General features: G+C 53.3%; 10 protein-coding genes, 1 long non-coding RNA gene and 2 pseudogenes across 41 annotated transcripts in view; 8 read left to right on the top strand and 5 right to left on the bottom strand.

Annotated features, from left to right (window-relative positions):
- The first annotated feature begins 89,747 nt into the window (after positions 1-89,747).
- On the top strand, positions 89,748-113,562 carry ADA2 (adenosine deaminase 2). 2 transcript variants are annotated; one of them, XM_007178637.2, is made up of 10 exons: positions 89,748-89,819; positions 92,248-92,568; positions 94,194-94,419; positions 95,520-95,730; positions 105,712-105,839; positions 107,195-107,285; positions 108,563-108,671; positions 110,904-111,061; positions 111,566-111,768; positions 111,970-113,562. In XM_007178637.2, the coding sequence occupies exons 2-10, from the start codon at positions 92,256-92,258 to the stop codon at positions 112,067-112,069; spliced, it is 1,539 nt and encodes a 512-aa protein (XP_007178699.2). In that variant the 5' UTR covers positions 89,748-89,819; positions 92,248-92,255; the 3' UTR covers positions 112,070-113,562. The 2 variants fall into 2 exon arrangements, with proteins under 2 accessions (XP_007178699.2, XP_057412041.1); XM_057556058.1 differs by lacking the exon at positions 89,748-89,819 and adding an exon at positions 91,071-91,133.
- Positions 113,563-124,141: 10,579 nt separating this feature from the next.
- On the top strand, positions 124,142-137,745 carry HDHD5 (haloacid dehalogenase like hydrolase domain containing 5). The gene is made up of 8 exons (XM_057556059.1): positions 124,142-124,273; positions 129,048-129,251; positions 130,125-130,237; positions 131,535-131,628; positions 132,778-132,811; positions 134,519-134,693; positions 136,397-136,585; positions 137,100-137,745. Exons 1-8 carry the CDS (start codon positions 124,166-124,168, stop codon positions 137,383-137,385), a joined length of 1,203 nt encoding a protein of 400 aa, XP_057412042.1. The 5' UTR covers positions 124,142-124,165; the 3' UTR covers positions 137,386-137,745.
- A 16,617-nt stretch (positions 137,746-154,362) lies between these two features.
- Positions 154,363-156,815, top strand: TMEM121B (transmembrane protein 121B). The gene is made up of 2 exons (XM_057557570.1): positions 154,363-154,721; positions 154,868-156,815. Exons 1-2 carry the CDS (start codon positions 154,363-154,365, stop codon positions 156,279-156,281), a joined length of 1,773 nt encoding a protein of 590 aa, XP_057413553.1. The 3' UTR covers positions 156,282-156,815.
- Positions 156,816-159,649: 2,834 nt separating this feature from the next.
- Positions 159,650-180,267, bottom strand: IL17RA (interleukin 17 receptor A). Of its 5 annotated transcripts, XR_009009666.1 has the most exons (14): positions 179,951-180,265; positions 174,082-174,106; positions 173,279-173,425; positions 172,459-172,571; positions 170,809-170,935; positions 169,140-169,187; positions 168,856-169,019; positions 168,201-168,284; positions 167,883-167,967; positions 166,935-166,946; positions 166,555-166,656; positions 165,242-165,283; positions 161,775-164,703; positions 159,660-161,178 (listed from the first exon to the last, which is right to left on the bottom strand). XR_009009666.1 is itself a non-coding variant. In XM_057556048.1 (13 exons), exons 1-13 carry the CDS (start codon positions 180,098-180,100, stop codon positions 163,259-163,261), a joined length of 2,544 nt encoding a protein of 847 aa, XP_057412031.1. In that variant the 5' UTR covers positions 180,101-180,265; the 3' UTR covers positions 159,656-163,258. The 5 variants fall into 5 exon arrangements, 4 of the variants coding, with proteins under 4 accessions (XP_057412034.1, XP_057412033.1, XP_057412032.1 ...); XM_057556048.1 differs by having other exon boundaries at positions 159,656-164,703; XM_057556050.1 differs by lacking the exon at positions 166,555-166,656 and having other exon boundaries at positions 159,653-164,703; positions 179,951-180,266.
- A 22,805-nt stretch (positions 180,268-203,072) lies between these two features.
- Positions 203,073-754,631, bottom strand: CACNA1C (calcium voltage-gated channel subunit alpha1 C). 21 transcript variants are annotated; one of them, XM_057556040.1, is made up of 48 exons: positions 754,414-754,631; positions 629,869-630,190; positions 626,300-626,405; positions 393,003-393,142; positions 386,779-386,918; positions 364,383-364,541; positions 357,256-357,452; positions 347,797-347,900; positions 341,078-341,250; positions 320,544-320,634; positions 314,340-314,366; positions 306,192-306,352; positions 305,117-305,342; positions 292,328-292,535; positions 291,310-291,430; positions 289,906-290,020; positions 288,778-288,898; positions 288,425-288,494; positions 283,201-283,333; positions 280,667-280,796; positions 279,519-279,578; positions 275,849-275,955; positions 273,729-273,816; positions 273,109-273,216; positions 271,872-271,924; positions 271,415-271,561; positions 269,978-270,179; positions 268,290-268,448; positions 267,723-267,833; positions 254,758-254,841; positions 254,219-254,302; positions 242,019-242,051; positions 239,426-239,554; positions 238,157-238,222; positions 237,413-237,504; positions 228,037-228,202; positions 227,348-227,475; positions 226,611-226,707; positions 226,192-226,294; positions 221,688-221,789; positions 219,508-219,635; positions 219,031-219,165; positions 217,003-217,361; positions 214,972-215,100; positions 213,084-213,190; positions 212,495-212,598; positions 210,771-211,100; positions 203,073-209,843 (listed from the first exon to the last, which is right to left on the bottom strand). In XM_057556040.1, exons 1-48 carry the CDS (start codon positions 754,547-754,549, stop codon positions 209,541-209,543), a joined length of 6,594 nt encoding a protein of 2,197 aa, XP_057412023.1. In that variant the 5' UTR covers positions 754,550-754,631; the 3' UTR covers positions 203,073-209,540. The 21 variants fall into 21 exon arrangements, with proteins under 21 accessions (XP_057412023.1, XP_057412025.1, XP_057412011.1 ...); XM_057556042.1 differs by lacking the exon at positions 754,414-754,631 and adding an exon at positions 678,647-679,450; XM_057556028.1 differs by lacking the exons at positions 347,797-347,900; positions 754,414-754,631 and adding exons at positions 348,163-348,266; positions 674,403-674,757.
- Positions 524,474-529,142, top strand: LOC130709182 (uncharacterized). Its single transcript, XR_009009667.1, has 4 exons — positions 524,474-524,837; positions 525,362-525,453; positions 525,544-525,644; positions 526,422-529,142. It is a non-coding gene; the product is annotated as an uncharacterized LOC130709182 (long non-coding RNA).
- On the top strand, positions 719,375-771,991 carry DCP1B (decapping mRNA 1B). Of its 5 annotated transcripts, XM_057556052.1 has the most exons (10): positions 719,379-722,050; positions 725,845-725,885; positions 729,154-729,281; positions 757,148-757,214; positions 759,313-759,448; positions 765,161-765,289; positions 766,751-767,443; positions 767,795-767,905; positions 769,438-769,686; positions 771,774-771,991. In XM_057556052.1, exons 1-10 carry the CDS (start codon positions 721,901-721,903, stop codon positions 771,852-771,854), a joined length of 1,785 nt encoding a protein of 594 aa, XP_057412035.1. In that variant the 5' UTR covers positions 719,379-721,900; the 3' UTR covers positions 771,855-771,991. The 5 variants fall into 5 exon arrangements, with proteins under 5 accessions (XP_057412037.1, XP_057412035.1, XP_057412039.1 ...); XM_057556054.1 differs by lacking the exon at positions 765,161-765,289 and having other exon boundaries at positions 719,375-722,050; XM_057556056.1 differs by lacking the exon at positions 767,795-767,905 and having other exon boundaries at positions 719,380-722,050; positions 769,510-769,686.
- A 16,013-nt stretch (positions 771,992-788,004) lies between these two features.
- On the top strand, positions 788,005-871,834 carry CACNA2D4 (calcium voltage-gated channel auxiliary subunit alpha2delta 4). The gene is made up of 38 exons (XM_007178651.2): positions 788,005-788,126; positions 792,059-792,140; positions 793,406-793,522; positions 796,440-796,499; positions 797,121-797,283; positions 797,494-797,625; positions 801,551-801,611; positions 802,223-802,373; positions 803,152-803,226; positions 803,489-803,578; positions 803,654-803,767; positions 804,106-804,184; positions 805,559-805,708; positions 806,792-806,868; positions 807,630-807,710; positions 808,461-808,535; positions 811,869-811,955; positions 812,451-812,522; positions 822,208-822,269; positions 823,337-823,404; positions 825,270-825,315; positions 825,389-825,486; positions 826,806-826,899; positions 834,796-834,891; positions 836,802-836,929; positions 840,160-840,240; positions 861,836-861,897; positions 862,272-862,316; positions 862,507-862,569; positions 866,634-866,704; positions 867,093-867,168; positions 867,591-867,643; positions 867,910-867,965; positions 868,283-868,303; positions 869,119-869,236; positions 870,520-870,632; positions 870,937-871,019; positions 871,730-871,834. Exons 1-38 carry the CDS (start codon positions 788,005-788,007, stop codon positions 871,832-871,834), a joined length of 3,327 nt encoding a protein of 1,108 aa, XP_007178713.2.
- Positions 843,020-856,928, bottom strand: LRTM2 (leucine rich repeats and transmembrane domains 2). Of its 2 annotated transcripts, XM_007178641.3 has the most exons (5): positions 856,619-856,928; positions 850,987-851,188; positions 850,267-850,400; positions 847,485-848,075; positions 843,020-845,110 (listed from the first exon to the last, which is right to left on the bottom strand). In XM_007178641.3, exons 3-5 carry the CDS (start codon positions 850,331-850,333, stop codon positions 844,656-844,658), a joined length of 1,113 nt encoding a protein of 370 aa, XP_007178703.1. In that variant the 5' UTR covers positions 850,334-850,400; positions 850,987-851,188; positions 856,619-856,928; the 3' UTR covers positions 843,020-844,655. The 2 variants fall into 2 exon arrangements, with proteins under 2 accessions (XP_007178703.1, XP_057411841.1); XM_057555858.1 differs by lacking the exons at positions 850,987-851,188; positions 856,619-856,928 and having other exon boundaries at positions 847,485-850,348.
- Positions 871,835-876,756: 4,922 nt separating the features above from the next.
- Positions 876,757-929,852, bottom strand: ADIPOR2 (adiponectin receptor 2). Its single transcript, XM_057556735.1, has 8 exons — positions 929,608-929,852; positions 907,396-907,648; positions 892,161-892,280; positions 888,258-888,429; positions 885,296-885,482; positions 884,938-885,125; positions 881,826-882,019; positions 876,757-879,477 (listed from the first exon to the last, which is right to left on the bottom strand). Exons 2-8 carry the CDS (start codon positions 907,564-907,566, stop codon positions 879,349-879,351), a joined length of 1,161 nt encoding a protein of 386 aa, XP_057412718.1. The 5' UTR covers positions 907,567-907,648; positions 929,608-929,852; the 3' UTR covers positions 876,757-879,348.
- LOC103019944 (protein SDA1 homolog) lies at positions 924,452-929,134 on the top strand (annotated as a pseudogene).
- Positions 929,853-960,877: 31,025 nt separating the features above from the next.
- WNT5B (Wnt family member 5B) overlaps positions 960,878-995,273 on the bottom strand; it is a 90,025-nt gene continuing 55,629 nt past the window's right edge. Inside the window, exons 2-5 of the mRNA XM_057556379.1 lie at positions 973,105-973,257; positions 971,798-972,045; positions 967,025-967,317; positions 960,878-962,267 (exon numbers count right to left, since the gene is read on the bottom strand). Coding sequence (XP_057412362.1) covers positions 961,809-962,267; positions 967,025-967,317; positions 971,798-972,045; positions 973,105-973,190 — 1,086 coding nt within the window. The 5' untranslated portion in view covers positions 973,191-973,257 and the 3' untranslated portion in view covers positions 960,878-961,808. The remainder of the gene's footprint in view (positions 962,268-967,024; positions 967,318-971,797; positions 972,046-973,104; positions 973,258-995,273) is intronic.
- On the top strand, positions 990,235-990,361 carry LOC114237251 (U6 spliceosomal RNA; annotated as a pseudogene).

The raw sequence follows: 995,273 nt of genomic DNA, 5'->3' as shown, positions 1-995,273 counted from the left end.
CGGAACCCGCGCGGTGGCCGCACTCAGCTGGGGCGTTGTGGAGTGCGCCTCCGGATAATTCTCTCCCTCACTTTACTCCCGTCATTTTGGTACCCTGTTCTGTTTTTATAAGGCAGCATTAAAAGAAAAATCTTAAAATGTGTATCTAACTGTATCTTTCATGAAAGAAAATACTTCATCCAACACTGGCTCACTCTGCCTCCCCCCCGCCCCCTGCCCCAAGCTTACGCAGTTCTGCTCTTCTATTACCTGGAACTATTGGCTGGTTTAAAATTCACCTTCAGATTCTACCGTGTGTTTTAATCTTTGACCAAAATGAGCCCATATCTAAACGCCCCCAGGAGCAGAGGCTGCATTTTTGTGTGTTGAACGCGCGGCTCCTCGGCAGATGCCCTGTTGACAGCTGAGGTGTGGGAAGGGTGACACACCTGAATTAGACGTTTTCGGGACTTTCTTCCCCTGTCCGTCTTCATTTCCCCACGGGTCAGCCTGACTTGCACACCTTTCCCTCTCTTTTGTGTAAGCTTCCTGCTTCCCTTCACGTTTGTTTCTAATCCATTACCTCCTGCCTCTGCTTCCCCCCTTTTCCCGGATCTCCTTCCGGCTCCTCCCTCTGCCCTTCATCCTTGTCCTCCTTCCCTGCCTCTCCGTGGTCCAGCCGCCAGCCTGGTAGTCGCAGCGCCTAGGCCACCACATAGCAGGAAGCAGAAAGGTGACAAGACTGGGTTACTCTCCCCACACCACAGCCCGGTCCTGGAATCCAGCCAGACTGTCCTGGAGGCGGGGAGCCCTGGTGGTGGCCGAGGGCCCCTCCTCAGCACCCTCGCCCCCAGGCTGCCTTCTTCATCTGAGGGTTGCCTCCGCGTCCACATGGGCGGGCCTCTTTCTTTCTCTCCTTCTCTAGCTCTGGTCCACTGTGCTCTCACCGGGCCAGAGCCGGTCCTGGCCCTCCAGCCCAGAGGTCTTCTGTATCTCCTCGGGGTTCCCTGCGCTGGGGCTCCAGCTAGAGCCTCGCGTTTGCACCCACCCCTCCCTCCTGCTCTGTTGGAACCGATACCCTGAACCCTTCAACGTTTGCCCCACCTTTTCCCCCCGCGGCTTCCGCCTAACCTCCTGGGACATGGATCCCTAACTCTGTGCCTCCCCAGACACCGGTCTCCTCCCTTCTCCCGCGGACTCCGAGGGCTGCCTCCCACGCCTTTTCCAGCCCCGCCCACTCCTCACCCTCCAAACCCCAGTTGTATCCTATCCTGTTCCCAGAAGACACAGCTCATACTTTCTTTCCCTTTCTCTCTGTGAGCCAGCGCTGTTGATCTCAGATGACATTGGAAGAATCTCAGATGACCTTGGAAGTGACAAAAGAAATTCTCTTCCAGATTCCCCGCCACCTTCAGTTCCATATCATCTTCCAATTAAATGTTTCCCCTTAAAAACACACACAATACTTAGTTTGGCTAACCTGTTTCGCTTATTAATTAATGTGACAAAAAATATTTGTGTTTCTCTTTGCAAAATATGCAGTAATTTCAGCTATTATGGGATTTTTATAGGTTCCTGGAGGATGATCTAGGAAACTAACCACCGTTTTCTAACACCATTTCTTTGGGAAATACAAATTCTATAAGATCAGCTAAAAACAATTATTTGAACCTTGGAAGGGGTGTGACAAAAGTGTGGTTTCTTCCATAAACCCCGCTAACCAGGACTAGAATTCAAATCTAACTGTTCATCCAGGCGGATTACACTGCTTCTCTCTCCTACTCAAGTTGCCCTTCCTACCCCTTTGCCTGACCACGCTGACGTGGGTGCTCCTCGTTTCAGCCCAGGAACCCAGCTGGAGCTGGAGTGACACAGAACCATTATTCTCTCACTTAAGTTGTCTGCACACCTGAAGTCCAGGCACCTCACAAAGTCTTAGCACACCCTCACACACAGCCTCCTGTCTCAGTAGAGAGCTGCCTTCCGTAGTGTACCTATTCCCACAGAGGGCTGTAAGGCTAATTTTAACATTTTAGAGATTGTGGAAAGTGAGTTATATTAGTAGCCAGGAAATTTGGCTGTCTCTTAGAAAAGGCTTAATCTCTCACGTATGTATTTCACCTGCGAGGAGGGGCTGAACTAATGGTCCCTGAGCCCTATAGCTTTCACCTTTAAAGTAGAGCCAGATTAACGTTCTAAAATTTAAATTTAATCATGTCACTCACCTGCTCAAAACTCTATGACTCTCCCTTGAGCGTGAAAGTCCATTCAAGTCTTACTAAAGCCACAGTTTGGCTCCCACCTGCCTCCCCAGCCTCACCTGCGATCCCCACCCCCACCTCATCCAACCAGTGACTCCTTCCCTCCTGCCAAACTGGTTCACTCGCCTGCCAGGATCTTCCTGCTCCTCCCTTTTGATCTCGCCCTTTCAATTGCCTGCAAAGACAACTCAACCTCTCCGATCATGACCCACTCAAAACTCACCTCCTCCGTATGGCTTCCCTGAAACACCCTAGCTTGGGGGCATCTCTCCAGGTACTCTGACTCAAGAAACCATAGTTTGTATGATTCACTTATCAACCACCTCCTTGGGTCATCTTTCTGTTACTTAATTGAAGTACCACTTAAATCTTTTACTGTAGTTGGGGAGTCTTCTCAACCAGATTAGACCTGGGGGCGCACGGGTGGAATCCTCCCTAATACACAGCCATTAAATGATGAATTTGGTTATTTAATGATGACATAGAACCATAAGAAATTCAGAACTCCTTTAAATGCCTGGTGTCGACTTGCTTACCTTCCTTCATTCCTTCCTCTGCCTTTCAGCTTTCTCCATCCTGGACCTCATTCAGGCAGTCTCAAAGGTCATGCCTTTCTCCATACAGTCGTGTTGTCAGGGGATTGACTTCAAGACCCCCTCGGATAACAAAAGTCACCGAAGTCCCTTTTATAAAATGGTGTAGTGGGGTCAGCCCCGTATCCGTGGTTCCGCGTTCGCGGATTCAACGAAGTGCAGACGAACCCATCCTCAGCTTAGCTTTTCTCCTGAGCTCCAGGGTCATTTCCCCCATATGCCAATTGGATGTTTCCCATCACCTTAAACTCAACATGTTAAAAGGAAGGAGGAAAACTAGCTCTGAATTTTTCTCCTCAAGTCACGCACCCTTTATTTATTTGGCTGCGCGGGGTCTCAGTTGTGTCATGCGGAATCTAGTTCCTTGCCCAGGGATCAAACGCTGGGCCCTCTACGTTGGGAGCACGGAGCCTTAACCTCTGGACCACCAGGGAAGTCCCCCCACTTCTTTTTGACACCCCCAGTCTCCACCCCAACCTGGGTCCTTTCATCTCCCTATTTGAGAAGCCTCCTAACGGTTCTCTTTCCTCTGGTTTCTCCCCAACCTCCTCTGTCTCGCCAGCATAGCTGGATTTATCTTCTTAGAACTGCTTCAGTTCCAAGAAGGTAAATTTAATGTTTTCTTAAACCCAGTATACCCACAATATTATAATTTCAACACCTGTTATCAGTATTAAAAATATCCATGAGAGGTACTTCTCTGGCGGTCCAGTGGTTAAGACTCTGCCCTGCCAATGCAGGGGGTGCGGGTTCGATCCCTGGTTGGGGAGCTAAGATCCCCGCATGCCTCTCAGCATGGCCAGAAGATTTAAAAAAAAAAAAAAAAAAGAGTGAAGGAAAAATTGGGACTTCCCTGGTGGTCCCAATGGACCACCCAATGGAGCTTCCCTGGCTCCACACTCCCAATGCAGGGGGACTGGGTTCAATCCCTGGTCAGAGATCTAGATCCCACATGCCACGACTAAGACCCGGTGCAGCCAAATAAATAAATAAATATTTTTAAAAAAATATCAGTGAGATACTCTACATGCATTTTTCTTCATACCAGATTTTTTGGAATCTGGTGTGTATTTTACATTTAAATGCGCATCTCAGTTAGGACCAGCCGTGTCTCGGTGCTCCATTGGGCACTTGTGGCTTGTGGATGCTGTGTTGGGCAGACAGGTCTGCGGTTACCCACGTGCCCAGGACTCCCCTGACCACTCTGAACCTCTGGATCACCAGCCTCGGCGGGTCCACACCCTCCCTCTGCCTGCACCTCCAGGCAGGTGTCCCTGAACACTCTGGCCCACGGCAGCATTTTCCAACCTACGTCTTTCATGTATGCTTGGTTTCACCAAGAAAAATCCCAGCTCTTCCCTAGGGAACAGCCCATGGACTGTCCTCCTTAGAGCAGGCTACTAATAATTGGTCGTAAATAAGTGTTTGTGAAATAAACATATGTGTGTGTTACTAATATGTTCACAGGAAACACTAGTTACTCTCTGAACATATTTTTTTAGGATGTAGCATTTTTTAAATTGAGATATAGTTGATGTACAATATTATATAAGTCACAGGTGTACAACATAATGGTTCACAATTTTTTTTATAATTGTAATGTGTAATCTTTTTTTAATATTTATTTATTATTTGTATATTTATTTGGCCACGCCGGGTCTTAGTTGCGGCATGAGGGATCTAGTTCCCCAACCAGGGATCGAACCCAGGCCCCCTGCATTGGGAGTGTGGAGTCTTACCCACTGGACCACCAGGGAAGTCCCCTGGTTCACAATTTTTAACGGTTATACTCCATGTATAGTTATTATAAAGTATTGGCTATATTCCCTATGCTGTACAATATATCCCTGTAGTTTATTTATAACATATGTTGTTAACCATAAAGAAGGTCGGTAGTGGAAGATTATAATTTTTAAAGTGTCAGCGTGGTTGCTATTACTGTGTTATCTAGTTAACCACCTAATTTTATGATTAATTTCAAGCGTTTCATATAAACTTGACTTTCTATTTCCACTTCATTTCTCTGCTTTATAGTGATTTCTATACAATTTTTTGAGATTCTTTTTCCCAGTGCTGATTTTTCCCTTTCATTGTGTTAGGCTTTTGGTTTCTGGCAACTATCATAATATTATCAAGTTCATGTCACATGACACCAAGCTAAGTACTGTACAAATGAAATCACACAGGTAAATGTTCATCATTTTCAGCTGAAGGCCAGCAACACTGCCCTGGTATAGAGGGCAGCTCGGCAGTGAGTGAACAAAAGGTGTTACAGAGAGATTAGATAAAATGTCACTTTCCCTGTCACTGGTGCTTATCTTAGGTCCCCTTCCTCTACCAGCAGCCATCCAGCTTCTGCCCCGACTCTCCTTCCCAGCTGCCCTGGAGCCTGTAGTTCCCACATTCTGTTCCCTTCACCTTCCGTGGGAAGCTTGTCAGTTTTGAATATTCTGCAAGCAAGTTTCAGAAGTGAGGACCCAAAAGGAGGGGCTGGCCACTGGATGGGGAAGAAGGTGACAGAGGCAACAGGAGAGAGTTGACTGGGAGAGGACGTGGCAGAAAGTTTAAATTAAAAAAAAAAAATCTCTACAGGGATTCACAGCGCATAGAGAATGGGTCAGAAATTCTTTGGCTGACCATGCTGTGCTCTGTGTAAATGTCCCTCCATTTCCAGAGGCTCCTCCAGTTAATTACCCTTCCTAAAAGCCAGACTGAAGTGGAAACCATGCTCAAAGCAACGTGGGTCCCCTTTTTACCTGTGCACACCTTTCCCCAAGCTCCTTAGCGTGGGCCCTGTTCCCGGGACTGTGGTGCCTGCACAGCAGCCGCCAGGCTGCCTGAGACCAGGGCCGCGTGAGCCACTCTCTTTATTTTTGACCTTAAGGCTGGTAATCTGTTACCGCCAGGAAACCGCAGCGTCAGGCTGGAAACCCTCCGACCCGCCGGGAAGGCCCCATGCAGCCCAGCCCTGAGGAGAGAAGAGGCTGCCGTCTCTGGAGGATGGCCTCTGTCTGCTCCGGCTGCATCCTAGCAAACGCCGTTCCAACACCACATGCAGCCGTTAAGGAGATTATTGCAAATGTTAGCTAACCTGGTTCTCAACAGGGGAGACTGAAAGGGACGCGGGCGGGAGTCCTTTCTACCATGGGCCCCTCTTTGATTTAGGACTCAGAACCTCGCCCGATTTTACTGCCCGCTGAAACACTTCCTCAGCTGTCTTCTAGGAACAGTGTCTAAGAATCTTGTTGCCTCCGGGCTGCTCAGTCCGTGTTTATGCTGTTCTGTTCTGAAATTCCTTTCCGAATTCCTGGCGTGTCCATCTCTGGCCTATCTTATTGTGACATCTCCCCTTGTTCTTGACACCAGGTCAAATAGCTTTGTAGCATCTCAATTCTCCCAGCCATTCAGAAGCTGGTGAATCTTAATGAGTTCTTCCCTTAATCTCTTTTCAAAGGGACTACAATCCTTAATTTCTTTAAATTTCCTTTTTAATTATTTCAGCTCCTTGTGTCATCCCTTTGGCCTCAAACCTTCCCTACTCAGTTTAAAGGTCACATTATTTTGGTTGACAAAGTGCCCAGGGTTGTGTACATCTGGCCTCAAACTCCTTAGCCGGCCCGGTGTTGTCTCTCCAATTTGATCCATTCAGACACAGAAACATGTGTTTAGGTAGAAAACTCAGTCTCTGGCCTCAAGGAGTTTCTAATGCAATTGATAAGATTATCTGTGTGGTATGGCGCCTAAGTGTGCTGTATAATATGAAAGTTATAAAGGGCTCTAAGAAGTCAGCCAGTCCATCTTCTCCTTTTGGAGAAGAGTTCAGAGTGGAATGTATCTAGCGTGGGCTGGAGCATTTGGGGGGGCTGCATGAGGAAGGTGTATCTTGAAGTGGTGAGAAACACAGCTGGCTGTCTTCATTCACAGCTTAAAATCTATTTCTTTTTTTTTTTTAATAAATTTATTTATTTATTTTTGGTTGTGTTGGGTCTTTGTTGCTGTGTGCGGGCTTTCTCTAGTTGTGGAAAGCGGGGGCTACTCTTCGTTGCGGTGCGCGGGCTTCTCATTGCGGTGGCTTCTCTCATTGTGGAGCACAGGCTCTAGGTGCGCAGGCTTCAGAGTTGCAGCACGTGGGCTCAGTAGTTGTGGCTCACGGGCTTAGTTGCTCCGCGGCATGTGGGATCTTCCTGGACCAGGGCTCGAACCTGTGTCCCCTGCATTGGCAGGCGGATTCTTAACCACTGCACCACCAGGGAAGCTCTCATTTCATTATTTTTAAACCTGTTCAACCCCAAAGTGATGCACTTCCTTAAAAACATGAACTTCCCGATTTATCTGGACAGGTCCCAAGTGAGTAATTTTCTCTGTTGATTTATATTTTGTGCCCACATGTTTGAGATGGAGGTGGGGAGGACTGTAAGATAGATAGATAGATAGATAGATAGATAGATAGATAGATATCTGATATATGTGTATTACATTAGAACAAATATCATCTTCTTGAGCATGGGGAGCTCTGTCTTCCCCTGGTCTCTCATTGGGTACCAGGCATCTACTTAGTGCTTCATTGGTTTGACTGTTGAATATCACTTCAGGCTGCAAAGTTGGGCACAGAAAATTGAACAAGCTGAGGGGTGTCCTATAATAGCAGTGAAATCTCCCTCTAACAGGGTATGCATGAGCCCATTCATTTATTTATTTGGTTGCGCCGGGTCTTAGTTGCGGCCGGCGGGCTCCTTAGTGACGGCTGGCGGGCTCCTTAGTTGAGGCTTGCTGGCTCCTTAGTTGCAGCACGTGGGCTCCTTAGTTGTGGCATGCGAACTCTTAGTTGTGGCATGCATGTGGGATCTAGTTCCCTGACCAGGGATCGAACCCGGGCCCCATGCATTGGGAGCGTGGAGTCTTAACCATTGTGCCACCTGGGAAGTCCCTAATTATTTATTTTTATTAATTTTATTGGAGTATAGTTGCTTTACAATGTTGTGTTAGTTTCTACTGTACAGCAAGGTGAATCAGCTATATGTATATATATAGCCCCTCTTTTTTGGATTTCCTTCCCATTTAGGTCACCACAGAACATTGAGTAGAGTTCCCTGAGCCATACAGTAGGTTCTCATTAGTTGTCTATTTTATACATAGTATCAATAGTGTATATATGTCAATCCCAATCTCCCAATTCATCCCACCCACCCATTCATTTAATTTATACAGCGTATTTTGAGTACCCATCATCACTTTCAATAACAAGATGCAAAGTGAAAGGGTGAAGAGTGTCTTAGTTGCCATCACTGTAAAAACCATTTACTGGTGTGCTCTGGATTTCTTTTTTTTTTTTTTAATTTAATTAATTTACTTATTTATTTTTGGCTGCACTGGGTCTTTGCTGCGCGCAGGCTTTCTCTAGTTGCAGCGAGCTGGGGCTACTCTTCGTTGCAGTGCGTGGGCTTCTCATTGCGGTGGCTTCTCGTTGCAGAGCATGGGCTCTAGGCACGCGGGCTTCAGTAGTTGTGGCACGCAGGCCCAGTAGTTGTGGCTCGCGGGCTCTAGAGTGCAGGCTCAGTAGTTGTGGCACACAGGCTTAGTTGCTCCGTGGCATGTGGCATCTTCCCAGACCAGGGCTCGAACCCGTGTCCCCTGCATTGGCAGGCGGATTCTTAACCACTGTGCCACCAGGGAAGTCCTGGATTTCTTTTTTTTAAGCTTTATTTTTATTTTTATTTTTTTTAACATCTTTATTGGAGTATAATTGCTTTACAATGGTGTGTTAGTTTCTGCTTTATAACAAAGTGAATCAGCTATACATATACATATATCCCCATATCTCTTCCCTCTCGAGTCTCCTTCCCTCCCACCCACCCTCCCTATCCCACCCCTCTAGGTGGTCACAAAGCACCAAGCTGATCTCCCTGTGCTATGCAGCTGCTTCCCACTAGCTATCGATTTTACCGGATTTCTTGATCTGAGTGGTTTTTTTTTTTTTTTGACTGTATTGGGTCTTTGCTGTTGCGTGCAGGCTCTCTCTAGTTGCAGCTAGTGGGGGCCACTCTTCACTGAGGTGCGCGGGCTTCTCATTGTGGTGGCTTCTCTTGTTGCGGAGCACAGGCTCTAGGTGCGTGGGCTTCAGTAGTTGTGGCACACGGGCTTAGTTGCTTTGTGGCATGTGGGATCTTCCCAGACCAAGGATTGAACCCATGTCCCCTGCATTGGCAGGCAGACTCCCAGCCACTGCGCAACCAGGGAAGTCCCTGGGTGTATTTTTAAAAGAGGAATATGGAAATTAGCTTCCCTTGCTTATTACCTTTATTTTTTAGGAATAAAGAGTAAACATGTATACAGTCTAGAGTAACCTTCAACAATTACAATAAATGCTGTTCATTTTATTACAAGGTCAGATTATTACTTGTTTAAGCTAACCTCATTCTTGTACCAAAAAAAAGAAAGAAAAGAAAACCAAATTTCTACTTTTCTTGAATAAAACTGTGAGATTAACATGGTTTCCTAATCTGACTGCTCCAGGCCCTCAGTCAATGAAATGTTTATTGAGCAGCTACTATGTTCTAAGCACGGTTGTAAGAGTTGAGAACCTAGAACTGCCTAGAGCTTCAAATCTACTATGTTTATGGTTTCATTACTTTTTAAATTCACAAGCCTCCCCAGTCACCTGCCTCACTAGGAAGCAGAGCTTGTGACGTTGTTGCCTTTGTTTGGCTGAAAGTCTGAAGGGAATGGGAACTCCAGGGGGAGAGGCCCCGTCATAACCACCATGTGGTGTAGATTCGGAGGTGATTGCACTGCTAGGTTTAGTCACGCCAAAGAACGAGACATACCGGGTAAAACATAGACCTTGCAGAAACTGGCTTTACTTCTATCCTATGCCACCAAAACACGAGCTAATACGATGGCCTCAAAAAACGTTCTAATCTGAAGGCACATCTCTGCTAGTAAACAACAGGAGTTAGCAAGCTTCCCAGTTAATGCAGAAAAGACCGATCTCCTGGCACAGTTGTTACAGCTGAGGTTAGGAACTCGGAAGGCATCTCTAACCATTCTGGGTCCATGCGACACGCCCATTGGAAACCCAAATCCCAACCAGGCTTTCTAGCTAAAGGCTGGGTGGTCAACTGTGAAAATCAGATCGACATTAGCAATCCCTTTGCAGGGCCACGAGCGTCTGTCTGCACCCCAGACCCCGTCACACGGGGCACAGTGCTGCATTTCTCATTGGCAGTTCTGACTGAGGCTAGAATGGGGGCGACACACCATCTGAGGCGACTGGGGGCCGCTGGTGGGATGGGGAGTGGTGGGCAGTGGTCGGGAGGAGCGAAGGAATTGGACACAAATGAGAAACACTGCTGTTACTTGGTTAGGACTGGAGCCCGGTGGCTGGGCAGGTGACAGGTGTGTCCTGCCCCCTCGTGTGGAACAGTGACAGCTTAGTCTCGGTATCTGCACGACTCCCGTTCTTTCTTCATGTGCACAAGCTCTTCTGTTCTAACAGGTAGGAAGGAACCTCGTGCACCTGCCGTCTGGGGCGTCGGCACAGGTGGGCCTCAGCCTGCAGGTTGCAGTCACTTTGAATGGCAGCTGCTCTGGCTGCTTCCCGTGGGAACCGTGCGAATGACACCAAGGGACACGTCCTCGGTGGCTTTCGATCCCCGTGATTCTGTTTGAGATGGAAGGATGGTTCCCACCTGCTGGCAATGTTGCCAACCCAGGCGGGGTATGGACCCTTCCGCTGCTCTTTCGGGCCCCACTGCACCACCACCTGAAATGAGGGCTCCGCCTGGATTGTTGGTGAGGAACCAAGGGGAGCAGAGGTGGACGAGCTGGGGCTGCGTGCCTTCCTCTCTACACTGTCATAGCCAAGGTGCTCAGACCCTGGTTCATGGAACTTTGTAACTATGAATCTAGAGCCCAGGGCTGTGCCCGGAGCACAAAAGGCCTTCAGCACGGGACTCTGCTTCTGTTTGGTTTGGTTCAGCTCCCACATTGGCAGCGCTCTAGATGCTGGGACATGTTGTGACAGAAAATAACGTGGAGGGAGAACAGCGTCGTTAAATCATCACAGTCAAGGTGTTAGTGAGACAATGACCGTCGCTGTACGAAGGGGGTCAGCAAGATGGGTCGTGAAAGGAACGAGAGTGAGAAATGCATCCTGGACTAGTGGTCCAGAGATGCCCCAAAGGCCTCTGGGTCCCCCTCCCTCCCTGAGCAGTGTCACGCCTTCCCTGGTCACTTTCCGTTTACGGGATGGGGTGTCACTACATCATCAGCCAGACTGCTCCAGGTTTTATTGATTGAAGTTATTCAGGGACTTCCCTGGTGGCTCAGTGGTTAAGAACCTGCCTGCCAATGCAGGGGACATGGGTTCAAGCCCTGGTCCAGGAAGATCCCACATGCCGTGGAGCAACTAAGCCCATGTGCCACAATTACTGAGCCTGCGCTCTAGAGCCCGCAAGCCACAGCTACTGAAGCCTGTGTGCCTAGAGCCCGTGCTCCACAACAAGAGAAGCCACCGCAATGAGAAGGCCGTGCACCGCAACAAAGAGTAGCCCCTGCTCGCCGCAACTAGAGAAAGCCTGCGCACAGCAATGAAGACCCAACCCAGCCAAACATAAAAAAAAAAAAATTCCAGGACTTAAAAAGTTCTGGGGGAAAAAAAAAAAGAAATTATTCAAAGAAGTGCTATCTACGTCTCCATGACTGTCTCTCAATGATTCTCAATTTAAGAGCAAGATGAAATTGTATCACTTTCTTTTCTGTCTAACAGTCCCCTGAAGGTTCTAGTCATCGCCATGCTCTTTTCTCTGAGTAAATACGCCCAGTTCATTTAGCCAGTATTTATTCACTTATTTATTGTATTTATTTTTATTTTATTTTTTTGGCCGCACCAAGCAGCTTGCGGGGTCTCAGTTCCCCAACCACAGATTAAACCCAGGCCCTGGGAGTGAAAGTGCGGAGTCCTAACCACGGGACCGCCAGGGAAGTCCCTGTTCATTTGTTTATTTAGAGCAGGACCCAGACGTAGATTCTTCATTTCGTAGTCCCAGGATCTAGAGCGCTGCCCGGTGTGGGAGCTGAACCAAACCAAACAGAAGCAGAGTCCCATGCTGAAGGCCTTTTGTGCTCCGGGCACAGCCCTGGGCTCTAGATTCATAGTTACAAAGTTCCATGAACCAGGGTCTGAGCACCTTGGCGATGACAGTGTAGAGAGAAGGCAAACAGACACATTGAGGGGCTCGGTTTTCAGTGCTGGTGCGACGTGGTGTGGAGCCCAGACAAAGAATGTCCAAACTGGAGTAGACCCAGCGAGGTCTCTCCCGACGAGGAGGTGCTCTCGGAGCCTGAAATGTGAGAGGAGGCTGGAGCAGCGCCCGGGCTGTGGGGGAAGGAGGCTGGAGGCTGGAGGCCGCCCGGAGCCCGGGCGGCGGGGAGGCTTTGTGCTAAAGCATCTGGAGAAGCCACGGAGAGGTTTTGAGCGAGAGCATGACATAAACTGATTTTAGAAAACCGGCAGACGTGTGGAGGTGGCTTTGAGGAAGCAGAGGGAGCACACAGCCTGACGTCACCAAGACCAAGTCCAGGCACCCAGCCGGGTGCAGCGCAGGGTGTGGAGCGGGCAGCGGGCAGCGCCGCGGGGCTAGCACCTGTGCGCTCGGAGACAGATGTCCGAGCCGACGGGACGGCCTCCAGTGAGGACGGTCACTTTCGAGGGAAACTTGACACGGGCTGCGTCCACATGGTGACCTCGAGGCCCTGTGGGCGTTCGGGGGTCACCGGGCAGGCAGAGCGCTCTTGGGGCGCCATTGGCTTGAGACTTTGGGATGGCTCCCTGGGCGGGGTGCGTACGAGCGGAAGGGAGGGCTCAGGATAGAGCAGTGGTCCTTCCCTCCCTCCTTGCTCACGGGATACGGACGTAAGTCTTCTTAGAGTCGTGTTGAAGCTCTTTGCAGAGGTTCTTCTTGGGACTGTACATAAAAAACACGTGGAAACAGAAGTGGCCTCACCAATGCACAGAACAGTGGTGCCGTGTCCCTGGATCTGATAAGCACGTTTATATTGTGACGACCAGGACAGCTGTGGCTTCTGGGCAGCTCGTCACACCGCTGGTTACGTTGAGCTACTGGACACCAAAACCTCCAAACTTTTACATAAACTGTGAGGCCAAATCCTCCAACGATTTCTCTGGAATCGATTTTCAGAACCTGATTACCCAGTTCTCCATTTACCTACTGGAAGATGACCCTCTCAGCCTGCACTACACGGGCCTCTGCTGCTGGCAGACAAAGCTGCCACGTGTATCGTGCAGACACTGAGGAAGTTTCAGAAAAGCGTTTTAAACTAGGACCTAGAGGAAGAGGCTGATGAGATTGCTGTATCGTTGCTGCTAGAGAAAAAATCATGTTAAATGTGCTAATTGGCTCCCCCAAGACAATTATGATTCTTCAGCCTCATCTGTTTAGAATCCTTTCCTGAGACCCTGGTTAGGGTCCTTTCCTACCCCTCCCGTGGCTGTGCTACCTGCCCCCACTCACCCCAGACCCCAGTCCAGACCCGGGCTGGCCCTCCCTCTCTCCATCGGCTGACCCCTCCCTCTCTCCATCGGCTGACCCCTCAGCTACTGCTGAGAGCAGAGGCCCAGCGGTCACCTCCCTGACTGCTCTTCCCCTGACCTTGAATTTGGTTTGCATCCTCCTCTGTTCCTCCTCCCGGCTCTGCCGTGCTGGCCTCCCCACCCCCAACCGTCCCCACCCCGTGCTTCTGAGTTCATCCCTCTCATTGTCTTCAAGGCAGGATCTGATCCTGTCCCTCTCCTCACCTCTCCTCCACCTGGAATCGCACCCCTACGGCTTTCCTTGCCTCCAGGCCCTTCCTGCCAGGCCACCGTCCCACTGGGTTTCCAAGGATCTGGTCCTGTCATTTCCCTGCTTCAGGACGTTTCCTGCCTCCCCACTGCCTGCAGGATAAAGTCCAAATTCTTAAGCGCTGCTCACAAGGTTCTGTACAGGGCTTCCCTGGTGGCACAGTGGTTGAGAATCTACCTGCTAATGCAGGGGACACGGGTTCGAGCCCTGGTCTGGGAAGATCCCACATGCTGAGGAGCAACTGGGCCCATGAGCCACAACTACTGAGCCTACGCGTCTGGAGCTTGTGCTCCGCAACAAGAGAGGCCGCGATGGTGAGAGGCCCGCGCACCGCGATGAAGAGTGGCCCCTGCTTGCCGCAACTAGAGAAAGCCCTCGCACAGAAACGAAGACCCAGCACAGTCAAAAATAATAAAATAAATAAATTTAAAAAAAAAAGTCTTTAAAAAACAAAACAAAACAAAACAAGGTTCTCTATAAGTGGATGTCAACCTACCTGTCTAGACTCTCACCTGCTTCAACAACACAGCCCTGACACCCGCCTGCCGCTGTGTGTCCTGGAATCCTCTTCTGCTTCTACACTCTGTGAAACTGTGTTCCGCCTTCAAGACCCGTCTTACAGCTGACATCTTTGTGCTTCCTCCCGATCGATCCTCTCCCTGTGGTGGACGCCTCCGTTAGGTGTGCCTATTCACTGCCCCGAAGCGCTGTCATAATCCACGGCCCTCTGGTGCTTCGATGGAGCCTGATGCCGCGTGAACAAAGAGGTGTCTGCGTGCATATCTGTCTTTCGCTCAGCTAACCCACCAGCTAGTGTTTCTGAAGCATCTGTTATGTGCTCATTGCGTGCAGGGCACTGTGGAGTTGTCAAAAGCCTTTCAATTTTTTTTGTTTAATACAACAAAAAAATTTTTTTGAGTGCTGTTATTTGCTGTGAGAATACCAAAGAAGTAAAAGGCATGGCTTCTAATCTTGAGAGACATTCAACCGGACCTCACTGGCGGGCCAGGGGTTAAGACTCTACGCTTCCACTGCAGGGGGCAAGGGTTCCATCCCTGGTTGGGGAACTAAGATCCCACATGCCACGTGGTGTGGCCAATATATATACAAGAAGCAGGAAGTAAGCAGGAGACTGCTGTTAAAAAAAAGCTTCAACCTTCATAGGGAGATGCAACTTTGTTCCATGAAACACATGTAAATAATACCAGCAAATTCCTCTTAAAGTAGAAAGTGGGAGAGAAATGGCCGCAGACTAAGAGCTGGGGGTCTTGGTTCTTCCTGCTCTACCACTTATGAGCTGTGTAACCTTGGGAGGGTCACGCCATTATCTGGCTGAATCTGTTTCTTCATTTGGTGGAATTAATGCTTTGGTTTCTTTGATGGCTAAGGCTCCTTTCAGCTCTTTGACTCTGTGTCTCAGTGCCATGGATACGTGGAAGGCAGCAGTGATTGTAGCTTAGGGCTGTTGAGGAAAGCTCAGGGTGAAGGTGAAGTCCTAGCTGAACTTGAACCATGGGTGAGATCAGGATAGCCAGAGAGAAGGCAGAAAGGCTGTGCAGATAAACACCCGGACAGGCCGGGCAGGTTGGCAGCGAGCTTGGGAGGAGGATGGACCAGGCTCCCTGTGGCAGAAGGAAACAGCAGGGGAGGCAGCCTCAGGCCAGGAAGGACTTAGGAGAGAAGCCCTGGAGTCGGTGAGGCTATTTTAGGATACTTGCAAAAGGCAGGACGGAGGTGATAGGGTCCAAGATGAGCTTTGCAGCAGTGGGAAGGCAGAGCCACGGTCAAAGGGAAGCTTCAAAGATAGAATTAGGACGCCGGCTGGGCTCTCCAGTCTGCAGGAAAGGGTGAGTCAAAGACACCGTTTAGGTTTTAGAGCAGAGAGAGTGAATAAACCAGCTTCTGACAGGCTCCAACGCCTCTCGGAGAGGCTGGGCCGCCCAGCAGCCTGTGGAGATTAGGACCAGGGCAGTCCTGGACCTCCTACACACCACACTCCCGCGGGCTTTCACTGAGAACAGCCTAAACTCAATTTTTCTTTTTTAGTAAGAATGTTTAGTGTGCTTTGAAGTCCTTTTTTTTTTCTTTTTAATATTTATTTATTTATTTAGCTGTGCTGGGTCTTAGTTGCAGCATGCGGGATCTTTAGTTGCGGCATATGAGCTCTTAGTTGCAGCATGCATGCAGGATCTAGTTCCCTGACCAGGGATCGAAACTGAGCCCCCTGCGTTGGGAGTGCGGAGTCTTAACCGCTGGGCCACCGGGGAAGTTCCCCAAGTTTTATCTTTCTTTAATCAAGAAACTCATACATTTTCCTCCCGTCTCCTGAAAAATTAAAAGTATATTAAATCAGCAGTGTCCAAATTTAAAGATCGGGAGGAATATGAATACTGGTTTTATGTATATATAAACCCAGACTGTATTAAAATGACATTCCAAACATTGTTTCCTTCAGGAAGGGGATCTGGGTGGCTCGCAGATAGAGGTAAAAGGAAGAAATGTGCTTTACTCCAAATAAACTACCTAAAACAAAAAGTCTTAAACTATTACAGCACACTGAAGGGCGATATTTTGTTGGTTTCTTATAGTTATCAATCAACATGTATTCACTCTTCAACTAACACCTGTACTCCTGTCAAAAACCATGTTATGAAAAGAAAGGTGAAGTTCCCTACCTTCAGGGTGCTTCTGGTCTAGGAGAGGGAAACAGAAGCAAACCAGTTCTTCTGTGACTGTGTGGTCCTGGTCCCAGCAGGGTTAGGAATTCAGGAGAATAAAACAAAGGACTCTTCACAGAGGGTTAGACAAGGTTAAGGGGACGACCAGGGACACGGAGGCACCGAGGACCTGGCAGGAGCAGAGCCCTTCCCCCAGCCAGGGTGGCAAAGGGTCGGGGGGCCCAGAGGGACAGAGCCAGGGAGGAGGCCCCTGTCAGAGGGACAGTCCTAGACAAACAGCCAGAGCTGCGCTGCCAGGGCAGGGGGTGGTGGCAGCGGAGAGACTCTCCCGGCTCTGCCCCTGTCTCGGGTCCCCCGGTGGTGCAGCCGAGCGGCCGGGCCCAAGCAGCCAACCAGCCGGTGAGGGCCCGAGTGACAAGGTGTGTGGGGTCAGCCTCTGGGGTCGCTTACAGGACGAGGAAGAGGTGTTGGCAGGGGCTCGGCCGTGTCCTATCCTCTCACGGCGGGATCGGGGACTGGGGCGTGGGAGACGCAGGCTCAGGGCCCAGTGGAGAGGGACGGGGGGGCCCAGACCTCACGCAAACAGGGCGAGAACAGGGCGCGGAGCTGGACACAGGACGCCCCAGTGTCTGTCTGTCTTCAGAGGGAAGGGAAGTGCTGGGAGCCCTCAGATCCCACGATTCTGGTCAGAAACCCACCATTTTAGAGACTTTTGGCCTAGATTCAGCAATAGCTTGGCTGACTTAGGTTGAGTGGTGTTTATCAGACACACATATTTTGCGTATTACTATCTTCGTATCTCAGTGAAGGGTGAAACAAGTAATCAAAATGGAAAAACAGGCCGTAAGACATCAGTCCTCTTTTCTGAAGGAGCAAAGCAAAATTATGTGGTTTTAGATGATTTTAAGAATAGATTATGGGGACTTCCCTGGTGGCGAAGTGGTTAAGAATCCGCCTGCCAATGCAGGGGACAAGGGTTCGAGCCCTGGTCCGGGAAGATCCCACATGTCGCGGAACAACTAAGCCCGTGCGCCACAACTACTGAGCCTGCACTCTAGAGCCCGTGAGCCACAACTACTGGAGCCCGTGCGCCTGGAGCCCGTGCTCCGCAACAAGAGAAGCCACCGCAATGAGAAGCCCGCGCACCGCAACGAAGAGTAGCCCCTGTTCACCACAACTAGAGAAAGCCTGCACACAGCAACGAAGACCCAATGCAGCCCAAAATAAATTAATTAATTAATTAAAAGAAAAAAGAACAGATCGCTCTACACCAGTAGATTTCTAATATAGACACACACACACACACACACCCAGTGCTTACAACCCAAGGGTAACACTCGTGTCATGCAAAGCTGGGCCTGCCTCATATCCCTTATGCTAGAAAGGCAGTGAGGTGGGGCTCCCCCCGCACCACCTGTTACATAAAATAAAGGTGGAAGATGCCAGAAAGTGCCGGAGAGTCAACGTGAAACTGGGGCAGGCATGATTTGGGAGGAAAGGAAGGTGGGACCTCGCTGTCAGCACGAGGCTCAGCTGTCACCGAGTATGACCCTCCCCCTGACAAGCCAGCTCACGTTTGGGCTGAGCGGCCCTGATGCTGCGTCGACAGCACCGGGAGACAGGCAGCCCCCCCTTTGCTCACGGTTTGCAGGAGGCGCCCCTGTTCCCTCCCACCTCACCCTTTACCTCTTACTGGAGCCAGAGCAAAAGGGAAGGATAGAGTTTCAGTTCAACTGATTTTCTGTTCCCGTGGGACTCAGAAGCACAGACTGAAACCCAGCCTCTGGTCCCCAGGGAACCACCACGGTAAGATTTAAGAATTAGAACAGAACTGAAGTTACTGTGAAGAATTTGAAGATGTCTTTCAGTGAGTGCATGGCTGGGACTGACAGACCAGGAACAATGTGGTCCAGCTCGGTTCAACTCAATTTAATTCTCCTCGAAAGACATAAAAGCACCTACTACGCGTTAGGAACTGTGTGTCTCAGATATGGGCGCTGGCCTCTGACAGCCTGAAAGTCAGGAGAAGACAGATAGGAAATTCAAATGAACTGTGAAGGTTCTCGGCGAGCATGGCGGGGTCTCCAGAGATGAGTCTAGTGAGTTATCCTAGGGGCCGCAGGAGGTGAAGGGGGGAGGAGCCCTCAGCCCTTCTGGCCGGTCTGGGTTTTCTTAGAATCACCCAGGAGATCAGGCCCCACCCCGGCGGCCCTCCCCTCTGTAAGGGCTCAGCCCGCAAGGTGTGAAGGCAGGACCCCAGGGGCCCTTACCAAACAGGAAATGGCTTGTGAGTGAGTTAACCATTGTCAGCTTGAGCCCAGGGCTGTCTGTTGAGTCCTTATGTCTGAGTTTCCCTTGTTTATTTTCCTGTTGGCTTCCCTTAATTTTTAGGAAAGTTCCTTTGGCAAATTCCCACTAGGTCCCAACTGTGTCAGGAGGGAAAGGAAGAGGAGTTGGTATTTTTCCACACTTGGGCCAGAGGGAAATGACAGATAACAGGGAGGCCAGGCCCTCGCTGGCAACCAGACTCAGCACCACTGGCCCAGCCCCGCGGGGGTACCAGCCGAGAGAGGGTCACCGTCCGGACGGGGACTGGACGCGCCGTGATGGATGAGGTGCGGCCTCTGCAGGGGGGGATGGAGGCCCCCGTGGGTGCCTCGGTGGGTCCAGCCCCTAGTGCAGGGCAGTGAGGCCGAGTCCAGCGTCACTCGGTTATTTGATTAAGGAGGTAGAACTTGGCAAGTAGAACTAACGACACCGGTCCTTTAAATACTCTTTAGTCGGTAATTGATTTCATTTATTCCCTGCGTCTAAAAAAGCATTATGACAGACTTGTTCCTGAAAGAGTTGTGTGAGAGTCAGTCGTGTTTTAAACACTTGAGAGAAAAACAGATGCTTAAAATGTAAAGAAATGCTGCAGTTATTGCTTGGATGAGGATAATCACCACTTAAAACTTTCTTCCTTTACACTTTTCTACTTTCCTAATTATTCACAGTCAGCATACGTGACTTTTACACTATGGAAATATTATTTGTAAACTCAAATAAGTGAAAAAACAGCTCTCTCTTTTTTTCAGTGTTCTACTTTTCTAATTTTTTAATATAAGCATGTATTATTTTTAGAGTAAAATGTTTTAAAAATCACCCCAAACTTAAGTGTTTTATAAATTTGAATTTGTAAGGGTGAATTAAGGGTTACACGTGTATTAGATGCCCCTGCACATCACCTGGTTGTGTCTGTATATCCTTAATACTCAAAGTTGACGCTGTCAGTAGGTACCATCCAGATGTGTGAGTGGGGCTAGGGAAGCCTGACCGTCACTTTGAGGCCAGGAACCAGTCAAGACTGGCTGCCCTTTGGGTCCGGGGTTCAGCCCGCATCCATACCAGGGGCCGTGTGCAGCCCAGCCTCCCCTCTCTGTGCCCCTGCTGCCCTCACTGCTCCTGTACAGACCCTGGCCGATGCCTAAATTGCGTGGACGGCTCCCTCCACCTGCCACCCGTTCACCGCACAGCAGCTGCACGTGTGTCCCCTTAGCCACGCTCCCCGAGCTTGCTCAGCAGTGGAATTGCCGAAGTCTCGCTCCTGTGCAGGCGAAGCAGGTGTGTCCGTGCACCTTTCTTGTTGGTGAGGTGAGTCTGACTTAAGGACCAAGTTGCTGAGACCATTGAGGAAATAGAATTGAGGCCCAGGCATGGCAGAGTCAGACAGACATGCAGTCCAGTGAACCCAGGCCTTTAACAGGCTGTGAAGTTACAGGTCAGCTGACGCCTGAGGGCTGCACCAGCCGGCTCCCAAGAGGCAGCGTGGTCCTGCCTCTCTGTGTTCCCGGCTTACAGGGACTTAAGTTGGGCGACTGTTTTTCCCATCTGAGTTGCTTGCTTACTAATGTCCTTGGCTCTGTGGAGGCTTTTCCTGACATATCTCATCATGTCTCCATGTGTTTTTTTTTTTTTTAAGAAATTCACGTTCTATTTATTTATTTATTTATTTATTTATTTATTTATTTATGGCTGTGTTGGGTTTTCGTTTCTGTGCGAGGGCTTTCTCTAGTTGCAGCAAGTGGGGACCACTCTTCATCGCGGTGCGCGGGCCTCTCACCATCGCAGCCTCTCTTGTTGCGGAGCACAGGCTCCAGACGCGCAGGCTCAGTAATTGTGGCTCACGGGCCCAGTTGCTCCGCGGCATGTGGGATCTTCCCAGACCAGGGCTCGAACCCGTGTCCCCTGCATTGGCAGGCAGATTCTCAACCACTGCGCCACCAGGGAAGCCCTCCATGTGTTATTGTTTGTCTGGCCTGCCTTTTCAAAATGGATTGCCACTGTCTGATGATCAGACTCTGAAAGCCCAGCGAGGAGGTGGCTAGAACGAAGAGTGGTTTGGGGAAAAAACAACAAAACGGGAACTCAGACGCCAGGATTGTTGGCCCAATGTTCCCCCAGTACTTTATTATGAAAAATTTCAAACACATAGAAAAGTCGAACGAATTGTACAGTGAACATGTATATACCTGCCACCTGTATATTACTCTACAATTAATGTTTTGTTCTGTTTGCTTTATCACTTATCTACCCATCCATCCAGCCATCTAGACCTATAGCACATGATCTTATTTTCTGATACACTTCAGACATCAGTCCATCTCGCCTCTAAACACTTGGACGTGCATACTGATAACTAGAGTTCAGTAGTTGTTTATGGTTCCTTTTATTTAGGTAACATTTACATACGGTGTAAATAAAATAAACACATTTATGTACAGTGTTCTATCCAGTGAGCTTTGACAAAGGCTTACACCTCTGTAACCCAACCTTCTGTCAAGATACTGGCTGTGACCTTCATCCCACAAAGTTCCCTCCTACCCACTGCAGTCGATCCGAATGCCCACTCTCCCAGAAGTAACTGCTAGTATGATATTTTCACCATGGATGTTTTACCTGTTCTAGTACCTTATCTAAATGGAATCGGACTGTATGTATTTTTTGGTGGAAGGCTTCTTTCATTCAGCAAGTGTTTTTGAGACTCATCTATGTTGCTACATCTTTGTTCTTTTTTATTACTGACTAGAACCCCACTGTTTGAATACACTACAATGTGTATGCTCATTCTCCTGCTTATGGAGACTCAGGTGGTCCCCAGCCTGGGGTCAACGTGAAGAAAGCTGCTGTGAACCTTGTGGCACAAGTCTTTGGGGACGCGTGCGTTCATTTCTGTTGGGATTATAGGAGAGGTGTTTGTTTAGTTTTAAAAGAAACCGTTACAACTTTTCCCCGTGTAATTGCACCATGTCACACTCCCACTATCAGCGTTTGAAAGTTCAAGTTGCTCCGTGTCCTTGCCAACATTTACTGTTGTCAGTCTTTCTAATTTGATGGGCATACAGTGGTACTGCATTGTGGTTTTAATTTGCATTTCTCTAATGACGAATGATTTCGAGCACGTTTTCCTGTGTCTTTTATATATCTTTCTCTGTGAATTGTCCCTTCAAATATTTTGTCCAGGGCTTCCCTGGTGGCGCAGTGGTTGAGAATCGGCCTGCCAATGCAGGGGACACGGGTTCGAGCCCTGGTCTGGGAAGATCCCACATGCCGTGGAGCAGCTAGGCCCGTGAGCCACAACTACTGAGCCTGCGCGTCTGGAGCCTGTGCTCCGCAACAAGAGAGGCCGCGACAGTGAAAGGCCCGCGCACCACGATGAAGAGTGGCCCCTGCTCGCCACAACTAGAGAAAGCCCTCCACAGAAACGAAGACCCAGCACAGCCATAAATAAATACATAAATAAATAAATTTATAAAAAAAATATATATATTTTGTCCAATTTTTAATTGGGTTTTTTGGGTTTTTTTAATTAATTAATTAATTAATTAATTTATATTTTTGGCTGTGTTGGGTCTTCGTTTCTGTGCGAGGGCTTTCTCTAGTTGTGGCGAGCGGGGGCCACTCTTTATCGCCGTGCACGGGCCTCTCACTATCGCGGCCTCTCTTGTTGCAGAGCACAGGCTCCAGACGCGCAGGCTCAGTAGTTGTGGCACACGGGCCTAGTTGCTCCGCGGCATGTGGGATCTTCCCAGACCAGGGCTCGAACCCGTGTCCCCTGCATTGGCAGGCCGATTCTCAACCACTGCGCCACCAGGGAAGCCCTGGTTTTTTGTTTTTTATTGAGTTATAGGCATTTTAAAGATGTTCTGGATACAAATCCTTTGTCATATATATAACGTAAAAATATATACATATCTTTATTATATTTTTAAACATTTTATTTTGAAATAATTTCAGACTTCCAAAATATTGCAAAAATGGCGCTGAGAATTCCTGTATACCCTTCACCTGTTGTCCCCACATGTTCCAAGTTTACCCTACTTGCTTTATCAGTTATTCTCTCTACATATACATACATATATGTGCATATTCATGTATAAACAGATGGACAGATATATATTTTTTCTCATATGTTTGTGAGTAAATTGCAGGCTTGATGTCTTTTTAACCTTTAAATTCTTCATCGTAGGGACTTCTCTGGTGGTCCAGTGGGTAAGACTCTGTGCTCCCAATGCAGGGGGCCCGGGTTTGATCTCTGGTGGGATAACTAGATCTCACATGCATGCCACAACTAAACATGCTACAATGAAGATCCCATGTGCCACAACTAAGACCCGGCGCAGCCAAAATAAATAAATAAATAAATATTTTAAAAAAATAAATAGATTCTTCAGTGTATATTTGCTTTTAAAAAAAGTACATTCTGTATGTACCAACAGTATTATTATCAAATTTAGGAATTAATGGTATAATACTATTATCTAAACTTTGACCTCATTCAAATTTCATCAATCATCCCATTACTATCCTTTATTTGATCCAGGATTCTCTCTAGGGTCACATAGTCTCCTGTAATCTGGAACAGTTTCTCAGTATTCATCTTATATAACTGTGAAAGTTTTGAAGAGTATGAGACAGATATTTTATGGAATTTCCCTCGTTTTGAGTTTGATGTTTCCTCACGACCAGATTGAGGTTACGCATCTTGTGGGCGCCCTGCACTGCCTGCCACGGCCTCCCACCAGGAGGTGAGTGAGTGGCGTTGGTTGTCTCATTACTGATGCTGTTAACTTTGCTCATTTAGGTAAGATAGAATCTGCCCGATTTCTCCAGTGCAAAGTTACTATTTTCCCCTCTGTAACTAATAGTCATGTATTAGATATATGTTTGCAGATATTTTCTCAGTCTGTGGCTTGCTTATTCTTTTCTTAGCACTATCTTTTGATAAGTAGAAGTTTTTAATTTTGAGGAAATCTAATTTGTCAATTTTATGGCTATTGTTAACCTCTCTAAGAAATATTTATCTATCCTCAAGTCACAAAGATATTCTCCTTTGGATTTTTTCCGAAAACTTTACAGTTTTTTACATTTAGTCTTTGTGAATGGTGTGAGGTTGGGGTCAAGGTTTATTTTTCTCACTTGGATATCTAAATGTCCAGCACATTTGTTGCAAACACTTTACTTTCCCAGTCGGTTTGCTTTGGCACCTTTGTCGAAAATCGAATGACGTATAAGGGCGCCTCTGTGTTTGAGTTCTCTGTTTTCTTTCACTGATCTACTTGATTATCCCTATGTCTAGGCCCAACTTTTTTCACGCTAATTGTGTAAGTGGTCAATTCAGCATAACATCTCTGGGCCTCCGTTTCCTCATCTCCACAGTGAATTACTGTACCTACCTGATTTGTGAGGTCCCTTGTGTCTGTAAGATCCTGTGGGTCCTGGTGCTGAGTGCTGCACTCTCTTTGTGATCATCATTTCTCTGTTGATTCTATAGCTTGCTAGTTTTAAGAGAAGTTTTATTGATGTGAGGATCTGCCTGAATTCCCTCTCTCTGCATAACTCTGGAGTCTTCTTTCTGTCTCATAATTTCAGAAGAGTGGGCCCCATTATTTAATGTTGACCAGAACTAGTACCAAGCCCTGCAGGTTTCTCTGGTAGGAATGTCTTGTAGACAGAGACACCTGACTTAGGACCAGCCATGACAATGGGGTGTCCTGTAAATAGGGTAACCATATACTTTATCTTCCAAACTAGGGCACTATGGAGATTGAAAGGGGTCATTATTCACAAGGATGCCAGGACCACAGGTGTAAACCAGGACTGCCCTGGGGCACACAGCAGCTCTGTCAACACACCTCTCAGGACTGAGCCACACCCACTCCTTCAACAGCCATTGTTCAAAGGCCTACGTGCTGAGGGAGAGTCTAAGACAATAAACTATGATTCCTGCCCTAAGGAGCTTGCAGTGTCACTGCGGAAGCAGAAAACAGACAGACAACTTACAGGGGGGGATGTGAGTTCCACACTGGGTACTTGCACAGGGTTCCTTGCGAAGCAGGTGGGAAACCAAGGATTGTTGAGCTGACTTTTTAAGGCAGCTCAGTTTTTAAGGTCGTGTGCCCTGAGGGTTGGGGGTGGCGGAGGGTATGTTGCAGAAAGCTTTCAGGTGCCAGGTGAGCACCCGGGGTAATGAACATGACAGCGTTAATAACAAGCTGGGTTTGCACAGCCTTTTAGAGAGTCATCGAGAATGGGACTCTTGCATGGAAGGAAAAGAGGCAGCCGTGTCCCCGCAGCCAGAAGAAGCAGGAGCAATTCCTGGGAGGTGAGCATCTGTCTCGTCCTGCGGTTTCCTGGGAGGCCAGTGAGCAGCTGCTCCTGGGGGCCCCTTCTCCGCCCACTTCTCGGCCTACGCTCCCCCTGGATGAGCTCATGCTACCAGTGCTGGCGCCTCTGGAGAGGGAATTCCAGCCCTGGGCTCTGCGACTCCTTGACTCTCTCTTCCCCCAGACCTGCTCTCCTCCTTTTCTGCTTCGCAGAATGCTCTCTCTGTTGCTTACAACCGGAAACCTAGGAAGCCTCCTATCAGTCTCCTTCCCAGCTCACTGTCCTTCTGACTCCACCGTCCTTTGTGTCTCCTGAACCCCTTCTTCCCCCTGGGTGGTGGCTCTTGTCACTTCCCATCTGGAGGACCACAATGGCCCGTCAACCTATCCTCCGTCTTGCAGCCAGTGTGAGCTTCTAAAATGCAACCCACGCCCCTCTCTCCCCTGCCCACTGTGCTTACAGGTCACTTCCTTCGCTAAGTAACCGAGGCCCCTGGGATCACGTCCACGGCTCTTCCTCTGGCCTCACTCCACGGGCTTCGTCCACACAGCTCCACGTCTAGCCATTCACAACCACTCAACTTCCTATTGGGTTTCACGTAGTTCACGCCCCCCGCCTGTGCCCCGGCCCTCCCTGTCCCCTTCCTCTCTCCCATCCTCCCTCCTTGACCAGCTGTGGAAGCCGGCTCCAGCCTCCACCCCCTTCCTCCGGGCTCCAGGAACACAAGTGTCCACAGCACCTGGGAGCATCCATCCGGACGAGGTACTTCTTCACTGTGTCTTCAGAACAACGAAGTGAAATTGCCCCAGTTGAGAACCACTGCCCCCTGATGGTCAGCTCCTTTGGGGCAGAAAGCATGTCTTATTTGATGTTTATCCCTAGAGCTTCCCCTGGCGCCTAAGAGGCAGTAGATGTTCAATAAACACTTACTCAGTGAATGAAAGAAAAAAGGAACCAATGTTCTCTTTGATTTGCCAGCAGTACAGTCAAATGGTACAACCTCTGGGGAAGACAACTCAGCATTATCTATAAAAATTACAATTAATACACCCTCTGATCCAGTCATTTTTCTGTAGGAATTTCTTCTACAGCTATACTCATACACATGTAAAATGATCAACGTTCCAGGTTATGTATTGAAGCTTTGTTTTATTTATTTATTTTTTTTTTAAAGGATTTTCTTATTTATTTATTTATTTATTTTTGGCTGTGTTGGGTCTTCGGTTCGTGCGAGGGCTTTCTCCAGTTGCGGCAAGCGGGGGCCACTCTTCATCGCGGTGCGGGGACCGCTCTTCATCGCGGTGCGCGGGCCTTTCTCTATCGCGGCCCCTCCCGTCGCGGGGCACAGGCTCCAGACGCGCAGGCTCAGCAATTGTGGCTCACGGGCCCAGCTGCTCCGTGGCATGTGGGATCTTCCCAGACCAGGGCTCGAACCCGTGTCCCCCGCATTAGCAGGCAGACTCTCAACCACTGCGCCACCAGGGAAGCCCGAAGCTTTGTTTTAATAACAGAAGACAGGATGTCTCCTTGCCCATCTGTGGGACACATTAAATAAGTCATGGCCCTTCATGCTGTGGAATGAATGCAAGGCAGCTGTAACTAGGATGAGAAACCCTCCATATACTGATGTGGAAAGACCTCCAAGACACGTTAAGAAATTTTAAACAGCAGAATGCAGAGTGGACTGTTTGTACTTAATTGTATATGGATAAAGGAACTCTGGGAGGAGACACAGGTGCTGGTAATAGTACCTGTGTGTGCGTGTGTGTGTGTGCATGTGTGTGCATGTGCGTGTGCATGGGCGCGTGCGTGTGCATGCGCGTGTGCGTGCGCGTGCGTGGGTGTGTGCGCATATGCGTATGTGCATGTGCGCGAGTGCGGGTGTGCGTGCACGCGCGTGTGGGTATGTGTGCATGCGTGGGTGTGTGCATGGTGCATGGGTGTGCGTGCGTGTGAGTGTGTGCATGTGAGTGTGTGCGTGGCTGCGTGCATGCGTGCGTGTGTGTGTGGGGGATGAGGTGGGTCTGGGCGGAGTGAGGGCAAAAGGTGGAGGAAGATTTTTCACTGCATTCCTACTTGCGCTTTCCAATTATTAAATCTTATAAATGTATTGCCTACTTGAAATAATTATTTTTATAAGGCAGAAAATAATAGTGGAATTTACGTGTAATAAAATGTGCACCATTCTAACTAATAATTGGTTAATTCAATAAAATTTTATCATAGTTGTTGCTGCAAAGAAGAGTTCTATATTAAAATACAGTAAAACCTTTTTCAAATCCACGCCCATTCATGTCCCATTTTAAAATACTGGGCATTTCTAGTTTTAATAAAGTGTCCTCTAAAGAAAGGTTCTGTGCAACAAATGTTTTCTCTAGTCCAGTGTAACGGTCAGTAGTATTTTTCCCCCAATCGTAGCTTCAACTGCACTGCCCCGGTGTTCACTGAGAGGCTACTTGGTACCTGACACAGAAGTCGATGCTCTGAGGGGCGTGAGACGAACAGGACGCGCCCCCCGGTTCCGAGCTGTTTACAACCTAACCAAAGTGCATCCTGTCTGGGTCCCTCACTTTGCTTCAGCCTTCGTCACCTTGCTCTCTGAGCTCCTTTCTCTTTTTTAAAAAAATTTTTTATCGGAGTATAGTTGATTTACAATCTTGGGTTAGTTTTTGCTGTGCAGCAAAGTGAATCAGTTATACGTATACATAGGTCCACTCTTTCTTAGACTCTTTTCCCATAGAGGTCTTTACAGCGTACTGAGTAGAGTTCCCTGTGCTCTACAGTAGGTCCTTACTGGTTTTCTGAGCCCCTTTCTGAAATAGCTCCACCACCTCCTCCCTCTCCAGTCCCTCACACTTGCCGATTTTCCCTCGTGTCGCTCGTCAGCAGCTCACAAATTACATGTTCATTTGATCATCATTCATCTTCTCCAACTAGAACAGTACCTGCCCCATAGTGGACTGTCAATAATTACCTGTTGAACAAATAAATAGATGAGTTAAGAAAGGAGGGGCTGAGCATTCCATATTACAAAGGCGGTGTAGACAGTACACAGGGCCAAATAAAGTCGAGAAGAATCAGGGATCCTACACATGAGTTTGGGGCGGGGACGGCTGGAGAGTCATCATAAAGACAGCGGATCCGAGGTCTCTTGGGTGCCTCACTTGGTCAGAAATAATCTGCATTGGATTATTGGAAGGCGGATTCTTTACCACTGGACCACCAGGGAAGACCCTACACCCTGTTTAAATCCCTTTGATTATGATACACCTTTCCCTCCTTTCTGGCCTCAGCTAAAGCGGCGAGCTGAAGCTTTCATTACTTATCCGGACCTTCCGTTAAAGGCTCCATCCACAGACTGTCAGGGTTGGGAGGGCGCTCCCCTCCAGGCACCTGAATGACAGATTGAATGGCTGATGGCTCTACAGTGATGCCAGAGAAGGCTGGTGATGGCATTAGTCACCTTGTTTCCAGAACAGTCACAGGAGTGCAAGTCTTCTTGTCATGCTTCATCAGACTTGTTGGAGAGCTGGGCAGGTGTAGCACAGGGTGTGCTTGTACACACAGGTGTTGTTACAGGCGGTGAGAGTGTGTGCTTATACACACGACACTGAAATCAGAGCCTCTATTTTATCTTTTTAAAATTTATTTTATTGAAGTAGAGTTGATTTACAATGTTGTGTTAACTTCTGCTGTGCAGCAAAGTGATTCAGTTATACACTTATATACATCCTTTTATATTCTTTTCCATGGCGGTTTATCCCAGGATATTGGATGCAGTTCCCTGTGCTCTACAGCAGGACCTTGTTGTCTATCCATTCTGTACAGAGTAGTTTAGAGCCTCACTCCCGAGCAGCCCTTCACGGTAACAATTCTCATCCTCTGGGCCTGTCATCAGCTCAGCACTGTGACCACCCCACCCTGAGACACCTTCACCCTCCATGTCAGTGACCCCGGCCTGTACCCTTGCTTTCGAGGCAAAACAGCTGGGGGTACAGCCCTCAGCTCTGGGCCTTGTTGGGGGTTCCGCAAGCTGCTCCAGGTCTCTGACCCTCAGTTTTTTCAAGTGGTGCTTCCCTCTTTAGGTCATCGTGAGAATTAAATGAATTAATACTCGAAAGACCCTCAGACTAGTGCTTGGAATGTAACAAGCACTTAATCGACCTTAGTTGTGGCCGTTTCATCTTTGGATTCTCCATCTCCTTCTCTGGCTCCTTTTCCGGTTCCCTGAAGATGACTCAACTTTGCCCACTGACCTCCTCTTCTCTGTGTGTGTGTGTGTGCTTTCTTTATCACGTGGTCCTTCCGAGCTCCATCCAGCATCGGCAGCGGGCTCTGCGCTGGCCCTGCTTTTCCTCCGAGCTCCAGCCAAGGTCCCAGCGGCCCCAGACCCGGACTCAGTGGTCCTAGCAACAACAACATCGACACTCCTGGATCTCAGCTCGTCTCTTCAAGACTTTGATGTCTCCCCGGACTTTGATGTCCAAGTAGCTGGTGAGTCCATTGCTTGTGTGCACCCTTCCGGCCCTGGTGCCCCCCGACTCAGAGCTCTCACCGCACCCCCGGATGAAGCCAGTCACCCCACTTCCTCCCACCCGCATCTCACTGACAATTAACCATAAATTGTACAATAATCTCTACTCAGCAGCCTCTGGGGTCTCCTCTCGTCCAATCTACTAAACTCCAAACCCGCGCGTGAGGCTTTCCGGCCCCCAGCTCCCCGTGAGACCCCTTTCTCCCCGATTCCTCTGCCACCTTGACCTCTTCAAGCTCTGGCTCCTCCTCACATCACACAGCTCAGATGGCTCTTTACCAGCCTCAGCTACTGAAATCCTAAATCCTACTCACCCTCCAAAGCCCAGTGTGCGTGACACCTACTCCAGGAGGCCCTTCCTGACTTCTTGGTCCTCATAAGCTCTTTTAGCCTTTCTACCATTTTTAGTGTACTTATCACATAGTGCTTTGTGTTGTAATTGTTCATTTCCACGGCTTGGTCCTCCTGACAGATCACAGATTTTGTGGGCAGGGACCCTATGCTGTGTATGTCTGGGCAACAGACTCACTTGGTTCAATACTGTTCACAGAGTAGATTCTTTTTTTATTATTATTATTTAAATTTATTTATTTTTATTTTTGGCTGTGTTGGGTCTTCGTTTCTGTGCGAGGGCTTTCTCCAGTTGCGGCGAGCGGGGGCCACTCTTCATCGCGATGCGCGGGCCTCTGACTGTCACGGCCTCTCTTGTTGCGGAGCACAGGCTCCAGACGCGCAGGCTCAGCAGTTGTGGCTCACAGGCCCAGTTGCTCCGCGGCATGCGGGATCTTCCCAGACCAGGGCCCGACCCCATGTCCCCCGCATTGGCAGGCGGATTCTCAACCACTGCGCCACCAGGGGAGCCCCCACATAGTAGATTCTTAATAAACGTGAATGAATGAGTAAAATCATAGTGTTTTGAGCCCAGTTCTGCGTATAATTTTTCCACAAGGTTTGGTGGCTGCCACCCAGTCATAATCTAAACCAGAAAGTACACTTTAGAGGATAATTTAATTTCCTTGGCTCATTAAATCTCGTAATTTGGGAAGTGGCTTCAGTGATGTGGTCATTTTCCTGCTCAGCCCCAAACCCAGACCATCAGCTCATGAAGAGTCAACATGTGGAAATGTTTATCAGCCTTTCAACACCAGCGCAGAAGGTCCTGCTGCAGCCAGCAACCAGTCAATCAGAGAACACAGCTCTTCACAGAGCGGGCCCAGACGCTCAACAGGAAGGACGAGAAACACAAAAACCGTTTAAGGTGTCCTCACTGCCTGGAGGCTTTTCATCTGATTATGATACAAAGTCAGTATCCCCAAAATAATTTAAAAATCAGTAAGGCTAGGGAGTTCCCCGGTGGCCTAGTGGTTAGGATTCAGCACTTTAACTGCTGTGGCCCAGGTTCCATCCCTGGTCGGGGAACTGAGATCCCACAAGCCTTGTGGCCAAAATAAAAATAAATAAATGCATATGGTATTGGTAATAAGTGTCACGGGAATTTAGAGACAAGAAAGATAAAAATAACACCATTTGAGGGACTTCCCTGGTGGCGCAGTGGTTAAGACTCTGTGCTCCCAATGCAGGGGGCCCAGTTTCGATTCCTGGTCAGGGAACTAGATCCCGCATGCATGCTGCAACTAAGAGTGCCCATGCCATAACTAAGGAGCTGGCGAGCTGCCACTAAGCAGACCGCCTGCCACAACTAAGGAGCATGCCTGCTGCAACCAAGTCCCGGTGTAACCAAATAAATAAAATAAATATTTTTTTAAAAAAATACCATTTGAGGACTTCCCTGATGGCACAGTGGTTAAGAATCCCCCTTGCCAATGCAGGGGACACGGGTTCGAGCCCTGGTCGGGGAACTAAGATCCCACATGCTGTGGAGCAACTAAGCCCTTTCCCCACAACTACTGAGCCTGTGCTCTACAGCCCACAAGCCACAACTATTGAGCCCACGTGCCACAACTACTGAAGCCTGTGTGCCTAGAGCCCGTGCTCCACAACAAGAGAAGCCACCGCAATGAGAAGCCCATGCACCGCAACGAAGAGTAGCCCCCGCTCGCCACAACTAGAGAAAGCCCGCGCGCAGCAACGAAGACCCAATGCAGCCAAAAATAAATAAATAAATAAATAAATTTATATATAGTAAAAAAAATACCATTTGAGTGCTTAGTATTTGACAATTTATTATCATTATTACATATGATTTCCCCCCAGATCTTATGAGCTAAGCATTAATATTCTCATTTTAGAAATGCAGAAACCAAGTTTAAAGTTTAGGTGATTTTCCCGAGGTCTAGAAATGTAACCAGAAAATATTGTCATTTACCAGCGGGGTTTCAAGTACATGTTCTGCCTCCATCTGGGCCCAGCTTTCTGAAGCCGCCTCTGAAAGTGAATTGCTCTTTTGCTTGAAACATCAGTCGTTCTTTCTTTACTCCTTAAGCAACATGACCCTGACTTCTGTATGTGGCAAACGGGGTCTCCACGATGTGTCTCCAACAACCTGCCCTTCCAGCCTGGTGGCCAAGCACTTCCCACCTTGAACTCCGGGCAAAGGAGAACATCTCAGACCCCGCCTCTTTTTATCAATTCCAGTGTTTCGGCCGCTGTGTCTTAGTTAAACGCTTTTGATGCTAAGTAACTGAAAGACACAAGCAAGCAAAAAAAGAGAAAGCTTATTATCAGGATTTGAAGAAATCTTATAAAACCCACAGGTGTAACATCTGGTCCAGCTTCTCAGGGGATTGGGGCCTGGACCTGGGAGGTGCTGGCCCCCTGCAGCCCAAGCCACACACACACACACACACACACACACACACACACACACACACACACACACCATCTTCTCTAGGTGTTGGTTTGGTTCCTCTTTCTCCTGCACACTGGCACAGGTAGAGGATTGTTGTCCCACAGAGGAAGAAACTCACCAGCACCTGCGAACGCTGACTTCAGATTCACAAGTGAGAAAGCTGGCCAGCCGCTTGTGCGGAGGGTCCAAGGAGGACAGGGTCCATCGCACACATATGGCCATCACAGCCTTTCCCTGTGTGGGGGGCACTTGCGGGGGAGGGATCTTGAAAAAATCAACTAAAAATGAATCCAACCAAACTGACCCACTGTAATCTATCAATACCTTGCCCACCTCACCCTAGAAAAATCCCCACCCTCCTTCCAATCCCAGCTCAAGTGCCACGTCTTTGATATATTTTTTTCCCTTAGAAAGACAAAAGCTATATATTCTGTCCAGCTTCATGACCTCCCGTATTGCAGTTCCTCGCAGAGGACAGCTGCTCCAGAAATGTAGGTGGAATCGTGCACACGCGGAGCTGTGGGAAGAGGAGAGAGCAGCACGCAGGCTTGGGGCCCAAGGGCCGGCAGGTGACCGTGCGGGGACTCGGGTGTGGGCAGGTGAGGCCAGATTGGAAGGAACTGCAGGCCTGGCGTGCCGGCAGCCTCTGCTGTGCATCTCCTTGGTAACTGGTAACAGCGCAGCCCTACTTGTAAGCAGGTAGCTGAGGTCACACATGTTGGGCTGATGGTACAGGAAAGAAGCCAGGAAAACATCCTCGGGGAACCAGGGCGGGTTTATTCACCAGCAAACAGGAGGGCGCCTGACTTTTCTGAGGCTTCACTGGCTATTCCCAGAGCCGGCTTCTGGAGCACCACACAGAAAGCCCCAGAAAAGCAACCGCTTTACTCTCCAGCTAGGTGTTCTGATATGTTTTCCAGCTCAATGAAAAGAGACAATTTATCTCAGACCTGCTCCCTTGTGCTGGGTGAGTGTGGCGCTTCCTTTGCTGTTCAAGGGAACTCTTAAAGGGGGCAGTGGGCCTGTCCCCCAGGAATTGCCTTTGACTAAAAATAAAACAGCTGGACTTCCCTGGTGGCGCAGTGGTTAAGAATCCGCCTGCCAATGCAGGGGACGTGGGTTCGAGCCCTGGTCCGGGAAGATCCCACATGCCGCGGGCCAACTGTGCCCGTGCGCCACAACTACTGAGCCTGCGCTCTAGAGCCCGCGAGCCACAACTACTGAAGCCCTCGTGCCTAGAGCCCGTGCTCCGCAACAAGAGAAGCCACTGCAGTGAGAAGCCTGCACACTGCAACGAAGAGTAGCCCCTGCTCGCTGCAACTAGAGAAAGCCCGCGTGCAGCAACGAAGACCCAACACAGCCAAAAATAAATAATAAATAAATTAATTAAAAAAAAAAAAACCAGCTTAAAATACAAACAAAATACCCACTTGGTCAGATACTTCTCTGCCCTTTTATTTATTTTTCGTTTCCTTACACATAAGCATGTTCACAGAGAAAATTGAGGGACTCCTAACCCCTTCTTAATACACAAATCTCTCTGTCTTTTCCAATTAAAACTTTGAGCTTCCTAAGAACAGGCCGCATAGGTTAAAGTGTCCAAAATTATTAATCAGAGGCAGAGGCCAGTAAATTATGAGGTGTCATTCTGTTTCTCTTCCAGACATTTGGCCTTTGAAGATGATACCAGACTGTTACCTGAACAAGCAAAAAAAAAAAAAGCAATTAACTTGGTTCCAAAGAGGAGATCAAATGCTAGCAACAGGCAAGAGATCAGCCTGACAGGTGGGGGGGTGTGGGCAGGAAACTTAGATCAGAGTAAAGGGAAGCCTCCCCTCCCCCAATTCTCCTTCCGCTCCTGTTCTCTGCAAGTGGCACATGGCACCTGCAAGGTGGTTTGGGGAGAGCAGGTGAGCCGTGACCTCCAAAGCTGGGGTTCGGGTCAGGCGTTGACAAGGCCTCCGAGTGACCGAGATGTGCTGCTCTCCTAGCAAGAGCTTTCCTGTGAATTGAACTTAACAAACCTGAAAACAATTTAATGAGAACCGTTATTAAGTTGGCTTAAGTGAACTTAGAAAGAGTTTCACTTGAGGACATCACACGCAGCATGGTGACTCTGGTTAAGAACACGCATTGTACACTTGAACTTTGCTAAGAGTCAACCTGGGGCGTCCACACACGGAGGAAACAGTGAGGCAGTGGGTGGATCCCACAGGTGCATCAATCATGGCGGCGTTCCCCTTTAGTACATACCAGTTTCTTTGTCAATTATACTTCAATTATACCTCCAGCTTTACTGGGGGACTTGATTAATTATAGAATCAGAAGATTTTTAGATCTGAAACGGATTTCAAAGGCATCTAGTTCAGTCCCTTCGTTTTACAGAAACAGGAAAATGGGGGTGAAGTGACCGCTGACGGCCGCCCAGCAGGGGGGAAAAGGACGCCAGGTGCCCCATCACAGGTGAGTCCCATGGGCTAAATTCCTCTGTCTTCTGGCTGCGATGGCCTGAGCTCTTCAGCAGACAGGACCTTCCTTTCCTGACCCTCGGCCCCTAAGGCACAGGAGTCTTCTTTTCCAGAGCTGGAATACAGTGGGATTTCCTCTGCCTGGCAGATGGGCGGGTTTGAATTTGCTGGAGTGGAAGCAGGGAGGGGTAAGAGAACTAGTGATGGTGGGCCTGCAGCCGCGAGCCCAGAACAGTACATTTTACACTCTGGCGGCTCAAAGTTTGGGGAAGGGACCCTGTCTTAGTCCATTTGGGCTGCTTTGACCAAAGCACCGTAGACCGAGTGGCTCATCAACAGCAAAGCCTGTCTCTCACAGTCTGGACGCTGGATGGCCAAGGTGCGGGTGCCACAGATTCTGAGTCTGGCGAGGGTCCCTTCGTGGTTCTGAGACCCCCTTCCTCCCGCTGCATCCTCGCTGGCGGGAAGGAGGGAGAGCTCTCTGGGCCTCTTCATAAGGGCACTCATGCCGCGGGTGACCTCATCACACCTGTGTCCCCATCACCTCTCCAAGGATCTCGCTTCACACTGGGGGTTAGGATTCAGCACGTGAAATTTGGAGGGACACACGCTTTCAGTCCGTCACAGACCTGGTCCCTTAACATCGTTTTATTTCAATGGATGCTGGTTAGGTACTAGTGCAAAGCATTGCTCGGGCGCGGCAGCGGCAACATGGATGAAAACCTCCATGGCCCCAGTTACAGGGCCGGCCTCGTCAGCAGCTCCTTCCAATAGAAAGAGGAGAGAGTAAGCGCCGGGCAGAGAGGAAAGCAACATGCGAGGAAGAGAGGCTCCCCCTCGGCCCTGGGAGAGGCACTGCCTCCAAGAATACTTAGGATTTGGACAGAATCCGAGGCGCAGAGCTGGAGGAGCCCCGAGAGCCCAGAGGCAGCAGCCGCCCCCTGAGCACCCTGTGACGTAGGGTGATCGACAGTCGACCCTCAGGGCCAGTCCCAGGTCACAGAGTGTCCCCCGTGCTGGGACTAGGCATGGCCAGAGAAGCCACCAGGGGGCCACGGGTGGGTCAGGACGTCAGGCACACGCCCAGCTTCTAGAGAGGCTCCTCCGTGTCGGAGTAAAGGCGGCTGAGGACGTGGCCCCCCTTCCCACGGGCTTCAGAGCTAGGAAAACGCAGGGAAGTCCATCAACCAGCGCGCCTTGGATTGTGCCCATAGGACCCCTGCAGCTGCGCTCGGGTGAGCCCCTCTCTGCCCTTCGTGGACGGGACTGCGTCTCCCAGGCCGACGGGAGGCAGGAACAGGCCAGAGCTTCTTCTCCTGCAAAGGCTGTGTGTCCTGCAGAGCCTGCGCCTCCCACCTGAGCCCACCCCCAGCTGGACGAGGCTCCCCCCACGGGCTGGCATCCCCCCAGACACTAGCACTTCAGGAGCAGTGATGTCGCCTGGTCCCTGCATCCTTCTAACCCTCAGGCGGCAGTGGTTCCAGCTACTGCTAAGCCCCAGGGGACTCCCAAGCACTGGTTTGGCCCCTCGTGCGTCTAGCTTCTGGTCCTGGGACGTCTGCCTCCCTGGATGGACAGACTGAACCCCAGAGCCAGCCCACTGCTGCTACGGGCAGTGTCTTTGCTTATAAGGCCATCCGTGTCCCAGAATATATCTGTGTGTTTTAATATGAAAATAACGTTTCCCACAAATCTCAGCGTGAATCGAGCGCCTCCCTCTTTCCTGCTCCTTCGTGGATGGACACAGGGATTCCCCCAAGCGGTCTTTGACCATCTGTATGAGTCCACTCGGGCTGCAGAGCAGAGCACCGTGGAAGGGGGGCCCTCTCACCATTCTGGAGACAGGTAACCCCAGACCAAGGTCCAGCAGGGTCAGTTTCTGGTGAGGCCTCTCGTCCTGGCTTGCAGACGGCCACCTTCTCGCTGTGTCCTCACCTGGCCTCCCTCTGTGCATACACTCCTGGTGTCTCTTCCTCTCCTTGTAAGGACACCAGTCCTACTGGGTCAGAGCCCCACTCTTACGACCGCATTTAACCGTAATTACCTCCCTAAAGGCCCCATCTCCAAATACAGTCCCACTGGGGGGGCTTCAACATGTGAATTTTGGACAATTCAGTCCCTACCACTGGCCCTGTAATCTTCAGGCAGAACTGCAGAAAATTCATCCCTATTATGAAGGTGCTTATTCCAACATTTCCAGGCTTTTAACAATCCCAGGGGGCAGAGACAGTGTCTCCCCAGAGGCCACTACTGAACCTCCCAGGAGTCTAAGAACTACCCGCCCCTCCCGCCCAGGGTTCTCCTATTAGCGCTGACAAACAACCACCCACACCAACCACACCGTCGGCACCGAGAGGGTCCTCCTGGGAAGAGGCTGCCTGGGGGTTGGGGTGGAGCGGGGCGTCGACTAGAGTTGCTCAGGCCACAGATGCCAGGCGGGATATTCTTAGGCTCTTAGGTACTATAGTCATGGGGCAGTGAAACCTCTTCTCCTTTTTCTGCTCCAATTCTTTTCTCCTTCGTTCCCTGGTTAAGTCCTGGTGTGAGAAGTAGAGCCCTAAACAAGGAGGCACCGCACAGGTGCTGTTCCATGGGCCCGTTCACGGGCCGCTCGCTCTGGGCACAGGTTGTGGCCACACCCCTGGCTGTTCCCCGTCCTGTGACACTCACAGTCTCGTATGGAACTTTGGGTCCCCTCAGCTATTCCAGTTAGCTCATTTGAGTCACAATTTGAGAAAGTCAGCAGAGGGTATGTTACCACTATGAAATTGACCATATCCACTTTGGGGGGAAATTAAGCCAAATAGAAAATAGTACAGGGACTTCCTTGGTGGCACAGTGGTTAAGACTCTGTGCTCCCAATGCAGGGGGCCCGGGTTCAATCCCTGGTCAGGGAACTAGATCCCACATGCGTGCCACAACTAAGAGTTCACATGCCACAACTAAGGAGCCCACCTGCCGCAACTAAGACCCGGTGCAACCAAACAAATACATACATACATACATAAATAAAATATCTAAAAAAAAAAAGAAGAAAATAATACAAAGTCAAATAATACAACAAGCCACATTCCCCACCCTGAACCAGAGCCGACCAGGGCTAGGTTTCTGGCCCTTATGAGCCTCTGCCCCTTCTCCTCTGCTGTTTTGTGCCAACCACACCCCATGGGTCTAGTTGCTTCTCAGTATTGGTATTAATTGCAGAGACATAATTGTTTATGTGTTTTCTGCCCCCATCAGTTATTTTTCTATTTCTTGCTGTCCCCATTCTACTGTAGAAAAGCTAGAGAATTCTCCATGCCAAATGTGTTTGAGGTGGGACTTCCCTGGCTGTCCAGTGGTTGCGACTCTGCGCTTCCACTGTGGGGGGCGCGGGTTCCATCCCTTGTCAGGGAACTAAGCTCCTGCAAGCCACGTGGTGCAGCCAAAACCAAAGACAAACAAAAAACAGCTTAAAAAATGTGTTTGAGGTGAAGCTGCGAAATGCATGGCTTGTACAGGCCCCCCAGCTTTCGGGAGCTCCCCCCCGGTCCATCATCCGAAAGTCCCCCTAATTGCAGTGGCCAAGGGCAAATGCTGTCTTTTCGCGACAAAATGTCTCTTCCGTTTAACCGCGTGTGTGCGTCCTGAGTGTTGGAGCCCGGTCACCGGCCATCTGGGCTCCCCTGGACACGGTGACAATGACTCCCTTCCTGGAGGGGGGTCGCCGGGGCCAGGAGCCTCTGGGCGCCAGGTGTGAGTTGTAACCCCACCTCTACCTGTCCTCGTATTCCGCTTTCACTTGTCTTTTATATATTTTTTATACTTTTAAATCAGGTTGGGTAAAGTTAAATATGTGCGCTTCGGGCTTCCCTGGTGGCGCAGTGGTTGAGAATCTGTCTGCCAATGCAGGGGACACGGGTTCGAGCCCTGGTCTGGGAAGATCCCACATGCCGCGGAGCGACTGGGCCCGTGAGCCACAATTACTGAGCCTGCGCAACTGGAGCCTGTGCTCCGCAACAAGAGAGGCCGCGATAGTGAGAGGCCCGCGCACCGCGATGAAGAGTGGCCCCCGCTTGCCACAACTAGAGAAAGTCCTCGCACAGAAACGAAGACCCAACACAGCCATAAATAAATAAATTAAAAAAAAAAAAAAGTGCGCTTCAAGTTCTAACCAAAAAAATAAAAAGGAAAAGGAAATAGCATCTCTTAAGCCCGTGCACCATGCGAGGTGCCTTCATTATGTCGCCTCTATTTAATAATCCCAACGGTGCTGGGAGATTTGCCTCACCGCCTGGCAGTGGACACACAGTCCCAGGAAGGTGAGAGGCCCTGGGACCCGGAGCCAGGACGCGCCGGCAGCCAGTCAGACCCCGGCCCGCATTCGCATCTGCTTTTGCTGCAGCAGGATCCCTGCCCCAACCCACGCTTTGCTTCTGTTTTCTGGTTCAGCCCCATCACCAAGGTCACACAGCTGGTAAGCAGCAGCACATGAACTGTAAAAAAAATCAGGCCTTCTTTTTTTTTTTTTTAGTATTTATTTATTTATTTTGGCTGCGCTGGGTCTTAGTTGTGGCATGTGGGATCTAGTTCCCTGACCAGGGATCAAACCTGGGCCCCCTGCATTGGAAGCGCTGAATCTTACCCACTGGACCGCCAGGAAGTCCCAAAATCAGGCCTTCTGACTCCCCGTTTGCCATCAAACTTTAGAACACAGAGGATCTTCCTTTGGATGACCTCGACCTTCTGGTTTTCTGTGTGAAAGTTATTGCATCTCCCCCATGGGCAGCAGCTGCAATGGCGCATATTTCCGCACTTCAGAAGAGTCGCAGTCTCTCTTTTTTGTGGTTGTTTTCCTGTCATGGACCAAAATATCAAGACCAGCTTTTCTATAGACACACATTTCTGCAGAGTAATAAACAGCATCTGAGTATTGGTGTAATATTCCCCAACTTCCCCTTGCTCTTTCCAAGTATCTTATGTGTATTTGGGGAGTGTGTGGAATGAATGTTAATTTGTATAATCCTTCATATTCTCAATTAAATATAAAGGGAGTATTTACCATTTCCCCCCTAAGGAAATGCGCCGAAGCAAAACAAATCCATGATTGCCCAGTGATCATGTCACACAACGTTTTGAAGCACCAAGAATACTCGTGTGTGGTGTCTTTATCCTAAGAGAATGTTATTCACCTCATCAGCCGTCTGTTTTTGCTGGTTTTGTGGGGGAATAAAATATTAAAAATTCAGTCCCTCAGGACTTCCCTCGTGGTGCAGTAATTAAGAATACGCCTGCCAACGCAGGGGACACGGGTTCGAGTCCTGGTCCGGGAAGATCCCACATGTCGCAGAGCAACTAAGTCCCTTGCACCACAACTACTGAGCCTGCGAGCCACAGCTACTGAGGCCATGTGCCACAACTACTGAAGCCCGCGCGCCTAGAACCCGTGCTCCGCAACAAGAGAAGCCACCACAATGAGAAGCCCGCGTACCACAATGAAGAGTAGCCCCCGCTCGCTGCAACTAGAGAAAGCCCGCGCACAGCAACGAAGACCCAACGCAGCCAAAAATAAAATTAATTAATTAAAAAAAAAATTCAGTCCCTCAACGGGAGGGAGCGAGCTGACACCAACAGCAGGTTGCTGTGGGAAGCGGCCTCTCCACGGGGGCTGAGACCCCCACCGGCCACTTGATTCCAGACCCCACTGGCCACTTGACCGCTAAGCCCAGAGGGGACAGGTGGTGTGATCACTGGGGCACGAACCGACTTTGGAGTGTGCTGAAGCACAGGAAACTCCCAACTATCCTTGTTTCAAAAAAGAGAACCAAACAAACCTAGTGCTAACCTTAAAAAGCCTATAGCAGCATAGTTTAAAAAGGGAAATTATACATACATATGCATGTATGCATACATATGACGGAAGTCAAATATATATGTACATGTGTGTGTATATATATATATATATATATTCTGAGTCTTTACTTTTTCCCTTTTTGCAAAGCTGATGTTAAAATTTTGCATCCAATGCTTTGTTTATAAGTAACAGCAGTGGATTCTTGCTAACTGGAGGCGGGGAAGGAAGGGACGAGGGAGGGGTGTTGGAGGACGGCTCACAGAACCAAAGGAAGGATCAAACCACCCTCTTTGAAAGGAGTCTCGGCACTTAGGTGGCTCCTGGGCGCTGGTTCCAACTTGCCTCGAGCCCCCCTGTTTCTGCTCAGTGTTTACATTCGAGGAGGGAGCTACCGATGGGCTTGGGGGGGTCAAATGCCCGCGTGGCGGGGTGCGGAGCCCTGGGATTGACGCCCCACCTAAATTCGATGAAACAGGGCTAGTACGGTGGGGCAGTTCCCCCAAAGGAAGGTTGCTGGTCAAATAAAGGAAAAGCCCAGATGTCCCCTGGAAGTGAGGCTGGGGGTGGCCACTGGGGAGGCCAGAGGAAGCCTGGAAACAATCTCTCAGCCCAAGTCGTCAGGAACTCAGCCTCCAGGGCCTGGACACGCAGCCTCTCCACATGCTCACTCCCAGGGTCCCGAGAAGAAAGACAGTAACCACCTTTGCTCCTGTCGCCTGGGGAGGAGGCTTGGCTCTGCGGCAGGGATGGGGTGACGGTGCGGGGGGAGGAGCAGCTCAGAAGGGACCCCACACCCACATCATCCAGCCGCCAACAGGCACCAAGGGGGGCATGGGCGGGGGACCCGGAGCCCCTTTTCACCTTCACCTAAATACTGAGACGGGGCTGCCCAAGAGCAGCCAGAAGCCGCCTGCAGCCTGGTTGGTCGGAATCGAGATGTGCTGTGTGTGCAGAATACACGGGATTGGAGGGCTTGCTATGAAAAAAGGAGAGCAGAAAATGTCTAGTAATAATTTTAAAATATTGATTACATGTTGAAACAATAACATTTGGATATATTGAGTTTAAGAAAACATTAAAATTAATTTCGCCTGATTCTTTTTTTTTAGCTTATTAATTTATTTATTTGGGGGCCCTACACCACGCGGCACGTGGGATCTTATTTCTCCTACCAGGGATGGAACCGCGCCCCCTGCAGGGAAAGCGCAGAGTCTTAACTGCTGGACCGCCAAGGAAGTCCCCTGATTCTTTGTTTAACGTGGCTACTGGAAAGTTCTAGATTGCACGTGCAGCTCACAGCCCGGTTCTGCTGACCAGCGCTGCACCCTCACGTCCAAGGCTGGTGTTTCATTCCTTTCCACACGCTCCTCAGCCCTCGCCAGTGCCTTACACAGGGCAGGTGCTCGATGCAAATACACAAATGATGGCATTTACCCGAAGCAGAGCTGGGGCTGCCCAAGGAGCTCTCCACCGGAGAGAGAAGAATTAATGCTCCAGAGGGTCTGCCCTTGTCTTCTGGTCGTGCAGTTCTATCCCAGGCCCAGGGTTAGGACCTCGTCCTCTGGATCCCAAGGCCGGTGCGTGTAAACCACGGGCCTGGCTCACCACGGCCCTTTCTTATTGTCCCCTGGACTCGCTCTGCCCCAACAGGCAGTCCCTTCGAAGTTTGGACAGCTTGGCGGGAACATGTGCTGTGTGGCAAAGATGAGTTTTTATGGGAACAAAGAGTCTCTGTAATGAGGTTGCTGGGTTATCGGGGGTACAGACGGGGTGTTTTCCAAGCATTCTGAGGCCTGGGACACTGGTTCCACGAGCAGCCAAGACAGGGCGGCCGGTCACTGGCAGGGCCAGAGCTGGACCCCCAGACAATCTTCCGAGTTACGGAGAAGAGAGGGTGCCACGCGTGAGGCGTCCTCGCCGGCTTCTGTGACGCCTGTGTCTGCGTCCACTCGCCCAGAGGAAGGAGGCTGTCCCCACTGCTCCCCAGCTGACCTTGCCCCCCACCCCTGGGCCTCGCTGGGCTCCCCCCTCCTGTCCCTGAGTTTCCTTCTCCGCCCTCGGCCTTCCCATCAATGCACCCAGACCTCCTGCCCTAAACCCACCGCCCTTGCCTTGGCCCTGGGACCCCCGCCCATCTCCCTCAAGTCCGCCCGGCCACCCGCCTCATGAGCCCGCCCAACTGCACCTCCTGACTCTGATTTCTAACCTCCTGTTAGTCGTTTCCACTCAAATGCGTCACAGGGACGAAGGGTGTAATGTGTCTGAACAAAACCCATAGGCTGGTCCCCCAGATCTACGACCCCTCATCTGTGCCCCATGCTGTTCACTCCTGGGCTCTACATTAGACCCTTTAGAAAAAGAAAAGAAAGGGAATTCCATGGCGGTCCAGAGGTTAGGACTCCGCGCTTTCACTTCCGAGGGCACAGGTTCAGTCCCCGGTCAGGGGAACTAAGATCCCACAGGCCTCGCAGCACAGCCCAAGAAAAACCAAAAAACAAACAACAAGAACAACAAAAGAACCCTTTTACTTCTCTTTATTCTCGCATTTACCCCATCCCTTCTGCTGGCAGCTGCTCCTTCCTCCTGCCTCTTCCAGACCCTATATTTATCCCGCCCTCAGGGGACGGAGACCTGGGCCCTGGGCGGGGCTTGGAGGGCATCGTGGTGCAGAGACGGACCTGCTTCCAGCCCTCGCAGGCTGCGGGCTGAACCAGCGGCAGCTGTGACACCGACACGGAGGGACAACGCGGTGATGGGGACATGCAGAGCACAGTGGGCAGGGGACGGGGGGTCCAGCGAGGCCACAGGAGACAGCTGGACCCAAGGACTCACCTGGGCGAAGTGGAGAGAACTTGAGGGTGTCACCAGGTGTTTGTGAAGGACCAGAGGCAGCAAGGCCCCAGGACTCACCTGGGAACCGTCAGGGGGCAGCGGGCGGGGGGGGGGGGGGTGCGGGCGGTGTGGGAGCTAAGCTGGCAGGTCACGTGGGCCTGTTATGCTAAAGAGTTTGGAAGTCACTCCCAGAACACAGCGAGCGTCCCGAGGGCCAGGACTAGTGTGAAGGGAAGGTCAGTCCCTGCAGAGGCCCCGCTGGAGGTGGGCAACCGGCTAGGCGGGTGTGGCCCTACCCCAGGAAGCGGCGGTGGGTCTGGATCCAGGGTGAGTTCATTCCTTTCTCATCTTGACGACGGCAGGCTCAGGCCCTGGAGCGGGTGAAGGCTGTTCCTGCACCGAGGAAGCTCGGTGTCTGGTAAGGGGGACACATCATTATCCGCAGAGTAAATACGGGGTGCAGTGCAGCGCGCTGGGTGCTACCGGGGTGGGGGGAGGGCAAACGGGAGGGAGAGCTGGGCCCCGCGGTCCTGCAGGACATGGCTCCCCGCCCTCCTTCCAGGGACAGGCTTGGCCTCCCACCCCTGGAGCGGGAGTTCTGGCCTCTCTTGGAGTTCATGGTGCGAAAGTGAGCAGTGGGTGACAGCAGGCGCTACTCCCCGATTCCTGGGACCCTGGGCTTTGTGAGGCCAGGAGCCCAGGTCACTGCTCGCTGGAAAGGCCACACCTGGGACCACGCCATGAGGCCAGTCCCGAGTCCACAACTAGCCCCTCTGACAAGCACAAATTTGTCCCAGAGCTTTGGTCCCAGAGGATGTGTGACTAAGTGTTTAACATGAAAATTTTCTCTCTTTTGCCTGCCCGGCTCCCCGCGTTACTCCAAACCAAGTTCAGGGCTTCCCTGGTGGCGCAGTGGTTAAGAATCCGCCTGCCAATGCAGGAGACACGGGTTCGAGCCCTGGTCTGGGAAGATCCCACATGCTGTGGAGCAAATAAGCCTACGTGCCACAACTACTGAGCCCACGTGCCACAACTACTGAGCCCACGTGCCACAACTACTGAAGCCTGCATGCCTAGAGCCTGTGCTCCGCAAAAAGAGAAGCCACCACAGTGAGAAGCCCACGCACTGCAATGAAGAGTAGCCCCCGCTCACGGCAACTAGAGAAAGCCCGCGAGCAGCAACGAAGACCTAACACAGCCAAAAATAAATTAACTTTTAAAAAACAGTTCAAATTCTGCTCCACCTTCTCTGCCCTGCCAGCGTAGATGCCTGAGTCTTCCCCATCCCACTGCCCGCAACGAAGGCCTAACACAGCCAAAAATAAATTAAATTTTAAAAAACAGTTCAAATTCTGCTCCACCTTCTCTGCCCTGCCAGTGTAGATGCCTGAGTCTTCCCCATCCCACCACCCTCCCATGAGTCTGCAAACCACCCCCTCCTCTGCTTTCAGGGCCTGGAACACACAGTGGGCGCTGGGTGAGCAATAAGGGAATTGATCAGCCCATTTCCCTATCATCCCATCCTCGGCGACCCCTGCGACGTCCCACAGGCTGTTTCATTTCCGAAGGAAGCTCTGAGGTTTCTGATGCTGGTTTGTTCACCCATAGATGTGGTTTTGCTTAATAGCAGCTTCTGCCCCCTTTTTTTTCTTGCATATTTGCATTCATTCATAAGTGCAAATCTGACACCATCACCCCTTGCTTAAGATCTGGCACGACTACCCACCTCCCAGGAGGTAAACCTAAGCCCCATGTGGCACAGACCCTTCAAAACAGGCTCCCCGCAAACTTCTGCCTTATCTCGGGACTTATGTGCACCACAGACCACACTGGCCCCAAAAGCTCCCCATCACCTTGTTCAACCGAACTCTTACTCACCACTCAGCCTCATCCGAGAGGCCTTCCTCTGCCCCAGTGCTCACGCCCTCTCCTTTGCGAAAACTCTCGCTGTTAGACGTGAGATACCACCCTCTTACTGCTTACATTGCTTTTCTCCATCATAGTCAGCTCTCCGAGGGCAGGGCCTGTATCTCTGAGGTTCCAGGAGTTAGAGACCGTTTACAAGTTTACAGGCAGATAACTCAGGAGGGTCCGTTTGGCTATCAGAGGTAGAGGCGCACACGTCAAACCATGATTCATGGCTCAGCAGCTGGTCATGAGAGCTGCTTAGTGGGTCTCAACCAGCATTTTTTTTTTTTTAACAAAAGGAAATTACATTTTTAAAAATACTGTGCTAACAACAACAAAAACCTTTTGCAAATCCAATCCAGCTCATGGGTCATCCATCTGCAACCCCTCGAAGTCCATACGTGGACTCAATCTCCACTTGGTCCCCATTATCCTTCCCCCCAGGACACTGAGTCAAATCTCAGGTACAATTTATCTCTGAAAGTGAACAGATATTTTCTCTTATAAGAAAACAGAAACGGTTGTACACAACATATATTGTTCTTGCATTTGCTGCCAGGAATGTTTGCCACGAGTTTGGGGCCAGGCTGTAGATAGTGATCTATGACTCTCAAAGCATGACAGTGTCCACTCTTCCTGAGTCCATACCTGGACTCAGTCTCCACTTGGCTTGTTTGGGTTGTCAACCAGCATTTTTTTAGAAAATGAAATAGAATAGAAAATATCGAAGTGCCGTGCTCTAGTAAGAGTGCTATTTTAGGGACTTCCCTGGTGGTCCAGTGGTTAAGACTCCATGCTTCCACTGCAGGGGGTGTAGGTTCGATCCCTGGTCGGGGAACTAAGATCCCACAAGCTGTGCAGTGTGGCCAAAAAAAAAAAAAGTGTTATTTTATAAAACTTTTATTTCCGTCACACATGTGTTGCTGGCCTCCCCATGTAAAATACACTCTTTACTGTGAGTTGAGATTAAAGACGTTTGAAAGCCTCGATGCTAAAGGAAGCTGCCTTGGAGGGTCGAGCACGAGGCGGACCGCGGGTTACCCGTGCCCGGGAGGTCAGTTCCTAGAAGAGAGAGGAGGGGGTGAGGGCCCGGCTCCTGAGCGCCATGCCAGCAGGTCCCGCGTCATCGCGGCTGCCTCGAGGGCTGTGTGGTGTGTGCACCAAGTCTGAGCAGTGGAGTATCGGGGGCCTCGGGCTCCTGGACGGGTCATCAGGCCTCCTGACACAGCACTGCTTGCTGCTCAGGAGACACCTTTAATAAAGGGCATCGGGAAATGACACCTGAGTTCAGGTGAGTGAACCTCTCCTGGTTCACTTTAGGCATCAGCCGGGGAGGGTGGGGGGAAGCCCAGCCCCTCAAGCCCCACGGCAAAGGCAGCCACAACCCTGGAAGTAAAACTCGCCTGCATGGCCGGCTTGTGTGGGAGACCGTGCAGGGCCGCTTCGGACTGAGCAGAAAGTTGTGGGAACATTGGCTCCCAGGGCGAGGACAGCCCGAAGGCCACCCAGAAGCAGAGAAGGAGGAACAGCACGGCAGGGGTGTTTTACCCATAGATTTCTCCCAAGCGCCGAGCAAGTGTTTACTGGGAACCGATGACGCGGCTGCTGCCGTGACCGTGACTGTGGGGAGTGCAGCACGCCAGCCTCAGTGCTCAGCACACACGTGTGCACACGCATGCACATGCCACAGAGTGGGAAGGACGCTGAGGTGCGTGGAGGCCGGGGTCAGGGTCCAGGTGTGATGGTGGGAGCCTCCGGGCAGACCTGAACGCTGGAGGGATGGGGGCCGCTGGTCCTGGGCCTTCAGACTGACTGTGTGCAGTGGGAGCCATTCATCTCCCACCTCCACCGTCCACGGAGGAACTAGGAAACTCTGGGAAGGTAACTGAATGTGTTTATTTACTGAGAAATCCCGTGATCTATGAGCTGTTGAAGACATGGGGCCTCCCCGTGGAGCCAGGAGCTCGGGTGCTGACTGGCGGGATTCTTGACCAGCTCTGGCCAGGACGTGCAGGTGACCGGCAGGCCTTCTCCTGCCCCCCACCCCCCCCGACCTGCATCCAGGTCCCCCTCCCGCTTGTGCACTCAGAGCACTCCCCCCTCTCTGGGAATGAGTCTGTTTTTCTTTTCTTTTTTAATATTTACTTTTTAATTTTATTTTATTAATTTATTTGGTTGAGCCAGCTCTTAGTTGCAGCAGGCGGCCTCCTTAGTTGTGGTTCACTGGCTCCTTAGTTGTAGCACATGGGCTCCTTAGTTGTGGCATGTGAACTCTTATTAGTTGCGGCATGTACGTGGGATCTAGTTCCCGGACCAGGGATTGAACCCAGGCCCCCTTCATTGGGAGCGCTGAGTCTTATCCACTGCCTCATCAGGGAAGTCCCAAGTCTGTTTTTCAAAGAGACTGAGGGGGGCTTCCCTGGTGGTGCAGTGGTTAAGGATCCGTCTGCCAATGCAGGGGACTCGGGTTTGAGCCCTGGTCCGGGAAGATCCCACATGCCGTGGAGCAACTAAGCCCGTGCGCCACAACTACTGAGCCTGCGCTCTAGAGCCCACGAGCCACAACTACTGAGCCCGCGAGCCACAGCTACTGAAGCCCATGCACCTAGAGCCCGTGCTCCACAAGAAGAGAAGCCACTGCAATGAGAAGCCCGCGCACTGCCACGAAGAGTAGCCCCCGCTCGCGGCAACTAGGGAAAGCCCACGCAACCAAAAATAAATGTTAATTAATTAATTTTAAAAAAGGAAGTAAATTATTAACTTACAACACAATTCCCTTTTAAAAAAACCTGTAAATACTTTCCCTTTGTAGTTTTCTGTATCATGTGAATAAAGTTTACTGTAATTTACGCATCCCTGTGAAAACAACACCAGGGCAGCTAAACCTGACATGGTGATTTTGTTTCCAAAATGAAAATGGCTTGTTTGTTTTTCTGATTAAAGTAACTAGTGTTGGATTTGATCAAAGTTAGTAACAGTTTTCCTAGAAAAGAAGCATGTTTCTGGGTGTCCACAGCCAGTTTTGAGTGCTGTTTTAGGCACGGTACACGTGGGAGAGTTTATATGTTCTCTCCGGTATGTTTTCAGCACGGTGTCAGGACATGTCAGGGTAAGGATCCTGTTCCTTAGCAATACTGACTGCCGTTTCCTGAGCACGAGCCATGGGCCATGCAGGTCCCTTTTACTGGCCCACTGGTTCCGCTCAGTAACCCGGCGAGGAAGGCATGTCTGTGGGAGGCTGCGTCCACAGGATTTCTTATCACAAGGCCTCCCGTTCACAAGAGGCTTTTACTCAGGTGGGTGAGACCTTGAGGACCCGCCCGCCGTATCACCTCAGACGTGCACGCTGGGCTCAGGAGAAGAAGGCCTGGTGCAGGAGTGGGCATCACGGATGGTCCCAGCAGATGACCTTCCTCTGACCACGGCTGGCCTGGCCCCATGGCCCCTGGGAGTCCACCAGCTGCCTGGCGACAGCTTCCCCTCATTGGACCCCTTCTGGCGAGGAAAGGGTGCCTCTCTGTGTCCTCACTGGAACTGACATATCCTGGATTTGTGTCGGCTTTCCTGAAACCTGTTAATACAAAAATTGTAACGCTAACCAGTGCCCTACACATCCCCGAGGTGTCCCACAAACACTGCTTTACAGTGAAAGAAACAAGCAATGCACTGCTGTCCCAGGAACCCCACTACCCAGAAGTCGTACAGAGCAGAGGCGGGCGTGGCCCCTGAGGACACGTCGCTGTCAGAGGCTGGTGAGCTGGACGCAGGATGGAGCCCGGGCTCTGGACCAACGACCAGCACCCGTGTTCCCGCCCTCGCCGTGTGCCTGAAGGTTCTACCTCCTGGGAGCAGAGGGCATGGGAGGTGGATGGTGACACCGTGTGGGGGGAGGAGAGGGTGGGGAGGATACAGGGGGTGCAGGGAGGAAAAGCAGAAAAGGGAGGGACGTCTTCCACAGAAGCTGGTTCTGAAGGAGGGATGATTTAACTTATGAAGCCATAAAGGAGATCAAGGAGAGTAAGGAACAGTCGTTTCAGAAAATTTCTTCAGGACCAGTGACAAGAGCGAGGGAAGGGGCTTGCTGAGGAGGTGACGCGTCTGTTAGGGTCTCCCGGGCTCCTAGAGACGCTTAATCCCGAAACCTAACCGGCACACGGCACGCCCCGTGTTCCCCACGAAGGGCTCGCGTCTGTGACCGCGCCGAGCAGAGGCAGACAGGGACGCCGGTGACGCTACACCAAGTCTCGCTAACAATGCACTTCTCTGGGCTGGCAGCGACGGCCTGTGTCGTCCACTGCTCTGTGATGGATGAGGTGTGTTCAGCCACGTATTCCTAAGTAATCTCGCCACGTTTCCTGCAAGATTGACCTTGTTGTTTCGTTCTGTGGTTCAGGAAGTGGAGGCTCCGAGACTCTGAGATGTGTCCAAGCACGACCCACCGGCGTCTGTCCTGCACGCGTGGGCACAGCCTCTGCAGCCACAGACTGGGCGGGGCCAGTTCTTGCCTTGGAGTAAAAAAGCCGCCAAGGAGGGGGCCAGGACGGACACTGAGGTGAGGCAGCCGGTCCCGGACTCCTGAAGGGGGTCTGTGCACCTCGGGTGACGCTCCCAGAGCCGGCTCTGGGGGATGGGCCGGGCTGGCCTCGATTCTGGGTTTCCAGGCTGGTCCTGAAGATCTGGGAGAGCAGAGTCTACACTTCGTCTTTACAAGTGAAAAATATGAAGAAGGCATTTTGAAAGTTCACTGAAACCTTTCTTTAATGTGAGAAATTTCATGTTTCTGTGATATTTTTCTTAGTTGATTTCGTTAAGTCACTTGGGCTTAAATCTGAAAGTATTTCTCACACAGTTCAGCAATGAAAGTGTGCTTGTAATTTTATCCACATTAGAACCCACCGGGGGGACTTCCCTGGTGGTCCAGTGGTTAGCACTTGGGCGCTCTCACTGCTGGGGCCTGGATTTGATCCCTGGTTGGGGAACTAAGATCCCATAAGCTGCATGGAACAGCCAAAAAAGGAACCCATCAGGGACTCATTGTGTTTGATTTTAAAGTAATTTTACAAATACAGTTTCTGTTATTTTGTACCACAGCCCTGGGAGGTGGATATTGTTTCTCCATTATATAGGAGAGAAAACCGAGGCTCATAGAGGGAAATCACCTGTCCTAAGACACACAGCTTAAATCTCCAAGTCCATAAAATCAGAAAAGCCCCTCAATGGACAGGTTAAGGAGGGAGGGGGGAGAAGGAGTGTTTGCTTTGCTTTGAGGATGTTTCCACGGTATCCCATTCTCAGGGCTGATAACCTGGGTCAGGGACAGGGATGGAAAGAGGATGCTGGTCAGAGATTGCACATCAGAAAAACCTCAAATACATTTTTATTCATTTTACTTATTCAAGAAAGATACGCTCCATGCTTTAAATGCATATTTTCCCCCAAAGATATTTTAAATCCAGTTCAATATTAATGGTTGAATCTTTTTTTTTCTTTTTTTAAAATTTATTTATTTTATTTATTTCTGGCTGCGTTGGGTCTTAGTTGCTGCCTGCGGGCTTTCTCTAGTTGCAGCGAGAGGGGGCTACTCTTCATTGCAGTGCGCAGGCTTCTCATTGCAGTGGTTTCTCTTGTTGCAGAGCACGGGCTCTAGGCTCGCGAGCTTCAGTAGTTGCAGCACGTGGGCTCAGTAGTTGTGGCTCTTGGGCTCTAGAGCACAGGCTCAGTAGCTGTGGCGCACGGGCTTAGTTGCGCCACGGCATGTGGGATCTTCCCGGACCAGGGCTTGAACCCGTGTCCCCTGCATTGACAGGTGGATTCTTAACCACTGCAGTGGTGGCTTCTCTTGCTTTGGAGCACGGGCTAGGCACGTGGGTTTCCATAGCTGTGACATGCAGGCTCAGTAGTTGTGGTGCTCGGGCTTAGTTGCTCTGCAGCATGTGGGATCCTCCTGGACCAGGTATTGAACCTGTGATCCCTGCATTGGCAGGCGGATTCTTAACCACCGCGCCACCAGGGAAGTCCGAACCTTGCAAAATTAATAAAAGTACTTGGTAATTGCTTTATTTCCTAAAACAAAACAATACAACCAGTTGTCGGTTCAGGAAAACAACAGAAATCATTTAAGTGTTTTCTAAAACTGTTGCAGTAGAATACTGAATATTCTCTGGTTGGTATTGTCAAATAGAATATGAATGTGTTGAAGTCTCTTCCACCAGCCCCAAGCCTCTAACCAACGCCCGTTAACTGTGTTTCATCCTATAGGCTTCCTCTGGTTTGCACTTTTTTAACAAGGCCAGAGGGAGGAATGTCAGGTCTCTGGAGTCACAAAAGCTGCTGCACTCAATTCTGCTGTGTTTTGCAAAGGATCCATCTATGACTAAAATGCTGAGATTTAGGTTACCGTGCCAACAGCCCCTTCCACAGAAATCCCTATTTGGGGAATGGATTCCAGTTCACAAACCTAAGACAGTAGCTTTCTGTGTGGTTTTGTTTTTGTTTGCTGTGTGCAGGTGTATTTAAATATCCTTTATTTGGGGAGCCGGCAGTCAGACAGAGAGGTTGCTGAAATTCTCACTTGTCAGTGAGATAAAGATCAGTTATTGTCACCCAATCATCTTGATGGCGTGACAGATCTTGTGAAGGGCAGACCTCCCGGAGCTCAGCCTGAAACAAGTGAAGGATTCTTGCGTCAGGGTATTTTAATTGGTTGTCGGCATTGTGTGGGCTCATCAGGTAACTGTTCTGTGTTCCAGGGACCTGGTGCAGAGGACAGGCAGGCGTGGAGGAGAGGTTCCTGGGCAAGACCACAGAGTGGAGAGGCGAGGTGCCCCTGGGTGGCGGGGACGGGGGGCTGCAAACTAAAGGACCCCTGACGGGAGGCCGTCAGCATAGTGGAGGGCACAGAGCCTCCCTGGAGGGGCCCCGGAAACTCCCTCGGAAACCGAGGTTCAGAAGAGACAGTGATGCCGACGCGAAGCAACAGGGTCAGGACAGAGAAGCAGGTGTCCCAGGGAGGCCTGGTGGGTGGGCTAGGTGAGGATGAGACGTCCCAGCAGCTCTTTGTCCAAAGGGCGCCTGAGAGAATGGGCGGGGGGCAGAAACATGAGCCCGGCCCATCCCAGATGGAAACAGGGAAGTGACGCGTCCCCCAGGATCAGGATGGGGCTGGGGGGTGGGTGCTGGGCAGGGGGCGGAGGTCAACGTGGCAGGAGGTTGTCCAGCCTGAGCAAGTGGGCCAGCACTAGCCATGGTGGTGGAGTCTGTCTTGTCCCGTTGAAGAAGGTTCTCTAAAGAATAACCACACCTGCCTTGTGAAGAAGTCGCCCAATGTGTAATAGCCAAAAAAAGGGAGGGGGACGCCAACATCCAACCGTAAGGGAAAAATTAAACAAGTCGTGACACCCAGACTAAGTCATGCGGTGAAGCAGCTAAAAGCGAGAGCCGAGCACACACCCTGGAAGAGAAGCACAGAGTGAAAGCGTGGTTGAGCGGGCGTGCGGGTGCGTCTGAGCGAGGTGACGCCTGGGCGGTGCACCCCAAGTTTGGGCCACGGGCTGGGGGCGGGGGAACAGGAGCCACCGTGCCGAGGAGGAGGAGGGGACCTGGCTTGTTCCGAATGTGTGTATTGTTTGTTTACTTGTGAAAAAAGGACAAGTCACCAAAAGCCACGACGAAGATGTCAGTGAAGCAGAGATGGCAGACCCAGGAGTGGCTCTAAATCTGCAAGGTCAGCACTGGGGGGGAGGGAGGATCCAGAAGGGTCCGCAGGAAGAGGTGGGGGGGACACCTCTGGCTGGCGGGTCTAGCAAAGGACCCAGCAGCGGCCCCACGGAGCAGGCAGAAAGGAGAAACGACGGGCGTAACTGAGGTAACAGTGTGTTGGGCTTGTCTGGGGATCTCGAAACGCTCCTCTCACCCTTGGGAGCCAGGCCGACAGCATCATCACAGGGAAGTCAAGGGCTGCCAGTCTGGCCACACCGCGAATCAGCAGAAAGACCAGGAAGAGGCCCGGGAGAGGAGCCGGCTCGGGCGCTGGCTCTGCACCTCTGTGGCCTGTGCTGACTGAGGACCTTAGCTCCGAAACCCGGTCCCACCTCACCCCTGCTGTCTCAGCTGGGATGCCCTTTCCTCAGAGCCGCCCCCCAACCTGGGTTGCTTCGCCCCTGCTGTTGCCCGTTCCCGAGAGCCCACCTTTGTCATCACGTCTGCACTGGGCTTGCTACCCGCAGCGTCCACCCTTGCCCCACCTCCTTGACGACCTCCACACCCCTACACCCACGTTTCCAGGACGGAGAGCCCAGGCTTCCCTGCGCCCCGTCGCAAACCCGGCATCGGAAGCTCGGAGTTCGGGAGGTGGGTGGCCAGGCGGGCTCTGGAAGGAACCCCACGTGTCCCAAGCAGGTCAGCAGGTGAAGGCGCCAACCCCCAGCCGCAGCCCCTGTGCACCCAGCTGTTGGGCGAGATGGACGGCTGCACACGCCCACACTCTGGACTCGGCTGCCGCCTGGTGCTTCGACGTGGCCCTGGGCAGACCCGAGGGCAGGGGGGGACCCGGGAGCCGCTCGGCCTCGCCAGGCTCAGGGGAGCCAGAGAACGCCCAAGGAGGGGGGCTGTCACCCCTCGTCCTCCACCCCACCCACGGGAAGGGCCCCCGAAAATCCCTCTCAGCCTCTCCCGGGCACGTGGGAGGGGGCACCCCAGCTGCCGCGGGCGTGTGACACGGCCAGGCTCCCCGCGGCCTGGGGGGAAGGACGGCAGCTGCTCCGTGTGGGAATCAGCACGGGGAGCCGGCAGCTCCGGGGGGCGGAGAGAAGGGCGGGGCTCCAAGGGCCCCCAGCGCGGGCTGGGAAGGAAGGCTTGCGTGGGAGCCGGCGGCCCCTCCCCCAGCTAGCACTCACCGCATCCCCACGCCGGCGTCCCGGGCTGGCGGGTCCCACCTTCCCTGTACGGCTGCCTCCACAGCATGGGTGGTGCCTGGGCCCCTCTTCCTCCTGCTGACCACGCCGAGGCCGGGACTCCGAAGTGCTGGGCCCAGGCCACCTCCCTCCCTGTGCCTTGACCCAGGCTGCGTCCCCGGAGCCGCAGGGAGCTCTGCTGGCTTCACTTCCCTCGGCTCACAGCACAGAGTGACAAAGCCAGAGGCCTCCAGCTTTAGGGTCCACAGGGGGCACACCTCTGGCTGCTCAGCTAGGAGCTCCCGCGGATCGTATGGATTTCAAGCGAGGACCACCTTACCAGTCAAATAAGTCCCAGAGCACCACGACCAGCAGGGTCGGAAACCAGCGGGCAGGGGATTTGGGGGGCCGGGTACATTTCTGGGGGGCATCCGAGGAAACGAAGATTCCCTTGGGGTCCTGGGGAAGCTGGGTCCCAGGTCCCAGATGTTCCTTGGGGGTGAAGGGACCACTGTCTTCCTCATGTGGGGTTGGAGGGACCCAGTTCCCCTCCTCCATCCCCCTGCTGTTCATGGGAGGGTGGGAGGGATGGCAGAGCTCTTTTCAAAGTTACTCAGGAAACTCCCACATCACAGCACTGCCAGACATGGGGACCAAAAATCACTTTTGTTTTCCATCCTTTTGGGCGAGGAAAACGAGGCCAATTCTCAAGAAATGCACATTCTCTCAGAAAACGTTGATACGACGGAAGCGGCCGGCATAAAGCATGGATAAAGCATGGACCAGGACTATCGGGCCAACAGCTGCACAGCTCCTGGCCAGTGACCACGGGTTCCAGGGCTGGAAAAAGCAGCCCCTCCAGACAATCATCCGGGACGACTTCCTCCGCAGGAGATGACCCTGCTCGGTGCGGAGATTCAGGCCACCCTCCTGGTGTCATTCTCACGTTTCCAGGCCATGAAGCAGCCCCAGACTCATGAGACCCGGGCATCCACCCATCACCCCGGGGCAGGGTCTGCTGTGCGTTCGCAGGCTACTCCCCACCCTCTCTGGGCCTCAGTTTACTCCTTTAAAAAAAATTATTTATTTATTTAGTTTTGGCTGCGTTGGGTCTTCGTTGCTGTGCGCGGACTTTCTCCAGTTGCAGCGAGCGGGAGCTACTCTTCGTTGTGGCGCGCGGGCTTCTCATTGCGGTGGCTTCTCTTGTTGCGGAGCACGGGCTCTAGGCGCGCGGACTTCAGTAGTTGTGACTCGCGGGCTCTAGAGTGCAAGTTCAGTAAGTTTACTCCTTCTTATCTGAAGCCTCAGCAGATAACTTAACGGGTTAAGTGAGATAAGGTTAGCATGGATGCCCCCGTGGAGGGGGGCTGCTCATGAACACTTGTCCCCCCTTCCTCAAGCTCCCCACAAAGCAAAGTGGAAGTGTGGGTGGACCACCGTCTGACGCTGGATGCCAGCTGCTTCCTCCTGAGGGTCTGCCTGCTTCTGCTGTGGGGAGAAGAGTCCCCACACCTCCCAAGAGCCTAGACAACTGTCTCTGTTTTTTCAGCAAAGGAAACTGAGGCTCAGAGGAGTGGACGGCTTGTCCAAGGTCACAGAACTAGTCCATCCGTCCGTGCGGTTAACCCCTGGACCCCGCGCCCTGCACCAACAGCCGCTCCTGCACTCAGACTCAGAAGAACTTGTGCCGCGTAGCTGCGGGTGCCCAGCCAGCCCTGCACGGACCGAAGCGGCTCAGGGTGAAGGTCGGGCCGGCTGGGAACAGGAGGTGGTCTCGGGCCGTGTCTTAGGCTGCGATTCTGTCAGGGATGGGGCTGGACCACCCCAGGCTTCCCGCGGGGGGCCTGGGGGTGGGGGGGCAGGCACTCCCGAGCTCCCAGATCCGGGGCTGTTCCCCTAAACCAGCCCAGCCCGGCTCCCGAGGGCCTGGGGGCAGACGAGCATCTCAGCCTCTTCCCGCAGCTGCCTGGGGGAGACGCGCCTGCCTTGTAGCCCTGTCGAGCAGCCCGGCTGAGCCTCAGGAAGTGGAGTTGCTGGGATCTCTCCTTGTCCTCACCTCCTGCCGAGAGTGTCCTTTGTGAGGGCACTTCCTGGCCTAATTAAGCAGGGTAATGAGCAGCTGGGGGAGGGGGGATGAAAGCCCTGGGCGGCTTGGAGCCTGACCGTTTACAACGGCGGGGCGTCTGCAGCTGGTGACACTCGGGGAGTCAGTTCTCGCAACCCTGGGAGGCGGCCCGCTGCGCTCACAGTGAGCACAGGGGACGCTGCGTCTCAGGGGCCCGGCGGGGGTCCTGCGGGGGCTTGGGTCTGGGGGAAGGGCCCGTCTGAGCTCCGGCTCAGGCCCTGGCTTCGCCCAGGCTGGGGCGTCCTTGGTCACCACGTGTGACCCTGTTTCATCTGACGCTGGGAGGGACCATGGGGCGGCTTCCTAAGACTGTTGGCTCAGAGTGAGGACATCTGAGCACCGGGCGGTGGGCTGGAGGAGCCCCCCGGCAGGATCCCTGGGGGGAGGGGAGGCTGACCGCAGGCCTGCCTTTCAGAGACACTCGGGGCGACGGTCAGCTGTCACCACCCCAACCTCTGCCCACAGCTCAGAACCCTCCGCTCCACAGCCATAGCCTCTGCTTCGCACCGGGGTCCATCTGGCTGTCTGTTTCCATTACTCTGCTGTCACTGGTCAGTGCCCAGGGGAGGGGCACAGAGTCGGCCGGCCGCCACTGACCTGTCACCTTCCCCTGCACGGTGAGCGCTTACAGGTGCCGCCTTCCAGTGCGCTGTGGGCCCAGCAGCCAGCGCCGTCCGCGAGCCCAGGGAGGCTCCCAGGCCCGGCCCTCGCCAGGCCTTTCAGACCAGAAGCCTGGTGAGCATTTGCCCCCCGACCGCCCTGGGGCGGAGCTGTGTCCCCTGAGTGTCACTGACGAGGGAGGCTCAGACCCGACACCCCACACTCGGTGCTTTGATCTTTTCTAATTTTCTAAATGTGTCCTGCTTGGGGCCAAGTCCTCAGAGCCCCGACCCCTCACTGCACTCCTGCTGACCAGAGCCCAGGCCTGTTTGGGGCCAAGTCCTCAGAGCCCCGACCCCTCACTGCACTCCCGCTGACCAGAGCCCAGGCCTGTTTGGGGCCAAGTCCTCAGAGCCCCGACCCCTCACTGCACTCCCGCTGACCAGAGCCCAGGCCTGTTTGGGGGCAAGTCTTCAGAGCCCCGACCCCTCACTGCACTCCCGCTGACCAGAGCCCAGGCCTGTTTGGGGCCAAGTCCTCAGAGCCCCGACTCCTCACTGCACTCCCGCTGACCAGAGCCCAGGCCACAGGGACTCTGTGGGGATCCCTGCTTTCCCACCCGCTTCGTTCTTCCCTCTGGGCCCTCAGAACCCTGTCGATTCTCCTGGCCTCTTGTTTCTCTTTCTTTTTCCCCTAGTTTTACTGAGAAACAATTGGCCTGTAACATTGTGTGAGTTTAAGGTGTACAACGTAACGATTGGATATAGGGACATATTGTGAAATGTTCCTCTTTCTAAACAAACACAGTCAGGACTTCCCTGCTGGTCCAGTGGTTAAGACTTCGCTTTTCAATGCAGGGGGTGCGGCTTCGATCCCTGGTCGGGGAGCTAAGATCCCACATGCCGCAAGGTGTGGCCAAAAGTGAAAAAAAATTAAAAATAAATAAACAAACAAGGACAGTCAGGTCACAATAGCCCGCTTCCCGTTTCCCCTCCCACTGTGGGTGTCCGTGGAGCACGGTCCGTGGAGCCTGGAGCTGCAGCATCCGGTGCCTGAGCTGCCCGCGCGAGCCCGTGGCCCTGCTCAGGGGCTGCTCCCAGCCTCCCCGCATCCCGAGGGAAGGGGCCACATGACGCTGCTGAGAAACGGCGTGCAGAGGTCTCAGCGTGATGCATAAGGAGCGGTTCTTTCCTTCTTGACCTGGAGCCTCGGGGCTGGTCCTTGTCTGGAGACAGAAAGCTGCATTTAGGCTGAAGGCCAGAATCTGGGGAGGCTGCTCTGGGCAGGCGGGTTCTGGGGGCGCAAGGCCCAAGGCAGAGCCCCTGCCCGGAGGTGGGTGTGTTGGGAGCAGCAAACAGAGAGACCCGTCCCAGGAGGCCCAGTGCGGCCCAGGGAGTGTCCACGGGGGCCTGGGGCCTTGTGGACATGCTGCTCTGAAGGAGACAAGCTCGCGGCCCTGCAGGTTCGGGCTTCCTTCTCACCCGCACACTCTTGTATTTCACAGCTCACTTATTTCTGTATTTACACGCCATCTGTGTTCAAAGAGGATTCCAGGCCGTTTCTAGGTGATGGCGCAGCTCCATGAAACCAGAGCCAGGTGAAAGACTGAGGTCCAGGCTGTAACGGAAGCTGGGCCAAGAGGATGATGACAGCTTCGTCATCAAAACCCAGGTTAGGGGGACTTCCCTGGTGGCGCAGTGGTTAAGAATCCGCCTGCCAGTGCAGGGGACACGGGTTCGAGCCCTGGTCTGGGAAGATCCCACATGCCGTGGAGCAGCTAAGCCTGTGGGCCACAACTACTAAGCCTGCGCTCTAGAGCCCGCAGGCCACAACTACTGAGCCCGCAAGCCACAACTACTGAAGCCCATTGGCTAGAGCCCACGCACTGCAACGAAGTAGCCCCCGCTCGCCGCAACTAGAGAAAGCCCGCGTGCAGCAGCAAAGACCCAACGCAGCCAAAAATAATAAATAAATAAATAAATAAATAATTTTTAAAAAGCCCAGGTTTGGGGAAATGTCACATCTGAGCCTGATAATCAGCCCAGCCGCCTGCCTGGCAGTGGTGTCAGAGAGGGAAACAGAGGGTCTGATGGAAAGGGCTCCCTTCCCACCACTGTCCCTACACTGGGCCTTGCTCGGGGGCGCTCAGCTTCGCCTCCACGGGTGGCGTTCCACCTCCCTCACCGGGCAGAAGACCACTGGCCCTGCTTCCAGATCTGGCACGGACGCCCCGCCAGCCTCCAGCGTCAGGGCCAGAGGCCTCCCCAGCGTCCGTCCAGCCCCCCAGGGCTTCTGGGGAGGCCGGCTGAGCAGGAGCCCTGCCCTCACCTCCACGTGCCCTGGGCCAGCGCAGAGCCCGGTGCAGAGAACCCAGTAAGCATTTGCTGCTAACAAGTTTTTGGCACTTGATTTTGTGCCAACACCTCGCTAAGTCTCCTACATGTATTCTCTCGTTCAACTCTGACAGTTAGGTGGCGATGTGGGCGCTGTCATTACTCCCACTTTACAGATGAGGAGACTGAGATTGCAGGTCTGGCCTGAGGACACCTCCTAACTCGGGCCACTGGAGGCTGTGAGGCGTTTTCTGTTTATGGCCTTCTTCTGGGATTCTTTTTCTCCATAACCAGATGGTGAGCCCTGGAAGGAGCAGGGAAAGGCCGTGTCCACGGCGCTCCCGTGTCGGGGGACCCTGCGCAGCAGCTCTGGTCAGCGGCAGCGGGAGCTTCACAATGCCCTCGTCAGCGGTGGGCTTGACCGCGGTGGAGGTGTCCACGGCCCAGGACTGCAGCCGCTCAGACACGGGGCTCCCCTCAGCCCACGGCCCCTTCGCCGCAGAGCTGCCTCCCACCCCTGCCTCATTTTCCGCTTGTTAAAAGACTTCGCCTCTGTTCTGCAGACAAGGTGAGGCCAAGGTCCCGACGTGGGCGACTCCCACCGGGGCAGCACCGGGGGTCCCGCGGGTGGCAGGCCCGCGTCCCCTCCCGCCGTCTTCCCCTCGACCGCGTCTTCCTCCCAGGGGCTGTCCGAGTCGCTCTCATCGCGGGAAGGTTGGGGGAGCCTCCTTCCGAACTTGCTGCGCCTTAACCTCCCCGGGGCGACCGAGCGTCTCGGCCCAAAGTGGCAGCTCTCAGCCAGGGGCATCGCGTGCTCCTCACCCCCCGGACACTGGCCGGGTCTGGAGACATCTTGATGGTCGTAACTGGGGCCACAAGGAGGGACTGCTCAGCCCCAAATGTCAGTAGCGCTGGCCGAGGACCCTGCCCCACAGCTGCAAGGAGGGAGGCCGCCGGGCCCGCGTGGACGTCCTCGGGCACCGGCTTTGGCGCCCTTTGCTCCTGCCACTTCCACTGTCCCTTCTCCATCTGTGTTTCCACCGTGCCTCCCTCAGGATATTATTATTGTTGAGCACCGGCGGGGCCGCAGCAGAGGGCTGGTGTTTTACTATAGACATTACCTTTTTCGCCTCACCCAACTGCACCTGGAAAAGGAAGGGGAGCTAAAGCTGTGACGTAGATAGTATCCATTTTACCGATGGGAACACCGAGGCTCAGAGAGGCTGTGTAACATGTGCAGGGTCACACAGCTGTCAGGTTTCCAGCCCAGCTCCCAGCCGTGCGGTCTGGCGCCCCCGCTGCTCCCCACGGGGCGGCATCGGGCCGTGCAGACAAATCTAACACAGTCGGCACGTGGATGGTACCTTGTTTTCCTCAGACAAGTCCATTCCCCGCCTTGTGCTCTGAGGGGACGTGGAAGCTTCGGGGTGGGACGGGCTGGTGCGTCTTCCTAGATGCAGCGTGTTCAGCTTCTCAGAATGAAGGTGAGCCAGGAGTCACCCAAACTTAGACTCTAAATTGCAGAGGAAGCCTCTGGGGGGTCCCCACCGCCAGCACGGGCCCCCGACTCCAGGTCTCCCAGGACCAGCCTTCAGGGGTGCCGCCGTGGGCGCTGGGGGCTTGTTACACACACCAGCCCAGAGTCTGTTGTGACAACGTTTATTTTGTTAATGAGACCGTGTATGTGCGCGTGTGTCTGTGAGTGTGTGTGTGTGTGTGTGTGCACGCACACGCTACCAGAACAGTGGCCTTTGCTCAGGGTTTCCGCCGGGCCTTGGCCTCTGGGCCTCCCTCCACCCCCGGGCGCCCTCCCCGGCGGTCCGGATGGGGGCCCCTCCAGGCTCTGCGCAGATGGACCCCTTCCTCTCAGCTCTCCTGGGCCTGGTAGCCTGTGCTCCTCGGGGACCCTGGGCTGCACAACTGTTGTGCTGGAAGCGGCTGGTGGGAGGGGTGCAGGGCTCCTCCTGGGCCACGGCGGGGTGGGCTGCAGCTGCCGCTGTGGACAGTGTGACTGCGGGGAGGAGGGAGGCCAGAGGGGGTGGGGCTTGGGGACCGTGGTGTCGGGGGAGGAGGAGCAGCTGCTGACTTGTTTATCTGCTCAGCTGTTTGTGTCTGGGAGCCCGAGAGAGACAGAAGCAGCTGGGGGCGGAAAAAGCCACACGGCGGGGCGGCGGTCCTTCTGCCTCGGCCCGCAGGTTCTGACACCGAAGCAAAACCACCAGAGAGAGATTGGAAGGGGGTCGCCCTCCCTCTCCCTACTCAGAAAGGCTTCTCTGGGGCCCATATGCTCGTCTCTCTGTGCAAACACCCGCGATGCCGTCCACGCCAGGTGCAGTGTCCATGCGGGTACGGCGTCGTGGTGGGCAGGGCCCCTGCTCTGGGCTAGCACTGGCGCAAACGCACATCAGTGTTCCTGGGCCTCTGTCTGCCATGTCCCCTGTGTGAGCCGTAAGTCCTTGGGGGCCAAAGGCGCTAGGACCTGGGCTTGCCATCAGCTTGACCAAGCCCAAGACATGTGTCCCCTGTGGGAAGAGGATAACCGCCCCAGCCTCGCTCCCCTCTCCCCAGGGCCCTGCTGCTTGCCTCTTCGACTGCCCCAGACCCGGGCAGCCGCACCCACTGATGCCCTTCCCCCGGGGGCTCAGGTCTCATTTGCTGGCTACATTGTTTAGAGGCTGCAGCCTAATTCTCCCTGTTGCCTTTTTTTTTTTAAATAAATCTATTAATTTATTTATTTATTTTTGGCTGCGTTGGATCTTCCTTGCTGCATGCGGGTTTTCTCTGGTTGTGTCGAGCGGGGGCTACTCTTTTGTTGCGGTGCACGGACTTCTCATTGCTGTGGCTTCTCTTGTTGCGGAGCATGGGCTCTAGGCACGCGGGCTTCAGTAGTTGTGGCACGCGGGCTCTAGAGCGCAGGCTCAGTCGTTGTGGCGCACGGGCTTAGTTGCTCCGCGGCCCCTGCATTGGCAGGCGGATTCTTAACCGCTGCGCCACCAGGGAAGCCCTCCCTGACGCCTTTTGACCGGGGTGGTAAACACACCGTCCTGTCAGCAGAGTCTGCAGTGCAGTCAGGCTGGAATCACAGTGCAGTTTCCAGAGTCTGCTTGTTGTTTCCCCTTGGCTCTTTCTCCTTATGATTTCCTTCTCGCTGCTGTTTGTTTAAATGAGGACATTGCTAGAACTCCCTTCTCCCCCGGACGGGAGTGATGCCCACCTCTCAAGCACAAAGCCAGGGCACATCTGTTGACAGAGGGTCTGCTTCTCCGGCCCTGGGCCTGGCAGCTGGGGACAGTGTGAGAATCGCAGCGGCCTTTTGTATCGTCCCCGATGCATCCCGTGGCCAGGACACCCACAAGTCCCGGCTCGCTGCTCTGGACATAAGGCCCCTCGAAGCTGCGTGGTGCCCACGGGCGGGAAGGAGAGAAAAGGCTGAGAGATCTGAGGAAAGAGCGACCCGAGACTGTCCGCCTGCGGGCTGAGGGCAGAGGGCCTGTCCTGGGAGAGGCTGCCGGGCTGCGGGAGCTGGGAATGTGGATCAGAAGCCCTGGCTTCTGGTTAGTGCTTGCTTCGCTGCTAACAAGTGAGGTGATGGGGCAGACATTTCCCCGCTCCAGGCACCCTGCTTAAAAGGCAGGACTGGGGCTCCGAGCTCCGGGTGCTTTTCTGCTTTACAGATTCTCTCCTGTTAGAGTGCTAACTTCTTTGTCTATAGCCCATTCCCCCTCCAGAGACCAGGTGGCCCCACAAAATCACCGCTTAATGGTGCTGGCAACACAGCCAGCTTGGATGACGGCCTGTTTTCCGGAACCCAGGTGCTCCCGCTGAAGCTCCGGTTAAAACCTTTTGATCGCGAGGGAGCTCTGGAAGTTTCCCTCTTATGGGTCAACGGCTCCAAAGGGCAGAAGTGCCAGAATCTTCTCGAGCATTTCCTGTGATTTCTATGGAACAAGGGCCCCCTCCACCAGACCCCTCCTCCCTCCAGGCATCTTCCCTGAGCTCCACTTGACAGAAGTAAGGCCAGGGGCCTTGGGCATCAGATGGAGTTCCCTTCTATTTAGCAAATGTTTCCTGAGCACTTACTCTGAGACTGACATTGCTGGACCCAAAGGAACACAGACACGACCTAGTCCTGGGTGAGCTGGAAACCCTTGGAGGACACTTCTGTCCTGTGTCTCCCATCTCCCCACAACCTCAGAGAACATGGCAAAAGAAATCATTACATTGACTGATGAATGTATTTCAAAGGTGGTGGTGGAATTTCTCCCTCATATTTAAGAAAACTGGATCAACTGTACTTCAATAAAATATTTTATCTTATGTTATCTGATTTTATTTTATTTTACCGTGCCACATGGCTTATGGGATCTTAGTTCCCTGACCAGGGGTTGACCCTGGGCCCTCAGCAGTGAGAGCTCGGAGTCCTAACCACTGGACCTCCAGGGACTTCCCAATGAAATAAATTAAAAGAAAAAGAAAACTGGCAACGAGAAACTTATTCAGGTGGAAGTGCATTTGCAATCATAACAATAATCATACCAACTATTGTCTACTAAGTACCTGCTATATATCCCATGCATTTTGGCAGATATTTTACCTGTATTACCTTATTGGTTTCTTTTATGAGAGAGGTGCTATTGGAATCTCCATTTTAATGAGGAAATGAGGAAATGTATGCTCAAATATCCAGTTTCTGGTGGAGCTGGGTCATCTCCCCCAGCATGAAGGGGAACAGAGGTAACAGCACAGTCAGATGGAAATGCATCGGTCAACACTTGGTACACCTTAAACTTACACACTGGTTTGCGTCAGTTGTATCTCAATAAAGCTGGACAAAATGAAGAGCACAGCAAGATGACCAGCAACAAGGCTGGGCCCAAGTTAGAACCATTCACCAGAGTAGAAAGTCATTCCTGGCTGTACAGATGGAAGATGAGGTTGACATTCCCCAGGTCAATTAACAGATTTAGCACAGGTTCCATAAACACCAGTGAACAACTTTATGGAACTTGACAAAATCAAAGCATAACTCGTTATGGAGAAAGAGGTGGGCCAAACACACAGACTGGAAGAGTACATTTGGGGATTGTAAGCTCCTTGAGGAGGAGAATCACGCCTGGCTTGTCTGCTTCCCCAAAACCCCATCCCTGCCACGGGGGCTGCCTTTCTCTTCATTTCCAAGACGCCTTAGTCGTCCAGCCCCAGAGCCAGGGCTCCCTGGTCTGGGGGGTAGGGCTCCCGGTCTGCAAGCTCATTCAAGCCTCAAAGAGTCCAGGCTGAAACAGCAAGAGAGGGTACCAGGTGGGCAAAACGGGACCAACAGGGGCCCCCGCTTCAGGTCATCATCCGACAATCATCTGCATTCAGTTTGTAAACTTTTCATCCTGAAAAGTTTTTTTTTTATAAATTTATTTATTTATTTATTGGCTGTGTTGGTTCTTCCTGCTGCATGTGGGCTTTTCTCTAGTTGCAGAGAGCGGGGGCTACTCTTCATTGCGGTGCGCGGGTTTCTCACCGCGGTGGCTTCTCTTGTTGCAGAGCACGGACTCGAGGCACACAGGCTTCAATAGTTGCGGCACGTGGGCTCAGTAGTTGTGGCGCATGGGCTTAGTTGCTCCACAGCATGTGGGATCTTCCCGGACCAGGGCTCGAACCCGTGTCCCCTGCATTGGCAGGCGGATTCTTAACCACTGCGCCACCAAGGAAGCCCCCTGAAAAGGTTTTTTCCCCCCATTTTTATTATATTTGAAACCCATACAGAAAAGTAGAGATAACAGTACAATGAGTATTCATAGATCCACCATCTAGATTCCACAATGGTTGACATGTTGTCATATTTGCTCGCTATATCTACCCACCTGTTAGCTACCTATTTACCTACCTACCTATTATCTGTATACCTCGGAATCCCTTTAAAGTAAATTACAAACATAGTGAATTTTCTCCTTCAAATACATCCCCAGAAAGTAAGGATAGTCACCTCTATAATCACAATACCATCCTCACACCTAACAAAATAATGAATTCAATCTAACAAGGCCATATTCAAGTTTCCCCACTTGCCCCAAATATTTTTTGAAGATGGTTTCTTGACATCAAGAATCAGGCATTGCGTTTTGTTATCATTTCCCTCAAATCTGTTTTAATCCAGAACAATTGTGTCTCCTTTTGTGTCTTTGACTCTTGAAGAGACAGGTAAGTTACCTTGTATAATATCCCATGTTGTGTGTGTGTCGGGGGGTGGGATGAATTGGGAGATAACACAGGGAACTCTACTCAGTGCTCTGTGGTGGCCTAAATGGGAAGGAAATCCAAAAAAGAAGGGATATACGTATATGTACAGCTGTTTTGCTTTGTTGTACAGCAGAAACTAACACAACATTGTAAAGCAACTGCACTTCAATAAAAATTAATTTTAAAAATCCATACTGTGAATCTAATTATATCCCCATTGTGCTATTTTACTTGTTCCTTTATCTGTATATTTTTAAACTGAAAGTTAGACCTCAGAGGCCTGATTAGATTCTGATGAAAGCTTCTTGGCAAGAGCACGTCCTAGGTGCTGCCTCTGGTTCTATTACTAACGGGGGTGTCATGGGGGGGGTGTCTGCAGGGAGGGGGGTGGACGTGGGCTGGGAGCCGCCTGGCCTTCCCTCGGCAGTCCCTATGATAACTCTCAGCACGTGTGCCAGGGCAGAAGGCTCTTCCTTTACCAACTGGGGGCCTAAGAGGAGCTCAGGCTTAGGGCTCTGGTGCAAAGGTCCCGTTGCCGGAAGGTAGGAAGGTAGCAGTCGAGAGAGCCCTGAGCTCCGGCCCAAGGCCCTTCCCGGGAGCTTGTCGGGATCTGAGGGCAGTGGCACAAGGAAGAAGGGCTCAAGCAGAGACAGGCAGACCCAGCACTGCAGGTTCTCAGCTCTTTGGTCTTGGGCAACTCACTCAAACTCCTTGAGCCTTGGTTTCCCTGTCTGTGAAATGGGCACCATAATCATCCTACTTAACAGAAGAGTCTCAGGGATTACCACCAACGGACAGAGACACTGGCACACGGGGGTGCCCAGCAGATGGGAGCTCGCGCGTGTGGGGAGAGCTGTGGGCACAGCAGTGGGCCAGGGCCGGTGCGAGGGGCTGCCCCCTTTTCCCCCAGGTGTTGGGGGCGGTGAGGCTTGGAGCAGCTGGAGCCTCCCCGGCATAAGGGACTCTTAATTCTCTAATTAGGAGAAGCCGGTGGGTGGAGGCTGGCGGCGCACAAAGCCATGTCACACGTCCTCAGGGCCAACCGCCCTGTACGCCTGCGAGTTGCCGGCGGGGCGACACCTGCTGTGGCAGGTTCCGTGCGTGTGCTGTCTGAGCCCTTGGTGAACCCCTCGGCCCTCTGTAATCCAGGTTTTCGGGCATATCTCTTACACACAAACTCTGGAGTTAACATGAGGGAAAATTCATCTCTTGAGATTTAAACACAAATAAACATTCAAACGTAAAATGGTTGAGTGTAGCTTTATACATGAGAAACCCACCCCAAAATATGGGTAATGAATTGAGCAAATGGTGGGAACTGGAGGTGTCCTGGTGTCGGTCACACGCTTGGGATGATAATGTTACACTCCAGTCGGGATGATTTTGGTCTCAAATAACAGAACACGTAACTAGGAGTGGCCTAAACAATGGGGCGTCTAATCTCACGATGAGAAGTCCAGAAGGAGGCATCTGGATGGGCGGGCAGCTCAACACCCTCAGGGCTCTGTCCCAGCTTCCCTGTGGTTCTCATGACCCCAAGGTGGCTGCTGCAGCGCCCAGTGTTACACACCATTGTGACAATAAGCAAAGATGGCAAAGGGGGGAGGGGTCTGCTCCAAGAGCCCCAGCCAAAGTCAGCGTCCCCCACCCAGAGCAGGCCACACACCTGCTCCAAGCCAGTCGCTATCCAAGACGATGCGAGGCCCCAGCGTGGCTCCGACCAATCGCGTTCCACCCTTCAGAGCTGGGCCACCTCCCCTGAAAGTATTACATTCTGAACAAAACAAAAGGAGCAGAGCAGGAGTTGGTGGACAGCCAGCAAGGTCTACGGTGGTAACTAAGGAGAGTCATCCTCTGAGCCACCGTCACAAGGTCCCTGGGGAGAGAAGCAAGCTTCAACAAAGGTCCCCTGTGTGCAGACAGTGAACCCCAAAGAGAGCAAGAGAAGGGACAAACCCTAACTGAAGTGGCTTTGCTTTCGGAGAAGGTCGCCCAGGTGAAAAGATCAGCTCCTCTTTGGTGAAAAGCAGGAACTGATTCTGTGACAACAGAGAGGCCACAATGGCTGTGCCGTCTGCCGTGAGGATGAAGCCAGGTGTTGGGCTGTGGTCCGGGACCCTCCTGGGCCCCTCACTGATTTCGTCAGGAACTGGGGGACAGGCTTGTCTGAGAGGGACAGCTGGTTTTGCCGTGTATGAAGGAGGGTCCAGGTTTACCCAATCTGCTGATCTTTCAAGAGAAGTCAAAATTTTAAAATGTTATATGAAATGGTCTCATTTTAAAAACCTAGCAAATTTAGAAAATATGTATTTAAAATATGGTGGACCAAATACCACATCTGTGGGTCAGATTTTGACCTGCAGGTAAACGGGCTTGGGAACTGTTACTGGGGTGATGGAGGTGTTCTCAAAAATATTTATGGTAATTATTGCACAACCTGACTTTTAAATTTACTAAAAAATCATTGAATTGTACACTTGAAATGGATGAATTATATGATACGTCAATATGCCTCCATAAAGTATGAAAAAAATTTGGCCTGCAGACTGTAGGTCCGCTGCCTGTGGCCTGGAATATTCTTCGCAAGGCCTTTCCTGTCCTGGTTTCGGGCTTGCACCCACCTGCCTTGGGCGCTCCTGACAGCGGGTCAGGACGACCTTCCCTGGTTGCTGAGGTCCATGTTGCTGGTGACCCACCAGCTCCTCAGAGCTGACGCCCATCGATGGGGGGCGTCAGGACAGCCCAGTGGTTACCTCACCTGGGTTCACTTCCCCTTTCTTTGACCCGCGCTGTGACCTTGGGCGCGTTCACCATCTGGGCCAGTTATCTTAGTTTCCTCATCTCTGCGATGGGAATGGCCGTATTAGCTCCTGGAGGATTAAATGAGATGATACACGTACCGCATCTGGCACAATGGAGCCCGCGGGGGGTTATACAGTTATCACTGGGAGGTCTCGCCACCAAGGGCGCCTGAGCAGGGGGGGCCCCTTCCTCCGCCTGCCGCTGGGTGGGAACTCCATCACTAAGCTCCAGGGCGCCTGAGGAAGAGGGGTTCCCCCGCACCCCAGGGGTCCACAGGGCGCCGAGGGAGGGCATGAGCTGAAGTCACAGTTTCTGGGAAGCTCAGATTTGGGCTCCTTTTCCTTAGAAATTCAAGGAGGGTTGATGGACATCCTCTGTTCCTGTTAAAGCCAGATTCCTGCTGAAACAGGGTTTCTGCGGAGCTGCGGGTGTCCCTGGAGCCCCAGTCAGAGACCCAGGGGACGTTTCATGCGGAGGCTGTGACCTCACCGCCTCGCCCCTGGCCGCCGGCAGAGGGCATGGCCCTCGGGATTGCCAGGCCCGGGACGCCTGCGTCCCCGTCCCCGGTCTGAATGGCCCCGCTGATCTCTGCTCCACCCAGCAACCCGGCCCCTACGAGGGCCCTGGGAGCCCCACTTAACGTGCTCAGCAAAGGTGAATTCTAATTTGCTTGCTTCAGGCGGGTCTTAAAGATAGTCCCGAGGCATCACCTGAAATAGAGGCACCTTGGCCACCTCCAGGGCCAGGCCGCTGCCCTAGACTCACGGGCGCAGAGAGGGAGGTCCCACCCCGGGGCGAGGGGCCCACCGCAAACCCGGGAGCCCGGGAGGGGGCGCGTGCCTGCGGTGAACATGGGGGCCTTCCGGAGGGCAGCGTGGAGTGGGGCACACGGAGCTGAGGGGAGCCGGGGGGCGCCAGGCCAGGCCGGATCCCTGGACCTGAAAACGCAGGGCCGAGAGAAGTGGGTGTCAGACCATCTGCCTGGTCCTCAGCTCCGCATGTTCTCATCCTGTCTCTCTGATTCCATCTGTCCTTCCCTAATTCTATAGGCTCCTCCTTCCCCTCTGTCCACATCCTGTTGCCCGAGGCCAGAGCGGCCAGGAAGGAGCCCCGAGCCCCTAAGCGAGCCGGGCTTTACCACCAGCGGTCGGGCTCCCGTGGGCTGGGCTGCGGTGGACGGCAGGGGTGAGCTCAGGGATCCCTGCAGACTGCGGGGGGGAGGTTTTCTTATCCACCCTCGGGGGTGGAAAGTGTCAGTTCACACCTGGTGTGTGGGGTGGGGGAGCTTAGGGAGCAGAGCAAACCCCACGGTTGTCTGGAGGTTTTAGAAAGTTGAAATGAAACGCTGAGATCTTGAGCATCCGTGTGACTGAGGCTTTCTGACTGGCTTTCACTGTTTTGGACAGAAAGATCTGTAGCAGGAGCAGTGGCTCAAGACCCCTGGGTACTGCAGCCCCAGCCTCACGGACCCTCCTCCTTCTGCAATCCAGCTGCAGTAGAACCCAGCTACACAGGGCCTGGAGGTTCCTGTTGTTTCGTAGGAGTTTGTCCAGCCCCCCAGCAAGAATTACGAGCTCCCTCAGGCCTGGGGTCCAGGGTGTCTGACCCTCCACCGCCAGGAATCTCCTCCTGCTCAGACCAGACACCTCTGCCCTGCGGCGGGGCCCTGGCTTCACCACGTGGAGGGGGACCCCTTTCTGTTAACAGAGGACAAGACAGCCCTTCCCAAAAGTCTTGGGGGTGCTTCACTCCACACTCGACTGACCCACCTCTGCCTTCTCGTCCCAGTCACTTCCTTCAGCTAGAAGGAAGCATGTTAGAATTCCAGATAGTGTTATAGGCTGAATCGTGTCCCCAAATTCGTATGTGGAAGCTCTAACCCCAGGACCTGAGAATGAGACTGTACTTGGAGACTTTACAGAGGGGATTAAGGGTAAATGAGGCTCTCAGGGTGGGTCCTGATCCAATCTGGCTGGTGCCCTTACAAGAAGAGGAAATTTGGACACACAGAGAGACCGGGGCCATGTGAGGACGCAGCAAGAAGGCCATCTCCAAGCCAAGGAGGGAGGCCTCAGAAGGAACCGAACTGTGGACACCTTGATCTTGGACTTTGAGCCTCCAGAACTGGGAGAGAACACATTTCTGTTGTTTAAGCCCCCGTCTGTGGTATCCCTAATGGCAGTGCCAGCAAGCTCATACAGAGAGAGAAGTGAGCTCCCAGAGGGAAGTGTCTCCTGCCACAGAGTCATGCCCCAGCTTCTGGAAATCCCCTGTGGGTGTCCTGTGCCCCCGGTGGGGTGCCCTGAGGGGGCTGCAGTCCCGCTGTGCCCTGGGTTTACTCCTTCTTAGGCTCCCTGCAGGCAAAAAAACGGGGTGTGTCTCAATCAGGAATCCTCCCCCCGGTCCGGGCCTCCCACGCCCCTCCCACTCCATCACGCTCTGCCCCCAGATCACACCAAAGTGCCACCGAGTGTCACCTCACATCGTGGGGAAGTGCAAGGGCCACTCTGCGCTGTGGCTGAGGGGCTCCTAGGAACGCCCTCCCAGGGCCCAGGTCTCCCAACAGGTGCACAGCACCAGGCAGCCACCCACGCCGTCTAGCTAAGCTGTCACCACCCTCAGCCGGGCCAGCTCCTGGACGCCAGCCAGGAAGCCGCGACACGGAGACGGGGGGGGGGCGGGCCACGGAGACGGGGGGCGGGCCACGGAGACGGGGAGCGGGCCACGGAGACGGGGGCGCGGGCCATGGAGACGGGGGCGGGCCACGGAGATGGGGGGGGGGCGGCCATGGAGACGTCAGCCTGAACAATTCCTGGGGAAAGACAGCGAGACACAACCAGGAGAGACCAAAAGGCAACTAACAGCAGAGGCTGGTCAGGCCATTTGGACAAGCGTCTGTTTGTTTACAAGACCCAGCAGAGGCCTGGGCCGCGGGCCCTGGGTGAACAGGCTCCCCGATTTAACCCCAGAGCGCTCTCCTGTGTGTCTGTGTGACTGTTCTTCGTTTCCCTCCTCCAGGCACCTGGGAAGGCCGTTTGTGCTCGTGAGTTCCTACTTCCCAGGGTCAGCTGTGAGTCACACTTGCCCAACTTTACCCACCCCCATAGGATCTGGACTGAGCACACAAACTCCTTTCAGGTTTTTAACAACATTCTCCAGTAATCGTCACAGGCATCCTTGGCTCACGAGGCCGACTTGTTTGAAATCTGGAATAGCGTTTTCTAGACAGGCCTGTAACTGCAGGACCATGCTTCCAAGGACACGTGGCCTGCAGTGACCTTAATGACATCTGCAGAGTCCCCTCTGCTATAACATGAGAATGTCTCCAGAAAACAGTCTGCCCCCATGCCCTGTCCTTCGCACCCTACCCCATGCCGTCCTGTCGCTAATCACAGCCACCAGCTTCGCTGGCGTGCTCCCAGGGGTGCTTTTTGTAAACAGTCACGAGAACGTACTGTTCTTTCTTCTTCCTTTCTTACATTGGGGTGGCCCAGTACATACCTCTGCACCCTGTTTTTTCTTTTAACTTAAATGAAGTTTGCACAGAGAAAGGTCTTCCTGTCTCGATAAAGCACAGCCTATCATTCGCCTGTCTCTGTTGATGACCTGCTGGTCTTTTCCAACATTCGGCCGTGTGATCATGGCCATCATTGACCAGCTTCACACGGTGTCACTTCCTGCCTGTGGCCACTGATTCCTTTCCAGGGGTAACGTCCCTAAAGCTATTGACGAGCTGGCTCAGTGACAGTCTCTTCCAGGAATGGAGGCTTCAGCTGGAATTTGTGAAGCTGAGTCATGGCTGGACCGGGACACGGTCTCAATGCCCCCGAAAGCGTTCTTGGCTTTTCTACAGGACCTCGACCTCCTGCCCAGCCCCTGGCCCACCAGGCCGCGCACCCCATGGTGGTGTGAGCTGCCGCCTGGTCCCCAGCCCCAGAGGGAAACCCCAGCTCAGCCGCAGTCCCAACTGTCCCCTGACCCGGTGATGTCCCTTCTCTCACCCTAAGGGTCACTTCCTCACGCTGCTTCTGCCCAGTCCCCCCTCTTCTCGTGTTCCCTCCGAGTTTTCTTCAGTTGTCCGGAGAAGGCGCACACGCGATTCCTCGGCACCTAAAATGGCTCACTCAGCCCCCAGCAGGGAGCCCACATTGGCCTCTGTCTAAGGCCCTTCCCACTCACCCCACCGGGCCCTCGGGCATCAGCCTCATTACACAGAAAAGACCCAAGTCCCTTGCAGGCTCCTGGCGGGGGCGGGGGGCTCTGCCCCTTCCTCCGGACCCTCTGGTGACACAACTCTACTGTCACCACTGGGGACGCCCAGGGGCGGGGGGCACCGCGTTTCACGCAGGAGGTGTCCTCTGGGAGGCCGAGGGTTGCTCCCAGCCTGTGCGGGGCAGGGATGACGACAGGGCCGGGTCCTCGGGACGAGAAATCCCATCTCAGCTCCACGGACTGAGCGCCCGCGGCCCTAGCGCCTGGGCAGGGCCACGTCCAGTCTCGGGCCAGGCTCCCTCTATCCCACCTCCATCCTTCCCTCCCTTCCTCACTCTCCGCCCAGGCCCTCCGCGCGCGTCCCCCCATCGGTGGATGCTTCTCCTCCCTCTGTCACGTCTGCCCGCCCCCCCCACCAGGTCTCATTTAAAGTGTCACTTCCGGTAGACACTGCCTTGCTCCCCCGCCCTGGGTTGGGTCTCCCCCCCCAACACTGTTCCATCCCTCCAGACCCTAAATGCGTCCACACCTGTGTCCCCCTACAGACGGCAAACTTCCTGAGGGCAGGACCGCCCCCAGCACAGGGCTGGGCACCGAGCAGATCTTGGTAAGAGTTTGGTGAGTGAACGGATGAACAGAAGGAAATCAGAGGCAAAAGATCAATCTTCGCTTTGTCAGTGAGCGCTCAGGTGTCCGGACACTGGGAACATCAAAATAAATCCCACACATCGAGCACATCCGTGTACCGAGGAGGGGGATGTGGGCAGGAGTCTCTGGCAGGGAGGGCGCCCGCGGTGCCCCCGTTTGATTTCAGTTCCTGTACTCGGTCGAGCTAGCAATTCTGGGCCGTTTCTGTCCCAGATGACCCCGGGTTTTCTGGTGGAATAAATGTCCTCCTTGTCACCCTGAGTCACTGACCCCAGGAATTCGGACCTTGGTCAACACCCTGGCTTCCCCCGCGAAATTTTTATCACCTCTCCTGGGCTCTTGCGTCCCCTTTCGGTCTTTTTCTTGTTGTTGTTGTTTTAATAAAATGCTGGCCCACCCAGTCAGTCCCTTCCCTCCAGCCCTCAGCTCATCACCGTGACAATAACTGCACTTAAAGATTCATTATTACCATTTGCATTTAAAAGGTAATCCTTGTGGCCCCGGGACAATCTGTTTCTGGTATTCCAACCCTAAAAATATTTAAGACCCCTGCATTTGCATTTTAACACAGACCTCGCCAGGTTCCGTGTTAGGGGGGTAGAGTCACCCCAAATCTCTCCATTTGCGTTGGGGGAAAAGAAGCGTTGCCCGGGCGCTGGCTCTGGCATACCTGTGGAACAATTCCAGATGCTAATGCAGGTGCTCGGCCAGTGGGGGGTGGCCAGGGCCGGGCACGCAGGCTGCACAAGCCCCACGCCCTGATCCGGAGCCCACCTGGCCCCCAGGCTGACCGAGAGGCTGGCCGACATTTCGGGCTCCTTGGTAGGTCTGGGAAGCAAGGCGTCCTTGTGGATTTGTCCTAAGCCCTGTCTGCGTTTTGTTTTGAGACAGAGACAGCCATGTTCCCCTTCTCTGCCCTCCCGCACTTGAACCGGCCTCGGGCAATCTCGTCTCAGCTGGGAACTTCCGCTGTGCCACTGCCCAACTGATGGTCTTCCTGCTGCGGACCTCAGGTTCTGTCTTTGAAACTCCGGGGCGGAGTCAGGAGAGGGTGTGGGCGTCAGGACAGAGGCCCCCCACACAGCGTGGGCCAGCCAGGCCTGGCCGATGCCCCCGCTTAGGGGGAGTTGCACAGGAGCCCCTCTGGGAGCAGAGGAGCCGGCACTGCCCTCTGAGTGCAGCTCCCCGCGGCGGCACCGTATCTCCAAGGCTGGGGGTGAAAGCGCCGGGTCTGGAGATGGGGGAGGAGGATGGAGCGATGGAGGCAGAGGAGGGGGGGCTCCCTCCCCCTCCCATCCTCTCCCCACTGCCGTCACTTCTTTCTGCTTAACAACCACCAGGCGCCTTTTAAATAAGCCCTGAAGTCAACGTTTCTGCTGGACCGCCTGACTTCCCCGCTGACCTCCAGCCCGGGACCACCGCCGGGAGATGAAGTGTGGGGGCCCAGGGCCCCTCCTCCGATGCCCAATCTCACCTCCTCTACGAGGCAGCCGCCAGCTCCCCTCCCTGAGTCCCCAAGAATTTGAGCCTTTTTAATCTGTGCCCATAATGCCATGAACTACTATTTAACTTTTCCACGTGGACCCATCTCCCGAAATGCGGTGGTTCTCAGCCTTGGCTGCGCTAGAGAACCCCCAGGGAAGCTTAAAAAAAAATACTGGTACCCAAGTCCCAAGGCCGGGGAAGCAGATTTAAGTGGCCCGGGGTGGGGCTTAGGAGACCCCACGTGCTGTCAAGGCTCTGAACTGGAAGGCAGGGCTGGCCTCAGCAGGGCTGTCGGAGGTCTCGTATGGACGGGAGGGCTGGACGCGGCCAGTAAGGAGGTGAGGCCCGTCCGCTCCGTGGAGTAATGAGGGCGCCTAAGAGGTGTGCGACGCGCTCGTGGCCTCCTGGTGAGTAAGCACTCCTTGCCCAGAGTCTCGCCCCGCTGGTCATCCTTCCGGTGCTTTGTCTGTGTCCACACACCTGCGGGCTTCCCCAGGGGCTTCAGCGAAGGGCAGGAGGACGGTACCTCCAGGCTCAGCCGCTTGCTGCGTGACCTGGACAGAGTTTATGAACGTCTCTGAATTCCAGGTTTCTCGTCTGTCAAACAGGGTGAAAGGCTCTCGCACCTCCTAAGGCCACGGTGCGGGTTACAGAGTGAAGACTACAGGACACGGTTCGCCTCGCAAGCCGAGCTCACGGTAAAGGCCACCGCGGGTGTTCCCACCTGGCCCCGCCTCTTGGAGGCTGCAGCACGGACCACCCGGGCTGGGTATTGAACCCTGAGGCCTCTGTCGCAGCATCTTAGACAATAGGGGCAAGGACAGGTCTTGCGCATGTTGGCAGCCTTTGTGGGTCAAGGGCAGCGCACAGGGGCCTCCCCTGCCCCCTCCTCCTGCTCTAGGTCTCCTCTCTCCCGGCTCAGACTCTCCCCTGATCTCCTGAAGAGTCAGAGATTGGCAGGCTGCGGATGGAGCTTGGGGATCAAAGAGAAGGTAGAGACAGAGGACGGGGCGAGGAGATGCACTTCAGGGATAAAAGGCCTGGTGAAGCCAGGGAAACAAAGCCCCGTCAGTGCGGGGTCTGAGTCTCCCGGAAGAGCTGAGCAAACCCCACGCTTCCTCACCCACTCACCACCCACGGTCCGCCGGACAGGTGTTGATGGGGGTTCAGTGCGAGGGGCCCAGGGCTCTGTGGACGGTCTCTGCCCGCAAAGGCGATGCATCCCTCTTGCAGACAAAGTCCCTGGGACGTTTCAGTGTAGTGAGCGAGCCCTAAAACAGGGGGCTGAGCACCGGAGGGGCCCCTGACCTGGTCTCTGCCCTGGGGCAGGAGTCATGACCTCTGAGAGCAAAAGGAGCCCTAGCTGAGATAAGAAAGTAGGAGTTGGCCTGAAGAGGAGGGGAAACCTCTCAGGCCCAGGGAATGGGCGCCAAGGTCTGAGGTCCCGGCGAGCCTGGCTCGACAGGGGCACAGCCTGGAATTCAGGGAGTCTCTCTGGAGGCTGCGGGTGACTGGTAAGGCTGGTGAGGCCCCACGGGGACTTCCGGAGGGTTCTTAGAAGAAAAGTGACGGGATCTGCTTTGTTTTATGAAAGCGTCTCCCCCAGAGAGGAGAAAATGCTGGAAGAGCTTCACGGGCCAAAGTGGAATCCTCGGCGAGAGGTGCTCAGCCAGGGGGGCCTCGGTGTCCAGGGAGCAGTCCTTTCCCTCTCCCGCTGCTGGGGGACGGCCCAGGGGAGCGGCGGACCCCCGACGCCCTGTCGGCAGACGGCGATGAGTCCCCCACCCCTGGGAGACTCAGGTCCCCACGTCTGCAGAGACCACGCCACCCAAAACGTGCACCGTCTCACCAGAGGCCGCGTCTTGTCTTTGGACTCGGAACCCACACTGAAGGTGACATGATTGGTGATGAACCCCTGTACCAGCCAGGGCGAGGGACCCCAGAGCAGCCTTGCAGGTAGGACAGGTGTAATAAGGGAAAAGCTCCCCCCAGCAAAAAAAAAATAGGAAAAGAAAGATAAGACTGGAACAAAAACATTACAGAGAGTGTAAAGGTCACATGTGGGGCTTGCCAAGAGTGAGCTGGCACGTGCAGGCAGGAGGACAGGCCGAGGGACACTCAGTGGCCACGGAAGGTGGACGGGAGCGGAATCCAGCCCCGGTCCTCAGGCTGGTGCCCACAGGGGCGGGCTGCTGTTCACACCCGCCGCTGTGCAGCCGTCTGGCCAACCGCTGTCGGGATCTTGGGGCTTTGATTTTCTAGGCTGAGGGCATGAGCTGGTTACTGATGTCTGGGAGACAAACAGGGGAAAAGCTCGGAAGACTCAGAGCTCAACATGCAAAATTTCAACAATGCCCTCATTTTTAGTGGGGTACCCCCATCCTTAACGAGGCCAGAAACTGCTGCCTTCTCCGAAAACAAACCTGTAGTGCTCTGCGGAACGGAGAGCGGGAAGGAGGTCTGTGGCTCTCGATTTTTTGGTGTGCTTTTGTTTTTAAACGGCCTAGCTTGCCTGGCTGTTTTTCTTTGAAAAGCTTTGGGTCCTTCCTGCATTCCTCCTGCTTGGGACCCACCTCCACTCCTTCTCTCCGCAGCGAGGTCGTTAGCCTTCCTCACTGCTGGTTGAAGATTCCGTTTTTTTGAGACTTCCAAATTATTAGCACTTGTTCCAAAAATATTTTGCTCTTTTCTCCACTCCTGTTTTCTTCATCCTTGTGGATCTATGCTTTAAAAAAAAAAAACACCTCTTCCGCTGTCATTTAGTGGGGTTTAGGAGGGGAGCCGAGGTTAATTCCTGGGCTCAGTCTGCCTTCGTTACTGGAAATCAGTCCATGCAGTTAGGAAGGTGCCCAGCTTGGAGGACTCTCCAAGCTCTCGCTGGGGACCCACATGCCTTGTAGTTTTGGTCATCTGGTCCCTCAGTCCACAGCCAACAAGAAGGGACACTTCAGAGGGGAGAGTTTAGAGAAAAGACCCTCCAGAAGGAGCAGGTGGGGGAGTTCCCTGGTGGCCTAGTGGTTAGGATTCAGCACTTTCACTGCCCTGGCCTGGGTTCAGTCCTTGGTCAAGGAACTGAGATTCTGCAAGCCGTGCGACACAGCCAAAAAGAAAAAGAAAAAAGGAGCAGGTTGACTGCATGGGGAGGGACAGAGAGTCATATTGATATAAAGCGTGTGTAGGGGCAGAGCCACTGAGAAAAGGGCTGAGCGTGGACACACCTCAGTGTGATGGCCCAGCAGCTACACGAGGATAAAATAAAGGCTCCTAAGCGTGACCATGACACGGTGTAAAAGGTCAAATTATGTTCGGTACATTCTACAAAGCCAGAAAAAAACATACTTTAGAAAGACTTGTGCAAGGAACATTACTTCCCCTGTATAACTGCATAGTTACTTTACAGTTTAAAAAATATTTCCACCTGTGTCATTTCACAAACACACAAACCGATTTGGTAAAAAGCTTAGCGGGAGACACCTGATACTCCCCCCTCTGCAGATAAAGTCATTAAGGCTGAGGAATGCTCAGAGCTTTTTCAAACCACACAGCAGTTCTGTGGAAGCACTGACTTCTCTGCTTCCTAAGAATACTTTAGTTGTTAAAAACACAAGCTCCTGTATCTGGAAAATTCGTCTTATGCCTGATCTTTTCTGTCCGATGTCCCACCTGTGCTGGGGGAAGCTGCCCTGACGCCTGCAGACCCTCTGCCTTGCTGCCAGGGATGCGACAGGTGACCCTGCCTGGGGCACGTCCATGTGGCTGGGCAGGTTACCCGATCTCCAGGTTCTCTGTGTGCTCACCCACCTGTCAAGGGGGCTGCAAGGATTCAGTGAGTAAATATATATAATTCTCAATAAGCTTTACCTATTATTATTTCCATTTTCTTAACTCTGGTGGTCAGAGACCTTATTATCATCTATAAAAATGGTATATCCATCACATTAAAACCTCAACCTATATACTGCTGTGGGTTGCATATAGCAACAGCATATAATTCACTGTACTGGGGAAAAAGAAGTTTTAATGAAAATACCTCTCACATATTTGTGCAGCCGGAGACCATCCTGAATCCTGAAAAGCTCTCCTGTCTCCAATTTGGGGGTGTCAACTACAAATTGCCACTTGCCATCTACCTCTACAAGGATTAAATCATGAGCCGCTGCAGCTGCTGACCTTCAACATCCCCTGGAAGGAGTTCAGGGTGGAGATCAGGAATGAGGCCCTCTGTGCTCTGGGAAAAACTGGCAGAGCAGGCCTTCAGATAGTTAGATATTTTCAGGAGATGACTTTATGAGCCCGATTCTTGCATCTCATATCTAGAAAAGCACTAAAATCCTTCGTGGTGACGTCTGCTCCTCATGACTAGCAGAAACCTCCTGCAAATATATGTTTGATTGCATGGACTCTTCACGCTTCACCAAAATCACATCTATACTGACCCGCCCCACCTCTTTGGAGCAGTTTCTCAGAACTATCCGAGATGCTGTCTCCCAGGCCATAGTCCTCATTTTGCTCCACATAGAAAACAACTCACAACTCTCACACTGCGCTTTCTTTTTTTTAAGTCTGCAGTTATGGCGACCACGGATAAGGGACCCGGAGTGGACTTCTCTCCTTCGCCTGAACTCTACGAGGAACCGGAGCCTTGGTACCAGCAAAGCCCCTTGCACGCATCCGCCTCCTTGGAGAGTCCAGACGAATCTGGGTGAGTCTCTCCTGGTTCACGGATCTCCCGTATTGGTGGATGATCCTGAGTTTTATTTGGCGGTGTAGCAGGTACCTGCCTCCACCCCGCAGCTGAAAGATACCAGGGAAATACCCACCCAGGTGAAAGATACTGGGGGGCAGGGCCTGGTTGAAAGATACCAGGGTTTGCTGAGTTGTGGGAGATGGAGTGGTCTTGGCTGAGTGGTTAGGTAAGAGGCTGATCTGATGCTTTCCCTCAATTCGGCTGCCTTAGTGGAATTTGTTGGGATAAAGTGAAGATACTACACGAGAGCTCTGCTCCAAAGAAAAGAGACAAGACTCCTCCCGGCGGGTCACAGCTTTCTCAGGCAACTGAGACGTTTACGGGAGTGGTGGAAGCAGCGTCCTCATACAGTGCCGGGGTCCCATAGGGAAGCCCACTCGTTAATTACAACACTTGCTTGTCCAGGGGTCACAGATAAGAACTGGCCATTCAGCGATCTGAGCACTCATGGTGGTCTTATACCACCAAAGGGAGAAACTGAGGCACGTAGGAGGGCTGAAACGACTCTGGGGGGACGCCTAGAGGAGCGTAGCTCACAAGCAGCATGCTGGCCACCACACAAGTTCACTAGTGTTTTTTATCCCTGACAAATTCAACTTTAAAATGGGAAGTAGTATCTCTCAAACACAGAAACAAGGGGCGTCAGAAAGCCAGCCTCTAACACCTCAGCCAGGTTTATACTTGCAAGTACCTACTTAATTGGGGAAATTATACTAAAGGAGATCTCAACCTAAGATGGCCAAATTGGGGTGCATCGATATTCCAGAAATGACGTTTTTGTACGCAGAGTTAGAAAAAGCTGGCCATAAGATCAAACAGACTGAATGGAATGCTTACTTTGATTGGTATCCGGAAGTTTCTAAAAGAGGAAATGATAGAGTAACTTCTTGAAACTACATCAGAACTAAAGCAGGCTACCAGCCCTCTGTCTCTGACTCCGTCTCTCCCTCTGCCCCTCGCACGTGTCCTCATCTATCTGAACCGCCCGGCCCTCGCACGTGTCCTCTTCTGTCTGAACCGCCCGTCCCTCGCACGTGTCCTCGTCTGTCTGAACCGCCCGCCCCTCGCACGTGTCCTCATCGAACCGCCCGCCCCTCGCACGTGTCCTCCTCTGTCTGAACCGCCCCGACCCCTCACACGTGTCCTCTTCTGTCTGAACCGCCCGCCCCTCGCACGTGTCCTCTTCTGTCTGAACTGCCCGGCTCAGATGCCATCTCTTTCCCTCTTCCAGCTCTTCCGTCTCCTGCTGCTCCCTCTTCCCCAGTAAAGGAAAAAAAAATCCGAAGTGATTATAGCTCCCTTTAAGGAGAAACCTATTACAGGGAGAAATGAACCATCCTCGGTGCTTATGTACGCACCCTGGACCCGAGCAGAACTCAGAGCCTTGGTTAAGGAATTTCCTGATCCAAGTCAGGATTCATTGGGATTTGCTAAGGAATCTGATTTAACCATCCGGACCTATGAGCCCGTGTTTTCAGATCTATATCAATAAATACAGCTGTTCGTTTCTGAAAGCAAAGCAAGGGAATGGATAAAGAAAGCAGAATGGAAACACCCCTTAATGGATTTTGAACCACAGGCTCTCACTGAATGCAAGGAATTAGCTCAGAAATTACTCGAAATGATCCCATAGCTTTTCCCAAAAACCGTAGATGTGACAGAGATTCAACAGTGCAAGCAAAGATCGGATGAATCCTTCTGGACTATTATGAAAGGGTTAAGAAAACTTCTAAGCACTATTCCGGCTTGACACCTGAATCATTCTCTAACCACCAAAATGATGCTTTGCTTAACTCTGCCTTTTTAGAAGGCTTAGATGAGGATTTGGCTACTCTAGTCAATGACACAATCTAGGTTGGTCCACGTTATATACAAACACTCTTGTTATGTTGACTGACCAACTTTTCAAGACCATAAAAAAGAAAGAGAAGGGGATATCTACAAAAATTATGAACCTTCAATTGTGCCAGTTAAGTACACAATGCTTGTCGAAGTTTAACCAACCCCCATTTAATTCTCTATTAGTAGAGAAAGCTAGCTTGAAGAAAAAAAAAATAAATTCTCTTCAGAATTCTGACCCTAAGGGAATAAGTCCTACTAGGTGAACCTGATTTTCTCTCCCTGTGCCTTGAGACCAGAGCTCTCAGGGTCACTTATCTAGATCATCTCTAATTCCTGAGACTGAGGGGGGAAAAAAGGACGGGGGGAAAATTCTTTTTAAATTTAACTTACTCCAACTGTTATTTACAACTAGTGAATTTTATATTGTGATATCTGATTCATGACTAAATTTAGAAAATGAAGCTATGAGATCTCTTGCTGTGTCTGTCTATATGTTTATGTGTGCATTATCTTTCTTTTTACCTTTGGGTAAGTGAGCTCTACTTAACTGGATTAAAGGAAATTAAGCACTTACATAAATTCTCAAAAAATACAGAAGGTAACTGGCCAGAATTAATTTCAGGTTCACGTGAACTGGGAAATATTCAGTACTAAATTAATACCTGGTATTAATGTTTGTTTGTTGATCTAATTAATATAGACGTCTTTAGACTCATCAAGTATGATATGTGTACTGTGCCTAGGTTTAATATAAGTTAAGTAAAATTTTGTTACATCTGTTGCAAATTTATCAGCAAGGAAAGTAACTTGATGTGAAGAAACTTTTAAGGAAAGAAAATGTAAATGAGATAAGAGTTTTTAGATAAACTCTATTAAGAATAATTATGCTTTAGGAATGTTTATCTAAAATAGTCTCTCCAGATTTTGGTAACTTGAAATTCTAGAGTTGCTGCTAAATTAAGTTAAGTGATGGAAGTTTATTGAATAGCTAGGTCATTCCCAAATGAAATAAGATACTGAAACATTAATTACTGAACATTGGCGTCCTGTTACAGAGAAACTAAAGATATTTAGGACTGGTAATGAATATGTTTGGTGCCGTCCTGAGACGTTCTCTGTAAGAAAGCAAATGTTTTTAGAAATTATCGCTGGTATTTATACTCACCAGTCTACAAAACGCTAATGTAAAGGACAGTTCATAATTAATTACTTCTTAGTTTTCACAAGAAATTAAGGTTTTAAGAGCTGAGGATTCTAATTTAAACATGTAATTAAAGCTACTGGAAATAATAAAGGAAACATTTCAGTCTACAGCAGGAAAGTAGGATGTGTGTTGTCAAGCAAAGAAGGTATAAGGAATGAAATTGCATTTTATTAGGAAAAGGAAGGAAGTCTGCTTTTAATAGCTGGTTGCTTCTGGATGGAAAAAAATACAGTGATGGATACAGAAAATGATGAAAGTTTTGTGGAAAGTAGGCCCTGAGAAAAGAATTTTGTGCAAGGTCAGGACTGACTAAGTTTAGAGTAAATTTAATTCAGTAAATGAATTTTAAAAGTAAGCTGGTGCAAAACCTGAATTTGGCTTTTCTCTCTGTTAAAAAGACAGGTTTTCTTAACATGTTGGACTGCCTTTGATAACAGGTTTTAAGTTCTTTACCTTTTAAGTGATCTGTTCTTTATTTGTCTTTGAAATCTTTTATTGTCACTTTGGCTAAGTGAATACCTATTGTTTCACAGTGACCTATGATCCTATCTGACTGAGTGTTCTAAACCCTTTTGATATTTTTTTTGACAAAACTTCCTAAATCAAATTCTAATGAAGTCCTTTTGACCTCTAGCTAACTTTGGGATGCTTCAAAGGGCCCCTGAAGCATCCCAAAGAGAGATATTAAATTAATTAGGTTCACTTGGTATGTTAAATTGCATGGGAAGTATTGTCAAATGAGTAATAAATCTTCTTAGGTTATACTGTATGGTAAATGTTGTTAATATGGATATTCTAGAAATTATATGGAATTCCTCAAATTCTGATATGTCCTGGTAAAACATTATCAGTCATAATTCCTGTTATTATCTTAAAGTGTTGTATGTCACAGCAGTAACCAAGTTACTTCATCAATTGCATTGCATTGTAATCAGATTTTAAGCATGCTTTCTTTTTTAATTTTGTTGTTCTTGTAGTTGTGGCGTACAGGCTTAGTTGCTCCGCGGCATGTGGGATCTTCCCGGACCAGGGCTCGAACCCGTGTCCCCTGCATTGGTGGGCGGATCTTAACCACTGTGCCACCAGGGGAGTCTCTTAAACATGCCTTCTTAAGTCTTCTATCATTATACACAGTTATGGTTTTATTCTGATGCCTTTGCAAAAATGCTTCCTCTTCAAGAAGATTTATAGAAAGGACTTTTGGATAAATACAAGTTTCTGACTTTCAGTCCATAATGCTGAACTGGGTAAGAAATTAAAGAATTCTAATGAGAAATCTGATGGCTTCATAAACTGTTAACAAAAAGGATTAGTTATATAGGACAGAGTGAAGTGGTGAATATGGTCATCATTTTTATGGTTTCTAACTGAAAAATTACTGGTTTAAATCTGTGTTTTCCAGGTATAAGGAAAACCTTCCCCTCAAACTCATTATGACTTACAGTAACTTGGTAAATTATACCTTTGTAAACAGGATTGACACATTTATCTTTTCTCTCTATCTTATCCCTCCTGAGATTGGAAATTCGTAGGTTCCCAGCAGCTTTATCAGATAAATTAGGAATGCTACCTCACTAACAGGTAAAGAAATCTCAAGGTATTTTGGTGACCTTAAAAAGGGAGGAATTCACCCAGATCTGTTAGGCAAAATCTGTGATAAGCCCAGGGTGTGATTTTCCTAGCCCTGAGAGGTGTTTTAAAAGTTCAGTCTGAGACTCCTTAGAAAAGTTTCAGCAAAGCAAAAAGACTCTATATGATCAATTATAGTTATATAAATCATCAGGCCAAGTTTATTGAGACCAGACTTATTTTGCAACAAATTAGTCTTAATTTGGTTATATTTGGTAGAAGCGAGGGTAATTTTAGAGAAAAAAATATTACGTTTCAATGAATATTAAATCCTAGTTTTGTTAGTGGAGGTCTGTATTTACTAAGACTCAGTTCCGGATAGTTCCTTGCTGTTATATTATATTAATGTAAAGTTTAACTGAATTATTAAAAGGACTCTCTAAGTTTGTTTCTGAAGCTTATCTCAGTAATCTATCTTTAGATGAAGATCAGATGCCCCATGACCTGCGACCAGGAGATTATGCATACTGGAAGAGACATAATTTAAAGGAATATCTCCAACCTAGATGGAAGGACCCTTATCAGGTACTCTTAACGAGCTCATGCACACTGAAACTGAAAGGAACTGACTCTTGGATTAATTCCTGCTTACAAAGGGCCCCTACACTGGACTGGCCTATAGAGAGGACGGCTAACCTCAAAATCAATGCTCAGAGGAGAAGCTGCACTCACACCAGGACGAGAAGAAGATGACTTCAGAAGTAGACAGCTTACCCAAGATACTGGACCTGATTCGTATAGTGTATTCCTGACTTCTTGGACCTTTGCATATGAATCAAATGTTTTCCTATACTATGCTAGTTTAAAAAATCAATCCAACTGTTGGGTTTGTGGCCAATTACCTGTGTCTAGTACTTCTGGATTACCTTGGTGGATTTTTCCACTCCAAGGCTCTGATTGGATAGCCCTTAGGAAATTTATTCTAGAAGAAAGAAATTATAGTCCTGTTCAGCCCACTATTGGTATACTAGGTGGGATCCCCTCACCTAGCCAATTAATAATATCTGCTCCAACCCTGGCCATAGATATGAATTTTCTTTTAGGGTCACTCAAGCTCAATCAGAACAATAAGCTAAGTCTCAATCAAAAACGTAACCTCCCGTTTACTAGAAGGAAACCTTCCACAATTATGGGATGGATTTATGTGGTTAACAACAGGTTATAGTCATTTAAGTTTAAAAGCTCCTTTATGTTGGGAACAATTAAATCATACTAAGCATGATCAGCCTAGGAACATTAGGAAATTAGGCTGGGTGCCTTATGAACAATGCCTACATATTATTACCCTTAGAGACTGTGATTGGTATGGAACCGACTGGGTCAGACGACCAGAGATTCACTGGGTTGCACCTAATGGAACTCAGTGGATTTGTGGTACTAATTTATGGCCTTGGCTTCCACCAGGATGGATAGGAAGATGCACCCTGGGATTCCCTTGGACTCAAGGTCATATACGTAACAATTTAGAGATGACCCCAGCTAATCTACCATTGGTACGAGCCCTATGGGTCAAGAGATCTGTATTCCACTGGTATGACCATTTCGCAGCTATTTTTGCACCTTCAATAGGATTGGAGGATGTAATCGGCCATATTGAAGCCTTAGCAAAATTCACTCAACAGGCTTTAAATGATTGTAACGAGGCTGTTAGCCTACTGAATTCTGAGGTCTCTACGATGAGAAAAGCGGTGCTGCAAAGCCGCCTGGCCCTTGACATCCTTACGGCATCTCAGGGAGGCACCTGTGCCATGATTCAGACTGAGCGCCGTGTCCTCACGCCTGATGAATCCTCTGATAGAACACGTTTAATGAACCACATGCAAACTCAGATTTCTGCCTTAGTGACCCACTCCCTGGTCTTAACGACCCCTTCAAAAACTGGTTTGGCATGGAAGCTCTTGGCTTAAATATTTACTTATAACCCTACTAATGTTATTAGCTATATTATTTGTATTTTACCTGTTTTACAAGATTATTGTTTCTTGTCTTACCAAATGTGTGACTGAGCCTCCAACAAAAATAATGATGACGAGGCGATTTGAAGCAGTTGGTCAAATATATAGTTCTGTATGCGATCAATGACTGTAATGGTGTAACTCTAGACAGGGGAAGATGCCACAAGAGGGAATTTTTTTTCCTGGACCGTAACAGACTAGTAAGACAGGTGGTCCAGGGACCTTTGGTTACTGTTAATGAGGCCTAGTCCAGTAATAGCACACTGAGCGGCCTATCAGCGAAATCTTCGCCAGACCTGGGAATGAGCCTTCCTAGCACCATGGGACGAAATGGTCATGAAATGCCTCCCAAACCATGGGCAAATTTATGACCATGAGGGGGCCCTGTCAGCTACAAATTGGTACTTGCCATCTACCTCTACGAGGATTAAATCATGAGCCGCTGCAGCTTCTGACCTTCAACACCCCCTGAAAGGCATTCAGGGTGGAGAGCTGAAATGAGGCACTCCGTGCTCTGGGAAAAACTGGCAGAGCAGGTCTTCAGATAGTTAGATATTTTCAGGCGAAGATTTTATGAGCCCAATTCTTGCATCTCCTCATATCTAGGAGAGAACTAAAATCCTTCATGCTGATGTCTGCTCCTCGTGACCAGCAGTAACCTTCACGAGACTAGCAGAAACCTCCTGCAGAAAATATGTGCTTCATTGCATGTACTCCCCCTTCACCAAAGTCACATATACACTGACCTTCCCACTGCCTCTTAGGAGCAGTTTCTCAGAGCTATCCGAGATGCTGGCTCCTGGGCTATAGTCCTCCTTTTGCCCCAAATAAAACTTAATTCACGACTCTCACGTTGTGCTTTTTTTTTTTAAGTTGGCAGGGGTCATGACCCACCTGTCCCTTCAGGCTTCATTCCGTGCAGGTGTAATTTTGTAGCTCCAGAAGGGTGCTTTGGTTCCCTTTTCTGGAGACTCTGATTTGAACAGAAGCCCAGTTCGGCTTCTGACGGTGGTCTTCAGGAATGTGTGGGACCAGCATCCTACTCTACACTTTACGGTCCCTGCACTGGCACAGCTGTGGTTGGCATGGCCTCACCGCGCTGCCCTGCTGGAGCTGCCATCACAGGCCACACCTTCTCCGCTGGACCGTGCCGCACCCTGGAGGCTGAGCGACCGCAGAGGTGACCGTAGCTACAAAAGTCCGAGAGGTTGGCCTGGACAGCCGTCCTGGACCTGCTGCACTGTACAACCTCTGCTCAGTCTCTGGGCTCTGACCCTGCTGGGTCTCCTCGTTTCTGACTCTGTGTCAGGTATGTGCGCCCGGCCGGCCCCTCTGTTTCTGCCTAGCCCACCTGGGTCCCCTGCTCCCCCCTCCCAGGTAGATTCCACAGCACAGCACCTGGACCCCACCCCGGCCAGTGCAGGCCCCAGAGCCAAGCTTTTGAGATGTGAAAATTAGCTCCTACTTTTAACCAAAGCTTTTGAAAAGACAAGGTTTATCTTTAACTCTGATCTGGTATTTTAAAAATCTTCAGATGATTTCTGTTCAAGGTTGGTGGTCTGCCCTCTTACCTTCTGCTTTAATCAATGTTGTTGTTGTTTATTTATTTATTTATTTATTTATTTATTTTTGGCTGCATTTGTCTTCGTTGCTACGTGCAGGCTTCTCACTGTGGTGGCTTCTCTTGTTGCGGAGCACAGGCTCTAGGCGCTCGGGCTTCAGTAGTTGTGGCACACAGGCTTAGCTGCTCCGTGGCATGTGGGATCTTCCCGGACCAGGGATCGAACCCGTGTCCCCTGCATTGGCAGGCGGATTCTTAACAACTGCGCTGCCAGGGAAGCCCAATGTTGTTTTTCTTTACTGCTTGCTTTTTCCTTTTGATTCCTCTTACTTTTTTTTTTTTTTTTTTTTTTGGCCATGCCATGCTGCATGCGGGATCTTAGTTCCCTGACCAGGGATCGAACCTGTGCCCCCTGCAGTGGAAGCATGGAGTCCTAACCACTGGACCACCAGGGAAGTCCCTGATTCCTCTGACTTTTAAAAATTAATCTAGAGGGCTTCCCTGGTGGCACAGTGGTTAAGAATCTGCCTGCCAATGCAGGGGACACGGGTTCAAGCCCTGGTCTGGGAAGATCCCACATGCCGCGGAGCAACTAAGCCCATGCGCCACAGCTACTGAGCCTGCGCTCCAGAGCCCGTGAGCCACAACTACTGAAACCTACACACCTACAGCCTGTGCTCCGCAACAAGAGAAGCCACCGCAATGAGAAGCCTGCACACCACAACGAAGAGTAGCCCCTGCTCGCCGCAACTAGAGAAAGCCCACGCACAGCAACGAAGACCCAATGCAGCCAAAAATAAATAAATAAAAATTTAAAAAATATATATTAATCTTGAACTCTTGATGAGGGAGTTCTTAATTCCTATTTATTTTATCTTTAGAATTTCTTCCCACTTAGTAAACGATGGCCTTTTTACTTCTTGGAGTGATGACAAGGGGCCCGGAGGTTCCAGCAGATTAGGAGCTGCGAAGTGGCTTTGTGGGTGATTTGGGGCAGAAGGCATTGCGGGAGTGGGGCACAGCTGGGATGGGAAGGGTGCAGGGCAAGCAGGTGGACCGTGTGTGTGACACAGGTCACTGGGACAGCCTACCATGGTGTCGCCATTAGGTTGGCCGGGGGCTGAGTCACAAGAGTTACTCCAATGACAGAGATGTTCGTATTGCTGGGAACTGGCCGGGCGCTGGGCCCTTTGCAGGCCTTCTCCACTGACCCGTGCGGCACCGTGTGCGGCCCTGCTTCTACGTGCTCCACTTTCAGCCCAGGAAACTGAAGTACAGAGCGTTTAAATGACACGGCTGAGGTTACACCGCTGTGCGTGGCCAGGCTGGTGCGAAGCTCGGCCTGATCACAGCGTCTGGGCATCAGTGCTGTGTCCACTCCGCCCTCCCTCCCGGAGGGGCTACCCTCCCCACCTCCCTCGGCCTCCCACCCCCCCATTCTCCACTGTCCTTCCCCGACATCCCTGATTCTCCATAAAACATGTACCTTTTTGTTTCTTTTTAGCCACGCCGTGCGGCTTGCAGGATCTTTGTTCCCTGACCAGGGATTGAACCTGGGCCTTCGGCAGTGCAAGGGCCGAGTCCTAACCACTGGACCGCCACGGAAGTCCCAAACATCTACCTTTTATTATATCTATTTGTTTACCTGCTGTCCAGTGGGCTGGCCCACACTTCACCCTGCATTTTGAGGAGGGGAACACTTCCCAAAGTTCATGAGCAGGTCTGAGTGCCTCCCAGTGGTCCGTGTGGTCCAGAACTATGTTCCGGGTCATACAGGCACAGTGCACAGCGACTCAGACACCCCAGACAAACGAGCATAACCCACCTGCACGCAGACTCACGCACACACACAGACACACGTGTGTATAACCCCCAGAAACGCACAAGCACACACACAGACACACGTGTGTATAACCCCCAGAAACGCACAAGCACACACACAGGCACACGTGTGTGTAACCCCCAGAAACGCACAAGCACACACATCGATGCTCACACACACGTAGAAACATGCGCGCGCGGGCGGCCCCCCCTCCCTGGGCTGCAGGGAAGTGAAACCCCTTGGGGAAGTGAAACGGCCGGGAGCCTGGGCTTCCAACGGGCCACTGGGGGGACAGAGTCCACGGTCGCGGTCTCTGGAGCGGCCTCGAGGTAACTGGGGTCTCCTGGGTGGGGTCCGGGGCCAAGGCGTGTAGGTGGCTGGGGGCACTGGTGACTCACCTGGGCGGAGGCCCTGCCCGCGGGGTGACCCCCCGGGGGTGGGGTGGGGGCAGGGCAGCCCGGGGACATGACTCAGGCTCACAGATGCACAGATCCTTTCTTCTTAGTCTGCAAACAAGATATTTTTGTAGAGCTTTTATGCGCCTTCTTTTTTTTTTTTTTTTTTTAGAAATTTATTTATTTTTTATTTTATTTATTTTTGGCTGCGTTGGGTCTTTGTTGCTGTGCGCAGGCTTCCTCTAGTTGCGGGGAGCGGGGGCTACTCTTCGTTGCGGTGCACGGGCTTCTCATTGCAGTGGCTTCTCTTGTTGTGGAGCACGGGCTCTAGGCACACGGGCTTCAGCAACTACGGCATGCGGTCTCAGCAGTTGTGGCTCGCGGGCTCTAGAGTGCAGGCTCAGTAGCTGTGGCACATGGGCTTAGTTGCTCCACGGCATGTGGGATCTTCCCGGACCAGGGCTCGAACCCATGTCCCTTGCATTGGCAGACGGACCCTTAACCCCTGTGCCACCAGGGAAAGCCCTACGTGCCTTCTTCTAAAAGGGAGGGAGGACGTGAAGCGGCTATGTGGATGGGATGACCCCTTCTCCCGCGCGGCCCAGCTGCTCCTGACCTGCACTGGACACACTTCGGTCTGGCCGGTGGGGAGGAACCCCCGGGTGCTGGGCACACAGTTGCTCTGGGGTCCTTGGAGAGGACAGAGTGGGACGTTTGGGGGTGGTGGCCCTTGTTAAATGTCATGGGGAGAGGGGACAAGGGGCGGGGCCCTTGGTGGAGGATGTTAGGGGGCTAGATGGCTCCGTGATGGGGACGGGGCACATGTCACTGTCCTTCTGCCTGGAGAGTTCAGCTTTGGCAAACACTGTCATCCGAGGAGAGATTTTAGGACCTGATGAAGTGGCAGGGATTCTCCGAAAGCCCAGCTCTCGGATTTGGGGTCCAGCCCTGCCACGCTGCTGTCCCAGTGGATGGCCATCTGGTTCCTTCTGAAAATCTCCCCCTGATGTCCGGTAAAATCATTGAATAAATACCTAGAATAATTGAGAGCCAGCCCTGGAAAGGACCTTGGACAATGTGTCCTGATGATGACCAGACTTTCCATTTTTGTTGTATTGCTGTACCTCTATTTACTTAACATTTTTCTTTAAATTAACTGCTGTAAGTTTTTTATTCCACCTGAACAGGGATGACACGTGTATCACACTTTGAGAACCACTGATGTCATCCAATTCAGCCTTTTTGCAGGTGAGGAAACAGACCCACAGTCATGAAGTGATTTGCCCAAAGTCTCACCAAGACGTGCTAATTTGGGGCTGGGCCTGGGGTCTCCCCATTTACAGTTTTGATTCTTTCTGGTAGAAAGTATCATACCCTCATGAGTGCAGAAACAATTCCTAAATGTGGTACCAGTAGTCAGCCCAGGTCAGGGTCCGCCCGCAGACCCAACCAGGGCAGTTCCTTCCTTCTTCCCTCAAATCCCCGTTCACTGGAGACCTGGGTCAGCTGCTCTCTGGAAGCTCCTAGAATCTTTGATGCTAATATTCTGAAATGTCAGGAACACATGTCTCTGTTGAGTGACCGTGCTGGGTGCTTAGCACGTCTTGCCAACGCGGGGGGGCAGGTCTTCAGTTCTGGGACAATTTCTTATAGTATTTATTTCCTTTTTTTCTCCCACCTATTTTTTCTTTTTCCTTCTGAAATGTCTGTTATTTGGGTGTTGGATTTCCTGAGCCAATATTCTTCTCATTTTCTTCTCTCTTATTTTTGTCCTAATTTCTCAAAGCTTCTCTTCAGTTCCATCTTTTAATATTGCTAGTCAATGTTTTAAATTTCAGCATTCATGTTTTTAATTTCTAAAAACTCGTTTTGTTTATTTTTTACACCGCCCTGTTCCTGTTTTAGGGACACATATCTTTTCTCATCTCTGTAAGGATATTAACTATGTTTCTTCTGGACTTTCTTTCGTTTCCTGTGCTAGTTCCTTCTCTGTGTTATTTTTTAAGTTCCTTTGTTATGTTGGAGCCTTTCTTCATAAGCCTCGTGATCCTCTGCTCTCTGGTTATATTTAAAAGTGAAACACTAAAAATCCGGTTTCGGTGTCTTCCTGTGCATGTGAGCAGGGCTCGCGGAGGACCAGCCCTGGTCTGGGAGGCCTCGTGATGAACTTTTATGTGGGGAAACCCCCCTTGTCTGTACCCAGAGGCCTCTTCTCTGGGTTCTCAGAGAAGGAGAAGCGTCGTGTACATGCTGCCTCCTGGTCATCTGAGTATAGCATGGGAGGAGGGCCATCCAGGTTCAACACTAAAACCTGCAGCTTCCCCCCTTCCCAAGTCTCCAGCAGAGCGATTTCCTCTTCCAGGCGTCCCAATGTCCGCGTCAGGGCGGCCAGCCCTGCCCACCCTGCTGCTAGCCGTGGCCGTGTCTTCTTTCCGCTCGGCCACATCCGGAGACGAAGCACGAAACCGGCTGTTGATGAGAGAGAAGATGATGCGGATCGGGGGGCAGCTGGTGCTGAAGCAGGAGGAGGAGCTGGCCAACCAGAGGCTCGGGGCCCTCAAGGAGGCCGAGATGCAGGAGGCCCTGAGGACGGGGAGTATCCCACCCAGCATGCACTTCTTCCAAGCCAAGAGCCTCATTGAGAAAAGTGCGGTGTTCAACATCCTGAAGAAGATGCCAAAAGGTAGGGGTCTGGAGGGGATGGTTCTGGGGTCCTGGGGACATAGGAGGTACTAAATTGGAGCCGGTGGTTCTTGTTCTGAGTGGAGCCCAGACTCCACTGGGGCCCTGAGCCCTTGTCCTTGCTGGTGGACTGGGGGCGGGGGCTCCACGTGGCTGCCGTCCACCCTGAAACCAAAACCCTGGCTCCGAGGGTACTCGGCCTCAGACAGATGGCAGGGAGGGGGCCTGGATGTCACCGGGCATCCCTGGCAGGGCTGGAAGTCATCCCCCATAAGAACCCTATCCCTCCCTGCATACGTTCTTCTAGCCTTTCCAGGGGCTAAGTTACGGAAGAGGATGCGTCCTGGATAAACACATTTCTAGTACTTCATTGCTACTGTCACCTGGAAAAAAAATGCACAATGTGAGAGCTGGGAGTTCAGTTTTATTTGGGGCAAAATGAGGACTATAGCCCGGGAGACAGCATTTCAGATAGCTCTGAGAAACTGCTCCAAAGAGGTAGGAGGAAGATCAGTATATATGTGATTTGGGTGAAGGGGGAGTATATACAATCCAGCACATATTTTCTGCAGAAGGTTTCTGCTAGTCTCGTGAAGGTTACTGCTAGTCACGAGGAGCAGACGTCACCATGAAGGATCTTAGTGTTTTTGTAAATATGAGGAGATGCAAGAATAGGGCTCATAAAATCAGCTCCTGAAAATATCTATCTGAAGACCTGCTCCGTTAGTTCTTCCCAGAGCACAGAGGGCCTCATTCCTGATCTCCACCCTGAACTCCTTTCAGGGGGCGTTGAAGGTCAGCAGCTGCAGCGGCTCATGATTTAATCCTCGTAAAGGTAGATGGCAAGTGCCAATTTGCAGGTGACGCTACTGTATAAATGCATCGCTGTGAACAGTAGAACAATCATAATCCTGAACACGTAACTTGCATCTGCAAGCTTTCTATACTTTTTTTTTTTAGTGTTATAGAGATTAAAAAATGTAAAAACTGTGAGGTTGGGAAAGCAGCCTCCTTGTTTAGAGAGGGGACATGCCAGAGCTTGCACAGCGGGACACCTGCCAAGGGGCCAGTGTCCAGGCCAGGTGCTCAGACGCAGCAGGAGGGCAGAGGGGGTGAACCCTGAGCCTCGAGTCGGTGTGGGGTCTGAAGGAGGCCAGAAGCTGCAGGGCTCGGCGGGAAGCAGGAGGTGGGCAGGCCGCGTGTGGGGTGACGCGGAACAGGATGGGGGACTCAGGGACCCTGGGCGAACAGGCTGGCGTGGGCGGGCGGGGGCGGCCTTCTCACGCCCCTCACGCCGCGCTGGGCCCGGAGGACTCATCTGGAGGTCAGGCTCCCCATGGGAGCTGGAAGCCAATAGATGGGGCCCAGCCTTCTGATTGCAAACCCGCCTGCGGCCTCTTGGATGAGACCACCCAGGGCTCCTGCTGGTGAGGGACGGGGTCAAGGAGCCGGGAGGCCGGGTGCCCCAGGATGAGGCCACCACAGAGGGAAAGGGCCCCGTGTCCCCAGGAACATGGCCCCATAGAAAGCCGCGCCCCTCTCGTCCGCCTCTGCTGGGCTCTCCGCCCGAGCCCGGGGTCCGGCCCCCGCTGCCCTCTCCTCACCCCCCCGCCCCTCTCCCTGCAGGGGCTGCCTTACACGTCCACGACTTCAGCATCGCCAACACGGACTGGCTGGTGAGAAACGTCACCTACAGGCCCCACTGCTATTTCTGCCTCACCCCGAGGGGGACCCCGCAGTTCAGATTTGCTCGCTCGACTCCCCCCACCCTGAACACAACAGAATGTCCCCAGTGGGTTTTGCTGGAGAAGTTTCGAAAGGGGCTGCCGAACATCACCGAGTTTGACCACAGGTGGGTGGTAGCTCAGGAAGAACCCGTGTTGCACCTGCGCAGGTGGGGTTGGCGTGTGCGGTGTCCCCGTGGGACAGACTCTTCTAGAAACACCTGGCGTTAAAAAAGTCAGGAGGCTTTTTCTCTTAACTTTATGGGATCTTTTGCTTCACCAAGGTATTCAACACCTATCCCATCCGCAGCAAGTTCCTGGTCCGATTTGACCAGCGACACAGCTGCTGCACCGAACGGGACTTGCCTGGACCCTCAGTAAGGCCGGAGACAAGGGGATTCCCAGCTCCCGGAGCCAAGAGGGCCCAGGAGGGATGAAACAGCCTGAAAACATGATGGGGCAGCTTCCTAACAGACTTGTATACAAATATTACAATAGCTATTCTAATCGTAGAACCATCTACGGAGGGCTTTCTTGAGGTATTTCCTTGATGAGTAAGAAAATGCAGCTCAGCCTGCATTTTAAGGAGGTTGCCCAAGACCACACAGCTGGTAAACGGCTAATCAGGGAAGTAACCTGTGTCCTGTACTGCCAAGTCCACAATTATTTCCATCGGACCTCGGGCTTGAGTTTGCTGGGGCTGCCACAATGGAATACCACAGACGGGGTGGCTTAAAGAATACAAATGTATTTTCTCCCAGTTCTGGAAGCTGGAAGTCCAAGATCAAGGTGTGGGCAGGTTTCTCCAAGCCCTCTCTCCTGGGCTGGCAGACGGCCGCCTTCTCACTGTACGTGCGACCCTGGGGTCTTGGACACCAGCCCTACTGGGTCAGGGCTCCACCCTTATGACCTCATTTAACCTTAATTACCTTCTGAAAGTCCTCATCTCCAAACACAGTCACATTGGGAATTAGGGTTTCAGCATATGAATTTTGGGGACACAATTCAGTGCATAGCACCCTCCAAGGAGAGCTTGGTCTGAGATGTCCGTTCAGTGGGGTCGGCCTGGCTAAGAGGCCAAGGGGGACAGCAGAGCCTGGCTGGTGGGAGCATCCTGCCAGGTGTCTCCCAGGGCAGGGGGCCTCCATCAGGGAGCCTGGGCAGGAGTCCTACAGGCCGGAGGTGACAGCCTGCAGCAAGCCTCTGCCCACCCTTTGTATCCTGACAGCCTGCTGAGGAATTTCACTCTGATGACCGAGAACCCCCAGGCGACTTATGCAAACCAAGACGTGGTCTGGGCCAAGTTTGAGACCATCTTCTTCGCGATCGCGGGCCTCGTGAGCTACGCCCCGGTATTCCGAGACTACATCTCCCAGGGCCTGGAGGAGTTCTACCAGGACAATGTGCTCTACCTGGAGCTCAGAGCCATGCTGTACCCGGTGAGTCCGTCTCTGCTCTCCTCTGCTCAGGCTGGACTCTCTGCTCTCACCCTGTAGGGCTTCACGGGCTCCCCACCCTAGTGCTGCACAGGACCGAGGGCCGGCTTCACCCCTAAGGGGCCTGGTGCCTTTCCGGGGGCCATGTGAGCAAGAAGCCCTGGGCTGGCCCTGCAAAACTGGGCACGTGCCCCTCACTGCCCGTCACCTCCCTTCCCTCGTGATCCCCACGGCCCAGCTCCCCCCAGACTCACGGGGCCTGCTGATGCCTGGGCACCTGCCCTGGACTCTGGGCAGTGCCTCGTGCCCAGACCATCCTTGACCGTCTCCTTTCCTATCAAAATGTGCTACTGTGAGTCCCACAGGACGATGCCCTTGGTGCAAGGCCCGCTGAGCCTTTCATCTGGTAAATGGGTCTAGTTGCAGGTAGAGTGGGGTCTGGTGAGTTCCTGGGGGCCCTCTCTGTGGAGCACGGGGTCTTCTATGGGCAACAGAGACATTTGATTTGACTTTGAGGAAGGAAGGTCAAAGAGAAAGAAAAGGAAAAGATCGGGAAGAGTCCAGAAGTATCCCAAAGTGTCAAAATATTAACAAATCACTCAGTAGGACCTTGCATGTTGGCCAGAAGCAAAGGGTGATGGGGTCTCAGGTACCCGAGACGGGCCAACCTCAGCTTTGCAGACCTGAGCTGGGGGAGGCAGCGGGGTGGCTCGGGCTCCAGGCCGGGGGAGGCGTCCCATGAGGAGCCCGGGCGGGTCAAGTGCTGCCGAGAGAGGACCCTTCCAGTGGGTATGGAAGAGGACTTTCCTGAGGACTTTTGGGGGGACGTGGGGATTGGGGGGTTGAGGGAGTAGCCAAGGTGCTGGAAGGCTCTTCCAGTACCTTTAGGAGGCTCACAAGAGTGCGTGCATTGCGCTGTAGGGGAGCACACTCGCCCCCAAAATGTCACTTTGGCATGTGGATTATTTCGAGCTGAAACAGTCAAGGCCCAAAAGACTCAGGAAGAGCCTTTGACCTTCCCCCTAAGCGCCTAAAAGCACCTAGAGGGCCTGTTCTCAGCGTAGAGCCACAACCAGAGTCTCTGCAGAGAGTATGGCCGGTGTGGTGGGGGGACTCCTCAGGGCCTGGACACCAGAGTCCACTCTGTCCCATTGTCCCTGCTGGCCCAGCAAACATGTGTTTACCAAACACTTGCTTTTTATCACCCTGTGAATTGCCTTCCTCCCCTTTGAAGTCCCAAACCCCTACCCCCAACATCCTCTTTTGTCTTGAGCTGAAGATGGTATTTAAGGTGAGGGCTTCAGCCATTTGGGTGAGTGGCTCAGTCTTCCTGGGTCTCTCCCACGTAGAGCTGTTATTAAACTTTTGCTGGATTTTCTCCTGTTAATCTGTCTCATGTCAGTTTAATTCTCAGACCAGCCAGAACCTCGAAGGGTAGATGGAAATGTCTCCCCCTACACCCCGACAGTTGGCCAGTTGGCCTAGGCAGCTGGATTCAACTTTACTGGCTGGACACCCCTGGCCCCAGGCTCCTGCATCTCAGAGATCCTGGCAGAAGGTGAGAATCTTTATCCTGTCAGTCTCCTGGATCTCTGCCTGCAGGGGCTTTTGGAAACAGGAGTGGTAAGAGTCCTTTTTCTCTTTTCTAAAATCAGATTAGCAGGAGAAAATGTTTGTGGAGCTAGTTCTTGGGCCTTAGGGCCTCTGGGTCAGTGAATTTGGAAGAGAGCTCTGGGCTTGTGAATCCTTTTCCTCCCAGAGATGGTCGCTGTTTTTCTGTGTTTCTGTCTTTTGTGTCATAAGGAGGAAAACCATTGGTCTGATTGGTTTTACTTTTTTCTTGTTCTACGTCTTGAGAGTTTGGCCTCAGCACCAGTGAGAAAACTCGCTCTGGTCCTGCCGTCCGGAAGGCGCAGGCACCAGGGCATTTGGTGGCCAGTCGGATAGACTGGGATTCCTAGCTGTCACCTCTGGTCGGAAGCACAGGCCACAGCTGGGATTGCGACCAGCGTCCCTGTCCGACTGTGCCAGCTGCTGGGGGTTTGTCACAAGGGGTCTCTGACCACAAGGGGCCTCTGTCATCTCAACCTTCACGGCCGCCTTTGCTTCCTTAGACCATCCTTGGGAGCGAACTTTCTGGAGCTTGTGAGGCTGTGTCCTTTGCACTCTCCTGCGACACCTCTTTTGTTCATGGTTAAGCCACGGAAAGCCTTATGGTGTGAGTTGGTATTAAGATCCTACAGTCAATGGCCAGAGGATGGATACTTTGAACTGGAAAAACTTCTAAATTGGTAAATTTTTTAGAGACCTCTCCTTGTAAACACCTGTTTTATTGGTACCAATGTTAAGACCAAAAGGTTACCTTAACTCAAACGAACAAAATGGTTTGGGAAGCCGTATGGAATTCAGGGTCCTAGCTTCGCCTCATGGGTCTTACAGATGCTAATAAAAAAGGTCCATTAATTAACAAGGGAGTGAGAAGAAGGGTGAAGTCAGGACTCTTTCCAACAAGGTAGACATTTGTAAAGGGTTATTAAGGGGAGAGTCACAGGACTGGTCCCAGCAGTGTGGGAATCTATAGATGGTTATTAAGAAATGGGATGAATACAATGGACATTGATGGGATTAAAACAAAGGTTTTGATAACAGCACTACCTAAGGCTGGGTGGGCCAAAGGGACCCCCCCGCCAGCGCCCCACCCCCCCAATATGAAAGGGCCTCAAACAAGTCTTCTCTCTTTTCCCCAGTTTGGAGAAATTTAAAGGCCAGGATGCAGAGGTGACACCTAATAAGCCGACCTGCAATCGCAAGGGCAACAGTCAGGCTGATTGACCAAGTTAAAGATTGACAGGAGGGTCTGGGTCCCTGGGCTGGACTCCGCACTGGGGACCCAAGGCCTCTGACAAAGCGGGGTGGAGGGAACTTCCCCTAACCCCTCGATGCGGGAGCCCCAGGAGCTGTGGCACCAAAACCGCTCGTGGAGCCGAGCTGGGGTGTGAGGGTGGACGAGGTTTATAAAGCTTGGAATGTTTGAGGAGTGTTTGAGGGAACGGATGTGATGTCCAGCTGAGAGCACTTCCCCGACAGTATCCAAACTGGTCTGTCCATTCATCCAAATTATGGAGTGTGCCAAGACCTTGCCACACTCCATAATTTGGACTGACTTCAAGGGTGGCACTATTTTGGTTTTGTTACCATATTCCGTGGTCTTTATTGGCTCAGAAATTTTACTGTTTGTACACCCAGAAGTAAAAGAGCTCCAGAGGACTGACACACATTGACCAAAGTCATAAGAGACAGGTGTATCCACAAGAAAGTCAGAATGCAGTTTTCAGAGAAAATTATCAATCAGACCAGTCACGTATGCTTCCCTGTCAGTAGATTCTCTCTTGAAGACAAATTATTTTTTTAATTGAAATATAATTGATTTACAATGTTGTGCCAGTCTCTGCTGTACAGCAAAGTGACTCTGTTTTACACATATATACATTCTTTTTTTTTTTTTTTTTTTTTTGAGTATAACTGCTTTGCGATGTTGTGTTAGTTTCTGCCGCAGAGTGAAGTGCATCAGCCATACACATACACGCATCCCCTCCCTCTTGGACCTCCCCCCTACCATCCCACCCAACTAGGCCATCACAGAGCACCAAGCTGAGCTCCCTGTGCTAAGCAAGTTCCCTTTAGCTATCTGTTTTACACATGGTAGTGTATTTATGTACATTCTTTTTTTAATACTCTTTTCCATTATGGTTTATCCCAGGAGACTGGATATACTTCCCTGTGCTATACAGTAGGACCTTGTTGTCTATCCATTCTAAATGTAATAGTTTGCATCTCCCAGTCCAACCCCAAACTCCCCGTCCATCCCTCTCCCCGCCCCCACCATGGCAACCACAGGTCTGCTCTCTACGTCTGTGAGTCTGTTTCTGTTTTGTAGGTAGGTTCATTTGTGTCCTGTTTTAGATTCCACAGATAAGTGATATCATACGGTACTTGTCTTTCTCTTTCTGACTTACTTCACTTAGTATGATCATCTCTAGTTGCATCCATGTTGCTGCAAATGGCATTATTTCGTTCTTTTTATGACTCATATTCCATTGTATATATGTACCACATCTTTATCCATTCATCTGTTGATGGACATTTAGGTTATTTCCATGCTTTGGCTATTGTGAATAGTGCTGCTATGACCATAGGGGTGCATGTATCTTTTTGAATTATAGTTTTGTCCGGGTGTATGCCCAGGAGTGGGATTGCTGGATCATATGGTAGTTCTATTTTTAGTTTTCTGAGGAACCTCCATACTGTTCTCCATAGTAGCTGCACCAACATACATTCCCACCAACAGTGCAGGAGGTTTCCCTTTTCTCCACGCCCTCTCCAGCATTTGTTATTTGTAGACTTTTTAATATGACCATTCTAACTGGTGTGAAGTGGTTCCTCGTAGTTTTGATTTGCATTTCTCTAATAATTAGTGATGTTGAGCATCTCTTCATGTGCCTACTGGCCATCTGTATGTCTTCTTTGGAGAAATGTCTATTAAGATCTGCCCATTTTTCGATTGGGTTGTTTGTTTTTTTGTTGTTGAGCTGCATGAGCTGTTTGTATACTTTGGAGATTAAGCCTTTGTCAGTTGCATCGTTTGCAAATATTTTCTCCCATTCCATAGGTTGTCTTTTTGGGTTTTTTATGGTTTCCTTTGCTGTGCAAAAGCTTGTTAAGTTTGACTAGGTCCCATTTGTCTATTTTTGTTTTTATTTCTATTGCCTTGGGTTGAAGGCAAATCTTAACTTCTCCTGAAGCCAAACTATCTGATATTTTTGCGTTCGGAGTCTAATTTTTAAATCCTGGGTGGGATCCCTAAACTGACTCTGTTGCCCTAGTTTGACTTGAAGAGTCGAGGGACCCTGTCGTGGAGGCTGCTCCAGCCCTGAGAACCCGTCCTTCCCGTCCTGAGTCAGGGCCCCCTTTCCCCCGCTTCCAGGTCTCCACTCTCCTGTGCATCCTGGATGACCCCCTTTTCCTGGGATATGTTCACACCTCCTCGAGGTCGGCCCAGGTGAGGGTGTGCATCTCCACCGGGAGCTGGTGATTGTTTGCCGGTTTAACGCTGAGCACAGACCTGCATACCTATTTCTGATTCTTGGGAAGTGGGAGTGGGCCTGACCTTGGCCCCCAGGAGAGACTTCGTCAGCCTTGTGAGCAGAGTCAATAAGTCCTGGGTACAAACGATCCTTTCAAAAGAAAAGAGAGGGTCCAGTCCCCCTTCTACTAAGAGAAGAATTTCAGAAAGAGATGAGCTGGCCCTGGACTAGCCCACGTAGGGTGGAGGACGGTGCATCTCCCACAGCCCTTAGTCCCCTGTTTGGCCTGAAATCCCTTCCTTCGCCCAGCCTGGGCCCCGCCCCCTAAGCCCATCCTCCTCTGGAGTCTGGTTTAAGCCCTGCCTCCACCACCACCCCCACCTTCTTGGGACTGGCTTCCTCTCCTTGAATCCCTGTTTATTCCCAGCACCTGTGTGTATGTCAGCCCTGGTTTCCCAGCTAGAGAAATGAGTGTGAGTCATTTCAGACCCGGCAGAGTCCTCCAGAGGCTCCAGGGGTGATCATCACGCTTAGGGGTGGTAGGTGTACATGGGACTAATTTGGAGGTGCTCTTTGGACCCCGACCTCCCAGGGTCCCAAATCTTGGGTCTTGGGTTGGGCTAGGAAGCTGCCAAGTTAACTAGCCAAACACCCCTGTCCCCCGCGCCCCGTGGTTCCAATGCAGATGATCTGACCCAGGCCACACTTTAAGACCCTTTCAAAGCACTTTATCTGCATCGTCTCCTTTGAGCCTCACAACCTGCACTTTGCAGATGTGGAAACTGAGGCTCGGAAAGGTCAAAGAGCCTGACCCAGGCCATGTGGGCAGTAAGTAGGGACGGGACAGGGGCCGGGGTGCTGGGCTTTGAGAAGCCCTGTGGGGCTACACGCATCTCAAAAGGAGCTCCCCGATGGGCTTCCGGCCTGGGGGCGTCGCTTCCTGTGGGCACATCCTGGCAGCTGTCGCAGAGTGGGGAGTGGGAGGGAGGCCTTGGGCTCCTTAGGGGGAAGGGGAGAGGAGGGAGAGGGGTGTGGAGAGAGGGCCTGAGCCCCTGGGGAGGTATTTGGGGAAGCTGCAAGGAATTGGACCTTGCTTCTTCTCCCCCTCCCCCCTCCCCACGCCCCTTGGGGACACTTGGCTCTGGGGTCTGCGCTGGGGACCTGCCCAGCTAGCCTCTCTCCCCACCCACTCCGGCACCCAGCCAGGATTCCTTGAAGGTGGAGGGCGGCTGGGATTTGGGCTGGGGTGGAGACTGAGGGGGATGGGATTTGCTGTTTGCTCTGGTCTGACCCTGGAACAAAGGGCCCTTGCAGTCCTGAGTCTTTGCCTAATGCCCCCTTAGCCAGAGTAGGGGAGCCATCAACACATTAACAACTAAAAACGTCTGCCCTGGAATTCTTTTCTGAGCCCCCTGCCTCCCCCTCCTTGCCTGTGGGGCTAATTCAGGGCCTGGGATGATGTTGATGGACTATCCCACTGCCCAGCCTCCTATTGTGTCACTAATGCTCCATCACAAAGGCCACTCACCCGTAGCAACAGTTGCTAGGCGGGTCTGATCTCCTGGGCCCCATCCCCGCCCCCTCGGCCGGAATCGGAGACTCGGACTGGGTCGGGCCAGCCGTCGGAGAGGAGCTCCCAGGGGATTATGCGCAGGAGCTAGCCCAGCTGGCATTTGCCCGTGGGCGGTCTTGGGGGGGGGGGACACGTCGGGGGCCGAGGGAGCTCAGGATGGTCGTTCGCGGACGGCTTCTTGGATGCTGTCGCTTGTGTAACCAGCGGTCCTAGCGCTCCCCCTACCCACTCCCAGGGTTTTGTCCTGGATTCTTAGCAGAGTCCTTCATTAGGAACTCCACCTGGCTTTTTGCTCCGGTGACCCGTGTTTCACGTCATTGGTGTTGCTCTGCAGAATCCTGACGGCCTCACTTTCCTACTACGTTACGCTGTGACTGTGCTCTTAACAAGGCTGTGAAACCAACAAAAACGGTAGATCTTCAGCCTAGAGGTACATTATACATGAGAATCACCTGGGCGAGTTTAAAAAACCAGGTTCTACCCCCAGAGAATCTGATTTCATTAATCCGGGGTGGGATCCAGGCATTTTCTCCTCACCTGGTGGTTGGAGACTTTGAGACAGCGCCCCTCCACCACGGTGCTGCCGACCCCCAGCCCCCCACTCCAGCCAGGGACCCTCAGAATCCTCATCTGTAAAATGAGACCTACCTAACGTGCGGTTTTGAGGATTAAATGAGATTGATGGAAAGCTCTTGGCATATGCCTGGCACGTAGTAGAAGCTCAGTTAATGCTTTTTAAGTGAGTCAGGCTCTAGAAGTGAAAGCTGAACAACTAGAGCTTCTGAGTCCTAGTTTCCGGTCTGACACAAACTAATTGTGTGACCTTAAGCAACACTGCCCCCAAATTTCCTTTCTGTTCCTTCAGCTTAAAATTCTTTAATTCCATAATATCATAGACAACAGGAATTTGTAATCTTATACTAGTTTAAGAAAGTAGTAGGTAGTTTGAATAACTTCCCCACAAATTTACACTGCCTCAAGTAAACTGTAAGATTTGAGATCATCTAAATTGAGTCCAATGTGTTTTTAATCCAAGGGGGCTTATTATAGGGACATAGCCGCTTTTGTACCACTGAGCCTTAGATGAATGACAGACCCCTTCTTGTACTTACAGGTTGTTACATTCTTAGATGGTAACTCATCTTCCTAGGACAGCTGCAGATCTGAGTTGTTTTTCTGCATCTGGTGATAGGTTGCTAATAAAAACACTGTGTTACTAGTTATTTCTTTTTTTTTATTTTATTGGAGTATAGTTGCTTTACAACGTTGTGTTAGTTTCTGCTGCACAACGAAGTGAATCAGCTATAGGTATACACATATCCCCTCCCTCTTGGACCTCCCTCCCACCCACCCCCATCTAGGTCCCCACAGAGCACCAAGCTAAGCTCCCTGTGCTATACAGCCGGTGCCCATTAGCTATTTCTTTTACACGTGGTGGTGTATGTATGTCAAACCTAATCTCCCAGTTCATCCCACCCCCCCTTCCCCCACTGTGTCCACACATCCGTTCTCTCTGTCTGCATCTCTATTCCTGCCCTGCAAATAGGTTCATCTGTACCGTTTTTCTAGATTCCACATATATGTGTTAATATACGATATTAGTTTTTCTCCTTCTGACTTAACTTCACTCTGTATGACAGACTCTAGGTCCATCCACGTCTTTACAAATGACCCAGTTTTGTTCCTTTTCATGGCTGAGTAATATTCCATTGTATATATGTACCACATCTTCTTTATTCATTCATCTGTCGATGGACATTTAGGTTGCTTCCATGTCCTGGCTATTGTAAATAGAGCTGCAGTGAACATTGGTGTGCATGTATCTTTTCGAATTGTGGTTTTCTCAGGGTATATGCCCAGTTGTGGGAGTGCTGTGTTATTATGGAGAACAATATGGAGGTTCTTTAAAAAACTAAAAATAGGGACTTCCCTGGTGGCACAGTGGTTAAGAATCCGCCTGCCAATGCAGGGGACATGGGTTCGAGCCCTGGTCTGGGAAGATCCCACATGCCACGGAGCAACTAAGCCCATGCACTACCAACTACCAAGCCTGCGCTCTAGAGCCCGCGAGCCACAACTACTGGACCCGTGTGCCACAACTACTGAAGTCCGTGTGCCTAGAACCCGTGCTCCTCAACAAGAGAAGCCACCACAACGAGAAGCCTGCACACCACAACGAAGAGTAGCCCCTGCTCGCTGCAACTAAAGAAAGCTGGTGCACAGCAACGAAGACCCAACACAGCCAAAAGTAAATAAATAAATAAATAAATAAATTTATTTAAAAAATAAAATAAACTGACAAAAGCCACATTAACAGGAGAAAAGGCATAGAAATTTTATTTGATGTTAACATTTAAGTTTTACGTGCATGGAGACCTTCATAGAACAGAAGTGAAGACCCAAAGAAGTGGGTAGACCAGGTTCTTACATACTACAGTATTTTAACAAATGGTGAGAAATTGTGGAAAAGCAATAAGACAAAGGAAAAGAGGTTTGGGCTTCCAGGTGCAGTAAATTGTGGGGAGGTAAGTGTATGGGGGAACTAATAGAAGACAGGGGTTATTTTAGTCAGGTTTGCCTGTTCAGATCCAGCTTGGAGCCCAGTTTCTGTCTCCAGTGATAAGGGCTGTTCTCCTGGAATGGGAGCTGGAAGGGGGCGCCTTCACAGACAGAAATATATGTCCTGCTCTGAGGCAGAAAGGAGGGCACAGAGCTCTGTCTGCTTTTGTGCTTCTTAATTGCCTTCAGCTCAAAATAATCCTTATGTAAAAGTGGGATATTTGGGGGTAGCACATTCTGATATCCTTCAGGACCCCCAGAGATGGACAAGCAAAAAGCCTGCTCTTCCCCACTGCATTTTTTCTTTTGTCTCACCTACTGTGCACCCCTGGCTCTCCCAACTCTGCCCCTGACCATTTCACTCTTGGTGTCCCTAGTGGCTTGGCCACCTCAGGGGTCCCCCGCCTCGGGGTGGGAGAGTGGGGAGATTAAGTGGGTCCTTGGAACACCCTTTCTGGCTTGTGTCCTGTCCTCAGCTGGCCTGTTCCTCATTGGCTGCACAAATGCTTACTGAGCACCGACCATCTGCCAGGCACTGTTCTAGGTGCCGGGACCCAGCCCTGAACAAGAGGCAGACATCCCAGCCTCGTGGCACCAAAGCGCGTTATCCCATTCGGGGCTGGGACTTCTGATCAACCTCAGAGGCTGTCAAAGGCACTGAACAGGGAAATCAGAGTCCAACCTGGTTTTGGAGATTGTTGGCAGTTGGGACTGGAGATCTGCTCTGCTCACCTCTGACATCTGGTCGGGACCATGCTTCCCTCGCAGGTGTATGAACTGAACGGGACGGTCTACAGCCCAGAGTGGTCGGTGAGGTTGTATGAAGAAGTGGCTCGTAATTTTGCAAAAGAGCATCCTGGGTTTATTGGAATCAAACTCATTTATTCGGATCACAGGTGAGAGCGAGCACAGCTAAGGCTAAAGGAGCTAGGAGGAGACGGGGGTGGGGGGGGAGGAGAAAGGGGTGAGGAGGGGCTGGGAGGCTGGGGCCAGAGACCCCCGGGGAATCCACGTGCCGTAGCGGGAGTGCAGAATCCACTCTGAAATCACGACCAGGCTGGAATGAAGAACTGTGGCAACTTACCAGATCATTCCAGGCTGTGACCCACACCGGCCTGGGTCATCAGTTACGGGTTTAGTGTTTTTGCCTGAATGTTTTTTGTTTCAATCTGCGGCCGGGTTCTGCCTCATGGCGGCCACGACTGTGTGGAGACCTCTGGGAGCTGCAAAGAAAGACTCACCCTTGCCCCAAGCAAGAGAAGGAAGCCTGCAGAGGAATTCTCCGGATTTTACCGAGGAAGGGTCTCCCTTTTGTCAAAAAGCAGCCAGTCTGGACAGTCGGTGCCGTGTCCAGCTGGAGGGTTTGGGGAGGGCAGACCCCGCCTGCTCAGCCCCCGCCGGGGGAGGTGGAGGGGAAGTCAGACCTCCCTGGAGCCCCCTCCCCTCCTGGTGAGACTTGGGGCCGCCGGAGCTGGTGGGCTAGGGTGGAGCTGGCAGTGGTGGACGGTGGAGGCTCCCGGGGGCCGGTGGCAGGAGCGCGGCTGCACGGCGTCCCCTTGGCGCTTGGGACGGAGGCAGCTGCTCCCGGTGCGGAGGAGGGACGGGCAGGTGTGGGGCTCACAGAGCCAGGGATGGAACAGATGGCCGATGCCTCGGCCCCATCATGGACTTGCGCCTTTTCTCTTTGTGCTTCCGTGGTGTCGCTCCCGCCTTTTCCCTGCCCTGGGCTGGAAGGGAGAGACGTGCGGGGGAGAAGAGGCAGTTTGGTCGTGTGGTTTCTGCAGTGCCCGGGCCTCACTGACGGAACCAGGGCCCAGGCCCAGCTGCCCTGGCAAGGGCTGGGTGGCCTGTGGTGGTCCACAGGTGCCCAGGGAGCAGTGCGCTGGGCACAGCCAGGACCATCCTCTCAGGGATGCGGGGCGAGTTTCGGGCATGGCCGCTTTGCTTCAGCCAAATGCAGACAAATAAAACTGCATTATTTGTTTTGACCCTGTGGGTCCCCGTCCCCACTGGCTTTCCAGAGCCCACGCTCTCTGTGGACCCCGCCGGAGTCCTTGAAAGGGTGGATTTGGGCAGAATTTCTCCGTGATGTGGCACTTGGGGGGCACAACAGCCTGGATGGGGCGGGGTCGCGTGGGAAGGGCGGCTGGGTGCCCTGGACGAGGCCAGACCGGCCGTGAGGGGCGCTCACTTCACCCACCCACTGGCCCCGAGGAACCTGTGCCCGTGCTTCTCTCTATCTCTCCCACAGGTCCAAAGATGCGTCCGCCATCACGAAATCCATCCAGACAGCCATGGAACTTCGAGCCAAGTTCCCCGGGATGGTGGTGGGGTTTGACCTGGTAATGGGCCCAGCCCAAAGCCCTCCGGGAAGAGCTGGGCGCCGGCACCACTGAGACCCTCCCTTGGGGCCTGGGGGGTGGGGTGGGGAAGGGAGAGCAGAAAAGTTCAGAAAAAGGCTAGAAAGGGAAGCTCCAGAACAAGGAAGGGACGGGATGAGGGGCTGCCCCCCACTCCCCGGTCTCTGCCCTGCTCTGGCCTCAATGCCCACGACACATCGCTCTTCAAGCTGCAGCCCAGGGCTGGGGTGTCTGGAAGGAGACGTGGGGCTGGGCCTGGGCGCACCGTCCAGGATCCAAGAGCGGCCCCGCCCCCTTCGCCCCAGCTGCTTCCAAAGCTGCACATACCTGGGTGGTGTCACCCCCTCACCCCCCGCCCCAAATAACAGCCAGGCCACGCTGCCAGGTGACAACTACTTAATCTCATTAAGAAGCTAAATTAATGCACCCCTGACCCCCTCTTCCAGAATCTGCACATTTTACTCGAGACTGTGCTGCAGCTCTTACTTTCAGCCCCACCAGGGCCCGAGGAGCAGATCTCAAGGAATTGTTTTCTTTGGACCAGGGTGTCCTCCTGGGGTCCTTGGGGGCTGCTCAAGGGATCCGGCCTCTCCATCCCCTTTTCCCCTCTGTGCGCGGCGCCTCCCGACCAGTCCCTACAGGACTCAGGTGCACCCGTCCTCGAGGGAAGTCGGGCTGGTGTTGTTCAAAGGGTCGGCTCCCGAGCCCCACGTTTCCTGGGGTCTGCCGGTCCTGCTGCGCTGGACACCCAGCTTGTGTTATCACAAGAGTGCCAGCGCCCCTCCCCGCTTTCTCTCCCAAGGCTCTCTCACTCCCGCCCCTGGGGGTGGGCCTTCGTTTGAAGAGCCGGACTTTGGTGCAATTGCTGTCGGGTTAATTACAGCTGAGGGACTCTGCTGGGAGCTGCCAGGCCCCGGGACCCCAGGGGGCGAAGGCCAGAGTCCTCCGGACCCTGCTCTAGGGCTCAGGCTCTCCCGCCCTCTCTGTCTCTGTCTCTGTGTCTCTCTGAGTCTCTCTCTCCCCCAACAAGGAGCTCGGGCTGGAGCGCAGGGCTGGGAAGGCCGTGTGCAGGACACCACGCAAAGGCTGGGAGGGTCGAGGTACAGCCTCTGAATAAAGGGGGAGTTGTTTCGGGGCAACGGCGCTCTCCGGTCCTGCTACTGGTCCCTCTCAAAAGGCTGTGTGCCTGAGGCCTCAGCCGTGCTGGCAGGTACAGGGCTGCAGGGCACACCAGCAAGGTCCCCCGCTCTGTCCTGCAGGTGGGGCGAGAGGACACGGGCCACTCCCTGTATGACTACAAGGAGGTTTTGATGATTCCAGCCTCGCGGGGTATTAAGCTGCCTTACTTCTTCCACGCCGGAGAGACAGGTGAGCCTATGACCCTGTCGGGGATGGGGGGGGGGGGTGATGGGCAGGGGCCCTGGCCACCTCCGAGGGCACGGACGGGACACCGGGAAGTGGACTGACAGCCCCAAGGCGTCTCGCGGCACCTGTCCCTTTCACGCGCATCATCACATCTGTCCTGACAGCAACGCCCGGAGAAGGAGGCACGGTGATGCTGGGGCAGCTGCCCTTCACATACATTATTCATAGCTCTCCCCCGGTCCTGCCAGGAGGGCGCTTTACCCCCATTTACAGGTGAGGAGCCCAAGGCTCCAGCCAGACACGGAAACTGGTCCACGGTGAGGAGCTGGGAACCTTTCTGATGATCTCCTTTTTATAAGGCATGAACTGTGCTTTCGAGGTCGACTCACCTGCGAAGTGGCACACCGGGAGGTGGTGGCAGAGGGACCACCAGACCAGCTCCACACCTGGGAGGCACTGTCCACACCCGCCAGGCTGAAGGGGGGACCCCACCCCACTCAGGCAGCCTGGCCGCCCTTGTTTCTGAAATGCCATCCGCCCAGCCATGTCTCTGCTCCTCAAAGCTCAGCTCACGGGCTCACTGGTCATTGCTCAGCCTCCAGAATTTCCAGACCTTAAAACATGCCAACCCTCAGCAGAAGCAGCACCAGGTCACAGCTGCGACATCAGATCCCAGGGAAGATCTGGGGGGCTTAGACCTGCTGCATCCCTACTGGCACCCCTCAGAGCACCTTAGGCTCCTGCCACCCGAGAAGACCTAGGAGACAAGGGCAGAGCCGTGGGAGCTGGGATTTCGTAGCCAGGCTTAAACCTTGGTGTCTCACATCGTCTCTCAGAGGAAGGCTCCCGTGCACTAATCTCTTTTTAATTTATTTATTTATTTAGGCTGCCCCGGGTCTTAGTTGTGGCATGCGAGCTCTTAGTTGAGGCATGTGGACTCTTAGTTTTGCCATGCGGCACGCGGGATCTAGCTCCCTGACCAGGGATCGTGGAGTCTTAACCACTGGACCACTAGGGAAGTCCTGCCAGGGAAGTCGTGCGTTAATCTCTTTTTCCTGACGTTATTTTCAAGTCCACTTAGATCCAAGCTGTTCTAGGAGATTTAAAGAATTGTTTGTGGGGATGGGGAAGTGGAGGTGGGTCAGGGGGTGTGTGTAGGGGGGGCGTTAGCCTTGAAGACCGCGTGGTTGGGTTGGGAAAATCATACTCACCTCTGTGAAATCATCTCAGTTCCAAGACGCATGGTCCTACGAGAGGATTTTGCCAGGACTTGGGTATTTAATACCTTTATTTAAAAAGAAAAAAATCTTTGAAAAGAAGTGTTAGTTAGGAAACTAGTGAAAATCCACCTGAAGCACATGCCCTCACCAGCAATGGGAATACTTGGGTTTCATTCCCAGCAGAAAAGTGGAGTTTTCACATTTCACGTGTGAGTCAGTCAGGACGCTTTTGGCATCCAGGCATGGGGCTCTCACCACCTGGGTCTCACAATTAGGTCTTCTGTGATCTCCCGCAATAAGCAACCTCTGCTTTCTTTCTGGGTCCGGGATTTCATCCCACTTGGTCACAGATAGTGAAGTCACATCCAGGCGTGACCAAAGAGGAGCTCTTTCCTCCAGGGCACCTCCCACCTGCAGGAGTCCTCACTCACACCCTCCCATCCCAGGCTGGCAGAGTCAGAACTGCCATTCTCACCTCCAGCGAGGCCCTGCCAGTGGGAAGTTGCCTCGGGGTGGCTGGTTCCTGCTGGCTGTTGCCATCCTGCCACGGGTTGTCCCAAGAGTTCCGTTAAAGATAGAAATTAAAGTACGTACAAATCATTATAGTGACCGAGTCTGCAGCACATTGTTGTAGAGATCCTACACATAAAATTCCCAGAAAACAGCTCTGGAAACAAACATAAAATGTAAAGAAAGAATATGGATGGTGGGTCAGGTAGACCAAGGCTTGAAACCCAGTTTTGCTGCTTCCTACCTGAGGACCTTCCTTGAGTTTATAAAGCCTGTGTGGGTTTCAACTTCCTCAACTGTTACATACGTACATACATACATATGTACCTATAGGCAGGCCGTACCTCTCTTCGGCATTGTCATAAGGAAAAGGTGTGCATGTGTGCGCTTTTGTGTTAATGTTCATTTCTCTTCCTTTTCCTGCTTGGGGAGTCTGGGCCCTTCACCTGCATATGGTCTGTGGGTCCCATCCATCCTACTGAAGACCCACCTCCTTTATTCCTAGACTGGCAGGGTACTTCCGCAGACAGAAACGTTCTGGATGCCCTGTTACTGAACTCGACCAGGATTGGCCATGGGTTTGCTTTGAGCAAACACCCGGCCGTCTGGGCTGAGGCTTGGAAGAAGGACATCCCCATCGAAGTCTGTCCCATCTCCAACCAGGTACGCGGGCTCCCTGGGGCCAGTGGAGGGCACTCTCCTCCCCCAGCCACGACCAACCTTTCTCCTGCGTAATCTCTCCGTAACTCCCTTGGTTTCTCTGTCCCTCCACTCTCTCACTCCCGTTCGTGAAGTTATGTAGGAATGGACTTTGCCTAAAGCATTCATAGTAATGCGGGTCCCCAGTGGGGCGGGATTGTGGTTGAAGCTGTGGACAAAGCTAAAGTGGCCCGGGACGGACACGCAAGGGGGTAGTGTGGGGTCCCACTGCCGCGCAGCTGCTTGGGGCTTCGTGCTTAGGACAGCTGCTGCGAGCAGGACCAAGAGAGACCAGATGTTTGTAGAGAAAACGAGGAATCGCGGGAGGACTGGCTCTTCCTGCGTCAGGACCGCCCAGAGTCCCGACGCTCGGAACAGTGGCGGGGATGGCAAGGCCCGATTATACTCGTGGCCTCACCTTCCTCGTGACGGCGCTTCATGGATGCACGGTTGCCTCTGACTGGGCAGGTTCTGAAGCTGGTGTCTGACCTGAGAAACCACCCTGCAGCCGTGCTGATGGCCACTGGGTACCCCATGGTCATCAGCTCTGATGACCCTGCTACTTTTGGAGCCAAAGGCTTGTCCTATGATTTCTACGAGGCCTTCATGGGCATCGGGGGGATGACGGCCGACCTGAGGACCCTCAAACAGCTGGCCATGAACTCCATCAGGTGAGTGTACGTGTTCTCCTCTTTGGTCACCGCCTGTGTTGACCGCTCCGAGGTTTGGGCGGAGGCCCGAAGGTTTCCGTGTGCTTTCCGCATCGTCTCTTATCCTGTGACTGCTCTCGGGCTGGGGACATGGTGCCCTGCCAGCATCCGAGGTCCCCTCCCGCCCCTCCCCAGGCTGACCCGGGCGCCCCTCCCCCGCAGGTACAGCACCCTGTCGGAGACGGAGAAGAAGTTTGCCATGGCAACCTGGGAGGAGAGGTGGCAGAAGTTTGTGGTTGAGCTGGCAAGGGGCCCCAAGTGAGGAGACGGCCGTCTGTCACCCGCTGCCTCTGCTTCCCTCCGCCCCGGCCTCACCTTCTCTCAGCCGGTCTGGAACCCAGGGAAGTCACCTCCGTCTCTTTACCAGAACGACCTGCGAAGGTCACCCTCAGCCTCCACCTTGCCCAGTCTCTCAGAGCCCTCATCAGTGGACCCCACTCACCTCGTGGAATGTCCTCCCTCGGCCTTGGTGACACAACCCGTCCGGGTTCCTGCTTCCCTCCGGCCGCAGCTCCCGGGCCCCCGTCCCCAAGCTCCTCTCGGCCTGATCTCGGGTGGGCGTCCCTCAGCTCAGCCCTGCGCTTTTGCCTCGGCTTCTTTCCTCCCCTTTCCGCACTCTTCTCCTGGGTGGTCTCGTCCACTCCTTCCCTTTAGAAACCACGTACTTGTTGCTGATTCCCAAACCTGTTGATGATTCCCAAACCTGGGATACACTCGATGGCCCCCAGGAGCCTCGGAGACCAGCTCCGAGCAACGCTTCCCTCCCAGCCGTCTCGGTGGCTGGCGTCTCCGTCCACGCGGCGCAGCGGTGGTCAGAGGAGTCCGTGCTGCTCCTGGTCGCCCCCCCTCCCCTCCACCACTGCTGCCTGGCCTCCAGCCGCTGTATCCACTCTGGCCCGACTCCCAACAGTCCCTAGCTGCTCTCCCCCTTCTCTTTGCCCTTTCCAGCTCCTTCTCCCCGGAGCAATGACTGTTTAAAGTTAAATTAGGGGCTTCCCTGGTGGCACAGTGGTTGAGAATCTGCCTGCCAATGCAGGGGACACAGGTTCGAGCTCTGGTCTGGGGAGATCCCACATGCCGCAGAGCAACTAGGCCCGTGAGCCACAACTACTGAGCCTGCGCTCTAGGCCCTGTGAGTCACAACTACTGAGCCCGTGAGTCACAACTACTGAGGCCCGCGCGCCTAGAGCCCGTGCTCCACAGCAAGAGAAGCCACCGCAATGAGAAGCCCACGCACTGCAACGAAGAGTAGCCCCCTCTCGCCGCAACTAGAGAAAGCCCGTGCACAGCAATGAAGACCCAACACAGCCAAAAATAAATAAAATAAATAAACAAATTTATTTTTTAAAAAAAAGTTAAATTAAACCAGGGTCCTCCACTGTGACAAGTCTGTGCACTTAGGAAACTCCTGTCCTCACCGGGCACGTAGCATCCTGTGACCCGGGGCCCCTCCCACTCCATCCCGCCCCGCACGGGACTCCAGCCTCGGTGTCCCGAGCTCTGCCCGCCCCAGGGCCCCCCTGGATCTCTCTGCCGGGAATGCTCCCTCTCCCACTTGTGTCTGACTCTTGTCACCCTCGGGCTCCGTTTCATGTCCTTGTTTCAGAAAGGCTTCTCCCTCGGGGCACCTTGCTCTTCCCTCCCACCCCACCGTGATGTGTAATGACCATGTATTCAGTTCTGCGGGGCCGCCCTCCCCCACGCCGTCCTCTCCCCGTGGACAGGCACGAATGACCGGTTCACGTCCACCGTGAGCCCGGAGCCCAGCCCGTGCCCCTCGCCCAGTCAGCCCCCAATAAACATTGTGTTGCAAGAACGGACGTGCCCCGTTCGTGCTGAGCTGAGGTCGGATCCCGGCTCCCAGCCTGGTCTCTGGGAGAAGCCGGACCCCTTGAGGTCTGGCTTCGTGTAGATGCATCTATCAGCCGAAATTAAGTCAGCTTGCTAGATTATAAATATTATTTTCACATACATAATATATGCTACTTTAAATAGCAGTCATCCTAAAATAATGTAACCTTCTTTGTTCTTTCTTCTGTGTCCCGAAGCGCGTACATCAAAGGTGTGGGATCTGGGATCACGGTGGGGACAGGGAGCGATTTCAGATGGGCTTTGCCCTGAGAAGCATCTGTAGCTCCCAATTCTCACCGCCGATGGTGCGGCTGGGGCAGAGTGCTGGGTTCCACGGTGTCCAGGCTTTTTAGCCAATAGCCTCTTTCTCTTCCTCCTTCAGGGTGGTCAGGATCCAACCTTCCAAAGGGCCTTTCCTTGGGGACTGTCCGGAGACCGTATGTTAGGAGATGAGGTCTGCCCAGTCCAGCCAGACCTCCCAGAGGGGAAGGGGTGGGAGGACTGGAAGTTTTAGAGTCACAGAACATCAGAGCGGGGAGAGGCCTAAAGATCATTTTATCTACCTTCTCTGAGTGACAGAGGACTAAACTGGGGCCCAGAGAGGGTCAGTAACTCTCCCAGGTCACACAGCAGGTGATAGCAGTTTCCTGAGTCTTGCCTCAGTGCTCACCCTACAATACGGGGCTGTTTTCTCTCCTGTCAGGGGCCCATCACCCTGGCGGGCCTGGGTCAGTTCTCTGAGGGTGGAGTTCGCACTGCTCAACCCCTAACCCACCCAAGACAGCCGCTTCACCCCTGTTCTGGCTCCATGAGGCCAGGACGCATCAGCCCTCGGGGGACAGGCTGACCCCTCCCGCGACCCCTGGCTTCCCTTGGCCTCGGCTTCCTGTGGCCCCGGAGGAACGGATTCTTGCCCAGAGCCTTAGTCCAGGGTCCTCCGCCCCTCCGCCCCCGGGAACCATCGTTTGGTGGGAAGTGCCCGGAGGAAAGAGTCGGAAAGCAAAGGCGATGCTTGCGACCCGCACCTTCGGCACCTGCGGCACCTGTGGCGGCGGCACCGGCGGCGGGCGGCGCGCTGCTGACCCCTGGTGGCCGCAAACGGTAGCGCAGGTGCCGCCGCTCGCTCCCGGCGCCCTTTCCGGCTCCGACCCGCAGGGGCAGGTGCGCTCGCTTTGAAAACACATCGGCTGGAATTCCACTTCCTCCTTCCCACGGTGACCAGACCTGGGGTCCGTTCCCCCGGCTCCGGCCGTCTCACTTGCACAACCTGCCTCCCCTGCTTTGCTTTTGCGCCCCACCTCCTCCGGGAGAAAGGCCCGCTCCTGCCATGGGCGTCCTGCCCTCTGGCCCCATTTAGAGCTCGTAGCGGGACGGGAGGGCAGGGCCATCGAAGTATTTAAATTTTGTTAGAGTAAAATAAGAAGTTCGAATAGGTATGGAATCACATTTCAAAAATCAAAAAAACATGAAAAGGGATACGTTGAAAAATTTATACCCACCTCTACTCACCACACCTCTTTCCCACCCCACCTGTTTTTCCCACGTTTATTAGTTTCTTGTGTTTCTTTGTGCAAAATAAACAAATGCACATGTAAACTCTCAGTTTCCTCCTTCTGTGATGAAAGGCACACGTTGCCCACTGTCCTGAGCTTTGCTTTTAGTTGAGGGTCTTTCCCCACCCTCTGTCTCACTGTTTCTCAGTGGGGACACACCAGAGCTTAATAAACAAGGCCCAGATAGCTGACACCTGGATTGTTTTCAAATATCTGTAATTATAAACTCTTGGGAATTCCCTGGTGGTCCGAGTGGTTAGGACTCCACACTTCCACTGCAGGGGGCACGGATTCAATCCCTGGTTGGGGAACTAAGATCCTGCATGCCTCATGGTGTGGCCAAAAAAACCCCTAAAACCAAAAACCAAACAAAAAAAACACAAAAACTCTTGCAATGTAATAAGTACCTAATATATGCAACGAATGAATAAACGGCCAGGTGACAGAAGCCCTGAGGGCACTTCCCTGGGTTTATAGACGTGCCCCTTCCTCCAAGGCACCAGCTCCAGGGAAGGCTCTAGGACGTTTGAAGCAGTCATCTGTGCAACAGGGGGAAGCAGGGTCTTGCTTTATAGGCCAAACACCTGGTTCAGGCAGATTAGAAGTATAAATGAAAAAAGGAAAATATATGAACAACATTTTGAAGGAAAAAATAAGAAACCTGACATAATTTTCTGTAGATGAGGGACACCTGCAACTCTGTCTGCTCAGAAGGGGGTTGGAGGCCGAGGGGTCAGCGCCTCGGTCTGTGAGCTCCGGGAATGCCCTCTCTCTAACCCCCTCAGTCCTCCTTGCCCTAAACGTCCTCTGATGCTGGGAGCCGTATCTGGGGTCCCAGACCTCTTCCAGAAAAGCCCACACTTCAACCCCAGTAACTCACCCAAGGCCAAATGCAACAAAGCCACCAGGAGGAGAGGTGAATGGGTCAGGGCCTGGGAGGAGCGTGGCAGGGCCGTGAGCTCTGGTTCCACATGGAGTCCTGCCCCACAGACTGGGAGGCCCGTGGGAGGTGAGGGGTCGGATGGGGGTGCATCTGGGGAGGTCAGCACAGGAAAGAGAGAAGTGCTGGTCCCTGGGGTCTGAGCGCCAGCCAGAGGTCTCTGCCACCGTGTCCAGCGCTCTGACCCTCGTCCACGGCTCACAGGGCTTCTGGGCTGACGGCCTCATTTTATCACAGGAGGTGCTGGGCCCGGTGTGCTCTTAGAGCCCTTTCTGGCTCTGACAGTCAGTTCTGTGCTCTGAAGGAGGTGTTAACACTGCAGGGAGAAAACTCGGTCCGTGGGGAGGCGGTAGCGCCAATGGCTGGAGGGGAAGGAGGCCCCAGCCTCTGAGTGAAAACCAACCCTGAGTTCATCTGGGCAGGAAAGCCTCTGGTGAGGACCAGGGGGCAGCCGGGGCCTGAGATGAGAGGCCGGCCAGCTTCCCCGGGAGGAGGGCAGGGATTACCGCGCACCGTTTCAGCAGCACCTCTGCAGGCTCCGTCACTGCTCTTTTTTCTTTTCTTCCGTTCCTTCAAGGCTGTTTGGTGACAGAACAAGTCGTTCGTCCTGCAGAGCACCCCCGTCTGGAACTGACTGCACCGCCGCGATGCTCCTTACCGTGTCCCTCTGCCCTTTATTTCCTGTCCATCGGTGGTCGGACCTCAAGTCTTTTTTTTTTTTTTTTTTTTTTTTTTTAAAGATTTTTTTATTGATTGATTGATTGATTACTATGTTGGGTCTTCGTTTCTGCGCTAGGGCTTCCTGTAGTTGCGGCAAGCGGGGACTACTCTTCATCGCGGTGCGCGGGCCTCTCACTATCACGGCCTCTCTTGTTGCGGAGCACAGGCTCCAGACGCGCAGGCTCAGTAATTGTGGCTCACGGGCCTAGTTGCTCCGTGGCATGTGGGATCTTCCCAGACCAGGGCGCGAACCCGTGTCCCCTGCATTAGCAGGCAGATTCTCAACCACTGCGCCACCAGGGAAGCCCGGACCTCAAGTCTTGGTGAGCTGTCATTGATCCTCTCGCAGGCAGGACTAGGTCATGAGTCGTAAGAACGCACAGCAGCCAGGCTCAGGCTCAGGCTGTGCCCCGCCCAGGGCTGGAGACGCGGGGCAGCGCCTCCGCTTGCTCCCCGCCAGCCACCTGCGGGAGGATAGTCCCCAGGAGCCTCCTCTCCCCCCGTCCCCCGAATGCCCTCCCCTCCTTGTGAGGCCCGGGGCCGCAGCCCTGCGTTCCTCTGTTCACGGAAGACGTTCTCTAGGACTTTCTTCTATGGATGGGCCAAGGTGTCAGAATTCACCCTTCCTCCCTCTCTGCAGTCGGTGCGGGAGGGCAGAGGCGGGGGGCGGGGCTCGATGACAGTGCTTTACCTCAGCAGGTTTTCAAGATTTTCTGTAAATGTTACCTGGCTGCAAATCAGGGCCACGTAATCCATCTGACACTGTCCCACCTGGTGGACCAGGGCTCCCACCCGGACCCACTGCAGCACGAGGCCATCCAGGAACCAAACCTTGTCACCCAGGATTAACACAGCCATGTCCCCTGCCTGCCTTTCCCGAGCAGGGGGTACAGGTGGCCTGGGAACACGGAGCAGTGCAGTGACCTTGTGCTGGGGGATCTGGTGGGAGCTGATCTCCGAGCCCTCAGGCCCCTGTGGGCCTTTGCTCTGCCCACTGCCACCCTGTGGTGCCTCTACGTCCCCCTCCTGCCCACTTACAAAGCCCGCATTCAGGATGGGCGTGTCAGCCATCTATACCATGGAGTGAATTATCTCAACTTTCTGTGTCCCTGTTTGCCCCGTCTTTTTTTTTTTTTTTTTTTTTAATTTTTATTTATTTATTTATTTATTTATTTTTGGCTGTGTTGGGTCTTCGGTTCGTGCGAGGGCTTTCTCCAGTTGCGGCAAGCGGGGGCCACTCTTCATCGCGGTGCGGGGACCGCTCTTCATCACGGTGCGCGGGCCTTTCTCTATCGCGGCCCCTCCCGCTGCGGGGCACAGGCTCCAGACGCGCAGGCTCAGCAATTGTGGCTCACGGGCCCAGCTGCTCCGTGGCATGTGGGATCCTCCCAGACCAGGGCTCGAACCCGTGTCCCCTGCATTAGCAGGCAGACTCCCAACCACTGCGCCACCAGGGAAGCCCTGCCCCGTCTTAAGTCAACGTTCTATGCAAGGTGTGGAAGGTGATTCCTTGGCGGTTTGGGGGGAGGGGTCCAGGAGCTGGCCTGGGCACTGGGGGCCTCCCAGCCACACTGGAGGCCACTTATTCCACTAATCGGCAGGGCCTGCGAAGGCAGTGGGAGGAGGCTGCCGGGGTTTGCGGGATAAATCATAAACGACGCCCTTGCTTTCCTGCTTACATCTAACTCGGTTGGGAAACAGATGTGGGACAGATGGAAATAAAAGGTCACATGTATTCCTGCTGAAAGCTTGTTGGAGAGCATGGCTTATTTGGGAGATGAATGGACTTGCTGACACTCTACCCTTGAATTACACTTATCCAGCCATCCCTGGCACAGCTGAAACCCCAGCCCCTCATTACTGGACCGAACACCGGGGCCCCTGATGGGGCAGCTCCCAGAGGGAAGAGAGGCCGAGCCGCGGCCGCCCATTATTCCTTCCGAGCTCACACATCAGGAGAGTCCCTTGTCCTCGGCCTGGGTGGAGAGAGGCCCAAGTGCTATGGACTGACATTCCTCTTCAGGGAAACGCGGGGAGGGGATCAGTATTCCTCCCAACAGAGGCAAACGCACCCGCCTCTTGGGATTCTCCCGCAGCACCACCCAGGGGGCCTGGGGAAGTAGCTGTGAGATAAACCCCCCTCTGTCCCTTCACTGACCACCCACCATGCCCGCCCGCCTCCCTGCTGCCCAGCCTCCACTCTCCTTCAAGCCACAGCATCCCTGCCGTTCCTCTACTGGGAACCCACGAGCTCTCTGACTTGTTTCTTTTGTCTGCTTCCTCCTGGTGGCAGGCATAAAATGCCAATCTCCCCCCCCCCCATTATCCTTTATTCCCTTCTTATGTGGAAAAGGAACCCCTGGTTTTTAGCCAGGCATAAAGCTACATTTTCCAGCTTCTTTGCTGCTAGGTGTGGTCATGTGCTTAAGTTTTGGCCAATGAGGTGTAAGCAGAATGGGTATGTAAGACTTCTTGGAATTGTACCTGTAGGGAGATGGCATTCCCTTTTTTGTCTCTTCTTTCCTGATGGCTGGAATGTGAACATGATGGCTGGATCTCGAGCAGCTATCTTGGACCATGAAGTGGAAGCTGTGCAGCAAAGATGGCGAAGGAGGAAAATAGGAGCCTGAGTGCCTGAGAAGTTTGTGGAGCCATAATACCAAGCTTGTACTCCTCTCTCCCAACCTTGTTCACATGAGAGACACAAATCTGTTTCTTATTTAAGCCACTGGTCTTTGGAGGTTTCTGTTAACGGCAGCCAAACCTAATCCTAACTAATACAAAGTATGTGCATGGGTGTGAGCAGGCTTATGCTCACGTGTGTACATGCAAACACGTATAAGCGAGTTTATGGGGAAAGGAGCAGTGTGGATAGTCATCCACTTGCCTGTTAATATTAATTGTACATCTGTCATGTGCACCTCACCCTGACAGCCCCTATGAGAGAGACAAAGATGAACAGAGAGGGACCCTGCCCCCAAGGATTGCTGTTGTTGTGGTTGTTAGAGGATGGTTCTTAACCTCTTCTTCCTTAAGAACCCTAGAGGAGCTAAGGAAAGCTTATCAATATTTGAACACACATGCACACAGAGTTTGGATTACAATGATCAGGTTGGAACCTCCCAGAATGCACCTTCTGTTCTGTCATCATTCCTGAAAAACACCAGCCCATTTCTGATCCCTGCCAGAGATGGAGCTGAGTTCACAGCCAAGGAAGACTGAAAGCAGGGCAGACCCAGACAGGGACAAACCTGACCCAAACTGAGAACCCTGGACATGAAAGAGCAGTGATTACAATACAATTTTTTTTTAAATTTTTATTTATTTATTTATTTTTGGCTGTGTTGGGTCTTCGTTTCTGTGCGAGGGCTTTCTCTAGTTGCGGCGAGCGGGGGCCACTCTTCATCGCGGTGCGCGGGCCTCTCACTATCGCGGCCTCTCTTGTTGCAGAGCACAAGCTCCAGATGCACAGGCTCAGTAGTTGTGGCTCACGGGCCTAGTTGCTCCGCGGCATGTGGGATCTTCCCAGACCAGGGTTCGAACCTGTGTCGCCTGCATTGGCAGGCGGATTCTCAACCACTGCGCCACCAGGGAAGCCCTACAATACAATTTTGATCACCAAGTTGCATAACAAATTTCCCCAAAACTTAATGACTTAAAGCAACACACATTTATTATCTCCTAGTTTCTGAGGGTTAGGACTTAAGGAGTGACATAGCTGAATAGCTCCATCTTGGGGTCGTTCATGAGGTTTTGGCCAATATGTCTGCCACGGCTTAAGGGTCTGCCTCCAAGATGGTTCTCTCACTCAACTGTGGGCAGGAGACTTCGGGTCCTCATCTGTGGGCCTTTCCAGAGTTGCTTGAGTGTCTTTATGACATGGCATTTGACTTCCTTAGAATGAGTGATCCAAACAAAGGCAATGTGGAAGCCACAATATCTTTTATGACCTAGCCTTGGAAATCACATACCATCACGTCTGCCCCATTTTACTTATTCAAAGTGAGTCATTAAGTGCAGCCTACACTCAACGGGAGGGGAATTAGATTCCACCTCTTGAGAAAAGTATTGTCAAATAAACTGTGGACATATTTAAAAACCACTACACCAAGAAATGCTCTAATTACTGAAGTAGTTTCTAGGTAGTTTGATAGCAGGAAGAAATTGAGAACATTCTAATCCTGGAAAGCTATGTCCCCTGGCAGGGTTTATGTGTTGGGCTATTGTAGGTTTGAGTAATGTGAGTCAGTCTTCCAGATCCTGCTCAACTGTGGGTAAGCTGACATTATTAAGATCTTGGTATGATTTCAATCTTCTGAAATTTGTTAAGATTTGTTTTATGGCCTAACATATGATCTATCCTGGAGAATGTTCCATTTGCACATGAGACGAATGTGTATTCTGCTTCTGTTGGATGGAATGTTCTGCAAATATCAGACCATCTGGTCTAACGTGTCACTTAAGTCCAATGTTTCCTTACTGATTTTCTGTCTTGGTAGGCTATCAATTGATGTAACAGGGGTATTCAAGTCCCTTTCTATAATTGTATTGATCTCTATTTCTTAACAAATATCTTTTGTAACAAGTGTTAACAAATTTAAGAAGACTGAAATCATATCAAGCATATTTTATAACCACAATGGTATGAAACTAGAAATCAATTACACGAAGAAAACTGGGAAATTCACAAATATGTGGAGAATAAAAAACATGTTACTGAATAACCAATGGATTATTAATTAACCTATTAATATTAAAAGAAAAAAATTTAAATGCCTGGAGACAAATGAAAATATAACATACCAAAACTTATAGGATGCAGCAAAAGCAGTTCTAAGAGGGAAGTTCATAACAATAAATGTCTAGATCAAAAAACAAGAAAAATTTCAAATAAACAACCAAACTTTATACCTCAAGGAACTAGAAAAAGAAAAACGAACAAAGACCAAAGTTAGCAGAAGGAAGGAAATAACAAAGGTCAGAGCAGAAATAAATGAAATAGAGACTAAAACAACAATAGAAAATATCAATAAAACCGAAAGCTGATTCTTTGAATAGATAAACAGAACTGGCAAACCTTTAGCTAGACTCACCAAGGAAAAAAAGAGAGAGAACTCAAATAAATGTCAGAAATGAAAAAGAAGATGTTGCAACTGATACTACACAAAGACAAAGGATTATAACAGACTACTATGAACAGTTATATGCCATGAAATTGAGCAACCTAGAAGAAATGGATAAATTCCTTGAAACATACAACCTTTAAAGGCTGAATCATGACAAAACAGAAAATATGAACAGACTGATAACTAGTAAGGAGACTGAATGAGTAATAAAAAAAAAAAAAACCTTCCAACAGGGACTTCCCTGGTGGTCCAGTGGTTAAGACTCCATGCTTCCATTGCAGGGGGCACAGGTTCAATTCCTGGTCAGGGAACTAAGATCCCACATGCCACATGATGTGGCCAAAACAAACAAACAAACCCTCCAACAAACAAAAGTCCAGGACCAGATGGTGAATTCTACCAAATATTCAAATAATTAATACCAATCCTTCTCAAACTTCCAAAAAAATAGAAGAGGAGGGAACACTTCCAAACTCATTTTTCAAGACCAGCATTACCCTGATACCCAAACCAGACATGGACACCACAAGAAAAGAAAATTACAGGCCAATATCCCTAAAGAATGTAGAGGCAAAAATACTCAACAACAACATATTAGCAAACCAAATTCAACAATACATTAAAAGGATCATACGCCATGATCAAGTGGGATTTATTCCAGAGATGCAAGGACAGCTTGTCATCCACAAATCAATCAATGTGATACACCACATTAACAAAATGAAGAATAAAAATCATATGGTCATCTGAATAGATGCAGAAAAAGCTTTTGAAAAAATTCAACTTTCATTTATGATAAAAACTCTCAACAAAGTGGGCATAATAAAGACCATATATGACAAACCTACAGCTAACATCATACTCAATAGTGAAAAGCTGAAAGCATTTCCTCCAAGATCAGGAACAAGACAAGGATGCCCACCCTTGCCACTTTTATTCAACATAGTATTGGAGGTCCTAGTCAGAGCAATCAGACAAGAGAAAGAAATAAAAGGCATTCAGATGAGAAAGGAAGAAGTAAAAGTTTCATTATCTGTAGGTGACATGATACTATACATAGAACTCTAAAGACTTCACACACACACACACACACACACACACACACACACAAACCCTCTTAGAACTACTAAATTACTTCAGTAAAGTTGCAGGATACAAAATTAATATACAGGGGACTTCCTTGGTGGTGCAGTGGTTAAGAATCTGCCTGCCAAGGCAGGGGACACGGGTTCGAGCCCTGGTCCGGGAAGATCCCACATGCCGCGGAGCAGCTAAGCCTGTGTGCCACGACTACTGAGCCTGCGCTCTAGAGCCCACGTGCCACAACTACTGAAGCCCACGCACCTAGAGCCCATGCTCCGCAACGAGAAGCCACCGCAATGAGAAGCCCACGCACTGCAACAAAGAGTAGCCCCCACTCGCCGCAGCTAGAGAAAGCACACGTGCAGCAACAAAGACCCAACGCAGCCAAAAATAAAAATAAATAAATAATAAATTTTTAAAAATCAATATAGAGAAATCTATTGCATTTCTATATATTAATAACAGAATATCAGAAAGAGAAATTAAGAAAACAATCCCATTTACCACTGCATCAAAAGGAATAAAATAGGGACTTCCCTGTTGGTGCAGTGGTTAAGAATCCTCCTGCCAATGCAGGGGACACGGGTTCGAGCCTTGGTCTGGGAAGATTCCACGTGCCGCGGAGCAACTAAGCCCGTGTGCCACAACTACTGAGCCTGCGCGTCCGGAGCCTGTGCTCCGCAACAAGAGAAGCTGCGATAGTGAGAGGCCCGCGCACCGCGATGAAGAGTGGCACCCGCTCGCCGCAACTAGAGAAAGCCCTCGCACAGAAACGAAGACCCAACACAGCCAAAAATAAATAAATAAATAAATAAATAAATAAATAAATAAATAAATAAATAAATAAATAAATAAATAAATAAATAAATAAATAAATAAATAAATAAATAAATAAATAAATAAATAAAGTACAAACTTTCAGTTATCGGATAAAACCCAGAGACGGAACTACAGCTCCCGAAATGCCCCACGCCCCGCCCCAGACACGGAGGCGGGACTACAGCTCCCGAGGTGCCCCGGGCGCCACCGGCCCCTGATTGGCTGCGCGGCAGTCAGGCGTGCGCGGTGCGCGCAGGAGGCGGCCCATGGCTGCCCTCGGCGAGGCGGCGGCGCGGTGGGCACCCGGACTGTGGCGGCGGGCGACGCGCGCGGCCGCGGGGTTCGGGGGCCGCCGTTTCGCGAGCGGCTCGCAGGTGAGGGCGGAGGGTGCGGGGCGGCGGCGGGAGGCTGTGCGGCCTCGCGGGCCGGGCTCGGAGCAGGGTGTCCGGCCTCCGGTCGTCACTCCCCCCGCTCTGCCCCCGTGTGGTGACGTCACGTCCCCTGGGGCCCCGCCACGCGGGTCCCTGGCTCCCCCGGGCTCTGTCCACAGAGCCCGGGGGCGAGACGTGACCCCGTCGCTCGCGGGGGCGACCGGGGGGCGGGGACGCGGGCCTCCGTGACTCGTCGGCCGGGATGTGCTCCAGGAGGACACTGCGGCCCCCGCCCCGCGGGCCCTGACTTTCCGGACTTTCCCGGTGGAGAGAGTGGGAGTAGGGACGAAAGGATGCGGCACCGGCTAAGGGATCAGTCCTGCCCGGGCCGCTTACTGCCTGTTTGCCTTACGGCAAATTGCCGTTGCCCCTCGGTGTCCGCGGGGGACCCCTAAACCCGAGGGTGCTCGAGTCCCGCAGCCGACCCTGCATCCGCGGACTCGGCATCCGCGTACCCGGCACCCGCGGATCCACCAACCCCCGTGGTGTGTGAGGTTTGCTATCAGCAGTTGGTTGAATCCACATGTGAGGAACCCGGGGTTACCGAGGGCCGACTGTATCTTTATTGAAAAAAATCCGCCTGTGAGTGGATCGGCACAGTTTAAACCTGTGTTGTTCTAGGGTCAACAGTACTTAGCTTTCTAAGCCTGGCTTGCCCCGTGTGTGTACCAGGGATAGTCCTTACCTTGCAGTGTTTTTGCTAGAGGGCACCTGGGGTACTTTGTGTGATGTAGGTGCAGTACTTTGCACAGTCACCGCATGTAGTAAATTCTCACAAACATGGAGCTGGTTGGAGTGGACGGTGTCCTGGACGGTAATTGTGATGCTGTTGTTGGAAGCACACCAGCCAGTTCCAGATGAGAAGCAAAAACACAAAGGAACATCTTAGTGGTCCCTTCATTTAAAACTAATCTTAAGACCACACTTCTTATTTTTTTAATTTATTTATTTTATTTATTTATGACTGTGTTGGGTCTTCGTTTCTGTGCGAGGGCTTTCTGTAGTTGCGGCAAGTGGGGGCCACTCTTCATCGCGGTGCGCGGGCCTCTCACTATCGTGGCCTCTCTTGTTGAGGAGCACAGGCTCCAGACACGCAGGTTCAGTAATTGTGGCTCACGGGCCCAATTGCTTCGCGGCATGTGGGATCTTCCCAGACCAGGGCTCGAACCCGTGTCCCCTGCATTGGCAGGCAGATTCTCAACCACTGCGCCACCAGGGAAACCCTTTTTTTAACTTTTTAATTTTTATTTTTTTTTTGGCCACGCCATGCGTCTTGTGGGACCTTAGTTCCCCAATCAGCGATTGAACCCAGGCCCTTGGCAGTGAAAGCACCGAGTTCTAATTCACTGGACCACCAGGGAATTCCTAAGACTGCACTTTTTAAAATTCATGTATAGTTGATTTACAGTGTTGTGTTAGTTTCAGGTATACAGCACAGTGATTCAGTTATACATATATATTCTTTTTCAGATTCTTTTCCATTATAGGTTATTGCAAGACATTGAGTATAGTTCCCTGTGCTATACAGTAGGTCCTTTTTGTTTATTTTATATTTAGTAAAAAACCACACATTTTATCACTGCCACAAATATGAACTTTAATTAGAAGATCTGGTGTAATACCCAGGACTAGTTAAAAAAAACATGAAGTGAGAAAGAAGAAAAATCAAAATACAGATACAGAAGAGAATGAAAAGAAAAAAGAAAAAAAAAGAATGAAAAGAAAAAAATCTAATCCTATGTCTTTTTCTCGAGGTGCCGTCACTCAAAAAAAAATTTAATAGATGTTTTTAGAGCAGTTTTAGGTTTTCAGGAAAGCTCAGCAGAAAGTGTAGAGAAGCCCCACATACCACCCCTCCCCCTGTTTCCCCTCTTGCTAACATCTCACAGGAATGTGGCATGTTTGTTAACAATTACTGGGGGCCTTTCATTTCTAGGTGGCTGGGTGCCTGGTTCTCTGTGTGCACTCACCTGAGGGGTTGGGGGTCATGGTTACACACTGCACAGGAACAGATGCGGGAGCGTCGGGGATATTGCTAAATTGTCCAACAGATGAGGGAGCTTCGGGGATATTGCTAAATTGTCCTGAGACTTTCTTGTTCTAAGTAGCAGGGTCTGTGGGTTCTTGTGTCCAAGAGAGCAAATCTTGTGACTATTTAGGATATGGCCACTAAGACCAGTAAAACTGTATGGTTAACTTCGGCAGCCATCAGCACAAACAAGCTGTTTTATTTTATTTTATTTATTTATTTATTTATTAATAAATTTATTTTATTTTATTTTTATTTTTGGCTGCGTTGGGTCTTCGTTGCTGCGCGCGGCCTTTCTCTAGTTGCAGTGAGTGGGGGCTACTCTTTGTTGCGGTGCGCAGGCTTCTCATTGCAGTGGCTTCTCTTGTGGAGCACGGGCTCTAGGCAGGTGGGCTCAGTAGTTGTGGCGCACAGGCTTAGTTGCTCTGTGGCATGTGGGATCTTCCCGGACCAGGGCTCGAACCCGTGTCCCCTGCATTGGCAGGCGGATTCTTAACCACTGTGCCACCAGGGAAGCCCCTGTTTCATTTTTTTAACTATGTAATTGTCAAAAATCTAAGAACAATATTATGAACTCTAAAACCCATCTTCCAGATTCAGCAGTTATTAACATTTTGCCGCACTTGCTTTGCTTATCTCCCCCCCACACTTTTTTTTTTTGTGGTGCTAAGATTTTAAAACAAATCCCTGATTTCTTGTCATTTGAACCCTAAATTCTTCTATGTGTACCTTTAGGAAAATAAGGGTATTTTGAACATAAGCAGAATGTGTGTGCGATGAAAGTGGCTTGACTTAGCTGACGCCAACAAAAGGAAAATGACAAACAGGTTAGGTTGGATTTTTCTGACAACTGAAAAACATCTTGTTTTTGTTTTTAAAGGATTTTCTTATTTATTTATTTATTTATTTATTTATTTTTGGCTGTGTTGGGTCTTCGGTTCGTGCGAGGGCTTTCTCCAGTTGCGGCAAGCGGGGGCCACTCTTCATCGCGGTGCGGGGACCGCTCTTCATCGCGGTGCGCGGGCCTTTCTCTATCGCGGCCCCTCCCGTCGCGGGGCACAGGCTCCAGACGCGCAGGCTCAGCAATTGTGGCTCACGGGCCCAGCTGGTCCGTGGCATGTGGGATCTTCCCAGACCAGGGCTCGAACCTGCGTCCCCTGCATTAGCAGGCAGATTCTCAACCACTGCGCCACCAGGGAAGCCCTGAAAAACATCTTGTATGTTAACAGACAGTTCATAAAGTAAGAAATGGGATGAATTTTTAAAAAGAATAGTGTTCAACTTTGTAAATCCAAGAAATGCAGATTGAGAGGAGATAATCACTTTTTTGAACTTTGAAATTAACAAGATGTTTGATACTTGACAAACTCTTTGATACTGTGAAAATCATCCTTGGCCATCCTTAGCAGGGTCCATGTGAGTTGATACTGTTTTGGAAAACAACTTGTCAGTAGGTATTATGTCATTGTAATGTTTGCACTTTTTTGGCGTATTACTCTTGCTTTTAAGAATCTAGCTTAAAAGGGCTTCTCTGGTGGCGCAGGGGTTAAGAATCCACCTGCCAATGCAGGGGACATGGGTTCGAGCCCTGGTCCTGGAAGGTCCCACATGCCGCGGAGCAACTAAGCCCGTGCGCCACAACTACTGAGCCCATGCACCTAGAGCCCGTGCTCCACAACAAGAGAAGCCACCACAATGAGAAGTCCGTGCACCACCACAAAGAGTAGCCCCCGCTCACCAGAACTAGAGAAAGGCCGCGCGCAGCAACGAAGACCCAACGCAGCCAAAAATAAATACATTAAAAAAAAAAAAAAAAGAATCTAGCTTAAGGAAAAGTCCATAATATGGAAAAATCAGTAAGCATGAAGAGTTCCTTATACCATAATTTGTAGTAACAGAAATGTGGAAAAACCTAAATGTCTGAAATAGGGGAAACCTAATGTTAGCAGAGTATTCACTCAGGGTATTATGTAGCCAGCAACATGTGTAGGTGGTAGGTCTGTGTGTATTGATATGGAAAGGTAACCAAGGGATATCAACGAGAAAAAGGAAGACAGAAAAGTAAGCACAACATAGTACCATTTGTGTGTTAGCTAAAAGGTAAGAAAGTAGAACCATCCATGAAAAGTTTCTGGAAAATACACAAGAGGGGATGGTACTGGGCGGAGGAGGAAGCAAGAAACTTAATTTTTTTTCTATATCGTCTGTAGCAATTGAGTGTTTTTTTAAAAAACTCTGTGTTGTTACGGTAAAACAAAATTCTAAAAGATGGTTATGAAGGCTGTTGTAACAGATAAAAATGCTTCATGTCAAGCAAAAAAAACAAGATGCAAAATTGTACATGTAAGGTGCAGTCATAGCCGCGTGACAAATGTAAGAATAGAGAAAGGAGATGAAAGGAAATACTGATCGGTTGTTTTAAAGTGCTGGGCTTATTTCTGAATTTCTCTATTTTCCAATTTAAAAAATTCCTTTATATTAATTATGTAAAAATAACTTTAACAAAATAGTTATATGCTTAAAAATACCTGAAACGGCTTAATTCTTTGTTGCAGATGGATTTGCCCTATCGGCAACCCCAAGCCCTCACCTTGCGTTCGAGGCCCCGGCCGGCCCGAGGGTGGGGATGAGGCTCTCCCGTCCCCTCTACCTCGACTCAGGGGCCGTTCTCGTCTCCCCTCTGTGCAGAGCCCTCCCACCTTCGGCTTCCTGTTGGACATCGATGGGGTGCTGGTTCGGGGCCACCAGGTCATCCCCGCCGCGAGGGAGGCCTTCCGCAGGCTCGTGGACCCCCAGGGGCAGCTGTGGGTGCCCGTGGTCTTTGTCACGAACGCGGGGAACATCTTACAGTGCAGCAAAGCCCAGGAGCTGTCAGCCCTGCTGGGCTTCCAGGTAAGGAGCAGCCGGAGACAGGAGGCTGAGGACCTGCTTCCCCTGGAGCCCCCTCTCCAGCCCTGTGTCCCCTGCCCTGTGGGGGGACCCTATGGATGAGCCCAGTACACATCTTCCTGCTGGAAAAAATAACTTGAAGTTCAAGGCCAAACTCAGAGGGCACAGCCTCATCAGCAGGGTCATCTTTTATGAAAACGTACATGTTGAGCACAGAAATCCCACCTGTGGACTTGGCCGTTTCCATCTTTCCTCCTGGCCTCAGGGTCATGTGTTTCTAAATCTCCGTGCACCAGGTGGGACTCTGAAGTGACAGCCATCGTTCCCCATAAGTAAGATGACACAGCTCAACGAGCTCTGTCCCTCGCCACCCACCTGCGGCTCCCACCGTCCCCGCATTGACACGTTCTTTGTTGGCAGTGGATTTGGTTCTTGGAAGGAATCCTTTGAAACCGAGAGAGTAAATCCCATGCTGATCGGCTGGGAGACACTGCTTGGGGAGGAGACCGGTTCCTACCCTGGTGTCTGGACAGTGGGGCCGTGCAGTTGCCATTAGCATAAATGCTGAAAAGCCAGGTCTTTACGTAGAACTGAAAATAGTCAGAGGTGGAGGCGGGTCTGAGCTCATGCACGAACCCTGCGGTTCCCAAGTCGGGCTGAGAAATCGGGGTGTTGGGAGCTGGGCCGGTGGGGCCCGTGGTGGCCACATCTCCTACGGGCTCTGGTGTCCGGGTCCCCTCACACCTGTCGGGGCAGTTCTGGAAGGGTTGGACCCCCCTTCTGGGCAGGTTTATCCTTCCTGGGCCAGGGAGCCGGCTCCCTGTTCCCGCCCCCACATGCGTGTCCTCTGCTGTCCATCTCTCGGCTGCCCTGCAGGTGGAGCCCGACCAGGTGATACTGTCCCACAGCCCCATGAAGCTCTTCTCGCAGCATCACGACAAGCGGATGCTGGTGTCTGGGCAGGGGCCCCTGGTGGAAAATGCCCGAGCGTATCCTTTTGCTGCTTCCTGCTCTGCTGTCCTTGCCCGGCTGAAAGGACCAGGGTCAGGAGCTCTGGGCGCCCGTGGGAGGGAGGGAGGGAGGGCACCTCCCAGGGTGGCCAGCCCTGGCGCCCGGGGGTTCCCGAAAGCCAGCCCACCGCCTCAGGGCCTGCTGGGCAGCTCAGAGCAGATTCCTGCCCGTTCCCTGCAGAGTCTGACTCACTGGGTCTGAGAACCCAGGCGGTTCTGTGGTTCGGTTTGGGACCCACGGCTCCCGGTGCACGTCTGCGGGGAGCTCAGCCCCGGGCGTGTGCTCAGCGAGGATGTGTCCCTGCTCTGAAGCAGCTCGCTCCTCTGCTGCTCCCGCAAACCCAAGGGAGCTGAGCACCGCGTGTGCGTGGCCACGTGCTCAGGGGCCAGAGCAGCACGCGGCCGGTGCTTCATCAGGGCTCCTGCTTGAGGGGGCGGAGTGACACACCAGGAAGAGTGCAGGAGTGGTTAGGACGGCGTGTGACCAGAGGCTGGAAAGAGCAGAATGAGTCCGAGTGTCACAGATGCTGGGGGGGGACCACCCTGGAGCGGGGGTCACCTGTGGCTTCATGGGGGCTGGCTGTGCCACAGGAGGGGACGTAGCTGGGGAGCCTGCCGCGAGGAGGCTGGGAGGATGCCCGGAGCAGGAGGCCGGGATGGGGTCGGGTGGGGAAGGGGGCCAGGAAGGACGGCGCTGGGCTCAGGAACCTCAGACGTGAACGCTGAGGAGTACGGGTCTGTGCGGGTTTTATTGCTGATGGAAGCGTCATTTTGGGGAGATGTGTTTTGAGGTGATCTGAATCTGCGTCCAGTTAAGACTGCCAGTGGGGACTGAGGAAGGGAACACGGCGGCAGGTGTTGGAGGGTAAGGCTGCAGTGGGCGTGCTCCCCACGGCCTCCCTTCTGGCTGAATCCGGTCCATCGTCCAGATTGAGCTCCGGTCTGGCTTCTCCAGACTCTGCTCAGCTTCCTCCCTGCCGAGGAATCTCCTCTGAACTGTCCTCAGAGCCCTGGTTCTCGTGGCCCTGGGCCAGCGTGAGCTCGAGGACGGGGCTTCCTGTGTGCCTTTGCGCGGGCGGTGCCCAGAGTAGGCCAGGCCCCCGGGTGTCCCCACCGCCTGCGTCCACGCCTGCCTGCAGCGCTCCTGGTCGGCGCTGGCCTCACTGGGCTCTGTCTGGGGTCGGGGCGGGTGGGGTTGATGTGGGCTGCGGTGGGTCCCTCACTTTAAAGGCGTCTTCCCGGCACTGGGCGGCTTTGCTTCCTGACCTCCCGCCAGACTGGGCTTCAAGCACGTGGTCACAGTGGACGAGCTGCGGGCGGCCTTCCCTGTGCTGGACATGGTGGATCTGCAGCGGCGGCCCAAGACCACGGTAATGGGACACGCTTGGGCCTCCCCGCTGACCCTGCAGCCCCTCCTGCTCAGAGCTGCCTTCTTGGAGGGGAGGGCATGTCTGGCCGAGGCCTTTGTTCCCAGACACACGTTGTCAGGGGTGGTGAGCAGGGCTGTCCCCTCTCTTTCCAGAGCCCTCGTGTCCCCTCCAGGTGGTAGTTTTGTGATTTACCAGCTTTCCTAGAGTCGCTTGGAGAACCGCTAGTGTTAAGTTAGTCGCTGCTCTACTGTCCGGGAGCTCCTTACAGAGAGCTGGCCTGGTGGGAAGCGGCTTCCTGTGAAAGCACTGGCGGCTGTGAGCGTCTGCTCGGGTTCCTTTGGGTTTGGCTCATATTTGAACCTTATCTTTTCCAACCAGCGGTCACGGGGCCTCTCGTTGACCCTCTAGGGTGACCACCCGTCTCCTGATGCCCCTTCGTCCTCCCCTTCCCTGCGTGAACTCTGTGTCTATCACAGAGTGCCTATCACCGCCTGTTCGAAGTCAGTGCACGTCAAAGTTTGATGAACCGCAGTTACAAACAGACAGGCCTGCTTTTGTTTGTCTGTGTAGCTCTAGTCCCCGCCCGAGCTTTCCGAGGGCTCCCCCGCCTTTGAGCTGCGCACATTATGTGCAGAACCAGGTGCCAGAGTTGGCATGGCTCTCAGAGCAGCGCAGAGACAGCCCCGCCCCCTGCCCAGGGACGCGGCTCGGCCCAGGTCTCAGCTGGTTACTGGCAGAGCCGAGGGCAGGGGAGCTGTTCCTAGAAGGAGCGGGCCCTCAGGCGGTGGTCCAGTGATGGCCCTGCCTCCTGAGTGACGTCAAGCTCCCGTCCCTTCCTGGGCTCACCTCGTCCTCCGCCACCTGATTCCAGACTCTCACCGCCTGTCCTTGCTGGAGGAGGACAGCTGAGCAGCCGTCCCCTGGCTGACCTACACACTTGGTGCCTGCCGGCCTGGGGTGTGGCCGGCCTGAGCGCGCTCTCCTCCTGTCCCCGAGGACCTCTGCCCTCTGTCCTGTCCGTTTCTCCTCGGCCTGGGCTAGACCGAAGGGTCTTCCATCTGTCAGGCACGGGTCTCTCCTCCCACCCCTTGGAAACCGGGCGTGGAAGGTGACCGTGGCATTGACGGGCTTGTTCTTTGTCTCTCGCAGCCCCTCCCAAGGAACAACTTCCCTGCGATCGAAGGTAATGAGGTCCCTGCGTGATGTGGGCGGGCTCTCCCTGCAGGCCCTGCAGCCTGGCGGTGTGGCTGGGACGTTGGGCGCTGAGTCTCCTGGGCTCTGGTCTCGGATCTGCCAGTCACTACCTCTGAGACATTAGCTGCTAATCTTTCCTTCCCTGTGTCACTTGCCCTATTGTTCCAGAAAAATCATAAGTGTAGAAAATCTAAGTGTGGAAAGGTGCCTAAGGTAACCTGGTCCAGTGTTTCTCAGCCCTATTACCCAGTTCTCCCTGGGTAACAAAAATATTGTGATGTCCCCTTTACTACCCTAAATGAATTCTTTCCTATACACAAATATTAAAAATTAATTAATTCATGGTAAAGCCCTAATTGTAATAGGGAGAAATAAAAGGAAACGTTTTTTAGTAAGGTAATCTGCATTTCAATATGTAGTAATTATCCAAGAAGGCATAATTAAGTAGCAAAATGATTATACCAAAAGTAGAATCCCCATGAACATTACAGCTACAAATGCAGTGTGTTTACAGGTGTGTTTCATTGGTGACTCAACAATTAGGAGCAGTGTTGTCCTGGTGATGTGGTTTTCCAAATAACTCTTGGTATAACTTGGTATAACTCTTGGAATAACTCTTGGTAAAGTTTTGAAAAAATAAAGTACGTCTTCTCTTGACTAACATGATAGTTGCATTTTTGGAAAAATCAGTGTTTATGAAAAGTCTACCAAAAATACTTTGTGTGGAATGGAATTAATGTTTAGGCTCAGTTAATTATAAGCAAGTTGTTCTCCTGTGTGAGTGTCAGCTATGAATAGACGTGGGGAAGGTTTTGATTCTGCAGAACTGTCCTGAGCCTCTTGCATCCCAGTCTTCTCCCAGTCCTCCCCAGGAGTGTCAGTCATTGCGACAGTGGAAACATCTCCCGGGGGTGGCCTGCCCGCTGGGGCCACGGTCTGGCCCAGCTCCCCAGTCTTGAAGCTGGCCTTGGCAGCGTGCGTGCAGCGTGGCTTCCGTGCTCTGTCAGGTTGTGGTTTTTTTTTTTTTTTTTTTTTTTAATTTTTAAAAATTTATGGCTGTGTTGGGTCTTCGTTTCTGTGCGAGGGCTTTCCCTAGTTGCGGCAAGCGGGGGCCACTCCTCATCGCGGTGCGCGGGCCTCTCACCATCACCGCCTCTCTTGTTGCGGAGCACAGGCTCCAGACGCGCAGGCTCAGTAGCTGTGGCGCACGGGCCTAGTTGCTCCACAGCATGTGGGATCTTCCCAGACCAGGGCTCGAACCCGTGTCCCCTGCATTGGCAGGCAGATTCTCAACCACTGCGCCACCAGGGAAGTCCCCCAGGTCGCGTTTTTATGCTCCTCCCAGTAGTGGGCGTTGTCCTCATGTAGCTGAGGAAGCTTAGACACAGTGAGAACTGGCCCACAGTCCCAGAGGGACGTGGACAGCGTCAGGCCTGTGACCCCGTCTCCCCGCCATGTGGCCAAGTGACCCCTGGGGCTTGGGGGACGTGGCCGGGCGGGTGGGGTGCTGGGCAGGGCGTCGGTCAGCAGGGGCTGCTGCTTCTCTGCTTCTAACCCTCGGGACGTCCTGGTGGACACACGGAGGAGCCCTCGGGAGCTCCTCCTGGGACCCATGCCCTCAGCGGGGCCGTGCAGCCCAGGCCTCCCGAGGGCCTCCGCGCCCGGCACCGCGGCTCACCCCACCCCCGCTCTGCAGGGGTGCTCCTCCTTGGGGAGCCCGTGCGCTGGGAGACGAGCCTGCAGCTGATCATGGACATCCTCCTCAGCGACGGGAACCCCGGCACCGGTCTGGCGATGGCCCCCTATCCCCACCTCCCTGTCCTGGCCAGCAACACGGACCTCCTCTGGATGGCCGAAGCCAAGATGCCCAGGTGAGGACGCGGGGTCCCTGCCTTGGCCCTGGGGGCCACCTCCAGCTGCCTCCTGGGCAGGCCTGCTGACGGTGCCTCGAGCCGCCCCAGTGCTCTGGGCTCAGACCCCTCCTCTAGGCCCTGGAGTTGCCATGGTAACCTGGCCTCCGGGAGCGGTCTCCAGGGTCACTTCACATACTGATTGATAAACGAAAACTACCACTTACTGAGCACAGAAGGTGGATCAAGATGGTCTTTAACCCCTGGCCCCATTAGAGTCTAACAGGACATGCTTTTTCTGGCTAGTGGAACCCAAGTGATGCTCAGTTCCTGTTATCCAGCTGCCCTTCCCTCCCTGCCTTCACCCTGTGGCGCTGGCTCTTTCACTTCTTGGTTTCCTTCTGCCCATAAGACGTTGGGGAGGGGAGCGTAGGAGTGATTCCGAGGCCGCTGGACCAGTCACTTCCTCCGAGGCCCCCACCCCGTCCGCCCTGGCACTGAGCACAGCACAGGCCGCCGTTCTGCTGGCCCTCAGGTTGCCTTCCTGGAAGGGCAGCTGCTGGTGCTATTTGGCTGCTCTTGTCTGCGAGGCCAAAGTCTGGAGTTTCTCCCCGTGCCCTGCCTCCCAGTGAGCTGTGTGGTGGATCCGTCACTGAGGGCCTGAGGGCCCAACACTGAGCCCAAGGAGATGGGGATCACCGTGTTCTCTCTCAAGTGCATTTCTGCAGCTCGAGGTCAGGTATTTTTCTGGAACATTCTTCCTAGAGTTCGGGTTTGCTGACACTAGGTGAAGGGGGTTGGTTATGTAGGCTGTGGACTGAATGGCAGGAGGCAAATTACTATTTATAAAGCAGATTTGAGATCACTTTTTCATTCAATAATTTCAAAATTGAAAGTAGAATTCAGTATATAAATAAGTGACACTGAAATGTAACTTCAAGATACTGAACAGTATCCGATAGGATTTGATTTAGCAGCAAGGGATGAAAACCCAAAAGAAAAGAATCTTAAACAAGATGGAAGTTTGTTATTGTGAAAAAGTCCACCCATCAGGGACACAGGCACCTTAGCCCTTTACTATGTAATCCAAAAGGGCTGCCTGATCTCCAGCCATCATGTCAGCATTCCAGGCAGCAGGAGGGAGTACGGGGAAGGTAGAGAAAAGTACCCCCTCCCCAGTTTCCAGGCTACTTTCCAGGAAGTTAGTCCAGCACTTGCGATTTCATTGACTCTTAGGCTGTAGCTTAGTACTGGCCATACACTTAGCTGCAGTGGGGGCAGGGAGGGTGCTTTCTGACACTCGGTGGCAGTGTGCTCAGTGAAATTGGCACCGAGGAGTGAGGTGGGATGCCAGCCAGTATTCTGCCCAAGTCCAAGGCAGAACTGAAGCTGGGTCTCTGGTTCCAGCTCCACACCTTGGGCAGGTTACTCCATCTCTGGGCCTCAGTTTTCTCACCTGTGCGACGAGGAGAATGAACGCCATCTCATCGGGCTTTCCTAAGGGTTGAACGTGGTGTGCCGTCTGCAGCACTGGGACAGCGCTCAATAGATGTTGCCAGATAGTCGCGGGCCATCAACGCACATCCTAAGTGTGACGGCCTCTCACCAGAAGTGATTCACTGCCCTGTCACCGTGCTCTGTGCCACCGCGAGAGGGTGGCTCACAGGGCATGTCGGAGCCGTGCGGCCTGGGGAGGGGACCGAGCGCGGCTTTTCCTCTGGCAGGTTCGGCCACGGCACCTTCCTGCTGTGCCTGGAGGCCATTTACCGGAAGGTGACGGGCAGAGAGCTGTGTTACACGGGCCTGATGGGCAAGCCCAGCCTCCTCACCTACCAGTACGCAGAGGGCCTGCTCGCGAGGCAGGCGGCGCGGCGGGGCTGGGCGGCCCCGATCCGGAGTCTCTATGCCGTGGGGTGAGCCCCGCACCCCTCCTCCGCCCCCTGCGACGTGCCCCCCTCCCCCGGTGCCCACCCCCCGCCCCCGTGTCCCCGCCCCTCCGTCCCCCGAGACGCACCCCCCTCCCCCGGTGCCCACCCCCGGCCCCCGTGTCCCCGCCCCTCCGTCCCCCGAGACGCGCCCCCCCCTCCCCCGGTGCCCACCCCCCGCCCCCGTGTCCCCGCCCCTCCGTCCCCCGAGACGCACCCCCATCCCCCAGTGGTCACCCGCGGGCCCCCGTGTCCCCGCCCCTCCGTCCCCCGAGACGCACCCCCATCCCCCAGTGGTCACCCGCGGGCCCCCGTGCCCCTGCTCCTCCGTCCCCCGAGACGCACCCCCATCCCCCAGTGGTCACCCCCGGCCCCTGTGTCCCCGCCCCTCCGTCCCTGGAGACGTGCCTCCTTCCCCAGTGGTCACCCGCGGGCCGCCCCCCCCCCACCCCGCCATCCCTGCACCTCCATCAGCGCACTGAACTGGGCCTTCTCTCCCCAGTGACAACCCCATGTCCGACATCTATGGGGCCAACCTGTTCCACCAGCACCTGCAGACGAGGCGGGAGGGGGAGGCCCGGAGCTGCACCTCCATCCTGGTGTGCACCGGCGTGTACAGCCCCCAGGCCCCAGGCCCCGTTGCTCCCGCCCCGGGTGGCGAGGGGCCTCCGTTCCACGGGCACCGGGACCTTGGCTTCAGCCCGGGGCTCCTGCAGGCGGCCCACGTGGTGAGCGACGTGCACGAGGCCGTGCGGCTGGTCCTGGGCAAGGAGGGCTGGGCTCTGTAGCAGGGAGGGAGGTGGGCCCGCTGGCCGCCCCCTGCCCCCCCCTCCCCGCCAGCGCAGTGACACTCTCGCTCCTCCTGGGCGGGGCCGCACGATTGTTCCCGGGGTAGCATTTGGGTAGCAGCCTCAGATTTTTCTAGGCTGGGTCCTGTCTGCCTGTGCTGGCAGCCTGACCCCAGGCTCGTCCTCACTCGGGGGGGTCTTCTGCAGAAGAGGAGGAGGTGCCCGCCTCTGCCCGCTGCCAGCACGGGCTGTAACTCACTCTCAGACACTACTTTTTATGGTGGTTTAGCTTATTGCCCAGAGACTTTGGACTTATTTTTTTAAGTTAAAATAATTGTAATAAATATTCATTTTGCTGTCTCTTGTGAAGCTCTATCTGGAATGCACTAAAAAGTCCTGTGGGGGAAGGCTCGTGGGCCGGCGGGGTGGGTGACCTTGAGGCCCCGGCACTGGTGGCATTTCAGTCCTGTGAATGCTGACCCCAGCCCACCCCAGTCTGGGCCGCGAGCCCCGAGGCCTGCCGTCGACTTAGCCGCTTCCCTGACGTGGAAAGAAAGAGGAGCTTTTCCTCTGGTGACTCTAAAACCGTGTGTCTTGTACTCCTCCCTGTCGCGGTGGTCCAGTGAGACCCGTCGGTGCCGGCCCGTCTAACTCCAGCAGCGCCGGCCAGCTGCTCCCTCCCTTCTGCACACCCTTGTCCCTGGGCAGCACCTGGGCTCCAGGGAGAGGCGAGGTGTGCCCTGTCCTTGAGCGCCAGGCCTGGGCCAGCCCACCTGCGACCCCAGCGCCCCAGACAGCAGCTCCTCCCCGCGTGCAGCCCGGCCTCACCTTCAGAGCCGCCCGGGCCGGGCCCCTCCAGCCCCCGACAGCCTCCCCACCGCTCTACCCCACAGGCCCAGTCAGATGGGAGGTTTGGCCTCTCAGAGGGTCAGGCCCCCTGTGACTTCTCACCACAGCACGGGTGCCCCCCTTCCATCCTGTGCCACCACTTTCCCCGCCACGTTTCGTGGGTCCCCCATGTGCCCTCCTGCCTCAGGGCCTCTTGCACTCGTGGTTCCCTTCCTTCCGACATCCGCGAAGCTCTGTCCCTTTTTTTTTTTTTTTTTTTTTTTTTTTTTTCAAGTTTTTATTTTGCCAAGGAAGGATTTTTTTTTTGTTTGTTTGTTTGTTTTGTTTTTATTTATTTATTTATGGCTGTGCTGGTTCTTCGTTTCTGTGCGCGGGCTTTCTCCAGTTGCGGCGAGTGGGGGCCACTCTTCATCACGGTGCGCAGGCCTCTCACTGTCGCGGCCTCTCTTGTTGCGGAGCACAGGCTCCAGACGCGCAGGCTCAGTAGTTGTGGCTCATGGGCTCAGCCGCTCCGCGGCATGTGGGATCTTCCCGGACCAGGGCTCGAACCCGTGTCCCCTGCATTGGCAGGCAGACTCTCAACCACTGCGCCACCAGGGAAGCCCCTGTCCCTTTTTAAGGATCTGGGAATTGTCCCCTCGGAGAGACTCCCTCAACTTCCTATAGAAAGCAGCACTCTGGGACTTCCCTGGTGGTCTAGCAGTTAAGACTCCGCGCTTCCGCTTCAGGGGGCACTGGGTTCCATCCCTGGCTGGGGAACTAAGATCCCACATGCCGTGCAGTGCAGCACAAAAAAAAGACAAAAACAGCGCTCTCTGCTGTCCTGTGTCATGTTCCCCACGGTCCTTGTCACCCCATGACCTGTATTTACTCCTTATTGCCTGTCTTCTGCTAAAGCACGAGCGCTGTGGACTGTCCACGTTGGTTCCTTCTCGAGTCCCCACACCCCCATGCCGGGCACTTGCAGACCCTGTAGGGCATCCCACATCACAGGCAGATGTGGCTTCTGGCCTTTCTGTCCCTTGGGGGTGGGCTGGGGCCCTAGCTCCCCGCTCACAGCCACGTAGCCGCGGGCGACCCCCTCCCCTCTCCAGCTCCTCCCTGTGTAGACTGGCGTTGGCGATGTGGACTTCACGAAGGAGCTATTTTAGGTGCCTCACTGTGTCACGTAGGATTTTGCTCAGCTGCCTGTTTCAGAAGCCTGACCACAGTGGCGCGAATGCTTTCTGAGTGTCAGGACGTTCGGAGCAGGCATCTCAAGCACTCCGCTCGCCCACTGTGCTGGCGTGCAGGCCCGCCCACCTGCAGCGTAGCCCCAGCATCCACGGAGAGGGGAGGAAAGGGTGAACACAGAGCAGGTGGGGCTGGACTCCCTTTAAAGAGCTTTCCCGGAAGGCCCGCCTCGCTGGGGACTCCAGTCCTGTCCGGCTGACCGGAGGCGGGTCACAGAGGCGGGGACCGGGCACACCATTGTGCCTACAAAATCAGGGCTTGTTCGTGAGGAAGGCGAGTAGAGGGGACGGCGGGCAGGTGGGCAGCAGTTCAGCCCCTGGGACCGAGCTCTGCACTGGCTCTCCGTCTGAGTGCCCAGAGGATGTGTCTGTTGGGCCACTGAGCCACTGGGTCGGGAGGCCTGCGACGCACATGCTGGCCTTTTCCAGAGCACCTTACACAGGCATCACTGGTCCAAGGTTAGTCAGAGCCTCTCAGAGCCCCTCGCGGAGACACGGTTCTCACCACCCCGGTTTATAAACGAGGGCACGAGGCAGGCCAGTGATCCTTTCCTTTCAGAAACGCTGACTGAAGACCCGCTTGCTGCCAGGCCCCGTGCCGGGCGCCACAGCAGCGACCAGCCGTTGGCAACCACACCTGCCCTCGTGGGGTTCGCCTGGTAGTGACCGCGCGTCCAAGGTCAGTTAGGAAATGGAGGGGCTGGGCTGACAGCTGGGCCTCCTACTCGGCATGTCCTCCGGGGACCCCGCCCGCCCTCAGCCAGCCCACTGCCCTTCCCGTGAGTCCTGGAGCAGCTGCGGTTGCGGGTGCAGCCCCGCGAGCTTGCCCTGGGCCCCGGGGGCTCACAGGGGTGACTGGGGAGCGGGGCAGGAGTTGGGAAGTCAGCCGGGTGTGGCCGCGTGCCGAGGAGTCTTGCCAGAGCCCAGGTGGAAGGGACGGGGTGACAGCGTCTGTGTGCCTGCCCCTGGCTCTGCCCCGTGGCTGGCAGCTGCTCTCTGGGGCCCTTTCTCTCCCTTTCTTACTCCTGGTTTCCTGAAGGGGGCAGGAGCCCTTCCAGATGGGGTGCAGGAGGGCAGGCGACGGCAGCATTATCGCGCAGGTGCGGGGCCAAGGGCAGCCCTGGGCACTTGGCTCTGGACGGGTCTCATTGCTCAGGGGCTTTGTCTGGACCCTGGAACCAAAACCCACAAGCAGCCGCTTCATTACCCAGCCTGACTGACTGAAAATGTTATCTTCTTGTGTTTTGAAGGAGCCAAGTGATTACACACGAGACGCTGTGAGTCACTTTGAACAGGAAGTAAGTGCACGTTTATAGTAAAGTGGTCAGCCTGGAGCAGGACTGGACCGTCAGGTGCCCACTTGGGTCTCCAGTGCTGGACCCCGGCACTTTCTCAGTGTCCCCATGGTGGTGGCAGCGTCTGGCCTCCTGGAGACACCTCTGGGCTAAGGCAAGTGGGAAGCCAGCAGGTAGTCAGGGCTCCCAGCAGAGCTAGGGTTGCTGTAGCAACCGGATGCTGCCTTGAGGGCGGGTTTTTAAAATATCTTGGCTATAATAGTTTTTTCCCCCCAATCTCTCTGTCACTTCCCCCGTGCCGCGTGGTGTGGCGAGGCTGGGTCGCCCGGGGACGCCTGCCTGCTCTCTGCCTGGGGCTCCTGGCAGCTTCTTCGGGGGCTGGATGTGGGAGGAGTGTCTCCGGGTGTGAACTGCTGAGAAGCTGTCAGGGCTTCGGCTTTTGCTTCCAGCCTTCTCCAGCTCTTGGATCCAAAAACCTTCTGTCATTTTCTCTTTTCGGGGAGGCAGAGAAGAGGGGTCTAGCTTGAAACTCCCACCTCCCCCCCGCAAAAAAAAGCAACTCCTCTCCCTCCTCCCACTCTGGCCTATACCCCTACCAGAACAGCCGTGGCGTCCTGGGACCACTCTCTGGAAGGGGAGGGGTGTCCCCTCTTGTCTGCTTTTTCCTTTGGTGTTTCTAACTTCCTCTTTTGGCTTCATTTATTCACTCAACAAATGCCTGTAGAGCACCTACTAAGCCCCTGAAAGGAATGAAAAACTGCCTTGTCATGGAGAAGTTCATCCCTGTCTTCATCTTGGACTTGGTCCTATCAGATTTCAAATTTTTTTCTAAAGTTACAGTAATTAAGACAGTGTTCTCTTGGCAGAGGGAGGGATACAAACCAATGAGACAAAACAGCACTCAGAAACACATATATGAAAATACGGCTTAACAAAATAAATGTGTGTTTTTTGCTCATTTCATAGGCTGATGTGGGCTACGTGCTGTTCTTGGCCTTTCCCTCCAGGTGGTGACTCGGGCATTCAGGCCCCTTCCATTTGTGATGCTGTCATCTTCAAAGAGGGAGGGAGGGTGGGTGAACGTGGAGGGACTTGGGTGAGACCTGGTCTTGGTGGTCAGCACTTCTGTCCGTGTCCACTGGCCACACACATGGTTCCAGTGCCACTCCCAAGAGGGCAGGGAATGTGAGGGAAAGGAAACGGGATCAGTCGGCATCTAGCCTGTCTCTGTTGCCCTATTACTGTTTACTAGGATAAAGAAAATTGGATTTGCATAGTTTTGTTTAAATTCATGAATATATGTTGCAATTTGTTTCTGTATATTTATTGAGTTGATCATAAATGTTTTTCTCCTTTAATCTGTTCATTTGGTAAATGACATTCATAAATTTTCTTTTCATCTTTAACTCTGCCTTTCATTCCTGTGATAAAACCTAATTGACTATGTTATATGTTGCTGTCTACCATTAGCTAGAATTTCGTTTATGTTCATAAATGAGACTGGCCTGTACAGTTTAACTTTTTTTCTACTGCTTTTGTTTGGTTTTGATATCAATTGTATTAGCCTCATAAAATAAATGGTGACACATTTCATCTTTTCCTATTTTTGGAACAGTTAGTTTAAAATGGGATTATCAGTGCCTTGAATATTGGTAGAACACACGAAACCATCTGAACCTGGTAAATTTTGGAGGGGAGACTTAATTATTGATTCAGTTTCTCTAATAATTAAATGTATATTCAGACTTTTCTACTTAGTTTAGGAAAGTCATGTTTTTCTAGGGAATTTTCCATTTTTCTCTAAGTTTTCAAATACAGTGGTGTAACATTGTTCATAATATTCTCATCATTAAAAATCTGTTTCTGTAGTTAGACATCTTTTTCATTCCTATTATTGCTTTTATGTATGTTTTCTCCCTTTTTTCTTAATAAATCATGTCAGATCTTTGTGTATTTAAACATCAGTTTTTATTATTTCTGTTTTTATCTTTAATATTTCCTTCTTTATGTTTTCATTGAATTTACTTGTTCTTTCTCCAATTTATTAATTTGAATGCTTAGCTTATTAATTTGTAGTCTTTCTGCATTTGTAACAAACATTTAAGGCTATAAATTTTCCTCCAAGTTTTGCTTTGGTTGTATCTCATTCATTTTGTCAAGTAGTATTTTCATGATCATTTAATTCTAAGTATTTTCTAATTTTTGTGTGAGTTATTTGGAAGAATGTTTAAAATTTTCCAACTGTTTGGGGAGTGATTGGTGATATTTCTGTTGCTGTGTTCTAATCTAATTGCTTTGAGGTCAAGGAATATAGTCTGTACATGGTCAGGTTTTATAAATGTTGCACATATATTTGTAAACTGAGTGTGGTATCTAATTTTTTGTAGAGTTCTACATTCAGCCATTAGATCAACCTTGTGTTTAAACTTGTATATGTATTTACCAATGTTTTATCTGTTTGATCTGTTAATTACTGAGAGATGTGTTTACATCCCCCACTATAATTAGGTATTTGCCAATTTCTCATTATAATATTATCCATTTTGCTTTATATATATTTTAAGCTATGTTATTATGTACACGCAAGTTCAGAATTTTGCTGTCTTTCTGGAACTTGGTTCTTTTATAGCAGCAAATACTTATATAGTACAACATGCCAGCATTTTCTAAGTGCTCTCAGTATATTAATTTACTTATCCCTCATAATAACTCTATGAAGTAGGTGCTATTATTGTCCCCATTTTACAGATGAGAAAATTGAGGACAGAGAAATTAAGTAACTTGACCAAGGTCACCCAGCTTCTGAGTGGTGGAGTCAGGATTTGAACTCAGATAGTCTGGCTCTAGCATGTGTGCCCTTAACTACTGTACTACACTATCTCCTTTATCACTATATGGTGAAATTCTTTATTTCTAATAATTTTCTTGGGTATAAAGTTTATTTTTTTCTTTTCTTTTCTTTTTTGGCCACGCTGTGCAGCATGCAGGATCTTAGTTCCCCGACCAGAAATTGAACCCTTGCCCCCTGCACTGGGAGCACGGAGTCTTAACCACTGGACTGCCAGGGAAGTCCCAAAGTTTATTTTTTTCCTAATGTTAATATAGCCATGCCAGTTTTTTAAGTTAATATTTGCCTGGTTTATTTATATAAATGCATTAAAAATATATATATATATATGTCTACATATTTTCTTCAACCTTCACTTTCAATCTGTCTTTTTGTTTTAGAGATATTTCTTATATAAAAGCATATAGGGCTTCCCTGGTGGCGCAGTGGTTAAGAATCTGCCTGCCAATGCAGGGGACACGGGTTCGAGCCCTGGTCTGGGAAGATCCCACATGCCGCGGAGCAACTAAGCCCGTGAGCCACAACTACTGAGCTTGCGCGTCTGGAGCCTGTGCTCCGCAACAAGAGAGGCCGCGACAGAGAGAGGCCCGCGCACCGCGATGAAGAGTGGCCCCCGCTCGCCGCAACTGGAGAAAGCCCTCGCACAGAAACGAAGACCCAACACAGCCAAAAATAAATAAATTAATTAAAGAAACGTTTAAAAAAAATACTTTAAAAAAAATTAAAAAAAAAGCATATAGCTGGGAATTTTTAAAAATCTAATCCAATAATCTCTGTTATTTAATAGGACATTTATTGTGATAACTGATATATTTTGCTTTATTTTTTACCATCCATTGCACTCTGGCTTCTGTTATTTCTGATGAGAAGCCTGCTGTCAATCTGACTGTTGTGTTGTGATTTACTGTCTGGTTTCTCTTAAGATCTTTTCCTTTAGGTGCTCTCCAGTTTCACATCCGAGCATCTGGGAGCATATTTATTTTTATTAATCCTGTTTAGGGTTCATTGAGATTCTCAAATCTGTGGATTGGAGAAGTTTTTTCACCAGCTTTGGAAAATTCTCAGCCAAAATTTCTTTGTTATCTTTCCCCCACTCTTTCAAGTTTCTCCTTCTGGAACTTCTATGAGGCATATTTTGAATCTTCCCAATCCACCCACCTTGTCTTTTGATTTCTTTTTATTTGTTACAACCTCTAGCTCTCTCTACTGCATACTAGAGAATGTCATCAGATATGTTATAACATTTACTAAGTCTCTTTAGTTGCCTCTAATCTGCTGCTTAATCCATCTTTTATTTATTTATTTATTTTTTTATGTATTTATGGCTGTGTTGGGTCTTCATTGCTGCGTGCGGGTTTTTCTCTGGTTGCGTCGAGCGGGGGCTACTCTGTTGTGGTGCGTGGGCTTCTCATTGCGGTGGCTTCTCTTGTGGCAGAGTACGGGCTCTAGACGCGTGGGCTTCAGTAGTTGCAGCACGCGGGCTCAATAGTTGTGGCTCGCGGGCTCTAGAGTGCAGGCTCAGTAGTTGTGGCGAACGGGCTTAGTTGCTCCGCGGCATGTGGGATCTTTCCGGACCAGGGCTCGAACCCGTGTCCCCTGCATTGGTAGGCGGATTCTTAACCACTGCACCACCAGGGAAGTCCCCATCTATTAATCTTTTTCAATGACTATATATTTGAAATCTGAAGTTCTTTTTTAAAAAAATCTTCATTTTTTTTGTATTAAGAGATTTTTTTTCTAGTATAACATTTAATTCCATTAATGATTTTTAAACTGTTTTTTAAACATTTTCTTGGCGGTTGCTCTAGGGCTAATAATATACATCTTAGTTTATGATTTATACCAATTTAGTTTCAGTGAGATATAGAAACTATGTTTCTATATATTTCTGTTGCCCTCTTCCCTTTTTAGTACTATTATTGTTGCACATATTAGATCTATGTATGTTACAGAACACAATAATACAGTCTTATAATGATTACTTTTATATAATTTTATGTCTTAAAGAAGCTGAAGTCTACTCTCCTATGGGAGAGAAAGTATATATTTATAAAGTTTGTCATACTAAACTTATTTACCATTTCTGGTTCTCTTCATTTTTGAGGATTCAAGTTACCATCTGATGCCAGATCCTTGCTTTTTTACAGTTTCGCTCCCACCCACCTCCTTTGTGCTCTTATGGGCAAATATATTACATTTTTATATATTAAAGTTCCAACAATGCAGTTATAATTATATGGTTTTATGCGATTACTTTTTTTTTTTAAGGCAGTTTTTAAAATAGCAGTTTTATGTCCACAGCAAAATTGAGAGGAAGGTACAGAGATTTCCCACATACCACCCCCCCGCCACGGCCCGTATGCATAGCTCCCCCCAGCCCTGCTATCAGCATTCCCCACCAGATGGTACATTTGTTATCATCAAGGAACCTGCATTAACACATCATCATCACCTGAGGTCCATGGTTTACATTAGGGTTCACTCTTGGTAGTGTACATTGTATGGGTTTGGACAAATTATACTGATATGTATCCATTACAGTATCATACAGGGTATTCTCACTGCCCTCAAAGTCCTCTGGGCTTCACCTATTCATCCCTCCCTCCCTCCCTCCTAACTTCCGGCAACCACTGATCTTTTTCCTGTCTCCATAGTTCTGCCTTTTCCAGAATGTCATATAGTTGGGATCATACAGTATGTAACCTTTTCCAGATTGGCTTCTTTCATCTAGTAATATGCATTTAAGTTTCCTCATGTCTTTTCATGGCTTGAGAGCTCATTTCTTTTTAGTGCTCAATAGTATTCCATTGTGTGGATGTTCCCCAGTTTATTTATCATTTCACCTGCTGAGCCAAGCATCTTGGTTGCTTCCAAGTTTGGCAATTATGAATAAAGCTGCTATAAATATCCAGGTGCAGGTTTTTGTGTGGACATAAGTTTTCAACCCCTTTGGGTAAATACCAAGGAGCATGACTGCTGGAAAGGAATGTGTTTAGTTTTGTTAAAACTCCAAACTGTCTTCCAAAGTGGCTGTACCTTTCTGCTTTCCCGCTGACAACGAATGAGAGTTCCTGTTCTGCATCCTCACCAGCGTTTGGTGTTGTCAGTGTTCTGGATTTGGCCATGCTAATAGGTGTGCAGTGGTATCTCATTGTTGTTTTAAGTTGCATTTCCCTGCTGACAAATGATGTTGAGCATCTTTTCATATGCTTATTTGCCATCTGTATATCTTCTCTGGTGAGGTGTCTGTTAAGGTTCTTCGGCCCATTTTTAATATTGGGTTGTTTGTTTTCTTATTGTTGAGTTTTAAGAATCCTATGTATATTTTGGATAACAGCCCTTTATCAGATGTGTCTTTTGCACACATTTTCTCGCAGTCTGTGGTTTGTCTTCTTATTCTCTTGGCAGTGTCTTTTGCAGAACAGACATTTTAAATCTTAATAAAGTCTAGTTTACCAATTCTTTCTTTTATAGATCATGTCTTTCTGGTGTTGTACGTAAAAAGTCATCGCCAAACCCCAAGATTTAGGTTATTTCTCTTGTTATCTTTTGGGACTTTTATATTTACTTTTGCATTTTACATTTAGGTATGGAATCCATTTTGAGTCAATTCTTGTGAAGGGTGTAAGGTCTGTGTCTAGATTCATTTTTTTGCTTGTGAATGTCCAGTTGTTCTAGCACCATTTGATGAAAAGATGGTATTGCTTTTTAACTAAGTTATAAGAAAGGAGAAGAAATACATATTTACATTATTTCCTATAATTACCTATATAATGACCTTAACTGGCAATCTTTGTTTTTGTGTGTGTGTGTGTGGATTTGAATTATTGTTTCCAGCCTGAAGAACTTCCTTCTATATAGTATTTTTTATAAGGCAGGTGTGCCAGCAACGTTTCTCAGATTTGTTTATCAAGAAATGTATTAATTTCACCTTCAGTTTTGAAAGACAGTTTTGCTGGGTGTAAGAATTTTGTTTCACCTTTCCTTTCAGGACTTCTAATATGTCATCCCTCTGCCTTCTAGGCTCCACTCTTTCTGGTGAGAAGTTTACTGTCACTCTTCTTGGAATTCCCTTGTTTGTGATGTGTTTTTTCTCTTGCTCTGTTCAAGATTTTATCTTTGTCTTTATCTTTTAACGTTTTGATTGTGATGTGTCTGGCTGTGGATCTCTGCACTTACCCTGCTCAGAGTTTTTGAGTTTCTTGGATGTGTAGATTAATGTTTTTCATCAAATTTGGGAAGCTTTCAGACATTATTTCCCTGAATATCTTTTTTTCTGCTCCTTTTTTCTCTCCTGTCCTTCAGATGCTCCTATCGTATGTATGTTGATGCAATCAGTTGTGTCCCATCTCTCTCTGAGGTTCTGTTCCTTTTTTTCTTAATTCTTTTTTCTTTGTTCTTCAGAGTGTTTAATTTCTATCAATGTATCTTTAAGTTGGCTGATTCTTCTGCCAGCTCAAATGTACAGTTGAGTCCCTCTTATTAGTTTTATATTTTAGCTAATGTACTTTTCAACTCCAAAATTTCCATTTGGTTCTTTCTTTTTATTATTATAATTTCTATCTCTTTATAGACATTCTCTATTTGATGAGACATTGTCATCATACTTTCCTTTAATTCTTTAAATATGGTTTCCTTTAGTTCTTTGAATATATTATAATAGCTGCTTTGGAGTCCTTGTCTGGTAAATCCAATATCTGGGCCCCTCAGAAGCAGTTTCTATCGTTTGTATTTCTTTCCTTGTGTATGGGTCACACTTCCTATTTCTTTACGTCTCATAATTTTTTGTTGAAAACTGGACATTTAAGATCATATATTGTAGCAACTCTGGAAACTGTGATCCCTTACCTCCCCCATCCCCAAGCCAGGATTTTTTGTTATTGGTACTTGATTTTTTGTTACTTAGTGATATGGGTGGATGAATTCGGTGAGGTCTGTTTTTCCTGTAGCGTGAAGCCTCTGATGTGTACACAAATCTCCCTGCCCCCTGGGATGGCCACAGTGTTAGCTGGGTTCTCATTGACTGTCTTTTCCCCAATCTCTTTGTTAACCTTCGGCAGCTCTACCTCTACTGGTATCACACTGAACTGTTAAGCTCCACTAATTGCTACCTGGTTGCTCTGTTATTTTTGACAATGTCCTGGGACATAAACTGCTCCACATCTGATCTGATAAAGTTGGGCCCCTTTGCAGGGGTAGTTCTTAAGACCAGTCTTTGAGGCTTGCTCTGACCCCAGCTGGTTTCTTTTCAGCTGTCTCTCTGTTAAACTCCTGGCTGGTTTGTTTCACTTGTTCCATCAGGGAACGACCAGCCTCCTTTAAGTGACTCACCACCAAGGTCTTCCTTCTTTTCAGTAGTGCCCTTAGGCTTCAACTTCCCTGCACTCTGTTCCAAGTGAGCCAGTCTCCTTAGCCTGAGCTACAGAACCCTCTGTTTCTATACCCAAGGCAAAAGCTCCATGCCAACACTCTGGACCTGGGTACAGCAACCTGCTTCTCTTAGAGTGATACATCTTTTCCATGAGTTGGAAGGGGATGGGAGGAGGGGGTCGTAGCCCCTTGTCTTCTCAGTTTGCCTCTCCCTGCACAGAACCTCTACCCTACAAGTGAGCTGGGACGGGAGATTGGCTCAAGGTAGCCAAGGCCTGCCACACCTAGCTTAGGGCTTCCAGTCTACGAGTGGGGACTGGGTGGAGGTAGGCAGCCTCAGGCCTTTCAGCTGTGCTTTTGTGGAACAGAGTTTCTGCACATGAAGCTGTGGGGCAGGGAGAGGGGAGATGAGAAATGCAGTGACCAGCCCCTCCGGAGACAAACTACTGTCCTACACTCAGAGATGGGGAGGAGGGGCCCCTTCTTGGCCACACTCACCTGGAGGTGAGTTTCTGCCACACTGAGCTGGGGGAGGGGAGGGGACAGGTTGTGGCTTCAATGCCACAGACTCTCACTGTTCTTAATGAGATTTAGCAGATTTCTTGAATAAACATTTTTCCATTTGCTGTATGCCCTAAGACAACTTTCAGAAGTTTTAAATGGGGGAATTCCCTGGTGGTCCAGTGGTTAGGACTCCACACTTCCAATGCCGGGGGCCCGGGCTCAATCCCTGGTTGGGCAACTAAGATCCTGCAAACAGTGTGTCACAGCCAAATTAAAAAAAAGAAGAAGAAAGAAATTTTAAATGTTTTTTTAAATTTATTTTTTATTGAAGTATAGTTGAATTACAATGTTGTGTAAATGGTTGTTTTTTATAATTTCCACCAGTTATGATTATTTCACTGGGGAGAAAATTCACAGAGATCCACACACTGTGATTCTTGGATGTACTTCTCCCTGCCTTATTCTTTCTTTTTTCTCCACTATTCTTTTTCATAGTATTTTATTCTTTTTTATGCTCTTAATCATTGTAAACCTATTGGTATTATAGCCATCATCATCTGAAGTTCCTGGGGGGGTCTAATCTTGCTATATGTTTCATACACTGGCTTTCATTCATGATGGGTTATTTCCTTCTGTGTTTTGCAATTTGGTATTGTGAACTGACTTTTACTGGTGCTTTATCTGTGGGAATCCTCTAAGTCTTGGTTTGACGGTATGTCCCCCCAGAACTGTTTTGTATTTGCTTTTGCTAGGTATCCATGGTTATTACCAGCCTACAACCAATATTTATGTTACTTTCTCAGCTTGAGATTGTGCAAATCTCAAATCTATGGGTGGTATAGTCCAATGGTTATGAATTCCCAGGAGAGATTTTTATGCCACTTCAAGCCTAGGCCAATGCTTGTTCATTTGCCTGTGGCCTTCCTGTTTGGGTGGGAGACCTATTTTTCTGTTCACCCTTTCACTGAGTCCTGGTTTTATGTAGGAAGCTCAGCTCTGTGTTCTTGTCTCATTTGGGTTGAATGCCAGGTCTCCTGTTTCTGTTTGGCTATTAAATCCACCAGTGCTGCCCAAGAGGACATGCCACAGTGATGGAATTGCTCTGTATCTGCTGTTCCGTGTAGTAACCACCAGTCACATGGGGCTTCTGAGCACTTGAAATGTGGTGAGTGAGACTGAGGAACTGAATTTGAAATTTTAACTTATTTCAAATGATATTTATTTTTAATTTTATTAGTATTATTATTATTTATTCATTTATTTACTTTTGGCCTCACCATGCAGCATGCAGGATCTTAGTTCCTTGACCAGGGATTGAACCCAGGCCCCCTGCAGTGGAAGCACGGAGTCCTAACCACTGGACCGCCAGGGAAGTCCCAGTTGATATTTATTTAAATACATTCAGATTTAGGTAGCTGCTTGTGGCTGGTCCCCACTGTATCAGACCAACCCCACATCTGAAGCATCATGTACTTCACTCGCCATTCCAGTTTCCAGTTTCCTCTTCATGGATGGCCCCAAGGGTTCATCTTACTCTCTTAACTGTGCATTTAAACTGTTCAGTTTTACCTGGTGTTTTTGGTAAGCTGGGAGGTCTTTTACATTTTGTTCACAATATCGCCAGAATGGAACACAGTCTCTGCTTCCATTTTCTCTCCCCTCCAGCCCATCGTTTCTGCTGCAAAGTAATTTTTCTATGGTGCAAATCTGTCCATGTTACATGTCTGCTTTCAAGAGGTCCCTGTTCTCTTGGAATGTAGCCCAAGCTCAGCCTGGCCCCCGAGGTCCTCTGTGACCTGGCCCTGCCTATCCCCTCAGTTTACCCGTCAGGCCCTTCTCCTTGTACTTCACACTGAAGCCAAGGATCCGTAATTCCTCATCGGTGCCTGGCTCCCTCACACTGTGGGTCCTCCGTCCATCCTGCTCCTTCTCCCTGAAACGCCCGCCAGTCCTGAGTCCACCTCCCAGCTGCTAGCCAGCATCTGCTTACCTTTCCCAATAGTCCTCATGTCCTTTGCTCCTCTAGGCCCCATATAGAATTTGGCCATAACCTGCACAATACCTGACTGTGCTTTCTTGTTTATGTGTCTGTCTCCCTCCCAGCCTGGACTCCTAGGGAAGGACTTGCTGTTTTTAGCCTCTGGAGCCCTGGCACCCAGGCCAGGGGCTGAGTGACACCTGCAGGCACTGATGCCGGACCTTCTCCTTTGCCCACGAGGGTAGCGGCTCACTGTGGGCCGTCCATGGGGTGGCCCAAGCCACAGGCTGGCTCCGGGCCTTAGGGGCGCTCTGCAGTGGGGTAGCTGGAGTGTTATCGTCACAGACTCTCCAAGGAGTTCTGAGGCTTCAGTTGCTAGTACGCTGAAGCTTCGCAGACCCGTCCTGCTCCAGCCACAGCTCCCTGCTCACTTCCCTTTCATTTCTGGGAGCCGGCGCCGTGACTGTGATCGAGCACCAGAGGGCCTGCTGTGCCTTTCCACGGGGAGCCCCGGTGAGGCCCACATGCCCGTCGACGGCGCCCTTTGCACCTGCCCTTCATTCTCGCTGTGGGAGTGAAGAGGGCAGGATGACAGACAGACGGTGGGCCAGTGAGGACCGGGCCTTGGTTCAGTGCTGGGAGGGCTGGCCCTGCCCGCTGAGCTTTGCTGGGCTGCTGAGATGACGGGGGCATCTCTCCTCCCTCCCGGCCCATCTGCCGCTGCTCCAGGAGGATGAGGGTATCAGGTCTCCAAATGAGCCCCGCCCATTTAACAGGTGCTCAGGGAAATGATTTTTGGATTGAAAACTGCTTAGTTTGTCCCTGACTCCCAGGATGCCATGCTAGGCTTGTGAGAAGGAGCATGGTAGGTGGGTGAGAGTACTGGGCTGGGAGCCAGAGGTCTGCCCTGGACGAGCTGTGTGGCTGGGAGCAGGGTGCCCTCCTCTGTCTCTGTCCCCAGGTATCGCATGTAAGATGTAAGCACGGACCTCGGGGGCTTAGGAGCTGCTCGGTGACGGTGTTTTCCCTTTTCCAGATCCCTGTGGGATGTTTGTACTCACTTTATATACAAGAAAGCCTTAACTTCCTTCTTCTCATCCTAGCCACACCTTTGTCAAGCCCATCACGGGCTGAAGCGAAGGCTCTCTGTGTATGTGTGTGTGCATGTATGCGCCCAAGTGTGTACACAGATTAGACATAACCCAGTGCAAAGCCGAGGTCCCTCTGGTACTCGGACCACCAGCATACTCTGTCGTGTGCCCTGATTTCTTACCCTTATTATCTGTGGTCTTTTTATTCAGAGCCTCAGACCTGAAAGAAATTGGGTTAAAGAATCTCATACAGAAGTTACTCTGAGCAACTGAAGTCCATTTCCCAGAGATGCAAGGATAACTTCAAAGGGCTGGTACAACCCAAGTTCCCAGGGAGGAAACCCGTCCTCAGGAGGCACCCTGGGCGAGGGCTGGCCTGACGGGCAAGGGCAGGAGGGAGCTGGGCGAGTGGCTGGGGCAGCAGGTCTGGGGTGGGGTGGGGACAGGTTCACCAGTGTTGCCTCAGCAGCCCAGTTCTCAGCCTGCATCAGCTGCTCCTGCTGCTTCTACTGCTTCGCTGACATGAGCAGGAGTTGTGGGCCAGCTTTCAGGTTAGCGGCTGGCTGGTGTTCTCCCTGGGGGAGAGCTGGGAGCCAGGCTGTAATCTGTCCCATTAGCAGTTGGCAGCTCCCAGCCCGCTTTTTCACCTGGACCGGCTCCGTGCTGACATCGCCGGACCCGCTATGACGCTCATGGATGCGGGCCACCTGCGCTGTTTGCTCCCCCCTTGCCCCGTGTGGGTGGCCTTGGCGCCAGCGGGCAGGGCTGAATCTCTCACACAGTGAAGCCTGTGACCAGCTCCAAGAACCGCTGCTCCCAGCGAGAGCCGCTCTGCTCCCTGGCATGTCACGAAGCACAGAGCTGCCGGGGAGCTGAGATCGGATCGTGGCCTCGGGAAGGGCTCCAGCCCAGAAAACAGTCATTAGTGGCCTGTGCTGTGAGTAAGTGTTCCCGGGGCTTGAGACATGAGCTAAATGGAATTGTGATAACACCAGCTACCTTTAACACACTCCGTACCAGGCATTGGGCCAAACCCTTCGAACTCATGACCTCTCTTCATACAACAGCCTGGGAAGGTAGATGTTGGTCCCTTTTTACAGTTGGATAATCCTAGCTAGGGTCAGAGAGGTGAAATAACCGGTCCAAGATCACACAGGCCACATGGCAGAGCTGAGACCACACTCCAGAGCTCAGCTGCCCCCCACACCTGCTGGGCTGCATGACGACTGGACACGGACCCGCTGTATGCCCGGGGCGGGCTGCGGGCGCTAAACCCCGCATGCGCCGCGGCTTGGCTGTACAGAGCTGTGCGCTTGCAGCTGCAGGGCTGCGGTGTTTCCGTCCACGGCCCCGTCTGTGGCATTCACCATCGCTGCTTTGGGCCTGTGTTTCCATGGAAGCACCTCTAGGTGTTTAATTTCCTCTGCTAGCTGCCTCTTCCTATTGTTTCCCATTCCCGCTTTAAGAACGTCAGAGAATACTGAAAACCTGCTTGCCTGGGGCCGCACGCACCGTCCTTTTACTGCTCCTTTCTTCCCAAGCATCTGTATTCAGAGAGCTGCTCCATTCACTGGAAATTGGTACCTCCCCCCGGGGTGGTCACTGAACCCAGAGCGGGGCACATGAATATGTAGAAATATATGTTTGGGGCTCCCGGTCCTGGTCCTTGTAATCAGTGCGGCCTGGTTCCTCCTTCGGTTTTCAAGGGCCTTAGGGAGAGGCAGGACGGCCCAGCGGAAAGGGCACCGGACGAAGTAGAGGCCAAAGCTGCCCTGGTGCCTGCGGAGGTCCCAGCCTGGTGCTCAAAGGCATGGTCTACACTGAGACCAAGGCCACCCGGTCCCTAACGCCCCAGGGGTTCAGCTGGTGGGACCTCGCCGACCACCTCCCATCCCGCCGCCGGGATCCCATTGCGCCCCTCCGATTCCGACGCTGCGTCCTCCCCGCCCCAACTCCGCGCCCGGGCACCCCTCCCCTTCTTCCTGCCTGCACGGCGGCGGCCGGGCTTTCCCGCCTCCCGGCCCCGAATCCAATCCCGGTTTCCCCGCCCCGCCCCCAGCTCTCGGCTGGGCCGCCCCGCGCGCCGTCACCGCCGCCGTCACCGCGCGTCGGCAGCAGCCCGCGCGCGCCCGGCCACGGGGCTCGGCTCCGGTGCGCGGCTCCGGCCGGGTAGGCGGGAGGGAGCCGAGGACAATGCGCCCCGCGCCCGGCGCCCCCCGCGCGGCCCCGCCCCCCGCCCGGCTGCAGCCCCGGTTCCCGCGCGGCCGGAGCGGCTCGGGCAGCAGCAGCGGCGGCAGCGGCGGCGACATCGGCAGCGGCAGCGGCAGCAGCGCGGGCGCCGAGCGGGAGGACGACGACGAGAGCGCCAGCATCAGCAGGCCGCTGGTGCCCGCCGGGCCCCCGGGGAGCGCCGCCACCTCCTGCGCCTCCACGCCCACCTCCCCGCGTAGCATGACCGCCGCCGAACTGGGCGCGGGCGCCGTGGCCGGGGCCGTCGGGGGCGCGGGCGGCGCCAGCCCCGGCCCCTCCTGCCGTTCGTGTTGCTGCTGCTGCGGTCGCCGGGCCCGGCCGGGCCGCGGGGGTGGGCGCCGCGGCTGCGCCCCCGGCCCGGGCTGCCGCTGGGGCTACCAGGCGCTGTCCGTGGCGCTGCTGCTGGCGCAGGGCGGCCTGCTGGACGTGTACCTCATCGCTGTCACCGACCTGTACTGGTGCTCCTGGGTCGCCACCGACCTGGTGGTCGCGGCGGGCTGGGCCATCTTCTTCGCCAAGAACAGCCGGGGCCGTCGGGGCGCCGCGCACACCCACCACCCGCACCACCCGCACGCCGCGCCCCTGCACCTGCCCGCCGCCCCCGCTGCCGGGGCTGCGGGAGCCAAGGCGCGCAGCGGCCGCGGGGGCGCGGGCGGCCCGGGGCCGGCGGGGGCGGCCGGCGCGGCCGGCGAGTTCGCCTTCGCCTACCTGGCCTGGCTCATCTACTCCATCGCCTTCACGCCCAAGGTGGTGCTCATCCTGGGCACGTCCATCCTGGACCTCATCGAGCTGCGCGCGCCCTTCGGCACCACGGGCTTCCGCCTCACCCTGGCGCTCTCGGCGCCGCTGCTCTACTGCCTGGTGCGGGCCATCGGAGAGGCGGGCGCCACCCCCGGCTCCGCGGGCCCCCTGCTCCTGCAGCCCCAGCGGCACCGCGCCGCCGGCTGCTTCCTGGGCACGTGCCTGGACCTGCTGGACAGCTCCGCCCTGGTGGAGCTGATGCTGGACGGCCGCGCGCCGCTGCCCGCGCACCTGCGCTACCTGCTCCTCGCCGCCTACTTCCTCGCGCTCGCCTCGCCGGTGCTCTGGCTCCACGAGCTCCACGCCGCTGCCGCCTCGCCCCGGGGCCGGGCCTCGCGGCCGGGAGGCTGCAGCCGCCTGCTGCGCCTGCTGGGCGGCTGCCTCGTGGACGTACCCTTGCTGGCGCTGCGCTGCCTGTTGGCCGTGAGCTACCAGCAGCCGTTCTCCGTCTTCATGCTCAAGAACCTCTTCTTCCTCGGCTGCCGCGGCCTGGAGGCCCTGGAGGGCTGCTGGGACAGGGAGCCCCCGGCGTCCCCGGGTCGGGCCTGGGCGGGCTACGGCGCTCCGCCCTCCGCCCCGTCGGCGCCGGGAGCCCCCCAGCTGGGCCACTGCGTCTCGGAGGACGAGGGGGGCGCCCACGGCTACGTCAACACCCTGGCTGTGGCTTCCCAAAACTGAGGGGTCTGGGGGCTTGCTCCGGAGTTGGGAGACCCCTCTCCCTGCGACCTTCCCTCACCCAGACTGGATCAACCTCTGTTTGGGGGAGGTAACTGTTAACAGGGCTGAGAGCCAGGGCGCCCCTCTGAACCCCTTGGGTCAAGACTGCTTGGAAGGAGACAGCCGCTAAAGAGAGGGGGGAGGGTCGCCGGCTCTCTTCTCCTCTCGACGCCCTTCCCCAATCCTGGCCTCCAGGGGCGGGGCACCTCTGCTTCTTGCTTCTCCCGCCTCACCCTAACTCCTCTCCCTTGCGGGGGAGAATGGAGGAAAGGGGGGCCCAGGGCCTTCGGCCACCCCCCTTGCTTGGGCGTGCCAGCTTCTTTTAGGCTGTGGTTAGTGGTCCTTGACCCACACCTTGAAATGACCCAGAATCCCATGCTCCCCTGATGTGTCCATTGCATTTCTTCCAGATGGCAGATGCAAAGTCTGTGTGTGTGTGTGTGTGTGTGTGTGTACGTGCACGCGTGTGTTGTTTCCTCGTGTCCACCCTGTGCCCCTCACAATCAGCAGGAGATCTGGGGAGGCCCGGTCCTCCCCACCACACACTCCTCATTCCTACCCGGATCTGTGGCCATGAATTCCCAGACAGAGCTGGGCTCCTGGGGGCTGCCCAGTGGCCCTCCTCCGAGGGAGAAGCTCACCCAGGATCTTCCTCAATGCCACTCCTTTCCTCTCAGCTGGGGGGAGGGGAGGGTCCATACTCTAAGGACCAAACTACACCCTTTCTTGGGTGTTTCTACCTCCGTGCTTTCCACTTGTGTCGCATCACACACTGATGCTGCTTGCAAAAAATGACAAATACTCAGATGTTGCATTCAACGTGGCCACTGGATCCAGCTGGGGTTCGGTGCCAGTGTTATTACAGGGTCTGTGGAGGCTCAGCCATTGGCTGCCCTCCCTCTCTCCCTCCCTCTGTGCCCATAACTCCTATCCTTCCTGCAGCTGGTTGCTGGCTGGGTCAGATCTTGGCTCAGAACAGCTTTGGTGGGGTTTCTGGATAGAAAACCACGTAAGCTGGGCCTCCCATGGGCCCGCAAGAGTCGGAAATCCACCTCCCCCCCGTCCTTCCTTTAGGAAGCATGGTGTACATCAGAAAGGGCGGTGGTGACCTTTGTCCTCTGCTCTGGGCACAGGAGTCTCTAGGGAGAAGGCGGGCTGCGTGGAGTAGGGTGGCTAAGCCCCACTCGGCCCCGCCTCCCTCCCTGGTGACAGGGCACATCCAGGGGCTGCCCACGGACAGTCTTGCTGTAGGACCGCTCTCGGCATCTTTGAGGCAGGATGAGTATTTTGGGGGGAGGTCAGAGTGCAGGAAGAGTTGAGAGCCAGGCCAGGGGTACCTACTCCCCTCCACCCTGCGGTAGGATGGGGCTGGGGGAGGTTGTAGGAATGTTTCCCTCCCTCCTTGTGCCTGGGGAGCTTTGTGTGGTGTAATAAACTCTGGACAAAGGGCCAGAAGTCATGGGTTGTAGCTTTGACTCTGTCACCCACTAGCTTCAGTGACTTTTGCTTTCTGGGCCTCCGTTTTGCACTTGGGGCTCCTCGCTCTCAATTTCTTGGGGGCTTGCTGACAGAAGACAGAGTCACAGACGGGGCTGATGGCCTGAGCCTCCCTGCTCTCGTGGGGGGGGGGCGGGGAGGGAGAAACATGTTTGCACTCAATGTCCCTGCTCCCAGCCCTTTGCACACCAGGTCCAGGATCAGCTGGTTGGATTTTGCAACTAATTGTTCTTTTCCTGCCTTCTCTCCTCCCCAGGACCCCTCTTCTTGCCCTTTGAATTCCATGTGGTCAAAGTTCTGGGGCCCAGACCCTGGGGGGCCCAGGAGCTGCTCCCTCTGTTCCCACACCCTCTCTCCAGCTTTGCTGTTTCTCTGCTACCTAATCTCAGTGACTGAGAAGGACGTTGTGTCCGAGCCATGGCCCCCGGCCGGCCCCCTGCCCCACCCCTTCTCCTGTTTGGAGGGCCGTCTCCCTGCTGAGTGACCGCTGCTGCGACACCTGCAGGGCGTCGGGTGTTCTGGTGGGAGGCTGCGGTGGGTTCCGATGAGCTGCACTTGCCGGCACCCGGCGGGTCTGGCGGAGGCCAGGCGTGTTCCGGTCCGGCTGCCAGCCCCACTCACCCCGGGACAGACGTCCTCTTCCCGACACTTGGTACCAGCCCTTGTGCTCAGGGGGTCAGCCCCTGCCTTCTGGGCTGTTTTTCTTGAGTCCTTTTACTTACTTCCCTGGCCCCATTCACAAAAAGAAATGCCCCGAAAGTTTCATTTTTCTTGTTTTCTAGGAACACCTGTAGTGCGGGGTCCAGCCAGAGATGCTGTGGTGTGTCTAGCAGGCGGGAGGCACGCCGTCCCCGGGCCCGCGCCCGCCGTGCAGGTCACGGAGGAGAAGCAGCTGGGCTCGGGTCCCGGGCTGCCCGCCTCCAACGTTGGGCAGGTCAGGCCGTCCTCCCCTGAGCCTCGGACTCCCTTATCTTTTTGGAAAGGACTTGGACCAGACCTTCTCTAAGGACACCTCCGAGTCCATGTATTTTTGTGGAAGAGAGCGAGCTGGCAGTCAGAGCCTGGAGGACGGAAGTGGCACCTCGCTAGCATTTATCACGTTCTTTTCTCCTTCTCTTTTTAAAAATAAAACCAGCTTCTGTTCTGAAAATAAAAAACTTGAGACTTGTGACAAGCTTCCTGTGTGGTTTGTTTTAAGATCTTTCCTATCCTGGTTTCCTTACTCAACTCTTAAATGTCACCGTGACATCTGTCATCATTTTGCAGGTCTGTGTTAACATTATGGGTGCACCTTGGCTACTTCCTTCCAGGCGGTTGGTGGGCTCTTGAGGAAGCGGCGTTGGCCTTGACCCGGCCGGCATGGTGTGGCCCAGCCAGGCTTCCTCAGCAGAGCCAAGTCCCCTGGGCTCTCAGCCCGAGGGTGATTCCCCAGCTCCTGGGCTCTCACTCCTTCTTCTTGAGAATAACTTGTTAGAGGGGGAAAGGCTGAGAAACGACTTTTTAAATACTCTGCCCTTCTCTCCCCAGCCAGGAGCATGAATTCTTATCACGAAGGAGAACAGGCCATGCTTGTTTGTTTTCAACACAACGGGGTCTGGGGAGTCTAAGAGAACATGGGGTCTGCACAAAAATAAGACTACGGTTGGACTTCCCTGGTGGCGCAGCGGTTAAGAATCCGCCTGCCAATGCACGGGACATGGGTTCGAGCCCTGGTCCAGGAAGATCCCACATGCCATGAGGCAACTAAGCCTGTGCGCCACAACTACTGAGCCTGCGCTCTAGAGCCCGTGCTCTGCAACAAGAGAAGCCCCCGCTCGCCGCAACAACGAAGACCCAACGCAGCCAAAAATAAATTTAAAAAAAAGACGACGGTCGTTGTTCTTGAGCACAGAAACAGCCGGCACTATTCAGGCGCTATTCAAACGGTGAGGCCAAGGGCCCGCCTCGCTTGCCCTGCCTGCCCCCCAGCTGGGCGCTGGCACCGCCTGGCCTCCAGGGCCGTCCCTCACTTCTAAGACAGCAGCGACGTCCCCTCCTTCACAGGCTGCGGTAATGCGGCGATATGTGCAAAAACGGTCCTTTCCGTCAAGACATTCGCAATCGTAACGGGGACAAAACTTACACATACAATAGTTTCAGAACAGCAAAGACCGCGTCTTCATTTCTCCCTAAATGCGGATGGACGGTAAGGTGACCACCTTGACTACGTTTCTCGTGGCTGAGCCGCCCCTCGCCTGCTCAAGAGGGCAGGTCGTGTCGGGTGAGTCTGGCCCTGCAGCCGGCCTGTGCTCCGCTGGCGGCCCCTCCGGGTCCTCGCGGCCCCTCTGGGGAGCTTCCCCTCCAGCCCCGAGCCCAGAAGGACAGAGCCACTTGCTGGAGGCTGCACCGCGGTCAGGAAGGGAATCCGGGTCTGAACCATGTCCGTCGGCCGCGGGCAGCCTTCGGATGTGGCTTCCCTTTCGATGTCAGGTTCTGGCTAAAGAGCAGGGGCCGGGTCCACATCCTGTGAGTCCCGCAGGCCCCCAGTCAGGCTGCAGGCGGACTCTCTTCTCAGGAAGGGAAGGAGCCAGGGCGCTGAGTCACACTTAGGCGTGAAGAACCGAAGGTGACTCCCCCCAGGAAAGGGTGCCTGGGTATGGGGGGCATTGGACTAGACTTCTCCCATCCTTCCCCATTCCTCTGACAGGCAAGGCTGGTCAGTACGCTTGGGCCCTCACCGGGCAGGTCTTCGCAGGAAGGCCCCTCCGTTGTTTACCTGGGAGGGGAGACTGCCCCTCACGGAGTGCAAAGGCTGTAGGATGGAAACCGCCGTCGTTCTGTAAGCATCGCACTCTCCCTTCTTTCTGATTCAAAGGTAAGCAGGAAATCAGCAAAATCCATCACACCCGGCGTTCAGAGGCCCAGCTCAACCTGCTGAGTGATTATTTAAGTGATAAGCAAAACACCCTCCAAAACCTGAGGACCTTCCTGAGCAGAAAAGAGAAGCTGATTCAGAACCAACGAATCCGGCAAGGTCCATAGCCCCACGTAATCATTCCTCGTCTTCCTACAGGAAAAGCCGTGGACATCCACGAGGGTCATGTGGCCGGGGGTCCTCCTGCCTCCTCGAGTCCCTTCTGTCACTCTGTCCAGGAGAGGAATCCAGGGGTGGCAGTCACAGACCACAGGACATGGGCTCTTGGAGGACCTCTCTGGGTGAGGCAGGATTTTATTAGCCGAAGTTCAGAACAGCACGAGAAGAGAGGCCTGGCCTTATTCACACTTGATGCTCTCGGTGTTTGGCAAACAGCTGACACCACATTCAGGCTGACGGAGTCTCCAGCACTTGCGGCCAGCTGAGACCAGTGTGAGACTGGGGGCTCTGGGGGAGGGGGAAGGGGAGGGGGAGTGGGCGGAACAAGGTTGAGCACCTGGGGAACTTCACAACTCCGTTCACAACTGCCATGTCCACACAGGCACAACACGGAAGGGAGATTAGTGCTTGCCTAGCGACGGGAGGTTGGGGGTTGGGGTGATGATTAGGGGCTGGGTTTCTTTGGGGGCGTAAGAAAAATGTTCCAAAACTGATTATGCTGAAGGTTGCTGAACTCTGAGCCCCTAAAGCCTTGAACTGTACAGGGTCCATGGTGAGTTGTACGAGCTGTGAATCCTATCTCAGTAAAGCTGTTAGGAAAAAAGGCAGGAGCCCTGCTGATAAAGGGAACATAGTGGACAATGCCAGTTGGGGACATCTGGCCTCCAAGGCCAGCAAAGCAAGAATCTGAGGTCTGTGGGGAAGGCGATCCAAATGGAGAGTGTGCTCCCGGGACCAGGACCACGTGGGCTGGCCATCCTGCCACAAGGCAGAGCCCCGGCTCCAGCTGTGGAATCCACACTCTGCACGTTGAACATGCGCTGACTGGAAGCAGGGGGACCGTCCCAGAAAGCCTGTGGGAGCCTGGACCCAATGACACCCACCTGCATCATCAGAGGGGTGGCGCCTCAGAGGCTGGTGGATGGGGAAGCTCAGCTCCTCTGTCCCCGTCTTAGTCCCCTCGGGCTGCTGTGACGGAACACTGCAGACTGGGCAGCTTATCAACGACAGACACACCCCTCACGGTGCTGGAGACTGGAAGTCCAAGGTCAAGGTGCCGGCAGATTCCTGCTTCACAGACGGCCGTCTCGCTGTGTCCTCGCACAGCAGAAGGGCGAGGGGGCCCTGCGGGGTCTCCTATAAGGGCACTCGTCCCGTCCACGAGGCCCCACCCATGCCCTCACCTCCTCCCAGAGGTCCTCCCCAACACCATCACACTGGGGATTAGGTGTCAACCTAAGGATCTGGAGGGACACAGACGCCAGTCTATAGCACTCCCGCACCTGGTCCTGTGCTACCAGCGGGCTGGCTGTGAGCTATGCACCGTCCGGGGCCTGGGCCTCGAAGGCCTGCTGCTACCAGGCACAATCTCACCACGAGAAAGGCCTCTGCCACTAGAAACTTCTTGACCTATAGCAACGTGTGACTCGACCGCCAGGAATTCTAACCTGAGTTAACAAATTTATTCATTCTTTCATTGATAAGCTCTTTCACACGCGTGCGTGCGCACACCCTGGTATCTGATTTCCCACCGAACTTCAGAATCCTCTCCTCCGGGCAGGAGCCTGGAGCTCCAGTTCAGGACTCAGGTACAGGCAAAGAGAAACCTCAATCCCAGGGGGGGACCCCAACGTGCACAGGGCTGGGGGCTCCCTGTGCTTCCCGAGCTCGGGGGCTGCAGCCCAGGGGCCCAGCCTGCAGCCCCGAAAGAATCCTCGGCCGTAGGTCTCCCGCTGACTGAGGCCACGCGTGGGCTCAGGCCCTGCTGATGCCGTCAGGGGCCACGACCCTCACTTCTATCTGGTCTCTTTCCGAAAATGACTGGGTGTGTTTGGCCCTCAGCCTCCTGACGCCAGCAACTCATCCTGGTGAAGGAGCCCCAGCCGCACCCAGCCTGGCCCCGAGGCCTCCGCGGGCTGCGCCCACTGCCTCGCCTTCCGCGGCAGGCTCGGTTACAGCCCTGCCCCGCTCGCCTGCGGCCCTCGGCCCGGGAAACGAGCTGCTCCTTCGGCTCAGACATGTCCTCCTCCAGAAGCTTCTCCCTGGGCCAGGCGCCCCTTCTGCAGACTTCACGGTCCCAGGCGAGCTTCTGGCAGCCTCTGCATCTCGCGCCCCACCCCGTGTGCTACCCCGTCCCTCTCACTGGACGGGCAGCTCCTTGATGGTCAGGGCAATGCCGGACACAAAATAAAGGCTGAAGGAACGCATGGTGGACACCCAAGGACACTGCCATTAGCTCCTGGGAACACGCTGTGGATTCTCGTGGAGACGGTCACGGGAAGAAAGGTTAAGGGGACAGAGTCAAGGTGTTTACGTTTTAAAGGTACACGTCCCACACACGAGCATACACACGTGCACACGTGCACACCTACGGACACACGTGCTCACCGCCCTGGGCGGGGGAGGCCCCACGCGGCAGCCCCTTGGGCTCCAGGCCAGGGTTCTTGCGGAGCTCCTGGAGGAAGAGCTGTAGCTGGAGGCGCCGCAGGCTCTCCAGGCCCTCGGGATACAGCGGCTGCGCGCCCGGCCCCCCGCCCTGGGCCCCGTCGTCGTCGTCCGGGAGCTGCGGGGAGCTCCTGGAGATGTAGCCCTGGTCCGACTGCGTCGACCGCCGCTGCTCCTCCCCAGGGGGCGCGCGCACATCCTGGCAGCTCAGGCTCTGCTGCGGGGGCGGCAGCACGGAGCCGTCCGGCCGCCCCGCGGGGCTGCTGCGCACGGGCGGGTCCTCGGGGTGCACGGGGAGGAAGAGGATGCTGTTCCGCCCAGGGCCCCAGCCGCCCAGGAGCGGGCGGGCCTCGTCTCCCCTAGCCAGGGCCAGCCGGCTGGCGGCACCGCTCCTGACGGCCTGAGGCACAGGCTCCACCGCCTGCGCCAGAGGGGCCCCGTCCACCGGGACCACCGTGGTCTGGAGTGTCTGGGCCGCCGGCTGCTCCTGGGGCCGAGGCTGGGGCTCCAGCCGCGACGGGCCCCCTCTGTCCCCCGCGAGGAGCAGCTCCACCAGCAGGCTGCCCTGGGAGGCGGGTTCCAGCACCAGCGGCTCCTGCCGGACGATCCCTCCTCCCGGCGGCGGCTCCTCGAAGGCCTCCTCATCCAGGGACGGGAGGTCCTGGTCGTCTGCCGAGCAGAGGTTCTCGAGCTGGAACCAGTCGGGGCACTGGGCCTGCCAGCGTCGGAAGCGCTGCACGGCCTCGCGGAGCTGCTGGCCGCCGGGGCTCTGCAGGTAGTTCTGGGCCGTGAGCACCCTGACACGGTGCATGCGGCCCGGCCCGAACATCTCCAGGTCCTGGATGCGGAAGTAGACCTCCTCAAACTTGTCCATGAGCGCGTAGCAGGAGGTGATGTTGAAGAGCTCGGGGATGTCGGCCTCGCAGCTGATGTCACTGAAGTAGCAGACGATGTAGGTGCCGAAGCAGGCCGGCCTCTTGAAGTCCGGCAGGATCATGTTCATGGCCGCCGTGAACAGGTCCCCCGCGGGCTTCCCGCGGTCACAGCGAAGCTGGACGATGGCGTCCTGCCCGCCGAGGATGGCCTGCCACTTGGCCCGGGTGCCTCGGGAGCACAGGACGATGACCTTGGAGTTGCCCTCCACCACCTCCTGCTTCCGGCGGCCCACCCAGGTCATGACCCCCGCCTCCGAGATGGCCTGTTCCTCCAGCAGGTCGAGGGCCACTTCGGTGCCGCACACAGTGAGCAGGAACTGGGCGAACTTTAGGACCACGTCCACGTAGAGGGGGTGATCGGCCGAGTAAACGATCCACACCTTCCTGGGCTTCAAGGGTGGGGGGCTCAGGCTGGTGGCAGCGGGCAGGACGTCTGAGGGAAACAAGGGAAGCCAGGCCGAGGGGTCAGGCATGTCAGCGCTGACCACACACCACAGGCCGGGGACAGCCCCGCCCGGCTGGCCGGAAGACTCCCGAGCCCCAAAAATGCAGCCGAGACCTCAGAATAAGCCCAAGGTGGCTTCCTTGCCTGTGCCGGCTGCCTGCAAAACAGCCTGTGCCTTCGGGGAAAAGAGTCTCTCTCTCACTTTTTTATCTGGCCTTTAGCCTACATGTTAATTAAAATTGCTTTTTTTCTTACAAGACACAAAGGCCTGTTTATGGAATACATACAGCTGCTTTCGGGAGGACCTCTTTTCACAAAACACGGTGCCTTTACCTTCCCCTCCTCGTTCAGCGATGAGCAACTGTAAGCCCAGCCTCGCTGTTTGAGGTCCCCTCTGTTCGGAGCTAGAGGTGGGTCACCGGCAGGTGCCATCTCCCGGGGGACAGGAGCTGACCGCGTAGCGCCTCCAGGCCGCTGCGGACGGACTCACCCCAAACCCAGGCCGCCCAAACCGGGAGGTGCCCACCTGTGCATCTGGTGCCGTTTTCATATTTTCCGTGATGGGACCCTGAAAGGAAAAGAAATGCCAGAAGTAATACTCCAGAAGTGTCCCTGCGGGAAGCACAAATCTTACAAGATGGCTCAGAACGGCTCTTTTGGAAGAGAAACAGGGACCAGCTCACAGGGGCACCTGCTGGGAGCTCTGCCCCACTCCCGACCAAGGGAGGGGTCGAGGCAGCACTTCTTAGACGCTCTGGGCCTCTGCAGGGAGACCGTCCCTCCCATGACCACTGTGTGACCTGCAGGAGGTATCAACGCCTCTGAAACTCAGTTTCCTCCTCTGTGAAATGGGTCTGTGTGTGAAGTGCCCGGTACACCCCACCAGCTGGGTCACAAGTATTCTGCAGCACTGACACGGCTGGGACCCCCAGAATGGTGCCTGGGAGGTTACACCCCAACAGTGGCCATCCCCAAGCAGAGCTCCCCTTCAGGGAAAGCCCCTTCCCCAGACGTGTCCTTTCAGGAGGCAAAAGTCTTCCGAGATGCCTCCAGAAGTAGAGCCACTGGGCCCCTTAAATTTCCTCCTGGTATTTTTTTTTTTGGCTGCGCCTCGCGGCTTGTGGGATCTTAGTTCCCCAACCAGAGAATGAAGCCAGGCCCTTGGCAATGACAGTGAGGAGACCTAAGCACTGAACCGCCAGGGACGTCCCTCCTGCTGGTATCCTGAGGGTGATGAGGTAAACCAGCGTGCTTAAGTGACCACTCCGTCCTGGATGCAGTGAAGGGCCCCGTGGAGCAGGGCTGACTCACCAGAGCCATGCGGCCAAGGAGTACGTTTGGAACCTTGATTTCAAGCCCCACCCTTTGGGCCTCTGCCTAGAATTCTGAGTTCCTCCCTCGCCCCGAGGAGCGGGCACTTCGGGAAAAGGTCAGACGTGCAGCACGAGAAGCAGACGGCCTCCCGAAACCTGCAGAGACCTGGACGGCCGGACCCTCCCAGGGAACCTCTGCAGAAGGACCCTCTCGACAGGTCTCGTGTCCGGCTGGTGATCTTCGCCAGCATGAGCTGTGGCCACAGGGGCAACGGCCTCCCAGCTCGGGGTCGTAGCGGGGCAGGGAGAGGCCAAGTCCCCGCCCCGAAGACCCATGTTCTCTCCTGCTTAGATCGTGGCCAGAGAGGGCCGCAGCCGGAGGGACCCGATGCTTATTAACAGGCGGAAGGGCGGGGGTGCATGGGGCTGTGAGCACAGTCTCCCAGCTGGTGCAGCGAGAAGGGGCACGGGAAGAGGGGCGGGGCAGAGGGGAAGCCCCAGGTGGGCCCACGGCCCCTGCCCTTACCCGGCAGCCGCCAGGCCATGCAGACGACCAGCAGGATGACGGAACCCACCAGCAGGATGGAGAGGCCGGGGATGCACCTGGACACCCACAGGGGCACGTAGTCTGTGGCAGGAGAACAGCGTGATGGCGCGGCAGGGAGGCCTGCGACACCAGCCCCGGGGGCCCGCCCGCTGCCCTCCCTGAGCTGCCCTCTCTGCTGTGTCAGCCCTGGGGTCCTCAACCCACCGCCCACCCCGGGGGGTCCTCCCTGACACCAAGACGGGCCGTGGTCCCGCCACCCAGGGCCGCCTCCTGGTGCAGGCCTTCTTCCTGGCTCCACTCCAGGACGGCAGGGACCTCCGTGTCCCGAGGCGGCAGAGCCTGGGAGGAGTCAGCCTTACCTTCGACGGCGTCTGCAATGAGAACCAGGGGACAGACTCTCAGTTACTAGCAGCGGTCACCACACCCACCACCCACGTGCCGGGGCCTGCTGACGGCCTGGCCCGACACCCAGCCCTTGGTACAGGTTATTAAACTTAGCGACACCACCTACAGGGGACACCTGAGCTGGTGGCCTACTGGGAGACACCCGCCTCCACCGGAAGGCCGGGTTCCATCCAGGCCAGTGCAATGCCCGCGGCTTTTTGACTGGCGTCTGGCTGCAGGCGGCTTCTGAACGGGAAGTGGGCAGCACGCCGGGGTCTCAGGTCAGAACCGGGGCTCTGCCACTTCCTCGGTGTGCGACCTTGGACAAGGTGCCTGACATCTCTGTGCCTCAGTTTCCTCACCTATGAACCTGGCGAAGGGAGTCTCCGCTTCATGGTGTATGTTACATAGTACACAGTGCATAGTGCACAGTACTTAGTACACAGCACTCAGTATAAGGTACACAGTACTTAGTACACAGTACACACTTAGTACAAAGTATATAGTACCCAGGACCCAGTACATAGTACTTAGTACACAGTTTTCAGTAAAATATACTTAGCTCTATAGTACACAGTACCTATACTGTGGTGCACAGTACCCAGTACTTAGCACACAGCACTACAGTGCATAGTACCTAGTATACAGTACTTAGCAGGTAGTACTATGACTCACAGTTTGTGAGAATTAGAAATGGACACGTTAGAGCACGCTGTTCACTACATGGTCCTTAACTGTAACTATGACAAGAAGAATCCCCATTTTTCAAGTCACGGAGGTTTTGAAAAGTTAAGTGCTTTGCCCAAGGCCACACAGTTAACGAAAGGCCGTCCCCGCCCCAGGACCACGTCAGGGTTCGGGTCGGGCTGCTGACCTTCACCCGCCCTCCCCCCGGGTGTGCCCCCGGCAGCCGTGCGTCTCACCTGAGGCGTGCGGGACCTCTGGGCAGGGCACGGCCACCGAGTGTCGGAGGCAGTCGTTGAGGCAGCTGCTGAAGAAGGGCTGGATCTGCGAGGACAGAGCGCAGGGAGGAAAGGCAGGGGGGACGTGGGCACACCTCGGACCCCACCGGCCCCTCCAGGACGTCCCCGCAGCTGCTGGGCAGGAGGGGGCAAAGGGCCCTGCCCAGGTGAGGCCGGGGGCCGGGCAGGAAATCCCAGGAGGTAGCGGTGCTGGGTCCCTGGGGAGCATGAGCTGCCCACCTGCACCTGTGCCCACCCCGTCTCCACCCCACTCCCCACCTGCACGTGGTGACGGCAGCACCAGCTGAGGTCTGGCAGGGTGAGTGTGACGTTGCAGCACTGCCGGGTGGCCTCCTGTGCAGGCTGCAGGGTAGAGGGACAGTGAGGCCCTGGCCTCTGCTGGGATGCACCCCCAGGAGGCGCCGGGGAGAGGCTGGTGGGTCCCGCTCCGGGGGCCCCTCCCCAGGGCCGTGGGTGTGTTGACTCAGGACTGCACCCAGCACCCAGCTGCCCCTCTTGGCTTTGGCCGCTGGGGATCTTGGGGACAGACACGCGTGTCCTGCACTGGCCCTACCCTGGCTTCATCTTATTCCCTGACCTTTACTTCCCTTTGTCTTCATTTCCACATTTTAAAGTCTTCAAATCCTTTTTGCAATAATGGAATTAACAAAGCTAAACGAAAAGAGGACCGGGAGAACGTGGGGGAGGGGAGGACAGAGGGCCGGGTGTGCAGGGCAGAGACAGCCGTGCCCGTCAGCTGTTGGAGCAACTACACGCCAGTCACACTCCAGACACACTCCGGTCACACATGGGAAGGGAGAAGGGCGCCCAGGTCACGCCCTCCAGCGCAGCCTGAGCGCCTGGGCCTCGAGGCTTGGAGAGGCGTCTCTGAGCCAAGCTGGAGGGTTAGGAGAGCGGCAGAGGGAGCGGTTACCACGGTCAGATCCATGACGCGCCGGGCGCAGCTCCGGTTCTCCGTGGGTAGAAAGCTGTCCAGCAGGATCTGGTATTTGGTGGACTCGTTCCACGGGGTGAAGCTCAGCCGCAGCTGGTGGGCCTCGAGGGTCTCCACAGTGATGCTGGGGTCCCACAGGCTGCCTGTCCCACGGGGGCACAGACGTGGCCGGGAGTGAGGGGGTGGGCGAGCACACGTGCAGGTGTGCATGTGTGCGTGTGCACCCAGGTAAAGCCCCCCCCAAGGCTGCCCGCCACAGCTACCTGAGCTCACGCAGGGCGTGGTGATCTTCATCCTGGGGTCCTCGCAGTCTGTGGACCGGGAAAAAGTGCAACCATTGACGCGCCTCCCTTGGAAAGTTGGCTCCTACAGAGCCTCTGACACCAGAGGGAACAACCTTCTGCCTCTGGAGAGCCTGTTCAAAGCTGGCCCTTCAGAGACGCCCCAGGACGGACACTGCCATGGGCCAGAGGCCCCACAGGCCTGGGACCGCCCTGGCCGTCTGAGCCCTCCTCCCTCCAGGAACCTTCTAGATCCAGGTGCAAGCTCCCTGGACTTGCTCTGGGACCGAGGGGTCCTGGTCCCCTCCTGCTCCCTCTCCCCGGGGGCTCCCGCTCCAGAGCCGCCTCTGCCCTTGAGGAGAGACGGACTGTGTCCCCCTCAGCAAACGGCAGCATTTCCCCAACGTCCCCATGTCCTCACAGTAGTCTTGGGTTCAGGCCCTCTGGGGTGGGCCTGGGAAGCTGCATTTCTGACAAGTTCCCAGGTGATTCCGTGGTGCTGCGACCCAGGGACCCCGGGAGGACCACTCCTCTGGAGATGTCTTCTTGATCCCTCCATTTCCTTGACTGCAACTTTTTACTTTGGTTTCAGAAGGCACGTGAGAGGCGTGAATCACTGCGAGTGACAGGGGCTGAGCCAGTCCGCTTTAGGGACAGAGGAGGGGGCGGGGGGGGGGTCACTCATTTGACAAATACTGGCTGAGCCCCCAATGTGTGCCAGGCCCTGTGTTAGGCCCTGGAGATACAGCGGTGAGTGAGACAAAGTCCCTGCCCTCCGAGGATGACGTTCCAGCAGGAGAGACCGTAAAAGCAAATAGCGTAATATCACGTCACGAATATGTCAAGATGATGGAATGTCAGGGAGCAGGGAGTGACACGAGGGGCAAGAAAGCCGGGTGAACAGATCGTGTGCGCACGTGTGTGTGCATGTGCATGTGTATGTGCGTGTGCATCTGTGTGCATGTGCACGTATATGAGTATGCATGTGTGCACATGTGTGAGCAGGGGTGCTCTGGAGATGAAGAAGTCTTCAACAAGCATTTCCCGATCACCTCCCACACACAGGGCCATTTGTGAGGGTCTGGAGGCTGCACAGGTGGTGCGGGGTCCAGGCCCTGTCCTCAAGGGGCTGGGCGTCTAGGTGTGCTTGGCTCTGAACAGTGAGAAAGGCAGGCAGTGGCAGAGACGCTGGGGAGCACAGAGATGCACCCCAGAGGTGCACACACATCAAATGACGCTTTGTAAGATGAGCCCGCCAGGCCTCCCAGGAGGAGGGAGTAGTGGCAAGAGGGGAAGGAAGGCGTGGGATAAATGCAGGTGGGATGTGGGGGAAGAATGAGGAACTGAGAGCTGGGGCGGGGCTGGGAGCAGGGCCACAGCTCTCCTGGGCCTGGCTTGTGTTCCTGACACGTTCTGGTCAGGAAACGTGCGTCTTCAGCCACGCGGAGGGACTCCGAGTCCCGTGAAGCTCCTGGGGTCGTGGACCAACACTCACTGTTTGTGTCGCAAGAACGGGCTCCGCCTTCAGGGAGTGGAGGCTGCGGCCACTCAGCAAAGAACCTGGCCCTGCACCTGTTTGTCCCGTGGGTCCCACCCCACAGGCTGACTGCAGAGCGAGGGGTGAAGGGAAGGCTGGGGAGGGCGCTCTTACCGGGCACCAGGAAGTTTCTGGACTGGTGGTTTGGGTCCCCGTCAGGGATGGGCTTAGGCAGGTGGTGGACGGTCACCTCGTACTCCTGCCCGGGTTCCACCACGAAGTGGCTGAAGGCAAAACGCCACTAGGAGATGGGAGAAGGGGAGGGCAAATAGGTCACGGCTCTCACCCACCTGGGCCCAAAGTCCACCCCATCCACCCCCAAAGGATCAGTCAAAAGAGGGAGAAAACATCCACTACAGCAAGCTCCCAAATCGGAAGCATCTGTTTCTCTGTTCTTTGTTTCTTCTGGTATTTCTTGCTTATTATTATTATTTTTTATTAATTAATTTATTTTATTTTTGGCTGCGTTGGGTCTTTGTTGCTGCGTACGGGCTTCCTCTAGTTGTGGCGAGCGGGGGCTACTCTTGTTGCGGGGCACGGGCTTCTCATTGCAGTGGCTTCTCTTGTTGCAGAGCACGGGCTCTAGGCACGTGGGCTTCAGTAGTTGTGGCACGTGGGCTCAGCAGTTGTGGCTTGCAGGCTCTAGAGCGCAGGCTCAGTAGTTGTGGCACATGGGCTTAGCTGCTCCGCAGCATGGGGGATCTTCCCGGACCAGGGCTCGAACCCGTGTCCCCTGCATTGGCAGGCGGATTCTTAACCACTACGCCACCACAGAAGTCCCTTTCTTGCCTGTTTTAAAAAACCTAGATCTGGCCTCATCAGGAGACAGTGGGGGCCAAAAGCAAAGAGAATTTGGGGAAAGACGAAAGAGCCCCCTCCCCCATCGGCCCTCTCCAACTCCAGAGCACACAACGGGCAGCTAAAAACTACTTGTTAAGTGACTCTGCCCCTTTAAATGGGAAAGCCAGGGATCTCTTGAGAATGTCCTGGAGCACAAAAGTGCAGCGAGAGGGCCCCCCCCCCCCCCCCCCCCCCCCCCCCCCCCGCCCACCTGCCCAGGCCTGACAGCATCTTTGTTGTGCAAACATTTTCTGGATGGTGCAGGTGACACACAGACTCCAACTTCCCTGGTGGACCACGTCGGGGTCCCTGGTCCTCACCATCCTCCAGCAGTAGTTTGGGGGTCCCCACTAAACACGGGACAGGGGCTCTGTCTTCGCTGCTTGTGTTTGTGGGAGCCCTGCCAGTGGCCACTTTTCAGAGGTAAAGCAGCAGTGTTCAGATGAGCCTGGGTCAGGACCACCTGGATGGCTTGTCACCACCAACTGCTGCTGTTTAAACACCCCCAGCCTCTGATTCAGGAAGTCTGGGTGGGGCCCTAGAACCTGCATTTCTAACAGCTCCCAGGTCATGCTGCTGGTCCTGGGACCACGCGCTGAGCATCAGTGCTTCAACCAAACTCGAAGAGAAGCCACTTCCGGCTCTGAGCAGCAAAAGGAGCAGCAACTGCAGCAGAAACCACGGCAGCTCTGGTCTGGGCAGAGCCTCTCCTCCTGGAGGCCCCGGGCTGACCCAGGTACAGGGCAGGACGGCAGGCGTAGGTCACGGAGCCGCAACAGTGAGCGGCAACGTAAGGTCAGAAGGAAGAGCGGGGCGTGTGTGTGTGTGTGTGTGTGTGTGTGTGTGCGTGCGCGTGCGTGTCCTGCTCCCCACGGTCACCACCATCCCCGCCCTCCCCCCCCACCGCCCCGGCTGGAGTCTTACCCGCTTGTGATGATGCTTCAGTGTGGACAGAAACTCAAACTTGACACACAGACGTTCGTTGGTGTTCAGCTGCAGGACGGACAGTTCCGCCCCCTCCAGGTAGAGGATGCTGGCTGCAGGGCAGAGGGAGGAGAGAGGTCGCAGCTGCAGAGCAAGGATGACTAACCGCCGGGGTGGGGGGGTCACGTCCTGTCTGGGACGCTTGCCTGTCTTACCCACCCTCCGCTTCCGCTCCTTCCAGCTCCCTTTGGGCTGGATTAGCCACTGCCTCGTGGACAGCTACCCCTGCTGGACACGGACAGCAACACTTTACCCAGGGCTAGAAGCGAAAGCTTTGCAAATTCCTGGCTAGGGCATTGGCGACACGGTGTGGGTGTCAAAGGGGCGTCCCTGAACTTGAAGAGGACGCAGCAGCAGCCAGCGGGGCTGGAGCCTCAGGAAGAGGACTCCCCCAGGCCGTCCACAGGTCTGGAGGCCCTGGTCACCCCGTCTTCCCAGTTCTGTGCACAGATCCACCCCTGAGAGGTTGGGGCACTGCTGTCAGGAGGGCCGGCCCTGCAGTCAGATAATTCACGACCTGACGCCTTTTCCAGGGTGATGAAGATTTTAGGCTGAAGAAAGGCCTTCCTTGAAGGATGGTGGGTTAACATCAAAACACTGAAAAAGGACTCACTGCCTGAAACGATGGGTCCTCTCACTAAATGGCCCCTCGTGTCTGAGCACAGGGCTGGGAGCCCAGTTCTGAGTCTGGGGGGAGGGCCGGGTGGTCCAATCTGTGGGTTCACCGGGAGGTGGGCAGCACTTCCAGATGCCCACTCACCATCTGTCTGAAGCGTCCACTCGATGTGAACCACGGGGAGCAGCTGTCCTTGCTGCGTGCGGGCAAAGCACAGCTGGGTCTGAACGTCTTTGGGGGACGAGGGGGTCAGGTTTCGAGGGTGGATCCAGGTGTCGTCCAGGCAGGTACCTGGGGGCCAGGAAAGGCAGAAATCAGAGGCTTGCAGGCTCTGCAAGAAACCAAAGATGCAGACCAAAGAAGACACCTCGCGGGGGTCCAGGGACCCAGGCCTTCACGGTCAGGCCGTGACCCTGAGACCGCGGCTGTGCTCTCAGCTGCCCAGCCCTGCTCGCTTTCCTGATGCCTGTCTGGGGTCACGGCAAAGCTCTGATGTCTAAAGGGCACCTTAGGAGAGATGACAAAGCATGCCTTTGGCTTTGAGAGGAAGCAGTGGCTGGAAGTGGGGCAGGAGAGTGGGGCAACTATAAGAGCTGCTCTATTGTTACGTGCAGGGGTCCCTAATGAGCACAGACACTTGAACTGTGCGCCTCCTCCTTGAATTAAAACACAAAACAAGGTCCCACCCCAGAAGTCGCCCACTTCACGGTGACAGCTCTGGCAAAAGAGTCGTATTACAGATTCACCAGGGCAGCACCCCAGAGAAAATCCTAATGACAGGCCTGCGCCTCCCGTCCTGACTGCTGTGCGATGAACGTCCTTGACGGAGGTGCAGGTGCGGCCCCAAATCTCAGGGGTCCTCGCTGGGGGTTGGGACCCTCGTCAGCTCAGCACGGGGTCAGCGCTTCATCGCGGCAACATGAGAAAAACAAAAACCGGTGACTTACTGTTCTTGACTATGCAGTTCAGCCCCTGCGGAAAAGAGAGGCAGGTAATTACAGACAAGAAAGAACTTGAATCCACAAGCTGGGCTCTGGCGTCCCCGGGCTCATTCTCAAGAATGAAACGCAGGTACCCTCCCTCTCTCTTTGAGGGACACTCTCGGGGGGGACCGCACTTCTCTCCTGTCAACTGAGGAGACACAGGGTGAGAAGTGGGCATAGCACATGGCAAATGGAACTGGAATTTTCTGAGTGCCTTTAGGAGCTGGGAGGCACCTTAGCCTCTTTCCCTGCCCTGATCTCAGAATGCTGGCATGGGGACTTCCCTGGTGGTCCAGTGGTTAAGACTCCACACTCCCAATGCATGGCGGCCTGGGTTCGATCCCTGCTCGGAGAACTAAGATCCCACATACCGCAACTAAGCCCGCATGCCGCTACTGAGCCCGAGTGCCGCAACTAGAGAAGCCTGTGCACCACAACCAGAGGTGCCACAATGAAGACCCAGCACAGCCAAAAAAAAAAAAAAAAAAAAAGAATGCTGGCAGCCAAGCCCAGAGAAAAGACCTCTGGATTTCGACATCTGAGAGTTGCCCAACAGACAGGCCACGTTTACCACCAGCCTGACCCTTACAGTAAGTTCAGAGATCAAAATGCCCATCTACACAGGGCATCCAGTCAGCTTTTAGGACCTCAGTCTTGAAATATTCTCAGACAGCCAAAGGGTACCAGATATTTAAGAAGGATTTCCTGTATGAAAAATAGGTTAAAACCCCCCAAATTAAAAAAAAAAAAAGCTCTTGGAGGAAATAAGACAATGCTGGGAACAGGATAAAATTAAAACAAACAAAATATAACAGTTTCAAAGAAATAAGAGAGGACACTTCATCCACATGAGAAGGACAGGGTACTGTGGAAAAATGAGCAAGCAGAGAATAAAAACGAATCTTGAAAATAAAAAATTCCACAGAAGGACTGGGCTATAAAATTCAGGAAATTTCTCCAAAAGTAGAACAAATACAAACAGAAACAGGAGAAACAATATATGAATATTTAGAGAATCAATTCAGGAATGATAAGATATGATTAACTAGATTTCCAGAAGAAGACTACACAGAAAATAGAGGGAAGAAATTAAAAAGAAAAGAAAAAGAAATTCTAGAACTGATTATTTCCATATTAAAAAGGTCCACTGAATGGCCTTCACAGCAAATGAAAAAAAGACCTAGACCAAGGCCCATGATGAGACTTCTGGAATACCAGGAGTGAAAAGAAAATCATAATGTTTACAGAGAGAAAAAAAATAGGCAACACACAGAGAGGAATCAGAGTGGCATCGGCTTTCTTAGCATCTGTGCTGTGGGCAGGAAGACAGCAAAGCAGTGCCTTAAAAATCCTGAGGGAAAAGTATCTTTAACCTGCGATTTTTATACCCAGCCAAACTATCAAAAAAGTGAGGGGAGAATAAAGACATTTTCAGACACATAAAGACTTAAAAAAAAAAATCGATTCATCTATCTATACCTCTCACACCCTCATACTTTTTCTTAGGAAACTGCGGGATATGCTCCAGCAAAATGAGGGAGTTAACCTCTGAGAAGGAAGATTGACCCACTGCCGCAGGCCTGGGGAGTAATCGGTCCAGGCTGGGGTTGGAGAATACAGAATGAAACTGATGGAATATGTGACATATGACAAATATCTGAATATCTGACATATGACAAACACATATGACAAAATCTCATAGAAGAAAACCAACATTAGTTACATGGAAAATTATGGAAGTGAAGAACGAAAGGAATTATCATCTCCAGGAGGAAAGAGAAATTATACCAGAAAAGAAATACAACCAAAGCACATGTACTTGCCTCAGCAGTGAAGATTAGCATTTGTTATAGTATAAACACTGACCATCGGGACTTCCTTGGTGGCACAGTGGCTAAGACTCCACGCTCCCAATGCAGGGGGCCCAGGTTCGATCCCTGGTCAGGGAACTAGATCCCACATGCATGCCGCAACTAAAAGTTTGCATGCCACAACTAAGGAGCTGGTGACTCACAACTAAGGAGCCTGCCTGCCGAAACTAAGACCTGTAAGACCCAGTGCAACCAAATAAAACAGACAAACAAAAAAACACTGACCACTGATAGAACCACAATGGGAAGACTGGGAGGGGAAGCAGTGGGAGGAGGTAATGTAAGAAATTTAAATTTTCATCTATTATAAGTCAGTAGGTAATATCTAAAACTGACAAATGAAGAATAACAATATAAGTACATTTAGAAGTATGGAGGCAAATGCCAGAAGAAATAACTAGAAGTAGTACAAGTGATCCTCTTTGGGGAACTGTTTTAGGGGTTGTGGGGGGGTGCAGGGACCTGCTGGGTTTTGTTTTAAACATCTTTGTACCATTTTAAAAGGATCACCATATATCACCTTGATAAGAGTTAATTAAAAGGTAGAATTTCATCTATGACATTACTCCAAACAAAGGAAAGGATTAAAATGTGAGACAGACAAATGAAAACATGAATTTGTTTAGGGGAAGGCACAGCAGACTTTTTCTTCTTATAATTTAATTTCTATGAGGAATTTACATTAATGTAATGTTTTCAATCATGTAAAAAAATGCATTCAGGATCTTCTCTGGATACCACCAGGACAGATCCTGCTTTATTCCCCTCCAAAAAATCACCCCTCATTTCTTTGTTTCAAATGCCCATTTTAAAAAGCAGTAGGATCAGAACATTATTTATGAGCTTGTGAACAGCACTATGTCAGGGCCTCCTGCAGAAACCCAAGAGGGGATGCCCACGGTGATGAAGATGACGGCAGTGGCCAGTGTTCACCGAGCTCTCCTTCTGTGCCAGGCATCACGCTAACACTTTGTACGCACGTCTCATTTAATCTTAACGATGGTCCTATGAGGTCGGTACCATCATCCCCTTTTTACTCATGAAAAAACTGAGGCACAGGGAGGTCAGCTAAGTGGCCCAAGGCTCCACAGAGCTGACACTCAAACCCGTGCAGTTTGGCTTCAGAACCCCGCTCTTAATAACAGCCACGCGGCCTCTACATAAAAAGGGGCGCTCACAACAGGTGGGCCCACCCTCTCCATCCGCGGCGGTGAAGATTACAAGGAAGGACTCAGACAATTCCACGGACATCAATAAGAGTCTGGTAGAGAGAACAGGGCTGGGCGGTCACACACAGCTCTGCTTTGGTCCACCTTGGCCGGCCGCCTAACGTCTCCGAGACAGGTGAATGGTGCTGGCCCGGCAGCCCGTCGGGAGCTCTGAATGAAGGTATGCCTGTCACCCCGGCACAGAGGCTGCATGAAGCTGCAGGTCACTGTTCATGCCCCGGCACACCCAGCGCACAAGCCCCTGGTCCGCCCAGCGTGTTATGTGCTCTCCCCATGATCCCGTGAGGCGAGAGTCATCCCTGAATGGCCGGGAACGCTGGGTCACAGCGGTGGAGGGACTGGCCAGGGCTGCAGGGCGCCTGAGGGAGAATCTCCACCCAAGGCCCAGGCCTGCCTCAGCCACATCCCCTCCTGCTGCTGATGCTATGTGCTGTCCGTCACATCTCAGACAGAGGCTGGCAGCCAGCGGAGGAGCCCATGGACTCCGCGGTGATGCTGCCAGCACTGGCCGCAGCCCTGACTGCTCGGTGCCCACACGACACATGACACTCGGGGAGGGGCACGGTCGGAAGCTCTGGCGACCAGAAGATGGGGTTAAACCCACGGCTGTTCCACCCCCAGTCAGAGCTGCAAGTGCTTGGGGAAAAAAAGAATTTGTAAGGAACACACATCCTGTCTAGAAACTTCTGCGTTAACACTCCCACCGACCAGCTCCAAGTTGCGGGCTTTCTTCTGGGCTGGCAGTCGTGGTCATGGGAAGCTGAGAAGGCCCAGGTGGGAAGGGTTCCCCAGGGAAACACAGTTTCTCCAGTAAGGATCAGATGGGGGGGGGGGGCACTCAGAGTCCCCTGGGTTTTGAGGCGCTAAATCCAAGCAACCAGAACCAACCTTGCTTGGTCTCCGCCTGTCACTGCTTCGTGGGCAGAGCTGGCTTCGTCATTCATCTGCCCACCCTCCCCTTCATCCTTTCGGTCCACAATCATCTGTCAGCCCCCATGTCCCGCGCTTGCAGCACTGGGCTGTAGGTGGTGAAGTCAGGATGCAAACCCAGGTCCTCCGGGGTCAAGTGTGGGCTTCCCCTGACACTACGTGGTGCTCTATCCACTGAAGCGCCAGCGGAGGGAGGGAAATCTGGAGGGCGTTGCTCCTCTCTTTTCAGGGCAGCTGCGGGCCGTGGGGGGGCGTGTGCCTGTGGCCAGGTGTACGGCGGGGGCGGGAAGGCAGAGCCCGGGGGGTGCAGACGAATCTGCCAGGGGATCCCTCTCTGCTAACCCCACACCCCCATCAGGCCGAGCCCCTGCTCCCACTGAGCAACTGAGGTCAAGCCCTTTCAGCACAGCTCAGGGAAGCCCCTCCCTCATTTCCCGATGCTTCTCTCACTTTCCTGCCACTCAGATCCCCCAGTCCTCATCCTGCCCACCCATGGGCCTTGGCTCAGCGCTTTCCACCTCCTGGAACGCTCCAGACCTCTGTCTTGGAGGGCCGCCCAAGTGTCTTCTCTGCCACAAAGAACACCCTAGGCTGCAGGAGTTTCTCTTTTCCTTGGAATTCTGTACACTCACTGGCTGCACAGAGAGCACGCGCTCCAGGCTCCTGGGTGATTCACCACCCCTCCGGTCATCAGGGAGTGTGTCTCTGTCGTTTCAGGACCTTGTATGTTGCAGGCGCCTGGCAAGTGGCCATCGAGAAATGAACCGAGTCCAAGCGAAGGACCTGCTGAGCGGGTCCCACGCTTTGCCCAGGAGTGGGAGTCACAAGGACGGTCCCCAAATCATTCACGTTAAAAGAAAAGTTTCTGCTAAACAGTCGCTGACCCTCCTCCACCCTCTTGTGGTGAATCCTCGACAAAATTAGGTCAGGAGAAATACCGCTTCGGTTGTTTCACATCCTCTGACTCAGATACTGAGGGTTATTTCTTAGCGCCAGTGGCAGAGGGGAGTGGGCCGAGGAAAACAAGAGGAGCGGAGGGGGGAGGACGGAGTGTGTGTGTGTGTGTGTGTGTGTGTGTGTGTGTGTGTGTGCGCGTGCGCGCAACAGTGTCTGTCTCTTTTCCCTTAAGCCGGGCTTCCACCCCAAGGCCACTACCCGGCGGTGGGTGTGTCGCTTCCTGTGGGCACAGCGGAGCAGCTGCCCGGCGGATACAGACCAGCGGGACCCCAGACCCGGGCGGTGGCGGCCGCAGGGGCGGCGTCCTGAGGGCTCGCGCCGGAGGGGTCATCGCTCTGCCCTCGCAACTCTCCCCGGAAGCTGCCGCCGCAGCCCCGGGGCCCGTGCGCCAGGCGCTGCGGTCGCGGGATCCCCGAGGCGCGGGCTCCAGCGGAGGAGGGTTCCAGGACCCGGGCTGGAACCGGGTCTGCTCCCGCCTCGCCCTCCGTAGGCCCCTCCCCACCCTTTATTAACCAGCGCGCCCCGCCTCCGGCGGGTCGCGCCTCCTCCGAGTCCCTCCTCAAGTGTGGGCCCCCCGCGGAGGCGCCACCCGCCCCCCCCCCGGCCCCCCCGCGCTGGGACGCCGGCCCAAGTTGTGCAACCGGCGCTGCGCGATCTTTCCCAGCAAACTCCGTGTCTTCCCGGGTCCGCATAGCAACTCCCGCCTATCCGAGAGTCCTCCCCACAGCGGCCCGCTCTGTGCCCAAGCCTCGGAGCCCCCGAGACCCCGCGCGGACCTCCAGTCACTCAGCAACCCCGCGCCCCCGGCCCTCGGCCCCCGCCCCCCGGGATGCGTCGGGGTCTCACCTGCTGGGTGCACACGGGCGCCGGGTGGTCCAAGAGCCTCGGGGAGGCGCGACCCAGGCCCGGGGCGCACAGGAGCAGGAGGAGAAGCAGGAGCGACGGCACCGGCGGGGACCCCTGGGACGCGCGCGGCCGGCGGCGCGGAGCCACCATGGCCCCGGCCTTCGCGGAGGGCTCGCGCCCGGGCTGGGGGCGCAGCGAGGGCGCGCCCCTGGCTTCCCCTCGTCTGAGTCCCGAGTTAGCTCCCTCGCGTCCGCTTCCGGCTTCCAGCCCTGCCCCAGGCGGGCCGCGCAGAGGGGAGGGCTCGGGGCAGGACAGTCCTTCCGCGGGTCCCTCCCCGACGTGCGTCCCAGGTGCGCGCCCCTCCCCGCGCTCCTCCCCGAGCTCCTCCCCGAGCTCGTTCAGCCCCGCCTGCGCCGCGAGCCGCAGGTCCGCGTTTCCTGCGCTCCAGCTGAGCTCGCTGCCATATTTTATCCCTGCTCTTACTGTCAGGCTGTAAAACTCTATTTTAATACCTTCCCCTAGCTCTCGACCCCGGTCTTACTCTCTTCTTTTTCTTCGTCAAAGGAAGTCCTTTTTCTCAGTCCCTGTCTCTCTGTATCCTCACCCTCTTACCCAGATTTTGCTTTCCTGGCTTGCCCTCCTCCTTCTCGAGGTCTGGACAACTCCGCGCTCCGACGACGCTGGCCCCCCGAGGAGGTGGGAGCGCTGGTCCCCACGCAGCTGCGCGGGCTCTGGGCCTCCCTTGCCCTCGGCCGTCTGTGCCCCTAGCGCTGAGCCTGCGCGTTCGCCAGAGACCCGCCCAACGTCTGCTGAGGGTCCGCCTGGCTGATCACCTCTTTTCAGCCTCCGGTCCAGAGGAGCCTGCCTTTGGAGCCTGCGGACTAAGACCCTCCTCCCCGGCCTTCCAAGACCCCCAGTCCCCTGGGCGGCCCCCTTCTTCGGTCCCCGCCACCCCCTGTCCCAGGCCTTGCCCTGCCGTTTTATCCTACACGCTGCTGACAAGTGTGCCTCCCGGAAATGCACTTTTCATTCTTTTCCTTCATCCTAAGCCCAGCGTCGTCTGCATTTCCTTCCCTGACAACTGACCGCCTCTGCTGGCCCGCGACACCCGTGCACCCAGACACGCTTAGCCCTTGTAATGTAGACAGGCCTCCCAGGTCTGGGGAGGTGGATCTTTTCGCTGTCCAAAGCACCCCTCACCCTTTGCCGTTTGCCCGCTGTTGGCAGACCCCTGACCTCCCACTGCCCGACAGGACCCAGCTGCATTAGGCCTGGAGCTCCGCCGTCTCCAAACACTTTTACTTGTTTATTGTAAAAGAATTTTGGAAAACTCTGCATCCTTCCATACATTTTTAAGATGACACCCGAAAATTTTCATCCTAAGTGTAAACAGATGTAAAGGCTATAATTACTAAAATTTGACATTTGGAGTAGGCAGCTTCTGAGATGTCCCCCACCCCATCCCACCTCCTAGTATTTGCCTTCTTCTGTATCTCCCTCCCTTGAGTGTGCGCTGGGCCTAGTGACCTGTTTCCAGCAATAGAATATGAGTAGGATGAGACAAAAGACAATGGGATGTCACTGACAAGATTAGGCTATGAAAGACCCGGACTTGGGGTTGCTCAACCGTTTTCCGGTTGCTGTGCGCTGCCCACGGAAAGGCCCAGGCGGCCAAGAGCTGAGAAAGTTCTGGTCAACAGCCAGGAAGAAGCCAAGTCCGTCATTTCACAATGACGATGATCAGGAGTCAGTGATCAAAATAATGCAACTAACGCAAGTTTTGGTAAGTCCTCATTAAACATAATAACAAACTGTTACTTGAACTTCACTTCTTAATGAGATGCATGGCTTTTCCTCCAACTGAGTTCATGTATCTATGGACAAAAACTGCTTATTCACAGAATGGGACATTCAGCATTTTAAATATTTCAACTGTAAAACTCAAAAAACCTTGTTTACATAATTATGTCACTAGCTCTGTCATAACCATGTTACTCAATTCTTTGAACGATTTCTGAGTTATGTGCCTAAAATCACATAGCCATCTGTCACCAAATATTTTTAATGATTTGGCAGCTGGAAACTTGATGGAGTCCTTTTCAGTTTTGGTAAAGCAATATTTGGAACCCTCCTGACTTGAAAACGTGTCATCGGAATCTTACTAGGCTCGGGTATTTGGAATTGTTCCTTTGCTTAGGAGGTTTTTACGCCCCGGGGCTGGTGACAGGTCTCCCTCTCTTTTGAAAGTGAGAGACGGGCAGGTGGGAAGAAGAGGTGGGAAAGGAGGAGGATCTCCCCGCACCTGACCCTCGACCTCTGGCACCTTCCCAGATGGGTAAGTTCTTGGAAGACAACACAGGGGTGCTGGGCTCTGGAGACCCACCTCCCTTCAAGCTGGGGTCAGCAAGCTCTTCCTGCAAAGGGTCCGAGAGTAGATGTTTTAGGCTTTGCAGCCATATAGTTGACTCTGCCCTACACCCCCAAAGCCGCCAGAGACAGTAGGTAAATGCAGGATTGTGGCTGTGTTCCAAGAAAATGTTACTTATGGAGACTGATGTTTGAATTTCATGTACTTTTCATGTGTCCCAAGATATTATTCCTCTTTTTTTTGATATTTTCCCCCAACCACTTAGAAGTGTAAAAACCATCTCAGCTCCTCTGGTGGCCAGATTTGGAACAAGGCCCTAGTTTTCCGGCCCTGCTCCCAGGCTCCGAGGGGCCTATGCAGCTGTGCCCCTTGGAAAGGGGGCGTGCCTTTGAAATCCCCCGGGGACATGTTAGGATCACAGGGTGCTGCCCCACCCTCTCCACACCGATTCAGTTGGTCTGGGCGGGGGTGGGGGGGGGTGTTTCTGCTCATAAGTGTTTTTTCGTTTCCCAGGTGATTCTAAGGTGTAGCCTGTCCTAATTGCGGCAGACTCTACACAGTTCTCAGGGTACGGTGCTGCTTTGTGCCACAGTTACTGTATTTCAGCCAGTGGAAGGCATCACCATTGTAAGCTAAAGTTCACTTTTTTAATTGAAATACAGTTGATTTACAATATTGTATTATTTTCAGGTGTACAACGTAGTGAGTCTCCATTTTTATACATTATGGTCACCACAGAGCAGTTACCATCCATCACCACAAAGTTGTTACAATATTGTCGACTATATTTCAATCCAATTAACATCAATAATATGATCATCATGAATATATCCTACATAATCATCTTTTTCATGACTTGAAATTTCCTTCTAGTACATTTGATGTTTTCCCCCTTCCGGAATACCATTACAGGCTCATGATTTTTCTCAGATTTGTTCCAATGAAATATAATGATTGTTTCCTCTTCAGTGTTCAAATCGTAACATCTCAGCCAGTTGACGATCCTTTGAGCTTGTTCTTGTGTTCTCAGTACCACCGGATGGTCTGAAAGCATCTTGCTTTCCAGGAATAAGGTATTTCAGGCAACAGGGTACGGAATTAGCTACTTTTCACCAAGCTTTGGTTCTTTTAGTGGTGTATTAGAGACCCCATTCAGGGTCCTAGGGCTGCATATTGTGAAAATAAGGGAAACCTCACTAAAATAGAGTTGGGAGGACAGAAGGGAGAGCTCTCACGCAGGTACCACTTGAGGCCAATTATAGGAAAGAATCATCAGTCACAGCCCCCAACAGGAAAAGACGTGCATTGCATCCCCTATAAGAAATCACCCGGCAACTCAGCCAGTGAGAACCGATGTATCATCACCTTGGACTCTCACTTTTCTTCAAAAGACTTTTGTTCAAAACAACCCGTCCCAACTTCCTCCTTTTTCTTTATAAATGTTTCATTCCTCTCCTTCATTGGATTTGCCTATGGCTTTTGCTATAGCTTGCTTCTTCCGAATTACAATTCCTTTGCTATTCCTGAATAAACCCATTTTAGCAGGAAAAATAACAGTTTTATTTTTAAGGTCAGCATTACCAAATTGTTCCATGAGTCTGAATTGGTGATTTTCCTGTGGATCGGTTTCAGTGATAGAGCTAGAAAAAGTTATACTTTTGAAAGATTTTACAACGATGTTTTTATAGAATTCCTACTTTACTCAATTTAATTGTTGTTCTGATAGAAAAAGATTTCAAAATGATTTTATTTACAACGTGTCTATTTAAATTCAACACAATAGCCCCAACTAAATTTAGCAAAAGCTGAATTTCCAAATTGCTAAACATTTTATGGAACAAATTGAAAGATGGAGAGAGATTACCTGAGGGGAGAGGTCCATCAAATTCTACAAATGATTAGCTTTCATTTCCAGGAGGCAAATAAACAGCTATATGGGGCTTTCTTGCCTAAATCACTTATCTTCATAGCACAGGGATTTTCCAGAATCCTGGCCCATCAGAATGTGTGGTGAGGAATGTCAGCACCATTCTTGGGGGTATGTTTTAGCAAGGATGGAAATTGCTACTTTTCTGTTTCCATTTCTAAGAAGACTTAGAACCAGAAAGAGCCATTGGAAAAAAAAAAAGGCTTTTAGCCCCAGAGATTGTTAAACTGAAGTCCGTGGATAGTCTGTAGGAAGTTTGTAAACTCTTGGAAATGATTTGCCAAATGTTCATTGGTGAATGTGCTCTCCCCTGGATAAAGAGTTCATAAACTTCATCAGATTCTTGAAGGAGTTTTGGGATTAACCAAACCAAACCATCACCACAACAAAACCACAACATGGATTTAGTCTAATCTTTGCACTTAATGTTAAGTAAACTGAGGCTCTATGGGGTAAATTGCTGCCTTGAGGCAACAGTGAGTCAGGGGCAGAGCTCAGGGAGAGAGCCGGGGGCGGGGTGGGGGGGTGGGGTGGGGGAGGGTGAGCCTGGTAAAGGCATTTGAAGTTCTGTCCTCTTGGACTGGGTTTCCCAGAGCAGGGAGTCATCCCATCCAGGAATAATGATTATGTCTTTAAAAAGGGAACATTGAAATTTGAAGGAAGAGAGGAAAGGGATGTAGATGGTGGAACAGAAATAATGTTGGGAGAAATTGAGCAAAGATGAATCAAAAGAATTAGAAGTGATGCCCGTGAAGGTGAGGGAGGTGGTGAGGGGTGCAGACCTCTGTGGCATGGCTACAGGGTGTTGTGGTCACTGAGAAGGCAGTAGAGTGTAAAAACGTTTGCAGACTATTTCTCAGTCAAAAGCCTCCAGGGTTTTTCATGGGAATTGACAAGCTGATTCTAAACTTTACATGGAAACGCAAAGGACTAAGCTGCCTTGGAAAAGAATAAAGCTGGGGAACGTATGTTAACAATAAATTTTTTTTTTTAATTTTTAAATTTTTGGCTGTGCTGCACAGCTTGCCGGATCTTAGTTCCCCGACCAGGGATTCAACCCAGGCCCCCGGTACTGAAAGCCCAGAATCCTAACCACTGGACCACCAGGGAATTCCCCAGGGTTCTTCTAAAGCTACAGTAATCAAAACTGGGTGGTACTGGCATAAGGATCAACAAATAAATCGATGGAGCAAAAGGAGCTCCCAGAAGTAGATGCACAGTTATGTGGGATTTGATGAGGTGCCAGAGCAATTCAATGAGAAAAAGAAAGTTTTGTTTGTTTGTTTGTTTTTGTTTTTTTAAACAAAGAGTACTGGAACAACCGGGTATCCTTACAGAGAAGAGTGAGCCTCTATCCCTGCCTCACAGCATACACAGAAATTAATTCAAGATGGACTCCAGGTCTAAGGATAAAAGCTAAAATTCTAAAGTCTCCAGAAAAAAACATAGGAGACTATCTATGTGACTTGGGAATAGATTAAGTTTTCTTAGACACAGAAAGTAATAACCATGAAAGAATAAGTGATAAATTAGACTTCATAAAAATTAAAAACTTCTGTTCATCAAACACACTGTTAAGAAAACGAGAAGACAAGACATAGACAGGGAAAAAATATTTTGCAAGACATACATCTGACAAAGAACTGATATTCAGAATATATAAAGAAATCCTTAATTCAATAGTAAAGAGACAAACAACTCAATTTTAACAAATAGGCAACAGACACTTTATAAATGAATGTATATGTATAGCCAGTAAGCACACGAAAAGGGGCTTATCATCATTATTCATTAGAGAAATGCAAATTAAAACCACAGTGAAATGTAGAGCTACACACCTACCAGAATGGCTAAAGTTAAGAACTCTGACAATCCTAAATGCTGGCAAAGATCTGGTACAACCAGAATTTTCATACATTGTTGGTGGGAATGTAAAATTTTGTAGTTACTTTGGAAAGAGGTCTAGCAGTTTCTTAGAAAACTAAACCTACAACTGCTCTGTGATCTAGTTATTCCGTTCTTAGGTGTTTATCCAAGAGAAATACAAAATATATGTCCACAAAAAGACTTGTATAAACAAGTTCATAGAAGCTTTATTTATAATAGCCCCAAACTGGAAACAGCCCAGGTATACATCAATAGGAGAAGAAATAATAGTGGTATATTTATAAAATGTACAAACTATTATTAGACGCAAGAGCATGAATGAATCTCACAAATGCTATGTTGGGGAAAGAAATCTTTCACAAAACAGCATGCACTTTATGATTCCAATTTATAAGGTGGAATAGTTGATAGCAGGCAAAACTGATTTATGGTCACAAAAAAAAAATCAGACCAGTGGTTGCATGCAGGGGACAGGGATCCAGGATTGCCTGGGAAGGGTTATGAATAGAATTGCCAGACAAAATACAGAAAGCCCAGTTACACTGGAATTTCAGATAGACAGTTAATAATTTGTTAGGACAAGTGTTTGCCAATGCAGTAGTTGGGGCATACTTATACTAAAAAATTATCTGTTCTTTATCTGAGACTCAAATGTAACTGGGCATTCTATTATCTTTCCTTCTAACTTTGGCAGCCTTGAGCAGGCTGGATGATTCTAGAGTGATGGTAATTCTCATCTCCTTACAGTAGTAAGTGTAGACACACTGCTCTAAAGGTATAGAAATAAGCAGAGACATGAGAAAAAGTGCACCAAATCCATGGTGTTACTACTTTGTACTAGGTTTAGAGAAAAAAATGTGAAATCATCATGGTAATGTGAATGTATTATTTGTTTCTTAAGGCATTTGAAATATTTTTAATTTAATTTAATTTAATTTATTTATTTTTTTAGCTGTGTTGGGTCTTCATTGCTGAGCACAGGCTTTCTCTAGTTGTGGCGAGCGGAGGCTACTCTTCATTGCAGTGCGCGGGCTTCTCATTGCAGTGGCTTCTCTTGTTGCACAGCGTGGGCTCTAGGCACGTGGGCTTCAGTAGTTGCAGCGCACGGCCTCAGTAGTTGTGGCTCACAGGCTCTAGAGCGCAGTATCAGTAGTTGCGGTGCATGGACTTAGTTGCTCCGCGGCATGTGGGATCTTCCCGGACCAGGGATCGAACCCGAGTCCCTAGCATTGGCAGGCGGATTCTTAACCACTGGGCCACCAGGGAAGTCCTGCATTTGAAATATTTAGGAGAATGTCATGTTAGAGGATCTGATGTGTTATACTTGTGATATTAATTTGAAACATTTAAGAGGATTTGATATTAGTCTTGTGATTTATTTATTTATTTTTTTAAAATTATTTATTTATTTATTTATTTACGGCTGTGTTGGGTCTTCGTTTCTGTGCCAGGGCTTTCTCTAGTTGTGGCAAGCGGGGGCCACTCTTCATTGCGGTGCGCGGGCCTCTCACTATCGCGGCCTCTCTTGTTGCGGAGCACAGGCTCCAGACGCGCAGGCTCAGTAGTTGTGGCTCACGGGCCCAGTTGCTCCGCGGCATGTGGGATCCTCCTGGACCAGGGCTCGAACCCGTGTCCCCTGCATTGGCAGGCAGATTCTCAACCACTGCGCCCCCAGGGAAGCCCCTTAGGTGCTTGTGTATTTTCTGAGTTCTCTCTTTAATTAAATTTACTGAACTCTCTCGTTAATTTGTTCTCCTTCATGACGACTTCCCCTCCCCCTCCCACTCCTTTCTAATTTGACAGATGTACCAGGATCTATAATCTCTCTAAAGACGCGAATTGTGCTTGTTTTCAAATATTTTTCCTCTCCCTATCCTCTTCCTCCCGATGTGTTCATTCACCTGTTAGGTGAGTGTGGTGACTTCTTTTTTGACGTTGGTTTTCCCCCAGTACTTTGGGGTGACTGTTACCGCTCTTTGTGGTCGAGAGCCCAGTACACAACTCTGTGGATCAAGTTCTCGTTGCAGGAGCATCTCTGGGGACCATGGAAGACAAGACGAGACGTGCTGCCAGGTGGGGTGGACAGGCAGCTTCTCTGAAAGGGTGGGTTCCCTTGGGGCCCTGCTCTACTTCTTAGACCCCAAAGCCCAGGCTGTGGCGGCAGGGCTCTGCTTTCAGCTTGTGGGCATCAGCAAACGCTCTCCAAACGCGGCTCCCCAAGGAGGCAGTGTGGTTGTGGCCCCGCTGTCCTGGTGCCTGGCCCCTGCGGACCCTGAGCTTGGGGAGGCCCTGGCCGCTCTCGCTCCTTCACAGGCTCACCGGCTTTGGGATGTGTTTTCCTCCGAACCTGGTCCTTTGTCCATTGAATCCCATCTGCTTGCCTCCGTTGAAGACTTCCTCAGCACTGCTGGCTCAAAATGGCATTCTTTCTTGGCTTTTATCCTTCTTTATTCTTTTACAAACTATCTCCTGTCACCAAGGACTTTAGGAAAGGAGAGGGGAGACCCATGTGCCCCGGCTCACATGTGTCCAAATCCCATATATAAATGCGGCTCAGGCGTAAATGTTGCTGTGAGGCTGTGGTTGATGATGGCCCCGTATTCTCACGGCTACCACCTGAGGGAGGGTGATGTCGGACTGATATTTAAGGGGACTGCCATTCTGATTGAACACATTTTGAGCAGTAATGATTTGTGGGCTTGGATGTGGGGAAAGGATTCCACAGAGCATAGTGAAGGTGGGGTTATTTGATGGGGAGGATCCCTGGATCTTCGGAAAGAACCCCAGGGGACGGTAAGGGCTCAATGCCTCTCCCAGCACCTTAGCATGGAGAGTACAGGTGCTGGAATGGACTCTAGGCATCATCTGGCCCAGGGACTGAGTAAACAGTTCTCATCACCACCAGCCCTGGACCAGGTAGGGGTCCCAGAGCCCAGGCTGTGATGAACAGGATGGTGAGAAGAGCCAGGGGAGGGGTAGCCCAGGGGGTCACTGGGATCCAGAGGAGGAAGGACGTGGGGCTGCCGCACGGACTCCTTCCCTCGGGGTCGGGCGGGACACACCCCTCCCCCAGCTGTACCTGTGGCCGCGGCCTCCCCAGAGGGTGAGGGCTGGCGCGGGCTCAGCCAAGGGGGGAGCTAAGTGCCGTGGACGGAACCACTGACACAGACAGTGGCACCAACTCCGGCAGCTGGGCTTGTCTTAGGAGGAAACTGAGGCTCGGAGTCATCTGCTGTCTTGCTCAAGGTCACTCAAGGTCACATAGCGAGTGTGCTGCAGGCCTGGCTCAGCTTCGAACCAGGGTGCTCTTGGAGTTTGATTCTGATCCCCTACTGGCTTCCAGAGTCAGCGGCAGGGGCCGTGTCCAGTCATTATAAACGACAGTGAAAGGAAGGCTTCCCGGTCAGGGGGCTTCCCAGCCCCCCAGCCCCAGTTCTCGTCGTGCACCCAGGCCAGGGCTGCACCGAGCAGGTGTCCCTGTGTGCACCTGTCCGCATCTGTCTGCACACTCACCTGAAGAGGAGCAGCACAGCCTGGGGGAAGGTCTGGAAGTTGTTGTTCCTGTTGATCTCTGTCGTGTCATTCAGGGCGATTTTCCCGAACACCTGGCAGGGGGAGAGGATGGGGTCCGTGAGCTGTGGACAGAGGGGTCCTGGTTCCCACCCATCGTTCAATGGTCTCTTCAGGGGTCACAGCTGACCCTGGACGGGCTGGCCCATAAGCTGAACAGAGTCCCCTCTGCGACCTGGAAGGCCTCGCGGGGGCAGGTACCTGCTGCCCTGTCCAGCCCCTGATCCCAGTCCCCAACTCCGGACAAGCATCCAAGAAAAGTGCCCTCGGCCCTCAGGAGGGGCCCTGGGCCCCGCGGGAGGGGGGCTGAGAGCGGGTGGAGGCTGAGACCTCGACCCTGCATCTGTGCAGGGACAAGGCTCACTGGCCTTCCTCTTTCTTTTTTCTTTTTCTTGGCTGCAGGTTCTTGAGACTATTTTTCTTTCCTCTTTAAAAAATACTTTATTGAGGAATAATTAACAAATAGGCCCTTCACGTAACTTGGGGGAGTTTCTCCCTATAGAGAGTGGAACCTGGGCCAGGGGCAACGGGGAGAGAGGGTCTCAGAGCTGTGCACCCCCAGGACACCACGGGGGTGGGGGGAAAGTTCCAATTCCGGTGACCTTTCCAGCCTCAGAAGGAGGGGCGGGTGTCAGGGGATGTGGGCTGGGGGCCAGGCCCGAGGAGACAGCGGGGAGCCTGTCCTACCTGCATCCCGATTACGGCGTAGATGAAGAACAGCATCATGATCAGGAGGGCAACGTAGGGCAGGGCCTGGCAGGGGCACACAGATGCCGTGAAGTCGGCGGGGGACCGCTGGCTGGACCCCTCCCCGGGCGGCGTCTCTTCAGTCGCCAGCTGCTGCCTGGCTTGGGGGGCACTTCCAGGAGCCCCGCAGACGTTCTGGGCACTAAATGGGAGCAGCCTGAGCCTGGTGCCGACCCCTCCCCTCACCTGGGTGTCAAGCACCTGAGACCTGGGGAGGTCCGCCCAGAAAGGTGGGCTCTGAGCTCGGGACCTGGCATGATGCTCCCTTGGTACAAACAATTTAGAAAGAGCAAAACACCCTCCCGCCACCCACCTGTCCTCGTGCAGCCGGAGGGGCGTGGGGGACAGCCAGCAGCCCCTCCCCCCCTCACAGCTGTAAGCTGTTCCGCCAGGTGTAGGAAAGGCAGGACGAAGGGGCACTAGACAAAAGCGAGACCCTGGGCTCCAGCCCGCTTCCGCCACTGTGGCTGTGGGAGCTGGGCTGGGCTTAACCTCTCTGAGCTTCAGTGTCCGCATCTGAAAAATGGGAAGAAAAGTAATGACCTCAGGGGGTTTTGGGGCCTGGCTGATTTAAGGCTCACAAGATGCTTGGGTAGTGCCTGGCCCGCGGCCGGTCTCTGCGCTTACTCACGTGGCGTGCTCCCCACCTCCTCCCGGGGAGGAGGCCTCGCGGCTCACGGGGTGGACAGACCCCGCACACCACTAGGGGGCACCGCGGGACTACGGGCCGTCCGGCCTGGTGGGCGCTCAGGCTCCACCTTCAGTGGCGCCCAGGAAATGTCGGGGGTGGGTGAGCACGTGGGGCCGGTACAGCCACCCACGGCTGAGGCCGGGGCCACCGTCATTCTGCTTTCACAGAAGGAAACGAGTGCTGGGGGCAGAGAACTGGCCCCGCAGTTGGCAGCCCTGGGTCCACACGGGGCACACCAGGGTCCCGGGGAGTCCGGCTAAGTCCCTAAGCAGGTGCGGACAGCAGACCCTGCTGAACCACTGCCGGGACGAGGGTGACAACACCCGAATTGGGAGCAGCCGTAGGGGTCATCGGGCCACCTCTGCCCACAGCTTTCAAACCTCTTCCACCCCAAAACCCCTTTGTGCAGTCAATTCTCGGGGCAAATCCACAGGAGAGAAGAAAGCAGAGCGCTTGCAGCCGCCCCTCCGCTGGGAGCATCGCCCCAGGTGGGGCCTGGGAGGGGGGCCGGGGGGTACCTGGAAGGACTTGATGAACGTCCACAGCAGCGTCCGGATGCCCTCCCCACGGCTCAGCAGCTTGACCAGGCGCATGACCCGGAAGAGGCGGAAGAAGGTGATGGAGATGCGGGAGTTCTCTTCCGCGTTCTGGGGCCGTTAACACAGCAGTTAACACGCAGGCGGGCGGCGGGGGCCGGCTGCGCTCGACTCTCCCGGCGCCCACGGGTCGGCCCAGCCCCAGGCCTCTGCGGCGCCCGGCTGTGCCCAGGCCCCGAGCCTCTGCCCCAGCATCCCTGGTCTTAAGCCCCCGGGGGGGGCGGGGGTGGGGGCAGCAGGCGATTCCCTAGAAATTCCATCTGCTCTGAAATCTAGGCCGAGAGCCGCCCCGGTGCTCCTACCGCCCCCCTGCTTGGCTCAGCCGAGGGTCCGGCGTGCCGAAGGTCCGGTGTCCCGATCGGGACCGGCGCTCTGGAGGGCCTGGGGGGCGGGGGCTGCCCAGCCTCAGCACTCTGTGTGCCACCTCCCCCCACGGCTGCGGGTGGGCCTGGGCTGTGGGCGCGGCGACAGAGCCCGGGCCGCGGCCCCTGCTGCCCCTCCGCTCCCCTCTGCCCTGGGCCCGCCGGCTGCGCAGGCCTGGGAGGGGTGGGGGCCCGGGCAGTGGAGCGTGAGCCCTGGACGGGTCTCCCTGCGGTGAGAGGACCGAGGGGTCCTGCTCAGGGCGGGTGGGGTCCCCAGGGGCATCCTGGAGCGGGCCGGGGCTGCTGGGCCTGGGGCAGCTGGGGCTCAGGGGCCGGACACGCAGCCCTGCCACCCTCTCCTCCAGACCCGAGGACAATGAGCACACACTGACGCCCGGCCCTCCTCCTGCCCACACCGGCCAGCGAGCTGGGGTAGTGGCCCCAGGAGCTGGCCGGTTCCCCAGAGCGAGTGCAGCCCCGGCCGCGTGGGCACCAGGAGAGAACGGACCTCTGGGCTTCCTGTTACTGCTGCCGCTGCAGGCCCCCTGCTCGCAGGCATCTCTGGGTGGTTGCTGGGCCCCATGTGGGCCCCGATTCTCAACGCCCACTCCTCTGGCTTCATTTCTGACCGTCTCCAGGTCAGATCTGGCCTGGCCACGCCCACGAAAATCCCACCAGTGCTGGAGCCCTCGCGGCTCCTGGTTCTAGCCCTGTGGCCAGGGCTCCAGGGGCCTCTCCCCTCACCCCGATCAGAACAGGAGCCCCACGAGGCGGGCAGGTTTTACACGCGCCAGCACACCCTGCTCCTCCCGGGGCGGGGGGCATCTATCCTTCTCCTTCTGAACCAGAGCTGCTCCCCTGGGGCGGGCTGGTGGCCGGGGGGCCACAGGGGCTGGGAGGGCCCTGGCAGCAGGCCGTCTGGACCCCGGGCCCTACCTGTCTGCATTCTGAAGTCTCTGATGCCCTTCATCTCTGCATTTCTATCACCCGTGTACCTACTTGAAATTCTACTTTCTCTCCTTAAAAGGAGGTGGTGTTCCCCCAGAGGAAGCGGTAGAGGAGGCTCAGGGCTTTGGAACTCAGCCATCAGCCCCACTGTGCTTGGGAAGGGGGAAAGAAGAAGAGAGCGCCAGCTTACACGGAACGTCAGCTGGGCATCAAGAGTCTGGGAGGTTGGCGCCGCGGAGGCATCTGCATCTGACTCGTTAAAAAGCAAAACTCAAGCCTCCAGTCTGAGCTCGTCCTGGGCTCAGAGCCCTCCCGACGCTGCAGGTGCCGTATGCTCTACTGACCAGTGACATACAGGCAGCACGTCCAGGCTCAGCCCCTCCGGCTATGGTCGTGGGCTTCGTCAGGAAACATCCCCACCGATCTTGCCTCTGTCTGCGGACTTCTGGGGCTCGGGGGATCAACCCACTCACTGGCCCTGCTAAAAACTCACGCTTGGCCCACGTTTGAAGCCTGTGACGGCAGCCTCTTGGAGACAGCTGTTCCAAGGAGACTTGAAGGTCACACTGGTCGGCCTCTCTCTCACTTTAGCCAAAGATTCCTAGAGCAGACGCGGCTCCCACCAGACGGTCTGCTGCAGTGAAGCGGGCATGGCCTAGTTTTAATGCCCCTCACAGGTAACACTGTCGGGGTGATAGGAAATCCAACCACTCTCTGGGTAATGAACCCAGCTTAACCTCTTACTGGGGCCTTGACTCAGAGCTGGAGGGCGGCCTGGTGAGTAGGAGGACCTCCCCGTCTCTGGCTATGTCACCTCTCCTTTCTCTCTCCCAGAGGCCTCGCCACGGCGCTCATGGGTGCCCCGTGCAAACCCCATGTCAGATTCAGGGTGGGGACGTCGGCCAGCAGAGTCCTCAGGACGTTTAACAGGAAATGGCCCTCGGGTCCGATTCTCTCCCAGTGGCTCATTAGACAAGGTCACGGTGAGCTGCCACCCACAGGAAAGCTCAAGGACGGAAATGTCGCACCAACAGCACTCGACAGCTCACAGACCAGGCAGGCAAGGTGCATGGCAGACACAGGCAACATGCATCGGGGGCTGGGTTCCAAGATGCTGGGGGTCGGGTGGGGGAAGTGGGTATGTTAGAGGGGGTCACAGAAGCTGAGAGCGTGGTCTGGAGGCTCGGTCTTACCATAAAGGGAGAGCATTGGGTATGTTCAGCTGGCTTTAAAGAAAGGCAGACAGAGATAAGCTGTAATGAGTCTCCGACGAAGACGCCCGGCATTCTAGGTCTCGGTAACACAGGAGCAACGCAGTGGCAGGAGAGGGCAAGAGGGCCAAGTGGAGGGTACACGGCACAGGCCTGGCAGGGTCCGGGCGCCGCCAGAGTGGACTCCCACCCAGCGAGGACTCTGGGTGTTCTCCTGCCCGGAACCATCTCTGGCTACAGATTAACTACTAATTCACACCTGTTATCACGGAGGTGTTCTGGATTTTGAGGATGGAGGTTTTGTTTGTTTTTAATCAGCCGTGTGTCCTAAGATAGCCTCCAGGGGCTGGCACTGTGCACGCTTACCCAGCACTGCCAGCTGAAGGTGAGAGACCTTGCCTGTGCCCAAGGCTGCTCTTTGCCCACATGTATTTGCGCAAAGGAGCCCAGGGGCAGTGGCCCCCCAGGTCCAGGGGAAGACTGAGGTTCAGTTACCCCCTCTGCGGTGGGGCTAGCCCTCAAGCTGAGGCTCAGGAGGGAGAAAGGCCTGCTAGGCTCCTGATCCCCGGGTGTGGACCTTGGACACCAGCCTGAGATAACGAGTGTGGATCTGTTTATTAGATTTGAAAGCCCTGCACATAATAATAATTTAGGACATTATTGTTAACACCCTGAGAAGCTGTTCTCAGGGGTCTGACTCTGGACTAATTAGGGGGCAGGGGCCAAGGGGCCTGGCCTCAGGGGAACAACCCACAGAAGCCCTGAGCTGCATCCAGGAAGGTGCCCTGCCCTTTAGCCCTGCACTGGTCTTGGAACCAGTTAGTCCTCCCCTGGTCTGGGAACTAGTTCTCCTCTGGTCTGGGAACTAGTCCTCCCCTGGTCTGGGAACTAGTCTTCCTCTGGTCTGGGAACTAGTTAGTCTTCCTCTGATCTGAAAACTAGTCCTTCTCTGGTTAGGGAACTAGTCTTCCTCTGGTCTTGGAACTAGTTAGTCCTCCCCTGGTCTGGGAACTAGTCCTCCTCTGCTCTGGGAACTAGTTAATCCTCCCCTGGTCTGGGAACTAGTCCTCCTCTGGTCTGGGAACCAGTCTTCCTCTGGTTTGGGAACTAGTTAGTCCTCCTCTGGTCTGGGAACTCTTCCTCCTCTGGTCTTGGAACTAGTTAGTCCTCATAACTAGTCCTCCTCTGGTTAGGGAACTAGTTAGTCCTCCTCTGGTCTGGGAACTATTCTTCCTCTGGTCTTGGAACTAGTTAGTCCTCATAACTAGTCCTCCTCTGGTTAGGGAACTAGTTTACCTCTGGTTAGGGAACTAGTTAGTCCTGGTCAGGTAAGTAGTCCTCCTATGGTTAGGGAACTAGTTTACCTCTGGTTAGGGAACGAGTTAGTCCTCATAACTAGTCCTCCTCTGGTTAGGGAACTAGTTTACCTCTGGTCAGGGAACGAGTTAGTCCTCATAACTAGTCCTCCTCTGGTTAGGGAACTAGTTTACCTCTGGTTAGGGAACTAGTTAGTCCTGGTCAGGTAAGTAGTCCTCCTATGGTTAGGGAACTAGTTTACCTCTGGTTAGGGAACGAGTTAGTCCTCATAACTAGTCCTCCTCTGGTTAGGGAACTAGTTTACCTCTGGTCAGGGAACGAGTTAGTCCTCATAACTAGTCCTCTTCTGGTTAGGGAACTAGTTAGTCCTCATAACTAGTCCTCCTCTAGTTAGGGAACTAGTATACCTCTGGTCTGGGAACTAGTTAGTCCTCATCTGGTCAGGTAACTAGTCCTCCTCTGGTTAAGGAACTAGTCCTACTCTGGTTAGGGAACTAGTTAGTCCTCATAACTAGTCCTCCTCTGGTTAGGGAACTAGTTAGTCCTCTCATAACTAGTCCTCCTCTGGTTAGGGAACTAGTTTACCTCTGGTCTGGGAACTAGTTAGTCCTGGTCTGGTCAGGTAACTAGTCCTCCTCTGGTTAGGGAACTAGTTTACCTCTGGTCAGGGAACTAGTTAGTCCACATAGCTAGTCCTCTTCTGGTTAGGGAACGAGTTAGTCCTCATAACTAGTCCTCTAGGGAAGTAGTTTACCTCTGGTTAGAGAACTAGTTAGTCCTCATAACTAATCCTCCTCTAGTTAGGGAACTAGTTTACCTCTGGTCAGGGAACTAGTCCTCATAGCTAGTCCTCTTCTGGTTAGGGAACGAGTTAGTCCTCATAACTAGTCCTCCTCTATTTAGGGAACTAGTCCTCCTCTGGTTAGAGAACGAGTTAGTCCTCTCATAACTAGTCCTTCTGTAGTTAGGGAACTAGTTTACCTCTGGTCTGGGAACTAGTTAGTCCTCATCTGGTCAGGTAACTAGTCCTCCTCTAGTTAGGGAACTAGTTTACCTCTGGTTACAGAACTAGTTAGTCCTCATAACTAGTCCTCCTCTGGTTAGGGAACTAGTTAGTCCTCATCTGGTCAGGTAAAGTCCTCCTGTTTAAGGAACTAGTCCTACTCTGGTTAGGGAACTAGTTAGTCCTCATAACTAGTCCTCTTCTGGTTAGGGAACGAGTTAGTCCTCATAACTAGTCCTCCTCTGGTTAGGGAACTAGTTTACCTCTGGTTAGAGAACTAGTTAGTCCTCATAACTAGTCCTCCTCTAGTTAGGGAACTAGTTTACCTCTGGTTAGAGAACTAGTCCTCATCTGGTCAGGTAACTAGTCCTCCTCTAGTTAGGGAACTAGTTTACCTCTGGTTAGGGAATTAGTCCTCATCTGGTCAGGTAACTAGTCCTCCTCTAGTTAGGGAACTAGTTTACCTCTGGTTAGGGAATCAGTCCTCATAACTTGTCCTCCTCTGGTTAGGGAACTAGTTAGCCCTCGTAACTAGTCCTCCTCTGGTTAGGGAACTAGTTAGTCTTTGTAACTAGTCCTCCTCTAGTTAGGGAAGTAGTTTACCTCTGGGTAAGGAACTAGTTAGTCCTGGTCTGGTCAGATAACTGGTCCTCCTCTGGTTAGGGAACGAGTTTACCTCTGGTCAGGGAACTAGTTAGTCCTCATAACTAGTCCTCCTCTGGTTAGAGAACTAGTTTACCTCTGGTCAGGGAACTAGTCCTCATCTGGTCAGGTAATTAGTCGTCCTCTGGTTAGGGAACTAGTTTACCTCTGGTCTGGGAACTAGTTAGTCATCTGGTCAGGTAACTAGTCCTCCTCTGGTTAAGGAACTAGTCCTACTCTGGTTAGGGAACCAGTTAGTCCTCATAACTAATCCTCCTCTGGTTAAGGAACTAGTTTACCTCTGGTCTGGGAACTAGTTAGTCCTCATAACTTGTCCTCCTCTGGTTAGGGAACTAGTTAGCCCTCGTAACTAGTCCTCCTCTGGTTAGAGAACTAGTTAGTCCTGGTCTGGTCAGGTAACTAGTCCTCCTATGTTTAGGGAACTGGTTTACTTCTGGTTAGGGAACTAGTTAGTCCTCTCATAACTAGTCCTCCTCTGGTTAGGGAACTAGTTTACCTTTGATCAGGGAACTAGTCCTCATAACTAGTCCTCTGATTAGAGAACTAGTTTACCTCTGGTCAGGGAACTAGTTAATCCTCGTAATTAGTCCTCCTCTAGTTAGGGAACTAGTTTACCTCTGGTTATGGAACTAGTCAGTCCTGGTCTGGGCAGGTAACTAGTCCTCCTCTGGTTAGGGAACTAGTTTACCTCTGGTCAGGGAACTAGTTAGTCCTCATAACTAGTCCTCTGGTTAGGGAACTAGTTAGTCCTCTCATAACTAGTCCTCCTCTGGTTAGGGAACTAGTTATCACTCATCTAGTTCTCCTCTGGTTAGAGAACTAGTTAGTCCTGGTCTGGTTAGGTAACTAGTCCTCCTCTGGTTAGGGAACTAGTTTACCTCTGGTTAGAGAATGAGTTAGTCCTCATAACTAGTCCTCCTCTGGTTAGGGAACTAGTTTACCTGTGGTCAGGGAACTAGTCCACGTAACTAGTCCTCCTCTGGTTAGGGAACGAGTTAGTCCTGGTCTGGTCAGGTAACTAGTCCTCCTCTGGTTAGGTAACTAGTCCTCCTCTGGTTAAGGAACTAGTTAATCCTCATAACTAGTCCTCCTCTGGTTAGGGAACTAGTTAGTCCTCTCATAACTAGTCCTCCTCTGGTTAGGGAACTAGTTAGCACTCATATCTAGTCCTCCTCTGGTTAGAGAACTAGTTAGTCCTTGTCTGGTTAGGTAACTAGTCCTCCTCTGATTAGGGAACTATTTTACCTCTGGTTAGAGAACTAGTTAGTCCTCATAACTAGTCCTCCTCTGGTTCGTGAAGTAGTCCTCATCTGGTCAGGTAACTAGTCCTCCTATGGTTAGGGAATTGGTTTACTTCTGGTCAGGGAACTAGTCCTCATAACTAGTCCTCCTCTGGTTAGGAAACCAGTTTACCTCTGGTCAGGGAACTAGTTAGTCCTCGTAACTAGTCCTCCTCTGGTTAGGGAACTAGTTAGTCCTCGTCTTGTCAGGTAACTAGTCTTCCTCTGGTTAGGGAACTAGTTTCCCTCTGGTCTGGGAACTAGGTTGTCCTCCTATGGTCAGGTAACTAGTCCTCCTCTGGTTAGGGAACTAGTTTACCTCTGGTTAGAGAATGAGTTAGTCCTCATAACTAGTCCTCCTCTGGTTAGGGAACTAGTTTACCTGTGGTCAGGGAACTAGTCCACGTAACTAGTCCTCCTCTGGTTAGGGAACGAGTTAGTCCTGGTCTGGTCAGGTAACTAGTCCTCCTCTGGTTAGGTAACTAGTCCTCCTCTGGTTAAGGAACTAGTTAATCCTCATAACTAGTCCTCCTCTGGTTAGGGAACTAGTTAGTCCTCTCATAACTAGTCCTCCTCTGGTTAGGAAACTAGTTAGCACTCATATCTAGTCCTCTGGTTAGAGAACTAGTTAGTCCTTGTCTGGTTAGGTAACTAGTCCTCCTCTGATTAGGGAACTATTTTACCTCTGGTTAGAGAACTAGTTAGTCCTCATAACTAGTCCTCCTCTGGTTCGTGAAGTAGTCCTCATCTGGTCAGGTAACTAGTCCTCCTATGGTTAGGGAATTGGTTTACTTCTGGTCAGGGAACTAGTCCTCATAACTAGTCCTCCTCTGGTTAGGAAACCAGTTTACCTCTGGTCAGGGAACTAGTTAGTCCTCGTAACTAGTCCTCCTCTGGTTAGGGAACTAGTTAGTCCTCGTCTTGTCAGGTAACTAGTCTTCCTCTGGCTAGGGAACTAGTTTCCCTCTGGTCTGGGAACTAGGTTGTCCTCCTATGGTCAGGTAACTAGTCCTCCTCTGGTTAGGGAACTAGTTTATCTCTGGTCAGGGAACGAGTTAGTTCTCATAACTAGTCTTCCTCTGGTTAGGGAACTAGTTAGTCCTGGTCTGGTTAGGTAACTAGTCCTCCTCTGGTTAGGGAACTAGTTTACCTCTGGTTAGGGAACTAGTCCTCATAACTAGTCCTCCTCTGGTTAGGGAACTAGTTAGTCCTAATAACTAGTCCTCCTCTGGTTAGGGAACTAGTTTACCTCCGGTTAGAGAACGAGTTAGTCCTCATAACTAGTCCTTCTCTGGTTAGGGAATGAGTTAGTCCTCGTAACTAGTCCTCCTCTGGTTAGGGAACGAGTTTGTTCTCATAACTAGTCTTCCTCTGGTCTGGGAACTAGTTAGTTCTCATCTGGTCAGGTAACTAGTCCTCCTCTGGTTAGGGAACTAGTTTACCTCTGGTCAGGGAACTAGTTAGTCCTCATAGCTAGTCCTCTTCTGGTTAGGGAACGAGTTAGTCCTCATAACTAGTCCTCCTCTATTTAGGGAACTAGTTTACCTCTGGTTAGAGAACTAGTTAGTCCTCGTAACTAGTCCTCCTCTAGTTAGGGAACTAGTTTACCTCTGGTTACGGGACTAGTTAGTCCTCATAACTAGTCCTCCTGGTTAGGGAACTAGTTTACCTCTGGTCAGGGAAGTAGTTAGTCCTCGTAACTAGTCCTCCTCTGGTTAGGGAACTAGTTTACTGCTGGTTAGGGAACGAGTTAGTCCTCATCTTGTCAGGTAACTAGTCCTCCTCTAGTTTACCAAGCATTGCTATCTGCCCAGCGCCTAGAACAGTGTCGGGTACGTACTAGGGACTCAAGAAGTACTTTTTTGGACCATGGGAGTATAAGCACGTGGTCTCAGAGAATCTGGGCCAGTTTCTGGGGCTTGTAGGCAGTGGTGACATGGCTCTCAGTCAGGTTCACAGAGTTGGAATCAAGGTCTGGCTTGTATCACAAGCAGGCCTCTCACCCCCACTGTCCTGGGCTCATCTGGTTGCAGGCGATGGTGCCCAGTGGTCAGGTCTGTGCCTCTTGTTTCAAAGAAAAGATGGAAGCTGCTCAGGGCTTCAGCTTAACCACAGGAAGGACTGGACGCGGAGTGGTCAGTGGATCGCCATGTCTGACTATTTACTCATCCAGGTGAAGACTATTCCAGGCAGAGGGACGAGCAAGGGCCCCGCGTGGGTTACTGGTATGTTCAATCAGGGGCAGAACTCACTCCGGTCATTTGAACAGGTAGAGGTTAACACAAAGACTGGTTAATGAGTCAGAGGTAGTTAACTACTTAGAGTGGTTGAGAGAGGACTCTAGGTTTATGGAAGTACCGGAGGGCAGCTTCTGCCGTGAGGGCCGAGGTAGCCTGGACGGGGAGGATGGTGCGGCTGCATGGGGGCGAGCCATCTGCGGGGGACAGAGAGACTGCCCAGAGGGGGCAGGGAGCCGGCTCACGGGGCCCCCAAGGTGGCCGCTGCTGGCCCCATACCCCCAGCACCGGCTGCTGCACTAAGAAGCAGCCCATTGGGAGGAACTCCTGTCTTTCCCCACGGCCTCCCGGGCCCTTCCGGTACACCTGTTCTGTCTCCTGACAAACCCCGACCTCAAGGCATCCAGCAAAGGAGAAACGCCACAGGGTCCAGCCCAGGGTCATAAAGCAGGGGGAAAAGTGTGGCCCTGGGGCTGACAGCTGGCTCGGTCCACCCCCGGGCCACTCAGCATCTGTGTGAGCTCCTAGCCCATGGGACTTCCAAAGGACAGTGGGCACCTCTGCTCAGGGAAGGGGCCTGCACACCATCCCAGAAGTGGGCACCGTCCCAGCAGCACCCTGCCCGGCGCTGGCTGCATTCAGTGCTTCCAAATGGAGCCACGGCTCCAAGGGAATTTTTTCACCTGATGACTGCATTAGAAAGGAAATTATGTACGAGGAGTTGCAGCCAATGAAAAGCATAGGTGCCTTTTATTATTAGCTGGAAAGGTGTCTGATAATGTTCACGGTGGGGCTCTGCGAAGGCTGGGCTGAGCCCCTCACTCGGCTCATGGGCAGCCGAGGGTCTTCCAGCCCCACTTCCTGCGGCCTGACTTCTTGGGCTGATGGGTCCAGATGGGCCTGTGAGAGCAGGGGCTTGATAGCCTGTGTAGCCCACCTACCTGGCAGACCATGTGCAAACAGGGAGCAAGACGGAGATACACAGAAAGAAGGCGGGAAAAAGCAAGTGCGGGAGAGAGTGTCAGGTGTGTCCACTGACTTTCCACCACGCAGCCATCCTGCCCTCTCGTAATGGGCCCATTTCATATCGACTTCTCTGGGCAGTCAGACCAACAGTCACATCCCCTTGGGGGGAGAATGGAGGAAGTGGGCAGAAGCAGACCTGAGGAGGGGGAGGGGTTGGCCAGGCCTACACGCTGACCCAGAAAGCAGAGTAGCAGGGGGGCCGTCCATGCGTGAGGGCTGCTCGTGTGGTGACGGCTCCCAGGGCGAAGCCTGGCTCCTTCCGTCCCACTTGAGGAAGCATTCAAAATGCAAGCAGAAGAGATTCATCACAGGGCAAGTCTCCAGTCTGTTCCAGATGATCAGAAGTATCATTCTCAAACTTTGGCACTTCATTCATTGCTGCTAACAAGTGATACCTCACCGCTGACCATGACCCGAGGTCCCGGCTCCCGCTCCGGAAGCTGGGCAGGCAGCCTCCACGCGTGCTCCTCTCCTTCGAGCCTGGACTCCAGAGCCCAGGGTCCAGGGTGCGGGGGCAGGGTTGGGGCCGAGGGGGCTCCAGCAGAGGAGGAGGGAGGGCGGTGATGACGCGTAATTCCCGGAATGGACTCAAGCGTCCACGGGGACAATCTCGGAACTGTATCCAACTAAGACGTCATTTCTGGGACAAGTTATTTTTACACAGGGAATTATTCTGGAAGGTTTGTCTGAGTCTGTTTAATAATCAAAAATAAAAAAAAGAAAGCAACTTGCTTACTTGTAGCCTTCAAAGTTTTATTATTATTTTTTAAAAATATTTTGGCCGTGCCATGCTGCTTGCGGGGTCTTAGTTCCCCGGCCTCGGACTGAACCTGTGCCCTTGGCAGTGAAAGCGTGGAGTCCTAACCACTGGACCGCCAGGGAAGTCCCCAAAGTGCTTTCACATACATGCTCTCATCCCCCGACTTCTCGCCCCTCCCTTTCCCCCTCCCTCTCCTTCATTTATTCAAAACCAATTTTGTGCCTTTCCCGGTTTTGGGGTGGGAGGCAGCTCTTGTCTTCTGTGGGTCCTCCACTTAATTTCTCCTATTGTGTCCCTAGTCAACCTTTGACCATTTTTCTGTTAACCTTTTCACTGGAAGGAAGACCTAGGTGATGAGATGAGTTGCTGAAACGAGGTCAGAGACCATCCCCGGCGTCAGATTCCCCGTGTTCCCCTGGCCGTCCTCCCCGTTGGAGGATGAGAGCATCATCTGAGAGTTAAGGGCGTTTCTGTGAGTCTAGGAAACAGGATGAGAAGGCGAGAGGGACGACCCGACCGAACCAACGTAGACATTGTTAAGAAATTTATTTGCAATTCTTGTTTTTTGTTTTTTTTTTGGTTTGTTTTTTAAATAACATCATTCCTTAGATAAAAATGCAATCTTACAGGAATATACATAGCGTCTCACACAGAGATGGCCCTGAAGCTCTTCTCTATTCCCTGGCGTTTCTCGAGGTGAGAAGGGACCCAGGCGAGGCCGCTGACTTGGGGTGATTTGATGATTACAAACTGTACAACAGTATTTACAACATGAGGCTGTGAAGCCACAGGGCCTGGAGGGAGGTGTACGGGACGCAGGGGGTGGGGAGGGGATGGGCGCGGGGGCGACGGCGGGGGCACCGACCTCTGAGAATGAGCATGATTCGGTGGGTCAGAGGATGAAGGAGGTCCGAGCTGGGACGAGAGGCGAGGGGGGTGGAGGGGCTGCGTCCGTACCTCCCGCACGGGGGACCTTGGCTTGGTAGCTCAGGGGCGTCAAAATAAAACAGGGAAATTGTGACAGCGATAGACACTCTGGCGCCTCACCAACCAGTGGGGGGCCCGTCACCCTGATTCTTAGTGGACGTGTGTTTTCCACGGTGGTTCTCTCTGCTACATCACAGACTAGTCCAGACCTGCTCGTGCCTTGGACATCCCGGCCTCCAGAGCCAGACCTTGTTCCCTCGAGGCTCTGGGAGAACAGTGGAGGGGGGCGGGCAGGGAGGTCAAGGCCAGACTCCGAGGGTGGGTGGGATGCCCTTGACGTGCAGGCAGCAAGGGGCCTCGGCATCTGGGTCTCCGGGGCCGCCTTCTGAAGGAGACCTTGGTGCTGGATTGTTTGTTTACAAACCGTCTATCCTTGAGTCCCAAGTTCTGTTTTTCCCTTTCAAGCCTCGGCATGGTGTCTCCAGGGTGGGACATCTTGGGGGAGAGGGACTTAGAACCCAGCGACCCGTCTAGGGGCAGGGGCCTCCCCCGCCCCCTGCTCTGGGCTTTGGGGCCCCACAGGCCATGCCCTCAGGAGCCAGGGCAGCGGGTGGCGACCGGGGCCGGGCCCCCTCCTCCCTCACGCCGGCCCACAAACCCAGGGGCACCGAGGATGGCGGAACGGGAGCCGTGACTAGGAAGCACTGTGCCCACCTCCGTGTCTCCTACAGACGTGGCCCTGCCCGGAAACAGACAGCCTCTGGCCCCAGAGCGGCTCAGATGCGAGCTCGGTGAAACATTTTCTCACTCACGAGTCCTCCCAGCTGGTGAACTGTCGTAAGTGTCTGATTCACGTGGACCAAGTGCCACACTGCCCTTCCAGGAGCCATATCCAAGTCACACTACTTATTCTGAAGCCTGGGTGCCTGGATGCCCCCCAGGGGGGAGGCGCCTGCAGCGAGGCAGCCCCGACCCACAGGAGGCTGTGGGCTCGGCTGACGTGACATCCGAACTCCTGTCCTGCTCTCCAGCCCCCACCTGGGCGCCCCCGATTTAGGGGAGAAAGGGAACGTCCATGGACGACCCACCTCCGACTGCTCTCAGGGTTCAGTGATTCGGCCAGCTCAGCCTCACGGCATATTCCATATACTCCGCCGCCGTCGCCACTCCCCCTTCAGCGAGCCCACAGGGAGGCCGTCCCAAGACACCAGGGAGCCCCAGGGGCTTCGCCGCCCGCCTGCTGTGGGCCAAACCTCCTAAATCCTGGCAAGAAACAATCTTGACTTTAGGAGTGGTGGTGTTTTCTCCATGAAGAGAAATGATATTTAGTTCATACTAGAATTCAGGCCGGACGGCACATTTCCACCCGCGGGAGCACCTCTGCTTCTCTCTCCAGTCAGCACTCAGCCTCCCGAGAGGGGGACAGAGCCAGGCGTCTTGACCCCAGCCCGAGGGCCAGCGCCTGCCCCGTCAGGGTGCGTGCGCATGTACGAGAGCGTGTGTTGGTGTGCACGCGCGCGGGGTGCAGGTCTCTCCCAGCGATGCGGAACCCTGGCGGAAACACATTTACCTGATGGCTTGCTGCCTGGCCTCACAAAGCAGGGTTTCGTTGGAAACAAAAATAAATAAATAAATAAAGTTAAAACCAGAAATGGCTTCACGAAGAAACTACGTCAGAATCTGCTCACAGGCCCCCTCTCACTGAACCGGGGGAAGAGGGTAGACGGGGGGCTGGGGAAAGGGAGGGAGGCCCACCCGATGCGGGTGCAGCTGCCAGGAGAGCTGGGCGCTGGCTTCCTGCGGTGACCTCGGGGTAGCCCCCCAGCCCGCCTGTCGCCCCACTGGAGCCCGTGGCCCACACGCGGGAGGAGTGTCTGCAGAGAGGGGGACAGGGCGGCAGACACCCCAAACGGCCAGAGACAATGGTTTGGCTGGGAAAACAGCACCAGAGCAGTTTTATTTTTCTCTTCTTCTACGGTCGATCTTGAGGCCTCAGCCCCTCCGCTGTCCTGGCCACGGCGGGCAGGCCCACCGGACACTTCCTTCCACAAAACGGGAGCAGACACAGGGGGTCAAAACATGCCCCCTTTTGCCCCAGTTTCCCTTCGGTTCAGTGCTGGCACTTTCCGCAGACCAGAGCCTGGTCTTGAAAAAAACAGACCTGGCCTGGGCTCTGGTTCGACTGACCAGCGGCTTAGAGGGTCGACACCAGGTCGCCCTGCCCTTGGCCTCTTGGACAGCGACACGCCCGTCCTTCCAGGTCTCGCTGGGTGTGGAGATGCCACCCCCGTCCTCAGCAATGCCTGTGACGATGGTCTGACGAGGCTGCAGGCCTCAACCACCCGGCCTCCTCCCTGTGATGGTCTAAGTTCCGTTCTGTTTCTTGGCCTGTGGGGTGGGGGGGCACATACTATCAACTGGCTCCTGGAAAGCAGCCCTCACCCCCTCGACGACCTCCAAGCTCCTCCCTTTCAGGGGCTCTCCTTCCTCAGAAAGACATTACATTGGCCTTGGAGGGTGTGGTGACCTCAGCTAACTGATGGGGAGACGGTGTGGCAGGAGGACGGCCGGGAGGAAGTGATGGGCAGCTCAGGACAAGTCCCTGGAGCTCGGAAGCCACGGCATGGAGGAGGATAAAGGCGGGTAAGGCAGAGCCTCGGGTCCCAGTCAGACTGAGAAGATGAGGGAAGAGACGGGACGAAGAGCTTCTGAAGCAAAGCAGAGAAAAATTCACGGATCAAGCCAAAATCTGGGGGAAATGTCTGCATTTTAACCCAAGACCAAAAAGAACCTTGTGGGGGGGGGGGAAAGGAAACAGCTGGGAATCAAGCCAAGCACATGAGTAACTGTGAGATTAAGGTGGAAACAAGAGGCCGGCCCATCTGGGGACAAACACAAACCAGCTTCACCAAACTCTGAGCCTAAACTCCTCAAGTCCTTCAGGTCCTTGGCCATCACGGCTTTTCTCCTGCCGCTCAAGGGTTTCAGAAGACACAATGGTTCTGCTTTCCAAGGTCATGGGAAGATTCTGTTTTGGGTGCAGAGGTGGAGACCACGCTATGGATGAGGCTCGGGAGGATGGGAGTCGCGTGTCCGTCCCACCCTAGCTGGTCCTGAGCTCTGGCCCAGGAAGACCCCTCCCTGGATGGGTCTTCCCGACAGAGACAGAGCTGACGGCAAAGGAGAAGCACGCCTGCAGTGTGCGCGGTGATGGGGGGGGAATGCACTTGGCGGAGCCCTGGGAGTAGCTGGCATAAGCCCAGCACGAGCCGGTCGCTGAGATTTGGTGACACAGACGAAAAGCCCAAAAGGAAAACAGGAGACAGCACGAGAAGGCCGAGCGTGTGCCGGCATGTGTGAGGTCAGCTAAGAGTCCACAGTTCTGTCCAGGGGCCAAATGCACAGCGAGAGCTAGCTCTCAACCCCAAAGGGCCCCGCTCTCCATCAGAACTAAAATCCTAGCAGCCGCGGCACACATTTAGGGAAACGGGACGGCGGACCTGAATGTAACTCCTTCGAGACCTCGATGGCACCAAGAAGGAGCCCAGAGACTGGCAGGGCTGGGCTTGGAGACACAGGGAGCAGCCCTTGCGTGTGTCCACCCGGGGGCGTGCGCACCAGTCCACCACAGGGAAAGTCATCTTCGCGGAGCAGCGGGCACTGCCCGGCTCTGACTTTAAGTTGCTCGTGGAAGTCAGCGCCAAGAAGGGCTGAGCGAGCCCGGGGCTGGAAGAGACTCAACGGGGAAGGTCTGGATGACCGGTTGGGTCCTGCTTCCCCCGAGTCGGTCACTGTTGGAATCTGTTTGAAGGATGTAGCACCCGGGTGATGTCCAGGTGGATGCAGGGGCAGAGAGACGCCCCCGCAATGCCTCCGGCCCTGCACTCACCACGAGTTCCCCGCGTGCCGCCCGCCCCCGGCCCTCGTCCCTCCGTGGCTGCCGTACTGCGAGGGGTGGGCTGGAGAAGATCCTGCTCCAGAATGAGTGAAAGGTGGAGAAGCGAGCAGGATGGACTTGGCTTTGGACGGACAGGATGTCACCTGCTGCCTGGCTCTGGCCCCTGCTATCTGGCTGAGGACCCCCCTCCCCTCCACCCTCCCGGTCAACGGGCGCTTCCCTAAGGGACGCTTGTGCCAGGGTGGGGGGTGGTGAAGGGTAAGGTCAGCCACCTTTCCCGGGGGGGACCCGGTGATGAAAGAGGCTGCTCAGGGCGCCTCACGGCCCCTCACAGTGCAGGGCTCTCCCCGGAGAAATTCCAGCTCTGAAAACCAGGGCAGAGCAGACAGAGTGATGCTGGGAAAAGACGGGTCCTGGTCTCTCAAAGCAAGATACGGATGCAACTATTACCCCGTCTGGGGAAAATTGAGGGAAATGGAAGAGAACACAAGATATGCAAAACAGTGAAGCCCAAGCCTGCCTCGGGACCCACACGGGTAGTGCCGGCACTTGTCACACAAATGACAAGAAAAGCTGTCCCCTTTTTCCCCAGCCACACGTAGAAAAGCACTTAAGAGCTCAAAGGTGAAGCCTGTCACACTCCAAATACAAAATGATTTACTTACATGCAGCAAATATACAAGAAGTGAATCCAAAAACAAACTTAATTCATTATATTCGCTTGGCACAATTGCAATTCAGTTTTAAAAAAATATTTGTAAAATACTGAGACTGACCTGAATTCAAGTATAACGGTCTCTTCAGCAGAAACACCATCAATGCAGTAAAACATTACACGGAACAAATCGAAGCAAAACGCCTTCTGAGTTTCTCCCTTAAATTTCTGTGTGGTTTTTTTAAACACAGTTTTAATGCCAACACAACTCACAACTGTATTTTTAAAATGAATATTATTGCATTGTTTTTGCATATCTTGTGGGACAGAAAATGCAGAGTTACTGATTCCCGTTTCAGAAGCAGAGACAGTGGTTTGCTTTTGCTTTCAAACGGCCCCAGATTCAGAGCTCCCCACCCTTAAGCCCCAAGGGGAACTGCGGGCGGACTGGCGGCCCGGGCGCGCGTGGCTGCAGACTCAGCCCACGCCCGCACACACACAACCCACCGTACACACGGCACACACACTCGCAGAGACCTCGTGCTGCTTCCTCTCTCGGGCACACGCTACTACACACATTTGTGCAAGACCCTACCAAGTGCATTGCTGATCACCTTTAAATTATGAAACCAAACAGAAGAAATCTTGTCGCTACCTAAGGAAATGATAGCAAACTATTGGGCATACACAACGGCTGGTAAAACTCTCCCACGGCGGCTCTATCGAATCCTCCGTAGAAAAGGAAACCACGACCGTTAAATAATACAACAAAACTCAACCCGATTTACATTTGCAAAAGTGAAACCGGTAAGGTGGGTGGCTGCAAAACTCTGTAAACACCCTTCTCCCGCCCCTCCCCCTGGGAAAACAGAAGTATAAAAAAACGAAACCCCCCAAATGAAAACTGCAACATGCGGTGAAGAAAAATGTCAAACCCCCAAACAGAAGAGCGCTGGACAGACGCTCAGCACCACCGGTCTTGTCCCGGCGGGCGCGCCCCTCCCCTGGCGCCGACGGAGCGGCGTGGCTGTGACCATGGCCGGGTGGGAAGGGGGTCCAGACACGGGTGGCGCAGGGGGCGGTGGCCAGCCTTGGCTTGGAGCTGCAGCGCCCCCCCCTTCCCAGGGCCCGGCCGGGGCCTCCTTCCTTCCGTGAAGGCACAGGGCCCTGGCTCTATGGCGACAGTGAGGCTCATACAGAATATGTGCAAAATGAGTTCTTGACAAGCAGAGTTGAAAGACACCCGTTTGGCGTAGGGTCCTTTGGGCGAGGGCTGAGGGAGCCGAGGCGGCCGCGGGGGGCCCCCTCCCTGGTGCCCGTGCCCTCCCCCCACCGCTCCCCGCCGGACTCGGACCGCGGCTGCTTCTCTCCTGGCCGCCGACTCGGTCTTGTCCCTACGAAATGAATGAAGACGCTGTTCCGGTTAACTCCAGGTCACGAGAACAGTGAGGCACTTCTGAAACGGACCCATTAGGAACATGGAGACAAATAAAAACCCGGCATCTCCGGCCCGGCTGCTACAGGCTGCTGGCGAAGGCCCTGCTGTCCCGGGGCTCCTCTCCGCCCTGGCGGGGCTCGGGGCTGGGCGCCCAGGCCGCGTCCTCCGCGCCCCCCTCTCGGTCTGGCCCCGGGTCCCTGCAGTTTGCACACGGGAGCAGGGTGCCGTTGGGGCTCTGCCGGGCGCCCCCGCTAAGGATGTTGTCGGCCGCGCTCTCCATCTCCTCGATGGTCATGTCGCAGGCGTCGGCCAGCTCCTGGGTGGTGGCCTCGAGGAACTTGGGATCCTGAGCAAACCGCCCCAGTCCTTCTGAGATCAAGACCTGGGGGAGAGGGGGCCGGGACGCCGTTACTCCCGAGCCCGGCTCTTCCCTTCGGGGCCGGCCCAGGGGCTTCCGACTGGTCACTGCGGGAGGAGAGTGTGTGTACGTGTGTGCGTGTACTCGTGTGTGTGTGTGTGCGCGCATCATGTGAGTACACGTGTGTGTGCGCGCACCGGGCAGGAGTGGGACAGAGTGCCCCTGCGGGCATTACGGGCGTGCGGGCCAGAGGAGAGATGGCGGGGCGGGGGCACCGTCATCAAACGCAGGCAACCTGGGTGCACGGAGGCCACGGGGGCCCTGGTCCTTCCCTCCCACCCACCCGGCGCCCCAGGACGCCCACGTGACTCTTTCCAGGAAATCTTCTGTCTCCTCTGGTGACACCTGGCCCAGTGCCGCTGGCTGCTTTTATGGGGGTGAGGATCCCGGGGAGGATGCGTGTGTGCGTGTGTGCGCGAGCACGCGTGCATGTGCAGGACACACCCGGCCCCTGCCCGCTCTGTCCCGAAGCGTCTGCCCCCTTCCTGGTGGCCTCGGGGAGCACTAAGTGAGCCTGGAATACACCCCCCTCCCCCACCTGCTCCCCACCTGCCTCGCCCGCTCCTCCCACCCCACGTGCCCCCACGGCCCCCCCCCGCCCGCTCCCCACCTGCCTCGCCCGCTCCTCCCACCCCACGTGCCCCCACGGCCCCCCCCGCCCACTCCCCACCTGCCTCGCCCACTCCTCCCGCCCCACGTGCCCCCACGGCCCCCCCAACGGCTCCCCTGCTCCCCGGCCAGTGTGACCGCCCTTCCTCAGCCGGGCTAGGAGCTCACGCGGACTTGAGACCTGACTGAGGGTCTTTCTGGCCAGAAGACTTGACACCCCCCAGGGCCCCTCCACTCTGCCCGTGGGGCCCCTGCCCGGCCCGCGTGGCTCGGCCTACTCACCGCCTCCACCAGGCTGCTGGCGCTGCCGTGGAAGGGCCGGCCCCGGGGTCCCGCCGGGCTGGGCACAGTGAGGGACACGGGCCGGGCCCTCCGGATGCTGCCGCCGGCCCCGCAGGGCGTGGGCTCCCCGGCCCAGGGGCCGCAGTGGACGGATGGGAAGCTGCTGGTGAGCTTGTCGCTGGACTCGGCCCCCTCCAGCCGCAGTGTGGGCACAGGCCGCGGGGGCCAGGCCGGGCCTGGCGTGGCAGGGGGGGTGGCATGCGGCGGGGGGAGGGCGCCAGGGGGATGGCTTCTCTGCAGGAGGGGGCTCAGGCCCGCCACCGCCAGCGCCTGTGGACACGACACGAGAGTGCGGGTCAGGGGGCCTCAGCTGTGTCCCACTGCCTGGCGCTCGCACCCTCTCGGTCAGGCATCCGGACCTGGAGCCGGTCTCAACCGCCCTAAATAGACTCTGTGACCATCAGTCTGCGGGGATCTTTCTCCTCTAAGCTCAGAAAGCCAAGGGCCAGGGGGATCCAGGCCACCTGCTCTCTAGCCCTGGCCCCGCCCCCCGTGAGCCACGGATCCTCTCCACCTGCTCTGACATGATGGGTCCAAGGAAGCAACACTGCCTGGTGGGGAGGCTCAGCCCGAGGGGCAGAGAGGGGGGAAACGTGGGCGCAAGGGTCAGAGGGCAGCTCAGAAGCATAAGGGGAGGCTGTAAATCGAGGGAGGTTTTCCTTCCAGCACGATAAGCAGAGACAGGTGAAATCAGCTTCTAGAAATCTCTCAGAGAAGCACACGTGGCATCCCGCAGCCTGCTGGCCTCCCTGCCCACTGCTCTCTAGGGCCCCCAGTCTGGGGTCCTGGGTCCCTGGGGATCTGAGGGAAGTGTAAGGCTCTGCTCGACATTCCAGAAAGCCCTGTGGAGACCACGCGTATTCGTGCGACGGCACACAGGCTGAGCAAAATCGTATATTTCCTTGAGCAGAAATACCATCGCCCTGGCAGAGCCGCGCTGGCTGTCTTATGCCGACTGTAAGCTTTGATTGGCACTGAGTGCCTTTGGGGATAAAAAAGTCATTTAAAGCAAAGGCCCGTGGTAAGGGAGTATGTAATCATGGAGGTAAGAAGGTGGGGAGAGTCTAGTTCAGACCCTAATTGTTTAGCTGTTGGAAATCTCCATCAGTTCCAGGGTCCTAAGAGCAGCTTGATGCTGGGGTCTTGGATTTCGCCATCTTTTGGCATCACCCAGGCCAAGAGCCGGTTCAACTACTGAATCTGCCTGGACCCGCTTTCCTGACATCACCCCTGTCCCTGACCATGCTGCTGGAATACTCTCTGGTCATTTCCATATTCCAGTGGGTGGATTTTTGTGCAGCTAAACGTCCAGGTGTCTTATGGCTCTAGGTATGACCGCACCTGCCTGTCATGTAGCCATTTCTGGGGAGGGAACATCTGGCCACTGGGAGGAGAATGCTCAGGCCAACCCGGAGCAGCTGGTCCTTCCGGCCTCCAGAGGGGCTCCTGCTCCCCAGGGCCTCCCGGGTCTCCCGCCCGGGAGAGCACGGTCCTCGTGTGGGAAGAGCCCCCTCCCCGGGGGCTGTTAGGGTCAGGGGTGGGGACACAGCTGTGGTCTGGACAGGAAGGCTGACGGGCATCTGGGGGATTTGCTGCACGATCATCACGGGGTTGTCTAGCCTGCTAGGTGGTGGCCTGTGGCCTGTCCCAAAGTGGGGGGCTACCTGATGGTGAACGAGATGCAGGGGTAGGACTGTCTTCTGAGAGATGTCTCCCCCGGGATTCTTCTGTCGCTTCAGACACTCAAGGTGGAAGGAGGCCCTTCGACCTGCAGAGCAAGTGATGGGTCAGCACAGAAGATGACACGGGGGACTTCCCTGGTGGTGCAGTGGATAAGACTCTGCGGTCCCAATGCAAGGGGCCCGGGTTCAATCCCTGGTCAGGGAACTAGATCCCACATGCATGCCACAACTAAGAGTTTGCATGCCACAACTAAGGAGCCTGCATGCTGCAACTAAGGAGCCGGCGAGCCACAACTAAGACCCGGCGCAACCAAATAAATAAATAAATATTAAAAAAAAAAGAGAGAGAGAAGAAGATGACACGGCCCCGCCGGCTCACACCAAGGGAGGGACAAGGATGTCCCCTCCCCCCCGCCCCTCCCTGAGATGCCGCATTAGCACACGTCCAGCCCGGGTCCAGCCCAGCTGTGGGCCACTTGAGCCCCACGAGGTGATGTTCCTCAGTCACCCCTGGGTGCCTGGCCACCGTCACGGGGGAGTGGCCACCTTTAGAGAGAGGGTCTGAGGTTACCTAGGGAGGCGGAGCGCAGGAAGCCCCTCTTCGGAGAGAGACGGACGTCTCTCCTGCCCTCCTCGGGGGGCGCCAGCTGCCGATTCTCGTCGTCCTGGTAGGAGAGCCTGCAGCAGAGGACACTGGGCACTGTCACCTCCGGGCAGCCTGCTTTTTCCCTTAGTGAGGGGACCCCACTCTGTGCTCTCTAAAGGCCGCGCTCTCTGCTGTCACAGGTGTTCCCGGCTCCTTCCGCCTGTGCCCCGTGTGTCCCCCCGCACTTGTGATTCGAGGCAGGGGGACCCCCGCTGCTGAGAAAGCTGGAAACAAATTCTGGGCCTGCAGCTTCTCTCCGCAATGGCGTGCTCACAGGCGGGTGCCGTCTACCACGGCCACTCCCAGCGCGAGACCACGCTCGTGCCCCCTCGCTCTCCGGGCCTGCCCACCCTTGGTCAGCAAGAGCGCGAACATGCGGTCATCGGTGAGGGGCAGCTGCGGGCCCTTGGGGGTGTCTAGTGAGTCAACAGCTGCTGGGCCTTCTAGCAGGGACTTCAGTGAGAAAGGGCTCCTCCTGGCCCAGGGCACATGACAGACGTGCCCACGGGCTGGACTCGGGTCCATGATTACCTTCCCTGAATCCGCTGCACCCGAGAGCCTCTGTTCTACCTTGGCCTGGGCTATTTCACTGAAAAAAGCCATTGTAGCCCCTAAGCTGATTGTGCAACCCCTAGTGGAGCCGTCTGCACCCCAGACGCCCGCGTGTGTTCTAAGCCCTTCGTGTCACAGACGAGGCCACCGCCTGTGCCTGGCGTGACTCCATGTACTTTGAGGACAGAGCCTGTGCTCCTGGCGTGCTGTCTGCAAGCATTTGCAGACATGCAGGGAAGGTTCTGGACAAAACCCGCCATGCTTGCCTCTCACGTGCAGCTTGGTCACCTCCCTACTACATTTTCTTCTTATCCAGACCGTAACTACTCTTGAAGACCCAGCTTCTGGGTGACCTCGTGCCTGGTGCCTCTCTCCGACCTTGACCTTCTCTGAACGTCTGTACTCTCGCTGTCTGCACCACGCTGTGAGCAGCTACTTGGGAAATCTTTATTTCCCCCCTCTGAGATCCTCTTAGCTCCTTAACGAGCCTGTGACCTCCCTTGGTTGCCGAGGCCGGTTCGTCCACCATCTAGCAGAGGGCCTGCAAGCACCAAGCACGCACCAAGAGCCCAGACGGTGGGAACAGATGCTTTTCTTGACTTCTCGGGTATGTGGCCATGTGTTAACCTGCATCCTCTGAACAGCGAAAGCTGAAAGGGCTGGTCCTTCCTTGTGATAAAGTGTTCCTCTCAGGAAATCTTCTAACACAGGTTCAACTTTGTGAACGCAACTCACAGTCACAAATACATTTTATGGGACTTGGCAACAAATGCTTCACAAAATAATACCACCTTTGTGACTTTGAATACGCTATTTCCTATTGTCCTTTTCTATCCTATTCTATGCTATTCTGTGCTACGATTTCTTTAAAAAGTGTTGATTGTAACTGACTAAGCAAATGTCACAGCTTCCTAATGGGTCTGGATCTGCAGTTTAAAAACCCTTCTCTTAAAAAATTCCGGCTGTGATGGAAATCTCAGCTATGGTTGACAACATCGCCCTCTGCTGGCAGCTTTATTATAGGCAGCTTCACGAATATTTAATTGTCAGTATGTACACGTGTCAAGAAAGCCTAGGAAACAACGTTTAGCAGTTTTCCTGAAAGCATCGTGTCATGAGGAAGCGCCAAGCCAACCAGGGGACCGTGTGTATGAGGGTGGGGGGCTTCCTCTGCTTTGAAGCTGCCAGAGGAGGATTCCAGGGACCCGCCCGTCACCCCCTACCCTCCCCTTCTCGGGCAGCCTTGGAGGGCAGAGCTCACATCTCCGTGGAGATCAGGCTGGGCTCGCTGCCGTACTCGGCGTCCTCATCCGTCCTCAGGTCACAAGTCTCATCCCGAGGGGCCTCCTCCTGACACACCATGGCTATCAGGCTGTCCCGGGAGGGGCACCTAAAGTGTCCGGGGTAGAGACAAAAGTCAGCAACCGCCAGCCCCTCCCCTCCCCTTGGCAGGTGAGGCATCACACACACACACACACACACACACACACACACACACACACACACGACCACTGATGGAGCGAGAAGTGTTACCATAAGGGTTCCATGCGGGGAAGGGCCTCCGGGTTAGGATGCAAGGGGATCTGAGTTCTGACCTGGTTCAGTTACCCTCTGAGGTAAGTCATGTAGCCCACCCATGACTAGTGTCCCCACCAGTAACACCGTCTGCCTGCCCGGCTAAGGGCTGGCTGCACTATTCGGGGGAGACTAGCGAGGGGGTGGTCCCCTCTACTGCAGACAGCCAGGCCTGTGCGCATTTGTTGGGCAGCGCTGAGGACTTCCCGGTGTCACACGTGACATGCTTTTGATTTGGTGTTGACTCCTTAGAGCAAAGCACAGAGGAGAGGCCTCACAAAGGGGTTCGTTCTTCTGAGCAGTGGGGAGTGAGCCTGGGTCCCCCTCGAACCTGAGCCCCCCTGAGCTGGAGACCCTCTGCACCCGAATGCGCCTCAGACTGAGCTGCTTCCCCTCCAGGCCCTGGTCTTCTGCTCGCTTGGTCGTGTGCGCTTCAGCTCTGGTCTCCGCCCTCCTTTTCCTGTCCGTGTCCTGCTCGGTGCCTCGCTCCACCTTTCGTCCTACAGGTCCTGAGTGCTGGGGCCCACTTTATGCTCAGACCCCCAGGGCCTCTGGGAAATATTCCAGCGTATCCTCTCAGATCTGGGTGCTGGGTCAGTGTCCAGCTTTGACCCTGGGCCTGCGAGCCACTCAGGGAGGGTCCGGGCGGAGCTCTGGGGGAGGCCCTGACCGACGGTGCCCTCCCCCCAGTTGAACGACACAGCAGATGCTGAATGCTCTTGCTGGCCTGGGAGGGGCGGGATGTGGAGGAGCCTGGTGAGGCACAACGCATGAGCTGGAGACGCAGAACGGCGCAGGCCAGCAGCTCCACCCCTGCGGGCCGCCGTGTGCAGGACGTGAGGCCAGAGCTGGGCCACCGCACTCAGCCGTGAGCTGCGACGGGCGGGACACGGCCCATGCTGGAACCTCGGCTAACACGGGCGTGATGAAGGGACGTGAACACCGGGAGGCCGGGAGCTGGCCTCTGGGATGAACGCAGCTCAGGACGCTTGTCCAGGGATTTAGAAAAGATCACTTCTGGATCTGAGCTGGAGGGGAGGAAAGGAGGTCTGCCCCAGAAACGGGGCTGCTGGGGGCTGCTGTCCCGCTCAGAGGGGCAGCTCAGCTAAGGGTGAAGTGTTCAGATCCTCCCGGGCCTGGGAGCCCGGAGCTGCTGATATAAATGAGGCACTTCCCGAGGCCCAGAGCGTGGAAGTAGGCGCCGACCGCCCCAGCACATCATAGCAGTGTGTCCTGGGGCACCAGGGAGCAGCGGGTGGGAGGAAAGAAAGGGACAGGAGCCGGGAGACGCCGTCAGGACTGCCAGGAATGATCCCGCGTGGGGGCAGAGCAGGCAAGCGCCCAGCAAAGGGCCTCCTGCCTCCAGAATGCCCCCTCCCGGGGACGAGAAGGGCACAAAGAAGAGGGGGAGGGCCTGCCCCATCCCCTGGGGGCCCAAGGCCAGGTTTGGGCAGAGACTTGAGAAAGGCCCAGGGGACGGAGACGGTGGTGTCCCCAAGACGTCTCTGCTCCGGGGGAGAGAGCAGAGAAGGCCCCGTCCCGAGGCACGCGCCTCGGGACACCTGCCGGCCAGCGGGGCCACGGGGCCTCCCGAGCACGGCTGCAGGACCCGGGAGGTTGCGTTGGCCGCCCTCTGGCCAGCAGCCTCCACCCCAGCTGGAGGGCTGAGGGGTCAAATGCTCCTCCCCAAGCCCCTGCCGTGCACCCCCTTGCTCACCTCTTGGAGCTGAGCCTCCACGAGGCCCCCTGCACCTGGACAGCAGGGGACAAGGGGGGCCCACGGCCCTCCATGGTGCTGACGCTGACGGCACCGGGCTGGCCGGCGGGGCGGGGGCAGCGGCCCAGGGCGGTGTTGTTGGCGTTGTTGATGTTGGCGTTGGAACCCATGGACGAGTAGCTGCTGGGGGTGAAGGTGGAGTCCACCAGTTTCTCGTGGGAGGGCGACTCCGCGTCGCTCTGGCTGGTGCCCGCCTTGCTGATGTGCAGAGGGCGCTGGGTGGTGAGGGTCTGGGGGAAGGCGCTCCGGCTGTCGCTGGGGTAGTAGCCCACGTGGTTGCCGAACAGGCCGCCGGCCCTCTGCAGGCGAGACGGAGGGGTGGGTGGGGGGTGGCCCGCCCACGGCCGCCTCTCCTTCTCCACCCGGAGCTCAGCCCCGCCGGGCAACACGTGGCCGAGTCTGGGGTGGAGGCCCTTCACTGCAGCCGTGGGGCATGTGAGGGCCGAGGGGTGGGAAAAGGGGCCCGGAGGTTCTAGTGGGATCTAAAAAAAGGAATCCAACTGGCTCACTGAGCTAGGAACTACGTTGGCCAAACGGTTCTGAGAATAAGAAGGGCTTAGTCACTACACCAATTACACTCTGGCTTCCTTTCCCCTGGAGAGTCTTAGATTTCAAATCAGGAACCAGTGTTTTCCCCCAACTTCCCCCCTTGTCCCGGGCAAGTGGGCAAGTAGCTACCTGCAAGGCTGGGGGTCTTTTGGGGTCACACTGACATGCTAGTGTGTCCCCGAGGCCATTCAGTGACGGACATTTCACAGTGACAAGGAGGAGGGTGGTGAGGACGGGACAGCCTCAGGGTGACGGGCTCCTCTCACCCCCACGTTTCCACCGCCTGGGAGCCTGCCGGGGCCGGGAGGCGGGGTGAGAGGCCCTAGCGCAGTTCTGGGTGGTAGCGTCTCACTTGCTACAGGATTTTTAGCCAAATGCCTTGGGGGTTCATGAAGAGAGCGGGGTGCAAGGGCCCCAGAATTCCAGCGGGCACTAGTTTTCACCGTTAAAACTGATGGCAGGGGCTTCCCTGGTGGCGCAGTGGTTAGGAATCCGCCCGCCAGTGCAGGGGACACGGGTTCAAGCCCTGGTCCGGGAAGATCCCACATGCCATGGAGCAACTAAGCCCGTGCACCACGACTACTGAGCCTGCGCTCTAGAGCCCGTGAGCCACAACTACTGAGCCCACGTGCCACAACTACTGAAGCCCGCGCGCCTAGAGCCCGTGCTCTGCAACAAGAGAAGCCACTGCAGTGAGAAGCCCATGCACGGCAACAAAGAGTAGCCCCCGCTCGCCGCAACTAGAGAAAGCCCGCGCGCAGCAATGAAGACCCAAGGCAGCCAAAAATAAATAAATAAATAAATTTATAAAATAGATTACAAAATAAATTAAATTAATTTTAAAAAAATTAAAAAAAAAAAATATATAAAACTGATGGCAGCCTCGGTATCCAGGAGGGGAGAGAGGAGGCCGGAGGGGGCTTTGGGGCATGGAGACCTCATGGTCTAAGTCAAGATCACCACTGGCTTCCAGACCTCTGCTGCCTGATACCGCACATCTTCTGTTTTTTTCAAGAGAGGCTAGAAGTCTAGATTTTTATTTGAACGTGCCAGATTTTCCAATGTTGGCAAACAAAATAGGTCTGTGGATTCGATGTGGCCCAAAGGCCAGCACTTTGCAATGTGTAATGTAGAACCGTCTCCTAAAAAGCATTTCCTCAGGAAAACGGCTCCCTCCCGCCTTCTCCAAGGGCCAGTGATGCTCTGTGAGCTGCCGGTCCTGGAGCCCCGGCTTGAGAAGGACCAGGCTTGGATGAGGTGGAGGGATGGGAGAGGGCTGGGGGGAGGGGCTGGGGGCGGGGAGCTGGGGCTCTGCTGAAGACTCAGGGCTTCCTCCCTGGACTCAGGACGCCAGCCCACCCTTCCGCTCCAAACCCAGCTCTACAGAGGCTGAAGACCGCGGCCGGGGCACCCCCCTACCCTGAAGATGTCATCTTCCGAGGCGGCGGACACAGCCTCCTTCATGGCCTTGTCCAGCTCCTCTTCGGCGGTCAGGTCCCCGGAGATGGCCCGGCGGATCTCGGGCCCGAGGTCATGCAGGGTGCGCAGACCAGCCTGGAGCCCAGGGGGACGATGCGTGAGGGCCCTGGTGCCCCAACTGCCACCCACCCGCCCCTGTGCTTCTCCCCGCAGCAGGCCAGCCTCCGGAGGTCCACGGGGGATGAAGGCACATTGGGAGGGGCTGTTTCGGGGGCGTCAGCAGACCCCCTGGCCAACTCCCTGAGCTCTGAGGGCTGCGAGGCCACAGGAGGGGAGGGTCACCCCTGCAGCATCCACCTTGGGGAAGGCTCAGGGCCCTCAGGAAGGGACCCGCCTTCAGCCAGCCCGTGAGAGCCCCGGACCTGGAAGAGGCGAGAGGAGGGTGCCAGGTCCCCCGGGGGGGCAAGGACCCCTCACCTGCAGCGACAGGGCGTTCCTCTGGGAGGGCTTGCCCACCAGGCCCTGCTCTTTGCGCTTCTTGAATTTCCGGAAATACTCTTGGATCAGGAAAGTAGCGTAAAACTTGCCCACCGTGACCTCGTCATCTGAGAGCAAAGGGAAGACAGGGTGAACAGGGCGTAAACAGCGGGGCTTGGCCAGGCGTCAGGGACCTTTTTTCAGCATCCACGCCTTCTTAAGTTTTCTCAATTAAACTTTTTGGAAGAGGCTCTCCATGCACGTGGTTCAAAAAGACAAAAATATACAAAAAGGTGTGTGTACAGTGAAGAGTCTCTCCCCCCACCTCTTATCAGATAACCATTCTCGTTTGTTTCTTATTTCCCCAGAGATTCTTTATGCAAATGTTTCCTGCAAATAAGCAAACATATTCCTACCCCCTCTTTTTTCACAGAAAAAGTAGCCTATTGTCCAAATGATTTCCCACCTTGCATTTTTTCCTTAACTGACCTTGTCGATAAACTTTTTTTTTGATTCCGAAGCTCCAGGTTCCCACTGATGATCGCCCAGGCCCCTAAGGGCTAGCGTTCTGCTTAAGGGTTGGCGGGAGGGGTTGGTGGGAGGGGTGCAGGCCTCCCATCTTGGTTGGGGCTTTCTAACCCCGTGGCTGGGCTGGTCCCCAAGTGACACGAGACAGAATCAGCCTCCGTCTTGGGAACGAAGTGGGCGGTGAGAAGCGAGTGGGGCCCCGAGGGGAGCAGTTCATGCCCCACGTGGAGCCCCCCGCCCCATCTTCCGGTTCTTGGGGGAGGACGGGGCGGAAGGCCTGGGGAAGGCTGCTGGGTTGGATCTGCGGGCTGCGATGGCGCCCCTGCTCCTAGCTGTCTCGTGAGAATAGCCAAAACCACAGCTGCTTGCCTTCCGTCCAGCCGGCAGGGGCCCCAGCCCCACGGGGAGGGGATGCCCGAGCCCTGTCTGCCATGAATCGGGGAAGACTGGCCCTGGTGGGAAGGGTGGCCCCCTTGGACCTGGGTCCTGAATCCGCAGGGCTCTCACCACCAGCCCGGGGTCAGCTACTCAGCAGCTGAGAACCAGCTCCTAGAGCAGGCGTCACAGAACCGGGATGAGGATTAAGGGACATGGTGCGCGTGACGCCAGGCCGGGTGGTGCCCGTCCCCAGGCCGGCCTTCCTTCCGGGGGTGGGTCTCGTCAGGGGTAGCACCCCCTTTTAAGGAGTGTTTTGGGGATGTATGGGACTTCCTCAGTGTCACCGCGATTGTCACCATGCTTTGGGGATGCTGCTGGCGTTAATGGCGTGGCTCTGGATGTGTCCCGAAAAGCACAGCGAATACTACCTCTGCACCCTGCCAAGGTCATGCCAGACGTCTGTGGGGGGACCTGCCGCTTATAACCACCTGAGCTAAGACCCTAACTTGGCTCCACGTGGGACCTGCACGGCTGTGATATTCCACAGTTTCCCAGGAATATAACTGCTGTTCAAGTGGATGCAAGACCACTTTGTTTTGTTTCAACCTGAGCAAGAAGGGTTCACATTTCAGAAAATTGTGTCCCTGATGGCACTGCTCCGTGAATGTGATCCCCACTGGGCTGGGCCCCGTGATCAGTCTGCACTTACCCCACGTGTGTGCCCCAGAGGTGTCTGTGCTTATTTAAAGATATTCCATAAGCCCTTACTTCAAAAAGACAAACGCAAAATGTCAACAATGTCAACACTGTTTGTTTCCTTTACATGCAAACTTATTCATAACAGTGGGTGCAGACGAGCGTTTGGTCAGTTAACTAGAAATTCGGGCCCCTGAGTTGCCCCTGAGTATTTATTTATTGAAAAACATTTGATTTTAACATATTTCATATTGAAGTGTGGTACTCACACTTTGGCAACTGTATACGGAGGACAGTTGACAGAGTCGACAAACACTGCCCCGGGAGGAACAGGAAGGGGCGTCCCGGGGTGCTCCTTCTTCAGGACCCCATCATTCCTAGAGCACCCAGCCCGGCAGGTTATGGGGAAAGCTCTACTTTGCAGAGTTTCCTTGAAGTTCTGCCAAACCTCCAGGCATCGGGGGGCCTAGCTCGGCCTCCTCTGTGACCTCAGGCTTGGCCCAGGCTCCAGCCCGAAAGGGCAGGCCTCCCGCAGCCTGGACTCAGGACTCGCACGCGCCCGGGGTGGGGTGACTCACCTCCCGCAGGCGGCACCACCTGGTCCAGCAGCTTCATGCTGGTCCGCTTCCAGATCTTCTTGATGATGGCCCGCAGCTCCTCGTTGGCCTGTTCCAGGTTCCCTGTGGGGAGGGAAACGCAAGGCCGACTGACCAGCTGCCCCTGAGGGCCTCCCGAGGGCTGGTCCTTCTGTGGGAGTGGTGGCCGCGGCCCGTGGGCTCTGCCCGCAATGGCTCTGACCCGTCAGCCCCATTATCTTCTCCCCCGGGGTTCCCGTTGTCCACCTCCGTCCCCTCTTGGCCGCTCTCCCCTTCTTCCCCACCTGCCGCTCGGCCGCCAGGGAAACCCTGCACCCCGCTTGCTGCTTCTCCTTAAGGGGGCCCCTGAGGCCCATGAGACTGCTGGGGCTGGATCGAGCTGGACGGCCACAGGGGCTCCCCCTGGGCCGCCAGGGAAACGTGGGCGACTGGAAGGAAGTGTGGTCCCCCCTGCAGACCCACGTGGAGCGTCCAAGCTCGGGGCCTCTGTGTCAAAGCCCTTTGCGGAGTCTCCTGCTGGGAGGAGGTGGCAAAACCTTGGCGTGGAAGCAGAAACCAGAAGACAGGGGGTCCTGAGGTTGGGGGCTTCTCTGGGTCTCCTTTCTCCACTGGCAAAATAGGCTTAATTAGGTGCCTCTCTGTGCGCCTCTGGGATACTGGCCTTAGAGCCCTGGGAGAGAAAAGCTGAGACCCGCAGCCGTAGGAGAGGACTGGGGGGCTGGGTCTAACACGCCCCCAGCTTTCTCCCACCACCACCAAGCACACGCCCTGCATGGGCCCTGGGACCGTGAACTCGGGGCCTTACCCTGCGGTCGGGTTATGTTATACGGCACATGTGCCCTTACGATGGGGAGGCTGTCCAGTGGGGCCTGAGCAATCCCAGGAGTGGATTAGCTCTTCACAAGGAGAGGGTTCTCAGGGGCAAACTCCCAGTTATCAAATAAATATGTCCTGAGGATGTAAAGTACAGCATGGGGACTACAGTTAACAATACTGTACTGTATGTTTGCAAGTTGCTAAGAGAGTAGATCTTAAAAGTTCTCATCACAAGAAAAAAATTGTAATGTGAGGTGATGGATGTTAACCAGACTTGTGGTGATTGTTTTGCAATAAATACAAATATGGGATCACTATGTTGTTCACCTGAAACAAATGTAATGTTACATGTCAGTTACAACTCAATAAAAAATCACACAAAGCAACAAACAAACAAAAGTAATTCGCGACGGGGGCCAAAGACAAGAGAGGCCTCCGTGGCTGGGAGCAGGGCAGGTGCAGGGCTTCGTGTGGAGCTCGGGGGCCGAGGGGGCACAGCCGAGAGCCGGTCCTGCATCTGCAGCGAGTGAGTCTGCCGCCAGCCTGAGCAAGTCGGAGGTGGACTCTTCCCTGAGCCCCGGGAAGAGGACATGTCCGGGTCAACAGGCTGGTTTTGGCCTGGAGGCCCCACGGCTGGACTCCAGACCTTCAGAGCGGGAGCTGCTGGGGTGGGTGGTGACACGGCAGCGGGCGAGCACAGCAGGCTTAGAGGCCGGCGCCGGGGAGGTGGCCGGCGGGTCGCGACATGTGCAGCGGGAGCCCTGATTGACACGACGCTCAGATACACTCGTCTTCCGTGGCGGGCTCAACGGTGCCCCCACGTTCACACCCACCTGCAACCTTAGGCGGCCTGTAGGTAGAAATCTTCGCAGGTGTATTAGCTGAGATGAGGGCGTGCTCATTGGGGGAGGGGACAACGCTCATCCAATGTGACTGGTGTCCTCATAGGAGGAGGGGATGCCCAGAGACGCTCAGAGAAGACAGCGGGGGGCGGGGGGAGATGGAGTCAGGGACTGGAGAGACCCAGCTACGTTCCTGGGGGGCCCAGCACTGCCCTCACCGCCAGCCGCCAGGACAGGCCGGGACAGACCCCCTCCGCGCCTCCGGAGGAACCCACCCCGCGGACCGCTGGCACCTCGGCTTCAGACTTCTGGCCTCCTGACTGTGAGAGAATGAACTTCTGTTGTTTGAAGCCCCCAGTTTGTGATAATTTGTTACGACAGACCTGGGCAATGACACATCTACCAAAAGGGTCTGTCACTTTTCTCCAAGCCTTAATTCATTATCACCGTGATCTACGTAATCTTGAACTTCATAACCCTTGCTTCATGTCATCTAAGTGTTTCAGGACATCTTCCTTCTGTATCCTGGGTTGACAGGCTTGGGACATTGCTGGTTCTCTGGAGCAGGTGCTAATTTCTCTCCAAATATCTCAGCTCACAGTCTGAAGGGTAAGGACCTCCCAAATTTAGATGCTTTCTCCAGTTTCTTTGTAGTTGCTTCTAAGAACTCACCTTTGTCTCCCGGACTTAGGAGTTTAACACGTTTGTTGCAGGCGGGGAGGGTGCTTGTCTCTGATGAAGGTTTGCCCCGAGTTGACATTGTGGGCCCTTTGGGAACTAATCCTTTTTGTCTTTTCTTTTTTTCTTTGGCCGTGCTGCGTGGCATGCGGGATATTAGTTCCCCGACCAGGGATCGAACCTGTGCCCCCTGCGTGGAAGTGCGGAGTCTTAACCACTGGACCATCAGGGAAGTTGCCCTTTTTTCGTTTTTAAATTGTATTTTATGGTGGTAAGAACACCGAACATGAGATCTACCCATCTAGCAGAATTTAACGTGAACAATGCAGAATTCTGAGCTACAGGGGTCGTGCTGCTCAGCAGACAAATGTCTGTGTGTTTGAAGTTTCCTTTAATTCTTGGCTTGACTGGTCCCCGCGCGGCTGGCTTCTCCCCTGCTCTCGGGAGAGTGTTTCCTCAGGATGGGCTGGGCGTGTCCGGCTCTAAGGTTGAAGGTTCTTTGTCTGGGACTTGGTTTGCTCTGACGAGCATCTTGACGGTGCTGAGTCCTGGCTCCAAGGTCAGTGTTTCTCGTTCCTCCACGGGATGAAAATTCATATCCTCACTTTACATCAAAACTTAAGGACCACAACACGTTCCTTCCAGGAGTCTTTCTATCTTCCCTCCTTGAAAAAGAAAACCTTCCCTCCTGGATGGAATTGTAACCATAGTCATTGTGGAAAATTTGGAAAGTAACAAAAGTAAAGGAAGAAGGTAAAGGAAGTGAAGGGAAGTCACGGCTGATTCCACCGCTCACGACAATCAAGGCTAACATGTTAGCAAACTTCCTTCCAGGTTTCCCCCTAGTCACACACACGCGTACACAAAATGTGTGTTCCATCCTTTTGTCGGCAGAAATAGGTCTGTTTACACCTGTTTCAGGTTGAGTTATGGCCTTGGCTACTGAGAGCATATTCTTCAGCCTTAGTTTCTTTTTAGTTCAGCAGCAGAACTTGAACTTTTACAATTTTTTTTAAGATTACCTCATTATTTTGACATGCATCTTGCTGGCCCTGTTCTTTTCCTTCATCTAGGAGGTTTCTGTTATTTTCTGAAAGGATTTAGCTGAGAGAAGGCACCTCCTGGCTTGTCCACTGAACTGAATTCCACACGTCCCCGCCTTTCTCGTTTTACAAATGAAGAAACTGAGGCAAAGAGAGACTCGCTGACCGTCACACGGTATCAGGGTCCAGTCCCCTGTTGCCCCGCCCAGCGCTCCAGCCTCCTGAGGCTCTGAGATCCAAACGTCAGAAGGGAAAGGCGACACTGCCAGTCCCACCTGGGTTTTCTCTAATTACTGTGCCGGTGGGTTTCAGACTCTGCTCACGTGCATCCCCCGCGGCTGGTGCAGGATGCACATTCTGAGTTCGGGGCTGGGGCTGGGACTCAGCGTCTCAAACAAGCTCCAAATCCGCGAATCGCAGGAGGAGGCTGGGAGCTTTTGGGAAGCAGCTGCATCTCGTCAGGTGCACCTGTAGCCTTTGCAGAGCGGTTCAATCAGCCGTAAGGACAGCGGGTCATCGAAGCCAAGCTGCTGGCCACAGGTCCCTGTCGTACAACCTGGAAGACGTCCCCTCCCGCCAGGCAACACGGGGGAGCACGCCCCCCCCCCCACGTGAGGGAGCCCCGTATGAGGAGCACGGGGCCCTGAGGGAGCACAGAGGCTCTGACCCCCACCTGCCGGCTGGCTGAGCACCTGCATGCAGGCGGGCGAGGGCCGACCTCAGCCCCAGTCACCACGTCCGCTCTGACCCCTTCCCGACCGACACAGGAGTTTAGCTTGCAAGGAGAGTTGAACACTTGAGACCCACTCGCAGCCAGTGAAACCCCACTGTGATGGGGCTCAGCCCCGCTTCAGGTAACACTCACCTCCTGCTCTCTGAACTACACCCAAGGACTTCGAGGTGTCACCCAGGACGAGCTCTAAGAACTACGGGCAAGGAGGCCATTCAAGGAGCAAAGGGCACACGAGCAGACCGGGTACCGCTAATATCCCCAGAGGTGACAGTTACCGCGGGCTGAGGCTCTGACACGCCGCAGGAGCCGAGCTGGGCTCCGGCTGGTCCACTAGGTCTCCCGGTGGCTCTCCCGGGGCCCCCGGACGACCTTACCTTCCGTTTTGATCCTCAGGGCCGTCCGGACCAGGGCAAACAGGGTGGCGTTGAACATGACCGTCCCATCGCTGTTCAGGGGCATGTTCATGGAGACCAGGCGCTGGGGAAGGGGCGGAGCTGGTCATCACAGCAGCCGGTTCCCAAAGGACCCTCCCGCAGAACCCCCGAGGCAGGAGGATGCTGAAGTGGGGTGGGGGGGCCTTGAAATGCGTGTGCGTGTGTCACCCCGTGTTTCCTTCAGAGTCTGAGAATGCACAGTGGGAAGGACCCCTAACGCCTATTCTGGCTCTGGCTCCTTTCTTTAGGCTCATAAAATACTGTCCTCATCCCCGTAGAGGCTTGACGTCCTGACCAAGGTCACAAGAGGCATCTTCCCTCCCATATCGTGTCTCCCACGAGCCCAGCTCATCTCTTACTTTGCAAGCCACGCGGTGAGGGCACAGCTTCCCAAAGCCCAGGGGCGGCTGAATCCTCCGGAGCAGGGTCACCACGTCCAGGTGTTTGATGCGACCCCTAGAAGAGGCAGGAGTGGGGGGAAGGTCAGTGCGGTGGTCTCGGCCAGTAGCCCAGGACTCAGGCACCCAGGGCGGGGGATCCCCCTGCAGAAGGAACTCTCCACGGCTGGACCCGAGTGATGAAACTGGTGCTAAGTTGCAGAATTGCACAGCAAAACTCCCAAACCAGTATATACACGTTTAGGTTTTTACGGAGCAATTTTGCATCAGTGCTATGTTCAAGGTGGAAGGGATTTTAGTAGGCAACGAAATTCTCAGTATTACTCCTGCTTCAATGAACTAACTGTCTGACCAAAAAGCATTTCCAGAGTGTCAACCAAACGTGGTGGCTGGATTGATGGACCTATGGCAGAAAGGCAGGCAGGATCTGCCTGGCCCCGGACATCCTGACTCGAGTACCTACCCGAGTTATTCCAACACTAGGCCCTCCTGTCCTGTTCAGCTGAAAACAGCAGGCGTGCTCTGGACTCAGCCAGAGGCCTCCTGTTGCTGGCCCTGACCCTTGACCCCTGTGTCCTGCGCAGTTCAGTGTTTGCTGTGGACCCACCCAGTGCTAACCCGTCTTGCCCCCCTTCCACAGGTGTGGTCACACAATCCTCTTGCGGCTTTGGGGACTGGGTTTCCCTCTGGGGACTTACTTGGCTTCAGGATCATACTCCGCCCAGATTCTCTTAAATTCGTCCAGATGGTGGGGACCCAGGATGGACCAGTCCCTTGTCAGGTAGTCAAAGTTGTCCATGATGACGGCTACGAAGAGGTTGATGATCTGCGGAGAACAGAGAGCGCGGGGAGATGCCCTCGGAGGCCCTTCCAGGACACATGGTTAGCAGGCCACGCACGGCAGAAGCCAGTGTTTCTGAAGACCACCCACGTGGCACCACTGAAAACACCGGCCCCTGGAACGTGGCTCTCTTGGATGAGGACCTGACCCAGCTCCCCTTGGGCTTGTGCAGGTGAACCCCACCTGTGGGCTGGCAGCTTCCCTCACACCCAGCTGCCAGGCGGGGCTGCCAGGGATGGGGGTGACTGTCCACCACCCTTCCCTTGCTCCTCATCAAAGTGCCAGAAATGTTTAAGTGGCCCCCTGTCCTCAGGGACGACGCCACCACGACAAGAGCTGAGAACGGACGAGAAGGATGCTGGCTGAGCTCGCTCTGGTCCAGCTTCACCCCCTCCCTCCAGTGTGGCTGGACCATCCCAGGGACGAAGCCCTCCAGGCCGGCCTCCCCGACGGGGCACCCCCGAGCGTGAGCTGCAGAGACGCAGGGCGCGGCTGGCCCTGGACTGCATGTTTGTCACCCAAGGCCGCGGGTCCCGCCCGGCTCACCAGAAAGGCGCAGAGCATGTAGAAGCTGATGAAGTAGAAGACAGCGAAGCTGCTGCCACAGGGCGTCTCCCCCTCGGCGCTGCTGCCCGGTTCCGACTCGGGGGCGCACTTCTTGCCTGGCATGCAGGCCAGCATGATGTCCTGCCACGCCTCCCCGGTGGCGCACCTGGTGAGAGACCACGCCCCAGAGCGGCTCACAAGGCCCCTCCCTCTCCTCCCCGGGGGGAACCGCTAAACTGAGTCTGGGGTTTGTCAGCCCCCCAGCGCTGATACATCCACCACATAGGAAAACGTACGGCATTGTTTTGAATGTCTGAAAATTTTCTGTGAGAGATAACAAACTGTACCTTTTCTGCAAAGTCCCTCCTTTTGCAATCCATGTTAAGTTTTGAGATTTAGCCATTTGGATACATTTTAGCTCTGGTTCATTCATCCTTTGTAGCAGATCCTCTGAGTATACCATTAAAAAACCCCACCGCCCTGTTAAGGCTTTTCCTTTCTTTGCTGTCTTGCTGTCACGAAGGGGCCTGCAGTCACCACACAGGGCAGTCAGACGCCTGCTTCGGGGGGGAGTTGCCAGTGGACGGCAGGTGTGTCCTCACCGTACCGGACGCTCCTTGTTCTCCAAGGGTCTGCCCAATTGGCGCTCCTGGCATCACTGCCCTACAGACTTGGCAGCTCTTTCCTCAGCTTTATTGAGGCAGAATAGACAAATAAAACTGCAAGCTAGAGCGTAGATCATGATGATTTGATTGATGTGCACATTGTGAAAGGAGTATTCCCACCTAATTAACACATCCATCCCCTCACAGATTTAAAAAATTTTTTCTTTTCTTTTTTTTGGCGAGAACATTTAAGTTCTACTGTCTTAGCAAGTTTCAGTGATACGATCAGTGTCATTAACTATGGTCACCACGTTATAGGTTAGACCACGGACCTCATCCACCTTATGGCTGACAGTTTGTGCCCTTTTACCAGCCCCTCCCCATCCCATGCCCGCCCCCCACAACCACTTTTCTATTCTGAATTTAGACTTGTCAACTCTTGGTATTAGTGAATTTTAAAAAATGTTGCTCGGACTTTCCTGGTGGCGCAGTGGTTAAGAATCCGCCTGCCAATGCAGGGGACATGGGTTAGAGCCCTGGTCCGGGAAGATCCCACATGCCGCGGACCAACTGTGCCCGTGCGCCACAACTACTGAGCTTGCGCTCTAGAGCCCACGAGCCACAACTACTGAAGCCCATGCACCTAGAGCCCGTGCTCTGCGACAAGAGAAGCCACCACAATGAGAAGCCTGTGCACCACAACGAAGAGTAGCCCCCGCTCGCCACAACTAGAGAAAGCCCGCGCACAGCAACAAAGACCCAAAGCAGCCAAAAATAAATAAATAAATTTAAAAAAAGGTTGCTCATATGATGGGTGTAAAATGATAACACACTGTTGTTTTAATTTGGTTTTAAAATGATGAATAGGGTGAGAAATTTTATTTCATCTGCTGAATCTCAGGTTCATGTTTTTGCCCGTCTGTCTCATGGGCTATTTGTCTTCTTGTTCATTTGTAGGGTCTTTATACTTTCTTTATATTAATCCTCTGTCAGTTGTACACATTGCAAGCAGTGTCTTCCAGTCTGTGGCTCGTTTCCAGCTTTATTGATGGTGTATTGTGATGAATCCAAGTTTTACATTTTAATGTGGTCAAATCATAATTTTTCTTCTGTTTTGTGCTTTTCGCAACTTGTCTAAAAAAATCCTTCCCTATTCTAGGTCATAAAAATATTCTCCAGTATGTTCTAAAAGGCCCAAGTTTTGTTTTTCATAATAATTTCATAATAACCCATTAATATGGATTTATATGGGGGCTCCATAGGAGGTAGAAATATGCTTTATCTTCTTCTGTCTAGAAAACCAATTTTCTTAATACAATTTATTCAATAGTCCACCTTTACCTACATATGTGAAATAGCTCTTCTGACATAAATCACATTTCCATACGTGTATGAGTCTTGTGCCAGCCTCTTTGTTCTGTTCTATAGGTTTACTCATCTGTCTTGACTTCAATGTACCACGCTGTCTTAATCACTCCAGGTTTACAGCAAGTCTTGATCTCACACAGAGAGTCAGTGCTTCCAGCCTGCTGTCCTGCAAAGCTGTCTTGGCTTTTCCCTTTCCTTTTCCTTTTCGATTCCACAGACACATTAGAATCAGCTTGTTAAGTTCTATGAATAATCCCACTGAGACTCTTACTGGAACTGCATCAACATATAGATTAACTAGAGGAATCTGACATCTTTTTGCTATTAAGTCTCCTAACCATGCACCCGATCCATCTCTCCATTTATTTAGGCTTTTTAAAATGTCTTTTAATAAAAGTTTATAATTTCCCTATATATATCTTTCATTAGATTTTTTTCTAGGTAGTTTACTTAAAATAAACAAATAAAATGTTGCTACTATAAATGATACCTTTACAAAGTTATATTTTCTGTTTGCAACAGATGCAGAGAGAATACTATTGACTTTATATATAGAAGATCTGCTGAACTCTCTTATTATTCTGTGGTTTCTCTTGTATAGTCACATAGTAATCGAGTTTCTAAAAGATGTTTTATTTACATATTTTCTTTTTAAAATTGTGGCAAAATACACACAACATAAAATTGACCGTCTTAACCATTTTTAGTGTACAGTTCGGTGGCATTAAACACACCCACAGTGCTGTCCTACCATCACCACCATCCATCTCCAGAACTCTTTTCATCTCGTAAAACTGAAAATCTATGCCTCTTAAACAGTAACTCTCCTCCCCTCCCCCCTACACCTGGCACCCACCATTATACTTTGTGTCTATGATTTTGACTAAGTACCTCACGTGAGTGGAATCATACAGAAAACTTGTCCTTTTATGACTTTTTTCACTGAGCATAATGGCCTCAAGTTTCATCCATGTTGAAACAGGTGTCAGAATTTCCTTCCTTTTTAAGGCTGAATAATGTTCCACTATGGTATAACCACGTTTTCCTTTTCCATTCTTCTCTTGATGGACCTACAGTTGATTCCATGCTCTAGCTATTGTGAATAATGCTGCCATGAACAGAAGTGTACAAATATTTCTTTGAGACCCTGCTTTCAATTCTTTTAGGTATATACACACAAGTGGAATTGCTGGATCATATGGTATTTTTAATCTATTTTTAATATTTTGAGGAACCATTGTACAGTTTTCAACAGTGGCTGTTTCCATTTTACATTCTTACACGTAATGCACAAAGGTTCCAATTTCCCCACATTCTCATCAGCACTTGTTTTTCTGATAGCAGCCATCCTGATGGGTATGGGGTGGTATCCCATTGTGGTTTTGGTTTGTATTTCCCTGATGATTAGTGATGTTGAACATCTTTTCCTATGTTCATTGGCCATTCACATATCTTTTTTTGAGGAATGTCAAGTCCTTTGCCCATTTTTAAATTGGATTGTTTATTTCCTTGTTGTTGAGTTTGGCAATCAATTTTTTTGGCATTTAATTTTTTCCTCTTCTCCAATTCTTACCCTTTGGTTTATTTTTCTCATCTTATTGCATTGGATAAAACTTGCAGTATCATGTTGAAAAAGTGACAGCTTATGAGCTCATTTATTATATTTATGGATCAGCTACTACCTGTTACGGACTGAATGTATGAGTCCCCTCAGAATTTGTATGTTGCGGCCCCAAACCTCAATGTGACAGCATTGGCAGGCACTTAAGTTTAGATCAGGTCATGGGGCTGGGGCCTCGTGATGAGATTAGCATCTTTATAAGAACAGGAAGGGAGACTGGCACTCTCCTCTCTCTCCACCAAGCGGGGACACGGCGATAAGGCCACCGTCTGCAGGCCAGGAAGAGGCTCCCACCAGGAACAGAATCATGAAACCTTGATCTTGGACTTCCAGCCTCCAGAAATGTGAGAAAGAAATGTCTGCTGTTTGAGCCACTCCATTTATGGTGTTACAGTAGGCTGCCCAGACTAGTACATTATCAGTACTTGAAAGTGATTGTTTTCCTTTGTTAACTGTCACCTTCCTGATCCTTTTAATTGTTATAAAGGCTTTTGAGTTGCTTTGCTTGGGTTTTCTAGTTGGATTAGCCTGTTGTTTGTAAACAAAGATAGTTATGTCTACACATTTTTATATCTATATTTCTTACTTTCTTCCCTTTCTTATTGGTATCAGCTGTATGTTAGTCTTACAGAAAGAGGTTTCCTACCCATTTTTACTCCTGGAAAGTTTATGTAACATAGGAATGATTTATTCTTTGCTATTTTGGCAAATAGCAAACATAAATATATTGGATCTAGCCTTTTAGAGGACTAAAATTTTGACTACCTTTTCAATTTCTGTTGTGGTTAATTAAAAAAATATTCTTCTCAAGACAATTTTTGTGATTTCTCTTTTCCTATACAAAAGCATCTAGTTCATCTAGATACTCAAATATATTGGCATTCATTTGTTCATAATATTCTCATCATTCTAAAAATCACTCCACATCTATAATTATGTTGCTTTTCTTATTCCTGCTGTTGCATCTTTTTAAAAAAATTGAATTTGATGAAAGTTTGTCTATTTATTGGTCTTTTCAAAGAATCAGTTTTAGGGTTTATTGATGAATGTTTTTGTTTTATATTTTATTAATTTCTGCTTTTATTTTAATAAATGCATTCCTTCACACTTTGGGGTTATTTTCCTATTCTTTTTCCATTTATTCATTTACTTACTGTAAATTAAAAAAAAAAAAGTTAATTTTGGCTCTGAATTGTCCTTTGGCTTACTGGTGCATCTCATAAATTTAAGATATAGCGTGGGACTTCCCTGGTGGTCCAGTGGTAAAAAATCCGCCTTGCAATGCAGGGCACATGGGTTCGATCCCTGGTCAGGGAACTAAGATCCCACATGCTGCAGGGCAACTAAGCCCGTGCGCCACGACTACTGAGCTCGCACGCCTCAACTAGAGCCCACGTGCCACAAACTACAGAGCCCACATGCTCTGGAACCCGCGTCACAACTACAGAGCCCACGCGCCCAGGAGCCTGCACGCTACAAATGGAGAAGAGAAACCTGCACGCCACAACTAGAGAGAAGCCCGTGTGCCACAACGAAAGATCCCGCATGCCGCAGCTAAGACTCAAAGCAGCCAAAAACAAACAAACAAACAAATAAATAAATAAATAAAAATAATAAATAAATCTTAAAAAAATAAATAAATAAACCAAACAATCTCAGGCTTAGGCGAGGCAGTCTCATTAAAAAAAAAAAAAAAAAAAAGGAAGATATAGTGTGTTCACATTCTCATTTCTGAGTAGTTTGTAGCCTCAGCTGTGAGTTATTTAGAAGAGTGGCTCTAAACATTTAAGTGAACAGATTTTGGAGGGACTACTGGTTTTATGGTTAATTCCTAATTTTTTATGTATTGAAGTCAGAGAAGTTTTAGAATTTATTGAATTCTTCTTTGTGACTTAAATCTTGCCTAATTTTTATGAATGTTTTTGGGGCTTAAAAAGAACTTTGTTTTTTGCCATTTATTGAGTATAAACTTATTAGATGAAGTTTGTTAATTGTGTTATTTAGATGTTCTTTGCCCTTCTATTTTATTCTCTCTAATCTGTCATTTTCCTTTTCTTTTTCTTTTTCTGGTAGTTTCCTATAGTTTAGATTTTTTTAAAACTTTTTATTTTATATTGGGGTATAGTTGATTAACAATGTTGTGTTAGTTTCAGGTGTACAGCAGAGTGATTCAGTTATATGTACACAGGTATGATCTGTCATTTTCTACACACTGTATCAAAGTCTCCCACTTTGTGTGAGTGTGTGTGTGTGAATTTTCTCCTTATTGTTCTATCCGTGTCTGACTGACATATTTCCAAACTATATTGTTAGGCTTATGTGCTTTAATGATTGTTATATATTCTCAATGGATTATATCTTTTATCAATATCAAATATCCTTCTTTGTCCTGTTTAATGCCTTTCACCTGGAATTTTATTTCTTCTGATGTTGCTATTACTATACCTACTTCTTAGGTAAGCATTGTCTGGTATTCTTTTTCTGTTTCTTTATTTTTGTCCTCTTTAGGTCATTTTATTTTACTCCGCCTATTATAAACAGGCTACGGCTAGATTTCTTAAAGCCAAGATTAGAGTATCTTTTAAAAGAAGATTTTAATTTTTAGTGATTATTAATATCTTTGTTTTCTTTCCTGTCACTTTATGTTTTAATTTTCTTTCTTTCCTGCCTTCTTTCGTCTTTCCTTCCTTTTGCTGAATTGCTAAGGTTTTCTTTTTTTTTTCTTCTAGTGGTCTAGAATGTACCATCCCATTTCTGTTTTTCTAACGGTTGACTTTTAAATATTTAACATCTGTTTATACGCACATCCCCCTCCCCATGCATAGAGCTGAACAGTATCTATTTCTTCTCCCCAAACAGGAGAAGAATCTTCACACACTTTCATGTTTCTCATCATTCCTGCCTTGTTGAGATAATATGGGATTTTATTTCCAAATTGCATTCAAGGTTTTAGATATTTTCCCTCAACAATTATTTAGAATTAACATGAGCTTTATAATTTCTTTGCTGACAGCTCAGAACTATGAACTTCAGTGGTTCTTTACTCATAGCATTTCTCTGCCCACTCGACTTCTTAGATTAATCTTTCATTGTGTGGAAATACATCCTTGTGTAATCGTTTCAGAGAAGGTTTATGTGGTAAACTTCCTGGGTTCTTACACTTCTGGAAACATCTTTATTTTGCTTTGTTAGTTGAATGCTGATTAGGCTACATTATAGGAGTCTAGGTTCAGTAATATATTTCCCTCCTAATCCTAAATATATTACTCATTTGTCTTCTGTTATACAGTAGATGATGATGAGAATTCTAATGACAATTGATACTGTTGAAAGTAATTGACTTTTCCTCTTTGGAAACTTTTAGGATATTTTCTTTACTCTTGGTTTTCTGAAACTTCATCATGCGTCTAGCTACGGGTTTTTTGGATTAACCTGTTCTGCACTTACTAGGCCTTTCAATCTGAAGGCATGTATCTTCATTTGAAATTTTCTTTGCTCATTCCTGTATTTCCTTCTCTCCATTCCTTCAGTTCTTTTTTGTCTCAATTTGTATCATAAAGATGGGATTTTCTGGCTCTATCCTCCATGTGTTAACTTTTATGTCGATCTCTTTGTCCTTCTGGCTGTACACCGAGACAATTCCCGGCTTGGTCTTTCAGATCATTAATTCCTTCTTAAGGTATGTCCATTTAAAAAATATTCCAACAACTGGGACTTCCCTGGTGGCACAGTGGTTAAGAATCCGCCTGCCAATGCAGGGGACATGGGTTCGAGCCCTGGTCCGGGAAGATCCCACATGCCGTGGAGCAACTAAGCCCGTGCGCCACAACTACTGAAGCCTGTGCGCCTAGACCCCGCGCACCACAATGAAGAGTAGCCCCCGCTCGCCGCAGCTAGAGAAAGCCTGCGTGCAGCAGTGAAGACCCAGTGGAGCCCAAAATAAATAAATAAACAAATAAATATTTTAACAATTGTGTATTTTCTGAGTTCTCTCTTTAATTAAATTTACTGAACTCTCTCGTTAATTTGTTCTCCTTCATGACGACTTCCCCTCCCCCTCCCACTCCTTTCTAATTTGACAGATGTACCAGGATCTATAATCTCTCTAAAGACGCGAATTGTGCTTGTTTTCAAATATTTTTCCTCTCCCTGTCCTCTTCCTCCCGATGTGTTCATTCACCTGTTAGGTGAGTGTGGTGACTTCTTTTTTGACGTTGGTTTTCCCCCAGTACTTTGGGGTGACTGTTACCGCTCTTTGTGGTCGAGAGCCCAGTACACAACTCTGTGGATCAAGTTCTCGTTGCAGGAGCATCTCTGGGGACCATGGAAGACAAGACGAGACGTGCTGCCAGGTGGGGTGGACAGGCAGCTTCTCTGAAAGGGTGGGTTCCCTTGGGGCCCTGCTCTACTTCTTAGACCCCAAAGCCCAGGCTGTGGCGGCAGGGCTCTGCTTTCAGCTTGTGGGCATCAGCAAACGCTCTCCAAACGCGGCTCCCCAAGGAGGCAGTGTGGTTGTGGCCCCGCTGTCCTGGTGCCTGGCCCCTGCGGACCCTGAGCTTGGGGAGGCCCTGGCCGCTCTCGCTCCTTCACAGGCTCACCGGCTTTGGGATGTGTTTTCCTCCGAACCTGGTCCTTTGTCCATTGAATCCCATCTGCTTGCCTCCGTTGAAGACTTCCTCAGCACTGCTGGCTCAAAATGGCATTCTTTCTTGGCTTTTATCCTTCTTTATTCTTTTACAAACTATCTCCTGTCACCAAGGACTTTAGGAAAGGAGAGGGGAGACCCATGTGCCCCGGCTCACATGTGTCCAAATCCCATATATAAATGCGGCTCAGGCGTAAATGTTGCTGTGAGGCTGTGGTTGATGATGGCCCCGTATTCTCACGGCTACCACCTGAGGGAGGGTGATGTCGGACTGATATTTAAGGGGACTGCCATTCTGATTGAACACATTTTGAGCAGTAATGATTTGTGGGCTTGGATGTGGGGAAAGGATTCCACAGAGCATAGTGAAGGTGGGGTTATTTGATGGGGAGGATCCCTGGATCTTCGGAAAGAACCCCAGGGGACGGTAAGGGCTCAATGCCTCTCCCAGCACCTTAGCATGGAGAGTACAGGTGCTGGAATGGACTCTAGGCATCATCTGGCCCAGGGACTGAGTAAACAGTTCTCATCACCACCAGCCCTGGACCAGGTAGGGGTCCCAGAGCCCAGGCTGTGATGAACAGGATGGTGAGAAGAGCCAGGGGAGGGGTAGCCCAGGGGGTCACTGGGATCCAGAGGAGGAAGGACGTGGGGCTGCCGCACGGACTCCTTCCCTCGGGGTCGGGCGGGACACACCCCTCCCCCAGCTGTACCTGTGGCCGCGGCCTCCCCAGAGGGTGAGGGCTGGCGCGGGCTCAGCCAAGGGGGGAGCTAAGTGCCGTGGACGGAACCACTGACACAGACAGTGGCACCAACTCCGGCAGCTGGGCTTGTCTTAGGAGGAAACTGAGGCTCGGAGTCATCTGCTGTCTTGCTCAAGGTCACTCAAGGTCACATAGCGAGTGTGCTGCAGGCCTGGCTCAGCTTCGAACCAGGGTGCTCTTGGAGTTTGATTCTGATCCCCTACTGGCTTCCAGAGTCAGCGGCAGGGGCCGTGTCCAGTCATTATAAACGACAGTGAAAGGAAGGCTTCCCGGTCAGGGGGCTTCCCAGCCCCCCAGCCCCAGTTCTCGTCGCGCACCCAGGCCAGGGCCGCACCGAGCAGGTGTCCCTGTGTGCACCTGTCCGCACACTCACCTGAAGAGGAGCAGCACGGCCTGGGGGAAGGTCTGGAAGTTGTTGTTCCTGTTGATCTCTGTCGTGTCATTCAGGGCGATTTTCCCGAACACCTGGCAGGGGGAGAGGATGGGGTCCGTGAGCTGTGGACAGAGGGGTCCTGGTTCCCACCCATCGTTCAATGGTCTCTTCAGGGGTCACAGCTGACCCTGGACGGGCTGGCCCATAAGCTGAACAGAGTCCCCTCTGCGACCTGGAAGGCCTCGCGGGGGCAGGTACCTGCTGCCCTGTCCAGCTCCTGATCCCAGCCCCCCACTCCGGACAAGCATCCAAGAAAAGTGCCCTTGGCCCTCGGGAGGGGCCCTGGGCCCCGCGGGAGGGGGGCTGAGAGCGGGCGGAGGCTGAGACCTCGACCCTGCGTCTGTGCAGGGACAAGGCTCACTGGCCTTCCTCTTTCTTTTTTCTTTTTCTTGGCTGCAGGTTCTTGAGACTACTTTTCTTTCCTCTTTAAAAAATACTTTACTGAGGAATAATTAACAAATAGGCCCTTCACATAACTTGGGGGAGTTTTTCCCTATAGAGAGTGGAACCTGGGCCAGGGGCAACGGGGAGAGAGGGTCTCAGAGCTGTGCACCCCCAGGACACCACGGGAGTGGGGGGAAAGTTCCAATTCCGGTGACCTTTCCAGCCTCAGAAGGAGGGGCGGGTGTCAGGGGATGTGGGCTGGGGGCCGGGCCCGAGGAGACAGCGGGGAGCCTGTCCTACCTGCATCCCGATCACGGCGTAGATGAAGAACAGCATCACGATCAGGAGAGCAACGTAGGGCAGGGCCTGGCAGGGGCACACAGATGCCGTGAAGTTGGCGGGGGACCGCTGGCTGGACCCCTCCCTGGGCGGCGTCTCTTCAGTCGCCAGCTGCTGCCTGGCTTGGGGGGCACTTCCAGGAGCCCCGCAGACGTTCTGGGCACTAAATGGGAGCAGCCTGAGCCTGGTGCCGACCCCTCCCCTCACCTGGGTGTCAAGCACCTGAGACCTGGGGAGGTCCGCCCAGAAAGGTGGGCTCTGAGCTCGGGACCTGGCATGATGCTCCCTTGGTACAAACAATTTAGAAAGAGCAAAACACCCTCCCGCCACCCACCTGTCCTCGTGCAGCCGGAGGGCCGTGGGGGACAGCCAGCAGCCCCTCCCCCCCTCACAGCTGTAAGCTGTTCCGCCAGGTGTAGGAAAGGCAGGACGAAGGGGCACTAGACAAAAGCGAGACCCTGGGCTCAAGCCCGCTTCCACCACTGTGGCTGTGGGAGCTGGGCTGGGCTTAACCTCTCTGGGCCTCAGTGTCCTCATCTGAAAAATGGGAAGAAAAGTAATGACCTTAGGGGGTTTTGGGGCCTGGCTGATTTAAGGCTCACAAGATGCATGGCCAGTGCCTGGCCCGCAGCCGGTCTCTGCGCTTTACCCACGCGGCGTGCTCCCCACCTCCTCCCGGGGAGGAGGCCGCGCGGTTCACGGGGTGGACAGAACCCGCACACCACTAGGGGGCACCGCGGGACTACGGGCCGTCCGGCCTGGTGGGCGCTCGGGCTCCACCTTCAGTGACGCCCAGGAAACGTCGGGGGTGGGTGAGCACGTGGGGCCGGTACAGCCCCCCACGGCTGAGGCCGGGGCCACCGTCATTCTGCTTTCACAGAAGGAAACGAGTGCTGGGGGCAGAGAACTGGCCCCGCAGTTGGCGGCCCCAGGTCCACACGGGGCACACCAGGGTCCCGGGGAGTCCGGCTAAGTCCCTAAGCAGGTGCGGACAGCAGACCCTGCTGAACCACTGCCGGGACGAGGGTGACAACACCCGAATTGGGAGCGGCCGTAGGGGTCATCGGGCCACCTCTGCCCACGGCTTTCAAACCTCTTCCACCCCAAAACCCCTTTGTGCAGTCAATTCTCGGGGCAAATCCACAAGAGAGAAGAAAGCAGAGCGCTTGCAGCCGCCCCTCCGCTGGGAGCATCGCCCCAGGTGGGGCCTGGAGGGGGGCCGGGGGGTACCTGGAAGGACTTGATGAACGTCCACAGCAGCGTCCGGATGCCCTCCCCACGGCTCAGCAGCTTGACCAGGCGCATGACCCGGAAGAGGCGGAAGAAGGTGATGGAGATGCGGGAGTTCTCTTCCGCGTTCTGGGGCCGTTAACACAGCAGTTAACACGCAGGCGGGCGGCGGGGGCCGGCTGCGCTCGACTCTCCCGGCGCCCACGGGTCGGCCCAGCCCCAGGCCTCTGCGGCGCCCGGCTGTGCCCAGGCCCCGAGCCTCTGCCCCAGCATCCCTGGTCTTAAGCCCCCGGGGGTGGGGGCGGGGGTGGGGGTGGGGGCAGCAGGCGATTCCCTAGAAATTCCATCTGCTCTGAAATCTAGGCCGAGAGCCGCCCCGGTGCTCCTGCTGCCCCCCTGCTTGGCTCAGCCGAGGGTCCGGCGTGCCGAAGGTCCGGCGTCCCGAGCGGGACCGGTGCTCTGGAGGGCCTGGGGGGCGGGGGCTGCCCAGCCTCAGCACTCTGTGTGCCACCTCCCCCCACGGCTGCGGGTGGGCCTGGGCTGTGGGCGCGGCGACAGAGCCCGGGCCGCGGCCCCTGCTGCCCCTCCGCTCCCCTCTGCCCTGGGCCCGCCGGCTGCGCAGGCCTGGGAGGGGTGGGGGCCCGGGCAGTGGAGCGTGAGCCCTGGACGGGTCTCCCTGCGGTGAGAGGACCGAGGGGTCCTGCTCAGGGCGGGTGGGGTCCCCAGGGGCATCCTGGAGCGGGCCGGGGCTGCTGGGCCTGGGGCAGCTGGGGCTCAGGGGCCGGACACGCAGCCCTGCCACCCTCTCCTCCAGACCCGAGGACAATGAGCACACACTGACGCCTGGCCCTCCTCCTGCCCACACCGGCCAGCGAGCTGGGGTAGTGGCCCCAGGAGCCGGCCGGTTCCCCAGAGCGACTGCAGCCCCCACCCCGTGGGCACCAGGAGAGAACGGACCTCTGGGCTTCCTGTTACTGCTCCCGCTGCAGGCCCCCCCGCTCGCAGGCATCTCTGGGTGGTTGCTGGGCCCCACGTGGGCCCCGATTCTCAACGCCCACTCCTCTGGCTTCATTTCTCACCGTCTCCAGGTCAGATCCGGCCTGGCCACGCCCACGAAAATCCCACCAGCGCTGGAGCCCTCGCGGCTCCTGGTTCTAGCCCTGTGGCCAGGGCTCCAGGGGCCTCTCCCCTCACCCCGGTCAGAACAGGAGCCCCTCGAGGGGGGCAGGTGTTACACGCGCCAGCACACCCTGCTCCTCCCGGGGCGGGGGGCATCTATCCTTCTCCTTCTGAACCAGAGCTGCTCCCCTGGGGCGGGCTGGTGGCCGGGGGGCCACAGGGGCTGGGAGGGCCCTGGCAGCAGGCCGTCTGGACCCCGGGCCCTACCTGTCTGCATTCTGAAGTCTCTGATGCCCTTCATCTCTGCATTTCTATCACCCGTGTACCTACTTGAAATTCTACTTTCTCTCCTTAAAAGGAGGTGGTGTTCCCCCAGAGGAAGCGGTAGAGGAGGCTCAGGGCTTTGGAACTCAGCCATCAGCCCCACTGTGCTTGGGAAGGGGGAAAGAAGAAGAGAGCGCCAGCTTACACGGAACGTCAGCTGGGCATCAAGAGTCTGGGAGGTTGGCGCCGCGGAGGCATCTGCATCTGACTCGTTAAAAAGCAAAACTCAAGCCTCCAGTCTGAGCTCGTCCTGGGCTCAGAGCCCTCCCGACGCTGCAGGTGCCGTATGCTCTACTGACCAGTGACATACGGGCAGCACGTCCAGGCTCAGCCCTTCTGGCTATGGTCGTGGGCTTCGTCAGGAAACATCCCCACCGATCTTGCCTCTGTCTGCGGACTTCTGGGGCTCGGGGGATCAACCCACTCACCGGCCCTGCTAAAAACTCACACTTGGCCCACGTTTGAAGCCTGTGACGGCAGCCTCTTGGAGACAGCTGTTCCAAGGAGACTTCAAGGTCACACCGGTCGGCCTCTCTCTCACTTTAGCCAGATTCCTAGAGCAGAAGCGGCTCCCACTAGACGGTCTGCTGCAGTGAAGCGGGCGTGGCCTAGTTTTAATGCCCCTCACAGGTCACACTGTCGGGGTGATAGGAAATCTAACCACTCTCTGGGTAATGAACCCAGCTTAACCTCTTACTGGGGCCTTGACTCAGAGCTGGAGGGCGGCCTGGTGACTAGGAGGACCTCCCCGTCTCTGGCTATGTCACCTCTCCTTCCTCTCTCCCAGAGGCCTTGCCATGGCGCTCGTGGGTGCCCCGTGAAAACCCCACATCAGATTCAGGGTGGGGACGTCGGCCAGCAGAGTCCTCAGGACGATTAACAGGAAATGGCCCTCGGGTCCGATTCTCTCCCAGTGGCTCATTAGACAGTCAAGGTCACGGTGTGCTGCCACCCACAGGAAAGCTCAAGGACGGAAATGTCGCACCAACAGCACTCGACAGCTCACAGACCAGGCAGGCAAGGCGCATGGCAGACACAGGCAGCATGCATCGGGGGCTGGGTTCCAAGATGCTGGGGGTCGGGTCGGGGAAGTGGGTATGTTAGAGGGGGTCACAGAAGCTGAGAGCGTGGTCTGGAGGCTCGGTCTTACCATAAAGGGAGAGCATTGAGTATGTTCAGCTGGCTTTAAAGAAAGGCAGACAGAGATAAGCTGTAATGAGTCTCCGACGAAGACGCCCGGCATTCTAGGTCTCGGTAACACAGGAGCAACGCAGTGGCAGGAGAGGGCAAGAGGGCCAAGTGGAGGGTACACGGCACAGGCCTGGCAGGGTCCGGGCGCCGCCAGAGTGGACTCCCACCCAGCGAGGACTCTGGGTGTTCTCCTGCCCGGAACCATCTCTGGCTACAGATTAACTACTAATTCACACCTGTTATCACGGAGGTGTTCTGGATTTTGAGGATGGAGGTTTTGTTTGTTTTTAATCAGCCGTGTGTCCTAAGGTAGCCTCCAGGGGCTGGCACTGTGCACGCTTACCCAGCACTGCCAGCTGAAGGTGAGAGACCTTGCCTGTGCCCAAGGCTGCTCTTTGCCCACGTGTATTTGCGCAAAGGAGCCCAGGGGCAGTGGCCCCCCAGGTCCAGGGGAAGACAGGTTCAGTTACCCCCTCTGCAGTGGGGCTAGCCCTCAAGCTGAGGCTCAGGAGGGAGAAGGGCCTGCTAGGCTCCTGCTCCCCGGGTGTGGACCTTGGACACCAGCCTGAGATACCGAGTGCGGATCTGTTTATTAAATTTGAAAGCCCTGCACACAATTTAGGACATCATTGTTAAACCCCCGAGAAGCTGTTCTCAGGGGTCTGACTCTGGGCTCATTAGGGGCCTGGCCTCAGGGGAGCATCCCACAGCAGCCCTGAGCTGCATCCGGGAAGGTGCCCTGACCTTTAGCCCCGCACACAGAGCACAGCCTGGACTGGTCCCCGCCGCCTGAGCTGCCAACTCCTTCTAGAAGGTCACGACTTCACTCTTACCCTCCACTTTCAGAGAGTTGCTCCTGTGTTTCTGTTTTCAAGGTACAAACAAGGAGAACATGTAATGGGGTTTCTGAAGGACGGAAATGTGCACAACCAGACATTTGCTTGCAGACTGAAAAATACTTCTTTGGTAACAGATTTCTCAGCAAATTCCTTTTTTTCCCATTGCAAGTTGGGAGGTGTCCTTTTCGGGGACTGGGGGAGACACGGGGTGAGGGAAGGGAGGAGAAGGGACAGGACGCCTCTCTGGTCGTTTACGGAACACGGTCTAGATCTGCCTGTGCTTCACGAGGGTCTGCGGCTGCCAGGTCCACCCACGTGGCTGGACGGAGTGGGGTGTCTAGGATTCGGCCAGCAGGCTGAGAGAGAACACGGAGACAGACACGCACACGCATGCACACGCACACACACACGCACACGCACGCATGGAGGAAGCTCCAGGCTGGTCAGGGGCTTGCGCCGCAGTGTTAACCTGTCAGGAGCCCCATGTTTCCCGGGCTTCAGTGGCGGAGGGGTGTGAGGGCCGCACGGAGGTGAGGCCACGGGCACTTAGTGCTGGGCTGTAGGCCGAGCGCCCAGCAGGCTCTAGCCTTGCTCCCTTCCTGGATGCACCCTGAAAACCACCAAAGCTGCCCATTACTTCCAAGAGCCCTGGGCAGATGACTGAAGGTCTTCTGGGTCAACCCCATCCCGAATGGGACCAGAATGGGGGTGCTTTAGAGGACCTGCCTGGGTCACCTGGCCCGACCGAATTAACCCCCAACTGTGAAAAAATTACTACTCCTTATTTTACTGCTTAAACATTCAGAATCCTTCATTTGGGCTTTTTAAATGTCTTAACTGTCGTTTTCTTGTTTTTAGCCTTTTATGCTTCCATTTCAGACCTCATCTATATAAGTTATATTTTACTCCAAGATTTACCTTTAGGTCTGTTCTAATCACCTTGAGCACATCGTATTATTTTAACACTATGTATTAATTCAGTAAAGCTTTTTTTTTTTTTGGCCGCGCTGCGCAGCTTGTGGGATCTTAGTTCCCCAACCAGGGATCGAACCTGGGCCCTCGGCAGTGAAAGTGCTGAGTCCTACCCACTGGACCGCCAGGGAAGTCCCCAGTAACCTCATGATCCATCCCTATGACAGGAGACAAGAAGGGCCGTGGAGAGAGGAAGGACGGGCCTCCGGGAACCCAGCGTCCAAAGAGCCTCGCTTGGGGAGAATGTGGAGACTCACGGGTTCGTTTTTTCTTGAGCCTTGAGCCTTGCACTTCAGAGGCTGCTTCTGACTTGCCGGGGCAGGGTCACCTGTCAGCTGCTCGCGTGCGCCTGTCCTCATGTCAGGAGCTGTGCTTACAAGGTCCACGGGCTGGAAAGTAACTACGCGTCGTAACAAAGCCAGAAGGCAACCCAGAGCGATTCCTACAGGAGCGTGCAGGAAGGGGCCCGTCGCACAGCCCTGCCCACAGAGAACCGCTGGCGGACGCACTGCTGCCCAAGGTCACCCCCAGATGCCCGGGCGGCCAGGAGACGGGCGAGTGTGTCTGCCGATCGCTGTGATCCCCCAGAACGTCCTGAGGGACCACCAAGCATCACTTCTACCTTCTGAGCAAGTGCAGGATTAATGGGGAGCCCGGAGTGCTTGAGCCGCCCCCCTCGGATGCTTCCCCAGACTCGCTCCCGGTGACCCTGAGTTACCTTTTCGGTGCGGGGGAGTGGGGGTCACCTGCCCTGCACCCTGCCTGCTGCCAGCTCGTGTCCATGAGCGGGGAGCATGCAGCCCGTTCCTCAGCCGCCCATTCTGATCTTTGTTTTCTAATGAACTGGTCATTTTCAAGGGGTTAGGGTATCAGGGCAATTAACTTAATTTGCTCTTGCAATTGGTAGGAATGAAATGAGATTATTCCTCCCCATGTGGGGCAGAGGTGGGACACTGTCAGAGAGGCCCTGGGCCAGCAGCGGGGACAGACCCTGCCCTCACCTGGGCACATGTATGTGGGTCACCTTGTATGGTTCAACCGGCAAAGACCTGGGGTGGCTCTGGAAAACTGCCTTTCCGACCCAAGTTCAGGACCAGATGAGAAGCAGCACCTCAGTGGATGAAGCCTTTGCTTCTGGAATGTCCTCCTTGTTCCTCTTCACTGGGGTGCTCTCTCTAGACCACCCGTGGGAGTCGAGGGGACTGAGGGGCACCAGAGGCTGCAAAGAGGGTTCTCCGGGACGGACGGACGCTAGAATCGGTGGGGCGTTTCCCAGTTTACATCCCATTGTCTCTCTGGAGAACGGAGAGGTTGTTGGAAATTGCTCTTGACCACATAAAAAAGGGACTGCTTCCTCTCCCTTCTTCTCCTCTTTCTCGGCCCCCCTTCTTTGCATAGCTGGGAGGCGAGGGTTAGCGGGGAGGTAGGGCCAGGTGGTAGATTTCGATATCCTGATTATCTTCCAGGACGTTCTCTGTGATCGGCGGTTCGAGGGCACTTTGGAGCAGCTGTGCGCCGTGGCTGTGTCTCCTGGCCAGGCTGGCTTGGAAAGGTGCAGGTGACCTGCCTCCCTGCAGGGAAGGCTGAGTCCAAACAGGCCCTCGGACAAGGGCCCAATCCCAGAGGCTGCCGCTGAGACAACGGTTATGTATCTGGTCACGGAAATTCCACATCCCTCTGAACCGAGTCGAAAGCAACAGCACGGGAGTGTGTGAATCTTTTACTGGCTACCCTCCTACAGAAGCCTTGCTTTAAAAAACAAAAAACAAAAAACTCTCGTCCAGAACTCAGGGAGTGGATCTGGTATCAATTCCATCCCAAACCACCTGAAGATCTGGGTCCAGCTGGCATCCCCCCTCTGCCTGCCATCCCCCCCACCGGCTCTGCTTCTCTACTTCAACTGTCTCTAATCTCATCTCGATTTGATCTGCAAGACAAGACGGTAGTTCAGCTGTGAGCATGTCACGGTGTCGTAGCGGGGGGTCTGGGGGGTTGGGGCTTTGTTGGCGAGACCCCAGTTAGCCTAGGGTGGAAGGATAAATAGGAGGCTGGTACACACAGAGAGCTGGGGATACGGGAGTCAAGGGCTTCTAGAGACATCTGACGCCGCTTTCGTGGCCAGGAGCCAGCCGGCATAGGTTCAGGGGTGGGGGTCCTCAGTACCCTTCTAGCCCCTCCTCCAACCGGGAGAAACGCACATCCCGGGAACTGAGGTGTGGCCCTGTGGACGTGGAGGGGTTGGGAGGTGCTGACGGTCAGAGCCGCCAGGGGTGGCTGCAGGGAAGGAATTTTAACGTCAAAGTAAAATCTGTTGTAAACTGCTAGCTCTCTAAGGTTGAATGAAGTGCTTTCTTGGGAGGGAGACGCAAGGTCTAAGTAAGCACGTGTCAACTGGGAGACACACAGCGGAGGGTCAGTGCCACAGATTTGAGGGCAAATGAAGGAACTACTGATGGTCAAAAGCAATTCTTAAGCCCAATTTCCATTTCGGTCTGGCACGAATGGAGGAATGGAATTGGGTTTGAGGAAGAGACGAGCTGGGAAGAGGAAGATGGGGGTTATGAGGGAGGCGGAGACAAGGACAGAAAAGGGCAGGGAGCAAGTGAAGGTCACCCCGAAGATGGGAGGGCGGAGGCTGGAAAGGCAGCGCCCTCCCCCGTGGGCTTGCATCTGTCTCTCCAAAGGAAAATTCCACCCAGAAGGGGAAGGAGATTCTACAGAAAGGAGAAGCTTTGTGGTCATAGGCACTCAGTTGAAATGCCCTTCTGACCATCCCTTGAGGGGTCTTTGGCCCCAAGGGGGCTGGAGGAGAGGTGCAGAGCAGGGGCTCTGTGTGCTGAACTGTGGTGACCGGCCTGTGCTGTTAGTCGTGCTGGGGAGTGGCTGAAGCCTCAGGAGCTGCTCGTTATTCACCTGCAGCCCGACGGCTCCTCAGGTGCTGTTACCTGCCAGAACTCACGCTACACGGGACTGATTACAAAATCGCCAGGGTTGTCTTTTCTTCCTTGGGAGGGACAGTCACTCAAGCAGATAACCAACAAAAGGGACTCATGAAAAATAAATGAATAAAATCAGCTTGTCAGGAGCGCTCACAAAAATCCCATATGTGGGGGCAGAGGGGAGAGACAGAGACAGGGACACAGAGACAGAGACACACACACATGGATGGACACAGTGAGCCTGAAGGATGGAGAAGAAAAAGAGAGACAGACTCAAGGAAACAAACCAGCAAGAGCAGCCAGCTCTCAGGAAGCGGCATTAGACAGAGTGAGTGCTTTTGGGGGCGCCTGCCAGCGTTCTGGGGCCTGGTGAAATTAGCTCCCTCACTTCCTCCACGAGCTCAGGGAATATTCGAGGTCCCTCTGCTTTAGACGCTCTCTGGCAAACACCCCGGCAGCTGGCTCAGCTGGGGACAAGTGACACCCGCTGCCTGGATGGATGGCCGTCTGGCTGAGCCAGGGCTGTGTCCTGACAGCATCCTTCAGTCCAGTCCTCCGATTTAGGGGAAAGGAGAGGGTTGTATGAGGACAGAAAAGGTGAGAATGAGGGAGGAAAGGAAAGAAAATTAGAGGATGGAAGGTGGAGGGGTCTCGGTCAGAAGGCGGAGGGCAAGAGGGGCCCCGTCGGGTCCTGCCTGTCGGGACACTGGACAGCCTAACTCAGCCGGGTGAGAACCATTAGAAACAGGTTCCAGGGGTCTTTCGGGTCAGGCCTGCAGGACCCTCCTCCAGGCCGCTGCTCTGGGACACCCTGCGCCCGGCAGCCTGCTGTCCAGCACGTGGGCCTTATTCTGCAGGCAGAGCCCGGGCTCTGGAGATGGCTCCCCGCGTCCTGCTGGACTGCGGCTGGTCGGGGGCCCGGCTCACTGCCGGGCGAGCAGGGCTCTGCTCAACCTCTCAGGGCCAACTTCTTTTCCAAACGGAGGAGAAACTACCCTTTAGGACAACTGGGGGCCGGGCCCCCTCCTCGCTCACATCCACGCTCCAGATACCATCTCTAGATCGAGCCTTACCTTCGTCCCTTTAAAGGCAGCATTTCTTTTGGGGCGGGCAGTGCTGAGTCAGTACTGCCCTCGTGTGAACAAGGCACCTTGGTGGCTTCGTTTGTTGGGGGCGTGGGACTGGAGGTGGTGCTGAGAAGGGGAGGGACCGGAAGGGGCTCCCGGAGCAGCGGGGGAGGGGCCAGCAGAGGGAAACAGGTGGGTGGGATGGGGGCACAGGAAGGCGGCAAGGGCCACAGCGGCTCCACCTGGCTTGGCCTGACACCACCAGTGTCGACTTCATAGACCTCAGAAGCAGCCCAGGCCACACGGACCACCGTCATCTAGACACCGATGCCCGTTCCGGCCCCTCTCTGCCGTGCTGGAGGCAGGGAGCCAGGCGTGGGCCCGCGCGGGCTCGGGGTGGCGGGAGGCTCTGACTCAGCCCTGAGTCAGATGCTCTGACTCAGGATGCTGTCTCCCTTCCAGTCACCCCAGGCCCCGAGGCCGGCATGGGAGCCAAACCTGCTGCGTTATTTCTACGGGGAGCCGGTGAGGGCGGTCGTTAGAAGTCATGCCCGTGGGTCTGTGGTCAGAGGACCACCGGCCCCAGGAGCCAGGTGAGCAGCGCGTGGGGCAGCACCCGAGGCCCCGACGGCGTCCCAGATGCTCCAGGCTGAACCACGCCCCAGTCGTGTCACCTTGTCCCCACCCCTTCTCCCCTCCGCCCGCTCCCTCTGCCTGTGCAGAGGGCGGGGAAGGCGCTGCTCCGCACCGCCTGTGCTCTTGTCCTCCGAGCCCCACTGTCCCAGGGGCCAGGCGCCCGAGCATCGCCTGGTGTCCTCAGGCCTGGAGACGTTCGGCTGAGCCGCCCTGCCTGGGGTCCCGAGGCTGGGAGCGCCCTGAGCGGGGCCTGTGAGTGCAGGGCCCCTGCCAGCCTGCCCGCGGTTTGGCCGAAGGGCTCACGGAAATGCAGGAGTCAGTTCTCCCACAGGGATGGACTCGAATCCCGCTCTCGCCACCTGTTAGCTGCACGGCCTTGGCAAACCCTGAGCAAGCTCGGCCCCTCCCAGGGATGTGACGTGTGGTGGCCCTGGCCTGGCACCCCCAAGGGCAGCACGCTGCCCCCCACCCCCGCCGAGCTCCTACCGAAACCCCAGCCAGGACCGCGCCACTTCACCCCACCGTCCTGCTCGGCCGCGCTGGCCGCCCTGCACTAGTGCTGTCTCTGTGTCCACGCAAGTCCCCAGCCTTCCTCCCGCTGAACCTGCCAGGAGACCCTCGGCCGCGTCCTGTCCCTCACACAGCCCGTCCTGCTCCCACCTGAGGGTCCCTGGAGCCTTCTCTCTGGAGAGTTTCTAGGTGACAATTTTGACGCCACGGCTCTTGGGCGCTCCACACGTGGTCCTGCCAGGCGGCGAGGGCGTCTCTGTCAGAAGGTGCCCAGTGCAGAGCCGGTGGGGGGCGCTCTGGGACCACCTCAGCCCCCCGCCACTGCACTCAAGGACGTCCAGCCCCAAGGCGGGTCGCCGCTGTCAGTCCCGTGGCCTCCTCGTCCGCGACTGGGGACACGTGTGTCCGTGATGAAGGCTCCGGGCCTCCCAGCACTTCCTGTCGTGCAGGGGGGTGGAGGGGTAACTGGGGGCTGAGGGGGGCCACTTCTGACACCCCAGGAGCTTCCACTGACATCACAGGGTTACGTCACTAGGCTTTCCTTCTGGAAAACAGAATTTCAGACTCAAGGGATAAAGGAGGAGCAGGGGGCTTCCTAGGGGACATGACGCTGACTGCCCAGGCAGAGGAGAAGGTAGCGCGTCCAGAGGGGACGGGGTGGCTGGGCCGTGGCCACGGACGCAGAATCCAGCGTGACTGCGGGGCCCCGCGTCTTCCCGGTCACATCGGAGGATAAAGGGCATCTCCCAGAGTGAGCCGGAGGTCAAGGCGGCCCTGAGCACGGAGGCGCCAGCTCAGCCCCCCATTCCTCCTCTTCCTTCAGCTGTTCGCCTGTCCCGGCCTTGAACACCATCGCTGTGCTGCTGATTCCATGCCTGACCGCGCACCGGGCGCCTGCCTGTCCGCCTGACGTCACTGCTGGGCAGTCGAGTACACAGCCCCCAAGCCTCGTCCTCCTCGCGCAAACGGGCCTTGCCTCCCACCCTCCTGCTGACACCAGCTCCATCCTCCCCTGCTCGGCCGGGACCCCACGGCTTCCTGGGAGCCCTCCTTCTCTGGCGCCCACATCCAGTCTGTCAGGAGAGGCCGTGGGTCCTGCTCGCAGAGCAGACTGAGAACCTGACCGTTTCCACCACGTCTGCTGCAACTCCGTCCCCTCCCACCTGGATGGCTGCGTCCACCTTCCAAATGGTGGAAGGGCTTTGCCCTTGACTCCCGCAGACAGCAAAGGGGCCCCTGGACCACGGACACCTCTTCTCAAAGGTGCCAGAGTCTCCGCTTCGTGCTCAGGCGAAGGCCCAAACCTGCTCCCCTCCCGGACCCCCCCAACCCTGCCCGTCCTGCCCGAAAGCTCCTCTCCCGGGATCCGCAAGGGCATCGCCTCACTTCCTTCAGGTCTCTGCTTTCTTCAGATTCCCCTCCTCAGTGCAGCTCGTCTTACAGAGAACGGGACCAGCCTCCCCGGCTCCCTGCTCCTCCAGCCCCTCCCCTGGCACTTCTCGGCTCTCCACGTACTGCACCATTTCCTGATTTTCTGTGTCCAAACATCTCCCAGCCTTAGGACACCGGCTCCCAAGGACGGGCTTTGGTTTGGTCCATAATGGATCCCAGGTGCCCGGCACCAGAAGGAGAGGCTCCAGCCACGGTGGAAGGAATGGACAATTGTTCCTGGGGTCGCTGGGGAATCCACTTCCCAAGGCGGGGCACCAGAGCCTGGCAGAGGCAGGACGCAGCTGTTTGAGGGGAGATGACTTTGAACGTGGGGAATATTTGGAGGGCGGTTGGGAGGCATATAGCAGTTGGGGAGGGAAACGAGAGCTGGTCTCTGTAGGTTAATTGTCAAAGATGAGGAGTTACAGGTGGAGAGCCTCAGGGATCCCTCTGAGGCTGGAATGGAACATTTGTCTGCAAAAGGAGGTCTTGTGACAACAGCAAGACTAGAAAATTCGGGGAGGCCTGGAGCTGAGCTCTTGGCCCAGCGAGAGTCCAGACCCATAACCTGCCTATGGCCGGAAGGCAGAACCATACCGTGGAGGGTCCCGCCTCTGAGAAGAAGCGTCTTCGTCCCTATAACTTGTCCCACAATCCTGGCTACCGTCGGGGTGCAGGGCCATGTCCGTGCTTGCGGGACAGGCCCATCTTGGCTTGAGTCGTGGGCAGTGGTCAGTGAGCTTGCTTTGATCTGGCTGGACCCGTCGACCAAGAGTTTGAGTGTATCCGGGAACGAGGGCTGTGACATCTGTGCTTGGCTGGTGTGTCAGCAGGGGGGTTGGAAAGATTGTCCTTTGCTTGGGTGCCACGGTCTCTCCCCTTTAACAGCGCTGTACAGTTGGGTTTTTTTAAAATAAATTTATTTATTTTATTTATTTATTTTTGTCTGCATTGGGTCTTCTTGCTGCATGTGGGTTTTCTCTAGTTTCGGCGAGCGGGGGCTACTCTTCGTTGCCGTGTGCGGGCTTCTCATTGCTGTGGCTTCTCTCGTTGCGGAGCATGGGCTCTAGGCGCGCGGGCTTCAGTAGTTGTGGCGCACGGGCTTAGTTGCTCCGCAGCATGTGGGATCTTCCCGGACCAGGGCTCGAACCCGTGTCCCCTGCATCGGCAGGCGGATTCTCAACCACTGTGCCACCAGGGAAGTCCCAACAGTGATGTACAGTTTACGGCCGGTTTTTAAATGGATGCTCTTAGTTGAGCTTCAAAACCCAGCACCGTGAATCATCATGCTCCTCGGATCGGTGGGTGGCGGGGGAGAAGCAGGACTCAAGCACTTGATCTGACCCTGGTCCAGCCTTCTCCTCCGGCCCCTGCCTGGCATGATGACGCGGGTGTCCTTTCTGGATGTGTGCGAGAGAGTGGCAAACAGTCGGGGCCGAGCGGTGGGTCTCTGGACACCTCCTCTGCTCTGCATCACACACGTGGTCCCCGTTTTTATCTCCAGACACAACCCTTCATATGACTTTCCACAAACTCCTCAGTCTGGAGAGTGAAGAACATCTCCATGTGGGCGAAGGATACTGGGAGGAATTGGAGGGGCTTCCCACCTGGAAGCGGGGCTGGGCCGATAACTTCTTGTTTAGAAAATAAAAAGCCCCCTGTGGTTATTCAAAGATATGGACTGTGGAGCGTAAGGGCTGAACACATCTTGGCCGGCGGGAGTCCGCGAGAGGAGGCTATGAGATGTACGAGTTCATCAAAGGGCGTCATGGACTGAACAGGCAGGAACGCTGGCCCCCCACCCCGGGAGGCCTGGGCTCCAGCCGAGGGGCAGCAAGGGCACCGGCACGCTCCATCCTCACCTGCGCGTCGGCAAGCGGGGATGGTCATTCTCGTCTGTCAAGCTCAGGCTCACGGCGCACAAGCCACGTGCCGAGGCGAATTGTAAATGGAAACTGTTGTACAAATGGAGGGTCTGCGTGTGACTCCACGCGCCGTTCCTGGGGTCCTGCACCACCCCCAATTCCAACAGTCACTTTCTGGGGTAGAAATTTTATACTCTAGAATTTTTTTCCTTTGTCTTTGTGTTTCTTTAAAAATAGCAGTAGCTTGAAAGAAAACGGCAGGCTGAGCGATGGCGTGGGCCTGGCCGACAGTGAGCGCCCCAGAGGACCCTGGGACTGAGGTGGGTCCTCTGCACCCAGACAGCTGCCTGCTGTCACCTCCCTGCGGGTTCCTGCCGTCGGCCTCAAGTCCCCCGGCATGGTTCCCCACAGGGACCCACCCTCCAGACGCAGGCTCGTCCTGCCCTTCCCTGGCCTCCCCCGAGGGCCCCTCGGTCCCAGCACAGGCCCCGGCCAGTGGATACGTGTAGGTAGGGATGTGACAGCTCCTGGGATACAACTTGGGGTCCATCCAGCCACTTGGGGGGGGCAGTGCCAAGGGAGGGGAAGCATGGAGCCTGAGTGGGGAGCTTGGTTTCCTTGTGCCCCAATGATTCACTGGCAGAGGTCAAGGGAGCGTACACACGTACACACACACACACACACACACACACACACACACACACACACACCACAAGACAAAGACGACCCTGGGGGATCCCCGAGACAGAGGGGCAGTCGCATCTATGCTGCGGGGCGAGCGGGGGGGGGCAGGCTGACGGGGGGGCACAGGGACAGCAGAAGAGCCTCCTCCCAACGCCCACCCGCTCGAAGGGGGCGGACAGGGCTTCTGACCAGCGGAATCAGCACATAAATAACATCAGTTCAACCGACTGGCAGCCAACTACGGGGTGGAGGGGGCGGGTAAGGACAAGGAGGGGGGACGGTGGCGGTCGCGGGGTGTTTCTGACACCTTAGATCAGAACTCTAGAGCATCTGCTCCATGCTGTTATTCAATGGTTCAGTGCATCAACGTTTGTGCAAACATTACCAAGTCTCTTAACCAAGGAAAAATCCTGACAAAAAACTAAACCACACATGTTAAAGACCAACCGCAAGAGGGCTTGCCTATAGATAAAGAGAGAAGGTTGAACATGCCGGGGAGCGGAGGGACGTGTGCAGGGGCTGGAGGGACTGTCTAGGAGGGGGCAGCTCCCGGGAGCAGGTGCAGGAGGTCTTGGAGCCAGGGCGGGGGGTGGTGAGGGGGAGAGCCAGGCAGGGGCAAGGCTGGTCCTCTGGGGCAGGTTCGCCTGGGGCCAGGTGCTCCCACAGCAAGTTGGGGGGGGTGTGGAGGAGCCCTCTCCAGAAAAGAGGGGTGCAGGCTGTTCTCCCCTGCCTCTCAGTGGAGGGGCCGTTTTAGCGTGAATACGATGGGCTGACAGTGCCGGCCAAGTGCGAGCCTTCACCCGTGGTCCTCGGGAGAGCTCATTTCCCGGATGCTGGGGGTGGGAAGGGGCTGCCCTGGCAGCTGCCCAGTGGTTGTAAACACCCTTCCACCGTCTCACTCCGGGATCCCAGGGCTGCATCCTCCCAGACAGTGTGTGTCATGCTAGGCCAATTGCAAAGGGGGAAGGAAAGGATGCAGCAATCAAAACTCAGAAGGAAAGGGGGCCTAGCTCGTTCCAAACGTTAAAAAAAAAAAAAGAATAAAAAAATGTCAAAGTAAAGCAACGAGAAAGAAAATCCTTTAAACCAATTTAAACAAACAAACAAGAGTAACTTAGTGGAAATCAGGAGTTGGGAGGAAGCGAGGAGGAGGAGGAGAGCAATGGGGTAAGCGTGGGGCAGGCACGGCGTCGCAGGGCGGGACGCCGGTACTTACGTTTACCTCGGTGATGGCTATATCAACAATGCTACCCACAACAATCAAGGCGTCAAATGTGTTCCATGCATCACAGAAATAGTGCTGCATGGGGCAGAGGGGCCGAGGGAGGGAGAGAGGAGAAAAAAACCAACAACAAAGAAGAACAAAACAAGAGGAAGAGGAAAATGAAAAAAAAAAGCATGAAAGAAAGGAGAGAAGAGAAAAAAATGAGAAAAGAAAGAGGTTATGTGGGCATACTGGACCCTCTTACCACTCCACACTTCTGGAGGTGCACACCTGGCACCTGGTGCTCTCGGAGCCTGACAAAAGCCGGGTTAGTCGGGGGGGCTGGGCGGGGGTCCTGGAGGAGGAGGAGCCCCGGCCGCCCCTTGCCCGGCCCGGCAGAGTGGGGACAGTGCAGGGGCTCATGTCCCCCAGGACGGCGGCAGGTGCAAGAGAAAGCATGACTGGCGGGGGTAAAACAGGAAACCAAAAAATAAACCGAAGGAGGTAAAGAGGGAGGGACACGGAGGCGTCCTGGGCAGAATCATACTCACATTCGTCTCACTGAGAATGACGTCAATTACGCTGCCAATTACGATGAGGCAGTCAAAGACATTCCAGGGGTCACTAAAGTAGCCCTACACGGGGCGGCAGGACGGGAGTGAAAAGGAAGGTCAGACAGACAAGAACAGAGCACCGCCGTGGGGCCGCACCGTCGCTGCTGAGTCCGAGCGGGGCGGGGGTCCTCCCCTTGCAGACCCAGCCCCCTCGCTGCCCGTCCTACTTCCCCAGCCCCTCCCAGGCCTCCAGTGCCTCCTCGGAGGCCTGCCTGCAGGGAGGGAGGGAACGGGGGCGGGGGCCCTCGAGAGGTGGTCTGGGAATTAGCAAGCGGCCATCGGTGTGGTCCAGGCGCACCCAGGCCCTCTGGGCTCAGGGGTGAGCCGTGTGAAGCTCGTGATAACGAGGGGACCGTGGCATCAGAGCAGCATCTACGACAAGGTCACCCTCGTGGCAGCCCTGGATGGGCAGCCAGCCCTGGACGGGCCTGGTGCCTCGGGACAGAGGCTTTCCTCCCTGAAAGGGGACAGAGGCCAGGTCAGTCCCAAGGTTTGGTAACGTGGGAGGTGACCCTAGACCGGCTCTCGGGGCGGGGGTGTCTCTGAAGCACTGCCGTGCCCAGAACCATCATTCTGACTCGGGATCCTGCTGAAGCACCCCCCGCGAGAATGAGGTTCTCACAGCCCTTCCTGCAGGCTGGGTGGGGGTCTGGGGGCTGTCGTGTGTAGGGGGAGCAATCAGGATGCTGACTCCACTCCTTTGTCCTGCACACATGGATTTTGTTTGTTTTACACCATATTTGGGGAAGGGAACGGATGAATGTTTTTGAAAGACTTTTTCAAAGTTCGTGGACAACTGGTTAACCAAGGGCTGTCCCCTTCCTGTGAGGGTTCTTGGAGTCCTGGGCAGGCAGGCTCTCTGCAAAGAGAGGGCGGGTTCTTGGGTCTGGACCACTGCCTCTCAGAGTGCAGGGGAAAGGGAGCAATGCTCTGTGACACACGGATGTACACGCTGTCCAGGAGCCCTGGGAACCACACAGCCGTCCTCCCCAGGGGTGGAGTGGGGAGGGCCCAGCACCGAGGGCATTTGTCTTTCCGTAAGAAAGGACACCTGCCCCTTTGGTTCTTCAAGGGATGACCCAGCCTCTGAGCCACGAGCTGGGGCTTCCAGGAGATGCGCTTCTGAGGTTGGTGAGGAGGTAAGAAAGCATCGGGCTGGCCTCTTAGAGTCTCCCCGGTCCCTCTCCCTGGCCCTCCTGGGGCGGCCAACTCTCCCTCTCTATTTCTGAGTCTCAGGAGTCTGTGCTATCCCATTTCTTCCCAACTCCCTCCAGCTCCCTGACCCCTCCACCCCCACCCCCTTCCCAGCCGTGCCCCCTCTCAGATGGATCACAAGACATTCTGTCCCAGGGCTGTTATTCTTAGTGTGGAGGTCAGGTCACAGGGAAAGGGACCTCTCGGTTCCCAGGTTTTTCTGCCAAAAAAAAAAGCAGAAATGCCACCGTGGAAACTCTGGACAGCCCGGCGGGGAGCAGAGGTTGGCCAGGGCGTGGGTGAGGTGAGGGTCACTTGAAACCCTTGCTGGCTTCCCAGAGTATTTTTCTGAATATCCCGGAGACTTTGGGGGCACCTAGAGGCTTCTCTCTCCCATTCGAGTCACGTGCTGTGAGCGGGAAAGAACCGCCCCCCCCGCCCCCCAGGGTCCTCCCATGGCATCCCAGGGCACGTGGAGAGCACTGGTTTTGAGGGCAAAGAGTGAAGACCCCGAGCGAACGACAAATATGCATGTGCTTTAACATCAGGGTTTGGAAAACACTGGGGGACTATCTCTAGAGAGGAAAACCATCTTTGTGGGCAGAGCTGTTTCGGGAGGGAAGGGGAGGGGGGTCCAGGAAGAGAAAGGAGGTCAGCAGGAACCAGAGGACAGTCCGGGACGCCCAGCATCCAGCCTAGGAAACGCAGTGGCAAATCGTTATTCGGGTCTGGGGGCGAGAGGAGGAGAGAGGTCGGTGGGCATCTCGGCGCTCAAGGAGGGGGGAGGGGCTGCAGTCTGTTCGTTCAGCAGAGGGACCTGGAACAGATGGGTGAGTTGGCCTCGGGCCACGGCGTGGATGACGGGAGAGACGGAAAGGGAGAAGGCAGGCAGAGGCGAGGCGGACGAGAGGTTAACAGCTGGCAAGCGCCGGGAGGAGCCTGGCCCCCAGGGACCCTGCAACCCTCACCCACCCCATGCGTCGCCTGTCATCCCCACTCTTGGGCTCCTCTGTGTTCGTGCACAGGACAGGCCCGCCCCAGCGCTCTGCGGCCGGCAGCTTCCGCCGGGTTGCCTGGCCTCACCTGCCCCCTTGCCCTCCACAGGCTGTGCTGCTGGAGCGTTTGGTTGGCCCCTCTGTCCTGTGGGCCCGGTGCCAAGGCCTCCACTGGCCACAGAGCCCCACCAATTCCCACCCGGAGGAGGTTGACACACGGCCCACGTGGGGGGTGACAGGGTCCCTTTAAAAGGCAGCTTCCCTCTGCCCTGTCCACCCCCTTCCTGCCCCATCAACCCTCCAAGCTGGACCATGAACACAGTTTCAGGTCCAGCTGTCAGCGCCTCCTCCCAGCCGTCCACACCCATCCCAGAAACACGCTGACACCCTCCAGGGGGCTCGACAGGTTGCCAAGGGACACACCTGGCCAATTCCCCAAGTGGGCAGGGCCCGGAAGGAAGTGCTCCCTGTGCCCAGTGCAAGAGCTGTGTCCTCTCTGTCACACACACGCACACACACACACACTCGCACACACACCTGTTTTCACCCATCTCCTCGACTGCTGGAAACCATGGGTGACATGGGTTTGGGGAGTATGATGGAGGAAATAGAATGGGAAAAAAAATCATAGACTTGTTTTCTCGAAATCAGGCTGACCTCCAGGTCATACCTGTCACTCTTTCTCTCTCTGGCAGAAGTCAGGGTTAGCGAAAGGGGTTCTGGGCTCTCCCTGAAGTGGTGAACCAAACCTCTCAATGTCCAGCTCCTCAGGGCCAGGCAGGGCTGCCCACCCAGGGGCGGACGGCGTTTTGGGGGAAGACTTTCTCTCGCCATCTCTAACCCTGTAGGGTGAGTGGGTCCCCAACCTCAGGAGGTCTTGTGCGTGTCCCCCTGGGCTGAAAGGCAAGCGCCCGCTGGGAATAATCCCTTCTCCGGAGGGCGCCGACCCTCCACTCGTTGGCTGCCACGGCAGAAGAGACGTGGACCAAATCGATCCTAGGTTCAGCACAACGTGATTAGGAAAGGACGCTGCTGCCCCAGCATCCACGATGCATTTCACCTGCATGAGAATTTTGGATTTTCCTCTCTTGGATTATCTGTGCCCTGATTCACTCCAACCCTGGAGCTGTTCCGAGTTGGAAGAGGCGATGTAGTGGTTAAGGGTGTGACCCGCAGAGGCAGGGTGTCTGGGTTCGAGTTCTCCCCCTGGCACTTACTGGCTGGGTGACCTCGAGCAGATAACCGCACCTCTCTGTGCCTCAGTTTCCCCCTATGACACGGCGACCTGTGGGTTATGATAGGAATGACACAAGTGAAGTGCCTGCACCTGTAAGAAGCCCAGTGAGTCCCAGCGACTGTCACGGTTGCTGGAGCTGGTCCGTCCCCTCCTAGGGAGGCCGGACGCACAGGGTCAGCTTTGGGGGTGGGACTGAGCAGCGGGGAAGGCAAGGCCCAGGAATGTGGAAGGAGGAGGGGGAAAGTGAAGATTCCAGAATCCCACGCTCCCTTCAGTGGGTCTCATCTTGAATCCTAGTGAGGACTGCCTGTCCTGAGATTCTCGGATGAAATCCAGCATCACTTTGAGATTGGTGACCGTAAGCAAGCTGTCCTGGCTAGATTCTGTCAAACTCAGGTTCACACAGATAGTTAACTGCCAGGTTCCTAGAAACCACTATTCCTCCCAGGGAGACCCAGGCCCCGTTTGCTCTGGCTGGAGGGCTGCGAGGAGAGGAGTGGGCTGCCAGGTGGACCCACATCCTGTCTCCGGTCCCGAGAGCAGGGCTGCTGCTGGGAGGTCCAGGCACATGCCCTGGCCCCTGAATTCTGGACTCTCAGCCCCTTCCCCGCCCAGAGCAGAGTCAACACAAGCTTTACAACAGGATGGTGGTGAGAGGGGTCCACAGGAGTCTACACACCTGGGACTGCCACTGCTGGCTTTCTTCTCTTCTCCATCCCCTCCTGCGCGGCTTCCTTATCTACCTCTGACGGGTCCAGCAGAGAGAAGGCAAGGAACACAGAGGTGACCGGACGCTCTTCCTGGTGGGGAGGCTGACTGGACTTTGTCCGGGTCTCTGCCCCAAGACTGTTCCCTTCCAGGGACACATGGGGCCCCAGAGATCGACGTGGCAGGGGGGGAGGGACGCTGGGTGGAGGCTGGATGTGGAGCTGCTGGAAGCAGAAAGGGCCACCTGGGGAAGGCGGGGCCTAAAATGGAGTGGGCAGACGGCGTGTGCTTGGCCATGGAAGGGGGCCCAGCCGAGTAAGGGCCCTGCTGGCGTGAGCTGGGAGGCTGAGCCTGGTTCCGGGTCGTGGGACGGGGAGACGGGAGGTGGTGGGTGCAGCCGGCAGCTGAGTGTCACACTGGCAACTGCCGCCACACAGAGATAATATGAACTGTATGACGTTAGGATGTCCTTCAGACGTAACAGTAATCAAGGAAATTACTGGCGTCTAGTGGGGCGGCATGGCTGGTGCACGGCTGCTCCCGGCCCCCGGCAGCTCCCACCCTGCGACACGCCCCTTCAGAGGCCCTGGAGCCCCCCCAGCATAGACAGCTGGGACAGGGGTGGGCAGGGCAAAGGGCAGCAGCGGACAGGGGCCGGGGTCAGGGAGACCCCGGGCGGGTGGTGGTGATGGGGGCCGCACTCCCAGCAGTTAGAGGAGTGCACACTTCGAAGTGGACATCTGCTCTGGTTTCTTCTTTGGAATTAAGCTTTTTTCTCCCCAGGAAGGTTTCAAAGGCCCTCATTCATTTATCTCGCCGAGATGTAACGGGTGCTTCTGGGTGCCTGGAAGTGCACAGCTGTGGGTAGAGCGTGAGCCCGACCTGACCTGCCGCCTCCCACGGGGCTGAGGGGACAGGCGGTCGGCTGGGCTCCCTTGGGGCCTGGGGAGGGTTTCCTCCGCCCCAGTTGGCACCTGGGTCCACGGCAGGACCCTGCTGCAGGATCGTCCAGGACGAGGGTTCAAGGGGATATGCCTCGAGCGCGGGCAAGGCCGTCTGACACGTGGCAATGTCCGCAGGCACCCCGCTTCAAAGGGACATCGGGGGCCCCTGGAGGGGGGAAGGGGATGCAGAGGACGGCAGCCTTGGTGGGAGCGAGGCACCATCTGCCCACCTGGAATCCTCTCCCGGCCCATCCCGCAGACTACGCCCCGGGGGAGCCCCCCAAACCCGACCTGACGGTCCCATCTTCGCCCCCCGCCCTTCCCGACGCAAGCCACCTAACGGGCCGGCCCCTCCTTAGCTCCAGGAGGTGTGGCCCACCACACCCCTGCGGCCTCCACCTGCGCCCACTTTAGAGAACCCTGAGCGAACAAGAGCGCCCGCCCTCAGCTCCAGAGATGCGTCACCAGGCCTGGCCCCTCCTGTGTCAAACAGAGTGACTGCCAGCCTCCAGGGGAGGGGAGGCGGGCCCAGCTCACGCAGCCTTGCCGGGACTGTTCCTGCCACCGTCGTCTGGGTCTCGGCCCTGCTAGCGGCCCTCCCCCTCCCCTCCCACAGGTCCAGGCTGGCGGGTCTGGACACCACTGCTCACAGGCGCAGGGGCCCCGTCCCCTCCCAGTGACTCTCACGTGGCCGTGTCACCCAGCGTGAATCATCTCCACATTAAATAATGAAACGCAACAGCTGCCCTGCCCTCCCCACACGGGGCCTTTCCACGAGTGCTGGGATTATTTTTGATCACACTGACTTCAACGCCCCCTGCCCATCTGGCATCGAGTACCTGCAGACCGCCAGTAAAGGGGGTGCAGGGAACTAAACACAGACTTTTCCCATTATAACTTAGGAATTATAGACATATATATATTTACATTATGTGTATAGGTGTGAGTTTCCTATACATAAAGATTTAGATTTCCTCTGAATTTTATTTAAGGAAAATTAAGGAAGTAGTACTAAGTATTTATTGCCAAAAGGGAGCTTTGGTTCTAAAGGGATTGAAGCCCACCAGCCTAAAAGAATGTCTAAGTTTCCGTGCAATTTCCGAAAAGGAAATATTCTTGCTGGCTCTGGGTGTTTTTAGAGTTGAACTTTCCATGTCGGAAGGAAATAGAAGGAGACGTTCATATTTCTAGTGGTAGTTTGAGCTGCACTGAACCTTGGCCATTAGCCGGCCACCGAGTCCCAGTTTCTGCTACACGTTACCTATTTGCTCCTCAAGTAAACGATCCGTAAATGCTCTTTCAGGACAAGCAGGGCCGCTCTCCCCAGGGCAGACCCGGCCCGCACACGGTGGGGTTTGCCCCCTGCAGATTTCCCAAACGCCCAGTGGAATGGTACTGGGGGCTTCTGGGAGGTGATTAGGCCATGAGGGTGGAGCCCTCAGGAACGGGACTGGGGTCCTTGAACAGGGGACCCCACAGAGCTCCCTCGCCCCTTCCACCTGTGAGGACACAGCTGTGAGCCGGACGGGGCCCCCTTCATTGAACGTGGCCCTGCTGGTGCTCCTATCTGGGACCCCCAGCCTCCAGACCGTGAGAAGTAGATTTCTGCAGTGTTTGTCCTAGCAGCCTGGGCAGACTGAGATGGCCATGACCCCACTCAGGCCCAGCTAAGCCAGCCTCCCCACCTTACCGAGGAACGGACGTGGAAAGAATAGGGCTGTGTCTGGACCACAGCCCTACCTGCCCTCCCGGCTCGTTTGAGGTGATGCTGAGGGGGTAGGTGGGCTTCCTGCTCTGTCTCCAGAATTTCCTCTGTCGGTGGGATCTGGGGCCCGGGGATGATCAAGCAAGAAATAAAGTAAACTTTGTTTTGTAAGAAATAAAGCCTCACAAAAATCTTTGCCCCTTGCAGAAACGTCCGCCTGACTTAAAACTGTTAGGAGGGGAATTAGGGTGAGTGGTACGGCTGGATCCGGAGGTGAAGCTGGAGAGAAAGCAGATTCTAGCTGCAATGTAGTATCTGGTGAAGACAAAGCCAGTTTCTAGTAGTTTCAGCTTTCCAGACAGGAGACGGAATGGCCCTGGCTGGCATCCTTTCCTGCCGGTCACCCCACTTTCTCCTCCATCTCCTGGTCCTTTACTGGCTCTAAGGAAAGGGTCCTGACGTTCTCTCAGTAGCTCAGGGAGGACTCCCTCCCAGGACCCCAGCCCGATGGCTCCTGCCTGTGGGGTCTTCCCGGCACTTGGAAGAGCCTGGCCCTGGTTCCTCTCGCCCCATCTGTCCAGGCTGCCCCAATGGAACCTACCCTTTGGTTTGGCCCCCGCTGGCCTTCTTTAGGGGACAGAGGGCAGAGCTGATTTTGGACGTTAAGGAAAATCATAGCCTCAACTTGAGCCCCACGTGAGCAGGAAGGCAGGCAGGGCTCAGCTGTGCAGACGGGTCCCTTCTCTTGTCAGACGGTCACCTGCTGGGGGGCTCGCCCTGCTTCTCCACCCGCCTGGCCCCTCTCCCAGAGAGGGAGCGGCTCGCTCACCGGGGACAAGGAAACACCAGAGACAGCAGGTCCAGCCTCGGAAGCCCCCTCCCCATCTGCTGGGGCAGGGGTGCCCCTGGGGAGCCCCAAGCTGGCTGGAGGTTGTGCTCACGTGAGAAAGGCTGTTACTAAAGTGGAAGCAGACGCTGGGTCTTTAAGGAAAGAAGGTTCTGGACGTGGACAAAGCTGAGGACAGACAGAAGAATCGGCTGCAGTCTCCTGGCTGGAGACAGCCTCCCTGAAGGCTCCCTGACGCCCCCCTCCCCAGACTGGCCCCCTCTGTCAGTCCAGCACTCATCTGTCCCTCTACCACAGCCCAGGGAAGGAGTCAGCTGGTGATGACTCTTCCTACCTTGACCGTTCACCCCGGAAATCTGCACCGTGTCTCGGGCCACAGTCCTTCCCAAGACAGAAAACCCTCCTAAGGATGGCAGAGGAGACTTTATTCTGGGGGCACCAGGGGCCGGGACCCTCACACATAAGCATAGTCAGAAATGAGGGGAAGGCTGTCTTCGTGCTTGGCGATGCCAAGGCCACCCATACTCTCAGCTCAGACTTTCTGGCAGAGCACATCAGCCTGGCCCGGCCTCACAGCTTGGTGCTGACCACTGAACCGCCTGCCTCGGCATCTGCAGCTACTGGACCCGGGAGGTCCGGGGACGACTGGGGGGCCAGGAGGGGACCCACACAGGGGACGCCGGGCCAGGAGCCCGTCTTACTCTTCCCACAGGGCTCCCACACCTGAGATCACCCACCTGGGTCCGTGGAGCCAGAGCAGTTGGGGTGAGGCGGACGGATGGAGGGATGCAGACCCCGCGAACGGCCTGCGGAGAAGCGGCGTCTAGAGCCCCGTGGCCCAATATGGCAGCCGCCGGCCACGTGGCCACACAGATTTGAATTAATTTAAATAAAATTAAGAATCCATGACTCTGCTGCATGAGCCAAGGTGCCCAGGAGGCGGGTGGCTGTTTACAGACAGATGGTGGGCACGGAGTGTCTTTATTCCTGCAGACAATCCTGGCGCTGGTCTGGAGACCTCATGCATCCCTTGGGTTGAAACGCCTTTGGGCCCCAGTTTCTCCTGCAACAGGAGTGCCCCCGAGGCTTCAGTTGCTCTTATGCCCAAGAGCCGGGGGCCAGGGGGTCGATGAGTGTTTCCACTTTGGTTCCACTCGCCTTCTGGACTGTTCTTGGCAGGGAGGGAGTGGAAAAGCGTTTTGATCAGAGAGAGCTGTGGGGTCAGGCCCTCTGGGGGCAGAGACGTGGCCACTGCCTGAGCGGGCAGCATCAAGGGGATGAGAAAGTCTCAGAAACAGCTGTCCCTGCTTCCTCACCTGCCAAGGCCCAGGTGAGTCCCCGGGCGGAGCAGGGCTAGTCGGGAATCTTCCCACCTCCCTGGGCCAACCTGCTTCTCTGAGCGGGAGCCTGGGGCCCCTTCTCCCTTCGTCACCCGCTGGGTCATGGTCAACAGCAAGTTCCAGGCACATGATCACCCCAGCCCCCAGAGCTGACCGTGGAGCATCTGGGGCTGGCCCTGCCCTGGAACCTCCACAGTCATGGCAGAGATGCCCAACGGGACCGAAGCCTTGGAACCCCCAGGGTCATCCTATTGACCCTGAAGGACTTGGGTTAAAGTTCAATCTGGAGTTTTAACTGGGATCGTACTGAAGAGAAATGACATCTTTGTAACATTGACTTTCCCAATTCATGAACATGACATATTTCTCCATTTACTGAGTTTTCTTTAATTCCTCTGTGTGAAATTTCACAGATCTTCTGTAAAGATCTTAGAGGTTTTTGGTTAGATTTATTCTTAGGCATTGGATATTTTTCAATGCTTATCATAAAGTGTATCTTAAAAGTTTTTTCCTGTCTCTGCTGATAAATTTCTGTTCATGATAGGAGAACAGTCCAGCTATTTAGTTAACTTCAGACAATTCTATCCGAAACCTTTTCATGCTGACCAGCTTGGTCCTGCACAGTCTCGTAGGGCCCAGGGACCATCGGGAACGTCCAGGGCAGTCCTCCCGCTCGGGGAGAAATTCCCTCTGGCCATTAGGTGTTCAAGACACTCCTGTCACCTGCCCCATTCTTCAGACAGAATGTGAATTTTAGGAGCAGAGCAGGGATTTACTTGAGTCAATTTATTTTCCATAAGGTGGCGAGCAGAACAGATGCAAATGAAGACCAAGAACATCAATTACCATGAGGACAACGAAAGAACGAGGCCAAACTACAAACCGACCGACCGACCAGCCAACCAACCACAGAGACCAAGGGACAAAGTAGGAAGGAAGCCCAGCAGGCCAACCTCAGACACCTGATGTTAGGACTGATGTCAACTCCTGCGTCCTTGCTGCCTAACTGTCCTTCCTCAGCTGATGCTCGCAGGTGCAAACTCACTTGCGGCACAAACACACGATCATGTTAGGAGCACCGGTTCTAGGGCCAGATGCAGCTAGATATTTCCACCAGAGCTTCAAGTACTTTCTTTTTTAAAAAATTTATTTATTTATCTATTTTTGGCTGTGTTGGGTCTTCATTGCTGCTCACAGGCTTTTCTCTAGTTGCGGCGAGCGGGGGCTACTCTTCATTGTGGTGCGCGGGCTTCTCGTTGTGGTGGCTTCTCTTGTTGTGGAGCACGGGCTCTAGGTGCACAGGCTTCAGTAGTTGTGGCTCGCGGGCTCAGTAGTTGTGGCTCGTGGGCTCTAGAGCGCAGGCTCAGTAGTTGTGGCTCGCGGGCTCTAGAGCGCAGGCTCAGTAGTTGTGGCTCGCGGGCTCTAGAGCGCAGGCTCAGTAGTTGTGGTGTACGGGCTTAGTTGCTCCGTGGCATGTGGGATCTTCCTGGACCGGGGCTTGAACCCGTGTCCCCTGCATTGGCAGGCAGTTTCTTAACCACTACGCCACCAGGGAAGTCCCCTCAAGTACTTTCTGGTTTGGTTTTCTTCCTGGAAATTTTGGGGATGCTTTTCTCGGAGTCTGCTCCTTAACGAGAATCCAGGAACCCCACTCTCCTCCCAACTGGACAGCCTTGTTTTCCCCCTCTGCTGCCAGAAACCCCTGCAGGGTATTCCCAGAAAAGGTCCATTTCCCTTTTTCTTTATACCACAGACAGACCCTGGCATGTGTGAAATGCAGATGGCCCCAGGATGGCTCTCTTACTTCTTTGGAAAAGTTTCTCTTATTTCACCCCATCTTCTCACAACAGAAAACTAGAGATGGAGGAAGTTGGGTGCTTTATGGTTTACAGCACCCTACCTGGCTGCTTCCCGGGGAACGGGCTTGCTCCTGGGTGTGCAGGATTCAGGGAGAGTGTTTTCCAGGCAGAGGCCCCTGCAGGTGTCACTGCCACGTGCTCCTTAGGGCAGGTTTGCCCAGTGCATCTCCTGAGCTCAGGAGCCTGACTCAGGAGGTCCCCTGCAGGGCCCTGCAGCCGGCATCAGGCATCATCAGAAACACGTCTGAGTCAACGTGGAATGACTCAAGGCTTTGAAATATTTAAACTGCATGTCTCACCAAACTGGGTGAAAATGATGCCAGTTTCCCTCCTGGAGGCTGTTGTCTGAGTCGGAAGCTCAGCCCCAGCGCAGCCCAGCCTCCCAGCCTCCCTGGGGCACGCTGCTGCGGGCTGTGAGCCCGCCAGCTCCCGCGCCACATGGCTGGGAATGGGACCGCAGGGGACCCCACAGAAGGTGGCCAGGGACATTCCATGGTCTTCTCTGCCCCTAAATGGGACAGGGTTTGGAAGGGAAAGTGAGACAGAGTTTATTTGCTGCTCTGGAGGAGATAGGAAAACACCACTGTTATCACCAAATGACATTCATTAGGAGTCTTATTCTCTGAAAATCAGCCAGGATCCCAGGCATTCTCAAGGAGAGAGGAAGACTCGGCATGGTAAGAATACGGTCTGTCTTGTCTTTGAAGCCCCTCAAAGGTGGCTTCCCTCTTTCTGGAAAGTTCCCAGCAGAACACCCGGTGTGGGAAGATGCTTGCTAACATCTCTGTGTGGCGGAAATTACATCGACTACAAAGTCAGACACACTGGCTTCTATTCCCAGTTCTGCCGCTTAATAATGGTGTAATTAATACGATACTTAATTGCTCTGAGCTGCACTCCCCTCTTCCCTAAGACGAGGAGCTAATACCTATCTTGGAGAGGCGTCTTGAGGATTCCACGCAACGAGGTGTGTGTAGCACTGCAGGTTACTGAGAATTGTTGGTGGAATGTTAATTCAGAGAAGACGACGCAGATCCTGGCGCTGAATAGGGATCTGACAGCCAAGGGGCACCCCCTCCTGGCCCGGCTAGTGCTGGGGCAGGTGAACATCTGAATGGAAATGGAATATAGGGCCAGGGACTCCTGCTTTTCACCCCCCCGTTGACCCGTGTGGCATCTGGAAAAACTAGTAACAGTGGGGAAGAGAAGGTTTGGAAAGCTGCCCTGCACGATCCTCTTAGAAACAATGCGTTCCCTCTCATCGCCTCCCAAAGCTGTGCAGCAGCCGGGAGCCTCCAAGCCACTGGGATACCCCCTCCGGGGCAGCCGCCCCTGTGAAGCCCAGGTCAGTGGACGCCGGCGGTGCTGACCTGTCAACAGGGCCGGAGACGGAGGGCCTGCTTGAACCGGGTCACCCTCCGTCCTTGAGGCCCAGGGGCAGGAAGGTTGGGGAGGGCACAGATAATCCAAGTGACAGGGAGCCAACCTGCCCTGCCTTGCCTCGCTCAGCCGATGGCTCTAATTTTCTCTCCCAGCCTTTTTTCTAGAAGCTTCTTACAAGTAGCAAAGCAGAGACATTTGCAGGTCCGTCCCGTCCTGGAAGGTACAGGGGGCAGTGATGCAGCCCTGAGGTGGGGAACCAGACACCCAGCCCTGAGCAAACGCAGCCCCGGCTCAGCTCTTACAGCCAGGCTCTTAGTCTGCGCGGCGGGCGAAACGGGGAGAGAGCAGAGCCCGGGTGGGTCTGGGGGGCTGGGCCTCGAGAGGTTTGGTTTCCAGTCTCTTCTAGATGACGTGCCGGGGGCCGGGGCCACGGTGGGGGGACGAGGACCATTCTGCCTACCCCGCAAGGAGGTTTGCTCAGGCATGTCCCTGCTCCCTGTGTCCAGACCACGGCCCAGACCGCGGGCTGAGATTCTCCTTTGAGGAGCTGGCCTGGCTCAAGGCCTGCAGGCTCCGGAGCCGGAGCGTTTAGCGTCGGGAGGATACGGTCCTTCGCTGAGACTCTGCACCCACCGTCCCCCACCCTGTCCCCCTGGCACCGTGGACCAGAGGCCCGTCTCAGAGGCCTACCTTGGGCTTGAAGGCGATGAGCTTCAGAATCATCTCCACCGTGAAGAGGCCGGTGAACAGCATGTTGAGAACGTTCATGGCGATTTTGAACAGGCAGCTCTGACCGTAGTGCTGGAGGGGCGGGGGCACCGTGAAATGAGCCCGGGGCTCCCTGCTCCCAGCCGCCCCTCAACAAGGACCCTCCTGCACCCAGCCCGGGGGCCGACCACCCCGCGGGGGCCAGGCGGACTCAGGAAGCCCTGCAGGTCCCTCCCGTCTCTGCCGTCACTGCCGGCGCAGCTGAGCAGATGCCTGCACTCCTGCCCGATCGGGGGACGGTTCTGCCGGCCTCCTGGTCCTCCGGGGGCTCCACCCAGCTCGGCCCACTGACGGTCACGGCCCCTTCGAGGTCACCTGTGCTCCACTTCCCTCCCTCCATCTCCTCAACCCAGGATCCTGGGGTCCTCCGCCCTCGAGAAGGGACACGTGTGTTTCTCCAGCTGCCCCCCCGCCCCCTTGGCCAGCGTGATGGTGACGCGCCTCCCACGCGCCCACTGGTGGACACCACGGCCGGCCCGCCGGACCGACCTGCATGGCCAGGCAGATGGTGTTGAGCAGGATGAGGACGAACATCAGGTACTCGAAGTAGGTGGAGTTGACCACGTACCACACCTTGTACTGGTGCTGGTTCTTGGGGATGTACCTCCGCAGGGGCCGGGCCTTGAGGGCATACTCCACGCACTGCCGCTGGGTTGGGGAGACGGGGGTGAGAAACCCGGGTGATGGGGGGATGGCGGGGGTGGGCGGGTGCAGAGGAAGCTGCACACCCCAAGGGTGGGGTTCTCTGGCAGAGAGAGAGACCATCTATTGCTCTAGCTCGTTTATAGGTTGAGCTGCTACTTGGACGTTTCTTGATTTTCTATCCTTCCCTTAACCGAGGAGAGACCCTCTCTAGTTAGTCCCCATTAGGACGTAGTCAGGGGGTCCGTGTCTTCTTCTTTCCATCTCGGTGATGCCTGCTGTACACGGCAGATGCTCGGTGGCATTTGGTAAATACTTGCTGACTGATTGATAGTCTGTCTTCTCACTGATGGTTTCCCAGCCACAGACTCTCCTAGGGGCCCGTCTCTCTGCAATGTTCCTTTCCTCTCCTAAGTCCATCTTCCTTATCTGCCAGGGTCCGCAGAACAGAAGTCACAGCTCACGGCCAGGGGATGGGATCCTGGGCTGACTACACTCCGGCCATCTCTGCGCTGTGCCCGGAGCCCAGGTCAGGACCAGGGTCACCCAGGCCCTTCTCTCATCCCAGCCTCCAAGCCCGACCAGTTCTGTTCTCTCCATCTCTACCGTCACCTCTCCCCTACACTTGCTAATTGGCCTCCCTCTCTCCTGGCTTCCTTACAATCCAAAGTCCACACAGCGGCCAGAAGGCTGAGTCGAGACCCAAGGTGCGGACATCGGAGCTGCAAGGGGTGCAGCGGGCCTGACAGGGGGTGCTCCTTCCCTAGCAGAGCTCGAGTTCCCCACAGACGGGACGCATTTCCCGTGGACACTTCCCGGCCTCCTGACTGCACACCCAGCCTGCTCTCCCGGCTGCGGAGCTCAGCCCAGGGCCGGCGTGGCCGCGTCCCTCCTGCTGGAGGCCTTCCCACTCTCTGCGCGCACGGCCTCTCTGTTCTACAAGAAACCATCTAACAGTGGTTTCTAAGCCGTCCTCTCCCCGCCCCAAACCTCCCACTCTCACTGTTCTGGTTTCTTTCCCCTTTATCAACGGCGCCGCCCCACCCTGGGCACCTCCTGACTCATCGGCTTCTAGGTGCGGGTGAGAGGCTCTTTCACAGAACCCCCCAGACCCACCACCGAGTCTCCCTGAGGAGCTGTGAACAGACCCTGTTGGTTGAGCGTGGCTGCAAGCTGGATCTGCAGGGTCTGCGTTCCTTCTGCCCTTGGGCTTCCAGGAGACACTGGCGGCGGGGGCCTGGGCTCTCTCCAGACCACAACCTCCCCCGGGGGCCCAAGCTGCAGCCCCCACCTCCTGGCCTCCCGGGGGACCCAAGCTGCAGCCCGCCCACCTCCTGGCCCCTGGCCCCCCTGAGGGGCCCAAGCTGCAGCCCCCCACCTCCTGGCCCCTGGCCCTCATGGGGGGCCCAAGCTGCAGCCCCCCACCTCCTGGCCTCCCGGGGGGCCCAAGCTGCAGCCCGCCCACCTCCTGGCCCTCCCAGGGGGCCCGAGCTACAGCCCCCCCACCTCCTGGTCCCTGGCCCCCCCGGGGGTACCTGATTCTTGTCCAGCTCGCAGTTCTTGTACTCCTGCTCCCCCTGCTCCTGGAAGGTGACGATGACGAAGCCCACGAAGATGTTCATCATGAAGAAGGCGATGATGATGATGTAGATGATGAAGAAGACGGAGATCTCCACGCGGTAGTTGTAAATGGGGCCCTTGTCCTCCGTGTGGGAGTCGATGGAGCGGTACAGCAGCCTGGCGGGGGGGGGGACAGCCCGCAGAGGGCGGTGGCGATGACGCCGCTGCTCCTAGCGCCCCCGGGGCCGGGGAGCTGGAAACAGCTCCAGGCTGAGAGTCGGGAGGCCTGGGTTCAAGCCCCAGCTCCGCCTCTTACTGGCTGTGTGACTTGGGCAAACCACTCAACCTCTCTGAGCCTCAGATTCCTTACCTGCCAAGTGGAGACAATAATTCCGGACTTTCCTACCAGGCAGGGTAGTTGATATAATGTATGTGAAGGTGTTTTGAAACTGGCAGGAACTGTCTAAGTGAGACACGGCTCATAGCCATTGATTTCAAATGCTGGAGATATTGGTAAATATTGAAACAGCTTTGCTGCTTCTCGGGCAGAAACGCAGAGGGTGTTACAGTGAACATAAAATAAGTCTGAGAACGAGTATCCATTTAGATAGAAACACTTGATAAAGAAACGCCCCAGGCTCACTCAGATCACCAGCAAAATGGTCTGGTTTACACTCAGGTAGCCTGTGTCTGTCGCCCACCTGGGCCAGGGCTACGTGCCCGTCAGGCTGCTTCTCTTTGCGGATGGGCTTCCTTCCTCTCCCGCCTCTGTTACTCCAAACAGCACTTGGCTGTTCTCTAGGTAGTACTGATATTTTACCATTTAATGATGGTGCCTCTCACCTAAGATCACGCGCTGTTGTTGACTTAGAAATATCTAGAATTTCCTGACTTTCAGATGATCATGTCACCGGAATACACATGGGGGCGTGAGGGAAGCAGGTGTCTGTACAGAGGTACACGGAGCCCCTCATGGACAGGCCTGGTAGAGGGGACGCAGCTTACGGGCCACCAGGCTGGTCCAGGCCTGCCAGCACTGCCTCTGCAGGAACTTTCCTCTGTAAATCAGACACAGCTCCCTCCAAGGAGACTGGGGCAGGGTCTAACCAGCGGGCACCTCCGCCATCTCTACCCACGTCCGTGCCTGCCGGGGGCGGTGGCCTCCAGTCCTACGGTGACCCAGGGCCCTCTCCACTCCCAGATGCCATGGGGGTGATGACAGACTTCACTGCAGCTCAGTCTAGGTTGGGGAGGGGAGCTAAAAGAAGCTCGTTTTGGGTTGAAGCTCTGAAATCCAGAAAAAGAAGAGCGGTGTTCCGGCGGCAACCGTGGCCTATGGGGAGGCAGGGAAGTACGGTCTCTGGGAAGGGTGTGGAACAGCAGTTGAAACTGGCCTGGACCTGCATACTCACTCTGGCCACCCCTCAAAGGTGGAGACGGTGAACAGGGCCATCATAGCTGCCAGGACGTTGTCAAAGTCAAACTTGCTGTTCTCCCAGCTGCGGGGCTGGATGATGGGGTGGTCCACCTCCCCGTCCTTGTATGTGATGTAGTTCCCCCTGAGGAAGGGAGAAAGGGCTCATTCTGGGGTCTCCCATCTCCCCTCAACCTACCCACCAGTGACTACTGGCTTGGGGGTGGGATGAAACTGGCTAAGCTTAAACCCATAGTTCTAGCCACTGGGAAGATGTCAGGGGTAGAATATTCAGGAACGGATGATCTTACGTGTTACGTCAATAGGACCAGACAACCCGCGGGTAAAAGTGCAGCCACCACTGCTGTCAGAGGAAGAACGGGCCACCCCTCCTCTCAGGGCAAGTCACCAACCGCCTGGAGTCAACCAGCCTGGTTGCCCCCGGCCGCACTCACTTGCATTCGGCCTCCGTCTGTTTGGAACTGTCCGAACAGGTGTAGAGCTTGCCCTGGAAGGTGGAAGAGCAAAGTGACTGGAGACGCGCCTTAATCGAGGGACCAGACAAAAACTGGTTAGTGATCATCTCCGTAGCCAGCTCTGCGCTGGGGTCTCGGGACAAAAGTGTAAGGAGAGCAGAGCCCAGACGGGAAGTCAGGATTCAGAGCAGTCGGTGCACAGACACGCCCTGGGCCGCAGGCACCCGACTGAAGGGAAGCCCAGACGACGAAGCTGGGCCCACAAGGCAGGTCTGGTGAGGGAGGGGGGACGGGCAGGGCTAGGGGCTGAGTTCGGTGGTGGAAGTCAGGGCACGACGACACGGTGCGGGGAGAGCTTCAGGTGGAGAAGAGCGGAAAGAGAAGGGCTGAGGCAGAGAAGGGCAGGAACAGGGGACCCGGCCTCCCCGTCGCCGAGGGCCCGCCAGGAGCAGGGCCAGGACCCAGACAAACCAGGGCTCTGCAGCGACCTGGGGGGACTCGGTGCTGTGGTCACAGGGAGCCCCGCGGGCTTAGGTGGGGGACTCACACGGAGGGGTCAGGGGATAGCAGTCCCTCTGCCGTTCTCTACAAGGAAGGGCCGGGGCTGAGAGGGCCAGGCGGTGATGGAGCAGCAACTGCCTCCGCACTGGTCTCCCCAGCCTGGGGACTAGCCCTCCTCGGGTCTGGGGACTAGTCCTCCCCTGTTCTGGGAACTAGCTAGTCCTCCTCTGTTCTGGGAACTAGTTAGTCCTCCCCTGGTCTGGGAACTAGTCCTCCTCTGTTCTGGGAACTAGTTAGTCCTCCCCTGGTCTGGGAACTAGTTAGTCCTCCCCTGGTCTGGGAACTAGTCCTCCTCTGTTCTGGGAACCAGTTAGTCTTCTTCTGTTCTGAGAACTAGTTAGTCCTCCCCTGGTCTGGGAACTAGTCCTCCTCTGTTCTGGGAACCAGTTAGTCTTCCTCTGTTCTGGGAACTAGTTAGTCCTCCCCTGGTCTGGGAACTAGCCCTCCTTGGGTCTGGGAACTAGTCAGTCCTCTTCCGGTCTGGGAACTAGTCCTCCTCGGGTCTGGACGCTGGGAGGGGCTGTGGGGAGGCCGCATCCATCCCCAGTGTGACCCAGCAACGTCCCCTCCGTGTCCCCTCTGCCAGCTCCCGTCCAGGTCCCAGAAGCTGGTGGGCGGGAAGGATGCAGGGCCACAGATCCGGCTGAGACCCCACCTTGAAGAGCTGGACCCCGATGCAGGCGAACATGAACTGGAGCAGCGTGGTGACGATCACGATGTTCCCGATGGTGCGGATGGCCACGAACACGCACTGCACCACGTGCTGCAGGTGGACAGAGGGGGTCGGGCCCGGGACCTTGGCTGAGCCCCCCTTTGCCACGAGCCTCTCAGAGGAGGTGCGGGCAGCCCTTTGCCACGAGCGGGGGAATCAGACCCAAAGGGGCAAAGCACCCTCCTAGGTCACAGGGTGATGGAGCCTGGTGAAACCCACGTCCCACTGGGCTCTAGGTGACCACAGGGACCAAAGCCCCGCTAACTCCCCATGTTCCGGGGGCAGCAATTCAGGGGCCTCATCACCACCTGGGGCTCGGGGCAGTGTGTGTGTCTCCTTTTGCAAAAGCTTTGCTGAGAAGTTGGGATCGTGAACGGGGCCTCTGCTGTAGCTCTGTGTATCACGGACCCGGGATGGGAAGTGGGCTGAGGTGCTGGCAGGAGGGTCCCGGCTCCGACCCGGGAGCCCGTTGTCCCCGTCTCCTGCCTGCCCGTCACCTCACGCGGACCCCCGGGCTGAGGCTTGCTGGGATGGGGGTGCCCGCCCAGGCCCGCCCAGCTCACCTTCAGCCCCTTGGCCCTGTTGATGGCCCTCAGGGGCCTGAGCACCCTCAGGACTCGCAAGATCTTCACCACGTTGATGGCGCTGGACCTGGGACAGAGGACGGGCGGGGCTGAGCCTCTCCTGCTCCTGGTCCAGCAGCAGAGGAGGGTGAGCCGCTTCCTGGCAGGAAGTCCCAGCCCAGATGGAGAAACTGGGGGGTCTGCTGGGGACTTTCTCGCCCCAGCACCATTTCCTACTCTCTTCTCCCACTGCAGGGACCCAGAGCCGGCGACATTCTTGTTGGTGAGCAAATCATGGGAAAAGCATTTACCATGAGCCATTAGCAGTATAATGTGCTACTCGGGGGGTGTTTACCGTGCCGAGGACATGTAGGGCGAGGCAAGGCTCCACCAAACCCCGGCCACTGAGGATACACTTCCTAACTTTGTTGAGTTCTAGCTTCTTCATCTGTAAAACGGGGCAGTGATCACCTCACGAGCTTGTTGCAGGGATTAAATGAGAAAACGCACACGGACCATCTAGCAGCCTAACTGGCACATGTTGTGATGTGAATCCATGGTGGCTTTTATCATCAGGAACTTGAAGAAATACTGTACGAATGGTGGGACTTTGGGTGGAGGAGATACCTGGTGCTCAGCTGCAAACCCAAGTCCCAGGTAGCTGCCCATCACGCTCACTCTGTGCACAGCACACCCAGGCCTAGACGCAACGGCTCCGACACCGCAGACTCCGTGCACCTGGGACGCCAGGGCCCAGCCGGCTCCCCTGGGAGCACAGGCCACTGCTGCCCTCCAGGGGCACGCAGGCCCCTCACCCCGGCGGGTTGACGGGTTCTCTGAAGTGTCCCTCACCCTCACCCACTAGCCGCCTTTGGAGAGCCTTTACCCTCCCTGGGACCTAAAACACGCGGTCCCATTAGCAACGGCTGACCTCACTCCTCCCGTGTCAGGACGCCGTCCGCTCGAGAGTGGGGTGGGGAAAGTCCTATGTCTCTGGTTCACGACTCTCTGATCACAAAGGACTCAAAGGGCTGCCGGATCCATCCCAGCATCTCAGGGACAATGGGAGGGATGGAAAGGCCAGACAGAGGGGGGAATTCTTGGCTCAAGGCTAAGAGTGATTTAGTGGCAGTGATGGGATTAGACCCACAGGCTCACAGGCAGACAGCCTGGGGTAAAACAACGATGATCCCAGCAAAGGGTCTCACTCTGAATGCCCCCAGCTCCGCTCCTTCTAGGCCGACCGCGGGGACAGCCTCTGGATGGAGCTCCAGATGCCTCTGCTCTGCCACTGGGGTGACCCGGGCCAAGTCTCAGGTCCTGACCCCAGTTTCTCTGTCTATAAAACAGTGATAACATCACTGGCCCTGCCTGCCTCATGGGTCCCGTGAGGGTCAGAGAGGAATGTGTAGGGAAAGTGTTTTGGAAGTTAAAGTACAGGGTCAGCACTATCAGGTGGTAGAATTCGGGAGAAACTACAAATCAGATCCTTTTAAACCTGAGCACGGTCACAGCCTTGGTTGCAGGTGGAATTGTCCGGAGAACGTTTAAATTCCCTCAGGCCCTGGCTGTAGCCCAGACCAATTAAAGCAAAGCTTGGGGGGTGGGAGGGGTCCGGGCAAAGGTCTTGTTTTAGAGCTGCTCCGGTGATTCCCCTGTGCAGCCAGGAGTGAGGACCAGTCCTTCTTCCCTCTCCCTCCCTCTCCCTCCCTCATCAGGGGCTCTGACTGGAGACCAGAGAGGAAGGGGCGGGGGGGAGTCAGGGCTGGTCGTGGCCATGGCAGGCCTGGGCTGAGGGTGCCCGCGGAGCCGGGGGGAGGGCCCTGGAGACCTTCCTCTCTCGTAACTGGGCCGGGCCCGCCTGCTGGGCGAGATCCAGACATGGAAACAGATCCTCGCTTGGGTCAATGTACCCCAAGGGTCCCACCACTGAGGACCCAGACGCCAAAAGCCACAGCCGCTGGCGAGGCCCCGTCCCGCTCCCAGCCTAGTTCCACCGTGGCCACAGGGAGGCCTCCCCGCCACCAGCTGTCCTCTCCCCCCACCCCTGGCTCCCGGCTGTCCTCTCCGACACTGTCCCCCATCCACGCCTCCCTCAGGGGCCAAGGGGCCCCACTCACTGGATGCCGAAGGAGATGAGGGACACGCTGACCACCAGCAGGTCCAGGATGTTGAAGTAGTTCCGGCAGAAGGAGCCCTTGTGCAGGAAGGCCCCGTAGGCGGTCATCTGGGGGGACACGGGGAGGCGCGGCATGAGCAGCCCCCTGGGCTCCAGAGACCCCTCAGCCCACCCCTCCCCACGCGGCATCTCCGGCCGGGCCCAGGTGAAGAGCAGGGAGGTGACGGAGGGCTGGGGGGCAGGCAGGACAGGAGGAGACACGGTGCCGGGAGCGTCTGCTGCTGCAGCCCCTGAAGGCTCCCCGCCCAGGACTGTCAGCGGCCCTTCGGTCCTGCATCTGCAGCCCTTGCGCCCCTGTACGCTCAGGTCCCCCCCACCCCACCTCCTCCAAGCTCTCTCCACCTCAGGGCTGGCCTAGGACACGGTCCTCTGGGGGGACCCCCAGTGGGGACCAGCCACCTGGCTTCCCAGGACTTTCCTGGTTTAGTCCCAGGCAATCCCTCAGTCTCGGGCAGACCCTAACGCCCGAAGTTCCACCAAGGCCGCTGGCAACCCGCATCCGTCCACAGCCTCAGGCAGTGCTGATGACCCATGCCTAGTACTCTGAGCTCCATTCCACTGTCTGGCTCTGGAGCCGTGTGTTCAGAGGGGCCGTGGGCACCACAGTAAGAGCACTGCTCTGGAGCCAGGCCACCTGAGTTTGAAGCCCACCCTCTGCACTTTGAGTGCCCGGGGCAAGTTACTCAACTTCCCTGTGTCTCATCTGAGAAATGGGGTGACATCCTCTACCCTGGAGGGTTGTAAGCGCCCTCGGGAATTACATGTAAAGCCCTTAGGTCACGGTCCTGCAGATGGCAAGCACCATGCCAGGCGAGCTTCTCTACAGAGGACCGGACTCGGCCGGAGCGCCAGGCCTTGGATTCCGGGTCCCTCCTGTGACGGGGCATGACGCTCAGTGGCCCCCTCTGTAAATTCGCGTCCCCTTCCCTGCCGTTGTGAGGCGCCTGCTGGAGAACCACGTGAACGCCCCTCGGAGACTGAGAAGGGACCACGTCAGGGGTGATGACTGTCTCGGGTTTGCTGTCACCACCCCCCTCGGAGCTCAGCCTAGAGCCGCTGTTGAGGCCCCACAAACACCGGTCCGATTTCCTTGACGTGAACTAAGGGCCAGTGGACTTCCAGGTGAAGGGCTGAAGGGTCACAGCCGTGAAGCGACAGCCAGAGGGGGAAACTTGGAGCTGACGGCTTAGAGCTTGGGAGCAGCTCCCTGGTCGCCTGGGGCCCGATCTGTCTCTTTGGAAACAGAGCGTGCACAAGGCAGCCCGCCCGCGGAGCGATTCAAAAGCAAACACAGGGGAAATTGGCAAAAACAGCTCTTGGAACCTAATTCTTCCCACTTATCTCCTGCAGGAGGGGGTCACAGGGGACTCAGGCACCTGTGTCCTGCAAGAGCTTCCAGAAGTGGGTGGATTATGTGAAGGGTTGCAGGGGAATACAGTTGGAGATCTGTCCCAAAGGCCTGCCATCTGGAGGGGCTGCTGCCCTGTCTCTTAGTGGAGGTCTGGGCCCCCGAGTGCGGGCCCGGGTGCTTCCATGGTTTGTGTTACCTGAGAGGCCCTGAGCCCCGAAGGCTGGCGAGTGTGTGTGTGTGTGTGTATGCAGGCCATCCGCCCAGGCAGGGCCAGAGGAAGGGTGGCCATAGGAGAAAGGGCAGGTGGACGCTGGGAAAACGGGGCATTTATTTGAAAGTTCCCTGTGACATCCAGGGAGTCAGGGACCCAGTGCAGGATCCCCCTTTTACCCTGTCTGCTGACTGCCACCCACCCCGCTCCTGCTCCTAAAGTCCTAACCTCTGCCCAGGAAGAGCCTCGCTGGGGAGAGAAAAGGGTTGAACTCTGGGCTGGGAGGGCAGGACGCCCCCCCGTCCAGCCAGCTCCTCTCCGGGCAGCGACGCTGCTCATTGAATGCATCTTACCTCCTGCGATCTCTACTCGCGGGTTCTGGTCCCACCTCCCTCCTCCTCTAGGTGACAGCCCTTGGCATCATTCAGGCCAACTGTCCTGGTCCCACAAGGCTAAACGTGCCCAGGCCTTCCAACTGTCCCTGACACTGGACACCCCCTCCTGCCTGACGGTCACCGCCGCCGGGCAGCATGCCGGGCCCACAGGTGGGGCAGAGGGACCCGGGGGAAGAGGCGCAGGCAGTGTCCTGGGGCTGGGCTCCACCTAGAGGCACAGTCAGCGTAAAAGCGGGAAGCAGAAGGAGAGGGTGGGCGGAAGAGAGGATCTCGCCAGGACCGTGCTTGTAAGGAGACGGCAGCCTTGGAGGAAAAGGAGCACCGTTGAGGCCCACCCGGGAGCTCCGGGGAGGGCCTGAGACCGGGAAAGAGTGTGGTGTTTGTGTGCCTCCCTGAGTCTGGAGTCCAGGGAAGGGCGTCCACGCAGCCGGGCGGCCCTGACTCCCTCTCCCCACCCCCGGGGTCAGAGAGAACACCCGAGGGACACTCCTGGCTTCCTCTTGGTGAACGTCTGGTTAGCTGGAACCAGGGGGTCTGGACAAAAAAAAAGGCACGTGAAAGTGACCACTCAGGTTGTATGTGGATGTGACAGGCCGTCCCCGCCTGAAGGAGGCAGGGAGGGAGGGTCTGGGGCTGCCACACGTGCAGGGTGGGAGGAGCCCGGACCCGGGGGAGGCACCAAGTGGGGCAGCCCCGCCGACCGTGGTGAGGGTGACCTCCAGGCCCTGGGAGAGAGCGGTAGTCACACACACTCCCTCGACTCGGAACTCGCCCCCGAAGCTCGGGTGGCCTGGGAAACTTGGAAACCCTAACAGAGTAGCTGTAAGTAATATATTAATTGTATATTAATAGAAATAACAAAATAAAGCTTGGGGCAAACGCCTGTCATCCGAAGCTGCTCAGACGTGGGCTCTACCATGCTGGGGTCACAGGACTGGAGTGGGTCCGGGCCTGGGGGTCCAGCCCCTCAGCCCTGGGCTCCGGGCTCCACACTGAGCCCTGGAGGACATGGCTCCCTCCTCCAGGCCCGGGGCAAGGCGCGAGTCAGCAGAGCCTTGGGGGTAACCCAGGGCTCAGAGGTGTCTACAGGGTCTGTCCAAAGCCCTCGGTTGGGACACGGGCCTTGGCCCCGTGATCACCGCCACACAGGCCTGTGCTGACAACAGGCATCCGAGGGCACAGGCAGGGTGACTCCTGGAGGCCCCTGAGCTTTCCCACTTCGGTTGTTTGTGTGGCATCTCCTCTGGGCAGGAGGAGGAAAGGACGGTTCCAGGCCGGGGCAGGCGTGGTTTCCAGAGGCGGTGAGGGGCGGGGGGCGCCCGGCCAGCATCAGTCCGACACTGTGCACAAGGCACAGAGTGAGGGGCACAGATTCCTCCAGTTTCAGACTTGAGAGTAAAAACGCGTGAAAGAAACAAGAGGAAAGGGGCAGAGCACAGAGAGAGGAGGCTTTGCTGCGTGCGTTACCTTGAGGATAATTTCTAACGTAAAGATACTAGTGAAGACATAGTCTGCGTTGCCTAGGATCTGAAAGATAAGCACAACCCGATTAGTGGCTCCGAGTGACCGGACAACAGAGCGTGTGTTAGCAGCAGAGCAGCGACAGCCGGACAGGACAGGGCAGGACAGGGCAGGAGCAGGGGGCACGCATTACCTTCAGAGCAATTTCAATGGTGAAAATGGTAGTGAAAACAATGTCAAAATAAAACAGAATCTGTAAAACAAAGAGACACAGGGTGGGGATGGGGCAGGGACGGGAGAAGCAGGACGGGAGGAGGGGTCACCAGCAGCGGAGTCACACGCCCAAAGCAGGGAGCCTTTCCATGGGGACACGGTGGAACGGGTTAGAGGACCAGAGGCTCTGGCACAGAACTGGGTCCTGAAGTCCCCAGATCTGTGAGGTGAGCTTCCAGGGCCGACCCAACTGGTCCTGGGTCTGGTTGGGCGCTTTTCTCATGAATTCAGTTTACTTACAAACCCAAAACAGACCGCTGGGATGCTTGTCAAAAGGACAGCGTGGGGTTTGCTTTTCTTTGCATGAAGATGCAAAATGCTTAATTCGCATTGGCGTGACGAGCTAGCCTCTCACGTTCGTGGGACTCTACACTGCCGCTGTGCCCTTCAGGGTGCGGAAGGGTGCACCCCAGGCTAGGGGCAGGCTCCGGGGTTCATGCTTTACTACGTCTCAGGTGACGGATCAGAGCGAGGGCCAGCGCCTTTGCCAGTACGAAAGCTCTGGACCACGCAGGCTGCAGGACCACTGGCTGGCTTGGCAGGTGGTGGACTCCTCCCTTCGTGCCCACCTGGTTGGGATTTGATAAAAGTTTCGAGGCTTCGAGATATGGCAGGTCTTACTCTGGCCTTTGATGTAGGTCACCAGAGCCTGGGGTGGTCTCCACATTTAGTTTAGACTTTGCAGAGGGTCACTGAGGCCCGCCTATACGAGGGCGGCCTCGTCAGAGCACCTGTCTGCCACTGCCCCCCGGGGGCCAGGACAGGCCAGTGCACCTCGGGGCAAAGTGTAAACGGCTCAGTTCCAGGGAGGTGGGCCCCCGGGACACATCCGCGGGCCGTGGAGTCTGCCGTGGCCCGTCAGGCTGGCCTGGGGCGCTGGGCCCGTGGTCTCCTCCTGCTAACGGTCCTAAGCCGGGTTTCCACCCAGCTCTCACCTCCTAAGGAAATGTCCGCTGTGCCTCTGACCCCGAGATGTGGGCTGGGCTCTGGACTGAACGGGGGGGCTGCGCAGCCCCAGAAGCCGGGGGCCACACGGCGGGGGCGGGGCGCAGGGGCCGAGGTGCCTACGTGGTTCCTGAAGGAGGTGTGCTGGACGGGGTCCTCGGCAGCCAGGGAGATGCTGCTGAGCAGGATGAAGAAGAGGATCAGGTTGGTGAAGATGGAGTCGTTGACGATGCGATGGCACTGTAGACGGAACCTGCAGGGGAGCGGGGGGGGGCGTCACACGGGGCGGGGCCTCCGCTCCTCCGGCCCCGAGTCGTTCTGCTGCAGGGAAGCGACAGCCTCACCGCCCGCCACACCGTGTGCCCACCCACAGGGCCTCGGGGCAGCGCCTGAGACCTTCGGCAACCCCTACATTTCGCACACTGCCGTGACATCATCCACCGGCTTTCGTGTGCGGACGTCTTTCCCATCATTAAAAATAACGGCCTTGTGAGATCCGCTTCACATGTTTACGTACAGGGAGCAACAGAGCCTCCCAGAAGCGTGGGCACCGCAAGACTGGTGAAGCCCAGACTCCGAGGAGACCTGCTTCCGTGGCAGTAAGTCAATCCCGCGCCTCGGCACAATGACGAAGAACGACACACCTGACCCCGAACGCTCACGGTAGATCCTCGGACGCCGAGGGTGTCATTTATACTGTCTCATCTCGACAGTAGGAGGGGAGAAGGGTGTGATTATCATCTTCATTTTATCGATAAAAACCACTGACACCAGGAAGGACAGGCCTGCCCAGACACAGTGTGTGTGTGTGTGTGTGTGTGTGTCTGTGTGTGTGTGTGTGTCTCTGTGTGTGTGTGTGTGTGTGTCTGTGTGTGTGTGTGTGTGTGTGTGTGTCCCGGCCTTCAGGCGCTCTGAGAGACCTTACTGATGCAGAAGCACCAAATCCTGGAAAGGACAAGCTTTCTGAGACAATTCTGGTTTCACGAGAGTTAGGAAAGGTCTGCAGCGATCCTCCCCTAACAAACAAGCCGATCCACCGAGCTGGGGTCTGTGTGGCATGCAGCCAGGATGGGCAGAGGCGCCTGAGGAGGCCAGTGGCAGCGCTGCTGTCAGGAAACTTCGAGCCAGTCGGAGGTGGGGCAGAGGAGCCCGGGACCCCTAGGCGGAGCCAGTGTCCTCAAGGAGCATCTGGAAGAACGCTTCCCAGTCCTAATTTAGGTCCGTGGGAATCTTGCTGATTAAGACGAAGTATTGAGGGCACAATCAAAGATCATTAAACACTCAAGAAGATAAGCCACTAAGATGGGAATCGAAGAAACTACAAATAATTGACTTAGACGGCCCCTCCCCAAAGACTGTGTATATTGGAAACATCAGATACACATTATAGAACAGCTATATTTGAAATGTTTAATGGAATAAAGGACTTGACCACAAAGATGATGAATCAACAAGAAACTCAGACATAGACAGATGGAGCTGGAAAACCAAGCAAGACCTGGAACTGTCTGAAGTGAAAAGATATAAGCTGATGTGAAAACTGGTTTACACAGTAACATAGAGATGAAGAAAGAATTGAGAAATTGGAAGATATATCTGAAGAAATGACCTAGAATTCCAACCGAGAGACTAAGAGATGAATGATATGAAGATGTGAATGTGTGAGCTGGGAAGGACAGAATGGGAAGGTATAACTTGTGTCTACTTGGACCAGCTGGAGAGAAGGAAGATGAGGCAGTGTGTAAAGAGACTATCCTGCAACTTTCCAAGAATTAGCTATTCTTTTCCTAATCTTTAATGTCGCTCAAGAACTGACAAAAATATAAATCCATAGACTTAAGAAGCATAACATATTCCAAGCAGGATAAATGGAAAGAAATCCATGGTGGTAAAAGTGCACAACCCCAGAGACAGCAGATGATGTTAAACGCCGCTGGAGACAAGGGGCAGATTCTGACAAAGGAACAATCGTAGGAATTCCGACTTCACAGTGGAATAACACATCTAACACGCTGAAGGCTAAAACCCATCAGCCTGAAAGTGTGTACACAGCCAAACTACCTTTCAAGCACAAGAAATGAAAAGGATTACAGATAAACAGAGGCCAAGTGAATTTTCCATAAAAGAACTTCTGAGGAATGTACTTTAAGTAGGAAAGAAAATGATTGCCGAAGGATGGATTGAGATGCATAAAAAATGGTGAACAGATAAAATAGTAAGTGGTATGTAAATCCAAACATACACTGTCTACACAGGTACTCATGTCTGACTTGTCGTGTTGGAAATAAAGATTGGGACCAAAATACTCATCAACCATAACACGTTAAGGTAGGAGGGCTGGGAGGAGTTAAAGTAGTGTAACTATTTTAACTCCTTCTATTTTGCAGGAGAAGGTTTAGGACCTTGTTCAACTTTAGGCTTTGGTAAGTTAAATGTAATCACCAACAGAATAGAAATAGAGTTTACACATTTCACAAAATGGAGAGAAAAACAAACCCAGGTCTTCTGATTCAGAATCCAGGACCCTCTTCCCTAAATCTGTGCCTGTTTACACAAGCTGTGGGGAGCTGGGAGAGTCCCAGGCCCACCCAGAGGCTGGAGGGCGCTGACACCTGCCGGCCTTATGTCACAGAGAGCACGAAGCCCCGTCCACACACCTGTTGTTTGGGCTGAAGATGAAGAAGGCGCTGGCTTCTGGCATGGGCACCGCCTTCTCCTTCAGGTGCAGCTCAGAGAGGGGGCGTGGGCGGGGGCCCACGGGCATCTCAGGCTCCTCCTCATCCTCTTCTCCTGCAAGAAAAAAGCACCGCTCTAAATAGCTCCACGGCTCCCGCTTATTTTTACCGCCGTGCTGCTTACTTCCAGATGCCTTCCTACGGACAGGAATCAGACATCATCCACATCTCTGGAAACGAAGGGGACCAACCAAGACACCCAGCTCTCTCCCCGTGGGCACGGCTGGAGCTCATCTCTGCTAGAGGAAGACTCCCCGGCAGCACACGAGAGGGGGCTGAGAGTAGGGTGACCAACTCAAAACCTGTCCTTGTTTTTAAATGGAAATTCCCACATCCCAGGAAACCCTCAGTCCCCTGCAAATCGGGGTGGTTGGTCATCCTAGTTGTCAGGCACTAGCGACAGGTGACCAGGTGAGACTGGGGCACTGACAAGTGTCCTCGCCCTTCTGGACTGCAGGCAGGGGAAAGGGCGTGGCTCAGCTGACCTGACACCCCGGCAAACAACCCCATCCTTGAATGTTCCAGGAGCTTAAAGTCAACATTCTCCCTATTCCTGAAAACACAAGAAAACACTGTGCTGCAGGGCAGTCGGGCCGTAATCCTGCCCTAACAGGCCCTCCGTCCAAAGGTCTAGACGCTGACACCAGTTACAGAAGCACTTTGTTCTCCAGGACAGCGGCCACACTGAATGTGGACCACAGGCAGACAAGCTCACTGGCCATGGAAGGAGACTGCATACCCAGTTCTTGTCCAAGGTACTTAACAATGTTTAGAAGCGGATGGAAGTTAGGAGCATGCCTTGATCCAAATCTTGGCTCTGTTTCTTTCTGGCTGTTTAAGTTAGTGTCTCTGTGCCTCAGTTTCCCCATCCGTGAGATGGGATAATAGTACGTATGTACCTCAGAATGGTGCTATTACAATCTCCGCCCATGGTAGACACTCCAAGACTGTAAATTAGTGTCTAGCATCTTCCTCAGTCTGTCTGCTCTTTGCCTGTTATTTCCCAGAAGACTTTCCACTCACATCAAACTATCCTCTGAACACTGACTGTAGTGGGCTGAATAGCGTCCCCCCAAATCCATGCCCACCCAGAGCCACAGGATGTGACCTTATTTTGGAAAATGCATCTTTGCAGATGTCATTCGCTACGATGCTGTCACAGTGGAGGAGGGTGGGCCCTCGTTCCGGGGACTGTTGTCCTTGTAAGGAGACACGGGGAAGAAGGACGGAGGCAGAGATGGGGGTGAGGCTGCAACAGCCGAGGAGCTCGAAGGGGCTGCACTGGCCGGCAGGGTGGGGACTCTTCCCAGAGCCGCCGGAGGATAGCTCGGCCCTGCCGGCATCGCAACGTCTGGCTTCCAGGCTCCAGAGCTGTGAGAGGATGAAGTTCTGTTGTTGAAGCCCGTGTCCGGGGGCCCCATGAAGGCGGCTCAGCTCTCTCCTTGCTTGACCTGCCCGTCAGCCCCTCCGCAGAGCTGGGGGCACCCCCGGCTCAGGCAGCGCCTTCACCGGCCTTCCTGAGTCCCTGCACCCAGGAAGGACCTTCCCGTGAATCCCAGCAGCACCTCCGGCCTCCCATGGGACAAAAACGCCTCGGATGCGTGACTTTAGATGTACCTGCCTCCATCTCTTCATGTGCTGAAAGCCCTGCAGAGAGAACCCCCCTGGCACGTGGAAGCCTCATTTCCTGCTGATGATTTAACAACACTGGCTTTACGAGGAAGGGGACTGTGCAGAAGGTCCGGTGGAGAGATGGCTCTGGGCAGTGGACCTCGTGGACCAGCCACAGGTCTGTGCTCCCTCCCGGTTACCATGGAGCCAGGTGGGGCGGAGCAGAAGAGCCTGGCACGGAAAGCGGTTCTTTATCAAGCAAGAGGCAACCAACGACCCAAGGCTTCTCTGGAGGACCAGCAGATCACAGGCACAGATCAGATTCCCTCCCTCGAGTAATCAGAGCTGACCGGCAGGCAATGAATATTTTCAGCAGAAGAGCGGCACACAATGGAAGATGGTGTCCAGGAGAGGCTTGAAGCTTCCTAACTAACCTTGGCAAGGTCTCCTATTAAAGCAAAATCAGTGAAGCCAGAGTGGGCTTACATCATGGCATCTATACGTGGAATTTAACTGGAGGATCTCAGGTCCCGCCTGGCTCTGTCCTCTTTCCAGTTTTGCTCTAAATGACCCAACACTTTCTTATTCAGGAATATCTGAGAACAGGTAATTGAATGCTTATTTAATCATCTGTGTCTATAGAAAAACACGTTTGCCAGGTTTGTGCGCCTCTAAGGTCCTTGTGGAGAATCGTGTGTACTCTTTTGTCCTGCGAGCGATGTTTAAGAGGAAACTACTGCGGAAGGACAAACCAAACTTGTAAAGGGTCACAAGGTTGCCGGCACATGACGCTTTGCATGTTCGACGCGTGAGGAGAGAGGTGACAGATTAGGGGAAGTCAGGTAGAGCTCCTTCTGGGGTGGGCAGCCAACCGCCCAGACGCCCGAGGCCCGTGGAACCCCTCGCTGCTGTTATCTCATCGCCGCTCTCAGAGGCTTGGAGAAGCGGGGAAAGCAAGGCCCGGCCGCCTTCCAGAACTCAGCAGGAAAAACGTGGCGGGCAGAGCTAAATGCCCCCCCTCGGGCCTTGCCGCCCCGGGCCCCATGCTCACCGCGGTGATTCTGCTCACGGCCGGTTCAAGTCAAAATACTGTTTCTGACACCGCGGGCGCACGGCGCACTGGACGCAAAGCCATGGCCTTGCCCTCAAGGAGCATCTGGGCCTCCGTGCAGCCCCAGAGTCCAGCCGCCCTAAAAGGCCAACCTGCAGAGCAAGGCTGGGACGCACTCCTCGCGCTGACACCTTCTCTCAACTGGCTCAACTCGGCCCTCAGAGCCGCCTTCACCCTCCCGCCTCTCCAGCTTCTCTGTCCAGCCGGCCTTGCCTCCAAACACCCCCAAGGGCCGCCCCCTCTACGTCTCCAGCCGGTCCCCTGCGCTGCTGCCATCATCCTGCCTGGACTGCTGCGTGAGGATCCCCACTGCCCCAGCCTACTCTGTTTTTACACCACAGCCGGAGCGAGTCTCTTGCAAGGTAAGTCAGACGTGGGCTGAGAGCCTCCTGTGGTCCCCCCAGCATCAGCCGGGACCCATCCCTCTGCGTGGCCTTGGGGGCTGTCCCCCCGTCTCCTGCCCCACCCCCGGCCCTGTGCCTGCTCTGGTCCCACTGCAGACGGGTGCGACTGCCCGAGATTCTGTGCTTGCTGGTCCCTCCACCTAGAAAGCTCTTCCCTCAATCATCTCCACACACCTGGTTCCTCTGACTCAGGGTTCAGCCCAGAGGTCACATCCTCAAAGGGGCCCTAGTGACCACACAGCCAGGGCAGCCCCGCCCACTCGGTACCTCTAATACAGCCCTTGGTTTTATGCTCTTCCTGGTGTTTCCTTTCTGGTTGGTTTGCTTTCTTGCTCCTTGTCTGCCTCCCACTACAATGGGGGCCCCCGAGAGCAGTGGCCTTCTCTGTCCCCCATGGTCCAGGGCCCGGCACACAGTAGGTGCTTTATAAGCAGTTATTAAACCAATGAATGGACGTCGTCCTGGTTTTGTCCAGCTCTGTGTCCATGAAAACAGGATGGTCCGGAAGTAACTTCTTCCCTCTCCAGCTCCCCGACTGCAGACCCAGTCGGGACCACCTGCTCTGCGACGCCCCCGCCGCCCCACCTCCCTGCACTGCTCTCTCCTGGAGCCCCTGCAGCAGCCCAGGCCTCTCCCACAGCGTCTGGACTGAGCCACACATTCTCTGGTGTCATCTCACTTCCTTTTCACGTGTACTTATTACTTTTCAGCCCTTAGTGACTCTTAAGCACATCTGTATGTTCACTCAAATAAATGAATCAATTAGATAAAAGCACCACCTTGGCACAAAGCTTTCCTTCCTGGGTGAGGTGATGTTTCTAAAATGCAGTGTATACAAAGCTGGGAGACTCCAACCAACCGGCGAGCTTTGCAGATTGAACCAGGAGGGGAGGCCTGAAAGGCCACTGCTGGGCAGCGGGGCTGCTTTGTGGGGACTAGGGACAGGCCCCTCCTGCAGGGGGTCCCGTGATTAACAAAACCTACCTAAGATCAGTTAGCTCCCCGTCCATATTCAATTTCCCCCCATTACCTCAAAATGTCATCTAAAAGTTTATTTGCTCATTTAGGATCAAGGCAAGACACGCCCGCTGCATTCGGTGGATATTTCTGGTCTGTCTTTGAAATTCTGTAATAGTTTCCGCCCAGAAGGGCTTTAAGGCTTCAAAAGGTTTGGCGTCCGGCACACGGACACCCTTCCGCCCTCCTTTCTGTCCGAGCCCCAGGAAGCCAAATCCTCTTTCCCAGCAGACAGACTGCGGAGGGAAAGGGAAAAGGAGGCCGGGCGTGGTCACGAACGCAGAAGGTTCTCAGGCTCCCGAAGGGGCTGTGACCCGACACAGCCCAACCTGTGCGGGGAGGGGTGTCAGCGAGACCCACGGCGCCTTGACGGTGTGTCATGACTTTGAGCTTGAAGCTCGTGATAACATCTGCAATTCTCTGTAGAAGGAGGGCAGGTCAGGGCTCACACAGGGTGTGGTTTCCTGACGCAGGGAAGTGGCTCCTGAGGGAGGCTGATGGGCTCCTGACGTGAAACCCTCTCCAGGGGGCCTGCCTGCCAGTTTACGGACCAGACGGCAGAGCTCTGAACGCATCCTGCAGAGCAGCGAGCGGTGGTGGCCATGCTGTTCTCAGCACCGCCTTCCGGGTGAGGACAGGACAGATTTGGGATTTATTATCAAGTGAGCAAGATGCTGTGACATATGTTATCCTAACAAGTTATGTAACTTAATCATGATTTTACAACATAGGCTCTAATAAACCTTAAATGTATATGGAATCCAGCTTCCAAAAGACCCAAAGGCATCGCTCAAACACGACGCATTCAACCTCCTGTTGTTATTATGAGGAAACAAGGAGCAAAGTACCCTGCCCTCCAGAGGATAACCGGCAGTGCTGCAGCCGAGTCGGGGGGATCTGGCCAGGCCCCTGCTTGTGGGGGAACTGGGGCCAGCACGTGGCTTTACAGTTGGGTGTCCACCCCCAGACCCCCCCACCCCCAGGCCAGGCTGCGGGCTGGTACCTGTGGTTTCCGGGTTGGGGTAGGAACTCTTGTCCTCATTCTCGTTGGGCTGGAGGTCGTCCATGTTGATCTAGGCAGCCAAGGAGAGAAGGAGGGTCCAGTCAGACAACGTCCACAGCTTTAGAGGCTTCGGGTAGCCTTGAAATTGCCCCCCAGTCTAGGCTGAGCTGTCGACTCAGAAACACACCCTCTTTCCTTTGCACACATCCCTCAGGACACCAGCAGAGGGCTGGCCTTCCTTCTCTCTGCACCCAGCTCTGCTGTCCACCCTCCCCAGCCCCTTCTTCCCCCTCCTCCCCTGGTGTCTGGCCCAGGAGGACCGTGCCCTCCTCCCCTGGGCCTCGGCCCCTCACCTTGGTGGCAGGGGGGGACTCTCCATCCGCAGTGATGGATTTCAACTCAATTTTCTCCTCCTTGGTCTCCTCCACGGCCGGCTTCTCCACCACCTCTTGTTTCTTCTCTGGGCTGGCAGTCCTGGCCAGTCAGCAGGAGGGAAAAGAAAGGGATGTTGGCCAGATTGATAGGGAGCTGCCCTGTGCTCTGTTGGGGCCCATGCCATGCAGCTCAATCACAGGGGCGCTGGGCCTCACCTGGCTCTGTCCCAGCCCGGCTCTGTCCCAGCCCAGCTCTGTCCCATTCCAGCTCTGTCCTCGCCCGGCTCTGTCCCATCCTGGCTCTGTCCTTGCTCAGCTCTGTCCTTGCCCAGCTCTGTCCCATCTCAGCTCTGTCCCATCTCAGCTCTGTCCTATCCTGGCTCTGTCCTCGCCCAGCTCTGTCCTCGCTCGGCTCTGTCCCATCCCGACTCTGTCCTTGCCCGGCTCTGTCCCTGCCTGGCTCTGTCCTCGCTCGGCTCTGTCCCATCCCAGCTCTGTCCTTGCCCGGCTCTGTCCCTGCCTGGCTCTGTCCCATCCCAGCTCTGTCCCATCCCGGCTCTGTCCTCGCCTGGCTCTGTCCCATCCTGGCTCTGTCCCCACCCGGCTCTGTCTGGCATTCAGTTGAAGAGTCCAGCTTCTCAGCGGCTCAGTCCCCGTCTAACCGAGAGAAAGGTTCCTGGAGAACCCTGCTCAGTACTCAGCAGAGGTGTGGCCCGTGACAGTCCACGTAGACAAGGACGAAGACAGAGTGGGGCCCTGGCTTGTCTTCTCATCGCTCCTCAGCTGGAGCTGGACCTCTCCCCTGAGCGGCTGCCGCCCCCCGCCCTCCCCTCTACTCCCACCACCTCTCATGACCTCCCTTCTCAATGGAGAACCCGCCACCTTCCTGGACAGGTGGGGCCACACACCTTCCCAGAGCTGTAATTCACGGTGGTCCCCGCTTAGAGCAATGCCCAGGAATTAGGGGAGAGGCTCAACTCACACAGAGAGCCCCCAGCCAGCCCCCAGCCAGCCCCCTTCCAGGAGGGATGGCCAGGCAGGGCGGAGCACCTCCTGAGCGCCGAGGGGAGCGGCACCCCAGGCTGGGCCGCGGAAGCCGGCGGTTACCTGGCCAGCTTCTTCCTCTCCTTCTCTTCTTCCTCCTCCTTCTGGGCAGAGGTGAGGCTCTCGGCGTCAGCCAGGTTGTCCACGGCAATGGCCAAGAACACATTCAGTAGGATATCTGTTTGTGCCCATTCTTAAAGAAAATGACCCTTGGACTTGGGGTTGTGGATGGGCACGGGGGCGGAAGGGGGCAGGACACGCGGGGGCAGAGCTCCCCCCGGGGTGGGGTTCCGAGCCCCATCACCCCACTAGCTTCCCGGGGTTTTCCGAGGGGTCGAGCGCAGGCCCGCTGGCAGGCTGGGGCCGGGGGTGGCGCGGCCGGCAGCCGGGCCTTGCTCTTTAACTGCTGGTTTCGAGACGACCGCCTGTGACTGACACCGTAAGCAGCGCTGCAGCGGGACGGGGTGCAGAGTGGTCATTACCGCCGCCAGGAGGTGCCCGCTCGCCCTGCCCCTCCTGCTGCGACCCTGTTCAGACAGAGGCCCTGGAGGGTCCACCGAGCTCCTAACTGGAGCGGAGTCTGCCCTTTCTTCTCCCCCCAACCCAGACTCGGACGCAGGCACTGTGGGTCAGAGAACCGGATCAGAGCCCATCCAGCCGAGAGGTTAACGCTGGTCAGGCCCACCTTCCACCCCAGGCCCCGGGAGGCTCCGGCTCACATGGGGAGCGAGGGCCGCGGCCCCGCAAGGACAGGGGCTGGGCGTGCGCTATCCTGTTCGGCCCGTTAGGTCGGAGGCACTGCTATTTCCACCCCGTTCCCAGGACGCTAGGTGGGCAGCCCTGGGTGTGCCCGAGGCCGCCCGCTGGCCTCTGTGTCCAGATCTTCTGTGATTTACTTTCCGAGCCCCTCTGCACACAACCCGCAGGGACAGGACGGGAAGCGGGGCGCCAGCAGCCCGGGACCCGGGAACCTGCCTGTGGCCTGTCCACTCTGCCTGCGGCTAACTTCCCGCAGAGTGGCTTCAGAGGGAGGGACCCTGGCCCGAGAGCAGGGCGACAGGCGAACGTCACTTCCGGGGCGGAGGCTCTGTCCTCCCCGGGCAGGGGCCCTGGGCTGGCGCAGCCAGTGCGCACATCGGGGTCCGAGTGAGTGGCTGCAAGCACAACACCGGGCGGGGGGCTGCTCGCCTGGACCGCGGCGAGGACGCACTCCTGGAATCGGAGGCTGGGGGACGACTCGCATCCCCCACCTGGGCCCAGGCTCCCGGCTCCCACCCAGACACCTGCACCGCTGAGGTGGTCTGGGCTGGACATATTCTCCCAAGCCTGCTTCCCCTGGGGGGAGGGCCCTGGGTCCCCCCCCCCCCCCAAAGTCAGGACCTGCGGGGCACACCTATTGGCATCGAGCTGCAGGCTGAGAGCTGGGGCAGCGGGGGCAGGGTGGGGGGAGGCAGGAGCAAAGGATACAATTTCCACAGATGAAGAGGATGATGAAGTAAATACAGACTAACATCCCTGGAAAAGAGGGGCCGCCATAAGCCATGATCCCATCATACATCACCGAATTCCAGTCCTCCCCGGTCAGGATCTGAATGACACAGTCCCACCAATAAGGGACACAGCGTTAGACCAGCAGCAAACCCGAAACTCCCCTGCCCAGCCCCCTGCGAGACAGAAACGTCTGACATCTCTCTCTTCCTCCCCCGCCTCCTGCCCCCCGTTCTCCTCCCAGGGCTCTGAGCTGTGACCCCCGCAAGTCCAGCCCTCTCCTTAGACAGAGTGCGTGGCCACAGGCACAAAGTACCTGATTGACTAAAAGAGCTTCCTGGGCAAAACACCTCCTACCCCCAGGTACAGTGCTCGGTGGCTGACCCTCGGGTTAAGTCATCAAGGTGAGCGTGTCCACTAAGGGGCCCCAGGTCCCCCGGTTTCCTCCAAACGTGAGGACTTTGGGTACCATCTTTAAGATTTGGGCAACATCCACGTATTACCCAGTTTAATCTGTAAATCGATCTACTTTTAAACTTAAGTGCTACTTTAGCTTGGCCCTAAGCCAACATATCCGTGAAGTCACAATTTCGATGGTAGTCGTATTTTCCTGGGGGCAAGCGTGAAGGGTAGGAAAGACACCCGTCCCCCTCCCCTCCCCAGCAAGGGCCGTCCACTTTCCTTTGTTGATATTTTGGGCTTCCATGTAGAATGTATTTGCATAAAGGTTTCCACAGCTAAGAAACAGGTTTTAAGCCGCTTAATTGGATCTTTTTTTTCCCCAGTGGTCCATCCAACAGCGGAATTTCCTGGGGGTCGGGGTAGGAGAGCTACAGACTGTCCTGGGCTCCTGTGGCTGACCTGTTCTGGCTCTGGCTGCCCCGTGGGAGTGGGCGGGAAGCTTCTGCCTCCCCCGCCCCGCACCCCCCCCCCCACCCCCGCCCCCGGCTCCTGGCCCTGCCCCCAGAGCACAATCCCGGCAGAGAAGAGTCCATACCTGAAAGACGGTGAGGAGGGACTGGGGGAAGTTATCGAATGTGCTCCTCCGGGTCTGCATCTCATCAAAGTTGAACTTCCCCCCAAAGAGCTGCATGCCCAGGAGGGAGAAGATGATGATGAAGAGGAAGAGTAGCAGCAGCAGGGAGGCGATGGAGCGCACAGAGTTCAGCAGGGACGCCACCAGGTTGCTCAGGGAGTTCCAGTACCTGGGGACGGGGGGGCGGGGTTAGCCTCCAGCACCTCTCGCCCCACTGCCCCACCCTCCAGGGGCTTCGGGACCGGCTGCAACGCCCTCCTCTCGGCCCTGTCCTTGGGGCAGCGTGGTGGTGGGGCCTGGCTGGCCAGCTCACAATTAGAGCGTGAGTGAGTTAATTCAGGAGACCCGGGTCAGGAGTCTGGTTCCGACCCAGCTCTGCACGTGCCTTTGGGCGAGTTGCTTAACCTCCCTTCTTTCTGCGCACCCCCACCCCCGTCTGAAAAAATAGGGGCAGCGGCAGCACACGCTTCATTATGTTATTGGGAGGATTACATGCAATAACAATTTTTAAAAAGCCACTCTCCCCAATGGCAACAAAATGAAAAATAAGTGGGACTACGTCAAACTAAAAAGCTTCTGCACAGCAAAGGAAACCATCAACAAAGTGAAAAGACGACCTACAAAATGGGCAAAAAACACTTGCAAACCATATATCTGATAAGAGATTAATATCCAAAATATATAAAGAATTCATGCAACTCAATAGCGAAACAAACAAACAAACAAAAAACACCCCAAATAATCCTATTAAAAAACAGACAGGGACTTCCCTGGCGGCGCCGTGGTTAAGACTCTGTGCTCCCAATGCAGGGGGCCCGGGTTCGAGCCCTGGTCAGGGAACTAGGTCTCACATGCATGCCGCAACCAAGAGTTCGCATGCCATATCTAAGACCCAGCGCAACCAAATAAAAATAAATAAATATTTTTAAAAACCAGACAGAAGATCTGAATAGACATTTCTCCAAAGAAGACGTACAAACGGCCAACAGACACGTGAAAAGATGCTCAACATCGCTAATCATTAGGGAAATGCTAATCAAAACCACGAGGTATCACCTCACACCTGTTAGAATGCCCATCATCAGAAAGACAAGAGATAACAAATGTTGGTGAGAATGTGGAGAAAAGGGAACCCTTGTGCGCTGTTGGTGGGAATGTAAGTTGGTGCAGCCACTGTGGAAAACAGAATGAAGCTTCCTCAAGATAATTAAAGATAGAGCTACCATACGCTCCAGCAATTCTACTTCTGGGAACATATCCAAAGGGTACGTTCACTATAGCATTATTCATAATAACCAAGACATGGAAACAACCGAAGTGTCCATGAACGGAGAAATGGAGAAGGAAAAATGTGGTGTACGTTATCTACAATGGGATATTATTTAGCCGTAAAGAAGAAGAAAATCTTACCATTTGCAACAGCATGGATGGACTTGGAGGGCATTATGCTTAGTGAAATAAATCAGACAGAGAGAGACACATACCATATGACCTCCCTGATACGTGGAATCTAAAAATATCCAAAAACAGACACAAACAAACAAAACCCCCCACCAAACTCACAGAAAAAGAGATCAGATTTGTGGTTACTAGAGGCCGGGGATGGTGGGAGGGGGAACAGGAGGGAGGGCGTCAAAAGGTACAAACTTCCAGTTATAGATAAATAAATACTAGGAACGTAGTGTACAGCATGATGACTGTAGCCACCACTGCTGTGTGCTACATGTGACAGTTGTTAGGACAGTAAACCCTAAGCGTTCTCATCACAAGGATAATTTTTTTCTTTTTTCACACTGTCTCTATGAGATGACAGATGTTAACTAAACCTACTGTCACAATCATTCCACAATGTATATAAAACAAACCATCATGCTGTACACCTTAAGTGTAGACACTGATGTATGTCAATTATTTCTCAGTAAAACTAGAAAAAATATAATTCCAGCTCTTCATTTGAAAAAAAGACCCCAAGTATAGTGCCTGGCACACAGGTGATAAAGGTTAGTAATTACTGTTATCACTACTGATCTTTAGACAGAAGAACACATTAAAAATTTTTTTTTCCAGAATGCGGCCCTCAGCCCAGCCCAGTCATGAATGGGGCCGCCCACAGGTGAGGGTGGCCTGGGTCACCCGTGGGTAAGAGGGGGTGTGTGGTTTACTGAGGCTTCCCAAATTCACCCGGTCCACAGAGTTGGTTTGTTTAAAAAGCCTCTCTTCTGGAGATTCTGATTCAATAGCTGTCGTTTGGGGCCCAGAAATCTGTTTTGAACAAGGGTCGCAGAGGATTCTGGTAAGCAGGCCAGCTTGGGAGACCCTGGATTGCAGCAAACGCACCCAGTTCACAAGGACGGCCTGTGGCTGGCGGGGCCCTGCATCTCTCCGCCGTGAGCGCGGACGCCCTTCACTGCGGGGACGCGTGGGGAAAAGCCCTCTCTTGGGGAAGTGGGGGGACACGAATGGCCCTGGAAGGGGCTTGGGTACCCGAGACAGGGTCTGTTCAGGGTGAGGCACGCACTGCAGCAAAAGGGACACGCGCCCATCTGGCCAAGTGCGTCTCACTTCCCTGCGCGCTAGCCCGACCCAGCTGCCTTCCAGGTCACAACCTTGACCTCCTCCATTTAGATGTTCCCGGCTTTTCACCAAGGCAGACAGGGAGCTGTTTCTGCTGCTCGAGACAGTGCCTTGCAAACCACCCCCCGCTGCAGCCTGGCAGCGGCACCCCAGCCCGGGCACCTCTCTCCGGAGAACGGCTCCGTAAGCGACAGGAGCAGATGGGCCAACAGTTTGGGTGTAAACATAAGCGTCTCCCCAACCTGGAGTCTCTCACGCTCTTTCTCCTTCAGACTCAGCCTTGCTCCGCCTCTACCCTGCCTGCCAGCCACACGCCCTCTGTTCACGGAATGTTAATACATACATTGATTTGTATCTGCTCTAGAAAGGCTCTTACCTGTTCCACATTTGTGACAGCCTTGTCTCACCCAAATAGGCTTGAGTTCTTGAGGGCAGAGGCCAGAGGTTCTCCTTCCATCCCCTGCATCTCTGTCCTCAAATAGATTCTGTGCAACCTGGTATGTGTGACGGGCTGCCTGGCCCCAGTCGGCTAGAGATTGTACTAATTGTTCTGTTTAAGCAAGGAGTTAGAGAACCTCTGTGGGGCTAGGACGCCCTCCCCTCTTACACTGAAAGCTCCCAAACCTGTCTGGAGATGACATACCGGGGGTAGGGGGTGGGAAACCATGTTCTAAATGCCGATTCCCAGGCCCCGCTCGGAACCATGAATCACTGCGGTGCGAGCACCCAGCCCCCATCAGCAAGCCGGTATTTAGGAACCGAAACTCCGGAGCGTATTTGTAACGAGAACATCCCGCTGTACTGGGGGCGTGGACAGTGTCTGCCTGGGGGTTAAGGTCACACAGCCCCTAAACTGCACAGAATATTCTGGGGAAGTCTTCATGGCCATAAAAGTTGGTGCCTTAGTTTTCCCGTGGCCCGTGGACGTGAGGGAAATAGACCAGCCTAGAGCTGAGGTTCAGGCTGTCTGCCGGCCACGGGCCAGGACCGCCGGCCAAGGAGGCCCCAGACCCGAAGGAGAAAGTCACCGTGCGGGAGGAGGTCTGGCCGGGGTGGGGTGTGGCCCAGGGCGAGCGGGAGGGGCCTGCAGGCCTGGACTATGGGAGACAAGGTTGTGATGGAGCATGGCTGTGTCGCCCGTCATGGGGGTGGTGGAGACCCTCTGGGGACGCTGGGTGGAGGAGGCCTACTGAGCTGCCTACGGGGGCCAAGCCTCTGGTCGGAAGGCTCTTCTCCTGCTCCCATGTCCCGAGGGGTGCGCGACCATCTCTCAGCCGATGGGGGGTTCCCAGCACGAGCCGCTGGCCTGACCGACCCCCGTGGCCCACCCCGCCATCACGCCGTCGCGGTGAAGCACAGCCGCCGTCTCTGGCTCGAGCCCAGACCCTTGGGGTCGCCCTCCAGGTGCCCTCACACCTGCAGCCGCAACTCCGTCCTCGGGGCCAGGCCATAGCCCCTCCGGCACCTGCCACCCAGGCCGGCGTCTCCCGTGTCCTGCCCCCGCCCCCTGCAGCTGCTCACCCCACCGCCCAGGGGAGAAGCCGCGAACACACTGCAGCCGGCGCTCTCAGCGACAGTAATAAGTTATAACACACTGAAAAAAATCGAAGCCACTGACGTTAAAGCAAGGAGAGAGGGGTCTGCTTTACAGACGGTATCAAACGGACAGCAGGAATGAATGAATGCATGAATGAACGAACGAAGGACAGAACGAGTCAGTGATTCAGGTACAGACCGTCACGGGTGGAAGGTCTCTGGGGAGCAGGGCGTTCACAGGCCCCGATATCTCTCCATGGATTACTCCGTAATCACAGAGGGAAAGGGCACATTAACAGTGAGAAACCCGGCGGACACCCCTGGCCACGTTCCGACTCTCAGGATCCCCGACAACGGGACAACTCCTGGCGCCCTGTGACCCCCGACCCCTCCTCGGCCGGGCAGCAGGACGCTCTCCAAGGCCCCGCCCGAGGTCCCAGAGACCCTGTGGACGGCACCTCCCCTGCTACCCCCTGCGAGGCTGCAGCCCGGCCCCCCACTGTCCCGCCTGCATCCCCACCGCTGGCCGGCCCGGCCCCGGGGTCTGCAGGGCTCACTCCTGCAGTGCCCCGGGTCCTGCTCAGCGCCCTTCTGAGCCACCCGGTCCCCAGCCTGCAGTTTACATGTTCATTGCCTCCGGGGGGACGGTCCAGAGAGCAGGGCTTGTGCTGGGAGCACAGCCAAGGGAGGTGCCCTGGGAGTGTTTTGCTGGATGAAGGAGCAGATCTTCAACATGACACCTTTGTACTTAATGGAGGGAAGGCAAGGGGACACAGACCCCGTGTGTGTGGAGCAGGGCTGGGGGGCGGGTCTCACACTCACCCGAGTCAAACCCACTTTGCTCAAAGGTGAGGAATGGCTCTCGCCCTCCCCTCAACGTCACTTCTGATCCTGTGGCTTCCCTAGATCCGGGGGTTCCTGAGCTTCCACCACCAGACCCCTCGTCACACTATTATGTGTCAGGAGGACAGACTGGTCCCGAGAGGCGTGGGGTGGGGGGGAGGTGGGAGAACTGGGCGAGGGGGTCAAAAGCTACAAACCTCCAGTTATAAAACAAATAAGTCCTGGGGATGTGATGTACGGCATGGTGACTACAGTTAACAATACTATATTTTACACTGGGAAGTTGCTAAGAGAATAGAGCTTAAGATGTTCTCATCATGAGAAAAGAAAAACTGCGTGTGGTGACAGAGGTTAACTCGACTTGTTGTGGTGATCATTCCCTAACGTATACAAATACGGAAACATTATGTTGTTCACCTGAAACGAATATCATGTTACATGTCAATTACAGTGGACCCCTGAACAACACAGGGGTGAGGGCACCGACCCTCAGCGGTTGAAAACCTGAGAATACCTTGACAGTCGGTGTCCTTGAATACAACCAACCTCGGACTGTGCAGACCTGCAGTGTGAAAAAATCTGCATGGAAGTGAACCCTTGCAGTTCAAACCCCTTTTGTTCAAGGATCAACTGTATGCCTTGATTCAAAAAAAAAGGAAACAAGAAAAAAAGTCTATGATGCATCAATTTGCTACGTAGAAAGTAGGGTCACCGTGGCTTCTAGACGCTTGGGTAGGATTCCAGAGAGCAGTGTGAACACGAGTCTCCCCTGGGGACAGCGTCCCCCCCGGGGGCTCAGAACAAGTGGCCGCAGGTCTGAGGGCACCTGCCAGCCTTGGTTCACGAGGCAGACTGCGCCCAAGGACCTGACCCAGCCCACCTGCTCACGGACACACCTGGGCTGAGGAGATGCTGCCCTTGACCAGGTCGTGGCTGTGGGCGCTGCTTGCGTTCAGCCCCCCGTCGCTTCCCGTCCAGCAGGACGGGGTGGAGGTCCCCGCGTGTGGCCTGCCACCTGTGCTCTGTGCCTTTGGAGCAGCACTAACCGAGCAGAGCTGGCGCCAGGGGACTGGCGTCACGAGGGACCCCGCTCGCTGGACGGAAGGCCGTCCATCCCTACGTGCACTCCCTGGAAGACCGACACGGGGATCGCCGTGGGGATACCGCGGAGCTCAGAGGGGACGGCTGGCATCTGGGGCCTGGCTCGCCATGGCAGGTGGCAGGGAATAGGGTGGGTTCTCCTCAACACTGACACCAAAGAGGACTGTAGCTGCCAGGTGCAGCCTCCGGGCAGGGCGATGCGAAGGCCCTGCAGATCCTGCACCTCTGTCCTTCTCGATGTCAGTCTGGTCCTGATGTCTGTGACCGCTGTGGCCCCGTGTCCCAGGATCTCTCTCCCCCCAGGAAGGTTGGCGGGTGGTGAACTGGAGGGTTGACGGCATATTCACCGTCGAAGGGGGCTTTCATGCTAATTGATTAAGACTGAAATACACACACTCACGCCAAAAAAGAAAGCGCTTCAGAGAAAAGTGGGCACCAGCAGAACAAAGGACTCAAGGTCTTGAACCTTGTAGAGAAACTGAGAAAAACCAAGCCCCGCCTCTTCAGAATGACACCCGCGTGCGTCCACGTGCACAGAAGAACCCTCCAGCACTGGGGGTCTCAGCCCCCGAAGCACAGGCCGCTCGAGAGGCTCGCCTCCCCTGCCGGGTCACCCTTGGGGTCATGGTCTCTCGTCATCCCTCCTGTGGCCCGGAATCATTCTCCCCAGAGGCGTGTCCTGTCCACCCGGCCCCTCCCACCCACAGCAGGCGCCAGTGAGGGCTTTCCCCCATCGCTTTCGTCGTGACTGAAACTCCCTCGCTTGGCTCACTTTCGTCCCCTCCCCTCTGCCTCCTGGTCTAAGTGCCACCTGCTCAGGGAACTTTACGTGCATCCTGTTCCCTGTTCCGTCGGCCTTGGCTTTGGTGCCTGTGGAACGCTCCCGTCTCCTGATGATGGAAAAAGCCCAGGCCTTGTGTGAACCGGAACTTTTATCTCATGAACCTTTGCTTCAAAGAGCTCAGGGCCACCCCCTGCGCTCTGGGTACAGAGCGGAGCCCCGAGTCTGCTATAGAGAAAAGATGTTCCTGATAACGGTACCCACAGCTCTGGAGCTCTGCAAATGCCCCTCTCCCACCTGCCTCTCTGGTCATCACTAAATTTACACCCATCCCAACCATCCTCGTCCTGAGGAGCAAAAACAAAGCCTCTCCGTGCTGGCGGCACTGATCTATCGTGGTGGAGTGTTTCAAAGCAAACGCCCCGTGCTGAGTGTGTGGTAGGGCCTGCTGACCCCCGTCCCGAGGGCAGGAGTGGGCGAGGGACACGGTCTCGGGGGAGAACCTGGGGAAGCAGGAGGGGTCCATTCAGGGAGAAGCTCAGCCCCTCCCCGCGCAGCCGCGGGACACGGTGGTGCCCAAGGACCACCTCAGGGAAGTTGGGCCCTGGTCCCCTAAGACGCACCAGCGCCTGGACAGACGCTAGAGGCTGAACGGGCATCTGCTCGGCCGGGAGGATGCGGACAGAACTCCAGACCCCGGCGGTCAGGGTCTGGGACGAGGCCACACCTGCCGGCTGAGCTCCTGCTGTCCCCACCCCGCCCTCCACCCCGGGGCCGGATGCACAGTTGATGTCCGTCACTCCCGAGCCAAACCCCACCTGGGCAACAAACCCAAAGGCCTTGTCTTCCCTGTTTGCACCAGAGGCCTCGGTCACACAGGCAGCAGAACCCCCTGGGGGATGCGAGCTGATCACGACAGGCACGGTGTCCTGGCCTTGACCGTGGGATTTAGGCGGTGCTCCTGTGAGCCTCTCAGAGTCCCCAGTCGGCCCTGTGGTTGTGTCGGGGTGAGACAGGGAGCCAGACGTCGTCCTCCCGTCTCCTTAACCCCCGAGAATAAGCACCTTCCTCGCCGACGGCTGGCCCGCGGGCTCTAGCGTCTGAGCTACCTTCTCCATAGGCCCCCGCCCGGCAACTGGGCGGACGCTGCAGTTACCTTTGTAATAGTGGCCCGTGAGAAGCTCAGAGCCTCCCTGGGGCCCTGAGCAGGGGGCCGGGAGGGTCTGATGCTCGTGGCCAGACCGGCAGTTACATGGAGGTGCTCAGAGTCTGGAGGATTTGCAAAAGGCTCGCACCTCGGGGCTGCGGGCCCCTGTGCGGTCACGACTCACCAGTGAGTCCGGCTGTGCTGCGTCAGTCTGAGCTCACATCTCAGGGACGGGGAAGGGGCCGCGGGGGAGGAGGAGCAGAAGAAAGAGAAGCATTTAGGGTTTAAGAGGGAAAACAGCAAGGGCTGGAGGGACTGTGGCGCACGTGAAGACCAACTGCATAAAAAATGAGACGTAATGAGTACATTGGGGCCACATCCAGATCTAACCAAACTGAAGCTCTTCTTCCTCCTCATAGAGTGAAGGTCAGGCTGGGCTGACAAACAGCAGACAAACTAGATGTTGAAACCGGGCAACATATAGAGCCCCAGAGAGCCCCAAAGCAGGAGAAAGAGCCCCATCCATCAGGCGGCTGGAAGGCCCATGGTCATTTACCCGAAGATGACAAAGATCTTGGCCGCGTGCGTGCCTCTCTGTTCTCCCAGAGGTACCCAGACTTTCTTACCCTGCCGTTCCCCACCCATAGCACTGTGAATACCCAGTGATCAACTGACAGCCTGGTGCAGAGTTCCCAGTCTTTTTATAAAAAAATGAGACCCATAGGATGGATGATATGCCTACACGCTGTATACCTCCTAAGGCATGCTCAGATTCTGACAAAGTGCCAAAAAAATGTAAGCAGGCTAGCAACTCATTGTCGTCATAAACCAAAGGCTTCTCTTCCCGCAGGGGCCACGGATCAGTTGTAAACCCACCCAGTTCTTGCTCGTTCATTAGAGCCTTCGGGAACGCGAGTGACCAAGAGTGAGGGTGTTACAAGAGCAATACGGAATGTACTTGTATTTGGTGTGTAAAGAAGAAACCATTCATAGATTTTGGTATTTTAGCTCTTAGTAATAGCAAATGGCCTGCCACACACTGTTGAGCGGCTCTGGACATATTGAAGGGTCATGAGGTCACGGCTGAGAACCATGGTCTAGATCGGTGTTCCCGGCTCTCAGACCACAGGCCCTGGGTGGGGGGAGGGCAGCCTGGAACTACAGGAGGGGATCCGTGGATCCAAGGATCCTAGCACTCTAAATAAAGAGCCTCAAACGTGTTCAGGTGTGTAGAAATTAATAAAATTAAAATCAATTTTAAAACTTCGCTGGATTCCTATTAGGTCTTTATGAGTTTTCTCCGTCGAGAGCCAGCAGAAGCACCGTCTTAACGGGGTCAGGGCTACTGTCTAGCGGAGAGAGTGGAGAGGGAAGAATCAAGTTTCCAATTATACACAAAGCTTCCTATTTTTAGACAAGAAAGAGGACAAAGGGCAGCTGCAGAAAATCAGGCCAGAGTTTCTCAAAGTGAGGTCACTGGGCCACCGGCTTGGAGCTCCCCAGGAGTTGCTGGCTGAAATCTCTAGAGTGATGGGTCCTTAATGAGCTCCCTTGAGGAGGTCATCTAGGTTTGAAAATCACAATCACTGGTCCAGAAAACATTGTTAAAAATAGTAGTGGGATGTTGCAAAGTTTCCTCCAAGAGATGTTAAAAGAAGAGGGAGAAACAGACTTGTTTGATGGCAGGACCAGGCTGACCCGTCTCAGGGGACAGCACGCCCACCCCCAGCCCCTATTTTAGGCACTTTCTGGCCACTGGAGTGTATTGGAGACGAGGTTCAGAAGAGGGCATAGGACCCTCCCACACCTGGACTCTTTGTTGTCTTCCAAAAGCCCCCAGACAGTTTGGAGACTGGAAAACAGGAAGATGATGGCCTTTGCCAAAGTAACTTCCAATTAGACCATGAAATTATTCTGTTTATGGACTTTATGGAGATCTGAAAATACCACTAATCCTTCTTGTGGAGGGGCTTCAGGAAGCTCGCTGATAAAGATAGACTTAAAAATGACTTCCTGGCAATAGTTTCAGATTAGAAATAGATAAATTGTTGATTAGAAACAGAATGAATATTAAGTCTCTTCAAGATGCTATGACAATATCTGGGAGCAAAATTCTTTTCTATAGGAATTTAAAAAACAAAGACAAAGCCCCAAGCATGTGGACTTTTGAGAATTACTTAAGAGGCCCCTGAAACTCCAAATTAAAAATAGCTTTTAGCAGACCCAGGAGGAGCAAGCAGAATCACTCAAAATCCTTTACATCTTGTCTCTGGAGACAGACAAAGAGAGTTTAACCATCAGCCCTGCAGCCCACGGTCATGGTCGGGGCACAGAGCCTTGTGATCCCAGCTTCACCCCTGAGCAGCTTTGCGACCCTGGGCAAGCGACTGAACTCCCTCAGTCTTCTCATCTGGAAAATGGGAATAATGATAACAGCACCCTCTCTAATAGGTGATGGTGAAGATTTACAGGGCAGACGCAGGCAAGCACTGGGGTCAGGCTATCCGGCACAGAGCAAGGGATGATGTACATTCACCAGGATTGTCATGATGTTTCTACTACTTTCATTTTGAACCGAGGATTTTCTGCGGTGCCAAGATATTCAGACATTCAGGAAGAGCTCCTTCCGGGGGCAGGGGCGAGGCAAGTGTTGCCCAGGAGTGTCCAACTTGGGGATTTAACTCCTGCGTGTACTTTGAGTCTGTCTTCTGACCTTGAAGCTTCCCCAGGGATGCTCTCCTGTCCCCAACTTCCCAAAGCAGATGTCCCCCCTGCCCATTTTGCCAGCTCATTTCATTCTGTCTTAGATTTTCCTTTCATTGTCTCCTCCCAGGAGCGGACTCCGTCTCCCCAGCTGGACTGTCCGCTTCTCCCGGGTTCAGCCCACACCATGCTGCCCGCTTCCTGCCTCTCAGAGCTGGACAGTGTGTACACGGCAGACGAACAAATACGGCCACGGTGTGTGTGTGTGTATCACTCTTAGCCCTCTCCTCCCTCCTCCTTCTCCTGATAACGACAACAGTTACAATTAGAGTCACAGTGAACGCTCGGTTGCCAAGAATCTTCTGTGCCTGGCACTGAACTCAACTCTTCAAATGCCTCTTCTCACCCTACCCTCAACGAACCCACGGGAGCAGGTGTGTTTGGGGCAGGGGGGCTGCTGAGGGAACTGGGAAGAGAACGGTCACACCCAGGTGCCCTGCAGCCCCCCGTCCCCCACCCCCCGCAAGTTCAGAGCACTCTGGGCAGAGACGGTTAAGTCCAGGGCCTGGCACGGACGATACCAACCCCACTCTTCCCAGCAGGATCTCACTGACGCCCAGTCTCCCCCCATCAGATTCTAGGATGGGAGGCTTGTCCTGGGGGCACAGTTGGAACCCCTCCCCTTCAGGTGCTTCTGACATGCCCCTCCAAGGAAGACCACAACCCATGGTGAGAAATACATATTATACTGCGACCCAGACACGATCTCGGGGATTTTTATGAAACGCGTTTACATTCACGTGAGGCACGCCGATGTTTTCCACCCTATTTCATTCTTTCATTAAAAATGAGAATGAGGAGAAATTGGTACCCATATACATCACCGGTGGGAATGTAAAATGGTCCAGTCTCTTTGGGAAACAGTTTGGCACTTCCTGAAAACCTTAACTATAGACTTATCATGTGACCTAGAAATTCTGCTCCTTGTATCCAAGAGACGTGAAAACATAGGTCCACACGAAAACCTGAACACGATGCTTCCTAGCGGATTATTCACAGGAACCAAAAGGCAGAAATAAACCAGACGTCCACCAGCAGATGAACGAATAAACAAACCACGATGTATATCCGTATAATGGAATACAGCTCAGCCATGAAAAAGGAATGAAGCGATGATCCCTGGACAACATGGGGGAGACCTGAAACCATCAGGCCAGGCAGAAGAGGCTGGTCACAAAACAGCACAGATCGTATGGACATGAACCGTTCAGAGAGGGTAGAGACGGAGGCAAGGTGGTGATGGGTGCTGGAGGGGAGGGTGGGGGAGGGAAGAGAGGGCGTGGGGTCTGCTTTTGGGGGATGGAAACGTGCTAAAACGGGACTATGGTGTTGGCTGCGAAACTGCAAATACATAAAAAACCCTGAACTGTACACTTTAAAGAGTGAATTACATAGTATGTGGATTATCTCTCAATAAAAATGATGGTCGTGATCCAATAAGCTGATCTCACCACCCAGAATGGGTCACAACACGGTGGAAACTTGCTGTCCTGGAGTGGCTGCCCGTCCCCGCCCCGCCTGTCCCGGGGGAGTTAGGGGGCCGCGGCCTTCAGGTGGGTGGCGGGTGGAGGGGGCGTGTCAAGGCCCCGTGCCTGCCTTTCATGCCGCACACGCTCAGCACAGGCCCAGCTACAAGAGCAGGTTCCCTCTCTAGCTGCCGGGCGGCCCCAAGAACTGAGCTATAGGTGAGATTCCGGGGGAGCCCGGGAAGGAGCCGGCAGCCCCTTCTCCTGCCTCGAGCCCACAGGTGAGGGCTCGGCCTCCGGAAGCTGCCTGTGACCTCGCTGGAAGGCAGGCCCGGGGCTGGTGAAGCAGGGACAGAGGAGCCTGGGTCCCCGATGCCCCTGGAGGCCCCGCGGCTACCACCCCTGCACTGCCTGTATGAGCAGCCAAAGGATGCTGTAAAGGACGCTCCATCTGGCGAATACACGAGCCCAGGACAGACCCTCCAGGACCCAGCGGCTCCCCTCCCCTGGGTCCCCGGGGGGCGTGACGGGCCACGCACCTCGTGATTTTAAATATCCTCAGGAGGCGTACGCATCTCAGCACGGAGATGCCCAGGGGCGACATGATCTTGGTCTCCACCAGGATGGTCTCCAGGATGCCACCGCACACGATGAAGCAGTCGAAGCGGTTGAAGAGGGACACGAAGTAGGCCTGCAGCCCCAGGCTGTACATCTTGAGCAGCATCTCCGCCGTGAACAGGGCCAGCAGGGCCTTGTTGGCCGTGTCTGGAGGGACCCGCATGGGGGAGCGGAGGGGGAGAGGAGGTGAGCGTGGCGGACCACTGCGGGGAAGCCCCGAAGCTCGATCCTGCCACACACCCCTCCCCGTGTGGACTTGGTGGGAAGGGGTCTAGTCACAACCACAGCAGACCTCCAGCACGGCCCCTACCCCACCCCATCCTCTGCTCCTCACAGCGGCTCTGCCAGGCAGCAGGGCTGCTGCCATGCCCATTTTCCAGAGACGAGCAGTGAGGCTTGACGGGGAGCCATGTGCCCAGACTGACCAGCCGAGAGCGGGAGCCGGGGTCCTTGTCTGCCCTTGTCACCGGGAGACGAGCCCCATCTAGGTTCCGGGAGACATCCCGGGTCCAGGCCGTGTCCGCCTGACCCCTGGGTGGGCGCCGGGGCTCTGGCCGGGGAGATCCCTTCCGGGGCCCAGTAGGGGTGGTGGGACCCGCTGCCATCGAGGACATTCCCGGTGCTCAGGCCACGCTCGTCCTCTCCCTGGCTTTGTGCTCACCGCCCCTCACAGGTTTCGGCCAGCACACCTGGAGGCCATGCTGAGGCCCCAGGTACTGAAGACCCACTGGGGGCGGAGGGGCGGCAGCCAAAGATCTGACGTAGCCCAACAAGCCAGAGCTCGTGACCGTGTCTCCTGGACCCAACGGTGACGGCCGGGGCAGGCGGGGGGTCGGCATCGCCTGGCCAGGGGAGCCCCGTCTGTGTAGAGTGAGCTGGTGTGTTTTAACGGCTCACGAGCTGCCAGGCCCTGGTGTGCCCGGCGTGGCCCGCCTGCCCGCCCCGGGACAGGGCCGAGTCGGCCCGAGTACTGCGGGCCGGCCGGGCGGCTCTCACCTTGGACTTCCGTGAGCCAGTGGGGTTGGTTGTAGTGCTCAGAGGCGATGGTGAGCGTGTTGAGGAAAACCAGGAAGATGACAAGCCAGTAGAAGATGCTCGACTTCACGGCCGCGCGGCACTTCCGCCTGCAGAACCGATTCCACCGGCGCCAGTAGCGGCTGCAAAGGGGCAGAGAAGGAGGGCGGGGCGGGAGGCGGCTGTGAATTCAGGTCCCCGGCCGACCTGCCCCCCGGTGGCCACCTCCCTCCCCTGAGCTGGCCCAACCTCACCAGGGCTGAAGAGACGAGCGTCCCACCAAGGTCACCAGCTCGCGGCTGGTGGTGTGGCCCTTGGGGGGGTCCCTGGTCCTCTGGGACCGTGGCCCCTGGCCTGTGACCCCGAGCAGGCCAGCCTCGTGTGAGGGTCTGGCCTAAAGCTGAAGGGAGGTTATTTAACTTCATAGTAACGGCATCACTAGAAGTAGTGTTGCAAGTCTTAAGACTAGTATTACTAGGACTAGTAATGGTTACCATTAGCGAACCCCATGTCTGCCTGGTACCGTATCGGCACTTCTCATGCCTTCTCCCAGACCCTTTAAACAAGTCTGCAAAGCAGGCGTTGTCCTGATTTTCAGGAGAAAACCAAGGACCCTGCAGTTGGGTGTCTGGACTGACACCGGCTGAGGGCAGAGCCAGCGGCGTCCCTTCCCCCCGCCTGCAGCCCAGGCGCCCGCGCTCCCCTAGCTGCCTCGTCCGTGAAGAGTGGGAGGTGAATGTGGACCAGAGGTGCTTGCCTTGAAGGGGAGGCCATGGCGTCCTCTGAGGTTACACCCTGTGTTCAGAACAACGGGCAGACTGCCCCCACCTTACACACAAGCTCACGCCACACGTGGGCCCTGAAAGCTCATCCATGGGCCGCGGGACAGTCGCCCCCATGGCCTCTGGCTAGGGACTTTCATCAAACCTGGCTGTGCATAGAACCACCTGGGGAAAGTTTAAAAAAAACAACAAAAACCCACCAGGCCCCGGGCCCCAACCCAATAAAATCTGATTGTCTGGGGTTGAGTAATTTTTAAATAACCCCCAAATACCGTTGCTGTCTGTTAAGGTTCCCCAGATGGTTCTCATGTGTAACCATGGTTGACAACCGTGAAGCCGGATGATCCCAAGGAAACGCTCACATTTTAGAGTTCAGTGGTGGACGGGTTTATAGCTTGTCCCCAATTTCATCCTCCTGATACCGACAGAATATGCAGATATATTTGGTAATTCCGTTGACCAAACATTTACCAATTTAACACCATGTGAGGAGGGAAGGACAGGGGTGCCCGGGAGACTGCGGGGGCCCTGCGTCGAGAGGGGATCTGATTCCAGAAAACCAAACACAACGAGAGCAGCCACACGGCCAACGTCCAGCTGGGGGACGGTAAGAGGGGTGCCGTGGCCAGCCGTCGGGCTGGAGGGGATGGAGGCAACAGCTTTACTTGCGGAAGGCGGACAGTGAGGTGGCATGGGCTTTGGAGGCGGAGTCAGCAGGCCTTTGACCCTGACCGCGAGTGCAGGGGAGAGAGAAAGGGTGGAGGGGCATCTGGAGGAGGCCCTGCCACCAGCATGGGCGCCCTGCGGAGGGGGGCTCGGCCGGGAAACGCCTCGAGGTACTCGCAGGTCGTGTCCGTAGGGACACCCACTGGGCGGCTGAGGGCAAAGCCCCCGCTTAGGGACAGAAAGCGGGGGGGGGGGGATGGCTGTCGTCCTGGACACCTGCACTCATATCTGCACGAAGTCACAGGTCCCCAGGTCCCCAGGCTCAAGACTCTGTTGTTAGGACCCTCCACACGCCCCAGACGGCCTTCTGAAGAGCTTGACTTTATTTATATTTCTACTCTGTTATTTCTGTTACCTACGGTCCGTGGAAAATCCTGCTGCCACACCTTTGTTGAAATCTATTCTGAGATTAGAAAGCGAGGGGCACATCTAAGGAGGGCCTTGCTGCCTGGGAGCTGCAGGAGGACCTGGTATTGGCTTACAGGGCAGGGAGGGAAGAAAGGATTAACGGGGTGGTGTTCTGACCTGACCTCACCCCCGTCACTGAGGGGGCGGGGACGCCACCTCCAGGGAGCACCAAACCTTGGCAGGGACGTTTGCTGCTACTGGGGGGTGGGGGGAGAGTCGCTACATGGAGAAGAAAGGCCTGGGGGTCAGAAAACGATGGTTCCCAATGCACTGTGGAGGCTTCCATGCTCCAGACACACCACCGGGTGACAACAGGGTTGGCGGAGGGCACAGGGGGTACAAGGCAATGGGACACGGGCCCAGGTGGTCCCTAGCGGGGGGCGGCCTCTGGCAGTGCTGGACCACGGCGCTCAGGTGCCTGCTCTCGCCGGGGTGGGACTCTGCTTCTCTCCTGCAATCGAGCTTGGTGATATTGTAGACAAAGTTGGTAAGACTTTTTTTCCCCCCTGAAAAACGAGTTTTCAGGACAAACTCATATCCAATCTTAAATAGCGTCAACTGCAAATTGGCACTTGCCATGAACCTCTACAAGGATTAAATCCTGAGCTGCTGCAGCTGCTGACCTTCAACATCCCCTGGAAGGAGTTCAGGGTGGAGATCAGGAATGAGGCCCTCTGTGCTCTGGGAAAAACTAACAGAGCAGGTCTTCAGATAGATATTTTCAGGAGCTGATTTTATGAGCCCTATTCTTGCATCTCCTCATATCTAGAAAAGCACTAAGATCCTTCATGGTGATGTCTGCTCCTCGTGACCAGCAGAAACCTTCACGAGACTAGCAGAAACCTTCTGCAGAAAATATGTGCTTCATTGCATGTACTCCCCCTTCACCAAAATCACATCTGTACTGACATTCCCCCTACCTCTTTGGAGCAGTTTCTCAGAGTTATCCGAGATGCTGTCTCCCGGGCTATAGTCCTCATTTTGCCCCGAGTAAGACTTAACTCACAACCCTCACACTGTGCATTTTAAGTCGGCAATACGTTACACCGTAGTTGCAAAGAATGTTTTGAATAGAGACAACCTCATTTACAAAAATCACCAATAATTGTGATTCGGAGGCCAAAGGAATCACGGTTGCTCTTCCACGGTTTGGAGGAACCGACTCCAACTCCGTCTCACACCCAGAACTTGACTGCGCTCTTCCCCAAGTTTGGGGGTGGTGAATGTGGGTGCCACATGCCCGGGCCTGGCCCGGGGTCTGGAGCTGCTCTGCTGGAGGCCCCGCAGCTGCGGCTGTGACGGACGGGGCCGCACCCGTGGAATCCTGCGCTCCAGAGACAGCCGCTCAGGAGAGTCACGTGGGCTCGGGCCGGGGCGGGGGTGGAGTAATTACCATCCAGAGAAAGTATTTAAAGATAATTACACACCTCCCACCCTTCAAAATATAGCTTTGCTTGACAACTGGTTTCCTAGCAACGCTTCCTACTGTACAATAAATGCAGTGGTTCATTAGAATGTGTAAATGTATTTGTGTGTTTACGTATGCACGGAGGATATAGAAATTAAACGATAAAACAGGGAGGAGGAGTTTGCCTGCTATTCACGTTCCCTTCACTCTCACTGGGAAAGTTGTTCCCTCTAGAAGTGGAACTTCCCGGACACAGATCTGGAGGTGACGGCGGGCACGGACATGTCTCTCGCACGTCTTCAAACCCGCGCGTCGCTGCGTTCTTCCCACCCGACAGCTCTGCTCGCTCGCCTGGACCCGCCTGACCCCTTCCCAGCACCGGCCCGGCTCCTGCCTTTCTATTGACACAGCTGTCCCCCCACCAATCCTCCCCTGCTGGGTCCCCCTTGCTTTAGGGCTCAGCGGGGGCCCCAGCTTCCCGGCGGCGCACTTTTCTAGACGTCCCAGCTGCCAAGTTCCAGTCACGTGTACTGTCCGTGCTGCTCACTTAGCTACACGTTCAAGAAACATTTATTGAAACATCTTCCCCGAGCCAAGTACTAGATATTCAGCTTAACACGCAGACGGGAAACTCGGGTCGGTGATACGGACCCCGAGGGTGCCGCGCACCACATGGGCTTAGTAGAGGTGCCCCAGGGGCACGTAGAAGGGCATCCCAGCCCACCGTGGGGGTGCCAGCCAGCCTCCCCAGAGGACACGCTGCTCCGTTTCCTGTAGGTCAGTATCTTTACTGTGTGACTCCGGCTTCTCCACTGAGATCGCAGGGTCCTGAGGGGAAGGGGTTGCGTCCTCTGTGATGGGCTCACAGCCCACCACTGTGGTCCTACACAGTAGGACCCCTGGGCCGGCAGGCAGGTAGGGCAGCAGAGACAAACTTTACACACACTTACTCACTCCACGTTGTGGACGAGGCTTAGGACCCCGCGGATGGGGTCGGGGTGAGGAGGGGGCAGTGCTCCTGAAGGAGTTTGCTTGGCACAGAATTTTGGACAAGCATCTAGAACAGGAGACAGCACCCAAATGGTGGACACTTGGGGCTCTTTCCAGTGGCCAGAGCTGAGAACAAGCAACCCAGAAAATCCTTACATTTAACTATTTTATACAAAAGTAACCAAAAAATGGGCTATGAGCGACTGCGGCAAATTTGGGCATGTGCCTTATTGCTTACGGGATGGCAGAGGTAAAGGGACCTCAGAGGCACATTTCTCTGAAGACGGGCGAGACAGGGCTCCCAACCTCAGACCCCCGAGGGGTTCACTTCAGACCGTTGTGACGTCCAGATCCAAGCCCCAACATGTCATCTGACTAATCCCTTCAAGCTGCAGAAGGCGTTCAGAATTGTTTGTTCTGTAACTGTTTAAGTCCTATTCTGAGCCCCAAATGTTGCAAAGTTCCTTATTCCTCAAAGTAGACACTTGGCTTACCAAGGGAATACCCTAATATTGCCCTAATATTATAAAAGTCCCTTAATTTGCCAGAATTTCCCTAAAACCTCTGCTCTAATATTTCCTTTAAAGACCCTGTGACTTTGTATCATTGTCTTGCAAATGGAATAGGCCAGTTTGAGGCTCAAATTCTGTTATTTGTCATTGTTAAGCTGAGAAAATGATCGAGAATACTTTGTGTGTGTGGTTTTCTTTTAACTCAAATTTTAGGTTCTTTTCTGGAGTAAAAGAGGCTCTTCACTGTTTACGAGGTTACTTCTGAGTTGCAGAAATTCTCTTTCCGTTTCCCCTGTGTTACTGTGTTTTTCTCCTGCGCCTCCCATACCCGTGTCAGCTGCCGCAATCAGACAGACAGAAGGGGTCAGGACACTGTTCCTGCGTCTGCAGCGGACAGAGGTTGCTCAGGGTCGACCTTGGTGATTTCGATGGCATTTTCAGTCCATTGCCAGCCTTTGTTATTCCCTAAACAGACACCACCACTGGACTGTAGGGTGTAGATGAGGCAGCTGCCATCTGACCCTGTGGGGTCGCACTGTCCAGTGTGGTAGCCACTGGCCACCCGTGGCTACTGCACACATGAAACGTGGCCAGTCCAAACTGGGCGTGCAGTGAGTGTAAACGACACACGGGATTTCAAAGATTTCATAGAATAATTAATATAAAATATGTCATTCATTTTTTATATTAATTACATATTGAAATGATGTTTTAGACGCACTGGCTTAAATAAACTATATTAAGATGAATTTCACCTGTTCCTTTTCACTTTTTTAACATGGCTACTAGAAAGTTTTACAAAGGGTGTAAGTGTCCGGCATTGTGTTTCTACTCAACAGCTGTGCCCCGGAGCGGCCCCCGACCCCTCGCTGCAGCCCCTAGACACACAGCTGGGCAGAAACAGCTTCGGATCCCTGGGCAGGACTTCACCACACGGTGCAGAGCCCGGGTCCTGGGCGTGGGTCCTGACTTGGCCAAGCGTGAGCCACGTGGCCCCGGGCCTCTTTCAGCCTCAGTTTCCTCCTCCGAAAATGGGTTTGCTGATGGTGCCAACTGACTAGTAATAAGCCTTTCAGGAATGAATACAGAATCTTCTCTGTGTGTTTCTGTTGTATCTTGATTAGTAGCTGCAGGGGGAGGAGCTCTTCCCAGAGGGGGATCTGGTACCAGCAGGTTGAGCCACGTCTCAAAACCGAGCAGAGTCCAGGGGTCCACGTGGACCCCCATGCCCCCTCTTCTTCGAGAGCACAGCTTACACCCTAGAGCACTGGATACAGAACGCCCCCCGTCTCCTGGGTCATCTCATGCTGGAGCGAGTCCAGGCAAGTCTGTGATTTCTCTTCCACCCCCCAGAGCACGTTTGTTCATTCATTCACTCACGCATTCATTTGTTCATTTATGAGTCACCCATTTTCATGTAATGAGAATGACGTTTTGGAAATATTTTCAAATGTATTTTTATAGCCCTTTACTCTCTCCCTGCATGGGGGCTTTGGAACTGCCAGAAGCACAAAGTGCTTTCTCAGCTTTGGCTGTACAACAGAACTTTCATTTCAGTCTGCGTCAAGCCTAATGTCATCCGGGGGCAGGATAATCCATTCATCCCTTCACTTAGTATTTATTAAGTCCCCACTAAGTGCCAGCCGCTTCTCCAGGTGCTGGAGAGAAAGCAGTAAGATCCGAGCGTTACGGAGACAAAGGATTTTCTACATTGCTTGAGCTCTCTCTCCCGTAACAAGAGCTGGACCTGGGAGACTTGACCCTAGGTTTTTTATGTGAAGGAGGTCTTGGCTTCAGAGGAAGTGGAAGGGGAGAAAGCCTGCATTTTCCAGCCCCAGCGGAACATGGGAGCAGGTGACAGCAGGAGAGGAGAGGGTCCCACACCAGCATCCTCATTCAATTCTCTGGCCGAGCGCGAAGCTCTAGAAACAGCCAGATAGTCACGGGGAGGCCAGGACATCAGGGCTGAAGGTGCCTCTCCTGGGTGCAGCACGGGGTCTGCGGGGCCCTGGGGGAAGCCAGCCTTCGGCCTAGAGCTCTACCCAGGCAGGCACAGAGCGGGACGGGCGGCCGGCGCGTAGGTGAGCGCCCGGTTCCCGCAGCCCGTCCACGGAGGGCCTGGAGGTGTCCATGGGCTCAAAGAGCCTGGGGGCCGGAGACCAGAGGCAACGATTTCAAGACCAGAGGCAAACATGGGGCCCACGGACACCGTGGGTGGAGGCCCAACCAGGTGGACCTGTGGCCCCTCGGCAGGCCTGGTTCAGGGGGACAAGCAGGGGTCTCGGGGTGGACCCCAGGACCAGTCCTTACTGAGGCCTGGGTACTTGCGGGGTCTTGAAGTCCCGGCCCTGCTTCTCCACCCTGGAGAGGAGCTGGGCAGAGGAAAGAAGAGAACTGAACATTTAGCTTAAGGGACAGTTTAAAATGCAGCCTTGGGCTACACTGCTCGGCTGGACTAAAATGTAATGTTATTTACGCTCCTGCTGCACAGGAGGTGAGGCTGGGGAAGCAGGGTTAGATCAATAATGAAACTTAAACACAGTATTTTTTGGCTCGTACAGGCTTTGTGGGAGTGAATTCCCACCCCTACTCACATATCTGTCCATCCAGTGCACACGGTGGACAGCCTGCTACCCGCCGGGCACCCGGCTCGGCTCCCGGCAAATAGCACCTCGGAGGCTCACGGAGCCTATTGGAGACACGGGAGCCCGCGTGGGGAGGGCGGTGACAGAGGCCTGAGCAAAGCGCCGGGGGGAGGGAGGGGAGTCTGCAGAAGGTGTGGAGATGCGGGACCAGCGAGGTTCTTAACAGGAGCCCGAGCTCTCCGGGGGGGAGGCTCGGGGACACGGCAATTCGGGGGGAGGGACGGCTCCACGCAAAAGCCTGGACGTGCGAGAGGACGGGGGACGTTCCGGAACCGCAGGATGCGCAGGCGGCGAGGCTGGAGGGGCAGACAGGGCGAGGGCGGGGCCCCGAGGAAGGTTCTGAAGCAGCACTGTCAGAACCCGCGTGCCCTCACCTTCCATAAACACGGCCGAGAACAGCAGCAAGTGGCCACGTGGCACTTATTTCAACCGGACTTCATCTTATAAGGGAGGGGGACACAGCATCTCACAACCTCCTAGGGCCAGTGCCACCAACATCACTAACTCGCCAAACCCCGAGCCCGGAGCCGCTCGCCGGGTCTGATCCACGAGCCTCTTCCCGAGAGCCGTGCAGAAGGAAAGCAGACCCTCCGCAGGCCCTCCCTCAGCCCCCAGCAGGGGGTGTCCCCAGCCCAGCAGGAAAGGAGCATCTCACTCACCTGAACTTCGACTTGGAGATCCTGTGGCTGAAAGGGAAAGAGGAGACGTTACCAAACGACACACACGTTTCCCTCTTTTCTCAGACGTCCCCGGGTGACCACACGGGCGCTGGATGGAGCAGCTTCGGAGAGACAGCCCTGCGGTCAGCACGTCCTGGTGTCTGTGTGTTTGAAGGGGAGACCGAGGGCTGGCCCAGCCCACAAACCTACGAATCTAGCATTTTCTAAGTGGAGACGTGGCCCCCGGAGCGGGTGCCGTGTTCTCAGACCGTCAGCTGGGGTTGGGGGCCACGCCCTGAGAACAGTCGTGGAGGACAGGAGCCCCTCCTGCAGACGCGGCCCTCGGACATTGCAGGCGGCAACAGGCTGGCAGAGGCCCAGCGCTGTCTGAACAGGAGCCCGGCCCCATCACGACCTGGCCTGAGTGTGGAGCCTGGGCCCAAGGAAACAGCCCGGGGCTGAGCACAAACCCCGGATGCTGGCAGTGCTGTGCAGCCCTGAAGACCTGGGACTTGTGGACAGAAGCACCAGTGGGTGGGCTGGTGGCTGACTCGAGGGGCATCTCGGGGTGAGAGGGGGGCACTGAAAGGTGGAAACTTCCAGGAGGCCCTGCGGCCCGTGGGAGGCTGGATGGAGCCGGGCTCGGGGCAGAGATCATGCAGGCACTTGAGACGGCCCTGCGGAAGGCCACATGTCGGGGAGGCCCTGGTGTCTGGGGAGTGAGCGCTGGCAGGGCCGCGGGTGGAAGACCGTGCTCGGATGGGCAGGCAGGTGCGGAGCGCCGGTCAGAGATGAAGAGGGGACAAAATCCGCCTGTCCCAGCTCAGCACAGAGTGAGCTCTGCTGCGAAGCAAGAAAACAGCCCCTCTTGCTATTTTTTATTAAAAAAAATAAACTAGAAGATGTGACAGGTGGCAGAGCCATCGTGCGTGAGATAATTATGTCTCTGGGGCACTGAGAACCAGAGCCAAGAGCCTTTACTGCTCCGAACCGCCAGCTGATAACCTTTCCCACCCAAAGACGCTGGCGACGGCTGCAGGGTTTTAATCACATGTTACACGGCACGTGGGCAGAGGCCGGGGCCACGGGTGGCATCTTACTTAGGGCCACAGTTTAGTGGAAAAACAAATGCCTTCCGGCTATGCTTGGATGGTGGAGAGCCGGGGGCTCCCTCCTCTAGCCCAGCCAGGCTTGCTGGACAGATGACCCCTCGCTGAGGGACAGGAGCTAGCATGGCCCGTCATCAGCCTGGCAGCTCTGCCACAGGGCCTGGCCCGGCCCCGCCTTCTCTCGGAGAGTTCCAGAGGCCTCTCGGGGGCCCTTCAGTGCAGACCACACGCCCTCCCTGTAAATCTGCCTCTCAGTCTGGTGGGTCGTCAGCAAAAGTGGGTTCTTAAGAAGTCCCGTGTGGGGCACTGAGGTCTGAGCGTCCACGTCTCCCAGGAAGCGACTCTGGGACGCGGCGCAGGAGGACCAGGGCTCCTGTTGGGGATGACGTCCTGGGTAAGCGTGGTCACTGGCTGCGGCTCCTTCCTGGGTGTTCTGGAACGTTCTGAGGCGGAGGAAATGGAGTGGGACTTTCTCTCCCCCGTGGTTACGCGTCCTGATGTGCGAGCCTGGACGCCACACTGAACTGATTGCTGTTGCTGCTCTCGGGTCGGGAGCATTATTCCAGGCTCGCTGGGGCCAAAGCACTCACCCCCTCCAAGCTCTGTATTACTGGAGCACCCCAGGTAAGAAGGGGGGTCCTCGGGGGGCACGTGTCTGGAGACAAAGGAAAGCCCAGGTATGGGAGAGCGGAGGGCCTCACACTCCCCATGTAGGAGGGGTCAGTGCACTTCGTGGACCAGAGGCACCCGGTCTCCGCAGGCTTCGTGTCCTGGGAGGTGACCACCAGCTCGGGGTTTGGAGAGCTGGTCATGCCGCCGGTGGGCAGGGGAACCGGGAGCCTGCGGGCGCCGTGTCCGCCCCCCCAGCCCTGCGTTCCGGCCGGGTGGTGGGTGCTGCCCCCTGGATCCCAGCGAGTCCACAGACACCAGGGGGCCCGGCTGCTCCAGACCCCGCTGGGGACCAGCCTGCTCAGAAGGCGTCCGGGCTCCCCTTAGTTACTGCTCTACGAGGTAGGATTTCCTCCCCGTTTTGCGTGGATTCCTGAAGAGCAGCAGCTGCAGAAAGTGGGTAACTCGCACGTAAGGCCACGAGTGCAGCCCTGCTGGGTGGACCTGACGCTTGTCCAGCCCAGCTGCCTCTTTCCCTCAGGCCTCCACAACAAACCTCCCAGGAAACCGCGGTTGTCTTTGCTGATGTGAAGGTTTAAAACGGGAGACACGCCTGGAACTCCCTCTGCTTCACTCAGTTACCCAGTTTGCAGTTGTCATCATTGGACAAATATTTGAACTCCTTGGGAGCTACTTGTATGTTTAGCCTTTCCGCTTCTTAGAGTCGTAAGCCCGTATGTTTGCTCCCTGCCGTGTGACACAGCGATTCCCCGAATCCTCCCGATTCGCCCTAACGTCAGTCAGATGGCGCTGCAGGCATCGTTTAGGCTGACGCACGTCTGAGGCGACGTCCTCGACTCCACGCACGGCTGGTGCGGCCAGAGGGCCCGGACCCTGGACCCCGTCACAGTGCACCTCTTGGGGACCCACTAGCTTGAATCTCCTGTGCTATCTGGGGACCCCCAGCTCACTTCTGTGACGAGATGCACGTCCATCGGTATCATCGACCCTCTGCGTCGGATCCTGTTTCTGACTCTACCTTCTTTATAGAACTGCGTGCTTTGAGACTAAAGGGACCTCGCACACACCAGCTGGATTGGGGTCTGCCATTTTACAAGGTGCCGCCTGCCTCACTCACGGGGCCTCTCCTGCGGAAGCCGCAGACACAGAAGAGGTGCAGGGGGTCCCCACAGGCGGTTCCCAGGCCCCTCTAGGAGCCAAGAGCACAGGAGCCAACGGGCAGGCGCCCCGCACGTCCCAGGGGGCGAGCCTGAGGTTGCCACCCAGGCCTAGATCTGGGACTCCTGGTGCACGGCTGGCTCTCTTCCCTCCTTCGGTCCGTCCCAGAGTACCGGGCACTTCTTTCTGTGGAAGTCCGCGTCTCCCTCTCTGACGCCAGCTGTGCCCTAGTCTCAGGCAAGGCTGTCCCGTAAGTGCTGGTCTCCTTCATGGGCTTCTCGTCTTGAAGACGGTCCTGCCTCCGCTCTGAGGAAAGGCGAGGCCCAGCAGCTCCGGGGCCACTGCCATTTCCCCGTCCACGGCCTCACGTGTGGAGGGAGGGTCCCCTGCGGCCCGTTCCCGCCCCGCCTGCCCCCAGGCTCCAGCTCCTGCAATTAGGACACACAGAGGACGCGTCCCTTTTCCACCTCCGCACGTGACCCTGGTCTGAGCCGTTCCAGCGTCACCCCCAGAGCTGCTGCGGTAGCCGCTTTGCTCGCGTGCCGCCGCTCGGGGCCTCTCGCTCCCACACAGACTCTTCCTCATGTCCGAGGATCCTCAAGGACAGAAAGCTCACCAAACCAACCAGCTATGTTCAATGATTTCTCATGGTCTTGTGACAAAGACCAAGGCCATCAGGGGTCTGCCCGGCCCTGCTCCGTCTCCAGCCCCGCCCCTTCCCACTCAGGCCTGCCCTGGACGCGTCTGCCTTCTCTCCCTCATCCCCCCAGCGGCCTCGGAACCCACTGTTGCCTCTGACTGGAAGATCCTTCCTTCCTCCGTCCCCCTCCAGTTCTCAGCTCAAACTTTCCTTCTTCAAAGAAGCTTCTCCTAACCTGCCAGTCTAATGCGTCTCTCCATTACTAACCCTGCATTACAGTCACTCCGCCTTCTCAAGCTTTTCCCAACTTACAGTGACGGCTCAGTGTCACTTTCACGCCAGATTGTGAGCTCCAGGGAGACGGTGTCACCTTGCTCTCGGGCTCTGTGTCACCTCGGCCCAGCACCGAGCGGGCTTGCTGCCTGATGAGGGTGTGAACGGAGAGTTCGGGCTTGATGTTCCTCTTCCGGTGGCCTCCGGGCTTGTGCTTGTCTGTTCCCCTGGCACCTTTTCATCTGTGCCTTGTTCTTTTCCTTCTGCGTGTCGGTCTCCCAGCCTTCAGCCCTGGCCTCCTGCCCCCGTGACCAACCCCAGTGCCACGTAACCGCATTCATCGTTTCTACGCTGGTGTCTCCAGCATGTGGTCCAGGGCAGAGTCCCGGCCTCCACACCCTGCAGCCCCGCTGGTGACTTCAGTCTGTACTGTTTCTGTCTTCACACTTGAAGGATAGCTCCTTCCTCTCACCACCTCCCCTGCCCGCCTGCCCCCTCCCCAGCAAAACATCGCTTTGCGGTCCCTGTCTGTCTGCCCTGCCCCCTCGGAACCACCTTCAGCCAGGCCTCATCCCGCTGCATGGGCCGTTCGCTCTCCGCCTCAGAAACGCCAGCCTCTCCCTGGTTGTCACAGCCTGAGCCTCAGCCCCCGGCCGTTCACGCTGCTTCCCCACCAGGAACGCTGGCGGTCTTCTCCCACCGTTGTCTGGGGCGGGGCGGGGAAAGACGGTAGTTTGTTAAGGACATACTGCCATCCCGGCACTGCGACAAGGCACTTTATCCGCACAGAGCAGGTGCATAAATTCGGATATTCGTGGGGAGTGCGGCCCATTTCCACCGAGCCCTGGATGCCTGCAGAGCACGTCCTCCAGATGCCCCCTCCCTCTGTGGGAACAGGCTTGTCCTTCCAACAGGGCCTCGAGCTCCCAAAACACACCCTCTCCAGTGACTGTGAGCGCCAGCGCCCTGGCCTCTCCGGGTCTGTCATGTGGGCCCAGAGCCAGAGGGCGGGGTCCTTGTCACCTTCCCTCCCACCCTTTGGGGACCTGCCATCCACCTTCGCTAGTGTGGCCGCCCAGGGCCAACGTCCAGAATCCCGAGCGTTTGCTTGTATGGTTCCAGTAGGAGGGAAGAGGGAAAGGCTCAGCCCGCTGCTTCAGAACGTAATTAGCGCTGTATTTTAGCAACATTTTGACAATAACGGCTTCCCAACAATGCTGGGAATCAACAGTGCAGACTCCCCAGTGCCACTGTCAGGGGGAGGGATGGTGAGGTCCATGTGCCCTGGAAACGGTCTGCTCCTGCCCACCCGCCCGCTCGCTCGGAGGCTGGCCTGGCTCAGGTTAGATGCACCCAAACCTTCTCAAAAGGCCCAGATACGGAGGCATTTCGGCGGGGAGAGGTTAGCTAGGAGCCGTTCCGCCGATGGAGCGACTCAGACACCCAGCCGCCTCGGGGCCCGTCCTCCTCCGAGCCCTCTGTCCGCCGTCCCTTTTAGCTTCTGGGGTGAGACTTGCATCTCCCAGGCACCAGGACAAGCAGCTCCCACTTCCCACAGTGGAGTCTGGAAGCTGAAGGAGGCCTCACGCTCAAGGGCAGCCTGACCCCTAAAGGAACGTGGCTTCAATCTGTGGACTCTGCTTTTTGAGACACTGGGAATGAAGCCAGCAGTTTGCTCATTTTTAGCAGTTAAACCATTTTCCCTTCATTTCTTGGTGGGGGGGCATCTCCCAGGGACCGCTGGTGTCTGTTTTTAAGACGGAGCTAAGACGGATGGATGATGGTGATAAGCCACGTGGGCTGTCCCTCCGCACACCTGGTCCAGTCCTGGGCTCCAGTCAGCTCAGGAAGCCAGGGGCTGGGGCTTGCGTTGGGGAGGCTCGCTGGGCCGGCACAGGTGCACTTTTATTAGCCGAGTCTGCACTTCGGACACCTGCTCCCTTCACTGGGTGGATAACTCAGAGTTGCAGGTAGGACCCACGTCTCCCAGTGTATTTTCCTGCCTGTCTGCTTTTCTTCCAGGTCACATTTATCAGACATGAAAGGGCACTTAGCAGGACCCAGGGAACCTAACAAAGCTGCTCTGGTGAAAGGGAGTGAGGGGCTGGGAAGAAACAGACTTCAAAGTCCCCCAAAAACACACACACACACACACACACACACACACACACACACACACACACACACACACACACACACACACACACACACACACACACACACACACACACACACACACACACACACACACACACACACACTTAAGTCAGACCCCTGCCCGGGAAGCGCAGGATTGCAGAGCAGCTCCCAGCCAGGGCCACTCTGCCCCCAGGGCTCCCCTCCCCACCCAGGACTCGGTTTCCCCGCCCGCTCCCGCCCCCCGCGCCTACTCACGCCAGCCTGGCCCCGCAGCTCTCTCCCTCGATGTCACCTCCAGCCACGTTTTCAGTGTTGACAGACTCGGTCTCACTGGTGGGCATGCTCACTGCAGGGTCGGGTCGAAGGGATGCAGAGCGAGGCGTGGAGGGAAGAGGGGAGAGAAGGGTTAGTCTGCAGCCCCCCGGCCGGGAGGGGAGGCCCTGGCAGCGCCTGTCCGGGTCCCATGTCCTCGACTGACACGCCCGCTGCTCGTCTAGGGTGACCCTTGACACCCAGGACACTGTAAGTGGGACAGTGGGAGGAGACGCCTGGGAACACCGACCCGAGTCCCTCCTCTGCCCTCGACCCCATGCCCTCGGACAAGCTGCGCGTGCTTTCCCATTTGCGTCTGCTCCTTGCCGTAAAAAGAAAAGCTCTCATGACGGTATTTTATTGTTCTTATTTCTTTCCGACCCCCGTCCCCATTCTAAGGGGCCTCATCCCCACACTCAGGGCCCAGCCTGTCTGCGGAAAGGGCTTCTCTAGGGGGTGAGCCACTTGATGGACTTGGAGGAGGGTCTGTCCCTTGTCCTGAGTCCTGCATGCTGGGTCCTGAGGCGATTCCGTCTAGGACAGAGCCTGAAGTTGAGCTCAAAGGGAACAGCCACTTCCAGCATCGCACGCAGGACTCAGGTCAGCACTGCAGACACAGGAAGGAGGCGCCTCCGTGTGGGACCCACCAAACTACTGAGATGAGACGCGGCCTGAAGACAGGGGGCAAGGGCACCACCTCCCACGGCGCCCGGGTGTTCCCAGCTCCACAGGCCAAGCCGGGACACGAACCGTCCACTATGGCCGACCCGCCCAGCCCACCCCCAGCCTCTTCCTGAGCTGGCAGGGGCTGGGTTTCCAGGGCAGCCGGAGCTTTCTAGCTTGGAGCCCAGTTTGGCGGCTTAGAAGAAGCCATTTCTTTTATTATTATCTTTTATCCCAAATAAAAGTTTATCTCAAAAGAATTCTTCTCCTCCTTTTTCATCTTCTATGGCCCTTTTAACATGACACACAAGGAGTTCCTTATTTTTCCCGCCCTTGTCCTTTAGAATGGCCGTCCCATCCTCGGTCATGGCTCAGCCCTGCTTGCAGGGCAGCAGCCCTCCTCTGGCGGGCAGGTCAGGAGGCCTTAGTGGCCACAGAACCTGCATGAGTGAGGGTGTGGCATCCGGTGACGTGGGACCAGTGACAAGTGCCCCCGGGGCTGCCACAGCCCAGGAACTGATCACGCTGTACGGATAATTCTACTGGTTGTACGGATGCTGCTGGATGTGGGACGTCCCCGGTTTCTTTTCTTCTGGATGAAGTCAAGTCGGGCAGGTGTGAGAGACTCATTCTGAGAATGTGGGAGACAGAGCCGGAAAGCCCACGACTTCCCACACGCTTGACTGTCCTGTGTCCACCCTGGACTCCTTTTCCATAAACTTGGGTGAAAACAAATCCAGACATCATTTCAAGGAAGCTTGGTGCTGGATGGACTTTGGACATCGCCCAGCTTTCTCGTCACAGGACAGGGAAGTGAGGTCCAGGGAAGGGCCAGGTGCCCGGGTCACACAGTGGTTGGGGGCTCGGACTGGATCACAGGTGTCTCGGGCCCCCGCCCCGTGCTCACCTTGATGGCCCCCGGGCTACACCCCAGACGAGATGGGATTCCTACAGCCGAGCAGGCTCTGGGGGCATCACAGGTGCACGGGGAGCAGCCAGTGGTGCTGGATTTCACAGCGTTCACAGCTGGCACCTTCAGCGACCTTAACCTTGGCCGGCGCTCTTCAAAGGAAAGGCCCCAGCGGGGCTCAGCCGCTGCTGGTTGTCACGTCTGCGGACTTCATACATTTGAAGGGACAACGAGGTGGTGGCTCCGGGTGGGACAGGCTATCCTCCCCTCGCACACGTGCACATGCACGCACGCGCACGCACACCAGGAGAAGCGCGCTCCCGCCCTGCCCCGTGGGCACCCGCACATAATTTACACGCACGGGGGCGTGGGGGACGTCACAACGGGTTTCTGGGGGGCGATTAGACCAAGCAAACTCCCCTTCCTTCTGATCAAGCAAGCCCGCCGGGCGCTTCCTTTCACAGACAAGACGTCTCAGAGTCGAAAACCAGGAGTAAGACGTGGACAGAGCTCAGGGTCAGCCTCAGGCAAAGAAAGAAACAGGGGACTTGGCGACCACACAGGACGTCCCGCTAACCTCCAAAAACAAACTAAGAGATAGTGAAAATTGATAAATCAAAACAGGTAAGAACACAGAACAAAATAGGACCCAAACCCCAAATCACATGAGTTAACAACACAAAACAAACAATGGATCCTGGGGAGAAGGGGTCACTCCCGCAGAAGCGTCTACACTGGCAGGTGGGTACTGATTTTGAGGAGACGGATACCCAGGAGGGTCCCAACTCATCCCTACTTGTTAGTGGGAATCCCGAAGATTTGGTCATGAGAGGAAAGGGTCAGGCTTGTTTTTACCCCATGTAAAGAGCCATCTCCGAAACACACGTGTCTTCACAATACAAAGCTTGAAACAACATGGATGGACCTGGAGGGTATTATGCTCAGCGAAATAAGTCAGAGAAAGACAAATACCATATGACATCACCTATATGTGGAATCTAAAAAATAGAGCAAACTAGTGACTATGACAAAAAAAGAAGCAGACTCACAGATATAGAGAACAAACTAGTAGTTACCAGTGGGGAGAGGGGAGGGAGGAGAGGGGAGATAGGGGTAGGGGGTTAATAGGTACAAACTACTATGTATAAAATAAATAAGCTACAAGGATATATTGTACAGCACAGGGAATATAGCCAGTACTTTATAATAACTTCAAATGGAATAAAGTCTATACAAATATTGAATCTCTATATTGTACACCTGAAACTTATACGATATTGTAAAGCAACTAAAAGAAAACAGTTTAAAACAATGCTTCGCACACCAAAACAAAAACAAAAACAAAAACAACCAACACAAAGCTTGGAATAAACAGAAACTTTACAACCAGTAGCATTATTTGTTCACTTCTCAAAATTCCTATACGAAAACAGTGCTGAGAGTTAGAGTTGAAATGGATGACTTAGCAAATTTCCCTTCTGGAAAAAGATACATGTCAGTTTAGAATGACAAGGGTCACTCAGGTGAGCGTCTCATCGTGAGGGGTCTTTTATTTGGCGGTGGGAGGGGTAACGGGCTCCCAGCCTCCAAGTCTGTCTGTCCACACAGACGCCTGAGGGGACAGCCCTGGCCGGCGGGGGCCCAGGTCACTGACCTGCTACACAGAAGCTCATCCAGCTTTTGGCTTTGGCGTCGATACTGTCCCATCTTGTTTGACTTCAGAAATAGCTATGCGATCACTTTAAAAATAATAGAAAGAGCCTGATAAAAACACGGCCTTTCCCTCTATAACTGAACTTGACCAGGCCTGGTGAGTCACGTGGGCACAGGTGGCAGCCGCCCGCGTGGAACGTGGTCGGAAGAGCCTCCAATCATGCCCTTGATGGTGGGCAGGAGTCTCTGGGGAGCTGCTCTTTGGGGTCAAGGTGTGGATTTAAAGGTTCCTTGCTTTAAATCACGGTTTACATCCACATATTAGTTCCTATTAATTTGTGACAGTTTATCCCACAAGCACCTGACGGGGCGAAGATGGTCCGTGTTTCTATTTCTAAAGGGTTAGAAAGAGGCCACAGCCGACTCGTTTAGGGACCTGTTACCCTAGAGATCGCCTTGGGTTCATCTTGGAAACTGAGAGTCCAGGCCGGCTGAGGCTGGGATTGCTAATGCTGGGCCCTAGTCTCGGGGAGGCGGCAAGCCTGAGTCTCCCACTGGCCACTCAGATGACCTGTGGGTTGGAAACTGAGGCAGAAAGACGGCAGAGAATCCAGGGGCCAGGGCGCACCTTTCCTGTAAAGAATGGCCTCTGAGGAATGAAATGTGCTGTTGAGTGGACTCAGCAAGGATGCTGAGGGGAGGCTAGTTTCCTGACTTTCTAAATTCACCGTTACCAGGGACTGTGGATCAAATGTGGGTCTCTGGGCTGTCCTGTCCCTCGGCTTCTGCTGAGCAGATTCCGAAAGAAAATGAGATTTTCGTGAAAGAGTAATTAACAGCTGCCACTGCAGGTGGTGGAAACATAATTACATTTTTAGGAACATCAGTGAGCTGTACAAACTCCATCTTGCCAAGAACGGATTCTCTCCCCAAACTTCCACTCTTGGGGGCAACTTGCTTGAATGGCGCTTAGTAGGACCACATTTCTGCATCTCGAGGGAGGTGGGGAGAGGGAAGGAAGATGACAGCAGTTGTGTGGGTCCTGGGGGGGGTTGGTTTTCATAAGTTACTTCCACCACAGGATAATCTCAGACTGGAAACTGCGTGAACCATGCTGGGAGTGCACAGGACCCAAGTGGTCGTGGAGACCGGTGTCCTCAGGAGCACTGGGGTTCGCGAGCCCCCCGAGGGTTTACTCACTACATCTGGGGGCCCCCTGTCACACCAGCTGCCGCCCTACCCTCTGCCTCAGACCTTTCTGTGCATCGGGACTGACAGGACGGCTTCAGGGCAAAGCTCCAGGTGAGAGATCGAGGGGCGGAGGTGGGCAGGCCTGCGAGTCTGGAGCCTTCCGTCACCGTGCCAGCCTGACTTTGTCCGTGGGCCGGGGCGGCAGGAGCGGCCGGCCCCTCCTGGGACTGGCTGAGAGCAGAGCCCAGCACTGAGCTGGGAGCCTCACCATCGGGTGGAGGGATCCTCCAGGCGGCTCTTGGTGGAAGAGGCCTGGGGGCTCAGGGCCAGGCATCCCGGGGGTGTCAGGAGCCGGAGGAGCTGAGGGCATTTCTCCGCCAACCTGAACTTGCATTTCTCCAGGGCCGGCCCAACTGCCAATCCTGGGCGGGCCCGATGGCAGGATCTAGTCCCCCGCCTCCTACGAACTCACAGATGGAGCTAGAGAACTGACTTTGCCACTTACTTGGCCAGACACCCGTTTTATCATCTTTTTTGCATACAAGTGGTCTAATTAGTATTCTTTTTCCGAAAGTACTAATCCAAGTTATGGTTAACAAGCAAAAGGAGTCCTAATTTCCTGCCTCGCTGACTCCAACCTGGAATCCCCAACCCCCGTAATCGGGCTCCATCCTGTTAGGGCCACATGTGTCCCCTCAAAATTCACAGGTTGAAATCCTGACCCCTGGAACCCCAGAGTGTGGCTGTGTTTGGAGCTGGGAGGGACTTTAAAGAGGTGATTGAATTAAAACACCATCACAAGGGTGGGCCCTAATCCCTTATGACTGGTGCCCTTATCAGAAGAAGAAATCTGGACACAGGCATGCACGGCGGGAAGATGGTGAGGATACACCCGGGGGTGGGGTGGGGAAGAGGCCGTCTACACGCCAAGGACAGGGGTCCAGAGCCGTCTCCCCTCAGGGCCTCAGAAAGAACCAGCCCTGCCGACACCTCAATCTCAGGCTTCCAGCCTCCAGAGCCGTGAGAAAATGAAATGTCTGCTGCTCACGCCACCCGGTCCGTGGTACTTGGTTACGGCGGCCCTCGCTGATGCACACACTATCCCCCTGCATCCCTGTGCCCATGATTTCTGCAGAACTCCCGCCCAGGTGGGGCTGCCCACCTCACGGCCCTGGAATGGGCCACCTTCATCCCAGCCTCTGGGCTTTGCTACGAGGCCCCATCCATCTCCCCTTCACCTATCCCAGGGGTCGGGGAGCTGCGGCCCTCGGGCCAGACCCAGACAACTGCTACTTTTGTAAATTACATTTCGCTGGAGCAGGACCATGTCGCTGGCGGGTGTCACCTACGGCTGCCTTCCCTCGGCCCGCGAGCCTTTTGGAGCGCGTGGGTGCCGACCCCGCCTGAACCGTTCACATTTCCCCCATTCCGGTAGGGGGGCCTCCAGGACCTGCTGCCCCCGAGTCCCCTCTCTGAGCCCCACAGAACTCTGGGGTCTGTGGGAATTCTCAGTAACAACCTGGATGTGAGCCCTAGTCCCAGCCCTCCCAGCAGGTATGTCTGGGTGAGTTGTTTAACCCTCCTGAGCCCAGGTTTCCTCATCTGCAAAACAAAAGACAACGGTACTATTTATGTCAAGGGCTTCTGAGAAGGGTTAAATGAAATAATATTTGTGAAGTAACTCTGTAAAATGGAAAGTGCTATAAATATTTGCTAATATTACCAACGAATTTTCATTTGTTTTTCTTCTAGTTTGCTCTTATTTCACATGTATTTCACATGTGTCTCCCTGACACAATTATAGCTTTCTCGAGGCCAGAGACTTTACATTTGAACTCTCTGGACTCCTTTCCAGGTCCTAGTGGTACTGGCTGTGGAATTACAGTAGACACTTGGCGTCTTCGTGGGGCTTCAGGGCTGCTCCGACGTGCTGGGTGGCTTTGGGGTTGGCCCTTCAGCTGCTCCTTCACCCGGTGCCCGGGAGGCTGACCTTTGCAAAGGGCCTGTGGGAGGCGCCAGCAGGACAGTGCCGTCAAGGCCCGTTTGGGGCTGTCACCCTTGGCCCCTGCATCTCTATGAGCCTCTCCTTAAATCGCCCAGTTCTCAAGCCTCTGTTTGCTGTCAGGACGTGACCCACACACCTCTGGGTGCAGGCAAGGTGAACAGGATGAACCCATTGACAGGGAGAGGTCATCCCCAGAGCTGAAGTTCGTTGCCCAGGTGAGAGCTGGTGGAGCAGAGACCAGCTGGCCTCGAGCCCAAGGCCTTCTCGGCTCCATCAGGCAGCCTCTGGAACAGCTTTGCTCAAATAACCCTGCAGGCTGAGCTCCTGGGAGCACCGGTGAGGAAGGACATCGCCACAGGAATGGCTTGAGCCCCGTGGCAGGACGGGGGACATTCTGGGTGTGGTTGCTGCCCCGGGAGACTCTTGGGAGGACCTGTGTCACATTTCCTCTGGTTTCCTTTTCTCCTGCAGAAAGAGTAACTTGGAGTCTTCTCTGCAGTTGGGGAGATCCAGCCCACGGCCACTGGTGGTCTGAGGCTGCTGGGTGAAGGAGCTCTCTCCACGCGTCTCTGCCCGACTCAGGCTCTCAGGAACCTCCCTGGCACCCAGGTCTAGGAAACGCCAACGCTAGTCCTAGCCTTGGCCTCGCCACGGGGTACCTCCGAACCCTCGGCAAGGCACGTGATGGTTTGGGGGCCTCATTTTCTTCATCTCTCTCACGAATAAACTGAACTACAGGATGAGTTGAAGGTCTCTTCTAAGGGAAAGAAAAGAGATGGAGCAGGAGAGGAAAAGCAGATCGTAGAGAAAAGCGGAAAGAGGTGGGGAGAGAGAGAGCGAGATAGTGCCCAGCCGCGGGGCCCGTCTGGGTTGAAGGTCACGTCGCCCCCCGAGCCTCCTCTGCAGAGTCCTGCCCGCCCGGGGCCCAGCAGGGCTGCCTCCACAGAAGCAATTAAAACCTGGTTGATTTTAAGCTGTCGGAAAGTAAATCTAAAACAGGATTAAACATTAAGAAGCCTAACAAAGTGGCCTTATTGAAAAGGCACAGTATAAGCTCGATGTACCATCGTAATAATTATTATTTTATTGCCATAAACCAGCGGAGGCAGAAACGCCCGCCCCTGGTCTGCGGCCACCATCCGGAGGAGGCGGCCAGGCCGCTGTGCTCCCAGCAGGCCGTAAGCATCCAGCGCCCCCAAGCAGAAAACCTCTCTCCACCATCACGGCGCCAACGAGTTGGGCCACCTCAGCTACGATGGGGGTGCCGGGGAGGGGCTGCAGCTGCACCAGGCGAAGGTCTGCACTTGGTTCACGTCCCCCCTTCCTTTCCCACCTGGCCCACCTTCGTTGGGGGTGACGGGGCTGTGTGGAGCGTCCTCAGGCCCCTGGGACTCTGGGGAAACGGGAGGGGCTGGACACCCCCGAGGGAAACAGCTCTCTGCCACCACTGGGGCTGAGACAGGATCTTCCAGACCTGGGTGATGGTGGCCCTTCCGTGCAGGATTCCTCTGGAAACCCAACTATTTTAGGCACAAAACTACTTTTAGGTTGCAGATGGCATTGTTCTAGATCACAAGGCCAGGTTTAGCGGAGGGTCACCCGTGCGGTGTCACATGCAAGGGACAGAGAATGGCTGTGTCCCCAATCCCCCTCCGGCCCAGCCCAGTGGTGTCTGATGGTCACCCCTTCATTTTAAGGCCTTGAATTCTCTCGTCCCGGATGCGTGAGAGGAACGCCAGTCATTTCTACCTGCAGGATCGTAATAACAGCTCGGTTTCCCACCACTCGCTGCTTACCAGCGACTCCCCGCACACTTGACATGTATCATCTGACTCAAGCCTCAGAACAGCCCTGTGAGAGATTATATGTCCCCATTACATGTTCCCATTTCATAGATCAGGAAACTGAGGCTTAGAGAATGAAGCCACCTATTCAAAGTGAGCAGAGCATCTCATGAGATCCGGGATTCAGACCCCAGCTATACTGGATGAATCCATAAAGCCCTTTCCCAATCAGGAGAGAGGACGGGGCCTGTGGATGTGCTGGGATCACTGGGAGGGGGAGGAGGGCAGAGACTGCAGCGAGGGTCCTGGGAGAAGCCACACACTTTATAATCCTGTCCAGGGCGCAGCTGGGTAGGAGCCTGGGCTCTGGAGTCAGGGGGCCTGAGTTTGGATCCTGGCTTTGCCACTTTGGAGCTCTGTGACCTGGGGCCTGTTATCTCCCTCAGCGGCTCAGTTTCCCCACTGAGGCCTACATGTGTTGCAGGGCTAGAGAGGGCAGGCCAGCCCTTCCTTTTTACAGTGGAGACCGTGAAGGTCCAGAGAGGGTCAGTGACTTGCCCAGGGTCACACAGCTAGCTGGTGCTGGAGGTCGGGTCCCCTTTCCACCAGCTGAAAGCCTACCCTTGGTCATCCCAGCCGAGCACGGGGTCATCCCAGCCCCCTCCCCAAAGGTCCATGTGTCACACTTGTACCTGGTCTGTGCTGCTCAAAAGGGCCTACAGGGCTTAGGATCCTCTCACTTTCTCCTTCTTCTTGGGCTCCGTCTTCTCCTTCCCTGTTTTCTGCTGCTCAGGATAAATTTGGCTTGGGTCAGATTTCCCAAGGAGGCCCTACAGGGCGAGCGAGCAGTGCCGTCCTGATGAGGGCAGCACTTCTTCGGGAGGCCTCGGCCTTGCCTCTCCCCCGGCAGGAGAGCAAATTGTTGCCTAGCTTCCAGGCTGCCTCTGGGAATGGCGTTTTCCCTTCAGCTCCCGATCCCGCGGTGCCTCCCAGGTCCCACATCCCTGGAGGAGCTCAGGGCAACGGTCAGAACACCCCCCGACTTGCCCCTTCGGCAGGAGGTCCTTTACTGTAACTGATCTCCCGGCTCCGCCTGTCGGGCGCTGGCATCTGTCAGGTGACTCCGCGCCCTGGGGAGGACGCAGGCCCCGGTTCTCCCGCCACTTTAGTGGTCCACGGCTCATTCGAGACGCTCTCAGCGGCATGGCAGGACCCACTAGAACCCTGCTCTGGGCAAAGCCCTGGGGGCCATGCTGCCCTCCCCGTCAGGACCACGTCCACGGGGGCGGCCGAGGTGAAGTTCTGGGACGGGGAAGGGCTGCGCCCACGTTCTATGAAGACACCGGGAAGGTTTGGTTTAGATGAGGTGGTGAGGGGACCTGGTCTCCGTCTCCAAACACAGGAAGTCTTTTCTGCCTGCTCAGCAGGTTGGTTCTACAAGGACCAAGGAAAGGGGTGGAGGGCGAAGAGTCTGCCTACGCGTTGGAAACGTCCCCACGGCGGCCTGGCTGCCTTCAGGTACCAGGAGATGCCCACTTGCCTCGTCCCCTCGCTGCCTCCCGGATCTGGCCCTGCTCGAGGCCCTCCTTCTCCTGTGCCGGCTTGGGAAGGCCCGCGGCCGGGTGACCCACGAGGGCCAGAGGGGACCCTGCCCCACAGCACACAAGCGAGGACAGTGGACGGGCTCACACGGGACAATGTCTCCGCTCCTTCCACTGAGCCGCCCTGCCCTCCAGATCCGCCCTCTGAGGCCTGAACCCCATCAAAGGCGTCATCTAAGTCTTAACCTTAGAACTCTTCCAGAGTTTCTCAGGAGACCTGGGCTTGCTGGAGAGGCTGACTGCTCTTCTTTAGAAGAGAGAGATGGTTTGAAACCCAGGGACCAGGGACCACCGTCTCCACAGCCGCAGGCCCGGAGGCGCTGGCAGGACATGGGATGTCCACGTCAGAAAAGACTTCAGGGGGGCTTCCCTGGTGGCACAGTGGTTGAGAATCTGCCTGCTAATGCAGGGGACATGGGTTCGGGCCCTGGTGTGGGAAGATCCCACATGCCACGGAGCAACTAGGCCTGTGAGCCACAACTACTGAGCCTGCACGTCTGGAGCCTGTGCTCCACAACAAGAGAGGCCGCGATAGTGAGAGGCCCGCGCACCGCGACGAAGAGTGGCCCCCGCTTGCCGCAACTAGAGAAAGCCCTCGCACAGAAACGAAGACCCAACACAGCCAAGAATAAATATAAAAATAAATAAATAAATAAATAATAAATAAATAAATAAATAAAAGCAAGTGCTTTTAAAAAAAAAAAAGAAATGACTTCAATGGGGGCCAACCTGGGTCGCCTGGGCCTTGCCGCCCCGACACCACTCCCCTCAGGGTCCTGGCTCCTATGAGGCTCATGCTGTGGGCTCAGTGGCCCAGGAAACCCAGAGGGGAGGAAAGGACACAGAAATTCTGGTTCTCAAACGGTGTCACGGGGCAGCAGGGGGCGGAGGCAGAGTGGGACGCGGAACAGGCTTATCATGCGAGAAGGGGCGTGTGTGGTCCACGAGGTGAGCAGGGGCAGGGCGCTGGCGGGGGGACTTGGGCAGATTCAAGTGGCTCTATTACTTCTGCTGATCGCATTGCAGGAGAAATCCTTTACTGATGGTTCTCAAAAGAGGTGTGAAGATAGGGCATTTGCCTGATCTGGGGAAGCAGAAAGGAGATGCAGCCTATTTTTTGTTCCCACGATACTGCGGGAGACCGAGCCCCCAGCAGATGGGAGGTCAGCAGGGTGAGGGCAGAGGGGCTGCAGGGCCGGCCGGGTGTGGGAGGAGACAGGAGATGGGCGGGGGTGGGGGGTGGGACAGGATGAGGATGTGAGCAGGGAGAGCCTCTGGGATGCCTTCCAGCGCTGAGATTCTACCGCTGGACGCCTTCAAGGCAAAGGCGACGTTTATCAGGATGCTGGCTCTGGGAAAGAAGAGCAGAGACCGGCTCGGAGAGGTCAGCTGCCGGGGGTGGGGAGAGGCCGTGCGAAGTCCTCACATGGTGGGCACCTTCCCCTTTGGCCGCTGGCTGCCCGGCCGAGAGGGACAGGACCAGAGTCTGCAAAACGAGGACACTCTCTTCCTGGCCCAGCCCCCATGATGCCGGAGCACAGCACTCGAAGAAAGGCAGGGCCAGCGGGGGCTCAAGGATCTATAGAAAGCCGGGGTTATGTCAGCACCACTTTCACATATTAGGGAACTAAGGCCCGGGGAAGTAAGGGTTTGTGCGAGGTCACGGAGCTCTGAGTAGGAGAGCTGAGCCCAGGAACCAGGTCCCCCGTCCCCCGACCCCCTTCCTGTCACCAGGTGTTTCGGGCGATAGGGGCTGCCTGGCAAAAGAGGAAGTGGGTGGTCTTCACAGCCAGACAGGCTTCGGTGTGGGACCAGGCTAAGCCTCCTACTGGCTGTCTCATCTTGGGAAAATCATCTGAACCCCATCTTCCTCATCTAAAAAACCGAGACCATAATACCGATCTTGGAGGGTTAAGTGAGGATTAAAGGTAATACAGGTCAGAGGAGGTGCTTCATCAGCAATAATTCTCTGTGTGTGCAACGCCCAGACGCTGGATGGATTTACTGGGGATCAAAAAGCAAAATGCGGGCCCAAGAGAAGGACCTCAGGACCACTTGTTTTGCATCTAAAAGGTCACGTGCAGTCTGAGCGCTGATTGGTGATGTGCATGTGTTCTCGGCCGCTCCCCACGGTGGGCTGCAGTTACCATGTTCCCTTTGGGGCATCACCTCCAAGGCTGTCAGTCCTTCATGAATATTCATGATGTCCCTACTGTGTGTTAACAGTCACCTACCCTGACAGGGTCCCTGCCCTGGAAAGGCTTAACAGCTTGTGAGAAGGCAATTTGTAAAAACTGTGATTACTCATGAAAAAAAGATTTAAGCAGGACTGGACAAAAGAGAGCTGCACTAACCCCCCCTTTGGTGCCCCTTTAATTCTCCTTTTTAATCCTAAACTGAAGCCAGGACCCGCCAGAGACTGTGTTCTGTCCTCTCCACCTGTTCTCTGCCATGCCAGAGAGGCTGTGACCATACCTGGCCACCATGGTGGTCCACCGAGCCTTACGCTGGATGCTTCTGTTTGGTCAGGATGAAATCTCATGGGCCGTGGACCTTTTGGGGATGGCACTGCTACAGAGGTCTGTAGCTCATTTGGAAAGAATTTTTCTTCTCTGAACCAGTGACACTAGTAGCAGAGTGATATGCGGCCTCAGTTCCAGTTTGGTTTTAAATAGATTTGGGGCTAAACATATTTTTTAATATGCAACAATTGGGTTAGTCTAATGACAAATGTCATCCCCTACCGCTGCCAGAGAAGCACGCCACTTCCATTAGGAGTAATGCTTCCTGGCCAGATTAAGGCATGGAAAATAACTTTTGGTCATCAACAATTCCCTTCAGTTTCACTGATCTGATTAAACTTAGCAACAGAAAGAGGAATTTACAAATTAGATGCTGTTCTCTATTTATTACCAAAATGTCTGCTTTCCACTCCATCCAGGAGCTACAGTTGAGATCTCATTAAGTCTCAGCTGGTGATAACATTTAGCCCATAAATCTCCATCTCTGCCAGTGAATGAAATGAGCGTTCTGCCGAAGACCACATAATGGATGAAATCAAACCCCTGTCCCTTGGAAGGGAGGTGACCTTTTCAAGCCTTAAATGTATTCAGCTTTCCGGTCCTAAAGCAGCAGCTGGGAAGTTATTCTGGGTCCTCTCTTAACCCTTTCCCGACTGCCATGCGTAGCTGGCTAGCTGACCTCCCTGAGAGAAAAATAAAATAAGGATACTTCTGGCAAGTCTCTGGATGTATTTGAAGAAGAACGGGGAGAAGAGGTGAGTACGTGAAGAAGAAAACCGAGGAATAGTCCGTTTTCTCCCAGAAGTCAGAGAGGAGTGTTGACAGCCAAGAAACGGAAGATGAAAAATTAATTTGTGTGTCTGATTCATAATGTAGCCTCTGCGGGACCAGGTCTGGTCCTGTCTGGTTTTAGCCTGACATGGTCACAAGGCAGGTCCAGGTCATCTGTTGCCAATGGCAGAATTTCAAAGACTTCCAGGCCAGGACCCCACTTTTCTCCATTAATTTCCACCCTTTTCCTACCAGTATTCACTGACGGCCTATCTGCCAGGCTCCGGATAGTGGTGGGGATGCAAAGCTTCCCTCCCTTTCCAGGTGCACAACCCAACCCAGCCGGGGATAAGATGGATGAATAGGTACAACAGGTCACATACATCAGTGCCGTGACACAGGTGTGGGATAGGAATTGTGGGAGCAAAAAGGAGGGGCGTGGGTGCGGGAGGGAAGAAGGGGAGGGGTGCCCGAGGAGGGCTGGGAGCAGGGCGGGTCCTAAGGCAGATGGCGGAGCTGGGCTCTCCAGGCAGGAGCACAGGGTGGACCAGGCGCTGGGAGGGTCTTCAGAAGGAGTAGCTTGCTTCCGGGGTTCAGGGGATCCTGCAGGAGACCCAGAGCAAAAGCTAATGTGCATCAACTTCCAACTATAGACACAAAAGCCAGAGCTGGAAGGGGTCTCTGCAGCTGTCTGATCCGACCCCTCCTTTTACAAACAGGGAAACCGAGAGAGGCGAACTGCCCATCGGCTACTGGGCAGGGCCTGGAAGTCAGGTGGCCTGTCCTTCTCAGGCCCCTACTCTGTCTACAAAAACACAGCACGACTGTGCAGACCGGAAACCCTGGCCTCCAGGTAGGAGAGAAGGATGAGGGCCATTCACCTCCTATTGCTGTGCTCGCAACTCTTCTAATCAAGGGGTGACTTTTAACGAATTGATAGAATCCATCCATTAAGGGATTATGGAAATTATAATTCATGGAAATGATTTTATACCATCTAAGAGGCTCAAGAAGAAGCTCTAGGGGCTTCCCTGGTGGCGCAGTGGTTGAGAATCTGCCTGCCAATGCAGGGGACACGGGTTCGAGCCCTGGTCTGGGAAGATCCCACATGCCGCGGAGCAACTAGGCCCGTGAGCCACAACTACTGAGCCTGCGCGTCTGGAGCCTGTGCTCTGCAACAAGAGAGGCCGCGACAGAGAGAGGCCCGCGCGCCACGATGAAGAGCGGCCCCCGCTTGCCGCAACTAGAGAAAGCCCTCGCACAGAGATGAAGACCCAACATGGCCAAAAATAAATAAATTAATTAAAAACAACAACAACAACAAGAAAAAACTTAACTATAGTAACATTAAAAAAAAAAAAAAAGAAGCAGCTCTACAAGTCTCACTGAAGCTTGGGGCCATCTTGGTGAAAACCTAGGATGCTCTGCCTGACGGTCAGCAACCAACCAGCTCAGCTTCCCAGTCACTGCACAGTCGTGGAAGGAGCCGCGGGCAAGGGGGCTGGGACCCCCTACCGCTGGCCGTACTTCTTGCACCAGGAAGGTGCTCGCCCCCCCAGGTGGTAGCACCGATCTTTTCCTCTGTCTCTACTGCACATAGCAGACATCACACCAAGCTTCTTGTCCTAGCCGGACCCTCTGGCTGGAGCAAGTATTAGTAAACACAATGAGACTAATTCTGAACGCTCCTGTCAGGAAAGGGGTCCTCAATTTCTTCCTGCCCATGTGTGAGTGTACGTGCCTGGTGTGGGTGCATGTGCTATTTTCAGAGAATTTTCTTAGCATACTGACTGGCCTGATACTGGATACCATTATCCTATCTCATGAGTCACTGAAATGAGATATAAGGGTTGGGCCAGCTGATTTGAAGCTTCGAACTGGGAAGGTAAACAAAGGCTTTTCCCCTTAAAGCCAGCCTGTCAAGCATCTAATTAGGGCTTTTCACCTCATCAGCAAGTTGTTGAGAACAGATCTATTATCTCACCCCAGGAGCAGAGGGACAGACAAGTTCCAGGGCAGCTGTAATCATTCTTTAATAGCTTTTGGCCTGTATTTTTGTTTTCTCTTGACCTCTAGTCTCGGAGGGCTTGTGTGCCTGCATTGGGCACATTCTGAAGCCCTCTGAATAGGACTTAGGGTCTGTTAGTCAAAACCAGCATTGTGCTTGGCAAGTCATTTTTAGAACATGTATTTAGGAACCATCAAAAGCTCCTCTGTCTGGACGTTTAAAAATATCTTAATATCCTTACTTTTTTGTGAAAAAAAAAAAAAAGCCTAACACTGAAGAACCTTATTGAAATTCAAATGTATATTTTTGGAGAGGATAAAACTTTCATCACAGCTCTGTCTAGTGAGTTTCCCCTGCAGACCTCTTTGCAGGGGTAAGTTTGGTCAGTCTGATGAACTCATATGAATTAAGTCTAAATTGCAAAAAGTGTATATTTTCATGAAGCTGAGTAAATGGCTTTCTTTCTTGTCCTAGCCTACTATCTGGACGTCACTGGGAACAGGACATTCTACTGACCCCCCGCCTTCCTTGATGACCTCTACAGGACACCGTCCACTCGGGGACCGCATTCTGAGAACAGGGTCTTAAGGGCAGACACAGTTTTCTTGCTCACCCTCTCCTTGGAGGAGGGGTGTGCTGACCGTCACCCTGGTATGGATCCAGACCAGGGGCAGGAGGAAGGAAGTTTACGGTCTTTGCAGTGAAGTCCAAGTACAGGCTTAACGTCGGGGGGTCTGGACACGAGCAAAACTGCTTGCTCTGTTCCGGGAGGGCCTGCCAGGTTCCGGCTGGGCTACCTCTGAGCACGTTGCGTGACCGGTCCTGAGACAGTGTTGAAACCTACGTGTCTGTTTAGAGGAAGTGGACCTGTAAGCACCATAAGCAGGAGGAAAACCTGCCCTTGTCTGTCTTCAGAAATGAGCCAGGCTTGCAGGAAGCAGACCCATGACAACCAGTGCCCACCCGCATGTCCCCGCACTCACAGGGGGCCACGCGTTTCCCCACGGAGGCTGGGACACAGACTCGGTCACCCCACGGCGGCCGGATTCTGTGGTTTCTGATTCCGACGGAGCCGCGCACTTGGCTACAGCAGGAATCCAGGGCCTCGCACGGGGGTACAGAAAGATCATTGCGATGGACTGAACGTGTGTGTCCCCCCAAGTTCACGTGTTGAAACCCTAATCCCAGTGCGATGGTACTTGGAGGTGGGGACTTTGGGGGGCGATTAGGGTATGAGGGTGGAGCCCTTCTGAGTGGGATTCGTGCCTTAGAAGAAGAGGCCAGAGCACTAGCAGTGGAGGAAGCGGGCCATCTGTGAGCCGGGCAGAGGGCCTCCCGAGGACGTGGCCATGCTGGGCCCCGATCGCGGACGTCCGGCCTGCAGAGCCGTGGAAGCCGATGTCTGCTGTCTAAGCCCCCGTCTGTGGAGATGTGTCACAGCAGCCCCGTGAGGGCAGGAGCGACACCTAACGTGGCCCCCGCCGCCAGCTGTCCCTCTCCCCCCGCCTCTGCCCAGCCTCACTCCGTCACTCGCCTGCTGTGTGAGAGTCCATCCATCCGCTGCGGGACCAACCCCTGCGGGACCACCCTCCTCGGGGCAGCTCCCCGAGGGCAGTGCTCTGCTGCTCCTGACCCGGCCCCAGCCCTGCCCCTCGAACCACGAGGCCCAAACACAAAGTGACCACCAGCCCAGGGTCACAGCAGGCACGATCGCTGCTTAAGACGATGGGGTCCTTCCTGTTCCACGGAAGCACAGAGCTCTCCTGGCAGCACTGCAGCTGCCACAGAGGCCCGGGCACGTCCATCTGATGAAGTGACCCAGAAGGACGGAGCCCTCACAGCCCTGCGTTTGGGGCTGTTACTCTTATTTTTCCATCAGCCACTGAGTCATAAGGGCAGGGATCAGATGAGGGGGAGCCATTGGGATTCTACGCAGGGCGCCTTCCGGGTAAAGTCACGGATAGAGACAGGCTTCAGCCCCCAGGTGTGTCCATCTGTTTGCAAAGCTTTACAAGAAAATCACAGCAGCGCTTTATTGGGTGGCTACCTGGGCGGGCTGAGTGGGCGGATCCATGTGCCAGTGGGTTTGGTGGCCTCAGGGAGGTGACGTGAGCCCCCATGGTGAGGCTGTTGCTGGTTGGAGACCCGTTCCCACCCCCCCCGCCCCCGCCTCGTGGGCCAGGATCCTGGGACCGTCAGAGGTTCCGCCGAGGTGACCCTGCGGCCACACGATCCCGCAGCACTGAAGGCGGTTACATCACATTCCTCCAGATGCACACGCCGGGGCAGGACAGGGGCTGGTCGCTGCCCTGGGGCACCCCTCCCTGCAGCCTCCTGGCCGACCAACACCCTCCCCTAACCAAGTTCAAGGAGTCCCGAACCGAAGGAAACTCCGACGGGTGGTGCTGTTGACGTGCCCCCTTTCCAAGCACAGCTGCCCTCAGACCACGGCAGGCGGGCGGCCTCTGACCTCAGCGACCTTGCTTCTGCCTGAGCAACATGTTGCCACGACTCCCTTTCACGCTCCAAACACAGTCCTTACAATCGGAAAGCTCATCTCTCCCTGCTTTTAAAATCACACTCAGGGCCCTTTAGGGTAATGTTTAAGATCAGATTTTCCACCCCCCGCCCCGCCCTCCTTCCCTCCGTCCACCCCGCTCTGCGCGTTAGACTGAGGGTGTTACAGATGCTGCGACGAAGGGGTTAGAGGGACCTCTCCCAGCCGCTTCTGGCCGGAGAGGCTGGGGGGGGGGGGGTCCCTGCACCACCAAGGGCGGGGCCGAGGAGGGGTCCGGGCAGCGCTGGACTCAGGCCCACATCCCCGAGGTCGGGGGCAGTGTACAGGCTGTGGGACAGGACACGTTACCTTCTCTGAGCCCAGCAAATACACTGTAATCGTTTAGCAATTTCAAAGGCAAAGACACTATTTTGATAGAAACGCATATCATTAATAGCAGCATTTCTTCCCTTGTATTTGTTTCAAAGGGCAAACTACAAAGTTGTGAAGATCAGGATATAGTTTCTGAGCCATGGGCCTACCTTTTCTGTGAATCTATTAGGTGGCCAGTCCCTTAACAAGCCCGTCTCGTCCACTTTGCTCTTGACCGGACTTCCCTGCAGCCCCGGACTCTGGACACGCCTCCTGGCTCCACACCCAAGCGTCTCTCATTCAGTTCCTCACGTGCTTCTATTTTACCCTCTGTCTTGTTTTTTCAGATGCCCAGTCCCCGGCCCCCTCCCCCTAGAACCAGCCCACCACCATGTCCACGACAGAAGGCGGCAGGCTCCGTTCTGTCCTCTGAGGACAAGGCTGAGGATGAGAAGCGGACCCCAGGCTCCTCCAGCCACCAGGAACGAGAGCAGGGGAGGGACGCCAGGCTTCAGACTGACTTCATCCACATTAGGGCTCATGAGAACCCTGGCGGAGACTCTGTCCATTGGGGCAGGCAGTACATTGTGCTCTTCCCAAAGCTCGGGCAGAAAGAGGGGGTAGATGGGCCTCGTCCACCTGATCTGCTCCAGCAGCAAAGAATTCTCCATCAGGGCAGGACAGGGAAGCAGCACACCTGGCCTCAGAAAAGAGCAGGATAGCTGTGTCTCTGTGGATGGCCACCGAGTGCTGCGCGAGCAGTGGACACACAAGTTTCTACGAACATGTGAGAAACACGCTCCCACCCTCCGTCGTGAGCTGGGCTCCACCGTGACCAGCGTGCAGACCGGAGCCCAGAGCCGGCTCCTGTGCTTCGCAGCAGGTGTCGACGAGGCTCCCAGGCCAGCTCACTATTCACACACCGCTGGGTGCCACGGACCGTCCCCCATCCACGATCCGTCAGCAGCGGAATGGAATGGATGCTGCCGGCGTCTTTCCAGCAAGACTCTCAGCAGCATCGCCGCTCGCTGTTCTGACCCATCTAAGGCCTTGTCGTCCAACTTGCAAAAACTCCTCAGCAGAGCGTGAAGGCCTCCTTGTTCTGGCTGTGTGTGTGTTTTAATTTTGTGTCCATTCCTTGAGCAGAGTTATCAGAAAGCAAGTCGTGGAAGGCTGTATTCAATCCATCTCCGGGACGATGGAGGCGGGCCTGCTCTCTGCTCACATCCAAGTCGTCTTCCTTCTCTCTCCACCTGCTCCCCCTCCTAGATTCCCACTTAGAGCTCAGGTACCAACGAGCAGGAACGCACAGAACCCGGCCGGGGAGCACGCACACAACCGGCAGAACCTACGCCCACGCACAAGGCCACTGTATCCGCACGTGCGTCAGGATACACGTGCGCACACGCGTCCTGCGCCCTCCTGGCCTCTGTCAGGACACAGCGATGGACACCCTGCTTCCCCGTCAGCCCCCAGAGCCTCAGCGGGTCTCTCTCCTCCCTCTGGGAGCCTTTCTAGCTTCCTGCCCTTATCTGCCTGACCCCGCTCAGCAAGCATCTCGGCTATTTAACCTGATTGGTCCCTTGGTCAGAAACGTCCCGATTCGAATGTGCGCAACCCAAGGAAGAGGGCCCGCGGGAGGAGGAGGAGAGAGTGGTGGGGGTCACAGAGACGGGGGGTAGAGGCGGTGCAGGGCACTTAGAGTCACATTCACCCCACGTCCCAGGCACCGGGGGCTGGTGAGCGCTCAGAGCCCCACCCCAGAGCTGCCAGATCCGAGGAGGAGCCCAAGACCTTGCGTTTCCAGCAAGTTCCCAGGTGATGCTGGTGCATCACCTGGTGCCTAGTTCCCTGGGCTGGTCCAGGGCCCACATGACAGAACTGCCGGGTGTATCCGATGAGCCTGAACTGCCACGATTCATCATCTTTCTGACACTTCAGAGTCAATATCATCCATCACTCTCATGACTGTCCCAGCAACAATCTGCCCCGTGAAACCCCAGGGGAGGGATTGGGCTCAGTTTCTAAAACCTAAAGCTATTCTGCCAGTTTCCTCCGGGTTTCCCCAACCTTCCCATTTAGCACCTTCCCAGATCTTTGAGTCTAACCTCCTCGAGAGAAACCTATGGCTCTTTTCCCTGAGAAAGCGCAGTGGTCCTTGGAAGGGGGGAGGGAGAGCCTGCTTTCCAGGTGGTGGTGGGGGAGATGGTCCCGTCTGGATAAGCCTGGAGCAGGACTCCCGCCCCCGACCCAGGGAGCCGGAGCTGGGAGGAGGATGTCGGATTTAAAACAAAGAGCCCGGCTGAGCCAAGTTTCCACCGTCCCAGGACCAGAGGCTCTAGGAGGACTAGGAGGCTTTGCTCCACACGTGGGACTGATTTCTGAGAGCAGAGAAGGACGGCCACCCACGAGACCGTCAGCACGGGGCGGGAAAGCCCCTGCGCCTCGCCGCGCCCCCCGCCTCGCCCAGACCCCGGCCCCAGACGGGGAGGCCACTCACTGTTGCGGGGTTTCTCCTCGTCCAAGCCCTCGTCCTCGTTCTCAGGGTCGATGTCCTCCGCCTGCGTGATCCAGTCCAGGTAGCCCTTCAGGTCCTCCTCCAGCTGCTGCTTCTCCCGCAGCTTCTGGAAGTCGCCCCGGGCCTTGGCCTTCTCCCTCTCTTTGGAAAACTCTCTGGCGAGAGGGCGGAGGAGCAAGAAGAACAAAGCGTTAGTTGCTTCGCGTGGGAAGCCGCCGGCCGCACCCGCGCTGCACAGACCGCTCCCCCTGTCCCAGGTCTGATCTGCTCTCACGAGAGAGGATGGAGTCACTGGGGCGGGGCACTGCCTGACTCGGGACACGAGCGTGGCATGGACCGAATCCACTTCCCTTCCGCCTGGGCCATGATGGCAAGCTCTGCCTCTTCATGACAAACGTTCTCCAATGACCTGGAAAGGCCTTCCGAGCAGTAACCCGGCGGGAGCCCCGCCATAGCCCCGGGAGACGAGGAGTTGGGGTCAAGCTGAAGCCCACTCCCCGCACTGGCTCTGCCAACCCTGATGCCTCCTCGGTGGCTCAAAATCGGCCACGGTGGGGATACGTACACCACGGAAATCGTCAAATGTTACCAACCAGGGCTTTTCCCCGCAGAGAGCCAGTTGTTAATGCCTACCAGGACACCACTGACGTCAGACTCAGGAGACCTCACCTCCTCACCCCCCATTCTCATTTCTAGGGTTCGTTCTGCCCCGTTCAGCAAGCCTGGAGGGGTTTCTAATCTAGAGAATGTTCTTTCCCACATGGAGGGAGACAGAAGAGGATTCCAGACACAGGAAAATGTCCTGGGGGGTGCCCTTCGGGTTAAAAAAGAAATCTAATCAAAATGGAAAAATACATAAAATCAAGATGATATAAAACTTAAATGAGGCATTCAATCTAAAGCAATGATGAGTAGAAACTAAAATTAAGCTGGGATTTGCTGGAAGAAGAGCTTATTGAAAAATTTTGGAGAGTGTCTGTTTCTTTCCTATTTTCTATGATTCTGTCCTTATTTTCTCTCTGACCTTGAATTCACTTTCTCAGCCAGGAGGGACCTGGCAGCCAAGAGGGGAGTCAGGGAGGCTGGTTCTCACTCTCAAAGCAAGTCTGTGCTTTTTCTTCTGAAATAGATAGGAGCAGCCTGCCTCTGACCTCCAGTCTCTGGGAAATGGGTGGGGGGGGGGGGTGGTGGTGTGTGTGTGTGTGTGTGTGTGTGTGTGTGTGTGTGCGCGCGCGCGCGTTGGGGGGATGCACTGGGCCTCTTGGTTTCTTCCTAGAGACGTGACTCTTCCTTCCCTCAGCAGTTGAGGCCTAGTTCAGGGTGGGAGGCCGCAGAGTCCACCTGGAAGGGATTCCTTGCACGAGACAGACACTCCATGGGAGGGCCCCGTGGAAGGAAGGACACACCGACAAGCCACGGGGCAGGAAGGCTCAGCCCTGGAGCCCCTGCGCCCACCGTCCAGGATCTGCATTCACTGCAGCCGTGGCAGGAGCACAGACCTCGGCCGAGACCCTTTATGGTGAGGGTCGGGCCGGGAGGGGTCTGGGGGACGTTCTCACCGGGAGCCGTGGGCTCCTGAGCTACGAGTTCTCTTTGCTGCTTTGACGACGCTCCGGTTGGGATGGAATGTTCTTCTTCACTTTGACTGACTCCAGTTCGAATCGGACTGACCTTGCTCTTTCTTGGGCTTCCTGGCAGCTGGCGGCACCGGCCCTTCCTTCCCAGGGACACGGGGCTGCACTGACAGCTGACAGTGTGGACGGAGGCCTTGCCTCCGTGGCGGATGGGCCCGGAGGGAGTCCCCAGCTCTCCGCACCCGCCACTCCTCCCGGGGCTGCGGTTCGCCACCCGGAGAGTCCGTTCACAGAGCGGGGCACACCTGCAGCCCCCAGACTGCAGCTCCAGGCGCCCCCCCAACCGCCCTTCCACCTCCACACACTTGAGAGCTCCATGCCTTGTGCAGCGGGTTCGGGTGGAAGGGTGACTGAGTAGCTAAGGGTCCGTGCTTCTCCTGGAGCTGGGATCAGACCAGAGCCGGGAAAGCTGACCCAGCCGTGCGTCACAGCACCTGCTCCGCGGAACGAAGTCTCGCCACCCGTAACCCACGGCCTCTGGGAACCAAGACAGACATCTGGGAGAAGAGGAAATGAGGTTTCCTGGGGTGCGAGGGGCTTCGAGGGGCAGCAGAGCCAGGAACCCGCGGAGCGTGGGGCACAGCCTGGCCCGGGCCGGGAGGAGGTGAGGGGCTCCCTCTCTGGGCTCCACGCGGCAGGGACGTGCAGGGTGGCAGCGCCCTGCTCTCTTCGTCTCCTCGCTGGGTGTCCCACGCGGCCTGGGCCCAGGGGCTGGCGCCGGCTGCCCGGTCAGTCGCGGCGGGTCTGCGCGAAGGCAGGAGCACGTCCTGTGCGCGCAACGGCCAACAGGACAAACGCGCATGTGCGGAGAGCCCCGGCCGGGTGCGCACTTGCCCCGCTCGCAGAGGGCGGCCGCGTGAAGGGTCCGTCGGTCGGGCTCCAGGCCCCGCGGTGACCGGTGTGGCTGGTCCTCGTCACCCACGGACTCGGCGTCTGCAGACCCGTCCCCCCGTGAGGCCTTCTTCGTCACGCCACCCACACCGCGAGCCCTCGGGGTCACTGCGCACGCGCAGAAAGGCGGGCCCTGGGGTCACGTTCCCGGCTGAGGTTGGCCGAGCGGCCGCTCGCCTCCTCGGTGGCGCAGCTCACACTGTGAATAAGAGCCTTTTTACAGCCCATTTCCGCACTTTGTGCTTTCCGTTGGTGATTTTTCTGATTAAAACGGCCCCCGAGCATGGAGCCGCCGTGCAGCCTGTGACCCCCAAGGGCACGAGGGCTGCGAGGTGCCTCACGGGGCAGGGCCGTGTGTCCGACAAGCGGAATCCAGGCCTGAGTTACGGGCTGGGGGTTGAGAGCTCGGTGCGAACGGATCAACACCGTGCCTTGAACGAGGCGACTTCACACAGACGCGCACACACGACAGCTCGTGTACTGACAGCAGTGTCGTGTCCAGAGTCTCGCAGGAACCTAACCCCACATCCCCTGAGGGCAGAGGCCGCTGTTCACGAATCCAGGGCTGGTGGGCACTTCGTGGAACAAGCCTTCCAGGAATCACGCGCGTCTCCCCTGCTCCAGCCACGAGGCAGTGTGTCCGGGCACTTCTGCTTCCTCGGGACCTGGATGTAGCGTCTTAACTGTGGCCCGTGGTCAGGGATGCTTTCAGGTTGTAAAATGCCCACCCTCAGGCCCTCTGCCCCATCTCCCCGGGGGAACAAGAGCTGGGCACCCACCCTCTGAGAGGTCCCGGGCCCCTTGTCACCTGAAGACACACGTCCTCTCTGTCTGCAACCACTTAAAACCAAAAAGTAACCGGAGTCCAGGGTCCAGGGACTTTCACCCGATGGTACCTTCTAGTGCAGCTTCCAGGAACTTGTGGCTGCGGTCACTGTAATTCTCATGGCTAGAGGCTGAGCTCTCTGGAGGGGAAGGTCATATAACCTGGTTCTTATCTGACTAATATCAGTCCTACGACACGTGAGGATCAAGAGACGATGACCGTGGAAGCGTATGGAAAAAATCCACGAGATGCACGTTTACACGGATGCCTCCAGGCTCAGCAGGAGTGGGTTTCCAGACAAAGGACGGCCGTCCCGCTGATGACCAAAATCTCTGAATTCCGCCTTTAAAATGGAGGCTTTGCAGGGTGTCGCTCTCCCTGCCTTCCTGAGCAGACGACCCCAAGCGCACCTGAGCCCTTCCTCGGTGAGAGCAGGGTGGAGTTCATGAGGACAGTTACCGTGCTCGGCTCTGAAACGATGATAATACCCTTAACTGGTGGACGCAGGGTGTCGGCCCCCAGCTCCAAATGCTCCAAGACTGCAGTGCTGCTGGGGGAGCTCTGTTCTCCCTCGAGGGCTGTTATGTCTGCAGGGCCGCTGGCCCCCAGCTCAGGACCTGTCCGCAGCCTGCGGGGCTGGGGGTCCTCAGCTTCCTCTGGGACCCCTGGGCCGGTCCCCGCGTCCTTACTGCGGTTCCCACCCGTCTCCTCCCAGGTCTTGGCTGTCATCTGAGGACACAGGATTAACCAGGCCGATGGGCTTGGGGACGGTGGAGCTTGGGGGACGGGGACAGAGGCTGTGGGTCCACATGGCGTGGGTTTAATCTCGGATCCTCCAGGCCCCACCGGTGAGAACTGGGGGAGTTCCCGCACGTAACCTTCACTCTTCTCCTCTGTGGAGGTGACACCCGCTTGGCCCCAGCTTGCGGGGGCATCGTGGGCAGCAAAGGAGCGCATCCACCGAAGGCGCCGAGCCCGGGGCCTGCCGTCGAGCTCCTGACCGCCGACACCACCCCTGGAACGGGCCTTCCGTGAGCGCTGAGAGGTTTCCGAATGCTTCTGGAAGGCTGGCCGCCGGGTGAATAGGCGTTTGGCTGTGCTCCAGGGTAACTACCACGCTGCTGTCCTGACTTGTCGAGACAGGGCGAGCACCACGCGTGCTCAGCCGAGGGCAGCCTGTTTCTGGGCCTTCTCACTGCGTGGCCAGCCCTCTGGACAGGCCGGGAAGGGGAGCTGCTCACGCCGGGCAGAGGGTGCCCGGGGCCGGGGGAGCCTTGGGGGATGTTCCCCAGCAACGTGGGGAGGAACGGGACAGGAGCGGGTGTGAGGAGGGGCCTGGGGACACGGAGCAAGGGCTGGGCGCACAGGCCCAGACGAGACCGGGTTTCTGGAATCCCGCAGGCTCCACACACCGGCTCTCACCTGAACCAAGACTGGGCCTTCAAGACCACTCTGCCTGCCCCCAGCACTGCCGTCATCGGGCCCCACTTTGACCCCCTGGGAGGAGCCGAGAATGGGGGGGGGCCGCTGGGGGAGCTGAGGAGGACCAGGCAGACCCTCTGCTCGAGGGGGTGCTTCGTGGTCGAGGCCTCAGCCTCCACCTCAGACTCCTGGGGGGACTTCACTCCTCAGACTGGCTCCTCGTCTCTGCGGCGAGGATGTGGAAGCACCTTTTTCAAGGTTCCGAGCCCTAGCGTGTTACAGGTCCAGCTTATTCAGCGTTCGTCTACGGGGCAGCGGCAGGAAGATGGGAGCTGGCTGCGCCTTGTGCTGACACTGACCCGCGAGGGGACCCCCTACGAGCCACGCGGCATCTCAGGCTCCCTCCCCTCATGTCTGGAAGCAGGTCTAACCTGCGACGCCCCTGTTCAGTAATCTCAGCTCTGACACCTTCGAGTAACCAGCGACCCCAGCGAGGACAGCACGGCTGTGTGCTGAGGACTCGATGTCAAGTACCTCGCTCGACCATCCCAGCGACCGAGGAGTTGGGATGATGAGCTCCGTGTTGTCAGATGGGTGAGTAACGTTTAAAAACCTTCTGCCTTGGGCATCCAAGTTTCTGCCTTGAGTGGGTTGACTTTTCAACGCTCTTCCTGACGACTCCTTATCAACAGGGCATTTTCTTGTGTTGGACACAAAAGTGGAAACCCTTCCCCCCTCCAGGCAGCTGACCGGGGCGTCTGCCGGCCTGCATGTCACTGTCGCCCTGACGGAAGGTGCCAGCCCCTGTGCAGCTGCTCGCGGCAAAGGCGCGGTGTGCTGGAGCCCCTGCCGGGACCCCCGCGGGGAGGGCTGAGGGTGGAGGCGGACTCTGCCCCTCCCCCACTTCCAGGACCGACCCCGACGCTCCTGCGAGGCCTTGGGCTGCGGCACGAGGGGGTGGGAAGTCTTCCTCCCTCGCCCGACTCTCCCCAACATCACGTCCCCAGAGACGGAGGAAAGGCTACGAAGCAGCTGCCCCTCCCCACGTGGCGAAGGCAGAAAGTGTCCCTGGGAGCCTTCAGGCGATGGCCTTGCATGGCTGGTGAGGGCTCGGGAAGAAGAGAGTGGGCCCAGGAGGCGTCCAGCGGCACCGAGGTGCAGAGGTGGCCGCTCAGGGCTCCTCGGGCCCCAGCCACGGGCTGCCTCGGCCACGTTTTAACTTCATCTGAGCAAAGGCTGGAATTAGGCGGGCCTTGTACTTGGAGCCAAGAGACAAAGTTAAAGGAAAGTGGATTCTATCTCCTCTGTGCTCCAGTAATCGATGGCTTCAAACAGCTGAGCGCCCTTCCTTCCAGAGAAGGAATACAGAGCTGGACGGCCCAGTCGGTGGTGAGAGCCAGAGAGAATGAGCATTTCAGTCTGTTTTGTTTACTTGCATCTTAGCTCAGACTCCTGGTACCCTGGCCCAGTCAACACTGGGAAAAGGGCACCTGAGTCTTCACTGCCAGCCTGCCCCGGACTGTGGCTGGAGAGGTAGGGCGGGTACCCGCCTGCGAGGCTGCTACGCGGGCCAGGAGCCCATGGCCCACGAATCTTCCTCCAATTCCTCTGCCCAGCCCTTCCCACCCAAGGGGCTCAGCTGCTCCGAGGTTCCTGGAGAAGCCTGCTGCCCTCCTGGACAGCCTGGGGTGGACGGGTGGCAGGAGACAGGTGGGCCTGGGTACCTCTCACTGCAGCCCAAACCAGTGGGCTCGGCCTCGTGCCTCTGACCTCTGCCCAGCCAGGCCAAGGACATTCACTTCAAGGCTCCTGGGGTGGCCCCATGTCCCAGGTTCATCAGAGTCAGAAAAAGAATAAAGCCAGGAAAAGCAGAAAGAGTAAGTGAAATAAATGGAAAAATCAAGACCTTTTTCCTTGGTCCTGCTTACCCGCTAAGGACACCGAGAACCAAGTTAAGTACAAAAAATGACCCTATGATGATTAGTGTAACAAAATAGATCCAGGGCCAGTCCCTTCCCACGGCATCATTGACCTGGAAGAACGGAATCACAGTTAGTACAGCTCCGAGAGCAGCCGAGCACGGCCCTGCCCACCCCGGGCCCGATGCCGACCAGGCAGCACCGGGACCGGGGCCTCTAGGTCATCAGAGGCCAAGTGGCCTGCCCAGCCGACGGCCAGCACGCCTGGCTGAAGGGAGACGTTTTCTCTTTCTCCTGGGCCTGGTGACGGATACAGCGGAACCTGGGGCCTTGCTCAGCTGCGTCGTAAAGAGGACACAGAAACGGTCAGCTTACCCGCTCAACACACCAAGAACCAGATTTAGAACGAAAAAGGATCCAAAGATGACCAGACTGACAAAATACACCCAGGGTAACTCGTAGCCCATAGCGTCCTGCATCTGTAAAGACGAAGGATAGTTAGGAAAGAGAGAAGCAGAAGTGAGTCAAAGCAAGTAGGCAGGGAGGCAGGGAGGATGTGAGCAGAGGCTGGCGTGGGAGACCACTGTCACCGGGCACCATCTTGACCCAAACACCCTGTGACCTTGACCTGAGCAAGAAGGGCCTCGGCAGTCTCTGCCTCAGGGGGAATCTCGCCTGGCTCTCTCTGTCCCTTTACTTTCTGGAACAGAATTTTCCTCCGATGTTATCTACTCAGTTGTCTGAGAAGCTGGGTCACCTCTAAAGGGGTTCTTCCTAACGAGATGGTTTTCGCTCAGTTGGGTTTATGTGGGCACTGCGCTCACCACCCTGGCCTCAGCTCTCAGGGACTAGCTGGGGGTTGGAACCTTTGGGCACACGTGGGGAGGTGCCTGCCTCAGGGGGTGACCCCCGCGCCTGGAGTTTAGGGTGGACCACGCTGCCTTATCGGCACCACAGGTCTCGGGCCGGGGAAGACGGTTGTTCAGGTTGGACTCAGGGAACAGCTCCTGCGCCTGCAACTCACGGGACCGTGGATCCCCATGGGAGGTCGACGCCCCCGAGTTTCCAAATCCCTAAGTGCACAGGCTCCCCGAATGACCTACACCCGTGGTTCTCAAGGTGTTGTCCCCGGACCAGCAGCACTGGCCTCACCGGGGCACCTGGGAATGAGTCTGGAACTGCACACCCAGGGCCCTCCGTCAACACTGCGGGCGCCCGACGACCACGTTCTCACCAGCCCTGCGGTGAGTCTGATGCGAGCCGAGGTTTGAGAACCACTGGTCCACGGCCCCCAGCCTCCGAGGCAACGGCACGACTGAGGCTGTGATTCCCTGCACCCAGGTCCACGGGGCAGCTCGTGTGCTCTGAGAAGCACTGGCCGGGTTTCGGTGCTGCCCCCGCGCGTCCTTTCCAAATCTGCTCTCGTCTACCCGGGGTTACGGTGTCTCATTGGAGGCAGCTCCCCAACGTGACCACAGGGCAGAGAGCACAGCTCTGTCCCGCCCTCGGGGTCGCCGGTTTGAGCCACGTAAGGAAAAGGTTCCCAACACGCGACTTTCCCAGGTCACAATTCAATCCAGCGTAACGCGAGTCTGTGGACATCCTCGCTGCCACGCGGCCGCTCTGTTTTCCACGCAGCACACTTGCCAAGTGTATAATCGACTCACTACTGTGCATCGTTTGTCCTCCGTGCTGGGGTGCAAGTGGCATGAGGACGGGCGTTGGGTACAGCCTGTGCCCCCAAGTGCCCAGAAGAGGGCCTCATATACGGCGGGTGCTCAGTGAGGCCAGCCGGGTGGACGGACGGGCCCCCTCTGTGCTGGCCCCGCTACGCACGGGAGGCCCTTGCTGTAGGGGGACAGGTCAGTGGACGTCGGGTGGCGAACGCGGCTGCAGGGGTGCGTGTGCACAGCCACGGGCCTCCAGGAGAGGCTGCAGAGGCTGGTGAGGCCGGATCAGGCGGCCCGGGGGTGCCACTCGGGGAAGGAGGGCAGGGGCAGTAAGGTCGCCTGGAGGCCGCGTGGTCCTGCCCCAGGAAGGGGTTCCAGGAACTGGCAAGTGTTGGGACGGTGCCGGCAGCGTGAAGCACCCAGCACGACGGCAAGAGGAGGGCAGGGCACCGAGATCCGCGGAGTCAGAGGCTGCCCCGTCGCGGGAGCTGGGAGCCTCCTCCCTGATCCAAGGCTGCCGAGGAACCCACACAGGGCCATCCAGAGACGGGCTCGCTCCCAGTGCCAAGGGCCACCCTTGCGAAACTGCCCCCAGAGCCGGGCAGACGGGGATGGGGAGGGAGGGCTGGCGCCTCAGCAGCCTCCTTGGGGGAGATCCCCCATGGCTGGTTCCTCATGCCCTACATTTTGTGAGCATTTACGCTCATGGAAAATGCAGTCCTCCAGGCCACACACCTCTGACAACTCAAGGAACCCATGAGCCTTGGAGGCTTCCTGGGCCCCTCTTTAGTTTGAGTGTCCTTTCCTCTGGGCCACAGGCAAGGGGTGAGGCGTCCAGCAGCACTAGGGCCTCAAATGGATGGAGCTAAAGACCTCCTGACTCCCAGATACCCACCCCACAGCCAGGCTCATGGTAACCTCGCGACCCCTAGATAACCCATAGCCAGCCTCATGGTAACCTCGTGATCCCTACATACCCCGTAGCCAGCCTCATGGTAACCTTGTGACCCCTAGATAACTTTCTGACCCCTAGATACCCCATAGCCAGCCTCATGGTAACCTTGTGACCCCTAGGTAACTTCCTGACCCCTAGATACATCATAGCCAGCCTCATGGTAACCTCGCGATCCCTAGATACCCCATAGCCAGCCTCATGGCAACCTCGTGATCCCTAGATACCCCATAGCCAGCCTCATGGCAACCTCGTGATCCCTAGATACCCCATAGCCAGCCTCATGGTAACCTCGTGATCCCTAGATACCCCATAGCCAGCCTCATGGTAACCTCGTGATCCCTAGATACCCCATAGCCAGCCTCATGGTAACCTTCTGACCCCTAGGTAACTTCCTGACCCCTAGATACATCATAGCCAGCCTCATGGTAACCTCACGATCCCTAGATACCCCATAGCCAGCCTGATGGTAACCTTGTGACCCCTAGATAACTTCCTGACCCCTAGATACCTCATAGCCAGCCTCATGGTAACCTCACGATCCCTAGATACCCCATAGCCAGCCTGATGGTAACCTTGTGACCCCTAGATAACTTCCTGACCCCTAGATACCTCATAGCCAGCCTCATGGTAACCTCGCAATCCCTAGATACCCCACAGCCAGCCTCGTGGTCACCTCCTGACCCCTAGATAACCTCAGGACCTGCGGACACCCCATGAAGAGCCAGGGTCACGTCCAGGGGACGCATGGCCTCCACCTGTCCTTGTCCAACTCTTTGGTCTCCTCCGAGACTGTGGGCTGGTCTTTCCGAGGGTCAACGTGGGGGGCTGCAGGTGCAGGGTGGTGGGTGGAGGACAGATGAGAGGTGAATGAGCTCCTGGGGGTCCTAGGCCCCCTGCCCTGCGGCCTGTGAGCAGCCAGAGGGGCCTCTGGGCCTGCCGGCCGCGGCCTTGTACCTCCCTCCACGACCCCGTTTGCTCCGGGACCCCTGCTCCAGGCAGCCTGGGCACCAGCGCATGTGCGGGCAGCTCTGAAGTAGGGCAGCGCCAGAGAGGGGAGATGGATGGCTTCAATCAGCCCGAATGGAGCTATTAAGAAGAGAAGCATCAATAAAGCCATATTTTAAAAAAATGACCCAGATTGCTGACACCATTATTTAGAGGTGAAAAAGGACAGGTCTTCTCAGAGCACTGAAGCCAGACGTTTCTCAGGCCCCTACAGGGAAGGGGCGCAGAGAGGCACCCCGGGGCCTGCCACCTGCAGCCCCTCGGCCCCCGGGCCGGGACCTCACAGGGTGACCCAGCCTTCGCTGGAACACACGCCTTACTCTCCCCCCACATCTAACTCCTAGAGGGAACCACAGCCTCGAACCTCCAAATCCAACACACGTTTCCCCGGGAAGAAAATTCAGGAGGAACGATGGCTCCGGCCCCATTGCCTCGGGGTCTCCCTCCATCCCAGCCGGTTCCCGGGAGCTTTCATGTCTGGCGCTTCCCCCTCTAAGGTCTGGGCACTGCGGGTCCCCAAAGGTTGAGCAGTTTGGGGGGCGCGGGAGGCTGTCACCTGCCGTCAAAGGCAGGAGGTGCGGCCCATAGAAGTCACAGCGCATTACGGGGACTGCAGTCAGGGGGCAGGGTCTGCTCCGTCCGGAGAGCCAGTGCCCTGGGCGATGGCCGAATGAACCCCCGACCTTTGTCACCTTGCCTGCGGGACACGGGGTCCGCCCACAGGTCATGGGGGAGCAGCAGGTTGGCAAACAGTCTCGCCCGACACCTCCTGCCCCTGCTCGCGGCAGCAGGAAGGACCGGATCTTGTGGGAGACGCCAGCAGGCCCACCACCAAGGAGGCCAACCAAACAGCCCCTCCCGGACTCGGCCGGGACCCCGCAAGGAGTGGAGGCCCCGTGGACGCCTGTGCCCTGACGCCGTTGTCCCAGGTGGGCCTCTGGCGCTTGGTGAGACCACTGGGTGGCCGGGCTGATTCTTGGGTCTGTTAGGAGTCCGAAGCACAGTTCTCTCCAGGCTCCAAACTGGTATAAAGCTGGCTTTTCCTTCTCTCCTGCTCCCCACCCAGCTCAAGTCCAGCGACACCCCATCTCCTCTGACAAGCTCTCCCTGCTCTCGCCAAGCCCTGCGTGGGACCCATGTTTCTCTGTGTCCCCATCTCTCCAATTAAACCCAAAATCCTTGAGCGCGGGCCTGGGGACCTTGTAAATGCTCACTAAATGTTCAGTCGAATTACTGAGGAATAAGGACTTGCCTAATGCCAGTGAAATGAATAAAACAAAACCTAATAAGTAAATAAATAATAGCTTTGAGAGATGTGAATTCCCCTTCTTCATATGTTTATAAACCACGGGTCTATTGTTTAGGTTAATAGATCCTCTGTATAAAGCGCTGTGGGCGCTAAGTGGTAACGCTCTAACTCGGGCAGATTCAGGGTTCAGGACCAGAGGGTCCTGAGGAGACCTAACACCTTCTCTACCTGATCCCCATTAAGGAGCCGAGGATGCTGTCTTTGGGTTATTGGAGGATTTTTCCTCAGCTTTTCACTTCGAATGACTATTATTAGGTCATCAGTAGAACTCAGCCCCACCAGCTCTGCTTGCTGGATGCCTTCAGAGGCTCATTTCCCATATTTGTAGTGAAAAGAGGTGCAGATGGAATGGGAGAAAATAGGGTAAAACACCTGAATTTCTGCTTGGATGCAAAAGACCTTCGTCATAAACCAGGGATATTTCGGCAGCACCGAGACCAGAGATCAGTGGCCATGGTGTGTATGCGTGAGTGTGTTGTGAGCCTGTGTGCACACGTGTGTTTACAAGGAATGTCCTCCCACACGGGTGAGTGTGGAGCTGACGACTGACTTGTGCGAAGTTTAAACCTTAGACTTTCATTCCCAAGGTCTCCTGCTGAACCAAAACTAAGGCAGGTACGACAGAAGACGCATCTTTCCTTTATATGATTTCTCAGGAAGTGTTCTTTCTAATCTTAGTTTTAAGCTGAATTTCTAATTTTTAAAACTGAGCAGAAGAGCTGGTCGTGGAGACACCAACTGGGGAAAACGGGAGGTGTGAGAATGAGGGGGGCCCGGGTGCCAGTGGAGGAGGTGACCCAGGACGCAGGCCAGAGGACTGTCCTGGGCCACACAGAAGGCAGCATCCCGGGGCCCCAGGTCAGAGGGCATCATGGGCAGAGGCCAACAGAATCCTCCTGATGGACACTTGTTGAGGCACCGAGATTCCTAAAGCCCTGGGTGCCTGAAGCCCCGCTAGGAGCCCCCTCACCGGCCGCGCTCCCCGGGAGCCCTCCCCGCGGGTCAGGGCCACGCTGCTGTCCCCACGAGCAGGGGCCATCCGAGGCGGGGAGAAAGTTAGCGATGAGCAGACCCTAGTGCATGATGGTTGACCTGGCTACACGTGGAGGGGGTGCTCAGATTTCACATGGACCCCAGCTCTTGGGCCGCATCTGAGAACCTACAGATTGTCTCGGTTCAGGAAACCCGAGCCCCAAGCACACAAGAAAGCAGCCTGGAGTGACACGCCACTGGGTGGGGCAAAACACACCTGAGAGGAGACCTGGAGACGTGGCATCCACGGGGGATGGTCCGACGGGGCTTCCCTCTCTCACAACTGCTCCCAGGGGCAGCCCACACCTTTCACTCCATCACTTTTCCCGCTATTTCTAAGACCTGTGGACGTTCTGATAGTAAGTGGACAGGCTTTGGCTTAAGAAGCCATTTCCCAAGGAACTCCCACCCCCAAGGCCCAGCTCTGGCTTGGTCTCCAAATCCCCGTGTGCCCCCGCCCCGTCACCCGCAGACTCCTGGAACGGGCCACGGGGAAAGCAAGCACAGGGGCTGCCCAGGAGCCCATCCCAACGGGCGGTGTGAACAGCTGAGGAATCGTCCAAGTACTACGGCCCAGGCTTGCTCGTGCTGGCCGTCCACGAACCCTTCCAAGTCGGGAGTGTGGGATGGGCTGATGGATTCAGACTCAAGGCCACCCCAGGAGGAGCTGGGGGCCTGCCAACGGTCCCCCCACCCCGAGCCAGCTTCAGCGCTTGGGTGCTCCAGTGGCCTGTCAGCTCCCCAGGGGTGTCTATCCAGCCGGTGGGTCCAGTCTCTGCGACACCTGGAGCCGTGGCTGCCCGTCCCCACATCCTGCAGACCTGCCCCCGGGACTCGGGGGGAGACGCGTTCCTCCAAGCGGAGGACCCTGGGCCCACCCTCCACAGAAGCCATCTCCCTAGCTGGGTTCAAGCCAGTGGCGCCAAAGCAGCACCGTGCGATTGGGTACGTTAGGCTGCAGGGGACTCGAGCTCTAGCTGGAATCTCCCGGGAGCCTTTGCAGGTGTAGGTGCTGGGGCCGGACTCTCAGTGGCTGGTCCCACGGCTGGGGACGGGGGGAGCGTGGGCCCCTCCCTGCTTAGAAAGTTCGGTGTTTTACATGAAAGCACATGGAGGTGTGAGAGTCTGGGGGCTTGGAGGAGAAATCCTGAAGGCGAGGAAGGCGCAGGGAGAGGGAAGAAGGAAGGAGGAGAAGAGGCGAGAGAAGTGAGAGCCAGCAGAACAGTATGCAGGCAGGCGCTTTGGGCTGGGAGGGGCTTTCCTCGACAACTCCTGCCAGGACGCTCCGTTTCGGTGTCAGGGTGTGTGTGTGTGTGTGTGTGTGTGTGTGTGTGTGTGTAGGTACGCATGTGTGAACACGTGTGTGCCCACACATACACACACGCACACACGGCTTGGCCATTTAGGGAAGGTCAGGGCGAGGCTGTCCCAGGGGCCTGGGACTGTCCCCCACCTCAGACACTCCCTACTCCCGGCCCGAGCTCGTCACCCACCCACCACCCGCAGGGGGAAAAGCACAACACAGCTGCTGAAAATTGCTGGTTGCCATGCGTGCTCCTTCTCACCCCCATGCTGGCTGTCACATCTGGCTGATGGGGGGAGAGGGAGGGAGGGATGAAGGAGGATCCCAAAAATACATCGGGGACATCAGCAAAGTAAATTATACCTATTCCCCTAACCCCACACCCACCCACCCACTGCCACCCTGCCCTCAATTGGATGCTATGGGAGGCGTTTCCATAGCAACTTGAGGCGCGGGCTTGAAGCTCATGTGATGAGCCTCCAAAGCCCAGTTCCACACAGTCATGTGTTCTGTGCTGCCCGTTTGCAGAAGGATGTCTCTGTCCTTGGCTGGCTAGAGGGACCCACCCAAGATAGAAGGACCCGTTAGGGCCACTTTTGAATTTGATCTGCTTTACTAAATGAAATTAAATTTGCCCAGGTAGAGTAAGCACAACGCCCTTTGTCTCACAAATTATTCAAAACCAAGTTCTTATTGAGGGATGAGCCTGGGAGATGGGTTCAGTTTGAGGGAGGAGTGATTAGACACTTTGCCTTTTTTGAAAGTGTCACAGCGTGGCCACTCTATGGGGCTCTAGCGGCACTGCCGTTGTTCAGTTTAGGTCTAGTCAGCTTGCCTACACCGAGCTGGATGTTACTGTGTCTGAGTCCTGAGGACCTGGGCACCCCCGGTAAGCAAGGAATGCTCAATACTGTCTGCGGGGTACAAGGCACGAGGGCAAGTTTCAGCTGGTCCCGCACAGAGACGTACACAATTCACGGCAGCGCTGGGTCTCAGCCTGCTGACTCTACCCCAGAAACTGGGAGGAGAGGGCTTTTGAATTGTTGAAAAACAATTTAGAAGCTACAATGCCCAGAACGCGCAAAGCGTCTCCGAGCCGTGCCAGGACTCCTCCTCCTGGTCCGGGAGGCGGTCCATACCTCTCCTGGCACTAGTTCTTCCCAGTCTGGCAGCTCGGCTTGCTGGGAAGGCATCCACACCCCTCTTCCTCCCAAGCAGCCTCTTAGACCGTTTTCAGGATGGCCAAATCCATCTGACTATTTGCAAAACTCTGGGTGTGATGGTATTTTCAAGCCTGGCAACAAGCATTTTCCACCCAAATGCTGGAGCACAGCACCGGGCTCCAGCAAGTCAGTTCTCACGTGGAAGCAGGAGATACTACAAAGAATTACATTTTCTGGAGTTTTTACAAATCATGGACTTGGCTCTGCCAGAATGGACAAAGATCAAATATGATGTGTCTGCTTACGGGGCAGAGGCTGTACGAAAATCTGGTGCTTCAAAGTCTGGCAAAGTAGTGTTGGCTGCTGGGTAATAAAAAGAGCATCTTTAAGGTGAAAGGAGATTTACTGCTGATTGGCTGGCACTCGAGAAGTGGCATTTCTGAATAAGCACCGCATAACCAGCGGAGCGTTTTGTCAGCAGTGAAAAGGATGGCGATGCCTTTGTCTGATGGAGTATTCTGATATAACGAGGTAAGATTAACACGAGAAATAAAAACATGATAGCATGCCATGATGCTACACGATTCAATAAAAATGGTTTCTTCTTACAAGACCAGGCCTGAGTTTTCTCTTTAGCCCTAGAAATCGAACTCTGTGCCCTTCAGCTCTCTTTTGGGGTCAGAGGCAGGACACGGCTGGGAACAGAAGGAGCCCTACAAGGGAACAGGAGCTGAGAGGACCCTTGGGTCGGGATCGGCCGTGTCCCCACGGGGCTGCATGCCAGCAGGTCTCACTATGGAGGACGAACGAAAGGTGACACTTGTCTTGGGCTGGCGGGCAGAGAGAGACTCGTTAGGGTGAGAGTCTCAGGCTTTGTTTCTCAGGCAAGACCTAGAAGAAATCAAAGGCCCTCCTCGGCCGTTCCACCCCGGTATGCGTGTGACCACATCACGGGAAGACGGAGAAGGTGGACGTCGAGGAGAAGCCGGCAGTCTGCGGGCTCCCTGCCCCCGCCCGTTCCCAGCACGTACCCAGTAGAGGACGTCGGTCCAGCCCTCCATGGTGATGCACTGGAACACGGTCAGCATGGCGAAGGCGAAGTTGTCGAAGTTGGTGATGCCGTGCTTGGGCCCATCCCAGCCCGGCTTGCACACCGTGCCGTTCTGGCACTGCCGCCCGTGGCCCGTCTCCAGGGCACAGGGGGAGGGGTCGTCTTCTGCTGGGACATCTCAAATGGCCGGGGGAGAAGAGAAGGAAGCAGGGGGTGGGGGGAGAGGGACGGGCAGAGAAAGAAGAGAGAAGTTAGAGAGAAAAGTGATGGGCGAGGCTGGTGGGACAGCAAACGACCCCAGCGGCAACAGTACAGAACACAGTTACATCAATGCCCCAAACACGAAGCGAACGACACAAGGCACTAGGTATTCATTTTGTGTGGTCATCAATTCAGAAGGTCAGTGCTTTCAGCTAATTGTTGTAAAACTGTTTTTTAACCTCGGTCATTGATTTCAAAGACAGAAGGGCTGTTGGCTGTCAAATGGGCAATGAAAAAATAACTACGATGCAACCACTCTGAGTGTAAAACATCCTGGAACATGGTAGTGAGTCCTCGTCTTCTTTTTTTGGTGGTTAAGTATCTGTAGAAACTTCCGCTGGAATGCCAGAGTTCAGGGCGAGGGCATTGTTGATTGGAAGGTTCTTTCACGTAATTGGCCAGAGATCCCGCCCAGTGATATTTTCTGACTCCACATGGGTCCGTGACATATTACATGATGCTTTACCAGGGATGCAAGTCACTTTACAGTGGATGCCTTCTTTTTTTGTTGTTAAAAGTTGACCTATTAAGGAGCATGGATTTGGAGTAAGCCAGACAGACTGGGGTTCAAAGCCTAGTCCTTTGTTGTTGTTGTTTTTTTTAAATAAATAATTTATTTATTTATTTATTTATTGGCTCCGTTGGGTCTTCGTTGCTGCGCACGGGCTTTCTCTAGTTGCGGCGAGCAGGGGCTACTCTTCGTTGCGGTGTGCGGACTTCTCATTGCAGTGGCTTCTCTTGTTGCGGAGCACGGGCTTTAGGCACGTGGGCTTCAGTAGTTGTGGCGCGTGGGCTCAGTAGTTGTGGCTCGCGGGCTCTAGAGCGCAGGCTCAGTAGCTGTGGCGCACAGGCTCAGTTGTTCCGTGGCATGTGGGATCTTCCCGGACCAGGGCTCGAAACCGTGTCCCCTGCATTGGCAGGCAGATTCTTAACCACTGCGCCACCAGGGAAGTCCACAGTGGACGCCTTCTTGATGAAGGAAGGAAAATAAATTCTGATGGCGGGAAAAGTACCTACTGCAGAGCTTTATCCCAGCCCCTGAGCACAAAGGCCACTGCGGTATTTTGTGCGTGTTGCGTGGAAACTTGTGGACCGCCCTTTTCTCCAGCATTAGGACCTTTCAGAAGAGAAGACCTGTCTTGACCGCTAATCAGGACAGAATGGCGTGGGTGATGGGGAGGATGCTCCCCAGGTGTGACGCACTCTCGGCTTTTTCAGGAAACAGCATAACATCTCCCGCGGCCACAGGCTGTGCTCGGGCCAGGAATAGCTGCTAGGAAATTAGTGAGTTAAGGTATTTGTCGTGCAGAGATCATTGGTAAATTGAACTAAGACTTGACTGAGTTAAGAATTTCCATTTTGGTAAAATACTGAGAGACTTGGTCCCAGCTGCGGGAGGTAACTGTGGAATTCGCTGAAGTTTGTGAAATTAAGGACATCGTCTTATACTTGTAGGAAGAAACAGTGGTAAACAGAATGGACCTTAGTTCTAACAAACAGATGACTGCCTCCGACTTCAGTGAAGATATGCCCCCAGAGAGAGAATTTGCTTGTCATCCCTCGTTTGGGGATTCCAGGCCACCAGGATCCTCTCTGGTTTCAAACATACCCAAGCAATCACGGGGCGAGGACCTCTGTACGGAGACTATGGTTTGCTGGGCTGTTTCTCAGTTTGTGGCTTCAAATCGCAGCTGTTCAGGAGGAAGACAGCAGAGGAATATTAATCCTTAACTAAGGGGTGACTCTTAGGAAGGTGGACTGAGCTGAGTGGTTGGAGACACATGCTGACTTGTGTCCTCTTGGCTTTTCCCTTTCTCTCTCTCTCTTTTTTTTTTTAATAAATTTACTTTATTTATTTATTTTTGGCTGCATTGGGTCTTTGTTGCTGCGCGCAGGCTTTCTCTAGTTGCAGTGAGCGGGGGCTACTCTTCGTTGCGGTGCACAGGCTTCTCATTGCGGTGGCTTCTCTTGTTGCGGAGCACGGGCTCTAGGCGCGCGGGCTCAGTAGTTGTGGCTCGTGGGCTCTAGAGCGCAGACTCCGTAGTTGTGGCACACGGGCTCAGTTGCTCCGCGGCATGTGGGATCTTCCCGGACCAGGGCTCGAACCCGTGTCCCCTGCACTGACAGGCGGATTCCTAACCACTGCGCCACCAGGGAAGTCCCTCTCTCTCTTTTCAACAGCTTCACCGAAATCTAATTTACATGCCATACAATTCATCAGTGAACACGGACAGCTCAGTTATTTTTAGTAAATTTATAGAGTTCTTCAGCCATTGCCACAACGCATTTGGAAACGCTTCCGTCGCCCCAGATTCCCGAGGCCCTTCTCCCATCCAGCCCTGGCAGCCACACCTGCTGTCTGTCTACAGATCTGCCTGCCTAGGAATCTCATATCAACAGAATCACACACGAGGTGGCTTTTTTCACGTAGCATTGTGTTTCGAGATCTGTTCCTTTGCACGGCCGTGCATATTACTGTGCGTTAATCTGCTCGCCCGCTGATGGACAGCTGGCCTACTTCCAGGCGGGGGCCGTTGTGAGCAGCTCGGCTTCTGGCTTGTTCCTGGCCTGGTGCTTTAGGTTGTGTGCCTGTGTGATGACCAAGGCGCTCCCTGGTCCCTGAACTGTACGGGGGACAACAGTGTCCCCATCATTTCCTACTCTGGGGTCTAACCCCCAGGAGGCCTCCATTCACGTAATGGAACTCCAGTCATAGCTTTTTGTGACTTTTGACATTTTGAAATCTTTGGAGATTTGGATGTGAGATTAAGTAATGGGAGGCTATAAAAGGGTGGAACCTGAAAAGTGAATCTCAGACCTGAGGAATACATAAGAAAGTGGATAACAAGCACCTAAAAATTGAGAGTAGGTGGAGTGGAAAGCCAGGAACCAAACAGATCATAAATTCTGCTGGGTCTCACTTGCCTAGTGACCCGCTTTCTAGAATGATGCGTTCAGTCACTGTGACAAAAGTGCTGGGATGATGAAAGATGAGACAAAAGAGAAGGTGAACAAAATAGAGGGAAACCTGTGTTTCTTCTTCTCCGGTCTTGCTTTCTAGTGCAATAAAGGTGCTGCTAATCTTTGCACTATGACTGCTAACCTGATAGTTTTCCCTGCATCTCAATTCCTGAAAACAGGCAGAAATGAGGGAAAGGTGAAGGCTGCCAAAGGGAGTTCTGAGTGTCCTCAAGGAAGGAAAACATATTTGGGGGCTTTACAAATGTATGTTGAAAAGAAAACGGCGTCCAGGGGACGTGATCTCATTAGTAAAAGAGAGAGGATGAGATTCAGAAAGATGGTCTACAGGATCAAGCGCCACTCTGCTATTTTAAATCTGTCTTGAACAACAATAAAAAAAAGATTTGAGAACAATTAAGGAGCAATAATTATCTGGTAAAAATAGGTATCTATAAAAAGCACTAAAGGGAACACTTGAAAAATGTGAGCACACACAAATCAGTGGGTCCCGGCGACATGCACTTGAGGGTGAGGGGAAATTAGCTTCAACGTGAAGATGTGTTGGATTCCCAGCAGAGCCATGAATTCCCAGAGAGGAAAATGGGAACACGAAGTTGGAGAAAGAGCCAAAGCCATACGGGCTCCCCGTTTTAAAACAGAAATGAAGAGAGGTGGGGTCATTCTGGAAAGTCCAAATTAAGTTTGTGGTAGAAGAATGGAGGCACAGATGAGGAGAGATTTTGGAAGTGCAGTTAATACCCAACAAGAGCACGAAATCTGAGAGAGCGCCAGCGAGGGCTTCCAAGAAGAAATCACCAAAGACAAAACCAATTACTTTTTTAGGCCCCAACTTTAAGGAGTGAATAGACTGAAAGTGATTTCATTTCTGGGTTTCAGTCAACCAGTTCTCTGCCAGGCTCAAGGGTAATTATTGTGCTTGGGAGAGCTACTCAGAGTGACCTGGCTCGGACCGCGACCAAACAGATGGGACGACCAGAAACCAAGAGGACGGACATATGGTGATGTATCTGTTGAGGAACAAGGAAGGCGCCTTGCAGATGCCTCCGGGGTCGGGGGAGATCTCCTCTCCTGCAGGGGCTGGAAGGGGCAGCCTGGAGGCAGAGCAATGGTACACCGGCAGCTCCAGTGCTTTCTCGTATGGATCTGATAGGAAGCATGGCTCAAAATCTAAGGTATCCTAAAATCTACAAGTTCACAAAATAATCTCAAAGTGAGATTAAAAAGAATCTGATGTAAAATAATCTGATGTAAATTCCATAGAAAAACCAAGACGAAGACTCACAAGCGCTTTTGCATAATCTAACTTTGCAGAAAAGTATAGGAATTCACTCCAAAGTCTAAAATTTAAAAAAGACACCCATTCCAAAGGTGATGCAAACGTCTCCAAAACGTATGGGGAGTGGTTTCAAAGATCGCAAGCTGCTGGTCCTCTACTCTCTGGCTGTGCTGAATGCGTCCGGATTCCCGTACACGTCCCTCTTTGTCAGCGTTGATCAGTGTGTAGATGGAAGGGGCCCCCTTGACAGGAGAGGGTCCCTGGACGGCCATCAGACGCGGTTCAGGCGCAGGCAGTGAGTGAGCGCCTGAGTGCAGGCTGCTGGGCGGAATGGCCTCTGCAGCCAGTGTCCTGGGTGTCCTTCCCGCGGGAGGCCGGCTCCACGCACAGAGAGGTCCCTTCCTGGCGGGGCTGACGGGGCTCCTCTCTCGGGAGCGCGTCCCTGGGGTCTGTCTTTGGGCACCCTGGCTCCCCGGGCTGATGGTGTTTCCACGATGGGGGCCAATTCTCTTCCGAACCTGGTTGGGGGGGGTCGGGGGGAGGTAAACCCATCACGTAAATAATCCGGGCTTTTTCTGGGAGGAAGCAGGTGGTGTCTCAGGTGCGTTTCCTGGTCTGCTTACCCTCAGGGATGGACGGTAGTGTGTTCCCAGATTGGCCATCCACTCGGCCAGGCCAGTTCTGCTCTGTTTCTTGAGAGCACGGAGGCCACGGAAGGTCTCGGCAGGCCTGCGGCAGCCTTTCCTCCGGCCACACCGTCCGGCACAGAGGAGCCCATCACCCTGTCCATCACGCCCACCGTTTTCTGGCTGTTTGAGGCCACTGAAGGCAGGACCACAAAGTCAGAGACTTCCAGGCGGTGCGGGCACAGCCCCCATAGGATCCTGCCGACCGCGGAAAAGCCACTTTGACTGCTTCCCCGTCGGATGGCAGAGACCAGGGGTGGTGTGGGAGCAGCTCTCCCAGCTCAGCGAGGACAGACGCGTGGAAGCGTGGCAGCTCAACGCAGAATCTCACCGCATCTCCCCACCACACCTTGGTGCGCAGGTGAGAGCCACTGCACCGCCCATTGCCCGGCTGATGGGGCCTTTCGGGCCCAGCATCCCCACACCGGCCTGAGGCGTCTGGGTCAAACGGGCCGTTGGCCATTTCAATACAACGGCATAAATTTTAGACGTTCTCTGGTGGCTCTTAAGCAGGTCTTAGAATGAGCTCTAAGGAAGCCACACAATTAACATACATGTATTGTTTCAGGGCAGCTGCAGATTGAGCCCAACAAAAGGAAGGAGCTGAATGAAAGGGGAGAATATTATTCATTGCATTATTGGGTATTTCTTTAAGCAAGGCTGGAAATCTCAGAACTTTAACTGAAGTCAAGATCTAATTCCTTCAATTTTAAAACAGCTTCTTCTTTTAACGTGACAGTTTATTTTATAGAATTTGACCCAAGAAATTCTCCCTACAGTGAAAAACTGGTCTCCTCTTAGACTTGCCATCAAAGCAGTAAAAACAATTGTGTGACTCTGCGACTGTAGGTTTATAGGTTTGGGTTTTTGTTTCGACTGCAGCCACATGCAAACACCCAGCCAGTTCGTCCAGGTCACTCAGATCAGGGGATCCGTTTTGGTTTCTGAACACGATTAATCCATTTCACTCCCTCTCGTAAGGATGCTCTCCCCACCCCCAGGGCGGGCGGGGGGTCAAGTTTAATTTACTGCCTGGGCTGAGCAAGAGTGTGAAGCAGTGGACGCGAAGGGGAAAGAAGGTCTTTCAATGCTGCAGACAGATGCTCCCCTTTCTGCCCTAAGGTGCCAGAAACTAAGATGAAAGATCTTGTCGTTTGAAAAAAAGTCACATAAATCGAACATGGCTAACCCCTTTCGGGGGTATTTTTTTTTAAACAAGTTTTTGTGTTCAACTACTTTGTTTAAAAGCCATGTCGATCTCTGTTTAAATGTTTTCTTAAAGGTCCAGCTGAGATTTCAGTAGCTGAAGACAGCAGTCTGTCGCATGTCCGTCAAGCCCAAAGTCCAGTCCTACCGGGGAGAGCTCAGTGAGCAGCACAGCCCGTTGAATGCGCCGATTTATGGAAGGGACGCAGAGAGAGGGTCTCAGAGAGGACGGGCCGGCGGATGCCCGAGGTACAGACACACCTCCTGGAGGAAGAGGAGTTTTGCTGCTGGCCGTCCTCCCCTCCTGGACTGGGGACCCCGGACGGGAGGCAGAGACACCGAGACGGAGGACCCAGGGCTGTGACGGGAGAGCCACCAGCTGAGGGCGAGGCCTCCCCCCGAGGGCACTTTGGTGACAAGCCACACGGGGGACAAGGGGGCAGAGACATACAGTCCCCAGGTGAGCTCCGATTCTTAAAATATTCCATGTCGGCTAGGCACCTCGTTTAAAGAGTGCTTAGCAGTGCCGGACAAAGCTTGTGTTTAGCTATTTTAACAGAGACTCATTTTAGTAAAAACAAAAATTAGAACCGAGAGAAAAAAAAATACAATCTTTGCTTCTCCTGGCCGTGGACACACAGGCGCTCGACGGCAGGGCCTCCCCAGCTGGCCGTGGGTGGCTGGCACTCCCCTTACCTGCGACACCTTCCTGGTTGTAGCAGGTCTTGTGCATCTTCCCCATGAAGAGCTCCAGCCCGATGATGGCGTAGATGATTATAACAAAGAGCACGAGCAGGGCGATGTGCAGGAGGGGCACCATGGCCTTGATGATGGAGTTCAGGACCACCTGGAGACCTGCAACGGCAAAGCTGGCTCTGTGCACCCGCCGCCGCGCGGAGCCCACGCCGCCCGCTCAGCCTCTCCCCGCCGACGGGCCTCGCACCCCAGTCTCAGGTGAGGAGACCGAGGCGCCAGGTGACACGGTCAGAGCGACACCCCGGGGGAGCTGGATCCAGGTGGGCCTGACTCCAAACCTCCCCGGGAGCCACCTCCAAACGGAAGGACAGGCAGATGCTGTCCTTCTAAGGGCGTTTCAGCTGGGGAAGACGGAACCAGTCCTAGAGACGGAGGGCGGTGATGTTGGCTTAGTGCCACTGAACTGTGTGCACTTAAAAGTGGTTAAACGGGACATTTTGGTTTGCATCTATTACCACAATAAATTGTTTTTCAAGTACCCAGATCCCTTCAGGGAAAAAAAGAGTAAATAAAAACATTCTTTCGCAGAGGGTCTTGTCTGCATGCCCCAAGGGTCTGCAGACTTACACCACTGTCTTATGGGGAGAAGGACCCCCAGTCATAAGCTGAACCATAAATATCAGCCCAGAACGTCCCTTGTTTAAACGAGATGTTGCACACGGTCATTTGTAAATGGTGGTTACTCTCCAGCTCCCAGGTCTACCCCAGGCCCCAGAAAGCCGTCCGTCAATGGGTGGGCGCTGTCTCCACGCCCCAGGAGAGAAGTGGGGGAGGGTCGGGCTCCCCTCCCCACAGCGGGGGGCCGCCTTAGACACAGTACAGCAGGACCTCCTCCTCTGAGTCACCCCCCGCGGGGCACCTTTTGTGTCTCTCACTCACCCACCAGCCACAGACACCCTTCCACCTCTCCCGCACTGGGGACGTCACCCCTGCTCACCCACCGCCTTCGGTGCTGGTGAGTGAAGGCTGGGCACCCTGTCCCAGGCCCCGAGGCGGTCCCCGGGCCTTTGTGACCTGGAGGAGTGGGGTTCACAAGTCTAATTCGGAGAACTCGCCCCAGCCATTAAGCTGAGCCGGGGAGAGGAAACCAAATAAGAGAAATGCTAGAATAATTTCACCTGTGAATTAATGCGAGGGCTATGCCACCTCCCAGTAGAACAAGATGCTTTCAGATCCAAATGACTCCGTTAATTAGCAGGTTGCACACACATTTGGTGAAGGGTGTGGGGCCACGGGAGGAAGCTGACAGCCGAGCCGCACAGCGACTTCTGGGGTGTCTGCTGGGGCGAGCGCCCCAAGTTCTGCTCACGGGAGGGGACGGAGGTCCCCGGATCCGGCTGCCCAGACCACGCGGGGAACGCAACCAGGCCTTCAGTGCCACGTGGCAGAGAATGGGGGGGCACGGGATGGGGAGACCTCCTCCTGCCCTACAAGGCCCTGGGCGTGGGTCCACCCTGCCCCCCCGGCCCTCGCTCTCTGGACTCCTGGTCAAATAGCGTTTCTTTTAGACTCAAACATGCCATCCTTTGACGCGGGGCCATCGTCGGCGCTGTTCCCTCGGCCTGGAACGCTTTTCCGTAATTCCCTCCAACGTTCCCTTCTGCTCTCGGCGCAAGTGTCCCTCCTCCGGGGACCCTTCCCCAAGCTCCCAGAGCAGAGACGTCTCCTTTCTTACATGTCTTCTTAGAATCAGTTCCTTTGCTTTGGAGCGTGAGTCTCCCTTGGGAATTACATGTTCATTAAGTGGCTTTCAAACATTTATACCCGTCTCCCGCGTCAGGCTGAGTTTTGTGAACACGGGGACTGTGGGCTCTTCTGGCCGTTTTATCGCTGAGGCAGCTCTGCAAACAGACAGGCGAGTTTCCCGGGCCTGCAGGCCGGGCTGCGGAGAGGCCCAGAGGAAGTCGAGGAAGCCCGCGCCTCTGTCCACCGTTGGGGGCCGTCAGGATTGCCGACGGATGCTCTGCTCCCTCCCACCCCTGTGGGGTCGGTGGTCTCACCACGCCCCTGAGCACCAAGACCTGGGCCTCCAGGCTCCTCCCTCCCACTGTTACCAAGCCCTGCCAATTTGCTTTTCAAGTGTTTTAGACAAGTATAAATCACGTTTACTATATAAATAATACATGCTCATTACACAGGAGAAATGCTTATTATAGAGAAATTAGAAAACACAGGGAAGCAGGAACAAAAAGAACTCGTCCGTCGTCCCACCGCCCAGAGGGGACCGCTGTTAGCCTCTCGGGGTGTATTTTGGACACTTTGGCCCCTGGGGTCGGCTACTCGGTTAGCTGGCCTCCCTGCCGTCTGGTGTTCATGCTGCTGTCGGGATGCTCAAGCAGGGAGTGTCATGTCCTTGACGAAAGTCCTCCTCCGATACCCTGTCACCCGCCTCCCCATCCAGCCTGATGGCCCCTGACTCTGGCTCACACCTCACTCTCCAGCCACAACCGCGCCCCGAGCTTCTTTGGCCACAGGCCTCCCCGCGTCAGCACAGGCTGTTCCCCCAGCGGACGCTGTTCCCTGCCTGACGCACAGCCCTGGCCTCACGTCCTCTCGTCTGTGCTCCGCGGCACACGGCAGGGACTCCGCGTGCAGGCTGCCTCCAGGAAACCACTCCATTCAAGGATCTTCAGCAGACACCGAGGTGTGTCGTCGGGAAAAGATAGCCTCGCGGAGTAGGAAGAGCACAGGCACGGAGGGGGCTGTGAACGACCTTCGCAGGATTTAACCTGCTGTTCTGGGGAAGAAGAGCTGGCAGAATTCAGCATAACTATGCGGATGGAGCCAGGGCCAATCAGGAAGACTCAGGTGCAACACAAAGACTGTCCAAGAGACAGACCTAAGGTGGAGCAGGGTGCTCCAAGAGGTAGTGAGCTCGCCATCCTCAGAGGGATGCGAGCAGCGACTGAACAAGCTCTTGGAGGAGGGGCCTTGCTGGGGATTCAGCCAGCGGGTGAAGGGTAGCCTCGGGGCACCGAAGCCCCCAGCCCTCATCGACGTGTAATGAAGACTTATTGGGGGCCGGTGGATGACCCCAATTCCCCCGGCACAACCTGGGGAAGTAGGTACTGTCATTAACCGTATTTACAGAGGAGAAGCGCGAGTTCTAGAGAGGTCAAGTGGCCTGCCCGTGGCGTCACAGCTGCTGGCAGGGGTGGGCACAGGGCTCGGTGCCACATGGCCCGACTCCAGGCCCGGGGCTGCACGACTGGGCTAAACGCCTCCCGTGGGCCCTGGCCCGGGGCTCTCGGCCGCCACGATCCGCGTCTGTGAAGCAGTGGCACATGATCACGACATCCGCTGGGCAGGCGGGGGGCTCGTCCTGCTGCCAGGCGGTGCCCCGCGGCCTCCGAGGCCCCGCCCGCCGTCCTCACCGCCGGCCTGGGTCGGCACCCCAGCAGCCAGGCTGGGGTGAGGAGGCGCTGCCAGGGCCCCCTCTCCAGCCCCCCGCACGTAACTGGCGCTCAAGGCCCGAGTCTCAACAGCTTCTCCTCGGGCGGGCTCACTGCTGTCCCCGAAACAGTTTCTCCTGCTCCCATTCCACTCAGAAAACACAGCGACTTCTCTGCACCCAAGTGCTCTCCTCTGACGGGCCGGTGATGGGGTCCCCGCGGGAGCCCTGGGTCCAGGCCAGCCTGGCGGAGTAGCTGCGGGAAGGTGCCCGTGGACACGAGATCACTAAGGGCCACACCCACGGTGAGTCTGTGTTCCGGGCCCTAAATCAGGACGTGAGACCAGACAAACACACGTGGACTTATGGGGACAATAGGACCGGGTATTTCGTGTGAGAACGACACCGGAAGATATCGTTCTGGAAATCTGGTCTCTCATTTGCAGTTTGTGCAGGTGACCTCCTCTTAGGGGATGAAACACCCTCCCACCCAGGGAAGCCCGGCTGCCAGGCCTTCCAGGGAGAGGGGGCTCTGGGGAGCGGCTTCACTAGATGCTGGGATTAGGGAAGGACGGAGAAAAAGCTGAGCTGGCACGCACGGCCTTTCCTCTTCTCCCTCCACGTTGATGTAAGGCCTGGACCACTGTCTGCATTCCTGCTGCGCTCAACTTGAGAATTCCAAGTTAGGAAAGACTTAGAGGGTCTGTGTATGTAAATCATGGTGTTTTCCCTTAGAAGATCAAGAGGAACCATCAATTATGGAAAGCAGGCCTGGCATCTTCCTTCAACAGTGTTGAGATTGGCCTGGCAACGTTGGCTACAGGTGGTGCTGGCCCATGACGGATACCTGGCTGAGGGCAGGCTCTTCTGTCTCATCGAGGAGCATCTCGCCCAGCCCTGCTCTGGTGATGGGTTGCTCCGCTCGGGCCCCAGGGGTAGAACCAAGAAGAAGGGTGGCAATGACTCGATGAGCAGGGCCCTGAGAAAAGAGGACAGTGAGACTCATGGGGCTGAATGGCGCGTGCAGGTGTGTCTGAGGCAGAGCCGGGCTTGCATTCAACTTCCAAGTCACGTGGTGTAAAGGGGGAGGGTGACCCCAAATCAGAGGTCTTTGCAGACATTGTCTGATTTCATTGTTCAGATTCCGCGTGGACTTAGAGCTTCTTGGCTGGTGGCTACGAAGGCACATTTCACGTCCCAATTATTCGGACTCCACGGTTCCAGCCAAGTGGTAGGAAAGCACTGAGAGATGACCGAGGAGGCCTGATCAAGAAGGCCCCCCCTGCGGTCGGAGGGCGGAGCAAGGTGTCCTCGGGGCAGTGACACGTGAGTGCCACCACCTGGCCGGGTGGGCAGCGGGTGGGTCCAGCAGAGGGGCTTCTGCCTCCCCACGGAGAAGGCTGTCTGCCCGGCTGAGCAGGGACACCTGGTCCCCCACCGTCTGTCTGCCTCATGCTTCCCTGGGCTTTGTTCTACCTCTTGGAAGAAATACCTGGAAGATTTGGGAACCCAGTCGACCGCTTCTGTGTGAATTGTGAGGAAGCCGACGTCACTTTCAGAGAAAACGACTCGGGCAGCACAGAGGAAGGCGCTCCCGACGACGGCCGTCCTCGAGTGTAAGGTGGAGGTCGAGCCCCTCCTGCACCGTCGAGAGAGGAGCTGCGGGGCCCAAACGAGGAGGGTCCTGGCGTCGAGGAGGATGCCGTGGACCCAGGAAGCCCGGATGGACGGGAAGTCCCTGCCACCTCACACCCGGAAAAGCTCTTCCAAGACGGGATGGCCCCGGGCCAGACGCAGCAGCGCTTCCCCACGGAGCTGCAGCCCCCCCGGCCCCTCTGCTCTCGGGGGCCCAGCGCCCCTGCTGCCCTGGGAGGCCTCAGCCACTCCTGGACAGTCATGGGGCCGTCGCCGGATCCGGGTCACATCCCTCTTTGTCAGGTGCAGTCGGTACAGCCCCGGATACAGAAAGCACTCCCGCTCGCGGGTACACGGACTACAGCTTTCTTTACCAAGGTCTGACTGTTTTTTCCCAGACACGGCATTGCTGCAGAGAGCGAGGCAGGGCCGCGCCTGCCCCCAAGGAGAGCCCTCGTCTCTCCTTCCAGCAGCAGGAAACGCCCCCCGCAGAGTCCTGCCACCTCGTGCCCAGTGGGGCGGCTCAATGGCAACCTTCCCCCTTGATGGCGGGCCGTCGTCACCATGCGGACGGACCGAGCTTGCAGCCTCAGAGGTGCTCACGGTCACCCGCTGGCCGACCCACGCCTTCGCCGCTATCATCACTGTCCTCGACAGGCTCAACACCGCTGATTTCTCCCTTCTTTCCAAAACTCTCTCCTCCTTGTCTCTGTGATGCTGTACAATTTCAGCTCTTCCCACTCCACAGTTGGTTTTCTGCCTCCCGTCTTCCCTCCCTCCCTCTAGACCTCTTTTACTCTGGGGAATATTACAAAGACGAAAAGGATGCAGTCCCTGCCCAGGAGGGGCATCAGCTAGAGGGGAGGCAAACGTGGAGACAGCTAATCGCAGAAGCGGGTGGCAGCGGGCCTAAGAATGAAGCCCAAAGAGCCGTGGATGCACAGAGGAGGGAGAGGCGGCCTTGACCTGGGAGAACAGCAGACGGTTCCCCGAGGAGGGGGCGTGTGAGCCTCCAGGGGGGAAGCTGCTCTCTGCCCCTTTCCAGTTTGTCTTCTATCCTCTGTGTCTCTCTCTCTAAACTCCTTCTCTCTAAATTCTCTCTCTCAGGAAATCATTCACTTCACTCTCTCCTAAAGGCTCAAGTCACCACCATTAGGTGAGTCTGAATTTGCAATTACACACCCTTTTGCTCTCTCTTTTGAATTCAAGCCTTGTTACTCCACAAACTTACTGGATCTTCTACCCTACCAGCTCCTCACCCTCAAGAAACACAACCCTGAACTCACCAGCATCACTAACATCATCATCTTTAATATCGTCATCACCACCATCACCACCATCATCACCACCACCATCATCACCACCACCACCATCACCATCATCATCACCATCATCATCACCATCATCATCTTCATCATCATCACCATCATTACCATCACCATCTTCCTCCTCCTCCTCATTATCATTAACATCATCATCACCATTAGCATCACCACCATCACCACCATCATCATCACCAGCATCACTAACATCATCACCTTTAATATCATCATCATCGCCATCACCACCATCGCCACCACCATCATCATCACCACCATCATCACCACCACCATCATCACCATCATCATCACCACCATCATCACCATCATCACCACCACCATCACCATCATCATCACCAGCATCACTAACATCATCACCACCATCATCACCATCATCATCACCATCACCATCATCAACATCCTCATCATCACCATCAACATCAGGTTGAGATGACCAGTTCGTACTGGCTAGATATTGGAGGCATGATGAATCTCACAGATCACGTTTTGAAGCTTCATTTGGCTAATGAAGCAATGGACACTTTTAATGGCCTCACAGTATTAATGGCTTTCAAGAGAAAATAGGTTTAGAACTAGGAAGGCAGTAGTCTTCTCCTGGGTTAAGGAGTAAGCTCGTCACATGGAGGTTTAAGGGTGCCTGATGTAGGGAGAAGAGCTCTGGCCTGGACGGCTCCTACAGTCTCCAGCTTCATTATTTTTTTGCCTGTTCTTATTAAGATGTCCTTATTCATTAGAGCTTTTCATTTATTTTTAATTTAACCTTTCCATCTTAATAAATTTCTGCATCCCACAAGTGCTTTGGTGAGCACTAAAGGAGGGTTTTGGCCTGGGAAGGGGATGGTGGATACTCTGCTGCCTAATAAATTACCAACTATAAGAGTAATTAAAATACCAACCTTCATGTTGAATTAATTGTTTGTATTAGCAATATGAGTTGGGAAGAACTCAAAGGAAAAATATTAAAAAATTCTGATCCAAAGTGAACAAGAGTGATGGCAACACCAGCTCCCATTTCCTGAGGACCCGGCATAAGCTGGGCACCGGGTGGAGTGCTCTACACATCATTTCATTTAATTCTCCAGCTATCCTGATAAAGATAAACGGGCCGAGGCTTGGGTAAGACCGATGACTTGTCCAGGAGCTGGAGTTAGAAACCAAGCCAACTGACCCTAAGGCCTCCACCCTCAGCCACCGTCCCAGCAGAAACGGCAAATGCACTGCAGACTCTCTGACCCTGCACCAGGCAGATGCCGGTACTGATCATGGCCTCTTCCCTCCGGCCCAGGATGGGGCCTCCCAGTCCTTCTCAAAAGTAAGTCTCTCACAGCAACTCTGACCCACGGGAAGTGACTGGATCATGATCTGCCACCCTGTATATGCTGCCTCCCTGCTGGTGACAAACTGTCTCTTTCTGCTACAGGAAAACTAGGATGCAGGCTTCTTTTGGCACCTGCCAATGACGTAGATGCCTGGGTCTGCACTTTTTCTTCTGTCTTAGACATTTTGGGGAAAACAATTGTGAAATATACATCCAAAAAAGTGTAAAAAAGTGTAAAAAATAAAATGTAAAAAATGAAAATGTTATGGTGTATGATTTATCACAAAACAGCCATGTATCCATCACTCAGACCAAGAAATAGAACATCACCCGCTCTGTGAAGCCCCACTCATGCCCCTCCAGGTACTACCCCCTCCTACAGCAAGTTAACCATTGTATTATACTTCAATAAAAGTTAAAATGTAATTCACCACATCAGTAAACAAAATCCCGAGTCTATCAATAGATGTAGAAAAAACCCATTTCATAAATTCAGCTTTTACTCCCCAATCTTTTACATTCTTTTCTGTATTTTCCATTCTTTTGATTCTCTGTGCTTTATTCTCAATATTCCCCCTGACCTTGCCACAGGTCAATAATTCTGTTTTCAGCTGTGCAAAATCTTTCAATCAATTCACTGTATTTTTTTTCTTTTCAGCCCTGCGACTTGTGGAATCTCAGTTCCCAACCAGGGACTGAACCTGGGCCACGGAAATGAGAGCCTGGAATCCTATCCACTGGGCTGCCAGGGAATTCCCAATTCACACTGCATTTTCATATTTGATATTGTATTCTTCATTTCTAAAATTTACATTTGGTTCTTTTCCACATCTTCTGGTTCTCCGGAAAATTATCGACCTTGTCTTTGATCTCTTTGAATATAGTAAATATGGTTATTTTCAAGTCTATGTCTGATAATTACAATATCTAGATTCCCTGTGGGTCTATTTCTATTGTCTATAGTTTCTGCTCCTTTTCATTCATGTTATCTTGTCTCTTTGTGTACCTAGTTATTTTGTATTGCGGGTTAGGCCCTATTTTTGCAAAATTGTCTTTCAAAATAATTGGAGAACTTGATGATGTTACCTTTCTCCAGAGAGGATTCGTATTTGTTTTTGTTAGGCATCTTTTCTAAGTTTTAGAAAACAGAAGATTCAGAATATTTTGCCCAGAGATTTCTAATTGTCCTCAGCAGGACAGTTAATCCAAATTACCTCACCTGCCATTTTCAGAAAGCAAAAGGGAGCTGTGCTTCCTAAGGAAGAAACTCCCTAGGGAAGTCCCCTCATTACATGTGTTCCTACTGCCCCACCCCAGAACCAGGTCACTGGGTCTTTGAATAGATGGACATCTTTTAAAGGGTTGGGAAATCTCTGCCAGTCAAATTCTCTTAGTGTCAGACCCTGGATGGGACTTCTTGGAGTGAAGTTCCTGGGGCTCACTGTGTGCAGTGCCTGATAAGAGGATGAAACAGGCGGGAGTCATGGTTTGGTTATGGTTGCTGCTGAGTCTCACGCCTCTCAGAAAGGTGTAGAAGGTGCGGCTTTTAGGAAAACTGGAAAGTGTCTCTGAGATTTTGGTGGCAAGTGAGATATACTCACTATGAGTTATCAGGTTGGATGAGTCCCTAAGACAGCCCTGATGATAGCTCTTTAACTCTTTTCCAGACAAATACCATTATACCAGGCAACTCACAGCTTCCTCTTCCTGGCTGTCCTTGAGGTGGAGTTTAACAAAGAACCAAGCTTGTTTATTGCTGACAACTTATGGTGATGCTACAGCATGAATTAACCTTTCTATGCATGTTCTTAGGATTCCAGACTGACTTATTTCCAATTTGGCTCAAATCACTAAGGGATCAATAGGGACCTTGGCACCGATCAAATTTTCTATTAGGGAAAATCTCCAAACATATGCTTAGTGTTTTAAAGAGATTTCAGATTTACTGGAAAAAATGCCAGGCTATTTCCTCTCCTCCACTAATAGCTGTGTGACCCTGGCAGTCACGTCACCTTCTTGGGTCTAGGTTTCAACATCTTGAAAATGAGGACATTGGATGAGAAAGCCCACTCTGGCTCTAAAATGTGCTGGGTTGTTATTTTCTAAATATCTTAAGAAAGAATCTAGTACCTTTCCTTCCTCCAACTACTACTGTCCCTTATCCACAATAAGTCCTCAATAAATGTGTGACGAATTAATATATAACTTGTATAATATAATGTAGCATTATATTACTTCAGAAATAATATCATGTATAACTTATGTAACATATGTAACTTACACCTGCTAACATACTAGTCATTCATTTTGTGATTTAAAAGTCAAGTACACTTCCATTTCCAAAAGGAGGAACTGGTATCAGATGAGCCCTTTCACCATAAACATTAAAAAACTGGACAAAAATATTAGCGGCAACTGTCTTCCAAAACTGAACATAAAGTAGCTCAGGCCTGTAATCTCTGAGAAAATTGAACCTCAGAGATGAACACAGTAATCACCCTGGTTCTCTGCAAACGGTTTCCTGACGGCAGCGCAAGAGCAGACAGACCACTCCAGTCCCACTGGTCTGAGAATCTGGGCATCTGGCATGGCTGTGGTGGGACAGCTAGGTATACGAGACCCCAGAAGTTTGTGTAGGGGTCCCCTGTGTGTCCATGGCCCTGCCAGAGTGGAGGGATCGAGTTAACATCTCATTAAGACTCTAGACAACCAATATGCCAGAAAGGGTACATCTTAGGAGCCAGGACCTTACCCTGGAGTAAGATGCCTTCTAGACCCATCCTCATAAGACGACACTGAGCTCTGACAAGATCTGAAAGGGAAACGAGCTGGGAGGTGAGGGGCCTGGGCTTTTGATCAATCTTCACCAGCAAGTGTAGAACCACAAGTTCATAGCGGGGCAGCAGGTAACTGAACTGCCTGCTGAAGAGTCAACCCTTTGATCAAGGAAGGTGAATGAATCCAGGTCTCTACAACATATGACTCATGATCCCAGTATTCAGAACAAACCACAAGATACATAAAGAAACAGGAAAATGTGACACATAACCAAGAATAAACAGTCAAAAGGGACTGAAAATGAGATTGCTCAGATGTTGGACTTAGCAGAAAAGGATTTTAAAACAGCTTAAAGAATGCATAAAGAGTTAAAGGAAAATATATTAAAAGAATGAAAGGAGTATATGGTCTTAAAGAGAGAACAGATAGGGAATTCCACAGATAGATGGAAACTATAAAAAGGAGCCAAATGGAGATTCTATGACTGAAAAGTAACTGAAATGAGAAAGTCATTGAATAGGTTTGATGAAGATGGAGGTGGCAGAGGAAAAAGTAATGAACTGGAAGAATAATTGATAGAAATTTATCTGTGGACACAGAGGAAAAAAGACTGAAGAAAACTGAACAAAGCCTTGGGGACCAATGAAATAATAGAAAATGGCCAAACATAAGAGTAATTGGGGTCCCAGACAGAGAAGCGTGAGACTGGAGTTGGAAAAATATATTTGAAGAAATAATGGCCAAAAACTTCCCAAACTTGATGACGATCTCCAATTTATGGATGAATCTGAGCAGCTCAGAAAACTCTAAGCAGGACAAATATACAACGAGGCACATAATAGTCAAGTGCTGAAAACCAAAGATAGAAAATCTAGAAACAGTCAAGGAAAAAGAAGCATATATACAGGGAACCATGATGAGAAAACTGGTGACGTCTCATCGGAAACAATGGAGGCCAGGAGAAAGTGGAAAAACCTCTCTAATATTCTGAAAAAAAAATTTCTCAGCCAAGAATTCTATATCCAGCAAAATTATTCTTCAAGAAGAGGATAAAGATATTTTCAGATAATGAAAGCTGAGATAATTCAGCAGCAGCAGACCTGTGTTATAGAAATGCCAGGGGATGTCCTTCAGGGTGGGAAATGACACCAGAAGGCAACTCGGATCTACAGAAAGGATTAGACAGTCCCAGAAATGGTAAATAAGTAGGCAAACATAAAAGGCTATGTTTTACTTTTTCTCATAATTTACTTAAAAGACAATTGACTGTTTAAAGCAAGAAATGTTAACAGAGCGGGGTTTGTAAGAGTTGTATAAGTAGAAGATGTGTAAGGCTCACATAGGGTAGAGGGTTAAGTTAAATTATACTACTGTAAGGCTCTTACTTTTGTGACTGTACACTTAAAATGTGTGAGTTTTAGTGAATATAAATTATGCTTTAAGAAAGTGGATTTAAAAAAATCAAGTGTGGAAGTTCCCCTTCTTCTAACCAGCCCAACTTGGAGCCTGAGGTCGGCAGACAGGGAGTTGGACCCAGACATATCAGTAGCTAAAATTTGCTGAATGCATCTTACACACTGACCATAGTTCTAAATGCTCTGCAAGCACTTACGTATTTAATCCTCACAACAACACGAGGTAAGTGCAATTTTAACCCCCATTATAGATCAGGACGCTGAGGCACACAGCTAACAGGTGTTGGCTCTGGGGATTTGAACCTAAGGAGTGGGACCTCACTGTTGGTGTCCTTAGCCACTCACTGTCACAAGCCAGCGGGAGGGGACGGACCAAGCGTCACAGGTGGCTGGGGCTCGTGTCCTGCATATCAATCACTTCATGGGACACTGACCTCGCTGTGTCTTCACTTCCTCTCCCCTCATTTTTCTTTCCAGTGTTTATAAAGCATGGGTCACATGTAAGCCTAAGTGGCCTTTATTATGACCATTATTTTAAATTGGGTGACAGTCACCGTGCTGTTGGTTGTAATTTCAGGTTTGAGATTTCCAGGGAAGGGCCAGCCACTAAGGAGAATCAACAATGGGGCTTCCTGAGTTTAAGAAGCTCTGTCTCCTGTGGGACCTACACCACTGGCCACAGTTCTGGGCACAAGGTCAGTGCCTGGGAAAGAGCCCCCTCTGGACTGAATGCTGGGAGCTGCCGAGGGTCACACCCTGCCCGGGACTCGGGCTAGAATTAGTGATTCCAAAGGAATTCTCAGCTTACTGCTGTTCTCTGTCATTGAAGCACAGAATGATACTACTCAGAAGAACTTAAGGGCTGAGACAGTTTAACCCTCTCCTTTCCCAGATGCGAAAACTGAGGGTTGGAGGTTAAAAGGCAGGTCACATGTCTGGCCAGACTCGGATCCCTGGTGTCCTCACTGCAGGCCCAGAAAACCTCCCACTTCACCACGAGGCCCGCAGGGGCAAGAGGACCATTTCTCATCAGCCCCTAGGGCCAGGGTTCAGGGACCACTGACGCATAAATAAACCAACACCCGAAGTATCGCCTGTCTCTGGTCTCGAGAGCCAGGCGGGCACCTGCTGTCAAGCTGTGTCTCCTCCAATGACAGTGGCCTGTGTCCTACAGGGGGTGTCCCTGCCCTGGAAAACAGCCTGAGCCCATCTCCCTTCACGGCTCTGCGAGAAGCACTCGGGGCCATACCTGCCTGTCTGTAAGTTAGGGCTCCTGTCCCCGCCTTCCTGGACCACTGGGCCGTTTAACCCGCCAATAAAGCTCTTGGAGCTGAGAGCCTGGCACAGATGTCCAAAATTGCCTTTAGCTGGTGGTAACCCTGACATTTATCACCGCCTACGTTTTGTTCTCAAATCAAAACGGGACATTTTCCTCCTGGGGGAGTCTGTGCACGTCAGTAAACAGGAGAAGTTTCTTGCTCACTGTGATTTTGTAGCTGCTGCAGGTAGAGCACAAACAATGGGGTCTTTCCTGGTTTAGTCACGTGCTGTCACTGATACTCAACAACTTGTCTATCAAACTCCACGGCAGCAGGACTGGAGCTTTTGGAACGCGCTCCCTGTTTAAACGAACTTGCTTTGCTGTGTTTCTTTTCTTAGGAGCGGTCACTGTGGCTCATCACCATCCAGAAAGCCTCTCGTCGAGGGGTGGGTTTACAAGACTCTTTGTTGCTAGGAGCTCACCGGGCTTTACAGGTAAAATCTCCCCCCTTTCCATAGAATACCTGTCATTCATCCCACTTGGTAGGTAGAGAAACTGAGGCAAAGCGCAGAGCAGGGAGCAGAAAGGTCGCGGCAGAGCCGGCACTGTGACTGTTCCCTCCCACCCCCACCCCCCCACCCCCCCCCGAGCCTGGGCCCCTGGGGGACACCGGGAGGGGGAGGAGCAAGAGCTGCCGGATGGGAGGAGGGGCCGTGGCTGAGGCTCAGGAATCCCGCGCGGGAGGAGCGGGCGTGGATTCCTAGCCGCCAGGATGCACGTGAGGGGTGCTGGGGCCCGGGGAAGGGTGTGCGGGACCCCATCCTGAATTCTGCTCTGCTCCCGAAGGGCAGGCCGGCCCCGGGGAGCCGACCTCAGACTCCTCTTCCCGCAGATGCCAACCTGTTTGGGATGTTAAGAGGCCAGGCTATGCATGGCGTCCCAGAGGGCTCTGTGGGCTGCGGGGCTGGGAGGTGGGGGGCACCCACACCCCCTGGCTTTGCGTCCCTCTCAGGGCGGCTGGGAGTCACGTGTGTGAGGGGGCTCTGCAAGCTCCGAGACCACCAAGCAGGGGTCCATCATGACTGCCATCACCTTCTTACAGACAGTGCAGGGTCCCGGGTGCCAGGTGGCCGTGTGACGGCGAGGAAGCCACTCAGCTTGTCCAAGGCAGCGTCCCCGTCTGCAGGGTGGACACTTGGTTGGACCGGATGCCTGAAGTCCCTTCCCACTCAGACACCCTGACGAGGAATCGCACCGTGAGACGATGGAAGGAATAAGGTTTTATCACTTCCTCTTTCTGTGAAAGAAGTGGTGGAGGAAGGTTCCTGAACGGGGTGGGCAGTGGCGGGCAGCCTCGGCCCGTGAGAAGCAGGGGGAGGGATGGACCTGCGGGTGGCCCTTCTGCACACGCCCCGTCCTGGTAAGTGTCCCTCATTTTGGATAAGGTTCCATGACATCGAAGACCCCTTTCGGACAAAAGGGATGAAAAGGCCGAGGAAGCAAAGTAGAAAGTGAGGGGGAAGAGGACCAAGTCCAAGGAGATGGGGGAGGAGGAGGGGTGGAGGGGGAGGCAGGACGGCCTGGCACTGCGCAGGTACTGGCGGGCGGAGGGTGAGGCCGCGGGGCAGGAAGGAGATCTGGGGGCTCTGCAGCCCAGGCCCTCCAGGTTGCAGGCGGGACTGAGGTGCAGAGGGGGGACAGGCCTGTCCCGGGGCAGCGGGCTGGGCAGGGGTGAAGGCGGGCTGCAGTCCAATGGGCTGTGCACCTCTGGCTTGTGCACCAGCCCTGCCTGCATCACATGGGCTCTTGACGGGGTTAAGTCACAGGAACCAGGAGGACGGGGAGGTGGTGACACGGCAGCAGGAAAAGCGGCCGGTGGGCAGGAAGCAAGGTGGATTCAAGCCTCTGCTCTGAACAGGGCTCTTCCCTGGGACTTGGTTCCCAAAATCTGTACTTTTCAGGGCTGAGTCATTTGATTTGCAAGTATCAGCTCCAGATGGACTTTCCCTTGTCAGCTCTGGAATGGTGAGGTGTCCTCGGATAGGAGCTGCCTGCCGGGACCACCTCTGGTGCCAGGGCCCTGCTCCACTGCAGGTCCCACTACCGGGCACGGGCCACTGTCCCCGAGCAGGATTGCAAATCCCGGTGGCCCAACTTCCCAATGAGCACGTATCAGGCAGGACAGCAGGACCGCTTCTGAACCATCAAAGTGTGGAAACACTCGGGAAAGTTGCTTCCAGCAGCTCTAATCTGCTCCCAGTGGGTATGATTAACTGACAGCCTCTCTAATCAGGGCGGCCAATCTCACAGCCACTGAGCTCCAGGAGGGGCCCATTCTGGGGAGAAACTGCCTCGCAGGACGAGGAGGGTTCACCTGGGTACTTGGGCACTCGGGCGAGGTTTTAAATTTTGCAGCAGGAATTTTACAGTCAAGAATCCACTCTATCAAGAACAATAAAAAGAGGGTCAGGGTCCTGCAGCGGGAGGTTAGTGAGAGCAGGACGCCCGGGCTGGCCTCCACTGGAGGCTGTGCAGGTTGTGGGGTGGGGGGAGGTTCTTTGGTCTGGCTCTGCTCCTGGCTCTGCCCAGCTGGCTGTGTCCAGGGTGGATGGATGAGCCCCCTGGAATTCAAGGTGCACCATCCGTTCTGACATTCTTTAGGTTTCCCAGACATTTAGCTGTCTCTCTGCAGCGCAGTTTTTGAATATTTCTAACAGAGAGGAAAGAGCATCACTGCTTGGGAAAATGCCTTTTACTGGCGTGGCATCTGGGACAGCCCCCAACCCCGTCTGCTCCCCGCTGACCCTGGTTCTCACCGCCTCCTCCTCTGTGATGGATGTGGCCACGCGAAACCTCATGCTGGACTGGGCTGGCCTGCATCGGTGGCCCCCCAAAACTAGGTTTTCACCCCAAATGTCCTTTCATCTCCAGCCCTGACTGTTCTGCATCAACCTCAAGGCTCAACTCAAATGCTCCTCCTTCGTAGGAAAGGTCTGGACCCGTCATCGTGCCTGGGAAACTCGCTCCTTGAGTCCATTTCACTGTTTGTGCATGAGCCTCTGGTAAGCGTTGCTATTTAACTCTGGAATATTCTTTATGTTTAAAGTATATCGGTACGGAATCTAAAAAAAATGGTTCTGATGAACCTAGGGGCAGGACAGGAACAAAGATGCAGACGTACAGAATGGACTTGAGGACACGGGGAGGGGGAAGGGGAAGCTGGGACGAAGTGAGAGAGTGGCACTGACATATATACACTACCAAATGTAAAACAGATAGCTAGTGGGAAGCAGCCGCATAGCACAGGGAGATCAGCTCGGTGCTTTGTGACCACCTAGAGGGGTGGGATAGGGAGGGTGGGAGGGAGACGCAAGAGGGAGGGGATATGGGGACATATGTATATGTATAGCTGATTCACTTTGTTATACAGCAGAAACTAACACAACATTGTAAAGCAATGATACTCCAATAAAGATGTCAAAAAAATAAAGTATATCTGCTTTGTCTTGACAGTGCTTGTCAGATATTTCTATTTTACATGCCTCACGTCAAGTGATGTGATGTAACAATGGCTACCATTTAACTGAGCACATACTACAGGTGAGGCACGTTGTGTGCATTAGCTCACTTCGTTTCCCTAGTAACATGTGAAATAGGCTCTATTATTATTCCCATTTTACAGATGAGGAAACTAAGGCACAGAGAGGCTGAGTAACTTCCCCCGGGTCACAGAGGAAGTCAGGGGCAGAAGCCAGACAGTCTGACTCAAGAGCTCTTGCCTGAAACCACCACGGCTCAAGTCTCTCCCAGTGCTGTCTACATAGCATTCAATCAACAGATACTTATCGACTGATTGGTGCTGACTGTTTTCCAGAAACATTTCTAGTCTGAGCAAAGGAAAATAGGAGGAAAGAGCCTGACCTCGCCTCACGTGGTCCCCTCACTTCCCGGTGAGGAAGCAAAGCCTGCTTGACAAGAAGCTGATTTCTAACCTGTGTGCCTCCAGAAGTAACAGTTCCTTGAGAACGAGCTAATCTCACAAGAATTCATATCCTCGGGAGCCTTTCAAGCATCCAGGACTTTGGCAGATGGAGGTGGTGTCCTGTTGGTCTGTGTCCCCAGCACCTGGCTCACAGCAAGTGATCAATAAACGCGGATGGGGGTGGATGGGCCGCCGAGCCTGGCCCCGGCCTTGCACGGACGCGGATGTTATGTATAATGTTGACCGTCCCTGTGGCTTCTCTGTGGTGCAACATGCCTGCTTGTCTGCACCTCTGCCGAGGGACAGTGGGGCCTCACAAGCCCTGGGGACTCACTTCCTTTACTGTGGGAATCTTGATGGAGCAAAGTGATCAAACCTTAGTTACACAGCGTCTCACTGAGAGTGTCAGCTGGTTTCTACACCCACAGTGAGACCCACCCCGCCCCCCGATCCTCAGCCTCCCCGTGTACAACTCTAGGGCCTCAGCCATCCTCTCTCCTCCTTCCTGATTTCCTGGCGGCCCCTCCTCACTTGCCCTTCAAGGTCTGTCCTCCTCCTCCAAGAAGCCTGTCCTGATCTCTATCCCCACTCCCCAAAGTACAAGAGTCCCCCAAAGCACACCTGTCACAGAATTCAACACGTCGTACTCAACCTTTTTTTCTTTTTGCACATCTCCAATTTTTGTTCTCTACCATCATTTCTATGAACATCATTTCCTTCGACAATTCAGTCTTTTTAAGAACACTCTTAGTGTCTGACTCATTTCTGTATCTCCTGAGACAGCTAGAAAAGTCGTACATGAAGTAGGTACTCAGTGGGTTTTGTTGAAAAAAATTAATAAATGACTCATGGGCTTGTACCCGCACAAGCATCTCTCTCCCTCCATAATCTGTGATCCTAATATTTCAATGGCATTTAATACACATCTGGACGCAAAAAATAACAGTAACTCTGTGGGCTTGGAGCTCCTGGTCCCGCAAACCACCCAGTTAGCCTATTTGTTACAGAAACAGCACGTGACTACGTACCACCTACGTGCACAGCTACAGAGCACACAGTTGTCATGAAGACCAAATAAGTTAGAAGAAAAAAGCCCTTCGGAAACACTAAAGCAGGCGCCCGTGAACGGAAGGTGTCAGTACCGGCGTCCCTTAGGGGTGGGCTGGTGCTCCGTCCCGGCCACGTGGAGCCCATGATGGGCCCAGTCACCCCACAAAGATTGACCTGGCGTTTCTGCAAATAATTGTAGAGGCTAAGGATACAGCAGTGGGCAAAACAAAAAAAACTGTTGTCCTCGTGGAGGTTATGTTCTCGTGAGGCCAGGGGTGACAAATAGATAAACGAGGGCAAGAGGGTGGAGAGAGATGTAGGAGAAATAAAGGGGAGAAGGGGGCAGAGGACACGGGCGGCGGGACAGGCCCTCGAGAAGGTGCCGTTTCCGCGGACGCCGAGGCGGCGAGGGCAGCCGTGAGGCCAGCCGAGCGAAGGGCGTCCGGACGGACGTCCCACCACGGGAGCTGCGGCACAGCTGGAGGTCGCTGAGGCTGGTGGGAGGCCGAGGGGGCGGGGGGGGGGAGGGGAGGCTGCAGAGGGGCTCTGTCTCTCAGGAGGTGGGGAGCCTGGAGGGTTCTAATTGCAACAGTGACACGTATTTTGAGAGGACCACCTGGCTGCTGTGTTGAGCCCCGGCTGTGACAAAGGGCAAAGGGCAAAACAGAGACTCCTGCCAGGAGGCGGCGGTGACAGTCCAGGTGAGGGTGGCGGGCGCTGCAGTGGACACGGAGGCGGCAGGAAACTGAGCTTCTGGAAGGCGTGGCTCGCAAGATGAGCTGAGGAACCGGAAGCAAAGGGTGGGACAAAGAAGCAGGCCGAGGGCTTGTGCCTGAGTCACTAGAAGGACGAGGCTGACCTTTACCAAACGGGAAAGGCTCTGGGGGACGCGGTGAGCTCAGGGCGCCGCCTACCAGGCCGCCCGTGAAGGGATGGAGGATGCGGCACAAGTCCAGCCTCAGAGGAGATGCCTGTGCTGGCGGCACCAGCTCGCGTTATCAGAGGACACGCAGGAGACTGGGCGTGACACCAGGGACCGGTGCACAGAGAGAGGAGGCTCAAGGACGGAGCTGGCGCTCCCAGCGGTAAGCGGAGGAGAAGGCGAGGGGAAGTCAGCCCGCGGCTCCCACAAGGAAAAGCAAGTGGAGTGAGGGCAGAGCTGAGAAAGAACAGCGTCCCGGTGACGGTACGGCTCAAGGATAAGGGACCACCGGCTGAATCTAATCCTGCAGAGAGTCAGGTAAGCGGCCCCGAGACAGGCCGCTGGATTCGGCACCGTGGAGATCCCTGGTGGTGTCAATAAGAGATGCTTCTGCATTGCCATGGGGGAGAAAGCCGGGCAGCGGCAGGTCCAGAGAGAAGGAGGAGATGGGAGCGGTGCGGTGGGGAGGAGAACCAAAGGCTATGGCATCGGAGGAGGGAGGCCTCCGTCCAGGTCTGCAGCGGGAGATGTCGGTGACATTGTCTTCGACGAGATCAACCAGACCGGCCCGGGGCACTTAGCCACCTGGGTCTACACACGTCACTACTTAAAAGGTCGCAGAGACGCCATCCCAGTGAGAAAGGCTGGATCAGCCCTGCCTTGAAGCCCCCAAAAGAGCTTTTCCCTTTTCACCAGTGACCCACAGAAGACAAGACCCAGCTGCTAGCTGTCTGAGAAAGCCAGGGCTACCTGCAGGCCCCATGGCTGCAAGAGCACCAGCTTCACTGACAGAACATCTCCCTGAATTCACGGCGGGGCAGCAGGGCCTTACATCTGAGAGGCAGAGTCCCGCCTTCACCCTCTCCATGGAACGACTCCCAGCCCCGCAGTGCAGAGCTGCCGTCGGTACCGCACACGGACGGCAGGTGGTCCGTGAAGCTTCCTCGTGGAGGAGCCCCGGCTACTCCGCGGGACCCAGCTCCCCTGCGTCTCTGATTAGGAACCTCTGTACCAGAGTCATCACCGTAACCAGTCCTGTGAATAACGCCCCTTCCGTCTCTTAGGGATAGTGGCCTGTTTGATCACAACCCTTCACCCGTGCTTCTCTGTATGGACGGCACACTTCTGTGTCCCGTCACCTTTGGGACCACGGCAGCCGAGTGACTTGCTTGGGCCACTGGCATGTGAGCAGCCATGACATAAACCAGGTTGAGCAAAAGCCTACAATATGCCTGTGTGGTTTGACCGTGTGCCCCCTGGCGAGAGCCGCCCCGTGCCGTGAGGGCCGCAGGCACGCACGCTGGACGCTCCCTCAACCTGGGCTCTGGGATGAGGTGACCACGGAAGCTGGTCAGGCCCAGAGCCCTCACGCAACACAAGCCAAGGATGCGTGTTCTGGTTTTCAGTCACCGAGAGTTTGGGATGGTTTTTTCCTGCAGCAAAAGCTGCCTGGTGTACTCCCATTAGATTTTCAAACTCCTCCAGGGGAGGGACCATACTTATGTTCATGACGCGTCGTGACGCCCTGCACGGTGCTCTGAGGCTGTGGGCCCTAAAAAGCGCACGCACAGCAGGTCAGCGTCATCGTGCCCGTGGCAGCGTGTTGGGTCCAAGCATGGGCTCAGTTCACAGTCCCTGCCACTGGCACGTTGGCTGCACCATCACACTAAACCCCTTGAAGTCTTGTTCCAACTGATTCTCACCTGCCTTCTCATTCCTTGAATTTGGCCTATGGAGTGATGGCTAACTGACCACGAAAACCCAAATAACTTAGGCTTTGCAAAAGGGCCTTGGGTCTCAGCCATCACGTACACTGTTTCCATTCCTAGTGCCCAGTGGTTAAGGCCAAGCAGAGGGGCCACGGTCTACACTCGCTGGGAGTTAACACAGGCCACCACTGCCCAGGGACCCCCACTCCTGCCTTTGTCCACCCAGGGAGTTCCCGCCCTGAGCAGAGAGCAGGCCAGCATCATGCAGGAGTCAGAGACAATACAGGGCACAGTTCTGGGCTTCAGGGGGCTTATAAGGTAACTGCAGAGGCAGTAAATGTCTAAGACGCACGCAATTCTTTACAGGAGGTCGTGCGGTGCCGTGGGGAGAGTTGGTTTCACTCAGGAGACCTGGTTCTCCCTGCTCTGCTGTGGTTAATTCAGTTACCCCGGGAGGATCTTTCCACTATCCTGCGTGGGTGCGGAAAGCCCTGGACAGGTTGATACAAGATCCCTCGTGTTCCCACAGTTCTACACCCTGAGAGGTTTCACCCACTGAGCAGGATGACGTCACCTGGTTGGTGGCCGTGCAGGTGGAAAGGTGGGTGTGCAGAGGTCCCCTCTGCCTTCCTGGCCCGGACCCGTCTCCAAGCTCATCTGGCTGCAGCCCGCTTCGGGGGTCTCCTCCGCCTCGAGTTAGGGCCCAGACCTGGTCACGCTGAGGGGACGGTGTCACGTCCCAGCAGGCACGTCCAGAATTAGGCTCAGTGACCGCCAGCCGAACAGCAGGAGCAGAGGGAGGTCCGAAAGGGGACTCAGCCCGGGAGCCGGCTGGGCTGGGGTCTGCTGGAGCGGACACTGGGAGCCCGACCTGCTGTGCCCAGGGCTGGGGGGCCCTCCGCAATGGGGGGCTGCTGCAGGAGAGGGAGAAGGGGCGCCGTCCCCGGGCCTGTCTCCCACGCCCGTCTGCCCCACTCAGGCCAGCGCCCTCCCCCCTCAGGGAAAAGCAGTTCTCACTCTGACAGGCGGCGAGACCAAAAATAGGGCTTCTGTGGCCGGAGATGCCCCACGTGACGTGAAAGGAGGAGAGGGCTGGCAGAAGTGGCAAAAACAGAACTTCCTGAACATCCACTGATGCTTTTCTGATTGTTCTTTGGAAAAATACAGACAGCAGAGATCATCCCATCGGCTCCCCATGCCCTGGGGGCCTGGGGAGTAGCTCACTGCTCTTCTGCTGCAAACGTGTTTAAACCCCCAGCGCCGGCCGGGGTGGCGGACGGGGGCTGCTCAGATGGCCGCGAGGCTGTTCTCTGTGCAGCTGTCTCCATCAGGCTGTGGACTCCCCAGGTGTTCACGGGAGCGGGGGCCACAGTGGGTTTTAATGGACTCACAGGAGAGCTGGGACCTTTAGGGCAAAGGAACCCATTCAAGAAAACCCTCCACATATATGAAATCAGGTTCCTTGGCAATTCAGGCTGGGGGGAGACCGGGGGGCGGAGAGGAGGTCACATGGCCGACAGGCGCAGGCTACTTACTCGGGACCCCGGACACCAGCCGCAGGGGCCGCAGCACGCGGAACGCCCTGAGCGCCTTCACGTCGAATCCAGCCCCCTTCCCTCCCAGGGCGTTGGCCCCGTCGGCTTTGGTCGCTTGCTCTAAGATGGCACTGAAAAGCCTGCAAGAGAAGAAGGAGAGAGGGAACGTCAGGACGTCCTGCTTGCCCGGCGGGGCTCCGACTCCTCTGAGGGACGCTGGGCGGCGAAGTGCGCAGGCGCCTCCAGCCAGGATCGGCCCGCTGTGCGGGCGGGTCCGAGACCCTCATCGGATGACAGTCCCTCAGGGCAGGTCCCGCCTGCCCCGTGCTGGCATCGAGCAGCCCAGGCAGGGCGTCAGGCAGGCGGAGGCTGCCGCCAGGGCCCGTTCCTCTGCCCCGCAGCGTCCTGGCTGCTGTGCCCTGGCACCACATGCCAGCTCCTGGCGACAAGCCCCTGGCTTTGATCTGAGCCTGGGCACAGACAAGTGGTCCCATAGAAACCGAGGCGATGCCGCAGGCACAAGGACAGGAAACTGACCACCGGCCTCAGGCCCTGGCGACACCTGTCTTGTTGGGGTGATGGGGACAAAGGTAACAGACACATGTTCGAGAGAGGACAGAGGAGCGTTCGAGACGGTTCTGTCCAACAGGAACAGTGCAAGGCGCAAACATGGGCTGCGTGTGCAATTTAGATTTTCCAGTAGTCACACTGAAAAAGTGAAAAAGGAACAGGCGAAATGGACGGTGATGATAGATTTTATTTAATCCAACGTAACCAAAATATGATCACTTCAGCTGTAATAAAGAGTTTTTACTGAGACGTCTGTCCCTCTCTGTTTTGCACTAAATCTTTGAAACCTGCTGTGTGTTCTACACATACGGTGCATCTCAAGTGAGGGCTCAGGGGCCACCGTAGCTAGAGGGGAGGGTCCCGTAGAAACAAACCCTCCTGAGGAATTTTGCTGGAAAAAGGTAGGAGAAGGGAAAAGGTAGTTCCTGCAAGAGGGCGTGGAATCGTTTTGCTTGTTTTTAAACGAAATCATCTAATAGAGACAGACGATGGGCAGTAAAGAAGTGAGGGGACAGTGGCCGGAAGGGTCGTACCCCTGATGGGCAGGAGGGCACGATGCCCGCAGAGGGGCACGAGCCCAGTAGCCAGGATGGTTCATCACGGTCCCGGGGAGGGAGGTGCATTGTGGGTTCAGATGCAGGTGTGGGAAGAGATGGAAGTCCTCTTCCGACTGCACCTCTCTTCTCAGCGAATCAGGGAGCAAGCCATCAGCTGGAATGTGAAAGGGGAGGGGGTCCTGGAAGCTTGAAGGGTGAGGCAAAGGCATAAAAGGGTCGCAGAAGAAAGTTGGGGGGTGAACGGAGCCCGGCCGTGCAGTAGGGTTTCCGGGCACCCAGGGCCTCTGCGAGGAGGTGGTCATGAGGGGAAGTGACACGTCAGCTCAGCCTTGTGCGTTTCTCTACCCGCTCCAAGGGCACAGCTCAGGTACCAGCTGGTCGGACTGGGTTGGAGTTGGTGCTTTTGCAAGTGAGCAAGGAAATGAGAGAAGTAAAAGCTGAGTGCAGACGCAGGTGAGAGATGACCGCAGGGCAGGAGGAGGGGGCTGTCGGAGTCCAGCGCTGGAGGGAGGGAGCAGGAAGGATGGGTGGTATTTTTTGGAGAGTAGGAAGCTGGTCTGAGATCATGGAGAGGATGTGGCTCGAGGTCATGGCGGGGATCCTGACTCCGACCCTGGGAGTGGGCAGCTGAGACAGGACAGAGTCAGGATCCCTGGGGAAGAAGACATCAAGGAACCAAGAAGCTTGGGAGGCTGATGGCGGGACAGCGCGTGATGGAGAGGAGGAGCTGGCCAAGAGCCCACGTCTCCACAGCCAAGGAGAGACTCAAAGGTGTGGGGGGACCACGACTTGGAGAAGCAAGGGGTAGAGGGTCTGAGGACACAAGCATCAGAATTGGAGGGGTTGGGCTTTCCTGGTGGCACAGTGGTTAAGAATCCGCCTGCCAATGCAGGGGACACGGGTTCGAGCCCTGGTCCAGGAAGATCCCACATGCCACGGAGCAACGAAGCCCGTGTGCCACAGCTACTGAGCCTGTGCTTTAGAGCCCGTGAGCCACAACTACTGAGCCTGCGTGCCACAACTACTGAAACCTGCATGCCTAGAGCCCGTGCTCTGCAACAAGAGAAGCCACCACAATGAGAAGACTGCACTGCAACAAAGAGTAGCCCCCGCTCGCTGCAACTAGAGAAAGCCCGCCTGCAGCAACGAAGACCCAATGCAGCCAAAAATAAAATAAATAAAATAAATAAATTAAAAAAAAAAGAATTGGAGGGGCTTAGGGAGGAGGGGGCGGTGGTCTGAAAGCAGAATAAGATGAAGCAGGGCCCCTCTCCTGGCCTGCGAGCATTTGGAGGGGAGGGGCCATATCTTGAGAGACAGCAAGGGCAGCAGGACCCCCGGGGAGAATGAGAGAGAGAAGGAGGGACCGGTGCTGAGGTTAGGGCAGCACCGGGCTACCTGCTCTGGAATAAATCTGATGAGTATCCAGCAACACCCCGTTCCATATTGATGTTTTCTCGACAGAGCTGAGTAGTTGGGACAAAGTTTGCAAAGCTGAAATCTGGTATCTGGACTTTTACAGAAAATGTTTGCTAACGCCAGAAATGGGGAGGGATTGTGGGGAACACGGGGCACCTTGGAAAGGTTTCGGGAGAGATTAGAACATGCAGAGAAGGTACGGGAATGGGAGTCTGGGATCCTGGGCCACTTGTGGGAACCGAGAAAAATATGGGAAAGGGCCCCGTGGACCATCTTTGTCCTTGTACCTAGAGACGTCCCACTGACTCACAGTCAGTAGAGCGCGCTGGGTTGTGCCTGGGGCCAAGGAAGACGCCCAGGGACCAGACCTGAACCGGGCCTGGGCAGCCTGGTCTTGAGGAACAGGCTGGGGCTCCTATGACTCCTGCCCCAGGGGGCTGGGTCTGGGAACGGGGAAGCTGCAGCTGGGGGCTTAGCAGAAGCTTAGACCCAGGCAGGGCCCAGCGGAGGGAGCTGGTCTAAACAGGGATTTGCAAAACGTGCTCCGGAGAACCCTCGGGGACTTCTTGGGCAGCGAGGCCAGGGATGAGCGGCTTCCCTTTGGTCTGTTTTCCACACGGGGACCCCGAGTAGGCTGTGTCTGCACAGCGGGTCCTGTGGCCAGACCACGTCTGATGTCCCGCCTGTTCTGCGATTCCTTCACCCCAGCTTGGCAGTTTGACGGGTCCATGTGTTAGTTGGTGACACCTCCCATCCCAGGCAGAGGTCTCCAGGGTGGGGGAAGTGGGGTCCTTTCTCTGCAGAGAAATGTTCTTTCCGTGGAAGCCTGGATCACGGAAACTCAGGACATGGACACCGGTTTGCAAGTCTGTTGAACAACATTCCAAATCCAAACCAGATTTGGTTCCTAGAACTTCCTGGAAGAAAGGAACATGCTTATCGACGTACAAGATGTTCACAAATATTATTCAGGGAAGGGAACAGAGATTGAACAACCATCCTCTCCTTTAACCCCTGAAGGGGCAGAAATTTCAGGAATGGGCCTCAGAGGTGTTCTCAGCTTGCAGGGGCCGGCGTGTTTCTCCTCAGTCACACTTTGTAGAGGCGAAACCACTGCTTGGTGCCCACCAGTGCCTAAGGGCCGGGGACCTTCTCCAGGCGGTGTGTCTGGCAGTTCCTTAGCCGGACGTTAGAGCTTGTCGGAGAGGACGATGGTCTCTAGAGGCCCTGTGAGCCGAGAGGCAGGGCCCCATATTGGCAGGGAGCTGGAGACATAGTGAGGCCCTTTAGGCTGGAGTAGACGGTCTGAGCAGGTGCATCTGCTGAGGGCTCCCGGGTGCCTGATGGGGGTGGAGGGAGGGCTCCCGGGTGCCTGATGGGGGTGGAGGGGAGTAGCTCACAGAGGCTCTGAAGTCCTCCCACGTCCATTCAGCAGCCCCATGTCCCCACCATTCCGAGGAGACTCCTCCACTTCCGGAAGGAATGGGGCACGTGGGGGGGAGGGCAATGCCTTGGCACTGGCCTCCTGGGTGGCAAGGCAAAGAAGGGAGAGGGGCCCTCAGCCCAGCACTCAGGCGGGCAAGCCCACCTCCCCCAGAGCAAGGCAGACTGCCTCTAGTTTGCAGGAGGGCAGAGGCTGCCCAGGAGGGGCGGAGGGGAGCAGATATTTCCCAGGAGACACGAGGAAGCAAAGGCACATCCAGGTAAGGGGTAGGGCTGGGAGGGCACAGCTGAAGAGAGGTGGTTGGGCCACACCCTCCATGGGGGGGGTGTTGTTTTCTGAGTTAGAAGGATGGGCTGAGTCTAGACTGGATGCAGAGCCGCAAAGACCAGCGCCTTGGAGAAGAGAAACCAGGTGCCGAATGTGGCCGAGCGCGAGATCAACGGGAAAAAGCCAGAGGGTCATGGTGGACCACAAGCTGAGCCAGCACCGGCACCGTAGCCTCCGTGTCGTAAACAGTCGATGGAGGCACCTTGGGGAGACGGCCAAGTCTGGACGCCTCCCTCTCTTCCCCAGCCTGATGGCCCGGGCCCGGGGAGATGTGGCTGGGATCTGGGCTGACCCACAAGCAGTCCGCTTGCTGCAGTCTCCGGAGGAGCAGGGTCCATGCAAGTGGGAGATGGGCCCCTGTCTGAGGTCCACCCGTGTCTCCTGCTTCCACCCCACGCAGAGGTGAGGCCACGTTTGGGGCAGAGCATCGGATAGACCAACGCCAACTCAGCCCACAGACGGGAGAAGACGTAGCTTCTCTGCCCCGAGAGGCGCCTCTCCTCTCTGTTGGCCCCAGAAGCACTGGATCTCATTCCTTGGGCTCTTTCTGTGAGTGTGTGAAAGGTTCCCAGGAGACTCGGGCCTTGAGGGAAACGCTGAATTTAAAAGGATTTAGATGCATCAGGAAGAAGCAAGTTAAAGGACTTTGCTGAGTTAGTTCAAGGCATTTATCAGTCACTCTGTTTATCCTGGAGTGAACAGAAGTAGCAAATCTCTCGCAGAGCTGCAGCCTCACCCTGACATCCGCACGTGGCAGAGACCAGTAACTTCCGTGTCCCTCACGCCTCCCAAGTGTCCCTGATGTTAATGCAAAGCGTGTCATGCTCGGCCAGGCAAAAAAGGACAGCGGCGAAAACTCGGAAACAGCGCCAGACGCCTGGAGACAGGGACTCGCTCCCAAATGGCCCTGATTTGCGCCGGCACTTCCTGCAGGAAAGGCCGGGCGCCCACGAGGCTCTGAGCAGGGCGCGCTCTGGGGAAGCCACCAGGGCAACATCTTCCCGGGGCGGCTGGGAAGGGCCCCCTGGGGTAGGAGCCTAATGCCACGCTGACCTGCCCCCGGAGGCTGGGGGGACGGCGAGGGAGTGAACGGCAGGTGGGCTTGAAGTAGCGCCAGGTCCGCCCCGAGGCTCGGGCACCCTGCCCTCCGCAGACGGACGAGTGACTGGAGCCCGGTCAGCTGTGTCTCTCGTGGCGCGTGCGGGTCTCTTTGTACAAACATTCCACAGAGAATCTTTTCCTGAAGTTACCGATGCCTTGATAAGGAGATCGTCACTTCCAAGGTTTCCTGAAGCTTCCTGACGCCGCTTTGTTTCTGAGCGTAGGCTGAGTTGGCCTCTATAGCAGAGCAGGGTGTCCGGGGAAGTGCGTCTGGCCCCATCCCCTCGGCCCTTCCTAGTCCCATTTTCCGGTCCCGGCAGCCACCGAGCCAGGACCCTGCAGAGGTGCAGGTGGGTGTCCCGGCTCCCGGGTGCCAGCCGCCCTTCCAGCGCCGTGGCTGCAGGCTCACGTCGAGCCCAACCAGACCCCCTTAGCCACACCGCAGGGGAGGCGTCCAGGGGCTGCTGGGCCAGGGGAGGCCCAGATGGAGTAAAAGACCTAAAGCTGAGGCATCTCCTTGGCTGCACGGAGGCCCCTGGGCTCCACCAGAAGGCCTCGGATTCACCTGTGCGCACGCGTGTGCGTGTGTGCGTGTGCATGTGTGTGCAGGTGGGAGCGGCGGCCGGGGCTGTTCCAGGTAACAACTCCTCTCCCTTTGGAGACAGCCTGAATCCGAAGTGATTTTTAATAGATCCTCTCGTCTGGCCTGAAGCCCAGGGCCCTTGTGACCAGAGACACAGATACGGGTGGGAAGGGGCCGGCACTGGGTGACGGTGGCAGAGGGTGGGAGGGGTGGTTGTACTCACCCGACAACCACAATGATAAAATCCAGCAAGTTCCAGCCGTTGCGGAGGTAAGCATTGGGGTGAAAGAGGAGCCCATAGGCTATGACTTTTAAAAATGCTTCCACAGTAAAAATGATGAGAAAGAGATACTCCACCCGTTCCTAGGAAACACAAGTAGAAGAGAGAGAAGAAGTCATTAGACTGGGGATTTGGAAAGTTCTGACCCAGCAGGTCCCCCAAGGTGGTGGAGGAGAAGGGGGCCCCTCCACGGTCGGATCAGGCGGACCCCCAGGCCACATCCCGAGCCCCACGGTCCATCCCACAGGAGAGCTCCGATCCACTGGGCAGGAAGGGGGTTTTTAGTCTTCAAATGTTAAAATGCAGAAATTAGGGTGGTGAAAAATCGCACATCTTTGAGAAACATCTTAGTTAATCAGTGAGCAGTTCCTTGTACTTCTCAGAAGAGAACTCACGATGCCTTATCTAAGGGGGACCCAAGGATGCCGGGACAGGAGCTGGTGCTGAGGAAGGGCTGAGACAGAAGGGCAGGGCAAGTGCCACAGTTCTGAGTCACAAACCCTGAAGCTACAGCTGGGGTCTCTGATACCCAGCCACCAAGAAGCAGAGCATGGAAACCTCCGCCAGCCGCTGAAACAGAGGCAGCTGCCCACGTGTGCTGACCCCGACCTGGGAGAGCGCTCTTCCTTGAGAAAATAGAACTCTCTGTGCAAAGAGCGAGACCAGGTCAGCAGGGACCCCAGCATTTCCAGGATGAGGGCGGGCACTGGGGGGGGGAGGGCGGTGCTCTTCCCCTCTCCCCACTCTGTCCTTTCCAAGAGGGCTCTGCTGTGGGATGTGGCCCTGTCCCTGGAGCCCACGCTTGGCAGGACTGACTCCGGCTGGTTAGAGCCGACTCAGGGCTGATTCACCAGCTCCCCACCCTCCCCAGCAGCCACTCTCCCACACTGTCCCCGGCGCAGAGCCTTCAAGGCCCCGCAGGCAGAAGCGGCCGTGGCCTTCACACACCGATGCTTCGCGCTCATGTCCGCGGGAGCCTCCAGGAAGCTCCCACCTCAGACCCCAGACCCGGCTTCCCCTCCTCTGCAGGTCAGGAGGGGCTCACTGAAGACCCCAGGTCCCACGCCCACTGTATCCCTAGAAGGCTTACGGCCTGCCGCCCACCCTGCTGGGAGGGGGTGCTCCGAGGCCTGGGGCACTGGGGCCCTGATGGGGAGCCCTGCAGGGAGGTCAGGTTGGTCCCAATGCCCCCCGTGCTCTGCCCATCTGCTATACCCACCCTCCCCGACCCCCGCGGCGTTGAGCGCGTGCTGGCCTCACCCAGACCAGCTCAGGATGAAGTTTGGGGACACAAAGTTAAAAAGGGAAGAACCCCGGGCCCCACCCAGATCTACTGGAGGAGATCTTCTGGCTATGGAGCCTGGAAGTGCACATTTCAGACCATTCCCGGGTGTCTCTGAAGCACCTGATGTTTAAGAACCACTGGTCCACGTGCTGAGGAAGGCCCAGATAAGCGGTAACCATGGGAAGGGGATGGAGGTGGGACTCTACCAGCATCTCCAAGGCAGGCTTGCCCTTACCTCCTACCCATTCTGTCACCTTGAAGTCGGTCTGGGACGTGGCTTCCCAGGAGTCTGAGACCCAGGAACAAACCACAGTGCGTGGGACCTCTGGTCTTTAAAAAGTAGGTGATGTTGGGTAAAAATGTACATCAGGACCGTGTTGAAAGGGAATGCATGTTCCAAAAGGGCGCGACGCACCTGAGGATGACTGTGGAAGGTGAGCTGTCCAGCCACTCAGCCCCCGCCCCCAAGACCATTCAGAGCATCCACGATTAGGCCCAGATGACAGTGCCACCTCCTCTGCACCCCCAGAAACCTCTGCGGAAATTCACAAAGTTGGAGCAGGGATGAGAAGGCAAACAAACGTAAGCCGGGTACCCATTTGTGTCAGGGGCTTTCATGTGTTCACCTGTGTGCTAGCTGCCTTCATCCCACCATCCCTGCATCCAGTCACACGTTACTGGTGAGGCACAACCAGCTGAGTCATTGCACAGTGATGCTGGAGACCCCTGTGGGTTGTCTGCACAGTGAGCTCTCTGGGACAGGTAGCGACCCAGCTCGCAATACCCCTTCCCCATGGCAGGGAGGACAGCCATACCCCAGGGCTCCGAGTGTCCTGTGTGCTGGGGGGCCGGCATCTCAGACAGCTGCCAAAACAGCTGCACTCCCAGCCCCACCTGCCTGGCACCAAGCAGTGTGTTTATTCCCTCGTCTGCGAGGCTGCCTTCCCTTCCTGATTCCTCTATGAAAAGAGAAAGCCATGGAGGAGGAGGGGTCCCGAGTCCCTCCACTGCCTGCAGGCCCACACTGCAGCCCCGGCGGCGTCCTAGACCTGGTGCACCTCCTGTGAGACGGAGGACTTGGGGACGTGTGTCTTCTCTTGTTGACCCTCGGCCTTTGTAAGTTTCCCCCATAAGGCCCACTCCCTAATCCACACCATGTGACATCACAGGTGGGGACCAGAAGGAGGCACGGACATGGCAGTGAGTTCTTCACTCAACCATCACGGGCATGTTTATGTGCTGGAGATTCGAGAGAAGGGCTCAGAAACTGACCTCCAGGAGCTCTGGGGACAGTGGGGACAGATGGACAGATTCCAGTACAGCAGGCAAGCCGTGCCCTGGAGGGAAGGCTCGGAGGATGGAGAGCTGTCAGGTGAAGTGGGTGGGTCAGGCATCCGGTGGAGAGAGGGGTAAAGGGGGAAAGTATGGAGGCCGTGGCTGGAGAGAGGCCGGGAGGGGACGGGCTGGAGAGGTGGGCCGGAGCAAGGGGACCGGGGGCTCTGGGGCCAGGCCTGGACACTTGGCTTCCGTTCTGAGGAGACGGCGGCCCTGCTGTGGGGTGCACTGCCGTCTGGCGCTGTCACGATGGCGCGATCGGGTGGGGGTGGCCCACGCAGAGATCGTGGAGGCTTGAGCCGAGGCCGAGACGGGAGACTGGAGATAAGCAGGGGGACCTGGGGCACAGAAGGCGTGTGATTTGCTTTCTGGCTGCACGTGGGGGTCGCAGAAGAGGCAGGGAAAGAAGGGCGCGGCCCCCCCGGGGTTTCTAACCCAGCGACTGTGGGTGGAAGAGCCCCTTGCTGCAGTGGGGCCTTGAGGAAGAGGAGGGGTCTTCGTTCTGTACTCAAGGCGGAGCTCCTGGACTTGGACGCAGAGGTGGGCTCGCACGGAGCTGGGCTTGCAGGGGAGGCTGGACGAGGTGGCCCTGGAGAGCGTGTGGACCGGAGGAGAGCTGAGGCTGGGGTCCATCCCCTACGGGACGACTCAGCCCAAGGGAGCACTTCCGCAACCTGGGAATTGTCTCCCAGGAGAAGTGACAGGGTCCTGCTTAAAGCCGTGGGGTCTGAGAGATAAAAGGACCTCAGAGGTTATCTAAGTAACCTCCCGGCTGGAAAGACTAGGACACCGATAAGATAAGGCCGGGGAGGTACACGTGGAGGACGCAGGAGGAGCGGGACTTCCTGACCCGATGCCCAAGGTGCATTCGTTTCTTTGCCCCCCGGGCCCCGCTTACCCCCTAAGACACGCGTGGGTCAGACTCCTCAGTGCGAGGTTTAAGGGTCTGAGACGGAACCGAGGAGGGCCCAGGAGCCAGGAAGAAGGGTCCGGACAAGAACGCAGGGAAGGAGCAAGGGCCTGTCGTCACCAGGTCTGGGGCACAGTCACCTGTGAGGTGGGTGAGCGTGTGTGTGCATGTGAGTAGCACCGCTCTCGTGAGCAGCGTGGTATCCACTCGAACGTTAGAGGCACGAGCGTCCTTACAGAATTAATCCCAACCCTCTCTTCAGAACCAAAAAACAAACAAGAAAACGTAAACAAGTGAAACAGCTTGGTCATCCTTTCAAAACACTGTGTGTTGCCATAGAAACGTCCGGGGGTGGAGAACAGTGCAGCTGTGGAAGCTGACGTCCGGGTGCCTCTGGCCTCATGGGTTCACACTCCTCACGGCCTCCTCGGGCCTGGTTCTGGGGGGTCACAGAGCCCTGAGAACGCACCAAGGTCCAGCACGGGACCCGCCGTTTCTGTGATCTCGGGAACCCCGGCAACTCTGGAAGCCACCCTGGGGCAGCCTGATTCCGGGCCCCACTGTGGGTCGAGGTTGAAAAGGCTGGAGGAGGCGCGAGGACAAGGCTGGGACGCGCCAGACGCAGCCACGCACAGCTGCGGGGGGGCGGAGGGGACGCCCAGGGCTCCCGAGGACCCTCCGCCGCCGCCGGCTGGAGTGGGGACCTCGCCGCCGCTCAAGTGGCTCCATCTCTTCCCCTTCCCAGCACCGCCCCTTCCCAGCACCGCCCCTTCCCTGCACCGCCCCTTCCCAGCACCGCCCCTTCCCTGCACCTCCCCTTCCCAGCACCGCCCCTTCCCAGCACCGCCCCTTCCCTGCCGACGCTATTCCCCAACCCCGCCCGCCCCGTGCGTCCTTTCCTCGTCACCCTGTCCCCACCCCTCCCCTCTCCCTGCTCTCTCCTTAGGGCCGCCACTGGCACCCGGGCCCACGTCCACTCCCAGGTCTGACCCACTGAGGGGATTCAGAGGAGAGAGCGCCTCGGTTCCCAGGGGTCACGAGGTCTCCCGGATGCCTGTGGGCTGGTGAGGCCCTGGGGGGCACAGGCCCTCGGAGCTTTCCGCTCTCCTCACGTCCACACATCCTGCCCTTCAACCGCATTGTAAGCCTCTTCACGGCAGACTCAGTTATCTGTGGGTGGTAACAATCTTGATTCTGACACCGAATGGCCCTGTGTCTTTGGGAAATCACGTTACCTCCCTGGTCTGTTTCTCATCTGTAGAAAAGCTAGTTAAGCATGAAAAAAAAAAAAAACCCCAAAACACGATGCTGCTGAGAGCCCCGGACTCCCCAGGGCTGCTTCGGGAGCGGGTACAGGTCGGGGCGGGGGCTGACAAGGTGGGTCTTCCGCCCTGCCCCCACCTTGAACCAGAGCGCGGCCACTTTAACCCGAGGACCCTACACAGCTGAATCAAGTCTGGGGAACCCACAGGATGGGGTGTGGACAGAGAACACACACAAAAAAGACGCAGCCATCTCTTCCTGACCAGTCTGGGTGACTCTTGTTGGCTTTATATTCTGGGTTCTGCCTGAGATTTTATTTGAGAAGAGGAATGAGTGCTTTTTTTTTTTTTCTTTTTTCCTGGTTTTCTTAGAACTTGGAATACCACTTCCAAAGTGGTAGAAGACTCCAAAGCCTCTCCAGAGTTCTCTGTCAAGCTCGTCCCTGGTCCGTGTGCAGCTCTGCACGAGGCACAGTCAGATTCCCAAATGTGGAGAGGAACAAAGACTTCCTGTCCTTGCTGTTCTGAGGATCCCTATAAACACAGACAGGTTTGATAACGAAAAATCCTTCATTAACGAGACTATTAATGTGTGTGCTTTAGGAGAACACAACATTCCCTCCTGGTACGGGAAGCCGGTGTCAGGGGAGAGCTCCCTGGACCAGGCCATCGGGGAGCGCCTGCCAGGTCTGTTCACATATGCATGCTCACGTGTCTTCAAGTATGCATGTTTCTGCACACGCGCGCACACACGCACGTGTGGCGCAGCTGGGCGATGCCCACTGTCTGTGTTAAACAGCATGTATCTGGCTCTGTAACAGACCAGCTGTGGAGATTCACACTCAGAGAGCTTTCCTTCCATCAGCGGCTGAAGAGCTACACAGAATGCGGTGAACACACGCACAGAAGGATACTAGTCAGCCCTGAAAAGGAATGAAGTTCTGACACGTGCTGCAACATGGGTGAGCCCTGGAAACACTGTGCTAAGAGAGAGAAGCCAGTCCTAAAAGGACAGAGATGTACGATTCCACTTCTGTGAAACACCCAGAACGGGCAAATCCATGGAAACTGTAGATTAGAGGTTCCCAGGGATGGAGGAGGAGGGAACCGCTTCGGGGAATGAAAAACTGTGGGAACAGCGGTGATGGCTTCACAAATGGCATTGTGAGTGTAATTAATGCCACTCAAGTGTACACTTTAAAATGGTTAGAATGGCAAATGTTGTTATATTTATTTTCTCACAAAGGAAAAAAAAGGAAGCATTCCTTTGGATGTTAAAGATTTTCTAACCATCAGGGGTCTTCATCTAAAGCTACCTGAGGCCACGGTTGAACCTGTAACACCTACCCCCTCCCTGGGATCATTTGTCAGGAAATCGCCAGCACAGCCGTTTGTCGAGAGAGCTGGTGGAAGGCTGGGGCCCTGGGATGGGGGACAAGGGGGTGGGCGGGGAGGCGGGAGGCAGCTGAAGACAACGCCTTCAACTTCACAGTTTTTCGAGGCAGGCCCTTCCCAAGGGCTTTATGGTGGTTCAGGCGGTCTGGCCTTAACACCCAGGGCTCCTGTAAAGCATGAAGGGGCCGGACAAACCACAGGATACCTAAGAGTGAAGCAGCCTCGGAAAGAACAGTCACCTGTTTGTCGAGGCTGGTGGCCCTGGAGGCTGAAACTCTGCCAGGTCACTGGTCTCACAGAGGATCAGCCTAAAGAACCGGAAGCTCTCCTCCCGCAGAGCTTGCTCTGCCCTCGCCCGTGACGCCAGGTGGCCGTGACTCATCCACTTGTGAGACCCTCAGCTCACGTCTCCTCTGGAGGCTGGCCTTGCCCCCCCCAGGAGGGTCAAGTGGGCGGCTCAGCTGTCCAGGTGCCGGCCTGCCCTTCGCCAGCCCGTCCCCCAGACGGCATCTCTGTCCGTCCCCGGGGCCCCTTCCTGGGCTGGTTCTCAGCTGTCAGCCCCCAGGGCAGACCTGGCCTGCCTGCGTGCTCGGTGGTGTCCTGCACCGTTGTCCCAGGCTGCTGACCCTCCCCTTGGAGTTCACGGGTGGCCACGTGCCCCTCCCCTGCGGCTCGAGGGCTGCCATCCTGCCGGCGGGCAGCACAGGCTGCCAGGGCGCCGCCAGTCCCCTCTCTCCCAGGACGTCACTGGCTCCGGGACATCACCTTTGCTTTGGGTAATGGAGCAGAGCGGTGACAGGTATTCCCACTCAGAGCTGAAGTGCTTCTGGAGACAAGGGGGCACTTGCTTAATGACCTGTGGCTAGCGTGTGGTTTCGCAAATGGATGCGGCAGCGGCCTCAAAACTCTCTCCTAAATGCCCACCTTCTTGCGAGGAAGCAGACCAGCGCGGCACAGGGGAACAGACCCCCTTTTCTGCCCGTCCCCACGGCTTGTCCCCCTCCCGCCCCCGTCACCGTTTGGGTGTTAAGGCAGCTTCCTGACTGGCCTCATTGGCATCCAGGCTGATTCTCTGCCTAACCACCTCCCCCCCGTGCCACCCCCGCCCCGGGCCCGGGATGGAGTCTCGCCTCCATGGCCTGGCTCCCAGGTCCCAGTGAACCCGCTCGTCCCTCTGGCCCCATATCCGCCAGCACCCTGTGCTCCCGCCACACCAGAAGGCTCACCGCACCCAACCCAGACGGGTGGTGAGGGCAGCCCTGCCAGGCCGGCCTTTCTCCACCCGCAAGGCCTGCTTCTCCCCTGGTCTGGACGTCTCCCCCTCCCCGGCCCCCCATGGCCCTCCGCCCGGCGCAGGGCCCTCTGCAGACACGATTCTAGCACTTACGACAATGTGTGTGTTTTCTGCAAGTTCCTCCCCTTGGGGACAGAGGCCTGCAGGGCGGAAGCAGGCCTCTTTGTCACCTTGGTTAGGAGGTGTCTTTAATTGGAGGGCAAAATAACAGAGGGAAAGGGCTTTGGAGTCAAGCTGTTTCCCCGTGAAGAGCCACGTAATCTTCCCAGCTGTGGCCTTGTCACCAGGAAAGTGGGAAGTTACACAACTCCGGCGACTTGGGGATTAGGAGTCACAGTGTGCTCTGGGGTGGCTCAGCTGCCATCGCGGCTCTGCACCGAGCATGGCCCCCGGCTCTGCACCGAGCATGGCCCCGGCTCTGCACCGAGCATGGACCCTGGCTCTGCACCCAGCATGGACCCCGGCTCCGCCCCTGGCTCTGCAGCAGGTGCAGCGGGGGTTCCGCACGCGTCTGTGGGGCTCGCGCCCCCTCCAGGCAGCTCTGTGTGTCCCCAGAGGTCCCACCTGGGCCGCTCTCCAACGCCCACAGCACCAGCCCTCTGCCCGTCCCCTCTTCCCTCCTGCACACACGGGCCTCCAGGACCCTCAGCAGGTAGCATGACCCACTTTTGAGCTACTTCTGAGCCTCTTGACTTCAACACAAACTGGAGCCCGAGGCCTCACATCTGTTTTCTATTATTGACGCAACTTCACAACCAAACCAGAAACTTCTCTGGGCCCGTTTGCCAGGTTCCATGCCTTCTGAATGCTCCTGGCCCCGACCCCCAGCCCTGGATCCACAGCCGAAGGGACCCCAGACCCCCAGCCACGAGCCTTTCCCTGGAGGCTCTGGGAACCCCACAACCCTTTGCCTCCTGAAGTGACGTATTTCAGCGGCCTGGACAAGGTGACTGACGAAAGCAGTGTCCTTCGGGAGTGAGAGCGTGGGTTCAGGAGGGTTGAGGACCTGGGGTAAGTTCCACAGCGACAGCGTAAGGGATAGGACATTATAGTTTATGAGGAGCCTTCCATTTTATGTTGAGTGTCACGACCACTTCGTGAAGCAGGAAGGCAGGTAATTTCTTCTCCTCTACTTCTCTCACCCCACTTTCTTTTCCTCCTCACACCCCCCCCAACACCATCACCACCATCTCCTCCACCTCCATCACCATCACCACCATCTCCTCCACCCCCATCACCATCACCATCACCACCATCTCCTCCACCCCCATCACCATCACCACCATCTCCTCCACCCCCAACACCATCACCATCACCACCATCTCCTCCACCCCCACCACCATCACCACCATCTCCTCCACCCCCATCACCATCACCACCATCTCCTCCACCCCCATCACCATCACCATCACCACCATCTCCTCCACCCCCATCACCATCACCATCACCACCATCTCCTCCACCCCCATCACCATCACCACCATCTCCTCCACCCCCAACACCATCACCACCATCTGCTCCACCCCCAACACCATCACCACCATCTCCTCCACCCCCATCACCATCACCACCATCTCCTCTACCCCCATCACCATCACCATCACCACCATCTCCTCCACCCCCAACACCATCACCACCACCTCCTCCACCCCCAACACCATCACCACCATCTCCTCCACCCCCATCACCATCACCACCATCTCCTCCACCCCCATCACCATCACCACCATCTCCTCCACCCCCATCACCATCACCATCACCACCATCTCCTCCACCATTGTCACCATCACCATCTCCACTGCCGGTGCTTCTGTCATCATCACCACCACCTCCACCACCATCACCACCATCACATGACTGTCACCAACACCACCGTCTCCTCCTCCTCTTCCATCACAGCTGCCATTAACAGCCGAGTCAGAGCCTGGATGCATCAACTCTAATCTTAACAGTAACCGCATGATGAATAAAGAATGTTCTCTCCATTATGCACAAGGGGACGCTGGTGGGAGAGGCTGGGTAACCTCTACAACGCCCTGCAGCTAGGGAGCATGGAGCTGGGACTCACATTTTCCCCACTATTTGGGGTGGCAGGACGCATGGACCCCTTCACCTGGCACCTCTGCACTGGGGCTTGGCTGGGGCCACACTGAACATCTGATCTTTGTCGAAAGCCAGCGGCGTTCTGCAAGGGTTTGACATGTAGCACCCGCCTGGCCCCGGGCCCCCACTTCCCACTGATGGCATGTGGACATGCGGCTACAGAGCAGACCCCGCACTCTCCTCCAGCTCCTGGCCACACCTGTCAGCACCTGTGGGGGACGCTGTAAACAGGCTGCAAGCCAACCACCGGTCTAACCCCACTGAGGTTCTCTCCTCCAGCCCTGCAGTGGAGTCGGAGACCCTGCAGCAGCCGGGAGTGGGGCTCTGAGAGTGTGAACCGGAGCGGGACAGAGCCGAGGGAGAGAAGGGGCCACGGCAGAGGCAGGTGATGTAGGAGGGAGGTGGGGGACAGGGGACTTTCAAACGTGGCATCAAGACTTCAGGCAGACTGGGGTCGGATGCCACGCAGAGGTTGGCCACATAACCCTCGCTCTGGACTGCGGTTTCTCCATCCACCAAATGTGAGTTTGCCCGGATGTCCTCCACCCTTCTGCCCGTGTCCAGCTAGGATTCCTTAATGCTGACCAACCTGAATTTTAAACTTTAGGTCTTCCACACCGACTGCACCTTGGCCGAATCACTGGAACTTCAGAGGCCTCCTTCTCCTTGGCTATAAAGTGGAGATCATACCTTCCTATCGAGACTCCGTAAGAACAGAGGGGAAATGCACGTGAATACGTTAAGTGGGAAATACTTAAATGTTCTGCTCCCGAACCCCCCGTGATTCTGAAATCCTTGGCATCTGAGACAGTGAAGGTGATTGGAGACATCGGCGGGTCGGTGCTGAAGGCGTGGGTTTGAGAAACGATCTGTGCAGGTGAAGCTGTGACGGTTCCATGAAATCCGTGATCAGAGAACAGAGGCTGAGGGTTCAGGGAGGGGACGCCGGCCAGAGGGGCCCAGAGAGTAGGTCTCAACACCGTCACCATTTTTGCCATGTCCATGTACGTACAATACTGTTCACTGCATACTGTTTCCTTCCATCAACTCGCTTTTCTTATATGAACACTTAGAAAGGAGTTTTTTTTAATCAGAAGTATCACGAGTGCTGCTTGCCATGATAAAGGATGTCAGTAAAACCATTAACCATGTTTGTCCACGTGCTGCCTAAAATTGGCCGACATGCCACCCAGGTACACGTCACACTTGGGGAAGATCTGGGCTCGAGGCCTGTCCCTGGCAAGGGCCACCCTGACTCCAAGTGGCTCCAGACGTGGGAGGAAGGAGGGGCCCCCCTGGGAGAAACGGGGGGCCGATGTCGTGTTCCAGGAAGAGCTCTGTGGAGTCGGGCCGCCCTGCACCGGGCAGGCTGCCTCTGGGGCCGTGCACTGGCGCGCACACCTGCGGGTCACCTGTGGGAGGGGGTTCAGGGGCTGTGCTCAGGTGGAGTTGGCTGCATCCCCTTCAAGGTCACATCCTCACCCCCTGGGCGAGTCCCGCACTCGGCGGTGGGTTATTTCTGACGAGATTACTTCATCATCTCGTCTTCGGTCAGATCGCGGGCCCTTCCTGGGCAACCGCTTGTCTTATATTTAGACTCAGCCCCGAACCCAACGTCGTCCCAGGCTGTATCTCTGCTGCTCACTGATGGATGACACTTGGAATTTGACAAGGATCTGAAATTAGCCGTGCGGGTCGGCTCTCCCCAGTGTCCTGTCCCCCAGCCTCGCGTGGTGTCCTGGGTCCCCCGGCTTTTCTGTGGGGACTGACCTCATTTTCCAGTCCCCAAAACAAATGCTTTCTAGAACACGAGTCAGAGAGATACACCCAAACCAGAGCAGGTAAAACCCCTCTCGCCAAATTATGACGTGATTCCCGAGTCTCCCGGGACTTTAATGAGTGACCTCCGTCTGTCCTGGGCGCTGGCCCCGGATAATCCAGCTCCCTGTCCTCTCAGCCGTCACCAAGGCCTTCAAAGGGGACCACGGAGCTGGCGGCAGTGACAACACAGATGAAAAGTGTAGCGGTGCAAAGGAGGGCCGGCTGCGAAGGTCACCGTCAAGTGTCTGCTCCCCTGCCCGTCCTCTGGTCAGCTCTCAGAGGCCGAGGTGGGGTCAGCCCTGCGTACTCACACCCCACCTCGGCCGAGCCCCTTTCTTTCCTATGATCTTGAGCATTTTACTTTCTTATCGCAAAGATAACAAAATTCATGTTAGACACTGAAGACGACTCTGAGGTGAAAAAAGGAAAATGAAGAAGCGCACCACCCCTCCCCCCACCCCGAAGGGCCCGTGGCTGGCGTTTCATCATCTGCGGCCAGCCTGCTTCCCGTGTGTCCAAAGTGGTCACCGCACTGCTCATATTATTTGAGAACCTCCCTTATCTTTGTTTAACACAGGTTTTGAATGTACGCTGTACGCTGTCTCCAGTGTCACTCTCAATCGCCCCCAGACCCCAGCAGCAGGATGGGGTGGGGCCTCGTTTGCCTGTCTCCTCCGCCTGTGCTGACCTGGCTCAGCCCTCGGGGGGCTGCGGGCAGCAGGTGCAGAGGGGCTCCTGGTGGTCGGCAGCGGGGGGCACAGGGCCCCAGCAGGCAGCCCCGCGCAGCTCCCGAGATTCTGGGGCTCACTCACCACTGAAAATGACCGGACATCAGTGCTGGGAGGGGTCTTGGTGACACTGAGTCCCCCATTTCCTAGGGAAACGAGGGGACACCTTTCTGTCCTCTCACGATGGGTTAGGGGCAGTAGGCAGGCCTGAGCCCCGCTCGGGGGGCAGGAGGTGGGCCCCACGGGGGCCCTGAGGCTCCTGGAGCCCCAGATGAGGGAGGCGGCGGCGGGGTGGAGGGGTGGTCCTGGAGCCATGGGGCCTGTGCCACGCGCCCTTCAGGGCCCTGGTGCCCCGGTGCCCCACGCTCTTCCCTCGGACGCTCGCCCATCCTGCTCCTTTTCCTTTTGGGGGTGTCAGGAAGACCCCTTCCATCGGGGATGTCCTTCCTCCTTTGACGGGTGAGGGGAAGAGGCCGCTGTTATTCGCGGAGCCTCTCCAGCCTGAGAACACGCGGCCCTGGGACCTGGGACGGGGCTTCAGCCCTGGGGGCCTGGGGTCTGCGCCTCACTCCACACAGGACTCAGCCCCCCGCACGTGGGCACAGCCCCCCGCCCGAGCCTCCTAGAGTGCCACCGCCCTCTCCATCTCCCCGTCCCCAACACACCATTCCCTTGAGGCATTTTTAGCCAAGACACCAAACATCCAAGGAGGAAGAAGCGAATCTGTCTCACGCGCATGAAAACAGCCGATCTCCAACCTGGGCCTCTGCCTCCCTCCCACCCTCCCGCCCCCCCTTTCTTTTGTGGCTCCTCTGCCCCTCCAGGCATCAGCCCCCGGCCCCCCCTCCGTCCCTCTCAGACCTTCTCCCTCCACCTGAGGGACGGGCAGCGTCCACAGGGTCACACAGCAGTTCAGCTAATTGGCTATTTCTTGCAAATTGCTTAAAAGGTGTGCAGACCCACTGAAAATGGAAAAACACAGAGCCGTGAGCATCCACCTGTGATGCTGAGGAAGGCACCCCAGCCCGTGCGGGTGTGGACGGGGCGTTTCCTGTCCTGTGCGGACCCACAGCGGGAGCCCAGTTACCCAGGAAGGGCCAGCATCCCGAGTGAGGGGAGAGCACAGAGGCCTTGGTCCCCTCCCCCAGCCGTGGAGCCCATGAGGGCGGCGATGGCCTAAATACAGTCCTCACGCCGCTATGTCCTCTGCCGGAAGGATGTGAGGTGAGGAGGGAGGCGTTTCAGCTCCCAGCTCGTGTTCTCCCGGTGCCAGGTGGGCAAAATAGCTCCCTAAACACGGTCTTCATTTTTCCTATTATTCTGCTTGCTGCCTCTGACTTGTGGATAGAAATCCTACGGTAGACGGGGACAACGAATGCTGGGGTCACAGGCAGACCCCGGGTCCCGGTGCCTGAGAAGAGTCCCCTTCACGCCGGTTACAAGCTGGTCACCTCGATGACGACCACCAACACCACCAATAACGACAACAAGAACTAAGGTTACCCTGTGTGTTCTCAATCCCGACCCTGATCCCAAATCCCTTGCACGAATTACTGAATGATTTTCTCCCTTCGTCACAACATCACGATGCCGGCAGATCAGCCCTCGCCGTGGATCAGGAGGTTGAGACATGGAAGGTAGGTCCGCTCGCTCAGACCACACAGACTCTAAGAGCCGTGGCAGGGCCTGACCTCGGGCCCCTGAGCCCAGAGCGCGGGTCCTTAACTTCAGCTTTAACTCTTTCATCCATAGAAGGAGGAGCATGGAAACAGCCTGCATCGTGTGCTGGTGTCCACGTACGTGGACGTGCTCTGTAAAGTGCTGTGGAAATACTGGCGGGCATCACCCCAAAGCTTCCCTTTGGGGCAGGGAGAACCATCTCATAAAATCAGCGCAGGACCACAGAATCTCAGGGGAGGAAGGGGGCTCCAGTGTCCCGTAGGGTGACGTCCACTCGACACAGGATTAGACACAAAACTGAGAGGCCCCGTGAGTGACCTGGCTCAGTGTTAGATAGAAGTGACCCCCCCGAGATGACCAGAGCGGTGCTGGGTGCAAACCCCCATCTCCCGACCTTCGTCCGGTGCTCAAGCCACCCCCCACCTGGCCCCCCCGGCAGACACCGCTCAGCCATCACCATGAACTCACCTGCTGACCCACAACATGACCTCAGCATCCCTCTCAACACAAGGACCATCAACACATTGGTGCTGACTTACAACCTGTACCCTCCCTGTGGGATGCACAGGGTGACCATATAGTTTACCAGTCAGACAAGGGCAGCTTTGAGAGTGAAAGAGGACGCTGTGACTAATTAGTGGGGGCACAGGGGGTGATCACACGGGGGTGATCCCAGGTGAACTAGAGACTGTAGTCGCCCTAATTACACCTTAGGGAGGCTCCCAAAGCGCCCACCTACTCCTTGTAGGTAAACCGACCTGAGGAAGCTTGGGAGCGTCTTCCTACTGGATGGGGCGGGTGGGGGGACTTGGGGGAAGGAGACAGTCTTGGTGAGAAAGGACAAGGTCCGCCTCGGGGTCACAGTCTTGTCTGCAGAGGTGCCACAACCAGCGTGTTATTCCCGTGCCCCCGGGGTCCCCCTCCCGCCCCGGCGACACCACCTCAGCACCCTCCCGTGAAAGCACGTGTCTGCGATCCCCTGCTCCGGCCCCTCCACCCCACCTCCTCCTCACAGTGAATAATCGCTTGTGTGGTAGTTTAATGAGCCGGTGATGAACGCGTTTGGGCGTCTTTCGGAGGCTGAATCACCTTGTTTACTCATTGGTAATTAAATCGGCAGCATCTAATTTCTGTTTGGGGAGATTTATGGGCATTTTCTGTTTCTAGGTGACAAAATTGAAAAATGAGTCTAATTACTGATGGATTTCCCCAAGAAGAGAACCAGAGAACGGTATTTCACTCACTGCCAAGTTCACTGTGCCTTAGCGCGGCCACGACAAGGGTGAATGACGGGAACGCCAGGGACCATCCAAGACCATCCTCTCGGACAACCCTGTTTCCTAAGGGGAACCCCATTTGTCCCTCAAAAAAAACCACTGCTACTGAGGGGTTTTTAGAGGATATGACACTTCAAGGGTGGAAGGTTCTGACCGGGTGTGGCCTCGAAGTTGCTTTGTGACATGAGCCTAGTAAGTCTTTTTTTTCTTTTTTTTTTTAAATTGTTATTTATTTATTTATGGCTGTGTTGGGTCTTCGTTTCTGTGCGAGGGCTTTCTCTAGTTGCGGCAAGCGGGGTCCACTCTTCATCGCGGTGCGCGGGCCTCTCACTATCGCGGCCTCTCTTGTTGCAGAGCACAGGCTCCAGATGCGCAGGCTCAGTAGTTGTGGCTCACGGGCCCAGCCGCTCCGCGGCATGTGGGATCTTCCCAGACCAGGGCTCGAACCCGTGTCCCCTGCATTGGCAGGCAGATTCTCAACCACTGCGCCACCAGGGAAGCCCAGTAAGTCTTTCTTTATTCTTCGACTTTACATTTTCTCATTTATGAAGCAAAGTTTTCAAGTCATCAAATTACTGGGCTAATTGAGCAGATGATCCCATAAAAATGGTTGCAAGCTGGTTAACAGAAAAATATTACCATCGCGGCATGTTTTATAAACATTTAGAAGCTCCCTGTAAAGTGTTTTGCTCAGTTTTACATTTCCGGACCCTTCAGGTTGGGAGGATGAGAAAAATATTCTGAGCATTTTATTCAAAGGTAAATGAAAGCGTCTTCTTGGGGTGTTAACCCTGTTAGTCACCAGATATAGTTTACCTTTTTGGCTACTGAGCGTTTTTCGTATAATCCAGGATCTGGCTGAAGTCACAGTGTCTCCTACACTTTGGGGATCGGGCGGCATGGGGGTCTTAGCGCATATACCTCACTCCAGAACTGCTCAAAGAGCCCCCCACCCAAAGGCCCTTCCATCCTCACAACGATCGTCAGAAACGATGTATTTTCTGCAGGTGAGGAGGCCCAGGGGTTCGGGGAAGCCGGGCCAGGGGTCTCGCCCCGAGTCCCACAGAAGGCCCGATGGGGAGCAGACGGTGTCCGCTGGCTGGACCTCATGCTTCCACGTCTCAACGTTCTCAGGGATGGTCCAGAAACCTGCCAAGGAGGCCTGTGGGCAAGTGAACAGTCCCGCGCTCCTAGTTTACAGGATACACTGAGGGCCTTGGTGACCCAGGTCCCAGCAGCAACCCTCTCCTCCACGTGGCCCAGCCCACCCCCGTTTCAGGGCTGAGACCCCAATTGGCTCGAGAGGCCTCTGTTTGGGGTGAGGCATGTTGCTTCTTTGGGCCTCAGTTGTCTAATCTGTAAAATGAATGCCCCTTCCCCTCCTCTGCCCGGGCTATGAAAAATCACATAGAGAGTTTGGTGTACAGTTTATACGTGTGTTTCCCTGGGGTCCACAGACCATAAGAGGCCCTGCGGAGTGAGGAATCCCTCAGGTCCTATGAGTGGCCCTGACTCCCATGGCAGGTGCCAAGTAAGCAAGGCCTTCCCTCCCCTGCACCGAATGGACACATGCCCAGCTGCCACCAGCCGGACTCCCACCTTGTCCTCTGGCCTTGTCATGTTAGTTGAGGCTCAGGGCACGGTGGTTAGGAGCCCCGTCTCTGGAGGGAGACCACCTGATTTTAAATCCAGGTGCTGCCATAAAGATCAGAGCAGAAATAAATAAAATGGAGAATTAAAAACAGTAGGAAAGGGCTTCCCTGGTGGCGCAGTGGTTGAGAATCTGCCTACCAATGCAGGGGACACGGGTTCGAGCCCTGGTCTGGGAAGATCCCACATGCCGCGGAGCAACTAGGCCCGTGAGCCACAACTACTGAGCCTGCGCGTCTGGAGCCTGTACTCCGCAACAAGAGAGGCCACGATAGTGAGAGGCCCGCGCACCGCGATGAAAAGTGGCCCCCACTAAAACAAAACAAAACAAAACAAAACAAAAAAAAAAAACAAAAAACAAAAAACAAAAAAAAAAAGAGTGGCCCCCACTTGCCGCAACTAGAGAAAGCCCTTGCACAGAAACGAAGACCCAACACAGCCAAAAATAAATTAATTAATTAAAAAAAAACAAAAAAACTTAAAAAAAGAAAAAAGAAAAGTAGGAAAGGTCAATGAAACTAAGAGCTGATTCTTTGAAAAGATAAACAAAATTCATAAACCTTTAGCCAGACTCATCAGGAAAAACAGAGAGGACCCAAATCAATAAAATCAGAGATGAAAAAGGAGAAGGTACAACCCCCATACCACAGAAGTACAAAGCATCCTAAGAGACTACTATGACCGACTCTATACCAATAAAATGGACAACCTAGCAGAAATGGAAAAATTCCTAGAAAGGTACAATGTCCCAAGACTAAACCAGGGAGGAACAGAAAATATGAACAGACCAATTACCAGAAATGAAATTGAGTCAGTAATTTAAAAAACTCCCAACAAACAAAAGTCCAGGACCTGATGGCTTCACAGGGGAATTCTACTAAACAGAGAATACTGTTAACACCTGTCCTTCTGAAACTATTCCAAAAAATTGCAGAGGAAGGAATGCTTCCAGAATTATTCTATGAAGCCACTGTCATCCTGATAGCAAAACCAGACAAAGACATCACACAAAAAAGAAAATTACAGGCCAATATCACTGAGGAACATAGATGCAAAAATCGTCAACAAAATATTAGCAAACTGAATCCAACACTACATTAGAAGAATCATAACCCATTGTCAATTGGGATTAATCCCAGTGATGCAAGGATGGTCCAATATCCACAAATCAATCAGGGTGATACACCACATTAACAAATTGAGGAATAAAAACCATATGATCATCTCAATAGACGTAGAAAAAGCTTTTGACTAAATTCAACATCCATTTATGATAAAAATTCTCCACAGTGTTGGTAGAGAGGGAACATAGCTCATCATAATAAAGGCCATATGTGATAAACCCACAGCTAACATCCTACTGAACAGTGAAAAGCTAAAAGCATTTCCTCAAGACAAGGATGTCCACGCTCGCCACTTTTATTCAATATAGTATTGGAAGTCCTAACCACCGCAATCAGACAAGAAAAAGAAGTAAAAGGAATCCAAATTGGAAAGGAAGAAGTAAAACTGTCACTGTTTGCAGACGACATGATACTATAGATAGAAAAGCTTAAAGACACTGCCAAAAAACTACTAGAGCTCATCAATGAATTCAGTAAAGTTGTAAGATACAAAATTAATATACAGAAGTATATTTGTAATAACTTTAAATGGAATATAATCTTTAAAAATTGTGGATCACTATTACTCCTGAAACTAACATAATATTGGACATCAGCTACACCTCAGTTTAAAAAAATAAAATAAAATAAAATAAAAACTTAAAGAAAGTGCTAGAGAAGAAAATTGGAAAACGGAAAGGAGGAAAAAGGCAGAATAGGCAGGAATAGAAGACACATGGGAGCAGGAAAGAAAAGTGCGACACTGTTGGAGTTCGTTTACGCCCTGAGACATCCAGGGTTAAGGTTCCTGAAGCCATGCCTACGATGCCCAGGTGTCTGCCCACAGAGGGCACATGCACGCGTGTAGGAGGAGCCCAGGGTGCACATGGGGGTGTGTGTCCAACACACCCGGGAAGAGGGGCTTCTGGGGTGTGAGTCTTGGGTCCTCCTGGAAGAGTCGACCATTTGTCTATCGTCTATGCAGAAAGCGAGCCAGTGACCCAGCACCTCTGCCCGACCACAGCCAGGGTCCCACTGACCTCTGACCCCTCTGGCCAGAAGTCCCCATGAGCACGCACCCGGCAAGAGGTCTGAGCGCCAGCAGGCTCTGCCCTGGGGTGAGCGCCCTCCCCCGAGTCACCGCTCCCCACTGCTGCCCTCTCCCCCCGCATCCCCCCGCCCCCAGCGTCTGCGGAACTGATTCCACTCGCTGGGCCAGAATCAGGCTGTGATCCAGTCAGATGCCAGGCCCCGGGGACCCGAGTTCTGATTATGTCCCCCGACATTTACTACCCTGGGGCCCGCAGATGCAGAAGCAGCGCCCCTGCCTGCCTGGGGCAGTCAAGCCCGGAGCAGGATCAGAAGGGACAGAGGTCATCGCAACACGAGTCCCTTAGTCCGGGAGGCTTGGGGACCCCTCCCCGACACCAGCTAGACACAGAGGGCAACTCAGCCTCCTCCACTCTCCAGGTTCCAGGCCAGACTCTTGCACCACAGACCACGTGGCTTCTGTGATCCCAGAAGAGCTACGAGCATCTCGGAGGACACGGGCTTTCCTCTGAGACGGCGGGTCCGGGTGGAGCTGCCGTGGTGACACTCACCCCCTCTGCGGCACCTACGCCCAGGTGAGCCGCCCGGCACAGGTAAGCAGAATCGTCGGCACAGGGAGCCGGTGTCCTCCCCGGAGTTCACGCGAGACTTCGTCCTTGACCATCTCAGGAAACCCCCCCTCCCAGGTGCTGCTCACCAGGGCCCTGGACAGTGTGTCAGTCTTTTCAGGGGAAACGCTGACGCGGTGCAGCCCCGCGGGGCGAGGAGAGAAGGAGGCCCTTGGCGCCCGCCGCGCGTGAACGTGGTAAGTGAACGCGCTCCGGCCCCACGTGGCTGGCGCCGCACCGCCTCTCATCACGGGTGAGGAGTCTGCGGCCCAGGGAAGGCAAGCAGCCGGTCCAGGGCCCACGGGAGTCAACGCCGGGCCCAGGGCTTGCGTGCCGCCTCTGACTCAGTCCCACCGCGTGGCCCTCCGTCGGGGTGGTTTCATGTCCATCAGTGTCTCCACGGGAAACTCTATATTCAAGTAACGGCCGATCACGCAGAATGCAGGGAGTGGCGGGGATGGAGGGAGGGAGCGCTTCTCCAGCCCAGGGGAGGGGCCGCGCAGAGGGCCAGTGGGAGGCGGGACGGCGGGGCAGGACTGTGGGGCTCGGGGACCACGTGGCGGTGGGACTTGGGAGAGACGACGGGACAGGCCGGATCTGGCCAGAAGCAGCCGTCAAAGCCCAGACCCAGCAGCTGCGGGTCGCACCGTGAGTGGTGCTGGGACGGAGGGCCTTGGAGCGGCGGTAGGAGCATCCGTCAGAGCTGACCTGAACAGCCGTCCGCGCCAATAACTGAACCTTTCCATCTCAGCTGGTTCCATTTGACAGGCGTCATAAATTCATATGGTGGTTTATGCAGCCAGGGGGAAGGATGCAGGGGGAGGGGGTGGAGGGAGCGCGGGAAGTCAGCCTCAACTTATCAGAGTGTTTGCATTCATTCATTCACTCGCTCACGCATTCATTCACTCCACTCACACATTCACTCGCTCATTCATTCACTTGCCAGAAGAGCCCCGGGCGGGCCCAAGAGCTGACTGATGTTATGAATGTCTCTTTCTCCCAGCCTCCTAGCTTACACTATAAAAGTCACCTAACATTTTAATTTGTTAGATTTGGGCAAACCTGCATGTTTCTCGGTCTTTCCTCAGTGCCACCGCATCTTACCGACCCCACGATACCACCGGCTAGAACCAGAACCATGTGCTGGGTCACAGTCAGCAGATTGGAGACCCCTGGGGTCGGACACTGAGTTCTTTTCCTCCAACACAGCCCCTCCTTCTGGCTTCCATCGTTTGAAAATGCAGTAAATCCTTCTGACAGGCGTCTGGTAAATATCTACCTATTTACATGTTGATCAAGATACTTATTTATTCCCTTATTCAAAAAAGTAAGACTGCCCGCGCACTCGCCACGGGCTGGAGGTGACTGAATTAGGCTGATGGATTGGTGGCAGAGCCAGGGCTCTGAGCCGGCAGCAAAGCACCCTCGGCGGCCCGGCCTGGCGCTTCCGGCCACGCCCCCGCCCTCCACGTGACTCCCACCTGCTGCCCCGCCCCCCCGGGCTCCACCCCTCAAAAGATCCAGGGAGGGCCCAGGAGGCACCGAGGGGGTGGCAGGTCACTGACTCACGCTTGGACACTTTCTCACGGGTGACGCCCCAGGGACGGTGCCTGCCTGGGAGCTTCGCTGGGGAAGGGGTTCCACCGCGCAGCACCGGCAGGCTCACCCCGAGCTCCCGGGGGCGCCCTTCTAGGGTGCTCGCCCAACTCTGCGACCAAGAAGCGGGCAGCAGAGCCCCGTCCCCACAGAGCTTCACCCCGCCCCCGCGTGCCTCCCACGTGACTCTTCCCCGAGGGGCACCGCAGGAGCAGGGCTGCTTTCTGAGGCTGCGTGGATGTAAAGGCACGTGGCAGGATTACAGAAGGGAGCCTCTCCGTGGGCGGGGCGGCTGCCCGGTTAGTGGTCCCCTCCCCGCCCCAAGCCACCGGCGGCTCTCAACCTTTTCCTCTCCGTGATGCATCTCAGCGAGCTCCAGAGATGCCGGGGCGCCTGGTTTGGAAGGTGGAGGGTGGCCAGGCCGCCGGGTTTCTGGAGCAGCCGGAAGGCCTCGGCCAGCAGCTGGGGCAGCCTCAGGGCCGGGCTCCGGGCCTTGCTTCTCAGGGTCTGACCGGTTCTGAACGCACTGCCAGCTGAGCCACTGTAGCCGGAAGCATCAAGGCTTCTGAAGCGGTTTTCTGCGGTTTCTAACCAGGAAAGTAGAAGCAGCTCCAGCCCCGATTCTCTGATTCTAAACAGGCCTTTCGAGGGCCTCCAACCCGAAGGCCCGGAGCTCCGGCTGCCTGTGCACTGTGAGCTCTGCGGAGTTGCCCCTCCACACGATCCCGTTCACGCCCGCCCTGCCAGGGGTCTTACTGGATGCGGGCGGTGCTGGGGCTTCGGGTGCGATGATTCCGCTTTCCTCCCCCGCCCCTCCAAGTACTGGCAGCGCCTGACGTCTGTCGAGTTTCGGAGGCTGAGAAGAGGTGCGCTCCGCTGGGGAAAGCCGGAAACACCAGCACACCCACCCGGGAGGTTTGGGGGCATCACGATGGTGGGATTTACCCAGACCCTTCCCAACCGGGCAGAACAGGTCTCTCTGAAGAGTGACAGAGCCTGGCAGTCACGGAGGGGGCTGGGCTTGTCCCGCAAAGGAGAGAAAGACGAGAAAAATCCATGTCAGAGTAGAGGCGGCAAAGGACAGAGCCATCCTCATAGGGTCACCTCCTGGGAAACACACGCATGCGCAAGCACACACGTGTCCACACACACACGTGCATGCAGGCGCTCACACACACAGGGTGCGGGTGCTTTGTACTCCAGGCACGTCTGTTCTCGTTCCCTTCAAGTGTTTGGTTTTGGCTGCTCCTGCACAGTGATCCATGGAAATCACTGTTCTTGGGAATGAACCATCATCATGAACCTCGCGGGTCCATTTCTTGAAAACCTCCTAAAGCCAGACGCCTGGGCAGTGTCGGGTGGGGGCTGGCTCTCCGCCCCTTCCTGCTGGGGACGACGGGAGGCCAGGGTCTTGTTCCCAGAGCGTGGGGTAGGAGGGGGGGTCGGCCGACACGGTGCCCTACAGGGGCTGAGGTGATGCAGATTCTGTCAGACCGCGGGCGCTGTGTCCAGCCAGGCCACACTGCTCTGCAGAGACACCTGTCCCCCTGGCAAACTCTAATAGGGGCAGGACGCACAGTCCCGCCATCCCATGCTGGCAGCTACAAACGACTCGGAGTCTGAGAGAGGACGGTGCTGCCAGCCTGCCGAGCCCTGGGGATGACAGTGATTCATCCCCACCCGACAGGAGATGCTCCTGTGTTTGCCCTCCTGTCTCCTGGGGCCGTCCTGCTCATCCATCTCTCCTGCCACCGGCTCCCCTCCTGCCCCATTGCCTTTCTCGCCTATTTCTCCCCTCGCCCTGACAAGGATTCGGGGCATGGCCTCGGGTCGCTTTGCCTGCCCTGGCGACAGCAAGCCCTGCGTTAGCTCTTCTCTCCGCATCGAGGGAGCACAGGTGACCTGCTCTGCTCAGGTGAGCACTTCAGCTTCAGGAAGGAAGGAGTAGAGGGGGTCAAGGGGAGACGGAAAGGAAGAGGTGAAAGAAGACCTGGGATGAAGGCACCGAACTTCAAGGGGGAAAAGGACAAAAGTCATTTATAATTTGGGTATCGCTCCAAGCACAATCGTCAATGGAAATAAAAAATTATGGTGACAAACCCAAAATAGGAATCTCGATGGAAATTCTGCACCTACTGTTCATCCACTGACAGTTCCTGCATCAGCAGATAATCATCAGGGATCAGGCCTGCGGTGACACCTTTGCCTCAACCCCCTGGTCTGAGAATTTCTTTGATTCGATGACAAGTGAGTGGCCTGAACACGAAGCTGGTCCCACAGGAAGGGCCTAATTCTGCTTCCCTCATCTTAATGATGAGGAATCTGAGGCTCAGGGGAATCAAATGATTAGCCAGTCAGCGGCAAAACTAGGACTTAACCCAAACGTCCTAATTCAAAACCCACTGCTTTTGCTGCCACACCACGGTGCTTCCTCCAAGGAGTGTTTTAAAAATCAGCAGTCATGATGAGGACAAAAGGACAAATCCAGCATAAGCATATTTGATCACACGTGCTAACAGAACCGCGGACGGGACAGCAGGCATGAGCTGAGGAAAGTAACAATTATGACAAGGCGAGAAGCGGCAGCACATGGAGAATAAACTAATTTTATGATCATGACTGAGTGCTAGTCAGATGTACCGGGGATTAGCATTACTGAAGCCTGGGGCAAAAGAGACGGTGGGCAGTGAAATGCTATGATGAATGATACTGTGCTACTTATCTGCCGCTCTCTGGAAATGTTTAGAAATGTTAACATGCGATTTCAGAAGTAGGAGCCCTTGAACAAAAGATGCTTTCAGCCCTAGTTTTATAATACTATATGGAAATGAATGAGACTTCACCGGCTAGCAACAGAAGTGAAACATGGGCAGAACTCTCTCCATAAAATAAGGTGACTTGGAGACTTCCGCTTCTGGAGAGATGGACCAGACATATTTTTCCCTATTCCTCCCATAAAGTGCAAATAAAATCCACGGACATTACCTATAAAACAAACATAAGATGACTACAGGATGGAGAGAAGAAGGCAGGCTGACAAGGAACCTCAGGACCCGAGGAACAGGGCACAGGGATGAGTTCCCTGGGTTTCTGAGAAATGTCAACCGGTGCAGACAAACCGACCCACACACAACTGAGGTCAGCTCTCTTTAGCCAAGGGCCCGGGAAACGGGCAGCCTAGCAAGACAAACTTCATTCCACACTGTAGTAAAATACGCATAGCATAAAATTTACCGTTTCATCCATTTTTAAGTGTACAGTTATGTGGCATAAAGCACATTCACATTGTGTGCAACTGTCACCATCCAGCTCATGAATTTTTTCATCATCCCAAACAGAAACACTGTCGCATTCAGTAGTGACTCCCACAGCCCCTGGGAGCCACTATCCCATCTTCTGTCTCTATGAATTAACCGCACTAGCTGCTTCCTACAAGAGGAATAATATAATATTTGTTCTTTGGTGTCTTGCTCATTTTACTTAGAATAATGTTTGCAAGATTCTTCAATGCTGTAACAGGTATCAGAATTTCATTCCTCTTTAGGCCGAATGATATTTCATTGTATGTTTATACCTCATTCTGTTTATCTGTTCATCCGCCGTTAGACACTTAAAACTCTAGCTTTTGCAGTTTGGAATAATGAATGTTGCTATGAACATGGGTGAACAAAGAACCGGAGTCCCTGATTTTACCTCTTTTGGGTACATACGCAGAAGAGGAATTGCTATGTCACAAGGTAAGTCTACGTTCAGTGTTTTGAGGAACCGTCACACTGTTTTCTAGAGCAGCTGCACCGTTTTACATTCCCACCAGCAGTGCACAGGGTTATGGTGTCTGCATATCCTTGCCAACACTTGTTATTTTCTGTCCTTTTGATAATATCCATTCTAACGTGTGTGAGGTGGTATCTCATTGTGGTTTTGACTTACGTTTCCCTATGACTAGTGATACTGAGCATCTTTTCATGTGCTTATTGGCTGTGTGTATAGCTTTTCTGGTGAAATATCTATTCAAATCCTTTGCCCATTTTTAAATTAAGACAGAAAACTTTAGACAATAATCCTTCTACTCCAGCCAAACGGCATAGGAAAAGCTGTCGCTCTGACCCCACTTCCTCTAACAAAGCCTCCATTCTCTCCAGGCTGTAATGAAGCACTCAACCCTCTGCTGGGGTGGAATCAGACAAGACCAGGTGGGGCACCAGGACATTCTTCCACTGGGGGGTCATGAGGCTCCCCGGTACACCCATGGTATCAGTGGAGACCACACAGTCAAACCCTGGAAAACTAAAGGCAAATAAAACGTCTTGAAAGCAGAGAGAGAGAAATGAATGACACCCCGTTGAGAGGGGGAACAATCCTAATAACATTGGGTTTCTTATCAGAGACCACGGAGGTCAGAAAGAAGTGGAATAACATTTTTTCAAGTGCTAAATGAAAAGAACTATCAACTCAAATTCTATATCCAGCAGAAATCTTTCATGAATGAAGGGGAAATAAATGTATTTTCACAGATGAAGAAAAACTAAGAGAATTTGTTGTTGCCTTTACAATAGCGAAAGGAAGTTCTCTATACAGAAAAGAAATGATTTTTTTTAAATAGGGGAAACTCAGGTCATCAGGAAGAGCAAAAATATGGTACGATACGATAAACATTCATTCTCCTCTTGAGTTTTTATAGTGACATTTGATGGTTAAAGCAAAAGTTTTAACACTAATGAGCTTCTCATGCATGTGATGGAAACAGTTAAGGCAATTATACTACAAACAGGGAGGCTAAGGGGAGATAAAGCGTGTACACCTCATCTGAAAGGCTAAAATTAGTACCAGTAGACTGGTAAACTATGCACATACAATGTAATCCTAAGAGCAACCACTAAAAGAGATACACTCAAAAACACTGGAGAGAAATAAAAATGGAGCTCTGAAAAACATTCAAGTAATCCACAGGAGGGCGAGAAGTCATTTATACAACATTCTTAAAACGACAAAATGGTAGAGATGGAGAACGGCTAGTGGTCGCCGGGGCGGGGGGCAGTGGGAGGAAGGGCGGGTGTGACTGAGATGGGGCAGCAGGACGGAGATGCTTGTGGTGATGGGCGGTCCTGACTGTGAGGGTTACACAGCTCCACACAGGTGACCTGTACACACACTCACACCAAGGTCAGGTCCTGGTTTGATGTTGTACACGGTGACATCAGATGTAACCACTGGGCACAGCGGACCTCTCTGTACGGCCTCTGAAAGCTCCTATGAATCCAAACTGTTTAAAAATTTTAAAAACCTTTTAAAAGCATAAAGTGCCTTGGCTCAGTAGAGCACACCGTGTCCTTCCCCCAGTTTTCCTGATTTCCCTCAGGGAGTCGAGCCCTCCTCCGAGGAATCCTGACCAGACAGCCTGGCTGTCAGGCGGGGACAGTAAGGCTGAGGTGCCCCCAACAAGGCAGCTTCCCGGGCAGCTGGCCACATGTTTGTGGGGTGCCAGCTGTTGGCTAAGCCCTGCGCCAGGCGGCTGAGGGCCGCCAGGAACGCGGACGGCGTGGATGGATCCCTCCCCGCCATCCCGGAGAGCTCGACTCTTCCGGGCTCCCCCTCAATCTTTCACACTCAGCTCTTTGCAAAGAACAGCCACCAACAAACCAGCCACAAATGTGTGATCTTCGCTGGGAACCTCAATGGCTTTGTTTCTTCCCCGCAACAAGCGATCCCCCAGAAGCCGACGAGACGCCTCATTTATCTTAAGGCGGCTCCTCCACCTAACCTTCCTGAACCCAGGGTCCCTCCTCCTTCCTTCCCGGCCACGTGGGAAGCGGCCACGCACAGCAGGCCAGGCCCCCGAGGCGAAGTGGAACCTCGCCTTCCAGTTCAGCAGCTGATTGTCAGGGCTGCACAGGGTTGCACAGGGTTGCACGTGCCTGATTTAACCTTGCCTAGAAAATACCAGTTGTAAAGGCACAGGGCGCACCCCCTGCACGCGAAATGCCTGCTAAGTGGACCCTGTATGACCTGGGTAGGGTGCCCTTCGCTCTGAGAAAAGGAACGCTTCGAAGGCTGGACTGAGGACGTGGAACAAGGGACACACCCTCCACCCAGGAAGACGGGGAGGCTCACCCTTGAGTACCTCTGGTTGACGTGACGAAGGGGTGACCAGGTGCATTCTCGAGGGGCTTGGGGTGCAGACAGCTCAGAGGAACTGCAGGCAGATGCCCGTGTTCCCTGGGGCTTAATTACCGCCCTCACTGACGGCCTAGGCGTGAGCCTCAGCCTTTCCCACAGTGAGGCCCAGAGACAATGGAGGTGCTTCTGTGGCATCCAGGGGGAGGATGACGGGCCCAAGGTCAGCCGGAAGCGACCAGGAGCCCCTGTGTCCCTGGCCCCACCTGGACCAAGCCCCCGGGGGTGCCCCTGTCACCAACCAGGAAGTTCTGGCCAGAGGACGAGTAAAGAGTTAAGTGTTTCCCTGGAAGCAGGCGGCTCTGAGAAAGCCCCTGGGGCATCAGGGTGGGGCTGTGTTGATGTGTGGTCTTCAGTGGGGAAGGCATCCCCGAGTGACTCGGGGGCATCTAGCAGGGACATCTCCCTGGGACTCGCCTGGCAGGTGTGGGTGGGTGGGCTGAAGAGATGGGGCCTCAGGTTGCTCAGAGCGTCTCTCGTCTGTTATTTACTGTGCTTGTCCTAATCATATAGTGTCAGTGCATCTATAAATTACCTTGTCTCCTAGCAGCTGCCAGGAGTGATGAAAGCTGTCCCTTAATCAAAAAAGTTTAAATTAATTAAAGGGGAAAAAAAAAAGGAAGGGAAAGGAAAGCAGCCTTGTAACAGCTGTTCTGGACCCTGCAGAGCTATCTTTGCAGAGCTGCACCTCTGTCACCAAGTTCTCCACTCCCACCCGCTTGGGGCCTCGGAAACACCTCTGTCTGCAGCCCACCTTCACCCCCCGACAGACCAGTAAACGGAAACCCACCCAGCTGGGTAGCTGTGGGGCAGGACCAGAGGTCCATAAAGCAGGCGTCCCTTTGGCCTGGAGTTGTGTCTGCTTCAACTTGATTTTTTGGGGGAGAGACGCTGGTCAGAAAGGAGTTAAGGGTGTGAAAACAAGGCTGACCTCCAGAAAATCTGGGGGAGACTGGCTGTGCCCCATCACTCCAGCCCTCCATCCTGTCCCTGTGTGTCTTTGCTGTCACCTGGATACCCCAATCCCCCTCCCCCATCCCCACAAGGCCATGCTAATCCCCCCAACTCCAAGACCCTCAGGATCCGCCTGTCCTTTCAACTCTCACCCCTTTTATTTACTTATTTTTTTCAAGTCTCTATTGAACTTGTTACAATATTGCTTCTGTTTTATGTTTTGGTTTTTTGGGGCGAGGCATGTGGGATCTTAGCTCCCCAACCAAGGATCGAACCTGCACCCCTTGCATTGGAAGGCGAGGTCTTAACCACTGGACTGTCAGGGTAGCCCCTCTCACCTCTTTTACAAAACAAAACAAAACACAACGAAACAACCCTGCTCCTAGCAGGGGGTCAAATGGGCAGGAAGAAGTCTACTAACAAACGTATTGTTCATTAGGTATTATAATTGGTAACAGCTTAACTCATGACTCAGAGAATAACTCCTCGAAGGGAACAAGGTTATGGTGATGGCAGTGGTGCTGCAGAACCGACACTGAGCGCCCCCTAGGCTGGCTGGCAATGGAAGTCGTTGCCAACACACGGCTGATCTCCTCCAGTTCACGACAATAGCAGTGTGGCGCTTTAAGATTTAAAAAATGACTTCACGTGTGAAGTAGTCAGAGCCAGTATTAATGTCCCTGTTTCCCAGATGGGACTCCTGAGACTCAGAGAGGTTAAGCGCCTTACTGAAGGTCACACAGCAGTGTGTGGCAGAGTGAGGCCTGGGAAACCAAGGCCTTTGTTTTCCACCTCCACGCAGCCTGCAAGGCCACCTCCTGCCTTCTTCTCCGGCTGGTTGGCTCCTGTTCCCCAGAGCTCCACGTGGGGCACGGCTCTGGCCCGAGGAGCGCGTGGCATGGCCCCTTCAAACTGGCTCTCGGGCTGGGGCTCCTACCCAGCCTGCCGTGCTCAGCACTCCCCTCCCCCCACCGTCCTCCTGAACAGCCCAGAGTCCTGCCAGCCGCTAAGATAAACAGCCAGAAAGGTCAGGTGCCGCTTGGGTGATTACCCAGCTTTGGCGAAGTCACGGGCCCAGGCGGGAAGTCAAGGTTTTCTCAAGCAGGAGGCGCTAGCACTTGGGGTTGACACTGTCATCTTGTAACCCAGGTGCTCCATACAGGCAGCGCTCACACACGGGGCACAGCCGCCGTGCTTCGGGCAAGGGCTTCATGCCCGCCTCAGGAGGCTCACGCCCTGTCTGGAGGCTTCTTTAATCAACAGAAACCCAGCTGACACTCTGTTCCCTTCCTCTGCATTATGGGGACGCTCGGAATTTGCAGAAGGTGAGGACGTGGTGTAGACAGCCCGTCTGCATGGCTAGGCTTGCAGTTTCATTAAACAAGCACTCAGTGCCCACTGTGCACCAGGCACACGCTAAGTTAATACCTGCTCTGTGGATTTGAACTCACTTGATCCTCACCATGATCCTGTAGGTGCTGTTATACCCTTTTAAAAACGGGAAAATGGAGGCTTATGTAAGTTGCCTAGGAAACCAGGCTAAAGGAGGGGGGAGTTGGGATTCACGCCCAGGCTCCAGAGTCTGTCCTGTCCGTCCTTTCCCACCTCGGACGCTCCACCCAGGCAGTGAGCAGGGCAGAGCCTCTGCTTGCTCCCCACCTGCCGGGGAGAAGCTTATACTCCTGCCTCAGTCTCCCCAAGGGTCCAAAGGGGACATCTGCCCTACTTAGCGACCTCAGAGGCTGCTTAGACGATCAGATGAGGCCACAGACGAAAATGTGTCTGTTGCTACGAGTGTGCCGTGAGCACGGGTATGTTTTACGTCCGGCACCTTCAAAGACGCAGCTCTGGGGACTCAGCAGGGCGGGGGCCAGGTGGAGTGCTTGATCTTAGGCAACTGGGGGGAGGCAGGTGGGCAAGAGGGAAGAGAGCTTCAAATGAGGGCAACAGCGTTGTGGGTGCAGAGGGGGACCCCGAACTGCTCTGGGGGCAGAGGAGAGGTCGTGGGAAGCGCTTTGTTTGCATCCCTCTGTCCAACACCCAGAGCAGCCGTCGGAGGTTAACACGTTACAGAGGAGGCTGGGCGAGGCCAGGCGGGTGGTGGGGCAGGCCCTCAGCCAGGCCCCTCTGACCCCAAATGACATGCTCCACCACTGACGATAACCTGGCAGGTGACGGGGACAGTGCGGACCACATGAGCACTTGCTCCGCGGATGCCTCTTGAAGCCCGTTCCTCTGTGAGCTGCCCCATCACTGAGGCCCTCATTCCGTTAGCCTCTGCGTTAGGGCAACGAGACACGAAGGAATGACCTGGTTTCTAGAGTCAAAGGAGGCTAAGTCTGAGCCCAGGCTACCAGTGGTGCGTTACATGGGCAAGTTCTGAACTTTGTGGGCCTCAGTCCTTACTTCTGTAAAATGGGTCTCACATTACCCACCACATGGCTGCAGTGAGGAATGAGTGGGGTCATGCAAAGCACCAGGCACCTGACCCCCCTCCCCCGTCAGAGCAGTTTCAGGAGCCCATCCACTTCGCTTTCACCTCCAGGAACTGAAATTTTAAAAACACGGGCCACTGCTCCTGTAAGCCTCATTGTCTAAATCTCCTAATTCCTTTGAGAGGGGACCAAATCCCTGGTGCTTACCAGCAGACACTTTTGCATTAACGTTTCCAAAAAGCCAAGAGACAGGAAAGCCAGGGCTTGGACTTTGAGACAGGAGCTTCTGCTCCAAGATGCTAATGATCTGAGGGCAGAAACCCACGTGGGGAGAGGGCGTGGGTCAAACTGTACAAAAGCTCCGTTTTCCTGGGTCTGTGGCCTGGGGCACCGAGATGGGGTCTCCAAGGCATCCCTGATGTGCTTGGGAGCCCGAGCAACCAGGGGGCCTGGACCCGGGGTGCTTATTTCCAGCTGTCCCGCTTGGACCTAATGCCCTGTGACAAGGACACCCTGGGAAGCCAGGGGTGGATCCGCGGCCTGGTCCTCTAACTTTGCGGAGGGAGCGGCTGCCCTGGGGCCACTGCCCTGTTCCCTGTGTGGATGTGCTGGGAGGCTCAGGTGCTCCTGGGGAGCCAGTACTGTCACAGCCGTTCAGAGGCCGCTCCTCCCCTGGGCCCGAGGCAGTGGTCCCCGGGCTCCTCCCAGCCCTCAGGATCCTTCCCTCCCTGCCACGCTGCACCTCACTCGCCACCTCCGAGCTGCGTGCGGCTGCACCCACCTGACGAGCCAGGCCACTAAGGGCAGCGTCCAGGGGGTCAGGCTGTGGGTCCCGCCCCGCCTACTCCTGGGAGTCCCGGTGAGGTAACGGCTGGGTGGCTTCAGAGGAGGCGAGGTTTGGGACAGAAGCATGACGTTAAGTCAGCACCAGGTGTGAGACCGTGGGGGGAGGTACGCAGAGCCAGGGTCAGCCAGCCGTCCGCACAAGCCATTCCTTCCCGTGAGCCAGGCGACGGAGGTGGATGGGCTGTGGACCCGCGGGGACGCCTGTCTAGGGGGGCAGGCGCAGCCCAGGGGCGCTGGTCTGTGGGTCCTCGAGGACAGAGCTCCTTGCACGGGGACGGGGTCAGAAGAGGTGTCACTAAAGGGTGACACTGGAGCTGCCCCGAGCATAGGCGACAGAGCAAACACAAGGTGCGGAGCTTGGGGGTACATCTGGGAAGTGGGGTGCTGAGGGGCTGCCAGGCGCCCCGGGTGGGCAGGGCCACCGGAGGGCCTTATGTGTTGGGCTCAGGGCGTCCCCGAGGGTTTCTGAAAGGGACTGCACCCTCGGACTCGTGTTTCAGAAACACGGCCCTAGGAGCTGGGCAGAGGATGGCCGGCCGCAAGGCCACTGGCCCACCGGCGCCCAGAGCCGTCCAGCCCCTCAGGTGTCTGCTGCCCCTTCTGCACCCCCATTTCTCTGCACGGCTCTGAGCAGCCCAGTAACTCTCTTCAGACGGGAATCTGGATGGCACACTTTAAAGTGTCGCCCTGGACAGAATCTCCACCAAGGACGACAAGGCGGAGGACGGGGAGGAGGGAGGACCCAAGCTGCCCGCCCAGCCTGCAGAGGACACGGGCTCGCGGAAGCCGTCGGGGGTCCTAGGTGTCAGGTCTCCTGACTCACAAACCAGCGCTCTGCCCCAACCCCCGAGGGCCCCTGGCCTCGCGGCCCTCCCCTTCCACACAGGCCAAGACTGGCTGCTCAGAAAACGTCAGCAGCAGTCAGACAAGCTGCCAAAATATTTGTGAGCCCCTGACGGTCGGAGGGGGTGCTGGCAGAGTGGACGTCACTCGCACAGGCAGCGGCAGATGAGCGGAGGGCCACTCCTGCTCAGCTGGGCCTCCCTCAGGACGGGGACAGGGACGGGGATGGGGCAGGAAGGAAGGAAGGCTGTGCTGTCCACACTCGGGTACCACACTGGTTCCTTGAGCCCGGCCGCACCTTCCCCCTGGGCCCGCTGTTTACCGAGAAGCATCTCAGGTGCTCAGAGAGGAGGGGCGTGCCCAAACGCGGGGCACGCGGTCTGGAAAAGCTTATTTGGCGTGACAACGTCATATGTAGAAATGAAAACAGACCTATAGCTTTCCGAATACAAGGTTCACCAAGGAAAGGTCGGTACAGTTCTCTTCCCAGGGGACAGGCAGCTGGATTCTCCCAGGCAGGGGCCGATGGCGGAGGAGGACTAGAGGCTAGGTTGCTTGGCTACTGGGGTTTGCCCGGGGGCAGTGGAACTCAGAAGATGCAAATAATGACTTTAAAAGAGGGCACTCATTTTTAGAGCACAGCAATGAGCAGCCCTCCCCCACCATTTAAAAGAGCCCACACAGCCCTGCCGGCCTGGCCTGAGTTAATCCCAGCCCTGAGCCCTCCTTGGGCCGACGGCGGAGATGCAGGACCTGCAGGCCCAGGGTCTGGGCGGGAGGTCTCCTGGAACAGCCCTTGGGGGGGCTCACTTTTCAGAGTCCCTCCTGCCCCCCGAGGGCACCTGCTGGAGCTCATCTGGGGGACATATCATGCCACCCGCCATAGCCAGCTACCAAAACGCTATGCTTTCACCCCACTGTCCTCGCCTTCCCCCAAATCAGAAGCTCTGACTGGGGTGGAGAGGGGTATAGAAGGTCTCTCAAAGGCTCCTGGCTTGAGAAAGCAGCAGGACAGGAGGCCCCCCTGTGATGCCAACGCCCTCCCCTCCCGCTACGCCACTCAGTTTATTAAGCTCCGACTTTGTCTGACATTCGTGCTCCTCAGTCCCTGGCCACCACCGGCTTTTTACCATTTGAGGCTGAGTCAGGAGATAGATGGGCCCCAGGCTGAACAGCTGGAGTTTTTCCCCTGTGGACAGATACTCCAAGATGAAGCGGAGGAGAAGCTAAGCCCTGCCCAGATAAGAGACCACTTATTTCTCATTCTCGAGGTGAAGGAGACCTTCCCAACTACACACGTGCAGAAAGGCTCCTTGGAGGTCAAACAGGGAGGGGTGTCAACCTACCCATAGGGCCTCTTCGCTAGAATCCATCTTGGCTAAGAGATGCATGTGCACACAGGGGAGGACTCAGAGATAAACCAAATAGGGACTCAGAACCAGACAAGGCAAGATGACTGGCCAAGGAAACCCAAAAGAAATGCCCCATATAAGGTATTTCATTCAAACTACCATGTGTGTCTATGCACATGCACTCTTTTTCCTCCTAATAAACACTTTCCTTGTTTCACTACTTCCCATTTCTTTGTGGAAATTCATTTTCTGCCAAGCTGTACGGGCCAGGGCCTTGTCACTGGTCCCTGGTGGTCTAGTGGCTAGGATTCAGCACTCTCACCGCTGCGGTCTGACTTCAGTCTCTGGCTGGGAGCGGAAATCCTGCTTCAGGCCGCAGCAGGCCGAGGCCACCTGAGATCAAGGCCACAGACTTGGACTTGCCCAGGGCCACCCTCAAGGCTCTGTGCTTCCCTCAGTACCTGGCCGCTGCCATTAGCACCTGCCAAAACCACTCCTGGCCCCCTGCTGCCATTCCTGACTTGCCGCTAGGCCCCTGAAACTCCTGGGGGCTCTGAACCGCTGCCCCCAGTGACTCTGTGTCTGGGGGGCCGTCACTCCACCGAGCTCCCTTTCTGGCCTCTGAGGTCAGCCTTGACTCTGGTGGTTCAGGCCCTGTTCTGGGATGCCAGGGCTTCAGGCATTTCAAAAATAAAGAACCAGGAGAAGCCTGTTTACACTCTTCTTGGTAAGAAAACACTCCACCAAGACGTCCAACACTCCACCAAGACCCCGGGGCTAAACAGCTAAACTGCTGTTTAGCCCCGGGGTTCTCAGCGGGATCCCTCTTTCGAAGGTGGCCGTGAACATCTTGTGATTCTAAGCAAAATGCTGTGGGCGTGTGCATGGGTGCACTTTTCTGGGGAGAGTCCAAAGCTTTCATCAGATACAAAAAGAGGCTAGTGAACCCCAGAGAGCTAAGAACTGCTAAGAGGCTGGATAACTCGAGAGAGACAGAGGCAAGCACAGAAGTTTCCAGAAACAATGCAGCAGACTTCTCGGGGCTCCAGCCTGGACTTCTAAGTGACCAGATTCCTCGGTTTGGGATCCTTCAACAATTTGGTTTTATGGAGTGTTCACATACTTCCGAATGGCATGGCCGGCCAAGCCTGGACCTGCGCCTTTGGAAAACCACTAATGAAACAGTAAAGAGTGGGAGAGGCTCTCAGCCAGGAAGAGGCTGCTGTGTGGCCACAGGCTGGGGGCTGCTGGGTCCCCAGGAAATTTAATAGGTGGTGACAGGGAAAGGCCTGGTGACAAGAACTCAGCCCCTTCACAGGGGCCCGAGGTTTTGGGAGGCTCAGCTGGGGCCGTGGAGGACCACAGGCCGGGCAGCCAGCCACTGCTCGGCTGGGTCGAAGCTCAGCACGGCCCCAGGCCACAGACCCCGAAGGGCCTGCCCCAAGCCACAGGTCCCACCAGACTGATTTTCTGCCCGGCAACCACAGACAGAAAACAACCCTCTTCCTGGACAAACTTTGTGTCTTTAGACCTGGAAAGGGAGCAGGACCACCTCTGCTAGCAAGACACCCAGGAGTGGTTAAGGTGCAAATATTTCCACATTTCTCGTGGGGTCCCTCTCTTCACCTCTTCCTGGTGTTTCCATATCAGATGGCTCGGAGAGCACACGCGTGTCACTGAAACGTACATAACTCAGCACAGGCAGGACCACAGGGCAGAGCCCAGCACCCTGGATAACACGTGTCCTACTTCCTAGAAGCGCTATGTGTTCAACCAGGGTGTTAGACTCAATGGCCAAGACTGTACGAAACGGACCATTCGTGCCCTTCCCGTGTCAGCTGCACCCTCCACTGGCCAGGGCCATCGCGCTCAAGTTCAGTGTCAGGGAGCCGACCACGGCTGGGCACCCAGGCTCCAGGGAGTCAGAACAGCATCTACTGACCATGCGATCTTGACAAATTACTCTCGAGACCCCGTCTGTCCACCTGAAAACTGGGGACCCTAAAACCTGACCCTGGCTTGTAAGGATTAAATAAGACAGAGCCCGGCATACTCTAAACTCTCAATAAAAGGCAGATCTGAGTATGAACGAGGGCTCCTGTGGCTGAGATCCGGGGTCAGGAGTCAGAGGCTCAGGGATGCACGCAGAGGTGCTGCCCTGTAAGGTGTACGGGGAAGCTCGGAGAGGAAGGGAGGAACCGCGCCAGCTCTGTGTCTCCTGGACACTTCCCGCGGAGCCTGCTCTCCGGGGGCTGGGGACGCGGGGGACACCGGCCCCTCTCCCTGTAACCACCACCCGCGGCCACCAGGGGCGCCGGATTCCCTCCGTCTTAGGAGTCGTGGAAAAAACTTTCCCTTTATTCAGCTAAAATAAAGCTGGAGATTTTCATATGAAAATTTCCCTAGGAAACTAAGAAAAAAAGAAAACAAATACATAATGCAAACATATGGAATCAGACAAGTTGACAGCGCAGAATTTGGATCCTGATTGAAGTCAAGTCTGGCTCAGGCCAGCTTTGTAGATGCAGCTTGTGACCAGGAACCCAGTTACAGATGGAAGACAGACCATTCAGACTCGTGCTGCGTTTCTCTGGGGCGGCCTCCCCCCACCGCCAACCCGCTCTCCCCTTCCCCATCCCTCCGCTCCTGGAGCCTTTCTTGCTCGGCACCCCCCATTCCCACTGCATCTCTAAAACCCAGGGGACCCCGTCCCCGGCTTTACAGTATTGGAAGCACTCCATATACAGTAGGGGGATGACATCATTTCCAACAAGGAGGGAAGCTAGCAGTTTCCCCCAGGCTAAATAAAATCTACTTATTTTACAGTTCAGTAAAAGATCTAATATTTAAAGTTGTCCTGGGAGTGGGGCGTGCTCGGGTTTATTCTACCTCTGCCTTTGAAAATCAAGCATAAGGAATGAAGCCATGTTTTGTTTTATTAGTCCCATTTATTTTTTCCAAGCCCAGAGATTCTGAAGCCTGTGTTTATATGGCTGCGTCCAGGTGTACCCTGGGGGTCAGGGAACGGCTCCTGAGCTCCCACCGGAGAGAAGCCACACGGGAGCAGGAAGAGGACAGCCCTGGACCCCCCAGGAGCGGCCGCGCTTGGCTTTCTGGGACCTTAAGCAGATTGGGGAGCTTCTTTCCCAGGCGAATTCAGAGAGGCAGACCCTGCCCGGAAGGGTTGCTGGGATGCTAGAGAACCAGGCCCCAAAGAGGATTTAAACCTAAAAGAATAAGGGAAACTAGCATCTCTTGAACTCGATGCTGGGCGTTGGGGATACATCGTCTCACTGCACAGCAGCACTGCAGAGTAAGTGCTCCGGCCAGCTTCCATAGACTGCACATGGAGGCTGGCCCCAAACCGTACGGCCGGCAAGGACGGAGGTGAGATCTGGACCGTGAGGCTCCAAAGCGCTTTCCACTCACGCATGTCCAGGGTCACAGGCGGGCCGACGACAGAGCCGGGAAACGGCACAGCCTTCCCCGGGGGAGCAGGTGCCGGGGGCCCAGGCCAGCCGGGGAGGGCCGCCGTCCGGGGCCAGAGCCGGGAGCCATGGGCGCATCACACCCCCGCTGCTGTGGGCCCGGCAGTGCCGGTCGGGGGCCCTGCTCTCCTAGGGAGCCTGAGCTTTGGTGGGAGATGAAGCCGCAGCCTCCGCTTCGGGCTGCGAGGACAGCGAGGCGCCTGGACGGCTCTTTCCTCCAGGGTGAGGGCCGGCGGCGTCTGGGGTTCGCAGGGGGGCTTCGCTGGGAGGTTAGCCCGAGTCAGTGGTCACCAAGGACCACGTCCTAGTGTGAGGCCCGCCCGGGAGCGAAAGCCAGGTGGGCACCAAAGCTCTCCATGAGCGCAACCAGGCGGGGAGGGACCAACCCTGAGAATCTTCCCCCAGGTAAAGGCAGAAGGTGACCTGCCAAGTACAACCTGGGAGCCTCCTCCCACCTGGGCGCCCCCAACTCTCCTGCAGCCTCGGCACATCCAACGACGGAAAGACCTTTCTAAACACAAGCATCTTGGACACAAAATCACCCACAGACGGGTCCCCCTCTGCAGGACAGAAGGGAGAGTGGGTTAGGGAGTAATGCGCTGCATGCTCTGTGCACAGACACAGCGGTCTCTCAGAAATCCGCCACCACCGACGGACATACCCAAGGAGCCCGCAGCTCGGCCACTTTCTCTTCCCTGCGGCTGACAAGATCTGCTCGGAGGTGCCCAGACAGGTGGGCAGCCAGCAGGGCCCCGGGGCTTCCTGGATGGAACGGAAGGGGTTATGTTGCCAAGTTTTTCTAATGAGCACATAACTGGAAAAGAATTAGAAGAATTAAGTTCCTGTGCATGAACAAAGGCTAATTATCAGACGAAAATAGTTAGACGGTAACTATGGAAAGACTGTAAATAGATGGTTCATCAGAAATAATCCACTTATTTACATTTTTTCTCTCTGTCTCTCTCTCATTTAGCATCATGGAACAATTTATTATAGGTCTATGTTTGGGGATAATGTTGGCTTTAAAATGATAAGAATTCTTCAGCACTTCTGAGAAAAGCATCATCTGGCTTTCTTCACTTTAGAGTTGGCTCTGGGAACCAGATAATACTGAGACCACATCTAAAAGCAAGACGGGGGAGGTGGGACTTCCCTGGCGGTCCAGTGGTTAAGACTGCGAACTCTCAATGCAGGGGGCAAGGGTTTGATCCGTGGTCGGGGAACTAAGATCCCGCATACCACGTGGCATGGCCAAAAAAAAAAAAAAAAAGACTGGGGATGTGACCAGACGTGGGGAGGCCCAGAGCAGCTGCGGTGATGGAGATGCACTTTGTCTGTCTTGTCCAACGTGGAGACCACGAGCCACATGGCCGCTTAGCACTTGATATGTGGCTACGGAGTCTGAAGAACTGGATTTTTTATTTTATTTAATTTTAATCAATTTAAATGCAAGTGGCCCCACCTGGTGAGTGGCTAAGGCATTGGGTAGCACAGGTCGACAGGGCAGAGGTAAGTCTGCCTGATACTGAAGAGCCCAGAGTGGGTGTTCTTTAAGAATTCACTGCAAAAAGGGACTTCCTGGGCTTCCCTGGTAGCGCAGTGGTTGAGAATCTGCCTGCCAATGCAGGGGACACGGGTTCGAGCCCTGGTCTGGGAGGATCCCACATGCCGCGGAGCAACTAGGCCCGTGAGCCACAGTTGCTGAGCCTGTGCGTCTGGAACCTGTGCCCCGCAACAAGAGAGGCCGCGATAGTGAGAGGCCCGCGCACCGCGATGAAGAGTGGCCCCCACTTGCCGCAACTAGAGAAAGCCCTCGCACAGAAACGAAGACCCAACACAGCCATAAATAAATAAATAAATAAATAAATAAATAAATAAACAAACCCAAAGTTAAAAAAAAAAAAAAAAAAGGGACTTCCTTAGGACTCTGTTAGCCTGAAAAGAAACACTTTTCATTAAACCCTGGCTCACCCTCGAACTTCATACCTCCTCCTTCGCCTTCAGATGTTCGCAAGGAGCAGGGCACTTCTTCCTTGCCTTTTCCCCACCACTCTAGCCTGGCGTCTGCCCGGTCACTGTATTAAGACCGCTCTTTAAAGACACCCCCGCCATGGCCCTCTGGTTCTGAGACCCGGCGGCCTCTCCTCAGTCACCCCTGGCGCCACGGGGTGGCTTCCTGGGCGACCCTCCTCTCTTTGGGGTGAGACGGTCCCCAAGTCCTCTCAATTCCACACCTGCTCCCTGACTAACCTCTTCCACAACCCTGTCTTGCGTCAATGCACGAGGAATCAATATTTTCAGCCTGGGTCTGTCCCCTCAGCCCCCGGAGTCTCCACAAACGTGTCCCAAACTGCGTCCAGGAATGATGGCCTGGCCCTTCATCACTCCACGTGCTTCTTCTTGGTCCCCCAGGGCAGACCCCTCAGATCCCGGCCCCCGCACGGCCCTCATCTTCCACGGCATCTCTGAGTCTTGTCCTTTCTCCTCCCCTTCGTCCTCCTGACACGGCCTTGGTTCGGGGCCGCCCGCCCCACTGCTGTGCAGAGGGTCTCCGGGTTGGCATCCCCGCCAGAGCCCCTCCCCCCACGGCCCTCTCCACACCCTCCCGACACCGCCCCGCTCGAGACCTTGCACTTGTGCAGGAGGAGGTCACAAAGGCACGGGATTAACGATGGCCCGAAAGGCTGAGGCTCTGCAGTGGGGCCCCCGCCCACCCCCCCAAGCTGGGCCGCCTGCCTCCCCCTCGGTTACATGCTGTGCTCTGGTCACCTCGTGGTTCCCTCTTTGTCCACCACCCTCCCCGGGGTAATCCTGGTCGTTCTTCAAAGCCAACTCTGGTGCCACTTCCTCTGATTCTTGAGCCCCTCCAACTCCATCCCTTCCGCTTGTTCCCGAAGTACTTTGTTCCCAAAGCTATTCCTCATCAAACTGGATCACCGCAAACTGTATTTGTGTCTTTCTTCCCCCACAAGATGTCAAGGCAAGGATAGCACCTCCTTCACCTTTGGTTCCAGTACCTGGAGCAAAGGCTCTCCTGTGGAAAATGCTCAGTGACCATCTCGTAATGTCAAACTTTAGCAAAAAGGATTTTCTGAGGTTCTGTCTGTCGTACTCATCACATGCAGGGCGACTGACTGCCTGTCCCGGCCAGCCCGGGACCGTCCCAGTTTGCTTCAGCTGCCCTGCTGTCCTCTTTGGTTAGGGCCCCTTTCGTTCCTGCAAGCACCCCTGTTCAAAGGGTGAATTCTACGGTCACCCTGATCATAAGGCCTGAGTTGTCACCATTCACGTAGAAATCTTAAAGAAGATCCATTTATAAAGAGTTTAGAAATCAAACTGCCTAGAAGTAAGGGGCTGGGTAGGTGACCTCTCAACTTCTACTCCGGTATTGAGGTTCCAGGGTTCTGTGATTTGCAGGACTATTCTTCAGAGAAGCTGTAATAAAAATGCAGCCACTTTAATTTCCTCAGCCTGGGAATAGGAGGCAAAGCAGGCAGTTTTCTGATAAATGAGAAATGAGAGAGTCAGGATCTACGTGCGTGCATGCCAACCACATGGAGCTTGCCAAGAAAAGAGAGGGGCGGGATGGAGGGACTTGGGCAGGATAGGAACCGGTGGGCCAGGGCAGGGCCGGATCTAGAACGGCACAAACACATGCCTGGAAGGCGGGGCGGGAGGCTTGTTGTTATAAACCTGTCAAGGAAAAGAAGGGTGAAGGTCCAAGGTGTGGGCAGTTAGGAGGCAACGGGGAACCTGCAGACGCAGTTACGGGGGCAGAGGAGGCCGAGGGAAGAAGCGCCTGGGGTGACTCTCGACCTCTATCGGTTAGACAGAGCATCACAGAGCCACACACGGCATCCATCGTGTAAAAGGTCACCCTCCTTCAGGCACAGGCAGGCTCACAACCTTCCTTTTTGCTCAAAATTGAGCCAGCTTGCCTCTCTTACTTAGAAACAAACCACAAGACAGGAAGCTGTCCTGGACGCCACGAGGCCCTGCACGCGCTGCCCTCTCTCGCCCTCTCTTCCAGCTGGACATCCCCTCCATCTTCCCTCACCACCACCCAGCACGGTGTGTCCCGGCCCTGGCTCACCACCCCACGAACGCTCCTGCCAGGCTCGCCAGGGACCAGCATGTCCTGCATCCGGGGGCCGCCTCGGGCCTCCCCCACGCTGGCCTCTCCTGCCCGCAAGGATGTGGGACTCTGCTCACAGCCGCTCTCCAAACACGTGCCCTGGCTCCCACCCCCGTGTCTCCCGGTTCTCTGGGTCCCGCTCTGGCCCCTCGGCCCCTCCTCCGTCACCAGCTCGGCTCATGCTGGCCAAGTGGGAAATGCCGGTGTCCTGAGACTTCCTCTATAGCTGTACTCACTCTTCCTGGATAGCCGATGGCCTTTGTTCCCGTGGCTCAGTCACCGCCAACGAGCTGATGACCCCCGTCTAATCTGCCTCACCCCCTCCTCTACGTTTCAGATCCGAAAATCTAACTGCATCCTCAGAAACCGCATGGTGGGGAGGCTCGTGGTGGACACGGCCGAGCCCACAGGCCCAGAGACGAAGCCAAGGACGGGTGAGCTCCCCCTGGCTCTCCAACTGGGCCCTTCACACCTGCCCCTCCCCCCAACCCGGTCATCATGCTCCACAACGCCGCTCCTTGGACCCGTCCCCTCCGTCCATCCCAGCAGCTCTTCCCTAAGTGTGTGGCCTCCTGGACGGCTCTGGCCCTCCTAGACGGCTGCCTGTGAGTTCTCACAAGTACAGATCTGACAGTGCTTTCTGCATTCAGGGCGCCCGCTGTCCCGGGGGTAGAACCCAGGCTCCTCTGGTCCTGGCCCCTGACTCGTGGTCACGACCCGCCCTTCGCGTGCTCCGAGTCCCCAGGCTCCGTCCGACCCTGCAGCCTCCACCCAGGGTGGTCCAGTTTCGTGGGCACCTCTGCCCCTTCCCCTTGACCTCCGGTGTCCAGCCCAGACTTCACCTCCTCTGGGAAGCCCTCAGGAACCCCCTGACCAAGAGGTGAGTCTGTGGCCAGGACTTCCCATCACAGCCCTGACCTCCCTCGGGGGTACACACCGGCTCTCCTCCGACGGCTGTGAGGCCACTGCCCTCCAATGTCTGGTTCCCCCGCATCCCAGGGCCTAGAGGAACGTTGGTATCGTTGCACGAATAATGAACGGAGAGGATTCCAAACCTGAAAAAACTAAACTCGGTGAAATAACCGTTTTATACAAAAGACACGTGCAGACCACCTTCACCCCGCGTGCACCAGCCGCAGGCACGGAGCCGAACCAGGCACGTGTTTGGAAGCGATCGCTCCTCGGGACTTTGGGAAGGAGTGTCAGGCGGGGTGGGAAGAGCGCCCCGCAGGGTCAGGAGACCCGGTCTCCTTCGTCCCCACACCCAGGGGACGCGTGCTGAGCAGCTGTTATGCTGGGCACGCAGACCAGCGGGCGGTGGACCGGCCCTGAGGGTGCCTGCAGTCCAACAGAGGAGGGGAGAGGGGACCAGAATCCGGAAGGGCCATCAAGCCCCACAAGAACCTCGGGGGGCACGCACAGGCCACGAGGCGAGTGGTGGACGTGGGGAGTGGCCGGGGGCCCCAGGATGGGCCCCCGAGGACGAGACTTGAGCTAGCTCTGAAACACTGAGGGGTGCCTGCCGGGCGGGCCAGGAAGCCGTGGGCTCTCCAGGCAGAAGAAGAGCATGTCCCGAGGGGTGAAAACACAGGAACGGGAAGTGACAGGACACTTGGGCCACCGCAGACGGTCCCGCGAGGCTCGACGGAAGGCAGCTGGGGCGGGAGAGGTTTTCCAGGGATTGGGCCAGAGAGGCGGTGTAGGGTCAGGTGCTGGCTGGGTCCCCATCCCACCTGCCCCCTGGAATCAGATGGGGGAGCTTTTAAAAAACCATGTCAGTACCTGAGCCCCTGCCAGCGACATACGTGTTTAGTGCCCGAGTCAGGGAGGCGGCTGATCTGCAGCATTTGTCAACTTTACGTGTGAAAAGTGCCACCACAGCAACTTCAAGCTGCCTACGAGACATCCCCAAGGGCAGAGTCAGGGGGATGCAGAAGCATACGGGTCGTGGTCCCCACAGACACAGCCCACCTGTGGCCCCAGGAGCACGGTTCAGAAGAAGACGCAGTACAATCACTACAAAGTGATGAATTCTGAGTATTTATAACCTTTGCTTTTAATATAATTTATTTAACTCTAAGTTTATATAACGTAACGTTTAACCATGCATTGGCAGGATTCCTGAGCATTTAGTGACCAGCTGTCCCGGGCCAGTCAGGGGGCTCCTGGGCCCACCACTCCGCCCCAGGCCCACCAAGGGGAATCGCCAGGGGAGGCCCAGGCACTGGTGACCTTTAAACATTCTCCAGATGCTTCTAACATGCGTCTGGCCTGTGAGCCACATTCAGGAGTCTGATGGTTAGGCTAAGGGGACACTGGGGCCTTGGGAGGGTTTTAAGGCTCTCTTAATCAGAATTGCATCAGGATTGTGCTTCTGAGAGGGCCCTCTGGCTGCAGAGTGGCAGCTGCCTTGAGACTGGGGGCAGGCAGGGAGGCCCGTGAAGAGGTTGTGCAATATTCCAGGTAGGAGATAGCAGAGACTCACCTGAGGCTCCCGGGGGCGGCGTGAGGGGACCACGGGGGCTGCCCTGGGCCCGGGGGGCCTCTGGGGCAAGGTAAGGGGGACACATTCATTTCTGCTGGAGGAAATTATTTTCCGACAGCCTCTCTCTTTTCTGTGTCTGACCTCGGCGGGGAGGCTCATTTGCTGAGCAAGGCAGACGGGCAGGACGGCCTGGGTCCCCGTCCCGCAGGACGCACCGTGTAAGCTGGGCAGGCAGCTCCCTGTCTCCAAGGGGGTGGCACTCCAGCGGCCCCCTCTGAGGTCTTGTCCAGCCCGGAGACTGACCGCGTCACACTGGCCTTTGCTCCTGGTTTCACCTCCTTTCCCCTTACATGACTCAGGTTACAACCTGTCCTGCTCTGGGATCCAGACGGCGTCTTTGGCCGCCCTCAGCCCCTGGGAAGCGACCCCACCACAGGAACCAGCACGGCCTCGCCCCTTTCCCCTTCTAGTCCTCTTCGCCCAGCCGGTGGGCAGCCAGGCGGGGGGATGGCCACGCCCTGACCCCTTTCCAGGTGGCATCAAGAGGGCCCTGGAGGCCCAACGGGACACAGCCAGGCCCTTTGAATAAGGGCTCCGAGGATGGAGAAGTAAGAAGCGTTTGCTAAGTCGGGGAAGGGGCTTTGCTCAGATGGCAGAGGGACCTCTCTGCGGGCGTCTGAAACGCGTCTGCTCCAGGGTTTCTCTGTCTGCTGCAAGGCCCCTCCTGGGCCCAGGAAGACGCTGAGGGGAGGCTGGGGTCTTCAGGGGGCAGCGGCCCAGGCTCCCTTCTGCGTCACCTGCTGCTCAGATGAGGAAAAGGGCCGGCGTGTCTCCAGGAAAGGAAAGCAGCTTGGGTGGGCACACGAGAGGAGGAGGGCGGCCAGGGTGGGCGGCAAGGAGCAGTGCGTGGGCAGGGTGGCCATCCTGCCTTCGCTGGAAAGAGAGGAGGGGCCCGCGGGCTCTGGGAGACCTCCCGGCCCTGCACTCAGCATGGCTCAGCCTTTCACGGACCCCGGGCCCAGTCCTGGATCCATGGAGCACAAAACGTACTAAACATGGACAGAAAGGGTGGAAGCTGCAATTGTGTGGCCTGGAGAGCCTGGAGAACAGACCAGAAATGAGACTTAATGACCATCCTCTGGGACACGAAGGACTCTTCCAGAAAGACCACGACCAGCGATCCCCGATTCCCCGTCAACAGGACAAGCAGACGGGTCCCAGGCAAAGAGGAAGGAAGGGCCAAGGTGATGACAGTGATCAAAGGAAGAAGACAATTAGTCCGCAGGTGTTAAAAGCGGGAGAGACCCTCATTGTTTGGCTGAGGTCCAGGTTGGAGGGCCACTTGTGACCTCTCAGGACCCCGCACGAGATCTGTGACTTCCTGCTCATTAGCACCTTTGGCAGAAAGGGAGGCCGGGAGGTGAGAGGCTCATCAGTTAGATCTCCTGTTCATTACGAGCTCTCTGAAGTGACGAGAGGAGGGACTTGAAGGGACAGATGGATTCGCCGGCCCCCCATCTTCCGCTGCCCTCCAGGCCGCTCGGCAGTGGGCCGTGGCCTCCTGGCTTCTCTGTGAAGCCGCAGGGCAGAGGGCAGTTGGCTGTGTTTTTGGTTCCTTGTGTTTTGACGTGGTCTGAGTGCTGAGCTCTCCACAGGAAGGCCTGGGAAAAAGGCTGTTTTCTCTGTCCTGGCTCTGATACTGAATCCTTTCTTGGGATGATGGCTATTGCTATTAGCATTGTCATTACAGAGGCGTGGTGACGATTCCCAGCGTATTCTGCTGTCTCATCGACCCCCCCTTCCTCTCGTCTGGGAATCCAGGCCTCTTATTTAAAATCACGTGGGTTTATTCCGGAGTCGCGGCTGACCCCCCCTCAGTAGGACATGAAGACACCAGCACTTAGACACCAAAGAGAAAGGGTGCGTTCCGACCACCCGGCTGGTCCCTCATCGCCCGGGAGCCACCGGGACGCGAAGGACGGTGAGAGCAGGTGAAGGATGGAGTGTAGCCACCAGACTGCCCGCCCACCCTTCTCCCCAAGCCCCCGGGGGCCGCAGGGAGCAGGTGCCCGTGGTAATGGCCACGCTCGTTTGTGGCTGACAAGCCAGGCACCCTTTTACAGGGAGAGGCTGAGGGACAGGAGGTTAAACCTGTCTGGGTCACGGTTAGTTAGTGATGGGGCTGGGATGTGCGCCCCGATTGCACACCCGCTCTAGCAGACTCTGGGGTTCACCATCTGACCGTCGGCGACACTGTCCCCCCACTGCCATTCCGCCCACCCCCGCCTCCCGAGGGCCTCCAAGAAGCAGCCAAGGGGCTAATAAGTACATGGATCTCAAGATGTTTAATGAGCTGTGCTCTAAGTCACTGCCCACGGATGCAAGTTCCTGTACAACACTCACGGGTTATGTCCTTATTTAATGAGGATGTAAAGAGTGGCCAGGGCACAATCCACCTGGGGTTGGCCAAGTCAGGGCCCTTCCTTGTAGGGGATGTGGCTGGTTTCAGCTCTCCCCGCTCCCACCCTGACGCTCACACACGCTCAGGGTTCCCCCGGGACAGCAGCCAGAGCCGCCAGGACTGAAAGGTGGATTCTCCACTTAGAGTAAGGGCTTGTAACCTTTGCTGTGCTCTGGACACACTGGCAGCTCTAAGGATGCCTGTGGATCCCTTCTCAGGATAACATTTTAAAGTGGAAATAAAGCACGGCAAAGAAAACCAATTATGTTGAAGTCCAGTTATCAAAAATAGTTAAAAGACACATTTGCAATATAAAACTATATGTGGTTCTTTGTTTATGTATTAAATAACAAAATCTAGTGGACTACCAGAATTTTGAAGTGATGAGGGAAAAACCATCCTCTCGTGATATCTGCAACCCTCCTGATGTGATAGGAAAATATCCATGGTTTTAAGTGATGGACAGAGTTACAGAAACTGCAAATCCTATTGTGGTCTGCTGCCTGTATTCACAAAGGAATAACATGACACCTCTCAGTAGGAAGTCTGTGAAAATAAAGATCCAATGATCTCCCATCCAAGCTCACGGGACCCTCTGGAATTCCACCCACCGACCTTTGGAGCCCCAGGTAAAGAGCTGGCGATTGGAGGAGGGGAGGGTTCGGGAAAGCAGCAGAGAGAGAGCCCGTCTGCACTTGGGGGCAGAGCTCACGTCCAGAGGGCCCTGTGGTCCCGGGCAGTCCTGGGAATCAGTCTCCCAGAATCTTCCCAGACGCTCCGCTGCTCAAATAGGGCTGCTTCTATTTTCTCCCAGGACACCCCCGAGCGCTCCAGGAGATTTTCTCAAGCACTCCCAATAGCCACAGTCATTATTACTACTTTATTAGTAAAATTTCAGATGAGACAGGCTGCTGGCTACTCTGCAGATCAGCTGATCTGGGTGGAAGCTGCAGGACACAGACCCTGGATGTGGGCGGGAGGTAGAGGCAGCAGACTGGGGCGGGGGGCAGGGCTCAGCTCCGAAGTGCAAGGCTGCCCAGTGGCAGGAGGGGTTCTCAGGGCTGGGCCAGGACTGAGAGTGTCCTGGAGGCCTTGCATCGAGGACCACGGCGGAGGGAGGGAGCCAGCTGCCCAGAGGCGTGCAAGGGAGGAGGGGACACCAGGGCCCCCCAGGGGGTAGCATTGCTGGGAGCAGGGGGTCAATGCTTGAAAGCAATTAGTTTGCAGGACATTCAAGCCAAGTGTCCATCACCCATCTCACAACCCGATGCTCCAAAATCCTCCACTGGAGAAGCAAGACGGACGCTGGGAGCATCTGCTCAGCGGCCTCAGCCTCTGGTCCGGGGGCCTCATTGAGAATCAGAGGTGGGCAGTGACCTTTAACCTGAGAAGACCCAGACGCCATTCACATCCTGCGTACAGTTTCAGGAGCTTCAGGGCCCTTTGCTCTAAGCCCCTCCTGCCCCCAGCCACAGGGGACAAAACTGAGACTGGAAAATCGCGGGGCCATCTTGTAGCTGTGGGCCCCAGGCTGAGGGCTCATGGGAACGCGAGGCCCTGGTAGACCTGCCCGATGGTTGTGTGTTTGTTCTCCAGTGATGGGTGGGGGGAGGGAAACACTGGGAATCTAACCCACCGATTTCCAGGCCGGGTTATTAAAGGCACAGGGGGCTTCGTGTGCTCCAGTCCAAGAGTGACAGCAAGTGCCAGAGTCACACAGACGCTCCGCCGAGCAGAGACGGTACACGGCTCGCACCCACGGCTGTGACGGGGCAAGTGCCAGAGTCACACAGACGCTCCACCGAGCAGAGACGGTACACGGCTCGCACCCATGGCTGTGACGGGGCAAGTGCCAGGGATGCCCGGCCACTGGGCAGAGTGCTGAGCGTGGGCTGGGTCTGACCGGAGCATCGTCAGGTGCGGGCATCGGGGACACACCGGGGAAAGCATCGCGGCTGGCCGGGGCGGGGGACAGAGCCCAGCCTCACCTCCGGGCCGATCCAGGGTGTGACCTCGGGCAAGCTGTCACCTTCGAGGCCTGCTTTTCTCACCCGTCACGTGCAGGACGGGCTGGACAGTCTCTGGGACCCACGCACCCTCGCGCTCCTACGACGCAGGCCAAGGAAAAGCCCTTCCTCCCATCTCCTTCACACGGCGCGCCCCTCACCCCAGCCCCTGCGCGAGTAAAAGCCTCAGGGTTAAAAGGTTCTTCCACTTACGCTAACATGTGGAAGAGGAAGCCGAGAAAGGGATGGGAACAGCTGCTCGCGACTCCTCTAAAGGCTGCAAGCGCTAAATAAAGGCTCTCGATGACCAGGCCCGGACAGCCTATCATCACTGCCCCGTGGACAAATTGCACGGCGTGTCAGAGCACACAGAAGACGCACGGTACTTTATCAGTCAGGACCCAGGAAACTGTACAGTACGGGCACCTCTGCCGCCCCACATGTTCCCACCAGGCCAGCCCGCCCCCGATCTGCTTAAAGGGACACCACCCGCCGAGAGAGGCCCTGGATTGAGGCCTCGGTTAAAAGAAGCACTTTGCGAAGATCTCACGGGAATAGGAATATTTCGTGACATTCATATGTAAATAACAAAAAGAGGAAAACAGTATTTTCCTGGCTTGGCCTCCTGGGGTTTCCCACCCTTCGAGAGGCCGCTGCCTAAATGCAACCACAAAAAAACTAAATTCTTGTAGTAAACACTGGACTGACCCAGAAGAGACCTGGGACTGACTGGAGGCCTGTTGGCTGGAAGAGAAACCGAGCCAGCAGACAAAATCCAAGAACAGCTGGCACGCGAGTTCGTGGAGGCGGTGGTGCAATGTCCTGCCCAGTGGGGAGGGGTCTTCACCACGGATGTTATTTAGTTATTTGGAATCAAAAGGGCAGGAAGGGCACAAACAGCAGACCGAGTTTTCATCGGTTTGTTACCGTCGCTGAAACCGCCGAGGGTGATGTACCCCTTGCCGCCTACCTTGGTTCGGCCCCGTACGCACAGGCTGGCGTAACCGTGCCTGAGTCTGATGGCCTGAAGGCTCTCGGCTAACAAAGACGGCTGCTTCTGTGGGGGGTACATCCAGCCTGGCCGTTCTGATGGAAACGTGACTCGAAAGGCCTGCAGGCGGGCAGACCACGGGGGTCCTGAACCTGTCCTCCCCCACCCGACACGAGGCACTGGGTCCTCTCCACCCCTGGGGCCGGCACCCTCGGGACACCCAGAGCGCTCCTCGCAGGCTGGTTTCTACTTTCCCGACTGTGTTCCCCCCTCTGGAATCGTCCACCGGGTCTGGACTGTCCACACATTGCACGGAGTCACTAATCCACTTGCAATCACCACCTGCATTATTTCTACTTTCATCATTATTACTGGAAGACACACCGAGTCCGGAGAAGGGCAGGTGATTTCAAGGAGCTCTGGCTGCACAGAAGTCACAGCTCAGCTCCGCCGAGGACCGCCCTGCCCCACACCCTTCTCGGCTCAGGCCACAATGCCCAGCCAGCCCGGCACCCCGGCCCCTGAGCTCAGAAGCTCGTCTGGAGGCCCCAGGACGGCCTGTTTGCCCAGGTTTCCCACAGAGGAGGGCTGGCGAGCTTCCGCAGAGCTCTGCGGGCCCTGGGCCCTGTTCCGAGGGCGCGTGGAGAAGCAGGAAGGCAGGCACCCTTGTTTGGCATCCTTCCTCCCACACAGGGGCTGCGAGACCCCGGGCCAGCTGCGGTGTCTCCGCGAACCCACTGGCTCAGCTGTGACGTTGGAGACACGGCCTGTCTCGTGGGCGTGCGCTCAGGGCCACAGCGAGCGCTGAGAGCACAGCGCTGGCGGTTGTATTTTTTCAGTAATTCCCTGCTGTCTCCCCCCAACCAGAATGGCAGTTTGAACGACACTGCTGGTAAATGACATAAAACCCTAATTCCCTCGAGTCGGGGCCTGCGGAGTGCGGCAGGGGGCGCCGGGTCGGGGCGCAGCTGCAGACGGCCATTCCTGGAGGCCGTCCGGAGGCTGTGAGTGGGTTGGGGCCCTGAGGTCAGCGCCAGGCTCGTTTGCTTTCTGTCCCCGGGCTGTCCTCGCCCTGCGTGGGGCTCCCTGAGCCTTGGGCACATGCTGTCCCAGTGGCTCTGCTGAGAATACCCCAAATTTGCCAGGACCAGCTGGACCCACAGATAGAAGAGGGGGCGGGGCTGAGGGGCACCGGCTGGCGGGGTCCCCGAGGCCACGTAATTCCTCATTTTGTTGGCTGGGCCCCAGGCCCCTCCTCAAGCATCACAGCAGCTGGGGAGCAGCCCCCCTAATCATTACCGCGGGGTGCCAGGCGCAACTTCCACCACCGCACAGGGTGTGACCGCGGCGGCAGCAGGTGGCCCTGCGGAAAAGGCCAGAGGACGTCCCTGTGATCACCGTCACCTGCCTGTCCAGGCGGGCGGGGGCGCGTGCCTGTGCGGGTACCGGGGCCACCGTCCCCCCTCGGCTGGGCAGGCCGCGGGCGGGGACGCCTGGGACAGTCTCCTAGCGATGGTACAGCCCAGGGGAGCGGATCCCAGGGGATTCCGGCTCTGTGCCCCCAGCACTGTGTCCCGGGGTCGGCCCCGCCCTCCTCTCGTCTCCCCTCAAGGGGACGGCGGGCGGGACGAGCCTGACCGAGTCAGGGAATTTCTCTCCCGTGGCTCCCAGGACACCCCTGGCTCGTTTATTTGCCCACCTGTCCCCATCTATTCATCCCTCCCACTTTCCGTGGAGAACCTGGGACACGCCAGGAGGGCAGGTGTGGGACCCTGCCCTCCCCAAGCTCGGGTGCATTTCGTAAGGACTTGGAGCAAGTCTGCGAGGGAGGGCGTTTGTCCTCACACTGGGGCTCCGCCCTGACCAGAGACGGGACCCCGGGGCCACGCGGCCTCGAGCTGTCCCCAGGCTTCCTCATCTGCTTCCCTGGTGGTCTGGTTCTTCTCGCGCACTCTCTGGGCTGGATGGACGTTTTACAAGCCTCCCAATCCGTGTGGCCCGGGCCGCCTCCTCCCACTTTGAAGCGTGTCAGCCTGGGGGTGACCGGCCGGCTCTGGCAGCACCAGGAGGCTGATAGCTCGGCACTGGTCAGGTCGCCAAGGGTCTCAGCTTAACCGACTAAAAACATACTAAGGCAAGGACTCAGGTTAATAATAATAACAACAACAACAGTCATAAGCGTCCTTACGGTGTGATACGTGTGGAGGACCAGGGGCCTCCACAAACCCAATGGTGACAATTTGATATTGACGACACGTGGCCTGTTGAAAAAACCCCCCAAAAGGAAACATCTGATCATCAAGGAAGAGCTTCCTGGATCACAGAACGTGACCTTCGAACGCCCACCCAACTCCTCACTTTGCAGACAGAAAGCGAAGCCTTCCTCGCTCATGGCCGAGGCCTTCAGGTCCCCCAGGTGTGGGCGCGGCCCAGACCCCAGGCCAGGCCTGCCCCGAGGGCTCACCTTCACAGGAGCCACCCCTGCCGAGCCTGCCTTCCCTCCCCAGTCCCTCCACGGACCCAGCCCGCGGAGCACACCTGGGGCCTGGAGGCGGGGCAGGTGTGAGAGGTGAGCCTCAGACCGGCCTTGCTCAGCCGGTGACCTTGGAGGAACCGCTTATCCTCTGTTTCCCTGTGTTAAAAGTGGGATCGTAATCTTATCCCAAACGTTTTGCAAAGATGAAGCACATCCCATCGCTGAAAGCATGTCCCTGTTGTCACCGCCTGACCCCAGATGGCACTGCCAGACCCCGAGGCTCTCCAGCAGGATTCCGTGCAGAACCACCCAGAGTTCTGAGTCCACTCTGACTGGACGTGTGCCTTGGAGGTGGAAGCTCTGACCTCACCCTCGTTTGTGCTCCTGGCGGTGTGGCTAGCGGGCTCAGGCTGACGCTGACCGGGGTGCTTGTGTGTCACCGCGGGCCAAGGGCCACCTGCAGCTCTCTCGTTGCCCACTCTCCGCGCTCTCTGCCTCTCGGGGCACGGCTGCGGAGCCCGCTCCGGAGCGGACAGAGTGGGAAGGACAGACCACGGCCGTGGGGACCGGCCGTGGGTGTGAGCTGGGGGCGCCCAGCAGGTGGGAAAACCACCTCCCGCTGAATTCCCACCCGGGAACAAGCCCGGCCCGGAGGGCAGCATGGCAGGGGCTGGGCCGCCCTGTGGGGAGAGGTGGAGGCTGGAGGCCTGGAGGGCCGTGTCCGGGTCCGTCGGCCTGTCTGTCCCACAGAGGTGTTGGGAGTTCCCGGTCACAGGACAATGCGCAGGGCTTGCAGGCACGGAGCGCTCAGGGCGGCTCCAGCGGGGGCCACGAACACAAGAAAGCAGAAAAGGGTAAAACGGCGACTGCCACCACAGCGAAAGCCTCGGAGGAACCAAAAACGACGGCCAAATTTCTCACACGTTGTGACCAACCCTCCAACGCTGGAAAGCCCAGCACGGCCGGGAGGGGCGGCAGGACCCAGAGGGGCGCGGGGAAGAGTAACCAAGGGGAGGAAGAATAAATCCCGGGCTGCAGGCAGAGTGCGATGCTGGCCAGGCCACCTGACCCCTGGAGCCTGAGCTCCTCTTCTGTGAAATCAGCACGGCCCCGGGGGGCTCCAGGATTCTATGAAAAAGGAATGGGGGTGTCCCGGAGGGCGAAGGGACAAAGTGCACCTGCCCAGGCAGGAGACGGGACTGCTTCTGAGCTTGGAGGCGGGGATACCCGTCACTTGCAAACTGCCTTCAGGCGCAGCAAGGCGGCAACGCTCTCCGCCATCGCCCCCGCGGCAAAGGCAAAGGAACCCACCAGACTCGAGAGGGATGTGGAGAATGTCAGTCTGACTCTCTTGCTTCTCTGCTGAAAAACTCCCCACGGTTCCCACATCTACCCCTCGAAGTCCAGCCTCTTCCCACGGCCAACACACCCTACCTATGAGGCCCGGTCCTCCCCTCCCCTGCTCACCCCCAGTGTAGACAGATCTGCTCTTCCCCAGTGTAGACGGTCCCACCACCGGCCTCCAAGTCCTGCCTGGGATGTTCTCTCTCCAGCTCATCATAGGACAGGCTCCTTCCTGACACCTGGCTCATGGCCACTGAAGACCTCGTGCCTCCACAATCTGCAGCACCTCCCCCCCGCCCCGCCCCCCTCACATCACCTTGTTCTATTCGCATTCCTGGTACTTCCGTTGCTCATTGTGTGTCTCCCCGTTAGAATGTAGGTGCCAGGAGAGAGGAAACCTGTTTCTGCTGCTCAGGGTGAATGCAGAGCTGGCACATGGAGGCTCCAGGGACACTGGCTGAACGGACAGATAGTGACGGGCGCTGCTGAAGCAGGAAACCTGCCAGGCGCTCAGGCGAACGGTGGGGTCACGGACCCGCCCTCAGGGGCGGCCTTTCATAGCCAGCAGGCATCCTTCCTGGGGGGCGCGATCTGGGTTAACGTGCCACGCTGCCCTCCACGTGCCCCAGGCCGGCTCCCCACGCCATGCAGACCGGGGACCACATGTCATTTCTTTGGAGGATGGGCCAGGAGGGCCTTCGGACGACTCACTGCCTCTCCTCTCCTGGGGCTGCTTCTCCATCAGGTTGTTCACGCTGCTAATGGGCCCCTGGGGTGAAGCTTCTTGCAGAAGCGGCAGGGCCTCTGGGGCCTGCTCAGAGCTGCCAGCGCGAGGCCCACACATGGGTCTCTGTGGCTGATGGTGTGACGATGGTGGGCTGGTCCTAGAAGGGGGAATAGGAACGGACCCTCCAAATACACCTTAATCTGATGAAGACATTAAAGTAACACGGTGCATTGTTTAGGTTAAAGAAAGTGCATGTGTAATTATTATTATTAGTATTATTTTGGTGATACGGGGGAAGGAGGGCAGGCAGGAAGGACCGGGTGGGTTGTAGGGAAATGGAACGATTTTCAGTTCTTCATGTGCCCCTCTCTCCCAGATTAACGTGAGACCACATAAGCCAGCGCCCGGGATCTGCCAGAGGCTTAAGGTAACAAGTCAACCTGATGTTGCTATAGGAACCGGATTCTTCCCAGTGCCATGGCAACCGACTCCGGAGTGTGTCGGGCACACAGTCTGCTCACACTCTACGTCAGAGCTCGGGAAGAGGGCAGCAGAGGTGGGGAGGTGGGGTGCAGGTGGATCCTTCCTACACCAGTGAGCAGCGAACTCAAGTCCGCGAGGCTCCCTTTGAATCGAGACAATGACGGACGGTGGACACGTCCGTCAGAACTGCTCAGAGACTCTGGGGACACCCTCAAACTTCTGGGGCCTGTCCTTGGTTTTCCACGTCATAAACTGTCTGTTGTAATCACAGGGAGGTAGCCCCAAGGAAGGCTTCCTCCTGGGGCAAAGAAAACAACCAACCAACCAACAAAACAAAACCCAAAAAGCTCACCTTGGGCCATTCTGAAGCCCGAGGTCATTTCCTTCTGAATATCCTTCACGAGTTTCTGAGTGACAATGAACTCCCCCCACCCCCACCAAGTAAGAGCAGCTGAAGACAGACAGAAAAAAAAAAATCACAGCCCCTGCTTCCCTAGGGACTTAATGATCCAGATCAAGTTATTTGGACAGGTGATGGCGCTGTCCTATCACCAGCCCTCTTGGCAGGCTGTAATTTAATTCCACGAATTTCAACAATAGAGTCCAAGGTTGCAGGTAAGAAAGTGAGCATGTGCCTCCCACACGCTATGTGTTCACTGTGGCTGGCCTTTCACATCGGCAAGCCCTGGGCTCAGTGGAACCTCCTGATCTGCTGCTGTTGACCTGAAGCAGTGGTTCTCCCAGCAGGTCCCGGATGAGCAGCTTCAACATCACCGGGAGCTTGTGAGGAATGCAGAGCCTCAGGCCTGCCCCAGACCTCCCCCATCACAAACGGGGGGCGCCCGGTCTACCCTCACAGGCTCCTCACTGAGCCCTGCCCAGCCCAGGCTGAGAGCCGCTGGCAGGAAGCAAGGCTCTTCTGATGCCTCCTGGGCCGCTTTCTGCCCCCGCAGGCTCTCTGGTCACCCTGCAAGGGGCCGTTCAGGTCCCGCTGTCCCGGCGAGCTCAGCGCTCCCCAGAAGAGCGCTCGTTTTGTGACACAGCTGATCTTAGGACCGTGCCCGACGTGGTTCTCAAGTCAGCCTCTGTTGAACTCCACCCCGAGAACCACTTCTGCTTCCGGAAGCCGCTCCAGATTAGCCTAATTTTTCTTCCTGTGACAAACAGCCCTTCTTGCTGTTGAAACTGGCGGTGGTGCTCCTGCTAGATATTCTCTCCGGGTGGAACGTGCCAGGTCGCTCTACAGATGCTTCTGGAGCAGGGTGTCCAGGTGGTCCCCTCGAGGGACGTGACCAAGGTGAGATAACCCTCTTTGACCCCTGGAGGCGTCAGATGGGCTCTGACCTCACAGCCGCCCCACCTGGATGCCGCATACACAGCTGGGCAAACCCCAGGGTTGCTTCCTTACCACACACCTCCCAGTCTGTGGGCAATGAACGCTCTGATTTTGTTTCGGTTTTTTTAATCGCAATCATTAAGTCAGTCCTCTTCCATTTCTATTCTTTGAGCCTGAGCACAGAAGTTTGCATTTCTAATAATAAATTTATCTCATTAGTTTTGGTCCAAAGCTTTTATTCAGGCTATTGAACTTATTTTTACACTGTAAAGAAAATGTGATATTATGCATTTATATTTTCCTTTTAAATTTTGTTATTATGCTGTCCATATGTTTTATAGCCTACTATTAATGTAAAGTGAGCACCTTGACTTGTAAGCTTTAAAAACATATTTTTTATTAGCTCATCACACGAATTATAACACCATTAATTTAAACGTTCCCCTTTGATCTTAGGTTATTTTCAATTTTTTTTTTGGCTGTTATACATAATGCTGCAATGAACATCATTGTACGTAAATACAAATCTTTGTATAATTATTTTCTAGCCTAGATTCCTAGAAGGAAAATTATTTGTAAAAGCATAGGAACATTTCAAAGACCTGAAATATATTACTAAACTGTTTCCAGAAAGGTTATACGTTTTCTATTTCTACCATATTATATAAGAGCCCATTTCACCAAAATTTGCTAATATATTATTTTTTAACTAAATTTTGGCAATATAATAAGTGAAAAGTGGTATCTTGTTTTAATTTGCATTTCTCTTTCACTAGTGAAGCTGATTTTTAAAATATATATATTGATGAACGTGTAGTTTATATTTATGAATAGATCTGTTCATGCCCTCTGCCCAGTTTTCTAATGGGGCTGTGAATGTTTCTCTTATTGATTTTTAAAGATCTCCTTATGCAACAGAAATATTGACCCTGTTCTATCATTTTCTAAAAATAAATGTTTTCCCAGTTTGTTTTTGCTTTCTAAAGTTTTCTGTCATTTTTCTGTGTGTAAAAGTTCTATATTTTTATGAGTTGAATCTCAATCTTTCCCTCTGTCTTTTCTCCTATTAATTTGATGTTTTACAAGTCCTAATTGTGAGAGCAGTTAATTATTCATTTTCCCCCAATTTTTATGGATAATTATTATTTTACATGTAACTCCTTAATCCATATGTAATTTGTTTTGGCTAAATGTATAAGGTAGGTATGTAAAGTTATTTTTTCCCCATACTTAGCAATCCAGCCCCTTAACCTCATCCCTCTTTCACTGGACTTTACTGCTTCCCTTATCACATGAGCAGGTTCTAAAGAGCCATGTTTGCACCTAAAAAAGACACACCCTAATTTCATCTTTTTGGAGAAACGTTTTAAAGTTCTTTTTACCGTAGTTGAATTAGAGATAATTTCAAACTAATTGAGTAAGGGGAAAGAGGTTTTGTTTTCTGGTACATGGTATATGTCACATTGGAGATGCAACAGGAGGTGCAAATTTTCTTCTGTCTCTGAACTGATGCCCTATTTTAGGGCTCTGCCCTTCCACCATTAAAATGGTACTACTGCACACAAGGTTATTTTGGACACTCTTCAAAAATCTTCTTCTGTACACCAGCAAATATCATCACTAGACTTTGCTTCCTACATGTTTTGTTTCATTGCTTTCCCTGTGGGTTCCTTTACCCATATGACTTTAACTAGAGTGATACATTCATTGTCTTATACAGGAGAGGATCCTCTCCTCCCTAGAATTCTTCACATGTTTTTCTTGGTAAATTCTGCCTACCTATTCTTCCAGATAAACTCTGTCATTATTTTTGCCAAGTACCTCCTTCTTCCCATTTCCTTCCCCTGCAAAAAAAACCCCACCCTGGGCTGTTGACTGGAATTATTTAAAGTTATGAATTAATTTGGAAAGATTTGACATCTTCAAAATGTGCAATATTTCCTATAGAAATATGATGTTTCCATTTATTCAAACTGTTCTGTGTCTTTCAGTTAACTCTAATTGTGTCATGTATTCGCGTGTACTTAATTTTTGATATACAAAAAAGCCATTGATTTTTTAAAATATTTATGTGATATCCAGCCACTTGTCTGAGTGCTTTTATTAGTCCTTACCATTTCCAGTTAGATTTTCTAAGCCTATGATCACCTTGTATGCAAATATTGACAATTTTGTCTCTTCCTTTCCACTTCCTGCTTTGTTGCATCTTCTAGACTTACCACAAGGATAATTATCACTGGTTCCAGCCCCCATTCCTCCCTTGTTCTCGAGTTTAAAGGAAAGGCCTCCTGAGTTCACCACTAAATGTTCACTGTTGGTTTGAGACAGACATTCTGTATCACAGTAGAAAATCGTTCTATTTTAAGCATATATTAAGAGTTTTATTTGAGATGGATATTGGATTTTTCACATGTGGCATTATTTTTTAGTTGATTTACAGATAATGATATGTTATAGTAATAAATTTCCCAATATCAAATAGTCCTTGAGTTCATTGGCTACATTCCACCTAATTGTGAATCCACTGGATTCAGTTATTTTTCATCTGTATCCATATGTAAGACTGTCATAAATTTGTGTGTGTGTGTGTGTGTGACATCTTTGTTGGATAATGCTACTTTTACTAAATAAGATTTTAGCTTTAATCTTTTCCTGCTTTTTGGAACAAATTATCTACAATTAAAATTTATATTTTTCCAGAAAGTTGTCATTGAGATTTTCAAATTTCTGAGCATTCATTCTCTTAACCTGGACGTCTCCTTTGTATATGCCATGGTTCATTATTAACTTTATTTTCTTTTTTTTTTTATTTCTGACCTTTCCAGATGTCACCTAGTTTTTATTTCCTAGCACTGGCTCCCTGACATACTTATCAAGTCTGTTCTTACACTGTTTCCTAAATTAATTAACATTAATCTTATTCTAGGCTTTCTGCATCACTTTGATTTTACTGTGTCTATTGTGCAGAATATGCTTGGATTTTATTTTTTAACTTAAATCCGAGAGTCTTAGACTTTTAATGATAAGGGCATTTAACCCACTTACATATTTTACCATAGTTGATAGGTTTGACCCCTACTTTTGCCATTTTGTTTTATGGTTCTGGATATTTTTGTGCATGTTTATTTTCTCATTTTTTTTGTTTCATAGACTATATTTTAGCCTCGTGATGTTTTGAAAGTAGAAAACCTGATTTTTAATCTTTATGTTTATTACATACAAATGCCACAGAAACCTCTATAATTCAAGAAGTCCAAACAGAACCGTAGCGCATGGCTCCCCTCATGAAGACAAGTATATTTAATGTATTTTAAATACTTTTTTCTGGCACCATTTCCTTGTCTTTATTAATTTAATCTGGTATTATATGTACAGTTTCTTATCATGTAATTATTTCTCAAAAGAGTACGGTATTTAAAAATAACTTCTACTTTCTATTTTGTAACCAGAGTTAACATGGTTATTTTTATTAATAATATTAATAGGGGGACTTCCCTGGTGGCACGGTGGTTAAGAATCCGCCTGCCAATGCAGGGGACACAGGTTCGAGCCCTGGTCCGCGAAGATCCCACACGCTGCAGAGCAATTAAGCCCGTGCGCCACAGCTACTGAGCCTGCGCGCTAGAGCCCGCGAGCCACAACTACTGAGCCTGCACTCTAGAGCCCGCGAGCCACAACTACTGAGCCTGCACTCTAGAGCCCGCGAGCCACAACTACTGAGCCTGCGTGCCACAACTATTGAAGCCCATGCACCTAGAGCCCGTGCTCCACAACAAGAGAAGCCGCCACAATGAGAAGCCCGCGCACCACAACGAAGAGTAGCCCCCGCTCGCCGCAACTAGAGAAAGCCCGCATGCAGCAACGAAGACCCAACGCAACCAAAAATAAATAAATAAATTTATAAATAAAAATAATTATACTATTAATAGGATCGATAAGAACTATAATGTATTGGGTACTGGCTATGTGCCAAGAACCACATCAGGCACTTAACCTATTTTTTTTTTAAATTTTTTATTTATTCATTTATTTATTCATTCATTTATGGCTGTGTTGGGTCTTCGTTTCTGTGCGAGGGCTTTCTCTAGTTGTGGCAAGTGGGGGCCACTCTTCATCACGGTGCGCGGGCCTCTCACTGTAGCGGCCTCTCTTGTTGCGGAGCACAGGCTCCAGACGCGCAGGCTCAGTAATTGTGGCTCACGGGCGTAGTTGCTCCGCGGCATGTGGGATCTTCCCAGACCAGGGCTCGAACCCGTGTCCCCTGCATTGGCAGGCAGATTCTCAACCACTGCGCCACCAGGGAAGCCCTAACCTATTTTTTCTACAGAATCCTTATAGAAATCCCATTTTTCAGTGAGGTTTGTAGACATTAAATAACTGCTGACAGTCCCACAGTCAGTATGGGGCAGAGCTGGGACTCAGCTGCTGGTCTCCGATCCCCGAGCTTGTTCTCTTAATTATTATGCCCTGGCTCAATTTAATTGGGGTCAAGTTCACTATTGGTCCATTTTATACCATCCCAGAGTCCTTGATTTTGATTCATTTCAAGAAACATTAAGGATTAATTGATTCACTGTCTCAGGAGGAAGACAGGAATGGTGTGTTTTCGGAGACCTTATATCTTCATGTCTTTATAATATCTTTCCATCTGAATTACATCTTATTTAACAATCCAGTTCTTGGGGGGCTGTCAGCTGGTACATGTGTGGAATGCAGGCCAGGAATGTGCCTCTCAATCCATCCATTCCGTGGTGAGAAGTCCACTTGTTCTTTGATGTATGCTCTTGATTGATCCGTAATGTACAACGTGATTGCCAATGTAAAACTCGCCTGTATACGTATGGGTGTTTTATTTGGAAGTTTTTAGGAAGCATATCAAGCGGATTTGGTCTCCTGCCATTTTAAGAAGCCAGTATGGATCTTCTAAATATTTTTTTTTCTCTTCATGGCATCACTAATCTTTCCCAACTTTGTGTCTTCAACAAATTGGATGTTTCCTTTCTGCAGTTTCAATGTAGACTGTTGACCAGACGTGAGCCCCTGGCATTGAACTGGAGACCTCGCTCCAGACTGACATCGATCTATTAATCCACATTCTTTGATCAGAGTTGGCCCATCAATTACAAACCTATTTCTCTATATTTTCCACAAAGAAATCATGATAGATTTTCCTAAATGCCTTATTGAAACCAATGCTCTCTTAAGAATTCTTTTGAGCGAAGCCTAGTAACCCCACACAAAAAGGAAATCCAGCTTATCTGATGTGTTCCTAAAATTACTGATTTCTTCCTAAAGCACAGATGTACCATCTCTCAGGGAATCTGTTCTAAGGGTCTGCCAGGGAGTAAGCTTAACGCTTGTCGAGCGTAAGCTTGTCGAGCCTCCGGACCTGGGAAAATAAAAATGTTTGCTTGTCAGGTCCCTGCAGCTGTTGCGTCGTTTCACTGAGCTCACATCAGCAGCTCTAGGGAAACGTCATGAGGTTCGTCCACTATTCAGGGGAGGATCGGTTGAGACAGACTTCAACCCTCTACGACAGGCTGATGCTGAACGTGTACCCGTCGTCCAGCTCCTCCGCAACGTTCTGGCTGTGTGCCCTAGCCAGAGGCATCTTCCCTGCTGGGGGCTGAGCCCCCCACCTCCTGCCGTTGTTGCAGGAGCCCCCGTGGTCTCTGCGTCTCCACAAGCCTCTGCTGTACTGGCTCCTCCTGAGCCAGCATTCCTTCCAGAGACTCACGGAGTCACCAGGCCGCTTTCCTCTCTGCATGTCCTGGAGCGTCCTCTCCCAGCGGCTGTGGGCTGCGCTGCGCGGAACAGTCTCTCCTGATGGGAGCGGGAGCCCAAGACCACCGGCCACTCCCGCCCGTGATGGCCTCACCCACCGGCCACTCTTTGCTCGGGGTCCAGCTCGGCCATCTGGTCCTGTTCCCCTTTCTCTCTGAGGCTGGAACTCCCAGAGCCCACGGCGGGAGTACGTTTAAATGCTCTGCTTTTTAACCAAATGAGACATCTAGCAGAAGCGAGACTATTTTGCTTCTGCACCTATTTTATGAACTGTAGTAAAGAAATCATTATTCAGACCATTGTGTACACAGGCAGCCTGTGGCGCATTCCCATAACGTAAGTCATGTTCCTTCCCCTTTCTCCTCGCTAAGCCTGAGTGGGGCCCCCGCACTCGGTTTACGGGTTTACAAGATAATGGGGGACTCACATCCACGGTCACGCCAACCGCTCCCGCTGAGATGCACCTTGTAAATGACGCTCACTGCCCAGGCTTGAGGCGCTGACGAGAGATGCCTGTAAACGCTGCATTTCCCCCTTCTGCATGAACATTTCTTATATGCATTATTCTACTATAGATCTTACATCATTCACCTAGAGACCTTCAGAAGCACACCAATTATGGGAGAAAAAGAGCTAAAAGGGGCCGTCAGCCTTTACTCTGATCTCACCTCTGACTAAGGTCTGAGGACTCAGAGTGGGAGCACGGACCCTGGGCCGGGGGCTGGGACAGCTGGCTGAAAGTCAGGGCTGTCCTTGGAGGAGGCCAGGACTGGTCCGCACTCTCTGCTGTCCCAGCTCTCAGCGCCCCGAGTCCCGTGGCAGCTGGGCTCCGAGGGGGCGGTGGGCCTGACTGCTGTCTGAGCTTCCTCTGCACCCCCTTCAGTGGCAGCTCCCAGGGACGCACAGACCCTCTTTATCCGCACAAACCCCTCACCTCTTCTCTCACCAAGAAGCCCAGGAGGACGAGGACGCCCCCTGGCTGCAACGGCCCCCAGGGTATCGTCCATGACCTCCTACATACACATCATGGTCCTTCTTACTCAGAGGTCGCCCCCAGAAGGAAGGCCGACAGAGAAGGCTAGGACACAGCAGGCTGGGAGGGTGGCGGGAGGACCGCATGTAGGCTGGGCACGTGTGAACGAGCCCAGTGGAAGGGAGAGGAGCCGGGGTCATGTGTCCTCCGACAGCTCTGACCATTCCCGTGAGCACCGGTAGGTGAGTTATGCAGAATGGGCTATGGCATTAGTGAGCCAGCTCAAAATAGCATGGGTTTCACAAAACCAGGAAGATAGGAATGCTACAGAGGGGAAAAGGATCGTTCTAGTGTTTTCCAAGATCTTGCCAGCACATCATCGAAGCAGAGAGGGGGGATTTCCAGGAGAGCTGGAGGCCCTCCAAGGCGGCTGGTCGCCTGGCCGCACAGGAACTCCTGGGGACAGACGGGGCTGAGAATTAGCCAGCGACAGGGCACAACCAGGAGGCAAGAAGCTGGGGCGGCTCCTGGGCTGAGGGCTGTGGCCCCCAGATAGCCGAGGTGCAAAGACGTGGGGTTTCAAGAGCTCGCTCCTGATAGAAGAAGACAGGCCATCTCCAACGCCAGACACCTGCTCCCCCGAGGCCATCATCATGTGTGACTAACAGCGCCTTCCAGCCACTGGGAGGGCTTTCACGAAGCGACTTCTGTTATGCAGAGGTTTTCAGAGGGTGAGAAACCACCTCTTACCACCTGATTCACACCTGGGGAGGAAGAGGCCCCCGCCCCGAGTCTGCCCGGGCCGGCAGCCCTGCTCAGCCCTCCCTCCTGCCCATCACATGTCTGCAGCCGCAGGAGCGAGAGAAGGGCCACAGGCCGGACATGGCTCACGTAGAAACAAACATGCTTAACCTGTAAAACTCCACTTTCTCAAGAACAGGACTGAGTACCCACCATATATTCCACACAAAAAGCATTACAAGACCGGTCTCTGCCTTCCAGAAGGTAACAGTCCAGCTGGAGAGGATGGACAGACAGACAGACACACACACACACACACCTCAGGGAGGACACTAAATTAAGCCCTGAATGGTACCATCCTGAAATAAGCCCGGTGCGATGTCAAGGGGCGGCAGGAACAGCTTGGATCGCTCCACGGAAGAGAAAGGGCGCCAGTGTGCCGTGAAAACAAGTAGGACCCGGAGGACGAGGGAGGCGCGGGCACCCAGGCTCCAAGAGACCCCTGAGCCCACACCGCAGCACGCAGACGTGCACACACTCTACGCTCGAGCCCTGGCTTTGACACTAAGTTCCCCCAACCAGCCTGTAAGCAGCAGTGGGCGTCCTGCCCTCAGCTCCCTACCCCCAGAGCTAGCGCAGTGCCTGGGGCCAGAGGGACACACACACACACACACACACACACACACACACACACACGCAGAACCACCACTTTTAAACATGCACAATGAGCCAGGCACTAAATAAGACACCTTAAAAATAGGACATCTAATACTTACGAATAGCCTGTGAGGTAGAGATTATTATTCTAATTTACAAGAGAGGAAATGGAAACTTGGCCAAGGTCATGGTTAATCAGAGGCAGAGCTGGATGTCACCCCATCTGTGCCCTTTCCTGTGCTGTCATGTCAAAGGTCTACTGCGCAGACAGTTCAGCCGTGGCATTGCTATCCAGTCTGCCCGTTGCCTTTGACCTTCATTCTGACCATCTAAGCCAGTTCACCTGGAACCCATGTGTAACCATTAGGATGTGGTTCAGCTGTAAAAATGAAACAATAATAGTGACTTTATTCTTCTCTCAGACAAAGCCACCTAAAGGGAGGTAGGCTGGGGCGGCAGCTGCATGGCTATCGGGGCCCAGGCTCTCATCGTTCTGCTTCACTGACCTCAAGGCCTGGCTTCCAGCTTATGGTCTAACATGGCTGCCAGAACTCCAGCCATTACAACTGCATTCCGGGAAGCAGCAAAGAGCAAGGAGGGAAGAAAAAGGGCTTAACTCTTCCCTTTAAGGAGCTTTCATTAAATTACCACATACAGTTTTTATCTCTCACTCGTCAGAAATTATCACCAAGCCTTACAGGACATGGAAAATCTGGTCCTTTTAGCCTACAAAGCAATGTGCCCAGATGGAAATCAGGGTTCAGCTGCTCAAGAGGAAAGCCAGATCAGGTGCTGGGGTACACAACTTGAAATTTTTCTTACACTATAATTTCATTATTATTATTTTTTAAGTATCAGGGTGTGCCTGGTTTTCAATAGCTCAAAAGCAAAGTTAATAATTTCCATTGGAGGCCTTCCTCCCTTCCTCTCTTCTTTCCTTCCTCCCTTCCTCCTTCCCTCCCTCCCTTCCTTCCTTCCTTCCTCCCTCCATCCCTCCCTTTCTTCCTCTCTTCCTAATACCACTGCGGTCTGGAACTCAGCAGGGATAAAGCAAATAAGGCCACAAAACAATGATCCCCCCCCACAACATTCCTATTCTCCCCATGAACAGCACACTTGATTCTAGGCTCCACATTAAAAACATACAAAAACTGTTCCAAGGCGAAAGACCAGGATATGTAGTTGGTACGCTGCCACCAAGTGAAGGAAAGCCTGCCTGTGGTCAGTGTGGTGAACGGCAGGCTGGCGTGTGGCCGAGCCAATGGAGACAGGGACATGGTGTATCTTCCTACTTGTCCCAACCCCTCAAGACAAGTGACACAAAGAAAAACATCACTGGAGTTTAAATGTTCATCTATGAACTTCTGCACAGAGTCTGAGGTCTCTCCAAGCATTGCAATTCCTCAAACAGCCAGCAGGGGCAGAAAGGAGGGCAGAGGCGTCAGAGGCCCTGGCTCAGCAGCTCCAGGAGCAGAGATGCAGCTCGACTCCCGGGCTCTTTCCACTCTGGTCCCGAGACCAGCGGAGGTGTGGGGAGTCATTTCGAGGGGCTTCCCGGTGTGGACACTCCCCAAGGCTGCCACCCAGGGCCCAGTGGCTTGTCCCGAGATATCGAGGACAAACGTGGCACCTCCCAGCTCATGCTTGAGCGGGCCGGGCGCCGTCGGGTGGTCCACGTGGGCCGGGGGCAGCATGGACCCTGGAGGGCACCCAGAAAGGCTGGTGGGTGGTGACAGAGCTGAGGATGCTGACGGGAGAACAAGAGGGATTTGGGGTGGAGTCTTCTGTTTCTCCAGGTACCGGCCCTCAGTTCTCAGTAAGCCAAGCGTGAGCCGCCTCCGGGGGGGAATCTGTTAAAGTCAGACTCCTGGACCTCCGTCCCTCCCTCCCTCCCTCCCTCCCAAGGTTCTAAACTAGGAGATCCAGGCGGGCCCGGGGGACATGGGTGCTGCGGCCAGGCCCTGATGTGGGGATAGTGATGGACCCACGGGTCAGCTGGTTCACAGACAAGGTTCCTTCACCGCCGCGTGTGGGGAGACCCTGGTGGGAGCTCCTGGGGCCCTCCTCTAAGGTCACCACACCCCTTGCAGACTCATGCTCGCCTACTGCCACCTCACGCGGGGATGGGGGGCTGGCTAATCGCCAGCCCCCAGACCCGGACCCTCCACGGACGCGACGCCTGTTATTGGGTCACCTGCCAGCCCGCTCTCCTCCCAGGACCCCCCCATCTGCCGTCCCTCCCCCAGCCCATCCGTCACGTGCACGCTCTCCTCCTAATGCTTTCCGAGCCCCCCCAGCCCTCCCCACATGTCTTTGTTCCCAGTTCTTCCCTTGAACGGTTTGTGTCTTGTGATAATAAAAAAAAAAAAAAAATCCCTGCTCCAAAAGTATTCGAAGGCTATTTTGACAGGATTAATTTAAGAAACCTGCAGCATCACAGCAATCTGGAAAGAGGGCAGGTTGCTCAAGAAAGTCTAAGTAAAGGGCTACAAGGACGACTCCATCATTGCCATGGCAACACACCCCAAAAGTTTCTGGGCACTTGCTAATAACAAAGAAGGCGGGTCTATGGGGCTGGCCCACCAGTGAGCCAGGAAGGACTGCTGATCAGCGGTCCCCAGGGATGGAACCCTGGCCAGGACGCTGGGACTCGGCAACAGAGCCAGATGGAAAGAGGGATGCGAGGGGCGGGTGGGTCGTCCGTAACCCTGGTGACAGAGACACCCTTCATCATCAGCACTGATTCCCTTGGGAGAAGATATTTAAGGGATGCAGCACCTTCTTGAGACTACGATAAGAATAATCAAAGCTGGAAAGCAGGCATCGGGTTCTAGAAAGTTCCCAAGAGGTGACCTCACCGAACCGCCAGGTGGGCGAGGGTGCCGCTCATCCCCACCGCCCGCCCACTGCCTGTGGTCGCCCCGACGGTGCAGCTTCCAGAAAGTATCTCCTAATTTAGCTCTCCTCTCTTTTTGAATACTTTCTTAGGTGCTGTTTTGGTCTTCCCAGCGAAACTGGCGTTTATCAGTTACACGTTCCTAAGACTCTGGGCGCTGAATTTGGAGACCACGGCTAGTTCTTGGGACGGTTGCTCACTCATTAAATGTGTCCCTGACAAAGCCTGTAGATCTTAGCCTTCATCTCTGGGTCCAATAAATGGAAAGGGTTGTAATGAGATTTGAAAGAGCCGATGTAATTATATGCCAAGAAATGTTAGCAGAATACGAGTGTGTGGATCTCTCTCTGCGCTGGCTGTACTGAAGATGGGGCAGGGACAGAGACACAGAGACACAGAGACACAGAGGGGCAGGAGGGACACCCCCGGCCCCGTCGAGAGCAGCGGGGTAGGACGACCCGCACCCCTCTGGAGATGGCGGCTCCTTTCTGTCCTACGATGAAGCCGGGCGGCTCTTTGGGAAAGACTGAGATGAGGTATCACCTGTCACCTTGGCTCGTGGCACATGTACATTTGTGCACACACGGGCGTGGATGTTTCAGCTGTGACTATGGTAACGTCCGCTGGGGAAGTGCGGTGTATGTAGCTGTGTTTTCCTTTTTAAGGAGAAAACAAACACAGGCTGACACCTTTCTCCTTGCACGTACTTCTGTAATTTTAGATCCGCTCAAGGCCAGGGAGGAGAGCTGGGGAACAGCAGGATATTCCGGATGGAACAGAAACGCTGATACTGACAAGAAGGAAAGGTCCGGTTCCAATCTTGTGCAATTTGGGTTCCAGTCAGTGAGCAAAAGAGATCTCATTCCAGAGATGGCTTAAAACACCCCGGCAAAACGGCCTCGTGTTTTCCAGACCCCACGGAGAGGACGGCGGGATGGGTAGAAGCCTCGTGGTTGAGAAGAGGGAGGGCAGGAAGGGGCGGGTCTAGCTGCGTTGAGTTCAGCACTAACTAGATTCTCAGTCCCTTTCAAACACAGCCCCCACCCCACCAACGTCTGGAAAGGACCGCCCGGTGCGCAGCGCCCTGTGTCTCCGGCTGGCAGCTTTGCTTGCTCTTCTGAAGAAGCACCGGGCTTATCCAAGTCCAGGTAGGTGGCTGGAGAGCCCCCCCGAGATGCTGGAGGAGACATGAGGGGGCCTACTCTCCTTTCCCTGCTTTGCCGGCTTCCACAGCGGCTCAGGCAAGGGGAGCAAAGATGCGAGGGCTGCAGCCCCGGGGCATGCTCCCCTCCACCCGGCTCTGCTCCAGCCAGGCGGGGCCCTTCACAGTCCCCATGACAGCCTGTCATCCCGGCCCTGTGCCTGCTTCACCTCCCTCCCCGCTCTTCAGCTCCTGCTGTGCTTCCTCCAGGAAGCCCTCCAGACCAGACCAGCGTGGGCTCCCTAAACCCTCACCAGTGGGGGCCCGTCGGCACATCCAGGGCAGACGGTTGGACCACCTCCTCCCTGGGACCCTTTGGGCTTTGCTGTGCTCAGAGCAGGCCCTCTGCACTCCGGTCCGCGGTGAGCCTGGCCCTTCCCAGAGCTCCGGGCCGTGGTGCTGAGCACGGGGACCGCTTCCCAGGAGGGTCATCGAGGCGGCAGTGCAGACACGTATCTGCAGGGGACGCGGTGGGGATGCAGGGGCTGAGCCAAGGAAACCCAGGCCCCCACCCGCCCCTTCGCAATGTCCTGACACCAGGGCCGCTCCCCAGGCCGCTCCGGCTGGGGAGACTCCGGGCTGGCTGCCTGTGCGGGGTCCTCGGCCCCCTCGGAGATCCCGCCCACCTGCCAGGGCTCAGCTCCTCCGGGACCACAGCCCCCAGCATCCCAGCCGTGGGACCTGGTCCTCCCTCTCCCCCTCGGGATCTCCCGCCGGCACCCGGCACTCCGCCCCTCAGTCCCTTCCGTGTGTTGAAAAGGCGCTTGCCTCACAGTCTCCCTTGACACTGGCCACTGCTCGGAGACAGGCAGTGTGGACGTGGTTACCAGGTTCACCGACGGGCAACACTGAGGCTCAGAGAGGCCCACGGCCCTCAGGGCCCACGTCACGCCTGAGGGCCAGGCTGACACTCGGGTGTCCACGGACTCGACCCCCAACAAAGAGTCCGGCGCCGGCTCAGTGGCCCTTGGGGTACCCAGCAACCCCGCAGGATGGGGAATGAGTCTCCTGATGGCAAAGGTGGGGAAACAGCAGTAGGAGAGGGAATCCCGGCGTCTTGCAAAGGTCCCCAGACCTTTTTACCAAACCTCCCGCAGGCCCACACTCATCAAGTGCAGACAGCCTGCTTTTTTTAACCTAAGAATTTAATTACAGGAGCTGCATTCCCAGAGGGCCTGTCACGTGAGTTCTCACCATGCAGACCTTCCGACAGCCTCAGGCAGCCGGGGACGAGGGGCGACAGGGCCACACAGTGCCGCGTCCCAGGAGGGCATCCGCGAAGGCCCACTGTGGGTCTGGGCGACCCACGGGGAGCATCTGACCGGGGGTGCGCGCTCTGCCCGCGTCCTGGCCGAGCAGCTGCAGGGCACCCGGAAGACAGGGAGGGATGGTGTGGCTCTGGGGACACGGGCGGCCTTGCTGCACTGGGGTGAAGCCAGACGTCTCAGCTGACACGTCTGTGAGTCAGGTCGTGCCGAGCAGGCAGGCCACGCACTGGGCAGGACGGGGCCGGGGCACTGTCCCCGGGGGGAGCACCGCCGGGCACGTGGGGCTGGAACCGGGCAGGGGGAGGCCGGGCCTGGGTGGGCTCGGGGTTCGGGAGGGGCCGCGAGGCCGGCCCTGAGCTCCCGAGCCCCCTCGTCTGGATTCTCTGGTGCTGGGGGGCACCTGCTGACCAGGTCAGGGGCGTCAGGCCGGAGCCTCTGACATCGGTGGCAGGGTGGCCGCAGGCAGGGCCTCTCCCCAAGCGTCTACACCACAGGTGAGCCTGTGGCCCTGCCGCCTTCAGGAGTCCGTGAGCGCACCCAGCACCCAGATGCCGGCTGACGTGGAAACGACTGAGACGACCTGGGTGCGGCCACAGGGCCGGCTCCTCCTCACGGCGGGGGCTGGGAAAGGGCCACAGTCCCTCCCGCGGGCCAACCGCACACACCCGGCAGGTCCCGCCGGGAAGGGAGGCAGCCAGGCCGGGTCTCTGCCCTGGAAGGACTCAGGGGGCGACCAGCACAAGGGGGGCAGGCAGGATGGGGGACCCCGCTCACTGGGAGGGGCCCGCCACCCCTGCTGAGACCGGCCAGCCTGCGCCCTGCCCCCGTGAAGGGGACAGGGGCGTCCCCGGATGCCTGCAGCGGGCTCTGGAGGAACGGGTGTTCAGGGAAGCCGAGGGGCTGGGCTACCCGTGCCAGCCTCGCCTCCTGGGGTCACAGATGTGAAAAATAGCAAACCCGTTGTCAGGAGCATTTCCTCTAGGACCTGGGAGATGTGAGCGGTCCCAGGCTGGGGGAGGGGTGGAGCACATGGGCCCACACACAGGCGCACGCATGCAGGCACAGACACACACGTGAACACAGCCGAGCCACGCCGCAGCCTTTCAGGAAGCAGCATCTCAGGACGCTTCCCGAGAGCCCAGGAGGGTGGGCTCCCCGAGACCCCTGGGGGCCCTCGGTGGCCCTGGCTGGACAGAGGCAGGCGGTACATCCTAAACGCTCCTGAGTCTGGTGGCCACACGTGGCCCTTCACACACTCAGCCGCGTTGGGGTGACTGCGGGTTTCCTGTGCTGGGGGCCTGGGGGGGGCTTCCCCTTTCCTTCCTCCAGGTCTGGGACCTTGGGTTTGGCACAGAAGAATGATGAAAGGAGAAAGAGGGGCTCCGTGGAGGTCCCAGCAGCCTAACCCTCTCAGGACCTCAGGCAGAGGTCACACCATGACTCAGACACCCCAAGGTCACCGTCCTGGGAGGAACGGCTTCTGGTGGCCAGTCCAGACCAGCCCGCGGGGAGCAGAAGAGCTTCAAGGTGAAGCAGAGGGCTCAAACCCAGCTCTGCTACTTTCCAGACGCGCCTCAACGGCCCTGTGTCTCGGTTTCCACGTCTGTGAAATGGGGACAGTGAGAGGATCTGCTTCCCAGAGCCATTGATGAAGGTTACCTATGTGACTACAGGTAACACAGGTGTAGGATTTGCCTAAGCACTTACACGAGTAAAATACTTCCGAACCGGCTGGATAACAGCCGCTGTCCTCGGCCCCCGAGGGGCTTGGCGGGGACCTTCCCACAGGCAGCTGCTGAGCCCGCAGCACCCGAGGGCTGTGTCCGGGTCTCCTGTGTCGCGGCCCATGGTCTGCGCGTCACCCCTGCTCCCAGACGCCTGCAAAGTCCTCCTCTGTCCCCATGTCCCCCGAGAGGATGCCCTGTGGGCACTGGGGCCGCAGAGGGAGGCGGGCGGCAGGGCATCATCGCACGCGTCTGCCGTAACAGGCACTCAGGGAAAGTGAGTTGCATGTAAACTCCACCCGGGAGCCCCCTGGTCCCTGATCTGTAACACAGACCAGCCGCAAGAGGAAGGAGGGACTGAGACGCAGACGGGGCACCCGGCGCCTCCCTGCTCCCGTGGGTGGGACGGAACCCACGGTGTGGGCCACACTGAGACGCTCACACACCTGGAGGGGGCGCCCCACGAAGGCGTCACTCCACTTAACGGGCCGGCAGTTAGCAGTGGTCAGCGCGTCCAGAAACCTCCTTTACCTGGGATCTTCCCGGGCAAACGCCCTAATAGCTGGTAGCAATCAGCCTTAAAGCAGGACTTGTGAGGTCTCAAGAATCTCCTAGATTCCAAGAAATCCTGGACTTCCTGGAAGGTGTCGTTAGAAACCTAACTCCATCTTTAAGGCAGGTTGCTCCTTAAATTTGCTGCCTGAGGGAACCCAAGATTCTCGGCAATCACTGTCAGACGGACTGGGGCGTGTGGGAGGGACCCAAGTGATCACTGCATCAGGCAGGAAACGTCACTTTCCTTCAGTCGAAGTGGCTGACCCTCATTTGGTTTGAGCCTCACCCTTTGCCAGTTTGCTGTCTTTTTTCACTTAAGAAGCTCCTTCTCCAGCTGGCAAACCACTGCCCCACTGCCGGGTAAACAGCGGCTCAAGCTCCTCTTGCCCAGGAAGCGTTATCTGACTAACAGCATAGATTTTGCAACACCTGCGCATTTACATTCCCAGCTCCGCTCTCACTCAGGGCACGTCCATCACTGCTGTACCAAGACCCCACACGCAGCACGAGCTCTGCTTTTAGGGCTGCAGGTAAGACACAGGACACAAGCTAGGTGTGAATCTTAGACAGGCAAAATATATCTTTCCTTATAAGATATTACCTGGGAAATACATACACTAAAAAGTTATTTTTTAAACTAAAAATAGAGTTGCCATATGTTCCAGCAATCCCACTCCTGGGCATAAACCCAAACAAAACCATAATTAGAAAAGATACACACACACCCACGTTCATAGCAGCACTATTTACAAGAGCCAAGACATGGAAGCAACCTAAATGCCCATCGACAGAGGGATGGATAAAGAAGATGTGGTACATATATACAGTGGAATACTACTCAGCCATAAAAAAGGATGAAATAAATAATGCCATTTGTAGCAACATGGATGGACCTAGAGGTTATCATACTAAGTGAAGTATGTCAGACAGAGAAAGACAAATATCATATGATATCACTTATATGTGGAATCTAAAATATGACCCAAATGAACTTATCTATGAAACAGAAACAGACTCACAGACATAGAGAACAGACTTGTGGTTGCCAAGGAGGTGGGGTGGGGGAGGGATGGAGTGGGAGTCTGGGATGAGCAGATGCAAACGATTACATAGAGAACCTGGAACCTTGTGTTGGGATTGGATAAACAACAAGGTCCTACTGCAGAGCACAGGGAACTAAACCATAATGGAAATGAATATGAAAAAGAATGTATATATATGTATAACTGAATCACTCTGCTGTACAGCAGAAATTAACACAACATTGTAAATAAACTCTACTTCAATAAAATTAAAAAAAAAAAGTAAAATTATTTTTTATCTGAAATTCTAAGTGGGCATGTTATTATCTTTATCTTGTTCTTCTTTGCTTTTTTTCGTTTTTTGTTTTTGCTGAACCTGGCAACCCTACCTGCTACTCACCCTCCTTGCTGATACAGCACAGAAAAAGAAGAAAAGGTCTGTGAACAGCCAACAAAGAGAGGTCACAAAGCCCGCGTGCTGAATCTCAACCCTCTCCTCGAAGGGCCTTCGCCCCGTCATTTTACACCCCACCTTCACCAGCCCCAGGGAGCAGGTGCTGGAGCCGGCCCAGGGAGAGCCCAGGCTGGGGGTCAGAGGACCCGGTTGAGTCCCACCGACCCCTCGATATCCATGTGGTCTTTGACTTAGCTCTTAAAAGCTTCAGGGTTTTCTTCCTCTCTTTTAATCAGCAAATTGGAGATGATCCTATCTAACTTGCAGAGCTGATGTAAGGACTAAATAAAAGAATGCCTATATGAAATATGCTAAATAAATGTAAGACACTTATTATCACAAAGAGACATGTTGACAGAAAAGGAAATAAGCACCCCACAGTTTCACTGCCAGGAAGGAAACAAACTATAAAAATCAAACGCAAGAGCCACAAAGACAGCCTCTGAACTTATTTCAGGCAAAGAGCCCCGTATGTCCCAATAAAACGAAGGTGACACTCATTCCACAGGCAGTGATGCTCCAAATGATGGTTTTGAAGTTTCAGGAAAAGACTACGTTATATTCTACGTACTCTGCTTAAGAAAGCAGCCAAGTGCTTCAGCCAGGCAAGTCTGTCTGGCCCAAAGGCTTGAGAATGTGACCCAGCCCCACCAAGAACCGAGTGCTTTTTAAAAAAACTCACTGAAGCACCTACTATGTGCCAGGCACGGTGCAGCCAAATTCACACCCATGAGCTCAGAGAGAGGCTCTTTGTTCAAAGCAACTAGCTGTCATCCCTCTAGTAAATAGTTACGGAATGAATGAGGAAACGGATGGGTGAATTCCCAGGGTGAATTACAAAGTGCTGGAAACATAAAAGGACCCAGGATACACCTGTGGCCGGATGAACACCCCTTACACGACAGGTGACAGCACAGGGCAGGGAAAAGAAGAGGCATCCGTATGTGCATGAGGTGAGACTCGGACGGTTTGCTCCACTACGAGGGCACAGCGAGCATGAAATCTGGGACCACAGCTCGGTGATCGCACGCATTTTGGGATCTGCCAGATCCAGCAGCTCGATGGACCAAAGGGAAGACATTTCTAAAGATAACATCCCGGTGGTTAATACTGAATGAGTCATCCTACTTCTCTAATATTTGGAAATAACCCGTTCTGTGTTGTTCTCCTTAACAAACAGCTGAGCCCTTTGATACTCCCATTGTTCTAACCCATCAGGGCAGGTGGAGAAAAGCCAGAGCTGTCTGGGGTTAGCTCCTGTGAGAGGAACACGCAGCTACAGGCTGAACGGGGGCCTTGGGGCTGTGCACATGGGCTGAAACAGGCCAAGAGCCAGCTGCAGTGACCGGGCCATCACAGCCAGGACCAGGGAGGCTGACCCACTGAAATAAATTCCCTGCCAGCCAAACTCTCCATCAACCAACTAGTTAAGCCTGAACGTGGTCCATCCCGCAGGTGCATGGGAGAGGAGGTGGTTGGAGTGGGGTGGGATTGCCAGAGGGGGAGAAATGCATCTTCTAAACCGGACGACGAAACCCCCGAAGGTAGGAAGACAACCGCAAACATCGGCTAAAGCAGCACATGGGCGACGACGGCCCCACAAGCCGGGCGGTGCGGCAGGATGCCCGGTGGGCTAGGGCGCGTGCGGCCCGGGAGAAAGCAAAGCAAGAGCGTCACTGCCTGAGCTGATCCACAGCTGCCCGAAATCTGCGCTTAAAGGGGCAGGACCTCACTCACGCTGACTTGAAATCCTAAGGAAATCAGATCTAAAAGGGTTTTGGGCGATCAGATAATCGAATCCCTCCTTTGAATGGATGGTAAAGCCACAGGGCAGAAGAGGAGCGACTATCCCATGCAGAGCGTGTCACAGCGGTTCCGAGAGATGGACGCACGGTCACCAGGCTGACCCCTCCCGAAGTCACACACCAGCGCGTGGGCGAGACCCCAGGGCTGCTGCCCAGGCCCCAGCCCCGCAGGCAGGGCGGGAGGGCCCGTCCAGGCCCAGGTCCTGGGCGCACAGCCAGGCTCAGGGCCCTAACGGGGCCCAGTGGCCGCCCCACTGCATCCCTGCTTCTCCCAGCCCGCTCTCGGAGGTGCTCACGCTGGCCTGCATCCCAAGTCCCACGCAGGTCGCAGGTCGGGAAACAAAGGCCCCGGGGCATAACTGAAACTGCTGAACGTTTACTGTGATGTCTTTTTTCAAGGAAATTCCAGATATGGATGAAATCTACCCCCTCTCACCACATTCCTAGGAACTATCCAAATTCCTTTCTTCACAACAGGCAGAAATAAGGGGCCCCTGGCTGGGGTCTGACCATATTTTGTTAGAGGTTTTACAGGTGCATCTTGGGTTGTGTTTTAAAAGAATGAGGGTTGGTTCAGAAAGCTTTTTCCAGGGGGTCTGCGGGGGTCAGAGGAGGGTGTGGTCCCTGCAGCCTTCAGAGGGACCAGAAGGCCCGCATCCAGCCTCCCCAGCACCCTCCCTGGGTGCCGTGCACGTGGCAGCCCTGTCCTCGGATGGCACGGGGGGCTTTGTTAAACCGCACAGCCCTATACAAATGTTGGCCATTATGATTAAACGGCCGAGACAGTATTGTGTCAGCGGCTTAGTTCTGCTCAGTTGAACACGGCGCTCCAGACGTTTCACCAAATACCAAACAGGACCTTGTTATTTAGGGAAGAGATTCAGGAGCTTTCATGGAACACTGGAAAATCTAAACAGCGGCTAAAAACACCACCGTCCCAGCTTCCAGCAGATGCCTCCTCGCTTGGGTGGGGCTGGGGGCCTCTGATCTCTGGGACCCTCGGGCCCACACCCAGAGAGGGCCCGCGGGCATGTGGCGCCTGAGGGTCTTGGTCTGGGGAGAGTGTGAAGGAAGAGTGCTCACGTGACCAACACCAAGGGCCCCGCTTCCTCTGGGTTTGTTTATCCCCTGATGAACCCGGAGCTCCATCCACCCCACACGAGCAGAGCCTCGATGGAGACCAGCCCAAGTGCCAGAGTTCCCGACGGCCGGGAATCCTAAGACCTTAGCGTGGACGGGATCTTGGGGCAGGATTCCCTCTTCCTGCCCCCCCTCCACCTTCTCCAAGGGGCCCAGGACACAGTCAGCTTCTGGTCACTGTGTACACTGGAGCCTTGCACAATCGGAAGAGAAAAAGAAATACCGTGTGCTAACACATACATATGGAATCTAAGGAAAAAAAAAAAAGGTCATGAACAACCTAGAGGCAAGACAGGAATAAAGACACAGACCTACTAGAGAATGGACTTGAGGACATGGGGAGGGGGAAGGGTAAGCTGGGACGAAGTGAGAGAGTGGCATGGACATATATACACTACCAAATGTAAAATAGATAGCTAGTGGGAAGCAGCCGCATAGCACAGGGAGATCAGCTCGGTGCTTTGTGACCACCTAGAGGGGTGGGATAGGGAGGGTGGGAGGGAGACGCAAGAGGGAGGGGATATGGGGATGTATGTATACGTATAGCTGATTCACTTTGTTTTACAGCAGAAACTAATACACCATTGTAAAGCAATTATACTCCAATAAAGATGTTTAAAAAAAAAAAAAAAAAGAGGAAGGCGAGGCCCGGGCGTCAGCCGGCTCTTCCCGGGGGATGGGACGAGTGCCTGCAGGGACGAGGGGAAAGCACCCACTGGAAGGGCACAGATTTCTACGTAAACACGGTGTTTTCATTTCAGGAGCCCCCCTTAAAGCCCCATATCCTGGTGAAGAGACTATTCCTGCTCATCTGAGTCACGGATCTCTGGGCCGCCAGACCCTCTGACTCACTGGTGGGTGAAATCCCAGATTCACAATATCACAGAGCTGCTAAAAATAGGAACCATGTACCTGAGCCCCAAAATAGGACAGAGACAAACACGACTGCCCTATCTGTAACGGAAAAGTCAAACAGGAACTATAATTGTGCTCTTTCATACGACCTGAAGTGCACTAAAGCCACCGCGAACGCTTTGGAAAGCAGTAGGCTTTGTGGGCAGGTACCATAGACAGAAAGACAGAGGGGCAGAGTTGGAATAATTATACCTAACACATTCTGGTTGTTTTTATCAGAAAATTCTAGTTCTTTAAATTAACATAGGGGTATTTTCACAGCAGTGGCAGGGCCATGTAACTTCTCCATCCATGCTTTGATGGTGGTTTCTCCCTTGAGAATCAGTGTGGCTTAAAATAGTTTGGCAAATTGTCAGAGGGAAGCGGAGAGGATGCTTAGGGTTTTCTGGAGGGTTTCATACTTCCCTTCAAGGCTTCTGAGGTCTCCCTGTGTAAAAATCTTGCAGCTTTTCCCACTGCTTACAAACTATCTGAACTTGAATGGCCTTGGGACCAGCCTTGATTTTATTTCAGCCGTACTTTTTGGGGGAAAGACACCTACACCGCTGTCACGTATTCTTTCGGGCCAAAGTTGTGACGCTTTACTTCATTCTGAATCTCTGCTCTAGAATTTATCCTGGGCTTTCACCCGCTCTGCCTCATTTGACCTCACAACGACCTGGAATGGGGTCGGCAGATGTCATCACTCTTGGTGTACAGACATGCCCAGAGGGAGAGGCGGCCCAGCATCCCAATCCAGGTCGTTTCTCAGCCGAAATGCTCAACACAGAGCAGGTGACCTAAAGGAAATCCCCTCTGGAGACTGTCTTCCAGAGGAAGGAAATGGCTCCTGACACAACACATTGCAGCTGTTTGTTTTACCGGTGTTTTTTAATCCCCAACGATTTCCGGCCAAGTGGGAGGCTGCAGGCCTGCAGGCGCGGGGCACTGGGTTACGGGGCCCCTGGTGGAGCCAGACCGAAGCTCTGGCAGCGGAGACAAGGCTGCTGGGCGAGTGGGGGTGATCGTCACAGTCACGCTGGCTCACGGGGGCTGGAATGCAATGACCACCAACCCCCAGGTCGTCCTGAGCGGCCGCCACCAGCTCGGAAGCGTGTTTAAGCATCCCCACGTCGGGCTCCCGGGTGCCTCATCCTCGACGCACTTGCGTAGGTTACGCGGTGCAGCGTGGAAATGAGCTTAGGGCGTTTAAAAAGGCACGATGGCCTTGTCTTTCTGGAACACACACTGTGACACCGACACTTCATTCAGGAGTGGAATAGAAGTGCCGCGGGCAGTTGTGGCAGGCCTGTGGGACCTGCCATCCCGTGAATCCTCACAATCACACCATGAGATACTTTATTATTACCTTTATCTTGCAGCTGAGGAAAAACAAGACTCAGCGAGGTTAAAGAATTCGCTGGAAGTCACACACAGAGGAGTGAAGGCAGCATGGAACCTGACTTGTCAGACCTCAAAACCCACATCTGCCGCCCGACAGCACAAGCCCCCTCTCAGAAAACGCACCCCGTCTGCCAGACGAAGCAGAGCTCCGACTGGACTGGCGCCGCCGCGCCACGAGCCCAGGGCAGGTCCTCGCGATCGGCCACAGCCCGCTCTCCTCCCTCAGTTCCTCCCCGTCCCCGAGTCCCCGCAGCATCCTGCCCGCGCTGAACGGCAGGGCCGCCCCAGTGCCCCCGTTTCAGGGCGGGCTTCTCTAGACCAGGAGGAGTTGAGGGTGGCCCTTGTGCTGCCTATGAAGCTTTTCTACTAGTTGGGGGGTGACACGGAGGCCCACCTAGACGAGACAAGTCAGGCCGTCAAGGAGGGAGCAGCGTTGGACATGATGCAGCCCGTCTCCCCGCCCTGGTGTGGGGGGATAACGGGAACCCCAAGGGGTACAGGAACGGGGTCCAGAGGTCAGAAGGCACCTAATCTCTCAGTGTCCCTCCCGAAAGGGGACGGTTCTGCTCTGCCCGGGAGACGTGCACCATCAAAGAAGCTGCCGTTTCTTCTCCTGGCGTCTTCGTGTGGTTCACTTCTGTGCCTTCACTCTGACCGCCAGAAAGCCTTCTGGACGCCTGACTCAACCTCCCCAGCAGGCCCCTGCGGTGATGCCGTGTGAGGTGATGGCCACCTGCGTGGGCGCCATCCTACCTGGGAGGCCGCGCACATCACCTGGGGACACGGACCGGAGGGTGTGCAATGCTCCCACACTAGAGCAAACACGCTCCTGTCCCCTCAGCCTCTGCCAGACGGCAACTCCAGGAGAAAAGGAAGAGAAGGGCGCTTGTTATCTAACAGTAAGCTTGAGGACACCAAGGTGGAGAGCACGAAGCTGCCTGGTCGGCTGGGAGGGTCAGGAGCAGCCCCCTGGGTCCACCCACTGCTAGAGCCGGCCGGGCAGGCCTGGAAGTGCTGTCACAGGTTCTGGACTCACTCAGCCTCACTCAGAATCCCAGTTAAATCTCTTATGACGTGTTGGCCTTGGGTAATCACTGAATCTCTCCAGGACTCCACTTCCTTCTCCATCAGGGAACTGAAGAGAGTCTGGAGTGCCCACCACGGCCCACGGGAGGCCCTTCCCCCACTGTCACCTTGACATCAACGGCCCAGACTCCGCCCTCTGCCTTCACCCCTTTCTCAAGAGCTGGGACTCGGGCGCGTCCAAGGGGCTGCGTCACAGCTGCCAGGGCGGGGAGGAGGGAACCTGTCTTCATGTGGCCACCGAGAGGTTCAAACTCTTGCTGCTATTTTATCTGTTGCTGCTGCTGTTTTCTGTGTTAGAATATTTGCTCATGATAAAAAATGCAATATTACTGAAAACTACTAAAAAGTAGGGAAAGAATGCTACACCGAGAGGCATCTTCTTAAGATATCCTTCCAGATTTTTTAATGCATATTTTGAATGTAATCGAGATTCCACTGGCTGTCGTGTCTTCTGGTTTCATAGGACACAGAGGTGAGCATCTGGTCATGCCGGTGACAATGATCCCCGACGTCATTTAGGGGCCATGATATTTCACAGCCATCATACCAGCCCTTGTTGTGGAATATTCAGGTGGTCTCCGATTTTTTATTTTTGAAAGCAACACTTCAGTAAGACATTTGTGCATAAATCTTTACATGACTGTATATTTTCTGTGAGTAGAAGTGGGGCTAAAATATTTTTAAGGTTCGCAATATGAACGGCCAAGTTGCAGCTCAGGAAAGGCTGGGAGAAGCCATCCTACCAACAGGGTTTGGGAGGTCCTGCTTTGCCCTCACATCCTGCTCCTCTCATTCCTTATTCTTGTTACTTCTAGAGGCAAAACACGGCCCTTGTTATTGTTTATCTGTTTTGAAATAATTTCAAGCTTATAGAAAAGTTGCAAGAATAGTAAAAGGCACTTTCATATACCCTTCACCCAGATGGCCCAATTGTTAACATTTTGACATATTTGCTTTATCATTCCCTCTCTAAAGATAGATGGATAGATGGATAAATGTATAGATAGATAGATGGATTTAGAGATACATACTAGTAACATCACACACATAAATACATACATAATGTTTTTCTGAGTCACCTGAGACTAAGTAACAAATACCCCTTTATATCTAAATAATTCAGTGTATATTTTATAAGAACAAAGTCATTCTCACATAGTATGATAAGCAAAATCAGAAAATTTACTTTGATAAATACTGTATCTAATCTGAAGAACTTAACTTTCACCCAATGTCCTTGATAGAAAAAAAATTTGGTCCAGGATTCCACCAAGACCATGCATTCCATCTAGTTGTCATGTCTGTTTAGTCTCTTTAACAGGGAACCATTCTCTCCATCTTTGTCTTTCATGACCTGACAGTTTTTGAAAAGGACAAGCCAGGATATTTGGAGAAATTCTCTCGATTTGGGTTTGTCTTACATTGCCTCACGATTAGGTTATGCATTTGGGGCAGGAACACACAGAAGTGACATTGTATGCAGTATGCAGCTCTGTGGGTTTGTGATGTTGACTTGTCCCATCAGTGGAGAGGTTAACCTTGACCACTGGTTGAAGTGGTGTCCGGGTTCTCCACTGTAAGGTTACTATTGAACCGATGAGCAATTTTGGGGGAGAATATCCTGCTCCTCCTTTAACGGTTCACGTACTGGTTTTGGCCCAATTCCTGCTTGAAGCAATGGGACGGTGATCGAGTGGTGACTTTCTAACTCCATCATTCCTTCCACATCTGTTAGGTAGCATTTTGTTACAAGAAAAGTGGTCTCATTCTTGCCCATGTATTTACTCATTAACTTAAATCAATATAGACTCATGGATTCTTACTTTATTCAACCTGTTAATGCCATTTACTATGAAGCTCAATTATTTCAGATTTAGCCAGAGGGAGTCCGCTCAAGCTGGCTCCAGTGTCCTTGACACGTCCCCACCATCCCGTGAGCGCTACCTTCCGGCACCAGATGTTGAAGGATTCTCTTGTGCTTCTTTGCCTTTGATTCCTTTGTAGGAGAAGAACATGAGAGACCAAGATCTGAATGCTAAGTGCGCTCGTCGCTGCTGGGGTATCACTTCTAAGTCCTTTCAGCAGCTACAGAGCCAGGAATTGTGTGTGTGTGTGTGTGTGTGTGTGTGTGTAAAAATCATACGTGTATCTGTATGTATAATGTGTATGCAATATATAATGATTTAATATGTCATTTCTGTACAAATTATAATTTTAAAAATTACTACTTAAATACTTTTCCAAATGTTTATTAAGCCACTGTATGGGACTTTTACCCATTTATCTATCAGAATTTTTGAAGTTCTTATTCCTTTAGATATATTTTTAAACACAGATATTAGGCAAAATGTTAACCTGTGGTAAATCTTTTCTGAAATTCATTGTTTTTATTCCTGACGTAGAGATTTCTGATTTTTTGAAGTTAGAACTATCATCAACTTTTGTAACATCTACCATTGTTTTGAGCTATTATACTCCTCCCCCAGCCAGAGAATTGATATTTACTTCTATTTTCTTTTTCTTTTTCCATTGGTCTATTTAATCAACTCGGAATATATTGTAGCAAACTGTGTGAGATGAGGACCTAAATTGCTAGGATATTTTTCTAAGTAGCTAAACAATTGTCCCAGCACCATTTATTATATAATCCTTCCCATCGTCATTAATTAATTAATTTGTTTATTTTCCATTTTTTTAAACATCTTTATTGGAGTATAACTGCTTTACAATGATGTGTTAGTTTCTGCTGTATAACAAAGTGAATCAGCTATACATATACATATATCCCCATATCCCCTCCCTCTTGCGTCTCCCTCCCACCCACCCTATCCCACCCCTCTAGGTGGTCACAAAGCACCGAGCTGATCTCCCTGTGCTATGAGGCTGCTTCCCACTAGCTAGCTATTTTACGTTTGGTAGTGTATATATGTCCATGCCACTCTCTCACTTCGTCCCAGCTTCCCCTTCCCCCTCCCCGTGTCCTCAAGTCCATTCTCTACGTCTGCAACTTTATTCCTGTCCTGCCCCTGGGTTCTTCAGAACCTTTTTTTTTTTTTTTAGATTCCATATATATGTGTTAGCATATGGTATTTGTTTTTCCCTTTCTGACTTACTTCACTCTGTATGACAGACTCTAGGTCCATCCACCTCATTACAAATACCTCCATTTCATTTCTTTTTATGGCTGAGTAATATTCCACTGTATATATGTGCCACATATTCTTTATCCATTCATCTGTCGATGGACACTTAGGTTGCTTCCATGTCCTGGCTGTTGTAAATAGAGCTGCAATGAACATTGTGCTACATGACTCCTTTTGAATTATGGTTTTCTCAGGGTATATGCCCTGTAGTGGGATTGCTGGGTCGTATGGTAGTTCTATTTTTAGTTTTTTAAGGAACCTCCATACTGTTCTCCATAGTGGCTGTATCAATTTACATTCCCACCAACAGTGCAAGAGGGTTCCCTTTTCTCCACACCCTCTCCAGCATTTATTGTTTATAGATTTTTTGATGATGGCCCTTCTGACTGGTGTGAGGTGATACCTCATTGTAGTTTTGATTTGCCTTTCTCTAATGATTAGTGATGTTGAGCATCCTTTCATGTGTTTGTTAGCAATCTGTATATCTTCTTTGGAGAAATGTCTGTTTAGGTCTTCTGTCCATTTTTGGATTGGGTTGTTTGTTTTTATGATATTGAACTGCATGAGCTGCTTGTAAATTTTGGAGATTAATCCAAATTTTACAATTTGTTGCTTCATTTGCAAATATTTTCTCCCATTCTGAGGGTTGTCTTTTTGTCTTGTTTATGGTTTCCTTTGCTGTGCAAAAAGCTTTTCAGTTTCATTAGGTCCCATTTGTTTATTTTTGTTTTTATTTCCATTTCTCTTGGAGGTGGGTCAAAAAGGATCTTGCTGTGATTTACGTCATAGAGTGTTCTGCCTCTGTTTTCCTGTAAGAGTTTTAGAGTGTCTGGCCTTACATTTAGGTCTTTAATCCATTTTGAGTTTATTTTTGTGGAGGGTGTTAGGGAGTGTTCTAACTTCATTCTCTATGTAGCTGTCCAGTTTTCCCAGCACCACTTATTGAAGAGGCTGTCTTTTCTCCATTGAATATTCTTGCCTCCTTTATCAAAAATAAGGTGACCATATGTCATCACTGATTTATCATTGTTGTTTTTAGAAATTGCTTTTCGTATCTCCATCTGGCCAAGTGGTTTTTTTTATAAAGGTTGCCGGGTAAACTGTTTTTCTCTCCTAAACTCACACAATTTAGATCTTTGGGGAAGGAGCACAGTGGCTAAGCATCTGGCATCTGCACGGAAGCCAGGCTGCTGGATTCAAATGCAGGTCCCCAGCTTCCCCACCTGTGAAGTGGAGATAACTGTACCTACCACAAAGGATATTGTGAGACTAAATGAGTCAAAACGCTTAAAACAGTACTTAGCACGCAGAAGAGTTCAGGAAGTGTTAGTCATTGTTATTCTTATAATTGTTTTGTTGTTTTTCGTGTTACCTCCTTCATTTCTCCAGTGGGAGACTGAGGCTCAGAAATGTGTGGTGACTTTGCCAAGGTCACACATCCTGGTCCTCCCTCCCTGGTACATCTCCCACCAGGAAGGCATGTCCTCTTTGCATCTCCTACTCAGGTAGTGCCTCATCACCTGTGCTTTTAACTTATACAAGTTCTACTACAAGAGAGCGAGAGGGGTGGAGGGAGGGAGGGAGGAGAGGCAATTCAAACAGCACCCAAGATGCACCCACCCCTGCACTCAGCACACGTGCATCCCCTGTAAGTGAGGAGACACCAAGCAGCTGGCCCCCATCATCCTTCTTTGCTCTGGTGAGCCTTTCCAAGAGGCAGCATCTCATCACACTGGGTGGGTTGCCAGTATTTAAAGATACTCATTTTTTCAAACAGCTTGGCCCCTAAATGCAAACCAACTACTGTACTTCCATCTGGGGCTCAACTGCTGGCAACAGACATCTAATCTGTACAGAGCAAAACCAGCTGCCGTGGCCTTAAACTAAGAAGTGGAATGCCCTTCTGCACTTTGCTGTAGGATTTGGAGGGGGATTTTTATTCACCGCAAAGACCGTGACAGTCACATCACGGCCGTCTGCTTGGTCCTTCTCTGCCTTGGGTTCCCCTCCCCAGTTCTATTCTCCAAAGCAAACTTCATAAGCACACGTGGACCACATCTTTCCCAGGCTTAAGACTTCTCACACATCCTGTCTTCACAGCATCCCTGGCTGGTGAACAAAAATGGTTTCCTTTTGTGAAAATGCTAAAAACAAGATTTTTTTTGAGATTTGAAGAGTCTAAGGTGACAGGTCAGAGGAGATCCCATGGCACAGGAAGAATGGGACCACTTACTTGACGCCTGGCCTGAAGGCGCTGTGTCTGTTCACGAGGTGGGTCCTCGGTGACTCACTGCCCCAAGGGGCGTCTGGTGCCAACAGGCTTCCTGTGACTGCAGATGGATGGGCCCCGCCTCACGAGCAAGACGCCCTACTTGGCTTGAGTGTGGCAAATGGCCAATATAATATCAAGACAGCACCTACTTCTGGCTAATATCCTACAGAGTTCTGTGGGTTTGAAAAATTATAATAATTAAACAGTATAGAAAATGTTGATGCTATTATTCCACTAATCAAGACCATTCTGCAATCCTGCACAGAAAAGGACATGATTCCAGTGGAGAAAACAGGTGGAGACTGGATGTAGTCCACAGAACACTGGCACCTAACAGGGACTGTGTGCCTCCTACTCATGGTCCAAGATGGCAGCCGGAGCTCCAGCCATCACATCCACATTCCTGGCAGAGGATGGAGGAAGGGACAGAGAAGGATGGAGGAAGAGTAAGAATGGATACTAGAGGGTAACTAATGTATCTGCACAGCCCTATGGAGGGAATGTTCACCAAATCACGAGCCTCCTGGAGTTTGACCCTGTGTATTTTCAGAAAGCTTCTTGAAGGGTTGTTGGTACACATGCCTGCTTAAGTACAGTCAGACTCAGTCATCTCTTGGGGACCTTCCAGCCATAAGCCACACTGAGCAACAGGAAACGAGGGGAGAGCAATGAAGAATCACATCAAGCTGTGTTCCGGGCAGTAAATCCAGTGAGCTGACTGACGTAACGGGGCCTTGAGAAGTGAGGAAATGTGGGCTGGGCCCTCGCAGCCAAGAGAGATGCTGAGAGTCACCGGGGGTATTTACCAGGAGAAACAGCACTGCTCTGATGAAAACAGAAGACGCTCTAATCCAGGGGGCTCCTGAACCTCCCAGGGCCCACCCGGGCTTCCCCTTGTCAGCGCTGTGTCCCGCTCACCCCAGAGTGGGCAGCTCCGTGCGGCGAACGGCTGGTAAACACGCACACACGTGTGAGGGGCCTCAGTGCCCCAGAACACAGGTTAAATGGGCCTCTCGGTCAAGCCCTGTCGATAAATGAGTTTTGGCCACTGAACAACACGTGATCCTGCAGCCAGGCTGGGGGCCCTGCCGGGGTGCAGTTGGTCACTGCAGGGGGGACTCTGGCCTCACACCCAGGTGGCCTCAGAGTTCTCCCCAAGCCGGATCCACGCTGTTCCCTGGAGGCAGGAACCAGGTCCTGTCCCGACACAGTCTGCTCTGCGTTAGGGGATCCCGCTGCCTAGAAAGCCGTTCCTCACGTGACATGTGGCTCTTTTTCCCTCGTTTGAGTTTCAGCTTCTCAGGGAACCCCCCCTCAGCCCCCATCCCATATTATTCACTTTCTTCTCAGTACACGTCACTGTCTGAAATCCCCTTGTTTGTTTACTTGTTCACTGTCTGTCCCCTCCACGCCCCCCACCCCAATACCATTAAATGCAAGCTCTGTTTTACTGCTTTATCCCCGGCACCTAGAGCAGTCCGTACCTGACACCCACGGTCCTCACCAGAATTAATGAGGTAACTAATGAATCTCAACACAAAGCCAAGTGGGATTGCACTGAATCATCCCGTCTGTCCGATGAGGTGGGGACAGTCCCCCCTTACAGACGAGGGTCTGGCTGAGATCCTGACCCACGGCAATGGGAGCTGCTGGAAACAAGGCTCCACAGCTTACACCAGGGGCAGAAGGCAGAACCGCCCTGTTGAACCCAGGGGACAAGGAGGCACCTGCTCCTCCCGCCACACACCCCTGGAAGCCAGAAAGAGGCGCCCCAAACGTGGGAGGCTGGAAGAGCCAGTGGCCGGCGTCCAGGCAGCAGCGACAACACGGCCTGAGCGGAGTGGTCAGCAGGAGGGCGAGGCCGTGTCTCACACACCTTGGATTTCCAGAAATGTCGTGGCTGCACATATGCAATTATGGCCACACGCAGCCTGGGCCCCCATAGCTTCGGGCAGCTGTGATGCACGGGCACGACCCTGACGCCCCTCCTCTGGCCCGAGGGCTTTGGGGATCTGGCCAGTGTGTGCTGGGGGGATGCGGAGGGCGTGGGTGTGCAGACGGGCCGAGGTTTCCGAGCACAGCGTCCGTCTTCTGCTCCTGCCCCTGGATGCTTTGGCCCGAATGCCTGAGGGAGGCTGCAAGTCTCAGAGACGGGCTGACTTAATGCCCTGCTGCCCTCGAGGAAGCTGTGTCCTGAGGGTGGGTCACGGACAAAGGCAGCCTTGGGGGGGGACACGGCAACCCACGGGGAGGGATCGAGGGAGTGAGACCCCTCCTCCCTCCTCCGCGCCCCTTACGGCATCCTCGACACCCAGGACGGCAACCGGAGGGGGGCCCAAGGGCGACGGATCACATCTGCTAATTGCAATGATCGCTATTTAACGCTCTGTGTACATTTCCTCAGACCCAGAGGGCGGACGCAGCGCCTGGCGGAACAGGTCATGTTGGTATTCGGGTTGCTTTCTTTTTTCTTTTTTACTAAAAATATATATTCCACAAATGCTTGGGAAATGAATGAAAGCAAGGCAAACAGACAGCGGTGGAGGGCAGAGGGTGAAGGCTGGGAGCAGGGAGGAGCGGGCTGGGCCCCATAGGACCGGAGTCTGGGCCTGGAGCGTAGCCGCTGGCTGACCACCGCAGATCTGAGTTTTCTGCTCAGCTTGGAGGCCAGCAGCGGTGTGGCTTGTCCTCCGGCAGGGGACACGCCCAGTGGCCTAAGTCCTGACCAGCTGGCGGCAGAAACCCCAGAGGGCAGGGGTGGAGGGCACTGGCGGTCTGAGAAGGAGAGGAAACGAGTGATGGCAGAGTTGAGACCATCCTGCAACAAAACCCGAGGGACCGCGCTTTAGGCGGTGCGTCTGGCGCCAGGGCCGGAAGAGCTGTGGGGCTTCCTCAGCTCTGGGAAGCAGCCTGCGTTTTCTCTGAAATGTCAGAATGACTCAAGCGTAAGGAACTGACGTGTCCAGCCGGGCCCTCCGCTGTAGGGGGTGCCTGGCCACGTCTCCAGGGCCTGGACCTGCCGCCGGCGCTCCCCGCCTTCCTCCCTGCACAAGCCCCACCTTCCCGCCAGCCCCACATCGTAGACGCGTCAGATGGCCCAAATCCACAGCAGGAACAAAGCAAAGAGTGAACGCGGTGACCAGAGAGTGTCCGACCCGGTAGAAGGGGAGGAGGATGCAGCCACGCCCGTGCCTGAGGGAGACCCCGGGGTCCAGCCCACCGGCACTGCCAGGCCCTGTTCCCAGTCGCAAGAGAGGGCGGGAAGCTGGGGGTGTCAGGAGCCTGGGCCCCCCGAGGACGGCCTGTCTGCCCCTGGACAGCTGGGGGGCGGGGACCCTCTCCTGCGTGACCCCTCTGGAGGTGGATGGCTTGTCCTCAGAAGACAGCACTGTTGTCAGAAAAGGAGCTGGACTCTTTCTCCGTCCTCGTTCAGAGAGTAGGAGTGGGCCGGCCTCCGCCTCTTGCCTGCCTCTCTCTCCCCTGTCCGTCCCGTCCCGCCTCCCTCTGGCCGCTCACTCCCCGCTGGGCTGCTCCCGGTGCTGCCCTGTGAGCGCCCACCTGCCACAGGGGACCCGGAAGCTCATCCAAGCCCCGCGTGCGCACTGTGTCCAGCGGCCACCCTGGCTCCTCTGCCCTCTGGGACCCTCGGCAAGGACCCCTCGAGACAGTGGGCCCCTTGATGGCAGGCGCCGTGTCCTTACAGACCGTGCGACCAGCACAGGGTCTACACAGAGGAAGCACGGGAAGAAGGCGGGCTGGTTGGTGGGGGGATGCCCGGGTCCTGGGATCCGCCAGCCCCTGCTCCTCGTCCAGGAAGGAGGTCTCCCCCGTTGGGAGCGAAGCCTGAGGGGCGGGGGCCGCCGACTTGGGCATAGAAGCATCCCCGCTGTCACCGCGTGGGAACCGCTGTCTGCGCCTCTGGGGGGTAGGACGCCCCCTCACCTGTCAGGGCTGTACTTACACCTCGCCGCTCTAGCAGGACCTTTCCCAATGGTGCCACGCCGGCTCCGAGAGCAGAAGGACGCAACCCAGGGGCCTACAGATCGTTCTTTAAACACCGCGTGGGTCTGATTCGGGCAAGGTCAATTAGGCTCCGACAACCGGGCGCTTTCCTGACCGCGGGCCAGTGCGAGGCAGGCCGCTCCAGCCTCCGGCACCTCCCCAGCCCCAAGGAGCCTTCCCGTGGGCCGGGGACCTGGCTGCCCACTTCCGGCCTGGCAGCTCGTGTAGACGCCCCCTTCCTCGGGCCGCCGTCCCCCTGCTTCTCCGCCAATTAAAACGGGACGTCAGTTATCTCGTCCTTCCACTGGGTTCAGGTCTCTGCGTCACCACCTCTCCCGGGCTGCTTTCAGTTCGACCATGAAACAGAGGCGACTGCGTCTCTCCTGCAATCTCTCCGTCTAGACCGAGACAGCCAAGGGCCCTGGGAGCGGCTTCCACCCCCTCGGAAATGGCCTCTGCCCTCTCTGTGTCCCCAGATCAAGACCCTCCCGGCTGCCCTCCAACACGTTTCTTCGGTCCAGCTGGATTCAAATGCAGCAAACATTTATGTATTGTTTATTTTAAGTTTTAAAAAAATTTAAAAAAAATTTTTAATTGTGGTAAAATACACGTAAATATAAAATTTACCATCTTAACCGTTTTTAAGCACGCAGCTCAGTAGCGTTAAGAACGTTCACACCGCTGCTCACACAATCTCCAGAACTCTTCATCGTGCAAAGAGAAACCCTGTCCCCATTAAACACTCACTTCCCCCCTCCCCTCCCCCAGTCCCGGGCCCCCACCGCCCTTTCTGTCTCTAGGGACCTCATGGAAGTGGAATCAAACAGTACTTGTCCTTTTGTGTCTGGCTTATTTCATTGAGCATCATGTCCTCGAGGTTCATCCATGTCGTAGCCTGTGTCAGGATTTCCTTCCCTTTTAGGTACATACAGACCACGCCTTGCTCATCCATTTTTCCATCGATGGATACTTGGGTTGCTTCTGCCTTTTCCCTACCGTGAATAATGAATGCTGCTATGAACATGGGGGTACAAATATCTTCTTGAGACCCTGCTCTCACTTCTTTTGGATAAATACCCAGAAGCAGAATTGCTGGATCATATGGTGGTTCTATTTTAAAATTTCTGGGAACCCCCATGCTGTTTTCCACAGCGGCTGCAGCACTTTACATTCCCAGCAACAGTGCACGAGGGTTCCAATTTCTCTGCTTCCTCGTCAGCACTTGTTATTTTCTGTTTGTCTTGCTTTGGTTTAGGTTTTGACAGCAGTGTCCTGGTAGGTGTGAGGCAGTGATTTCCTCTCCTGTTCAGGCACTGAATCATCTCATTGAATCCATGAGATGCACGGATACTCACTGGCGGTGGCCACTTTCTCCCCCATCACGGGTCGTCTTCTCACGCGTGTGCGCGTTTCTCCCCACGGGCACACCAGCCCTCTGCCCAGCACGCGCTGCACCTGTGTGGGGAGCCAGCCCACCCCGACCTCGCAGAGGCTGGCGAACCAGGGCGTGCACGGTGCTCCGGGCACCGGCAGGGCTGGGCTGGGCCTTTGGCCGAAGGGCTCTGTCTCCAAGGACCTGAGCATGCAGCCGCCTCGCCAGCCGAGCCCGAGCCTGTGCCCAGCGCTGCGTCCGGAGCGCCCTGTCCAGCTAAGGCAGGAATGACCGGCCCTATCAGAGCACCGTCCCAGCCTGCACGGGAACCAGATGCCCACAGGCACAGCCTGGAGCAGGTGCCTCAAAGTATCTCCTGCGACAAGAACAGGAGACATGCTTGACTGTTTACCATGCACCCTGCACTTTACACACCCTGACTGATTTAATCCCCAGAACAAGCCAGCGAGGGAGCTGGGATCACCCCCATTTTACAGAGGAGGAAACTGAGGAACCCAGGCGCTTCCTCGAGGCCACACAGCCCAGAGGCCACAAAGCCGGGCTTTGACCCTGGAGCCCGTGCCCCTGACTGCTCTGGCCGGCTTTGGGGGTCTGCACCACCCCCCAGATTAGTGAAAGGGGAGCAGGCCCAGACCCGGTTCTCTTAGAGGAGCTGGTGACCTCCCGGGTCGGGGCGCAGGGCCCCCATCACCCGCACTCTGTCCACAGAGGCCCTTCCTCTGCCTGTAGCCTGTGGTCAGAACTGGCTCCCAGAGGCCAGGAGAGTCCTACGTGCAAAGAGCTATAACACCCATCTTTCTGTTGATGACAACAGGCCCCCAGGGTCAGGGGAAACTGAAACTTTGGGCAAAACACCACACATGTCTAACTTCTCAATCTAAGTAAGATCTCAGAAGATCTCTGTCCTGGGGACGCCGCGAGAGCCCTTTCACTCGTTTTACAGCAAACCATTCATTCATTCATTCCCTCAGTCGACTGTGTCCACATGCCGAAATAAGGCCCCAAATGTCCTCTTTGCTTGATAAATAGATTTTCTGCCCTCTCACACCCCTGCCAGGCCCTCCTCGGATGGTGGATGATGACACAGAGCACCTGCAGCTCCGATGGGCCCGGGAGGCACGACAATGCAGGAGGCTTGGAGTTTATACAACCCCAAAGAGCCTCTACCTGATCATCCTGCTTTTGCATTTGGGGGTAAAATGCTTACAAACATAACACTGACCATCTTAACCATTTCTGAGTGGACAGCTCCACAGGACTAAGTACATTCCCATCGTTACGTCACCACGCTTTGTCTCCAGGACTTTCACCCTACTTCTCAGTGTCTTCATGAAGTTAAAAAATTATTCCCCAAAGCAGTTTCTGGTTTTATCAGCCTCGGACGAGATGCCGTGGTTTTCTCTGCAGGCCCCCATGGATGTGGCTGGCCCCCCACGTGCATACTTGTTCTCTGAGTTAAACGAGCTCCTGACGGCTGACACAGCAAGAAGAGGTTCACGCCTGTGGACGTGCGGTACCCAGTTCTGCCACCTTCTGTCTGCTGGGGCAGAGGCGATGGCTTAAGAGGGCCCTTCTTACATCGGGACTGATGGCCACCCCTGGGGAAACGGGTCAGCCTGGGTCCAGTTTCACTGCTTTCAGAAGGTAAAGGCAGAAAGTCATCGTCACGGGTCCACGTACACCCCAGTCGCTCTGCTGGCTCCGTGTCCACGTAAACAGTTAATTGCAGGCTTGCAGGCCTTAGAGAATACAGGGGAGCTGTTAATTAATTCCAGTACACGCCTTGCAATGTTTACATTCCAAATTACCTTCAAGTCAGAAGTATGTGGCCCAGAACCACAGTTTGGGGGCAATAAAATTCCACTGGCCGCTGCTTCCTGCATCTGGAAGTCATTTGCTAAAAGAGACAGAGTTTGCTCTTTGGGAAAGTTAGACGTGCTTTGGGAGAGAGATGAGGTGACACTGGCTTTCCCCCAAGCTGCTGATGTGAGGAAAGAACCAGGCGAGCTCCAAGCAAGAGTGATGCTTGCGGGTCCTGAGCGGGGGTGGGGGGATGGGGGGGTGCCACAATGTTTGCTGTCATCGGCCAGAAGGAAGCCTCAACAAGAGCCCGGGGAAAGATGTGACACCAACGACCAGGACCAGATTTCCAGAAATTATTTCATGCCATTACAGACGCCAGCCCTGGGTGTGCCAAAGCTGGGGGTGCCCTCCTTCTCCTGCTCCTTATCTTCTCCGCCAGGTGCCCCTTCCTGGACTCACAGGAAACTCCATCTGCAGTAGGAAGGGTGATGGAGGCAACAGTTGCTTTTCTGACGTTGGACTTGAGAGCGTCACGAGCTGGTTGCACGATCTCCGCAGACGCGCTGGGGGCCCTACGCGTGGAGAGCGGGACCCAGCGAGGAAAGTCCTGTGAGCACAGGCCCGGCAGACACCCCTCGCACCCTGCCGCAGGCAGGGCTAACTGTCCTCTCAGTGTTTCCCTCTTCAGATCCAAGGCAGGAGGGTTGGGTTATGAAAGATACTTTGCATTTGCTCCTTTGGAAGTCAAATTTCCAAATGAGTCAACACTGTCACGGGGCTTTCAATATTTCTCTAAACAAATCAGAGCTTCACGTCAGTCCTATTCTTTGTCAACGTCTTTGCCTTCTTCTCATCCAAAACCAAGTCGGGTTTGTCCGAGACCCGCTTCAGGAATTCTTGTTTCCGTCTCTCTAACCCCGGGCGCAGGGGACAGGGTGCGGCCCCGTCTCCCCGGCTGTGGGGACAGAAGGGAATGGCGGTGGGCCCTGCGGTCCAGCAGACCTGGACTTGGACCCGGCCGCTCCGAGCTCCGTTTCCTGCGTGTGAGGCGGAGGTGGCATCACGGGTCCTCCCGTCGAGGTGCTGAAGGGTCAGGGGAGCCGAGAGTCCCGTCGTACTCCGGACACGGTCGCCCGAGTGGCCCGAGCAGTGAGCTGAGTGGCTCCAGGGACCAAGCAGCGAGATGCGCGTGCGGATCTCGTGGACCCCGCCCCCCCCCCGGCTGCTGCCTACAGCGTTGGGTGCGCCCAGAAACTGGAGACCCAGCCACCTCCCGGGCGCCGCATCCACTGCCAATCCCGCTTCATGGCCCTCCTCCCGGATTGTAAGTCTCCGGAAGGTGGGGGCCACGTCCGTGTGGACGGCTGGGCGTGGTGCCTGCAGTGCTTCCTGCACAGCGAGCCTCACAGGTGCTTTTGAAAACGACCGTCAGGGTGACGCTGCTGGGTTACGTGCTGTCCACTTTCAAAACTGAACACTGGCATCCCCCTCTAACCCACTCGGACAGCCACGGACCCAAGCTCCTCGCCTCACAGCCCAGCGTGTGGGTGTTGGAAGGGTTCCTGTAATTAAGCAGTTTTGGTTCATTACGATGTGCGTCAGCATTTCACCAAGCGGCATCCAAGGACGAGCCTCATCGAAACCACATGGGGTGGGGTGGGCGGCAGTGCGCTGGTTAAAAATGCAGATTCCTGGCCTCCGCCCTGGACCTTCTGGACCATCGTCCCTGGAGACGGAGCTAGGGACCTTCCCTTCGAAACAAAGCCCCTCACCCCAGCATCCCCTCTGGGCTCCTGGGGCTTCTGTGCCTGCCCTTGCTTTTCAGAGTCTGCAGCTGCAGGCGTCTGTGTTGGTGTTTGGAGTGGAGCGGCAGCCAGTTAGCTACAGACGTGGGCTTGAGCCACAGGGATGTGACCCTCTGCCTGTCAAGAGACTGTGCAGGAAGGCCCCTAGGTGCTCCAGGGTCAGCGGCACAGAAGGAACCACCGTCCAGGGCCTCACAAAGCGAAGCAGCATCTTTCCAGGCAGCGTCCCCGGGTCCGTCCTGCACGGTCCTCGTGCTTCAGGATGGACGGCTCTGTTTGTTTTACAACGTGCCCGGGATGGCTGTGCTGACTAGGAAAATTGAGAACCAGAGCTCCAGGCTCCACACCTCCGCGCCAGTGACATCCGCCGAGAGGCACAGCGGGGCAGCCATGAACCTGGGAAGCGGGGAGCCGGCTGTCCTCCTGGCTCTGGGCCTCCAAGGAGCTGTGTGATCCTGCACTGGTCCCCGAGCATCCTGGAGCCGTAATTTGTCTCGATAATAAACAAAGGGAGTCAAACTAAGTCGGTGACTTTTAGATTTTGTTTTGGGAGTGAAATTGTTTTTGCCAAAGACACTTACACGGTACCCAGATACAGGAAACAGGTTAAAGCACCACACCAAGCACCACCTGCGGCAGCCCGGGGGCTCTTCATCAGGACCCCAGGATGCCAAGGAACACAGCCCAGAATCCTCTGGGCCGGCTGACCGAGTGTCCAGGCCAGACCCCAGGGGCAGCTGGGCGGGTGGCCGCCAGCACAACCAAGAATGGACATGAGGAGCTGGCGGTGGGGGGGTGTCTCAGGGTCTCACATGGTACCCTACAGGTGCCACATGTGGGCCCGGCTCCCCCAAGTCCAGGCACGGGGTCGTGGAGGCCCCGACAGCCTAGCTCTCCGACGGCACACGGCGTCATCTCCTTCCCCATCGCTGCCGTTGCCGGAGCTGATCTCCGACAAACAGGCCTCGGAAGGACCTAGCTGCGCATGAGGTGACGGGGGCCTCAGCTTTCCCTCCGACGCGTGTTAAGACCCCACGAGAATTCCAAGGGCAAATTGGCTCGTTCAGCGTTTCTAAGGCAGAGGGACTCCAACTTGGTTTTGACTGACAGATCTTTTTACAAGTAAAGTTTATCCAATATCCTCTGGAAGACAGTTTGTGATACACAGAGGTGGTTGCAGAAGAGCTTCAGTGTGGGTTTTGGGAAAAGACTGACATTCTGAGGATTAGGGGGCGAAGGGGCAGAGGAGGAGTGAATCTTAGGGATTTTCCCCTTGAACTGTATATTGTGCAGCACAAAAGGCCACAGGACCTGACTTGATGATACTAAAGTCCTAGCACCCGAAGGAACTATTGGTGAGGGGACTCCAGTTCCCCAAGTCCGCGTGCTCTGCGGCAGAATCTTGGGATGAGACGTGGCCCGAGCAGGTGGGCCATGGGTCCCTGGCTGCTGGGAGGTGCCTGCCGACTCGGGCACTTTCTCATCCACCCATGTGGTCCACCCTGCCTGCGCCCCTTTCCCTCAGACCCCTTCTTTGATGCTGAGTAAACCCCACCTGAGTTCAGTGTTTGGATGCGAAGCGCACCTTCAGAACCTAAGAGCAGCCGCGGTCCTGGCAGGACCTGAGCCCGAGCCTGCACACAGCGCTGGCCCGGGGCTGGACACGCTGGGCCACAGGGGCACCTCTGTGCCTTTCCTGGGCCGGGGTGAGGCGGGCATAGAGTCTGCTCCTCTGGAAGCTCACTGCGCCAGCTTCACGGACCTGCTCTGGGCCTGCTCTCGGGGTGTGGTGGCGACTGCTTGGGGACAGGTGTGTCACGGTGGGTGATGTCACGTGTTCAGAGAAACCAGGCCTGGGGGGCTTCCCGCAGCATCACTGTTCAGGGAGGCCTGACTCAGCGGCAGGGATCTGCAATCCCCAAGGGTCTCCTGGGCTGGGTGACGCTCCAGGTTCCTTCCAGGGCCTCGTGCCTCCTTAAACGCCCTTCTGCCCCGTCACACGGACACACACAGACACACACATGCACACGTGCGCACACACACCCGCAGGCACACACGTACACACATGCACACACGTGCACACGCAGGCACACATGTACACACACACACACATGCACACACGTGCACACGTGTGCATGCGTACACAGGGTCTGGACTGCCCAGTAACGCTCTTCACCTCCGGAGCTCGGAACCCTGGCAGACTCCCGTATGTCCTCATCTGAACCCTCAGAGCTGTGACAGCACAAGCGACAAACGCTACCCACTCCCCACCCACATCCGGCAGCGAGGGGGGCTGAGCCACCCACCCAGGCCCGCGTCACGGCTCTTCTATGGAGGACAACCCCTCCAGGGAGGCGGCAGGGCCACTGTGAGGATGGCCTCCGCGGTCCCAGTGTCCCACTCACGGGCACAGGCCGCAACAGGACCTGGACACGGGCTTGCCCTCTGCACAGCCGCAGGCGGTCAGGCCCGTTTAGACAAACCCACCGACGGATTCTGCCACAGATCAGCACGCCCCCAAACTCACACGACGAAGCCCAAAGCCCCAGTGCCTCGGAGTCAGGGAAACAGACGCGGTTTTCACAGAGTAATGAAGCTAAAATGAGGTGATTTGGGGGAACCTCATCCAGTCTGACTGGTGTCCTGATAAGAAGAAGTCTGGACACAGGGAAGACTGTGGGGACACAGCGGGGAGACGGCCGTCTACACACCAAGGAGAGAGGCCTCAGGAGGACCAGCCCCGCCGGCCCCTGATTCAGACTCTGGCCTCCAGAGCGGAGGGAACACATTTCTGTTGTTTAAGCCACCGGCTCAGCCCCAGCAAACTCATTCTTCAGTCTGTCGGATGCCGGCAGGAGAGGAGCCATGGCCACAGAGGCCACGGTCACGCCTGAAGCCGCCCCCCCCCCAGCCTCGTCCTGGCTGAGAGGAGGCGCAGGGCAGGGTGGTGAGAAGAAGAAAGAGGGTCCCGGCCATGTCCCCACAGCACCGGCGTGAGGGGCCAGCCCGCCTTCTCCTCTGTGTCACGTGTTCTGCACCCACCAGGTGCCCGAGGAGGGGCGGCGGGTCCAGCCGTGCACAGACTGAAGGCAGCGAGCCGGCCCAGAGCCAGGCGGCTCCCCGTCCCAAATTAGCACTCGAGGGCAGGGGAGCAATGCAGACCAGACACCGTTCTTCTCATGAGGGAATAGTTCCTGAAGAGTTTATAGACACGGAATGAGGCTTATGTAAGAGTCAACATGCTCAAGGCACTAAAAATAGGCCTGCGCACACGAACAGGCGATCGAAGTGTTGAACCTTCCTGAAGAAGGGGCACACGTGGGAAGGGGGGTGAGGGCCACGCCTCGCCTGCACCCACACCTGGCCACAGACATGGGAGCACAGCACCTGCCCAGCAGAGCAGAAGGTCCTCAGGCTCCCAGGAGGGCAGACACGAGGGGGGCACCCCCAGGAATGGGCAGCTTCCGGCTCACCTTCGGTCGGGGGGGGGGGGGTCGGGGGGGCACAGAGGATGCTCCAGGCAAGGCTTCTGCAGCCCCTCCCCCGCCTCCTCCGGAACGGGAGTGCGGCCTCTGCACCCAGCACCGGCCCCCGCCACGCCCCTCACCTCTCCCTCCGCTCCCACCAAGAGGCAGGCCAGGCCGCTCCCTCCTAACGTCCCAGCTGTGGGAGAGGCCCCCGGCCGAGGGCCGAGGATGGTGAGTGGGTTAAACAGCCACGAGGGGGCCTCAGGTAGGGATTCGTGGGGCTCACCAAGGAGCAGAGGTGGCCGGATTTCAGTTCGTAAATCATCCAGGCTCAAAAGCTGAATCCTTTTCAGAAACCCAAACACCTCTTCTTGTAAGCGAACCAAAGTTTACAATTCTTTCCCTAATAAATCAGTGGGATCATACTCTTTCTGTGCAATTACTGACCCAGAAACAAATCTAAAATGTCTTCGAAATAGCCTCCGACCACAGGGATAGCTCCTTTCAGTCCCCTCACGTCCTTATTTCTGGCCGGTTTTAACACCTGAGGAACGTTAAGCCAGGAGCAGGGCCCGGGGCTCCCACCGCTGCCACCGCCAGGCTGGGGAATCCTCCTCAGCACCCAGGGCCTCCGTGTGTCTCACGTGGGAAAGGAAAGGGCAGACGGTATCTCTAAGGCTCCTTCAGGCTCTGCCTCGCAGGACCTTCTTATCCGGTTTTTCCACAGGAGATTAGCCAGGGACACTGGTGTCTCAGAAGGTCACAGGTGCTTGTGGGAAGAAGGGTTCTAGGATCGAGAGGTCCTTCACTGAAAGACGTCTCTGAGCCTTGACAATGCTAATCCTTGTGATTTTCCAGGAATCAAGGCCGCAGCATTTCTAACGTAAGGTATAAAATCTCACCATTACAAACATTTTTATAAGACTGGAAAGCTTTAAAGACCCACAGGCAGGAAAGCAGGATGTGGAGATGGCCTTCTGGGATGGAGGGTCCTACCGACGTCCCCTAGACGGTGGCACAGAGGAGCGGGCTACCCGCTCTTCTGCCCTGAGTCAGCCCAGCCCTGGACCTGAGCACTTCCTCCGGCTGTGCCCACCTCTCCAGGCAGACCCAGCAGGACGCCCGCAGACCACGGGGAGCTGTCCGAGGCCGCAGAGCAAAACAACCCTGAGTGGAAGGGACCCCGGGCAGGCCAGCGGCCCCTCATCCCACGTTGGCTGGTCACGCTTGTCCCAGGCTGCTTCTCCGCAGCCTCTCCTTGGACTTTTCTTGCTTTTGGACTTGTCCCCAGCTCCCTGACTCGGGCCCTCCCCACCTCCACCACCTCCAGGGTTCGCTGCATCCCTGCCCAGAACCATGTGGCCACGGAGAATCCAGGGACACAGTTAAGCTCTTAATTACACGTCCTCCCCTCTGCTGCTGCTCTTCTAAGGTGCGAATCGCTCCCCAGACCGGACTGCAAATGCCCCAGAAAAGGGAACACTGTCCTTTTCTGCATGACGCCACCAAGGCTGCAGTAGGTACTCAATAAATGAAATCAGTTCCCTTTGGAACGGTCATCAGGACCGCACCGTTTTTCCACGGATGGTTTCATTCTTTACAAACACGTTTTGAGTGTGACACGTATGGTCTCACTCCAACCCTCCCCAGAGAAGCAAGTTCTTGGTTCAGACACAAGTTCAAAGCTAATCTACCCCCTCTGACCCCTGTAGTTGCCGCCGACTACAGGGCCAGAATTTTTGACTTCATACTCCTTAAACGTTATGAGTTTCTCTTTTAGGCTGTAACTTCTATTTGAGTTGCAAAACGATAACACCAAAGATGATGGTTATTACTTATTGAGCCTCTGTGACTGCCAAACACTTTACATGAATTAAGTCGTTTAATCTTCCCAACACTTATATAAAGTGGGTACCACTCACTGTGGGTCCCATTTGACAGATGATGAAATGAAGCTGAGGAAGACTGACTGTTTGACCAGGTCCCACAGCCCACAAGTGGTCCATCAAGGGGACCCAGAGCCACCAGATGATCAAAAGGAAAGATGTTAACATCTTCTTTCCTGGAAAATGAGGATTGAGTCTCTGCCTCCCAGTGGTTTCTGAGTCCAGCTGGTTATCAAAATCAAATAATAATAATAATGGTGATGATGATGATGAAACAACTCCTCGTTCCTCCCCTCAGATATTCTGTTTCAGCAAATCCGAGTGAGGCTCAGGAATCCACATTTCCTCGAGGATGATTGGGTGATCGCAAAGGTCCTTCAGGATGGAAAAGCACCCAAGCCGTGCCCCTCTGTCCACAGGCCCTGAGTCCACCCAGGCTAGGCGGCAGACAGGAGGCCCTGGTAAACACCCACCAAACAGCCACCCGGCAAGCAGGAGAAGGGGAACAGCTGGCCGACATGCCTACCTTTCCCCCATCCCCTCCCCTGTAGCCCGTGGGCCTCAATCCTGCCTGCATGTGAGAATCACCACGAGAACTTAAAAAACTACTGACGCTGGGGAGGGCGGGGGGAGCTGCGCGGGCGGGGGGAGCTGCGGGGGCGGCGGGTTCCGGGGCAGCCATGTCAATATCTTCAAGGAGGCTCGAAGGTGTAGCCCAGGCACTTGGCTCTTTTAGGATGAAAGACCCTGGCGTTCAAGCCCGGCCTCAGGAAGCTCCTCTCACACAAACAGAGTGAGCGGGGACACTGTACAGTCTCACCACCCCGCCCTGCCTGCACTGAACTAGGAAGAGGCATAAAACAGGACGTGTCCACACGCACTGGAACTCGGGGACACGGTCACCACTAGGGCCACGGGGAGGTCCATCGTGGGCCTGCTGCCCATGTGGCTGGCGTCCCCGGGGCAGAGGTCGGCTGGGGGGGACCCAGGAGCCAGGAGGGGACGGAACCAGGACAGGACTCACCCCGTGGCCGCAGCCGGCGTGGGCCCAGTACGGTCACCTGCAAGGCTCCCGGAACCCACTCGTCGCTTCCAAATGCCGGGGGTCTCAGGACGGCCCGAGGGATGCCTGCAGCGCACGTTCCAGCACGAGAAGGCCTGCTTCCTCGTCGAGGAAACTGGGGGCCCTGTCCTCACAGCCATCAGGCCAGGGGCAGGGGGAACCCGAGGCCTGGAGCGGGGGAGCGGTCCCGGGCCAGGGGCACGACGCCCACGAGTGCCTGAAGCCCTTGGCTGTGAACCCAGGGAGCATATCCCCATCAGACAAGCCAGCAAGGTCAGCCTGAGAGAGAAAGACACCTCCAGGGCCATGTCCTTCCTTGTCTCCCTGCTCCCTCCCCCTCCCTGTCTTAATGTGTGTGTGGTCTTTAATTTTTCTTTTTTTTTGGTCAAGGGTTGGAGTGTGGCATCACATCTATATATAGCCACCTGTTCAAAACAGATCCAGGTACATGCACATTATGCACGTAAGCACATGCAGGGGATTTGGAGAAATATTTGAATGTAAGGTATATGAATATGTATGTCATACGTGTCTATACATACATATTCACATACACATATAATATATATATTCACACACACCTATGTATTTGTAGAGATAGTCAGTCACATATTATATATATACTCAGACGGAGAAGGAGGAGAGGCCCCAAGATCCTCGCAGAGACGCAACCTGAGTGATGTCAAACACACCCCGCAGGCTTCACAGGGCGCCCGAGGCTCTGCACTGGGAAATGGGGTGCCTGGTGCTTCAACTCTGCGGACGTGACCCCTCAACGTCACTCCCTTTGCCTTTCCTCTCGGGAGGCAGACGCGAGCGCCCAGCGTCTCTTGAGGACTTAAACATCACAACCACTACAACAGCCCTAGTGAATCAAGCCGCAGTGCCGTCCGCTGTGACAACTTTCCGACTCTGTCCTTGGCTTCCTGTTTGTCGACATCGTCCTGGCGCGGACATTGTTTCCCTCCCAGCCCAGCCTCGGCCGCCTCTGGGCGCTGCATCCGTCAATACGGCAGCTCTGCTTCCCAGACTCCCGTCTCCGGAAAGCGAGGTTTGGAGGGCGTAACACCCAGGAAGCTTGCAAACATAACCGGGGGTGGTTTATTAACTGAGTTGTTTGCTTCCCGGTTCTACACGCGACACCTTTCCTCTTATCATGGGTTTTCTCCTCCCAGGAACTAAGAGAGGACTGCCCCCAAGGCAGGACCCAGGAAAACTGTGATAAAGACAAGGCCTTTCCGAGCCCTTCCCCACCCCTCGGTCCTTTCACGGATTCATTTGATCTGTGATGAACTAAGTGATTCTGATAAGGGTGTTGGCAAGTTCAAGTTTTCTCTTTCCCCGGAGGATTACGGACTAATGGAGGCAAAGCAAAGCTAAAATGGTGGAATTTCAGCCGTGGGCATTTCCAAGGAAGATAAGTTCCCACGCAAGCAGAAGGAGGCTTCCCTGTTAGACCGCAGACCGACGGGGGTATTGTGCACCGTTGTGTGTCCCTAGAACCCCTGCTTCCTCCCCTGCAGGAGGCTGGGGCAGAGAGCCTGGCATCAGGAGCGGGTGGTAGTGGGCAGTGGTGGTCAGGGCTGAGGATATTTTGAAAGCAGCTCCAAATATTCCTGTGGGTCGACCTTGGTGGGGAAAGAAAACACGGGCCCGGGCCCCTTTGACCCTGTGACCTTCCTCCAGCCTCCTACCCATCCCAGGGCAGGGCTGCAAATGGCCCTGGACTTCCGGAGGGTCCAGAGGGTAAAGAGCCAAGGCCGGTGCCAGGGTTAGTATCAAATGACCTGGTCACAGAACCACGACGGAAGTGCTGCAGCCACGCTTTGCAGCCAGACACATCAGCTTCCTCTGTCTCGAGGGGGAAGATTCCCGGGGCTTCCCCACTTTTCAGCCGGGACTGTCCCCACCGTTAGAGCAGAGTGGCCGTCACGCCCCCGCCCATCAGCACGGATAAACACGCGTGCTCACCCATCACCCGTCACCACTCTCTCCCTGCTCCCTCGCCATTCCTCCATCTTTCCTCTGAGGCACGGGGCACGAGTCATCCATTTTCATGACGCCTGCCGAGCCGCCGCATTTTTCTGCCCGCTCTGGCATGTGACACCCCTTCCATCCTGCCTGCTGCTCCCATACATGGCGGGGGGTCAAGGCCCCAATCACAGGGATAAAGAAACAACACGTTCACAAGACAAAACAATGAGAAAGCCCCACGCGATCTAGCACGGGAGATTGGACAGAGGATGCACTTTGCGGGTGGGGTGGGAGATTGGACAGAGAATGCACTTTGCGGGTGGGGTCTGGCGGTTGGGACAGACAGCCGGTCCCCTCCACGTCCGCCACGGACATGCGGGTGACCCCGCGCATCTGCAAGATGGGGGTGATGCTGACCCGGGGGTGGTGACCTCAACTCGATCATGTAACGACTGTAATGGGCCCGGCACTGGGCCTGACCCGTTGCGATCAGTAAGCGGTAGGTGTTGTCATTATGCTTAACCCTTACCATTTTTAATACCATCTGTCCCCTAGTTGGCCCCCTCGGTTGAGACAGAACCATCATTATCAACACACATTCATTGAAGAGGGTAAGTTTTAGGAATTCTGCTAGGTTCTGGGAAGGCAAGGAGATAGGAGACAATTCCCTGCCCTGGAAAGAGAAGCAGGGGCACACGTGCCACGTGCCAAACACGTGAGGTGCATCGTACGGGCTGCCAGACTTCAGAGGAGGATGTTTCCCAGAAGGACGTTTCTCGAATGACACCTCGGGAGACAGAAGAGGGGGGGGACCGAGATGGGAAGGGGCGTGACGTGAATGAGAAGTGAGGAACTGATTAGCTTGGCCGTAGTGGCAGTTCTGACAGGAGAGTGACGGGGAACAGGCTTGGGGGGTGGCTAAGGGCCACCTGTCAGATGAGGGCTTCTAGGAGCCAAAGAAGGTTTTTAAAAGGGCAAAGGGGGCTGGGAAGATGGCCCTAGCAGAGGGGTGCGTACAGGGCTGGTGGTGGAGGCTCACGCCGGGAGCCAGCTGGGGACCACTGCGGTGATCCAGGCCCCGGAAGACGCGGTGGGCGAGGAGACAGGAAGGAGGGCAAGACTGGAGATGCCAGACAGGCCCCCCCGGGAAGGGCGAGCCCAGTGATGCCGCTGGCCACGGAGACCCCACACCTGGGCAGCCGTGACCCGCACACACCCAGTGCCCGCGTGCATGGAGCCTGCCGGACCCCGCGCTTGGGTTTTCTGCGTGACCGATGGGGAAAGTCGCCTTGACCGCTGGTCTGGGTCCCAGCAGCCGCCAGAGATGCTCCCTGTTATGGGACACGTCACACATTAACTGACAAGGCACCTCGCCAGCAGGTCTGCGTGACCTCGCCTGCTCGGGGGGGCCTAAGCCCCACCCTCATGGACTGTCTCCCCTTTCCGGTCTTCACTCCGCGATGTGCTCCCACAGCCCCCAGAGTCGGCCTCCTCCACCCGCTGCGGGCCTTTTTCTGTCTGACTCCCCTGCCCCCGACGCCGCAGGCCAGGCCGCGGAGCCCTCTGACCCACCACGGGACCTCCCGACCAGCCTCCCTGCCTCCTCCCAGACCAGATGGGCCCCCCAGTCTCAGCAGGACAGACCCCGCGCCTCCCTGGACACTCAGGGCCTTCGTGCTCTGGCCCAGCTCCCTCTCCCCGCCCGCAGCTGCCCATCCGGTGCCCCCCAAACACACAGCCACGGTCACAGTCACGCCAGGGACACGTTCCTCCCTCTGCCTGTTACTCTCCTTCCTTCTCTACCCACTGCCAACAACTTTTTTTCTAACTGCCGCTTACAATCAAGATCTAGATCAGATGTATCCTCTATGGAACTCTCTCCTTTTCTATCCAGCGAAAATCACTCCCTCCATTTTAATTATTAATGCATACTCTGTAGTAATACATTATTAACTGATATTTCAGTTTAAATTATATAAAGACTATAGACATTAAGTTTATCCCTCTGCCTACTGATAGAACCACACTTCCGTCAACACATCACAATCAGAGGAGAGTCACTCGTATTTACAAAAGCTTGTTGCTAACAAGCAAAGTGTTGTTCACCTGCATCAGGAAAGCTATTCTGTCTGTTCTAGCACCTGTGCTGAGCTGGAGCCCATTTCCCTCACTTGTGGTCTTCAGGTGACACATGAAAAGTAGTGCTGTTTCTCTTTACAACAGCCAAGACATGGAAACAACTTAATTATCCACTGACAGAGGAATGGATAAAGAAGATGTGGTACCTATATACAATGGAATACTACTCAGCCATAAAAAAGAATGAAATAATGCCATTTGCAGCAAAAACGATGGACCTAGAGATGATCATACTAAGTGAGGTAAGCCAGAAAGAGAAAGACAAATACCATGTGATGTCATGTATATGTGGAATCTAAAATGTGGCACAAATGAACCTATCTATGAAACAGAAACAGACTCACAGACATAGAGAGCAGACTTGTGGTTGCCAAGGAGGTGGGTGTGGGAGGGAAGGCGTGGGAGTCTGGGATGAGCAGATGCAAACGATTACATAGAGAGTGGATAAACAACAAGGTCCTACGGCAGAGCACGGGGGACTATATTCAATATCCTGGGATAAACTATCATAGAAAAGAATATGAAAAAGAACGTATCTATATGTATAACTGAATCACTTTGCAGTACAGCAGAAATTAACACAACATTGTAAATCACCTATACGTCAATTGAAAAAAATGTAGTGCCATCTCCTTGCAAGAGGCCTTCACGGGCACGAAGCTGCCACTTAGCACCTCTGACCGTCCACTGTCGGGACGGATGTGCAGACGACTGGTCAAATGGACACGTAACCCGAGCCCTCAGTATCCAGGTGCCCTGTCCACTCCCCTCCAGCCTGAACTGCATCCCCAGGGCCCCCAAGAAAAACCAAGTAACACACACAAGTGTCTCTGCCTGAGCACAGCCCAAAAAGGTACAAAGGAGCTGCTGTGGGAAGTGGGATTTCCTGAAGCGCCGAGGGCTTTTCATACTAATAAATACGCCCGAAAATAAAAGAAAGGCAGCAATTAAGGAAGCTCCTCGGCAATGTCCTGAACCAGAGCGGGTCCCCCCAGCACTCGGTGAGGGTCCAGCGCTGCCGGCCCAGACGGAACGCAAAGGGGAGAGGCAGGAGGGGACCCTAAGACATGGGAAACACACGCCACCTGGCCCTTCACCAGGGGCTGCCCCTCGGGGCACAGACTTGGCTGAGAACTGGAAGAGGTGGCTTTGCTGAGTCGTGCTGCTGCCACCGGTCACCTCCCCTGTGCCTCCAGCCCTGTCCCTCTGGCCGGCGTGCGACGGCTCCACCACACCCGGGGCCCTCGCCGTGGGCACAGGTCAAGGTCACACAGCTGGTCAGCGCTGCCCCTGAGACGGTGTCCTGACGCCGGGCTGTGCTGTGTGGGCAGGGAGCGCACGAGGTGACAAGGGTCCCACCCTCCCCCTGCTCCACCACCACGGAGCACCACAGCCATGCCCTCCACGCAGAGAAGGACACGTGCGCGTACGTGGGATCGAACCACTCCTCGGACGTCAGGAGCCACGTGTCCCTTTGCTGAGGTTCCAGAAGAGGCTGGGCCCGGCTCCTGGGCTCCTGTCCCTCACTCGTTTACACCTGCCGTCTCACTCCCAAACCATCGCCTTCCTGAGGAGGAAGCCAGGCCTCCCCAGGGGCCAGCACCAGGGCTGGCACTTAGGGAGCCTAACGGGTGTCTGTCCCCTATTTCCCATCCTGGTGACGCCCACCTGGGGTCTTACTGACTCAGGCTCACGGCAGCCCCAGACCCGGCGGGTCACCAACCCGGCTGAGCAGCGAGAAGCTCAAACAGCCGTTGCTTGCCTTCTCGGTTGGAACCATGCTTCCCAACCAAAACTCTAAATGAAACGTGGCACGGCTCCCTGACGTGCGTCCCTCTCTCTCCCTCTGGCTCACCGAGGGTTTCTGGAAAGGTCTCTCCCTGTGCGTAGTAGACAGAGGTGACGTTGATGGCGAATGGACCGCTGCAGTGCCTTGGCGACCTTTTCCTCCCTCGCTTCTCGGAAGGGACGGCCAGCGGCCCTTACTTACGTGGCCTGGGGTGCTACCCAGAACACACCCCTTCCAGAGGCCGTCCCTCGGAAGTTGCCTCCAGCTCAGTCACCGCCAAATCCTGTCTCTTCCGTTGCGGGAGGCCGCCCTGACAAGTTTTAATAAAACTACATTTATGCCGATCACAAGACTAAACAAAATCTCCAGACTCTTAACTAAGATCTTATTTACATCGCAATTTGAAGCAATCAAAACAGTTGCAAAACTACTAGTTACCTTCCTTTCCTCCTCCTCCCCTGGGGTCCTGCTCACCAAGGAACGAGACCCAGGGAAAGAGTTTGTAGTTTGTAGGAAGTCCCGGTAGGCGGTGCAGGGAATCCTCCTCCATCCTTGGCTCGGGGCCGGGCTGTGGGGTATGTAAGCTAAGCCCCCCAACAAATACCCGTCTGGGTTCCATTCTGATTGTTTTGGCTGGTGTTTCTGGATTTTGAGGCTCCTTCATTAAAAGACTGTTCCACTTCCAAATGACTTTTTTTTTTTTTAAGCTTCAAAGGAAGGAGCTTTTACTGTTCCATTTTAATAAGGGTTACCATTTTCGGGCTTCCTATGAGCCAGACCCACCGCTAGGTGGTTAGATACAATTAGTCCTTGCAACAAGCCTAAGATGTATGAGTTATCACCTCATATGATAAAAGGATCCAGGACTCAGCAAGGTTTAGTGACCTGCCCGCACGGTTGGCGGTTGACAGAACCGAGGATTTAAATCCAGGCTACAGAACCCAAAATCCACGCTGTAAACCACCACCATTTCTCCTCCATAGACTGGCGGACACAGAACACCCATTCGAGAAAGCCAAGGACGAGATCAGACACTGGAGTAGCCCAGAAGGCCTCCCTACGGCCCAAATATCCTGTAAGCAGCGCCAACAGTGCCGGATATTTCAGTCCGGGACGATCGCTCCTTTCCCTCACACAGCAGACCCCGCGAAGGGCACGCCTCCTCCAGACAAAGCTGACGCCCTGTCTATGCACAGCCTTCATCCTCATTCTCCATGACGCCAACCAGAACAGCCCTGGTCCAGCAGGAGGGGCCCTGGGCCGAGTGGCCCCAAGCGTATTCCCCTAATAAAGCCCAGGCTGAGTCCCTCTCGTCACTTGTCATGGACGGTACAATGAATCAAGTCCCCCCTGCCCTCTGGTCACCTTGCCAGGTCTTCAAGGTTGGATCAAGAAGTTCCTTGACACAGATAATTTCTTTCCCCCAAAGAGGGCATTTCCTCTGCCTCTGACCAGCACTTTCTTCTCGTTCTTAACACCCATCCTCGAGCGCTTCACTCACGGGGCTGCCACCCTGCAGGGCTTCCCGGAGGGACCGGCACCCCCCCCTCCGGAAACATGCACCTGCTGCCCTGCTGAGCCGGGGGCTCCAAAAGGCCGTGTCCCGGCCTCATCCCCCTCCTGGTGCCCCACCCGCCTACCGCCAGGACACCTGCCGAGGAGCCAGGTGCCGGCCAGAAGGCCCACTTCCGACGCTGGTTCTCCACCCGCTCCCACTTACCCACCTGCAGACTGCAGCTCTTCTGTGCCAGCTAAATCATTACTCCTTCAGAGTGACAGCAGCCGGCCGCCAGCGCCCGAGAACGTCGCCTGCCTTGGCTTCATGTTTGCAAAGGTGACACGATGAGGTAGATCAAAGTAGTACCGAGCTGGGAGTCAGGAAAGCAGCTGGCCCCCCAAGCTGCATCGCTGACTAGCTGCACCGCTTTGGACCATCTCCTTAACTTCTCTGGCTCCAGCGTCTTCCCGTTGAAAGTGGGAGGCTTGGGGACTTCCCTGGCGGTCCAGTGGTTAAGACTCCACGCTTCCAATGCAAGGGGGTGCAGGTCTGCTCCCTAGTTGGGGAACTAAGACCCTACCTGCCATGCGGCGTGGCCAAAAAAAAAAAAAAAAAAAAGTGGGAGGCTTGGACCAGGTGACCCTTCAAATGCGAATATTTGGAGTCTTTGTGACACAAACCTCCTTTTCTCAGGAGAGTAATTCAGCTAGGTGACTGCGAGCATGTAAATGGCAAAGCAGGGAGGCGGGTCTTTTGTAAGCAAAAAAATAAATGCAATAGAATGCCTGGGTTCGGTCACCTAGGACCCGGAAAAGTCACTGCAGATCTGGGCGTCCCTGGTTTGCACTGCATGCCTGGCCCCGTACGTGTACAGTGGCGGCCTGCTTCTGTCCGTGTCCTCCAATGGCACGGCGACCTCAGGGGCCGGGCCATGTCCCTCCCCCAGAGGACGCCCTGCACCAGTGCACGGCGGACGTGAGCGAACGCTTGCTGCTCGTTACAGAGCTGAGTCCTGAACCTACCAGATCCCGGGCGGCAAACACACATTTCACGGACTCTGTGCCTCTTCTCCATCCCTTTTCTGGAGATTTCTACAGGAAAGAGTTCGAAGGGGGCCTTTGCCGCCTGGAGATGCTGGCTCCCCTCCCCCGGCCCACCCCTCCCGGGCTCCAGCAGATGGGCTGCCCGGCGGGCCAGCGGGCCTCAGGCTGCCCTCCCCACAGCTCCATTCTCCGCCCGAGAGCCCGCGTCCCACCCCTGCAGCCCCTGCTCCCCCATCGCGATGCCTGAGAGGAGGCCTTGGCCGCCCCAGCTCTGCTCTCCACCGCATGTCTCTCCCCTGGGCGGCCTTTGGTGCATAACTGATCCAAGGCCTCCGATGTCAAAGAGCCCCCGTGCTTCCCCTCCGTCCACTCTGCACGAAGGAAGCCTCTCCACCGGCCGGGCAGCCTGAGCTTGGCATTCCGCGTCCTCACAGGCAGGCTGAGCCGGAGGACGGACTTTCAGTTAAAGTTCGTCTCCCACACGCGTCGCCCTGCCGTTCACGTTGTCGGTCATCTTCGGGTCACACACGCATGCTGGCTGCTGCAGCGGCCGCCCGGCCCACAAGGCTGCCCCACGGAATCCGCTGACTGGGGCCGCCAGGCCCCGGGGCCACTCACAGTGAGGACACCCGGAGCGGGGCGGGGGGGGGTGGGTCCCAGGGAGACCAGGCCAGGGAGGCTCGGTCCCGCCAAGGACATGACACACAGGACACGAGGGCAGGCTCTCAGCCTGGTGCCCAAAGTGGGCAGAAAGAGCCCGTCCTGAGGCCTCGGCAAATGCAGAGCCCATCAAGGAGCACAGCCCGGGCCCAAGGGCTGAAGGAGGAGGACGCAACTGCAGACCCACTCGGTGGGGACGGGGGGGGGGGGGGTGGGCGTGGCCTGCATGCCCCCCGCTACCCCCGAGCAGCCGACTGTGTCTCTGGGTCCTGGGGCCACCAGGTGATTTGTTCCTGGTCCGCACGGGAACCTCGAACCTCCAGAGCGAGGTAAACAGTCCATCCTCATGACTTGGAAGACATGATCAGACCTCAGGGAGAAGCTGGCTCGACGGGAAGGAGGCTCCGGGCAGAAGCCATTCCCATCGGCCACGTCCTGCACATTCACGCCCGAGGGGCAGGGCTGGGGGATGGACCTTCACCTCACTTCCCAGAAGGACAAGGACGACCACCGCGTCCCGGGCAGGGCTGTGCTCCCCTTGGAGGCTCCGGGATCAGAGGCCCCCAAAGGCTCCTCCACCTCCACGTGGTCCCTGGTATAGGCTGAGCAGTGAAGCGGTGACCCCACGGTCGGAAGCAGCTTTTAGCCGTGGCTGCACCTCAGAATCACCTGGGGGGGTCTGAAGACATCCTGATGCCTGGTCACACCCGCAGAGAGGCTGGGTCGTCTCTGAGACCACGGTGTGATTCTCTGAGCGTGGTCCCAGACTGGCAGCGTCAGCAGCGCCTGGGAACTTGTTAGAAATGCAAAATCTCACGCCCCGTTCCGGAGCCACTGAGGCTCTGGGGGTGGGCCCAGGAATCTGCGTTTTCACCTGTCTTCCAGGTGAGTCTGATGCCCATTAAAGCTGGAGAACCAAGGGTCTAAATTAGCCTGTAGTGTCCAGTTTTTGTTGTTTTCGTGAATCCCAGGTGATTCTGATGTGTGGCCACCGATGAGAATAATTAAAGAATCACGTGGCCCCTCCCAGTGGTGCACGAGTCCTTTACCCAGAAGCACAGAATTGGAGGTAGGTTATCACGGACAAGACCACGTCCAGACCATGCAGGCTGCAGCTGGACTTCAGGGCGCTGATCTCAACACTACACCTTCTTACGTAACCACTCATGTCCACCCCATTCCTCTGGGATTAACCTCGAGGACACTGGTCACTGGTCCAGCGACACGGCAGGCAGGCCCGTGTGAGGACCACAGTCGAGGTGGGCAGGGGTGACCCCGTGTTGCCTACAACCCTCCCCTCACGGGAGTTCATGCGAGGAGGGCACTCACCCCTGGGAACACCCCTCTAGAACACTCCTTGGAAAGAAGCTGGAGAGAAGCGGTTAAGAATACCAGGAGACCACAGACAGGAAAGAAAGGTTACCGTGTAAGGACCCCTAAATGGCCCACAGACCCTCTGCCAACCGGGGACGGGCACATCTGGGCCCCGGGAGCCCCGCTACGCAGGGGTGACTGAGGCCAGTGGTCCAGCCCAGGCACAGGACACCCACATTTCTTACACAAGCCCCCACCCGCGGACTTTGGATTGTATTGCCCAAAAACGAGAATAAAAATCTGTTTAAAATTCCTCTGGGGTTCCAGTATGCTTGGAGTAGTAAGTCTGCTACCACTTACTGTCCTGGCCAAGGTCAGGTCAGCACCTGAGATACGTTCTTTTGGAAAAGTGACGAATTCCGCTATCCTGTGATGCGCGTCACTCAGTAAGAAAAACAACAGACTTGTGAGAATGATCCCCCGACTCTCTCTCCCTCCCCCGAGAGGACAGCCATCTGTAAGAGCCCAAGCGAACCGCCTCAGTTACATTAGGCATTAGGCATTCTCCCCTCCTCTCCACTTGCCTCCTGCCGTCCAGGGCGGGGACCAACGGCCAGCACATCACCCACGTCCGTCAACACGGGCTGCTGGAGGGACCTCCCAAGCCTGGTCTTCCCTGGCCAGAGGAGCCCTGAGGCTGGGGTACAGCAGAGCAGCTGGTCCCGGGTCACAGGCCCCCTCCCCACTGTGTATTCCCCACGGGCCAACAGCTGCTCCGCGGGCGTGTGTCCTGCAGACGCTGGCCCTGAGAGCTGGTGTCCTGCTAAGGCAGGCTCGCAGCTGCTTGCTCCTCCCCAAAAGAATCGCATTCGAGGAACTCCGGCCTCTGGGACATTTCCCCAAGTTCCTTTGTTAAAGATGATCCTCAGAGGGTCAAGTTCTGCTTCCCGAATCCCTTCTCGTGTAAACAACCAAACCTGTTTCTCAGGGAGTTTTGACATTAGCTCCAAATAGAAAGACTAGGTTCAAAGTTCTTTGCAAAGAAAAAGGACAGGACAGAAGTGGCCGGGTGCAAGGGATGAGGATTCCGGGCGTGGTCACTGTGCCCATTCTAATACCTCCAGCAAAATCCCGCGGTTCACACGAGCCGAGTGAGAAAACGGGCAAAGGGCCCAGGACACCCTACTTTAACTCCTTAGAGTTCGGCCCCGGGAAACCTCTCTGGGCCTCAGCCTCCTCGCCTGTGACCTGTGAAGTGGAGGCTGGACTAAGGTCTCTAGGGTGACCTCCGACCCTAAAAGGCGGTAACTCCAAATATTTCAAAGTCTGAAAAACTGCGCGTTTTAAAAGCGCTTGCCCACCTCCAGTGGAAACTGATGGAACTCCACCAGCAGTGAGGTTTTCCTTGGACTTTTAACTTTTACCCCTAATAAGACACCCCTCCGTGCCCCCAAAATAGCCCCTGGCAGGCGGCCACCATCTCTGAGTTGGCAGCAGGCTGGGAACAGGGAGCGGGGAACGGTCAGGTAGAGACGGGGTTTGGGGGGGTGGGGGCAGAGGGGCCGGGAACTCAGAGAGAACAACGGTCTACAAGTCAGCTTGCAGTGATGCCAGCTCTTTCCAAAAGAACTGGGTCAGCCCCTGGGGGTAAGGAGGAACCCAAAGAGGGTTCCAGAGAACAGGCTCCGGGTTCCCAGAGCTGCTCAGCGGGGCCAGCACAGGAAGGAGGGGGTCCCCTCCACGCCATGGGCTCCCCACTGCAGCCGCACCATCACGAGTGGCCCGACCCTGCGCCCTCTGGGACGGCCTGCAGCATCTGCGATCCCCGTGGCGTGAACACTGCTCCAGGGCCCCCTTTGAGCGCTTGCTCTGATGACACAGGGTGCAGAGTTCAGAGCTGTGAGGTCTGTCTGCTCTCCTGGGCCCTCACGACCCACATGACCCCAGGAGGGGGAGTCCCTGCTAGGGAAGCACGGCGAGTTTCGAGAGCGGGGACATGGTCTGGGAGACATGCAGCTCCAACCCGCGGTGGCCCCCGCTCCTCCCCCCGGGGAGAAGCATCCGGCAGGCCCGTCCCGTCCAGGCCCCCGTCCCTGCAGGGAGGTGGAGGGAAGCAAGGGGACCCGCGGGGCCCGGCCGCCCTGTGGCTGCCAGGAAGGTGGCGGGGGGAGGGGGCCAGGGGCACCGAGAAAAGTGAAGTTTGGGGGTCACCGGTGGAAGTGCATTATCCCTGCCCTCGGGGCAGCGGGCGGTGGCTGCAGCCTCCTGTTGGGCAAGGCTGACCGAGAGCCTCGTAGCTCGGGGCCAGGACGGCCATCTGGTCCAACTGCCATCAGTCGGGCTCCAAGCAAAGCAAGGCCCCCTGGGGAGCGAGGCCGAGTTACCGTAAATCAGACACGATAATCACACAGTAATCGCTCACATGTGGACGCGGCTCACAGCGGACACGGCACTCGCCCAGATCCCTCCCGTCTTTTCCTTTCTGATCCTGGGAGGAAGACCCATCCAGGCAGTTCCTCTCCTAAAAGCCTGCAGCACAGAGCAGGCAGCGAGCCCAACGGGGAGAGGGGAGAGCGGCTCCTCGGGGCCCCGGCCCCCCGCCCCAGCCTCTGCCCTCGTCAGCTCTTATTCATTCCGTCTTGGCAGTGGCCTCTTGTGTAACTGAAACCGCAAGAAACTTTTTGTTTGGCTTTTAATTCAGAAGAAATTCCAGTAAATCAGTTCCCGCTACTTAAAAAAAAAATTCCAGAGCCCAGCTCTGGAGAACTCAGCTCCCACCTCCCCTCCCCCCACCCCCCAATATGGGCATCTTGCTCCCCCTCCCTCCCTCCTGACTCCCTGCCCGGGAGGCTCAAGCATCTGAGCCCAAGGCCTTGCGCAGCTGCCCAAGGGTCCTCGCACCCCCCGAAGGCCAGGCTGGGACAGCGCCACATTCCTGCTTCACAGCTGGAGCCAAGCGAGTTAGGAGCTGTTGAAAGATCAGCTTGGCTGGTCTCTGCTCTCACTTGGGTACGCTGCTCACTTTTGTTTTCAGCAGGCAGGGCCCGGGGAAGGCAGGGGTGAGGTCTGCAGGCGTCCAGGTCCCCTGCCCTGTAGACACAGGGGACCCCCCCCCCCAGCCTCCCGCCCCAACAGGTCGGTAACCAGGATCTGCCCACATCCTCACACACAGCCGCTCGCCCTGGTGAGTCAGGAAGAAGGCCTTGACTTTGCATGTCCTGGGCCCTTTCTATTCAAAGTGGGATCCCCTGGAAGCTTGTTTAAAAAGCAGCACCCTGTGTGGAGAAAAGGGAACCCTCCTACACCGATGGTGGGAATGTAAATTGGTACATCCACTATGGAGAACAGTATGGAGGTTCCTTAGATAACTAAAATTAGAGCTTACCATATGATCCAGCAATCCCACTCCTGGGTATATACCCTGAGAAAACTCTAATTTGAAAAGATACATGCACCCCGATGTTCATAGCAGCTCTATTTACAATAGCCAAGACATGGAAGCAACCTAAATGTCCATCGACAGAGGAATGGATAAAGAAGATGTGGTACATATATACAATGGAATATTACTCAGCCATAAAAAAGAATGAAATAACACCATTTGCAGCAACATGGATGGACCTAGAGACTTACTAAGTGAGGTAAGTCAGACAGAGAAAGACAAATACCATATGATATCACTTATATGTGGAATCTAAAAAAATGATACAAATGAACTTATTTACAACACAGAAATAGACTCACAGCCATAGAAAACAAATATATGATTACCAAAGGGGAAAGGGCGGAGGGATAAATTAGGAGATTGGGATGAACAGATACACACTACTATATATAAAATAGATAACCAACAAGGTCTTATTGTATAGCACAGGAAAGTATACTCATTATTTTGTAATAACCTATAATGGAAAAGAATCTGAAGCTGTACACCTGAAACTGACACAATATTGTAAATCAACTATATTTAAATATTTTTTTTTTTAAAAAAGGAAGAGGATTTGGGGAAAAAAAAAAAAGCAGCACCCTGGATCCTCATCGTGGATGTACTGGAAGAGAATCTGCATTTTAACAAAGTTCCGCTTGTTCAGCTGGGCACACTGCACCCACGTGAGGCAGCAGTGTAATAAGAGGGTGCGCTGGGGACATTCCAGGTCAGCAGACACAGTTGGCTGCCTGCCACGTGCCGGGCACTGTGCTTGGTGCAGAGTCCCGGCCCCAGCGACCATGCTCAGCCCAGCGCACGCGCTGACCGTCCCTGGGGGTGGCTGCGGAGCCAGTGAAGCGGGTCCACCGGTCCCCCGTGGAGAGGAAAGCTCCCATTGGTCCCAAGTCTGCCTTGTGACATCAGAGGCCACGCCTGCATTTTCAGTAGAACCCGAGCTGGCGGTTTGCTACCCACACTCTCTCCGTCTGCCTTCTCTTCTGTCCCTGTCCACAGGGAAGGCTGACAATAGCAACCACCTCATCAGCCTGCCTTGCAGCCAGTTGTAACCAGCCAACTGAATCCCAGCAAAGAGATGAAGGAAAAGTAGCCTGGTCCCTTGCACTCAACATGCAGCTTCCAGGAGCACTGACGCACCCTGGGAGCTCGGTCCAAGTGTAGAAGTTCAGGGTCCACCCCAGATCTACAGCGTCCAAATCTGTTTTAACAAAATCCCTGGGTGATACTTATGCATATTCAGTTCAAGAGGTGTTATCTCGGGGTGGGGGCGGTGCCCTGGGAAAGCCTCTGTTTCCTGTTAAAAGGGACGGAGTGTTGTTGGTGGCACGACGCCTCCCTCACCCCCCTGCCTTGAACTCAGGTGTGATGCCTGGGTCTGCGTCAACCATCGGCAAAAAGGAGAAAAGGAGCTGAGTACAAATAGGCTGGAATGAGGAAGCAGGAAGTGATAGAGAGCCTGGGTCCTCAGGGGCACCTTGAACTGCTGGACCAACCCTCAGGCTATTCCAGGCTTCCTTGAGTGTCCTGTTAACTTCAAGCTGAAAACACTCCTAATTAACATGTGCTCTAAGGTCTGAGCACAAGGAAGGGTCTACCAGCAGCTGGCCAAGCCCGAGAGTTGAATCTCCCCCGAGACCCGCCTGTCCCCCTGCTTTCCCCTTGGGGCCGGCAGGAAGTGGGTGAACCCCCGCTCCTGACAGCTCACTCAGCGGGCTCGGCCAGCTCTGACACTGCACACAGGTGCACAGCACACCTGTTCCTCGTCCTCCTGAGCTCCTGTGCGCAGCCATGTGACCTCCCCTTGGAGTCACCGCCCCAGGACCTTCAGGGTGGCCCGAGTTCCCCCAGGTGTTTCTTTGACTCTCAGTTTCTGCGGAGCTGCCAGCGCCCATGCCTGCTTCCTCAGACAGGCGCCCCAGGCTTTCCTGGTGGGGGGAAGTCCAAGCACTAAGTTCCACGAACCAGGGATGCATCAGGTCAGCTGGCATCTTTGGGCTCACAGGACTGTCCTTCCTTTGGGGACAGGAAAGGAGGAGGAAGTGGGAGAAACTGGATGCATCCCAATGCAGCCTCCAAAGAGTGATGTCAAGCCAAGCCCACCAACTCCAGAAATTTCACCCTTGGATTTCCTCCCCCAGAATCTCCACCAGGAGTCTGGCTTCAGGGACAGAGGGCGATGTCTCAGCCTGCAGAACACGGATTGGAAAGCTCTGGGTTGGTTTTCAAATAACCATCATTATCAGATGATTAGGTAAATCCACCTAGGTTCTTCTAAAGGAAGGCAGTGGGTCGGGCTGGGAGGAGGGAGGGTGGGCAAGAAGGTGAGGAGGGAAGGGAAGGAAAGCAGAGAGATCGAGACTTTGACCTTCTCCCGGATATCCGCGGCTCTTTAGACTGATTACTCCCAAATCACTGAATGAACTGTGATTCGTCCATACAATGGGATGCTTCTTGGTAATAAGAGGGAATGAGAAGCAGGTTCAGGCAGTAACACTGAAGACTTGGGAAAGCATCATGCGAAGTTGAAAGAAGCCAGACTCAAAAGGCTACATACTGAATGATCCATTTATATGATATTCTGGGAAAAGCAAAGCTATAGGAATGGAAACCAGATCAGTGGTTGCCAGGTGCTGGGGGGGGAGGGGGAGAGTTAACTATAAAGAGGCAGAGGATGCTTTGGGGGACAAGGGAAATGCTTTCTATCTTGGTTGCAATAGTGGTCATATGATTACAGAAATATGACAAGATTCATAGAACTGAAGACTTCTGCTTCTGGCCAAGATGGGATAACAGGGACCAGACTTACCCTCTTGCCATTAACAACCAAAACCAAACCCAAAATAGAAAAAATGGTTGAAACAACAATTTTCAAGACCCTGGACATCAAGCAACAAAGGACAGTCCCTGAGACGTGGAAAGCCCACCAGGTGGACCCTGTGACTGCTCACGTGCTGCCTTGTTAAGAGTTTTCAGGCCACGACATACACGGGGACCTGGGTGGGGTCTGGCAGGCGACTGAAGAGACGGAGCTGAGAGTCCGAGGAGACCAAGGCAGTTGGACCTCGAGGATGGCGCACTGGACAGGAAAGAGCTGCCCTGCAGAGGGTCCCCTCGGGTGACGGACGCATGTGAGTGAGGGAGCCCCTTGGGGCCAAGGGAAGAACCGGGAAACAAATCACCACTACCTTAATGGTTAAAACACACCACACTTATTACCCCGCGGTGTCTGTGGGTCAGGAGTCCAGGCACGGCATGGCCGGGCCCTCCGTCCACTCTCACAGGCTGTACTCGAGGTGTCGGCCTGGGTGCAACGTCATCTGGAGAAGCATCTGTTCCAAGCCCGATCTGACGAAAGGCAGGATCTGTTCCTCATGGCTGCAGAAAGCCTGGGCTCTAGAGGCTGCCTGGCACACAGACCCTCCAGCACAGCCGCTTGCTTCCCCAGGCCCCTGGGAGGCCTTCCAGCTCCGGGTAGCTAAAGTGGAGACTTACATAATGTAACCTGATCACGCAAGCGACATCCCATCACCTTTTGTGTAACATAACCTGGTCACAGAAAAGGCCTCCATTACTTCGTCATAGTTCATTGGTTAGAAACAAGTCACAGGTCCTACTCACACTCAAGGGGAGGGGGCTACACAAAGGCCTGAACAAGCAGAGCCAGGGGGTCACCTTAGGGTCCTTCTGCCACAGATGCCTCCAAGAGGATTAAAGGGAACAGTACCCAGTACACACACAGAGCTGGGGATGACGCCTATGAACCAGACTTTAAAAACTCATGATTCACAGGGCAGAGGACCCAAGGCGTCTTGCCTCAGTCATGGGGAGTATTTATCCCTATACTAAACGCTGTACTGATTCTGCCTAACAAAGTTTAAAAGCAAGACAAAAAAGGATCAAACTATTTCCAAGTAGCTTAACTGAGTCTCAAAGTTTGAGAATATTTATAAAACTATTTTGAATTAATTGAATTTAAAAGAATTCAGAATTATTCAAGGTAAAATTTGCAATGTCTGGCATCCAGTGCAAGAGAGCAGGAAAATGCAACCCATAGTGAGGATAAAAATCAATCTAAATTGACCCAGAATCACACATATGTTAGAATTAGCACACAAGGATATTAAATCTGTAGTCATAACTGTATTCCATATGGTCAAAATTTAAGCAGAGACATGAAAAATATTTAAAAGACCCAAAAAGTCCTTCTAGAGATGAAAACTACAATGTCTGAGATAAAAAAAATACATTGGCTAGGATTAACATCAGATTATGCACGGCAAAAAAAAAAAATTGGTAAACTTTGAAGATATAATAATAGAAACTATCCGAAATGAAAGACAGATTGAAAAAACAAAAGAAAAAGAAAAGAGCGTTAGTGAGCTGTGTGAAAACTTTAAGTAATTTAATATATGTATAGTTAGAATTCCCACAGGAATAGGGAAGTGGGAGATACTGAAAAGAAATTTATAGAATTAACAGCCAAAACTTTACCAAATTTAATTTTGAAAATATAAACTCACAGATTCAAGAAGCTCAATGAATATATCAAGCATAAGAAATATATATATAAAAATTTACACACCAAGGCACATCATAATCAAATTGCTCAAAACCAGTGATAAAGAGAAAACATTAAAAGTTGCTGGAGCATAGACATGTTTATGTGGAGAAACAGAGGCAAGGTTGACAGCAGATTTCTTGTGGGAAACAATGTAAGCAAGAGGACAGTGGAAGGACAGCTCAAAAATTACTGAAAGAATGTCAACCTAGAATTCTATACTACGTCAAAATATCTCTCAAAAATAAAGGTGAAAAAGAGAGACTTTCTTCAGACATAGGAAATTCAAAAGATTTCATTACCAGGATACCTCCACTACAAGAACTGTTAAAGGAAGTCCTTAAAGCAAAAGGAAAATGATACGAGATGGAAATGTGGATCTACATAAAGAATTAAGAGCACCAGAAATGTATATGTGGTTTTCCTTTAAAAGACTACTTAAACAAAGATAATAACAATGTATTATGAGCAAACATTATAAACAATGTATATGTTTATAACAAATGACAGCAATAGCATAAAGGCCATGAAGGAAGAAATGTAAGCAGACTATTATAAGGTTCCTATACTACATGTCAAGTCATAAAATAACACTTGAAGGTAGACTGGGAGGAATTAAGAACGTATATGATGAGCCCTAAAGCAACCATTAAAATGACAAAACAAAGAATTTTAACTTGTAAGCCAACAAAAGAGATTAAATAGAATAAAATAAAGTATATGAGTATTGTTTTTCCAGAAGAAGGCAGAAAAGAAGGACAAGGAAACAAAGAACATATGGGACTAACAGAAAACAACAGCAAGATGATGAACTTAAATCTAATGTCATATGTCAATGATCATATTAAATAAAAATGATCTGAACACCCCAATTAGAACTCAGAGACCATCAGACTGGATAAAAGAGCACGACCCAACTACATGCTGCTTTTACAAGAAATCTGTTTCAAATACAAAGACACAAGTGGGTTAAAAGTCAAAGAATGAAAAAAGCTATACAATACTAACATGAATCAAAAGAAAACCAGAGAAGCTATATTAATATCAGGCAACTCAGAGCTCAGAGCAAAAAATTCACCAGGGAGAAAGAAGGTTCTTCTCATAACAACAAAGGGGTCAGTTCTTCCAGGGCATGTAACAGTCATAATGTTTATGCACCTTTAATAGAGCTTCAAAATACATGAAGCAAAAATATTTTTTTTTTTTTTAGAAATTGGCAAGCTGATTCTAAAATTCATATGGAAATGCAAAAGACCTAGAATAATCCAAACAACTTTGATAAAAGAAGAACAAAGTTACCCTTCGGGTAACTAACATACTTGATTTCAAGACTTATCGTAAAGCTACAGTAATCAAAACAGTCTGCTCTTGGTGTAAAGACAAACGGGTCCATAAAACAGAATAGAGGAGCCAGAAACAGGTCCACACATACACAGAAACTGGTTTCTGACAAAGATGAGAGAGAGGAGACAAGTCAAAGACTGAGATAAAATAGTTGCAAAGCACGTATCTACTCAAGAACTAGTACCTGGAATGTACAAAGATTTCTCAAAATGCAGCATTAGGAAAACAACTCAATTGTAAAATGGGCAAAAGTTATAAATGGACACTTCACCAAAGAAGGTACAAGTCTGGCAGGTAAGCACACGAAAGGTGCTCGACGTCATTAGCTGTTAGGAAAATGCAAGTTGGAAACGCAACGAGATACCACTGTGTACATATCACAGGAGCTAAAATGACAAACATTGAGCACACCAGTGTTGGTGGTGGGGTGGAGGGACTGAGACCTTCAAACGCTGCTGATGGGGTGTAAAACAGAACAGCCACTTTTTCTTTATTGAAGTAGAGGTGATTTACAACGTTGTGTTAATTTCTGCTGTACAGCAGAGTGATTCAGTTATACGTATACCTACATTCTTTTTTCCTATTCTCTACCGTTATGGTTTATCATAGGATATTGAATATAGTTCTCTGAGCCATAGAGTAGGACCCTGTCGTTTATCCATTCTATATATAAAAGCTTACATCTGCTCACCTCAACCTCCCACTCCATCCCTCCCCCAACCTCCTCCCCCTTGGCAACCACCAGTCTGGAACAGCCGCTTTGGAGATCAGCGCGGCTACTTCTTCAAAAGCTAAACGTGCATCTACTGCCTGCTGAAATCACTCTATTCCTAGGTATTTACCCAAGAGAAAAGAAAGCATGTGCCCAAACAAAGACTAGTCCACTAACTTTCATAGTGACTTTTTACTTAAAGAGTCCAGAACTGGAAACAACCCAGAGGCCCATCAACAGGGGGACAAACTCTGGTCTATTCGTAAGACGGCACATCCTGAGCAATAAAGACAATGACCTATCAACCGTCCCACAGCATCCATGAACCTCAAGACGATTGTCCTGAACGGAAGAAGTCAGCCAAAAAGTACACACACAGCAAGATTCCATTTATATCAAACTATGGAAAGCGTAAATCCACAGTGACAGAAAGAGAGGGGGAGGTGGGGAGGGCGGAGCTGGAGGGGTCACCCAGGGGCATGAGGAAACTTCTGTGGGTGACAGCTGTGCTCACCCCCTTGACTTTGGTGATGGTTTCATGGGTCTACACACAGGTCAAAACTTTCCAGGGGCTTCCCTGGTGGCGCAGTGGTTGAGAATCTGCCTGCCAATGCAGGGGACACGGGTTCGAGCCCTGGTCTGGGAAGATCCCACATGCCGCGGAGCAACTGGGCCCGTGCGCCACAATTACTGAGCCTGCGCGTCTGGAGCCTGTGCTCCGCAACAAGAGAGGCCGCGACAGTGAGAGGCCCGCGCACCGCGATGAAGAGTGGTCCCCACTTGCCACAACTAGAGAAAGCCCTCGCACAGAAACGAAGACCCAACACAGCCATAAATAAATAAATAAAAGAACGTGAATTTCTAAAAAAAAAAAACAACTTTCCAAAGTGCACGCTTGAACTATGTGGTCTGTTGTATGTAAGCTATACTTCAATAAATCCATTTTAAAAAATTCACGGAAGTGTAGACCTAAAACAGGAGAATTGTACCGTATGAAGAGTACACCTCAGTAAACAAAAACATCTTTAAAAAATTAATGGCGGATATAAAACCAGGAGAAAGCATCTGGCTTCTGGTGACTCCGCCCATTGGTCTGTTCCCCTAGAATTTAAAATGGGGTGCAGTTCTGAGCCCTGTGTGGACAACATCAGCAGCCAGGACAGAGTTCCTGGAATCCACCCCCCGGCTGGTCTGGGTGGGGAGTGAGCGCGGGCCTTGCTGAGGGCCTTGACCGCCAGGCATCCGTGCCCCCGGGCACATCTATGAAATGGGAGAAATAATAATAGTAACAGTATCTCATGGGGTGTTGGGAGAACCACCCGGCCTCAAGTGCTACTCGAATGTCAGTCTCGGCATCCGCTGAGGGCACGGCCTCTGGTAGGAAAGCTTAATGCTATCATTCTTCCAGGAAACCGCAGCCCTTGTGACGTGCGCACAAGATCCAGGCTGAGGGAGAGGCGCAGGGTGTATACTCTCCGGGCGAGGTCACTGGGCAACCAGAGCGTATACGTCAGACTTTCTCTGCTCTCGCTGGCTGCACTTGCTCCTCCCACACCGCAAACATCTCCTTCTCTCTCTGAGCGTCTCCTAATGAAAACTGTCCTGTTGGGAAGCCCATTCTTCCATCGTCCGGGTCTCTGCTGTCAATCACTCTGACAAACATACCCACGCTTGCGTGTAGAGCTGGGAATGTCTTCATCAATTTATCGGCCTGGTAACAGGGATCTTAACTGCTTTCTCAGTATATTCCATGGGGCCCTAACGGTGCTGGAGAGACATCTGAGGGCCTCCTTGGAGAACTGGGGAAGCTGAACAGGTAAACTCTGGGCCATCCATCCATTCCTCCTCCAACCACTGAATGAAAGCACCCCTGCCCTTTTCTGTCCTGTGGAAGGGTTTCCTAGAAGAAAGGGTTCTTTGGCAATAAATGTTTGCTAATCCCCAATGTGCTCCAAAAGGCAGTGCTAAAGGCAGAATCCCAGGGAGGAAAGGGCACATGCCCCAAACCCCAGCACCTGGGCAGCGTCTGCTTCGATCCTGAAACCGGCCAGCCCCCTACTGGATAGAACGCCACGGAGGTCCGGGTTCCTGTCTCAGAACTGCTGCCGACTAGCTGAGGGCCAAGCAGACCCCTGCCCCCATCGCAAGGCCTCAGCTTTCTCCTCTGAATAATGAACTCACTGGCCCCAAGGACCTCAGAGACTCCTTCTGGCTCTAAACCTCTTGTTTCTGGAGTGCTCACTATGGCAGCCCTCTCCCGAGAGAGCCTGTTGATGAACGCCCATCCAGCAAGGTACCAAGCATCTCACCGTCTACAGGGCGGCTCACTCTCCCTCTCACGGTCTACACTGCCTGCCCCCCCTCCTCCACCTAAGCTTCCATGGCAACGTGGCGGCTCCCTTCTTCTCCTGGCCTGACCTGAGACAAAGGCTGCCACGCAGCTGGACTAAGACGGCAAGCTTCCCACGCACAGCGTGCAGTGGGTCCGTGGGCAGAGGGGCGTCAGGCCCGGTTCTCTGGGTTCCACGGACAAAAGCTCCGGGAGTGGGTCCAGGCACCTGCAAGCAGACGGAGGTGGCAGGTCAAGGGTGGATCTGGGCCCGTGGGGGCTTCGGGCTGCGATGGAACAGATGCGGAGCCGCCCGTGGGCTGGAGGAGAGGGTGGGAGGCTGGGCGGAAGCCGGGGCGGACGAGTCCGGGGACAACTGTGCGGGCGTGAACCTTCCGGGAGGGGACAGCCTGCCAGATACTCTCCTCTCGGGGTCCTGGTGGGAAGCCAGGGGACGGACAGACATACAGACGCACAGGTATCCTCCCCCCCCCACCCCGACACACAGACAGGGACGCAAACTGGGAAAAGGAGAGGAAAGTCACCTTTGCTGGGCCTACGCTGCTGCCGCGGACTGCTAGCTAGCGGGACCACGATTACACACCAAAGGCACTGCAGCAACTAATTTTCAAGCAGATCAAAATAAATCAGAAAACAAAACCATTCTGACAGCAGAGAAACGTGGCAATGTGTTGAGGTAATTACAGTCTCTTCCCCCTTGTTTCACCGCGTTTCTGCTGCCACTGGTGCAGGAGCTGAATCACAGCTGTCACTCCCTGTCAAGGGGCCCGTGCAGGCTGAAGGCACCACGCTGGGGCCGGAATGCTACCAGCGTGCCGGCTGCCTGGGGACCCACGTCTTCCGACAGAGACATCAGCCCCATGCCTGGAGCTGGGGGCCGAGGGAGCGTGTCCCAGCCCAGCCAGGAGCTCTCGTGCCGGCCAGCTCTGGACTCCTCCCCCATCCACTGCTCCTTCAAAGCAAACCCACGGCCTCTTGCCCCGCCGGTGCTCTGTGCCATGGAAGAGCACAGCCTGGGAATCAGCCCCAGCTTGACCTCCAGCTCCACCAGCTCCTAGCTAGGTGGCCTGGGAAACATACTGGAGCTCTACGGCCTCAAGTCTCCCCGCTTGAAAAGGGGACATGCGAATGCCTACCTTATGCAGTTGTGAGAATTAGACATCATGCACATAATCACTAATCACTAGAGAAATGCAGGTCGAAACCACAAAGAGGTATCACCTCACACCGGTCAGAATGGCCATCATCAAAAAGTCTACAAATAACAAATGCTGGAGAGGGTGTGGAGAAAAGGGGACCCTCCTGCACTGTTGGTGGGAATGTAAATTGATACAGCCACTATGGAGAACAGTATGGAGGTTCCTTAAAAAACTAAAAATGGAGCTACCATATGACCCAGCAATCCCACTCCTGGGTATATATCTGAAAAAAACCCCAATAAGTTAAAAAGATACATGTACCCCAATGTTCACTGCAGCATTATTTACAGTAGCCAAGATATGGAAGCAACCTAACTGTCCATCAGCAGAAGAATGGATAAAGAAGGTGTGGTCCACATACACAAAGGAATATTACTCAGCCATAAAAAAGAATGAAATTTTGACATTTGCAGCAACATGGATGGACTTGGAGGGCATTATGCTAAATGAAATAAGTCAGTCAGAGAAAGACAAATACTGTATGTTATCACTTACATGTGGAATCTAAAAAATAAAACTAATAAAGGAATAAAACAAAACAGAAACAGACTCACAGATATAGAGAATAAACTTGTGGTTACCAAAGAGGAGAGGGAGGGGGAGGGGCAAGATAGGGATAGGGGATTAAGAGATATAAACTACTACGTATAAAATAGATGAGCTACAAGGATATATGGTACAGGACAGGGAATTATATCCATTATTTTGTAATAACTTCAAATGGAGTACAATCTATAAAAATATTGAACCACTATGTTATACACCTGAAACTAATATAATATTGTAAATCAACTAAACTTCAAAAAAAAAAGAAAAGAGATCGTGCATGTGAGACACCCACCCCTGGCAAGGGTTGCCGTGTTCATCCTTTTTGCTCTGACAGCTTTCTCAAGTCTGGACTGAGCCGTCACAAACTGCTCTGTGACCCTCTGACCCCAACCCAGCGAGGACACGGGAGGCTGCCGGCGGCTGGAGTGTCTCGGGGCCCCTCTCAATGAGGCAAAGGTAACGCTGCCTTTTGCAGAGCATCCCCCGTCACCTGAAGGGAACGCTCAGCTCACAGCTCGGAAGAATCAGTAGCTACTTCGCAGCTGAACAAATGATGCACAGGGGCTGTTCTTATTCAAACTACCGGGGAGTGAGAACCCGGTGGATGCCGGGGCCCCTCGGCGCTTCTGAGGTGGCCGCGGGGTGTCCAGGTTAGAAACGGGGCCGACAGGAGGAGGGGGCCTTGGAGCGTCCTCCTCCTCACCAATCGAGCCCCGAGAGTGGCCTGGGTCCCCCCCAGTCCAGGGCCGAGACACCTCCTGCTGCCAGAAGCCCCCTGTAAGCCCGCGTCCCTCGCACTGGGAGTCAATCAGCAGTGCCGACCAGGGTCAAGGACGGAGCCCGCCTACTCGGGATGTCCAGGCCCTGATGCCCAGGGAGGAAGTCTCCTTGCCACCCGCCTACCTCTGACCCACCCAGACCCCCTTCGGTGTGAAAGCCCAGCCACCCTTCGGGCCCGTCCAAAAGGAGCGTCCAGAGCATCTCTGGCAGAGCGGAGCCCACTCCAGCCGGTGTGTCCCCGTCCCCGCCAGCCCCTGCCTCCTGCCTCTTGCCAGTTACTGCCATGAGGAATCGGGTCCTGGGGGCCCCGCGGGGACCTCTCAGAACCCGCCCAGCTCCTGCTGGGGCTTAGACGAGCTCATGGAGGGCAGGGGGCGTTCCACCGAGCACTCCCACCCTGAACCTCACCCTGCCGTAGCCAAAGGCGGCTCTACACAGAGCTCACCGGCTTCGTACCCTCCCAGGGCTGGGGAGCAGCGTTTGTGGGATCCGCAGGCCCCAGGACAAGAGCCAGCCTCTGGTGCTGGGAAACCAGCCAAGGCGGCAAAGCAAATGGGAGATGCTGGGCTCACCTTGGAAGGTGGAATGAACAACAATATAATGACGATGCTTATTATCGTTATTAAAACTTGTGGGCACTCTGTAGGCGCCAGGTTCTGTCCTGAGCGTGTAACACGCCTGAGCTCCTGCAACCCTTACAGCCACCCTCTGAGGCGGGGACCGTGATCACCACCAAGCTGCCCCAGGTCACACGACTGAGCTGTGGCAGGCGGGCTGCCCCCAGGACCCAGGCCCTCCCCGGGACTCTCATCCGTGGCCCCCTTTGCCGTGGCCTCCTGAGCTCAGCCAGGAAGGCGTCCTTGCCCTCCTCTGCAGGTGCACCCTCGGTGCCGTCGGGTTTGCAAGTGTCTCCCTTGGCCACGGGCATCTTGGGGAGCTCCAGGCACAGCTCTCTGTTGGTCTGGGCTTCCTCTGCTGAGTGACTCCAAGGGGGCTACATTCTTCTTCTGGCTTCACTTCGATTTGACTCCCAGAAAAGAGCAAGACCCTCTCCCCAGTTCTGAAGGAACCAGCGTGTGCCCGGGGTCCCAGCTGCCCACGGGTGCTGCCCCAGCCCCAGAGGAGCTGCCCGGCTGCGGACAGAGCAGCCTTCAGGGCCCAGCGCCTTCCCTACCACTTCTATGTCTTCCCTTAAGGTCATCCTGGGCTCCTGGGTCCTCACTCTGGGCTACTGATGTTTAGATTGGAGATGATCAAAAAGTCATCTGGGTAAATAACCCTTAGCAATTAAGCTTAGCGTTAACAAGCCAAGGTACCATTGAGACACTCTGCTTCCAACAGAGACAGGATCAGTGTCTACATAATACAGTTTCTATTGAAGGGCCGATGTCATAGTCTTATTTGCCTGTAAATCGACTTCTCTTAGCTGTGGACTTATTGGATTCAGGCCCTGGGCCCAATACAACAGATAAATACTTCATCACACTGGTCGTGCCTCTGTTTCCGGAAAAGACAGAGTCAGAGGCAGAAGACGCAGCCCCGGCCCTGCCATCTCTCAGCATCTGGAATGTGTTATAATAACAATGTATTGGGAGAAAAGAGAAGTCAACCCCTCGGAGCAGATACTCCCTACAAATCCAACTGTGCAAATCTCTGTGGCTCCTTTCTTCGTGTTCTTAAGAAAGTGTTACAAACACAGACGCCAATCCAGAGCTAAAAGCAAGCGTGTGGTGTCAGGGCCTGCAGATTTCCCCGGTGAGGCCAAGGGTCCGCAGCAAGGAGCAGGTCAGGCTGGGAGCCTGAAAGGCTGGGGAGGACCGGCCCGCGCCCCAGGCAGGAAGACCCACTGGAGGTTTCTTGATGAAGGAGATGCCCAGGGGGTGCTGGCCCCTTGGTGGCCTCATGGACCCCAGAGCCGTGGAGCCCCAGGAGGAGGCCCTGCCCAGAGAGCTGCCTTGGGAGAACGAAGCAATCGTTCACTTGCTCCTCTGGGTGCTGGGCACTGCCCTGCACGTGCTCTAAGCCCCCGTCCTCATACCAGTGTCCCCAGGGTGGACACGACGACTGTCCCCATCTTGCAGATCAGGACACCGGGGAAATGTGACATTAGGTAACCAGCACCCAGCGAGAGGGCAGCACCAGCAGCCTTGAACTCAGGGCCCGGTGTGAGGTCCGAAGCGTCACTGCCTCGTGGGGGGAGTCTCTCTGGGGCCCCTCCCGAGGCCTGGGCAGCCTCCATTTCTGTTTTGTGCCAAAAGGGAAAATACCGGCTCCAGGGTTGCACCTTGGACTTCAATCCACAGACATTTTTTCCATTTGGGATACAACTGGGAAAGAGAAACAAGAGCGGAGGGAAATCTGCATTTCACCCAAACTGGCACTGGAAGCGTGAAGTGGGTTCCACACGCCACCTGCCCGGGCCCTTCCGGCCACCCCATGAGGTCGTGGGTGACAGAGCCCGCAGGCCCCAGGACTCCAGGGACGAACGGCGTCCAGTGAGATGCTGTGTCCCCACGGGTCCTTGTGATCCTGGAGAGCAGGCCCCAGGCCACCAGCCCTCGGCACTAGGTGCCTGGAGTCCATCCTGCCTTGTCACCCTCACCCAGCCAGGGCCTGGCCCGGGAGGGATGACCGTCTGGTCCCAGCAGAGGTGCTAATGATTCCACACGCCACCCCCGACCAGTGCCAGGTGGACCTCACGGCCTCAGGAGGGTGGACGTGGTCGGCCTTCAGCCAGAAGGACACGGCAGACTCCCCGGCTCCTGCTGGGCTGCAGGGCTGGTCCTTCAGCCAGGACGGTGTATTGTCACTTGCAGACAGCTTGTGGCCTTGTGGAGCCAGGCCTGCCCACTTTCTCTCGCTGGAGGACTCAGGCCATCTCGTCAGCCCCGAAGTGTTAGGAGGGTTCCCTGAGCCAGCGGGTTCTATGAAGTGTAGGGCACACGGGGCTGTCCCGTCCCTGCCCTCAGAAAGCGGACATTTCAGAGCAAGGAGGTCGGGGACGCATTTCAGAGTTCCATTACAGTTTGCTCAACCAGTTTTGCTAGGCAGGCAGGCAGCCTGCCTTGGGGACAGAATAACCTGAGGGTGGGTAACCGCTATAAGCTCCCTGCTCAGGAAGAGCTTTCCAGAGCCGGCTAAACTGGGCAGTGTGACAAATAGGCTCTCGCTCCCTGCTGACCCCTCCCGCTCTGCACCCGGACTGAGGCCTGCGGACGTGGCTCCCGGCTTCTGGTCGGTTTGGCCGGTGAGGACGGAAAGAAGCCACGGCCCTTCTTTCCACGCCCACCTGACGTGGCCCTGGTCCTGAGGGTGGCCGCGTCCCTGCACAGCCAGTTCCCGGCCCACGGCTGCAACATGACTTCCTCCCTGGGACCTGGGGGGTAACAGCCCCCTCTGTCGCCGGCCAGAGGCACCGCCCCACACCCTTGCTGGCCCCTCATCCCTGTGCAGACAAGCCCTGCGACGAGGCCTTTTCAGCGGAGCCCCCGTGTGGAGCTCCACCTCCCGCGGGGATGCTTGAGGAAGGGTTCCAGAGGGAGCTGCGCTTCGGGGCTAGGAGTCGAGTCCCGCCTCCAGGTAAGGCTGGGTCCAGAGCTGTCCTGAACAGGCAACCGCCTTCCTCTCGTTTCAAATGCCCACAAGTCAGCCTGTCTGCACTGTCTGCAGGACCGTGTGTGACTCTGAATCCAGGACCCAGGGCCCCTGATTCCTCTGCCCCTGGCCTTGGTCGTGGGCTTTACTCTCCATTAAGAGAGTAGAAGCTTTTGCAACCCAACCGGGCCCATCTCCTTAAGCACACACATGGAGAGCAGACCTCAGGCGGGCTCTGAGTCCTTCAGGCAGCCTATAAATCAAGTGCTAAGCCCTGTTCCCGCTCCTGGCTCCGGATCCATATTCCCTCCCGGCCTCCGAGGACCATCGTCTACACGTTCAAGTCCCCGCTCACAGATCGCCCTCCCTCCCGAGCAGATGCCGAGGCTCCTTGTAACCGTCAGTGTTTTGACGAAGTACAAGTATTTAATCCTCTGCCCATGACGCCCCCTCCCCACAAGGCCAGGGTGGGACAGGGGGAGCAGAGCGGGAGCCCCGGGCCGTGCGAGGAGGTGGCCTCCTCCTACCGGACGCCCAGCTTGCCCAGAGCCTAGGGCGCCTTGTCGTCCACTCGGGGAAGGAATGCTGGCCCGAGTGAGAGAACCAAGGTTAACTGGGACAGAGAGGACTGTCTCGTTCCTCCCCCGCCTCTTCCGGGACTCGCGCATCCTTGGCAGATGGTGTTTCTAGCCACGTCTCCCTGGGAAACCTACCCCAGCTCCTAGCAACCTCCAGCCAGCGAGGGCTCGCTGGGCTCCAGCCTGACGCCCAGATGCTCCCACCCCAGGCGCCCAAGGCCACCCCCCTCCAGACGCAGCACTTACTGGAGGAGGCCCTGCAGGGACCCGCTCAAGAGCGTGGGCACCAGAGGCCCCATCATGCCTCCTGGGAGCCCCTGGCCTCCCACCGACAGATCTGGGCCCCCGCCCCGCTGACACACAGCCCCCAGCCTGCCGGGAGCACTTCCTTTCGGTCACCCCCAAACTTCCCTTTCTTAAAAAGAAACAATTGTCTGAAGCCCCGGACTTAATCCATGAAGTCCTCTAAAACAAAGGCAGCTGACCCGGCCCTGGACAGTCGATCAACAAACATGGCAGAGCTGGGCCTCCTCGGCCCCCAACGCTCTTCGTTCCGGCCCCAAGCAGGGACCTGGCAGATCCTGCCGGTGACCTTGGCCTCCCGGGCTCCCCGCCCGCTCCTGCCAGACCCTGAGAGCTGGGCACTCCTCGGAGGGACCCAGTGGTCACCTCCACGGTCTCTCCCTCTTTCAGGACCACCTGATTCAAAGTTTCTGGAGCAAGTCAGGTCCCAAGTCGAATGAAAGCAAAGTGACCTCTTGTAAAAGCCACGGGCTGTTCAGCGTGATTCTGGGAGAGAATCAAAGCCCTAAAAACCTGTCTTAGACAACAACGGGGGAAAAAAACCCTGTTTTCCCCACTCTTCATTTTACGTGCAATCAATCCTGAGCGGAGTCAGATGTTTGGCGGGCGCTCCGGGAACAAAAGAACAGTCGGAGAGACAGGCTGGAGGCCGGCCAGGCGTCAAGATTTCTCAAGAACCTCGCAGGGGCCCCTCCCGCTGTGCAGGGAAGGAATTCAGCCTGGCCCTCCCCTGCCGGCCTGCATGGCTCTACCAGCCCCTCCTCGGGGCAGATCCCCTTGGAGATGAAAGAGATGAGAGAACATGGGAAATTCACTTCCTTCGCTTGGGCCCCGTCAAGTCGGGACTGGGCAGCCCTCAGGTCCTTTCTCAGAGCCTCAGTTTCTTATCTGTGAACAGGGCGTTAAACTACCTCTCTTGCGGGCTGTCATGAGGGGTGCAGGGCACGTTATTTTCTTGCGGTGGCGGATGGTGGTGCATCCAGTGGGGGCCCGGCTGCTTCCTCCTCACCCAGCCCTGCCCACACCCTAGTCCTCAACATCCAAGGAAGTTCCAACAGGCACTGAAAACAGGGCCGATTCCCCCAGCTCCTCGCTGTGTGACCCCGGGCACATCACTTAGCCTCTCTGGGCCTCATCCTGCTCATATTTAAAATGGGGATAAGAACTGTGTGCACCTGACAGATGTGTTGTGGGGATTAAAGGAGAGTCTCCCCTCCTGGAGGAGCATTTCTTGAGCACCTGCTGGGGGTCGGGTGTTGCGCTGACTGAGGGACCCCAATGGTACACAGACAGGCAGAGCCCTGCCCCCACCCCGCTTATCTTCTCGGGAGACGTCACACAAACCCATAAAAATCCACACAAAGTCTCAGCGACGGAGCTTTTAGGAGGAAAGGAAAGGAGGGTCCTGGCACGTGATAACATTCAATAAACAATAGATGTTCTTGTTCTGTTGTCAGAAATCAGGCAGTGGAGTTTATTATCCTTCAGTTTACAGGTGAGTAAAGAGAAACCCAGAACAGCTGAGCACGTGCGCCCAGGTCGTGCGGGACTCAATCCCAGGCCTGCCAGCCCCAGAGCCCTTGCGCTTCCCTCCGAATCCACGGCCCACACACGTGACACTGAGTGTGAACTCCCTGCGTGCCTTCCCGCCCTCACCAGACCCTCACAGCCTCCCCAGCGGCCCCTTTATCACCTCCTTGCTGCGCACGGGGAGACGGAGGCCAAGGTCACCCACTCGGCAGGCCGGGGCTGTTCTCACCACACCGGCTTCTCTTGGACGCTTTCCTGGCTCCTGGGTCCATAAAGGGAGAAGCAACTCCAACACAACACGCCAGCCCCAGCCCGCCAACCCCTCAGGTCCCACGGCCCATCTTTCAGGTGAGCTCCAGGCACGGGAGAGACACAAGAAGGGGCAGGAGAGCTGGCGTCTCTGGCCCCCGGCCACCCTGAACCCACGGGCACAGCCTCATTACTTTCAGGGCCTGGCCAGGTGCTCGGGCATCCAACTGGGAGCCCCACGCGGGTACCGAGGCCACACGCGCCTGACGTCAGTCTTCCCAGCACAGCCTCAAAAGCCAGCAGGCTCAGGCAGAACTCTGGAGGTAGAGGAAGGGAAAAAGCGAGGCAGCTTCGGGGCAAACAAGGGCTTGGGGGCCGGGAGAACGTGCTTTGCCTAATGACACGCACGTGGCCATCCGCGTGCCTGCCCATCCCGCCCCGGCAGCCTGTGCTCCCCGAAATCTTTGATGGCGCGAAGGAGGACGGCTCCTCTGTGTCCACGGAGCCCAAGGACGAGGCGTTTGTCTCATCAGGCGGTGGAGCCACAGTGTGGGTGTTCTGATGTCATTACTGCGTGGAGGGGGGCAGAGGTGCCAAGATAAATAACACAGGATCCTCCAAAGATCCACAGGGAACAAGAGGACCATAGAGAAATGCAGAACGCCCGAGCCAGAGGCCCGCCCAGCACCCCCTTCAGTAGGAGACAGAGGCCCAGGTGAGCGGGAACCTGTCAGGTGATGCTGCGAGCGAGGGTCCGGGGGCGCCCCGGCATCTCCTCATCTCAGGCCCATCTGCTGCCCCGCAGGTTGGGGCAGAGAAAGGATTGTCGGTGGAAGCACAACCTCACCCGGCGTCTGCAGGAAGATGGTCCCTGGGGGTGCCACTCAGCAACCACAGAAGAAACAGGTTAGAGCCCCTGTCGAGACGGGACACAGGAGTCCCCATCCTTTCTGGCATCCACCTCCCCGATGGGCAGCAAGGGAGCCGTGGAGGACATAGCACAAGACAGAGGGGGTGCTTCCCTCTTTTCCTGGGATGGGCACCAAGCACCTGTGGGCTCAGGGAGCCCCAGGCCTGGGTGTTCACATGAAACAGGAGCGGAATGGCACCTGCAAGTTCTGAACCGCTGGCCGGGATGTGGGCCGGAGCACCTCACCTGGAGAGACAGGTGGCCACAGCCAGCAGTTCCCAGGGCCCAGGCGAAGGTCAGCGTCCCTCTGCCCACTTCCAGCAGGGCCAAGGGCCTCCGGCAGGCCAGCAAGGACGCTGATCCTCAAACGCACTGCCCCAGAATCCCTGTTGCTTAATCCACAGGTCACTTGAGGGTAGGAATGACCTCAGCTCATCAGGCAGACGTCCTGGAGCTGATCTTTAAGGAGAAATCCAGAGGCTTAGTCAAGAAAAAGGCAGCTCAGACAGCTGGAAGGGCAGAGGGATTTGCAGAGAGCAGAAAGGACGAATGTGGACTTGGGCAGACCAGGGGAAACGGCTCGCGACAGGGCAGGGGACCTCCGGCAGATGGAGAACACGCTGGTACACAGCAAAGCCAAAAAGGCACCATCAATTTTAAGAGAGTTATTTCTTGAGGACGTACTGGCTGCAAAGGAATCCACGTCTCATCCGATGGGGCAACCAGGTTGGCAAACAGGGCTGGGTGACCTCGGGCTGTCGATCCTTCTCTAGATCGCTCTGGCAGCGAAAGCCCCTGTGGAGGGGGGTCGGGAACAGGAAGAAGCCAGCACACACGGCGGTCTCCAAGCCAGCGCGTTTGGGAAGATGCTCTGCTTGGCACGGTGGCGAGGGTCAAGTGATTCGCCCCAGGCCACGTCTAGCTTGGGCAGGTCACGTGACCCCCTGGAGCTCGGCTCCCACATCTGTAAGAAGAGAGGGCTGGACAGGACACTCTCCCTGTCAGTCCCGACGTGCCTCAGGTCTAATCAGAGCAGGGGCTCTGACCTGCCAATCCCATCTCCCTGCATGACCGCAGTCATCTGAAGTGAGGTCCAGGTGAGCTGCAGTGCCAGAGGTCAGATGTGGGGAAACAAGAGCAGGCCTCCCCAGAAGGCCCCCAGGACCCCGCAGGGGCCGCCTCCGGCTTCGGAGACACCGGATTCCCGGCTCTGACATCCAGTCCTAGCAGGGGGCCTCACCCTGCTGCCCACTCCCTGTAGGAAGGGAGGCTTTGAGCACCGCCCTCCCTTGGTGCTGCCCAAGAGGGAGCACCAAGCGGGGGGCGTGGACCCCCGCTGCTCTCGGGGTTTAAGCCCAGGGTTTGAGGCTGGCCTGAGATACGCTCTGGTTTATCATCTTGATCCAGGGGCAGGACTCAAGAGCCGCTGCTGTGTTTCTCTCCTCCTTTGCCCTCCTCAGTCACGTCCTGCTCTCCCGCTCCAGCCTGGACCCCTCCATCATCTCGACGTCTCCGCTTGGATGCCCCCACCCGAACCTGTCCCAACCCACGCTCGGACTGCCCCCACTCCCAGCCCTCTCCTGCCCAGGCAGGCACCTGCTCCCTCCAGCCTCCTGGCTGCTCAGGCTCCCCCAGACCTGACGTCCACTACGTCAGTACGCGGCTTCTGCTGAGCCTCGACAAGCCAGCCACGCCGCGCACCTCCGCCGCGGTCACCCTGGTGCAAGCTGCTGACATCCTCCTCCTGACGGGACCTCCTGACTCCTGCTTCTACACCCAGCGCCCGCCCCTTCATAAAATCGTCACAGCACGTCCCTCTTTTGCCTAAAAGCCGCATTAGCATCACACTTCACTTGGAGGAAGGCCTGGGCCCTCACAATGACCTGCGAGGCTCTCCGTGGTATGTCCTCGTTCGCACTGGCCTGGTCTCGAAGGCTGCGGCCCGCCTGCCCTGTGCCTCGCACACACTCCCACCTCGGGGCCTTTGCACCTGCTGCTCTCTCTGCCCTGAGTGCCCTTCCCCGACACCCCAGACGCCCATCCTTACCTCCCACAGGTCTCTGCTCAAATGCCATCTTGTCAGTGACACCTCTGTTTAAGCTGAACCCCCTTCCTGAAGCCCCCTGCCCCCTTCCCTGCATGTATTCCCCCTCCGGACCTAGTACTACATATTTTACTACTTTTTCCTTTCTTTTCTTCACCTCAAGAAAGTGTAAGATCCTTGAGGGCGGGGCTGTTCATCCGTTTTGTCCGTCACTGTAACGCTGGTGCGGCGACAACGGTGCCTGGCGTGCACAGCCTCTCGGTAAATCTTTACTGAGTGAACGTAGCCCCCTTCCAGCAGGCACCCCGAGAACACCACAAAAGCAGGGCCAGAAGCCCCTTCCCAGATCTGCCGGGTGCCTGATCTTCTACTTGCTGTCACTCTTTCCCGCCCCCTCTAACTTTCTGGCTTCCTACCACTGGTCCCACACTTCAGACTCCCACCCGAACCTGTCCTGTGAGGCCCCCGGGCCTCCTCCACCACCAGACAGACGCGCGCTGACTGCACCGCGGATGCTGATCTGCTGGGATGGGCACTGGCGCAGGTGGGGTTCTCAGTTCCGGCCCCCGGCCCTCATGCTCAACCTACGTCTGCACACGCCCACCACGGGGGCTGGAGAGGCAGGTGTTGCTATTGCCACTGCAGGTCCGAGCCCCCACCCCGGCGGGTCACTGTCCTGTGCTCCTCCCCTTGGTGGGAGACACAGAGTGGGGACTGAAAGCACAGCAGGTGTTTAATAGACGGCGAAATGGAAGGGCTTCCAAGCTCCGTGCCAACACAGCAGCTGGCGGCAGCACTGAGCCCACTGCCCACGTTATGGCTTTTGGACTCAAAGAAAGGCCAGGGGAAGTCGTTGGGGGTCCCAGCTGATGGTCACATGCGCGGAGCCTCCCGACAGAGGGCGGGGGCAGGGGCTCCGCCCGGGTCTAGGGGCGACCGACCACCAATTGAGTATCCACGCTCTTGACCGCTAAGCTGCACTGACTCCAGGACCGGCCTGTGGCCTCAGGCAGAAGCAGGTCCTGCCCTCTGGGGCTGGGCCATCCGCACCCCCTTCCTCAGACTGTGTCAGCCAAGTGCCCCATCAGGCACATGTGGCCAGCATGGCGGGGTCAGCGATCTCATGGAGGAGCAGGCCCTCTGCTTCCCTCCGGGCAGGGTACGGCTGCTGGACCAGTGCGTCCAAGCATGCTCTCTCTCCTGGACACAGCATGCAATCTGGGGATGCCAGCAGGCGGAGGATTCTCTGCGTGCGACCGTGAGAACACCCACGAAAGCCGGAATTTAACGTGCACTGCCGTTACTTACGATTTGTCTATCAATTTTTTTGGAAAACATAAATTGACTAATTGTTTATGATAAAACTTTTAATGAGTACAACTCTTGCTCTAAATTACATAAAGTTACACACCTAGATCTGACATAACTCTTAACCCAACACTGCCAGGCTCCCAACCACTTCCTCTCATCCGGAGACCCTGGAAATTCTGTCCTGCTCTCACCCAACACTTCAGAGCAACTTCTGGGCTTTAACCACCAACTCCTAAGCTTTTGGGTTTTCTTTTTTTTAGGACAAAGTTATTCATTTTCCTCATTAACATTTTTCATTCACTCGGAGTCATCTTAAGGACCCAGTTCATATCCGAATGAAGAAGTGGCTTCCAACTGACCTCAGAGGTTAGCTTAAGCCAAATGGTCACAAACTCTAGCGCGCATTAGAAAAACCTGGTGGGCTCCTTAGAACAAATGACTGGGTCCCACCTGGGGGGTTTGGTCTGCCGTCTGGGGCAGGGCCCCAGAACCTGCAGTTCTAATAGGTTCCCAGGTGATTTTTGACATTGCTGGTTCAAGACGACATTCTGAGAACAGCTGCTTAAAACTACCTTTCCTGGCATCTTTGTGGCCCCTGAAATTTTTTTTCCTCCAGATGGAAAAGAAAAAACAAGAAAGTAAAGGAGATACTGAGCTATCTGATTTCCCCCAGGCCCATGTAAAACACTTCCAGGTAGGAGAAGCCATCGTTGGAAATCATGCTCAGTCACTAGTGTAATTTCATCTCCCCCACTGATTTCTGGAATTTAAAAGCACATGCAAGTTAACTTATCCTGAATTCATAACCTTGCTTTATTAATCCATCTCCCAAATCTACTTTTTAAAAAGGGTTTTGCCTCTTTTCCTCTCTTCTGAAAATTTAAAAATTCATTTTAATGAAACAAAACTCACCAGAATTTGATTGAAAAAAAAATATACAGTGACTTCCTTTTAATTAGATGGTTCTCATGCATCTATAATAATAAATAAGATAGAAAATATTCAAGTCTCTTAAAATATGTGAAATTGAGAGGGAAGAGATTAAAGTGATACAGGGCCGTCTGGAAAGGGCAGCCGGTGGAGAGGAAGAAGCACCAGGGCTGGATCTGGTCCCGTGCCCGGTCCCAGCTACCACGCCAAGCAGCTTGGCGGGCTCAGAAAAAAATCTTTTAATTTTTACGACCCTCAGTTTCCACATATGTAAGATGAAGGCAATAACGTCTTCCTCAAAAGGTTGTTATGATAGAATTAAAATTGTTTCATCCCACATCATTTTTAAAAAGGACTTGAGAATTTTAAAATTTCACATCTTAAGAAAAAAACACTTGAGACAAAAATAACTATTCAAAATTAATATGTAAAATATTTTTTAAAAATGTATCAACCAAAAGTATACTACAATTATTCTGACTAATCCTCAAGGCCTGCCTAAGTTTCCCGGCAGTTAAGCTAAATAAGGAAATTATTATCTAACTTTCATTATCTCATTAATTGAGAGGTGGAAACAAACCGATTCCTCAGAGCAATTAAATGAGACAATGTATGTGAAAGCTTTTAGCAGATAACCAGAAAGAAGATGTCATCATTAAGGTTCAAGGCAGAAGTGAGACGTCCCTCACTTACGTGTGGGACAGAGTGGACCCCAGACTCATCAGGGGATGGGATTTCATGCAGAGAAGCCCGGCTCCACCTTCCGTCTCTTCCCTTGGGTCTGATTCTCAGAGGAGTCTGCCTGCCAGGGACCAGGAGTGCACTTCCAGCTAGGGTTCTCGCAGGAGAAAGTTGAGAGTATAATGTTCCATTGAACCCCATGAAAATGCCAGGTTTGTAGCTCAAATTTCAATGGTTTAGCCTGAGAGGAAGCCCAAATGCAGCAGAGGAAGAGGAGAGATGAGGGCAGGTGTGGCGGACACACAAGTTCAAGGCCCTCTGCGCAGTTCTGACACGTAGGAAAGTCTGAAGGCTACAGAGCCTTAGCCAGCCATGACCCTCACTGATCAAGCATCTGGGAGAGGCTGCAGGACGAGGGGCGTGCTGGGGGGCGGTCACCACACAGGCCCTTCCTCCCAGGTCCCAGGGCACCTACAGACAGTGTGGCCGCAGGCTGACCCCTGGCCACTTCCAGGTCTGGCCCTGAAAAGCCACCACCAGCCTCCCTGCTCACCCTCTGCCGGGCTGGCCCTGAGTGCCAACTCCCGGGCAATGCGGAAGCAAAGCCTCGGCCCCTGAGTAACAAGGACCAGAGCCACCGAGCGCCTGAGTGCACTTCTCTGAATGACCAAAGAACTCACTGCAGTTCCAGGGTTCGGCTCTCAACACGGCGCACGTAATAGAGGCACGGACGGAGGAGCTGAGGTCCCGTGCCCAGAGGAGAGCTGGACTCAGGGAAAGAGCACTGTCCCCTATTGAAACAGATAGAGTTCTGGTCCCCAAACTGGGTAACACACCTCACAGCCACCGGAGGAGCTTTCCAATCAGGACAGATTCCCCTGCGCCCCACTCCGAACTCTTGACTTTTCCCAGGATGTTCTTTACCTCCTCTGTTAGGTGAAGACATTGGTCATCAGATCGCAATCAAGGGATGGCCAGACAGAATGCGGCTGTGACCCTGCCCCCACCAACATCTCCATCACTAGATGCCCGGGCGGGACCCTCCTCTGTTCTACGTCTCAGCCCTAATCCTACACCGCCTTCTCCTCATCTCTAGCTGGATAACTGGTGTATCTTAGCAACCCCAGAACCCTGCAAGCTCATCAGGGGCCGAGATGATAGCTTTTACATTGCTTTTCTGGACAGCATGCAGCAAGGCAGGTAATAAAAGCTCAAGCAACACTTTAGCCCATCTGATTTGAGTAGTTATTTTCCATACAAGCAGGAGAAGCGGGGGAAAGGGCTCTCTGGCAAACTAGACCCAGGAGGCTGGGCTTGGCAAAACCACTGCAAGTGTACGCGGAATTCACGTTTCGAGCCAGTGGCGGAGGAAGCGGCTGGTCGCTCTTCTCTTCAGTGGAGAGGTGGCTGGTTCTCAAACTTTAATGCACAGGAATCAGCGGTGGAGCTTATTGAAAATGCAGGCTCCTGGGCTTACCCCACACCCGATATTCTGATGCAGTGGTTTGGGGGTGGGACCCAGGAATCTGCATTTGTGACGGTCCTCCTGCCCCTGCCCCAATTCCTATGCAAGTGGCAAGAAACGGTGGGTGTGAGGTGAGGCCAGGCCCAGGTCCATCCTGTTTAATGTTACATCGCAGGCCTCCCGGGCTGCCCAGCCCACAGGAAAGCCAGACGTGCTGAAGGGCGATGCTCACCTGTCAGACTTGCCCTAGACGCTGCCCTTCCTCCAAGAGGTGAGATCAACCAGCTGACCCCTCCGTTCTCCGAAGGCCACCAGCTCACCGTCACACCCGAGAAAACTGGAAGGGTCCCCCTGGCTGCCTCAGACCCACCTGCCCCGAGTCCTAATTGAGGAGCCCAGCCACGTGTGCTCGCTCTGCCGGGACCATCTGTACCCAGACCTCCCTTCTCCCTGCAGAGCAGAAGGGCCGGGGCAGCAGCAAGCAGACCGGCCTTGACTGGGAGCCTGCCTTCGCCCCGGGACGGCCCTGCACCTGGGGGGACATGCCCCTGAGAACCAGGCGCAACTCTGAGCCTCCATTCCATGACCTCACCTGCTCTCTCAGTGCCTCGCGGAGAGCAGTGGGGGGCTGGCGTCTTAGCCACGTTTGCAGATGGCAAACAGAGAGGGTATCTGACTTGCCCAAGGTCACACAGCAGGTCAGCTGTGAAGCCAGGGAGGGCAGCCAGGCTCTGCATCCGAGCGCCTCAGGTGGACGCAGAGTCACGGCTGCTCTGATTCAGGCTGTGGTCCCACTGGACAGAAACACTGAGTTGGGCTCTGTCTATTGAAAGGTCTTTGGGTGGGTCCTTTCAGAGGGACCACTCCTCAGTCGCCATTCACAGTGAAGAGAAGAGAGGGGAAAGCGCAAGATATTTCTGCTGACAGTGGAACGGACCTGCAGGTCTCAGGATGCGGTAGGCAGTGGGGGTCAGACCACCTGATGGGCCGCTCCCGCATTTCTCTCCTGCCCTCCCCAGAGGCTCTGCGGAGTCGACCAGGCCGACGTCCACCCTGGCTCCACAATGAGGAACGTGTGGGCCCGTCTGATGGCAACTTCCTGTCCCCTCCTCCTCCCGGGTAGGTGTTAACGGTGAAGGGGACCGAAGTGAGCAGGGGAAGCCCTGACCGGGGACTCGACAGCAGCGGATGGAGCCGTGTGCCCTGAGCCAGGTCCCTGCGGCACAGGTGGAAAGAAGGGAGCAGGGGGCCACCCGGACCCCACATCTCTGTTCCTGCACTAAGAGAAACCAGAAAAGCAGAGTCTCAGCGCTCACACCCAGAGCTGGAAGGAAGGAGGGAGGGAGGAAGAAAGGACAGGGCAGGGAAGGGAAGGAAATGGAAGGGAAGGGGAGGGGAGGGGAGGGGAGGGGGAGGGGAGGGGAGGGGAGGGAAGGGAAGGGGGAGGGGAGGGGAGGGAAGGGAAGGGGGAGGGGAAGGGGAGGGAAGGGAAAGGAAGGGAAGGGTAGGGAAAGGAAGGGAAGGGAAGGGTAGGGAAGGGAAGGGAAGGGGAGGGGAGGGGAGGGGAAGGGAGGGGAGGGGAGGGAAGGAAAGGGAAGGGAAAGGAAGGGAAAGGAAGGGAAGGGAAGGGAAGGGTAGGGAAGGGAAAGGAAGGGAAAGGAAGGGAAGGGAAGGGAAGGGAAGTGGAGGGAAGGGGAGGGGGAGGGGAGGGGAGGGGAGGGAAGGGAAGGGAAGGAAAGGGAAGGGAAGGGTAGGGAAGGGAAAGGAAGGGAAAGGAAGGGAAGGGAAGGGTAGGGAAGGGAAAGGAAGGGAAAGGAAGGGAAGGGAAGGGAAGGGAAGTGGAGGGAAGGGGAGGGGGAGGGGAGGGGAGGGGAGGGAAGGGAAGGGAAGGAAAGGGAAGGAAAGGAAAGGGAAGGGAAGGGAAGGAAAGGGAAGGGAAGGGAAGGGAAGGGGAGGGAAGAGGGAGGGGAGGGGAGGAGAGGGGGGAAGGGGGAGGGGAGGAGAGGGGAGGGAAGGGGGAGGGGAGGGGAGGGGATGGGAGAGAAGGGAAGGGGGAGGGGAGGGGAGGGGAGGGAAGGGGGAGGGGAGGGGAGGGGAGGGGATGGGAGGGGAGGGAAGGGAAGGGAAGGGGAGGGAAGGGAAGGGAAGGGGAGGGAAGGGAAGCAAAAAGTGGACAGGCTGCCCCGGGCGCTGGGGCACAGAGACAGATAAGACTCAAGCCACATCCTCCAGACGCTTACTGCCGACCGGTGTCCGTGTTGCTCTAAGATACTGTCTGTGCTGACCTGCTCCTCCCTACGACCTGGGGGCACCAGGCACAGGGGTGTCTGCCTGGAGGTTCCACAGCTGAGTCTGTGCTGGACACACGCGGTGAAGCTCCAGGAAAATGAGTGGGTCCTGCATTCCAAGTTGGTGACAGAAAACTACGTGACAACAAGATCCCTCCAGCAACTTCTTCTGGACCGTACTGATCTTTGCTCTCAATAAGGCACAGCCAAACTCAGGACCGCCCAGGTGAGGCAGGCCAGCCAACACCCCACAGCTCATCACAGCGTGCTCACTGATACTAGAAACCAAGCCCCTTGGACCCACCCCGCCCTCTCTGGAGGTCCTCCCGCTCAGCCCACGCCCCTCGCTTCTCTCTACTGGTTTGGAATTTTCTCTCTCCGATAGTCCTAAAAATCAGGTCTATGGCATGTGAGGTTTTCCCATGATGTCTTAAGCTTATAATCTGCTCTCAGTGAGATCAAAGAAATGGCCTCAATTTCAGCAAGAGAGGCACGTCTTAGAAGCACCATTTAGCAAGGACACAGGCAGCCAAGGGGCGGGAGAGGCCGGCATTTAGTAATGACCTACTACGTGCAGATGTGTTATTTCACTGACTCCTCAATGCCCTCCTGTCAGGCAAGCATCGTCATTTTGGAGATGAAGAAAGAGGGAAATAATAACACTTCTGTATCAGGTGTTCTCAAAAAACAGGAGCCATAGACTTAGGTTCTGGTGAATTCTAAGCAGCGCTCTGCGGGGAGGAGAGGGTCCGCGGACGTCCCATGGCCCCCTTTATGCCCAGAGCCGCTCAGGGGGCCTCTACGAGCACAAGTCAACAATCGAGGAGCAGTCCTGGGGCTCCGGGTGGTCCCCAAAGATAACAGTCCTTTCTTCCCCTTAAAGTCAGAACCAATTAAGAAGGAATATACAGGAGGCACACAGACTGAAATCAAGTGCACAAGCTCTAAACAGAAGGACACGGCCTAGGCGTGTGGTTATGAAGGGCTGCCTAATAGTTCACCCAGAATTAACCTACTCACCCGACCAACACGTGGGACTGTTCTGGGCTCTCCCCACAGGCCAGAGGCAGCCCCAGGACCTGGGGAACCCTTCTTTGGGGACAAGTAGATTCAAGAGAGTCCCAGGAGGGGCCACACCAAACTCCTGAGTTAGATTAACTCGCTTCTCGGCTGGGGTCAAGGGCAGACCCTCCAGGGATGTGGGGCAGACTCCCTCCCCCATCCATGTGACACAAGGAGCACAAGTGTCCCCCTCTATGGGGGGGCAGTGTTATCAGGATCTTCACACCGCGTGAGTGTACGGGGCGTAAGAGTAGTGTAACCCACGGACCACGTACAGGGACATGCTCTCAGTGATGACACGGGAGGCCCTGGAAGGACCCAGGAAGGTCTTGGGGAGGAAAAAATAAATAGGGAGGAACAGGAGCTTATAGAAAGAAGAGAGAAGAGAGAGGGGGACTGACTCAACAGGCCTGTAACACGGCACGCAGCGCCCTGTGCAAACACCTGGATCCCAGCCGGCCTTTGCTCGGGGAAGAATCTGAATCACCTGCAGGACAAGGTGGGCCTCGGCCACCCACAGGGACAGCCTGGATACTCGGGGCCATCTCTCTCGTACCCCACTCTCCATACGCAGTGAGGCCCACGGGAGGACAGGCCACGGGCCACGCAGAAGCCCACACTGCCTGTGGCTCTCGGACAGGTTTCCTCCACCCCCGCACCCCGTCCTAGTGGGTAGTAGTGGGCCCCCCTATGCCCACTGTCCAGCCCCTCCCGGGGACCAGAGCGCTTGTGCACAGAGTCAGCACTGAGGACTGCGGCCAGACGGCAGAGGCCACGCAGAGTAAACCAGCCCTTTTTTGGACTTGCTTTCGTGGGCGGCCCGAGTGTTTACACTCCGGGAGCAGGCCCTGCACGGGCTCCCGGCAGAGGAGAGATTCACGCGAGCAGCCGCCTCTGGCGGCGAAGTCACCGCTAATGGGGGCACGGCACCCGTTCTGCCCGGCGGTCTCAGGCCTTACTGAACGGCAGCAGTTCCCTCACGGGTGACAACACAACTCCTAAAGGGGGCAGTAGTGGCGTGGGCTGCACGGGCCCCTCACGAGACTACCTCCACGCTGCCTCCCAGGGCTGCGCTGTGGCCAGGGGGGGGTAGGGCCCCGCGTGTGGAGCTGCGGCCGGATGCCTTCTTCAGTCCGTTCCACAGACACAGAAATAGGAGGCCAGACAGAGGGCAGGGTTGGGGGGGGTCAAAGGGGGGGGCTGCCCTGCGTCTGTCCGGAGCCCACCCCTCCCCCCAGCCCTGATTCCCAGAGTGTCTGTGCTTCATGGCGACCCGGAGGACCCCAGCCTCTGGAGCACGGCAGGGCAGCTGCTTCTGATTATCTGTGCCGGGCAGACACACAGCCAGAGGAGTACTCTGGTTACAAAGCCATTTCTCGTCCTTCCCATCGGACGTTAGCTGCACTCATTCACGTGGCCGGGCTGCGTCTGGTCCCACCGACGGGGTCTGGGAATCAGGGAGGTCAGTGACGGGGGCTCAGGGCCGCAGCCGGGCCGCGTGGGCCAACGTCGGCCCCCAGCTGATTCTGGGGGGCCTCAGCCTCCCTGCTCGGGAGCCTCTGCTGGGAACCCCCAGGACCGAGAGCCCCCTTAGCTCGCCTGCTTCTCCTCATGAAGGGCCCTCACCCTGGCCCGGCCGCGTCCCTCCCTGTCGCCGAAGCCGGGGTGGCTCTGCTTAGCCTTCCACCATCCTCCTTGTGCTGGACAGCAGTTGCCATGGACGATCAGATGAGCCACGTTCTCCCCCAAAACTCGGCTTCCCTTTGCCCTTCACGCCCGTGGCCTGGTGATGCTGTAGACTGTTCCATTCTCTCCTCTGCTCTCCAGAAACTTCAGGGCTGATTTTCAAGCCCCCCACCCCCGGACACGGATGAGATGGAATTAAGTGAGTGAGGGTGTTCACACACTCACACTCACACACCCAGACGCGGGGCTTTGCAGGGCGACATGACTGTGCACAAGAGGCTCCAGCTGGCTCAGCACAGACGCCCCCGCCTCACACTGGCAGGGGACACGGCAGGCAACGCACAGTCCCCGAGGTGGTGGGAAACCCCCGAGGACGGAAATAGCAGCCTGGACGGGTTGGGTGGGGCAGCTTCACGGCTGGAGACTTTTCTAGCCTTTCCTCTGCGCCCGGCCCACGACCGGGGCAAACGTGTCCTGTGAAGAGCAGGGGGCAGACCTCGGATGGTCTCCGTCACAGCCACTCTGCTCTGCCACTGTTGCAGACAGGCAGCCGCAGACGGCATGTGATGAACGGGCGCGGCCGTGTGCCAGTAAAGCTTTATTTAAACACAGCGGGGGTGCCGTTGGCCTGCTGGTCTGTCAACTTCCACTTTACACACACTCACGCACCAGAGCGCCACGAGGACTCGTTTCACAGATGCGAGGAGCGAGGCCCAGAGGTGCCAGTGAACTTGCTCGAGGAGGCACAGCCGGCGAGCTGGTGAGTGTCAGAGCTGGGATTCAGACAGAGGCAGACCGGGTCCAGAGCCTGTGCTCTTGGCCTCTCTGCCGACGCCCGCCTCCCCCCGCGCACACTCGTAAGGACACGTAATAGCCACTAAATAAAGCAAGATGCCAATCTAATGTGACATAAAACAGCACGAGCTTACTGAGGGCCCAGCTCTATGCCCCGTGCTCCTGTTACCTCCTGTTACAGATGGAGAAACTGAGGTCGGGAGTTGCACTAACTTGCTCAGGGTCCCAGAGCGGGTGACCCTCAGGGTTGTCACTGAGCCTGCCTGTCTGCCCAGGGCCGGGTCAGTCCCCCCCCCCCACCCCATGGGGCCCACGGCCTGAGGCTGTGACTCTCCCTTCCTTGGTCCGCTCTTCCCCGAGCTCCCCTCCACAGTGGAGGTGGACGTTGCTGTCCTCAGGAGCTCACACCCACCGAGGCTGTGGCCCCGTGAGCACCTGCCCGCCCCCAGAAAGGAGGGACCACTCTGTTCCCGTGGCAGCCGGCCCCTCTCCGCGGCATCTCCCGGGCGTCGCTAAGCAACGAGCACCACCTGTCAGTTTCTACGGCACCACGGGCTCAACATCTCACTCCAGCCTCCTAACTAGAAATGCGGGGAATGGGCCCTGCTCCTTCCCCGAGGAAGGAGGTTCCCCTGGGGCCTCAGCTCAGCTGGGGAGGGACGTTCCTGGGAGGGGCAGCAGGGAGGCCCCCAGCATGCCCGCCAGGGCCGCGGCTCCTCTGCTCCTCTGCTTGGCTGGTCGGGAGCTGGGCGGGGAGAGACTCAGCTCCCCCGCTGTGTCTGTGAACAAGGTCCCTCAGCCAGGACGTGGGCGTCAGGTGCTGTGTGCCCCCAAGCCCTCAACACGATGGCTCCTGTAGGAGGTGATTAGGTTTGGATGAGATCATGGCTGGGGGGGGCCCACTGGTGGGATCAGTGACCTTATAAGCTGAGGACGAGACAGCGGAGCTTCCCCTCTCCTCCCACGTGCACCAGGAGAGGGCGTGGGTGCACGGCGATGGGGGGGGCATCCACAAGTCAGGAAGCGGGTCCTCACCAGGAACCAAGCCTGGCGGCACCTTGAGCTTGGACGTCCAGCCTCCAGAAGCGCGAGAGATGAAGGTGTGCTGTTTACCCCCCCACCCCCCCCCCCCACCCCGTCTGCGGTATTTCATTATAGCAGCCTGAGCGGGCAGGGACTCAGTAAGAGAATGTACAATGTGAACAGAACAGAGGAGGGTTGCTGCCTAACGACTTTACACTGGACATTTCAGCTACGCCTTCCCAGGAGACCTATGTTGAGTTATTTCCACTCAATAAAAGAAACACACACACTTACACACACACACATGCATAGAACTTTTAAGTTAAAAAAGTCTCAGTGGACAAAGATACCCAATAACCCAGCTCAATTTTAGAAATAACTATTTTTTTTGAAAACGGAGAGAAAAGAAGTGTTTTTTTCCTGGCCTACAAAGGTCCTCAACCATGTGCCCGCTTTCTGCTGGGGTCACAGAGCTTCTGCCTTCCCCGTGAGGTTTTCCGCTTTGTTCCTAAAATGCAAGTTGTCTTCCCCTCCCTTGGGGACAAACAGAAACAGCAGCAGGTAAGACAAGGGTCCGTGAAGGTGACAGAAAATCAAAGGAAGACGGACAAAGAGGCTCGGAATCTAAGCAAAACAGAGAACGAGAGATTAAAGACCTAAAAGTCTCAGCAAAGATTTCCTCTGTCCCTTTGCAAAATCACATCCCACAGGGAACTGAGGAAGACCCGGGAAGCCTGGAGCCTGGCCTCGGGACAAAGTGCCCGCCAGGGGGAAGAGGCCTGAGGTCACATCCTGTTACCTGGGACGGTCCATCAAGTGGGGCACCTTTGTGCTCCCCACAACCCAGAAATCCCTGAGAGTTTCCCAGCAAAGGTTATACCTCATTACAGCACATGCCGTTTGAACTAATTAAACCCACCCGGAAAATGGGAGTCCAAGGACAAGGAGCCTCAGACTTCCTGGGAAAAGGGCCCCGCGGGGCTGACGGGACAGAGGGGCTGCAGGGGCCACATGCATGGGGGCTCCCGGGACGCCGAGAGGGGCTCCCACGTCCACGGAACACAAGCTAAGGCACAAAAGGCCACCCCACCAGCCAGCACAGTTTCAAGAAAAGAATACGACTTGTTCCTGGAATAATCAGGGTGGAAACTGGAAAAGACAAACTCAGAATGAATTAAAGGAAGCCACAGATTTTTAGGAGTCAAAGACTGAAGGAAGGAAATTGATGTAGCCTTTCTTACTTACAGCTCTAGCTTTTCTTAATTTTGGAAGAATGTTAGTTCTACCTGCCAGGGAGTTATTCCAGGGCACCTAATACCTAAGACGTGAGCGTGGGAGCAGACAGGAAGCTGGGAGCACGGATGCAGCGCCCAGGCAGGGAGCTGTCGGCCAGGAGGACGGGTCCCCTTGAAGGTATCTGATTACATTCCCTAGCGATCGGGTGGTAAACTTCAGGACACCGCCCCACCCCCTGCTACTGGATGTGCCTCGGTCTCCCCTTCCTCCACCATCGCATTTTCCAGGGGAAGAATGGTGTGCTCGAGGGGTCCCCCGTGCCCAGGACGCAGCCGTTTGTGGGGTTTGTGGGGTTTGTGGGAGGACGGGGTGAGGCCGGGCAGCAGGTAAAGTACAGAAGTGGCAGCCACGCGGCCGGGTTCTCATCACAGACCCTCCCCTCCCTACACGTGGGACCCAGGGCAGCCGACCCAACCACCTAAGCCCCTCACCTCGGCTTCCTCCCCTTAGAATGGGGATGAGAACGGCATCTCACAGAGCTGTCGTGGGCAGAAAAGCCGCAGCAGCAAGAGCAGTGCGGAGCCCACAGGACGGCCTGTGTAAGCGTCCGCTCTCCCGCTCCGGCTCGTCCTGCGCAAACAGGGAGGAGGAAGCAGCAGGGACGGAGCCAGCCCCCGTGAAGCCCACAGGACGGCGGGCAGCAGCGCCCACGCCTCTGACACCACACGTGGCGTGGCCTCTGCGCTCGGCCGGGCCACCTCTGCTCCCTTTCAACACTTCCGTGCCCAGCGACGTCAAGCACACAGACACAACTGGGCCACCATCTCGGCGGTGGGACCCAGTTTACACAGCCACGAGAGGAATCCAGCACGAACGCCAGGGTCGGAACCAGACACAGGCCTCGGACGCAATGAGTCTGGGTTTACGGTTTACTCTGTTTGTTTTTGTTGATAAAAGTAAAGCCTTGCCCCACTGTCCGCTGCGAGGAGAGCTCCTTTTTGTATAAATGAGCTGAATCTCCTGTTTATTAACATTAAACTTGACATTTATAGCCTAAGTGCTTTCCCAGCATTAACCGATAATCCTCAGCGCGTTCCTGCGTGGGGCACCCCGAGGGGCCCTGAGCACGCAGCGGGCAGCACCCCCCCGGCTTTCTGAACCCTTTCTGCCGACCCCAGACAGAGGGGGAGAGGGGATGACGAAACGAGGGCGGGCACAGGCAGTGGATAGGACGAGCCTGACCCACAGCTGGGCCCAGGTGGTGCGGGGGGCTGCTTGGTCTCCGGGGTGCACAGGAGCGGCCCGGCCCAAGAGTGATGGATGGACCCCCGGGGAGCATCCTTCCCCGCCTGGGGAAGGAAACGGGTCCTAACTGCTTCTGTCGGCGTCCACACCACATCCTGGGCCGGAGGTGATGGGCAGAGGGCATGACTCACCTTCTGCAAAGCAGCCTGGGCGCCGAGGCCCCTTCACGATGTGATTGATGAGGCCGTGTGAAAGGCATCTGGGAGCAAAAGCCCAGCTGCGAAGGGAGATGGGAGCCGGGCTCCGAAATAGGAAAGGGGACCCTGGCAAAGAGCAGCCGGCAGGTCAGGGCTGGGCCGCCCCTCGCAGAGCTACAGAGACAACCCTCCTCCTCGCCGGTCTGCTCCTTAGTCAAGAGGCTCTGGGACTTCAGCAGGACTCAGGCCCACAGTCCTGGACGGTTTGGGCCTTAAATATAAGTAACTTGAAAATTACTCTCTCTCTCCATTACGCAGACCTAGTCATTTTCTGCTTGTTTTTATTGTCTTCGTAAAATCTCAAGTTGAAAGGCTCCTCCAGGTCCTGTTATAAAAGAAAGTCTGGATGGAGTGAATCCCACTGACCACGGCAGTGAGGGGCTCAGTGCCCCACCTGGCAAACCTGATGCACGGTGCCCACGTCAGCGTGGCTTGAGTGGAAGTTCTGACCACGCCGGGCACGGCGTTGGGGCCCCTGGTCTGCGCCAGGTGCCAGGCGGCTGTACTCATGTCTGGTCCTTCATTCAGCCTCCGCCCAATCACACGAGGCTGCTTTGCTATCCCCACGTTTCCGGCCGTGCTTCTCACTCAGGGGGCATCACCTCTTTCCTCTGTTCAGTTTCTCGGTAACTTCTTCCCAAAGCCTCTGCAGGCATCTCTGCACTGGATCCCATCCCCATTCCGGGGTCAATCTGGTCAGAGAAGCAAGGTCACCGCACACCAAAGAGCCCAAAGTCAGTGACCAAGGGCCGAGTAAACTCTGCGGAAACGTACGGCACCTGCCTTGTTAGGAACAACTCACGCGGCAACGCGCTCCCTCTTCCTTCTTAGGTACCCACACAGCACCTACCAAGACAGAGGGCCTCACCTACCCAAAGGTTCAAAAAACAAAACACCAAACCACTAAGGAGACCAAAGACCCAAACACTGGGGCCAGCTCTCCCACAACAAGCTGGGTGTGATCCTGGGTGAGACACTTACCCTCTGAGCTTCAGTTCTTTTCTACTGAATTAAGAATAATAGTTTTAAAAATTAAGAATAATAGAATAACAGCACTTTCCAAGCTTTCTGCACAGGGTTGTTTTGAAGGTCACATGAAAGCACTCTGGAATTATGTCAAGCAACTGGACAGTAGTATCTTTCTGGACGGGTCAAATGTTCGGCCCCCATTTACAGATGAGGACACTGAGGCAGCAGAAGGACCAGGACCAAAGCACAGGTCTCTCCACCACGTGGTGCTGCTTCTCTAGGCGCCAGGAGCCCTTAGGAAGGGGCAGTCCAGTTGGGCCTCAGTGATCCGGGAAGGTTCTGGTGCAGTGGTCACACCCCAGAGGCCAGCGGGCCAATGCAATCCACAGATGTGTTTTATTTGGCTGACATAGTTAAAAAGATTTTTTTGAGCCAACATTTAAGAAGCAGTAGGTTTTACTTAAAATCCAGATTTCCTGTCTTAAAAGATCAGAAGGGCTCATAACGCTAGGTAGACACCCCTCGCGGTGACAATCTGTTGTCGCTGCCCCTTTGGGGGCATGTGCTCTTGAGTCTGTCACAGAGCCCGGCCCCTCTGCTTCTCCAACACGGAGGCCAGGTGTCAGCAGCTGTTGAGCACTATTCCTGCATTGCTGCTCTCACACAATGAGGGGAATGAGCTCACTGCTGCAGGCAAGGGACCCCTCCTGCACATGGCCGCTGCACCTGTGCACCTTTTCTTGTCTAGCTCCTGGAGGCACTTGATTTTGTGACCTCCGAGCTGCGGACAAAGAGACTCCCAGGAGGTCGGGCATCAGGACTGCAGCAAGAGCTAAGTGGGGCTGGGGAACCGGCTGTTGGGGGGGGTGCAGAGCCACTAGAGGGAGGGGTGTGCGACGAGGGCAGGCAGCTGCCCGACGGGAGAGAAGCTGGGCTCCAGGATGAGGCTGCGGGATGGAGCCAGGACCTCAAGTGAGGATGGGGACTCGGGGACAGGGGACTGGGCACGGTGACACCCGCTCAGGGTCGAGAGAAATGGAGGTGCTGATGGCTGAGGACCAGGAGAAATACTTTGCAACTCATGCATCCAGTAACATTTCACTGAGCGACACTGTGTCCCAGGCACGGAGACAAAACAGGGATAAACCAAGACTCGCCGTCCCTGCTTGCACGGCGCCCACAGCCGGGGGGGAGGGACCGCACCTCAACCCGTAATGTTTCTGCCCATTAGCCCAGAGCCCTAGATCAGTGTTTCCGAGCAAGGGCAGACAGGCAAATGGCCCAGTCGATGGTTTTCCCCCGGGGGGCCGCTGAGCAGCGAGGGGGGAGGTAAGGGTTAGGGTTAAAAACTATTCACCTGACACTGCTCAGCCCCTGAAAGCACAGAGCAACTCAAAACCCCACTCATTAATCTTCCCAGACGTTGGACGAACTTGAGAATTACAGCTCAGACAGCGGTCCCGTCGTGCCTTTGACCTGTCTTTCCAGGCTTCTCACGCTGTGTGACTGATCACACATATATTCCCCCACACTCACGCACACACACGTGCACAAACAACAGAGATGTGCACACACATGCACGCACACAGAGAGATGGGCACACTTGCACACACGCACACTCAGACACCCCTCCCTACCGTTTAGCTTTTCCAGAGAGTCACCTTGACAGCAAGACATCTCAGGTATGGGAGACTCCGCGTTTGGGAAGAGGGGGAAACACACAAGCACACTCATGGCCCTCAGGGCAATTCTCTCTGTTCTACTGACGGAAGAGACAGAAAAAGTGATTATTGGGGCACACGAGGCAACATGCCTGAGTGCTTCCATGTTACAGCGGAGGCGTGATGATAGCCCTCTTCCCCTGGGCAGGGGCCAAGGACCCGCAGAGAGGGGGGACGTTTGTGGGACCTCTGCCCGTAAGTACGACCCACTAGCGGTGTTCTCGTGGGTTCTTTTCTGGCCAAACACTCTGCACCTGTTTCGCTCACCAGCCCCTGGCAATCACTGCAGAGCTGGAAGGGCCAGTGGAGAAGGGTCAGTGGGTGCGAGCTGGGGGCTGGGGGAAGGGACACGGGCAGGGGCAGCGAGGGCATCACACGCTAGCACTCGCCATGAATCTCCACCAGGTACCCGGCGCCGGGCTGGCCACTAGGGTCCCTGGGGTGACACACGGCGGGCAGGGCAGAACAGCTCAGGGGGCAGCCTGATGGAGGAGGGGCAGGGGGGACACGGCCTGGAGAGGGAGGGGGTGGACGGAAGACGAGGAGGAGGAGGTCCTGCCGACGAAGGAAGTGACATGGAGGAAAGGCTGGAGCCGGCACACACCGGAGCGTTGGACCCAGCAGGAGGAGTTGCATGGGCACGTGCGTGTGTGTGTGTGTGCGCATGTACGTGCGTGTGTGTGTGTGTGTGCCGGGGTGATGGGCAAGGAAGACACAAAGGACCCGTGTGGTACAACGGAAAGATCTGGGATCACGTGGATTTGGACTCCAGCTCCCTCATGACCTTGGCAAGTTACTGCTTCCAGGTTTCCGTGTTCTCATCAAAAAGGAGAGTCAGGAGATCCACGCCAGCCAGGCCGTGGTGGGGATGCAGTGGGCGCTGCCCTTCCCCGTGCCCTCGGCCGCTGCACCTGGCAGGTGAGGCTGCTCGACCCACTTGCAAGTCCGAGCCAAAGCTGCTGGGAACCTTCAGGGAAACGCCGATCCCCTTCCCGCCCGCCACCTCCTCTGTGAGGACGGACTCCGCAGAGGCTGGGATGTGGTCTCCGCCTAGCATCGTCGAAGGAACACTTGACATCCCCTCAAGGATAAGTCCATTTGGCTCAGGACACACCTTTCCCACAACCTTGTTGAAACCAAACATAATCCCCTGGGGGGGGACCCCACATTGGCCAAAATGCCCACTAAGATGCTGGGATGAGGGGGGCGCCCACCACGGAATCTGGGCATTCTCACCAAGGGTAGCAGCCGGGAGGGCAGGAGCCGCTGACCGAGGCAGGCAGCCCGGGTGAGCGCTACAGAGCAGGCAGCTCTGGGCTGTCAGGGGCCGGGGCTGGGGGGTTAGGAAGACGGCCAGAAGCGGGTGGAAGGGGAGGATGGGGGGCCAGCACCGCTCACTCTACCATCCGCGAAGGACCAGACGTGGGCGGGGAAGGCCTCTCGTTCCTCCGGCCAATATCTATCAGCATCACCACGGGGAAGGTCAGTGCCATGTGCCGGGGGTGGGGGGAGGGAGACGGCCCCCGCTGACGCCAGCTCCAAGGCCTCACGAACGCCGCGCCCTTCAGGAGTCACCCCAGCCCGCTGGGGCCAGACCTGAGTGTCCAGGATGCATTCGCCACCTGGCACAGGCCCTACCTGGTGTTCCCAGCCCAGCTCAATAGTTTTTGATGGATTTTTGCCTATTTCAGTAAAGCTGCAGATATATCCTCACACAGGACGGACCCCACCCGAAGATTTCCAAAATGCAGTGCAAAGTCGTCTCTAACTTCTTACTTGGCAAGGTTGTTCAACAGCACGGATTTCAAGACTTTTTTTCAGTAGAAGAAAATCTCCACCCCACCCACGTTTGACTCCAGGGAGGGGCCCCGTCGTCAGCGGGGCAAGCGGCCTCACTGCTCCTTTGAGGAGCAGACCCAGCAGGGGCCAGGAATTAGCATCCCAGGCTATCTGCATTGGGGTGACAATGCCCTAACAGTTCAGCGGCAACAGTATTTCCCGGATCCAGCAATTTAGCGCTCTCTGTGGGTGCATACAGGTCTGAGAGTAATAGAGCGGTTTGAAAGAAATGTGTCCAGTTCTTCACAGATCACTTTTCAAAACATTTTAATTTTAACGTGATCTCACTTTCCACTTTCCCGAGGACCCTCTGGTGCGAGTCTTCTTCTTGGTGCAGTCGTCGCGCAGCCGGGTCCCCCTGTCCCCCGTCTGGATGCCGTCAGGCTTGCCGCCCCCCGAGGATGCCCGGCGGCTGCATTCAGAGCGGCAGACGGGGCACAGGGCTGAGGCTCGGCCAGCGGTGGAGACGGCCCCGGAGGGAGAGAACCAGGCTCTCTGAGAACCTGTCCCAGTGGCTCCACTAAGATGGGAAACGACGCGGGTTGTGCCGGGGGCAGAGTGGGCAGCCGGCGGGAGAGAAGACGGGTGGTCAGAAACAGAGACGGGAACTCAGACGGACAACGGGGCGACGTCTCCCACCAGTTAGGAACAGGGCTTCCCAGGGAGGAGGTGAGAGCGACCCTGGGACGGACGCGGCCTCTGGGGCCTCAGAGAGGGGGCAGCCGGCCCCCGAGGGCCACGTGGGACCTCTGCCCGACGGATCCCCCCTCCCCGCGCCCAGCTGTGGTCTCCCCAACCAAGAGCCCCTGCAGGATGAATGGGGTATGGGGGACGCATGTGCAGTGTCACCCTGGAGATAGGTGCCCCCCACCCAGGAGGCCAGCGGTCCCTGGCGGATGGAACCAAGCTGGGCGTGCTGGAGGCAACTCCCCCAGACAGTTCTACACTTTCCTGTTCCCACCGCGCCGTGTCCATCCTGCCTGGCTCGGCCACCCCTGTCCCGCCCCGCTGACTTTTCCCAGCAGACGCTGTAACACAACGAGAACAGCAACGGTAACCTGCAGACTGTAACAAGCGCTACGGGACGAGTCGCTCCACGCTGGCCTCCTAAGGGCACAAGCTTCCCCACCGTCAGGTCCAGGGGGCTCTGCGCTTGATCAAAGATGCTGCGGAAGCTGAGGCCCCAGGCTGGTCCAGACAAGAGGCTCTGCCCCCAAAGCAGGGTTAGAGCCTCGCAGCTGCTGTGGGCCACCAAATCCCGCACTGTGGCCCCCGCCAGGGAGATGTCCCCTAATGTCACCTCCTCGTCTCTGCTTCCTGCAAGTACAGCCTCCATACTCTGCTTCTCCAGGATGACGAGGACGGGCAAGGACGCCCTTTGGACACAGTGACCTTCCACCCGAAGGACCAAGTAACCCAGACCCCGCCTCCCTCCGAGATCAGCTGATCTTCCTTCTCCTCCAGAGCACTTCCTGGATCCATTCCAAGGTCATTCGGCATTAACTTGACCTTCAAGGTCCCATCAGAGCTACCCGTTGAATCTGACTCACAAAGGAGTCAGACTGACTGATCCTCTTCCAATTTTCCTATGACATTCAGTGTGATTTGGGTGCAACCCCTCTGCATTTCCCAAACCTTCACCCTTCACCACATGACAGCCAGAGAATGGATTATGAGAAACTTCTGGGTCTGCAGCCGCAAATCCCATTCAAGGCAAGGGCGAGGAGACACACTGTTTGGCCATTCTCTGCTTCTTTCTAAATTCAGGAAAGGTTTATCTTTGGTCCAGCACCCTTATTTCTGTGGGAAGGTCATGTCAAAATCAACCAGTTACCTGGTTACTCCTTCACAGGAACTACTTCTTGGTGTATAGACTCATCATGCTTACTTTCTATATTGGGGACCCTGGGGGGAAAACGCTTCTCTGACATCAGAGTGTCCCAGTGTCACGTGCAGGGGCCTTGCTCCCAAACCTGGTTCTGTCGGCTTTGAGGATGAGGGTTGAACAAAGAGCCTCTGGAAGCAGCAGTACCGTCTGGCTTCCGAACAAACCTCTATGAAATAACACGAGGATAGGAGCAGCCGTCAAAACTGCATTTATTAATGTTAGGTTTTCAGTATTGGAACCAGCCATTGTCACTTTTATACCAGTGAAAGTGATTCTGGTGTCAGTGCGTCAGAGCAGAGTTTGGGAGGGCAGAGGGAAGAGTGTAGGTCTTAATTTAGACTGACAAGCAAACTTGTTCATGAATGTTCTCTCCAAGATGCTCTTTCCTGAAGCTTTGCATAGTGGTTAAGAACAGTGCTGTTAGCTAACGCTGGCTTCTTGAAGCTTAGACATAAAATGAAAAGCAAGGTGAGTGAGATTAAAATCATCGTCTGTACCCAGTTCTTCCTCAGGTCACACCTTGGTCAAGCAGCATCACTGAAAATGAGATTCCACAGGAGACAAGAAGGTCCGTCTTTCCTTCCCAGTTGGAAATGTCTCAAAAGAGGTCAGCCAGTGCCCGCTGGGCACTACCCGCTGAAGTGCGTCCGTACCTGAGAGAAGCCTTCCAAGGAGTCTCGTGGCCAAGTTAGTGCTGCTGAGGCCACTGCCTTCTTTCTACCCAACAATGATCACCGGAACCAGCACTTAGGTTCCACTGGGCCATTCTGGTTTCTTTTGTCTCAGCCCCATCAAACATTAGGTCATCTCCTGGGCCTCGGGGGGAGGGGGGGACGGGACAAAGTGCTTCTCCGATGACGTCATCCAAATGGGAAGGACAAAGTGGACCCACACCATCGTCCCCTGAGTGATGGGGGTGTGGGGAGGGCAGGACGGGCGCAGGGGAAGGGGAGACTGTTCCGAGTGATAGAAGGTGGCTTTGGGCCTTAACTTATAAAATAAACCCCTGATCCAGAGAGCCACGCTTTCACCGGTTCCGCACATTGGGATCAAGATTCCCCTCGAGGCCACCATATGGGGGTCTGGTCTGCCGGCCCCTCAATACTGGATCTGCCATATGCCCCACACCACCAGCAAGCAGACACACCAAAATACGGACACGTTAACACAGCAAGACTCGGAGGTGGTGATCCACCAAAACTCAAACCAGAAGAATAAGAGTACTGCAAAGCACTGCAGCGTTCTCATGGTGCCGGACATTTAGGAAACACCTGGAAGCTAATGTCAAGATTCCAGGGAGGGGAGCAAGTTCTGAGTGTCCGGAGTCTTCAGAGTGAGGGGGAGCCCCCTTCCGTGAGGGCGAAGATCCCGCCGCCCAGCGCGGGCAGGGCGCCATGTCCCCGCATCTCTCGGGAGAGCAACTTGGGTCACCTCAACGATCAGCTCTGCTCAGGCTGCTGGGCACACGCGCGAAGCCAAGGATGTGGTTGCCATGGCGACTCTGCTTTTGTGATGGCATCTGGCTGAGTGTGTGATTCCCTTGTACACTGCTAGGGTGTGGCTGGGAGAACCGTACATAAAGGTGACTCGGAAAACAGCGAGGACTGAAACCAGCCCACAGGTGCTGGGCTGAGCCCAAGACCAAGAGAAAGGCCCTTGGCTGAGACACGGGAGAGGAGGATGCACTCTATTTTCCATTAAGGTCTACGAAAATTAGTTTTTAAATAAAACTTGATTACTCCCTACACTTCGGTCTTTTGCTTTTCCAGTAGATCACTCATTGAATCAGTGTTGGTGCTACCCTATTGCTGAAAGAGCCTCTATTTAAATGCCAGGTTTCTACCACAGCTACCTAAGTACAGTCTGACAGCGAATGCCAGACGCGATGGTCTAGGCCTTAGCTCCTCCACGTGTGGACCACGGGTCAGCCCACACGGACAGGTGTCCCCTGGGAGCTTGCCGGAAAGAGAGTCTCAGGGCCCACCCCCGACCCCCTGGACCAGAATCGACCTTTTACCAAGATCCCCGATGATGCACATGCAAATTCAGGTTTGAGAGGTGCCGTCCTGAGGGACGAGGAATTTGCCTTCCCTGAAAACCGTGGGGCTGGGACAGAAGGGGGCCCGCGCGGCCGGCGAGCGCCTTTGCTCAGCAGACCAAGTGCCTGGGCTAGAACCCGCGCTGCAGGAGCAGATTTACAAACCTCTCAATACCTCCGTGTTCCCATCTGTAACACGGGATAACAGCAATGCCGACCTCATGGGTCCTGAGCCCCGAGTGAGTAAATATAGGTAAGGCACTCAGCATCGTGTCAGTCGCGTAGTGAGCACTGCACACGGTCAGCGAGCAGACAGACGGCAGGATGGACGCGAACCAGACCTGCAGAACAGAGCCAGAAGTGACTTCTGCATCTGCTGTGCACCCAACCACCACCCTCCAGCCTGAGAGAGACAGTCCTTTGTTCATAGCTCCTTCCTCCGTCTGCACCCCCAGCTGACATGACCCTGCTTTGTACCCTGCGCCCAAGGAGCCGTGCAGACAGACTCAGAAGAGTTGGATGCTTCAGCAGGTCACACCCCTAAGTAAGCCCCGGTCACCACGCAGGAGCATCGTATAGACGGCACAGGGAGACCTCAGTGACCGCACCCTCTCCTGTTCTCCCACCAGAAAAGAAAGCTTCAAAATAAGCCGGCAATTTAAAAATATCTAACCCATGATTTTCTGGGTGAAACAGCCCTGAGTTGCCCCAGCCCCTGGCATCCTCCCCCTGCAGTGTCAGGTTGGTGCGGTGCCCGGCCGCCAAGCTGGGCGCGAAGGGGAGAAAACCCGCTGGATGCAGGCCAAGTGGCTTTCCTGCCTCGGTAGCTCCAGATGTGAGCTCGTCGTCCTGGTAGAGCAACTGAGTTAATTAGGAATGTCTGCGGAATCAGCGGGGAAAAGTGGAAACTAAGGACACGAGAACGGCTGCCCTGCGCCATGAACGGCACCGCTTCTTCCCGTCTTCCCTCGGGACCCGGCTGGAGGGCGCGAGCACCCCGGTCAAGTGTGGAGATGCAGCAACGATGCTGCCATGATCCTCCTCCAGGAGAGAGGGGAGCCGGCCCCAATCCCACGAGGACGATGGGTCCACGGCGAGGGCCACCAAGAAGCCACCTGCACAAGGACTTCAGCCCCAGCGGGGTGTCGGGGCGTCCGGGCTTCCCGCCCACAATCTCCTGTCCCTTCTGTTGCTCTGCCTTCCTCCTGGGAGGGATCTTCCCCTCCGGCTCTCGCCAAGCTACACTCTCTGTCACTTTTAATTGAAATAGTTAAGCTATGTAGGTCAGCTCATTTAAAATTCTCAAGGGCAGACCACTGCACCCACACGGGATGGGGCATACAAAGCTGTTCTCCAAACTGGATTTTATGTATTAAAAAAAAAACACACACACACACAGAGAACATTTCTGTGAAAAGCACCAAACAAAAACGGAGACGGGCACTAAGATGCACCAGGCCCCGGTCATCTGCCAGGCTTGAGGCTGGAGGATGGGCCTGGTGGACGGCTCCAGGGCTGAGGAGAGTCTACCTGGTTGTCCATCTTTGGCACGCCTGGCAGGTGTTCTCAGATGCCTGGATCCCACGTTACTTCTCGAGGCAGACGCAGGTGACCCCTGGTGCCTTCCTGCTTCCGACCTGAGTGCACAGCAATCAACCTGCCACAGCCCGAGGTGCCTCTCCTCCCGAGAACAGGCAGCAAGCCGGCCGTCGCGTGTACACTTTGCATTTGTTCAGGGACACGGAAGACTCATAATTAGTAGGTGCCAGGGGGGATCAACGGGAAGGGGGGACAGGCCTCAGTGTGAGTTTTCAGCATCCCCCAACTCTCCCCAAAGTAAAGAGACCAACAGATGCTTCCAGACAACTGACTTGTTTGAAAGGGTTGCGTTGTCCAACCAGCAGAATCCTAGTTGTGAGGACACATTTCTGGGCTGTGACAGGGATTCTTAGTCCATTTAGGTTCAAAAAGTTCAAGGAAATAGTAATAGTAACCAGCCAACAAGGGAAGCACTGGAAAAAGGCCCGACTGTATGAAACCAGATGGGAGATGTAAGAGGTGGGAGTTGAGGATAACACACGTCCAAGTGACCCAACCCATATCGCTGTTCATCAATCTCCCTCAATCTGAACCCAGATCCAACTTGATGTGTGGGTGGATTAGAGTGAAGTCAAGCAACAGAATCTTTGAAAACACACTTCTGCTGAAAGGGTCCTTTGGAGGTGTGAGAGCAGTTTAAAGGGGATGCTCCCCCAAGCCCAGCCCCGCGGGAGGGAGCCCTGGAGATGGAACCCTCTTCTTGCAGCAAGCTCTGCTCCCTTCCTGCCAGCAGATGCCCTTAGAGGGAGCAGTTAGACTCCAAAGGTCTTTTCGGGTCAGAGAATACACCTCCAGCTTCCCTGCACGGGGCCTAAAGGAGTCAGCCACCTACACGGCAGAACCGAGTCGCCGGCAAACGTCTTCCCGGCGCCAGGAGGCCCTGGGCTGGGGAGCGGGCTCTTCATAGTCTAACAGCCTCTGAATCTAAAATCAAAATTAGCCCCCCGCCCAGGCTGAATCTGCAAAGCTTTAGAATGCTGAATAATCTGAAATGAGTTCTCCTGATTTGCAGTGACCGAAAAAGGAGTCCCGTCTTCTGGACTGAAGGGAAGACACTGCATGACAAGCTCCTCGGGAGCAGAACTTTCCCACCACTGTAAACCCAGCACCCAACACGAGGCCTGGTACATCGTGAAAGCGCACCACTGACGCATGACTTCCATTCAACAGAATTTTAAATTGCCGCCAGATGGGTCACATAGACATAGTGACAGATTCTTAAGGCTCCAAGAGGCAGGGTCACAAAGTGTTCCTGGTCCATGACAGGAGGAGGAGCTGCTTGATTCCCCTTCACAATGCGAACGGACACACCGCTTCCTTTAAGATGGAAGTACTGACGTAAAAAAGCCCGGGGACAGCCATGAGCATACCTGCTACCCAGATCTTGGTTTTAAAACACGCTTCTCCAAAAAGAGGAACCAGGGCTCCACGGAGAGGTGTTTGATTCCAGGGCTCGGGCAGGGAAAATTCAAGATGATCCTGGAGCATCTTGTGGTCCAAAAGCAAGAAAATGCTTGAAAAAGGCGGAGGCGGGGTGCCGTGGGGAGGGTAGGAGCCAATCTTGAAAGACCTCCCGACAGCCAAAGCTGGAACAACGTGGGCAGGGAGACAGGTAACAGAGGTACTGGGTCCTAACCCACAGAGCAAACTAAGCAGGATCGTGATGAAAACTAAGAGTTGAGTAAAGACAGAACTGGGGAAGAAGGGCGAGCCCCCCCAAAAGAAGCGTCCCAGTTAACAGATGTAGAGGGAAAGGGGCCCAGAGGATGACCATCGTGAGGTAACGCCACGGTGAGAGCTGCTGCGGGTGCTACCCACAACGAGGGCTAAGTTGTGAGCAAAAACGGAGAAGAACTTACAGGATGTTTGCATCATCTCAAAATACCTCCCCTAGATTATTTATTCATTAGAAATGGGGAAATCGCAGCTTTACAGTCAGGAAACAACAGACACCACCCTCACCGAGGCATGAAGGTTCACAGCACCAGTAAAAAGATGCAGTGACATCATTTGTCCCAATGTGACAGGTCGTGAAGGGCAGGTGGCTTCTGAGATATTCAGAAACGATGCGTGTATCCAGTAAGCAAAAACGCATGACCGCCACCGAATCACAAGGAACAACAGACAATCCCACACCCAGGGCCGTGCAGCAAGATAACGGCCAGTCCTGTTCAAGTGTCCAAGTCAGGAAAAGCAGGAAGACGGGGGGACAAGGTGACCAGAGGCCACGCGGGGTCCCCATTTGATCCTGGACCAGAAAAAGGAGGTAGGTGGGAAAACTGGTGAAATCAAAATGAAGTCGGAATTTCACTGTAAGAATTGTACCAACGGTAATTTCTTAGTTTGAAACCTCGTATTATCGTGTGAGATGCTAACCTTAGAGGGAACCGGGGGAAGGGTCTGTGGGAACTTTCTATACCGTTTTTCAACTTTTATGGAAGCCTAAGATTATTTTGAAATAATCGTGAAAAGGAAAAAATCAGGCAAACTAAGCAGCGTTCACAGACGTAGTTGATGTGCATTCTGTTGTGAGCTTTGATCTCGCCACGGATTGGTACCTGGTCTCCTGGCTGGGGACTGCATTTCGAGGAGCGCCGTGCTAGACTGTTTGCCATTTACCAAAAAGAGAGGAATCAAAACACCTGCCGCTCCAGCCTAGTACACGTCATTAGGTCCTGCGTCCCAGCTTCGAACCCAGCAGGTGTGTGGACGGCCACTGCTCACGAAACAGGAAACCAGGAGACAGTGGTTCTGATCTGTGCTCTGATTTTAGAAACAAAATAAAAAACGAATCCCCCAAAAACGTGTTTGTGACCTTGGGTAGATCACCTGTCTCTGACGTTGCTTTTCTCGTAATTAAATTGGGAAAACAACATGTCCTGCCACCTCACAGGGCTGGCAGGAAGGCGAGATGTGATCAACTGCGTGGAAGGAAAATCATCAAAGCCTGATTCAACCGTAACCCCGGCTTATGATTCACATATTTAAATGTTCTCCTCTTCATTGTTTTTAGAAATGAATAGCTTCAGTGAGAACTGGTTAGCAAATGCATCCATCAACTTTAGAAATGACTTCATATTTTTATGAAAACATGAAATTATGAGCACCTACTGTGTTTAAGGATTGGCTTAGATACTACAGTGAATATAAAAATGAATTCCACACAGGTCCCAGCCTGAATGCCGGTGCAGCCTTGGGACGGGGTGACATCCATGCCAGGAAGTCACCCACATGGACACGGGAGAGAAAAAGGACACAAGCCAGCTCCCTCCTCCCCTCGTGAGCACACAGCTCCTCTGTGCGTGTGCATTTGCACAAGTGATTTCCCAAAACACCCTCACAGAATTCCACATGATGAAGAACAAATGACTGCCAGATTGATAAAGGGGAAAGCAAGAAGGTTCCGGAGTCAGAAGCAGGTGGTAGACTAACAGCCCAGCACCTCCGAGCTATGGGTTTTGGCTGAGGTCCTTAACCTCAGTTTATTCCTCTGCAAAATGGGGATAATAACCTACCTTCCTGGCAGGATTGTCCTGAAGATTAAAGGAGTTAATACAAATCAAGTACTCAGTACTTAGCACAAAATACGTATGCACCACGTACGAGTTTGTTGTTACTTTCTTCTTGTTGTGGGGAAACGTATTCATGGCTTTGTGACTAACAGTAGGGGAAAAAAACCCCACAAATCAAAAGAGAAAATTCTAGTTACAAAGCCCTCTCTGCTCCAGAAAAGTGCAGATCCCCTCAAGCGATCAGGAGAGAAAGAGGACAGGCCAGGCCGGAGGCTGCCCATGGTCGGGCGGGTGTAAAGGCCTCCACCCCCCTCGCCCCCCTCGAAGCCTTCTGGACACTCAGGTGGGACTCTCAGCACCAGGTCCGCAGATCCTTCTCGGGGGATGGGGTGATGCTCGGACACGCGCCGGTCCTTTCTCTCTTCTTGGGCTCTCAGCACCCCCTGCTTCAGGCGCAGCCCAGGCATAAAGCCACAGCGCCCGCCTGCCCTCGGCACGTCCCGTTTCCCACGCTTCTGCCGTGGCCTCGCCAGTGCAGGTGCATCCCGGCCCAGACCGTAATCTGGACCACAGTCTGGGCTGCAGTCTGGACCACTCGGGCCGACCTGGCCTGGCGGAGAGGCCAACAGCCCAGCCTCTGTGCCACCCGGGGCCGTGCTGACGCGGGACAGGGTGGAGAGATGGGACGGGGTGGCCAGAGGAGGGGGCTGAAGCCACTTGCAAAGGCTCCAAGTCTGGCCTGAGCTTCCCCTTCCAACCCCCGACTTCCAGGATCCACCTCCAGGATCCGCCTCTGTCCTCAGCACGTGGCAGGTCAACCGGCTTCTCAGCGAACTCAAACGCAGATGTCACTGTGATGCTGTTTTATCAAGACGCTGGCTAAGGCAGAGCCGGGGGAGGGCCAGGACCACGTTGCTGGCTGAGGCAGGGAGAGAGGGCAGGGCAGGGGATCCGTATGGTGGATTCGGAGTTGGACAGACCTGAGTTCAAGACCTGGGCGAGGGAGTTACCTCCTAAGCCTGTTTCCTCACATGCAAGATCCAGATAGAGCAGCGTCTACTTTTAGAGTTATTATATTAATTAATATGTTATTAATTAATTATAATAAGTTGATAAATGCCAGTGCTTGACGCTGTGCCTGATACACAGTCGTGCTCACTAAGTGTGAGAAAGCCCAGCTTGGATATGACATGGTGGAGGGTCTCCCTTTGGAAGATGTTGGAAAGGCACCTCGGGGCCAAACAGACACAGAGCTGCTGCAGCCACCTGGGCTCTGACACAAAACGCAACCCCAGGGGTCACTTACACCTAGTCACCGTGTCCCCGACGCCCAGAAACCCTTCCTCTGCTGCTCCTTTACCCGGACAGCAACGTGCCTCCTGGGGACACTGGACATATGACCAGAACCAGGAGCCCGGGAAGCGCCTGCATCGAGAATCACCAGACCCAAGCAGCTGTTCGACACCTGAGTTGAAGGGACTTAAACTCAGATTTTAAAAAATTACTACTGTATTTCATCAAATTAAAGAAGTCACAGATTGAAACACATACCCATCATCTTACGGACCAGTAAGAGAGGAAAAAACGCTGCCAACCGTTCTGCAACACACCCTCCGGTGTAAAATGCATCCTGATTTTAGAGACATTAAAGTTTAGGCGGAAGTATGTGTCTCTGAATCAACTAGTCAATAAAATACAGTGAATCAACCCCAAACACGAGAGGTTCCCTCTCGGGCACCTGCCAGTAAAAGGACCTCGGTTTCTCCTGCCTGGTCAGCACCTTGTCCAAGGGCCTCGAACAGGAGAGGCCTCGCGGCGTCCTCAGGAGGGAGAGACAGAGCCGGGATGTGGGGCGTCCAGGAGCGAGCGCGTGACCGCGTGGGAGCCTGACACCAGGACGGCATCACGAGCTCTGCTCTCTAGCCTCAGAAAGGTTAGCTGCCAAAAGTTGGGAAAAAGTGGAGCTGGGATTCAGATTCAGGCCGTCTGACCACAGATCCCACGGGCTGAGTCACTGGGCTACACCGCCCATCTGGGAAATCCCTTTAGCCCCAGAGAGTCCACAATTAGCACTAAAGTCTTGAAATGCTACTGTCCTTGGGAAAAACTGACACTGAAGGGCAAGAACTGTCTCTCTGGGAAGCTGGCCTTGGGGCGGGGGAGGGGAGCTGGAAGGACGTCATGGCAACGACGGAAGGAGAGGAGGGAAGGAGGGGAGGGAAGGAGGGGAGGGAGGCCGGGGTGTGGAAGAGGCGCAGTGGCCGGGCCAGCGTTTGGGACTGAACGCTGGCCCATCACCTCCCTGCACACACGGGCAGCGTCGGCAGGAAGTATGGCAGCGCCATCATCAATCTCACCAATCCTCAATCACGAGTCTCGGGTGCATTTTCAGGCCTTGGGCAAGTTTAGCATCTTCCACCTGGACAGAGACCCAGATGCAGCCCAGAGACCCACGGCTCACACGGTGTGCTCATTAGACAGGAATCTGAGCTACGCTGGCCGTTTTCAAGAGCCCTCCTAATGGCAAAAGCACACTTGAAACCCTTGCTGGAAAACATCGGGGAGGGAGTTGAGAACAGCAGGGAGATGGGAGTCAAGCTCCAGGCATTTAATAGCTGCTCGGGACCCAAGCACGGTGAAGGGCAACCCTGGCTCCCGGCTTCAGCTGGAGTCTCCTTAGAGGAAACAATGACATTCTGTAATTATTAGCAGCAGCGAGTCAGGTTTTAACCACGCTGCGCACCATGGTGACAAATAATAATACTTTAAACATGTGCAATGTTGAGAGGAAATCCAGATATCCAGATGGGGCTTGAAATCTTCCTTGGAAAAGTCGTCACTGGCAGGTGTCCTTAGATACAGGTGGCTGTAGAATGCTGAAGCTCTTCCAGAGAGAAAGGCAAGTGCAGCTCAGAGACCTGGTCCCCGTGTTCAGTTTACAGTGGCCGCACAACCTCGGCCAGGTCTCCTAACCTCCGAGTCCCAGCTTCCCCATCTGTGCAAAGACGACCATCAGTCTCAATCATCCATCACCAATCTCACCAATCATCAATCATCGGTCTCGCCTACCTGAGAGCTAGTTTGTGGTGTCAAATGAGATCAAACCAGTGAAAGGATGCTGTAAGCTATGCAGAGAAGCACAAATAATAACGAAGTTAATTCCTTTCCTGGCAGGTTTACTACCTCTCTGAAGAAAACTCTGTGTGTGTGTGTGTGAGCGTGCATCATCTGTTGGGGGTGTAGCTTCCCTAAGAAGAAGCAGGGAACAAACCCGTAAGTAGCCTAGAGATCATCACCTCCTTCTCCCAGCACTGGGGGAGAGAATGGCACTCTTCTTCCCGGGGCTGACCATTCAGAGCGTTTAACTGCCAGGGAATCAGATGGACACACACTTGTGAGAGTCCCTCAGGATGATTCATACACAGATGGACCGGCAGTGGCTTCTATACGGTGGCCTCGCTCCCCGGGACTCCCTCCACGCCCAGCTTGGCTTGCATCTCATTCTCGCGAAGGCCTGCGATGTGCTGACCACGGTGCTCAGGATGGGATGACGGCTGCCTGCTCCCCGGAGCACCCCTTACACGGCGGGCCTGCCTCCTTTCAGGGTCAGGGACTTGGTGTGTGCCTGAGTTGCAGTGGGAGAGAAGAGACACTGATAGGAACCTAAATACCAGAATCCCAAGCAAAACTCCCCAGAAGCCCATGCCCCCCACTCCGGGGCCTCCTCCCTGCGTGGGTCCCAGATGCTTGGCAATTTCATTTACAGAAAACAAGGTTCCTGTAGGACTTAGTTCCAGATGGGTGAGAAAGTCCCAATCATTTATCTGTATTTTTGACACGCGCTCCATCTTGATGACCAGACATCTTTCCATGTCCGTTCTTGTTGATTATTTATGCTGCTGTTCCGTGTGTCACATAACAGGAGACAACTTCTGAGCAGCTGCTCCCCTTAGCTGCTGAGTTTCTGCCTTTTTGAGAAGATGTTAGGATATCATCTCGCAGGCAGGGCAAGGCTCTAGTCTTTATAATTCTCTTTGTGCCACACTACGTAAGTGCTGAATAAATGCTTTTTTAATGGTGCAGCAGCTGAAAGGGCTCCACACGTTATCGTATTCATACTGCAGATATCTTGGCAAAGTGAGCAGTGGCTCCCAGATGGAGAAACAGAAAAGCAGAGAGGTGAGGGGACTTGCACGCGAACAGAAAGCAAATCGGAGACGGAGGCTCGACAGCCCTCTCCGTCCTCAGTTTGGAGAGATTCTGCTTATCCACTCGTTCTAAAAAGCCACGACCTTCAACACCCACGTTCTCTGGGCCTGCACATCTTGGGTGTGACAAAAAGCACCTTGCCGTTGTGCTGGAAGAAAAACAGCCCTCGGGCCGGATCACGTACGTATTGTCTCTTCCGGCCAAACATCAGAAAGCCAGCTTGTAAGCACATATTAGCTTTTCATCCCCCCGAGACAGCACGGCGGCACAGCGGTGCTTACAGAAGACCACCCGTCTCTGGGGCCCAAGGTCTTTGTGATTGAATCATCTCCAACGCTGATCTGCTCGCTCAGAGGAGCCAAGTTGTCTTTCCTTCTTCAGGAGATTGATGGCAAACTGTGTTACTGCCCAAGGTCCCACAGGGAGCCAACGAAAGATCCTGAGCTACAAGTCGCCTTTCACACCAGACTCTGGACCAACTGCCCACCTTTCCTTAATATTAAAATACGGTGTAGCCGACCATCCTCGTCCCCGGCAGGAGGTGTCAGGCACAGCAGGTGGCTGGGGAGTTAGGGCTCCTGTGGCCGGGAGGATGGGGACGGTAGCACATCCTGCTTCAGACTGGAGCCCAAGAGTGCTTGGATGCCCAGCCAGGTTGGTCAGAGGTGCCGCAGAAAGTTCTCATATAAAGACTGGGACCCAAAAATAGGGCTACCATATGACCCAGCAATCCCACTCCTGGGCGTACATCCTGAGGAGACCATAATTCGAAAAGGTACATGCAGCCCAACGTTCACTGCAGCACTATTTACAACAGCCAAGACATGGAAGCAACCTAAATGTCCGTCAACAGAGAAATGGATGAAGAAGATGTGGTGTATATATAACGGACTAGTACTGAGTATGGCTAGTACTCAGCCGTAAAAAAGAAGAAAATAATGCCATTTGCAGCAACATGGATAGAAGTAGAGATTGTCACACTCTCTACTGTGAGGTAAGTCAGACAAAGACAAATATCATATGATATCACTTACATGTAGAATCTAAAAAGAAAGTACAAAACAGAGAAACACTCACAGATGTAGAAAACAAACTTATGGTTACCAAGGGGGAAGGGGGGGGGATAAATTTGGAGATTGGGACTGACATATACACACTACTATATATAAAATAGATAACTAATAAGGACCTACTGTCCAGCACAGGGAACTCTACTCAATAGTCTGTAACGGCCTATATGGGAGAAGAATCTAAAAAAGAGTGGATATATGTACATGTATAGCTGATTCACTTTGCTGTACACCTGAAACTAACACAACATTTTAAATCAACTATACTCCAATAAAAAAAAAATTTTTTTAAGTGTATCCTTATAAAAAACAAACAAATGACTGTGACCCATTCATGTACCGGTGATCGGAGGGGACATCGGGGATCACACTTGCTCATCTTGGTCTCCTGAGACCAGCCACGTTCCTTATAATAAAAACTCCATTTCCGAGTTCTCAGTGGTGAACGTCTTTGAGAAGTGGAATTACGAAAAGAAACAAACCATGGCCACAGTGTTCGGGGCCAGAATCAGCCTGCAGCAGTGGGTTCGGTTTACAATCCAAAGGGCAATGTCAGCTGGGAACTAATCCTCACCATTTCTATGTGTCAAATCCCCACCATTCTTTAAGGTCCACTTTGAATGTGACATTCAACTTGCTCTTTTCCTGAGTTCTCCAGACAGAGGTCTTCTCTCCCTTCTTTAAACTCCCAAAGGATTTGATGTGTCCATATATTATGAGATGCATCATAATCCAGCCAGGGTTGTACTTACATATTGTTGTTTATTTGACAATTATTTATTGAGTTCTTGCTATAAACTGTAAACTCTTAAAAGTAATAATATACGTAAGTTTCTTGAGGAGTGGAACCATAATTTATTCATTTTTGTCCCTGAGCCGCCCCTAGTACAGAACAGGCCTGTGTTAATATATATGTGGGGTAGCACTTAATTCAAAACCATCACTAGTGCTGGAAAAACAACTCAGGAAGAGGTGTTCAGAGCATAAAACCTAGAGCAGAGAGACCTGGGTTCAAGCCCCAGGTTAGTAATTCTGCAGCTTTGTGACCTTGGGCAGGTTACGTGGCCTCAGCTTCCTTCTCTGTGAAATGGGGGCAGCGACGCTGACCTCCCGGGGTCCATGCGAGATCAAGGGAGACGACGCGTGTGAGACACTTGCAGGGCTCATAAGGCAGAGTCAATGCCCGTTAACAGCAGCTGTGGCCACTGTCATGATCCTTCCCGCGCATCTTACCCACAGGCGGAAGGGTCACCGGCGACCGTTACCCCAGAAGGTACTGCTCTACCACGCACAAGCCAGCAGCCCCTGGCACTCGTTCACACGGCGAGGTCAGGGGTCTCCTTGCCGGGTCGGAAGGCACCGCTGGGCAGCCCCTCTCACTAGCAGTTACCCTGTGGTCCCTGGTGGGAGCTGTATTTGCACACCTTGGTGGGGCTGGGAGTCCCCAGAAACACACCTCAGGAGAGAAGACTGGTCAGGCTTGGACGTCTCACCTCCCTTTTCCCAGAAATGCCAGCTGAAAGCAGGGGCTTCAATCGTTATGCTCTAGCCTCGGACCTGTTCTCTAATGCACTTCTCTTTGGAGGGTAACTCTTCATTAAGAAGTCCTGACACGGACACCACCTGCCAGGACACCCTGGCGCCTGAAGAGCCAGGCAGGGTGTGTCCCTGGCCTGAGCCACTTGAGAATTTAAAAATCAAGGGCCTGTTGGCTGATCACCCAGGTTCCTGGGTGATCCTAGGACTAAGGACGTGACATTTCACATCCCAGTGTCCAGGGCCCATAAAAAGCAAGTGCTTCCTGTAAGTGGAGAGGCAGTGCATGTCTCCTTCACCCTGGTTCTGGCTGGTACCTCCCTCCACTAGACCCCATGCAGGTTCACTTCCAACAGGTTCATGTGACAGATCAGCTGAGCGATGTGTCAAAGGGTCCGGCACGGCTGCTGTGGGGCCGGCATCTCATACAGCCTCCCAGGGACCAGGAAGCGGTCCTCGCATGACAGCCACTCAGGACCAGCTGGTGGTACCCAAGTTCAGGTTGTTCGCTTTTCTCTGAGTTTGGGCTCAAAACTGGGCTGGCCCAACTCGTGGTCAGAGTGTGGTCCCTGTTGGGTGAGATGCACGCCCCACGAGCGACCCGCCCAGATACACCTGTGCCCGCGGTTGAGTCTGTGTGCGAGGACCCCGGCCCCGGAATATCAATCCTTACGTTGCGTTTTGCTCCTGCAAAACGTTTTCTCATTCCCCATCATTCAATCCTCATGACTCCATGAAAATGTTTCTCCTGTTTCCATCATTCCCGTCATTCACTCCCATCTCAGAACGGAAGAAGCCCAGGATCTGTGTGCAGAGCCTGAGTGTAAGGTCCGAGACCCAAACAGGAAACGGCGGAGTGAGAACTCCAACCCCAATCCCCCCGACTCAAATCCAAGGCTTTTCTCAGCACAAACTTTCTGAACACAAAGACTGCCTTGTGTAAGGCCGGGTATGTCAAAGGGCCATTAGCTCAACGATTTATTCTCTATTCCAGTTTGCACTCAGCACAGGGAAACCACCCATCACTAGGTTTTAAAAATAACACTTTTTTTGTACTTTCGGTTTCAAAATGTTTATCGTAAAAATTTTGGAAGAGTCACAGATATTGGGAGAATGTAATAAATGATTAGTCTTTCATTCCCTAAAATGGCTCATTTTTAACACTCTAACATATGCCCTTACCAGCACAGAGTATATGCTGTCTAGACCTACATGAGATGTAAATCGAGTTAATGTTTTGTGAAATTGGGATCGTATCAGATAACCTTCCACGACCTACTCTTCCCTTAGCTATGCCATTCCCATCTCCCCATGCTGTCAGCTGTCCTCCCAGGCCATCGCCTGAAGGATGGTCCCTCACGTGGGCACCTCCCACCTGATTCCACCAGCCAGGCCCCCAGAGACTGAAGAAGAAAGCAGGGAATTATATCAACTTGGACTCCATTATGAATAAAATTACAACGAAATACTTGTAAATAGTCTTTATGTGTATTTCTGAGTATTTCCATAGGATGGATTCTTGGACCAAAAGGAATGAACATTAAGGCTCTTGAACATCTTCCCAAACTACCCTCCAAAGTGAGTGACCATTCACATGGCCTGGGGCTCGACCGGCCTTGTCCATCTGTCTCACCTCCACTGGGGTCCCTGGTCCCAGCCTCCATCCCCCCTATCTGACTGGCCTCCCCACTGGTCCCCCACCCTCTCCCAGGTCCATTTTCTAATCCACAGGCAGAATGATCTTTCAAAATAAAACCATGTCACCCTCCTACAAGTCCTGATCTGGCCCCTACCCACCCTCTAACCTCCTCACCGGCCGCCCTCCCGGCACTCGCTGTGTGCCCGCCCTGCTCCTCTGTTTCTGACACACGCCAAGCTTGTCCTGCCTCAGGGCCTTTGTACATGCTGTTCCCTCCCCCCACTCCCAGGGCTCTTACTCTCTTTGCAAGCCCAGCTCCTTCCTGCTATCCAGGTCCCAGAGGGGTCTTCCCTGGCCACCAGCTTAACGTAGCTCCCCACCTACAGTCATGCTGCTCCATCACTTTGCTTCTCTTTGATTCCTTTCCATGGCACAGACCATAATGTGATGATCTCTTATCTACTGACTTGCCTGCTCGTAAATTTTCTGTCTCCCCCCTCCCCGCACACACAGAGGACATAAACTCCTGCTCACACTGCACCCCCGGTGCCCATCAGAGGCCTGGCACAGGGCTGTTCTCCGTCAACACTTGAGTCCATGAACGGCCAGAAAGGAACTGCGGTGCTGCCCTGACCAAGCATGATGTGAGAGCTACATCTCACGTCAAATATCACGCGCTGCCTTCCAGAAACCAGGGAAAAGACGAGAGGCACGTCAACCACAGCCAGTCAAGACCAGCGGCAACAGCAGACCCAGGGCTCAAGCTGCGAGCCTGCCTGCCTCGGACGGATCCTTTCATGCTGCGAAACACAAAAGCTGGTCCATGAGAGAGTCACTTCAACACAAAAAGAAAACTTTACCCTCAGAAGCTACCACGTAGAGGAAAACGCCTGAGCGTGTGTCATCATGTGTTTCCATGTTAGAGGGGTTTAAACTGTCTAGTCCAGTGAGACGTGGATGGGGCACTACAGCCTTTTTTCAGAAGTTCAAGACTCAACATATGAATAAAAGCAAAGACATGAAATGCATACATCAGGTCTCTGGATCCCAAGCACAGCGCATGCAGCGCTCAGCCGCGTCAGCCCCTGGCCCTCGCGGGTCGCCGGCCGCTGAGCCCTTGCCAGGCAGCCAGCGCTCCACCCGGCCTCTGACCTGCGCGAACCCATAAAGACAACTCTCTGGGCATCTCCAGCCCCACTCCTGCAGATCAGGAAACCAGGGTTCACAAAGGCCAAGGGGTCCACCGAGAACCCAGAGCAGACAAGCCCCAGCAGGGTCCCGACGCATACCCACCTGACTCCTGATGCGTGGCCCCCAACGCTGGCCCAGGGGGCCCACGATGCAGTGTGAGGGCCGGGCGCCCTGGTGCCCCAGACCCCAGTGCCTGGCCTCTTCCGCCCTCTCCTGCTGAGCCTGGATGCAAGAGACAAAGAACCACTTCCCTCCACCTCCGAAGAGCAGCAAATCCCTCCTACGGTGGAGAACCGTTTCCCCAGAGGAGTCTCCCGTCGGTGACAATGGCTAGATTTTGCCTAGCGCCCAGGACAGCCGCTTTCCTGGGTCCCCTTGGCCCCAGGGCCAGCAGCCCAGATAGCTGTGTGCCCTCACCCACCCTGAGCAGAGCCGCTCACCGTCCATGTGGGTACAGCGTGTGCGGGAGAGAACGGCCGGGAGACCCGGAGAGGGGCCGTCACAGCTTCTCTGTGGAACCTGCATCACCGCAAAGGGACAAAGCCATGTTGGCTCTGGAGGAGGAAGGAGCCCCCCCCCAAAGCCTGATGGGAAATGCTGGACTCGAGACACAGTCGACCACCTCCACGTGCAACCCGAGAGGGCGGCAGGTCCTAAAAACCCCGGATTCTGTTCTTTTTTCAAATAATTGAACAACAACAGCAAACACACTCATGCTTGGTTTCTCGCCGTCCAGGGAGAAGGTAAGAGACTTCCCGAGCGGAGCGGGCGGCCTTGCCTGTGGGTCCTGCTGCAGTGAGGCCGTCCGGGCGGTGGGGAGATGCGGGCGGCGGGGAGCGAGGCCTCCTGACCTCACACGGACCCGCAGCAGAGGCAGGACGCGGGCACACGAGCCTCGGGGACGCCGGGCAGGGAAGAGGGCGGGTCAGAGGGCTCCGATCCAGGGCTGCAACTTGGACTCCAAACTCAACGGTACCATGTGGCCCAGCTAACAAGTGGTTCACTTCTCCTCGCCCGAAAGGGCTTCACTGAGAAACAGCGTGAAACCACCGCAAGTCCAAAGGAAACCTGGGTAGAGTGAGATCCCGTGTGTGTGCATGTGTGTGTGTGCACGTGAATGTGTGTGTGAGCGCATGAGTGTGCATGTGTGTGTGTGTGCATGCACGTGTGTCTGTGTGCGTGTGTGTGTGCGCATCTCTACACACACGCTGAGAAAAGAACACGTCTAAATACCAAGTGGTGATTTTTAAACGTTCTTCTTTATAAATTTGTTTTTCCAAGATATGAAAACAAACAGATGATTCTTATTAATCTGAAATTAAATGTTTTATATTATGGTAAAATACACACGCCATAACCGTTACCATCTTAACCACTCCTGAGTGCACAGAGGCATTACGTACGTGCCCATCACTGTGCGGCCATCATCACCGTCATCTCTGGAACTCGCCTCATCTTGCCGAACAAAAACTCTGTCCCCGTCAGACGACTCCTCCCCCCCTCCCCCAGCCCCTGTAAGCACCCCTCTACTCTCTGCGTCTGGACTTGACCCCTCTAAGGACCTCACACACGTGGAGTCATACAGTAGTTGTCTCTGTGCCTGGCTTGTGTCACTGAGCACGATGTCTTCAAGGTCCATCCATGGTGCAGCAGGTGTCAGAACCTCCTTCCTCTTTAAGGCCGAGTCATAGTCTATTGCATGTAGAGACCACATTGTGTTTGTCCATCATCTGTTGGTGGACACTTGGTTTGCTTCCACTTGGGGCTGTTGTGACTACTGCTGCTGTGAACGTGGGTGTACAAATAGTTTGTTCAAAAAGCACCTAAACTTCTTAATTCCTGAAGTACATTTCAGAAGGTGCCACTGCAGACCAAAATCAGAAAAAGTCTTCTGTGGGTCCTGGCCTGGAAAACAGCGAACGCTACACCGGGGTCTGCAAGTTTGCTTCTGTCGGTAAACCAGTGGTTCAACCTGGCCGTGCACTGCAATCACCTAGAGGTGCTTGTAAAAAAACACTATGTCCAGGCCCCACCGGCGACCTCTGAATTCCAACCTGAGGAAGCGGATACGTTTCCAAAGCCCCTCCCTGGATAATTCTGCAGGAGTGAGACTCACTGCTCAAACTCTCCTTATTTGCGGGCCCTTCACTTTATTTACCAATAACTTCTCTCCTGCGAGTAACTTTCTCTTTTTCTCCCATCAAAAGCAAAAAGAGTTTGATAACTAGTCAATTACCCTAGTTGTTGGACTGATTATATTTCAACTGAGAAACACCCACTCCAAGCATCACCTCCTCCAGTTTCAGCCTTTTATCTCTAATTGTGCTTTAAGAGCCTGCTTCTTTCTTGGAAGGAACGTTGATATGAGTAAGCAGGTAGGGGAGCAATTCCAGGCCTGCTCCGTCTTTAAGGGAATTATAACCTAGTCCTTCAAGGCAGCAGGGACAGGGAACAGGTACCAAAGATGTGGTCGCGGACCATCTCTAGGACTCGCTAGAGGAGACAGAGGGCGGGTCCTCCCCCCCAGACCCCCAGGCCCTGACCTCCCTCACTCTCACCCGCCACCTCCTGTGACCAGGACAGCTGCTCGGTGCCTCAGTTTACTTCTTTGTAATTAAAGAAAAACAATGGTACTTATCTCACAAGATTAGCATGGAGATTAAATAATGACCAGACGGAAGGATAGCTAATATGCACTGAACCATCATTTTATGCCAGACACTGCTCTAACCTCCTGACACATAGTCATGTGATTATTATCCTTCATTTACAGGTGAGGAAATGGAGGCCTGGGGGGGGGTGTGGTCAGGAAGCCACCTGCATGACAGACTTGGGGAGCGGAGCCCGGGGGCCTCACCCACATCTCTCAGCCGGCTGACGGGAGGACTCAGGGTCCCAGCCTCGAGCAGCCTTCGGGATGGGAAGGCTGAGACCCCAGGAAGCTGCAGGGACCCCGCCTGCCCTTGCCCCGGGATGGGGGCCTCTAGTGCACATGTTGGTGGGGTCACTGCCTCTCGGCCTTCCCTGCCAAACCTCCCCTGCCTTCAGGACTCAGGATTTGGGGCCCTGCTGACCAGCTGCGGGAAAGCTGCCCTAAACCGGCACATCCAGAGGTGCCTGGGCCACCTGCAAACCGAGAAGAAGTCAGGACTGTATGAGCAAAACCATCACTCCCTCCAGCCCTCTCCTGGGAGGTCAGAGCCTGGCGTCCGGCGCTCAGCCTCTGGGGGCCGGGCAGCTGCACTCAGAGCCGCTGTCCCGGCCCGGGTGGAACAGACACGCCGAGAGCCTCACGCATTAACATGGGCGTTGCCATGACAACAAGCTGTTGCCAGGGAGCCGCGAACTAGGAGGAGAGCAAGAATTAGCGAAGCCTAAAAATAAAGCCGCGATGTCTCTGGGTCCGTGTGTAACAGGAAGCGCTCTCGCCACCTCCTCCCCAGGCAGCCCCCATGGCTGTTCCCACTCCCTGCGCGGAGAGCCAGAAGGGGCACCCGGCCTGTGGGGCGGCTGCGGCCCCAAGGCGGGGGGCAAGTGACACCTAGACGCTGCCTCGCAAAGCCTGCGGGGTGCTTCCTCCCCTCAACCTCAGCTCCCCCCGAAGCAGGGGCCGACCCCGGCTGTCGGGATTCACCCGGCCCCTCGGCTCTCAGTGCACGGGAGGCCACGGGTGCCCCCTCCCAAGGACCACTTTCTTCCCAGAAAACACCTAATGAGGCCCCGGCCCCAGAGGGGTTCCTGGGAGTCAGGAGCCCAGAGCGGGCAGCCTGGGTGGTCCACGGTTCCTTTTATGACTGTGAGACCAGTAGAGCCATCATGATGCTAATTCCAAAAAGCAAGGTATCGTAACAATAAAAATCACAGAGGGATTGTAAACAGCTCCAAGGGGAGGCAACGGGGTCTTCTCCAGGGTCCTCCAGGTTGGTTCTGACATCAGAGCATCGGAGGAGAAAGTGCAAGGTGCCCTCCTCCCATCTCCCCCGCCAGCCTCTGGGCTCCGCGAAGGCAGGAATCACGTCTCACTGTTCACCCTCCGAACCCCGGCATCCACGCCACCACAGACACAGCACACGATAAACTCACTGAACAAAAGGAAGGGGGCGGCCACTGACTCAGATACAGCAGAGGTCATACTCCGGGCGAGCAGCAAGATATTAACAGTAACAATACCTAAGCAGGACGAAATGCCCCTCCCTCTAACGTGCTAAGCTCTGCATTCCAAGAACTAAGTCCTACTCCCTATCCAGGTCTCTATTCTCAAAGAAATGATTTATCGCATGCACAGGTGCACCACGCTTTAAGCCAATCAGATCGATTAAAGTCCAGAACTTTGTTGGGAATACTTTCCTCTACAAGCATTAATAACAGGATTTTGTCAAATGTAGACCGGCCAAATCTCTTCTAAGCGTGACTTGTTTAATTCAGAGAGTTTGCGGTCATTAGAATCCGTGCTTCGAGTGAAGCCAGAGCAGCACCTCAATTCCCGGTTTCTCCCCTCGCTGCCGCACTCACGCTGCAGATCTCTCCCCGCCGCGACTGATGTGCACTCAGCAAATGCAAACAGTAGCTGATTTCCATATCGGTGCAAGAAGCATGTACTTGAGAAACTAACGTCGTTATTTCTCTCACCAGCACCCCACAAAAATAAATAACCCAGAACAAAACGTAAATTATTTCCCGGTTCTTCGACTGTTCTGGATTATCCAGCCATTAATCCAAATGCCAGTTCTTGCCTCCGATCCCCCGAGCTGGTGCAAATAACCAGCAGTAGCACAGAGAGAGGGTGTCAGGGGAAGAAGCCAAGGAACGACTGGGGGTTTGAGAGCAAACCCGGCTGATCATCCCCTGAATCCCAACCTCCAAGCAAGACCAAAGCCCTTTGAATTGATTTACGCTCTTGCGAGGCAGTGGGTGGGGTTCTCCTGAGTTACAGAGATGCACGCACTGGGGTTTTCCAACAGGACTCCACACAATAGCCATCAAGGCTGCTTTTAGCATCCTCTCGAGAGAAGTTCAAGGTCATGGATGCAAAGGCAGACCCCCAGTCCTATTGCAGGGGCCGTGTGCTTGCAGCACGAGATGTTCCCAGAGCCAGGACACCGGGACCAACCTGGTGGTGCTACTGAACAGTGGTTACTACGAGCGTTAGGAAGCCGGGTAGCACCCTGGGAACTACAGAACCCCAAATTACACTCGTCCCTGAGCAACAGCCGTAGGAGGGCTCCTGACTCGGCGAGACCTGCTTGATTACTGCTCTCGGCGCTGAAGCTGGGCGCCTGCATGCCAACCCCCCCGCCCCCGGACCCCTGGGTTTCCAGCAGTGCCCTCACTTGACCACAAACCAAATGGAAAAGTCAGTCCTGGCACTGACTGCAAACAGGGCTCTTCTGAAAGCATTAAGCTCCTTTCTGCTGAAATGCGCCCCAAGAGACAGCTCTTGCCATCACCACGCAGCCATCGTGAGACATAAAATCCCAGGCTGCTCTCACTGCCCATCCGTAGACTTCCCTCCTTCTCTGTGGTGCAAATACCCAGTTACAGCTGCAGACCCCAGTGCAAGGAGTTACTCCAGAGGAGAGCCCACTGCCGGCTCCAACCTGCCCCGGGAAAAGTCTCCAGTGCCCCTCGGGAGGTCCACTCATGCGTGTGGATGACTGAATGAGCTTACTGCTCTTTCCTGCTTCCACACACCTAGAAACCTGGGCCACTGCCCAGAGATGCCACCGGCCTAAAGGTGGTCACGTCTGCCTTGTCACCGACTCTGAGATCAGGACCCTGAGATCACACACTAGCGCCGTGGGGACTGGGTTGAAATGCACCTCTGCCCTGGGGTCACAAAGCTGCCATCAGCACCACCGTCACCATCCCCCGGGACCCCCCCGCTGCCCGTCACCCCTCCGTCCCACCCCATTCTTAACTCCCAGCTTCCCGGAGTTCATGTTTCCCTTCCTGGTTCTGGTGAAATCAGTCTCTAACTATGACCCCGATGAAGCTGTTGAAACCCAGGCAGACCCAGCTCTGCACTAGCCCCCAGATGTTCTGTTGCAAAAGGGAAAGATAAAAATAAAATCACACCAAGCTGAAGATCAGACTCTGCTCCCCCCTGCCTTCCTTCCTGCAATGGATACACTTGTTTTCTTACTTTGCATTTGCCATTTTTAGAAACGGGTTGAAAGTAAAACGCGCAGGTCTCTCCTGGAGAGAAGGCTAGGTTATCAGTCTCTCCCCCGTCTCCTGTCTGGCTCGGCACTGAATTATATACAGCCCGACTTGCTGCGTCTGTAACCAGCTGCTTGTACACAGCAGAACTAGACACACACTGAAGAGGGCACAGCACTTAAAGCACTGGATTTTAAACCTTCTGATTTCCATTGAGAATCTGCCTGGGGGACTGGATGGGCCTTGGCTCTTCAGAAGCAAAGCAATCGCTGCTATAAAGAAACGCACGAGGAACCTTCCAGGAGGCCACTGTCTGCAATGCAGAAAAATCTGACTTGCTTTGTGCCCTGTGAGACCCTCTCAGGATACAAATATCCTTCCATGGATGGTTTCCAGATACGAGTTTTCTGGAGCTCCAGACAGTTATTTTAAACTCCAGCTCCTTAAATTTTATTTCCAAAATATAATTAGGGATTTTTTTCTTCTTAGCCAAACTTAGACTGCTAATAGGACCCTGTGTACACGGTGGGGCAAGTCAGTTAAAATCCTACGAAACAATACCCACACAACACAGCAGCACAGACACACCTCCCCCTGTCTCTCTGCCTCTGTCTCTCTCTGCCTCTGTCCCTCTGCCTCTGTCTCTCTGTCTGTCTCTATCTCCCCCACGCACGGGTGCACACAGATGGGACACCATTTGTCTCGAGAGCCATCACGTTTCAGGCACATGATGACCTCCCAGTGAATTTCTTATTACTACAACCACCAGACGACCACTTCTGACTGTTCTGTTCATTTGTTTGTTCATGAGGGTCATTGGTGTCTGTTTCCTCTTGAACTGTACTGATACACAGAGTGATGCTTAAACTTTTTTTAAAGGGGTTCGATTCCTGTCTTTATGAAAGCAAGTCCACTAATAACACACCTCCTGCAAAACCAAGACCACAGTAGGGCCCAGGGTGACATTCAGGATCGCCCACCGTGAGGATGGGCGCCGCCAGCTGGGAGAGCCGCCCAGGGCCTGAGCCCTCTGCCCTGCTCCACACGGACCTTCCGCTGACAGGATGTGGGGGCCAGGAGGCAGGGGCTGGGGAGGCATGTGGATTGGAGTAACTATATTGCTCAAGTGGCTGCAGAGGCACTGAGGTCTCCACCGTTTCCACGTGGGCTTCGCCAGCCGCAGTGAGACCCCAGGCAGGGCCAGATGCAACAACCCCAGAGAAAAACCAGGCCCTCGTTGTGGGGTAAATCACCTTTTCTGGGCTGGGGTGACGGAGGGCGGATGACCTGCACCCCTGGCTTCACCGTTCACCCTCCCAGGGGTCCTAGTTTACACTGACCTCCAGCTGCTGGGAATGAAAGTACAACTGGTCATTAAACATGAAGACACGTCTCTACCGCTCGGTAAACTACCACTGCCACTCGTTTCCCAAAAGCCCCTTCCTCAGGCCCCCGGATCGTCCCTGGAATCAGCAGAGGGTCCCAGCCGGGCAGGGCAGAGGCTCTCCTGGCAGCTGTTGTCGACACGGGAAGCCCTGGCCGAGGTCTCACCTGAGACCGTCAGCTCACAGCACAGTCCCCGCCGAGCGTGGCCGCCCCGGGGTCCACACGCCACACCCTACCCACTCGGTCTGGCCGCTCCCTCTCAGCACCTCGAAGCTTTTCTGCCTTAACTATGCTGTGTGCTCGACCTTTCAAGGCGTGTCTGTCATTCCTCTTAGACGGAAAGCATCTTATGACATTTTATGCTTCTTCGATTATTGCTTTATACTGAACACGGCACCCGGGCGCTGCAGGTACTGAAGGAATGTTCTACAACCTGAAACTCTAACTCGGACTTGCCCCCCGATCCTCCCCAGGCCCCGCAGGGTCTGGCGCCTCCGTGAAACCTCTCTGGACTCACCTCCCCCTCGGGACTCAGCTTGTCCTCATCTCCTTGGAATCAAGACACGCACCCACTGCACACCCCACACGCCATCTACCTTCCTTACGTGGAAGTTCGATTCTCGCTGCTCATCTAATCACCCCAATGAGACGATATATTCCCTGAAGACAGGGACCATGTGTGAAAAACACGTCAGAACCCCGTTCCCGAAAGTCGGATGTCCAGCGGGAGGTGCTAACCAATTTCCCGTTATTTTAAATGGGAAGAATTAGAATTGTCCAACTCCCCCTCCTGCTTCCCTAAACACCCCCCAATTAAGGGTGATCCCAAGGGGGTCCAGGGACCCAAACAGAAACCCAGGAGGCAGCACCATCACCACCCGTGCATCCCATAGCTGCCTCTTTCCTGCAGCTTCCGCTGAGCGCTGGGGGCTCCACACAAGGTCCTCGACCTCACACAGCGGACGCCCCGCTGGCTGACAGCCACCCATGCAAACACATGGTTACAGATTGTTTTAGGTTCTATAAGAGACAGGAGCGTGTGGGCAACACAGAAGGTTGTAACAGGGAAGAGGACTTGGAAATGGGAGCCTGGGGCCATTCAGCGAGGCTGGAACAGAAGGAAAAGGAGGGGAAAGCAACTGAGAGTGGTGCCTCTGGTCTCCGCCCCTCCCAGGCCCCTGCCAGCCTGTCTCCAGACCGGAGGTGTGCGGCCCACCTCTCTGAACTCCTGGACACACAGCCGTCCCAGCCTCGCGGCAGGGCCTGTCGCCTGCTGTCACCCAGCCCTGTAAAGGGCCCTGATGGGCGACCTTCCTTCTAGGAAGGGTGGCAGCCAGGAAAGGGAAGGGACAGGAGAGCTCCGGTGCGTCCTGCGGGCAAGAAGCTTGCTGGCTTCACCAGCCCCCTACACACGTGGCCGAGCCCCCGTCCCCGGGGAGGGGGAGTGTTCCTGGGGTGGGTGTGTGTACGAGGTTTTCAGCAGGCAGAGATTCGGGGGAAAATGTGAGCTGCCTGGTCCTGATTCATCCCTAACTCACCAATTGTTTCGCAAGCGCTGTCTGATGTCCAAGAAACAGCCGGCCTCCGCAGCCCCACGTCCCCTTTGAAGTGCGTGGTGTGGAGCAGAGCTCTGGGAACGGAGCCTGGGCCCGGGCCTGGGGGCGTGAGGAGCAGGCCCGCCGCGGAGACCCTGTAGCCCCGCGCCGCCCCGGCTCTGTGCGGCGGCCCCTCTGCGGGGAGGATGCGGGGTCCACGGGAGGGGGGAGGTGAGGTAGGGGCTAATCTTCACTCACCCCGTCGGGTGCTGATGGAACCCTGTGTGTTGGCCCAGGTGGATATAAAGGAGATTCGGAAAGTGGCCCTAAAACCGGAGGAGGTCAAGTTCAGGCTCAGACGTAGCACCAGGTCAGGCGTCAGCGTCCTGACCCTTAACTGGCGCTGCATCTGATGATGTTCCCACAGGGGCAGGACGTCCCCCAGGAGCCGGCAGCAGGGAGGCGCACCTGCCTGTCATCAGCCTGGCAGGGGAACTGACTCGGGGGAAGGCCAGGGGTCCAGACCCCCCAGAGTGGGAGAAACGGCCCCAGCGAAGAACAGTCCCAGCCTGAAAGCCAACAGCACCGGAACGAGAGCCCCCGGAGAGGGAAGCGCGTCTGTGACGCCTCACCCGGTGGGTGACACCTGGGGGAGGGCACACAGAAGCAGGCCGGCGGACGTGACGCCCGATCCCCACCCCAGCACGGCTCCTCAGGTTCCGAGGCTCGTCCCACACTTCAAACAACCCTCAGTGTGGAAATCAAGTCACTCCCTAACCACTCCAGCGGCCTGTAATGGGATGACTCGACGTGCAGAGAGAAAGGAAAACTTGCGGAGTACAAGCAGCCACTCGCCAGGTCTCTGTGACCACGCGCTCGATTCCTCTGCATGGAGAAGAGAAGGGTGTCCGGGCAGGGCACGAGGGGACTTGTCCCAGACGCGTCACCTGGGGGCTTGGCACCTTCCGAGGGGCTGCGGCCCTTCAGGCACAGCCTCCTCTCACCCTCCACTCGGGGCAGACAGCAGAGCTCTGAGTCCACTCACAAAACATGACAAGGAAAGGAAGGGTCCACGTGGTGTCGGGCGGGACGCTCTTCCCCGGGAAGCAGGCTCTCTCTTCCCTGAGCGGCTGTGGAGCCGTTGGTGAGGGGATCTGCCCTCCCCCCGAGACAGAGCGCAGAAGAGACGCCTCCCAGACAGTGAGATTCTGCAGGAGCCAGAAGAGAATTCGAGGTCTCCTACCCCCCAAAATAATCCCCGCGCCTGTTAATAAAGCTTGAAATGTCTTAAAATGATTCAAGAGAAGACAAACGATGAAATAGCCCATATTTGTGCTGGGCTATGAATGACTGTTATCTAGTTCTTGTGCACGTTTTAACAGAGATGGCGACTTAAAAGTGCACAATAGCATTGATTGCCTGGAGGGGAGGGGGGACCAGGCATCACCAGAGTGGGAAAAAGCCACAAAACGAGAGACTTGAGGCACCGAAGGCTTCAGCTAAACGAGCTACGAGGTCCTGGATGCCCCCCACCCCCGCCCCAGCAGCTTGAGCCTCAGTTTCTCTATTTGTAAAATGAAAAGAGGGAGATTTAGGGCCTTCCAACTCTAAGACCCTGTAAGTCAACCCAATTCATCAAAAGCCATGTCTGTGCATTGCCCGGGTCCAGCGCAGAAGAGGCGAAACAGAGGCCCGAGGTCATCAAATGATCATTTCCCTAGTCATTGTAACATATAAAGAAAAACACACATTTTTTTTTGCATGTGACAAAAGACTGAAAAAACATAAACATTCAGGGTTCTCTGAGTCCTTGTCAGGAAGACTAAGGATAGAATCGGAATCGCTGCCCCGCTAAAGCAACGGCTCCCTCCCCCCTGCTGGCAGGCCTGGGTCCCGTTTGGCTGTGCACCCCTCTCTCCCAGTGATCAAGTTAAAACCTGATTCATCTAAACCGCTCAGGACGATCCCATTCTCCTCGCTAAAGGGACATTCGACCAACTCGTGGCCAAGGAGACGCAGTGGGCGTCAGCTGGACGCTTCTGGGAAAGGTCTCCTCACTCTTGACAGACACTCAGGACATTCCCCGGACATTGCCGCTCCCCCTGCGATGTCCGGACCGGCCACGGCCGTCCAGTGATTTCCAGGAAGCTCTCTGAGGACAGCGCTGCCACCCTGAAGATGGCAGAGCACAGAGACCAGGAGGACCAGGCCTCAAGGTCCATCGGGACGTGATGGGCACGAAACAGAACAACTTGGAACCACACAAGAGGGACAAACTGGCCACAACGTCAGGATCCGATGCGTTCACGCAGCCGGTACCTAACATACAAAGGCTTCAGGGGAAGTCAGAAGAGATTTTTGGATAAGAGACACAATATGTGATTAAGAACAATTAAGATGCATCAAAATGCATCCCTCACTGAGAACTAAAATCACGTAAAATCAATGCAGCGCTCTGGGCGTGGCCTCTGAGGGGCCTGAGCAGCCGTGCCCCACGCTGGCTGCTTGCCAGACCCCCGACACCACGACTCCCCCTGTCTGACTCTCCCACCAGCATGGGCTCCACCTGGTGCAGCCTGAGAGCCGCAGGGTAGGACAGGAAGAGATTCTCTATCAAGGACACTGTAGGAACTTGCCTTTTCCTCAAATGTGGGTTCAATTTCTGTTTTTGAAACTGAAGTCCCCACGCTCTGGTGACGTGGAGAAGCTCACGGGCCCCTATGCACCGCATCTCAGGAGCTGCAGTGAATGGCTGAAGGTCGGGCATCCTTGTGCCCAGGACCCTTCTAAGAGCCCCCGAGCCGGGGGAGGCCGAGGCGGGAGGCCCGAGCCCTGGCCTGGGCTCCAGTTCCAAGGCCACCTCACCCTCTAGGGCAGGCGACCACACAGTGACAGAGGGTCATTTCCATACAAGGGCCTTCCGGTAGTGAAAACTCATTTAGGAGGAAATAAGTTAGAATTGAATTCACTAAACCCAGAAAATGTAAATCAGGCACATTCCCAGTGAACCTACAGCTTGGTTTGAAAATGATCTTAATGTTGCATTTCAAGACAGGGATCATGTCTGCACTGAACCGATTCCCTGGGAGGTTATTTACAGAAGCCCTGGTCCTATTAAAGGGCTTTCAAAATGTCAGATTTTGAAATTAATAAAATTCATTTCAGTTTGGTGCTTTTGGTTCAAAAACCAATCATCCTCCAGTTAGGTTCTGGTCAATCACTGATTTAAATGTAGGAAAACCTCACTTATCTGAATGTTTCTGGAGGAAGAGGTGGGAGGGGGGTCTCGTCTAAATTGCTGCAAAAATTCCAAATGATTGATTTTTTTTAAAAAATGGATTTAGTCCTTGTAGTATTGAACACACAATGGGCTAAGATTTAAATGAACACTAATAAGAAAAATTAAGTTAGTCACTGCAAAATTACAATCCATAATAGGCTTTTATTACATAATAATGAATCACATTATATCACTGAGCCTTAACTTTTTTTAATCAATGGGAAACACGGACTGGGGCCGATTTGCTGGGTTACAGTTTGAATTTAGGTCTCACAGCACTCCAGATTTAATGGGGCACTTTCAGTGGTCAGTAAGTGGCTTCAGTGGATACAAGATGCAGGGAAGCAGGAGAGGAGGTCCACCCAAGGAAGAACAAATACATTCCTAAGTCTGGAATCTCAGTTTACAAGCAGCCAAAGGGGTGCTGGGATTTACACATCCACCTCCCTGTTCCGACAGCTTCAGCCCCGACCTTAGAGGAACAGGATGGGGAGCCCATAGGAAGATGCTTTGGACCGCCAGGTACCTGGCAGGAAGGCGACTCGGGACCCAGCGCTGTGCAGGCGCTGCTGACCTAGAAAGGGCCAGACTTGAGTTCTGCTGGGCAGCTCCAGCCCATCCAACCTGAGCTAGCTGCCAACAGGTCCGCCCTGCCCAAATCTCTAGCTGCCGGGGGGTCTTCCCTTCCCCCTCCCCACCTCGCTCCTATCCGCTCTGGACAGGCTGGTCCATGTGATATTTGAAATACCCAGGAAGAGATGTTTACAGGGACCATCAGGGCTGCAAAGAAACCTGGCCGCTGGTTTGCTGCTTCCCCGGGACTGCGCTGTAGACCCCAGGAGCCTCCCGTTCCTTCCCCATTTCCCTCTTATCTGAGTTAAGAGCAATCTCACATCCTTCTCTTACACTTCAGTGTAAATGCATTTACGTTCTGGCTGGAACTGCTGAAGGCCCTCCTTCCAAAAGTGGTTCAAGGCAGAGGGAGTCTGTAACAGCGGGCTCCAACAGTTCAAAAGTTGGAGATGGCCTAGAAATTAATTTTTTGTGAAAAAACTCAAAATATCTTACCAACGGGACCTCATTCAGGCTCCCTCTATCCCTAGGAAGTCTTGCCAGGAAGTCATGATTGTGTTTTATCACAATTTATCACCTGAGAAGTAACAAGAGTCCTGGATTCCTTAATCCCCACTAAGAAGGGGGTTAACTGGCAAATCACAGGTGTCCAGCCTAGATGGACAAGAGGGGCTTCCCAAACCAATGGGAGGGCTCTGGACCCCTTGTCCCAGGAACACCGCATTAAACCGGCCTGGCGGCCAACTTCTGCCCCACCATCGTCAGCACAGAAATAAGTCGGTCTCAGGAGTTTTCATCAGTTAGCTCATCACCTCTAAAGCAGAAGCCACTGGAAGCTCCACATTCCCAGAGAAAGCCCTGCTCTACCTACCAAGGTCCGCTCTGGAAGGTACACTTATCGGGGAGAGCACACTGGGGGGGCACAGACTGGGAGCCCACCAGATCTAAAATCTCTTCCCAGAGGTCCTCTGGGAGCTTGAGCCAACGGTCTCAGAAGTCTCTTTCCTTCAAGTGCTGGGAGCTCCACGGATGCCGAATTGAATGGACTGAATGGTCACTGGGGTCCTTTTTGGGATCTGACATAAAGGTCTGAGTTGGGGCTGAGACGGAGGCCCTTACTGGTTAGACATTCGTCAGCTCCAGCCAGCTCCATGTGCTGGGCGGGGTCAGGACGTGTGGTCCTATTCACCTTAGGCTGCTGGTCTACCTGATCCCTCATCCCCAACCCTGCTTCCTGTGGAAACCGCTTCCTACCTCTGGCACTGACCTCAATCACTCTGTCCGAGACCAGAAGACATTTTGATAGAAATCAATTTGTTTTTCTTGTGACAACGATGTTTTCCAAAGAAACCTGTCTCAAATAACTGCTCCCACGGAGGTGGAGGGGCAGGTCCTGGGGTCTAACCCACTCTCTGGTCTGCAGCCGAGTGGTCAGGGCGGGTCTGAGACCCCCCGAAGCTTTGGAACATGAGCACCTCCACCTTGTGACTGGCCACATGGACCCACCGTCAGGATGGGCAAGGCGGAGGCAGTGCGGGCACAGAACCACGTCCCCGCCATCGCTGCCATGGCCACCAGTGACATACAAAGAGACATGTCTCTCCTTCCACGAAGAGAGGTGTCCTTGGGCATTCGCAGGACAGCAGCTCAACAGACTGTCTATTTTGGTGAAACTTCTCTACCGGATCCCATCACAGCCGGAGAGACGTCATGGTCGGCGTTTGCCGTGGGAACAAAGGGTCCCCAGTGTCCTCACAGGACCCTCATTTGGAAAGCTTTCCCACTTTCTATGCTGATGGCTTTTCAAACGTTCCAGTGCGAGATGTGGGGTAGACTCTGATGGATGCTCAGCCCCTGGGGGGCAGGAAACCCAGGGACGCCTCCCCCAGCTGTGACGCCTGCCCCAGGTGATCAACTGCAGGGTCATGACTTAGGGGTCAGATGTCCCCCCGTGGGAAAATGGGCGGACACAGAGGGAACAAGGGTTCTCAGGGAAAGAAGCTCATCAAGGAGATGAGGACCAAACCCCTCCAATCGTGGAAATTCTATGTCCACAGCGGGAAGTAAACAAGAGCGTCACAGAGCAGGAAGAGGGGAGAGGCAGGCAAGGGACCCAAACTGGGACAGCGTGAGTCAACGGGAAACATGAGGCAGGAAACCTTTGAGAGAAGGACCATCGCACACGTGGGAAAGGACAGAGAAGTTCCAGCTTCCTGAAGGCTCCAGAGGAGTAAATGGTGTGGCGTGGAGGGAGAGGAGGGGAGGGAACCGCCCCTAACAGAGCAGTGTGCTACCCCAAACCCCCAGCTTCTTGGGGGTGCCCTGCACACTCAAACCTCCCAGAAGCCACATCTGGAAGCTTAGGAAAACACTTGTGCCGAAACAGACCACAGTGTTCAAAGGCTCTCCTCCCGTGTCTAACTGACGTGCTGTGTCCTGACTTCGGAACGCAGTGGGTGAAGGCCCGTTCTCCCCGAGAAGCTGGTGGGGTCCACGCTCTGTCTGCAGCTCCACCATGGGGAAGCATGACCCTGAGGGCCGGGGGAGAAGGCCGGGGGACTGCCTCTTCCCCAAGGGTCCGTCTACACGGTTTCATAGACTATTTTATGTGATCCTCACAGCAACCCTGCAGTTCTGGTGGCAACACTCCCATTTGAACCTTAGTGAAATTCAATATAAGAGAAAGAAAAAGTTACTTAACACAAAAGTTGAATGGCTTCCCTGGTGGCACAGCGGTTAAGAATCCGCCTGCCAATGCAAGGGACACGGGTTCGAGCCCTGGTCCAGGAAGATCCCACATGCCGCGGAGCGACTAAGCCCATGCGCCACAACTACTGAGCCCGTGAGCCACAACTACTGAAGCCCGCGTGCCTCGAGCCCATGCTCCACAACAAGAGAAGCCACCGCAATGAGAAGCCCACGCACCGCAACAAAGAATAGTCCCCGCTCGCCGCAACTAGAGAAAGCCCGCGTGCAGCAACGAAGACCCAACGCAGTCAAAAATAAATAAATAAATAAATTTTAAAAACAAAAACAAAAACAAAAGTTGACCCCATTTATTTCTGCCTTCCAAGCAATGGGGACACGAATCTCTCAGTCTTCCCCACAGCAGGAAAGGGCCCCTCATGGGGGGAGGCACGTATGGGATACACAGAGAGGGGGGCTCTGAGCTGAGCCTGGGGGTGGAGCCAGAAGGAGCTGAACTGCTCCGCATAATGACAGCGGGCAGGGGTGTCTGTTCAGAGCAGCAAAGGCGGAGTAGGCGAGAACGTAAGAAATACATCAAAACGCTGGAGCCCAGGCCGGAAAAATGCCGGAGGGACTCTTCAGGCACAGAAATTTCAAACATTCAATATTCATTACCATGAATCTTCCCAAAACTTGGGTACAGACTGATACACCCACAAAAACCCCCATGTGTGTGTGAATCAGCGGAAGGGTCCATGTCAGGGTTCGTCCAGAGCAGAGAGAAGGGGTCGGTCAGAAAAAGCGGTTCTCGGTGAGATTCAAGCCAGTGGTGACAGCAGAGGGTGAGTCTCCAGGTTAACGCCCGCATCTCGGAGATGACCTGGGATGAGGGTTGGAGGTGACACCTGGGACATGTAAGAGGCACCAGGCCCAAGGTCACACCACCGGTGGTTGTGGGCCAAGCCTTCAATCCAGGTCTATCTGAAGACACTCCCAAGCTATGTCCACTTCCTTTGCTCAGGATGTCTCCTCACACCCTGCTGACCCCCCCAGTGGCACCCAGCACCCGTCTTCACTCATAAACGCTACCCGCCCCCAACACTCCCTCTGACGGGGTGGCTCCTGCCTGCCCCTGGGCGGGAGGCACCTGCCTCTCTGCCACCTGCGCACACGGCGAGCCTGCATTTCCCAGTCTCCTCTGCAGGAGGCAGCACCGTGCACTGTATTCTAGACAGTGGGACAGGCAGGAAACGGGGGGCACCACTTCTAGGCGGGACCCTGAAACTTGGGGTGCACCCTCCATGCCCTCTTTCTTATCACAGATCTGTCAGCTAGATTCAGGAGATCGAGAGGAAAATCTCCAGGCCCAAGGGGAGGGCACCGCCTCTAAACAGAAGAAGCCTGGGTCCCTGAGTAACCCCTATGGCCACCCTGCCAACCCAGATTGGGCTGCGATGTGAGCAAGAAATAAACCTTCATCCCGTTAAGCCACTGGGAACTGGGGGATATTTGTTACAGCAGATAGGCTACTCTGACTAATACACTTTCTCAAGGCTGCCGTGAAAATGTGTTCACCTCTCTACCGCCCTCCTCGCCTACCAGGGTGTATTTTGATTTCCCACAAAACCCCTGTTTCCCCTCCAGGCTGACCTCCGCGAGGAAAGGAGCTGCATTATACTCATTCTGTGCCCTTAGCGCCTAGAACACAGTTTATATCTGTCTTGTTAAGCGTGTAATGAATCAATGAATGAACGAATGACAGAGCCCACCTGAGCCCAACATATGACTACAATACCCTAAAAATTAATTAAAAACAACAGTCCCAGGACCAGCTAAGCCCTGGGTGAAGGGAACAGAGACCAGAAAACACGGCAGGATGGGGATGCCCTTCCCTCCTCTGCTAGGTCCCCACTGAGCAGGCACCCTAGGAGGTGAAAAAACGTACCCTCGGAGATGCTGGCTGACAGCAAATTTTCACAGTGCTCCTTCTTACAGTATTTTGAAATCCTTTGTTTAAATCGATTGGCAATGTTTAAACACACCATTTCACACTGAAGTACAATATTACTAATTAGGCAATAAGGAGTAAGACAGTGTCATTTTATAGTAATGCATGCTGCTCAAAAAGCCCTCCCTTTTTCAAATACATTTTCAAGGGTTTCACATCATCTCATTTTTAGTGTAGAAAGGGGATCCTATTCCACTAACAAAGAGCCAGTTCTGGTTGAGTGCACCACTCCCTTAATGGAGAAACGCCAGGCATGACCCAAAAGATGCTCCTCCCGGGTTTCAAAGTGCCAGTGCCCGACCTTGAAGACTCCAGCTCTGACCTTGATCAAGGCAGCCACTCCTAGACCTCCATTGCTCTCTTAGATCACGGATCTGAAAGGATCTGTATTTCCTTTTCCTGCAGGAGAGCTCCAGGGTCATTTTGTGAGTTTTCTTTCTTCTTCTTTAACGATCACTAGTTATCTGGGCTCTTAATGGTCCCCGTTTCCTGCAGTCTTCCTTGAGCATTCTTATGTCGGGGAAGTCACCATGGTCGAGGACAGCCAGGTGTCCCTTTCTTTGCTCTCCCCACAGGTTCTCCTCAACTTGCTGATAGCTGGTCAGCACCCCTCTTCTTGAAGTCGCCCTTTGGAAGCCAGACCTAGCCCCTCGTCTTGGGCAGCACAGCCAGAGCCCAGCTCGGTCCCTGCATGGCAGAGCGTCCTCCTGTTTCCACGGACTGGACCCTCCGGCCTTCCTCTCCTGGTACGGACTTAGTTCTCTCTCTCCTTGGTAGACCCCCGGTGTTCAATATTTGCACACACAGCCCTGGAGGCGCCTCTGTCATGGCTGTACCAGCGCAAGGCTCTTTGTGGAGCCGGGGAGAAATCCAGGGTCCACATGAAGCCAGAGCCACACGCAGGTGCCCACTGGAGGCTCCGGAGGAGCCAGCCCTCCTCATGCCCTCACCTGAGCTGGCAGAGACCCTCACGGTCAGAATCTACATCCCTCCCTCCACCACAGGGTTTCAGGTAACTGGCGATGTGTCACCTGCTTGGGATACTTAGAAAGATTCTACATTTCCCAGAGAACACTTCTTACATTTCTTTGTCATAAAAATAAGACCAAAGAGAAGACAGGGCAACTAGAGGCTGAACATCAGTTCGCTAAAGCCGTCTCTGTATCTCTTCCTCTCTCTGGGGGTAGGGATGGGGGTCAGAGGGACAGAGAGTTTTTCTCCATCAGGCCCAAGAGGCTCAATGTCTATACCCCACGAGCTTTCCACTGACCCAGAAAAACACTTGAAATGTAAAAGCAAAACAAAACCAGATTGGGTCCAAAATATAAAAGAAAACTGCAAAATCAAAATGCATATTTAACTCCAAGTCTACAAAACCTAACAATGTGTCAACTAGTGAAATGCAGCTCAATGCATAGTTACCCATCAGAAAATAGAGTTTATGACACAGACCAAAATGAATAATTTATCCTTAATAAAACTCAACAGTATAAAAAATACAGTCATTCTCTCTAATTTCGTTACAGCAAAAATATTCAATTCGATGTGGTTTATGGATACATTTTAAGATGGTTGAGATGCTGAAGGGTAGAACGACCAGAATCGGGGGCCTCGGGCCCAGGGAGGATGGCCCCTGGGTATTATGTTGATAATAACTTTCTCCATTTTTGTCTTTTCTTCTAATTCTGAGTGTGATGACGCTTCTGCGAGCTGCTTGCTCTGATTGGTGTTTATGTGTCTGAGGTGCAAGCAGGGCTCCTGGAGAAGCAGCCCCCGGTTTGCTGCTGCTGCTTCTACCAAGCCCAGGTGCCTCCCGGACACCCTCTGGCTGCAGTGCAGGTGGGACAGCTCGGTGCCTCTGGGGCTCAAGAGACCCCCCCCCCCCCAGAGATCAGGACAGCACGTCTGGGGTGGAGAGGAGGCCTTTAGCTGCACCGAGAGGAACGTAACCCCCCGGGACGGGCCCCCACGGGGCATCTGCTTTGGCCTTCTTAGTCATTCCTCTTTAAAGGAGGGGAGACAGCGGGACAGGGAGGCATCCTGCCCCTGAGGACGCCACTCCCGGGCCTCCGTCCCCGCTGCCCCGTCCCCTGGCCTGTCCATCACCAACGCCCAGCCTCCGAGGGGAGGTTACCTCCCGACTGCCTGAAGAGCCACCACTGTGCTTTGTTAGTGGGGAGGCTTCTCAGGACCCCGGGAATGAATTCGGCCGTCACCCAGACGCTCCCCTTGGGAAGAGGCTCCAGCTCCCAGACGGCAGGTGCTGTGTGCCTGCTCTGTCCCTCGAGGCCTCCACGGCCCCTGCTCACCCCGTCCCATCTCAGCCCCAAGGCCAGTCAGTTCCTGAGACGGAGCAGCTGCCGTGGAGGAGACGGCTCTTCAGATGCATGTAATTCCTAACAGAGTCTACGTTTACGGGAACCAGACAGAAACGCTCTCCATGTCAATTTTCCAGGCTGGTTACAACGAAGTATCTCAAGAACCTTTAGGGGCGACTGAGGAGACGCCCCAAACGCTTCCCCACCTGTCAGACAGCCAGGTAACCCACCACCTGTCCTGCGTCCCTGGGACCCTGGGGAGCGAGGGGCCGAGGAGGAGAGCCCGGCAGTGCCAGCCTCAGGGAGGGCCGCGTCCTGCACCTACTTTCTGAGCACACGAGAGTCGTTCTTCGTTTTTGTGGGACCTTGAAGCACTTGGAGACTCCAATGAGAACCAAGGAGCCTTTCTCTGGAAAAACACACACGCGCACTCTTTTGCATACATTCTCAGCAGGTCTCCAAACCTAGCTGTGCCTCAGGATCACGTGGGGAACTTTCCAGACCCCTGTGCAGGCCCTCCCCACGCTCACTGAGACAGAACCTCCAGGAGAGGCACCCGAGGTTCCTACAGAAGCTCTGAGGTCCAGCTTGGCACCAACCAGTGACCAGGATCGAGGGACCACGGGCCTCAGGTTCAGGGTCTGCCCCAAAGTCGGGAAGGAAAGAGAATGTTCTGCTACTGAGCCAGGCGCTAAGACAAGTGGTTTCCCCAAATGACCTCATTTACCTTGACCTTCACAGAAATCCCGTGAAGGAAGTAATATCATCCCATTTAAGAGGCGGAGAGCCAGAGGCCCCAGAAGACCGAGGCACCGGCCCCGCCTATACAGCGTGCGGCGTGTTGGGGGCCCGTCCAAGGTCCTCTCTTCACGAGCACGCCACCAGGGAAACCCACCAGTGACCCCCCCGGGGGAGTCCCCCCGACACTGCCAACACTGTCCCCCGCCATCCCCCCACCCACGCCCCACCCCCTGCACCGAGGGACCCACGGGGACTCACGCCAGGCGGCGTGAATCTCTGGCCCAGCTCGGTTCTGTCCAGCGTGGGCACCAGACAAATGGTTCCCAGATAAGTGAGACCAAGGGAGGGAGGAGCCGGGGGAGCTGACCACCCCTCCCCACAAACGCTGCACGGTGACGCCGTTTCCCAGAATGTCGCCAGCATGCGGCCTCACGGGACAAGTAGCAGTGACCTGGCCCGGCACCTACACAGACTGAGGAGCCCTCGCTGGTGTGAGCGGACTCGAGGTGGCGTCGGAGGAAGGAAAGCAGGTCCTGGGGGAAGAAAGACCTGGGGGCCTTGGAGAGGGGAGGGTGGAAGCAAAGGAGCCCTGAGAGCCGCCCCGGCCCGGGGTCGTGGACCCTGTCGCTCCGCTGCCTACACGCCCACCACGGCCCACCGGGATCACTTCAACTACTCACACTTCGCCACCGCTCTCAGTGGCGTGTTATTAGGGCGATGACACGGGTTCGGGGCAGGTACCACCGCTACCTGTCTGCGGACGGAAACTGGCAGGTCACCTGGCTGGTGGCCTCCCGGCACCTCTGACAGGCATCCGGCTCCGCTTTCAGGGGCAGAGAGCCTCGGCCTCCCAACGGGCTCTGTCCCCAAGGAGCTCCTTCCACGGCGCCCACCACCGCCTGAGTCCCCTGCTACCAGCCCACGCTCCGCCTACCCTCCCTCCTGACCCCCTAAAAACCCACAGCTCGACGCCTGCCGCAGCTTTGGGCCCACGGACAGCATCCCTCACAATCCGTCTCTTCACCTAAGCTTCTGCGCTCTCACCTACAACACGGCCACAGTAATAACAATAATACCAGCCCCACGTGGTTCCTGCGGGGTAAGTGATAAGCTGTAACTAAATGGCATCCTGCGTGCTGGTCTCCGGGTCTACAGCCACTCCAGAGCGCAAGCCACCGTCCCCGGGCCGAACACACCTCACTCCTCACTGTGGATGCAGCCCAGGGTCATGACCCGTTTCTAGCAGCTCCAGGCACACAAGAACAAAACACCTGGGTGCTTTTCATGCGAACCACCCTCGGGTCTGGCCTCCCCCATCACCTGTTTGGGCAACTGAGTCTGGGAATCTTAAGTCTCCGACTTGGTGTGTGGTGACCTGCTGGCCCATCTGTCCCTGCTCGATGGCCTGGGCTGCCCCCCAGCTGTCTCTCCGCCTGTGTCTAGAGCTTCTCTAAGTAACACACGCGTGAGCTCAGAACTGTCAGCCCCAGACTAGAGGCGCGGGGACTCCCCTTTGTGATGACCTTGACTCAGCTCCACATTTCACAGGTGGGGACACTGGGGTGCAAGAGACGGGGCGGCTCGGGGGGAACCGCGAAGGCGATGACCGCGGAGGTGGTGGTGACTTGTCACCGCCGCCATCATGCCCGCGGGCACCGTGTGCCCACCGTGACCTCGTCACTCCCACGCGCTCGGCGCCCAGCACGGGGCCAGACAACAGTCGGTCCTCGAAAAGTCTCGTACAACAGACGAACACGTGACTTCTCTGGACACTCACGACAACCCTCATTTTGAAATGACAAAGCCAGGCCACTCGCGGGAGGTGCCCGGCTCCTGAGCCTCTTGGCCCCTCACCTTACCGCCTGCCTCCTGGGAGAAGGCGGTGCTCTGGGCCGTCAGGGACAGCACCGGCGTCACACGTGGGCACTCAGCCATGCAGCCACGGCCCCAGGCCCACGTCCACGCGAGAAACGTGGGCCACGTACGGGACCCGCGACACCTCTGGCCAGGGGCGCTCCTCCCGCCCCTTCTCCCCGTGACTCCCCGGCTCCCGTGCCCCCTGCCGAAGGAGAGGCTCCGTGCCAGGCCTGCGCTCGGCCACCGGGCGTCTGGCCGAGGCAGCGCATCCCTGCGTCCTCCCGGCCCGGTCCCTTCTCCAGCCCTCTGTCCTTCGCCAGGAGGAGGGGGACTCTCTCCCTGCACCCGTGCCGGGACGTGTGGCGTGTCCGTGTGCATGCACATGCGTGTGCACCTTGCACTCAGAACATGGGCTGCGCTTGTGCATTCATTTACCCCATGCTCGACGTGTGACAGACTTTACCGGAGGTGACAGGCCTGGGAAACATGCCCCCGTCCCAGAGGGCAGGCACGCAGACCCCTGCTCCCAAAGCCCATGCGACTGGGCGGAGGAAGGGGGCCCTGAGACAGGGCGTGCATGGCTCTCGTGTCCCCGGCCACTTGGGCCCAGAGGCTCGGGGAGAAGCCGCCTCCCAGGAGATCAGTCCAGCCGGGGGTGCACACGGTTTGGGGGTGAAGAAACCACGGGCAGGAGGGCGAGGGCTCCCCCAAAAGACTCGCACTTCGTGTCTGTGAGGCACGGACGCTTCTCATCACCCGCTGATGCTTATCGTGACCGTGACTGTGAGGCTCTGCTCCCCTGGACCCCACTGACCCGCTCACCCGCCACGTGGGCGGCCTCACTCTACCAGCGTCTGCTGCTGCCTTGGGACGCCCTTGTCCCTGAATCTCTCCTGGTTTGTGGGTTCAGGTCTGGAGCTCACACGCTGGTGCACGGTCCTAACTGCAGTACTATATTCTATGCAAATAACTCGGGCCTGGGTCAACGCTGGTGCACAGCCCAGAGTCCCTGCGCCAACTACTAACCAAGCACCCGGGGGGGCGATGGGCTGGATGAAGGACCTCAGAAGTCCTTCCGACATTCAAGAGTCTATGAGTCTAAAGTGCTGACCTCCCTGATAGGTTTTATTTTTTCCCTTCATCATACAACTCGCTTGATTAAGAATCTGGCCAAAACCATCAGTTCACTAGCCAACCACCAGCAGGCCCAGGGGATGCTTTCTGAGTCCTTGGTAACGCACCACCCCCTTAGTTCTGTACCGTACCCCCAGCTCCACCTGGCAGGACGCCTGGAACGGTCACGGGTGTTTGGAGAGACAAGAGAATGCTCAGATTGTCATAAAAGACTGAATTCCAAATCCTCAAACATTCATTCTAATGCTTGTTTAATCCATTAAACAAGTGTTAGGTTGTTCCAGCCAAGAAAAGACCCCCATTGCGTCCATGTTTTCATTTTCCTCTCGGAACCCAGGGAATTCATCTGAAAAAAGAGCACACCCACAGGCCCTTCTAAGAATCTGGTACAAGCAGCCCGAAAGGCTCCCTGGGGGGAACCACGTCATGAAGGAAGTAGCCGGGTCCTCCCAGGGGCCAGGAAATAAAAGGGCATTTCCAGGAGCTGAGAGATGTTTTCAGCCTTTTGTGGCAACTTGGAGGGGCCCAAACTCCGGGTCTGAGCATCCAGCCCCCCAGACACGGATGCCCGGACACCACAAGTCAGCTGCCAAGTTAGATGCCAACTCAGACCCTCCATCAAGCCTCCATGGACCTGCATCGTCTGCAGACGTAGCTCACAAGCAGCACTGATTCAGTACCATGCCTCCCAGGTATTTTTAAGAAAAACTGTGACCCCGGGAGACACAATAAATGCGGCAGCTCCCTCTTCCCTTCCCGCCAGCCCCGGCTCCTCCTGGTTCGAGGGCTCTAGAGGTCTGTTCTGCTGCATCCATGGTATTGCCAGCTGCCAAGGACCATCCATCTGAAACGCCTGCCCCTCCCGCGGCCAGCAGGCTTCCTCCTAATGAGAGGCAGAGGGCCTCTTTCTAAGTCACGAGGTCCCTTCTTTGGAGAACCTGCTTCCCTCATTACGTCCTTTTGTCTCTGCAAACCCACAGCTGGAGAAGAACCTTGCCATGTGGGGGCCTGGCCTCTCCCACCTCTTCTCTTCTCCGGGTGTGTCCCCCCCTTCACGCCAGGCCTGTGGGAAAGACCTCAGAAGGTGACAGAGGAGCATCCGAGGTAACGACAGGGGAGGATGATAAGGGAGGCTTGCAAGCTTTTTTCGAGGCAAGATCTGCTTGCACTAGATTCAGTTTTAAATTTTTTTTTAATGTAAAAAGTCACTATTTAAGTTGAGGTTCAGTCTCTCTCTGGCTGCTTTCACTGCAGATACAAACCCAGAGGAGAAGATGAGAGAAGGGAACAGCTACTTGACAGGCGTGCAGGCTGCTTGCATCCTCTCCTCTCCTGGTTGCTAAGCACCCAGAAATTCATAAGCAGCCTATAACGGGCAGGAGTCACAGGCAAAGACAGATGCTCATCCACAAAAAAGGCTCTCCTGATGTTGAGAAGGCAGTACGCGTGAAAAGGTGTGCTCCAAGCTGCCTGGGAAAGTCTGGATGGAAGCAAAAAGGTGTCCAGCCTACGCTGTTAAGCCTACCCTCGCTGTGGTTACAGTGGTGACCCTGGATGGATGGATGGGTGGATGGATGGATGGATGGGTGGATGGGTGGATGGGTGGATGGGTGGGTGGATGGGTGGATGGGTGGATGGGTGGATGGGTGGGTGGATGGGTGGGTGGATGGGTGGATGGGTGGATGGGTGGATGGGTGGATGGATGGGTGGATGGATGGGTGGAGGGATGGATGGATGGATGGATGGATGGGTGGGTGGATGGATGGATGGGTGGATGGGTGGATGGGTGGATGGGTGGATGAATGGATGGGTGGGTGGATGGATGGATGGGTGGATGGCCTGTGGCACCGCAAATGCTGGCCTAGCTCTGGACTCATCGGAAACCCCCACTGGGCATCCCTGGCTAGCCAACACCAGTCCTTCAGCAATGGTGAGGGTGTTCCGACAGACTCAGAGCCAAGCAAGCAAGGAGATGGGTCAAGGAGAGGCACTGCCCCATGGATTCCACCTTGGAGGGGATGGAATTCCATTTCTCTGGGATGATGGACAGATAGTTGTTCTGTCTAGAGCCTGAAGGAGGAAGGTTTCTGCCCTGGGATTTGATGGTATGAAGCACTCAAAGTGCCAAGGAAAATGCTACCCTTAGGAACATTTAAGGATGGACTGAGAAGCATTTCCTATAGTCCTTCTGGCGGCCCGATGCACAGAGTCCCCTCCAAACAGATGAAGCCCCTTCGGCCCCCGTTACCAGGAAGGAAGGACACTTTCTGCTTTTCTGTCTAAGCTCAGTTCCACCCTTACCTAACTACTCCATCATAAGCCAGGTCATACCATACCTCTGCCCACATCCTCCAGTGGCTGCCCAGCTCATTCAGGGGGGGAAACCAATGTTCTTAAACGGTCTGGAAGGCCCTACATGATCTGCCCCTCCCTGCCCCCACCCCTGACCTGCTCTCCTGCTAACTCCCGATCTCTCCAGGGCCATGCTGGCCACGCCGGCTTCTGTCATTCCTCTGTTATTCCACCAGCCCCTCTGTCTGGAAGGCTCCTCTCCAGCATGCAGATGGCTCATTTGTCACCTTGGTCAGGTTTTGGCTTACATGTTACCGTCTCCTGAGCCTTCCTGACCCTGTTTAAAATTGCAAACCCAGTTCCCACCCTCCAGCACACCCAGGCCCCGTCCTGCTCCCCTTTGTCATCACCTAACACAACATACAAACAGGTTCCTTTATTGCCTGTATTTCCCCACTAGAAGGTAACTTCCAAGAAAGCAGGGATTTTTACGTTTTGTTCACTGCTGAATCATCAGGATTTAGAAAAATGCCCAACACATAGTAAGAACTCAGTAATATCTGTTTAATTAATTAAAATTCTATCCTCCTTTGCTAGGGCACCAGTTTATTATTCTTTTGAAAACTGATCAATGAAAGATAAGCACTTGTCCTGCTTTTTATATCAAACTGCATTCCAGGATAACCAAATAGCTGATGAGGGACCGTTCCTCTTTATAGAAGACTTCCAGCTACTAAACATGAAAGGAAGGATGGAATAAAAAATGGACATTCCACAAGCGCTAATGAAATAATGGATCTGCGCAACAGTCATCAATAGATGCTAAAATCAAGAGGTGAGACGTCGATGGGCATCTCTGTAGTGGAGGGGTCAGGCTGGCAATCCCTGAGCCCACTCCCCAGGCTTGGCATCACTGAACGCACTTCCTCCAACAGGATGGGCTCGGCCCCAATCGGAACACCCTTGACCCTCCAAAGCAAACGGAGCCAGAATCTAGCTTCTAGGTTACAGAAAATAAGGAGGATAAAGGAATAAGAAAATGACAAAATGAGGAGGTAGTCAGCCAGATTGAAATGTGAGACGGTCTATAGGACAACTGACCCAGTTTCTTCAACAAACAAATGACATTCAAAGAGGAAGAAGGAACATTTGTAGATAAAAGATTTAGGAGACACACAAGCAAACGTAAGGTCTGGACCTTGTTAGGATCCTAATTCAAATCAGCCAATTGTCAAAATGCATTTTGATAATAAGGAAAAATAAGGGAATTTAAATATAAACTGAATATTAGATGATATTAAGGATTTACTGGGTTTTGTTATTGGTATTGTGGTCTGGGTGGTACACATATTTGGTTATTTTTTTTTTTTAAGTCCTCGTCTGTAAGAGATGCATCCCAAAGTATTTACGGGGGAACTGGAATTTGCTTTCAAACATCTCAGAGAAAAAGTCTTGAGGGAAATAGGTAAAACAGAACTGGCAAGCATTTGATCGTTGCTGACACTGGAGCTGGGAGATGGGTACGTGGGAACTCATTACACAAGTAAGTCTCTTTACTTTGATTATATTTCAAATTTTCCATTATAAAACCATTCTTTAAAAAATATACAACTTCCTGTTTTGTAGATGAACTTAGTGAAGTAACAACAACACCAACAAAAAAACTCCACCAAAGTACCTAGAATAGTTCTGTGCTATTCTGGCTGGAGCTGTGGGCGGGGGTCAAATCCTGGGAGCAGAAGATCTGGCCCTTTCCTGACTGCAGACGTACCCACGTGCCCGCCCCCTGGTTCAGAGGAAGGCCTTCTGGTTTTTATCCCGAGATGAAGGCCGGACCATCCCGTGCCTTGCAGAGTCTCTCCCTTGACCGAGAGCTCGCGGCAGCCTGGCCACGCGTCCCTCTGGTCCCTGCTCACCTTCTCCATGTAAGGCCACGTGGCCACACTTCCCCTTGGGCACCTCCTCTGTCCCTTCATGAGACGTTCTTGAGCCACATCTAGATATATTATGTCATAAATCTGTGAACTTGTGTGGAAAGTATGAAAACTCACCCTTTGATGTCTGCTGCAGGAGGAAGCGGGGCTGACGTGTCCTGAATTCCAGGCCCATAAAAGGCAGGTGCGCCGTCCCTGTTTCCCAGATGAGGACGCCCAAGTGCACAGGGCCTGGGTGAGTTACCAGACATCGCCAGGCTCCCCGTGATAAGAGCAGTTCATCCACGGCGTCTGGCCCTGTTCTAGGTAAACTGCATGGACGCACTCCATCCTCACCATGACCCCGCCAGGCAGGTACTGACCAGACACCGAGGCACGGGAAGGTTGAGTAACCTCCCAAGGTCACAAATGCAGTCAGTGGTCAGAGGGGTGGTGGGGTGGGTGATGGGGCTCGAGCGGGGCCCTGACGACAAAGAGGGTGGGCCCAGGCAGGAGGGAGGGAGAAGGCGGACCCGGTGGGCGCACCCACTGCCCACTTGGCCCGTGTCTCCTGCGCTGGTCGCGAAGGGGTCACCAAGGTGGGGTCACCACGCATCCTGGGTTGCCCGGGCCAGTCTCTGTGCGCGCCTGTCCCCCCAACGTAACGATTAGCAGTGGTCCCCCCTTCTTCCTCAAACGTGTCCTAGTTTGGGTGATAAATGATACGCTCAACCTTAATTACAAGCTCCTCCGGGGTAAGAAAAGCACATAATAGCCAATTAATTAATACCTATTGAATAAAAGGTTAATGCATTTTTTTATGGCGACAGACCTTCCTGGAAATGGAGGAATGACCAAGTAATGGTCTCTGCGGTTTCCTTGGCTACTCTTGACTTCTGTGACTCAGCCCTCTCCTAACTACTCCCCTCACACGCCAATGTCCTGCCCGCCGATGGCCCTGGGTGATCCCAAGGCATCTCGGGGTTCCGTGAAGACGCCCCCAACTACCTCCCCGATACAGGCCAGTCTCTCCGGTCCTCAACGTCCCTGCCCCTCAGAACTCAGTGCCTCTCCCACTCCTCTCCAGCTTCACAGTCACGGCCACTTCCAGGCCAGTGGGGCCCCTGCCACCACCCCACACCCTCCCTCCGCAGACAAGGTACGTCGGGCAAGTCTATCCTGGCATCTTGTAGCATCTAATGAACTCCAGTCCCTTATCTGTGTTTCATTTCCTCACTGTGACATTAAAATAATCCCATTTCCCTAATACTATCCCACTATTCCGGTTTACTGCTAGGAAAGATTAGCCGTCCTTACAGGGTAAGGACGTGAGCCTTGTCTTCAGGAACGAAGCTGTTTTCCTCACTTCCCTTTCCTTCCTAAGGCACAGCTGGTGCGCTACGTTGGACACATATTTTAACGCTTGCATTTTGAGCCCTTTAGGAGAAAAGCATGACATAAAACTGCGAGGTTTCATTTTCATCATTAATAATATTAATTTTTAAAGCTGAGATAATGTGGTCTTGACTCATCACAGCCATATGGCACTTATTGGACAAGCACTTTACTGCTTAACTTGGGGACCGGGTGACGTGACAAGCCGGCTCTGAGCTGGCCTTAGAGCAGGACCGAGGCTCCGGCAGGACCGTGAGGGGAGGGGGACGTGCACCGCCTCACCCCCTCCCCCTCCCCCACACTGGCTGCTAAAGGGCTGCCCTTCCTGCGCCGAGGTCCTTACGCTGTTGCTCGCACGGCTGCGCTGTGGTGGCTGGGCTGGTACTAACCCCGCAACAAAGAAACACCGGCGCTTAGGTGGCTTAACGCAATCAAGCTTATTTCTTGCTCACAGCCCAAGGCGTAAACAAGTCCCGAGGAGTCTTCCTCCACACGGGGACGCACAGACCAGGCTCAGGGCCCCCTCGGGGCATCGTGGCCGCATGCACACTGGCCGTCCCTACTCAGACCCAGGGCACCAGCTGCCCCTGCGCTTAGAATGACCCTTCCCCAGGCCTGCCCTGAGGGGCTTGCAGCCTAGACGCACGGCCCCAGCGAGGCCTCCCCGCCACCGAGACAACAGCCGCGCCCCCGGCCCTGTCCACCTGGTCACCACGCTTCCCGGCATTTGAAATCACCTGACTTATCTACCTGTTCACCCCATTTCTACCGCTCTCCTCCCACTAGAATGTCAGCTTGTCGATATAACTTTCCACTGCATTTTCAGCACTTACAGCCGCTGAGAGGCACTCAAGAAATAGCTGTGGAGGCAAGGAGGGGGCGAGAGGAGGACACGCCTCGGCACACACACCTCCGGCCAGGCAGCTACAGGACGCCGGGCCCTACCCAGCCATGCTGCACCTGCCCGGCTTCCAGGGACCACGTCCCTCCGCCTCCAGACCACGCACACCTCACCCACCCGGGGATGCTCCCGGGAAAAGACGTGCTCAGAAACCCGGCCCGACCTTGAGGAACCTCCACCGTGAGCTGGCACAGGGCGGCCTGAGCCACACAGGCGGAGGGATGCAGGGACACCCGCCCCCTCTCTGCCTCCCACGGGGGTTGGTCCCTCTCCTGCTGGGAAGCCAGGCCCACCAGTCACCCCAGAGCAGCCCCTGCGGCCTTGGAGCTCTGTGGGCCCAGCCTGGAGCCCAGGGCAGTGGAATTCCCTTCTGCCCCCAATCCACCCCTTTCCACCCAGCTCAGCCTCACACCCGTTTCCCCCACATCCCTTCCCCGCTGAAGGCGGCAGGGAGGGAGCCAAAGCGCAGGCTGCGGAAGTGGACCGAGGCCCCTCGGCTCCCCACGGCTCCCCACGGCTCCCCTCGGCTCCCCTCGGCTCCCCACGGCTCCTGTGTGTCCCCTGGGAACGGAGCCGGACGTCTTCTGCCCCAGCTCCTAACTCTTCAGTTGGAACACAGTGTCTTGAAGAGGGTGACTCACTGTAGCAGTGAAAACTGACTAATTATTTTGATCTTCTTGAAGACACTTGCTCGTTAGTGGATCCTCTCCCTCCGGGGCCAAGACCCAGCCCTGCAGTCAAGGTTGGCCGAGTCGACCGCAATACCCAGAGGCAGGACAGCCCGGCCCCCCTCCTTTCCTTAGGCCATACTTGACCCCCTCTCTCTCCTGTTCTGAATGGACTTTTCTCTCTAAACACGGGTGTCTGACCAAAACCACAGCAGGGAAATCAGAACAGAGAGCTCTCATCCCCATGTTGGGAAGGACACCCCTTTCCTCAGAGTCCCGGTCACGCTGAAGCCATATTAAAAAGAATGAGACCGAGCAAAAATTCCACTATCTGAAAATGCAAAGAATCCTCTAATGACTCAGCCCTGGCCAGGCTTATCTCGGGGCTGAGATTCCCAGATCTAACGGTCCGCCAAGGCTGGACCTGGGATTTCCATTTCCTGAGCATCTACCGTGTGCCAAACACTGCCAAACCCCCAGCGGGAGACGCCCTCCCTGCTCCTGTCCCCTGCCCGTCTGTAGCTCTTGCTCAGCCCCTGAAACTCACCCTGGCCCCCACGCCTGCTGTGAACAGTGCCCGGATGGAACGTGACAAACATGGAACATAGCCCTTCCCCGAACACCGGGCCTTCCTAGAGCATCCCGTGTGTCACCCGCAATCTGACACAAAGGAGCTCTGTTCCCAGGACGCCTGAGAAGGCGCAGGGCACCCTGAGGCTCAGGGAAGCCCCACTCCCCTCTTGGTCCAGAACCAGGAAAGGATGAAGTCAACACGCCCCTCAGCATCTCCTGCACCTCTCAGGGGATTATAACAATATATCTTCCCACCCTTCCCAATTTGGGCACCCCTACTGCAGTGGGCCCATATCACTGGCTTCCTACTAGACCCGTCTCCTTCTCTTTGAGGACTGAAAACCTGAAAGCCAGATTAACAGTAGGCCCTTTAAGATCATATGGCATTAACCACACACCTGTTGTGATACAGGAGATCTGAAAGGAGAGCCAGGGACCTTGGAAGGCTGTTTCCCACCTGTGGTACAGTCATGTGTTGCCTTGTGCCCCTTTACCTTAATCTATGTGTATACCATAGAACACCACCAAGTTTACTTTCCTCTGATGGCATCCTCTACAGTCTGCGCTCAAAAGCTGTGTGTAGTGCTCTGCAAAACACAGCCTTGCAGGAACTCCCGGCTCCAGGAGGCCAAGTGAGGGCATCAGTGGGAAGATCAGAAAGTTAAAGCTACAAGAGACACCAATAGTCAGCGAGTTCAACCCTTCATCTCACGGAGGAGAAAACTGAGCTCTATTTTACCCACGAACCTCCTAACTATCTTCCTACCCCTTCTGGCTCATCCCTCACACAGATGCCAAGAAATGTTTCTGAGACACAATTCTGATCATTTTATGCTTCCGATTAAAGCTCAGCCTTTGGGATAAAGTTCAAATTCCTTAGTGTAACACACAAGGCTCTTGATGATCTGGGCTTGCCTTTCTCTAAGCTACATGTCCGTCCAGTTCCCTGCAACACACACACACACACATACACACACACACTCCCCTCCAACCATACTGAACTGCTTGGAGTTCTTGAAATATCTACTGTGGACATAAATCCCTCGTTGTTGCACGGCACAGATTCCAAGCAACCCAGCTAAGATTAATAAAACTGATCAGAGATTTCCGTTTCTGCCCTCAGGGGAGGTGGGGTTTGGTGTTTGAGTTCAATAATATTCAGTGCCTGCCAAAATAAAAGATTAACGCTCTTCCTAGGAACATAATAGAATCTACAGGCTCTACAAGAGACTATTGACAATGTCCATAATATAATCCAAAATTACTAGACACGTGAAAATACGATCCATACTTAAGAGAACAAGCAATCAGTGGAGACCAACTCTGAGACGACTCGATGTTGGAATTAGCAGACAGGGTCTGTCACACACAGTGCCCTGCCGTCCACACGCAGCAGCCTCTACCTGAAAAACCCTCTCCCCTTGCTAGGTTGCTCTTAGTCATCTAACCCCAGGTGTCAGCTCCTCCAAGCAGCCTTCCCAATGTACCTCATTCCTCTTGATCACTCATGAACTTGTCCATTTATCTGGTTACTTGCTTGCCTCCTCCTTCGTCTTTCTTAAGGGTAGGGAGTGGACGATTCTCGTCGATAACATCAATGCACAGCACAGGTTGGACCACACATGTGGGTTGAATGAATAAAGCAATGAACAACGTAACTGAGAATGACAGTAAAAGCTTGAGTATCATTGATTCATGGGCGGCCCCTCTGTACCACACTCACAGTCTTGAAACTGCACGGGTCCTCCTTCTCTTGCTGTGTGTGATGTAGGTCATTTCTGTGCAAGGAGGATGTGGATGCCTAAGAATAGAGATGTGCTCACAGCCTGCACATTCCCACACTCAGAACCTGCCCACCAGTCTTCTTCCTGACCCCACGTTTCCCAATATGGGTCTTATTCCTTCTTAGTATCAATTCCCAATATGCCTACTGACCCTTTCCCTTAAATTAGTTAATATCATCTTAGCTCATGGTCACGGAGTGCCTTCTACAATGCCAGGCGGGCACATTCACCGAATATTCAACTCTCCTAGGAGGGAGGCATTATTATTATTATTGCCATTTTACATATAACAACGCTGAGATTGTGAGAAGGTTTTTTTATAAGGTTAGCAAATGGCAAACTCCTTTGCCCATCATACTAAACAAAGAAAGACTTCAAGGGAAATCATTTTTCCTCTCATTTTTGACGCGCCTTAGGTATATCCCTTAGAATTTACAGAGGCATTTTGAATGGAAACAGCATGTCTACCCACCATGAAAATCCTAAATAGACACCAAAGTCAGATGAACAACTGGTCTGCTGACCTACAGGTAACCTGAGCGGATGCCAGCTCCCATGCCGTTTGGGTTTTGTCACCTTCCAAAGGGATGTGAGCGGGAGTCAGTCCCACAGATGAGAAGGAGGCATCGCCCTGCTCCCGACGGGCCGCTGAGAGGGGGACAAGCCTGAGGAATATGGGTAAACATGGGCCAAAAGCCCATTACCTCAACAGTAGAGAATGTTTGCTGGGCTTAATGGGATTGGGACCACGGCTTGAAGGCTGATGTAACACAGCTCCCGAGAGATCATCCATCTCTGAGGACTCGCTGGAGCGCTAATGGGATTAATGGGCAGAAGACACTTGGAAGCAGTTCCCTCATGAGCTACGTGCCCTCTGCCATGTACACCGTTTCCATTACTTCTTTTTGCTCGCTGAGTATTTACTGACGTTTGGCATTCTGGTTCTCCTTTATCTTCTGGAATTCTCTCTGACTCTGAGAGCCAATGTTGAAACTCAGCTAAACATAAATTTCAAGATAAAACATGAGCGATCTGGAAGCCCTAAGTCCAGCTCACCTACCACTGACAAACAGACATTACTTTGATCAAACTCTTTTCTTTTTTTAAAACATTTTATTTTATAATTTTTTATGCAGCAGGTTCTTATTAGTCATCTATTTTATACATATTAGTGTATATATGACAATCCCAATCTCCCAATTCATACCACCACCACTCCCGCCCCCTGCTTTCCCCCCTTGGTGTCCATACGTTTGTTCTCTACGTCTTTGATCAAACTCTTCTCTCTGTTTCTGAAAGTCATTTTGTGCTGGAAACCTTTACAAAAACTTGAACTTCAGGCTAACACACACACACACACACACACACACACACACACACACACGCTAGGGTTAAAGGTAATACCCAACATAGATTTTTTTTTCACTTAAACTGGAAAAGATCATCTAACTTTTTATTTCCTCACTAATACTCTCTAAAGCCGGGTTACGTTCATCACGCCAATGTTGGAGTTGGTAAGATTGAGATATCCAAGGCTAATAAGTGACTTTCCTGGCATCTCGGGGCAAGGCAGTCAGAAAATTTTGATTTACATCCAAAGCCTTTTTTTAGTCTCTATTGCTTGGATCACTGAGCCGCCCTCCAACTTTAATATTTGAGAAGCTTCAGTTACTTAAACCCAGAACTGCTGGGGAAAAAAAAGAAAAGCATATACGATTGTGAGTCTGTTGCTTTTGGTAGGTCAGTGGCAACCTGGAGAGCCTGCCTTTAGCAAATCACCTCAAGAATGAAGTGTCTCATTAAAACAGTTTCCTATCATTGAATGCGTTCCATTTTCCACAATTTGGTTGAAAAATAAAGGTTTGCACTTGATTGATTTGTGCTGGCAGGAAGTAAGAGTAGTCTGTTTGAATCACTCACCAGAAACCTAAGATTCCAGAGAGTCAATGTGTGTTTTTGTAAGTCTCTCCAACTCCATGAATGACGGAACTCTATTCAAATGCCATCGTGCACCGTTAGTACTGCTAACGTTCCTATTAGAACCGAAATGATTCTCCTCAAATCATTACGCCGCTTACGAAAATGAGAAAGGCATTGTCCCAAACTACAGCCAATAGTTTACAAATGAGAAAGTGCTCACAGAGGATTAGAAGACACACCCTTTTGCTTCCCAATTACAATAAGTATTATTCCCGCCGTTGTTTACTGAGCATTGACACCGCGTGTGCACCACACCTGCTTCATCGCCCTTATTCCTCCATCCCCTTGTGTGGCTGGTCTCATGAACTCTGTGTTTCTGATGAGAAGGCGGGTTTACTGAGGTAACCTGCTCAAGATCACACTAGTAAATGATGGGACCAGGGTATTTTCAGGCTTGTCCGCTTCCAAACACTCCGCACTGTTCTCCTGTTCTCGCTGGGACCTCCCTCTGAGATACGAAGAGGGTTTTTTTTTTGAAGCTCCATGCAGCCAAGTCACAGATGCTGGTGACAAGCCAAGGACAGCCCAACACGCTGCGATACAGGGCATGCATGCGGCCAAAGCAAGGAGGCCCTCTCGATGAATCCATCAGTAGTCCTAGGATTTTAGGTTTGGGGCTTGGAGATCATTCCTTCAACGCTTCCACTGCACAGGGAAGGACGGAAACCCAGAGAGGTGGGGGAATTGGTCCTGGTAACAAAACCGTACCTCTGGGCTCCCAGATCTGCCCTTGGCCTGTAACCTTCCACCACGTTCCGTCAGATGAATTTGTCACCACTCACTCTGCCCACGCACCCAGGCACGTGGAGGCAGAGGAAGGACAAGGCAGACCCAGCATCTGGCCCCAAGGAACGCAGTCAGGGTAACCACGCACAAAGCCATCCAAAAACAGTGTGTGGGGATTTAATAAAGCAGCTCCATGAGTGACCACAGCAGGGCCCTGTGCACCCGGGCCTGAGACTCCAGGGAGGAAGGAGGGATTAGACAGACAAAGAGACGGAAGACAGACCTTCCAGCTCCCAGGGCAGGAAGAAGAAACTGAGGGGCCTGGTCATACACGGCAGGGTAGCTGACGCCTTGGTTTTCCAATTGCTCAGGGAAACCTACAGGAAAAGATGTGACTGACAATTGCTACACGCAGTGATAGGAACATGTCCCTCCAGCTGGTCCCAGGCCCCAGAGCCTGAGAAGCCAGCCTCGCAAGCAGGTGGCTCCGGTTATGTTTCCCATCAGCCACAAATAGCCGTGCTTGGTACCAGGGCCATGACCCCGACAAGCCATCGTCGTCACTGGAATGCCTGTGAGGCCAAGGGCAACGCACAGGGCTGCCAGAGTCATTGCAACATCCATCCGAAGTCTGGGGTCTTGGGGGACGGGCTGAGTCAGCGTGGCCAACGCACTTGCCAAACTCTTCTGGCACCTGGACCAGACTCCAAGACATTTCTGGATCCCATTTTTCTATGACCCTTCACCAAAGCTGAAAGCCATTTTCCCTACCCCCCTGGAAGACACAGGAGGCTGCACAGGACACCTCCCATGCAGAGGCGATGAGAAAGTGGCCGGGCTCGTTACAGGCCCGGGAGGGCGGGGCGGAAGAAGCATCACGGTTACAGAAAGGAGCCCGGATGCGGAGGTGAAGACCACGTCCCGCCCCGCCGTGCACTTACTGTATGAGCATCAGTCGCCTCAGCTCCAGCGAGGACACTCAGGCCACCGCTGGGTCACAGGCTCCGACGAGGCTCAAATGACATATGAGGAAATTCACTATAAACTTTAAAGCACTGCACAAATTTCAAAGGTCATATTTTTAAATGCCGATGGTACATCCATGGGCTTTCCAGACACATGGGCAAGTGAGGGCCAGAAATTTTTCTAGTTTTAATGAAGATGCTCAAGAAGGCCATTTGCTTTGCGCTGGTTCTCAGGAAAGTGGTCCACAACTGGGACATTTCATCTCAGCACGGACATCCAATCTGGGCATGGCGAAGCCCTACTGAAAGCAGCAGATCCCCTGTGGGAAGCCGCTCCCCCAGGCCCACCAGCGCGCGAGCGGTTCCAGGTTTGTCGTCTCTAATTCTCCTCGCCAGGAAGGCGGTCCCTCTCCCACCGGTCCTCTTGTTTCCTCCTCTGCTATCAGTGCAGGGCACTGCCATCCCGCTTCCCATCCCATTTCTGGGCTCCCTACACATGGGCAGCTGTGCTAGTTAGTTGCACTCAGGGACGTTCAACAGGCAGGGTTAAAGGACGGCAAAGGCAGGCCCTCTTCTTTCATTTTTTTGGCTTGTCAGGATAAGAGAGAAAGGACCCCATCCCTCTGTGAACGTCCCTTGTTCATTTCCTCCAACTTTCTCTTGCGCTCCCAGCCTCCACGAGGAGCGCACTGGGCGGGGCTCGTCTGGCTCTGGAGGCGAGATCGGCACCATCATCCCCACTGCACGAACAGGCTCTCGGGCTGCTCCTGAGAGCCTGCTCTGGACTCGGCGGGAGGAAACAAGGGGTCCCCAGGGGGAGGGGCTTATCAGGGGCTTGCTGGGCTTTTGAAGGAAGAGGTCACCCTCTCCTCCAGATCTCGCTCTTCGGAAGTAAGATCCTTTCCAAGAGAGCCCAGGAAGGGGGAAGGGTGGATGGGAGGGTTTGCAACCAAACCTGGACCCCGAACCCCTAACACTCACGGCAAACCTGCAAGAAGGCATGAGTAGCCCCATTTTACAGATGAGAGACTGAGGTTTACTGGTAAACACACAGAGATCGGCCGCCTCACAATCTGGCTGGAGACACACAATCAGAACACGCCAAAGGGGACAGAGGGCCCTACAGCCCCAGAGCCTGAGTGTGTTTACGCAGCGCCTGATTCCAAAGAAAACAAAACAAGAACAAAAATCCCCAAACCATTTCCACCCCTGAGTCACCAACCAGGAAACGGACCAGCCAAGCTTCACGCAGTCTCCAGAGGGGCTTTCTCTAGTCTGGGCTCAGAAGCCAGAACTGCAGGTGGCCCCGGCACGGCCTTCGCTTGCCAACAGCATCCTTGGCCACCCCCTACCCTGCCCAGCACCTGGCTGCGCCCACAAGGTGCCAGGACTCGTACTGGGCGAGAAGTAGGCCACCGTCTCCATCATTTTTCACATCGCGAGGCTCCTGTCCTCTCTGGCCTCGGTCGCCTCCTTAGAGCATTTATCTCTGCTGCCACGAGGCCGCCTGACGGGGTCCGAACGGCAGGGTGAGATGACACTCGGGCCCCTCAGGCCGCCCCCAGCCAGTGGCGAGGCAGATCTGCGGGGCCCTTGCCCCCATGCCCCTCCTCTGCCCTCGGTCCCACCAGCCACAAATCCCGGGCGGGAGGGAGCACACGGTGCCCCCAGCTCTTCTCTCCCAAAGGCCCCTCTCATATCCCACCACCCGGCAACGCCTTTGCCAAGGTTTTGTCAACCAACTACGTGGCGCTGATAACTCTGATCTCCCCTCCCAGTCCCGAACTGATCAGAGACAGACGGCCACGAACCCGGGAGTCTCATCAGCATGGAACAGCTGCACCGACTCGGCACAGGCTCTGGCCGCCGAGAGCACAGAACCCTGACATTTTAGTGACTCTTTATGGCCTTATCTGGAATAATGGGCAGTTTCCATTAGGTGTTTTGAAATATTAACAAGAGCCATCGTTATGCCCTTTATGAGACGTGAGAGAGTGAGGGCGCCAGGCTGGAAATGACCGCGAGAAAAGCTCAGGGTACTTTTCCTCTTAGAGGCATTTGTACTTTCCTTAAAATCCAGACTCAAGGAATTGAGTCCAAACTAATTAGATTCCGGGTAGCAAACGTGTAAATATCGGGGCCATGAGGGCTGCAGCGGGCCTTCCCTAACGGCCCCACCCTGCCTGAGCTAAGGGGCATTCTGGGGAGACAGGAAGCTAAATATCGTGCAGCAAATATACCGCAGACGGGACGCCCAGGAGTCTGTGGCTGGGGGCTGCTTCTTCCCTTCGGAAGAAAAAGCAAAATGCATCACCCCGCCAACCCGCCGTTCCAGAGCATGAAGGAGGCACGCCTGACCCTCCTGACACCACGTCGGAGCCCAGCCTCACCCTGCAGAGATCCAGGGAGATAGGGGATGGGACGGGCCACCCAAAGGAGGGTCCAGACGGGAGCAGTGAAAAAGAGGGACAAGCTCTGAAAAATGAAATTGCCCCCATGCCTGGCATGTGACAGAGGATCAAGAAGAGATGAGCTGAGTAAGTGAATGAGCAATACAGGACTCTCGTTTTATGTGAAATAATTCCAAAGGAGATTGCCACCTCTCAGCAATAAGCTGGTACATTCTTCCAGTTTTCGTTTTTATCTCTTATACATCCACATAGCTTAAAGCCAAATAGTTCTCAAAGGCTCACTGCAAAACAAAGGAAAACAAATCCACAGTTCTCTTCCTGACCACCCCAATTTCCTCCTCCCTAACAAATACTTTCAATTCTTTAGCTGTATATTTGGGTGGTTAATTCCATATTTTTAAATCACATGCTTATGTATAACTTCTTACCAAGTTTTACCCTCTTTCCCACCACGGGAAGTGAGGATTTATCTCTCTCACCCTCCCCCAGCCTCCTCAACAGCATTGTAATTTAACTGGGATCAGCGTCCTATTCTGCACCATGATGACTAGAAAGGGTCCCCTTTCATAGATGCTCTTTGCCTTTCTCCTGTGCTGGATCCTGTGTTTCCTAAATCCCACATTTCCCTTGGTTTACGCCCACCATGGCTTCCCTGCATGGGAGCTAACTTGGTTTTGGTTTGGGGTTTTTCTTTTAGTTGTTTTTGTTGTTGTTATTGTTGAGATTGTTTTTACTCATCTGAAAATGTCTTTGTTCTACTTGTTGCTTGAGTGATAGCTTGGCTGGGTATAAAATTCCCAACTGGAAAGCCTGTTCCTTCAGAATTTTGAGGGCACTGCTCCAGCCTTCTTGCTTCTCATGTTAAAATACCTGAAGCCAGGCTGATTCCTGATCCTTTGTAATATATTTTTTTCTCTCTAGAAACTTGTAAGATTGTCCAACTGTCCCCACTTTTCTGAAATGTTCACAATGTTGTGCCCATTCATGTGGGCACTCCATGAGCCCTGCAGCCTGGAAACTACTGCCCTTTAGTTGTAGGAAGGGTCCTGGAACTGCCTCCATGAGGGTTACCTGCCACTGTTTATTCACTTATCTCTTTCTGGAACCCCCAGCATTTAGATGCTGGACTTCCTGGACTGGTCGTCTCATTGTCATGTTTTTTTTCCTCCTAATTTCCAGCTCTGATTTTTTGCCCTGCTTTCCTGGAGATTCATTAATTTTGTTTTCCAATGATTCATAGCCCTCAGCTACAACATCTTTAATTTCCAAGAATTCCTTTTTGTTTCTTGAATGTTCCTTTTTCACAGAAATCAGTTTCCGTTTCAGGGAATTATCATCTTCTCTCATCTCTTTAAAGACAGAAAAGAATGTTGGTGGTGGTGGTTTGAGGTTTTCTTTAAGGTTTCTTCTTTCATATTCTGTTTTAAATACGCATCCTTGTTTGTTTTGGTTTCTATTTTCATTTTAAGGGACCTCCTCAAATAGTTGGGTGTCCTTCATTGACTGATCATATTTAAGAGTGAAACAACAGAAAACTGATAGGAGTGCTGAGTGGGACTTGTCAGCCAGAGGGGCTGCAGCTGAGTTGTTCTGCTGGGTGGACTCTGACATGTCCTCAGTGCTTTCTTCTCCAGGCTGGTCTGCTCTGCCAGCCTGAAGGATGCTGGGGGATGTTCAGATCTCCAGCCTAGAAAGTACAGGCCTAGGGGCTGTGCTGTGAGAACAAGTGGGAAGACAGCTGGGGCGTCTCAGCCCCGTCATCCCCCCACCATCCTGCTCTGGGTTGTGTCAGCCATGCCCCCATCCAGAGAGCATCCCCTTGGTCTTCAACAGAGGACAACCCTCCACCCATCTCTGCCTGTTGCCGCTGGGTTGCACAGAGGCAGGGTCTCCCTGGTGAGCTCTGGATTCAGCTCCAACCTTAACCCACCACCGTGGCCCAGGAAGGCTTTGGTTCTAGGGTGTTGTCGACATTAACACTGCTTTAAAAGAGGTGCCGAAGATGCCCTCACCTTCCAGAGCCAAGCTTAGACAATGCGTGTGTGATCACATCCAACTGTGGTGCGTCTATGGAGAAAGACCTGGTCGAGGGTCTGTGTGATCACCATCAACTTCACTGGGGCTGGAAAACATAACGGAAACTAGAGGACCAGGGAAGCCTCCGCAAAATCGTCAAAGAGGCAAAGCCCCATATCATGCATGGTTGGGTGCAGCCGTATGGTTGTTAAGGACCATGGCAAAGACTCCCAGGCCCCATATGTCATCAAAGAATATTTCAAACACAAAAAGTGAACAAACGAGAACCTAGCCCTCAAATATACACATGTATATATACACACACATATATGGTTGCTGTTGTCTTCTTTTCCATTCATTTTATCTCTGTGGTTTATGCATTTTTTAAAGATTCCTTCACCGTAATTTTAGCGTGGTTTGGGAAGAGAGCATTCAATCACAATTTCTAAACTACTGTGTTTTTTTCCCTCATTACCATATCACTTTATTCTATTTTTATAAAACATCACATCTACTCAGGAGAGTGCATAAAACATATTTTTACAGATTAATGAATAATTGCAAAGCAAACTCTCCCGCGAGGAAAGAGCACAGACTGAGCTAGACTCTGGATGAGACACCCCGGCCTCGGGGCGAGGGGGACGGAGGCCCCAGGGAGCGGGGTCTGCCGGCTTCCACTTCTCCTGCCTGTGAACCCAGGGGACCCTCTGTGACGCCTGCCCACGGTCCCCTGTGCCTGGCGGATCCCAGGGCATTGCAGCTGCAACAGGAAATGCCAACTCCAGACCCAAACCCGGGCTCCCGGCTGGGAAACCCGGGTCCTTCCTGAAGTCTGTCACGGCCATGCTGACCCCCCCACCAACTCCTCGCCGCCCTGATGTGGCCGGTGTCCCCGAGACACGTCCTGCACCCCCCTGCCCCGTCCACCCCCCGTCTCCGGCCCCCAGTCGCAGCCTGCCAGGAGGACGGCTTGGCTGTTTTGTCTGTTCAGTCGGGCCTGTCACAGCTAAGCCTCCAGTTGTCAGGAAGAAGCAAGATTCCCCAACGGAGAACCTACAGGAGAGCCCTCTGGGGAGGCCTGCTGCGGGTTTACACGGGAAACGTCTGCTGCGGGTTTACACGGGAAACGTCTGCTGCGGGTTTACACGGGAAACGTCCCGGCCAGAGAAGAGGCCTCAGGACCATCCCTGGGGGAGAGGCAGAGTCTTCCCTTTTTCTTGACTTTAAAAGAACTTCCACCCAGCACTTTGGGAGGCAGGGACCGTCCAGGACGCTGAGAGGGCGGCTGAGGTTGTGGACCTTGGAGGGACCCTGTGATTAGTCAGCTCTTCTGAGATAGTGACTAGCTCGTATTTTGCCAAGTACGTCCCAACTGTCTTACTCGTGGACCGCGCCTGCAGGCGCAGAAGGGGGGCACCAGGCCCCTCCCCCAGCCCGCCCCGGAGGGAAACGGGAGGATGAGATGGGGGAGGGCGCTCCAGCACACGCTGCCACCCCGCCCCGGAGGGAGGAGCAGAGTCACAGCTTGGAGCCTTCACATCCCCAGAGAACGCAGTCCCTGGCTCTTCCTGGCATGGAGTCCACCCACCTTCCCCCGCTTTAGGCGAGGGGCCTCCAGCCACAGAAGGACAAGCACTGTGCGATTCCATTCGGAGGGACCAGAGGAGCCAGAGTCAGAGACGGACAGCAGGAGGCGGGGTGCCAGGCCTACGGGGGAGGTGGGGGCAATGAGTGCTCACGGGGGACAGAGTCTCCTTCCGGGAAGGTGACAAGGTCCTGGGGATGACGGTGGTGAGGGCTACACAACAGTGTGGATGTGCTTACAGCCCCCAAACCGTACGTACGTTTCACAAGGGGTAAAATGGTAAATTTTACGTTAGGTATGTTTTACCGCAATTTCTTTAAAAGGAGCCTCCAACCTGCAATGGAGACTAACGCAAGCAGAGAGCTTCTCCCCCACGATGCCAATGTTCGTTCGTGACTCTCAGGATTAAGGGCCCATCCGTCAGGCAAATGGCCAAAGGCTGTTTCAGGACCAACGGACACAGGCTGGGTGAAAGGGGGCCGAGTGCTCCACTGACCCACCAGGCGTGAAAATTTACGATGAAAGTTAGATGAGACTCTGCTGGTCTGGGCCACGCTGACCAGGCTAGGCGGCCGGACCCCCTAACGGTTGTTTCCGGAACTGACCCCTTGTGCCTTCATCCTCCTCCCGGGGTTAATCGGTCACACTTCCCAGCGCTGGGAGAATCCGGGCGGATGACAGCCCTCGAATCACCCAACACGAAGGGCCGTGGGACCCAGCGCCGGCGGGACTGACCGCCCTTCCCTAGAGGCACACGGGTCCCACATGGGAGCTGGGACGCAAGAAAAGGGAGAAACTTGGCGCTTCCTCCGCTCCCAGGTTCTGGCGACCAGCTTTTCACATCACCTGACCTTGGTCTTCTTATCCAACCGCTATCTTTTGTTTTATTTAGAACCAAAGTTCCCAAGAAGCAAGGAATAATCTGAGTTATAAATCACACTGTAGTGACAGAGACCAAAATAACCTCGTGAGTGGTTTATCAGCTCCCGGAGGGGAGGGGGGAGGTTGGGGGGAGGTCGGAGTGACAGCCCCGCGCCCACCAGCGCCAGCGCCCAGGCACCTCTCATGGTCACCCCACCCTCAAGGCGATGCTTTGGTCAGCAGTACCCAAAATGTCTCATCGCCAGGGCTGTGTTCACCCCTGCAGGAAGGTGGGGAGGGAAGGGCGGGCACACCCACTCCCGCTGGCATCCCGGTCGCCAGAACTTAGCCACCACTGCCCCCCACTAACCACGAGGGAGGCTGGGCCCTGGACTCCCGGCCGTCCTGAGCCAGCGGAAAACGCCGGCAATGAAAGATGGGAGAACAGATACCGGGTGACAGCAGTCGTTTCTGTCATCAGGCACACCCTCTTTTGTACGGACAGCCCTCACCATATGCACACGTGGGCGACGGGGAGGTGGCTGAAAGGGGACAGAGCCTCTGATGATGTTCTCAAGCTCAGGGACCGTCCCTCAATTTGAGACAAGATACTGAGCTCCAACTAGAAACATGAGGGTTTAGGAGCCGCCCAGAGAGGCTGGTGGTCTGTGGTCCACTGGGCGGTTCAGGCCCCCAAGGAGACACAAGTGCGAGACACATGGAGGCAACAAGCTGCTGAAACGGCCTCTGCCTGTGCTCTGGCTCTGCCACCGCGAGTGAGGACGGACTCCCAGGGGTCCCTGGCCGACGTATGTGGGGTGGAGGGAACGAGCCTAATGTGTCCCCCTGAGTGGGCCGGTGTCATCCCCACCTTCCTGCAGCCCCCTCACCATGAAGGAGGCCAAGACAAGGTATAAATCTCCCTTCTTCATCGAGACGTTTCTGCAAACCGGCTCTGAGTCCGGCCCACCTCTCACCCTGATGAGAGCTGGGATGTATGGGCCTCCCGGCCAGACCCCGACCTGGACCCCGAAAGGGATGTGATGGGAGCAGAGTCCAAAGCCGGGGACTCTTCCACCCAGAGTTGCTGCTGAATGGGGAAAGTCTGGTTTTGCTGCTGCTACTCAAACCTGCGTGACTGCCCGTGAGTGCCGAGCACAGCTCGGTCTGCAGACACGGCCCTGCGGTCAGCCCCCGTCCCGGCCACCCCCAAACCCGCCTCCTAGCTACCACTGGCCAGCCAGGAGTGCACACACAGAACGCTGGCTAGAGCACAGGTGACTTCAATGCTACTCAGACCTGAGCAAAATCCTTCTTAGCCTCAGTTTCCTTACAAAGTCAGGGAATTCAAGTTGATGATCTTCCAGTTTTCTTCTAGCTCCAGTGACCCACAAACATCTATTCCTCCCACACGGCCAGTAGAGTCTGCTCTGAACAAAGCGCTCAAGCCCAATGGAACCCAGTGGAATCTGTGACGGTTACTCACCCCTCCGCCCAGTCATCCAAGACAGACCAACAGCGCACTCAAGCGAGAGACACAGCAACACAAAGGACGCTCGCGGGACCCCGAGGTGCGGCGGCCTCAGGCCCTCGGCACCCGCCGGGGGAACACTGACCAGTGCAGCTCCCACGTCACCCTCCCAAGAGGCGAACTCAAAGTACACCGTCGACAATGAAAGTCATCGTGAGGAGGTCAAGGAAACAGGAGCGTAGAGATAGTTCCCCGTGAGAAGGAGAGAAGCAGAAGGAAACTGAAAACCCAAACTTGCCGGTGAAACTTTCTGTGTCACTGTCTTTAAAACACCAACATAAATAAGCATTCACGGCACGCCGGCCCACACACGTCCTCCACCAAACGCCTTTCCGTCAGAACCCACAGAGGCAATGACACGAGCCTTACCTATCTTAAAGCCACCTAAGTTTCTAGAGGAGGGGAATGCGTGCCTGTCACCACGGCCGCCCTGTGGCCTGGAAGCCCAGCGTGGACGCCACCACGGGCAGGACGTCACCATGGGGACAGGCTCTTCCTCCTCAGGGGTGGGCATTCCTCATCCTCTGCTCTATCCCCAGGGGGGCTGGGGGGGGTGGGGGAGGAGGGACACTCTTACTCTTTGAGTCCTGTGGTCCGCCAGTTACCGCTGACGCGTCTGCTTCCAAGCAGGGGCTCCTCTAGAGGCCCAGGTCAAGACCCCCGACCTGCTCTGCTTCACTCTTACATTGCACCAGACTCTGACCCAACCTGCAAGCTCCAGGCAGTCACACCCAGGGCTGAGCACCAGCCCCCCTGCCACACGGGGGGCCCCCCTGGCTGACGCGGAGGCTGCTGGCCCGTTTCCCTCCCTCCGGCCGGATTCCGTCACCACAGCTCTCTGCCGCCCACCCTCCTCGCTGGGTCCCTGCTCCTGCCACGTGGTCTCTGCGGCCCAGACCCCCCACAGCCTGGATCCTCCCCCGGCCTCCGTGACGCGTAAGGCTGGGCTGGTTCCTTCCACGCTGCCTGCTCTCGGGATCCCTGAGCCGCTGGCAGTGCCCACGTGCCCCTGTTCTGGGGTCTGCCCCAGCCTGGACCCACACACAGCCTGCGGGGCTGGGCTCCCAGGCCTAGGCCCCACCTGCTGCCCTCAGCCGATGCCAGCCTCTCCCCGGGCATCTCAGGCCACTGTCTCTTCCCCCAGAGCAGTCCTGATCCCAGAAACTTTCTGCTGTGGTGGACAGTTCATAAACGGTGAGGAAAATTAAGGGATTGTTGAAAACCAGGAAAGGCAGCGGCCTACTCTCTGCTCCTAGAAGATTCCTACGGCTGGGCTTTTCCTAGACGCCTGCTTTCCAAACACCATCAGCAGAGGTAACTCTTGCAGTGGAAACGTTAAATGGGTCGTGGGCTTTTTAAGTGCGTCCAGGAGAAAGAACTGTGACATTCCGTACTGCTCGCCAGGCCTGTCTCCCCTCTCTTCTTGCCAGGCCTGTCTCTCCTCTCTCCTCGCCAGGCCTGTCTCCCCTCTCTCCTCGCCAGGCCTGTCCCCCTCTCTTCTTGCCAGGTCTGTCTCCCCTCTCTCCTCGCCGGGCCTGTCCCCCCTCTCTCCTCGCCGGGCCTGTCCCCCCTCTCTCCTCGCCGGGCCTGTCCCCCCTCTCTCCTCGCCGGGCCTGTCCCCCCTCTCTCCTCGCCGGGCCTGTCCCCCCTCTCTCCTCGCCGGGCCTGTCCCCCCTCTCTCCTCGCCGGGCCTGTCTCCCCTCTCTCCTCGCCGGGCCTGTCTCCCCTCTCTCCTCGCCGGGCCTGTCTCCCCTCTCTCCTCTCCGGGCCTGTCTCCCCTCTCTTCTCGCCGGGCCTGTCTCTCCTCTCTTCGGCTGGGAGCCTGGAATGGACGCACACCGGCCCAGCAGGCATCTGAACACGTGCGTTTATCCGAGCGTTTCCAAAGGGTCAGGAGAACAAAGCACACGGTCCCAAGACAGGTCAGAGCTGCCCTTTCTTCCTCGGCCTCAGACATTCAAACACCCTTTGGGAGGTCTCAGGTCCAGCAAACTCAGCAGTTTCCAAGTTTATTCCACATAAGGCCCAAATGACACCTGGCAAGATTTCTGCCGCTGCTCAGGTGGCGGCCAAGACCACATCTTCCCAGATGCAAGACATCATTGCCCAGAGAACCCTGGGAAAAAGCCAGTCCCCTGTGGCATCTCCCCTGGAAAGGCGAAGAGCAAATTTCAGGGTTGGTCCAGACGGGGGGCCCCAAGGCCCGAGGGAGGGAAGCCTCACTGCTGGGCTCAGAAACACACGCCCTCCCCTCCTTGGGCCCCTTTGGGGACATATCTGGGGGGGACGTGGGGGCAATCACTCCGTACACTGGAAAGAACAAGCGCTCAGAGTCACACGGAGCGTGGTTCAAACCCCCGCATCCTCCCTGTGTGGCCCTGGCTAGGTCACCTCGCCTCTAAACCTGCTTCCCTGTTTGCAAACTAGAGCTGGAAACTGCAGAGTTGTGGACTCGCTGCCACAGTTAGGGTTCCTGGCATGGGACACCTGCTCCAGAATTATAAGAGTGGTGGCCGTTATTAGTCAGATTAAAGGAAGATGTGACTCAGGATGCAGGGACAGTAATACCAGAGCCCTGCCCTGGCAGCGGAGAGTCTGGTTAAACACGCCAGTGGGAACGGCGGGGTCAACACATGAGCAGCGGCTAGAAGACACTCGCGTTCCGGCGCTCCTTGCCCATAAGCAGGATCAGTGTCTCCATGGCAGGTCCTTTCAATGGAATATTTTAATATGAAGGCAGAGCTGATGCTTCCAAAGAGGCTGTCAGGCAGGAGGGAGTTCATTTCACGAGAGATTTACCCGAGATTTCTCAGGTCATGCGGATGATGGGTTTGCTGCAAAGTGATGTATGTGGGCTGTTTCCCTGCTCCTTCTCTGCTCTAAAGGCCCTTCAGAGACTTCTTTATGATTTTATAATGCTAATTCCTTCAGAGAGTTTTGAAAGATTTGACAGGTTTTATATAAGTGTGTGTGTGTGCACGCGCGTGTGAACATACAAACAATAAAAAAGCCCCAGAAGTTGCACAAACGCATCCCCACGTCCAGCATCCTCCTAACTGTTCCCAGATGTGCTGACGGCACGTCGCTTTCCAAGGGGACCCCGCATGACCGACGCTGGTAATCCGAGGACTGGGAGTCAAGAACACAGAAACCCGTGTGTTCAGGGTGAATTTTTCAAAATGATTCGCCTGGGAGAAAACCTGCTGCCTGTTTAATTACCCAGAGACATCCCCCAAAGTCCTGGGAAGGCAGCCGAAGCCTCCCTTCACTTTGTAATTCACATCTTGTCTCCTGCCAGTCTGGCCATGGTGCTTTCATGATTTCCTTCTAGATTCCTCTGTCTTGAGACATGCTTTCTCTCCTCTCTCTGCCCCCCACAACCCCGCTCCTCCCGGGAATCCTGAGCCTCATTCCACTTTTCCCTCCATCATCTCACCTTCCTGCCTTCTCTCCACGACGAGTCAGTGGAAATGATCTAACACTCGCCACAAAGAGGCAACCGTCCCCAGGAAGCGTTTAATAGCACATAACTTTGGTGAAGCCCCGACACCAATAAAGCCAAGGGTCTGCTGTCCCGGATTTGGCATTTCAGGCCCCAAGGTTACCCGAGGAAGCTGTCTCAGTAACCCTCTGTCAGATGCACGTCACACAGGACGAAGGCACCATCTGGAAGGAGCCAGGCAATGGCAGGTTTACCTTCACCTTCTCCCCCGCTGCGCCCTGCTGCCATCTGCCCCGCCTCTCTGGTCGGCCCCTCTTTTGAAATCTAGCCTAAACTGCTCAATTCCTTTGGAGCTTCTGAAACACTGAGCGAGAGAATCTCAGCGTCTTGGGGCCACCCTGTCTCCATGACCTGTGCTCGTTTCCCCGGATGCCATCCTGGTTCTCAAGCCTGAATCGTGTCGACGTGGAGACGGGAAGACGGGGTGGGTGTGCTGACGGGACTTCCAGTGACGTGAATGTGCCTTGGTCCCAGGGGACCCGTCTGCCCTCTGCCCACGTCTGGGTGGACTCTGGTTGCCCTCCCCCCGCCCCCCACGTCCCCCAACACCTGGCCCTACGTGGGTCCCGTGAACCCTTAGACCTTTACCGTGAAAGATTCAGGGCCTGAAAAGCCACATGCAAATCACCACAAAACGCCTCTGAAAAAGGAGGAAACGGGGACGAGGGGGTCAGGATGGGGTCTCGTGATGCTCTCCCCACCAGCAGGTAAACAAGATGCGGGGTTGAGAGCAGAAAGCCATCTCTTCAAGCTTAATGGGACAACGGATAATTAAACACCATCAATGAGCAGAAACGTGGAAGGGCTTTCCAGATGGTTCTGCGTCTGTCTGGACCCTGCCCTTCCCAACGACCTCCACCCTGGGTAAGGAATCCTGTGCCCTTTGTTATCTTTTCACACGAAATCCTGACTCCCCACCAGCCCCCCTGCCCCCTGCCTAACACAGCTACTTAGCAAATACTTATTTTACTAATGACGATCTCAAGAAGGTGATTCTGATTCTGATGATTCTGACGATTCCTGACAACGACTAGAATTTTGGAGCAAGAAAGGCCTGGACAGGCTCTGAAGCACCCCGACCCCCATCTCTCATGGCTTTATGTGATTCTCTCGTGGAGCCCCTCACCTGAATCAGATCCTAAACCCCTCAAGGGCGGGGACCCTGCTTGCCCCCCCACTCCGCCTGGTCCCCGGTCCGCAAGCCCATGGTACCCGAGCGGTGACAGAGCCTCGGGGTGACTGCACACCCTCTCTCCTTTGTCACCAGCCCACAGCAGAATTCAGAGGCACTGGGTAATCAAAACAACGACACTTTCCATCTGAATAACGCCTCACGGTTTTCAAAGGGCTTCTAGAAGCATCCTCTCCGATGAGAGGATGCTCCCCTCGGGCAGCCCACCCGTAAGTTCAGCACAGTTCTCGCCGAGTAGCAAGTGGAAACCGCGGCCGGGGAGGCTGGGAAGCTGCAAGGGCAGCGCGTCTGGTCCCCGCTGGCAGCTGCTCCAGGCACGGGGCCACCGGGCAGGGCCCACTGGGAAAATCCAGGCAAGAAACACAATCGCAGGGAAACCCACAGCTGAGTCCAAACCCCATGCTCTGCAGCACTGGGTGTTTATAGCCACGAAGCCCACCCAGCGACTCCCCACGACGGCTCCGTGATCCGAAGCCCCCGCCCGCTGCCTGGCGTGTCCACAGATGGTAGTTGAGTGAGCAAAGGATAAAACAATAAATGAACATGCAAAAAAATGAATAAACCAACAGTACAGGGTGCGTTGTCACTGGAAATGTAACCAAGAGATGTCGGTCGAATCTAAGGGATCCGCACGTTTAAGAAAAGCTGATTTGATTTATAGACTCACAAATGTCTGAGATAAAACAGCTCTAACGTAAGCAAAGGCCACCAGAGTAAACAAAGAATTTTATTATTTCTCTCCAAGAGGCCAAACCCAAGATGCTTACATTGGAGAAAAGGAAAAGAAAAAAAATTATTCACGCAGAAAACCCTCCTGATTCCAGAAGGATAAAAATGACTATAAAAAAATTTTTTTTTACAAAAATGAACAAGCTTTACTAAAAATGGGGGCTACAGGGAGAAAAAGAGGACTTTGGCAACTGAGGATTTCAAATCGTCCTGAGAGGTAAGAAATGACGTCAGGCTGCATCTTCCCGACAGGAAAACACGCTTTAAACGCAGGAACCTTTGTGTATAATTGAGTTTCCTGCTGAACAGACCTCGCAAAGTGGCAGTGAGGCGGGCAGTCTGATCGGTTCTGCCCTCCCAGAATCCTCTCCTTGTACCTGAGGACCGGTGTGACCCTCCTTCAAGCGGCCACAACTAACCCTTCCTCCTCACTCTTAACCCCCTTGATTCAGCAAGCCTCAAGTTTCATCATCTAGGGGCCGCTTCGGCAGGATTACCAATCCCACCATCGACCCTAAAACATTTTTTTCATCACAATTTAAGAGACTCTATGATACAGCTCCCCCTTCCATGCAATCGAGTGATCCTAAGTTTGGGTTTTGTTCTTTCGGTAGCGTTAGCAAAATATTTACTTACAACAAACGTAGTCACACCTGAACATAAATATTTTAGAGACCAATCATAACCAAACAATTCATTTTTTAATTAGATGCCAGTACCTCTCGCCCTTAGAATGATGCCTTTCGAGGGCATCTGTCTTAAGCACAGCTGCCTCTTACATGTAGCAGGTGCCCAGTGAGGAACTGCTGGGGAACGAATGCTGATCACGCCAAGGATGGTCTTAAGACTGACCTTTGGGAACCCATGTTTATATGTCAAAGCCGTACCTTCTGCAAGGAATTCTACTCCTGTTGTTCTGACCCGGGATCCCGTTACTCCGACCACAGGTCTAGCCAATTCCCCCACAGGCTTTGGGCTTCACTTGAGAGCAACTTCTCCCAGGAAAAGCTTTTCTATCACTTTTCCACCCTCCAGTTCACATGAATCACTGTCTCTAGGGCCTTCACTAATCATGCTAGAATCTCAGAATCCTACATTTAGCCCCTCACTTTCCCCGACGTCTTAGCTCTGCTTTCCCCACACTTGTGCACGGACGCTTTTGCCTCGTGAGCCCAGCCGGCACTGACCACGGGCGACAGCAGGCCTCAGCTCATCTGCGCTTGGACGGACCAGCCCCCCAGCTGACCATGGTCATCGTCCTCAAACGCCGCCACACCAGTGATTACAGATTTACAGTCAGATGTCTGCAGGCAACTTTAAAGTGAAGACACACTTGCAGCATATAAGTAGCACGTCCTGCTGGAGGAGGGGCAGGGGGGACAGGAAGTCAAAGTTTGGGACCAGCATCCCCTCGGGCATAACTAGACGGCCCCACAGACGCAAAAGCCAGGAACCCCACGTTAAACTCTTCTCCCCAAAGTCCTCTAAAGTTCCCCCCAGTATGCCATCTGAGAGGAGCACAGGGGACACCAAGGGTTGCCCTGATTTTCCTTCTTTGTGGTGGATTCCTAGCAGTAATTTTGTGCACTGATGATCCCCCGCCCCCGCCAGCCTGTGCGGGCCTCTCATTCATGTGCTCTTGGGTGGCCTGGCAGGGGACGACCGGGGGCCACCTCTGGCCCCCTCGCCTTTCTCCGTAAGGCCTGCCCGTCCCACCAGCGCCCGCAGGGCCTGACCGGGGTGAGTCCAGCCCCTGGAAGGACCTGCAGAAGCCCGTGCAGCCCCTCCGGCCCCTCTGGCCAGGCCTAACCCTAACCCTTACTCTCCAGGCCTCACCCTGTTCCCAAGGACTCAGAGGCAGGCCCGTTCTGACCGTGCCCACGGGCCCAGAGCGTGGACGGACAAGCCCGCGTTCGCGATGGTTCCGTGTGTTTGAGGAGGCCGGGCGGGAGGCAGGGCCAGGCACAGGGACCCTTGCAGCCGCCCCTGCTGCGCTGGGGACCCGGACCAGTGGCCCACGAGGGGTCCCACGCGTGGGGAGGGTCCCCTCCTGCCACTCTCGGCTCCACAGGCTGTGGCCGTCCTGCTGCATCCAGCCTGGAAAGGGCAGGAACTAAATCCGGAGCGTGGCTCTGAGCTCGCTTGCATCCCTACGCCACCTTGAGAGGAGGCCGAGGGAAAGTTCACAGGAGAAGATGCCAGGAAAGGGGCCAATGCGCCAGGCAGAGCGTATCTGTCTGTTCCCATGACAACAGGGGCGCCCGTCATCGTGAGAACTCAGCTCCACCCGTGGCCGCTGGCATTTCCATCCTCTCCTCCGGGCCCAGCCTCAACTGCACTGTGAGAGGTACCAACCCTTTTGTTCACAGCCGAGAAGCCTCGAGTCCGGGAAGCAGAGCGACAAGCCCGCTTGCGATGGAGCCGGAACGCGGGTCGGTGACCCCAGCTCGGCCCCGTCACACCTGCCTGTGCTGTGGGCACTGCAGCCCCTGCTCCCCGCCTCCCACGCCTCCTGGACGGCGCCGGCGAGGGGCTCCAGGGCTGCCCCCCCCGACCCACAGACACAACACCCCCTGCGGTCACTGGTGAAGAGACCCCCCCCGTCTGTCACACACACGTCGGGTGTAGGCCTTGCGGGGTCGCGGGGCGTTAAGGCTCGGGAGCCGCACACCTGGGCTGGAACCCCAGCTCCACCGCCTCGTAGCTGTGCGGCCTGGGGCAAGTTAATTCACGTCTCTGGGCCTCATTCTCGTCCTCTCTAAGACGGAGCGGCTCTAACAGTCCCGTGGTCTCCGGGGGGCACTGAGAGGACCAGGTGAGTTAACACTGACTCCGAACGCTGTCTGCAGTACAGAGGGGACGTTACTATTATTACTAGTTGCATGGCAGACCTAACAACTTCAGTCACACAGAAACCAGTAAGAACAAAGGGAATAAAGAGGGGAAAGGCTCCCGAGAAGCCGAGATCTATGTTCTCAGATGCAGAAATTACAGTGAATGCGCTCTGTTCGTAGTGACCTGCTCAGTCCACTCTCTCCTCCCTCTGCACACACCGGAAGGGTCTGCTGACCCAGTGCCAGGCCCGGAGGAGCGGGCAGTGCACATCCTGAGGGCCGGGGCCGAGCCGGCAGGCACCCGCGGCAGTCGGGGTCCCTGGGAATCACGCAGGGCCCCTCCAGACGCCAGCTCTGGGGCCCGGAGCACCCTCCATCCTCCCGACGGCTTCACAGCAGGCTCAACGCTTGCGGTGCCTAAAGGCGGCACAGCCCCGAGAAAGGATGCAACATGCTCGGAACTTCCTTTAAAGGATCCAGGGATTTGGATGTTATATTCGAGAAAGGCTTTCCTCCAATATACTTAAATTAAGAGGAGCTTGGTGCAGGAAAGGGGTTCCATTACCTAGAGCGTGAATGTATGTATGTTGTGTGTATAGAACGTTTCCCCCCAAATGAAAACAAATGGATAAAATGGAGCGAGAGGCGCCACACGCTTAGACTTCAAAGCCCTGTCCGGGCGCAAGCGCGGAGCAGGCGGCGTCTCTCCCTCTGAAACCTTTCGGGAGGGGGAGCCCCCGCCCATCGGAGACGCCTGGTCCCTGGTGCGGCCACCCTGCCGCACCGGCCGCCCCACGCTGCCCGTCCTCTCTTCTGAGGACGCCGGTCCTCGGGGCAAATCTTCTCTGCTGTGGGTGGTTCTAAGCCGGCGCCGTCTGTGACGGCGTGGGGAAAGGAGGCACCCCCCTGCCCGGTCCAGGGAGCCCTGGCACCTGAGCACACCACGAGGCAGCTGTCGCCTGAGGGTTAAGGACACACGCCTGCACCCACGCCGCAGTGTCTGCGTCTCCAAGCACATCATCTCCCTTCCCTGAGAATCAGCATCCTCGTCTGTGAAATGGGACAACAGGAAGGTCTCGTAGGGTCCTCGTGATGCTCAAATGACTAAGACGCACACGGCACTGGGGTGTCTGCACGTGGAGCAAAGGCATACACAGGGCCCATTGTCACTTGAGTCAGAGGCTCCAAGTTCCACAACACAGTCATTTGTGTAACTCTGGTTACCCGGCATGTACCAAATTTATTGTGCAACAGAACCAAGCTGCTTTTTTTTTAAATACCAGTTAATGTCGACCCAGGCAGGGTGTTTAATCTTCGAAGTGTCTTCCCATCCCCATCCCACGCTCACGGCAGCCCCGCACGACGTTCCAGGGAACAGGGCAGGGGCCACCACCCCCTCACACGTGAGGTCACGTGACACTTGGCCCTCACTCCCCAGTCGCTTTGCTCCTCTGAACTAAAGGGACACCATCTGGCTGGGTCTGTCCGCTCCCCCGTCCACTCACTCAACAAATATTTATCAAGAGCCTGGCACGTGCCTGGCCAAAGGCACCGGGGCCGGGGCAGCATCCGGTGGGGGGGGGATGAATGCTCCACCCTCAAGAAAACAAGTAAGTAGATATGATCATTTACTCTTGTGGGGATTAGAAGCCGTGTTTGCAAAGCACTGGCTCCTGGTGGCCACTCGGCAAAGGTAATTATTACGACTAGGCAGGTTTCCAGGCCCCACCTGCCGGAAGAGCGACAAACAGAAAGGTTCAGGGACTGGTGGGAGGTCCCCAGGCCAGGCCTCTGTTCCCAGGCCAGCGCCCGCAAGCCCGGCCCCAGAATGGCTTACAGGTCACACCTTACGCCCACGTTCCACCCAGAGCCGCTCCGTGGACCCTCGGGGGGGCGGGGGGGTCCCTCAGCGAAGCACCCTCCCGAGGCCCGCGCGCGGCACTGGCTGTGATGCGGGCCCGGCTGGCTCACTATCCGCCATCACCTGTGCGTGCGTTTCACGCGCCTGGTCGGTGCAGAGTGAGCGTCTGGTGCCTGGGGACCACACCTGCGCGAGAGCGGCCCCAACTCTCGTCTGCCGCGAGTGTGACTCGAGCAAACCCCACGATGAACGAACGCCCAGCTCACGGCAGGAGGACGAGGGCCAGAGCCCGCATCCCTGCTCGCTCCCCAAGCACGCGGCCCAACCCATCCCGGGGCTCAGGCGCCCTAAACGCGGACCCTCGGGGCATCCTCAGCCCAGCACAGCCTGGAAGGGGACCCCACGGGGACCCCAGAGGCTCGGGCATGGCCGGCCCCTGAGCTGACCGGGAGGGACACAAGGTTGTTCCAGACGCAGTCACTGTGTGTGTGTGTGTGGGCGAGGGGAGAGGGTTGGCCCCTCAGGCCACCAGGGCAGGGCTGTCCCTTGGGGCCCTTTCTCTAGCCACGAGGCCTCTCTGCTTCCCCCCCGTGCAGTGAGACCGTGGGGTTGGGCAGCCCAGATGCCCATCTCCCGGGCGAGGTGTCCAGAAACAGCAGCCTCTGGGTCTCCTTGCCCACAAAAGCTCTCCCAAAGGGCCCGGGGTGACCTCTCCAGGACAGGACGGAGGCCCCCAGTTTCCGGCTGCAAGCTCTCCGGGCAGGTGGCGCTCGTAGCCTGTGCGGGCACTGCCCTAAGGGCCCACGGGCCTTAACTCATGACCCGCCCACCCAGCCTCGGCTGTCCCCGTTTCGCAGCCGAAATGGGAAACCCGACACCCCAGCCTTCTCCCCGGCACTTGAGGGGGGCCCCTCTGACGAGCCCCCTGCAGCGCCCCGCCCCCGGCCCCCCATGACTCCTTCTCTGGCCTCTCCTCCTCCCCACACCTCCGGGTAGGGCCTGGCTCTGCCTCCAGAAAGTACACAGCCCTGTTCTCTGCACAAGGTCAAATGCCAAATATGTTCTCTTAATATTCCAGCCCAAGCCAAGTCTGCATGGACTTCAGGGTTTGCAGGGAGCTGGGAGTTTTCCACACGCGATGAGTCTGCCCTGCCGGCACCAGAGCTCAAGACACATCATCCGATTTACCTGCAGGGCAGCGGCTACCCGAGGGAGGGGTTCGCGGCGCTATTTACACCGGATGCTCTGCGCGCCAGGTGGCCCTGCCAGTAACGAGTGTGAATAATGCAGAGAGAGACGTCGTGTCATGGGCCACTTCATGTTTCCCTCTGCTCCACTAGCACCAGGAAAAGATAACAAAGTGGACGGATTTGGGTGCAACGGCGTACGTTAAATGGAGCATAAAACAACCAGACTTTTACTTAAATAATGAGAAAAAGACTTTAAAAAAATTCCATACTGGAACACTTTTCATCTCCTGGAAAGAGGAGAAAGTAAAGCGCTAGGAAAACAAGGGGGATTGTCCTCAGCAGGTGGAGGAGGGAAGGGATGGAGAGAAGGGAGCCGTGAGCGAGCGGACCCCCGGGGGTGTGAGGGGACCTTCTCCTCCTTGCCTGCGAGTGTCTGTGCTCGACAGATTATTCCTGAACCCCACGGAGGGGAAACCTCCGGGCGGCCGATGTGTTCCCTCTCTCTGTCTGGATCTAGAGAGAGCCAGGGGAGAGGGCTGACACGGACCCACTCACAGGACAGCCAACGTGCTGGTCGCTTTTCCCAAAGAGCAGCCCGCGGTCCCCGGCAGCAGGAGCACGGGGGGGGGGAGCGCGTTAGACACACCGACTCCCGGGCGCCCGGCCCGCTGGGCTCCGCAGGCGGGGCCTGGGACCCTGCATTGTAGCCTCCACCCAGGTGATCCGTAGGCACTGAGGTCCTAGGGCCTCTGCTGTAGATGCAGCACCATCCCCTCCTCAGAGCAGGACGCTGGAACTGCAACTTCTTGTTTTAAAAAAGCTATGAGAGTCACGGGAGAATTCTCAAGCTTCATCTCAGGGGCCCTGACGTGATTCGGGGGCCGCGTGCTGGCACGACAAGAACATTCTGGCGGGAGTGTTTCAGTCCTCAAAGCTCAACAAAGAGCCGCCTGCACCCCCTGATGCAGGGCCCCCGAGGCTGCAGACAGGACCGGCGGCCCCTCCTCCACCCAGAGCCCGGAGACCGCTCTCTGCACGGTCGGCCTTGAGCTGCCAGAAACGCAAGGATGAACCACCACCCAGCCCCTCCTTATGTGTTCAGATGTCTGTTCCTTGAGCTTCAAAGGCTCTGTCTCCTCAATTTCTCTCCCACTCTCGCTCCTCCCCGTCCACCCACCCCGCACAGGCCCCGCCTCTCCCTCTGCACCTGCCGCAGGTGCAGAGCCAGGCCCGGGGCTCCTTCTGTCCGTCCCCCCTCCCCCTCCCTCCAGCACGAACTGTCTCCGGAGTCCTGACCCGCACCTGTCCTGTCCAATGTCTCCTCCTGCGTCTTACACGGGCTCCTCACGTAACCCCGAACTGTCCCCCTCAGTCCCTGCCCCTTAAATGTGGCCTTTCCCCTGAAGTCCTTCCGCTGGCTGATGGTGCCTCGTGACCCCTGTCACCCCCACGACAAGGAATTTTAAAAATGCATATTCCTGGGCCATGCCGCAGAACTACTAAATCTGAGTCAGATCTTCCAAAACGTTGCAGTCGGTGTATTTCAAGCTCTCCAGGCTTTTATAATAACCAAGCGGGGTCAGGAGTCACTGGTCCACGGGCCTCGCTCATGTAGGAGATGCTGATCCAAGCCTTTGGAGCTGGAGCCATAAGTCTAGGAACGATTTACGTAGAAAGTGAATGAAAAGCTGCAGGAGTAACTGAGCTCACCAAGGGAGAGAGCAGAAAATGAGATGGGCAGGACAGAACCCTGGTAAAAAAGTTCCCATAGATGCAGGAAAAGAAGCTAGAAGACACAGGGGAAATGGGAAGAGAGGTAGCAGGAGACTAAATAATAGCTGTGTCCCAAAGCCACAGTTTTGGTGAAAGTTTTGCAAAGGGGCCTCTGACCACAGAAAACGCCGCCATGAGAAGGAAGAAGGGGCGGGTCCAGATCACGACGCTCCTATTGGTTGATCCTGACCCATCAGCCAACGTGGGTTTTGCTTGGTTGTTTGTGTGTGGGGTTTTCTAACACCCTTGGCCGTCCAGTCGGTGGCCCGCTGTGCCCCAGGGAAGCTGTGACTTCGTGGCATGCACAGAACGGGAGTTGGACTGAGGCCCCTGAGGTCCAGGGGCAAAGGTCAGGGCACAGTCAAGTCTGGAAGACCCCAGAGGAGTCTTCTGGGTGGGGCTGTTCCAAAGATCCCAAGATGAGACACAGGAGTGTCACTGAGGAAACAAGAACCAGTGAGGCCGGGGGCACCCTCGAGAAGGGCCCTGAGATCTTCAGGGTGTCCCCAAACCCACCGCTCCAGGAGCCGCCAGGGAGGCCTGTACCTGGGGACCTCGCGTGCTGGGGTACATGCTGCCTGCATGACCCAAGTCCAAGGCCCTCCTAGAAGGAAGGGGCATGGCCATTGGATGCACCATGCCAAGGGCAGTCTGTCCCCTCGGCCCCATAACACAGTGGCCCTAGAGAGGCCCCAGGACGAAGCCACAAGCCCAGGGAAGGGGAGCAAGGTGCCGAGGAGAGGGCAGGAAGGACCCAGCAGAGGCAATGCAGACCCTTCCTCAGAAAGATTAAAGTTAAAATATTATACTTGCATGTACACATGCACCCACCAAAGGAAGTTCAGGGACAGAGCTGGCAGAATGAGGCAAGTGCATCTGTGTGTGTATCTGTGGGTGTGTCTGTATACGTTTCTGTGTGCGTGTCTGTGTCTATGTGTGTGCCTGTGTACATACATGTGTGTTTCTGTGTCTGTGTATATGTATGTGTCTGTGTGTGTACATATATGTGTGTCTGTGTCTGTGTATATGTGCATGCCTGTGTGTGTGTGTCTGTGTACATGTATGTGTGTCTCTGTGTCTGTGTATGTGTAGGTATGTGTGTGTGTGTCTGTGTGTGTTTAGGATGGAGGAAACCCTGCATCTTCTGAGCACGCTTCCTTAATTTACTGTTACCGCCCAACCCGTGGCTTGAGAGAGGCAGCAGCTGCCTTAGCAACTGGAACCCCCTTCAAGCCCCCATGCTCTCCTGTGCACCCCAAATTCCTAGTATGAGGTCCCCCAAGTACTGACTGCCCCCCACTGCCCTCCCTCCATCGTGTGGCCTCGCCCTCATCGGGGAGGACGGAGGAGCGACCAGCGGGGCAGCCTGGACGGGCCTGGGCTGGTGCTGCCAGTACTGTACCCTTTATTCAAAGCAGCTTTACTGGTACAATTTACACACCAGGAAATCTGCCCGTTGTGAGCGTATGACCTGCGATCTTTAGTAAAAGTCCACAGTTGTGCAACCATCACCCCCGCCTAGTTTCAGAGCTCATCCATCACTCTGTGGAGTGTTTCAAAAACCACGGCCCCTCCCCTCCAGCCCGGAGGGCGTCCGGGGACACCCTGCTCTCCAGCCCGGAGGGGTGGGACCAGCGGCCCTCGGTCACCCAGCGCGCCCACCTGTACAGCCCCCGGCGGCCCTGCTCATCCTCCCGGACTCAGGGTGAGGGGCCGTCTCCGGGGCTAATGACAGCCCCCTCCTCGGTGCCTCGGCCCAGAGCTGACCCAGAGCCCCACTGGCTTCCAAACGCCCCGGATTCCTTTTCTAAGTGCGCAGCCGCAGGGCTCTGGGGAGGACGGGTGGGAGGGGGGAGGTGACACTCGGGGCAGAGGTAGCACCACTGGAAGAGGCCCCTGCTTTCCTAGGGGCCCTTTGGGACACCCCTCTTGTATTTCTTTTGACACAGCAAAGATGTCCTGCCTGTTAAGAGACAAGGTCACGCCTCAGCAGGCCGCGTGGATTGGGCCGGTGCTCCGGTTGCCGTGTCGTCACTAGGCTTGAGGGCCGGCTCCGGAGCCTGACCCCACGTGCAGCCCAGGCTCACCGTGACAACCGGGCGACGGCCGTGAAGTCTAAACGGGCATCGGACGGACAGCCTGATGGGGCCAAAAAGAAATGTTGAAGGCTAAAAAGCAGAAGAACTGACTCTCCCGTGACATCACAAGAAGCCAGCGACAGCAGAAGGAGGCCCGGTTCCCTCCTGCTTCTTCCAGAAACTATCACCAGACAGTCCTGGGTCACCAGAGGAAGCAACCGACGACGGCGGAAGATGAGCTTTTTGGGGGTCACGTGAGAAGCTTCGGTGTCCTGGCAGGGGAGAGGAGAGGGGCAGGACTTCCCCCCAAGCCTGCAGCTGAGGCATCCCTGGGCGTCCGACTCTGCCAGCTGCATTCCAAGGCTCTCCTCCCATGCCCAGACGGCGCAAAGGCCTTTGTGATGACTTCACGCTCAGCCCAAAGTAAACACCCTCCACACTTTTTCCATGGACACATTCTAACCCCAAACTGCCAGCACCGGCCTCCCAACCAACCAGATGGAAAGCCGCCTTTCCCAAGAACAGAAAACCTTTTTAACTAAATAGTACATCTTGGCTGCAAAAGCAAACTTTCCTAAAAGCTTCCTAGAAATTACTTCTCGTGCACCGATCCTACAGATCACCTGAGCGAACCTCACCAGCGGAACGAAGGCCCTGGAAACAAACACGATGGAGGATCCAGAAGGCACACACGCTCCCGCAAACACCTGCCCTTCAAGGCTGCAGGTGTGCTGAGCACCCCCAGGCCGCCGCCCAGAACTCACACTCACGTGCGCCCTGCTCACAACCACCTGACTGCAACAGTATCTCTCAAAACGGGCCGAGATAAGACAGGTGCCCATTTGAATAAAGAGCTAGAGCCCTCGGGATCCAAGCTCGGCTGGCTTTTGTACCATCAAACACGTTCCAGCTTGAATCCACGTGATCCAAGCTCAGTTCTCCGCCGATTCGGAAACGCAGACGCAACAGTGCACTTACCAGGTTGGAGTTGGTGGCGTTGGAGTCGTCCTCTGGAAAGGGAATATAGATCGCTAAGGCCACACAGTTGGCAAAAATGGTCAGTAAAATAATGATTTCAAATGGCCTGGGAAGGGAGTTAAGGAAGTTAATGCCACGTAAGCACCAGTGAGACAAACATACACAGATAGATGTTTCAAAACTGAATCAAAGATTCGTCGAATCTTGTTTAAACAATACATTCCAAGCCCCTTGTATTCTGAAAAGAAACATATGCCTTGTTAAGTGCTTCTAATGGGCCCCCGCCAAAATTTTCCCTAATATGTCAAAAGCAGTGGAGGCCAGGCGCGTGCCAGAGTAAACACAGGTTTCTAAAACTTCTTTCCCCTTCTTTTATTTATTTAGATTTGCCCTGGACTTCATTTTCCCTCATGTGTGCTCAGGGTTGCTTTGAAAGATTGAGGCCTGCTCCAGCCAGGGCTCGCCACCCCCAGCGGCCCGCACCGGGGCCCGACCGAGCCTGGCGGGGGAGAGGCGGACCCCCTGGGATTCAAGGCAGAGACCTGACTTGAAGACGTTTCAAGGAAATTTGGAGATAGGATTTTCAATCTTTTAACTTTAAATTTGGAGTCTCTTTTTTCTTCCTCCTTATTCTCTGCTTGCGAAGAGCCTGAAGGTGGCCAGGGGCTCTGGACGGCCAGGAGTACAGCACCGTGTGCTGTGCACGCGGGGGACGGCAGCTCCGTGCAGGGGCCCAGAGCCCCTTCAGTCTGCGGAGGCCCTGCCTGCGGTGAGGTGGCCGGTGTCCCAGGGCCTCTTGACTTGCCCGCGGGTTGTGCCGGGCGCTGGAGGGGATAAGCCAAGGTTCGCCCCCCCGCCCCAGCAATCAGGGAGGTCCTTGTGCCCGGATTTTCTGCACCAAAATATCAGGGCAGACACATTCTCGAGAGAAAAATGAGCAACTGTGATAACAGCCCTTCCACCCTGCACCCTCAATTGAAGGCCAGAGAAGGGGGCTTCGGAAGAAGGGCCCAGTTCATGCTCTTCCAGCCCCATCTCCCCACCTCCCAACACGGCCAAGTTTCCAACCTAGTCTGTGGAGCCTCATAGGAAGAGGAAGAGAAGGAGGATGGCCATTCCTGGAGAAAGGGACCACCTCCATCTCCGGGGAAACCTGCACTCACATAGCTAACGAATCCTGAAGCAGGAAGAGACCTTGGAGATGGTCTGGTCCAAATTCCTGAGGCCCAGAAAGCCTGAGAAACGTTCCCGAGACCCACATCAGGCACTGACCAGCCAGGACCAGAACCCAGACCTGTGGCCACTGCGTCCACTGTCCACTCCTCTGCCACGGACGGCCCCAGACCTGTGTCATCAGGGCAGCTCGGGGCCTGGAAGGAAGCGGTGATTCTCTAGTCCGGGGCCTCCCGGCTACAGGTCCCCTCGGCCCCAAGGGCAGAGCTGGGGGTCCACTCACCCAGCATGCCCCACAGACACTGTCGTCGTCTGCGTGTGCCTTGATGTCCAGAAGATGGCCTGCAGTGCACCGCCCAGCTCCCCAGCTGGACAGACACAGAAAATTAAACCACCTCTCCCAGACCCGAGCTGGCCAACAGCAGAGCCCGGTCCGAACCAGAGCTTCTGACTCATCTTTTCCACCAGGCCGTGCTGCCCCCTGAGCTGGCCGAGGACGCGTGGTGAAGACGGGATGCTGGCCGAGAGGAAGGCCCGGAGCTGACACTGACCGAGTGCTCGCCCCGTGCCGGCCCTGCTCTGACCACACTACCCGAACTCTGGGGGGGCGGACACTTATCACCCCGCTTCTACGCAGGGAAGCTGAGATGTCAACGTGCCCAGAGTCACATGGCTTGGGGTAGGATGGGGTCAGACCAGAGAGCCTGGCTCCGGAGTCTGAGCCTGTCAGGAACATTCTACGCTGATCCACTCCGAAGTCACCCTGAGCGTTTTTAGGAAGCTGGTTCCTCTAGACCTCCTCCCACACGGCCTCCTCCCTCTCACCCTGTCCCCACCTGCTCGGAGAAGCGACACTCAGCCCCAGGCTGGCAGCTTCGTTCCCATCATCTGGCCCCTGTGGTCAAAGTCAGCTTGTCACCCTCCCAGGTCGGTGACGGCTAAGCCCAGGGCGTCTCCGGCTCCGTTGCTCACCCCCAATTTCAGGCTCTCCATCCATCACCTTACGGTAAATTTCGGGGCTACTGCTGGGGAAGAGAAGGTGCGAAGAAACCACTCGGGCACGAAAGAAACTCTGCAACGTGGAGGAGCCCACTGTGGGCTGGGTGTTCAGGCCCAGGTCGGGTCCCCCTGTGTCCCAGCCGGGCCGGGTGGCATCCTCTAAACATCCTCCAGAGCGTTCTCTTCTGCACTCTGGGCTCACGGGGAGCAGGCCGCCTGGACCGTGGGTTTGGATTCGGGGCACCTGGATCTGAATCCCAGCTCCACCGGTTGCCAGCGGCGTGGTGTGGGCGAGTTCAGCTCCCCCAGGCGCCCCCACCCCCTGGCCCCTCGGCCCTGACTGAGCATCTGTGACAGCAGCCCAGCGGGGCCGCCCAAGCCCAGCCTCTCACCCGGTCACCTGGGAAGCGGACACCTCGGCCTCGGGAGCCCTGCCTGCAGCGGCACTGGGCTCGGGCGCCTCCTCTCAAGTGCCCTTGGACTTCAGGGCTCAGGCACCGACAGAACTAACATCTCCTTTCACCTTTCATCCATTCCCAAGACCTCTAAACCTTTCCATGGAAAATCATAACTGAAACCCAGCCCTCCATCCTGAATCCCGGAGACGCGGCGGCCCTGCCCAAATGGATTCTTACTAGAAAAACACCCGGCACGAAGTCCCAGGTCCTAGTCCTGCCCGTGTGACCTACGGGCACTGTGTCGTCACGGGGAAGTCAGGGGTGCACCCACTGATGGCTGTGGGCCTTTCCATCTCCCCCTCCCCACTATCCCCGGGCGGGAAGGGGCCGGCAATGGCACCCTGAGAGCCTAGCCCTTCCAAGCTACTTCCTCTGCAGGCCCTGCTCACTGGGTTCCACGCAGACAGCGGGTCGGCGTTACACCCTCAGGCCGGCGCTCTCCACTTCAGCTGCACCTGGAGAGTTTAGCCAGGCCTGGGCGGAGCTCAGACACCTGTGCTTTGTCCCAACCCCCCAGGTGACGCTGATGTACCCCAAGGCTGAGAAACACCGAGCCCCGGCCCGAGCGCTGCCCCTCTCGCCTCTCCCGGGTCCTGCACCCTCGAGCAGGAGGTCCCGCACCTGCGCCAGCCCCACAGCTCGGAGGAGGAGGGGGGCTCTGGGGTGCAACGCTGTCAACCCCACACATCAGTGGGTCCTGGGCAAGCTCAACCCGGAGGGGGGATACTTCCTACCCCTTAGTCTTGTTTTCTCAAATGCTGCTTATTACATAAAAAAACAACCCCCAGGGAGCTGGTTATACACGCAGATTCCTGGGCCCATCCCCAGAGACTCTGACTCGACGCTGGGTAGGGCCCAGAACGCTGCATTCAGACAGCGCCCTGGTGACAGATGCAGCAGGTCTGAGAACCATCTGCTGGCCCCGAGCAAAAAGGATATTTCCACTCGACGATGCTGATGCACGCCCTCCGGATGGGGTTCTTGAGGGTCAGGCAGAGCAGGGCACGGGGCGGGCGGGTGGCCATCGTGCTGCCCTGTTTCTTGGGCTTCCCGTACTGCTGCCGCTTCCGCTGCGTGGAGCTGACCGTGGAGATGGTGGCGTTGCCAGCGCTGCCCATCAGCTTGGCCTGCCGGGCCGCGTCAATGGCCGCCTGCCAGGACAGGGCGGCCCCCGGTGTGGGGATGTGCTCAGGTGCCAGCCCCGCGGCCGCGTTGGCGTTCATGTTGGCGTGAGCCGGGCGCGGGCTGCCATAGCTGGGACCTGCAGGAGAGAACACGGGACAGCGGTCACTGGGAGGAAAACAGGAGAGCTCGTGATGTGCTCTGGATCCCAGACTCACAAATTTTTTTTTTGAAGTCTCATTTCAACCGTAATTCAAAAAGAGACATGTACCACAATGTTCACTGCAGCACTATTTGCAATAGCCAGGACATGGAAGCAACCTAAGTGTCCATCGACAGATGAATGGATAAAGAAGATGTGTCACATATACACAATGGAATATTACTCAGCCATAAAAAGAAACGAAATTGAGTTATTTGTAGTGAGGTGGATGGACCTAGAGTCTGTCATACAGAGTGAAGTAAGTCAGAATGAGAAAAACAAACACTGTATGCTAACACATATACATGGAATCTAGAAAAAAAGGTACTGATGAACCTAGTTGCAGGGCAGGAATAAAGAGGCAGACAGAGAGAATGGACTTGAGGACATGGGGTGGGGGGGGGAAGCTGGAACGAAGTGAGAGAGTGGCATGGACGTATATACACTACCGAATGTAAAATAGTTGGCTGGTGGGAAGCAGCAGCATAGCACAGGGAGATCGGCTTGGTGCTTTGCAACCACCTAGAGGGGTGGAATAGGGAGGATGGGAGGGAGGCTCAAGAGGGAAGGGAGATGGGGACATATGTATGCATATGGCTGATTCACTTTGCTGTGCAACAGAAACTAACACAGTATTGTGAAGCAATTTTACTCCAATAGAGATCTATTTTTTTTTAAAAATGTCCTATTTCAAACCATTGCAGGAGCCAGGGAGGTGGCACATGGAAACATCAGTGTGTGATGCTGGGAATCTGCTCTGGTCCTAGTTCAGTCTAGGTCAGCCGTGTGACCTTGGATACATCACACCCCTCATTTTAGGTGAACAAGACACGAGATGTATTGCATTACAACATTTATGGACCTCAGAAACACAGTGAGAGGAGGAGGATGTAGAAAAGGACAAACATGCAATGCAACACGTGTCAATTAAAATACATACTTGTAAGAACACATACAAATAAAGTAGAATAGAATGGTTGTTTATGGAAGGTGAGGCAGAAAATGAGAATAGGCGTATGGGGACAGAAAAGAATGAATGAATGAATGAGAGCCACTGCATGAATCAATGCTGACAAATGTACAATGAATTGAAGGATATAATTCACTCAAATCTCTGCACCTAAGTTCCAAAAAATAAAAGTAAGTCTGATAAATGAAGGGGTTGGACCCAAGCAAGGTCACATCCAGGTACCTCAAACCCATGTGGCGATGGGAGTTGTTGGATAGGAGGGCGGGGGGCTGTGACTGTTTTGAATCAGGAGCTCCTCTGACATGCTCCCATTGAGAAATAGGATCTACGCGCCCTCCTCCTGACAAAGGGTTGGCCTCTTGTGACCGTTTTGACTGGTAAAGTTCAGCGGAGGGTTGGGGGGTGGGCGTCCCAGCCAGCCCCCAGCTGCTCCAGCCACCACCCGACTGCAACCCCACGACACACCCGATGCCAGAACAGCCCAGCGAGACCTTCCTGAGCTCCTGACCCGCAGAAACTGGGAGACAGCACGGTGTTTGCTGCGGAAAGCCACTTGCCTTCGGTGACTCATTACGCAGAGTTTGGTATCTGGGAAAGGGCGCTGTGTGTAGTGGGGGTGACCAGAAGGAAACCTGGGTAGGAACCAGTGAAATCCAGCGTAGAAGCATCTGCACGGCTCTGGTCTGAAGGCAACAGAAGCCTCCAAGACTGTCCCTATGACACGGCGCGTGCCTGGTGGGTTCTCCCCCGTCTGCTCGGCGGGCACCTCACCCCAGAATCCTACAAGGCTTACCAAGGGATCAGCTCAGCCTGGGCCCCAGGTCAGACACGCAACCTTGACACTGGCCAGCTGGGCAGGTGCCACAGGATCAGGAGATGCCACAGGGAGTGGGGTGATTACTGTGGGCAGAGAGCCTGGCATCTGGAGGCCACTTCAGTCTCCTGGGAGACTGTGGCTGGAGCCCAACCAGTGGCACGAATGTCACCTGCAAGCCCCGCCCCCAACGATGACCCTCTTCTCTGCTTCGTGTACACAAGGCTCCTCCAGGGAAGCTGCTGGCCCAGGACACACTGCCTCGTGGGGCCCTTCCCTCTCCGCCCTGCCACGCGCTGGGTCCAGATGAACACTTGGTGCCTGGCCCAGCCCCCTCCCCCCAGCGCACATCCTGGGCTCGTCCTTCTAGGTTAGACTTCAAGGCAACTTCTTCTCCCGGTGTGACCCTCTCACCCCCACCGCCGGCCCTGTCCACGATGGGACCAGTGCAGAGAGGAGCACACAACTCAGCTTAGCCTCAGAACCCAGAGACACTCCATCCTAGAAACAGACTCTGACAACCCCTGGGCACCTGCATCCAGCCACACCTGATGCCCGCCTCACCCTGAGCTTTCCAGTTTTATTCCTTAGGTAACTTCACTTAAGCTAATTTGAACTGGATTTCTGTCCCTTGCAACCAAAAGAGAATGAACACGCTTGCTCGCACCTGCCTGGGCTGTCATTCCTGCCAGATTCCAAAGTCTATGTCCCTTCCATCATCACACCAGTGACACACGGTAAGTTTCCAGTTTTATGCCAACTGACCAACGTGACCACCAAAACGCTGTACCTCAAGGATTCTGAGACTTTTCTGAGCACAAGAGAAAGGTGACAGATTCGTGATGTCTGCCGGGGGCACGAGAGGGAGGGGGACGGCATCACAGGTGTGCGTTTCCCACCCCGCAGGACCCCAAATGAGCACTTCAGGTCCACTTAGGTACCAGCTGCTGCCACTTCCCTGTCCCCTGACAGCCGCCTCCTGCACGGTCGCCATGTGGTCCCCGTGGCACCGGAGCCCCACCCCCGCTCCTGGGCCTGGTCCTCAGTTCACGGCCTGTCCCCGACCCGACACCAGCGCCACGTCACCATCTAGGATGTCGGGAGCCGGAGGACCCAACCCTTCCCACCGGGGGTCTCATCTGTCACACACCTGCCGCCGTCCTCCGTGTGTGCGTCTGAAGCTTAAAGCAAGCGGGACCCCGCGAGGCCGGGCCTTCGCCTTTCTTACGGGAGCCGCAAGGAAAGGACGCGATGCCTCCAGGCGCCTGCAGCCCGAGCGGCCCGCCCCACCTCCTCGGCGCTCACACGCGCTCCACCCGTGCACACGCGCACGCCCGCACGGGGCCACGAGCCGAGCTCCTCCGGGGGTTCATGGCCTGAGGGTGAAGGGGGTGCACTGCTGACCCCAAGAACACCCTGCGTGTCCGAGGCGGTCCTCACGGGGCAGCGCCCACCACACCACCCGCCCCGGGGCCTCCGGGATGGAGGCGGGTGGACTGACGTGCTGCCCTGGACCGAGCGGGTCCGGCGTGGCCGGACCGCGTGTCTCACCGGCTTCACCGGCGAGGGCTGCGACCCTCAGTGTGCCCGTTTGATCTGTGGGAAACCACCTTCCTTCCTAGACCCCCGGTTTGCCCATGACCATGCTGAACAGCCTCTGCTGGAGCTCCTGGGCCGGCCGCCCTCTTCCCTCGCGTCCATGAAAGCGGCCCTGGCTCCACCCTGCCGGACTGTCCAGTTCTCCGCGGTTCTCTCCTGACACGAGGCCTTGACGCCACCCCCTCCCGCAGACCCTGGCGGCCACATCCCGGCGCTCCCGGAACGCCTGGACAAAGTCTGAGAAGAAGGCGGGAAGCGGCAGGCAGGAGCGGCCTCCATCACCCGCGAAGGCCGGGGCTGGGTGCATCCGGGGCCCCGAGGCGTCGAGACCAGGGCTCCACAGAGCCAAGCGCGGCTCGGAAAGCCTGGTCTGGGAGGGCTGACTTCAGAGCCACCCGAGCCTTGGGTGATGACCTTATTTATACTGTGAACCGTTCCCAGAGCAGTGGGACCTCTCGGGAGAGGACCATCTGGAGAAGCACATACGAATAAGCCCGTGGGGAAAAGTGGAATGTCAACCTCTCCCCAGCCAGAGGGCAAGAAAACAACCTTCAGTATTTCGGTCCTGGCAGCCCAAGCACTGCTGCAGCCTGTGACATAACAAAGGGCACAGTAAACACACACACACACACACACACACACACACACACACGAGAGACAGGTGTGGCCCCTCGGGCTGGCCTCCATCAAGGCTATACCTCAAGGCCCAGCTCAGCCTCTTCTATCACAAGTGACTGTCCCCCACGCCCTGGGACGACGCCCCCCCAGGCAGGAGGCCGTATCAGGACCCCTAGGACCCCCATGACAAGAGGACGCAGGGATCCAAGAATGCCAGGAATGGCAAAGCTCCATCTCAGGCCCCGCACTGGTGGGTCCGGAGCAGAGCTAGGGAGGAAGGGAAGCAGCTCTGTGTCTCTGACGGCTTCGGTTAGCAGGAAATAACCACCCGATGCAAAGAGACCAATTTTCAAATTATAAAGCTGATTCAAAGCTCGGTCCCCTGGCTGCCAGCTGAAAAGATGCCACCGTCTACGTCTGCTCTGGCTCTGCCTTTCTGCACGAGCCCAGGGCGGCGGCTCAGCAGACCAGGCGGCACACACAGGTGGGCGCCCACCGCGGACGCCTTCCTCGTATGGGAGAAAGTGACTCCCACTCGTGAAGCGGCTCAGCTCCCCTGGGCAGCCCCCCAGCCCGCACACACGGGCTGCTGCTCCAAGGGACCAGGACGAGGCACCGGTCGGCCTCAGCACAGGCTGCTCTGCCAGGGTCCAAGCCAGGAGATGAGCTCAGGACTTGGGCTCCCCGGGGGCCCCAGCGAGGGAGGCGTGGTGCTGGGACCTGGAGCTGCTCAGGGATGAAATGGAGTTACTTTCTTTCATCTGCGTCCATCCATGCACCTGCCCCAGGGCCACATCCCAGAAGATGCAAAGTATCTGCTTGCTAAGGCCCGTGATGACGATGATGTCACGACGAGGGTGACCTGGGAAAGCGCGGGGACCAGTCTGTCGGCGCCCGAGAGGACGAGCTTTCCCAGGCTCCCTGCTGACTTCTCTGCTGTGACCTCGGGGGAGCATTCCGGAGGAAGAGGCTGTGAGAAACGACGTCTATCTCCGGTGCCACTGGCCTGGTCCAGGCCACCACCCATGTCTTGCCCAGGATGCTGCAGGAGCCCTGACATTTCCCCCACTTCTCCTGCCCGTCCCCAATCCAATCTCCACGCGGCAGCCAGAGTGACCTTTCAGAAATGCAGATTATGAATCAGGCCCTGTCGTCCTCCCAGTCAAATCTCTTCACAGTCCAGACTCTGCCACGGGCTGTGAGCCTGCAGGGCGGCCCTGCCTGCTTCTCGGAGCTTCCTCTCTCTCAGCCTGGTCCAGGCGCGCCTGCCGTCCCGGCCCCGTTTTCACTCAGACATGCTCAGCCCTTGTCCGCCCCAGGACCTTTGCATGTGCTCAGCATGCGGTTCCCCCTGCTCTCTGCTTGGGAATTCCTTCGCCAATCCCCTCCCGACCCCACAGTGTAAACGGGCAGACCTCCAACCCCGGCGGCCAGCATGACCCTCCCCATCTCCCTTCCACATTATCCCTCAGTAGAGAAGCCCAACCGCCTGGCACCAGAAAGGCACCCCCAGTTAGCCATGTGTGTGTAAGGGGTTCAGGGCTACAGGCCGGCTTCGTGAACGTGACCTCCCCCTTTGGCCTCAGCACATTCAGCCGTGCACAGAGGGGGTGTCTCCCAGCGGCCAGGCTTTGTACACACAGCACAACCTCAGCTCATTTATGGAGACGAGAAGCCATCGTGTAGCAAAAAGGACGTGCCTTCTCTCGGGCCAGGTGCGTCCTGAGGGCTTTGCAGAAGCCCGCAGTGACCAGGGGCCTCCGTTCCCTTTAAGAGCGAGGCAGCCGACCTGAAACAGAAAGCGAGCTTTCTCTGCCCATGAAAGGCCAAATGAGCAGCGAGCAGGAGGCCATCAATCTTCTCCATCTAGTGCGTTGCTGAGATAGCCAGGCGCTCACACAGGAAGGATGCCTTCTGGGCTCAGATGACGGCTGAGGCCCGGGCCGTCGCAGCGGGTGTGCTCCCCCCGGGGAAGGCTGGGGTCCCGCTCGGCCCCGGGCGGACTGCCGGACCCACTAACTCAGAAGCCGTCCCCCCTCCTCCTCTGCGCGCTCCTGTCCCGCAGAGGCTGGACACACTTTCCAACCTCCCCGCGGCCAGAATGACGCGGCTGTGAGGTCAGCCAAGTCAAGGCCTGAACTGAAACTACGTCCGGCGGGGACGGTGTCTGTGCCACTACTCTCGCTCTGTAGAGACAGAAAGGCTCTGGCGATGGCCTCCTGGTCCCCGGACCTCAGACAAGGTGCCGTGACCCCCAGCACAGTGACATCCAGATCCACTTCCTAAAGACCCCCAAGGCCCAGTCCTCTCAGCAATCCAGCCCCGCCGTGTGGTCCTGGGATCAGTCCTGGGGCCTCGCCTACCTGCCTGCTCTCCCAAACCTTCCCGTCGCTTTGTATACCTTTAAATTCCTGTATTAAGTCTTCATCCTTGTAGAACGGCCACGGCAGTGTCTGTTGTAGGTCTGAACCTTGACCGACACAGGCAGGCTACAGCAGCGCTGTCCTAAGGAACTTCTGCGATGATGGAGACGCTCCATAATTCTGGGGTGTCCAACGTGGTACCCACCAGGCATCGGCTTTAGGCACTTGACAGGAGCTAGTGCAACTGAGGAACTACACTTTGCATTGTATTCATATTTAATTTCAGGTGATTTACATCTAAGTACCCTCACGTGGCCAGTTGCCACACTGCGGATGGCACGCGTCTATATTTAAAGCGGAGTCGTGATGGGAAGAGCAGGATAAGGAGAAACGGGAGACGGTCCTCGTCCTCCCAGAGCCCTGAATCCCAACTTGTGAAGGAACTTTAAAAAAGCAATCAAGACCTGACTCAGAGGCTGCTGGGTGGGCGGATTTTCTGATCAGGAAATAACCACCCTATGCAGAAAGACATATTTTCAAAGCATACAAGAGCCTAAGATCCAACAAACAACACAGAAGCAAAAAAGTCATTTTTCAGGGGTTAATACTCTCGACAGACGAATGAGAAACTGGTTTTCCCAATGGGCAGATGGGGAAGCTGACGTTTCCCCCAACCCAAGCTGGGCCCACGAGAGCCGGGGGACATCCCAGCCGAGATGCAAAATCCCTCTCCCCAGACCAAGCCCCCAGAGGGTCTCCTGAGCGTGTCAGCCGTGAGCTGTACATCTGCCTCCTTCTCTTAGCTGGGCTATTACTGCACTTTTTTCAACAGTCTCCTCTCGGTCCCTCCGCCCTCCTCTTCCCGCGTCCTGCTACACACACAGTTCATGAGAGATGACGGTGCTCAGAACGGGCCCCGGACCACAGGAGTCAAATCTGCTCCGAAACACAGAGACAGTGAGGGACCAGGGACATCTGTGGCCGTCCCCTCAACTCAACCCAGCAGGCGCTGCCGTAAATAAACCCGCCTCTTTTCTGTGCTCCATCACACCTCCATCTGATGACGGCGCCAAGGCAGAGAACCTGGAGCACTTTGGAAGCCCGAGCCAATGGGAAGAGCGTAAGGGGACCAGCATTCTCACCTTCCAGCGATCCCGCAAACAAAACCTGGTCTCTGCTCTTCACGGGGCAGCAAGTTCAAAGGAAAGACAAGGAAAAAGAATCCGGGGAGGGACTCCCATGGAAGCAAACTAGCCTCCATCTGCAGAGGACCCTAACCAGAAAGCCATGCCCCCGCGCTACTCAAGGTCACACTGACCTCAGAGAACAGAAGGAAGAAGAACAGCCAGAAAGCAAACTGATAGATGCGCACGCTGAACCATGCCCCGCAGCCAAAGGTCGTCAGTTGCAAGAGTGAGAGAATACTTCTCCTGCTTACATCCAAGCAGGGGGAGGGGGCACATTGTACCCTCCTGCTATTTGAACGAAGGCATCTGTCACCACCTGGTGACGGCAAACCTAAATTACAGGACCTAGTTGAGAATTCCCTCAAGTTTACTGAAAGTCAGCATTTCAGCTTTTTAAGTGTCACCGCAAAGTAGCCTTTGTAGTAAAAAAAACAAGTAGATCCAGCCCTGGCTGAGGTCAGGTACCAGCTAGAAAAATGGGAAATCCTCCAGGTCGCCGATGTCTGGGGACGGGAAGGGTGCAGAAAACGGGATGAGGGCCACAGTGGCCTGGCAAAGCACCCGCGGGACCCAAACACCAACTCCCCGTCCTGTGCTTCGGCCGATGAAAGCCTGAGGGGTTCAGGGGCCCCTCTCTGATTCCCCCAACGAGCTGTAAGCCCCCTGTGAGCAGGAACCAGCTCTGTGGCTTCAGAAATCCTAGCACAGCAGTCACCCAGGAGGTGCTCAAAGCACAGTGCCTGCACGGAAGTTCTTTGCAGAATTTCTGCTTAGGCTTCACAGATTTCTATGCAGAAGTTCACAGAGACAATGCTATTTGATTATTTAGATCAGTATGTTTGCCATATGGTAAATGTGGTTATGTCCTTGTTAAGTGGAGGTTTGTGTCCTGTCCCACACCAGAAGGGAAACCCCAAGAAGCAGGGCCCTCATCCACCCTACTCACCACTGCTCCCCCGAGCCCAGAGATGCCTGGATGTGACGCATGTTCATTGAAAGTGTGCTGAATGAATCGATAAGTGGATATTGCAGAATGTAATTGTCCCATGATCTTTTCTCCCTTAACATTCATCACTTAGACTCTGGCCCCATGATCTTTTCTCCCTTAACATTCATCACTTAGACTCTGGCCCCATGATTGAGGGGTTTGCTGCTTTGGCCCCATTTTATTGGAAGGAAAACAGAGACACAGAGAGACCACACCTTTCCCAATCACCAGAACTAGAACATGGGAGGCAGTGCTACGTTGCGAGGACAGTTTTTAGTAGATTCAGTGGCCCCAACCTAGTTCCTTCTCACCATCTGGGAGGGTGGGGGGCAGAAAGCCTCGCTTCCCTCGCTGACGCTCACCTGCCCACTTATTTCACCCGCTGAGGGGGGCCGGGCACCTCTGGGAACCAGCAGTAACCAGCTCTGACTCAGCGGACCTGCTGGAGAGCCCAGCGGAGGCTCGGAGCCCAGAGCTCAGACTCAGACCCTCACGACCGAGAGCACGCCCGCTCCGCAGGAGAGAAGGTCTGCTGAGCCCAGAGCCCCGCCAGCCCCACCGGGGACCCTGCCCAGGCCCCTTTCGCTGCACCAGAGGGGAGCAAACCCTGTCAGGAGAGTCTAGGAAACGCAGACGTTCACTCCCCTTCGCAGAAGCTGTCCTAAGGAACCAGACAGAGACTCGAGCAAGCCATGAACCTGGGTAAGTATTCACCACGGTGTGAATTATACCAACACCAAACTGGAGATTCCCTAAAGCCCACCACTGGGGCACTGGTTAGATAAACCAATGCAGATCCACATGACAGAATTTTAGGAAGCCATAAGAATTATGTTTTTGAAAAATAATATACAGAAGGAAATCCAGAAAGGAGGGGATATATGTGTATGTAGAGCTGATTCATTTTGCTGTACAGTAGAAACTAACACAACATTGTAAAGCAACTCTACTCCAATAAAAATTAATTAAAAGAAGAAAAATATCGAAAAAATTTTTACAACATAATATTAAGCAACAGAAACAGGGTCCAAAAAAGTATATACCGTAGGACCTAAATTTTATAAAAGACTTTTTTTTATAGGAGGAAGGCTAAAAGGAAATGAAATATAAATAAATTATAAAATAATTTATTATTTTTGAAAAACAGAAATGTTATTAGCGGTTATCTTCAGGTGACGAGTGACATTCATTTGCGCGGAGGCAGGTCAGCCTGGCACACAGGGCCCTGGACTCAGAAACCAGGCGGGCTGGGTTCCAGCCCTGTCAGTTACAGCCCTGTGACTGGACCAGTCACCTGACCTCTTGGTACCTGAGATTCCTCCCTTGTGAAACGGAGATAACAACAGAGGCTCTCGCAGCTGGGTTAATAAGGGACAACCCTTAGAATAGTGCTCAAGGGCAAGACCCTTGTAAGTACCAGCTACTGTTTTCATTAGTGTATTTTCCAAACTCTGTACACTAAATAATTCTTTGGTCATCAGAAAGAAAACCGTTGGGATTTTGTTTGATTGTTTAAGTACACTTCCAAAATGACTGCAGCCAAACCAGCGTCAGATTCTCGTCCAGCTGCTGACCACCCATGGTCGGGGGGGGGAGCGTGCAGACCCCACCTGGTGAACTGGCCACCCTGCGGCCTCTTCCTCCCAAACTCCAGCACGTCAGGAAAACACAGCACCTGCCCGCAGGCGCAGAGGAGCGAGGAGTCCCGGGATGGCTCTGCAGCCCCTCTGTGCACCCCTCTGCCGACCACAACCTGCGCTCAGGACTGAGGGTCGTCTGCACCCGTGTCTCCAGCTGCAGCTCTCTGTAAACAAAAGGATCCAGGTTTGGGATACAGTGGAACAGTCGATTTGGAAATTAGCCGAGAAACATGGGCAAGATCCTTTCCTTTTCCTCGTCTTCTTGATCTTTAATAACAGTTTCGTGTAATATCAACTGGGCTCCATGAGGTCTGAACAGGTATGTGCGCACGTGGGGAGAGGACTCCTGGATCCCGTCCCCGGGCCTGAGACGTGTCATCATATAGACGCAAGCCCTCTGGAGAAGTTCTAGCAGGACCAGACGTCAGCGGGAGGAAGTGGCTTTCCTCCAGCCTCACGGTGTCAGAACCCAGGCCCCCGACCCGGTGACCATCACTCACACCACCAACCACCCTGCCGAGTGCCCAGTGATGTACGCTTCCCGGGGCCTCAGCTTACTGATCTGTAAAACAGAGAGAATAATGCATTCCTTACATGACAGTCGTAAGGACTAAATGAGATTCTACCCAAACATGAAGTATTACTTAATAAGAATCACTCCACACATGCCCACATATAAAGCCTCGGAGCACCAAAGGAGAGGAACGCATCTTCAGTGATGTGAAATAAAACACAAAAGCTGTTTTACAAAAAAAAAAAAAAAAAAAAAAAAGAGGGCTTCCCTGGTGGCACAGTGGTTGAGAATCTGCCTGCCAATGCAGGGGACACGGGTTCGAGCCCTGGTCTGGGAAGATCCCACATGCCGCGGAGCAGCTGGGCCCGTGAGCCACAACTACTGAGCCTGCGTGTCTGGAGCCTGTGCTCCGCAACAAGAGAGGCCGTGACAGTCAGAGGCCCGCGCACCGCGATGAAGAGTGGCCCCCACTTGCCACAACTAGAGGAAGCCCTCGCACAGAAACGAAGACCCAACACAGCCATAAATAAATAAACTTAAAAAAAAAAAGACTTTTTCCTAGAAGTATCCCCTCCTTTTTAAGAAACCACCTCTTAAAAAGTGCTGTATCTCACACACAAATATTGATAGTGTCAATTTGTGAAAAAGTGAATCTATCCAGAGAATTCAGAATACAGAGAATTCCACAGATCCCTGAAAACCATGCTCCATTTTCCAAGGACCCTACATCAGGGGAAGGCTCTGAAATTTCTCCATCGTCCGTGGGATTGCACTGTGCGGGGGGAGGGGTCCCGCACATATTTACACACTACACACATAACACACACAAATACGTGCACGCTCGGCACTCTGTCCTCCTCCCGGACGTCGCCAATTCTCATCCAGGTGGGACAAAAGCAGCGCGTGACTTGATTCCTCTGCACTCACAGGCCACTTCATTAGCCACGCTCTGTATAAAGCATAACACTTCTTTCATTCAGCAAAGTCAACGCCATTTATCTCATTCATCCCCACGACACCTCTGCCAGACAGCAGGCAGGCGAGAAGGGGGAAAGGCAACGAAAAAATGAGCAAGCGGCCCTGAGGTGTCTCCCCTTGGTAAACATTAAGCTGCAAACAGACATGAAACCACCTTGACGCTTCCCCGAGTTTGCGGGGAAGGGCCAAGCCAGAAGCCAAGAGAGCTGAATTCCAGGCCCTGCTCCATCGCCATTTGTTCTGGGCACATGGGCGAATCACTTCTCTCTTTGGCTCCTGACTTCCTCTTCTTCAGAGTGAGGAGGCCCGGCCAGTCACCATAAAAGTCCTTCTGGCTCAGATACGCAGCTCCCAGAGCCCTGGGGTCCCAGCCGTCACCCCTCCCCGGCCGGTCCAACTCCCACCAAGTTCCATGGTGCCTGGGTCTCCCCCGCGCTGGCCTCAGGACAAGGGCCGAGAGGGTGTAGCCCACCACCCACTTCCCTCTGCTCCCCGGCCGGCTCTCGGCTAGAGGGGCGGCCTGGGAGAGGGCGCTCAGCCGTCCTCGGTGGCGGCCCCCAGCTGGCCTGGGCTTACAGGGTAAGTTCAACCTCAGGGCCACGCAGCCAGGAAGGGCAACACAGAGAGCACGGCCCTCCAGCCCTCGTTTCTTCTCTAGTTTATCATCCCAGGATTCCCCAGGACTTCGGGGTCTCAACAGGGTCTACACGGAAGTCCTCAAAGCCAGAGAGAGCACTTCACAGCCATTAGGATGATGTCATCAAAACACCAGAGAAAACAAGTGCTGGCCAGGGCGTGGAGAAAGCAGAACCCTGTGCACCGTTGGCAGGAAGGTAAAATGGTGCAAATCTGATGGAAGATAGCATGGTGGTTCTTCAAAAAACTAAACATAGACTCACCATACAATCCAGCAATTCCACTTATGGGTATTTATCCAAAAGAAGAAAGCAGGGACACCCATGTTCACAGCAGCATTATGCAGGATAACCAAACGGGAGAACCGGCCCCAGTGTCCATCAACAGACGAATGGATCAACAAAATGTTCTACGTACGATGGACTGTTATTCAATCTTAAAAAGGAAAGAAATTCTGACGCAATGTGTCAGACGCTTCAACTTGAAACCTTGAGGACAAAATGTTCAGTGAGATAAGCCACAAAAAGACAAATACCGTATGATCTACTTATAGGCGGCCCTCAGAGCAGTCAGGTTCACAGACACAGGAAGTACCACGGGGGCTGCCAGGAGCTGGGGGAGGGGGTGGGGAGCTAGTGTTTAATGGGGACCAGTTTCATCTGGAAGACGAAAAAGTTCTGGAGATGATGGTGGTGATGGTAGCACGACAATGGGGATGCACTTAATGCCATTAAATTATATACTTTAAAAAGGTCATGATGGTAAATTTTGTGTTGTGTCGATTTTATGTAATATTAAAAAAATAAAAATTTTAATTTAATTCAGTTTCATTTTAAAAGCCAAAGAGGAATGAGTGTTGGACTCAGAGAACTTGGAAGAACAGTCCAAGAGGAAGGACACCTGGGCAGGCGGGGCCGCCTTCTCCGGGGAAGAAAGCTCAGGTCTGAGGACCCCACAAGCCCCAGCCTGTCCCCGGCTCTGCCCGGGTGCAGGAACATCCCTGGGCGGCCGCGGTGGGTCCTCCCTGCAGCCCACACCCAGCCTGCGCCCGGCACAGCAGGTATAAAGAGACGTGTCTGCTGAGGGAATCCACTTTCTCGCCCATGTCCTGAGACTTCCCGTTGCCAAGGACAACACCACGTGGGACTCGGGCTGGGACCGACTTACCCACCGAGCCCTCCAGGCCCTCTGGATCTCAAGTCCAAGCTCTTTCCTCGGAGCCTCCTGAGTCCCTCCCTCTGCATGCATTGTCTCCTGTCCCTCTTGAGCCCCGCTCGGCCTTTGCCCTTCCTTCTCCTTGGGTTTTTCTGACACCTTCCAGACCAGGAGCCTCTGAGCCCTCTCGGCCTTCACTCCATCCTTTCCCCGAGGAGGACAGAGGAGACACCGGGTCCTGGTGTGGGGCAGCGGCCCGGGCAGTGGCTGCCGCCCGGGGGGGGGGGGGGGGTCCTCGGAGCTGCCCAGATGCCTCAAGTGCATCCACAGGCCGGGCCAGGCCAGAGGGAGCTGGGGAGTTGGGAAAGTCCATCTTTAGAAGCCCAAAGGGAAGGCAGAGGTCAAGGCACTTTCAGTTTTCATCCCAGAACGGAGCGATGATTCATGGAGCAGAAACCGGGGCTGTAGAAATGCTGTGAAACCATGTCTGCGGCACTGGCCCCGTTTAGGTGACTGTCCTCCAAATGGGTCCGTACGTAATTAGGAGGCTGACAACCTTTGCCACAAGTCGGATCTGGGGCTGGTCCATGGAGAAGGCGGGGCAGCGGGAGAGCGGAGGGGGCGTGGAAACCCCGGGTGTTGGGGACAAACCAAGAGGGAACTGAGGGAATAAGGGAGCCAGAGAGGAAGCAGGAGAGCCTAGTGGTGAGAGCGCCGAGCAAGAGCCACTCGGGACCGAAGCTCATGTACCCTCCGAGCCCGGAGCACAGGCAGGTGGGCGACACGCCCGAGGCCTGCGAAGCTCTGAGCTGTTCCAAGGGTTTTAAAACCCTTGCAAGCCCTCAGCGGGTGCAGCCATTCGTGAAGCTGCAGTGAACGGCAGTCATTCACTGGGGTCCTTTTACTGTTGACCTTGTTGTCAAGTGAGCCGAACCCCGGGCCTGCAGCAACGAAGGGGAGGCCACTGGGCAGGGTGCCAGCTCTCAGCCCTCGACCCCCCAGCCCTGGCAGCTCTCCTCCTCGGCAAGGAGACCGAGGACAAGGTGCGCTGGGCCTGGGTGCATGTCTCCTGCCCTCCACCAGAGGCTGTGTGACTCTGGACCAGTTCAGCCCCCCTCTGTGCTTCGGTCAAGTTGACCAAAGGACCTCTAAGGCCCTGTACACAGTTCTGCATTCCCTGATTCCACAACTGGCATGTGGGTGGCGGAAGAGTTTACTGTTTGGAACGTGCTGGCGAAAGGAACGGGCTTTCCAGACGGCGCCCCCCTCCCCACCCCTGAGTTCCCCCCCTTTAATGCTAATAAACGCTTGCATCTGAAAAGCACCACAGACACAGCGGATGGACAAGGACGGCCGTGACTCCAAGAGCGGGGTGTGCGATGCCTGCTCCCCACGGCGCCCAGCCTCCGGGCCCCTGTCGCCTCTCCCAGCTGTTCTTCCTGGCCCGGCTGACGCCCTGGTGCCGCAACCCCCGGAGCGTCAGCCCCCCTTGGACGTCAGACTCAGTGGGAACCTGTCAACGTTGGATTTTCCCGGTCTGTGAAATGGGGACATGACAACCGGCCAATGGGGGCAGAGCAGACGCGGGACCTGGATGGTGAGAGTCACCTGTCTCCACACACGTCCAGGAGGGGACGGGGCCCGTGGGCCACTTGCCTGGCTCTGCTCTCTGCACTCAGCATCCCACCAAGAAAAGCGTCCTTTCCGTAGAAAACAGACTGGACCACACACAGCTTTGTGATGGGTGGTGCCCTGGCCGCCGGCATCTGAGACCCTGTGTGCTGACCCCAGGGATGAAAGGCAGTTTTCCTTATAAAACTATGGGATTGGGGCTCCCACTCAGGATGGTCGGTACCCTGTCCAACCTCCTGGTTGAGCCAAGCAGTTACGAAACCCCACCCACTGACGCCAAGTCACCGGAGATCAAGCAAGTGTGGAAAGGGGTCATGACGGGGGTAGTGAGAGCTGCCTGCCTGGGATACAGGGTCGGGACAGCAAGTGCCCTCCCATGACCGGGCACCTTGGGCACGCACACACACACGCACACATGTCGAAGTGAGTGTGTGCAAACACGCGTGTCCCCAGTGTGCAACGTGGAGGCGTAGCTAGTGTGGGTGCAGGACAGGGCCTCTAAAAGCTGGAAAAGGCAAAGAAGCAGGTTCTTCCCCAAGAGCCTCCAGAAGGGGTGGAGCCCATTTTAGACCTCTGACCTCCAGAATGATGCTTTTTTAAGCCACTAAGTCTGTGATGATTTGTTACAGCAGGAACGGGAAATGAATACACCCAGCATCTCACCTGTGTAAAACCACTGCAAACTGAAAGAGCAGGAAGAGGGCAGAGTTCAGTGGTCTTGGTTATTTGGCCGACGGCCACGAGCAAGCCCCACTTCTGGGACTTCCTGAGGGAAGTCCTGCTCTCGGCCTCTGCTGGGGCTGAACTGGTCTGGCCATCTCTGCCGACGCCAGATGTCTGGGGGGATGGGCAGAACAGAAACAAAAGCCTCCAGGTATTGATTTTAAAATGGACAAATGACTGGAATAGCTATTTCTCCAAAGATGATATACAAATGGGCAAGAAGCACATGAAAATATGCTCAACATCACTAATCATCAGAGAAATGCAAATCAAAACCACAGTGAGATACCAACTCATCCCCATTAGGATGGCTACTGTCAAAAACCCGAAAACAACAAGTGGGAGTGAAGATGTGGAGAAACTGGAACTCTCGTGCTGATGTTAATGTAAAACAGTGCAACTACCCCCGGAAAACAGTATGGAGGGTCCTCAAAAAAATTAAAAGTAGAACTACCATATGATCCAGCAATCCCACTTCTGGTCATTTACCTAAAAGAATTGAAAGCAGTATCTGGAAGAGATATCGGTATACCCATGTTCATGGCAGCATGACTAACAAAAGCCAACAGGTGGAAGCAGCCCAAGTGTCCACAGACAGACAGACGGACGGATGGATAAGCAAAATGTGGTCCATCCATACAATGGAACACTATCTGGCCTTAAAAAGGAAGGAAATTCTGTGACAGGCTACAACATGGATGAACCTTGACGATTCCACTGAGTGAAATAAGCCAGACACAAAAAGACAATTACTGTATGACTCCACTTACATGAGGTCCCTGGAGGAGTCAAGTTCATAGACACAGAAAGTAGAAGAGTGGTTTCCAGGGGCTGGGGGAGGGGGGTGAGGAGTCGTCATTCAATGGGGACAGAGTTCCCGTTTTTCAAGATGAGGAAGTTCTGGAGATCTACCTCACGGCAATGCGAATGTACTTCACACCACTGGACTGTATGCTTAAGCCTGGTTAAGATGGTTAAACTGCACGTTTCGTGTTTTTCACCAAAATAAAACAAATACAAAAATCATTCCATTCTGCGCGTGTATAACGTGCACCAGTGAGCCCGGCACAGCCTGTGTGACAGTTCCCAGCCCTGCCTTCAGCCGGCTCCGCAGGCCTGTCCTGTTTACACGTGTGCCCCCCAGGAGGCCGTGAGCTCTCCAAGGACAGGAGTCACGTCCGGCCACGCCAGGGCCTCCCTCGGCCCCCGAGTGCTGCCACACACGCGGGACGTGCCCCACGGACAGTTGGTGGCTTTGCTCTTTCACAAGGGTGTGGCCTTAGCCTCCTGCAAATTAATCCCATTCTTTGCAAGTGGTGCTTATGCTACCGCCACCCCCATCTCCTCCACCCCCGTCCCCGGCCCACCGCAGGGTCCGGGGCCTCAGCCGAGGGGACAGCAGCGCAGGGCAGGGAGCGGTGGGCCGGGGCTCGCGGAAGAGGCCCCGGCTGTCGGTGAACACGACACAGCTGTCCTGCACGCGCTCACAGGACACCCCGTCTCCACCCCGCCCGGCCTTCCCCACGCGGCATCGAGCAGGTGAAATCGCTGGGGAACCCAGGATCAGAGGCAGGGCGGAAGGGTCGCCGCGAGCGGGGAAGCGCTTCAGTTTGGTTCGACTCTGAAGCACGGAGGAGTCTCAGAGCCCCACGCCCCAGCCCGCGAAGCGCCCCGCTTGAAATACAGCATCTCCTGGACTCATCTGAGAACATCGACAGAGGGCGAGCTCCCAGGTCGGCCTCTCGCAGGGGGATTCTGCGACCACATGTAACAACCATTTCAACAAGCGCCGGAAGCTGAAACACAGCTCCCCACCCCCCGGCTGCTGAGAGCCACCCCGACATAACTTGGGCAGCATGAGGACAGTGCGGGTCCTTCTCCTCCTGTCTGCAGGCCCAGGTCAGCCCTCAACATGGACGGAAGCAAGTCACAGGACAGAAAGCCAGCCGGGGGCACCTCCTGAAATTCTTGCTTAAGAACAAGAGTTAATACCTGCAGAGCATTCACTATGGGCCAGACCCCATTCTCAGGGCTTTACCTGTGTTCATGTACGTAATCCTCTCAGTACATAATCCTCTCAGCATCCCCACCGGCGAGCACTATTATGATACCCACTTCGCAGATGAGGAGGCTGAGGCGTGGAGGAACCAACTCCTGTGAAGCCCCCAGTCCCGACTACCTCGCTCACGGCCTCCACGGCAGGTCGCTGGCCTGAGGGTGTCAGCATCCGGCTTCCCGCCCACCCCCAGCCCCCGACCCATCGGAAGGCACCCTGCCGGTCTCACTGGGAGGGGCACACAAATTTAGGGGGCTGTTCCTAAGAAGCAATGTTTGCAAAGAGCCACACGTCTCAAGGCAAGAACCGAAGGACCAAGGTGCAGAGAAACGCACCTCACAAATGTATATGGTCCAGGATGTTTGCCTTACGTATCCTAAAGCATGTTGGAAACGTGAAGGAATTCTCAGCCATGCCTCCTGCAAATCCATCCCCACTTAACAGGTAAGCAGACTATCCAAAGATGGGAGGAGTGACCTGCCCAGTGGGCGACTGCAGAGTGAGTGGGTGATAAAATAGGGCATGGAATTCAGGCATTGCAGTTCCAAATCTACAAGACAATACCCCTTCCCCTTATGAAATCATTGGGGAATATCACCCAGAGACAAATACTTGAACTACCAGCATCTCTCAGAAGAGCTATGAGCCAAAAGCACAGCACCAGCTTTTTTTTTTTTTTAAAGAATCGCAGGGGTGGAGGGAGACTTTGAGCTGCCCCTCCACCTCCTGCACCAGCAGGTCACGTCTACGAGACGGGCTCTCCCACTCACGGTCTTTTCCAAGAAAGCACATGACTTGACCTCTCTCAGGAACCCACCCCCAGATCCCCAAATTCTGGAATTCATGAATTCTGTGTTCGTCTCTTACCTAAAAACCCCACACTAAAATGTGAGACACTTTCTTTTTCAGAGTAACAAAAGAACTTCTACCCTAGCACCATCACCTTTAAAACAATTTTTAAACCAACTTTTTACGTCTATATAAAGACTGGTGCTTCCCTTCGGGCTTGTCTCCTTCCAGATACACAGCACCGGTTCCGTCGGCTTCCCGAAGCCGTGTTTTCCACTGTCTTATTTTATGCCTCTCACTGCTAGTCTTTACATTCTCTCATTGTCTCTAAAAATAGCCTCTATCCACACCCAGCATCACAGGAAGGACTTCAAAGCGCTAGACGTTTGAAAGGACTCTCCCCTGTCCTGTTGGGACTTGGACTCAGGCGGGCCCCCATCCAAGGCACGCACATGGCGACGGCACAGGTACCAAGGATCAGACGGTCTAGGCCCAGACACGTGAGCAAGGCAAGGAGGGTTGCTAGGAGACTGGAGAGATGGGGAGTCAAGTCCAGCCCAATCAGCAAGCAGAGAGGACCGAGGTCCCACGGACTGGAGGATATAGAGAATGCGAAGGCAGAAAGCAACCAGCAAGGCCCAGGCTGGGCGACGGGAGAGCTGTGTGCTCAGAGCACGGAAAAGAGCCGTGGCACGAAGGGCTCCGGGGTGCATGCAGCCTGGCACACGAGGGGATGAAAGCTGAGCCTGAGGGTGTGGCAGGAACTGGGAATGCACCAGTGTCTGCGTCCCGTTTCCTCCTGGGCCACAGCGAGCCCGCAGTTGCCAGGCTCCCTGGCAGCTGGACACGGCCTGTGACTAAGTTCTGGCCACTGAAGCGTGCACGGCAGTGACGGTGCTGCAGCCGGTCCCGGCCGGGAGAACCTCCCACACACGATCCCCGCTTTCCCATCTGCAGCCCTCTCTTCCCCCCGCCCCGCAAATCAGCTGGATGGAGAGGCTCTGAGGACCTGAACGAGGGCTGAGCACAGGACGAATAGGGCCTGGGTGACTGAAGCCCCTTGCGGAAGGCCACCTGGCAGGGAGTGCCTGCATCATGACGTCACCGGAAAGTACATATCGTGTCCAGCCAGTGAGCTGCGGGGCTGCTGCCCTCACTCACACGGGGGCGGGGAAAGAAACCTGCAACCAAGCAGGAAAAATGGGCGTGAACTCGCTGAGAGTGGACGAGAAATCAGATGATCTGGAGAAAAACCTAATCGATGTCAAAGTACCTCTTTTACTTTTTTTAATAGGATCACAAGGCCAGTGAATCAAAGGGATGTCGCCGACACAGACTCTGGGAGGGCTGATGAGCGGGGAAATTAATAGGAAATGATGTGTCGGGCTACCCACGCCCCCACTCGTTCCGCAAACCCTGAGCACCTGTCGCTGGGCCCCTGAGCTGGTCGTGGCTACGACGTTAAAGAGAACTCAGTCCCTGTTCGAAAGGGCCCCATCCAAGTGGGGAAGGCAGATATCCGCCATGTGACTGGGTATCTCAAGGGTCTGCCAGAGTGTGACCGCAGCTTGGAAAAGGGACTCCTAACCCCGCCTGGAACGGTCAGGGAAGGAGCCCCAGAGGCGGGGAAGCTTGACTAGAAAGTATGAAAGGAACAGCACGTGCAAAGTACCAATGAGTATCCTGCATCTGGGAACCAGCAGCAGGCGGTACGTCTGGCGCCTGGGGCTGGTGGAAGCCATCAGGCTGCTGAGATGAGTAAAGGCCAGACTGTGAAGGCCCAGCCCCGTTTACCATCCACAGGGAGCCGGCCGAGGCTGGAAGCTGCGTAACGACAGAAAGCCATCCGCTCTGCTTCCTGGGGACAGAGTCAGGGTGAACCAGGACGGAGCATCTACTCAGAAGGCTCTTAAAGCCACCGAGGCAGGCAGATCAGAGTCCGAGGCTGGGCGATGAAATATCACGGAAGGGGAGCCTCCAAGACCGGGTGACTGAGTTCGCTTTGGAGCGAGAAGAAAACTAAGATGTGGGGGACAGGGCCCCGTGTCCGGATGAACCAACGTGGTGACGCTATCACTGAAACAGTGACCACAGGAAGGGAGGAAGGCTTTCGGGGGCAGCGAGAGAATGAATTGCTTTTGAGGGACTTGAAACATTCCAGGCATGTCCAGTAGCAAATTAAAAATGTGAACTTGAGACAGACATGTGGGCTGCAAAGGTAAATTTGGAAGTCATCGTCCTAGCAGTGACGGGTTCAGGAACGGGTCGGACACAGAACTCACATCCTCAGTGTGGACAGGCACTCCGGCGGGTCCGCAGTCGGCTGACACATAGAGGTACCGCCTCCATACACAGATGTTTGGAGTACTGATTCACAGATGCGTCTAAGCTTGGAAGGTCTCTACTGATGGGACCCACAGCTCTGTCCTTGGCTCTCGCTTTTTAAACACGGAATTAAAAAATTTGGATGAAGGCAAATTTGTCAGTTGTGCTGCTGACACAAATCTGGGAGGAATCGCTGGTAAGTTGGAAGGTTGAACCAAGAGTCGAGTGACCTCAATCCACTGAAACTATGGAAACTTGTTTGCAAACTTGTCCAAACTGACAAGATGAAATATAAGAGGCACAAATACAAAGTCCTGCACTCACATGGAAAAACGTCACTGCCCAAACAGAAGGGGGGCGGCCCCCTGGCTCATCAGCGATGTAGACGGCGGAGACCCTGGGGGCTGAGCAGACTGTAACTCGCTGTCAACAGTAAGCGCACAGCCAAAGGCGAAAGCAATCTTTTCCTCCTTAATCTGCACTCAGCGCCCAGCACGAGGGAATCAGCCCAAGCCAGCCCACAGCCGGGCTGGTGTCCCCCTGGGCAACGGACTCCACGAGGGATCCCAGCAGAGTGCAGGTGACCCGAGGAAGGTGAAGGGTGAGAACGAAGCCCTGGAGAACTGGGTGAAGAAAGCAGGGCAAGAACCCCGGAAAACAAGTTAGAAGGAACGCAGTCACAAATCCGGAAGGTAAATGCATTCTGTTTGCTCCGGATGAAAGGGGTCAGACACGCATGGGCAAAAGTCACAGGAAGGTAGACTTTCACTTTATCTGATTTCAAAAAATAAAGGCTCGTCCAAACCAGAATGGCTGCTTTGCGAGTTCGTGAGGCCCCCTTTCCCAGAATCGTCAGAGTAGAAGCCAGATGACCACTTGTTAGGAATGGAAAGAGCCGTCTGAGGTGGGCAGGAGGTTGGGCTAGACCAGTGGTTCCTAAGCTTTTGGATTTCAAGGACTGGTAATGCCTTTTTAAAATGTGCTGTCTGGGCAGTTTTTCAAAACTCAACTACCTTCTACCATCACCACCATTTCGTAAAAGAAAAGACATTTATCACCAAAGGGCAGGAGAGAGAGATTATCAGCATAAAGGACAATCCTTTATATTGAATATACTTAAGTTTCTGAAAAATGCACCTTATTTTTCTGACTTTGGGAGGCCGGAGGGAACATTACTCACGACTTCACCGGCCCATTCCCTTGTAGGCCCGGCGGCCAGCGTTTAGCAGGTGCTCAATAAACACCTGCTCAGTGAGTAACTGCATAATTGCGGGCATTTATAAAAGGAAAGGCCCGGCCTCCACACCACGCCCACCAGTTTCTTCACCTCATCATTAGTCAGTATATACTGACAGCTCTCACGGTTGCTGGCACTGAACTATGGGACAGCAAGGGCCATTAACCTCCCAACCTGAGAGGAACGGTGCCTTATATGAGTGCCGTGTTTTAGGGTTTACAAAGCATTTTCTCATGTTATCATCGCACTCTATTTTCCTGACAATGTGGAGATTGATGCCCTGAGTTTACAGCTGGAGAAACTGAGGATTCAGGCTTTCCCAAGGCTGCCTCTGAGACAGGGGGGCAGAATGCGAGCCCAGGTCCCCACGCTGCTGGGCGGATGCCGTTCCCACCTGCCTCGAGCCATCGCCCCCGGGAAGGGGTAACCTGACCCTCCAGCCGCTCTGGTGAAAGCAAAATGCTATCTCAGCCACAAGAGCACAAGATGTGGCTCAACACCACGGCTGCCCCGGAACCCACGGCCAGGGCCTCTCGGGGGAAAAGCAGGGACATGGGGGAGCCCGCGGCTTCCATCGGCAGCAAGCACGAGCCTTTGTCTGCCTCCAAGACACGGTCTGTCCACCAGGCCTGCTGGCCCAACAGCATAAGCCGCGCGGAGATGGATGCATCTCAGGTCCAGCCAGATGCACCGAAACCACGAAACCCTCGTGAGGATGACGGCAACGTGTGAGGAGCCAGAAATGGGCACCTAACATATGTTATACACATTGTAATCTAAGGAAACGCAGAGCTCCCCTTCCTTCTATGTGCGAGCCAGGTGGGGTGGACCCGCTGAGGAGCTGCTGTACCCTGAAGGCAACCGGCAATTCGGGAACCAAACAGCAAGTCCACGATTAAACACATCAAACCACCACCACAACAATTTATTTTCACAGACTTAACCAGTTAATTTGGCATGTTATATACATACATACATAATATACAGAGAGAGAGACAGAGATAGACAGAGAGACAGAGACAGAGAGACAGAGACAGAGAGACAGAGACAGAGAGAGGCAGAGACACAGAGACAGACAGAGACAGACAGAGAGACAGGGACAGAGAGACAGAGACAGAGAGATACAGAGCGAGACAGAGACAGAAACAGAGAGACAGAGACAGGGAGATACAGAGAGAGAAACAGAGAGACAGAGACAGAGAGACAGAGATACAGAGACAGACAGAGACAAAGACAGAGAGGCAGAGAGACAGAGACAGAGACAGAGAGAGACAGAGACAGAGAAACAGAGACAGAGAGACAGAGAGATAAAGACAGAGACAGAGGGAGACAAAAACAGAGAGACAGAGAGAAAGACAGAGAGATACAGAGAGAGACAGAGAGAGAGACAGACTCTCAAGTACACCTGAGAAGACAGAGCCTTCCTACTCCAAGCAGAGACGCTGACTGAGCCTTCTTGAAGGAGGACATCTGGGCGCCCCCTCTAGTGTGTGACTGAACAGGGTCCCGTGTAGCCTAGCAACTGGTTTCCCAGTTGGTGCAGCCCAGGCGCTGGTTTCCTTGCTGATAATTTCTTGGGTAAAGAAATCCGAGCTCTGAGACCACAGTGAGCAGGCGGGGCGGCTGGGTGGGGTGGGCGTCCTGCGCAGGTGGCCAGGCAGGTGTGCGGGTGTGGGTGCTCAGATGCTCCATCCTCATTGCGCTCCTGGCAACAAGGGGCCGGGACGGCATCCAGGCACCTCGCAGACACTGGCCCCGGCTTGAGAAACCACAACAAAGATCGAGGAGGCTCCGCGGGCCTGTGATCTACGGTGAAAGTACAGCCAGGGCTGAAGGGCTGAAGGGCACCCGTCACCTGGGAGACCAGAGGCCGTGTAAGACGGGAACGCGGGCATCCATTTACAGATGTGCAGAAGGTCACTTGCCCAGGCAGGTAAACGATGGGGGCAGGGCCCTGCAGAAGGCAGGGGCTGAAGCTGGATGGTCCAGATAGCACTTTTCTGATGCCGTAACCGCACGCTGACCTCGGCTGGGTTGCCAGGTCCCATTTACTGAGCACACCTATGGCCGTGCGGTACTCTGAGGGATGGGGGTTCAAAGGTAAACACACCCTGTTTCCTCACCTTGCAAAACAGGAGCAATAATCTCTTTCATATGGTTGCTGTGAGATTAGATGAAATAACATAAATGAAAGAATTCAAGACACGTGACCTGTCATTCTAGTGATCATGATGGATGTCCAAAGTCAACATCTGGATATTTCTCTCCTTTGTTTTGAACTATGGAGGATTTTCAATGAGAGTTCATTACTCCTCTGAAAAATACCGAGACCTTAGAATGCATTAAGTTCTGATCTCTGAACCCACCTCATCCATCACTAATCTTCCACCTTATTATTGCTCAATATTTACAACTATGTTGTTTTCAAACCATCCTAAATCTTAGCCTTCTTTTAAAGAAAAGAAACAATGAATGCTTCTTTCTTTAAAGGCATCTCTTGGTAGCTCTCTCAGCCATGATCATTTTAGAGGTAAATGCTCCCGGTGTTTGTTTACACAAAAAATGTCTTTTCATCCTAACTCTTGAAAGACAGTCTAGCTTTGTATAGAATTCTAGTTTGACATCCACTGAGCACTTGGAAGATATTGTTTCCTTGTCTTCTAACCTCTATTATGGTTTTGATGAAGTCTGCTGCTTGCAGATCATCTGCCTTTTCTCCCTGCTTGCTTTTAAGATTGTTTCATTTTCTTTGACTTTTCAGCAGTTTTCTATGCTGTCTAGATGTCAATGTATTTTTAATTACCCTACCCAGTCCTCAGTGTGCTACTGCAACCTACAAAATCAATATCCTTCTTCAATTTTGGAATGTCCTTGGCATCAGCTTCTAAAATGATGTCTTTGCACCGTTCTATTGTCTCCCAGAACTCCATTTAGACACATACTGAACCTTTTGGTTCTCTTCCCTGATTCTTTCAACTGCTTTTTCATAGATTCAGTAGTTTATCTCTCAGGGCTGAATTCTGGGCAATTTCCTCAGGTCTAACTTCCAGTCACAGATTCTATCTTCTGCTGTGTCTACTCTGATGTTTCATCCACCCCATTAACTTATTTACCTCAACAACTGTTTTTCAGTTCCAAAAGTACTACTGGGCCCTTTTTTCAAACCTTCTCTTTTTTCATAGAGAACTGTTCTTTTATTAGGTTTTCTATTTCTTCTTTTATCTCTTCAACTGTCTCAAACAAATTTATTTTATGGTCCCTTCAAACCGCCCCATTACTTTAGCTGTTGGGGCACTAACTCTCCTGCTTCTTGTATCAGCCAGCTCTTCCTCGTGGAGGTGTATTTTGTTATGAGGTTTGTGTTTTTTATCATTAGCACAGCCTCAGCCAGGATTGCTTATTTTTTGAGAGCACTGAGGGCCCTGAGATGTAGAAGTTTCTTCAGAGTTGGTTGTGTTTATTTTTGAAGGACTATTTGGGTATCAATCATCCTAGACCTAGTTTTTGTATGTGGTACAAAATGTACCATCTTAACCATTTTTCAACCACCATTCTAGCTTCTGTTTCTGAGAGTCAGACTGCTTTAGACCCCTCAAACAAGTGGAATCAAACAGGGTTTGTTTTTTGTGCCTGGTTCATTTCATGTAGCATAATGTTTTCAAGGTCCATCCATGTTATAATATTGGGTTGGCCAAAAAGTTCATTTGGGTTTTTCCATAACATCTTATGGAAAACCCAAGTGAACTTTTTGGCCAACCCAATATACGACCGGATTCCCTTCTCTTTTAAGGCTGAATAATATTCCATTGTATGTGTCTTAGTCTGCTTGGTTGTCATAACAAAATACAACAGACTGTGGCTTAAAAAACAGACATGCATTTTCTCACAGTCCTGGAGGCTAGAAATCTAAGACCAGGGTGACTGCTTTGTGGTGAGGGCCCTCTTCCTGGCTTGGAGTCACCACCTTCTCACTGTGTCCTCAGAAGGTAGAGAGAGAAAGAGAGAGAGAGAGGCTCTCTGGTGTCTGGTCTTACAAGGGCACTAATCCCAACATGGGGGCTCCACCCTCATGACCTCATCTAAACCTGATCTCCCCCCAAAGGCCAATCTCCAGATACCTGGAGGTTAATGCTTCAACATGAATTTGGAGGGGACAGTATGTACACATCACATTTTCTTAATCCATCCAACCATCGATGTCCATTTTTTAATCCTAAAGTTCCTGTAACAAGCGAGTAGCATAAACCCAGACTCCATCCTGTGAGTGGTACAGCGCAGGGGGCAGAGGAAGCCCCAGGACACACAGTGAGCCTCCTTCTTGTTCACTCCAAAGCAGTAAACAGAGTTTTCTTCATCTCCTTTTCTTGAACAGGAAGTTCTTTTACGTTCTGGGCTTTACGAAAGGGCTCCTTTCCTGCTCCCCCAAATCTCATAGGCCTGAGGCCACAAGTCTCACCCTCTGCCCTCCGACGCTATGCTCTACGTCCAGATCCAGATCCCAACTTGTATGGAATACCATGGCATTAGCTATGGTGAACCTATTCCTTCCTTGGTACAGTTAAAATATGCATATCTACAACACACGACTGTTTTGAGACTTAAATTACACAATTCACATGAAGTTCCTGATATAAAGCTTAGCATACACTAGATACTCAATGAATCGTGGCTATTTTTATTTCTAAACTCAACTCAGCCCAGTCGAGCCCAAACCACTAATCTTTCTCTTTAAAAAAGTAATAAAAATTTAAAAGCTGTAATCTATAACATTATGGACCTTACATTACCCATACATAAATATCTCCCCGCTCTCTTGAAAAAGACAGGAGAAGAAAAAATGAAATAAAAGAGATATCTACAATCAACTGCAAAGTCTGAACCCCAATATCACATTGTATATGAGACATCCCCAACATGAAACAGTGCCTACAAGATTAGCTAATGTTCAAATTCAAACAAAATGCACAAAACTCTCACCAACCCACCACACACACACACACACGTGCGCGCACGCGCACATACACAGCTATTAGCTGTGCCTAAATTAAATTCCCTATCAACCATCACAGACACAAATGTCCATTCACCCCTTGAGTGGGCAGCGTGTGGGTGGTACGTGGAACACTGTTCAGCCTCGTGGCTGAACATGAAGCTTCAGCTGGTCCCCGTAACACCCACACCTGGCTCAGCATCTGCTCCAGATCCTGGCAGGGAGTCTCGCCTGGCCAGTGCTTCTGCCCTGTCCTGGGTTCCGTGCTAGACAGTCCACGTTCATTTCTCAATTTCCCTTTCAGTGGAAAGTACTGCAGAGCAGAACCCATGTCCTTCAAACACAGCCTCCTGCACCAAGTACAGGAGCTTCCCGGACCTTCCCGACAGGCGGCCCACTTAAGAAGTCCCATTACATAAAGCAGGAGTTTGTTCAAACTGAGTCATCTTATAGAATTCAGCAATGGCCCAATACTGGTGTGTTTGATTCCAGAATAAATGCGAATCAAACTGGGAAGAAAAGCCAGAGGCAAATAATTTTATGACTACAAAATATCTGGTGCTAGAGATGTAATCGCTGTGCCCTTTCCTACCCTGTGGAAGACTGTTTTGTCTAATGAATGAAAGATATATTTGAAGGAAGGGAAGGGAGATTCGGAGGGAAAAAGAAATGTGGTTTATCCCCCAAAGCAGCTGGCTCCACGTGAGGCCTGCTGCTGCCGAGATAGATGTGTGCACGGCTTTATTTATTATATTCTCTTGGAGTGCATTCAAAGCAAGAACATTAAGCATGTGTAAAATCCAGAAGTGAAAACAGCCCCTCTTGACATTGCTCTGCAAGTTTCTGCCCTAAATTAGACAGTGAATCAGGAGGTTACATCTGCGGGCGGGCTGCGGAGAAAAAGGAGGGCCCAGACACATGAGCCTGCTGGGAAAGACGGCCCGGAAGGCGAGCCTGTGTGGTGGTGCTTTTTCAAGTCAGGAAAGGCAGATCCAGGCTAGTCCTGTTTGACTGCAGTGCAGACATTGACAATTCCAAACCGATAAAGAAGGACCCTAAAATAGGCCTCACGTATCAGACTGCCCTGAATCCCTGGGAAAGAGCCACTGTGTCAAGTGGATGTCAACCCAAGCATTTCTTACTGACCCACCTTCCTGACTTTGATCTCTGAGCCTGCAGATAAACACATACGACAGTCCCTAGAGATTAGTTCTAAATATACCAACCGCTGTTTATACCAGGATGGACTCCATGCCTGCTAGCACCTCCATGGGTGCAGGCAGACTCCCCAGCGCAGGCCGGGCGCACCCACTCCCTGGAGGACCCCGGGGCAGAGCACAAACCGGACTCTCACACCCGGGGTCCTCCTGCCCTGAATCTGAGGTCTGGACCAGGCCATCGTGCTGACGCCACTGCCATGATGACGCGCATTCCTAACCCCAACTTTCCTCCCGCTGGGGGAGGTCTGAACAGATCCACAGGCTGGTGCTGCCAGCGAATGGGCTGCTGTTTAAGCTACCAAGAAAAATCTCAAAAGCCCAACAACAGACTATCCAGATTGGAAGAGAAACCACATAATCACTGCAGGGCTTTTCCAGAGCAAGGACTCAGAAAACAGTTGCTGGGGTCAAATTCCAGCTCCACCATTTATTAGCTATGTGACCTCAGGCAAACTCCTTAAGCTCTCTGAGCCTCAGTCTTCTTTTCTGTGAAATGGGGATAAGAGGAGTTCCTACCTCAATGAGATAGTGGATGAGACACACTTAGCAGCGCCCACTGGGAGCAAAGCGGCGGGGATGGGGAGGCATGGACACGCGGGAGGAAGGGGGGAACCCCTTGCAATCCTCAAGGTCCCTGTTTGTAGAAACAAATCCAATGGAGGTCTGCGCTGGGGAGAGCGGGGGAGAGAAGACACTAGCTGCCATGACCCTAAACTGTTTACAACCAAAGGAATGCACAGCCGAGAACTAATTTATGTTAAGTAAACGGCCCCGCATCCCTGGATGTCTCCACCGCCTGCCATTTAAATGCACGGCTGGATCTGGGTCCCCACTCGGGTGTTGGCAGGTTGAAAGACACGTCCAAAGCCAACCAGCTCGAGAAAACCAAATATGGCCAAGCTCAGACCACTGTAGGTGGACCAGGAGGCCCTCGGGTGCCAGGAGATGGTGAGGGGTGACTCAGACGCATCAGCTGACAACTCCAGGGAATGAATGACTACGGGCTGTGCTCATTTCCAAACAAAATCTTCCATCCTATAAACCCTGAAGTATTTAATCAGAGCGGTGGGGTCTCAGGCATCGGCCTGCTAGGGAAAGGAGACTGTGAAGCCAGCATGGACGCTATTCTGAGTCCCTGCACCGGCCTACAGACTCCGGCCTCCCCGAGAGCAAAGCAACAGTAATCAACCAGGTGGAAATCTCCTCCAGACCCCAGAGGAGATGCAGAAAGTTCATGGAACAAAGGAAGGGCCAGGGATCAGGGCCGACCCCTCACCTTCTCGTGACGACCCGTCAGATCATCTCTGAGCATCACAGGGATCAAGTGAGAACAAAATGAGATACTAGGTGTGAAATGTTTTGAAAAATATTTAGAAAGACAGTGTAATAAAACTATAAAGTATCATCTAGTAACTCCTTCAGGAAAGTCAGACTAGAAGTTAGAAGCTCTTGGATTTAATTCACCTTTTAAAATATGTCTATGACTTACCAACCTAGCTGAATAAAAAGTGAAAGACGGAATTTGTAAAATGGGTAAGTTTTTTTTCTTTTTTTCCTACATTATACCAAACATTTTTCAACTGATTTTTTTTTCACTGAATTGGTTGACAGAACTGATTGAATCACCCAGCTGTATAAAAAGAGCCTGAGCATCTGTCCAACTTTCCCAGGCATGGCCAAAATAGTAGGTGTGCTGGGCACCTTTTCCCCATCCTGAGTCTGGGGCAGACATCACTAATCAATCCCTGCACTCTTCGCCCTGAGCTTAGGCTGCAGCTCAGAATCCTTTCCACATGCAGCACTTCAGGCCCCATGACCAGTCTCAGACCTGCACGGGACCTGAAACCATTTGTCATCTTAGGTACATCCTTCTCCTGATTTAAACTGAAGCCACAGGCTCAATGATTTTAGTCTTACTAATTCCTCCTGAACTCACTTGCTGATGCCTGGAATTCCTGGAAAAAAGACAAAGTCTTTCATCTCGCAATCAGACAAAAGGCTGACCGTGCAAATACGCCAAAGAGGATGCAAAATGACTTACATTCGTACAAAAAAGTAAATAGTTGATTCCAGCCTCCCTCTGAGCAGGGTCCAGGTGGCCCTGCTGGAGGAGGTCTTAAGTGCATCTCCCCACCCTCTCGAGGCTCTTGGCCTCTGGGGACAGCAGTGGCCACTCGAGTCACCCCAGGGCTGCCAAGAAGAGTGTGGACCAGGCCGCATGGCTCTGTGGGGTTGGAGACCCTTCCTGAGGACGGAGGAGGAGAGCTCTGGATCCCTGAGGGTGCCGTGGACAGTCCCACTGCCCGGCAGGGGCTCAGGAGGGAAGATGAAGGCAGCATGCAGCGACAAACCCCAGTGACACAGAGAGGGTCACTCAGCTCCACAAAGTCATCGTTCACACCGGTTTACCCTCGTCCCCAGAGCCACTCCGCACCCGGCCTGGTCTGTGTTTCACATGGCCCTTGATGGGTCGGCTCTGTAAAGGCTGAGCGAGACTTCCAGAGTCTGGAGGACCCAGGCGCTTCTCATGCAGGTGAGCTGCCTCACTGCACCACGCGGCCACCACCGAGGCTGGACGCAGCGCAGCCAGAGGCCCCGCCATGGGCGCGGGGGGCGGTGTCCATCCGTTTCACTCGCCGCTGCACCCTCACTGTGTCTCTGGGATCCAGTGAACACTTAATGCCCGGCTGTCAAAATTGGTTCTGCTTGCTTATGCCTGCTGCCAAGAGGCTACTACGGCGCCGGCTCACGGGAAGCACTCACTAAACACGGACGGATGGACGGACAGACAGATGGTTGACAGTCTGTCCTGCCTCTAGTCTGCCAAGTGAAGACGGAACAGTGAGCCCCCCTGACACACCTGGTCTGTCCCTAATGGAGCACCAGTCTCGCGAAAGCCTCAACCCATGTCTCCCCGAGGCCCGGGCTGCACACACCGAGGGATGGTGCGTGCCCCCCGCCTGCAGAATTCTCCAGGGGCGCTGGGGCAGCTGTGCAGACAGGGCGGCGATGGGAAGCAGACTGCAGCCCCAACTGCTAACCAAACACGGTGGCCCCCGCTGCACTGAGCAGATGACGTGTAGGTGGCTGGATTCAAGCCCCAGCAGAAAGAGGCTGAGACGCACAAGAGGTCTGGCAGAGACCGCATCGCCCACTTCACGGATCCCACAGGGACCTTCCAAGAACCCACAGAGGTGCCCTAAGAAAGTGTCAGCACTGGGATGGTTGCCATAGCAGAGAACATGACAGCAGCCAACGGCAGGCAGACCGGCACCAAGGAGAAAGCCGTGAGCCCTGTTTCCTCCGAGCCCTTCTCCTCCGCCGCAATCTTAGAAGCCCGGCATGGCGGGGAGGGAGGAGGACCGGACGAAGGGAAAAGAACAGGTCACGACCCTCTTCCCCTGCACAAATCTGAAAGCCATGGGTAAGGCCTGAAGTAGCCCATGGGCTTTGGAATGTCTTTTGAGGCCTAAGTATTGAAATGAGACTGTTCAAACAACTAAGCTAAGATGGGCTTCGATGATGGGGAAGAACAGGAAAGGGGGGTGAGCAGAGCAGGTCTGCCTGCAGCAGTGCTGGAAAGTAAAAGGCTTCCTGTTTATATGAGTCGGTCCATCCTACATGCATGCACTCTTAGACGCCTGCCTCTGACTGAGATTCTGGGTGTGAGAATTGTTTCTCGTGGCAAATTAAAGCACCAGTATGCTCTGGGCCTTCCAAGTCAAAGAGTAAATACTAACAACTGTTTCTAGACCAGTGAAACCACCAAGATTACCCACTGGAGGCAAATGTAAAACCGCACTGTAGCACCACCTCCACAATTCAGGTGCTTAGGACGCCACGGGAGAAAAAATTCACAAAGGACATGGGCTGACACTCAAAATTCATATGCCACAGAAGGAAGTGATCTGCCATTAGTGAAAGTCAGCAGATACAAGAAACAGGATAGCCACTCCCCAAGGACTGAAATCAATAAAACAATCTGAAATAGACTATAGATATTACATATACGTTTCAAATGATTAACAATCTAAAATATGGAATAGAAATCATAAAGGGACAAAATACAGTCTAAAAAAACAAAAGGTATGAAGAAAAACAAAACAGAACTTTAAGAAATAAAACTGTCATTAAAAATGGAAATATAATTAAAGGTAAAACAGCATATTAGATACAAATGAAAAAAACTGGTGAACTGAAAGATAGAGCTGAAGAAATCACTTAGAGTGTAGCAAAGAAAGATAATGAAATATAGGGTATGAAAGAGCATCTAAGAGAAAAGGTAAAATGAAAACGATCAATGCATGTTTTAATACCAGAGTTCCGGAAGAATAAAATAGAAAGGCTGGTGGAGAAGGAATCGTTGAAAATAACTGAGAATGTTCCAGAACTGGTAATGATACAAATCCTTAGATTGAAGTATCTCACCAAGTCACAAGCAAGATTTTTTTTAAATTAATGTATTAACACAATATTGTGAAACTACATAAGACTAAAGACAAAGTGAGTATCTTTTAAAAATCAGAATCGTGGCTTGGACTTACAGCAGACTTCTCATCAGCAACAATAGAGTCCAGAAGACAATGCAAGATCTTCAAATTGCTGAAAGAAGACAAGAGCTCACACAGAATTGTGTACCTGACGAAACCATCATTCATGAGTGAAGGAGAGAGAGAGAGAGAGAGAGAGAGAGAGAGGAAGGAAGGAAGGAAGGAAAGAAGGAGGGAGGGAGGGAGGAAGGAAGAGAGAAAGAAAAAGAAAAAGAAAAACAGCTTCAAACAAAGACTGAGAAAGTTTACCACTATAGACCACTGCCCAAAAAACTACAAAACATGTGCTTCAGTGTTAAGGAAAGAAACCAGAAGAAAGGAAAAGAATGCAAGATGCAATAAGGCTTCTTCACAAAGACTTCCTTGGAAGCAGGTGTCTTCTTAGTCACAACTACTGTGTGGTGTGTAAAGCTCCCCAATTCAAGCCCCCTCAATCATTTCATACACAAGGCTAAGGAGACACAGGACATCTCCACGCATTTAAAACCCAAAGCCTCTTTTCTATGCTACTATTTTCAAAACCATGGAGCAGGACTATTCTGCACTCTTCCTGCCCCTCCCCCAAGACAGCCTTTCTTAGAAAAAACTTAGCTCAGAAATACTCCTTATGCATTTGAGCCTACACTACCATTTCCCCACACAGCTGACAGTATGCATAGGACCACACTCACAAAGTTTTCTCCTACTGTCTTTCACTTAATCCCTTTGCAATATTTAAGTCATAGTCATTTATAAGTGGGGTTAAAAGAATAAACAGATTCTCAGTTGGAGGGTTGGGGGGAGTGGATACAGATCCCCAGACACAGGGAAGGGAAGTGATGCAACAAAATGCCAAAGCAAGAGGCAGAGGTACCTCTACACACGGATCTCCTGGTGCCCAGACACACCTGCAGCTTGTGACACCCCACACCTGCACGTACCACATGCAGATCCTTGCCAAGGAACTCGTAAGCTTGGCCCCCAAGTGCTCGAGGAACCTTTCCCTAAGAGTCTCTAGTTTAGAGTTTCTGTTCATTTACTTCTGGGCCTGTAAACATGAGTAGATGACCTTTATTGCCATTTCACCCCCTCTGCCTTTCAGACCATGACCTAATTGTAACCACTCGGGAGGCACTGGCCTGTGTCCATCCATGGCCAAGCGGGCGTGAACGAGACTTCATCCTGTGATGTCTCTGGGGGTCTCCCTCTCCAGGACACCAGGCCCATTCCGTCACTTCACCCATCTCAAGAGCATTTTTGTTTTGGTAATTTTCTCTTGGAGATTTTCTTCTCTCCTCCTCCATTCTACCAAAGCCAAGCCGAACTCCAAGGGTCCAGGCCTGGGACGCGTTGTCTGGAGAGTGACACGGCTGGCACTGAGGAGGCCTGTGCATCAGGCTCAGAGCTCCTTCTGCAGCCGACACTCTGCCTCAGTTTCCCTGGAGTGGGAAAGGGGAACCAGAGCATTCTGCGGCCCAGACCCAGCAAGAGCTCGGGCTGGGGTCAGCGCTGCCCTCGAGGTTCATCAGAATGAGGCCAAGCGCTGCAGGCAGGTACCCAGATGGGGCCGCACAGGTTGCCAGGGCCCCAGGCCCCAGAGGGCCACCACGGCACGCTGCTTCCGGGCGGGCAGATGGCGGCTGGGCCGCTTCCCGAGCCAAGAAAGGCGGCAAAAATGGCTTCCCGGTAAAGGTCTCACCCCTCCCCAGGTACCCCACCCTGTGGTCAGGTCCATGTCACGTGGAGGAGGAGGAGGGTGGGTGCAGGAGCTGGAGGACAGGGGCGGGACTTGGGGCCTGGGGCTGTCTGTACCTTTCACCTGCCGGGAGGACTCGGGGGAGGTGCGGAGGGCCCAGCCTCCCCAGCTCTGCAGCCACCACCCCCGCTGCCCCTGGGAGAGGCCCTCCAGTCCACCCGCTCTGCCCTCACAACCAGAGTCTCTGCTGGTGTCTCCTGGCATCAACTCCTCCTGGACTGAGAGTAAACTCGATGCCACCAGCAGGGGACATCCCCAAGGCACCCAAAGAGTGTTACTGTCCTTTCCTTAAACATTCAGGATATTTGTCTTGATTACAGGGAAATCCAGGCATTGCAAAGCTCAAATGGGGTCCGATCTGAGATATTCCAGGGGTTTGTAACATTTTTTGTTGTGGGGTGATGAAGGAGGAGAGGATAAAGAAAAAAATATATGAAGATGCTCTGTTCTCAGAAACGTGATGTTCAGATATAATTATAAGGATACAAAGTCACAGAGCTGAACACTTCACGAAGGCTAGCCAGTCCTCCAGAGGGCTCACATCCTAGGCTGGGAAGCTCGGCTGGTGCGGACAGGGGTGGGGAGATGGGGTGGGAACACCAGAGGCAGGTCTCTCTCCCCCCCAGACCCCTAATACCCCCTCTTTCAGCCTCACGCCCACCCCCCAACAGCACTCTACAGCTTCTCGTGCTCTGCCGACCTGCTCAGGTCTGTTTCTGAGAACAGAATTCCATCTCCTCAGCTGGGGCTAATTCTTCCACTCCTGTCCTTACCCCACTGCCTACTGCCTTCGTCCAGATCTGCTTCATCAACAGCCCCCCGCCCATCCATTCCCACTCTCCCCTGTGCCAACAAATCCATCTCCTCTTTTCTCACTCACAGCCAAAACTCCTGGAAGAGTGGCCCTCACGTGCCCCCACTGCCCGCCGCCCACTCTCGGCATCACACCGTCTGCATGGCAGTCACCCCGAGCCGACTCTCAAGGTCCCCTGAGAGCCAGGTCGGCAAATCCAGCGGGGCTGCTCTCGGTTCCCATCTCCCCGCCCCACCACCCCACCTGACGCTGACAGCAGTGGCCTCACCTTGCCCTCCACGACCCCGCAGGAGCAAGGCTCTCCCCCACCTCCCGGACCCCTCTGGCTCTGTCTCCTCCGTCCTCAGCCTTACATCATCCCCTCTCTCTGTTCTCTCTCCCTAATGATTTCATCCATTTCCACAGCTTCAAATATCACCTTTAAATGAACTCTAATCCTGCATGTATGCTGGGTATCCTCCATTAGCCCTCCAAATCCACCCTCTATCCTTCTCACCTGGATAGCCCCTCCCACCTAGATAGCCCCACCCACCCTCCCCACCTAGACAGCCTTTCCCATGTAGATAGCCCCACCCACCCTCCCCACCTAGACAGCCTTTCCCATGTAGATAGCCCCACCCACACAGACAGCCCCACCTACCTAGATAGCCCCACCTACCTAGATAGCCCCACCTAGATAGCCCCACCCACCTAGATGGCTCTGCCCACCCAGATAGCCGTTCCCATCTAGATATCCCTTCCTATGTAGACAGAGGGCTTTCTTGCCCTCCAGCTTTTGTAGAGAAAACCCCTTCTTCCCTCTCGCCTGGACGATGGCAACAGCCTGGGATCTGTCCATCCACCTATGGTCTCAGACCACCACTTCACCCTCTACCCTGCCACCTGACTAGGCTTCTGGAAGAGCAGCTCTGGTCCACCTTCCCCTGGCTCGAACACTCCAGGTGGCCTTGAGCAGCCCGTCGAATGGGATGCAGACTCCAGCCTGCTGCGAGGGCTACCCACACATTCCCCTTCCCTGCCGTTCCAGCCTTCTCTCCACTTCTCCCCATTCACTGCCTGTGCGCTAAGCAAACTCAACTCCCCATTCCTCTAAAATCCAATGCGTGAGGCTGTCACCACCATGCTTTCTGTTGGGAACGTGAGCCCTCCTCTTTACCCGGTTCCTGCCCACCCTTCAAGGCTCAGCTCTGTCACCCCCATCATATGTGCTTTCTCCATTTACTCCATCTGACTGTACCCCCTCTTTAAACCTGTGATCCCTTCATCTTTATCTCCCTGTAATGTCAAGCATGTTCTGCCCGTTATTTCAGCGGTGGGTACCTGTGCATCTTTCTTCCTACTGGACTACACACTCCCCAAAGGATGGGATAGCTGAGGGGCCGTCACCCTGAAGGTCTCCTTGGATCCAGCGATCCTGTGAGCAGACTGCCTTACACAGAGCAGATGCCCAAAACGTGGTGAGAATGACTAACTGCCCCAATTCTGGGAGGGGAAAAGCAACTTAGGATTGTTTTCACCAAAATTGGTATGAGATTCCCCATTTTCAGGGCATTTCACAGTCAATTAATCCTGAGAAAAGGCTCCTCATCTCCTGGTCTTTCAGACAGCTGGGCACAGGTCAAAAACTTTGCCTTTTAAATAACTGCAAAACAGAGGCACAGGATCTTCTCCACTGCAGACCAAATGTGACATCTGAGTCACCGTAATCCCCTCAGATGTGCAGCTCGGAACCCCGGGACGCCTTGGACAGCTAGACACGGTGACAGAGGCTTTGACCTTGGAGACACACTGTGCAACATTTCAGCTCTGGACAGCAGCCAGGACACAATTGTGAGCAGGACCAGGGAGGGGATGGGAAGGCAGAGCCCACAAGAGGGGGATTTACTAAAAGTTGGATTAAACTAAGTGTATCGGCCTGCAAAGGGCCTGACCTGCATTCCGTCCTGGCACGCTCACCTCTGCTAATCTGAGAAAGAACACACACACGCCCCAGCAGAACCCGCCAATCAGGGAGCTGGGCATGCGGCAAGTGCAGCTCGGCAACCACGAGGCGGGAGGTCTGGGCCTGGGTCAGGACACGGAGCCCTGACAGACGATACAGTCAGACTACGGGAGGAGCCCAGGCCAGGGGACAGGGATTCTAGCTATTCTGGCCCAGAACGCTGTCTAACCTCAGTAGGGTTCCTGTAGGAATAAATGGCAGAACATATATGAGCCCACCTAGGAAAACATAAGATAAAGTCTACCATACAATATTCTGTCAAAAAAAACCCACTGATTCTCCCCATACACTGGGGAGAAGTGTAAACCTAGGAAAACATAAGATAAAGTCTACCATACAATATTCTGTCAAAAAAAAAAACTGATTCATTTTTTTTCCTTCCCTAACCAGGCAAGTTGTTCAAATTTTCTAAGCCCAGGTTTCCTTATCTGAAAAAATGGAAATAATAAAACTTGTCCCATTACTTCAGTGGGTTTTTTTTTAAAAAAACTGCTGCTATAGTAGATGTGAAGAGGATTTAAAAGGTATTTTAGAACAATCAGAAAGCAAAATGATGTTATTACTTTCAGACAAAACAATTATGGAAGAAATAGCCATCCCCAGTTTGAAAGGGTTTCCTGAGTCACTAATTGGCCCTCCATCTCCCCACGGGGCCACCAAGTGTTACTGTCGCCTTCCCCTCCTCCCGATTTCCTGACTCTCTCCCCGCGTGTTCCTTGTTCCTCACACACCTTTCCCGCCCCTGCCTAGACTGCAGCTGTATGGGGAGCAGGCGACAGCCCTGGGCCCAGCGTTCCCCCCAGGCAGCCCCCAGGCTGGAGACAGAGGCCCCTCCCCAGCCACCTCCCGGCCACGCTGCCCCCCCGCCAGCGCAGACGCAGGGCCACGGGGGGGCTCACCCGGCCACGCGGCATCCATCCTCTCCCAGGGTCCTCGCGGTTCCCAGGCGTGGGCACCCCTGGACTACGGACGGGCAGACGGGGACAGACAGACAGACCAAATAGCTCTGTCTTGCCAAATACCCGTTTCCTGCCGTTACAAAGCCCAGGTGGCAGGAAGGTGAGCGCTGAACTGGATGTGGAGACCTTCATTATTTTGGGAAGGGAGGAAGCATCAGTCACTCCTCCAGCAGCGCTGGATTGTTAAACACCTAATTAAAGTAAAAATTCTGACACCGGCCCTGGGAGCCCAGGGAACAGACTGGACCCTCATTACCGCCACAGCAGAATTTCCTGATCCCATATCCTCGTCTACACAGGACTCTACTAGGGGAGTCACACAAGGAAATGGGCTCTTCTAACCAAAAAGCCGTAATTCAGACCCAGCAATTCCACTCCTAGGTCTATACCCTACAGAATTGAAAAGAGGAACTCAGATGCTTGTACGCTGATGTTCACAGCAGCATTATTCACAGTAGCAACAGGTGGAAACAGCCCAAGTGTCCATCAATTGACAAATGGATAAGCACAATGTGGTCAGTTCACACAGTGGAATATTATTCAGCCGTGAAAAGGAATGAAGTTCTGACACCCATGATACAATGTGGATGAGCCTTGAAAACACCATGCAAAGTGAAATAAGCCAGACACAAAAGGACAAATACTGTGTGATTCAACTTATATGAAATATCTAGAATAGGCAAATTCATAGAAACAGAAAGTAGCCTAGACGTTACCAGAGGCTGAGGAGAGGGAGGAACGGGGAGTTATTACTTAGAGGTTACAGAGTTTCTGTGTGGAGTGAGGAAAGAGTTTTAGAAATAGCCTGGTGATGGTTGTAGAACACTGTGAATATAATTCATGCCACTGAACTGTGTACTTAAGAATGGTTAAAATTGAAAATTTTGTTTTATATATTTCATTAAAAAAATTTTTAAAGGTCGTAATTCACATCTTCAACTACCAGTAGATGTGACTTATAGACTTAGCTTTGCTGAGATAGTTAAAAGAAATAAATCTTAAAATCACTTTTCATGTAACTGAAAGAAAGTGCTTGACCTCACCTCCAAATGACACCCAGGTCCCTAACTAACCTCATGTGCTTCCTTTTAACTGCATCATTTAACACGTGGATCATTTATCAGGCAGACTGTCACAAGAGACCTAGATCTGAATGCAGGGAATGTGCTCCCCTCAGTGAGACGACACAGGTGAGCCCCAGTGACTGAATTAACATCGCTGTCAATGATGCACGAGAATCCACAGTCACACGGGGTTACAGGGGCCAGAGCGGGTATGGGGAGTGACTGCCAGTGGGTGCGGGGTTTCTCTCTGGGATGATGAAAATATGCACGAACTGGACAGTGGGGATGGTTGCACAGCCCTGTAAAAATACTGAAATTCACTGGACTGTACACTTTAAAGGTATGTGAAATGTATCTTTTACAGTAAGTGAACTATATCTCCACCAAGATGTTCTTTAAAAATCAATAAATGCATAACGCATACAGTCAGGGTGCTCAGCCTGCAAGGATGGGCCCCGAGCTCATCAGAACCTCGTTGGAGAACGGAGGGCCTTATTTCCAGGAGGGAACTACTGGGGAGACGTTCCAAGAACGTGGCGAAGCGAGGCCCCGCCACGAAGCGGTCATCTCAAAGCCAAGGCTGGACAGATGGAGGTCCCCACTGGGATCTGAGGACCAAGCAGGGTCCAGGCAGGAACCTCGGGAACAAACGCGCAGCTAGAGGAGGAAGTGGGAGGGGAGGCGTGTGGAGTGACCACAGAGCAGAACGAGCGTTCGGCCGTTTGTCCACCACAGTGACCGGCGGAAGCCGGAGCTTTCACAGAGCAAATCCAAGCCAGGCTCCGCCAGGCTGGCTCAAGGTCATTTTTCCTCAGCCCCACGTGGAGAGAGAAGAGAGACAGCACACGCTTGGAAAGTCCAACAGTCCTGAACTTAATTCCCGGCTCCAACAGCGTCTGGATGACCTTGGCCACGTTACTCAAGACCACTGGTCCTTGGTTTTCTCATCTGAAACATGTCATTAACACCCACCCATAGGATGGGCATAAGGACGCAATGGTACTAAGCGTGTCGCTGGACACGCTGACGTCCAGTACCTGGCAGCTACTGCTTCTGCCCGGTCTACAAATACAAAACGATGGATGCTGCACTGCAATACAGATTATTTTTAAAATAAAAATAAAAACGTGGACGGCCCCGTAGATCACAGGCCCAGAGGCTGGGAGGTGGGTGTCGAGGGGAGCAAGGCGCAAACTGAAACGCACGTTTCCCAGCATGCTTTTTGACGACGAGATTGTTTTTGCTTCAGGAAACTAAAGGCTAGTCTGTCATTTAAGATGTGAAATTAAAGCCCTTTGCTATTTTGTCAGGTGTCTTAAGATGCCGGATGGAACTGCTCCCTCCCTTTACCTACAAACGGCCAGCACTTTTGCTATATATTGTTTAAAAGTAGTTTATTTTCCAAAGCCAAGGTTTACATTTGAAGCAAAGTTCTATTTGCCAGGCAGCCTGTCCTCCCGTACTGAGGAGTGACGTTTAGGTTTGGGGAATTCGTGTTGGAAAGTGAGGACAGGCTGAGTGCCCCGCCAGGGTGCCTCCTACTCTCAATGGCCCTATCTTCGCATGTGTGGACCAGCAGAGGACTTCTGGCCAGTTCAGAAGGCAGAACCCGGGCCTCAGGCTGCAGGCGGGGACCATGTGCCAAGGCCGTGAGGAAGCCCGGCCTCCCCGGGTCCTGACCCTCAGGCTGGTCCCACAGTCCTGGGATCCCGCTGACTCAAGTGGGTTGACACCTGACAAGAAAACCAAAATACCAGGCCTCTCCAGACTGGTCTTTCCCTTCTCCCTTGATTATTCGGTATCAGCCAGACCGCCTGGGACTCTGATTCTCTCTGTTTCACGTTTCCATCCTTGAAATTCTGAATAATGTCAGCCATCCAACAGCGTCTACAACGCTGTTTGAATGCTTCAGAAGTTTCATGGCGCTGCTTTCTCACACGCCCATGTCCTGCTATTTGCTAAGAAGAGCTGCCACCATGCGGTGATTTACACTCGCCCTCCCATTCGGAGCCTCGCGGCTGCCCTGCAAAGCCAACTGGCTAAGGATTACTGTCTCCATTCTACAGATGAAAAATAGGAGACTTGATTCCTTCAAAACTCTCAGAGAAAGACATCAAGTCAAAGACTGTGACCCAAGTCATTTTCTAGGTGTAGCCTTATTTATTTTTCTTTCTTTCTTTCTTTCTTTTTCCTTTACTTTTGCTAACTAACACCTTTGAAAGGTTTTAGCCCAACATGGCTTATTTTAGAAGGAGAAAAATATATAAATGACTGAACATGACACAATGGGTACAAAGTAAATAGGGCCTAATTGAGTAATCAAGTCAACATTTCTCAACATCTCTGCCCACAGGCAATACGGGGAAGAACATTCATTTACTGTCTGGATTTTGGCTTGCTTCTCTAAAAGACAGGAGACAAGATTATTTTATTTTCCCTTCAGCTAGTTTCCAGCGGGCAGCACCACGCGTAGCCGAGTGTATTAAAAGAAACCCCTGTTGGCAAATGGGCAGCTTGAATATTTCATGAAATTATGGCAACACCATGTCCTGCGATGGTGGCTTCCTCCAGGGACCTCAGAGGCTACACCTCGGAGAGTGAGTCGGGCTCGGGCCCTGTCTTAAAGCTAGAGACCAGGTCAGCCCCACAGGCCTTCCGGTCTCTGGGGGCATCAGGTCAGATGCCAAAGGCTTGGAGATGGTGGGAACGTCGGAAAGAGGCCCCAGATGATCCCTTTCCCATGCTGAATTTAGACCGCTCCTTACCTAAATATCTCCTGGGAAGAGGAGGGGTCCTAGGGGACCAGCCCAGACAAGGGAGCAGGGGAGCCTTTGTTCCTGCACCTTGGTAGACTCGGAGCAGCCTGGCCTCCGGCCGCGGCAGCCGGACCGCCCCGGGCTTTCTACCTGTTCTACCTGCAGTTCCCCTGCACATCCACCCGCCCTGCGGTTTCTACGCACAGCAAAGCAGGCCGGTCCACAAACAGCCCCCAACCCCTCGCCAAGGCAGCCCGACAGCCCAGCCTGGCCTCTCCCGCAGGGGCCGAAACGAGCCCTGACTGGGGCAGAAAGGAAGTGAGCAAATAAAAAGGCCTGGAGTCACGTCCGTTCGCAGACGGAACAGTGATCTGAGTTTTGCAGGGGTTTCCTGTGGACACCTATGAACCTTTACTCTGTGGTCTAAGATAACGCTTCAACCTTCCCAGTGAGAGGTAGCCCCCAGCTCTGTTTCCAAATCTAATACCTCAGAAATGACTTCAGCCAGAACAAAAGCGGCGTCGGCAGAGGGAGGCTGGGGGGAGGGTAAGAGGGTTATCAGGCAAAGTCGAACCAGAAACACCGATCGATGCTTTCAGGGCATCAGCGTGCACACGTACGGTCAAGAGATGGCAGGAGGGTGGAGAGCCAAGGCCGGGTTCCAGCCCCGCCCCTCCCGGGTGACCCTGCAGGAGCCTGTCCTCTCAACTGGAAACGGAGTTCGTTCCTCAGGTTCCTCTGCCCATAAAACCTCCTGATCCTAGAGAGTAAATTCCCGAAGAGACGCATTTATTCTAGGTCTGCTTGACAACCCTTCAGAGAACGTGAGTGTGGAACCGCCCCCTCCTTGCCCGTCTCACACACACACACACACACACACACACACACATACACACACGGCACAGCACCTGAGGACCACGGTGAAGCGGCCGTGCGGTGGCAGCCTGGCTGGGGCCTGGGGGAAGGGACCGTGGGATTTCGAGCTCTGGCCAGTTAGCCCCCTCTCCCTCACCTCTGCCCAACGCCAAATCCCCAGCGTCTCCGGGGAAGTGAGGGCCTGTTTTCAACCTCTGTTTCCCTCCTGAGCTGCAGGCCCAAACTGCCCTCCTCTGTCCCATGAATCCCCACTTAGATTAACTCAGTTCCACAAGTAGCGGCTATGCGCCCCACGCTCCCCCAGATACCCCAGGGAGCCGGGCCTCCTCCTGCGGCCCCTGAGGCCCCCTCACAGCTGTGCCTCCCGGGTCCCCTGCCCGTGGCAAGGAGGCAGCGAGGCCCCCGGGGCCCCAGGTCAAGGCCTGGCCTTAAGCAATGGGCACCTCATCTGGGACCCGAGCCACACACACAGGAGTCACGACAGCCCCCATTCTGCTTCCCCCCCCCCAGGGATACGGGGTAGTCCCTGCGCCCCGGCTTTGAAACAGCGCTGACGGCCTTCCGTTTTCCCAGGGGGATCCTGTCACTTTTACTTGTTTTGTACAGTACCTAACCTTGAGGTTCATGTAAACAGGTGTTTACTAAATTATTTTAATAATGACAGCCATGGCTGGGAGTGTTGTTTCATTATCAGAACGTTTAGCACTTATGTCACTAAATATTTAGCACCTGATATTTTGCACAATTCCCCGTGCCCTTTTTTTTTTTTTTTCTAAATCAGTCTCCTGCTCTCCTCTGCAGAGCCCACCACCAATTTAGGCAACAGTGGGGACAGAACCCAGGAGCAGACTAAATCAGCGCGATCATCTCGCTAAGTAGTGTAGTTGTTAAGTCTCCAGGTGTTTCCCAAACAACCCCTCAGCTTTCTTTAGCCCACCCTGGAAAATAAAATTGTCTACCGATTTCGAATGCAGAGCGCAGATTCCAGAGTCCCCACGGGGACCGGCGGGACGCTGCTGGCTGACTGGTCACCACCACATGGCAAACGGCCAGACCCCAGCAGGAGGCTCCCGGGACAGGAGGAGGGTGCTGCAGCCACGCCCTCGATTCCCAGCTCGGCGGCCAGGGCTCTCGGACCCAGGAACTCGCTACAGCAACCGAGAAAGCTGAGCGGAGAAAGGGATAGAAAGGAAAACACCGGGAGCTGGAACACATCACTGAAAATTAGAACAAATCTCAGTTACTTCCTAACCCAGGTCTCGGGAGCTTTGCTGCCATTACCCAGCATGGGACCAGCCAGATTCGTAAACAGCTGTGAAGTGTACCCAGTTGTTTTTGTGTTTTTTCCCCGAATAAAGTTAGGAAAATGTCTTTTTTGCCTTTTAGCTGACAAGCTCTGCAACCCTACCGGCCAGGCTCTCCAGCTCCCACACTCCAGGTTGGCCTCAGGCTGGGCCTGGGACCCCCAGGCCCCTCTGGTTACCAAGCCCTGGTGAGAAAATTAATACGGGGAGGAAATTAATATAGGGCCGTAACAGGTTCGGCCGAGCAGAATGCCGCCTGTGCTAGAGATCAAGGCAAGGCTGGGGCAGGAGAGCGAAATCCAAAGTGGGTTCGTTACCGGAGAGAGGGTGAGAGGTCGGCGAGGGCGGGTCGTGCTGGGGGCCCCTGGTGTGCGTGCGGCGGGCACTCTGGTCTTCGGAGGCCTCCGCCCTGGGGCAGGCACGCAGACGAGGCACAGCAGCAAGAAGTGCCCTGCAGAGCCTCGGCCCCCTTGCCCAGCCCCGCAGGTGCCCCTCCTGACTCCCAAGCCCTGGGGCGCCACCTCCTGGAAGAGGCAGAAAGCACACCCCCCTCTGGTCTGGGGGCTGCGTTCATCCGCCAAGCGTCAAGGCCTGTGCTAGGAGGTGGGGATGCAAAGATCAGCAGGGCCTCAGACCCCCACCCAGGACGCCCCTGCGTCTCCTTTTGCATCTGTCTTACACCCAGAAGAACCCACCTCGGGCAGTTTTAAATCACAGAGAAAACAGAAGGAAGAGTCCCAAGTCATCCCCGAGACTCAGGGGCCAACGGCTCACCATCTACTGTACCTGCAGCATCTACCTGTAGAGAACCATTCACCCAAGGTGAGGCACCAATGTGCAACGGTGTGAGGGCTGCATGACCAGTATTCCTGTCTGCTACGCGCCGGGTCCCCAAAGGGCTCTAGGCTCTTGTGCAATCTATTTAAAATAGCTTTTCCTTATTCAGTGTGTGTGTGTGCACATTTAAATATTGTTAGCACGTGCTCCATGGAAGTAAGGAACAACTGATTCTGGTAATATATTCTATTGTATAGTACTCTGATACACTGGAAAGTACGTGAGAAGTACTAGGAACAATATCTGGAACCTCAAGAGCCCTTTTTCTCCGGGTTCCTCCACGCAGAATCCAAGAAGAAGCAGCTAATGTCGTGCTTTCTTCAACCTGTGCAAGCTGAGGTGCGGGTAACAGTGCTCTCTGACCACTGATCGTGATTATTATTACTTTATCATGATGATTTCTGTTCTGCTGCATCGCTAAGCAGTGCTCTGAAAAGAAAAGCACAATGTGTCTTCCACTCCCGGAACACGTTTCCCCCTCTGCCTTGTCTCCAGCAGATAAGGGACATTCTGATGTTTTATTTGTTAAATGGTTGACTATTAAGAAACTCATTTGCTAGCTGGAGGCTGCAATGGAAAATCGGCCCAGAAAAGTGGGAGGCTGGCGTGGGACCAGAGCAGATGGGGCGCTGGAGGTGAGGGGAGGCCCACGAGCCCCTCCCTGCCTGAACCCAGGGTCGGGGGCCAGCCCTCAGGGAACCTGCGGGCTGTTCCAACGTGCTGGCCCCCGCCTCCACACCCCGACTCCCAACACACACACACCCCACTGCAAAACTGGGGCAAAAGGCCTTGCACTGATCTACTCGAGTCTGTTGGGAAGAGGAGGATGTAACCCTCGCCCCGGGCAACTTTTCCAGTCCTCCACTCCGCTGTCACCGCCCAACGTAATGCTCCTCTTCCCTCTCTGCTCCTGAAACCCTAACCCTGGGTATGTTTCATCGCCCCGTTAGTTACGAAGCCACAGCAACCCCTTCCCGGCAGACGTTCCTGCTCCTCCAGGTCTGCCCACCCACCTCCGTCACCCTCCTCCCCTCCTGCCCCAGGAAGACCCCAGCAATGCCAACAACAGGGCGGGGGGGAGATGGAGGGGAGACAGGGATCCTGGTGCTCTTACACCTGAAAACCGCATCCGGGAAAGGAGGCAAAACTGCTCTGTGAATTATATAATCACTGCGGCTTCAAGGGAGAGGACTGGGATCCAGGTTGCCATAGTGTCTGTGGCGCGTGGCTGGGAAGGCGGCGCCCGGCCACGCTCCCTGCTGCCGGCCCCTCCATCTTCCCCACAGACCTCGCGGGGCCGCGGCTCCTACTTTGAGTGTCTGCTCCCTGCACACGGCTGGGGAGGGCGCGCTGGGGCACGAAGGGGCAAAAGGAAGGAAGGAAAGGGCCAGAAAGGGTTTGTCCTGCATGGAGAAGAGGCCTTGTGAACTGCTGAGGATTTGCTGAGGATTATCACCACGTGAATAATAATTATGACCACAGGCCACTGCCATTGTCAGTGACAGCGAGGACGTGGCCACTGGGCTCTCCCCTTCAAGGCCGCCTGGACTGAGCTGGGAGCCTGGAGGGGAGAAAGCCATCCCCGCTCTTCACAAACATCACCCTTTCTTTTGTGTCTCTCCTGGCCTCCCTCCGAATCCATCCACGACTCCATCAGGAAGGGGACAGGGGAACAGGTAGGGGTGGGGCACGGGGTAGAGAAATCCAGGGACAGAGCTGCCCTTGTGACCCCAAAGTCCTGGCTCACCCTAGAACCCACGACCCTTGACACAATCCTTGCACCAAAAGAGGCCAAAATTCCCCCACTGCCGCCCAAGCTGGAGATCAGTTTCAGGCAAGCTGCCTGGCAGCCTCTGGTTCTAAAGGGTAGGGGCTCTGCCTGCTAGTGGTGGGGCTGGGGGCCTAAGGAGGGAGGAGGCTGGAAAGAAGAGGGAGGGATGGAGACAACCCCTCCACCAGGCTGTCCTCAGAGGAGCACCTGATGTGCCCAGGAAGTAGCAGGACCAACAGCGACAGGTATGGAGAAGGAAGAGATTGGAAGGAAGAGTGTAAACAGGGAGGCTTGGGAAACGGAGAGACAAGGCAGAGCCTGCACCCAGAGGCAGAGGAAGCCACGGGGAAGGCAGAGACGGAGCTGGAGGCGGCCGCACTCCAGCAAGACCGTCCCTCTCCGCTCCATCATAATCTTAATTGCTGAGCAGTGCCAAAAAAATAATAACTTGTTAATACGGGCGGCGGGGGAGGGGGTGAGGGAGAAAGTTTCCAGGAAGTGGGGAGTTGCCTGAAAGCCTTTCCCCCTTGCAGGGGGAGCTGCTGACACTTGATGCCAAGGATGGAGATGCTGGGAAAACACTGGGCGACAGTGTGCAGCCGCGTGAGCTCGGCACACCCTTTTATTATTGCCTTAAAACATGAAAAAGCAGAGCCCACACACCGCCCGAATTCTAACCGCTGACATCCTCAGGTGCTAGCCCACATGTGGGTGCGAAGAAGAACACACGGGGCGTGGGCGCGCGGGGGTCAGTGGCCGCAAAGAGGTGGGTGGGTGTAGGTGAGCCGGAGAAGAGGGACACGGGCGGGGGGAGGGAGAGAGAGAGATTGAGAGAGAGATGGGGGGAGGCGGTCCACAGGGAGAGGGAGAGAGAGGGAGAGGGGAAGGGAGAGGCGCCAAGACTCGAAGCCGCCCCCCTGGAGCGCGCTGCCCGGGCGGGGGCGCCGGCCGGCCTGGTGCGGGGCGCGCGCGCGCGCTCCCAGCCGCGCCCGGGCGAGGCGAGGACCCCGGCCCACCGGGCTGGGGCGTCGCCGGCCGGGTAGTCGGGCTCTCCCGGCGAGCGCGAGCCAGCGAGGCCGGAGCAGACACTTGGGAACTTTTCCCCTCGCCCGGAATTCTCCGGACGCGCGGCTCGGGGGCCGCGGGCGCGGGCGGGGGAGGGGCGGGGATTTTCCGCTCGGGCTCCGCGCGGTTCGGCCAGGGTCTCGCGGGCCCCCGGCCGCTGAGGGAGAAGGACGCGCGGCGGGGACCGGCCGGGGCCGCGGGGCGCGGCGGCGGGGTCCAGCCTTACCTTGGTGGTTTTCCTCCGGAATGTACATCCTCGTGTTTTCATTGACCATGGACCAAGAATTGTTTGAAAAGGAGAAGAAGCCACAAAGAGGAAGAAATGTCAAACACGCCCGAGCGGGTCTGCACTAATCCCTCCTCCGAGGCCGGCGGCTTTCGTGCAAAATTCGAGGAAGCCGTGGATCTGCAGTCGCTCTTCTTCCCTTCTGATGATTACCTGATTCCCATTATTGCATCAAACACCAAAAACTGATCCTTTCCACTACTGCCTCCTTCAGTGAAATTGTAATGCATCCTCAGCACATCCGGGCCCCTTCCAAGAATTCAGCGCCGCACCTCTGGCGGCCACAGCATTTGAAAAAATAAATGGGGAGGCAGAGCGAGAGGAGGCGGAAGGGGAGAGGGGAGCGCGGACCCCAGGGCGGGAGAGGCCCGCCGGCCGCCGGCCTGAACCGTCTCCGCCCGCTCTCGGCGCGTCCTCCCCGGCCCTGCTCCGCTTTTTCTGCCCGAAGGTCCGGCGAGTCCCGAGGGCGAGGAGGCAGGAAGGCGCCGCCGCTCCGGGCCGCGCCGCGCGCCGCTCTGGCAGGAGCTGTTTCTGCAGAGGCGGCGAGAGGGAGCCGCGGGCAGGAGCGCGGAGCGCGGCGCTCACCCCGCGGCCCGCCGCCCCGCCCGCCAGCCCGGCGCGCCCCAGGCGGACGCTCTGAACGCTTCCAGATGTGGCGGCGGCGCGCGGGGCCCGGCGCACGGCGCGGGGCGCACGGCGCGGGGCGCGCAGCGCCGACTCGAGCGCAGCTCGAGCCCCCGCTCGCCCCGCCGCCCGCGCCTCGGCCCGCATGCCGCCCGGACACACCCCTCGCGCCCCGCCCCGGCCCCCGTGTCCTGCGCGGCCCCCTCAGCGGCGAGGCCTCGGGCGCGCAACTCCAGGAGGAGGGGCCATCTGCCCACCTAGAGTCTCTGCGGATCGGGCCACTGCGCGAAGCAGCAAAAGGAGCCGCGGCGCCACGGCGCTGTTTGGTGGATTACGACCAGGGCGGTTGCACGAGTGGCGTGGATGCGGAGAGACGGGGGCAGAGAGAGAGGGCCCGAGAGGCGGAGCCTCCTGGCGAGGCACTGGTGCCCAGATGTCTGAGCAGACTAATAGACCCGGGTTTTCTTAATTCCTCCGAGGCCGCCGAGCACGTGTGCTACCAGGATATGCTCACCTTCTCCTCTTAATTATTTCTGCCACTCCGGCGGGAAGCTGTTGAGCGCCTGTCCTTCCCGGAGCAGCAAACCTTTCTCCCCGTCCCTCAGGCAGCCACTGAAGGTCCATGGCACCCCCTGCAGGCCCGGGCGCCTGAGAGCGGGGCTGCCTGAGCCCTGGCAGGGGTGCCTACAGCTCCCTCTTGGGAAAACGTCCCCCTTCCTACCCTCAGACCCCCCCCTCCCCATCCGCACTCCTCCTCGGGGGAGCCCATCCAGCTCGGTGTGTCCAGCCCAGACCTCCCTTCCTGAACGCCGGGCTACCCAGCGCACTCGGTCTCCGCCCGGAGGCGGACGGACATCTCAAACCTAACATTTCCAAACGCCGAACTCCTTATTCTCTGTGCAAAAGCTGCTCAACAGCCTCCCCATCTCAGCGGATGGGGCCAAAAACCTGGGGTCGTTCTTGGCTCCTTTCTCTCTCATTCTCTCATCTGGTGCTTCGGGAAATCCCGAAAAATCGTGCATGTGACCGCTTCTCAGTTCCCCCGCTGCTACCCCGAGGCCTGAGCCGACATGGTCCCTCACCTGAGTTCCCGCAGAGGCTGCTGCCCCGCGTCTACCCTCCCTCCCCTCCTTTGGTATCTTCTCAATATGGCATCTAAAGGGACCTGTCCCCGCACCCCACTGCGCAAACCCCCCGGAGGTCTCCAGTTCACTTAGTAAAAGCCAGGTCCTCAGAGCAGCCTCCAGGGACCCACAGAAACAGCGGGTACAGCTACTCTTACGGCCTCCCCTACTGGTCTGCCACTGCTCCAGCCTCACTAGCTCCTAGCACTGCCTGGACTCTGCAGGAACACCTCTCCCTCTCTGTCACACACACACACACCCCTGGAGCCCTTTGCTCTAGCTGTCCCTACTGCCTGCAACCCTCTCCTCAGCTATCCACCTGATGAACCCCTCACTTTCTTCAAGACTGCTCAAATCTCACTTTCTCAGCGAGGTTCACCCTGACCACCGTACTTAGTACATTCAGACCTCAGTATCCGCGGGTTGCGAAGCCGCGGATGCAGAACCGCGGATACAGAACCGCGGGTTGGGGGGTGGGGGGACTAAACGACACTATTTTGTAAAAGGGACTTGAGAACCCACGGACTTTGATATATGCGGAGGTCCTGGAACCAATCCCCCAACCAGCCCCTCCAGCGCTCACAATCTCCCCTTTCTCTACTTTTTAATTGGTATTTAATCCCTGTCTAACATACTGTACTACTTATTCATTCATTGTATTGTTTACTGTCTGTATTCCCCACTAAAATGTAAATCCCATGAGGGCAGGGATCTCTGTCCTTTTTGTTCACCAGTTTATCTCAAGTGTATAGAACAATGTCTGGCAGAGGGTAGTTAATAAATATGTGTGGAATGAGTGTATGAGTACCTGAGATGCCACCATTCACTGCATCAAAATGCCTCCATCGGCACTCTCGTTCATGTCTGAAACCTCACTGCTCCAGCCCCATTTCTTTGGCCGAGGGTTTGGGCCCCAGCTTAAAATGCAAAGGCGCCTGTGAGACGCATTAAGCTTTATACGTTATCTTCAGTCTACTGTGAACAGTGGTCTAGAGAAATCTGGCCTCTTTACCATTCTGGTGTGTTCATCCTCAATTTTCAAGCTAAGAGAGAAAATCAGAAATGACACAAATCCGAGTATCGCTTCCATTTAGCTTTAGGGTGCATTATAGGCCTGTGTCTCAGAGACCCGTGCGCCTGTTTGTTTAAACTAATATTAAAATCAGTTTGCCCCCCTTTACACACTGCAGTACAGGAATAATAACAGTAGCTAACACTGCTGAGTGCCCTGGGCTGTGATAGGTGTTTTACCGGCATTATCTCCCTTAATCCTCGTTGCAAGGATAAGGCTGGTATTACTGTTGTGATTACTATCCCCATTTAACAGATGTGGAAACTGAGACTTAGAAATTTTACGTGTCCAGAGTCATCCAGCTGATAAACTGCAGAGCCTGGACTTAGTCCAGGAGGGTCTGACTCCAAACACGTGTTGGTACTGTGATCCTATGCTCAAAGTGGTGACCGAGGGTCAGCTGGGGCAGGGCAGGGGACCGAGCAGTTTAAAGTGACAGTAAAATGATTGCAAAGTGTGACCCAGGGAATTCACAGGGAGCCCGGTAACTGAGAGCGGGTGCCCTGTGTCAGGGGCACAGATGGGATTTGCAGCCAGGCTTTTCTCAGGGTGTAAATCTAGCAAGTAAATATTACCTTCATGCCTCTCTAGTTTCGTTTTTCACTTCTTTTTCCAGCTGTGAAACGTGTTCTTTCCCTTCCAGAGAAAGGTACTTCCTAAATATTTGGTCTTGCAATGAGCACCCATATCTCGGCTTCTAACTTTGGAACACAGCCTTCAGTGCTCCCTTTCCAGGGCACAGATTCTCAACGTGACAAACGGAAACCATCCTGAATTCCGAGTGGGGGTTTGGGAGATGGTGGGAGCCGAGGAGGAGGATCTTTCTATCTTTCCTGGAGTGATTTGACTCTCTGGTGAAGGCGCTCTCCCCTCTGCCCTCCCTGGGCGCTGTGTGTGTGCACTCTTCCCGCGTGGTGTGTGGTGTAATGTCTGGATGCAGATGTGCCTTTTCTCCGCCCCCCTTCCCGCTACATCTTAAATGTCTTCAGAGAGAGAAATGTTTCATTTTTCTTTGTGCAAAGCATAATGCTTGGTATATAGGGACACTCACTGTATGTTGAGTGCCTGATTCACTCTGGAAAAGATTCCTTAAATGACCACAAATATTTCCTTTGGAAGCAATTAAGACTGTAATGAATTTGTTAATTACAGTTCATTTGTAAGACTGAAAAACTTGGAAACAATCTAAATATCCAACAAAAAAGGTAGTTTAAATGATAACAGTAAGAGATTATTACAGCAGCCACTATGGAAAACGGTATGGAGTTTCCTTAAAAAACTAAAACTAGAGTTACCATATAATCCAGCAATCTGACTCCTGGGCATATATCCAGAAAACTCTAATTCGAAAAGATACATGCACCCCAGTGTTCATAGCAGCATTATTCACAATAGCCAAGACATGCAAGCAACCTAAATGTCCATTGACAGATGAACAGATAAAGAAGATGTGGTATATTTATACAATTTCTACAATGGAATATTACTCAGCCATAAAAAAGAATGAAATAATGCCATTTGCAGCAACATGGATGGACCTAGAGATTGACTTCACTTCCTGATGCCCAGTTTCTAGGAAATGGAGCTAATAGTGGTACCTCCCTCTCCGGGCGGGGGCAAAAATTAAATCAAATAATCCAGGTGAAGCATGTGGAATGTGTGTGCTGGCTGTTACCATCCTTCACCCCCACAAGAAAACCATGTCGAGGGGCTACTCTGGGCCCCAACCTCTCCCCAGCCCAGCCAAAGAGCCTGACCAGCCCCATTCTGCAGGTGTGAAATGGCAGCTAAGAGGTTATCTTTCTTCCCCAAGATTGCTTGGTCAGTAAGTGATAGAATTGGAATTTGAGCCCGGGTCTATGCAGATCCCCTCTACACGAGACATTTCAGGCTCGGAACTAAAATGGAGGGGAGGAAGGGGAAAACTCTCCCAGCTCACGATTCAGAGAGCAGGGCTGATGAGGGTGCAGACTGACCCCGACATCAAACTCAATCTCTCCTCCTCGCCTCCTTGTCCGGAGGCCGCAGGACAGACCAGATCCCTGCAAACCCGCCGGGGTGTCTGTACGTGTTGCATTTAAGGAAAAGGCTCCTGGCAGCTTACCCCACCTGAAGCCCAAGGGGAGGCCAGAGTGTTTGGAGGTGAGGGGGGCTCAGCCGAAGCATTCTCAGATCACAGGGGTGACAACGGGGGATCACGCCCACCTTTGTGATCTCCAGCAACTTAATCACCCAAGACAGGCAGTGGCAAGACGGTGGCCAGCCTGCCCTGGCGACTGGCTCTCCCTGTGGGAGAATTCATACCGGACGTGTGGGTGCAAATTGTGGGTCTCTCTCTGGGTCAGCAAGACAGCAGTCCAGGCCAAGTCATGCAGCTGGCCAGTACCCCTCCTCTGCAAAACGGGGCCATGGGGCCCCATGGCCCACAACTCTTTGCAAAGAGAAGCTGATGCAAGAAAAGAGCTGAAGGGTTGAAATGATTTTCTTAGCATCTTGTCAAGGCCCCGGAGAAGTTCGTTTCCTGTGGGTGAACTTCTGACCCCTTCAGACCCAGCTGCCCACTTCTGAGGGGCTCACAGGCCACCACGGACACACGTTCCCACATGTCTTAGTGTCCCTAGGGCTGCCCAAACAATGACCACACACTGGGTGGTTTAAGACAACACACATATTTTGTCTGTCAGTTTTGGAGGCTAAAAGTCTGAAATCCAGCAGGGTCCCACTCCCTTCAGGGGCCCCAGGGGACCGGTCCATTGGCCTCTTCCACCTTCTGGTGGCCACAGACACCCCTTGGCTTTTTTTTTTTTAAATACAAATTTATTTATTTATTTATGTTTGGCTGTGTTGGGTCTTCGTTGCTGCACGCGGGCTTTCTCTAGTTGTGGCGAGTGGGGGCTATTCTTCGTTGCGGTGCACGGGCTTCTCATTGTGGTGGCTTCTCTTGTTGCGGAGCACGGGCTCTAAGCCCGCGGGCTTCAGTAGTTGTGGCACTCGGGTTTCAGTAGTTGTGGCTCGCGGGCTCTAGAGCGCAGGCTCAGTAGTTGTGGCACACGGGCTCAGTAGTTGTGGCATGTGGACTCAGTAGTTGCGGCATGTGGACTCAGTAGTTGCAGCACACAGGCTCTAGAGCACAGGATCAGTAGTTGTGGTGCACGGGCTTAGTTGCTCCGCGGCGTGTGGGATCTTCCCGGACCCGGGCTCGAACCCGTGTCCCCTGCATTGGCAGGCAGATTCTCAACCACTGCGCCACCGGGAAGCACCCCCCTTGGCCTTTGACCACATCCCTCCTGGCTCTGTCTCTTTGTCCCTTTGCCTCCTCCTCGTGGCCTGTCAAGTCTCTCGAGGACACTTGTCATTGGATTTAGGGCTCCTGGATAAGCCAAGATGACATCTCCCTCTCGAGATCCTTAAGGTAACTAAGTATGGTCACCGTCAAGGTTCTGGGCGTCAGACGTGGACACACATGTTGAGGGACCACCATTCAACCCGCGACACGGCCTTAACATGCCCTAAGTCTCTTCACCACATCCTTTGAATCCCACGTCCAACCGTTACTAGTTACGGAAACTTTGGCTAACTCCCTCTGGCTCTCTCTCTCTCTCTCTCTCTCTCTCTCTCTCTCTGATTTATAAAATGGAAGTGATGGATGTATGTCAAGACTTAGTGAAGTGAGTGGTAAATAAGTCCAGCGTTGCCGCCTACGTTGAAGGCACCCCTTTCCCTCAGTGCTCGATCCCACACTTAAAACAACTCTGTGGGGAAACATTACCCCCCAGTTTCTAAATTAGAGAAACTGAACTCCTGGGAAGTTAAGTAACTTGGCCACACAGCTCAGCGGCTAGGAGTGGACCTGACTTTTTTAAAAGTTTATTTTATTGACGTATAGTTGATCTACAATGTTGTGTTAATTTCTGCTGTACAGCAAAGTGATTCAGTTATACGTATATGCACATACTTTTTTATACACTTTTCCAGTATGGTTTATCACAGGATATTGAATATAGTTCCCTGTGCTATCCAGCAGGACCTTGTGGTTTATCCATCCTATATCTAATAGTTTGCATCTACCAACCCCAAGTTCCCAGTCCATCCCTCCCCCACCTCCTCCCCCTTGGCAGCCACAAGTCTGTTCTCTGTGGGAGTGGACTTGACTTTAAACCCAGAGCTCATCCTGCTGTCCAGCCTCCCTACCCCTTTACCTTCCTCACTATTCCAGGCTGGGGAGAAACTGTTTTCTTAACGTAATCCAGAAGGTGCCCCCTTCAGTAGGCCTTCCAGAACCTTTCTCCTCTAACCAGCTTTTACAAACGTTCTCTCCTCTCCTTCTACCCTTCTGGATGCATCCTGAGTTCTTGGTTATCTTCCAAACATGGTCCTGAGAGTAAACATCTTTCTCTGGCCATCAGAAGTCAGCTGTTAACTCTTGTTCAATTCACAGCCCTCCAATTAATATAACTCTTGGTCATTTCACCTTTCCCTTGATATTTCAGCTGGCTTTCAATCTATAATGTCTTCTCTCTCTGACCCTGGTTTTTCCCCTTCTTGCCCATGGAAGAAGAATAAATGATGGCTCAGTTCATATTTGTGCTCTGGATTATTCCTTCCTGAAGGGTCACTTTGCATGCATCTCTCTTAGAATTCCATGGCATTAATTTCCAGCTTGCTTTCCTACAGTATCAGAAACCATGTTAGACTAGAAAATTTCTGCTTCCTGATCTGACATAGGTCAGGTAATGCTTTGCCTGACATTTGGGCAAGGGCACCTCATTAAACAAAAAAGGATATTTGTTCCCTACGCCTCTTTTTCAAAGAGATGGTCTGTTCTCTCTCTTTTTTTTTTTAATACAGCAAGTTCTTATTAGTTATCTATTTTATACATATTAGTGTATATATGTCAATCCCAATCTCCCAATTCATCCCACCACCACCCCTCCCCCACTTTCCCCGCTTGGATGTTCTGTTCTGATTGTAGATTCTAGGGCTCTGTTAGAGGGATACTCTTGGGTCAACCTACAGCAGTCTCTTCCCCGTATCAAATCTACAGGAATAGTAATACAGGGCACGCAGATAGGAGTCATTCCAAATATTTACATTCTCAGGAAGGAAACCCAAATGCCCTCTGACTGATTCCACCTTGGTACCAGACCTGGCTTAGTCACTCTATCTTCTGAGCTGTTGAAAGGCAATTTTCCAAGACCCGGGGGTAGAGAAGTTATTACTAATCATCACCACCCTCACAGTGAGTTCAGTGCCCCATAATACAACTGGATACCAACTCAGACAAAGCCAAGTCCAGGGGCTTACACAAAAAGGGTGCCTCCTGAGAGGTGACCGTCGTTAACTTGCCAAATGACTTCCGTTCAACAGCCAGCTGGAGCCCAGCGCAACCAAGACCTTGGCAGCTTTCAAGCATGGCAGGACACTCCCAACCATCTCCTCATACTACCCTGCAGAGCTAGCTCTGCCCCTGGAGAGGCCTTAGGTCAAGGTCATACTTGAAGACAAGTGTCATTCCTGCAAAGTTTACCAGTTTTGCCATATTCCGTTTCAGATTCAAATTTTCTGCCCTTCTCATGTTCCGCCCTGTTTCTATAATCACTGTTCACAATGAATATAACCTCATTATTTTATTATTAATCACCAAACCTTGGGAATCACTTTTTTCCAAACTGACTAAGGCTGCTTATAAAGTGACACCTAAATAAACTTCTACTACAGTTTAGTTCCAAGAACGTTCTGTTTGGCCACACGGAAGCATTCACGTCTCACCTGTATTTGGACACACTATTGGGCTGGTTCTGACCAGTGATACGCGAGTAGAGTGAGGTGTGTCACTTTCAGGTTGAGATAATGAGAGGCCTGTTGGGATGCTCCTTTTCTCTCTTCTGCCACGAAGTCCAGATGGAGCAGCTACAAGACGGATCCATCGGCCGGGATCCCAGAGTGGCTTTGTGAAGCAGAGCTTCTCCCACTGACCCCGTCCGGACATGTAGCACACGCCAGAAATAAGCTTTTATTATACTAAAGCCCCAATAATTTGGAAGTCATTGCCAACGTATACCATTGCGTATCCTGACTAACACACTGATGTAAGCCAGCAACTCCGTGTGTGCCCCATGTGTGGTTAGAGATGCACCAAGTTCTGATTAGTTGAACTGATTTCCATTCCAATCATCATAAAAATCAGTCAATGATTCTCATTCATAAGAAGGAAGGTTGTAACCATAAAGATCTTGTGATGGAGGAATGCTGAGAGCGTTTATAATTTATGTAGCATACCATTGTTTTTGTTTGTTCTAGATACATCAGTGACAGTATCCATTTCAATTGATTTTACAGACAAAATACCCCCAAACACATTTCCTTCTTTAAGTCTGCTGAAAGTACAGGTGTATTTATGCCTATATTTTTTTTTTAATAAATTTATTTATTTATTTATCTATTTATTTATTTTTGGCTGTGTTGGGTCTTCGTTTCTGTGCGAGGGCTTTCTCCAGTTGCGGCGAGCGGGGGCCACTCTTCATCGCGGTGCGCGGGCCTCTCACCGTCGCGGCCTCTCCCGTTGCGGAGCACAGGCTCCAGACGCACAGGCTCAGTAGTTGTGGCTCACGGGCTTAGTCGCTCCGCGGCATGTGGGATCTTCCCAGACCAGGGCTCGAACCCGTGTCCCCTGCATTGGCAGGCAGATTCTTAACCACTGCGCCACCAGGGAAGCCCTATGCCTATATTTTTTTATTCCTCTCTCAATATGTTTTCTTAAATTTATTTTTATTGGAGTACATTTGCTTTACAGTGTTGTTAGTTTCTACTGTACAGCAAAGTGAATCAGCTATATGTATACATATATACATCCTATGCCTATATTTATATTGAATAACTTATGAAAACTATTCTTATGTGGGTGAATCAGCACATGTTGACACTTTCCCAAATGGGCTCAGAAAGTGTTTGGAGTAGTTTTGGGCATCTTCAAACTTGTACGAGGAACCCATGTGGTACCTGGAAGGGTTTTAATGGAATCAGTTTCCAGAGCCTCAAATTTCCTATGCACCCAATCTTAACACTGGTCTGAGGACAAGCTGGGGCGGAAGTTGTCCATTCTCTTCGGACCCATCACAACCATCCGTCTCCCATGCTACAGAGGAGAGACATACCTGTCACACACACCCCCATCCTTCCATGTCCATCTCCCTGTGACGTGAGTCTCTCCAGGCACCAAAGACGGAGGCATTTGAAACATGTGTCTAGAAAGCCTCCTTTAATCAGGGCCCACACCGCTCCAACCATCCGTCTCTTTAAGAGATACATTTCTAACACCATTTAAATTTTATATTGATAATTACTTTTAAAGCTCATCATGTAATTGTGTTGTTTTGGTCAGTTGTAACACTAATAATATTTTTAGTGATAGTTGAACCCAGAAGAAATTGGTGGCACCGAGCCTTATAGTGACAGGAATTTTATTTTAATTTAAATATCAATTTATATCTCTTTTTGTGGCAGAGCAGTGTGATAGCATGATCAATGAAAGACTTTCAAGCATAAAAATATCTCGTATCGGGGCTTCCCTGGTGGCGCAGTGGTTGAGAATCTGCCTGCTAATGCAGGGGACACGGGTTCGAGCCCTGGTCTGGGAAGATCCCACATGCCACGGAGCAGCTGGGCCCGTGAGCCACAACTACTGAGCCTGCGCGTCTGGAGCCTGTGCCCCGCAATGGGAGGGGCCGCAATAGTGAAAGGCCCGCACACCGCGATGAAGAGCGGTCCCCACACCGCGATGAAGAGTGGCCCCCACTTGCCGCAACTAGAGAAAGCCCTCGCACGAACCGAAGACCCAACACAGCCAAAAATAAATAAATAAATAAATAAAGTAGCTATAAAATTAAAAAAAAAAAAAAAAAAAATCTCGTATCGGGGTAAAACTTTATGGAGGGAATGGAATGGAACAATGTTTCCAAGGAGAAAAAGAAATGATGCGAAATATTTGTTTTTTAAAAAAAGAGCTTTTATATATTTTTGAACAGATAATAGAAGGTTTCAAATAGCTCGGGTGTTTATATTTCATTGGAAACTTTTTAAAGAGTGATACAACAATTTTATTTTACTTTAAACTGTCAAGATCTACAAAGCACCAGAAATTGCATCACTTACAACCATTTAAACTTATCATGAAAATTTGGGGATGTCACTTGAAATGTATGATGAGGCACGTACTTTTTCAAAACTCTTTTTGGGGGCTATGCAAGCAAAGCGGTGTGGAGACTCCCAATTGGACACAGCCCAAGGCCCTGGGAGGCCCCAGCCGGCCCGGCCACTGAGCCTGTATTTATATGGAATAAAGGCAGGCGACAGGCAACATGTGAACAGCCCCGGTTCCTGTTCTCACTCTGCCTTCCATCCCCAACACGGTCTTGAAGGATTTGCCTCCCTTCCCAAGGTTTTTACCCTGAGCTCCTTGGAGAAAGAAATGCAGTGTCTCGCGGTCACGTTATCCCAGAGGGGGCACGGCCCCGCAAACCCTCCCGATGGGGTCTTTTTGACCCCAGATTGTTTGCATTTTACTCCATGACAGAATCGTTCCATCTGTAAGTATGGTTTTCATCAGTAAACGCCAAACAGAACAGGCCCTGGGACTTCACTGCTTGTATTTACCCTTTCAATGATATGAGATTGAATTCTGCCTGCCTCAGAAGCCATACTCTCCATTCTGGACTCCAGTCGGGATTCATCAGGTGGATGTGAATCTGTTGTGCTTTCGGTCACCGTCAAGGAGCCACGAGGGTTAGGTATTGGAATGAACTCTGGGTTCAAAGCCTGTTCCTGCTCCTGCCCAGCTGTGTGACTTTGGCCAAGCCTCTCATGGCCTGTGAGTATCAGCTCTCTCAACCACCAACTGGGAGACCCCCCAGGAGAGGGGTCTGAGTGCAAGATGACGTATTAGTATGAAAATGCGAGGTAAGTAGAAGTATAGACACAGTGGGGTATTTATTACCGGGAAGATGGGATTTTACAACATCTCTGACCATCGATAGCAGGACCCAGTGATCACGCCCGGTCCAACCTAAACATCATTAACCACAGTTCCAGCCCTTTTCTTTTTGTCTTTTTTCCCTCTTTGGAAAAAGAGAACATTTGGCCTCCATCTCTTACATAAGAGCCTGTTATCTATTTGAACCAATTCTTCAGAAAGTCAAGAGCACTTAGCATCTCCACGTCACCCGGCCTACACTAGACCTTGATAACCAAATCCTGCCAAATTTCTCAGGCAATTAGACTTCAATAATTTCATCTAAGTAACCATTTTCTGCCTGGAAATTTCCCTTCAGACTCTGAAAGCAAATCCTGGAGGGGTAGGAGTTGGATTACCTAAATTGTTTGCTGTCAAGTCTATGCATTTAGCTAAGGCCCCATCAAGATGGATTGTTCTGCAGAGGGCAGAGCAAGTTCCATTTCCAGGGGCTCATCAATGTTACTCCAGCTTGGTGAGTGCGGGGCTAAAGCATTTCCCATCATACAAAGACCTGTGCCATTGTCAATACTTTTTAAAATGCCCAAATTATGAATGTTTTTTTTAAAAAAAAAACAAAAAACAGAGTTTTACTGTCCAACCTCAAAAATCTGCTGGCTACCCTTCTCACGGCTGAGGTCATGGGTGAGCCTCCACTGGGCAGGAAAGCAGCACCTGGGCGGAGGGGAAAAAAGTTGAATGAAGAGGGGATGACTTGAAAGAAAAACATGGTGCTGTCATGCTTTCAACAAAGTGGCCAAGCAGACAAATGGGTCTCTGCCATCCTCCATCTCTTTGCATAAACCCTGCCCCCCACCTCCAGAAGCATCTCTCAACAGCTACAAGATGTTCCATGGAAACCCAAGGCCTGTAACCCTTGCCCCGACACAGGGATGTTCTCTGCTACCCTGAGGGCCCCATGGTCCAAGATCATCCCTCCTTTCTTCTCTCCTTCATCCTGGCTTCCAGCCCCCACCCTTGGCATCTGTCTGGCATCCTTTGCTTCCTGTAAGTCGCAGCTCCATCACGTCCCAAAGCCTGCTCAGGTGGGTGAGACGTCCCTTCCTCTGTCCCCCACAGAGCCTTGTAGACATCTGTCTCAAGCACCAGTTATGCTGCTTATTATTTATTATTTGTTTATTTGGTCATTTCTTTACTTCCTGTCTCTTCAACTAGACTTTGAGCATCTCAAGGGCAAGAACCATGTTCTACTTGCCTTTAAATTTCCTTTCCCAAGGATAGTGCTCGGCTCCTAGTAAATGCTTAAGAAACATTTGATAAATGAATGATGTCCTATAATACTGAAGGTGGTGAGGAGTTGATCCAAAGGAACCATTGCCAGCCTGTTGCAGGTTGGTAGAGGAGATATTTCGGGACCAGGAGACCTGCCCCCTCCTTCCCCCAAATATTTCACAACGGTATGTACATGAAAGGCTGGCCTTGGTAGCTCATGTTCTTAAAAGTGTTCCTCTCTGGTAGTTCCCCAGGGAGATTATTTTAGAGAGAGGTTGCTTCCTTTGTTCTCACATCATTATGTAGTGGGCTACCTAGCTAAAAAGACCCTCTTCTGGGGGGCTGAGGCTCTTTGTGAGAGTTTCGGCTCTTATTTGTCTAGTAAGAGGCCTGTGTCATGTATGAGAGACAGATGTTGCCCACAGCCCATCACTCACAGCGTCTGCCTTTTGCAATTTCCCACCTATACAAGCTGCGTTTACTTACCTAACGTGTCATCCCTGCATTTGCCAGTGTCCCATCTGTAACACCTGATTTATCCACTTCTTCTGCCCAGTGTCTGTCTTACAAGCTCTTATTGACAAAATTCATGCTTAGGGATTTCACCTCTGAAAACACCTGAGCCCAGGACAGGCAGGGACTGGATCTCTGGGAGGTGACTTGAATGAGAGAAAAATCACATCCAGCAAGAAAAAGGAGAAATCCCACCCAGGCCAGATCTGTTCGCACAATGACTGGAAAGGAAAAGGACACCTGAAGACCTGTGAGTGCTCATCATGTGTCAGAACACCGGCCCCTTCGAGCATGGGCCCGGCTATCTCCAGGAAAAGTTCCAGAATCACATCGCAGCAGTCCTCTTCTCAGGGCTTCCCTGGTGGCGCAGTGGTTAAGAATCCGCCTGCCAACGCAGGGGACATGGGTTCGAGCCCTGGTCAGGGAAGATCCCACGTGCCGCGGAGCAACTAAGCCTGTGCGCCACAACTACTGAGCCTGTGCTCTAGAGCCCGTGAGCCACAACTACTGAGCCCACGTGCCACAACTACTGAAGCCCGTGCACCTAGAGCCCGTGCTCCTCAACAAGAGAAGCCACCGCAATGAGAAGCCTGCTCGCCGCAACTAGAGAAAGCCCGTGCAGCAACGAAGACCCAACACAGCCAAACATAAATTAATTAATTAATTAATTAATTTAAAAAAAACAATCCTCTTCTTTTACATTTCTTTGGCTTATGAAAAACCTTTCAAAACCCATTACTTATTTGTAAATCTGGACTCTGTGTCTTAAGTGGCCAAGAAGTCCCAAATAATACAGATAAGAGTAAAGTATCTGTGATGCAGCGGTAAGAACTCAGTAGTGTCTGTGAGCACTAATGAGGATTTAGGGGTCTGAGAAGCTTAGGGGTCACCCTTTCCAGAAGGGCCAGCCCACGATGGCTTGAGGTTAAGTGTTCGCCCACAGAGTGTGAGATGAGTGTGTAAGGAAGCCCGCCTGTCCCCCAGACACTGACAGTGTGTCCCCCAGGCTCCATCAAAATGCCACAGGGACTCGATCTCTATGAGCGGAAATGCAATCTGTGGGTTACACGGTGATTCATTAAGTGTCCTGTTTTAGAGTACAGTAGCCCTACGGGAAAGAACTCCTCCAGTTCTAAGTCACTGACAAGTCAACAGGAATGATTTTCTCAGGTCTCTTTTCTCCTGCATGGAAGGGAGACTCCATGGGGGCGTGGCGTGCTCTGCCCCTTCTCTCCCCTTCGGGGGCCCAGGGCAATTTCTGGTGTACCCAACAACTGTCTTTTGTTGTTTTCTTTTGCTTTATTTTGGTTTTTTAAGGACTTTGTTTTTTAGGGCAATTTTAGGTTTACAATAAAATTGAGAGGCAGGAGCAGAGATTTCCCCCATGCCCCTCTCCCATTAGCAACATCTCCCACCAGAGTGGTACATGTTTTAACAAGGGTGACCCTATACTGACACATCATAATCACCCAGGGTCCATCGTCTGCCTAAGAGCTCCTTCTCAGTATTGTACTTTCAGTGGGTTTGGGCAAATGTGTGATGACTTTACCCACCATCACAGTATCATGGAGAGTGTTTTCACTGCCCTAAAAACCCTCTCTGTTCCATCCACCACCCCACCCCCCACTTGCCCCCAGTCAACCACTGTTCTTTGTACTGTCTCCGCAGTTTTGCCTTTTCCGGAATGTCATATGGTTGGAATCATATAGTGTGTAGCCTTCTCAGTACCCTACAACTTTTAACAAACAATTTCAAGAGTGAGCTGGGTCCCGAATACACTTTAACTCCCAGCTACCTCGGACAGCTGTCAGCAGACAGCGAGCCCAGGGCAGTGTCTGATGATCCAAGTAATAAGAGCAAGAGAAATTCTACAATCTCACATTTACATGTACAGAGGATTAAAATGCCTCGCATGCCTGCCCAACAACGGATTCTTTATTTCTGTCTCCTTTTAAGCGCTTGAGGAGGTAAGGGTATCCAAGAGAAGAGGAGGTAAGGGTATCCAAGAGAAGGGCAGGTCAATCTGTCCCAGGATGGGATCCAGTCACTGGCTGAAGCCGTGTTCACAGGTGAGGCCGGATGCTGGGCGAGCTTGGCTGGTGGAAGCCGGCCTCGGATGAGCTGCATGGACAACCGTCCTCGACAGCGAGGTGACTGATGCTGGCCCAGAGCGAGCTGGCCCCTGGGGGTACGCACGCCAAAGGCAGCAAACAAGAATGTGCTTAAAACACTGGGAAATAAGCATACTTTGTCTTCAGTATCCTCTCGTTTCTTGTGTGGAGCCTTTGCCTCTGTTCCTGGCAAACTGCCATCCTCAGGGTCCCGCGTCCTTCAGAGCCAGGGGCTACTGTGACGGCCCCCTTCTCGGGTCACTACCGAGTTCTGTGAAAATGCCTCGAGGTATTCCCCTCCCTGGGGCAACGGCCGGCGAGGTAGCGAAGGGTGGGGAGCCCCCCGCGCCAGGGCCCTCCTCTGGGTCGCCTTCTCGGCTGCCAGGAGCTGGATCCTGGGCCTGTCACTTCTCTGCAGTGACTCTGAAACGTCCAGCTTTGAGTGACCCCAGCGCTCCTCTGCTCTTCCTCCCCAGAAGAAGGGAAAGATGGTTTTCCAGGCTGGGTCTCTGTGGCATCATTTCAAATTTCAGCTACAAGCTTGCCATGTGACAAAGCATGATTATTTCCACGGCGTACTGAATTGCCTGGGATACCTAGGCAGCACTTTTTTAATTTGAGAAGTCACAGCTTTTAGAGCTGGAGGAGTCCTTGGGAATCATGCCTAGCTCAACCCCCATGTTTACCAATAAAGGAAATAAACTCCAAGAAGAAGGGTGTCAAAATAGAGTAGATGATTCCCAAAAGCAGCAAAATTAGGACCAGAGACCTCCCCTCACTCGAAGCAGAAGACCACAGCATCTACTTTCGGGAACGAGACTCAAGTCACAACCAAAGAGATTTAGATGCTGCCTAAAGGAGACCTTGCTGGCGATGAAGATGATTAAATACTAGAACAGACAGCCACAGGGATTGTGAAATCGTCCTCCTTGGAGATCTTTTAAAATAGGACAGTTCACCATCTGTCTGAAATGGTTTAATTACAGCCCTGCCTCGGAGGTAGGAAAATAACGGCTGACCCTCCTCACCGTCACGTTTTGGGTTCTGTGACCACACCTGGACGAAGGCGCACCATGGGGACCCAGGCGGGTCTGAGTTGCTCCCCACCGGGATTCAGATGCCGGCGCTGCCGAGAGGGTGGGAGACACAGTGCTCTGGGTGGGTGAGGGGCGACTGGGGCTACACAGCGGAGGCTCGTGCTGGAGCTTCCGGGGGAAGAAGGTGCTGCAAGAACCAGAGATGTCTATTTCCCGGGACCCTCCCTGGCCTCCGACCCCTCCTAACCCCCCGGGCACTCCCTGCCACGCGAGTCCAGGGCTCTGCAGCCCACGCCAGCGGAACCAAGGGACCCCCGAGAAATGCAGGGTTGCAGCAGCCTTGCTTTGTTTCCAAGTGGCAAAGCGTAATACCCCAGGGACAAAAGAGCAGTCTCCCTATTTCTTTCTAAATGTCCAGAACTACTCTGGACTCATGAAAATTCCAGGGGAAACGGCTCCCACTCAGGACTTCCACCGGGAAGTTTTGGAGCGGCAGAAGCCTCCCGGCGGCGGGGGACTCACCCTGCCGGCGGGGCCAGGGCCAAGGGGGGACTCCGCCCTGTAGGGGCACCCGGTCCTCCTGTGCCAGCGGGCAGCCTGGCACCTGCGCTGCGCGACGGGGCTGCTGGAGCCTCGGGTCTGGGCCCCCAGGGCTTCCCCACGGGCCGTCTCCTCTGCCCCTTCTCCTCGCCAGCTCCTGAGTCTTTCCCCCTTTCCGCAAAGCTGCGTTGGGCATGTCTTAGCGCCCTGCACCTTCCTAATTATTCCCACCTGTTCACACATCTCTGGGACCTGCTGGTCTACAGACTCCTGGAAGGCAGGGACCGTGTCCCTCACCACTGTGTCTCCACGGCCTGGCACATAGCGAGCACTCAGAAACATCCTTGTCGAACAAGTGAATGAATGAATGAGAAACCACGACCTCTAACGCACTGGAGGGCACCGTTCGCCCTCGAATGATTCCAAAGTGATCGGGTACCGGCCCCACGTGTTCCTTTGCCTTTCTCCCTGAGCTGTGTGCTGGGGTTACTTTGCATAGAGCAATGAAGCAGGAAGGCTCACTGGGGTCGTCTGGTGGCCCCGGTGACGGTAGACAACCCCACTGTACCCTCACCCCTAGCGCCTCCGCCCCTGCCTGGAGACCTCGGGGGACAGGGCACTCAGGTCCAGCTGGCTTGTTCCTTCCACCTCTGGACGACTCTGGCAGGGAGCGAGTTCTCCGTTACGCTGAGTTCAGTCTCTTCCTTTGATGTTTTCCCTGTGGTTCTGACTCAGCTCCCAGCTTCACACGGAGGCCATGCACTCTCTCCCACGCTCCAGGGGGACACGGGAGACGGAATGTGGCCTTTGGACCTCGAAGGACTTGGAGGTGAGCCTTACTCTGCCACTTGCTACGTGTGAGTTTGGGCGAGTCACTGAACCTCTCCAGGCCTCAGTTTCGTCATCTGTATAACGGGAATAATGATCCCACCCCACGGGGGTGTTGTGGGGACTAAAGTGAGTTAACATGTTCCAAATGTCTAAGACACAGCAGATAGTCACGGTGTGATGCTTATTATTAAATAAATGTTCTGATAGAGATAATATATTTCAATTCCTCCTCTCTGCTCCACGAATCTTTTCTTCTCCAGGCAGAAGCATGAGCTACTGTCGCCTCCTCTGGCACCCTCATCCCTTTGTCCATCGGCGTTCCTCGCAAAAGGACTGAGCTGCCTCCCAGGGGGCATGACTAGCTCGGTACAGCCAACACCACCTTCGTTTTGGACGCCGTGCTCCTGTTAATGGAGCCTAAGGTGACTGTAGCTCCATTGTTGGCAGCTGCATCTGCTCTGGTTCCTGTTCCGCTTGTCTCCGTAGTGAGATAGTTGCTGGAGATCTGACTTTGGGGGTGATTCGGTGAGGACGAGCTGGGGATTGTTGCTGGGTTTTTTCTCATCTGTTTTAGTGTGAGATTGCCAGAGAATCTTTGCCCTTGGGATTATAGTAGGAGTCATACCCAAGGCCCTGAAGGCAATGTCCTCAACCCCACGAGGACAGTGAAAGGCCCTGGGAGACATTTGGCACGGAAGAAAGGGGGTGAGGCCGATTTTCGGGGAAAGAAGGTAGGGTTAGTCTTTTGTGTTTTGAAGGTGTAAAAGCAGCCTGGGGGGAGGGATAAATTGGGAGATTGGGATGGACATAGACACACTACTATATAGGAAATAGATAACTAATAAGAACCTACTGCACAGCACAGGGAACTCTATTCAGTACTCTGTAATGACCTATATGGGAAAAGAATCTTTAAAAGAATGGATATTTGCATACGTATAACTGATTCACTTTACTGTACAGCAGAAACTAACACAACATTGTAAATCAACTATACTCTAATAAAAAAAAATGAATTAAAAAAATTAAAACAACAAAAATCAAAGCAGCTGGGTTTGGAGGAGAAATAGGACCCGTGTTCCGGGTTCCTGAGCCCCGCACACCGCCCCAGGGTGGCCTGTGGCCCAGGAAGAGCTGCACGTGTGAGGGGGCCAAGGACCACTGGGAACAGGCATCATGCGGCAGCTGCTCAGGAGCCAGAAGGAGGAGGTCAGCCGGACACAGCGATGGCGCTCCACGTGGCGGGGCACTTCTGCCCACACTTGCCCTGGGCTGCCCTGTGAGTCCAGGAGCGGGAAGCCCACACCCCCTCCAGGCCAGCGGGACACCAGGGACGGTTCAGCTGAGCCTGTCACTGCATTTCCCTGAAGCCCACCCATCTTTCGTTTAAAACTCTTTGGATCAGATGGGCCAACCCTTAGTTTTTCACGAAGCAGGCCCCCCAGGAGCCAACATTGTGGAGGTGTTTCTGGGGGGGAAGATTCTCTCTTTCCTCATGTGTGTTATTATTTCCAGCGCCAGGGCTTCAGCAATTGTTAAATCAGAACCTAGTTCTGTAAATACTCCTGATTTGAAAAGCCACGTTCCCTCTCTCTACTTCAAAATCCGAGCCCGAGATGGCAGCAGCAAGTCGTGGCTATAGATGCACAACAAACACGGCAGCACCATGGTCGGCACATCTCCCGACGTCCCGCCCGCAATTCAGAGGATGAGGCAAGGTCGTTAATAAACACCACCGAACCGTGTCTCCTTTCACGCGTTCTGCATGAAAATATTGCAGCCCCAGTGAACAGCAAACAAGTGTAAGGGGTTGGTCTGGTTCACGTCTGAACGCCCGCAAACACTGCCCTGTAACATGGCTGTTTCCAGCAGCTTTCATCTGAAACATCACTTGTCCTGACTTTGACTTCAGCCAAAGTAAAGATGCATTGGGCAGGTTCAGTCAGTAAAGGAAGGAAGACCCAGATGCTAACTCCAATCTTTAAAAAATCCTTTTCAAGAGCGGCAGAGCCTATTCTCAGCATGTGCCACCGGTGAGCACGGGCTGAGCCTCCTGGCCGGGGGGGACCCGAAATGAGGCAGGTGACAGGCTGGTGTCCTTGCTGGGAGCTGTCTATGACACTGAGCCCGGCGGAGGTCACGATGATATAAACGCTCAGGTAAAACCCACAACCAGGAAGGACCTCCAGCAGAGATGGGTGAGGGGTGGGACCACAGGAATGCCCAAGCTGTGCTCCAGACGTGCCCTCCGTCTCCAGGGGCCAGGCCTCCGGCGGGCACTTGTCCCCCCACTCACGTCACGTCAACCTGCACACGCCTCACCGCGTGGAGGGCTTTGGATGGGAGCGTGGGCCACCCCCTTCCTACCCGCCAGCGCACACACGCAGAAGGAGCAAACATCTGTCTCAGGACAGAGAAAGTGCAAACCTGAGGGTGACACACTCACGGTCAGACTGACCGCAGGCCGTCCCCCTCGGGACTTCTGCTGTTCAGGGGGGCGACACTCTCCGAGCGTCCCGGGAAGGGCCAAGCAGGACTCAGAGAGCTCTTCGGGGAAACAGAAACAAAGGCACCAAAGAAAGCCCCTGAGCCCTTCTTGTGCTCTGAGCCCCAGAGATGTGAGAGCTGGCATCCCACACACAGAATCGGCCTCCGCGTGCCCCGGAGCCCGTGACACATGGGAGAGGGCAAGAGGTCAGCGGGCACCTTCATGGGGAAACGGACGCTAAGACAGAAGAGAAACCAGCTGAAGTTTATTCCAGCAAGGAGGCTGTGTGAAAACAAAGCATCCTGTAACAGGTAGCAAGCCTCAGCCACCCTGCCGTGGGCAGCGTCTCCCTTAAGTCTTTCCCACAATCACTCGAGGGACCGCTGTCACCTTCCTCACCTGCGGATGTGGAAATGGGGCACAGGGAGGGGCCGAGTCACCCTCCAGTGGTCATGGTCTCCTCACCGCTGTGCAGCCGCAGGTACAGAGCTGACTCTGCACTGGAGCGTGTCCCGGTGACCCCAACCAGGACGGGAGGGCGGGAGGCCGGCTCAGGCCAGGCTGGCCCATCGCTGGTGAGTTTCACCAGGGTGGTCCCGACCGGGGCTGTGTGCGGGGGGAGCTTAAACACATACCTGGGACCCGGCCCAGAGGTGCCCACTCAGCCAGCCGCAAGCACAGCCTGGCTTTGGGGCTTTAAGTCACCCCAGAACCTTTGCTGTAGAATAAGGGGGAAGCAGGAGAGGAGAAGAGACTGGGACCCAAGCAGACCAACTTTCCAACTTCACTTCCAGAGAAAATAAGGGTGGGAAAAAACACAGACCTTTCTTCGGGCCCTGACACGGAACCAGAAAGCGGGGAAGAGACAGGGAAGCACTGTCCTCTGCATGGCTGAGCCTGGAGGACTCACACCTGGCCCGGCAGGGAGCAGCCCAAGCCCACCGGGACGGCAGGATGCTCAGGGAAGGGGAGAAGCACGAGCCCTTGAGCTTCCCGCACTGAGACCACACTGATGAGAAAGCCAGGATCCAGGCTGGACCCCCAGGAGAGAGAGGGCGTCTGACCCTTTGGATATTCCAGTTTTGAGGATGAGGAGAGGATCTGCCTGGTGGGGAGGACCAAGGTCACCACAGGCAGGTAAGCAGCGGGGCTCCAGATGCCTGTGTGACAACAGAACCAAGTCTGCTGCTGGCAACTCACGTTAGGTGACCTCTGAAAGGTCTAAGCCACTCTAGCCTCAATCAGGGCTGAGATGCACTGTGGGACCTGGCTTGCCTTCTGGCAGCCAACACACACCTGTGGGTCCTTGCCTGACCCAGGGACCAAAAGGGAAGGCGTAAGCACAAAGCTCGCCTCTGCCTTTGGACCTAGTGTCACGGGGAGTGTCCCCATCCTGCTGTCCTCTCGCTGGTGGTCCAGCTGCTACCGACCGCCCGTCTGGTACAAAAGGCCATGTCGGATCCTCTCCGCCTCGGCTACTCTCATTCAAGCTCATGCTGCCTGGGCGTCCAGCACTGCCTCTGCACAGTGCCAGCCCCGTGCACCGCGGCCTCATGCCCGCCGGAGCCCCGCTCCCGTCAGACCCCCGGCTGTCTGCCCTGACCCCGTGCAGATGGCTCTGCCCTGCTGTGGCCCGCGCCTGGGCTCTGGAAAGATCAGCACGAATAACCCCATCAACAGGACAGACACAGCGTCACAAGCACCCCAGGAACCAGGACTCAGGCCCCTGCATGCAGACAAAATGCAGCCCCTGGGGACGGCCAGCACAGTACAGCCGCCCAGCGTGGGATCACCGCCCAAATAAAGACCGAACCCGTAAACTCCGGCTCTAAAAATACATTTTTGGCAAAATAATCTATGAAGTTCTTGGTTTGCGAGAGTAAGGAAATTAAACCCCCCCGCCAAAAAAAATCTATGTTGGGCAGGAGTTTATCTTGACAATGTTCCTTTAACTGATGTAAAATGTGAAGAAACTGACTGTAATTGATTCCAAGGGACGATGCCAGAGATTCCTCAGCAGTAGATCCTAGCTTAAAATAGGGATGACTGGGCCTGATGAGTATGTGGATGCTATTTTTTTAAATCTCTCCTCTGCAGTTCAGACATCCTTACAGCCCAGGAACTCACCCATTAGCAAACAGGTCGCCCCAGCGTAGGGCCACGACGCCGACTCAGGACCCCATAATCGGCTTTGTGCCGTTGTCGCCGAGACCCAGTGAGCGCACGAGCCGGTGAGGCTCCCGTTCCAGGCCGGGCGTGTGACAGCCAGCTGGCAGGGGTGGTGTTGACACAAGTGAGACTCTCCACTTCCCGGTGGGTCTGTACAAAACCCAGGGACCATCCAGGGGCTGAACTGTCCCCTCCCTTCTTCCTGCCGTAGCGGTCGGTTCACAAACACCTGGACACCCACATGGTCTGAGCAGCAGGCAAGCGCTCCCTCTGTCCTTGGTCTCCTGCCCCGAGAGATGGAGACGGGTTTGTAGTAAGAAATAGAGCCGCGGTGGGGCCCCTCATCACGACTGGAGTGGAAGGAGGCAGAAACGGTGACCAGAAAACTGTGGCGGTCAGCTCGCCCTACGTCACGGGGTGAAGGGAGACGGCGGGTGGGGGGAGGACGGAATCCTTTCACCAAGAGGCGACACAAAGCGCATGAAAAGGAGTGAGGTACTGCTCCGAGCTACAGTTGGATGAACCTGCAAACGTCACGCTTCGTGAACAAGCTGGACACAGAAGTCCACACACTGCATGATGCCACTGGTACGAAAAATCCAGAATAGGTAGATCTACAGAGACAGAAGGCAGCTTAGTGGATGACAGGGGCTGGGGCACAGGGGCACGGAGAGTGGCTGCTAAAGGCACAGCGGTCCCTCTGGGAGGGACGAGAGCACCTTGGGTCTAGAGAGAAGTGGCGGCCACGCATCGTGAATGTCCTTAATGCCACTGAATTGGACACTGTATACTGTCTAATTTTCTAGTCAGTGAATTTCACCTCAATAAAGTAATGAAATGTTTTAAATGCAACACAAACATATAGTCCAGTGAACAAGAAGTGGTTTCCGGATAGACTGTGCCCTGCAGCACTGTGTTTGGTGTCTCTCCTTCCGGCCCTGTGTTCGGAAAACTCCCTAAAACTGAGCAAGCCGTTTCCAGTCTCGGGGTCTCAGCTCCATAACGAAAGACAACAGCCTGGGATCCTGCCCCTCCCGCCACACGATGACGGCTCTAAAGACGCACGGGAACACGCCGCGAACATGCCCATCCTCAGCCCCAAACGTCACAGGATCGACAGGCGGCAGTGCGTCCAAGGGCGAGTTACAGAAAGCTGGGGTTCAAGAGGCCTGATGTACACACTTTTAAACAAAAGCTCATGCTCACTGGGTATTTACCTCCTGCCATGCTGTTGGCAGTGCTCGTGTTTGCCTTGATTTATTTCACCACCGTAACAACCCCTTTACGGATGGGGAAGCAGAGTGCTGGGAAGGCGGCGGGGCTCACACAAGGTCCAACAGCTGATGAGGCGGACCAGAGGCTGGAGCCCAGACCGGCCAAGTCGAGACCCTGCACCTCTCACTTCTGAGCCCCTCAGCCTCTCCACAGACGGCATCCACTTTCTTTTAGGTTCTGTTTTAGTTCTAAGGTTGGCGCTAATACAGGCCCGTGCTGGTCCTGGCCACACGGAGGGATCCAACGGTCACTGGGAAAAGTTAAGAGCACTGGACTGATAGACAAGAGGTCAGTGTTCTAGATCCATCTTGGTCATTGGTACTGTGACTTTGGGCAGATCATAAAACCTCGCTGGCCCTCGGTATCCTCTTCTGTAAAAACGAAAAGTTGGACTAGATCAATGCTTTTCCAACTATCTAAGTAGCAGAATTCATTCTTTTTTAAAAAATTTATTTTATTATTTATTATTATATTATTATACTATTTTATTTTATTATATATTTATTATTTTTTATTAGTAGAGTTGATTTACAATGTTGTGTTAATTTCTACTGTACAGCAAAGTGATTCGGTTATACATATATATACATTCTTTTCCGTATTCTTCTCCATGATGGTTTATCCCAGGATATTGAATATAGTTCCCCATGCTCTGCCGTAGGACCTTGTTGTTTATCCACTCTCTATATAATCGTTTGCATCTGCTCACCCCAGACTCCCACTCCATCCCTCCCCCACCCCCCTCCCCCTTGGCAACCACAAGTCTGTTCTCTATGTCTGTGAGTGTGTTTCTGTTTGGTAGATATATTCATTTGTATCATTTTTTTTTTAGATTCCACATGTAAGTGATTTCATGATATTTGTCTTTGTCTGACTCACTTCACTTAGTATGATAATCTCTAGGTCCATCCATGTTGCTGCAAATGGCATTATTTCAGTCTTTTTTATGGCTGAGTAATATTCCATTGTATACATACATCACATCTTCTTTATCCATTCATCTGTCGATGGACATTTAGGTTGTCTCCATGTCCTGGCTATTGTAACATTCTTAAAATTAAACTTGACTCAGAAGCCCAATCTATAAAACAGATGAAAGCGTGGAGCAGTTCCGGCTTCAGGTGGAGGAGGGAGGATGCAAAACCTCTCTCCACAGCCCAAGCAGCTCCCTGGAACCCCTGTGACTCTGGGGAACGCAGTTTGAAAACCGCTTGAGCAGACATTCATACAGTCCTTTTGAAATTGAAACCCGAACGCCTTAATGTCAAGTGCTGCTCCTTAGGCATCCTTTAACACTGAGGGAAAACTTAGAACGTTCTAGTCCCTTTGCTCAAAGATGCTGCTTTGTCTTGGCGGCCTTGTGCTGAGTTGGCGAAGGTTTCAGGGAAGAATCCCTCTAAACTAAAGGCTGAAGGCCACCAGCCCAGCAAAGCCCTCTCAGGAGACAAGCTACCAATTCTGAACATGTCTGTTTTCTCTAAAGAGCCCTGAAATGATGAAGCTGGATGATTTATTAGGGTTTTCCATCAACCACGGTAGAATCACTTCATAACTTGATGCTGTTATCTTGCTGGGTCCCTGTAATTAAAAGTGGTCAGTGAATAATGGGGCAAGAAATGTCAGGGAGAATATGAGTCTCTCGTACTCGCTCTGGAAAGATCAACCGACAGAGGCCCCCAGGGAAGGAAACCTCTGTTTCAAATGTCTGTGCTCAGGTCAGCACCATCCTCCCAGCTCACTCCTTAGGCATTTAGAAGTTCAAGTTTGCTGCAGTGCTTGGAAGATGTTATACAACTATTATGATGCAGTGTTCAAGGCAGACGGCAACCCGTAACTCAGAGGCCAAGACAAACAGGAATATATTAATAGTGGCCATAACATAAAGATAATTTATTTTCAGTATCTGGGAGCTGAGGGGATCGCAGATAGGCTGTGAAGAATTTAGGCATTAAAGCCAAGGCGCTTAACAAATAGGGGAAACACAGGAGAAAGATGGAGAGGAGACAAATAGATCTCCTTCAGAGGTGATAGAGCGTCTGAACCAATTAGCTTAAAAACAATTATGTGGTTTGGGCAACACCAGACAAAAAGGAAAAGACGAATGTCTCCCCAGCCCCTCGCTCTGCCATTTGGGTGGCGTGTACCACCCAGCAGGCAGAGCATTTCTCTCGGGCTGGTCTCGAGCTGGAAGAGAGATTATACGGGAAACACCGTCCTTTCCTTCACCGCCAGCCCCCAACATCATTTTCCAGATTGCTGGCCTGACGGCAGTAAACAAACAAAAAACCGCAGTTTGAATTTAGTCAAACATAACAGTACCTTTCTCTGGGGAATGGCAAGAAAGCTATTCCTCCACTTTTTTTTTTTAACCCATAAAACCTGAAGGAAAAGAATCACTTGGCAGTTTTAGTTTTTCTTTTAAAACGTAGCAGGGAACACATTTTGATGGTGTTCCCCCAGAATGTACACTGTGCACGCCCCCAAATGTCACAAGTAGTCCTTTTTTTCACTTTTAATTGATTCCAGTCAGAAAAGTTAAAAACAGTGTTTTGATGTAGGAGCCAAAAAAGTTACAGAAGAACCTCAGTTTGTAAGTAATGAAAAATAAAATATATTGATGTCATATCTGTATTAGTATTTTCTGATAAACATACTTTTTTCCTTGATCTTTGTTTGTTTTCTTCCTCTTTTAACCAGACTATCCTTTGTGGTATGGGAGAGTTACATATTGAGATCATTCACGACCGAATCAAGAGGGAATACGGACTAGGGCCCCTCCAGGTGGCACACGGAGAGACCATCCGAAATTCAATTCCAGCCACAGGAAAAAAATAAAACAATAAATAGTCCTTAATAAGAAAATAGTCTGAGCACCACATAGGCTGCTTGTCAACAATGCAAAATCTTGTACTGGGCGGTAAACTGTCATGTGAAGCTTTATGATCAACTTTTGAAAATAGTAACCACCCTAACCCTAACCAACATTGTTTAAATCTTAGGAGTTAACGTCCAATGTTCACGAAAGTATACATCCTTGGTTCACAGTGTTTAAAATCACAGTGGAGATTTATCAGATACGAGGTGGGACATGGCCTCAGGCAAAGGAGCCCCGGCTCCACGGTGTCTGTAGCTTCTTGCCTGTCCAAGTAGCCGTGTGCTGGGCATCTCAGACAAGCGCCTTCGTGCATTCCCACCACGGCCTTTCTGTGGCCCTCACTGCACTGGTGTCCCAGTCTCACTCCCCAACCGCATCAGCCTGCTTTTCATGCTGAATCCAACATCACCATCCTAAAACGCAGCTGTGATCACGCTGCTCCCTCCCTAAGAACCTCCAAGGCTCCCTACCACCTGTGGGATAATCCAAAGCCTGTAGCAAAGCCTCTAAGGGCTACAGCATCTCACCCACCTCACCTTTTCCGCCCCGCATCCTGCTCCTCTTCCCCTTTCCCACCAGAACTCACACAGACCTCCACCCCACCCCACCCCAAACCACGGACACGACGCTCTGGCTCCCTGGTGCCTTCCACCCACTAGGCCGTTAGCAAAGTCAGCTCCTTCATGAAATTTTCCAACGTTCCCAGGCAGCCAGTTTCCTTCTGGTCTCTCAAGATGTTTGCACAGGTGTCTCCCAGCAGAGTGAGCCTTTGTTCTGTTGTTTCCAGGAATGTCCTTCCCTCTCCGGTCACCTTAGGGAGGCACGGGACAGGGGAATGGCTGTCTTGTGAGCCTGCGTCCCGCACGGTACGCACAGGCCCAGGAGGTGAGTGATAAGTGTGGGGAAAAAAGAAGTCAGGCATTTACAACCTAACTGAGAAAGGAAGACAGAAGTATGTGAAGTTAAATACTTAACAACAGAGATCAGTAATCATTCAGCTCAACCAAGGAAAGACCCACAAGGGAGAATCTACACGTGTCGGAAACGTTCTGAGGCAGGTGTCTGGGGCAGTCTCCCACGGATGAGAAAGGAGGCTTGGAATCAGAACACAGACGACAGAATTGCATCCCAGGAGGTGGGAATGAGAGGGAGCAAAGGGAGGCAGGGAGGCTCAAGCCTCGTTTGGAGGCTAAATATAAGGCAACTCCAGAACTGTGTTTGGAGGCTGAGAGTGAACTAGTCCTCAGTGAGGAGGAAACACGCACCCCACGTTTGCAGCCAGAGGCCCTCAGGCCCCCGCGGCGTCCCCACTGCCCCCCCGGCAGATGTGGCCTTGGGGGGGATCAGACAGCATCGCCCCTGCCCTGCTGCCTGGAACCAGCCCTTATATGTGGTGCAGGGGACAGGCAACCACAGACCACGCTTCCCGGCCATTGGAGGTCATTTTTCTGCTCTAAGTAGGAAGTAACTCTTCCCACCAAAAGGGGGCCCTTCCCTTCCCTCCGAGCACAGAAGCAGAGAAGCAGAGAATTCAGGTTAGAGGAACGGGAAGCCACGACGCTTCACAGAGGGTGTTAGAAGGAGGCTAAGCCACCTTCCACAGAAACCTGTGGCGAGGGACCACACTTTGACCTGATGAAGTCTAAGGCCTGGTCAGACGCATTGTAAAGAAAGACGCTGACATCCCAGCACCGTCCAAACGAGACCCTGCGGGGTGTCCGGAGAGGCCCACCCTGGCCAGCTCAGAGTCACACCACAGCCACACGGGCTCGGAGGAGGGGTGGGCAGTCTGGGCCGTGACCTGCCTCGGTCTTCCCACTTCGTTGCGTGGAAGTTCACACGCTCAAGTACACGGAGGTCTGCTGGCCGGTCAGGAGAGCACATATTCCCTGCAGACCTTTTGTTTGTCTTAGTCACGTCCCAACACGAGAACCCGTGTGAGAGGCTGCTGCTCGCCCCCCAGCACGCACTGGCTCACACCCCAGAGTGCTGCCCAGAGTGAGGACAAGTTTCCCCTCTCCCCGAGGCCCGTGTGCCGGCCGTGGGGCCGAGAGGGAGGGGCGGTGCAGGCTGCCTTCTGCCCCCCTCTTTCGTCCTGTCACCTGGACTTGTGAACACGGCCGGGAGCCGTCTGGGGCCACACGGTGAAGACAGCAGTTCAGGGGCAGGGGGGCAGCAGGGAAGAAGGGCGCTGGGGGCCTGACCCCAGGAAACCCCAGGTGGACCCCGCCTGACAGTCAGAGCCCAGGCTCCAGGCCCTAAGTGGGAAGCCAGGAAATCAACCCCTTCTGGAACCTTCTCCTAATTCGCCCCCCGCTTGCCTGGGCAGGCTTCTCAGCTCTGGGATTTGGCCCTCAAGGTGCAGTAAAGACCCACGAAAACACCTCTTCGTGGATGGAAACCTGTGCGCTTTGGGCCAAGCGAAGGGCACTCAGGCTCAAAGTCTGTCCATTCCCAAAATACGAAGCCTCGTAAAACCCCTGAGCTGGATACGAAGTGAGGGCTTGAAAGTCGCCTACTTCAATCCCTCTCTAAACTGGGGCAAGATTAAGCTCCCAGGAGCCCAGCATTTCTGATTCTCAGCCCAGTGATCTTTCCAAGACACCTCCCGCCACTCGGAAGGAATCCACCATCTAACAGGCAGGGAAATGTCATTCAGGCAATGATGTCACAGAGAAGGTGTTGGTGGATGCATGTCATTACATGTCATCTGGCCTTTTTCTCACCTGGTAGCCCTGGGCTGAGCCACGTGTCCTCAGAAAGGCACACGTTTGTTCACCTGGATTTCCTAAGACAACTGGAAGCGGACATAGGGGAGCACGGCCGTGACCTCTCCCGGCTGCTTTTCCCGGGACGGTCTCGGAGAGCCGCACCCCTGGCACCCGCCACAGGCCCAGCCAGGAAGGCGCCGTCGGCTCCCGAGGAGGCTCTCGCTCGGCAGGTGCAGATTCCTCTGGGGAAACCCTGGGGGTTTGTCCTCCCTGTCAACTGCTATAATGTGTCCATAAATTTCACGTGACTGAACACACAGTGTCAAAGGAGTAGAAAGTAACAAAACCCCGAAATGGAAGAATATCCCTGGGAACACAGCACATGCCCCAAGCATAATATCAAAGATACAAGGAAGGAGCTGGCCCCGAAGCCCCACCCTGGCCGCCGGCTGCCCGCTGGGCTTTCCGGGTGGTGAGATTGGGAGCCCCCGACGGGAGCGGCTTCTACAGGTTACCCCGAAACACACTGACTGTCAGACGCACAGAGCACTGCATGCACCCGCCCCCAAAATACACGGCTCATTCGTCAGCTGGATCGTTTGTTTTCCATGCTAGACCCAGAACCAGTTAATAATTTTCAGGGCTCCGTGCAAAATGAAAATGCAGGGCTCCCTGTTCAAAATGCATAAAGAATTTCAAGACGGGGTCTGCAGAGCATTAAACCAAGCTTGGAGCCCTTCTAGGTGGGGGACTGTACAAGTTACACGTCCTCGAAGCCAGCCCCAGGTGGGCCCTACCTTCCTTCTGTAACGGTCTCTTCCTTACCAGGTAGAGTGGGTTATTTGTTAGGTTCTCTAGCTCTGGATCCAAGCCACCTGCATGCAAAGCCCAACTCCTCCATCTATAACCTGGGTGACCCTGAGCACGTTATGTGAACCCTGAGCCTCAGCTTCCCCGGCTGTAGGACAGAAGTGACAACACAGGGGATGACACGTACAAAGCTCCTGGCCTGTGGTAAGCACCTATTATCAGCTATTATTGGTGCTACCTGGTGGAAGCCAGCTGATTAAGGACGCACTGGGCGATCATCAGTGATTAGGGAGCGTCTGTGAGCTCAGTGTCCAGGAATAATTTCACTACTGGGGAAAAACAGTCAATGTGGTGTGGCTATCTGTGTACTTAGCCTTGGAACTATTCTGTGAAAGACTTGGGTGTGGGCCCGAGAAGTCAGATCCCAGTAGGCAAATTTGGATTTTATACAAGGAAAAACTTTCTAATACACCATCTGCTGAGATGGTGTAATGAGTCCTCCGTCTCCAAGGGCATCCAAGGAGACTGAACAAGCACCTTGTCAAGATGCAGAGCAGATTTATGTATTAGGTAGACGGCGTTCAAGTTCCCTTCCGTTCTCGAGGTGCTGTGGATTCATGGGGTTTCAGTGTTTCTATTCTGCAGCCACAATGTCTAAGTGTATTCCCTCCATGGCCTTCCACCAAATCAGCCCTTCCTTCTTCCCTTCTCTCCCATTCAACCACTCGCACTAAAAAGGAAAAAAAAATCTGTGAGCAAATCTATCAGTGCTCTGGTTAACGGGTCCCCTCGCACAAAGAACACGTCACCTAGCGGCCACCCCGCTACACCACCATCTTCAAGCATCTCAACCTCAGCATTTCCCCTTCCTCTTTCCTTCCTACCCAACCCTCCACCCACTCTGTTTAGACTCACACAGTTTGAAGCCAAAATAATGACCCAGGGACCCACAGTCTAGCCTCTACTTTTGTCCCTTCAGTAATCAGGAATCACATCTCTCAGTGGAGGGGGATAGATTTTACTCCCTCCTTAGGCAATGTTCAAGGGAGGGTTAAGCGTTTCTTAAAATGAGGGACTTGGGACCACTGCTTGCGTGTTGGTAAGAGAGCTAGGTTAGGACAGAAACCCCAGCGTGATGGTTAGGGAAAGGCTCTGCCTTTGTCTTCCCTGGTAGTTCTACTCACATGGACATTCGAGCACAGTGTGTTTAAAATCAGATTTGCCACACCTAAGTCAAGTTCTCGATCCCTGCCAGGTATGGGTCAAACTGAACTGAGTTTTCTTCCCAAATTAGTCGGGTCACGCTTGTTAAGACAGACGGCCCGAATTCCCTCTGCAACAGCACCACTGTCTGCAACGCCGGGCCTGGCTCCATCCCAACTGACGGCGTGGCTGTTTGTCCATGGCCTTGAATGTCATGGTTCGTGGCCCCTTCGCTTTAATCCCCAAATGCCTCTCCACACCCTGACTTCCCTTTTCCTAGAAAAGGTGTGCGGGGGCCGACTTGAACCAGCTCTGAGAGGAGATTGTTAAATTTTCAGAAATTGTGTGAACCGATTGTCAAGTAGAGCCAGCATTAAAATCGAATTCTGGGGGCTTCCCTGGTGGCTCAGTGGCTAAGAATCTGCCTGTCAATGCAGGGGGCGCCGGTTCGATCCCTGGTCAGGGAACTAAGATCCCACACGCCACTGGGCAACTAAGCCTGTGTGCTCCTGAGCCCACACGCCGCAAGGAAGATCCTGCATGCCACAACTAAGACCTGACGCAGCCAAATTAATTAATTAAAAAAACAAGAGTATAAAAATTGAATTCTGTAAGCTTACGATGAAATAGATTACATTAAAAACTCAGGGAAGAAATACTCAAAAGCTCATCACTCCTCAACCGTTTTACTGCGTTTTACCGTCATCTCTGTTCTCTCTTTAGTCCATCGCATCTGTGTGGTGGAAACATCCCCCCACGCTGGACGCCTGGTTTCCCCGCAACCCCACGTATGGCCAGGTTCGTGTTGCTATTTGAAATCAAGTCACAGCGAGAGTATTTACAGCAGGGAAATCAGCAAATGCTACCCATCTGCCCTTGATGTGTTGTTTTGTTCATTGTTTAGGCCAGGCTTCTGCAGACTGGCCGGTGGCTTGGTTTTGCAGACCCTCGAGCCCAGAATGGTCTTTACACGTTAAAGGGCCGTGAAAAGTACTCGGGACCTCACTCTTGGTGGGACGTGAATGTTGTGTTGTGTCCGTTTGGAAGGTGACCGATGGTTTGTCTAAGTGGTGCTGAGCCTTCCGGCCGAGACGGCAGCTCCAGCCAGGCTCGTCCGAAGAGCCTCCTTCTCCCCCCGGAGTGGGTCGGCACCAGGACTCGACTGACAACGGAATCTGATGGAGCTCAAGGCGAATGAATCCTACCGTCTCGCCACCAGACTCGCGTCAGCTCCACAGACCTAACAACAGTAAAATTATGTTTGATGACTAGAAGCATTAGGTAAGGGGAAAAAAACCCAGAAACAGCCGTCTCCACGTCACAGTGTTAAGTGGCTATTTGGCCGTTATCCAGGTAATTGGATCCTTGTGAGCAGCCACGCCACCCCTTCTCTGCCCTCCCTCTGAAAGTCTATTTGGAAGCGTAATGATCCGCTTTGCCAAAATTAAGCAAGTAATTACGAAATCTGACTGTGTCCTCTTATTTTTGTAAGGGTGGTAATTCATCTCTGTATCATTCTGAAACCCATACATGCTGGAGAGCTCTTGAACGAGCCACCCTCATTTAAAGACCGACCTCGTGAGTATCGGCAGAATTCCTTAGATATTTACGGAGAAGGCAGTAATTAAATCTCAAGGCCGAAAACCAGCAGAAGCAAACATCTCAGTTGCCGAGACTCCTTTTCTCCGCGCCACCCACCACCATGTGCCTGGGTTTCCGCTGGTACTGAGCATAAGGGTCCCACCACCCATCCTGTTCAGGCCTCGGGGTCATCCCTTCTCCTGACAGATTACTCTGTCTCCGGCCCTACCCATTCCCACATTGCAGCCAGAATAGTCCTTCTGAACTAGAACTAGAAACTGTTCTTAGAACTTTTTTTTTTTTTTTTTACAAACCTACTGTCATAATAAGTACATGGTACAATCATTTGTTTTAGTGCTTCTCCTCCATTAAACTTTAAGGTCCTGGAAGGCAGGGTCTATATTTAATTTTTTTGTTATATTGATGATATTTAGGTAGTACTTGGCACCTAATAGACACCCAACAGATGTTTGTCAACTCAAAGAACAAATGAATGAGCAGATAAGCAAATGAATTATATCAAGCAGGAAACACTGAAATAGAGTGAAGCTTAAGAGGCCTTGAAAATAAGGAATAAGGAACAAGGCCACTGATGTCATTTTAAAGGACAAAGCACCCATTTTACACCGAATTCATCACCATAGGCCTTGATAAATGTCCATGCTGGAAGGAGAACTGCCCGGAAATCAGGAGGCCTGATGTCTTATCCTGTTCTGCTATTAACAAATAACATCTCAGTCATTTATTTTTATTAAGTACTTGATACATTTAAGATGCTTGTATTTTTTGTCTGATTCTCACCAACAATCCTACAAAGTCGGTATCATTAATAACCTCATTTCACAGGGAAGGAAGCTGAGGTCTACACGGGATACGTAAATTGCCCGTTCCCACCCCAGCTGAGCCAGATTCGAACCCAGGGGTGCTCGGCCTTGGCACAGAGGCTGCAGTGAGAACCACTTGGAGGAGACTCCCAGGCCCAACCTCACGGCTGCACGCAGGAGTCTGGCTGGGCCCCGGGCACGGCTAGTCCTATTTAAATGCCCTCCAGCAATCCTGAGGCGCCGGGATGGAGGATCTGCCTAAGCTGTCTCTCCTCTGACCGGGGTGACCTCAGCCCCCCAGCTCTGCTCCTTCATACATAGAGGTGGCTGAGACCACCTTTCTGCGTGACGATTCTAACTGTAATACCTAGGAATTACCCCTGCCTCCCCTCCACCCCCAACATCAAGCCCAGGCAAAAAGGGGGCTCCTGGAATCTCCAAACGTGGACACCCAGCCAGCTACTCCTGGACTTTTCAGCCCCCACTAAGGGGAAATTGGGGCTGGGATGGGCGACCACCATGGCTTTCTTTGTGAGATGCAGGGAAGGACATAAAAGCTCCTTAGAAAGAATAAGGAGGGGACTTCCCTGGTGGCGCAGTGGTTAAGAATCTGTCTGCCAATGCAGGGGACACAGGTTCGAGCCCTGGTCTGGGAAGATCCCACATGCTGCGGAGCAACTAAGCCCGTGAGCCACAACTACTGAGCCTGCGCTCTAGAGCCCGCGAGCCACAACTACTGAGCCGGCATGCCACAACTACTGAAGCCCGCGTGCCTAGAGCCCGTGCTCCGCAACAAGAGAAGCCACCGCAATGAGAAGCCCGTGCACCGCAAGGAAGAGTAGCCCCCGCTCGCCACAACTAGAGAAAGCCGGCGCACAGCAACGAAGACCCAATGCAGCCCCCCGCAAAATTAATTAATTAATTATTTTAATAAAAGAAAGAAAGAATAAGGAGGAATCAATGTAGCCCAGTGAGTTAGCCCTGCCTGAGGACGGTCTCCCAGCCCTGGGGAGGGGCAGAGTACAGGAGGGTCCACAGACGGATAAACCAGCCTCCCCCAGGGACTGACGTGGTCGTTCCTGCCCTGCCTCAGAGTGACAAGACGGAGAGGACCCAGCCTGTCCTCTTGGGAAGGGAAACCCCAAGGAGCAGACGAGAGAGGGCTGAGCAGTGAGACCACTGGTGGTTCAAGTTCATGTGGGAGACCTGGACCACAGCCCCTGGGAGGGTCTCACTCAGTCTGCTGAGCTCCGCGGCCAGAGGGGATCGAGGTGACTACAGGATGCCGCTGACAGCGCCACTCAGACCAGGCTCAAGATCCTCTCTAAGGCCAGAGGCTCAAACCACCCAAGAAAAGCCTCAAGGTCTAAGAGCAAAGGGGCCCAGCCTCTACCCGTCAGGGCTGGTCCCCCATCTGGGCACAATCACAGGACATGCAAGGCCTTCATTCTGTCACACTTGGCAGTTCATTTACAGACACAGAAGCCTTTCTGTGCCTCTGCCGTGTGTTCCCACAGCTCTCCGAACCTCCACACAGCGCTGGCCCCGCTTTCTCGTCCTGACCTGTTTGTGCAGCCGTTTCCTGGTCAGACTGTGGACTCCAGAGGGCCTGGCGTGCCCGTCTTGGTCTCCGCAGCATTCAGTGCCTGTCCTGTTACAGAGCGTAACAAACGTTCATCAAGTGAATAAGCGACTACCTGTAAAGGTTTTCAGACAGACAAGTGTAGAGACACTTACTACCCACTTCTCGGGTGCTCTCGGGGCACAGACATGAACTGCTCTACTTATCAGAGCTCTCCCAGTTTAGGCTAAACATGGCTTATTTGGGTTAAATAAAGGTGTTTGCTTTCCTGACAGTTTCTAGTTTTCTTATCAAGCCAATGTCATTCTTAACAAGAGCAAACAAAACCGCAAAGTGACTTCAGTGTTTGGAGTTCTTAAAAAATGTACTTAGAATAGATAAACAGCAAGGACCTACTATATAGCACAGGGAACTATATTCAATACCTTGTAATAATGTATAACGGAAGAGAATCTGAAAAAGAATAGATACATACGTATAACTGAATCACTTTGCTGTACACCTGAAACTAACACAACACGGTAAATCAACTATATTTCAATTAAAAAAAACTTTTTTAATATATTAATGCTACAGGCCTCAGAGGCAGCCCCCGCGTCGTCACGCCGTGAGCAGGTTCCCCATGTCTGCACGTCAGCCTAGAAGGTCGAGCGCTGGAGAAGCCATTTGTCACCAACAGGAAACACAGAAAACACCCTGAGCTTTAATCTTCGAATGACCTCCAGGGAAACAAGCAAGGCTGTCTTCAGGTTTTGTCCACAGGGCAAGCAAAGCCCGCCCTGGACACTCAGACCTGGTTTAAAGCCTCATGTTCTATGATGACATCAAAACACAGAGTGTTCCAAAGAGCTCGTTCAGCAATACTCACAACAGTCACAAAAATGTGTTACTATCTCCTTACTGCAAACCGGGAAAACTGGTCTGGTCTCAATTCACCCACAACCACTGAAATGGGTGAGAGCGTAGGAAAACCTCTCCCCATCAACAAGGCCATCCCACCGCCAACCTGCCTGACCTCCAGAGGGAGTGGGTACAGTCCCCGTGAACACCCGCGATTCCTGCAGGTGTAGACCCGAGGCCCCGTTCCAAGATCCCCAAGACACCACAGAAATAGCTGGTGGCCTGGCAGTGGCCGTTATGTGAAAATTAAGACTCCGGGCCATTAGTAAACGGCAGGCAGCAGTCACGCTGCACTTGGCATTAGAGTATTTTGTGCTCTACACAAATTGTCTTTATAAACAATAAAGAACTAACTTTTGTTCTGGAAGTGAGGACGGCTCCCTGGAACAGGACACATACGCTGCTGTTATGCAGGGCAGTGGTCAGTGGCTGACCATCCACACGGCCCTGCCTTGTACAGTCTGAGCCCTTCACGTGACTTTGTTATCCAGTTCTCACGACCACGCAGACAGGCAGACGTTATCCTTGTCCCTACTTTTCAGATGAAGAAACTGAGACCCAGAGTGTTCCAGAGCCCCCGAGGCTCCACAGTGCAGAGGGGATTCAGATCCAGGCCTCTGACCCCAAGCTCATTACACTATATTGTCTCCAAAAAAGAACGACACCCTGCCACCGTGACTAGATTAAATTCCCTGCAGTTTAGGGAGATGGAAGGAATCCCAAATCCTAGGAAAATCAGTCAGCTAAAGTTACTCAGAAATATTTCTGGTCATTAAGGCATCCCCTAAACAGCAGGCCAGAAATATCAGTGACTTAAATGACATGAGTAGGAATAGAGGTCAAATCCAATCATAGTGGATCCCAAGGGGCATCCCAGCTCTCGTGTGTCCTGGGACTTTATTCCATTCAACGTCGCTGTCTCCAGCTACTGGGGCTCTCGCCGGCCCTCTCTCCCTTTCTGCAAACCCTAGTGCTTGTCTATACGTCACAACTTAACCCGTGATTATATGTCACCTTTTATTGTCCCCATCTTTTCACATAAGCCAATCTTCGTGTCCTCGACCAGATTACAACTCCTTGAGCACAGTTCCGAGGCTTCATCCTTGTCCCCTTTCCAATCCATCGTGTGCTTATGATGGACACAAACAGGTGCCTACTGGCGTGTAGAGGGTCCCTGACGCAAGTTACTCACTGATTTGTTAAATAACATAGATCAGGGATCAGCAAACCTTGTCAAGGAGCAGAGAGCAACCATTTCAGGTATCGAAGCCCAGGCCGTCTGGTTTCATCACCTCCGCTGTTGCCTGGTGAAAGTGCCACGGACAATGCGGTGGGCGTGGCTGTGCCCCAATAAAACTTTATTTACAAACCAGGCAGAGGGCCAGACTTGGCCTATGGGCTGCAGTCTGTGGGCTCATCAGAGACTATTTATGCCAGACCTGAAGGACGAGACACCACAGCGGAAGGTTCTGTCCCCCACTCCGGCCTCCAGCCCCTCCCAGGGTCCCAGCTCCTGACCAAGCCAAGTGTCTTTCCAGAGCCTCTCACCTTGGACTTAAGTGTAGTTCAGCACAATATCGTGCAGTTCATTTTCCTCTGGGGCTTCATACATCAGTTTAGAAAGAGAAAAGTCAATCACAAAGTGAAGAGCTGACACGGTCGGTTGTAACAATAACAAGTAATTAGAAAATTCTTCAAACGCATTCCACCCAGGGGTCCCTGACACCTTTTCCGGACCGCTTCTCATAGACCTCCATGGAAGTCATCACAGATAGGTTGAAATCTGCATTTCACCTAGATTAAAAATCTGCAGCGAGGGGCTTCCCTGGTGGCGCAGTGGTTAGGGGTCCGCCTGCCAATGCAGGGGACACGGGTTCGAGCCCTGGTCCGGGAAGATCCCACATGCTGCGGAGCAACGAAGCCTGCGAGCCACAACTACTGAGCCCGTGTGCTGCAACTACTGAAGCCCGCGCGCCTAGGGCCCGTGCTCCGCAACGAGAAGCCACCACAATGAGAAGCTTGTGCACCACAACGCAGAGTAGCCCCCGCTCGTCGCAACTACAGAAAGCCTGTGCGCAGCAACGAAGACCCAATGCAGCCAAAAAAAAAAAAAAAAATCTGCAGCGAGGGCCAATCACTCTGGCAGGAGGCCATGTGAAGGAGCGCGAGGATAAACATTCCTTTCTCCCAACACGACTGCTTTCCTCTGAGAACAAGAAACAACCAAGGAAAGAAGAAAACCCTTTCTCTTTCTTGGCTAAAGCATTCAGCCCTCAGCTTTGATATAACATTTCAAAGTCCTTAACAGGCTGCTCCTTTGACCTAATTTCAAGACCTATTAAATAGATTATTCATTATTGTTTCCAGGCTTAGCTCCGTGTTTGCTAAGATGGCTGCATCTGACATGGACAGGGGTGGTCCGATAAAGCAGCGCAGAACCTGGAGCCGGGAAGCAGCCTTCCAACTCAGCCCCTATGTTCCACAGAAGTGAGGTGACTTGCCCAGAACTGTGGACTCTGCTAGAATCAGATGGCCATCAGGCCATCCCTAGACGACTTAGCGCCACCGCGATGAACCCGCCAGGACCACACACGCCCACTTCACCTGACAGCAGCTCAGAGTGCAGCGGACGACCCACTGACAACCGCACAAGCCGCTCTGCCCCAGGACAAGGCTCCTCCATGAGAAGTCGGCCCCGTTTAACAGCAGCTTCCTCACTTACGGGACACAGAGCTGCCTGTGTTTCCAGAGAGCTGGCAGCTGGTCTCTGCACGGCTCCCACTGTCCCCTCCGTGGCACAGTCGTGAAGCAGGGAGAGCGGTTCTTCTGCCTCCGACCCTCCCTTCCACATCCTGCTGCCTTGAGGGACCCGGGCTGGGCCCAGGTGCATCAGTTACCACAGTCAGGTCTTTGCCTTTCAAGCCTATATCTCTTCGTGGGGAATCAAAGGCCCTTCCTCTTCGTAGCGCGCTCCGGGCAGCAACTGAAAAGATGTTACTGTAGACGCCCTCCAGGCCCATGAAGCCTTCACCTGACCCCTGACAATGAGCCTGGAAGGACTAGATTTTATGGGACTTGCAGAGAGAGGCAAACAGGGATCAGAAGAGAACATGCAAGAATGGTCCCCGCTCTGAAGAGCTCTGAAGAGATCCGGGCCCTTTCCGGGTCAGGTGAGCAGAGGGTCAGTCCAAGCAGCTGCTGGGCCCAGACCGGAGACGTTCTAACCCTTTCTCCAGGCTACCTCCTATCCCCACCCATCAGGCCTCTTCCCTCCCCACATCTGCCCCTTCTCATTCTGTTCCAAGTCCCTCTGATGAGTGTTTCACATCTTAACCCCTGTGCAATCTCGTGGAACATCGACCTATATTTCCTACATCATTTCTTCCTCTAATTGTGGAGCTCCTGATAAATATGTCTTAGCTCACATCCTCCACCACATAAAAATATTGGGAATGAACCGCCTTGGGATTTAATGTGTTCCTTGTCGCTTATGCAGAACTTTGTTGAGATGATTTGAGCTCTGGCTGGGTAATTAGACAAGAAGAATCCCTTCCGGGCTTCTATTAGAAATAATAATAATGATGATGATGATAATTATAACAGTAATAGCTTTTTCATTTGCAGAACATTTTACACATTGCAAATCTTTTCTGGGTACATTTTCTCCTCATTTGATCTCATTTACCCTGTGAAGTTGTGATATTATGATCCCCAAGTTCCAAGTGAGGTAAAAATAAGTTTAACCAGTTTCCCTTTCCAAGGGGGTGCCCTTTCTGCTGTGCTCTGCTGCTTCAAAAAGAAACAAACCATGCATTGAAAACAACTGATAACACACAGCTTCAAACCGTTTTCCTCCACTGGGAGAAAGAGGGCATTAACTGCCCACTTCTGTCACCATTTGGTATAAAATTCCCAGCATGAAGGGCAATTCATACAGGCAGCACCAGCAGGGCATCAGAGGCTGTTTTAGCCATTTTAGAATCATAAACTCTTAGGTGCATCCTGGAAGCTCCTCTTTCCCCTCCATTCCAATACATTCTACTACGGGACAAATGCAAAACTTAGAGGTCCTTTACACAGTAAAGAAAAGAGTACTAATAAAGCAGACTGTGTATTTACATTTCTAGACAATCATGCCATAAAAAGTCAGTTTATATTTGTATACAAACATCCATACATGGCTACAAAACCAAACATTTTCCAGTTCTATATCTATTTCCAAACAATTTAAACATACTGTGTTCTTACAATTACCTCAAGTGGTGAATTTTATCTTAGTCATTGCAATGGCATAAACATCCTGGACCCAGACACTATTTTTTAAATCATACTATAACTTGTTTTAAATTGTGATATACAACTTTGTAACACCAACTGTTAGCACATATTTTATCTCATTATGACAATTATAAAATAATCATGAAACCCAAAGACCCCAATATTTGTTCAAGGTATCATGATGAGGCTTCTGGAAACACAGGGTAAATATGACCACACTGTGGAAGCCAGTGGAAATTGAAGTTATATGGATTTTAAAAGAATTTGCTCATTTTAAATGGCCTTTTAGAAGATGTGGTACATATATACAATGGAATATTACTCAGCCATAAAAAGGAACGAAATTGGGTCATTTATAGAGACATGGATGGACCTAGAGACTGTCATACAGAGTGAAGTAAGTCAGAAAGGGAAAAACAAATATCATATATTAACGCATATATGTGGAATCTAGAAAAATGGCATAGATGAACCAGTTTGCAAGGCAGAAATAGAGACACAGATGTAGAAAACAAACGTATGGACACCAAGGGGGGAAAGGGGGTGGGTGGGATGAATTGGGAGATTGGGATTGACATATATACACTAATATGTATAAAATAACTAATGAGAACCTGCTGTATGGCACTGGGAACTCCACTTCGCTGTACAGTAGAAACTAACACAACATTGTAAAACAACTATACCCCAATTTTTAAAAAATGGCCTTTTACTAATAAAGAGCCTGTTAACTTAGTATATTTGGATAAGTGATGATGACCTGATTTTACAAACACAGATTATTCAAGTAGAAATTAGGCAGAACTCTGTCTTCATCCTAGAAGGTTAGATCTTTAAGAATTTGGGGGGAAAAAAGAATTTTAAGAGAACAAAGCTCTGGGGCCAGGAGACAAACAACATTGCAATGCTGAAGCCATTGCAGCATTATATATCTTCTTTTTCTGAGTGTGATCTCTAATCTTCAAGGTCTTTTCCCTTTTCTTTCTTGTTTTCTTTATAACATGGAAAATTAAACAAACCTTTCCATTTTTTTCTATCTTTTTTAGAACGTAAACTCTGAAAGATCAGGACTTGTTATTGTACGCTCTTTCATGCCAACTTGGATCTCAGTATTCTGTAAATCATGAGCTCTTTTAAAAAGCTGATACTTAATCAGTAAATTTGACTAACTCATGGTTGAGTTCAATAGAATCGGCATTTAACAATTTCTATTCAGCACAAGGCACTGGACCAAGTACTAGAGAGACAACTAGGGTGTGTCTATGCTCCCTGAAATTATCAAAAGGGAGACTTTGCCTATAGACTCCAAGGCTCAAAGATATAAAAGAAACTTTAAAGCTTTATTGAAATATTTTAACAAAAATGTACATCCAGTTATGCATGTACCAGAGTGATCAACTTTCACCTTTCTCCCAAGTTTTAAAGAGGAACTCCCTCATCACAGGCTTTCCAAATACCCAGCAATCTCATCAGAAAAGACTTTAAGTATTGAGAAGCTGCCAAGCTCATGGCAGTGGATACACATTTTGTAAACTTCTCATTCTCGCTTGAAAGCTCAAAAATTATCATTGGTGACAATAATTACCCCTTGTTTTCCTGGAAGTGACAGGTGCACGTTATTTATTTTCTAAAAAAATGTCTGTCAAATGCCTGTCTGAATACCCATAGTTTGTCCATCTTTCTTTCAAGTAAAAATAGTGTTCCGTGAAAATAAAAATAAAAACACTAGCTCAGCTTGCGACTTAAGCACTCAAGTGTTTTCCTGGAGGCAAATATGGCAGCTCCGTGTTCAGGGCACATACTCTGTGCTTTCTTCCTCTTTTTTTCACACAGAATTTTTAAAAGTGTACCAAAAGGTTGAAATGTAATAAAATTAATAATTTTTCTGCCTTATCACGTACACTGTCAAGTTACACTGGCCTCTACAGCGTGGCTCCTGCCTGGATTCCTGCTAAGACACCTGCACTTTCTCCCACCATTGTTCTTGCAGCATTCGAGCAAAAGTCAGCACAGGGCACGAGTCAGGTGAGTTTTAGGATTGTCACGAAAACGGTTCTGACCCTCAGACCCCCTGAAAGGGTCTCGGAGCCGCCAGGGCGTCGAGGACTGCACTTGAAGAACCACCCGGCGTCCGCGCACGAGAAATCGCAGATCCCTCCCTGTTCAGTTACGCGCGCTCGAGGCGTGTTTATCACTACAGGTCTGACCGCGGAGCACCGAGGAGCAGACGTGCGCGGCGTCCAGCGATGGTCCGGTACCCGGGACGCTCGCAGGACCGCGCGGGGGCCGCCTTGCGGTTGCCGTGGCAACGATCGCGGGCGGGCGCGGCGCGGCCATCGACCAGTGACGCCTGCGCGCTCTGCGCTCTGCCGAGAGGGCTGCGGCGCCCCGCGGGCCGGCGGGAAGATGGCGGCGGCGGCGGCGGGCTACCCAGCTGGGAAGGGGCGCGACATTAGCCTGGCGGCCCTGCGGCGCCACGACCCCTACATCAGCCGCATCGTGGACGTGGCCAGCCAGGTGGCCCTGTACACCTTCGGCCACCGGGCCAACGAGTGGGTGCGTGCGGGCAGGCGGGGCCGGGGACGGGCTGCGAGCGGGCGGGGAGGTCCCCCCGGCAGTCACTCGGGTCCGGCGTCCGCGGGCACCTCCCGCCGCGTTGAACTGAGTCACGGAGCGCGGGCAGGACTCAGCCCCGCGGAGCGGGTCAGACACCCTGCTCCGGCACGTCCCGGCGGTCAGCTAGGAGAGCCCCCCGACGGGACACAGCCCCAGTAGTTCACGTGGCCTCCCTGTCTCCTTCCGCAGCCGGTCATTAAAGTTTACCCGAAAACCACTCACAGAAGCGAAGACACTAAGAAGTAGGTCCTAACACGGGAGAGAAGAGAACAGCTTTGCCCTAAGTTCGTAACCGAGGAAATTCACCGAAAAGAGGCAGGAATGGAGGGACGTGGGGACACCTGCCCCGCGAGGTCCCGGGGGAGGAAGCGCGCCGCTTCCTAGCTATGTCTCCCTAGTTTTCGGGGGCATGTGTCGCCTGGGTCTTCGTATCAAGGACGTTGAGCGACGAGGTGGACAAGTTTCAACGGCAACTTTTAAAATGCAGATATTCTACGTGCGGTTGTATACCGCTCTGTAGAAAAGCGCCAAAGGCATGATGTCCTAATTCTGTTGAGGAAATTCCGTAGTAGAGATGAGGATTGGGGGTGTGTCGTTCTCTGGACTGACTTGACACCCGACCGAGAGTCTGGGGAATTCTGAGAAGTTAACGGGCACAGGAGAGGTTCCCCTTGAGTAGCGGTTGTTTCCTACGGGCGTTGGACAGGGTCTCTGAGACACGTGTTACCATAGTTACAGAGGCGGCCCTTCTACAGCCTCATCAGAAGTCACAAGTGGCACAATGCATTATTTACAGGAGTTATGTTTTTCTGCTTCCTGGACTTGTTGCTTTCAGACAGCGCATAGTTCATCCCTTAGAAGGTCATTCTTTCAAAGTACTCATCTTCAAGGCTGTGGTAGCCGAGAAAAAAAAAGACAGACCTAGTTTAGCTGCAGGGCAGTTGCTGGGCGCAAACAAATTGATGCCGCGTCTCCATATGCCACCACAACGGGAGCTTTTGAACATAAGCCTAATAAAAGTGTACAGGACATGCTTAAGAACAGAAGAGAAAGTATATGTAGGTGGGACGTAAAGGAGGGGAATTCTTATTACACTGAATATGGATGAAGGCTAACTTAAGGCATTCAGCAGGAGGAATAAGGAATGAAGCGGGGACAGAAAATGAGCTGCTTTAAGGAAGCTTCAGAACGATTATGTCAGGACTGGAGTAGGAATTTTGGAACTAGACCTACTTCCCATTGCCAGGAAAGCCCACTCCCCCAAAACACCAGTGTGTCTTAACGCTGGTGGTATTTTCACCTCTCAGCCCTTAGAGCAGTAGTTCTTAACTGGAGTCGATTTTGCTTCCAGGCAACACTGGCAGGGTCTTGAGAAAATTTTTAGTTGTCGCTTGGAGAGGGACCACGTTCCTGGCATCCAGAGGGTAGATGCCAGGGATTCTGCTAAACATCCTGCAGTGCATGGGACAGGCCCCCACGACAAAGGTTAATCTGGTCCCAAATGTCAAAAGTGCTGAGCTTGAGAAGCTGCCGGATAATGGGAGTGTTCCCTTTGTTTCTAGCTAGTGATTTTCTAAGTTCTGTGAGTCAAGATCATTGGGAGTTTTTAAAAGTGCATCCGACCAAATCAAAAATCTCAGGATATGAGGCCCAAGCATTTGATATTTGTTGAAAGCTTCTTAGGTGACTCAGATGCTACATATGTGATTGAGAAAGGCAGATTTAGAGGGTAAATGGAGATTGACTTTTTCATTATTTTAACAGAATAATCAGATGTAGATTGCGTTGTTCTGAAAGTGTCAAGTAGTCTGCCAAGTCCCAATAGTTTGCAAACTAGCGCTATTTTACATTCTACTTCATTATTTTAAATTTTGAACTGCTTAATTTTTTAGCACTTGTTAGTTTTTATGAGTGTAATATTAAATTATTAAATTGTACTTTTAAAATTTAAGTTAAAATCCCCCAGAACTGTGAACTAATACTTTAACATAAAAGTCTTCTTTAGGGACTTCCCTGGTGCTCTAAGTGCTAAGACTCTGCACTCCCAATGCAGGGGGCCCGGGTTCAATCCCTGGTCAGGGAACTAGATCCCACATGACGCAACTAAGAGTTCCCATGCCACAACTAAAAGATCCCACATGCTGCATCTAACACCTGGTGCAGCCAAATAAATGAATAAATATCAAAAAAAAAACGTCTTCTTTACTTGCAGGACCTAAGGAGGAGCTAATAGAATCTTGCTTTAACTGTTGCCCAAAACCCCAAACCTGGGCTTTGCCCAGAAAGAAAAAAAAAATCTGGTTACCCCTGGATAACTGTGGAGGGATGGAGAAAATGCATGAATATGAGCTGTTTCAGCCAGAATAGACCAGAATTTACATTTCCAAAGACCTTTTTATCTAGGTGTCATAGAGCCTTAGATGAAAACTATGTTTTTAATCCAAAGATCTGCGTGGTGTAGGTTTGTTATCCCTTTTCAGTGGAGAAACTGAGACACAGAACAATAAACTAATTAAGAATTGCAAATTTGGAGTTAGAGAATAATTTCAGGAGAAGCATGCCTTTTACATTTCTGATTCTGGATTTTCCTTAAGGACCAGGTAATTTCTATTACTACTTCATTAAGGAAGGAAGGAAACAAGTCAAAGGCTGTTAGGTTTCTGTGTGCTGATTCGCAGAAACATCCTGACTAGATCTCTGAGATGAAACAGTCCAGGGTCAAATACTGGAAGACAGAAAAGTGTTCTGTCCTCGTAGCAAGTGGTCACTTAATAGTAAATCCAGTTTAAGGATGATGAAATTACTCAAGCATGGAAAGGATCATGCTTGCAATTTTTTGTGTGCCTTTTCAGAATCATCATTTTAATATACCTTTGTTTCTTAGAGTATTTTTCACCAAAATTACAGAGTACTTAAATTTTGAATGACTTTGCTAATGGATATATAAATAACAAAATATTGAGAGGTTAAATAGAATGCTGAAATTAAACCACGTAAATAGCAAAGATGAATTCTAAATGCTGAGTTATAATAGTCTGATTACTAGTTAATCAGACAAATGGGTACTTAAATTTTTTTTTTAGTAAGCTGAACATTTTCATCAGGGCCTGGGGAGATGGAAAAGAGCCTTTCCCAGTGAACTGAAATGATAGTTTATCATTTTAAGTTTACAACTTTCCCAGTCCCTCTCAGGCAGAGTTCTTGAGTCTTAGCTTGGTAATGTTTCTGTCTAATTGCATTTCAAAGATCAGACTTGACTCTAAATATTCCACATCCAATAGGCGATTAATTTGTCTGAAAACTACAGCAGCATTGCTGTCTTCTGTGTAGTAGTCAGAGTAGAGTTATCGGCAGGTCCGCTGCTCTCCTAGGTGACAGGATACGACAAGAGAAAAGGGAACCAGAAAACAGAGGAGGAGAAGGAAGTACAGACAGTGGTGGTTTCTGCGGCTGGCCGTGTCCCCAGGTCAGAGGGGAAGACAGCACTCTGGTTTAGTCTGTAAATGACAGTAGGAGGATGCTTCCCACTGCTTAAGCAGCAGAGTCACAATGGGCAGAAAATCTGCTTTTTCCTTTCCCTAAGAGTCACCCCTCCGTTACATAGGTTTGACCCCGCTTGGAACTGATCGAATTCCTGTTCTCTAAGATGCTTATGTTCTCTGACCTCTGTGAGTGTTTCCTGTTAGTGAACAGAATATACATGTTTTGCTGTTTGTTTTGTTTTTATTTTTTAGGAAAAGACTGATGTGGAAGGAACCTTATTTGTTTACACAAGGTAAGAGTATTTCACTTTCATAAAGAAACTGATGGTCTTTCACTCATGTCTTAGCTCTGTTGTGTCACCCTTCAAGTGTAGTTTTATTTCAGAGAAGTGAAAGAACTTAGTTTGAAGTTATTAGTTTGAAGTTATTAGTTGACATAGGGAAGGGAATACTGAATAATGTCATCTGTGTGGTGTGATGAATACTAATTTCAGAATATAGTGTAAACTTCAGTGTAGATGAACTTAAATCTTTGTGTTCTTATAAAAGCAGTATTAACTATTTATTGTTTAATTCAAATGAATGGTACAAAGTGCTTGAGTATAATGGATTGGCAAGGAGCTAGAAGTACACTGGTAAGAATGTTAGATTATTTAACCAGCATTTGGAGGAGAGCATTATTGGTCACGCCCACCTCTTGACTCTTTGAAGAAGCGTGATCCGAAATTAAAGATGTCTCTTAGTCCTCCATTGTATAGCTAATGGAATATGTTTCAGGATAGGTTTAATAAATTCATGTTTTTTGGTAATTTTTATCAGCTGCTGTTAATATCACACACGCACACAGAGATGTGTAGTATGTATATTGTCTTCACAGCTAAGCTGTTTAGTCACATAAACATCCACGTAAGACCTCATAGCGGAGGCCCATCACCATCGGTGGGTTACAGAGATGTGATACAGAGGCCTGGTACAGACCCTTCCCACCCCACCCATGCGCATCTGTTTTACACACACATTCACCTTCGAGGGTAAACCACAGTGTGGATAGACTACCCCCGTGCCAGTTGGCCCGTGACAAGCAGTGAGTGGGCGGGTGTGGCCCTGGGAGGCTTTACAGAGCTGCCAGGTGCGGGAGGAGGAGCTGAACCTCGCGGAGGCGGAGGCAGGGGCCCCGCGTCACAGCACAGTGAGGGCAGCGATCCGGGGCAGAGAGTGTGTACCGCTTGGCATGAGTTAGAAGCTGACAGTGAGAGTAAAGAGGTTTTGCTGGCTTGGAGTATCAGACTGAAGGTGCGGAAACCTCTTTCCTGAGCAGTAGGGAGCCACTGAAGGTTTACGAGTGGGGGAGTAAAGGAGTGATGGCAGACACGCGGGAAAGTCGGTGTGCTAGCGTTACGCGGACACGGAGAGACGGTGGTGGCGGAGCAGGCGTGAGGTGAAGTGGGGAGGGCTTCCTGGGAGACTGCACGCGGGGGGCGGTGACATTTTAAAGCACTGGTGAGATTTTGAAATGGAAAACAGGATGACAGACTCACTGGCGGAATGGAAAGATGGGGGGTTGAGAACCTGGCTTGAGGATGGTTTTAGTTTTAGTTTGAAATAGTGGCTCTGGGGCGATGGCAGGGCGTTCCAGTGGTGGTACCAGGCACTCGGGACGGGGCAGGGATGGAGGCACAGAGCGTGGAGGCGTCGGCATCATTAGTTTGGTCGTTGGAACCGGCACGGAAGCTGAGGGCCTAATGGCTGGGTTGCAGGGCCAGCAGGATGCAGAGGAGAGTCACCACGGAGACAGGCAGAACTAGAGCAGCACACACAGGCCCCTGCGGCCCCGGGCAGGTTCGGCGTAGACAGTGGGCAGGAGGCAACGGTGGGAGTGGAAGGAGAGCATTTTTAGTGGGTCTTCTTTTGTTGATGCAGAGGAGTAACAGATTATGCAAGTATTTTCTGTTTTGTACCAAAGCCAAACGTAGGTTGGTATTTTCAAGTACTTCTTAATATACTCTTGAGTTGCTCATGGAGCTGTCAGTTAAACAAACCTTTAAACTGAGAAGCAAATCCTTCCCTAGTCCTTAATCTCTTCCCCACATCAAACTCCTTAAGAGCAGGGCCCTCTCTCCCATCCCTCTCCCCCCGCCCAGCCCCACCATCCGATCCCAGATTCTAGAACGTTGAGGTCTTTCCTCGGTGGAGGTTGACAGACAGCTCATGGAGGTCACCAGGGAGTTTTGGGTACAGGTGATGGAGCTGCCAGTGATGTATTTTGACTTACAGATGTTGCTTTAGAGCAGTTGGCACATGTATCCCCTGAGTCTATTTTATAAATTGTGAGATGGTGTAGTAACCATACCGTTAGAGGGATGAAAGCGTGTTGTAATAATGAAACACTGGAAGAATCAAATTCTGATTCTGTATAAAAACACCTAATCCCATTTTAAAAATTATGTCTTTGTTTCCTCCCGTCTCTTTCTGTAATAGAGTTACACCCACTGGTGATTTCTTGGGGATCCTCTGACAGGGATCTTTGGAAGTCACTCTTCTTTCTTCCCCAGAATTTAAGTTGAAATGATCGTCATGATTATTTCTGGTATTCATTATATGCCCAGCACCACTTTACCACTTAGTAAAATAAGTTAGGCAAGGATTGCCTTCCATCAGTTTTAAAATTAGAAGTCTCATAAGAAAACTGTAGGTAGTAAATCACGTGGTTAGAGGTGAAATAAAACTGAGCTATAAACCCCTTTTCTTCCTGTTGCTCACAGCATTTCTGTGGGCTTGTTACTCTGTGCCCCAGATTAAATCAGTGGCCCTGCCTGTTTCCGTTTCAGTGTGTGAGCATGTGTGTTCCAGTTTGTCAGCAGAAGTTGCACAGTTGGGTTGGTATCTGGCCTGTCCCCCAAGGGTAGACAGATGCACTTGTAGTTGTTAGTTTCTGTTTGATTTGGGTTCTTCCTGCCTGACAGAGACTAGGCACTGAAGGTTTATTGAATGAAATTAAAAGTAAAAAGTTACTAAATGCACAGTTTTATGGATAAAAATTTTTGTAGTAGCTTATCTATGAAGCTATTTGCCTTACACTGAAGAATACTAAATATCTGCTCTTTGCTTTAAATTGTATAAACTTTTAATTATACTGTATCTCCTCATAAGTTCATTGACCAGAGTTACATCATTTCTCTAAGAAATTACACAGCTTTCAATTTCAGACCAACACTAACATTTTCTGTAATTGTGATGTACACTCTGTATTAACGGGCAAGATTGTTTAAAGGTGTCTGTCGATAATTTTTTTATCAGTAGTTACCATCTCTGCCTTAAAGGAACTTACAGCGTAGGTAGGGAAACAAGCTGTGTATATGTACATACGCACACAGTTAAATAAGTAGGGCTGGACTTTACCAAAGCACCAGCATGGCCGGCGTGCCGTATGCGTCCCGCACATTGGTGCAGCCCACGGTGAAGGGGCGGAAAGGTTGAAGGCGTGTCCGGATGCCCCTGTCCTGGAAGTGCTCTGCTCTAAACGGCGTGTCTCTGTGTCCCCCTGCCCCCGGCGACCTTTAGGTCTGCTTCTCCGAAACACGGCTTCACCATCATGAACAGGCTGAGCATGGAGAATAGGACAGAGCCCATCACGAAAGACCTGGATTTCCAGCTCCAGGACCCCTTCCTTCTCTACAGAAATGCCAGATGTGAGTCTGAACGCGTGTTTGAGACTGTGTGTGACTGTTGTGTTTAGTGTCAGTGACTGTAGGGGCCAGCACCGGTGGCCTGGGAGACACGCCTCGGCGCAGGATAGCTTCTTCCTCGGGAGAGTTTACACGGAAACTGTGTGAATGAGATGGCGTGAGCATTTAAACCTCGTCCCTGCAGCTGGACCGCTTTGTGCTGTGAGCCTGAGCGGGGCTTGGGGGAGGCGAGTCCTTGGCCAGGAGACCGCAGAGGGCGCCTCGGTGGTGCTGCAGGACCTAGACTAGCCATTCAGCTCGTGTGTCGCTTTGGCTGAGCATCGATGAGATGCTTGAGGGAGAGGGCCTGTCTTCCAGAAGCACCATCTTTTGAATACGTAGTAAATGAAAACCAAAGTCCAAAGAGTTTTGGTCCTTAAGAATTTCATAACACTTGGTAAAGTTGAAGTTATATTAGGTAACTAAATGGTCCTTGTGAGGTTTGAAGTGAGGTAGCAGTCGCCTGCCCAGAATTCTGTCCCCATTTCACTCTTGCATCCCATCTGACCACTCGTGCTGGACTGTTGGGCAGCCCACAGAAAAGTGGATGAGCGCGTTAGGACCGGCAGGAGCATCTCCACACAGAACACAAGCGCACACTATAGCTGCTTAAACGTGTGTGCACGTGCTCCGTGCTGGCTTTCAAAAAGACCTTGCAGTTAAGAAATGGTTACCGTACATTTTCCACCCCATTCTTCGAGCCTAAGATACAAGAATTTGCCTTCTGTGTACTACTTAGTGTTATCTTAACAGTGTAATACAAGTAATATAATGTTTCAACCCCGTTGAATTGTTCTGAAGTAAATATAGCATCATTTTAATGCTATATTTACTTACAGTCACATGTAACTAAGTTGTCGTGATGGGTGGTCATCCTATTTAGAAAATACAGTTAAACTTTTACGAGAAAAAAATTATAAGAAAGCTATTAAAGCTATATAACATGACCTTCTAATGGCAGGTCCTATGAAATGAAAAATTTAGTAATACAGAGAAATATTTTGTTTACTATTCCTATTTCTTTGCCGGAAGGTGTAGTTTAATCAATTGTAGCTTGTAGTTGTTTGAATTTTTTTGTGTGCTTGTTATGTCAGGTTATATTTTCTTTTTTTGGGATTATTAGATTCTATGTCAGATTAATATGTAACTCAAATCCTAATAAACAAAATAACCACAAAATTAAATATAAAATGAATGATTATTAGTGGCTTATAATAAATTTTGGTTGCCCTTATTTTGGATAAATACTGAGTCTAGTTGGTATAGATAATATTTTAAATTCTTCTTACAATATTACATATTATATATTATATTATGTACTGTACTGAAGATATGAAAATACAAAGTCTCTTTAATGTGGTCGATTTTAAAAATAACCTTCCTCAGTCCCACAGGGTTTAGCTGCTAGGATCTAGTAAACGTGCTCAGCCCCACCTGGGTTCCAGGCTGTGCTGTCCAGTACCGCCCCACGGGCTAGGGTGGCTGGTCTGAATTTTACACTCTGAGCTATGAATGTCAAAGACACACCGATTTTCACAGACTTGGTACAAAAAAAAAGGAATGTGAAAAAATCTCAGTAGTCTTATATTGATTCACCTGTTGAAATGGTAGTATTCCGAATATATCGAGTTAAATAAAAAGTATTATTAAAATTAATTTCACCTGCTTCTTTTTATTTTTTTTATTTAAAAATTCCATTTGTGGCTCACATTTGTGGTTCACCATATGTTTCTACTGGACGGCACTGTTCCAGGCCTTGTCATTCATCTTCCCACACTTCCTCATCACCGCTTTGAGGGGCAGACACTCTCCCTGCTGTTTTGCAGATGAGAAAACTGAGTCTCAGGGAGGCGGCAGCCCTGGCGGACCCACGCATTCTGATTTCGGGTCCGTTGCTTTTTCTACACCGGCCTGTACTGCGCTCTCCACTGTTGAACATGAGTGCAGATTGAAGGCAGCCTTTGGGCTGCGTATTAAAATGTTTCTAATGAGCGTCCATAAGACAAATGAAATCAGTTGAACAACAAAGAGGGGGAGGGAATGGGTCTGTTTACCTTCCTGAGTTTATTTTGCTGCTTTTCTCCTTGACATTTGGTGCATCTTGACTTTGCACCACAGCCATTTGGATTTCGTTCATTTACTAAAGCCTTTTCAGTCTCTGACATCAGAGGTTCCCAGAAGGTTTTGCTCCAGGTGCTTTCAGCGTGTCAGATGCCTCTCAAATGTTTTTAAATAATTCTGATACTCCATGGAATAATTGCATCTGGTTTGCGTATTCTCTGATGATGTATAGATTCATTCATCATCCTTTGAACAATGAACCCAGCTTCACTCAGGACTGGTCTTTAACACTCTCTGCCTCTCGAGATCTGTCGCGTCAAGGATCTCCCTGTTTTAGTCCTGACATTTCACTTTGGCCAATAGATGTCATAGGCCAGCTTGGGACATGTCAAGAGGCAGAGCTGATACAGGTTTGTGGTGAGTTTTTTAGATTCACTAGGTTAAAAAAATTGGTACGTGAGGAGATAACTATCCCTTTCTAGAATTGTATGGATTCAGAAGAGCAAAATAGAGAGTGAAAACTCAAACTTTCTTCATTTAACTAAAAAAAAAAAAAGGTGTATAATAAGTAACTGAATTTCGTCCAAACACAAAATGTATGGTTTTATTACAGTAAAGGATCTATAGTGTTTAAACCTGGTTGTCATAGAATTTGACCTCTGTAAGCTTTATAGGTAAATAAGGCGCCTGTTGAATTAGGACAGAAACTATTTACCCAACAAACATTTACTGAGTGCTTACTGTCTCCCAGGCACTATGTCAAGGCTCTGTACGGGTTATTTAATTCTCATCATTTTTCCTTAGAAATCCTATTATTCCTATTTTGTAAATGAGGAAACTGAGGTTAAAGGGATTACATAATTTACCAAGGTCTGTGACTGTTTTGAGATGGAAAGAGCATTTGAACTGAGAAAGCCTAGCTCCAGAAGTCTAGGCCCAAGCAGTGGGAGTACCAACACATGAGTGATGGGTCTGAGCAAGGTTTACCTTTTAAGAAATGCTTAGTCTTGTAGTGTACACTCCAGAGTTAAAAAGCGAGTTTCTTTTTTTTTTAAGTTGAGAATCTACTGTATCTCCATTATTAGAAAGGAGAATATCAAATAAAAACTAATGTAACAAAAAGCCGAATTTGACTGTTTCTTGTGTATTATTACCCTCTAGCAGCTGTTTGCTGTATTTGCCATTTCAGAACTAAATAAGATTTTGGTATAGGGAGATACAGTTTAGAACTGTATTTTCCCAAGTAGATCATAATATTTAAGATAAGTTACAGACAGCAGTGACAGGTAGATTTCAGAGCTAGGCCAACATGTTGAATATATTATTGTCTGTGATTACAGAATTAGAATGAAATTCTTTTGGGCTGCTTGATTTCATTGCAGACATAAGCTTGGAGCTTAGCGCAAATCAGAAAAGGCAAAAATCAAGATACCTAGATCAAAGCTGTTTTAGAAAACTCCTCAGTATTAAAGTGAATTTACCATATTGGGTAGTTTTATATTCATAAAGAAATACAGTTTAAACTCTTTATTGACATTTGTAGGATCTGAGAAAAACTGCTCTAAATAATGAAAAATGGTACACCTAATGAAAATTATAATTACAGACAGTCCTCATCTTTCAAATAGACCATGACCTAGAAGTTCCCTTTTAAAGTGACTGGTTGGCAGACTTTTGGCTCAACATGGCAGATCGAACACACTCCTGAAACTGTTGAAATGACAGTAACGGAGTAAAAAAAAGATAAAAACCCACAAGGGTGGAGGGTGGATTTCATGAAAAAAATGGCATAAACGAGAAAGAGGAAGACATGCCATGACAGCTTCGTTGTTCACAATTGTTAACCTTACTGCCCTGCAGAAGACTCTCTCTGACCTGTTGATGTCAGACTTGACAGTGCGATTTGGTTCTTCCCCCACTGACCCTTCCGGGAGGATATTGTGTAGTTGCCCTTTGGACTCAAGTATGGTTGTGTGGATTGACCTGGCCAGTGAGATGTGGGTAGAAGTGGTACGTGTGACTTCTGAGCAGATACATGTTCGACCACGTCTCTTTCCCTTCTGCCATGATGACTCGCGGTGTTCAGGCAGAGGCTGCTCTGTCAGCCTGGTCCTGGAATGAAGGCACAGAGGTGACCCATGATGGACTTGTAATGTGTATGAGAAGTAAACCTTTGTCATGGTAAGCCATTGAGATTTGGGGGTCATTTGTTACTCCAGCATAACTTGGGCTGTTACGACAGATACACAAGCCATCCAGGAAAAGGGGGATCCAAGCACAAGTTGGAGGTAAAGGAGTTCTGAGAAGAGTGGTAAAGAGGAGTCCCATCATGACCCCTATGCAACTGAACTAAAGATGAGTCAGTCTAAAAGTAGGGAGATGGAAGGCTTCAGGAAGCATGTCCAAGAAGAAATTTACACCTGAGAGTTTGAGTCTCTTGGGACATTTACAGTTCCGTTTGCAGTGATTTTGGTAATGATATAAGAACATTAAAAACTGAGAGGGGAAAACAAAAACAAAAGGAGGCAATTCTTAATTCCTGGGAAAGCAAAATACTGTACAAGAAAGGAAATATAATCATAGTACACTATTTGGCTCTGCTGATCATAAATGATAACACTAAATGTGAAATGGTGTTATACTTACATTGGAAGGAAGGGGGAAAGTGTGTGTGTGTGTTTGTGTGTGAGAGTGTGTGTGTATTGTCAGAGAACTAAATCCTCTTCAATGGATTTTTCTTAAGAATCAAGAGGTAGTGTATACATGATATATAGGAAAAGAGGTTTACATACTAGAAAAAAAATTGGATGAGAAATAAATGGAGAGCAGAAATAACTGTCATGGAAAAGGTTGCTTTTAGGGAGTGGTAATCAGGATTATAATGGCTAGAGAATTGATCTGCTATTTGTTACAAAACCTTACAGTATTTGATGTTTAAAATTATAGATATGTTTTATTTTGATAAAAATATAATTGGATATCAGAATACATTCATAAAAACAATATTTTAGTTGGTGGTTAAGTTTCTAAGTCAACTGATAATAGCACACTAACATTGTAATGATGTGCATATGAAATACAGCACCAGTTTGGATAGCATTATTTCTGTAGGAAAATCAATTCAAGAGTAAAACTTGTGTAGACCCCAAGAGTAAAACCTCCTTAGCAGTGAGGCAGAGGACTTCTAGTGCCCATGTATATTCACAGATCGTTTGTAATGCTAGGTCTTCCTGGGACTTCCTGGCGGTCCAGTGGTTAAGACTCCGTGCTTCCACTGCAGGGGGCACAGGTTCCATCCCTGTTTGGGGAACTAAGATCTCACACGCCGGGTGGCACAGCCAAAAATAATAATAAAGGCGTTATTATTAAAAAGAAAAAATGCTAGGTCTTGTATGAAATGCATTTTAGCGTGTGGTAACGGTAAAGTGAAGCTTGAGGCCTTCCCAGCCCATTGCCAGGTCTCAGCTCCGTACTGTTTGCACAGCCCTTTTCTCCTTCTAGTCCCACATCCGTTCCAGCCCAGGCTTCCATTACCTGTTACCTGGGCTGGCTCACAGCTCCTGAGAACGAGAGCATAAGCTTCCGGCACCAGCCAAAGTAGCGTAAGTTCACAACGACATACCTCTCCCACTGGTTACAACGAAAAGTTCTGGACAGAATACAAAACAAAAAACCAAAAAGCCTGAGGATTCTGAAAGTAAACAATAACAGGCATATTGATGAGGGAAGTCAGAACTTGAAGAATAACCAGAATGGTGGCTAGTCTCCTGACTTATTCTTCCCTTCTTTGCCTCCTGACTTTGACTCGAGAGTGAGCCACGTCACAGAACTATGGACGAAAACGACAAAAACCAAGAGCAACATCTCTGTGGACTGAGGACTGGAGAAATGACCTCCCTCTTTCCCTCCCAGCCCTACTTGAAGCCAGCTGCGACACTAACCTGAGCTGCCACTGCGGCAGGGACAGGCCCGTGAGGATCCCAAGAAAAGCCTGTGTCTGCCAGAGGAACTGCAAACAAGGGCTCCTGTGGTCTCAAGAGTGTAGTTGATATTTCTTTGCTTCACCCAGTGAGTAGCCCAAGCTACGCAGACCGTCTGACAGTGTGAGAAGCTAAACTCTGAGAGAAACCCTGACTTTGTGGCCTGAAGACTGGGGAGAAGGGCCCCCGTGAGCTGGAGAGAGAGCTGGATGAGGAGATCCCCTAATTCTGTATGGGAACTGACATGGGTGCTGGTCTCACCCGTGAGTATCACATACATGTAACAGAGCCAAAGAAGCATAGCCGAGGCTTTGAGAACTAACCCACTGTGTAGACAACCACCCAGCTCCAGACCAACACCTGAGTGGTGTATGCACGGGGCAGACACAGCTCTGAAAACGGAGCTGACATGGGAACCGTTGCCCACAAAAGGCAGGATGGAGCGTCCTGTCTAAATCTGAACAAATCGATCGCCTTCTAAACAAAATCAGCACTCTTCGGTGGGTTTTCAGAAGACTCAGAGTCTCACAACATCATCAAGATGTCCAAGATACAACACAGAGTTACTACTCATACAAAGAACTGGGAAAATCTGACAACTCTCACAGGGAAAGTCAGTCAGCAGATGGCCACCCAGAGATGACCCACATGCTGGAGTTACAGGACAGTGGCTTTAAGGCTGTTACTATTACTGTGCCCTGTGAGATAGAATGGAGTCCTCAGGAATGAATGGAAAGATGGAAATTCTCAGCAGAGAAATAGTGTAAAAAAACCAAAGGGAACATTCGGAACTGAATAATAGAGTACCCAGTGAGTGGCTTTGATAGCAGAATAGAGATGGCAGGGGAAAGAAGAGTCAGTGAACTTGAAGACCCATCAATAGATATTATCCAACCTGAAGAATGTACAGGGGAAAGATTTTTAAAAAGGCCTCACAAACCTGTGGGGCTGTACCAAAAGGTCTGAATTTGTGTCACTGGAGTCCCATAAAAGGAGAAAAAGACCGGTGTAAAAAAAATATTTGAAGAAATAATAGCTGAAAACTTTCCAAATTTGGTGAGACACAAATGTATGGATTCAAGAAACTCAGTAAACCCCAAACAGGATAAACCCAAAGAAAACCATGCCCATAAATATCATAGTCAAACTGCTGAAAAACAGATTTTAAAAAACAAACAAAAAACCTTGAAAGCAACCAGAAATGATACATATAGGAGAACAATGCCTTGAATGATTACAGATTTCTCTTGGAGTCTGGAAGACAGTGCCAAATCAACGTAGAATTCTGTCTCCAGTGAAAATGTTCCTTAGGAAGGGAGGTAAAATAAAGGTACTCTCAGATAAAGGAAAATTTACAGTCCTTTTTTGTCAGCAGACCTGCTCTAAAGCAAATGCTAAAAGAAGTTCTTCAGACGGAAGGGAAGTGATACCAAAGGGAGGTCGGGGCCTCAGGATGAAGGAGGAGCAACAGAAGTAGTAGAAACATGGGTCAGTAGAGTAGATTTATTTTTTCTACCCTCAGATTCTTTAAAACGCAAGTGACGATCGAAGGCAAAAGTTATAGGAGGGGTTCATTGAAGGTAGATGGGACATGTGACAACTGAAAGGTTAAGGGGAAGAGGACAGGGACCTATATAGTTGTAAAGCCTTTTGTAAGGCTGTGAAAAGTTAGATATGTATAGTGTGATTCCTAGAGCAGCCACTTAAAAAAAAGAAAACAGAGAGAGAACCAATAGATAAAATTGAATACTAAAAAAATTTTAAATAATCCAAAAGAAGGCAAGGAAGGAGGTACCAACAGCAAAAAACAGGGGAGACAAACCATGGAAATGCTAATTAAAAGAAAGCCATTTGGGAGTAACATACACTACTATATATAAAATACATAAGCAACAAGGACCTGCTGTATATAGCACAGGGAACTATACTCAATATTCTGTAATAACCTATAATGGAAAAGAATATGAAAAAGAATATACATATGTGTGTGTGTGCGTGTGTATATTCCACTTTCTATAATTGGTAGAATAAACAAAACAGCAAGGTTGTGGAAGACTTGAGCAACACTGTCAACTCACTTGGTGTAATTGACATTTATCGAACATTCCACCCAGCCACAGCAGAATACAGCCTCTTTGTAAGTGCTCATGGAACAGTACCCAAGGTCAACTTTATCATGGGTCATAAAAAAAACCTTAAAATTTTTAAAGAAATGGAAATCAAACAAAGTATGCTCTCTGACCACAAAGGAATTGAACTAGAAATCAGTAACAGGAAGATATCTGGAACATCCCCAAATATTTTGAAATTAAACAACACACTTCTAAAATAACCCATGTGTCAAAGAGGGAGGAAAATTAGAAAATGAGCTGAATAAAGATGAAAATACATGTCAGATGCAACTGAAGTTGGGCTTAGGGGGAAATTTATAGCGTCAAATACTTAGGAAAGGGGAAAGGTCTCAAACGAGTAATTCAGGTTCCACCTTAAGAAACTAGAAAGAGAAGAGCAAAGTAAACCCAAAGCAAGCAGAAGGAAGGAAATCAAAAATAAGAGCAGAGGGCTTCCCTGGTGGCACAGTGGTTGAGAATCTGCCTGCCAATGCAGGGGACACAGGTTCGAGCCCTGGTCTGGGAAGATCCCACATGCCGCGGAGTAACTGGGCCCGTGAGCCACAACTACTGAGCCTGCGTGTCTGGAGCCTGTGCTCCGCAACAAGAGAGGCCACGGTAGTGAGAGGCCCGCGCACAGCAATAAAGAGTGGCCCCCACTCGCTGCAACTAGAGAAAGCCCTCGCACAGAAACAAAGACCCAACACAGCTAAAAATAAATAAATAAATTTATAAAAATAAATAAATAAGAGCAGAAATCAGTGAAATAAAAGAGAGAGTAGAGAAAATCGGTGAAACCCAAAGCTGGTTCTTTGAAAAGAGTAAAACTGATAAACCTAAACCCCTGGCCAGACTGATCAAGGGAAAAAAAGAGAGAGAGGGGATGCAAATGAGCGGTGTCAGGAATGAGAGCGGGGTCTCCATGGACACTGAAAGGACGAGGGAAATACTGTGAACCACCCCATGCCCATAAGTTTGACAACTTAGATGAAATGGACTAATTCCTTGAAAAACACAAATCACCAAACCGTACTCAGGAATAAATAACCTGAATAGTCCCATATCTATCAAAGAAATCAAATTTGTAGTTAAAAGCTTTCTAACAAAGAGAACTCCAGGCCCAGACAATTTCACTGGTGAATTCTACCAGACATTCAAGGAAGAAATAATACCAATTCTGCAGTCTCTTCCAGAAAATAGGAGTGGGAAGAACCCAAGTCATTTTATGAGAGCAGCATTATCCTGAGACCAAAACAAGGCAAAGACATTACAAGAAAATTAAAGACCAATATCCCTGGTGAATATAAATATAAAAAATCCTCAACAAAATACTAGCAAAATAATGTTCATAGCAGCATTATTCACAAGAGCCAAAAGGTGGAAACAACTGAAATTCATTGATAGATGATTGGACGAACAGAATATGGTATATACATACATTGGAGTATTATTCAACCTTAAGAAAGAAGGGAATTCTGATACATGCTACAGCATAGATGAACCTTTAAGGTATTATGCTAAGTGAAATAAACCAGTCACAAAAGGACAAATATTGTATGGTCCACTTACATGAGGTACCTAGAATAGTCAAATTCATAAAGACAAAATGTAGAATAGTGATTACCAGGGACTGGGGGAGGGGAGAATGGGGAGTTCTTGTTTAATGGGTACAGAGTTTTAAGTCTGGGGTGATGGAAAAAGTTCTGGAGTTAGTGGTGATGGTTGTGCAACATTGTGAATATACTTAAAGCCACGGAACTGTACACTTAGAAATAGTTAAAATAGTAAATTTCATGCTATTTAAAATTTTACCACAATAAAAGAAATATTAACAAATTGAACCACTTGCCATATAATTTGCATCCGGCTTATCCCTTCCGTACAAACCCGCTGCTAGATTTATCTTCCTAAAGCACAAGTCTGATTGTCATTTTTCTGCTCAGAATCTTAAATGCCCACCAGGTAGACTTTCTCACCTGACAGTTAAGCTTGCTGCAGTCGGGTCCCAGTTTACCTGTCTGGACAGGTCGACGTGACTGCTGTATACTTAACCTCTGTTCTAACCAAACACAAATATGTGCTTTCCTAGAATCCTTTTAAATTTTTTATCTCTGTGCTTTTAAACATGGTCCTTTTTTTCCCTTGAATTCTTTTCGTCACCCTAACCAATCTCTACCAGATACATTCTACTCATATTTCAAAAGCAACCGAAACTTGACATCTCCCTGGTGTTGTCATCCTCTGTCTCTAGTTCTGATTTCTCACTGCAGCATATACCTCTCCCATGTTGACTTTCCTAGTGTTTATTGACCGCTTGCCTGTTGATACTGATTCTGTGCTGGGTTGGGGGAGTTCAGTAATGAACAAGACGCATCCCTTCCCTCTGATAGTTTGCTATCCTAGCACAAAAGACAGATTTACAAATATATATGTTCACAGTAATATGCTAAATGGTGAGCTAGAACAACAGGCACTTAATAGTACTTACGTTTTACCTTATATGTAATATTTGTCCTAGTTTCTCTATCAGAGCACAAGCCCCTTCAAGGCAAGGTATCTCTCTACTTCCCTTCAGCACTTAAATCCTTGCATTAAGTGTGTACAGTTAAATATTTGCAATGAGTTGTTTTTTATTAGGTTTCTTTAATCAAGGCAACCAATAAAGCTTAACCAAAATTTTCACTACTGTATCTTCAGTCTTTTTTCTTTGGGGGCATAAGCCAACCAACAATAAGCAAAACCTTAAACACCGTGTGGTTCCTGGGTAGAAAATACTAAATAATTTTAGCAGCTTACAGAGGAATTACTGTGTTCCTCAAGGCTGATTTTATACAGATATTAGTTGCATTTACCTAAAAGTTCCTAGAAATATAATAATTGCAAGTTGTGAGAATACCATATATCCTCATCCTGAGAAATTTAATAGTTCTAGGAAAGGATATATAATGTGGGAAAACGTCAATTTCATCTGTGTGAAAACTTTATAAAACTAAGTTCTACAAAACATTTTATAGAATATTTCTTTCAAATTGATTTACTTTTATCGAGCTATTCTGATTTGATATTTAAGAAGTTTGTTTACTACTACCAAGTTGGTATTTTAATTATGTTACAGGAACAGAGATCATGTCCCTGTTTTGCAGTGGCCCTGCTAAACCATGGCCGTGTGGTTTAAACAGTAAGGCTTATGCTATAGTTATTTTATCTGAGAATTAAATAATAAATCCTTTTTTTCCCATTTTTTGTAGAAACAACTAAAATATAACTCTTTATTGAAAATGTTTAAAAACAGGTAGTATCACCAAACACTAGATTTGAATAGAATCTTAGGAACATTTACCATAAAAGAAAAAAAAATGATAAACTGTACCTCATCAAAAGTAAACTTACGGACTTCCCTGGTGACTCAGTGGTTAAGAATCCACCTGCCATGCCATGGAGCAACTAAGCCTGTGCGCCACAACTACTGAGCCTGCTAGAGCCTGCAAGCCACAGCTACTGAGGCCGCACGCCCCAACTACTGAAGCCCGAGTGCCTAGAGCCCGTGCCCTGCAACAAGAGAAGCCACTGCAATGAGAAGCCCATGCACCACAGCAAAGAGTAGCCCCTGCTCACCGCAACTAGAGAAAGCCGTGAGCAGCAACGAAGACCCAACACAGCCAAAATAAATAAACAAATTTATAAAAAAAGAAAAGTAAACTTCCATCAAATTTAAAATGTCTGTTCTATACCTAAAGGTGTATTACCTTTAGGAAAATGAAAATGCAAGCCACAGACTGGGAAAAAACATTCACTGTACACACACACGTGCGCACACACATCTGACATAGTACTTATATCCAGAATATATAAATAACTCTTAGAACTCAATAATAAGAAGATAAACAATCCAGTTTAAAGATTGGCAAAATATTTAACAGATGCTTTACAAAAGAAGATACACAGATAGCCAATAAAGAGATGTTCAGTGTAATCATCAGGGACTTCCACGTCGTTGTGTCCAGCAGAAGTTATCCATGTGTATTGTGCAGTACACCATAGGATCAGTACATTGCAGTCTACTAATCCATTCTCCATTGATGGTATCTGAGTTATTTCTGGTCTTGAACTATTGTGAGTAAAGTTGCCATGAACATTCTGGCTCATGTGTTTTGGTGGATATATGCACTTATTTGTTTGGGGTTTATACAAACACCTCATGTACAGTGTAGGGGTTTGTATAGCTCTGTGGATACTGCTGGACAGTTTTCTAAAGTTGTGCCCATTTATACTCCCTGCAGTGATGTATGAAAATCCATTGTTCCATATCCTTGTCAACACTGGATATTGTTACTCCTTTTAATTTGAGCTGTTCTGGGAGTTCTGAAGTGATATCTCACTGCGGTTTTAATTTGCATTTTGCCATAACTGTGTTGAGCACTTTCTCATATGCTTATTGGACATTGGAGGGATATGTAAATTAAAACAAGCATGAGAACACCACATAATTTACTAGAATGGTTAAATTTAAAAGACTGACATTACTGGGGACTTCCCTGGTAGTGCAGTGGTTGGGACTCGTGCTCCCAATGCAGGGGGCCCGGGTTCGATCCCTGGCTGGGGAACTGGATCCCACATGCATGCCGCAACTGAGAGTTCACATGCCGCCACTAAGGAGCCCATGAGCTGCAACTAAGGAGGCTGCCTGCCCCAACTAAGGAGCTCGTGAGCCACAACTAAAGGAGCCTGCCTGCTGCAACTAAGATCTGGTGCAACCAAATAAATAAAAGACTGGCATTACCAAGTTTTAATGAGGATGTGGAGCATCTGAAGCTCTCATACATTGCTGGTAGGAGGAAAACATGGTGCAGCCCCTTTGGAGAATTGTTTGGCAATTTCTTATATACTTAAACATAATTATCATATGACCCAGCAAGTTCCACTTACAGGTATTTACTTAAGAGAAGTGAAAACACATGTTCACACAAATACTTTTACACAAATTCTCATTGTAATTTTATTCATTATAGGATAATAGCAGTGAGAAAATCAAATTTGCAAATAAAGATTGGTCATAATTTGGAAGCAACATTGCTCACTAAGAATGCATTTTGTTAAATGTTTGCTCTTGCATTATACTACCATTAATGAGTTGGTTATTGATTACCTAGACTATGAAGAAAGCAGTGGCATGAGTAATAGATTACAGGCCCCTTGTGGGCAGAGACCACATATTATATTTTATTTGTATTCTGTGATACCAAATAAACGCAGAAAATGAACAGATCTGGATAAGAAATAGAGAGGTACAATGTACTTAAAGTAAATCCCCAATTCTTCAATTTGTTAATGAGGTGTATCACATTGATTTGACTTGTAGAAATTGAAGAATAAAAACATTATGGTTGGGACTTCCCTGGTGGCACAGCAGTTAAGAATCCACCTGCCAATGCAGGGGACACGGGTTCAATCCCTGGTTTGGGAAGATCCCACATGCCACAGAGCAACTAAGCCCATGAGCCACAACTACTGAGCCCGTGTGCCACAACTACGGAAGCCCTCAAGCCTAGAGCCCATGCTCCGCAACAAGAGAAGCCACCGCAATGAGAAGCCTGCACACCGCAACGAAGAGTAGCCCCCGCTCACCACAACTAGAGAAAGCCCACATGCAGCAACAGACCCAACACAGCCAAAAATAAATAAATAAATTTATTTTTAGAAAAAAACATTACAGTCATCTCAATAGATGCAGAAAAGGCTTTTGACAAAATTCAACATCCATTTATGATAAAGACTTTCCAGAAAGTTGGTATAGAGAGAACTGAACAGAATAAAGGCCATATATGATAAGCCCACAGCCAACGTCATACTCAGCAGTGAAAAGCTGAAAGCATTTCCTCTAAGATCAGGAACACAACAAGGATGCCCACTCTCACCACTTTTATTCAACACAGTATTGGAAGTCCTAGCCATAGCAATCAGACAAGAAAAAGAAATAAAGGGAATCCAAACTGGAAAGGAATAAGTAAAACTGTCACTGCAGATGACGTGATACTATACAAAGAAAATCCTAAAGACACCACCAAAAAAAAACTACTAGAGTCCATCAGTGAATTCAGTAAAGTTGCAGAATAAGATACAAAATTAATATACAGAAATCTGTTGCACTATACACCAACAACAAGCTGTCAGAAAGAGAAATTAAGGAAACAATCACATCAAAAAGAATAAAATACCTGGGAATAAACCTCCCAAGGAGGTAAAAGAACTGTACTTGGAAAACTGTAAGACACTGATGAAAGAAATTGAAAACAACAGAAACAGATGGCAAGATACACTGTGTTCGTGGATTGGAAAAAATAATATTGTTAAAATGCCCATACTACCCAAGGCAGTCTACAGATTCAATGCAATCCCTATCAAAATACCAACGGCATTTTTACAGAACTAGAAGAAATAATTTTTGAATTTGTATGGAAATACAAAAGACCCCAAATAGCCAAAACAATCTTGAGAAAGAAGAACAGAGCTGGAGGAATCATGCTCCCTGGCTTCAGACTTTACTACAAAGCTACAGTAATCAAAACATTATGGTGCTGGCACAAAGACAGACACATAGATCAATGGAACAGGATAGAAATCTCAGAAATAAACCCAAGCACTTACGGTCAATTAATCTATGACAAAGGAGGTGAGAATATACAATGGAGAAAAGACAGTCTCTTTAATAAGTGGTCCTGGGAAAACTGGACAGCTACATGTAAAAGTATGAAATTAGAACATTCTCTAACATCATATACAAAAACAAACTCAAAATGGATTAAAGACCTAAATGTAAGACTAGAAACCTTAAAGCTCCTAGAGAAAAATAATGGGCAGAACACTCTTTGACATAAATCATAGAAACATTTTTTTAGATCTGTTTCCTAAGGCAAAGGAAACAAAAGCAAAAATAAACAAATGGAACCTAATTCAACTGAAAAGCTTTTGCACAGGAAAAGAAACCATCAACAAAACAAAAAGGCAGACTACTGAATGGGAGAAAATATTCGCAAATGGTATGGCTAATAAGGGGTTAATATCTAAAATATATAAACAGTTCATACAACTTTTCTTGATAGAAAACCAACAACTTGATTAAAAATGGGCAGAAGGCCTGAATAGACATTTTTCCAAAGAAGACATACAGATGGCCAAGATGTACATGAAAAGATGCTCAACATTGTTACTCGTCAGAGAAATGCAAATCAAAACCATGGTGAGATATCACCTCACACCTGTCTGAATGGCTATTATCAAAAAGACAAGAGATAAGTGTTGGTGAGGATGTGGAGAAAAGGGAACCCTTTGTGCACTATTGGTGGGAATGTAAATTTGTGCAGCCAATGTGGAAAATATTATAGAGGTTTCTCAAAAAACTAAAAAAATAAACTATGGTATGACCCAGCAGTTCCACCTCTGGGTATATATCTAAAGGAAACAAAAACACTAATTTGAAACGATACACACTCCCCAATGTTCATGGCAGCATTACTTACAGTAGCCAAGATATGGAGGCAACCCAAGTGTTCATCAGCAGATGACTGGATAAAGAAGATGTGGTGTTTTATATATGTGTATACATATAAATATATATATATATACACACACACACACACACCACACACACACACACACACACACACACACACACAATGGAATATTACTCAGCCTTAAAAAAGAATGAAATCTTGCCATTTGCAGCAACATGGATGGATTTAGAGGGCATTTTGCTAAGTGAAATAAGTCAGACAGAGAAAGAAAAATACTGTATGATATCACTTACATTTGGAATCTACAAAATAAAACTAGTGAGTATAACAAAACAGAAACCGACTCACAGATACAGAGAACAAACTAGTGGTTACCAGTGGGGAGAGGGAAAGGGGGAGGGGCAAGATAGGAGTAGGGGATTAAGAGGTACAAACTACTATGTATAAAATAAATAAGCCATAAGGATATATTATACAGTGCAGGGAATATGCCAATGTTTTATAATAAATATAAATGGAGTATAACCTTTAAAAATTGTGAATCACTATGTTGTACATCTGAAACTTATGTAATATTATAAATCAACTATACCCCAATTTTAAAAAGTGGAACCATCCTGTAAGTACTCACTTCTAAAAAAAATTTTATTGGAGTATAGTTGATTTACAGTGTTGTGTTAGTTTTAGGTGTACAGCAAAGTGAATCAGTTATACATATACATATATCCACTCCTTTAGATTCTTTTCCCATATAGGCCATCACAGGGTATTGAGTAGAGTTCCTTGTGCTAGACAGTAGGTCCTTATTAGTTATCTATTTTATATATAGTAGTGTGTATACGTCAGTCCCAGTCTCCCAATTTATCTCTCCCCCCCTTACCCTCTGGTAGCCATAAGTTTGTTTTCTACATCTGTTACTCTATTTCTGTTTTGTAGATAAGATCATTTGTACCCTTTTTTTAGATTCCACATATAAGCGATATCATATGATATTTGTCTTTCTCTGAGTTAAGTACTCACTTTTGGTCTCTCACTCAGTGTAACAACCTTGAGATTCATTCATGTTTATATATCAATAGTTCTTTCCTTTTTATTAATGAGTAATATTTCATGGTGGTTTATTCATTCACCTGTTGATGGCATTTTGGTTGTTTCCAGCTTGGGGCTATTATAAGTAGAACTGCTATGAACATTTATTTTAAAACGTGGGTAATAAAATGTAAAATAGATAGCTAGTGGGAAGAAGCCACATAGCACAGGGAGATCAGCTCGGTGCTTTGTGACCACCTAGAGGGGTGGGATAGGGAGGGTGGGAGGGAGACGCAAGAGGGAGGGGATATGGGGATGTATGTATATGTATAGCTGATTCACTTTGTTATACTCCAGTAAAGATGTTAAAAAAAAAAAAAAAGCTGGTAATAACCCAAATGTCCATAATAAGTAAATGGATGAACAAATTTGGTAGATTCATACAGTGGAATCCTACTTAGCAATAAAAAGGAATGAGCTCCTGATATATTCAACAACATGAATCTCAAAAACATTATGCTAAGCAAAAGAAGCCATTTCACCAAAAACGTATATACCGTTTGATCCCATTTCTGTGAAGTCTAAGAAAAACGCAAAACTAATCTATCCTGATAGAAGTCAGAAAATGGTTGTCTCTGCTGGAGTTGGTGGTAGAAGTGGTGCAGGTGTTGACTGAAAAAGGGTGATGAAAATATTTTATATCTTGTTTTGGGTGATTGGTTATATGAGAGTTTATTGTCAGAGCTCATTGAACACAATGCTTTAGTTCTGTTAAATATTACTATATTTAAATATATTATTTAAGCAATAATATATAAAGTACTTCTCAGTTTTGAAAAGTAGGCATAAGTGAGCCTTATAAAAGAAGACGTTAAGGAAATGAGTATTCAAGTGTAACTTGTTACTCTCTTCTTTATCCTGGTGTTTCTTATCTACTCTTTCATCTAACCCTGATCTCCTAAGTTGATGAGATGTGATGCTAACTTTTCTCATGTTTGTATCTTGCTTCCTCAAATTAAAATACAACAACCTTAATAAAACACATCTTCAGGACTTTAAACCAACATGATACCAAAGCCTATTGTGTAACTTGACTTCAGCTGAAAGTTTTAAGTAATCTTAGGTGATGGGAATGGTTTATTTTGCATTTCTAGTTTTCAGATCGTTAGAAAGACCCTGCCCCCTTTCCTCTGGCCTGGGACATCTGCTTTCTCCATGTGTTTCTGAGAGGAAAGGTTTCCTTTTGCTACAAATATGAAAACCTACACAACTTAATCTTTTCCTGAGTAGAAGGATTTAACTTTCCACTTCTTTCTTAAGAGTCAATTTTTTTTAGAAGTCAATTTTCCTTTCCTTAGTCTACAGTCCTTTCCCTAGAACAATATGTATAGGAAACAATAAGATTTAAAATATAACCATAGGTCTCTTCTTGATGGCTCTTACGGAACATATTAAGAGGTGTATGCTTTAATTTCTTCCAAAGCTCCAGTTGAAATGTACCTATACATACCCATAAAAAATAATAGCAGTGAGAAAGTCAAATTTGCAAACAAAGAGGTCATAATTTGGAAGCAGCATTGCTCATTAAGAATGCATTTTGTGAAACATTTGCTCTTGCATTATGCTACAGTAATGAGTTGGTTATTGATTACCTAGACTATGCAGAAAGCGGTGGCATGAGTAATACATTACAGGCCCCTGTGGGCAGAGACCACATCTTACATTTTATTTGTATTCTGTGGTACCAAATAAACACAGAAAATGAACAGACCTGCATAAGAAACAGATAGGTACAATGTACTTAAAGTAATTCCCAAATCATTTATGTATTAATTCTAGAGTTGTTATTTACGTACATAGGTCTGATGTTTTTGTCCAGCTTTGAAGATGTTCTGCTTGGGGTGATCGAGAAAGAGCCACAAAGTTGCCCAGCTTTCCCAAAATTCCTCCCTCTCCCCGAGTTCATGATAGAGACTGAAACAAAAATGCCACCTCAAGCTCCTGGAGCCGTGGCCGAAGCTGAGTGCGTGGCCAAGGACGCGCAGGGTTCCCTGTGCTGTCACCCTCTCCTTGGCTTCAGGCCGCCGGGAGGAGTAAAAGCTCTTGCAGTCCAACAAATTCTAAGACCTTGAGCCTTTATCCTCTGTTATCTTAACCTTGGAATCAGTTCAAGCAATTATTACAAAAGCAATTTGAAAGGTTAAAAGTGTCCCCTGTGTAAATTTATTACTAAGGAAATGAAAGCCAAGTTATCTGCCCACAGATAATTGCGAGTTTATTTTTCTATTTCGAGATATTTGCTGGTATGTTGATAGCCTCAAAAAGTCGTTCTTAACCTTTTGGGGTCACAAACCCCTTTGAGAATCTGATAAGCTTCCTGCCTGCCTGCCCCCCTTCCCCACTCCCTCAAACATGTCTTGTTTTCCTGCTGTGTGCCAGGCATTGTTTTGGGGGGGGCTATGCTTTGTACCGCCCCACCTCCAAAAACGTCTGTCTGCACATGTGCACACCATTTCACATACAATTTTAGGGTTTGTAGATTGAACTCCTGAAGCCCTCCTAGAGTCCAAAAATATCTTAAAAGTAATTGTATGGCTAAAAATACTTGACACTCTTGCTAGACAGAATCTTAGTATTTGCAGGAATAACAGAGTGTCCTTCAGTTCAGGACCTGCCCAGGGAGACAAGATCCTTAAAACTCCTTCAGATCACATGGGTGTGGGGTAGGAGACGAGGAATTTGACATTTCACTCCAATCAGAACAGGTGGCCTGTGCCTGATCGGCAGGCTGGTTCCTGTGGTGAGAGCAGCGGCTAGGGGCGGCCTTCAGGGGTGCTCTACCACCTCAGTCTGTGCTTCTTAGAAAGGAGGAATTTTAAAATTACACTGTGGTCACCGCATCTGTGTCTGTAAGCCTCCTTTGCCATTCTAACTGAAACACTGACCTACTTTCTACAAACCATTGCTCAGGAGCTGATGTATTTTCATATGTGATAAAGGGCTGCACATCTGCGGGGACGTGCGTGGTGACACCTGTCACTCTGACCTTAAACCCAGAATTGCTTTTCTGTTCTCTCGTCAGTATTCAGCTCATGCTGAAAGGAAGAGATCTAAACTCTAAAGGAGACTGTTTATCTAAAGAACTGGCCTTCTGGCAATTCAAGAAGGCTCTGAAAAGCCTCATGGAAAGCAAACTCTCACTTTGGGTTTTTGTGTTTCTGTGTGTTGCGTTGTGATACCTGACAGCTCCTTGGAGCACACACGCTCTCCGGGTCCACAGTGCCGCCCTCGCCCGGACCGCCCGGTCCACACGGCCTTCACACGTCACCCTTTAGGGTTAGGGGACTCACTGCAGATAGGACCTTCACACAGAAAAGCTGTCATCTCGGAACTTACTTAACTTAGCGATCTGGCATGCGTAGATGAGGAGGACCATGTGACAGCGTCACATAAGGTGACGTACAGACACGATGGGAGAGTGAAATTAAGGAGAGGTCACTTTTATTTTATCCTGAACCATAGAGACTTAACGTTCTCGACTTTACCGAGGAAACATCTGCATAGTAATGCTATTTGGATTCACGCACTTCATTTGTGGCTTGGAGATGACTGTATTTTATCATTTGTTTTTGAGAGCCCAGCTTGACAGGCTGGAAGTCTAAATCTTGGCAGAGAAAAACTGGATTCCAAACATTTTCTGAGATGCTTAACGAGTGAAGCATCTTTTAGTTTCCCTAACACAGTGCCCTGCGTGTGGCTACACCGAGTGCTCGTGTCTGTTCTCTTAGAGTCTGTTTTTATGTTACTGATTTTTGTCCAGAAATCACTTCGTAGTTTCAAGTAATCGATTTAAAACTATTGGGTTGGGCTTCCCTGGTGGCGCAGTGGTTGAGAGTCTGCCTGCCAATGCAGGGGACACGGGTTCGAGCCCTGGTCTGGGAAGATCCCACATGCCACGGAGCAACTAGGCCCGTGAGCCACAACTACTGAGCCTGCGCGTCTGGAGCCTGTGCTCCTCAACAAGAGAGGCCGCGATGGTGAGAGGCCCGCGCACCGCGATGAAGAGCGGCCCCTGCTTGCCGCAACTAGAGGAAGCCCTCGCACAGAAACGAAGACCCAACACAGCCATAAAAATTAATTAATTAATTAATTAAAAAAAAAAAAAAGAAAAGTACAGAAAGTCCAACTCACTTTCTCCCAATCACACAGTAGCATTAGGGTCCCTTTTGCTAAACCACCGCCGTGTAAAATCTTAGAAATTTTTCAGTGATCATGTATTTTTATAGTTAGTGTACCTCAGCGAAGCTATTCCTATAACTAGTAAACACTTGATTAAATAACCTGATTCAAATATGAGGAAGTCTGTTTGTCATTGGAACAAGTTTTTGACCTATAGAAATACTCTGTTTTATGTTTACCTTAAACATATATTTCTCAGAAACTACAGTTCTCTGAGACAAGACTTATTTTGCTATATTGAGATTCACTCCAGGTAACACATTTTCAGTGTGTTGCTGGAATAATTGACATTGCATATCAGTCTTATGTTTTTAAGATAATTTAAGTACTTGTATGTGTAAGCTTCAGAGTACTATCATCAGACATGACTGGAATACAAATAAGTGTGTTTTCTGCCAGATAAAGTACTGTTACTCATACTCTGAAGAGAAATGCACATGATTTTTGCAGATTAATTGCATTCTTTGAGCTCTTAGTTGCCGATGCCTGACAGGTACTCCATCAGGAAGACTGGCCTGTGGTAGCATTGTTAGAATAATAAACACACAGAAAATGAGAATGTCAGTGCCCACGCAGTGCTGGATCAATAGAATGTACAGTCCTAGGGAGCTGATGACAAAGTCCCATCAACATAACTTATGCCTAAGATTATCAGATGTTTGAAGCAAATTCTGAGTGAGGTCAGGAGAATAAAAGGGATGACGTCAGGAAACCCTGTGCTGTGAGCCCCGGGTAAGTTGTAGTCGGTCCCTGGGAAGGACCTAGCACATCTAGACTGTGACGTTTAGTTAAGCCAGAATAGTGGCAACCATCATGTAAGATGGTACAAGATCCTGACGTCTTGGATTTCAGCTCAACTCAGCAAATACCTGTTGAACGTGCCACTTGCTGGTGATTATGCATTCAAGTCCTGCCCTCCAGGAGCTCAGGTCTAGTGGGGGAGCAGTTCGGTAAACACTTAGTTATGACATATGCTTTTTTTTTTTTTTTTTTTTAAGTCCAAGGATGTGTGAAAAAGTATGGGAGCAAAGAAACACTTGAGACTGTTTCCCCCTAGAGGAGTCTTGAAGGACAAGGGCTCAGGGAGAGAAGACACCTCAGGAGCCCATGCTTGTTATTTGACTCCTGGGAGATTTGAGGATTAACCAGCAAGATGTGGGTAAATGAAAATATAAGTTTAAATGACCAACAAAATGGAATCAGTTGTTCCTATTTATTTTTATTATTACCTGCGACTTTTTCTGCTTCCTAATTTTTTTTAATGTTTATTCATTCTGTTGAATCTCCTAGACTAAAGCAACTTTCCCCTGAAATAAATAAAATTAGGGAGTTAGTATATAATGGAGAAGATTCCACGTGACCTTTCATGAACCTGAGGGCAGTAGCAGACTTTAAGATTTCCATTTTGGGAGGATAAAGCCCTCTGTGGAGACTTGGAAGGTCTAACGACATAACATGCATTTGTTAGAAATGAAAACTTTTTTGAAAGATAAATCCATCTTTTTCTTTGGAGATAATAAATTCTCATTTATAGTTGGAGATTAATATTAATTTGATCCAAATTAGTGCAATGCTCTAGTACAGAGGCTGCTTCTGTTACTGTTTATGGCATTAACTTCGTAAGGAAGTTAATTTATTTAGCAAGAGGGAGGCTGTTCTTACTTCACAGTATTTGTTTAGGTTTTCTACTGTTTCCCCCAAAATGTTCATGAGTATTAGTCACGCATAAAAGAGAAGCTGCTTCCCATCTGCTGTGAACCTTCCAGTATTTGGAGATCATGGGACCACTGATTTGTGAGGTGCAGTTAAACTATGTCACATGAAAAGAACCAGACCAGGGGCCAAAGATAACAGTGCTATGTAGACTCTCGGGGGCCAGCGAAGGTTTTGTTTTACAAGATCGTGTCCGTGTTTGGTCAGTGGAGCTGAGGCAGAAGGTGAATGAAAGAACGTTACTTTAAAGGCATTAAAGAACATGCTGGAGGAATGCATTTTTGGTGCAAAGCGTTCCGAATGGGGTAGAAGTACCAGGTCAGCACAGAGCAGCCAGGCGCAGCCTCTTTCCCTCCCAGCTGTGGATGCCGAAGCTGGCCTCGCATCCCCTGCCCTCAGATACCCCGCTTCTCGCATGCCCTTCCTCCTTCCTCCCTCCCTCCCTTCCATCCTTCCTTGGGACCTTTTGAGAGTTCACATGAGCCTTAGGTTAAGCAAGATGGATTCGCATCTCTTATAACCGAGCCTACAAATCATTCAAACATGAAAATTGTTTTCACACTTTACGTATTTCGTTTGTAAGGCTGGGGGAGGGGCGTATTTTATGGAAACATTGAACCAGGAAACATGACTGTGGCCATGAGAGAGAGACCACCCTCCTCACTAGTGAAGAAAGTGTTTGAACCACACACCTGCGCCTAACCTCCAGCTCTGACATTTCATGCCTTTCACCGTCTAATTGCTTAACTACCTTGCGATCTTTCGGTAGGATAGTAGCTGTGTGTGTGTGCTTACAACCAAATGCCAGTCACCAGTCACCATCCGTGGGGTTGAGCTACAAAAACTGGAACGGGGTAAATGGCACAAGGAATTCTGTATTCGAGCAAAGTCTCAAAAACAAGTGTCTACACCAAACATGTGATCACATGTTCTTGGTCCTTCCACTGGGATTATTATTCCACTTGTTTGAGAAAGACTTCATGAAAAGAATGGGGTTTGAAGGAATTTGGAGATTTTTGGCTTATCCTTAAGTGCCCAGAAGAGGTTTGTGTAATTTACACTGCCAGGTTTCCATGGCTTTCCTAGTGAACAGAGAGAACTTAAATGCCTTCTTTGCTGCCTACTGACTAAAAAAAAATATATTTCCTATCCTTCTGAGAGAAATTACTGAGATTATTTTTAAAGAGAGTGAGGGCGGGATGGGTTGGGGAGCGGGGAGGAGAGCATTACCGAGTCAGACACCCTTATCCTGCCTACGTAACTTCACCTATGCAGTTATGTCTTATCTGCTTCCTAACTGTATGGAGATAGGCCTTGTATTTTAAAGTTGCACAAATAGTAGCATGAGTATTGCTAAAAGATTTCAAGCCGAGGCTTCCCTGGTGGCGCAGTGGTTAAGAATCCACCTGCCAATGCAGGGGACACGGGTTCGAGCCCTGGTCCGGGAAGATCCCACATGCCGTGGAGCAACTAAGCCTGTGCGCCACAACTACTGAGCCTGAGCTCTAGAGCCTGCGAGCCACAACTACTGAGACCATGTGCTGCAACTACTGAAGCCCACACGCCTAGAGCCCGTGCTCCACAACAAGAGAAGCCACTGCAATGAGAAGCCCGCGCACCGCAACAAAGAGTAGCCCCCGCTCACCACAACTAGAGAAAGCCCGTGCCCAGCAACGAAGACCCAACGCAGCCAAAAATAAAATAAATAAATAAAACAATTTAAAAAAAAATTATAGTAATAAAAAAAAAGATTGCAAGCCATCTTCATGATTTGGAGTTGAAAGGTATTTGAAGTCAAATATGGAACAAATGACAAATGTCTTAAAAGAAGAGATTTATAGAAATATTTGTTAAAACATAAACTAGAGAGGTAAATCCCCAGAGAACTTCCAGAATGAACTCATACACCGTGCTAACGAGAATCAGAGGTTTCCTAATGAAGGCGCATCAAGGACATTTGCCGTTCCCTCTGTGACCCTCTCAACTAGCCTCTTAAAATTTGATCAACTTTGGATCTTGCTGCTAGAGACATTCAAAAAGAAGAAAATATTTGTATCGAATACCATCAGCTTGCTCTCTCTCATGTCTGTTGTACCTACAATATTCAGACATGAAATCTAACATGGAAATTTTGCTTTCCTAATCTTTCTTGCAGAATTAAGAGGGAAATAGAAGATGTTAACAGCTGGTGCTTTAACAGATATGACCAGGCGATGGTACATTGTCTGTTGCCTCAAACATTGCTTTTTTCAACCCCAAATCTCCAAAGCATGACATAAACCAGGACAGGGCAATTTTAGGCAGAATTTCACAGCTCTGCTATTGAAGTCCTGTGTTCATCAACAGGAAGAAGATTGCCCCTAAACGTGTTCTTAGCGCGGGGAGTCGCATGTGGGCATCATTAGGCGGGTCAGGGTCTTCCTATTCTTTGCTCCACTGTGGGGTTTCTTACCTCCAAGAGTGATGTAGGAACAGCTGAGCTGAGCCTCACGCACCACAGTGCCCTTAAAGCCCACCTGGATCTCGGCGGGGCGGCTGGGCAGCGGCCGGTACCCAGGCGTGGTGGGTGGGAGGAAGGCTCGCAGCATGGCGGGTCCCGGAGCACTCAGAACATCTCTGCTGGTCCGGTCTCGGCGCTCCGCGAGGCTGTGCCCCGTGTCAGGTGACGGCGATCCCTTCAAGTTTGAGAATGCCAGAACCACACCACCTTCTCCGGTCCTTTTCAACCTGGTCTTCTTCTTTCTTCCCTGCGGCGCCCGCTGCCCGCCCAGGCCAGCCTCGCCCCGTGGCCGCCCAGGAAAACTGGGGGTGAGACGTGAGGGTTCTGTCCGCCCATCAGCACCTCACCTCCCTGACGGTGACAGGCTCTGGTTTGCATGGGTCACCACCAGCTGCTCCAGTGCCCCTCGTTCAGGACAGAGATAGGCTCGTCCCGGCTGGGAACGTGCGCCTGAGAGGCGGGAGCTGGGGTGGAATGTGGCCCTCTCTGTGAAACTATTTTAAGGAGAAAAAGTTAGGCCCAGTTCTACTCGTTATCTTGCCTTGCTCTCAGGAGCCAGGACTGTTGGTAAATCTGTTTCTCCTCCTTGACGATTTAAATTGTACATTCAAACTGCATATTAACTGGGGTGAAAAGAACTGTTTCAAAATGACCCCGTTTTAATTTTAAGGTCACGTCGCTTTAGAGATAAATGGTCAGGTCCTAAGGAAATCTCCACAACGTCTCAGTGAGGCTGCAGACCCAGCCTTCCCTTCCTCCCCTTCAACACCTGAAAGATGTGTTCACAGTATCTTCCCCCTCCATCTGCATTTCAGTTTCTCGTAGTAATAACATCGTCAAACCGCTTTTCTATTTATACCAGCAGTTTCCTTGGCATCCAGTCCTTATGAGAACCTAGTTCCTTATGTCAAATGCCACAAATGTGTAACATCCCCCAAAAATGGCACCCAAAATATTTCTACTTTTATGTTCTACTGAAGAGACACAAATGGCTGTTCTTCCCCTGCTAGTGGGCTTCGAATTTCTTAGTTGTGTGTTTCTCTCCCCTGTTACCTCTTTCCTGCTTTGATAGTTTTGGAAAATTCCATCTCCAAGGAAAGGAAGTTTTCACTCTAACCAAAGAATAGAGCAGGATCCTGGTTTTGTAACGAGGATTAAAGCCTCCAAAACATACAACGTCTTCAGATTTGTTAGTCGCTGAATGTCGGTGATCCGATCCACTCTCGCTCAGGGGAGCACAGAGCAGGTGGGTCGGCGTGTGGGAAGCTGTTGGGGCAGCTGGCGCTGGAGATTAGGGTTGATGGACCGGGAACAGCCTGGAATCAAGTTCTCAGAGACTCGCTTAATGATCTTGAGATGAAAGAATTTCTTTTTGATATTAAGGCTCTCAGCGCATAGGCTTTAGAACTCAGACGTTCTTTTTTCCAGAGTATCCATGTATCAAAGAGGAGTATGTGTGTGTATTTCTAAGAGGACACAATGGTTCCATCAAGAAAAAGCTGCCCCCCTCCCCCTGCACACGCAGGTAAGATAAAGATTCCTGGTGCACGCATCACACAAGGAGTTGACGCCATTGCCCCCTATTGGCAAGTTGATAGTTCAAATTTATAGGGTCCTTTTAAAGACATCTGCTTAACACAGCACTAAAACGACATCTCCTGTACCCTTTGATTTCTGAATCTTGACTAACAAGAAGCAGAAACGCCCACCAAGTCATTGGTCAGGTAAGTGGGGGGAAAAGTTGTCAAAATATCACAGCTGTTTTAATGACCAAATTATATTCATATAATTAAATATTTTGTAAGTTTAAATTTTAAAAATAATTTCTTTTAAAAATATGTTGGTTTTCATCGCCCTGTCATAACATGGCAGCTATTTCAGTGAAGTTTTTTTTAACATGTATATATAGTTAGTGTATTATTTATATGATTAATACCACCAGATCCTCAACTAGATATTTATAAATGTATTTTGGACCTGTTTAGCCTTTGCTATAAAAATGACCTAGACAGGCACATATTAAGGTATACAATTTGTTTGAAAATTGTTAAATCAATCAATAGCAGGTATATTATGCCACATTGTTCTTTCACTACTAAATCATTCAGTCAGAGTTGTACCTCATCTTTCAACAGTTGTAAATATTACGTGCAGACACTTTGGAGTCGGAGATTTATTACTGAATTTTGTTTCTCCTGCACCGTGTCCTCACTTAGGGCTTTCAAAGCCAATCTTTCAGTTACTGACACCTTCCTGGGAGAAGGGGAAGGGAGGGAGGCTTCCAGGCCTAATTTGTGCTTCAGGTTTCCGATACTTAACAAAGAAGACGGAGTGTGTGTGAGTGTATGCCGGGCCTGTGGCGGCAGTGATGTTTCAGAGCTGGAGCTTAGAGTCGAGGCTCGTTTTCAGTCTGTTCATCCATTTAAGAAGCATTCGCCACGTGCCTGTTGTCTTCAGGTGCTGTATTTTTAAGGACAACATACTTCAGTGTGTGTCTGTGTGTGTGTGCACATGTGTGTGTTCTCTGTGGGCCTAAAAAGCCCCAGTGCGAGGTTTTCAAGCTTGAACTCCAGTGACTGGTTTCATTTATTCAAGAAGTATGTATTTCCCTCAAGATGGAAAGTGAATTTCTTTCCATTTTGTAGTTTTGAAGATGCTCATAATTGGTTTGATGTGTTTTTTGCAGTGTCCATTTATGGAATTTGGTTTTACGACAAGGAAGAATGCCAAAGAATTGCAGAGCTTATGAAAAAGTAAGTGCTGCGGGCTGAGTATTTGTCAGGACCTGGTGCTTTGTATTTCGAAGCGTACGTAGCTACACTGTAATCTAAACAGGGCATGTCTCTGACTGCAGTCCTTTTCACCATGGTTAGGAACACATTCACTATTACTTAATAAATGAAAAATAAACATAAATGACAATGTTTTACATTTCCACTAGGTAAGATTTATTATGTAGAAGGGTTCCCCTCATTTTTTTTCTGCACATGTGAAGAATCTGTAATATGAATTTTTCCAGATGGCAGTTTTCCTTAATATTATCCTCCTTTGTAAATTAGCAGCTTTTTCCCTTGAAAAGTTATCAGTATATCTCAGTGAAGAGAACATTCAGATCCCTTCTAAAAGGCTGCCCCAGATTCTCTGGGGTGCCCACATCCTTCCTGCCCTGAAGTCTGCCCGTGGGGCTCAGACCTCCCTCCCTTCTGACCCTGCGAGGGCTTCGGAGAGTCTGTATTTTCAGTTCCTTTGGGAGTATCTGAGCTAATACTAGTTTAGTGATCAGTAGACAGCCCCTCTCTCTGTCTCTCTCTCTCTCTCTCTGTTACTAGTCTCTTTTTTTGTTAATCTCACGAGGCCCTGTGATTCACCCCAGTCTGCACTGGGGGAAACTGAAATGACTGTCTGCCTGTCCCGCTCTTGCCCCCCTGAGGACCCTGAGACGAGGCCCGGGTCAGCATGCTGTCTCCTCTGGGATCCATCAACCCCTTTCACCGGTTCTTGAGCCCCAGGCCTGCTCACTGGGAGGCAGTTATTTCCCTGCGCTTATGCAGATGGTTTAGAGCCTCAGAAGGAAATGAGTTTCCTGCACGTGCTGGATCTGACCCAGGACTGGACTCGGCCGAACACAGGGTCTGGCTGCCACCAGCGCAGATTCGACAGAGCAGCTCCGTCTGCAAAAGAACCATTTTTCAATTTTAAATCCCGGGTCAAGGAAATGGCTAAAAAGTGACCCCAAAATATGGAATGTGGGGAGTACTTTTTTATAAATAAGATTGATTTCTGAAAAGCCTAGCTTGTGAGAGCCAATTTCAGGTAACCGGCTCAAGCTGCAGGTGGTGATTAAGTGTGTTCAAACTGGTATTTACCACCATAACAGCGAGTTCCTAGAACACCCATGTTATTGTAAACTGTGCAATGGATGATAATAGCAGGATTTCATGCAGATTAAAAAACACCCTGTTGCCCAGCCAAGAGGCCGCGTAAAGATTGTCAGATTCCCCGGTGATTCCTTCACAGCTGGGGCTGGGAACTGATCGCTGGTGAGCAACAAGCCGCCGATGTGTGTGGATTCCCTGCCTGTCCTCACTTAGAACTGAACGTCTCACTGAGTCCTCAGGTCTCCTTCCCCGTAAACTTCGCGGCAATTATGAAGGCGCGTGAGCTGCGGTCAGAGCCCAGGCGGGGAGCAGTATTCCTCTCAGCCTCGCTGTAGCACGGAGGAGCGATCTGGCCTCCCTTCTGTGTTGTTTTCAGGAAAACAGAAGGCGCTGCTCACTGCTCTGTTTTCGTACCCATCTCCTGGGGTGGAATCTTCTTTCTCTTTCTAAACCACAGGATTCTAGGGGCTGGAATCAGTCGCGCTTTGACTTCAAGGCCCTTTGGAACCAGGGGCAGATGCCCAATTTGCCATGCGGTTTGCCCAGGGTTTGAGAACCCTAAATTGGGTTTCCTCAGCGACACATGAGTCCTTTCTACTGCTCTCAGTGAGGAGTTGGCACACTTTTTCTGAGAAAGACCAGTAGTGAATACTTTCGGCCTTGCAAGGCTAACCGGTCTCCATCCCAGCTGCTCAGCCCTGCCCTGGCTGTGTGACAGCTGCCACAGGCCATGCGTCATTAACTTTCTGTACAAAACAGCCCCGGGCGGGGGTGGCCCACCCCACTCTAGAGGTGTACGTGTGGTCAGTGTACTCAGGACCTCAACTCCCATTTTTCTTCTTTCGGTTCCAGCAGTCTTATGTCTAACATGATTATAACAAGATAAAAACAACTGGGTGAGAACTGGATAGTTTCAAAAACCGGTTGTGTTGAATTGGCTTTTCTGGTGTGGATTTCCCTTCTGATTTTCTAGCCTCGCCCAGTACGAGCAGTTGAAAGCCCACCGCGGAGTGGTAGTGGGAGCGTCCCCCGTGAGCCTCAGCTCGGGAGAGGGCAAGGAGGCAGACATCTTGCGCATGCTCTCCAAGGCCAAGGACGAATACACAAAGGTGAGTCCTGCCTCCCTGTGACGCATACTTGCGTAAGTTCCACGGGGGGACCTGCGCGCTGAGACGGACTTGGTGCCCTTCCTTCCGTCAAACAGAAGTGCAGGGGAAATGCAATCTTTATTGGCTTTTAGTAGGCTGAAGACTGTTTGCTTATTTAAGTGGATTCAAAGGCAGCCCGAGAAATCAGTAACCTTCGTATATACAAATAGTCTCCAATAAGAAGACCCCATTGACAGTAGCAACAAATTAATATAAAATTCTTTGGGATAAAATTAACAAGAAATGAGCACAACCTGTGTGGAATAATCATGGCTATCCTTGGTGGTACTAGGGCACTAGCAGTAGGAAGGACGTCCAACCCCCTTCCTCTGAAAATTGGCGGTCGGTGGAAAGAATTAAGCATTTATCCTGCCTGGCCAGGGGCACCGGATAATCCAGGTTGATGCGGGAAAGGCCTTCTCCACCACAGAGCTCCAGCTGTTCAATGTGGACGGAATGACAGAGCCTAAAGCCCTGGTGGAGTAACTGAGTCAGGCATGGATCATCAGTAATATTAGTGCTGTGAGAAAGGCGGACGGAAACCTGACCACGGGCGGGTCGGGCGGCCGCGCACAGCGGCTGAACGTCAAGTACGCGGCACACCTGGAAGTGTTCCTGCCAGAAGAGCTGATCCTGAACCTAAGTCTTGAGCACTAACAGAAAATGACAGGGGAGGGGAACAGGGCAGGTAGAAAACAAGTTAAATGACACCAGGAAGCAGTCAGAAGGGCCGTGTGCGGCGTGGGTTCCTCGGGGACAGCCTGCCAGGCTTCTGCACGTGCCCTGGAGGCGGGGCCAGAGGCTGCGCTACTGGAGACAGACACCCCCGCGGGCGTCTCTGTGCGAGTCCCGCAGGTGGTCAGCGCTGCCCGCCCGAGAGCTTGTTGAACGAATGTGAACAAAGCACGGTTTCACCCGCCCGCCCTGTCCCGGCCCCGACCCAGTTGCTTTCATCCCAGCTTCGGCCAGTAACAGCGAGCTCTGGATCCGCTTTTTATTTGATTTGATTCTTCAACAGCCGTGAAAAAATGTCCCAGTGACTTAATTATACTTTACTAACTGTACTATGTCAGGCACAGTGAAGATTCACCTTAAAGGAGCCATTTTTGCCCTCGAGGAACTTAGGTTCTGTGACGACGGCATAACAGTGGCCAGTATAAGATAAGAAATGCAAACGCTGAAGAAAAATTATTTTCTTTCTTCTCCCTCCCTCCTCCCAACACACAGACACATACGCAAACACACATACTGTATTGTTTCTATTTTATGATGTTTTGACTTGTTAAAAGTCTGGCTGGGGAGAGACTGTCCCTCCCCAACCAGCCAATTCTCAGAGATACCAGAGGCCTCGCCAGGAGGGTGCCTGTGACCGGGAGACCCAGCCCTGTCTGCCCGCCTACCCCGGGGCGAGAGTCCTCCGCCCCCGTCGTATCAGGGCCACTCCTGTCATCTGGAGCCCCTGAAATGATTCAAACACGGCAGTCCTAAAGTGCAGAGGCCCCGGCAAAGGCTGCAGCCTCGGCTCTGCCCTCGCTCCTGCTTCCTGCCCGCCCGTCACGAGGCACCCCCTGCAGCAGGGGGCCCTGCGGGGCTGCGGAGCCTCTGTCTCCAGACCCGGGGGTGGGAGCGAGAGATGCAGTGCTCCCTGAGCCTCTGAACGCAGAGCTCACGCACACTCAGAAGCACCGGTGCCCGGTCCCGGGGACCGGCCACGCAGAGCTCACGCACACTCAGAAGCACCGGTGCCCGGTCCTGGGGACCGGCCACGCAGAGCTCACGCACACTCAGCAGCACCGGTGCCCGGTCCCGGGGACCGGCCACGCAGAGCTCACGCACACTCAGCAGCACCGGTGCCCGGTCCCGGGGACCGGCCACGCAGAGCTCACGCACACTCAGGAGCACCGGTGCCCGGTCCCGGGGACCGGCCACGCAGAGCTCACGCACACTCAGGAGCACCGGTGCCCGGTCCCGGGGACCGGCCACGCAGAGCTCACGCACACTCAGGAGCACCGGTGCCCGGTCCCGGGGACCGGCCACGCAGAGCTCACGCACACTCAGGAGCACCGGTGCCCGGTCCCGGGGACTGGCCACGCAGAGCTCACGCACGCTCAGCGGCACCGGTGCCCGGTCCTGGGGACTGGCCTCAGGCCATCACTTTGTACTGTACCCACAACTTGCAGTGTTTCCCTGTTTTGTTTGCCCTTCAGAATCTACATCTCCTTCGAGGCCCAGGAAGAATGCCACTTCTTACATGGAGTTTTCCCAGATCTCTTCATTCAAATTGATTGTCCCTTCCACTGCACTCACCAGTGTGTTACTCTTTAGAATGTATTTTGTTCTTCCTCATTTGTTACACTCACGGCGGCCTCTCCCGCTGCGCATAAACTTGTTGAGGTTGAAACAATGTTCTATCCGGTTGTGACAGTGTTGACATGAAGGGAAGACAGAGGTCTAATCAGTGTGCAGACTCTGCTTTTCTATAAATTCAAATACATGTCATATGCGTAATGTTCATCGCTCCAACTGTGCGATAAATAACAGAAGAAGCTCTTCCTTCTGCCGTCACAGGCCAGGTGCCGTCACATCCCGTCCAGCAGCGCCTGCACGGTCCTGTGGCCCCTGGTCCACATCCTGCTCGCTTTCTCACCGCCCAGAGTGTAAGCCCCGGGCCCCTCTGAGCGCCCTGCCACGCGGTCTCGGGTGACCCTTCCCGCCTCGCTGCCTCATGCTCCCGCTGCCCCTGCGGGCATTGGGAGCTCCTCCCAAACACAGTGACAGTGTTGCTTCCTGAGAGTGCCTTCCCGCCTCTCCGCAGGCTGGCCCTCTCCTCCCGTACTTACCTGGCAACAGGTGACGTCTCTGAAGGCTTACTTCCCGTGTTCCTTGTCCCTCGTGTGGTTTCTGATCTGCCCAGTGGGTGTATTTGCCCCTGAGGAGTCCCCTTGTGTGAGGAAGCCCTGCTTTATCCTTGCCTTACGCTGTGTCATCTGCTCTCCCAACACGTACGGACACGCCAGATGATGTGGGGATCAGGAGTGGACCGGGCCGCAGGTGCAGGAAAGGGACATGGAAACACAGTCTTTCCTCAGGATTCTTGCTGCGAGGAAGTGGATTTCCTGTTACCGGAGGTTTTCAAGAAGAGACAGAATGATGAATACCAGGCACGTTACAGAAGAACTTCACGGCTCTGGATGCGTATTAACCGAATGACCTCTGAGGGCCTCTCCAACTCTAAACCTCGTAAATGTGTGAAAATCCCAAAAAGTAAGAGGAGCAAACATTTTGAGCTGGAGGAAGATGATATCGATAAAGTGAAGCCTGGTGACACCAGACACGACTTTTTGCGCAAAGTTAATAACATAATTTAAAAACCTTGTTTTGGCCGATGTTTTATGTTTTCTCCCCGAAGAAACAACTTTCTGTGAATGTGCTGTGACTCTGAGCTGCCTCCTCCCGGTTAGCGCGGGGCTGGGGTGCCGGTGAGCAGGGGAAGCAGCCGGGCCAGAGCGGTCTTGGGCCGCGGGGCTACGTGCTGAGCCTTCAGAAGTGGACTGTTTGGAAGAACACGTTTATACATGTGTAACTGAATCACTTTGCTGTACACCTAAAGCTAACACAACATTGCAAGTCAACGATACTGCAAAAAGGAAAAGAAAAGAGAAGAATAAGTGGACTGTTTCGTATTTAAGACTATTTCGTGTTTTGTGGCCTAAGGCAAGAATGAATAGTTGTCCTCTAGCTATGGCTCTGACTTATTTATGAAATTAAAGAAATTACTGTGTCTTTTCATGTTCACTGAGAAAATTCAAGAGTACAAGAAAGAAAATAAAACTACCCATAATCCTACCACTCAAAGATGTCTACTTTTAGCACTTCTAGTGTACTTTCCCCCAGACTCTTCTCCCCTCGTGGACACATGTGTTTGTGTGATAAAACGGGCTCATGTGACATTGTTGTTAAGGCCTTGGGTACTCTGTCAGTAATCCATTATACTTTCTCCAACTCTGCATGTTTTTCCAAGTAAAGTGTTTGGGTCGAGAGAGGCATAGAAACTTAAACAAGTGGAAAACGAGCTGCAGACTGTCGAGATCAGTGGTGTTTCGTTCTGGGCACTTTTTACATGACAGTGAAGCCTCATTGGTAGGTCGCCCGTCCTAGTGACACAGAAAGCAGCTTCTGGCCATTTTCCTTGGAGGGAGCTGTCTGCGGCCCACAAGTGTGGGTACACAGTGAAGCAGTTTGCAACCCAGGGTCCCTGCGCACAGACAGGGCCACTCGTGGAAGTGAGCCGAGCGGCCACTTTCTCTGCGTGGCCAGCCGGCGGTAAAGGCTTTTCACACCAACATTTTATCAGTGACTGTATGAGGCTACACTCTTGTCTTGTGTTGGTGATCCACATCTTAGAATCCAGGCCAGTGGGTCCTGCAGCCATCATTCGCCTAAGAAGAATTAGAAATGACATTTGGACTTCCCTGGTGGTGAAGTGGTTGGGAATCCGCCTGCCAATGCAGGGGACACAGGTTTGATCCCTGGTCTGGGAAGATTCCACAAAAAAGAAAAAAAAAACAACAACAAAAAAAGAAATGACATTTTATGACTCATAAAGTGATTTCACGTGCCATTCAATACTAGTGCCAAATATACAAACTATTGGCAGAAAATAATTAGTCCTTTGTGCAGTTAACTTTATAAACCTAAGTGAGCGTGGTGGTAATCGGCCCCAGGCCCCTACATCCTTGAGTAGAAAATACAGCCAATAGCCATAAAGCACACCAGGAACCGTGGGACCCCAGGGACAAGGTTGTATTCGCAGCCACTCCACCTCCATATGGTGAGGTGTGTCCTGGCCCGAGGGTGCAACTCTGCAGCTGAAACTAACAATGCCGCGGGGTCCACAGTGCAGAAGGCCGCGTTTTACAGTGAGTTTTATTTGGTGTTTCAACAAGGGAAACCCAGACATCACTGCTGTGCCCTCTCTGTTACGAATCCTACTGTGTGAGTGATCGCATGGTTGGTTAGATTAATGTGTGATAATGACTCAGGGTTTGAAACGATGAGGCTTGTCTCTCGTCTCTTTCTCTGTGAAATTCTAATTTGTAGCGAGCGGCTCCGAGCACTGGGATTTGAGTTACTCTGTTTGTGCAAAAAGCCATTTGTTAAATAAAGATGATGTTAGTAATTTTTAAATCAGCGGTTTGGGTCGGCTTGACTTTTTGGTTTGTCGACTAAAAAGGGCTGGTCGCTGTGAGGACGCAGTGCTGCAGCCTTCAGTCAACTGCCAGCCGCGCGCAGAACCCTCCCGCGGCCCAGATGAGGCACCGAGGGGGCGCTGCCTCCACCGTCTATCCCGGAAGGGCAAGCGGGAGGCTGCGGCTGCTTCCCGGCGACCCGCGGCCTTTCAGGCGTCCGGGCGTCTCAGGGCCTCCAGGTCCTGCAGGCCGACCTAATACTTTAGGGTACGGAATTGCGCAAACTAAGAAAAATTCGAACCTGAATTTGACTTATACTCAAACGTAGCTCATATCAGAGGAGAGTAAGGGATTTTCCTTTGTACATGGAGATCTATTTTTTTTAAAGTACCAACTAGATAAAATAAAGAGCAAGAAGATGCGTTCTTTTTAAAAGGTTAAAGCTTCTTTTACACCAAAAATGAGGTTCTTCTTTCCATTTCAGTGTAAAGCCTGTCCTGAGCCCAAACAGATCAGCAGCTCGTCCGCCATCTACGACAACCCCAATCTCATCAAGCCGATTCCGGTGAAGCCCAGTGGGAGCCGGCAGCAGCGCGGCCCTCGGCCCGGCCAGGTGCACAGCCCTCTGCAATCCGCCTGTGGGGCTCCTGAGGGACCTTGGCCCGGAGCACGGTCAAGGCGGGGCCGATGCTCTGCGGGTGTCCTAAGGTCAATCCAGGAAAGAGAGATTTCAAAGCAGAGGTTTTGTCATTATTAATAATTTACTCTTCCTAGAAAGGGGTTGCAGTTTTTCCTTTTGGCATTTCCCTTACTCTGTGCTAATCCCTTGTGGACTTGAACTCCTTAGAGGATAATGTATTCTAAAAAGACAGCAACCTAATATGATGTCAGAGCTGACGGGACCGTTACGCGTCGGGCTGTATCCTTCCGAGGTGGAAAGCTGGTGTGCCACGGCCCACGCGCCCCCGTGGTGCCAGGTCCGGGGCCAGGCGCTGTGCGTGTATGGGGGATTCCTGGTCTAAGGACTGGTGTCAAACCCCCCTTTAGAGCCCATGGCTTGTCATTGTTTTTGCGTCTAAGATACAAGCATGACAGCAGTTTCTGTATGAGCATATATATTTTTCAGAAGAGTCCAGCATTAGCAAAATTGCTAATCTGCAAGTCCCATCACTGAGCGTGGCTGCTTCCGGTTCTTATGGTTATTCCTCACTAAAGGCTTTTTTTAAAGGGAATTGGTTTAAATCAATTTCAAAAAAAAAAATGAACATGGAGACCAAAAACATAAAGACTGGCTAATGCAAGTCTTATATTGAATTTTGTAAAAAATAAGTCTTTTCTAATTATCTTTTAGCTTATAAGTTTGCTTTTCATGGACATTTTTTATTTTAAGAGAGAAACCGGAATATGTTGACTTTAGGAGAATCTCATGTTTTCTTAGCCCAGCAAGAGAGAAAGCAGCAGGGAGACGCCAGATGACAAGGGCGGGAAGGAAGCGGGTTGGTTACCAGCCACGGCGGCACACGGGGGGCAGGGATCGGGGTGTTACGCATCTGATGGGTTGTTATCGCTACTGTTACGTAGTTGGAACGATCAAGTTAGACTAAATGACTTAGGTTTCTTTCAGTCCTCAATTTCTATAGTTCTGTGGATACTACCAGGAATTCTGAAAACCTCACATTTCTGTGTATCCTCAGTGTCTTCCTGTACTTTGCAGGGATAGATGGGCTTCCTGTTGAAGAGATCATTTGCCTTTTAGTGTCTGTAGCTTTGTGCCACAGTGGTCCCCAGCCTGTGAACCCCAGGCCCAGCAAGGATCATGTGCCTGTTTATCAATCAGCAGATACTGATCGTATAACAGCCGTCTTGGGGGTGGGAGGGAGAAGGCTGTGAAAATTGTTGACATTAAAAAGGAGGTCCCAAATGTGTAGAGTGTGTTGTCACTAAGCTTCTTCATCCTTTCTAATTGACTCTTTGTAAATAGAAGAAATCATCGGGTAGGTAAGTTATGTTTCACTGCCCCCCATATAACCCAATTACATGTGGCCCCATTTTCAGACGTGGTTATTTGTTCCAGACCTTAGACCCTGAACCCCAACACCTGTCCTTGACGGCTCTCTTCGGGAAGCAGGACAAAGCTACGTGTCAGGAAGCCGCGGGGCCTCCAAAGACCCTCCACCAGCAGCAGCAAGAGAAGCTTCCGATTCGGCAGGGGGTCGTCCGCTCCCTGTCCTACGAGGAACCCCGCAGACGCTCGCCCCCGGTCGACAGGCAGCTCTGTCCCGCCATTCAGAAGCTCCTGGTGGGGAGCGCAGACCTGCAGCCGCTGGCAGAGCTGCCCGAGAGCTGGCCCTGCAGAGACGCCGCCCGGCCAGGGTCTCCCCGCGGCCCCGAGGTCTCCCGCCGCGCGCACGGTGCCCCCAGGACTCAGAACGCGCCGGACCAGCTCCAGAGCATTCCCAAGGCGCCAGCACCAGCCGCCTCGGCCGCCACCCTCCCGCCGCAGACGCCGGGGCCCCGGGCACTGCCGAGGCCAGCGCCCCCCGGCCCTGGGCCCGGCCGTCAGCCCCCGGGGCCCAGCGAGGTCTCCCCGCGGGAGCTGCTGTGGAAGCTGCAGGCGGTGCAGCAGGAGCAGCAGTTGCCGGCGCCCGGCCGCCCCGCCCTGGCGGCCAAGTTCCCCGCGGCCACCCCGCGCGCCCGAGCACGGAACCCCCTGGAGTCCTGGCGGGACCAGACCCCCAGCGCGGAGCAGCAGGCCCCCCTCCTGCAGGTAGGCGCTGCCGGCTGGGAGGTGTTGGGGGGGCGCGGGGTCGGCGGGACGTTCCTGTGCAGGCCGCGGGCCTCAGCCCCGTCTGCGCATCGCGCCCCCACCTTCGCCGCCTGCCTGGAAGGGGATCTGGCCTTGGCCCAGCAGTCTGGGAGCTCCTCCCTTCAGAGAGGCTTCATTCCTACAGTTAAGCCTTCATGCGACGAGGTTTGACGTGGCCGTGGGAAAAACCCAAATCTTTGACCTCGGAAACCTAGGGTCTGAAATCATTTGAAATCATTCCGGGGATGCCAGACACCTGACCTCGTCTGGTTATTTCGGTCCACAGTAAATTATTGTGTGTTCATTATCCAGGCCGTGCTTACAAGCACTGAGTGCGTGCCCCGCCCCTGCTGCACGTGGTACGTGGAGATGAGGAGCTGGGTGCCCTGCCCCTGCGGACGCCGCAGCCCGTGGGCGCTTGAGGTCAGCAGAAAAGCAGGTCACTGACCCCGGAAGGTGCAGCCTCCTTGTCTGTCTGAGCGGGTGTAGCTTACTGAGGGTCAGGAGAGGTAGAAGGCTCTCTCCCTGCCCGCGACATACACACTGGTGGCCAGAGAGGGGAAATGTTGTAATTCTTAGAAATGTTCTGTCCTCCCAGGGAAGATGGTTCTCTATAGTCACTAATAACTTAGAACAGTGAGAAAACCGAAAGCTTTTCCATTTTTTCACTGCCTGTGGGTAACATCTGGAGATCAGATGGATTTTTTTTTTTCCATTTGGATTGGTACAAATTCACTGAAAATGCATTGGGTTTAAAAATTAGGAAGTTCTCCCTATTTATGACGTTGGTCCTTCTGTCGTGTTTTGGCAAGTAGCTTACGACAGTGCCTCAGAAATCTCTCACTTTTTGGAACAAAGACCATCGGTGTGGAGCACAGTCTTCGTGTATGTAAGACTGTGGGTCAGAGTGTTCTTGCCTGTTACTGATGAAAATCTCAGATCTGAGTTCCTGCTGCCCTGGAGACATGGCTGTTCCCTGCCCTCGTCCTCACTTCACTGTCACATTGCCCCCCTCCTTCTGCTTTTTCCCCTGCGGATCTAGATTGGACCCTAGGAAGTCAGGGCTAATCGTTGGCCATCCCCCTCTGCAGGCAGGTCCCCTTCCAGTGCTCGCGGGGTGCGGGGCCGCGGTGCTCTTGTGACTGCCCGCGAAGCCACCGCTCCTCGCGACGGCGCACAGGGACAGTTAAGCAGGCCACCCGCCCTCCTCCAGGCTACTTGGTGCCCAAGACGACGCCCAGGGAGCTTCTGAAACCGCGGCTGGCCCTGTGCCTGGTCTCATGAGCCCCTGGGCCTCAGGAGGCTAACAGTAGCGCCCTTCCCTCTCACCTGAGCTGGGGACAAGTGAGAGGTGGCTGTAAGCGTCAGGTGGGTCAGCTGTCGCCTGCACAACTGGAAACACTATTGGGACCCCTGGTTTTAGGCCTGGTGGCCAAGACAGGCGGACAGACCCGCCCAGACGGACGGCCACCTGCACGCCTGCAGGAGTGGCCCCAGGGCTGCCCCCGAGACCCGAGCACGGAGAGTCAAGAGGTGGGGTGGACGGTGACCCCGCCGCGTGCCCGCCCCGCCGCACCAGGCGAGGGGGCAGGCAGTGGCCGGTGGGGTCCCTCACGGCGGAAGCTCGGGGCCGCAGCCGGGCAGGGACGCAGACGGACAGCCCCGGCCGAAAGGCTGGGGTCCTGGCCTGTGTCCCCAGGCGATGACAGGAAGCCGGAGAAAGGAGGTGCTGCTCAGAGCGCGAGCTTTGCCTGCCATGGGGACCATAGTCGGGACAGCAGGCGCCGGCCGCCCGTGCCCTGGAGGGAGGAGCGGGCAGGTGGAGGCTGGCCTCCCGGCGCCCGCAGCCATGGACGGTTAACACTGAACCCGCTGTGTCCTCCGCGCCCTCTGCACCCGCCCCGTGCATGAGCCGCCCTCACCCGCCCGCCCGTCAGCCCGTTTCCCACCCGCAGGTCCTCTCGCCCCGGCGCGCCCCACCCGCCGCAGGCCTATCTCCGCTCATGTCGCCACTGGTGTTCACGCAGCCCCCCTGGGCCCCGCCGCCAGAGAGGGGCAGTGGGCTCTTGCCCCCGGGAAGCCAGGACCCAGCGGCCACCCCCAGCGGCCCCCTCCTGCCCCTGCGGACGCCGGAGCCCCCCAGGACGCCGGGCAGTGCCCTGACCAAGCCGCAGCTCCAGGAGGCCCTGCTGCACCTCGTCCAGGTAGGAGGGCGCCACCTCCCTCCTCATCGGCCTTTGCCAGCGGCCTGCTGCCCTGCTGGTGCCTGTGCCCGCTTCCCGCTCCCCAAGGGTGAGAGGGCGCTGCAGCAGCTCACCCCGAGACCAGCGCTTCTGCGTGCGTCTCAGAGACCCAGCGAGGCTCTGGCCGTTGTGATTTGGAGGGCTAAGTCCTCACGTGCCACCCGGCAGAAGAGGAGGAGGTGAAGCCGACCCTGGGAGGGTCCCCGGTCTGTGGGGCCGTCGGGAGCCAGAGGGGAGTGGAGGGGAGGGCTGCCCTGAGCCCGCGGCAGCGTCCAGGCCGTTCCTCGGGGAGGATGCAGCTGGGGCGGCAGGAGTGGCCGTGACGACCGTGGCATGTTTTATAGATGACCTTGAGACCTGCCAGTGAGGAGAGGCTGGGATGGCTTCCTCGTGCCCCTATGAAGTAGTAAGGGCGGTGACGCTTGTACAGAGCTCTGGGCCGGGCACGGTGTTAGAGACCAGGACGCCGAGGCTGAGGGCCCGGCCTGAGGTCGCCAGCCAGTAAATAGCAGAGCCGGGGCCGCAGCCTGGCTGCCGCGCCCCTCCCCACTGCGCGACGGGCCGGAGACGGCAAAGCCCACCGCTAATGCGAGACGGGCCTCGCAGAGTGCAGGGCGCTCACCCAGGCGGACCGCAGCCTCCGCCGCTCACGTACCGAGGTACCGTTCTCGCAGACAGTCCATAAGGTGTTTGTGGTACTTTGCTTGAGTGTCAGGCGACCTTGAGAGCGGCCGGCACTTTCGCTCTGTCTCATCCTACTCAAAAAGACAGTAGTCGCCGTTGGTAAGAATGTTTTTTTGAAGGTAACAGATTTTAGAGAGAAGGAAAGGAATGGGGCCAGAAATCAGCATCTGAGTGTGAAAGCAGAGTAGCAATCTGCCAAAGACGGACGAGAAATGACCGCACCTTACTAATTCATAAATAAGGGTGTTTTCCACCTTTTCTAGAAGCCATTCATGAGAAGTTCGTGAGGACTTAGGTAGGACATCTGTAAGCTCCTTTTCTGTGAGCAATAAACAAAAACCTTGAATGTAAAAGTTCCACGTTTTTTTCTGGCTTATTCCATTTAATAACACTGTTCCAAAGATCTCTGTGCAGTAATGGGGAGCCCTAAAGTCCGCAGCAGCCCCTGGACCTCGCTCGTTAGAGACCGTATGTCCGTTCCCCCCACCCGGCCTGCGTTTCACGTTCCCCGTGCTCTAGACGGCGTCTTCCCCATGAGCTGCTGGGAGTCACTCAGGCATTCAGCTTTGCTCTCTGCCTGCTGTTAGGACACAGGCTCGTGCTCGGAGACTTTGCAGGAAAGCCAGGGTAGCCTGGCTGCAGGCCGAGCGGGAGTGTGAAACGCGGGTGAATCGCCAGAGCGATAAAGGACGGGGTGGGAGGGAGCCGTCTCCAACATCAGAAACAGAGAAAACCACCGATGGGACAGTGGCTCTCTCGGCCCCGAGAGTGCCAGGAGGGGCCCAGAGCCCGCAGCCTCACCGCTGCCGGCTTGCCAAGGCCAGAGCTTTCCGTAGCTAATGGGGGTGGTGCAGGGGGGTGGAGATGCACCGGCTCTGGCAGGGTACCAGCCAAGCACATTGCCAGTGAAGTCTTAACTTACGCCCAACAACGAAGGCACCCCTTGTGGGCGACTCGGGGGCCTCTCAGAGCCACCAGTGACCTCCCAGCCAGGCTCAGAGGACTGAGCTGGGTTATGTCCTCCCCGTGCAGCCTCCCGGGGGCCCCAGGTCTCTCCACACAGGAGGCCAGGCTTCTCAGGAGCCGGCCCGCTCCGTGCTGCCCCGAGGCTGGTGCCCGCCTGAGCTGCAGGCCACGAGCACCTGCTGTGTCCCAGGCTGGCCACCGAGGACCGGCAGCTGACCCTTCTGGCCTGGCCTGCAGCCCCACTGACTGTTCAGCTTAAAAACTAGCCGCTGTGAGCACGCGCAGGTGGAGGGGAGCATCTTAGGATCAGGTGCCCGTTCAGCCCCAAGACACAGAAAGCCTCTCGTTTCTGCCAACCAAATCACATCCCCCTGGGGCTTTTGATTTTTGTTTTCCAGAATGACGACAACTTCTTAAATATAATCTACGAAGCTTATCTCTTCAGCATGACACAAGCGGCCATGAAAAAGACTCTGTGAAAGCAAAACATTTTAAGACTGATCTCCAAGGCCCTCCGGCTCAAGGTTCTTTCATGTCAAATGTTGTTTCCCTAAATGTTTCTGCCTTTTTTAGAAAGTATGTATTATATGAAGTAAAATGCTTCAGGCTTTTCTCAGTCGCGCAGTTTTTTCCTTACATTCTTCAGTGCACCTGGTACCAAGAATTGAGTGGGTAGGAAAAGTCCTTTGCTCATATCACATGGTAAACACCCAGCTTAAATGATTTTTTTCTTACATGTACTGGGCCATTTCTAGATGAGTTGCCTCTCTGTGGGAAGGGCTGTTCTGGGAACGTGGTTTCTTTCTTATTAGCAGCCCCGGTTATTTCTGGAACTCGGAGAACGCGCCGACCGCCAGGTGGCAGTGTCAGCCCGTGACCACTGACATGCCCCGCCAGCCTCTCCCGGACAAAGTAAACCTTTCCTTTGTAAACATCCGGTGGGCCTTCGAAGGGAAATGATCTCTAAAGATATTTATCGCCAGTCTCCAGGGGGGAGTTGTTTAGGGGTCCACAAATGGCCCGGATTTCCAGCAACACCGCGTCTGTCCGCTCCTTCCGGCAGAAGCCTGCCTGCTTCCAAAGGAACGTTTCATCATTTTCAGCAAAACGTGCTGAGAGGAAGGTCACAGAAGATTCTGAGGCCGGTCCTTAGCCTCTGTGGGGAGGCAGTGGAGTGCGGGCACGACAGCAAGGATTCTTGAGGTCGTGGAGCGGACTGACGACTCGTGTTCACAGAGACGAGGGCCTGCTGTCCCCCCAGCCCGCCCCCCGCTTGAGTCGGCCCCGGAATTGGTCCCTGCTGCGCACTGGAGATAAAGTGAGCTTTGTGTTTCTATAGCCCTGTTTATTCTTGGACCATAAAAAGATCTATAGAGGCCCACACAGGAGCCGGGCCTTGTTCTCCTTTCAGGGGTCACAAAGGAGGCGGGGCAGGAGGTTTCCTCACAGCTTCTGATGCCCAGACCTGAACTGGAAGCTCAGACCTGGGGTAGGTGTGTAACCAGGCGAGGGCAGGCGGGGAGCACCTCCCACCTGCCCGCCCGCAGGAAAGCGCCTTCCCTTGGAGGAGGGGCCCACCCTGCCGGCCGCCCTGAGGCCAGGGTGCGGGGCTGCTGTTCCCTCCTGAGTCAGGAAGGGACGCTTCCCTCTGCTTCTCCGTCTCCTACAGCGCCTAACGCCCTGACAGACCACAGAATCCCCGAAGCTCGTCATTGCGTGTGCAGCGTTTCAGGGCTCTTACGGGGAGTGTGGGGCAAGGGGAGACACACGGCCCCGTTGCCCCGCATCGGTGACGCTCACCTCGGCAGCACACACTCAAACCGGAGCAAAATCCACCGTCTCCCAGACCGCGGGCGACCTTTAAAACCCGCGGGCACGTCTTTGATCTGAATTACACGTTGAGGGTGGCTTCTCCAGCTGGGGAGAAATGAATCCCACTGAAAATTCTTCTCATATATTTGTGGTAGCAAGTGGCTAATTTCTGAAATATGTATTCCTTTACTTGATTGTTACATAAATAAAATAGAAATCTCAGTTGCAACACCTACTGTGAAAAGGGGGCCGTGCACTGTGGCTGGAGGGGCCCCCCGTGCCCGGTGTGGTCAGACCCACACCGCAGGCTTCACTGGGCCTTTCTAGGTCAACACCACAGTGGTCTGTTTTGAAAACAAATTCTCCATCCTTTACTGGAATCAACCACTTTGAAAATGACAGGCCCGGTTTGTTCAGACCAAAGACTGAGCCCCCTTTCAAAGGGCTCAGAGATGAAGAGCTGATTTCCTCTGTGTGGGAAGCAGGTGGGAGCTGCTTTGTCCAACGACCTTTCTCTGGAGGGTCCGGGAAATGGATTGCAGTGTTATCTAAGCACCCAGGACTAGATCTCACATGTAAAGTCACTTTGCTTTTTCCCACTTCACCCCAAATTCTGAGACCATCCTGGACGCCCTCCTCCATGTCGCTGGCTTCCGGCAGCAGCTTGAAGCCAATTGAATTCCAAGGGCAAGGAAGCCTGAGATGGGTCCCTGGGCAGCGTTATCCCGGGCACTGGATTTCAACCCTGGAGAAGTGACCCAAGTCGGTTCTGCCTGGTGCAGGGACAGAACACGGGGCCTTGGTCAGGCGGACTTGCCCTCACGTCCTGGACGAGGCACCTCGTCTGAGATGCTGTTCTTTCATCTGTAAACGAAAGCAGCACGCAGCTCTCAGGTCCTCACAGGGATTAGATGGGAGCCATGTAGGGAAATGGCTCCTCGGGCTGAGAGGCTCAGGCTCCATCCTGCCCGACGGGGCTCCCGCTGGGGCGAGGCCCGCGGCGGCCGGAGCGCCCTCGCCTGCCGCCCACAGGACACCGCTGCACCCTCTTCTCCCTCACTCCTTTATGGATGATGGGGGACAGTGCCCCTCACCCCTTCCCTCCAGGGGAGGCGCCCTGAGCTCCTCAAGACACACACGTCAGTCCGAGTAACCCAGGGCCTTGCCCTCCGCCGGAGGAGGAGGTGCTGTCAGGCCCTGCAGTCCTGGACGGTCCCTGCAGAGACACGCGCTCTCATCTCCCCATTCAGAGGGTGAGAACCCTCGTCAGCACCCTCAGGAACCTCCTGTGCCCCGAGCCTGCGACTCCCACCCACCCTTTCCCCAGGCGGCTGGCGGAGACTCCAGGCTGGGTGCCGCGTCGCTTGCATCTCAGACACTGGTCACGGCCCGCGGGTCCTGGCCCAGGACAGGCAGGAGTGCGGTCTCTTCTCCTGAAGGGGACATGCACGTCGGAGGACACACGTCCTGCAGAGGAAGTTCCAGCCGCTGACCGGCCCCAGCCAGAGGACACATCAGCGGACACCGTGAAGACCGGTGTCCCTGGTGTGTGGCCCCAGGGACGGGAGCTGTCACGTCAGGTCCAGGCCTCTGAATGCCAGGCTGCACGTGTCCGGCAGGATGTCACCCAGACTCAGGCGGGAGAGGAGCCTAGGACTGACCCCCGCCCCCCGCCCCGGGTACAGCGTCGGGCACGACGTCTCCACAGCCCAGCTGCTTGCTCCCACCAACAAAAGAGCCACCTGCCTTTCCACCTGCTGCTCCGTTCAGACCCGTGCCTCCTCCTCTCTTTTCAAAGAAATCAGGTGCTTCCAGGCTTTGGAGCTTGGAGCCGTCTTTGAGGTCACACGTGTCGTCTGCAGCCGGCAGGCGGGAGCAGCTCTGCATCGTGGAAAGTTGCCGGCTACAGGTGGGTGCATCTCCCCAGCATGTCGCTGGATGCTTGGTTTTCACGTGTCAACAGCATGAGCTGTTAGTAACCGCGCCGGCCAGAGGCCCGGATGCGGGCAGCCTGGGCCCACGGGAAGGGCGGTCCCCACCTGCGTCCCCGCCCGAGTCCCCGTGTACCCAAGCCAGACGGCCACACAGGAGGCCCCGGCTCGGCCGTGCAGCGAACACCGGCCTGGACTCGGCCTGAAGGGAGTCGGGCTGTGGGCGAGCGGCACGTCGGGTCGGGAGGCCGAGCTCGGGGCCTGGCTCCGGGGCTCATCTTTCGTGTGCAACATAAGCCAGGCCCCAGCCACGGCCTCCTTGTCATCGAAGGGTTTGAACTGAACGTGGCCTCTTTCAGCCCTGACAGCCAGCTTGCTTTGTCCTCTTAGGTCCTTCCTTTCTGGTTAAGATGTAAGTTCAGGGAAGGCCACCACCAAAGCCGGCCAGGGTGCTGCAGGGTGTGAAATGGCCACCGCTTCCTCTGCCTCCGCGCCCAGGACAGGGGTCTTCGAAGGACACCGAGCGGCTTTGCCATCTGTGTTGCCTTCGCGGGGTCACTGGGCAAGTGGCGTGCCTTTCCTGGGCCTCCCTCAGGGAGCCAGTGTCCCAATGGCCACGTCACTGTTGTGGGCCAGGCTGGCCACATGGCCCCCGCCTGCTTCCCCCACACCCCTTGGAGCTGAGCTGCAGCCCAGGCTGTGACCTTGGCCAGAGGCGCCGATGGTAGAGGAGCGTGAAGATGAAGATCCAACCGTGATTTTACTGCTGCAGACACAGGCCCGGGGCGGAGTCCCGACCTGGCCCCGTGCACCTCGTCGTTCTCCGTGGACCAGGGCCCCAACCTCAGCTCCTCTGCCGCCCGTCCCCCAGCCCCACACCACGCTCCCCTCCCCCGAGGGCTCAGGCATTAGTCAACCTTCAGAAGTCTGGGTTTATTTATAAAGCTGCTGTTGCTGCTTCCAGCGTCTGAAAGCGTTTTACAGGCATTAATTAAGGAAGGTTCCCAGCAAGCCCAGGAGGGAAGGGAGGGAAGCGGCCCGGGGTTCTCAGAGGACCAGTTTCCCTGCTGGTGCCTCTCCCTGTGTTTCCCTGTAACTTCTCAGTCTCCTCAGGACACGCACACGGGTGCACGCACACGCATGCACACGCGTGTGTGTGCACCGGCCCCCTTCACCCGCCCCCTGGCATCCTTCCTAACTGCCTACCCGCCCTGATCGCCCTGCCACGCCTCCCTGACCCATGCTGCCCCGGGGGGCGCCCCGCAGTCACCCCACACCCCTTCCAAAATCCACCCCCGGGTGTCCCCACCCTTCAACTCAAGCCACCTCCCGCGCAGTGGGGCAATCATCCTTGATTCCCTCCCATTAGGTGGGAGGGTCCAGGACCCAGAGGGAGGGATTCAGACCCTGGTGGCCCACCTGCACCGGGTTCCTTGGGCCGCAGAGCAAAGCGCCACAGGCTTAAACCACAGAGATGGATTGTCCTGCGGTCTGGAGGCCAGAAGTCAGACCGCGATGCCGGCAGGGCTGGTTCCTTCTGGGGGCCGCGAGGAAGAGCCTGGTCCGCGCGCCTGCTCAGCCGCCGTGGTTTCTGGCCATCAGCAGGGCTCCTCGGCGCTCTGAGGCATCGCACCGGCTCTGCTTCACCCTCACGCGGGACACCTGCCTCTGCCTCCAATGTCCCCTTCGTAAGGACGCCTGTCGTGCGGGATTAGGGCCCTCCCTGCTCCAGCAAGACCCGAGCTCCAGATGAGGTCACGTTCCCAGGTCCTGGGGGTTAGGACTTCAGCATACACATCTGGGGGGACACAGTTCAACCCAAACCACTATGTTCCGGAAACACCACAAATCAGGGGGCCCTCCCAGACCAAGAGTTGTCACTGGTGGCCTGAGTGACTCACACAGAAGTGTTCCTTCTCAGACACCAAGGTGAGCACTGCTGACTGGTGGCCGGGAGTTCTTAGCTGGGACCTTTATTTTCACGATTTCTCTCTCAGTCCCTGACTTGGGCTAATTAGTCATACGCCTTAGTGTATATAACCCTCCATTATCGGTTTGAACAAGAGCGCTTCTCATTCTGGTCGTCTCTTCCTGTGCCTGTCCTGACCCCGAGTCCAGTCCCTTCCTTCCCAACAAACCACAGCCCTTCTATTGGGCCGACATGTGCCCTGGTGTTTGCATGTGTGCTTCCAAAGCGTGTGTTGTTCTGTGCGTGTGAATGCATTTCATTTGCGTGGAGCTGTCACACGTACACATCCACTGTGCAGACTCTTCAGCGGACGGCTCAGTGAGCCTTACACACACCTGTACGTGCATGTCTGGGCGCGTGTGGTGACCCACGCCAGGCTGAGCTGTAGAACGTGTCCTGCCCGGCCTCCACCAAAATCAGCCCCCGGAGAGTCCAGGCTTCTGACTCCTGTCATGGTAGATTCCTTTCCCGAATTTCACAGGCATAGGTAACGCAGCCTGCGGTCTCTGTGGCTTTCCCACCCGCCTCCTGCACACAGCTCCGCCCTCACTTCTTGTCTGAGGCATCGGTCTCAAGAGCCTCTGACTTGCCGGACCTGTGGGTGGGCCTTCGAGGGCATCTGGCCAGGGCTGCCTTGAACATTTCTGTGCACGGCTCCTGGCGCACGTCTGGGCTTGTCCCCGTGGACGGAGGGGTCGCAGGGAAGCAGGCCCCCCGATGGGCTGCAGGTCATGCCCTGTGACCCTCCCCGCCAGCAGCACAGCCAGTTCTAACAGGTCCCCTCTGGCGGGGTGCACGGTGTCTGGTGGTCTAGCCTGTGTTTCCCAGGGGACCCCAGGTGTGGAGCACGGATGCTGCATGTGTGGTCCTGGCCGCTCACGTGTGGTCTTGGGGACGCGCCCGAGCACTTTCTCACCCGTTTTTCAGCGTGGATTTGTCTTCATCCGCTATGTGTCCCCGTGGAGTCTCTCTTACTGGAAAGAGAACCACGCCTTCTCAGTGGGCCGTTGCCTTTCCATCTTCTAATGGTGCGTTTTGACACAATTATAGATGCTCTTAATCTTCATGAAGCCTAAGTTATTAATTTTTCTCTTACAATTAGTGCTTTTTGTGTTTTAAGAAATCCGCCAAGCCCTGGGCATATATTTTTAATTTACGTCAGGGCTCTCGTGTTATAAACCTCCCTTCTTCCCACTAGGGCTGTCTTCACTCCTCCTCCAGTGCCGTCCACACGTCGAATCTGCCGTTTCTAGTCACTCTTGACTCTCCACCACGTGACTGTTTGTCCCCGTGCCCTGCGCTCCCCGCGCGGTCTCCCCTGTGTCACACTGGATGATGCTGATGGGGACGGAAGGTGCTCGGTACAGGGAACCTTCGTCCTCACACTGGATGGCTGTGCAGAACCTGGTCCCCGGCTGACCACCCGCTTCCCTCTGCTGAGCGACTTTCCCGCGTCTGTGCAGGACGGCCGAGGAGGGGCTCCAGGCGCCGGGCCCGCAACACGAGACCTGGATCCGCAGGCCTGGGAGGCGGCCTGGGAACCTGCTTTTCCCGCAGGCTCCCTGGGGGATTCTGATCTGCCACCAGGGAGGAGCACTGACTGAGCATTTACTGTATGCCGGTACTGATCCAGGCGCTGGGAATAGCGAGCAAAGCAAACAGCATTCCTCCCACGAGAAGAAGATGGATAATTAGCAAGGAGACAAGTGACCGACGTACGTCCCGCAGAGACGCTGAGAAGGATGCTCAGCGGGACGGAGGACAGCAGGTGCCGCGAGGGCTGCCCTGTGCCGGGGTCGCAGGAAGGCCTCGCTGGGAGGGAAACGACAGAACACAGAGCCGACGGGCCTCGGGGAACGCGCCGCGCGGGCGCCGGGGAAGCGCGGGCGGGCAGAGGCCACGCCGCTGCCCACCCGCTGATGCTCTGCAGCTTCCTTGCGGACTGGCTGCGCCTGGAGCATCGCTCGCTGTGCCCAGGCCATCCTGAAACCCTGAAGGGGACATTCACGGGCCGGAGACGGCCTGCCACCCACCGTGCTGGTCGATCACACAACTGCCGTCCCCCCACCCCCGGTTCCAGCAGGCCTCAGGTTTGGGGACACTTTCTGCCACCACGTTCTTGGGGGAGGTGGGCCCGGCCACAGCCAGGAGGGTAGTCGTGATTGGTTCGAGCTGGTCATGGCTGCATGTCCTTCAGGCGTGGGCATAGAGTGCAGTCTGGCCACTGCAGAATGAGGGGGTCTGCTAGGTGATGTCTACAGGGAGGGGTCCTCACGGATGAGAGAAGCACAGGTAAAATCAGTCCCCCTTCTTCTCAAAGATCTTACCACATCTGAGTGCAATGCCTGGAACAGTGGCAGCCATCCTGTGACCATGAGGGGAGCTAGCTTGAGGACAACCCCAAATACTGAGGATTCCAGGGAAAAAAGATGGAGGAAATAGGATCTTTGGTGACACCCTTCAGCTGCTGTGTTAATCAACCCTGGAACCACCTAGACTTCCTATGTGAGATACTGAATTGTCATTATCTAAGTCAGCTGAGTAGAGGTTTTTCTGTTACTTTCAGCCCAAAGCACTAACTGAGACCCACTCCTTTCCCACACCCTTGGCATATTTAGGATGCTCCTCTGACAGCTCCCTGAAGACGCAGGCCAGGAAGAGTCTACTTTCTACTCCTAGGACCTGCGGCCCATGGTGTTGGGGGCTCTCGGGCTGCTGTCAGACTTGTCCTCCTTCGCGGGGCACAGAACCGGGGCAAAGGCCGGGGCACACTGCTCCGGCCCTGGGTACCCACACTCCCCTCAGGTCGGAAGGTTCTCTTGTGTAGAAGGTTCCCCAGGGGTAGAAACCACCGTCATCCTGGTGGCCCTGAGCCCCAGCCCGCTCAGAGCCGGTGCATGGCAGGGGCTCGAGAAACGGCAAAACAGGAAGAGAAAATGAGCAGAGAAATGGGGAGGCGGGAAGCAGGGGGGGAAAGTGAGGAGGGGCCCGGGGACGGCTGGCAGGCAAAGCTACAGGGAATGTGGCTTCCCTGGGGCACCGGCAGAGGCCCCACGAGGGGAGAGGTCAAGGCTGTGAGCCAGAAGGACAGAGACCAAGGGACCCAGAGGCCAGTGGTCACGGCCAAGTGAGCCTGCCAGCACCTGGTACCAGAGGCCCCTGGTGCCCTCTGCCTCCTGCCCCCGTGCTCTCCCCTCCGCTGCCGGGAAATGAGGGCACGGCTTAGGCTTAGGCGGATGAGCCTTCAGCTGTGCTTCCCTAAACTGCCGTGAGGCCCCACCCACCCCCCACCCCCCACCCCCCACCCCCACCCCACCCCCGCCCCGGGCGCCAGTAGCTGCCTGTGTTCGCTCACCTCCACCGCTCAAGCCGCGGCTCGGCGCAGCTGCTGACGCGGGCGGAGGGGCTGCACAGACGTCCCCGGGGATGCTGCCGCCGCACACACTCCTCAGGGGCCGCCCTCCTTCGCAGGCGACTGGTGGGGGGGGGGGGGACAGTGACAGGCCGGGGGGGGGGCCGGGGGCCACAGGCCTGAGGGGCGAGTGGGCGGTGAGGGGCGTCCCTCAGGTGAGGGACAGATCAGACCACAGTCCCTGCCCCCACGGAGGTCACACTGCCGCGGAGGAAACGCCGTGAACACGAGACATGGGGAAAATCCCGTATGTGCTGTTTGACGGCAGCCACTAAGGAGAAGGTGCTGGGAGAGGGATGAGAGAGGTCAGGGGCAGGTGATGTTTCAGACCCTACGGCCAGGACGGCGTCATCGTTGAAAAGGGGGCTCATTACAGTTGAAATGTAATTCACACACCATAGACTGCACCACGTTAAAGCATAGAGCCTGGCGGGTTCAGTGTGTTCACAAAGCTGTGCACCACCCCTATCGGATTCCAGAACGTTCTCATTATGGAGGGCGAGGTCTTGAGTCAAGATCTCGTGCTGGACGTCTTGTCTTCTCTCGGCCCTGGGAGGCGGGCTGGTGGGCTCCCCGGGGGTCTTTGGCTCAGCGGCTTTCACGGAGCGGCGGGCGAGAGAGCAGGGCGTTGCCTCCTGCAGCTCCTCCGGTGGGTCACTGTGGACGGGTGCTCCCCCCACCCCACTGCGGGCCCACTTCCTTTAGGACAGCTCACTCCGTCCAGGTTCTCAGGCCCGGGGATCGGCTCCCGCTGTTTTCTGCCCAGGAGTCTGCGGTGCCCAGGGTTTCCCTAATACACTGTCCACACCTCTGTAAAGACCCCCTTTATTAAACTCTTCCCAAGTCAGCTCAAATGTGCCGTCCCTCCTGCCAGGGCCCGACCGACCGAGTCCTGATGGGAACAGGGACAGAGGCCAGGCAGAGCCACAGAGGGGACTCAGGCCCCCAGTGGAGCCGCTGTGGGCCCGTAGTGAGCGCAGGCAGCAGGTCATAGGCCAGGGAAGAAGGCAGGTGCAGCTCATGATGGGTCTGGGGCTGCAGTACAAGCTTTGGCTTTTACTCTCGGTAAGGTGGGCAGCTGCTGGGGCTTCTGAGCAGAGTGACATGGGCTGACTTTAAAAGGACTCTCGGTGGCTGGGTTTAGAATGCATGGAAGAGGGGCAAGGGCAGAGTCGGGAGGCCAGCTGTCAGAGGCCCTGCAGGAAACAGGCGGGACACTCATAATGGGATAATTGGGGAAAAGTTTCTTTTCAAACGTACGAATGGAGAGGGCACGCAGAGTAACCCGGGGCTTAGGAGCAGCTGAGCTGTAACTTCCTTCCAAGTCATGGGAAGGAAGCAGTTACTCCTGGAGTCTAAAGAGGGTGTGATGGTCAATTCCACGTGTCAACTTGACTGGGCCACAGGCACCAAATGTTTGGTCAAATATCATGCTGGCTGTGACCATGAGGGTGTGCTCTGGGTGAGAGGAAGAGTCTATAGTCTATAAATCTATAGACTCGGGACTTCCCTGGCGGTCCAGTAGTTAAAACTCTGCTTTCCCACTGCAGGGGGCACAGGTTCGATCCCTAGCCAGGGAGCATGCAGTGCAGTGTGGCAAAAAAAAAAGAAGAAGAATAAATAAATAAATAAATAAATCTATAGACCCAAGGAAAGCAGATTGCCCTCCCTGGTGTGAGTGGGCCACGTTCAATCAGTTGAGGGTCTCAGTGGAACAAAGGCTGACCCCTCCTGCAAGTAAGACAGACTCCTGCCTGACAGCCTTTCAGCTGGGACATCGCTTTTTCCTTCCTTTGGACTTGAATTGAAACATGGCGGCTCTCGGAGGTCTCCAGCTGTCAGGTCTTTGGACCCCAATGACACCAGCGCTCTCCGCGTCCCCGGGTACAGAGCCTGAGGCTTGGTCGGCTCCACAGTCGTGAGAGCGCGTTCCCTGTAATAAATCTGTTTCCCTCGCTCTACACGTCCACCCGGTTCTGGCTCCCTGTAGAATCCTGACTAGCACGGGGAGGAAGCCACGTGAACAGGAGCAGCAGCGCTGGGCCGGCCTGGGCCACCCCGGCTCTCTCCAGGCTCCTGCTGGCTCCCCACTGGGCTCGGCTGAGTGGTCCGTACAGATGACCCCCGCGGGCGGGGCAGGAGCCTGGACATGACACCGAAGGCGTGAATGTGCGCAGAGGGCAGGACGCTGCTGTGAGCCAGGGAAGCAGCCGGGCTGGCCGGGGCCCGGGGGGCCTGGGCTGGGCAGCAGCGGGCGGGCTCCGGATGTAGTCACAAGGCAGAGCCGGCACGAGAAAGAGGAGTCACGGCTGGCCCCGAGGGTGGTGCGGGGCAGCCAGAGGATGGGGTTGCCAGTGGCCGAAATAGCCTTCTTTGACTTCTGCAAAGATTTCTTTGGAAGAAAGGACTCAATTGCTAAAGAAAATGTTATGAAACCCCTGATGTGATAGTTGACGTTTTGTCGACACACATCCCTCTATCGCCACCTGGAGCACGGAGGGGAGGGATTCAGTGATCGGGGAAACTGAGCCTGGGTACAAGGCCTCCAGTACAGCTGTGTGTGTTCATAGTTGCTGGATGAAGGAAGGAAAATTGATGTGGAAGGAAGGAAAATTGATGTGGAATGATGGGAACTACTGACCTTTCCTCCTCTGCTGTGGAACTAAGCCTGGAGCCCTTATTCCTTCCATCTGTCTGTCCTTCCATTGCTCAGAGGACATGTGGGTGTTCACCAAGCATTGCAGTGCAAGGGTGTGTGCAGGGGTGTGTGTGTGCAGGGTGTGTGTGCAGGGGAGTGTGTGCAGGAGGGGTGTGTGTGCAGGAGGGGTGTGTGTGCAGGAGGGGTGTGTGCAGGGGAGTGTGTGCAGGAGGGGTGTGTGTGCAGGAGGGGTGTGTGCAGGGGTGTGTGTGTGCAGGAGGGGTGTGTGCAGGGGTGTGTGTGCAGGAGGGGTGTGTGTGCAGGAGGGGTGTGTGTGCAGGGGGTGTGTGTGCAGGGGTGTGTGTGCAGGAGGGGTGTGTGCAGGCGGGTGTGTGTGCAGGAGGGGTGTGTGCAGGGGTGTGTGTGTGCAGGAGGGGTGTGTGCAGGGGTGTGTGTGTAGGAGGGGTGTGTGTGCAGGGGTGTGTGTGTGCAGGAGGGGGTGTGTGCAGGGGTGTGTGTGCAGGAGGGCTGTGTGCAGTGGGGTGTGTGCAGGAGGGGTGTGTGCAGGAGGGGTGTGTGCAGGGGTGTGTGTGCAGCAGGGGTGTATGCAGGGGTGTGTGTGCAGGGAAGTGTGTGCAGGAGGGGGTGTGTGCAGGGGTGTGTGTGCAGGAGGGCTGTGTGCAGGGGTGTGTGTGCAGGGGAGAGTGTGTGCAGGGGTGTGTGTGCACAGGGAGGGCAGGGCCGCGGGCACACACTTCTCTCCCGCAGCGCAGGCCTGGGAACACCTCACTAGCCAACGCTCTCTGGGCAAAGGTGGGAACGTGTGGTCTGTGCGCACAGGAGCTTAGCTTGGGTTACAGACTCTTTTACATCTTTCGTGACCCTGCTCTTCTTCCTTCCTGCCCCCCTGCCTCCCTGTTCTGCCAAACTTGTAAATCACTATTTTCCCATGGATGCGGGGTTGCAGCGGGTGAGGTTTAAGTTTGATTTTGGAGAGAGATAATATAACCACTGCCCAGTCTAGGAACAGCCTGACTTCCCCCAGCGTCCTCTCCCCATTCCGTTCTCTGCACCCCTAACCCTCCCCGAACCCTCACACCCTCCCCTGCTCCCACCCCACTACCCTCGACGTGGCGGTTTTAAGACAAGTGTGCAAATGTTTGCTGTTCTTCCCATTGAGAGGTGGGGCCCGCATCTGCGCCCTCGGATCCCGGCCCAACCTGGCTACCAACTGGTAGCCCGTGGAATACACGAGGCGAGGCTCCGTGACTTCCAAGGCAGACCACGAGGCAAAGGGTTCCACCGCATTCTCTTGGGATCTAACTCTCAGAGCCCAGCCACTGCGCTGTGAGGAAACCCAAGCAGCCCCTGAAGAGGGAAAGTGAGTCTCCCAACCCTTGGCCCCTGCTGAGGTCCCAGCCAACAGCCAGCATCGACCTGCCAGCCGTGTGAGCAAACCATCCTGCAGGTGGATCCTCCAGCGCCCGTTAAGCTGCCCCAGCTGACGCTGCATGGGATAGAGATGAGCCTTTCCTGCTGAGCCTTGCCCAAAATACCCATTTGGGAGCTAAATAGATAATTGCTTTTATTTTTAAGCCACTAAGTATAACTTAGTATGCAGTAATAAACAACTGATATCTCACTGTTTCCTAAAAAGTGTACACAACATAGTATGCCCATGGTTTCCTACTTTTGTTCCTTCTGTTTCTTATATCCTATCTGTTCCTTATAATGACCCCTTCAAGAGGCTCCTATTGGTGAACTCCTATTCATCCTTTAAAGCCCAATTCAAATGTCCCTTTCACTATGAAGCCTTCCCTAAAATTTCTCTCCCTCTTTTTCCCACCATAAGGAGAAAATGATTGTCCCTTCCACTATGACAAATGTGACAAATGTTTCACTTATGCATCACAGCACTCAGCTTGATTTAGCTGAGTGGTGGGTTTGAGACCAGCCTCCATGGATAGACTCTAAGTATGTATATCAAGCTTCATGTCCAGTCTTCCTTCCAACACTGTGTCTCTCATCTCCAGTGCCTGGTGAGGGGCCGGCACCGGGAAGATGCCCTAGGAAAGTGGGTTAAATTTATGGGGGTTGGGATGAAAGACTGACCAAGGAAAAGCCGGGATACTCTTCCCCTCATAGCCCTTAAGAATAAAGCCACATGTAAGTTCCCTCCTCCCTGGCATGAGTGATATGCCTTCCTGGACGACAGGTGAAGGGTGAGTCCTGAGGTCTGAGGGCCAGAGGGCTCTCTGAGGTTGGTAATGCCCTTAGCTCTTGCTCTGGTCCCACCCTTCATTTTATTCCTGCTAAGAAATCCCTCCTCTAAAGGATTCAGCTCTGAAGTCCTCTGCCCTTCCCCCTGCACCCCACAGCTCCTGGGGTTTCACAAGATGCTGCAGCAAGAGGGGCCCAGTAGCTGGAATGGGCCACAGTCGGCAACGCATACACAGCAAGATATATTTTAGAGCTACTGGAAAGGCGTATTTCTCTGCACAGCTGCACCTCGTGCTTTACCCACCACTCTATAGTTTCTTTGCAGGAACTCTGAGGGCTTCCCAGCAGGCTGGGTAGACCCAGGCCACCACCATGCCTGTAAAATGAGCCATGTGACATTGACAGAGATTTCTAGCAGCTCCCAGGCTTAGACTGTTAGAGTTGGTCATGGCCGCGGTCAGCAGGTGCTAGAACAGGGAGGGGCCATTCCGGGGGTCACAGCTCCAGTCATGTGGGGATGGTCACCCACGGTAGAGACAGAACACAGATACAGAAGTGGAGAGGAAAGTGAGCATTTATTTAAAATGGAAGAGTTCGGAGGAGGGATAAATTAGGAGTTTGAGATTAACAGATACCCACTATTAGATATAAAATAGATAAACAACAAGGACCTACTGTATAGCACAGGGAACTATATTCAATACCTTGGAATAACCTATCATGGAAAAGAATCTGAAAAATATATATATGTATATCTATAACTGAATCACCTTGCTGTACACCAGAAACATTGTAAATCAACTCTACTTCATTTTTTTAATTTAAAAAATTTAAAAATTTTAAATTAAAAAAATAAAATGAAAGAGTCACTCCATATCACAAATTTTAAGAAGTTGATGAATACCACAAAAATCACAAAACCTAGAAAAATTACACATTCTTTTTATTTATTAATTGACCGACACGCCTCTATGGTAATTTTCCTAATCTTGGTATGATTCATAATGAAAGATACGCAGAATCCATCTGAAATTCAGCATTCCTAGGAACAATTCAAATGCCTGTAGAAATCGCTGCCCTGCCGAGCTGAGCCTGGGAACAGACCCCCACCCACAGCGCTGACGCCCCGCTGGGGACACACAGGAGTTCGTCATGGGAACACTTGCTTCTCCAGGCATTCCCCTGCGTCGGTGGCAGCCCTGCGTGCCGTTTTGCTGGAACCAGCAGGTTTTGTCAGGACAAGATACACCAGGAAGCCCTCTGACCTGTGGAAGGCGTGGACTGTGGCCTCACGTGGTGCTATCACCAGTTTGGACCCACAGACATAAGAATTTTGATCAAATTCTGTCACGTGTAATTCCCGTCGGAAGAGGAGACAGCGCATGGCATGTTTATGATTATGGCCATTCAACATCAACCCCTTCCTAACAGGAGAGCCAGGCCCTGATGAGAACCAGGCCCTCTGCTGGCAGCTTCCATCTTTGGAAGAATCTTCCGTGGACCAGCTTGTGGCCTTTTTTCCATCCCCTCCCGCGCGCTGCCGGTGGGGCACTGCGGGGCGGTCACGCGGCAGCGGGGTGTCCCGTCGCGAGGCCAGCAGCCCTGCAGGCAGGCAGGGAGTGTCCCTGGAGCCGCCCTGGCCTGGATGGCTGCACACAACGGTCTAGCTGGCTCCACAAGCCAAACCGTTTCCCCACTGGCCTCCTCTTAGCTGGACCCCCAAGGCCCAGGGCCCCTCGGCATCACCCGGCAGAGGGGACGTCGGTCGGAGGAGAAGCTGAAATGCAGACGGACGGAGGCCTGGAGCAGCGGGGCTTGCACTGTCTTCCTTTCACGTGCATTAGGTGCTCATTCCATACAAGGGCTGGGGGCAGGGGAGGGGCCTGGAGCTTCCCGGAAAATGGGTCCCCAGCCTAGAACCGGGGCAGGTGAGACGTGGGGGAGGGGAGGCCACAGGCTGTGGACGTTACCTCTGACCTGGCCGAAGTCAGCGGCCTGGACACAGGAGCCAGCACAGGGCCCCCTCTGTCCACTAGCCTCCCCGAGCCAACAGGGGTGCTGACACTGACCCCCAGGATCGTCTGAGGTTTAAGGAGAGCGTTTGTCGCAGCTCCTGGTAAGTCAGAGCGCGGGACACGCATCCAGGGCCAGTGTCACTGCGGAAGGGTGCTCTCCGGGGACGGCGCTGCCTCTTTAACACAGGAGGCTGTGCTCTGACCCTCGTGGGGTGAGCCAGCCCTGCCTTCTGCAACCCGGGTAATCCCGCCGAAGTCGCCGCCGCCCTCCTCCTGCTGTCAGGCGGGGATTAGAGAGGAGGCCGGGGGATTAACCAGTTCATTCCGTCGCACCTTCTCCCACCAGCCGCTCTCCTGGAAGCCTGATGCTCAGGTAGGGCGGCCCCTCCGCAGGGCAGAGAAGGGACCCCCACACACACGCCGGGCATCGCAGCCAGGACCCGCCTGCAGGCTGGGGAACCCCAGACTCACCCCGACCCGGAAGGCAGAAGGCTCGGGGCCGTGCCAGGGATCTGGGCAGACAGAGCTCGGGGTCGGAGGCTGCTCCTTGCTCTCCCTGGCCTGACCGCAGCAGGGGCACCTTGCCCGGACCCCCCAGGGTCCACCCAGATCCCAGCTCCACCCACGACAGGATGCCCTCGCACCAGCGGCCAGAGGCCTGGGCCTCCCTGCGGAAGACGGTGGTCACCCTGTGCCTGCTGTGCAGCATATCCCTGTCCCCCGCGCGGGCGCAGGCCAGGATTCCTCTGGAAACGTAAGCCTCAAGAGCACCCGCACCCATAAGCCCTTCCCGCCCCCCACCTCCGCAGCCGACCTCAATCCTCGCCCCCCAGCCTCCAGCCTCTCCCAGGGCTCGGCTGCCCGCTCCCCCTGTCTGGCTGTGAAGACCTTTTCTCCTCTTCCCCAAATCTCTGCCCTATGGGGCCCTACCCTCACCCCCTGCCCAGACACCTGACAGTCCTAGGAGAACCGAACACAGGGACCCACACTCCTCCTGGGATGGCAGGCAGTGTCCCCAGCACCTGAGGGCGAGGCTCCTTCCAGGGTGATCACACGATGAGGCCGCTGGGGTGGGAGCTGAGTTGCTGGACGTGACCATCTCGGCTCCGCAAGGATTCGTTAGGAAACATTCTGAGAGGGTAAAGCAGTCCTAAACCGACCAACAGCTCGCGCAGCCAGGAGCCGGGTGGATGTGCACGGCGGGGGCCGGGGGGTGTCTCCATTCCCTTTCTACACCTGCCTGCCTCCCTCCAGGCCCCAGTCCTACATCGTGTCACTAAGACCAGCTCCAGGGAAGCTCTCGGTCATTCACACTTTGGTATAATTTAACTTAATGTGCGACTCTCCGGGGGTGTCTGGTCTTTAGTCCTTAGTTCTGGCGGTTCCGTTAAAGACAGTTCTGATCCGTGTGGGAGCAGAACATTCTGGACTAAAGGGGCTACCTGCTCATCACACCTGAGCCCAGGAGGACAGTCAGGCTATTGCCAGCCTCGTGTCTCACAGAGGGGGGCCTGCAGCCCCACGAACGCCTGGGGTTTGTGTGGAGCTGAGCTGAGCATGGGGTTTGAGCGGCTCTGTCCCCATCGAGGGGTCCCACCTCCAGTTGTTACAGGCCTGGTGCTGCCAGGCCTCCACAGAAGACCCTCCAGTCCACACAGTGAGGTGGGGAACGGTCTCCTGACTCTGCAGTAGAGGAAACGAGCTCAGGGAGGTTAGACGGCCACCCCACGCTCACGCAGCCAGCAAATGGCAGGGCCAGACTTGAACTCGAGTCGGCCTGGCTGGGACCTCACCTCCACACCCACTGCCAGCCTGAACTCTTCATCGTGGAGGGAGGTATTGAGAATAACCTTCAACCCCGGAGCACAGCCCAGCTAATAGCACAGGCAAGCTCCAGGGACAGGCTGAGCGCCAGCTAGAGATGGCCGGAGCCCAGGCCTGCGCAGAGGGGACCGGCCACACCGGGAGCCCGAGCGTCCGCCGAGGGGAGGGCCCACAGCCACGCCCGTGTCTGCACGCGCCCACCACCCTGGAGCCAGACCTCCCCCGGGCTCCTGATCCCTGCCCCCCAGTGAATCCTTTCCAGTCTTTCCCCCGCAGAGACCGGCATCTCCCCCACGCCTTCCCCTCCCACTCAGCGCTCAGCCTCCTCTGCCTGCCCGGCTTCTGCCGCCTCCCAAATCTGTCCCCACCAGGATCCCCAAAGATATCCCCGCCCAACCCAGTACACACGCCTGGCTTCACCTCCTGGTCTACTCTGGACACCCGGCTCTCCCTTTTTCTTGAGTCTCAACGCTCTCCCGGGTCTGCTCGGGCGCCCACATTAACCATTATCTTCCTCTAACGCCCCTTCCCACCCCCCCACCCCCTGTCTGCCCCGGGAGTGCTGCTGCTCCCCCGGGTCTGTCGTCCACTCACAGACCTTCTCGGCCAACACCTCCCCCCTTGTGAGCCCATCTGCCTCAGAATCCCAGCTCCCACCCACCAACCAGTAACCCTCAGCCCTGACTCCACCTGCTAGACCCACATACCGTTGCCACGGGCTGCTCTTCCTGAACATCACTCGAGCTTTTAAATTCAAGTTTGTGTCTTCCCAGATACAATACGAGGGACTTACCTGGCGGTCCAGTGGTTAAGACTTCACCTTCCAGGGCAGGGGGTGTGGGTTCGATCCCGGGTCAGGGAGCTAAGCTTCCACATGCCTCGCAGCCAAAAAACTGAAACATAAAACAGAAGCAATATTGTAACAAGTTCAATAAAGACTTTAAAAATGGTCCACATCCCCCCACCCCCGCAAAAAAAAGATGCAATGTGTTGGGCGCCTTCTGGACCTGGGCATTTCACAGCTGCCCAACGGCACCCAGTAGCCCTGCCGCAGGGACCTCACCTCCTGCCTCTCCCAAGCTGCACGCATCACTTCTGCGCTCCCCAACTTGTTCCCCCATCGTCCTGATAGTCTTAATTTTATTCAGTTATACCACCATCGGCTCAACCACCCAAGCTGGGGACCTGGAAGTCATTTTGCTACCGAGTCTAAGCTCGTACAGCTCGCCACACAACAGGCCAATCAATCGAGAGACAAGTCGTTGGGGCAAAGAAATAGTGACTCTATCTGGAAATCCAGCAGACCGAGAGGGTGGTGGACCAGTGTCCCAAAGAACCATCTCACCCGGGCTAGAACTCAGGCTTCTTTTATACTAAAACGGGAGGCAGTGTGTTTGGTTGTTGCCAACTTCTTGGTGCCGGAATCCTTTGTTCTTACAGCTGCCCACATAGGTCAGGTCATGCTGTTCCTATAAACCTCCAACAAGGAAATTCCCTGGTGGTCCAGTGGTTAGGACTTGGTGCTTTCACTGCTGTGGCCTGGGTTCAACCCCCTGGTGGGGGAACTAAGATTCCCCCAAGCAGTGCCTCTCAGCCAAAAAGAGAAAAAAAGAAAAACCTCCAACAAGGCAAATGTTACTCTCTCTTCTGCAACTTTTTATCTCTATATGCATGAGAAGTGTTACACCTTTAAAGGTCAGAGTCTTGAGAATGGGCTGTCCTGTATATTTCAGACTGTAGGCAACATTCTCAACTTGTAGCAAAAGCAATAGAATACAATGGTTAAAATAAAAGAAACAGATCCACTGTGGAGTCAGGTTTGTTCATCCCTGTTCCAGTTTTTGACCCCTCCAAGCTCCTCTATCCTGTCTACCTAGAGTTCTCTGCCAAGTCTCTCTGATGGGGGAGACTCTCCCAGACTTCAACACTGAGTCAGAGCCCGCCTCTGCCAGGAAGCCTTCCCTCACCACCACCCCCCCGCCCCCAGCTTCGACGGCGCCCCTTCAAACGTGGATGGCGCCCTCCGTACATGGAGGGGTGTCGCTCTAACTAACGGTTCCGCAGAGGCGAGGACTGGGCAGGGCTCATGCCCGTGCACGATGCCCAGCACATAGTAGGGCCTCGGTAATCGTCGGTCGAGTGACCGAACGGACGCTGACCTTGGCGTGACCCCGGGCGGAAACTGCTTTTGCTCCATCCGGAGAGGCTCAGGCACAGCCCCGCGTGGCCTCCCCCCCAACCAAGGGCGGGATCTCGGGGCACTTGTGGGAGCGGGTCTCCCCGTGAGGCTGTCTCGTCCTCCCTGCCCGCCGGCCCCGGCCTCGCAGACTCGGCTCAGAGTCTCGGCCTCCCTGCCTCACGCTGCCCGCGCAGGGCAACTGGGGGACGACTGGCCGAGGAGCTGCGGCTGTGTGAGCCCTCGGGGTCCCCCACCCTGCCTGGCCAACCCCGACCTCGTCCCTTCTTCTCCAGCCCTCTGGGGGCGGGGGGTAGGCTTGGCTCCGGGCGGTCAGCCCCTGCCCCCCAGCCAGGGGTGTTGGGATCACAGAGTAGCTGCCAAGCCTGATGGGTCCTCTGGGTCCCTGCCCTGGCCGGGAGGGACCACAGCTGCTGGTGTGTTTTCCTGGGTGTACGTCAGTGTGTGTGGTTGCGTGTGGGCCTGTGCGTGTGTGCATCTGTGTATATGTGTGTGTGTTATGTGTGTCCCTGCATGTTTGTGCGGGCTTGTACATGTGCATTGGTGGGTGTCTCTGCATGTAGACACTTGCTTCCTGTGTGTGTGCGTGTCTGTGTGCATCTCTGCATGTGTCTCGTGTGTGCTCATGCGTGAGTGCACACACCCGTACTCCCACCGTCCTGCAGAGTGAAGCTGTGGGCAGACACCTTCGGCGGGGATCTGTATGACACTGTCACCAAGTACTCGGGCTCCCTCCTGCTGCAGAAGGTCAGTGACCGCCCCCCCTCACCCTGGGGCTCCCAGGGCAGCTGGGCGTTAAGCCGTCCTGGTGGAGAAGCAGGATGTCTGAGTGTGAGGGCTCTTGGGGGTCATCTAATCCAATCCCCTTTTCAGATAGGGAAACTGAGGCCCAGGGAAGGGAATGATTTGCCCAAGACACAGAGCAAGTCGGGGGGGCAGTACGGTTGGGTGGCCAAGAGCGTAGTGTCAGCTCAGGGGCCCGGGAAGCCCGGGCCTAGACGGGATCGGGGGAAGGGATGGCGGGGTGAGGAACAAAGGGGAGAAGGAGCAGGGGCAGGCGGGCCGGACACAGGCCTGCTGCCTGGGGGTGGAGAGAGCTCGGCGCGAAGACCCTCGGACGGAGAGCCGCCCACCCAGCACTCAACCTGCCGCCACGTCTCCGGGCACTGGAGAGCCACCGGGGCCCGGCGAGTCCAGTCCGGCCCTGCCTGGCCCCTGGGCAGGAGCTGACAGCCGGCTTCTCACTTGGCTCCCACGAGCTCCCGTCCCGCTGGTATCCCGACTCCCAGGCCAGTGCTGAGGACGGCGCTGCTGTCCTGCTGCGAGCCGCTGAGAATCCATATTCACCATCTAACCCCCACTGCAGCTTCAGCACCATTTTCTAAGTGCTGCGGAAAGGGGAGCCTCCAGCTTTGATGGCCGTGCTTGTCCCCTCCCCCAGGCTGGGGGCCGCTGTCCTGACCGCAGGGCCGCAGCAGCAATGCCGGGTGCCCTCGCCACCCCACACCTGCTCCCCCCACCCTGTGGCCGTTCTGGGTAAAAGCCTTGCACATGACGCATCTTACAGTTTGGGGAACTAACTCGTGCCAAGGTGGCACTCAGGACACATGGCGAGGGAGTGCCTCCCGGGGGCCCAGGTGGCGACTCAGCAGCCCTCTTAATGCCCCCAGGCCCACTGGCCGAGAGTCAGGCAGCACCCATCCTTGCAGCACATGGGGGGCACAGACACCACGAGCCTCACAGCCCTGGAGAGCAGCCCCTGCGCTGGCTGTGTGACCTCGGTCGAGTTCACGACCTCTCTGGGCCTCAGCCTCCCTCTGAAGGATGTGAATCAGAGGACATCTGATAAGCGGCGTCTCTTGTCGGTTGTTGGGGGAGGTTTTACGAGGACGGAGGGCTGTCCTGGCCCCAGTGTGAATGCACCAGTGGGGAGGGCAGAGGCCGCCGGCAGCCGGGGGTGGACGTCCGGGTACAAGACGACAGGCGTGTGTCTCTCCACATCCCCTGAACAGAAATACAAGGACGTGGAGCCCAGTCTGAAGATCAAGGAGGTGGACGGCTTGGAGCTGGTGAGGAAGTTCTCGGAGGACATGGAGACCATGCTCCGCAGGAAAGTGGCGGCCATCCAGGTGCTCAGGCCTGCGGGCTGGGGGTCTGCCCGCCCCGGACACAGAACCCCCTCCCTGAGCCCCCCTACACCACCTTCTCCTGCCTCATAGCCCGTGAGCCACAAGACCCTTGTAAAGGAGGGGGTGGGGGGCAAGGGGAGAGAGGGGAGGGCTGGGCGGGCACCCTGCCTTAGGGAACAGCGTCCAGGGCTGGAGGGTCAACCCACGGTGTTAAGAAGGACCCTGCGTCAGGACCTCCGGTTCGGTGATGGGACAGAGCAGAGTGAGGGCGTAGGAGTCACGGGCTGAGTGAATGGTGGGGGGCGTGGAGGGTGGGAGCGCAGCAGGGTGAGAGGTGACGTGAACTCCCTCTCTCCTCCACTTCCCTCCTCTCCTCCTCCTCCCCCAGCCTCTCCCCTCCTGCCACACAGACCCCCCTTCGTGGCACCCAAGTGCTGCCCTGATGGGGGCCCAGGGCCCAGGCGTTTCGTCACTGCACATCCGCCTGGCTTGGCCTGGTAGAAACGGGACGTGTCACTTCCCTGGCATGAAGTGCTTCCCTGACCCCTGTGGGGACCTGGTGGGCGTAAACCAGCAGGTGCCGCGTGCCAGGAATTGGCCACCCCAGACCAGCGTTATCCCCGAAGGAACTCCTCTTGGGGGTCCAGGAGAACAAGGAGGGAGGAGAGGGGTCTGGGCTGGTGGACCCGCAGGGGAGGCCGAGGCTGCACAGGGGATGGGCGAGGGTGGCCATGGTGGGGGGACAGGCTGCAGGCCCACCAGTGTCCGCCCATCTCCCCGCCTCCCCGCAGGCTGCTGGGGCCCCCTTTCCCACCTGTGACGATTTGCAGCCTCTTCTCTGCAGGCTTAGGGCAGGGGCTCTTGGCATCAGGAAGCAATGAGGGATACCTGGGGACCGCCCACAGCAGGGGAGGCTGACCCCCAGAGAGGCCACACAGCAGTAACACCCGCCTCCTTCAGTCGGCTGGTCTGGGCGGAGTGCAGACACCGGGGCACAGGGATGCCCCTCTTTAGGTGCCGGCCCTCCTGGCGCCAGAGCACACGAGGTCCTGAGACACCTCCAGAGCCCAGGGCGCTGGCCTCCGGGGGCTCCAGGGGCACCGCGTCCTTCCCACGGCCTCAGCATGGAAAACCAACCCAGGGGGCACTTGCTCTGTGGACCTTCTCCAAGCTTGAGGCCCTGCTCCCTGCTGGGGGTGCCCCCAGGGCCACAGCCACGGACCCTTCTATGAGGGTGCCCGTGGGGAAATTGCCTGGAGAGCGGCACTAAAATAATCTTTGCCCCATGGAATTTCTTCATCACATCTCGGCATTGGGGGTCGGGAGTAGGGAAGCAAGGAGGGCCCTCCCTCGTTGTTGGGATAACGCTGGTTCTGCCCAGTTTACAGGAGTATAAATAGATACCCAGAGGGCAGCAGCTCCCCCTGGCAAAGCCAGGATAGGAGCTCCAGTCTCCTTTCCCCCACCCCCAGGTTTACTGAGGTATAATTGACAATCAAAAGTTGTGTATACTAAGATGTACAACCTGATGACCCGATATACATATCCATTGTGAAATAGTCACCCCAACCAAGCCAAACACCTTATCCATCACTCACAAATGGTAATTGTATTAAGCATACAATGCATTAAGGATAAACGGTATTTTCCTCCCTCCCTTCCTTCTTCCCTCCCTCCCCACCCCTTTCTTTTTGTATTTGAGGCGAGAACACCCAAGAACTACCCTCTTAGCAAAGGTCAAGCACACCCTACAATATTGTCACCTAAGCCACCTTGCTGTACATCAGTTCTCCACAATTCACTCATCTTGCACAACTGAAACTCTGTACCCCTTGACCAGCACCCATTTCACCCTCCCTCAGACCCTGGCAACCACCATTCTACCCTCTGTTTCTAGGAGTTTGACTAGTTTAGATCCACACATGAGTAACTTTATGCAATATTTGGCTTTCTGCATCCAGCTGATTTCACTTGGTCTGATGTCTTCCAGGTTCATCCAGGTTGTCACAAATGGAGGAACTTCCATTTGGAAATAGCCCAAATGTCCACCAACTGATGAATAGATAAACAAAATGTGGGATATCCATAAAATGGAATATTACTCAGAAATAAAAAGAAATGAATACATGTTAAACATGTCTGATACATGTTAAAATATGGATGAACCTTGAAAACATTGTGCCAAGTGAAAGACTCCAGATACAAAAGGTCAAATACTGGCTGATTCCACCTTTTGGCTGCTGAATATGTACAGATTGAATACAGAGAGAAAGAGAGATACACATACACACATTTTAATAGACTTTATTTTTTAAAGCAGTTTCAGGTTGACAGCAAAATTGTGAAGAAAGTACAGAGAGTTCCCATTTACCCCCCGCCTCCACAAACACAGCCTCCCCAAAACTATCCACACGCCCACCAGAAGGTGTGTTTGTACAATTAACGAACCTACACTGACACGTCATTGTCACCCAGAGTCCGCAGTCTGCATGAGGGTTCACTCTTGGTGGTGTACGTTCCGGGGGTTTGGACAAATGTATAACGACGTGCTCCATCATCAGAGATCATACAGAGTAGTTTCACTGCCCTAAGAAATCCTGTTTGCCGGCTACTCATCCTTCCCTCCCCACAAACCCCTGGCAACTACTGACCTCTGTGCTGTGTCCCTAGCCTCACCTTCCCCGCAAAGTCACGTGGCGGGAAGGACTCAGTGTGTCACCTTTCAGCCTGGCTTTCTGTCCCTGTGACGTGCACCTGCCTTCGGGCTACTGTGACTAGTGCTGCTGTGTGCATTCGTGCGCAGGTGCTGGTCCGAGAGTCTGTGCCCAGTTCTCGCGGGTGGGCCCTGCGAGTGGACCTTACGGGGCCTCTGGCCTCCTTCCCTCGCTGACTCTCCCCTTCCCGTCCCCGCCCGCAGAATCTGGTCGAGGCTGCTGAGGAGGCCGACCTGAACCACGAATTCAATGAATCCCTGGTGGTGAGTCCTCCCGCTCCCACAGCCCTGGGAGGTACGGTGACTAATGTCCCAACGCCCCGGGGCTGGGGTCACCTGAGGATGGGACATGGGGTGGGAATTGCATAGGCCCGGCTCTATCTTTCAATGTGCACAGGTTTGTACCAAGCTGTAGAGGTTTGATTCTGAACCACTGTGAGTATTTGAGGAGACATTTATGGCTGGCCGGAGGCCAGGCTGCAGGCCTTCCCTTCAGAGGGAACCCCCCCTTGCAGGGACCCCCATTTTGGTCCCCCAGGAGCCCTCCCCCTCCTGCAAGATCTCGGGGTGCTGGCCAGGCTGCCTCCGTCTGTCCCCCTCTCCCTGAATCTGTGTCCGCCTGTCAGTCTCCAACACTGGCTGCGTCCACACACGCCCAAGTGGGGACTGAAGCCGTAATCGAGACAGTTTACACCAAAACCCAGAAGAATCAACCATCCGATCCAATGTCTGGAGGGATATTTGCCCCGAATCGGTGATCGTGGCCGGAATCCTCCGCCAGTGTGAACACGGCGGTCAGCCTGTCCGATATCCATCACGTGTGACGCTCTCTCCCCTTCCCCTCCCTGGGCCCCCTGCCCTCCCGTCTCCTCGGTGTCACCCTAGTTTGACTATTACAACTCCGTCCTCATCAATGAGAAGGACGCAAGCGGCGCCTACGTGGAGCTGGGGGCCGAGTTCATCCTGGAGGCCAACGCGCACTTCAGCGGCCTGCTGGTGAACACGTCTCTGAGCAGCGTGCAGCTGCCCACCAATGTCTACAACAAAGGTGCCCGCCGGACCCCAGCCCGCAGCCCCACCCGGAGCAAACGGGGGTCCCCGGGGAGGGGGAGGGGGAGTGCGGGTGTGGACAGCAGTCGTGGGTGGCGTCGCTGCAGGCTATGTGCACACGAGTGTGTGTGTGCATGTGCACGCGTGTTTAGCGGGGGAAGACTGATCTCGTTTCCCCTGCACTTCCTCCTATAATCTTACCCTTCAGATCCGGATATTTTGAATGGAATCTACATGTCCGAAGCCTTGAACCCTGTCTTTGTGGAGAACTTCCAGAGAGACCCGACGCTGACCTGGCAGTACTTTGGCAGCTCGACAGGGTTCTTCCGCATCTACCCAGGTGAGGCCGCTGGGAGACATCTCCACGGTCCTCGGGGCTCCGCCTCTTGGAACAAGGCGACGGAGGCACTGGAGATGGACCCTGGTCCAAAAGCACCTCCAACCCCACCTCCATCCCCTTCACAACCTGATAAGCACACTTTGCAGCTGATGAAGGAATGAACAAATGATGCCTCGGTAACCAGCCAATAAATGCCCACCTGGACTCTTGTCCTGTGAGAAGCACGTGGGAGGTGGAAAGGAGGGCAAAGCAATTCCAATCTTCAGAAGGCTGCATCCTCACTGGAGAAGTGGGGCGATGTCACTCGTTCAGCAGCAGGGAAGGAAGTGTCACAGGCTAGCGGCCAACCCAGCAGGCAGCGGGGAAAGCTCCCTTGTCTACCAACGAACAGAAAACAGAAGTCCCTTCCACGGGGCCTCCAAGAGCTCTGCCTTCTTTTATTTCTCATTTAAAATAATTCACCACCACAGCTCATGCCCACTCTTCTTATTTTAGGCCCCTGTCCAGAAAGCCTTAATATTGCCCTGTTTTCTGAGATAGGAACCGGAAGGTGTTACTGGCCAGGGTTCTTGACCTCCTCAATCAATAGAAATTGATAAGAGGCCAGACAAGAAATTCAGGCAAGGCTTTACTGGGGCCCCTGCTGCAGCAGGGAGAGTGAGAACAAACAACACATTCCCTTGCTCACTCCCTGGGGGGTATAGGGGAGGCGAGCTGGTTCCTTATATGGGGTGAGGGTAGGGGTGTGTCCAGGGGTCGGGCTGGACGGGCGGCTTAGGTGTTTTGCCCACCCCTTTCTGGTGTTGAGTGCAGGGGGCATGCCCAGTACCCTGCTTTTGCTCCCAGCCCTTCAGAAGTGGCAGTTGGGTTTTTTTGGTCTTTTTGTATCGTGTTGTCCATAATTTGCCCCAGCTCTGCAGGCACGCAGGTATTTTTAGTCCCTCATAGTTTCTTTGTATTCTGTTGCTAGAGGAGATGTCTGTCCAGGTGCAAGCACTGCAGCAATGGGTCCCAGGTGCCAGGTCCCAGCCTGTCTCAAAGGGTCCTGAGGACAGCCATGTGTGTCCCCTGGGCCTCTCTTAGGAGGAGTATGAAGCGACCTCAGGGCTCACCAGTTCCCTCAGTGGTACCTCTTGTCTCTGCCCAAATCCACAACAAGCCATTTGGTTCTTTTTCTGTTCTCTGTAGTCTTGATGAACAAGTTCATCCCTCTTCCATGGAAAGCCCTTCAAATGCTTGAAGACAAGGCCCATGTCCCTCAAGCCTTCCCCAGGGTGGAAATCCCGCCACCTCAGGGCTTCCAGAGCTGTCAGCTTGTGTGCAAACACAAAACTTGCCCATTTTTAAACGAGGTTGTCACTGTTGCTGAGTCGCAGGAGTTCTCTATACATTCTGGATGTTTCTTCCCATTCTATGGGTTCCCTTTGCACTCTGTTGACTGTGTCCTTTGATACACAGAAGTTATTGCCTGTGCTTTCTGGTGTCAGGGTAGTGTTTTAGTTATTGTTTGCTTCTAAATATTTTTGTATTCCCCTGTGATTTCTTCTTTGATCTTTCAGTTATTTAACAGTGTGCTTTTAAAATTTCCAAATACACAGGGATTTTATATTTATCTTTTTATTATAAATTCCTAGTTCGGTTGCTTTGCAGTCAGAGGACACAGTGTATGTGGTACTGATTATATGAAATTAGCTGGGATTTAGTTTAATAGCCTAGTATGTCATCAAGTTTTGTAAATATTCTATGTGTGCTTGAGCAGAATATGTGTGCTTTAATTGTTGGATGAAAAATTCTGCTTACATCATTAGATCAGGCTTGTTAATCGTATTGTTTAGATTTTCTATGTCTTTGCTGATTTTATGTCTGCTTGACCCTTATTAGCCCTTATGACACTTTTTATTTTAAGTCTGTTTTGTCTGGTATTCATAGAGTGATACTAGTATGCTCTCAGTTGGTATTTGCCAGAGATATATACATATATATATATATATTTTTTTTTTTTACAACCTTTTACTTCCAGTCTTCTATGTCATTTTGTTTTAGCCGTATCTCTTGAAAATAGCTTATAGCTTTTTAATTTTTATGCAAACTGACAACCTCTTTTACCGTTTCGCAAGCTAAGCACATTTCCATGTATGATGTTGATATATTCGGACATGCTATTATCTTATTTTTTAAATTTTTACTCGTCCCTCTAGTTTTATGTTTCCTTTTTTCTTCTTTTTTGTCTTTTTTAATGATTTATCTTTTTTGATAAATCTCCCCTACCCCCTTACTTCTCTTTTTTCTGTCAGTTTGGAACTTATTCCTCTGTTCCCATTCTTTTAGTAATTAGCCCTACTATTTTATCAAGCATTTTTAACATGAGATATAACAATTAAAATAATATTTTCACCCTCCTTGCAGTCAAAAAAGGACTTTAGAACTCTCCCACTTGCACCTCCGCCTCCCCACCCTGACTGACTTATTTTCATCTAATGTTTCCCTGTTTTTATCCCCGCAAATTAGATACTCTCACTGTTATTTGATACAAACATCCCTTGTTTGTGTTCCCAGGCGCTCTCTCTAGATTCTGGGAAAGCAAGACCATAGAAATGAACATCACTCCCACAAGACTGCTAGGCGAGCAAAGCTTTTTTGTCGAAAGGAGAGCCGGTGCACCCGGGAGAAGGAGGGCAAGGGCTCCAGCTCCCTGCGGACTTCTAGGGAAGGGGTTAAAGGCTGTGTCGGGGAGGGGTGCAGGGGCCTGATCAGCTCGTGCGCAATTCTCGGATTGGTTGCCATCAAAGTGAGGTTTCGAGCCTCATCCGCCTGGTTTCAGCCAGTCTGGGGTCCGTGTGCCTGCGGTCAGCAGTTTTCATCAGTGGTGTCTGCCTCCTGCAGAAACGACTTAGGAACGTGCGCAGGCCTTTCTCTGTGTCTCTCAGGGAACTGGGGGTTCGGTGACTCTGCTAGGTGGGGGATTATCGCCCGCTTTGTCCTTTGCAAACCACGTACTTACATCAGTGCAGCAGAGACAGAGCTCATCGCCTACTCCTGTGGGTCTCCGTTCACCGAGCGCTTTGCTTCACGGGGCCTGCGGACCCTCTTGCTCGAGGCCACCGCTCGGTCCTTTCCCACAATGGCCACGCTCTCGTCTGCCGTCTCAGCAGCGCCCGTCGTCCTGGGAGGACGCACCCCATGGCTCCTGCCTCGGCGGCCTCTCACCCACAGGGGCCCGTTTCTGACGCACGTGGTGGCCTTGGCTTGCGAGGCCCGACTTGGGAAAGCTTCCCTCGAGAGGGCTGACCTCTGTGTCTGCTCGGGGCCGAGGGCACCCCACCCGGGACCACCAAAGCCCTCTTCTAAGGTTCTGGTTCAGAGCCAAGCACTTCCGCCTCAGCTGCCCCTCTCCGTTGCTGTACCCGGAGTCCGTGCAGACCCGCCGGGCACCGGGAGGGCCTGACCTTGAGGAGCTTAGTCTCGTAGGCAGATCACCTCCCCCCCCCCCCCCCCCCCCGCAGCTAACAGGAAGGGCGTGGGCACCAGCAGCGGATCCTGCCTGGAGGCAGGTGGGCTGCAGCTCGGAGCCCTGGCTCGCAGCTCTGTCCACGCTCTGCTGGGCGGCAATGATGCTAAATACAAGTCACACCCCTGGGCCTCCCCGTCTAGTTTGATGGGAAGTTTAGCCTCACCGACGAGTCCCAGGAACCACATGGCTGGGCGGGGGGGCGGGGTCCTACCTATGAAATGAACCCGACTGGATCGGGGCCGCTGGGAGGTGAGTGTCCTTCCAAGAGCCGGCCTCCCTCCGTGCTGCAGCCTCAGTTCGCAGGGGCTGACCTACTGCCCTGGGGGCCCTGGCCACGCGGGGTGTCAGCACCCAGCCAGAAGCGCTGGAGCAGCCTCTCCGAGCTAGCGAAAAAACCAGACTTTCTTTCCCCAGGCATCAAATGGACGCCTGACGAGAGCGGAGTCATCACCTTCGACTGCCGGAACCGCGGCTGGTAAGCGTCCCTGGGCCGAGGCCTCTGGGGCCCGCATCTTTCTGTAGCCTCGGGTTTTGCCTCGTTCTCCTCCAGGGCCTGCCCCGAGCCCACCCCAGGGCCGCAGGTGTGTAGAACTAATCCAACACAGGAGAAGAAGGGTGTCCTTCTGCATCCCTCTCCCCCCACCCCGTCCCCCTACAGCTGCTCTGCTCCAGCCCTGACCACATCTGTCCTCCCCGCCCCAGACCTCCTCCCAGGGCTCTGAGCTGTCTTCGCACCAACCCTCAGCCAGGCTCTCCCCTCCTTCCTCACCCCCCCTCTGGCAGATCTGTAACCCAGTCTGAGGGGACATCCAGCTCCCTCCCTTCCCACTGCCAGCACCCCGGGACCAGGGCTGGCCCGAAACAAAGAGGACAAGGGTCACGGTGACCACTTGACCATTCGATGGGCACAGTCCCAACCACTGCACCCGAAGCGGCTTCAGAACGGAGTGGTTCCGGGCCTGAGAAACCCTGGGCGTTGACCGGAACTTTGAGCCAGAGTCTGAACGGAAATCAGGGAGACCCGGTCGGCGGCGGTTTTGGCTCTGGCTCTCCCACCGTCGGCCTGTCCCTTCCTTTCTGCTAAAGGTACATACAAGCCGCCACGTCCCCGAAGGACATCGTGATCCTGGTGGACACGAGCGGCAGCATGAAGGGGCTGCGGATGACCATCGCCAAGCACACGGTCTCCACCATCCTGGACACGCTGGGGGAAAATGACTTCGTGAACATCATCTCGGTAAACTCGCCTTCCCGTTCCAGAAGACCCGTCCTCTGCCTGCACCAGAATGACCTGTACTTACGGTCACCTGATGCTTCGTGCTGTGAAGGACCCTGTCCCCTGAAGCTGGGGCTCCCCACCCAAGACAGGCTTCCAGGGGTCCACAGTTTCTGAAATTACGTGGGAAACGCGTATGTCCATTTCTCGGAGTTGGTAGATTTACTCAGGTTCTCAGACGAGGCTGGGGTCCAGTCCAGATGCAGGGGTATCTGAGTAGATCCCTAACTCAGCCCCGCCCGTGTGCCCTTGCCGGGCGCCACTGAGGGAGGAACCTCCTCCATCTGCAGGATGGGTGATCCCAGGGTCCTACTTACTTCCTCCCCAAATCCAGGCAGGTCTGGAGGAGGGGCCAGCAGCCCCTGGTCCTGCTTTCACAGCGACTCTCCTGAGGGTCGCTCCACCTGCCCCCAAAAGGTGATGAAGTGGGGGGACAAACAGAAGGAAACGGGAGAGGAGAGTTAGGTAACTCCTGGTCTCCGTGAGCCCCAGGGATGGACGGCACCCAGCTGGCCTCCTGGGAAGATGCCAAGGGCCGGGATTTGAGGGAGAACGTTTAGAGTTAAGGCCCTACTGTTCCCTCCCCTCTACTCAGAGAAAATTGCCACAAACCTGGGGTCCCCCAAGATCATATTACACAGGGGCCCAGGTGACCCCACCCCTGGCCCGCCGTGAGTTGCGAGCTCCGTCACGGGGCCCTGACTTTCCAAACTGATCTTGTGTGTTCTGCCCTCTGCAGTACAACGACTACATCCACTACATCGAGCCTTGTTTTAAAGGGATCCTGGTCCAGGCGGATCGGGACAACCGAGAGGTGAGTGTACCTGGCGCTGGTCCAGCATCTCCATCCAGTGGTGAGGGTGGCCTTGCAGCCGGCCACTCACACCCTCTCGGCTTATCCTGGGGGCATGTGAGAAACATCCGCTGCAGGGGTCCAGCCGTGAAAGTAGGGGATGGGTCCTGCAATCTTGTTCTGCTGGGCAAATAGCTCTGCGCAGCCTCTGAAAGTACGACCAAAGGGGAAGCTTCCCTGGTCCACTGACCGGCTGACCCCCCCGTCCTCTTACCCGGGACAGCACTTCAAACAGCTGGTGGACAAGCTGATGGTCAAAGGCGTGGGGGCCGTGGGCCGAGCCCTCAGTGAGGCCTTCCAGATCCTGCAGCAGGTACGGCAGCCGGCGGAGCAGGGGCGCCGGGGCGGTGAGGGGAGATGGGGAGTCACGGCCACGTCTTCCCCGCAGTTCCAAGAGGCCGGGCAAGGAAGCCTGTGCAACCAGGCCATCATGCTGATCACCGATGGGGCTGTGGAGGAGTACGAGCCAGTGCTGGAGAAATACAACTGGCCGGACCGCAAGGTTCCTCCCTGGGCGGGGGGCCAGGGGCCGGGGGAGCGCCTCCTTCTGCCGTGTCCACGCGCCCCACCCCGTGAGCCCCAGGATGATGTTCCCACATCAGGGTGACCCCAGAGGCCCCGAGCGAGGGCACGGTAGAGACGGAAGACTGCCGGCTGTGAGCCCCACCGGGCAAGCCTCCATGCCGGGCGGGCATCCCTGCGAGCCTGGGCCCCGAGCCCTTCCTGACGCAAAGGGGTGAAAGTGCAGAATCCAGAGACCCGGCCCCAGATTCAGACACAGACACGGTCAGGCCCCTCGCGGGCCGGGACCTGCTGAGTCCGCCGTGTCTCGTCCACCAGGTCCGGGTCTTCACTTACCTGATCGGGAAGGAAGTAAGTTTTGCCGACCGCTTGAAGTGGATCGCGTGCAACAACAAAGGTGGGTGACACCACGTGAGGCAGGGTGTCCGGCGGCCTCAGCTGAGCGCAGGTGGGAGGGCATCCCCGGACCCCGCAGGTGCTGAGCCGGGCCTCCCACAAAGGGGCCCAGAGCAAAGCTGACAGCATCCGCCCCCTTCCTGCTGAGACAAAGCAAGACCCATGTCGATTGCTCCCTGCGGGGCTCTCACCCCCATGACACCTCCCGCAGCACGCCTGGAGGTGGTGACTCCAGTTCGGCTGTCTCTTCAAATAAGCCTTATCCAAACGGCCACACGGAAAGCCATGTAGACATGGGCCCGACCTTTCAATGTCAGTCGTCTCTGATGTCCAGCCTCCGTTCCTGCTGCTGCAGATGAAGCCCGTGTGCTCTGTTTCTGCTCCAGACAAAAGGCAGAGGCTGTCATTTTCTTTAGATTAATGTTTTGTGTGTGGCAGCCCTCATCTGTCTCTGGCCAGAACCCAAGACCCGGACCTCGAGGTGCTGACTCAGGCTCCTCGATCCCAGCAGGACGTCCGAGTGCCTGCTGGGGGCCGCTGACTCTCCCGGCCCTAGGGGGTCGACGTGGTCAGGAAGGCCCGGTCCAGTCGGGGTGGTGCACACATGAGCAGCCGTGACGGGACCATCTGAACCGCGCTGAGGGGCAGAGGGGCACAGGCTGCCCAGGGTGCTGGGCGAGGGGAGAGCCCTCCCGCGTTTGGGGGGTCCAGGCGGGCCTCCTGAAGGACGGGGTTCTAAGGTGAGACAGAAAGAAGTGGTAGGAGTGAGTCAGATGCAGAGAGCGGGGAAGGGTGTTCTGGGCCGAGGGAAGAGCATGGTCAAAGGGTCCGAGACAAGAGGCACCCTGGGAATGAAAGCTGTCCCATTCCCCAGAGCTGGTGACAGTGTCCTGTGGGAGGTGACGAGCGGTCACGTGATAAATCGTCACAGCCTTGTAAGGCATTTGCTCTTTTAAATACCGCCTCGGCTGCAGCCCCCTCCCCGTAACAGAGGGACGACAGCAGTCAGGGAAACGAGGAGGTGGGGCTCTCAGAAAACAGACCCGGGACAGAGCTGCCTGCAGGCACCCCTGAAGACAGCCCTGCGGGGAGTGAGGAGTGGCCTCGCACCCTGAGTTAAGGCCCTGCTGCTCCTGGTACAGCGCTGGTGCTTGGGCGGGGGGGACCTCAAGGTTCTCCCAAGTCCAGGCAGGGCCAGGCCTTCGTGTCCCCGCAGCACCACTGGCCTCCGGCTGCCCCGGGAGAGGGCAGCCTTGGGAAAAGTGGTGCCTAGCGGCCCAGGGCAGCTCCCAGCCAGGGGCCCGGCCGAGAGCCGTTGGCGGCTGGGGGTGTGCAGGCCCTGCATCCACAGCCGTACGCCCCCTCCCCTCCACAGGCTACTACACGCAGATCTCCACGCTGGCGGATGCCCAGGAGAACGTGATGGAATACCTGCACGTGCTCAGCCGGCCCATGGTCATCAACCACGACCATGACATCACCTGGACGGAAGCCTACATGGACAGCAAGGTGGGGCCCCCAGGGAGTGAGCGGTGACTCCTGGGTTGGAAGTGGGGTGGGCAGAGCACTTCCTGGGGAGACACTGGGGGAGCGACATCTTGGCCCAGGAGCCCCGGGAGCAGACATCCCCCCAGGGCTGCCCCCCGTGGACAGAGCCGTCTGCCCCAGACTCATCCCTCCCTTTTCCCATCATCCTCACCTGCTCTGGGAAGAAAGGGGACCAACCAGTGGTTCAGGACACTACAGCTTAATCGGCGGCCTCCCTCAGGGCCCAAGTTTCCAACAAGACCTCCTGTAGTTCTCCCCCACGCAGGACCAGACATGGAAGGTAGACAGTCAGCTGAGATGTCGGGGAAGGGGACCTTCCTGACACTCCTCAAACCCAACACAGACGCAGACCCCTGCTCCAGCAGCATCGTAGCAGGCTGGGATTAAGAGAGATCTGGAGATAGTGGCTTCGATAGGAGAGAAGTGTGTTTCCCCCTCACGTAAAAGAAGTCTAGAAGTGGATGACGAGCCCCCTGGCCCCTTCCCTCTGCCCCCTGCCCACTGCCATCCCTGGGGTCCACGTAGTCCAAGTGGCTAGTGGGGCTCAGGACGACTGCGGCCGAATTCTAGGCTTCAGGTGGAGGAAGGGAGGGGGGCACAACCCACCTTTAAGAGAAATGTCCAGGGAGTCTTACCTGACACTTAATCTGGCATCTCAGTGACCAGAACTTGTCCCCTGTTGACTCCTCAGCCTGTCCTCTTGCTGTCTGAGCCTTTGTTTCTGGGCTCATGCACAGATGGGCTGGTCCCATGGGTGCACCCTCATCCTTGGCATGGCCGAGACCAGAGGCCTGGGTGAGCGTGCTCAGGGGCTGGGCCGCATACTCGGGGGCTCTGGGACCCGCTCCGGCTTAGGGCTTCATTCGCTAAGTGATGTCAGCCCGGTCCCGTGTCCGGCCTTCCCCCCTCCAGCCTTTCCCCCAGCTGTCTTCATGCAGAGAAAGGAAGCCTCCTTGGGGGATTTCTTCCTCCCTTTGGAAGGCGCCCCTGAGTTGTGGTTGAAGTGGTGACTTGGGTCCCCAGTCTGTGGACACTGCCCTTCGCTCGTCGCCCCTGACAGCTCTCTACCCGCAGGCGCAGAGCCTGGCGCTGCTGACCACCGTGGCCATGCCGGTCTTCAGCAAGAAGAACGAGACAGTAAGTGGCTGCTCGTGAGCGGCTGCCCGGCTTCGAGCTCCGGCCGCTGCCTGGCGTCCTTAGACCTGCGGTTCTTGACGCGGCATCAGAGCCGCCTTGGGAGGGTTTAAGTTCAGGTTCCAGGCCCTGTGCCCAAGTAGCCACGTTGGAATCTCTGGGTCGGGAGGGGATGGGGCAGGGTCCGCACTTCCCGAAGCTGCCCCGTGATTCTGTTCATCCAGCCTGGCGCTGACCCGCTGCTCTGGACTTGGGACCCTGGCTTGGGGATCAGGGCCAGAGGGGTCACCTGCCAGGCTTCCAGCAAGAGCGCACTGAACCTGCCAGTGTGGGCAGGCCCTGGCTTGTTCGTAGAGGCTCTGGTGGGGGAATGTGAGAGCTGTGCATCTTCCACCTGGCCAGGGAATATCTCCTCGCGGGCCCTGGGTGTTTCAGGGCCCCTAGATGAGGGGCCCTTGGGTCCCAGTACTTCAGCCTCTCCTATGAAAGTTCATATTTCATTCAACTTTGTATTTCATTTGAATATTACAACTCAAATATTAATACTGGACATTAATCTTCCCAGCGGCTGAGATTACTCCTGGGGCCTCTTCTAGTGGGTTCTAGAATTTTATTCCAGGGAGCTCTGCCTAAAATCTAACTGCAGAGGAAAGACCACCTTAGGTCCAAGTGGCTTCCTCTTCTGGCTCTGGAAAGGCCGTGGGTTCAGTTTGGCCTCGTGCATGGGAAGCCTGGTCCCCCCTGAAGCTGGCATTTCCTTCCAGCGATCCCACGGCATCCTCCTGGGTGTGGTGGGCTCCGACGTGGCCCTGAGAGAGCTGATGAAGCTGGCGCCCCAGTACAAGGTGAGCCTGGACCAGGCCCCCAGGTAGGGTCACAGGCCCCCCGGGAGCCACCCCGCCAGGCTCCGGAGGCTCCCGGCAGGCAGTGCAGCCAAGCCCACAGCTGGGGCGGGGCCTGCGGCCCCCCTCACCCCCGCCCCGATGTCACAGCCCCGGACGGCCTACTCCCCCTCCCCAGATACCCCACCCCCAGACATCCCCCCATCCTGCCCCTGGACATCCCCCTCCCAGACACCCCACCTCCAGACATCCCCCCATCCTGCCCCCCACATCCCCCTTCGCCAGACACCCCACCTCCAGACATCCCCCCATCCTGCCCCCCACATCCCACCCCCGGACATCCCGCCCTTAGAGACGTTTGGGCACAGAGCAGGGGAACTGAAACTTGGGCCCCTGGGACGCTCGGTCACAGCAGCTGCGACGTGCTCTGTGGCCTTCGGCACCTCTGTCCAGTCCTGGTCCTCCTGCCCGCCACGCAGCCTCATCTGGGGAGGAGCGAGGTTGTGTAATCAAAGCCCCAGAGCAGTGGCGGGAAGGACGCAGGTGGTGACGCGCGTTGTTATGGTCACTGCCTACTGTAGCATCTGGAGCACAATTCAGAGTGAGTGGCTGGAAGCTGCCCAGCTCGTTCACACTCTCGGCCGAGAAACGGGGCCATGGGAGGCGGTCTTCCCGCCCGTGGCCCCGCCCCCTGCCCGGCCCCCGTCCTCCTGCACAAATACCCTCTGACCCCCTCCATCCCTGTCTTCCTAGCTCGGGGTGCATGGCTATGCCTTTTTGAACACTAACAATGGCTACATCCTCTCGCATCCTGACCTTCGACCCCTGGTAGGTACCGATCCTATTTGCCTTGGGGGTCTTAACTGTACGCGATTTGGGGGTAGTTCATAAAGACAGTTAAAACAATGAACATGCATTCAGCTCCATTTAAGAACCCGACGGACTACAAGAAAAAAATTGTCATGGTCCCTGTTTTCACATTGTTTATGATCTAGCAGGAGAGACAAGGCAGAAATACACGAACTGGTAGCAGCCAGTCTCCAGGGAGCCTGTCATGAGTGTGCAGTGTCCCTGGAGGACCCGTCCCCTTCCCCACTGTCACCCCCTCAGTCGCCCCACGCTCCGTCTTGGAGTCTGACCGTGTGTCCCCAGATCGCCAGGGGCCACGCGAAGGGTGTGAGTGCCGAGTTAACGCTACAAATGGCAGGAGGCGTCTCCCAAGAGGCGGGGAGAGAGCTGAGGCTGCCCTGAGGTGGTCTCCCTGAGGACGTGTTCCCGAGGGCTCCTGCCCCCTTCCAGCTCCCTCCATCCCGAGGCGGGGGCTCACGGCATTTTCACCTGCGTCAGGTGAGCTGCCGAGGCCAGGAGAGAAAGCAGCAGCCTTTTATCTAAGGTTCTGCCTCCTGGGCCGGGGGGCTCCCCGAGGCCTCCATCCGTGGCAGTAGTGGCCACACCTCCCAGTGTGGCTGTTGGGAAGCGGGGAGGGGAGTTGGGGCCCCAGCGGCGTCGCGACCCTTCCCCTCCACCAGTCTCCTCTGGAGTCAAGGTTGGCACTGAGGACAGCAGCACTGAGGGCGCCTTTCCGAGCGCTCACCTGCCCAGGTGCCATGGAGAGGCCAGCCTAAGCCACACTGCCGGCCGTCCGGGCCAGACAGACGCTGAGTGACCAAAGGCACCGATTGAGCTATTTAAGGAAATGCCAGGGGTTCGGAGTTGAGAGAGATCAAGGAACACCGGAGACCACTCCTTCTTCCCAGTTCGGACTCTGCTGAGCAAGCATCTGAACCCATAATGGGTCACTGACCTATACCAGCGGGTCCGGGGTGGGGGGCAGCCCCAGGGCCAAGAAAATGACTCATTAGGGAAAGAACAAAAATGTTGACCCTGGAGGTGACTTTTAGAATTAAGGGCCACTGGTCCGAAACCTGTCTGTCAGCATCTATGTAGTGTGAATGAATATAAGGTCTCAAGCAACCAACGCGTACTGTGGGCCCATCGCACACCTGACCTAATCATGCTCCAAGAACGCTATCAACAGACATTTATGGTCCAGTTAAGGAAACAGACTTACATAAATGAAACGATTAGAGAGCTATACCACGCAGAACATTATCCCATACAGCAAAGCCGACACAATGAGATTCCTGCGGAGAGAGCGATCCGTTCATGACAGGGGTCGAGGAGAACGATAGTTGAGTTTAAAAAAGAAAAATAATAGAGGATACACCTAGTAATAAATTAAAAGAGGGGCCAGAGCCATACTTTTGGCCTGAAATCTTTCCATGTCAGTGCCCAAAATATGAGTAATGGAAGCGGAATTATGGTTTTCCTATGAGGAGCCCAGGATGACCTTTCAGGTATCCTCAGGGATTAGGAGATGGCATTGAACCAGGAGGGTCACTTCTTACTCAAAAGCAGCACAGCCCGTGAACAGGAGGGCAGGGCAGGGCTGTTTGTCATGAGAATAGACTTTCAACAGGCCAAGAATGGGAACATCATTCGAGCACAGGCAAGAAACTGGAGACACTTTCTTGAGAAAAGAGGAAACTTGCTGAAGCAAAATACACAGTGATGGGGGACTTCAGCCATTCAAGCATCTGTGAGGGGCCTGGTCCTGCTAAATAGAGACCCTCTGCTTAATTCCTAATGACCCTGATGATAAACTATCCTCTTTCCTTTTTTGATCTATCACCAAATTAAACCTGGGGAATGCTGCACACCTAACAGCAGATGACTTGACAATATCTCTCTTAGTGTCAGAGAGAGAGAAGTCAGGGCCAGAAAATGATAATAACACTCAAAGAATGTTGATGAATGGTCCTGTCAAGCTGGATGGAGGGCTTTATTGGGCTCTGCGGAATCTGTCTGTCCTTGGCTCTGTCTCTCTCAAAAATTCTATCAACAAGGACTTCCCTGGTGGCGCAGTGGTTAAGAATCCGCCTGCCAGTGCAGGGGACACGGGTTCGATCCCTGGCCCGGGAAGATTCCACATGCCACAGAGGAACTAAGCCCGTGCACCACAACTACTGAGCCTGTGCTCTAGAGCCCGCGAGCCACAACTACTGAGCCCACATGCCACAACTACTGAAGCCCGTGTGCCTAGAGCCCGTGCTCCGCAACAAGAGAAACCACCGCAATGAGAAGCCTGTGCACCACAACGAAGAGTAGTTCCCGCTCGCCGCAACTAGAGAAAGCCCGCGCATAGCAACAAAGACCCAACATAGCCAAAAATTTTTAAATAAATAAATAAATAAATAAATAAACTGCACACAAAAAAATTCTATCAACAAGATGAAAACACAGAAGGAGATGCCACGAGGTCTGGAAGGTATGGCTAATACATGAAGGGAGAAAATTAGTATTCAGAAAGTATTCTTCTAAAACAATGGGCTGGAACTAAGAAGATGAAATATATTAGGAATGCATGGAAAGTTGTACAAAATACTCGATGCTCAAGCGTAAGATGGAAAAGCTGTGATTTAACAGTGCATCACGAGGAAGGTTAAGGGAATCTAATGGGCTGAAAACTCGGTTTGACCTGTCGGGCGAGGTAGCTGTCCTGGATTAACAGAATCAGAGGCAGCGGTCAGAGCCGTACGATATTCTGGTCTGCACGGGTCACACCCCACCCCACACTGGTCAGACCCCATCTGAAATAGCGATTGTCCCAGGCACTCTGCTTCGAGAGTGACACTGACAAAACAGAAGAGAATCAGAGGAAGCTGAGGCATCTGCAAACTGGGAATGTTTAGCTTGGGGAGGTGACGTCTTAGCAGTGACGAGCATCCCCGAAAACCCTCAGGGTTGTTGGGTGGAAGCTCTCTGTGTAGCTCCAGGGAGAGGCCTAGGACCCACGGGTAAAGTCACAAGGAGGCAGATTTCAGCTCTGCATGAGGAAGAGCTTTCTAACAACGAGAGTCCAAAACTAGGACAAGCGTACTCACAATGGGAGCTCCTTGGTGTGTGAGATGCTCTCCCCGAGGCCGGGAGACCATCTGACTCAGATGTTGGCAAGGGCCACTCTGCCTTGGGGGGAACGTGGCCCGGACGACCACGAGGAATCGCTGAGGTTCTCTGGGTTATGACTGCACCAGACAGGCTTTCTGGAAGGGCTGGGGCTTGTGTTAACCTCCTGTCTCTCCCCCTGACTGGCCCACTCAGTACAGAGAGGGGAAGAAACTGAAGCCCAAGCCCAACTACAACAGCGTGGACCTCTCGGAAGCGGAGTGGGAGGACCGGGCCGGCACCGTGAGTGGGCGGCGGGAGGGGGTTGGCTGGCTGGACGGCGGGTCCCGGGCCCACAGGCGCTGAGCTCAGCCCACTCCCTCAGCCCAAAGCAGAAGCAGTGCCTCTAACGGGCAGCCCTCCCACCGTCCACAGAGAGAGCAATCTCTTCCTCTGGGGCTGAAGGAGCACACGTCTGTGAGCCACAGAGTCTGGGTGTGAGGGCGTTGTAGGCTGGCCTGGGTGTGGGAAAGCTTGTGTCTCAGGGCTCGGCCACTGTGTTCCCTCGCCCATCAGCCCACTGGGAGCATCCTCTGAGTGAATTCCAGAATTCCAGCTAAAGGGAACCTGGCAGCAGGTCTATATTCCCACCTGTACCCTGCTTGCAGGAGAAAGCAGAAAACGCAGCGTGTCCCCAGGGGCCACCGCCAAGCCAGTGCTCGTTGCCTTCGTGATCCAGTGTGAGCCGAGATTCTATCATCTGTTCTATTACTAATTCTATTCTCTTTCCCCCTGAAGCTGAGAACAGCCATGATCAACAGGGAGACAGGGTCTCTCTCCATGGACGTGAAGGTTCCGCTGGACAGAGGGGTAAGGCGCTCGAGGGAAAGACTGGGGTCTGCTCCCAGGAAGCGGCGTCATGGTTAACTGGGGTTGGCGGTGGTGACAAAGGACCTGGCTGAATTCGAGCTAAAGCCTTGAGAGCTTGCTGGAGCCTGGAGGGCCCTCGTGGGGGGCCCGGCCCAGCGGGCATCGGCCCCACGGAGCACCGGCCGGGGAGCTACCGCCCTCCAGGGCCTGGTTCCCGGGGCCGCAGAGCGAGGCAGCGGCCAGCCCAGCCGTTCACAAGTCTTCCTTCTGCCCTACGCCACCTGCCATCTGGCCCTTTTGTCGTTTATGGTGGAAAGGGGGAAAATGACAGTTAATTTTGCCAGTTGTTAGCAGCTCTTGTAAAACATGTTATATGGGAAGAGGTTGAAAATAATTGCTACTCCGTAGAGCGATTCCCACCCATGGCAACCACAGATAATCAGGAACGGGTCCCCACAGCTACGCCATTCCTGTCCCCACAGACCCGCGCATCACTTACAAAAGACCACTTCGTCTTCTCGTTGAAAAGGTCCCACTGCGTTTGCACTGATGCTGCTTTGTCCCTTGACATATTTGCAAATGTCACCTCCTCCCTCGCGGCCACCCCACCTCCCCCTCCCGCTGCCCATCGGCCTCTGCGGAGAGAACGCGGGCATCGGTCGGCAACAGTTAGACCCAAGTTCTTCCACAAACACGGACCTCCATGGAAGCCTAACAGGAAAGGGCTGGGAAGGAAAGCAACTCTGCATTCCTCTTAGATGCATGCGCTGGTTTTTCTGGGACGCGTCTCATTTCTGTGGCATCTGCCTGCTGTTTATGAGCTCCAGGCTGAGAGGGGCCTCCCTCGGGCAGGCTGGGCAACACCCCTGATGTCCCACCAGGCCCAGCAGGTCCTTCTCTTGATCCAAAAAGGCAGAGGTTTCTTCCACGCGCCTCCACCCTTATCCCAACCGGACTCCTGCTCACGGGCACCAGGGAGCTCGCACCCACCCAGCGCTGCCAGAGCACATCAGGTGGGACCTGCTTCCAGGCTACAATGTGAGTTCCACGCACAGGGCGAGGTCTCACTCAGACCAGCTCAGGAAGGGCTGTGGTCCGTCCTCCATTCTTTGCTCCCAGCGCCATGTCCTCATGTGGCCTTCACGCTTCTCAAAGCCACAGAGGGATGGTCCTAACCAGATCCAGGCAGTCTGAACGTCTCCTGAAACTGCTATCTATCCCTTCAAAATGTGTTCATTGCTGTTAATAGACCGTCCAGGTGAAATTTGCAATTTGACAAAGGCTTCCTGGCACGAGGTGCTCTGACATGAAGAAATAGGGTGCTGCTGACCGTGGTCATGACCGTGGTGGACATTTTCCAGCACATCGTGTTCATGCCTTACCTCTACTACAACGAATCATGATGACGATGCCAGCTCACATTTATTAGAAGCTGGACTAAGCAATTCAGAAGCCTTCACTCACTTCCCACAACCCTGTGACGTACGTCCTGTCCTATCCCCATTTTACCGATGAGGAAATTCAGAAAGAAAAACTTGCCCAGGGTGACGTAGACCAGCGGTCCCCAACCTTTTTTACACCAGGGACCGGTTTCGTGGAAGACAATTTTTCCACGGATCGGGGCGGGAGGAGGATGGTTCAGGCGGTAATGCGAGCTGTGGGGAGTGAGGGGTACTGCAGACGAAGCTTCGCTCACTCGCCCGCCTGCCACTCACCTCCTGCTGTGCAGCCCGCTTCCTAACAGGCCATGGACCAGTACTGGTTCGCAGCGCAGGGGTTGGGGACCCCTGACGTAGATGATCAATCTCCAAGCCTATGTGTTTGGGTCTGATTCTGACCACACACTCCCGACCACGGCTGTGCAAGGCCTTCCTGTAGGACAGGCCCTGACTTCTTCACTCACTCTCCAGACTTAAAGATTTCCCGAGTCTCTTTAGAGATGCCTTTCTGTCCCATCTTTAGAGTCACCGTCTTCTCCTCTCCCTCCACCCATTACGTCATGACTCAGCCCTCTTTAATCAGTCGTTCCTCTCTTTACTCTCATGCCCGGAAGCTACTGTGCCTGCCCGTGTAGGCAGGCGGGACACTTTGCTCGTACCAAGGACGCTGTGGTGGACTCCAGCCTCTCACTGCCCTGGTGATGGTGCCCCTCCCTCAGCTCAGCCTGTGTCTACCTTACGGGGTCCTCAGCGGAAACACCCTTCAAGTCTAGGCCCAGGGAGGCTCTCTTAGAGCATTGTGGGAACATCCGTTATCATTCAAGCCATTCTCCTGGCAGGCCAGAACCTGCTTGGTCATTTTCTCCAGGGGATTTTGCATGCGTCCTTATCTCCCAGGGATTAATTCAGACCTTTCTCCATCTCCCCTAAACTCCAGACAGGCAACTACGGTGGTGCCGCTGAGGACAGTGGTAGCACCCCAGCATGATCAGAGCAGGACTCACAGACTCAAAAACCTGCGGGGCCAGATAAGCCGAGTTCAGGAATGCAAATGAGAGAAGCAGACAAGCCTCAGTGCTGGGGAGCCTGGGAGCCATGACAGGTTGCAGAGTGTGGGCCCCTCGGAAGGATTCGGCTAGGAGTCCATGCTGTTGAATGCGTGCAACTAATTCCAAAAATGTTAGAAACACAATCTGGCCCGGTGTCTAGGGTCTCCAACTCGTGAGGAGCCCACCTGGCCTGCAGGCCTCCTGTCTGCTGCTTTGACAGTAGGCTGTTTGCCGCGAAATGTGGGCCAGCGGCAGATGCCATGATTTCTAAGCCATCAGTAGCATCCTCATCAGATACCCTGGGACACGTTTAAAAGAACAAACCAGAAAAGCAAAGTATCCTAGGGACCGTTTTGCTCATTCTCATGTTGTTTTGACAGTTTGGAGCAAATAATTAGCAGTGGGGGAGGGAGAGAGGCAGGCAGACGTAGTGGCTTTACCAGCCTTTGGGTTGTTCCAAGGACCCTGCTCACTCAGGCGCGTGTGTCCACACACCTGCCAGCAGCTGGCAAGGCGCTGAGGGCAGCTTCACCCCCACGTTCCTCCACTGCTTTCTAACCCCTGTGCGCTGGCTTCAGGGAGATGGGGTTAAAGTGCTCCGGGAACCCCCCGCCTCACACTCACACACACACACACTCACACACACACACACACACACACACACACACACACACTCTTTCTCTCTCTCTCTCTTTTTCCAGCAAAGGGAGGCAGTCTATTAAAGGAGGAGATCGTCAGACACCTCTTTACTCCCAAATCTCTCCAGCTCTCTTCCTGTTAACAGGATTCAGGAACCACCCCTCCTTCTCGCTTCCTTTTGCTTCATCCTTAAAAGATATCTCCAAGCTCTGATTCTAGCCATAAGTGAGTAGCTTGCATTAGACTAAGCTTCCCATGGATAATTATAAATCTGGACAAAATATTTTAAAAAACACTCACAGACACTTGAAAGTGACCCAAAGCAGGCAGAAACAGAGCTAAAGAGGCTTCAACCCTTGAATCAAGAGAAGTACACTGGGTGAGATGTACGCTTATATGGCTCTTTCCCCAAAGGGCATACCCCAGTCTATTAGGAATGGAACAGCTAGAATTCAAGCAGAAATCTGTTGTTATCATCTTGAAGTGTCAGAGGACAGAATTTGGGCTCCCAGAGTGTCAGAAAATGAGGGGAGGTACCCCAGAAATGAGGGATTCACAGGTGGGCTGGCCCTAACATATGTATGCAAGTTCCTCCCAAATTCCTGGCTGACCTTGAAGCTACACATCTCCAGGGAGACTCTAGGCAACAGCTGGAGAGCTGAAAGCCAGAGCAGGGACTTCACTGCTTCCAGGGAGACTCTAGGCAACAGCTGGAGAGCCGAAAGGCAGAGCAGGGACTTCCTGCTTCCAGGGAGACTCTAGGCAACAGCTGGAGGGCCGAAAGTCAGAGCAGAGACTTCCTGCTTCCTGTGGTCGTGGGGGAAATTTGGAGTCACACCAGGGTGGAGAGGCTCAGTAAACACCTCAGAATTTTCTTTGAAAGCACAGAAGAACTACACCTTGGGAGTAAAGACTATGTCCCAAGGCCAAGGGACTCACCCGAGACCTAAAGACAAAGTTGAAACAGACCCACCCTAACGAAAATGTCATCAAGTCTCTGCAAGCTCAAGGTGGTCAGCCATCATTTATCTGCTGAGTAAAATAGAAATCAACACTCCCTGGAGGAAGACAGTATCTACAACCTATTCTCCACAATAGCCAGTAGACAAAAGTTATCAGACACATGAAGAAACAAGATGATGTTTCCTTTCTTAACAAAGAGTTAAGAGAAAAAGCAGTCTTATATGTGATCCACAGATGACCCAGCTATTGAAATTAGAAGAAGGACTTTCAAGCAGATATGATAAATATGCACAAGGAATTACAGGAAAAGATGGTCATCATGAGTGAACAGATGGAGAATCTCAGCAGAGAAATGTTTAGGATTTAATCAAAGAAGCAGAACCACTACAAGTGATATGAATATAGGGTTTTACTGTAGGGGGTAGACCTAATGAAATGGTGGGAGCTGGTAAAAACGTCTGCACAAGGCAGGTGTCTCTGCCTCTAGTCATGAGCTTGAAGTCATTGTAGGTTGGCAGGGCCAGCGATTGGGAAAGAAAACTGGATGAGATGTGGGGGAAAGCAAGAACAAACTGGAACCCATGAGGAAGAACAGGAACCCATGAGGACAAACTAAAACCAGCATCTGTCTCTGTCTCCAGCCACAAGGACGGGGGACCTGCAGAAGGAGCTCGTGCCCTTCACCTGGGCCTGCACGCTCACTGGCTCAGATCTCAGAGAGGCTGAAGGAGGAGGCCCAGTGGCAGCTGCCTGTCCCAAGAAGGGAAGCCAGCAGAGCAGAGTGAGCTGCCGCAGGGCCCGATGTGCTGTACCCACCTCCAGCGTGTAACACGGCCGGGGCTTTGCTCTCCCTTACGAGTCTCATGCAGACTCCTCATCTGGCCAACCCTAATTTGGAACCATACAGGGAAGTGAGTCTGAAAAAAATGTAATTCCAGCTTAGCTGATTTGACACAGTGTGAAACCAGCACAAGAACCAAGTGGAAGTTCTAAAACTGAAGAGTACAACATCTGAAAGGAAATTTCTACAGGGTGGAATTAACAGCAGATTGGAGGGGGAAAGGGCAGTGAATGTGAAGACAGATAGAAATTATCCAATGTAAAGAACAGAAAGAAAAGTTTTTAAAAAATCATTCCTCAGTTACCTGTGGGGTAATATCAAGTGGTCTAACATATGTCCTTAGAGTCCCAGAAGGAAGGAGAAGGGATGGAACAGAAAAAAGTATTTGAAAAACTAATGCCCCAAATGTCCTGGGTTTAGTGAAAAACATCAACCAATAGATGCAAGATTCTCAGCAAAACCAAGCAGAATTAAAAAAAAAAAATCTGCACCTAAACACAACATAGTCTACCTGCTGTGAATCAAAGATAAGGGAAAATCTTTTTTTTTAAATAAATTTATTTATTTATGTATTTATTTTTGGCTGCATTGTGTCTTCGTTGCTGCGCGCGGGCTTTTCTCTAGTTGCGGCGAGTGGGAGCTGCTCTTCGTTGCAGTGCAAGGGCTTCTCAGTGTGGTGGCTTCTCTCGTTACGGAGCACGGGCTCTAGGTGCGCGGGCTTCAGTAGTTGTGACACGCAGGCTCTAGAGCACAGGCTCAGTAGTTGTGGCACACGGGCTTAGTTGCTACGCGGCATGTGGGATCTTCCCGGGCCAGGGCTCGAACCCGTGTCCCTTGCATTGACAGGTGGATTCCTAACCACTGTGCCACCAGGGAAGTCCTGGGAAAATCTTTTTTAAAAGCTAGGGGAAAACAATAGTAAGAATGATGGCTGCCTTCTCATCAAAAACAATAACATAATGTTTTTAAATACCAAAAGAAAAAACTGTCAACCCAAATTTCCATATATAGAGGAAATATCCTTCCAAAAAGAGGTGAAATAAAGACAGTTTCAGATAAAAGAGATCAGAGTTCATCACTAGGAGAAATGCTTAAGGAATTCTTCAGGCAGAAGAAAAATGACACAGATGGAAACTCAGATCAACACAAGGAAATGAACAGCATTGGAAATGGTAAATACGTGGGTGAAGTTAGAACTTCATTCATTTCTTAACTTCTCAAAAAGACAACTGACTATTTAAAGCAAAAATGTTGACATTGTATTGTAGGGTTTGTAACTTGTAAGATACATGGCAACAACCGCACACAGCGGAGTTACCCCTTACATGAACAGATTAAAGGAAAACACCACATGGTCATCCCAAGTGATACTGAAAGAGCATCTGACAAAATTTAACTGGGAACAGAAGGAAACTTCCTCAATCTGATAAAAGCCATCTGTGAAAAAGCTCACTTTTAATGATGAAACATTGAACACTTTCTCCCTAAGGTTGTGAACAAGGTAAGGGTATCTGGTTTCACCACTTCTGTTAACACTGCACTGGACTTTCCAGGACCTATCTTTGCAATAAGGCAAAGAAACAAAACAAAAGGCACAAAAATCAGAAAGGAAGAAGTAAAACTCTCTTCGTTCACAGTAAGATGACTGTTTATATAGAAAATCCCAAGAATCTGCAAAACAACTGCTGGAACTAACAGGTAGTTGAGCAAGTTCACAGAAGACAAAGTCAATATTATAAAAATCAATTGTATTTTTATATATAGGAACAAACATTTGGAAAATGAAATTATTTTTAAGTTCCAACTTCAATACCATCAAACAATATAAAATACTTAGGAATCAATTTAACAAAGACATATACAACCTCTACATTGAAAATGACGTAACACTGCAGAAAACATGTCAAAGAAAAAAATTAAATAGAAAGATATAACCATGTGTATGGGTTGTAAGATCAATACTTCTAAGATGTCCATTCTCCCCAAATTGATCTATAGATCCAACACAATCCCAATAAAAAGCTGAACAGACTTCTTCTAGACATAGAAGACGGTGATTCTAAAATTTATATGAATATGCAAAGGACCTAAAATGGTCAAAACTGTCTTGAAAAAAAGAACAAATTTGGATGATTCACACTACCTGATTTCAAAATTTACTACAAAGCTGCAGTAACTAAGCAGTATGGTATTGACATACGAATAGACAGATGGATTGATGGAATAAACTCCAGAAATAAACTCACATGTCATCAGTAGATTTTCAGTAAAGACACTTTGGCAAATCAACGGAGAAAGGAAAATCTTTTCAACAAATGGTGCTGGAACAACTGAATAAATGTATGAAAAAAATAAACGTTGAGACACACTCACACTGTACACAAAAATATTTGAGATGTACCGTAGCTCTCAATGTAAATGCTAAAACTGTAAGCCTCCTACAAGAAAATGTAACTGAAAAGTCTTCACCACCTGAGGTTATGCAAAGATTTCTTAGACAGAACACCAAAAGCACTAAACATTAAATAACATTTGATAAATTGAACTTCATCGAAAGGCACAATTAAGAAAATGAAAAAGCAAGGCACAGACTGTGTGCAGACTATAAAGAACTTCTCCAAATCATCAACAAAAAGACTAACAACCCAACAAAAATGGGCAAAATACTTGAGCAGACATTTCACGAATGAAGAAACAGACATGACCCACAAGCCCACAGAAAGATGCTCAGCAACTTTAGTCATCAGGAAGATGCAAATTAAAACTACTTTCATACCTCTATCATGGCTAAAATTTAAAAGACTGGGAACACCAAATTCTGGCAAAGATGTGCAGAAACTGGAACTCGTACATTGCTAGTGAAAGTACAATAAAATAACTTTGGGAAATTGGCAGTGTTTTATAAAGGCAAACATAATTCACCATATGACCCAGCAATTCCATTCCTGGTATTTACCAAGAGAAATGAAAACACATGTCCACAAGAAGAACGTTCACAGCAGCTTTATTCATAATAGCCCCAAACCGGAAACACCACAGATGACCACCCAGGGGTGAACATAGAAGCAAACCGTGGTGTGTCCACCCTGGAGTACTTACTACTTGGCAGAGGGAAGGAACACACTGCTGACACGCTCAGCAGCACGGATGGGTCTTAAGGACATTACCGACACAAAAGGATATGTGACGCGAAAACAGGGACACCTAACTTGCTGGGATGGAGCTCAGAACAGAGCGCGCCCATGGAAGATGCGGGGATTGAAACCGAAGGAAGCAAAGAGATTGCAGGGGAGGCAAACATTCTGTATCTCCACCACGGAGGTAATTACATGGCTGTGTACATTTATCAGACTAATGGAATGACACACTTAGATGTGTGCATTTCACCTTTTTCTTCCATTAAAAAAAGAGAGAGAGAGGATGGAAACAATTTTTAAATGCTCTCCAGTTCCAGACTCAAGCCAGCCCCACTTGGAGCCCATCTCTGCCCTCACTGGGCCCCAGCTGCCCCATAGCTCCCAGGGCCTCCCCCAACTGCCAGAAGGTCTGCCTGAAGCAGCGGGGGCAGGGGGGCGTCATGGAGGAGGAGGCCCGTGCTGGGAACTGATCTTTTGGGTTTGGTCCACAGCTGGTTTCCTATAGAAGCAAAACTTTTTTGTCACCTTCTCCCGCCATGTCCCCTGCAACATCTCACTCCAGTTTCCAACATGGAAGTAAAAAAGCCAGAAAGAGGTGAAGGGAATAAGAACAGCTCCCGAGCCCAGTACAGTGTGTAGCTTTTCCGGAAGCATCTGCTGTGTCTGCGGACAGCACAGCCGCAGGGCTTCAGAGCCCGGCGTGAGCCCTGCTCTTCCCATACCAGCCCGCTAGAAACACCCTCACCACCTCCCAGTGGCCTGTGCAGGGGGTGCTCCCGTTACTCCTGACTTACAAGCAAGAACTGCGATGCCCGCGTGAAGCCGCTCACCCAGGCGCACACAGCCTGTGAGTGGCCGGCTTGGCTTAGACCAGGTCTGTCTGAGGCCCTTGCCCGTCCTTAGCCACTGTGCCCCCCTCCCCATGCCCTGACTTGTGCAAATTCAACTAAACCTAAAAATGGCAGCTTTGAAAGGAAAGAGCAGCTGTCAAGGGCACCGTGGCCTGAGGGGTCTGGACTCCAGAGCCGGGGCGGCTGTAGGGGGGGCGTGCAGGTGGCTCGTACAGGTGTGTGCTCCAGCCGGCAGCCTTCTCTGGTCCCACCTGAACCACAGGCGCTGCCCAGCGCAGGGACTACCAGCCACCCGGGCTCTCTAGTTAACTGACATTTACTAAAAGTTGAAACTTCTACTCCTGAGTCACACATGTGGTGGCTTGTGGCCCCAAATGGGACAACGCAGGTCTGGACCGTCGCCCTGCAGTCAGACACACCCCCAGGGGCTGCAGCGTGCTGGTGGGAGGGGCTCTGCCTGTGGCGTCACTGAGAGAAGATGTGAGGGGGCGGGGCTGGGGGGACATAAGAAGTGGTGGAGGAGCACCAGGCGTCAGGTGGGAAGGGAGGAAGGGGATGGTCGGGAAGGAGGGGGTGGGAGGGAGGGAGGGGAAGGAAGGGAGGGAGGGGCATGGGAGGGAGGGAAGGGAGGGAAGGGATGGCTGGGAGGGAGGGGGAGGGGTGGTCGGGAAGGAGGGGAAGGAAGAGAGGGAGGGGAGAGGGGAGGGAGGGGAGGGACGGTTGGCGCTCCCTCCCCAGCAAGCACCTTTCCTGGTGCCTCTTTCAGAAGCGAGTTCTTTTCCTGACCAACGACTACTTCTTCACGGACATCAGTGACACGCCTTTCAGGTGAGGGGCCAGGTCTTGTTTGCAGGGGAGGGATGGGTGCAACATGAAAGCCAACAGCTCAGGTGGGACTTTCAGGTCTGGGGGTGGATTTACTTATAGGTAGTTGGCAATTTTGCGGTAACAGAAAAAGACTCAGGTCTGCATTCTGAGGTCTACACCTGCTTTGCCAGTGCAGCCCGGTAGGCAGTATAGCCTGGTGTGCAGGGCCTGGAGCTAAACTGCCTGGGTTGGAATCCCAGTTCCACCACTCACAGGCTGTGTGGCCTTAGTCAAGTTTCTTAACCTCTGTGCTTTAGGCTCCTCATCTGTAAAATAGGGGTAATAATAGCTGCCTTTTGGCGGTACTTGGTGGATTAAACGACATGATCTACCTAGAGATTTAAAGCAATGCAATCATAAGCAATTGTAAGATGAAAGATGGGATTTGAAGATCTCTCAGGTTCCCTCCCACCACATAAATATTCACTCTAGTATCATACAGTTTAGGGAACAAATGGGGCTTCTCTCTGAATTACCCATTTCTCAGTGAAGGGTAGTTCCCAGCCCTGACTGTGCCTGGAGCACCTGTGGGTCCTTGTAACATTGCCAGAGTCCAGGCCCTCCTTCTTACCTTGCTGGGAATTCCCCGGGGTGGGCCGGGCGCTCGTATCCTGTAAAAACCCCCGACCCAAGTGGTTCAGGTATCCAGCCAAGGTTCAGAATTGATGCTCTTCCCGACGAAGGCATGGTGGGATTCTCCAGGCAGGAAGGGCCTCCCGACTGCGGGACGCGTGGGACACAGAGACCCCTCCCCGTCCCTGGGGGCCCCAGTAGGTCCAGGGTGAATCTGCCAAAATGAGAGTGGAGGGGGCCCTTGTCCTGTCGTGTCAGGGTCCTTCCCAGGAAAGAGGCTGAGGACAAAACAGAAGTGCTGCCTGGGTTTTGGAGGGGACGCCGAGGGCCAGGGCGGGAGGGGGCTGGCTGTGCACCCTGTCGTGGGCGTGGGAGGCTCGGAAGGTCAGAGGACGAGGCTGGGCGGGGCCGGGCACCAGCTGGTGGTGAGCCGGCGTCCTTCACTCTGCCGACAGCTTGGGAGTGGTGCTGACCCGCGGCCACGGCGAATACGTCCTCCTGGGGAACACGTCTGTGGAAGAAGGTGGGTCGGCCGGCGCCCAGGACTGGCGGACAGTTCGGAGGAAAACTGGCTTCTCCGGGAACACGGGGCAGGGCCACCCCGGCAGGGGCTCTGCGGGCAGGGCTACGTGGCCAGAGGGGCCTGGCATCCCAGGTTCCAGGGCCCGCAGGGTCTGCTGGACAGTCGCCACAACCCGCGGCGTCTAAGACCTGCCAGACAGGTGGTCAGATTCCGGGCAGCCTTGCTGGACGGGGCGGGCCACGGGGCGGGGGTTACCTGTCAGACCATCCAGAGGGAAAGAAGAGGCCTGGGAGGGTGAGTGGGCAAATCCGTAGCCGTTTGCTGGGGCTGCCCCCAAAAACCGGCCGGCTTCTCTGTTCTGGGAGCCCTGCTCCGCCCAGCGCCTCCAGGGCAGGGCCCCTCCTGCCCCTCCCGGCTCCCACAGGCCCTGGGCTTGCGGCTGCCACTCTCCCATCTCTGCCTCGGTCATCACACAGATCCTCCCTTCGTGCGTCTCAATTTTCCCTTCTTATCAGGACACCAGTGACCTCATCTTAACTTGGTTACATTTACCACGATCCTATTTCCAGATAAGGTCACGTCCACAGGGACTGGGGTTGACAGTTCACACATCTTTGGGGGACACAATTCCACCCATAACAGGGAGCCTGTGGGATGTGACGGGGGATAGGGGTAGGGGGCGCTGCAGGAGGATGGGAGAGAAGCCCTCCACCCCGACCCGCCCTGACTTGCAGCTGCCCGGGCGCCCTGCGAGAACACAACCCACGTGGGCCCTGGGACATGTCAGGAGGTCCTTGGACGAAGCGGACACAGCCCTTGAACCTCACATTCTGTCCTTCCATTTCCGACCCTTGAATCATCGCATCCCCCCGTCTATCCCCTCTGTCCTGCTCACTCTCACGCTCCCCTGGAAACCACACCCGCAGGTCTTCCTTGCTCTGACCTTCTCCAGAGGGTCTTTCTATAAATCCAAACTGGACAGTGCCGCGCTAAAGACCTTCCGTGACCTCCGGCCCCCTTTCGTCTCTCCTCGCCCGAAGCTTCAGGGTCTGCCCTGGGCTGTGCTGCCCCACCCTCTGACCCCAGCCCACCCCGACGCATCCGTGGGTCACTTTGCCGGGAGCTGTCCCAGGAGGAGTGTCCCCCAGGCTCCTCTCACGGCTCGTGTCCATGACGCCAGGACACTGTCCTTCCCTGTCTCCCACTGTCCCCCCAACAACCAAACCCCCTGGGCCGCCTCCTTCCTTCCTCTTCCTCTCTTCCCCTTCCCCGACGTGCCCAGCTGTCACCACTGCAGGACAGAGGGTACGTCCCTTACCCTCTCTGTGGTGAGACCCACCAGGCGTCCAGGGGCTTCCGGTGGGGAAGGCCGTCACCCCTGAGCTGTCCGCCTGTGTCTGTCTGTCCAGCACCATGTTCAGTGACTCCACAGAGGCCCTAGGCATGTCCATCGTCCTTTCCTTCAATTAACAGACCTTAACTGAGCACCAGCTCATCTTTGAGCGCCAGTGGGCGCACAGGAGGGCATTCGTCCATTCAGTCGGTCGACAAACACGTGCTGAGCACGCCGCCACAGACACGCAGGGCCCCAGGGCTCGGTTGGGTACAGTGAAGCCAGGGAAGCCGAAGCCTCCTTGAGGGCGATCCCATCCAGCGGGTACAGGAGGCAGTGGGAAGGAAGGCGTTTCGGAAGCAACGTGACAGTGTCAACGGCGGGATCTGTGCTGACCCCGCCGTCCTGTGGGTTGAGATTCCGCTCTGCCCGAGAACAAGGCAGGACACGGCCCGGCACTTCCCCGACGCTGCTTCTAGAGCACTCGGTACGCAAACTCTGGGCAGTGGGTGAGCGTGGACTTTGCTTTCAGGCCTGCACGACCTGCTTCACCCGGACCTGAGCCTGGCCAGCGACTGGTGAGGACGGGGGCTCGGGGCGGGGGAACCGAGCAGGCTGTGGGCTCTGGGTAACGGGCTCCGTGGGTTCCAGGATCTACTGCGTCACGGACATCGACCCCGAGCACCGCAAGCTCAGCCAGCTGGAGGCCGTGGTCCGCTTCCTGACCAGGCGGGACCCAGCCCTGAAGTGTGAGTGCCTCTCCGGCCCCGAAGCTCGGGACTCTGTGGGGACAGTGGGCTGGGCGGCGGGCAGTGGGGTGGGAAGAGGGGCCCCATTTGCAGACCTCACGATGGCTTAGGGAGAACAGGGAGTCCCCAAAGCAGAGGACAGAGCCAGCCTCACCGGGGCCACGCCGGTGACTGAGAGCGCTGGGACCTGCAGGGGCACAGGTGTGTCCCCACGGCAGGGAGCCGGGTCTCTTAAGCGTCTGTCACCCAGGCACTGTTAAGGCTCCCACAGTGAAGGATGCTGGCCTGCCCATCAGGTCCGTCCCCGCCCCCGGCCAGGAGCTGACGCTCCGCTCCCTCAAGTCTCGTCTCTTGGACGCTGTGTCTGTAGAGTGTTTCCTGAGCCGGGTTCCCAGGTGACCCCGAGTCCCTGCACTCATGCAGCTGGCGAGTCACAGGGCCACCCTCCACGTGGTCCCTCTTCTTCCTCTTTGGAAGGAGGCACGGGTCATCCTGTCCCATCAGTGTCCCACCCGGGAGAAGACCCCGCTTCCCGTGCCAGCCTGACAAGGCCTCATTCATTCATTCATTCATTCATTCCACCCACAAGTCTGCGCCGGGCCTGGGGGGGCAGAGGGGCAGCGAAGCTACCAATGACCCACAGGCCAGGCCCTCGTGCCCACGGGGCCTGTGCTCTAGGGGAGAAGACGGGGAACCGGGAAGCGGCACGTGTGTCGATGCAGGGGTGTAAGGCCGTGAGTAGGTGCTGTAGGGGGAGAGGGGGCTGCTCTAACCGTGGTCGGGGGCCCCTGGTCAGGAGGCGTCACTGCAGCTGAGGACAGAAAGGAGCCACCAAGTGCATCTCCTCGGGGGTCATGAAAACGTTGCGCTGTGGAGGTGAGGGCTGCCCGTCTCTGTGCAAGTGTAAATGCCCAGACTGCACGCTGTCGGTCGGGTGTGTGCTGTGTGGATTTCACCGCAGTGGACGTGTCCGCGCAAGTAGGGGGCGGGAGCATCCGGACCAGGGTGTGCGCAGGCCCCGAGGCAGGTTTAGGCGCTCGGGGAGGCGAGGCCACGACAGAGCCCAATGGCGAGAGGGAGGGGAGGGCGGCTGGCGGGTGGGCCTCCTGGTTTCATGGAGCCCAAGAGCTGGAAAGGCCTGGCGGTCCCTTGGTTCTGCCCGCACGGTGGAGGCTGAGGACGCGGCCTCCTGGCCCCCTGAGCCGACCTCCTCCAGCTCGAAGCACGTCTCGTGCCTGAAGCTCAGGGCCCTTGGGTGGGGGTGAGCTGAGCTCCCGACCACGGTGGAGTAAGAGGGTGGTCTCCATATTTTGCCCCAGGCGACGAGGAGCTGCTGCGGGAGCTGCTGTTTGACGCGGTGGTGACGGCCCCCATGGAGGCGCACTGGACCGCACTGTCCCTCAACACCTCCGAGTACGTGCGGGTGGGGCTGCGGGTCCCGCCCCTGGGCTCCCTGGGCTGAGGCAGGGCCTCCCGCTGTGTCCTTTGTCCTGAGAGGAGGATGGGAAGGTGTGGGAGTGAGGGCCCCGGGACAGCAGGGACTTGGCAAAGCTTCCACGAGGGCCCTGCTGCTGCTGCCTCCCCTCCCATTAGCCAAAGGGCCCGGAGGGAGCGGCTCAAGCCGACTGGGGCCTCGTTTCCAGCAGGGGAGGTCGGGGCCCCGTGCAGTACAAACGTGAGTCCTAGCCCCGTGGGTTTCCTCTCTCCCTCTGCTCTCCTTCACCTGGGGCTCTGGTGCTTAGCAGGAAGGTAGAAAGAAGAGACGAATGGACGTGAGTGTGTGAGCGCGTGTGTGCATGCGAGTGCCAGGAGGGTGTAAGGTACTAATGAGGGGAAGGGTGCAGGGGCCACACCTGTTCCTGAACAGTGAGCGTCAACTTCGACATCAGGACGACGTCAGACCTCTCCTAGTGCTGTCCTCGTGAAAACACTGACAGACTCTTATAGGAACAAACACCTGTTTAAAAAGCAAGATGCAGAACAGTGCCTGGTGGTACGCTACCATTTCTGTTAAAGGGGGAAAAACGCAATATAGGGGAGTGTGTATGTATAAAATATCTATGGAAGGCTATATAGGAAACAGTTCTCACTGGTTGCTTCTGGTTAGAAGAATGGGTAACTGAAACAGGGATGGAGGGACACTTTTCACTATATAACTTTTTGATACCAATTTGAGCCATGTGACTGTATTATCTATTCAAAATTAAATAAAACTAAAGAATGAAGAAGAATACAGAGGGCCAGGCACTGTTCCAAGTACTTAGTGTACATTAAGCCTTCTGATCCTCACAACAACCCTACAATATAGGTCCTATCATTATCCCCACTTTACAGATGAGGAAACCAAGGCAGAAGAGATAAGTAACTTGCCCAAGGTCATCTGCCTCATAAGTGGCCGAGCTGGAGTCAAAACCAGGTAGCCTGTTTCCAGGGTCCAGACTCTTGGCCCCTGTACTGTCCTGCCTTCTACAGTGGGGGCTGGCTCACTAGGTTTGGAGAGAAGACACAATCTTTATCTTTCCAAGTTCAGAAATTAGCTGAGTTTTTAATGTTGGGAAACATTGAGAACACATATTCTTGACCAGGGAAAGAATATTTCAGGAAAGATGACCTGGAGTCATCAAAACAGCATGGTACTGGCAGAAAAACAGAGACATAGATCAATGGAACAGAATTGAGAGCAGAGAAATAAACCCACACATATGTGGACAACTGCTGTTTGACGAAGGAGCAAAGAATATACACTGGAGAAAGGATAGTCTCTTTAACAAATGGTGTCAGGAAAACTGGACAGCCATATGCAAAAAAAAAAAAAAAGAAAGAAAGAAAAGAAACTAGACCACTGTCTCACACCATACACAAAAATCAGCCTAAATGGATTAAAGACTTTAATGTAAGACCTGAAATCATAAAACTCCTAGAAGAAAACATAGGCAGTATGAAGTTCATTTGGAAGAACAGGCAAGGATAGCCAGGAATCCCTGGTGGCGCAGTGGTTGAGAATCTGCCTGCCAATGCAGGGGACACAGGTTCGAGCCCTGGTCTGGGAAGATCCCACATGCTGCGGAGCAACTGGGCCCATGAGCCACAATTACTGAGCCTGCGTGTCTGGAGCCTGTGCTCTGCAACAAGAGAGGCCGCGATGGTGAGAGGCCCGTGCACCGCGATGAAGAGTGGCCCCTGCTCGCCGCAACTAGAGAAAGCCCTCGCACAGAAACGAAGACCCAGCACAGCCAAAAATAATAAAATAAATAAATTAAAAAAAAAAAAAAAAGAATAGCCAGGAAAACGCTGAAAAAGAAAGGCAACGAAGGAAGGCTGGTCCCACAAGATAGTAAAACGTTGCAGAACCTCTGCAATTTATAAAGTGTGGTTTTGACACAGGAATAGACAGGCAGACCAAGGGAATGGAAAAGAAAATCCACAAATTCATCTAAATGCATGTGGAAATTTAGTGTATGACAAGGGCATCATGTCAGACCAGGGAGGGAAAGATGGACTATGTAATACTAACCGGTTTGAGAGCCATCTGCAGAGCAATAACGCTGTATTCTTTCCTCACACCGTATACCTGGATAAAGTCCAAATGACTCAGAGATTTAAATGTAGAAAATGAAACCATATAAGCGCTAGAAGAAAACATGAGCCAGTTGCTCTACAGTCGAGGAGTGGGGAAAGTTTTCCCAATGATGGCTCAGAATTCAGAAGCAATAAGGGAATGACTGATAAATTTAACAACATAAAATGTTTATTTGGCAAAAAAAACCACAAACAAACATGAGCAAGGTGAAAAGAGAAATGACAAACTGGAAAAATGTTGGCAACTTAAAAAAACAAAGAAAAAGTGACTGTCTCTGTATTATATATTCGTGATAGATAACTTCAACAATAGAGAAGTGAAAGACCAACCACCAACCACTTACGGGGAAAATGACCAAGAGACAGTTCGGAGACTTCATGCAGCTAGTCCTCAGTTGTATGAAAAAGTGCTCAATCCACCTCATAATAAAAGGATTGCAAATTGAAGGTGGACTGAGGTTGTACTTGTCATTTAGACTGACAACCATTTATGTTTGCTGACGGGCATTGTTATGAGACTGTGGGGAATCAGACACTCTTGTGCGCTGTTGGTGGGAATGCAAAATGTTTCAAAGCCTGTGGAGGGGAATCTGACAGTATCTACCAAAGTGACATACGCATTTACACTCTGGCCAATGATCCTGCTCCTGGGAATGAATCCCAAAGACATACACGTGAGCTATTTGTTACAGCACTGTTTGTAACAGTAAAAGATTGGAAATAACCTAAATGTCCATCAGTAGGAGCCTAGTTAAATAAGCCTTGGTGGATCCACCTAATGGAATACTATGTAGCCTTGAAAATTGAGAACTATATATATTGCCATGGAAGGTCTCAGCAATGGAGAAAATTGTGTATAATAATACCCTGCTGTTTATCTAAAAGAGAAAATGCAAATATATCTTCATTGTTACTTACACGTATATAAACATATATATGTATGTACATATATATCTACATATTTTAATGGAAAAATAACCAAGCAAACAAAAAAGGTTACTTGTAGGAAGAGTGAAGGAACAGAGGGATGGAGACAGAAACAGACTTCTGAATATGGCTTATTTTGCATATTTGACTTTGGAACCATGTAAATGCTTTATATCATTATAAAACTAAATTTTAAGAAGTAAGCTCTAAAAATCTGAAAGCAAATGAAACAAATAAACCTGGCTGTGTATCAAGCTCGTGCAATAACCACACATCGGGGACTTCTTTCAAGGGACTTGGAAACACAGAACTGTAAACACTAAACAAATAAAATCTTAAAAACTGTGTTCAATAACCACATTTCTGGAAACTATATTTATTGGCACTGTTATTCTCAAACTACATGGATAGACAGATCACATAGTATTGTTAATGTCATTAGGAACAAGATTTTCAACAAATGAGAAAAGAGGTGCAAATTTTTTAAATCAAAGGAAGTTTAGATGGGACCCTAAATATGAGTTGGAAATATCAATAACTCATGTATTTTCCCTGAAAGAAACAAAGAGGGGATCCTCGTCCACTGAAAGGACCAACCTCAGTGAGCACCCCAGACCCAGCTTGTGGACTTCCAATGTCCACTTTAAGAAGTTCTCACTAGAATGAGTCAGTGATCCCTGGAGAAGTGTCTGATTCCAGGTCAGGGGCAGGGGGTGGACAGAATGAGCTGGGGCACCTTGTCACCCCAGGAGCAAGTCACCAAAGACTAAGGAGGTTTTGCCAACAGGACGTCAGAGCCACACTGAAGGGGCTCTCACGGCAGTCAGAGCAGGACCACTGGTAACAACTGCAGTGGGTGAGCGCACATTAAACGTGCTAAAACCCTTTGTGCAAAGTAATACTGAAGGAAAAATCTTCTTGGTCATCTTTGGAAGATGTTAGGAAACCAGTTCATACTTGTACAAACTGGTGAAGAAACAGACACAATTCTTTATCCTGCCTCTTCTTACAAATTATGCCTCAGGATAAACAGATATTGAGGAGAAGTTTTTCTTTAGTCAAGTATAAATAGAATAAAGAAGAAACCAAGGGGACTTCCCTGGTGGCACAGTGGTTAAGAATCCGCCTGCCAATGCAGGGGACACATGTTCGAGCCCTGGTCCGGGAAGATCCCACATGCCGTGGAGCAGCTAAGCCCGTGCACCACAACTACTGAGCCTGTGCTCTAGAGCCCACAAGCCACAACTACTGAGACCGCAAGCTACAACTACTGAAGCCCATGTTCCTAGAGCCCGTGCTCCGCAGCAGGAGAAGCCACCGCAATGAGAAGCCTGCGCACCGCAACGAAGGGTAGACCCCATTTGCCGCAACTAAAGAAAGCCCGCGCACGGCAACAAAGACCCAACGCAGCCAAAAATAAAAATAAATTAATTAAATTTACAAAATAATCTAGTGGAGGGTCTGGGGGTGCTGTAGATGACAGAGGATTGGCAAGGATGGTAATTGTTGAAGCCGAGTTATGGGTGCAGGATTCTCATTAGCTAGTCTCTCTACTTTTGAACAGAGAATTGCATAGGGAAGCTTGTCAGAGATGCACAGGGGCATAGGTCCCACCTCCAGAGACTCTGGTCTCTACACCACCAGAGGGGGGCAGCCCCGTCCACACCCCATACCCTGTCCTCAGTGATTTTCCAGACTGTGGACCAGGCGTTCCGATCCAGCTCCAGGTACTGTCAGTTGACAGTGCGCTGTGCAGCCTCCAACACAGAGTCGTTAGGCGACCCCAGCAGCCGCAACATCTGAGCCTCGAGGAAGAAATACTTCCCCTTGGCAACGCTTTGGATATTGCCTACCTCATACACTCACTAAAAAACACCGATCTAGACACTGAGAGAAATTGGGTAATAGCCTGCAATGAATTGGGCTGGGGCAAGAATATGAAAAAAGTTAGAAGTGATGAAATATAAGCCATATATAATAAGCCCACAGCTACTGGTGAAATGGTGAAAAGTTGAAAGTTTTTTCTCTAAGGTCAGGAACAAGACAAGGATGCCCACTTTCACCACTTGTATTCAACCTAATAGTGGAAGTCCAAGCCATAGCAGTCAGGCAAGAGAAAGAGATAAAAGACATCCAAATTAGAAAGGAAGAAGCAAAACTAACTCTATTTGCAGATGACATGATATTATAAATAGAAAACCCTAAGGACTCCACACAAAAAAACTATTAGAACTAATAAACAAATTCAGTAAAATTGCAAGATACAATTTCAATTTCAATATACAAAAATCAGTTGTGTTTCTGTACACTGATAACAAATTATCAGAAAGAGAAATTAAGAAAACAATCCCATTTACAATCACATCAAAATAATAAAATAATTAGGGATAAATTTAACCGAGTTGAAAGATTTATACACTGGAAACTATAAGACATTGATAAAAGAAATTGAACGTCCATGGATTGAAATAATTAATATTGTTAAGATAGCCATACTACCCAAAGCCATCTACAGATTCAGTGCAACCTCTATCAAAATTCCAATGGCATTTTTTTACAGAAACAGAAAAACCCATCCTAAAATCTGTGTGGAACCGCAAAAGATCCTGAATAGCCAAAACAATCTTGAGAAAAAGAACAAAGCTGTAGGCGTCATGTGCCTTGATTTCAAACTATATTGCAAAGCTACAGTAATCAAAACAGTATGTTACTGGAAAAACAAAAACATAGATCAATGGAACAGAATAGTCAGAAATAAACCCAGGCAGATATGGTCAATTAATTACAGCAAAGGAATCAAGAATATACAATGGGGAAAGGATAGTTTATGCAATAAATGGTGTTGGGGAAACTGGACAGCCACATGCAAAAGGATGTATTTGCAAATCATATATCTGACGGGGTTAATATCCACTATACATAAAAGAACTCACACAACTCATTAGCAACAAAACAATCTGATTTTTTTTTAAGGGCAGAGGAACTGAATAGACATTTTTCCAAAGAAGATCTACAAATGGCCAATAGGGACATGAAAAGGTGCTAAACATCACTAATCATCAAGGAAATGCAAGTCAAAACCACAGTGAGGAACCTCCCTGGTGGCACAGTGGTTAAGAATCCGCCTGCCAATGCAGGGGACACGGGTTCGAGCCCTGGTCCAGGAAGATCCCACATGCCACGGAGCAACTAAGCCTGTGTACCACAACTACTGAACCTGCACTCTAGAGCCCGTGAGCCACAACTACTGAAGCCCACGTGCCTAGAGCCCATGCTCCGCAACAAGAGAAGCCACGGCAAGGAGAAGCCCGTGCACCGCAACAAAGAGTAGCCCCTGCTCGCTACAACTAGAGAAACCCCACGTGCAGCAACAAAGACCCAACACAGCCAAAAATAAATTTAAAAAAAAACCAAACCACAGTGAGATGTCACCTTATACCTGTTGGAATGACTATTATCAAAAAGACAAGCAATGACAAGTGTTGGCGAGGATGTGGAGAAAGGGGAACACTTGTGCACTGTTGGTGGGAACGTAAACTGATTTTGACACTATGGAAAACAGTATGGAGGTTCCTCAAAAAATTAAAAATAGAACTATCAGAGGACCCAGCAATCCCACTTCTGGGTGTTTATCCAAAGAAAACAAAAGCAGACTATTGAAGAGATATCTGCACTCTCCTGTTCACTGCAGCCTTATTCACAGTAGCCAAGACATGGAAACAACCCAAGTGTCCACTGATGGATGAATGGATAAAGAAGGTGTAGTGTGTATATTCAATGGAATATTACTCAGCCTTTAAAAAGAAGAAAATCCTGCCATTTGCAACAACATGGATGAACCTAGAGGGCATTATGTTAAGTGAAATAAGTCAGAAAAAGATGAATACTGCGCGGTATCACTTATATGTGGGATCTAAAAAAAAAAGTATAACTCATAGAAACATGGAGTAGAAAAATAGTTTCTGGGGCCAGTGGTGGGATACATGGGGAGAGGCTGGTGAAGGGCACGGACTTCAGCTGTAAAATGAGTAAGGCCTGAGGGTGGTGATTCTAGTTGGAACACTGGATTGTGTAACCGAGATTAGCTAAGGGAGTAGAACTTAAATGTTCACATGCACGCACCGTGTGCACACACGCGCACCCGCAATGGAGGGAATCCTCTCACAACGTGTACCTATATCAAATCACCATAATGTACGCTTCAACTATCTTACAGTTTTACGTCCGTTATACCTCAGTAAGGTTGAAATTTCAAAAAAGGTGACTCTCCCAGATGGGTCATGGTCCTCACGGGGCCGCTCGGGGACCGTGAGAAGGATCAGCGCCCTCCAGCCCGCGGGCTCTCCCAAGGCTTGTTGGCAAAGGCGTGAGGTCTGCCCAGACGCCTCTTGGTGGGTGTGGACAGTCTTCTCCTTCCCCATCTCAGGAATAAGGCAAACATTTGAAAAGGGCTTCACATGGCGAGGTACTAAGTGTGTGCTGGTCACAAGGAGTTACTTTCCTTAGGTCCCGGGACAAAATCTCTCTTCCTGGGTTCCTTCTGTCTTCCAGAGCTAACTCCCCGCAAAGCTGCGTGCACGCAGAGGGGCAGAGGCCCAGGGGACCCACGAGCGAGGGCAGGTCCAGCCCAGGGATGCTCACAGCGGACGGCCAGCGTGCGGCATCCCCCGAGAGACCAACCCACCTGCCCCCACCCACCCCAGTCGGAGGGCCCGGCGCTGGGAGAGGCCTGCAGGTCCTCCCGGTGCCCCCATCCCTCCTCCCCGGGCCCGCGGTGACGACTTCTGCTCTGTCTGCCCGCAGTGAGTCCGAGCATGTGGTGGACATGGCCTTCCTGGGCACCCGGGCCGGCCTCCTCAGAAGCAGCCTGTTCGTGGGCTCCGAGAAGGTCTCTGACAAGTGAGTCCTGCCGGAGGCCAGGGAGCGGGGTCCCTGGGGTGCCCCTGTGGTTTGCGGGCAGACCTGTGCTGGACTCCAAGAGTACGGGGGGAGGAAGGGTTCGGGGTTACAGACTGGGACAGCCGGAGAAGCACCCCTTCCAGCCAGGCTTGGTCCCATCCTGGGCTCATCCCCATTCACTCCCAAGAGGGGAACCAGATGCGGTCTTCCCGCCGGGACAGATCTCTGAGCGATGGGCTGAATCTTCCGGCCGCGCCCGTCCTTTGTCGACAACTTTCCCCTCCCCCAAGCCCGAAATTCTCAGATGCGGGTAATTCTGCCCCCCCACCCTGGAGACAGTTCTGGACGTCACAGCTGGGGGAGGGCAGGGGGTTGCTACTGGCATCCCGTGGGTAGAGGCCAGGGATGCCGCTGCACAGCCCGCAGTGCACCGGACGCCCCCCAGCGGTGCTGAGGCTGAGAAGCCCCGCTCCCAGCAAAGCCACCCGGGACCAGCCCACCAGGGAGTCCCACCCGGCACTGCAGCAAAGGGGGTGCCCGGGGGAGCATGCTGTGGGTAGGGGAGCAAAGCCACCTGCCACTCTGCAGACCACGAGACTCAAGTAGGTGGGCCCGCCGGGCACCTGGGGGGAACAGCCAAGAGGTCTCCTGCACAGACCTGACCCCAGTGCCCTCGCCTCCCGCCCACCCACAGCCCCAAGAGGGTGCCATCCGGGGGGTCTTCCTCACGGACTCCAGGACAGACCCGCCATTTCCGGAAGCAGAGGCTTCTAGGCAGAGGCATTAAGTGGCCCTCCCCCTCCCCACTCCCCCCCTGAGAGGTGGAAACCCAGGAAGCATCCTGCCTAGCCAGCCCTTCCTCCGCCGGTTAGAGACACGACAGGTGACCCAGGTGGGCCAGATCCAGTGGGAGAACTGCAGGCTCGCCCGAAGGCCTCGAGCCACCTGGGAACTTTCCTCCCCAAGCTCACCACCCTCATCCCCTTAAACTTCCCCCCCCTCAGTAGGAAAAACGCACATCCACGTCTTCCTGTGGCCCAGGCTGGACCGGGGACCACACCGGGCAGTGTGAGGGGAGGGTCTCGGATACCCCTGCACCCTCTCCAAAAGGCTTCCGAGAACGGAGGAGGGAAGTCGGTAGAGACAGACCCTCCTGAGTCATGAACCAGCCCCACGAACGGCCGCGCGTGCACTGCACACCTCCAGGGGGCGCCCCTTGCCTGGCCCCTGGCGTCGGTGCAGCCCCGGACAGTGCAGCCAGGCAGGTGGGCTTCTGAGAGCCCTGAGCCAAGCATGCCCAGAATCAAACCTCAGTTGTCCACCGGCAGGTTATCCACACTCACTCTTTTAATCCCTACAAGATTCTCCCTGCTTCCCTCCCAGTCTGCTCTGGGCCAACACTCCCTTCTGTCAGCGGGCTGAGCCCAGCAGTGCAAAACCATAATTAGCAAGGTAGAGCTGCCCCCCTAAAGAAGACTCTACTGCCTGTGGCAGTAGCTGTTGCAGTAACCATTTGGGGGAATTTATGACTCTCTATGACTATACAGTTCCCTCCTGCAGACGTGCTAATCAGCTTGACAAAGAGAAATTAGGCTGTACCCCAAAGAAATAAACCCTGCAGGCAAGGAGTGTACAGAGAGGTGGAAAGGCTCTTTCATCACACAGGCCCTCCACTCTTCCTACAATGTGCCCTCAGACGCACCAGCATTCGATTCTGGAAAAGGCAGGAACTGCTGGGGATCATCCTCTGGGGCAACTCCCATTCAAGGGTTAATCTTTTCTTCTGCAACCCCACCAAGGCAGAGGGGAGTCGCTCCCCGGGCCCAGCCGAGTTGACCTCGTAGGAACGAGGAGATAGGGAAGACCGTGCTCCCGGATCTGGGGCAGGTGCCAGAGCCTTCTCCTTGCAGGAGGTTCCTGACGCCGGCGGACGAGGCCAGCACGTTCACCCTGGACCGCTTCCCTCTGTGGTACCGCCAGGCCGCCGAGCAGCCTCCGGGCAGCATGGTCTTCAACCTCTACTCGGCAGAGGGACCAGGTAACCCACACCCCAAGCTCCAGGGCGGGGGGCCAGGGCATCCCGCCTCCCGCCGCGCTTGGGGTGGGAAACCGCAACGAGATACAGGACCGAACGTCCAGACCTCGGCGTCCCCTCACCCCGCTGGCCTCCACCTGCGCCCTGGGTGGATCATTTCGTTCCCTGGCCGGCTATCAACGATGCAGTTTAAAAGTCCAACCGTAACAAAGGAAAGGGGTTTGACCCGAAAGTCAGGAAGAGCTGGATTCTAGCCCAAATTCCGCATAGGAGGACATTGGGACAGTTGGTCTCTGGAGAGTCTTGTATTTCCAAACATCTGAGTGTTTCTGAGAGTTGCTCAAACCACGAAAGGAACAGACCTTATTCCGTGGGGGGCTGCCGTGCTGTCTGGAACAGACTATATCCCAGGAGGATGGCTGAGCCCTGGCCTGCTCCCCGGCAGCTCCCGGTAATAACGGGCGCCTCCCGGCCGCCAGGCCGCTGGGGGCTGCAGGGCGTGAGGTGATGGCTGATGGGGCCCCAGGCACCCAGCCAGCACAGGCCTGCTAGTCCGAGGGCCAGGGGGGCTCCACAGCCCTGGAGCCCCCAACTCCCAGCCCGGCCCCCACGCTGAGAAATAACCCGAACAGGAAACGGTAAGTGGCCTTAACAGAGCGCCAAGAAAGCCGCACAACGTTTAGGACACAAAGGACCTTGGAGCTGCAAAGCCTCACCCTCTCAATTCGCACTTGAAGTGACCACGGCCCAGAGAGGGTCCCAGAGTCACGTCTGGGGGTCCTGACCTCAGCACCGTGGGGTGAGGGGGCCTGCAGGTATCCTCGTCGTCCTGGCCGAGCGAGCCAAGGTTGGCGGTGAGGAGGGGAGACGTGGGGAAGAGGGCGGCCGGGAGCCGACTTGGGATGAAGCCGTGTCCTCCCTCCAGGCCGCCCGTCCGCCAATAGCCTCCTGCCACCGCCGCCACCAAAACCACCCTCAAGCCGCCCGACGGGAACCTCCCCGAGCTGAGCTGCCGGCTGGGGAGGCCCAGGCCCCGGGGCCCCGCCCGCGGCTGCAGGCAGCACCTGCCCTCCGGGTGCCCTTCCTCCGCATCCTCCGCCCCGCGTGTCGCTGACCTGCTTTACAGACCGCTTCTCCACGTGCCGCTCATCCGGTGTGCGCGCCCTCTTCTTACACAGGGAGAGTCCGGGGTTCAGAGAGCGCTGTGGCTCGCCCGGACCCCACAGCGGGGGGACACCGGGGGTCTCTCCGCACTTCACTGTGTGTAAGGTGCTGCGACCCCAGGGCACGCCCGCGAGGGGCCCCTTCCCGCACCGGAACCGGCGCCGGAGGCAGCTTCCCCTTCCGGCGCCACCCGGAACAGGAGGGCCCACGGCGTCCCGGGGGGTTCTGGGGTGAGGCCCTGCCCTCCCCCACGGTGACGGGTGCCCTCCTGCCACAGTGTCGCCGGGATGGGCCTGCGGGCTGCCGGGGGCTCTCTGGGGCGGGGGCAGGAGGGTGGTGGGCGGGAGCAGAGAGGAGATGAGGAGGGGCGGCCGGCGGCCGGGCGGGGGGGGACCCTGCTCGCTCCCATCCTCCCCCAAAGGGAGAAACCGACAGTTTTAATGGAGGGGTTCCCCTGAGGAGGTGGAGGGGCGGCTGCAGGGTGAGGGGAGGGCCCCGCCTGCCCAGGCTGACGGCAGCCCTCCGCCTGGGCCTGGTGGGCGAGCTCTGCCCACGCAGAGCTGCGTTTTGCAGTCGGTGCTGAGAAACCTGCCAGCACAGAGCAGAGTCTCGGCGAAGCCCCGGCGGCTCAGGCCTGGTGCCCCTGCATCCACAGCCCTGCTTCCTGGGCCAGCCCCTGGGCCTGCCCCCGGGCCTGCCCCCCTACCACCTGGTAGCGGCTCATTCACCCGGGTGCCTGGTGACGCAGGCCCTGAGATCCCTGATATCCCCAGAGACCGCGTCATTAGCGCCCCACACCTTCGCTTGGGCGTTTCCTCCGAGCCCGCGGAGCACACACAACGGGTCTGTCCTGAAAGCAGCTTGCGGCCGGGAACGGCGCGGGGGTCACCCCATCAGGATCCTCCAGACGTTTCTAGAAGCAAGGTGGGGAAGCCAGCTTCTGCGGCTGTCATGGTCTCTTGTGTCTTCGTCATGGCCAATTCCTAGAGCCAAGGACGACCTTACATTGTGTCAGTTCCTAGAAGCAGAGTAATTTCTGATTTCTGTGAGATACTTGGTTCCAGCGAGGTGGCATGGGTAATCCTGGCAAAACAGCAGATACGAGAAACCGGTGGTGGATTTAAGTTTCACTATGACTGACACTGTAAGAGTCTCACGACCTGTTGGTTTCAAGCAACGTTTGATGTAAAGATATTCTAACAAGCGAGCACGTGGTAGAACTGTGCCCCTTTCTCGGGGTTTTTAGTGATGCACTTGATCCGTAGACAAGAGTGCCTTTTCCAGGGCTGTAAAATCCAGAAGCCGCGGGCATGTACTCGTCCGCGCCCCTCAGAGCCAGAAAACTCTGTGCTGATGAAGCTGCCACCTGAATTCTGCGCCTGGCAGCCTGGCTCTCCTAAGAGGTGCGGAGGTATCTCCAGGCAGGTCCCGGAGCCTGGCTGTGTCCCGGACGTGCAGCGACCAGCTGGGCAGTGGCATGCAGGCCATCAGGATTCATGGGGCACCTCGGACGTGTCAGATGCCAGCCAGCCTTCTGTGCCCATCTCAGCCCTGGCGTCTGGCTTCCCGAAGGGGCTGTCATTGTCACCTTGACTCGTGTAACTGATGAAGAACAACGCAGGGTCAGCCAGCACTGTGTCTGGGAGCACAGCCCGTCCCTTGCTCAAAAGGGCCTCTTGATGCCACGCGAGTCTCCTGGGTGGGTCCCTGCGGGGTTCCCGAGCTCCAGTGGGGCAGCTGCATGCAGACAGCTTTGCGGCCCTGAGACAGAGCAGGCCCGCAGCGTCAGGGACCCGATGGTGCAGCGCTGTCCAGGCGGCCAGGGGCCACCACACACTGACCTGGCAGCTTCGGAGCTGCATGGAGAGGTCGGCGGCACCCAGCACATCAGAGGCAAGTACGAGGCGCTCCGCAAAGACCCGAGGTGGTGGTAGCACGCAGCCTCCCGGGCAGCCCCTCGCTCGCTCAGGGAACGTCCCAGCCTGCTGTTTAGTGGGCTTCCCAGCCCACCCCACCACCCCGGCGCCTCCTCAGGCGCGGAGAAAGTGACTGGACAATTTTTCCCCCAGAAAATGCAGGCAAGCCGATGGTGGTGACCGTGAGCACAGCTGTAGCCGTGACCATGGACAACAAGACAGCCATCGCTGCAGGTAGGAGCTGCCCCTGGGCCGTGAGGCCGGGCAGTTGTGAGCCCGAGTCGAGAACGAGGCACAAGTGATGGAGGCGGCCCTGCGCGTGGTTTGCGGGGCCACAGTCTGTATGTTTTCCCAGATGAAATGTGGGGCGGAGGGGAGGCGGAGTTTTCCTGAGCCATTTTATTTATACAACTGTGAGGCCTTAGATCTAACAGAATTCATGCAGTAAACTGAAGCCCAGAGAGGTTGAGAGATCTGCTCAAGGTCACACAGGACAGAGACTGCCCAGACCTCCTTCCCACCCTCTTCGTGTCGCTTCCGCCTCCACTGCCCACTGAGGGGAGGAGTGGGCTTGTGACTCAGACCCTAAAGCCCGAGCCCGTACGTGAGTCCAGTGCTCTCGTGCATGTTCTCATCCAGCCCTGGGGTGACCTGGTTTGGCTCCACTTTACAGATGAGGAAACTGAGGCCCAGAAATGTTATTTGCCCAAAGTCCCACAGCTAATAGTTAATGAAGCTAGAATTTAAGCTCAGATCGCCTCTCTTGAAGGCCCAGGATCACGACCCTTTGTTGCCATTGGCCACAGAAGCCATGAGAGTACCCGGGGAGCCTCACGAGCTGCCCCAGCTTTGTAGCTTTTTGGAGCCTAAGAAGGGCCTTGGCACCCCTGCCCACTCATCTGAGAGCCCTGAGGATCCTGCCCTCGCTCTCCGCGTCTCAGACCCCACCGTGTTCTGAGAAGCTGTGAGGTCCTCACAGCTCTCAGCCATCCTGGGCACTGGGGTCGGGCGCCTGCATTGTGGGGGACCCCGCAGCTGCCAGGGGCAGGCGAGCGGGCCCCTCGTGTCTTCTCCCCCAGGCTGAGTGCCGGGCAAAGGGCAGGGAGGAGCGGCCCGGCAGGCAGGCTGCCCCTTTGTCCGCCCGCCCCAGCAAGGGCACGGCCGTCCACGCTGGGATGGAGGAGGGAGGGAAGGGCTTGGTCTGGTTGCTCGGAGCCTCGTTTGGAAACACGTGTGTTACGGGTCCTGAGGCTGCGCCGCCGGGCACTTTGGGGGGACCCGTGCCTTCCCAGCCGCCTTTCTGTCCTTCGCCTGGCCTGCTAATCCCAGACCCTAAAGACTGTCCCGTAGCCCCCGCTCCCTCCATGACGTGGCCTTCTCAGCTCCCGCACACCCGAAATCCCAGCAAATAGAAGGCACGCGGGGTCAGCCTGCTGGCTGCGCTCCCCTGCACTCTCCAATTATTTGACATCATTTTTAACTCAGCGCTGCATTAGAGCCAGGAGGGGTTGCCATGGAAACCGTGTCCGGGTGCCTCTGGTTTAACTCACTGCAGACAATCGCTCTGACGCTCGGGGGGCATGGATGGGATAGGACAGGGCTGAGGCACTGGAGACCTTTATGCTTCAATTATTTTTTTTCAGTCTCCTTTTGTAATTTCCTCCTCCTAGCCTGTGGCTCCGCCTCCCTGACCCTGGACCAGCTAGCCTGCGTGTGCTGTGCTGGCAGTTCCTTTCCTCGTGCGTTCTGTGACGGACAGGCTGCACGTTCGACGTTTGTGCCCTGGGCTGGGGAGAAGGAGGAAGGGCAGCTAGGGGGACAGCCAGGGGCCAGGCAGATGAATGAGGCGGCGCCGTTTAACCTCTAAGCAGGTATTTCTCAACGGTTCACGCAACATTTCTAGGACTCTGCTGTTTAGATCAGGACCCACTTTCAAGTCTCTGCGCCCTCCAGGCCCCGCTTGGGAAACATTGCCAAGTGCCACAGGGGTGCCACAACCTGCAAGTGTGTTTCCCAGCCCAGCGGCCTCTGTGCAGAGCGCCTGCTGTCTGGAGCTGCCTGACGGCTCCTCTCCTCGGAGTTCCGCCTGCGTGCGCACGGCCCAGCCTTCAGACCGCGGGGCGCGCTCAGGACAGTGCATCTGCGCATTACCCACACCTGTGCAGGCTGTGCAGGCGGTGCTCTGCCTCCATGGGGCCTGGCCTCCCAGCTCCGCTGTACCAGTCAGGGCCGCAGGAGGGCACCTCTCCCCAGTTACCCCCACCCAGGAAGGGGTCCAGCCGAACTCCTGGAACAGGGACCTGCTGGTTCCCGTCTCCCGGGGATTAGCTCCTGGCTCGCTGGGGTGTCACCCAAGGGAGGGCTGCTGGCTAGAAGAGAATCCCATCTTGGTCTGAAGACTGTGACCCATGTAGCCCAGGCCCGGACAGTCAGGCGAGGTGGGGCACGCGGGCCTCAGGTGGGCGAACAGCCGGAGGCCTTGCCGTCCGCTCATTCCCCCCCGCCCCCGCCCCAGCCCTCCGGTCCATAATTCTGATCCTGCGCCTGCTGAGCCCTGAGGAGGGGTCGTCTGTACGTCAGCCTCAAAAGCACAGGACATTAAATGGGGCTCGTCCTGCAAACCCAGCGACACCCCTCCAAGGCTGGTGAAACCTAGTCCCCTAAACAGCTCTCGGGGAGCCGCCCCTCCCGGTAGGCAGCAGGGTCCCCAGGGCCAAGGCGCGCCCCCTACCCCGTGGCCGTCTGCCCTTGACCGCAGGAGAGCCTCGCTCGGAGCGGGGCTGGGAGCAGGCCCGGGGCTCCGCGCTCCCCCGCTGCCCTCCCGGGGGCGCCCCAAGGCCAGGCCTTGGGCGGGAGCTGCCGTCCTCCTGGGGACACTCTGTGCACCTATCTGGGGAGGTCAGGGGGCAGGAGCCACCGTCCCGGCTCCTGGCTCCTGCGTCCCCTCCCGCCCAAGGAAACCAGGAAGTACATAGGAAAATACAGTCTTTATTGGTCATCTGAAACAACAAACCAGAAATATAATTTTGCCTTTAAAAATCTTCTGTCTTAGGCTGGAGACACCACCACTGACAACGTCCAGCCTTCCCTGACCCCCTCTAGAAAACCCCCAGGCCTGGTGTCGGCCGGCGCCCCAGAAGGAGGGAGACCGCAGGCCAGCCCGGTGGGCAGCCTGCGCCCGGCCCCCTCGACCCCTGGCCTGCCTCAGAGCCATGTTCTGACGGCCTCCCCCGGGCCACTCCGTAGACTCCCAGCCGTCGCAGAGCCAGAAACTGGCCTGCTGGCCCCTGACCCTCCGTAAGCGGCGGGGAGGCTGACGTCCGGCAGAGGGAGGCCCAGGACTCACCGGGATCGCACTCCCCCGGGGGGCAGACATCGGAGAGGGGGCCGGTGGACCCCACCCTGCACTGCCGCCTCCCACGCCCACCCCCAGCTTCTGTCCCTTTGGGGGGGTTACAGGTAACGAGCAGATGGGCCCCTGGGCCCTTGCTCCGGTTTGGGCCCCAGTCCAGGTGCCACGAGGACTCCGGGAAGCCAGACTGAGCTGACAGAACGCTGGGAAAAGGACCCCATTACTGAGACCTCTGAGCAGAACCGGGGGGTCCTTTCCCTGCTCCCGGGGTCTGTTTGGTATATGCTGGCAGGAGGGTCACAGAGGATGAGCCAGTCCCCGCCCTGAGGTCACGGGCCCGGAGATGCTGAGGGTGGGGCATGGCAGTGAGAGGTGCAGAGCAGCGGTTCTCGGGCCGCAGGCTGTGGGAGTGGGAGTGGTGCGGGTCCCCACGGGGCCTGGCAGGGACGTACTTCGGCAGCGCTGAGGATGAGTCCGGTGGTGCGTGGCCGGGCTCTGGGGAGGCCACCGTCCACACACGCCGCAGCTTCCAGGCCTCTGGGCAGGCGTCCCTGGAAATCCCAGCAGGAGAGGTGTGAGCGGGTTACCATGGTGACGGGCAGTCTCATCCGGCAGCACCACCTTGGCCTCTTGAGAGGATCTGGAAGGAATCCTTGTGCCGTGGGTTTGGGTTTCTCCCCATCCGCTGCAGGAGGTTGCATAAGCAAGCAGGAGGTTGTGTGGCCCGAGGGCCGAGACCACGGGGGACGCCTGGCTCTGCCCCCCGAGGTCCCACGACCTCTGTCCCTACGTGACTATGTGTGTGACGCCGAGCTTGAGTGAGAATGACTAGTGACCCGGAGCTGGGTGGCTGGTGATGCAGGGACAGATGGCTTTGGCGAGGGCGTGGTGCTGGGTTGCCAAGTGCTGGTCCAGATGGCTGGGCTGGTCTGAATGCACAGTGGAACCAGCCATCGGGAGCTGGGCCCAACATCTTCCTGGCTTAGAAGAGAGTCGCAGAAACCGGCCCCGCACCCCCTAGATGCAGATGAGGTGGGGGGCGTCACCGGCTGTGACTGTGCCGGGAGCCGCAGGGGCACAGGGGCGCTGGGTCCGGGAGCCTTTGCTCGCACACACGTCTTTTCTGCCCATGGTCCAGAGCGTTGGTGGTCCAGCGAGGAGCGTCAGCATACTGGTATCTTGCGGACACTCCGGAGTCCGTGGAGACACGGGCCCGTCTGCTGGCAGGCTGGGAGGAAGGTGGAAAGGGGGCGGGAGAGGCAGGGCTGGCGTGCCCCCCCGGCCCCTCCCTGGGCTCTCAGGCCACAGAGGAGATCTGCTTCTGGTCTTCGTGCTCGCCCTCCGGGTCTCCCATCAGGGGCTGGCGCTTCTTGAGCTCCCGATGGTACTTGGCCATGAGGGAGGCGTAGATGCAGCCGTAGGCAGCGGCCACCACCATCATGATGCAGACCACACCGCAGACCACCCCCGCGATGATCACGGTGCCGATGGCCCGCCGCACGCTCACGGGCCGCGGCCTCTGCTTCTGGGGGCAGGCGGTGCTGGGCTCAGGCTCGGGCTCGGGGCCCGGCTTGGGCTTGGGAGGCTCCGGGCTGGCCTTGGTGCAGGGCGGCCCGGGGACCTCCAGCCCGGCTGAGCTCTGCTGGCCGTCCAGCTGGGAGCAGTAGTTGAACATCTCCATGGGGACCGCGCGCATGTCCTTCCCCCTGAGCTCCTTGGGCAGGGTGCAGGTCAGCTGATCCAGGCGCCCCCCTGCATCAGGAGAGAGAAAGGGGGGCTGAGGCCGGCACGCCCTCCTCCAGCCCCAGGTCCCCACACGAGGCCCGGGAGGCCGAGTTTCCATCCGCAGCACTATCAATCCTGGAGTCACGGCGACAGGAGAGGAAGGGGAGAGGTTAGGGGGACTGGCGTGCGGCGCCCAGTGACAGGGAGGCGGGGACACGTGTCACGGCGTTTAACCCGCGCAGAAGCCTCATAAAATGGACAGTGTCCCTGATCCCACTTGATAGAGAAGCAAACATTTCCACCTCTCCTGCTACCCAGAGTCAAGCTGGCCCCGGGTGCTCAGGAAAGGGGGGCCAGGAGCCCTGCCAGACAGCAGCCCGTGCCTCTCCTAACTGACCTCTCCACTGACCGCCGTCCGTGACCGCCGGCTCTGTTCTCCCCAGCGACTCCGCCCCCGCGCTCCTCCCGCCACCGCAAAGGACAGAAGTCAGAGCCTCGGCCCTGCTCCTCCACGAGGGCGGGACCTTGGTTCCTAAGGCTCCTCCTTGGAAGAGGGAGAGGAGGGCCCAGGGACGGCAGTTTCCTCCTTGAGGGCAGCGGTGGCCCCCTCAGCAGCCCGGCCACAGCACCTGTGAGCGCAGGGGCATCTTGGGAGGGCACCCTGAGAACCCCCGAAGGCAGAGGAGGGCGTGCGGGCAGTGCAGGCTCACCCCGCTACCGGGGCAGGGAGAGTGCAGAGCACAGGTGGGGCGAGAGGAGGAGGAGCTGCCCAGACGCCCCCCTTTTGGCCTCTCCCGGCAGCCCGAGATCTAGACGCAGGCGCGACCCCCACGGAAGCGCCTGGGCTCCTGCAGCCCCGTCGCCGCAGTCTCCTCACACAATAGACACCAACCTTTCCCGGGTGCGGAGGAAAAGAGCCAGGTTTTTTGTTTTGGTTTGGTCTGGGTGTTTTTGGAGGAGTGCATGGCAGGAAATAACTCTACTAGTGAAAAGTTCCTAAGATGTACATTCCCCCTCCGTCCCCTTTAGCTCCCGATGACCGATGACTGTCTGGAGGGGCAAGGACGTCCCCTCCAGATCACACATCGCTCTGGCTCTCCAGACCCCTGTCCAAGGCTTACATCCCGTGCACTGTGTCCAGGGCCTTTGCACAGGCGGGGGCTGGGCGTGGAGATGAAGCCACCTTACCTCCCGGCTCCAAAAACCTGAGGCTGACTCCCTCCCGGTCAGGTCATCTTGCGCGAATCACTTTACTTATTTAATTGCTTATGAGTCTCGATTTTCTTGGCTGTCAGTAAGAATGGCCATCTCAGCTGCAGTTAGGGTTCAAGTAGGTCATGTACATGGTAAGATATTTGGAAACTGGAAACCATGCAAGTGTTATTATTTCTCCTCTCACAAAAACGGGAGAAATTATCACAGTGACTAACATTTCATGGCACTTTATCGTTTGTAAAATGTTTTTAATTAACTAACGTGATAATATTATGCAAATAATTAAATTGTGGAAACACTATGAAACAAAAGGAGTAAGACTTTGACGAAAGCATTAGCGCTCTTTTCACATCGATTCACTCATTCAGCAAATATTCATGGAGCCCTACTTCGTGCTGGACACCAAACTGTGTCTAATTAAGGCCGGTTAACATTATGACTTCCACCAGCAAGTGGACATATAAATGAGTAAGTTTTATTGCGGACTCACTTTACGCTGAGTACTTTTCCAGACGCTTTCCATGCGTTACCTACTTAATCTGCACAGTGATTCTCTGAGATAGATATTGTTGTTTGCCCCATTTCACAGACGAGGGTACAGCCACAGAGAGGTCAATCAACTCTCTCAAGATCACACAGCTAGTAAGTGGCAGAGCCACGAGGCAAACCCAGATTTGGCGCTTTTAGCCAGTAGGCTTACTTCTTTGCCCTCCTTGTCCATTTCATTTAATCATTTCGAAGGTCATTTTAGAACTTTCCCAGGTCACCGAAAGGGGGAGCATTTGGCTTCTTAGTGAAAGCTTTGATAACAGAACTTCTAGGGAGAAGGAGTTGAGATCATCATCAAAAAGAAAATGTGAGTGCACTTGTGGCTTTGAACTCTGTTCCACCCTCCCGACACTGTGGGTACTTAAGAGGTGGCTGCATTATTCAGAGGAGCGAGGGTGGTTTTATCCCTCCTCCTCCCGGGCCAGGGAAGCCTAGAGGCAGAGGACAATGATACTGTGTGTTTAAGTCCATCCCGAAACCTACAGAAGTGAGAGCAAGTTACAGAGGGTCAGCCTGAGGAGACAGGGCAGAGAAAGGCGGCTGGGAGCGGAGGGGATGGGAAGGAGGGGGCCGCGGAACCCCTCTGCCCGCCGCTGGCCAGGCTGGGCCCACTCCTCCCGACCTGACCCGTGCTCACCTCGGTAGGAGAACCACTCTAGCCAGTGCTTGAAGTCCCGCAGGTGGCAGTCACACTCCCAGGGGTTGTCCCCCACCTGCAGCAGCTGCAGGCCGGCCAGGGGCTCGAAGGTCCGCCGGTCCAGACTCTGCAGGCGGTTGGCGCGCAGGAACAGGGAGCGCAGGGCGGGGAGCCCGTCGAAGAGGCCGGGCGGGAGCCGGGCCAGGCCGTTGAGGGACAGGTCGAGGTGGCGCAGGCGCGGCAGGGGCCGCAGCAGCTCGGGGTCCAGGGCGCGGAGGCTGTTATTGCGCAGCTGCAGCTCCGTCAGGTTGGCCAGCTCCCCGAAGGCGGTGCGCGGCAGCCCGTCCAGGAAGTTGTTGGAGAGGTCCAGCCGCTGCAGGCCCGACAGGCTGGCGAAGGCCCCGCCGGGCAGGAAGCTCAGCCTGTTGTTCAGGAGCAGGAGGGTGCGGGTGGCGGCCGGCAGGTCCGGGGGCAGCGCGGTGAGGCCCCGGCCGCTGCAGTCCACCTGCAGGCCGTGGCCGTCACACGTGCAGGGCAAGGGGCAGGCGGGGAGGGCCTCCGCCGTGCACAGGGCAATCCAGCAGGTGAGCCCTGGGGGACAGACGGGGGATGGAAGGACAGCGGGGCGCCAGCTCCCGCCGCCTTCCCCTCCCATCCAATTCCCAGCACGCGGCCTTGCACTGATCCCCTCTGGTCCAACCATGAGCGGTGCCTTAGCGCTTGCTGACCACGTAAAAACAGAACTAACCCCCCGCAGCACGTCCGTGTGGACGGACACCGCCGGGCACCCGGGGTCCCCACACGGCGGATCCCCTCGGGAGCCTGCCCCCCGCCCTGACACCACAGACGCTGACGCGACAGAAGATATGAGGGTGTCAGAGGAGCCACCCCATGTTCCTCTCCCAGGGCCGCTGCCATGGAAGGATTCTGTCCAGAGAAAACGGCTCTGCTTCCTTCCCCTCTGCGCCGCCCCCCGCCACCTGGAGCTGCACGGGGCTGACGGCGTGCATGGGAGGGGCCGCGCTGCACGCACGAAGGGGCACACCGACCCCTGCCACCACCTCCCTGGTCTGCGTGAGTCCCACCTCCAAGGTGGGCCAGCGACTCAGGGTAAGGAGGGAGCCCGGGCCCGCCTAGGACCCACCCCAGAGACCACTGTGGAAACGGCGGAGTGAGACGCCAAGTTCCACGTCCACGTGGAGGATGCTGGGGCGTGAGCCCCGTAAGTTGTGGGCCCGGAGCAAGTCCCACATCTGTTCTGACTCTACAGCCGCCTTGCCCTTAGCCTGGGCTCCTGTCCCCAATTTCCGCAGGACAGATCTGTTGACAGAATTCCTTTCACGGTCCCATGTTTTGCCCAGTGCCCCTGTGGCAGGGCTGCAGGGGGACGGGTGCTCAGAGAACAGTCCCACAGGCAGCTCGTTCCGTGGCCCACCCTTCTAAGAGTGGCTGCAAAGCCCCCAACTGTCCCCAGGGTGTCCCTGGGGAAGGGGAAGGGAGGATCCCACCGGGCCGGGAGGAAAGGCCCCAGCCGAGGAGTGATGGCCGCTTGGCTCCACCTGAAGGGGCAGCAGCTGCCCTGACCAGGGTCTGGAGGGGACGGTCCTGAGTCTGTGTCTACTAGGGGTCTGGTGTCTGGTGTCCCCAAGGGCAGACCCTGGCGGAACAGGGCGGGACGGTACCCCCCGTTCCTGGAGGGTCAGTGACTCCTGAGAGGCACCTGCCAGGCTGACACCTGAGCGTCTTTGTTCTCGGGGGGAAATGAGCACAGGCACGGCCATGGACGCCAACTGGAAGCCCTTCCGGCCACCTGAGGTCACCTGCTGGGCCGCTGACCCTCCCGCTCTCTGAGCTGTCTGCGGCCAGGTCAGCCTATCAGACTACCCCCGCCGTGCCTTCTGGAAGTCACCTGAATTCCTCAGACCTCACTTTCCCTGGAAAAACATTCAACCCATCCAGCCTCCCTCTCAAAAGGACCAGCATAACTACGGGTCACTGCCCCCCACCTCCAAGAAATTCAGGCTGGCGTAAAAGCTCTAGTGACAAGAAAACAGAGCCCTGTGTTGCGAGGTGTTGAGTGATTCGAAAGGAGGTTGAAAGGGGAGCTGGGTCCCTCAGGATCAGCTGCTCTGCGCGGTGAATAATTCAGGCTGCTTGTGTCTTGGGGCGGCAGCATCACAGGGCTGACCGTGCGAGGACAGAAGTCAGGCTGAGGGGCGTCTCTCGAGACCATTCTTACCTCTTACCCTGTAGCCTTGACCCTTCACCTCGTGAAGAGAATTCCCAGGGCTTCCTTCACCCGACAGCTCACGAGGTTCCCTTGTGGGAAGTGGGCGGCCTTGGTTTCCCTATGTGCAGGAGGAGGGGCTGGACCCCCTCCCTAAGGTCCCTTCCAGTGTCACGTCCCCAGAGCCCACTGGTTCCTTCCGTCCCGGAGCTACGGGGGCTGAGCCCTAAGAGAGGCCTCCAGGCCCACGCAGCTGATGGCCGAGCAGGGAGAGGGAGGTTTGCCATTAGAGAAGCAGGACTTGCAGGGGCTGGGCCACTGGGGGCAGGAGCAGACCCACCTGGGGGGGCAGAACTGCCTGTGGAGCCCCTGCTCCCGACCCGCCCACCACAGAGCTCAGAAGCAGCTCTTCCCCCGGCACCGCGGGCAGGGCTGCGGGGACGGGGCCCTGCTTCCCAGACCCAGGCCGTGGACGCCTGGGAAGCGCATCCCCGCATCGCCGCAGCTGGGAAGAGCATCCCCGCATCGCCGCTAAGCCGACCCCCCTCCACTCACAAGAGATCTGCCTCCACAGCGGGGCAAACCAGGTCCTCAGCTCGGGGCCGCTGCCCGGGGCCAGCATGGTGGCTGCAGGCTGTCCGGCCCTGCACCTCGAGGGGGAGAGGAGCCCCTAGTCCGCTCGGTCAGTCCTGAGAGAGAGGGAGAGAGCGCTGAGTGGAAGCAGGTGTCAGGCCGGTCCAGCCCGGGGTTAGCACGCTGCCAGGCCCTGCACCTCGAGGGGGAGAGGAGCCCCTGTCCGCTCGGTCGGTCCTGAGAGAGAGGGAGAGAGCGCTGAGCGGAAGCAGGTGTCAGGCCGGTCCAGCCCGGGGTTAGGCAGGGGGCCCGGTGTCTCTTTACCCTCCGCTCCTGTTCGTCTGGGCTCTGATTCCCTGGGCGGGGGTGGGGGTGGGGGTGGAAAGAGGAGCCAGGGGGCCGAGAAGCCAGGAGCCTCAGCCTCCCTCGACAGCGGGGGCGCGTGGAGGGGCGGGCGGGCGTCCCGGGAGCCCCGGGGCCGCAGACAGTGCTGAGGCCAGTGCTGGGCGAGGCAGGAGCCGTCCGCCGCCCGCACCCCTCACCTCCCACCCAGCCTCTGCCCGCCGCTTCTCCTGTCTCCCTGGACGATCTCCTAAACGTGTTTGGAGCCACGTGGCCTCCGCTGCCTCCGGGCTTCCCCCACGTCCCAGGCGCGGAAATCATCCAGGGCCAGCTGGCTCCCCAGCCCCACTGCACTCTTACCATGGCCCCCGAGGAGGCAGAGACCAGGCCCCGCGCAGGGGCGGCCGTCGGCTCGCGGGTGAGGCCCAGGCCCGGCTCTTGCCACGCGGAAGCCCCCTGCTTGCCCTCCGCCGTCTCCCGGGGGGTGAGCGGCCGTGCTCTGTCTTCCGCCGCCGGCAGGTCGGGGACAAACCTCATCAGCTCGGGGGCTCTGCTGCAGCCGCTGCCGTCGGGGGACAGGGGAAGGAGAGGGCGAGGCTGCAGCGCAGAGAGCGGGTCCTCTTCCCGAGGGGCGAGGGGCCTCCCCTGGCCCAGGTGACCTGCCCTGCCCCAGCCCAACGGCACAGGCCCTGTCCCGGTCCCGCTCCCTTCCAGACGCAGCCAGGGCCCCGTCACAGGGGCGGGAAAGGGGACTGCGGGCCCCCTGCAGCCGGCCCAGCGCGAGGTGGCGAACGGACAGCGATGGGCCGGCAGCCTCCCCTGCTCGGTGGCCACGCTGGACCCGGGGGCTCCGGGCTGCAGCCTCCGGCTCCCCTCCCACAGCCGCCTTAGTTCTGGGAGCCCGAGGGGCCAGTGGCAGAGCAGAGCGGAGCTGAGGGGTGGGAGGAGCCGCTGGGGCCTCAGCATCTGAGCAGGGTCTCCCTCAGGCACCGGGGGCCCCTCCCGTCTCCTCCCCCCTTACCGCTGCCAAGCAGCCTCCGGGCCCCGTGAGCCCACGAGCGCCGCAGCCCCGGGGGCCCTCAGCTGGGCCCCGGCAATGGCGCCCACTCAGGATGGGGGCCCGCCGGGGAGGGGGACCGCTGGGGGGGCCTGTCTGTCGCTCTGGGCTTCACCCCCCACTCAGGGGGCTCGCAGCCTTGCAGGGGCTGCAGAGCGACTCGCACTGGGCAGATGTGGGGCGAGGCGTGCAGACCCACATGCCTACAGGATGGATCCAGGGCCCTGGGCTGGGGGTGGAGGAGATGCCCAGAGCAGCTGAGTGGTCTTTTCCAGCTACCCTCCCAGGTCCAGGTCCCTCGGGCTCCTGGCTCAGACTCTCAGGTCAGGGAGGGCTCTGGGTTCGAATCCCTGCTGGCCGCTCCCTCACTGTGTAACTTAAACAAACCACGGAAACCCTCTGGGCCTCGGTTTCCTTATCTCTAAAGGTGATGACCAGAACACACTGTCCTCCGTGAGGGTCAACCTAATCAGGGGAGGAGAGTTAACATTTGCTGAATTCAGGACACATTATCTTGCAAGACAGTCTCGGGGACTCCAAGCTTGGACTTGAGCCCCAGGTAGACGTAGGGAGACGTCAGTGCCCTGTGTCTGCGGGGAGGGGCGGCGGCTTACAGCGCGTCTGCGGGACCTCTCTTTCTTGGCCCCCCCAGTCTCACACCTGGGTCTCCTTCTCTGTGCCTGGGCCCGTGCCAGGCCAGCAGCCGTCACATGGCGGTCACCGTGGGCTGCGCTCACACGCAGCCTCCCAGACCTCCATCACCGAGGACGCTGCCCACCCTCTCCGTGGGCCTCGGCCCCGACCCCTGGAATAGTCCTGCACCCCTCTCGCCAGCGAGGACCCGCAGGTCAGCAGCTCACAGCGCCCACACGGTGTCAGGCGGGTCAGCGGCCCGCCAGGCTCAGAGATGGAGACCAGCACGCCTGGTCACACGGCCGGTCAGGGACGGAGGCCCGCTCCCTGGTGACTGTCCCCCAGCAGTGGCCCCTGGGGGGAGACACGTGTGTGCGCTGAGCGGGGTGCACACACGGGCTCCCAACACAGCATGTGATGCAGACCACCCCCCCAGAGAGCGTGCAGCCAGGCACGTGCTGACACACACACGCACATGGGTGCACTCACGCACACGCTGGCAGCCCTCCAGCATCCTCAGATGCTTTCACTCCCGCAGTTCCTGCGTGCCCCCGGCAGACAGATGCACGGGGGGACCTCCAGCCTAGAAGCAGGGTCTAGAGAATCCCCCCGAGGGCCGCCCCCAACCCAGGACCCTTTCCACACTCAGACCCACGCCCTGGGATCTCTGGAGAAACGTGACGAGAACAAGGCCCCCCAGGTCCATGGGGATGTAGCCTGTGCTCCCTGGGGACCACAGAAGCACCCCTCAGGCGCTGTGGGGTCCAGCACCCTGCCCTCCAGCCCACCTCCAACCCAGCACCCCTTCCGGCCCCCAGAAGCATCTACCTCATCAGGAAAGGGGTGACCTACATTAGGATGCTAGGAGCACAGCAGCTCAGGCAGGCGTGGCCACTGCGGAATAAATTCACACCATCTGGGAGGGAAGTCCCCACCCAGGTGGGAGAACGACGGGCCACGGAAACGAGTGAGGTGGCGGTCTTGGGGCTCCAAGCCCCACAGCCTGTGGGCATTTCTGTCCCAGTGCCAGGGACAGGGACACAGAGAGGAGGATGGACCCAGCGGGGTCCTCAGCCTCCTTCACTGGGCTCTGCTGAGAGAATCAGGATAGAGGATGGGGCTGAGGAGCTGCAGGCCGAGGGACCCCGCCCCCAGAATAGAAGCAAGGGCTCTGTGCCCCAGCCCTCTGCTACTCAAGCGTGGTCCACAGACTATCGGCACCAGCCTCGCCAGGAACTTCCTAGACCCAGCCCAGGCCGACTGGGTCGGGATCTGCCTCTTAGCAAGATCTCAGGCCATTCACGTACCTGGTCACGTTTGAGAAGCACTGGGCTAGGTCACTTCTCTCCCGGCAGGGCAGACCCCGGCACCTCCGGGGAGGCCCCGGCAGGGGATGGCCGGGGCCCGGGCAGCGGGGGGCGGCGGTGACGGGGGATGCTGACGGTAACAGCTCCTGCAGGAGGGCTCCACGTGGGGAGAAACCATGCCCGCAGGGAAGCACCCGTGTACGGGCTTTCTGGGGTTAGAAGCGCTGTTAACACCGTTTTGCGGATGGGGACACTGAGGCTCGGGTCACGTAGTAACTTGCCTCCGGGCAAGCAGTGGAAGAGTGCAGCCTCGGGCCCAAGCGGCCCGGCGACAGAGCCACCAGCCAGCGGCCTCGCAAGCCTGGAGGCCGGCTCTGCCTGACCCGCCTGCGCGGAGGCTCCTGGAGCTGGAGCAGGGAGAGGGCTGCGCCCTCTGGTCTGTGCCGCCCTTCACGGCCCACCGGCCCTTCCTCGCCCTTCCGCTGCCGCTCTGCGCCCGACGCGGGTGCTCTCATCAAGCCGGGTCGCCCCCTCCCCGCCAGCCTTCTTCCCGGGGGCGTCACAGATGCAGTGGGGAGAGGGAGGCAGGGGTGTTGCTGGGGAGTGGGGGGGCGCGCTGAGGTGAGGAGGTGGGCTGGGAGCTCCGCGGGGGTAGCAGCAAGAGCAGAAGGGCCCACGGGCTCCTGCGGAGTCGCATGGGGTGCGGCAGCCCCCGGAGGCCGGGGTGGGGGTGGCGGGGACGGCTTCCCTGCCCCACGGGAGGAGCAGCCTGCCTCGCTCCCACCCCCGCAGATGCCCCGGTTAGGGTGGGAGCCCTGACCCCTCTGTGCTTCTGCCCCCCACTCCTCCTCCGGGCAGGGTTGGCTCAGTCTCCAGCCAGAAACCTCCAGCAAACCCACGCGGGCCTGGTGTCCACGCCCTTCCTCTGGTGCTGCGTGGTCACGTCCGTCCCCCCAAGTCAGTGTCCAAGCCGCACAGCCATCAGCGCCCACTGTGCCTTGACCTGGGGCTCCTGCCCCCTGGGACGTCTTGCTGGCCTGCCGTGTCCCCCCTCCCCAGGGACCTCCCTTTGGCCAAGGTTCCCCAACCCGGGACAAGGCCTCTGTGCCCCTTCACTGTGCAGACAGGTGAAGGTCACGGGCTAGCGAGAGGCAGGGCCGGGACGGAGGCCACGCCTGGGGCTTTAAGGGCAGCATCTTCCCACCCACCCAGCGGGACTGAGAGGCACCCGGACAGCGGACAGGGGGACAGCGGACAGGGGGACAGCGGACAGGGGGACAGCGGGCGCCCACGCTGAGCCCTGGGGTGCTGTCCAGGCTGCGCGCCCCACCTGCAGCCGCCGGTCTGGCCTTCCGGGCCCTTCCCACCTCTTCCCTGCCTGGCATCCCCGTAACACACACGGCGCAGGCAGCGCGGAAGCTGGTTTTTTTAAATCTCTAAATTTGTACTTGGAACAGACAAACCCCCTGGTGCATTTTTAAACGCGTGCCCCGTTCTCATGCCCGCCTTCCTGCAGCCTCGTTTCCTTGTCATCCTTCCTTGTCAGACATTCCCAATCCCAACCAGACCCTCTGGGAAGCGGAACAGAAAAGCTCCCATCACCCCTCGCAGGAGCTGCTCTTGGGCCCGCGGGCCTGGCTCGGGAGGTGGACCCGGGCAGGCAGGGTGGAGAGGCCTGATCTGTGTAGGAGGAGGGGGGAGGCCTCCCCAGACACCCCAGCCCTAAAACACCCCCCTCACCGTGCCCCTCAGCTTTGGGGGCTGGAAATGGGAGCAGGGTTTGCTTGTCCCAGGCGCAGCTTCCAGCCAAACCTCAAAGGAACCAGATCGGTTGCTGAAGAAGCTCCCCGTCCTCCTCCTGCCCCCCCCCCCCAGCTGGCTTCCCTGGTCTCCCTCTCTTGGCAAAGCTGGATGGAGCCTGTGCCAGTGTGGAGGGGGACACGGCCGCGGGTCCCCTCCCGGCTGCGCTCCCCGGCCCATCTCCACACGCTCAGCCCACCCCCCGGCCCTGTAGTTAGCTAAGCTGCCGGGTGTCAATCTGAGCCAGACCAGGCAATGCCCCAGGCGGCCTGACAGCCAGGTGCCAGTGTCCCCACCAGCCACCCCAGACAGGCGGACAGCAGCTCAGGGAGAGGACAAAGGGCCCCGAGAGTGAGCGGGGAGGCTGGGACTCCCGGTCAGACAGCCTCTATCCTAAGTTGTCCTGCCCCGGCCACGTACCACCCACCCCAAGCTGAGTCCACCCCGCCCCCCAAGGCCGCCTGAGCTCTTCGTAGGTAGAGAGGGTGTGCAGCTGGGGGACCCCAGCCCCACCGGGCCTGGGCGGGCTGGGGGCAGAGCTGGAGCCTCGAGGAAGGGCCGGAGGAAGGGCTCCAAGGCTCCTCTCCCGCATCCACTCCCGGCCACGCCCCCCATACGAGCCGGGGACTCAGGTCCAGCTGGGGGGGCCCTCTGCACCCCTGTCCAAGGACAGCCTCCTAGAGGCCAGCACCCCTCGCTGAGGGCGTCCTGTAGAGGCCGGTCAGCACCCCTGGTCCCTCCCCACGCTTCGGCGCCAGCCCTCCAGCCTGCCACCACACAGACGTCCTCTGTGCCGGCCCTGTCACCAGCGCCCCCTTTCCCCTGGCACCCAAGTCCCTGGGGCTGGCTGCCGAGCCGGGCATGCAGGCGGCACAGGGCTCCTGGCTGGCGCCCCCCATGCTGCAGGGACCGGTTTCTATGCCACCGGGCCCGTCATCTGGCACTGGCAATGCCTCCTCCCCCTCCTTCCCCCGCAGAATCCCACCTCCTGTCCCCAGCACTGGGAGGTCAGAGTTCCCTGTGTCCTTTGGCTGCCCAGGGGTCCGGTCCTGAGCATTGCCCCAGCCCCAGCCACTGCCGCCAGGCAGGCGGCAAAGCAGCTGTCCGTGCAGGCAAGGAACCCAGCGGAGATGAGCTCGGGCCCCAAGCCTGGCCCCTGCACCCCCCGCGCCCCTGCCCAGCGCACGGCACTCACCTTCCGCACCCCAGCGAGCGCCCTGAATCAAGTGGTCTGAGCCGTCCAGTGAGCCCCTCCTGGGATTCCTGGAGAAAGGAGACAGCACGCGCAGCGGCACCAGCCTGATCCCCCAGCAGGACCTGGCACGCAGAGCCCCGGCGGGAGGAACGCCTGAGGCCGTCTCCCACGGCGGGCAGCCGGGTCAATAACACACCGAGGAGGAGAGGGAGGGACGCGGGAGCCGTGGAGAGGGGCAGGCGGGGAGGGGGAGCGCGTGTGCGGAGCAGAGAGCAGCGAGTGACAGCGGGGGAATATCCGTGATGACAGCGACAGGCGCGCACACGGGAAGGCGGGCCCGCGGAAGGCGGGCACACGGGCGCACACACACCGGAGGCGCTCACCCCTGAAACGCTCCCATTTCAGGGGGAGACGCGGCCGTGAACTCCAGCGGGAGGAGGACTGTTTACCAGGCCCCTCTGTTTTCCCTCCCCACCTCCGCAGGCTCTCCCTGCCCCGGCTGCCGCCCCCTCTGGCTTTGTCCCCCCTCCCCTTGCCTTTGGGGACACAGGGGCAGGACCCAGGGGACAAAGGCCCCGGGAAGCTGGGTCTGAATCCTGTTCGGAGGTGGGAGCAGTATCTCCCACCCTGCCTGCAGGAAGGGAAAGCTGATCCGGGTCTCTGTCAAGGGGCGGCTTATTCCAGAGGGGGTAGCTGGAGGGGTGCACGGGGGCCCATCTGTCCGGTGGTCCTTCGGAAAGGGCACACGGTCACGCAGAGGTCACTGAGCCTCGTGACCCCAGACCGGGGCTATTTGGGGAGGGAAATGCAGGCAGGCTGGGCCGGGGGCCTGGGGTCAGTTGTCTGGAGCACCCTGGGGTGAGCCCTGAGGAGGGGGCCAAACCCAGCCCCGCCTCCCCGGCCTGGGCTTCTGCTCCTGGCTCTCTGCTGGATGGGAAGAGACTGGTATCAAGAACTCAGAGACGTCTTTACCAGCCAATCAGGACAAAGGAGTTGGAGAAATTGATATTCCAAGGGAAGGCAAGTGTTGATCCAAAGGAAAGGAAGCCAGGGACCAAGTCAGGAGAGGAGCCGCCGGCCAGAGCTGGACACGTGGCATGTTTCTGGCGTCCCTTTTCCATTTCGCCTGCTTTCTGGGGGGTCCACTGTCAGCCCTGGGTGCGGGTTGAGAGACCCCCTTGACTCAGGATGCCCCCACACCCTCTTCTGTCTGCTCCGCCGTTCGACACAGCAGGGATTCCCTGTCTCCCACCCCACGCCCATGTCACACGCACCTCACCTGCCCCCAAACACGCTTCCTGTCCCCCAGCTGCAGGAGAGTGTGTCCTTCCTGGAGTCTGGGACCCTCTCCTCACCCACGGGGTCCATCCCGCTCCTTGAAAACTCAACCAGAACTCACGTCCTGGTGCACCGTCCCAGGCTAGTGCCCGCGGGACCTTCTCCTCTGACCCGTATCACAGAGGACGCGTGGCAGCTTTCTGTGGGTGGTTCACCCCCTTTCCTACACTGGGGGCCCTCCCGGAAGAGGGGTCCACCTCGCCAGGCTGAGTGAGGAATGAGCCGGAGGAAAGAGCGCAGCCGGGTGTCAGGGCCCAGAGTCTGGGCTGTGCTGCTCACTGACCAGCCGTCAGCTGCCTGTTAGCCCCACAGCCCGGGGCTGCCCTGCAGTGAGCAGGAGGGGTGCAGGTCTCCGGGGTCCCTGGGCACCGGCTCCCCAGCTGGTACTTAAAAGATGGGCCCCCGCTGACCCCGCAGCCCTCGTACAGGTCAGCACAGCCTGCAGCTGGGTTTCAAGGACCAAGTGGATGGGAGGGCGAGGGGGACGATGGAGTTTCTGACCCCCCCGGGGCATGACCCCCCCCCCAGGGAGGGTTTGTATGCGTGCAGCACAGCTGTTCTGTGATGACAAAGCAGCAAGGAGGTGACAGCCAGGACGCAGAGCAAAGAGGTGCATCTTGATAAGCCGTCTGCCGCCTGTGGCCTTATTGAGGCTCTTTGTCTGCCAGCCAAGCGGCGCGGGTCTTAAAGAAAAGCTGCTTTGCAGGAAGGCAGGCAGAGGGAAGGCGGGACTCGGCCCCGGATGGGGGACAGGCCGGGCTGGGGCAGGAGGAAGGGGGTCCAATCGCTCCTCCTCCATCAGATTGCGGTAGGTCCCCCTGGGGACCGAGGTCGGGCTCTAACACAAGGACCCGCCAAGCACAGGCCTGGAGGGGGAAGCAGCCTGGAAGGATGGAGGCCTCGCCTGCCCTCGGGCCGGGCCTGGCTCTCTCCTCACCGTGCGCTCTGCCCTGTCTGCAAAGCCCAGCACCCAGGGCTATTCTCTGCTGCACACAGCAGGCTTCCAGGAGCTGCTGGGGGCAGGGTGGCCAGCCTGGGGTCCACTGGAGCGAGGGAACGGGGGCCGAGGGCCGCCCTGGAGTCTCTCAGGAGAAGGCTGGGCTCTCGCGGTGTCTGGGGTGGAAAAGCACGATTTGGGTTGTGAGGCAGGCGTTGAACAGAAGGATCTGAAACAATTCGACCCCAAGGTGAAGCCGTCAGGCGTGGCAGAGCACGGCTAACAGTTCTCCCTGGAGGAGGTTCTTCTTGTGTCTCACCTGAATTCCCCGTCTCTTTGTGGGTTCCCTCCTGGGTCCTCGAGGGCACCAGAGCCCAGCTAGATCGCGAGCATCGCGTCCCGCATCTATAGAAGGGCGGGGCTCCACGTGGATGAAGGAGTTCAGCAAGGTGCCCACACCGGAGGTAAGGGGAAGGCTTGCAGAACTGGCTTCCCAGCCAAGCGGCTGACTCAGTGGAATTCACAAGCATTTACTTATTTAGCTCGAAAAATATTAATTGAGCCCCGATGCGTGCTAGGTGCTATCCTAGGTGCTAGGTATCGGAACTCAACCCCCCACCCTCCCGCCTGCTCTTAGCCCCCATTCTAATGGGGCAAGACAGACTATAAATGAGAATAAAGTAAATAAGTCATGCATCTTAGAAAACAAGAAGAGTGATGAGATAGAGGGTGAACGGCCGGCCGCAGGGAGGACTGCGTTATCTGGGAAGTCAGGACGCCGCCCCAGGAGATGCTGTTTGGGCCGAGATCCAGCCATGAGAAGGAGCCTCCTCCTAAAGTTCTAGGGAAGAGCATTCCCAGGGGAAGAAGGCAGCTGGTGCAAATGCCCCGGGGTGGGAACAGGCTCGGCCTGATTGAGGGAGAAAGGGATTTGGGCTGAAGTCAGAGGTAGGGCGGCGGGGCCAGCTCCCTTGGGGGCTGGGACACCAAATTACAAAGGAATTTCAATTTTGTTCTAAGGGCAGCGGGAAGGCCTTGGAAGGTTTTGAGCAAGCGAGAGACGTGACTTGATCTTCAGGAAGGTCACTCTCGTGGTTCTGTGGGGAGCGACCCGCTCAGGGGTCTGTGGCATTAATCCAAGTGGCTCTGGGGGGTAGCAGTAGGGGTGGAGAGAGTGGGCAGATGCGTGACGTTTCGGAACAAAGGCGGCAGCGCTTGGGTGGGACGCGGGAAAATGATAACAATTAGGTAGAAGGTGTGTCCCCACGTGGGGAGGTTTGGGGAGGAAAAGCCAGAGTTAGGTCTTGAACTTGTGAAGTCTGAGATGCCTACCGGTGACCCAAGGGGACTAGCACCAGGCAGGTGGAAGCCCTAAATCCTAGGGGCGGGGCTTGCCTTGGAGGAGCCCGAGGTCCCACCGAGCTGGAGCCTGGTTCCGGGGAACAGGCGTGAGGTCTCACTCCTCCCACCCCTACCCACAAGCCTCAAAATCCTGCTTCATTAGAGAAGCACTAACCCCGCTCTCTCAAGACTCCCTGTGGTGGAATCACAGAATTTCTCCCAGATCAGAGATGCCGGGCCTCCAGGAGACTTGGCAGCGAGACATCGAGAGGCCGAGTCTGGCTCGAGAAAGAGTCTGAGAGCTTTGACGCAGAGGCCAAGGTCGGGCTAAATAAGCGTTCCTAAATCCCAGAGGTTCGAACATCCTAAGCTTTCACGTGACTCCCCTCTGACAGTTGTTAGGCGGTTCCACTCTTTCATGCAGCCTTTTTCTACAGGTGAGAGAAATCTGTCTAAAGTGAACATCAAGGGTGGTCCTAACAGGAAGAACGAGGGGCCTCCCGCAGCCTTAGAGAGAAACGGGGGAGGGGAGCACACCTCACCTGCAGCTCAGGTGCTGCACCTGGGTCTGTCCTCTTTGTCATGAACCGAGATGTGGGCCTACCCGTCCCCTTCCGGCCCACGCCTTTTACCTGCCCCCCGGACCTTGCAGCAACAAAGAAGCCCCCGACTGTGATGGAAAGTCTCTCCAGTGAGCCGTCACTGGGGTGACTGCAGAATGTCTCGTGAACACGGCATAGTGGCTGGAACCCCGACCCATCCCCATGTCACAGACAAGGGGACCGGGCCCTGAGCGCGGAGCTTGCCCAGGCCTGTCAGCCCCCTCCCGACGGGGGCTCAAGTCAGGCCAGAGGAGAGAGGTGAGGTGCCTTAGAGACACCGGGCGCGTGGGTCCCGCTTCTGTGTTCAGGGGCCAGGCGGCTCGGGCGAGGCTTCCCCAGCCGTGAAGCCCCAGCGATAGCAGAGCCGGCCTGCTGTGTGGACACGAGCTCAGGACGCAGGGTGCATGGCACTCAGCACACTTTCTATATTCCTGTCTCTGATGGTAGGAGGCCGGCCTCGTTTCTTTGTTCTTTTTCTTTCACTATAACCTGCCTTTCTTTCTATTCTCTGGCCCCAGATTTCTCTTGGCATCTGGGCACTGGCTTGCGTTCTCCCAGCGTTTGGGGACCAGAGAGGTGTGGCGGCCCTTGTGAGAGGCGGCATCAAAGCCTGGTTTTCTGGGGCTGGGAGCCTCCTGCAGGCCTGGGCCACACGGTCTCGACTTGCGAGGAAGGAGCCTTCTTACAGATCGGGGTGGGGGGCCGGAGCGGAGCAGGTGGAGGGGCTGTAACTACCCACAGAGGCCCTGAAATCCAGCCTCAGTCTCTGCGGGAAAGGGGAGAGCGGCCTTCCCAGGGCGCCTGCCTCGAGCTCCAGGGATGGAGAGACAGAGCCACCGGTGCCCCCACCAGGAAGCTAGTCTGCAGGCTGCCTAGGGGCCCCCCACCCCCTGCTGATGGGCCTCCTCCCTCTGACTCAGATCTGACGTCTTCTCTTGCCATCCCCCCCAACCCCGTCCCCAAACACCCCCATGGCCTTGCCTTCCCCGCTCCCGGCAGCCGTGGGCGTGCAGATGAGGATGGAGTTCCTGCAGCGTACGTTCTGGGCGGCCACCCGGCAGGTGGGTGCCAGGGGTCGGCGGGGGGGTGGACGCTCAGGGTGAGGACCCCCGACCTGTGCACCTGGCTGCTGCCACCAGCGAGGCCCTGCCTGCATCTCAGCGCCCGGAGCCCCCAGCAAACACTCCCCGCGCATACACGCAAGGCACACACGCCAGGCACGCGCCACGGGCGCACCACACAAGCGCACACACACGTCACACCGTGCACATACCCCTTGAGTTCACACCACATTCACCAAACGGGTACGGGACACACCCCTGCACACACATCACAGGTGTGCTGTGGACTCCATCCCCACACGGATGCATCACACACACGCGCACACACCACACACACACACGTGCACAGCTCATGGTTCCCCTCTTCCCTCCAGTGCGGCGCTGAGGAGGGTCCGTGCCCAGAGAGCTGCCAGGACAGCGTGAGCTCCCCACGGGGGAAACACGGTGGGAGAGGGAAGCAGCCCCCAACCCGCATCCTCCCGATGGGCCAGCCCCTCCTTCCCTGCAGCCCGGGCTCCACACAGAGGGCCTCCCTATGCGGTCGGGTGGGCAGGGACCAGGGGTCAGCAGCAGGGCCTGGCCTTGACCTCCTTCTGGGTTTCTTCCCAGGACCTGGACTGCTTCGTCATCGACAACAACGGATTCATCCTGATCTCGGAGAGGCCCCAGGAGGTAAGACACGCGGGAGGCCCAGCGGCCTCGATGGTTGGAGAAAGCCCAGAAGCAATCCCGGCCCAGGGCCAACTAGAGGAAAAGGTCTGATGAAAACGGAGTCTCTTCCTAGAACCACAGCCAGCTCCGCAAGACCCCAAAATCCAGACTTCTCAACTCAGACGCCCAGAGGAAATCTTACGTCTCTGGTCTTCTCCCACGATTGTTGGTAGGGAGTTGTCCACATGATGAAGCCCCGGCTTCTCTGTCTGCAGCCTTGCCCTGGGGGGCCTCCCCCAGAGTCCTACACCCCCTCCTGCTGCCCACCCCCTACCCCCCTCTGCCTCTCCCCTCTCCCATCAGGCCGTTCAGGCGGCTGTAACAAAACCCCCAGACTGGGCAGCTTACAAACCACCGTTCTGGGGGCAGGAGGTGCGAGACCAGGGTGCCAGGGGCCGGGGTGGGCCCCGTCCAGGTTGCGGGGTTCTCACTGTGCCCCCTCCTGGCGCGAGGGACAGGGAGGCCTCTGGGGTCTCTTTTCTAAGGGCACCAACCCCACTGTGAGGGCTCTGCCCTGGGGGGTATGTTTCAGCATGTGAATCTGGGGGACACACAGGCCACGGCGCCCACCCTTCTGTCTCCTTGGGGCCGGGTCCAGGCCTTCCCGCTTCGTGCGCGCTTCCCGTCTGGACCTCCCTTGTGGGAAATTCTGTCCTAACCCCCCAACCTGGCTTTGCTGCGAAGGGGAGTGAAGGGTGACACTCCCCCTCACATGGCATGGCTGTGCACCCAGGAACCCCACGTGCCCAGAACGGCCAAGGAGAAGGTATAGCCACAACCTTGTCTTTGCTGAGCCCCAAGTTGTTTATTTAGCCAGGAATTACACCTGAACCAACCCTGAACACATTCACTTAAAGTGATGCCTTGAAATGAGCCAGAAGCATCAAGGGGCCTCCAGCCTAAGGGACACGGTGCATGGTCCAGCGGGAGCTTTGCCACTAATCAGACGTGTGGTTGGGTGGCCTGGGTCCATCTCCCCCTGTTGGAATAAGGGCCTGGGCTGCGTGATTTCTCAGGTCTGGGTGCCCGGGTGCCGGCAGAGCCGCGGGGAGCGAGCTGATCTATGACAGCAAAGTTACTCAGATTTCTATTTCTCTCAGTAATTGTCTACTCAGCATGTTTACCCTTATTTTCTCAGCCATTACGTTATCTTATCACCCCATGTGTAGTTTTAAAAGCCACCTCACATCCTTTGTAAAACAGAGGGCGTAAATGAAATCTAATTTTCACCACAGGGTTGGGACCTTCCAGGGGCCTCCACACAGCCCCCTCTCCCCCCAACCCCAACCAGGCCCCATCAGGGGTGGGACGTCCCTCCATCATCTCTGGTGACATTATTAGGCTCATTTTATACCCGAGGGACAAACTGAGGCTCTGCCAGTTTAGGTTATTAACCCAAAAGCTCATGGATGCAAAAGAGCCAAACTTTGAACCTAGAAATACAAGTAGAGCCGTGACTGGGGGGAGGTTCTAGAAAAGCCCTCCTGGGAGGGAGACCAGGCTGGGGGAGCAGTGGCTTTGATGGGACCGAGAATTTGTAGGGCGGGGCCGGTGTCCTCGCTGGGCTCCCGGGGGTCATCCTCCCGCCGAGCCCCTGCCCCAGGTCACCTGCTGCCGCTCAGGGCAGAGTTCTCGCACCTGCTGGCTCAGCAGAGTCTTAGGAATTAGGACCCAGACGCCTGCGTCAGCCTCCAGGGCTGGTGCCGGGGCTCTGGGGGCGGCGGTCTCCGCCCCCTGGACGGCTCTGACCCCAGACCCGGGCTGTGAGGCTCTGAGAGGGCTCGAGGGGTAACACAGCGTGTGCGGGCAGCCCTGTGTCAGGAGTCACGACGCCTGTGCCCGGTGGACACTGGAGACTAGAGTGAGGCTTGGCCTGAAGGTCCGCGGAGGACGGAGCTGGAAGCCGGGCACTGACTGTCCAGCCATCCAGCCATTTCTGCTTTTTTTAAACTCATTCACTCCACAGCCCTGCAGCACTTACCTGTCGCTCTGTAACAAATCACCCCCAGTGGGAGGGCTTACACCCCAAGACCCACGATCTCCCAGCCTCTGTGGTGAGGAGCCCGGTGTGCTCGGCGGGCGGCCCAGGCTCGGGGTCTCCATGAGGCACCAGCGGGGCCTGACCTGCGAAGGGCCAGCCTCCGCGCCAGATCCCGCTGGCCCGGGGGCCTCCTGGGGGGTGGCTCGCCCCACCAAAGTGCAAGGCTGAGGAGAGCCAGCGAGTGTCAGCAGCATGAGGCCACGGTCCCCTGGGACCGGCTCTCGGAAGGGACAGCACCACTTGGACCATGTTCCGTTCACTAGAAGCAGGTCGCTGGGTCCAGCCTACACGCAGGGGAAGGGTACAGAGCCGTGAGGCCCAGGAGGCCGGGCGACTGTGACCCGTCCAGACTCTCCCACCACAGACTCCTACCCGCTCCCCAGACACACCCAAGAGCCTCAAGGGCCCGTGACCTGGCCCCTCCCCCCTCATTAGCCCCTCCCCCTTTCATCCCTGGGCCTCAGAGTTCGGTAGGGGGACCAGTAGCCTCTGGGGGCTTGATAGAAATGCAAGTTCTCAGGCCCCACCCCAGACCGAGCGAATCAGAAACTGGGAGTGGGCGACCACCTGCACTGCAAGCTCCCCCCACCCCCCCGCATGTAATGAGGTCCGAGGACCACTGCCCGGGCCGCAGCGCCGGCTGCTGGTGGTCTGGATGCACCTTGCCGCCTGGGCGCACGTGCCAGAAGGCCCAGATGACACTCCCTGTCCTGCCAGGCCCATCCCGGGGCCCAGGGAGGGAGGCCTGTTGCTTCCACGGTGCCAGCGGGGGCTGCCCTCCTGAAGAAGAGGTGGGTGCTCTCTGCCAGGGCAGCCTGTCCTGGAGGGCACGTTGAACGGGGGACACCTTTCTCCAGGGTCCAGGAGCTTGTCTTACTCTCAGGAAACTCCCCTTCCAGAATCAGGGGTCTGGACAGTGGGGATATCGGTGAATAAACCTGGAGTCAAGACAGACTGGGGGAATAGCCTGGAGTCAAGACAGACTGGGGGAATAAGCCTGGAGTCAAGACAGACGGGGGGACTAAGCCTGGAGTCAAGACAGACTGGGGGAATAAGCCTGGAGTCAAGACAGACGGGGGGAATAAGCCTGGAGTCAAGACAGACGGGGGGAATAAGCCTGGAGTCAAGACAGACGGGGGGAATAAGCCTGGAGTCAAGACAGACTGGGGGAATAAGCCTGGAGTCAAGACAGACGGGGGGACTAAGCCTGGAGTCAAGACAGACGGGGGGACTAAGCCTGGAGTCAAGACAGACCGGGGGACTAAGCCTGGAGTCAAGACAGACGGGGGGAATAAGCCTGGAGTCAAGACAGACGGGGGGAATAAGCCTGCAGTCAAGACAGACTGGGGGAATAAGCCTGGAGTCAAGACAGACGGGGGGGGGGGGGGGGGGGACTAAGCCTGGAGTCAAGACAGACTGGGGGACTAAGCCTGGAGTCAAGACAGACGGGGGGGGGGGGGGGGAGGGGGGGACAGGCTCGTGGGGAGGGAGCCAGCCTCACCAGGAGCCTCGGTTCCACCCGGATCAGGAGGTTCAGATCACTCAGCCTCACCCTGGTCGCTTCACTCACTCTGCCCTTCAGCAAATGCACAAACAATCACCATGGCCTCTGGGGATCCGCCCGCCAGGATCTCGCTGTCTGGTAACACAGACACACACACATGCACGCACATGCACGTGCATAAAACACACATGACAAATCAAGTTTCACCTTCCTGCACGCGATTCACCCGGAAGTGTTCAAAGAATTCTGCACCTTTTAAAAAACAAATCTGATTGCAACGCCTAGATTGATTTCACCCCAACTTAGAATTTAAAAGCACTGAGAGGCGTGGCTGGAGCCGGCCCAGGAGAGGGGCCCGCGGAGTGGAGTCACAGGGACCAGGATGCGAGGGCATCTGGAGGGGAAACCCAAACACAGGTAAAGCCCGGCGCTCGGAGCAATGTCCTCACCCATCCTGCTTCCCCCCTCCTCCCCTCACAGATGGGACGATTCCTGGGGGAGGTGGACGGCGCCCTCATGACCCAGCTGCTCAGCACGGGGGTGTTCAGCCAGTAAGTAGGGCAGGCGCTACACACCCCCCCCAGCCGAATACACACTGAGGAGGGGGGATCGGGTGCTAAATGGACCAGACAGATTTCAGAAACCCACAGTGAGCCCCACAGGGCTCCAAAAGCAGCCTTTCTGAAGCCCCGAACTTGATGGGGGCGGGGAGGGCGGGGAGGGCGGAGAGGGGCTGAGGTCATGTGACCCTTGGCAGGAAAACCAGATTTGCTGTTCGTTGTCTTTGAAGCAGCGCAAGAACAGAAATGTCATTTTCTGACCTGCCGATCACGCACCGCCCTGGATCTGGGTGACCAAAAACCTGGCTGCAAACTCCCCCAGGGAGGGGGTGGGGCAGGGGATGGGGTCCAGACTGCCATGCCCTGCTTCTGGTTTCAGAGTGACCATGTACGACTACCAGGCCATGTGCAAACCTCCGACCCACCACCACAGCGCCTCCCAGCCCCTGGTCAGCGTGAGTGTCACCCCATACCCCGCCCCTGCCGGACGCCAGCCTGTCCCTTTCTCTCCAGGGCCCCAGGGCCACTCTCAGTCCTCTCCCAGTGCCCCCGGAACGCAGCCCGCTCCCCCGCACCAGGGTCTTATCTGGGGGCCCTCAGGGCGATTGCTCTGGCAGAGGAACAGGTTGCAGCCCCTTTCTTGCCTGGTTCCCACCTTCACCCCCAGTGCCGTCCACACATCATCAGGGACCCCAGAGATGCCACCCAGTGTGATGACGGGCATCGTCCGCCCTACAGTAGGAATTTCCCAGAAAACGCAGCTTTCCGCTGCTTCCGCTGCCGGGAAGGGGTGGAGGAGAGCCCAGGGTGTGGTCTCTGATGGCGCAGAGCAAGGGGGCCCTGGGGCTCACTCACAGTGTGTTCCCTCTCCTCCCAGCCCATCTCTGCCCTCCTGACTGCTACCAGGTGGCTGGTGAACGAGCTCTTGCTGTGAGTGAGGGGCTGGGGGGCTTCGTGCAGGGGTGGTTTATGAGGGGGCCCTTTGAGGGGAGCTGCCGAGGTCCCCACGACCCCAAAGGAGGAGGGTGAGGTCCCCAGGTGGAACCGGCCAGGCCTGTATGGGACGCCCCTCCTACATGCTGCTGCCACCAGGAGCCTCCAGCAGGGACAAGGGTGTCCTGGGGGCGAGGGGCAGACAGCTTGGGGGCCCACTGGAGAGGGCAAGCAGGTCTCTGAGATTCACCTGTGCCTGACAGGCTCCTGCTGGAGTGGAGCGCCTGGGGCTCCTGGCGTGGGGACAGCGGGGCCGAGGGTGAGTGTCGTTCCAGCCTCCACCTGGAAACCGTCCCCTCAGCGGGAGGGGCAGGGGGGCTCCGGAGAGTCCACCGCTCACATCCATCCTGTCGGCTTCTCTCATCACCTTCCCCCACCCCTGTGTGACATCACACCATCCCGGGGCACCACTGATCCATGTGACATCATCCATCCCATGTGACGTCATTCACCCTGTGTGACATCATCCATCTCATGTGATGTCATTCATCCCATGTGACATCACGCCCACACCATGTGACATCACCACCTGTGTGACATCATCACCACCCCATGCCGTGCGCGGGTCCTGGGCAGCCAAGGCCGTCTTCCATCACTGTAAGTAGGGCAGCCAAGGAGCTGGGTGCTGGGCTGGGCACTGTCCTGGAGAGCTCTCTCCATCTGGACCCCCTGACTCCGAAGGCCCCTCCCAACTTGCAGCCCTGCTCCTTCGGGGTGTGGGTGTAGCCCAGAGCTCATCCCACACAAGTGCAGCCCTGCCCCGGGGAAACGGAGCCCCCCAGCCCTCTCCTGGGCTGAGAGCACTTACAGCGCCAGGAGGGAATCTGTGTGGTCCCGAGGCCGTGGCCCCTCGCGGGCGAGCGGGGTCTGCTCCCCCAGGGGTGGACGTGGGCCCTCCGGGGCGGCTGCCAGGCCTTTGCCCTGTGTTTGCTGAGTCCTTTCTAAGCCGACTCTAGTGACCACACAGGCCCCACTGAGGAGCCCGGGAGACTGGGCGCAGGGCCCCTGCCTGGCTCTCCAAGTAGCCACGGGGGCAGGGGGCGGGGGCGGACCCAGGGCTTGTCCAGGAGCTGCCCATGCAGGGCGCCCGCTGGGCCCCCCGCAGGGAGGGAGGGGGGAGAGGACGAAGGGCTGCCGTCTCCCAGGCCCCCCCCCAGCCCCTGCCCTCCTCTCAGGCCCTGGACGTCACTGCTGACGGTGAGGAGAGAGACGGGTATCCCCAGGGTCCCCGAGCGTGTCACCCCCACGCGGCCACTCTCCTCCCCCGGCCCCAAGTCCTGACCGGGGAGCCACCTGCCAGTGGACGGGCGTCTCACTCCTGGCGCGGTGACCGCACTGCCCGGGGCATCAAAGCCCATCCCCGCAGCTGTGGCCGAGGCGCCCGAGTCCACACCCTTTCCGTGTCCCCGCAGCCCACAAGCACAAGAAGCAGGACATGCTGCAGCCCTGCGACACCACCTACCCCGTATTCGTGCACCAGACGGCCATCCGGGGGGCCAACGGCGTCGTGGAGTGCGGGGGCTGCCAGAAGTGAGCGGGGCTGAGCGGGATGGGGGAGGGATCCCCGCGGGCGAGGCTCAGCGGAGGAACCACAGGCCGGGCGCCCAGAGCGCCAAGTGCAGGGCTGGCCGGGGACGGGAGAGGCCCCAGGATGCTTCTGGGAGTGGCTGGGGCACCTGGCACTTCCGTCTCTGGGTCCCACTCCCGAGGGGAGGTGGCTGGTCCCCCAGCTCCGCCAGGCCCTGACCCAGGGAGGAAGGGAGGCCTGGCTGAAAGTTCTGTCCTGCTGACTCTCACCTGGACCCCGGGCCGCCCCACCCCCAGGAGGTTCTGTCCTGACCCTGAGGCTATGGTCTTCCCTAGGCTGTGCCCCTGGCCAGCGTGCCACTCCCCCGGGGCTTCCCAGGATGTCCCTGAGACCCAGGCCTCAAGCAAACTACCTTCTAGTGTGGTGCCTCAGACTTTGGCATCAGAGTCAGGCCCATCTCGTGCGGGCGTGTCCTGGAGGGAGGGATTCTACCCTCACCGCAGCCAGTTTCTCGGGAATATTGTTATTTGTACACTTGTCTCAGAGGCTGGCAGTGCGGATACACGAACAGTGCGGGTAAAGCGAAGTCCTCAGAGTAGACGGACTTGATTTAAGAGGAGCTGTGTGACCTCGGGCGCATTACTTAACCCTCTTCTGGCTTCAGTTTTCCCACCTGCAAAACAGGGATAATACCAACCTCATACGGCGTGGTGAAGGTTAAATATATACGTGTGCCTGTGTGCACGTGTGTATGTATGCATGTGCATGTACACGTGTGTGTGTGTGCACGTGCATGTAGGAAGTCCTCCACCCCATAGCAGACGCTGGGCAGTGGCTGTCGCCAACGCACTGGCCGAGCGAGGGACCACGACCAGCTTGCACCTGCTCTCCCTCCCCTCCAGGTGGCGTGTGGGACTGTGGGACCACCTCACGGCCAAGCGCGAGCACTGCATCCCCGCCCGGAGCAGGGGCGGCCACGCAGCCCTGTTTGCTTGGGACAGTCCTGACTCACTGTCCCCATGTGTGTCAACAGCAGCTCCTGTCCCCTCCCCCGCAGATGTTTGGGCTTCCTCACTTCCAATCTGCTAGGAAAGGAGCAGAGCAGCTGCAAAGGCTCATGAGGAAAATAAGCCAGGCAGCCCATCGGTTGCTGGGACGGTTCCCGGGCTGCCCCCCCGGGCTGCCCTGGCCCCGAGTCCTCACACCCGGCTCCAAAAGAGCCTCCCCTACAAGCCCAGGGTCCAGCTGCCGCAGGAACCTCCACAAGCCAACCTCTCTGCCGCAGGACATTCGTGATGCAACAGATTCCCACCAGCAACCTTCTCCTCCTGGTGACGGACCCCGCCTGTGACTGCAGCATCTTCCCGCCAGTCCTGCAGGAGGCTACGGAAGTCAAATATATCCTCCCGACCCTCCAGCGTGTACGGGCGAGGGAGGGGTGGCGGGTAGGACATGACACTGAGGGGCTCAGACTTTGAGAGGCAGGGGCCAGCCTCCCTTTTGCCATCAACACCTCCCCTCCCCCAAGAGCATCGCTACCTGTTCTCCCACCCTCCCCGGGGCCCCGGTGCTGCTCCTGACCCCGGAAGCCGCTTCCAAGGCAGCTGGTCCCACCAGAGGTAAGTTCTTCCAGAGCTTGGTCCCCAGAGTCTCCAGAATTAGCTCCGTCCAGGTGTGTTCACCTTAACAGTGAATTCTGCACATAACGCCACAGTCAAGTGTGACAAGATGCGCTCCCGGAAGCTCCGCCGGCGACCGGATGCCTGCCACGCCTTCCATCCAGAGGTAGGGGCTGGGGGGGGGCTCCATCCCCAAACCCTCAGCCCTGAGCTTGTGCCCTTCAGATGTGAGAGCGTCTGGACACGTGGATGCAGCTGTGAGGGCACGTGCGTGGATGACTGGAATCACCCATACGTGTGCATTCACGCTGGGCCCCGTGTCATTCAGATACTAAGTCAGCGGGAGGGACCCAGGGGCGTTTTACAAGGAGAGCCGCATCTCCCAGGGTCGGGGCCCTCCGTGCGTTATAACACAGCCTCTCCACACGGCCCTCACTGCACTCAGCTCCACGTGGTCCAAGCAAGTAGGAGGAAACCGTTAGGCACATAATACCGCTGGTGACCAGCCCTGTGCACCCACCACGTAGCTGGGCTCCTTGTACATGGGGCCGTCCTTGCTGGACATGGCTGCCTCCACACCCAAGATGCTCCCGGAGTCCAGGGCTTCTCTGAAGTCCTTCTAAGAGGATGAGCCCACAGCCCCTCCAAGGCTGGGGCCAGCGAGAAGGCTCGAGCCCAGCTCGGGGGCTGAGTGAGCAGCCTCTGCCTTCCCCTAGAAGGCAGGGGTCTAAGAAAGGGGGCAGTGTTCCCTCCGCTTGCTGGAACTTCCCTCTCTCCCCCGCCCCTTGGCCCCTATTAGTCCCAGCAATCCCTCTCCAGACTCCCGCCACCTCTGCCTGGGGCGGTCGCCTCATCGTGAGTGCTCTGGGTTCACAGGAGAACGCCCAGGACTGTGGCGGCGCCTCGGACACCTCGGCCTCGCTGCCCCTGCTCCTGCTGCCCCTGGGTGCCTGGGTACTGCTGCCCCGGCTGCTGCGGTGACACCTGCTCCGGCCGGCCGGTTTTGACAAGGTGACCCTTCCAGAGACATTGTAAAGAGTCAGCAGCTGAAGTGGGGTCCAGCGCTCTACAGTTGGGTTCTCACCCAGGTCCAGGCTGATCCAATCTTGGGCTGATGGTACCCCCTCCTGAGATTGCTGGACGGAACCAGAAATCACTCCCAGAGACCTTCCGGGCGCCTGGTACCATCCACCCCGCGTCTCAATGGGCGGCCTCCCTCCCCTCCTACCTTCTCTTTGGAGTCCAGCGTGAACTCAATTTGGACCAAGACAAGAGTTTTGTTCTGTCTATTCCCCAGAAGTCCAGACCCAACCAAAGCAAGGGGCAGCTCTTTCTAATGAATCTGGTTGGTCTTCAGTAGAATCCAAGGACTTAAATGTACTGAGAAAGAGGAGAGGAATGAGGGCCACAGCAGAAAGAGGAAGAGGGCAGGAACGGGCCCCATGGGAAACACAGCTTCCCTAGGGTGAGATGCCTGATGGGGGATCAGCTCAGTCTCCCAGCTGCAGCTCAAAAAATGTGTGTGTGTGTGCATGTGCGCGAGAGAGAGACAGAGACAGAGAGACAGAGACAGAGAAAAGGCAGGGTCCTTTACATGAACATGGCCACGCGTGATGTCCACAAACTGTTGCTATTAAAAAATTTTTTCTAAAAACGTCTTTGCAAAGCCCTAACTTAGTGTTTGCATCTTTCTAAGAAAAAGCCAGTAGGATGAGCTATACAGCTGCTGCCTCGGAAGAGGATGTGAATTCAGGGGAGGTGGCAGGAACAGCTGCAGCCAAGCAGAGGGGTCCCAGGAAAAAGAGGGGTCTTCACGGTGGCGTGGCCAGGGGGCTCCTGAGAGCTCCAGGCCCCTAGGAGGTCCAGGTCCCAGGCTGGTCTTTTTCTGGCCACTGATCTACAAGAGAGACTATCTGACTCTGTCCATGGGGTTGGAACTTTGGGGAACACTGCAATTTGCAAAGCGGAATGCAGTGGGAAGGGAGATGCATCTGGGTACCCCTCCCTCAAGGTCTCGGTGCCAGGGCTTCCTCCCCCGTAGACCCGGCTCCCCAGGGACCACAGTCCACACTGTGGGAGCAACACTAAAGGCGGAATAGTGTAGAAACTCTGGGGTGGCCTCCCATCTCTGAGCTTAACCGGCCTCCCAGGAGGAGGTCCAGCCCAGCCCCATGACGGGCAAGGACCATGCGCGCCGGGCCTCTGGGGACCCCTCCCAGCCCCCCACACTCGCACGTGCAAGCTTCCCACCAGCAAACAGCCCCGCCAACTCCTTCAAACACATGATGTTCATGAAGCGCCTTCCACGCGAGGACACGTTACTCTCACTGCTGTCACATTCCCCGTATCTACCTGTGAGGTGGGCACCAGTGGCCCAGTGACAGCTGAACTCGAGCCTCAGAGAAGATGAGGGACAAGCCGAGCTCGCTCAGCAGCCAGTCTGCGAGGCAGAACAATGCTTGGAGAGCCGAACGCACCGTGGAAGTAACAGGCACCAACTCATCCAACCCGTACAACCACCCTCTGCCGTAGGGCCTATTATCCGCTCCTAGACCAGGAAACCCAGGCTCGGAGGTGAAACCTGGCTCCAAGTTATCGGCAGAGTATTGTGAGGCGTGAACGTGAGGCTCACATACTGAGCCTGAAACTGCGCGACCTGCAGTCGGCACTAGTTACATGTCACCTACTCGCATCTATCAGAGCATATTGTTTCGTGGCGGAGGGCCTGGAGAAATGACCATTTGGATGTCAAGAACAACAGGCGAGGTCACAGGTGCCCGCCCGGTGCAGGTGGGCGAGGAGAAAGCGGGGGGCCCGTCTCCCGCCCCCTCGGCTGCTGCAGCCCAGCTCCCCACTTGGTGTCACAGAGAGCTCATGGCAACAGCCCCTCCCTGCTGGGGCCCTTAGCGACCCTGCGCCCTTCTGCAACAGTACGAGCCCACACCCCGACCGCCAGCCTCTCTCCAGGACAGCGTCCCGTTCCCCACCCAACCAGGGAGAGCCTTTTCAGGCAAATTTATCAACTATCTTGGCCACGTAATTTTTTAAAATATTTATTTATTTACTTATTTAGGCTGCGCCAGGTCTTAGTCACAGCACACGGGATCTTTAGTGGTGGCCTGCGGACTTCTTAGCTGTGGCATGGGAACTCTTAGTTGCAGCATGCATGCAGGATCTAGTTCCCCAACCAGGGATCGAACCCAGGCCCCCTGCACTGGGAACACAGAGTCTTACCCATTGGACCACCAGGGAAGTCCCGGCCACATAATTTAAAAACCAAGCTTAGGCATGCCCTAGAGCCCTCGCGCTGCAACTACTGAGCCCGCGTGCCACAACTACTGAAGCCTGCGCGGCTAGAGCCCGTGCTCCACAACAAAAGAAGCCACTGCAATGAGAAGCCCGCGCACCACAACGAAGAGTAGCCCCGGCTCGCCGCAACTAGAGAAAGCCTGCACGCCGCAACGAACACCCAATGCAGCCAAAAATTTAAAAAATGAGGGACTTCCCTGGTGGCACAGTGGTTAAGAATCCACCTGCCAATGCAGAGGACATGGGTTCGAGCCCTGGTCTGAGAAGATCCCACATGCTGCTGAGCAAATTAGCCCGTGCTCCACAACTACTGAGCCTGAGCTCTAGAGCCCGCGAGCCACAACTACCGAAGCCCACGCGCCTAGAGCCCGTGCTCTGAAACGAGAAGCCACTGCAATGAGAAACCCGCACACAGCAAAGAAGAGTAGCCCCCGCTCGCCGCAATTAGAGAAAGCCCGTGTGCAGCAGTGAAGACCCAATGCAGCCCAAAATAAATAAACTTAAAAAAATAAATAAACTAATTTATTTTAATGTAAAAATTAAATAAATGAAAACCAAACTTAGGAAGTGCCGGGGCAGCTCCTGGCCTCGTTTGCTTCACCCCCATCTCCGCGTGGCCAGGAGTGGACTGTAAGGCCTGAACTCCCTTTCAGAACCAATGGAAGCAAAAACCGTTTGATACACTACGGTTCTAACCACCCCCAAAGGACAGCAGGGGGCAGCCTGGCTCAAGCTAAAGAGCCATCACCTTGATTTCAGAGGAACAAAGTTAAAACCAAAGCCGTTTAATCGATGACAAGATTCTGGGGACAGAGTCCTGAAATCCCTTTTCCTATAAACACCATCACCTCTTGGGTGACCGAGAGCGCAAGGTGCTGCCAGCGCCTTCCTCAGGGCAGGGATATACTAACTCCTAAGCCTGCCTAGTAATGTGTGTATTTTAATGGAAGTGCTGCTATCAGGTAAAAGGCTCCAACCACCGCTTCACAACGCCACGTGGAGTTTCGGTTTGGGAGGGCAAGGGAGCAGACACCCCTCAAAGTCAAAGAAGCAAACATGGGGGAGGAATGAGAGCAAGAGGTTGGCAAAGACGCTAGCCAGTCCCTGCGGCTCATCTGAGGGATGCTGACCTCGGGGAGCTGGGGTCACAGGCAAGAAAGCAGGGCCGGGTCCCAGCAGGCCCGGGCGCTGTCCCCAGGCCAGGGCAGCAGTGAGAGGCCTTCCCTCCCGCATGGCTGGACATCTGCCATCACTGCGGAACGCAGAGCTGACCTGGACTTGTTTGCCCCAAGTCAGGCAGCTGAAGGTGGGAAAATCCCTCCAGCAGGACCCAGGGAGTGGGGTCAGTGCTCCGTGCTGAGCAGAACACTCTGGAGACCAGGGATTATTCCTGGGGTGATTCGGAAGCAACGGCACCTGGAGACTTCTCCAGGCCGCAGAGCCCTAGCAACCGTCGGCCCAGATTCAAACACATCCCTACCCACTTCCTTTCCAACGCCACGGACATCGCTGAGAAAGCCTTCCAGCTCAGCAAAGGACTAGGGAAAACCAGGGGGTGTCTGTAGGCCTCGAGGACGGTCACCAAGAACAGGACGCCAGCAGCTCCCATTCCCGGGTGACCTGCGCAAAAACCCTCAAGTTATTTCTACACTTAAAATGAGAATTCATCCAAACACTGGAAATTCCCCTGAAAAAACTAAATTTACCTAAGGTAAAAGGGTTGGGATTTCCTCTCTTTTCTCAAATTACATAGAAGGGCTAACAAACGCCCAACCTTTGGGTCAATATACATGAGACCCTTTAATCCGGGTTTTCTTCTTAGTGTAAAGAATGCTGGCATGGGCGTCAGACCTCCCCCTTGTAGCCTCCTCACCTATAAAACAAGAGTGAAATAACACAGACGTGTTCGGTGGGTGCTGCTTACAGTTAGATGAGGCATTGAGTCCTTTAACAGATCCCTCTGCATGAGGCACTCCTTAGGTAGTATTTTTGTAACTTTAACAATAAATTAAGAACTGCCCCTTAGAGCTAGCTCTCCCTTCCATTCTATACCTGGTACCCCCAGTTATGACAAAAGTGTGAAGGCTGGGAAAACCTGAGTTGGGCATAGGCACTTTGTTTTTTAAACTGCACCATCTTTATTAACTCATTACTATCCTGCCTGCCATTGTAACACATTAAGAAAATTAAATGGAAACGCAAAATACACAAATTACAAGACTACCTAAAATTGCAAGAGAATTTTCAACTTTCGCAAACTCTCAACATTATATGTGGAAGTGACAGTATACGATATAACTTTCAAACAATCGGTAGCCCAATTGAGTACACACACCCCTAAATGTCCTCAGATACTCTATTCAGTATAGAAAATACCCCTAGTGGCCAAAGAATTCTATTAATAATTCCACAAGATCTTAACTTCTTGAAAAGTTAGTCCACGGAGAGCTTTTTCAGAATGGTCTTCAGCACTCAGACTGGGACGTTTCCGAAAATTTAAGCTTCCGTGTCTAAGTTAAGGCTTCAAGTAAGAAGTACCAAAAGCTATGGAAAGGAAAGCTGAAGCAGTAAAAAAAAAAAAACCAACAAAAAAGTTCATATTCCATTTGGTTCTTTTTATTAGAAGGTGAGCAATACAGCAAGTAGGGAAATCCCATGGTGAATGGAACCATCACATAAATGCCCTTCTGGAATCCCAACCCTCTACGATCCCCAAAAATGTGCTTTGTGGCTTCAGCAACTTATAAACGGGAAGGGGGAAAATACTGAAAAGGCCACTATTTAATGGTGAAAGGATGAAGCTGTAGCGGTCCTTACCAGCCTAGGACCCAAAAAGAAAATTAAAATCTGCACAGAGCAAGCAAGCCTCTGCCTGCTGAGAGTAAGGCATCCAGGCGCCAACCTGTGAGAGTTCTCAGCGAGCTGAGACGTGCGCGAACGGCGGGGTAGGAGCTGCAGACACACCCGTGGATGGGCGCACACGCCGCCACGCTCCCCAGAGCGGGGGTTGCTACTGGAGGACGCCTGGGTGGTGGTAGCTTCATTTTCCTAAGGGTTTGTGCTATGTTGAGCCAGATTCCGCTCCTCCTTTGGAGTGTGGGGCGACCGGGCCCGGGACCGCCGCTTCTGTTGGTGGTGTCACAGGGCTGTGCAGACACACGCCCTGTACCCCGAGGTGCGTGACCGAAGAGCAAGTGTGGCTTCTGATATGTGCTGCTGCTTCAGGAAGCGAAGTGTGCTTCCTCCCAGGTGGGCCTGTCCTGCTGGGCTGGGCTCCCCACGGGAGTGACAGCGCTCGTCCTTCTGCCGGCACGGCACCAGCTCACCCACCGAGTCTTTCGCTGAGCCCACCCAGCACCTAGGGCAGTGACCTCACTCAGAATCAAAACACTCCTAAGTTCTTCGCAAGTTCTACAATGGATTCCTTCTTCCTGGCTCCCAGCTTTTGCTGGAGATTGGAAGGGGCGAGAAAGGAGAAATATAACCAAGGAAAAACCCCACACTGAATAAATAGGAGAGCCTTCCCATATTCCCAAACAGCCCCTGGAGGCTGCCGGCCCCCATGCTCAGGGCCTCGACGTTCACGTCTAGTCCCCGCCACCCCGAGGACGTAATTTAACCCCCTGCAATCTTGGCTGAGTAAGTAACTGGACTCAAGGGCTATGCTGATGGTCCTCCCATGAGCCCGGGTCAGGGTTCCGTGAACCAGACCCTCCCCTACCGCCCTCTGACACCCTAACAGGGCACCTCTGGGACATGAGCAGCCTTTTTCACTTCGAGCAGCTCTTCAAAGACGTGACAGCTTCGAGGATCTGGCCAGACCCCATGGCAATAACAGCATTTCCTTGTAAGACTCGCCACCACACTAGCCCTGAGAAGTGGGGTCCTGTGGTGCTGGCCACTCAGGCACTGGCGGGGCAGTGGGCTCTGCTTTAGGGGCATGCCGCTGGCTTTCCCATTCGTGGAGAGGTGATGCACCTGCCACCTGGGGTCACCAGGACAGCACCGCAGGCAAGCGCTCTCTCATCCACGTAAACGTGTCAGGGGCACCTGGAATCCCTCTGTGGCTGGCTCCATGCCAGGAACTATGATGCCAGGAAAGGTCGATTTTTATTCCCGGGGGGAGGAAGGGTAGTTAGGGCAGTGATTTTCATGGAGGAAAACGTACAGGGTGGTCCAGAGCTCCACAGCAAAGACACGGAACGCTCTCACGCCCGCCCCACCCCTGGCAGCCAGCCAAGTCACCACCAAGTTGAAGAGGACTCCAGGAAGCACTGCGATGGGCCCCTGTGCCAACAGTGCCCCCCTCCAGCGCCCCTCTGCCAGCCTAAGTGATTTTCCCAAGTAGGTGGCTCTCTCTAACGACACAGTCACTAGAGCCTTGATCTAACACATCCCGTTAGCCTTTCACGCGCTGTTTCCACTGAGAAAACGCACGCTGCTCCCGTCCACCTCGGGGCTCCCGAGGGCTCTCAGGTGCGAGAGCGGCCATGAGACTGCTGGGCTGGGCCGTAGGCTCTGCCCCACCAGGGCCCAAGGTATGCCAGCCTTCAGAAGGCACCCTGGTGCACAAGGCATTATACATTCTGGGGCTGTCACCTGATCATCCTGCAGTCACTTGTGCAAAATTGAAACAGTGTGTGGTACTTGCATGTTTCATTCTATACAAAAATCGTCCCTCCCTCCCCTACCCCTAAGTTTTAAACATTTATATAAATTTTTATTTAAACAGTAAGTTAGAAATCTTATTTACATTAATTTCTTTGTTCTCCCAAAAGCACACCCCACCCCTTATAGGATATAAATGTTCACCGAAACTGGTTGCGTTACTGTTTTCAGGAGAGAGGAGGGAGAAGCATGAGCCTCCAGCTAAACTGTCCCGACACCTACAAAGAAGCAGGACACGGATCAGAAGCCAGTGTGCCCGGGTCTCACAGTGTCCTCACTCAGCAGACCCAAGAACAAGGCAGGGTTTGGGTCGTCTCTCCTCTTCTCCACCTCTGAGGTGTGATTTATTTTTGTTTTCTCTTCCCAGTCGTGGACCACCGGGAGCCCTGGGGCGTCACAAAGCCCACGAGGCTGCCAGGGTTTGGGGCTGCTCCGGTACTGGCGTCACCGGCCAGTGAGGGGGGCCTGCAGGCTCCGCAGGCCCGGGTTCAGGGTCAGTCCCCGGCCGCCGGCAGGCATCACAGTGCATCTTCTTCACTGCAGCCTCCGCCGATCATGAAGCGGAACTCCTGGAGGTTCGAGACGCCGTGGAAGTGAACGAAAGCGCCAGCCACCACGAAGATGTGGAAGAGCTGATGGGAGTGAAACTGGAGCGGGGCGAGGTGGGGGGCGGGTAGAGAGACACATTATTAAACGCTGGCAGAAGGTCCTGAAGATCATCTACGCTGAGCAGGGGCGGGAGTGGATGTGACAGCGCACATTCCAGGCATCCACAGACCTCGGAGCGTCCAGCATGCATAGCACATTCTGCTGAGCTGAAGGCCAGCTGTCCCCACAGAAATCAAGCTGCGGCCCTAAGCTCGAGACATGAACACATGCACGCCTGACACTGGGGACCTGGCAGACTCGGGGCAGGTGCTGCCAACAGGCCCCAAAGCCCTGAGGACCCCGTGATGCCGAGCAGCAGGCAATGGTTAGACACGGGGGTGTTTTCCTCACTGCTGTCATGGACCAGAACATCATTTAAATGCTGCTCTCCGAGGAAACAAAGGGACTTCCAGGACGGGGTAGAGGGTCAAAATACCTGGTGGCTAGAGTTTCCTTCAGCTCTAAGACGCCAGAATTACATGAAGATACGACATCAAAAGACTAGGAAAGGGGGACTTCCCTGCTGGCCCAGTGGTTAAGAATCCACCTGCCAATGCAGGGGACACGGGTTTGAGCCCTGGTCCGGGAAGATCCCACATGCCACGGAGCAACTAAGCCCGTGTGCCACAACTACCAAAGCCCGCATGCCTAGAGCCCGTGCTCTGCAACAAGAGAAGCCACCGCAATGAGAAGCCCACGCACCGCAACGAAGAGTAGCCCCCACTCGCCGCAACTAGAGAAAGCCCATGCGCAGCAACGAAGACCCAACGCAGCCAAAAATAAATAAATTAAAAAAAAAAAAAAAAAAAAAGACTAGGAAGGGACTTCACTGGTGGCGCAGTGGTTAAGAATCTACCCGCCAATGCAGGGCACACGGGTTCAAGCCCTGGTCCAGGAAGATCCCACATGCCACGGAGCAACTAAGCCCGTGTGCCACAACTACTGAGCCCGCACATGCCACAACTACTGAGCCCGTGTGCCTAGAGCCCGTGCTCCACAACAAGAGAAGCCACCGCAATGAGAAGCCCATGCACCGCAACAAAGAGTAGCCCCCGCTCGCCGCAACTAGAGAAAAGCCCATGCGCGCAACGAAGACCCAACGCAGCCAGAAATAACAATCTTTTTTTTTTTTTATTAAAAAAAGGACTAGGAAAGCAGGGCCTTTTACTTCCTTCTCAAGTCAGAAGCTGGTCTGCAAGCACGTGACGGTTCTGATCTAACTTGTTCTGTTGGACGCTAGTTCACATCAAAGGGGCTATTGCTCAGTGCACCAAGTAGCACTTCAAAACTTGCACTATTCGCTCGGTATAGTCTCAACGTGAAAAACGGCAAAACTAATTATCAAGGGAAAGACGTTGATTTTAGAAGTGTAAACTAGAGGGATCCGTAAGTCACTTCCCAAGAGATACTTCCTAGGAAACCAAAGGGGATTCATTTTCCAAAAAGGCGGGGAGGGGTGTGAAAATTTCTCCATATCAATGTCAAAACCATGATGAGGCAATCTCAGAAAGATAAATTTGATCATCTGAAGTTCCAAAGATGACCTCAGTTAGCATTTTCTTTTATATGAATAGCTAATCTTTGAAGAGACTAGAGGACCAGCTCAGTCTGTGATAATCAGTAGCTGGATGAGGAGCAGAATCCTGGAAGGTCAGATTCCACGTCAGACAGCACCGCACTGTTGACATGCCTCAGGCCGCCTTCAGTTACAAGACTGTCTATTGGTCCCTTGTATTTTCTGCCCCCTCTCTCCTCCTTTCTTACCATTAACCACATCTAGTTATCCGACCTCCTCTTCCAGCCAAACACGTATACCAGTCCCTCATTACAAATCACTGAATTTTGGTATCAAAAAGGACCTTGGTAAAAACCTGGTCTGTCAGCCTCATCTCATACACGAGGAAACCAGACAAAGAAGGACTAGAAGACCTGCCACACAGCGTAGGGCACAGGAGCACAGACTGAAATTCCACTCCTGCCACCTAATAGGCAGGGGCGCTGGATAAGGAGTTACCTAATCTCCCGAAGCCTCATTTCCCAAGCTGTCAAGCGAAGGCACTGATAACAGCTGTTACACTTTATGCGGCCAGTGTATCTAACGAGGCTGTCCCTGTAAAGTGCTCCCTCAGCTTTCTGCCAGGCACCAACACAGGTCAGTTACCAATAAACACTAGTCAATACTGTATTTACTGTCCAGAGAGATACAAATCATGAGGGAGACTGAGGGCTAGGATACACATCTCTGGATTCTGAGTCTGAAACTTCCTCAACTATTCCACTTCCCCGTCTGCCAATAACCCACTAACAGATGGACAGATAGACACTGACCACCCCTGACCATACTCACCCAGATGTCACACTTGCCGGGAAAGAAGCGCTCGGGGATGCGGGCAGCATACAGAGCTGCTCCCGTGATATACAGGCTGGCCATCAGCATCAACCAGCCAATCTGTCCTATGGTGGCGGCCTTCAGGAAGCCCTCCGAGATGACATAATGCAAGGTAGGAATGACGCCACTCAGGCCAAGGCCCAAGAACACTCCTGGGAATTGTAAGAACACAGTGAAAATGAGGAAGAACAACTTTGGCACGGTACCAGTGATTCTGTAAACTGAATATTTCACAGCAGGATGCAACAACATCAGCTTTTTGGTCAAAAGGAAAAAGAAGGTTCTTCAAACTCTGTGATTCTGACATGCAAGACAGCACATCTAAATTCTAAAAAGGAGATCTATTTACACATGCAAAGAGCCTCCCGCTGAGAAAGGCTTAGCTTAACAAGTCAGCAGTCTTCAAGGGGTTTGGAATTATGTTGCTGAGTGTTTTAGAAACAGACAGCTCTAGGGCTTTGCTCAAAGCACCCCTAAATGCTGCTTCTTTAAAGACACAGATTACAGTACAGAGCAGTTTTACATATTTCATCTTCCCTTTGAGGCACCAGACATTCCTGGGGTGAGAGTAGGGTGGAAAGGACGGAGGTGGGGATGAGGAAGGGAGAGGGCCCCAGAGCACCAGTCGACTCCACCACAGCCGACTGCCCTCAAAACCCTCTACAGCAGTGTTTTTCAAACTTCTGGATATGACCTAGGTTATGAGACAAACTGAGTCTGGATGAGCATTTTTTTTTTTTTAATGAACTAGACTAAAATAAAAAATATCAAAAAAAAAATCAGACTGTGTCAAGTGGAGGGTTAAGTGACATTTTGTCCAAGTTTTATAATTTATATATATATATATACATATATAAAATAAGACATGTTTAGGGTTGTAACAGAAAATGTCACGATCAAAAAAAGTTTAAAGGTAACGTGGATCTAAAACCACTGTGAAGGGTGTGGGTCAACAAAGCACCACAGGGACGTCCCCCCAGCAGCCAGGAGCTGCTCCCACGTCTGACACACAGGTAAGAATGACCTTTGCCAAACAAACCACCATCTGGTAATAAGCTTTCTCAAAAACAAGGTGCCTATTACTTGCTTTGGATGTTACAAGCAAGCGCCCACCGATGTGCGCCAATGCCGAGCGCCCACCGATGTGCGCCAATGCCGAGCGCACACTCGTAGATGACACGGGCGTCCCCGAGGGCGGAGCGAGGGCAGTGCTGGCTCAAGAAGAAAGGAGTCAAGAGGGCCTGCTTCCTACCCCGCCCCCTGAACACAGCGTGCTCCCGTCTCCTCACTGCGCTTTTCCTCCACGTGCCAAGCAGAGGCTGCTCATGGTCATGCCCATCACTCCCAAAGCCAGAGGCTCAGGAACGTGGTCCCTCTGATGCGCACAGCCCGCGGGCCGTGCAGCTCCACTCAGCCGGAGCGTTCCCATCGCTCGTGCTCCGGGCTGAACACCACAACTGAGCACCGCTGGGGAAACCGAGTTCTCTGCGAGTTCATGATCAGCCGCTCTATTCAAAACGTTGTTTTCTTGTCCAATACCTGTTCCCCCCAAGATTGAGGCATATCACAGGAAAGGGGGGTACTGAAACCCAGCAGGACCCGGTGGGGCCCTCCCGGGCACAAAAGCCCTTCCGTGTCCCCCATTTCTTATTTGCAGGAAAAAGGTTTCAGCCTCCTAGACCTTTCCTGAGTTCCAAAGGGCAGATTCCAACAGTTACTAATGAGAGGAGTGAGGGAATGCAGAAGCAAAGGTGGAGCAGTCAAGAACAACAGTGCAGGAAAGGGGCACGGTCCGGTTCCTCCTCAAGGGACCCAACCTGATGCATGTCTCAGAGCTCTTCTACAGGAACTGGGGCCCCGCCCGGTGGAGGATGGTGACTTCAGGCTGAGCACAAGCACGGGGACCCCAGACGGGTTGGAACCAGAAGGCCAACGACTGAGGCTCCTGGAACACCACCCCGCTACCCCCCATCAATCAATCAGAGGGAGGTCACACACCATGCAGACCTCCCCCAGATTTTGCCTATAAAAACTGTTCCCCCCAAACCATCGGGGAGTTCAAGTTTTCTGAGCACTAGCCGCCCCAGACTCCGTGTCTGGCGCCTTACAACATAAATGCTGCACTGTCCTCCACCACAAGCCGGGGTCGGCAGGCTGGCACGGCAAGCAGACCCAGGTTTGGTTCAGTAACACTGGGAGCCAACCCTGACCACTGCTCATGTGCTCAAAGAAATCCTCAAAAGGCAAGAGGACAGAGTTACGACAGTGCTCATTAACAGGACATTAATTCTCACTTCTAACCTTCTAGGTAACTGCAGATAAACTGTGGCTTGGAGTTTGATACAAAATGGTTTAAAACAAAAAGGTTGAAAGGAAAAGTACTCCTTCTAATACTTCCTGTTCATTCTCAGGAGGTACTGGGTTTGACACTGGGGGGTAGAAAACTGAAGACACAGCCCTGGCTCCAAGGGGTCAGTCGCCAGTCCAGGCCCTCACACAGGAAGTACTCACACAGGAAGGGGCTTTTGGCTTTCCACTGATCTCCAACTAAACAGGCATTACCCTAAATACAAAAAGCCTCTTTATCTCTGCATCAAAAAAGATGTGTGGTGCCTCTTTAGAACACAATCAGTTGGGAGTGAAGACTTTTTTTTTTTTACACATCTTAAAATGAAAATACATAGGAAAAATAATTTTTTTAATAAAATGAAAATACATAACAAAACAAAAAAATGACAACAACAAAAGAACTAATCACTACACGAAGTACACCTTGAGCTGAGAAAGAGGAATCACGATTTTAACAAAGGCTACGGAGCCGCAGCCGTAAGGACAGTGCCCGGGCCTGAACTCGCGTACACTGCACCGCCCCAAACACGCCAACTGCGATAGCTCAGCACCCACTCCGCTCTGACACCCCTACTACTTTACGAGGCCCTCGAGAACGGGAACTGGGATTTCTCCATCTCTGCATCACAAGTACATCGTGTAATGCTTGGGCAACGGTGACCCTTTAACGAAGCCAGGCAAATAGACGCGCGCCCAGTGCGGGCCCTGTGCGAGCTCTTACCTGCTCTCACCCCCCGGTACTGCGGGGTAGCGAACATGTCCCACTGGGAGACGATAATGGCTGCGATGCCCAGCCCACAGATGACAATCAAGTAGATGAAGCACGGTTGTGGGTTACAGTAGAAAGAATAATAAAGCCAAGGGACAAAGCTTCCCATAATCAGAAGAGCAATACCAGAGTAATCCAGTCTAGGACAGAAAAAAAAAATCCATTTAATGTTAAAAATTACTGCCTGCTACAGGTTCCGATCACAGTTCCCAGTGGATGGTATCAAGGGTTCTGCCACCTGTGCTGGAAGTTTTCCCCTAGCCCATGGACTCTCCATCGCGGACCGGATATGGGCTTTGCAGAAACTTACTTCGAGAAGACACGCGAGACCCCTTCTGAGTGGCAGTAGACTGTGTGGAACAGCCACGAAAACGAAAGGCAGAGCACGGCCCCCAAGAAGAAGAGTCCGAAGACCACCTTCTCTTGCAGGGGGGCCACAAAGGAGATGTTTGGACGGAACATATGGAAGATCCCCAGGCACAGGAAGAGTACACAACCTAGGAAAGAGTGCAGGAAGAGAGAAAGGGTTCTCCTTTTGAAGAGATACGGAAGTGTTATATACTGATTATGCTCTCAGTCCTGACATCCAAATCGAAAGTTCCGTGAGAACTTTCCAAATTTTTCCAAATAACTGAACCTTATCCAAAATGTTGGTCTACTCCAAACACTGTTGGTATCATATGCTCCTCAGTTTCACAAACTCAGCATACAGAATAGCTTACTACTAATCCAAAAAAGAGAACAGACAATGCCTGCTACTTCTTAAAAAACTAGAAGAGAGTGGCATGGACTTATATACACTACCAAGTGTAAAATAGCTAGCTAGTGGGAAGCAGCCGCATAGCACAGGGAGATCAGCTCGGTGCTTTGTGACCGCCTAGAGGGGTGGGATGGGGAGGGTGGGAGGGAGACGCAAGAGGGAAGAGATACGGGGATATATGTATACGTATAGCTGATTCACTGTGTTATAAAGCAGAAACTAACACACCATTGTAAAGCAATTATACACCAATAAAGATGTTAAAAAAAAAGATTAAACTAAAAAAGTAGAAAAACCCATTTCTACCTCTAGATCCCATGTGAAATTTCATTTATAAAGTTTTTGGCATATATGTTGTAGCCCAGGTTTCAAAGGCCCATTCCGCATTTTCTTTTGCAGTGAATGCTGATACCTCCAAACTCTGCTAGGAAATACAGTTTCTCTCCACCAATAGCTGTTAAGGAACCTTATGCTTCTCTGGTCCTCACTCGTTGGCCCAACAGATTCGGGAGTTAAGGACAGTGAAATGCCCATTTGGGCCATTTCATAACCAGTTTTTAAACTGTTCTTCACAGTGAGATACCATGTTCTTATTGCCTAGGGAAAGGCCACTTAACACAAAACAGGCACAGAAATTAAGAAGTTAAACATTTACTAAGTGATTCTGTTTGATCCATTTAATAAAGCATCTACCCTCAAGTAGAAGTCAGCAACAAACTTGATTGTCTATTCTACTCTCACTGCACTAGCAGTCTGGAACTTGCAGTCACAGTGGAAATCAAATGCGGGATAAGAAATGTACATCAAATCAGGTAAGGCCAGACTATTCAGTATATTCACAAGGTTGTGCAATCATCACCACTATTTAATTCTAGAACATTTTCATTACCCCAAAAAGAAGTCCTATACCTGTTTAGCCATCTCCCATTCCCCACTAGACAACCCTAGGCAACCACTAATTTACTTTCTGTCTCTATGGATTTCCCCATTCTGGGTATTTCATGTATATGGATCATACAGTACTTGGCCTTTGTGTCCGGCTCCTTCCACTTCGCATGTTTCCAAGGCTCACCCATGTTGTAGCACATTATCAGCAGTTCACCCCTTCTGTGGCCATTATACGGATATACCACATTTTATTCACCCTCAGCTGATACATGGGTTGTTTCCACTTTCAGCATTATTATGAATAATGCTAAGAACATTTATGTACACATTTTTGTGTGAACATGTTTTCAATTCTCTTGGAATATATACCTAGAATTAAAATTGCCGGTAACTCTGTTTAACTTTCTGAGGAACTGCCCAACTATTTTCTGTGGGCTGCACCATTTTACATTCCACCAGCAATGCACGTGAGTTCTAACCCTTCCACATCCTGGCACAGACTTGATATTTTCCGTTTTCTTGGTAACAGCCATTCCAGTGATGGTGAAGTGGCATCTCACTGCACCTCCGCAAATGACCCAGGATGTTGAGCGCCTTTTCGTGTGTTCACTGGCCGCTTGTATGTCTAGTCCGATGCTTTCCCCATTTTTAAAACTGAGTTGTCTTTTTGTTGTTTAGTTGTAAGAGTTCTTTACCAGATCCTTACCAGATATATGATTTGCAAATATTCTCTCCCATTCTGTGGGTTATCTTTTTACTTTCTTGATAATGTCCTTTGACATACAAAAGTTTTTATTTTTATTTTTTGGTCACGCTGCACAGCATGTGGGATCTTAGTTCCCCAAACAGGGATTGAACCTGTGTCCCCTGCATTGGAAGGCGGATTCTTAATCACTGGACCACCAGGGAAGTCCCAAGTTTTTCATTTCGATCAAGTACAATTTATTTTTTCTTTGGTTGCTTATGCTTTAGGTGTCAATTCTAAGAAACTGTCACTTAATCCAAGGTCATAAAGATTTACATCTATGTTCTCTCCTAATGGGTTCATAGTTTTAGCTCTTATGTTTGGGTCTTTGATCCATCTTAATTTTTCTATATGGTGTGAATTAGGAGTCCAACTTCATTCTTTTGCACACTAGTTACTCAGTTTTCCCCAACACCATTTGTTGAAAAGACTGTTCTCTCCCCCACTGCATTCTTTCTTTAATGTGCAATCATGATGGAAAGAAATATCATAGATCACATTCTACTTCAAGCCAAACTGAAATTGAATTGTGAATATTCTAAGTAATGACTTTCAAAAATCAGCTTACTTCTATTAAATAACTACCGTCCTCTCCATGCTCATTAAAATATTATACCCCATTCTGTACAGTGCCTTTTCCTTTGCCTGGTTTAAGGACATGTCTGAAAATCCAGTAGAGAGAAATACAACCTAGCTATAATAAAATCATCGTGTCAATGAGGACTACCACAGAGACAACCACTGAGAAACTTCATCATTAGAAATCCAGAAAACAAAAACGGCAAATCCAAAATACATCTTTTAAGTTCCGTCCTTACCTCAAATACACTGGTGAGGGGAGAAACAGAATGATCACATTATATCACTGCTGTTACATACCTAAGAGATGTGTCCAGATGTTGCCTGTCTCAGTGTGGATTCTGAAAATGCTCTTAAAACAGGCCCGGAAAGAAGGCATAGGGGGCCGGTGTCCATGCAAGAGGAAGTCGTTATCCTTGAGCCAGTCGGGTAGCACATCATGAGGGATTACTCGCCACCGACCTTCCCAGACCTAGAAGAATATTAGCAAATACGTCTGAGTTTAATGTCAACTGAGCAATACTGACAGCTATCTCTTACCACACTGGCTTATAATGAGAAAAAATACCTTATCTTTAGAAAGACAAATAACATTCAAAGGTATAATGTCCTATATTCTGAGGTTTTTAAAACTTGATTGAGGAAAAACATTTTTTTAAAGGCAGGGGATGGGGGGGCGGGGACAGGACTTTTCTTAGGAAAAGGGAAGAGCAAATGAAATGAAGTTATAGAAAATACCCAAAAAGAGTGCTTTCAAGCTCTGTTTCAGTCTGGCTAAAGGTAGGGTGAGGGGGCTGAAGTCCCACCCATACAGACGCCCCTCCTTCATCCTCCACCACAGACTCTACCTCTGAAAAATCCCTGTCGTGTTAAATAAGACCATTTTTATACTTAATATTCCTGTTGGTGAAAAAAGAACATAGAATCACACTGTGCACCTTCCGCTGAAGTCTCTCCCTCTCCCTCACTCTTTCTCTTCCCATCACAGCAAACGCGGCAAGTAGAGAATAGCACAGGGGTCAGAAGATCTTGGATCTCTGCCGTTAACTAGTTGAATAAGCTTTAATTAATTACAGAATCCTCAAGCCTCAGCGTGCGCACTTATAAAATGAGGACACGAGTGCTTCGATCACTTGGCGAGGAAGCTGTGAGGATCGCAGGAAAGGACCCAAAGCACTTCATAGATGAGGCGGCAAACCCCAGCGTCCACCCCACAGGTGATGCGCAGTCCTGCCGTCCCCACAGGCTGCCCCCTGAGAGCTCAGGACCGATGCTGGGGAGCCGGCAACGGGGCTCAGCCCTCCTGCCCTCCGGGTCCCCTCTTTCCTCGCTGTCAGGCCCCCATTAGACTCTAAAGGAAAGGGATCAGGAGTGTGGAAGCCCCTCCTAAAAAGGGTGTGTCTTCACTCTGCTCCTAATCACGTCTCTCAGCCCAGTGAGCTCACACCACAAAATCACTTAAGCCTAAACTAACCTGTTTCTGCTGAGCCAAAAAGATGCAAGGAAGGATGTAGGAACATGTCTACCTGTGGCTTCCACTCTGACATCGACGTCCCTGTGACCAGCAGCACGGCTGAACCCCACACCGGCCAGCCACCATGCCCACCCTTTCCCTCCACAAGAGTCTGCTGTTCTCTGCTCCGCCTAATCCTTCCTTAGGGGCGTTTTCAGAGAACTGATCCTCTGTGGAACTCCAAAGGGAGTGGACACAAACAACTGAAGAATAGCAGTGACACTCTTCACACTCAGACTCACTCTCCCTTCTCTCCCTACCCTCCCCGCTGGCCCTTTCACCTTCCAACTCAAAACCTGAGGCCTGGGCTAATCTGGCCATTCCCTCCCCAAGAGCCTGCTTCACACAAACGCCACCGGGCAAGGGTAGAGAGACATGGGGTTGGCTCGGTGCCCCCTGCAATGTTCCACGTCCTGGACATGCACAGCAATCTTAACATACAACAAAATAAAATAATTTGTTACAAGATGCTGCTACTCTGTTTTATTTTGGGAGCATTTTATTTTCTAAGATAGAAATCAATCCTCACCTCCCTCAAGGCAGTTCACAACATGGAAACAGCTCTGCTGTGATCATATGAAAAGTGCTACTGTGTCATCCATCACGCAGCCAAAATAGTCAAAAAGAATGCCGAGTTTCTTACTAGTCACATATGCTTACAATGTCAGAGTGACTTTCCCCATTGTTTCTAAACAAACATTCTGGTGTCTAAAGACTGGGCCAAGGAGCTGTGCTTTCATAATTATACTGGAATAGTGTCATTTTCAGACACTGCACCCGCGTGGTTCAACTTGCAGTGTAGCCAAATGCCAACCCAAACAGGTATTCTCTTTCCCCTCCTGGGGAAGAATAAGGTCACAGCTTAGTCAAAGACACATTTATTTATAAGCTTGACAAGGACAATGCCTAAATCAAACATCTTAGCAATGGTCCACTAGGTTTGTATTAGACCATATAATGCACAAAACTTAATTTACAAAAGTGACCCACAGAACACCTCCTATCCCACATGGGCCTGACGATGCTCGTAAACAGCAACTACTGAAGGCTGGGAAAGAGACACCAAGATCAAACTTGGATACTCTGTAAGCCTAAACGGTTTTATTCCCTATCCCTATAAGAAAAGCTTTTCCAAAAGGGAAAGTACCTGGACCAGCAAGGTGACAGGACACTTCATTTTAACTGTCTGTTTACTTGTTTCCAATCCAAGAAAGAACCCTGTATCACTAGGTTTATCAAGAACGGTCAGGTGCTGGGCCGCGGTGTGTGGGGCGACCCAGGAAGCCCCTCCCTCTGATCACAGACACACTGCTAGCGGATGATAAGGGGCTGGTAATAATCACTACTTTTCCTTCAGTAAATTATAGTCTGTAGCAAAAAAGTGCCCATTTATTCACCCATTAGCTCTTAAACTGGTAAGTTTTATCTGCTTTATTCTCTACTCTTGGTTCAGAAGGGAGAACAAAAAGACAGTCAAGTTAGCTACAGGACCCCACGGATCCATTAATATAAAAATCCCTAATGGCCAGACACTGAATATTGAACTTTGAGATTTAACACCAAACTTGCTTTTTGAAAAACAAAATATATCTTTTGTATCCCTTTGTGCCAATTCTCCAGAGACACCGATTACTAGAATGGGTCTATTGTTTTGCTTGGCTTTTTCTTCACCAGTTTTCAAACACTGATTCAAATTTCTGAGGCTCTAAAAGTAGACCCTCCCACCACTCCTCCCCGCCCCCTACTCCCCCCACCCCCCAATCCCTCTGTCTTGGAAGAGATGTCTATATCCAGATTATAACATTCTCTTCTCAGCTCTGGTCCAAAGTATAGGACTCTAAGTCAACTGGCCCCAATTATTTCTAGAATCATTGTGAATGTAGGAAAACCTAAATTTAGTTTTCAGGGTCTACGACTACATGCATAAAAAGTCTTGGTTTCATAAAACTCATGAAAAAGCTAAGTGTCAGAAAAATTTTTCTCTAAATGATCAAGAGTCCTTCAAAAATGTTTAATAAATGAATTTACACACACACACACACACACACACACACACACACACACACACACACACACTGAATTGTGCTGACCTGAGGTCATGCCTGCCAGGGCTCCTACGGATCAGATGGACCGAGCGGCTATACCCGTACCAGGGTCCCTGACCATTTCCTTTAAACAAGCAACCCCAATTCCAGTTACCATTTTAGGGGGGAAAAATCCCCACATGGATCCTAATGAACCAGAAAACCCAGCTGCACTGAAGATACTAGATGTGTGTGAAAAGTGCGCAGTTCCTATCTGAAGAGGGGTCTGATGAGCCACACAAGCCTAGGGGAGCAGCACATTTGCTATCACAGTAGAACGGAGTCAAGGGACTTGGAGATGGCACTTCCGCATCTCTAGGCATCGAACACCCCCAATTTTGTCATTCTGTCTTGTCTAAATGGTCAACAAGACATCTACTCTGTGAACCTATTTTCAGGAAAGCCTTGTTTCCCAGCTCGATAATGTAGTGTTAGCAAACCTTTATCACGGCTGTGCAGGCAAACAAAGAACTTGAGCCTTGAACAGGGTTAAAGTCTTGACACTGCTTCTGCCCCCCACACCGCCACACGCCTCTCTCCTTAAAGATTCCTGTTTGGGAAGGACTAAACATACAGCATGGAAACAACAAGAAAGGGCCACCTTACCTTACACACAAACTCTTCCATTCTCTCCATGGCGTGGTGGGCTTGTAAGAGGGGGGACATGCCCATAAACCCCTCGTCCTCCTGAGACGCTCCATCATCGCACCGACGTTCCTCCAAGCTCTGCAAGGCAATCACAGAAACAGTCAGGGACAGAGACCAGGAGCCAAAGGAACCAAACAATACCTTTTCCTTGAAGAATTACAATGAGATTCTCTTAAGGTCAAAACAAGGCTCAGACAAGTAACAATATAGGAAGTAAGGTCTGTTTATTATAGAATTGTTATGAGTACTGAAAATGAACAAGAGGTGCCTGATTCTTCTCTGACAGACAACTGAACTATGGCAGCAGCATTCCTATTCAAGGAGTAGCCTTGAATGCTTTGTTTTTCGTTTTAAGAATTATACCCATAGACCACATAATACTATTACATATATAAAGTTGAGAGATTATTGAGGGGAAATCTCCAAGAATCCCACCTGGCACATGTAAAATAAATACAATGTGGTAAGTGCTCTAGGGGAAAAGAAAGAAAGGAGGAAAAAAACTACATTTACTAAATTCTTAAAATACACCAAGCACAAAGGAAAGGCCATCTAACTTAATCCTGACAACCACCTTACTAGATTAGTATTCTTATCTAAACATATAAAGAACATTAGGCAAAGAGGTTAAATAAATGGCCCAAGGTTAAAACTAACAAAGTGGAAAAGTAAAAAAAGACGAAACCCCTCGTCTTTGCACACAGGTGAGAAAACGATCACTGTGTCTGGGGAAATGCAGGAAGACGTGACAACCTGCAGTCTCCAGGTCCAGGTGCCTGCTGGTTTAGAGGAAGTGAAGTTGTAAGAAGGGCAATGAACTAGAACTCAGGAGACGCCAGGAGTGAGCCTGGTTTAACCGTTAAGGTCGATGGTCTTCTAGACCGGTCTGTCAACCTTTCTGAGCCTCAATTTTCTCATTTCCATCTAAAAGGAGAAGTCTAAATCTCTCCAGTCTTCTCCATTCTCTACAATTTGGTGGTTCTGTCACTCAGTGAATAATGACACCACAGGAAACTGCTCCCTAAGCTAAGTGTCTGCCAGGTGAACAGCTGCTCACATAAGTGCCTGAGGGAGTGAACTGATCCTCTCCCTGCAATCAGAAAACCAGCCGGGGAGGCTGAGCGCACGGAGGTCATCTACCACAAAACTTGAATTTGAACACGTTTCAAAAGAAATCCCAAGATTTTACTTTATTTTCTTCACTTTTCAAGATAACTAGAGGCTATTAAGCAGCGTGTGAGACATGCTATGCACCCAATCTCAATTTTTAAAAAATTATGCTCTCCAAGAAAACTATCTTGAATCTGCTTCTCTACTATTCTCACCAATAAAACACCCTCCCCTTCTCTACTTACCTAAAACTTACCTTCCTGCCCCTCCATGCCAGCCCATCACCATCATGTTCCTGTTTAAACCTCTTAACTACTCTCGCATAGTGTTTCTCTACCTTTCCTTCAAGAAGGTTCCACGTTTCCCTCCCACACCCCTCCACCTTTCTAGGAACATTTTTTGGATTGCTTCCTCCAATCCTGTGAAATTTCAATGACACAGATATTAACACAGCTGTCTGGAGGGCTACAAACCATTGTAACATTTCAATGTGTTTCACTCCCCTCAAACAAGAAGCCATTTTCACCAGAAAATGTAGGCTCCACCTAACCTATAACATGCCTCCTCTTCTGAATTTCTTCAGCACTTCAAGTCCAGACTGCTCATTTGACAACTAATATACAGCTCTTGTTCACTGGCTTACACTGTTTTATTTCATATTTGATAGAATGTTACTTTTTCACTGTAACGCTTCCTAAACTAGATTTTAAGTGTATGTTTGTCTTCTTCCATTGCTCCCAGAACAGCTCTGTGCCAATATTTTATATACTTACAAAGTTGCTAGATTAATTAATGCTTTAAAAGATTTAAGGACTGTGCCTTATTAAACAAAATAAAAGTGATAAAATTCCATTAAACCATCAATTATATGAAAACTGAAAATAGACAACAGCTTGGAATGATTAGCGGACTGATTTTTTAAAGTATAAAATGTAAATTTATATAAAACATAAAATAGGTCCAATATTTATGCATGTTTAACATGTAGTTCATTCTTCACAAAGAGAAACAGAAACATGGATTCAATCTTGATTCTCAGACAAATAAATCATGCCAGCAGTTTCCAATAAAACTACAAATAAGCACATAGAACACAGTTAAATGTTTCCTGTACTATCAAAAGTAAAACCTGACTAAGTTGCAGACAGTCTGAGATACCAATGGGATCAAGTGCACTTGGCTTCATGCAGGACCACTGATAGGGAAAGGCAAGGCAGCCTCACTGGCAGAAGCAAAGGCACTTCACACAGGCAATCTTTCCTACAGACTGAGGTAAGGAAGATGAGGAGAGGGCGTCTCTCTGGCTGGGCGCCCACCACTGTCCACGTCTACAGGAAAGAGAGATGAACGCTTCAACTCCCCGTCACAGGGAGGGAGGAGAACAATGGCACTGCTATGGGGAAGGACAGCTTTGCTTCTCAGCAGTGCTTAACACATGTTTATTACAAGAAAACAGAAAACATTGAGAATGCAAGATGTATGGTCTCGGTTGAACACCAAACAGAGGAAAAAACTGTTTATTCACTTAAACAGTTTTTAGGAAAAGTTGGCTTGCCAATGGATAAAAGTGAGTCTGAAGCCAGATAAACCTTGACTAATGATAAATTGTGTAATCTTTGACAAAATTATATACAATCTCACTAAGCCTCAGTTTCCTCATCTGCAAAATGATTTTAACAACACTGCACTACACTGCACATCTGTTTAAGGAACAAAGATAATGAATAAAAGAAACTATTCCAGGGCCTAGGACTCGGGCAATAAATAAGTGATGGTCTTTCTCATGATGATGGGCTACGTACTGAGAACACTGAAGTAGGTGCCACAGCCTAGTGGGGAAGGCACCCATGTAAGTAAAAAAAAAAAACCACAGCAATGAGCTAGTCTATAGTATGGACAAGGTCTGATGCAAACAGAAAAGAGAAAAGTTAACTCTGGCACTGCTAGAAAGTTTTCCAGAAAGGTAACATCTGAAGCAAGCCCTGGAAAATGTGTTAAGAGTTCACCAGTCAGGGCTCCCCTGGTGGCGCAGTGGTTGAGAATCTGCCTGCCAATGCAGGGGACATGGGTTCGAGCCCTGGTCTGGGAGGATCCCACATGCCGCGGAGCAACTAGGCCCGTGAGCCACAATTACTGAGCTTACGCGTCTGGAGCCTGTGCTCTGCTACAAGAGAGGCCGCGATAATGAGAGGCCTGCGCACCGTGATGAAGAGTGGCCCCCACTTGCTGCAACTAGAGAAAGCCCTCGCACAGAAACCAAGACCCAACACAGCCATAAATAAACAAACAAACAAACAAACCCAAAGTTAAAAAAAAAAAAGAGTTCACCAGTCAGGCATGACAGGGAAAGGTAACAGCCCGAATCCAAAAACACAGAGGGAAGAAAAAGCTCCATACAAAGAGTACAGAGTTTAGCACAGCTGTGGCAACAAAGTAAACGTGATGTGAGGCCAAAGGAGCTGAGTAAGGAAACAATCCAAATGCCTGTGGATGAGGGAAGAGACCCAGCCTAGCTAACAATAGAATACTAGTCAGTCATAAAAAGGAATGAAGAGTGGATACAGAAGATGTGGTGCACATATACAATGGAATATTACTCAGCCATTAAAAAGAATGAAATAATGCCATCTGCAGCAACATGGATGGACCTAGAGATTGTCATACTGGGTGAAATAAGTCAGACAAAGAGAAATATCGTATGCTCACATGCAGAATCTAAAAAAAAAAAAAAGATACAAATGAACTTATTTACAAAACAGAAACAGACTCACAGACTTAGAGAACAAACTTATGGTTAAAGTGGGAGCGGGGGATAGTTAGGGAGTTTGGGATTGACATGTACACAAGGCTATATTTAAAATAGATAACCAACAGGGACCTACTGTATAGCACAGGGAACTGTGCTCAATATTCTGTAACAACCTAACTGGGAAAAGAGTTTGAAAAAGAATAGATACATGTGTACATATAATTGAATCACTTTGTTGTACACCTGAAACTAACACATTGTTAATCAACGATACTCCAACATAAAACAGAAAGTTTAAAAAAAAAAAAAAAAAAAGAATGAAGTTCTGGCGCAGGCCACCACAGGGATTAACTTTGAGAACATCATGCTCAGTGAAATGCACCCCACACAACAATTCCACTTACATGAAATACCTAGAATAACCAAATTCACAGAGACAGAAAGTGAACTAGAGGTTCCCAAACACTGGGCTGCGGGGAGGAAGGAACGAAGAGTTACTCCTTAAGTCTTTCTGGGGCAATGAAAAACTTTGGAAGTAACAGTAATGGTTGCACAACATTGTGAATACAATTAGTGTCACTGAATTGTATACTTTAAAGGGGTTAGAATGGCAAATTTTACATTATAAATTTTGCCACAATAAAAAATTGTTAAAGGTAAAGATGCACAATGTAGCTTTATTCATAATAGTGAAAAACCAGAAATAACCCAATTGTCTAACAATAAGAAACTGGATAAACAAGTGTGATATATTTATGTAACAGAATACTCTTCTGTAATAAATAACTGACACAAAACAATATGGGTGAGTAGCAGAAACATGCCAAGTGAAAGAAGCCAATTATTAAGACAGTGTGTATCACATGATTCCATTTATATCAAGGTCAGCAACAAGCAAAACAAATCTACTGTGGCAGAAGTCACAATAATGGCAACCACTGGGAATGGGGGTGAGGGAGGCGTTACTGACTGGAAGGGCGTAAGGGAAGTTTCTGAATGATGGAAATAATCTGAATCTTGATCTGCGTGGTTGTCACACGTATGTAGTGTCACTGTGCTATATATCTAAGATTTGGGCATTTTACTGTGTTTAAATTACCCCATAATACAATGTTTGTAAATCATCCCTCAATAAAATACTTAAAAAAAAAAAAAAAAAAAAAGGAGGGAGAGGAATGGAGGTGAAGTTAGGTAGGAACCAGCTCCTTAAAAGCTTCTGATGCTACTGGGCTTCAGGCTTTATCCTGCAGGCAAAGCTGAGCATTTAATGGATATGAGAGCAGAGCAAGCTGAGCACTAGACTTGCATTTGGAAACTATCACTTTGGCAACAGAGAGAAGGTCCGGTTGAAGAAGGGAAACAGGAAAGGAGAGAAGTAAATTAGAAAATACTTTAAAAGTCTAAAGCAGTTTGATCTCAGCTAGGGGGAATTTTACCCCCACCCCCTCCCAGGGGACATCTGGCAATAACTGGATTCACTTTTACATGTCACAAGTGGTGGGAATGCTACTGGCATCCAGTAGGTAGGGGCCAGAATACTGTTAAACATCCTACAATGGCAAAATGTCACCAGGGAGTGAGAAACTCTGATCTAAAGAAATAATGAGAGGGTCTATACACCTCAAATTATGTATGTCACAGTTCAATACTGTGTTCACATCAGAAAAAAAAAAAACAACTTATCAGATCCTTCACTGTGAAAGATGCTAACAAGTGAGCCACTTACTAATAAGTGGTTACTAGTGCCGGGGCTAAATGGTAAGCATTCATTCAAAAATCTCAGGAAGTATTCACTGAGCAGCTACCACCTTAGAGATGAGAAACCTGAGGTTAAATGATGTGTTCAAGGTAACACACCTAGAGTCAGAAATTCAACTCAGGTCCACAGAGTTCCTGCTCTATTCATTCCCCTCACACAGTTTTCTAGTTATGAAACGGCCTGTTTCTGTGGGTAACAGACATTGGACCAAAAGGCCACGACACATACAGACAGCCCTCGTTCCGCGTAGTAGCTCAGGATGTAAAAACTGTGCAAGCCAAAATCACATACGGCAATCTTAATGACCAGTGGGGACTATTCCGTGACCTTAACAAAATGCTGTCAAAACATTAAAATCTCTGTCAGTTTTACATGTACAAAGAAACAGACTAGTAAAAACCAGTATTTATTTAGCATGCTATATTTTAGAACAGAAACACTGAGAATTAAGTGTTTATTGGTTAAAAAAAAGTTACCAAGAGTGATGTGAGCAGTGTGTGCCTTCTTGTTGTTTAACTTGTAACACACAGTGAGCATATTCTCTATGCCTTGGCAAACTGTCGTACTTTCTAAGTTTGGATCAGGGTTTCAACGTTTTATTCTTTCCACTTTCAAAGTCATGAAACATCCTTAGGCATTCCTTTCATCTGACCTTTCTGCCTGCCACTGGCCATCCACATCCTCTGTCACACGATACTCCTTTATGGTGACAAGACTGCCCTCACTAAGATCCTCTGGCTGCAGATCTAGAATCTCTTAAGTGGCGGCAGGCAGTGCCAACATTCCCACAGTCAGCTATTGCTTCTCTAACTCCTATTTATGTTTGACTTGATCTTCACGCTCGCCATTATCACCTTCATTTCTTTGCTTCACTTTTATCTTTGTCATCCAAGTCCCTCTTTTGATTATCCATTTTTATAAAGGGTCACAAGGGTTTATCACTGGGAAGCAACACACTTTGCTGTCTCATGGATTAAGTGAGTAACAGATGTACACTGACCAGTCACTGACAGACTTTCAAAGAAGTCATCAATACAATGGACATCTACTATTTGCACCATCATCTGTGGACTGGAGAGAGAGCAGAGAGTTGGCACTTTAAGAATTACTTCACAGTAAATATACCACAGTAACTGAAATTTGAACCATACTGTGGAGGGACTGGTATTATTTAACGAAGTTAAATAATGGTAGCTGAAACTCATGCATGCTGGAAACTTGCAAAGCGTTAGGACTGCCTGTATGCATTTCTCTTCTCATCTTTTACAACTGCCCTTCTATCCAAAATGGTGCTTCTAAAAAGCTAACCTCAATTCAAAGAATGCGATCCTGTATGTAAGGCAAGAATTTCACTGTAGATTACATTACTAAGATATGTAGCTTCATCCAGGTGTTTTTTTGTTTTGGGGGGGGATCAGTTTTTTATTAATAAATACCACCAACGGTAATATTTCCACCTCCCATGGTCCAGTGTATGTGTTATGAAGCAGAATGTGGTCAGTGGTCAAATACACACCCCAGTAAAGATAAATACTTCCACCCATCCCAACATGTCAGCAAGATTTCTGAATTTTTATAAAAGAACATTTCCTTCAGAAGAGCAAAGTATTAATAAGTCTGCTGATCTACCAAACACTATCCCCACTTCTCACCCTCCTATTACAGAATACTCACCAACATGTCCTCAAAAAACAAATGTCTAAAACACTAAACCATAAATAGCTATTTGTTGTGTTCAAGCATTGTGGAGTTGCTAATTAGGGATCTACACAGAGTGGGTGGTGGTAAATATAGTTCCCCTGGTTAAACAGAGGATAACATGTAGGAAATAAGTGGTAGAGTCAAGCAGTGGCTAGAACACAGGACAAAAATGTTTTCTCTGGGGCACACGGGCAAGTTTATAGCTCTGCCACATAATGAAGGTTTGGAAAGTCTGTGCTGAGCACTATATATATAAAAGTCTGTCTTCCAATATTAATTCTAAAGAACTACCTTGTCATGAGTGGAAATTACTTTTAATTTCCCTTCTAGTAGCCACTAAACCACAGCACCCAAAGACCTGTTTCAATACTAAACTGCATCTATACTAAGATGATCACATACAAGGGTTAAACATTTGCTCTGCTCTGCTCCTGTTGTCATATCTCTGTTATCAAAACAAATTTTGAAGAGAAACAGGACATTGTAAATGATAAACAATTAAAACCAAAGCTGCCTAAAATAAAGGCATAAATCGTAATTCTCTAAGGCTTTCTATGAATAAATCACTATATTTAAACTTAAAGAGAGGTCAATGCTCTGAAGTGAGTACAAAGACACTTTCAAATCTTTTTCTCCTGCTATCTTCAGTGAAGTCCATCTGTGAGAAGAGTTAAAGTGGGTTATATCTCAAAACACAACAATATCCAACTCTGATGATCCATACAAACTGCAACCTAAACTGTTAATTCTCTGGAGTGTATTTTACCTTTGGAAAGAGAGAGCCAGAGTGATAAAGATGAAAGTCCTTAAAGATAAGTCTAATATGAAAATAATTCATCAGTCTATTGGGCATTTATCTGCTTTAGCCCAACTCAGTTCAACAGAGTAATTCAGTTTAATAAATATTTATTAAGAGGATTTTTTAAAAGATGAGTAAAATATAGTCTCTGTCTTCCATAGGCATACAATTTAATAAGGGGCTGAATTAGCTACATAAATGACTAAGAAATAAGGTACAGCCAGTTTAAAGGCAGGGAGTGTGGAGCTCGGGAAAGGCTGCATGAGGAATAGAATTTTGGAAAGACGAAATAAAAGAACTGTCAAGAGAGAAAAGCAAAAGTACCATTTTGAAGAAAAGAGACTAGTTCAGTTCAGCTGAAACTTAGGGTGCATTTAGCGGAGTAGCAAGACATAAATTATATATTTAACTACTAGTTGAAGTCAGTAGACAAAGTGCAACAGAGATCTACAGTCATAACACCATCCACAATTAGAAGCTAAAGGTCAAGGAAATGGTAAGATACCCAGGGCCAGGACAGCAAATTTTGATTAAAATGTATGCGCCCCTACAGAGGTCAATGAGAACTGAGGCTCCTGCATTCACATAATTATGAGGACTAAGATCTAAGGCCCCTATACAACATGACTTCATTTGTTCAGGAAATCCTCGCCCAGGAAGGTTAAGGATACAAACCAGTAGGTAACTTTGCTGTTAGCTTTAGGAACTTCTCAGAAATTCACTTAACATTAGACTGCTCAACCAGATCCTTAGTATAATAAATTGCTGAACTGGGTAAACCTACTCACTTATCAAGCAAGAACTTGCTCACTAGACTTGCTCCAACTGTCCTAATCTATCACAAACTCTGCGCAATGTTAACGTGATCTTTGTATTGAAAGACCTGCTTTAAACCACTAGAAGTCAGACCCCACACCCTACACACAGCCACCCATGGCCTCTCCTTTCTAAAGCAAGACGCTTTAGAGTGATGCTCACTCTCACTGCAGTAAATCAGAGACTTCGCTTAGTCTCATCAACAGGTTATTTTTCGTTTGTTTGCTTTTTTTATTAACCATTTTTTAAACTGAAGTACAGTTAATTTACAACGTTCTGTTAGTTTCAAGTGTACAGCAAAGTGATTCAGTTATATAAATCAACAGGTTATTTTGACGGTCTTTTTGGAAAGTTGACAGGTTGAATCCAGCCTTAAATTTAGAAATCTGCAATGTGTAGTAAGGGCATTAGCAAGCTGATACAGCTAACATTCAAACACAGGGATTAGTAGAAATTAAGGTGTCTTCAAAAAATGATAGCTGAAAGAGTAAGCACCGATGACTGCATCTCTGGTGTCGTCCAACGGAGGAGGTACAACAGCCAGTCTATCTGAACACTCACTTTGGCCAGCCTAGAAACATACAGACTCACCCTGTAAAGACTAGTTATCTCTATCAAAGATTGATGGAAAAGACCTTTAAAATCATCCAAGTTTTTTTTTAAATTCTCACAAAGCAACTGCCTCTAATCTTAACTGAATTTCCTAAGTAGACCTCCTCAAGAAAAAATGAAGTGACTGGCAGACGGGAGTCTAATTACAAGTTAGCTTTCTTATGATAAACTAATATACAGTGGCATTCTTATAAGTTTGGTTAAAGCAAATCAGTTCAAGAAAATAATTCCTAGGTTGAATGAATGAAAAGTTGGCTCCAGTCCCCATTTATGAAGAATTTGGAGCAGAGGAAAAGTAGGACAACCATAAAGGCTGCTCTCTTTATTCAACTTAATACCTTAAAAACTCAGAGATACGAAATAAAGCCATAAAACTAAAGATCAAGGGTAACCTGGTTTGAAATGCCTCTTTTGTGTTTTTATCTATAGACGGTTACAAAACACAAACTATGAAGTTCAGCAAATACAGTTAAAAGAGCTGATGCTTTAGAGCCAGAGGCCTAGAAGTAATGGTCTATCCACTTCAACCAATACACAACACTACACATTTCAGAAAGAACTTTGGAGGGTGGAAGAACACTGGACTGGGAGGCTAAAGATCTGGATTTTAGGCCCCGATCGTCTAGGCTCACTTGCTAACAAACCGACTCCCTTGTACCCTTCACTCTAGCTATACCAGACATTTTGCAGGTTCACACATCAATATACACCAATGTATACTCAAAACACGTTAGCTATTATCATTATTACTATTCCCTAAAAGCGTCATGCTATTTCTTACTTCTGAGTCTTCACATCTGCTATTCCCTTTGCCTGGAATGCCTTTTAGTCCTTCAATAACCGAGTCAAGCCTCATCCAATTCTGCTTATTACATTTCCACTTCCTTTTAGATAACCCCAGTCATAGAAAAAACAATCCTAAAATTCATATGGAATGACAAAGGACTCTGAATAGTCAAAACAGTCCTGAGAAAGAACAGCAAAGCTGGAGACATCACACTTCCTGACTTCGAGACATATTACAAAGTTACAGTAATCAAAGCAGTATGGTACTGGCATAAAGACAGCCATATAGACCAATGCAACAGAACAGAGGGCACAGAAATAAACCCACACATATACAGATCTTCGGCAAGAGTGGTAAGACTACACAATGGGGAAAGGGTAGTCTCTTCAACAAATGGTGTTGGAAAAACTGGATATCCACATGCAAAAAAATGAAACTGGACCCTCAGCTTACACCATACACAAAAACAAATTCAAAATGACTTAACTAAAAATAAGTTAAAAGCGTGAATTCCCCGGCAGTCCAGTGTTAGGACTCTATGCTTTCACTGCCAAGGGCCCTGGTTTGATCTGGTCGGGGATCTAAGATCCCACAAGCCACGCAGCACAGCCAAAAAAAAAAAATTAAATGTGAGACCTGAAACTATAAATATCCTAGAAGAAAATGTAGAGGAAAAGCTTCATGACACAGTCAATTTTAAAACATTTTCATCACCCCAAAAGAAACCCCATACCCATTAGCAGTGACTCCTCATTTCCCCATCCCCCCAGCACTTGACAACCACAAATCTACTTTCTGTCTCCATAGATTTGCCTATTCTAGACATTTCAAATAAACAGAATCATTAAATATGTCGTCTTTGTGACTGGCTTCTTTCATTTAGCAGAATGTTTTCAAGGTTCATCCATGTGGTAGTATGTAACAGTATTTCTTTTTTTTTTTTTTGCCAAAAATATTCCATTTTATGGATATATCTCATTTAATATATCTATTCATCAAGTAAGTGATGGACATTTGAGTTGTTTCTACTTTTTGACTCATAAATAGTGCTGCTAGGAACATACATATAAAGTTTTTGTTTTGATGTATATTTTTATTTCTCTTGGGTACAAACCTAAAAGTGGTATTGCTGGGTTATATGATAACTCTGTTTAACTTTTTGAAGAACTGATGACAGTTTTTCTAGAGCAGCTATACCATTTATATTACCCTCAGCATATATGAGGGTTTGCATCTTCGTGAATGCTTGTAATTGTCCCCCTTGCAAAAAAATTTTAACCATTCTTATGCATGTAAAGTGGTATCACATTGAGGTTTTGACTTGAGCTTCCCTAATGATTAAAGATGTTGAGCATTTCCTAAAAAAAAAGCAAAAAAAAAAAGCTTCGTGACACTGGGCATGAAGAAATATGACACCGGTATCACAACAAAAGCAAAATTAGAAAAGTAGGACTATGTCATACCACAAAGCTCCTGCACAGCAAAGAAGACAATTGAGAGTGAAAAGGTAACCTAAGGACAGGAGAAAATATCTGCAAACCATGGATCTGATAAGGGGTTAATATCCAAGATATATAAGGAACTCCTATAACTGAATAGCAAAAAACAAACAAAAACAAAACAAAAACAAACCCAACTTAAAAATGCACAAAGGACTTGAAGAGACATTTCTCCAAAAGACATATAAATGGCCAATAGGTATATGAAAAGGATGCTCAACGTCACTAATCATCAGGGAAACACAAATCAAAACTACAATGAGAGGGCTTCCCTGGTGGCGCAGTGGTTGAGAATCTGCCTGCTAATGCAGGGGACACGGGTTCGAGCCCTGGTCTGGGAGGATCCCACATGCCGCGGAGCGGCTGGGCCCGTGAGCCACGGCTGCTGAGCCTGCGCGTCTGGAGCCTGTGCCCCGCAGCGGGAGGGGCCGCGATAGTGAGAGGCCCGCGCACCGCAATGAAGAGTGGCCCCCGCTTGCCGCAACTGGAGAAAGCCCTCGCACGAACCGAAGACCCAACACAGCCAAAAATAAATAAATAAATAAAGTAGGGGAAAAAAAAAATTATTAAAAAAAAAAAAAAAAAAAAAAAAAAAACTACAATGAGATACCACAGTCACATCTGTTAGGACAGCCATTATCAAAAAAGAAAATAGGGCTTCCCTGGTGGCGCAGTGGTTGAGAATCTGCCTGCTAATGCAGGGGACACGGGTTCGAGCCCTGGTCTGGGAAGATCCCACATGCCGTGGAGCAACTGGGCCCGTGAGCCACAACTGCTGAGCCTGCGTGCCTGGAGCCTGTGCCCTGCAACGGGAGGGGCCGTGATAGTGAGAGGCCCGCGCACCGCGATGAAGAGTGGCCCCCGCTTGCCGCAACTAGAGAAAGCCCTCGCACGAAACGAAGACCCAACACAGCTAAAAATAAATAAATAAATAAATAAATAAATAAATAAATAAATAGAGTAGCTATTAATTTAAAAAAAAAAAAGAAAATAAAGTGTTGATGAGGATATGGAGAAATTAGAACCCTTGTACACTGCTGATGGGAATGTAAAATGGTTCAGCTACTATGGAAAGTAGTATGGAAGCTCCTAAAAAATTAAAAACAGAACTACCATATGACCCAGTAATCCCACTGCTGGATATTAATCCAAAAGAACTAAAAACAGTACCTTGAAGAGATATTTGCAGCATTATTCACAATAGCCAAGAGGTGGAAACAACCTAAACAACCATCAGTAGATGAATGGATAAAGACAGAGTGATATATACATATCAATAAAGTATTACTCAGCCTTAGAAAAAAAAGGCTTGTCTTATGCTACAACATGAACAAATGTTGACGACACTGTGCTCAGTGAAATAAGACAGTCACAAAAGGACAAATACTACGTGATTCCATTTATATGAGGTATCTAAAGTTGTCAAACTCATAGAAGGAGAAAGTAGGATGGTGGTTGCCGAGGGCTGGCGGGGTGGAGAAAATGGGGAGTTGCTATTCAATGGGTAGACGTTTCGCTCACGCAAGATGGAAAAGCTCTAGAGATCTGCGGCACAACAAAGTGCATATGGTTAGCAATAACGTATGTGATGTGTTTATTACAATAAAAAAGAAAAGATAACCCAGTCCTCATCCAAACCTAGCGACAGTTCTTACTACTTGGATAACTGCTTAGGCCTAAGTAGCAGTGGAGGGAAAGTCAAGTTGCTCAGCCTGAATAGGGAAGTCTTAGCTGCTAGTACATGTTATTGTAAAACATCAACAAGAAAGCAAAGCTGTAAGCAAGGAAGAAAGTTCTTACCCCAGATAGCTGTCAAACTTCTTTTAAAAGAGTAATGGTAGGGCTTCCCTGGTGGCACAGTGGTTGGGAGTCCACCTGTCAATGCAGGGGCCACAGGTTTGATCCCTGCCTGGTCCAGGAAGATCCCACATGCCACGGAGCAACCAAACCCGTGCGCCACAACTGCTGAGCCTGCGCTCTAGAGCCCACGTGCCACAACTACTGAAGCCCGTGTACCTGGAGCCCGTGCTCTGCAACAAGAGAGGCCACCGCGATGAGAGGCCCGCACACTGCAGCGAGGAGTAGCCCCTGCTCGCCGCAACTAGAGAAAGCCCACACGCAGCAACAAAGATCCAATGCAGCCAAAAATAAACAGATAAAATGAATTAAAAAAAAAAAAAAGAGTAATGGTAGTTTGAAGGCCAAATTACACTATACTCATAGTAAGCAAATCTTGTTTTTAATCCTGCCCTGTGTATGCAGGGGCACATGCACACACAGGGACACAAATAGTCTTTCAATGTAGCACAACTAGCCAAGAGTACGAAGCTGGCTTACAAAGTGTTACCAAGGGTAAAAGAAGAAATAACCTTAAATTTCCTGCCACAATAGCCTGTATTTCTACAGTGCTCTGGTGAAATTCTTATAAAAGACCTGAAAAGACAAGACAATCCTCTCGAGTTCCAACCAGCACCACTATTACCCACACAGTAAGCTTATCTCTTACGATGGTAAAGATGCAGTTCCAAATAGAGGCTTTCAATATGTTTCTAACTACAACCCACAGTAAGAAATGTATATATTATTCATATCTATAAACACATACATATCTAAATAAAGCTAAACAATTTCATCAAATAACATAGTTTAAATGTATATTACTACATATATGCACCTTAATATCTTTATTTGCTGTCTAATTAACACTGCTTGTAGTACCAAAATAAATTTCACAAACTACTAATGGGCATAACCTACAGTATGAGAAACACCGTACTAGAAGCACAACGTTGAACGTGCTACACAATTGCAAGGTTCCAAAGCACACTGCAAAATGTCTATTAACAATGACACTGGGACCTGCTCACAGATATTTACACCTTTGCGCTCTCGGTATAGCTGCTTGAATCATTTAAAAGCTGCTCTTTTCTCTGCGAGGTAAAAGGAAAGATTAGATTATTTTCCCAGAATTCTACTGGCTCCCAAGGTATGCACTGGAGATAAACTCTGAGAAGTAGTTCCAGCATGCAATTAGGATTTCTCCGAAAATATAAACGATAATGTCATTACTAAATCATGGCTGAATTATAAAGGATATATGGTAACTACAAAAACCCATTTCCTTTCTTAAATAAGATAGAGCAGCTTAAGTACGGTTTTACGTTTCAACAGAAAGGGCATAACTAATTCCTAGCTACCTTAAGAATAAGAGACTTCAAAATCTTACAAATGTGCTCAGGGTTCCTTTTCAAAACGCCATCCTCTCTCCAGCAGAGTCCCCGTACTCTTTCTTTTTAATATCCTTCCTCCAGCTACATTCCCATAAATTTGTTTTACTTACCATCCTTCCACTTTAACTTACTTTTTTATGATAGGAAGAAAGGACAGATGCCTCTACAAGAGGCTCCAAATCTCCTTGGTGGATGTCATTGTCACCTCTCCTTGTACCATCAAGTTGGTGCCCTTTTCTGAGCCTTATATCTGGCTCTGGAGTCCTGCTGTACTCCAGTCGGTTTTCTGCTGTCTCGTTCATGGGATACCCGCGCCTTTCTTACAAAGAGGTCTTTCTGTTCCTTCTTCTTGGGAGGATGGACTTTTAGGATAGTGAGTTGACCCTAAGGAGAGAAAGTTTTGAATTAACATATTTGAATGAGTGATGGGGGAAGACATATGTCGTATTATTTATTATACACTAAAACTAGAATTTTCTGCAATCATTAAGAATAATAATGTATTTTTAAAAACCTACATTTGTTGATAAAGAGGACTGCCAAAATCGACTTTTAAATGAAAAAAGCAGGATACCAAAGACGACATGTATAATGTTCCCACTTATACATTATAAAAGTATAAAATCGTGAATAAGTATACATGTGTACATAGAATACCTATTTATTTGAAATTGTGCTCTTGGTCCAGAGGCACACAGGGAAGAACCTAGGGTCTGGAGTGAGAAGGCTTACTCTTCATTTCATTCTGCCTGCATTGTTTTTACCACATGCCATCTAATACTTTTTCAATTAAACACATACCTAACTGTAGAAAGAATATATGTGGATTTTATGTACTACAACTAGGTTGTACATATCCAATCTCATTTAAATCATCACAATGACCCTTCAGGGTATTTTGAGTTCTACTTCACAGGTGAGGAAACCAAAATTCACCACACTTTTATGAAATAAGACAACGTCTCTGACTGACATGGCACATATTATTGGTTATGTTTTGCATTTAAGTTGCTTAATGTCTGAAATTTCAGTATTTTTGAGCTGCTTTGAACTCCAAGTAGATTACTCTGGAAGGCAAGAGCACACTCCTATTATATCCCTGAGTTCCCAGAAAGTGCTACGCACATAAATGTTTAATGAACATGACAGATGATATTTAAATGTCCTTAAGTGGTAAAAACACGTTCAGAGATCATCAGTATTTCTCTAAACTGGATCACATAAGTTTCCTAGGAGTTCAATAATTTCAAGTCCTTGGCCCTCTACCTCATAACTCACAGGACAAAAGCTTATTTTAGAGATTTAAGTTACATATCCAAATAAGGTGATTATCACAGCCAATCCAACTAGAAAGACAAAAACAGGAAGCAGCCAAGGTACATGTTATGCTCATAAATCCCATGGGATTCAAAATTTTTACTGCGGCAGAGGAGGAGTGGGGCAATGTGGGAGGGCCTGGATAGTATTTAGAGAGGGTAAAAGATGCACTTAGTGTTCATATGTGGATACACAAAACTAAGAATTAGCGCAACAGTTCGAATTAGACTAAGAATTAGCCACCTGTTAGTTTCATAAATCATCTGAGTTTGTTGTAGGAGTTCTCTCAAGTTTTTAGAACAAGAACAAACACAGTCTTTAAGGATCACCAAATCTGTGCCTGTGCCTATCACATAAGGGCCTGAGCCAGCATATTATAATAATGAGATTATAAACTATGCTATTAATACCCAATGCTGAAAGAGGAAACAATGCTAGTGATTTCTATTTATTTACAAAGCTGTTTCACACCCACTATTTCACTTTGTTTCAGGGAAGAGGGAGCTAACATTTACTGTGGATTAACAAAATTAAATTCTGTACCAGAGAATTTACAGATGGTATCTCACATAATTCTTACATATGGCCCTCTGAGGTATCTTATTCCCATTTTACAGATGTGGAAACTGAGGCTCAGAGATTAGGCAACTTATCCAAGGCCATTAATCTCTAAGAGTAGCTGGAACAATGAACTGTCCAGCTGTACTTGAATAAATTATTTTCTTGCTAAGAAGAATAAAAAACAGGGAAAGTATTCGGAACTAGGCTTTAACTTGCTCTGATTCTTAACAGTAAAAGGAAGTGAGATGGGAGGTGGAAATTAAGCCTTCAGAATACCATTATCTGTTAACCAGAAGAGTTCATCTCTATTCTACTTCCTCAGAAATTTTTCGTTGGTCAGGATTCTAAGAATACTACGCTATATTACATAGAACTAAGATTTAAAAACAAGAGAAAAGAAAGGAATCCAATACAAACAGCTGGCAGGAAGGAACAAGTAACTGAGAGGTGCTCTGAATTTATCAATAGACATAGAAGTCCAACACAAACCCAACTGGGTGCATTTTCTGCAAGTAGGGCAGATCTAAGGTCTTTTAAAATCTCTGAGTGGCCAGTGGGGATGAGGAAAGAAAGAAAATACTAACGTGAGTTTTTCAATTCCTACACCTCCTCTACAGGTTGCAAGACCTCTTGCCCCCAATATCTAGATTAAATATACTTTTATTGAATGAATTATTATACCTGCAGTGTCCGTTGGAAAAGAGACTCATTTTCTGTATAAAATTGCTTAACATGCACCCTATTACTTTTTTTAAATGTTTTCACAAACTAATTTAAGTATTGGCATAAATAACTTATTTTTAAATTTGCTAAGGCTTCTTCCCAGTAGACAGAGTCTGTTCTACATATGATCAAATATGAAACTATAAAACAAAAGAAGTAAAATGGAAACTTGACCTCACACGCTCTAGGAGCAGAGACACAGGCGTCACTAACTCTGCCCCAAAGCAATGGGGATTTGCCAAGCAGAGTAGAGGAAAGGTATTCTGTACAGAGAAAACAGCATATGCAAGGCAAGGACTCCAGGGTCTGTTCAGAAATCAGAGAACAGGGACAAGAAAGAACTCAGATGACGCAGGTTTTTTGCTCAAGCAGCCAAGCGTATAGAGGATGCCATTCACTGATGATCCAGGGGAGAAGCAAATTCACAGCAGAGGAAGAATGAATTTGTTTTCAGAAATGGTGTCTGAAGTGAAAGAAATGTTCACTTGGCACCAGGAAACATAAATCTGGAATTCAGAGGAGAGAATAAGCTTGAAAACAGAACTAGGGATTACTAGGATTAAAAGTGATAATACTAGGGACTTCCCTGGTGGCACAGTGGTTAAGAATCTGCCTGCCAATACAGGGGACATAGGTTCAAGCCCTGGTCCGGGAAGATCCCACATGCCGCGGAGCAACTAAGCCCGTGCGCCACAACTACTGAGCCTGCGCTCTAGAGCCCACAAGCCACAACTGCTGAAGCCCACGCACCTAGAGCCTGTGCTCCACAACAAGAGAAGCCATCGCAATGAGAAGCCCGTGCACCACAACGAAGAGTAGCCCCCGCTCGCTGCAACTAGAGAAAGCCCACGCGCAGCAACAAAGACCCAACGCAGCCAAAAATAAATAAATTTATTTTTAAAAAAGAAAAGTGATACTAGCATAATAATAAACACAGGACAAAATCCTTTAAGAAAAAAAAAGTTATATAAAGGACTGAGGAGGGGTAAGGATCAAAGTAAAAAAAACCCAGGAGAATACCAAATATTAGATGTTAAAGTCAGGACTGGACCCTCATCTGTTGACTCCCAGTCAAATGTACTCACACCAAGTTTCCTTCCCAGTGGGAAAGCAATGGAAAATTTAAAACTCACACTTCTTAGACTTCACTTTCCCTTCAAATAATACTGCATAAGGTAAATTATTATGTTGCTTAAAAGCACCAAGGTTGCTTAAATGGTACCTCAAAAGCAATTTCCTCTACCTGAACAAACTGCTAACTTAATGGTTTGATACTTCTGGTCTAGAAATTTAGCTCTATCCCAGGAAAGGTATTTTCTAAAAACCAGTACTTGTCTGCATGTTCCATGAGGCAAGGGTTTCTGTTTGCTCACTGCTGAGAACCAAACTGCAACAGATACACAGCAGACATTCAGTAAAGGTTTCTTGTATGAATGAATAAATGTCTTATTCTCCACGGGAAAAACAGAAGAAAAGGAATTAATATTATTTATGTCATATTTAATCAGTTATATTGGGCTTCCCGCCAAAGGTAGACTATATTATAGTACAATGTATTACTTCACCTATTTCATAATTTTAATTTTTATGTTGCCCCCAATTTTAAAAGAGCAGGCAAGCTGTGGAAAATAGTACGGCAGTTCCTCAAATAAATTAAAAATACGTTTACTATATGACCCAGCCAGTTCCACTTCTGGGTATGTACTCACAAGAATTGAAAGCAGGGGGCTTCCCTGGTGGCGCAGTGGTTGAGAGTCTGCCTGCCAATGCAGGGGACACGGGTTCGAGCCCTGGTCTGGGAGGATCCCACATGCCGCGGAGCAACTGGGCCCGTGAGCCACAACTGCTGAGCCTGCGCGTCTGGAGCCTGTGCTCCGCAACAAGAGAGGCCTCGATAGTGAGAGGCCTGCGCACCACGATGAAGAGTGGCCCCCGCTTGCCACAGCTAGAGAGAGCCCTCGCACAGAAATGAAGACCCAACACAGCCAAAAATAAATAAATAATAAATAAAATAAAATAAAAAACAATGAACAGGTTTGAGAAAGCATAATTCTCAATAACCTGATTAAAAAAAAAAAGAATTGAAAGCAGGGTCTTGAAGAGACATTTATACACTCATGTTCATAACAGCGTTATTCACAATAGGTAAAATGTGGAGCAGCCCAAGTGGATAAAGCAGCCCAATGGATAAACAAATAAACAAAATGTGGTCTATACATACAAGAAAATATTCAGCCTCAAAAAAAGAAGAAAATTCTGACACAAGCTACAACCTGAGTGAACCTGAGGACCTTATGATTCCACTCACCATAGGTTATTTAAAGTAGTCAAATTCATACAAAGTACAATGGTGGTTGCCAGGCGCTGGGGCAAAGAGGGAATGGAGAGTTACCGTTTAACAGGTATAGCTTCTGTTTTGCAAGATGAAAAGAAGAGTTCTGTAGATGAATGGTGGTGATGGCTGCAACAACATGGATATACAACATGACACTTAAAAATGTTGATGATAGTAAATTTTATGTTGTGTATTTTGCACATTTTTTAATGGGGGGGTGGAAATATACTATAGTACTATATGGCCTCTTTGTCTAGTAAACTTTTTATTGATGTAAAAAATACATTCAGAAAAGCACACAAAGGACACAAAGTTGACAAAGTATAAATGCTGTGTAACCAGCAACAAACAACATTCTAGCACCCAGAGGGCCTCTCTCCCCCATCACTGTAAAGCTTTTTAAGGTGTTAATTTTAAGAGGTCCAACCCCTTTCCTTGCCAGTTAATGTGATACAATCTTCCAGCAAGGTTCTCTAAAGACTTGCCAACTGCCATGGACCTTAAGTCTTCAAATTCTAAGGGCCAGTGGTATAATGTCCCTTTGTATTAACTGGGACACAGCAAGTAGGGTGCAGTAAGTAGTCTGAGTCTAGTGGCATCGCTTTCTAGTTCTATAATTAGATTATTCAGTGGTAGAGGACAGGCTGCAAAATATGTCCCATGATTTTGTTGGCTTCCTCTAAGTTGAAAGTAGCCAATTTCAAAGTGACTTGAAAGTTGTATACTGAAATTATTCCAGTGTGGTCTGTCATTCCACACTGAAGTATGTGTTTGAAGTTAGTGCATGGTTAATGAGACTTCTGGTATCAAGTTCATGCTCTTCCTTGATTGGAAACCTGAGTGGCACAGAATGTTCTACGTGGAAGTATCAGTATGTTATGCCCCTCATGACCTCTTCTTTCAGACTTCAATGTGAAGTAAAATATGTGATGCAAATCTGAACTACTAATAATGAAACGAGATTATTTTTTTAGGATGGAACAGTTTATTTCAACAATGGGACCAGCAGGGATAGTAAAGGCAGCAGATTTTCTTTTGAATACTAGCCATTTTTTCTCTTTACAAATCATTATTAAAAATAAGTACTAGGGCTTCCCTGGTGGTGCAGTGGTTGAGAATCTGCCTGCCAATGCAGGGGACACGGGTTCGAGCCCTGGTCTGGGAAGATCCCACATGCCGCGGAGCGACTGAGCCCGTGAGCCACAATTACTGAGCCTGCGCGTCTGGAGCCTGTGCTCCGCAACAAGAGAGGCCGCGAAAGTGAGAGGCCCGCGCACCGCGATGAAGAGTGGTCTCCACTTGCCGCAACTGGAGAAAGCCCTCGCACAGAAACGAAGGCCCAACACAGCCATAAATAAATAAATAAATAAAATATTTAAAAAAAAAAAAAAAAAAATAAGTACTAGATGTGTTACCCTGACTGGTTTATAAATCTTTAGAGAACCTTGCTGGCAGATTTCTATCACATTAACTGGCAAGGAAAGGGGCTGGACCTCTTAAACTTAACACTTCAAAAAGCCTTACCTTCTGTTCTGGGTGGGAGGTTGGAATAAAAGTCACCACCTAACTCTTCCAAAAAAAAAGCTTTACCATGGGAATTCCCTGGCGGTCCAGTGGTTAGAACTCGGTCTCGGTGTTTTCACTGCCAGGACCCTGGTTCAAGCCCTGGTCAGGGAACTAAGATCCCACGAGCCGCTCGGCGCAGCCAAAAACAAGAAAGAACATAAAAAGCTTTACAGTGATGGGGGGAGAGGGGTCACACAGCCCAAATCTACCTGTTTCCCTCCACTCTTACTTTCTGGTTCAAGCCACCCGCATCTCTCACCTGTCCTAATACAACAGCCAGTAAAGTCTCCTGGGTTCCACTTCTGTTACCCACCCACCCACCCCACCCCTTATCCTCCGAATCCAGTCCTCACACAGCGGTCACAGCAGATCTTTCTCAAAACACACTCCCTTACTTTTTGAGCCCTCTAATGGCTTTCCTTTACACCTAAGGGACCTCTTACCCTGGCTTACAAAACCTTAAATGACTTAGCCCCTAACTCTGGCCTCATTCTGTACCACTCTCCCCCTTGCCTACTACATTCCAGCCACAGTGACTTCCCATCTACTCCCCAAACACTCCAAAGGCTCAAACGGCTCTATGTCACCTGGTTCCCAAGGCCTGGAATGCTCATTGCCCAGATCTTCCCATGGCTGGGCTCCTTCTTCACATGCGGGTCTCAACTTAAGGGTCACTTACTCAAAGAATCCTTCTCTGACCACATAATCTCAGTCACTCCTTATCACATCACCTTTTAATCTCTTCCACAGCACTTGTCTCTGGTATTTTTATTTCTTTGTTTACTTACTACTGGTCTATTCTCACTAGACTGAAAACTCCTGAAAGAAGAGACACTATATTGGGTTGGCCAAAAAGTGCCTTTGGTTTTTAAGTAAAAATAAAAAACACATTTTTCATTTTCACCAAGCACTTTATTGAACAACATATTCACCCTTTTGTTCCACTACCTTCTGCCATTTTTCAGGCAACTTCATAATTCCATCTTCCCAAAACTTTTTATCTTTTTGAGCAAGGAACTGGTCCAGGTGCCTTTTACAGTCTTCCAGGGAATTGAATTTTTTTCCTTTAAGAGAATTTTGTTAAAGACCGAAATAAATGGAAATCTGAAGGTGCAAAGTCTGGTAAATACGGCGGATGAATCAGAACTTCCCAGCCAAGCTGTAACAGTTTTTGTCTGGTCACCAAAGAAACAGGCGGTCTTGCGTTATCCTGATGGAAGATTACACGTTTTCTGTTGACTAATTCCAGATGCTTTTCATCAAGTGCTGCTTTCAGTTGGTCTAACTGGGAGCAGTACTTGTTGGAATTAATCGTTTGGTTTTCCGGAAGGAGCTCATGGTAGAGGACTCCTTTCCAATCCCACCATATACAAAACATCACCTTCTCTGGATGAAGACCAGCCTTTGGTGTGGTTGGTGGTGGTTCATTTCGCTTGCCCCACGATCTCTTCTGTTCCACATTATTGGACAGTATCCACTTTGCATCTCTCATCACAATTTGTTTTAAAAATGGAACATTTTCATTACGTTTTAGTAGAGAATCGCATGTGGAAATATGGTCAAGAAGGCTTTTTGCATTTAACTTATGTGGAAACCAAACATCAAAGCGATCAACATAACCAGGCTGGTGCAAATGATTTTCAGCACTTGATTTGGATATTTTGAGTATGTCGGCTATCTCCCGCGTGACATAATGTTGATTGTTCTCAATTAAGGTCTCGATTTGATCACTTTTAACTTCAACTGGTCTACCCAACAGTGGAGCATCGTCCAGTGAGAAATCTCCAGCACAAAACTTCGCAGACCACTTTGGACACATTCAATCAGTCAGAGCACCTTCTCCATACACTGCACAAATCTTTTTTTGCATTTCAGTTGTGTTTTTACCTTTCTTGAAATAATAAAGCATAATATGCCAAAAATGTTGCTTTTTTCTTCCATCTTCAATATTAAAATGGCTACACAAAAATTCACCAATTTGGGTAAGTTTTTTTTTTTTTAATGCACACTGATATGTCAGCTGTCACAATACAATCTAACAAAATTGTTTCGAATGAAGTTGAAGACAACTAAGTGCTATTAGAGCCACCTTATGGAAAAAAACGAATGAACCTTTTGGCCAACCCAATATATCTTCTTTACACCTATATCCCCAGTACCTAAAATAGCTTCTGGCACACAGTAGGTGTATTCACTAAATATCTGGTGAATAAATAAGTGGGGAATGACTAGCCACACTTCAAGAGTAAGTTCATAGGCAGAAACTAATTTCCCTGACTTCCCCAGGCACCTGACACTAACTCCTTTATTCTTCTCATTTACTAATGTTTCTATTATAGTACTTGTCAGAATTTATTGCATTTCTTTGTTTACGTGCCTGTCTTCCCCTCCTGCAATGCAAAACTTCTCAAGGTCAGGGAGCCTTTTTTGGAACCCATTTTTGTATCCACAACACCAAGCTTGGTCTGGGATGCAAAGGAGCTTAAAAATCTTTGCTGTATGATGAGGAGGAGGAGGGAGAATGACAGGAACAGCTAACATGCAATGAGTGCTAACTACATGCAACGAACATTTCCCATGGATTATCTCTTTAAATCCTTGCAACAATCCTGGAGGATAGGTACAATTATTTCCTCCATTTTGGAAATGACAAAACACCCAGAGAGGTTATAAATAACATGCCTGAGATAACTACAGTAATAAGTGGCAATCTAATCTATCTAATCAATCTAACACCCAAGTTAATGCTCTTATCCCCAACCTTCGATGTTAGCATGAACCATAAGCTGTTCTCAAATAAATGCATGATAGCACTTAAGTGACAAAACCAGGAGTTAACACTGACAGTACACTGTACTTTACAGCGATGTTGAAAATATTAAGAAACAATCAAGAAATAGGGAGGAGGGCTTCCCTGGTGGCACAGTGGTTGAGACTCTGCCTGCCAATGCAGGGGACACGGGTTCGAGCCCTGGTCCGGGAAGATCCCACATGCTGCGGAGCAACTAGGCCCGTGAGCCACAACTGAGCCTGCGCTCTAGAGCCCACAAGCCACAACTACTGAGCCCGCGTGCCACAACTACTGAAGCCCGCGTGCCTAGAGCCCGTGCTCTGCAACAACAGAAGCCACCACAATTAGAAGCCTGCGCAACTCAACAAAGAGTAGCCCCCACTCGCCGCAGCTAGAGAAAGCCCGTGCGCAGCAACGAAGACCCAATGCAGCCAAAAATAAATTAATTAAATAAATAAATTTATTTAAAAAAAAAAAAAAGAAATGGGGAGGATCATGGAGCCTTGCCACATACCAGAAGCAATAAAATGATTGGTTAAAATTGGAATCCTTCCCAAACACTCAAAACATTTCTGAGTAGAAAAATGTCAATAAAAAAACCTGATAACTGGGAAAAGAATAACTGATAAAATGGGAAAAGTTCCCAACATATGTTACTAACTGATACAGCTCTTCCAAAAACGATACACTTGATAACTGAGAAGGAGCAACACCTACATTTCTAAGACAGGCACTACCACGCGTTCATGTTCATAAAGTCTTAACTGATGTAAGTGCAGAGAAACATTTCAAATCAAATGCAGTTTATTTTTTAAAGATTATTTTGAAGCTATAAAGACAGGCAACACTCTGTATCATTTACACTACTTTCTTTCCTAGCATGAAGTAGGGCAACTTTTAAGTACAATCACAAGGAACCTCTTCTAACTTACTGCCCAACCCCACTGACCAACTTTCCTGAGAAGCAATCAGGCAAATCTTACGCTGTGAAGTAGAGTTGGGGGAAAAGCCAGTGAAAGCCTACCTCTCTCAGTCTTGAGACCTGCTTCAGAAGCACAGTATTACTGCCTATCACTCTAAAAGTTTAGAGGCTAATTTAGAGGTTACCAAGCGCCAGATAAAGTGAGCTTTTATACATACTCACCAAGTGCCAGATAAAGTGAGCTTTTATACATATTCTCATTTAACTTTAAAACCCTGCCTGTTACAGATAGTATGATCTCTGTTTACAAACGAGAGGACTCAGGGTAAGACTATTCAAGGTTATACAAGTTACAAAATAGAGAAGCAAGAAGTACCCAGATTAGGCCCTCTCCATTATACAACACTGCCTCCCACAAAGGTAAGTGCTTCCATTTTTCCTGGTCATGGTCATGATGTTATCTCTTTGAAGGGCGGTGAATTGCTGCTTAACACTTACCGGAGCCAACTTTGAACCAGGCTAAGTAGCTGGACTTTCACCCATCATCTCATTTAATCCTCCAGCTATCCTTATGAAACGGGGTCCCATTTTACAGATGAAGAAACTGACACTAAAGGAGATCAAATAAGTCATCAATGACACAAACTTAGTGGAGACTATGAATTCAAATCTGTATCTAACTCCAAAGACCATACCTTACCACCATGTTACAGGGCTTCATTAAAGGCACAAACAGTCCATTAAAGCCACTGGTCATGGTCATGGATAAAAAACACCTTTATAAAAAGGATTTGAGGACCTGGTGGCACAGTGGTTAAGAATCCACCTGCCAATACAGGGGACACGGGTTCAAGCCTTGGTCCGGGAAGATCCCACATGCCGTGGAGCAACTAAGCCTGTGTGCCACAACTACTGAGCCTGTGCTCTATAGAGCCCGCGAGCCACAACTACTGAGCCCTCGCGCCACAACTACTGAAGCCCGTGTGCCTAGAGCCCGTGCTCCACAACAACAGAAGCCACCTCAATGAGAAGCCCGCGCACCGCAACGAAGAGTAGCCCCCGCTCGCCACAACTAGAGAAAGCCTGCGCGCAACGAAGACCCAATGTAGCCAAAAATAAATTAATTAATTAAAGAAAAAAAGGATTTGATACAACCCTTGTAGCCATGTTACAATGGTCGTTTCCATTTCCCAAGATCTATAAGTAACCCTGAGTTTCTAAAACAAAGAACAGTACACAAAAATGCAAACGTACATGATAGGAACAGTCCTGAATGTTATAGTCAGAGAAATCCTGACAAGCCCATGATATATAAATTGTCATATCTACACTAAACCAAAATATGTAAATTAGGCAAAGACTTCCTTTCATAAATCATCTGCACTATAATACCATACAACCACACTCTTGCTCCAACTATTTCAGAAATAAAATCTGTCCAGGTAAAATATCTGATCTGTACAGTCAATGTTTCAGGCAAAATCAAAAACCTTACTTTGGCAAAGACCTGTCTCCATAAGTAAATAACAGTCATTCAGGGCCCTATCTCATCCTGCATAATACCCTCCACAACATAAGTTTCTTTTTTGTTTTTAGTTTCTACAATGCTGCAGATGGAGAAACCAAGAAGTGATTAGTTATCTTTCTCAATATCACAATCAGAAATCTACAAATAAAACTTGTGTCTACAACCTTTCCCAATATCACTAAATTCCACTAAACCACAAGGTCTTCTTTCAACCACAAGTGTAAAAGAAAAGGAATGGGGAAAAAAAACAAACAAACCTAGAATATATAACTATCTGAGGACCTCACAGCAACTCTTCTCAGACTAAAAACCCTTTTTAAGTGGAAACAAAAATAGTTTTCATTCTTAAATTAAGAGATTTGTAGCGATTTCTATCAGACATTTCAGAAAGATCCAAATTTACATGTATAATTCTAAAATCAAAACTGAAAGTCTCGGACTTCCCTGGTGGCGCAGTGGTTAAGAATCTGCCTGCCGATGCAGGGGACACGAGTTCGAGCCCTGCTCCGGGAAGACCCCACATGCCACAGAGCAACTGAGCCTGTGCCCCGCAACAAGAGAAGCCACTGCAATCAGAAGCCCACGCGCAGCAACAAAGACCCAATGCAGCCAAAAATAAATAGATAAATAAAATTTAAAAAAAAATTTTTTTAAAAAGACCCAACGCAGCCAAATAAACAAATTTATTTTTAAAAAAAGTTTATCCTCAAACTGTCTGAAACCTAGCTTCTATTTAAAAAGTGGTTGAGAGCTTCCCTGGTGGCGCAGCGGTTAAGAATCCACCTGCCAAAGCAGGGGACACGGGTTCGAGCCCTGGTCCGGGAAGATCCCACATGCCACAGAGCAACTAAGCACGTGTGTCACAACTACTGAGCCTGCACTCTAGAGCCTGCGAGCCACAACTACTGAAGGCCGTGCACCTAGAGCCCGTGCTCTGCTATAAGAGAAGCCACCGCAATGAGAAGCCTGCACACTGCAAGGAAGAACAGCCCCCGCTCTCTGCAACTAGAGAAAGCCATGCACAGCAACAGAGAATCAAAGCAGCCAAAAGTAAATAAATAGAATAAATATATTTTATAAATTCATTAATTAATTAAAAAGTGGTTGAGAGAAATGACATTTGGATGAGATCTACAAAATGTGCTATATTTATCTACTCCTCTAGGTTGTTTCTGGATCAAGTAATCCACCAATCAATTACTCTGGCCCAGAAGTCACAAACTTGAACATTTGAAGCAACCTGATGAATGACAAAAAGGCTGTTATTGTGTTGAACCAGAAACTGCTCAAAAGATTTACAATTCAAATTTAAAAACACAGTGTTAAACAGTGTTGTGGTAACTGGCTATGCATATAAAAAAATTAGATCCCTGACTCACATCATATACAAAAAAAATTTTTTCAGGCAAGATCAAGATCTAAATATAAAATACCAAATTTCTAAAACGTTTAGAAAGAAATGCAGAGACCTAAATGACCTTGGAGTATGGAATAGATTTCTTAAATAAGGCACCAAGGACACAAACCAATAGGAAAAATGATGATAGATTTGACAATCCTTTCTATTCAACAAACCATATAAAAAGTTAACAGATAAGCCACACAGACTAGAAAATATCTACAATTCATTTCACAGACATAACCAGGATATGCAATAAACTCCTAAAAGCAATTTTAAAAGGACAATCCAATTGGGGGGGGGGGGGGGAGAGACAGAGAGGGACAGACAGCTAAGAAACAGAAATCTGAATAGTCACTCAACATTTCAACATGCTCAATCTCATAATTAATCAAGAAAAATTTTAAGATAATATCATTTCACACTCATCTGACTTGTAAACATGTAATAAATCTGACAATGTCATGGATCTATAAGGATTTAGATATAGCAATTCTCATATTCTCATGCTAAAAAAACACAAAGTGACTCAATTCTGAAAAGCAATTTGGCAATATCTGATAGAACTTTAAATTCCCATAACCTCAAACCCAGTAATTCCACTTCTGGGTAATTTACACCAGAGAATTCATTTCAAACTTAGTAACCACACACACACACACAAATTTCACAAAACATTTAATCCTTACTGCAAAACAACCTGATATTTCTCTAAATTATTTTAATTCCTAAAGTGGTTTCATAACCGATTAATGGTTCCCAACATGCAGTTTGAAAAACTTGCCAAAGATCTTAAATATGTGCACAAGGATTTCTAACCAGGAATGTTCAATGTAGCATTGTTTTTAAAACAGGAAAAATGGAAACAACCTAAATACCTATCAACACGAAAATAAATTTAAACTGGCTGTATTCGCATAAATACAACTACACAGCAGATAAAAGTGATGACTATAGGATGAACCATATGAAACTACCATTTTTGTAGGTCAAAAATGGTAAAAATATCAGCAATTTCATGAGTCTAAAAAAACTTGTTTCATGAAAAACAAGTTACAGAGTAGGTAGAATATTGCTTATATAAAGTTTGAAAATACCCAAAACATAATACTGATCTGTTTCTGAATATACTCCTATGTAGTAATTATATAAAAACAGGTATTAGAAACACCAAATTCAAGATATCATTACTTCTGGGAAGAAAGTGAAACGTAACCCAAGAAGGTGCTTCAACTGTATGTGAAAGGTTTTTCTTTAAAAAAAAAAAAAAAAAAAAAAAGGAAGTGTGGGAAAACGTTGAGATCTGATATAACTGTATGGTGGATGTGTGAAGATTAATTATATTGGTCTCTGTATTCTCCCATATGTTTGAAATACGTTAAGAAAAAAAAAAAATCTGTATTAGCCAACTAAAACACACATCTGCAGCCTAAATTCAAACCAACTGCTCCATATAAAATTTCTTTCATTGGCTTGAAACGTTAATGCATCATCCTCACATTTTTTTAACAAGGGCCTCTAGCCAAAAAAATAATAAATAAATAAAATAAAGCTTTATGTAACACTCAATTTAAATAGTTCCTTAAAATCCATCAAGGGAAGATTTATCCCTGGAAAATTGGTCTTGTTCCTCCTTCCAGTTCAGTGCTATATATTTTACCATATTTCCATTTTTATCTCGGCTGCCAAGAAAATTCAAATCCAAATTTTATTCTTAGTCATTGAATTATGCTGCCACTTGGGAAAAGAATATATGCCTTCTCCTTTTCCTCATTTTTCTTTAATATATATATATAATTATTATATTTCTGGCTCTTTTAAGTTACAGAAATTCTGCAATGAAATAAAATGTAAATAAATTCCAAGAAAATAAAAATAAACTTTCTGTTCCACCATGCTAAGGAGTTTTCACCACCATTGCTTCTTCCTGGACCAAAGGAATGGGTATGCAAACACAACTATGCATACATGTTCATGACACTAAAATTTCAGGACATACAGGATTAAAGTCAATATGCTACCAGTGAAAAATAATTAGCTAATATACTAACAAAAAAATGTATACAAAAGAAAACGTGAAGTTGGTCAAAATTTAATAAGCTAATTATTTCTTTCTCTTCAAGACCATTTTGCTTTGTATGCTTTGTTTTCCTGTGCATGGATATTGTGGAAAATTCATAAATCCAATAAGAATATGTAACATTACAAGTCATATATAAAGAAAGTTCTGTGTTTTTTGTGTGTGTATGTGGTCTTCTATTTAAATACTTGAAGTGTCCTTTCCGACAGGTATTCTCCCCATGCCTGAAGATATTCTGGCAGTTTCCTGAATTTGGCTTCCCTTCTCCTTCTGTCTGGAGCCTCACAATGTCTACTGAAGCCAAGCATACCACTTAGGCAGCACACATCCTCTCTAACACATGGTATACCCCAATACAGCAAATTCAAAACCATGGGTTACATGAAACAAATCCCCTAATTAATCCATTCCTTAACTTCCAAAACTGAATACCAAATGTTCTTATTAAATAGGTTTGGTTAATTATTTCCTTACAAACAGGGACTAGGATGTCAATCGCTCTTATTTATCTCATTTTAGAAATAAAGGATAATACAGAGGGACTTCTCTGGCAGTCCAGTGATTAACACTTTGCCTTCCAATGCAGGGGATGCGGGTTCGATCCCTGGTCAGCAAGCTAAGATTCCCACATGCCTCGCAGCCAAAAAAACCAAAACATAAAACAGAAGCAATATTGTAACAAATTCAATAAGGACTTTAAAAATGGTCCACATCAAAAAAATCTTTTAAAAAAAAAGGGATAACATAGAGAATATACACCAAGATGACAATTCTGTGCTGCAATTTTTCAAGTTTACATTTCACAAAGACTTTGAAAAGGTTATTTTTAACAAAGTTAAAGCACTTCACTCAGCAGTAAGCCCAAAACAACATAATCCAATTTAGGTTTTGAAAAGAATATAACATTTACTCACCACCAGGATTACAACAGATATGAATAAAGTTACATGCTCCTCATCTTCAAGAAATATATGGTCTACTGGGCAGTCGCCCAGATTCTTTTAACAGGGATGGCAAAATCACGCTGCTTTCCAGGACTAGATAGGGAATCCAAACAGGTGAGCAGCTCTGTCTAAGGGGTAAGTACTAGAAAGAACAACTACAGAATGCAGATTTTGCCTAAAGTAATTCTAAATCAACTTCAAAAGAATGCTATCAGAACAAAACACATCTCCCAGTGAGACAGAACACATCATTGCAAGATATGTTTAACTGGGGCTTCCCTGGTGGCACAGTGGTTAAGAATCCACCTGCCAATGCAGGGGACACGCGTTCGAGCCCTGGTCCGGGAAGATTCCATATGCCGCGGAGCAACTAAGCCCGTGCACCACAACTACTAAGCCTGCGCTCTAGAGCCCGGGCTCCGCAACAAGAGGAGCCACTGCAGTGAGAAGCCCGTGCACCGCAAAGAAGAGTAGTCCCTGCTCGCTGCAACTAGAGAAAGCCCGTGTGCAGCAACGAAGACCCAACACAGCTAAACATAAATAAATAAATAAATTTATTTTAAAAAAATAAAATAAAATACAGACTGTTAAAAAAAAAAAAAGATATGTTTAACTGCCAATCAGATACAGACTGAAAAAAAAGTTGGAAATGGCAATGGAGAAGCTAGACCTCGGCCACATTTCTGGTTAAGAGTTTACATTGCTGTGGCTTTTCTGGACGGCAGTCTGGCAATATACATCAAAAAGAAAAACATGCATTTCCTTCAACCCAGTAACTAGACTCTTAGAGAGCTACTCTAAAGAGCCATCAGCCTGCAACAATTGTACACACAATGCATATGCATAATATACAATAAATTTAAACAATCTAAACACCCAGCAATAGGAACACTATTAAGTTATGGTGCACACATTCAATAAAATACTAAGGAACGATTTAAAGAACAGAGCAGACACAAATGTGTCGGCCTGGAAAGCCATCACGAGTGTTGGTTTTTAAAGCACACTACTATGAGCCGAGATGACGCCACGGGCCAAGCTCCCCGGTGCTCCTTGCGGTCACACCTGGAAGCAGGATTCCAAGCCACAGCCTGAGAAGGGCTGGCTGGTGTCAGTGGTGTAGCTCTTCTGAGAACTGCTCAAGGAGAGCCAGTCTGCAGCCAACTTGTCCAGCAGAAATAAACACTAGCTGCCCAGCAACCTGCAAGCAGCTACAGAAATAATAAAGTAGACCCTCTGGCCTACACTGAGGAGTTTCCACAGCAGAATATTCACTACAAACCCAACGTGGGAGATTTTCAAGTGGCAACCAAATAAACCCAGCAAAGAACTGGCAAAGCTGGTGATGTTTATGGCACAGATTGGTCACTGCCACCCAGAACATCTAGATAACCTTCCTCAAGAACGGAAAGATCTGCCCTCCTACAGCTACACCGTCTTCAATGTAGGTCTTCCAATAACATTTTGCAATACTCTGATCTTGCTGAGAACCTCATCTATCCATCAAGGTTGCCAGAGATCTTCTTTGAACCTCGACGCTGCCATGTAAGTTGCTACGACTCTGTACACTCATTTTGTGACCGATGAGAATAAAAGTGCAAAAACAAGAATAAGGTGATATTTATGGCACAGATTGGTCACTGCCACCCAGAACATCTAGATAACCTTCCTCAAGAACGGAAAGATCTGCCCTCCTACAGCTACACCGTCTTCAATGTAGGTCTTCCAATAACATTTTGCAATACTCTGATCTTGCTGAGAACCTCATCTATCCATCAAGGTTGCCAGAGATCTTCTTTGAACCTCGACGCTGCCATGTAAGTTGCTACGACTCTGTACACTCATTTTGTGACCGATGAGAATAAAAGTGCAAAAACAAGAATAAGGTGAATATAGTATTGCAGAATTACACATGCACATGTTAAGGGACAGCAACGCAACTGCACCCAAGATTATCTTTGGAAGTGATGACTAAACTACAGAAGAAGCATCTGAAATGACGCCAAGACCGTCAATGTTATCACAACCGTATACTTCTGTCTCTTTTTTTTTTTGTAATCTTTTGGCTGTGCCGTGCAGCACGTGGGATCTTATTCCCCAACCAGGGATCAAACCCTCTCACTCTGCATTGGAACCTCGAAGTCTTAACCACTGGGCCGCCAGGGAAGTCCCACAACTGTGTGGTTCTCTAAGGTCACCAAGGTATTAGTCGCTGCCTTGACCTTCTTACAAGGGCAAGATGAACAAGAGGAAGAGGACAACGACTCAGAATGCTAATGCAGCGTGCCTTGGGGGAGAGGCTCTAAACACAAGAAAAGATGCTTACCAAAGTACTTCAGAAACAAAAGAAGAAAAAAGTTACAAGTGTTTAACTTTTCAGCTATCCATTTGATTCATGAGCCCCAAGAATTTGCACAAAAACTACTAAAGCAGCTGTAGAGTTATAAGGAGACATCTGAAGTGAAGTTAGTGCTCCTGAACCTTATCTCCAGATCGGCAGGAATTCACATGCTTTTTCTATCCCCTTGTGCAAAGGTTTCTGCAGCAGCACCAAAGAGAAGTAACAAGATTCTTCGGTCTGCTGTATACACTTCTCAGCACCTGGGAGTCCCAGAGCGCATTCCGGTGTTGCTCATGACCATGCCACCCATTTTGTTATGACAAGAACTCTGGGGAAGTCATGACAGTAGGAAACAAGGCTCTGAAAGAGATAACAGCTCAACGACTAAAAAACTTCCTCAAAACCTGGCCCAGTATAAAACACAAAGAAAGAATGTGATGATGTCTCCTAGGACTCTGATTCAGTTCTTCCAAAAACTGAATCCTCAGATACTGCAGAAGGAATTCCAGGGTAAGACTACAGAGGCCTCAATAAAATCAAGGGTACAAGAATATGGAGAATTAGATGCTAACGATTACATTCCGGGAACAGACGTTCTGGAAGTTGAGGAAGAGAATGCTGAGAACGAGCACGATGGGTGGGGAAATACCAGTCTCAGTGAGGAGGAAGCTGATGCTAAGTGGGGTGATGGGCACCACTCTTCCGATGAAAAGCAGCAAGAAACCTCCGAGAAGCTGAACAGCTTCACAGAGGAGCCAGAATGTCCCATCAAAAAATAAGATTTTCTGCAGAGAAAAGCAGCTGGTGCTACAAAATAAACTTTTGAAAAAGAGAAAACGAAGTAACTTCCAGGCAAGTTTTCCACTCCAAGGAAAAGGCTAAATTTGTGTCATTAATCTGAATGTTAGTGAATAAAGACTTCATTTGCATTAAAAAGTCCAGAAGCACTATATTTTGAAAATTACCCCAAAAAAAGCACACTGCTGAACAATGGTTGGTTTGATCCCATTTTAAAAACTGCAACAGGAAAAATGAGCCCTAATATGTAGATTTTAATGAACAATGTAGCAATATTGGTTTATCAACTGTAACAAATACAGCATGTTAATGCAAGGTGTTATCAACAAGGGAAAATGGAGGGTGGGTAATATGAGAACTTTCTTTACTATCCACACAGACTTCTGTAAATCTAAAACTGCTCTAATAAAGTCTATTAATTTTTTAAAAGCCTACACGTGTAGACAGATTTGCAAATAAACATTGGCATATGCAGACAAAGAGAGCCAGAAAGCTCTGTATCAAACTTATTAACAGTGGTTTTCTACAGAGAGTGAAAAGCTCAAGGAAGACTTTTCACATTATATATCTCTGGACTGTCTAAAAACTTGCTACACTGAGCAATACTCTAAGAGGCTCTGCAGGACATGGAGCGCCTGGGTCCTGCAACCAGACTGCATGGATTCAAATCCCAGCTCCACCATTAACTAGCTGACAAACTCGGGCAGTTAATCTCTCTGTGCCTCAGTTTCCTCATCTGGAACTAGGGATAATAGTTTGTGTACCCACACAAAGTTGCTGCAGGTATTAAGCTACTTACTACATGGTAAGTATTGGAAAACTACCTAGTCCATAGTAAGTGCTCAATAAATAGTGTCCTCCACCGCCACCAAGCATCCACTGTGCCTCAATTTTTTTTTAAATCTTGACTGGTAGGACAAATCAGGAAAACTTGGCTCATCAAGCCCTTTCTAGTGAGATCTACAATCCAGAGAATACAATGTATTCAACAGCCAAATAAAAATAATCTGAGTTTTTAACAGATTACAAATCAACACTTAGCAATATAAGCCCACTTATATGAAAACAATCACTAATAGATTCTATAAGGATAATCACAAAAACAAACCCCTCTAAGTGCTGTGATTCTGGATAATATTTACTTTCTCCTTTATACTTTACTGAGTCATTTTAATTTTCCACATTGAATATGCATCATTTTTAATGAAATAAAGTAGGAGTCGGCAAACTTTTTCTATTGAAGCCCACAGAGTAAATATTTTACCCTTTACAGGCCATAAGGGTCTCTGTCCCAACTATTCAACTCTACCGTTGCACCACAAAAGCAACCAGACAATACCTAAATGAACGCATACGGCTATGTCCCATTGAAAATTTAATTTACAAAAACAGGAAGCTGGCAGGACACTGCCCACAAGCTGTCAAGTTTGCCGACCCTGAAATAAAGAAGGAAACAAAATTGTTTTCATTTTGGAAAACAAAATATAATTTACAACAAAGAAAGTGCATGAGCTAAATTGACACTACTGATGGGGAAAAAAAACCTATTCACTTATTAATATATGGGAATGTACGGACAGAAAAACACAAACTCTTTCATTTAGGCTCTGGAAATCCTCCTCTCATCCTTAGTGCCCCAGTAAGAGAAAACTTGCTAAGGAGCCTAAAGTCTAGATAGGAACATACACTAGTGGGTAGGCAATCACAAACAGAAACTAAAAGAAGTATGTCTTTCATATTTAAATCAACTTGAAATTTCTTCTAATTTCATAATAATTCACCAAGTAGCAGCCACCACAGGCGTGGAAGTCCCAACTACTGATGAAAGGATTTTAGTCTTGGATAATCACAATCAACACCGACAAATTTGTGAAAGGAGATGAAAACATCTATGGACATCTAATAGCATTAGAAGTGAAATTTCTATGAAATAAACATTAGAAATGAAAAAGTCAGGAATGAAAAATCTATGAAATTCTAACGGAATTAGAGTCAGAGGGTGGTTAAGATAAAACATGCAAGTGGCCTTTGATAGGACACTTCAAACTTCAAAACTGACAAAGTTTCTGATCTCTGCCCCAAAAATAAAGCTTTGGGTTGAAGGAAACTATTCTTAACATTTCACTTGGAACATGGTTTGAAATATTATGACAGATTTCTTGGAGTTTTCAATGGTTTCTTTGGAGGAAGGAAGAAGGACTGTTTTGGGAAGAGCTATGAAGGCTGCGAAGTCCAGAGTCTAAACCTAAAGACGTTAGACGACCACTCTGCTAAAAAGACGCCAACACCCTGCAACGCAGCCAGCGTGCCCGGTACAACCGCAGCGGGACCTCTCAAGCTTTCTGCTGGGCGACCTCGCCAAGTTGTCAAACCCCAGAGAAGACGGTAAACAAGACCCAGAGCCAGCGGTGCCCAATGCGAGCTCTCGCACAGACGCCCAGACCCACCGAAGCCGGTGAGCAGCAGCCTCAAGGGGCGACACCGACGCCCGGCAGCCCGACGCCCGGGACACCAGGCCCAGAACGCGGTCCAGCCGGCCGCCTGCGCGAGGGCAAGCACCGGTGAGGGGTCTCCCCGCCGCTGGGGCCGGACGGGGGCCCAAGCGGAGCCCACCCAGGAGTGCGGCCAGCAGAGACGCGGAGGGGCGCTAGGGCCTGGGGGACTCGGGGCGGGGGGGGGGGGGGGCCGGGGCCGAAGAAAGCCGGGGCCGAGGGACCCGGGGCTGGGTGGACCGGTACCAAAGGGAGCTGGGGCCGAAAGGAGCCGGGGCTGAGAGGACCCGGGATGGAAGGAAGCCGGAGACCCGGAGCTGAAGGGACTCGGGACTGAGGGGACCCAGGGCTGGGGGGGCCGAAAGGGAGCCGGGGCTGAGAGACCCGGGGCGGAGGAAACCCGGCCCTGAGGGGCGCCGGCCCGGGGGTCGGGCGGACCGAGCAGGGGATGGAGGAGCGCGCTCCCTGCCCGCCGCGCTGCCGGGACACCCGCCCTCAGTCCTCGCCCCCGCCGGCCTGGCCCGTGCTCCCACTCGAGAAACTCACCAGAGCTCGCCGCCGCCTCGCCACGCGTCTCGGACTCCTCGGAACCGCGGCCGCCGGGAGCCCAAACCAGCGGAGGGGCCGCCCGCAGCCGCCGCCGCGACCCAGCGTCCGGGAGGGTCCTCACACCGCCGCCGCCGTGACGCGAATCGCAAGAGGCGGCTCTGGCCAATGAGAGCGCTCCTCGTGCGCAGCCGCAGTGGCCCAAGCCGGAAGCGCCCCGCCAGGCCGCTCCCAGGCCTGGAGCGGCTTGGTAGCCGCCGGGGGTCCGCAACACGATCCGGCGGCGCCGAGCGCCCCGGGACACGGAAGTCCTTTCGCTTCCCTGCCGCCGGAGGCGGGAGCGTGTGCAGCGGAAGAGGCGGGGCCGCCCGGCTTGGGAAGCTTCCCGGTCACTATGGATACAGTTCACACGCCTTGGGCGGAACCGAAACTGGGGGATTGCTAGGCGTAGTCTGTGGAGGCTTCGGACCTAAATCCAAAACATCTTGCCCAAAACAACAGCGTTTGCCTTTTATTACCTCCCGAAGACGCTACCATTTGTGCCCCACGACTTCCAGAAAACGAATGTGAGCCCGCTCCTCTTAAATGTAATTCAGAGCGATTTTTAAAATGTTTTAGCGTAATAGCAGGTCAGAAACTAATGCAGCAATAAATACCGTGTCGTTTTCTACTTGTGAGTTTCAATTGAGCTCTAACTTCTTAGACCCCAAGATCGGGTTTCGCTACATATTCTACAAGAAAAGGAAGTGTAGGAGTTGGCCGGTGTAGAAAATGTTTTCTTCACATTCAGTTCTAAGAGGGATTTATCACGCTCCAAAGAGATTATATTGCCTTAACTGTCAAAAATCTTGTTATACTGATTAAAGGAAACCCATAAGCTTTCAAGGACATCCACGCCCCAGGCCTGTCCCTCCCTGGAACCACACCAACCGAAAACGAAGGAGGCTGGAAAAAGCGTCACAGATCTATCAAAAGACCGAAGATCCGATACACAATATACGGAAAAATGTTTAAAATAGAGAACTCTCCAGTCTGGAAATGTAAAATCTAAGAAGTGATTTAAGTTACTAAAATCAGAAAGAGCATGAATAAGATGGTCTTAATACTAGTATTTTAGAACTAAGTCCACCCAGTTAAGCTTGAAAGATAAATCAAAGCAGACAAACTTACACTTCCACAGCACCTCAGAAACAACACCAGTGTATTTGCAGAGCGAATCTGACCCGTGTACCGACTCACACAGGGCACAGATGAGAACAAGGGCCTCAGGCTTAATAAGAGGTCTACTAAAGAGGACAGAGCTACATAGAAGACCATTAAATAAGAGAGTGTTCAAAGACATCAAACCTTTTCTGCAACCTCCTCTCAATGATTTTGCTTTGACAAAACAAAGTGCTTTCCTCTGGAACAGTCCTTCGTGGGCTGAAACATGTGAGAAAGATCCTTATGATTTTCCCACCAAGATTCTTCCTCTCATTCTCTGTCATCTTGTTCCCAGTCCCAGATCACTACTGCCAATTCCTGAGGCTCCCAGTGATGAAACAAACCCCATCATTTCCTCAGAATGCTCACACCTTCTCAGCCAGTGAAGACACTGACACCATCCCTGACCTGAAGGGCCATCCCCCGAGTCCCACATCCACAGGTGGCTTCATCCATATCTCTTACCTAAAGGTCACCATTAAATGTCCCAAAGCAGATATTTCAGGTCTCTCTCCCCAACTGTGCTTCAGTTCATAATCTTTATATACAGTCTTCTAACTAGCAGCCCAAAAACCAAGGGGAATTCAGTAAAATTCTGTATCCTCCAGCACCTCAGAAACAACTGTGTCAGCTGTGGATTTTTAGAATGTCTGTTCCCTCCATCCTAAATGTGTCACACTTCTCCACAGGAGGGTGGAGTACTTCCTCTTCTGCAGCACCCAGGAAAGAGTCCCTTCCACTCCTACTCCCCATCCTAGTCACGAATGACCCAACAGTGCCCTGAGGCACAGCTAGTCTGATGTGGTCATCTCTACAATGATCAGATGTTGTTGACAGAGAAGCGCATCACTGGGTAAGTGACATTCATAATCCGGTTTCAGAAACCCCAGAATGAGGCGTCAGTGGCTCTACAGTATGCTGCAGAAATGGTGATGATGGCCTTGCTCTGAGGACAGACTCAGCCTGCATTGTGATCTGCAGGTCAACAGCCAATGAGAACTGAAGAGGTAACCAGAGCGACCAGCAAATGAAGGTGCAACTTTCAAATGCTAAAGGACAAAGAAAATGCTCCAGACCCCATTGTGAATTTAAGCTTGGAGTTCCAACTGGTTTGTCTTGTTTTCCTTCTCCAATAAAGGAAAGAGAAATTATATTATTTTTCTAATCAGAACAATTGCTATTTTTAAGGAGAAAAAAGAGAGAAATTATTCTACTAGTGACAATCAAAGTTAGCAGTCTTCTTTGAAAGAACTGTCTACCGCTTTTCAAAGAAAAACAAAATTACAAAAAGAGATTAACATCTTCATCATTACGAAATACCTAAAACCAACCTAAACTCTTCTCTTCTCCCGCAGTATCTATAAGCTTCTGAAATATAAACATTAGAATTGAGGGGAAAAAATCTGGACAAAGTGAAAGATGGACCATAAAAAAAGAGAAACCAAGAAAAAAGAGCAAGAAATGTCAAACCAGTCGTTGTGTTTGTCTCATACATATGTTGTAGGAGAGGAAAAATTTCTTTCTACCCTCTTAGGTTCTGCAGCTGGCCTAAGAAGTAAACTGAGATAAAACATTACTAACAAGAGAAAAGCTTATAAATTGAATGTTTTTACATGCACACAGGAGTCTTCAGAAGGAAAATGAAGACCTGAGGAGGACATTAGAGCCAAAAGCTTACATACCTTTTTACATAAAGAACAAAAAATTGTGGGCATGTGGTGAGACAAAGTGACTTGGACTAGGGACAGTAAATTGGGGGACAATGCCTAGGAAATATACGGGGAGGGGGGAACTCATGGAATATCAGGCTACTTTAGTAGGGTTCTTAGCACAGGTCCATTTTGGTTTAGGTCAACTCCCAGTCTAAGAATGTTCTACAGAATCATCATGTTGCACACCTGAAACTTATACAATGTTAAATGTCAATTATATCTCAATAAAACTGGTAGAAAAAAAATAAAGAATGCTCTCTTCCTGGTACAGGGAGGTACCTTTTTCATGGGAAATGTTATGACCTGGTTTTAGGTAGAAAGGGGGAGGTAGGACAGAGAACCCTTCCCGTATCTGCTATTTCCCAAGTGCCCTCAGCTGAAAATAATCAGTATGCCAAAGTGGCGTATTTTGGGGTTGTGTGTTCTGTACCCCTTCAATGTAAAACAAACTGTGAAATACAGCCAGCTAATTGGATTTTTTCTTTAACACAAGCTTTTTATTATTTATTTTATTTTTATTTTTGGCTGTGTTGGGTCTTTGTTGCTGCGCGCAGGCTTTCTCTAGTTGCTGCGAGTGGGGCTACTCCTCGTTGCAGTGCATGGGTGACTCATTGCGGTGGCTTCTCTTGTTGCGGAGCACGGGCTCTAGGCGCACAGGCTTCCATAGTTGTGGCGCACAGGCTCAGTAGTTGTGGCACACGGGCTTAGTTGCTCCGCGGCACGTGGGATCTTCCCAGACCAGGGCTCGAACCCGTGCCCTCTGCATTGGCAGGCAGATTCTTAACCACTGCGCCACCAGGGAAGTCCAAACTAATTGGATTTTGAAGCATTGGGATTCCATGGTGTTAGCTGCTTTGAAACTAATCTAGTAATGTCTATGGCAAATTCAGAGGGAAATACATAAATATCTGTATTCTGGCTTGTCATTAAACTGATATCAAATAGCTATAGTGATAAAAATCGCATTCATCTTGGATTTGAAAGTTTCCAAGCAGTCCAGTTTAAACCCTTGGAGAAACGTCACAACACACTAAATTCCCATTCGTGCCACATAGTACTCACGTTTCAAACCGAGGATAAAGAGCGGTGTAAACATTCTCGTGGTTATGTAAATTACATGAGCAGCTCCTGAAACACAAGTTAGGTAGCATAGCTCTGGGGAAAGAGCATCATTACCAGCTGTGCTACTGACTCACTGTTTAACTATGGCCTGTGCATTAGTTCTCGCTAAGCTTCAGTATCTTCAACAATGAAATGAAGGCGTTTGTTAATACATTTTTTTTTTGAATGGACAGAAAGGAAACACACAACGTTATGAATGTGCTTGACAGTGGGGAGAGGTAAGAAATAGGTCTGGGAACTAAGAAAACTTCACCTTTATCAGTAATATTTCATTTCTTCTATGTGAGAAAAGCTAAAGCAAAAGACACAAATGTTTAACATTTATTAATCCTGGGTGATGTGTATGTGGGTGTGGATTAGCGTCTTTTCGGAACATCTTTTGTAGTTTATAAAAATAGGCTTTATTGAAGTATACTTTACATACAATAAGATGCACGAATTTTTTGTGTACAAAAGGATTCCCCCCATCAAGTTAATTAACATATCAATACCTCATATATTTACTTTTTTTTTCTTTTTTTTGGTGAGAACATTTATCTTCTACCCTCTTAGAATATTTCAATTATTCAATCCGCTGTTACCAACTATAGTCACCATGTTTTACATAAGATCCTCAAACTGATTCATCTTATACCTGAAAGTTTGTACCTTTTTACCAATCTCTCCCTACCCCCTACCCCCAGCCCCTGGCAACCACTTTTCTATGGCCTGTATTATGTTGAAGTACATTCCCCCATACCAAGTTTTTTGAAAGTTTTTATCATAAAAGGATCTGAATTTTGCCAGTTGCTTCTTCTGCACCCATTGAGATGATCAGATGATTTTTATCCTTCATTGTGTTAATGTGGTCTATCACATTGGTTAAATTTGTGAATGCTGAACCATCCTTGCATTCTTGGAATAAATCCCACTTGATCATGGAATATGATCCTTTTAAATGTACCTCTGAATTTGATAGTATTTTGTTGAGGGTTTTTTGCAGCTATGTTCATCAGGGATATTGGCCTATAATTTTCTTTTCTTGGAGTGTCCTTGTCTTATTTGGTATCAGGTGATGCTGGCTTCTTGAAATGAGTTTGGAAGTGTTCCCGCTTCTATTTTTTGGTAGAGTTTAAGCATTGGTATTAATTCTTCTTTAAATGTTTGGTGGAATTAACCAGTGAAACCATCTGGTTTGTTGGGAGGTTTTTGATTACTGATTCAATCTCCTTACTAAAAATTGATCTGTTCAGATTTTTCTATTTCTTCATGATTCATTCTTGGTAGATTGTTATGTTTCTAGGAGTATATCCATTTCTTCTAGGTTGTCCAATAGATTGGTGTATAATTGTTCATAGCAGTTTCATGATCCTCTTTTATTTATAATTTAATTTGAGTCCACTCTCTTTTTTCTCTTGGAAAGTCTAGCTAAAAGTTTGTCTATTTTGTTTATCTTTTCAAAAAAATAGCTCTTAGTTTCTTTGACCTTTTCTATTGTCTTTTAATCTCTATTTCATTGATTTTTTTCACTCTGACCTTTGTGATTTTCTTCCTTCAACTAACTTTGGGCTTAGTTTGTTCTTCTTTTTCTAGTTCCTTTACATATAAAGTTAGGTGATTCATATGAATTCTTTCTTTTTTCTTAATGTAGGTGTTTATTGCTATAAACTTCCCTCTTAGAACTGCTTTTGCTGCATTGCATAAGTTTTGGTATGTTTTGTTTCCATTTTCATTTGTCTCCAGGTATTTTTAAACTTCTCTTTTGATTTCTTCTTTGACCCATTGGTTGCTCATTAACATGTTGTTTACTATCCACTGAAAGCTTTGGACTAACTATTGCCATTTTGTTAATTGTTTTCTGGCTCTTTTGTAATTCCTTTGTTCCTCTCTTGTCTCCTCCTTTGTGATTTGATGATTTTCTATGGTGGTGTGCTTTGATTTGTTTCTCTTTATCTTTTTTGTTTTGTGGTTACCATGTGACTTACATAAAACTTTTATAAAAATAGTCTGTTTTCAGGACTTCCCTGGTGGCGCACTGGTTAAGAATCTGCTTGCCAATGCAGGGGACACGGGTTCAATCCCTGCTCTGGGAAGATCCCACATGCTGAGGAGCAACAAAGCCTGTGGGCCACAACTACTGAAGCCACGTGCCTAGAGCCTGTGCTCTGCAACAAGGGAAGCCACCACAATGAGAAGCCCACACACCGCAACGAAGAGTAGCCCCCGCTAGCCGCAACTAGAGAAAGCCCACGCACAGCAACAAAGACCCAACGCAGCCAAAAATAAAAATATAATAAAATAAAAAAAATAATCTTGTGCTCAGCCTGAAGTTACCATCCTCCACTTCCATCCTCTTAGTTCCTACAGAAAGACTCAAAGGTATTGTTAAGTATATTCCTTGAGTGGGTGATGGTAGAGGAACCAGGACCTGCTCCCCCACCCCCCCCACCCCCCCACCCCGGCCTGGCTGCACTATTGTTTCTTGACTGCTCCTCATTTGTTTCCGCATTCCTTCCCTTCCCTGATTAGCTACTGTCAATTCTGCCCTTTGGAACTCAGGGAAGGTCAAGGAGGCTGAATGAAGCCTATTTCCTATGAACAAGAAACGGGTCACAGAAAGGATTTGTACCCGAGAGGTCCCCATAGGGTCCTGCTCCATTTCAGTTTAATTAATACAGGCATGCCTTTAGAGTCATCGACATTAAGTACATTATTTTTATTGTAGGTTTACTAGGAATCAAACTACATCTTATTATTCCTGTTACAAAGTTTGTCAACAAGAAAAATAACTTGGTATGATGACACTTTTAGATAAATAAAATAGAACTAAATGAGATAAGAGCTTTTAGATAAACTCTTTAGGAATAATTACGTTTGGGAATGTCTATCTAAAATAGTCTCTTCAGGGACTTCCCTGGTGGCGCAGTGGTTGGGAGTCTGCCTGCCAATGCAGGGGACACGGGTTCGAGCCCTGGTCCGGGAAGATCCCACATGCTGCGGAGCAACTAAGCCCGTGCACCACAACTACTGAGCCTGCGCTCTAGAGCCCATGAGCCACAACTACTGAGCCTGCGTGCCACAACTACTGAGCCCACATGCCTAGAACCCATGCTCCACAGCAAGAGAAGCCACTGCAATGAGAAGCCAACACACTGTAATGAAGAGTAGCCCCCGCTCGCCGCAACTAGAGAAAGCCTGTGTGCAGCAACCCAATGCAGCCAAAAATAAATAAAATAAATAAATTTAAAAAAAAAAAAGAGAAATGGGGGACACAAGCCCCACAAGGTCCTTCTCGGTTTCAAGGGTAATTTGATAAGAATTCTCTCACCAACATATGGGAATGAACCCAGAGCCCTGGGGCTTGCAATTCGGTAAAGTGACAATTTGCAGAAATAAGTTCCAAGAACTGACATTTACTTATAAACACTGGGGAAAAAAAAAGGATATCGATTCCCAAACACTGTCCCCAGAGATTCCGATTCATTAACCCTGTTAGGCCTCAGAAATCAGATTTTGTTTGTTTGTTAGTTTGTTTCTTTAAATTTATTTATTTATTTTTGGCTGCGTTGGGTCTTCGTTGCTGCACATGGACTTTCTCTGGTTGTGGCGAGCAGGGGCTACTCTTCGTAGTGGTGCGTGGGCTTCTCATTGCGGTGGCTTCTCTTGTTGCAGAGCACGGGCTGTAGGCGTGCGGGCTTCAGTTGTTGTGGCACGCGGGCTCAGTAGTTGTGGCTCGCAGGCTCTAGAGTGCAGGCTCAGTTGTGGCACGTGGGCTCAGTAGTTGTGGCTTGCGGGCTCAGTAGTTGTGGCTCGCGGGCTCTAGAGCGCAGGCTCAGTAGTTGTGGCTCACAAGCTTAGTTGCTCCGTGGCATGTGGGATCTTCCTGGACCAGGGTTTGAACCCATGTCCCCTGCATTGGCAGGCAGATTCCCAACCACTGTGCCACCAAGGAAGTCCAAGATTTAAAAAAAAAATTTTTTTTTTGGCCTCACCGCATGGCATGCGGGATCTTAATTCCCTGACCAGGGATCGATCCTGGGTCCCCTACAGTGGGAGTGTGGAGCCTTAACCACTTGACTGCTGGGGAAGTCCCAGAAATCAGTTTTTTACCAGTTGCATTCTAGCGACTCTGATACCATGGGCTCCATGCAGGCTCAGCTTCCTGGCCGTCCCTCCTGCACACTGGCACAGAGCCCTGTACTCAAAAGGACACACACGTGGTTTAGTGTTCTCTTGTCCCTGTCCTGAAATTCTGAACAAGAGACCCTGGGCTTCCATTTGATGCTGGGTCTTGCAAATTACATAGCTGGTGCTTTCTGTCCCCATGGACCACATTTTGAAAAACGCAGCAATGGGGGTTAGATCTTAGCCTTCAATCTTCCACTCCTGAATATATTCAGGCATTTATCTATAGATCTATCGGACTTTAGGTGTGATGGACAGCCGGCAACCGAATAAAATCACTTTGCACAATTTCTACTTGACACTCTAGGATCAGGGATTCCCCGAGTGTTTGTTTCCAAAGGGAGAGCTCAGGGAGAGATGCAGCCATTGCTAGAGGGGTTGTGGCCGGGATTGGGGATTACTTGTGCAAGGAAGGGATAAAGAAAAAAGGTAGAGACCTCAAAAATAATACCTGGGGAAAATATCGCTCTCAGGCATTTGGGGGAAGGTCAATTCGGCCCAACAAAGGTAAATAGATAACCCTGAAATTCAACTCTCCTTTTTTGTTTTTTGGCCGCCCCACACAGCATGCGAGATCTTAGTTCCCCGACCAGGGATCGAACCCGTGCCCCCTGCAGTGGAAGTGCAGAGTCTTAGCTGCTGGACCACCAGGGAAGTCCCTGAAATTCAACTCTCTAAAGAAAACTTTGGTCACTGAAAGCTGGACAAAGTTAAAGACCTTTGGAACAAATTCTAATCTAATCTAATTCGAGGAACCCGTTTAGCAGTTGACGTCAGCGGCTGGAGGTGTGGGCTTAAAGAAAATGTTAGATTGTCACAGTATTTTGTGGGAGGACCGGAAGAGAGGAGCTTTAGGACAGCTAATCAAAAGTTCACGCTTCCCCATCCAACCTTTATCACTGGTGGAGCGTCAGCAATGCTCATTCCACGGGGTGAGAAACCAGAACCGTGGCAATGAGTCAGTTCCATCCCAGACTGAAACATAGAATCAGTATACATTTTAGTTAAGTCTAAAAACCAAATTGCTTTTTCCACTTTAATTGCTGTTATAATTGAACATACTTATCTCCACAGTCAAGTCAGATTGCCCAGGCTTAAGAGTCTGGCTGGCCGTCAAGGGAGAAGCTGTGTTAGCTTTATCCGGAAGAGTCAGCTGGTTATTCAGCATTTCTTGCGGCTGTTCCTTCTCATTCAACTCAAGTGGCTTCAGGAAGGTATCAGTCATCATGATTTTTACCATCATTATCATCAGTGACACGTCTATGTAATAATTATAGTAACAATAGCTAATATATATATAGAATATTTACCATGTGCTGAGCATTTTCTGAGTTATGTATATACTCATGTAATCCTCAGCACAACCTCATGACATAGTACTATTGCTATCTCCATTTTACAGATGAAGAAATTGAGGTGCAGAGAGTTTCGGTGACTTGTTTAAGGTCACACGGCTATTAAATAGCAGAGCCAGGATTCAGACGCAGGGGCTATGACTATATTACCCAAGCACTTAACCAGCAGACTATGTAGCAAAGGGCGCTATGCAGGGAGCTTAATGAAGCAAGGAAAACAGAGTCGCTCTTAACATTTTTGGCGTTATAGACTCCTTTGAGAATCTATAACCCGCAGAAAACTAAATATATACACACATATTTACAACTTGCCAGAGGACTGTCCCTGCTCCTCCAAGACCTCACATTGAACTTTATGACTCAATCCCAGGTTAAGAAAGCCTGCTCCAGGCACTAGTTGCTTAAAAGTGTAAAATGGTTACCACTACCAAAAGACAAAAGGATTGTTTAAAAGCTAATGGCTCTGTGAAGGGTAGTCTCAGAGCAATAGTCAAACTGTAAGCCTTACACTCGCACCACATCACCAAGTCCAAGAAGTGGCTAATTTTTTTTTTTTTAATATTTGCCATTTAAGTTTTTTTTTGGCTGTGTTGGGTCTCTGTTGCTGCATGTGGGCTTTCTCTAGCTGTGGCGAGCGGGGGCTACTCTTCATTGCAGTGTGCGGGCTTCTTATTGCAGTGGCTTCTCTTATTGCGGAGCACGGGCTCTAGGCACATGGGCTTCAGTAGTTGTGGCACGTGGGCTCAGTAGTTGCGGCTCGAGGGCTCTAGAGCGCAGGCTCAGTAGTTGTGGCACATGGGCTTAGTTGCTCCTCGGCATGTGGGATCTTCCCGAACCAGGGATCGAACCTGTGTCCCCTGCATTGGCAGGCGGATTCTTAACCACTGCACCACCAGGGAAGTCCTAGAACTGGCTAATTTTAAATAACAAACTTTAAAGCTTTTCATCAACTGCCAAAGTATTTCAAGATGGAAGAGCAAATCACTGTAATTTTCAGCATAGAACACGGTTCTTGGCCTGCGCTGTAGTCCTTAGTAAATGTGGATAGGGAGAAGGAAAGCAGACAAAGAAGACACAGCGATCTTGATACTTGTTAATGGTGAATGCAATGTGATCTAAAAAATATCATTCAACTTCTCTTATTTTTTTTCTTTTTCTTTTCCTTCATTCCACTTCTTTTTAATGGCATTCACTCGTTCGTTCACTTATTGAACTAGATTTGTTGAGTATTTCCTATGGAACAACAATGTTAGGGCATCAAGTGTGTGAATTTAAAAGTTACTGTGGGGAATTCCCTGGCGGTCCAGTGGTTAGGACTCGGTGCTCTCACTGCCGAGGGCCTGGGTTTGATACCTGGTCGAGGAACTAAGATCCCACAGTCCACCTGGCACAGCCAAAAAAATTAAAATAAAATAAAATAAAATAAAAAGTTACTGTGGAACAAACACACCAAAAACGTGAAATAGGAGGAATGCCAGTTGTCGTGTAATAAACAAAACCAGCTAATAGAGAAGCACATAAGGGAGTATAAGGAGGTTAAAGCAAAATCTATAAGGATGTTGCAGGTTTGGTGAGGAAAAGGCAGGTAGTATTTGCCTTACTTCCCTGATGACTCCTCCTCCCCACGCCCACATCATGGTCACTCATTCTCAGATCAAGTTATTCGAGTTCTTTTCCAACAAACTTCTTATCTTCCTAGTCCTGCTGTTTTTCAGTTCACTCTTCAATTAAATAAGCAATGTGGCATGTCTAACTGGCTGGTGTTCCTTTAAATTTAGCCAATTAAGGAAAAAGCTATAATCCAATCCACAACAATTCGGGAAAGGGAAACTCACACACAGGACATGGACGAAAATAACCTGAGAACACGCCAGGGTAATGTTGAAAGCAAGTGCAAACCCAGCTGGGTTACCACCGTGCCAACTGGATATATGACCCAGGAGGGACCAGTGATTAAATTGGCCCTCTAGAAAATCTGGAGATGGAAAGTCCAGAGCAATGATTTTAGAAGATCTTGCTAACAACAGAAGCAGACAACAGGAAATCCCCCTAGATCTGTGCTGATGCTAAAGACAGCTGTTTGTACTCTGTAGAGCTTTGGCTCTCTCTGCTATACTCTACTTTCCCTGTTTTAAAAACCATTCTCCAAACCATGCGGACACGTGCTTTTCAAGCCTGGGTGCAATCACAGGAGAACTCTGAAATATACAATAAAAAAATATACAGTGAAAAAATGTTTATATAGTGAATGCATAAATCTAGATACGCATTCACTGTATACTGTATATTATATTGATGATGGCTATATATAAAAAGGTGGAACTAAAGTACCTCACAAACTAGCATGCAAGATAGGGTGGTGTGTACAGACTTAAAGGAAGCTAAGGTGCTTGTATGTTTCAGGAGGAGGGGAGGGTTGCTGAGTGACAGGCTGATGAGCAAACAGTCCATAAACAGCATGTCTAAGAGTTCATAATGCCACTCCACTGGGAAGCAAATTAGCTCCAGAGAATGCTGTCGTATGCCTACATGGGCATCTTCTCTTGGCCCCAATTTGGTTAACAACTACAACTATGCTTTGGTCATTTCAGCAGCTCTGAGCCTTTTTCAGACCTCACCCCTATTAAGGGGCACCCTCTTCTTGGGCTCCTGCAATAAGTTGCTCATTGGTCTCCCTGCCACCAATCTCACCACAATCCAAACCATTCTATAAACTGCTGCCCAGATTACCTTCCCAACGAATTAAAAAGAAATGAAGTACTAATAAATGCTACAGCATGGATGCACCTTGAAAACATTACACTAAGTGAAAGAAGCCGGTCATAAAAGGCCACATATGCTATAATTCCATGTATATAAATGTCCAGAATAGGTGAGTCCATAGAGACAGAAAGTATTATAGATTAGTGGATGCCAGGGTCTGGGGTAAGAGAACGGAGAGTGACTGCCAGCCGGTATCAGATTCCTTTTTGGAGTGATGAACAAGTTCTATAATTAGCTGGTGAAGATGGTTGCACAAACTTGTGAACAGACTAAGAACCACTGAACTGTACACCTTAAAATGGTGAATTATGTGGCATGTACATTATATCTCAATGAAAAACAGAAACAGCAACAACAAAAAGCCTTGTGATATCTCTTACCATGTCAAAGCAGGAAGGGGTCTTAAATATCATATGATCCAACTTGATCATTTTAAAGAGAAGGAAATTGAGGTCCAGAGGATGGAAGTGACTTGCAAAAAGTGACAGAGCTAAACCACTGCCGGGTGAGCTTGGGGAGGGGGGGAAAGGACCTCTGCTGCCAGTATGGTGCCTTTTCTTTTTTTCTCAATTCTTTAACATGTATGAAAATTTTTAATCGTGTACAAAAATAGAGCAAATGGTATAAGCTCCCTGTATCCATACCCAGCTTTAATAATTACCAGAATACAACCAACTTTATTTCATCTATGCCCTTACCCACTTCCTCCCCTCCCAGATTATCTTGAAGTATATCTCAGACATCATATTATTCATACATAAATACTGTAGTACATGTATGTTTTTATGTATTGTACCTATATGATACAAATATCGTACATTAACGCATATATGTGGAATCTAGAAAAATGGTACAGATGAACCTATTTGTAGGGCCGGAATAGAGATATAGACGTAGAAAACGGACATGTGGACACAGGGCGGGGGGAAGGGGAGGGTGGGACGAATTGGGAGATTGGGATTGACGTAAATACACTACCATGTGTAAAATAGATAGCTAGGGGAACCTGCTGTATAGCACAGGGAGCTCAGCTCAGTGCTCTGTGATGACCTAGATGGGTGGGATGGGGGAGGAGGGAGGGAGGTCCAAGAGGGAGAGGATATAGGTATACATATAGCTGATTCACTTCATTGTACAGCAGAAACTAACACAACATTGTAAAGCAATTATACTCCAATAAAAATTAAAAAAAAAAAAAAAAACAGGACTGGAAATGACCAAACAATGCACCGGTGGAGGAATGGATATATAAATGCGTGTGTGCATACGTTGCAAAACTACGTATCATTAAAAAGGATAAACTGCATCCATGCAGAACAGTGTGCACAGATCTCAAAAACACAGGGGACTAACACCGAGTTGCAAAACAACATGAAGTGTAAAATGGCATTGATTTGAATTAAAAAGAAAAACGTACCAGCTTGTAGAATGGAGAGAGAAAGGGAATAGGGCTGAGAGCCCTGGTTAAAGGGATTTTTAGCGACATTCACAATGTTTTATTTCCTTAGAGGAAAAAAAGATGATGCACATGTAGCAAGAGTATAACCATTATAAATCTAGGGTTGTGAGACTAGCAGTGGTGGTTATGTTGTTTGTGTTTTATATGTTCTTATCTGTGCTTAAATTATTAAAATATCTTATAAATTTCTGAAGATTTTACACCTATATATATTTTAAGAAGAATTATGGAGCCTGAAGAGCAATCTAAAATTTTGGCCAGATATCATCTGTATTGTGTAAATAATCCCGCTAAGACGTGGGTTTTATTGGGGCTGCACACCAGCTCCACGGAAGGACACCCACCACGTTTGCTCTGCATTCCCCCATCTCTAGATTCTGACAAACTGATGCACGTATTCAGCTTTTCTGTCCTCACGAATTTAACTCCAGCATGGAATTCAGGGTAAGTTAGAAAGGAGCATTCTGTTTGAAGTAACGTCAAAGATAATGTCATGAGTTAAGGAGAAATGTTTCTCTTGCATGCATTTTTGATATTTACCATATTAACAGTGTCATAGTAGGAGTGGCTTCTGTTTGAGAGATGCAGCTTTGTGGGTGAGGGCGCAGCCAGATACCAAGTGGACCTTTCACCAGGCGCCACGTGTAGTGGCCATCGTGGACTCATGACTCAGAACACTGTACCCCAGTGGAGTACATCAGGTAACACACCAACTTCATACGGAAAGAAAAAAATACAACACAGTCAAAGTGAGAAAACTAAATGAGTAGTCTTTTCAAGTGAGATGTAAATTATGTCATCTCTTCAGGGAAACGTGGCAGGGGAGGGATAAATTAGGGGTTTGGGATTAACATACACACACTACTATATATAAAATAGATAAACAGCAACTGTATATAGCACAGGGAACTCTACTCAGTATTCGGTAATAACCTATATGGGAAAGGAATCTGAAAAAGAATGGATATATGTATATGGGTAACTGAATCACTTTGCTGTACACCTGAAACGAACACAACATTGTAAATCAACTATACTCGAATATAAAATAAAAGTTAAATTTAACAAATAAAGAATAAATTATGTCATCTCTTCAATTAATGGAAGTCCAAACCTTTAGTGATTTTTAAATTTTATGCTCCGAATATATATGGTGAATCAATGAATAAATCTTTGGGGTTTCCTCCATTGACTAATTTTTTGTTTTGTTTTGGCCGCACTTGCAGGATCTTAGTTCCCCGACCAGGATTGAACCCGTGCCCCCTGCAATGGAAGCACAGAGTCTGAACACTGGACTGCCAGGGAATTTCCTCCATTGACTAGTTTTGTAAGACGTGTTCTGCTGATGTGAGGAGGGAGGGTGAAAACAGGAGAGTGAATGGGGGAGAGGGCGCCGGCCTGCGGGGCCGTGCAGACAGCTGCCCGCAGTGACACGAGGGCAGACCCTCAGAGCCGAAAGCCAGTGAAGAGAAGGTGATGGCCCGGCACCTCCAAGGTGAAGACCCTCTGCCTCCAAGCAAGGTCCTGTCGAGGGGCCGGCTCCCCTTCTGTCTTGTTTAACTCTCGCTCCCGGGAGCTGGTTCTCCTCTGCCCTCAGATTCTCCGTCCTCAGAAAGGGACGTGATGTTAGCACCTGCCTGTCTATGTTCTTCCAGAAAGAGGGTCAGATTGGAGTGTGGAAGAGGCCAAATGTCCCTTCCAGCCTGAGTTTTGGAGATAATGTGAGACTGTAGAATGAGCCCTGCTTTTTCTGACACCAGAAAAAAACAAGCTGTGTTGAGGGGTTCTTTGGTCTGGGAAAGGGCAGTATCCCAAGAAAAGCTTGGGATGTTCCTGACAAATTATTAGAGATCATTTGATACAAAAAACAAAAACTAAAACAAAAACGTGTCGAGGATTGAAATTGTTAGTGTTGTCTACTTTTCCCAGCTTCTGTATGGGAGCCAAATAAACTGCAACTGAAGGAACAGGTCTTTGAGGCCGAGGGTCAGCCAGATTAGAACTAGTTTAACTGTTTCCCAAGCGGTATCAGGTGTTTCCATTTCTCCCTGCTCTGAGTCCGATGGCAGTGACGTTCCCACGTCATCAGGCCCGTGCTGATCCCATGGTACCAAGTGGGAGGCTCAGGGTCCAGAGGACAGGCCTCAGCGGGCACCCCCAGGGGCCCTCTCATTGGTGGAGGCAGTGTGGGGTGACAAGCCACAGCCACCTGGGCTCCCATTCAGACGGTTATTTCAAAAGCGAAAACAGACCAAAATGGTCTGATGAACCCTGAGGCCATCAGGGTTGGGCCATGGCTGCAGAAAGTTACAAAACCAGGGTTGGGCTGGCGTCAGGCGACCGACCATGGTATCTCTTCCAGACGCCAGACTCCCTCTGCCCCAGTTCTGCTCCGTGTCCAAAGATCAGGACTCGCCCTAAAGCCCGAAGCAGCAGATAGGCTTGCGCACATAGACTATGACGCCATCTTTGGAAAGAAAGCCAGCTGGGCACTGGTGGAAAGGTCACAGAGCAGTGGGACGCCAGCCACCTGCCCCGGAGCAAGGGCAGCTTTGCGGGGATGCACGTGGGGGGAAGGGCTTTCAGCTGCAGCTCCGCTCTCTGGGCCCAGAAAACAGGTGGGCTGTTGGGATGTTTCCACCCTGGGGGAGGGAGTCTGCGGAAGACTCACTGCCTTTGTCACTTGAGTGTTGTTTGCTGTTTTTAGTTTGGTTTTGTTGTTTTGTTTATTTTACATGTATATGTTATGTTACATATGTGTCATAGTAACATACATTTGTGTGTCTATATATATATGTGTGTCTATATATATATGTGTGTATATATATATATATATATTTGTATATGAATGTCAAAGTTGTATTTCACACTCTTGTCAGGAAATTTGTAGGCAAAAAATATAAGCTGGTTTGGTTAAAGATCGTGAGGCAGTTCAAGACTGGTAAAGCCCTGCACCTTTGAAAGTCCATCAGCTGGATGAGCAACTTTTTAAAAAATTGTGCTCAAATAAGATAACATTTACCATTTTAACCATTTTTTAAATGCATAGCTCAGTGGCATTAAGAACATTCACACTGTTGTGCAACCGTCACCACCATCCGCCTCCATAATTTTTTCATCTTCAACTGAAACTCTGTCCGCATTAAACACCAGCTTCCCCTCGCCCTCCCCCAGCCCCGGGCACCCACCACCCTACTTCCTGTCTCTGTGACTCTCTTTTGGGGACCTTGTAGAAGTGGAGTCACACAGCATCTGTCCTGCTGTGACTGACTTCTTTCCCTCAGCACAATAGTTTCAAGGTTCCTCCATGTTTGTTAGATTTTACAGTTTGTTTTCCATCGATTGGACGGTTTGCTTTTGTTTTCTTGCTGAGAACTCTGACGCTGAGAACAGGACAACCATCTGAACGTTTGCCTGGCCAAGGGGCTTCTCTCTCACCACCCTAAAATATACTGACCTTTGCCACAGTGGACATTTTTCAGTGTTTTTTCCTGCCCATCCACTACATAACTGGTGTGTTAATAGCTGCTCACGGGAATTCCCTGGCGGTCCAGGGGTTAGGACACTGTGCTTCCACTGAAGGGGTCATGGGTTTGATCTCTGGTCAGGGAACTAAGATCCCACACGCCACACGGTGCGGACAAAATACAAAAGAAAAAAAAATTTTTTTAATTAAAAAAAACAAAAAACCCAGCTGCTCACCACTCTCAGTACAGCCCGCACTGCAAGGGTGAGGTTGGAGGGCGTGCAACCCCTGCCTGCTTGGGCAAAGTCTCCGAGAACCCCCAGAAGTCCTTTCTTTCTCCAGGAACATGAGGCCTCTTGATCTAGAGGGCAGGCCTGTGCTCACCTTCCTCTCCAAGTAAAACAGGCTCTTAAAACATGCTTTTTGGGCTTCCCTGGTGGCGCAGTGGTTGAGAATCTGCCTGCTAATGCAGGGGACACGGGTTCGAGCCCTGGTCTGGGAAGATCCCACATGCCGCGGAGCAACTAGGCCCGTGAGCCACAACTACTGAGCCTGCGCGTCTGGAGCCTGTGCTCCGCAACAAGAGAGGCCGAGATAGTGAGAGGCCCGCGTACCGCGATGAAGAGCGGCCCCTGCTCGCCACAACTAGAGAAAGCCCTCGCGCAGAAACGAAGACCCAACACAGCCAAAAATAAAATAAAAATAAAATAAATAATTAAAAGGCAGCATAGTGTTTAAACAAAAAAACATGCTTTTTGTTTGCTTGTTCTTTATTTTTATTATTATTTTTAAAATAAATTTATTTATTTATTTATTTTTGGCTGCATTGGGTCTTCATTGCTGCACGTGGGCTTTCTCTAGTTGTGGCGAGCGGGGGCTACTCTTCATTGTGGTGCACGGACTTCTCATTGCAGTGGCTTCTCTTGTTGTGGAGCAGGGGCTCTAGGAGCGCGGGCTCAGTAGCTGTGGCATGCAGGCTCAGTAGTTGTGGCTCACAGGCTCTAGGTGCGCAGGCTTCAGTAGTTGTGACACGTGGGCTCAGTAGTCGTAGCTTGCGGGCTCTAGAGCACAGGCTCAGTAGTTGCGGCACATGGGCTCAGTAGTTGTGGCATTCGGGTTCAGTAGTTGTGGCTTGTGGGCTCTAGAGCACAGGCTCAGTAGTTGTGGCGCACGGGCCTAGTTGCTCCACGGCATGTGGGATCTTCCCGGACCAGGGCTCGAACCCGTGTCCCTGCATTGGCAGGCGGATTCTTAACCACTGCACCACCAGGGAAGTCCTGCTTGCTCTTTATAATTATTATTTTTAAGCAGTATGTTCAAATGGTTAAATATATACACAGTAAGAACGTGCAGTGAAAATTCATCTCCCACACTGACCCCGCTTCATGGTCCCCTCCCCAGCTGCCCAGAGACGGTTAACGGGTAGCAAGCACATGGGTGCTTTTTTACACAAAAGATTTCATCTCATGCTCGCTGATCTGGATAGTGCTTTTTGAAAAAATACAGAGAAGTCAGAGTGTAATATGAAAAGTTCCCACCACCCATAGCTGATAAAAACTAATCTTTGTTTTTTCTTTTTTTCCCTTACATAAAAGAAGTAAAATGTTACAGATAAAGTTGAAACATTCTATGACGTTCACAGACAATCCTATTCCCTTCCTTCTCTCTCCAGAGCTGAGCACTGTCACTAATTTGTTATTCCTTTCAGTAATTTTGTATATTTTCACATGCATACATACATATGTCTGTGAACAACACATAGTATTGAAACGGAGCAGGACCCTGTGGTCCTTGTCCCCCATGTCCTGAGCCTGCCTTCTGTCTGTGGAAAAACTTTAGCCAAAGAATAAGTTCAACTGGAGACGTGAGAAAACGCAGAAACAAAGGAAAACAGTCAAAGGAGACCAAATAATAATAGTTTAGTCATTAAGCAGAGTCAAGGACATTTAGTTCCTCCTCAAGGGCTATAGATGATATTCTGAGCCATATCCTGTGAGCTGTCTTATAGATACTGAAACCTCCACCAGGTGGAAGAAGTTAACTACATGATGACTAGACTCTAGCCATGACATAAGCTGCCACAATTCCAAAAACTGGCCTCAAAGAAATGGAAACAAACCAAACCTGGAACTGAAGATTAATTGTACCTAAAACAATCAAGATGGTGCTGGTCAGACCACCGATGACCAACTTCAAGATGACTATCAGAGAACTTCCCTGGTGGCGCAGTGGTTAAGAATCCACCTGCCAATGCGGGGGACATGGGTTCGAGCCCTGGTCCGGTAAGATCCCACATGCCGCGGAGCAACTAAGCCCGTGTGCCACAACTACTGAGCCTGCGCTCTACAGCCCACGAACTACAACTACTGAGCCCATGTGCTGCAACTACTGAAGCCCGTGTGCCTAGAGCCCGTGCTCCACAACAAGAGAAACCACCGCAACAAGAATCCTGTGCACCGCAACGAAGAGTAGCCCCCGCTCGCTGCAACTAGAGAAAGCCTGCACGCAGCAACGAAGACCCAACGCAGTCAAATATAAATAAAAATTAAAATCAAAAAATTTATTTAAAAAAATAAAGAAATAACGTCTCTATGAGGTGATGGATTTTTTTTTCTGGCTTGCGGGATCTTTGTTCCATGACCAGGGATTGAACCCAGGCCCCAGCAGTGAGAGCGTGGAGTCCTAACCACTGTATCTCCAGGGAAGCCCCTGGGTGATGGATTTAACTAAACTCATCGTGGTCATCGTCTCACAATATGTGTAAGTCAGGTCATCATGCTGTTCCCCTAAAACTTAGCGCTGTGTGTCAATTATATTTCAAAAAAAAAACTGAAAGAAAAAAATAAAGCACTTCTCTACATGCAAAGCAAAAAAAAAAAACCCCAAAATGAAAACCTCAGTGTTCTGCTTTCCAAACAATTTCCCTCCCCCTCTTTTTTGTTTTTTTAAGAAATTTATTTATTTATTTATTTTGGCTATGTTGGGTCTTCGTTGCTGCGCACTGGCTTTCTCTAGTTGCAGTGAGTGGGGGCTACTCTTCGTTGCGATGGCTTCTCTTGTTGCAGAGCACAGGCTCTAGGTGCACAGGCTTCAGTAGTTGTGGCACACAGGCTCAGTAGTTGTGGCTCACGGGCTCTAGAGCACAGGCTCAGTAGTTGTGGCGCATGGGCTGTAGAGCTCAGGCTCAGTAGTTGTGGCTCACGGGCTCTAGAGTGCAGGCTCAGTAGTTATGGCGTCTGGGCTTAGTTGCTCCACGGCATGTGGGATCTTCCTGGACCAGGGCTCGAACCCGTGTCTCCTGCATTGGCAGGCGGATTCCTAACCGCCGTGCCACCAGGGAGGTCCGGAGTGAAGTCTTTTCTTAACATTTCTGACCTGGATGATTTCTGAAGGTGTGGACTGTGACGTTAGCAGAGGACACAGTTACCCAATATTCTTCAGCTCAGGGAGAAGGACAGCTGGTACGTGAGCAGGACATGCCACTGCCACGTGCACAGGGTGTGTTCCTCTGGGCAGATTCCGACCAGGTCGGACCTGTGTGCTCATGTTCTGAGCAAACACTGGGACACAGCTGGCTTTGTAGGGGTGACACCCCACCCACCTCCCTCTCCCGAGAGAGCTGTAACTGCCCAGCCGGGAGTCACCAGAACAGAATGTCCCCGTCTTATGAATGGGCATTGTTCTCAGAAAGAGAGCTCGTAAGTCAATTGTTCAGAATCGGGAGGCATTTTCCCAGATAAACAAGGGTATGTGTAAGCTTTACTATTCAGGACAGGCCCAAAGAACTGCTTGCTCCCTGAAATCAAGGCCGGGCCGATGGTAGCTGAATCCCTGCCCGGAGTAGAGACGTGCTGCTCAGAAAATGCCTTCCAACTTGTACCCTCTGTGACTGGGGAGCAGGGGTCTCCCCAGTTCTTGGCCCTCAATGTGGCTGCCATGGCCTGGGGTGCAGGCCGGCGAGGAGAAAGAGCTGCACCCTGCGGAGGGCGGAGTAAAGCCCTGGCTCCTTGTCCACATCTTCTGGAGGCCCAGGTAGGGCCTGCTTCCCTTCTGCTTCTGGTCAAGGTTTCGCTGTCCTCTTGAAGTTCCCTAAGGTCTGGAAACAATGGTAAACAGACTTTAAAAATGGCTTCCTTGGGCTTCCCTGGTGGCGCAGTGGTTGAGAATCTGCCTGCCAATGCAGGGAACACGGGTTCGAGCCCTGGTCTGGGAGGATCCCACATGCTGCGGAGCAACTGGGCCCGTGAGCCACAACTACTGAGCCTGCGCGTCTGGAGCTTGTGCTCCGCAACAAGAGAGGTCGCGAAAATGAGAGGCCCGCGCACCGCGTTGAAGAGTGGCCCCCACTCGCCGAACTAGAGAAAGCCCTCGCACAGAAACGAAGACCCAAAACAGCCAAAAATTAAAAAAAAAAAAAAAAAAAAAAAAAAAAAAAAGGCTTCCTTTGGAGGAGCACAGTGGTCATATTCTCAGGAAAGACCAAGGTTGACCTAGGGAAGAACAGTGCATTTCTAGGTGTACAAAAGGCCAAACAAATCCGGGTTAGATTCCTTGCATTTGTGGTTGGCTTTGATCAAGGGATGATTCCGAAGATCTTATGTGTCATAATCACGTGCTTTTTAAAAAATCATGTTTCCTTTGATCTTTCTTGCCTTGATACAAGTTCGATGTACCAATATCTCAATCTCTAAAAAGACTTTACGTTTTACAAAAGGCTTTCACATCCTTTATCTTATTTGAGGGAAAGATGTTATTATCCCTGTTTTATTGCTAAGGAAACTGCCTGAGATCACTTAGCTGGGAAGCCGGGCCCTTTGCACCAATTCCAAGCCCTTGCTGATGTTAATTCCGGAAGGGAGACAGGACCCACAGTCCTGTAGCTGAAACGAGTCTCCAGGGAATATCTGGTTTTCTCCGTGTCTCCAGACTCTTCCAAATTACCCCAAACATCTAAATGTCCCTTCTTTTCTTAAACTTCTCTAGGGAGTGAAATCTATAACTCTCGCTTACCTGTCCTGGTGACAAATAGCCTCTCTCTGATTAGAAAGATATCTTTTATTTCCACCTTGGTTCTTTTTGTTACCAAAAAATCTGTTTGGCCGAGAGAGCGTTGTTTTTTTATTTTTTCTACTTTGTTGGGAACATACAGTACGGGGCTCAGAAAACAAGCCTGGGATTACTGGGTCTGTCCACAGCAGACCTGAAATGACAGCTAACGCAAGAGTGTGATCGGGTACATGGTCCAAAGCACTTGCCCAACTTCTGTTGCAGCCGAGCATTACCAAGCCCCTGAGGGGCAGGTGGCACTGGATCAGCCAAGGCCTGGCAGCCTGGTGCTGCGTCCGGGGCTCTTGCACGAGCCGACAGCAGAGCCAGACCGGAATTCTGGTCTCTGACTCTGGGATTAAGGAGCAAGTGTTTATGCCCGTCACAAAGTCGTCTGACTTGATAGCTTAACAAAGTTCTTATCTGGATGAGCTCTCAATTCGTGCCCAAGTCCAAATTCAGGACTCTGGAGGCAGAAGCAGAGGTGACCCTGGGGACTCTCCTTAGAGAGAACACAAAGCCCCCGTTGGCTTCTGCCGGTGGGTCCCAGGACAGTGGCTGGCGGAGGTGCGCAGTGGCCGGCTCTGCCCTGAGCTGACCTGCGTGGAGACCGGCAGCAGCAAAGGCTCCTCTTGGGCTGTTGTCCCCGTGGTCTGGGACGGTCTGAGCACAGGGCCGCTCCGGTGCATGCTGTGTCCTGCGCGTCTCTCCAAAGCCAGAGGAGACAGACCAAGACACAGCCAAGCTCAGGGCTCAGGTCTGCCTCCAACAGACGCTCTCCTCATCTGGTCAGACAATGCGGTCCATGGACCACAGCAGAGATTAGAAACACGTCCAGGAAGTTATGTCCACACATCTTACTATGGAGGAGAGTTTGGGGACAGACTCTACTGATGTTAGACTTTTGGGGAGATGCTAATTCAGGATGGCCCACCGTCCCCTAGTCCAGGGTCAATCTCGAGGATGTAGACACTGACCTCTAGCAGCCTGATGCCCTGCGCATGCTACCTCTAAACCCAGCTCCTCTGCAAACAGCCGTCTCACTTGTGTGCAAGGCTTGCTTGGTCAGACCTAATAACCTGTCAGCAAGTCTCAAACTAGCCGCAGAGCAGAATCGCCCAAGGCATCTTTTGAAAACACAGATTCCCAGACCTGACCCCAGATTCACTCAATCAGCGTCTCCAGGTCTGGGTCCTGGAAGTCTGAATTCTTACTTTTTATTTCATTATATTATTTTTTCGTCTGCACTGCGCGGCATGCCGGATCCTAGTTCCCTGAGCAGGGATCGAACCCGCGCCCCCTGCAGTGGAAGCGTGGAGTCCTAACCACTGGATGGCCAGGGAAGTCCCATGAATTGTTGTTTTTTTTTTTAAATATTTATTTATTTATTTGGTTGCGCTGGGTCTTAGCTGCGGCAGGCGGGCTCTTTAGTTGTGGCATGCATGCGGGATCCTAGTTCCCCGAGCAGGGATCGAACCCGCACCCCCTGCATTGGGAGCGTAGAGTCTTAACCACTGGACCACCAGGGAAGTCCCATAAATTCTTAAATCTCCCCAGATTTTAACAGCCAGATGGAGGGCAAGCTCGGGCCCTGCAATTATCCAAGCTCCACTCAGCGTCCAGTTCGAGCTTCCTCTCCCGGGACCCATGGACAGCACCTTGCTTGCTCCTGGGCTCCCTTCTCTCCAAGCAGATCGAGGATGGGGGCCCAGAAGTGCAGGCGAGGCTCTGAGTCTGCAGCAGGAGCTGTCCTTCCTGCTCTTGCCCCCGCGGTGGACACGGCCTGGGAAGCGCTCGCACTTGGACACCCCCCACCCCAGCCCCATGCCGCAGCCCCTCGGTCCAGAGCAGCAGGCGATTCCCAAGGTGTCCTGGTCCTACTCGGCCGCCAGCACACCTGAGCCCAAGAGTGGACTGAGCAGAGGGGGGAGGGCTCTCCGGGGCTGAAAATATGCACGTAATTCGGAAGTATTTTAGGGCGTCTCCTTCTCTGTGGTAGAAGGTACTTATTTGCGATGCAGAGGCGGGTCCTGGCGTGGAGGTTGAGAGCTGGAGGAGCAGCTTAGAAGAGGGATTTCCAGAGCTCAGCTCACGGCCTGGTCTGCTGACGTCACGCATTCTCAGGGCCCTTCTGAATTTTGAAGAGCACCATTATTCCAAACCTCAGATTCATCAGACCCGGGAAAGGCAATGGGGTTTGTGTAAATCCAGGGAAGTGCCCAGTGGAGACCGCCTGTCCTCCATCTCTGCTGGGGGCCTTGGGCCCCTCCTGAGGGCTGCATGTCCCCACCTCCCTGGGTAGATGCGCTCTGGCCCTGGGGCTGAAGTCCAAGCCCATGTTTGACTTGAGGACCCAGGGTATGTGTGACCTCGTCCCCCCCCACCCCATCCCCCTCCAGACGATTCCACTCTTGTCCTCTGCGCTCAGATCTACAACCTTCCCACGGTCATCCCTGCGGCTCAGGCCTCTCCCACCAAGAGGCCATCTTATCGCTCCTGCCGGGGGCCTCCTCCAAGGGCCGCTGTCTCGCCTCATCTGACCGCTGAAGTCCTTCTTCTGTGTTAGTTACATCACCAGAACAAATTAAAAATTTCAGAGAATCAAAAACAAAAAACCCAAAAACGAAACAACAACTGTCTTGTGTAAAACGAACCCACTGTGAGGCAGCTCTGTAATTCACACGTAGGGTGAGTGACCTAGTCAGTTCCGCTGTCCTGGGCACACAGCAAGCGCCAAGCTCAGCACCCACCATCCGTCTTTGCTTCAACATGTCTTTCGACACCCTCTCTTCCCTTTGTGCAGATTCTCTGTGTCCTCAGCTCTGCACACCGTGTCCTCTTCCCTTAGATTCAGGATAGCCACGTTCCCTCGGCCATGTGCCTCTATCAGAAGAAATTTCCCTACTCACCCTTCTCATTCAAAATTCATGGTAGCGGGACCTCCCTGGTGATCCAGTGGGTAAGACTCTGTGCTCCCAATGCAGGGGGTCCGGGTTCGATCTCTGGTCGGGGAACTAGATCCTGCATGCATGCTGCAACCAAGAGTCCACATGCTGAAACTATGAGCCCTCGTGCCGCAACTGAGACCCGGCGCGGCCAAAATAAAAATAAATAAATAAAATATGCATATATATTAAAAAATTCATGGTGGCAAGATGGGGAAGATTACTGTACACGCCTGAGGCTCAGAAGGAAACGGGCACCTCTTACTTCAGGTGACTACATCCTGTGATCACCCAGAAATCCACTGAGGAACCGGAAGGGCCTCTGGAGTTGTTCGGCATCAATTAGCAGCTGTGTGAGTCAGAGGATGTTACTTGACCTCTCTGAGTTATAGTCTTCCCATCTGTAACATGTGGATAATAACACAGACCTTGCAGAGGTACTGAGAGAATTATACATAATATATGCAAAGCAGCTGGTACAGTCAGCCAGCCCTCTGAGTGGTAGCTATAGTTACTCCCCACCTCTGTAACGATGACCTTCAAGCAAGCAGAGTATTCGGCTGCCTGGAAACTACTTAGGGGCAGGGATCAGCTCCCAGCCCGAGCTCCACTGCTGTCACGGATGTCTTGGTGGCCCATCCCAGCCGGACTAGGCACTCCCCTCATCTTCCTTGCACACTCAATCTTTAAAAAATTAGTAAAATATGGGAATTCCCTGGTGGTCCAGTGGTTAGGACTCTGAGTTCTCACTGCCGAGGGCCCGGGTTCGATCCCTGGTTGGGGAACTAAGATCCCACAGGCCATGCGGCGTGGCCAAAAAAAAAATTAGTAAAATTACACTGACCTAATTCTTCCCAAATTCGTCCAAACGAAACATCTGATACTCAGCCGTGCTGCTGTCCAGAGTCTGTTTCTGGCATCAACCTGCAAAGACCCCACGCCCAGCTTTTGAGCTAAGGCGTGAGCCACAGACGCTGGGCTGGAGCTGGGGAAACAGCGACACCGTGCGGCCAGGCGGAAGGGGAGCCCAGCACAGAGTGGGAGAGGAGCGGCCCCGACAGTCAGGAAATAGAAAGAGGAGGGAACACAGCACCTTACACGTGCGAGTGGACCCACTTCCTACTCAATGCTCCTCCCGTCCCCAGCCTAAGACTAGAAGGCAGGGCAGTGCACGCTCTCAGATCAGAAGGGACAAAAGCAGGCTGCCCTCAGGGCATTTGTATAGTTTCCAGTGTTTGCTGCCTTTGCTCCCGGGAGCCGTGGCAGATTTACAGAAACATCGGGCCATCTTTGTCCCTCTCAGATATTTCTTTTTTGGTGAGGACTCGGACCTTGCAGGACTGAGGAAAGTGTGCAGGAAGCAGTTGGTGCTGTAGAGTTACTACTGTCAAAGAGAAGTATCTTTATTTTTTGTTCTTTGTTTCTTTTTCTTTAAAAATATTTTTTGTCTTCTTTTTCAAAGGGAAGTATCTTTATAATTGTTTTTTGGGGGTGGGGGGTTTGGCCACAAGGCATGCAGGATCTGATCCCCAACCAGGGCTCGAACCCTTGTCCCCTACATTGGCAGGCAGATTCTTAACCACTGTGCCACCAGGGAAGCCCTCAGATCAATTTCTGTCACTTGGAACTTTGAGAGAACAAACTACACTGTTTCCTCATCTGCTGAGTGAGAATCATCGTTCCTCCAGCAATTATGTATAGAACCGTCTCTCTGCAAGGCACTATTTGAGATTCCGGGAGACAGAGCTGGGAACACAAGAGATTTTTTAAAAAGTCCTTCCTTTATGAAACTTCCCTCTACTAAAAAGGTCTCTGGAAAACCAGTAAATCTAAGGGAGACGACAACGTCAAATCAGAGACTAGCCAAAGGGCTGGTTGACCCAACAGACAGAGCACAGCCCCTGGTCCTAGAAAGCATGCTAGAGGGCCGGGCCCCTTGAAACAATCACATCCCTTTTGGCTTTAAAATAAAATTGGTTTAAAGTATGCAGCTTTCTTTTTTATATATTTTTAAAAAGTATTTATTTATTTAGGCTGCATCGGGTCTTCATTGCAGCACACGGGATCTTTCTTTTAGTTGCAACACACAGGCTTCTTAGTTGCAGCATGCGGGCTCTTAGTTGTGGCATGTGGGATCTAGTTCCCTGACCAGGGATCGAACCTGGGCCCCGTGCTTTGGGAGAGCAGAGTCTTATCCACTGTGCCACCAGGGAAGTCCCTAAAGGGTACAACTTTCTATAGTGTCTTTTCTTGTACATCTTGGAGCAGCTGCTGCGGCCCCTTCTGATGGTTTGCTGACAGGGCCCACACTCGGGCCAGCTCTGTCTGTACTGCGGTTTCCTACTTGCTTTGGGCGTGGAAGCTTTAAGGCTATTTCCAGTTATCCTGGGGAGCAGTAGAAATACACCTAAGTGACAAGTTAAATTTGCAGGTCATTTAAAAACGTAATTTCAGCCACCTCTTCTCCCACTCCGTTATTTATGAAAACTACTCAGGAAGCCCAAGTTAACTGATTTGGTTCTATCTTCTGTTGCCGCCTCGGGCAGAGCCGCAAATGGACAGAGCTGCAAATGGACAGAGCAAAGAGCAAAGGGCAGGCGGCAGGGGAGAAAGCAGAGTGTGGACAATCTACGTGAAAATCAACCGTGTGAAGGCTCTTCCATGCACCGAACATCTGACCCTCAAACCTGGGCCAAACCTTCTCACTTAGGGGCAAATTACCTGGCATTCTATGTAAAATCAGGAATTAAAGCACCTTTCCGTATTGTTTGGGTATAACTACAGTGCAGATTCTTACATAACAAAGGACTCACAATAATACTTAGCAACCACGGCTAGGGGGGCCCTTCTCAGCCCCCCAGCCTTCTTCCAGAGACGTGAAGCTTGTCCTCCCAACCAGAGGGCAGGGGTTTCCAATAAAGACAGACAATCCATGTTCTGCAGCGTCTCAGCCAGAAGTGGTGACAGTTACTTTTATTTATTTTTTTTACATATTCCATGTCTCCAGTGCCTCTCTAACTCCCCTCCAAATTTAATGAAAGCGTTCATTCCTGTGTACATGGTGGGCATGGGCGTGTACAAGCGCACGCACACGCACACATACCCCTTGCACGTGCATGCACACACTGAGGTCCCAAAATACATGTGACCAGGGTCAGTGGGGTCTGGCAATGCGTCAGAGCCTGTTTTAAGATGGAAATGAGGACTTTTCCCACCTTCTTGGGACAGTGCGGCTCTCCTCCCAAGAAATGGGCTTCTTTCTTGATAAATCACTGGAGCTGTAAGATCACTGTCTCGTGGAGCAATTTCAACCACAGATGTCTTGCTATGGGCCCAGAGCTCCAGGGATAACAAAGCTTAAATAAAATAATATATATATATATATTTTTTTTTTGGCCGCGCAGCATGTGAGATCCTAGTTCCCCGACCAGGGATTGAACCCATGCCCGCTGCAGTGGAAGTGCAGAGTCCTAACCACTGGACCACCAGGGAAGTCCCTAAAATAATAATGATTTAAGGGAAGAAGCAGGGCAGAATTTCAGAGGAAATAACCAACTTGGGGATTTAATACAAGTAGCAAGTTTTGTTTCTCAGCTCAAAGGATGGAGCGTGGGTGACAACGAAATGCATTCTCCAAACTAGGACTTCGAATTCTGTTCCTGAGACTCTGGTCACAAAGCCTTCGTGAGTGGAGGCCTGGCCTCATCTTGACCCCAGCTGTGGCTGTCTTCCCACCCTCCCACCTACTTTAATTGGAGGCAGTCAGGCATGCCTTTCTCCGAATTTCATCTTGAAGACAAGGTGAATGCCTGCAGACAGAGCTAAGTAAATAACACCTTATTATATTCATAGTGGATCTGTAGGCTTCCCCCCAGTCCCGGGTGGAACATCCCAGGGCAGATCGGCTCTGCTCTGTGCCAGCATCTTTCCCCTCTCATCAAAAAGGCTCTCTGGGGAATTCCCTGGCGGTCCAGTGGTTAGGACTCGGTGCTTTCACTGCCAGGACCCAGGTTCAAGCCCTGGTCAGGGAACTAAGATCCCACAAGCTGCGTGGCACAGCCAAAAAAAGAAAAAAAAGAAAGGCTCCCCGGGATGGCTGCTTGGTCCAGGCATTTCATTAATTCAATTAGGCTACATGTTAATACATTTCAGGTGCCAGGGAATTCTGCACAGTGTTGCCAAGAGCACCAGGTTGGGAATTAGGGCCCAGCTGCCTGTCTCCCTGTGGGTCCTGGGCTAGCTCTCAATGACTGTAGGTCCAGTAGAGTCTCTGGACCACCAGCGCAGGGTTCCCTCAGGTCCTTGATGAGGGTGTGGACAGCGGTCCTAGCTCCACCCCAGACCAAGTGAATAAAAATTTCTGGCGTTGCAGGTCTAGGACTCTGCATTTTCACAGCACACTAAGGTTTAGGACCTGCTCATGATTTGGAGGTCCTTATCTGGACACACAGGAGCTGGGGGTCTGACTGCCACACTCTCTGCTCAAACAGTCTACGGTTCTGAGCAGAAGCTTTTTTTTTTTTTTTTTTTTGCTTCACCGCACAAGCTCGTGGGATCTTAGTTCCCCGACCAGAGATCGAACCCTGGCCCCTGGCAGTGGAAGTGTGGGATCCTAACCACTGGACCGCTGGGGAAGTGCCCAGAAGCTCAGTTTTCTAGGGCGGTCTCCATATTCTCCACCCACTTCCCACCGCCTCACCGGCCGCGTCACAGGCAGCTGCCAATTCACCAGGATCCCACAAGCGTGTGACAATAACTCTAACTTCATCCCAACCCATTTTGAACATTAAATAATCCTGAGACCTGGTTGTCAGCGGCTGCAACAATCACATGGGTGTCTGAACATACAACCTTCTCCCCAGTTGGAAGGAAAACATTGACTATTCGCCCATTCCCTTGCCAGGACTCTGCAGGAATAATCTCGGCATGACAGGGGTGACCCATCTCCCTTTGTGAACACGGGGCCACTTTTTGGGATTGTGGGCAAGTCACTCCCAACTAACTTTCTGAAGTGTCTGAGGATGAACTGGGTCTCAACTCTTAAACACTTTGAGCACCTGATACAAGGTAACTCTCGGGGTCTGTGGACCAGTGATGTAGGCAAGGGCAATGAAGCCAGACAGTGTTTCAAAACCCTGACCGTCACGGTTGATTTGGGTGACTGGTTGGTTTATTTGGTTAAATGCCAGCGATTGAAGCCAAGGACGTGCTTTTTATCTTTTGTGGGCCAGTTGGTTTAAACACTTTCTCTCATGGACCATTCCTCTTGAAAATGTTGACCAATCTGGGTAACCGTGCGAGGAAGAGTTACAGGGAACACAGCCCCACGTCGGACGTTCCTCGGTGTTGGGTCAGGAGGTTCTTCTTTAGGTACTAAAGACACAGCAGGATATGGGACCGTGGATACCCTCAGGCAGAATCTCTTTTACACTGTTCTGCAGCATCATTTGCTCATTATAACCAAGTTAATTCTGTAATCCCATCACTTCCCCGGAAACAAATTTTTCTAACATAAAACTGGTGTCTTTTGTGGTTCCTGGCTCGCTGGACAGCCTGTCTCAGTGTCTCTCCCAGAAACTCCCGCCTTTTCTAGGGTGCCTGAGCTCTGCCTTATTCTCTCCTGTCCCAGATACTCCAAAACTGAAGTTCTGGCCCCCAAACCGGACATGGCAACTCGGAGAAGCCAGCAGAGGGCATCCCCAATGCCCGTGGTCACCAAGAGCCCAGGAGGACTGGTGCGAGGTAAAATGGGGAAGATGGGGAGGAGGAGGTAAATGTGAGGTCTGACCCTAACTCTCTGAATTCTGTTCAGAGCAGTGATATTAACGGCCATCATTTAACTCTGTGCTGCCCTTGGGGAGAAGGTGTGCACGCACGCATCACCTTATGAATTCTCACGATGTCCCCCTGCCCCTGTAACACCAGACTAGGGCTCTGAAACGTCTCCATTCTCTTGCCCTCTTCCGTGCGTGCACCGTGTAACAGGGTTCCAAGGATCAGATCGAAAATAAAAGGACCCATGAAACATAACCATGTGTCCCAGTAAGGAAAGAGAAAGTTCAGTGGAGGGTGTTTAATGTCAGAGGGAAACTACATCTGGGGCACAGGAGAAGAGCCCGCAACAGGCCGGCCGAGCAGGGCCGCGCCTGCCCCAGCTTCCCGCAGCAGGGCGGGCCGGCAGCAGCCTCAGAGCGTCCGCTTCCTGCGCGGGGGCACAGTGCCATCCGCCCTCGCCAGTCGCCACCTGGCTTTCTGCAGCTCGGGCACAGAGAGGCCATGTCCCTCCTGACACGTCAGGTCAAACGACCCCTCCTCCCTCCTGGTGCAGGAGCCAGCGAATCGCGGAGGAAAAGCAGTTCTCGCTGGAAAGGCAGGACCCGGAGTCTGGGGAGGAGTTGTCCCCCCTGTGGTCCCCAGAGACGGCGTGGGGCCGGTCCTCTTTCCTGTAACTGTGGATTCTGCAAGTACGCACACGGACAAAAGTGCAAGGAGGCACTGGGCCTCTCATGGAACCGGTTGGTGTGCTGGACGAGACCCAGAAGATGCCAGGCGTGAGGCTGGGTTCCCGCCACTCCACGGGGCCGCCCGGCCCAGAGGCCAGGGTCGCAGGGCAGTCACCCACCCAGCAAAGACTCCAGACATCATCAAGTTCCCCCTCCAAGCACCACCTCTGTCCTCAAGGCCGCGGTGGGTAGACAGGGAACTGTCCCAAGTCGCTACCTCTTGAGAGGCCCCACCAGAGGCGGGGACAGAGTCCTTTTCCCACCCACTGGGAGCAGAGAACCAGCAAAATCCAATCCTCCAAGATTTCCAGCGTCTCTTAAATAGGCTTTTCCTTTCCGTTTTCTTCCTTCAGTTATTTACCATCCATCCTTTTCTTTATACAAATATAAAATAGATTTATATAGATTTATATCCTATAGACTCTGTGCGGCAGCGCGGAAGAGCACTGGCGAGCGGTCCTGGCTACTTGCAGACGAACTGGTCCACGACCTGCGTGCACTTCTTGCAGCGGACGAAGCAGCACCAGTGGAACTTGCAGTGGCAGCGCTCGGTCTGCACGCTCTTGAACTGGTCGTAGCCGCGGCCGCAGCACATGAGCGCGCAGCCGTCCAGGCCCTCGGACGTCTTGTTGCACAGGCGGCCCTGCGTGCCCAGCGAGCCCGTGCTCTGGTCGCGCAGGCAGTAGTCCGGGCTGGGGTCCACGTAGACCAGGTCCTCGGGGGTGGGCTGCTTGAAGCGGCTGTTGACCAGCTCCAGCTTGCCCCGGCGGGTGATGCGCATGGCAGCTGCGCTGTCGTACTTCTCCTTCAGCTGGTCCCCCACCTTGCGGAACTCCGCCAGCTGCAGCCAGCAGGTCTTGAGGCTGCAGGACCCCGAGACGCCGTGGCATTTGCAGGCCACGTCTGCCGTCTTATACACAGCCTGCGGGGAGAGGGGGAGGAGAGAGAAGGGGATGAGAAGGAGCATCCCTGACGGAAGACGCCCGGAGGCTGGCGAGGGCGAGCGCAAGCGCAGGAGAGGGCCGGCGCGGTGCGAGTGCGGAGGGGCGGTTTTCCAGCCGTGTCCAAGGGTCTTTCCAGGTTGAAAGTGGATAAAAGGAACAGCACATAGAAAACTTCTGGGGAGGTGACGGCCATGTCTGAGTCACTAGCAGGATGGCACACTTGCCCTTTTTGTTACCCATTTATTGTCACTTGAAATTTGTCACAAGAAATGCGTCATCGTTACCAGCAGGAAAAAAAAAAAAAAAAAAGGCTATTTCTATCTTGATCAAAGTCTCAAACAAATAAAAACCAACCACATGAGTCTAGATTTTACACGATATGGAGCCCAGTCCAGAGAAAAGAATCGGCCATACCGGGAGCCTGTAACAGAGACCGCTGGCACGGCCCTGGCTGGCCGAAAGCTACCCCCAATCCTGTCAAGTCCCCTAAGAATTAAACGGTCCCTTCTTCTGTGTTAACAGTTGGTCACTAGCTCCACAGAGCCATCGGAGCCTCACCATAAACCACAGCACATTTGTGACAAGACACCCCCTGGGAGTGGCTGTGAGGCAGGGGAGGGGCAGGCCCTCTGCGATGGGAGAGCAGACCGGTGGGTCCCTCTTAGGGCGGACGTCTTGGAAAACAAATCCACCCAGAAGTCACTGAACCACAAAAATGGGAGGGGACCTGAACGTGGGCTACCCCAAATCCAAATGGAAAAGCAACAGCAGACCAGAAAGCTGCTTACAAAGTGCCTTTCAGCGAAAGCATACGGATGCATTGTGTCAACTAGCCCTGGCAGCCGGCCCAGAAGTGCAGATGGCAGGATAAAGATGCAGGTCCGCCGCCCAACATTTTCTTCTGCCACAGCTATTGTCACCGACGCAGGCAGGACTCATTTGTCAAGGGTTTCTCTCGGCTTTCTTTTCAAGAGTCCCCAGATTGTGTCTTTATTCAGCACTGCGGCCGGGACCACTGCAGGTGCAAGAGGGAGCTTCAGCTGCATCAGCTCACATTACTCCTGTCCAAACTCTTCCTGATTTTTTTCTGGTACAGAACTATTCCCACTATTTTAGGGTGGAGAAACTGTCGCTCTACATGAGGCTCGATAAGCTGTGCAAGGGCCATCCAGGAAGGATTGCTCACCAAACTTGGGGCTTAAAAAAGGATTAGGGTGGAGAAGTCAGGCAGCCCCCTCCCCAAGGTTAAAGGCACCAGCACTTGGCTGGCAGCTCCAGGCCAAAGGCAGAAAGGAACTGACACCCCATTCCGACAGGGACTTCAAAGACGGGGCCCGCAATCGTCCTCTGGCGCAAATCCCCCGGGTCTGAGCTGGAGCCTGACATTCCTTGGAAATGGTCCTCGGTTTAGAGAGGGATGTCAGGCAGCTGGCGCTGTTAGAAGAAGGAGGAAACATTAAGGGCCTAAAACTGTGTACCCGACACTGAGTGACTGGGGGTGAGGGGCGGATAAGCATCTCCAACGGGGAGCAAACACTTCAGGAGATTTGGGAGGGACAGGAATTTTAGTAAAACAAATCCGGAAGGGAGAGCGTCACTGACCCTCACTATTTAGATGTCCATTCTACCTTCTTCTAGGAAGAAAGACACCATAGAGACGGGACTGTTTGTATTTTAAATATTTTACTGTTGCTAATATATAGACGCTCCTCTTGCAAGAGAAGGAGGTTGGTAATTTTGGCTCTTGCTGCAAACTGAAAAAGCAAGAGAATGTTTTAAAATTTTTCTTAGGTCTACATCTCGCCCCCTGGCAGAGCCCCTGGCCCCTCTTCCGCATCTAACGGTGTGACGGAGCTTGGTCACTGGCAGAAATGTCACAAGGACGAGGCAGCTTTCATCTGGAAAATGCTCAGAGGCCCTTGAGTGACAAGGCAGTATCAACCCACCGCCCCTGGCTGCAGTATTGTAAAACAAGGTCATTAGAGGCTCTCAAAGGCCAAGAGAAATTTCTTGCAAAGTATGCCCAAGATTTACTCTGTGGTCAAGATGTCAGATCCTAGATATCCTACCCTTTAAAAAGATCTGGTTGTAAAATACCGGTCCAGGGCATTTTCAATCCTGGCCACCGCTTAGTCCTTCCTGAGGAAGGTTCTGTGTAGGTGTGAGGAGGTGGGAGGTGATTGATGGCGAGGCCTGCTCCTTGGAGGGGGGATAAGACGTAGAGAGGGACAGAGATTCCCCACCTGGAGCAGATGGAGGCCGGGGAGAGATAAAGGGCTGTGCAGAGGTGAGGAGACTGCAGGGAGGAGACAGAGGAAGCCGGGGAGGGGGTAGGACAGGCTGATGGAAGGCGCAGCCGAGATAAGGGCTGGAAAAAGCAAACAAACAATTAAGGGTGAAGAAATGAGGAGCCAGCAGAAGTGGGGCCCGGATGAGGATGAGCGCCTGGTCACCTCCGCATCTGCCCCGGGGCGCCAAGCGCGGCTCTGAGCAGAGACAGGAAAGCCTTCCTGAATTTGACCTCTTGCTAGGAGGCCACGGGGAATTTTCCCTGCACTGTCACGTGCACACCGCCCCCGCCCCCAACCAAGAGCACAGCAGAGGTCCCAGGGCACCCCGGTCCTCGGGAGCTGGAGGAAGGAAAGTCTAACACCTCAGCCAAGTCCGCAAGGCTCCACTGCGCCTCAGATGCAGAGACGGCCGGCCACGGGGGATGGGAAAGATTGTGGGAGTACGTGGTATTTGAAGTGGGATCTCGAAAAATAGGTAGAATTTGGGTGTTCAGGAGATAAAGTGAAGACCTTAACCTTTTTTTTTTAATCAGTCTTTCACGGTTAGACTCCCAAAGGCTGGCAAACAGGAAGTCGTGGGAGACTGAGGCAGCTCCACAGATGCCCTCAGAGCAGAAGAGTTCTGGTCTCTCCACCCGGATTTATAGCACAATAGCCACGGATCAGAGCGACGGCCCGAACTCCTGACACGCCATAGCTGAACACCCATATCTGGCTAAACAAAACTAGCCTCTGGACGTGGGCTCTGCAAGGAAGATGCTGGGCAATGACCAATTCTAATTCTGACTTGATGTCACGCTAGTGATGGTGCTAGGTTTACACACGGGTACCATGTTCTACCAGCACCACAGGATGCTAAGTCATAGAAAAGGCATTTCCAATCCCCTTTGTTTGATATGTGCTCCTATGAAACGAGTTAATTTTTTAAAAAATTAATATATTAACACTTTTTAGAAGTATATCCATATCCTGTTACTGAATCACCAATGAACCAACATTAAATTTCTGAATTTATTTCTCCTCCAGAAACTGCTGCGCCTGTTTTTTCGTTAGATCATCTTTGGCTTCACTAAGTACCTTGCTGGGCCCTGAGCCCGGGCTTGACACAGACCTGAGTGTGGACAGCTCTCCCAGAGAGAGGTCTGTGTAGTCTCCTGAGAGGTCCGTGGCCCCGGCCCTTCGCCAGGACGGCCTCCTGCCACCCAGCACTCGGGCCTCAGACCTCTCTCCAGGGAGATCTGGACACACATCCACAGTGGACGCCTGAAGAGTGGAAGACAGAGCTTCTGGCTGAGAGAGGCCTCCAGTCGGTAGCAGAGGCAGACCCCGTCGGGGCAGACCCTGCTCAGGAGAGAGGAGCAGGCCGTGTGCTGAGACATGGGGGCTTCCTGAGCAGGTGCTGGCAGATGACGCCCGAGCTCTCCAGCACCCGTGCAGGAAGCCCAGAGCCCTGGCCCAGGTGTGCTCTGCACAAACAATAAACCCAGCTCTCCCCAAACCTATTTTAGTCTCCACTGAAATTGAGGCTCAGAAGACCCTCGCCTCTTACATGAAATTGATGAGACTGGGCCTTCAAAGGATGGTTGCCTTCCACACTTCCACTTAGGTTAAAGCACCCAAGTGTGTTTGCCATCAGTACTGAAGTGTGCTTTTGGACTGGGTCTCGGGATATGCATGATGGCAGCCCTGAAAAGTCAGCTCTGCTTTACCTGAGCCTCTAACAAACCATAAACCCTAGACGAGGTCTGATGGCTGAAACTTCCAATCATCCTAGCTGTTCAAATGACACAGGAGGGGCAGCGAAGACAAGAGGTGTCTGGGATTCTGATGATGAGACTGCACCTAAGTCCTACAGGCACGGATGTCCTGTGGAGAAAGAGATAAGCCTAAAAGAGTGACAACTGCGTGTGTCTCGTGGGAAATGGAGCCTTTGGAAATCAAGGATGAGTTCCACAGTGTGGGAATCTAGGTCAGCATCCTAAGAATCTCTGTGGTCAGACTCACCCCCCTTCTTGGACCAGCCACCATCACGCAGCAGAGCCCAGGAACAGCCGATGGTCTAGGTGTGTGCGTGGGCGGGGCCCTCTTTCCAGGTGTGTGTGTGGGGGGGGCCCCCTGTCTAGGTGTGTGTGGGGCGGGGCCGCCTGTCCAGGTGTTTGTGGGGCAGGGCCCCCTGTCCAGGTGTGTGTGTGGGGCGGGGCCCTCTGTCCAGGTGTGTGTGTGGGGGGGCCCCCTGTCTAGGTGTGTGTGGGGTGGGGCCCCCTGTCCAGGTGTTTGTGGGGCGGGGCCCCCTGTCCAGGTGTGTGTGTGGGCGGGGCCCTCTGTCCGGGTGTGTGTGTGGGCGGGGCCCCCTGTCCAGCTGTGTGTGTGGGAGGGGCCCCCTGTCCAGCTGTGTGTGTGGGCGGGGCCCGCAGTCCAGGTGCACGTGGGGCGGGGTCGCTTACCCTCCGGCCGGCCTCGTTGTTCTGCAGGTTCATGAGCACGCGGCCCTGCTCCTCCGAGCCCTTGGCGAAGTTCTTCTCGCGCTCGCGGGCGTCCACGAACTCCTTGGCGAAGCGGTAGCCGTAGTCGACGTTGTCGCCGCAGCCGCCCCACAGCCAGTCCCGGGGCAGGTCCTTGGGCCGCGCGGCCCGGCTGCAGCCGCACGTGGAAAGCTCCCCCTCGCGGCAGGCGCGGCTGATGGCGTTGACCACCCCGGCCGCGCTCACGGCGTAGGTGAAGGCCGTCTCCCGGCTGCCTGCGGGTGGACGGGAGCCGGGTGAGGCCCCTGCCCCCTGCCGCCCCGCCAGCCTGCACGCCGGGAGGGGGCACCTCTCCCTGCCGAGGCCCCCGGGGTTAGAAAGCGCCCTGGACCAGGAACCAAAGTTGACTCGTCTGCCTGTGAGTCCCTTCAGCCCCGGCCTGCACCTCGTCCCTTCCGGAGAGGTTTCCCCGGCTGTGCCTTCCTAGGAGGCCGGCCTGAGCGGACAGGAGGGGGGCCTGGAGGCATTGGTGGACCAGGTGGGACGGCCGGAACGAGACCGGGCACGAATCATGGGACCCACAGTGCAGCTCTATCCTGGCAAACACCGCTCCCTCACAGGCCTGTTTCTCACCCTCCACGAGTCACACATCTGTCTTTTTACGCCTGCATTATCTAGCTGGACAGCGGCCGAGACCAGGAGTAGAAATGAACTAGGATGACAACATCCAGAACCGTCTGAGCCGTTTCCCTCTGTCCCCCGAGGTCCACACTGCCGCCCAACCCGATGGTACTGGGGCACTACCTCCACGGACACTCAGCACGGTCTTTCTAAATATCCAGATCATTTCCTGTAAAAAATCCAAACCGTGTACTTTATTGCTATAGTGAACCGCTTAAGAACCCATATGATGGATGTTCTACTTCAATAAAAACGTTGATAAAAAATAACACTCAGCCACCAGGGACATGCAAATCAAAATCACGAGACATCACTTCACACCCACGAGGATGGCTATAATCAAAAAGGCAACTAATGACAAGTTGATGAGGATATGGAAAAACCGGAACCCTCATGTGTTGCTGGTGGGAACGTTTTAAGGCACAGCTGCTTTGGAAAACAGTCTGGCAGCTCCTCAAAAGGTTAAATGTAGAACTACCATGTGACCCAGGAATTCCACTCCTAAGAATATATCCAAGATAAATGAAAACATATGTCCGCAGAAAAACTAGTGCGTGAATGTTCGTCGCAGCATTATTCATAATACCCAAAAAGTGGAAACAACTCATATTGTCCATCAGCGAATGAATGGGTGAACAAAAGGTGGCATTATCCACGCAATGGAATATTATTCAGCCATAAAAAGTAATGAAGTGCTGCGGACAGGCTACAACATGGTTGAACCTTGAGTTGTTATAAGTGAGCCACTTGGCATTTTGTATATGTATTGAACAGACACAAAAGGCCATGTATTGTATGATCCCGTTTATATGAAATGTCCACAATATGAAAATTCATAGAGACAGAAAGATTAGTGCTGTCTAGGGTTTGGGGAAGAGGGAGAAGAGGTGGAGAGTGATCACTTGTGGGTATGCAGTGTCTTTATAGGGCTGTGAAAATGCCCTGAGATTAGAGGGTGGTGATGGTTGCACAATCTGGTGAATATACACTGAACTGCACACTTCAAAATGCTGAATTGTACCATACGTGAATTACATTCAGTAAAGCTGCTATGAGAAATGAAAAATAATACTCGTATGGACTCAGGTATGGAGGGAGGGGAGGCGTTCTTAGCAGGGAACTGAGATTCGGTCCTGATCTCAGCGATTAAACCAGGCAGGATCTTCTGCTCCCCACGCCACCCCCTCTTCTGAGCCTCCAAGGTCAGGGGTAGCCATCCCACGATCCTGTCTTGGCAGGTGGTGAGGAAGGCAGTCTGCAGTCACTGCACCTGGCCCTACTTCTGGATGGTCTAGGCACAACACAGTGAAGTTTGCAACCAGGACAAACAGGGCAAGTCAGTTTTTCTCCAGTAACCAGGGGTCAGCTTCTGGTCAGGTGTAGAGCAGGAGAGGCCCCAGGAAAAACCAGGTGATGTGGGAAGCCACGCTCATGATTCAGCCCTCGGGACTGATGTTTGAGCCAGTGTGAACCACAGCCAGAGACAGGATCTATGGGTCTAGGGAATTAGACTATGCGAGCTCCCAGGACGGTTAAGATGGCCAAAGGGTCTTAGGGAGGAGGGCCTGGGCACCCCTTTGAAGGAGTCATGCCTGAGAAGTCTCCCTAAAACAGTTCCTCAACCCCCAACCTGGCATCCAGGGACAGGGAGGAGAGTCTGAAGCTGGGCCCGGATCTACACTCCATCCGCGGTGAGCATTGCTTTTACAACATGCCTTGGAGAATCGGGTTGGGTTCCCAAGGCCACCCACTCCATCTTTTTAAAATGACTCTAATCACCAGAATGTTCTTTCTTAGAGTAAGCTGAAAGATGCCTCCCTATAACTTCCCTCTTCTGGAGCTAATCCCTCTTCCATTTGACAGCCCTTCAGGATTTGAAAACAACGAATTTGCCTTTTATGTTTTCTCTTTCCCAGGCTACATATGTCTGATTTCTTCCACCACCGTTCTTTAGCAAACACGCTTTGCAGAGCTGAGTCACCCCTCTCAGAATTGCCTTTTAAAATAACGTTCCTGCAGCTGAGCGTAATCCTGCAGACGTCAGGGCTCTGAGGGTCCAGCCCACCATGTAGTTGGATCCCGGTCTGTCCCGGTGAATCCCCTCAGGATCTCCCGTGGTCACTCTGTCTCCTTTGGTTGGGGGCATCATTCGGGCCCTGAGTGCAGGCAGCTCTGCCTTCCTGGGGCAGCACGTGGGCCTCAGGGAAGCCTAAGGACAGACCTCGTGCTGCTCTCAGCAGCAGAGAACTGGGGGCGTCTCTATATGTGAAACAATACAGAGAGGACAAAGGCTCATAAACCAGCAGCCAGGGAGCTCCTGAGAGGTCGTGCATCTTCCCGGGACACAGAGACAGCAGGACAATATCACGTCCTCTGTTCCACTGCTGCCCAGCTACCCGTAGGAGCCTCCCACCTCCCTGGCCTCCCTGGCCTCCCTGGCCTCCAGGCGAGGGGCCTGGTGCCCTCCAGGCCGCTCTGCTGCCCTCTGGTGGTGGACTCTTGCAGTGGCTCAAAGGAAGGCGTCTCAGAAGCCACCCGCCCGACACAGGGAGAGGACTCGCCTGAGTGCCTGGGCCCAGCGGGAGGCGGGAGGACAGCTTCCCAGGCAGCATAAGCCTGCAGGGAAGCTGCAAAAGGGGATGGTGAGGATAAGGCAAACAGAGGGGTTCCATTTGTAACAGAATAGGGCAGAGACTGGTAGCATCTGCTTTCGCTGGTCACTCCACCACGCAGACCTGCACCCCACGGAGTTTCTATTCCAGACACTCCTTCTTCCCTAAAGCAAAGCCGCGCTTTTGGGCCTTCACGCAACAAAATTACATGAAAAGGATCTGGCCAACGTCAGGCATTCACTAGGTCCCAAAGAAATATTAGTTCCCTGACAGTGATTAGGGGATGCCTCTCTCTGCACCCAGGCCATCCTAGTTCCCTCACCTGAAACCCAGCAGGCAGGGAGAGTGGCTAACCAAGACCCTCACCAGGAAGAAGGGACGGACACTAAGCGCATTTGAGAAGAACTGATCAACTATGAATGAATCCCATTTGACCCCCAGGCCTATTGTTTTGGGAAAGTTGCCCAGCAGGACTGTTGCAGGAACTCATGAGCATTCCTTTCAAGGACCTTGAGTTGATGCTGAAGGAAGAAGAGAAAGCAAGGATCAAAGTGTAATTTCCCTGCACCTCACTTCTCAATGTGGGGCAGGGAGGGAGGGGAAAGGGGTCAGGAGAGGGCGGGGTCTTCGCAAAAGAGGCGCAGAATCCCTAACTCCCCTGGTCCCGGCCTGCTAGAAACCGCAGCCTCAGGGAACTCCAGAATGTTGCCTTTGGGGGGAAGCTGTTGGGGGAGAATGTGAGCCGGGACGTGGTGCTCTAACACCTTCCTTTTATGGCCCTGGGGATAAGAACCAGTAGAATAGGGCCGGATTTCTCAATTTCTTGCCAGGGAGGGGAGGACTGCATTTCAAAAGGACCTAAAACAATTAGACCCCAGATCACACCTCCATCTAAGCAATAGGGTAGCCAAAGAATCCTCGGCCAGGAGTGGGAGAGGGGACAGGACAGGAATCCAGGCAGGGGTGGCCCTCTCATCTTCCTCCTTCAGTCTGCCCCTCCCCGCCCTCACTTTCACACACATCCCCTTTCAAATGAAAAAGCCGGGACTGGATCTAGGTCGGGTTAATGACAGCCATCAACAATTTGGCCCAAAGTTTCTCTCTCTCTCAGTGTCCAAGTGGAAGAGGCGAAACTCTCCAGACACTCAGGGCTGCAATTTTCAGCTCTCTGCCCACAGCTCTAGAGGAGGCCCTGGAGCTGAGACAGGGGTCAGTCGTGGTGGGTGGGCTTCCCGATCCGCTCGAACTCAGCTTAGACCCCTGCCCCCTGCCCAGAGGGAGCGCCTCTAGGCTGCCTGCTCGGGGCCGGGCAGGAAGCAGAGGGCCAGCTGACCCCGGGGCTGGGTGCCAGCACGCCACCCGAGACCACCCCCTTGCACGCCGGTCCCCGTGGAGGCCTGGCTCCCAGGCCAGGAAGCACAGCTGCTCCAGCCCGCCCCCACCCCCCCCCCCCCCCGCTCACCTATCTGCATGACTCTCCCGAAGACGGAGGCATCGTCCACGGTGCTGCAGTTCCACCGCCGCTGCCGGAACTGGTGCTGGCACTCCCTGATGCCCGTCCTGGCCCCCTCGCCTATGTAGGCCATGTGCTCCTGGTACAGCTGGCACAGCTTCCGCTGGCCGGCGGAGAGCCCGGGGAGCTGGCTGCACACGGGCTGCGCCCCGATGATGAACATCTCAGGCCTCTGCACCGGGTTCAGAGCCAAAGACCTGCAGCAAGAGGGCCGGGAGTGAGCGCGGCCCAGGGGCAGCGGCAGGCCTCGCACCTGACCCCCTCCCAGGGGGGTTTTCCGCGGGCAGGCCCTGAGCCGGGGGCTTGGGAAGGAAAGTCACCCAAAACCGAGTTCCTGCCTTCAAAGGGAAACTGAGGCACGAACGCAGGCGACGCGTGAGATGTCGAATGCCCGAGACCACCTTGGGCGTCTGGATCCACAGTGACCAGACAGGGAGGAGCGCTCAGAGCTGGGAGGAGGCTTCAGGGGGGATGGCCGGGGTGGTCTGCAGGGTGGGCGCGCTGTGCGTGTGGCCGCTTCTCTGCAGGAGGAGCGGTGAGGCCACTGTGGCCCAAGGGCAGGATGTGTGCGGAAAGCAGTCCGTTCCTTTCAAGAGAACTCCCCTTAGGCCTCTAAAATCGAAACCAGTTTACATACATGGCCATATATTCTAGAAGTCTGCACTTCCTTCTCCGCCACACGGCCCCTGCCCCTGCCCTGTAGGGCTCTCCTGCTCATCTAGCAGATATAATAAGGTGCTAAGTCGCAGCAGAAGGCCGTGGTTTTGCCATCTGAGCAAAAATGAGAGCAGAGCACAGGCCATGCCAAACAGGGGGCGGGGGGCATGCCTGCCATTCCCCTGTCCACCCGGCAGTGACAGTAATCTTAACAACACAAAAGGAAGCCACACACGCTCCTGCAAATCCCTCATCTGGCCTTCAGACTTAGAAACCGGGAATCCTACTCTCCTTGCCCTCGCCAGCAGGAAAAAAAAAAAAAAAAATCAATATTCGTATTGATCCGATAGCAACAAAAGAGCTATTTCTAACAACCCATGGAGATGGAGGAGGTCCAGGGAAAGGGGATTTGGACAGGATCAGAGGAAAAAGCCAAATGAACTAATCCTTCCTCCTCAGGGAACCTTTACATAGCTCTGGGGGCTCGAGAGAGAAAGAGCGGTCCCCATTCTCCTGGGGTTGCTGAAAAGGGAATGGCCCCTTCTCCCCTCTTCTATGGCCCAGGGGGCCAGGCTGGGAGGGCTTCAGCCGGCACTCACCACCAGGAGCTGGCCGCGGCCCGAAGCGGGGCCCAGCAGGCGAATAGCGCAGCAGCAGCAGCGAGCAGGGCAGGCGGGCTGGGCATGGTCCGCCTGCGCCCCCCCAGGGCCCGGGGAAGACCCCGGGGACCGACGGCTTCCGAGACGGGCTCCCTGGAGAGAAGAGACCAAAGGGAGCAGTCAGTGTGCGACGCAGACCAGGGGGACCAGGAGGGCCTGCTTCCCGGGGAAGGTCCATCTCTCCCCAGCCTCCCGTCCCACCCTCCCCTTCTCACCCTGGGGGTCGCTCCAGCCTGGGGAGCCCTGCTCGGGACCCGCTGCTTAAGGAAACAGGGGACTGAGAGACCAGGAAAGGGAGGAAAGCAAGGCATTTGCAGAGCAGGGCCGCTCCGGGCGGCATTTAGGGAGATGCTTTGGCTGCCGCTATGCACACCTGCCCTCCTTCCAGAACGTCCAAAGAGACAGGACCATCCCACCGGCTCCTCCCCGGGACGCATCCGTTGCGTGGAGCTAAAAACACCTGGCGAGTTGGTTGCCGACAGCCAAACAGGAGCCTCCGCTCTCCATCCGCACCCTTCTCCCGCTAAACGCGTTTTCCAAATCCCAGCCCGAGTCCGCCAGGACAGACAGTAGGCGAAGGGAGGGACTTTTCACTTTCTCGAGCCAGCTCCTCTGGGAAATGTAAAAGCTGCCCCCAGGCTGTGCCGGCGGTGTCCCCTCGGTGGCCCATGCCTCCTCTGTGCCCTCCAGGAGGGATGGGTTTGCCACCCTCGCATCAGACTGCCTGTTCCCAGAGAACAGCTCTCCCAGAGCCCCTGGAGACAGACGGACCCTGGAGCAAGCCTCTGGCAACGCAACCCCACCTCCTCTCCTCCCTGAGCCCCCATCCAGGGCGTGACCACACCCCCAGGGCCCCTCAGCACCCCACCTCAACGAAACACCCGCTCCCACACTCCGAGACCACCCTCATCTCACCGAGCAGCACAGGGCCTCCTGGCTTTCCGGGAGGGGCTCTGGGTCATCAGCCTTGGAGATATCTCTGTCCTGGGGCCACCAGGAGAGGAAGGTGGCCGAGCAGGGCCCGGGGGAGCTGGGGCACAGCTGTCCCCACCCCCTCCGGGCTTTTCTTCGGGAGGTCTCCGTCGGGGCGGGGGCACCCGCGGGCAGGTGTGTCGGGCTGGTGGGGGGCAGATCAAAGCCCCTTTGTCATGCAGAGCCGGCTCGGAAATGATCCGGCCTGGCGGCCGCCGGCAGCTCCCCACACCCTGCTTTCCTAACAGACCTCGCCTCCTCTGAAGAGGCCCTCCCCCCCATAAATCCTCCCCGGCCCCCAGGGCAGGAGCTCTGTGAATGCACCGACAGGGCCCAGAGATGGAGCAGAGATAGGGTTGGCACCAGAAGCTAATGGCTTTATGGAGGGGAGGGGACCAGGGCCCGAGTGGGAGGACAGGAGAGAAGCTTCAAAGCGCTTCCTTGTGCAAACACCCTCCACCCCACCACCGGCCCTTCTCGGGGACTGGAGGGCCGGGGCCACTCCCTGTGGTCCCCTCCCTCCCCACACCCGCGCCCCGCCGGCCCATCCCCACCACTGCGGAGCTGAGTTCTCTCTCCCAACAGGTGCCCCTTCTCATCCCCAGGCCCCTCTCTCTCATTTCTGTCCCACCCTCTCATCGGGCTCCTGTGAAGCCTCTCCTGCAAGTCCCAGGTTCACCGGAGGCCACGCTGGGCCCGTTTCTGAGGACAGGAGTCAGAGCAGCTCTGACCGCCCAGCACAGGCGCTAAGGCCGAACTTCCCCGAGCCGCTAATCCCGCCCTCGTAAACATCATCCAAGGCGGGAATCACTCGGGCAGCTGTTGCTACCGCCCTGTGCTTTCCAGCAAACCCTAGGCTCATTAAAAAATATATGTTTTAAAAACTTGGAAAAGGAAAACAAAAGACCCTAGCACGTGTGGTGGCTTCCTTCTCTGCTTTCCAGATGTCCGGCACCTGACATTGAACACTTGTCCCCAAAACACACACACAGCAGCCCTCAGGACCCGCTCTCTCCCACGGACAGATGTGACCCCCCCCCCAGCGACTGGCCTCATTGGCATGGGCAGAATGGAAATGTCTTGCCCCACCCAGCTGGGGAGGAAGGAGGCTGTGAGGCCCACGGTTTGGCCGAACGAGCCAGCAGCGGACAGGGCAGGATTAAGCAGGGGGGGGGTCCAGGGTCTCTCTCTGTGGGGCCAGGGGAGGATGCCACATTCTCAGTCAGGACCCCTCCTGAGGGCCAGAACAAGCTGGTCAGACATCTGCGCTGCCCTCCGGCCGCATTATTTCATTCATTCAAAATAGTCGTTCGCCAAATGTGTCTTGGGGGCCTGGTATGTTCCAGAGATAGAGCCATGAACAAATAAGTACGTAATATGTCAGGTCCAGTGAACCTCGAGGAAAAATCAAGGGGGGACAAGGATCCAGAATGAGGGTGATGGTTTACCCTGTTTCGGGTCCTTGGGGGGAGCATCCCCCAAACCACTGAGTGGCCAGGTGGGGTGCAGTCCTGCTGTACTCGGGCCCCTCTGTGCACGTCCAGGGTCCTTACTGAGACCACTTTACTGTCACAGCCAAAGGGGTGCATATCTGAATTGGGACTTTTCCAGCCACAAGTTTTCATTCCCTAAGAGGCCGTGTCCACCCCGAGCAGCCGGGAGACCGGGAGAGGGGCTTGGGGGCTGAGGCCGACGCACCAGCCCCGCCCTTGAAGGGGCGTCTCCTTGCTGTCCACACACCAGAGCAGTGACGCCACAGAAAACCCCACCCGCGGGACAAGCGCCCGCCAAGATCACTGGCTGTTCACAAAACCACCCCTGGCTGCTCAGGACTGGCCTCCCCCAGAGCCCGAGGACTCAAGCAGCTTAGGTGTCCCCTAGGAAGTGATGTCACCTCCCACACCTGCCCCCTGGCCCCAGATGGACCCCCTCCCCACCTGGAAACCTACCCAGAAAGAACAGCCTGCAGGGACCCTTTTCCAGGTTGCCACTGGCTACTTCTTACTCTGCGACCCAGCGAGGAGCTGCTGCCTTGTAATTCAAAGGTCATTTGCAATTTTGTTAACAGTCCTGGCACAGCAGGTAGACAAGCTCGGTGCCTGTGTGAACTCCCTCCGGCTGCTGTCCAAGTGCTGCCCTTGGTCCCAGGAGCTCTGCGGGGGGTGGGGGGAGGGGTGGGGGGAAGGGAGGGGGTACCAGAGCTGCAGGCCTGTGCCTTCCCTCCCCTCCCCGCTATCCAAACCCCCCCCCACCCCCGTCAACCCAGCCACTCCATTTCCACCTCTGTAGAGAAAGGCTCCTCGTGGACCTCAGGACACCCGACGACACCTCCTGAGATGCAGGTGCCTTCATCCCCCTTCCCCGCTTTCCAGGAAGTGCCCTCTGCTGTCTGACCCACAGGGCTCCAACACCAGCTTTCCTGCAGCACTGACTGTGCATCATAATGTTTCCCCGGTTGAAAATTCACGGTGGCTCCCAGCCCTTGCGCCCCCGAAACTTCCCAACCTGGCCTCATTCTACCCCCCAGCTCTTTGCCTGAAGTTCCCACCACGGGGTCCCTATTCCAGTCTCCTCCTGCTCTGAGAACAAGCCCTGCTTCCCCGCCCAAGACCTCATCCTGATCCTCTGCCTCTCCAGCAATCAAACCTCAAACGACTCGCAAGTCCACCACCAAGGTTCACTTCCTCCGTAAAGCCGCCTTTGATTAATCCAATGCCAGGAGGCTCTTTCCCCTGACCTGGCGTTTCCTCAGCCCCTGGAGGATGGTGTCCAGCCTGCACCACCAAGCCTGAACACGCTGCCTTGGAACTGTGTATGTTCCTACTTCTCCGGTAGGTCCAGCGTTTGCTGAAGGTCGGGTGCGCCCCCCTCCTTCTCCTGGGTGCCCCATCCTGCCTGCTGTACGTACACCTGTCAATAAACAGCTCCTGATTGATGACCAGTGACAATACCTAATACTAGTGAGCATTTATTAAACACCTTCTACATGCACTGAGCCAAATGTTTTACACCCATTTTCCTCATTTAACTGTCACTAAAATTCTATGGTACAGGCTATTTTTATCCTCACTTTGAGCAGGGAAACCACAGGGAACTAAGGCGTGGAGGGGCCCGGTAACTCGGTCTTACAGCGATTGAATGGGAGACCCTGGCTTGGAATCGAGACATTTCCCCTCTTCCCCAAACACATCACGTACCATCCCTGGAGCAAAGGCCTTCTCTGCGCTGCTTCCCTGCTTTTCACCACTGCCCTCTTACCAAGAGGAAGGCTGTCTGAGGACAACATCCTGATTTGTAGGAAGTAGCCCCAAAAGCAATGTTTATAAAAAACAGGCTGATTACAAAGTGACTAGTATAAACACACACACACACACACACACACACACACACACACACAGCCTTGTGGGTGAAAAAAAGCAGACTTTCCCCCAAACAGAATGATACATGGATTGAGAACAGGTCAGGCTGTTTAAAGCTGGAGAAATTAAAATAGAATAATAGGATTTTTTTTTCACTTTTATTTGAAGGATAGTTGATGTATAAGAAATAGAATGATGGTTTTAAAGAGCTGGTGTTTATGTTGAGATGGGAGATCCCAACCAGGCTGAGAGATGAGGGTCGGGAGACAGACCCTGTGAGGTGTGAGGGGCGCAGAGGCGAGGAGCAGTGTGGTTATGGGAAGAAATGCAAGGTTCAGGGAGAACGTGGAAAGAAGTTTCAGATAGCTTGTAACAGGGACTAACCAAGGGACTGCGTCTTCGGGAGGAGAAGACCCTACACCGATGGTGGAAAACTGCATTGCCTTTCAACGAATACGGCTGCCACGGAGCTCTTTCTATTTTATGTTATTTATTTTTAATTAATTAATTTCTTTTGGCCATCCCACACGGCGTGTGGGATCTTAGTTCCCCGACCAGGGATCAAACCCGTGTGCCCTGCAGTGGAAGCGTGGAGTCTTAACCACTGGACCGCCAGGGAAGTCCCAAAGGAGCTCTTTTTAAAACTCAAAATCGACCAGAGACTTCTCTGCTTTTTTAAGAAAGGCTCCCCGTCTTCTAAAGGATGAAGTCGGAGCTCCTCAACACGTACGCGGTATGCGAGGCCTTTCAAGAGGCCCCCCCCCGCCGGCCGGGCCTCCCACCCTCCCCTGGTTTCCACTCTGCTGGAGGAACCCCCGGCTGTCTGAGGCCTGCCTCCGCCCGTCCCCACAGTTTCTCCCTTTGCACTTGGCTGACCTCAGGACCAGCTTCTCCTCTCTCTGTGCAGGGCAGGCTCCTCTGGCCTTGAGGTCACATCTGCAACTGACCGCCCGCTCCAGAGAAGCCCCTCCGTCCTCCTCATCTCCAGCTTCCTGTGAGCGTCTGCAGCAGCACTGAATGTAATGCGCAAGAAGCTGGCGTGCTAATCTGTTTATTCGTGGTTTTGTGTCTTTGCTCTGGAAACGATCTTGTTCACCATCTCCTCCCCGTCATTAGGACAGAACCCAACTGAAAGGAAAGAAAAGCCTTCCTTTGCTCTCCAGGAAACAGGAGGCGGGACACTAAGGCCCCCACGCGCGGCAGCCCACCGACCAGCGAGAAGCTGCTTCGGTTCCCTATCCTCTTATTTGGGAACCGCTGTCGGCTGCAGATGGAGATTTCAGAGACGCCAGCCGCGTCTCTACCTTCTCCTCAGAGACTCGAGCACCAGCCGGCGTCTGGAAATGTGTAAGGTGCTGCTCCCCCAAGGCGCCGTGGTCCAGCAGGGATGACAAACCTACTGGAAAGGCAGGACGGATCAGCCCAAGGACGACCACGTCAGGATGTAGAGTTGGAGAGGGACAGAGCAAGAAGGACGGCACACAGCAATGCGCTTTGGTCAAAAAGAAAACTTCAAGTTGCTTTTGGAAGGGTCCGAGAGATATTGTGATAAAGAAGGAGTGCGGGACTTCCCCGGTGGCGCAGCGGTTAAGAATCCGCCTGCCAATGCAGGGGACGCGGGTTCGAGCCCTGGTCCGGGAAGATCCCACATGCCGCGGAGCAACTAAGCCTGTGCGCCACAACTACTGAGCCTGAGCTCTAGAGCCCGTGAGCCACAACTACTGAGCCCACGTGCCACAACTACTGAAGCCCATGCGCCTAGAGCCTGTGCTCCACAACAAAGAGAAGCCACCGCAATGAGAAGCCCGCACACCACAAGGAAGAGTAGCCCCCGCTCGCCGCAACTAGAGAAAGCCTGCGCGCAGCAACGAAGACCCAACGCAGCCAAAAATAAATAAATAAATAAACAAATAAATAAAAAGGAGTGCGATAATTTCCAATGTACTCAGAACAATTCTTGTTTGTTAAAGTTACGAGTCCCTCTGAAATCTGATATTGAATCCCCACTGAGCATTAACATCCGTGGTCCAGGGAAACTCCCATGATCACATGCTTCTAGTTTCTTAGGGGGGTCAGTCACCTTTTGACCATGAAATGATGGTTGAGTAAGTCTTCTTAGAGAGCCAAGTACAGACATGAAGATACTGATGGGCTACACCTCTTCCTCGCAATCCTGCCTGTTCTCTGTCCTCCAATTCTCCTGGATCCAGGTCTGAAATCTTGGTGTCCTTCATGACCCCTCCCTCACCCATACCCTCTGTGTCAAAGCAATTGTCAAGGCCTCTTGACTGTGACTCCCTAATACTTTAAAAATGTGTTCCTGACTCTCCATTGCTACTGCCATGCTCTGAGCTACTACAAGAGCCTGCTAACTGCCCTTTTCCCTCCAACAAATTGTGTCTCATACCCCATCTCATCTACTGAATGACTGAATGAATTCCTTCCGCACACAGTCCTCCAACTTCCAAGGTAACAGCCGGCTACAAGTGTCTCGAAATATGGTCCCCAACTAACAGCATGAGCATCACTTGAAAACCGATTAGGTACAGAGATTCTCAAGCTCCACCCAGACCTACTGAACCTGAAACTCTGAGGGTAGTGCCTAGCAATCCGTTTTAACAAGCCATCCGGTGGTTCTGATGCCCAAGAAAATGTGAGAGCCACTGTCATAGAACCATCCATAGTAATACGCAGCGAATTAAAGCATGAAGTCTTTCAAATAACATATATATGTATGTATGGATGGATGGACGGATGGATGGATGGATGGATTTTAATGGCAAATTTCTACACGAAATGCCTGGAACCAGTGGCTCCTCCCCTGGGGGCTAAAGACATCTGGAGACCACAGAACCACAGAACATGCAGACCAAGCACTGTCTCCAGAATGAGTAAAAATGTCCACGTACTTCCACTCTGACAGTCTACGTATATGTACATCCTTGTAATTAATAAAATACTAATTCACTTAAAAGTGCTACTGATGACTGTGGTGATGCTAGTATATTACAATTCAAGGAATATATTAAAACCATTGGATTATACACTTTATTTTTTTTTTTTTTTTTTTTTTTTTTTTTTTTTTTTTTTTTTTTTTTTTTTTCTTTCAGCTTACTTTTTTTTTTTTTTTTTTTTTTTAACTTTGGGTTTATTTTATTTATTTATTTATTTATTTATGGCTGTGTTGGGTCTTCGTTTCTGTGCTAGGGCTTTCTCTAGTTGCGGCAAGTGGGGGCCACTCTTCATCGCGGTGCGCGGGCCTCTCACTCTCGCGGCCTCTCTTGTTGCGGAGCACAGGCTCCAGACGCGCAGGCTCAGTAATTGCGGCTCACGGGCCTAGTTGCTCCGTGGCATGTGGGATCTTCCCAGACCAGGGCTCGAACCCGTGTCCTCTGCATTGGCAGGCAGACTCTCAACCACTGCGCCACCAGGGAAGCCCGGATTATACACTTTAAATGGGTGAATTATATGGTATGTGTGTTATATCTCAATAAAGCTGTGACATTTTTAAAACATGTTCCTGAAGACACAGCAGTTCCACTCTCCTGGAGGAATCTGCCACGTGCACACCAGAATATGTGTCAAGACTAGAACAGCCTCAAACTGGAAATAACACGCATGTCCGTTACAGTTTATTACAAGGTACTGAGTAGAGTTCCCTGTGCTATACAGTAAATCCTTGCTGTTTATCTATTTTATATACGGTGGTATGCATCTGTTAATCCCATACTCCCAACTTATCTCTCCCCACCACCTTTCCCCTTTGGTAACCAGAAGTTTATTTTCTAAGTCTGTGCGTCTGTTTCTGTTTTGTAAATAAGTTCATTGGTACTATTTTCTAGATTCCACATGTAAATGATGTCATATAACATCTGTCTTTCTCAACACAGATATTTTTAAATGGGAAAATACCTAACGATTTGAGGGAATTTACATACTATCTCAGTGGAAAATATAACTATTTTGTCTCCTGGGGCACATAACTTTTTTTTTCTTGCTTAAAAAAGGGTCCTCACACTTAAAAAGAAACCTCTGCCTTCAGTGAACGTTGGAAAATTTAGGTACAGAACAGCTGGCTGGAGGGCAGGTGGAGCTGGCAGGGAGGGAGGGGCTCAGGGGGTTCAATGCAAACCATGTGGGCTGGTTACACAAGCGCAAGGCCTGGCCCAGCCATGCAAGAAACAGCAGCTACCTCGACCACTCGCTCCAGGAAAGAGGACCTGGCAAAGCCTCCTCTGTCTCTTTTTTTTTTGGGGGGGGGGGGGTCAAAAATTGCTGTTTAGTCCTGTAGCTAGCTGTTTCTCTGGCGTGCATTTCTCTCCATAGACACTTTTCTCTTTAAAATATTTTCTTAAGGAGAGACCAGAGATTAATGCAATGATGAACCCAGACTTTATCAGAAAGTTCCATAACCTCCTGCAGAATCCCCTGGTGACTGTTCTCCTTCTCAGTTAAGGCAGCCTCAGCAAGTTCCCCAAGGGTCCCTCTCTGTCCCTGGGTCTCTCTCTAGTTCTTCCTTCTAAGTTTTGCCCAATGAACCCTCTCAGCCTTAAGGCATATAGCATTCCTTTGTGTGATATTTCTCAACAGTTGGTGGAGATGAAAATAAGTAAGTTTGGGGTTTTGGAGGGGGAATCCCAGCCCCACCATCTTACTCTTTGCAGCCCCTTGGGAAGCCTTATCTCGCAAACACTGTGTCGTTTCTCCCGTGTCTCTAGCTTGCAGGACAAATCGCGTCTTGGGGGTGAGGTGAAGGGTAGAGAGTGGGTGGGTAGGAGTGGTGAGGTTTTAATTGTGGCCTTTCAGAGAAATGTAAAACCGCCCTTCCCCTGAAATGAGTTTGTCCTTCACAGTGTTAAATTCGCCACAGCGACAAACTTCCCACTGTTTGGGAAGGAGACAGCAAACCCGCCCCAACTGTGGTGCAGGGTGTCAGCACACACAACCGGATCCTGAGACCACCCCGCTAAAGACTAATTCTTTTTTTTTTTTCTCTTTTTTTTTCTGGTTGCGTTGGGTCTTCGTTGCTGCATGCGGGCTTTCTCTAGTTGCGGTGAGCGGGGGCTACTCTTCGTTGCGGTGTGCGGGCTTCTCATCGCGGTGGCTTCTCTTGTTGTGGAGCACAGGCTCTAGGCACGCGGGCTTCAGTAGTTGCAGCACGCGGGCTCAGTAGTTGAGGCTCGTGGGCTCTAGAGCGCAGGCTCAGTAGTTGTGGCACATGGGCTTAGTTGCTCCGCGGCATATGGGATCTTCCCGGACCAGGGCTTGAACCCGTGTCCCCTGCATTGGCAGGCAGATTCTTAACCACTGCGCCACCAGGGAAGCCCTAAAGACTAATTCTTGATGTTTCAGAGAACCATGATTCCCCAGGTTCCAGGGCCTCAGGAAGTGTAAACGTGTCCTCTGTATCTGCTGCAATGCGACCCAAGGAGCAGGCGGTGCAAGTCCCCAGACTCCGGTCCCTGCAAGGTTCCCAGAGGGGCCAACCCCTGCTGACTCCCCCTCACCTCACTTGGAAAAGCAGATTTTTCTCCCTGGGTACCAAGCAAAAGTCCATCGGAAGATAAGAAAGAGGAATTTTTCCTCCTCACGAATCCTGATAAATTAATTTTAAAAGATGCTCTAGAAAAGAATGGCCAGAGGTAAGTGTGGTACAGGAGGCATGGCAACCACACTTGTGGACTTCGTTTTCAGGGGAGCGGGGAGGGGAAGGGAGAGATGTCCGGGTGCTCCCACCTTTCTCCCGTCATCTGCTTTCACTGGGTCTGCTGGTCTGGGGAAGAGCATTTACCTGGGCAAGTGTCATCCACTTCTGCACGTTCCTTGGTTGGGACAGAGTGAACAAAGCAATAAATGGAGCTCTGGATCCCCATCACCTGCAGGCCAATGACCTCCCTCTAAGCCATGGGCTAACTAGAATTTAAATGTTTACCTTATGTTACCAAGTAAATGTGTTCCTGTTTTTGCAAACCAAAGCGTATTTTAAAAGGACCTGGGGAAATCATACTATTTAAAAAAGCAGGAATCACCAACTGTCAGCCAATCAAATCTCTTTGACTAACATAAAGTTTCAAAATTTTTGAAATATAAATGCCTCATGGATGGGGGAGGGTACACACAGGCTAATTTTCCAAACTCCCCACCGCTCTCTATCGCCTCTCTCCTGGCTGCTTCACACATTCATTTTGCTTGTCAGGTTCCCAAAGGCTTTTAAGTAAGTGACTCTCTTATTTAAAGGAACATTACTATATGTATTATATATTTTTATATATTACATATAATAGTCATTTTACCATGTGAACAAGTCTTCTGAACTATTTATAAATCTGGATTTGCACATATGGGGTTTTCTGGCAGCAGTTACATATACTGGTTGTTTTTTCTAAACAATTCCATCGTTCCATCCCAGAAACAGAGAGTTTGGTTAAGTCGTCGCCTCATCTTACTCTAGTCTTCTTGTGCTCTTACACTCTTACTGAAGTTGCCAAACTTCTGCTCCCAAAATGGGCAATTTCCATTTGGAAAAACAGGATAGTTATTTCATTCATTTTTATAAACAAGCAGGAGATGCCTACTGCAGTGAAAAGAATAGCGGAAGCAGCAGCCTGGACCCACAGGGCTGGAATGGTGATGCCAGACACCTGGGCCTCCACCTCCACCAGCCAGGCATCAGGGACACAGCTGAGGAAGGACCGGCCGGAGGGGCTCCCACCCAGAGCAGGAGAGGAGGGGGCATCTGACTGTCCCGGGACTGACAGCCCACGCGGACGTGGCCCCCTGGGCGCCAGCAACTCTAGGTGATGCAGTCTGCCCACTGCCGCCTCTAGCTGGTCCCCGGGTTCAGACTGACCCTTAGACCGTGCTGCGGGAGAGCTAGGTCCTCGGAGGGAAGAGGTGTCCAGCATCCTTCTAATGGGACCAGAGGCAGAAAGTGCTCACCCCTACAGGAGCCCTCACTTCCTTCGCCACGGGGAGAACATCACAGCCAGGCGGCCCCCTTCTTCCCTCCCTTCGCCAGCACAATACCCACATCTCCCTTCCCCAGACCAGAGTCACACTGGAGTCCTTCAGGTCAGGTACCGGGGTCTCACAGCTTCTGGGTTTTGGAATTAAATGACTTGTGCGGTTGCCTCTGGAAAAAGCAGGATCACCCGATTCAAGCCTGGGCAGGTTGAGGGTCTCAGTTCACCACCGAGATTCTTCTGTTTCTTTTACGGCTCTGCCAGGCCCCTTTCACAGGCTCCCAGCCCTCCTGCTAAATTGCTCCCTGGTGGCCTGCTGGCCTGGCGAAGGCTGCAAGGACAGAGGCCGAGCCGGGTGGCCGTGTGGCCTGGGCCGCCTCATGGGGGCTGCAGAGAAGGCAGGTGACACACAGACACCGGCAGGCCCGTTGAATTCTGCGGCCCCTGGTGAGTGTTCAGTGCCCATCACTCGACGGGAACTGACTGTGGGCCACCGAGCGCCTAGCCCCGCACAGGAGAGGACAACAGGCCCATAAGACGTCACTCCCCTAGGAATACAGCACTGCCGTCCCTCCACTGCGGTAGCCACTGGCCACTCGTGACTACTGAAAGTTAAAATGACTCAGGACTTCCCTGGTCGTCCAGTGGTTAGGACTCGGCGCTTTCACTGCCGTGGGCCCGGGTTCAATCCCTGGTCAGGGAACTAAGATCCCGCATGCTGTGTGGAGCGGCCAAAAAAAAAGTTAAAATGACTTGAAGTTAAGCATTCTGGTCTTCAGTGGCAGTGGCCACATTTCAGAGGCTCAGTACCCTCCCGGGTCTTGTGGCTGTTTTTTTTTGTTTTTTGTTTTTTTTTTGCCACATCGCACAGCATGCGAGATCTTAGTTCCCCAACCAGGGATCGAACCTGCGCCCCCTGCAGTAGAAGCGTGGAGTCCTAACCACTGGACCGCCAGGGAATTCCGTGGGTCTTGTGGCTTTTGTTGGGGACAGCTCAGGTCACAGTACGTTTCCATCATCACAGGGACTTTACGGACCGAGCTGGTCTAGAGTGGCAGCCAAGCAAGAAAAACAAATCATCACCACCATCATCAAAACCACAAGCTCCATCTGAAATCTGTGAGTTAGTTATGTTTTGTGTAGTAAGGGCTGTAACAGAGGTAACACGCAAGATACTACAGGCACTTGGGTAGTAAAGGCAGCCAACCTAACCCACGGCCCAGGGTCACCCACCTACCAGCCAGGGAGATAAACTTTCTATTCCAGTAATTTCTCATCCTTACAGTTAATCACTAGGAAAAGCAGATGCAGTAATGACATGGGGAGTAATTTCCCATCATCAGAACTAAATGACTAGCTATTTCATATTTGCTACTCAGTATAGGAAAAAGGTCAGACCCAGCGAAAATGCCAGAGAGTAATTCAAAGGAAATTCTTTCTGTGACTCCAAATCAATAAATTTTATCGAGCGTCTACTACGTCTTGGTCAAAGATGAGTGAAATTGTTCTTATCTTTCAGGGGCGGGGCAACGGACCAGATTACAATACTGAGCAGAGTAACACGTCACAGTGGAGGTACCAAATGGCTGTTCAGCTGTTATCCTAGTAAATGTATCTGATTATTAATCCTAAGAAAGACAGATTAACTCCTAAGGAGGGGATGCTTCATGATGGAGGTGGTGGTTTTTTTTTTAAAATTCTTTAAATAATTAATTAATTAATTTTTGGCTGTGTTGGGTCTTCGTTGCTGTGCGCGGGCTTTTCTTTAGTTGTGGTGAGCGGGGGCTACTCTTCCTTGTGGTGCACGGGCTTCTCACTGGGGTGGCTTCTCTTGTTGCAGAGCACGGGCTCTAGGCATGCAGGCTTCAGTAGTTGCGGCACGTGGGCTCAGTAGTTGTGGCATGCGGGCTCAGTAGTTGTGGCGCATGGGCTTAGTTGCTCCACGGCGTGTGGGATCTTCCCAGACCAGGGCTCGAACCTGTGTCCCCTGCGTTGGCAGGCGGATTCTCAACCACTGTGCCACCAGGGAAGCCCTGATGGAGGTGGTGTTTGAACTTGTCCCTCAGAGGACGGGCAGGATTCCCACGGGTGGACATGGGAGGGGGAGGCCTTCCCACTGGACGAAGGTCAGAAACACGTAACGCATTTTGAGAATGACAAGAACATCATATAACAATTTCATGTCCAAAATTCAACTGTAGAAAACACAGAATGAGAAAGAGAGAGAGAGAGAGAAAACCAAAATTCAAAGAAAAACAAAAGTCATCAATTCCTGGCAAGGCGGGCTCCCTCATCCTGGGACCACCTGATTGAAGACCCCAGGACACCCCCCCCACTCCAGGAGTCTGGGCCTCCGTCTGCAATCTGCAGGACGCCCAAGACACTCCAGCAGGAGAGAGGCAACATCAGATCTGCACTCAGGAAGGCCGGCGATGTTTGCTGTTCGTGGAGTGGCAGCCCAGAGCTTGGGGCCCAGCTGGGAGGGCCAACCCCGCAGGAGCACAGTGAGGGCAGAAGGAGAAGCTTGTCAGCCACGTGGGCAGGTCTGTGTTACACAGCCGTGAGGGTGACAAACGTCAGGAGTGGGGACCAGCCACCAGCACAGGCCCTCAGACCGCTTGCCTTCGGTCACGGCTGAACTGAAATCGAGAATACTGATGGGAGAGGACTTCCCTGGCGGTCCAGTGGCTAAGACTCTGCGCTCCCAATGCAGGGGGCTGGGGTTTGATCCCTGGTCAGGGAACTAGATCCTGCATGATGCAACTGAAAAAAAAAAAAAAAAGATCCTGTGTGCCGCAGCTAAGACCCGGTACAGCCAAATAAATAAATAAAAATTAAAAAAAATACAGATGGGACCATTTCTGCATGTGGCTTTGGGGAGAGCTCACGATTTTCATGCTCCTCTCCAAGGCTACATAGGGTGGTTGGGGAAGGTTTGATCTCCACTGGATCCGGCCAGCTTGCAAACATGTCCTTGACCTGAGAGAGGCACCACAACTGAAAACACAAACGGCCTGAAGTGTGTATACACCTACGAGGAGTCAGCAGCGATGCATTTATTAAAACCAACAAAAATGATAGTTAATCGTAGAAATAAGTATTAATAACTTCTGCGTCCCTGGGTACCTATGCATTTGTTTGCTGAGATGTTACTTCACCCCATAGACATCTTCCCACTTGGGACCCTCACAGCTATTCGTGGCAGAGCTCACGGGCTGGTCACACGGCTCGATCACATTTTCCAGCGCTCAGATGTCCTAAAATGGTCATAGGACTGAGCTCTTCCTCGTGGAATGTCAGAAGAAATGATGTCGGCAACTCCCGAGTCTGGCCCATGAAAACCCCCCACAAGCTGTACCCCACGCTCCCTGCTTCTTTCAGCTTCATGTGCACAAGCACGGCGGGTTCAAGGAGGACTAAAGCCAGAGTCACAGACAGAAGAAGCCGAGGTCCTGGAGTTGCTGCCTGGAGAGCTGCTGGCCGATAAGGAACATGCATTTTGGTTTTCACAGGGGCTAGAAATGAACTTCTACAATTTTAGAGCCGATTTACAGCTGGCACTTGTTCATGACAGGATCTAGTATGAGCTTGACTAACACCAGCTCTCACAGCCTATCCTACTTTGTATTAGACTCATGTATAGACTTTTAAACATCCCCTTTCAGACTGTAAACACCTCTGTGTATTTGGAGTTGCTCAAATGGTTGCTAAGTAAGTCTACCGAAGAGACGGCAACTGTGGTCAGGTGGCAATCCTCATTAAAAATACAGAGCGGGGAGGGATAAAGTGGGAGACTGGCACTGACATACACACGCTGCTATATATGAGATAGGTAACTAATGGGAAACTACTGTCCAGCACCGGGAACTCTACTCAACACTCTGTGATGACCTATGTGGGAAAAGAATCTAAAAAAGAGTGGATACATGTATACGTATAACTGATCCACTTTGCTGTACACCTGAAACTAACACAACATTGTAAATCAACTCTAACAAAAATTTTTAAAAAATACAGAGAGGCATCCAGACACACAGTCGTATAAGGACAGAGAGTGGACGGGAAAACAGGCCTGAATTCCTGTTTTTTGAGGCCTATGACATTTTGTCTGTCTGGAAAGACAGTAAAGCACAACATCCTAGAGACGTTAAAAAAGAAAAGAAAGCATAATCCTATATTAAGCTATTCACCTACAGTAAGACCTAAGCAACAGCACATTGTGTTTTACTAATGCAGTTCTAGCCCTTCATACTTGGGACTGCAGACACACCTGCTCTACATCCCTGATTCCTCATGGAGATGACGAAGGGCTGAACCACATAAGCCCTAAAGTCCTTTCCAGCCCTCACAGCCCTGGCATCTACTGACCAGTCCACCAATCCAGTTAAATTGGCTTATTAAGTCTATTACGCAATTTATTATGCTTTCAAAATAAATTGTCTAAAAAATTTCCAACCTTTCATGAAGGTAAAGCCTAATAAAACACTGAAGTAATTTTTAGTTCTGAATAACAAAAGTTAATTAAGATGATTGGATAGTGTCATTTTAAAAAAAATCTCATCTTGTGATAGGTAAAAAATATTATCTCATTTTGGGCTTTCCTGGTGGCACAGTGGTTAAGAATCCGCCTGCCAATGCAGGTGACACAGTTTCGAGCCCTGGTCCGGGAAGATCCCACATGCCCCGGAGCAACTAGGCCCGTGCGTCACAACTACTGAGCCTGCGCTCTAGAGCCTGCGAGCCACAACTACTGAGCCTGCAAGCCACAACTAGTGAGCCCGTGTGCCACAACTACTGAAGCCCGCGTGCCTAGAGCCCATGCTCCGTAACAAGACAAGCCACCGCAATGAGAAGCCCGTGCACCGCAATGAAGAGTAGGCCTCGCTCGCCACAACTAGAGAAAGCCCGCGCGCAGCAACGAAGACCCAACACAGCCAAAAATAAATAAATACATAAATAAATTTATTTTAAAAAATACTATCACATTTTAAACTGCATTTCTTTGATTATTCACAAGGGCAGACGCATTTAGATGATTCTTAGGCATTTGTATTTCCTCTTTCATATGTCATTTAGTTTTAATATGAGAACACTTCAGCAGGACCACATCTTTCAGCCAGCGGCCAACTGAGGGAGGCCAGAGGATCCTGCCCAGAACTGTCACCAGCTCTGGGGACAGAAGTGTAGGACTCCTCGCCTTGGTTCACCTCTGTATCTCTGAGCGCACACCTGACTTTCATTATGTGTTAAATGCAATGGAAGCACAGCATTGGTGGCGAGCAGGGGTCCGTATTTATTCTCTTTCTGTGACAGCCACATCCAATGAAAGAAAAAAACACGGTTACAAATTCCACCCAGGATCTGGAAAGCCAGCTGGACTGCTGGAGCTTCTTTCTACTTCTCCATGAATAAACATTCTACACAGGAGCCCTGAACAAACAGTGCCTCTAATCACGTGTGAAGCAGATTGGGCCCCCAAACTCCACTAGCCAGGCGTTGCTGGCTTTGCCTGGCGAACTCTAGCGCAAAAACGTGTTTTTGCCAAAGAAAGCCTGTGACTCTGTAACTGGATATGGGCTGAAGTCACTCAGAGGGCGGAAGTGTTGAATCAGGGGGCATTTTTTGGCTCTGCTGCTTTCCCAAAGCTAACCATGCTCTGTGGCCACTGCCCTATCCCAACATCGCCCGCTGGGTTCCACCGGCAAAATAAAACAACACTGTGGGTTTCAAAAGCAGTTAGAAATTTCGTTTACAAAAACGGATTGAAGTGCCCACCGCCGCCGCAGCAGCAGATCTACTAAAATTGGAAAGACACAGAGAAGATCTATATCCTCTGTACGTACCTTCGATACTAGCATGGCCTCAGCAAGGGTGATGCAAGTTTGTGACAAGGTCCCTATTTTATATGTCGGTTACACCTCAGTAACAAAACAGATTTAAAAAACTGCCAGAGGGCTTCCCTGGTGGCGCAGTGGTTAAGAATCCGCCTGCCAATGCAGAGGACACAGGTTCGAGCCCTGGCCCGGGCAGATCCCACATGCCACGGAGCAGCTAAGCCCGTGCGTCACAACGACTGAAGCCCCCGCACCGCAACGAAGACCCAATGCAGCCAAAAATAAAAATAAATAAAATAAACTCAAAAAACAAAAAACAAAAAAAACTGCCAGAGAGGAAAATTCTAATGAGGTCCCTCATCAGATGGGTCTAATGCCCAGTAGCCAGTGCCCCCAAGTTCAAGTCAAGGGCATGTTAGCAGGCGCAAGAACAGGCAGGAGCGTTCTTGCTCTTCTGCAAAGGGCCTCACCCTTGCGGATGCCCCCATGTGGGGTGTCAGGCTCTGGCAGGCCAGCTGGGTCTGGCGCCCTGACGTGTGTCACGGCTTTCCCGTGGTGCCCTTGTCCTCCTGGAGGCACAGAGCGGCTGCATCCCCTGCCCCGCAGAAAGGCCTGTGTTTTTCACCCATAGGAACGCGAACACGAATCCCGATGACAATTTCCAGCTTACAATGGCCGGACCCCTAGGAAAACCTCAGTGATAAAAGGTACTCGTGTTTGTGTCAAGAGAAACCGCACACCCAACCTGAAAAGCCAGTATCAACAACCAAAATGACAATGGAAAACTGCACAGCAGAACCCAGCAAGTATAATGTGACCCAACAGGGCTCCAAAGGGAACAGCATGGAGTGGGGTACAGCAACGATAAAACGACTGTATTTTTCCAACATTAAGGAAACATCCTCAAAGACGGAGGCAGTCCCAGAAAGGTCTGTGTGTTCTCTGTCCCAGCTCCTGGCCCGTCCCGGGATACTCCCCATGACACAGAGTCTCTGATCTAGGCTTTAAAAAACAGCTTCCTTTTCCCTCTCTCTCCCACTCTACTCCCCACCTGCAACACAGATTAACCAAAGAAAAGTGATCAGACTGAAAGAATATTTATCAAGTGCCAACTGCATACACTGTACCAGGGGCTGCAGGATGTGGGTGAGCAGAATGGCAAACTCCCTGCCCTAGTTCAGCGAGTGCAGCCAGGCCAGAAAGGTCCAGGGAGGGTGTGGCAGTCACTGGGCAAGGGCGGCCGCAGGGCTGCGGGTTAGGGTTAAGGCACAGTGCCCGGCCCTTTTCAATTCCGGGGAGCAGCTGCCGCAGAACCTCTACCCGTTTGATTGGCCCGTTGAATAAACAGAACTTGTGATCATTTGTACGCATAGAAGTAAACCTCCCTTGACCTGTTAAGCCCCCTCTGACTTAAACAAACAAACAGCTTAAAAAAAAAAAAAAGGAAACAAAATATACATAGAGTAAAATACACAAATCTTAAATACACAGCTTGATGAATTTTGACATTTGTCTACACCCATGAAACCACCACCCAGATCCAGGTGCATCTAACCATGAAGCAAACCAAACTGGTATGCTGCAGAAAAATGCAGAATAGAATCTGGTGGATCTCTGATACGCCTTTTTAAAGTTTTTATTGCTGTTCTTGATTTTATTTTGATGTTTAGAGATGGTTTACTCTTTTTTTTGGGAGAGGAGCGAGTGGGGGAGGTCCACTCAAGCAGGAGCTAGAAAACATTCTCCTAACAGGCACTAGGTGACACTCACCCAGGATGGAATATTCTGCTTGTTTAATCTTTCAGGATCCCTAACATCTAAGAAATGTTTAAGAAAACATTCAGGCTCCAACCTAATGCTGCCATATATTTGCATCCTTCCTGTTTAGAAAGGGGTGTGAAGCAGCTCAACTTTCATATGGAATCTGGGTGCTTTCTCACGCATAACACCGCAGACTTAATCCCTCCAACTTTTATTTTTTAATTTTTTTGCGAGCCATTGCTTTTCCTGGGAGAATAGCAAATGATAGACAATGTTATTTTCAGGTCTTCAACTCTCCCTTTTCCAGCTTTGTCTTAGAATTTAAATGAACAGAATAAAAAAAAAATTTTTTTTAAGGAAAAACAAAACAGAGAATTCCCTGGAGGTCCAGTGGTTAGGACTCAGCGCTCTCACTGCCGGGGGCCAAGGTTTGATCCCTGGTCGCAGAACTAAGTTCCCACAAGACCAAGTCATACATCGTGGCCGGGGGTGGGGGGGAAGCAAAGCAAAACAAAACAAACACCTCCCACCCTCAGTGGGGCACACGATCCACCCATCAGAATGGAAAAACGGGCTCTCTCCCAGAGCCAAGGATAATTTAAGATGATCTAATTTAAACCATGGGATTCTTTGTTGTTTTTTTTCAAATTGAAGTATAGTTGATTTACAATATTGCGTTAGTTTCAGGTGTACAGTATAGTGACTGAGTATTTTTGCAGATTATACTCTATTATACATTATTACAAGATAATGGGTATAATTCCCTGTGCTGTACAATATATCCTTGCTGCTTCTCTAGTTTATATTGGGTTGGCCAAAAAGTTCGTTCGGGTTTTTCCATAAGCTGTTACAGAAAAACCCAAACAAATTCTTTGGCTAATCAATATACAGTAGTTTGTTAATCCCATACCTCTAATTTGTTCCCTCCCCTCTTCAACCATGAGATTCTTTATGGTGGTTAAGGATTAACAAATGCTCAAATCTTAAGCACTTCCTATCTTATACTATATAACACAGAAAAATATTAGCATATTAATTCACACAGTAGCCGCGGCTTTCCGTCGGTGTATGACGCCTTACAGGGTGTTTGTAGTAAATGCTACGTTTATATGGAACATTATGATGGTCGGGTAGTAGCCTAAGGAAGCAGATGCGCCGTTTCTAACGGGAAGCGTAACACAGGCTGCTGCTGAGGTCACAGGGCAGCTCACTCACTTCCATTCTGCCTGCTAGGGCAGCTTCTTAGCTTACATACGATTTTTCAAAGTATGTCAAACTTTTAACATTTATATATAAAATTGGGAGAATGGAGAACCAGGCAAAAAGGGGATCCCAAAGGTGGGGATTCCCGTTTCCCCACAGCCCTTTTTCTTTTAGGATATTTTATAATTTATTTATTATTTATTTATTTATCCGCCCTCCGCCCAGCACCATTAACAGCCGCTCCCACCGTCACTCTGTTTGGAGTGGCTGCTTTTCCTCACCTGCTGCGGTTTATCAATTAGCATCCCCCTCACTTAGTGCCACAAGTGAGCCCACGTCTGTGGACTTCTGCCCACGTCTGATTATCCTTCCAGATGCACAGAGCTTTAGTGAAACATCACGTACAAAGGCAAGCCTGCGTGCGGGGTTCCCAGAAGCTGTGCGGGCCCAGGAAAGACCCCATGACTCTGACAAGGTCACTTCTCATTCTCCGCCTTGTTTTCTCCACTTGTAAAACGCAGTGCTGTCCTCACACATCCTCACCGAGCCCTTGAAGCTTCAAAGGGAAGCATCGTCCAATCTCTAGGTTTCCCTCTTCTGCCCAAATGCTGACGGCTTAGTCCCCGCAACCAACTAAATCAAGGAATTCTTGATGGTCCGCAGCAGGCACGGACAACTTGAAAGAGTTACCTGAACTTTTTGGCTTTAAACAGTACGTGAAGTTTAAAAATAAACAGCAAACAACAGACAAAGAACGTCACGGAGTTCAGGGCTGAGACGAATTTTTCCAGCTTTAGGGACAGTGTGGACAGAGTTTCCGTGCTGTTTTCATGCCCTGACACAGGGGGAAGCCATGCCTGAAGTTAGTGGCCTCTTTGGGAACGACTGGCAATCAGGAAAGCTGCGGATCCCAGGATGTAAAGATGCGATTTTTATCTCCAGCCATCTTTTCTGGGGTGTGAAGGGTTAACACCAGCAAGGCGAGATTGTGCTTTTGTACCCCTTGAGCTTCTGGCTTTTTTTAAACCTTTAACCCTATCCTCTTGGCAGAAAAGGGCTGTGAACTCGGCATCAGGGCCGCCCCTTAGTCCTCCTCTGGGTCTGACATGATGTAAGAAATGTCAATGCTCTGGTTCATCCAAATAGGGCTTTCCAGCAAAGCCTGGCTCAGTGCCAGCACCCTTCCAGAAGGGAATAACCTTCAAACTCCGGCCCCGTAAGGCTGCAGACAGCGGAGTCCCAGGCCCGATATGGAGTTACAAATCAGTTCTGAGTCGATGGATCTTAATCCCCTCCCTGCCTTTGAAATATTTATCAAGATATGACAGACCTACGAGGATCCTGACAAAAATGACCTTTCCCGGCAGAGAGAACATAGCCTCAGGCCGGGGAGAAGCAGTCAAGTCAGCTGTCCACCCAGGTGGTGAGAGTTTGGAATTTACTCAGCCCTTGTGAGTCCCACGGCCTGCGCCTACTTCCCTTGGAAAAGAGAACTGAAACTGGTTAAAAATAGTTCTTCTCCGATCCCACCAGCCCTCTGCACTGAAGCTCCGGAGAGAGCCCGGGGTGCAGTACCCATGCCCACAAACAAGAAACAGCGCTCAATAAAGATGGATACGCGCTCTGTTTCTGTAAATAAGTTCATTTATATCATTTTTTTAGATTCCACATATAAGTGATATCATACAATATTTGTCTTTCTCTTTCTGACTTACTTCACTTAATATGATAACCTCTAGGTCCATCCATGTTGCTGCGGAAATAGACTCACAGACACAGAAAACAAACATAGGGTTACCAGAGGGGATGGGGGGGAGGATAAATTAGGAGCTTGGGATGAACAGATACACACTACTATGTATAAAATAGATAAACAACAGAGACCTGCTCTATAGCACAGGGAGCTATATTCAATGTCTTGTAATAACCTATAATGGAAAAGAATCTGAAAAAGAATAGATACATATACGGTGTACATATATGTGTATATATATACATAGATATGTGTGTGTATGTAT

Source organism: Balaenoptera acutorostrata, chromosome 11 (genome assembly GCF_949987535.1).
Source record: "Balaenoptera acutorostrata chromosome 11, mBalAcu1.1, whole genome shotgun sequence".
Lineage (NCBI taxonomy): Eukaryota > Metazoa > Chordata > Mammalia > Artiodactyla > Balaenopteridae > Balaenoptera > Balaenoptera acutorostrata.
Note: the sequence above shows the minus strand (reverse complement) of the source record. Positions and strands in the feature narration are given on the sequence as shown.

Coding starts and splice junctions, on each gene's coding strand:
- ADA2 (XM_007178637.2), top strand. CDS start 92,256: ATGTCCGCGTCAGGGCGGCCAGCCCTGCCCACCCTGCTGCTAGCCGTG. Junction 92,569..94,193: donor CCTGAAGAAGATGCCAAAAG/GTAGGGGTCTGG, acceptor CTCTCCCTGCAG/GGGCTGCCTTACACGTCCAC. Junction 94,420..95,519: donor ATCACCGAGTTTGACCACAG/GTGGGTGGTAGC, acceptor GTATCCTGACAG/CCTGCTGAGGAATTTCACTC.
- HDHD5 (XM_057556059.1), top strand. CDS start 124,166: ATGGCTGCCCTCGGCGAGGCGGCGGCGCGGTGGGCACCCGGACTGTGG. Junction 129,252..130,124: donor CAGCCCTGCTGGGCTTCCAG/GTAAGGAGCAGC, acceptor GCTGCCCTGCAG/GTGGAGCCCGACCAGGTGAT. Junction 132,812..134,518: donor CAACTTCCCTGCGATCGAAG/GTAATGAGGTCC, acceptor CCCGCTCTGCAG/GGGTGCTCCTCCTTGGGGAG.
- TMEM121B (XM_057557570.1), top strand. CDS start 154,363: ATGGTCTACACTGAGACCAAGGCCACCCGGTCCCTAACGCCCCAGGGG. Junction 154,722..154,867: donor CGGTGCGCGGCTCCGGCCGG/GTAGGCGGGAGG, acceptor CGACATCGGCAG/CGGCAGCGGCAGCAGCGCGG.
- IL17RA (XM_057556048.1), bottom strand. CDS start 180,100: ATGGTGGCTCCGCGCCGCCGGCCGCGCGCGTCCCAGGGGTCCCCGCCG. Junction 172,572..173,278: donor GTGGACGCTTCAGACAGATG/GTGAGTGGGCAT, acceptor TCTGCCCTGCAG/CCAGCATCCTCTACCTGGAG. Junction 165,284..166,554: donor CATGGCCTGGCGGCTGCCGG/GTAAGGGCAGGG, acceptor TTTTCCTTTCAG/GGTCCCATCACGGAAAATAT.
- CACNA1C (XM_057556028.1), bottom strand. CDS start 674,658: ATGTGTTCCAGCTCCCGGTGTTTTCCTTTCTATCCCTTTCTCCGCTCA. Junction 273,217..273,728: donor ACAGGGCCAAGGGGCTGAAG/GTGAGCTGGGCG, acceptor GTCCACCTGCAG/CACGTGGTGCAGTGCGTGTT. Junction 219,166..219,507: donor GGAACGCCCTGTCGCTGCAG/GTGAGGGGTCCT, acceptor CCTGGGCTCCAG/GCTGGTCTGCGCACCCTGCA.
- DCP1B (XM_057556052.1), top strand. CDS start 721,901: ATGGCGGCGGCGGCGGCGGGCTACCCAGCTGGGAAGGGGCGCGACATT. Junction 729,282..757,147: donor TCTCTACAGAAATGCCAGAT/GTGAGTCTGAAC, acceptor TGTTTTTTGCAG/TGTCCATTTATGGAATTTGG. Junction 767,444..767,794: donor AGCAGGCCCCCCTCCTGCAG/GTAGGCGCTGCC, acceptor TTCATTATCCAG/GCCGTGCTTACAAGCACTGA.
- CACNA2D4 (XM_007178651.2), top strand. CDS start 788,005: ATGCCCTCGCACCAGCGGCCAGAGGCCTGGGCCTCCCTGCGGAAGACG. Junction 804,185..805,558: donor GATCGCGTGCAACAACAAAG/GTGGGTGACACC, acceptor TCCCCTCCACAG/GCTACTACACGCAGATCTCC. Junction 812,523..822,207: donor AGGTTCCGCTGGACAGAGGG/GTAAGGCGCTCG, acceptor TGCCTCTTTCAG/AAGCGAGTTCTTTTCCTGAC.
- LRTM2 (XM_057555858.1), bottom strand. CDS start 848,187: ATGGTTGGACCAGAGGGGATCAGTGCAAGGCCGCGTGCTGGGAATTGG. Junction 845,111..847,484: donor AGAGTGGTTCTCCTACCGAG/GTGAGCACGGGT, acceptor CTCCTGATGCAG/GGGGGCGCCTGGATCAGCTG.
- ADIPOR2 (XM_057556735.1), bottom strand. CDS start 907,566: ATGAACGAGACAGCAGAAAACCGACTGGAGTACAGCAGGACTCCAGAG. Junction 892,281..907,395: donor TTTCTTCCTATCATAAAAAA/GTAAGTTAAAGT, acceptor ATTGCCTTGCAG/AGCTTGGAGGAACGTCGGTG. Junction 885,483..888,257: donor CATCTGGACACATCTCTTAG/GTATGTAACAGC, acceptor ACTCTTTCCTAG/GTTGTGTACTCTTCCTGTGC.